Below are 1,056,742 nucleotides of genomic sequence, written 5' to 3'. Positions count from 1 at the left end.
CCAGGGGCAGATGTGGATAGAAATTTCCTTGTGCGTTTTCCACCGTACCATGGGCACAATGCAGTTCACACTATTTAATTCACAGCAGCATACGTAAAATGTCCATATTGTTAGCTCTGTGGTAAGTAGTCAAATTAGCCAATGTTTGTTAGGTCTGTAACTTTTTTTTCCAGAGCTCCAAGTCAGAAATGTGGATACAGACTTAATATCTTTCTGCTATTTAACCAGTGAGAGAAGAAAGCAAAGCTCTTACAATGAAAGAGAAATAATTATCTAATCTATGTGTTTAACCTTCTGCACATTTGTGATGTGCTCTGCCCAGATCACCTTCATGTATTGGATCACTAGGTATACACCATCTGTAGCTTGGAGCTGTTCATTGGCTTCTAAGAGGGGTATGAGTGTAGCAAATTTTGAAGCAAAAGATGCTCTCAGTGTAAAAATGACACAATGGATCATACATAGATTCCAAGGCCAGAAGGGACCACTGTGATCATCTGGCCTTCTGAATAACACTGGCTATATAATTTCCCAATTTCACTAAGGATAAGAAGACAAATATTTAAAGTGTAAGTTTCCCATAGTAACTCTGCTACACTGCAACATATGCAGTTATTGGAATTTTTTCCCCTCCTATAGTGGATGAAGTTGAAATGATTAAAATAGATGGCATTCACCCAAGAGTTCTAAAGGAACTCAAATGTGAAATTGCAGAACTACTAACTGTGATATGTAACCTATCATTTAAATCAGCTTCTCTACCAGATTACTGGAGGATAGCTAATGTGATATAACCAATTTTTAAAAAAGACTCCAGCGGCAATCCTGGCAATTACAGGCCAGTAAGCCTAACTTCAGTGTCAGGCAAACTGGTTGAAACTATAGTAAAGAACAGAATTATCAGACAGATAGCTGAACATGATTTGTTGTGAAAGAATCAACGTGGTTTTTGTAAAAGGAAATCATGCCTCACCAATCTACTAGAATTCTTTGAGGGAGTCAACATGCACGTGGACAACGGGGATCCAGTGGATATAGTGTACTTATATTTTCAGAAAGCCTTTGACAAGGTCCATCACTAAAGACTCTTAAGCAAAGTAAGCTGTCCTGGGATAACAGGGAAGGTTCTCTCACAGATCAGTAACTGGTTATAAGATAGGAAACAAAGATTAGGAATAAATGGTCAGTTTTCAGAATGGAAAGAGGTTAATAGTGGTGTCCCCAGGGGTCTGTTCTGGGACCAGTCCTATTCAACATATTCATAAATGATCTGGAAAAAGGGATAAACTGTGAGGTGGCAAAATTTGCAGATGATACAAAACTACTCAAGATAGTTAAGTCCAAAGCAGACTGCGAAGAACTACAAAGGGATTTCACAAAACTGGGTGATGGAGCCACAAAATGGCAGATGAAATTCAGTGTTGATTAATGCAAAGTAATGCACATTGGAAAACATAATGCCAACTACACATATAAAATGATGGGGTCTAAATTATCTGTTAGCACTCAAAAAAGAGATCTTGGGATCATTGCGGATGTTTCTCTGAAAATATCCACTCAATGTGCAGCATCAGTCAAAAAAGCTAACAGAATTTTGGAAATCAATAGGAAAGGAATAGACAGCAAGACAGAAAATATCATATTGCCTCTATATAAATCCATGGTACACCCACATCTTGAATACTGCATGCAGATGTGGTCGCCCCATCTCAAAAAACACGTATTCGAATTGGAAAAGGTACAGAAAAAGGCAACAAATATGATTAGGGGTAAGGAACAGCTTCCATATAAGGAGAGATTAGTGAGACTGGGACTTTTCAGTTTGGAAAAGAGGCGTGGGATATGATAGAGGTCTATAAAATCATGACTGGTGTGGAGAAAGTAAATAAGGAAGTGTTATTTACTTCTTCTCATAACACAAGAACTCGGGGTCACCAAATGAAATTAATAGGTAGCAGGTTTAAAACAAATAAACAAAAGGAAGTATTTCTTCACAGAATGCACTGTCAACCTGTGCAACTCTTTGCCAGAGGATGTTGTGAAGGCCAAGACTATAAGAGGGTTAAAAAAAGAACTAGATACATTCACAGAGGATGAGTCCATCAGTGGCTATTAGCTAGGATGGTGTCCCTAGCCTCTGTTTGCCAGATGCTGGGAATGGGGGAAAGGGAATAGATCACTTGATGATTACCTGTTCTGTTCATTCCCTCTGAAGCACCTGACATGGGTTACTGTCAGAAGACAGGATACTGGACTAGGTGGACCTTTGGTCTGACCCACTATGGCTGTTCTTATGTTCTTAAAACTAAACTAGAAAAAGTGCTCCTACTACATTGTAATAGATACCTATCCTGTATCCTCAAGCAGGGGACTGGATAAGACGAGGGCATAAAGCAGTCCATGCAGTTATCTGAGTGTGTGATCATAAGCCACGTTCTCTCTCTTATTTCTCTGTTACAAATTGTCAGCATGGAACAACCTATAGTTAGTGCATAAAATCAGATGCCTAAAGACTGTCTGATGATAGAATACATTTTTGCATGACTGAAGTGAGAACCAGTTTTTGTAGCTCACACTTAAGTTCTGAGAAAATCATCAACACAAGCCTTAGAACAGAATAAAGAGATGGGCACCAGGTTGTCTGTAGAAAAATAGAAAAGAGTCTCTGTCAAAACAGCAGAGATGAACTGCCACAGCATTATTTATTTTGTAATTTACCAAGGTGAGCCACCTTATCTAGAGAGAGGTTGAAGAGAGGTTCACACAGTTCAAATTAAAAAAAACAAAGTTCAGTTCCTTTGCTGGTGACCCTTAGTTGCCCCAGAGTTTAGAGGTCCTTTTAATACCTATCCTGTATGAGAAAAACTCTTGAGAAAAGAGTGACTTATCACTTATAAAGCAAACTGAAACACAGAGGTGTTGAAGAGATGATGAGAAAATAATGACTAGCAGCTGTTGTTGCCACTGTGTGCTTACATGCTACATGACTATTCATAGCCTTGTAGTTTTGCAGTGAAGTCCCATTTATTAAGAGAAAGTTATGTTTGCAATACTTTACTATGACTAATCTAGTGGCAAGAAGTTCTACCTAAACTGGAGTATGACTGGGCATTGTTAAACAAAGTATGGAAGAATAACTTCATTTCCTGTCATAGGCCCCTTTGCTTCCCTCATTTGTGTAGCACAGAAGGAAGCAAAGGAATGTTAGCTAGCAATGCATACATAGGACAATGTATTGTCTATGCTAGACACTAACCCACATTAAAACCATGCTACAACCATTTAAGAAATAGCGGTCAAGTATGATTAACAAAACAATACATAAATAACCTTTTTAAAATTTGGTGGGAGCTAGTATAGTTCTGACTGCAATGTGAAGAGAATCTTTGTGATTGAGGCTGTCACTCATTAATTCTTGCTTAATCAATTTAACACAGTTTTTCTCTTTGTATGCCTCAGATACTAGTTCTGTGTCAGATATTTGTAGCTCAGCTTTTTAAAAATACACAATATGAATATTGGACTAGATGTTGCTCTCAATTACACTTATGTAACTCCAGGGTAAGTCTAATAGAGTAATTCTAATTGTCATGATCTAATACATTCTGCTTTAAAAACAGAAAGGAACAGAAACTAACAAATGAGGCTGTTCTACTTTTTTCATAAATAACAACAAAACATACTCAGGGATTATATTAAATGTCACATCTTCCAAAAGTCTCTAATATACAGAATATGTCAGCATTAAGGATTTATTTATTATTAACAGCTATCCCATTCAAAGCAGCTGCACATGTAAACCAACAGGATTCACTCTTGTTCAGCCACAGTGCAATTTTTGTAAAAAATACTGTTAAAATTTAATTTAAAAAAATGTCAAGGGCAGTACAAGTCACTCAAATAGAGTTACTCTGGATTCACACCAATACAACTGAGAACACAATTTAGCTCTGCATATCAAGCAGATATTTATCAGGAGCAAAGGGTAATTCACTCACGGAAATTGATTTGGAGTACTTGTATACCTTTTAGCAGTTCAACACCCGGTAATGTAATATACTTTTAATAGGACACATAGAAGAGCAAACACAGAGGTCTGGGCAGATGAGTGTGCTATTACAAACAAGGAACGTGTTCCCAAATGGCTCAGAGCAAGATCTGACAACACAGTGCTAATCACACTTGGACATGGGAATAGCTGGACTGAAAACATTCAGCTGGCTTCATAGAAGCCTCTCTGTGAACAGCAATGGATACATCTTGGTTATTAATAAAACATAAAGCATTATGTAAAGTATTCTGTACCAGTTTACATATGAAACGTATGGGCCTGATCCTACAGATCTTATTTATATAGTCAGAGTCAGTGGTACTGGAACAATTTTTATAGTGGAGGTGCTGAAGGTAGCAACCATGTGTTTGGGTTGTTATTATTACTTCAAGTCACTGGGTGTGGCAGCACTGCTAGTTCCATCACTATGGTCAGAGATCTATATAAATTTAGAAATGAAGGATCAGGTCCAGTGTAATTAGCTTGTCACTTTTCTATTGGCTAAGACTGTGTCAGCTGGGGAAATCCTGATAACAGGGGAAAACACTTTCTTAGTAATTGGTAGTTTATAGCCCAGTTCCTTCTTCATGTTGCCAGTTTTGATAAAATTTTACAGACATATTTTGAAAGTTAGGTGTCTGCCTAATTTATGCATGCAGCTATCCAATATGTGTACACAAATAAGGCATTTATTTATACATACGGCCAGTTAGGTGGTTAGTCATGACTCATATAAGTGCATATAAGTTCTTGATTCATTTGTGCATCTGGGATTTGCATGTACAAAGGAGGTGTATATAAATGTATGTACGCAATTACACATGCCTGACTGAAAATCTGGTACTAACTGTCTTTAAAGTACATAGTATCAGATTTTTTGTTTATTTGCAGATATGGAAATAAATGCAGTTTTCCTATATACTTTGAAAACAAGATATGCATTTACAAAGAACAGCACACAATGTGTTGCCAACTCTTCCACTCTGACAAACATTTTGTATGGATGAAAAGTTTCCAGAATATTATTAAAGTATCCAAAACTGGGCTAAGGTCTAGGTGGTGCTCAGCATTTCCTATGAGGTGGAAGTTTTATCACTAAGTACAATGAAATCATGTTTTGGCCCTATATACATTAATGAAACTAAAAGGTAATTTTGGTTTTGAAAAAAGAATAAGACTCAATCAACAAATCAATCCACTCAAGTTACTTATGGCTGTAAATTGGTGCTTTCCCTCTTGTAAGGAGCTTACTTGCCCTCTTGCTGTTGTCATATTTTCTCCTACTAATTTATGACTTTGACAGTGCCCTCAATAAGTCAACACTTGTTCCTGATTCAAGATATCTGTTTATGCCCTTTGACTTAATGTAGCATAAACTCTATCAGTGAAGACCTCTTGTTTCCATACGCCTGCGACTGTTAGTTGTAATATATTGATACATCAAGAATCCATTATAGTTTACATATTGTTTGATACAAACGATAGAAACGCACTTTTATGTATTTCTTTGAAATATCTAGTATATTTTTCAGGTCCGGAGGATAAGACAGAGTTCATTTTATCTCATCATGCTTTGCAATCCTCCAGATAAACCCTCTAGACTTGAATGCAAGCTGCTAACCTAAGTAAAACTCTGAGCTGCTGTGTTCTCACTGTTATTTTAACCTGCATTAGCTAACGAGACTTAAGAACACACCCTTATTGCAGTGAAGACATCCCCTTTAGTTATGCAGCATCAACATGACCATTACCCATAATAAAATAACTTCAATGCACTACCCAATTGTATGCCTTCTGTAGAATGGTGAGTGGTGTCAATTCCCATTGACATCAGTGGAATTTGCAAGTGCTCAGTATCTCTTGCAATTTGTCCCAAGGTAATATATAAAGAGATCTAATAAAAAGTCTTATTCTCATGGCTACATTCTGCAACACTGACTCATGTTTGCAAGCACTTACTCACATGAGTAGTCCTATTGAATTTAATGGGACTATTTGTGTGAGTACAGTACTCATAAGTGTTTGAGTAAGGGTTGCACAGTCTATCCCTCAGAGTGTTAGAGAAAACCTCATCACATATTTTCTTTAACGCAGACCATCTGAGAAAGCCTAGTGCTTCCCATTACCTGCTAGCACAAGAATGTTCCCTTACTTTGATTTTCCATTGGTAAAGATGCTTATTTTTAAAAAAATTAACAAGTTTAAAGCTTATTTCTAAAGTGCTTAAGAGGAAGGATGGTCTAGTGGTTAGAGCAGTAGCCAGGGACTGGGAAATATTAGTTTGATTCCTTCTTCCACCACAGACTTCCTTTGTGAGCTTGGGCAAGCCACTCAGTCTCTCTGTGTCTCCGTTCCTTATGGGTAAAATTTGGATAGCAGCACTTCCCTACCTTGCAGGGGTGTTATGAGGAGAAATGCAACAAAGATTATAAGGTGCTCATTTACTATGGCAATTGGCATCTCTAAGTACCAGTAACAGAGTGGCACAAAATTTGAAGACATAATTCTGAATACAATGGACTAGATTCTACACTATTAAAATCAACTGGGAGTGTATGGGAGGTAACCCATACATTGATTCACATTTAGGGTCTGAATCATAGCCTTTTGATCTGGGCTTTGGATCAGGCCATTGGGACTACTAGTGTATGAGTAAGGGCTGGCCATTAATTAAACAAAAAAATCCAATAAACACAACACAATTTATAGTTTCTGATAACTGGGCAGTGCATAAGCACAGAATTTGGTTATGAGCTGTAAGCTGGCAAGAATAACAAAGTATTATTATCTTAAGTTAGAACAGGGTATGAACAGGTTTAAAATTCAACTTCTTCGTGCAAAGTTTTAAAAAGATTTAGCAAAATATGAACAAAATGTACATTTTGTACAAGATATAATTGTATTACTATTATGGCCCTAATATGCTGTTTTCTTACCACATAGGATGTCTGTATTGGTTTAAAATTGTCACCACAGTATTTTGATAATAAAGGACCTGATCCTGCATCCCCTCAATCCTATGTTATATTGTCCTTAAACAATGTAAAAGACCCCACCTGGATTTTGAATTAGACTGTAATATTATTTAAAGTCTGTCTTTTTTTGTTTAAGGGGCAAAAATCTGTTCTCCCATCTAGTTGGCTGGTATGAAGGGTTGCAGGAAAAACAAAACTGGTGCAGCCCTACTGCGTGGAGGAGAGGGGCAAATTTTCAGGAAGCCACATATCCTTGCACCCTCTTCATGCCATAGAGCCAAGTTCCATGGGGATCCTTGAGTGCAATTACACAGGATGGGTAGACTGGCAGATAGAATACTGCATGGATTCACTAGCCCCATTCTGCACAATAGAGGTGCTAAGGCTCAAGAGTCTACTCCAGCAATAAATATGAAGTAATATCTACAGAGTGATTTGGCTCTGCTCTGTGGAACTGCAGGGAGGATTCCTTTTCCAGCATGCCCCTATGGATATACCTAGTAGTTGGAGATTAATTCTCCTTTGTGTCTTGTGAATCCCTGCTCTACAGTGTTTTAAACCCGTTGATCACCTGAACATTAAATGGTGGTCATGTTGCTACTCTGGGTATCTGGCCGAGGACTGCAGAGAGTGTGTGCATGCACTGCAGGCCCCTCAGTGCACATGTGACAGGATGTGACTCCAAACACCAGATTGTGTGCCCCCCAGGCACACTCTGGCAAATGGCAAAGACAACGCATCCAGACGAGGAAGCAGCACATTGCAGAATCAAGAATGTTTAATGCAACAGATCACTTTTCCTTAAATGGGCATATTATTTGTTATGGGATTATAGGCTCTTTAAATAACATACAGAAAGACAAACAGAAGCATTGGTGCTGAATAGCAGCTAAGAAAATCTTGCTTGTTTCTGACCTTTTAAGATAATTAGTGTGGTGAAATACTGATGCATCACTGGTGTTGGACCTCAGCAGAAGTGTCTGGCCCACCACACAGTGTAATCAGACTGTATTTGCTGCAATCAGGGCCCTCAATGCCTGCAGTGTGGCATGGCAGACTTTGCCCCATAATCCCTAAAAAAGTGAGAAAGTAGACATGTTAAATGAAGCAGAGATACATTTAGTTCTAACACATCAAATATAGTCAGAAAAGAATAAGAAATTAGATAATAGAAGGCACAAAGAGAATAAGTGACTTGCCCAAGTTCACACAAGAAGCCTGTGCAGAAAAGGGAATTGAACCCCACTCTCCCAAGTATGAGGCTAGTGCCCTCCTAAAAATGGGACTACAGCTTTTGCTATAATAGCTTCTCTGAAGGAGCCATAAGTGGAATTCTGGCAGAGTTCCCTGGTGCCTTTGCTCTTTCCTGCCTGTTTCCGCACAGAGAAGGAGTTGATTCAGACCACTGATGTATATCCTCAAGTTCTAAAGTCCATCATAGCAGAATTTCAAAGCTTATTTGCATACTCAAATCCCAGAAACCATGAGTTAAAGCATAATAGAGACAAGGAATATAGCACTAGTAGAACAGTTTAGTAGTAGCCTACCTGTCCTAGTTAAGACAACTGTGTATGGCCAGTGTACCTGAGATAATTATAGACACAGGTGGTTGCACTGCCTATTATTAAGGTTGCCAAATACTTCCCATTATGAGATCCTGCTTTCAGTAGCTTATAATTTTGCCAAACTTTGAAATTTTCCATGCTAGGTGTCTGCCTCACACTGAATGTTTTTGGAAAATTTCAGCCATTTCCAAGAATGAGGCTAGGGGAAAATACATTGTTTAGCCCATGTTAAAAAATTCTGGTAACCTTTTCTTCAATAAGTTCTTGTGACCCCATGCTTTAGAATTAAAATTTGGCAAAGGGTGGCATTTGTTTTGCTATTCCCTTAAAAATCCACCCAAATTTAGCTAAGTTATAAGCCTTTGAAAAATCACAGTTTGCACATATTCAATAGAGACTTCTCCTAACATTTGTTCTATACTGGACATGCTCCAACTCAGCGCTGAGCAAGACTTTCCCTGCAATTGCAGCTCTGGGCTGCTGCAGGCTTTGCTGGGTCCAGGTCCGGACACCTTAACTGAGAACAAGAGGCCTGTCTCATGTGTTCTCATCTCCCCGCCCCCACACACACACCTGCCACTGGGTCCAAGCAGTGTGGAGGAGGAAGCTGCCTGCCCTGATTCAAATGTGAAGGGACAGGGAAAGGGTCAGAGGAATAGATTGGGAAAAGGAGCCTGGATTGGGAGGCAGGTGGAAACTGGGTTTGGAGGCTGGCAGGGATGAGGAGAGGGAAACTGGGACTGGGAGTTGGGGACAATGGGACTGGCTGGACAAGGAGATTTGGAGCTATGGCAGAGACTGAGACTAGGATCCATGGATAAAGAATGGGATTGGCTGGGCATGGAAATTGATGTTAGGAGCCTGAGAGGGGAATAGGAGTCAGTAGGCAGTGGGGGGAGACTGAGATCAGATGAGGAGCAGGAGGTGGGGTGGAAACTGGAACTGGATGAGTGAGTAGACTGGAGACACAGAGCTGGGAGATAGAGGACACTAGAGAAATGTTTGGGAGTGAGGGTGTGGCCCATAGAGCTATCTTTAGCATTTTCTTTTACTCAGCAGTAACATAAGGAACCTACAGGCCTGTCCTGTGAGGCATGAGTTTAAGAACCTAGCATAAGGCTTAGAGGCCTATGAGCTTTGTCACAGACAGATGGCCTGACAATTACCGTAAGTTTTAGGGAACTGAGAAAGGTGTGTTTAAGGAGAAGTTTGTATGAAATGATACCAGGTACCCACAGGATCATTGAATTAATAGTAGGCTTGGATATTTTAGGATAAAATGTTGGCAAAAGCTTAACCGTGAACTTTTCTTGGCAATGAATTGACATATATGGTAATAAGCTAAAATCATTAATATACTAACCTATAGAATAAAGGTACCCAAACATTTTTAGGGTGAGGAAGTTAGATATGGAGAAGGGAGCTGACCTTTTGAATGAATACTCATGACAGGCCCGAAGCCCTATACTAGATCAAACCACCATGTAAGAAGGACTGTCGGTCAATCAGTCGGTCAATCTTGATCTGGATCATTTGGGCCTGTTTGGAATGCCAGAGACAGAGTGGGACTTTTGTCTCTCACCATCAGATCCCTAACACAGCGTGTAAGTATATATGTGAGAAGGGTATAAGATACTGCATTAATTCTGTATTTGTGCTATTTTTTGTGTGGTTTGGAGAGTTTATGTATTTTTTGTGCCGGGGTAGGCAACCTATGGCACACATGCCAAAGGCGGCACGCGAGCTGATTTTCAGTGGCACTCACACTGCCCGGGTCCTGGCCCCTGGTCCGGGGGCTCTGCATTTTAATTTAATTTTAAATGAAACTTCTTAAACATTTTAAAAACCTTATTTATTTTACATACAACAATAGTTTAGTCCTGTGGCACCTTTAAGACTAACAGATGTATTGGAGCTTAAGCTTTCGTGGGTGAATGCCCACTTCGTCGGATGCATCCAACAAAGTGGGCATTCACCCACGAAAGTTTATGCTCCAATACATCTGTTAGTCTTAAAGGTGCCACAGGACTCTCTGTTGCTTTTTACAGATCCAGACTAACATGGCTACCCCTCTGATACTTAACAATAGTTTAGTTATATATTTATAGACTTATAGAAAGAGAACCTTCTAAAAATGTTAAAATGTATTACTGGCATGTGAAACCTTAAATTAGAGTGAATAAATGAAGAGTTGGCACACCACTTCTGAAAGGTTGCCGACCCCTGCTTTGTGCTAATAAAAGTTGTTAAAGCTTTGCTTTGCCCTCACTGTGAGTGTTTACACTGTGCCCACCAGGGTTCGCAACCTGATATTGAACGGGATAACCTTGATTCTGTTGTGCCTGATTCTGGGACTAGAACTCTACAGTTCCCCAGCTCTTTAAATCAGAATTATTTGGAAATCACTAATAATCAATAACCACTAAAGAATTGGGCAACAAAGTGGGAGACGGGGACTTGGAGTCTGTAGGGGTCAGACAAGGACATGCTGAGGATTGGGATGAGAAGCCTGAAGATTGGAGACTGAGTCTGGCTAGGGGAATAGAATGGGATTAGGATTGAGGAACCAGGGGTGGGGATGGGAAGAGACAAGAGTGGGACAGGGATAGGTTGGAGAAGATGGGGCAGAAAGGTTCAAACTTTGGGGGAACAGGCAGAAGAGTCTGTGCTCATTAGAGCACACTCCCCTCCAGAGCCTGGAATGGTATCAAAGATCCCTGAATCTCACTATTCCTGTGTAACCCACTGGCAGAGTGTACATTTTATCCCCCTCTAGTGCTCATGCATATAAAGGATGACAACTACTATTGCTATCACTTATTCTGTTAGTTCAAGTGACAGAAATCTATGAAGTGGATCTAAAGGTCAAACTCTGCTGATGAACCATCTGGGTGTCAATATGATGTCATATAATGGAATTTCGGGGGGAGTGTCATTTCCCCCCCAAAACCTAGGAAGTTACTCGCAAAACAACTATGTTTAAAGAATAGTAGTAAGATTGCAAAATCAAGCACTCAAAAGTTAGGAAATGCCAGAATTAAGGTTGCCTGTGCACAGGATGGTCCTTCTTTGGGGATGAATTTGGGCTGTGTAGTGAACAGGGGCAGCTCTAGGCACCAGCAAAGCAAGCACGTGCTTGCGGCAGCCCATTTGCAGGGGCGGCAGGGATCCAGCATGGGAGCTGAGAACCAACAGGGGGCCCTGGGAGCTGTAGTTCCTTGGTTAGCTCCCTGCCTGTAGAGCCAGCCTTGGAGCAGGGAAAGAACTACATTTCCCAGCATTCCCTTGGCCACTACCAACAGGAAAGAGGGGGAGGGAGGGAGAAAGCTGAGACCTCATGCTGTAGCCTGCTGTGAATGGACAGCTGCACTGGGAAGGGCAGGGATACCATATTTTAACATTCAAAAAATAGGACACTCCACAGGGAGGGAGGGTAGCCCCACCCTGCCACCATCCACTCCCTCCGACTGCCCCCCCACAGAAACCCCAACCCATCCTGCTCCCTGTCCCCTGATCACCCCCTCCTGGGACCCCTGCCCCTAACTGCCCCCCCAGGACCCCACCCCCTATCTAAGCATCCCTTCTCCTTGTCCCCAACTGCCCCCTCCTGAGACCCCCCCCCAACTTCCCCCCTAGGACCCCACCCCCTACCTGTCCCCTGACAAACTCCTGAGACTCCCATGCCTATCCAACTGCTGCCTGTCCCCCGACTGCCCCCCCGAACCCTGACCCATCTAACCCCCTCTTCTTCCTGCCCCTGACTGCCCCCCGAACCTCCACCCCATCCAACCCCCCCTGCTCCCTGTCCCTTGACTGCCCCCCCGGAACCCCCTATCCCTTCTCCAACCCCCCAGCCCTCTTACCATGCCACTCAGACCATGCTGCATACATGCTGCCGTGCTCCCCTGCAGAGCCATAGCCCCCCCTCTCCGCACCTGCCTTCCAGATTTGAACACCTCAAAATTAAGGAGTGCTCAAGCTCAGTTTGGGCGGCTGTTACTTCATTTCTCCCAAATCCAATATACTGATCCACTGTAACTTGCTATAGAAAAAGTAGGATAAAATTGAGCAAGAAATGCTTCCCAGTGGTTATTAGGACTGGAATTGCTATTTTCTACAGCCATTGCCCTTTTTTTTGTTTGTTTAAAAGGAAGACAGTGATAGTGCATTGGCAAATTTAGAAAGAAAGAGTGGAACAAAAGAATAATAAAGGCACCTCAACTTTTCCTCATTTATGTTGGACAGTCTTATAATATGCATCCAGATATCCTCCAATCACACAAGCTGAAAATTGTTCCACTTTACTGCAGTTCTGTAACCATATGGGAACCAATCCTGTCTGTGTTCTGTGCACACCTAAAATTCCTGCTGAATGACCTGCCCTGGGAGCGAGTTACCAGTGACCCAGGGCTGCGGCCGAAGGAGGGTGCAGGTGGGGGCGGGGGGGAGAGCCCAGGGCTAGGGCGGCAGGAGGTGTGTGGGGGGGGCAATGGTGTGGGGGGGTAGGAGGGTGCCCAGAGCTGGGGCGGCAGGGGGTGCGGGTGGGGGGTTGAGAGCCCAGGGCTGGGGCGGCACGGGAGTGCGGGTCAGGGTGGGGGCAGAGCTCAGGGCTGGGGAGCAGGGGTGTGCGGCGGGGAGCCCAGGGCTGGGACGGGGGGCAGCCAAAAATTTTTTTGCTTGGGGCGGCAAAAAACCTAGAGCCGGCCCTGGTAGCGAAGGAGGATGTTCTCTGCGGGACCCCCTGTCTCATTTGTTGCAGAAATTGGAAGGTGTATAGTGAATAAAGCAGAAAACTGCAGTAAGCTAAAGGACAGACTCATGGTTAAGGGAGTTGAGTGCAGCCCTGGAAAATTGGATGCTATCCCTGCCTGTGCCACAGAGTTCCTATGTCATGCTAGACAAGTTGCTTAAACCAAATTTTTCACAGGTGGTCACTAATTGTGGGCTGTAGTCCACGAAAGCTTATGCTCTAATAAATTTGTTAGTCTCTAAGGTGCCACAAGTACTCCTGTTCTACTAATTGTGTGTTCCTCATGTGATAGTTGGTGTTTGTTGGAAGTGTCACCTAGTGGTTGTGGGGAGTCAGTCCCTTCTTAATGCAGAAGGGGGTTGGTAGGGGAGCTTGGCTCCCCCACCCCTGACTCCATCAGTCTCTGGGCAAAGGCCCTATGAGGGTTACCAAAAATCCAGTACCCAGAAGTGCTTTAGGACTACCCTCCCTGGGCCACTTACTACTCCCCACTCTATTGTCCAAGTTTTGCAGTCTCTAGCAAAAGGGTAATGGAAAAAAAGTACTAACTGCTACGTCAGTCTGTCTGGGCCCAGCAGGTAGGCTCTTCTTTTCTCAGAAAGGCTTCTGCCACAACCCTCCTCAAGAACTCCCCCGGGAAGACCTTCTTCCTGCCTTGTCAGTCCCTTTTCTGACCTGTCTAGCTTACTTTTAAACTCCACCTCCATCTGGAGCAAGCTCTGCAGGTGTGGCGGCACCGTCTGGGCCCAGAGTTGCTCTTTAACCCCTTCAGTCCTAGAATGGAATTTATATTCACCATAACACCTCATCTGCATGCCCAACTTGAGACCCTGAGGTTTGATTTGTAGAAGTCCTGCACACTCACAGCTGCAACTGAAGTCAATGGGAGCTGTGTTTTGAATATATAAAGTATATAATGCCAAGTACTCTGAAGAATCAGGCCCTAAGCATCTCAAATTGGGCACTCAAAATGAGTGGATATTTTTTACCTTAATTTCTCTGTACCTTGGTTTCCCATCTGTAAAATAAGGATAAGAGCATCCCTCAGGTCACTGGGGTGTTGTGAAAATAAATTAATAAAGCAATCAGATACTATAGTGTTGAGCACCATAGAAAAGCCCATGAGGAAATTAATAATTCTGTCTTTGTAGCAGGGTTTGAATAGCATGCAGTAAATAAGACCTGGGACCCACACTGAACAATGAGAAGAAAACAAAATATTGAATAACTTGGTGGGGAACAACAAGCTGCTCATTAAGTAAACACCATCAATCTTGTGACTGAATGAGGCAGGGCTCATATGGAAAAATAATATGTAATCATGTAATTAAAGACTGTATCATAATTCATATACACAAGGAGTCAAAATTAAGGTTGCACAGTCCACTTTAACTCTGGCATTTCCTAACTTTTGAGTGCTTTACTTTGTAATCTTAATAATGTTCTTTTAATGAAATTTTGTGTGTGTACATATGTGTGTTTGTGTATTCATATTACAATCTACCTTTCATATTTGTAGAGGTACATTGTAAAATTCTGCCCTTTTTATTTCTCTCAGAAGTGTGTATACCTCTCTAATGTCTGTGTATTATTTCCAAATGATACCAACCTAGGTTCTCTGTTGTTTTTATTATTGTTGCTCTTGACTGGATCACTGTCATTTCTATACCCTTTATGTAAGGTGACTAGAACTATGCTTAGTATGGTATCTAATGTTTGGACTCAATATTAATTTACACATTCAGATTAATTAATTTACACATTCAGATGCCAGGTAGATGATATATAATGTAATTCCAGGGAAATTTCCTCTGATAGGCATAAATAATCTTAATACATGTCAATTTTTTAGACTTGATGAGACCTATCATAGAGATTTTAAAGCTGTATCCTTTACAATCACAGTGGCTTTCCTCCTATCAGTGTTTCATTGAAAGTTCTTTCCTTTCCAAATTGTGTCCACAGTCTCATTATCTTACACAGAATGCTACAACTATAGCTCATGCTCTAGGGTTACCATTCGTCCGGATTTACCCGGACATGTCCTCCTTTTGTGTGCTAAAAATAGCGTCCGGGGGGAATTTGTAAAGCACTCACAATGTCCGGGATTTCCCCCCAGGCAGAGCGAGCGGCTGGGAGGGCTGCAGGAAAGTCCCGGGCTGGACTCCAGAGCAGCTTCCTCCTCCCACCCCCCCCTCCCTGCATTCTGAGCCGGCCGGCAGCTCCTCCTCCTGCAGCCCGCTCCGGCAACCCTGTGCAGGGCCAGGGACCGGGTTTTGTGTTGTGCAGGGGAGCTCAGCCATGTGTCCGGCTGGCACAGAGCCCAACACCCTGTTCTGAGCAGCAGGGTAAGGGGGGGCAGGGGACAGCAGTGGGGAGAGGGATCGGAGCAGTCAGGGGACAGGGAGCAGAGGGGTTTAGATGGGCTGGGAGTTCTGGGGGGGAGCTGTCAGGGGGCAGGAGTGGGGAGAGGGATCGGAGCAGTCAGGGGACAGGGAGCAGAGGGGTTTAGATGGGCTGGGAGTTCTGGGGGGGAGCTGTCAGGGGGCAGGAGTGGGGAGAGGGATCGGAGCAGTCAGGGGACAGGGAGCAGAGGGGTTTAGATGGATCGGGAGTTCTGGGGGGGGCTGTCAGGGGGCAGGAGTGGGGAGAGGGATCGGAGCAGTCAGGGGACAGGGAGCAGAGGGGTTTAGATGGGTTGGGAGTTCTGGGGGGGGCTGTCAGGGGGCAGGAGTGCGGAGAGGGATCGGAGCAGTCAGGGGACAGGGAGCAGAGGGGTTTAGATGGATCGGGAGTTCTGGGGGGGGCTGTCAGGGGGCAGGAGTGGGGAGAGGGATCGGAGCAGTCAGGGGACAGGGAGCAGAGGGGTTTAGATGGGTTGGGAGTTCTGGGGGGGGCTGTCAGGGGGCAGGAGTGCGGAGAGGGATCGGAGCAGTCAGGGGACAGGGAGCAGAGGGGTTTAGATGGGTTGGGAGTTCTGGGGGGGGGCTGTCAGGGGGCAGGAGTGCGGAGAGGGATCGGAGCAGTCAGGGGACAGGGAGCAGAGAGGTTTAGATGGATCGGGAGTTCTGGGGGGGGCTGTCAGGGGGCAGGAGTGGGGAGAGGGATCGGAGCAGTCAGGGGACAGGGAGCAGAGGGGTTTAGATGGATCGGGAGTTCTGGGGGGGGCTGTCAGGGGGCAGGAGTGGGGAGATGGATCGGAGCAGTCAGGGGACAGGGAGCAGAGGGGTTTAGATGGATCGGGAGTTCTGGGGGGGGGCTGTCAGGGGGCAGGAGTGGGGAGATGGATCGGAGCAGTCAGGGGACAGGGAGCAGAGGGGTTTAGATGGGTTGGGAGTTCTGGGGGGGGCTGTCGGGGGCAGGAGTGCGGAGAGGGATCGGAGCAGTCAGGGGACAGGGAGCAGAGGGGTTTAGATGGGTTGGGAGTTCTGGGGGGGGGCTGTCAGGGGGTGGGGAGTGGTTGGATGGGGCGTGGGAGTCCCAGGGGTCTGTCTGGGGGTGGGGGTGTGGATAAGGGTTGGGGCAGTCAGGGGACAAGAGGCAAGGAGGCTTAGATATGGAGTGGAGTCCCGGGGGGCAGTTAGGGGCAGGGGTCCCAGGAGGGGGCAGTCAGGGGACAAGGAACGGGGGGAGGGTTGGGGGTTCTGGGGGGGCGGGAAGTGGGAGGGGCAGGGGCGGGGCTCCTCCCGTCCTCTTTTTTGCTTGTTGAAATATGGTAACCCTATCATGCTCCTATATATACACTTAAATCATTCTGATTTTTTCCCTATTCTTTCACATTTACTTTTCAACTTTAGATTTTCATCATCAGTACATTTAATCAATTCTTCATGGGTTCCTCTTTCCAAGATTTTGTTGTGACAGTAGAACAGTAGCACCCCCATTACATATAATTTGTGAGTCCCCTAATCATCTCTGTGGCCTTTAGGCACTAACACAAAATAAATATTAAACATCATAAAAATAATCCTGAAGTTTTTCCATTCACAAGAACTCTCTGTCTTCTTGAGTCAGTTCTTTACCCATAGATTCATAGATTCCAAGGCCAGAAGGTACCATTGTAATAATCTAATCTGAGCTCCTGTGTAACACAGGCCATAGAACTTCCCCAAAATAATTTCTAGAGCATACATTTTAGAAAACATTCAATCTTGATTTAAAAATTACCAGTGATGGAGAATCCACCCTGATTGGTAAATTGCAATCCAATGCAATAGCTCACTTCATACTATAAGTACTGACTTTTGCACCTTCTTTTGTTGAAAGCTGTTTTAGTGTGAAATCTATCTATCTATGTATCTTCCTACTGTTAATTCTTTTTCTTATGACCACAAAAAATTGTCAGCAATATTAGAACGTGATCCCCTTTACATGAGTAAATGCTGACTATTTTCAATCTTGCATACAACAAATGGAAAACCTCATCAGAGATATGAGCTTTTCACATTTTAATTTTGGAGCAATTATGAAGCAATAATTTTCAGCATATTTTCAGCATATTTTTTGTGTCATTACAAAAGTGATTATCTGGGGGTGATCATTAGATCAGCAATGTAAGAGATCACTATTGCTGTACATATCATCAGTATTAGATTGATGCTAGAAGATAAAGTATTGTTTAAAATGCCTGTTTGTCTAAAACAAGTGGTTTGAATAAAATTAAAACCAATTTACATATGTATAATTCATTTATTTTTTATGCATGCAACATTTAGAGTGTTAGGATTCAGAGGATTTGGGCATGGAACATGGAAATTTAGTTCTTAATTCAGCAAGGTAATTAAGCAAATGTCTAATTATAAGCATGTCAGTAATTCCATTGGTTTCAGTAGAACTGCTCATCTGCTTCAAGTAAGACATGTGGTTAAGCACCTGGCTGAACTGGGGCCTTTCTCACTTTATCACTGTGAATTTGGCCTAGATTTGTAATGACTGAAAAGTAGTATCATTTAATAGCTGTGGAGTGGCTCATCTGAAGTCGGTTGGTGCTTCAGTCCATTTGCTAGTGGACAGGTATCTTTGTCAGAAAAGTCATCATAATTGGCACCATCTTGGCAACATACAAGGGAGTCCAAGGATGGAAGGTGGATGGAGATGTAGAGCCTGACTCAACTCCCATTGAAGTCAGAGAGTCTTTCCTTTGATTTTAATGGGATCTGAATCAGGCCTAAACTGACACCTCACCTGTCCCTATAGATCAGTGTTGTGATGAAGCTCACATTGGCACTGCTAGTGCCGCACCTGCTTTATGCACAAATATAAAATATCAGGCTCCAAGGCTACCACTAAATATCCTTTTAGTTATGTTTCAAAAATAATTTTACAGCTTAGGTGCCTTTTGAAAGGATTGTCTGTGGGCATGAACAAGAGGTAACAATGGAGGGTTACATTTGATCCCTCACATTGAACTCAGTGGGAATATTGTATGCAGAAAGATTGTAGGATCTGGCCAGCTGTGCTTTTCTAAAGGAAAAGATTGCTATTTCCATTTTCTCTGAATAGTCCCTTCCTTTCCTCACCTTCTACTCTCCTTCATCACCAACTCTCCAAGGTGAAGAGCAGGTGCATGGCGGACTCTTTGGCAGCTGAAGATGCTTTAGTACTATAATTATAATCAACATCTATTTGTAAAACACCCAAAGGCTTCTGGATGCCTAACACATATGGAAAGTTTTACACAGAGCTTTAAATTTCCCTCTTCGTAGTCATTATTTCTAATCACTGACAGTTCATATTAACTGAATAGTTTAAACATATTTTATTGAATATACTGCTCATGAAAAGTATTGGATTAATGGGGCTGAATTCTCCTCTGCATCCAAGTGCCACTTGGTTCAGGGGAATGGGGGAGGAGACATTAAAGAGCTGGTTATGGTGCCCTGTTTCAGCCCCAGAGTTATTTAGAGGATTCCAGGGGCTGCGCTAGATTATGCCAGTGGAGAATTGGTGTAACAGAGTGCTGCTGCACCATTATGGCCCCCGCCCAGCCTGTCACACTCTATTTTTCTGCCTACACACCATTTATGCTGGGGAGGGGTGGCAGCACGCACACCAGCCAGTTTCTCTGCCTTCACCAGTATTACAACAGTGTAGAATTCCACTGCTGTGGGCAAAGTGGAAAATAAGACTCTGGCCCACTGTCTTTTATTCTATCAATAGTTGAGGTAACAAAAGCACTGGCAGTGAAAGCTTCCTCACAACCCTACCTGGAGGAACCTAGAAGTGAGATTCTAGTTCAGTTTCCATTGCCCATTCAGTCCTTGGCCTTGCTGCTGAGGCTGAAAACCATGGCACCAGTTGGGATAATGGCTTAATGATGAAGACACTAGGAATTAGCTGAAATCAATTTACAATTCACAAGCCAATGAAAGTAGAGCTGAGAAAATAATTCCCAACAAATAATGTATTTGAGAATGTCACCTCTTTTTTTCTCTGAAAATTGTCCATGAACAGATTATGAAATTCTTTGTAATTTGAAATTATGCACCAATATTTTGTATTATAATTCTTGGTCAGCTCATTGCAGTTAATTGTAAATGAAATCTGAGACGTGTTAGTTAGCTTTGTTTGGACACAGTATATATCTGTGTTCCCTGTTTGTAAAAGCAACATTCATCCAATCAGGTTTCCAGTGCAAATACTCACAAATATTAATTACAAATATACTTTCCATGAGTATTCTCCAATATTTGCTTAACATTCATTGTTTTCATGAACATTCATGCCAATAAACACATTTGCTAGAATATTCTCAAAGAAAATGGAGAATGAGTCTGAACACAACTAAAGTAAATTTATTTTAAACTTACAGAGAATATTGGGGTTTTGTTTTTGTGGGGGTTTTTTGTGCAGCATTCTGCCCATTTCTAGCTAACAGCCATCATATAGTAGTTCCTGGTCACTACCAACAATGCAACAGCAGCACAGCTGCAGCACTGCAGTTGCACTTCAGTGTAGACAGTCACTAGAGCAACAGGAGAGGTTCTCCCATCCTAGTAAATCCACCTCCTGGAGAGGTAGTAGCTAGGTCAACAGAAGAATTCTTAATTGACCTAGGGTACGTCTATACTTACCTCCGGGTCCGGCGGTAAGCAATCTATCTTCTGGGATCGATCCCGGAAGTGCTCGCCGTCGACGCCGGTACTCCTGCTCCGCGAGAGGAGTACGCGGAGTCGGCGGGGGAGCCTGCCTGCCGCGTGTGGACCCGCGGTAAGTTCGAACTAAGATACTTCGACTTCAGCTACGTTATTCATGTAGCTGAAGTTGCGTATCTTAGTTCGAAGTGAGGGGGTTAGTGTGGACCAGGCCCTAGTGCTGTTTACACTGCTGTTTCACACTCCTGAGGGATGGAGCTAAATTGATAGAACCTTTCAGTGTAGGTCAGCCCTTAGGTAGGACTTAAAGTGCTAAACGAAAGTGAACAGCTCTGTGCCAACCACTGTCTCATTTAACAATATAAAAAAACCCAAAACCTGAGAACATGAAGTATTTTTAGGTGCATGAAGAAAAAAAACCCTGAAATCTCTGACATTGATTATTTGATTGAAAATAAACTTTTTTAACCCACAGTGCACAGTGGGTTTTTTGTCAATGCACAGTTTACATCTTTCCACTTTACACACTATTCTGCTGCTCAGGAATGATACATTTAATTAAGGTTCTTAAGCAGCAGCATCTGAATTCAGTAAACATTAACACTTCCCTGGTATGTCTGAGCAAACATAAAGGACTGGCTTCAGCTCAGAGACAAGTTTCAGAGTGCTAATACAAACAATAGAGCTTAGACTTTTTTGCAAATGGTCCTGAGAGGGTTTCTAACAGGGAAGTGTTAATCACACTTCTTACTTGGGAAAATCATTTTACTCTGTTGCACTGTATTTTATTAATGGAATCCTTATTGTTTCAATAAGTTAAGCATCCCCTGCTTGAATTAAAAACACCTATGAACTATAAATCAATCATAAAATATTTTCCATTGATTCTGAATGGCAAATTTTTAGCCTTAACCAGGTATCAGTGTCCCTTTAAATGAATATGCTATGTATTTATATAAAATATTTGCATAAATATAACACATTTGTATAAAGGAGCACTGATAACCAGTGTGTGAGGGAAGGATCACAACATAAGGAGAGCCCTATATGGCATCATCTCCCCAACAAACCTGCAGTGAAATAACACTGACTGCCAGCTTTAATTCTCTGATTTTTCAAACCCATTTCAAGAGAGGGGATTTGGGGCCCAGATGTGGTAAGGAGACCATAAGTCCCAACATGACTCCCGAGGGAACAGTGCTGGTAGGTGAGTAGTGAAGAGCGGTGAACTCTGGACAGATGTCCTGGCACTAAGATGACATTTGCCTATGGATCTTGGGACAGCTGTAGATTTGCAGCACTATATCCCCATTATCATCATACAAATTTGACTCTTTAACCACAAGATGCTTCAGAAACTTTGAATTTCTATCTTAAAATTGGCCCTTTCTGATTGTTTTTTTATGAAACAGCATGATATAGCCCATAGTTTTCCTATAACTGTTTGTGATTTCCAGCGTCTATGAAACCAATACAATCATACTAGCTATAGCTAGAGAGAAAATAAATTGTACCACCCATCTCTGCCTGTGTATTTCAGCGTTCATCTGCAGCATCCCTATTTTCCCAGTGCTGAGTGTACCATTCAGTAGAATTGTGTCAGATGCAGATAAATCTCCATGAGTAGATTAGTCTCAGTAATCTCAGGCTATGTCTACATTGTCAGAGTTTTTTCACTGAAAGTTTTACCAACGATCCAAAAGCCCTAAAAGAAAATCATTGTTACATGTTCAAACTGTCTTGCTCTGTTGTCATAGTGTGTCCACACTTGGGTCAGTAGCATCGACAGTGAGAGCAATGCACTGTGGGAAGCTATTCCACAATTCAGCTCTCCACCTTCTGCCACTAGGTCTTGTGGAAAGGCAGAGTGGATTGCAGTACATCATGGGTCCGGGGTTACTGTCCCATGATGCATTGCTTTCTGTCCCAGCATTCCATGTGCTTCCATCTTTGGTTCGCAGCATTTTTCAGTGTCCCTTGATTTCTGCTCACCCGGTCACGGATCCTGCGCTGCTCTCCCATGCTCTGCTAGCTGTCAGTTACACATCGCGAATGGCGGTGCAGTTTATCTTGAAGTTCCGAAGTCAACGGGAGTCACAGTTGCCTGACATGCTGTCCAACACTGATAGGATCAACATGAGATTGCTTTTGACGCTCATGGAGCAGCTGCACATGGTGAACCATCGCTTTTAGGCTCATGAAATGCACTGAATGAAGGGATTGAATAGTTATGCAGGTCTGGGATGACTAGCAGTAGCTGAAAAACTTTCAGATGAGGAAAGCCACTTTTCTGGAACTATGTGCTGAGCTTGTCCCTGAAGAATGAGAGCTGCCCTGTCGGTAGAGATGCATTTTCCTAACTGCAGAGGGGCGATAGATGACATGCATATTCCAATGTTGTCTCTGGACCCCTTTGCGATGGAGTACATCAATAAGAAGGGTTCTCCATGGTGTTGCAGGATTGTGGATCACCACGGGTGTTTTACTGACATCAACTTGGGGTGGTCGGGAAAGGTTCATGACACTCGTATCTTTAGGAACACAGGCCTATAGAGAAAGCTGCAAGCAGGGGCTTTCTTTCCAGACCAGAAGATTATAGTAGGGGATGTTGAAATGCCCACAGTGATCCTGGGAGACCCAGCAAAGCCCTTAATGCCATGGCTGATGAAGCCTTACACCGGAAACCTAGATAGCAGTAAGGAGTGGTTCAACAATAGGGTGAGTAGGTGCAGGATGACCATAGAATGTGCGTTTGACAGATTAAAGATGCGCTGGTGATGCTTTTATGGTAGGTTAGACCTCCATGAGGACAATATTCCCATGGTCATAGCCACATTGCATATTGCACAATATTTGTGAAGGTAAGGGCAAAAAGTTTGCTCAGGGGTGGACTTCTGAGGCAGAACGCCTGGCAGCTGCTTTCAAGCAGCCAGATACCAGAGCTATTTGAAGGGCACAATCAGGGGCTATTTGAATCAGAGATGCTTTGAGGCAACACTTTGAAGATGAATACCAGTAATGAATGTTGCTATACTATGTACTACAATACTTAATGAAATTGGTATTTGTAAGGCAGCACTTGTGATGGTTGTGGTTTAGGATTTAATGTAAGCAACTGATTTTATTGCTTTTTTATTTGTTGCTGGCATATGCTATCACAATTTGCTTGAAAGAAATTAAGAGTTTTTATAATCAAAAAAAGTGTTTATTGCACAAAAAATATTTCACAGTGTACACACACATACACACCCACCCACACAAATGCTTGGGGGGAGAAGGAGTACTAGGGGAGGGCTGACTTTCACAGCTGTGCATAAGTCCAGCTCTCATTTAAAAATGTTTCTGTGGGGGTGGAGTGAGTGGAATACTGAGAAATGCCAGATAGCTGATAGGAAATGGCGGGTGGAGTTTGGGGAGGGCATTGGAGAGAGTTCTGAATGTGCTGAAGGTGAGATCGGGCATGCATCTGCTCAGCCTGGAGCATTATGAGGGTCTGTGGCATGTCTGTTTGTTTTTCCATCACTTTGATCATCCTCCGTTGCGGCCCTAGAGTAGGCCACATTGTCTGCTCTTTCCTGACTCTCTTTTTACCACCACTGCCTGCATTCTCTGTGTTGGGTCTCCGAGCAGTCCATCACCGCCAGGAACATGTCTTCTTTGCTCCATCTTCGGCGCTTCCTTAGCTGGCGCAGGCGCTCTGCTGGTGTGTAGGAGGTGCCTGTCAAGGGCACATCTGCAGAAGCACAAAGAACAATATACAGAAACATGATTGTTAAGTACACACACATCATTGAAACAGGACAGTAAAATACACTTCTACTAACATATCAATCACTTCCACACTGAATCTTGAATCTGAATATCCCAGGCATGGTGAGTTTCCCCTGGGTTAGGGGGCATTGTACTTGGGGAGAAAATCAATATAAAAGGATTGCGGTGGAGTGGGCTAGGGATAATATTCTAAATTTTCCCACCCTTTTCAACCGACAGGGTTCATTGTGCCAGACATCTCACTCCTGAGGGTAAGCAGGGAGGAAAGGGAGCATCTACTACACACTTGCAGCTTCCACCCTGCCCCCTATGCTGCTTGCGTGTGTGCTGGTTTGGTCCCTGCACAAGTGATTGCAGAATGGCGCGGGAAAGTTTCCTTCAATGGGGGAAGGAACAAAGCAGCAATTTGTTCCTCTGGCAGAGGATTGTCCAGTACCTCCAGGAAAGTTTCCTAGAGATCTCTCTGGAGGATTCCCATGAAATCTTGGTGTGCATCTGTAACCCACACACCTCTTGGGTGTGGTGTTCTGTCCCATCTAGTGGCACCAAGACCACTTAGAGAGTGAGAGAAAGATTAGCTAACAGCCATATGCAGTAAAGGCTCATGCACTAAGCTCCAGGGGCCCCAGGTTTGATCCCATCTGCCGACGACCGGGGTCTGTAGGCATTATAAGTGGGGTCTCATCTAGGATTTCAACTGGGATGTCTCTGAAGCTCGGAACGCGCTTCCTCAGCTGGGGAAGTATGTAACCCACACACCTTCTGGGTGTGGTGTTCTGTCCCATCTAGTGGCACCAAGGCCACTCAGAGATAAATTAATGAGTACTCTCCAGTCTTAGTTAAGGGCCCTAGGGCTTTTAGCTCATGCATTTAGCTCCAGAGGTCCCAGGTTCGATCCCACCTGCCGACGACCGAGGTCTGTCAGTGTTACACATCAACACCCTGTTCCACTGCACAGCCCAGCTGCACAGGGAAACGTCCAGCACACAGAAGCACAGCCAGCCTTGTACATTTCTATGACCTCAACCAACCTACTCACTTCACAAAGAAAAAACACTTACCGGGGTCCCCTCTCCTGTTTCTGCCTTGCTGGATTGAGGTTGCTGAGACTGGCTAGATACCTCTGAAGTGGAGAACAGCTCCTGACTGGACGCACCATCGGGCATCCCTGCCATGGGCTCCACGTCGTCCTCTGCCTCCACACCTTCGTCAATGATTTTATTGTCAGAGGGAGGTCCACTTTTCGCCGCCTCCACACCCATCTAAATATCCACAGGGCACTTCATGATGAAGGTGGAGTCAGCTGATTGCCATAGGCAGGAGGCAGGGGAGGGAGAGGGGAGCCTGTGCGCTGAGTCCTCGCTCCTCCCCCTGAACGTTGCAAGCCAGCTGATTGCCGCGAGCAGGAGGGAGGGGGGAGTGGGGAGGAGCAAGGATATGGCGTGAGGAGTAAAGGGGGGGGGGAGAAGAGGCAGGTTAAGGGTGGGGGCTTGGAGGAAGGGGTGGTGGGTGGGCCGAGGGTTGAGCCCCCCACCCCTGGTGCTTGCAGAGTAGGGGAAGCTACCGCTGCTGCTGCGCAACATGCTTCTCCTAGCCTACAACACCTTCAGCCTCCTTGCCTGCGTCATTGTCTCCAGTGCCAGTGGGCTGTGCCTGTGTGGGATAAGGCGTGGGCACCTCCCAACTATAGTACTGTACTGTACTGTATGGCAAAAAAAATGTCCCTGGAACCTAACCCCCCATTTACATTCATTTTTATGGGGAAATTGGATTTGCTTAACATTGTTTCACTTAAAGTCGCATTTTTCAGGAACATAACTACAATGTTAAATGAGGAGTTACTGTACATAAGTTCATGGAGGATAGGTCCATTAATTGCTATTAGCCAAGATGGTCAGGGATGCAACTCCATGTTCTGGGTGTCCCAAAGCCTCTGACTGCCAGTTGATATTTGTCCTGTTCTGGTGCCCTGAAGCTCCTGGCATTGGCTGCTATTGGAAGACAGGATACTAGGCTAGATGGATCACTGGTCTGATCCGGGATGGCCATTCTTATGTTCATTTTACAGCCCCATGGCCCGAGCCCCATGAGCCCAAGTCAGCTGACCCAGGCCAGCTGAAGGTGTTTAAATGCTTTGTAGACATACCCTTAGACTCAATGCTGTTGTTTTTTGCTCTGTGGACATACCCTAAGCCTAAGTGACCTGCCAAAAGTTTGTGCCAGAGCTAGAAATGGAACCCAGATCTCCAGCTTTCTAGTGTAAGGGCTTAACCACAAAATCATCCTAACTTTATTTTGTACATCAGTTTGTAGCTGTGTCACTGGGAAAATGGGACTAGGAGTATCTCAATAAGCATGTGACCCTTTGAGGCCACATCTTATAAGACAGGAGCTGAAGTTAAAGATAGCTTGATAATAGGACTATGAGTGAGTAAGTAAACTGTCTGAGGGCTTGTCTACATGTACGGTGCCCTCCCATCGACCTAGCACTGTGTATACCGGGGGTTAGGTTGGTATAACTACGGTGCTCAGGGGTGTGGATTTTTAACACCTTGAGCGACATAGTTATTGCGATATAGATCTGTAGTGTAGAACTGGCCTGACTTATATATTCAGAGTATACAGATCAAATCCATTTGGAGTTGCTGAAAGGTATTGATATTGCTTAGATCACAAAACCCTCTTAGACCGGGTGTGAACACATCCTTCAATTAACATACTGGCCAGGATGAGTATATTAGCCCCCGACCTAAGACAAACAGCGGTGGTGAACTTGTCCAGGAGTTTGGACTGAGTGGGCGGAGGGCTTTTGCTGAGTATTGGTGTGTGTGTGTGTGTGTGTGCGCGCGCATGTGGGCAAAATACACAGAAACTAATATCAGAGAACAGAGACACAAAGCCAAAAAGCAAGAAAGCCAAGTAGCAGCCTCTGAGCATGGTATGACCCTAGAAAAGTTAGAGAGTTTTGGGGGCTGGTGTTGGCTAAAGAGGCATGGAGCTGTAAACTAAAACACCTTCTTTTGTTCTTGGTTCTTTGCCCTTTGTTTGGAGGAGCACGATCTTGTATATTCCTTGTAAATAAACAAGATTCCATCAAAGACTCCATCGATTTCCAACTGGAACATCCCCAGGACTCCGAACTTTGACTAGCCGCTCAGGTCAAAAAGGAGTAACAGTATTCTCAGATATTTTCTTCACTTACAGCAATTATTTATTTCTCTTCCCCCTTGTTTTTGAAAACTAGTATTTATGACCAAGACTATTTTGTATGAACATAAAAGTGCTCTATATTATAAGAGCAGGAGATGCCACAACCTAAAAAATCTTGTCTTCTTTATGAAATTTCTTTAAATTTGTACTTTGCAGTCCAACATGCTGTTGGCATTTTGCATCAAAATAAGCAAAGGCACTTTGCCAATTGGCAGAAGAAGACTTCATATACATTTATGGGCCAGATCCCCCTTTTGTTAACACTGATGAAGATCAGAAATAAGGCCATCAGAGCTAATGGCATTTCACCAGTATAAAATTGGTATAAATACATGGAGAATCAGGCTGTAGGGGAGAGAGTGTCTCAAAGGCACAAATGACAGGCACCTAATTCCCCTTGAATGTAAATGGAAGTTAGGCACCTGTTATTTGTGCCTTTGAAACTTTCCTGCTATATTTTTTTAGGATTTCTTTAAATTCATTTTACAAAGAATGCCACCATTTCAGCTCAGTCTGTCTTCATTAAGCCCTATTGGTTTGTAAACAGCAACATATTCTATACTTTACTAAGTAGCACAACCCTTTTGATATTAATGTTTTCCTAGGAGAGTTTCTTCATTTATGTTACATCAATTATTCCAGTCCCTGCTGGCAATGTTTTCATGTCTCATACTTCCAAGTTCCAGATCTAACATTTTCTATGTCATAAAAATCTTCATTAGATGCTATAGTAAGCTTATTATCTTTATTTACAGGTATATTAACAGTTCCTCCTTTTCCCCCATACATACTAGCAGTTCCTCCTTTTCCCCCAGTTATTTTGAAGGATAATGTTTTTAAAAGAACATGAGAATGTATACAGAGAGACAAACAATTTGGGGGCAAAATGTATTCCCAATGTAACTCTGTTGAAGACAATTATACCAGGGGTGCATTTTGCTCTGGATCAGAAAAAGTTGCAAGAATATTAAGGGCATAAACTTTCACAATAAAACATAATTCAATTCTGAATGTAACAAATCAAATGAAATCAGAATATGACCCAGTCAGAACATAGTCATTGATTGAAACGAATCTTTCTTAATTAGTATTAATATTGAATACCTTAAAAGGATTTTCCTGAAAGATCCAAGGAAACTCATCACTCCACAAACAGTATATATATTCTTTCTCAGGTTATTCACTCAGTAGTCTATCACTTTTTTCTTTGGTGCTCTTTACATATCTTGTACAATCATTCACTCATTACTAAGTGCCTGTTACAATCTTTGCAAGCTGTGCTGACAAAATCTCCTTCTACATCACCATTGCCATTTTCATTGTTTCCATGAGTTGCCCAGTCTTGATCTAAATCAATACAAATCAATGTAAAATGAATTGGATTGCACTCTGTTTGCAATTCCAATTCATCGGATTAATATCCCGTTTGTAATACGTACCTCACATTTACCTGCATTTTTGTCTTTCTAGTAGGAAAGGTAGATAAGCCTAAATGTCCTCATTAATAGTTTAGGGAATTATTCAGTGTAAATCAAATATCTAGTAAGTCTCTTTCACTTCCCTTCAGAAATTCCCTTAGGTGAAGTACATTTTAATTTTTTTTTTACTTACTTCAGATTAGCTCATCTTCACTCACAACAATATCACTATCAAAATAGCCCTTTGCTGTTTATATTACCTTATTCTCCCCGCTCACACATCTTCTATCTGTTAATTCCTGACTGCAGAATTTTTTAGAGTTTTATTTTTAAAATTCCACATGACTGCACATTCTGGTATTTCTCCAGTGTTGTCAGAATAACCTGCCTTTTCCTCAAAGATTCCCCTAGAGGAGAAATACACTATGTACTGTGTGAATCACTTTTCTCATTCGCTCTGCCTATCATACAAATCTTTCATCTTTTCTCTCCCCACTGTAAAACTGGAGAGTTAGTTTCTAGTATGCCCCAGGGCAGTACATTTTGAAACCTCTCCAGTTTTATGAGCTACTCTTGCTATACCATCCTCTCAAACAGCATTCAAAAGTAGGTGAGGAAAGTGTGGTTTATGCAGCTATGATTCTTTATAAGCAAGGAGGCTCTGTTCCTATTTACTCGGGGGCATGTCTGGGAGAGGATTCAAGATGAACGATCTTTCAGAGTGAGAGTTATGCTCATGGAGATTTTATATCTGTTCTGAGTTTGGGTGTAGTTTTCCTTAATCAAAAATAAAAATATTTCACTTTGAAAGTAAAGCATTACAAAAACCCTGCAGATCGTGGTATCACAATCAATGCAGTGCAGTTTACTTTCTGCTCATAAAACAATATTTTTCTATCATTAGGGGTGTTTTATGATTTTCATGTATTTTATTACCATATGTTTGATATTGCTCTTTTGATTTTTTTTTAAATTGATAAAGAGGAATTGTGACAATTCACACCCATATACAGCCAAAGCCCACTTCTGAATTACATGGAGTTGGTATGGCTGGGTGGGGCTCCATGAGTTTAGGAACTCTTCCCCCTTCTCTTCCCAGCTGCAGAGTGGCATCACAGAACTATAGCTGGGCCCCACCAAGAGAAGAATTTGTATAATGGTGGAGCTGTCCAAACTCTCAGCATTTACTATGCAGCCCCCAAAATGCCACTTCACATTGCTATGGTCTAAGCCTCTGTGAACACTGCCAGAGCCCTTTCTCTGAAAGATTCTTGTCCCTTTCATCCTGGGCAAGATTTTCCTACTTCGGAAGAGCAAGATTTTAGAGCAGCCGGTTCTTTGGAAAGCTGTGTGATCTCCAAGATCATATAGCAAACTTAAAGCCCTGGACCAAAATATTCAAGAGTAGCCATTGATTTTGGGTGCCTCAATTTTGGGGTGCCTTATGCAAGACACCTGAAAATTTAGGCCCTGGTGAGAAAACCGTACTTTAGTAAATAATGGACTCTGACACTTTGTGGAAAACTTTGAAAAATGTAATTTTGAGACTTATTCCTTTAAAGGATAGATTGTAATTTTTCTAATTCCCTTCTCTCTCTCCTCTATAAGGCTATTTACCTGAAAACTGGATTTCTCTTTCTAAAACTTATCCCCATTCAATATCATGGTCTTTTTTGTGATGTAATAGGGCCTAATTCTGTACCAGTCAAGTCAAAAGGAGTTTTGCCATTGACCTTCAGTACGAGCACCATCAGCCCATAATTTCCACAACAGATTGTGATGACAAACAGGATTATGATCTGTGGTATAAGGTAGGGAAGAAACAGCAGAAGGAAATGAAGTCTTAAGAAACAAATATCCTGTTTGCATAAAACACTTGAGAAATATAGAATGAGGCAATGTCCTGGGTAATGCAATTCTGCTGAAAATACTACGAAATGTAGGGCTTTGAACTCTAATTGTTCTAAAAGCATAGAGAGAGATTTCCCAGGCTCCAGCACCAAAACAAGAGCTTGGGCTGCCTGACAAGCATTTTGCCCAAGGCTTTTCATTGTTTAACACTGTCACAATGAAGACTGAAACAATAAAGTTCTGGTTTGCCTGAAGTTTAAATAGATCATGATATGTATTATATTTGGTTATATAAAGTAGGAGAAATAAAGTATCCTTGAGTAGTGGAAACCTATTAACTGAATTTAAGATGGAAGAAGAAACAGAAGTTTCAATCCTGCAATTGGATCTGTGGTTGGTTGATTTCAGTGGGGCTCCACACAGAGCCAAATGAAATATTGGGGTCTTTGTAAATCATATCTAAGGTCACTAATTTTTTATATTTCAGTCTGATCCCAACCCTGCAATGTGATGCATATGAGTGGCCTGCTTTGCCACTGAGTTTCACTTCAGTGCCTTAACCACTAGACCTTTCTTCCACCTCCTCGAATTTCCATTAGATGCCTTAAACAGTGAAATTGGCTTAGAACAGCTGAGGACCAAATGGAGACATGAGCTCCCAGTTTGATGCTGTGACCAAAAGTGCTAATGCAATCCTTGGAGGATAAACAGAGAACCCTGAGGTAAGGGTGAAGAGGAAGGGGCTATGTGGGAAGTGGCCCAGGGAATAGCAGCAGGACCTATTATAGGAAGCAGCATGTAGCTGCTATTTATAGGTTCCCTGGGTTGTGACTCACAGTAGTGGGTGGGCCTGAGTCCTGTCACTGGCAGGATAGCCTAAGCCCCAAGAAGGTGATAAGGCTTATTTAGAGGCCCAAGTGAAGGGCAAGACTTAGAGTCTTGAGGGAGAAAGACCTAGGGGCACTACTCTGGCACTGCTCCATACCAGAGCAGATATGGACTTAAAGCTAGCCCAGGAAGACTGAGGACTGAGCCTAGGAACCAGGCTAAAGACATTACTAAGGGCACAGGGACAGGCCCTATTGGATGTCTTACCCTGAAATGGGTTTGTTCATTCACATGTTGACTGTGTGACTTGGCTGGAGGGCTGAGCCACTGAAGACCCACCTGATGAGGGCAATAGCTGATGGGGCACTCCCAAAAGAGAGGTAGTGTGCAAGTTTGCACTCACCTGACAGTAGGATTGCCAGGCATCTGGTTTTTGACCAGAAAGGCCGGATGAAAAGGGACCCTGGTGGCTCCGGTTGGCACTGCCGACTGGGCCATTAAAAGTCCAGTTGGTGGCGCAGCAGGGGCTTGGGGCTAAGGCAGGCTCCCTGTCTGCCCTGGCCCCACACAGCTCCCAAAAGCAGCTGCCAGGTCCCTGTGGCCCCTAGGTGCTGGGGCAGCCAGGGACTGGGAGGCTCTGCACACTGCCCCCAGCATTGGCTCCGCAGCTTCTATTGGCTGAGAACCATGACCAATGGGAGCTGCAGGAGGTGGGGGCAGAGCTTACAGGCATGAAGGCAGCACATGCGGTGCAGAGCCGCCTGGTCACCCATGCACCTAGAGGCTGCAGGGATCTGGCGGCCGCTTCCTCGGAGCTGTGGTAAGTGCTGCCAGGACCCCATGCCCCCTCCTGCATCCCAACCCCCTGCCCCAGACCGGAGTCCCCTCCCACACTCAAACCCCTTGTTCCTGGCCCCACTCCAGAGCCCGCAGCCCCAGCTGGGGCCCTCACCCTCCTGCTCCCCAACCCTCTCCCCCAGCTGGAGCGCCCTCCTGCACTCCAAATGCCTCATCCCTGGCCCCACCCCAGAGCCCACCCCCCCAACCAGAGCCCCCCCCCCCCATGCACTCTGAACCCCTTGGCCCCAGGCCACAGCCCCCTCCTGCACCACACACCCCTCATCCCTGGCCCCACCCCAGAGCCTGCACCCCCAGTCCAGAGCCTATACCCCCTCCTGCACCCCAACCCCCTGCCCCAGCCCAGTGAAAGTGAGGGTGGGGAAGAGTGAGCAACAGATGGAGGGGGCAGGGCCTTGGAGAAGAGGCGGGGCAGGGGTGTTTGGTTCTGTGTGATTAGAAAGATGCCAGCCCTACCTGACAAGAGGTGCTCACAAGAGATGAGTGTGCACTGTCACACTAGTGAAAAGTAATTAATGAGTTATTACCATGAATATATCAGAGGGGTGGCCGTGTTAGTCTGTATCCACAAAAACAATGAGGAATCCAGTGGCCCTTTAAAGACAAACAGATTTATTTGGGCATAAGCTTTTATGGGTAAAAAAACCCCCCACGAAATGCATCTGAAGAAGTGGGGGGTTTTACCCACGAAAGCTTATGCCCAAATAAATCTGTTAGTCTTTAAGGTTCCACCGGACTCCTCGTTGTTACCATGAATATAGTACTTTTGTTCAAATAAAATCTGCTGCAGTTTAGACACAACTATTATATGCTAATCCATTTAGAGAAGCCTCATCAAAAAAGTATTATTCTTAGAGCAATTGTCATATATTTCTTTACTCTCAAACCTCACTGGCCTTTAAGGCATTCCTGGGGATTCCTGTCTTTTCATGTTGAGATACACGCTGAACATAGTATTCACATGCATTGTTAAAAAGATCAAGGGACATGCCCATGAACATTTGCGAGAACTCAACTGGAAATTGTGATCATCTGGCATCTTTCATATTTGTATATGGATTCTGTAATTCCCTGAATCATAACTGGAACATTTAGAGCCTTCCTCGAGCTATGATAATTTGAAAGCAAACCACCTTTATTATGGGAAACTAGGAAAAATATACATTTTCAGAAAGCTGCAGTAAGTTTCAACTGATTTTTTCCACAATGTCTCATAAATGGAGGGGCTCTAATACAGAACAAACACACACTAATAGATTTGCTTATAAAAATGAATCTCCCTGCTGTCCAGAAAGCTTTATTATGCTTTGTACACACAAGTAACTTGCATTTATGTTGTCTCCAACTAGTCATTGCTTGTCCTTGGGAGCCTGTAATTGTCATGTATAAAGGGGAGTGATCTGAGAGGGCTCTGATGCCCTCCATAGCTGTTTTGATTTTATGCATTTGATACTCTAACAAAGAAATAGTTCAGCTGAAATCACGCACTGAGGAACAATGAGTGTTCCCTGACAGCAGGCTGAGGAGAATTCCGAGTTACAGAAAATGGTTTATAATTCCTCACAGTTCTTTGAATGGGTCAGAGTTGGTTCTTAGTCTTTCTGTTGACTAATCTACTTTTAAGTTAAGAAGGTATCTAAAGTCTCACCCACTCTTAAATTATATTTGTCCAAGTTAAGTCAGCCTTTAATTAAAACCTTTTAGAAATTTTCCTCATCTGTATTGGGGACAGAGCTATTAATTATACAAAATGGGTTCATGTTTAGTATTTCCCATTAGTATTATATAACATCCTGGAGAATGTGAGATTACTTAATGGGAGTGAAAAATTATACATGAATGCTCTAACATAGTGAAAATGGGTTAACCTTACACAGTTATGCAGTTTAAAGGATATTAACTTAAAAGGACACTGTCAGGTACATTATTCCCAAAATGTAGATTTTGTTAATGTAACACAATGGCTGTTTATCTGCTCATGTCTCCTCATGGCTGGCCAATAGATAATGACTACTATTACCTGCTTAGCTACTATTATAAAAACGTAGCAAGTGGGCCACAAAGTTTATACCAAAACCTACTATTCACAGAAATATGTTCATGACTTTTGTTGTAAAATTTTAGTTAAAACAGTTTTGGGGGTTTTTTTAGATGTTTTTTCTGAAGTGTTTGCAACATAACCCTTACCGGCTTTCATAGTGCATAAAACTGACTAGAAACAGACATGGAACTGAACAGAACTGTTCAGTCTTTACTGGTCAAATACAAGAAGCAAACAGTATGAATAGTGAACACCTGATTTTCAAAATTGGAGCCTAAAGTTAGGCTCCTAAATCCATAAATAGGCACCTAAATCAGTGTCTTGATTTTCAAAAGTACTGAGCACCCAACTGCTTCTGCTGAGGTCAGTGGGAACACCTAGTTATTCCATCAGCCATCAGAGCCAAGGGCCACTGCACAGAAATCCCCAGACAGAAATCCCTGCACAGAAATCCCACAGAAATCCTGTGTGCGTGTGCTGCCATCACCACCGCCTCCCCATTCACACATCCCAGCCACTTTCCTCGAAACCCCTTCAATGGGACTTTCACATCATAGAGAAGGGATTCATGCAAATTAAGGGTGTTATCGTTCATTTGAAGTGTGTCCCAGAAGTTTCACAGGGCATGATGCCATGAAGTCTCCTGGTCTCTCTGGCTATGATTCCAAGTCATCCCAGTCCTCTGTACAATTACAGGACCAGAATGCCTTGAATCACCCACAGGAGAACTTCTGCAGAGTCAGAAACAGGTGGTTGGGGGAAGGAGTATCTGTTGTGGAGCCAGTCCCCATCACACCCAGTCTTCACTTTTGAGGATGGGTTTGTGCATCTGTACTCCACTCCTCCTATGGAAACCAGTGGCACTGGAATGGGGCTGGGGGTCCACAGCCCTCCCACTTCTTAAAAGTGGACACTTTTTTTACCATGGCAGACCCTGCTCCCTTCACCTCCTCTTCCTCCCCAAGCCCCATTACCCCAGCCAGGCCAGGAGCTGGTAGAGCCCAGGCAGTTGTGGGAACTGTGCAGATCCTCCACTTGCCCATGGTGCAGGGGGCTTGAAAGCAGCCCCCTACCCCATGTCCTTGCCCCCAGGGTCCCCTGCCCAGTGCAGGTGGAGGGTCTGCAACATGGCTCCCCACAGCTGCCTGTGTGGTTCTTACCATGGCCGGGCTGTGGCTCCGAGGCCCCACCCCACCCCGGTTGGGGTAAGAGCTGCATGGGCAGCTGTGGGGGAGTTTGGGTCCCTCCACCTGACCTGGATGGGGGGCCACTCCAGTATGGCCAGGAGCAGGGCCTTGGGGGGGGGAAGAGGGATGAGGGCAGGGCCTCAGTGGGGAAGGGGCCCTGCCCCCACCCCCACCCCAACCCCACACTTTTGGGAAGGCTCTGCCACCCCTGGTGGAAACAGAAAAGCATTTAGGCCGATGGCTTCTATTCTCTCAATGGAAATTAAACACAGTGGTCAAGATAACTGGCAACTACAGAGTGTCTATCTATGTAGGGGGTTGCACTGGCACCCATCACTATAGAACCTGAGCGCCTTCCACACAAATAGATTGACTGTAGCCAAAGTTCCTAGTACATTTCATGGAGTCTCCTCCATCTCTTCATGCTTTTTCAGGTGATAGAAAACTCATCTGGGTTTCTTTTTTAGTGCAGGGGTGATGGTAATATTGTTCAGATTATGGTGGAAAAGCTTTGTGAAAGGGAAAGGTGTAGACTGGTGGTCCTAATCACCAGCTGGGGACAAATAAACAGCCATACCCACTTTAGTCTTTCTTCAGGCCTTTCTTTATTATCTTCACAAACAAAGAAAAGTGCAAAAGTAACACAAACTTCCATCTGGTGAAAGATTCAGACAGAGGCCCTCTGACCTCCAGTAGTTACCAGAAAGGGCTTTCCCCAACTGGGGGAAATCACCTAACCCAGACCAACTGCAGAACAGCATCCTGTATGCTGATTTCCTATACCCTCATATAGAGCTGGACCCTCCTTTATATCATCCAGCTGAGAGTGTGGGCCAATCATGAGGTACTGTTCAGCTGATTCCCAGCACCTGTGCCCCTTCCCTCCCTCCCCTCAGCTATTGAAGGGGCAGACTGTCATTTTTGCAGTTTATTCATCATTATCAAGAGGTCAAAGGGAAAGTATAGACTAATTCTCTCTGTATGGAAAGAATAAAAAGCAGAATAAAAACCTACAAACAGAAACCACTAGAGTGAACTAAATGATACAGAATCAAAGCAGCCCTGTACATCTCAAACTGACAGTTCTAATCAAAGGACAGTTTCTTCCAGGAAAACATTCTAGTGATATAGAGACTGACTAGAGTTAGCTTACAAATTCAGGCAAACAGAGACAGAACAATTTAAGTGAGATTCCTATTTGTCATTTAATGTCATATATAAGAAACAGATAATTAACTGCTGGAGTACTGAAAGCAAGCTACAGCTCTAAGTTTCCAAGACCATCTTCATTGATAACATGATTACTGCCATAGTTCTCCAGGGCAAGAAGAGAGAAAATGAGAAGCCTAACTTACCTGACACTACGCGGATCATGAGTAATGACTATGGAGAGAAACCAGGACTGGTAATGGTGCTAGCATTAAGATGTACAGTAAATGCATTGCATCCTTGTAAACTGTATAAGGTTTAAATATTTAAAAGATCAGGATTAAGTGTTACAGAGAAAAAAGCCTGTAGAACAGGGGAGGAGTAAGGACACTGCTAAAACAAACAGTGATTAGACTTCTAAAAAGCAGCAGGGCTCACTCTGTGGCTCTCTTAATGCAAGGGTAATTCATCTGGTGAATCAGATTCTAACCAGGGCTGTAAATCAAAGGGCTGAGAATCATGCAATCAAGAGGAACTGGATTATGGCTGTATCTCCAGAGGAAGATAAAGATGAAATAATCACCCAGGACTGAGCAATGTGTCAAAGGACACTTCATAGAGATGTAAACTGGGGCCTGATTCTGCATGTTATTCCTCCAATTGCACACTGGTGTGATTCAATATGGCTCCTAAAATTTGCTGCCATAGGGAAAGTGAGGCTCAGAAGCCTCCATTGAAAAGCTCTGGCCATCTGTGGGTGCCCTGAGGCCCACAGAATTTCGCCAGGGATATCAGGGCATCAGCGGATGGGGAGGGACAAGCCCTCTACTTGCGCTGTGTGAGAAACATACTGTCCTGTGGAACAACTAGATGAAAACTTCAAGCTGATGATCAGAGTTTTCTGGCTTTTTTGCTATAAGACAGAAAGAAGGACTGAAGAGGACTGTTTATTCCTGCAATTCAGGTAACAGTAAGGGTAGTGGCCATTTTGTTTCCTTCTCTCCTTTCTGTATTCTGTGCCGTGCTGACACTTGCTCAGTGAGGCACTCTGTTGATCAGTGAGGGAGAACTATCGTGCAGAGAGAAAAAAGAATGTGCTGTGTATATTACTGGAGGACTTACTGTCAGCAGGGCCGGCTCTGGCTTTTTTGCCACCCCAGGCAAAAAAGCCTTGCGCCGCCCCCCGGCGGGGAGCGCAGCAGGGGAGGGCGGCAAGCCCGGCCACGGCCCCGCTCTTCCCGGTGGGCCAGAGCGCTGGGGGCAGGGCGGCGAGCCCGGCCGGGGCCCCGCTCTCCCCGACCGGCTGGAGCGCCGGGAGGAGGGCGGAGAGCCCGGCTGCGGCCCCGCTCTCCCCAGCCCGCCGGAGCGCCGGGGGTGGGTGGCGAGCCCGGCCGGGGCCCCGCTCTCCCCAGGTGAGCACCGCCCCCATCCAGGTGTCGCCCCAAGCACATGCTTGGAGGGCTGGTGCCTGGAACCGGCCCTGACTGTCAGTGAATACTAGTGAGTATTTAGCACAGCATGCAGTAATTATATTGCCACTAGAGGAAATCCTAGACATGAGGACTTCCAGAGCATTTTGCTTTCTGGTAACTGTGAGAAATTGTGACACCTAAGCTTGGTATTAGTTTATGTATCCTCCATACAGTTTATGCATCTGCTTCAGTAAATTTTAGTGTTAGAGTTCTTGAGGCTACATGAGCATTACATACAACCATGCAGTCAAAGAGGAAAGAAAAAGATACAGAAGACATCAGAATGTCTAAGGAATTAGACATTTAATTATCACACCTAAATGCCCATGAGCACACTCTTCTAATGTTCAGATTATCTGTGAGTATATAGAACATAGGCCAAATCCTGCAATCTGTAGTTAACCTTTACTCAGGCTGTCACAAGGTGACCCTTGCCTTTTAAAAGGGAAAAGAATAATGGAACCGTGACTGGTCAGTTGACCCCTGACCCCAGTTGGGTTAAAAGACTGTACCATGATCTGAGCCAGATAAGTGGGGAGAGATGGAGGAAGCTGAGTTCAGTCAGGAAGGGGCAGGTGGAAGCTGCTTAGGAGTGAGAGATTAGCAGGCAAGAGCTACCAGAGACCAGGAAACAATAGGAAGTCGCTGAAGGAACCTGTAAGTGGTTCTGAGGGAAGGCTGAAGGCAGAAGAGCAGCAAGAGGGTTTTGCTAGCTAACCTTATCAAGCCAGAGAGCTACGGCTGGAGAGGTCTGAAAGCTAGAGAGAAGCAGGGGGTGTTGCCTGCTGATATATAAGCCAGAGAGCCAAAAGCCAAGGACCAGATAGGGCCAAAGGCAAGGGCACAGCAATGGGACTTATTTGATGAAGCTAGAGGGCCAGAGAAGGCTGAGAGCTGGGGAAGTGATGGCTGCTTCCCTAATGAAGATGAACTCCTTCAGAAAGGACCTCGCTGAGGAGTGGGGGAGACATTCCCTCTGGAAACAGCAGGGTTGCACTTCAGCTGGAAAGCTAGGGTGGCTGTCCTTGTAAAAGGACAGGAGGGGACTGAAGAGCTCAGGTCTGGTGGAAGATGCTGGAGTGTGGTGGTAGAGGGACCAGATGTCTTGGGATAAATGGATTATATTTTGGGACTCTTGTTATGGACTATTTACACTATGTTTTTGTAATAGACTGGCCCCAAGGAGGCATGGTATTAGGAAAAAGAGACTAGTATAGAATTACTGGGGACTTTGAAGGAGGGAAACTGAGGTAGGTGCACCTGTTGTGGTGATTTCTGCAGCTGGAGGGCTTTCCAGGCAGGGTGGCAGTTTGACACTGGCAAAAATCCCACTAAAAGTATTTGATTTAACTGTCCACAGTGGGCTTAATCTAGCCCAAGACAGAGACAACCCTGCCCTAAGGAGTTTATAATCTCAACAGGAGTTTTGTCCAAGTAAGAACTGAGTAGTGACTGAAGGATCTGATCCCTTGTTTTTTAAAGTTACTTCACTACCATCTTCAAGAGTCTAATTTTTGGTAGAAATGTCTCTTTGAGGCAATAGTTCGAGGAGCAATGTCGTTGCATCAGTCTATAACTTGGCTAGACCTGTAATATACTTCCAGGAACCACTTTGAGATAAAACTATACCTTTGAGAACCATAGATGATGGTAGCCATTGAGTCTGAAATGAGTCAAACATTCAGATAAACCAGCCTAAGTGCACATTTTCAATTCAGATGGACCCAAATCTTCATGGTCTGCATCTCCAGAGACTGTATTTAAATGTGTGAAGAAAATATTCTATGTTACCACAGATTTTAGGGTACATATTTGTGTTTCATGTGAGGCTGAAAATACTAATGTTCAACTTTTACATTATTAGAACCACAAAGTTTAAATATAAATTTAGGAGTTCTCTTTGTGGATTAAGCTATTTTATTTTATACAAAGTCCAGTCACTGGTATTTGCGTTGCTATTGATTGAACACATCATCCTGTATTCCTTCTGGAAAAGATGTAGCTGTTCTATGGAATTGCTGTAATTTAACATGAAATAATAAACACTTATTGAAAAGTACTATTGATATTTCATTTCTTTATAGAACTGTATAAATATACTCTGAGCCCACAACAGAGAAGGGCTTTTGCCACATCTCCTGCAGTGAACCTCAACCATAACTCTCTCTGACAAAGACTTATCAATTTAATGAAGCCAGCAAGAGACTCAGACTGCACTGATTAAAAATATTACAGCATTTCCTAGTCCATGTTTAAAGATTTTTAAAGCCAGAAAGGACCATTATAATCTAGTCTGGAGTTAAGGGTACTGAATTAGACTGAGGAGAAAGATGGTCACTGGACTGCACCTCAATTTTCAGCTCTGCTACAGAACTTTCTGTGTGACCCAGGTCACTTTGCCTCCATTTTCCATCTGTAAAATGGGAATAATAGTACTTGTGCCTTTTTAGACTAAGATCTTCCAGGCAGGTATTCTGATAACATGTCTTTATACTGTGTCTAGTACAATGGGGCCTTGAGCTTGAAAGAGACTCTGGGTGCTACTGTAGTACAAATAAATTAAATTCACCATATTTTAGGTGATTCAAGTATAAAATACATAAAAAAATGAGCCTCAGATATTTAGGAGAAATTATTGCATGAAATTTCTATTGTTTTATGACCGATGTAACAGTCTGAGATCTAAACTGTGATGCAGAAGATGGCCAAAAATTGGATCTCAGCTCTCTAGCTCCATAGAAATGCTCTAGTCTAAACAAACTCATGAATAACTCTAAGCTAATGGATATTTGGCACCATCTACAGATGGATAATAAAACTGTCTCTTCTTGCTGTGAATTCTGCCCAAGTACAACATATGTTAATAGCAGGAAAACAAGCATGCAACTGAGAGTGGGGATCAGTACTCTGTACTATGAGATCAGTGTATTTAATCTGTTGTCCTTCTGCCAGGTGTTGGCAACAACAAGGGCTGGGTTCAAACAGCAAAGGGTCCCTCTTAAAAATAAACACCAGGGGGTACTCTCCCAGAATTCCTGGGCCTAATAAATACCTTCCCTGGGCACCCTTAGTAGGCAATCCTTCCCTACTCCCAAGCAGTGAGCCTACATGTGAAACAAGGAAAACTATTAGGGGCACACGGGACATAACATCAATGTGGGAGAACACAGCAAAAGTCTATATTAAACACTCCCCATGGTAACTCTGGCAGGAGTCTGGTCATCTGGTTCCCCACTTGCCAGTATCAACATTCAATAGGCAAAAATCCCTTTATCACATCTTCCCTGTTCATCTGCTATATACATACCTTCAGAGTCCTGTAAACAGCCCACCCTCTTCAGTAGGCGGGGAACCAGTAGCACATAGTAGCTTTGGGTAAAATCTTTCCCACCAAGATTGTCCTTCTTGCCTCAAGACAGAAGACCTTTCCATTCAGTTCCCCTACCCAACCAATTCTAAATTGTGTACAATTTAGTGACTCCCAAAGTGCCACTAGAGGAATTTGTGTAGAAAGCGTATGCAAATAAAGCTCCCACTAGCCATAATTCCCCCTATTTACCACTAGATGGGAGCAGAAAGCTCTTTCTCCCCTTACGTTTTTCCATCTAGAGTTCTGAGTACATAGTACAAGTGACTGGAAAACAGACTTTTCCTCCTGTAAAATTCTGATTTTTTTTTAAAAGGTTCATCCCAATTTGGGATGAACAAACTTTAATTTATTTTGTGAGGTGGAGGAAAGACAAGAAAATCTGTTTCAGAAGAACCAAAATGGAATTTTGTTCAGCTTGCTTTCCAGGTTGCCCAATTCTGCAGGCAGCCCGGAGAGGCATGAGGAGGAAAGTAGGTGAGCTGCAAGGTAACCAGGTAGCTTTCCATTGGGTACAGTATTCTAGCAGTTGTCCAATTCTGGTGTCCACAATTCAAAGACACTGACAAATTAGAGATCAGGGAAAAAAACATATTGATTAAAGAATTGGAAAACATGCTTTACAGAGTCACTGAGCTCCTTGAGTCTATCTAGTTAGCTTAACAAACAGAAGGTTAAGGGCTGACTTGATCAGTTTATAAGTACCGACCTGAGGAACAAATATTTGTTACTAGGTGTGGTGAGGTGGCTGCCCCACCCCCATGAGAGAGGGGGCTAGAGTAGACCAGAGCAGCTGCACAGGCCAGCAGCCAATTAGGGAAGGGCCTACTGAGAGCCAATCAGGGCCAAGATTAGAGCCAGCCAATCATGGCTAGGCTAGGCCCTATATAAAGGCGGCCCAGGGAGGGAGCAGAGAGTCTGTTCCAGACCTTCATTGGGGAAGGTCTGTCTCCAGAGCAGGAGACTAGTACCTCGGACGGACCAGTGTTGGGCAGGCTCAGGGGGGAACATAGTAAGGCTCTGGCCCAATACTTGCTAGACTGTGGGCACTGATAGAAAAGGCCCAGAGGGTACGAGGGGCCAGAGGGGAAGTGGCCCAGGGACAGTTAGACAAGGGGAGAGAAGGAGGGCATGGAGGCTGCCACTAGAGGGTCCCTGGGTTGGGACCCAGAGTAGTGGGTGGGCCTGGGTCCCCCCTTCTTGTACTGCACCTGGTGGTGGAGAAGTGGCCAGAGCAGACTGCAACCAGCCCTTGAGCTGAGGGTCTAGACTGTGAGGTTGCGGGTGGCCACTGCTGTTAACAACATCTCCCCCCTGCCCTCCCCCCCCCCCCGAAAGGGGGTGAGGAGGGACTAAGAGGCACGGCCGGAGGGCAGTGTCCTGAAGAAGGACACCACCAAGCAGGGAGCCACATGGGTCCGGATGCCAATGGAGGACAAGAAATGGAGGGGACACTGCCAGCAGAGGGTGCTCCAGGACTATTAAGAACTAATTCCCAGACTGAACAGAAGGAGGCATTGCGGCGGTGAGTCCCAACCCTGTCACACTAGGATTGTCAATTTAGCAGGCCAAGGCATAACAAGAATCAAGGACTAGAAATTGAAGCTAGACAAATTCAGACTAGTAATAAAGCACACATTTTTAACAGTGAAGGTAATTACCCACTGGAACAACTCACCAAGGGTTGTGGTGAATTCTCCATTGCTGTGTGTGTGTTTGGATTTCTTTTTTTCTAAACAACCTTGATTTAAAAAAAAAAAGTGCTCTAGCTCAAACCAAAACTATTTTAGGGAAGTTCTCTGGCCTGTATTATATAGGAGGTCAGAAAAGATGATCACAGTGGTCCCTTCTTGTCAAAATCCACACTTCTCAGCAGGGTATTTTAATTGTGATGAATTGGCATTTTCAGATGGAAAAATGTTCTGCTGGAAACGTTCTGACCATCTCTACTAACAGATGAAGCAACTCTGTGGCCTTTCTTTCCCCTGTTCATGCCCTTTGGGCCACAGGGCTTACACATACTTCATGTTGTCATTTACACAAGTGCAAAGTAATACAAAATGAGTGTAAAACTCTGCCAAATCATGGTAGCATTTTGCACCACTTTGCTATCAAAGATGCATAGCAATGGTGAACTGGGTTCTACAAAGCCACATAAATCTAATATAAGCTAAATATTTAATAATTTTAAAAGCCCCCACATTGTACAATTTTACTTAGAAGATGAAATAGCTTTTTTGGAAATGAATAATGGCATCTTTGCTATCTGGTCTTTTAATTTGGAAAACCTCAAACGAGACCATCAGAGGTCAAACTATTGCCTTGGCAATTGGCAGTGTGAGTGAACAAACAAGCATAGGACATTGTTCAGCTAGGAAGGTTTAAAATCCAAGACAAAATTTAAAGGATCTATAAGTTGCTCCCAGATTCATGATATGCACTTGTACTGAATCTGATAAAAGCAACAGAGTTGGTATAAAATTAAAGTAAAATCCCTTTGCTGGGAATGGAGGGACAAAACAGGCAGAAGTTTTTTGTTGCTGTTGCCTTCTATATACAGTGAAGATGTTCTGAATATCAAATATAAGTTTTTAATATACGTTTTACTGAGTACTTAAGTGTCCTAGTGCTCTTCTCTGGTCCTGGCTAGTTTTTATGTGTTACCTGAGATTTTGAGAAGGAAAAATTCCTGTGATAGTCTAAGTAGATAAAGCATTAAGGTTATGAAATGTATCCTTCTGTGGAATGAAGATGTGCATGTTGGGGAATAATGTATCTACCATACCAAAAAAGCCAATAGACACTGATATTTAAACGGTTTTATCAAAGATAAGAACTCCTCCTATTACAGCATACAGTATTTAGGACCTTTTCATAGATGGTTTTTTTTGTTAGTTTTTTTGTTTAGGGCCAGAAGAAACCATTGGATTATCCAGCATGACTCCTGTAAAATACAGGCCATTGAATTTCATCCCGCTTCTCCTTTTGTTGAGCCCAGTAATTTGTGTTGTCCTAGTCAACTGTAGCCTCCGCCCTGGTGCTTGTTACTTGGAGTGGCTTCTCCCATCTCCTCACATGGATTGGGTTTAAGGCTTTTTTTTTAATGATGCCTGGTGCCTCCGCCCAGGACACAACAGGTGCTGTCCCTGAGGAAAATGAATAATGTTACTATCTTACAAGGAATGTAAAACGCAGGAAACAGTAAAGTGTATCAACACAAACCCCAGCAAAGAAATGACACACCCAAAAATAACTCTAAGAAAGGAGACTGGGAATAGGAAAAGATATGGGGAAGGAAAGTATTAGGGTTAAAGTACCAAACACTTCCCCATGCTCACAATCCTTCCCAAATCCCTGATTTCCTCCAACACCTTCCCTAGCTGAGAGCGAGTCCAAAAAATAGTGCTGCTGCACTGTGAACATTGGCCGGCTTAAACAAAACTAGTCCCCTTAACTGTGTCTTTGTCCCACGTGGGGCAGGGTCCTCACCTGACTCCCTGATCCAGAGGCCTGTGGAGGCTGTCAGTTGCCAGGGTCAGTTCAGATCTCTACCGCTCTGGATGCTGATCTCTGCAGGGCTGGAACTGCCTGGCCATGCAACTTTCCCCCTGCAGTTCAAAGACTTCCTTTGTGGGGAGTGGGTGGGAGTTTATCAGACTCCCTGAGGCATTCTGCTTCTCTGACACAGCTCCTATCACAAGCTCAAACCCAAAACAAAACCTTGTCTCTGAGTCAGGCTGTCTCCTCCCACTGAGGGACTGAGCAGTCCTGGCTCATCATTGGCCCAGCAAACTGCTTGTCCATATTACACTGTGCAGAAGCCTGCCTAGTGGTCTCAGCAGGCATTTCTAGTCCATTTTTGTTCACACCGTTGACAACAAGCATAGTGGAAAATGGTGTCCACAGGCTCTGATACTCGTGACAGTTGTAGTCCCAGAGGTTCAGACTGACACTCCAAGCACTGGCAAACTGAGTTGGGGGAGTAGGGGTTATACAATTACTATCTATCCTCAAAGGTGGTGAGGCAACATAGATTTGTGTATACTTTAAAAAAAATATTAAATTTGCAAGCACACTGATGTTTTGAATAGTTACTTTGATTTTTCTATTAATTTGGATGTGTAATTTGCAGGCAAATTAATTCCTATGGACCTAGTCGCAAAATCATAACTCATGCAGGAGGCACAATGATTTCAGTGTGATTTCTGTGGTACTAGTTGAATGAGTAAGGGCTATGTGTGTTTGTATAAGAGTTGACAGATCAGAGCCTATATTTGTCCATACATTTTGACTGTATATATGAAATCCTGGCCCCTTTGAAGTCAATGACAAAACTCCCAATGACTTTAGTGGAGCCAGGATTTCACACTATCCTTGTAGTTAAAAAAACAAAACAAAAAAAACTTAATACCCTATTCCATAAAGCCAGTCCAATAGTTTGGTATGCTTACTTTGCAAAGTGGTCACGTGGGTGTGTGCATTTACTCTGTTCAATTACAGAAAACAATTATGTAAGTAAGATATTACTATCAAGTATTCAGTATTAACTGCAGTCTGGATATTGTAGATCAATGATAATTATCCAAGAAATAAAACAATACAAAACTAAAAAAATAACAAACAAAAAGGAGTATGTATATCCTTTTCATATAAAATTCCAAACAATAAACAAACATAAGGGGGGGGGGGGAACTGATACTGCAAGATCACTGAGGAAGTAATTTTAGTGCGCTTAAACAGTCAAAGGAGAAACACTGTACATCTAGCGCACTCTTTTTATGGTGTGCAGATTATATATTACACCTGTGTTTATTGAGAATCTTAATGGCCTTTGGTATAATAAAAGTACAGGAGAAGGATTGAATACAGTCATGCCAGGATTGGCTGGCTAGTTTTTGGCAAGTGATAAAAACTATAGCAAAAATATGTATCCTTCTGTAACTAACAAGCAGAGCAATTGCTTAAGAGAACTCTAGCTGTTGTGTCCTCCTATTTTTCAGTTCAAACTGGAGACAGAAGTAACATTTGAGCAGATAGGTCTCCCATTGAAATGCTGTCATTTTCTGCCTTCCCTTGGATCTGAGAGAAGAAAACTAATGAAACGCCTACACCAAGGCCCAAATCCACAAAGGAACTTGGGTGCTTAAGTACCTCTATGGACCTGGGTCCAAGTGCCCATATTTTTTTTTTCTTGAGTGATTACTGTGGTGGTTAAGTATTTCTGGAGTACTGCATGCTTTGGATATGGTGTATCTACTACAGAGAAAGGCTAGTGGCCTTGTAATATACATCCTAATCAATTAGGCATCTTTGAAGAAATAAAGACTTTTTTTAAAAGTGAGTACAGTGACTTTAGGGATGGTCAAACTTATATACATGTATTCTCATACCCAGTTATGTCTCCTTTAACTTACCAGGCCAGATTTTCCAGTGGCTTATATAGAGCTGGAATTTACACCAGCTGAGGATCCAACCCTTAAAATGTAGTTCCTAAGAACAGTTTGTACAAGATGAGAAAGATGAGTCCAAACTAAGAGACCCTGTTTCAGCCAAATGGAGAATGCAATGGCTCTCACAGTGCAAATTTCAAGTATGGTCAGCTAATTGTTCAACAGCATGAGCTGGCATCTAAATTGCATATAGATGGATTAGAATATCAATCCAATTCCAAGGCACTTATAATAAAGTAATTGAAAACTTCATTGCAATTTATTCATTAAGATTCTTACTGACTCTGTGTGAATGGGTATACAGACCCAGTCCTGGGTTTAGAAGAGGGAGAGAAACAGTCTTCTTGAAGAGAGAAACTACCACAGCTGACTGTCTTCAGGGCAGAGACAGCCAGAGGATCTCACCATGAGCAGAATGTGGTTCTGTTCATGTGGGAGGGTACAGAACAAGGACTAGGCTTGAACTGGAAATTCTTACTCCAGCAAACCTCCTACTGATTTCTGAGATGTGCCTGAAGATTTTATAATTGGGTCCTCTGAGAGAAACGATATTGTGAAAGTCACTCATTCTAAGCTAGATGCTTGACCTTGTAACAAACCTTTTCAACAGTTCGGGTTCTTTCAGCCAGAGTTCCAATTTTATTTTTCCTTTCTTTGTTTGAAACACAAATCCATGTGTTCATCTTCTCCCCTTCACTGATCTCTGCTTACCTGCTGTCATACTCTGAAATAATTATTTTTGGCATATTAAGATTGACATTCTTAAATAATAATACTTGGGTCTAATATAGCCCTTTCCATTTGTAGATCTTGATTCACTTTTCAAAACTAAGTATAATCCCCATTTTTACAGATGGGGAAACTGAGGCAGAGATGTTAGATGACTTTCCCATGGAGACAGAGCAAGTAGTGGCAGAGACAGGAATACAGAACCCAAATTTCCTAACTCCATTTTTTGTGAAAAAGCTTGTAGACTGGCACAGCAAGCAGCAGCTTTGTAGAAAATAAACAATAAAAGTTAAAGAATGAAATGTCTTCCTTTCTTTATTCCTGTCATAATGTATAGTTGTTTGCAGTGTTGTTGTAGCAGCTGTGTGCTGGTTATGAGAGAAGGTGGGTGAGGTAATATCTTTTATTGGATTAACTTCTGTTGGTGAAAGACAAGCTTTCAAACTCTTGTCTCTTTCACTAACAGAAATTGGTCCAGTAAAAGATATTTCCTCACCCACCTTGTCTCTCTAAATTTATAGTGTCCAATAAAAGTTACTCACGTCTGGGATCTCCAAAAAATATTAACCATTTCTAGTAAAGCTGATTACAAATCTTCTTTCTGCAGTCATTTTAAAGTATTCTAGCAAATTCTGAGTGATGCTATGGAAGAGTTTATCCTGGTTTCACAAAAGATTACTGTCCCCTTTTGAATCAGTAAACTACTGTTGTTCCCTTGAAAGTCTGTAATGTCTTCACCAGTTGTGTTTCAAGGAGAAAAATGAATTCACATGTGAACATAGCGTCAGACTGTATTCTCATTTACAGCAGTGTAAATCCAAGGCAAATTCACTAAGTCAAATTAGTAGTTCTTCTGTGGACCTACCTTATGATGTGTACATCCTTATGGACCACAGGGTGAAACCCTTAGTCGTGCTAGTGAGCAGTGGTGATAAGGGGCTTGCAATTTGGCTCTATTGAAGTAAGGGGCCAAAATCTGACACAATATTCCAGCTGCCTCATAGTTGTACAATGATATAACAAATTCCCATGTCTTGTTCACAATACCTTGTTTAATCTAGTCTAGCCGCCGATCTGCCTTCTTTATTACAAGAACTATATATTCCATTTTCATGTGACTATAGAGCTGAATTCTTTGATTGGAAATCAGTGAGTTCACAGATAGAAGGATGATTGATATTTACCAGCCCTGGATGAATAATTTGTAACAAGTAATTTATTCAGCAATTATGCCTGTCTTGTGTTTGTGACATGCACACAAAGTCGTGATATTCTTGAATGTAATAGTTTTGCAAAATTGATGGTAAATTTCAGAATAATTATTCTGAGAGGTTCACTGCAAGTATTAAGGACTTTTCAAATCTCATTTTAGAAATATCTTGTTCCATGATAATTCTGATCATGCATAGATTTTTGGTGTTGTACAGAACAATACACTTTTGATGGCCACTTTGGAATAAATGTACTGAATATTTAAGTTGTATTTTGTTTACATCTTAAATGGACCTCTTCCAATTTCATGAGCAAGTGCCCCAAAATGTGAATAGTCATAAAGTAAAATATATGCAGAGAAAGTAAACATAGCGTCTACCTGAGATATCCCAAAGGGACAGTATATTGAACCTTGATGTATTTTAGCTGTAAACTCATAATTCCTGCAACAGCAAGTGTTGTAAGTACCCTTCCCATGGAAAGGGTTAAATGGAAGTAAGCAGGCATGTAGTATAAATAGAAGAAATGACGTATTTGAAGATCTGCAACATTTGAACATGAATTTATTAAAAGAAACTAGTATATAGCCAGCAGCTTCACTTCTGGCAAGGCATCTAAATGCAGCTTTACAAACACGCCAGTTTCTGAAGTTTAAGCAATAGTCAACTTTGGTGAAGCAGAAGAATCTGTCATTTCTCTTGGCTCTTTGACAGAACTGTAGTCATATCTGAAGCCTCGAATTATCCACTTTCGTTAGTGCTGTTTCTCTTCATTGAGATCAGATGACCTTTAACTTGCCTATCTTTTGCTTTCTTAATATGTTAAGTTCTTTCAGAGAAGAAATTGAGCTATTAATATTGAATTCTGTATGAAACTTGGAAAACTCATTTCTTCTATCATGCTGATTTCGACATCATTCTAATAGTTGGATTTCATTACTGAATTTTAGGATCACATGTTAGAAATTTACTTGAGCATCTATCTGCAAAAATATCATTCTTAGAGTCTGATAAAAGAGAATTTGCTTTATTATTGAATAGGAAAGTATCCTCAGATGTGCCCAAATGTTAACTTATACATGTATTATAGGCAGTGTAGGTAGCATACATTAAAAGAAAGTTAAGGTGAAAAGACAAGCACTCCATGAGGAAATGGCAGCATTAAGGTTGTCTGTGCAACCCTAATTCAGCCCTATTGTGCATAAGCATTTTGATAGTCAGTCATTAATTACATGATCATATAGTATTTTTATCACAGTATCCTCATTCACTACAGTTCCTTGCATAGGCACTGACTTCGGGGCCGGAGCTACAGATGCCAACTTTCCAATGTCCCGGGGGGTGCTCACTGCTCAACCCCCTGCTCTGCTCCAGGTCCTGCCCTCACTCCACCCCTTCCACCAAGGCCCCTGCCCCTTCCCCTCAGCCTGCCATGCTCACTCCTCCTTCCTCCCCCGCAGAGCCTCCTGTGCATGCGAAATAGCTGATTGTGGCAGGCAGGAGGCGCTGACTGGTGGGGTGGGTGGGGAGTGTTGGGGGCTGGAGGGCAGGAGCTGATGGGGGGGGGGGGGCTGCTGACATATTACTGTGGCTCTTTGGCAATGTACATTGGTAAACTCTGGCTCCTTCTCTGGCTCAGGTTGGCTACCCCTGCTGTAGGCACTTAAACTCATGTGGAGCCTACCTTTCTCTCCCCCCTCCGCCCCCCCGTGAAAGTTCCTTAGGTGCCAAAGTTTCTGCCTCTGGGCATGCACACTGCTGCCTCACTCTGGACACCTATATCATATCAAAACCCTCAAGGCAGGGGAAGATAGGTAGGGGAACAGCTATCTTACCTGCAGGGCCCAATCTGGTAGGCCTGCTCAGAGCAAGCCACCAGATCGGGTCCCATTCAAAATCACAGAATCATAGAATATCAGGGTTGGAAGGGACCTTAGGAGGTCATCTAGTCCAACCCCCTGCTCAAAGCAGGACCAATTCCCAACTAAATCATCCCAGCCAGGGCTTTGTCAAGCCTGACCTTAAAAACCTCTAAGGAAGGAGATTCCACCACCTCCCAGGTAACCCATTCCAGTGCTTCACCACCCTCCTAATGAAAAAGTTTTTCCTAATATCCAACCTAAACCTCCCCAACTGCAACTTGAGACCATTACTCCTTGTTCTGTCATCAGGTACCACTGAGAACAGTCTAGATCCATCCTCTTTGGAACCCCCTTTCAGGTAGTTGAAAGCAGCTATCAAATCCCCCCTCATTCTTCTCTTCTGCAGACTAAACAATCTCAATTCCCTCAGCCTCTCCTCATAAGTCATGTGCTCCAGTCCCCTAATCATTTTTGTTGCCCTCCGCTGGACTCTTTCCAAATTTTCCACATCCTTCTTGTAGTGTGGGGCCCAAAACTGGAGACAGTACTCCAGGTGAGGCCTCACCAATGTCGAATAGAGGGGAATGATGATGTCCCTCGATCTGCTGGCAATGTCCCTACTTATATAGCCCAAAATGCCATTAGCCTTCTTGGCAACAAGAGCACGCTGACTCATATCCAGCTTCTCATCCACTGTAACCCCTAGGTCCTTTTATGCAGAACTGCTTCCTAGCCATTCGATCCCTAGTCTGTAACAATGCCTGGGATTCTTCCGTCCTAAGTGCAGGACTCTGCACTTGTCCTTGTTGAACCTCATCCAGTTTCTTTTGGCCCAATCCTCTAATTTGTCTAGGTCCCTCTGTATCCTATCCCTATCCTCCAGCGTATCTACCACTCCTCCCAGTTTAGTGTCATCTGCAAACTTGCTGAGAGTACAGTCCATGCCATCCTTCAGATCATTAATGAAGATATTGAACAAAACCAGCCCCAGGACCCACCTTTGGGGCACTCCACTTGAAACCAGCTGCCAACTAGACCTGGAGCCGTTGATCACTACCCATTGAGCCCGACAATCTAGCCAGCTTTCTATCCACCTTACAGTCCATTCATCCAGCCCATACTTCTTTAACTTGCTGGCAAGAATATTGTGGGAGACCGTAGCAAAAGCTTTGCTAAAGGCAAGGAATAACACATCCACTGCTTTCCCCTCATCCACAGAGTCAGTTATCTCCTCATAGAAGGCAATTAGGTTAGTCAGGCATGACTTGCCCTTGGTGAATCCATGCTGACTGTTCCTGATCACTTTCCTCTCCTCTAAGTGCTTCAGAATTGATTCCTTGAGGACCTGCTCCATGATTTTTCCAGGGACTGAGGTGAGGCTGACTGGCCTGTAGTTCCCCGAATTCTCCTCCTTCCCTTTTTTAAAGATGGACACTACATTAGCCTTTTTCCAGTCATCCAGGACCTCCCCTGATCGCCATGAGTTTTCAAAGATAATGGCCTATGGCTCTGCAATCACAACTGCCAATTCCTTCAGCACCCTCGGATCCAGCGCATCCGGCCCCATGGACTTGTGCTCATCCAGTTTTTCTAAATAGTCCTGAACCACTTCTTTCTCCATAGAGGGCTGGTCAGCTTCTCCCCATACTGTGCTGCCCAGTGCAGCAGTCTGGGAGCTGATCTTGTTCGTGAAGACAAAGGCAAAAAAATCATTGAGTACATTAGCTTTTTCCACATCCTCTGTTACTAGGTTGCCTCCCTCATTCAGTAAGGGGCCCACACTTCCCTTGACTTTCTTCTTGTTGCTAACATACCTGAAGAAACCCTTCTTGTTACTCTTAACATCTCTTGCTTGCTGCAACTTCAAGTGTGATTTGGCCTTCCTGATTTCACTCCTGCATGCCTGAGCAATATTTTTATACTCCTCCCTGATCATTTGTCCAATCTTCCACTTCTTGTAATCCAGCCAGAGGAGGAGGTGCCTCCCTTACAACTTTGTAGCCCAATAGGTAGAACATTCAGCTGAGATGTCAAAGACCTGGGCTTAGTTTCCCCCTCTACCTGATGGGGAGAAAGATGGGAGACCTGTGTTCAAATTCTCTCAGGAGAGTGTCTTAACCACTGGGTTATGGGATATTCTGCTGTAGGGCTCCCTCAATCTCTTCTGTTGAAGCTGTTACACTTTAGTTAAATAATTAGATATTCATTAGAGCAGGGGGACTGGGCCTTGGGTTCCCACCTCCTGGGTGGGTGCCCTAACCACCGGGCTCTAGAGTCCTCTCACTTTTTTTATTTCTGGGCCAATGGCTAATTATTTATCTGAACTGGTTAAATTTGTCTGCAATTTCTTTGAAGAAACCGCTTAGGCACCTAAACTGTCTGACTCAAGGACAAATCTAGACACCTAACTCCATGGGAGGGGCAGGATTTAGGACACACCCCACCCTCAACATCTCCTGTTGGCATCTTAGGTGGCTCCCTATCTAGTATGCTGGGTCTTGTGGATCCCATTCTAAGCTACCTATCTGTTCACTTACATTGTATAGGGAGTCCAGGTGCCACTCTGCCTTTGTGGCTCTTGTTGGTCCAGTGATTTTTTTTCCCCTAGGTGCCTAAAAGTTAGGAGTTGCAATGCTTAAGTCCTTTTGTGGATCCAGGCCCCAGACACTATGAAGAAAGCATCTTTTAAAAGCCCATAAGGAAGTTAATAATTTTGTATCTAGTGCAATAAATAATAAACACTGAATGATTAAAATAAAAGAAATATAGACTAGCTACTCAGTAGATGAGCACTGTCCAGGCTGTGCACCTAATGAGACAGGGGATCCCACTGAAAAAAATGTGATTGTGCATATGTATTAATGATCTTTTAATGTAGTTTGTGTGTGTGATATATATATATATATATATATATATATATATATATATATATATATATATTTAGCTGATTGGCAGAGGCAACAATAGCAAGTTGTTCTCACAAACATGTAATTACTATGGAATGGAGTGCAGTGAATTTGTTATTTTAAATGGATGAACTCAAATTGTTATAAAAAAATCTATCTTGAAACATCAAGGATGGATTATAAGCAACAAGTCTCCATTGTTTTAAACTTTCACTTTTTCTGTTGGCTGCCTGCCTCTCTGGGTCATTTACCAGGGGGTCACTTACAAATTTTGTTCCTGAGAAGCTGGGATAATTTCCATATAGGAAATCTTTGGCCTAACTGTGATAGCACATAGCATTGCATAGGACATACAAATATTGCCTTACATTACAGAAGGCCTATGCTATGAACATTAAAAAATAGAGTGCATGAATTCTATGCCATCCTAATTATGAACCAATCTAGACCACACATGGGTGTTCTTCTAGATAAAATAGACAAAAGTTGTTATGGTTTTTATCTCTTCTTTGTATAGCAACTTGCCCAGGCCTTTGGATGTATCCATTATAAAGTGCTTAAGGATCATCTGAAAGGGATTTTTACTGACTGATATACAGACGTAATCTCCCTGAACCTTGTGATACAAAACAGCTATTGCTAATACCTGCAAGCAAAGTGCCTCATTGATGCTTTAGGTTGATTAAAAGGACCTCACTAAGTGGAGGGAATAAAAAGGTGTATCTGGGTAGGCAGGTGTAAAAGTGAGTGACACTTCTGCAGCAGAGTCCTTCCACTCTCTTCTGACCCAGCAGAAGCCCCACGATGAAGTCTCTGTGGAGCCAGTTCTCCATATAATGGGAGGGTGAGGGCTGGGGAAGAGAGATTCCCACACACCAAAGCATGGATGGTTGTAGCACTTAAATTAATGAAGGTTCTGTCACACTAACCTATCCATTTCCTTCTCCTTAGGTTCTGGAAGCAGTAGCCAGCGGGGATGTCACTGCCAGTATAGCTCCTGCAGAAGTGGCTCTGGGTAGCTGGGAGCTGCTAGGAAAGCACAAGGCCTTCACTTGGGTGGTCCTGTGCCTTTGTGAATTCAAGGGATCAGCTAGTTTTGGGTGCTCAAATCCATGTTATTTCTGCAGGGATGAAACTCAGTCCCCATCACAGAAGAACTCAAAGGTCTGTGAACACAAACTTATGACATTTCTTGTCCTTTACACGAAGAGGATAAGTGAGGCAATTCATAAGCTTTCCACACATATCATAGCTAAAGGCCTGAAAGCTGCTATTAGAGAGTTAAGCACTAGGAACTATTATGAAACTGATGTACAGAAGGCATATCACCAGATCCTAAGCTGCTGCAAATCAACATTGCTCCATTGAAGTCCCAAGAAGCATCCCCATTAAGAGCAATTACTGTGCCCATTAAGAAGCAGTCTGTGCTGTTGTGTCATTAATCTTAAACTGGTTCCTAGGCCAAGTCTCAATTAGGCAGATTTCCCAACTAAGTGGTAGGTAGCGTGAATGAGTAACTTTGTGTTGTGTGGCATACATGTAAATGTCTCGTTTTAATTTTACTAAGTGCCATTTTCCCACTCCCTTCCCAAGCCCATTCACTCTCAATTTTTAATCCACATCCTCAAAATATAATTAAACAAACCTATCTTTCCTTACTACAAACCCCCATAAATTTATTTCTCATTGATGACTGGTGAAGCAAGTGTATTTAAATAGAATAACGTGAACATTCAATCAAGTGCTGAATGAGGTGAAGGCATAGACAAGGTATGGCCACGGAATGAACTGTCACTGTTCCAGCTCTTGTTTCTCACAGCAGCTGTTAACAAATGTGTAAGCATAAAGCAGGGCTACTGAGAAGGAAAAAATCAGATAAAATATAAACAAGGCTAGAATTTTTCAATTGCGAGTCATTAATCCAAACATTGCTTTATCACTGATCTGATCTGTAAGAGGCAGAATATATAGAACTGTGTCAGAATGGGATAACATTTTCAAGTGACAATTTGGCTCAATGAAATATTGCTTTTAAACCATTGTTTGTCTCTCTAGCCAGTAAAACAGTACAAGCTCCAGCTGCTTCTTTGATACCACCATCTGACTAATGAGTTGATTCCAATTGTCAGCAGCCTACATTTTAATTTTGGACCAAATCTTGCTCTCAGTTACTAAGGATTTATTCCATTTTTACAATGGAGTAACTGCAAATATAGAACTACAACATACTTTAATTATGACATCAACTTGTGATTAAAAAAAACACTCCAGTAAGTATATTCTGAATTTTTATGATCTAATCTTATACAATACAAACTTGAGGGGTTTTTTTTCTTTTTAACAGTATGTGTCTGGAATTGGAATGGAACAGTATTTTCTCCTAGCTTCAGAGAAAAGTTTTCAGGGAGTCAGCCAACATTAAAGGTGATTTGGAAACCTTCCCTTTGTTCAATTAAGATTGCTGGGAGCAATCCAAATGTAATGTAATGCTTTCTTTAACTAGGCCTCATTAAACTTATTATTTATTTTCTTATATAGATTCAATTCCAAACACAACTTACCAGAGTATTAACGCACAAAACATTCTATTCAGATAAAGATCTCATTTCAACTCCCCAAAGCAAAGGATGCAAGGTTAAAACTGTCATTATTAGGAGACATCTCCAATATTAAGGAGACACAATGAGAAATAGCTTAAAAATGGAGTTTCAATATTAACTCTGAATTTTCTTGTTCAAAAATTCTCTTAGGATCAAATCCTGCTTGCCTGATGGGACCAATTCCATTGACTACTGGAACATTGACTTCAACAAACCAACTCAAATGAGTAACAAAAGCAGAACTTGGCCTTTATTGCTGTTTCATGAGTCTTTATTGGATATGAGCGCTGTTGACTGGATTTATTTTGTTTAATTATTTTTCCCTAAACTTACTTGATCAACTGCAGTGATCACAATTTTTTTTTTTTACACACACACACACACACACACACACACACGACTGACTTTCATGCTGGGTTTTAGGGAGAAATATTTAAATGTGAATTACCATGTAGCTCATGTTAACCTAACATCACTTGGCATGTCTTAAGCACAGGTAACCCCAGATAATGTGTAAAAGTAATTGCCATGTGTAATTCTGCTCAGTTCTCACAGATCTATAATTGCTAACCATTTCTAACAAATATACACTTATCACATGCATATACTCGTGCAAAATTAAAGTCTTACATCAGTGCAGAATCTGGCTCATTATTTTTAATACAGTTAAACAATAGAATGTAACTGAGTTTCAAGAATTGCCACAAAAATGGTATATGATTGCTGATCAAATATCATGTTATTACATGAAAGACCTATCCTAATAAACCTGAAATGAAGTAAATTTTGTACTAGTCATTTTCCTCAAAGACAGAAAAGGATTAGTCACAACATAAAATATTATTAATCAAATAATTGTAACTAAAATAGCTGAGAATATTGCCATTTTTAAACTTAAAGAAAACTTAAATGTAATGATTATATTTAATACTCGAACACTTAGAAGAGAATCATTAACAAATCAAAACCATGTGAGATAGACAATAGAGAGTATTCTCAGCTCTACAGGATTATACATTAATTATCTTTAATTCATGGTAAGAGTGCTTGAATAATGTAAATTTTGGCCATTGACATCCATGTCCCTTATAGTCAGGGATTGTGGGGGAAAGAGCTAAAGAGAGCCAGGATATTCCCTGAGGGCCAGGTTCTGGTACCCTTAGTCACATCAAAGAGTACCTTACTCCATGGAGTAATCCTATTGAAATCAGTGGGGCTACTCATGAAATGAGTAACTCCTCAGTGTGCATAAAGGAATTACTATCTGCCCCCTTAGTTATTTTCCTGTTGCTTATCACCTAAACAAATTAATGAAATCTACACTCTTTCAAAGGAAGGGTTTTTAGACCATGTAAAAGTCTAGTAAAATCAATTCTTCTGCAATCACAAATTATCTAACAATTAAGAACCATCTCAGTTATAAAATTCTCCTTGGCGTATGCTTTGTGTTTAAGTAGTGTATAAACTCAGGGCCTGAATTCCTTACTCAAGTAAAATTTCTATTCAAGTCAAGAAATGAGAAAAGACTGCAGGATTAGGCAATATGACCCTGTTTCCTCATACCTTACCCTCTAATATTCTTTCTAAGGATTTAAGTGATCCAAACGGTCTGACCCTTGCTTGCAAGAGTCAGTTGATTAAGTAATTTATGTTTTTCATTTCTCTCCCGCCCTATGGCCCCCAAAGCCCTTAACCTAGAATTATTTATGGGCAGATTTATTGTAGACATCACTGCAGAGTTATGTCTTGAGGAGGAATTTAAAGGAGAGAGTAGTTGCCTTTCAACTTACTTCCAGGAGAGCATTCCATACATAAGGGACAGCTTGGAAGAAGCAGAGATAGTTGTGAAGCTGACATGGGGCAGTTGAGGCTGGCATTGTTGGTGGACCTGAAGAGATGGAGGCGAGGATGGTGTTGTAAGAGACAAGAGTAAATTGGTAGGGAGGGATAGAGCTGTGATAGACCTTGAAAATGATGTCAAGGAGTCCAAATCTGTTATGGCAGAAAAAGTAATTCCAATGGAGGGATTCAAAGAAGGGGTGGTGTGTTCAGAGAATGAAGATAATTAGCTGTGGTTTGTAGGGATTGAAGATGCATGATATGAGTATCAGAGTCTGAAGGACTGTTCCCTACAGTACATCTTCTAGTCCTGTCTCGACTGACAGGGCTTCCACCACATCCACTGGGAGGCTATTCCACCGGCAAACAGAGCTCATTGTCAGGATGTTTTCCTTATATCTTGTCTAAACATTCCCTTTCTTAATTTTATCCCATTACTCCTTGTGGTGGGGTGTCTGCCCCATCCCCATGAGAGAGAGAGAGCTAGAGTGGGCCAGAGCAGCTGCACAGGCTGGTAACCAATTAAAGAAGGGCCTACTGATAGCCAATCAGGGCTGATATTAGAGCCAGCCACTCAGGGCTAGGCTAGGCCCTATATAAAGGCTGTCTAGGAGCAGAGCACGTAGATGGTCCCAGACCTTCATGGGGGTAGGTGTGTCTCCTGCTGCAGTGGTGAGTCCCAACCCTGTCACATTCCTATATTTGGATTTTTTTAAAATAATAATTTGGCTTGTCTAGTTTATCAGGCACATGCTAGCAGAAAACATGCCTATTTAAATTTGCTTTTAAAAATTGTTGCTGCTGCACATGTATCTGAAAACCAGACCTCAGCCATTTCAATGTTTTTACCCCTAAAATACCAAAATAAATTACTTCATGCTGTGGATTCATCACTAGTTAGATTTCAGCTTATGAATCCAAGCTGGTTAGAGAGCTCATCTCACCTACCTGGAATTTTCCAGTGACAGCAAACTTACATTAAGTTTACACATGAAACTTAAAAATTGACTCAACAATTTACTCTCTGAAATTCACTATCTGTCTAAGCTTGTGTGTGTCAGGTTTCACAAAGAAGAACATAATTACACCCGACTTAACAGAGCTGTGAAAAAAGGAAGTGGTTATGGAAGTTTTGACACAATTTTATAACAACCTGAACAAAAGTGTAATGAAAAAGTTCAGAATTGTTAGGATTCCTGCATTTGTATGGGGCTTTTCTTCATAAAGAGTGTATTTGGCCTTCAGTTACAGTAAAGTTTTAGTTAACCCATCTTTGTCTCTGAAGAATCACAGCATTTTTTAAGAGTTTGATCTAGGTCCTACACTCCTTACTTATCCAAAACTCCCATTGTAAGTATGCAGCATCCAACCTCTTGTCTTTCCTCTGGCCACTCTGTATCAAGTCGATTTACAAAAACCTGCAAGATTTTCACACTTTGGTTAAATGTTGTTTAAATGCAACCAGGACTGGTGTAACCATTAGGTGAACTAGGTGGCCGCCTGGGGCGCCAAAAAGCGGTTCCAGCGTCACGGGAGTCAAATGGGCAGGGCGGGGAGTGAGGCCTTCATAACAAACCTGCCCCTGCAGTGAGGGGCGCAGCACAGGACGGTCAGTGGGAGCCTGCAGCGGAGCAAGGAGGAGACAGCCGGCCGGGCGCGGCTACCAGCGCGGGCGAGGGATGGAACTGTTGGAGGAGGCAGGACGTGGTCCTGAGCTCAGGTGAGCTTCACCCTCCAACTTGCTGTGCCTGGGACTGGGTGCAGCCGCCTTCTGGGGCGAGGGAAAGTGAAACTAAACCCCGCAGCGTGATGGAGGGGAAAGAGCTGGTGCAGGTGCTGCTTCCAAACACCACCACCCCCCCCACTGCCTCCCCCCGATGGCACTCTGCCAATGTGGGGAGCCAGCCCTGATTCCCCAGGGAGATCCTCACCTGCTCCCTGGGAGAGCCCGGCTCTGCCTTCCTTGCCCCGGGTCTCCTCCCCTCCCCTCCCCTCCTGGAGGGCGAAGTACTCGGAGCCTGGGAATGTTTAGAGAGCCTGCGAGCTGTGGGCATTCTCAGCCTCCTCCTTGCTGATAGGTTTCCCCCAGGCCAGAAGGGACCGTTGTGATAATCTCCTCTGACGCCCTTGTATTAATTCTAATGAACAATGCCACATTATGCAGTATTCATTTTTGAAAGCTTATAATCAATGCTCTGAGGGGAGGGGAATGGGGAGCACAAGGTGGAAGTTTTGCCTAGGGCACAAAATATCCTTGCACCGGTCCTGAATGCAACCATCCCCTCCTCCTCCTTTCCCTTCCTCTCCAAAACTTCCATACAGAAACTTCCTACAGAGGCAGAGACATCAGCCAGCTTATGACTGGTCTGTGTACTAGAGGTGTGAAAAGGCAAAGGGATAACCTTCTCCATCCAAGTGAACCAATGCAGAAGACTGTAAACATAAACTGTCCCAAAAACAAACAGATGAGGCAGGTAAGCTCTGCCAGTACATATGGACAAACCCCCATTCCATCCAGAATCTGTTCTTGCCCCATACACACTGGCAAAGCATGCTGGGGAAGTTCTGGCCATCCTCTTAAAAATATAAAACATGCTGCTCCCCAGCAAATGGGCAGCTCTATGTTTTTTGCCGCCCCAAGCACAGCAGTCAAGCGGCCTTTGGCGGCATGCCTGCGGGTGATCTGCCAGTCCTGTGCCTTTGGCATACCTGCCGCCGAATTGCCACCGGAGCCGCAGGACTGGCGGACCTCCCGCAGGCATGCCACGCCCTCATGGCGACCGGCACACCGCCCCCCATGGCTTGCTGTCCCAGGCATGCGCTTGCTGTGCTGGTGCCTGGAGCTGTCCCTGCCAGCAAACTTCTCCAAAGTTCAGGAGATATGTTTTACACAGATATAATGCCTCCCTCCTGAGCTTTGGTGCTGGAAGTGCTCCTTGCACTCCCTTGCTCCCAAGAAACACTTTAATTTTGGTTTCTAATTCCTAAACCATAAACTGAACAGAACAATTCTTGATGAAGCAGCTACATAGGAGCACACTTCTGTTTTTCCTAAGTCCTTCTGAAGCAATTTAATAATTTTCCTAATGTCTCCAGGACACTGAAAAACCACTAGACTAAGGACAGTGTATACCAGAAAACAGTTCAGTGCTGCACCTATTAATTGACCTGTAACTATAAAATACTTTCTAAAGTATTCTATGGCACTGTCCACAAAACACCGGAGAAATCCTATTGTAACCTGCAGCGGTTTGAACAATTACTGTGCACTGTTACAGCATTTTTTAAATAAAAGTTGCCAGAAGACTTGGGGCCATATTCATCATTGTAGCTGAGTTGTGCTCAGTGTATTCTGGTGCCAGCAAGGAGTCTCTTTGGTCCCTGGAATAATCTAGAGCAACCCCAAGGCTGTTCTAATTTACACTTGGCTGCACTGATCCCATAGGGATCATTCAGCAGACAAGAATAGTCTCCTAGTCAAGGGTTGTGAGGAGGCAGCGTACTGCCCAGAGAATCTCTTTACCCTAGTAGTAGGTAGTTTTCAATGTGTTTCTGGACCTTTTATGCTACCAGCATTGTGACATTATCTGATTAAAATACGATCATGTAGATCATTGTTGCTACCACTGTTATATAATTGCAAATCTTGTACAAACTGTGTGATGTAAGGTGCATATGAAGAAGTTAGGATAATCAAATTCAGCAAATCATATTTGTATGCATGTATCATTTTTATATCTAAAGTTATGAATATTGACTGTATACCTGTATTTCAAATGTTTGCTCCTGTGGTCACACCCACAAGGCAGCTTACTTTTAGTCTGGCCAGTACATTGTGAAGGACTATTCAAGTTGAATGGCCCATCAAAGAACACTTAACTCACAGTGGACCATAGAAGAGGCTTATCCCTACCTGATGGAACTTCCTGGCGACGTTCTAACTAGACTATGTGTAATAGCCTCTGCTATGACTTAACAAAGCATGCAAGGGCATGTGACTAAAATCATGTGACCCTAAATGCCATCTTGTTACCTGTATTTTTCCACAAACTGGGCTGAGGGCTTTGTTTGGGATAATGAAGTTTCCCTCCACATAAAGCTATAAGGCCCTGAAAACATCTCAATTTTGCTTCTTTCCTGCTTTGATCTCTGGACTTTTAACCAAGGGACTGAGGGAGGACATTTGGGAGCAACCAGAGACTTAACCGGTTAGAAGTTTGTGCCATCACTGCTTTGAGCCTGATCCAAGAAGCTTGCAATTAATGTATGTATTTGATTCCTTTAGCCAATTTTAACTCTCACCTTTCTTTCCTTTTTATAAATAAACCTTTAGCTATTAGATACTAAAGGATTGGCAACATCATGATTATTGGATAAGATTCAAGTAATATATTGACCTGGGTATGTGGCTGATCCTTTGGGATCAGAAGAACCCTTTGGTTGATGAAATTGGTTTTAAATAACCACTCATCATTAAGTCTAGTGTCTAGGTGTTGAATCTAGGACTGGAATACCTAAGGTGGCTGCATTTCTGACTTCTTGTTAGCCAGTGTGGTGAGCCAGAAGTTTACTTTTGTTGCTGGATTGGTATATCCTATGGAAGAATAGCCACCAGTTTTTGGGTGTGTCTGCCCTATTTCTCAGCAGCTTGTCCTGAGAATACCAAATTCAGTTGTGACCCACGAGGCACGGTGACACTCTACTAGCAGGTAGTTCCTGGGGGATGTTTCCAATGTGTTTCTGGATCTTTTATGCTATCACCATGGCAAGAAGGGAGCCATATCTTACTGGATTATATCTGCCCCTTAGTCTGTGGCCAGCTTTTAGAGGACGCCGATTCTTTCACTTAGTGTGTCATACTAAAGAGCTCACATTCCATCACCATACCTGGGTCTGCTTTTGTACATGCTGAATATGTTTCAGCAGGTGTAAATTTGTACCCAGATAATATCCAGGCTTAATAAACTTCAGTTAAGTTAATACTTAGGTAGAAATAACAATCAGAAAGCTATACCATCCAACTATAAAGCCTAACCTAAAGCCATTACTAGAAAGCAGAAAAAATGCAGTATTCTAGTTCTCCTATTCTATTAATATGTTCAATGAACTTTTCAATGTCGTTTACTGTGCATGGAAAGAACGGCTCTTCCCTGTCATGAAATTAATTTCTTTAATGATACCACTACAGTAACTCCTCACTTAACATTATGTTCCTGAAAAATGCAACTTTAAGTGAAACAATGTTAAATGAAGCCAATTGTCCCATAAGACTTAATGTAAATGCAGGGGGTTAGGTTCCAAGGAAATTTTTCAGGGGCGGACAAAAGGCATTATAATTTATACTGTACAGTAGAATCATAAACTATCAGGGTTGGAAGGGACCTCAGGAGGCCATCTAGTCCAACTCCCTGCTCAAAGCAGGACCAATCCCCAGACAGATTTTTGCCCCAGATCCCTAAATGGCCCTCTCAAGGATTGAACTTACAACCCTGGGTTTAGCAGGCCAGTGCTCAAACCACTGAGCTATTCCTCCCCCCTGTACTGTACTGTGGTTGGGAAGCGCCCCTGCCTTACCCCACACAGGTACAGCCTGCTGCAGGCAAGGATGCTAGGAAGCACCTTTGCAGGAGCAGCAGCAGCTTCCCCTGAGAACAGGCTCTGATTTTGTCAGGAATGCTCCTGGTCCGCCTCTTCCTGTCCCCTCTCCACTCCAGAGCATGCCACATCCCTTCCTCTCCCCTCCCCAATCCTAGGCGCCGCCAAACAGCTGTTTAGTGGTGCTTAGGATTTTCTGGGAGGGAGGGGGAGGAGCAGAGACACGGTGCTTCCCCACTCCTCCCCCTCCCTCCCAGGAAGTCCTAAGCGCTGCCAAACAACTGTTTGGCAGTGGGGGAAGCGCTGGGAGGGACGGGGAGGAGGTGGAGAAGTGGAACTTGTGCAATTCTCCCTTGTAAAGTCGCTGCTCTTCCACAGAATCTTACAAGCAGGCAGCCAAACAACATTATAAGGGAGCATTGCACAACTTTAAACGAGCATATTCCCTAATTGAGCAGGAATGTAACACTGAAACAATGTTAAGTGGGACAACATTAAATGAGGAGTTACTGTATTGATGTACATAAAAGACACACATTCCAGGTTTAAAGTAATGTTAGGCCATTCCTTATGCAACATGTTAGATCTTACCCATTTTAGTCAGACTCAAAATCATCAAAATGAAAGAACAAGTGCTGAGTGCTCTGCACTTATCTGCCTTGTGAAAAAATCTGTGAACTTTTAACACATTAAACTGGGCAAATGTATATTTTATATTGTTTAGTACAAGAGAAATAACTAGTGGTACAATTAATATCTAAATAAATCCTCATAGACTCACTTAACATAATTAATTATAATACAATATTTAACTAAAATCTTATGCATTCATCATTGCCACAGGCATAATTTTTTGTTGATTTTTTATTTTTCCTTGAGCAGGATATTTTTCCCCCAGCCCCATTTTTACATTTACAATCTAGAGTTTAATTTGAGGGGATTTTTACACCGTGTGAAGCGAGGATTGTTCTTGATACGTCCCTTGAGAGAAATGTTTAGCACCATAAACAACCTATTTATTGTTTCTGCGGTGCCTAAAAAATAGTAGGCACATTCCAAATATAAAAGAAAAGTCCTTGAGGATGATATTTACCTTCCATACAGAGGAGTTATGAGGCTAAGTTAACGTTTTGAGTTCTCTGAATGGAAATCATCAGAGAGAGATAGATATATAAGATAAAGCAAAGTATATTACCAAACATAGTAAATAAAATTCAATAACAATTATTCTATTAGCAATATAGGTAACAGAGAGAAAATAGATTTGGGATCAGCTATTATCTTAGGTGAAAAGCTTGAAATTTGGCTGCCTAAAGGTAGGCACTTCAATCTATATTTAAGAACGTAAACAAGTGATCTGATTTATTTGCCAGTTAAGCAGGCCTTACCCTTATCTTGGTCTCATTTCATGTTTATCTCTAACTGGTCCTCTTTGTTAGTGACACCAGCCTTGATATCACTTAGTATCTTAGGGAATGTCTACACTGCGATTAGAAACCCATGCCAGCTGACTGGGGCTCGCGCTAAGTGGCTGTTTAATTGCAGTGTAGACATTCTCCTTGGGCTGCAGTTCAAGCTCTGGGACCCTCCCACCCCACAGGGTCATAGAGCCCAGATTCCAGCCCAAACCTGAACACCTACACTGCAATTAAATAGCCCCGTAAGCCCCAGTCAGCTGGTCAGCCATGGGTTTTTAATTGCAGTGTAGACATACCCTTACTCTTGCATTTACTTCCAGGCTGCAAACACTGTCCCCACTCTGTTTGCCAAGCCATCTCCCTTACTACATTCAAATCTCTCCTAAAACATTGGTTTTGCCATCATGTCCACAAGAAACGAGGGGGAAGAAAGGTAGCAACAACATTTATTAATGGAGTTATTGAGATGTGTGCATGACTGACTACAAAACCATGTGATATTATTTGACCAGCCTACCCCATCCCAACTTTAGTCCATTTTTGGCTCTCACTTGTGTCATGTCTAGCCTAGACTGTAGGTTCTTTGGAGCAGGGATAACTACCTCTACTGATTTTGTGAAGCACTTAGTTGATCTCCAGGTGTTAATAATGAGTAATTTTTAGAGGAGCTAAGCACCCACAACTCACAGTGCATTCAAAAGGAGATGATCAGGCTCAGCGCCACTGAAAAAGCAGGTGGTATATTTAGATGCCTAAATGTGAATATAAGTATCCAAACCTAAAAATGTTAGCCATTGATTTAACAAAGATGAACAGAGACTGAGCTCAAAAGGGCACCAGTAAGTGTCTGATTCTTTTTTGAATACAAAATCATTAGCAGTGCATTTTTCCTCCCAGGATATATATTTTATACCAGTATTATAAACATATAGTTTGGTTGAGAAAGGCATGGTGTTTAAACGACCTCCCCGTTCAATTTTGATAGCCATCAGTGCACTTTGCCTAGATACTGGGACTAACCTCCCAGGTAAATATTTTATGTATTTACTTTTAAGTAACATTTTCATTTTCTGGCCATAGCCAGTACCTGCAGCTTGCTGTGACAATCAGGCTTGCTTCCACTAAAGGTAAAGAAGCATATCCTGTAATGGATCACCCCCAGTATTCTCTATCTTCAGGAGCTATTGCACTCATCTTGATCATAGCATGAGGTAATTTGTCTTCATGCTATGTGGCAGGTCTACTGTTCTGATTTATTTCCTTGGCTCAGTTTTCAAGGGTTTTGATTGTTTTCCATATTTTTGTGATCTTTTATTGAGGTGGAAGCAGCTTTGATAAGTGTGGGTAGAGACAGAGTCTGACATAGTCATAAATGGACCTGCAAAGAAATGAGGAAAAGTTCCATAGACCAGCAAACATAATGTCCCCTGCCCACACTGGGTGAAATGCCTCATGGATTGTCTGCAGACAGCATCAGTGATCAGGAGGCAGTGATCGTGCTGGGGCATGAGTTTCAGTGGCTGGGTAGGCCAATTTTCTTCCCTGACCTCAGGGCTCTTCAAGACTCTCACAGGTGGGAGAGGGAGACAGGGCTTTCCCAAGTGAGCACTCTCATACTATGCACTTGTCTAAGAAATATGCAAGTGAGCTTGCAGGTATTACTGTTGGCTAGGGTTCCTTGTATCAGTTCTGTTTGCAGAGAGTGTAGGTGAAATCCTGCCTCCACTAACTTCCGTGGAGAAAGGCTTTCATGGTAGAATTCCAGAAGGTACAACACTGGCAATGCCTTTTTTCTTCAGCAAAATACACCCTCACTCCCCCACTACATTAGCCTCTCCCACACTTCTGGTGCAATGAGTTGTATCCATGAAATATGGGATACTGTGTAGGCCCTGGCCCTCCCAGTTTCACACTTCTGCCACACTACAGGGAATTATTTACTTCCAATTAAGGCACAGCAGGTCACTTTGTGCAGAAAAGCATTTTGTTCAGAGCTTATAGTAGAGACTTGGGAGCAAAAGGCAATGTACATTTATGTTTGCAATAGGGTTACTGACCTCTCCTCAGTGGGATAGCAGTCTCCACTTTTTTTAAGGCTTGGCAGAAAAAAAATCCAAAAAATTAAACCTCAGCTCTTAAAGACTGCATTCCTCTTCAGCAGCAATTAGTCTCTCAAGCCAGCTGATGAAAAAGGAGACTAACAAAAAGGACTGGCCTCTGTAGAGTAGCCATGTAGACCCAATACTGTGAGAGTGAGGATAGAGATAAAAGATTCCATACCTTTCCTCTGGGGAGGAAGTTCCACTCCTCCTTTCAAGGAGCAACTCCCTGCACTACTGAAAGCCTTAGATCCTTATAAGGATGACATCAGGATGCATGGCTGTTGACTCCTTCCTTCAGCTGCCACAGCTGTCAGCCCTTTGCTGCATGTCTGATATATAACTCAGCCCCTATAGATGCTTCCTCTCAATCCAGGAAAAGGGCTCAACCTCTTCATGGTTCACAGTCCTAGATTTTTCAGACCACAACAGAGTATTAGATCATCTAGTCTGACCTGTACAACACAGGCCAGAGAATTTCATTCAGCTACCCTTTATGTTTGACTAAGGCATATGTTCCAGACAGGGCCGGCTCCAGGCACCAGCTTACCAAGCAGGTGCTTGGGGCAGCCACTTCGGAGAGGGGCAGCGAGTCCAGCTATTCGGCAGCAATTTGGCGGAGGGTCCCTCACTCCTGCTCGGAGCGAAGGACCGCCCGCCGAATTGCCGCCGCAGATTGCGATCGCGGCTTTTTTGTTGTTTGTTTTTTTGTTTGGCTGCTTGGGGCAGCCAAAACCCTGGAGCCGGCCTGGTTCCAGAAAGAGATCCATCCATCTTGATGTGAAGACATCAAGAGATAATCCCTTGTTTGCCTTGGTCGTTTGTTCCACTGGTTAATCCTTCTCTGTTACTAATTTGTGCCTTATGTCTAAGCCTATGATTTTTGGCATTTTTTTATTAAGAGTCACAGACAGGATGTGGACAATAAATCACGGATCTATTGAAGCCGAAGCCTGAGCCCCACTGGCTGGAGCTGAAGCCAAAGCTCGAGCCCCTCCACCTGGGACTGAATTATTGGAATTTTCAAGAAGTCAGGGAGGTCTTGTAAAATCACAGAATTCGTGACCTCTGGGACAGATTCATAGCCTTACTTATGTCTAATATGAATTTGGCTGGTTTTAGTTTCCAGACATGGGTTCTTATTATGACTTTCCTTGCTAGATTAAAAAGGGCTTTGCTACCTGGTATTTTCTTCCCATGAAGGTACTTAGACAAAATAAACAAGTCACCCCTCACATCTTCTTTTTGATAAACTAAACAGATGAACAGCTCAGTCTCTCACTGCAAGTCATTTTCTCCAACATTCCAATGAGATTTTGTGGGGTTTTTTTCCTGTGCCCTTAAGTTCTCTGTAAGTTGTGTGGCCAAGCAGCAGGCTCTAAAGGGCTGTGCAGCCACAGGGGCCTGGAGAGGAGAGAGGCTGGGGGTTGGTGGGGACTGGGGAGGGGAGCAAGTTGGGGCATGCAGACCTGCTGCGGGCCTCTCCCCTGGCCCTGGGGTTCTGTGTTGCCAGTGGGGGGAGAGGGGCCCCTCCCCTAGAGCTCCGTGCTGCCGGCGGGAAGAGAGGGGGGGCCCCTCCCCCAGAGCTTGCTGCTGCCGGTGGGGAGAAGGCTGGGGGGAGTTCTCTGGCCCCAGGGCAGCCTGCACCCCAAACTCATCCACATCCTCACCCCAGAGGCCCAGCTGGAGTCCTCATCCCCCCCCACCCCAATGCTCTGCCCCAGCCCTTGAGTCCTCCCCCACATCCTGAACCCCTCATCCTTGTCCCCACCCCAGAGCCCTTACCCCTGTACCCCAATCCTCTGTCCCAGCCCTGAGCCCCTTCCCACACTCCAAACCCCTTGGCCTCACCCCCACCACACATCACCTCCATATTGGTGCACATAACAAAATTCATTATGCACATGGATATAAAAATTAGAGGGAACATTGCTGTGCCCTTTCCAATGTTTCAGCATCCTTCTTAAAACGCACCAGAACCGGATGCAGTATTCCAGTATCAGTCTGACCAATGCTGTAGACAGAGGTTAAAATCACCTCCCACCTACTACTCCCGTGTTTATACATCCAGGGATCATATTAGCCTTTTTGCCTCATCATTGCATTGGGAACTCGGGTGTTTTGGTCTATGAACCCCTACGTCCTTTTCAGAGTCACAGCATTCCAGAATACAGTCCTCCATTCTGTAGATACAGCCTGCTTCCTAGTTCTTAGATGTTCTTGATCCAGGTTGGAAGGGTGCTAAGGTAATATTGTGTATAATTAATATACTCCCCCTTTCTTGCATGTCAGCCTACTTCTCTGCTGAAGCACAGGCCCGAGCTCAGTCTTTCAGGACTTTAAAAATAAATAGTTATATACAGCAGTGGCCCCCAAACTTTTCAGGGTTCTGCCCCCTTTACCCCATCCATGCACCCCCTCAGGAGTGGGGGCCATGACCCCTGCGGGGGGAGGGAACACAAACAGGGGTAAAGGCCAAGACTGGGGCTGCAGCTCGGGATGAGTCCTGGGGCCAGGAACAGGGCTGCGGTTGGGGGTGGGAGCGGGAGCAGTGCCCTGGCCAGAGGATGAAACTGGGGGCAGGGCTGTGGTTGGGCCACAGTGAGGGCTGGCAACGGGGGCTGTAGCTGGAGCAGCATCAGGGGCCAGGGCCAGAGCAGAGCTGGGGGCGGAGTGGGACTGGGTAATGCCCCTGTGGGGGCCGGGGAAGGCGCCACCTCACGCTCCCGAAATGTTCCTCTGTTTGGGGACCACGGTTATACAGTGTTAAACTGCTAAGAGAGTACTATACAATTGCTTAAAGAATAACATTAAACACACAAACATTTGCAAACAGCATTTGGAATGCTTCTGAAAACTATTCTTAAACAAGTATTTTGTGTTAACATTATTGTGTTTTCACACATTTCCCCACTTTATTGCTGTTATAAGTTTCAGTGCAAGGTATACTTGTGTGTGTTGAGATATATAACACACATGAACACTCTTGTTTTTTCACACTCTGTCCTGCAACCTTTTCACAGAGATCTCAGTCTCTGTATGTGGCATCAACAGTGCATGTGTGTCACTTTGCATATATCTATACTGCACTTAAATACCCACATCTGGCCTGTGTCAGCTGATTTGGGTTCGGGCTGTAAAATTTTGGTGTAGACATTCAGGGTTGGGCTGGAGCTTGAGCTCTAGGACCCTGCAAGGAGGGAGGGTCCCAGAGCCCAGGCTCCAGCGCAAGCCTGAACATCCACATCACAATTTTACACTTGAAGCCCAAGCCCTGCAAGCCTGTCAGCTGGCACAGACCAGCTGTGTGTGTTTAATTGCAGTGTAGACGTACCCTTTAGCTCAGAGCCAAAGGTGGATGACAGTCCCACAGTTCCCCTCCAAACTCCTCAGAGTGTCTTTGTCTTTAGGAAAATGCAGATCAAAGAGCCTCATGGCCAGCAGCAATTCCAGTTAGTACTTGGCCATCTCCTCAGCTTCCAGCAAGACAGGGAGTCTGTAGTCTAGATCCAAAGTAGAACAGGCTCTGAGACACAGCTCACTCTCCCACCCCACATACAAAATCTTATTCCTGCTCTGTTCAGCAGCTGAGTCCATAGTCTTGTCTCAAATGCCCTCTATTTCTAACTTTTCAACCACTGAGCTCTAATTGGCTCAGCTCTCAGATAGTGGATGTGTGGAACCTGCTGAACTGCTTACCCTTAATGCAATTCCGCTACAGAATTTCAGAGACAGCTACCAAGTATGCCCTGTAACTTCCACACCTCTCCTGTAGGTGCCTCTGGACCCATCTAAGTGCCGTGCCCTGATCTCTCCCTTTTTATGGAAAAAAATTGCTGTAGTACAAGCAAGTGGGTTATATATGAAGTTGTATTTGGCTCTATGAGAACACATTTTGTTTCAGTGGGCCCAACTTACCCAGTGATCCAGATCACTTTGTATGACTGCCTTGTCGTCATTATTTATCACTTGGACTCAGCTTGGGACAGGACATACACATCTATTCATGATGTTAGTTTGAGAAATTTAATTAAAACCCTTCAGTAGAATAAATCACATAGAATTATAGGATTGGAAGGGCCCTCGAGAATTATAGGATTGGAAGGGCCCTCGAGAGATCATCTAGTCCAGTCCCCTGCACTCATGGCAGGACTAAGTATTATCTGGACCATCACTGACCGGTGTTTATCTAACCTGCTCTTAAAAATCTCCAATGATGGAGGCTCCACAACCTTCCTAGGCAATTTATTTCAGTGCTTAACTACCCTGACAGTTATGAAGCTTTTCCTAATGTCCAACCTAAACCTCCCTTGCTGCAATTTAAGCCCATTGCTTCTTGTCCTATCCTCAGAGGTTAAGGACAATTTTTCTCCCTTCATCTTGTAACAATCTTTTACATACTTGAAAACTGTTATCATGTCCCCTCTCAGTCTTCTCTTTTCCAGACTAAACAAACCCATTTTTTTAAATCTTCCCTCCTAGGACATGTTTCTTAGACTTTTAATCATTTTTGTTGCTCTTCTCTGGACTCTCTCCAATTTGTCCACACCCTTCCTAAAATGTGGCATCCAGAACTGGACACAATATTCTAGTTGAAGCCTAATCAGTGCAGAACAGAGTGGAAGAATTACTTCTCATGTCTTGTTTACAACACTCCTGTTAATACAGTGCAGTATTATGTGGTTTAAAAGAAAAAAAGTTAGTGAACTTCTGTCCTGTTAGGGTTACCTTATTTCAAGTTCCCAAATAGAGGACACTGCTGGGATGAAGGGAAGCTGGAGCAGGGGGCGTACGGCAGCTGCCAGTCTCTGACCACCCATTTCTGAAGGCAGTGCTGCTGCCAGCAGCAGTGGAGAAGTAAGGGTCACAATAGCAGAGCCCATGCTAGGCATAAGCAGACTAAACAATTACTTAGGGGCCAGAGCAGTCAAGGAGGCCCCTATTATCTTTTTATTATAAATACTTGCCTATTTTAGTATTGTGTGAGAGGAGCCCCCCAAAATATTCCTGCTTAGTGGGCTAGCAACGGCTCTGGGCAATACCATACCATACCATACCACCCAGGCTTCTGCACTGTTGCTGGCTGCAGCATTGCCTTCAGAACTAGGTGACTAGCCAGCAGCAACCACTCTCTGGCTGCCGAAATCTGAAGGCAGTGCAGAAGTAAAGGTGGCAATACCGAATCATGAGTTCATATTTCAAAAATCCGCCTGGATGGAGATCGGAGGACCAAAAAAGAGGTCATGTCCAGGAAAACTTGGACGTATGGTAACCTTATGCCTGTGGAATTTGAAATGGTAAGGATTTGTGAAGAGACAAAAACAGAATCTTGGATCAAGAATTTTGAGGGAGGAGGGTTTAGATTTGAATCTCTGTACCTAAACGTATCACTACCATTTTGAATACAGATCAGATTCAAAATCAGAAGTGGCTTATTTTGGCGGTTGGTGGGATGTGGTCAAAATCTTTCAAAAGCAGGTGATCTGACTGTTCAACAGGATACCACAGGAGTGTGGCTGGGGTGCCTGCAATTCGGCAATCATCAGCTGCCACCATGGGCCTTTTGGCAGCCAGCATAATCTAAAGCAGCCCTCAAGTTGCTCTATTTTATGGTGGTGGACTCATCTAGACAAGAGTGACCCCAGGATAAGAGGGGTGGAACCCTGGCTTGAAGTTATGTTTGCACCCTGCTCCCATCAGCTGCACTAAACACTTCTTGAGCTTAGTTGAGGATCTGGGCCAAATAGATGCGGTTTCCTGCTGAGAAGTAGCAGTAAAATGAGTGAACTGACTGATGATACAAGAGCTACTCAAAGATGCAGCGATTAAAATAAATATTAAGGCTCAAAGTTGAGTTTAATATATGCGTGTGTGTGTGTGTATATATATATATATATAGTAGATATTCACTTGTCTATTTAATGTCTCAATCCCACTTCCTTTGAAGTCAATAGGGGCAGGATTTTGGACCCAAGGTATTAAAACTAATTATTTCACTTCTCTTTTTAAATATATACTTATGTGTTGCTTAAAAGCTTTTTCTATCCACTGGGTTGAAAATTTGATTTTATTCTTGACAGGTTTCTGACATCTATTGAATTTCTGCTGAACGACAAATCTGTCAGTGAAATTACAACTTCAGAAATTTATTAACAGACTTTGACAATGCTGTGCTGTCATTTCACTTTACTACTATATTTTTTAAACATACAGCAGCAGGTGGGATATACCAGAACATTGGATTGTAAAAAAGCCTGAGCCTGCAAAGTATGGGTTTTGCTGCTGCTGCACTCCTCCACTCATTGTATGGGGAAGGTGTAAAGGAAAAAAAAAATCCCTTGTAATGTCGTCTTACCCTTCTTTTGTGTGGGTTTCACTTTAGAAACTTTCCCCTGTAATTGGCTCACTTCTGCACTGCATTGGTTCTTACTTGGTTAAAAAGCACTGGCAGGATACAAGAAAGTTTAAATAAGCAGGTTTCAGAGTAGCAGCCGTGTTAGTCTGTATCCACAAAGAGAACAGGAGTACTTGTGGCACCTTACAGACTAACAAATTTATTTGAGCATAAGCTTTCGTGGGCTACAGCCCACTTCATCAGATACATAGAATGGTTGTTGTGTTGTTGAATCAACAGAAAAGCTTAATGTGCTATAGTCTTGCTCATGAAAATTCACTTGAGAATTTCAGTTTCTCTTAGATTATTTAAGGGATTTCTTCATAGATTCTAAGGCCAGAAAGGACCACTGTGATAAGCCTCCTGCATTACACAGGTCATAGAACTTCCCAAAATAATTCCTGTTTAAACTAGAGCACATCTTTTAGAAAAAATCCAATCTTGATTTAACAATTGACAGTGATGGAGAATCCACCACTGCCCTTGATAAATTGTTCCAATGGTTAATCATGCTCGCTGTTAAAAATGTACACCTTATTTCCAGTCTTTATTTGTATAGCTTCAACTTCCAGCCATTGCATGTTGTTAAGCTTTTGTCTGATAGATTGAATAGCCATTATCAAATATTTGTTCTCCATTGTGGTATTTATAAACTAATCAAGTTACCCCTTAACCATCCCTTTAAACTAACAGATTGAGCTCCTTGAGTCTATCGCAATAAGGCAGGTTTTCTAACCCTTTAATCATTCTCATGGCTCTTCTCTAAACCCTCTCCAATTTATCAACATTCATACCAGCAATGGACAGCGTATTCCAGCGGTAATTGCACCACTGCCAAGAGGTAATATAACCTCTCCACACCTAGTCGAGTTTCCCCTTTTTATGCATCCAAGGATTACACTAGGCCTTTTGGCCATAGCATCATAGTGGGAGCTCATGTTTGACTGATTATCCACCAGAACTGCAAAGTCTAGTTCAGAGTCCCCCATCCTGCAAGTACGGCTGACGGTCTTTGTTCCTACTTGACTGTGGATGATGGGCCAAATCCTACAATGTGATGTGGCTGCTTTATGCTGCCTCACAACATAATCTTGCTACAAAACCATATTAATTACCCAAGGAAGGACCACCTGAGCCTAAGAATGGCCTCTGGTGTCATAGAGAAGATGTAGGGGCTCTTATGTCAGACCTTGTGCTGCCATCATAGTTAGCGAGGAGGGGCATGGTCAAAGTAAAAAGGAGATATTGGGTAGGATGCTCCTATGTCACTCTGATCTTTGCTGTGTTTCCAGCCCTCTGTGGCTATTGCACCCTGGCATAAGTTATAGCAGCCTGAAGCTTGCACTAACCTAGTAAAGGGAGATCAGGGCAGTGCAAAGTCAGCACAGACCCCTAACGTGACCGCTGTACAGTTTGGCTGTAGCCAGGGTTTTGTATTCTAAAATACATTTGTGTTTTGTAGTTAAGTCAAATGGTAACACATTACCTCTATTCAAAATCATGTGTCATTTCATAACCTTATAGTGCTAGTCCTTGTGAAGCCCAGTAAGTTTGCTTCAAAAGTACTTGACAGAAGATTATCTTCACCAACAGCCTCCATATGGAAATTAACCATTTTGTGTTTGAGCTGACATCTGTTTTTATTCATTTTTAACTTTACCTCCTAAAATCAAGGAGCCCTTTCATGGATTTTTATATTTGAATGTGTTAAATTTTCTACCCTTCCATTTTTTGACACTTATGATAAAACCTAGCTGCATAAACTCAGATACAGCCACAAAGTTTCTGCAGCAGAAGTAAGGTATATAATGTGTTTGGCCCATGGAACCTGCTTTAATAAAACTGAAAAATAAGATCAGTGCTGAATAATACATTTTAAATGGGAAAGAGTAAAGATTAGTTTTGTTATGCCACACCTGTTTAAGTTCTATGCCATTCAGTTTTAACTCCAGACTTCAACTTCCTTTGGACTACTCTAAGACGTAGCCTTAATTATGTCACAGATATTTTTAGTAAAAGTCATGGACAAGTCACGAGCAGTAAACAAAAGTTCACTGCCCATGATCTCTTCATGACTTTTACTATATACCCCCAACTAAAACTTGAGAAGGGGGCTGTGGGTGCTCTGGTGGGGGGTGGTCTGGGGACATCACAGGTGCTGAGGGGGGTGGCCCAGGCCCATTGGTGTGGGAAGAGGCAAGCAGCCCGGGACTTCTGTTGGTGGGGGGTGGGCAGTGGCGCATAGCCCGGGACCCCCGCTGGTTCTTGGGAGGGGTGGCGGCACATGGCCTGGGACCCCTGCTGGTGCTGGGGGGGCGGGTGGTGGCAGCGCGTGGCCTGGAACCCCTCCTGGTGCTGGGGGGAGGCGGGTGGCCCGGGACCCCAGCTGGAGCTGGAAGGTGGTTGGCGGAGCTGGCAGGTTCCCTACCAGGTTCCATGTGTCCCTGCAGCTCCTAGGGGGAGGGAAGGCCAGGTGGGTTGCGCCAGCTCTGCAGCTCCTATTGGCCAGGAACCACAGCTCAGCGAGCGGGCGGAGCTCACCTGGTCCTCTCTCCCCCAGGAGCTGCAGGAACATGCTGGTGGGAGCCAGAAAGGCTCTCATCCTGAGGTAAGCGCCATCCCGCACCCAGCTCGGGCAGCCCCATAGCCAGCACTGGCTGTTGCAGAAGTCATGGACGTCACAGAAAGTCACAGAATCCATGACTTCCATGACCTCTGTGACAGACATGCAGCCTTACTCATAGTGTGTAAAGTTAAGTATGTGCATAAGTTTGTGCCAGATCAGGGCTTAAGGGCTTGTCTACAGCACCCCGCAGCGCGGACTACAGGGCTGGGAGTTGCAATGTGTGCACTAAAGTGTTGTGCTGTGACTGTCCGCTTGCATGAGCTACAAAGTACCTAGTTTATGCTAATGTAATCCTGTTGGAAAATGCAAACTTGGTACCTTTTAGTTCATGCTGGCAGGGTCTACATGGGACAGTCACAGTGCAACACTATAGCGCAGGCTGTCACTTACACCCCTGTAGACCACACTGTGGAATCATGCAGACAAGCCCCAAGTGTGCACACCTTAACTAGACAGCTCTGCAGCAATATTTCTTACCTAATTTTCTGTATTCATTAGATTAATTTTGAGGCCACTTAAATGTCTTAAGTTTGGTTTTAAATTTAAAGAAATTATCTTATGAACCAAAATAAATATATACTGGTTTGGTACTTATATTTACTTGAGGTTTGTTTTTAAAAAGTTTTCTGTTCCAGGAACCATGGAACCCAAAATACATTGTCCCCTTTCTTAGTGTAGCCCTAAGGTCTCAGACCTTTACCTATCCTGGGACAGAATTCTGCAGTTCTCCCACTCTTAGACCAGGCTCTGGGCTACAGTACTCTATGTATCACCATGCTCACCCAGCAGGTCTGCCTGAGTCTGTGACCAGTGGAGCACAGTGATCAGACAGCCTTCTTAAAACAAGAGTATTGTTTATTTGAATAGTAGGAACAAAGCATTTAGAGAGAAAACGTTTTAATACAAAAACAATCTGTGTGTCTGCCTATCCTACCTTGAGGCTTATAAAGCTGCTGGTGGAATCTCTCAGGAAGCAGGTGGGAGAGCTACAGGAGGTGGTGGCCAGGCTGAGGAGCATCCATGGCCAGGAGGAATTCTTCGAGAGTATTCACATGGAGACATCCAAGGCTGAGGAAGCTATCCAGCTAGAGAGGATTGCTGTCCTCCACCAGGGGAGAGGAAATGGCTCTGTCACAGGGAGGATGCTGGCAGCTGGTTACTTCTGGCAGCAGGCAGTGCTCCACCCCTACTCCCAACCCACCCACCATGGTGATGGAAAACAGATATACTTCCCTGGCAATGAGTGATGAGGAATCACCACCAAAAGTGGAGGAGGAGAAGCCATGTACCACCAAGCCTGGGAGGATTGCAGCCACCACTCTGAGGAGGAAATGAATGGTAGTTGTGGTTAGTGACTCTCTTCTGAGGGGGACGGAGGCACCCATCTGTTGCCCTGACATGGCATCCCAGGAGGTATGCTGCCTGCCAGGGGCCCGTATCTGAGAGGTTACGGAGGGATTGTTGAGGATCATCTGATTACTACGCCCTACTACTAATCCACTAACGATGGTCACTAATGATACTGCGAGGTATAACCCTCAGGAGATCAGAAGCGTCTACATGTTATACCAATAGAATAAAAACCAGCAGGATCTTATTAAGAGGGATAAGGCAAAGATGCCACATTTATTGTAAATATAATGATAAAGCAAAAGATAAAAGTAAACAACGTTGTTTGACTACTTATTCCTATAACTACTTATTCCTTATATACACACACACACATATATATATTCATTCAAACAATCATTCATTCAAGTTCTGTATAGGTGTTATAGTTACCAGCCTAGAAGTTGCTCATGCCAAGTTACTGGCCAGGAATCTTGGTCATGAGGATGGAGCTGAGTCTGTGTCAGGTGCACCTGATGCTCCTGGAGGTTGGCAGCAGAAACAGAGACTCAAAATCCTCAGTCTTGAGTCCATTCTTATAGGAATTAATTTCTATGTTAGTCTATGGGAGCTGTTTCAGTCTGCTGTTGCTGACTCAATCAGCAGATGGCACATTCCTGGTGGCTCCAAACTGTCCAAAGTTTGTGTTTCTCATCCTTCCAGGTGATGGGGTGGATCCCAGTTTACCCTCCGGGGGTTCTGGTGGTCCACTTTACACATTCTTTGGCCGATGGATACTCCCTAGGCTGGCACCTCCCTAACCATTCATGTACATCAAGCATTCATCAACATACATTCCATAACTTAACCATATTTTAATTTACTGTCTCCACCACTTTCAGGGTGTGTGCTAATTCATTTGAGACTCCCGGCCCTTTAATCACAAAGGGTGGGGGTCTAGGAGCTGTTGCTGTTACAATGAAGTGAAAGTCACTTAATGGCTTATAGTGTTTGTTTACATTGTATCAATGACTTCAAGAACAAAGTCAATTAACTTGTTTGTAAGTTTTACATAGTAAACAAGTATCTTTCACAGGATAGATACAATCAATGGTTTCTAGAGACAGTAGCTTACAAGTTTTAACAGAAGACGCAAGAGATTTTTGTACTTGGTGAAACTTTTGGATTTTAAAGTGTGGGGGACAAATTATTGGAGGGGGGGTCACTGTCACTTGGGGGAATCACTGTTAGTACCTTCTTTAACATCCCTACATACAGGGCTCTGGGAGTAAGAGTGAAGGAGCTGGGAGTCCAGGTGGTGGTCTCTTCGACCCTTCCGGTCAAGGGTAGGGCCTAGGCAGAGACAGATGCATCCTGGAGGTGAATGCCTGGCTGTGAAGATGGTATCACCAGGACGGCTTCGGCTTCCTTGACCACGGGATGCTGTTCCAGGAAGAAGGACTGCTAAGCAGAGATAGGGTCCATCTATCGAAGAAGGGGAAGAGCATATTTGGGTACAGACTGGCTAACCTACTGAGGAGGGCTTTAAACTAGGTTTGGAGGGGGCAGATGACCAAAGCCCATAGGTAAGTCAAGATCATGGAGACCTGGGAGAAGGGTCAGAATCTGGGGGGAGCATGGGCTGTTACAGTAGAGATAAGGGAGAGACAAGATGGAATTGGGGGGGGGGGAAATCAAATAAGTATCTTACATGTCTGTGTACTAATGCAAGAAGTATGTGGAATAAGCAGGAAGAATTCAAAATGCTAGTAAATAAACACTACTATGACATAGTTGGCATCACAGAGACCTTATAGAATAATACACATGACTGGAATATTGGTATAGAAGGGTACAGCTTGCTCAGGAAGGACAGGCAGGGAAAAAAGGGAGGAGGTGTTGCCTTATATATTAAAAATGTATATACTTGGACTGAGGTTGAGATGGAAATAGGAGACAGATTTGTTGAAAGTCTCTGGGTAAGTATAAAAGGGGTAAAAACCCAAGGATGATGTCAGGTAGGGGTCTACTACAGATCACCTAACCAGGAAGAAGAGGTGGATAAGGCTTTTTTTTTTTTAAACAACTAATAAAATCATCCAAAGCACAGGACTTGTTGGTGATGAGGGACTTCAACTACTCAGATATCTGTTGGGAAAACAACACATCAGGGCACAGATTATCCAACAAGTTCTTGGAATGTATTGGAGACAATTTTTTTTTATTTCAGAAGGTGGAGAAAGCTACTAGTGGAGAGGCTGTTCTAGATTTGATTTTGACAAATAGGGAAGAACTGGTTGAGAATTTGAAAGTGAAAGGCAGCTTGTGTGAAAGTGATAATGAAATGGTAGAGTTCATGATTCTAAGGAATCGTAGGAGGGAGAACAGCAAAATAAAGAAAATGGATTTCAAGAAGGCAGACTTTAGCAAACTCAGGGAGTTGGTAGGTAAGATCCCATGGGAAGCAAGTCTAAGGGGAAAGACAATTGGCAGTTTTTCAAAGAGACATTATTAAGGGCCCATAGCAAACTATCCCACTGCATAGGAAAGATAGGAAGTATGGCAAGAGACCACTCTGGCTTAACCAGATCTTCAATGATCTAAAAATCAAAAAGAGTCCTACAAAAAGTGGAAACTAGGTCAAATGACAAAGAATGAATATAAACAAATAATACAAGTATGTAGAGCAGGGGTCGGCAGCGTTCGGCATGCGGCTTGCCAGGGTAAGCACCCTGGCGGGCCGGACCAGTTTTATTTACCTGCTGACCCGGCAGGTTCAGCCCGCGCCGCTTCTCGCCGCCCCCATTGGCCCAGGACGGCGAACTGCGGCCAGTCGGGGCCGTGATCGGCCGAACCTGCCGCGTCAGCAGGTAAATAAAACTGGCCCGGCCCGCCAGGGTGCTTACCCTGGCAAGCCGCATGCCGAATGTTGCCGACCCCTGATGTAGAGACAAAATTAGAAAGGCCAAGGCACTAAAGCTCAAACTAGCTAGGAACATAAAGGGAAACAAGAAAACATTCTACAGCTACATTAGAAGCAAAAGGAAGACCTAGGTAAGGTAGGACTGTTACTGTTTTTTCCTCCTTCATTGAGTAACAGAAAATGTGGAAATGGCAGAGGTGCTTAATGACTTCTTTGTTTAGGTTTTCACCAAGAAGTTTGGCAGTGATTGGATGTCTAGCATAGTGAATGTCAGTGAAAATGAGAGAAGATTAGAAGAGGCTAAAATAGGGAAAGAACAAGTTAAAAAATTAGACCAGTTAGATGTCTTCAAGTCACCAGCTCCTGAGGAAATGCATCCTAAAATACTCAAGGAGCTGACTGAGGAGATATTTGAGCCATTAGCAATTATCTTTGAAAAGTCATGGAAGAGGGGAGAGATTCCAGAAGACTGGAAAAGGCCAAATATAGTGCCCATCTATAGAAAGGGAAATAAGGACAACCCAAGGAATTACAGACCAGTCAGCTTAACTTCTGTACCCAGAAAAATAATGGAGCAAATAATTAAGCATTCAATTTGCAAACATCTAGAAGATAATAAGGTGATAAGTAACACTCCGCAAGGATTTGTCAAGAACAAATTGTGTCAAACCAACCTAATGACTTTCTTTGATAGTGTAACAAGCCTTGTAGATAGGGGGGAAGCAGTAGATGTGGTCTATCTTGACTTTAATAAAGCTTTTGATACTGTCTTGCATGACCTTCTCTTAAACAAACTAGCGAAATGCAACCTAGATGGAGCTACTATAAGGTGGGTGCAAAACTGGTTGAAAAACCATTCCCAGAGTAGGTATCAGTGGTTCACAGTCCTGCTGGAAGGACATAATGAATGGGGTCAGGGATCAGTTCTGTGTCCAGTTCTGTAGTGTAAAACAAATGACTTTTTCCAGAGAATTAACTTCACTCTCAACTCTGACATAATTCCCCAGACACTCAGATACTATACTATAGATCTGAGTTTTGTGTAAGAACTTACATTTCCACTTGAGTTCTGGGCATTACCTCTCAACTTTGGAGTTAGAAGTAGCTCTTAATAATAATGTGGAATACCAAGGCCATACCAGAATCAGTCAGTGGCTTAATTCTGTTATGGAATTAGAAAGATTTTAAAATTTGTCTTTGTGAGAGCTAACACACTGGATAAGATAGAATATCTGGGTTGGAGGGGATCTCAGGAGGTCATCTAGTCCAACCCCCTGCTCAAAGCAGAATCAATTCCCAGAAAGACTTTTACCCCTGTTCCCTAAATGGCCCCCTCAAGGATTGAATTCACAACCCTGGGTTTAAGCAGGCCAATGCTCAAACCACTGAGCTATCCCTCCTCTTTACAGAACTGCATACAAACTGGAATTTAGATATCCTGTTGTAGTAAGAGGAGGCCCTGAGACATAAACCCTTGTATCAGAAGCCTGGTATGAGGCCTAAGGCCTGAACTAAAGTAATGGTCAAGACTTTGCTAACATAAAGCAAAGTTAAGCTGTGAGCCAGAGGCAGGCCCTGCTCACAGAAGCTGGCAAGGAAAGGGCTGATGCTGCAAAAAGAGACATACCTAAAAGGTACTGGACACCAGATATCAGAACATTCGCATATTTGTACATTCCACACACAGGGAACAAGCTGACCCATCACAATGACAGGGCCAAAAGGGTAATATGATAGAGTTGTTTTGTTCAAACCAACATGTACAAGGTGAGAGGCGGCACCTTACTACGTAAAGGGGTTGTACCTTGCTGCGTAGAGGGGTTGCACCTCAATACGTCAGGAGTGATGTGAAACTTGTTTGTATCTGTGTATAAGAATGCATCCCTGAGTGGATATCTTTGTCCAGCCTAGGGGGCAGCAGAAAGTCCCACCACTGACTGAGCTGAGTCCATTGCCAGGGGGCACATATTCGTAGTACGTCCTCTAGCATAAAGTCTAGAGGGAACTATTACTGTGCTTTGTTTGACAATAAACCTGGACGACGTGCCTTCATACCTTACTAGAGTCTGTGGTCATTGGGGGTTCTCTTGGGATCTGTTGTGTCAGCTATCTGCGCAGAGCTGGGGCAGCACACAGAGGGAATGCACGCAGCCAATTGATATCAACATTGAACAGAGCAGAGCACCATGGTAGCGTCTGACAACACCTGTCTTCAAGGGGGTCAGCACTTTCATATAAAATATACAATATGCTATCCTCTCATAATCCAATATTATACAATGTGTTCAAGGATGAATGTGGTTCAGTTGACCAACATAGAATCTATTAGTCCTTTGATACAACTTCCTCACATGCCCATTTCCTCTCTTTTCTGTGCTGTTTTTAATTTTCTAAGTCCTTCAAATCCATCAAAGAGGTGTTTCATATAAAATGATGAATACAGAGTCACACCCCTAACTGGTACATACGTGTTTGTATTCCTGGTAAAATTATTTCTAATCACTGATGCTTAATATATTTAAAAAAATTAATTTGAGAGTTCACAGGGTTTTGTGATGAGTTTATTTTTATCCATATGAACATATCTAGTCCACCTACTTTTTATTCTCCAGCCTTTGTGCTACTTCACTTACTTACTCATTGGTGTGCTATTCAAGAAGAACTACTGGGACACATATGAATAATGAGTCAAATTCAACACATTTAACTATTGATTCCAAAGGAATTTGCTACTAATAAATTTGGCCCCAAACATCTGGAGATATAGTAGCTGTATTTAAAGGGATGAATTACATAGTTAAATGTGACATAATTTCCATTCACGCACAAGTGACACTACAACAGTTCATAAATTGATTCTTTCCACTATTTTGAGCACAGGTCTGGGAGTGATCAACACAAAAGTGGAAGCCCACATTAAGCAATATGGCTTCAAACATAAAAAGTAATGAAGTTTAAGGGACTATCTGCTCTCTCTCCTGTTCTAAGGCAACAAACAGATGTTTTTGGAAAACAGTTTCCCTCTTCCTTGAGTATGTATCAAGTTAAAGACAAGCTGCTCCCAAAGAAACTTTGCTAGAAATAAAACAAACTGGGGAGTCAACCTAGAGGGATGCGACCCAGCTGTCCAGGAGCCTGATCCAGTGTCCACTGAAGTCATTTGGAGTCTTTCCTTTAACATCAGTGGGCATCAGATTGGATCTATATAAATATCATGCTGTCATATGGGCCAGTACCTACCAAACACAATACAGAAGCATATGTAATAACTTTTCATAGTGTTTTTTGTTTATTCTCATGACACTGGTTACTCATTCCTGAACTAAACAACAACGGAAATTAAACAATTTTACCACTTTAAAATACCGTATATCTTGATTTCATCCTTGCATATCACCCTTAGTGTAGCTCAGGATAATACCATTCATGACTTCACAAACCTCATGGATGTTTTGAACTCGAAAATCTAACTCAGGATTCAGGTTCTGAACTGACTAAATATAACTGAAAATACCTGTGGATCTCTTTATTGCATTCTTTTAATTCCAATCTGTAATACGTAAATTGAATACAGCATTAAGTATTTTCTCATTTATTTTCTCCTCAGATATTTTGGTAAGAGCAGATGCTTCTAATTTCTTTCTCCTTTCACTATAACTATCGACAATTTTTCAACATGAAGCCCAGCCCTGTTAAGTGCTGAAGTAGTTATTGGTGATGTAACTAGATTTTGTACTGACAGAAATTGACAATGCCAAGATTGACCATCTTCACAAAGTAGCCAGAATTTCACACTACAGTTCACATATACTACCTAATGTCAGATTTTAGTAGAAAACTGTATCACTATTTAAATACTTTGTCATTCCTTTAAAGTGAAAACGTGTTTTCCTTAGTGGCAGCTAACGCTGCTCCAAGTCCCATTAGGGTGAAATTGGTAAGGACTTAGAATGGCCTTAAAATAACCCTTTAACACTTGGTGTGGTGTTCTTTTTTATCAGTATTTAAATAATGATTTTCCAGTTAAAAATAACTATCCTGTCTTTTGAAATTCAGGACATTCTAAACCCTTGTCATTTTTATCCGACAGGAATTCAGAGTGCCACTGATGAAACATGAATAGCTGTGAAAGTTAAATGCCAGAATGTCTTCTATTGACGTAGAAAGATGGTACTAGAAAATAAAGAAACCATAAACTATAGAAAAAATGTGTGCTTTTCTGCTATTATTGCCTTTTTAGTGTCTCAAAAACACTCACCTCTCTCATAATAAACTACTGTAAAAGCTAATGCTCCACACTAAAATGAAAGGTAAATTAAAAATATTCCTTAAAAGTATTAATATATATATTTTATACAAATCAACAGTTAAAGACAACATATATTTAAATTATAGACTTGTGCAGAGTGGATCTTCATTCATGGCGCTGCCACTCACTGTTGAGCACAGTTAACAAATAACTGGTAAATGTATGTTCCAGTGGTGCAAGTAGAATTCATTTCTTACTGGTACTCTGCACCAGGTAAAGGGGGGAGGGGAGTACATGACCTCTGCATGTGACCACCCATGTGACTCCTCACGTGACCTTGCCCCACCCTCAGCCTGGGGCCCCGCCCTCTTCTCCTTCCCATGATCCATTCCATGGTACCTGGGGTGGGCTCTGTCCTCCTCCCGCTGCGTCGGAGACTTCTGAACTGCAGGGCTCTCTGGAACTGCAGTGGCAAAAGGAGCAGAACATGAGGCCACGGGGTGGCTCCACGCCAGCAACTTCTCCAGCGTGGCTGTACTGCCCCCAGCCCTTCCCCGCAGCTACGTCTCCTGAGTCCTGTCCAGAGTCTGTACAGCAGCCCCACTGGAGGACAGGGCTGTGGGGGCAAGGCTTGGGGCAGTACAGCCACACTGGAGGAGCTGCATGTTCTGCTCCTTTCACTGCTGCAGTTCCCGGGAGAGCCCTGTGGTTCAGGGCTCTCCCAGGAACCACAGCGGCAAAAGGAGCATAACTTGGGCCACCGGGCAGCTGCGTAGAAGGGCTGGGGGCGGTAGGACACTGCCAGAGGAGCTGCCAGCATGGAGTCACCCAGTGGCCCCATGTCCTGTGTCTTTCCGATACAGCATACCGGTTATAAATAGCTTACTGGTACAGCATACTGGTTATTAATAGCTTACTGGTACGGTGTACCTGACTGCCCTACTTGCACCACTGATATGTTCTCATTATAAAAATATATTATAAGCAAACACACAGAGCAACCTAATTCTTATCTTGGATTTACTTATGTGAGAAGATTCAAAGCTTGCTCCTCACCTGAGTCTTTCAATCTCTTCACTTTTGAAAATACCTAGATCCTTCCCATTCCCACTGCATATGTCAAATTTTTATGGTAATTTATATAATCCAGGAGCTGAAATAATTTTTTTTGTGAATGTTTCAACCTGAGTTAATTCTTCACCTTTGAAAACATTTGTATCTTTAAATCCATGTGTTGTCTACATTAGTGGTAACAGAACCTAAAAAGAGATTACCAAAGCACTGAAATTCTTAAAATTTTACCATCGTTCTCAGGTGGATTTGAACATGTAATTTGAACAGTTTTGAACATGTAATTTGCAACCGATTTTTTTGGGATGCAGTAACCTGCATTTTTGAGCCTCATTATAATATATTAACATTTCACAGCTGTCTGGCTTTCTATGACTTTAAACATCTATGGGCTCTTCTAAAAATATGTAAGTTTTGTGTTTGAGATTTTGTTTTGAGTTTTCATGGATGATACTAAATGCCCACAGAGAGCTCTTTGTAGAATAGATGAAAAGGTTGCTGTATGGCATATTTCAGACTGCTAATTTTGTCTCTTCTTAAGTGAATGATTCAATCCTGATAATACATTTTTGTTTTCCTTAACTGATAATTAACACATCCTCAAAAGAGCAGAATTTGTTTTTTTATAGTTTGTTGTAATAGCAGCACAATATCATTTTTCCCAGTACCATTCCATTCAGATCCCACCCAACTATATTATTTTAATACAAAATTAAATTCAGAAAACTAATTCCAATTTCATAGATTCTAAGGCCAGAAACAGGGCCAGCTCCAGGCACCAGCGAAGGAAGCTGGTTCTTGGGGCGGCCAATGGAAAGGGGCGGCACGTCCGGGTCTTCGGCGGCAATTTGGAGGCGGGTCCCTCTCTTCCTCTTTGAGCTGCCGCTGAAGAGGAAGAGAGGGAGCGAGGGACCCGCCACCGAATTGCTGCCGAAGAATGAAGTGGCATGATTGAGCTGCCGCCAATCGGCTTTATCTTTTTTTTTTTTATCCCCACTTCGCCGCTTGGGGCGGCAAACAAGCTGGAGCCGACCTTGGCCAGAAGGGACCATTGTGATCATCTAGTCTGACCTACTGTATAACACAGGCCACAGAACTTCCCTAAAATAATTCCTATAGCATATCTTTTAGAAAAACATCCAATCTGGATTTAAAAATGGTCAGTGATGAAGAATCCACCTCAACCCTTGGTAAATTGTTCCAATGGTTAATTAGTCTCACTGTTCAAAAAAAATTTACACCTTATTTCCCGTCTGAATTTATCTCGCTTCAACTTCCAGCCATTGGATCATTTTATACCTTTCTCTGCTAGATTGAAGTGCCCACTATTAAATATTTGTTCCCCATTTAATTACTTAATGACTGTGATCAAGCCATCCCTTATACTTCTCTTTGTTAAGCTAAATATACTGAGCCCCTGGAGTCTGTTTTCTATTCAAGTTATCATTTTTGTGGCTCTTCCCTGAACCTTCTCCAATTTATCAACATCCTTCTTGAATTGTAGACACCAGAATGGAACACAGTATTATGGCAGCAGTCACACCAGTACCAAACACACAGATAAAATAACCTCTCTACTCCAACTCAAGATTCCCCTGTTTATGCATCCAGAGAATGCATTAGCCCTTTTGGCCACAGCATCACCCTGGGAGCTCATGTGCAGCTGATTATCCACCATGACCACCAAATCTTTTTCAGAGTCACTGCTTCCCAGGATAGAGTCCCCCAGCCTGTAAATATGGCCTACATTCTTTGTTCCTAGATATATACATTTACTCATATTAAAACACATATTGTTTGCTTGCACCCAGTTTACCAAGTGATCTACACCGCTCTGTATCAGTGACCTGTCCTCTTTGTTATTTACCACTCCCCAATTTTTGTGGCATCTTCCAAGTTTATCAACGATGATGTTATGTTTTCTTCCAGATCATTGATAAAAATGTTAAATAGAGTAGGGCCAAAAAACAATCCCTGTGAGACCCCACTGGAAACACACCCACTTGATGATGATTCACCATTTACAGATACATTTTGAGACCTGTCAGCTTTTAATCCATTTACTGTATGCCATGTTGATTTTATATCATTCTAGTTGTTTAATCAAAATGGTGTGCTGTACCAAGTCAAATGCTTTACAGAAGTCTAAATGTGTTACATCAACATTATTACCTTTATCAACCAAACTTGTAATCACATCAAAAAAAGATATCAAATTAGTTTGACAGGAACTATTGTCCATAAACCCATCTTAATTTGCATTAATTACATTACCCTCTTTTAGTTTTTTATTAATTGTGTCCCGCTCCATTACCATGACTGGGATCGATGTCAGGCCTATAATTACCTGGGTCATCCCATTTACCCCTATTAAAATTGTCACATTATCTTTGTTCCAGTCTTCTGGAACTTCCCAAGTACTCTTTCAAAACTCTTAAATATATGTTATCTGGAACTGATGATTTAAAAACGTCTAACTTTAGTATCATCTCTTTAACATCTGTTTAACATGTTATCCTCGTTATATGATGAGACTGTATCAACTATTTCCCCCCGCAAATACAGAACAGAAATATTTATTGAACATATCTGCATTTTCTGCATTAACGATAATTCTACCTTTTCCATCTAGTTAGGGCCGGCTCCAGGCACCAGCTGACCAAGCATGTGCCTGGGCCAGCACCTTGGGACCGGGGCTAGGGTTTTTATTTATTTATTTATTTATTTATTTATTTTTGGTTCGGCGGCGCGGTGCTGGGGGGGGCGGGGCTTTGGGCGGCGCAGTGCTCGGGGGTGGGGCTTCGGGCGGCACGGCGCTCGGAGGGAGGCGGGGCTTTGGGCAGCGCGGCGCTTGGGGGGGCGGGGGGCTTGGTGCGGCACTCGGAGGGGGGGCAGAGGCTTGGTGCGGCGCGGCGCTTGGAGGGGGGTGGGGGCTGGCACAGCACAGGGCTCAGAGGGGGGTGGGGGCATGGCTCTTGGAGGGGGGCGGGGGCTTCGGGTGGTGCGGTGGTTAGAGGGGGGCGGGGCTTCAGGTGGTGCTTCGCTGGGGGGGTGGGGATTTTGGCGGCGTGGCGCTGGGGGGGCGGGTTGGGTTGTGTGGCACTCACGGGGAGGGGTATGGCAGGGCGGGGCTCTTCTTTTTTGCCTGGGGCGTCAAAAAAGTTAGAGCCGGCCCTGCATCTAGTAATGGACCAATACCATTGTCCATATTCTTTTTGTTCCTAATATATTTTAAAAACTCCTCCTTATTGTCCTTCACTCTGTTGGTGATAGATTTCTCCTTGTGTCCCTTGGCTTCTCTTATCATTTTTCTACAATCCCTAACTTCTGATTTATATTCATTACTATCAACTTTCCCTTTTGTCCATTTGTTGTATATTATTTTTTAATTTTTACAGCTGCCTTTACTTCCCCTCTCCCTAGAGGAATTTATGTATACCTGATCTCTGAAGATCCACACTTCAGGGTGTTTCAATGATGCAATGAAATTTTCCACTTGAAGGCAGAATTTTATTTAATTGTTACATGAAATTTAGAACAGTAATTTATATTATTTATGACAACATATGTGTTGCTATCTAGCTTTCAGGATTTCCTGCATTTTGATTTTCTTAGTAATGACACATACTGGCAATTTGATTTATATGCAGTTTTAAAATCCACAACAAATTATTTTAAACCTTCAACTGACATCTGAAACAGTAGTGCACTATAGACATGGTACAACATCATTGAAACCATTAGTTCATAATCTGGGTAAAAGTAAAGGATTATTATCTTGTATTTGAGAGCGGCAGCAAACAGGGCGGCTAACAGGGGAGTTTGAGAGGGAGTTCTCATTGGAGGAGAAGGTACCTGTATTTGCATCTGTCCTTGTTGTTCTTGTGTGTTTGTTTGTAGGGGCCGGCAGGGGCTGGGTGCTGGGAAGGACGCCGAGCCCTGAGTAGGGGGCGGGGCTTGGCTGATCAAGGGGCCCATAAAAGCGGCCGCCCAGCCAGGCAGCGGCAGCAAACAGGGCGGCTAACAGGGGAGTTTGAGAGGGAGTTTGCAGGGGGAGGTAAGCGGGGAGACAGGAGGGCGCAGTGTGTTGTGTGCTCCATTCCCCCAGGTGTTGTGGGCAGGGACCGCAGTAGCCATGAGCCAAGCAGCAGCAGCAGACAGAATGCAGATGGCGACATGTGGGAGCTGTGGTATGCATATAGTCCTAGCAGGAGACCTGGAACTAAGGTATGTGTGTATGAAGTGTCGCCTGATAGTGTTACTGGAGGAAAAGATTAAGGGGCTGCAGATGCAGGTAGATACCCTGGTGGAGTTTAGGCGGGGGTTTGAGCAGCTGATGGAGGACAGGCAAGGGGGGGCTGAAGGAGAATGCCCTGTGGCGGAGGTAGAGGCAGAGGTAGAGGACGGTGAGAGGGGAATGGAGGGGGGAGAACATGGGAGGTGGAAGCATGTGACTGTGAGAAGTAGGCCAAGGAAAAGAAGGGCCAGCGAGGGGGGAATAGAACTCAGGAATAGGTTCGAGTGTTTGGATAGCGAGGTGGAGGGGCAGCAGGTGGCGACTGAAGGTGGGAGGGTGAGGAAGAAGAGAAGAGCAGCTAGTCCAATAGAGAGAGGGGAGGAGTTGATGGAGACAGCACCAATTCTGGGCCCCGGGAGGATTCAGGAAGGCATAAGGGGGAGCATAAGGGAAGATAGGAACAGACACAGGTCAGGACTAGAGGGATCGGAGACTAGATTACTAGATCGCACTGTTGCCAGGCAACGGCAGGTGTATGTGATTGGAGACTCTTTACTGAGGAGATTGGACAGGCCTGTGACCAGGGCGGACCCGGAGAACAGAAGGGTGTGCTGTCTCCCGGGCGCAAAGATACGCGATGTGGACCTGCGGTTGAAAAGGATCCTAAAAGGAGCAGGTAAGAACCCCTTGATAATCCTTCATGTGGGAATGAATGACACGGCTAGGTTCTCGTTAGAGAGGATCAAGGGAGATTATGCCAGGCTGGGGAAGACGCTCAAGGAGATAGAGGCTCAGATTATCTTTAGTGGGATTCTGCCCGTTCCGAGGGAAGGGCAGCAAAGGGCTGATAGGATTGTGAGAATAAATAGTTGGCTAAGGGAGTGGTGCTATAAAGAGGGCTTTGGGATGTATGGCCACTGGGAGGCTTTCGGGGACAGACACCTGTTCTCGCGGGATGGGCTTCACCTGAGTAGGGAAGGAAATAGACTTCTGGGAGGGAGGCTGGCTCATCTAATCAAAAGAGCTTTAAACTAGGAAGTTTGGGGAGAAGGTTGGGAGATGCACAGTTAATCTCCACGCCAGATTCCAGAATGGAAAAGGTGAGTAAAAGGAGAGGAGACATAGCCGGGGAGATGAGATTGGACATAGGAAGGACAGGGGGGACGGACACAAGGAGGCCCGCAACATATAGTGCTGCTAATGGGAGACGGGCTAAACGACATACATTAGGGTGTTTATACACCAATGCCAGAAGCCTAGGTAATAAAATGGAGGAATTGGAGCTCTTGGTCCAGGAACTGAAACCGGATATCGTAGGAATAACGGAAACGTGGTGGAATGGCAGTCAAGACTGGAACACAGGTATGGAGGGGTATGCGCTGTTTAGGAAAGACCGGAACAAAGGTAAAGGTGGGGGGGTGGCCTTGTATGTCAATAGTGAAATAAACTGTAAAGAAATAATAGTGGATGGATTAGATAACACAGTCGGTCTGGGCAATACTCACACTGGGTAATAGGACTACTAGAGCCTCTCCGGGGATAGTGCTTGGAGTGTGCTATAGACCGCCGGGATCGACCCAGGATATGGATAAGGAACTATTTAATGTGTTTAGAGAAGTAATTACTAACAGAAACTGTGTAATTATGGGGGACTTTAACTTCCCGGATATAGATTGGGGAACAAACGCTAGTAGCAATAACAGGGCTCAGATGTTCCTAGAAGTGCTTGCTGATCAATTCCTCCATCAAGTGGTAACTGAACCGACGAGGGGGGAGGCCATTTTAGATTTGATTCTGGCAAGTAGTGAGGACCTTGTTGAGGAAGTGGTAGTAGGGGACAATTTGGGCTCCAGTGATCATGAGCTAATTCGGTTTAAAATACATGGAAGGAGTAACAGAATTAAATCAAAGACTAGGGTTTATAATTTTAAAAAGGCCAATTTTAACAAACTAAGGGGACTGGTAAGGGAAGTGGACTGGGCAAACGTATTAATGGATTTAAAAGCAGAAGAAGCCTGGGATTACTTTAAGTTAAAGATGCATGAGCTGTCGGAGGCCTGTATTCCAAAAAAAGGAAAAAGATTACTAAGCAAGAGATTTAGACCGAGCTGGATGAGCGACCGACTCAAAGGGGCGATTAGGAAAAAACAGAAAGCGTATAAAGAGTGGAAGAGGGGAGGGATCAGTAAGGAAATGTACCTAAGTGAAGTCAGAGAATGTAGAGATAGAGTGAGAAAGGCCAAAGGCCGTGTAGAGTTGGACCTAACGAGGGGAATTAAAAGCAATAGTAAGAGGTTTTACAGCCACATAAATAGGAAGAGAGCAAAGAAAGAAGAAGTGGGACCGCTGAAGTCTATTGCCGGAGAGGAGATTAAAGACAATCTAGGCATGGCGCAATATCTTAATGAATATTTTGCATCGGTGTTTAATGAGGCCAATGAAGGTATTAGGGATACTAGCACCACTATAGAGGGGCATTCGGGATGGGGGATTACCGTATCCGAGGTGGAAACAAAACTTGAACGCCTTAATGGGGCTAAGTCGGGAGGACCGGACGATCTACATCCGAGAATATTGAAGGAATTGGCGCGGGAAATAGCAGGCCCGTTAGCGATAATATTTAATGAATCTGTAAACTCGGGGGTGGTCCCGTTAGACTGGAGAATAGCTAATGTGGTTCCTATTTTCAAGAAAGGGAAAAAAAGTGATCCGGGTAACTACAGGCCTGTTAGTCTAACATCTGTAGTGTGCAAGGTGTTAGGGAAAATTCTGAAAGAGAAACTAGTTGAGGACCTGGAGGGTAGTGGCAATTGCAATAAATTACAACATGGTTTTACGAAGGGCAGATCGTGCCAAACGAATCTGATCTCCTTCTTTGAGAAAGTAACGGATTTATTAGATAAGGGAAATGCGGTGGACCTAATATACCTGGATTTCAGTAAAGCGTTTGATACTGTACCCCATGAGGAATTATTGGTTAAACTGAAAAACATGGGGATCGATATGAAAATCCAGAAGTGGATAAGGAATTGGTTACTGGGGAGAATGCAGCGGGTTGTATTAAAGGGTGAACTGTCGGGTTGGAGGGAGGTTACTAGTGGAGTGCCTCAAGGTTCGGTTTTGGGACCCATTTTATTTAATCTATTTATAACTGACCTCGGAACCGATTGCAGGAGTGGGCTGATAAAATTTGCAGATGATACGAAGGTGGGAGGCGTTGTAAATTCGGAGGAGGACAGGGATATCCTGCAGGGAGACTTGAATGAGCTTGTGAATTGGAGTATCAGAAATAAGATGAAATTTAATAGTGAAAAGTGTAAGGTGATGCATTTGGGGATGACTAATAACAATTTTAGTTACAAGATGGGGACGCATTGGTTAGAAGTAACGGAAGAGGAGAAGGACCTAGGGGTTCTTGTAGACCGCAGGATGACTATGAGTCGACAATGTGACGTGGCGGTGAAAAAAGCCAATGCGGTCTTGGGATGCATTAGGCGAGGTATATCTAGTAGGGATAAGGAGGTCCTGCTTCCGTTGTACAAGGCGCTGGTGAGACCTCATTTGGAGTACTGTGTGCAGTTCTGGTCTCCCATGTTTAAAAAAGATGAACTCAAACTGGAACGGGTGCAGAGAAGGGCCACTAGGATGATCAGAGGAATGGAAAAGCTGTCGTACGAAAGGAGACTAGAGGAGCTTGGGTTGTTTAGTCTGACAAAGCGAAGGCTGAGAGGGGATATGATTGCTATCTTTAAATATATTAGAGGGATTAATACAAGGGAGGGAGAAGAATTATTCCAGTTTAGTACTAACGTGGATACCAGAACGAATGGATACAAACTGGCCGTGGGGAAGTTCAGACTTGAAATTAGACGAAGGTTTCTGACCGTCAGAGGGGTGAAATATTGGAACGGACTACCGAGGGAAACGGTGGGGGCGACGGACCTGTCTGGTTTTAAGATAAAGTTAGATAAGTTTATGGAGGGAATGGTTTAATGGTAAAACATAGTAGTCAAGGAAAGCCAAGCAATGGTGGGTAAATAGTATAATGGCTAACGGGGTCGGGCTGGAGACTCTTGCCTATATGCTCGGGGTCTTACTGATCGCCACATTTGGGGTCGGGAAGGAATTTTCCTCCAGGGCAGATTGGCTGAGCCTCTGGAGGTTTTTCGCCTTCCTCCGCAGCATGGGGCAGGGATCTCTAGCAGGAGGGTCTCTGCCGATTGCAGTCACTAAAAACAGGATTGGGGACTTCAACAGCAGAGTCCAGGGAAGGGGTAGGGACGGTTTTATGGCCTGCAGCATGCAGGGGGTCAGACCAGATGATCATAATGGTCCCTTCTGACCTTAAAGTCTATGAGTCTATAAGATGTAATTATTAGGGTCCTGGGTCTGGTACTATTCAATATTTTTGTTAATGACTTGGATAATGGAGTAGAGTGTATGCTATAAAATTTGAAGATGAGGCCTAGCTAGTAGCACTCTGAAGGACACGATTAGAATTCAAAACCACCAGATTCTTTTGAGTAGTACTACTGCCTAGCCAGTTACTCTCCATTTTGTAGTTAAGCTTTGGATTGTTTCCCTCCTAAGTGTAGTGCTTTGAACTTGTCTTTATTGAATTTCATTTTAATATGTATGGATATATATTTTATGAAACAGTCACTAATCTCATCCACTTAAAATCAGTTAAAAATAATAGAAACCCTTCAATGTTTTTACCTATATTGCATTTGCTTAAACCATCAGGTTCAGCTTCAGTCTTAGCCAGTGACCATTTTCTGCTTTAAGTCTGTGCAGTAGTCACACCCTGGAGAAACTGGTTGCTTAAAAATGTTCTGATGCCACACAAATGAGTTTAAGCATGTCGAATTTCCAAACAATAAATTTACACCAATATAACCCTTATAATATCTGTATAGGTTCATTTAATCCACTAGAGGATGAAAGTCTCACCATGATGAAATCAAATTCAGAGCCAAATATCACCACCTTAATTCTGAAAAGCCCACTTTGCATTTCTGTTTTAATCTCTGATAATGCTTGTTTGTTTCCACTATGTTAAAAGTCCCTTTGGCCCCCTTGTGGCAAAGGTCTTCTCTACCCTCTATCTACTTGTAGTATTGTACAGTGTTTGTCACCATCGCATATGATGTCTAATCAATTGCTGTTTTAATTTCTTTGGAACTATAAGATGTTTTTCATTTTGTTTTCAATTAGCCTTTTGCTGGGATTTCATTATCTTGTTCAATTTGCTAACTGCTCTCACCTTTAATTCTATCTGTCATCTTCTCTTACTTGTTTGGAATAGTTGTCTTAGAAAAAATTCTAATTCTACTCTAGCCAATATGATACTTTTTCAAACTTGCATTAAATTTAGTATATTAATCTGGAGTCCATATTTCTTACTCAGTTCTATAATCAATGAGTCAAAAATGTTAATAGTGGAATCTCATAGTCACATACATTGACTAAATTAAAATCTCTTTAAAAAGGCTTTTAATTTTTTTAAAGCACTACACTACTAAAGTTGTGAGGGAGAAATTTGGAATAATTTGCTCAGTTCCTGTGCTTTATCACAAATCTTAATCTCCAAAATCTGTGGATAACGTGGCATCCATTAGTGCCAAATATAAGATAAAAAGATAACAGGAAGCTGCTCTGGAAAGACCTTTTAATTGCACCTCTAAAAGAGGATCCTCTGTAGTGTAACTGCAATGTTGATAAGTACAAAGTAAGTACACAGTAGAAAAAATAATCCCAACTATACATACAAAATGATGGGGTCTAAATTAGATGTTATCACTCAAGAAAGAGATCTTGGAGTCATTGTGGATAGTTCTCTGAAAACATCTGCTCAATGTGCATCAGCAATCAAAAAAAAAAAAAAAAACTAAATGTTAGGAACCATTAAAGGATAGATAAAAAAACAGAAAATATCATAACATCACTGTATAAATCCAAGGTATGCCACACCTTGAATAGTGCATGCAGTTCTGTTTGCCTCATCTCAAAAAAGATATATTAGAATCAGAAAAAGTACAAAGGACTATGAAAATGATTGGGGGATGGAACAGCTTCCATAAAAGGAGAGATTAAAAAGATTGGAACTGTTCATTTTTGAAATGAGATGAAGAAGGGTGGAGATGATAGAAGTCTATAAAATCATGAATAGTATGGAGAAAGTGAATATGTACATATTCACATAACACACGAACCAGGGGTTACCTGATGAAAAATAGGCAGCAGGTTTAAAACAAACATAAGGAAGTACTTCATCACACAACACACAGTCAACCCGTGGAACTCATTGCCAGGGGATGTTGTGAAGGCCAAGAGTATAAATGGGTTAAAAAAAATTAGATAAGTTCATGGAAGATAGCTAATAGCCATTGATGAACTTAATATGGTCAGGGATGCAACACCTTGCAACCCCCTCTGACTTCCAGAAGCTGGGACTGGAAAACAAGGGGTGCATCATTCAAAATTGCCCTGTTCTGTTCACTCCCTCTGAAGCATCTGGCACTGGCTACTATCGGAAAACAGGATACTGGCTAGATAGACATTAGTCTGATCCAGTATGGCAGTACAGTTCTTATGGTAACTGTAGATCAGCTGTAAGGGGCTTAAATTGACAGACTAAATATCGGCAGTTTAAAAACTCTTGTGTGGGAGGAGGGAGTCAGAAAAACAAATATGACCTGACCATCCTCAAAAGGACCTGGAATTCTAATGAATTTCAACATTAAAAAATTATTTTCAATACTAATTGTTTTGCAAACTGACAATGAAACGTTCCAAATTGAAAAATACCCCACCCCCATTTAAAGGGCGAGAGAGCCAGAGAGACGATGAAAGAGGCAAACCAGGCAAGGACAGAGCCGAGGGAAATGAGAGACGATGATGCAAGAAACAAGGGGAAAAAACGGAGAGAAAACCACACAGCCGAGGGGAATTGAAGCTGAGCTGCCCAGAGAGCGGGCGGAGGGGCTGTGCCTGCCTGGTAGCTCACCTAGGGGGCGGGGGCCGGCCGGGCGCTGGCGCTGCAAGCTGCTGGGTGTCCCCTTTAAGAGCGCGGCGCGGGGGGCTCTCCCTACGGCACCTAGCGGACCGCACGTCCCGGTTTGTCCGCGCCGGGTCACCTGACTCCGCCGAGCCACAAACCTGAGGAGGGGCCGGGAGGAGCAGGAGGGTGAGCGCGGCGGAGACAGCGAGGGCGGCGCGTCGGGCTGGTACATCCATCCATCCCTGCGGCGGCGGTAGCAGTAGTAGCGCCGCGGGATTAGGCTAGAAATAGCGACGGCCCCTGGGCGCGGGAGCTCCGGCGTTTTCCCGGCCGTGCGCTGCGGGCAGGCGGGCGGGGCCGCCCAGCACCTGGGGCCGGGACCCTTGTCCCGACCCATCCCATCCCTGCGCCCCGCGGGCAGCCGGCGGCGGAGGAGGGGGCTCGGCGCCGCGGTGAGAGGAGCGGGTGCCCTCCCCGGGAGCGGCAGCGCTGCGGGGAGGAGGAGGAGAGAAGGACGCGGTGACAGGTCTGCTGCTGCCGCCCCAGCGCTACTGCCCGCGGCCGGGTCAGCGCGCTGCAGCCGCAGCATCCTTGTTGGGCGCGGGGGGTGCCCTGAGCTGCAGTGGGCCTGGGGGTGGCGGGTGGGCTCGGGCCGGTGTAGGGGCCCGGTGGGGCGCATTGGAGAGAAGGGGGATGAGTGTCTTGGCTGGGCCGGGTGGACGCGGGGAGCGGGGCTGGTGTCTATTTTAGATGGGCGGCCTACCCTTGTCTCCCGGAGCGGTAAAGGAGGAGCGGGCTGGGGAGAGGCGCAGGGAGGGCATAACATGGCGCAATGATGTGATAATCTCCCAGCAGAGAGACGCGGGGAAGGAGGCGATGGACGCTCCCGTTTGCTGCAGTAGCAGCGGCTCCGCCTGGGTATTTAATTCATTCCCTGGCGCCTCCTGGGGCTGGCAGGAGCCGGAGGGGGGGGGGGGGGACAGGTTCCCCATTCAGTGGGGCTGGCGGTGGAGAGGAAGGTGGGTTCCGCTCGGCAGCAGCTGTTCGCCGCGATGGTGTCGGGCTAGGGGCGCAGGTTAGAGGCGGGGTGGGGAGGGGACGGATGCGCTGTGTGTGTGCTGGCTTTTCTTCTGCAGTGTCTAAAATACCCCGTCTTGCCCTGGGCAGCTTCTCGTGACGGCTCTTGTAACGCTTACACAACGGGGTGGGGGAGGAAGGATTGTCCCCCCTGGAAAGGGCCTGGCTGCTGGAAGGACAGGGTCTCCCTCGCTCAGTCATTAAACCCGGAACATCCCCTTCCTCTCCTGTGTTTCCCCGCTTGCAGAAGAGGCAGCAGCACTAACATTAGTCGAAGATGTCGGGTCAGACGCTGACAGATCGCATCGCAGCTGCTCAGTACAGCGTTACAGGATCAGCTGTAGCCAGAGCCGTCTGCAAAGCAACCACACATGAAGTGATGGGGCCCAAGAAAAAACACCTGGACTGTAAGCATCTCTTTATATAAGCATTACATGCTCGGGGCTAAGAAGGCAGCCTACATGGCCCTTAAACTCTCTGACAACAGTACTTGCTATTATCAACCCTTTAAGTCATAAGGCTTATGAGAAATCCTGAAGGGGGATGGGTTGTATTATTGCATATCTTCTGTGCTCCCGTAATATTGTTCCCTCAGCCATTTTCTCTCCTTTTGACCTCTGTCTGTTCCAGAAAAACAATTTAGTGTGTATATTAAAGACTAGAGCCTGTGAAAGGTGGGTCCAGTACCCCACACTACCTATCACTTTAGTCATGTTTAGGTTAGCTTTTGACATGGATACTGAATATGGGGCTAGAGTATTGATGTATGTGGTCATAACACAAAGGTGGACTCAAAGGTGATCATGTTAAGTCAAGATGCTCCTTGAATAAGGGAGTCTAAGGCTCTTGTGTTGAGGGACCCAATTGCCTGAGGAAAGCAACTGTCTCATCTGCATATCTGATGGTGGCTTCCACAGTGTTTTGGGGAGAAAGACTGGTGGCTTTGCTATTGCACATATTAGAGACTTACAGTCTGTCCTGGACATATAGAAATTATTTAGTATGAAACCAAGACTAGTGAATGAGGTCACTGAAAAACAATAACATCTCTGTAATATTCTGCTTGTTTTGGCAATCTCATGTCAGTTCTCTCTGATCCAGTGTGGTTTCACTTCTGACTTTGAGAGAGAGGTGGGCAGAATTTAATCATGTGGTGTTGAGCCAGGTTTTGCTTAGAAACTGTAGATAGATTTGTGGAAAAATTGGAAAGAGTCCAGCGGAGGGCAACAAAAATGATTAGGGGTCTGGAGCACATGACTTATGAGGAGAGCTGAGGGAACTGGGATTGTTTAGTCTCCAGAAGAGAAGAATGAGGGGGGATTTGATAGCAGCCTTCAACTACCTGAAGGGGGGGTTCCAAAGAGGATGGAGCTCGGCTGTTCTCAGTGGTGGCAGATGACAGAACAAGGAGCAATGGTCTCAAGTTGCAGTGGGGGAGATCCAGGTTGGATATTAGGAAACACTATTTCACTAGGAGGGTGGGGAAGCACTGGAATGCATTACCTAGGGAGGTGGTGGAGTCTCCTTCCTTGGAGGTTTTTAAGACCCAGCTTGACAAAGCCCTGGCTGGGATGATTTAGTTGGGAATTGGTCCTGCTTTGAGCAGGGGGTTGGACTAGATGACCTCTTGAGGTCCCTTCCAACCCTGATATTCTATGATTTGGACAGAAAAGTGTGTTTGTATCCCAATGTCTTGATGCGTGTTAGTTAATTAGTTTAAATGCATCCTAAAAATGAGCGCTTTTTTTAGTTTTGGGAACTGCAACTAAACAGTAAAACATCTTGCTAATCTGTATCTGGAAATATTGGCTCATAATGGTCTCCATATATTAATGCTAACATTAGTCCAGTTTTGTTTAAACACTTTGCAATAGAATTATATTACTTTCTTGCTATTAGGAAGGAAGAATAACTTCTGATTGTATTTCACCTTCCAGTGCTTATTTCAGATATTTTTTGTACCTATAATCACTGTGAAAACCTTATACTTGGAATTGGTTCATGCAGCAGAAAGTCATTTTCCAGGTCTACTTGAGCACATAAGGATAGAAGACTCTTAACTTATTCTAGGTGTTACAGTGCTGCTTAAGTTGTGTTGCCTTTTATCCGAGTACTTATTTGTTTAAAAAAATCATAACTGACAATGATTGTCGCATAGTGGGTTTAGACAAGCATTAGTACATGTTGCAGGTAGGTATGTAAATACAAGTAAACTATCTTGGTTAGTGACATAAAGCATCACACTTTCGCACAACTGAGAGCCAGCTGTGAGCCATATCTAGGCCATTTGACTGTATGTGGTTCACATAACCTACTCTGATTCAACAGAATCCGAGATTTAATTTGTCTTAAGTTTCTTGCCTTCATGATTAGAAGGTTAACATCACATACATGAAGCAGGTGTAAACTGATGCAGTGCTATCTTGAGTCTACACAACTCCCAGAAGCTTTGTTTTAAGCCTGAACTCTTTGCTTTCCCCCTGGACCCTATTAATATCGGTAGATTACTAACTGTAAATCCTACTGATGTTTAAATATCAGTATTAACTATTTAACTGCTGATTTCTTTAGCAGATGGGATGGGGAAAAGACTGAATCCCACAGCTGGAATGGTGGGGGGAGGGGGAGATTGGGCATTCCTGCCCGGAGGGGAAATACAATGGGAAGAGATTCAGAAAAAGAATAGAGAAATAGAAGAGGAAGTGGAAGAACAGAAAAAGCATTGGTCCTAAAGGTGAACATGTTCTCGGTGAATGAGAAAGTGACAAAGAACTTAAGTAATAAGTAAACTTCTAGTTGCTGCATAAAGGCATTATTCTACCTCTAATCTTTTAGCAATGGGAGTATGGCATGTCAGTGAGTTTTGGTCTGATCCTTAGTAGTATGTAGTTCTGAATTCATACCCTAATACACAGACCATAATTGATTGATTCCATTTTCCCCCTCAACAGAACTGACACCCCATATCTATGGTGAGTTCTAGGGTTTGTATTTAACTTCAATTTAAATTTTGCTCTGTGCCAAAACTGAACTTAACATGGGTTTTAAACAACTCTGTTCAGTTGTGAACAAGAATAGAATTGGATCACTCTTTCATATTGTTGGCTCTGAAGAGCTAACAGGAGTAAAAAGTAGAAAATAGATATAGATATAATGTATTGTTCCTAAAGCAGATATGACTAAATAGTACAAGGAGCAGATAAATCAATATTAAGGTGCCTTGTGTAGTTATTCTAATGATATAATTGTACCTAAAGATAATGTTTGTATATTTAGAGTGAGGAATAACAAAGTCAAAATTTCAGATTAAGCATGAAGGGAAACGGCGGTGTGGTGGGTGTTTTGTTTTAATGTTAGAGTGTGTTAGAAGGTACATGGAATAGACGACATTCAAAGAATCAAGTAACCAATTGAATATTCATGTGGAAAAGGTATTTCAAATGGTGCTAGGTGGAGCAATACTTCCTGTTTGTAGAGAGATTAAAGGGTTGGAGGAGAGACATGAGGTGAGTGGACCAAGTAGAGGAAAATTCTATAAACTAGGAAAGACTTCTACATGTTGAAGTAAAAAGAAGGGTGGAAAGTGGACTGGGGGGGGGGGTCATGGAAGGAATGGTAATGTGATATGGAATATTTTATTTCTAGGTCACTGGTTTGAACATAGCCCAGCCTACTGTCAGTAGTAACAATTTTCAGTGCAGTTGTTCTGTAGGTAATTTATTTTGTGGTGGTGTTTTCAGGGTTCTCACATCCAGTACTGTCGGTCTACCTAGTACCTCGCCAGGGTGCTATGTTATGTAATCATTTTAAAGTGGTGGCGGAAGCAAGTGGGGGGGAGGGGGATTTTTTTTTTTTTTTATTTGTCCGTGGTAATGCAAAGCTGCGGTGCTAAGGCCGTGTTTATGTTGTGTATGGATTTTTAGACTCTTGTAGTTAGAGAAGTGCAAATCTTTAGGGTAGATATGCTTCCATGATGCAAGTCACGGCTTACAGTTCTACAGCACACTAACATCAGAGTTTCTAAACTGAAGAGCCCATTGTCAAATATTTGTTCTTACATACTTAGACTGTAATCAAGTCACCCCTAAATATTCTCTTTAAGCTAAATAGATTTAACTATCTCTGGAGATATTTAAGAGTAGGTTAGATAAATGTCTATCAGGGATGGTCTAGACGGTATTTGGTCCTGCCATGCGGGCAGGGGACTGGACTCGATGACCTCTCGAGGTCCCTTCCAGTCCTAGAATCTATGAATCTATGAAACTCCTTGAGTCTGTCATGTACATGGTTTTAATCCTTTAATCATTCTCCTGGCTCTTGTCTATACCATCTCCATTTTTATCAACATTTTTCTTGAATTATGGACACCTGAACTGGACTCAGTATTCCAACAGTGGTTGAACCAGTGCCAAATAAACGTAAAGTAATTTCTCTGCTTCTACTCAAGATTCCCCTGTTTATGCATGGCAGGATCACATTAGCCCTCGGGGGCCACAGCATTACATTGGGAGCTCATGTTCATCTGATTATCACAACACCCCAATCTTTTTCAGAGTCACTGTTTCCCAGGATAGAATTCCCCCCCCCCATTATATGACGCTTAGACACTTGGAATTTAAGGGGGCCACAGATGAGTTCCACTATTTAATATAATTATATAGGTCTCAACAAACATTGGACAATTGTAGAAACAACTTTTGGGCATTGTTGCATAAATTCCTCAGAATACCTCTTGTGGGCTTCTGTTTTTGTTGGGAAGGAGAAAGGGACTTCTAGAATGGCAAAATAGGCTGATGCACACAATTGTATTTGGTAATGCCCAGAAACCCCAAATAGGATTGTGGCTCCATTATGCCAAATGCTGTACAAACATGATCCATGCTTCAGAGTTCATGCTAATTTTAAGACCAGATACATTTTCTACTGGAGGATGACAAAGGTAGTAGTGATAGAGGCACATGGTTATATGGTGATGCGCAACTCGATGGTTCAGAGTAATCTAATTCTTAGCAAAATGGCAAATTCAAATAGACCTCAGGGTAGAAAGGGTCTGGAGGAGAGATTTCAAGGAGTAGATTACCAATGGCTTAATGAACTTGTTCATGAAGAACATCCCATGCTTGAGGGGTGACCTAGAGGCAAGTGGGAGGTCTCTGTGGAAGAAGAGGACAAATAAGTTCTTGAGCCTGGTATTGCAGCTGAAGAAGTGACAGGGAGCAATGCACTAAATTTTATGAGCAGGTATATAGGGAAAGCCTTAAACATAAGAACAAGAAACTTTATTGTGATGCAATAAAGATGTGATGCCAGCATGATGATCAGCTGCATTTTGAGTAGACTCAAGCGGTGAAGTGGATATGGGGGGGGGGGGGGGACTGGAGAGGAGGAGGCTGCAGTAGTCAAGATGGGAGTCTGGCTGAAAATCCTGGCTGTATGGTCTAGAAGATCAGATCTTAAAATGTCAAGACTTGATCGCTGTCTGAAAGTATGTGGCAAACGAGAGGGGAGAATCAAATGATACCAGTTACAGCCTTGAATGTCAGGGAGAACGGTAACAATGTCAACTGGGATAGTGACTTTGGAGGGAAGATGAGGATTTCAGTTTTAGCCATGTTGACTTTAAGTTTGTTGGAGATCTGAAAAATCTCACTGAGAATGGGTTAGATGGAGGAGACAGGCAAGGAGCTGAAAGTCATTTGTGTAAAGATGGTACTTTAAAGCCATGTGAGTAGATGAAATCCTCACGGGGAAAGGTATAAAGGGAAAAGAGCAGTGAAGCCTGGAGTCCTGTAGAGGTGAAAAGCAGAGTCCAACAATCTGCTGAAAGAATGACCAAAGGATGGAGTTGCTCTTTTTGACTTGTTGCTCTCCCTTAGCTCAATTGACATAAGCAGTTGAGTGGAAGTGCTCTGTACCTAGAGCAAATGAAATCTTGCCTCTCTTGGAGAGCAAGTTCTAAATGTATGTGATACAGGTCACCCTTTCCAGTTTCTGGAAATAAACTGGTTAGTTTGAAAGCACCTTGGTGAAATCTGCTTAGCTCAGTGGTTCTCAACCTATTTACCATTGTAGACCGCATATGTGGCCCACAATGTGTTATGTCCAATACTACCTCTGTGGCCGTGAGGATGTAATGTGGGCCACAGCTCTGTGCTGATTCGGCCACAAGTTAAGAACCACTAGCTAAAGTTGTGAGGACTGAGTTAAGTCTGGAAAGTTAGTGGAATGTCAAGGCTAACGACTAAATTTGCTGTCTTGTGTGGAAGTGGCTCTTCTGTAACTGTGTAAGACTACAATAAAATTTGCCTGTGTGTAATATATGATCTGTTTCTTAGATTTAATACTTACACTAATATTTTTAAATGTCTTGTGATGGGGCAGATCGGCCCCGCACTGGTACCAAGGGGGTTAACCCTTTCCTCCTAGCAGAGAAAGCCATGCCCCTGAGGCTCTGCTGGGCATGCTCCAACCTGAAGTCAGGTATAAAAGCCTGCAGAGATACTCAGTCAGGGCTGGCTGCTGAGGAGGAAGGATGCTCGGTAGAGGCTCCAGCCTTTATCTATAAGGGCTGAAGAGCCAGAAACCTGGACCAGAGGCCTGCAGCTATTGGAACCCCAGGGAGCGTCTGGTGCTGAGGAACCTGGAGACCCCGATGCCATATGGACTACTGCTGCTGGAGAACTGGTAGGAAGTGACCCAGGGAAGGTAGGGGACTGGTACCTCCCACCATGATGAGGTCAGCATGTTTCAGGAGGATTTCCGGCTGACCCAGTGGCAGACTGCTCCACCACTGGCAGCGCCCTGGGTCAGGGCCTGGTGGAGTTGAGTGGGCCCAGGCCCCCCTACCAGGGGCCGCCGTCCCTTGCGACGGCCCCCAGTTACCTGATCCCCTGTTTTGCCTCCAAAGGGGGTAGTGTAGACTCTGGCCGCTAGGCCGCACATCTCACTAAGGGAGGGGGAATTAGGTGGACTCTGGACATTGGGCCACACTGCCCTATGGGCACATTCAGTGGACTCTGGCTATTAGGCTGCATTACCCCATTTGGGGAGAGGCAGTATATGGATCCTGGCCATTGGGCCACACTGTGCTGACTACCAGGGGAGGAGTAAAAACAGACATAGGCGTAGAGAGGTGGGGTTACCTCTCGCGCCCCTCCCCCCAACTTAAGGGGTCGATGAGGTACAACATTTTCCACATGTCTATATTTTAAGTATGGCTTATAAATAAAGGTTGTAAAAGACAATAAGTAGTTCAGTTTAATCCGTGTCTCGGTTACAAGTAAGGGAAGAGTTTTTGGAGTCAACCATAGTTCGCACTTGCATAGCATTTTTGTTCACTTACCACTGCTCTATAGATGGCCTACTATTGTTTAGTAGTGGGGTGGCCCCAGCCCTGAAATATTCATGCACCTACTAGCCAAAACGTGATATGAAATAGATTACCATGCTGATAAGTACTGCCTTTCTAGGGCTTGTCTAAACATGAGGTTATTCAGGAATAGCTATTGTTCTTTTAATCTACATTGTCTTGCAAGTGTAGATGAGCCCATAAACTTTGGTGCAGGGGAAGGTACTGTGACTGCCTATCTGCTTATGGGCTCTAGCTTTAGAAGTCTCTAATATATATCTGAAACAAGACACCCAGTCTCCTTCTGTAAGATTGCTTCTATGGCTGCTGGAAAAACTGAAGCTCTTCTCCATGAGTTGCCGCCTTATAAGGCAAAGGGGTTGTTTTTCCCATCATGGTTTTAAATTCACAAGTCTAGTCTTCTAAATTCTGCCCCTTCACCAAAACCAAAAATATCCTTTCGCAGCCTCTTCAAGTGTCTCTGCTAGTACTCACTGCTTCCTCTGGTAGGAGTAGTAGGAGACCTCTTAGGGCTATCTTCCTGCAGACTAAGGAAGACAACACTTCATTGACTTGCCTTCTGGTTCATGTTTGGAAGATTATTTTCACAGCCACAAGGACTAGAATTTCTATAAAATGAGATTGATATCAGTGGCTTTAACTCCTGTACCTATTACCAAGTAAACTTTTTTTACAACCTTTGTTGGTGAATGGGTTTTTCATACTCTTCTACATGATAAGATGTGGAAGTAGTATATTCAGGTCATCTTGGCATACAAATGATCTGAACTGGGAAGGAAGAAGGGTATCAGAGATGGAGGTCAACTGCCACATAGTGTTATGTTTTTCTTCTTTGTCATAGCTGCGATGAGTTCTAATTCTCCCAGTCTCTCCCTACCGCATGTCCTTTTGTCTCTATACAGCCCAATAGCACTATTGCATGTGAGTAGCCTGGTAACATGGTTCCATTGGTAACCCATCAGAATGTTTTGTAGAGAGGAGTGCTCCATAGTCATCTTATATACAGGGTTGGGTTTTTTCTTTTGGTTGTTCCTGCGTGAGCAGTATCAAAATGAGATGAAAAGCCTTCTGTCTTCCCTGCTGGAGTTTTAGTCATTCTTGTATATACAAGTCTTGGATTTGCCAGGGGACCTGCAAGCTACTGCGTGAGAGAAGACTATGTTCCTCATAGGTGGTGGAGGCTGGGGCAAAACTTTGAGCATTTTGATAGTGGAGACTAACTCCTCTTTCCAGGAGGATGGCAGGATGCCAAATTATTTAAAACAAAGCTTTGGTTATGCGTTAGTCAGGAAGCCATAACTTGATATGGAACTTAACTGCTGAGTCTCAAGAATCCTTATTTAAAAGACGATTGAAGGTAATGACAGACCAACTTAATGATCTAGTGACTTACTGCACCCATCTCAATCTTTTTTTGTTTTGTTCTGAGACGGCTACAAACTCTGCTGAGCACTTGTCCTCCTTCCTGCTGGTTTGAGGTTTCCTTGGGGGGAAGGGATCTCAGGGTCTTCCCCTCTCTGCCCCACAGCCAGCCCTGCTTCCCCCTGGAGTCCCTGGAGAAGGAGTTGCCAGCCCAGAGTAGGCAGGAGCACATGGACTGGGCACTCCTGACCTAGTGATGGCACAGGCTCTCCTGGCACAGCAGAGAGCTACAGCAGCTATTGTGGGGAGGCTCACTTCAGCACTTCCAGTCCTTGGATGCTGCTTCCAGCAGTAGGGACCAGCCTCTCCACAGCAACTCTGTGCATCCTGGACTGTGTACAGCTTCCCCATTTTACCTAAATGAGTCCTTGGGCCTGCCTCTCCTTCCTGTTGACTTGAGGCTTCCCACAACACAAAGAGGAACTGCTGCGGGTTCCAGCAGGAGGTAGATCCCTCCAGAGCACCTGCCTCCCTCACCCTGCTTCTTACCCCCTCTTCCCTTTTGTCCTTGGTGCAGAGAAAAGCTGCTGTGGGTTCTGGCAGGTCGTGGGGCAGGGTGCCAACACACTCCTAGCCATATGAGAGACATGGTAGATAACAGATTGCTGCATGGCCACCTGTGCATGCAGCTTAAAAGGAAGGGTGCAGTGCTAGCTTGTTTGCTTACCTCAAGGACACAGGTGGACAAAGGTCAAGTTCAAAATAACATTGCTTTTGCCTTTCCTGTTTAAGTATATCCTTAATATATTGACATGTGTAAATAATTAATAACGTTCTAAATATTTGGTTTGAATATGGTCCATTAACAAGTCAATTAACTAGTTCCACAGAAAGTAAACAAAACTCCGTCAAACAAAGGATTTATACTGTTCTGAGGCTAGCAATCATGGGCTCTTTGGGAACAATAGGGAAGCAAATAAGTTGAGGTTACTCCACTGAGAATGCCCTGCCAGCAGCATCCAAGTATTGAAATTTGGAGACTGTTCAAATATCTCTCTGCGGTATAGATACAGTGGATTGCAAGGTGTTGTGGATACCTCCTAGATTCTACATGTGTGGCTGCTCAGTGACTCTGCATTCCTTTCTTTGAAAGATATCTTGGGAGCTGCATTTTCACGAGACTCCTCATGGGGTCAAACGGGGTTCCATTGCTTCTCCTGCTCATCCTGTATATTGGGGCACTAGGGAGAGTGAGGCATTAAGGTCATAGTAACCTCAGCATGCTGATGAAACTGGGCTTGTTTTCCTTTTCCAGCAGGTCCAGGTGATATAGTTGTCTTTTTTTCCTAGTGCTTGGCCCAGAACTAGTTTGCTTTTCCTGTTGAGGGAAAAACAGGAGTGATGCTGGCTGGCAGGAGGAAGTAACTAATGGAATTGATGGACATTGGGACTACTCATTATATTAATGGACTAAATCGACCTCATGCCAGACTAGATTGCCATCATAGTTCTTTTAGGTTCCAGGTAGCAGCAGTTGTTAGCTGTTTTTTTTTTCTATTTAAAAAGAGATTTTGCACCAAGAAATCAGAACAACTTGCTCACCAACCTCCAGGAAGCATACCTCACTTTGACCTATACTTAAAGGCTATGAGGGAGTTTTGATGAGTGCAAGGAACCTGCTTAGTGGGATAGGTCAGTATTAGCTAGTTATATCTCCCATCTACGAAGCATTTCCTTCTGATTTTTGGGTGCATTGGAAGGTGAAGGCAACTGTCTGAGGGACATACAATAACCAAGCATGCTGCTTTTGTGTCCTCCCAATGCTTCTGATTTCTCTGCTGGGTGGGTGGCATTGGGCATATCTCTATTCCTGATGTTTTCTGGCTTCTTGGATGAGGCTCAGAGATGGGTGGAAAAACTTGCTTTGAAAGGGAAGATATCTTCAGTGTAAATACATGATATTCTTAAATAAAGGACTCCATATCCATTGGAAGATCTGAGACTCACTCCTCCTGGATGCAGAGAAAATAACAATATAGCATTCATTTTCATGTTAAACCCTTCACTTGATGGTTTTACCTCCTCCTCCTTTCAAGGTACCTCCACCTCTTTGACAGAAGGTGGAGGGGGAGAGAAGCACTTTTTGGGCCACTGAAACATCCACTGCCCAGCCTCAGATCTGTGGTATTGCCAGAGAGTCTTGCAACAGCATACACTTGTTTGACTTCTCTCCTTTTGGGGAATATTTCATACCTTAATTTTTTGTAATAGGAGGTTGAATTAGCATTTTATTCACTTTGTATATGCAAAGCAGTTCCATTCATGCGATCTCTTAATTCAATCTTTTCCCCCTGTTTCTTTTCAGGGATCCCTCGCGTAAGGCACCGAGGAGAGCTGAGGTAGATTCCTAGTTAAGGGTGGGGGTAACAGAAGAGAAGTTTCTGGTTTATGACACTGTCTCATAAATGAAGAGGGAGCATCAGTCCCACTGTGGAGTTTTGGAAACTAAAATGGCATGAGGAACTGAAAATTCAAATCCCACATGTTTGCTGTCATTCCTATTCTTACCACTTAATTCTGGTTTGGAACTCTATTTTTTTTAATGCCTATTTTCAAATTTCATTTGCAGAAACTTATCAAAAGTATCTACTTTCTTATGTAGGCAACAGTCAGTACCAGAAAACTTCTTCCCCAGGGCTTTTCTATCGCACAAAAAGTATCTGTACTCAAGTGTTAGCCAGTGGCTGGTGGTTACCTCAGTGTCAAGGCATGTAGGTGTACATGTATCTAGACTGGATGGTTCAAGCTCCCATACTGAGAGAGCTGGAGGAATCTGACTTGTTCTGTTTTAGTTCCCATGATAGAAGGAAACCTAGTCATCACTTTAGGAGGCACCATCAACCTTCAAGAGTAGCCCCATATGTTACTCTGCAGTTCTTTAGTCTGCTGGGTTGCTCCGGGGTTTGATTGTCACACTGAATTGGGTGAGATCAACTGGGGAATGTGAAATTGCTGGTGATATAGTGGCATTAGTGTGCTGATGATATCCCACTCTAAAATTTTTTCATCAGACCCAGACAATGTGGTTGCTTAACTTTTCCTAATGTCTGGCCAATACTGGGCTTGGATGAGGGCTTGATGGCTGAAGCTAAACCAGGTGAAGACATGGAAGATGCTGGCAATTGTTAGATTGCCAAGTCTTGCTTGCTGAGGCAGTATCAGTCCCTATATTGAGGGGCTACACCTCCTTGTTTTGAAAGCCTGCAAACTCATGGTCCTAATGGATCTTCAACAACAAATTAGCTGGATCACTATTTTACAGCATGTTTATTATTGTGGTATGAGTACATTACAACAACTAAAGTTACACTTCCTGCTTGGATTTTTGTTAGTTTTTCCATTTGTTTTGAAGATGGTGGGTTTTGTGGTCATTCTGTACTCTTTGGGAATGAGTTAACAATTCCTCGTCAGCTGCCAAGAACTGTATCTCTTGTGCTCACAAGTCTTATTCTTAAGGCTGACAAATTTCCTTTTAGAGGAAAGTAGCTGTTTGTAGGAGGTTGTAGTCATTTGGAGATTTTCTCTCCCTAGTAGCTGGAGGTAATGCCATTTATGGCATTGAAGAATGGGACTGAAATATCCAACTTGACTGGGTACTCGACAGGTAGCCAGTAGATGAAGGTAAAGCAGCAGTATGGCATGCTTTGTGAAATACTACTAATTCAGTAAGCTAAACACACACAAGGCTTTTTAGGGTTGGCATCTTCATAGGTATGGTGAATGGCAACAATCAAGCCTGGGAGTTGCAAATGTGTGCCAAAGTCCATATTCCTCAAGCTCAGTCTTCTGGCCAGCTGCACCTAAGAGGGTGCTTATTTACCATCTGAAGTCCAAAAGGAATTTTGAGGGTGAAGACTGTCTTGACTTCAGGCTGGTATTGTGACTTCCTGGGAATCCTCCACATCAGCATCACCAGTCTTGCTGAGTTTCAGAGTAGCAGCCGTGTTAGTCTGTATCCGCAAAAAGAAGAACAGGAGGACTTGTGGCACCTTAGAGACTAACAAATTTATTAGAGCATAAGCTTTCGTGGACTACAGCCCACTTCTTCGGATGCATATAGAATGGAACATATATTGAGGAGATATATATACACACATACAGAGAGCATAAACAGGTGGGAGTTGTCTTACCACCTCTGAGAGGCCAATTAATTAAGAGAAAACAAACTTTTGAAGTGATAATCAAGCTAGCTCAGTACAGACAATTAGATAACAAGTGTGAGAATACTTACAAGGGGAGATAGATTCAATGTTTGTAATGGCTCAGCCATTCCCAGTCCTTATTCAAACCGGAGTTGATTGTGTCTAGTTTGCATATCAATTCTAGCTCAGCAGTTTCTCGTTGGAGTCTGTTTATGTTTATGCTCTCTGTATGTGTGTATATATATCTCCTCAATATATGTTCCATTCTATATGCATCCGAAGAAGTGGGCTGTAGTCCACGAAAGCTTATGCTCTAATAAATTTTAGTCTTGCTGAGGTTAAGCTTCATTCATTTAATTAATTCTCCTGCTTGTGGAGCATAGAGTGCACACTTCAGATCACCCATTTCCAGAGAGCCTGGTTTCCTGCCAGTATTACAGCCCGCACTACATTGAGGCGGGTGAAGTTGGAAGCCGTGACATATCTCCAACTTGTGAGACCACCTGCTTGATCAAACTTATAAAGCTGGCGGGCTGGCATGGACTATGGCCTAAAGAGCAGATGGCCAAGCTGCTTGAGCTGACATTGAAGCCTAACACTTGGAAGACATTGGAGGCTGGTTGGTCTGAAGCCTGACATCCTCATTTGTAATGTGTTGAAATCACCATATGCCTTCAGTGAATCATTGTGGGTGCACCTGAATTGCCTGGTGCTGCTGGGGGACCAGCACAGACCTTTTTCTGCTGTGATGTGCATACTAAACATAACCTGTTCTGGTTTCCAGTTCAAGTACAGCTTCAGCTAGCTCTTTCCCTGGGAGCTGATACTTTAAGCACTGGGATAACTGAGCAATGGTGTCTGCATTTGATGTAAAGGGGACAGATGTCTGTATTGCTGACACTTGTATCTTCTCACCATTTCCTTTTAGTGGCTTCACATAGCTCTAAAATATGTGCTGATGATTTAAAAGCATGTTTTAATGGCAAAGTTCAGTCTCATGGTTGGATTGTACTGGAGACTAGGGACTTTTTTCCCCCCCCTTCCTATCTTATGCCTCCTTCCCCATAGTCTGATCCATGGAACTGTTTTAGGAGATGAACAGCTTGGCAGGAAATCAAGGTGTCGCAACTCTGCTACAGAGTAAAGAGTTTCTTGCCATTGAGTCCTTAATTTACATTGTGGATAAAGTTTGTGGATTGTAGGCTGGTGTGATTAGGAGAGGAACAAATGCAAAGTCAGCTTTGGTTGGATTTTGGGGGAGGGGGGTGTCCTTTCAAGTTCTGGAGGTGTTTGAAACATCAGCCATGATCACTTATGGCAAGTAAAACTAGTGGGGAGACACTTTCGGTGTTTCCCTTAAGAAGAGCAATGCTAGGCTCTCTTGAAGATAGCTTAAAGGGTAGCTCTTGGGGGCCGGAGGGGGAGGTGAGGATGTTGCCAAATTTGTCTCCTCTTTCTTTTTAGGAAAGATTAAGAAGGTTGTGGCCAGGAAACTGTGGCAGTATGTAGAGTTCTCAGGTTTCCTTGACTCCTTGTAAGTCTTGGTTTGGCACTGACTCTGTACTGGTATCATTTGTGGCTTATGCACACGGGTAGTGTTTTGTAGATATAATTGGCAATGTATGCACTGATTAATACCATATAGTCAGTTGGAGTAGCTCCATTGTTACCCTGTAAGAGCCCAGAAGATGGCTGTAGTAATCTTAAAAAACAAAAAAAACAAAAACAAAAAAAAAAAAACCACACTATATGTGCATGGCACTTCAGAGAAAAGTGATTAAATCTAAGTAAGAGTATGAAGTTGGACAATAGTAGAAGTAAGGTAGGGCATGGAGATATGCGGTTTAAGTAGATAATAGACCAATCAATTTCTGATGGGCATCTGAAGTACAGTGGCAAGCAAAGCAACAGTAGATCTTGAGGTAGGATAAGAAGAGAGTGGGGACACCAGGCACCCAGCAAGAGGAATGTTGCCCCAGTGCTAGAGAGCAGGGGGTGGATATCACAGAATAAATGGAGAAGACCAGTGGAAGACTCTCTCTTCAAGGTGATGGGTTTAATGTAAACCAGCCCTTCATGATTTGAGTCTTGTATCTTGGAGGCTGCCTTTCTTCATGCTTTTCACTCTAGGTTTCAGCTGGGACCCTTGAGCTAAAAGTTCCATGATTTGTATGTTTGTGGGAAGAGCTCTAAGTGCTGGACCTTCAGCTTGGGGATTTGTTCCCCATCCTTTGGTCCAACAGAACCCAAGGATTTGTCTGTTTAAAAAATTTGCATCAGTTCCAGTCACGAGTGCAAAATCCTAATATAGATGCACTTAAACAGATTTAAATCCTACTTAAACTGAAGTGGGTATTCACCCACGAAAGCTTATGCTCCAATACGTCTGTTAGTCTATAAGGTGCCACAGGACTCTTTGTTGCTTTTAACATAATGTAGTAGCTCTCTATCCCTCCATTTCCCCCAATAGTAGTGGAGGTCCTTTTTGCTCTAGTGATGGATGTGGAGCTAGATAGCTTATTCTCTGTCTCCAATGGCTGCTGCTTCTCTCTCTGCTGGAGGCTGGATTTAGACGCTACTGCATTGGTTACACCTGGATTATGTCTTCAACTTCTAGTTCAAGATTGTTTTAGCCCCAAAGGGCTTAAAGTTCTCAAATGCAAGCTTAGATCCTGACTTGATCATGACTCTTGAAGTTGGAAAGCTATACATGTCTGTTGTGCCTATAGCTTAATCTGGCTCAGTTCATAGGTATATTCAGACTCTGTTGAGGGAGGCAACCAAAGGAGCTTAGCATAGCGTTAGTTTTGAACACCTGCACAATCTACCATGAGTGACAACTCATTTTGACATCTCAGGTAGAAGAATACCACTACTCTTCCAGTTTGAGCCCTGCTTACAACTTACTGACTCGTGGGGACTTTTTGAGTGAATTGTTCATTTGTTATGTCAGAGTGTGGATGGGGGAAAAAGTACTTAATGTCTCTTTACAAGCTTTAGATATTCACATGATCTTCGTCACTTTGGAAGATCTTGCCTCAAACAAAATTTAAAAATAAGCCTCTTTAAACAATATAGTGCAGGCTTCCAGTTTATGCAAAGCTTTGTATATCTATTTACACACTGGAAAACACAAAGCTGAAAATTGTGCTGATGCAATGTGACACTTAAAGAAGTATTGAAATGCATGTGTTTAATTTTTTCATTCAAATTATGAAATTATTCAATGTTAACAAAGGCCCCATGCATTGAACATCTTCTGTTGGCTGCACAATATGTTCCTTAAGTAGAACTTCCTCTTTTAAAAGAAGCTTCTACCCCGAACAGGGTGCAAACAGAGAGCTTCTTGACTCAGAAGTTGCAAGGAGAAGAATGGAGAAGTTCACACAACAGGGTAATTCAAACCAAATGACCATTTAAACGGTCACTTTAAACTATTTCACCACTGATCATATTCAGTAGAAACAGCAGCTAATGGGACTGCGATTGTAGAATAATCTGCCATCCACTCCTCTTTGCGTATGAGTAGTCCTAACTGCACTTTGTCCAGCTGCCAAATCTCTTGCAGCTCTTGAGAATCAAAATTGCATTGTAGTACAAAAATATGAAGAGTATGGAAAGCTGAAAACATAGATGGTGTAAAAGTGAAATGTACAAATTACTGTACAGATTGTCACCTCTTACATGGAATAAGGAACTTCTGGAATAGCAGGGACATGGATTCCCTTGTTACAGCTCTCTACCAAATGGAGTGCTAAATAGCCCCAGCCAGAGAGTTATTGTTGTTTAAATATAACATCAAGTACCTAGAATATAAGTGCTCTGTACTCATTTTACAAATGCAGATACTTATCTTTAGGACCCATAATACCTCAGAGTAAATCTGATGCATTTGGCATGGACCGGATTATCCCAAACACTCTTGTAAAATACTTTCCTCCTCACTTCAGATTACATTAATTTTAGTATACTTGAAATCTATGGAGTTTTTTGAAGTACTCTTTCACCTGGCAGTAATTTAGGGCAATTTCTAGATTTCTCCTCTTTCCCCGCCCCCCCCCCCCACTTCCATTAGTCACTAAACTGAACATGAATAAGGCAGACTTGGCACATTCACAATCCCATCATTTTCCTATGAGGCCAGACAGCAAGTTGGCCTCTAAATTAATAAAGCATGCATTGTTACCCCCTTTTGACCCAAGTGGTTATCCAAGATTCTGGGTCTTGCAGGTTGTTTCCATAAGAGAAATTGATGGAGGCAGAGACTTCTTTGTGTATAATTTTTGTAAACTAACAGGATTACATCAAATTCTTGTTTCCCTGAACACAGTAGGAATCAAGCAGGAGACAGTTTCTTTGCTCAGTTTTTCAAGCCTCTTTGTCCAGCTAGCATTTCACCCAAAAACCTCTTCGCTGTCTCTCTGATCACATTATCAGTGCTTCTCTGGCTGTCTTTGGCCTTCTGCCTACCTCTGTTTTCAGCTGCAGCTTCTCAAAAGTGTACCTCCCTCCACTCCCCGCCAATAACCCCAGCCTTCTGTTTGTGACGTTGCACTCCATATGCTTTATGAAAATACATTTATATTCACATTCATAAGGCATAACTGGAATATGCTTTATGCGAAAGGTCTCTTGGAAGGTATCATTACAAAGCTTATAATCTACTGAGTGTGTTCATCCTATTTGTATGCATGTATCATCCTTGTATCTGAAGCTAGAAATATGAAGTATAACTCTGCGGTCCATTTGTAATTATGCAAAGTGTGGGCCATTAATGGTGGCTTAGAATCTTGATGGCTCCCATTGACTAGGACAATTGATTGTGAATGGGTTTATTTACCTGCAAGTAAGTGTGTGTGTGGCGGGGGGTGTGGGGTAGCCCATGGGTAATGAAGAATGAGATCTCACAGGGACATGTGACCATGCTGAAATCCATTTTAAATCTGGTTCTTTTCCATTTAGAAGAAGGGATGGGGACCCAGAGACATGGGTGGCAGGTTTGTAGAAATTTTGGTGGTGCCCAGAACCTGCACCCCGCACATGCCTAAGGCCCTGAGAGGGAGTTTAGGTTGGGGGAGGAGGCCTGGGGTACAGGTGCTGGGCTGGGAATTAGGGTGCAGGAGGGGTGCTGGGTGCAGGCTCTGGGCAGGGGGTGTGTGTGTGTGCAGGAGGGGGGAGGGGTGCAGGCTCTGGGAGGGAGTTTGAGGATGGGAGGGAGGCAGGGTGAGGGCTGTAGAGCTGAGGATGAGGGGTTCATGATGCAGGAGGGAGCTCAGGGTTGGGGCAGAGGATTAGGGTGCAGGGGGATGAGGGTTCTGGCTGGGTCTGGGGATGAGAGGTTTGGGGCATTAGAGAGGCTCAGGGCTAGGGTAGAAGGGCAGCCTGCCCTGCTATTAGCGGATGGGCAACACTAGGACCCTGGGGCAGCAGACAACAGTTGATGCCGGGGGCCAGTGGAGTAGGATAGCGCTCTGTGTAGGAATGTGCTACACCGGCAGCACAAGCAGGCATGGGAGAGGTGCACGCCGCTTTCTTTCAGGCAGGGACGTGGCGGGGCATGGGGGGGAGATGGACTGGAGGAGGGGTGGCAGGCGGGGGCCAGTGCCTGCTCCAGGCAGGGCCGGGCATGAGACCTAGCTGCAAATATTGGTGGAGCAGGGCCCCTAGCCCTAAACATTCCTGGAGCCCAGGCACCACAAAAGAATATAACTCGTCTCCTATGCCCAGAGAGACAAGATTCCCACCTCGTACCAAATCTATAAAAGGGGGTGAAGCAAAACAAAAGGGGCCGGTCATGAGAGAACTCCTGCTTTCCACCTAAGATGTCTGCTGGTCCTAACAAGGACTGTACCAGGGAAAGGATTGGGGCCCAGACTAGGGAGGAGTCTAGTCTGTGAAAGAAGCTTATTGGAACATCTCTGAAGGTGAGAGAGTACCTGTATTCAGTTTCTTAATGTATTGGGATTAGACTTGTGTGTGTGTGTTTGCTTTATTTTGCTTGGTGACTTACTTTGTTCTGTCTATTACTTGAAACCACTTAAATCCTACTTTTTATACTTAATAAAATCACTTTTGTTTATTAATGAACCCAGAGTAAGTGATTGATAGCTGTCTACTCCCCCAGGTGTGGATATCTCTCTATCCATGTTATAAAGGGCAGACAATTTATGTCTGTATGAGCTTTATACAGAGTAAAATGGATTTATTTGGGGTTTGGATCCCATTGGGAACTGGGTGTCTGGGTTCTGGAGGCAGGTAACCTGCTGAGCAGTTTCTGGTTAAAGTCTGCCGCTTTGGGGATATGGCCCAGACCCTGAGTCTGTGGTGCAGCAGGCTAGCATGTCTGGCTCAACAAGGCAGGGTTCTGGAGTCCCAAGCTATCTGGGAAAATGGGCTCAGAGGTAATTTCAGCACATCAGGTGACAGTCCCAAGGGGGTCTCTGTGACCGAACCAGTCACACCGTTCACATTCAGCTCCCAGTGAAATCTCTTCACCTTCATAGCTCAGCTTCTTGCATGTAACCTGTGGTTTGGGCAATGGCTACTATTGTTTCAGATATCGTTTTTCCAAAAAGGATCTTAACTGTGTCTCACAGTTACTCCCCCATCTTCAAGAAGGTTTCACCCAACCCCCAGCATAATAGTAGATATTAAAATTATTGGTCTAAAACAAACCATAGAATGATCAGGCCTGCCAACTCTGAGTCTTGCAATATGTGGTGGTCTTAAAGCCTGAGCTCCTTACTGCTATAGTCCTATGTGAGAATGTCAGTTCTCATTTTAAAAAAAGTTAGTTTCTAGCCTTCATGGGGAAACAGGAATATGAACCATAAATGAAAGGAAAAACAAACTTTGACTTAAATCAAGATTTAGGTGTGGGGTGTATGTGTGTCTAACTTGCAATTTTTGAACGCTTGGGGTTGGCAACAGTGAATATTAAAGTTAGAGGATAGATGATTAAACTTGATGTTCAATTGCCATTTTGTTCATGGTTTTTTGGGGATTTGCACTGTATTTTCCTCCATTGGTTGCACAGTAGCAGTTCATAGACTCTTGTTCTCAGTGCTTAATAAGTTAGTGTTCTAGGTTAAAACTGTAACATCTCTAGTAGTGGAGAAATACAGAGATCTTGTTTGGTGCATTTTACCTCCACTAAACTATTCACAGTACTGTGTAAAAGAAATATAAACTTAATAATGTGGTATACATTAGACTCACTTGCAAAACTAAATCTCTAGGGGAAAACCCTACTTTAAAACTGCTAAGACGTTTTGTTGTTAAACTATACAAGTGCAGAGCTTGAGCTTTCAAATTGTCACTTTATCATCTTACACATTGACAGATCTGCAGGCCCAGGAAGTGGATACTAATGAGAGAAGCAACATTATTTAACACTTTTTTTTTTTTTTTTTTTATAATCTCTGTACTCTGCCACTCTTGCCATTGTTACAGCATGTTTTTAAAGATTGGACAAGCAGATTCTTTAAGAGTATAAAGAGAATGGAGTGTCTCACTTTGTTCTTTAGTAATGAAAAATAGCTTTTTTTTTTAGTGTTTTTTGCTCAGATATATTTGAGAGAGCTGCAGAATGAAAATTTGTTTCAGTGCCAAAATAATCCTTCACTACATTTTAGCAGAACAACACATACGATTTGTTTGTGGTGTTTTTCAAAATGCCAAACTTTCTAGAAAGTTTCTCCTGAAAAATGTTTGCTTACATCACTTATGTATATAATAATCATGAACTCAATTAAAGAGCTGTTGGTTTAGTTGGGTTCGTAGTCTTTGTTTTGATGTGTTTACACCATAGAACTTTAGCACTGCAATTCTTTAGCATACTTGTAACACACCATACAGTTGCTATCAACATCACACAGGCATTTGCCCAAATATTGCCCTTGCTTTGAGCCAGGTGAAGCCACCATGTCACCAACCATTGCCATTTGTCAGTGCAGACTAAAGTAATTGCACAGTTGTAACTATTATTCTAGCAATTGTCCAATGCAATCTTTCAGTGTTCTTGCTCACTGGAAATGCCTCCTTAACAATTCAGAGCACAGTCTTTGCAACCTGTGAAGTCTGTCTGACCACATGCAGTATGTCTACACTGCAATTAAACACCTGTGGCTGGCCCACATCAGCTGACTTGGGCTCAGGCTAAGGTGCTGTTTTAACTGCAGTGTAGACATTTGGGCTTGAGCCCAGGCTCTGGGATCCCCATACAGGAGGAGGGTCCCAGAGCTTGGGCCCGAGCCCAAATGTCTCTACTGCAGTTAAACCACCCCTTAATCCAAGTCAGCTGACATGGGCCATCCACATAGGGTGACCCAGATGTCCTGATTTTTGGGTCTTTTTCTTATATAGGCTTCTATTACCTCCCAGCCCCCTGTCTGGTCACCCTACATCCTCAGGTTTTTAATTGCAGTGTAGATATACCCATGCAGGCCAAAGAGTAGCTGAGGTGGTGCTTCCTTGCTGAAAAAAGCATAATGTATAAAACTGAAGCTTCCTCTTTAACTGTTTCTTCTGCCTTCATTTATTTAGTGATGTAACAATCCATTGTTTGTAGAATCATTATCCTACCAAGGAAGCCATTGTGATGCTGCAAACTTGCTGAAGTATAGCATCATTGAATTAAAAAGGAACACCTGTATGCATCATGACTACATGATGGGAAGGAAGGAAATGATGGAATTCTAGTGAAACTGTGGCAATGTTTGTCTGAGAGGGAAGGGGTTATTTCCAGGAGCACTCCTGGCTTCTGTTCCAAAATCCGTCTCATTACTCATGGTTCCCTGGCTCCCATTTGGTGCATCTCCTTTTAGGCTAATGGGTATTCTGATAGGGGAGGGCAAGCAAAAAGTTTGGCATGTTGTAGATAAAAATCCCAGAGAATGACGGGACCGGGCTTGAATAAGTTCTAATCCACATGTGCAGATGGCAACTTCTTGTGTGATGCCAAATCTGGATGGATTCTCATGGGGATAGTCCTGGGGTCAGAGAGATGCCTTTTGCTATCTTGCTGCCAAACTTCAAATTGCTAAAAGTTCAGAATTGCTCAAGTTGGCAAAGATGAGTTGGATAGGCGGTGTGTAAGACTGGAAAAGAACTATCTTTATTTCTTAGGCTATTAATGTGTTGGCTTTTTTCCCTTTATCCTCAATTCTAGCTCAGCTGCATCAATTTTTATATGTAAGAAAATGTTCTGTGGATATCTTAGTAAGAGATAAATTTCTGTTAAACATAACCTGCAAAGGAAGTGCTCTCACCTCCCTTTTTTGTATTAAGACAGGGAAGAAGTTTTCAAATGGTCTGTATACATCAGAAGTCTTGCGATTTAAAATTTTCAAAAGCATCATGTCCTATTTGCCTAAGAGCTAGGCTGAATGGGACAGTCTTATCATTTATATTGGTATAACTGTATTGGTGTAGCTAAACAGATTTGGGTCATAGTAGTATAACTCCCTATATGGATGCTCCTATTCCAGAATAAGAGGCTGCTTTTTTTTTTTTTTAACAGTAGTAGACTTCAGTGACTAATAAAGACTTTGAAGATAAGACACTTTTGCTTAATGTAAGAGAGCGTGTACCTCTAGGAGTCTTCTAGCAAAACTAGGAAAGGTTAGCCCCGTGCTCTGGAAAAAAGGGTAATAAAGCAGCAAGTAGACTCTTTGGAAGAAAACCATTCGGGATCTTTTTTTTTTTTTTTTTTTTTTTTTTAAATATATAAATTAGAGGTCCGGAAAAAGCAAAATCCCAAGTGCAGCCTCATTTTCCTCAAAGAGAAAAACCAAAACCATGTCTTCTCATGAAACAGCAAGACCGTATTAAACTGAGCTGGAAACGTTTGTTTTGTTTGTTACTTCTATGGTTAACATGATTTAAGTAGATTTTCTGGCTCTTTTTGCAAATGGCTAGTTAGTGATGTATAAAATTTAAATGCATACAATGAATCCTTCTTGCTTATTGACACTCATTAAATACCCCAGTTAAGCATGCAATACTCAGTCACCTCTGACATTTCCAATACACATCAATGTGGAAAATATGTCCTGCTGTCCAGTACTAAGTCCTCTCCATCTAACTTCTGATTATGTAGAAATTGAAATCCAGCTCTTGCAATGGCCAGCATTGGCAGCATGATATGTGACATAAGTAAGCTTTTCTGTTGCAAGATGAAGTTGTTGTGGGGAAGTATGACCCTCTAACAAAAGGGGCATGAAGTGTTTCTAGTTTATTTTTTCCTTTTGGCTTTCTTTAGTTGAGACGTTTTAGACTTAACTCTACTTCAAAACACACCGACATTCATTCCACTTCTGTTATTTTGAGGCTGGGCCCAGACACAGGAAGAATCTTGCACTTCCCTTTCAGTACTCTTTCAATATCCTATTACAATATTGATAAGCACGAAAACAGTAGCTCTTGTCAATGTTACTGTTTCAGTTAATATCAGCCCTAGATAAAGATACTGATCTTGTCTAAAAGTAACTTCTTTCCAGCCCGTTTTATCTTTGTTCTGTATCTCTTTTGGCTTATCCCTTTTGACTGATTATTGCTTTTATTTTTATATATAATAAATTCATTCATTCAGTACCACAGAGTGTCTTCAGTGGATACCTCAAGTTTGTTCTGACAGTAATACTTGTTTTATGGCCAACACAAATTTCCCTCTGCCCTTGGAAAATCTCTCCTTGTGGTCTACTTTGAGCAGTTTAGTTGGATTGTGTCTCCGTGTAGCCTAAGTACAATCTCAAATACTTGACTAAGAATTGGGAATCACATGCTTAAAACTACTTTTTTAGAAAGGTTCCCCCCCGCCCCCAAGGAAGCTGGTAGAGCTCAGATTTGGTATCTGCTTCTAGCTGTTACACTGTAGCTGAATCTAGATTTACCATAACACTGGTTCTTCTAACATGGAGGAATTAATAAGCTTTTTATTAGGGCTGTCAATTTTAATCACAGTTAATTCACACGATTAACTCACAAAAATTAATCACGATTAATCAGTTTAAGCAATAGAATACCATAAATTTATTGAATATTTTTGGATGGTTTTTCTACATTTTCAAATAAATATATTTAAATTACAACACCAAATATAAAGTGCATCGTGTATATACTTTATTTTTACCATGCAAATATTTGTAATAAAAATAATACAAACAAAAGAAATAGTATTTTTAAATTCACCACATACAAGTACCGTAGTAAAATATCTTTATCCTGAAAGTGCAACTTACAAATATAGAATTTTTTTGTTTTGTTTTTGAATGCAGTTATGTAAAACTTCAGAGCCTACAAGTCCATTTAGTCCTACTTGTTCAGTCAATTGCTAAGACAAACAAGTTTGTTTACATTTACAGGAGTTAAGACTGCCCTCTTTTCACTTTCTGCTGACATTGTAAATAAGAACAGGCATTCACATGACACTTTTTTTTTTTGTAGCTGGCATTGCAAGGTATTTACGTGCCAGATATGCTAAACGTTTATAGGCCCCTTCATGCTTCAGCTGCAGTTTTCAGAGGACATGCTGCCATGCTGATGACGCTTGTGGTTTTTTTGTTTTTGTTTGGGGTTTTTATTTATATAGTGTGTGTGTGTGTGTGTGTGTGTTAATTAAATTTGTGACTGAACTCTTTCGGGGAGAATTTTGTTTCCTGGTCTGTTTTACCTGCGTTCTGCCATACATTTCATGTTATGGCAGTCTCGGATGATGGCCCACCACATGTTAGTTTTCAGAACACTTTCACTATAGATTTGACAAAACGCAAAGAAGGTACCAATGTGAAATGTCTAAAGATAGCTACAGCACTGGACCCAAGGTTTAAGAATCTGAAGTGCCTTCCAAAATGTGAGCGGGACGAGGTGTGGCGCATACTTTCAGAAGTCTTAAAACAGCAACACTCCGATGCAGAAACTTCAGAACCCGAACCACCACAAAAGAAAATCAACCTTCTGCTGGTGCCATCTGACTCAGATGACAAAAGTGAATGTGTGTCGGTCCGCACTGCTTTGGATTGTTACTGAGCAGAACCCATCATCAACCTGGACACAGGTCCTCTGGAATGGTGGTTGAAGTATGAAGGGACACGTGACACTTCAGCGCATCTGGCACATAAATATCTTGCAACGCTGGCTACAACAGTGCCATGCGAACGCCTATTCTCCCTTTCAGGTGACATTGTAAACAAGAAGCGGGGAGCATTATCTCCTGCAAATTGTTACCATCCTTGGTTTGTCTGAGTGATTGGCTGACCAAAAAGTAGGACTGAGTGGACTTTATTTTATTTTTGAATGCAGTTTTTTGGTACATAATACTACATTTGTAAGTTCAACTTCCATGATAGAGATTGCACTACAATACTTGTATGAGGTGAATTGAAAAAATACTATTTCTTAGTGCAAATTTGTAATAAAAATAAATATAAAGTGAGCACTGTACATGTATTCTTTATTGTAATTGAAATAAATATATTTGAAAATGTAGAAAACATCCATAAATACTTTAATGGTTTTCTATTATTGTTTTAACAGTGCGATTAATTGTGATTAACCCTGTGATTAACTTTTTAATTGCTTCACAGCCCTACTTTTTAGTTCTTTTCTGTCTATACTTTTTGTCCTCATTTGTGTAACGCCTCTAAAAATCTGCAAAGCCAACCGTGTTTTTGGTTTTGTTGCCTTAAATCCTAAAGGACTAGACCAGAGGTTCTCAAACTGTTGTCAGTCAACCACCAGTCATCTGCAGATAGTTCCCTCTAAGGTGCACACCTGGGCGGCCGCACACATGAGAAAATGAAGGGCCACCTACCTAATTAGTGGAGCTGCACAGGCGTGGCTCCGCTAATTAGGTGCCTGGATCCTGGAGAAGGTGCACATATAACATGAGCTAGTGGTCTTGGGGTGGATAGGGAGTAGGTGGGTGGGGACAGTGGGGTGGGAAGATGGGATGTGCAAGGCTGCAGCAGCTAGGGAAAGAGGTGACTTTCCCCAGCTCCAGGGCTGCTGTGGCAGGGGAGAGACCACTCCCCTCCTTCCCAGCCCCAGCTCTGTGGCTGCTGTGGCGCTGGAGAGAACCCCCTCCTTCCCAGCTCCAGCCTGGGGACTGCCACAGTGTGGGGGGAGAGGGTACATCCATCGCATTAGAAAGATAAGAGTAAAATTTTTTTTTTTTTTTTAATATAGCGCTTTTATCCAAAGCGCTTTACAATAGTTAGCTAACAGTACAAACAACATTTGGAAAGACCATTAAGTGGTCCCCTGAGACCCTCAGCCATTTTCAAGTGGTCCGTGAAAAAAATTTGAGAACCACTGGACTAGACGCTTCTTTTACTGAAAGAAGCGTCATAAGTTTTCTGTATGACGTGTCTTGGTTAGAATTGCATGTCTGATCAATATTCTGTTTGCTTATGAATAGCTAAGCAACATAAATGATTGCATAGAAATAACAACCCTTTTATGGGAGATTTTGCTATATATTTCTTCATACTGTGTTTTTAATCTTCAACAATATATTCACATCCTTTAAGCATATCTAAACACAGTCATGTATGCTAATGTCAAATAACTGATTAAGACAGATGAGGACCATTGATCATCTAGTCCTGTTACCTGGGTTTCTTTCAGCCCAAAGCTCTTGTTAACTTTTACTGTGTGAGGTGGTGTCAGGAAATAAATCGGGGGAGACACAGCATTTGCCCAAAAGATAGCTGGTACAAACAGGACAGCACAAGAGTGCTTTCACTTAAGGCTAAACTTTTAATTAGCCTAAAGCACTTAGGGCTGGTCTACACGGGGGGGAATCAATCTAAGATACGCAACTTCAGCTACACAAATAGCGTAGCTGAAGTTGAAGTATCTAAGATCGAATTACCTGGGGTCCACATGGCGCGGGATCGATGGCCCGCTACCGCCGCTCGCTCTGGTGGAGTTCCGGAGTCAATGGTGAGCGCGTTCGGGGATAGATATATTGCGTCTTAACGAGACGCGATATTTTGAGCCTGGATAAATCGATTGCTACCCGCCGATACGGCAGTTAGTGAAGACGTACCCTTACACATGTCCGCAACAGGTTAGTAAAACACCCCTAACCCTCAATAATTACCGAAGCTGAGTGTGGCTCTCGAGTGTCACAGCGGCATAGGGTGACCAGAGGGCAAGTGTGAAAAAATCGGGACAGGAGGTGGGGGGGGTAATAGGTGCCTATATAAGAAAAATCTCCCAAAATCGGGACTCTCCCTATAAAATCGGGACATCTGGTCACCCTACAGCGGCAGCATGTCTGCCCGTGGGGAACACAAGATGCATCCAGAGGGAGAGACCAGTCCAACTACCTCAAACTTTCCCCTTGTATATACATTAGTAATACAATGACATGTCACTTGTTAAGGAAGCAGTTTCAAAGGTCAAGCAAGAGGTTTCCTTCTGGTCATCGATTAACCAGGTGTGTTTTTTTTTTTTCAGAGTTTGTAGCCTTGAGGCCCCGAAAATGCATGTATCAGCAACTTCAACACAATTCTTATCAGGAAAGACTCGGGGTCAAGCTGCCCTTCCTGTGGGACCCAAAACCCCCTCCCCTCCTGCCTTGGTCAAGCTGAGGCTGCTGCATGGTCACTTACGGCCTGCTGACTTGGCTGCTTTTAGCAATAAGCAATAGTGGTTTCAGGCACTTTACTGGTTTGCCAAAATCTCCTCGTACAGTCCAATCTCCTGCGTAACATAGGCCATAGGGTTTCCTTGAATTAATTCCTGTTTGAGCTACGGAATGTCTTTCGAAAAATATCCGTTCCTGATTTAAAATCTACCAGTGGTGGATAATCCACCACAATCCCTGGTAGATTTGTTTCAATTTCAGCAATGTGGTGATTGACTTGTAGAGAGAGGTTAACTGCTTTTTTAAAATGCCATTTATGGAATCTTGCTTAGAGATGTTCACCTTTTCCTGTCAAGGCCTTAAGGGACACTCACCTTAAATTAGTCTCTCTCCATTTTTTAATAATCGGTTTTAAAAGTAATATCTAAAGAATGGGCTGCAAAAAATGGTACTTTGTGCATTTCAAAGCATTCTATTCAGTTCCCCTGTTTGGGAGGGTCTTACAAAACCTGAAGAGGAGAAATCATTTTAAAAACATGAAAATGTAACTATAACAAGTGTATAGTGAAACCTGAGGGTTAGGTATAGCACCTGAAATGAACCTTTTAAACTGACAGTTTAAAATTGTTCTTACATTCTTACTTAACTAGTTTTTGTGAGTGGTTTGTTTGTTTATTTATTTAAAACTTGTGACTGGAGTGTATATATAACCAGGGCCGGCTCTGGCTTTTTGGCTGCCCCAAGCGCAAAAAAACAAAAAAACCCACCTGCATGGGTGCAGGGAGGGCGGGAGGAGGGTGCGGCCAGGGCTACAGCAGGTGGAAGGAAGAGGACTGCCCTGCAGGGCGCTCTGGTTCTCCGCGCCGCTGCCCCCTACAGGGCGGCCGGAGCAGAACCAAAAAAAAAGTGGCCGTGCCGCCCTAGGATTGGGCAGAATGCTGCCTCGAACAATCTGCTGCCCCAAGCACCAGCTTGCTCAGCTGGTGCCTGGAGCCGGCCCTGTATATAACTCTCTTAAACTGTAGGAACTTAGTTTTGTTACTGCACTTTTTCTGATCAGGAACACTTTTAGTTCAGAAACTCCTCAGTTAAGTGGGATATGGAGTTTGGGGGAAGGGGAGGAAAGCATTTAACTACATGTAAAATATGCCAAAATGAATAACCGTCTTTATTCTCTGCAAATAATTATAGCAGAAGCACCTTGAACTTCATGTTACTAGAATGCACAATACACATACATTTAAAATGATTAACAACCTTACCACTGCTCCTTATGCATAATATTGTGATAGTCATTTAATGACTCTCTGCTCTCTCAAATGTAGAGTGCATGTGGTAGTGGTTTCTTCTCTTTTTCTCCCCCCCCCCCCATAGTTACATATTTATTGTTTTGGAAATTTTAGTTCATGCTTTTTGTTATCATGATTTCATTTTTATAATGGTCTAGGGTATCCTTGACTAAGCTGCGTATAGAGCAGGGGTGAGTAAACTACAGCCTGGGGGTTGCATCCCACCCTCCAGACATTTTAATCTGGTCCTCAAGCTCCTGCCAGAGACTGGGTCCAGGGCTTACCCCGCTCCAGCGCACCAGGCAGGGAGCGAGGTCGGGGGCTTGCCCGCTGCTGCTTCCAGGAGCTGCGTGGAGCATGTTCCCTCTCCAGCTCCTACACATAGGAGCAGCCGGGGGCTCTGCATGCTGCCCCTGCCCCAAGCACGCCCCTGCAGCTCCCATTGGCTGGGAACCACAGCCAATGGGAGCTACAGGGGCAGCGCGCAGAGCTGCCTGGCTGCCAGAGGGGGGACATACTGCTGCTTCTGGGAGCCACTTGAGGTAAGCGGCACCTGGAGCTGGCACCCTTGGGGGGGGGGAGCCCTTGCCCCAGCCCCAGCCCTGATCCCCCTCCCGCCCTCTGAATCCCTCAGGCCCACCCCCCCCCAGCCAGAGCCCTCAGCCCACCCCCCCAATTTCATGAGCATTCATGGTCCGCCATACAATTTCCATACCCAGATGTGGCCCTCGGGCCAAAAAGTTTGCCCATTCCTGGGTTATATGCGCTACTTTAATATGCAGCAGTGAGGTGGCTTGTAATAAAACTAAGACTGTGTTGTTTAATAAACATAGATTTAAGTGATTTCACTGTTGCTTGAAAGATATGAAAGCATTACACACAAAGCAAAAAACACTTTTTGGTGTCTAAAACATAATTCTAGCAAGACATAGCTTTGCCTAATGCAGTTTCTTACCCCAAGTCATTAGTGTTCTCCAGCACAACTGACTATTCCAGCCAGGATCCAACCCTCACAGAATCTAAGTCAGGGGCGGCAACCTTTCAGCAGTGGTGTGCCGAGTCTTCATTTATTCATTCGGATTTAAGGTTTCGCGTGCCAGAAATACATTTTAAACATTTTTAGAAGGTCTTTTTCTATAAGTCTATCATATATAACTAAACTATTGTATGTAAAGTAAATAAGGTTTTTTAAAATGTTTAAGAAGCTTCATTTAAAATTAAATTTAAAATGCAGAGTCCCCCGGACCAGTGGCCAGGACCCGGGCAGTGTGAGTGCCACTGAAAATCAGCTCCTGTGCTGCAGGTTGCCTACCCCGATCTAAGTGCTGGTTTCTTTGTTTCCTAAGGAGATGAATGTCTCTTTGCTCCCCTTTATAATACCCCAAACTTCACTGTCTCTGTTTCAAGAGCCAGGAAGGCTTCCTGGGGATGCAGACTTCATTCCCCATAGTGATTAAGTGGTTATCTCCCCCATTTGCTAGCTTGATGGCCATGTCCCTTGGATGTAAATATACTTGCATTGTCCTCTGCCTGCAATCATGCTGGTCAGACAAGCAAATATATATTCTGTTGTCAAGGGGAGGGGGGAACCTATTTTTGCCTCCTTTGTTTAGACTCAAAAACATATTGGGAAGTAAAGTATCCATAATTTCACATTCAGCATTGGTACATATGTTTCTTTGATAGTAGCCACCAGCATGTTGTTAGTTTGCAAATGATATATTATGAGACACTCCTTTTTAAATGAATATGACAGTGTGTTGGGGGCAATGAGTGTGACAGACCTGATGTGAGTTATGTTATGCTGTGCTCTCTGCTGATTGGTATTGAGGGGCTTCCAGATTAACAGCTTGGCTAGGCCCACAATTATTACTAAAGTGTAATAAGCAGCCATTGTTTCTATAAATTCTCATCCAGGCTAGGACTTGGAGACCCTGTGTCTGTCATAGGCACTGTTTTTGTGTAGTATATCTACCTTGAAAGCCAAGGACAACTGTAAGGTCTGTCTGTTTTTCCCCCATTCATAGACATTTAATAGTACATTTGAAGCAGTTACATCATATATTCCCAGAAAACGCCATCTTAGTGAGGGGTTTAAGGTTCAGAGTATCTATAAACTAAGGTTAAAAAGACTTTTTACAGGGTTTTGTAATCCTCTCAAAATCAAGCAATGCAAATTGGTGGAAATTCAGCTAAAGTTACTCTCAAAATTAATCCAAATGCATTAAGCTAAGGCACCTGAGCCACCTTACATCTTCCCAGTACGGATGTCCTGACATTACAGCATTTAATGTATGTGGTCCCAGGTTAGATTAAGCTGATTTTTAAAGACTTGGGTTTGTGTTTTCGTCCTTCCTTTCCCCAAATGGTATTGTTTCAGAGCAGGCAAACAAGATATGTTGGGACTCAGTCTCAGGAATTACAGGTTTGTTGGCTGTTGGATTTTTTTTTTTTTTTGTGGTCTTTTCCCCCCCCCTCCCCCCTTCACTCTGCCTGGGTGTTAGGAGGAGGAGCATTGAGATTTCAGGAGAGAAATCTGGCTGCTTTCAGTTCTAGAGCCTGGCACCACAACAGCTAGGGTTGCCAATTTTGGTTGAATGTATTCCTGGAGATTTCATCACATGACAATCTTTTAATTAAAAGATTAATCTTTAATTCCTGGAGACTCCAGGCCAATCCTGCAGGGTTGGCAATCCTAACAGCCCAGAGGAGCAATTGCAGGGAAAGTTCTGCTCAACCCATGCAGCCTGGTGCTGCCGCATCCTCAGTGAAGATGGAATCTTCAGAGAATCTTTAACAAGTCTATATCTAACATGCAACTGTTGGCGGGACCCCTCCCCCCCAGTCTTCTAACTTGGTCAAATTTTGGTGGATTTTCACCATGCAGCAAAAGTTACCTCTCAGTCCCTAGGGGACCCCTTGCCAACTTTTTCAAGGCTGTAGTCTAGAACATGGACACACTAGAGCTTTTCAACAAAACATTGTAAGAATTTTTCAGCATTAGGAAAGATCTGTTTTTACTAGGGCTGTCGATTAATCCCAGTTAACTCCCGCGATTAATTAAAAAAAAAATGAACTGCAATTAAAAAAATTAATCATGATTAATCGCACTGTTTAAATAAATGGTATTCTATTGTTTAATATTTTTGATGTTTTCTACACTTTCAAATATATTGATTTCTATTAAAACACAGAATACAAAGTGTACAGTATTCACTTTATATTTTTGATTACAAATATTTGCATTGTAAAAATGATGAAAAAATAGTGTTTTTCAGTTCACCTCATACAAGTACTGTAGTGCAATCTCTTTATCATGTCTTCTGGAATGGTGGTTGAAGTATGAAGGGACATATGAATCTTTAGCGCATCTGACACACCAATATCTTTCAATGCCAGCTACAACAGTGCCATGCGAATGCCTTTTCTCACTTTCAGGTGACATTGTATACAAGACGTGCGCAGCATTATCTACTACAAATTGTAACCAAACTTGTTTGTCTGAGTGAGTGGCTGGAGTAGGACTGAGTGGACTTATAAGTTCTAAAGTTTTACATTGTTTTGTTTTTGAATGCAGTTATTTTTTGTACATAATTATACATTTGTAAGTTCAACTTTCATTACAAAGATTGCACTACAGTACTTTTATTAATGGAATTGAAAAATACTATTTATCATGTTTACAGTTCAAATATTTGTAATAAAATATAAAGTGAATACTGTACACAATTCTGTATTGTAATAGAAATCAGTATATTTGAAAGTGTAGAAAACCTCAAATATTTAAATAAATGGTATTTTATTATTTAACTGTGATTAATTGCACAATTAATCATGATTAATTTTTTTTAATCGCTTGACAGCCCTAATTTTTACCAAACCTTGTAGGAAACGGATGAATTGTTTAGCGGAAATGTTCTTAACAAAAAAAGCCAAATCTCAAACTAAGTTGGACACCAGGCATGGAAAATCAGCCTGAATGGTTGACATTTTGGCTCCGGGAAGCAACAGAAAATAGGATCTTAAAATGGAAAGTTAGGCATCTTCAAGTATAGGTGCCTCTGCCAATTCTGCGTCTAATACAGGAAGGTTGAGTTCTTGGTGGCTTTTAAAAATCTCATTTTAACTAAAGAGGTTCAATGTTTTGTTACAAATGACGACTTCACTCATGCTGGTATGCAAGCTTGAATTACTCTGAGTTTAAGGCTAGAAGGGACCACTAGGCCATCTAACCTGACCTTCTATATACTGTGGGCCACCAACATAACCCAGCATCTTCACACTAAATACAATAGCCAAAATTAAACCCAGTATAACAGCCTACAGGAGACTAGAGTTCTGTGCCCCAGGCAGAGAATAGGAGGGATCAAGGTGCACCACCTTGGTGCACCTGTGCCTCCAGTCCCTGCAATGGCAGGGAGTTGACGAGATCCAGATAATCCTGGCAAACAACCCCACTCCATGCTGCAGAGGAAGATGGAAAAATACCCCAGGTCACTGCCAATCTGATCTGGCGGGGAAATTCCTTCCTGGCCCTGTATATGGTGATCAGCTAGATCCTGAGCATGTGAGCACGTTTGAATAGATCTTTCTTGAACATAGTTGACCGTAACTATACACAGTATTCCAAATGAAATCTTACCAGTGCCTTGTACAATGGCATTAGAAATGCCTTGCCTGATTCAGTCTCCGATAATATTTGCCTTTTTCACAGCTATATTCCATTAGTGGTTCAGTCATCTTATGATCAGTTTACGCACCCAGGCCTGTCTCCTCTTCTGTCACTTGCAACTAATGATTCCCCCCTCCCCCTCCAAGCTTGTAACAGAAATTCTTATTAGATCCTAAGTGAATGATCTTCCACTCTATAGTATAGAATGTAATCCAGTTTCTGTCATTCCTGTCTTCAAGGTTTTCCAGAACTTCTGTATAATATTCCAGGCCACAACTAGAGGCATTAATACAGAGGACATCTGAGATGTTTTGGAGGAAGGAGACCAAAAACCCTGAGAATACATTGGTGGGATGCAGGAGGAATGGGGGGTGGCGGGTTGGGAGAATCCTTTCCTGACACCTGCTGAAGTCCTGAAACATAAGCTTTAGGAGCATAAAACATAAACCAAAAGGCATACCACCATCATAAGCAACCTTGTCATACAATTGCACTTATAAAACTTGTCTACCTCCTTAAGACTAATTAAGTTGTTTGCCCCCTCAACTTTTATTGGGAGGCTGTTCCATAACCTCACTCTCCTAAACCTTCTAATTTGGTCATAGCATGTTTATACTCTATTTGTTCTCGTGCCAACATTGTCCTTGAGCTTTTATTAGCTCTTCACCCTACGTGATGATTGCTCTCTGTACATCAGGGAGGTAATCCTATCCCTTCTCAGCCTTCTTTTTGTGACATTAACAAGCCAAGTTCATCCGTCCTCCTCACACAAGATAAGCTCTCCATTCCCTTGCGCATTCTAGTAGCTCTTCTCTGCTTTCATGCCCATGTTCCATATTATCATCCTTTTGGGGGAGAGGGGGAAGGATAAGGAGGGAGGGAAATAGGTGAAGAATTTACTTAATCTAGGTATGGCCCCAAATTACCTTGAATCTCCTTCCTGTTCACACTGCAGAGTGATCCAATCTTATTCTTTCTTTCTTTTTTTTTATACAATTTAAAAACCTCTTATTTTAATTTCCTTAGCAAGAGCTAATTCAGTTTGACTTTTAGCAATTGTGATTCTTATTCCTACATTTCCTAACCTCCAAGATATAGCTTTCTTTGAGCAATCCCTTTTTCAATTCCCTGTAGGATCTCTGTTCACCTAAAAAAAAGGTTAGGAATAGTTATTCATCCAACTGGTATTGAAGCCTTTTCCCCATACATTTCCCCTCTCCCCTCCCCTGCTTTGTTTAGGATCAAAATTGTAGATACTTGCATAGTTAATTTAAAGAAATTCCAAACCTCCAGTTTGACTAGAACTAATTCACTTGATTTCCCTTAATCAGCCTTTTTTCTTTTTTTTTATTTAAAAAAAAAAAATCTTAGTTGACGACATCCCGGTTTTGATTAACCTTCTGTTTTTAATTTAATTCAACCAATTTATGGTCATGCAATCCAAGGTTATTTCCTATGACCAGGACTTCTGATGTCCTCACCTACTTATTAAAACCAAGTCTAAAATTGCATTCCTTCTTAGACAGTTTTCTTCACCAAATAGTCTCTGAACCATCACATCCAGGAATAATTGGGCTCTACAAATGTAGCATTTAGTCTCCCATTATGTCACAATTCCCAGTAGTGTTTCTCTCTAGTATTAGAGATCTCTATCCATATCTGTTTCTGACCCTGCGAGTCTATAGCAGATCCCGAACACTGTTCCTATAGAATTTCTCTTACAATCCTTCCCCAAAGTGATTTTGACACAAACTTTTTGTGAATGGAACAGTCACTTATTTCTTTATAGTTTACTACATCAATGATGTACAACACTATCCCAACACTTTACCTTTTTCTGTTTCTCCTGTACAGCACATACTCTTGAATATCTGTATTCCAGTCATGAGTGCTATTACACCATGTGTCTGTAATCCCTATAATATCTGGTTTGACCTCCTGTAGTTCAAGTTTCTCCATCTTATTATCAAACTGCCTGTATTTGTATACAAGCATTTAAGTTGTTTTCCTTGAACTTAACCCAGTTTTCTAGCAGGATTAGGTATAGTCTTTTCACTAACTATAACGTATACCTGACTGCTACTCCAGTTATGTTTGTACTTTCTCCTTGCTGTCCATGCTCTTACCTTCTGGTGTTCCTTAATCCCTTATTTCTTCGTGTAGCTGATTTTCCTCCTGTATTGAAACCAAGCATGAAGATTGACTCTCTCTCATCTCCTAGTTTAAAACCCTTATTGAGTGTGCTAGCCTTGATCCCAAAATGTTAATACCCTGGGTATTCAAGTGAAATTCATCACTCAAGAAGAGTATTCTTTTTGTAAATGCCTCCCGGTAGTCAATCATCCCCTCCCCCCCCCCCCCCCCCAAAAAAAAAAAAAAACCTTCCTCATAGCACCAATCCTTGAACCATCTGTTGATCTTCATTATCTTGTTACACTTTCACCATCCTTCTCAGGGGACTAGAAGTATTGGACTGAAGATGACCTGAGCTTCCACTTCTTTAAACATCTTACCCATCCAAGCTCAGTCATCTGTGATCCATTCCAGTGGGAATCTAGCAGTATTTTCTTCCTGATACACAGAGCCAGCTCCAGCATTTTTGCTGCCCCAAGCGTGCCCCCTGCCCCCCCAAAAAAGCCATGATCGGTGGCAGCTCTATCGCTGCTGCTTCATTTTTCTGCAGCAGGCCCTTCCCTCTGAGAGGGACCCGCCGCCGAAGAGCCGGACATGCCGCCCCTTTCCGTTGGCTGCCCCAAGCACCTGCTTGCTGTGCTGGTGCCTGGAACCGGCCCTGCTGATATGCATTACAGAGGACTTTCTCCACTGCCATCAGGATCCTTTTCAATTTCATGTCCACATCTTGTATCCTTGCTCCTGGCAGATGGCATGCTCTTCTTTTCTCTAGAGCTGTTCTGGTGAGAGGCCTGTTGATTCCTCTTGGTATGGAGTCCCTGATCACATAGACCTGTCTCTTTCCAGTGTTGATATGAAATTCTTTTTGTTCTCTCTCGCAGTCCCCTGTTCTTCATTTTTCCTTAGGCTGCTGTCTCATTGTCTCTACCTGTCTTCTGCAGGTAGTGGCTCTCTTCTTTACTTCCTTACCACCCCTATCTTATGCCTGTTTCTCTTCATTTCCGATTGCAGCAAACCTGTTACTCAACTGTTTCACTTCCACTAGCCAGTCTCTTCCTCTGCCTTGTGTTTGTGGTCACATTCTTCCATGCCATTCTTCTGGCAGTCAGCTATTCAGGTCCTTTTGTTCATCAGTTGTCTGCAAACGTTGAGTTGTCTGTATCACGTCCTTTCCTGCATTATACTTCAAGTCCCCATCTGAATTCCATCATCCTTTCCAGATGCATCTCTGATCTTCAAATCTTCTCTGCCATGAGCTCTATAGTGCAACACTTCATGCATAAAGTGCTTCCATCAGAGACCACTGAAGGATGATGTACATCCCATTAGCTTCTGCATTCAATCATCTTATTTGTCTCCTCTCTTCCTTAGGTCACATCTAGTGCTGCCTCAATAGCTATCATCTCTTCTTCTTAGTCCCTACACCAGGAGAGAAATATTTTCCATAGAAACTCCATTGCTGGCTACTAGCTGTTTGCTGCTTCAGTGTTCACTAGTCACTAGCTTTTAAGCCCAGCCAAAATAGGTCAGCACTGCCTCCTTGTTTAGGGATATCAGCAAGCATTGGATAAAGCCACACATCTGGAACAAATCACTCCCCCCCCCCCCCCAAAAAATCCTTTTTTTGTAACGTAGTTGTGAGTTAGAGAGTCTAGTTGCCATGCAAGGGATAAGGGCTGTGCCAAGTATAAATATGTTGGCAAGACTGAAAATAGAAATATGGTAGTTCTCTTGTGAATAAGATGGTTAGTGATAATGGAGCTGAAAACTGGCAAATGGGGAGAAACAATACCTATTAAAAAAAAAAGTGGCATAGAAGGTGGAATGAGAGCACAGTTAACACAATATTGAAACTATTAGATGCTATAACGTGTACTATGTAGTTAGTTCATGTGAAATGGTGGTAGTCTTCGCATTCTGTAGATATTGACTGTGCCTTTGCTGAAACTTAGTCATGTCTAATCTTGAATATTGTAACTTCATCTTTTAACTCAGGGTCAAAACCATCCAAACAATAACTTGACAGAAATACAGCAACTCAGTTTCTCTCTAGGAGGTAAAGCATACCAACTCATTCTGACATCTTTTTCATCTTGCATTTTAGGTTTCACTTTAAAAATCCTTCTAGCTAGACTTCTTTTGTAGGCTTGAAGGCTAGGAAGGACTGTTACGATCATCTAGTCCAGGGGTAGGCAACCTATGGCATGTGCGCCAAAGGCAGCATGCGAGTTGATTTTTTTTTTTTTTTTTTTTTTTTTTTTTTCCAGCGACACTCACACTGCCCGGGTCCTGGCCACCAGTCCGGGGGGCTCTGCATTTTAATTTTAAATGAAGCTTCTTAAACATTTTTAAAAACCTTATTTACTTTACATACAACAATAGTTTAGTTATATATTATAGACTTATAGAAAGAGGCCTTCTAACAACGTTAAAATGTATTACTGGCATGCGAAACCTTAAATTAGAGTGAATAAATAAAGACTCGTCACACCACTTCTGTAAGGTTGCTGCCCCCTTTCTAGTCTGACCCACATAAAGCATGCAATAGAACTTCTCTTAGTGACTTCAGTATCAAGTCCATAACCCCTGGTTGAGCTAGACCAGGGGTAGGCAACCTTTCAGAAGCGGTGTGCCAAGTCTTCATTTATTCACGCTAATTTAAGGTTTCGCGTGCCAGCAACACATTTTAATGTTTTTTAGAAGGTCTCTATAAGTCTATATATTATATAACTAAACTATTGTTGTATGTAAAGTAAACAAGGTTTTCAAAATATTTAAGAAGCTTCATTTAAAATTAAATTTAAAATGCTGATCTTACGCCACCAGCCTGCTTAGCTCGCTGCCAGCCTGGCGTTCTGTTCACCTAGGCCGGCAGCGGCCTGAGTGGGGCCTGACCTCTGAAGCCCCCCACACCCCCAAAAGCGTGGGTGTGGGGGGCTTCAGAGGTCAGGGCAGAGGGCTGGAGGGGTGTGGGGGTTCAGGGCAGAGGGCTGGGGTGCTCGGCTCATGGGGGTGCTCCCAGCCCTCTGCCCTGAGCGGCTCACGGCAGGGGGCTGGAAGGGATATGTCCTGTTCAACCCCCTTCCCCAAGGCCCCGTACCTACCTCTTCTCTACCTCCTTTACCCAGGGTCGGCTTTAGCAAGGGGCCGCGGGGCTGCTCCGGCCGGGAGAGCGGGGCCTCGGGGCTTTTGCGGAGCTGCGAGAACGCTGCCACTTCTTCCTTTGCAAGGGCCGGCGCAGGGAAGGAGAGGAGGAGGGGCAGGAAAGCAGACTGCACCATGGCTGCGGGAGGGGGGGAGCTTGGCTGCTGCAAGACTAAGCTTCTGCCTCCTGCCCCTGCAGGGGAGAGCGGTGGGCGGGGGGGCTGGGGGTCGGGACCACGGCAGGCAGCTGCGTGCCATTCAAAATCGGCTCGCGTGCCGTAGGTTGCCGACCCCTGAGCTAGACCATATAGTCTTAAATAATCTAATCTTAATATAAAGACTTCATGTGATGGAGCACTGCCACATCCCTAGGTAAGCAATAGCTAATTATCCTGACTTAATTTTCACCTTATTTCTGGTTTGAATTTATCAATCTTCAAGTTTCCAGTCATTGATCTTCCTTTTGTCCACTAGATTAGAGGGTTCATATGTCAGAAATATCTTCCCCATATAGATACTTCCAGACCCCAATAAGGCTGTCTTTCTGCCTTGATCATATTCAACTGCTCCCAAATGGCAGGCTTCTTTTTAGTCCCATCTGTATTGGTTCTTGATGAGTTATAAAATTTTTCTCTAGTGTTGACTCTTTAACAGTTTACTTGCATTCTTGTACTACTTCAGGTCCCTTTCTTGTCCAAGGCTCAATTTCTTATTTTATGTGCATTAAACCACTGAGATTTCATACATTCAATTAAAAACTTAGCCTTATTACTCTACTTGGCTTTGCCCTTTCAGCAGATGAAAGATGTCATGTAGGACAAACTCTAGAGTGCTGCTGAGTCAGCTGAATGCTTCTGTCTTTCATTCCCCTCACCTGAAGGGAGTTTCAGATTAAAATGTACATACTGAGGAGTAAACACAGGAATTGGAAAATCTGACAGGCAAAAACAATTGCCTTTAGCCACCTTCCCTTTGGTGCCATCTGTCTCATGGCACCATATCATTCTTAAATAAAAATAGTTTATTATTCTCTGGGTTACTTGCATAGGCTTTTATTTCTAGGTGTTTACAAACTTACATGATGTCAATATTTTACATGGTTTCTCTTCTCTTCATCCTGATAACTGTTGCACGGACTCCGATGCCTTGCTTTATGATTTGTGGGGATGAAAGGGAAGGATCAGGTCCTGAACTGTTTCCCTATTTTTTTTCCCCAGCCCTCATGCTTTTCAGTTTCACTGCTGCAGTAGGGCTTGTTCTGAGTTGCAGACCTTGCATGTGGCACCGGCTACCAAGTGTTTGCTTGCTATGCTTTATGCATAAGGATGATCAGAAGTGTGTTAGGCTGATAGAAAAATTAGCTGAATTTGGCAGTGTGTAAACTATGCTGCTCCCGACTTTTTTGCTTTTAGGGTTTTCACTAAGTGAATAAACTCCACCCTTAATACATTACCATAGTGTTGTGAATAGACAAATGTCAAGCTGATTGAACAGCAAAAAATCAAGTGGAAAGTATTTATTAAAGCTTTCTCAGAGCATAAAATGCTGCCACGCTGCCTTGGTGTAATGTGTAGGAGTGGATGAAATGGCAGCATCTTTGTGGAGGTTTTCCTGAGGCTAATTGGGCTGTATCACTGATGCTGCAGTATTATGTAATTACTAGTGTGTATTTTGCCCTTTAGGAGCACCACTTTTAATAAAGATCAGTTTAAAGAGGTGATACTAAAACACCACATTTTAATATACTTAAATTTAGAAAAGTGTTTAAAATCATTATTGTCCTCTTAAAAGATATTTTAAGCCTGTACTTAAAGATGCTCTTCGGGCAAGAGCAGCAGGATAGGAGTATTTATCACACCATATACATCTAGTTTCACACTTCCCAGTTCTTGTTTACAACTGTTTTACCTCCAAAGGAAACACGATGCAGATGTTCTGGTAATGGCTGAGCTATAGGTTATTTCGGTTTCCTTCTCCTAGTGACTTATATGAGCATATTATTCATAAACATATTTATAGGCTATTTTTTGGTGGTTCCATTTGCTTTGGATGCCTTCTTCCAGATGACTCTTGTGTACTGTATTTCTTAAAAGATGATAAACCCTCCTCTGAATTTGGGTCCTAGATTTCCTTTAACAAATCCACTTAAATTTAGGGTAACATTCAGGTTCAAACATCTTTGATTTTCATAATTCCAGTATCAACCAGGGAAGGCTGGTATAATCCAGGGCCCACATTTGTGCTTAAATCACTGCGGAATTGGCCTTCTGTATTTTACTGACTTTCAAAAGTCTCTCACTTCCTATGTTCTTAATTTGTGCCGGGGCTGAGCCCTGGCACCTTTAGGCTTGCCACATCCGTTATGACTGTAAAAAAAAAATTGCTTGAGACCCAGCACCTCTTTCATTACAATTAAGCACTGCCTGTATTACATCAGGTACAGTAGTGTGTGTATATATATTTATGAACATGTAAGTGTGCTTTTTAGTGGTTATGCTAACTTCACAAACGTCTCTCTTCTGGAAGAACACTTCTGTAAGTTACAAAACTGTGTGCCATGCAGAACTAGATTCAGTAGCAGTCTAAATTTTGGAATGCTGTGTTCTTTTAACACAGTACTAATGACCTTCAGTATGCATCGCTTTAGAAATAAACTGTGATGTGACCTAAATAGCCATGTCAGCTAATCAAACGTCATTGGGATTTAATGGGTATGAAGACTGAACTACTCCAATCATTGATGCAATGTATTGGTGCTCCTCGTAAATTGTGGGTGAGGAATAGCTGCAGGATATTGGGTCTGATCTTGAGGTGTAGAGCAGCTACAACTCTTATTACCCACACTGACACAGTTCTGAGAGAAGATGGGAGTATGTCTTCACTTCTGCTGTAAGCTGATTCTTCTGTAGAGGGTAGCAGGGTCCTGGATTATGGGTCAAAAAGTGCTGGGCTCACAGTTAGAACAGTTAACATTTAGAATGCTTGGATGCATCTCGAAGAAGAAAGAACCTTACATACCTGGTTTTCTAAACAGTGGTGTGTTGCCATCTAGAGTAATAAATCAAAATCTCTTTAATGTTTCTAGTTTTTTTTTTTTTGTATACATAAACGTAAGTAATCATGATCTGTCAACTCTTGTATTCTGCTCTATCATCCCTTTTGCTGTCACTAGTTATGACTAAACTTAGGTCCATAGAGGGCTTGTCTATACTTACCGCGCTGGTTCGGCGGCAGGCAATCGAACTTCTGGGTTCGATTTATCGCGTCTTGTCTGGACGCGATAAATCGAACTCAGAAGTGCTCCCCGTCGACTCCGGTAATCCTGCTCGCCGCGAGGAGTACGCGGAGTCGACGGGGGAGCCTGCCTGCCGGGTGTGGACCGCGGTAAGTTCGAAGTAAGGTACGTCGACTTCAGCTACGTTATTCACGTAGCTGAAGTTGCGTACCTTACTTCGATTTGGGGGTTTAGTGTAGACCAAGCCTAAGATCTGCATGCTTGAACTCTTTAAGTGCTGTGACTTTTGACTCAGGCCAGTGGACCTCTGCATGGGCACAAGTGTTGCTTCCAAATTCAAAATAACTGACAACATTGAATTTTTGGTCATGTTGCTTCAGTACATGTTTTCCTGGTCCTGCTTCTGGTGTTCGAAGGTTTAGTTTTTTGGATCTACTGACCCAATCAGCCAAAGACTGCTGTTATAGCCATCAGCTGCATCCAAGGCAAGGATCTACTGATGGAGGGTATTTTAGAATTGACTCTGTCCCATTTGTGTTCTTATTATGGCTGTAGTGCCAATCCTATTTCTGCAAAAAGAAGAACAGGAGTACTTGTGGCACCTTTAGAGACTAACAAATTTATTAGAGCATAAGCTTTCGTGGACTACAGCCCACTTCTTCGGAAGTGGGCTGTAGTCCACGAAAGCTTATGCTCTAATAAATTTGTTAGTCTCTAAAGGTGCCACAAGTACTCCTGTTCTTCTTTTTGCGGATACAGACTAACACGGCTGCTACTCTGAATCCTATTTCTGAGACTGGTTGGTTGAATTTTTGTAATCTTTTTCATTTAAGATTGCAAAACATTGCCAGATATCTGCCTTAATGAAACAGGTGGATCTGGGGAGGGTTGGGTTTACCAGTAATGCTCTAGTGGAAAATAAACATATCCTATCTCTTGTGGCTGGGAAGAGTGCTTGAATTCCTTGTACATGCTCTCCTTGGACCAGGCTCTAAATCTGGTATCTGGGTTTCTGGCTTTTAGGGTATCTGATATAGAATCCCACAACCATAGTGTTTTTTCCTTCTTCTCTTCCCCAGACCTATATATTTTACTCCTTCCCCTCTCCCTCCCCCCCCCCCGACTCCATCCCAAAGCCTCTGGGTTTTGAGGGTTTGGTTTGCACCCATAATTAACTCAATGTATGCATCTGCTGGTCAAAGCTTTTATAAGTTTAAGAAACTGGCTTACATAAAATCACTCTTTTTGCTGTCAAAGGCTATGGAGACACTGGAAGATGTCACTGCAGCAGTTAACATTTTTGAAGGATAGCTTTACAACAAGAACTAGAAACTCCTCTGTTGAAAATAAAAGTTAAATTCTTCAATAACAATATCAAGCTTTCTTTGGCCTACGTAAGCAGAGTCCATGGGCTCATTTATGAATCTCAGGTGACATGGCATTATTGGGTTGCACCCGGAAGTCTATTACAGAGAATGTGACCTAAAATATTGTCCTGGCTGATCCACCCTTGGTATTCTGGTGAGATCTGCAAAGGCATGCTGGCATGCCTCTTAGGGTTGGGCTACACTGCAGTTAGACACCCACGGCTGGCCCGTGCTAGCTGACTCAGGCTCACAGGATTCTGGCTAATTGTGGTTTAGACATTCAGGCTCAGGCAGGACCTTGGGCTCTGTCACTTTGCTACCAGCCTGAGCCTGAACACCTACAACGCAATTAAAGAACCCCTTAGCCTGAGCCTTGCAAGTCAGCTGGTATGGGGCCTGCTACAGGTTACTTGCAGTGTAGACTTATCCTTAGAGCCTGCATTACTAGATAACCAACTACTGTTGGTTATCCTCTCACCTACTTCACGTAAGACCAAAACTTGTCTTTAACTCCAAAGTAGCTTTTGATAACTTCGAATTGAATTGGTATAACTTCTTTGATAGCCCTTGTTATGTTGGGTTGGGATGGCCAGAACACTCTCAGCCTTGAGGATAGATACTATGGTAAATGTCTTTGTACTCTTGTGTTTCAGTATATTACCTGTCATTTATCAGTCTCAGTGAAACTTACTCTACTCTAGTCTAGTCTACCAGATGCTGTTGATTTGTCTTTTCTGTACTTATTGTAACAGTTTTCTTTTTTTTCTTTAATAGACTTGATCCAGGCAACCAATGAGACCAATGTTAATATTCCTCAAATGGCTGATACTCTCTTTGAGCGAGCAACAAATAGTAGCTGGGTGGTGGTGTTCAAAGCCTTAGTTACAACACATCATCTAATGGTTCATGGCAATGAGGTAAGCAAATGGAATTCTCATAAGACCGTGTTTACCCTGAAGAAATTCCTGGATAGGTCATTGGAAAATTTTAAAATACCTTTTTAAATTGTTTTGATCATTCAATGTTTCATGAAAACAAAGGACTACACTTGTCAGCTGCTACTTTCCAAACTTAATTTGAAGCTGGAGATGTTGAGAGCCAGTACAGAACTAGCAGTTAGGCTTTCCTTCCAGCAATTGTAACTTGTCAACATAATAGATCAGGTAATCATTCAGGCTTTAACTTCTGCCTCATCTTAATTCTGTGTAACTTTAACTTTAGTTTCTAATTTTTAAGTTGTAACTTTCCAATATGCTTGTTTATGACCATAATGACTGAGAACGTCTTAAGGGGAAAAAATAGGTAGGGGGGGAAAAACTCTAAATGTTGTGGAATTCTCACTTTTTCATGCCTCCTGTGACTGGTTCTCTGATTTTTAGGTTTGTCTGACCTCTGTTAATATGTTCTGTTTTGCCTAAAAACTTGAATTTTATACATCTCTACCTCAATATAACATTGTCCTCGGGAGCCAAAAAATCTTACCTCGTTATATTGAACTTGCTTTGATCCACTGGAGTGCTGCTTTACCGCGTTGTATCCAAATTCGTGTTCTATCAGGTCGCATTATATTTGGGTAGAGGTGTACTAACAAAGCGTTACCCATTTCATTTTTATTCATTATATAGCCACAGCTCTTTAGACCATTGTCCTAGTGAATGTCTGCTATACAAATGATTATCCTTTCTCCACTGTATGCAAATTTAATAGCATCTCTCAGATCATATTTTCCTAATCCTTGTTTTTGTGTTGACTTTAGATAGTTTCTCTCTAATCGGTGGCTCTTTAAATTTAAAACTTCATAGAGCGAATTCAGCCTCTTTACAATTGTACTTTGCATGTGGAAAGAATTCCTCTCTAGTTTGCCACTGTGTGCGTGCACGTGCATGCGCCATGCACTTGTCTCTATGTAGCTGCATCACAATTCCTAGTCCAACTCCGTTTGTCTGTCACACCAGATTTTTGTAGTTGGTTACTAGGGTGTCCAGACAGCAAGTGTGAAAAATCAGGATAGGGTGGGGGGTTAATAGGAGCCTATTTTAAGAAAGACCCAAAAATTGGGACTGTCCCTATAAAATCGGGACATCTGGTCACCCTATTGGTTACTAATGTGCTTTCCCCATTTTTGCTGTCATTTTCTGTAAATGAAGCGCTCCGTATATATGCAATGCCTAATACAATAGGACCCTGATCTCAGCCGGGGCTCCCAGGTGCTACTGTAATACAAATAATCAGTTTAACAGCATTATTCTCTGTTCTTCCCTCTTGCAAACTAATAGATCTTGTTGCTCCTTAACTGTCTTCTACCTTTTTGTGTCAGCCAGTTAGAGGAAGAGCAGGACAGTAGATTAGCCTAAGTTTCATTTTGAGTGCTATTAAAACTGCTGAGGAGAACAATCAAAGCCTCAAGCCAAATACATAGGTTCTAACTCCCTCCATGTTCCCAAGTTTTGAGGAAGTTCTAATCTGGATCCAGGCTTCGTGGCTTTGACCATCTATATCCACTTGAGTCAGAGTGGCTCAGGTCAGTTAGCAGGAGATCAGCTGAATCTTCCCTTTATATGTACATATGATCAACTCTAATTTCTACCTGCTTGCAGATCTGAACTGGAATGAAGAGGTAAGGGAGAGGAAATTGACTTTCATTTTTGTGTCTTGCAGAGATTTATTCAGTATTTGGCATCTAGAAACACGCTATTCAATCTCAGCAATTTTTTGGACAAAAGTGGTTCACATGGTAAGAATGTGTTCTTCTGTCTGTATTAAACTTCAGCAATAAGATCCTGCTAATATGTCATAGGCCTTGCTAACCTATATTAGTAGAGACTCATTGAAAGCTATGAATTAGGGAGCAGATGAAGCCAAAATGGGGATAATCTATTCTAAAATGTATTTCATTTGACAAATTTACACTTTCTTTACAAGTACAACACTTTGTAAATGTAATGAAGCCATAAGGCTAAGTGAGATGGGGCATTATTCTAAACTTCCCGGCCGGCCGGTTTCTGCAGAACTTAAAATTTTCATTTTGGGGGAAGGGGGAATAATTGAAGCTCCCATACGTCATAATTCAAAACAGAACCTTTCAAATGGGAATAAGGCAGCATATCTTATCCTACTAATCTCTTTATTATGACTGGGTGTAATGGAAGTTAGAGATGAAAGTGGCAACTGGTTATATAAATTTTTTTTATATGTTATCCATCCTGGGAAGTACTCTAAATGAGAAATTGTTCCCTAATGTGTCTTTTCTCATTCAGTCTTAAATCCTCTTAATAAGGAGGACTCCATCACTTATTGTGGAATACTGTGGGAGATGTTCTGTATCTTTCAGAATAGGCTTTTGTTTTCTTATTGTTACACACCAAGGAAGTGAAAAGTCACTTGGTGGGCAAGAGGCAGTTGAGGAGGACAGAGGGGCCAATCAGGTGTGCGGGAGGGAATGGCAAGTTGCCTTGAGAAAGTGGTTGAACTGTAATTCTACAGTGATTGCTGAACTTTGTAGTGGGGCTTCCTTAATGTATTGCTATTTTTAACCTAAAAGTTTTCTGTGGGTGGAATAAATTCCCTCCTTTTTTTTAATAGCAGGAAGCTATTAAAGAATTATATGAATGGCTTTAGGAGTTTGTGCAGGAAACAGGAATGCTGGAGTGGTTGCTAGCATCAAAAAGATGTTTCAGCTGTTACCAAAAAGGACACCTCCATAAAGAAATTTTTTTTAGTATTTTGAGTTTTGTTATAGGTTCACACATAGTGCAAGGAATAAAACTAGAGAAGAACATATTTAAATGGTTAAGCTCCATGTGTTTGAATTCCTGCTGATGCCTGGTTTGGAGTAATTCTGCTTTCTATGTTGACACCTTCTGTCCCTCCCTTCCCTCTCCCCCCCGCCACTATTCTTGTCCTCCTTGTTTAGAGGTATCTTAAACTTTAACATTTATAAACTGTATGTTGTGGTAAATGAGACCCATAATCATAGGGTAATATATAAAGTTTGGGGAGCTGTCCAGGGTACACTGAAGTGATGGGCCTGATCTTAGTAAAGATATTAAACCTGCTACTTCAAAATCATTAATGAAACTAGCAGTTGATATTGAATCGGAAGGAGAGGTAAATACTACTGAAGATGGAAATACAGGCAGAAAATAGATGTTCAGCTTGGAGAAAATCCAAAACCTAGTTTCTGTACCTTAGAGGGAAATGTGGAAAGATTTATGGGTGATGAGGGATGCTAATTATACCTGATAAGCATGGAGATTTAGCAACAGAAGAAGGCCAGGACAGTTTGGAGCTGCATAGACAATCACAAGGGGGTCATTGATAGCACAGAGGTAAGCACCATACAGGCGACTAGCTCTCAGTTCTAGTGTTCAGCTGGGGGCATCAGTTTCAGGGAAAGTCCAGCTCCTATAGCCTTGGAGTCTGGCTTTCCAAGTCGCTCTGTGGGGATGGTACTTGGACAGCCTGGTCAGCACTAAGAACAGAGAGGCTGGAGCATGCTCAGTGAGGATGGAATCTTCAGTTGTTGAGCTGTAACTCTTAATCACCTCTCACCAAATGAAAATTAGAAAATCAAAACTGAGGAGCAACCAAAGCCCTCTCTTTGCCTGGCTGTCCTTTGCAAGCATGTCTTTGGATAGGCTTGAGGCATCGCTTTTGTATATAGGATGAGCAGTCTGGAGTAATGATTCTTTGCATGCCCCTCCCCATTTTGCAACTGATGCTCTTGCCAGTTTTACACAATCTTCCATTTCCAGTGAGGCCAGTCCTTGTTCTAATGTTAGATTGAAATAAAAACTGGCAATCTAGTAGAGAAATATAATGTACCATATTGGAGTAGAACCCTATACTTCAAAGTGTTACAGTAGTGCAATATCAAATACTTGCAAAATCCATCTTTCAGTTAAGAGCAAACCTTTGCTGTTTTGTGCTTCACTGATGTGTACCAGTGAGATCTTTTGTACGGTCAGAGATCTGTCCAGAGTTGATGGCTGCCCACATGCCAGTGTAGGAGTCAGTGTCGTGTCATTTCTGTCTCTCTTGCTTTTTTCCCTCTCTCCCCCCTCCCCCCCCCCTCCCTGCCATGACTTCACTGGGCCAGACTATAGACTTCCCTTTGGGACTTGTGATCAATTGGTAAATGCTGTGACTCAAAATAGTTTCTTTGAGTCCATCCTTTATTTTAAACAAACATAATGAACAGAGAAGGGGTTACAACAACAACAAAGCCTATTTGCATTAGGGTTGCTAACCTTCCCAGTTTTGCTGGGAGTCTCCCAGAATCGGGCTCGATCTCCTGGAGGCTACAGAAGCCAAACTGGGAGATTTTTAGGCTGCCAAACGTCCGGTAGTCTCCTTGCCTGCCCTGGCCCCATGCCACTCCGCTCCCGGAAGCGACCAGCATGTCCCTGAGCGCCAACTCAATAGCTTCCACTGGCCGGTAACTGCAGCCAGTAGGAGCTACGGGAGCGATGCCTGCAGGCAGGGGCAGCATGCAGTGCCCCCTGTCCCCCCAGGGGCTGCAGGGATGTGCTGGCTGCTTCTAGGAGCAGCATGCAGAGGGGGCAGTGCACGGAGCCCCTTGTCCTCGCTTACCTAGGGTGGCTCCTAGTCGGTGGCACAGCAGAACTAAGGCAGGTTCCACCCTGCAGCGCCATTGGCCACAGTTCCCAGCCAATGGGAGCTGTGGAGTCAGCACTCTGGCCACGGGCAGCATGCAGACACACCTGCGCCGCCCGCCCCTCCTCCCCTGGGGCAGCAAGGATGTGCCAGCCGCTTCTGGGAGCGCGCAGGGCTAGGGCAGGCAGGGGACTTCGCCCCACTGCACTGCCGACAGAGAGCTGCCTGAGGTAAGGGCCGTCTAGCCGGAGCCAGCACCTCCTCCCACACCCCAATCTGTTGCCCCAGCCCTGAGCTCTCTCCGGGAGCCTGCACCCCGCAACCCAACTCCCTCCCCCAGCCCTGAGTCCCCTCCAGCACCAAAACTCTCCCCCCCCCCCCCCCCAGAGTTTGCACCCTGCCCCAGGCTCAGCCCGGAGCCCCCTCCCACACTCCAAACCCCCCAACCCATAGCTTGTATCCCCTCCCGCACCCCAACCCCTTGCCCCAGCCTGGTGAGGGTGGGGGGACCTCAGAGAAAGGGTGAGACCTCAGGAGGGGTGGGGCACGGCAAAGGTATTTGGGTTTGTGTGATTAGACAGTTGGCAATCCTAACTTGCATATTGTCTTACCTAACTGCTTAGGTAGATCTAACTTACCTCCCTATTGCTGCCACATCCAGGAGTGAAGGGGCAGCATATGTTGAGGAGTCGCTGACTCCTTCTGACTCCCTCTCAAGCTCTTTAATTTTTCCACCTGAAGTGCCCCTGAGGCCTCAAGCTGGGACCTTCCACCTCCAACCAGAGTCCTGATTCACACTGGTGGAAGTAGGCTTCAAAGAAATTGACACTTGTTTAAAGTATAAGTGACTGAGTTAGTCCATTGTCTGCCTTCCGGCTGGGCAGCAAAATCACATAGGACCTGAGTTAACTCTCTGCACCTATGTTACAGACCACATGACAGTAATAGGTCTTGTATAGATTGTGTGCACCTCTATCTCCCACATTCTTAACAGTAATTTATATTAAGCCAGTTCTTTAGAAGAAAGCAAACTTTTATGAATATCGGCCTTGAAGTTGGTGGTATTATTTACAGTAGGCCTTTGGACCCAAGAAGACTTGGACCAAAGAGAAGCATTGGCCCAGGGACTACAGTAGACTCCCAAGTTTCTCCCCTCCAAGCTGGAACCAGATCTGCAGGAGGAGGCCCAGCCTAAAGAGTTAAAAGGACAAAGTCCAAAGTGCAGACATCTACCCAGTACAGAGGAGAACAGGAAAACCCAGAGATAAGGTCTAGACAACAAAATAACTGAGCATAATATTAGAATTTTTTCCCTATTGTTACTGTTTTAGTGTTACTCCTTTAATTGAGCTATCCTACGCACACAGTTTTGTCTCATCTCTGCCATATTGAGAGTAAAGACCCTTCCTTTTTATTTTCAATTCTGCATGTGGGAATTTGTTCTTGGGTATGAACACTAAATGTTGGATGCCCAAGTGGTCGTTAGTCAGCATGAACACAGCACTTGCTTTTGGGAAGGGGGTGATGTGCTTTCCATAGCTGTAAAAACTAACTTTTCTGTGTACCACGGCTCAGACTGTCATGGCCGGGACACAGGGCCGGCTCTAGGTTTTTTGCTGTCCCAAGCAAAAAATTTGCCGGCCCAAGCTCTAAGAGCGCAACTGCCCAAGCCAAAAAAAAAAAGGGTGGCCGGAATGCCACCCAAGCAAAAAAAAATGCTGCCCCTGGAATTGTCGCCCCAAGCATATGCTTTCTTTGCTGGTGCCTAGAGCCGGTCCTGCTAGGACGTGACAAAAATACTTCTGGACACTTTTGCTGAAAACTTTGCTATTTAGTTTTATGGACTCTGCTTCTAGTTGCTGGAAGAGGTGGTGTGTGCAGCAGAATTCAAAGAATCAAACTGTGTGTGTGGGGGGGGGGGGAGGGGAGTGGTGGTGCAAGTTCTTGAAGGTGGATATCTTTCATCTACATGAACAATTTGGTGAACACAAACACTGCCTTGAATATTAATTTGAAAATGGTGGTGGTGTCAGGAGAAATATTCAGTATCCAGTGCAGGAATTCAGAAGGGGAAGGGTATGGGTTGGTTAGAATGGCAAGAGGTATCTCAGTTGCTAGCTGGATTTTTCCTCCACTGTCACTTGCAATCAATAAATTGCAGTTAGCAGAAATTGTTAGAGTAGCATTGTCGTCAACCCTGATTTATGATCGTAATAACCAGGAAGCTAGCATGGATATTTCTTCACAACATGTAAATTATCTAATGGAGTAGACAATCTGAATCTGTGGTGACCTCTTCAGACCAAAGAAACTATAAACGGATTGCAGTACCATAAATTTTCCTTCTTTTTCTAGTCTTTGGCTAATTTGCGAACACTGTATATACTTGAAGCTCCATTGGAAATTGGAGCAATTTAATGTAACATGATCCATAACCTTGGGGTTACTAAGACAGCTGGGATCACTTGAGTTCCCTCTTAACATAGGTTTTGCTGTAAGGCAGCATGAACTAACTCCACCTTTAAAGCTATGCAATAGTTCTCCCAATACACAAGGACCTTCACAAGCAGCAAATTATCACCTGGTATCAATCTTCCTTTCCTAACTAATTGAAAAGTAATTGCTTTTTGCAAAATTCTCAGTCTTGAACTACATCTGTCCAACCAGTGAAGTTTCAGGCCAAGATATGAAATAAACATATTAAGTTCACTGATGGATGACCTACTCTTGCCCATTGACTGATTGGGGTAGGACACTTCATCTCCTGTTAGATCTTAGTATTAGGCATGTGGCAATTCTCCAGAAAGGGCCATATATTTGGAGTTGAATGTATCCATCCTACACATACCCACATCACATCATTTGAAAGCTTATTTTATATACATTTAGTTGAGGTATGATGTGGAGCTGTTAAGTACTGCCATAAGCCTGCAAGCTAGGTAAAACAACGGTACCCAAAATGTCACTTTTTGCAAGTTCCAAAAACACTGTAATGTGGCTGACTAATTTTTACTGTTTAAATGATTTCAACACCTTAATGTTAATATTGGTCTAAGCTACCAAATGGCAATGTATTTAAAATTATTTTTTTATTGGCTTTGCATGGGAAAGTTCCCCCGCCACCCCATAATGGAGCTGTTTAGCATGTGGAAAAAATGGTGGTTCCTCACTAGTATTGCAAAAACTGAACTAGGAAGAGTCCCAAATTGCTAGACTTTCTTATTGATTCTGATGTGTATGCAGCTTGTATTGCAGATCAAATACTTGCTGGTAAGCAATTCAGCCATTCTCTACATAGCTTGATTCTAGCATTTGAAACTCTGGGTGATCTGAAACTTTTTTTTATTCATTGTTAAATGATGTGAGCAGGGAGGAGATACTCATGTAGCTCCAGCATTTTGGCAAATGTTGGCTGACACTCGGAACGTGTTTCAGTTCTTGCAACCTGTCTATTAAAGAGCTCGATGATGCTATAACTCTGTGTATGCTGCTATTGGAGGAATTTCAGGGAGGGTGGTCATGGTATGCCCGGTCTTCTATGTTCAATTGTGGAATCATTTTCTCCAAGTCATACTTTTAAATGTCCAAGTAGAGCAAGATGGTTATTGGAAACTTCACACACACACGCCACGCCATGCCATGCCATGCTTCAATATTTCTTTACTGCAAACTGGCCCAACTATGTCAGGTAAATATCAGTCTAATTCTTGATATCCCTGAAGAAGTACAATGCCTTTGAATGTGTGGTGTGGAATTTTATATGCATCAGGTTCCTGGATCTTTCAGTGGAATTTGGAGTGACATGGGAACAACTGTCAAAGGCTCAGAGGGCGGAGTGGGACTGTAGGACTGACCAGAAAGAAACTAGCCCTTGTCAGGTGGACTCTCTCATAACACAACTTGAATATGAAAAAGCTATAAGAACAAGAAGTAGTGAGGACAGAGTCAACAAACAAGTCCTTGCCGCTAAACTGAAGAGGTATGGAGAGCATGTTACAGCTTTTACTAACCATGTCATCAGCAATATTGCAAACCCATTTGACCCTGAATCACATCTAGAGGTTCCTGTCAACATTATTTATTGGACAGCATGTAACATCAGATGTACAAGAGTTTCTACTTAAAATAGCAGATTCTGTAGAAGAACAAATAGAGCAATTTGTGAGAGGTGCACTTGATCCTGATGGGACCCATAGTTTCTTCATTCCAGTCAAGAAGTCTGGCATCAATACCTTGAGGACATAACCTAAGTCTGGCAAGGAAGGGACAATCATAGCAGTCCAGAAACTGTTTTCTGAAGAGCCCTGTCATTGGTGAGAATTTTTCAATGGCAACTGTTCTTCGGCACAGGTCCTATTGGGTGACTGTCTCTCCTATGCTGATGGAACAATGAGAAGAACAGACAAAGCTGAATAGGACATCAGCTGGAAGCTCAAGCTGAAAGAATCCATGAGCTAAGGGTAGGTCTACACTACGAAATTAGGTCGAATTTATAGAAGCCGGTTTTATAGAAATCGGTTGTATACAGCCGATTGTGTGTGTTCCCACATAAAATGCTCTAAGTACATGAAGTCAGCGGACCGCGTCCACAGTACCGAGGCTAGCATCGACTTCCGGAGCGTTGCACTATCCCACAGTTCCCACAGTCTCCGCCGCCCATTGGAATGCTGGGTTGAGATTCCCAATGCCTGAATGATACAAAACAGTGTCGTGGGGGGTTCTGGGTACATGTCGTCAGGCACCTCCCCCTCCGTCAGAGCAATGGCAGACTATCGATTCGCGCCTTTTTACCTGGGTTACCTGTGCAGACAACATACCACGCCAAGCATGGAGCCCACTCAGCTCAGTTCACAGTCACCATATATCCTCTGGGTGCCGGCAGACGTGGTACTGCATTGCTACACAGCAGCAGCTAATTGCCTTTTGGCAGTAGACGGTGCAGTATGACTGGTAGCCTTCATCGGCGATCTGGGTGCTGGCAGACGTAGGGCTGGCAGACATGGGGATGCATTGCACACAACAGCAGCCCCTTGCCTTTTGGTAGAAGATGGTATATTACGACTGGTATCCGTCGTCATCGTACTGCAGTGGCTGTCAATCATGGGCACCTGGGCAGTCTCGACAATGATGGCTATCAGTCGTAGTATGCTATTTTCTGCCAAGCGCCCAGTATTTTCTGCCAAGCACCCAGAAGATGCCGAAGGCTATCAGTCCTGCTGCACCATCGTCTGCCAGCTTAAGATGTAAAAAATAGATTTGTTCTGTATTCATTTGCTTCCCCCTCCCTCCGTGAAATCAACGGCCTGCTAAACCCAGGGTTTTGAGTTCAATCTTTGGGGGGGGGGGCATTCTGTGTGACAGTTGTGTTTCTCCCTGATGCACAGCCACCTTTGTTGATTTTAATTCCCTGTACCTGTACGCCATGTCGTCACTCGCCCCTCCCTCCCTCCATCCGTCGGATACTAGTTTCGCGCCTTTTTTCAGACCAGATGTCATAGCACTGGGATCATGGAGCCCACTCAGATCACCGTGGCAATTATGAGCACTATGAACACCACGCGCCTTGTCCTGGAGTATATGCAGAGCTAGGACATGCCAAAGCAAAACCAGGACCAGCCGAGGGGGCGATTGCAGCGCGGCGACGAGAGTGATGAGGAAATTGATATGGACATAGACCTCTCACAAAGTACAGGCCCCAGCAATGTGGAAATCATGGTGTTACTGGGGCAGGTTCATGCCGTGGAACGCCGATTCTGGGCCCGGGAAACAAGCACAGACTGGTGGGACTGCAGGTGTGGGACGATTCCCAGTGGCTGCGAGACTTTCGCATGCGTAAGGGCACTTTCATGGAACTTTGACTTGCTTTCCCCTGCCCTGAAGCACCAGAATACCAGGATGAGAGCAGCCCTCACAGTTGAGAAGCAAGTGGCAATAGCCCTGTGGAAGCTTGCAACGCCAGACAGCTACCGGTCAGTCGGGAATCAATTTGGAGTGGGCAAATCTACTGTGGGGGCTGCTGTGATCAAAGTTGCCAGGGCAATGAAAGACCTGGTGATATCAAAGGTAGTGACTCTAGGAAACATGCAGGCCATAGTGGATGGCTTTGCTGAAATGGGATTCCCAAACTGTGGTGGGGTGGTAGATGGAACCCATATCCCTATCTTGGCACCGGAGCACCAAGCCACTGAGTACATAAACCACAAGGGATACTTTTCAATGCTGCTGCAAGCCCTGGTGGATCACAAGGGACGTTTCACCAACATCAACGTGGGATGGCCGGGAAAGGTACATGATGCTCGCGTCTTCAGGAACTCTGGTCTGTTTCGAAAGCTGGAGGAAGGGACTTTCTTCCCGGACCAGAAAATAACCGTTGGGGATGTTGAAATGCCTATCGTGATCCTTGGGGACCTAGCCTACCCTTAATGCCATGGCTCATGAAGCCATACACAGGCAGCCTGGACAGTAGTCCGGACCTGTTCAACTACAGGCTGAGCAAGTGCCGAATGGTGGTGGAATGTGCATTTGGACGTTTTAAAGCGCGCTGGCGCAGCTTACTGACTCGCTCAGACCTCAGCGAAAAGAATATCCCCATTGTTATTGCCACTTGCTATGCGCTCCACAATATCTGAGAGTAAGGGGGAGACATTTATGGCGGGGTGGGAGGTTGAGGCACATCGCCTGGCCGCTGATTACGCGCAGCCAGACACCAGGGTGAGTAGAAGAGCACAGCAGGGAGCGGTGCGCATCACAGAAGCTTTGAAAACTAGTTTTGTGACTGGCCAGGCTACGGTGTGAGACTTCTGTTTTGTTTCTCCTTGATGAACCCACCTACCCCACCCGGTTCACTCTACTTCCCTGTACACCAAAACCCCCACCCTCCTCTCCCCCTTTGAGCACCACTTGCAGAGGCAATAAAGTCATTGTTACTTCACATTCATGCATTCTTTATTAATTCATCACACAACTAGGGGGATAATTGCCAAGGGAGCCCGGGATGGGTGGGGGAGGAGGGAAGGAAAAGGACACACTGCAGTTTAAAACTTTAACTCTTATTTAAGGCCAGCCTTCTGATGCTCGGGCAATCATCTGGGGTGGAGTGACTGGGTGGCCAGAGGCCCCCCCACCGTGTTCTTGGGCGTCTGGGTGAGGAGGCTATGGAACTTGGGGAGGAGGGCTGTTGGTTACATAGGGGCTGTAGCGGCGGTCTCTGCTCCTGCTGCCTTTCCTGCAGCTCAGCCATACGCTGGAGCATATCAGTTTGATGCTCCAGCAGCCGGAGCATCGACTCTTGCCTTCTGTTTGCAAGCTGACACCACCTATCATCTTCAGCCCGCCACTTGCTCTGTTCATCCCACGATTCAGCCCGCCACCTCTCCTCTTGTTCATACTGTGCTTTTCTGTAGTCTGACATTGACTGCCTCCACGCATTCTGCTGTGCTCTTTCAGCGTGGGAGGACATCTGGAGCTCCGTGAACATGTCATCCCGAGTCCGCCGTTTTCTCCTTCTAATCTTCACTAGCGTCTGTGAAGGATAAACAGTTGCAGCTGGTGGAGGAGAAGAGAGAGGGGGTTAAAGACACATTTTAGAGAACAATGGGTACACTCTTTCATGTTACATTTTGCTGTTCACATTACACAGCACATGTGCTTTTGTTACAAGGTCGCATTTTTCCTCTTATATTGAGGCCCTGCCGGTTTGGTGTGAGAGATCACTCACGCAGTGCCAGGCAACAGATTTCGGCTTGCAGGCAGCCATGGTAAGCCACAGTCTTTTGGCTTTTTTCACCTTCTTAACATGTGGGAATGGTTTCAAACAGTAGCGCCCTCATTTCCCATACCAAGCACCCATTGGGTTGGCCATTTAAAATGGGTTTGCAATGTAAAAGGAGGGCTGCGGTTCCCAGGTTAACATGCAGCACAAACCCAACTAACCCCCCTGCCCCCCCCCAATTCTCTGGGATGATCACTTCACACCCCCCCCCACCGCGTGGCTAACAGCGGGGAACATTTCTGTTCAGCCGAGCAGGAACGGGCACCTCTGAGTGTCCCCTTAATAAAATCACCCCATTTCAACCAGGTGACCGTGAATGATATCACTCTCCTGAGGACAACAAAGAGCAATAAGGAATGGATGTTGTCTGCATGCCAGCAAACACCGGGACCATACGCTGCCATGCTTTGTTATGCAATGATTCCAGACTACGTGCTACTGGCCTGATGTGGTAGTGTCCTACCATGGCGGACAGGATAAGGCAGCCCTCCCCAGAAAACTTTTGCAAAGGCTTTGGGAGTACATGAAGGAGAGCCTTCTGGAGATGTCCCTGGAGGATTTCCGCTCCATCCCCATACATGTTAACAGACTTTTCCAGTAGCTGTACTGGCCGCGATTGCCAGGGAAAATTAATCATTAAACACGCTTGCTTTTAAACCATGTGTAATATTTACAAAGGTACACTCACCAGAGGTCCCCTGTGTGCTCTCAGGGTCTGGGAGCATGCCTTGGGTGAGTTCGGGGGTTACTGGCTCCAGGTCCAGGGTGATAAACATATCCTGGCTGTTGGGGAAACCGGTTTCTCCGCTTCCTTGCTGCTGTGAGCTATCCACATTATCGTCATCCTCCTCTTCCTCGTACCCCGAACTCTCTTCCCTGTGTGTTTCTCCAATGAAGGAGCACATGGTTGGGGTAGTGGTGGCTGCACCCCCTAGCATGGCATGCAGCTCCGCGTAGAAGCAGCATGTTTGCGGCTGTGCCCCGGACCTTCCGTTTGCCTCTCTGGCTTTGTGGTAGGCTTGCCTTAGCCCCTTAATTTTCACGCGGCACTGCTGTGCGTCCCTGTTATGGCCTCTGTCCTTCATGGCCTTGGAGACCTTTTCTAATATGTTGCCATTTCTTTTACTGCTACGGAGTTCAGCTAGCACTGATTCATCTCCCCATATGGCGAGCAGATCCCGTTCCTCCGTTTCGGTCCATGCTGGAGCTCTTTTGCGATCCTGGGACTCCATCACGGTTACCTGTGCTGATGAGCTCTGTGTGGTCACCTGTGCTCTCCACCCTGGGCAAACAGGAAATGAAATTCAAAAGTTTGCGGGGCTTTTCCTGTCTACCTGGTCAGTGCATCTGAGTTGAGAGCGCTGTTCAGAGCGGTCACAATGAAGCACTGTGGGATAGCTCCCGGACGCCAATAACGTCGAATTCCGACCCGCTAAGGCAGATTTTATCGCTAATCCCCTCGTCGGAGGTGGAGTAAAGAAACCAGTTTAAAGGGCCCCTTAAGTCGAAAGGAAAGGGCTTCGTCGTGTGAACGTGTCCAGGCTTAATTCGATGTAACGCTGCTAAAGTCGACCTAAACTCATAGTGTAGACCAGGCCTAAGAGCATTCAACAAAGAAACCACAGTATACATCAGAGGGGCCATGGCTGGAGACAAATTCCACACATTTGATGAATTGGCTATATTCTTAAGGCAGGTTCTAAGAGGATGTGACAAAACTAATTGTGTAATCAAAGTCTGACAGCTATGACAACAGTAAATGAGATCTGCAGAAAGAGCAGGACAGGATATAATGTCTGATGGAAGAAATACAAGGTGATTGGTGTGCCTCCATGGAAAACTTCTAAACATGTCATCCAACAAGCATTTCATAGAGGAGTTTTACAAGTGACTATGGTTCAAAATGCCCATCTGTGCAGGAGCACATCCAGTAAAGACATTTTCTTACTAGAGACGTTTCCAATGGTGAATGGTCAAAAACTACTGACACTTGCTAATGGTTTTCAATTATGGTCACAAGACCAAGTAACATAAAAGCACGTAAATCCACTGATTCAGAACTTTTATTTTATTTTTATATATATATATATATAATTATATATATATATATAAAATAACAAATAGAGCTGACTTCCACATCTAGTCTGGCTTGTGCTGTTGCTTAGCTAGTGAGCAGTGATTCTTGTACGAAGAACTGTTTTTGTTTTGTTTTACTTTTACCTTTATTTGATGGGGTTCAATGACATTTTCAAAACTGAGAATTCTTCCTACGTTTGAAGTGTCACTTTTTCGTATGTAAGGCTATGTCTAGTCTCAGTAGATTTTTCATAGAATGTAAATGGTAATTTTAAAATGCAATGTGCCGTTTTTCAGTTTTAGCAAATGGGTAAGTATCGTTATAAACAATTACACCAGTCCGGTTTAACAAAATATGTAACTTTGTTTTATTGCAGGATATGATATGTCTACCTTCATAAGGCGTTACAGTAGATACTTGAATGAAAAAGCATTCTCCTACAGACAAATGGCATTTGATTTTGCAAGAGTGAAGAAAGGGTAAGCTGTTTGTTTACATATTTAAACTTAATTATGATGGGACTTGAGTGAAACCTGACTCTTTGGTTACTAAAATAAATAATTATCTAATGCTTTAATGAAAGGGCCTGGTTTAAGTACTAGTTGAACAGAAAATGAAAGATGCAACTAAATCTAAATATTAAGAAATAATTCAGTTTGTCAAGTAGTGGTAGTCCATACTCCCTCAGTGCAGTCTTTAATAATGTCTTCAGCTGAGATGTGTGAAAACCCCTCAATGCAAACTGGCAGAGGGCCCACCATACTGTAACACTTATCAGGCCTGACACACTCACTGATCCCAACACAGTTGTCATAATATGTATCCAAAGATCCCATATGTAAAGTGGTGATGTCTGTTCAGAAATGTTGTGTGTATGTGTGGGTTGGGTATAAAGAGTTATGTATGTATGCTGGGTATATGATCTTGACATGTGGTTTGGAGGCACTGAATGGGTCCAGTCTTCCTTACACAAAGGAATGTGGTATTACCTGTCTGTCTGTCTGTCTGGATTATAGACAGAGGTCAATGAAAGTACACTTATATGTAAGGTAAATAAAACAGTCCAGGCTAACAAGCTGCAGCTTAGTGAGCATACCGGGGGACAGAGTCTGCATCCCCAGAAAGTTTTCCTGGCTTTTTAGACAGAGATAATGGGCATTGGAAAAGATAAGGGGAACAAAAAGGCATTCTAGTTATCTGTCACTTAAGTGACAAAGGGAACCGCACCCTCTGAGCCTGAGAAAGTTGGATCCCCCAGCCTGGCAAGCTAGAGATGATGGTAACTTGGTTTGAGAACTGCTTAAGCAAAGATTGTAACTTGCTAAAATTAAGTTTTAGTCACTAGAAAGTGTGTTCTTGTTTTCATACCTTGTAACCTTTTTTATCTTAGTATCACTGAAATTGCTATTCTTTGTTGATAAACTTATTCTTAGCTTTACTACAAATTATATCTGTGCTGTTCTAATGAAGTGTATCGAGTGAGTCCTCGTCTAACCTAACAGGCTTGTGTTTACATTGTCTTTTGGGAAGTAATGAACTGAATTTCTGAGCATGTCCAGTCTCTCTGTGGACACTTCAGAGACACATGTCTAGGAACTCAGGAATTGGGAGGTCACAGATTTTATTTTTTTAAACCTGCAAGGCAGGGTAAAGACCGGCAGAGTGTCAGAGTTTGCTGGTGAGGCAGACTGACTGGTGTGGTAGGAAGCTGACATACCCTTCTGCCTCAGCAAGAGAGATTTACTGTAGATTAGACTGTAACATAGTGGCTTACAGTTCTGGGTGTCCCAAGCCAGGGTGTCACAATAAGTTAGGATGATGAAAGTGAGTAGAAAATCTGTATACAGGAGCTTTCAGTGCAGTGCATGTTGTTGTTTGTTTAAAAGTACTATTACATGTTTTTCTGCAGGCATATAGCATGTAGAAACTGGAGAGAGTGCTATTGCTTAGTCCTGATGTTAATATATTTGGAAGGCTGTACACCGTTCTTGTAGAAGATTATAGTAAAACAGTTCAAGCGTCACAGGAACTGGAAGATTAGACAGAGTGAAGAAGCTAAATTTTATACTTAAAAAAAAAAAATTTAATGGAAGGGACGATGGGAAATAATGTCATAGTTCCATTGCAGATGATGACTATGGCAGATAGCAGTGCCCTGAAAGAAATATTTTTATGGTTTAAAAATGTTCTCAAAACTAAAAGCAAATGAGCAGTAGAATAGATTACTAAGAAAAATTGTTAGACCAGCTAGAGAGAATTTGGTGAGAATAATGTAGTAATTAGTCTTTCAAAACATATGGGATTGGATCAAATGAGCCAGCTGGCCTTTTCAGGCCCTACTAAATGTTTGAATTGCATTGTGATAGCTGGCATTTTACTGTGTAGACTGCTTTAAGTCTTGCTTGTGTTTTCTTAATCGTACTTTCTTGAGGCACTTGAACAAAAATATTTTTAACCAAGAAAAAGGTCTTAACCTTCAGACGCTCTTTAAAAAAAACTGTTTATTTTTAGTTTGTAGGCTATTTCTACTCAAACTATTCCCTCTTAAAAAAGAGCCTTCATAAGGAGGGGCCTTGCAGCTTATCTGGCTCTGGACGAAGGACAGAAGTAAATTCTGGAGCTGAGGCTGTCCACTGAGTGCCCTATCTCCCCACTCCATCTGTTAACATAGGATGTTTCTGCTAACAGTCTCTAGCTGATCTCAACTGCTGAGTTGGAAAACCTAACAGGATGGCAGAGGTATCCAGGACCCAAACTAGAGGGCTTGCTAGATCAAACACAATCTCTTGAACTTCTCTCAAACCAACTGGAACTAGCAAGTTTGTTACCAAACAGGCAAGTGTAAACTGATGCACCCCAAAAATACCCACAGTTGTGAGGCACCTCTTCACTGCCTTCCCGTAGCATCAAGGAATCTCATTTGTGCTTGCTATGGATCAGTTCCCTGAAACGAACACCCTCTAGCAGTGCAAGCACTATTTTCCAGACTTTTCTCTCTCTGTGTAGGTAGCGACAGGTACATACCAACCCCTGAGTCCTTGGAACATTCCCTTGCCCCTTTTCCCCTAGACATTCTCAAAATTACCAGGTCTCATATTCTCAAAGGAACACACCAGCTTGTAAGATTCAGCTCGGGACCATCACTTTGCTTAATATCACAGTGCTTAATATATTTATAGTGAAAGCAGTAATAAACTTACTACAAGTAGTAGTTAGTAAGACTATTCGAAACAAATGGTTACATAGAAAGCATGGTCATAACACACTTTCTACAGACTAAACTTAACTAAATATTTTCTCTTGCCCAAAGTCTTCTGTCGCATTTTTAACTATGGCTGTCTAAGACCCTGCTTTCATGAATGCAGATATGCTGTCTGTTTACTTCCTAGGTGCAGGATACCAGAGTATCTTTGCCTTCTAGAAATACTCCTAAAGTTCATTCTATTTACTCAGACAGAATAGCCCTCCATGGCTTTGCTTTTTTTTCCCTGTGTGCTTTCCTGTTGATTTCACATCTCAACATTTGACTACATGTGTAAATAGATATTCATTGTATTAGCATACAATGTTTAATTTATATCCGAACAGAGAGAGACAAACCTTTCTTACCTCCTGTCTGGAGAAACTGGTCTACGGCATGTTATCTTTTGGTGACCTGCTTTTATCTTCTATGCTAAAGAACATAATTTTCTGGTACACATTCATAACTCCTTGCATAGTACATGTACATACCTTTCACAATGATATTGATGACCAGTGTGACATCAGCTTTCATTTGAGACCTCACATAACATTCTTGGGTGAACCAGAATGTACATACCAGAATCAGGAAATTTCTGTAATCCCACTGCACACCCTTCCCAGTTGGCATTAAGAAGATCTTAAGTCACAGCCGTCCCTTCAAGTTAGGCTAAATATTTCATAGTCGTCATTTCCTGTGGCTTTCTATCAGCATGCAAACATTAATATTCTGTAAAATGAGATGAAAACAGGTAAACTTGTAGGCAGTGGGTTTGCACAGATGTTGCTGATTTGCTAATTTAGCCCGTAGAATCATTACAGGGCTTATTACAGCTCAAGAATGTGAGAAGGAAACCTCCACATGCATTTCAAAGCCTAGATTGAGTATGTAGCGCTTGCAGTGAGAAAAACATTTATTGGTAAACTGAGCATATTGATACAGAAACTTGAGGCCATGAACATAACTACACAATGCATGTTTTAGAATCCATTTTCAGTACATAAGGACTGCTAGGTGCTCGTAAATGTGTGTTCACTTGGAATAACCTAACCCTCTATGAACAGCAAGTTGGTCTCTGTAGTATGAGAATGAATACTCTTGGGTCTCTGTTCTTTAGTGTGAAACAGGCTGGGATTCTTCTAATTTAGGATTTATTTATTTTTTTAGTCCCTTTACGGCACCAGTAGTTCAGCTACATTCCAAGATAAACAGCCAGGGGCTCAGTGCCCTCTATAATCTTGTTTCAGTTCCTTTGACTGCTTATTGCTAGTTGCCAATTAACCTTACTAGCAACCTGGTTGGTTACAGCCTCTTCTGCACCCTTAGACATGAGCTTCTGATTAGGGGAACACTTATGGATCCCTTGGCTGACTTGCTTTGTCCTCAGTGGTCAGAGCTGTTCATAGCACCAGTATCTGCTTCGACTACTTCACTGTGAAGTGAAGGCATCTTGGAGTTGCTAGCACCTCAAAAACAAACCCACCATGCTTTCGGCCACTGTTTTGTGTGTTAACTATGCTAATTACCCAAAGTTATTCCTCCTGTGTTCGTTCAGTGCATGGAGCATCAGTAGCCTTGATGGTTTGGTTTGCTGTTGGCATTGATTTCTCAGAGCCATCTGATTCAGTGGTCTGATCTTACATTGAAATGTTGTGTACTCCTAAGTTATTGACTTCAGTGCCTTCTCAGCACATGGCTATTGGGTTTTGGTCTCATCTAGAGCTGACTGAAGAGATATTCAGAGGGGGAAAATCCACTATGAGGCAAGGGTGAATTGGGATACATCCGTTCTGCAGATATTCCCTAACCCGTCCAGAAAATAGAGCATCCCTGGTTTCCTGACGTCTCTGAATAACTTCTGTAAGCCTGAGTCTCATCCCAGAACTTCAAAAGAGCATTCACCTGAAAATGGATGCTTAGCCCAGCCTCTGACATGCTACGTATACCTCACCATGTCTGTGAAATTTATGGCTCCAAACACTCCACGGCTGTAACATCTATATGTACTTGCTGAGGGGCCTTCATTTCTATGAGCCCCTATACCTTGTTTTACCTTCCTCATATCTGTTCTGACTCGCCTAGTAATGGTTTGTAATTCCTGGCACACATTATGAAGGTGCTGCTATACCCTGATAGTGCTATAGCATAAGTTATGACTGGATGATTTATATCCTCTTACCTGGGAAATGAATACTTCAGGGAACGTTTTCTTTATGGTTTTATTTATTTGCTCTGTTCCCTGGGCCTGGGATCTTGTGTCCTGGAGACGCAATATAGGAATCTTACAGGCTTGCTTCAGTAGCTGCCCAGGAACCAGTTGGGATGCTCCCTGGTGTAAGAGTTTCTCTCTTTTCAAGCAAGGAGGTGATCTCCCTCACCCCCCAATCAGTCCTTTATTTATGGGGTTGAAATCCCTACTGAGAGGAATATTAACATGGAAATCTTCTGGAAGTTAGTCATCTTATTAACATAACATTAATTTAATTAAAAATGTTAAATGAATTTCTCCTTACTCTTTCCACTCAGAATTCTCATTCACAATAAATTGTCGTATAATGAGGTGCCATTAAATTTGTGAATAAGCTAGTAATGCACAAGAACCGCACACATTATTCTCTAGGCTACATTTAGTTGTCTTGGGGCCTATCTTAAGACTTTGAAACTCTTTTATGACTAATTTAGCCGGTTAAAGTCAGATTTGCATTTCAGAGATCCTTTTCAAGGTATACCATAGTATGAGATATGTTATATCTAACTATAGAGACTCCAGACACCTTGCTTGATTGCAGCTGAAGGGGATGACTGGATAACATGTATCAGATCATCAGCACAGACCTCTGGGTCTATGAGTTAATCTTCTTTAAGGGTAATGTACAGGTCCCTGAGCCAGACCTCAAAACCCTCTGTCCATTATCACAAAGACTTCCAGTCTTGATTCCAGTGGGCCTTAGTGTCTCAAAAACCAGACCACTCGTCTTTTTTAGGCTGAAGAAGTGGTCCATGGTTTGAGGGAGATGTACTGTATTTATGGTCAGCCATCTTCGGAGGAGGATGTGTTCAGTTTATGTGACAGTCGCCAGGAGCATTGGATGGGTTTCTGTAGGTATTAGAAATTCATAGACACAAATAGAGTAATACAGGCAGAAAGACAGACAGGAAGTACCTACTGGGTACCAAGAAAAAAGAACAGGAGTACTTGGGGCACCTTGGAGATTAACAAATTTATTTGAGCATCAGCTTTCGTGGGCTACAGCCCACTTCATCGGATGCAGCGGAACTAGGTACTGGAATTGGTTTTTATCCGCTATGGATGGAATAGGTTAGATAAACTCTCAACCACTCAATTTGTTTGTACAAAATATTTACTTCTTGACAACTACTTGGCTCTGCTTGTTTATCAGCACTTACCTCTGATGTGAATACAGTCTTCCTGGTCAGATATTAAAGAGGTCAGTTTTGTGTAGGTCTTTGTTCTTCCATAACAGCAGAATCTGTAGGTTTATGGAGGCTCAGTTCAAAGTTCTTAGTCTCAACAAGTAGAAATCTGTTCAACGTGTTAGCTGTAGAGAAGAGTTCTACTCCTGTAATTCTGCTTCTCCGAAGGTATTATTTGATGGAATTCCTGTTTTGTGTACCCATCTTCCCTCAGAGCTAGCTGTTTAAGATAACTTTTTTTTCAAGTGACTGTTTCCTTGGGCACTCAAAACATAAAAAGCAAAGAGCTTTCTTTTTATCAAGAAAGTGAAATTGAATTTTCTCTATGGGATTGCTGAGGCTCTAGAAATTGGTCTCACTATCAAACTGAACTAGTGTTGTCTCAAAGGGTCAAATCTTTGAGAACTATTTGTAGTACCCTAGTGCCAAGCAACAGGACCCTATTGTGGTAGGCACTGTACAAACAAGGGGAATTCCAGTCTCTGTGCCAGGGTGTGGTGACCAAAAGGTAGGAATGATGGAATTGATTCAAAAGATACTTCAAGATGAGCAGAATTACAGGTGGCTAACTGCCCTTGTGGATGCTATAGTGTGAGAACATTTGAGTACAACACTGTATCTTTGTGTCTGACACGATACGCTGCACTGTATTTTTTTCCATGAATACCATGACTACCTGTCACTTTTTTTAGTAGTAATAGACTACAAATTAGGTACTTGGCAAACAATGGAACCTATGAAATAAGTGGACCTCTCCAACACTTACCAAGATTTAACTTCAATTTTACATGATTCACTGAAATAAACACGTGACCTAGATGGCAACAAAATGTATTTGAGATGCTGTGTTGTGTTTTGAAACTTTCGAAACCATCACACTATTGTACTTCAGGCCGTCTAGTTAATGAAACTGATCTTTAATCAAACTTGTCTGTTAATTTGTTTTTCTATCTTGCAGAGCTGAAGGTGTAATGAGAACAATGGTTCCAGAAAAGCTATTGAAAAGCATGCCAATATTACAGGAACAAATTGATGCACTTCTTGAATTTGATGTATGTATTCAGAATTTTAAATTGAAAACAAAAGTATAAACATTACTTCATACATTGTTTTTTAAAGCTACCTAAATGTGCTGCTTTACCCTAGTAGCAGCTGAGATTAATGGGACTTAACACTTTACTATAATAGGGCACAACATACTTTTCCTCCAATTTGTTGCATTTGAAGGGGTGGGTGAAGTACGGTGTTCCTTTCGAATGGTTTTTCTGTTTTCAGAGTAAATGTAGGTTTTGTGGATAATGCAAAGTAGATAGTGTCGAGAGGATAATGAAAGTGGTCTGTGGACAGGGGAATGGAGTAGACAGAATGAGGCAGGAGGAGAGAGTGGGAGTGGAAGAATTGATGCTCAAGTTTCTTTTTTGTTTTGTTTTTAAACTTGAGCTTAGGAAAAATTTTTTGCATATAAAGGAGAGGAAATAAGGAAAGAATGGGAAGGAGAGTGATTGAGAGCAGCAGAAGAAAAAGGTGAAAGAATAAGAGGGGAAAAGACTGCTGCAAATCTCAGTTAAGACCAGGGTGGAGCAAATATAAATCATAAGGCTTTTGTCTGTTTATTTTTTAAATCAGACGGAGGCTTTGTAAAACTAAACTGTAAACTTGTGCTATCGTAACTTCAGATTTAAAACTTCTAATGAACTAAATTATAAATGCTAGCTTTTTTACATGCTACTGCTGGTAGGGTTTAGGGTGACCAGACAGCAAATGTGAAAAATCAGGAAGGGTTGGCGGGTAATAGGCACCTATAAGAATATAAGAACGGCCATACTGGGTCAGACCAAAGGTCCATCCAACCCAGTATCCTGTCTACCGACGCTGGCCAATGCCAGGTGCCCCAGAGGGAGTGAACCTAACAGGTAATGATCAAGTAATCTCTCTCCTGCCATCCATCTGCATCCTCTGACAAACAGAGGTTAGGGACACCATATAATACAAAGCCTTGAATATCGGGACTGTCCCTATAAAGTCGGGACATCTGGTCACCCTAGTAGGGTTTCTTAAGCAGGTAAATAACTTCACTCACAGAATAGTCCCATTGGCTTCAGTGTGACTGCTTGCGCACTTAGGCATGTGTATAAGTGTTTGCAGCACAGTGGCTAAAATGTTTTTATTGAAAAGTTTTCTTAGTGGCATGAAATCTTTGTCACTTAAAAATTGTTTCCATGTTAACATTGAAAAGTTTATTCACACTTTCAGTGCATTGGCACAGTATTGTGAACTCTTGTATGCAAACTGTTCAAAAGTGGAAATCTCAAATTAACCCCCTAAACTCCTTGGGCACCTAAATCACTTAGGTGTCCATGTCTACGCTGGAGTTGGAGGTGTAATTTCCAGCTCAGGTAGACATACCAGTGCTAGTTTTGATCAAGCTAATGTGCTCAAAATAGCAGCATGTCCAGAGCTGCACTGATGGTGGGACGGGCCAGCTGCCTGTGAGGTTTTAGTGCACTAGATTAATCGAAGCTAGCTCAGATACATCTGCCTGAACTGGAAATTACACCTACAGCTTCAGTATAGACATGCACTTTGAAGCCAGTGAGACTTCTGCTTTTAACTGCAAATAGTGATGAACTATTTGCCAGGTCAAAACATTTCACTTTTGACTTGTGGAAACGCATTATATAGAAAGGGTATTGGTTACAATCATTGTATAATATGGGCTATTTATTGAACTTTGTGCCCTTCTCACAAGAAGGGTGTTAATGAGACTCTGGACTGGTCTCTCTCACCATAGATGAGCATTTTAAGTATGAAACTCTTTAGAATAAACTTATGAAAAATTTGAAATTCTATGAAAATCAGGAAATTAAAGAAATAAGCAAAAAAAATCTACTTTAGCATCTTAATATGATATAAAATAATGAAGTCAACTTTTAAAAACGTAAACAACTCTTCATTTAAAAAACATGTTTTGGGTTTTTTTATCCACTGTGGTTGACACTGGTGGGGAGGGTGGGAAGGGGAGAAAGGGAACAATAAAAGAAAGGAGGGGGAAGGAACTCTGAAGTTCTTTCTGACTCGAGGCAGCAGTGGGTGGGGATATGTAGCGCTTCCCTGTTAAGAGCAGCAGTGATAGAGGAAGTGGAGCAGCGCAGAAGATGGTGACTGCTGCTGTTTCTCAACCTAAATGTAGCAGGGTTTTTACTGTAGCAATAACTCAGGCTTGTATATTTTATTAATGCATTAGCTCTCTTGGTCAGTTTAAAAACTTCGTGATTCTCAAGAATATTACAATATCAAATATGTAGTCTGATGCATACTGGTAACAGAATATGGAAAAATCAACTGTGATCCTTGAAAAAACTGGCACTTTCTGTCCACGTGAAGCCTGAATGAATAATCAATTAGATTTTTCATTCATAATATGGGTCTTCCAGATCAATATTGTAGGAATCTTCCACAGGATTGTTAAGTGATCGCAACATGTGCCACCTGAAATGATGGAACAGAACTGATCTCTTTCCCTTCGCTTGAATAAAACTGAGTTAGTAGAGTATCCTCAGAATTCAAATAAATCCAAATCTATATAATTGAATACTGTATTAACTTAATATGTATCTGCTGCTGAAAGCCAAAATGTTAAGCATTTTATAGATCAATTAAATGTATCTGAATGGAGTTTTATTTGTGTGTAGGTTCATCCAAATGAATTGACAAATGGCGTCATAAATGCTGCATTTATGCTTCTCTTTAAAGATCTTATCAAGCTTTTTGCATGTTACAATGATGGAGTTATTAACTTACTAGGTAAGTAGGCGGATGAGATTTTATTGTAAAGTAGTAGACTTAAGTAGAATTTTAGTTTCTCGGAGGCAACTTTAAATACTCTTGCTGAATAAAAGATGTGATGTGACTTTTTTGGTAGTCTGTTTTTTGTTTTATATTCTTAATCTGACATGCAGATTTTCTATAGCAGTTACTCAACTAGACAGTCTATAAAAGGGTTGGATAGCAATGGCATTTGAAAATATGACTTCAAGAAGCAAGGAAAAAGAGTTTTTGCAACACTTAATTATTTTAGTATAAAAAAAATTGACACTCTTGACGCTAGTATTTTTTCCAAGTGTAAAAATACTCTTTTTGTATTGCTCATTTATTATTCGATAATAAACACCTTGCCTTCTAAAATACCAAGAAAATAGAGTAAGGACTGGAATCTTAAATGAGGAGACTTGGGGTGGGGCTGGGATATGTTAACCTTCATCCCTGATTATTTTAGCCTTTACTTATTAGTATAGAACTTTATAAATCATGTACATCTAACCATTACTATACAAAGTTATGATACTGACTTTTAATGAGTCAGCTAGTATTTGGCAAGGTGACTGGGTATTGTAGCTACTTGAATCTCATAAATGCATACTGAGGCTTTCAGTCTCTTGTCAATTAAAAATAAATCCTACTCTTAAAAAGTAGGATTGACATTCTTATCAACAGGACAGCCACATGAGACAAGGTGCAGCCTCTACACTCAACCAGTGTGTTGCTTTCTCTTCTAGATTAACGATCTGTAGGGCTGAATTTGTAGTTCTGACCCCTTGCTGACTTTTTCCTTCCCCTTATTGCTTTAACTGCCAACAAAACTGGTGATACTTGGTTTCAGTTATGTTATATCATGTGATGGGGCAAGTTCACCAGGAACTTGGGCTAGGTCTACACTACCCACCTGAATCGGCGGGTAGAAATCTATCTCTGGGGGATCGAATTATTGCGTCTCGTCGGGACGCGACAATCGATCCCCCGAATCGACGCGCTTACTCCACCAGCAGAGGTAGGAGTAAGCGCCGTCGACGGGGAGCCGCAGAGGTCGATTTTTGCCGCCGCCCTCACAGCGGGGTAAGTCGGCTCCGATACGTCTAATTCAGCTACGCTATTCGCATAGCTGAATTTGCGTATCTTAAATCAACCCCTTCCCTCCCACCCACCCCCCGTAGTGAAGACCTGCCCTTGGAGGGTTCATGTACGGTGACTGTTGAAACTCATCCCAATTGGACAGTTACTAACTACTGAACTGGAGAGAGAGTCTAGTTTCCTTTTATTACTTTCAAGTCGCCCATTTTCTCAGCGTAGGCAACTCAAAGCTGATCAAATGTAGATTATTTTTTATAAAACAGAGCTAATATTTTCTACGCCATCATGATGAACTACAATGCTTGCTGTCTTGTTTTTTTTTTTTACCCACTTCTTGTTTCTGGTGGAGTTTTCTTTAAAACTAAACAAATTTGAAGAGCCTCTAACTTGGAAATGACATGTCTGTCTGAAAACTGTACCTACTGTTGCTTAGAACAGTAACTGTAATTGTCAGACTGTGGCTGGTCCCTTTTAAAGAGAGAGAGGTCTTGGTCCACCTGTGACAAAACTGATATGCCTCTCCAGGTTGGGGAGAATGAATTAAGTCATGTGACCAAACCAGGCTGAGATGGTGTAGAAAAAAGAGGCCTGTGGACTGCAGAGTGATGCTGCAGGAAAAGAGTCTGCTGCCATGGTTCCTGAGGAAGAGCGTCTCTAGGCTGGAAGCCCAGGGAGTTGTGGCTGGATACGAAGCCCTGACTGGAAGTTCTGTTTTATTGCTAGGGAGAAGACAAAGAAGGCAGGTCAGGCCTTGTATATTCTTCAGCTGCTCTGAGAGCAGGAAGAGACTGTACCTCAGGGAGGAAGGGCTGTGCCCAGTTTAAGGCTGATGTGGGAGATTTTCTGTGTTAATTTTGAACATTGTGTTAATGAAAACAGAACCCAAGAAGGGTGACTGATGTGGGAGCTCATGAAATCCTTTTGTGTTTGGAGTTCATTGTGGAACCTGAAAGAGGGGAAACTGAGGCAGGGTGTCTCAGAGCTATGCCAGCCACAAGGGGATGGTCAGGAGGCAGATGGTGCACTTACAGTAACTACAGCCGCAAGCTAGCCAGGGAAAATTCTCTTCAATTTGTGAATTTTATGTAGTTGGGTGTTTTGTTTGTGGGAAGTTGCCCTTCCTGTCACATGCAATAATCTGGCCTAATAGACTGCATTGGGGTGGAGGGGGGTTGTGTGCATGTTCTCCAGGCCTTGCCAGAGGGTGCTTACCAGTAGTAGTTTCTTCTTCTGTTTGGTTGGGATCAAGCTGTCTCCTTAATAGGACTCCTGTGTGGAGTTGGGACAAACTTTACTTCCCCAAACCTCTCCATGGGACTAGGAATTAGTGGGAGTGGTGTGTGCATTCAGGCATGCGCTCCTTTGCTGACTCTAGGGAAGAGTTGAGAAGTTGGACCTTACCTACTGTTGCTGCTTCTGAGGGTTGCAAAAGTGAAGAAATTGATAGCTGTTTATGGAAGGACTAATTATTTGGACTAAAGGTTTGGGGGGGGGGGGGGGGGGGCTGTTTAAGGTGGTGCTTAAGGAATTGCAAGATTTTTTATGGTTGGATAAAATGTCCCTCTTTGTGGAATAAATTGTGTTTATGAAGTGTTTGTTCTTGTGTTCTATTCCATAAACCTTCATGGGTTTTTCATGATGCCTCTTCGAGTGTTCAGGGTTGAGAAACCCGCATTGACCCTGTTTTTATAGGAATGGTTGTAAATTTGAAAAATGGGCATAAGACAGTGTCTCAAAGTCCAAAGTGAGAACAATCATTTTAGAGTTATGTGAAACTTATTTGGTATTCTGCAATATAGTATGCTTAAAGGGGGAGGAAGAAAGGGGGGGAAAAAAAGCTCCTTGAACTTCGACTAATTTTAGCTTATTTTAAATTAGTGATAGGTACACAACATAAATGTACTCACTGTTTTTGTTTAAATATTTCTAAAACTGGTTTTCTGAAAGCTTAAAAACCTGCTCACAAATCATACTAAAATTTTTCGTAATTTTCATTATGAAAAATTTAAGATTTTAGCTGCTGGTCATGTAAGAGCCTTGTTAAGTTATACTAATAACTAGAAGAGCTACTCAATTAGTTTCACAAATATGTAGAGGTAAATGAAATTTCAACCACGTGCACCAGTTAAACTTGCTTTAATTGTCATGTAGTTGTAACTTAAGATAAAGTTGCATTTTAGCTAATGGAGGAGGAGGGAAAGAAGCCTCAATGGGACCAATCAATACACCACTTAGCAATTAAATTCTTGAAGTATCTTTTTTCTGTAAATAGGATTGCAGATGAGTGCAGATCTACCATAAATGTAGTTCTAGTGACTGACAAACTACTAAAGAGAAAATGGTTGTTCACTTTTATATTTTTCTTCCAGAGAAATTTTTTGAGATGAAAAAGGGACAGTGTAAAGATGCTCTTGAAATTTACAAACGATTTCTGACTAGAATGACTAGAGTATCTGAATTTCTTAAAGTTGCAGAGGTAAGTAACCTCAAATATTATCATGAAAAATCTTAAGTGATCAACTGCTGAAGGGTAAGCTATATTTTCTCCATATCAAACTAAAAAGCACATGTATCAAAATATTACTTCTATTTTCAGACATTTGACATTTGTATACTATCTATAGCTCAAGCAGTACCAATTAAATCCAGGTTCTAAAGTTCTTGGGCCCTATGGGCGTCAGTAGTGGGTTGAAGCACAAGATACCAAAACTAACCATAGCTTGTTGCATTCCATTCATGATTAGAGCCACCACCTGTGCCAATGGACAGTCCCTGACTTAAATGTAACCTTGAAGAGGGTGGCAATTTTGGGGACTAGAAGGGATCTTCATGAAGATCTATCTTCAAGTGTCACGCTGACAACTAGATTTAACACTCTCTTGTACAACATTCCTAGCTCAAATAGAATCTGCAGCAAGTGTACCCATTCATAATGTCCTCCTGCTACATGGACACTGCTCAGATTTATAATCTTCCTTTCTTTTTGATGGATAGAAGAAGCAGATCACATTCTAAAATCAAGCAAGTGGCTTTGGAGTTGAAAACGCTAAAAGTCTCAAGGCAGTGAGCTGAGACTTAAAAAAATTGGGACAGAAAAATAGAAGCTCTGGACCACAGCGCAACTGGACTAAGGATGCTAGCAGAGATTGATATTTTAACACGGGTCTCAAACACACAGCCTGCGGGCCACATGCAGCCCCTTGGAGTTATTTGCTGCAGCCCTCCAAGCTCCCCTCACCCGCCGCCCCTTCCTCCTCCCCCCTCCCTCCCCCCAGTGCACCATGTCCCTGTTCCTCTGCCTACCTCCAGGTGCTTCCCGCTGTTTGGCGACGCTTAGCACTTTCCAGGAGGGAGGGGGCAGAGCAGGGAGCCATGCACTGAGGGGAGGAGGCGGAGAAGAGGTGAGGCAGGGCAGGGGCGGGGATTTGGGAAAGGGGTTGAAATAGGGGTGGGGCAGGGAAGGGGTGGGAAGAGGCAGGGCGGGGCCTCCATGGAAGGGATGGAGTGGGGACAGAGCAGGAGTGGGTGGGTTTGTACCTTTATATGAAAAGGTGTCAGTGATGCAGCCCTCGGGCCAATGTACTGGTCCTCATGGTGATTTGAGTTTGAGATCCCTGTTTTAACGTTTATTTTAGTTTTCCAAAGAGCTGAAAGGGGCATAAACCAAAGGGACCCAGATTGAAGGGTGAAGAGGTGCAGCTCCTGCAGGAGTTCTTTCGCTGACTGAGCGAGGATTAACTGGAAGTTTCAAAAAGAGTTCTGAGTCCTGGATAATGCTTTCTTGAGCTCACTACTGCTGCCTTTTCAGACTAAATGCATTAGAGCTGGAAAGTTTTGCTTGTATGTGCAAGGGAGTGCAAGACCTGAGTGAGAATTGAGTTTTGTGCGGGGGGTTGTATCTAAAACTTTTTTGCTCCCTAGAAGGGAGCATTGCAGCATTTTCAAGGTGTTTGGAAGGGTGAGGAAGTGGCTTGTGGGGAAAAATCAGTTATGAAGTTTGTAACTTGTGTACTTAATGATATTTAGACATAATGCATAAGAAGTTAGTTGAAGAGAAAATATGTGACAGTTTTAATCAATTTGAATACTTGCTGCAGTTGTAGCATACAAGCACTACTGGTTTCGCAATAAAATTGTTCTTTAAATCCACAGCAAGTTGGAATTGACAAAGGAGACATTCCTGATCTCACACAAGTAAGTTTCTAAGTTTTGTATAAACTGATTCAATAAGGAAAGATACAGTAAGCTAAAACTGTATGAGGAAGAGTCAGATAATTGGCATGTACCCTGATATGTACCTTTCTTGAAATCCTTCTCAAATGCAAAAGGGAGGAATTTGCAAATTGTCAACCAGTTTTGGCAGATTGATCTCTGGTGGTCATTTAATCCCAGAAGACCAGTTCATTTTCTGATTATTGTTTTAAAGTTTGTAACTAGATAATGAAAAGACTGCCTATCTGTTTTCCCTTGTAGAAGTGCAGATTTATCCCACAAGGAGTGTGAGTACTGCATTTAAAAAATGGACTAAGGTGTCATAGCACTGAATTTGTGCTTTGACCTACTTCATAATTTCACCTCTGGCAGAATGTCGTGGTCCATAGCTATAAAGAAGTTGCCATAATATGACCAAATACGAGTATCTTAAACTTTAAAACACGGTAAGGAGCTAAAATTAGAGGCAGAATTTTATTCCTTGAAACTCAAACATGGATCAAACTCCTTACTTACAGCAACTATAGGGTTACCATAGTTAACAAATAAAAAAAGAGGACCCCCTTGCCCCGCCCATTCCCCCCAGCCCCGCCCCCTCCTCCCTCCCACTCCCAGCCACGCGAAAGGGGCTGCCCGAGCACTACCGGCTTCACAGTTTGCCGGGCAGACCCTGCGCCCCCGGCCGGCGCTTCCCCAGCGCAGCTGGAGCCCAGGAGGGGAAGCGTCCAGCTGGGGGCGCGGGGTCTGGAGGCTGCCCGGCAAACTGTGAAGCCGGTAGCGCTCGGCCTTCGGACAGCCCCTATGCCTCCGGACCTTGCGCCCCCGGCTGGGCACATCCCCTCCCGGGCTCCGGCGGCGCAGGGTCCGGAGGTATGGGGGCTGCCCAAAGCCCGTAGCGCTCGGCTCTTAAACAGAGCCAAAGAGTCAGGGGAGGAGCAGAGCTGCCGCGGCGCTACCGGCTTCGAGCAGTCCCCATGCCTCCGGACCCTGCGCCGCCGGAGCCCGGGAGGGGAAGTGCCCGGCCGGCGGCTGGGGTCCGGAGGCAAGGGGGCTGCCTGAAGCCCATAGTGCTCGGGCAGCTCGGCTCTTAAACAGAGCCAAAGAGTCAGGGGAGGAGCAGAGCCGCCGCGGGAGGGGAAGTGCCCGGCCGGCATTTTCCTGGACATGTTCAGCTTTTTGGCAATTCCCCTGACGGGGGTTTGTTTGCCGAAAAGCCGGATATGTCCGGGAAAAACCGGACCTATGGTAACCCTAAGCAACTACAAGTATTAATATGGCATTCCTGTCTTTAACAAGAACCATAACAATATTTGTTAATTAATGTTGTTTTACTTAATGCACAGTAGCATGGAAATTTTCATTAATGAATGCAGAACAGTGTATTCAAATCAAATTTTAACTTATTGCATATCTCAATGCCTGCAAAATGGCACAGAAACTAAAAGCTTTTAATCAAACTGGAGAGCAACTATATAAAAATCTAATGAATTTTTAATAGAACATGTTCACTACTTATAAATCTATATTAAAAACATCTAAATATTTGGTTCCCTACTATATTCCATAAATTGTTTCTTCTGACTGGAAAATATCCCTAGTTTCTTAAAGCTCAGAATTGAAATAAAGCTAAATAAAAGTTTGCATTTAACATTTTGGCTTGATTTGAGGAAAAATAACTGAAGCCTAAGGACTTCTTGAGGTTTTTATATAATCTAAAATACTGCATTTACAACAAATTTACTTTTTTAAATAGTTCAGTTTCCATTTTAGTCTGCTAGAAGCTAAAATTGTTGCATAACTTGAAACATTTAATGCAGTTTTCTTTTTACAGAGTAATAGCTATATGTAGTGTCAGCTTCCAGGATAGCTGCTGCACCACTGACCCTTCTTGGGGTCTGGAGTGCACCCCCATAGATGTCAGGCCTCAGATCTTTATCTCTCAGAGGGTAGAATTCTGTAATTTTCCTGCTTTTAGACCAGTGTGACAGATTATCCTTACCAATCTGCCTGAGGCCACAGTTGATCAGGCTGGGGCCACAGGATCTTTTTTGGGAGGAGATGAAGAGGCACACCAAGTGTTTAAATTTTAAAGCTTTTATTGATAAAATAATAAAATAACACAGCAGACAGTGCTGGGAACGCTCCCACATCACTCAGGGGAAGAAAGAAAGCGTTAATGCCCCAAGCCCTAACCCACTTTCATACGCTCACACGCACGACCCAGACTGGCCAAGTCCAGGTGTAACATCAGAAGAAGGGGGGGGGGGGAAGGTGGACGGGAGTGCTGTCCTGGGCACCCAGGCCATCCAAGGATCCGCTGGGTTCTCAGAGTTGTTTCAGCTCTCAGGAGGGTTTTAAGTCCTGGGCTCCTTGGGGAGGGGCGAGTTTCATTCAGGAAACTCTGCTCCTAGTGCTTTGGGTTGTGACACCAGGACTTATGTCCCCTGGATACCAACTATGATTACTTCAGCAGGCCCAACTGGGATTTGAATCCTGCTATTGAGTTCTCTCCGAGAGCTGTGACTAGTAGTTAGTTAGTGCACAGGGACCACACCGCTTTCTCAAACAAGTATTGTTCAATATTACCAGTAGAAATAAAGCAGACTGAGACATGGGGTACAAATAAGAGGCCTGGCCACATGAATCTTGCATTGCTTTTACCTTAGCTGCTCCTGGCCTAGATGCTTAGGTCCCGTTTAGAGAGAGGCTGCTTGCCTATAGCTCTTACCTCTCCCCTAGTCTGTATCAGCCTCATAGCATGCTGACCATTTGTCCTTCTTCCTTTCTGCCAGAGCCACCTTCTAAGGTCTCTTATTTTTGGCGTCTCAGCTTCTTTCATCTCATTTATGTCTGATGGCACCATTATTTTTGTTAGCTGCTTTAAAGGTGTTTACCAGAAGCTCTTATCTGTCTTTCCTCCTCAGTTCTTTAACCCCTTTATTACCGCCCCCCCCTTGATTTAACTCTATGCACTATCATGCAACTATACAAAACTGAACAGAGAAACAGTCTCACTTGATGGTGATAAGATACTAGACACTTCCACACTTTGTCACATGTGAATTATCAAATCCTTAGGCAAAGAGGTTTTAACTTGGGCTATGGCTGTTACTGAGATCACAGGAAGCACCCAGAAATTGTTAGAATGAAATTTAATTCTTGAAGTACTTCTGCATATTTGCCCTTATTATGCTGCTACGCTTCTGCAGCCTTCAGGAAAGCAGTGTCCATTGGACTGCATGAGCAGCTTCTGTCAGAACATTCTGAACATTCAGAGCCAATACTAAAAGGGCAGTGTGTTGTGTTTATATTTTAGACCCTGACTGACTAAGCACAGACAGTGCCAGTATTTCTTAATGTAAAACCTTAAAAGTCAGGATCCCTGATCGATCTTGGATCAGTATCTGGCTCCAGAGATGCCCAAGTCAAGTAAACAGTCACTGAAAAATCATGTATTAGTTCCTATCTAGTCTGACTGGCATGGCAGGAGCAAACCATTCTGAGGCACTGAAGAAACTTGCATCTAGGCAGAATCCGGTCTGGGCAGGAAACCTCAGGTTGGTACCAAAGGAGTCACGAGAGAGACCTGAATTTTGACAAAAATGTGTTCCAAAACGGGTGTTTAAATTCCACCAGATTCAGCCCCCTAGCTCAGTGGTTCTCAACCAGGGGTACATGTTTGAAATTAAAATATTTTTTTATTTGAAATTTCTTTGTTTCCAATTTTACTTCAATTTTGATTTGGAGGTAAGCCTTTTAAAAGTTTGTTTCATGTCAAATTAAAGTCTTCATTTGAGGTCAAATGAAATTTTTGACTTTGTTTTTGTTTGCCAAACACAAATCATCTGGGGTCTAGCTGAAATTTCTTAAATGTTTTGTTCAGCTGCTGAACAGAAGAAGCAGTTATTTCCACAGCTCTAATTGAAATACCAGTTATATTTTATGTAAGGTGACATTACTTCTGTGTTCTTAAGGCTCCGTCTACTAGGTCTAGAGTGGTTTTAGTGGTATTCCTTAGTGATGTTAATAAATATCTCCCAAAATGTCCTATGTAGAAGATTTACATGTACACGGTGCTACTCTCTCAATTTGGCATCTAGGTTTGATGCTTTGCAGCCCCAAAGAAGGGAAATATAGTGGGTTTTAACTTTTCATAAATACTTCCGTTTTAGTTATTTCCCAGCCATGTCTCTTATTCTTGGATTTTTGCTTCATATAAATTTTAACCTTTCTGGTTCAGGTTCAGGGAGTTGGAAGTTGAGGTGGGCATCTTAGTTGCTAGAAAACATGAGGGATTTTTAATTTTAGTAGACAGACAAAATATACCAGGTATGCCTGAAGTGGAGAGAGCAGGCTTGTGGCAGCCACTACCAAACTGAATAGAAGATTAGGCTGACTTTGCTAACTCTAGAGAGTCACCTTCTGTGGATATTGCCTAGTCATCTGTGCCAGAGATTATCCCCATGAATGTGTCATAACTTCTGAATAGCAAATGTTGCCAGCTGCATGCTATTAAGCTTCATATTTAACTGGTTTGGGTGTAGGGTGACCAGATGTCTCTATTTTTATAGGGACAGTCCTGATATTTGGGGCTTTTTCTTATATAGAGGTCTACCCCTCCCATCCCAATTTTTCACAGTTACCATCTGTCACGGAGTATTGGGGGACTCAGGGCCCTGCACCCCCGGCTTCCTGCGATTCACCATGACTCTCAGCCAGCCAGTAAAGCAGAAGGTTTATTTGGATGACAGGAATACAGTCCAAGACAGGTCTTGCAGGCACAGACAAGAGGGACCCCCTCAGTTAAGTCCAGCTTGGGGTCCCAGGGCATCCCAGCCCACCCCCCTTTGGGGGGGGGAGTCAGAGCCATCTCTGCCTCCCAGCCATCTCTCCAGCCTGCTTCCAGCACTCTGCCTTCAGCGACCCCTCCCACAGCCTTTGTCCAGTTTCCCGGGCTAAGGAGTCACCTGGCCTTCAACCCCTTCCTGGGTTCTCATGTTACACATTCAGGTATGCGCCCTCGGGCAGACTCAGACTCCTATCCCCCAATGCAGACTATTCCAGCCCCACTCCCCTGTCAGCATTCACAGACCACAGTAAGAACAGTCCCAGTTCGTCACACCATCTGATCACCCTATTTGGGTGTGGCACTATGACCTCAGAGGCCTTGGAACTCCTAGTTCTGGAGCCCTATCTATAGTTGTATCAGACAGACTTTTTAAAGTTCACTTGTTTTTAAAATCTAATCTAGCACAAATGCTACAAATAGTATATTTGAAAACTATTAAGTCTCAGGAAGAGACCTGAATACTGTAGCTAGAATATTGAAATATTGATTGGCCGAACATTCAGTGTGCCCAACAAAATACTAAATCCTTCATTATTGTTCCTCTTATCCACAAAAATGGATACCCTATATAACAGAGAATTAGCTTAGAGAGAAATAAATAGGTAAATGGCCAAGTCTGTTACTTTTTAGCAAACCTGAAACTTTTGTGGCTTTCGTTTTTCACTACCAGTGAATTCTAGCAACTTTTTCACTTATTAATGAAGTTACCTGTACTGAGCTATTTGCTTGTGCTTGCATTATTTATTTCAAATGTTAGGGTATGTAAATAGATACAGAACTTTTCAAATCATTAAGACAGCTCAGAGTGTTGCACAACTTGGCCATGTTTGAATGTTAACCCCTTCTCCTCCCCCTCCTCCCCCCCCCACACCTCTGATACTTTTTAATAAAAAAATTAAGTTGTGAAACTAAATGTGCTGTTTCCAAGATCTTGTGTTGAGGTTCTTCTGTGTAAGTCTGTCAAGGAATCCTGATGTTAAATACATGTGCACTGGAACACTAAAATTGTGTAGTGAATAGTTTTTATTGAAGACTTGGCTACAAGAGGGTTCTACTATGCAGCATTACTGTACATCAAATTTGTTGCCTAAAAAAAAGTATTCATTTCATATTGATACCGGTGGTAGTCATATCTTATGAAGTTGATTTTAGTCTGGCACTTGAAATTGTCTTCAGTAACACTGTATGTGCATATTGGAAATAATAGCACTGACTTCAAGCATGACAGGTTTTTTGTTTTGTATTGCTTTTTTAAATTTTCAATGCACGTATTTACACAGAGCTATTAAAGAACTTATTTATGACAAACATTTTAGGTATTGCTGACAAGAGTTCTGGTTGATCTGAAAATCACTGATAATGAAAATTCCCCTTTTAAAGAATGTACCATTGATGAACCGGTAACCCTGATAAAATATTGCTGTTATCTACGGTTGTAGCTCTCAAGGGCTTCTTGTTCACTCATTGGTCTTATGGAAATCTACTTATCTAGGCACTATTTTTATACTGGAGTAACTAAGGACACTGAAACTTGTTCTTGCTTTCTTTCCTTTTTATCCACCATTGTAACAGCAACTGCATCCCTGGGTATTTTACTCGGCTATAAAATCTGGTTATTTAAAGTCTCAAAACACTGAGGATCTTGAATTTAAGAAAATTGAGTGCAGTATTAGTCAAACTTCATTAGACTGAGATTTATTTCATTTTATAAAGTATCTGAAATTGGAATTTTTGAATTTATTTTCTTCTGGCTCCTGAATCTTGATTACCTGTCCCATATATTCATAAGTTGTTTTCTTTTTTTTTTTTTAAACCAGACTATGTAGATATTTCATGCTATTACCTGGAAAGTGTTCAAATTCTAAGCATAGCTTTTTATAATTAATCTGGACCATTTTTTAATTTACACTTTTCCTTTTAGTGGAAAATACTAGCTGATAAATACAACTCTAACCATTAGTCACAAATGGGAAAAATTGTCCGTGTTTTAGCTAAAAGCTAATTTATAACACACCCAATTGATATGAGCATAAATACCTGTGTGGATTTAGTGTGTGTGTTTGTAATTTTCCCTTAACCTGTGGATGCCTGTGCTGTTAATGTCAAACACATGATCTGTCTGGAAGTCTGGTGAGCACATCATGTACATAGGATTCAATAACTGTATAGTAAAGAAAGAGATGGCTATAACTCTGCAAAGAATAAATGTTTCAGAATTGGCTTTTTTATAGAATTGCTTTTTTGTCTTGATATTGCCAGCATGAAAATACTTTTTTTTTTTTCCTCTTTACACAATGGAGTGGAATTGGGGGTTATAGCATGCGTATGCAAACTGGTTTTACTTTTAGCAGAAGATTATTTAAATTGCCCTGATAACCTTAAGGCTCCCATCATTTAGTGTGTTTAAAGAAAAAAATGTGCACCTTTTTTTTTATATTCACTTTCTAGGCTCCCAGCAGTCTTATGGAGACCCTGGAACAACATCTAAACACGTTGGAAGGGAAAAAACCCGGGAACAGGTAAAATGATGCAATTGCATGTGTAGAACTAGATTAAAAATTCATCAAGCCAAAAATAGAAGCCCCTCCAGGCCAGAGGGGCCACCCAGCATCCAGAGCTTCCCCTTTTGCTTCTTATTGAAAGAAGAGGTGCCTCTTGGTTCCAGCTCGCTTCTCTCCTAGAGCAACGCTTGGATACTAGCCATCTTTAATTCTTCAGGCTGTGTTGATTGTTTCAGAGCTGCCACATTTAAGTTTTTTTGCAAGACCAGTGAAGCGAGAAAGTGGTCTGTGTATCACTGTTCTCCGCTGGAACTTCCAAGGAAGTAGGGGAAGCATAGTGATGTGAGACTCCATTTGCCCACGGGGAGTATAGCAGCATCACACTGTGTTCATCCAAGTATTTGCTGTTCCTCTAATTTATACTGGTTCTACTTCCCCATACTGGACTTTAAACACTGCTTGAGATTTTATTTTTTTTCACACCATTATGACATACAAGCAATGCCTTTTTACAGCTATTTTAAGATTTCCCTGTGTTTTTATATCTGAAACAAGTATAACCTATACAAATGTAATTCTGCTTTGTTTTGATACCAACTAATTAAACATAAATATTGAAGACAGCCCGCACTTATGTCATTCATGATTCACTTTTCAGAACAGACTAATCCTATTATTTAGCTAGCATCATTGACTTCTCGAATGTTTTCTGTTTACAAGCGCCGCTTAATGGAGTTCTTAATTTTACCCCCCAAAAACTATGTATACACTGCAACATAATGGAATCCACTTAACTTGTATTGCTTTTGTACAAGGACCAGTTTGAGGAAGAATAAGTTGGTTCTTCACCGTTACTTTATTTGCTGTAAAAATTTGTAAAAATTTTATTTGCTGGGCAGATTTTTCTAATCGTCTTGCAGCCTCTTATCTAGATGTTTATCTTAACTGTTCACTTTTTTGAGGAAAAAAGTTAAAGTGCACTTAACCTATGCATTCTTTCTTTACTTTCTGTATGTCTGTTTGCCGTGCAATTTAGTGAAGGGTAAGTTTTTATATACTCTTGTTTGCATGCATATTTAAGTGCTTATCTTATTGAGGAGATTGAGTGATTAAATCTTTCCAGTTTCTAGTTTCTATGATTAAGTTGCTTTTTCATGAGCTTTGCATATATTTGTGTTCGCTGATATTTGCAACTAATCAAGGAATATTTGCTTTCTCGTGCACAAAGAGGAATATCTAATAGTGTATTTCAGAACTAGTTGTCTTAACCACAAAATTTAAATGCATGAAAAATTCTCTGATCAATTTCACAAATGGGAATGTACCCAGAAGTTAAACTGGTACAAAAAATTGACTATCAGATTAGTAAAAAAGCTTAGCCTAGAAGTGAGAAAATTGACTGACTCAAACTATTTAGAGAGACAAGTGGATGAGGTAATATCTTTTTATTGGACCAGTTTCTGTTGGTGAAAGGCACACTCTTGAGCTTACACAGAGATCTTCTTCAGGTTTTTTTACTCAGCTGAAGTTCTGTGAAAGCAGCAATCAGTGACATCATTACTCTTTATAACAAACAACTATCTATGGGTAAGAAAATGCACAGCTAGGGCACTCAAACAGCCTTAACTCTGCCTAGTAGTGACAGCATGAGGTAGGAAAAAGCCCGAATAAATCTTTCCTGAGTTTAATCTAGGACCAGAAATATTAATATACAGTTTTAATTAAGGCATGGTTATTGCATGATGTCACCACAGGGCAGATTTTAGTCTAGGTGTCCTAACTATGCATTGCCATATCTTTGCATATTTGGGCTTCTTTTCAGTATAATCTTCTATATGAATTTCCTGGGTTTGTAATGTTTTGTTTTATTTATGTTAAATACAGTAGCCCTGTAACACTTTAATCTTAAATCACTGGTATGTATGCCTTAAATGCCACCTTACCATAGAGCTATATATTTCAGACATAACTGTCAAGAGCTAAGGCATAGCTGATCTTGGCTTTTGTAGCTTTCTGGCAGCTTAAAAATAAGTGGATTTGACCCGCTGAAGAGTCTTCCTGTTCCATACTGACTCATATGCCAACCCTTCCCAGCCACCAATACAGGGGGCATGGCTGGGAAAGAGGTAAGGCCAGGCCACCACTTCACTCCAGTAATCCCCAGCTTTCATGGGGCCAAAAGCAGACGTGTAAGTTGCTGCCTTACTTACAGTTCTTGTGTCAAGTACATCGGGTCTGAACTGTAAGATTTAGCCCAGGGTGTCAAATGCCACAGACAGTACTAAACATAGGCATTAGTATTTCACCACTTAAAACTTCTCTTTATTTCCTAAAATGACAGACTTTGAGTTAAACTACAGCATGTATTGGTTTTGAAATGGCTTTTAGACCAGTCCAGCGTACTTGTTTGTAATCTCTTTAGTTAAATATTTTTTTAATGAGAACTTGAAAAACTATTCTGATGTTTCTTCAGCATGCTTTCCTAAAATGTCCTTAACTTGAAAATCTTCATTATCTTCTCTTCTTTTTAGATCTGGTGCTCCTTCTCCCTTGAGCAAGGTAAATATTAATAGCTTATGTACTAATTAAGATTGATTGCTCTCAGTCAGCATATGCTTTTAAACTACCATTAGAGTTAAAAGTGCTTAAGAAAAATTCTTTATTTGGGTCTGTGTGGCGCTCCTCACCCCCCCCCCCCGAAACCTCCACATATCCCAAGCTCTAGGCAAACTACCATCAGTTTAAAAAAAAAAAGTGTGTGTGTGTGTGTGTGTGTGTGTGTGTGTGTGTGTGTGTGTGTGTGTGGACGCAAACAATGAAACCACTGTAAAACAGGGATTGGAGACCTGCTCTTGAATTTTAAGCTGCTAACTCATGGTGGCTGAGAATGCTCTTGAAAGAATGTTGAACTGCCTTGCCGGGAGATGGCAATCAAGTGCTATGTGGAGGCATAACGGATGTCCACACCTTCAACTTGGCCATTCCCATTTCCCAGTGAGAAGCTGACTCGGTGGCATGTCAGCTTCTCTCCCCTACATCTTTTTCTCTAGTAGTATATTTACTGTGACGAGACTGCCTTTTTGAGTTCTCTATTTGATTTGCCATCCCCTATTTGGCTGGTTTCAGGTCACTGTTCCTCCCCCCTCCCCCCCCCAAATGTCTGCATACTTTTGTTACAGAAATTCTAATACCAAGCAGCATCCAGCCTTATCCTAATGACCTTAAAGGACATGAGTACTGCCTCTCTCTTAGGCCTGGTCATGTCAGCTCAGAGGACAGGGTCTCTGCAAATGTTTGGCATCAGTCTGTCAGTGCCCAGGAAACATGACTCAAGTCATTCATTCATACGCTGAAATCATTCTGTAGATCAAACTTGTATGCACTAAAGGCTTCCACGAAGACAGGGGAATCAAATAGTCACCTCACTAGGAGTAAGGTGGCTATTGTGAATTATCAGTTGTGCAAGGTGTTTTCAACAGCTTTTAATGCCTACTTCTTCCAAGGAATATAGTAGTAGTAATACCTACCTCTTCTATAGTCTTTTCATCCGTAGATCTCAAAGTGCTTTACAAAGGAGGTCAGTATCCCTATCTTACAGATGTGGAAACTTAAGCACAAAGAGGTAAAGTGACTTGCCTAGTGTACCCAGCAAGCCAGAGCACTATGGGCCCCCCTCTACCTCCCATGGTTAGTTTTTCCTGTGTGCTGCTGCCTTGTTGACTCCACATTTCTTCAATGCGTTCATATGTAAATAGGCATCCAGTTTAGCTTACAATGCTTAGTGTACATCCAAGAGATGAATAAACATTCTATGTCTGCCAGAAAACCTGTTTCTCCGCCTCTGCTGATGACTCATACCTTGACACAGACTCTAAGGACGTATTTCATTATTTATGTGCGTAACTCTTTACAAAGTATCTGTAGGTACATTTCACAATGATACTAAAAACCAGTGTGATCCCAGCTTTTATTTAAGACCTCACATGGCGTTCTGTGGCGAACGAGAATGTACATACAAGAATTGGGACTTTCCTGTAACCCCCTTGCCTGCTGGCATTAAGGTGATATTGGGTTACAACCGTGTACTATTGTCTTCAGTCTTCATTACTTGTGATTGCAGAATACAATAACAAGCCCCAGTCAAGGGGATGCATGACTCAGTGCCCCAGACAGTAATTCCAGATTATTCTGATGGGAAGATCTTTAGTGCTTTTAAGTACCTACACTGCTAACCGCTGGACTGACTTCTTCACTCAGTAATTCACCTTGCAGAACTGAAGAGTGGCCTGAGTCTTTGATTCTGTTACTCTGAATACATGGTTGTAGTTACAATTGATAAATGCAGCATTCTTGAAACCTACTTTCATGGTGTAGCTTAATGTTTGCAATTTGTCAAATGAGGGCAGCTTCCTCAAAAGTGACTTCTTGTAGGGGTGCACAACTGAACTATGGGCTTCCCTGACAGTACAGAGAGGTTAACAAAGCTATAGTTAGGTTTTTGGTCTGTTCTCACAGCATTAGTTATATTTTGATACCAGTTAGCGTTACAACACATCAGTAACAGTTTAAATATTTAAAAGGAACTGCTGCTGGTATAAAGCTTTTCAAATTGCCCATAAAATCCTGCAGAGCAGCTCTGTGGGAGTCCAAGGTTTTGGAGCTGACACTTCATTTTACACACAACTTGACCTATTTTTGAGATGGAGTTGACTATTGTACCCTCCCCCACATTCTTGCATTATCCATTATGTAGGATTTAATCTAAACCTCTCTCTCACACCATTTGGAAGCTTGTTCCTGGATCATGCTGATTTCTCTACCCTCTAACTTTCAGACTGAGGAGGAGGCGGCACAGTATCTTCATTCCTAATTTTCTTCTCCAGCCCCATAAACTGGATTACCGTTTTTACCATGAGTATACTTCCCCACTTCCTAAATAACCCCAAATCCCTTGCATGTTTTCTTGCTGTTCTGCTTTTAATACTCTTATGAAAGGGTAATATCTCTCTTCCCACGGGAAGTCTCACTTCAAAATTCTTAAACATAACCCATGCTCCTAGCCTTGAGGAGACGTGTTGATATGGCCATGTTGATCTATCCAAAGTACCATCAAAGAAAGAACTTGCTTGTCTGTAATTGTTGTCTGAATGTACAATAATATATTTGATTTGCTTTATGTTCCCAATATTTTTCTTGACAGAATTTCTCAATTGAGCTGTTTTTCCCCAGAGATTACTTTTCCAGGGAACTACCATGTGATTCCCTGATTGGTCATACTGGCACTTCTCTTCTTCAGAGCATTTTACGCATTAACTAATTAGCCTCCGATTGTTAACTCTTCATTATTCTTGTTCCCTTTACCCTCTACCTCCACCCAGACAAGACACTTGAGATGCTATGCAGTGATTCAAAGTGGAACAGTACAGTATCTAAACAGAATCCTCTCTCCAAAAAAGGGTATTTCTGACAAGAAAATAAATGCAGAAAAAAAGTGCCAACAGTTACCATGTTTTCTGTTTAACACATTTTAGTGGGTGGAGAACTAGAATCGTATAAAAGTTGGAGGATTGATGGGACAGAAATTGAGGAAGAGCAAATTTCTTTCCCTAGATGTATATAGCAAAAATAACCTCCAACACCAGCGTGAGACTTAGTGTGGGATCTTCTTAAAGGTGGATGGTGGAAAACTGTCGATCCCTATCAGGGTAAAGAAATTTGAGACTACAAACTTTAGCCGTAAGAGCCACAGACAGCATTTGGATGTTGCACCTAAGAGTAGGTATCTCCTAATGATACCATTCATTATTATGGAGATAGTTGCCTGTAATAAGTTGTTTTAACAAATCGTAATCTTGGGTCTGTTGTAGCATTTCATGAACTGAAGTAAAGTATTTTCTTTTAAACTGCTTTATCAAGCTTCTCAGGTTGGAGGGTATGCAGTGGAAAGTAGTGATGTACAAACGTGCAAACATGGCTAGTACAAAGAAAGAAGCCACATAATATCTATTTTTTTTTTATAGCTGACCATTTTTTCTTTTCTCAATTTCACCGAAACTAAATGCATAGGGTGAATAACTTACATCTCCAAAAAAAGAGAGAAGTTGGGATTTGAGCCTTTGGAAAGGCAGGGTTTAAGAAGCTTACCCAGTGACCAGACATTCCCCATGCAAGTAAAGGATCCCATAAACCAGGGGTAGGCAACCTATGGCACATGTGCTGAAGGCAGCACGCAAGCTGATTTTCAGTGGCACTCACACTGCCCGGGTCCTGGCCACCAGTCCGGGGGGCTCTACAATTTAATTTTAAATGAAGCTTCTTAAACATTTTTAAAACCTTATTTACTTTACATACAACAATAGTTTAGTTACGGTATATATTATAGACTTATAGAAAGAGACCTTCTAAAAACGTTAAAATGTATTACTGGCACGCGAAACCTTAAATTAGAGTGAATAAATGAAGACCCGGCACACCGCTTCTGAAAGGTTGCCGACCCCTGCCATAAACAGAGCACACAATTAGTTAAGTAGCGTTTTGTACTTGTGTGGCTTTTTCAAATTTGCTAGTCCATTAAAGCATGTCTTATTTAAGAATATTTATGCTGTTCAGCCTTTGAAGTAAAAAGAAGTGCATTCTGTATGGAGACTTGATTTTTTTTTGTGTTGTCCCCAGACTAATTTTTATTCACTGGAAAATTTTCTTTTTGTATTCGAGGTAATATTAGTTTGTAAGGTAGACTTGAAAGCCTATGCTAGTCTATATATTGATGATGGCACCACCTTTTTGAGTGATTATGTATTTTGACTTTTTGTCTCCAGTCTTCTCCAGCCACAACTGTTACATCTCCTAATTCTACCCCAGCAAAAAGTATTGATACTTCTCCACCAGTTGATCTCTTTGCAACTTCATCTACAGCCGCTCCTGTCAGGTGAGTTCTGCAATATGTTAATCGTGAACTGTTTTCATGTATTGCCTACAGACCCTTTCCCCATTTCACATTGTGGATTTTAAAAGCTAACCATGTTCCATAGTTCTGAGAAATGCTGTGCCTGCTATACAAATTCCAGATCTCTGGAGTATACCAGTTACAGCTCTACAGTTTGTCACTGGACTCATTCACGATTTTTAGTTTACTTAACACTGAATGCATAGCATATTTGTGGAATGGTACAGCATTACAGTTGTACAAACACTAGATTTATATGACTAATTCCAAGAAAACTGAAATTAGTTCCGTAGCTACTTTGGGCAGTATCCAATATCACAACCGTTAAGCACTGCTACTTCATATAAACAAGCAAGTTCTGTTTGACTAGAATCATAGAATATCAGGGTTGGAAGGGATCTCAGGAGGCCATCTAGTCCAACCCCCTGCTCCAAAGCAGGACCAATCTCCAGACAGATTTTTGCCCCCGATCCCTAAATGGCTCCCTCAAGGATTAAACTCACAACCCTCTGTTTAGCAGGCCAATGCTCAAGTCACTGAGCTAGCCCTCCCCCATATACATGTTAATGGAAATAGTGTTAACTTAATTTATTGATTTTTATTTCTACTTTAACCTTAAATATTAATCTTCACATATAAATAGACATGATGAACCAAAATTAACTTACTTTTTTCACTTCATTCTTTTGAAGGGTGAGGTACTGAAATGTGATTCGTTTGTGATACAGTTCTAAAATGAGCCCTTGATATGAACTTTTTTCCTGTTGCCTGTTCAGTACCTGATGCATAGGTCTATAGTTTTCTGACCTAGTGGACAAAAATATTTTGGAAGATGGTTGCTGTGACTGAAAACAGAGCTCCATTCCCATTGGTCCTAAAAGGGTTTTGATTTTCCTTTTAGAAATTCTGCAGTAGTATTTCCTCTATTGTGCTTTGTCCTACAGTATCATTGCTGTTCAATTGTGTCCTCTGGAGAGACAGAACAGTATCAGTGTCCACTAATATAAATAAGTGGTTAGGAACAACGATGTCCTCTCTCCAAGTGCTGAATACCTTCAGCATTTATTGAGCTAAATGCGTGTTTAAATGCATTTAGTAGCTTCTGAAGGATTAGGTTCTGATCCAGAAAAATACTTGCTTTACAGTGGTTTGACAGATATCCTAATCTTGTTCACAACATTTACACTCCAGCGTAACATGAAACAGCTTTTACTTTGCAGAATTATACAAATGTCTGTAATCCTACAGATTTGGTTTTTCTTCCCTCCCCCCATCCCCCCCATAGCACTTCCAAACCATCCAGTGATCTTCTAGATCTTCAGCCAGATTTCACATCTACTGGGCAAGCAGCTCCAACTGCTGCAGCAGGAGCAACTTCATGGGGAGGTAAAGTACCTGTTTGTTTTACTCTTCCTTTTAATCTCACTCTTAGGTTGGCAGCTGAACTGAAACTTGTCTTTCCCTACTGTTATAGAATCATAGAATATCAGGGTTGGAAGGGACCTCAGGAGATCATCTAGTCCAACCCCCTGCTCAAAGCAGGACCAATCCCCAATTAAATCATCCAACAAATTTTTGCCCCATATCCCTAAATGGCCCCCTCAAGGATTGAACTCACAACCCCTAGGTTTAGCAGGCCAATGCTCAAACCACTGAGCTATCCCTCCCCCTGGGTTGTAGGTTCTTTGCAGTGAAGAATCTTCTAGGAGTGGATGTGCACATCCTATAGGGGAGCCAGAGTGTGTAGCCCAGAGAGTGGGAGGGAACAGCTGGGAAGGAGATGGTGGGGTGGGGGAGCCTCGAACAGCCTGGTGGTGTACTGATAGGGATGGGGCATAGGGATGGGGTCAAAAGACCAGTGTTCTAATCTATACCAGTAGCTCTGCCCGTGACTTGATAAGTGACTTACCCCCAGTCACATAACAGTTTTCTCTGCAGACAAGTGAGATCTGTAGAAGAAAGGCACCATGAAAATTCTAAAATATTGGCACTATTACTTCTTGGATTTCTTAATCTGCCCTTGCTCAGTGAGTGGTGATATTTTTAGTTGGCCTGTAAGTGTATTAACAATCCTAGGAGTCCTAAATTTTGAAAACACTATTTCCTGAAATACTTCCAGGTGAACAAAACTGCTGATGGTAACAGCCATATCAGCATAGCCATGGTATGCAAAATCTTAAAAAATTTCAGTTTGGGCTAATGCTACTCTATATCCGAAACACTTCATGGACTCAAATTCTCTCTGAAACTTCTAAGGAAGAAAAGGCGTCTTGGGCAATGTATTTATATATCTGGTCTGTATTTGCTCTGATTTTTTAACTCTTAGAGCAGCAACTCTTGTGGATCTTCTAGCTCTAAAATTTTCCATATTAACTACTATTTTCAAAGATCTTAAGGCGAGAAAAGAAAACTATGATCAATTTGCCTAACCTTTTTTCTACATAATACATGCTGTAGAATGTCACCTAGTTATTCCTGCATGAAGCCTATAACTTCTGGTTAAATTAGAGCATATCCTTTTTAAAGACATCAAATCCTGATCCAAAGACTTTGAGTGATGGAGAATCTGCCACATCACTACATAAATTGTCCCAGTGGTTAATTCCCCTCTGTGTTAAAGATATAACAAGATACAGTGGTTGGGAGCCAGAGTTAGACAAATTCACGATTGTCCCTTCTATGTAGATACTTACAGACCATGATCAAGTTACCTCTTAATCTTCTCTTGGTTAACCTACATAGATGAAGCTTTTTTTTCATCTTCTTTGGTAAAGCTGGTTTTCTAAAAATAAAGTCATTTTTGTAATAATTTTCTGAACTTTTTTCCAATATATCCACTTTCTTTTTAAAGCATGGATAACAGAACTGCACACAGTATTCCAGTAATGATCTTAATACCATCTATAGGGGGTAATAATACCTCCTTACTTCTCAATATTCCCTCTTGTACATCCAAGGGATGCGTTTCCTCTTAGCCATTGCATTGCACTGGAGCTCATGCTTAGTTGGCTATCCACTATGACCATAAGTCCTTTTCTATATTCTGAATATATTTGTCCATTCTCCAAGCCCTATAAGTGTGACCTACATTCTTGGTTCCTAGAAGTATGACCTTGCATTAACTATGTTAAAATGTATGTTCAAGTGAGTCCAGCTTACCATGCATTTGAATTCAGTGTATAGAACTGAGTTGTCCAGGTTGTCTGTTCCACAGTTTTTATCATCTGTGGATTTTATTGGCAATTATCAATGATCTGGAAGAAAACCAGATCTAGGTGTGGAATAGCACTGAGTCTAAAACAGATGGCAGTAGGTCCCCATTAAAAATGCCCTCAATGAATGAAGTTTACTCATTTACAGTTATTTCTTTATCTAGCCATCCTAGTAACAGATTAAATATGAGCTACATTGGTTTTTGTATAGTATTAATTTTTAATTAGTGCCATGTGGTATCAAGTAAAATACCTGTTAGGTTGACGATATATAGATTTCTATGTCTTTATCAACCAAACTTTAATCTCCTCTTAGGCCAAACTTGATTTATTTATTTTTATCTTTTTCATAAAAATATATTGTCTGGAAAAAAATTATGCAGCCATGCTTTAATTCTGCACTGATGGCATCCTGTATTGGCCTTTCTATGATTTTGTCTTGGATCATGGTCAAGCTAAGCGCCCTAGATTTACCCAGGTCATCTTATTTACCTTTTTATAAATACTAGCATATTAGCTTTTTATTCAGGCCACTGGATTTTGTTAAATATCAACATCGCAAACCTCTCAGCCAATTCTTCTAAAAATCCTGAGGTGCCAATTATCTGCAGACTTAAAAATGCTGAAGAGCAATTGTGAATTTAAACATCCTAATTATAGTTGAAATAGAAAGTATTTCATTATCATGTGAACGTCCTCCACTTGATTCTGCATACAGAACAAAACATTTTTGAATCCTTCTGCCGTATCTGTCACTGACAATTTTAGCATCCTTGTCTAGTAATGTACCTATAACACCACTAGGATTTGTTTTGTTCCTGATGTAATAAGTTCCTTCTTATTTTCTTCTAACCTACAGAATGTAATTTTTGATACCCTTTTAACCATTTTATTAGGAAAGCACTTGTTTCAACAACTCAAATTATTTTTTATTCTAATAAGTCTACTTTACCATTGGCAGTAATACAAATATGGTGTCCTGTTAAATATGTAGTAATTCTGTGTGAGATAATATGCTAATTGCAAGGAATAACTCTGTGCCTTATTTTGACACATCCTTCAAGCAATTGGCAAATCCATTAAAGTATTATGTACTGGAATAGGTTGCTTTTTATATATTTTGTGAGGTTTCTTTATTTTGAAACTGGGATTTATTTTTTCACTCTTGGGGGTGGGGTGGGGTTGGGGGTATGATAGGTAAATTTGACTTGATTTAGAATGAGCTCTAAAAATTATAACTAAATATCCAGGACTCCGTAAGAGAATGCAAGCTGCCAGTAAATGTATTTTAGAGTCTCTTCCTGTTGCTATACTGAAACTTTTACGCTGTGGAATACACTTTCAGAAAAGCTAGGCTTCCTTTCTCATAGGGTACTCTAGGCTTCCCACCTACTTCCTTCTCAATGATCTTGCATCAGTTATCACAATTCAGCAGAGGAAATCAGAATGCTATTCTTTTCCAGTATTTGTACAGCTCCACTTGTCAGGTATAAGGAAATTGTTGAAAAGCAACAATAGATGTTCATGCATCTACTCCCTATCCCTCTCTGGGTTATGTGCCTCCCGCACGCAAGGCCAAAAGAGCTTGATACTCAAAGCCAGATCAACTCATTAAATGGTCTAGGAGTGATTCAGACACAGTTTGGTGAGGAGAAGTAAAAATTAGGTTTCTCCTGATCAGAGTCAAATTTTAAATGGTCACTATGTAAAATAATTAAAAAGAAACTTATACTGTCCTTAGGTCTTAAACGTTAACTGTAAACAAAAGCCTATTTCACTTCAACTGGATATGAGAGCTGCCTTGTTTTAAGACAGGGGAGGATAGTTCAGCAAGGTATATGGTGATTTGCTTTAGGTTTCAAATGTTCATCCCCCACTGCTTCTAGCTGTCTCCTTTTTTCACTGGTGTTCCAACATATCTCATACTACATATCACAACCACCACAGAAATCTGTAAGAATAGGGACTGCCTAAGAGTATTGTTTATCATAGTATGCCCTTGTCAACTTCATATCTTTACAATGTAAAATAACAATAATAAACTAAAGAGCGTATGAGATGGGATGCATAAGTATGGAGTATTTCACCATTCACATCAACCCTGTGCTACAATTGAAGCAAGTTCTTCTAGAACGAAGACATGAACAGAGCAGAAAAAATTGGACAAATTAAATTTAGAACTGGTCAAGGCTCTTTGTTCTTCAGACCTCCTCCTTTGCATCAGTCTCTTTCAAGTTATTGAGAAGTTGACAATCTACTTATGTCTTCATATGCTAACATATTCCTTTCTTTCAGCAATGTCAAGCAGTTGTAATCTGTGAACCAAAAGTTTTAACATTCTCTTGTAGCTTGTAACATCCTCTTGTAGGATTCCGGAAACTTGAGTCTCTAGACTTCAAACCGAGACTACTTTTTATATGCTGAAAGAAGTTTAGAAAAACGGATCTAGAAATAGGGAAAAGAAACCATGAAACTAAGGAAGAGAATAGCTGTCATGGCTAAGAGCCCGTTTTTATTTTCACAGTTTAAGGCACATCAGAAACTTTGTTTTAAGTACAGTGACATAATCTATATCATACATGGTCACACAGACTGTTTTAACAGTGATTTGGATTTTAAAATGTATCTGCACTTTAACAATAAAGTAATATTGCTTTCTGAAAATTTCTCCCTCTTTTGTTTAGCTTCAGTGTAGCTGCCATGCTTTTATTATGCAAACTTTTCCATAGCTGCAGGTGCAATAACCTGCTTTCATTTCTTTCTGTGGCAGTAGGTTTTAATAGGGCAAGGTTTGGGAAATAAAAATTGCAGAATTAATGGAACATAATGTACCAAATGGAATGTAGGGAAGGGTGAGCAAGCAAAGAAGAAGCGCACTGAAGGAATGCAGTGTATTACTAAGGCAGGGGTCGGCAACCTTCAGCACGGGGCCCATCAGGGTAATCTGCTGGTGGGCTGCGAGACATTTTGTTTACATTGATCATCTGCGGGAATGGCTCCCCCGCAGCTCTCAGTGGCCATGGTTCGCCGTTCCTGGCCAATGGGAGCTGTGGGAAGTGGCGCAGGCCGCAGAGATATGCTGGCCACCGCTTTTTGCAGCTGCCATTGGCCGGGAATGGCAAACTGCGGCCACTGGAAGCTGCAGGGTGCAGTTCCTGCAGATGGTCAACGTAAACAAAATGTCTCGCAACCCGCCAGCAGATTACCCTGATGGGCCGTATGCCAAAGGTTACAGACCCCTTTACTAAGGATTCAGTAGATTAAATTTTGCAGTTTCTTGGACCTCTATGATGAGAGTTTACTTACATTCTTCTCCATTTCCAATTAACACAAACTTGAGAACAGACCACTCTTTTGAGCCTTTCCCTATTCGTTACTGAAATCTTAGGCACTTTGGAAAATCCCACCCTAAATGACTTGTGATCCCAAATTAGCCATCCAGGGTGTGTCTACACTGCAATTCGACACCCATGACTGGCCCATGCCAGCTGACTTGGGTTTGGGCTAAGGGACTGTTGAATTGTAGTATAGACATTTGAACTCAGGCTGCAGCGCAGGCTCTGGGCCTTCCTACTTCAGAATCCCAGAGCTTGGGCTGCAACCCAAGCCTGAGACCTGTAAGCCAGAGTCAGTTGGCATGGGCTAGCTGCGGGTAGCTAATTGCAGTGTAGACATACCCTCAGGTGCTTTTGGAAGTCCAACCCTTTAATTTCTGCATTGTCTATGATTGTTGGACTTGCAAAGGGAATGATTGATTAAAAGAAGTGAAGCAGTGCTGCGAACTATGTCTACTGAAACAATATATATTATGTGGGTATGCTTCAGTCCTCTAGGAAGTGTCCCAAATGTTAACTGTTCAGTTGTGTTTCTTGATATCATATTTTCCTTGGACATGTTGTTGTAAAACTATTTGCAAGGAAAAATTTTGGTCCCTACAACATCAGAATATCATGAAATGTTAAAGTAGATTAATTTTAAACTGTAACCTAATACTCACCTTTTGATAATTTCACAGCTTCATTCCTCTGTTCCACAAAAATATCTGTAACGGCAGTAAGTATAAAAAGCAGTAAAACATTATTTTTAAATCTTGCATTCTTAAATAGTTGCAGTGTTTTCTCTTTAATTGCTTTATAAAACAATAATTGAAACTTTTTTTTTTTTTACGTTTTAGTAGGCTACCATGCTAGAAAATTAGGAGGCTTCAGTACAATATAATCTATAAATTAGTGAGGTAACAAATTGGTTGTGTTAGTATAGACAAATGCAAGGTGTAAGTGTTTCAACAGCAGTATCTCAAGTCAAGCTTTCAAAGCTCCGCTAGGTATGCAGTGATCTGTTTTTTAATATACCTCTTGCTAGTCTTGTAAAATCCTTTATGGAAGGAAGTATGCATCTTGACTATCTCAGTTTAAAAAAAAAAAACACCTTCAAAATGTTTGGATTTTTTCTTACCAACGCATCTAATTCTGTGAATATTCCTCTGGTCTTTGTAATAGGAATTCTGCAGTAAATACTTTATTTCTACAGAGTATGCACTTTCTTTTTACAACAATGACTGATGTAAAGATTGGTTATATAATACAAAGGGACGGTAACTTTGTTTGGGTCATGCTACATGTATTTATAGTGTTCCTCTACTCTGTAACTTTTCTTCAGGGAAGAATTTTTAATGACTGTACATGTGTGTGCCATTAGCTTGTGCTCCGTATGCTTCAGACTAAAGCTGTGGGCAGACTAGTAAAGAGAGTTGATTTAAAACAAGAAATCCAAACCAATAGTGTCACAGCCAGTGGATTTTGCATCATTGTAAAGATGAGTTGGAACTACAGTCACTCATTTCTGTCATCTTGAAGTGAAAGGTTATAAGAGCTACTGTTTTTGTGAAGCTGTGAAATCTTTTATTTTGCAGTTTTACACTTTGGTAGTCAATTGAGAACTATAAGTACCCAGTGGTATTGTGATACAGTAGAGCTGCCTTGATGTGTAATAATCCTAGGGTGACCAGATAGCAAGGGTGAAAAATCAGGATGGGGGTGGGGGGCAGTTGGCACCTATATAAGACACAGCCCCAAATATCGGGACTGTCCCTATAATATCAGGACATCTGGTCACCCTAAATAATCCAAAAGTCACTGGCAAATACCAGTTACATTAGTCAGTTATATTTTAAACTAAATCGAAACAGGAGGGGGAGTGCTTCCTGCACCAGCAAGAGGAGGAGGAGGTGTGGGAGAGTCTGCTCACCCAAGTTAGGAAGAAGACATGGAGGCTTTTTTTTTTTTTTTTTTTTTAAATCTGAAGGAGCTGTGGCCGCCTTCCCCCCCTCCTCCCCCATTATTTTAACCCTTGACTTCAGTGAAGAAGAAGACAGCAGCAATGAGTAGGGCCCTACCAAATTCACAGCCATGAAAAATGCGTCACAAACCATGAAATCTGGTGGTGTGTGCTTTTACCCTATAGTATACAGATTTCACAGGGGAGACCAGTGTTTGTCAATTTGGGATTCTTGACTCAAAAGTGAGTTGCAGCGGGGTCGCAAGGTTATTTTAGGGGGGTCGCAGTATGGCCACCCTTACTTCTGCACAGCCTTCAGAGCTGGGTGGCCAGAGAGTGGTGGCTGTTGGTTGGGCACCCAGCTCAGAAGGCAGCGTCCACCGTGCTAGCAGCAGTGCAGAAGTAAGGGTGGCAATACCATACTGTGCGATCCTTATGTCTGCTTCTGCTGCTGGCAGTGGCTGTGCCTTCAGAGCTCGGCTCTGGGCCAGCAGCCTCCATTCTCCAGCTGCCTGGCTCTGATGGCAGCACCACCGCCAGCAGCAGCACAGAGGTGTAAGGGTAGTATTACCGCAACCCTCCCTTCTCTCCCCACCCCACCCCCCTGTTTACGATAATCTTGCGGACCCACACCTCCTTTTTTTGTTCAGGATCCCTACAATTACAACACTGAAATTTCAGATTTAAATAGCTGAAATCATGAAATTTATTATTTTTAAAATTCTATGACCCAGAAGTTCACCAAAATGGATCATGAATTTGGTAGGGCCAAATGAGGAGGGTCTGTTAAGACTGCAAGAAGTTCAGAGCCAGCCAAAACTTCTTGCAACTTTTAGTGTTTGTTTCAATATCTATGAAATATTTTGTTAGTAAATCACAAATGTTACTTTATGAAATGACAAAGGAGGCATGCTCATTAAGGGCTCGGGGGTGGGGGGAGAGATACATATACTAAAAGGTGTGGCTGTAGCTGTGGACGCACATTTTTGCTATGTTAGAAGCTACAATGGTCTCAATTTTAGAGTGAAAGTTTTCCACAGATACTACACTTAGTTTCTGTCTTGAGTGAAACAGAAGCTTTGGTACTTTAATTGCACAGTCTGTAGCTGTTAAAATGCCAATTTTTTTGATGGAGATCACTGAATCACATAGCTGTTAGGGGGCTTATTCCTTCACCTTCTCACTTCCCTGGTCCTTCTCGCATGAACAGAGAGCAACAATACCTGAATTCCGAAAGTGCAAACAATTCGATGTTTGTTGGGGTGAACTTCCAGCAAGCATGATTCCAGTTTCCTTCCTCAGTGTCCCCCTTCCCAGCTCTGATGCCACAGAGCTTTGCCTGCGTCCCTGTTCCCATTCCCTGTTGCCATTCCCCCCTTTAGCAAAACATTATTCCAATTTCCCATCCCGCTTCCTGATTGACTGCAGACTATATAGTAAAACTTGAGTTCTACTTAGCTATACCTTAACCCAGGGGTCAGCAACCTTTCAGAAGTGGTGTGCCAAGTCTTCATTTATTCACACTAATTTAAGCTTTTGTGTGCCAGTAATACATTCTGACTTTTTTAGAAGGTCTTTCTATAAGTCAATAATATATAACTAAACTATTGTATGTAAAGTAAGTAAGGTTTTTAAAATGTTTAAGAAGGTTCATTTAAAATTAAATTAAAATGCAGAGCCAGGACCCGGGCGTGTGAGTGCCACTGAAAATCAGCTCGCATGCCGCCTTTGGCACGTGTGCCATAGGTTGCCTACCCCTGCCTTAACCAATCATTTTACTGAAATTTAACTAACCAATCCTAACATATTGTTACATGCTTATCTAACCAATTCTATCCCACCACCTTAATTGGTTTACACCCAACAAAATTACACCCAACAGAAACAATCACAGAACCAGACAGAGACCATGCAAATAAACAATAGCCAAGTGGAAACTATAATGACAAAACAATACAGAAGTGCAAGGCCACCCGGGGGAGGGGGGGGGCAAGTGGAGCAATTTGCCCCAGGCCCCACAGGGGCCCCCACAGGAACATAGTATTCGATAGTATTGCAACTTTTTTTTATGGAAGGGGCCCCCAAAATTGCTTTGCCCCAGGCTCCCTGAATCCTCTGGGCGGCCCTGCAGAAGGTGAGGATTTCACAACTACATCTATAAAGATATAAGGGTTTCCCAGCTGTGTCTATTCATAAGTGAGTTCTTACCAAACAGAAAACTATCAAACTAAATTTCCTTTTACATCTTCTAGGCTCTTCCCTTTATCTGGAGGTGATACATCGGATCACCTTTTTAACAGCCCAATACTGCCTTATTTCAGTGTGACTGGTGAGGTTGTGACCATTCTCTTCCCAGTTTATGGCTGCCCCTACTGTTTAGTCAAAGGCCTTAGCCGAAGAACAAGGCCTTAGACTATAACAGTGAGATAAGGCCTATAAACAGGCAGACTGTGATTTTGATTCTTGTTTTATACCTCTATAATTAGCTAAGTGATAAGAATACACCTAAATTCTTAAAGTATAGGCCTTTGCAGACAGGCCTGAATATCTATATCCTAACAATAGCCACCGCTGTTTTTAACAGATTTGTTGAGATGCTACAAGGAGTGACGTTTGCTTCCTATTAGAAGGCTTATATCGATAAAGGCTCTTAGTCTCCTTTTCATGATAGTTCATCTTAATTGAATCTTCTAAATCAGACAGCAAGCACAGTTGTGGCAGGAACCATGAAAAACTTTAATCTGACTCTCTTTCAGTGTGCTCCAAGTCTGACCACTCTAGAAGAGGATGGCAGTCTTCATATTAACTCAATAGTAGGCTTTTCTAAAACAAATACCTCTCTTGCCTTTTGAAAATCTGGCAGTTGGAGACATAAAAACTAAAAAGGACTTCACGGGTCATTGCGTTCAGTTGCCTGCTATTGCAGACAACCATGTTGTATGATCCCATTCTTAAATTTATCAAGCACTTGCTGACTAATCTGAAGGTGAAAGTCTCTACATCCCATTATTGCATCCCTGAGCTATTCACTCCAGCTATCAGTTATCACATGTAGTATTTTTTCTGAACACTTGGTAACAACTTGTTTTGCCCCCTCTTGCATGTTGTGCTTTCTAACCAACACTTTCCCCCATCTATGTTGGGAAATCGCAACATACCTTCTGAATAGAAATACAGGACTCCTCTTTTTATTTATTTTTTTTTCTTTTCCCCTGTAATACTATAGCCTTTTTGCTTCTAACTCTTGGGTCACTACAGAAAATTGCTTATGTAGCCTCCATTAAGTTTAGGGTGCAAATTGCACAAATCACTAATAACAGGTTCTTTACTCAGGAAGCTATGCAAGAAATTTTGTTGGGTTGACCTTAGTAGAGTACACACGTAGAAATGTGAAGACTTTACTTAAAATGCAAATAAATCCAAGTATAAGAATAATTATACAAGAACACATACATATAACAAAACGTCCCCTGGATCGTACATACGTAGTCTTAGGCTGGTACAAGATTAACCCCCCCGCCCCACATTGACATATTTACAACCTTATGGAGTCTGGTGACAGCAAAGATGGACAAAAAATGTGGGTGGAGATCACCACAGGAGGGCTTGTTCATATTCAGGCTTCCACTATTCGGTCTTCTCTTGTGTCCCAATTAGGGATGGATTTGACAATCTTTTATATGCCTTTTTCTATTCCATCCACATGCATCCAGGACCATATCTGATAACATCCGAGCCCACTTATTCTGCTTATACCAGGCAATCGATTTCAGGGTTCTGGTAGTCCATATGTGGTATTCCGGTTCCCCATAATTACATTTCCAATGGTTAACCTCATTGATGTATTAACACAATCATTTCATCTGTTATTGCAAAAAGCGCCTAGATGCTACTGTCCATTTGCAGTTTACCTATTCATTATAAGATGCATTGTTAAACTATCACAAGATACATATTAACTTTTAGGCCACACTCTAAGCCTTTAATGTTTAGGACCTATAGCCAAACCTACTTTAGTTACATATATTTCGGTGGTTCTACTTGCTGTTACAGCTTCAATAACTTATTTTATTTTACCCAAAACCAGAGACCCTCCAAGATCAGGTCACTGGTTAATAGTAGCCTAAAAATCATGTCTGGTTTTGAGGCTTATCTGGTTATACATCTTAACAGGACATACTTTGCCAAAGTACTTACGCCTCTGGGAGACTTTGCTTCCTTTCTAATGCAGCTGGATTTTTTTCTAATGCAAAACTCTTCAAATACGATACAGTGAACGCCAAACCACTTGTACTGTGTATTAATCACAATTGTGAACTTTTTTATGGAAGGTGTAAGACTACAAAAATCATATAGGATGCATGAGTGGTATCCTGAAGCAATTGATATAGAATGTTTTTGAATTATCTAATTTTGTCACTGTAATTCTGCTCTAGTTTGTGAATAGGTGCTGGAAGTAGGGGTGCTTGAGGCGCTTCCGCACCCCCTGACTTGAAGTGGTTTCCATCATACATAGGATTTACAGTTTGGTTCAATGACTCTCAGCATCCCCACTATACAAATTGTTCTAGCACCTCTGAACGTGCCTTTTTGTATAAATTTGGGATGAAGCATGGATATAAAAATACTTCTTAATTTGCTTCTGCATTTTGTACATTGTTATATTGCTACAATGTTTACTCTGATGTAAAATTTAGAATTTGAGCATAATCATTTAATTCTGGGAGGAAAAGACCATTTGATATTCAGTTAGATTTCCACAGAGAAGTTCAATTTCCAGCCAAAACTGACAAGTTGAAATGACAAAATAAAAAGTTATATTTAAAGACTCCAATTGTCTGATAGTTTGCTCCATCATTTTCTGTCTTGCAGTGTGGAGTTTTTTTAAATGACTCATTTCGGATGACTAACTTCCTTTAACATGAACTCTCGTCTTGAATCCAGACATTGTTAACCAGCCAATCCAATGTCTTTTTTGTGTGTGGATGTACATTATATTTCTGAATGGGGGACCAATTTGAATCAGTCTCATAGATCATATGTCATAGCAGGCTTTGAGGAAAGGGGCAGATTATAATTGAGTGTTTTTTGTGCGCCAGTGTTTAGAACTATATTAGTCAAATAGTCCTTAACTCTTAAATTGAGGTTTCATTTTAGTAGGCTATCAGTAGTTGTTATGCAAATCTAAGCATGGGGAGAATAGTTATTCATAGGTAAGGTATCACTGACAAACCTTAGTGTGGCCCATTATCCTGGATAATTCCATTAACATATTTAGCTGTAAATGTACGGGTTAAAGGCAGGCACTTTGGCGTGTCCATTGCAAAAATTTCTTAAATACAGTAGTCTTGAGATCAAGGACAGCAATATGGGAAATAGGGAGACTGGTATAATCTGTGGCAACAAAATACTTATGAAAGTGTTTTCTTGTTCAGCTCTTTCAATGCCAGTATAGTCCCAGATTTTTACTAACTGATGTGACTCGAAGTACTTTTCTTACATAGAAAGAAAACATTTCAGTTAGCTAAAACAAAAAACTATTAATCAGCAGTCCATTCGGACTCACTGTTGGAAGTGTATTTAGTAGAAACTATGTAATGAATGAATTTGACAAGTGAATCAAAATTCCGTGCATCAATGGGTAAATAATTGAATAAAGCTATTAAAGAAATTGATTCAGTTTCATGTCAGGCTATTCACTTAAGTCTCTACTTTGACCTTTCAAAGTTCCTAAAACTAGACTGTCCTATATAAGCTCAATTCAAGTTATCTGTGGCATGTCTGGGTAGACTGGCATACTAGTGATTGAATTGTTCAGAAATTGTTTATCACCTGTGTGGCTAATGTACATGTTCACTCTGGCAGTTTTGTTAATTCTCCGATTTCTTTATATTGCTATCATGTAATGGACAATGTTACAGACCTCTTGGGAGAGGGTGAGTAACACTTATTTTCTAAGCTTCTTTTAATAGAGAATTGTTAATATAATTTTAACAGCTGTCTTTGCTTCTTGGAGTCTAGTGGTTTTCCCCCCCTCTCTTCTGCTTACTATTTCCATTTGGTCTTCGTATATGGTTGCATATAGACAATCTGGCAGCGCTTTCCAGTGTTACTTCTGAGCCACAGATTTCAGATCCATTTGCTCCAGAGCCTAGCCCAACTACTGCTGCAACTACTGAAATTGCAACTGCTTCAGCGTCTGCTACAACTACAACAACCATTACTGCTGTCACTGCTGAAGTGGATCTCTTTGGAGGTTAGTTTTGTTACTGTAATGCTGCAATTTATACAGGAAGAATAAGCCATCTTGAAATCATCAATTTTCATAGTCTAACTAAAAACTTGATCTTGTGGTGTCTGGAAGCCCAAATTATTCAAGTAATTAGATATATTTGAATGGAATTTACAGATTAACTAAAGTTTCCTGGGTTGGTTTTTTGTCATTGTACATTCTGAAATGTGTGCAGGGTTTCCCTTTCGCATATCCCCTGTGGAGGGGGAACATAAAACTGGATACATTTTCAACTGGCTAAACGCTGGGTTCTAAACTTAACTCTTAAGTAGCCAACTATAGAACTAACAATTAACGTTAAAAATTAAATATTGGAAGGATTTCTTTAAAAAACGCTCAGCCGCAGATCTTCATTCTTATACTGTGAGTGAACCTAAGACATTTTCATTGAAATGTATAGGCTCATGTCCCTAAAATTACCAGTGCTCTACAGCTGTTTGTCATTGTACTTAATTGGCACACTCAGAGACCGACGTTGTGCTATTCTTTGACCTTTTCTTTAAATTCTAGTAATTTAGTCCTCTTAAGTTTTCTTGTATTTCAGAAGGTTTTGTTGAAGTTTTTTGTTGAAAGTAAACCCTAAAAAGTGTTTTGAAAACAAAATTGTCACGGACTGGCATAATTGGTGCCTTTTTCCTCATTTTTGAATTGCTGCATAGCTGAGCCAAAAGGGGAATCCCACCCAAAGAGATTGAAATGGCAAATTAAATATCTACTGCTAGACCTTCAGGTAAAACTGGGCCCTTTCTCTGCCTTTTGCTGGGCCAAGGGAAGAGTGAGAATATCTCTGTAGCCTGATGGCTAGTGCACTCACTTAGGCTGTGGGAGACCCAATTTCAAGTCCCTGCTCCAATTATATACAGTGGAACAGCCTCAAAAGGAGAGATGAGGAGACCCAGCTCAGAATATTTATATTATATACAGGCCACTGGCTAGGGCATTCCCCTGCAATTTGCAGTTAGGAGACCACAGTCCAAATCCCTTCTCTCCATCTGATGTGGAGGGAAGAATTGAACCCAGATCTCCCACATCCCAGGTAAATGCTGTAACCAGTGAGATAAAATCTATAAGAGTAGCACCACCACAGCCTCCCATTTTGTGAATCTAGTCGTCCTAGTCTTTGCTCTTGTCAAAATGGCTGAAATTGAACCAATTTGTTGAGTTAGTTTAAAATGTATCAGTTTTGGTTTGGTGGAAAACTATTTTTGGCAAATGTGATGTGAATTGGCAAATAGTTTTGCTCAACCCAAAACTGCATTTTTTTCATTGAATAAACTATTTGCCAAAAATTCACCCAGCTCTGGCTTCCGCCTCTATGTGCTTGTTGGTTTGTGTTCTTTGATATCCCTTCTACAGAATCTAATCACCTTTCCTTTATAAACTCTAAAGAAAGGTTCTATGAAATCCACGCCCCAAGGAAATGAATTGTATTATTCAGGAATGTTTGGTTTTGCATTAGAACTTTCTGGTAATGTGTCAGTCTTCTGTGCCCTTGAAGCTTTCTTGGTTGACTAAAGCTATCAATAGTCATGTCTCCTTTGGTAAGCGATGATGATGGTGATTTTGTAAGGGCTTAGGTAGGGTTCTGATCATAATCTGATCTTTTCCTATTTCTTTCTGGTTTGTCTTCTCATCACAAGCTTCCCACCCGCCTCAGATTCTCAAGCACACAAACATGTCCTGGAGTCATCCTCTATTTGCTACCAAAATGTTTCATTTCAAACTTCCAACTCCAGCTAAAATTATTGTGTACTTTGCCATATGGTATTTTGCACGCTGGACGCTGTATCTTCTCTTCTGACTCCTATACCAGTAAAACTCAAAGGATCGGGGATTTTCTTACTGCAGATTTTCCAGATTACGCAAGATCCCCACATGTGCTTGAAACTATTTTATTCTTTTATGAACAGCAAAGGTAAAAAGATTACATTTCTTGAACAGACTTTTTACCCAATACATCTTTCCCATGATTTAAAATCACAGAACCCCTGGAAGTTCCCAAATCTCTTCTGTACAACCCATTAAATAGGGATTCTTGTTCAGGTGAGCACATGTAAAATTGGAATGAGCCTTCATCAGACTGCCTGATAAACAGACTTGGTTATCTACAGCTACCATTTTAACTGCACAAAAATATGCAATCCATAAGCAGTCAAGTCATTTCTCTATACTTCAGACTTCACCAGTGGCTCACTGGAATTGCTGAAGTGCTACTCAGCCCCTAATGAGAAGAAGCTGAGTATTCTATACTAAGGGAGGATGAACATTCATGAAGTACTTTTTCTCTTATAATGGGTTACTTTCTGAAGTGCTCATGGTTACTATATGTGGCAGAGAAATCTAGGACTACATTACTTGCCTCAACCTTATCACTCAAGGGGTCCCACTGTAATTTCCAGGGGTCTGAAGGCTACTCCTCATTGAACACAGTTTATACAAATGTGTATAAATTATGTATAGCACAGTAAACATACATATTGCTTTAAATATTTTTAAATATATGAATGAGAAATTGAAATGTGAGCTCTAAGATAGTAAAATTATAAATGTACAACTGCATATACTGCAGAAGAATAGTTAAATGTTTTACCTATAATATTTTCTTATAATAAATGTATTCCTTCAGCAAGGAAGCTGCAAATGTGACTTTCTTTATAGTTCCACAACTAAATGCAATTTATCAGCTTCATCTGTGCCCGGCAGTTAAAAGATGATGATGGCTGGGGACTACCTTTTTGTCTCCATAGGTCATGTTTATAACCTGTGTCAGGGAGTCTGTTAAAATGTCTAGCAGGCTTTTGGGTGTTATAAAAATAATTAGCATCCTAAACTCTATAGTAGAGCATGTCAAGAAACCTTTCTTTTATCACTTCAATGATATTTGGGTCTCAAGCATTTTGAGAGAGAGGTTATATCTGAGATTATCTGTAACTATCCGTAGCTACTTTCCATGGGTGAACAAGTAAAGGTTCTAGACCTCTGTTACCTGGATCTTGTCATTTGAAGAGAATATTATGAAGAAAAAATTGATGATTTTAAATACCAATTTGCTCAGATCCTACGTGAATAGCAATTTTTTTCTTCAGAAAGAAATGGTTTAAGATATTTTTTGCCACTTCTTTCTGGAAAAAAAATCATAAATTTTAAACCATTTCTCTCATAAGAACATAAGAATGGCCATACTGGGTCAGACCAAAGGTCCATCCAGCCCAGCATCCTGTCTGCTGACAGTGGCCAATGCCAGGTACCCCAGAGGGAGTGAAACTAACAGGCAACGATCAAGTGATCTCTCTCCTGCCATCCATCTCCACCCTCTGACAAACAGAGGCTAGGGACACCATTCCTTACCCATCCTGGCTAATAGCCAATAATGGACTTAACCTCCATGAATTTATCTAGTTCTCTCTTAAACCCTGTTATAGTCCTAGCCCTCACAACTTCCTAAGGCAAGGAGTTTGACAAGTTGACTGTGCGCTGTGTGAAGAACTTCCTTTTATTTGTTTTAAACCTTCTGCCCATTAATTTCATTTGGTGGCCCCAGTTCTTATATAATGGGAAAAAGTAAATAACTTTTCCTTATTCACTTTCTCCACACCACTCATGATTTTATTATACCTCTATCATATCCCCCCTTAGTCTCCTCTTTTCCAAGCTGAAAAGTCCTAGCCTCTTTTATTTGTCCTCATATGGGACCTGTTCCAAACCCCTAATCATTTTAGCTGCCCTTGTCTGAACCTTTTCTAATGCCAGTATATCTTTTTTTGAGATGAGGAGACCACATCTGTACGCAGTATTCAAGATGTGGGCGTACGATGGATTTATATAAGGGCAATAAGATATTCTACGTCTTATTCTCTATCCCTTTTTTTAATGATTCCTAACATCCTGCTTGCTTTTTTGACTGCCATTGCACACTGCGTGTACGTCTCAGAGAACTATCCACGATGACTCCAAGGTCTCTTTCCAGATTAGTTGTAGCTAAATTAGCCCCCATCATATTGTATGTATTTTTTCCAATGTGCATTACTTTACATTTATCCACATTAAATTTCATTTGCCGTTTTGTTGCCCAATCACTTCGTTTTGTGAGATCTTTTGGAAGTTTTTCAGAGTCTGCTTTGGTCTTAACTATCTTGAGCAGTTTAGTATCATCTGCAAACTTTGCCACCTCACTGTTTACCCCTTTCTCCAGATCATTTATGAATAAGTTGAATAGGATTGGTCCTAGGAGTGACCCTTGGGGAACACCACTAGTTACCCCTCTCCATTCTAAAAATTTACCATTTATTCCTACCCTTTGTTCCCGGTCTTTTAACCAGTTCTCAGTCCATGAAAGGATCTTCCCCCTCGTCCCATGACAACTTAATTTACGTAAGAGCCTTTGGTGAGGGACCTTGTCAAAGGCTTTCTGGAAACCTAAGTACACTATGTCCACTGGATCCCCCTTGTCCACATGTTTGTTGACCCCTTCAAAGAACTCTAATAGATTAGTAAGACATGATTTCCCTTTACAGAAACCATGTTGACTTTTGCCCAACAATTTATGTTCTGTGTGTCTGACAATTTTATTCTTTACTATTGTTTCAACTAATTTTCCCAGTACTGATGTTAGACATACCGGTCTATAATTGCCGGAATCCCCTCTAGAGCCCTTTTTAAATATTGGCGTTACATTAGCTATCTTCCAGTCATTGGGTACAAAAGCTGATTTAAAGGACAGGTTACAAACCATAGTTAATAGTTCCGCAATTTCACATTGAGTTCTTTCAGAACTCTTGGGTGAATGCCATCTAGTCCTGGTGACTTGTTACTGTTAAGTTTATCAATTAATTCCAAAACCTCCTCTAATGACACTTCAATCTGTGACAATTCCTCAGATTTGTCACCTACAAAGGACGACTCAGGTTTGGGAATCTCCTGAACATCCTCAGCTGTGAAGACTGAAGCAAAGAATTCATTTAGTTTCTCTGCAATGACTTTATGGTCTTTAAGTGCTCCTTTTGTATCTTGATCGTCCAGGGGCCCCACTGGTTGTTCAAGTACATCAGAAGCAGGAAGCCTGCTAAACACTTGATTATCTTTTTGAGTTTTTGGCTAGCTGTTCTTCGAACTCCTTTTTGGCTTTTCTTATTACATTTTTACACGTTATTTGGCAGTGTTTATGCTCCTTTCTATTTACCTCACTAGGGGCTGGTCTACACTAACCCCCCACTTCGAACTAAGATACTTCGACTTCAGCTACATTATTCACGTAGCTGAAGTTGCGTATCTTAGTGCGAACGTACCGCGGGTCCACACGCGGCAGGCGGGCTCCCCCATCGACTCCGCATACTCCTCTCACGGAGCAGGAGTACTGGCGTCGACAGCGAGCACTTCCAGAATCTATCCGGGATCGATTTATCGCATCTTGTCAAGATGCGATAAATTGATCCCAGAAGATCGATTGCTTACCGCCGGACCCGGAGGTAAGTATAGACCTACCCTAGGATTTGACTTCCATTTTTTAAAAGATGCCTTTTTATCTCTCACTGCTTCTTTTACATGGTTGTTAAGCCATGGTGGCTCTTTAGTTCTTTTACTGTGTTTTTTAATTTGGGGTATACATTTAAGTTGGGCCTCTATTATGGTGTCTTTGAAAAGTGTCCATGCAGCTTGCAGGGATTTCACTCTAGTCACTGTACCTTTTTAATTTCTGTTTATCTTTCCTCCTCATTTTTGCATAGTTCCCCTTTCTGAAATTAAATGCCACAGCATTGGGCTGTTGGGGTGTTCTTCCCACCACAGGAATGTTAAATGTTGTTATATTATGGTCACTATTTCCAAGCGATCCTGTTAGTTAGTTCTTGGATCAGATCCTGCACTCCACTCAGGACTAAATCGAGAATTGCTTCTCCCCTTCTGGGTTCCTGTACCAGCTGCTCCAAGAAGCAGTATCAAGAAATTTTGTCTCGGCATTTTGTCCTGAAGTGACATGTACCCAGTCAATATGGGTATAATTGAAATCCTCCACTATTATTGAGTTCTTTATTTTGATAGCCTCTCTAATCTCCTTTAGCATTTCATAGTCACTATCACTGTCCTGGTCAGGTGGTCGATAATAGATCCCTATTATTATATTCTTATTAGAGCATGGAATTTCTATCCATAGAGATTCTATGGCACATGTGGATTCATTTAAGATTTTTACTTCATTTGAGTCTATATTTTCTTTCACACCCCCACCCCCTGCACGACCTGTTATAGACTCATAGACTTTAAGGTCAGAAGGGACCATTATGATCGTCTAGTCTGACCTGCACAATGCAGGCCACAGAATCTCACCCACTCACTCCTGTAACAAACCCCTGACCTATGTCTGAGCTATTGAAGTCCTCAACTTGTGGTTTAAAGACTTCAAGGTGCAGAGAATTCTCCAGCAAGTGACCTGTGCCCCACGCTGCAGAGGAAAGCAAAAAAACCCCAGGGCCTCTGCCAATCTGCCCTGGAGGAAAATTCCTTCCTGACCCCAAATATGGCGATCAGCTAAACCCTGAGCATGTGAGCAAGATTCACCAGCCAGCACCCAGGAAAGAATTCTCTGTAGTAACTCAGTTCCCACCCTATCTAGTGTCCCATCACAGGCCATTGGGCATATTTACTGCTAATAGTCAAAAATAAATTAATTGCCAAAATTAGGCTATCCTACTATCCCCTCCATAAATTTATCAAGCTTAGTCTTGAAGCCAGATGTCTTTTGCCTCCACTGCTCCCTTTGGAAGGCTATTCCAGAACTTCACTCCTCTGATGGTTAGAAACCTTCATCTAATTTCAAATCTCAACTTCTTGATGGCCAGTTTATATCCATTTGTTCTTGTGTCCACATTGGTACTGAGCTTAAATAATTCTTCTCCCTCCCTGGTATTTATCTCTCTGATATATTTATAGAGAGCAATCATATCTCCCATCAGCCTTCTTTTGGTTAGGTCAAACAAGCCAAGCTCTTTGAGTCTCCTTTCATAAGACAGGTTTTCCATTCCTTGGATCATCCTAGGAGCCCTTCTCTGTACCTGTTCCAGTTTGAATTCATCCTTCTTAAGCATGGGAGACCAGAACTGCACACAATATTCCAGATGGTCCTGTGGCACCTTTAAGACTAACAGAAGTATTGGGGAGCATAAGCTTTCGTGGGTAAGAACCTCACTTCTTCAGATGCAAGTGAGGTTCTTAACCACGAAAGCTTATGCTTCCCAATACTTCTGTTAGTCTTAAAGGTGCCACAGGACCCTCTGTTGCTTTTTACAGATTCAGACTAACACGGCTACCCCTCTGATAAATATTCCAGATGTCGTCTCACCAGTGCCTTGTATAAAGATACTAACACCTCCTTGTCTCTACTGGAAATACCTCGCCTGATGCATCGCAAGACCGCATTAGCTTTTTTCACAGTCATATCACATTGATGGCTCATAGTCCTCTTGTGATCAACCAATACTCCAAGGTCGTCGTCCTCCTCTGTTACTTCCAAGTGATGCATCCCCAGCTTATAACAAAAATTCTTGTTATTAATCCCTAAATGCATAACCTTGCACTTTTCACTATTAAATTTCATCCTATTACTATTACTCCAGTTTACAAGGTCATCCAGATCTTCCTGTAGGATATCCCAGTCCCTCTCTGTATTGGCAATACCTCCCAGCTTGTGTCATCCACAAACTTTATTGGCACATTCCCACTTTTTGAGCCAAGGTCAGTAATAAAAAGATTGGTCCCAAAACCGATCCCTGAGGAACTCCACTAGTAACCTCCTTCCAGCCTGACAGTTCACCTTTCAGTATGACCCATTGTAGTCTCCCCTTTAACCAGTTCCTTATCCACCTTTCAATTTTCATATTGATCCCCATCTTTTCCAGTTTAGCTAATAATTCCCCATGTGGAACCGAATCAAATGCCTTACTGAAATCGAGGTAAATTTAGATCCACTGCGTTCCCCTTTGAGAAGGAAACAGATTTTTTAGACAAAGGAGTCAGGTTGGTTTGGCACGATCTACCTTTTGTAAAACCATGTTGTATTTTGCCCCAGTTACCATTGACCTCAATGTCCTTAACTACTTCAACGTTTTTTCCAAGACCTTGCATACTACAGATGTCAAACTAACAGGCCTGTAGTTATCTGGATCACTTTTTTTTCTATTCTTAAAAATAGGAACTATGTTAGCAATTCTCCAGTCATATGGTACAACCCCTGAGTTTACAGATTCATTAAAAATTCTTGCTAATGGGCTTGCAATTTCATGTCAGTTCCTTTAATATTCTTGGATGAAGATTATCTGGGTCCCCCGATTTTTAGTTCCGTCCTTCCAATATATTTTGTACCCTGGAATGATTGTGTCCCATTGATTGTCCTCACTCCACCAGGTTTCTGTGATGCCAATTATATCAATATCCTCCTTTAACACGAGGCACTCTAGTTCACCCATCTTATTATTATTTAGACTTCTAGCATTTGTGTACAAGCACTTTAAAAACTTGTCACTGTTTATTTGTCTGCCTTTTCCTGATGTGTCTGATTCTTTTTTATGTGAATGTTTCTCGTCTGATCTGGCCCCTACTTTATCCTCTTCCATCCTCTCCTCCTGATTAAAACCTAGAGAATCTCTATCAATAGACTCTCCTCTAAGAGAAGTCTCTGTCCAATCCACATGCTCCTCTGCAGCAATCGGCTTTCCCCCATCTCTTCGTTTTAAAAAGTGCTCTGCAGCCTTTTTAATGTTAAGTGCCAGCAGTCTGGATCCACTCTGGTTTAGGTGGAGCCCATCCTTCCTGTATAGGCTCCCCCATCCCAAAAGTTTCCCCAGTTCCTAATACATCTAAATCCCTCCTCCCTACACCATCGTCTCATCCACGTATTGAGACTCTGAAGCTCTGCCTGCCTACCTGGTCCTGTGCGTAGAACTGGAAGCATTTCTGAAAATGCCACCATAGAGGTCCTGGATTTCAGTCTTTCCTAGCAGCCCAAATTTGGCCTCCAGGATATCTCTCCTACCCTTCCCTATGTCATTGGTACCTATATGTACCACGACCACCGGCTCCTCCCTAGCACTACACATAAGTCTATCTAAATGCCTCCAGAGATCTGCAACCTTCGCACCGGGCAGGCAAGTCACCATACGGTTCTCCCGGTCATCACAAACCCAGCTATCTATGTTTCTAATGATTGAATCTCCCATTACGAACACCTGCCTTTTCTAATGACCAGAGTTCCTTCCCCGGAGAGGTAACCTTAGTGCGAGAGGATACCCCAATATCATCTGGAAGGAGGGTCCCAACTATGGGAAGGTTTCCCTCTGCTCCCATTGACTGCTCTGCTTCCCTGGGCCTTTCATCCTCCTTAATAGCACAGGGGCTGTCTGACCGGAGGTGGGACAATTCCTCAGTGTCCCGGAAAGCCTCATCAACATACCTCTCTGCCTTCCTTAGCTCCTCCAGTTCCGCCACCCTGGCCTCCAAAGCGCATACGTGGTCTATGAGGGCCAGAAGCTCCTTGCACCAAATGCACACATACGCCACTCGCCAACAGGGCAGATAATTATACATGCTGCACTCAGCGCAATAAACTGTATAGCCCCCACTCTGCTGCTGGGCTTCTGCCTGCATTTTCTCCTACAGCTACCTAGGTTAATGATGGGGTTTTTGTTTAAATCAAGAAGTTTTTATTATAGTTTAGTTTAAAGGTTTTAAAGAATGGTAAGTGTACCTTGTCCCCTTCCCACTCCCCTTCCAAACTCCCTCTCGAAACTCCGTTAGCAGCCCCTGTTTACAAAAGCTCTTAAGCATATCTAACTCACACCTTTCCTCTAGTCTTTTTTGATTCTGAGAGTTTTGAATTTTCATGGAAAAGGTATCCTTCATGAGTCACTGAATTGACACAAGTCTACTATATTCTAAGCATCCACAGATCAGATGCCATATAGGCAGCAGCATTGCAGATTTCATTACACCTGCCTACTAATGTGCTTTGACCTGATGTACCATTAGACATAGGGATGAAAGGATAGTTTAGTCCAGCGGTTCTCAAACTGTGGGTCGGGATCCCAGAGTGGGTCGCAATGCCATTTTAATGGGGTTGCCAGGGCTGGCTTAGACTTGCCGGGGCCTGGAGCCAAAGCCCGAGCCTGAGGGCTTCAGCCCTGGGCGGTGGGGCTAAGGTTATAGGCCCCCTGCCTGGGGCTGAAGCCCTTGGGCTTCGGCTTTGGTCCCATAGTCTGGGGCAGTGTGGCTTTAGCTTTGTGTTTTCTCTCCCTTCCCCCCCCCCCCCCCCGGGTGGTGGAGCTTGGATGGGCTCAGGCTTCAGTCCCCACTTCTGGGGTTCTGTAGTAATTTTTGTTGTTACAAGGGGGTCGCGGTGCAATGAAGTTTGAGAATCCCTGGTTTAGTCTCCTCCAGGATCTATTGGTCTTTGCCTTTCTCTTGAAGCTGCCCACAAGAAATGTGAGTTTAAATGACTCTTGTATAGTAAAGATGTATCTGCTAAGCACCAGACTCAGATTAAAACCTTCTGCGAAAGGCACCAAATGACTATTAGTTAGTAACTTTTGATTACTACTGATCTGGGTCAAACACAGTCCAGTGATCTATAGCTGAAATCTGTTTCCCTTCACCAATCCCTTAGGCCAACACTTCCAGCTCTTATTTTCTTCTGTCCTTCAATTTTTTTGTCCCCTTTGGGGCTGGTTAAGGGACAAGAAACTTGAAGCAAGGTTGCTTCACTAAGGCTATTGCTTTTAAAAATGCATGAGTAACTGGTTGTGTTTGTTTTTTTAATTGAGGGATGAAAATTACATGACTTTCCCCATTCTCTAATATAACAGAAAAGAAACTTACCAAGAATCTTCTGAGATAATATTGTTGAATATCCTTCTTACAGACTGTTCCAATTCACTTGTCAACAGTTTGTATCAAACTAATGCTGATTTAAATGTTCTTCACTAGCTGTAGCTCTGATAATGCTTTAATGAACATTTCTTGGGTTTATGAGCTACTGATGTTGCTTATTTTAATATTTCTTAGCGTTTTGATTTTTGGTGAGGTGGCATAGTGATCTATGCTGAGAGATTACATGAAGAAAGCAGAGTTACTGGCATTTAAAAGTAGTTTTATGTGCAGATTCATTTTCTGATCTTCCACCCTTTCATCACTGACTTTCGTTTAGTAGAGTGGAGTTGTTTGACAGTGAGCTCATAAGAGAATTGTGCTTCAGTACTATGGTTGCCAACTTTCTAATAGCAGAAATCCGAACATTCTTGTCCTGCCTCTGCCTCTGCTCCAAGGCCCCAACCCCTGCTCATTCCATCCCCCCTTCCTTCATCGCTCACTCTTCCCCCACCCTCACTCACTTTCACCAGGCTGAGGCAGGGATTGGGGTACAGGAGGGGGTTTGGGGTGCTGGCTCTGGGAGAGAGTTTAGGTGCTGCGGGGATAAGGGGCAGGGAGTTGGGGTGTGGGGTCTGACCAGGCTATGCTTACCTTGGGCAGTTCCTGGAAGCAACGGGGATGTCCGGCTCCTAGGCTCAGGGTGGCCAGGTGGCTCCGCATGCAGGCACCATTGGTTCCCGGCCAATGGGAGCTGTGGAGTTGGCGCACGAGGCAGGGGCAGTGTGCAGAGATCCCCTGACCTCCCCTGTGCCTAGGAGTCAGACTTGCTGGTTGCTTCCAGGAGCCACGCAGAGCCAGAGCAGGTAGGGAGTCTGCCTTAGCTCCGCTGCGCTGGCAACCGAGCTTTTAGCAGCTATTAAAATCTCCTGGATTGCTTTCAATAGCCACCAGGAGATTGGTGCCGATTCCGGTAGACTCCTGGCCAATCCAGGAGGGTTGGCAACCCTATCCAGCACGTCTCAATGCATGTATGAAATATTTTGTCATTTATGGGCCATATGGCCACATAACATGGCATGCACAGTCTGGAATTATGAATTTGTAGACAAAATATTTTTCAATGGTCTTTCGTTTCAATGGTCTTTAAGTAAGGAAGCATAATTGTCTTCCTGCAGAACTCAAGAGAAGAAAGATGTGTTGTATTGAAAACAAAGAATTTTTCCTAAAGCAATATGCACATCTAACTTAAATATGTTTATGTAGATGTTAACAGTATCTCAAGAGTCACAAATTGTGTACTCTTAATTTAAGGGTTTCAAAAAATGTATGTTTCATACAGATTTAGTGTTTTCTTTTAAGTAATGCAGTTATTTTTCTCATTCCAGACCTAACCAGGGATCATGTACCCATTTATTTTACATTAGCCTATAGAACCAAAACTTTGATTTTGTGATTTCTTTTAAAGTGGGAGTGTAAAAAAAATTGAGTAGAAATGTCATTAATCTTAAATTTTACATAATAAATTCAGAGAGAGCAATATTGTGCCAGTACCATGGGATTAGAAGGAGAAAATAACTAGACTACTTTATGATCCAAGATGAATGAAATTTGAAAAGTACATACCATATGCAGTATAGTGAAAATTAAGCTAGGCTTGTGAATGTTTCCATTTTAATTCTAACTGTATGTGCAGTACAGTTTTTTCATGACTTGACTTGACATGCTTTTCAAAGTTTGTAGCAAAACTTGTGCAGGTTTATTTTTGTTTTAAAATCTTATGCTGAAATACTTAAGGTAAATCATACATTATGGGGACTGCTGCTAAGGTAAGTTTATTTTAGTCTCACAAGCTTTTAAGGGCATCCTTTGTGGCTTATTCTGATCAACCAAAAACTTTCAGAAACTGTCAGGATTGTAGCGCCATTAGAATATTAGTTCACTATTGTAAGTCTTTGTATAGTAGATAGTCTGAGCACTTTAGAAAGTTGTGAAAATCATAGTATAGCTAGCTAGAGTTCTGATTACAAGTTGAAAACCTATTGTAGGTCCCAACTAAGAATGAAACCAGAACTGAAAACATTTATTTGCCATACTCCGAGCTTGCCACTCCCCTTTTATGAGTATTTGGGGGGGGGGTTGTCCTGGAGGAGGCGGGGGAAGTGTTAACCCTGCTGGAGTTCTTTAACGGTTACATTTCAGAGATGGTGTTTTACATCTTAATATGAATAAGCTTTTATGCCCTTGCTTACATGGTCTCGGCGTATAACTAATTATTATTCCAAGTAATCCTGATGGGCTTTCTTGCAATCCTACAAGGGTTTTTTATTTTCTTAATGTAATACACTATATTATCAGAACAAAGTTATCTAAAACCAGTATTTACTGAAAGTATTCCACAGTATCAGTCTACTTTATATAGTACATTGGAAGTGTTTATCTCTCCAGGAGTAATACCAGAGATTGTATTCCAGATGAAACTCTCCATTGACTCAGAAGCTGGTGATGTAGGCAAAAAGTCACTCACATACAGACCTTCAAAAGCAATTATAGTTGGAAGTAACCAAATTCAAAAAACTTTTAGTCCAATTCTTTGTTAAACTGATCAGATTTCCCCATTCTTCTAAATCATGTGCCAGTGTGTAGTATTTCTGCAATAATGTAGAGAATTTTTGACTGATTATACGTTTTACTGTTTGAACAACTGCCATTCAGTTTTGCCATTGTGAATTCTTGTAAATTAAATGCATTTAAATTTCTAATGCAATAATGAGAAACTGCTTATTGGCAGGCACTTTTTCCTGTTGCTCTTAGTTCTCGCTTTTTATTTGGTCTGATAGAATTAAAATATCAGCTTTCATCTAGTTTTGCTGAAGTTCAGATGCATGTCGTCTTGAGCCTTTTTTTTTTTTTAAAAGAGTAGTTGGCATAAAATTTGTTTTTAAAATGGGCATTTTCATTCAAATTGAAACTTGTTACAGCATGTAAAGCTTTCTCATGCTGGCTTGGCAATGCGGTTGCAGCATTCCTTTCTAACAGGAACTTTGCAGTTAACTATTTTTTCCTCATTCCTTTCTATCTCCTGAGCAACATTGGACATTTAGGACTTAGAAATGCTTTAGATAGCTGAATGTGTTGTACACCACACTTTAGGACCTGATCATGCAAATGCTACTGTGCACTGATTGCTTATGTGGGTAGTCCCAATGAATTGTCATTTTAGGACTACTCCATGATAGTAAACACTAGATGTGGTAGTAAGACTTAACATTATGTGCCTAACTTACCCAATTCAGGCCTAGTTGTATAATGCTGGGAATGTATTACTATAATGGTTTCAAAGCTTAAAATGCTATAATGTTAGCACTTGATTAAAAAAACAAAAAACTATTGCTCAACTATCACCTGAATTTAATGTTTGGGTCAATTTTTAAATATTTAGTCTCAAGGGAACACTGACCTAAAATTAGATGGTTTGTTGTCTTTTACTACACCGTATATTAAGATGAACTTTCTTATGCTGTCAAAAGCAAGATGAGCGAACATATAATATTATTACTATTATTATTTTTAGAGTTCTTGATTTTTTAGAACGAGGGTTAATTTGTCTGAAGGTCTGTGAAACCCTTTTTATAGTGAATCCTCTCATGCAAATCCTCAAGACCTGCTAATGTTTTCTAACAAATTATTTTAGAGGGCCTTATTGATTTAATAAACATTGACATGCAAAATTATAAGACTAATTTTAAAAGTTACATTATCAAATGGATACATGGATAAAGGCTGAATTTAGACTGCTGAGCTGCAATATATGGAGAAATAGATGGGTTATAGAAAAGTGCAAAGGAGTGTTTCCATCTGGGGAGCCCAGTGAGTATCAATACTCATGGGAAAACACTACAGTTCCTGGGATGTTTTATAAGACTAGGCTACAAAAAAAAATTTCAACTGCTAAAGTTTTAGTGCAGCACCTTTCAGGAATTAGAAATATTTTAAACTATTACAGTTAATCACAAAGAATGATTGAATTTCCATTCACTGGTCTGTTTTTTTACAATACGTAATTAAAATTCCACTTCTCAGGATATCCACATAACTGACCGGTATCTCACAAATGAGGTTTTGCTATAAATGGGATTCACAAATTCTAGTCAATAAAATGCTGCCAGTAGTGCAATAAGAGAACTGCAAATTCTAGTTCACAGCACAAGCTTTTAGCTCCTCAGAATATTCAGGAAACTAAAAGTTACATGCTAGATAAATTATTGTTCAGACATACATTGAGGTTATTTGACTGAACATGAATGTTTAATATCTTAATTGGCATCAGTTTACTGCCAAACTTTTTACATGCTTTAGTTAACTTCTCATGTTACATAAACAGGCTGCTCAGAACCCTTATACAATAAGAATCCTGTTGCCTTTAACATGTTAATATACCTCTTGCCTACCACCTCAAAGTATTAATGTGTAGTCTCAGTTAAAATAAATACATTGAGTGGGGTTGGGGTGGGGGAGATTGAGAATTTGATGCGTGCTTTATCTTGCATCAGTAAAAATACTAATAAAAATTCATGTTGTATAAGGGAATCTTCCTATGCAATTTAACTTGGTTCTTTTACTATATTTTTCTTCTCTTTATCCTTTTAATTTCTGTTTTTAAAAAACTGCACTCAAGATGCCTTTGCAGCTTCTCCTGGAGAAGCCCCTGCGGCACCTGAAGGGGCAGCAGCACCAGCTACCCCAACCCCTGTAGCAGCAGCTCTTGATGCATGTTCAGGAAATGGTGGGTTTTATGTCATTAGTCTCTTGTGTGTGATGTAGTATTAAACTACATGGCAGTGTGGTTTTTTTCTGAAATTATCCGTCAATCTTTTTTTTCCCCTCAGTACATAGTATTCATTGTAGTTGATCAAAAGCATAGAACTTTGAGACAGAAGAGCATTCTTCACATAACTGCATGTGTCTTCTGTCAAAGCCAGTATCCTTTCTCCGTACATTTATTCAGTAGCACTACTGAATAATTTTGACAATGCTGAGTGTTGTAAGCAGCAACAAGTTTAATATCCTGTTAATGTTTTGGAGCCTAACCTGTTTTCTTCTGTTATCTTCATCTGCTGCATTTCAATCTTGCCAAACCAACCTTTCAAAAAAAAAAAAACTTTGCGTTCTATTCCCCAAACTTTCCACCTTTTATAAAATACTTTATTTTAGAAAAACTGCTGCATAGCTTTCCCAGATCAGTAGGATAGATGTTACAGAGAAGTCAATAGCCTAGTCATTGTGTGTATCTGCTGTGTATGTATGTTACCCATAGTTATGCTTGATTTTTGCTAATTTCCTCCCTTACTGATCCTATATATATATATTCTCCGCTTTCCTTTTTACAAGACCCCTTTGCCCCATCTGAAGGTAGTGCAGAGGCTGCTCCCGAGCTGGACCTCTTTGCTATGAAGCCAACTGAGACCAGTGTTCCTGTAGTTACCCCTACTAGTGCAGCTACTCCAGCTCCCGCAACTACTCCTTCTCCAGCTGCCACTGCTGCCACTGCTACTGCTGCTACAGCAACAACCACTACCACCACAGCCACCACATCCGCCACCACCACTACCACCACTTCCGCTCCTCCTGCTCTAGATATCTTTGGTGGTAATTGTTTTTAAGTCTTTGATTCTGGTGGATTGAACTCTGGTTTGTCAAATAAATGTACAGCATACACTATCATTATTGCATGTATACTGTATATTAGAAGGTTCTTTACAGGCAAAGAGCCAGTCTTTTAAAATTCTCCAAATACGATGTGCAAAACTGAAAAGTTACTGCTTTCAGTCCTGTCTTCCAAAATGAGTTAGACCTGTATATTTTTGGTCTTAGATTTATTTGAGTCTGCTCCTGATGCTCCCGCAGCGCCTAAACCAGATGCTACTCCTAACATAGACCTGTTTGGTACAGGTAAAGATAAAAAGATCCTTTCCCACAATGTAGTGGTTTTGTTTGTTTGTTTTTTCCCTTAAATGTCCTCTCATTTGACACTGTTACAGCATAAGCTGACTTTGATTTAAACACAGTACTTACTTCTACTTGGTTTTTCTTTTACTTCTGGAAGATGCTTTTTCATCTCCACCACATGGAACTTCTCCTGTGCCTGAGAGTTCTCTCACTGCTGATCTCTTATCTGGTGAGTGCTTGTTTCACAGGACACTACAGATTTTCAGTCTTTTCCCAAGTAAAAATAAATGATTGATTCATACTTAGGGATTTGAAAGGGGATTCTCAATCTATAATAGCTCAAATGTTTCAATGATAAATTGTGATGCGTGTTATTCCTGAAGAATATTTTCTAATGGTCCCAATAGACAAACATGTCTTAAAAATAAAACTTCAGATTTAGTGTCAGCTAACGTTCAGTTTGCCAACTCCACTGAAGTTATCTATACTGGTAGTAGATGACATGTATGTATAGCCTTAATTTTTCAGAAAATAAGTGCTACACTGTGCACAATAAAGCTGTCTTAATCATAAACGGGGTTTTTAAAAACTAATATATGCAAAACTTCACATAACTTTCTGATTGCAGTGTTGTAGATTGGTATCTCAACTAATGTACAAGTCCTGTGGTGCTAACTGGTGGAGTCTAAGTGTGGATTTCAAAATATTTAGTTATCATTGCTATTAACTTGCTGATACTAAATATTATCTGTCATATGCCTACTGCAGTGGATGCATTTGCAGCACCATCTCCTCTACCCGTTGCCTCTCCAGCAAAAGTGGATTCTTCAGGTGTGATTGACCTATTTGGTGGTGGGTATTTCTCCTTCCTCACCACTTGCAAGTTAAATCACTTCATTTCAAATACATCTACGCTGTTTTCATGTTGGCAGTTGCAATTTCCTCTTTTCACAATTTAGCTTATGCAGCGTTGCAGCTGAACAGCTTTGTATGTATTGAAGTCTTCCTATCCAAAAACTCAATAAAACTTAAACTGCAAATAAATGGTTGCAACACTTCTATTACATCATCCATCCTCATTGTATTTACCATTCTATCATCTCTATTCAGTGCATGGGTTATCTTTCTTGATCAAGTATTTGAGTTTTCACTCAAAATACATTATATGTAGCTGTATCTTTTCATCTTCTGTTGATGTTTCTCTGAGCAGCTCAACTTCTGTAAGCAGCTGGAATTGGTATATAAACTAAAACAAATTGGTAAATGTGAATTCTACTAGATTATATCGAATTGATCTGAAATGGTGGAAGTTAGGATAGGCATAGCCAACTCTTAGCTTTTATAAGACTTTATCTGTATATGCCAACACCACAGAATTTCTGTTTCATGTATTATGAAGCTATTTCTAAACTTCAATGAAACAGTCAACTAAAATGACAGGCTTGTAAGTTGTTAAAGAGCACTTTCAGCTCTATATACTTTTAGCTGGAGTTATCATTGCCTTTTATTTAATCCATTATGTGGATCTGTGTAAATGGCTTAACTCAAGTCAAAAATAACACTGTAAATATAGTTGGTCTCCTATTGGAAAAACCCACTAGTTTTACAAGCCTCACAGGTGAAGTGTTGGTCAAAAAAAATCACTTGTATTTCCCATATAAAAATATCTTTTTTAAAAAGTGTTGGCTCATTGCCTTATTTCTCCACCTTGACTATATGCAATCAAAACCACTTTTTCTGCAATTCTGTCTGAGGTTCCCAAACATGTTTGCTCCTCGTTCTGTAATTCTGCCTGGTGAATGAAGTTGTCATACTACTGCTATTCATGCATTCTTTACATAGCAATAATGAATCAGAGTATTTATGTTAAACTTTTTTTGCCTTTCTTGCTGCATTGTGGAATTTACCCTGTAGATGCTTTTGGAAGTAGTGCTTCTGAACCCCAACCTGCAACCCAGACAGCTTCTAGTTCCTCAGCTTCTGCAGACTTACTGGCTGGTAATAAATACAAATTTAAATAAAATTTATGTACTTCATTGTGGAAGAGTGTTTTTTTGGATTTTTTTTTTTTTTTTTTTTTAGGTCACACTCCTATTTTATTTCAAAATGAACCTTCATTTTGCAGTGGAGTAAACTATAAATGTTGTTGGACAGCAGCAAAGATTTCATAGTATTAAACATTCTTAAGTAGCTTAAATAAAGCTGTGTATAACATCTTACTACTTTCATGACACATCTCCTCCTAAGTGACTGCATTATCATATTGTTCTCATCCTCTTATTCTTCCCTTTTCCTAACCCTACTTCCCTCTCCTTATTTCTCCTAATCTCCTCCTGTTGGTTCTTCCTTTAGGTTTTACTTCAGGGTTGGAAATAGGTATTATATCTATTGTACGGTCCCATGCATATTTGTGTTGCTATGCAAGTAAACAGGATAACTTTAGTTCCAGGAAACAAGAGTTGATTATAGAAGTAAATTTGCTCTAGACTAGTTACAATTTTGATAACTTTGGGGTATAACTGCTTGTCAGTGTTATTAAACCTCTCCATGCTAAACACTTGTCCTGTATCTTTGCAGCTGTACAAGCTTTCTTTAACAAATGGAAGTATCATCACTTGTAGTCTATTTAATTTCTGACAATATTTAGATAACATTATTTTCAAAGCTCTGAAGGTATGTTAACTAATCCTTGCAAACATCACTTATCCCATTTTACATTTTGGCTAACTGAGAAGCAGAGGATAACTGCTGTTAGCAGTTTTGGGAGAATGATCTATTGAACTAAATATGTTCAGTACTGTACTAGACTTAATAAAGTTCTGTCCAAAAACTTTGCATCGAGAAAAAAGAATCCAAACCATGCATCATCAGGATAAGGTCAAATGTGATACAAATATCTTAAACAATGAAAATATCTAAATGAGCAGCTCTCAAAATTAATATAAACTGAAGATTTAGTGAGGTGATCAGAACCTCACAACTATTATGTGGTACTGCTATGCTTCTGTTAAATCAAACAATATAAACTCATTTGAATTTAAATCTTTTACTGCAAAGGCATCTCTACTTGAATTATATTAAAATACCTTTACATTGCACAGTTTTGGGTTACTGATCAAAGTGGTCCTACTGTACTACTTGTGCTGCAGATTATAGCTAATAAGTTAACTTCTAAGTGATGGCTGCAATATCATTGCATAATTTTAGTTTTTAGATGTTCCATGGAAAGTAGGATGAAAAGTTATTTTCTTCTGATTTAATTGATCCAAACTGTGTGGAAAGTAAACTCATAGTATCCCTCAGTAAGAAGAACTGGGACAAAGGACACTATTACAGAGGAGCAGCATAACACCCTCAGTATTCAAAGTGTTTGTCACTCTTCATATCAGAAGGGATTGTAAAAACCTGAACTGTGCTGAGTATGGCACCAAATCAAAACTGAGGATGTTGTGCTCATTTTCAAGTTTAAGATGACTGCCTCATGTCAGTCTGATTCCTTGAAGCTTTGTTGCCAAGTGTACATGTAACCCACTACTCCTTCTGGGGGACAAGTATGACACTCTTTTTTTTGCTTTTCTTCCAGTAAAAATAAATGCATATCAACCAGAAATATCCATGTTCTACAGCCTCCTTCTTCCACCACTAAGTATTTGGCTTTCTTCTTTGGTGTTTACCATGTGCCAACTTTGTGAGCAGTACCCTTTTTATTGACTTACATTAGGCAATGACCAACTTGGAAGTATTACCTTTTTATGCTACCAAACCTGATGTGATGGCATATACTGGCTCAGATAACACAAGCTACCTGTTCTACACCAAACCAAAAAGGCCACTAAATTAGTGGTGGAAAAAGTTCCTAGCCAGTTTTCCTCTAGTTTCAGGAAATGTATTTATATATTTCTAAATGCCAAAGAATAGTCACTAACTCACTGTGACTTTGGTTCATCTAGAAAATGAATTTGGCAAGTCCAGTAACTAAAGGTGTTATCTCTTCTCCCTTGAGTTAGCAGATTGAACATGTTGCTGCTTTTCTAATACTGTACTCCCTTTTTAAATCCCTCTCATATATATGGGCTCTTAATTCAGAATTAAAGTGAAAATCTTTCCTTGCTGCCTTTCAGGTAACTACTTCATGGGTGCTTGGGGTACAGCAGCACTCCCTCGTTTGAAGTGGTTTCCATTGTATATACAAAGTTTTCAGTTTTGTTGAATCGCTTTCAGCACTCCCAACTATAAAAACTGTTCCAGCACTTATGAACTATTTGGCCCTATTTGTTAAGGAATATTTGTCCCTTAAATACTTGCATACTGTCATCTTTAAAGTAAGGTGGCTTAAATCTTTCTCAGCTGGTCAATATGGATTAGGTTTTTTTCCTCATCCACATTCTTATATGGTCCCCTTCATGCAATAAGTCCTTAAATAGGGAAGCTATCCTATAAAAGATAGGAATGACCATTTTTATTTTGCAAGTGCTGAATTTCTTTTGGGGTAAATCCAAAGGAGAACACATCTCCCAACAGCATCTAAACATATGCATGGAAAACTTTGTTGCATGACAAGAAAGTAAGTGCCTGTTCCATAAATGATTACATATACTGGTTCCAAAACAGCTGCTTGAAGCTGGGTATGTGGATAAACCAGGAGCCATCAGTAAAGACAGTCCTTGCCTTCTAATTTAGAGTCTCTCTTTTTGCTAAGTTTCTTAAATGACAATTTTATAGGAGTATCTGTAGCCAATTTCATGAATGAGAACAGTGTTGGTTACTTGTAGGAATATGTAAAATTGCAGAAAATGTTAAAGCAAATTTAGCAACCGATTTTCACCAGTCTCCATGTGGTGAAATTTGGAAAGTGTTAATCTGTTTGAAAACATCAAATCACAATCTTGTGTATTCAGGCTGAAAGCAATTTTACTCCCAAAAATGCAATTTCAGCATGAAAATGTGGTCTATCTAGGAATATAGAAATTCCTTGAATATTTTGCATACTCATTAGTAATTGGAGCCTTCAAAATATATTCAGTTTTCCATTGTATTGGTGTGGGGGGGGTGAAAAAAATTGAAGTTTGTATTAAATCAACATTTCAGTGTATAAAGGATGGAGGACGTGAACCTGTTTTGGGGATAACTGAGGCTTAGTTAGAATTCATCAAACCCACAGTTGCCCATCCTACCCTGCATTGAGGTATGTGATCCTGCCTTGAAGCTTTATTATTTCAGTGTTTCTGGATCCACATGTTGACATGTCTGTGAAGAGAGGTAAAATTCCAACAGCCTCACTTACTATTTTTTTTTCCTGCTTACAGAGCTTCTACGTTTGAAATCCAAAATGGATACCAGTGGGGTTTGAATAACAATTTGGCAGATACAAAAGCTCTGTTAAACCATAACAGCATATTGCTAAGCATTTGTTTGCCTCAGATAATGGCAGATGTATAACCTGCAGCATAATCCAATTCTAAATTTAAAATCCTCTTGATTTCTCATAGTTCTTGAAGGCTTGTCCTCAAGGTTTTTGAATGTTTTAGTGAAAGTGCAGAGGGATCTGAAGTTGACATGTTTCCTTCAGGACAATGTTTGAGAGCCTATGGGATGCTGTAAAGGCAGCTCATCTCCCTCATAATTTTGTCTGGGCTCTAAATCTTAGTGAGTCCAATGACTGCAGCTGGTATGGGTCCCTTGAAAAAGAGGCAGTTTGAGATAATGGGGGTAATTCAAGTCTTTGTCCTAGCAGAACCCTCAAGTGGATCTGCTAACAAAGGGAAGTCAGTTCAGGTTCTGGAAAAGTGATATTCTTTCTTTAGCCATTTATATGGGCTACTTAATTGTCTAGTTCCTAATTACCTTATCAGGGCCCCAGATAGAGCATTTGGCAGCTCTAGATCACATTAATTGCAATTCTCTAACTTCTGTGGACTGGTCACTCTCAGCTCTGTCCAGGAATTGTCAGTCTAACTTGAGATGGAAGGGCACTAATTAACCAGGTGTCCACGGTCAGTGAGTCTAGCATAACCAAGACTGCAGCTGTTTTAATTACTAGAAATCAGGGGTCTTCATCAAGGATGAAATAGTGGTGTTCCTTATCCAACTAGCATTGATTCAGTCTTTCCTAGATACGCTTTGAACAGGCAGGCTGTTATGCCACGTTCCAGCTCCTCTTTATCTGGAGATAACTGGAATATAGTGTCTTCTGTGATTGAAAAACACTTGGAACATCATGCTGCTGGCATGATAATCCTTGTTGCACCATAGTCTGGAAGGGACCTTGTGGGTCAAAGAGTCCAGTCTCCTGCTATCACAGATAACCTCATCATGTAGTCCCAGTCATAAATTTGTCAGGCTCCATCTTAAAACTAGTTAGGTCATTTGCCCTCACAATTCCTGTCGTAAGGTTGGTCCAAAACCTCACTCCTCTGATTAGAAACATTCTTCTATTTTCCAGCCTAAATTTATTATTGGGCTATTTATACCCATTTGTTCTTGTGCCAATATTGTTCTTCAGCTTAAATAACTCTTCCTCCCTCTCTGGTGTATATCTTTCTGATGTATTCATAGAGAGAAGTCTCATCCCTTTTCAGCCTTGGTTTTTCTAGGTTAAACAAGCTAAGCTCTTTTAGTCTCCTCTCGTAAGATAGGCTCTCCATTCGCCTGATCATCCTAGTAGCCCTTCTCTGCACCTGTTTCAGTTTAATTCAAATTATGCTGTTGTGCATCTACTAGGCGTAGTTGCAAGTAGGGTTTGACTTTGTCACCATTCTTACCCAAATCCTTGGGAAGGAGAAGTAGCTACCCATTGTGACTCATCGGGATCTTTTAGAAAGGCATGACTCCTGCCAGGTTATGTTTTTCGGTTACCAGTATCACATGATTGCTGAGAGTGGCTGATTGCAGTTAATCAACATTACTGTATCACTTCTCAGTAATCTATTAGTGCATTCATAGTCTAGAAAATGGTGTCAGGATCATTCCAAAGCTACTATTCCTAGAATAGTGGGCTAATGAAGTATTCTTTGGGAACGTGATGTGCTTCTTCAAAAGCTTGGGGCAAAAGTTTGATTTGGGGTTAAACTGCTATGAGAAACATAATGTATATTACTGTTTTACAATAACTTTTGGTGAGGGTTTTTTTTAACTTCCTAAATTTTAACACTTTTTAAGAAGTATTAATTATTTAAATTGAAGGTAGTCAACTTGTCCAGTGTTCTCCAAACATACAGGTCTGGCTGTCTTCTTCCTTATGACAGTAGTCTGACATTTGAAGGTACATATTACAATTTGCAAGTGGATAAAATGTCAGTGTTTGATCTGCCATAATCTCCCTAAAGTACATCAGTTGCCATGTGTTGTTGTTTTAAAAATGTTAATAGATTTGGTATCTTTAAGCATTTAGCATAATGTGTACACTACAAATCTTAACAGTTAAGTCAGTTCCTCCTTCACTCTTTTCACAAGATGACTTCAAGGTTCTGATTTTCATTCTTTGTGGCATCACTAAACCCTAATATATGCTGTGTCCTCAACCAATGCAACCAGAATCCTGACAACCTGAAATTAGTGCAACAAGAAAATACAGTATTGTACATTGCTGACTATTCTACTTGAAAATGGACCTTGTGACTAAAATCTACACTGGTTGGTCTCCCAAAGTTGCTAAGCACCTGCAGCTTCTGTTAATTTCATTGAGATTTTTGGGTGTTTCACACCTCTGAAAAACAAGCCATAACTATCAATCCATATCTTGCTGGCAGACAGAACTACTCAACTCATGTTACATTGGCACAGAACTACTTTTAGAGAGAAATGTGGTGGATTATTGCTTTTATTTCAATTTTTCAGGGAAAACATTTAATGTTTTTTAACAAGAGGAAAATTTAAATCAAGGAGTCAGTGGGAAAAATGCTGTAGAAATGAATCTCTAAAATCATATTTTTCTTATTTACAATATTTTATAGTACTTCAAAAATCTAAAATTATAGTTGGAGACAACTTAAAAGCCCAGACATGTACAGGAAAGTGGTACCATTAATAGACATCAATGAAATTGAGGGTCAGGTTAGATAAGCAATTGGGAGAGGTGCAAAGGAGTCTCATGTGCTGTAGGAAGTAGTGATGGTGATTCATTTGCTTGGTTGGTGAATCAATATGCAGTCAGTATTTAATTAATATGAAATTAAGAGGTACTGTTGGCATTCCTGGCTATTCAAGTCAGGGTCATTAAACAACTCATGGTACACTTTCCTTAAGAGCTAACCCCAGTGTCCTGACCAAATCCCAGTAACTGCATTCTGCTTACATAGATTATCCCTATCATTATAATTGAGTAAGGCGTATTTAATATCTATCTTACATTGTGCACTGAATGTGCTATTAAACTGCTGTGCTCTATCCCAGAGGTGACTGCATTTCATTTGTGGGTGAAGTTACAAATTAGGTTTACAATGCAATCTTACGATTTTTGCAACCCAGAACTTGTCAGTTACAGTATATCTTCCTTTAGCTGGTTTTAGAGTGATTTTTCTTAGAATACTTTGCATTACATCAAGAGATGCTTATTATCTAATATCAGAAAGCATAATGATAGAGCAACTATTATGTTATGGCTTTAAGAACAGTAAGTATGTCAAGGCTTTTATTTTGTGATTCCATCTGGGTGCATCTGATCTTGTTTAATGTAACTTTTTTTTTTTTTAAAAGGCTTTGGAGGTTCTTTCATTGCTCCCTCTCCATCACCATCACCAGTTACTCCAGCTCAAGCCACCTTATTACAGCCCAACTTTGAAGCAGCTTTTGGAACATCACCATCAAGTGGTGGCAGCTCATTTGATCCATCAGGTGAGGGAAGGGTTTCCCTTGTGTATCTTCAGAACAAATGTGTTCATTCAACAGTAACATAAATGATACAATTATTACTGCTCTTAATACAAAGGATATAAAAATAATTCTCATGGGTATCGGTGTTTCCCATCACTTATTCAACTGAAAGAGAAAATACCAGTTAGTACCATAAGCATTCACCAGCAGTGGGGATAATTCTAGGAAATCTTTCCTTGTTCCCATTACCTTTTCTCAATTTTTAAGCAGAAACCAAGTAGAAGTGTGATGTCATCTCTTTGCACGTGCTTCTCTGCATGACTGTTAGGAGTTATCAGAGGAAAAACACAAACACTTTGCACTGTATATTCAGTGTATAGGCATGTGATCTTGCTGCTGTTGCTGAAGCCCTTAAGTTTGCATGGCACCCAGGGTTACACAAAACTGAGATCAAGATAGTGTTCTTTGCTTGACATAAAGCTTAACTTTTCATCACTGCTGTCATTTTGTTTGTATCTCTTCCATTCTACACTTTCCATGCTGGGTCCTTGCTACAAATTTACGATTGGTGAGTTCTGCAACTAAATGAGTAAGAGAGAAATCTGAGTAGTACTGTTGCTTGATTATTTTAGTTGCTTGCCAGTGCATAATATGCTACACTTGCCTGTTGAAATAACATTAGCATGCACATCAGATGTGGATCAGAATATTTACTGTGGTGAAATAAAGTAATATAGGTTACTAAAAATAATAGTGGGCTAACCAGGCAACAGAGAAGCAGTTTGAGTTATGATATGTAAACCTGACTCCTGAAGCGCACATCTGCTCTGGGGAAGTTAGATCTGTCAGTGTGGATGAAAAGTACCAGTTATATCCCTGTTGATCCCTTTAATTGATATGTTAGAGAAACCTGTTATCGGTTAAAACATTTTAAAATCCTTTGTCTTCCTGGCTCTCCTACTACAGTAACTTGTACGTCTATAAAAAATTTTTTTGACATAGCTTTTCTAAACCCCTTTGCAAACATGTATACGTGGAGAGGCAATGTTCTGGGATTTTTAAGTTTGTTACCAGGTTTAAGGATGCATTTGCAACCATTTAGGCATGTATTGTTCGAGTCTTCATTAGTATATTTTTATTTCAGGGTAATTCTACATTTCAGTGTGTTAGTAAAATACCATGCATGCCGTGTCGGCATTCTTTCATGTGAAATTACGTATTGGTAATACCGGTGTAGTGATTGTCTGTGCTATGATCATTTGTTGAGTAATACTAAAGGTTCTATGCAGTGGTGTTACTTAAAGGAATATTACAGTAAAGGTTACTATCCTAATCTACTGTCTCCTTTAAATTCTAGTGTTTGATGGTTTAGGTGATCTTCTTATGCCAACTATGATTCCATCTGGTCAGTCTGTAGCAGCTTCAGCTGCTACAGCTTCAGCAGCAAGCAAAGGCCTTGGAAGTGATCTTGATTCATCTCTCGCAAATTTAGTAGGCAGTAAGTCACCCAACTACTGTTGTTGTTGTTGTTTTGTTTTTTAAGTGACTTATGATCTTAACTACTCAACTCATTCAACTTATTGGTAATTGTTTTTGAGTACATAAATATAGCTATCACTTGTACTTTAGCTCAGTCTGCAGCACCCCACAAAAGTCCTGCCTCTCTGTGGCAGCCATAGATACCTTTTGAAATGTCAAAAAAGGGAGGGAGGGATAGCTCAGGGGTTTGAGCATTGGCCTGCTAAACCCAGGGTTGTGAGTTCAATCCTTGAGGGGGCCACTTAGGGATTGGTCCTGCTTTGAGCAGGGGTTTGGACTAGATGATCTCCTGAGGTCCCTTCCAACCCTGATATTCTGTGATTCATTGGATTATGCTATAGTCCTTCTCTGTAGGAGGCCAAGGTGCTTAGGTTTTCAGAGAATGGAAGTTCCTGGTCTCATGTCAAAGTTTGATCCACATCATAGAGCTTCTGTTTTCAAGCACACTAAATTGGTCTGTTCTATAATCTAAGGGACACTTAAAAATTTGTCTCTTGAAAACAGGTTTTCAAGCTTAGATACTTGAAACAGACTAGAGTACAGATGGGAAAAATAGCACTGCCATTCTAGAAGTGTACAGTAAGCTGAAGCGGTTACTAACAGCCATCGATCAGATCTGGTAAAAGTCAGTGGCGGCTTAGTGATAGCTGAAACAATAGAAGCCACCGCCCAAGGCACAGGCCAGCATGGTGAGGCCTGAGCAGAGGCAAAGCCATGTGATTTAAGAGTTTTCTCTGATTACACATGTAAGGACTGCACCTTTGGTTGGTTGCAGCAGTGTCCCTGTGGGAAAGGAAACAAATATCAAGGAGAAAATCAGCAGACAACAGGAGATGCAGCAGTGCATGGCCCTGGGAGGAAGAGTTTATTTTGGGCAGAGTGCTCACTGAAAAGGCAGACTTTGATTTCTGAGCAAGAAATCAATTTATACTTTTTCAGGGAAACAGGACTTTGTATTTTCTTTGTAAATAAACAAAAATACACACACAAAAACCACCCCCAAATTTGTATAATCAATCTCTTCTCCTAATGGAAACAACCCAACAAGGCCGTGAATACTGCCCAACTGCTTGGGCCAAGGGGTAACCATCAGGGCCGGCTCCAGGCACCAGCTTCTCAAGCAGGTGCTTGGGGCGGCCGCTTGGGAGAGGGGCGGCAGGTCCAGGTATTCGGCGGCAATTCGGCGGACGGTCCCTCACTCCAGCTCGGAGTGAAGGACCTCCCGCCGAATTGCCGCCGCAGATCGTGATCGCGGCCGCAGCTTTTTTTTTTTTTTTTTTTTTTGGTTTTGGCTGCTTGGGGCGGCCAAAACCCTGGAGCCGGCCCTAGTAACCATATTTAAAATGTGGTTGCAGTCTGAAAAAAGACCATAGAAATTGCACTGTTTCATGTTTCTCAATGACATCCTCTAATATGTACTTGCTTTACAAACAGATTTTTTTTTCTGTCAGCCCTAAAAACAGTTAACTGATCAACAAGAACAAAGCCGGCTTCTTTTCTTCTATGCACGATAGCTTGTAAATGGAATTCCATCCTCCGTTACTTCTGTGTATCTGTGGGCAGTGGGGATACACCTGTAGGATCTCTACTGGTGATGTAGGAGAAGGAAAATATTATTTTTAAAAAATTCTCAATTGCTGGGATTCCAAAACCTTTTAAATTTAAGTCCACTTAACTCTGTTCCTTACAAACTTAGAGAGCCAGTTGATGCGCACATAAGTCCTAGCCTAGCAGTGCAATGCAAAAAGATATTTAAAATTTGAAAGGATACAGTTAAAGACCAACTTGTTTTCACACCTACACCCAGGTGGCTGGAACTTCTCACAAGTATGACATAAAAGATAAACACGACTTGCCACTTGGATCCATAACTATATTTACGTTTTATTTTGCACACATACATAAATACACAGTCAAGGAAATGAGATTGGCTCTTCAGTCCTCTGAATTTTTTTTTGTATGTTAAAGAAATAAGTTCTTGGAAGAACAAGTTTGTCATAAGGAAATCATTGAAAGTGGTGAGCTTCAGATTTTTAACTTTCATTATTTAGAGGGCTTTTAGAAAAAGAGTACTATTCCTAGACCTGTGCTATTGGATCAGCAGGTGCACAGATGATGTTACATTAAAAGCATTTGAGAGAATCCTTCACTTAATTTTATAAACAAGTAACTCTGTTATCCTAATTTCATTTCTGATTTTCAGATCTTGGAATTTCTGGCACCCTATCAAAAAAGTAAGTTCTGAATTTTGGGTGTTTATTTTTTTTGTTTAAAAATGCTGGTCCTTGTAACACATAAGATTAATAAAAGTGAAAGATCAGAGAACTTTTTTCCCATTTTGTTGGGTGTATTTGACAGCACTTTGAACGTAGTCAGTTTCACTATCTTTCTGGCACAGTCTATTGGTTTCCACACTAATAGGGAGATATACTTTTAAAGAAATAAGAAAATGGGTTTGTAAAACCACAACAATGGCAGGGTAACTAGAGACAAGTTTAGGTTCTTAAACTACATGAAATATATCGTTTTGAAACTGATGTAGTGTCCAAGTTTATACAGTCCCTTTTATCTTTTTGGTGACCTTTATATTTAGATACATTTTCTGTGATTGGCTTGACTCCACTGACTACTGAGCTGGTTCACAACCTCTCCTTAGACTGAACTAAGAGGGGGAAAATCCATGGTATTTTGGCTAAGGTCTTTTTTCTTTGAGAAAAGGAGAATGTAAAATTACTTTAATCATTGTTTGGATCTTTTCCGCCATGTTGGGTTTTGGGGCAGGGGGGGTGTTGTTTTTTTGTTTTGTTTTGTTGTTCCTAGCTTAGCTGGTTTTCCCACTTTCTTAGTTAGACTCTAAAACAAAATCAGTCCCAATTTACTGACAAAAGGTGCAGTCCTGGCCTCCATTGAAGCAAAATTCAAGTTGACTTCAGTGGGGTCAGGATTTCACCCCAAGTTTCCAATGGATTCTTTCCCACTTGTCCCATCAAACAAGCCTTACATCTGTAGAGCCATGTCTCTCTTAAAATCTTCACTTTGAGTTTTACCGTTTTTACTAGTTAGGGGTTGGAAGGTGGGGAATTCCAACACTGTCCAGGTTTGAAGTGCTACTGGTTTGTCATGTGCCTCAAATCCTGTTTTTTTTCTGCAGTCTTTTGTTAAACCATCTAATGTTGGACTACCCCTTACTAATAGTTCTTCTGCATCTAGAAGGGGTGAAAACATTCCTCCTTTTTTCTATGAATGTTTTTTATAGATCTTGTATCCTACAACTTGACTGTTCTGAAGGGAAAAGCCATCCTTGTCTTCTGCTGCAGCTTTCTGAACAAGATTCTTAACTGTGAAATGCCTTTATCAACAGTTGAATATGCAGTGCCAATCCCTCACTTTTTGCCTTGATATAAATTGTATCCTCCCCTGTAGATTATAATACCATACAGGTGAATGTGAATTTAGCACTAAACAATGTTTTTGCCTTCTCCCATATTGCTAATTACTCATTGGTAATGAGATTTAAAGGCTTTCACTATTAATTCTGTTTTCATCTTTTAATATAGACTATCATAAGCTTGGCAATTTAGTTGCCATAGCTAATGACCACTACTGAGATTGGAGATAATTTATTCACAACCTATGCACACTAAATGCATTCATGATTTCTCAGTTGCCTATAACAAAAACTAATGCGCGTGCTAGCTTTGTTTAGTGTTTATGTAAATTAATGTACATACATTCAGAGTGCTTAGTTTTAACATTCAGTGTACAGCTTTATTCTTTCTTATATCTCTGCTTCTGCATTTGAATCCCTATTAGGGGAGACCTTCAGTGGAATGCTGGAGAAAAGAAGTTAACGGGAGGAGCTAACTGGCAACCAAAAGTAGCACCTGCAACATGGTCAACTGGTGTTCCTCCAACTGGTCCCTTGGTATGTAGTTCAGTAATTAGTCTGAAGACTTCATGTCCAGCACCCACTCAAGTGATGATGAAATAGGAACAAATTATTACTATTGGGTACATAAACTGGTATTCTTCCCTGTGTTTTCTGGGGGACAGTGTGTGTACGACTGTGACTATTAGTCAACATTAGCCAACTGTTAGACATGTTGTAATATCGGAGATACTTTAATTATCTCTAAATGTAGAGAAATACTGTGGTATCTTCTATGACAATGTGACTAATGATGGAAAATGTTGATTTGAGACTACCAATGTCTTTGGGCCAGATCCTTAGCTGATGTAAATTAGCATCGTGGAATTGATGTCATTTGAATTACACTGACCTACACCTGCTCAGGATCTGAGGTCAATCATTTCCAAGATAATAGGGTGTGGTATTTTCTTTTAGTAATTTATGAGCAAAATGTTTCATGCAGGGGGGACACGTTTTGCAATCTTTGTTTCAGCTTCCATTTAATGTGGGTGTGGAATTTTGATCAATGAATTAGTTATTATTTCAACTTTTTTTTTCTTACCAGAAAGGTTGGGCAATATTCTATTATGTAAGTGAATTTCATTGTAAAGTTCTACTAATTCTACTTAAAAAAAACCTTTGCAACTAAACTTGAAAATACTAACTGCTCTTTGCCTGCACTACAGTTCTTACAGCTGACTTAAAGTTAGATGGAAATTGTCACTAATATATTAATGTAGCTGTTCTTATATGCCTGAGAGTATGTCATTGTGACCCGATACTTAATCCACTAGCCTTTGTAGTACATTCATGAGAAACAACTTGGTAATAAGTTCTTTTATGGAAGTCAAGTTAAAAACAGTTGTTTCAGGATATCCTTGTTCCCAGCGATATTGAAAAAACTGAGGACCTGGATGCATCTGGAGATTTATAATGAGATGTGGAACTTCACTTCTAGTCACTCATTCAAACCCAGACTAGACTGGTTGTAACTGAAAGTTCCATCTGATAGGAATTCATTGGTCTCTATGAAATGGATTGGGTGGTTTTGGTAGAGTTCATAGTTCGCCAATGTCTAAAGCCAGTAAAAAAAAAAATTAAAACTTTGCCAACAAGGATACCAGTGACCTAGAAATGACTATGGAGATTGAAACCCTTAAAGTCCTTTCAGGTCAGTATTGGGATACATTGGCAGAGCAATATTGAAGCTTTAACAACTGCTGCTTATGCTGTTTATTCTTTGGCTCTGTCCAGGGCATCAATCTGACACTTTTTGAGAGTATTAAATTCACATGGTAATGTTAGCTACATGATTCTTATTGCTGCTATTGTTTTAAAAATTAAAGTCCATTCCTACTGTTTATGTGAACTTTAATAGTTCTAGCATTGTTTAACTTTCTTTAAATATTCAAGAAGTTAAATTATTACTATATGTTGTCTAGTGCCTATAATGGAGGGTACCTATGGCACTGCACAATAACAGTAAAAGACAAAAATTAGTCATCAAAACTTATCTAAAGGTCCTAGTCTTTAGACAGACTACCTGTATTCGTATTGATGTTGATTCAAAAGCCTGGCTTAGTAAAAATATTTGCCAAACTTATGCTTTGGACCATTGTAGGAGGATACTTCAAAGGCAGTGGTGGCTTTTAAAGAGTTTTTTTCACTCTCTTTGGAAGCCTGTTAGCGCGCATGTGCACGCGCACACACACACACCTTCCTGAGAAGGTATGCAACAGTCCAACTGCCTTGGCCCTGAAGCTAGTGATAGCTCTCCCAAGCATCCCCAGTAATTCTTGACGCTCTGCAGAGTTCAACTGAAACTAGATTACTGTTTCACCCTTTAGGGATTCAGTGACAGTTAAAGCAAGTGTTACAGCAGTTAGAGCAAGTAACACTCAGACCTTAGAAAGGAATTTCTAAACAAGTTACATTTTACTCGTAGACCAAGCACAATGGGTAAAGATCTATGGAAAATAACAGCTGCATGCAAATCCCTCCTTCCCCGGTCCTCACCACTCTGAGAACCCTTTGGGTTTTCATCAGTCCTTTCAGAATTTCAGGCCCCTCCTTTCTTCCTGCCCAGCCATACCTTTTTGTCCTGGTTTATATGAGAGAGCCCCTGCTAAGAGCAGTACTTGTTCTTATAAAGTTTTAGCCCTCTATATCAGGCAAATGCCCTCTTCCCCCAAGTCCCTTGTCTTCAGGTCCCTTGTCAGGTGATTTGTTGTTTGGTCCCCAAACTAGGGACTCTAACTCCCTTGATTTGCAGCCAGCTCATTGCTCTAGGATGTATCCATTTGAATGGAAGACCATCTAGGTTAATAATAATGACTCTTAAAAGCTCTCCATGGTAAGCTCTCCACCAATGGGCACACAGATTTTGTGCCAATATCTCTTGGGTCTTTCAGTCAGATATAGAGGCTAAAAGGCAAAAGTGAAGGTGCAGCACTATTCATAATCAAAATGGTGTACACAAAAGAAAATGGAGTTTGCAGACTGATAGACACACATACAGACCTACATTAATGCATCACAATAATTAATTGACCAGGATCTGTAGGTTGCTGTGTTGCTCATCTTGGATCAAGATAAACAATCCCAGATGTATTATGTATGACATGTTCTAAAAGGTCTTCATAATTCATTTTGTTTGGAGCAACAACCAATCAAGGGTGCTAATGTAGCATCATAGAAATGTGGGCTAGAAGGTACCTTAAGAGGTTACCTAGTTCATCCTCCATGCTGAGGCAAGGCCAAGTATAGTTAAACCATCCCTCACAAGTGTTTGCCTAACTTGTTCTTAAATGCCCAATGATAGAGATTCCATAACCTCCCTTGAAATCCTGTTCAAGCACTTATCTATCCTTATCGTTAGAAAGCCTTTCCTAATATATGACCTAAATCTCCCTTGCTGCAGATTTAAGCCCGTTACTACTTGTCCTACCTTCAGTGGACATTGAGAACAATTGATCACTATCCTCTTTATAACAGCCCTTAACATATTGGAAAAGTATCGGGTGGGAAGAAGATAAATAGGAAGTATTGTTGCATTTCTGTACAGAAGATTTCCCTTGCAGTCATTTTCTAGTTGTATTCGATTAAGACATGGATAATATATTGAAGCTGTTTTCAGAATTAGGAATTCTATCTATAGAGCAGAACATACCTTGCAAATCCTAGTAAGAGGTGAATATCTAAAGTTTAATATTGAAATAAATATACTTTCTAGATACTTCTCTAGAAACCAAATTTTGAAGTTTCAAATGACCTGTTCTCAGTGTTTTGAGAATTAAAATGGCTGAATTGCCTTAGAGGTGGGCTGCTGTGCAATTTGGGCAACATCTAATACCTAACAATATTTAGTACAATAGTTCTGACCTTTTTGATCTTGAAATACAGTAAGATTTTTTTCCCCACTTTGATTCTATGTAATTGCAGTTGGATTGACAGAAATTCTCATCTGTGAGGGTTTTTTTTATTTTATTTTAGACTGGAACTGTGCCTCCAGCAAGTGCTATTCCTCCTGCCTCAGGTGTCCCCCCAGTTGCACAGACAGGATCAGGATTTGGAATGGTGAGTGATATTTTTCTTCATTAAAGAACTCTTCCTAATCAATTTTAGCAACCTTATATTTTTAACTTCTTAATTTTACAGCCTCCTTCTGGACCAAGTGTATCCATGATGCCTCAGCAGCCAGTTATGTATGGGCAACCTATGATGAGGCCACCATTCGGAGTTGCATCTGGACCTGGTGCACAAGTAAGTCTGTTTTTCTATGTAAAATAATTAAATGTATGTTTTAAAGTAGAAATAGGGTATTGGGGGCATGGAATGCAATGCCACTTATACAGCCATTTGTTGTATAAGCTTTTCCTCCTACTAAACCCTGGCTGGAAACTTGGTTTTAAATGCTATCTATATACAGCTCTGAGTATATGATAAAGGAGAACTTTATTGTGCTGGCTTTTAATGCCACTGAAGTGTATGTAGCCTTATGAGAATAAATCACATGAAAATGTCCCTTTATATACATGATACTCTTTTCTTTGCCCAAACGGAAAAGTTGGGCGTTGAGCTACCTTCAGTGAGAATGAAGAGATGGATTTGTAAAGGCTCTCCCATCCAAGTATTACACCTTCCCATAAAGGCTTCCTATTTCGGTGTATCTCACTTAAACAGGTTGGGGATTGGTGGGTCACTGCCAGACAGAGCAGTGTTATTGGAAGCATTTGCTAGAGAATAACTTGAGATGCCCTTGCTCTAAAATGCTCTGCATCAATCCTGTTCCTTGCCTGCTTGGGACAAACTGTCACTTAGGGACATCAGGCCCTAGCAGGAATGCTATATTTCTTACTTTATATACAGTGCCAAGCACAAAGGGACCCCAGTGTTGGTTGGGAAATGCAGGTGTGAAGTAACACAAATTATTAACAATGTTATTGTGGTGTTTTAAAATATATCAGTTGTGGCTGTATTGCTTTGTATAAAAAATATTAGTATAATGACACTACAGACAACCTACGGTGACATTTGTGAGGCATCCGTAAGATGTATTCTGTTAAAGATATGATCTTGGATATTCGGTCAGTCAGGTCACATTGTACTTCTGGTATAATTCAAAGGGAGAGTATATGGTATATGAGAGACAAAGAAATGTGTGTACTATAGGTGGGGCTGGTAGCACTGCCCAATAAAGTAGTCTGACACTTCCTGTTTTCAGTTGCTTATAACATTTTTTTGCCAAAGTTTAATTGTTTGAGGTGAAATTTACCATGCTGGGTGTTGCCCCAGTTGAAATGTTTTGGGACGCTTCTGCCAAAACAGTTCAGTCATTGCCAAGAACAAGACTAGTGAAAAATGTTTTTCACTAATGTTAAATTCTGGCAATCATTTCCTTGATAAGTCCTGGCTCCCTCTTCTCTACCCCTCCCCCCTCACCCCACTTTGGAACAGAGATTTGAGAAATTTGGCAAGAGGGATGCCTTTGTAAGGGATGTGTTGTTTGATATCCCTGTGAAAAGGTGCCCAAATTTGGCCAAGTTATAAACATTTGAAAAATTGCTGAAAAATTCCACGTGATCCTCTCTCATTCAGGGCACAGGATGGACCTTCTCTGGGGATGAATAAGGGTTATGTAGGGAGGGAATGCTGTTGTCTGTAGGACACCTGCTTCATTTGTTGCCGAAGCTGGGGAATGTGTAGTGAATGAGGTAGGGGACTGCAGGAAGAGCAAGGAAGGTCTCATGGTCAAGGCAGTTGAATGCTGCTTTGGGGAATTGGTTTCTATCTCTGCCTCTTCCATAGAGTTCCTATGTGATGCATAGCAAGTCCACTTAAACCAAACTTCTCTCAGGTGGTCACACTAATTGTGTGCTTCTCATTTACTGGGTGCCTGACTTGACACTTGGGGTCTGATTTGCAGAAGTGTTGAGCAAAGCACTGCTTCCACTGACTTAATTACACCTGTGACTGATCATATAAAGTGCTATACAATGCAAAATACTCTGAAAAATCAGATTCTAGGTGTCTCAAGTTGGGCAACCAAAATTAATGGAAACTTTGGACCTTAATCTCTCTGGCCCTCACTTTCTGAACTGCAAAATGGAGATAACACCTCCTCACCTCCATAATAGTGTTAAAGATAAATTCATGAATGCTGGAAGCACTCACATACTACACTGAGCACTATAGATACAAGCCTATGAGGAAATTAATTCTGTTTTCAGAATCGGGTTTGAAACAGTGTGCCATAAACAAGGGATGGGCCACACATTGAGAAGTGAGGAAAAAACGAAGTATTGAATAGCAGCTCATGACATGAGCATTGTCCATCCTGTGCATTGAATGAGGTAGAGGTCCTGTGGAAAACATAATATGGGATCAAGTAATTACGCATATGCATTACGATTCAGTCTAAGGGAGCCAAAATTAAGGTTGCCTGTGGAACCTTAGTTCTCGTATTTCCAAACTTTTGAGTGCTTGTCTTTGCAACTTTAATCGTGTTCTTTTGATGTAGTTTTTTGTGTTTAATATTGTGTATACTGTAGCTTGGCCTACTGTATGTTTGGCTTTTGCTTTGACTGCAGATTACTTTATGCCAGTGAACACTAACTTATTCTGCAAAACTATATTGTGTATTCCATATCAGGGCCACTCAGAGGATTCAAGGCGCCTGGGGTCTTTGGCGGCGGGGGGCCCCGCTGCCGCATTGCCGCCAAAGACCCGGTACTTTGGCGGCGGGTCCTGGAGCAGAAGGACCCCCTGCCGCTGAATTGCAGCCGAAGACCCGGAGCAGAAGAAGCTCTGGGGGCCCAGGCCCTGCGAGAGTTTTTTCCGGGGCCCCCAGAGCGAGTGAAGGACCCGGCTCCAAAAAACTCGCGTGGGGGCCCCTGCGGGGCCTGGGGCAAATTGCCCCACTTGCCTCCGCTCCCCTCTCCCCCCCCCCCCCCCCAGGGGCAGCCCTGTTCCATATATTAATATTAAACTGTTGCTACAAAAGATCAATTAAATTGCCTTCTTACCAGGTTAGTGCTCTGAACAATACCGTAACTATCTAGTTAGAGAAATTCTAATCTGCTTGGGAAAGTGTATTAGGCATTGACATGCTCTCTAAACTCCCTTATCATTTAATGGGTACACTGAGCAGAATATTCACTGCTGCCAATTATGACTAGTAAATTACTTAGAAAACCAAGGCATCTTGTTTTGTCTTGAATTAAAATGTCTGCTAAGCAGGGCTGGCTCCAGGGTTTTTGCCGCCCCAAGCGGCGAAAAAAAATAAAATAAATAAAAGTCGCGATCGGCAGCAGCTCCACCATGCCACTTTCTTCTTCGGCAGCAATTCAGCGGCAGGTCCTTCCCTCTGAGAGGGACAGGGATCCTCCTCCGAATTGCTGCCCAAGAGCTCGACGTGCCACCCCTTCCCCTTGGCTGCCCCAAGCACCTGTTTGCTCAGCTGGTGCCTGGAGCCGGCCCTGCTGCTAAGCACTGTCAATTTCGTAGTAATTGTATTTTGAAATTAAACACAGGAGTCAAACAAGCAATGACAGAGAAAAAACACTGTTACGCCCATAAATCAAGAACTCTTAACTTTTTGCATGTTTGGAATGTGCTTGTTGTGTAGAATAAATCTACCTAATGCTTGTGCATCTGTCTCCTTTCCTTTTCTACTTTCCTTGGCTGGTTTCTGTTTTGTCAGCTCTCTCCAAGCCCTACGCCTGCCACTCAGAGTCCCAAGAAACCTCCAACAAAGGACCCATTAGCAGATCTTAACATCAAGGATTTCTTGTAAACAATTAAGGTATTCTGTGACTGACTTTGAACTTACCTGGGTTATGTATTTAGTTTGCAGCAGTTAACGTTTTATATGTTGTACTAGTTACTAAAAGCATACCACTCTCTTTTTAAGTTTGAGTAAGAACCTGCAACTGTTTGTAGAAAAATACAACTGTGAATGAGAACCAGGAGGTACAAGTTAAAGTCCTTTTTAAAAGTTTTTTCGGGATGCAAGATAGGTTTAAATCACAACTACTTCTCCATGCCATTCTGTCTGACAAACGGAATAAATTGGTAACAGTATATTTATTCACAATATGTGACTTAATTTGCTGTTAAGAAAATATTTTCTTAACATATACATAGTAAAAATTGTAATCTCATATATACTCTGTAAATTGAACAAAAGCAGTGCACATGTGGGTTTTTAAAGTTCATTGTTGTTGCTTCTCTGTTCTAGCCAGTTTTCATTTACATCATTGAGTTTGCAGTGTTCTTTTGACTATCCACTCTGCCTTCATTTGATTATGAAGGCTGTTAGAGGTGGACTGGAACACTGGGGCAAAACTGAAAGAAAGGTTACTTTGCCAGAAGCAATCTTATTTCTTTATGCTGCCGTTATAGTCGATTTTTGTTTAATAATAAAACTCTTCTTCACATTAATTCTTCTTCTTGTGACCAGTTCTACACTGTAATCCTAATCTGGTGTGAGAAATTAATTTGTGCCATAAAACTGATTTGGTAACACTGTTATGAATGAGTGAAATTGAGACTCCCAAACATGTGCATGTCCTCAAAGGATGCCAAATCTCTAATGGGGATGGAAGGGGGTATTGCCTGCATCCTTCTTTGCTTTCAGCCCCATGGTCTCTCCTCTTCTCCCTGTAGGGTGCTACAGGGCATTGCTCTTCTGCACATCATGGCATAAGGCATTGAGCAGTGCTATGTAGAACAGCCTATGGGAAGCATGGATTAGCGAGGGGAAAAAACACCAGTGGGGATACGCTGAAAGAGAGAAGGAGAAACTAGGGAGGGAGGGAGCTGAGGGAGAATAAAAGGCAAAGAGGAGCAACCAAAAAACAATTTAAAAAAAAAGGGGGGGGGAAATGACTGTAACCATAATAAACCTTTCTGGGAAGCAATCTGAGGATTCAGATACCAGAACATCACAAAACAGTTTGAGGGAGCCAACCAATAAAATTTGGAGACCACTGAAGTAGAGCAGATAGGCTGTGAGAAACTGTGTTCAATAGTTTTGTCTGCCATTTATTAGAATTAAACAAGAGGAAAAAGTAGCAGCTTTACATCATCTCTGGTGGTAGTTTTTCCTTATTGTACTCGGTGCAATCCACAGCTTGTGAAAATTTGACATCAGGAAGAATTTGAGAATTGTCTTGATTCAGTGACTGAAGAAGCTGCACCTTTGGGCTTTAGCCCCACAACCTGGGGTGGTGGGGCTCAGGCTTTGGCTTTGGGTCCCCTGCCAGGGGCGGTGAGCTCAGGCAGGGCCAGGTCTCGGTCCCTCCTCCTGAGGCCATGTAGTAATTTTTGTTGTCAGAAGGGGGTCACAGAGCAATGAAGTTTGAGAACCTCTGCTATAGATAATGACCGAATCAGAGCTATTCGTGAGCATAAATAACCCATTGTAATTAGGACCCAGTGTCTTCAAAGATATCTACATAAGCATGATAGTCCAGTTGCAATATTGGGGCCCCAATTTATTGAGGAGACACCTCCATCAGAACTCAAGTTAGAAAATAGCTGAATTCTTAAATGCTTTAAGATATGATAAGGGGGAATATCGATTCTTTTGTATACCAAGTTTGACCTTAAAGCTGCTCTGCAACCATTTTTAATCAAATTTGAATCAGACTTGTGTAGCTGTTCCTTCTAACTATGTTTTTGTCTTCACAGCTGCAGTTTTTCTGACTGGATAGTTAAAAATGTGAGTTTGGAGTCTACAAATCACAGATTGATGCTCAGAGTTTCAAAGTGAGCCACCAGTACCAAACCCAGTGCTTATTCAGACTTTCTCTTACTTCCGAAACGTGTAGCACAGCTGTGAAAGTGAACGTTAGGAATGTATACTACCGTAGCTGTTACCCCTACTCTCTCTCAATTTGTGTACTTGGGTTATTTGTGTTCTCCAGTTTAAACAATGGATGTATGTTTCTAATGCCTTCTAGTGCTTTTCTGAACCTATTCAGTGGGGGGCAGATTATGCAGCTGTTGTGTGGTGAGCCAGTTGGAGCGATGTGTCTGTGTTTTTGAAGGTTTCAATGTATATAACTTTTGACAAACACCTGAAATTTCCCTAAAAGTTAAGTTTCTTCTTTATCTGTTACAAAACATAGTGTGATAATACCAATAGTAAGAAACACTTAACTAGACAAAATCTTTGTGTGAAATACATTTTTCCCAGTCACAGGAATTTCAATTGTTGTGAGAAATGTTTTATTTTTATGGCACTGTATATGTTATATTATAATTTAAAGTAATATAAAGGTAAATTTCCATAACAAATACTCCTTTCAAGTTACTTTACCAATAATGAAAAATCATATCTGAAAGAATACTATATTTATCACTTTTTTAATTTAAAATATATTTTAATTCTTTGAGTTCTTGCATTTAAATTCGCTTATTTATCAGTTCTTGCTAAATGCATTGAAAATAAGTAAAGGGTCAGTTTCTCTCCATGTAGCTGAAAAAAGCAGCCATAGTTGTGCTGACATTAAAGAATGTCAAATATGAAAGCACTCTTTGGTGTGTCTGTAGTTATAACATTATTGCATTTTTATTTAACTCTTTTATGTACATCTGTTATTTTAGTGCTTACCTGTGTGTATGCCTTAGAGTAGCGTATTTCCATTCCCCAACTATGCTGTGAGTAGTTTTTGTACTATTTGTGATTAGACCTCATTCTGATCCAGAGAACCACACCCTTTACTGTACATATTGTGTTTCTTTAATTTTTAGTTTGTTCTCCTACTGTTTGTGCTGATGGCTTGGCTTAAGATTTTGACTCTTAAATGAGGTCACTGTTGATCAGTGTTACAAGTGGCTTGGCAGCTCTTTGTTCAAAGCATATTGAATTGGAAAGATGTTCACCTAAGTCTTTCAAACTAACTATTTAATCAATGTCTGGTACCATTAAAAGTGGTTGTATCTGAATTAACTGTGGGGATAACATACACTCTAATGGGGGGAAAAGTTATATAAAGCTAATTTCAAAATAGCTTTTCTTTGTATTTTGGTTTAAGAACCCAGTGCATGTATGCCCTCTGAGATGCAATAAACACCTTGATCAAAGTAAATATGAACACTCTAATTGTCTTTCTAATTTCATAAAAGATTCAGGATTATAGCCACTAGTTCTCAATGTATTGTTTGTCCCACAGTTTTAAAAGTGCACCATTTTCCAAAAAATTTAGTGTCTGTCTACACCTGAGTCCCCTACTAAACTTTGACTTTTACAGTCTGTTTCCTGTGGCTAAAATCTTTCCCCTATTGCTCTGTGAAAGAAAAAAGTTAAACTGACTAGGCACAAAGTGACATACCCTGGACAAAGTAATAATATTTTTCAATTTGTTCTCTTTAATTTTTAAAAATTATACCTCTGTAATGTATATGACATGTAACAGACAATTTAAAGTTTACATATCCTTTCAACTAAAAGACTGGATTTCACACACAAAAAAATAATGAAACATTTAAAAAACACAATATAAACTTCAAATTTAAGTCAATCAGTACTGTTTTCCAGATGAGTTTCTAATTCTGAAACTGGCAGTAAAATTGGTTTGAAATTGTCCTAGACTAATACAATGCTGCAGCTGTTTAAGGTAACACAACTTATAGAACAATATCTAATATTTAAAATTAGATGCAAAGTCTTTGGACTAAATCCAGCCTTTGGCTAAATGGGTGCAGTTCAGTTATTTTCAGTGGAGTTGTACCTTAAGCCAGAACTGAATTTGGCACATGTGATTATTTGAGTCGTCCCAAAATGCTTTGCAGCAAAGATTCTATTTGAATTTTAAATTTCAAAAGTTTCCCTGACAGATACCTTGCTGCTGGTTTCTTTCACCCTTATCAAACAGATAGATAAACCATAGGCCCAGGCTCTGCAAGTAAACATATATAAAGTTATTCACATGCATAAGTGTTTAGAAACTATGGGCTATTCTGCCAAGCTTGCACAGATAGTAGCCGCAAAAGAAAAAACTTTATTGTACAACATTCCTTCAATTCATACGATGTAATGCCCAAAGGAACACACAGATGAACTTTACAGCCATGCTGTTTCCTGGGGCAAAAGTGGATACAATGAATGGGAGAACTTTTAGAGGCATGCATAACTAAACACCAGGCAGAGATTATGTAGTCAAATATGTAGCTAATGACCCAGTCATAACCATCAAAGCAAAACTTCAACTGTTGAGTATCCAATTAATGCTTGCCAGGACAGATTAAATTTCAGAGTATGGTATACATTTGACTTAGAATGTAAGAAAAAAGCATACAGCAGTAAACTTTCTCAATAAAATAAGCACTCTGTCTATTGTGTTGCTTTTTTAAATAAGCAAATTAACTGGATATCATTGTACTAAAGAGCTCTCATTTTTCTGTTAATTAAATTGTTTGCTTCATATGCCAAATGGTAGCACTTGTAAATTATATGCCATGCAATATTGTAACATAAATAGGACATTAAAGTCTCTTTCTTGACTAGTGTGGAGAGAGAAAAAGGGTTTCATTAGATGCCTGACATTGGGAAGAACAGCAAGGCTCAACTGATATTTCTGAAATATAGTGGATAGAAAGTGGTCACTGATTCCTGATACCTGTACTTGCTGCATAGTTTATTATTTCATAGAGGCATGGGAGAGTAGTAATTATATATAACACACACACACACACACACACACACACACACACACACACGATATAGATATAGATATAGTGTGTGTGTGTATTATACAATATATATATAATCTGTTTTGAAAGGCATGTTAGAGGAAGAACCTCTTTATGAACCAAGATTTGCATTGTAAATAAAATAGGTATAATAAGCACATGTTAAGGTCTTTTGAATTAGACATGGATGGTAACAATTGCTCAAAGTACCCAAATATTAACTGTTATGTTCTGATGTGATATTCAAACACTTTTTCAATACCACTTATAAAACTGCTTGTTTTATGCTCCAGAAAGAGTTAATCCAAGAGGGATTCCCTTGTAATATAGTCCTCCGTAATACACGATCACAGATGAAGGAAGAAAGTGTGCCACTAAGGGTACGTCTATACTACCCACCGGATCGGCGGGTAGTGTTCGATGTATCGGGGATCGATTTATTGTGTCTCGTCTAGACGTGATAAATCAATCCCCGAATCAACACCAGTACTCCACCTCGGTAGGAGGAGTAAGCAGAGTCGATGGGGGAGCTGCGGTGGTCGACTCGGTGCCGTGAGGACGGCCAGGTAAGTCGAACTATTCGCGTAGCTGAATTTGAAGTATCTTAGTTTGAACCCCCCCAGTGTAGCTCATACCTAAGTAACAGTGACCTTAATATAATTAAGCTTGACCACTTCCTTGGGGAAGGGAATCTTATCAAGAGTTAGTACTCTCACACTATGCCTCAAGAAAGAGGACTTCCCCTCCACCCAAAACCCCAACTATATTAGATAGAAGTCATCTAGGTTTGGAAGTGAAATCCTGAGAACTGTTATACAGACTGCTTTGAACATACGTGATGTGGGCACACACTCTGAATCCAATAAGCAAGAAACAAGTGTGGGTGTTTTAATAGCAATAAGGAACAAGCAGGAATCAGTGTGTGGGGGGAGTGGAAATAATTGGTGCTACTCTCCCAAACCTTTCCCACATACCTTCTTTTTTTTTCATAATAGGAGCAATCTTCTTCCCTGCATTGCTTTAATCTGTGTTTATCTAGCTAGTATTTGTACGATCCACAGACCTGTGAATGCTAATGTTCCCCAATAGGCTCCAGGGTCTCACCCCTTAAGCAGTTGTAGGAGAAGACCTGATGGGATGCTTTCTCCCACCCCCTGGAGAAACGGGCAATCAGAATTGCTGTATGTGGCAGGCACTGCAGATTTACAAAGTCTCACAACCATCAGAACAATTAATTGTCAGTTAAAAAAAAAAAACAATGGCAATTACAGTGCCACTACATAGAATGATAAAATAGGGTTATCAAGCCTCCTCCTGAACAGAATCTGATCGATCAGCTGCCATAAAGGGGGAAAAAAAACTCCAGCTCCTGCTCCAGCCTCCTACTTGTGCTGTATTTTATTATGGATACAAAAATACATTGAAGATTGCAAGGCACTCAGTACAGTAATGGGGGCCAAATAAAAACCTAAGATAGATGAGCAGATGTTTTCCCCCCCCACATCTCTGAAGTAGCGGTGCTGGACACTTTAGGAGACAAAATGGACTTTTCTCTGTCACCGTTCTTCTCTGGATTTCATGCTCTCAAATGCTGAACTCACTTCTCTCCCTTCACCACCCTCATCCTGGGGCAAACCATTTTAAAAGCAAAGCCTGCTAATTGTTCTTGCATATACAGTATCTAATATACACCTGTAAACATAGGTAACTTCCAATTAGGATAACAAGGGAAAGGAGGCAGGAAAGAACCAGCAAGTGGAAGAAAATGAAGTTGCAGGAGCTAATTTATACAAAAGTCGCTGTCTCGGTCAGTTTCGTGGTCGGCACTGTTCCCAACGCCACCACTCGTCCCAGTCCTGGGATAGTGGCAGATCGTATACAGTCTGGCCTGTCGTCAGTCGATGGGACAGGCTAGTCAGGCTGAACAGCTTGCTCCACCGGTGCCACAGCAGGTGCAGTGGCACCGGGCTCCTTGGCCGGCACTATGGTACCAATGGGCCCATGGCCACCGAGCAAGCCACCACCGGGGGCCTCGGAGAGACTGTCTGCCTCCCTTTCTTAACCTCCTAGGAAGTAGTCGGTGGAGCATTCATCCCCAGTTCTGCCCCAGGAGGGGGACCATGAGGTGGGACCTACGGCACCAGTGGGTATGCAGAGTACCGCACCCCCATCCTCCTCCTCCTCCCCGGATGAGGCAATCATGGCCCCTCCTCCGCCTGTCCCACAGGAGCACTCTAAAGCCCACCAAGAACTGTTTGAAAAAGGTGGCATCAAGCCTCAACCTTCAAGCCAAGGAGGTGGAGGAATCTTCGGACTCCCTCTTCAACATCCTCTCGGCTTCGGCACCGGGCAGGGTGGCTTTGCCACTCCATGAAGGGGTGGCAAAGATTTTGAACGCCTTGTGGCAAACTCCAGCTTCCTTGCCCCCCATCTCTAAGAGGGCAGAACGGAAGTAATTTGTGCCTGCCAAGGGGCATGAATACCTGTACATCCCCCCCCTACCCCAACTCTCTGGTGGTCCAAGTTGGTCAACCACAGGGAGAGGCAAGGCCAACCAGCCCCTACTCCGAAGAATAAGGACTCGAGGAGGCTGGATCTATTCAGGAGAAACGTTTATTCATCCTCGAGTTTTCAATTGAGAGTGGCGAACCATCAAGTCCTGCTGGGGAGATACAAATTCAATTTGTGGGGTTCTCTGCCCAAATTCAAGGACTCCCTCCAAGAGCGTGACAAGAGAGTTCAAGTCTCTGGTGGAGGAGGGTACGGTTGCCACCAGGGCAGCCCTTCAGACAGCCTCGGATGCAGCAGATATGGCTACAAGGTCTATGGCCTCCACAGTGTCCATGAGGAGGGTTTCGTGGCTTCTGCTGTCTGGGCTGTCCAGCGAGGGGCAGAACTCCTTACAGGACCTTCCATTCAATGGCAAGGCCCTGTTTGCAGAACAGATAGATGTGAAATTGCATGGCCTAAAAGATTCCCGCACAACACTAAAGACCCTTGGCCTCTATGTCCCGGCTCCAGCCAGGACCAAGTTTAAGCTGCAGCAGGCTCCCACCCATTCTAAATATGAGCCCCCTTATAAAAAGTGAAGGGACTATAAGAAACACCTGCAGAGGCAATCCCAATCTGCACCTCCAAGGGTAAACAGGCGGGAAAGTGTCAGTTTTGACAAGATGCCTGGGGGTGACTTACCAGTTCATACCTGGGATCCACCCGCAAAAAAAGCTTCCCTTCAACTGGTTGTGTGCTTTTCTCCCAGAGTGGTTGCAGCTGACCTTGGACCGATGGGTCCTCAACACCATCTCCTGGGGCTACACCTGCCCGTTTACCTCTACTCCGCCCACCTCACCCTCCATCCCCGTCACTCCTCAGGGACCCCTCTCACGAGACCCTGCTCAAGCAGGAGGTGGGGTGGCTCGTTGGCCTAGGAGCGGTGGAGGTGGTACCAGAGGAGTTCAGACACAAGGGGTTCTAGTCCCACTATTTCCTTATCCCAAAGCCCAAAGGGGGGCTCAGGCCCATCCTGGACCTGCGAGGTCTGAACCAGTACATGGTGAAGCTCAAGTTTCGCATGGTCTCTCTGGCCTCCATCATCCTCTCCCTGGATCCCGGGGACTGGTACACCGCCCTCGATCTGCAGGACACGTACTTCCACATTCATATATTCGAGGGGGACGGACGTTTCCTCTGTTTCATGGTTGGGCAGGAACACTACCAATTTATGGTCCTCCCGTTTTGGCCTGTCCACTGCTCCCAGGGTATTCACAAAGTGTATTCCACCAGTTAAGGAAAAGGTAACTGTCAATTTTAATAATTCATCCATGGGTTATCTAAACACAACTCAACTAGACATTTTAAAGCAAAGCCGCCTTTAATGGTGGAAAGGGTTTCTTGCTTGCTTCATCCCCTCTATATGGCAGAGCAGGTTACTTTAAGTCTTATGTCATACCAAAAGACACACCTTTCTCAGTAGATGGCATCTAATATCTTCTGAGCAAGCACAGAAGCACTCAAAATGTTTTCTGTATGAAGCAATGATTTTGTCTTGTATTTCTCAATAAGTGGGAAATCTGTCCCTGGATGTCCTGGAACTCCATACACCAAACACAGGTTAGACAAGTATTTCTGACTTTTATATAATTTTAGGCTGATTTCCTTATACTTGTTTTTATGGAAAACTGAAGAATATTTGTTTAAACCTGAAGTCTCTGGCATAGAATGGAGTTAACCATTTCCTTTCTTTCCAAAATCCTTTAAGTTCTTGGGAGCAGAGATTCTCTTCGTGCTAAGCACTGTACAGACATAACAATGGAGCCATGGCCTCTAGGTGCTATCATAATAGAATACATTAATTTACTATTTAATACAGTTAGGGTGGGATTTTTAAGAGCATAAACTGTCAGCCCTACACTGCTCCCATTGAAGTTTATGGGATTTTTACCATGAATTTCAGTGGGAGCTCAGTTAGGCCAACACCGAACTTCTGAAAATCCCATCATTAGAGGGACATCATGTCTGTGTCATCCATAGGACATAACAGTGCTAAACTTTGCTGTAGACTGGTATATTTTGATATGATAATAAGGAACACGGCCATGAAGGCTGAACCACTGATGAAAATGACTGTATAGAAATGGAAATCACCACATCTGAGGTGGAAGAACTCAAAAAGGCTAATGCACTCAAATTGGGGAGACAAGAGAATTTCCATCAATTTCCCCTTAACCTGCTCTTTGAACTCCTTAAGTCGAACACTATATGGTATGTTTCCTAATCCTTTAATCATCCTCGTGGCTCTTCTCTAAGCTCTCTTTGTGAATTGTGAGCAGGAAACAGTATTTCAGCAGCGGCTTCTATTCTTACTCAAAATTTCCCTGTTTATGCATCCCAGGATCACTTTAGAGTTTTTGGCCACAGCATCACACTGGGAGCTCATGTTGAGCTGATCATTCACCAGGACCCCCAAATATTTTTCAGAATCACTGGTTCCGAGGATAGTCCCTCATTGTGTAAGTATGGCCTACATTTTTTGTTCCTAAAAGTTACATTAAAACCCACACAGGTTTTTTGTGCCCAATTTACCAAGAGATCCAGATAGCTCTGAATCTGTGACCTGTCCTCCCATTCCCCCAATTTTTGTCATCTTCAAACATTCTCAGTGATTTTATGTTTTCTTCCAGGTTATTGAGACAAATACTAAATAGCGTAGAGCCACAAACAGATCTCTGGGGGACCCCACTGGAAATACACCTGCTTGATGACGATTCCCCATTTACAATTATATTTTGAGGCCTATTACTTAGTCAGATTTTAATCTATTTAATGTGTTAATCAGCCTCTTCATTATCTTACCCAGGATTGATGTCAAACTGGCAGGCCTATAATAACGTGGGTTATCCCACTTACCCTTTTTAAAAATGTGCACAACATTAGCTTTCTTCCAGTCTTCTGGAACTTCCCCAGAGCTCTAGGACTTGTGGAAGACCAACATTAATAGTCCAGTGAGCTACTGAGCCAGCTCTTTTAAAACTGTTAATCGCACATTATCTTGATCTGTTGATTTAAAAGTGTCGAACATTAGTAGCTTCTGTTTAACATTCTCAGCAGATACTGATGGAACTAAAAGAGTGTTATCACCATATCCTAAGACTCTATCATTTGGGTTTTTCCCAAATACAGAAAGAAATATTTATAGAAAACTTTTTGCTGCATTGTGATTGATAGCAATGGTAGAATTATCTAGTAATGGACTTTCTGCTACAAGCTGGGGGCTAATCGGTTGGAAGTGGCATAAGAAGAGACTGGGTCATGGGTCGATCACAGGATGACTGAGTCACCAATACAATGTGGTTGTGAAAAAGGCCAATGCGATCCTAGGATGTATCAGGTGAGTCATTTCCAGTAGAGAGAGAGATGTATTAATGCCATTGTACAAGGCACTGGTAAGACCTCAGTTGGAATATTGTGTACAGTTATGGTCATTCATGTTCAAGACTGATTTTATCTGCACTTGTTCCAGTTTGAATTAGATTACTAAGATGATCTGGGGAATGTAGGGGCCTATCTTATGAGAGGAGATTGGAAAGGCTGATTAGTTTAGCAAAAAGAAAGCTGAGAGAGGATATGACTGTTCTGTAGAAAAACTTCAGGAGGAATAAACACCAGGGATGGTGAAGAGCTATTTAAACTAAAGGACAATGATGGCACAAGAACAAATGGATATAAACTATCCGTGAACAAATTCAGGCTGGAAATTAGAAGACTTCTAACCATCAGAGGAGTGAGGTTCTGGATCAGCCTCCCAATAGTAGTTGTGCGAGCAAACAACATAATTAGTTTTTAGAAGCTGAACAAATTTGAGAGTGATTGTATGACATAGTTGCTTGTGATGGTACGGGTCAGTGTTCAGCAGCCCTGGGACTCACTTGCAGGTTTCCTTATGTTCCTAAAAGCTCATGCTTCAGGGCTTCAACTGGCTACCTGCAGGGGTCAGTTGGGATTTCCTCCCTGCCTCAAGGTATTCTAGGGGATGGGAGGGAAGATTGTCTCCTTCTTCTGAAGCATCAGAGGTGTCCATGGCTGGACATGGGACATTGTGTGAGGTAGGCCAGTGCTTTGAGATGGCACTGAGTATTCTCTCTCTGATGCTTGGCTGGCTGGTTCTTGGTCACATGCTCTGGGTCTAACTGATTGCCATATGTGGGGATGAGAAGGAATTTTCCCCCAGGTCAGATGGGCAGTGACCTTAGAGTGGGTGGGTTGGTTGGGTTTTTTGCCTTCTTCTGAAGTGCGTGGTTTCAGGTCACTTGTCAGGATTATCTGGGTATAACTCAGTCATTTCCTTGCCATTGCCATGGCCTCAAGCACTGGTGCACCTTGGTCCCCCCCATTCTCTCCCTGTGGTACATAATACTCTACAATCCTCTGGGCTGAAATACTTTGGTCTAATTTCCATTGTTGGGTTTAGTGTGTGGGTGCTGGGTGGTGGTGTGGCCTGTGATAAACATTAGGTCAAACTAGATGATCTCATGGTCCCTTTGGGCCTTAAACTCTATCATTCTATATTTGCCCAATAAATCAAGTTCATAGTTCCATAGACATATGCAGCTTAAAAGTATGATTGTGAAGGGCGCAGGGCTTGTTTTGAGGCCATAAAGTTGTAATCACAAATTGTTTCTGAAATATTTCATTATGGTTTTTCTAATAGTTTTAGAGATACAGAGTGTGAGCCTTGTTATCTAAAGTCACAGAATGGGAAAAGGTAGCAATATGCATACGCCGGGAGTAAAACAGAGGGTTAAGCATTTAAATTCCAGTTGTTCCAACTCTCAGAGAATTTGGTTTTTCCTAAAGCCCTACCTTCTGGAATCAAGAGATTGCATGAGAATATCAGCTTTTTTTTTTTTTTTTTAATTGCCCTCGTGGGGTTAATAAATGTTGGAAAATATGAGGTAAGTTCACCCTAAAGGGGCAGAAACCAGAAGGTTTAATAGAAAAAAATCCAAAACTTATTTAAGAAAATCTGTTGTTAAGGCAACCGTTATTTTGGGGTCCTAAATTGTTAGTTTTGAATGTTTGAGGTTAGAATTATTTTGATTTGGTGTATGGAATATGCATTCCAACAAGTGTCTATTTAGAGTAGGCAAAATACTTATGGGTACTGTACTCTACAATTTGGAGGAGAAAAAACCCCTCATGTTATTAAATATGAGTAAAACCAGTTCAGAAAACACCAGCTGTAATTCAGGAACAAACTAAGACTAGCTTTTAACATTTTAAAGATGTTTAATTGTCTTAGTACTAATGTAGGGATTATTGACCAAAAATGGCCATGGAATGAAATGAGTTAAAATGATGGAGAAGATACTATATAGACTGACTAGAAGAACCGTATATCTAGACCTGGAAAAACTTGCACTCCTGTGAGTGGAAAATTCAAGACCTTTTTATATCCAGCCTGACCAGCTCTTAACAAGAACTTCACTTAACTTCAATAAATAAATGAATAAATTATATTATAAGATCGCAACAGGGGCTGGGAGAGCTGAGTAATTTTTACAAAACTAAAGCTACTATCATTAGATCAGTTGTCAAAGGGCTGTGAAATGACTTTGCAGTGGCTTGTACAAAGCTTGAGGATGTAACGCCATAACAGGCTGACAAATCTTTTCATGGACTGAAGAAATTTGCTCAGCTACTTTCATGCATTTGGATCTCCAAAGACTAAAATTGAAAAGGGCCCCATCCCTCAGGGCTGCCATTGTAAACTTTCTTGGAAATTCAGGCCAACATTTGTAAAACTGCTTCCTTAAAGATAGGCTTGTAGATCCAGGCTAAACTTATGTAGGAGTAGAGCTCAGCAAATAATGGATTTTTGCATTTGTTGGCAATATCAAAATGTTGGGGGGGGGGGGGGGAAATAATTTAAGATCAGACTAAAAATTAAAATTTCAGCCAATTGAAATGTAAAAAAAAATCATTTAGTGGCAAACATTTCATTTTGACAAAATCAAAATATTTGTTACTACTCTGACCATTTTTGAATATTTTTTGAATTTTTAATTGTTAAACTCATTTTAATAAAATTAAAAGAATGTTTGAAATGAGAATATTTTTGAAAATGTCAAAATGAAATGTTTTGATTTTTTCAGAGTTTTTGTTTTGAAATAATTTGGTGAAAACAACACAAATTCACGAAACATCTTGGGGTAGCTGAATCTGCATTTTTCACTGTCAAAAAGAGTGCCAGCCAAAAATGTTTGCCCAACTCTATTTAGCCGCCTATCTTCAGGCACCCTTTTATAATTTTGACCTTTGCGTCCCGCTCATAAATAGTCATTCTTTTGAAACGCTGTCTTGTAATTTCATTTGTATCAAAACGCATTGTTAAAAATTTAGTGGCCTCTCATCTCAGGATTTCAAATGTAACGAGCCACAAAGTGAGTCTTATTCTTTTTCTTTGATATGAGTACTGGCCCTAACTTCACCATTGACCCATTAAAGACTAATTAGTAGAACAAACTGAAAATATATTCCTCTGACAATGGCTCTTGATGTGTTGCAGTGCTTATTCAAGTAACAAAAATGCTGTGGACAGATCTGCCAACTGTTCAGGTCTTCCCCACAGACTACTGGTTTTCCAGCCCTTCTAGGGTATGTCTACACTGCAGATAAAAACCTGTGGCTGGTCTGTTCCAGCTGACTTGGGTTCCCAGCGCTTGGACTTTGGGGCTGTTTCACTGCAGTGTAGACTTCCAGGCTGAGGCTGCAGCCCCAGCTCTTGGACCCTCTGACTTCACAGCATCCTAGATCCTGGGCTCCAGCATAATCCCAAATATCTACACTGCAATGAAGCAGCTTCTTAGCCCCAGTCAGCTGGCATGGGTTAGCCACAGGTGTCTAATTGCAGTGTGGACATATCCCTGAGGAAGGTAGCCACTTGGAACTGCCTCATGTGGCAGACAGAACTTTATCCCTCCTCTCGGGAGCCAACAAAAGTCGGTTGGGTGTTGGTGGTTTTGTATTTTTGTGAGGAAAGTCAATATCATTTTCATAAGTGAGGAGGAGGGAGAACAGAGCCCAGCAGCCTGGAGTGGCTCTATTCACAAGCAGGGAAGAGGGAGCAAAGTCAGCTGCTCTCTGTTCCTCCTACCTGTATGAAGAATCTCCAGAGCAGAGGTGGGCTGAGGGGCAAGTGGTGTCAGGATGGGTGTAAAATTAATTGATGTGTGGGATTGGGAGTATGTAACTGTAGAGGTTGGAGAATGTACATATTTATCTGATGTAGGGGATGGACAAATGTGAGTCTGGGTGGAGAATTAATTAACTTGTACCATTGTGTTTGGGAAGGAGTTGGAAGCACCTACATCTTCAAGTAGCACATGATTCATATTTGAGTAACTGCAGGCAAAATTCAAATCTGCTGTTTATTTGATCACAAGATATGAGCAGGTATGTATACAAGCAGAGAGCATGATTCAGAAGAAGCAGCCATTTACTGTATATATGTCGAATAATTTCAAATTACAGAATATATTTAAGATTAGCAATTGAAATAGCTTTTTCTTAAATCATTCCATATAGTGTTAATCCTATTCCATCTGTCTTCATAGTATAGAGTTATTTTTCATGTTTCCGATATATATAATTCCACTGGGATAATCTAACTTTCTCCAAATTATCTGAGTAGCTAAAACAAACCTAAATCACCTACCTTTATTTTTGAAAAATCAGCAAGGAATGGAATAAATGTACCTCTTTTTTAACAGGTGGAAGGACTTACCCTAATAGACTAACAAGATGGTAATGAACATTGGTTCCTGCTTAAAAAGAAAATATTATATGAAGAAAATTAAGGGGAAAATTAGTAACATTGACAGCATCAGGATCAAATCAACACAAGTTTAAGAAAAAAATAGATTGCACCATGCAAATGTAAACTCTATACAAATGCTAAATTAGTAGACACAAATGTGCACGGTTTTACAAGGAATTTGGTGAAGTGCCACACAAGATCTTATTTGAGGGATTATCGTCAATTAATTTGGAATAAATTAAAATGATTTGGTTTCTGTATTTGAGAAGTGGTTAGAGAGATAGTAAAGGACAGGGAACTGTCTAGCAGGGTATAACAGGGAAGTATAATGTGCTGTCTCACTTAATATTGGTATAAGTGATTCAGAAGAGGAAGTTGAGTTGCACTGAACTAAATTAGTAGATAATACCAAACTGGGAAATACCGAAGAACTAAGAGAAGATTGTAAGAGACTGAGAAAGTAGGTAGAATTTAATGTGTGTTTTGACCCTGGGAAAAAATAAAAGTTAAGGATTGAAAGAACAGGTCTCTAATGGGAGGGAAATTGTAAGAAAGAAGTAATATTGATAGACTAAGGCTGTTTTGTAGAAGAAAACAGCAACACTGAAAACTACTATCACAGTAACCAGAGGACACTGCGTATACTGACCTCTGTCATATGACTGTCTCATATGTAACTATGACCCAAGTCTGGTGATTCGGACCAGGCAATAAAGGCTAGTTTCTTATCCGCACTTTATAAAACACTTCAACAGAAGAACAACAAGGCTTTGGATAGTCTCTGTGGATGTTCAGCATTATTGTTCAGCTGAGCAACAACCAAAAACAGAGAAGAAAATGAGGCATATGAGACAGGAACCATCTTTCTTTGCACAGTCTCTTGTTTTCAATTTACAACAATCTGTGATGGAAACAGTAACCTCTACTGTGATTTTGAGTCATGACCAAGCACTTCACAGCACACACATGCTCACAGCACTACCCTGAAATCAGGGCCGGCTCCAGGCACCAGATGAGCAAGGTCGTGCTTGGGGCGGCTTCCCTCCAATCCTTTTTTTGCTACGCCGCTCCGGCCGCCCTGTAGGGGGCGGCTGCGCGAAGGAGGGGAGCGCCCTGCTGAGAGCGGGCTGCACGTTCAGTCTGCCCCAGCCGGTGCCAGATCTACAGCAAGCCTGGCAGGGCAGCCCGCATCCTTCCCTCCCCTCCTGGCAGGCGGCGCGACAGGAGGGGCCACGTGGCGAGCGCACCACTGAAGAAGCCCTGGCCGCCCCTCTTCTCCTTCCCCCCTGCTAGCTAGCCGAGGCATGCACTCCGCTGCATGTCTGCAGCACAGGGAGTCCCCCTGCACCCTGGCTCTGGCCCCGCCTTTTTTTTTTTTTGCTTGGGGTAGCAAAAAAGCCAGAGCCGGCCCTGCCTGAAATGAATGGGTAGTCACAACAGGAATTTCTTGGCACATAGCAAGATTTTATTGAAAGCCTTGTAAGGTTTGGAAAGACAGTTGGAGTCTTGGTTCATTGTGGCTGCTGCTGCCCTCCTGCCTGAAAATTCTAATAGAACAAAATGTACAAGGATCCTATCAGAGCCAGAGATACCATGCTTTGCTTATTGTAAACTGTAATTGCAATAGATCCTCCTGCCTTCTCAGGTTTTTTAAAAGAAATATTCTTTGCATTACAAAGCCTACACATCCTGTTGTTTGGAATGTCTGAGATACAATGAAAGGTCTACGCATTTTAAGTATATTATTTAAACACCTTCTTTCTGGTTTGTTCCCAAGGTTCCTGGCACTTGGGGGTTCAGTATTTTCACTTTGGTGCACCTGAGCCTAACATTATCTACCTACTATCCTTCAATGAGACCTTGCCTTTGAATTCTAGGTAGGACACATTTTTCTCTTTCTGTGTTAGGAAATAGCCGAGTTCTATTTGTGTATTAACAAGGTGCTGGAGTTCTTAAGACACTCACACATACCCCTCTTATTGGGTAAACTCTGTTTCTGACCTGTTTTGTGTAATGTCCATCTTGAATTTGTAAAAGCACAGCTAAGCCTCTATTTTGGACACCCTTCTCCTCAAATGATTTGGCGCCCTTCCAGCCTTTTTCAAATGAAGGTGGGAAAGGTCAGGGCAGTTAGTCATGTGGCAAACGGTATCAAGCAGAGTACCCAGGGGTCAGTCCTGGGGCTGATTTTGTTCGACAACTTTATTAATGATCTGGATGATGGGACAGACTGCACGTTTGCAGATGACACTAAGCTGGGGGGAGAGGTAGATATGCTGGAGAGTAGGGATAGGGTGACCTAGACAAATTGGAGGATTGGGCCAAAAGAAATCTGATGAGGTTCAACAAGGACAAGTGCAGAGTCCTGCACTTAGGATGGAAGAATCCCGTGCACCGCTACAGGCTGGGGACCGACTGCCTAAGCAGCAGTTCTGTAGAAAAGGACCTGGGCATTACAGTGGATGAGAAGCTGGATGAGAGTCAGCAGTGTGCCCTTTTTGCTAAGAAGGCCAACGGCATATTGGGCTGTATTAGTAGGAGCATTGCCAGCAGATTGAGGGAAGTGATTATTCCCCTCTATTCAGCACTGGTGAGGCCACATCTGGAGTACTGCGTCCAGTTTTGGTCCCCTCCTCCCCCCACTTCAGAAGGGATGTGGACAAATTGGAGAGAGTCCAGCGGAGGGCAATGAAAATGATTAGGGGGCTGGGGCACGTGACTTACGAGGAGAGGCTGAGAGAACTGGGGTATTTTGTCTGCAGAAGAGAAGTGTGAGGGGGGATTTGATAGCAGCCTTCAACTACCTGAAGGGGGGTTCCAAAGAGGATGCAGCTAGGCCATTCTCAGTGGTGGCAGATGACAGAACAAGAAGCAATGGTCTCAAGTTGCAGTAGGGGAGGTCTAGGAAACACTATTTCACTAGGAGGGCGGTGAAGCACTGGAATGGATTACCTAGGGAGGTGGTGGAATCTCTATCCTTAGAGGTTTTTAAGGCCCAGCTTGACAAAGCCCTGGCTGGTATGATTTAGTTGGTGTTGGTCCTGCTTTGAGCAGGGGATTGGACTAGATGATCTCCTGAGGTCTCTTCCAGCCCTAATATTCTATGATTCTATGACAAAAGATTGGGCTCCCTTAGACCTATAGAATGGGAAGGCAGGGATAGGGTGTTGTATAGATATTTCTCAGAACGAGGACACATTCTTAGCCCTAGATGGGTTGGACCCATACATATTGTTAATAAGGCCAGTCCAGCTGTGTACAAGGTAGAGCTTAAGGGACCCAAGGGAAGGCAGTCCAAGTGGTTCCACTCGAGTCAGCTGAAAGAGTGCAAGGGCAGTGGGAGGTAACCTGCATTGTCTTTGCATCATGTAATTGCACCCTCTGTTTGTTTGCGCCCTAGGAGTGAAGATTCCGCCATCATCTTCTGTGGGTGATCATTACTGTAACCAGGTCAGGGCAGTTAGTCATGTGACAGCAATAATCTGCCTGGTAACCGCAGGTTATTTAAGAGTGGTGTGCTTGTCACTAAGGGCTGTCCATCTGAGTGGCAGCAAGTGTTCCACACGGTTCAGCTAGCTGCGAAGAGCCCCAGAGGGACCAGGACTCATAGGACTTTGGATTCTTGGTCTCTATTAACACTCTTGCACTCAACTGTTACACCCCATTAGTGACCACATATACACACTGGACTGTGAGGTCAAGCAGAGACTGTGAGGGCAAGCACTGAAAACCTACCTGAGAGGACCTGTCCAGAGAGAGAAGAATACCTAGTTCCTGTTTGGTGTCCAGCGCCCTGATTATCATCATTGTCCCTGTCAATATCCTGAGACTGTCATTGTGTCCCTGTCATGGGATATAGTATTGTAATACCCACAGTGGTTTTTCTCTGTTTTACACCCATAGTTTAAGGGGTTTAAGGGCTCTGAGCTTCACGCTCTGGTACCTGTTAACAACCGAGTGTGGTTTGCTTACCTTTTGTTATTACCTGAAGGGGTCCTTGCCTAGTTGCTTAATAAATGTTTTGCATGTTACACCTTATTCTGCCTCTGTCTTAATAGTCACCCGACGATAGATGCGGGAGGGGGTAGGATCTGTAGACAGCTCATCTTCTGGTCTGTGTAGGCCATAGTTGCATCTGTTTCGGGCTAACAAGATGCAGGTGATTGGACACTAGTATATATTTAAAGTCTGCTCATTTCTCAGCTGTAACGCACAAAGCTAACCTATGTAATTCTCAACTATGTGTGTTTTTCTGGGACATGTTTCTCTGGAAGAGCAGCTCACTGGAGCCAGCAGGTGGCAGTTTGGAACTTGCTGTGAAGTTTTGTTCCTGCAGCAGTAGCAGGATGAAGTCCTTGGGCTTCGGCTTTGCCCTCCCCCACCCCACCCCACCCAGGGTGGTGGGGCCCAGGCAGGCTCAGGCTTTGGTCCCCCTCCTGGGGTCATTTAGTAATTTTTGTTGTCAGAAGGGGGTCACGATTCAATGAAGTTTGAGAACCCCTGCTCTAGAGCAAGTAGTTTTGGAAAATTCCTCTAGCTCCTAAAATATTTGACCTTGGAGGCACTTGTAGTAGGGTTGCTAACTTTCTACTCACACAAAACGGAACACCCTTGCCCCTCCTCCGAGGCCCCGCACCTCCTCTGAGGCCCCGTCCCCGCTTACTCCATTCTCCCCTCCCTCTGTTGCTCACTCTCCCCACCCTCTCTCTCGCTCTCTCTCTGTCATTTTCACCAGGCTGGCTCAGGGGGTTGTGGTGCAGGAGGAGGCAAAAGCTCCGACTGTGGGTGTGGGCTCCAGGGTGGGGCCAGAAATGAGGAGTTCAGGGTGTGGGAGGGGGCTCCGGGCTGAGGCAGTAGATTCGGATGCGGGAGTGGGTGAAAGCTCCAGCTGGGGGTATGGGCTTAGGGGTGGGGCCAGGGATGAGGGGGCTCTGGGCTGAGGGGTGGAGCCGACGGGTTCGGAGTATGGGAGGGGGGTTAGGGTATGGGAGGGGGCATGAGCTCTGGGCTGGGATAGAGGGGTTCAGAGGGCAGGAGTTCTTGGCCAATGGCAGCTGCGGAGCTGGTGTTTGGGGCCTGGGCAGTGTGCGGAGCCCCCTGGCTGCCCCTATGCCTAGGAGCCAGAATGATGTTTATTAGAATCATAACTGAATAATCTTCTGAAGGGTTTCAATCATGTTCTTATAGTTTTTCATTAAATTATGGCTGGGGAAAAAAAAGGCTTTAGCATGAGTAATCAGACCAGTCTGTTTTGTACTTATTTCCTATCTAGTAATCAGAAGATGTAGCCTAAATGTATTTTGTTGATTATTGCTCGACTTTGAACTGTAACATAGAGTATCTTGCATTTAAGGTTTTCATTGTTTTGATATCATGGCAAGTATTCATATATAATTTAGCAATTTGTGTACATCTTAGAATATTCTGCATCTTTTGCTTCATGATTGAACATCAAGATTTACTTTTACCCTACCGTGTAATTTAGACTGGTTTGCAGACTTTTCATACATCTAGGTTTTTGCCAACAACTGTTAAGGGCTGGATTAGGTTTGCTTGAGGTATTTTTAAAACCTATTTAAGAGCATATGGAATTTGCTAACCTATCAATTACAAGTTTATAATAAGTTTATAATTTTCTCTTTTTGGATGAGGAGTATTTTCTGAAAAATAGGCGAGTTAGGCATAGTTTTTCTCTTGAATGCAAACACTGTGTTCTATGGAGAGCAGGATATAGCCATGAAGAGCAAACCCAGGGTATTGCAATGATTTTCCAGGCTGAAGCCTTGTATTGCTTAGTGCCTCCAACAATGATATGCCCCCATCTCAAAGCTGAAACATTATATTTGATGCACATTTGCTCCATTTGGGCCAAACATTCTAATGAACACTGGTTCAGTTTTAAGCAAGGCGCACATATCTATTCCCTGCATCTAATTCCCAAATGCAATGTTTTAAATGATCTATGTGGAAATCTTGAAGTAAGTTACTCATTTATAGTAGCATTTTCAAGTACAGTACAGTGAAACTTGCACCAAAGGCCTACAATAGAAAGCCTTCTATCTTAGGTGAACAATTTAAAATATCTTAGGATTTCAAAAACAGTTTGTATTTTATCGCTAGCTGAATACCACTTGTATTAGCCAACCAAGCTTTGCTGGGGTCTTGGCAGTCATTTAAGACAGGTCTCACTGTAGTTATAATTTTTCACTGATAAATCAGATAATTTGATAAATGCTAGAGAGAGGATATACTCAAAAGAAGTCTTTCCCCACCACCCCCTGTCCCAAACTTTGGGAGCCTGCAGAATGTCATGAATTATTCCTTGCAGGTTATTTTACTTTAGTAGTTGGTTCCCCCACTATTTATATAAACAAGTTACCTACAATTTGGTGCAATTCCACTGTAAATGCCATCAAATTCAGTAAAAATAAATGAGTTTTTGTTGAGCTGGGCTATAACGAGTGCTGAACAGTGCTATAATATTAAGAAGTAGAAAACAAAGAAAATAATTTGGTAGCCTGTAATGGATCCTCCAGGTGTATGCAGAACTTTGAGAACTGGCCAAAATGCCATAGAATCTATAATAAGGTTACTATGAAGTTTCTTTTATTTTCTTTACTCATTCCAAAGAAATAGGACCAACTTCTGCAGTCCTTCCTGAAGCAATTAAGTCAATGAAAGCTTTGAGTGACTTAAGGACTGGCAGTGAAGTGTTGCAGAATTTCTGACTCACTCACTTTGTTGATAATTTTAAAGATCTTCTGCTTGATGCCCAATTTCAGTGCTGCCTCTGAACTGCTCTGTGACTTTAATTGACAATCATTTTAAATTAAATACTTGTTCCTTGAAATAACTGGTAAATAGTACGGTGATTAAAATCACCATAAAGAGTCCTGTGGCATCTTATAGACCAAGGGTATGTCTACACTACGAAATTAGATCAATTTAATATGTCGATTTTTTTTAGAAATTGATTTAATACAGTCGATTGTGTGTCCCCCCACTTAAGACCATTAAGTTGGCGGAGTGCGTCCACAGTACCGAGGCTAGCGTCGACTTTCGGAGCATTGCACTGTGGGTAACTATCCCACAGTTCCCGCCGTCTCCGCTGCCCATTGGAATTCTGGGTTGAGCTTCCAATGCCTGATGGGGCAAGAACATTGTCACGGGTGGTTCTGGGTACATGTCTTCAGTCCCCCCCCCACTCCCCATGAAAGCAACTTGCCTTTTTTCCTGGGTTACCTGTGCAGACAACATACCACGGCAAGCATGGAGCCCGCTCAGCTCACCGTCACCGTATGTCTCCTGGGTGCTGCCGGCAGATGTGGCACTGCAGTGCTACACAGCAGCAGCTCCTTGTCTTTGCAAGTTAGCAAAGATAGTTAGCAGCCATATTGTACCATCTGCTGCTGTCTCCTGGTTCCTCCTGGCCGGCCTCGGTGAGGTCGGTAGGGGGCTCCTGGGGAGACATGGGTGCTCCTGGCCGGCCTCGGTGAGGTTGGTCGGGGGCACCTGGACATAAATGGGAGTGACTCCAGGTCATTCCCTTCTTTAAGTGTTGTCTAATGGAGATTCAGTCCTGCCTGGAATATCAGGCAAGCCTACCAAAGAACCAGAGAGGCAAACGGCCGCTCCGGGTCAGAGCCCCAGACATCCCGCTTCTATGATGAGCTGCATGCCATATTAGGGGGTGCCCCTACAACTACCGCACCCCTGTGCTTCCCTCCTCCCCCACTACCTTGGCAGTTATCCCCCCATTTGTGTGATGAATTAATAAAGAATGCATGAATTTGAAACAACAATGACTTTATTGCCTCTGCAAGCGGAGATCAAAGGGGGGAGGGGAGGACGGTTTATTTACAGGGAAGTAGAGTGAACCAAGGGTGGGGGAGGGGGGTCATCAAGGAGAAACAAACAGAACTTTCACATCGTAGCCTGGCCAGTCATGAAACTGGTTTTCAAATCTTCTGTGATGCGCAGCGCACCCTGCTGCGCTCTTCTAACCACCCTGGTGTCTGGCTGCGCTTAATCATTTCGTCTTTTAGAATGGAGTTCTGATAGCACGGATTTGTCTCCCCATACAGCGATCAGATCCAGTACCTCCCATTTGGTCCATGCTGGAGCTCTTTTGCGATTCTGAGACTCCCTGGTCACCTCTGCTGATGAGATCTGCATGGTCACCTGTGCTGATCAGCTCGCCATGGTGGCCAAACAGGAAACGAAATTCAAAAGTTCGTGAGGCTTTTCCTGTCTACCTGGCCAGTGCATCTGAGTTGAGAGTGCTGTCCGGAGTGGTCACAATGGAGCACTCTGGGATAGCTCCCGGAGGCCAATACCATTGAATTGTGTCCACACTACCCCAAATTCGACCTAGCAGGGTCGATTTCAGTGCTACCCCCCTCGTCGGGGAGGAGTACAGAAATCAATTTTAAAGCCCTTTAAGTTGACAAAAATGGCTTCGTCGTGTGGACGGGTGCAGGGTTAAATCGATCTAATGCTGCTAAATTCGACCTAAACTCATAGTGTAGACCATGGCTAACAGACGCATTGGAGCATAAGCTTTCATGGGTGAATACCCACTTGGTCAGATAATGTAGTGGAAATTTCCAGCAGATTCTCCTCTTTTGGTTTTCACACCTCAACTGCTAGAAGAGGGCCTCATCCTCCCTGATTGAACTAACCTCGTTATCTCCAGACTGATTCTTGCCTGCATATTTATATCTGCCTCTGGAAATTTCCACTACATTATCTGACCAAGTGGGTATTCACCCATGAAAGCTTATGCTCCAATGCGTCTGTTAGTCTATAAGGTGCCACAGGACTCTTTGTCGCTTTTTACAGATCCAGACTAACACGGCTACCCCTCTGATACTTAAAATCACCATGTGAAGGGAGGGGTCAGAATACCTCTGTGTGAGCTTTATTAAAATGCAAAGTTGGCTTTATACCTGGAGTTCCCCTAAATCTGATGACACTAAGATGCTCTTGAACAAAATGCCTTTGTGCAGCAACTGGATTCATGTATTGGCACAAATTGCTTTTCAGCAGAAACATTGGAGATTTCTTTGGGTAGCTTAAGATAAGCCTGGTGTTGCCTCTGTATATAAAGATGTATAGAATTGTGAAGGGAGGAGCTGGGTAATTGTCAGCACTGGTGGGATCATCAGGGAACTGTCATTTGCTGGGAAATTAATGCATTTGTCCCTGGGAAAGGCTTGGGTTGAACATTCATTGTTCAAGTGGGTTAAGACAAGACATGGCCACGGACAGCAGATGGGGGAGGCTGATACATGGCTGTGATGGAGTGTTATTAGAGCAAGTACAAGTCCTTTGTAGCTGCACAATAATCATATGCCCTTAATTTAGAATAGTAAGTGAAGAATATAGAATAGTTCATCATATCCAGCTGAAACTGCAAGGGGAATTTAGACAGGTAGAATGCATTTATCGAGGTGTAATTTGGTCAGGGCACAGGTGTGAACAGCTCTACTCTCATGAAGAGTTCTATGATCTTTAATAACCATAGTAGTCTGGATCTTGATTATATCTCAGCCAACGGAATACATCTCCAGTAGTAGATGGATCATTATCACTAATATGAGGTGTTGGCTTATTATTGCCTCAAGAGGCACAATGTATCCTGCTGAATGACTGATAACATGGTTGATGTGGCAGGCTTTGGGCTAAAAAACCTTCTTTGTTGGGAGAAGAATGGCATTTGTAATGAAAAAAGCTAATTGCCTGAGCATATTCCTTGCAAGTACATATTTAAATAAAGTTTTAAAGTAATCACTTGAATTCTGATCATAAGAGAAGAACCCAAAATCTGTAACTCTCACAATTAGTCTAGCAGTAATCTGTTTTATAGAAGATATTTTCTTTGCACTGTCTTGTCTGTGAACATTTTATTTAAAAATTCACATATACTTTGGCTTCAAAATGCTGTTGCCAGGCAAAACTACAAATATATCAAAAGTTTACTTCAAAATTAAGCTTAAGGAGTTGACCTCTAGGGTATGTCACTCTTTTTTTTATATTTGCCATGGAGCTTAGCATCTGCCAAATGAGAAAACTTCATTGTGGTCTGTACAAGCAAAGTATATTGCTGCACCCAGCTATTTGCGAGCTGCATAATTTCAATTCAAAACAGCGCTTTGTGACTGATGTGGTTAGGTGCAAATACAAAAAGGGCAGTGTAGACTCAGCAAACTACTATCTGCACTTATAGTATTGCCTCCACCTTGCACGTTAAAATTAAAGGTTGATTTTTTTTTTTTTTGGCCTTGTGCTCACCCACTGAATAATGTGGTATACTGCCATGTGGGCAGCCTTTGCTGGGGAACCAGCTTTAATCTCGTAGTCTCTGGGCAAGATGGGAGAGTCTCAGCTTCTGAGACTGCAGATGGAGCTTGTACTCCTCTTGTAATTCTTGGTGTGTTGTGAACTATCTCCCTACAAGTTTTCCATCCTTCCAGCTGTAAGAGAGGTTGCATTGTTTGTTACTGCTATGAAGGAGAAAGGTGGACTAGGGTTGTATGGAAGAACTGAATGAAAGAGGAGAGGTGAGAGCCTTTGCACCCATATTGGGGTACTTCAGGCTGATTTTTGTAATATTTAAAAAACATTGATAAACATTTTACATTTTCTGTGGCAGAAGGATGGATGCCCTGCCCCTTCTTTGTTCCAGAACATCATCCCAGTCAAAGATTTCACTCCCTTCATGATGTTGTGACTTTGTACCTAATGGGGTATAAAGCAGTAATAAGGGTGTGCTCCCCTAGAGTACTGGTAAGAGATTGAGTTTATTTCCTGGTCTAAATCGCCGGATATGGGTCAAGGTTACAAAAAATTACCTGTCACATGGCAGGGGTTAGTATAGAGTAGCTCCAGTGGCAACTGTTGTTAAAAAGGTATCTCATTATCGTATACACAGGCCTGTGTTTTGCTGCCTGGCAAATTCTGTCTCATCAGCAATTCTGTGTGGCTTATTAAACAGAGCATTGACTAACTTCAGAAGTTACTGCCTGATCATGTACTGTGCTGATGTAAGCGGGGAATTTGTCTCACTATAGTAGGAAATTTCTGTATGTACACAGTACCCCAGCTAAACCAAGTGACAAAAGGATTTGAGTCCCCGCCCTGATTCATTTCACCCCGTACCTGCTCACCTCAACTTTCCTTCCTAGACCACATGTGCAGGCCTTACACTACACATGGATGACTGAGTCCAGGGATTCTTGGGTGTTTCCCACAGTCTCTCAATGGGCAAGTCTGGGGAGGGACAAGAGTGCCCCTACTTCAGATTACTCCTATCTCACTTGTTACCCTTTTAACCCATAATCACTGCAATTCACTTAAACATGTAAACCATTTATTTACACCAAAACTGTTACTTTGGGGATTAAAGAACAAGTCACAGCATAAGCACTGAGAGGAAATGGCTTGTTCAGTGCAGCCATCTCTAAAGTGCAATAAACTTCATAATAACACAAAGATTTACGAGTCCGCTGTCATTTACAAGTCCTGTATGTGCTGCTGTGACCTGCTAGTGTGGCACTTGCCCAGGAGGGGTTTGGGTATGTGTGACAGAAGCCGTTCTCAAGTCCACTGTCGGTTCTGGACACGTCCCTCTCTGGGTCTGGTGCTTAATGCCTTCTCAACAGACTTTGGGAAAGGGGCCCAGCTCTTCCTCACTCCCTCGCCCAGCTCGCACAACCCTGCTGAGAAGGGGAGACTTAATTGTGCTGATGCTTCTCTGGCTCTGCACTGCACCCTCCCTCGCTCACACAGAGGATGGGCCCTGAGCTTTTAACTCCCTCACTGGCCTTGCCTGTCCTTTCAATCTGGCCAACTTGTGGTGCTGGCCTCTCCCATTAGCCCTGGGGACCTGTTTGTCTCAGGATCCTGACTCCCCTTAGGCCTTTCTCCTGGTAGTGGAAGAGGCCAACCAACCCCCTCTTCCTCTCCCCACCCCCGCTAAGTTTCAGAAAGGGGCCAACAGCCCCCTTACACTGAGCAGAAATTGAGAGCTGTGGCTGCTTAGCACTCTCTAGGATCAGGCCTTTATGCTGTAAACAGTGTTTGTAATGGAATTTGTGAAGCTGTTGCACCACTGAAGCTATTTATATTTTTGTAATGGTTCCTTCCCAGTGCCTACAGTGTATTGCTAAAAGTATAGTCCATTGCCTAACTACACTTGCAGTTTATTAAGCATATTTGAGATCAGCTAACCAAACTCAGCCAGACGTATTGTCCAAAGACAAAGCAGTACAATACAGACAGGAAAGAGTTAGTTACCAGTCCTTCTGGGGAGCCGTTCTCACAGCATGCAATTCACCTTACATGCCACCATAACTACCAGTATTTATAGTCTCGCTGTTTACTAACTAAAAGCTTTCTTTATGTCACCCAAGACTAAATTTGACCTATTAGCTTTAACCTTGTTTTTCTGGTACCAGGGTGGGCCTTTCCTCATCTCTGCTTTGGATATTACATTCCAAATCAGTTGCCTCTGAAGGTACCTCCCCCAGCTTGTACCAGGACACAGAATGAATGAAACCTGCCAGAGACAAGATATATATTTTCCAGTGCCAAAGCTGATTTAACCTTTGCAGGGTATCATGGGATATATGACTTGACGTGAGTGAACAGCATTGTGGGAAAGACATAATATAATTTGGTTAACATAACTGCCCACGTGTTAGATATAATGTGGTGTGCACTACACCTAATATATATGTGTTGGCTAACAAGTGCTAGGATTAGGAAAAGTCCACCATTCTAAACAGCCGACTGGCTGCCCTGGTGTGGATAGTTTTATGGGTAGGACAGGGGAAACCGTGAATCCTGAGCTCCTAATACTGAACAGCTTGCAGTGTGTACTGAGCACCCGTAGAGATTTCCTGAGACAGCTACTTCAAAAAAGGGATCATCCCAGGAAAACCAGGACAGGTGGCAACCCTAAGTGGGTGGAGGAGAAGTGCAGGAGGATTCATTTTCTCCTAAGATCCTGCAGAACTCATCAATGTACACCCAAGTTACATAGGGGCTGGCCAAAGGGCCCTGCACTGGAGTAACTTCTCACAACAAGCTTTGTGCTTTGGTCGCGGTTTGAAGAAAGAGCAACTTCTAATGAGTTGTCAAGATGGACTGTAGCTAGAGGAGCTCTGCTAAACAGCTGCTGCCTTAGATTTTGTAGCAGATACCACATGATTGATCTTCTGCCTAGTATCATGCTTACATTCACTCAGCCTATGAAATCATTTCCCAGCTTATTAAAAGTACATAATTTGTTTTAGAAATACAAATATTATTTTACTGGGTGTTCTTTTCCCTTGGGCTCTTTGTTTTTAGTAATTACTTTAATGGTGTTTAAAGTGTCTCTTCCAGAAGTGAAACCAAATTCCTCTGTCTAGTGGAATTGTTTATGCATTATTAATTTAATTTTAGATGCTAGACAATATAAAACAGAACATGAAAGTAAAACCTATTTTCACATGAGCTATAATGTTATGGAAGTAGTAATTATAGAAAATTGATACTTGTATACTTTATTTTATAATTTTATTTTCTACAGCATCTTTTGTACTGTACTAACTATTCCAAAATACTTGACATAGGGTTTTTTAAATTACAATTTAAAAGTGAAATTAGCAGAAGAAAGAAACCAAGAGATACAGGCAAGTGAGAGAACATGTTTTCAAATAGGAAATTAAAAATAGATGAGTTGGTGGAGAGAGAGATTAAAATTATTCCATCTGGTAAAATCTTCAGCAGAAGAGGTCCTTGAACCATCATTGGTCAGATTGCACAGTGAGACACGAGACCATGGCTAAATGAGCTGGTAAAAGTGGGGATGGGTATACGGAGAGACTCATCTGCAAGAGAAGCTACAGCACTCTTTATAGAGGATTTTAAAAACAGGAAAGTCCGTTTTGAACTCAATCTTGGACTGAATAAGATATTAGTTGAATTGTTTGCTTCTGTGACTGATGTACGTTTGGCAATTATTATGGTGGATGTGAGAAGCCAGGCAATGACATTCTGTACTTAACTCTCCAGGCTTCAGTAGCCTAAGACTTTTGGGGGCTATAAAAATAGTTGCAATAGTCAAGGTGATCAGAAATTAAGTAATAGAAAAAGAATTCCAAAAAAGTGGAGTCAAGGCACTTAGGTACGTAGGCAATATTGCAGAGTTGGTGATACCTTTGTCTGCAGACTTACGAAAAGAAATATAGGAGATGCTCAGATACTATGTTGATGGTGGCCATAGACATATATAGATGGGGTTTAGCAGATGGTCAAATATGATGCCATAATTACAAATAATGGAGGAAAAGGGGAAGTGTGAGTTGTGAAGAAAAACAGAAGTGGTTCTTTAATATTTATATTTCAGTAGTGCCAGAGGTGGACATGGTGCAATCCCCAAAGAGCTTTCTATCTAAGCAGGAGTTGTTTAAGGATCCTTCTCTTGCTTGTGTGTGTATGGTAGATTGTCTGGCTATGCCGAAAGAAGGACAGGAGACATTTGACATGGGTTTAATCAGGTTGTAACTTTATTAGATGTCTGGGACTACCTGGCAGATAAGTGTACAGTGCAGGTAACCCCATGTTTATTCCATAATTACCCGGGGGGGGCTTTTACCAACTCCCCCCGCTTCCCTCCCAGTCCCTCGCAAATCCATGGCCGGGACCTTATCATTCACCACCCCCTTGTAAGAGGGTTAAAGTGAGCTATAAGAATCGGGGGTTGGCTCCCTGCTGTACCAATCATAGGACTCCCCAACCACCCCCCATTTGTTCCTTTAATGAACACCTCTTTTTAAGTTATTTTCCAAGCCATTTATCCGGTCACTGTATACCTTTCCTGTAGAGTATCTACACTGGACATCCGCTACAAGGAGGCGCCAGCAATTAGCTTGGCTTCCTCCTCTCCACACCCAGTCTGGTTCCCAGACATCTCCTAATGCTCTCTTTTATATCATGCAGCACCTAAGTTGGACAGGTGAACCCCATCCTCCCAAAACGACTCTGCTGCCCCATTTACTATGCCAGGATGTGAAATTACTGCCCCTTCTGTGGTCCGAAGGAATTTGGCCACCTCCCTGTTCACATACCTCCTTGCCTTGTCCACCCTGGAGGGGCTCACAGCTCCCTGCCAGACCCTGTGCTGAAGCAAGTCTGATCAAGCAAGTCTGATCAAGCAGTGGTCTGTGTAAAAAGAAAGGCTCAAGGCACTGTGCTGTCCCTTTTCAAACCCTACATTCCTAGGGGATGTCAGTGACCACACTGCCCCTTTTGCAGCAATTTTCATCTCTTCCCTCTCCCGCCATAAAACACTGTTCCCTTCACTTGGCCAAGCCAGGCCAGCCAAACACCCCCTGCTTAAAGGTTCAGGGCAGTCATTCATAAATTTTTCAAGATAACAAACACTAGTAGCTCGAGGACCAATGTGAAAGTTACCTCTGCTGCCTCAGGGCTACATCTCCTGCAATTTAAAGTAATAAAAGTCAATTAATGCCAGCTGTCATTCATTTTTGTCTGTGGAAACTGACTACTATGAACTGACTGAAATCAAACTAATTTTACATAGGTTACTGCATAGCTGTCAAAAAAGTCGTTTTGGTTATTACTAATTGGTCTGGAAATGTACCAGTGACCTAGCAGTGAAAAACCCAATCACTTGAGTCATCCAACCATCTTTTTCAGTGAATCTGGCAACAAAGCTCATTAATAACATCACCACCAATGTAAGGGGTCAACTATTGTAGCTTTATTATTATAATTTTACAACCAATAAAGTATAATAAATACCTATAATTTAAATAAAACACAATAAAAAGTTGTCCATAATGACCTCACCAGTACAACCTATTCAACTGAAAGCAGGAGAGGGCAAATCACTCCCTTGCTATCAGTGTGAATGAGGCTACCTGCTGTGAACTTCCACGGCTTTAATCCAAATGCTCATTACAGAAGTCTACTGTAATGGTTTCTACATATTGATGAAGCTAGTCTACTTGTTCTGCACACACCCTCTTTACACCTAATCCATCCTCCAGGTGTGGATTAGACTCTATTTATATCCTGGCAAGGGCTTTCCACAGAACTATGACAAAGATTAAAAGACTCCAAAAAAACCAAATTGGTTTGGCTTGTTTGCAGTCCATCCCCTTCTGGCATTTTAAGGTCATTGGAGACTTCTTTAATTGCTATTCCTTACCTATGTAAAAGTGGCTTATCAGTGCTATTTGGCAACCCTTGAACCCCTATTTCCTAGTGCCAAAACTAAAACACTGGCAGAGAGCAGGAAGGAGGAGAGAACTACCCATTTTCACCAGTTAAACTTTAATTGTTACTCACTGCCTGGGAAATAAACATTGGGCAGCATAACTAGTAGATGAATAAGAAATAAGGAGATCACTGCTCATAATCTAGGATCTCTCCAGACTAATACTTCTAGCTATGCTTTAAGTAACAATATCAACTATTTCTGGGCCTCATCTTCTGAATTAAATTCCTAAGCTAATAAGATTTCATACTGTAATAGTTAAAAATTTTAAAACCTAATAGGATTGTTCTCCTGTCTATACTTGAATATACAGTATTTTGTTTACTCCTTGCCACTTTTTGATGCAGTTAATTAGTTTACTATGAAAAATTAAGAACTGCACACTTGACTACAGCATTAATATAGTTTATGCAAAAAGCAAATTAATTAACTCAGAAAAAATATATTGGCATCGTGAAAACATACATCAACATCGTGAACTCAAAACATCATTATGACTATTCTGCACAAATACTATGGCATCCAAACATACATTTCAAATATTTATAAACACAGAAGAGAACAGTATACAGTAAAACTTAATTTCTTTAATTTCATCCAAAAGCATATTGATTTTTTTAAGTTAATATTCTGGTATAAATTCTTCACCATAATGAAGCAATATTGCTGGGTATAAATATTATAATACATTACTAAAATGAAAGGATTTGCAGACCCAAACTGTGTGGTCTGGTTTGGCAGAATAACTGAATGCATTTTCAAGGCCTAATATCCCAAATGTTTACCAGTCATTAGATGAAGGCTATGTTTTTTATTTATTTATTTATTTATTTATGTGGTTGCTTCCGATAAAGTAACAAACACTGGAAATCAGTGGGCCACATTTACAGTGAAAGTTTGTAGAACACTGTCCAATGGTATCTTAAAAGGTATATTATGCAGCTCACAAACATTTTAGACATTATTTTTGAAGAATATTTGGGTTGCCAGCTACTTAGCGCTAGAGGTCATCTGGCGTGAGGGCTTGGAAATGCATCTTTCTCTAATAAACAACTGATGGAGGAAAGATTTAAATAATATAAACCCATTAGCTATAGACAGAGGCATTTGACATAAAATGTAGTTAAAGTTTAACTTAAACTGTCACCCATAGAGTTTAATATATAGGGATACAAGAACAACAACTTGAGGTGTTTAGCTAGCAAAACTAAAACTGGAGGTTTTTCTTAAAAGCTGCTAAAAAGAAATTATGATCATTACAATACAAAGGCACATGCAGGTATATATATATATAGCACCAGTGGCTGCATAATTACAAAAAGTTATTAACATTTTTACTTTTACACACATTTTTTATTTTATTGGTACAAAGCAAGTAATGATATTTTTAAAATGTCTAGTAATACTGTTATTCCACCCAAAGCATTCTTTAAAAAGTCATCATTCTATAGTAAACATCTGAGGCTGTTAAGATAAATTTATAAAATTAATTGGTAAGAAACTGAAAACTTCTGTATTATATAGCTTGTGAAAAACATAAGGGTCTGTTGATGTTGTGAACTGATTACCCACAACTTCCGCCAGATTCCCAAGGAGTTCAGGGTGCTCAGAACTTTACAAGATAGGTCCTTTCATCTGAATACTCATTTATATTGGGTGTCTCCTTTTAGTTCACTTAGAGAATACATTCATTTAATCATTCAGGATTAAATTCGCCCATGGACAGAGCACCATCATAAGGCCTAAGTATCACATATGGCTTTGTGGTGGCCCTTTAAATAGTTTTTAAAGAGTTTTACCTAAGCAATGATTGCAAAACTGGTCCCTTAATGTTGAATGTTTTTTAAACTGCCTCTTTTTCTATTGACTATTGATGTTCTAAAGATTTTTCTTTTTAATTTTTATTTTTAAAAACCTATTTACAGGTATATGCCTCAAATGCCTGGTCCCTTATAACATAAATGTGTGAATATGTATGTAGTGGGACAAATTCTTCTCAGTTTCACCCTTGTAAATGAGATGAGAATTTGGCTCAGTATTTATAACATTTGCTCATAGTCCTAATAGAACTCCAATGTTTTTAAAAACAGTCTAAATTTCAGGCCACTGTATTTCAAATGACTTAATATAAGCTCCACCCATACCTATGACAACTTTTGTTTTCATAGAAACTAATATACTATGGAGAGAGAAAATATAAGAAAACTAAAAGAAAACATAGGCTAAACAGATGGTATAAACAAAATGTGTGTTAAGTGGCATACTATGTTTTTGGAAGCATCTACATATTGTCCACCATTCATAAATATTAGTTGTTCCAAACTTGTGGCAATAAAAACTTAATAGCACCACACATCATCAACTCTCTGGGGAGAAGAGGGAAGAAAGAACAAACTGCACGTGACAGATGTTAGCCATGTAGTTTACTGCACTATTGGAAGGTGCTCAGATATTCAATGATACGGGTGGTACAAGAATCTATATAGAATACAATAAAACACGGATATAAACTCTACATAGTCTATATAGATATGTTTTTCAAAAGATCTTTCATAATTTAATCAACTAAAAAGACCAAGTTTTTTTGGTCTTGCTGTATACATGTCTGTTGAAATAACAAACCATTTTGATGAGCGAGATACCACTTTCTCCTCGTACTACATAGTAAATCCCACACTGGATGATAAATAAATGCTCCCATCTGATTTTTTTTTTTTGTCACCATCTATGACAGATGGAAGAGACTTATTAGATCATCTCTTGTATCTCCATAACAAAGTAACATATTGTCCAGTCAAAAAAGTTACTTGATAAGTTAATTGTTTTAAGGAAAGGCTAAAGAATGTAAGGAAACAGGCAAAGAAAGGGCGAAATCATATCTTCTTGAGTTACATAATATACTGTGTATTTTTGTTGTTTATCAACCTTTACCTTACCAAATGTCCTAACAGAGCAGAAGTTCCTTGTTAGGCATACTAAGAAAAGTGCTGGGCTTGGAGGAATCTCACCAGGAATCTGGGTACCTGCAATCATGCAGCTGTGACATTCTGAGTACATTTCTCAGACCTGAAGAAGAGCTCTCTATAAGCTCAAAAGTTTCTCTCTCACCAACAGATATATCTAGATAGATAGATATGTATGCACTACAGTTTGTCTAGAGATACTTGCTCCCATTCTTTAGAAAATGTAAATGACTCCTCAATCAAGCTTGCATTTTGCAGAAGACAAAAAGATGAAAAGCTACAGCACAAAGTTAGTGATTCTTTTTGTTTTTAAATCAAACATCATTTAGCATTGGGAGAACACAGTTGTGGAAAATAAAAATAACTCAGAGGGCACACAGATTTTCTTCCACATCCTTAGAGCTTATTGAGCAATTTCAGGCTTTCACTTGAGCAACAGCCTTTACATTTAATTGTTTCAGACAGCTTTCAATCCTGGCATTTCTGGATAAAAATGCTTTTAATAGACATATTAAATCAGTGATATGCTGTATTTTTAAATTAAAGTACCCAATTACACTTCAGCAAATATGCCAAAAAAAATCAAAAGTATTTGAAAATTTTGATTGGCTGTGATTGAGGCAATAAATCGCAGAGACATTTTAAAACTTAAGGTTCTTTCTTTGATAAAGACCAGGCCTTGCTGGGAACCCCAACATAATCATGTTGAGCTACTACCAAACCAGAGACATTTATAACCATTTCATTTATTGCCTTTCATGCCAGTCTTTTTGCTTGGAAAAAATATCTAATCCCCGTGCATCAAGTGTCTTCCAACTCCTCCCTCAATTCCTTCTGTAAAACCAAACTCTCTCTTTTCCTGTTATAATGTTGTATATATGTGCCTCCGTTAAATGTTCAATATTGATTTCTTATCAAAAGCAGAGTAAGAAAAAAAAAAAAAAAAAAAAAAAAAAACACCTACTTATCTTCTCCCCAACAATGTCTTCATTCTGTTTTTTTCCTGTATAATAAATTTGTCTGACTTAGGGCCATATTCTGCTTTGATTTATACCCCATTCATGGGATGTAAATCATTGCAAAATGTAAACCTTAGTTTATAAACTCCTTGGGTCAAGGACTCTGTGTTTTAAAGCACCATATACATTTAGAGTGCTATATACCTAATAATTTTGCTAACTTTGTTTTTCTTTTACTAAGCTGGTATAGACTTGGATCCCAATCCTAAAAAGACTTTGCATGTGCTGTACTTCACGTACTTAATTATCCCTGGGACTTCTCATGGAGCATAATGTTAAGCAAATGCATAAATCTTTGCAGAATTGAGGTATTAGTTTGTTAGATGTTTTGCTGACAAGGCTTATCTTTATGTCAAGAAGTTATTGGTTCATCTTTGCCAGTAGTCCCTTGCCAAAAAAAAGTCTGAGAATAGCTCTTTTTGTAAAGCCAGGTACAATATTAAGAAATGGGTCCAATAGGGCAGATCAGAAAACTCCTTAAGGAAAAGTGTTAGTATTGGGTAAATATAAGCTGCGTGTATTCAAATTCTTCAGAGGGAGAAAAACCATTTGGAGAATTATGGCAAGAGCTCTGCCCCAGTTTGAGTCTTGAGAACTATGGTCAAAGTCAAATTCAGATCTGTTGCACCCACTTAGAGCAGATCTGAATTTGGGACTATATATTACCAGGCATCAATTTTGATTTAAGAATTTTTAAATTATTACAAGGACTACTTATTTCATTTGCCATCATAGAGTGGCAATTGCTGTGGACGCTGCATTGACCTTTTGGGATTGTGCACATCAGTGTGTGAAAATCAATTGACTTGTGAAATATTTAAGAAATGCCAGAGTGAGCAACAACACTGCTTAGGTAAAGCACTTCATTCTCTCACATGCAGTGACCATTTTGAATGTTTTATGGTATTGGGATACATCATCTATCTTGTCTTTTACTTTTTGACTTGAGTGCCATGGAATATCATGGACTACATTCCACTCTACATTTAATTTAACTCTGACTTCAGTGAAATTATACCTGCTTACACCAAGCCAAAAAGTGAACATATTAAGATGGTTTTGATGAATTTCCATATTTTCCTGTGAGCATCTACTTTTACCTATTAATAATATGCAATGGTACTGTACATGGAATCATAGAAATGCAGGACTGGAAGAGACCTCAACAGGTCATCTAATCCAGTCCTCTGCACTCAAGGCAGGACTAAGTAATAACCAGACCATTCCTGACAAGCATCTAACCTGTTCTTAAAAACCTCCAGTGATAGCCTAGGAAGGTTATTGAATTTCTATTTGTTCCAGTGCTTAACTATCCTGACAGTTAGGAAGCTTTTCCTAATGTCCAACCTAACCTTCCTTGCTTCAATTTAAGCCCTTTGCTTCTTGTCCTATCCTCAGAAGTTAACGAAAATAATTTTTCATCCTTCTCTTTGTAACAATCTTTTATGTACTTGAAAACTGTTATGTCTTGTCTCATTTTTCTCTTTTCCAGACTAAACAAACCCAATTTTTTCAATCTTTCTTCATAGGTCATGTTTTCTAGATATTTAATCATTTGTTGTTCTCCTCTGGACTTTCTCCAGTTTGTACATATCTTTCCTGAAATGTGGCACCCAGAACTGGACACAATACTCCAGTTGAGACCACATCAGTGTGAAGTAGAGCAGAAGAATTACTTCTCGTGTCTTGCTTACAACACTCCTGCTGATACATCCCAGAATGCTGTTTGCTTTTTTTTGCCCAGTGTTATACTTTTGACTCATCTTTAGCTTGTGATCCACTATAACCCAGAGATCCCTTTCCGCAGTACTCCTTCTTAGACAGTCATTTCCCATTTTGTATGTGTGCAACTGATTGTTCCTTCCTAAGTGGAGTACTTTGTGTTTGTCCTTAGGAGGAAATTCAATATTTACTTCAGACCATTTCTCCAGTTTGTTCAGATCATTTTGAATTTTAATCCTATCCTACTTGCAACCCCTCCCAGCTTTGTATCATCCACAAACTTTATAAATGTACTATCTATGCCATAATCTAATCTAATAAACCTCAAATGTTCATGCTTTGGAAATACAATGGTAGTCACCTGCAAATCAAAAGTACCAGATTTTGTGTTTTCAATTATATACAAAATGATTTAAAAAACCTACTTCATCAAAACATATCAAGTATAAATGTGCAGCATTACATGTAATTTTAAAGATAGAGCAAGCAAAATATCTTGTTTATTTTCTTCTAGACTGGTAAAGAAAATAAATTTTGGTTGATGCAAACTAATCATCAAAGCAAATTAAATACTGAAATATTGAATAACTTTAACAGTAATAAACAAATGCATATAGCCTGAAATATGCATTTAAATTTTACATTATTAGATTAAATTAACATCCTGACAGTTTTGTTTGTTAAACTAAGACTTTGAAATGCACAAGATTAGATTATATGTGAAGCAATTGAGCACAACTGATAACAAAAAAATTAGTGATGCTTGTATACAAATGTTAAACAATCAGGCTCACTTTATAGAAATACCCTCTGTATTAATTGTGTGGTTCAGTAGCAGAAAAGAGCCAAATTATCTGAATAGCATTATTGCTACCTAATAAGGTATCTATTGCATTTACAGGATAGCTCACCTACCATTTCATTAGGTGGCATAATATGATTTAGCATGGGAGGATTATTTTCTCTCCCTGTAACTCATGTTGATGAGGTCTGAATATGATGGGATTAGAACTATCCCGCTTCTAGAATTGTATGAAAAAGAACATTGCTTTCCAATTCCCAGTCTGATAGACTCAAGGCCACCAAGAGCGGGTTTGGGCCCCAGTGAAAAATTTTTTTCGGGCCCCCCCAGCAAGGGTGCACCGGCTAAACAGGGCCGACGAGGGGGGGGAGAAGCCGAGCCCCCTTCTGGACCGCCGGGCCCCGGTAATTTGTACCGGTTTCGCCCACTCTCGTCGGCTCTGGATAGACTGTAGCCTGTCTGACAGCTGAGCTCTTATAAAAGTAGTTACAAAAGCTGTTAAATGTTTAGCACCCAAAACTTTTTTTTTTTTTTTTTTTTTTTTTTTTTGAAGCTTTAAACTGTTGTCAAATAGCCAGTTCCTGGCAAAGACCACTACAGAATACTTCACCTAGCAAAAAGGTTGAATATATTATACATTAAACCTACTTGTCTCCAAATATTAAAATGCACATGTTTAAGATTCCCCAGCTTTGCATACCTTCTCAAACTAGACTTAAGGGCATTAAATTAAACTCATATGGTTCTTCCTTATTTCAAACAGAACTGCTACATTCATTAGATTCTTTGCTATTTTAGCATGCAATGAAATGAAAATCATTGTTTTTAGGACTCATCAGCTACATCAATTTAGAATTTCCATGGAAAAGTTTGTAAGGTATGCAAAAAAAAATTTCCAAGCTAGCCAGTATGAACTAGATAGTCGCCTCTCAGGGCAGGTCTGCACTACAGGGTTAAGTCGACCTAAGTTACGCAACTCCAGCTATGTGAATAACACAGCTGGAGTCAACGTAGCTTAGGTCGACTTACTGTGGTGTCTACACCACACTGGGTCCAAGGAAGAGTTTCTCCCATCGACTTACCTTATGCTTCTTGTTCCGGTGGAGTGCCATCATCGATGAGAGAGCAATCTGTGGTCGATTTAGCGGGCCTTCACTAGACCCACTAAATCAACCCCTGGTGGATCAATCACTGCAGCATTGATCCACGGTAAGGGTAGACGTGCCCTCAGAGTGCACATACTCTCTTTAGAGTAAACTAACCTTAATTAGTTTGGTCTTACCCCAATGTTTCACAATTTGTATCACTCTGAATGTGCTATTATATAAGAGATGTGCAACTTGTATACTAGAAGATGCTTGTTGGAGCAGAACCCTGAGAAAATCAAGACAAATGTATTTTTTAAAAAAAAACCACGTTGTTTAATAGTATCAGTTTGAGAAGTTTCAATACTTCCCTTTAAAAAAATTAAACAAGTGAAGTCACAATTTTTCTAATGAGAACAATTCAAATTTATCAGAATTTTAAACATAAATATAGTTTTGGATTATAAGTGCATGTCATGTGTTGATTATTATATAATTAAAAAACTAATTTGAAAATTCTAACCCTCTAAGAATAGCCATACTCAATACATCAAAATATTTGCAGGCTTCAAGTTCAAATAATTCCTGATACGGGGTGATGCTCTTCCAATAACTATTAGGGCAAGTTTTTACTTTATTATATTGTAGGTGCTAGATGATCTAATTTCAGCTTTTATCAGCCTTGTGTACAATTCTCATCATTCCCATGTATCCAGAAACAAATCTGGGCATACTTGAGAGGAGTAATTCGTACTGCTACATTATAATCTTGCTGCACACCATTGACATCCACCCACTGATGACCTGAATAAATAGCAATGATCTTGCGTTTCCATTTCTTCTTGTTTGGCTCTTTAAGGCGGAGATAGACTCCAGAGCCAATAGACCCAGGCTCAGCATCACAGTACTGATAGAAGAGATCACTGGATTCATCAGACACACTACAAAATCGATAGACCAACTGTCCAGATCGATCATCATCAAAACCTGAGAAGTGGATCATGCTACCAGGCATCTTTCTGATTGTTGGGCTGATTCCCAGCTCCATATATTTCTTTTTGTGAGGGCGCTTGAGCTCAAGAACAGCATAATCATAATCCAGGGAAACATCCCCAGTTACGCCTTCAAACCAGCCTTTTGGGATCTGGGTACTCTTTACTCTGGTCCACTGGAAGGAAGGTTTACTATCAGAGGTTTTCTGACTCCTCCCTGTTGCCTTTTGTTTTCTGCCACGACCTTTGGATCTCTGCTTCAATTCTGAGGTACGCTCACTGTGATCTCTTGCCACAGAAACATCTCTCTTACCCCTTTGAGCACCTCTGCGTTTCTTGCCCTCACCTCTAGATCTCATCTTCAGCAATCCCACCCTCAGCTTTTTGCTGCCCTTGATGTAATCCTTGCCATTATGAATACAGTGAGCGGCTGTTAGAACGTGCTTGGGAGAAATAAGAATGCCACTGCAGCCTGTGGAAATCTTCACAGCTGTGCTAAAAGGGAAGTTGGTCATGAACCGCTTGTCAGAGATGCTGAATCTGCTGTCTGTGCCATATATCTGCCTCTTTCTTCTTGAGGATGTTCTTGTGGTGGTGTTCTTGGCTGCGCCAACTGCTAGCCCTAGAACATTCACGTGAGTCAGGGTCCGTGTGCCATTCTCAAAAACAGTCTCATAGGACAGAAACTCCTTCAGGTCAGACAAGCTTGGCCCTGGGAGTCTCCTTTGGCATTCAATTCCACACACATTACTCAGTTCTAATTTGGCTTTTGCCTCAAATTTAGGGCTGTCAAGGGAGAAAGTCCGTTCGCTCACAATCTGGGGTACCTTCTTCAAGTGCCAGGTGAAATCTTGTTCTGTTTCGGCTCCATCAGTCAGACATAATATGGGAATGGAAAGCATCAAAAACAGCAATATATGTCCCATTGTGTTAATGTGTGTTGCTCTGAAAAAGGGAGAAGAGACTCAAATTGATATTTTAAAAATTAAATTTATCTGATTATATTGTATGACTACAGCACTATACACTATTACCATCAAAATCAGTGGGGTAGAATATTAGCATCCAGGTTACAAAAGAAACAGGAACTCATTGAATCTTCATTCATTTCCCCACATTTTGATCTTTATAATTCTACTTCTGTTATTCATTAAATAATAAATTACACCTAGATATAAATCATAACCCTCAAGAAGTATTTTAAGAAGCTAGCCCCATTTCCTTGATATTCTACTTTAATAACATGGCATGGTACTGATACATTTCAAATCCATCAACATCAGGCTTTGTAGTGTAGTACCTTGTCTAATTTTGTTCTTGTGCTTGTGGCTGAAAACAATCATGACTGCAAAAATTCTGAAGATAATATGCAATAAATGCAGACCGATGTGTGCAAAATGTTATTTTAAAAGGCTGCATAAAAGTAAAATAGCTTGATTCAAATTAGTACTTTCTCCAAATGAAATTGTTCTTTATTGTATCATATCCAACAGTAGCAGCCTTTGGCCTAAGCAACCTATGCAGCCACATATCATGCATCCAACCAGAAAGACAGATGGCCATCCCCAATTCTGTCTGTTTCTGGTATCTGTTACAGTGAGACACATTCATTCCTCAAATTGCCTGCTTGTGCTCTTGCTTGGAAGGATTTGCTTCTGCTCCATCCCCTGGCTTTCTAGTCTATGTCAGAGGGACCCAAGAGCCACAAAGCTTCATACACAAAGGGCGAGTCACAAGAAAGTAGAAGATGGCTAATTTGGGGGAAAGGTTTCAGGGATTCATAGAGTAGGGAGGACACAGTCATAGGTGGCGGAGGAGCTAGATGGGCCCCCAAAGTTATTTCCCTTTCAGATCTCTCACAAAACTGTTCATACATATTACAGTGGTGCCTGGAGGCCCCAGCTAAGATGCGAGACCCATTGTACCAGGTGCTGTTCATACACAAGAGCTTACATTTAAATAGACAAGGAACACAAATTAAGTATTATTCTTGTTTTACAGATAGGGAACTAAGGCACAGAAATACTAAGTGACTTGCCCAAGGTCACACAGGAAGTCTGTAGCATAGCCAGGAGTGGCACTAAGCGCCTCCGAATCCCAGCCCAGTACCTTAATTGCAAGTCCATTCTAACTCCGTAGATGGACTTGATGCTTAAAATATTAACCAGATATTGGCTGTTGCCATTTGGAGATTTGAGCTTATTCATGTACCCTTTGTACAGTTGGGTAATATTGAAACCTCAAGCACCTGTAGAAAGGGCACTGCCTATAATTAAACCTTAAGTTAAGCAATTTAAGCACGTGTATAGTTATGCTCTTTGGTTTACTGTAGTTACAGTGTAAACCTTGATAAAACCTTGACTTGCATCTGAAGAAATGAGGTTCTTACCCACGAAAGCTTATGCTCCCAGTACTTCTGTTAGTCTTAAAGGTGCCACAGGACCCTCTGTTGCTTGATAAAATGTCTGTTTTATATTACATATAATATAGTTTAGCAAATTATATATAGTTTAGCAAAATCTGAATCCTTTGTTATAGTGAAAATTAAAGGTAATAAAACAATGAATAAGGTTAGATAAAGTGATAAGGTGCAAAACAGTACCTTGTGAATAAAATTCAAAAAGTGATAGCTTTGCTTTAAAAAGCACAACATGAACCAATGAGTCCTATAATTTTTGGACAACTTGTTGTACCAGTTATCAGACTAAGATCTTAGCTAGAACAATTAGCACTCACCATCCTTTATTCAACTGTGAGCACCATGTCTAGCAGTGGAGTTTACTTCTACCACATTCAGACGTGAGTCTGTGGTCGTCTGTGTAATTTACAACATTTTCTAAGATCCTAAACTTGTGTGGTACACTAATTTTGATTCTTAATTAACTTACTTAAGGCAGAACTACACTACCTCAAGTTACAGCGACCTAAGCGCTGTCCACACCAGTGCTATGTCGGCGGGAGATGCTCTCCTGCTGACATAGCTTCCACCTCTCGTGAAGGTGGAGTAATTGTGCCAATTGGGAAACGCTCTTCCATTGGCATAGAGCATCTTCACAAGATGGGCTACAGTGGCGCAGCTGCATCAGTGCAGACCTGCCCTTCGATTCATGCCCACTTACCAATTTATTCTCCTTACAGATCTTCTAAATTTGGACCACTAAGTCTGAGGTAATTGGAGTTAGTGGGCATGAAGGCAACTAACATAAGGGTATAAGAATATGAACTTTAAAGTAGGACAGATTCTGCCTTAAAGTACACAAAAAACTTTAAATGTCTGAAAGGATAAATATTACTGATATTAATGTGAAAAAAAAACTGTTTTAATGTCCTAAAATACCTGTTTAACAAGTAGTGAGGTGCTAAGAAAGCACGTTGTTTTGTTGAACTTGTGAAACCTGTCAATATGCAAGACACATTCTTCCTAGAATTCCTCTTCGCTTTGTGCCTAATGACTGGCTCACAATTCAGAGTCCACATCCATGATGTTTTCCTACAGCTAAGTGTCATAAATATTTAGGAATGTTCACTAATGCTAGTTTCATGCAGAGACACTTGGGCATACCACTGCTGAAGTCTTTCCAGTAAGATGGTTGATGTTGTCCCAGCTGGAGCTATAACTAACTTCTGTCTCTATAGAGGCTTCCTATAATAAAATGGGTGGGGTGATGTAGCTCCCTGTAATCATTTCTAACACAACCACAAAGACCACATCAGCTCCTCCTGTTTGAAAGACTAGAATAGAATGCTTATTCCCTCTAAGGGCAGACTTTAGAAGTTGAGGATTTTGTCATTTATAATGAACCATTTTTTGTTTGCTATGAGTTGGAAATGATGTACTTTAAGAGAATTGGAAGAAGCCTATACCTAGAAAGCATTACAAACATAGAATTGCCCTATCAGAGCAAATTAGGTGTTCTAGACAATGTTTTCTTTTATTGCTACACATGTTTAAAATTAGTAAACTGAGAGATCTTAAACACTACACTGTTTTAAAGTAGGAAACAAAATGAAAGGGAGAGGGGAGATTTAGTCCCCTGTGAAAAATTCCAGCTTCTCCTCCCATTTATCAAACCTCCCAGCACAGTGATGAGGGCTCTCAGCTGCACTTACAAGCCTCTCCAGCTTTCCCCACTTCAAACTCCCAACATCCCAAATACTTCTCCATCCCGCATAGCAAACTCTCCCAAACGCTACACTCTGGTTCTACTCTGGTCCCCCTTCAACAAGAAGCTCCAATAACATATCTCACACTTCATACAATTCAAACACCCACAAGCAGATTTGTGGATCTGTCCCAAATTTCCCAGTAATTCATGTTTGGTTGTAATTCACTTGCTAATAGGATGGAAGAGAAGAAAAATGAAGCTCAAGTTCCTGGCAGGGTTTTTCCCTACAATGTCTCTTTAGTACAATCTGTGTCCTGGGGTTGTTGAAAAGGTATTTATCATTGGAGGGGTTTGCACAAGGACTAGGGCTCTAGTATCTCAAAAACAGATTTATGCAATTTTTAGACCTCAAAGTGAGGAGTTGCTACTTTATCCTGTATCGGGGTGTGTCTTTTTCCACCCAATTTTGCAAGGGGAAAAAAACTGGAATGAACAGTTCAGGAAGAAAACTCAGTTTTTTTGGCAACTATCAATCAACATAACCATAGATAGCATGTGAAAATCTCAAGATGAAAATGTTTAGGGGTAACAGCACCTGCTACTCCAGAGAAGAAACCATTACTCTAGCAATGAGCTAAGACATAACAGTAAATCTCCATCCTGAATTCTGTCTGCCACTTCATCCTAAACTTGTGCTGATATGCTTGATGAGTGCATTAGTTTACATATCTGACCTCCCATTCTGATTTAAGAAAAAAAAAAGACCTATTCTGAGATATTGTAAATTTAGGTATGGGTATAGTGCACAAGCATAGAAACTAATTTTACCAAAATATGTATCAAAGCACAAGGCAGGGTTCTGAAATCACAAACTAAACTTACTTCAGCTGCAAAAATGAATTAATGATGGTTTCAGCCTTAATTTTGACTTTCCTTATTGCTTAAATTTGTATGTCTGTATATTAAGTATCAGGGGCTAACTGTGCAGGTCTGTATCCACAAAAACAACAAGGAGTCCGGTGGCACCTTAAAGACTAACCGATTTATTTGGGCATAAGCTTTCGTGGGTAAAAAACACTTTTTTTTTACCTGCGAAAGCTTATGCCCAAATAAATCGGTTAGTCTTTAAGGTGCCACCGGACTCCTTGTTATGTCTGTGTATATATATGTAGCCACTAGATGGCAGAATTAGATCAATTCTCTTAGATGCGCTTTAAACGCACTCTTTCTAAATATTTTATCTTTCAAGCAGTATGATATGCATTATAAAACAGCTTTTATTAAGGATACTTATCCGCAATTTATTCCTAGACTGAACTATAAATTAAATTTTAGTTTAGGCTGTAAATTCTGATGTAGGAATCTGTCGTTTTTCAGTTTTCTGTAAAGAGCCGTGCCCATTGTACAAATAGTCTGTCATACACCTCTTTCAGGTGGAAAAGATACATTTACCATATGAACTGTCTTGAGAAAATGACAGTTGATAAGATTGCCTGAAGCCACTGCTCTGGCAAGTGCTTTCACAACACACCTCAGTTCTGACCCATACCATCGCTAGTTCATTCCGGCTTAGTTTTCCCAGCACACTAAGGCATGGTTGTTTTGTGATAACACCACCTATTCCACTAGAGAATGAAATGCTCTTATATATCTTCCCCCAACCCCAAGTATGCCTCTCACTGTCCCGAATGTTTCTCTCCAGCGAGACACAAATGCATACAATTATTGGTGAACGGTGAGTGCTAAACTAAGCTAGAGAAACAGCTCAATTTTCCACTTTAACAAACATGTTATTTTTACTTTGTATAGCTCCCAAAGCTTGCCGCGCACTTTATCGACAGATACCATTTCTTTCCAGACAGTACTACGCCCACTATTTTCTTCCCTTACTTTTCAAGGATAAGAGAAAGCATGTTTGTCAAGCAACTTTTGTTCGTTTTGGAGTATGGTTTGAACAGCTCTTAAAATTAGCGCTCTGTCATTAATAAGCATCTTTCACTTCCCAGTGAAATGAGAGTTGTAGAAGCCAAGAAACTCCCTTTTAAAGTTGCTGTTAGCAGTTGCTTTCACTTCCAATTAGTTTATTTTATCCACACCCCCCCCCCCCATCCCTAGGAATGAGCTGTTCTATTCTCAGCAGTCTGTTAAATTCTGTGATTGCAGTGCAACTAGCTTGCCTATTTATCGATTCTGATCAGCTTTGCATGTTTACCAGATTGAAGTCTAGTAACTATACAATTCTCTGCAATAACACCCTCTTGTGTACAATTACTACATGCTCTCTGTAATGCACTGAGCCTGCATATCAGGGTATTGGGCACAGACAGAAGAATTAGACATAGATGGATGAATTACCCCAGCATTATCAGGAACAGAAGCAGTGTTACCTCAAACATTTTTTTCTAATCATTTTTATGGACATCTATATCTCAATAGATAGTTCCTTAAATGCGATCCTATAGTTGTCTAAAAAAAAGAAAATAGTTTTTAGCCTAGTGTTTAAGGGGAGAGAGAGATCCCAGCTTTCTAAAACAAAATAATCAGTTTTCAAATTTAAATACCTGCTGCCTTTACTTTTTCCATTTCTCTTGCAGATGAACTCGTTTTATAAAAAGGACTCCAGAGGCTGAAAATTAAATAAAAAGCTTAGCAGAGGTTTTTGTAGCTCCTCACTGCCAGAAGCAATCTGGATAAAATTAGTGTCAATTTCAAAACAAGTGAGGAATGGTAGCATAGAAACTGAGCAGATGAAGCGGGATAGGGTGGGGAAAGTCGCAAAAAAAGGCTCTCTCAATAGGCACTGCTGGGACTGTATAAAGGCAAAAGTATGAAAACTTCCAAAGTAAGCCTTTTCTTTCTATCTGTTTTTAAGCCACCCAGGTGGAACAAGACTCTTGAAAAGTACCAGGAAAAAAAGGTGTCAGAGTTCACTCTAGCCAAGAATATTTTCATCAAACTGGTCAGGCTATTCAGAAAAAGCTACTTTTAGTGTAAAATCCTGTAACTGACCAAAATTTATGTATTGACATCTCATCAATTGTATCTATTTGTAAACGCTGCTGTAACAGAGAGGACCTCATTTGTGGTCCAGTGTAAACAGGGTCACCTTAATAGGTGTGTGTGTGTGTGTGTGTGAACAGCGTATCTACCTTTTCCAGCTGAGGCTCCAAGCAGCTATTCCGTAAACTCCAGCTCTCAGATCTTAAACAAAAAAGTCCGTTCAGCATTTTTGTGGTACAAGTAAGAGGTCTCAGGTGCAGACCGCATTTTAGTGTGCCTGTTTGCTTTTAAAGCAGGCAGGCCCCTGAGAGTTTATTCCTAGCTCAGAAGGCACTAGATAGGAACATCTTTGGAAAGACCGTTTCATACCTGTTAGCATTCGAGAGAAACGTGAAAACCTGGCCAAATCCACGGCTCCTAAAACTTTCTACGCGGACACGCAATAGGTGCTCTACTCTTATCTAGTTAATAATCCGTATTTGCTAGCTGGTTCCCAATTTAGTGAGCGAGAGATCGCCGCCACCGCCAGCCAGCCAGCCCTAGAGAGAGCAGCAGCCACTGAGCACAGTCTGAGCCCTGGCGGCTACTGAAGAAGGGACTGGGGGGAGCTGCCAGGTTTTTCCCAGGCGGGGGAGGGGATGGAAAGGAGGAGGGAGGGATGGAGGGAGAGGGAGGTCGGCCCGAGGGTGAGCTGCTGGGACCGCTTGCGGGTGTCTCTGTGGCTGGGAGGGGAAGGAAAAGGGCTGGCGGGATGAGCCGGAACAGCTGGCTGGAAGGGAAGGCGGGAGAGGGCGGCAGAGGTACACGCTGTGGAGTAACCGCTCTGTAGGGAAGCTAGAGAGCGGGCTGTGGGGGTGTCAGGGACAGCGGGGGGCGTAGGGGAGAAGGGGAACAGACTGGCGGTGGCAGGGACAGCGGGGGGCGTAGGGGAGAAGGAACAGACGGGGGTGTCGGAGAGCGTGGGTGCAGGGGAGAAGGGGAACATACTGGGGATGGCAGGGAGAGCGGGGGGCACAGGGGAGAAGGGGAACAGACTGGGGGTGCAGAGGAAAAGGGGAACAGACTGGGGTGCCAGGGAGAGCGGGGGGCGCAGGGGAGAAGGGGAACAGACTGTTTGTGGCAGGGACAGCGGTGGTGCAGAGGAGAAGGGGAACAGACTGGGGTTCAGGGGAGAAGGGGAACAGAGTGGGGGTGTTTCTCTGAGGGGCGGGCTGTGGCTGGGAAGCGGGAGGGGGTGCAGATTTCCCCGATCCTGCACGCTGGGGAATTGCCAAAGGGCGCCGCCCCCCTGCCCGGGGTCGCAGCTGCGGCCGGAGAGCGCCGCCCCGCGCCGGCCGGCTCCCACGGCTCCTGCGCTGCAGCTGGCGGAGGGATCGGCCTGTCCTCGCGCTGCCCCTGCCAGGGGCTTTCCCGCGGCGCCTCGCGCCTCAGGGCCAGCGGGGCTCTGAGTGGGGTGGGGGGGACGGGACGTTTCCTGCCTTGGAAACGTAGGAGGCATCGCTTGCTGCTTCATCCAACGGCTTGCCCAGCCCAGGTCAGTGCCCCCCCTCGCCATCACCTCCCCGCGCTCTCCTCACCATCACCCCCCACGAGTCCCCCTGCGCCATCACCTCCCTCCCCCAGCGCCCCCTCCTCACCATCCCCTCCCCCCTGAGCCCCACCACACCTTCCTCACCACCTCCCCCCACCCTGAGCCCCACCGCGCCCCCCCTCGCCATCACCTTCCCCAACCCTGAGCCCCAGCACACCCCCTCGCCATGTCCTCCTCTCCATCACCTCTCCCCCGACCCACCCCAAGCCTCCCCTGCACCCTCCGCACCATCATCTCTCCCACCTGTACCCCTCCCTCATCTCATGCCACCCTGAACCACATCTACCCCTCCCCCACCACCTCCCCCCAACCTGAACCACATGTCCCTCTCGCCATGGTTTAACCAGCTACTTGAGCAATATCTTTGGTGTATCATGAACTACCACCAAGATGACCGTGTTTCCCTCCATCCCCATGTGGAATTTGCATATAATAAGGCCACCCTCCACCTCTCAAGGCCCTTTTTCCTCCAACTACAGATTTCACCCTTGGTTTCACCCAGACATCCTCACGGGATCTCTGGTACCTGCTGTTGCAGACTTCACTGCCCACCTCTACCAAGTACATCTAAAACTGAAGGAGCAGCTAGAATCTGCCAAGGAGGTGTACAAGCATCACACTGATCAGGGCTGCCAAGCCATCCCCGATCTTGTCATAGGGGTCAAGGTTTGGCTGTCCATTCAGAATCTAAGGTCAGCTTGCCCATTGGCTAAGTTAGACCACCAATATCTGAGCCCAGTTACAATTCTAGAACGGATCAAGGTGGTGGCATTCAAGTTGCAATTACCAATATTCCTCGGTATCCACCCTGTTTCATGTCTCTGTCCTGAAGCCCTGCACATAGAACCTGTTCCCTTCCTGCTCAACTCTGCTGCCCTGGCTATCAACGTCCAGGGACAAGAAGAGTACTTGGTTTGACAGTTCCTACACTCACAACTCTTTAGAAAGAAGCTCCTGTACTTAGTAGACTGGGAAGTTTATGGCCCTGATGAATGATCCTGTGAACCATTGGAAACTATCCACACCACAGATCTGCTGCAAGATTTTCACCAAACTTACCCTGTGAAACCAGGCTCTGGGGCACCTAGGAGGCTCAAAGTGGTGGTACAGTCTGGAACTAGGGCCTGCACAACCACCTGATTGGCTAAGGCAGTCAGGTGGCTTGCTCTTAAGCCCAGCAGCTGTTCTATGCATATGACTGTGGATTCTCTGCCCTGCTAGGCTTGCTTTGCTCCAAGCCCTACTTGTGATTACTCCTGCACTGTTTCTGCCTAGATGCTGCTCTAGTCATGTCCTAGCCTTGCTCCTGCCTTCAGGTAAGCCCTGGTTCCTGACCCTTAGCCCTGGATCATGGCTCCAGCTGTGTCAACTCTTGGCTCTGACATTTGGACTCTGACATTGCACAGAGTACAATCTGGACTGATGGACAGCTATGTCTCCTCAATTCTCTAACCTGGGGTGCTTTTTACACTGCTTTGCTGTGAGAGCAACCACTTCTGGTCTGTTCACACGTGGCCTCTGACATGTAAATCACTCCCAGCTATGCTGTAGGAGTGCTATAGCCAACCACTCATGAATTACATTACAGGGCAACACTAGCAAACTCCTAGTCACAGACTCTTCCCCAGAAAAGTTCATCTTGTACTGCCCAGCACCCTCCTGGATAATACAAGCTCATATAAAGTGTGTCGTTTATTAATAGAAAATGATATGAACAAATCCTGTTATCTCAAATGGAGTTTCCCAAACACACTGCTTTAGATAAAGCAACCAAACCAATGTATTAACTACAGAAAGATAGATTTTAAGTGACTACAAGTGATGAGAATAGATATATTCATATAAATCAGAATAGATTACAAAGAAATAAAAGGTAAAATGCAACTGACACCTAACGTAACAAGCTAAGTGAATGCAAAGCAAAGATCTCTCTCACCACATATTCCAGCTGTCTTGCCGGCCGAACCTCTTTCAGTCAGGATCTTCCCTCCCTCCTCCGCCCCCACCCCCTTTGTTCTTCAGGTGTTGATGATGCTGTGAGTAGAGAGCAAGGGAGAGATGATTTGGGGCATCTGCCCACTCCTCTTATATCCCATTCTCTTGTGCAAGTATCATCAGCTGATGTTCAGGAGACAGAAAGTGGGCGTGGACGGGAATGATGATGCTTTGTCAAAATGTAGATCTTTTTCCCACATCCTCTCTCCTGCCCAAGAGTGGCCACTTAATCAGCTGATGGTCCCTTTGGTCCCATTGACACCTGGCTGAGACCTCGGCTAGCCTTTTGTGTCTGGAAACTTGTTTGTGACTGCCCTCTGAAACATGTCCACAGATGTGGAACAGGGCTTTGATAAACTGTTACCTGGGATGTGCTGGTAGGAGAAAAAGAACACTAGGACACTGAAGAATTTGTCCTACTACTTCCGTACACTGCAAGGAAACTCATGTTGACGTATTTGAATGAGACTGTGCTCTAAATCCTCTGGCTTGTTTTGGTCCTGTCACAATTTTGTGTGGTTCCATCTAATTAGTTCTGTTGGTAAAGTGACTGTCAACTTGTACACATTTCCCAGACCTGAAGAAGAGTTCTGAGTAAGGTTGAAATAGATGTTGGTCCAATAAAAGATATTATCTTGTCTCTCTAATATCCTGGGACCAACACACCTACAACACTGCATATAACAGAAACCATGACTGAACTTCAAGTGTATGCTTTCAGTAACTGCTTAATTGATCTGGGTTTATTTTACATGAACGAGTAAGCCAGCTTGGGCTTGACTAAAAGCATCATAAGGTTATTGAAGTGTTAACTATATTATGTACCCTGCATGAAGGATATAAAAATGCTGATCTATTGTAATTAGTACACACACATCCACACTGCTTTTAAACATTTAGAATTATCATTCTTCAAAAGCTTGGACTTGTGAAAAGTATACATTAGTTAATAAATAGCCATTTTTGAGCCAAAAGGCAGAGGTATGACTCGATTATCTGTATGTGTGGTTGGTTTTGTTTATTTTTTTTTGTTTTAAGGCTTTTGTAGAGAGCTCAAAAATACTGGTAACATTTTTCAATAAACTTTTATGATTACAAAAGTGTGACTGTAAATGTATTCATGTTCCACAAACATTTGACTGATAAAGCTTTACTAATATGAACAGTTACTGAAAGTGAATTTCAAAGTCAGTATGCTCATACACAGAAACTGAATTTTAAATTTGTATGCACGCTCATCCAGTCAGACCAGAAACAATACCATTAAATGTATTTTGCTAAGCATAAGTAAATAGTACAGTTCAAATAGGGCCTGATCTAAAGCCTATTAAACTTAATAGAAAGACTCCAGTTGATTTCAATGGCTTTTAGATCAGGCCCAGAGTGAATAGCAAATACTTACAGAAATTATTCACAATCAATCTAGGGTTTTAAAAGAAACTGCAAAAATATTTCTCAAATACTGTTAGACAACAACTACATTAGAAACAAGCTGCTCATGGATATTCTGAGTAAAAAATAAACTTTCTGAATTAATTATTTGTTGCTTATTTTTCATACAGTTCTGTGGAAACTGATCTTCCCACAGCATTTCTATCCCTGGTGGAAATGCTGTGAGAGAGTCTCTTTATATACATAAATGATTTCCCAGGGGAAAGTAAAAAGCATATGCCTAATATAAATATGGAGGTACACCTCTATCTCGATATATCGCTGTCCTCGGGAGCCAAAAAATCTTACCGCATTATAGGTGAAACCGTGTTATATTGAACTTGCTTTGATTGCGGAGTGCGCAGCCCTGCCCCCCTCCCCCCCAAGCACTGCTTTACTGCGTTATATCCAAATTTATGTTATATAGGGTGGTGTTATATTGAGGTAGCGGTGTATTTGCCTTTATTTGGTCTTATTCCAATGCTGTTTCTATTACTATTTACTTTCCAGTAGTGCCTAGAAGCCCCAGTTGATGTCAGGGCCCCATTTTGCAAGGTGCAGTACATAAACATACTAAGACAGTCCCTGCCTTCAAAAGCTTGCAGTCTAAATAGCCAAGACAGACAAAAGATGGGTCCAGTAAAAATGTACATGTATTTCTTAACTTGAAGGATGTGAGTATTCCAATTGAGCTCATGTGCTGAAAGTCAAGTATGTGGTAGACTGCGGCTAACTGAATTGCCAAGATCACAAGGAAGTCTGTGGCAGAGGTGCAGATAGAACCCTGATTCCTACTCCGTTGTCTTAACCAGACACTTTGTGACTTTGTCCTCACCCACAACTATTTCAGATTTGGGGACAATTTATACCTTCAAGTCAGTGACACTGCTATCGGTACCCGCATGGCCTCACATTATGCCAACATTTTTATGGCTGACTTAGAACAACGCTTCCTCAGCTCTCGTCCCCTAGTGCCCCTACTCTACTTCCGCTACACTGATGACATCTTCATCATCTGGACCCATGGGAAGGAGGCCCTTGATGAATTCCATCTGGATTTCAACAATTTCCAACCCACCATCAACCTCAGCCTGGACCAGTCCACACAAGAGATCCACTCCCTGGGCACTACAGTACAAATAAGCGATGGTCACATAAACACCACCCTATACCGGAAACCTACTGACCGCTATACTTACCTACATGCCTCTAGCTTTCATCCAGACCACAGCACATAATCCATTGTCTACAGCCAAGCCCCCAGATACAACTGCATTTGCTCCAATCCCTCAGACAAACACCTACAGAATCTCTATCAGGTATTCTTAAAACTGCAATACCCACCTGGGGAAGTGAAGAAACAGATTGACAGAGCCAGAAGGGTACCCAGAACAGGAACCTACTACAGGACAGGCCCAACAAAGAAAGTAACAGAACACCACTAGCTATCACATACAGCTCTCAACTAAAACCTCTCCAGCGCATCATCAAGGATCTACAACCTATCCTGAAGGACGATCCCTCACTCTCACAGACCTTGGGAGACAGGCCAGTCCTCACTTACAGACAGCCCCCCAACCTGAAGCAAATACTCACCAGCAACTACATACCACACAACAGAAACACTAACACAGGAACCAACCCCTACAGCAAACCCTGTTGCCAACTCCGTCCGTATACCTATTCAGGGTATACAGGGGAGGACCCAATCACATTCCTCACACCACCAAGGCCTCGTTCACCTGCACATCTACCAATGTGCAAAAGAATAAATGGACACAAATCAGACATCAAGAATTGTAACATTCAAAAACCAGTAGGAGAGCACTTCAATCTCCCTGGACACTCAATAACAGACTTAAAAGTGGTCATTCTTCAACAAAAAAACTTCAAAAACAGACTTCAACGAGAAACTGCAGAACTGGAATTAATTTGCAAACTGGACACCATCAAATTAGGCCTGAATAAAGACTGGGAATGGCTGGGTCACCACAAAAAGTAATTTTCCCTCTGTTCATATTCACCCCTTCTTGTCAACTGTTGGGAATGGGCCACTTCCATCCTAATTGAATTGGCCTCGTTAGCACTGACCCTCCCCACTTGGTAAGGCATGTCCCATCTTTTCATGTGCTGTATATTTATACCTGCTTACTGCATTTTCCACTCCATGCAGCTGATGAAGTGGGTTATATCCCACAAAAGCTTATGCCCAAATACATTTGTTAGTCTCTAAGGTTCCACAAGGACCCCTCATTGTTTTTACTGATACAGACTAACATGGCTACCCCCATCTGAATCCTTCCCTCTGTAATACTTGGAATTCTGTGGAACCCAAATACATTGACCTACTTGAAACAGGATGTTTGTCAGCAATTCAGTCCTACAATTACATTTCAAATATACAGGTTAAATTTTCTCAAATGTCTTCTCCCCTTTTCCTCCCTCACCCCCGAGTCTTGTTTTCCTTTGTTATGTGTGGCATTCTATACATCTAAAATTCAGTATAATTATTTATATAGCACCAGAAGTCTGAGACAACTAGATCTGTGCTCTGAGGAGTTCACAATCTAAACAGACAAAGAGAAAACAATGTAACTGAACTGTTAAGTTTTACAAGCATCTTCTTAGTTCCACAGTTTTGGGTTATGTTTTGTGTTTGAATTAAAAAAAAATATTTGAAGGACTATGGTTTATGCTCTGGTTTTACACCCCTTTCCTCTTCTGCTCCCCTCTTACAGGCTACTACTAGAATTTGAGAACTGAAACTGTCATAGCAATCTGTTATAAAATTACAAGATAAAATGAAAAATTATACAAAGAGAGTCCCATTTCATTAAATGTGGATGCATCTTTGAATGTCATGAAGTACATTTATTTACTCCTGAGGGCATTCTGCGCCAAAAAATATAAAATTCAGCAAGTTTTATTTGTCAATAAATAAATGCAGAGGCTTATATAAAAGCATGGCAGTGGGGAGCACAGGCCACTGGCTTGCTGAAGGTGGGAGATCATCCTGCAGCCTCCCCCCTTTCCCAGCGTCCCAGCTGTGAGGCTGCACCTGACCCTGACATAGCACAAGGCCTGGGCTTGCCCCAGAAATACCCTGGGGCCCTTCTGTGCCAGGTGCACCAGGTATGGGGCAAGCAGGCTCAACCAGGCAGGATTCAAGTGTGAAGGGGATCTGGATGTGGGGTGAGAGGAGTCTGTGTGGGACAATCTGGGTGCAGGCAGCTCAGTGGTGGAGGTCTAGGTGTGGGGGGATCTGGAAGCACAGAGGCTTGTTGGGGAGGTTCCAGGTGCAGACTGGACTGCAGGGGCTTTCAGGTGAAGGTGGTTGGGGCTCAGCGGAGGGATCTGGGTGTGGGGGAGTTAGCAGGGGGGGTCTGGGTACTAGGGGAGTGGGGCTTGGTGGGGTGGGGGTCTGGGTCCAGCTAGTTGGGTGTCAGTGGTGTGGGGGTCTGTATGTAGCAGTTCAGGATGGTGCAGGGGGTGGAGCTTTGAGTGTAGGGAGCTCAGTGGGGGATGGTCTGGGTGCAGCAGAGCTCCAGATGCAGGGGTTGAGGTTTGGTCGGGTTCAGGTATGGAGGGCTACGGGGATTCTGGATGTACCCAGTGAGGGTTGGCTGGGGTGTCTGAGTATGGGAGGTCTGGATGCATGGGGGTTGGGTGGATGGAGGAGCAGGTCCATGTACAGTGACCCCTCCCCCACAGTTGAGGAGCTATGGGGGCAGGAAGTGGGAGGATGCTGAGCTGCAGCTGGTGGAGGTTTCTGGGGGTGGGTCTGACATGGCCCCAGACACTCCTTGCAGGGGAAGAGGAAGTCCTGTCCTCTCCTGCCTTCAGCTCAGCTGGGACTAGTAGCTGATCCTGGCTCAGGATAGGAGCCACTGGCTGGGGTGTCTCCAGCCCTGCAGTGATTTACCTCTCTGCTGGCTGCTCCGGTTGTCTGAAATGATGTATCTGCTCTGCTAGGGAGTGGTGAGTGACCGCTCTTGCAGCTTCCCTTTGCTTCCCTGTCAGTCATTTTTCTAAGGGAAAGCAAATAAATCTGCGGGGGACATGAATTCTGCTCACACGGAATTCCCCCAGGAGTAAAAATTTATACTTTCCTGGCTCATATATAACTGCAGATCTTTAACTTTGTTTTACTACCTTTACTCTCACTAAATTAAAAAAAAACGAATAAGAATTTATTTTGTGCTGTAATGAGAAGTAATTAGATTCCTTTAAGAAAAAGTCTTAGTTCACAAAAATGTTTATTGTATATAGACAGTACAAATGAGATTATTCCAGTCCTTTAGGAATATACGATATAAGACATACAGCAGTGCTATGAATAAATAATTGCTGTTAAAATTAGGATACTGGAAAGATTTCATCCTTCAGAAGTAATTTTATCTCATTAGAAAACAAGTGAACTGTTTTGGTATTTTAACATGTTCCTGAAACATAACATCATGTACTAACAAATAGACTTTCACTTAGTAATGCCCTTTGGAAAGACTGATACTTTTTGAAACTTTTCATGTTCTAATAAAAAAAATCAGAACTAGTTTTAAAATCCATAGACTTTCCACCAAAATTCTTCAGAATATTCATCAATGGTTCCAGTATTTTTTTTTTTTTTTTTAGTTTCTTAGGGCCAGTTTCTACCATCAGAGCTGTAGTCTGGATTTTGTAGAAGTGACTTAATAGAAATAGCTCATTCTTTAGGCTAAAGTAGGTAGCTAGGGATCTACAACATTTTTCCAAGTAACTTTTATAGTATATCTCTATCTTTTCCACATGCATGCAAAATGGGTAGCTGCACATCTTCAAGTTTCCATTTGAACAACATATAATTGAGAAGTGCAATTTTAGGCAGCAACCTTTGGAAATTGGTCTGTCCTTTACATGGCTAGTGGACTGATCCTGCTCCCATTATGGCTTTGGTGTACTGTGAAATGTTTTTGTTAATGCTAGGAAGTACCCCACCTACATGGGTCAGAACTTGCCGCCAAGTTAAAGAAGTATGGGCTGGATGAATGGACTGTAAGGTGGATAGAAAGCTGGCTAGATCGTCGGGCTCAACGGGTAGTGATCAATGGCTCCATGTCTAGTTGGCAGCCGGTTTCAAGCGGAGTGCCCCAAGGGTCGGTCCTGGGGCCGGTTTTGTTTAATATCTTTATTAATGATCTGGAGGATGGTGTGGACTGCACTCTCAGCAAGTTTGCAGATGACACTAAACTAGGAGGCGTGGTAGATACACTAGAGGGTAGGGATCGGATACAGAGGGACCTAGACAAATTAGAGGACTGGGCCAAAAAAAACCCGATGAGGTTCAACAAGGACAAGTGCAGAGTCCTGCACTTAGGACGGAAGAATCCCATGCACTGCTACAGACTAGGGACCGAATGGCTAGGTAGCAGTTCTGCAGAAAAGGACCTAGGGGTCACAGTGGACGAGAAGCTGGATATGAGTCAACAGTGTGCTCTTGTTGCCAAGAAGGCTAATGGCATTTTGGGCTGTATAAGTAGGGGCATTGCCAGCAGATCGAGGAACGTGATCGTTCCCCTTTATTCGACATTGGTGAGGCCTCATCTGGAATACTGTGCCCAGTTTTGGGCCCCACACTACAAGAAGGATGTGGAAAAATTGGAAAGAGTCCAACGGAGGGCAACAAAAATGATTAGGGGTCTGGAGCACATGACTTATGAGGAAACGCTGAGGGAACTGGGATTGTTTAGTCTCCAGAAGAGAAGAATGAGGGGGGATTTGATAGCAGCCTTCAACTACCTGAAGGGGGGTTCCAAAGAGGATGGAGCTCGGCTGTTCTCAGTGGTGGCAGATGACAGAACACGGAGCAATGGTCTCAAGTTGCAGTGCGGGAGGTCCAGGTTGGATATTAGGAAAAACTATTTCACTAGGAGGGTGGTGAAACACTGGAATGCATTACCGAGGGAGGTGGTGGAGTCTCCTTCCTTGGAGGTTTTTAAGGCCCGGCTTGACAAAGCCCTGGCTGGGATGATTTAGTTGGGAGTTGTTCCTGCTTTGAGCAGGGGGTTGGACTAGATGACCTCTTGAGGTCCCTTCCAACCCTGATATTCTATGATTCTATGATTCTATGAAATACTTCCTCACAAAAAGTTCCTTCATATATGAATAATGGGGACAGAATATAGGGAGATGCAATCAAGGAAAAGAACAAAACGGAAAAATTCACCTACAGCAAAAAGAAGACTAATAGCTATAAATCAATTAAAAAGTTTGTTTAAAAACTTTAATGCTTAGTCCTATGCCAGTACCCATGAATGGGGGAATAAACAATAGTTTCAGCCTCTATCTTTCATCTTCTGATCTTCCACAAATGTATTTTATTCCAGTACCAATGATTATTTCCAGGTCTTCTTTGGATGGGCTTCCTTTTCCTTTCCCCACATGAATTTTAAAAAGGAGTCTAGTCCTGGGCAACTTTTCAGCTCAGCTGGCATCAAGTTTCACTTCCTTCCTACCCCTCTTGCTCTCAGAAGATGATGTTTTAGCCATCATTCCTGCTCATTTAAAAGTTCTTTCATAATACATTTGTAACCCCAAAACATCAGAACTTGCTATAGCCAATCTACCCATAACCTAGGGTCAGATAATTCCCTCCACTTCCACAACAGAGGGGAATGAGATACAGCGGGGGTGGGAGGTGGGAGGGGTTTTCTTGCAGGGTGGAAAAATGGACTTGTGGGCGTTATCCCTTCCTTGGGATGTTAAAGAAGCTCTTCTGCTGGAATTCTATTAGGTCTTTCCCCAGTGTTGTTTTGGGGGAGAACGTGGAGCTGGGGATCAACCACTTCCCACCGTGTTCTCTGTATAAGAAATAATACACTCAAAACCAATGAGCTCAGAAACCTAATTCTCTTTAATCAGGGATGGTTGAATTGGGTTAGATAAGAGACTTTTAGATTCTAAAAAAATATGGTTAATATTTTGTTATCTCTTCGCATTTTTGTTCTTAATTTCAGCTGAATTGGGAAGGAGCAGTAGCAAAATAGCACAAATATATTGTTATGATATAGCCCAGCTGCAATAATAAAGTACTGGAAAACCTGTTCAGGTGAGATTTCCAGCTCAGGTTCAAAGAAGTTCAGATAAGCTTTTTGTTTATTTGAAGTTTTGTCCATTACTACTTTTTTATATGCTCATAATAGCAGCTCACTGCATATAGTATAAAAGTTAAATATTTTTACTACAAATCAAACTTGTTACCAAAATGTACCACTCTGCTAAGTTTCTGACGATGATCTGGTATATCACAACTGTAGCATAGTTTTTTTATCACATCTTGTCACTTCCCTCTGCAGACCTTTTATTTCTTATTCTGCATTTTATTACACTGAAGGTCTTTCATTTATGTACAATCCTTCTGTTTTCAAATGAGAATATAATTTAATAATATAGGCCCAAATGCTGCTACACATTGCACAAAGTCTGGGCGCAAGGGCTTTTAGAGGGATTAAGGAAAGGGAATTAAATTGAGATGTGGCAGCAGCTAATGCACCTGCATTGCGCATACCTTATTTATACAATCTGTGGATTCATTTAGTGTCTGATTTATAGTTTATGTTTCTGCCCCAGCCATGTTATATTCTCAATTTACCCTGCACTGAACCAAACAAGGTTTGCAAAGTCACAATTCTTGATCTCTGTGGAGCCTGTCAACCAATCCCATTGCACAGTCTAGGGCTGTTCAGCTGCATTCAAGGCCTTCCATACCCATGGGGATGACAGCAGTATATTTTCCGAGAACATGTTTTAGGGGCCATAAAGAGAATTATAGTTAACACTGATGGAAACCCGAACAGTAACTTTCCAGCACAGGACGCTCCATATTTTTTCTTTGGTACTAACAATCACTAGCAGCCACAGCTTCTAAAGGTCTGAGAATTTTGGATCTGATTTTATTTGTTGCTTCACACTATGTAGAAGCTGAATTCAGAGAGACATGATTGAACCCTTTTACTTGTAGTGGAACACAAAAAAAATTAATACTTAATATAGAGTTTTGGTTTTTTTAGTGTACTACTTCCAATAAAGTGTTGGTTTAAGATTTAGTGAAAGCATTTAAAGAATTAATGACAGATCTACTTAACTTTCTTCTTTTGAACTGAACCCGTTTTATTGTTTTTGACTATAGGGGAGGGAGCCCCCCCCCATTTCTTGTCCTTTTCTTTCTTTACATTTTTTTTTCACAGCACACATTCTATTCTGACCAGGGTTTTAAAAGCAGGCATGGCCAATTTTCTTTATGCACTTTGCCTTATACTATTGTAGCACTGAAGCACCTGTGGAAGAAATTAGAGTGGAGGTTGTGATCCCCCTCCCCCCCCCGGGTATCACTGAGCCCTCTGTCTTACCAATCTGGTTCCCTCTCACACTGTGATGTTGTGACAAGCTGCAAAGCCCTCCAAGCTTGCCCTCACACAAACATCCATAGGCAGGGGCTATACCAAGCTGTGTTCATGAATGCTCTGCTAGCCACTGCATGAACCAACAATAGAGGCTCCAGCCAAAATACCCTCAAGCCTAGGACCCTGGAGCTGTACTATCCTGCCCGGGTCAAAAGTCTGACCAGTATATGAGTTATTACCAAGTCCACTACTTCTACAAAGGAAAGTGGACGTGCATCAACTCTTGTTCCTGAGCTGAGATTTTTTTCCCCCCAAGCACTTCAACTCAAACCACACTGTTTCAGGTAAAAAATATATAATAGATTTATTAACTACAGAAAAATAGATTTTAAGTGATAGCAAACAGATCAAAAAGATTACTTCAGAAATAAACAAAACGCAATCTAAATCTTATACACTACGGAGGATTTAAATCAAACATTGTCTTGGTCTGTTAGATAGTACAAGCAGTTTGTAGATGTTTTATACACAGGCAGGAATCCGCTCTTCCAGCCTGGGACCAGCACTTTCCCCCGGTTCAGTCTTTGTTTCTAAGGTGTTTCCAGGTGTTCTCTTGTGTGGGGAGTGAGGCTACTTGGTGATGTCACTTCCCCCTTTTATAGCTTATTCCATAGGGTGGGAACCCCTTTGTTCTAAGCCAAGTTCCCAGCCCAGTTTGTGGAAAAATATAGGTACCAAAATGGAGTTGAGTATCATGTGATCTAGTCACAAGCCTTTGCATGCTCCGATGAGTCATGGCCGCCATTATCCATAGGCTGACTGAAGTATCCCCAGGACAGTTCATCAGGTGAAGATAGCCTTTCCCTATGGCCCATTGTCTCTGTTGATGGCAGACTGTATGTAAAGCTTTGTGGGTGTTACCCAGGTGCAAGCACATTTGAAATACAAATACATAATCAATAATCATAACTCCAGATACAAAAATGATACATTCATACAACTAGGATAACCATATTCAGCAAACCATAACTTTTCCATTGACACCTCACGTGACACATTTTGTACAAGATGCATCATAGTTATGTCGTAATCATACTACTGGTGAATATGGGGTGCAGAGTGTCACAGAGGTAAAGTGGCTTTACTGTTTCTTCTGCTTCTTCCTCATGTGGTTTAATGGTACAAGGAACAGCAAAAGACAGCAACAGCATATATAGAATTACTAGAGATGTCAGGAAAATCTGCTCATAATCTTTTCAGCTGAAGGATCAAATTTAACAAGCCCATAGTCCAGGTGCTGCCATTAACTTAGTCAGCCCTAATGTAAGGCTTAGCCAGGTTTTAAGGCAGATGAACTGTTGGAATGATGTAGAAACAGTGCATTCAGATGCTCATCAATCAGAAATATGGAAGTTTTTATGGGCTGTGAAAGGAGTTCCCATATAATTCTCCTTGACAAAATATATCATATTTTCTTTCCTAGCCCCATTAACACTCTCATCCTCTCCACCTTCATTTTTATGAATGTCCTCCTTGTAAACCATGTTGTATTCATTTTTTCTCAATGCTGCTACTTCTAATAAGCTCAAAATTTTCTTCTTACTCAAGATCACCAGCTATTCATTTGGTTTTGGTTTTTTTATTGCCCATCGAATTATTGCTGTATCCTTCTGTTACTTTCACCCAACAGGTAGGACAAAAATGCTGAATAAACAAATAAAATGTAATTAGGATGGTCACCTTATTGGGAAATGTTATTTATATGGTTAGAATGTGAGAAGATGGTCTACACTTTAAAGTTAGATTGATGTAAGTCACCCTACATTGACCTATTTGTATGTATCTATGGCCAAATTTGTCTCTGACTGATTGTAAGTGCCCTGTTACAAGGATGCAGTAAGTCCACCTTTCCAAACAGTATGAAGCCATGGTCGACCTATTGAGGTCAATGAAGTGCGAGTGTAGACACTGCATAAGTCATGTCAATCCTTACAGACCTCTTGCAGCTGTCACGCAATGTCCCATTCCTTGCAACAGTGACCACTCTGGTCACAATTGTAAACTCCACTGCCCATGGGTCACAGAGACTAGAAGTCACACCCCTGCATGTCTTTGAAAAATGCCTTTTCCTGACTAGCCTGTTGGGCAAGCACACCTAGCTGTTCTCCCTTGTTGTGTGCAACTGTCCAACCAATTATGCCACTTCACACACTAGATGGGCTACTGCCTGTAGTAGACAGGTGGTATTGGATCTTTTGAGCCTGTGGGGAGAAGAGGCTGTGCAAGTCCAGCTATGGAACAGATGTAGAAATATGGACATTTATGAACAGCGTGCATGGAGGACAAAGGGGTACAACCAGGATCAGCAGCAGTGCTTCATGAAAGCGAAGCAACTTCGCCAGGCATATCACAAGGCCAGGGAGACCGATAGATCTGGTGCTGAGCTGCACACCTCTCACTTTTCCAATGAACTATATGCCATACTTGGCAGGGACCCTACCAGCACCCTGCAGACACCATAGATACCTCAGAGAAGCCCAAGACAGAGACCCCTCCATGAACAGGGAAGAGGAGCTGTGAGGAGGAGACTCCAGCCATGCCAGAAGCCAGGACCTGGTCAAGACTCCTCCACAATCTATCCAATCCAACCAGGCAAGCATGGTTGAGTCTCATGAAGGGGGAAGGGACCTTGAGTAAGTGTCTGCATGGATTTTTTTTCTCACAATACTTAAATTTAAATATAGGGTCTGGCCATCGTAACAAGACACAGATATCAACTTCTCATTGTTTTACTCAGATGAGAAGGCATAGAGGTACAACAAACAAAGGTAGAGTTGGCATCTTTTCATTCCATGGGTGGGTTAGCGGGGGTGGGAGGGACATGTGGAGCAGTTATGTACATAAGGATGTCCCTTGTATCCTCCTGAGATATCTCAATAAAACTTTTATGGAGATACTCTGCAATCCTCTCCCTAAGGTTTCTAGGGATTGCTGCTTTATTTCTTCCTCCATGGTAGGATGCTTTCTCACATCACTCCAAAATTAGTTTGGCTGGCACCATTGCAATAAATAGGCTTGCAGCATACAGGCCCGGGGGCTGTGCTTTCTATGCCTTAGTTACCCTCAGGAATGAGATATCAGCTAAAACCACCACAACCTGTGGAAATAGTGCCAATATTCAGTGCCACTGCCTTTATATTCATACTCCGGAATAGGGACTGAAAGTTTGCTTCATGCAATCGAAAAATCCTTTCCCACCCCCACCCCCCAATCCCTGGTGGGTCATGCTCATCATAGCTGGGGCTAGAAAGCAGTGCTGGGCAGAGGCACTCCAAAGTTGAAGTGTCAATGAACATGTCTTATTAAAAGTTTATGGGAATAAGAAAAAGGCATTTTGAAACTTAGCTTTCCCTTTCCATTGTGATTCTAAATCTAATGATACATCTGTCGGTCTTAATTGGCAGCTTCTGCCACTGTGGCGTTTGAGGGATGCCCCTTACACACTTGCAGAATACCTGATCTTGCTAAGGAGAAGAAAGAAGAGGACATGATCAGTGACATCCTGCAAGCCAATACTATATCAGACCATGAACAAAGGGCCTGGAGGGCCAATATGGCAGACAGAAAGACCCAGCAGCACAAGGAGAGGAAGATGCATCAGGACATAATGGGTCTTCTCAGGCAGCAACCTCAAATGCAGCAGACCTTGGTTGATCTACAGGTCCAAAAATCCCAGACTCCTCCCCACACCTTGGAGAATTCCATGGTAGCAGCTCCTTACACCCCCATCCCCAACTTTCCATGGGGCATCATGGGCCACATCCCTACCCCTACCACTCCATGCTGCGAAACAGCAAGCAAAACCACAGTTTCACATACATTGACCTCTAACAACCACAGCTGGTATATGTGTAGTCATAATGGACTATGTTTATGCACTAAAATAGAAAATGTTTGGTGCCTTTCCAATTTCAAAGTTACATCCTACTAATTCGTTAAATTTGCATTGCGGTGCTTGTTTTTGGCACACAGTTTTGTTCTCCCAAAACAATCTTTATTAGCTCACAATACATTGCAGAATGCATAGCAGTACTCAAAGCACACAGTACTTGTAAATGTACAGGAAGCAGTGCATGATGCATAGCTTCAGGAAAATAGTCATATTTATAAATGTGTACAGCAAGCACTACACAATTCCCTAAAGCTCCAGGCCCAGAACACTACTGTGGCTAACTGCTAAAGGGCTCTTTCAAAGCTTCCCTCAATCATCTAGCTCCACATTGAACAGCTGGACACAAGGGCCATTGCAAGAGCTCAAAATCAGCAAACAGCTGCTCCATTTCCACTACGGTGGCAGCTTTTCTTCCCTTGCCCCACAGATGTCATGCAAGACCCAATAGGCAATACTGCTCATTTCTCAGGCCTAGAAGCGTTGCTCCATTGTCCGCAGCTGCTCCCATGAATGCCAGCAACAACCTTGAATTGTTTTTTGCTATTTCCCTCCATAGACTGTCCTCCAAGAAATAATCATGTCCCCTGTTGCGGTACTTTCTGTTGGCCTGCAAATACATGAGCATTGTGCATCCTGTATTTGCAATGTTCATGAGAATAGTGCAGTGGCCTATGGATTCCATGCTTCTTTCAGAAAGGGTTGACTCCAAAAAGTGCCATGTGGGTTTGTGGGAATTAAAAAAAAAAAAAAAGTGAAAATTATGGGATACAGCTGGCATTGTAGGATGGAGAAAGTTGCATGCTGGGAACTTGACCTCTAGTTCCTAGAGATCTCTAGGTGAGTCATTTTTATCCCATAATAGATTGCAAATAGTTCCCAAAAGGCATTGTACGGGGCAGTAGCTTGTGGCACACTGGGATGCCTACCTGTGGTGCACCACACTTTGCATTAGCACAAGCACTTCTGCTGAGTATGTACAGTGCAGATGCAAGCAGTCAAATATGAATAGGCATGAATGAGATAGAAACTTCTGCAGCTGTATGCTGCCATATCTTGCAGCAACCAAAGTTTGTAGTATAGACATGGCCCAAGAAAAGAGCAGTCCTCAAGGCTCCAGCCAGAATGTTGACAGCCCTTGGGGAAGCAGTGAGAGTTAAACTATGGCAGTTGATGCTCCTATACACACTGGATTGAAGCTTGTGAAGTGTGGTTTTATTTTGAAAAGTAACCCCTTAAAAATGGCATTGTGGAACTCTGTTTATTGATGCTCAGTGATCAGATCATATTTGCTCAGTTTACAATTTAAAAAAGTTTCTAATTGGCAGCCTTGCAATCTCATCTCTGAGAGTAAAGCTGCAAACATTTACTATTCCCCCCCTGAATTCAGCAACTGTGAGTAAATATTCAGAGCTTAGCGATCTGTTGAGTAAGAAGGTGCCATTGTGACAGTCATTTTCCAGAACAGCATCACAGCTTAAGGAAAATCTTCCTGCTTATTTCCCTAGTGAGCTATGGGTGGGAGGTGAGTTTTGCGGAATAAGTCTGCTAAAATTATGAGCAGTTTTTATGGCTGTATGGTTAGATTTCAAAGTTAACATCCCACTGAGCTGAAGTTTACACATCTTTAAAACTATTTTTGCTTGCAGATATCCGAAGACAGCATTGTATTCAGCTGCCAGAAAACATGGCTAATGCAGAGTTAAAGTTGCCAAGTAAGTACTGCTTGGTACCCTTCCAGAACGTGGATGTTGGGTGTGTGTTTGGATTTCAGATTGTGTAAAAAACAGAGTTAAGGTAATGTCTCCCACACCACACATTAACGTTGGTCCCTGGGAGCTGGCAGTAGGCACTGGGACCAAATCACACTTGATGTCTGCCTTTTTCTGTGTTGTGTTATGACCCACACATTCTGTACCACCTCTTCTATTCATGCATTCACTGACTTTCACTGTATACGGTGTAATTGATTGATCCAGGGAGTAGTTGCAGCAGGTTGCTAGAGCTCATCCTGTCATCTGAGGAGAGGTACAGGTGTATCATAGAATATCAGCATTGGAAGGGACCTCAGGAGGTCATTTAGTCCATCCCCCTGCTCAAAGCAGGACCAATCTCCAACTAAATCATCCCAGCCAGGGCTTAATCAAGCCTGACCTTAAAAACCTCTAAGAAAGGAGATTCCACCACCTCCTTAGGTAACCCATTCCAGTGCTTCACCACCCTCCTTGTGAAAAAGTTTTTCCTAATATCCAACTTAAATCTGCCCCACTGCAACTTGAGACGGTTACTCCTTGTTCTGTTATCTGGTACCACTGAGAACAGTCTAGATCCAGTGTAGCTCAAGGAATCCCTTTTATAGGAAGGTATGATAGGCAGGTGGTCCAAGTAGGTGGTCATAATAGCCCCACTTGACTCCAAAATCTAAGAATGTATTGTTACCCCTTTTGGCCCAAGTGGTTATCCAATGTGCAGGGCCTTGTGGCTTGTTTCTAGAAGAGGAGAAACTGATGACAGGTATTTCTTTGCAATCCTGTTTATTCCCAGAGAATATACACAAAGTCCTGTTTCCCTGAACTCAGAAGGAACAGACAACTGGAGGCAGTTTCTTGCTCACAATTCCAAGCCTGCCTTTTCAGCCAGCACTCTGCCCTAAAAGCTGCCTATCTTGGCTTTCTCTCAGGGCCTTACTATAAGTGCATCTTTGTTTACTGCTTCCTGGCTGCTTCTGACTCACACACAGCTCCATCAATTAATCTCCAGCCCTGGAGTTTGCATTCTGTCTAATCTTTGGGTGGTGGCTTCTGGTGCTTCAGCTGTCACTGAACAATGTACATTTAATTGTTCCCTCATTTAGCCTGGAAAGTGGTTAGCATGCCCATCAGCTCCACCACAGTTTGTGATTGCCCACAGATTAAAGATATGATTGCTGGAGGTCACTCATCCGCTAGCATAATAGCCAGCATAATAGCATGAAAGAGTTTTAGAAATGTCTGTAGAGTAGCATGGCTGTTTAGTATGGCTGTCATAGTCACTGCCACATGCTGACATTCCCCTATGTGTATTAAAAAGAAGGGACTATAAAGAGTGATTCTAACATTTGGTGGTGTATGCTCAGAGTTCACCACATCTGCACTGGTATTCACACAGTACCATGTATCCTTTCTGTCCTCTGTGCTACACTATTGCTCTGAGGGGGTTCTAGTAGGCTCATGACACATCTCACTGCACCACAAGGCTTAGTCAGGGCTAACTGAAGGTGATTATTTCATTAGCAAAGAGTAAAGTTGAACAAGTTGAGCTTTATTAAACCCTGTGCACTGCTGTGATCCTGTGGCTGAATTGCCTCCAGCCAAACTCCCAAGTTCCCCAGTTTCCTGGTGTCCCTTCATAACAGCCCCTCCAGGAAATGAACCCTCTTCCTCTAGTTCCACTGATTGTGATACATCTTCATTGTTTATGAAGATTTAATATAAACATTTAAAAACAAATAATTACCCCCAGACCTCCCACCTCCTTTCTCTGCAGCCCAAGGTTGCTAGCACATATCCGAGTTGGATTCTCATCTTTACCATGGACTCAGCTGATTACATAGGTTAGTATCCTCAAGTGGTGACCACATCAGGAGTAACCTGTCTGTTTCCCTGTCCCCAAGTCTAGCAAGCTATCTCACTGTAGAATCTCCTCTCACTTTGATTGCAGTAGGCTGTCTCTGGGCATTGTGGCTGCTGGTTTGTGTCTCCTGTTCCTTTGGATTAGTTGTGCCTCTTGCATAGTCACCTTATCTGGCCTGGGTGCCACTGCACTCCTTACAACTCCGTTAGTCCACACCTTCTGGTGTCTTTCTAATGGCTGGATCCTGACAAGAGTGTCTGTGTCCATGGCTAGTAGATCCTCAGCTGTTGTACTCTAGAGCCTGCTTTCTTTGATTGTTGGTCATCTCCTCTTTCTGATGTCCCCAGTCTTCTGGCTGCAACAGCTCTCCCCTCCCTAGGAGCAGAATTTTGGTCCTTCATTCCATCAGTGCCTGCACTGGTGTATTTTGGCACTCCTGTAGTGGAGTATTCCTGCATGCTAAAAATGGTAACCAGGACACTGAACCAGAAGAAACTGCTTTGTGTAACAGTCACTTAGCTGTTTCCACCTTACCATTACTCTGTGGGTATTCTGGAGCAGAGGGGCAGTGGCCAAACTCCCATTTGTTTCCAAATTCCTTGAATTCTTCTGAAGCAAATTGTAGTCCATTGTGGTTGAATATAGCATCCTCAATACCATCTCTCTCAAAGTGGGCTACAGTTTGCAAGTCCCTGACTTGATTCTTTTATCAGGCATGGCATTGACCTCCCAGAAATTGAAATAGGAGTCCACTGTAATAAAGTACTGCTTTTCCTTGAAGGTAAAAAAGGCCACTCCCACCTTTTATCTGGTTAGGTGGGCAGCTCATGTGGTAATAGTCACTTTCTGCTGGCAGTTATCAGAAGACCAGCAGCAGTCACATGCTTTTAACAAGGAATGGAGTTGTCTATTCATTCCTGGCCAGTAAGCCCACTCTCAAGCCCATCAGAGACAGCTGTTAATCGAAAGTGTGAGGCATGTATTTTCTGTACAACATCCTTACATAATGATGTTGGGACAACAGCTCTCTGTCCTCAGAATATTATTCCATTCTGCACACTCAGTTCATCTTTAATTTGAAAATATGGTTCTGCTCCAATTGGTACTTGGCCTTTGTCTTCTGCCCGCACCGTTGGTATCGCTCTCCTGACTGCTTGAAGTAAGATGTTTCTGTGACCTCTTTGATTTCCATCAGCTTTGCTGCTGGAACTGGGAGATAGTGCAGCATGCTAACAGATTCAGTGTCCTGATCCCCTTCCCCAACTCACCCTGAGCAAGGCATGTATACCCAGCATCAGTATATGTGAACACTAGTAATTGTCCTGGACAATATTTCATCTGTAATGGGTATCTCTGGAGCTGCATCAACATATGCTTCAATCTCCTTGGAGCACCAAGAGAGGGCTTTACCATGACTGTCTCTAGGGATTTGTGGTCTGCTTGCACTATTACTAGGTGGTCATAGGTGTTTGATAGACTCACTCCTCTCCAAATACCACAGCCAGAAGCTCTTTTTCTATTTGGGCATACCACATGTGATGCTCCCATGGTGATGCAAGAGCACGATTACCAACCTCAGGGCAGACTGTTAAAAACCAGGGCACAAACCCAAGTTGATTGTGAGTTCTAAACTTAGGTTTTACTAACCAAGTGCAAACTCCTCAGGCACTCTAACAACCTTACCAGAATCACAGTCTCCTTGGGTACTCCGGTCTGTCATGCCACCCACGTGAGCATATTTCTATGCTGGATGGTCTCTTACACCAAGAATCACAGCAATATTCAGGTTACTCCTGATCCCGAAGGACCAGTCACTTACCCCAGATCAGTTGCACTTAAGGTCTCATATCAAAGACAATGCTTGTAGCCAATCCTGTAATAAATTATATGAAGATTTATTAACTAGGAAAAAGGAAATAAGAGTTTATTTACAAGGCTAAAACAAGCAAACAGACAAATGACTGAAGTACAGTCTTAGGTTTCAAAAGGTAATATAGGTTTCTATAATCAGCCAGCTCTATTTGTCCTTTAGCTAAGCAGCTGGGGATCTTTTGCTTATGCAAAGAGACGCCTTGTCCCTCAAAGTTCAAGCAGCATAGAGATCCTTAGAGCCTTTTGTTTGGGACTTTTTTCCCTTCTGCCTTGTGCTCTGAGCTGCAAACTCAGCTCATGAGAGAAGTCAACTTGCACGACTTCTCTTCACAGGGAGGAGAGCAGAACAATAAGAGTCTTTAGTCCTTTTGCTGATGGTTTCTTAATCCACGTGTATGGATTTTCCAGTTGTAAGATCAAACTGTAGTCCATCTAGTATAAATGGATCTCCTCTTTCAGGAGGGGCATAACAATTTCTAGAGATGAGCAGCTTTTCAGACTAATGTCCTTCTCCTGTATGGTAATTCATACAATCACAGAGACTCACTATACAACTGCTCAAATATATTACAGTATGGAACAGATATTACAAGTAAGATTAATGCATGCAACATCTCACAAGCATTCAATAGAGTCTAAACACTTTCTTATAAATCTAATATCTATTTTATCAGTATTAAGCCACAAGTGAGTCAGACTGATTCCAGCTCTATATTTATCAATGGCCAGTTGAGAAATAGGGACCTTGGCATGAGCTGCTACCTGGCATGCCAGTTTCACACCCCAGTTTGGTCTCTGACAAAGCTCTGCTGGCATCAACAACTGGCTGTTTCTGCAAACAAGCTACACCCAATCCTTTCTCCAATGGACCACACTGGCATGTCAGTGGCTGGCCTGGTTGGTAGTACTTCAGGACAGGGACATCCATTATAATTAGTTTGTGTGTCTAATACTTGCTGTTGGGGACCAGCCCAGTCCCACTCAACATCTGCCTCACTTGCTGACATAAGGGTTCTGCTACTGCATTGAGGTATGGCCACAACTTGGACAGAAAGTGTCATTCCTATGAAGTGCTGTACCCCTTTCACATCCACTGGAGCTGCCATGTCGGAGTGCTTTGATCTTGTTGGGATCTGCTTTCAGTCCCTCATCTGTGAGTAGCACTACAATGTATGTCACTTCATGCTGTGTGAGCCACATTTTTTTCTGGATTGATTTTTATGTTCTTGTCCTTGCATCACCATAGAAAAGCTGGTAGTTTTCTGCCATGGTCTTATTCAGCCTTGTAGCATTGCTCCCTCCACCAACAATCAGAATGTAATATGTATTTTCACCCCAGGCAGCCCTTCCAGCACTTAGTAGAGTCTTCTCTGGAACATGCTGGGCTTATGCCCATTGGCATATGCAGCTATCTGTAGTAACCAAATGATGATGTTGCAAAGGTTTTTAGGATGCTGGACTCTATCTAAGCTTTTGTGCTAAAACCCATTCCTCATATCAGACTGTAAAGATTCTGGCTTTGGAAAGTTCTGGCAAGATGTCATCAGTTGGGGCCAGGGGATAGTGGCGTCTTTTCAATGTCTGGTTCAGTAGCTTTGAGTCTATGCAGATGTGTAATATTGCTTGATGGCTTCTTTACCACCATATGACTGCTTACCCAGGCTGTACTGGCCTCTACAGATGCTATGATATTCTGCTTGGCAGACTTTTTGAGTTTGCATAATGGAATACATGGTGCCACTGGAATTTTCCTTCATGGTAAGCTCACAGGTTCCACTTTGTGGCCTACTTCCAGTCACAGCTTTCCTTCAAGGTACTGGTTGCCTTTGCAAACATCCCTGTATGCTTTTGAAATTGTCTCCATTGTCCATAGAACTCCCCCTTTTGATTCTTGCACAGCAGCTGTAAAATTCTGACGCTGCATCCTGATCAGATCCATGGCTTGTCTGGATGTATCAAAAGGGATCTCTGGTGCTTACCATCCACCACCACAAACTTCAGTTTAGTTACCGTCTAATACTTTTCAGGTTAATTACTATGAAGTTAAATTTTTTTATAGGTTGCTTAATGCTCTGATTCTACATTATTAGAGTGTGCCTGCTCTTTGTAATGTGTGTGTTTGAGTCCCATTTACTCTGAGGAATCACACTGCTCCACTATCTAGCTGAAGCCACACAGAGCGTTTCCCTATTAACATAGTTGCATGTGAAGAAGTTTTCCCTTGTTGCTTTCGTGTCCCGACAGCCTGAACCTGATATGCTCTCATACTGAAGGAGAGAGTAACAATGTCATCACCACTGTCTGATGTGCCATCCCCTCTTGTACAAGTCTGACAACTTTTTGGGACCTTCCTCTGCTCCTGCACACACTGCTAAAATGGTTCAACTTGCCACATTCCTTGCAATACTGTCCTAGTGCAAAGCACTTCTCCTCCTTTACCTGCTTATGCTGCCTCCCACAGTAAATGTGTCTCACTATGGGTATGGGTATGGAACCCTGGCCACTTGCTTTCCTTTGCTGTTGTCTCACTTCATGTAGTTGGCTTGGTGCCTCCTAGGGCTTACATCCTCTCTCTCTTGAGGCTTCTGCAGTGGACCCTATGTCTACGTATCTGTCTAATGTGAGATAGCCTTCCCATTGGTGGTGGTCCCAAATGCCACAGACTATCCTGTTCTGAATCAAGGAGTCTGTCAAGTTCCCAAATTGTAGCAGCCAGTGTGCATAAAGCAGTAACACAGGGGTCTATCCCCTCCTGCTCATGTTGGTCTCTAGTGAAAAACTTGTCACTCCATAGTTTTTCTTTTGGGGAGCAATAGTTTCCCAGGGCTCCTAGGACTTGAGGCAGTGGTAAGCTTCAGAGTGATGCAGACCTTGTTGCCTTGTTCCCCAATAAGGTGAAATAACAGTTTTACTTTCCTGCTGTTGTCATCCTCCAGCCAGGTCTGTGTACATCTTGAACTCTTCCTTCCACTGGTCCATCCTGGACTAGTTATGTGTCTGCAAAATCTAGGCGGGTTTCAGACCAAGTTCCATGGCTCATGCTGCCACCTGCTGCACTGCACAGAACTCACAGCTCAGGTGCTGCCACCATGTTTCATTAGCTAAGAGTAAAGCTGAATGCAGGTTTAGTTGACCAAATGGAACTTTATTAAACTCTGTGCACTGCTCTGTCCATGTGACTGAATTGCTTCCAGCCTAATTCTACGCATTCCTTTTCTCCTGGTTTCCCATCAATAACTGCCTCTCCAGCCCGGGAACATGGCCCTCTGAATCTTGTTCCATTGATCATGACACAGTGATTTCTTAGAGGGAATCCCTAAGAGAGCAAAAGTAGTGAGGCAGAATGTTATCTGCCCTGGCAAAAAATACACTTTTTTAAAATCTTATCCAGATGTTTGGAACAACTGTAAGAGTCTGGAGGAAAGACAGAAAAATAACAATTGAGTTTAATAAGACATGAACTATATATATGGGAGAATTCTGTTTTTACTAACTCCACCCCCAACACTCTCCAGCAAGATGTCAAGTAACATTACAAGCAATGAAATATACAGTGCAAGCATTGTCTCATTGTTTCTTGTACTCCCCTGATAACATGTCTGCATCTGTCTCTTGTCTTATACTTAGGTCAGGTCTACACTAAGAGTGCTTTATCTGTAGATATACTGGTATACTGGCACAGCATTTCTAGTATGGATTCAGCTCATACCTGCAAAACTACTTTTGCTGGCATAGCTTATTCCAACACTCCAAGCAAATTCAACTATGGTGACAAAAGTGCAGTTTTCCCTGTATACCTGCATCTACACCATTATGTTGGTTGCGAATCATCTCAACATGTCCCCGACAGACAGCTATTCTGGCAAAAGTTTGTAGCATAGATCTGGCCTTAGATTATATGCTCTTTGGGGCAGGTACTTTTTTTTTTTTAACCGTTTGGACAGTGCCCAACATGATGGGGTCCTGGTCTATGACTGGGACTCCTAGGTGCTATGATAATACAAATTAATAAGCTTTACAGGGCAGGACCCTAATGACTTTGAAAGCTGCCTTTTTTAAATTTACCCTTTCGTGGACATTACGTACACCACACCAAACACAGTACAGGTATCTTCATCATCACAGCACATTATTGCTTTCCATTTTGAGTTAAGCATCACAAGTCAAAGTCTGTCTCAGCTTGCATCCTTTGCAGTCCTATTTGACTTTATACCAATGTGAAATTTGGCCCTATGAGTTTATTTGATCAACTTGCTGGTGTAATAGTTAAGTAGTAAGGGACAAATCCAAACCCCATTGAAGTTAGTGGAAGCCTTTCCTTTTACTTCAGTAGGTTTTAGATTGGGCCTCAAGCGAGATAATGCTGCTGAGTTATTATGCATGTAAAACCATCTTTGTCTCCTGAAAAACTCATCTAGCCCATGCTTTCCATTGGGGGGAGGGGATAGCTTAGTGGTTTGAGCATTGGTCTGCTAAACCCAGGCTTGTGAGTTCAATCTTTGAGGGGGCCACTTGGGGCTCTGAGGCAAAATCAGTACTTGGTCCTGCTAGTGAAGGCAGGGGGCTGGACTACATGACCTTTCAGGGACCCTTCCAGCTCTATGAGATAGGTATATCTCCATATATAAGTGACCAATGGACCTGTACAAAAGATCATGCCCTACTTTTAACCATATTAAAATATTAACTAAGAAATCAAATTAAAACAAGAGGCATGCATTCCTACTTTAATATGACTTTCATTCAAGTTGAAGTAGATGGCAAATAAACACAAACCAATGGAAATGTAATACTCATAAGAATTATCACCCATGCACATGCATCTCCTCAACTAACACTTTTGAACTAATTTACACATGATTCATTTACCAAATCCTTGAAACAGTATGTTAAGTCTGTTATATTGTAAGCTCCAGGAGTCAGGATTTCTCTCTTTCGTATTTTGTACAGGGATGAGCGTGTTGTCAGCAGTAAGTCCCTGATACTACGAAGATTTAACTTTACTACCTTGAATAAGTCCCACTACTCACAGGAACAAATTTAAACATGTGCGTAAGTGTTTTGTGGGATTGGGGACTTAATAAATAAGTTTCAGTTGCTATAATAGCTCTTGCTGGAAAAAATATTGAACTGAGGCTTCAGAGTAGCAGCCGCGAAGAAGTGGGCTGTAGTCCACGAAAGCTTATGCTCTAATAAATTTGTTAGTCTCTAAGGTGCCACAAGTACTCCTGTTCTTTTTTTGAACTGAGGCTGTTAGTCTGTTTGAAGCCAATAGCTCCTCTGCTTTGTACAGCCAAGGCTAATAACACACTGCTGCAGCTAAGAATTTATCTGCATTGCCACTTCAAACTCCTTATTTAACTGTTTACAAACTGGCTATAAAAATTACACTCAGCTGAAAGCTGGCATCAATATTTCATGTAGGATCAATTTTTTTTAACATTTTAAGACTATTTGGTTTTGTTTTGAATGTTTTTTAAATATCAAGAGCAAAAAATAACCTTTTTATTTCAAATGTCTTTCTACATTGTTAGCTGATCAAACCCAGCTTTGATTACATTATTTTGAGTTTCAAGATTTTTATGTTATTCTTTAGAGTTCACACACCCAGGTATCCGCTTCATAGTTCCTTCCTTTTGTCAGTTAGGCACTAAAGAGTAGTGGGTAGGCATTGATTGTGGCCAGATAGGTTGCAGGAAGTGTTATGGAGTGCCAAAATGTGCATAGAAATTCTCCCCCCCTTGACTAATTTTGGCACATAAATACTGAAGACTAAGCCTAGTTTATGGGTCAGCTCCAGAACAAAATATTTGTGGCATTCCAAGTTACACAAGCCATTAGCCAGGCATAAGGTTCATCACCTGCTTAAAAGAAAAAACAAACAAAAGGTAGACCTTTACAGCATTACAAAGCTATTCTAGCAGTTGGGGGACGGGTTCATGTAAAATGAGCTCCCTGTCTCATGTACTTAAAAATTACTGATTTCTAGAACTATTCCATCTCTTCCCTACTCCATCAGGTCCACACAGTTTGTGGAAGTTTCTTACAGACCTAGAATCGGACCCTCCTGTGAATGCATTTGAGCAACTGTGAATGTGGTTGGAGCATCATACACTGACATTAACATACCGAGGCCAAGATCCACAAAGGTTTTTAGGTGCCTAAATCCCTGTTTCAGGCATCACTGCAATCCACAAAACCAAACTTGGCTGTGGCCTACTCCTGAAGGCACCGTAACTCACTCAACACCTAAATTTTCACTGTAAAAGTTCCCTAGGCAGAAACTTAGGTGCCTATCTCTTACCTAAGCCCCAGTGCAATCCATGTACTGAGGAAAATTAGGGAGAGGAATGCCTGTTTCAACCAAGGGGCCTGATCCAATAGGTGTACTCGGAGGTTGCCTGGGGGATCAAGTGTCATGGTTACACCAGTCTACCTTAAGACTTTTAGCCCAGTGGTTAGTGCACTCACCTGGGATGCGGAAGGCCGTCTCAGTTTCCCCTATGCCTGAGGGGCAACAAGGATTTGAACACTGAGCGCTTACCTCTCGGGAGGAATAGGGCTTGGGACACACCCCTCTCATCAGCATCTCCCATTGGCTTTTCTTAAGTGGCTCCTTGCCTAGCATGCTAGCTGTTATGGAATCCATTCTTAAGCACCTGTCTCTCCCCGTGCATTGTATAGGAAGCCGTGATGCCCAACTCAGGTCTTCTGGAACTTATTTTTGCTCCAGTGATCTTCTAAGTGCCTAAAGTCTCAACACCTAAGACTATTGGGGGATGTAGGCCTTAATGTTTACACATTCAAAGAAATCTACACAGTGCATATATTGTGTAGATATGAGAAAGTTAAATAAACCCCTGCAATTCATTTATTTAAATAATTGCCCACTCACATAAGCATACTGCACATTTACTGAAATATCTGATTGTGAAATTAAGAACCAACCAAATTTAATGAGCCAAAATTTTCAGGCAAGAATCAAACAGATCTCTAAAAATCGTGGGAAAAATCCACTTTAGATATATAATTACCTTGATGATTTATACAAATTATTTGTCCACAGGCCATTTCACCCTCGGCAAAGGCAAATCCACATAAGGGACTAGGATACTCTCAGTTGTAGCTTGTAGAGTTTCCATAGGATTATTACACTGAGTTTGAGAGTGACCACATTTGAGAGTGACCACACCTGAAACATGTAAAAGTAAATAAATTCAAAGGAAATGTGTTAAGATTGCTAGAGGAACACAGTGTTGAATTATGTCTAGGGCTGTCAAACTATTAAAAATTAATCTAGATTAATCTCAAGATTAAAAAAATCACAATTAGTCGCAGTTTTAATTGCACTGTTAAACAATAATAGAATACCATTTTTTTATTTCTACATTTTCAAATATATTCAGTTACAACACAGAATACAAAGTGTACAGTGCTTACTTTATAATATTTGATTACAGTACAAATACTTGTAAAAATAAGAAATAGTATTTTTCATTTCACCTCATACAAGTACTGTAGTGCAATCTCTTAATCATGAAAGTGCAATTTACAAACATAGAATTTTTTTACATAACTGACCACCATTCCAGAGAACATTCTTCCATGCTGATGATGGGTTCTGCTGGATAACTATCCAAAGCAGTGCAAACTGACATGTTCATTTTCACCAACCTCCTGCTGGTGGCATCTAACTCAGACGATTTTCTATTTTGATGCTTCGGGTTCTGTAGTTTCTCCATTGGAGTGTTGGTCTTTTAAGTTCCACAACTCGTCCCTCTTAAATGTTGGAAAGCACTTCAGATTATAAAACCTTGGATTGAGTGCTATAGCTATCTTTAGAAATCTCACATTGGTATCTTCTTTGCATTTTGTCAAATCTACAGTGAAAGTGTTCTTAAATCGAACAACATGTGCTGGGTCGTCATCCGAGACTGCAATAACACTAAATATACAGCAGAATACAGGTAAAACCACGTAGCAGAAGATACAATTCTCCCCCAAGGAGTTCAGTCACAAATTTAATCAACACATTTTTTTTTAAATGAGTGTCATCAGCATGGAAGCATGTCCATTGGAATGTGGCCAAAGCAAGAAAGTCCTACAAATGTTTAGCATACCTAGCACTTAAATACCTTGCAACACCAGCTACAGAAGTGCCATTCAAATGCCTGTTCTCACTTTCAGGTGACATTGTAAATAAGAAGTGGGCAGCATTATCTTCCATAAATGTAAACAAACTTGTTTGTCTTAGCGATTACCTGAACAAGAACTAGGACTGAGTGGACTTGTAGGCTCTAAAGTTTTATATTGTTTTGTTTTTGAGTGCAGTTATGTAAAAAATATTCTACATTTGTAATTTTCACTTTCATGATTAAGAGATTGCATTACAGTACTTGTATGAAATGAAATGAAAAATACTATTTCTTATCTTTTTTCCAAATATTTGCACTGTAATCAAAAATAATATAAAGTAAGCACTGGACACTTTGTAGTCTGTATTGTAACAGTACTGGTATGAGGTGAATTGAAATATTTTCTTTACAGTGCAAATCTTTCTAATTAAATATAAAGTGAGTATTGTACACTTTGTATTCTGTGTTGTAATTGAAATCAATATATTTGAAAATGGAGAAAAACATCCAAAATGTTAGTAAACATAAATTGGTATTCTATTATTATTTAATAGTGTGCTTAAAACTGCAATTTTTTTTAATCAGGTTAATTTGTTTTTGAGTTAATTGCTTGAGTTAACTGTGATTGACTGTCCTAATTATGTCCTTTGGCCTGTGTTATACAGGATCTTCCTCTTGCCCAGGATATAAACAAGTCCAACCAGCCAGTTAAGTGCTAAAAAGCACCTCCTTGTGGAGAATTTCATTTATTAACGGAAAAGCCAACTCAGAAAATAAACAAAATTTTCATCCCAACATCCCAGCAGGATGACTAGATCATTCTTAATTCATGTACCCCGCTTGGGTCCACTGTTCACCTCTACCCAGGCTCTTCCTCCAGGGTTCTCTTAGTTCCAGTTTCTCTCCCTGGTGTTAGGCCTCTTACCCCTACTGAAGTAACGTTCTTCTCTGGCATCCAGGGAGGTCTGTCTACTGCGATTCTTCTCCAGGGACAGTGGGTGATCCTTACCAGGCAGGCTGCTGGCCAATGTCTTGGGGGATGTGTGTCTAGGAGGCTCCCCTCTCTAGGAGCTCCTCTTACAAGCTCTCCACCCTGATAGGTTTCCCAGAGAGCTTGCCTTCAAGGAAGGCTCCCTATTCAGCCTCCTGGCTCAGGCTTATCTTGAGAGCTCCCTTTCACAGGAGCCTCCTGTCTCCCTTTTAGAGTTTCTCTAACTGAGCTTGTGTAACCTTTATTAGGTCCTTTATTAAGTACTAATCAGTCCGTTACCTTCCAGGTGGGGCCTTCCTAGGGTAGTCACAGACAGATGCGCCCTTACTCTTCATAAAGAGCTGCTGCCCTATCGCATGGCTATTTATTCTCTGTTTATTGACTCTGGTCAACTTATTCTGTTTTGAGATAGCTTCAGAAAGCTCTTCTCAAATGATGCTGTTCCTATTTCATGTTTATGAACTAACAACTTCATCTCCCAACATACAATTATGGATCTGATAGGAATTTGAAGAATACCTCTGGAAAAACAACAACAAAAATAATTTGATTCCTTTTTCTTTTTACAGCACATACGTATAATGGAGCACGACGTATTATGGGTCAAAATATTTAATGTTCCATACCATATGGAGGATTCAAAAGGTATGGTAAATGGTTCTGATGTGGCAATTACATTCCAGCAGTCAAATCTTCCATTTATGTGCTATAAAATTGCTCACATTGTCTTTTTTATTATGTATAACCTGAAAAAATCTGACATACATTATCTACACATAAATCTTTCCCCCTACACCATATAAGACATTGAGTACGATCTCAATTCAGCGAAGTACTTAAGGACGTGTTTAATTTAAGCATGTGAGTAATGCCTTGACTGAAATAAAGCACATACCTAAGTATTTTACTGGATTGGAACCTATGTGAATAAATTAATAATAACTAAACTCCTTTAGTTTTCTTGAGGTTATACCATATGTTCAGAATTAAGACATTCACTAAAGAGCAAAAAGGTCTGTTAGATTGAATGGAAAAAAAAAACAACTAAAAATTGATAGTAATCACTAGTTTAGTCCTAGTATTTGCCCTTTTGCTACAGCTGTGTTTTTATGGAAATGGAGTTGTGCCTTTATGTGGCTCCATAATGAAGGTTGCATTCCTTTGCTTATAGCCAGAAGAGTCAGTTCTGCACTCCATGGGCCTCAGGATATGTCTATACTACAAGTGCTACAGTGGCACAGCTGCTGCCCTGTAACTACACCACAGTAGCATAGATATTACAGTGATAGAAGGGGGTCTTTCCATTGTTGTAATAAATCCACCCCCTTGGTGGGGGTTAAGTTGACCTACCTACATTGCTTTACATCATTCTGGTAGTGTAAATGTAATTTATACCCACTTTAAGGCTCCTTTTACACTACTAGAGAAGGTATAAATGGGAATCAGGCCTCTTGATTTCAAAGGGAATTTTGTCTCCATAGGAGCATAGGATCAAGCCTTAACTGACTTGTTCAAAGAATAGGGCAGAGGTCTGAGATAATATCTATAGACCACCCCACAAGCAATCATTTTCCCTATGAGGTTTATTTATTTTTCTGATTTCTCTTGTCATTGCTTTACAGTTCTCTTTCTAAATCAAGAGGGACTGATAGAGATTAAATAAATTCCAGTACCTAAGAGATGGTTGTTTACACAAATTCCTTTCTCTCCCACATGAATAATGAAGAGAGAGTGGATATCCCAACCTTATGTGCTGACTAGTGTTATGTTGTATTCCTTTTCAAACCCATGTATCCAAATTCATTTGATGATTGAACACTGCACTTTGGCAGCTATAGTATCTGCTTCTTTAACAAAAATAGTAAAAATGGCAGTTTAGTAAAATATTCTCCTCTTTTTGTTTCCTGTAATTCTGAGATTACACTGTGTTAGTCCCACTTGGAAGTTAATTTTTTTAAGCTGCCTAATGGTATTGTAACTCCTGCAGATGTTATGTTGTGTAACTATGAACTGTCTATATACATTTCACAAAATCCAACTGCTAGACAAAGAGAAAAATTAATAGCAATCTTTAATTTATAGACAGACATATGTACAGTTCTCATCTGATACTTGAGAATGCAGAAAAATCCACATAAATGTCACACATTTGACCTGGGATTCTGGGAGGGCTGAATTAAGAAAATTGTAAACTGAAGGACTGATATCCTGCTACTAGATGGAGATTAAGATTACAAGCACCATTGTGACAATCAGAGAAACAGCTGAATGTGAGTATTGGGCAGCACTCTTCCTTTGTTGTTTTGCCAGAACAGCTGAATGTTAACTGTTGTACAAATAAAGACTCTTAAGAAAATGAGCAAATCAAAAGTCTCCATCTATTTTTGTTTTATGTTTGAGCAGAAGACAATATAAGTACTTACAAGTTGGTTTATAAAAAGATGTTTTAAGCAAAAGTATAATAGGCAATATTAGTTTATTTAATTATCTTGGTGGGTAAATATTTACAGTTTTAAAACTCTTAAATTCATATACTAAAATTAAATCAAGATATTAGCCTTGTCTGCTTTAATAATCACTTGAGTTTTGAATATATATGTATTGTTTTATTGTGAAGTCAATCCCACTATCATAGTATAATGTTTTGATATTATAATTTATGATGGTATTTCTTCAGCTAATGCATTTTAAGAAATAAATACAGTAAAATTTAATCTTGCTAACTAAATCATTGTCATTCTGTTAACACTTGTAAGGGTGCTGACAGATGTGCCAATAATAGTATAAAATAAAAGTATGTTAATTCCATGGGAAAATTGTGTCAATAAATTAGGTTCCTCCCTTGAAGGATTGCCAGGGGGGAAATTGTATAGTAAAATGAGATATTGGGTGCAGTCCTGCTCCCACTGAAATCAATAAAAGCACGATTGAATTTACTGTTTTTGTAAATAGCTTTTGACTAGTTTACCCTGAATACTGTCTTCTGCATCAATTAGTGTCACCTTGGAGAATAAATAACATAATTCTGCTTGAACTGACTTTTCTGAAGCTGAGTTGCAAGCATGTATGACAATTTGGCTCAAGGAAAAGACACCAGGGGACTAATTAGTAAGTCTCCATATCATGAGAGTGGGATCAGTTAGCTAGAGAAGAAATGCAAACAGGTCATGACCAGAAGCCGGGTGTCTCTGCCTGAGCTCTAAATGGGCCACCCATCTGTAAAAATAGTCATAGCCCAGCTTGAAAATTATTTATTAGTTGGTCCCCTCTCTTCTAGAAGGCCATTGTTGAAGATTTCCTCTTATCAATAAATCTGTATGTTTCTTTTGTCATCCTTTACTTGTTCTCTGTGAGTTCCTCCTAATTAAGAAGAATTGTAAAGCAATGACAAGAAAATCAGAAAAATCTCAAAGGGAAATTGATTGTGGATTTAGTGCTCTATATACCTATCTCAAACCTTTCCCCTGCTGTTTGCATGAGCCAGGACCCAATCCTGTGCTTCCATGGAGCTACAACTCCCATTAAAATTAAGGAGTGCGGAAGTGAGACCTTTGGCTTTAAACAGAGAATCGCAATTAAATATGGCGGGGGAAACTGTTTTCCTATCCCATTAATATTTTTGAGAGTTCAGTAATTTGTCCTATTCCACACTGGGATGAAACTCAGATTTTGTTGGAAAAATTTTGTTCCTCTCTTTCTCTCTCTCCACACCCCCCAACAAACAGGAAAGAGAGAGTGAGTGACCGATCAATTGATCTTAAAGAAGCCAGTGGCCTAGTGGTAGGAGTACTTATCTGTGATATGGGAGACCAGGGTTAAAGTCCTTTCTTTGCCTGATCTGGAGGAAGAATATGAACCCAGATCTCCCACGTGAGTGCCCTAACCACAGGGTGGAAGGTGTCTCTTAATCTTTCCCATTGAAGCTGTTCTACTTTGTATACATAAATAATTAAATATTAATTGGATCAGGAACTTGAAACTAACTCTCCCATATCCCAGATGAATGTCCTGATCACTGGTGCTCTCTCTCGCTCTGGGGCCTAATGAAGAGTTAGTTATAGAAAGTAGAAGTGCTCCAATAGTTGGTTGAAAAAGAGACAAACTATATCCTATTGGGAGAGCTGTGCTCCAGTCCCTGTTCTGTGTGACTCAGATCAGAGTGGAAACTTGGTTCTCCTACATTCCACAGGAGTTCCATAAGTACTTGGCTTATAGAGCTTGTCTCTCTTGCTGGCCCAATGAACAGTTAAATTATTTATATATAGTGGAACAGCTCCAAATAGGGAAATTGAGAAAGCCCTCTAAATCCAATAGCCTCAGTTAGGACACTTACCTGAGATGTGGGAGAGCTGGGTTCAAGTCCCTGCCCCAAATGAGAGAAGGGACTTGAACCCGATTCTCCCAAAGCTTTGGTTACATAGGGGTAGCCTCTTTTGTGAATCAAAGAAACCCTTCCTGACAAATCAGTTTTTTCCCACAAAAACGTTTGTTGAAAAATTCATAACCAGTTCTAACTGCCACTTTTATTATGGAGTCACAATGAAGACACTTTGGAGGCCCCAATGCCTGCAAGGAGAATGATGCAACAGACCATATGTCTGTATAGAGCCCCATTGAAATCATTGGGGCTCCTTACTGGTGCAGAGGTCTACTTGCATGGCTCTTCTTGCAGGATCAGCGCTTTGGTCTGTGTATTTGTCAAGTGAAGAATATATCTAGAGTCTTTCACGATAGCAAAACCTGTATGTTCCTCCCATCCATTAAAAATACTTAATTTTTAAAAAGTATATCATGGATACTATGGGCCCAATCCTGCTCCCATTGAACTCAAGAATAAAACTTACTTTTTTTTCCAGTGGACTCAGGAAGAAATCCAATATTGTTGGCTTAGTGGTAATGATTTTCATCTTCTCCTCTCTACTGTCTTTGGCAGTCAAGCAATACCTTTTCCTCATAATATCTAGAAATTTGTCTAAATTGCTTAAGTCTGCCAAAAAAATCAGAGAAACTGGAACATTTTTTTCTAAGTGAAAACGTGTGAAATGTTTAATGGGCTTGGCACACATGAACACCTCAAAATATTCAAACTCAAGTATCGAAGGTAACTAGTTTCTACAAAGCTAAAATATTTAGACATAGCTCTGTAGAATTAGACTGTAGACTGCTGTCAAGGGCTGGAATAGTTTGCACTTTTCAGTTGCAATGTTGCACCTTATTACTTTGAACCCTGTGGACAAAGCTATATCATTAGCCAATTAAACCATTCTGCAGATGTTTCCTGGAGAACTGCAATATTATAAATATTGCCAGTATAAACAAACGAAGACCTGTAGTATTCTAAATGAGCTCCATGTCTGAATTAAGTCTTGTTGACATTAAATTACAAAATATTCAAAGCCTGGCATTTTCAACTGTTAGTTTTAAACCCTCGGTTACTATCTTAAATCAAACCTCTTCTATTTATTATTAATAAGAATCATATTTGTTATGGTCATACCTAAGGGCCAACCAAGAATGGGACCCTATTGTGCTAGGCACTGTACAAACATAGAGTAGTAGATGGTCCCAGCCCTGAAGAGTTTACAATCTAAATAGGCAAGACAGACCCAGATTAGGGGAAGGGATAGAATGCACTAGCAGTGTGGTGGCAGCAAACATCATGTTAGTTCCACAGGTGTTTTTGGGAGTGGGTTACTTAGGAGGGGATAGGTTAAGTGAAAAGAAAAGGAAAGCTGAGGACAGGTTGGGGAGAAAAGGGTAATGGGTTGATGTTGAGATGAAGAGATAGTGAGAGGGTTGGAGCAAACAGCCAGTCAGTGCAGGGCAGACAAAGTCAAGTCAAAATTGCAGAAAGTTTTCTGAATGTTCAAAGGTCTGTGTTTAGGCTATTTTGTTTCTATCAGCTGGGAAGAGCCTTTCTGGCAGACTCCTTTCTGCAGTTTCCCCCCAAGATCATGAGGGGGAGGAGGAGACACCACCTGAGATATTAGTGCCTCCAGAGTGGGAGGGATCTTCCCATCACAGTTCTGGGTCCAGGAGAGTGCTGAGGGAAGGGATGGCCCTGGCTGACTTCCATTATACCTCTATGAAATATAGCTTTGTAGCAGTGACTCGAGGATTAATGCTTGAGACCAGGATTTCCATAGGGGCTCAAGGGAGTTAGATGTCTAACTCCTAATGTCTTTCATTGCATTCCAAGCATATATTTTGGAGTGTTTTTAACTTTCTAAAAAAAATTGTCTTTGGGAATGAAAATTACCTTTTCTGTTGCCATTCCAGAGCTTACTTTTGTTGATCTTGTAAAGTTTAAAGAATCTGATGAGTTAAGTTTGATTTATTAGAACACGGAGGAAAAGTGTTTTAACACTTCAAAAATTTTTCATATCTGAGCGATCCAAGAGCAAATTATACAGATATTAAAAATGTTTCATTGATGTCAATGGGATTTAAGCACATGCATAAAGTTAAACATGTTAAGTTCTTTGCTGAATGAAGGCCTCTTAGACTGTAACCTTTTCAAGCAGCAACTGTCTCTTACTATGTGTTTGTACAGTACATAGTACAATGGGGCCTCAGTCTCGGTTAAAGATTCGCTGTTACACAAATAAATAATAATAAATACTCCTCTGTCAGAAAGCCTCCCGACCTACAACTTGAGTGACAAGAAACCACTCCATCACTACTAACTACACCATGCTTCTCTCCACCTTGAAAAATACACATGCTCAACCTCTTCCTAGTTTAAACAATAAAACCCTCCTGTAGGGAGTCAGGGTGGCTTCCCTCCGAACCTGAGGGTAAAGAGCCGCTCTCTCAGCCTGAGTGGGTGGGGCCAGGTCAACCTTACTCCACCCCCTGGAAGGGGAGGGGTGGAACAGGAAGTACAAAGGGCGGGGCCCTTAGCCCAGTCAGGGCAACAGGCAGACGCAGACTGTTCCCTTCAGACCCGGCTCGCCGTGCCAGGGGAGGCCCTGGACCAGGAGAAACCTGACCTGGAGGAAGGACTGGGGCTACCAGGACTGCCCACCCCCCTCAACTGGAGGAGCCTGACACGGAGTGGGAGCTGGAGCAGCCAGCAGCTGAGTACCCGGATGAGCTGGAGGGACTGGAGAGACGCGCTCGAGTGACCGGGTAGGAAGTAGCCCAGGGACAGAACTGCACAGTGCGGTGAGTCTATTTGGTCAGCGTGTTGCGGAAGGACCCCCGCTGACCCAGTGGCGGGACCCTCGCCCTGCCACTGTCAGGGTCTGGGCTAGAACACAATGGAGTTGGGTGGGCCTGCGTTCCCCTACCCCAGCCAACCCGACTCGGGTAGCAGAATCCTGACAACGCTAGAGACCCTTGCCGCCGCTCCCCTGCCTGAGGGGAGCGCTAGAGACTCTTGCCGGCGCCCTTCCCTCCGCTAATTCCCTAATGACAGACAACGTGACTCAGGCCAGCCAGTGAGGCAGTAGCTCCCCACCGTCCCCTAACGGCTTGGTGGGCCAACCGACACAGGTCACACCTCCGAACACAAAGGTGCCCAACCTGAGCCACCTTCTCTATTGCCAAACCCGCCATCCAACTGCAAGTACTTAACACAATCTTTCTCCTATCTATGGCCACCAAGTCTGCCTGATCTTTCTCTGATGACAAGTCTGATCTCACCCTCTCTCTCCCTGCTGCCATATTCTCTCAGAGAAGAACACTCAAGCTGCCCTGCCCCTCGCTGCTGCAGCAATCTTCTCAAAATAGTGCCTTGAATCTTTGTATCACATATTCAAATACAGTATAACCTCATTCAGCTGAAGATTTCAAGGAGTACCTGAGACCATCATAGGGAGTTGGATAAATGGAGAATCAGTACATGATTGTGCTTTGTTTAACCACAAGTTTTTGTTAATCAAGGTTTGACTATACACACTGCTGTGGTTATTTGAATGGGTAAACTAAAATGCATACTGGTGTATATACTTAAATATAATCAAACCTAGGGACTTGTATTATCCCTTGTCTCTGGTACCCTTGGACCTCCTTTTAACCTCTGTAAGCCTAATGACTCTATATCGGGGGAGCCAAACTTACTGACCCTCCGAGCTGCATATGAGAATATTCAGAAGTTCAAGAGCTGGGCGTGCAGGCTGGATCTTGGTTCTTTTTCCCTGTGGCAAGGTAGTGGGGCTTGGGGCTTCTGACCTGAGGGGAGGGAGTGTCTGGGCTTCAGCCCCACTCCTGCTGAAGTCCTGAGCCCCAGCAGGCGTACCCCAAGTCTGAGCAGGTACCTCCCCCGAGGCTGAAGCCCACCACTCTGCCACAGGGCAGAAGCCCCGAGCTCCCTTCTCCCCTCCCCCAAGTCTGGTAGGCGGAGATTTGGGGGAGGGGCATGCAGGACTCCATGAGCTGCACTTTAACTGTAAAAGAATTGCATGTGGCTCAGGAGTCGCTGTTTGGCCATCCCTGCTCTATATCATGCCACATAATTAATGATTCATTCCTTTTCTGAAAGATGCAAACTAATCATAGTATTTTACAGCAATATTTGACATGACAGTGCTTCTCATTGTTATAAATCACAGAAGCCCATGCTAATTCAACAATATATTTTGCTGACATACCACAGCCTAGCCTCCAAGTTAATTCTGTCATGCAAAGGCAACGTTTTGAAATCAGAGATACCTGAATATTTGACTCTCCCATATTTGACTTGGTATTCATAATCCAGATGACAGGTCACACATAAAAAACAATGAGCTCTCCCCATTTCTCAGCAAAGAGATCTCATAAGTAATATTGGGCCTTCACCCGGTTATAATCCCTTGCCTCTTCCATAGCCAGCCCCCTGTATGCCGTCTGGGCAGTCCCTGTTAGGTAGGAGGCCAAAAGGGTGGCCCATTGGTCCTGAGGCCACCCCGCGACCAGCGCCACCCGTTCGAACGTTACCAAGAACGCCTCGGGGTCATCGTCGGGACCCATCTTGGCTAGTCGCATGGGGATGGCGCTGCGGGGCGACCCAGCCCCATCCCCTGGCTGCGGGTCTACAGGGCGCGGCAGCGCTGTCACGAGTTTTTGCAGCCGGTCTCCCAGCTGCTGAATGAACTGCTGCTGGAGTTGAGTGGCATGCTCCTGTTGGAGTTGGAGCTGGGCAGCGGCCTGCTGCTGCTGTACGTGGGCGGTCTGCTGTCGCTCTTGACTCTCGGCCAGCAGCTTAAACAGTCGCTCCATCCCCATGGTTCTCTTGGGGAGTCTTTCCCCTTCAGGCCTCTTCTCACAGGGGCCAAGGGATCACTTCCCACTTCTGGTACCACGTGTACAAGGGTTTGCTGGAGCTCGACCCTCTCCGGGGTGGCGGGGAGCCACACCGGCTCACTACACACTGGTGCTTGGGTACTTCGTCCGGCTGCAGGGTCTCCCTCGGCAGCCCTTGCGGTCCTGGAAGACACAGTAAGCCCGACTCTGGCTCAGGGCGGGGCACGAATGCTACGTCAGGGGCTCAGGCCCTAGGTCAGTGCGGGGCAACAAACGCTGAGTCAGAAGCTCAGGCCCTCAGTCAGGGCTGAGCAACAATTGTAGGCCAAAGCCTCAAAAGGCCTGGGAGAGGGGGAGACTGCCACCCACGGGTTGGGTGGCAGGGGGGATGCAGGCCCTCCCACTCCACTGCGTCCCAGCCCGGGGCCCTAGCAGTGGCAGAAGACCCACTGCTGTCAGTGGGGATCCTGGCTGCAACACACTGACATAGGCTTTGGCAATGATGCAGCCAGACTGGCGTCAGCTGCCCCCGGGCTACTTCCACACTCCCCCTCGGGGCCTACCTGGGTCCTGGTGTTGGTCTCTGGGGGATCCAGGATCATGGGTTCGTCAGGGCAGGGATTGATCGGCAGGCCCGGCGGCTCCTCCAGATAGCGGGCGCAGGGCAGGCCCGGCCAGTACTGGTGGCCACCTTGGGCTGCGGGGTCTTCCCAGCCACGAGCTAGGCTGGAGACGTCTGGTCTCTCTGGCGGCTGGGGCCTGACTGAGCTATGAGGGCGAGCTTTTATACTTCCGGGTCGCCGCCTGACCCTCTGAGGGGCAGGCTCAGAGCTCCCTAGCTTTGCTCACTCCGGCCTCCGGATGGGCTCTTCCCCCTCCGGGGTGGTGGGGAGCCACACCTGCTCACTACACACACACCCCCCTCAAGTCTGGCTCCCGCTCATCGGGGCCAGGCCCTTCCATCCCTCCTAGGCGGGACAGGAAGTCTGCGTTCGCAAGCTCCTTGCCAGCCCTATGCTGGATGGTGAAAGCATAGGGCTGTAAGGCCAGATACCAGCGCAGTAAACAGTCATTATTATTTTTCCTCCTCATCAACCATCAGAGGGGGGCATGGTCCGTGACTAGCGTGAACGGAGCCCCAAGGAGGTAATACCGTAGGGCGTCACAGGCCCATTTCACGGCAAGTGCCTCTTTCTCAACCATGTCATAGTTCTTCTCCTGGGGAAATAGTTTCCAACTGAGGTATAGAATCGGGTGGTCTTCTCCATCAACTTCTTGGGACAGGACGGCGCCCAGCCCCACCTCTGAGGCATCTGTCTGGAGGATGAGCCCCCGGTTGAAGTTCAGGCTGTAAAGGACTGGCTCCTGGCAGAGGCACATCTGGAGTGTCCAGAAGGCATCTTCACAGTCAGGGGACCACCACACCTGCCGGGGGCTGTCCTTTGTCAGCAGTCCTGTTAAGGGTGCTGCAATGGACGCAAACTGGGGGATGAACTGCCGATAGTATCTGACGAGCCCCAGGAACTGTCGGACTTGGCGCTTCGTGGTGGGGGTCGGGCAGGCTGCCAGGGCTTGCACTTTTCCGATGAGGGGCTTCACTCGTCGTCCCCCTATAGTGTATCCCAGGTACATGGTCTCCTGCCATCCGATGTGCCACTTTTTTGGGTTGGCTGTCAGTCCCGCCTGCCACAGGGATCTCACGACCGCCGCCACCCGTTCCAAGTGGTCTTCCCAGTCGCGGCTATAGAGCATGACATCATCCAGGTAGGCTGCCGCATAGTCTTGATGGGGCCGTAGAAGGTGATCCATTAGCCGCTGGAACGTCGCCGGGGCCCCATGGAGGCCAAAAGGCATCCGGGTGAACTGGTAAAGTCCCGTAGGAGTGGCAAACGCCGTCTTTTCCTTAGAGGGGTCATCGAGCGGGATCTGCCAATACCCCTTACTGAGGTCGAGGGTGGTGATGAACCAGGCCTCGCCTAGGCGGCCCAGCAACTCGTCCACATGGGGCATCGGATAGGCGTCGAAACGTGAGATGGCATTCACCCGTCGGAAGTCTATACAACAGCATCGGGTGCCGTCGGGCTTGGGTACCAAGACCACCGGGCTACGCCACTCACTCTGAGATGGCTCAATGACCCCAAGGCCAGCATGGCCTGTACTTCTTCCTCCACCTCCTGGTGCATCCGGTACGGCAGTGGTCTGGTCGTTTCTCAGATTACCTTCCCTGGCTCGGTCTGGACAGAGTGATAGACCAGGGTCGTGTACCCGGGTAGGGCCGTGAAGGTTCCCTGGAAAGCCTGCAGGAGACATTTGGCCTGCTTGCGCTGCTCCTCCATGAGAGTGTCGCCAAGCAGGGGAGCAGCGGGGTCCTCGGTCCGGCATGCACGGGGACTGAACTCAGGCTCTGGTGGGTAACGAGTAATCAGCAGGCCCTCCCGCTCCCGCCATGGTTTCAACAAATTCACATGGTACCGCTGAGTCTTTTTGCGCCGGTTGGGCTGGCGGATCTCGTAGGTGACGGGCCCAACCTTCCGAGCTACCTCGTAGGGTCCCTGCCAACAGGCAAGTAGCTTCGACTCGCTCGAGGGCAGGAGGAGCAGGACCCGATCCCCGGGTTCAAAGTCACGCACCTCCGCCCCCTGGTTATAAGTCTGTTCCTGCCTGTCCTGGGCGGCCTTTAAGTTTTCACGAGCCAGGGCCCCAGCCTGAGCAAAGTACTCCTGCATGTGGAGGACATACTTCAGGAGGCCCTGGGTTGGAGAGGGAGACTGCTCCCAAGTTTCCTGCATTAGGTCCAACAGGCCCCGTGGGCGGCATCCATACAACAGTTCAAACGGGGAGAACTTGGTCAAGGACTGGGGTACCTCGCAGATGGCTAACAGCGGGGAGGGGGTGTCCATGGCCACTCGTTCAAATGGTGTTTCTATTATAGGCATGGGAACCAGGGGTGCCCTGGGTACTCGTTGCGGAGCGGCTAACTGGCACTCCGGGCAGGAGCTACAATAATTCCGTACCTCCTGGTGAACACCGGGCCAGAAGAACCATGTTAGAATCTGGGCGAGGGTCTTCTCTTGGCCCAGCTGCCCACCAGCCGGGATATCATGCGCCAGCTTCATAACGGCGCGCCGGTGACACCGCGGTACTAGCAGTTGGGTTTGGGGCTCCTTCGTGCAGGAGTCACGGTCGATCCGGTAAAGACGGTCCCGGCGTAGTTCAAAGTGGGGCCACTGGGTTGAGTGTTGGGGGTAGATGATGGTCCCATCGACTGCCGCTAGCTGTTTATAGGCCCCGCTAAGGGTAGGGTCAGCTCTCTGGTCACAGCAGAAATCGGTATGGAGGAGGGGCTCAACCACAGGCCCCGGCAGGGGATTGTCAGCTTCTCTGGTTCCTGCCTCGGGTTCTGGGGTCCCATGCTCCTCTTCCGGTAGGGCCCCCTGGGACTCTCCTTCCAAGGCCGGGGTTGACTGGAGGATCTCCTCAAAGGCGGCCAGTCCCACCCCAGGATCACCGGGTACACAAGTTGAGGGGCTAAACCAACAACGATTCGTCGGGTTACGCCAGCCACTGTTAACTGGACCCAGGCACTAGGTTAAGGCCGGACATCCCCATGGATGCACTGCAGGTGAATTGTTCCCAAGTGGGGGTCTGCCTGAGGTCCCAACGCCTGGCAAACCAGTGTCTGGCCACAGCTGGAGTTGATCAAGGCCTGGGTGGGGTGGTCACCGACAACTACTGGGACCGTGATCTTGGGAGCCTATGGTAGCTGGACCCTGGTATCCCCTGCACTAACCTGACCGAAGCTGCAGTCCATTTCCGTGCAGTCCCGTTGCAAGTGTCCCGACTTCCCACAACAGAAGCAGGGCCCGAGTTCAGGGCGACCGCCACGGGAGGGGGCTCCCCTCGGACTCCTAGGGGGACTCCGGGGAACCCTCACGACACTCGGCACAGGGTTGAACGGTCCGGGCTGAGGGGGAGGTTCCGGGCGTCTGAGCCGAGGTCCCGAGTGAGCCTCTTGCTCACGGCCCAAGTTCCGCAGTCCGGTCGGGGCGTCCCCTTTTCTTTCAGTGTTTGGGCATTCCAGCCCGGGGTTTTGAGCTTGGAGGGCGGGCCCCACTGGCGTTTCGGCCGCGAGGAAGTCTTCCATCAGCGCGACGGCTGCAGCTAATGTCACTGGCCAGTGGCGGAGCACCCAGACCCGTCCTCGCGTTGGGAGAATGTGCACGAACTGTTCGAGGATGACTTGTTCTGTAACCGCCTCTGCCGTCCTCGTTTCCGGCGGTAGCCACCGCCTACACACCTCCTTGAGCTTGGGCCACCAGCCTGGGTCTGGTGCCCGTGGGGTACGTCTGGCTTCGGAACTGCTGCCGAAAAGTCTCGGGGCTGACCTCTAAGGCATCCAAGATTGCAGCCTTCACCCGGCTATAATCCCTTGCCTCTTCCGTAGCCAGCCCTCTGTATGCCGTCTGGGCAGTCCCTGTTAAGTAGGGGGCCAAAAGGGTGGCCCATTGGTCCTGAGGCCACCCCGCGACCAGCACCACCCGTTCAAACATTACCAAGAACGCCTCAGGGTCATCGTCGGGACCCATCTTGGTTAGTCGCAACCCAGCCCCGTCCCCTGGCTGCGGGTCTACGGGGCGCGGCAGCGCTGTCACGAGTTGTTGCAGCCGGTCTCCCAGCTGCTGACTGAGCTGCTGCTGGAGTTGAGTGGCATGCTGCTGTTGCTGCTGCTGGAGTTGGGCAGCGGCCTGCTGCTGCTGCTGCTGTACGTGGGCGGTCTGCTGTCGCTCTTGACTCTCGGCCAGCAGCTTAAACAATCGCTCCATCTCCATGGTTCTCTTGGGGAGTCTTCCCCCCTCAGGCCTCTTCTCACAGGGGCCAAGGGATCACTCCCCACTTCTGGTACCACGTGTATAAGGGTTTGCCGGGGCTCAACCCTCTCCGGGACGGCAGGGAGCCACACCGGCTCACTACACACTGGTGCTTGGGTACTTCGTCCGGCTGCAGGGTCTCCCTTGGTAGCCCGTGCGGTCCTGGAAGACACAGTAAGCTTGACCCTGGCTCAGGGCATGGCACGAATGCTACGTCAGGGGCTCAGGCCCTCGGTCAGGGCTGAGCAACCAGCAGGAGTATTTAGCCCAGGCCCTAGGTCAGGGCGGGGCAACAAATGCTGAGTCAGAAGCTCAGACCCTCAGTCAGGGCTGAGCAACAATAGTACAAAGTATTAAGCCCAGGCCCTAGGTCAGGGCGGGGCAACAAACGCTGAGTCAGAAGCTCAGGCCCTCAGTCAGGGCTGAGCAACAATAATAGGCCCAAGCCTCAAAAGGCCTGGGAGAGGGGGAGACTGCCACCCACGGGTAGGGTGGCAAGGGGGACGCAGGCCCTCCCACTCCACTGCGTCCCAGCCGGGGCCCTAGCAGCAGCAGAAGACCTGCTGCTGTCAGTGGGGATCCTGGCCGCAACACACTGGCAGTGCTGCAGCCAGACTGGGGTCAGCTGCACCCAGGCTACTTCCACACTCCCCCTCGGGGCCTACCTGGGTCCTGGTGTTGGTCTCTGGGGGATCCAGGATCATGGGTTCGTCAGGGCAGGGATTGATCGGCAGGCCCGGCGGCTCCTCCGGATAGCGGGCGCAGGGCAGGCCCGGCGGCTCGTCCGGATAGCGGGCGCAGGGCAGGCCCAGCCAGTCCTGGTGGCCGCCTTGGGCCGCGGGGTCTTCCCAGCCACGAGCTAGGCTGGAGACGTCTGGTGTCTCCGGCGGCTGGGGCCTGACTGAGCTATGAGGGCGAGCTTTTATACTTCAGGGTCGCCGCCTGATCCTCTGAGGGGCGGGCTCAGAGCTCCCTAGCTCGGCCCACTCCAGCCTCCGGATGGGCTCTTCCCTCTCCGGGGCAGGAGGGAGCCACACCGGCTCACTACAGGTATACACACAATATATTGCAACACAGTTACTGCTACATTACAAAGTATTTTCATAACTAGTTTGAACTACACTTGTCAAATAAATGACCAAAGCACATTATGGTGCATTGTCTTTTTATTAATTATTATTTATTTTATTATTCTCTGCTTAACTAATTGCAAATTCAGTAATTCACAAATGTGTCTCCCAGTCAATGAGAATTACCAAGATTCTATTGACCTTTAATCAGTAAATTATAACTGTACTTGTGGAAAGTATCATGAGATTTCAAATGACCTCAAGCAGTCAGGACATCTGTTCCAATGTTAAAAATGTTTACGTGTCATCCTGGAGATTGCATTTGCAACTGGCAATGCCCAATTATTCCATTCTTGGGAATTGGCTCATTATTGGATCAGGACCTGATCCTGAAATTGGATTCCCACAGGTGGACCCTTATGCTGTTGTGAAGGCCCATTTACATCAACAGATCTCAATATGGATACAGGGATCTATTTGCACAGAGCTGATTGAAAGCTGGGGAGCCTCAGATAGGAAAATGATACCTATTAGGTTCCCATCATCACTTTCTGCAGCTCCTGGGATTTCCTTACAGCGCACCCATCCACTATTGATCTGGCTCAACTCAACTTAGACCATTGCAGTAAATATGAAATTGTTACAGTATGCTCTGTGGCTGAAATACATTTATTTTGGGATTCAAACAAATTAGGATTTAAGAAAATGGAACATATATTCACCATAACCTATTGTACTAAAAATGTGAGATTCACAAGAAGACAGAAATTAAAAGCATTGAAAGTAGTAAATCAGGACTTATTATCCCTTCTTCAGAGAACAGCTAGTAAATAACTGCGTTTGTAACAGTCAATGTGGTTGCAAAACACCTTTTTTGAAACAAACGTACAACTTTGTACTACACACTAAGTAACATGAGTGCTTTGTGAGCTGTTCTGCTCTAGTTCAACTCTTTCTTATCTATCTACATGCCCGCCCACCCCCCCCATCACTGTAATACTTGAGACACTCACAAACATTAACTTATCCTCAACACTTCTGAGAAATAGGACAATATCGTTACCTAACTATTAGAGTGATGTACTGTACAGAACTAGGGTTGGAATAAGAGTTGGGATCTCTAGGGAGAAGACTGGAGTCGAGAACAGAACTAAGAGTTCCTCTTTCTTTCTGAAAGTTAGTTGAGGTCAAACAGATTTTAAACCTTTGCTTCAAGATGTGGCTGACGTGTACATATTAAGTAAGGAAACTTACTTGTAGTTGTCCCTTAAAACGACAGGCCATTATTTGTTTAAACTCCAGCTAGACATACAAAATCCTTTCCCTCTCTGAAAAACTTGTTCCATTGAGCAAACAAAGAAGTGCCTGATAAAGTCTTTTTTATCTTAATTTAAACAAAACAACATAACAGCATATAATTTAGAAAAACACAGTAATATAGGGCCAAATTCTGATCAGGTAATGCAAGTGGGTGTGGTATTGTATTAATTTCAATGGATTATGTGGGCCCAAAAAGCTAAAGGTGTTAACGTGATCCTGAAACTGTACAACAGTAAACAGTAAAACAAGGTTTGGAGTTTGGTATACAGAGACCATACCCAGGTTAATATCATGGCAAACATACAATTAAACAATCTTTTAACCTTTTATTAAAAATACAGAAGAGGGAAAGCAGTTAAAACACTTGAAATGTAAAATATTAATTAAGGCTTTCATTTTAACAACATTCCATGTTCCATTTCCTTTTAGCTAGAGAGAATTTTTAGAAGGAAACCTCCCCCTATTTGGCAGGTTTTTGGAAGGTAATAACTGTCCTTTAGAAATGAATTAAAAATTAGCTGAGTGGGACTGGAGTTGTTATTAAGTCCAGGCCAGTTTCCTAAAAGACAAAACAAGACAAACTTACAAGAGTGGGGAGAAAATAACAGCAAAGATAGAAAACACAGCTTCTGTTTCTGTTGTTGACTCTCATTTGCAACCTTTCTGCTAGAGAAACACAATCATGGCACTCAGGCTTATCAGCCATTCTGAGACCCAACACACTTGTATTAGCATCAGGATGTTTAAGGCATTGCTTTTAGTCATCTCTGTAGTCAGAGGCTTACAGCAATGTTGCAAAATATACAGACTGGGATGACTAAAACAGACTTTTATTAGACAGAAGGGAAAAGGAGAAAGATAGGAAAAAGAAATAAGGTGGGGAAGGACAAGGATACATGGGTGTGTGTGTGACAAAGTCTCCCATCTCAGGTGGCAGTTGGGATTTAGCCAGAGCCAATTGAGGTGGAGGTGGTGACATTATAGGAGTCCCTCTCTTTGCCCTGGTCTTGTCAGGACATCTCTCAGGATCAGGACAATGAAGGCCCACCAGTGTTACAGTAGATCCTGCAGTCATAGGAGATGGTGGGGATGGTATACATGATGGTGAAGCTCACTGCAGCAGTTATTGGCAGACAACTTTTGTTGATTTCCCTCCAAAAGTCTTTTCTTTTAAAGAACCCTAGGCAGGAGTGATGGGCAGAATAACCTATCTTCTCATTATTTTTTGGTGGCCTAATTTCCAACACATCAATTTTGGTCTATTCGTTTTTGGTCCCATACTTTTCTTGTTTACTGGGCATGATCTCAACACAGTCCTTGAGTTATATCAGCAGGCCTTTTTGTTTGGACGAATTCAGTTTTGGTCTCCCTTTTGTACCTTTTCCCATCAACATTTATTTTACATTACTGTGATATTTTATGAACTTTTCACTCATTTCTTACAGTTGAGCTAACAATTAGGGTAATTTTCTAACCCAGTTACAACAACAGTGGCTCCATCCATTTCAGTGGGAGTCACATATGAGCATCTGAAAGCAGAGCATGGCCATAAAACTTTTATAGGAAACCTTTGTGTAAAGGCCTAAGCTTTGAAATGTACTGCAGCCGAAGACTGCAAGTTTGATATTGCTTGACCTTTTGTTCTTTTCATAGTTCACTGTTTAAGTTGTTGTACATGCGGTAACTCTGAATAGTACTGTATTCCATATAAACTCTGCCTACACAAGTATTTTCAAGGAAAGCTTTGCTTTTTGTGGTAACACTAGTACCCATGTAAGTGAATCAGATTTTTTAATTGTTTCTGTGTGTACTACAAGCAGCTATTTTCTTAATTCATATATACTTTCAGACTATATGCTTTCAGGGCAGTAGGCCAAATTCACTGATGGTGTAAGCAAATGAAGTTCAGGAGCTACTGTCACCTACAATAGAAGTGAATTTGGCTAGTATTGATTGCTATGATAAGGATGAAACTGAAATATTTTATGTGGGCTATATAATGTTGAATTATCTTAATTATTTATTATAGTATAGTCACAGAGACAGCAAATAGGGATATCGTAGAGTGGACTCATCTCAGAAGTGGCTGCCCAGATCCTTCAGCCTCATGATGGGAGAGAAACAAAGTGGGATGAAGAATAGCTCCCTTATTAGGGACCCATCTTCTGACAGAAGCAGAACAGACTGATCATTCCTGACACAGAGCTTGATCCTGCAAAATGCTGAGCACAGGCCCCAATCCAACAAAACATGTAAGAACATGTTTAACTTTAAGCACTTTGTTGACCAGGGCCAGAGTGTTCAGCATCTTGCAGGACTGAGGCCACATTGAGATATCTCCAGGAGATAGGATTACTGTGGGTAGAGATAAGGCAGGCTGTCCTGATAGGGAACTGAGTCAATAGAAATACTTATGGCTGAATATGGTGCCTGATCCAAAGGACTCAGTCAATGGGAGCCTTTTCATTTACTTCATTGAGATTTGGATCAAGACCATGGTGACCATGAAAACCATTCAGTTAATTGCTATGAAGTTATCATGAGATATCTAAACAAATGTCTAGCTCTAGTCAGTGATGTGGAAGAGCTCGTGATTACGATACCTATTAGTACTAATATTATAGGCAGGTGTAGAAGAGAAGACCTGGAATCTAAATTTAGCAGAAAAGATATTGATCAAAATAGAACCTGTAGAGCTGATGTCATGGAGTCACAGGTCCAATGCTCTGGAACTGCAATGTATGAAGCCACCAGGACTCTGGAGTAGCGTAACTCCCCTCAGGGCACGCTATCCAGGGCATGGAGCCTTCTCGGCTATGGTCTGACCTCAGAGCATTCAGCACCCCTGTTCTCACTGTGCACTTCCTGCAGCAGGTCCACCTGGAGGGGACCTCTGGGAAAGACAGAGGGGCCCTGCACCCCAACTTCGCAATCAGCAATGACTCTCAGCCAGTGTTGCAAAACAGAAGGTTTATTAGTCTAGAGGACCACAGCGTAGAACAGAGCTTGCTAGCACAGAAATCAGGATCATTCAGTGCCTCGTGCCCCCTGGGTACTCCCTGCGACCCCTCAACAGGAGACTGACCCCTTCCAGCAGCCAGACCTCTGACACTCCTGTTGCCCCTCCTCCAGTCTTTGTCTTGCTTCCCAGGCAAAGTGTCACCTGGTTGCATCTCCCTCCTGGCTCTCAAGTTACAAAGGGCATCATCCATTACTTATGTGCAGGCCGCTGGAGCAGCCTCACCTGCCCCAGAGGGTCTTAGCAAAAGTCACACAATCTTATTCCCACCACATAGACATTGGTGTAATACACAGGGAAACTGAAGTACACACAGTATTCATGCAAAACAATAAGACTCACATAGGCTCACATATAACATAACAAGGGGAAAAACCCCACTTCATCACACTGACACAGAAAAACAACAAGGATTTGGTGAATTACTTAAACTAAGAGAAATCTGGCAGCTGCTGTAGAGCATTCAGGTCTGGTTAAGACATCTGCTAAGGATGTCAATAATACAAAGTTAATATAAAAAGATTAATATGAAGAAGAAAAATAGTGGAAAAGGAAAAATATATGAGATTTACAGTTGCTGAGTGGAATCCATGAGGCAAGGTCTGTTAGTTCATCTGTAGTGTTATGTATGTGTAACCCATGCTTTATGTTATGGGTTACACAGGGTTCTTCAAAAATACATTATAGAAAGTCCCATGAAAAATAAAACTGGTCAAGATAATCTCTTTAGGAACCTCAGTTGTGGCTGAGATGGTACTTGCATTCTACAGGTTTTATAACTTTCTTCAAAATTATCTTCTGGGATTAAATCTCTCACAGTTGTTATCAGACCAGGAAATCCTTTCTATTAAATAAAAGCCATAAGTCAGCATGAAAAATGCTTTCCAGATATTTTAAAAAGCATTGTAGATGCTTTTTGACCTTGGATAACTCAAACCATTTGACATTTTAAAAACTTAAAATTTGGCTCACACTATATGTATTCCTCAGTGAGGAATATGCACTTTGCTGAATGTGAAAAATATTGGTTGAGACACAAAGAAGTTTTGAATGAAGAAAAGCACTAAAAAATCACTATTAGTTATTTTTCCACGCCAACTTGCATGTGATTTGCATGTGGCTAAGCAGATATGTACCCAGCTAAGCTGCCATCTTTTCCTATTAATCCCCTCTACTTGTACTTGCCAGAATTAGGAAGAAACTCAGCAAGTGTGGTCTTTCTGCAAATTTTGCCTATTAAATTTTAAATGGGACTATTCAAACATGTAAGTTCACCCACATTCATAAATGCAGGATTGGGGCCTTAGAGTAAAAAAACTCCATTTTTTAGGGACTGTTTTTTTACAGTGCCTAGTACAATGAGGCCTTGATTCTTGTTTGGGGTCTTCACATGGAACCACGAACAAAGAAAAAAGGATTTGTTGATTATTTAATTGTAGATCAGGCACTGACTTTCTACTGTGGCCTTGGTAAATCACTTAGACAAGAGTCCTGTAAAGGCCTGAAGATCTTCACTCCCAAGTCAATGGGAACTGAGACTGTGCAGCACTTTGCAGGACTGAGACTATACTTCTTTGCTTCAGTTTCCCTATTTGTAAAATGAGGGTAATAGAACATAGCGACATGCCTCAGAATGGATGTTGTAAAGATTAATTAGTTGAAGTTTGTGAAAGGCTTTGAAGATGAAAAGTGTTGTGCAAGAGCTAAGAATTGTTACATAAGCACTCATTAAATCTCTGCCTTATAATTTATGGTATTTTATTACAATGGTGCTATTTGTGCCACTCTGATAAAGCTTGTGTCAGCGTATCACTTGTAAACACCTATCTTTAGAAGTTTATAATCTAACCATAAAAATGTGCTTGGCATACAAGTAAGTCACCAGGACCAGATGGTATTCACTCAAGAGTTCTGAAGGAACTCAGAAACTCAAATATGAAAATCATAGAATCATAGAAAATCAGGGTTGGAAGGGACCTCAGGAGGTCATCTAGTCCAACCCCCTACTCAAAGCAGGACCAATTCCCAACTAAATCATCCCAGCCAGGGCTTTGTCAAGCCTGACCTTAAAAACGTCTAAGGAAGGAGATTCCACCACCTCCCTAGGTAACCCATTCCAGTGCTTCACCACCCTCCTAGTGAAAAAGTTTTTCCTAATATCCAACCTAAACCTCCCCCACTGCAACTTGAGACCATTACTCCTTGTTCTGTCATCAGGTATCACTGAGAACAGTCTAGATCCATCCTCTTTGGAACCCCCTTTCAGGAGTTGAAAGCAGCTATCAAATCCCCCCCTCATTCTTCTCTTCTGCAGACTAAACAATCCCAGTTCCCTCAGCCTCTCCTCATATGTTATGTGCTCCAGCCCCCTAATCATTTTTAAAAAGTAACAGAGGGTCCTGTGGTACCTTTAAGACTAACAGAAGTATAGGGAGCATAAGCTTTTGTGGGTAAGAACCTCACTTCTTCAGATGCAAGATGCTAATCATTTTTGTTGCCCTCCGCTAGACTCTTTCCAATTTTTCCACATCCTTCTTGTAGTGTGGGGCCCAAAACTGGACACAGTACTCCAGATGAGGCCTCACCAATGTCGAATAGAGGGGAATGATCATGTCCCTCGATCTGCTAAAATGCAGAACTACTAACTGTGCTATGTAATCTATTGCCTGAATCATCCTCTGTACCTGATAACTGGAAGCTAGCTAAGGTAATGCCAGTTTAAAAAAAAAAAAAGATTGCAAAGGTGATCCTGGCAATTACAGGCCGGCAAGCCTAACTTCAGAATCAGGCAAATTGGTTGAAACTATAGTAAACAGCAGAATTACTGGACACATACATGAACACAATATGTTGGGGGAAGAGTCAACATGGCTTTTGTAAAGGGAAATCATGCCTTACCAATCTATTAGAATTCTTTGAGGGCGTCAACAAACGTGGACAAGGGTGATCCAGTGTATACAGTGTACTTGGACTTTCAAAAGCCTTTCATAAGATCCCTCACCACAGGCTCTTAAGCAAAGTAAGCAGTCCTGGGATAAGAGGAAAATTCCTCTCAGATCAGTAAATAGTTAAGACAGGAAACAAAGGCAAGGAATAAATGATCAGTTTTCACAGTGGAGAAAGGTAAATAGCGGGGTCTTCCAAATATCTGTTTTGGGACCTGTGCTGTTCACCATATTCAGAACTGATCTGGAAAAAAGAGTCAACAGGTGGCAAAGCTTGCAGATGATACAAAATTATTCAAGATAGTTAAGTCCAAAGCTGACTGAAGAGTTACAAAGGGATCTCAGAAAACGGGGTGAGCTGGCAACAAAATGGCAGATGAAATTCAAAATTGATAAGGACAAAGTAATACACATTGGAAAACATAATCCTACCTATGCAGGGCCAGCACCAGCCCAGCAAGCAGGTGCTTGGGGTGGCCAACGGAGAGGGGCGGCACGTCCGGCTCTTCGGTGGCGGGTTCCTCACTCCCTCTCAGAGTGAAGGACCAGCTGCCGAATTGCTGCCGAAGACTGAAATAGCAGCGGTAGAGCTGATCACAATCGCTGCTTTTTTTTTTTTTTTGGCACTGCTTGGGGCGGCAAGAACCCTGGAGCCGGCCCTGCACCTATGCATACAAAATGATAGACTAAATTAGCTGTTACCACTTAAGAAAGAGATCTTAGCATCATCATGGATAGTTCTCTAAAAACATCTGCTCAGTATGCAGCAGCACTTTAAAAAGCTAACAATGTTAGTAATCATTAGGACAGGGATAGATAATAAGACAGTAAATACCATAATGCCACTATATAAATCCATGGTACACTCACATCTTCAATACTGCATTCAATTCTGATTGCCCCATCTGAAAAAAAGATATTAGAATGGGAAAAAGTACAGCGAAGGGCAACAAAAATGATTACGGGTATGGACCAGTTTCTATAGGAGGAGAGATTAAAAAGATTGGGACTGTTCATCTTAGAAAAGAGACGACTCAGAGGTGATATGATAGAGGTCTATAAAATCATGAATGGTATGAAGAAAGCAAATAAGGAAGTATTATTTACTTCTTCACATAACACAAGAACCAGGGGTCACCCAACGAAATTAATAAGTAGCAGGTTTAAAACAAACAAAAGTAAGTACTTCTTCACACAACACACAGTAACCTTGTGGAACTTGTTGCCAGGGGATCTTGTGAAGGCCAAAAGTATAAGTGGGTTCAAAAAAGAATTAGATGAGTTCATGGAGGATAGGTCCATCAATGGTTATTACCCAAGATGGTCAAGGATGCATCTCCATGCTCTGAATGTCCCTAAACCTCTGACTGGCAGAAGCTGGGATTTGATGACAGGGAATGGATCACTCAATAATTGCCCTTTTCAGTTCATTCCCTCTGAAGCATCTGGCAGTGTCAGCTGTCAGAAGACAGGATACTGGACTAGATGGACCATTGGTCTGACCTCAGTATGGCCATTCTTATGTTCAGCCTTAGAGCAAACCCTTTTTAACATTTGACTGTTTCAAGGAAACTGAAAAATAAACATTTTGTAGTCTGAACCTTGTTGCCTTCCTACTATATCACTCAAAATTCTCTTTTAAAATAATATTGGAATTTTATTACCATTGCTTAGGTATCTAGAACAAAATTATTTTCTGGTCTAATCCCTGAATGCATTTTGCACCCAAAATTCTCTTTGGCTCATTTAGAGTTCTGGATGCTGTATCTGTAAGCAAAAAAACACAAACAACAACAAAAGACACCAAAAAAATCCAGACAAATGATCTCAGTCTTCTGGTGCATTCTAAATATTATTCAGAAATGTTCCAGAAAACAGCAGCACATATGTAATATAACTATATTACAAGGGAAACACCTGTAATCAAATAGAAGAACAATGATGGAAAAAGAATATGACTACTCAGAGACACCCATTGCTTATGGGCATAGTGTGTGGAATTTGATCTCTCGTCTATATAACTCCTTGCCAATCCACTCTAAATTTTAGCTAATCTCCATTCTGCATCAAACATTGCAACAGAAGGGACTTAGGAACTTTTGTATGGAAAATAATGAAATTCATTTTAACATCCATTAATGTCAGAAAGAAAACTGGACCTGAGATTCTATATTTGCCTGTTCTGTCTATAAACTGGAAGTGGAGTGCATGCTCTGTGTTCAGATAACACAAGACCATTCTATCATATTTCATGTACATAGTTAGGATTACTTAACTTTCCTAAGTAGTTACTACTGGGTTCTCCTAGCAGTAAGAGAAAGATAAAGCAAGGAAAGGTAAAGAGTTAAGATTAGTGTTAGGCTTACAACACCTTAATTTAGTATTTCCTGACTTTCAGATTTTTCTTTAATTGTGGCAACAAATGTTCTAGAATTGTTCAGTTAGTAGACATATTTACCACCCTCCCTTAGCAATGTTTTTTTTTATAAGGGAATCTATCTGTACTTCTCACATGCATGAATCCATAAAACTGGCAGCTTCAGATGGAAAAGACCAATGATTAACTACCAAGAGAGAGACTTGGAACTTAATGATAGTGCTAGTTATCCAGCTAATCATTTATAGATTACCAAATATCCATAAAGAATCTCCATTTCCTATTGAGAGCATGGGGTGATAAGGGTGGGCAGAGTACAAATGTTATTGATAGATTAGATAGGAATTTATTTATGATGATGTTCAGTTTCTTTAGGTGCTTCAAAATCTCGTTGCTATCACTTTTAAGATCAAAGGAAATCAAAACTGCATCCAAGAACTGCTAACCAACAGATTTCTTAGCATGATGCAACAGGAGGTGCGTGTTGGGTAATTTCATGCAGCAAATCTCTGGTATTGGGATAAGTAAATTGCAAGTAGTGGACCCCATATACTTTCACTGAGACCTAGAACAAGCTTCAGATGAGTTAGTTGCTGGCTGTGGCCAGCATTCTCAAGCTATGAATGTTTTTTAAATGTGGGTACATTTGGAAAACAAAATGGATTCTGTGACAGTCTCCAAAACGTGTAAGGTGATTTTATTTATTTTTATGTGCATTAAATAGCTTCCCAAAACTATTTTACCTACAGTTTTCTAGGAAATCTAGTTAACAAGAAAAATGGGGAGCTTCACAGACATCAATGGAGTGTCATCCACTAACACCGAATTTGGCCCCAGAGGTGTTAAACCTAATTATATTTAAAAGGTATTAAACCTCAAGTTATTAGGGATTAAAAATAGTGCCACAGTTTTGGAATCTATTGATGGACTCACAGAATTACTGAAATTATCGCTGAAAACTAAATTTGATGCAACCATTCAACGTAGAAATGCTCTTCTGGGTTTTTTACTAGATCCTACTCTTACTGTTGAGACATTATCAGCTCCCAGTATTATACTTTATTGTCATAGTGATTTTTTATGTTAGCATTGACTAAACAACAGGTCCAAATTACTTCCTAGTGTAACTAAACTGAAGCTAATGATGTTACAAAAGATAAATTTGATCATTGAACAAAATGAGGCCCTACACCTCCATGCAGATGTTCCTATCTCTTGGGGGTATCCTGAGAGCTTTATGGATCTCAATAGATTTAGGGAGTCTTTGCTTTAGAATTGTGTCTAACTGCCATTCTTTATGTTTTAGTATTCTCTGTGTCATTTTAAGATAATGATAATGTGTTTTTAAAAAAAACATTTTTTTTTTAAGAAAAAGAAGTCTTGAACACTTTAGATTACTCAACATTATTTTAAAAATTCACTATTTATTATGTTTAATTTTTGCTCATCTCTCAGCTTGGAAAATTAAAAATAGACCAGTTGTTTATACTTCTGTTTAAAATCAATTCACTTTAACGTTATCAAGCATTAGCCCAATGCTGCAGAGTTTGGCATACAAACATTACAGTGAAATATTTATTTGTAAGAAATTTTTTTAAAAAATGTTTCCATTGTACTTTCAAAAAATCATTAAACCATTTCTACTGATTTTAATTTTTTAAAGTTAATTTATAACAAAACAAATTTCAGCCAAATTCTTTTTAACATTTTAGACAGAGTTTTCTGTGTTTCTGTAAGAAGTTTATTGTAAAAACTGTGACATGGAAAAGGTATTACTAATAGAAAAAGTTCTGAATTAATTAATTTAATTCTGGATTGCAGGAAAGAACCAAACTTTATTACAGAAGAGTATAAGCAATCTTTGGTATAAAGATCAGAAATTTTCCACATGAAAACTATTTCAGAATAGGTTTACATACATGCCACAGCTAATTGGAAAAGCAAAACCATCCATCGTATCTCCCATCAGCAATATTTTGAAACTGTAAGGGGCCCACTCTGCATTAACTTGAGTGTGTTTTTGGAAATATGCCAGTAGTTCCAAATGTGGAGCCATAGCCCTGCAAAATAATTTGGACCAGGTAGGAAATACCTTATTTACATTACTGTAACTATCATGTTTTATTCTATTCAACCAATGTATTTTTCTTTTCAAATATTGGTCTCATATAGATACAGTTGTTGAGGTTTACTACTTTGTGCCATTTATAGGACTTGCTAAAAGCAATTCAAAAGAGAATCAAATTAGAATTAATTCAACAAACCAGTATGTTGACAGAGCTTGTCTCTTCAGATGAACTAAACAACTATTTCATTCAAATTTAAATTTATTTAAAATTAGCCATATTATAGAATCATAGAAGTGTAGGACTGGAAGGGACCTCAATAGGTCATCTAGTCCAGTTCCCTGCACACAAAGCAGGATTAAGTAATAACTAGACCATTCCTGATGCATTTGTCTAACCCAGGTTAGACAACCTATGGCATGCATGCTGCCTAGCTGATTTTCAGTGGCACTCACACTGCCTGGGTCCTGGCCACCAGTCCGGGGGGCTCTGCATTTTAATTTATTTTTAAATGACACTTCTTAAACATTTTAAAAACCTTATTTACTTTACATACAACAGTAGTTTAGTTATATTTTATAGACCTATAGAAAGAGACCTTCTAAAACAGTTAAAATGTATTACTGGCACGTGAATCCTTAAATTAGAGTGAATAAATGAAGACTTGGCACACCACTTCTGAAAGGCTGCCGACCCCTGGTCTAACCTGTCTTTAAAAACCTCCAATGACAGAGTTTCCAAAACATCCTTATGCAGTTTGTTCCAGTACTTAACTACCCTGACAGTTAGGAAGCTTTTCCTAACGTCCAACCTAAACGTGCTTTGATGTAATTTAAGCGCATTGTTTCTTGTCCTATCCTCAGAGTTTAACAAGAACATTTTTCACCCTCTTCCTTATAACACCCTTTTAAGTACTTGAAAACTATCATGTACCCCCCACGCCCCAGTCTTCTTTTCTCCAGACTAAACAAACTCAACTTTTTCAATCTTTCGTCATAGGTCATGTTTTCTAGACCTTTAATCATTTTTGTTGCTCTTCCCTGGACTTTCTCTAATTTGTCCACATCTTTCTTGAAACGTGGCATCCAAAACTGGACACAATACTCCAGCTGAGGCCTAATCAGCACAGAGTAAAACAGAAGAATTACTTCTTGTGTCTTGCTTACAACATTGCTGCTAATACATCCCAGAATTATGTTTGCTTTTTTTGCAAGTGTTACAATGTTGACTCATGTTTAGGTTGTGATCCACTGTAACCCCCAGATCCCTTTCCACAGTACTACTTCCTAGGCAGTCATTTTCCATTTTATATGTGTGCGACTGATTGTTCCTTCCTAAGTGGAATACTTTGCATTTGTCCTTATTAAATTTCATCCTATTTACTTCAGACCATTTCTCCAGTTTGTCCAGATCATTTTGAATTTTAATCCTATCCTCCAAAGAACTTGCATCCCTTCCCAGCTTGGTATCATCCACAAACCTTATAAGTGCACTCTCTGATCCATTATCTAAATAATTTATGAGGCTATTGAACAGAACCAGACTCAGAACTGATTTCCTGCAGGACCCCACTCAATAAGCTCTTCCAGAATGACTGTGAACCATTGATAACTGCTCCCTGGGAATGGTTTCCCAATCAGTTATGCATCCACCTAAGGCCTGGTCTACACTAGGGGGGATCGATCTAAGTTATGCAACTTCAGCTACATGAATAACATAGCTGAAGTCGACATACTTAGATTGACTTACCATGGTGTCTTCACTACGGTGAGTCGACTGCTGCTGCTCCACCGTCCACTCTGTCTGCGCCTCTCACCAAGCTGAAGTACAGGAGTCAACGGGAGAGCACTTGGGGATCGATTTAGTGCATCTAGACTAGACTGGAAGAGCAAGATACATTCCAGATGTGGTGGTATAAAGTTCTTCAAACACATCAAGGATCTCTGCAACGCCTGGCCTACACTTCAAAGTGGGACCACTCTGACTATGTCATTTAGGGGTGTGATATTTTTTAAAAATGTGCTATGGTTATATAGGTGAAGACTCTAGTATGGAAGTAGTTATACCACTATAAAGGTGTGTCATAGTTCAGCCCATCCTGGGGTGCCTTCCAGTGTCAGGCCATGGCGCAACAGGTAAGCCTACCTCAGTTTCCCATTCAGTGATTCCCATAAGTAGTCTGCAAATGATTTCCAAGTGTGTGTGTGTGTGTGTATGTGTGTATGTATATAGCCTGTGCAGGGTTAGTTTATTACAGATGAAAACCTGATGCATATAAACCATGACAAGAGTTCCATGACTATAATCCAGAATTCCCCAGCATAGTCCAAACAGGATATTCCATTTTCAAGTCTCAACAGGCCATCAAAACACCAAGTAGTGCCCTGGCTTGTCTCACCATACCTCACCCCCAGGCTTCAGCCCTCTCTGGCCCTCTGGCTTCAGCTCTTTGGCTCAAAGAACCAGCAGGCATCTCCCGCCACTGCTCTTAGCGTTCAGCCCTTCTCTGGTCATGGCTCTGTGGCTCAGGAAGGTCAGCAGACTAGCTCCTCCACTGGTTTCCTGATAATTCCTCTCTCTTTCCAGGAAGAGCATACAGAGAGCATTCTGCTCTATGCAGCTTTCCCCAGAGATCCCTTTAAGATCTCTGGCAGCAGTCACCTGACTGGCCTTCTCTGTTGTCAAGATCTTTCATATGTGGCTAAGGTGCCTTCTCTTAAAACCCAATTAAGGAGGCATCTGACAAGTCATGGATTGCAGTGGATCCATCTCCCTCTTAAAGGTTCCAGTCATCCTGTGACAGGGGTGTGATCCCTGAAGGTACTTAGGGGCTTAAGTCCCCTTTTTAGGCACATAAGTCTCTTTTTAGGCACCACTGTGTTCCATAAAACTTGCATTCTGCTGCCATCTAATCCTGTAGGTGCCTAAATTCACTCAGCATTGAAGACTGTCTCTGGGCATGTGCACTGCAGCATCACTCTGGACACCAAGGCACCTATCTCCCACCTAAGCATGAGCATGCTGCCTCACTCTTGGCATCCAGGCACGGATCTCCTGCCTAAGCCCCAGAACGATTAAAACACTGGAGAAGATAGGTGTTTGGGTCCTGCACACGAATTAGGTGGCCAATCTGGTAGGTGTGCTCAGAAGCTGCCTACCAGATTGGGCTTCTCAGGTAAATTTATACAGAACAGCTTGGGAGGGGTTGTATTTCTGTGTTGAAGCAGGGTCTTTCAGGGTATATGGGTGATCTGTTCCATCATGTGATCTACTTCTTGCGTGGTGTCTTTCTTTTGTGAAGATGATTTTGAGTGTGTCAAGAACACCCCACCAGAGAAGCAGATTGCAATAACACTTCATACAACTAAATAGAGCATTTCCAACCCAATCGCACCTTAATCTCTTCCTCTGAGATTTTACCTGCAGAGAGCATGTCTGTCCCTTCTGTGTTCAGAATGTTCGACTTTACATGGATCTGACTCTTTGTCTTGACTTAAGAAAAGTGGTCAAGGTTAGACCAAGCTTAGGTAGCACATATTTGCGAAGTTTGACCTAAACTCAACCACTGTTCCTAGTGAAGACAAAACCTAGGCATGCTGGGAGGGCTACCTAGATTGACATGCTCCAGGAGAGGTCATGGTTATACTATTATTGTATAACACCTCAGGAGATTGTCCCTGAGGTACATATGTGGTCATCCAGCATGCTTTCAGTTTCAGTTGGTCAGCTGGCTTCTTCACTCTTTAATGATTTAAAAAAAAAAAAAGGTAGCAACCAGGGACTGTCCCTGAAAGCAGAGTCATTCCCAGGATTCAGGCACATGTTTACTTTAACATACTTGAGATTTTATTGTTCATTTATGTTAATTAAGAGAAAAGTGTGGGCATGAAGGACAAGAATCAGTTACAATTTTCTGGAGAGGTGAGACAGCAGTAATTATTATTTTTTTGTGCTGAAGGGATTGGTAGCTAACTTTTTTTTCTCAAGCTTGGTAAAATATGCAGAAAAGAAAATAGGTTCCCAAACCTGATTCCAAATGAACAGGTGTTTCACAATGAGGTGAGCAAGTTGAGTCACCATAGGTTTTTGGAAGGTGAGGCTCCAGAATCCTGCTTGGGCAGTCTCAGGATTGCTGGTTTCAGTGACTTTTGGCATAAACTCAGTGAAATTTTATAGAAACCACGTGCAACACTTTAATGAAATCATGTCAACACAAGTTTTTCTATCTTTGACAAAAAGTATGGAAATTAAATTGTAATTCCATTAAAAATACTTTAAAGGTGACCTGAAAAAGTATGAAAAAGGGTTTGTGCCCTTTTTTTTGCCTTTTTATTAGGTACAAGAGAGGCCTAATAAGTTCTTTTTAAAATTTTTTTTTAAATCTGCTTTTTTAATGTAAAAAAAACAAACAGATTTTGTCCATCTTGGAAAGCTTACAAAAGTCTAAAGACACTTACAGAATTAGCAGATTTATGACATCAAGAAGCAAAATGTGATTGTCAGCAAAGCTTTTTAAACAGTCTCTTAACTATGTAACTAATACATTTTGGGGAGAAAGCTCTCTTTGTTAACAATTCAACATCTCCACCCCTTCAATTAAGAACTAAGAAAGTTCTCAATATACATTTCCAAGCACTGCTACAAATGAGTCCTTAAGAAATTCAGGCAAGACAGGACTTGACTTTTTGTATTGGTATAGTTTAAAGATCCAACCAAAACCACACCAAATCCCAAAAACTAAACAGATTTTTTTCTGACCTTGTGTATAAATCATAATGAATCAAAAAAAGACACAACTCTACAGATTACTTATAAAAATTTGACATTTTTTTTAGAAAAACTAAGAAATTCTGATTTAAGTTTGATGTGTGACATAATCAATTTGGTTGCAATACATAGAGGTAATGGCCAGTAAATTCCCAGTCCTTAAGGGCCTTTCTACACACAAAAACCTACTAGTATATTTAAAAGCAGTACAACCCTTCTAGTGCAGGCACAGTTATAGCCTTATGCCTGTAAACTGAGATGAGATAGCTATATTGATAAGGCTCCTTTTTATACTGGTTTAACTCCAGCCAGACTAGACATTGTACTGATTTAATTATTTTGGTAAAAAAACTACACCTTTACTCAAACTAGTTGAATTAGTACAACAACCCTGTGTAGACCAGAAACTTGCACCATATTAAGTATACAACACTATTCAGCCACTTGTTACAGTGGCCCTTTAGCAGGAAGTTTAGGTTTTATAGTCATTACATAGCATGATGAGGGTGAGATTTCAATTTTAATAATAATATTGGCTCCACTCCTGCAACTGAATCTGTTCAGGCAGTCGCCTACACCCATGAAGAGCTCCACTGACAGCCTACCTGGATTTGACTTCAAGGATGTGCCCATATTGTCTCAGGACACTATCATTAAGATCACTGAAAATTTGGTGGTTTTCATTATACTCTGCTTCACAGAAAACGAATAGCACAACATAAGACACTTCATGAAACATTAAACCTTAATTTTCAATTGGCATGTAATAAAGATGAATTTGGATGGGCTGTCAGAAAAACAGGGGAGTTGATACAATGGAATTATGTAATGAAATGTGAATGCCGAATAATTATGTTAAAATGATTGATTGACTCTTCTGTTTTAAAAACAAGCTCAGACTTTAGATGAAAAATAAAAGTTTAAAGCATTTGATTTACCTAAAAATGACACACTTTCATAATGTGACATAATGACATTAATCTGATATAAAGCATATCACTGAACAAAACATGATTAGACTGGCAACTGCAAGTCTCCCAAGTAATATTTCATGAGAAGCCCACAGAACATCCAAAAAGGAGGGATGGCACACGAAAGCTATTGTAGGAGAGTGTAAGAGTATACCTCCCTGCCTATATTTTGCCTATTCCCTTGTCCCTCAAGTCTTCACATCTTCCTGAACCCTTACTACACCTCCAAATGCCTCCCTGCACAGCATAAACACCTCTCATTCCCCCTCCCCTAATTCTCTCACCCATCCATCACATGGCTGAGCCCTCCTCCCAAGCATACACCCCTCATCCCCTCACCCCCCCCCATCATATGGCCAATCCCAACCTCCCAAACACACACCCCTCATTCACCCACCACTAATCCCTCATCCCCTCCATCACATGGCCAGTCCCTCCCCCTCAGGACACACCCCTCACCCTCTCCATCCAAGTTCCCTCAGGACACACCCCCCAGCCTCACTTCCCAACTCCCTCAGCACCTCCATCACCAGCCAAATCTCCCCCAGATCCATGGCCTGCCCCCCACTGTCCCCCTCCCCAGCCGCTTCCCTGGCAGCTCCCGCTCCCACCCGGCCTCGGCTCCCTCCAGTCGGCGCAGTCGCGCGGTGAAACGCTGCGGGCGCTGACCCGCCCCCCGCCGCTCCCGCCGCTGAGCGGTTCCTCCGCTGACTCAGCGGCGCTCGTGCCCCGGTGACCCCGGCTTGGAGGCGGCGGCGTGTCAGGGCGCTTCCTCCTCCCCGCCCCCGCGGTACCATCCCGGCGGACACTCGCCTTGGCAGCGGCTGCAGGAGTGACCGGCCCAGCCCGCAGAGCTCACCATGAAGCGGGGCTACGAGGTGACCCGCAACCCCCATCTCAACAAGGTACCGGGGCAGGTGGGCGGGGGCGCCTGGGCCGGGCGGGCCGCTGCTGAGGAAGGGCGGGGGGGGGGCGGTGGTTAGTCCTCGCCGCCCCCAGCTCTGGGCGCGTAACCGGGGGACATTTCTCCCTGGGCGCCTCCCCAGCCCCTCGGGCCCGCTGCTCCGCGGGGGTCGCCGGCACCTGTCACACCACAGCGACTGGGAAAGCGGCGGGAGCTGAGCCTGACCCCGACCCCAGCCTCCAGCCCGGGTCCTCGCTGCCGTGGGGGGCACCGGCAGGGTGGGGACAGCGGCGGTTGTCTTGTAGACTCAGCACTTGGCAACAAACTCTGATACTTCCAAGTTCCTGCGGATCAGCTGATACTTCCTCTGCCTTAGATAACGCCGCTGTTGTCCAGGAGACTCTTAATATAGGCTCAGCTCCCTGCGGTGCCCCCTGTCCCTTTATGAACCTGTGCAAGTCACTTCACCTCCCAATGCCTCAGTTTACCCATTGAGCAAATGAGGCTATTGCTACATAATAGTATTGCCATCAAGCAGAGCAGACATATTTTTGGCACACAGGGTAGGAAGCACCCATCCCAGGCAGGCGCTGAAAAAGGTAGATGCTGGTAGAAAGTTCAAATACTGATTGCTCCCCTACAAATTCTCTGTTCCAACATAGTTATTTTCCTAGCACCCTGGCTCTGCTCCTATGCTTGGTTCAGGAGATGTTAGTGAGGAAGTATAAGTGCCCCTGCCACCTATCACAATTGCATACTGTTCCCCCTATCAAATGCTGAAGTAGGTTTTGACCTTTGATAGATGACAAGGAAAAAGATATTTAACTTTCATTTGAGTACATTATTTCTCATTTTTTGCTTTTCCTTTTGTGACTGTATTTGTTCTAATAAACATGTACAATTGCACAATTCAGATCAAAAGAACTTTATTGGCATGATAAGCAGTACAGTTGTTTCCAAAGTGTAAAGGGGACAAAACTCAGAGTAGCTGTCAGAGGTAGATGTGATAAATTAAGCCTCTTGTATCAAGTCTAGATTAGGTCTTCAAAATACTGCATAGGGTTGTATCCATTTGGCCAGTTGTGAGTATTATTTGTTTTCATTTTGCAATCACTTTTAATGTAGGTTTGTGTTAAAACACACAAAGTTATTTAGTCATATGGCAAAATGGGGATAGATTGATATAAACTAATGTTTCTCTAGTTTCATTGCATGAATTGACTTATCAGTAAAAATCCATGTTAGTTAGATGAAGAGTCCTTTTTTTAGTGTTGGTCCATCTTGGATACAAAGATTCCACATATTTTCTGTTGTGAATCTACATCTACAGTCTTGAGTGAGGTATTTTGGGATCAGCTGAAATGAAAGGTGATTAAACAAACAAACCAATCCAAAGAGTGATGATAAAGGACTTCAAATGTTCCACAAATGAAATAGAGTAACAGCATTCATGTAAAAAATCTGAATAACCAAGACAAACAAACACCCCCTTACTTTAAGAAAGCTATAATTAGTATGAACTCTAAAATGCCTCTGGTAGAGGCCACTTTTAGGCAAAACAACCCCCTCCCTTTTCTGCCCCCCCCCCCCCCACTTCAACCAACCCTGAATGAAGAGGACCTCTTTGGCTTTTCAGGGCTAGGCAGGATTTCTATTGGGTTTTCTGGCTGAAACGCTTTACTGTGAATGAAGATTTGTGTTATACATGTGCAATAACATTTTCAGATGAGTAGCAACATTTTACTAGAAAAAGACTCTCCCATGGGAGGGGATTCTACAACCTATGTGCTATATAGATGATGATTAGTGGAGGGGAGAAGAGCAAATGGAGAATTTGTGGGACACTGTCAAAAATGTTGCCAGTTGTGGTGATGGTTTATTATGTAATTGTGGCTGCATAAGACATAATGGACTGAGACTACCAACTCCTACCGGGAGGACTGTTTAACAGACAGCCAATAGTATAGAGTTGAACTTTAAATAATAATAATAAAAAAACTTTAATGGTTCTAAAGTACAAAGGAACGTATGCAGGAACTTTTCCTGCAAACCAAGAGGCCCTCGGTAAGGTCTGAAATTAACTAGTAGTCTTTACACTAAATTTGATACTTTTTGTGAATCAGAAGTATACAGTATAGCTATATCCATTTATATAAACAGTTATATAGTTTACCCTCTTCATCCAGATTCTTAATTTTTATATTTTGTTAGAAAGTTATGAATGACTCTTATTTACTAGATGATCAATTTTTTACTTAAGATTTGTGTCAAGCTGCATTTGGATGGAAATTGGATTTAAAACGCACAAACAAAGCATTTTAAAATTTTTCTTTATTAGTTAGGTTTTTTCCACATTTAAGTTAAATAAAACTAAGTTTATCAAAACACACTTTGCATTTAAAACTGATTTATTAAACAAAGGAAATATCTTGCAATTAGTGATTTGAATGGATTGTTTCTGGTCACCATGGCCCAGATCCACAAAAGAGACTTAAGTGCCTAAACCCCAGTTTTAGGTGCCTATGTCCGATATTTATGCACTACTCTGATCCACATATGCCCCGTTTGGCTGCCACCTAACCCTGAGGGTTTTAAACTCCCTCGGCGCCTAAATTTCCTCAGTAAAAGTTCCCTAGGTGCCTGTATTTCCACCTCTGGGCATGTGTAATGCAGTCTTGCTCTAGGTATTCGGACGCCTATCTGATGCCTAAGCCCCAGGGCAGTCCACAAACTCTGGGTAGATAGGCGGAACAGCACCTGTCTTGCTTAGGGGGTCCAATCTGGTAAGTGTGCTGGGAGCATGCCTAACGCCACACAAAACGGGTGCGGGGCAGGGGAAGGAAGAAAAGGAGGATTCCCTTATTGCTAGTAACCCAGTGGTTAGGGTACTCACCCAGGATGTGAGAGACCCCAGTTCAATTCCCTCCTTTCCCTGATGAGGAAAAAGGATTTGAACAGAAACTCCCCACCTAGTGAGTGCCCTATGCGCTGGGCTATGGGGGTATTCTGATGTGGGCCTCTGTCAACCAGTAAACCTGGCAGATGGATATCTTCTCAATAATGTGGAGACCTTGGATGTGCACCTTTTTTTTCCCACTTATGATATAAGTCATGCGTGGGCAAACTTTTTGGATGGGCCACATCGGATGCAGAAATTGTATGGAGGGGCAGGTAGGGAAGGCTGGGGGAGGCCCCCCCGGAACCCTCACCCCCATCCAACCCCCCCTGCTCCCCACCCCTGACTGCCCCCGGGACTCCCACATCCTATCCAAACACACTTGCTCTATTCCCCCTGACCATCCCCCCAGGATGCCTGTCCCCCATCCAATCCCCTCTGCTCCCCACCCCCTGACCAGGGCCGGCTCTACCACTTTTGCTGCCCCAAGCCAAAAAAAAAAAAGCTGCTTGGACTGCTGCCCGAACTGCCGAAGCGCAAAAAAAAAAAAAAGCCGCCCAGACTGTGCCACCCCAAGAATGGACGGAATGCCGCCCCTTAGCATGTGCCGCCCCAGGCACGTGCTTCCTCCGCTGGTGCCTGGAGCCGGCCCTGCCCCTGACCACCCCGCCCCTATCCAATCTCCCCTGTTCCCCACCCCCTGACAGCCCCCCTGGGGCCCCCTATCCAACTCTCCGTGCCCCATGTTACCTGTGGGGTGGGGGAATGAAATGAGGTTTATAACTCTAATGTAATTGTACCAGGAAGAATAATAAGCCTTTTCCAGAATTTGACAAGGTAAACAAGCTATTCTTTATATTTTATATAGATTCTTATAACTTCCTCATTTCTGTAGTTTCTAAGCTCTTCCATTAGTGCATTGAGTGACATGACCAACATCTAACCGATGTGGTTAATACTTTCAATCCCCTTCTTCCCAGAAGGAAAATTGTGTGTGTAATGTACTGTTTTGGTAGGTGTACACCTTGCTATGTGTTAGAAGGCAAGATCAAAGAAATGTGCCTTGCACTTAGGGTTGCCAACTTTCTAAATGCACAAAACAAAACACCCTAGCCCCGCCCCTTCCCTCAGGCCCTGCTTCCCGCTCGCTACATTCCCCCTCCCTCGGTGGCTTGTTCTATCCTACCCTCATTCGCTTTCACTGGGCTGGGGCAGGTGGTTGGCAACCGGACACCTGGTTACCCTACTTGCACTTGGAGTGGAAGCTGGTGAGATTTATGGTGATCTTAAGTTTCTGTGGGAGTTCATTCCACAGTCTTGGGCTGACTCCCGAGCAAACTCTTGTCTCCTGCACAGATGAGATTTAGTCTTATGCTAGAAAATTCTATCGTGGCTGAGGGGTAGAGTTGTTGACTATGGTCTTCATCTTGGGTCTTTAGGCAGTCTTTTAGATATCATGAGTCTAGGTCATTGAGTGCCCTAAAGAGTAGGACAGAGATCTTGAGCTTGAATTAATATTTTATAGAAATCCAATGTAGAGAATAGAAGACAGGTTCAATGTGCTTGCAGTAGCCTGGATTATTGAGAAGACATGCTGCAGCATTCTCTACTAGGAAGAGTTTCCCAAGGGCTGATGGCTTCATGCCCAGATACATTGCATTGTGTTGCCCAGATGGGAGGTAACAAAGGTGTATATAATTGAGGCTGGGTCATTGTCTACCACAATAGTATAGGGTCTCCTAGCCCACCCCAGATAATGGAAAGTTGCTATGCTGCTTCTGGATGCTACTACAGGAGAATTTATCATCAGTGAAGAATCTAGGAGCACTCCCAAACTACAGACTGAGTTGATCAATTGTTGGAATGTGTCTTCAACCAAAGGAGACTGTACCATGGCTGAAAACTCCTCAAAGTGCTTTCTTTTGCTGTGTCCCCTCCCGAGCATTATCTCTGTCTTGCTTGGGATCAGCTTCAATCAGTTGTTTTTCAATTATAAACTGATTTTGTCTAAACACTGGAAGATTTTGCTAGTAGTGGTATAATTGTATGTGATGGAGAAGTGGAACTGTGCATTATCTGCACAATGCTGACACGAGTCAACCTGGGGAGACAACTGATCTTTGTGGAACTCTACAAGTGATGTGTCCAGTGGTGGAAGTGCAGTTTTACAATACAATGCTTTGGGTGTGTCCCTGTGGAGAGGACTTAAACCATTTTAGTGCAGTTCCTTGAACCCATGCCACCTCTCCAAAGGTAGTATCTTATGTCAAATACTGCAGAGAGGCCTATCAGGATGAGAATGGATACCTGTCCACTATCCATTGACAGCAGGATATCATCCAACAGTGCTGCAAAATTGGTTTCTGTCCCATGCCCTAGCCTGGTTTGAGATTGTGCCAGGTCGAGGATATTTGCTTAATTTAGGTGAGTTTATAGTTGGCCTTTGGCTATTGTTAGGGCCCTAGGAAATTCACTGTCCATTTTGGTCAATTTCACAGTCATAGGATTTTAAAAATCATAAATGTCATGATTTCAGCTATTTAAATCCTAAATTTCACTGAGTTGTAATTGCACGGGTCCTAACCCAAAAAGGAGTTGTGGGGGGGGATCACAAGGTTATTGTAGGGGGGCAGCTGAGAGTGGTGGCTGCTGGCCGGCAGAGCCACCGCCAGCACCAGCGCAGAAGGTATTGCAGAAGGCATGGTAAGGTATTGCCACCCTTACTTCTCTACTGCTACCTGCAGAGCTTGACCCTCAGTCAGCAGCCAACGTACTCTGTCCATCCAACTCTGAAGGCAACAGTGCAGAAGTAAAGGGTGGCATAGTATGGTATTGCCACCCTTACTTCTGCACTGCTGCTTGTGGGGTGCTGCCTTCAGAGCTGGGCACTTAGCCAACAGCTGCAGCTCTCCAGCCACCCACGTCTGAAGGCAATGCAGAACTAAGGGTGGCAATACCGCAACCTCCCTAAAATAAATTTGTGACCCCCCTGCAACTCCCTTTTGGGTCAGGACCCCCAATTTGAGAAACACTGATCCTCCCCCATGAAATCTGTATAATATAGGGCAAAAGCACATAAAAGTCCACATTTCACAGGGGGAGACCAGATTTCACGTACGTGATGCGTTTTTCATGTCCATGAATTTGGTAGGGCCCTAGCTATTGTCTCTGAACCTGCTTTAACCTCCTCTGAGGTTTGATACTGATTGGTGGTTAACTAGAACTGTTGCCTCCAGTGTGGGTTTCTTCAGTGTTGGTCTGACTGTTGCAAGTTTGAAAAAGGAAGGGAAGATTTTTTTGGTTATTTTAGTAATGAGTGGCACCACTTGCTCACTCTCACCATAATTTCACATATCTATTATTCCACTTTTTTTCTTTAACTTAATGTAAATGAATTTCTTGAAGAATCTGGAATCCATATATATCTAGATCTTCAGTTCAGTTGGCCACAGGTTAGTAATGCCTGAAAATCAAATCACGTTTATTTAGATGCTTAAATATGGATTTAGGGACTTGCATTTGAAAATGTTCATCATTTTAGAAATTTAATAGGCACAGTTAATTAAATAAAGGAACCACTGTAATTGGAAACAATACCCATAAAGGTCACCATATGGGCTTGTCTTAAATATGTAGCTAACTTTTAAAATTCCATGGAATTGTAATACTGGGTATGCTCCAAGTACAATATATACTTTGTTTCACTGAGACTTGAAAAAGATCTCTGTGTATCTCTAAAGTTTGTCTCTTTCACCAACAGAAGTTGGTCCAGTAAAATATATTACCTCACCCCCTTGTCTCTCTACATTGTTTGGTATTCCAAAATGCTGTCTAAAACATTTTGCTATAGTGTCTCCTTTAATCAGGCTTCTAATTTTACCCTCTGTGGGATTGTTTTCACAGTAAAACTAGCAAGATATGTTACAACAATCTGCGTGCTATATCTTAGATCTTCAAATGCAGGAAGCTGTATCCGAGCAGCTTTTTCCTTTTTGTAAATAACTAATAAATATGACATTCTTGGAAATGGCAACAGGCTTAAGCAGCATAATTTTCAAGTCTAGTACACAGCAGTATCTTGTGTAGATGACATTTATTTCAGATGACTCTTTTTTCCCCAGTAGCTGTAAATTGTGTCTTCTCATAACGAGTTAAGTATATGATGGTACTCTACATAATTGTTTTTGCTAAGTATTAATATGTATATTGTCCGGAGTGGATAAAAATCAATGATTTTTTTTTAAATAAAAAAAATGGATTTTTTTACTTTAAATAGTTTTTTTTATAAAATGTTTTTTGTGGAAAAAACATATCTAAAGATATCTTTGAACTAGAATTAAAACTATCTCATAATGGAATAGGGATCACATATTCATGTAATGTTTAAGAAAAGTTTTGTAAATGAGTTTCAATAGTTCATGGATTAAGGATCCAATCTTATGGGGTTCCAGGGGCGTCTGTATAGATTGTTTAGGTTAATCTTTCTGTCTACCCAATGGGACTGAGTGCTCAGTCTAGAAGATACCATCAGAGATGCTTAGTTTTGCAGTTCTCAAACTGTGGATTTGTGTCTCCAGAGATAACATGCTTGTTATCAGCAAAAATGATTTAAAATAAATAATATATTTAAATCAGTTTGTCAGGTGTGCAAGATCAGATTTTCATAAATGTCAATGTAGAAATGCTTTTTGCTTAGAATTACTTGTACAATCTACCATAATTTTTTGTGAGTCATACATTTATCTTTATCATAACTATACATCTTATTCATTGAAACCTGAAGTGGTGATTACCTTTTTTGGGAAGAGGTGGAATTTGGTTATGCTCAAGAGAGCCTGCCTTCATGTACAATGTGCAGTGCTGCTGTAGCACTTTAGTGAAGATGCTACTATGGTGATAATAGAGCTTTTACCATTGTCATAGTTAATCCAGCTTCCTGAGAGGCGGTAGCATTGACGTGGCGCTGTCTACTTGGGGGTTAGCTCGTATAACTGTTGCGCAGAGGTATGGATTTTTCACATCCTATAGCAAAGTAGTTATGCTGATATAAGTCTGCAATGTAGACCTGCCCTAAGCAAAATTCTGTTCAATGCTTAGCTTAAGATCAGTGAAGGATTTGGTTCATGCTCTGCTCTTCACCTTAAGTATAAAAGAGGGATCCAAATATCACTAGCTCAGTTTTTAAATGAAATATTATGTTTGTGTGTATGCTTTGCAATCTCCAAGAATGAGAATTCAGCTACAGAATACATTTGGCAATATGTTCTTGGAAAAGAGCTCTGATTCTTTGATTTATAGTGTTTAAAAGTACCTTGCCAAATAGTGTATATGAATAAAAGCACTGGAAAGAAAAAACAGTCTGTCTCCAATTATCCGTGCTATACTGTAACAAAAAATGTCAGTGGTATTGATACTACATTCATACTTCTGTGATCTAATTTAGAATCAATATTAAATATACTGATCTATATCCATCCCTCACTCAGTGCAGTTATACCAGTAATGAAACTGGAGCATTAAATCTAACTTCATTTTCCTTGAAAATGATTTTCTCCTGTTTTACAATTATTTCAACTGAGAGTTTCACACTGGGCACTTACTGACCACAGAAGAATAAGGTTAACATTTAAAATTTTACCTCAGTCCAAATAATATGGAAAAGATGCCAAATATGTCAATGTTAATATTGTATAAATGTCTCTGCTAATGGCCTTTGTAAGTAAATAAAACGTTGTCACCTTGAGTGAAGAGGCAAAGGAACTGTTAAATGCTGTGCAAAGGAGGACACTTTGGAAGAGGAAATATTTGTTAATGAGCAAGAGGCCTTGATCAAGTTGCAAATGTGAAAATAAACATTTTTCCTGGAGAGGGATAGGGATGTGTTAGTATGCACTTACATGTATATGTGTCCTTTTTTAAAAAATCAGATATTTATGCATGTGTAAAAAGCAACAGAGGGTCCTGTGGCACCTTTAAGACTAACAGAAGTATTGGGAGCATAAGCTTTCGTGGGTAAGAACCTCACTTCTTCAGATGCATCTGAAGAAGTGAGGTTCTTACCCACGAAAGCTTATGCTCCCAATACTTCTGTTAGTCTTAAAGGTGCCACAGGACCCTCTGTTGCTTTTTACAGATTCAAACTAACACGGCTACCCCTCTAATACTTACGCATGTGTGTCGCTCATCTGCATTTGCAGGGTTATGCCTGCAAATTGACTCTCATTTCACTTTCCAAAACACACTCAACATCATATTTAGAAAAATAACATGGCCAAGCCTCATCCCCAAAAGACCAAGTGTCTAGAAATGGAGGAGAAGGAGGACCAAGAATGGGGAAGAGAAATATAGGGTAAGAAGAGAACAAAAAAAGGCCACAAAACCCAAACATTGTTATGAAGGAAGTGCATTTTAGAAGAAAAAATTAAGTGGATGAAAAATTATAGGAAGAAAACCAGTCTCAGGGAAAACATGGACATTGGAAGAGAATCCATCAAGATACAGAAGAAAAAGTCAAGCAAAAAATTAAGGGATTGCATTCTGAGTCTGTGATATAATGGTGTTTTGGCTGTTCCTAGTGGCAATAAAAATTAATCTGAAAATTATCCCATCTTTGGACAAAATAGAATTGACAATCTATCATCTAGCACTGTTGGAATATGCAAATACAAAAAAGTTAATGGGAATGTAAGCTAAAACAATTCATGTTGCCACTCCCAACTTAAAAATAAGTTTGGCCAAGAGTAGAATCAGATCCAGTTTTATAACGATTTAACTCCACTGATTTCATTGTGGATCTACTGATTTAGCCAGTCTCCATTCACATGGGTTCATTGTTTTTTAAGAAGATAGAGACAAAGTGGGTAAGGTAATATCTTTTATTGGACCAACTTTTGTTGGTGAAAGAGACCAGCTGCCCAGACCTAAAGAAGAGCTCCGAATAGCTCGACAGCTTATCTGTTTTATTGGACCAGTGTCTGTTGATGAAAGATATTACCTCACCTGCCTTGTCTCTCTCATATCCTGGGACCAATACAGCTTCAACAACATTTTTATGAAGAGAGATCTTTTTGCAATATCAGGAATGTCAAGTCAGGATTTCCCTGGAGTTCTCCTTTCTTAGTCCTTAATCAATGGGATTGGATGGTGAATCTTTACAAAAGAACTTTTCAGACTGTTTGTATGATATTTGAGTTTTAACAGGTTAAATAAAAGCTTGATTATCAGTAAGAAGCTGGAGGAAACTCTTTCTGTATTTTTAAAAAAACTTTGTAGCAATAAATTAAGACAAATATTCAGAACAACGTGCATCTGTTTTTTGTTACTGTAAGGTCAGATTGCGAACTGTTGTGCTTAAAACATGACTGATTTCATTTTTGTTTGTTAGAGACTGCCAAATGTGTATATTAAGTTGATAATATGACTTGAATTTAATGGTTAGTTCAACAAAACAAAAACAATTTGTACATGAAATAAAAATAAGATTTTATAGACTTCTAGGAGACAGTTTGGTTCATATTAGTTTTGTTGTGTAGCTCTAAATTAGGTCAATATTTTACACTTTTTACATAATGGAAATGTTTGGAACTAGGAACTAGCTGCAAGGAACTGAAGATCTTTTAGAATATTGGATTTTGATTAAAAGTACTGAATTACATAGATTATTGGTAATCAATTTTTACGGTCAGCAGGAAACATTATAATAATCTAGTCTGATCTCTTGCATAACACAGGACATTGAACCTCACCCAATAATTTTTTCATCAGAACCATAACTTCTGTTTGAGTTGGATCATAGCTTTTTAGAAAGACATCAAATCTAGATTTAAGGGCTTCAGGTAATGGAGAATCCACAACATCCCTAGGTAAGTTGTTCTAAGGATAATTCCCCTTAGTGTTAAAAATTGTACGTTATTTCTTGCCTGAATTTGCGTAGCTTCAGGTTCCAAACATTAGATCTTGTTATACCTTTTTTCCTAAATAAAGGAGACATTTACTATCAGAAATCTCTCCCCAATGACCTCTTAACTTTCTCTTGGATAAATGAAATAGATTGATCTTTTTAAGTCTCTCACTATAAGGCATTTAGAGAGACAAGGTGGGGTGAGGTAATATTTTTATTGGATCAACCTTGTCTCTCTCTTATTCTGGGACTGACGTGGCTACAAAAACGGTGCATACAAAGCATTTGTCATTTATAGTTTTGATAATGGTTTAAGTGTGGTACAATCTGTCAATACATACATAATGACTAATGTCAAAATCAAATATTTCACGATTTCAGAATTAAAAGTTAATTAAAACTTGCAAAATAGTGGATGTAAATATTTTATTATGGATCTGAAGTTTGTTTTAAGCTCTTGGTAAAATTCTTGGTAACTGAGATCATATAAGTTGGTAATGGAGGAGGACATGCATATTTTTTTTTTTTTCACCAATAAGGAAAACAAGATGCAGAGATATTTTCAACTAATACATATATATATTTAAAACAAACAAATCAAAACAAAAATACTAGTCTGTTTAGGCTGGCAGATAGCCTTCTTGGAATTCAAGTGTCATAAAAACTTAGGGATTTATTTGGGAGGGCCTTCTGCTTTTTTTTTTTTTTTTTTTGCTAATAGAGCCTGATCGCTAACAGAAAAGGAATCTCTCTCTCTCTCTAAACAAGTTGATAATATTGTAACGCCAACAGACCATGATCATCAGTGGGCAGGATTCAACCTAGCACTTCTGAAACTTAGTGTATGAGCCTCTACTGCAGGGTTGGGCAAACTATGGCCCAGGGGCCGCATCTGGCCCTTCAGATGTTTTCAGCCGGCCCTCAAGCTCCTGCCAGGGAGCGGGTTCGGGAGCTTGCTCCGTGCAGCTCCCAGAAGCAGCGGCACATCTCCCCTCAGGATCCTGTGTGTAGGGGCTGACAGGGGCTCCGCACGCTGCCCTTGCCCCAAGCACCTCCCCCGCAGCTCCCATTGGCCAGCCAACGGGGCGAATGGGAGCTGTAGGGGTGGTGCCTGTGGACGGAGCAGCGCGCAAAGCTGCCTGGCTGTGCCTCCGTGTAGGAGCCAGAGGGGGGACATGCTGCTGCTTCTGGAAGCTGCTTGAGGTAAGTGCTGCCCGGAGCCTGCGCCCCAACCCCTTACCCCAGCCCTGATCCTCCTCCTACCTTCTGAATCCCTCAGACCCACCCTCCTGCACCCCAGAGCTCTCACCCCTCGCTGGAGCCCTCACCCCCTCCTGCACCCCAACCTCCAATTTCATGAGCATTCATGGCCCACCATACAATTTCCATATCCAGATGTGGCCCTTGGGCCAAAAAGTTTGCCTACCCCGTTCTACTGCATGAGCTAAAAGCCACATGCTGCTTAGCCAAGGCTGTAGCAGACTCATCAATCTTTAGCTGGCCTAGGTGCCACTAGTGGGGGACAAAGTGCCACACCACGCAGCTGGGGTTATGGTATGATGCATCTGACCTCTACCTTCTGAAAGCATGAGAGAAACAGGGTCTTATCCAAGCCCGAGATTTTCTAAGTGCACTATTGCCATGCCATTGGCTGGTCTGCTTTTAAATTAAAGAATTTTGAAACTTAAACATAGATTTTGTAAACTTGTAGAAGGCAAAGATGAGGGAGAACTGGCATTGCTTCCCAACTAAGCCAGCCAGTTGCTTCTACTATGGTAACATAACAAACATCAACTTTTTATGCCCAAAGAGCTGTATAAAACAGGTTTCAATTTTTTAGGGGGCTTGGTGAACATTTTATGGGTTTGAACATGCACCAAGTGGGTTTTTTTGCATTGGAGTTCTGCCAAAACTTCAATTTTTCACCTGACACAAAATATCTCTGGGGTTTCCCCAAATCTTAGTTTTCCTGAAAGATTGTGAACCTCTTGCAGTAAGAAGTGCAAGCCAGAATTCAAATTACCTTAGAAAAGAATGGTAAGCTGATTTTCATTTTAAATTAGGGTTACCATATTTCAGCAAGCAAAAAAGAGGAGGGGAGGAGCCCCGCCCCTGTCCTGCCCTAGCCCCACCCCTGTCCCTCCCCCTTCCCCCCTCAGAACCCCCAACCCTCCCCCTGCTCCTTGTCCCCTAACTGCCCCCCAGGACTCCACCCCCTATTTATGTACAGGCGTGACTACCTGCCCTTTCCTGGTTACTATACGCGGCCAGTCCGCATCCACATCCAGTAGTTTAAAAAAAAAAAAATAAACTAATAATTTAAATTGGAATTTCATCCATTAATAAGTATTTATTATATAATTAAAACCATTCTATTGAAGGACAGATATTAAATAACACTAAATATGTTAATATTCAAAACAATATTAAAAATTTGAAAATTTAGAGCATGGAAACCAAAATAGCTAAAATTTAGTTTTGGCAAGATACACGGAATGGAAACTCCGGGATCTTTACCTGTCACTGAATATAGCCATCATACCAATAGTGGAATATAAAACAAGTCTACATATACTCTCCTTAAAATTTTTACTTCTGTCCATTCCCAATAATTGTAACAAATCATTATTCCCTTCACTCCACTTGCCACGCGCCCCAAGCACAAAACCAAAGAAGTGGATATTTTTACCTCCCGTTAAGTTTTTAATTTCTTCCTCTAACTCAAGATAATAAGCCACCTTCTCACTGTGGGCTTGTTCCAAACTTCCGGCATTATCCTCCCATTGCACTGTAACATCAACCACCACTGCTGTATCTCCTTTTATAAATATAATATCCGGCTTTCTTAACTCACCCTTACTATTTCTCAAATGGGGCTCTATTATTGCCTTCCACCCTAATTTACCAACCTTATCTACAACTGCAGACACTACTCTATTATGCCTTTTTATCCTAGCATTCTTAGTCTTATAACATTGTCCTGAGAGATGGGGAACAGTCTCCCGCACTTTACCGCACCATCTAGAAAGAGCATTCACACCTCCTCTTCCTCTTGCTAATGTCTCCCTAGTAGGATAAATATTTGCCCTAAGCTGCAATGCTGCGATATACACTGACGATTTAACTTTACTAGAGTTTCTAAAAATCGAATTACTAATTAAATCATTTTAAAAATATTTTATCCCTATTCCCTGACATCTCAGTTCCGACCATCTTAAAAATTCCTCTTCCCTCCATTTCTTGGGATGAGATGTTACTGCACTAAATAACAATATTTTATCCACAAGATTTTCTCCTGCATATAGATAAGATAGGTCCATCCAATCATCTCTCGAGACAATATGTCTCCTCCATTTACGAATTAACATATTTGGGATTTGCACACTAAATTTAGCGAGAGCTAAACCACCATCCCTACCTCTAGAATAAAATATCCCATCTGTGGTACACTGAGGTAAATGTAAAATCTCTTTAACTATTTTTCTAACTAACACATCAAGATCATCTAAAAGATTAAAAGGGGGTTCTATTAAAAGAAGATTATAAAATAGCTTCGGTAAGATGTATGTCTGTAAAATTAATATTTTTGGGGCCGGTTTTAATGGGGCCTTAATTAAATTCTCACTCCAATCTTTCAATTTTTCTTTAAGTACCGGTCCCCCTACACCTATCCAGGGATCTATTCTAGCTCCTAAATATTTTTCAAAATCCCCTGGTTGAACATATTCAATCTCCTCTGACCCTATCTGCCAATTATCCTTAGGATTAACTACATAGGTTTTATGTTTAGTTAAAATATGAAAGCCTTTCGTTTTCTTCACATTAACAGAGAGATTAGTATTTTTACAAAACTCCTCTAAGATACCCAAATTTTTGATCATTCCTTTATATGAGCTACTTAAAATTGCCACATCATCGGCAAAAGCCAATGACGTGACACTATTACCCTTAACATAAAAACCACTTCCTTCTACTTCTAATCTAGTTAAAAGGGGATCCATAGCAATATTAAACAAAATTGGGGACAACGGGTCACCCTGCTTGACCCCCCTCCTAATTAAAATAGACTCAGTAGCTTCATCACCCACCCATACCCTAGTTGTGCAATTATCATAAAGGTCCCTAATAATATCTATAAAATGTTCATCTATACCAAATCTTCTCAACCCGGCTATTATATGTCCGTGTCCCACAGAATCAAATGCTTTAGCCAGATCTACAAACACTATTGCAATTTCATTCCCATTTCGTTTAGCCCCTTTAATCAAATTATCTAATATAGCAATATTTTCCTCACACCCAGGGGCGGATATAAACCCTTTTTGTCTACTACATATCTTAACTGTTTCCACCAGTCTTTTTGCTAATATTTTGGTATAGATTCTAATCCAAACTGACCCAATTGTCAATGGTCTCCAAGATGTTAACTTCTTCATTTCCTCCTCATCTTGTGTCTTTGGTATTAAAATAGTTCTATTTTTCTTAAATTCATCTGGTACCTGTCTATTTAGAAACCATATATTAAAAATTTTTGTAAGTATTAAGGAGTCTAAATTAAAAATATCCCACAAATTGCTCACTTTTACTTTATCTGGGCCAGGAGCACTATCTTTTCTTATTTCTCTTAAAGCTATTCTAATCTAATCCACAGAGATCGGACTCATTAATATATCATTATCCGCATTCTCTGTGGATGATGGCCACCCTATCATATTACCATGTCCAATTGTTCCCAAAATATTTACATAGTATTCCTCAATTTCTTTCATAGGGATAGCACACTTAGCCTTATCTGGCTCTCCCATTATAATGCGAGTCAATCTTCTTCTATCCTTATCAAATAATTGTTGATAGAATTTATACTTAGCTTTCTTTGTAGCATATCTCCTACTTGCATTAAATTGCTTCCTTCTCCCCTCCTTTCTCATCTTCCCTTTTCCTTTATTCCTCAACTCTATTTGACTTTCATTTTTAGGGTCCTTTCCCTCTACTAATGAATAACATAATTTTTCCAACATTGCCCATCTGAGAGCTTTTGTTAAATCCTCCTTTAATAATCCTTCAATTTCCCCTAAACTATTTATTATTTCTCTTCCCTCCCTACTTTGTTTTCCCCGTTTACATATTTTCTCCACTAAATCCACTTCTGGATGTCCTTTTAGTGGGAAAATCCTCTCTCTTGGGGGCGGAATTTCTAATATATTTACTCTGTCCTCTACCTCAGTCACTTCCTCCCTATCTCCTGTTACCACTAACTTCTTCTTTGCTAATTCTCGTTTTTTATCTGATATTTGTTTATTCGTTTTGGTCCTCATCTCGCTCTCAATACATTTATTTATATTCCTTTTCCCAATATATTTCCTTTCCAACTGTATAAGCTGCGCAACCTCATCTTTGGTCCATATACGAGATCTAATCGATCCCTCTTTGATCTTACTTTTAGCAGCCATATCTTCTTTTCTTTGCTCATTCCTCACAGCAGGGTGTCTATGTCTACAGTGTTGGCTCAATCCAGATCTAGTATGAAAACCAAGCCCACAGACCGAGCACGTATGGCTCTTCATTGGGGTATCCGCCTTCTTGGGTATGCACTTGGGGTAGTGGCAAGCTATATTACGATATTGAGAAGATTTTCCACATTTACTACATACAACTCGTATGGCTTTACTTTTATGAACCACATTAATGTGTTTGGCCCATTTACCAAATGTTGGTAATATCTGGGGACATACTGGACAATTAAAACTATCAACGGGATACTCTAAATAAAAAACCCCATCCTTCCACGAACTACTTTCTAATATATTTATATTACTACCAGTACTGTTAAGATCCTTATTACGATCCCTATTAAAATCAGTACTTGGTCTAAAACTATTTAATAAACTAGACCCATTAACTAAATGAGCATTAAGATATCCCGATTCCCTAACATATGGATCATCAAATGTACTTAAATACTTAAAATCTGGATTAAAACTGTCCATAGTTAAATCATTAAAAGTGTCCCTTGTAAAAACCATCGGTAAGATAGATAAAATCTCCTCACCACGATCATCACAAACATTCTCCTCTACCTCCTCTCCATGCTCCACTGGGAGGACTTGATTCTCACTCTCATTCTCATGAGACTTCATTATAGTCCACACCATTTTATCCATTGGTCCAGCGACCCTGATCACACCCCTAATATATTTAACACTGTCGGCCGGGGCATCAAAGCCAACAGCGGGGGGCATTATTAACCCGGTCCAGCGCCAATCCGGTATAAAAATATAAATTACTTTTTTCCATAGCTAAAAGATTTACCCTTCTCAGGGGGAAACTAACCCTTTCCAGGGGGAAACTAACCCGTGCCTGGGGGAGGCTACCCTTACCAGGGGGAATCTAATCCTTATCAGGGGGAGTCAACCCGTACCTGGGGGAGGCTACCCTTACCAGGGGGGTATCCATGTGGCACCATATGGGGCTGCCCAACCCCGTCCCACACCCCACTGAATGTGGGATGTGGGTTCGTCCTCCGCAATCCGCCTGGCTATCCAAGCCAGTTACCGACTCTCACCACGAGGAGGTAGCGGTTGGACTTGCAATCCAGAGGCTTTCCTCAAAGAGGGGTCCCAAACAGCATAATGTCGAGCTCTAACGGGCGTGTGAGAAAAGGCTCAGATCTTGGTAGGGGTTGCCCCTATTGACCGGGCTCACGCCCACCCCCACCTCACCGATAACCCATTCTCTCACTACCCTCAGGCAATGTTTCCGTCCAAGCCCGACAGCTGAGAGGGTCCAGAGACGCATGGAGAGCCATTAAGAGAGCCTAAGCCTCCCTGCCTCTTGTCCCCTGACTGCCCCCTCCTGAGACCCTCCCCCCATCCTAACTGGCCCCCTAGGACTCTACCTCCTACCTGTACCCTGACTGCCCCAACCCTTATCCACACCCCCACCCCCAGACAGACCCCTGGGTCTCCCACACCCCATCCAACCACTCTCCACCCCCTGACAGCCCCCTCCCAGAACTCCCGACCCAGCTAAACCCCTCTCCTCCCTGTCCCCTGACTGCTCCGATCCCTCTCCCCACCCCTGCCAGCCCCCCCCCCCCAGAACTCCCAAACACCCCCCGCTCCTTGTCCCCTGACTGCCCCCTCCTGGGACCCCTGCTCCTAACTGCCCTCCAGAACCCCACCCCCTACCTAAGCCTCCCTGTTCCTTGTCCCCTGACTGCCCCCTCCTAAGACCCCCCCAAATGCCCCCCAGCACCCTACCCCTTACCTGTACCCTGACTGCCCAAAACCTTATCCACACCCTCACCCCCAGAAAGCCCCCCCCCAAACTCCCAACCCCCCCCGTCTCTTGACTGCCTCCTCCAGAACCTCCCTGCCCCTTCTCCGACCCCCTTGCTCCCTTGTTGTTGGCCTTCACCTAATGTCTCTGTGAGCTTGCTCAGGAACGGCCTGAGCCGTTCCTCCCGGCACGCTGGGGAGTGGGGGAGGAGCTCCAGACTGCGAATGCAGGGAGGGAGGGAGTGATCTCTGCTGCAGGGGAGAGGAGGAGGGGCTCTCTCTGGCTGTCAGAGACCCATGTAAGTGGCACCATCCGGCCGGCTGCCCTGTTAGCCGCGCACGCTCTGCATGGGGGGCGGGGGAAGAGTCCGGACATTTACAAATTCCCCCCGGATGCTATTTTTAGCTCAAAAAGCCGGACATGTCTGGGGAATCCGGACGAATGGTAACCCTATTTAAATACTTTTTTTTTTTTAAAATAGTAAGTAGGAGCCAAGGACATTGCCTACCTCATACTGAGATATTCAAACATTATCTTGTTACAGATACCCTTAATTATTTGTGTTGGAAAGTAAGATGGAAATATTTTATAAGAAAAGAATTAAACCAACATAGCAAAAAGGGTGCTGTGAGATGGTCTACTTATAACCTACTTACCTAATTTAGTGCCTCAAGGATTTTTAACATGAATTCTTGTTACATCTAGGCACCCTAATCTCAAGAAGCCCTACAAGGGTTTGGTTGGGAATATTGCAGTAAAATTTAATCTAAGCAGATGCTGAGGGCATACACTGAGATTTAATTGGAAAACAATTTTGGATTATAATTAGGGTGACCAGATGTCCCGTTTTAAAGGGACAGTCCTGCATTTAAGCCCTCCTGCAGGTGTCCCAACTTTTTCTTAAAAACAGGCAAATTGTCCCGTATTTTCGGTCCCCCGCACCCCTGCATCATCAGTACTGGCGGGTACTGCTGCTGCTGGCCGGATAACTGCTTACCAGCTGCCTGCTGACCCACCAGCAGTGAGTGTGGGGGTCCAGTGGCCGACGATGCGGGTGAGTGTGCAAGGCTGGTGGCAGGGCAAAGCTGCAATGTGTGGGAGCGGCCACTCCCCCTGCTGGTACCTCAGCACAGTCCCTGCAGCACGCTAGCTCTCGGCCAGCAGGGCCCCGTCCCCCACCCCGTTTCTGGTTGGCACTGGCTGCGCTCTGTGAGCTGCAGTGACTGGTGAGTGCGGGCAGGCGCCAAGCAGCATCCAGCTACGTGTCACCTCTGCTGCCCACCTATCGACCTTTTACGTGCTCCCTCTCTCAATGTCCTCTCCCTGCTTTGCCCCTTCACCCCCCAAACCGCACTTCTCCTCCATATCCCCCTAGGTGGGGCATGTCTCGCTCCCAGCGCTGTGTGGCAAACCAGCCCTGGTCGGAGTGCTCAGCTCACCAACAGTCTGGCTGGCAGGTTCCTTCCTTCCCCCATTGCCTCTGGCTGGGCTGGCACCCTGGGAAAGCCCAAGACCCTCCAGCCCAGGGCGCTGGCCAGGAGGAGCCAAGCCCCACGCAGCACTGGCATGGGGAAGCCTCTCTGCCCCTCAGCTAAGCTCTGGAATGGAGGGCGGGGGGGGGGGGGGAGGGAAGTGATTTCCAGCCTGTTCATGCCCCGACCCTGCAGAGTCCACAGCAGCCCCCCAGGCAAGGGCTTAGCACCCTCTTCACCTGCCCCCCCCCCCGGTCCTGCTCCCAGGAGCACGGGGCTGCTCCGTCTCCTAGGCACCTTTTCCTGCTGAGCCATCTCTCTGGCTGGGTTCGCTGAAGCCCCTGCAGTCAGGTCCCCTGGGCCCTGGTGCACAATGCATCCTAAAGGGCTTAACCCCTTCCTGCCCACGCTGTAGCCAGGGGACAGGAGGCAGCTGGGTTATGTCGGTGGCCAGCAGCAGCCTGGAGGTTGCTAGCTACCTTTTGACACTGCGGGCAGGAAGGGACAAGCTTCTTTCAGCCACAGGGAAGCGGGGCGGGAGCGGGGGGGAAGAGATGAGCTCTGCAAAGCCATGAGCCAGGTCATCCCTTCCCCCCACTCCCCTGCAGCTGGAAGGAGCTCCCATCCCTTCCCTTCTGTACAGTGCCAAAAGGGTGCTGCGTGCCACGTTCTGTTGTGAACTCTACCAGAAATCTGCGGAGAGGGCATGTGACCCCCGCATCCCTCCCCCCACGTGTTGCCTCGGGAAGATGCGGTGCCAGGTACCAGGAGAGGCAGGTCTGTCCTGGGGGCCTAGCCAGGTATGGAGTGTGAAGAGCGCCGGACAGGGAGGGTCAGATTGGTCAGTCTCTTCCTCCTGCCCCATATGTGAGATATCTTTTGCACTAGCTTATGGTTCTTGTATTTTTTTTTCACATTAGCGCATATATTCTAGGGATATATAGCTAACTCACATTACAACAAGGCATAAGAAAATTTGAATTTAGGGCATATCTACATGTGAGAGAGAGCTCTCCCATCTGCATAATAAAGTCACCTCTGTGAACTCCAGAAGACCTTCTTCCGCCGACATAGTGCTGTGCACACAAGTGCTTATGTTGGCATAATTTATGTCACTCATGGGGGTGGTTTTTTCACCCTGAGTGATGTAAGTTATGCCAACATAGGCTGTAGTGTAGACATAGTCTGAATATGCAAAGAATACAGTTTGCAGACATTGAATAGTGATAGTATATTGTATTGCAAATTCAAGCCATGACAATGGACAGCTGGAGCTGAAACAATACTTAAAAATTAAAGTTTATATTATTATTATGGAGGACTTGTGGCACCTTAGAGACTAACAAATTTATTAGAGCATAAGCTTTCGTGAAACCTTTCATTATTATTATGGTATGGGTTTTCCATTTTCATGAGGTACATAGGTAGAGGCCTATTTTATATTTACTTCCACAGTACAAAATTTGACCTAATCCTACAAACACTTTCCTACCATGAGAGTACTTGCAGTAGTAAATTTAAGCATGTATGTGTTTGCAGGATCGAGGCCTAAGTGGATATCTAGAAACATATATTTGGATTCTCTGTATCTATGGAAAAATCATTTTAAATACATTAAATCTGTATTAAAATTAAAGTTTTTAGTTAAAAGTGAAATATTTTGTTAGCTGAAATATGGATTAAATTAAAACTATTGCCTGTATAGATACAAGATTTCTAGTGTCATTTTTAATTTGTTGGATTTCTTGTGTAGATTGGTACAACTCAAAAATCTCAGTGTACAAGTTGTACAAAATATAAAGCTGACAAGACAGGTTATGTGGACTATCAAAGTACAAACATTTGTGATTAGTTAGCCTCAACCATATTCTCTAAAGAACTTTAATCAGCAAATCTTAACCGGAGTCAGTACTGCTTGCCGAAAATGAAACTGCTGTTGTCATGAAATCCAACCAAATTTTACTTCCTGCCTAAAGGCTAAAGTATTATACAAGTTTTATTGGACAGTGCTTTACTGCATGAACTTTTAAATGTTTCTGGAGGGTTTTTTTGTTTTTTGTTTTTTTGAGAATGGGACTTGGAGAAGTCTCCAAAAGAAAAAAAATTAAAAGGTAAATTACAACCAGTATGGTTTAAAAATTCATATAGAAAATGAGATCAGTAAAAGTGATATAAAGAATAATAAGTAGTTTACATTATTCTATCTAGCCAAAAAAATTAATTTACCTAGGCTGAGTTCTTCTATATATAGTAACATTTTCTTTGTGCATGTTACAGGGTGCAGCTTTTCATTCTGGGAACAGGTAGTTGCTCTTAAACACCAACAATTCATAACTTTCAAAGAAAATAAAGCTCTATTCACATCTTAATGTGGCTCTAGAGTCCTTCAGTGAGTATAGGGAATCAGTAGAATCTAATTCTACCAGAAATATAGTTATCTTCAAGTTCTGTAGAATCACACTGAATAATGTCTTAGAAACTAGCAATGTCTTAGGCCTTGTCTACACTACGAGAGTAGTTCGATTTTACTTGCATCGAATTTTTGTAATCGATATTGCAAAGTCGAACGTGTGTGTCCACACTAAGGACAGTAATTCGACTTTGTGCGTCCACACTAACGGTGAAAGCGTCGACATTCGAAGCGGTGCGCTGTGGTCAGCTATCCCACAGTTCCCGCAGTCCCCTCTGCCCATTGGAATTCTGGGTGTAGCCGGCAATGCCTTCTGGGTAACAAAATGTGTCGAGGGTGCTTTTGGGTAACTGTCGTCATCCGTCCATCACTCCCGCCCTCCCTCCCTGAAAGCGCCGTCGGGAAATCATTTCGCGCACTTTTCCAGTCATTGACAGCGCGGATGCCACAGCACTGCGAGCATGGAGCACGCTGCGACCATCGCTGCAGTTGTGGCCTCTCTCAACGCCTCGCAGCTTATCATACAGGTTTCCCTGAGGCAGATGCAGAAAAGTCAGGCGAGGAGGCTACGGCACCGCGGTGATGTCCTGAAGTCTGAGAGTAGCACGGACCTGTCAGAAAGCAGGGGACCCAGCGCCAAGGACATCGCGGTGGCAATGGGTCATATTGATGCCGTGGAACGGCGATTCTGGGCACGGGAAACAAGCACTGAGTGGTGGGACCGCATAGTGCTGCAGGTCTGGGATGAATCCCAGTGGCTGCGAAACTTTCGCATGCGGAAGGGAACTTTCCTTGAACTTTGTGAGTTGCTGTCCCCTGCCCTGAAGCGCAGTGACACCCGGTTGCGAGCTGCACTGAGTGTACAGAAGCGAGTGGCCATAGCCCTCTGGAAGCTTGCAACGCCAGACAGCTACTGGTCAGTCGCGAACCAGTTTGGGGTGGGCAAATCTGGGGTGGGCAAATCTATCGTGGGGGTTGTTGTGATGCAAGTAGCGAAGGCAATCGTTGATGTACTGCTGCCAAAGGTAGTGACCCTGGGAAACGTGGAGGCGATCATAGATGGCTTCGCAGCGATGGGATTCCCAAACTGCGGTGGGGCCATAGATGGAACTCACATCCCTATCCTGGCACCGGACCACCAGGCCAGCCAGTACATTAACCGAAAGGGCTACTTTTCCATGGTGCTGCAAGCACTGGTGGACCACAGGGGACGTTTTACCAACATCTACGTGGGATGGCCGGGCAAGGTTCATGACGCTCGTGTTTTCAGGAACTCTGGTCTGTTTAGAAGGCTGCAACAAGGTATTTACTTCCCGGACCACAAAATAACTGTTGGGGATGTGGAGATGCCTATAGTCATCCTCGGGGACCCAGCCTACCCGCTAATGCCCTGGCTCATGAAGCCCTATACTGGCGCCCTGGACACTGAAAAAGAACTCTTCAACTACCGGCTGAGCAAGTGCAGAATGGTGGTGGAGTATGCTTTTGGCCGTCTCAAGGGGAGATGGAGAAGCTTACTGACTCGCTGTGATCTCAGCGAAACCAATATCCCCATTGTTATAGCAGCTTGCTGTGTGCTCCACAATCTCTGTGAGAGCAAGGGGGAGACCTTTATGGCGGGGTGGGAGGTTGAGGAAAATAGCCTGGCTGCTGATTACTCACAGCCAGACAGCCGGGCGATTAGAAGAGACCAGCGGGAAGCGCTGTGCATCCGGGAGGCTTTGAAAGCAAAGTTCCTGAGTGAGCAGGGTAACCTGTGACTTTAAAGTTTGTGTACTGAGAAGCTAAACCTGCCCCCGTTTCTTTACCCAGGTAATGTTGACTATCCTATCCAGTTACATACCCCCTTCACCCCCCTTCCAACACACGTTTCGAAATAAAAATAGTTCAACTTTGTTAAAGCACACCGTTTTCTTTAATACTGTTTTTGCGGGAATTTTTTAAAACTGGGACGCAGACTGTGGTGCGGAGCGGGTGTAGTGTAGTGACGCGAATGCAGCTTCTAAACTCAAGGATTGACAGGCTCCGCTGCGGTGGGATGGTTGTTTCAACGGAGCCTGTCACCCCTCCTGATCGGGACTGTGTGTATGGGGGGGTCTATGTGACTTTGTGGCAGGGGGAGGACGGTTACAGATCCCCTGCTGTGTGGCTCTGTGTTCCTGCCTAAGGACCGCCGCTTAAGATCTGTAACTGCCCTCCCCTGCCACAAAGTCACAGAGCAACCCACCCCCCACCACATAACATGAAAACAACCTCCCAGACTAACCAGGGTAACTAGTCACTGCATCACTGCACTGTGTATGTGCCCTGCTGCTGTGCCTGCCCCCGACTATGTACCCTGCCAAAGGTGACTGTCCTGTCCAATTACCAACCTCCTCCAAAAGAACATGATTGAAACAGTAGTTTACAGAAACGTATTTTTTATTATCAACTACACATGGCATTGGGAGGTGAAACTTGGACGGGGGCTTGTGTCAGGCGGGAAGGAAAGAACTTTTCAAATTTTGGGAAATGAGAGCCTTCTGCTACTAGAGCTCTCTGCAGGGGTGGAGTGAGACTTAGCAGGGACTCTGCCGCCTCTCCTTCTTTGCACTTTGGGTGAGGTGGGTATGGGACTTGGTGGCAGGGGAGGGCGGTAAGAGATGGACTGCAGCGGGGCTCTGTCCTCCTGCCTCCGTTCCTGCAGAACATCCACAAGGCGCCGGAGCGTGTCCGTTTGCTCCCTCAGTAGTCCAAGCAGCGTTTGAGTCGCCTGCTGGTCTTCCTGCCGCCACCTCTCCTCCCGATCCATGTTGGCTTGGTGCATTCGGGTCAAGTTCTCCCGCCACTGGGTCTGCTGTGCTGCCTGGGCTTGGGAACAGGCCATAAGCTCAGAGAACATGTCCTCCCGTGTCCTCCTCTTCCTACGCCTAATCCGTGCTAGCCTCTGGGAGTGTGATTCCAGGCTAGGTTGTGAGACAGTCGCAGATGGGGCTGTGGAAATGGGAAAAAGGGAGTGAATTCCTCAGAAAGAAAAATGTAGTTGTGAACAAAGAACGTAGTCTTTCTCTGTGAACAAGACCATGCACAGCACCTATCACATGCGCACTCAGCACAAGGTTGAATTTTCGGCCTTCGCATTCAGTGCCTGGGGTCTTGCACAGCACATTTGAGAAGCGGGGCAGCACAACGGAATTTCTGTTGCAGGCAGACATGGTAAGCCGTACGCTTGTGGCAGTTTAAAACTTTTAGATTACCACTGGCCTCATTTCACATTTAAAGCTATGTCAGTTCCTGCAGCCAGCAATCCAGCAAGCGGGAACTCTGCCCCTGTCCCACCCCCTCGCGGCTGTCCCCGGGAACGATCCCTTTCGGCTGCCCCTCTCCCGCCTCCACCGCGTGGCTACAAACCAGCGGTTACAGTTCTGTCAAGGAACGGGAAAGCAGTCCCAACACTAACATTCCCCTACCTAATTAAAAGCAGGTCACCATGGGCGACATCACCCTGATGAGGATCTCTGAGAGCGACAGACAGAGAATGCTCCGGGAAAGCCTCCAAAGACCAGGGCCGTATGCCGCCCTGCTATGCAGAGCAATGATTCCCGAGTACGTGATAGTCTCGTGGCGCGTCGTACTTCGGAGGACCCAATAAGGCCGCTCTCCCCAGGAACCTCATGCAACGGCTTTCAAGTTACCTCCAGGAGAGCTTCATCGAGATATCCCAGGAGGATTACTGCTCTATCCCCGGACATATAGACCGCATTTTACTGTAGCTGCAGTAGCAGGGAATAAACAGTAGAGCGGCTTGTGCAGGACAATCACTGAAAACCGGACATTGCTAGATTTTTTTTCAAAACTTGCACTGCCCATGACTAAACCGTTAAGCGCATAGGGCACACTAATCATGAACAACCCATTCTTTTAATTTTTAATATTCCTGTTTTGTTAAAAATAAATGTTTAGATGTTTACAACACTTACTGGCTGATCCTTCACCAGATTCTGTGTCCGGGGTAACGGCTGGGGACGCTTCGTAGGGGATCTCTGTAAGGGTGATGAAGAGATCCTGGCTGTCGGGGAAATCAACGTTGTGAGCGCTGCCGACTGCCTCGCCCTCCTCATCTCCTTCCTCATCTTCCCCGTCCCCTAACATGTCGGAGGAACCGGCCGTGGACACTATCCCATCCTCAGAGTCCACGGTCACTGGTGGGGTAGTGGTGGCGGCCGCACCGAGGATGGAATGCAGTGCCTCGTAGAAACGGGATGTCTGGGGATGGGATCCGGAGCGTCCGTTTGCCTCTTTAGTCTTCTGGTAGCCTTGTCTCAGCTCCTTGATTTTCACGCGGCACTGCGTTGCATCCCGGCTGTATCCTCTCTCTGCCATGTCTTTAGAGATCTTCTCGTAGATCTTTGCATTCCGTCTTTTGGATCGCAGCTCGGAAAGCACGGACTCATCGCCCCACACAGCGATGAGATCCAAGACTTCCCGATCAGTCCATGCTGGGGCCCTCTTTCTATTCACAGACTGCACGACCATCACTGCTGGAGAGCTCTGCATCGTTGCCAGTGCTGCTGTGCTCGCCACAATGTCCAGACAGGAAATGAGATTCAAACTGGCCAGACAGGAAAAGGAATTCCAATTCAAATTTTCCCGGGGCTTTTCCTGTGTGGCTGGTCAGAGCATCCGAGCTCGCACTGCTGTCCAGAGCGTCAACAGAGTGGTGCACTGTGGGATAGCTCCCGGAGCTATTAGCGTCGATTTCCATCCACACCTAGCCTAATTCGACATGGCCATGTCGAATTTGGCGCTACTCCCCTCGTCGGGGAGGAGTACAGAAGTCGAATTAAAGAGACCTCTATGTCGAACTAAATAGCATCGCAGTGTGGACGGGTGCAGGGTTAATTCGATGTAACGGCGCTAACTTCGACATAAACGCCTAGTGTAGACCAGGCCTTAGAAACTACCAGCCTTTTGTAAGTCTATTCTATTTTTTTTTCCAGCCTGACTGAAAAATTGGCTTCTTTGGAAAAGAAATCTTCCATAGTTTTCCCCACAAGTATTTTCAAAACTATTCTGTTCCTCTTTGACTGATGGTCCCTTTTGTATTCCACTGAGGGTTATGCATAGGGCCCTACCAAATTCACGGCCATGAAAAACGCATCACAGACCATGAAATTTGGTCTTTTATGTGTTTTTATCCTATAATATATAGATTTCACAGGGGAGACCAGCATTTCTCAAATTGCGGGGTCCTGAGCCAAAAGGGAGCTGCAGGGGGGTTGCAAGGTGATTTTAGGGGGGTCATGGTATTGCCACCCTTACTTCTATGCTGCCTTCAGAAAATGGCCAGAGAATTGCAGCTGTTGGCTGGGAGACCACCTCTGAAAGCAGTGCCCTGCCAGCAGCAGCGCAGAAGTAAGGGTGGCAATACCATACTATGCCACTCTTACTTCTGTGCTGCTGCCTTCAGAGCTGGGTGACCGGAGACTGGCAGCTGCTGACTGAGGGCCCAGTTCTGCAGGCAGCAGCACAGAAGTACGGGTGGCAATACCATACCCCATGCCATCCTTCTGCCTTGGTGCTGGCAGTGGCTCTGTTTTCAGAGCTGGCTCCTGGCCAGCAGCTGCCGCTCTCCAGCTGCCCAGCTCTGAAGGTAGTGCCGCCACAACCCCTCCCACAATAACCTTGCAACTCTCTCCCCTACAACCCCTTTTTGGGTCAGGACCCCTACAATTATAACACAGTGAAATTTCAGATTTAAATAGCTGAAATCATGACATTTACTATTTTTAAAATCCTATGACTGTGAAATTGACCAAAATGGACTGTGAATTTGATAGGGCCCTAGTTATGTGCATGCAACATGTGCCCGGAGCCAGAGCTTTCAAAAGTAGTACTGTTCGGCGGTCCATGCATGTGCCCTGCACCATCTCATGGTTTCACCCAAGGCAATAAAGGGCACGGTGGGCCACTGGATCTCCAGTTCCTTCTCACGGTTGCAAGGTCCAAGTCGGAGCATCTAATGTCCTCTTGTCCTTGTGATGCACTTTCCAAAATGTTTTGAAGAAAAAACTGTATGTTACTGTTATTAGTTAAGATTTATTGTTTTTGTTCTACAATTTCTAGTTTAAATTGTTCCTTAAAAAAAAAAAAAGATTAGGATTTGGGCTGCTGCTTTGGTAGTGTTTCCCACCAAACATTTCCCTTCCCCTTTCCCTCCCCTCCCCCCGTACCCTGACCTGGGTACTGGATTATGCCAAAGACGCCAAGGTTCAAAATCTGTGCTTCCTGTTCCTGTTTGTTTTCCATCAGCAATGAGCACCAGCTCTGTTTCTATTGCTTGGGGGAATCCCACATCATGTCCAGGTGCAGTAGCTGTCTCTCCTTCCTTGCCTGTAGTTGAGAAAACCAGGCTCTCTTCCTCAAGAAGCACCCAAGCTTCAGATTCTAGCCAGGGAACCCCCCTGCCCTGTACATCAGCCTGAGCAGGCGAAGAGCATGCCCCCTACTGTGGAGACTTCATTGGGTTCTGCCAGTACCAGTGCTAAGGACCCCACACCGGGGCCTAGCCACAAGCTAAGGAAGCATGCTCAAAAGCATGGCAGTAAGTCTTCCTCTAAGTCTAAGACTTGGCACCATCCACGAATTCTGGACATGAAGGAATCACCCATTCCAAGACTCATGAGAGTGACAAAAGGCTACACCGCTCGCTTGATCCATCGCTACTGATCACAGATCCTGTTACTCCGCCTACTTCAGCTCCACTGGCGTCTTTTGAACAGTCTGTCACCAGACAGATGCCGTTACCGATACTGGTCCCTCCAGCGGAATGGATACCATTGACCCCTAGAAGACTCTGATGTGCTCCAGGTCCCCCCGAGTTGTTTGCATTAGAATGGCATGAGGCCTGATCCAGTCAACCGCTCGCAGGGCTCCTTCCCTGCTATGTTCCTGCCACCTCCTGTTCTGTCAGCTCCGTCTGCACTGCTATTTGTGGAGGTCTTTGACTCTCTGATTTGGACGATACGGATGTCTGACACGGTCCACCGCTCCCTTTCAAGAAGCACGATTACCACAAGGCTCCAACAGCAGTTCTCCACATTATCTTACTTGCAGAGCTAGTATCTGGCACCCTGGTCACAGGCTACACAACAGCAGGGTCAACTGGGTTGGCCATATTTGAACTCATGGCCCCAGTATTCACCCTCTGAACAGTTTGGGGGGATTCCTCTGCGTTGCCACCACAACTCTTGTTAGGTAGACATTCCAAAATAGCATTGGACGATGAACCAGTCAGCCTAGCTCCAATGGTACCAGTGAATCCGGAGAGGCATTCCTCATCATCTCCAGATGTGGCAGTCTCATCAACCCCCTTGTCTCCGGACAACTATTGCCATTTCCAGGAACTGCTGCAGAGAATAGCCAGTGCTCTCGAGATCTCATAAGTAGTAGTATAGGACAGTCAACACCAGCTACTTGACATCTTGCACACATCAGTACTGGTGAGTGTGGCCCTACCAATCAACAACGCCACCCTACAACTGGCACACACTGTATGGCACACTCCAGCCACATGAACATGCACTCCAAAAGGGGCTGAAATGAGGTGCTATGTCCCCCCCACAATGGGTCATGATTTCTATTCTCTCACCTTCCACCCAACTCACTGGTCATCCAAGCAACACCACCTCTGCTTCACCCCCTCTGACACAGAGGACAAGAGACTAGGCAGAAAGGTCTTCTCGTTGGCGGGACTCCAATTCCATATCTCCAGCTACTTAGCCCTGGTGGCCAAGTATGACTTTATCAGCTATGAACGGATGGTCAGTTTGTCGATAAACTACTCTGCAAGACCACAACCAATTCCAGGCGTTTTTCCAGGAAGGCAAGTTACTCACCAGATCCGAGCTACAGGCCTCAGTGGACTCACCAGACATAGCATCGTGTGTGCTGGCAACAGGGATTGTCATGTGGAGGGAATCCTGGCTATACCCCTCAGGCTTCCCTAGGGAGGTTCAGAACACTAGAGAAGATTTCCCAGTCGATGAATCATGCCTCTTCAATAGAAGATGGATGATTCCCTATACTCACTGAAGGACTCTAGAGCCACATTAAGATTTTTGGGCATCTACACACCAGCACCTAAGAGAAAGTTGTACCACCCGCTCCAATCACAATGCTACAGGGCCCCACAACTATACCACCAATGTACTTACGAACCTCCTCAAAAATATCATAAGACCCACAGAACCCATCCGCCAACACTGATAGCCTAGCCATCCACGCAACACACTCAGTCGTCATGTAAACATTATTTCTGGGTGTCATTAGAGAACCATCAACTATGCCATACACCAATGCCCCTACTTGCCTACTCCCTTTGCAGGCCACCTCAAACTTTCCCTCCCTAGAAATGGCATGTGGTTTACGGTTCTTGATAAGCAAGATGCCTACTTCTATACTGATGTATATCCTGAGGTTCAAGGTGGGACCTCGACATTTTCAATATAGGTTTCTCTCATTCAGACTTATCACTACCCTGTGAGTATTGTGACAAAGTTCCTCCTCTATCTTGGTGGGTCCTGCGCTTATTGGTGGATTTTCTTGCCTCAGAGATTCACCATGTGGGTTGGGGAACAGCCCAGAGACCTTCCCCTCTGGAAGAACCCACAGACCAGGTCAATTGGGAGGTTTGGGGGGAACCCGGGCCCACCCTCTACTCCGGGTTCCAGCCCAGGGCCCTGTGGACTGCAGCTGTCTATAGTGCCTCCTGTAACAGCTGCATGACAGCTACAACTCCCTGGGCTACTTCCCCATGGCCTCCTCCAAATACCTTCCTTATTCTCACCACAGGATCTTCCTCCTGGTGTCTGATAATGCTTGTGCTCCTCAGTCCTCCAGCAGCACACCCTCTCACTCTCAGCTCCTTGCGCCTCTTGCTCCCAGCTCCTCACACTCACACCACAAAGTGAAGTGAGCTCCTTTTTAAAGCCCAGGTGACCTGATTAGCCTGCCTTAATTGATTCTAGCAGCTTCTTCTTAATTGACTCCAGGTGTCCTAATTAGCCTGCCTGCCTTAACTGGTTCTAGCAGGTTCCTGATTACTCTAGTGCAGCCCCTGCTCTGGTCACTCAGGGAACAGAAAACTACTCATCCAGTGACCAGTATATTTGCCCTCTACCAGACTCCTGTACCCCACTGGTCTGGGTCTGTCACAGTATTCACAAGTTTTCTCCGTGATGGCAGTTCATCTCTGATTTCAGAGAGTCCTTGTTTTCCCCTATTTAGATGACTGGCTTATAGCAGCATGGTCCAAAAGAGAGGTCTAGGAATCAACATCTCAGCTGCTTCTACTCCTTTCCTCCCTGGGAGTCAATGTCAAAAAATTAACTTTACGCCCTACATAGTCCCTGAAGTTCATAGGAGCTCACATAGATGCTACATCCGCTCAGGCTTATCTGTCTAAAATCTGTCCCATGGCAATGTGAGAACTAATCTCCAAAGCTAGAGAGAGACTGATCCAGCTCCTCCCTGAGCCCTTATAAGAGGGCCAGGTGTGGCCTGATTGGGGCGTGGCCCCAGCTGTGGCTGCTTCCCAATCAGCCTAGCCTTTTCTCTAGGAGCGGGGTAACTGCCCTGCTACAACACCTCCACTAGTGCAAGAGTGCTCCCTAGCAGTGTGAGGTATCCTTTCAAATGCGCTCATATCGAGCCAAATAGACACGATTCACTTCTTGGGCAGTGCAGCAGGGCCTTGTCACTGAAGCGGTGGGCATTCCGCTGCTCTTGGAATATTTCCGCTATCTAAAGAATTCTGGACTTGTCCTCAGTTTCTTTAACGTGCATGCAGCTGCCATTAGCACCTTCCACTCTCTAATGTATGGGCATTTGGTTTTTTACCCCCCTTATGGCTATTCAAATACCCACCCATTCAACCTGTCGCTCCTCAGTGGATCTTCAACGTAGTCCTCACCTCGTTAACAACCACCTCCTTTGAACCTATGGCCTCCTGCTCTCTGTCACTACTCTCCATGAAAGTCTCTTTCCTCGTCTCCATTACACCAGCTAGGAGGGTTGGCAAACTGGGAGCCATGATGGCTACCCTCCCTTTCACCAGTTTTCATAAGGACAAGGTCTCTTCACTCCAAGTTCCTACCCCAAAGTGGTTTCCCAATTCCACCTCTATCAACCCATACACTCATCTACCTTGAACAGACAAAGTCATTCCAGAAATCTCCCAAACTATTCGTAGCCCTAGCGGAAAAATTAAAGACCAAGCCATTTCCACCCAGAGAATCTCTAAGTCTCAGGGTGTATTATGCGCTGCCACCAATTATCGGGATGATCCCCACCAGACAGGATTCGGGCCCCTTTCACGAGAGCGCAAACATCAACCACAGCTGCACTCCAAAATGTGTCCCTTGCAGATGTATGCAAGGCGGCAACGTGGAGTTTGGTACACACCTTTTCTGCATTCTATGCTCTGGTGCATGATTCTGCGACGGATGCTTCGTTCGTTCTATAGTCCCGTCACTCTCCTCACACCTTCCTGCTACACAGGTACTGCTTGTTAATTAACCACAGTGGCGTACAATAGGGACCATCACTCAAAGAAGAAAATGAGGCAGTTGCTTACCTGTAACTGGAGGTTCTTTGAGATGTGTGGTCCCTATCTGTAGACTCATAGACTTTAAGGTCAGAAGGGACCATTATGATCATCTAGTCTGACCTCCCGCATGATGCAGGCCACAAAAGCTGACCCACCCCCTTTCCCTTAACTCAGCTGTTGAAGTCCCCAAATCCTATGATTTAAAGACTTCAAGTCGCAGAGACTCCTCTAGCTAGCGACCCCCGCCCCGTGCTACGGAGGAAGGCGAAAAACCTCCAGGGCCTCTGCCAATCTACCCTGGAGGAAAATTCCTTCCCGACCCCAAATATGGCGATCAGTAGAACCCCGAGCATGCAGGCAAGATTCTCCAGCCTGACCCTCATTGACCATTGATACTATTTACCAGCGATGACACGTTGTTGACTAATTGACTAAAATCACGTTATCCCATCAAACCATTCCCTCCATAAACTTATCTAGCTTAATCTTAAAGCCAGTAGTCCAACCCCCCCTCCCTTCCTTCCCCTCTGTTGCAGATCTGATAGGTCTGTGGTGGAAAAGGAATTGGAGACATTGGCAGCCCACTGGTGCACCTTTTATCGCGTCAGGTGAAACAACAAGATGATGCAGGGCACGTGCGTGGACTGCTGAACGGTACTACTTTCAAAAGCTCCGGCTCTGGGAGCATGGTGCATGTGCATAACCTTCGGTGGAATACAGATAGGGACCACACATCTTGGAGAACCTCAGTGGCCCTCAAAGGAAATGCTGCCATTAACAGATTTATTAGGAAACTGTTATTTCTGTCAATTAAAAACACACCTAGTTGATATTAGCTAATAGAAAATACTACTGAGGGATACTTTTTTGTATTTTGATGAAAACGTGTCTCAATAGTGTCAGGAGCATGGCACAAGTTTGCCCAAATACTGTAGTAAATGGCTTTATATATCAGTTTTGTTATTAGGCCTTGATAGACTTTTGGAGCTATGTAAAAGATTCTACTTGAATTACACACACTTGAATTCTTCCTTAGAGTTTGATTTGTAATCATGAATTAGCTTTGGTTCATCTGAAAATTTTTTGTCTATAAATTGTTCGCTGAAGCTTTTGTATTAAAGTTTGTTCTATCTGGATATTTTGGAAGACTTGAGGATGCTGTCACGAGTGAATTTAGAGCTACAGTTGTGTTTACTGAGAAAAATCATTGATATTTTCCAGCACAGCCACTACTTCCAGTTTCAATGAAAGCTTGGGTGAATCTCTGTAAATATGCATAAATCAATGTATACCAGACCTTGCCTATTGATATGCACCATACACAACAGGAATCAACCACCAGGAAACCAGGTTTATTCAAATCTGAACGTTATTAAATTTCAGGAACTGTTTACCTATATAAACCAGTTTTGAGCGAAAAAATTAACACTTGTTGAATTGCATTTGGAAAGTTTCACACAGTTTTTCATAGTCCGTAGCTTACTTAGGGTGACCACCCATCTTGAATGAGCGGGACAGTTTTGAAATGCAGAGTTCAAATCCTGGTCCTGGGCTGAATGACTTCAGGACAGCATTTGTCCCAAATTCCCTGCAGCACCGCTCCATACCTCCCGAGGCTAAAGGGGCGGGATGGGGGCTAAGATGGGCCTTAGGCCCCCCTATACACAAGGCCCTACCTGCTGCTCCTCCTCTCCCCACCAAGGCCCTGGCCAGGCTAGAAGCCAGAGCTGGCCAGTAGTAAGAGCTGCTCAGGGAGCCTGATCTGCTGTGAGGCGCCCCAGACCTTCTACCTGCCCTGGGTGGCACACCCCGTGGGCAGGGACACAGGACAGGGGCTGCTCTTAGACCTGGGCGGCGGGCCACAGTGCCCAAGACTCCCCACAGTGGCTGGTGTTCCCGGGACAGCTCTTACCACGGCCCAGCTCTGGCTTCCGGCCTGACTAGGGAGGGGGGACTCGGGGGAAGAGGACGAGCAGAGGCAGGGAACACGACTCAAATCTACCATATAAGATAGGATCACTTGTGTTGGAATTCACTTCTGAAGTGGGGGTACTGTCTTATCCAAAACAGGATGGAGAACTTCATTTGTACTCACCAGCAATAATAAGAAAGCGATGTCCCATGTCATGCAGGTCAGTGAAAAAGGCATGAAAAATAGTAGTGTCACAATTAGGGGATAATTAATCAAATTTGATGACTTCAGAAAGAGATGCCTAGAAAAGGTGGGAGAGATGAATGGATATGGTTGAAGGTGCTTTGTTTTATACACAGTGAATGTATGGTATGGAAATTAAACTTTTATCTACAGTCTGTTCAGCTTCAGAAGTAATTTTTTTCAGTTGTAAAGAATAGTAGAATATTCTTTGCTACTGGCATGTTGCAAATGACAGGTGCTAACAAGAAGTGGATGAAGAAGCCACAATTAACAGAATATTTACTGGTAACTTTCCTGACCACTTTGCTTGTATGCTGTATCCTACTTCCCTTAGTTAGTTTTTGGTCTTATAGACTTTGAACTCTTTGGTTTGGGAGCTGTATCTTAAAATGTATTTGTACAGCACCTAGTACAGTGGTTCTCCGGTTAGTGTTGGGGGCCTAAGTTTTAAAAATATTGTCCAGGGAGATAATCTTTGTCACGCCAAGTTAAAACATTATCCCCTAAGTTTGTAGACACTTGACAGTTGTTGCTAGGGTCTCACATGTAACTGTGGATACTGTTATGTCATGGATTTCAGCAGTGATTTTGGGGCTTTATGTCATGATCTTAATATTACTTTAACAATTCTTATAGTTTGACTTTGTTTTTGAATGTTTTCTTTTCATGTCATGGATGAGTAATAAGAAAATAAATTTATTTTAAATCTCTGAACTGTATTCCAAATCTTGGGATCTTTTATGATGTGGTCACCTTAACATGTGGATTATTAACCAAGTAGAACATAATTGCTTCTTTGAAACTGTTCCACTACAGTATCTTATGTCAAGTTTGATTTGAAGCTGATGTAATTCATGGGTTATTGACATGATTTATGAGACCACTATGGTCTGTAATGTCAATAAGCTGTCAGGTAAGTGCAATATTTCCTTGTAGTTAAAACCCTTATGAAATTTTTGGTGAAAACTAATCTCTCAGTTCTGCTATTCTAATTGGACAGTGCACTTTTAGGCGGAAAAATGTTTCAGCTAAATAGCTAGATGTTTCAGCTAGATATTTTCAATCTATTTTAGAAGCCATAAGTAAAAAATGCAAGTCCCCACTCATTTTCTGAAAATTGTCACATTCTCCTATCTACTATACCCACTTTTTAATGATAGTAAATGATGTGTTGCATAATCAGTATAATGTTAGCATAGCAGTTCATCAACTGCTAATCCTGTCTCAGTGAGAATTATTCCACCTTTTACACTAAGGATTGCATTGCATGTCTTGATATCTGCTTAAAAAAAGAACTAGATAAATTCATGGAGGATAGGTTCATCAATGGCTATTAGCCAGGATGGGCAGGGATGATGTCCCTAGCCTCTGTTTGCCAGAAGCTGGGAATGGGCAACAGGGGTTGGATCACTTGATGATTACCTCTTCTGTTCATTCTCTCTGGGGCACTTAATATTGGCCACTCTTGGAACGGAAGACAGCATACTGGGCTAGATGGATCTTTGGTCTGACCCAGTATGGCCGTTCTTATGCTTAACCTTTTTGACTTTCAAATTCATGAAAGGTGATGGGGCCATGTTAAATGCTTGCTCCTTTTTAGTCACAATGAACTAAATTAAGTGTCCAACCCAGGCCAGTGGTGAATTTGGCACAGTTTAGCATACCATTGCATCTTGTTTCAAAATAACATGTTTTTATGCATGTTATGTAATTAATGAAATATCATAATATTAAAAAAGAAACAGACTGAAGTGTAATCTAGAATGCCTGTATTCATTTTCTTCCTCTGCTTCCTTCCATTCTTATTTCATAAACTTGTGTTAGTGAAGTAATGTTTAATGACTGGATATATTTTTTTCAATATATAATTAGAATATAGTGTTTCTCAGCCATTCTTTGTAAGTTCATCTTTTTTTTTTTTTTTCCAAATTTCTGCCACTGGCAGAAAGAGAGAGGTCCAACTTAATCACTGGTATCACTTTGAAATCAATAGTGACATGGGAGGTGACTAAGGTCAGTTGGGAGGAGATTCCTGGCATTGCATAAGAGTCGCAAATTACCTTAATTTTCTTTCATTAGGAATTCTGTGCCTCTTTTACCCAATTCAGTATGTTTTGTTTTAGCTGAAATTTTAAACTTCCCTCTGATTTTTAAATACACAATGTCCAATTTTTAAAATCTATTCTTTATTTTCATGAGCCCAGCTATCTTGGAGAGTAGTTAAAGAAAAGCTATTTACTAAACAGTGCATTTTTTCCATGGATTTTTTTTTCTTGAGTTGGGTCTCTAGTACATATCTAAATTAGACTAAAAGGATGTGATCAATATAAGGGTAGTTATTTTGGTAAAAGCAAATACAACTATTAAACATGGATATTATAAGTATGTAGATAAATGGGTTTACCAAATAGTCAACATCTGTAAATTTTCATATAATTAAATATAGATAGTCACAATTTTGCCACATTCCAGAAATTTGCTCCAGGATTTTGCTTCATTCCTGCAACAGTAATAAAATAATATTTTAGGCAAGAGAACAAGAGATAGGGTTCAGACAAAGGGCTGGCTGTATCCTACAAAATGCTAAGATCATTCAATTCCCACCCCTGTTTTAGGAGGTGATTAGCATCTCATGAACTCTGATCCCTAATTCTCTTTTTCTTGTCTAATCTATTGTTTGATGACTGCTGCAGATATGTACCAAACTCTTGGAACAAATCTTGTATAGCAAAATTGAGACTGTCAATATTTCATTATATGAAGATGTACAGATGGGGATGTTAACTAATATGATAAATCCATTTATGTGCACTGTTACAATATTTAACTGCTGTACTCTGATGCCTAGGTCTTTTTTTCTCTCCAAATTCCAGTAGTACAGATCATAGTTGCCACATTTAACATACTCTGATTCCTCCTTGACTGTAACACTACCGTTTTCCCTGAAATGTAATCTTATGAAATAGTTGTATGTACAAAAAACAGTTTTATTTTAACCTCCTCCTCCCCCGGAAATATAGAAATATATTGAAAAATGATGAGGGTCTTCTATACGTCCACAAAATTTGATATTATAAAATCATTATTGAAGTATGAGAGTGTATTTAATTGCTGCATGTGCATATTTCAAGTAAACTACTGTGAAACAAATATTTTTTTTCTTGTGGTAAACATGCCTCATTCTTTAAGTGCCTTTCTACCACAAATGGAACATGGAAATGTCATTATGGCAGTAAATATTCTAAATATGCAGTTTTTTGTAGTACTTTTTCTTGTTTACATATGTGAATGAGAACAAAGAGACAAAACACATTTGTGCTGAATAGTAGAGTAAATGGTTTAAATCCTTTATGGTTTCTGCATATTAATAATCCTTTTAGGAACTTTGCATTACACTCTTTGAGTACAGCTGAAGAGTGGTCAGTTGTACCTAACAGGAGAAAATTTTCCTTTTACTAGAGTGAGTTTCTGAGCTTGCCAAAGTACAGTATAGCTAGAGAATCCGATAGCTGATACTTCTAAGGGCATGTCTTCACTTAAACTGCTACAGTGGTGCAGCTGCAGCGCTTCAGTGTAGACACCACCTACGCTGATGGAAGAGGTTCTCTCTTTAGCGTAGGTGGTAGCTAGGTTGATGGAAGAATTTTTCTGACAACTTAGCGCTGTCCACACTGGTGGTTATGTCAGCATAGTACATCTCTCAGGGTTTTGGATTTTTTACACCCCAAATGACGTAGCTATGCCAATGTAAATTCCCAGTGTAGGCCAGCCCTATATTTCACTTTCTAAACAAAAAAGGAAGTGGTGGGTTGGCCCTAATAATTTCAAAGAGTTGGACAGTTTGATTATTTTTGTAAGGTTTTTATTACCGAGTGTTCCTTTTAGTTTGCAGTGGTGTTGTAGCCATGTTGGTCCCAGGACATTGGACAGACAAAGTGGGTGAGGTAATATCTGTTATTGGATCAACTTCTGTTGAGCTTTTGAGTTACACAGAGCATTTCTGCAGGTCTGGGAAAGGTACTTAGACTTGGTCTACACTAGGAACAGTATAGCTATGTCTCTCAGGGGTATGGATTTTTCACACTTTTGTGAGATATAGCTATACTGATGTAAGTCCCTGTGTAGACAGCGCTAGGTCAACGGAAGGATTCTTCTATCAACCTAACTACCATGGCTCAGGGAGGTGGATTACCTATGCTGGTGGGAGAATTCCTGCAGTGTTTTAAGTGTAGTAAAGCCATCACAGTTAAATACAAGGTGGAACAGATTATTTAGCATAAGTAGTCATCACATTTTCTAAGAGACCATTCAAGGTAAAGTGGACTTTTGACACCCATGCAGTCATAGCACAAAAAGGGGTGTTAGTGGGTTACAGGTTGTTGTAATAAGCTATAAATCCATTCTCTTTATTAAGATCATGATTGTTAGTGTCTAGCAAAGTTATGAATTTAAGTGCCCAGGCTCATCTTCTGAAGGTATTATGCAGCTTTCCTTTGAGGACGAGGACTGAGAGGTCAGATATGCAGTGATAGTTTTGTGAAAAGGGTTTGCCCACATGCAATAGGGTGTTTGTCTATTATCATTTTTCTATGTGAATTCATTTCAATGCATAATGATTGTCTGGTTTCATCCACATAGTTGTTATTGGGGCATTTAGTGCACTGGATGAGGTACACCACATGTTGGGATAGTCATGTGTGGGACCCATGGATGTTGAAAGGTGTGCTGAAGGGGTGTTGATCATTGTAGCAGTGGAGATGTCAGCAAGCTTTGCATCTGTTGTTATAGCAGGGTCTGGTGCTGCTTTGAGTTGGTGTGTCCTGATCTGTGGGGAGTTTCTTTCTGATGATGAGCTTGGAGATGTTGGGGGGTTGTTTGAAGGCCAGAAGGAGGGTTTAAGAAAGATTTCTTTCAGGATGTGGTCCCCATCGAGTATGAGTTGTAACTGTTTAATGATATTCGGCGTGGGTTCTAGGATAAGGTGATAAGGTGACAACTTAGGGTGTGTGTGATTGGAAGGGTTTTTTTTTCTGTATTGAAGCAGGTTTGCCTGTTTTCCTTTTAGTATAAGACTTGACAAAAACTTTCACAAGATCTACAGATTTATCTTTTCTCAGTTCTCGCCATGGCTATCTGAAGTTTATAGCTTTCCACACTTTGATTCAATCAAGTGACAATGGAAATTCAAGCAAGAATTCATGTAAACTGTGCCAGACAGATGGACGTTCTGGGAATTAAGGTATAGTGAGTAAGCCATGTAGTTTTACAAAGATTAAGCCATTCATCATGCTTCCTAGTCAGTCATTGTTTCCTCATAAATCAATTAAGAATTTAAGTGCTTAACACAGCCATCCATTTCCTTAAATTGCCTTGCCTCTTATGTTTGCATCTAGTGGTAATGTGCTATAACTAAGGCCCTGTTAAATCACAATTTCATGGAAATCATGAAATTAGCCTAATATCATGACTTTTCCAACAGTGGGGAGGCGGAAGCAGACATCCCCACCTCTGCCTCCCCATTGTTGTAAAAAATCACGGTATTGGGCTAATTTGTGGTTAGTTGTCCGATCCCATCCCAGAGGGGTATGGGGAGGTGGTGGCCTTGTCCCGGCGGGGAGGGGTGCAGGCAGTAGGCCAGCAAGGGTGTTTCACCACATGGTACAACTGGCCAGCTGGCCCAACCTGGCCTGGTACTTGGAACAGGGCCAGGTTCGCTCCATGCTCAGATTTGGCCCAGGGTGCCACTGCTGCTTTCTGGCTGGCTGGCCAGCCAGTGGGGAGAGGGGGAAAGCATTGACAGTGTGCAGCAATGAGGTGCCGTGCCCTGCCCCAAAGTAATCCCCAGGGGAGACAATGCAGCACCAGCTGTTGAAGAGCTGAGACTGGAATCCACCATTTTGAGCATGAGCAAGTATGTGAGGAGGCCCTGTCCCGGTGGGGAGATCAGGGTAGGGAAATGTGATAAACCCTCAGCCCCATGCACACACTTGCGTGTCCTCCAAGTGGTGGATCCCGGTCTCAGTTCCTTGTCAGCCGTCACTATAGGGTCTCCCCCATGCCTGCTGGGGATGCCATGGTTTGGGCTGCGCTGTGATGCCTAATTGTCACGTTATCAGAGCCACCTTCCTCTTCCTGATGGCTGTATAAGAAGCAGCAGCTTGGGCCAAAACTGAGCATAGAGTAAGCTGGACTCTGATCACTGTTCTGGTTTGGATTCTCCATGGTGCCATGTGGTCCGATGCCTTGCTTCACCCCCATTGCTTCTTGATAGGACCAGCCCGTCCCCTTCCTGTCCCTCTCCAGGCTGGGACCTGAAGTGTTGGAAATATCTCAGCTGTTTGGGATGGGAGGAAGACTCAGCAGCCACACATGTCCCATGCAATTCAAACACTTACCTGTGACACTGCCATGATTTTTGCATTTAACAGAGAGAAAATTAGTTTGGGGAGCTGTGCCTTCTGCTGATCCACACATAACTAGATTGATATTGTTAAAATCAGAGTAGTAACTTTCTTCACAAAAGCAGTTTAAAATTAGTGACACTTGAACTCTACTACTCAGAATTTAAGAAATACGCTTTTATCTAGCCCACCCTGGGTCAGCCCACACATTATATACTACATCCTCCTATCAGCAAAGGGAGACAGAAAAAAATCAGGTTTTATGACACCGTCTTCTGCACGTGGAGAGAGCTTGCTTGCTGGCTGTCTGAACTGTAGGATTTTTACTGGTAACTACTTTCATGGAATTGTTCTATGTTTCTTTCTTCTGGCTAATTTACAGTGCTTTTTAAAATCCTTTTTTTAAACTCTAACTTCATTTTCTTCCGTTTCATCTTCCCTCTGAGAGTATTCAATGCATCCAGTGTATCCTGCTCCTTCAGTAACAAGGGATAGAGAATAGGAGATACATGACTGACTGGTAGTTTCTGGCAACTTGTTCAGTTGTCACATCCTCCATAATGGTAAAAGAAGACTTCTTTGGTTAAAAAAAAATCCATCCTGGTTAAGAAAGGAATGGAACAGCAGCAATAAAAAAGAAATATACACCAGATGGAAAAAAGGGCAAAACTGACTATAAATTAGCAGTGCTGAAATACAGAGAATTGATAAGGGAAGTTAAAAGTTATCCATAAAAAATCTGTGGCTAGTAGGATTAAGGACAAAAACAAATTTTAAAAATATATCAGTAAAATAAGAAATCTTAATGGTATAGATCCTTTGCCGGATAAGGATGGTAAAACTGTCAGTAATGATGCTGAAAAGGCAGAAGTTTCTGATAAATATTTCTTTTCTATATTTGGGCAGAAATGGATGATGTGGTCATATCACACAGTGATGATAAAATACTTTCTATTCCAACAATAGGGAAGATGTGAAACAGCAATTGCTAAAGTTAAACGTTTTAAAATTTATAGGACTGGATAACTTCAACACAACTGTTTTAAAAGTATTTTCTGATCCATTGATGTTGATATTTAATAAATCTTGGATACAAAGAAAGTTCTAGCGGACTAGAAAAAGTAGATATTATGCCAGTATATAAATGGACTGACTTGGGTGCTATAGGCTGGTAAGCTTGACATTGATCCTAGGCAAAATCTTAGAAAGGCTGAGATGGGACACAGTCATTAATTATATTTTAATCCTTTAAATAATCAATGTCAATCAATCTGATTTTATAGAAAATAGGTCTTGTCAAACAAAATTGATATAATTTATTGATGAGATTATATATTTGGTCGATAAAGGTATTTGTGTTGATATAGTATATTAGACTTCTATAAAACATTTAAATTAGCACTAAAAATCAATATTGCACACAATAAATACATTTAAAACTGGAAAACTGATAGATCTCAAAAAGTAACCATAAATGGGAATTCGGTATCCAGTTAGGATGTTTCTACTGGGGTATTGGAGGGATCTGTTCTTGGCCTAAAGCTATTTAATATCTTTATCAGTGGTCTTGAATAAAACAAAATGATTGCTGCCAAAGTTTTCAGGTGTCGCTCAAAAATTGGTAGAGTAGTGAAGAACAAGGACAGGACAGTTATACTTAGTGAACTGGATTGCATGGTAAGCTGGGCTCACTTTTACACAACATTTGTTTTAATACAACTAAATGCATTGGTTATATATTTAAGAACCAAGAATGCATGTCATATTTTTATAGGATGACTGTATTTTGGAAAGCAGTTATTCAGAAAAGGACTTGGAGGTCATGCTGGATAAAAAACTAAGCAAGAGCTTGGAGTGTGATGTAGTGGCTCCGGGAACAAATATTATCCTCAGATGTATAAGCAGGGGACTAGTGAATAAAAGAAGGCAGATGGTATTATCAGGTCATTACTAGAAAACTGTGTCCTGTTCTGGTGTCCACACCTGGAAAAGGATTGGATTGGAACAATTTGAAAAAGGTTTAGGAAGAAAATTGTTTGAGGTATGGAGAACCTGCCTTACAGAGAGAGGATAAAAGAGATCAATCTGTCTTGTTTATTGAAAACTAAATTAAGAGGTGACTCGATCAGTCTCCGACCTAAGGAGAAGATTTCTGATAGTAGCGTTCATTGTCTAACAGAAAAAGCCATAACAAGTTCCGGCATCTGGAAGAGGAAGCTAAATACGTTAAGACTAGAAATAATACATAAATTTTTAACAGTGAGGGTAATCTATTGAAACAACTCACCTATGGATGTGGTGGATTTCTGTTACTAGAAGTCTGTAAATTGTGATTACAATGTATTTCTAAAAGATTTGCTCTAGCTTAATCAGAAATTATGTGGTTGATGCAAAAATTACTGGATAAAATTCTATGCCCAGTGTTATGCGGGAGATCAGGCTAAATGATCATATTGGTCCTTTTTTACCTTAAAATCTGTGAAAGCCATTAAGTGAAAGTGCCAAATTTAGAGCCTAGGGACACTAGACTTAATGATGAGTGGTTATTTAAAATGTTCAATCAACCAAAGTGTTCTTCTGATCCCAAAGGACCAGCCACAATACCCAGGCCAATATATAACTCAGATCGTACCCAATAATCACTTGCCAATCCTTTAGTATCTAATATCTAAAGGTTTATTTATAAGAGAAAAGAAAGAGGTGAGAGTTAAAATTGGTTAAAGGAATCAAATATATACACTCATTGCAAAGTTCTTGAATCGGGTTTGAAACAGTGATGGCATAAACTGCTGGCTTGCTAAGTGTCTGGTTGCTTCCAAATGACTGGAAGCATTTCTCAGTCCCTTGGTTAGAATGCTTCCATTAGTATAAGTCCATAGTCTAGAGCAGGAAAGAAGCAAAATGGAGATGTTTCCAATGCCCTTTATACTTTCTGCCATGTGGCGGGAACTTCATTGTGCCAAGCAAAGTTCCCAGCAGTGTTTGTGGAAAAGTACAGGCACAAGATGGATCCAAGTGTCACATGAGTTGGTCACATGCCCTTGCATGCCTCGATGAGTCATAGCCATATTTCTGGCTGGAACATCCACAGAAAAGTCCATCAGGTGGGGGTAAGCTGCTTCTATAGCCCATTCTGTTTGTTGATGGGCCATTAACTTGACTAGTCCATTTACAATGTGCTGGCTAGACTGGATGTAAACTACCTTGTGGGTGCTACCCAGGAGCAAACACATTTGAAATACAGGTACATAGTCAATATTCATAACTTCAGATACTAAAATGATACATGCATACAAATAGGATAATCGTATTCAGCAAACCATAACTTTTCCATTGACGCCTTACATGACATACTTTGTACAAGATTTGTTGCAATTATATAACCGTGATAGCAACAATGATCTACATGGTCATATTTTAATCATACAACGTCACACCTACCAACCCTTCTTGTCCTAGGACTGCCAGGGTTGTTAAGTGCCCACTTCACTTTAGGTGGTCTCTTACAACATGTGTCAACCCGTTATGCTTAACAATCTGTCCCATGTTGTGTTTAGCTGTGACACTCTGGTAACCTTCTCTAGATATGAGGGAGAGCTCTCTGAAGCTCAAAGCTTTCTTCCAACAGAAGTCGGTCCAATAAAAGATATTACCTCTCCTACCCTGACTGTCTTAAAATATATGAAAATCATTTAAATTAAATAAAAACATATTAAGCAGTACATATTTTCTGCTGAAGTTTTAAAGAAAGCCAAATCTCTTAACTGGTAGAAGTTAATTTCTAAGCACCTGTGTCACTGTGCCTCAGTGGATCACAGCTGAGGATGCCAGATTCAGGACAAACTGCTGAGAAATATGGCAGACTCACCCAAAACTGGCTGTTATTCTACCATTAGATGTACCAATCCAAGACAAAAGTAAACTTCTGTCTCACTGCACTGGTTAACAAGTAGTAAAAAATGCAGTCTCTTTAGGCATTACAGCACTTATTTCACCTCCCAGAACTAGACTTTATGATGAGTGGTTATTGAAAACCAATTTAATCAAACAAAGGATCCTTCTGATCTCAAGAGATTAGTGACATAGCCTGGTAAATATATAACTCAGATCTTACCCAGTAATCACGCAGTTACCAGTCCTTTAGTAGCTAAAACCTAAAGATTTATTTATAAGAGAAAAGAAGAGGAGAGTTAAAATGGTTAAGTGATTGGAAAGTTCTTATCAGGTTTAAAGCAGTGATCAAATAAACTGCTAGTTTGCAAAAAGTCTCTCCGGAAATAACCCAAAAGCTGTTTGGGTAATCAGTCCCTGTTAGAAATCCAGTTCAGAGAAATGAAGCAGGAAATGAAGACAAAATGGAGATGTTTCCAGGGTCTTTTATACTCTACCCTATATGGATGAAATTTTACTGTCCCAAACAAAGTCCAAAGCACAGTTTGTAGAAAAGTACAGGCACAAGATGGAGTCTAGGACACACGAGCAAGTTACATGCCCCTACATGCTTTGGTGTCTCACAGGAGAAGCCATTGCCCATGTTCTTTTTAAAGCTTCAACAGGAAGGCTCACTGGGCAGGGAAGAGCTTTTTCTATAGCTCATTGTGAGAGATTCCTTTGATGGGCCATCAACAGAAAGCTGTCTGTCTTCAACGTAGATTTTACCTGGAGAGTGTTACCTCAGGAGCAAACACATTTGGGATACAGATCTATAGCCAATATACATAAGAATATAAAACTGGACATACTGGGTCAGACCAAAGGTCCTTCTAATCCAATAGCCTGTCTTCTGACAGCAGCCAATGCCAGGTGCTTTGGAGGGAATGAACAGAACAGGTAATCATCAAGTGATCCATCCCGTCACCCATTCCCAGCTTCTGGCAAACAGGCTAGGGACATCATCCTGGCCCATCCTTGCTAATAGCCATTGATGGACCTATCCTCCAAGAACTTATCTAGTTCTTTTTTTGAATGCTGTTATAGTCTTAGCCTTCACAACATTCTCTGGCAAAGAGTTCCACAGGTTGACTGTGCGCTGTGTGAAGAAATACTTCCTTTTGCTTGTTTTAAACCTGCTGCCTATTAATTTCATTTGGTGACCCCTAGTTCTTGTGTTATGAGGAGTAAATAACACTTCCTTATTTTCTTGCTCCACACCACTCATGATTTTATAGACCTCTATCATATCACCCCCTTATTCATCTCTTTTCCAAGCTGAAAAGTCCCATTCTTACTAGTATCTTCTCATATGGAAGCTGTTCCATATCCCTAATCATTTCTGTTATCCTTTTCTGTACTTTTTCCAATTTTAATATATCTTTTTTTTGAGATGGGGTGACCACATCTGCATGCAGTATTCAAGATATGGGTGTACCATGGATTTATATGGAGGCAATGTGATATTTTATGTCTTATTATCTATCCCTTTCTTAACGATTCCCAACGTTCTATTAGCTTTTTTGACTGCTGCTGAACATTGACTGGATGTTTTCAGAGAACTATCCACAATGACACCAAAATCTCTTTCATGACTGGTAACAGCTAATTTAGATCCCATCATTTTATAGGGGAGATAACTTCGGATACAAAATGATACATGCATATAAACAGGATAATCATACTTAGCAAATCATAACTTTATCACTGACACCTTACATGATATAATTTGTATAAGATTTGTTGCAATTTTATAATAGTGGTGACAACAATGATATACATGGTCATATTTCAATCATATAGCGTCACAACTTATAACCAGAGTTTGTTGAAATGTTTAACCAGCTCTTTGACAGCAATTGCTAATTCTACAGGTGCAGAGAATATTTTCTTCATTTCATTTTATTCAGCTAGTTCAGGTTCAGGTTGACTAATTTATTCAAATTTAAGAAACCAATTAGGAGTTGAAAATTCAGGGAAGTTTGTTTTCCTCTTCCAACCTATGAATAAACACTAGGTGTGGGAGGTTGAGACATCTATTTCTAAAATCCTGAAGGACAGTGGTGACCAGAAACAAGTTCAATTCACTACCTACAGATAATACTTTAATACAGCCGATAGTTTTAAATGCAAAACAAATTTTGAAAAACTTTTTGGTAAACTTTTTTTTTCTTATGTATCCAGCACATTTAATGTAGTTTTGTTTAACTAATAAATATTGTAAAATGTTTTTGTGGTTTTTAATTTAATTTGAATTTTCAGCTTGATACAAATCACAAGTAAAAATTAATCATCATTAAGTAAATAGGCTTACTTAAAAGGCTTTACTCCTGGGGGAATTTTGTGTCACTGCGCGTGCGCAGAATTAATATTCCTCCCCCCCGCCCCCAGATTTATTTGCTTCCCTGCAAAAAAATGACTTCTGACGGGGAAGCAAAGAGAAGACACAAGAGCGGTCATGCGCCCCTCCCCAGCAGCGCAGGCAGGCTGCTTTGGGTGCCTGGAGCAACCCATAGAGATGTACATCACTGCCAGGAAGGGGGCTGGGGCGGGGCTGGGGAGTTGTACTTGTGTGTGTGTGTGTGTGTGTGTGTGTGTGAGAGAGAGACAGACAGACAGACAGACACTCTGTCCCCCTCACTTGCTATTGAAGTACACTCAGCATGGAGGGGTAGGGCTTCAGGGTGTTTCTGAGGAGGTAGGCATGGGGCAGACTCTGTCCCCTCAGGCAAGCAGAATGTAGTAGCCTGTCTGCTTAATGAATTGTTCCCATTGACTTTGTGAATTCCCCCGGGAATATAAAACAGGTGTAAAAGTTTTAAGGCTCCTTTACATTGCCAGAGTGGGGTAAAAGACAGTATGGCCTTATAAATGCATATTTTGCTTTAGTGATTATAACTGAAAATTTCCTATCAAAATTATGCTCCATGAAGTGTTTGCTACTGCCCTTTCTGGAGATGGTCAGTAGTCAATATAAATTGTGTGTTTGATTCCACAGCCCTCCCTTGCTCTTCATTTGCCTTTGTTGTAACACTGAGCATATGGCTGCATATATTTGTTAACTAATAACTAGAAATAAAGGGTGAAACCTATTTACATTACTATTTGGCCAGGAGGGTTGGGGATTTCCTCCAATGCTCCCCATTCCCATTCTCCATCCATTGTTTTGTAATTTAAATAAATTACTGAAATAATTGACACCAGAGCGATTATATTGCATTATTTTGCAGAATTTTTAATTTTTTGGTGCATAATTCCCCCAGGAGTAAACTTAAGAGATTTTAAATTGCAGCAAGGGTGGTTTAGGTTCGACATTAGGAAAAACTTCTTAACTCTCAGGGTGATTAGCACTGGAATTAATTGCCTAGGGAGGTTGTGGAATCTCAATCATTGGAGATTTTTAAGAGCAGGTTAGACAAACACCAGGAAGTGGCGGCCAGCACATCCCTCGGCGTGCGCCGCTTCCTGCAGCCCCCATTGGCCTGGAGCAGCGAACCGCGGCCAGTGGGAGCTACGATTGGCCGAACCTGCAGACGCGGCAGGTAAACAAACTGGCCCGGCCCGCCAGGGGCTTTCCCTGAACAAGCAGCGGACCGGCTTTGAGAACCACTGGTCTAGATAGTACTTAGTCCCGCCATGAGTGCAGGGGACTGGACTAGATGACCTCTCGAGGTCCCTTCCAGTCTTACAATTCAATGGTTCTATAAGTTAAAAATGCATCATTCACCATTTTGTAACAATAAAAATGTAATAAATTAAGAATCTGAATAAATGTAAATGAAGCTATATAATTAGTTAAATAAATCAGTATATCTACAGTGTATCATCCTGGCTAGTAAAAAGCACCAAATTTAGAGTAAGGACTATATTAATCTGTAAATCAACTTTTTAATGAGTAGTAATCAATGAAAATCAGACTTTCTTTAGGAAAAATAATTAAAAAGTACAAATGCAAAACAAGAATAACATCAATTAAATCATTTTCTTGCTGATTTTAAAAACCAGTGTTTTCAATTGTTTTAATTTAAATCAATCCACTCTGAGAGAGGATAGGTTTTTGTTTTTGTTTTTTTCCCCCATGCCTGCTTATCCTTCACAACTCTGCTGAGGCTACCAAGCAGGCTGTAATTCATTGTAAACTGTGCTGGTGGTTTTTAGGTTAAGAAATGACAGTGAGGTGTGGTAGTAGAAAACCCTAAAACACAACCAAATTCTTTTCATACTGTGGATCCAACAAGACACATACTCCTTTATTAACCTGCTCATTTCCAAGAATAATGTGAATTCAGCATTATTTTTCTAGTTATTAACTGTGCAGTGTCAAGTCTTATTTCCTTTTGTGATGTCTTGTGGCAAAGCTAACACATGTCACACTATCACTGTAGCTTTATTTTGCTAGGATCATCACAATCCTAATGAGACATGGCACTGCCCCACCATATGCACCAGAGGGAGGGGGAGGTATTTATTTCCCATGCATTCTGGAAGGAACAGTCTCTCATCAGTTGTGGATCAGAAGTTCCCACCCATGGACTCAGAGTAGGATTGTATGATCTGCTGTGGGCTTGCACTAGTCATCTTTATTTTCTTTTGTGGCTGGGAAGGAATTTTTCCCTCACCGCCAGATTGTCTGAAGTGTTGAAGGGAAGAGGAGATTGCCTTCCACACAACAGGTCAGGGACATAGTGAGGAGGGAAAGGAGGTTAGGTCAAGATGTCACAACTTAGTAGGTAAGAGGTATGGCAGGTGTCCATCATAGGCGCCGACTCTGTGGGTGCTCTGAGGCTGGAGCACCCATGGAGAAAAATTAGTGGGTGCTCTGCACCCACTGGCAGCCAAGCTCCCGTCACCCCTGCCCTACCTCCTCCTCCTCCTCCACCTCCCCCTCCTCGAGCGTGCCGTGTCCCTGCTCCTCCGCCCACCTCCCAGCGTTTCCTGCCCGGCCGCTGCCAAACAGTTGTTTGGCAGCATGCTGGGAGGGAGGGAGAGGAGAGGGAATGTGGCGCACTGAGGGGAGAAGGGGGAAGAGGCGGGGCCAGGGGGGAATTTGGGGATTTGGGGAAGGGATGGGAATGGGGTCGGAGCAGGGGTGGGAAGAGGCTGGGCGGGGTGGGTGCATGGAAGGAGTGGAGTGGGGGTGGGGCCGGGGACTAGGGTGACCAGACAGCAAGTGTGAAAAATCGGGACAGGGAGTGGGGGGTAATAGGAGCCTATATAAGAAAAAGACCCAAAAATCGGGACTGTCCCTATAAAATCAGGACATCTGGTCACCCTAGCCGGGGACAGGGATGGGGTCAAGCACCCAGGGGAAAGCGGGGAAGTGGGATATACCGGTAGTTATTTGTTGAACGGGAGTTGGAAGTGGATTTAGATGAAGGTATCACCCATGGAAGACAGAAAAAGGGAATTGGGGCACCTAATGTCTAGTACAGCTGTTAGACTTTGGGTACGTCTACACTTGCCTCCGGGTCCGGCGGCAGGCAATCGATGTTCTGGGATCGATTTATCGCGTCTGGTTTAGACGCGATAAATCGATCCCGGAAGTGCTCGCCGTCGACGCCGGTACTCCAGCTCGGCAAGAGGAGTACGCGGCATCGACGGGGGAGCCTCCCTGCCGCGTCTGGACCCGCGGTAAGTTCGGACTAAGGTACTTCGAATTCAGCTACATTATTAACGTAGCTGAATTTGCGTACCTTAGTCCGAAGTGGGGGGTTAGTGGGGACCAGGCCTTTGCTTTAAAAAGACCTGCTGGCTAATCGGTAACGAACTGAGTTGGTGTTTAATCTCATACTTCAGTCCGAGGTCAAGGGCATGTGTTCAGCTGCTGATACCACGTGTACATGGTTGATTTACAACTATGACGCCAGTTTATATATGTGGCCATATTTCAAGGCACTTGGATTACCCTTCTTTTTCATGCTGCCTATAGCCAACAAAATAATACAGACAATTAAATATCAATTAAGAAAAATGAATGTTGTGCAATATTGCTTCAGTAAAAACACATTTTATCACTTCACACATAACAGCATTGTCTCAGCATTCTTCTATTTTAGTCTGCAAATTTAGGTTCAGATTTGAAAAAAAATTGTAGCAGATGGGGATGTTGTATATTACCATATTGCACAGTGTTCTGGCAAATTTTATGGGACTCCGAATACTTTAATATTCTTTTGAAGTGGTGAGATGCTGAAGAAAATCAAGATATTAACTTTAGTCTAAGCTTGGATCACTGACAAAACAGTTCTGTTTCTTCTACCATAAGGAGTTTTATTTCACATTACATTCTGTGGAAAAGAAGATATGCTTTGAAAATGTCTTAAGTATTTCTCCTAACTTACTCTGATACTTGCATAGAAATATTGGCTGTAAGCATTTTATTTTAAAACTCTGATATAAAATAATAATAATGCATTAATTAGGGCTGTTGATTAATTGCAGTTAACTCATGTGATTAACTCAAAAAAATTAATCACGATTACTTGCACTGTTAAAAAATAGAATACCAATTGAAATGTATTAAATATTTTTGGATGTTTTTCTACATTTTCAAATATATTGATTTCTATTACAACACAGAATACAAAGTATACAGTGCTCACTTTATATTATTTTTTATTACAAATATTTGCATTGTAAAAATGATAAACAAAATAAATAGTATTTTTCAATTCACCTCATACAAGTACTGTAGTGCAATCTCTACAAACTTACAAATGTAGATTTTATTACATAACTGCACTCAAAAACAAAACAATGTAAAACATTAGAGCCTACGTGTCCACTCATTCCTACTTCTTGTTCAGCCAATCGCTAAGACAAAACACGTTTGTTTACATTTACGGGAGATACTGCTCCCTGCTTCTTATTTACAGTATCACCTGAAAGTGAGAACAGGTGTTCTCATGGCACTTTTGTAGCTGGCATTGCAAGGTATTTACGTGCTAGATATGCTAAACATTCGTATGTCCCTTCATGCTTTGGCCACCATTCCAGAGGACATGCTTCCAAGCTGGTGTTGCTCATTTGGAAAAAAAAAATGCATTACTTAAATTTGTGACTGAACCTCTTGGGGGGAGAATTGTATGTCTCCCGTTCTGTTTTACCCGCATTCTGCCATATATTTCATGTTATAGCAGTCTCAGATGATGACTCAGCACATGTTCACTTTAAGAACATTTTCACAGCAGATTTGACAAAACGCAAACAAGGTACCAACGTGAGATTTCTACGGCTAGCTACAACACTTGACCCAAGGTTTAAGAATTTGAAATGCCGTCCAAAATCTGAGAGGGACGAGGTGTGGAACATGCTTTCAAAAATCTTAAAAGAGCAACACTCTGATGCGTAAACTACAGAACACGAACTACCAAAAAAGAAAATCAACTTTCTGCTGGTGGCATCTGACTCAGATAATGAAAATGAACATGTGTCGGTCCGCGCTGCTTTGGATTGTTATTGAGCAGAACCTGTCATCAGCATGGACACGTCCTCTGGAATGGTGGTTGAAGCATGAAGAGACATATGAATCTTTAGCCCATCTGGCACGTCAATATCTTGTGATGCCGGCTACAACAGTGCTATGCAAATGCCTGTTTTCACTTTAAGGTAATATTGTAAACAAGAAGCGGGCAGCATTATCTCCTGCAAATTGTAACCAAACTTGTTTGTCTGAGCGATTGGCTGAAGTAGGACTGAATGGACTTGTAGACTCTAAATTTTTACATTGTTTTATTTTTGAATGCAGTTATTTTTTTGTACATAATTCTACATTTGTAAGTTCAACTTTCATGATAGAGATTGCTTTATATGTACTTTTGGTTAAAAATATTTGCACTGTAAAAAAACAAAAGAAATAGAAGTACTGTAGTGCAATGTACCACGTTTTTGTTTTTTCGTTCCCCAATTAGACATGGGGAAACAACATAGTACATGGTACTAACATAATCATTAACTTTCCTCTGTTTATCTCAATTGTGTTAACACTTATTTCAGTATCCTGAATCCTAAATGCATGTTTTTTAGACATCTTTTCTTAACTATGGCACCAGTACTGCTATCTGTGCAGCACCATGAGTGGTAAAAGGGGGAGTTCCAGCCAGGCACTGGTGTTTTTAAACCACTGTGTTGTGCAACTGCTCAGAGTGGGTCTGGATGACAGAGTGATTATAACACAATGAGCTTTCTACCCTAATGCAGCATTGGTGGTAATCATGGTGGGAATTTTTTAAAAGAAAAAAGTCTAATATGTAGAAAAGAGAAGAGAGAAGGGACAGCTTGCAAACTGGGTACTCTAGATTTGTTGAGTGCATGGCTCAGCAGAGAAATAAGATTTTCACAATGGTATGGACATAATTTTGGAGCTGATATTTCATAATAAGGAGCACTCTTTAAAAATCATAGTAATTTTAATATATACTATATTTTGGACCTGTCAACCTTGATTTAGAATTTAGAACCTTGATTTAACAGTTTTTAGAATATATTACTCTTCGTCTTTTCTTCTTATGTTTAAATGAAGCAACTGGATGAAGAGAAGTATTTATTTCTTAATTTAGTCAATAGAATAAAATACTGTAGTTGTAATGTACTTCGTTGTTAGATTTATGTATTCAGTTTAGTCTCGGTTTAATTTCTAAAAGCCAGCAATAGGGTCTGCTAAGCACATCAACTTCATCAAAGACCCTCAGGGTTTCAGGGTTTATTAAACTGCACTTGGAGAAGTTACAAGAAGTGGAAACTTGGTCAGATGACTAGGGAGGAGTATAAAAATATTGTTTGAGCATGCAGGAGTGTAATCAGGAAGGCTAAAACACAACTGGAGTTGCAGCTAGCAAGGGATGTAAAGGGTAACAAGAAGGGTTTCTACAGGTATGTTAGCAACAAGAAAAAGGTCAGGGAAAGTGTGGGACCCTTCATGAATGGGGAAGGCAACCTAGTGACAGACGATGTGGAAAAAGCTAAAGTACCCAATGCTTTTTTTGCCCTGGTCTTCACGGACAAGGTCCGCTCCCATACTGCTGCACTGGGCAGCATAGTATGGGGAGGAGCTGAGCAGCTCTCAGTGGTGAAAGAACAGGTTAAGGACTATTTAGAGAAGCTGGACAGGCACAAGTCCATGGGTCCAGATCTAATGCATCCAAGGGTGCTGAGGGAGTCGGCTGATGTGATTGCAGAGCCATTAGCCATTATCTTTGAAAACTCGTGGCGATCGGGGGAGGTCCCGGACAACTGGAAAAAGGCAAACATAATGCCCATCTTTAAAGAAGGGAAGAAGGGGAACCCAGGGAACTACAGATCAGTCAGCCTCACCTCAGTCCCTGGAAAAATCATGGAGCAGGTCCTCAAGGAAACCTTTTTGAAACACTTGAAGGAGAGGAAGATGATCAGGAACAGTCAACATGGATTCACCAAGGGCAAGTTATACCTGACCGACCTGATTGCCTTCTATGATGAGATAACTGGCTCTGTGGATATGGGGGAAATGGTGGACACGATATATTTTGACTTTAGCAAAGCTTTTGATACGGTCTCCCACAGTGTTCTTGCCAGGAAGTTAAAAAAGTATGGATTGGATGAATGGACTATAAGGTGGATAGAAAGCTGGCTAGATTGTCGGGCTCAACAGGTAGTGATCAATGGCTCGATGTCTAGTTGACAGCCGGTATCAAGCGGAGTACCCCAGGGGTCAGTCCTGGGGCTGGTTTTGCTCAACATCTTTATTAATGATCTGGGCAATGGGATAGATTGCACCCTCTGCAAGTTCGCAGATGACACTAAGCTGGGGGGAGAGGTATCTACGCTGGAGGGTAGGGATAGGGTCCAGAGTGACCTAGACAAATTGGAGGATTGGGCCAAAAGAAATCTGATGAGGTTCAACAAGGACAAGTGCAGAGTCCTGCACTTAGGATGGAAGAATCCCGTGCACCGCTACAGGCTGGGGACCGACTGGCTAAGCACCAGTTCTGCAGAAAAGGACCTGGGGATTACAGTGGATGAGAAGTTGGATATGAGTCAGCAGTGTGCCCTTGTTGCCAAGAAGGAGCATTGCCAGCAGATTGAGGGAAGTGATTATTCCCCTCTATTCGGCACTGGTGAGGCCACATCTGGAGTATTGCATCCAGTTTTGGGGCCCCCCACTACAGAAAGAATGTGGACAAATTGGAGAGAGTTCAGCGAAGGGCAACAGAAATGATCAGGGGCCTGGGGCACATGACTTACGAGGAGAGGCTGAGGGAACTGGGCTTGTTTAGTCTGCAGAAGTAAAGAGTGAGGGGAGATTTGATAGCAGCCTTCAACTACCCGAAGGGGGGTTCCAAAGAGGATGGAGTTTGGCTGTTCTCAGTGGTGGCAGATAACAGAACAAGTAGCAATGGTCTCAAGTTGCAGTGGGGGAGGTCTAGGTTGGATATTCGGAAACACTATTTCACTAGGAGGGTGGTGAAGCACTGAAATGGGTTACCTAGGGAGGTGGTGGAATCTCCATCCTTAGAGGTTTTTAAGGCCAGGTTTGACAAAACCCTGGCTGGGATGATTTGGTTGGTGTTGGTCCTACTTTGGGCATGGGGTTGGACTAGATGACCTCCTGAGATCTCTTCCAACCCTAATCTTCTATGATTCTATGACATTTTTAACAGATTGTGTGCACCAAGAGTTCTGCCTGCTTTTAGCAATTCCTCTTCCTCCTTGTAACAGGCGGCCTGGAGGGCTGAACAGTCTAGTATAGCGTATAACTTCTGACCCCATGCTTGGTTGCGCAGCCTCAGTCTTTAAGGCTGGGGGAGAGAGGGACCCAGGTCCTCCCTTTCCACCGGGTCCCAGCCCAGGGCCCTATGTTTGTCAATTGCTGAACAGGGGCAGCCATCCCAATATGGAGTTTAAACTCACTGCTCTGGGCTATTTCCTACCACTGTCTGTTTAGTTGGGGCATGGCCCCTCTAGTCCAATTAGTTGGGCGGCCTGCTTCTCATAGGGTCCTCTTGTGGGTCTTGAGCGGCACCTTGTCTTGGTCCCAGGCTCCTTTGGGTGGAGCAGTTGCAAGTTGGTGAGGCAGAGACCCACGATGTCCCTGGGCTTCATGTTTTCCTCCAGGTCATTGGTAAAAATGTTAAATAGCGTAGGGTCAAGAACTCTAGGATCCCACTAGAAACACACTCATTCAGAGTCTCAATGTGTGGATGAGACGATGGTGTAGAGAGGAGGGGTTTACATTCATTAGGAACTGGGGAAACTTCTGGAATGGGGGGAGCCTATACAGGAAGGATGGGCTCCACCTAAACCAAAGTGGAACCAGACTGCTGGCACTAAACATTAAAAAGGTTGTAGAGCAGTTTTTAAACTAGGAGATGGGGGAAAGCCGACTGCTGCAGAGGAGCATGTGGATCAGACAGAGACTTCTCTTAGGGGAGAGTCTAATGATAGAGAATCTCCAGGTTATAGTCAGGAACAGAGGATGGAAGAGGATAAAGTAGGGGCCAGATCAGATGATAAACATTCACATAAAAAAGAATCTGATACATCAGAAAAGGGCAGACAAATAAACAGTGTCAAGTTTTTAAAGTGCTTGTACACAAATGCTAGAAGTCTAAATAATAAGATGGGTGAACTAGAGTGCCTTATGATAAAGGAGGATTTTGATATAATAGGCATCACAGAAACCTGGTGGACTGAGAGCAATCAATGGGACACAATCATTCCGGGGTACAAAATATATCGGAAGGACAGAACAGGTCGTGCCGGGGGGTGGGGGGGGGGAGGGTGTGGTACTATATGTGAAAGAAAATGTACAATCAAATGAAGTAAAAATCTTAAGCAAATCCGCATGTTCCATAGAATCTCTATGGATAGAAATTTCATGCTCTAATAAGAATATAACATTAGGGATCTATTATCGACCACCTGACCAGGACGGTGATAGTGATGATGAAATGCTAAGGGAAATTAGAGAGGCTATCAAAATTAAGAACTCAATAATAGTGGGGGATTTCAATTATCCCCATATTGACTGAGAACATTTCACTTCAGGACGAAATGCAGAGATAAAATTTCTCGATACTTTAAATGACTGCTTCATGGAGCAGCTGGTACGGGAACCCACAAGGAGAGAGGCAACACTAGATTTAGTCCTGAGTGGAGCGCAGGAGCTGGTCCAAGAGGTAACTATAGCAGGACCTCTTGGAAATAGTAACCATAATACAATAGCATTCAACATCTCTGTGGTGGGAAGAACATCTCAACAGCCCAACATTCCGGCATTTAATTTCAAAAGGGGGAACTATGCAAAAATGAGGGGGTTAGTTAAACAGAAGTTAAAAGGTACAGTGACTAAAGTGAAATCCTTGAAAGCTGCATGGGCGCTTTTTAAAGACACCATAATAGAGGCCCAACTTCAATGTATACCCCAAATTAAGAAACACAGTAAAAGAACTAAAAAAGAGCCACTGTGGCTTAACAACCATGTAAAAGAAGCAGTGAGAGATAAAAAGACTTTCTTTAAAAAGTGGAAGTCAAATCCTAGTGAGGCAAATAGAAAGGAGCATAAACGCTGCCAAATTAAGTGCAAGAATGTAATAAGAAAAGCCAAAGAGGAGTTTGAAGAACGGCTAGCCAAAACTCCAAAGATGATAATAAAATGTTTTTTAAGTACATCAGAAGCAGGAATCCTGCTAAACAACCAGTGGGGCCCCTTGATGATCGAGATACAAAAGGAGCGCTTAAAGACGATAAAGTCATTGCGGAGAAACTAAATGGATTCTTTGCTTCAGTCTTCACGGCTGAGGATGTTAGGGAGATTCCCAAACCTGAGCTGGCTTTTGTAGGTGACAAATCTGAGGAACTATCACAGATTGAAGTGTCATGAGAGGAGGTTTTGGAATTAATTGATAAACTTAACATTAACAAGTCACCGGGACCAGATGGCATTCACCCAAGAGTTCTGAAAGAACTCAAATGTGAAGTTGCGGAACTGTTAACTAAGGTTTGTAACCTGTCCTTTAAATCGGCTTCTGTACCCAATGACTGGAAGTTAGCTAATGTAACGCCAATATTTAAAAAGGGCTCTAGAGGTGATCCCAGCAATTACAGACGGGTAAGTCTAACGTCAGTACCGGGCAAATTAGTCGAAACAATAGTTCTTCTTCGAGTGATTGTTCATGTCCATTCCAAGCAGGTGTGTGCGCGCCGTGTGCACGCCAGCCGGAAGATTTTACCATAGCAGTGTCCATAGGGTCGGCTCCGGCGCCCCCTGGAGTGGCGCCTTCATGGCCCTGTATATAGGGGCCAGCCGACCCCCCACTGCCTCAGTTCCTTCTTACCGCCGGTGACGGCTAGCTGGAACTTCTCTTGCTCTCTAGCAATCGTGGCAGTGTTCTATAGTTCTTGTACATAGTTATTAGTTAGTGTTAGATAGTTAGGTATCAGTTGGGGGGGTTTCCCCAACTTTTCGTCGCCCCGCTGGGGCATGCCCGGGTCCCCAGGGTTCAAGCTCTGTCGAGACTGCGGGAAGTTTATGCCAAAAAGTGATCCGCACTCTTCGTGATTACGGTGCCTCGGCGAGGCCCATCGAATGGACAGGTGCCCTATTTGCAGGGCTTTTCACCCTAGGACTCTCAAGGATAGAGACCAGAGACTTAAAGTCCTTCTAATGGAGGCGGCACTGCGGCCGCAATCGGATCCCGGACCTTCAGAGCCGGCACCCAGCACTTCATCCTCGGTGCGCAGTACCCCAGCACCAGAGATATGTTGGGAGGCCAAGGGCCCAAAACCCCGGCACCGGAGAGAGTCGGCGCATAAGAAATCATCTTCGACAAGACGCTGCTCCCCGTCGCCGGTGCCTGCTAAAAAGAACAGGCCGTCGACCGAACGATCTCCCCACGGGACTCTAAAGGTCTGGCGCAGTCCACGACTGTTACGGGACAACCCGCGCCGCAGACCCATTCCGTTGACTCCTGCCCCGGAGAGGGCAGGGTCGAATCCGGAACGGCATAGGTCCCCGGACGTGATGGAGGAGGTCCGCCTCCCATCGACACCTGAGGCATTCGAGGCCGCCTCAGACCTCTTGAACCTTCTGGTGCCGGCATCGCCGCACCGGTGCAGACAACCTCCTGCTGCCACCGGGCCCCAGTATCACTCTAAGGGTAAACCGGCGATGCGCTCACCTCACTCCCCACGCGGCGCCAAGGTAGCGGCACCGGTGCGAGCACCCCCACCGGTGACTGTGGGTACCGCTCCTCCGATGTCCTCTTATTCAGAGACTTCTGACTCGGAGGCGGACTCCTACCGTTCTAACAGATCGAGGAGCAGATCGTCCTCACGTAGGAGTGCCCAACCGTATCCGCGACAGTGGCATCAGCGGCACGACTGGCAACCGCCACAGTGGCCGTTCTGGACGCCATGGGCCTACCATCAGTCGGTGGATCAGGCGTACGGGCCCCGTTCACGAACCACTTCCGTCTCCTCAGCGTCTGCGGCACCGCCGTTGATGCCGCCGCCACCGGCACCGCCGTCTGATAGGAGTGTGCCACAAGGCATTACGGCACCCCCAGGTCAAACAACAGCATCGACGGGGGCTTTGCTTCCTTCAGCGCAGGCACCGCCCAGCACTCCTCGGCGCTCGGTGGCGACCACGGTACCGGCCGCGGTGCCGCATCTTGAGCCCGCACCGGCCACGCAGCTGGAGTACTGTGTGCCGCAGGCCCTTACAGAGGGAGACGTGGTAGATGAAGGGCAGCTACATGGGACGTCTTCCTCTTCCTCTCCGGACGAGGCATTAGCGGGAACTTCTGCTGCTCCGGCTTTAGAGGATAATAGGCTCCTCCAACAGCTCCTTACTCGAGCGGCCCAGAGCCTCTCGATACAGACGGAACAGATCGAGGTGGACACCGATCCCGTCATTGATATCCTGACCCCGCCAGGTCCATCGAGGGTAGCCCTACCCCTCATAAAATCCATTGCGGTCACAACCCGTACCTTGTGGCAAATCCCAGCCTCATTGGCACCTACAGCCAAAAGGACTGAGAGGTGGTATTTTGTCCCTACCAAGGGCTATGAACATCTTTACACGCACCCCCCGCCGGACTCCCTAGTGGTGGATGCGGCCAACCAGAGGGAGCGTCAAGGATTTCAGGAATCCACACCTAAAAGTAGAGAGGCTAAGAAGCTGGATCTCTTTGGACGCAAGGTCTATTCAACGGGGGGCCTACAGTCGCGTATTGCCAATCAGCAGGCAATAGTGAGCCAGTATGGACACAATACGTGCTCAGCTTTGTCTAGGTTTACGAACCTCCTCCCGCAGGATTCAAGAACCGAGTTCTCGGCCCTGGTCGAGGAGGGCAGATTAATTACTCGTGCCTCACTTCAGGCAGCCTTGGACGCAGCCGATTCGGCCTCGCGCACGTTGGCTACTGGCCTCGTCATGAGGCGCGGAGCCTGGCTTCAAGTTTCCGGCCTTCCTCATGAAGTCCAACAGACTATACAGGACTTACCCTTTGAAGGGCCCACGCTTTTCTCAGAAAAGACGGACAAATTGCTCCATAGCCTAAAGGACTCGCGGACCACCCTCCGTTCTTTAGGCTTACACACCCCGGTTACTCAGCCTAGGCAGTTTAGGCCTCCGCAGGCCCCGCGTCCGTATCAACCTCAAAATCGAGGGGATGCCGGGTGCAGAAGACCGCGGACGTGCAGGAGGAGGCAACAACAGCAGCCCTTCGGCCAGTCTTCTACCCAGCCAAGGCCTCCGCAGGGGCCTAGGCCACCGTTTTGAAGGTTCGGTCGAGGATGGCCTACCGGACACATCTCTGGATCTTCCCAACCTCACCTTTTCATCACGTCTGTCCCTCTTCTATCGTGCGTGGGCCCGGATCACGTCAGACGCTTGGGTGCTTCGCACAGTAGAGGAGGGATATTCTATCCAGTTTTCCTCCCTCCCACCCCACCAGCCCCCCTCCCCGTCCCTCTTCAGGGACCCCTCTCACGAGCAACTTCTCCGTCAAGAAGTTCAGTCCCTCCTTACAGCAGGGGCAGTGGAGGAGGTGCCTCGAGATCTTCGGGGCAAGGGCTTCTATTCTCGATATTTCCTAATACAGAAAGTGAAAGGGGGCCTCAGACCTATTCTGGACTTGCGACGTCTCAACAAGTTTGTCAAGAAGCTCAAGTTCCGCATGGTCTCCCTCTCCTCTATCATTCCCTCCCTAGATCCAGGAGACTGGTATGCCGCCCTCGACTTACAGGATGCATACTTCCATATTGCAATAATCCCTCGCCACAGGCGTTACCTCAGGTTTCTCGCCAGCAACGTTCATCTACAGTTCACGGTTCTACCCTTCGGCCTATCAGCAGCCCCAAGGGTCTTCACGAAGTGCATGGCAGTCGTGGCAGCCTTCCTCCACAGGCAAGGGATCCAGGTATTCCCTTACCTGGACGATTGGCTCATCAAGGGCAGGACCAAGGCACTTGTGGAACCTCAGGTGGTCTTCATCAGGCACACCTTCAGCTCCGTCTGCCTCTTAATCAACGAGGCCAAGTCCACTCTTTCTCCAACACAAAGAATCGAGTTCATAGGAGCACTTCTGGACTCGACACAAGCCAGAGCATATCTCCCAGAGGCCAGGTTCTGAACTTTGTCCAACATTATCCTCAGCCTCCAAAGTTACCCTACCACCACCACACCTCAAATTGCTAGGGCACATGGCAGCATGTACCTATGTCGTTAGACATGCCAGGCTCAGACTGCGCCCTCTCCAATCTTGGTTGGCAGGAGTTTATCGGCCAGTCAGGGACTCCCTAGACTCAGTGGTGACGTTACCTCGTCCGGTGTTGGACTCCCTCCAATGGTGGCTCGACCCACGGGTGGTCTGCGCGGGGGTCCTTTTCCTCGAACCAGAGCCCTCCCTGACCCTGGTAACGGATGCTTTGGATCAGGGATGGGGAGCACATCTGGGCCATCTTCGGACTCAAGGTCTTTGGTCGAGGGAGGATCTCTCATTGCACATCAATGTCAGGGAATTACGTGCGGTTCGCCTCGCATGCATGGCATTCAAGTCCCAGCTCGCGGGCAAGTGTGTTTCTGTCCTCACAGACAATACTCCAATGATGTTTTATATCAACAAACAGGGTGGTGCTCGCTCCTCTCCCCTTTGCCAGGAGGCCCAGGCATGATGGGACTTTTGCGTACACAACGTAATTCACCTGATAGCATCCTACCTCCCCGGCACGCACAATGCGCTTGCGGACACTCTCAGTCGCTCGTTCCAGAGTCATGAGTGGTCTATCCTCTGGGATGTAGTTCTCTCAATTTTCTGACTTTGGGGTCATCCCCATGTGGACTTGTTTGCTTCCAACGAGAACAGGAAGTGTCGTCAATTCTGCTCCCTCATGGGACGCAGTCAGGGCTCCCTATCAGACGCGTTCTTGGGCAGACGGGCTTCTCTACACCTTCCCCCCGATTCCCTTGATTCACAAAGTGATCCTCAAGGTCCGCAGAGATCACGCTTGACTCATCTTCATAGCTCCTGCGTGGCCACGCCAGCATTGGTACACATCTCTCCTACTCATGTCTACGAGGGTTCCACTCACGTTACCCCTACTAGCGGACTTGATCACGCAGGATCGCGGTCGCCTCCTTCACCCGAACCTGGAGTCGCTCCACCTTACAGCTTGGATGCTCTGTGGCTAAACCCACGGGAATTACAATGTTCTCATCTGGGCAGCAGGAAGCCCTCGACAAGGTCTGCGTATTTGGCCAAATGGAAGCGCTTCTCCCTCTGGGTTACACAACGCGATCAAGCCCCCTTGCTCGCCCAGATCCCTCTTATCTTGGACTACTTGCTACATCTAAGACAACTGGGACTAACTCTCTCATCGATTCGAGTACACCTCGCTGCAATCTCCGCATTCCACCCGGAAGAGGGGGGTACCTCAGTCTTTGCAAACCCACTTGTTGGATGTTTCCTTAAAGGTCTTGACAGATTGTTCCCACATATCCGTCAACCTGTCCCTGCTTGGCTCCTCAATTTGGTCCTGTCTGTCCTCACGGGGCCTCCATTCGAGCCGCTGGCTACATGCTCGCTGTTATACCTCTCATATAAGGTCGCGTTCTTGGTGGCTATCCCATCAGCACGGCGAGTATCGGAACTCAGAGCTCTGATATCCGAGTCTCCATACACCGTCTTCCACAAGGACAAGGTCCAACTCAGACCGCACCCTGCGTTCTTACCTAAGGTGGTTTCCCCGTTTCACATGGGTCAAGACATTTTTCTCCCTGTGTTTTATCCCAAACCGCACTCCTCCGTGAAGGAGCGCAGGCTGCATTCTCTGGATGTTTGCAGGGCTCTCGCGTCCTATATAGAAAGGACGAGACCCTTCAGGAAGTCGACCCAACTTTTCGTCGCTGTGGCTGACAGTAAGAAGGGGCTCCTGGTCACGTCACAGAGGATCTCGTCTTGGATCAGAACCTGCATCCAGGAGTGCTACAGTCGGGCCAATGTGCCAGCCCCACCTATCACGGCCCACTCCACAAGAGCGCAGGCCTCTTCAGCTGTGTTCCTGGCCCACATCCCAACACAGGAGATTTGTAGAACGGCCACCTGGTCCTCAATACATACCTTTACGGCTCACTACGCCATTACGCACCAGGCTAGGCAGGATGCTGCATTTGGCCGCGCAGTCCTCCAGGCTGCAGTGACCTCCGACCCCACCACCTAGACTTGGGCTTGTGAGTCACCCGCTTGGAATGGACATGAACAATCACTCGAAGAAGAAAAACGGTTACTCACCTTCTCGTAACTGTTGTTCTTCGAGATGTGTTTATTCATAGATTCTAGGACTGGAAGGGACCTCGAGAGGTCATCGAGTCCAGTCCCCTGCCCGCATGGCAGGACCAAATACTGTCTAGACAATCCCTGATAGACATTTATCTAACCTACTCTTAAATATCTCCAGAGGTGGAATCTCCATCTCTGGAGATATTTAACCTCCCTAGGCAATTTATTCCAGTGTTTAATCACCCTGACAGTTAGGAACTTTTTCCTAGTGTCCAACCTAGACCTCCCTTGCTGCAGTTTAAACCCATTGCTTCTTGGTCTATCCTTAGAGGCTAAGGTGAACAAGTTCTCTCCCTCCTCCTTATGACACCCTATTAAATACCTGAAAACTGCTATCATGTCCCCTCTCAGTCTTCTCTTTTCCAAACTAAACAAACCCAATTCTTTCAGCCTTCCTTCATAGGTCATGTTCTCAAGACCTTTAATCATTCTTGATGCTCTTCTCTGGACCCTTTCCAATTTCTCCACATCTTTTTTAAAATGTGGTGCCCAGAAAGGGACACAGTACTCCAGCTGAGGCCTAACCAGAGCAGAGTAGAGCGGAAGAATGACTTCTCGTGTCTTGCTCACAACACACCTGTTAATACATCCCAGAATCATGTTTGCTTTTTTTGCAACAGCATCACACTGTTGACTCATATTTAGCTTGTGGTCCACTATAACCCCTAGATCCCTTTCTGCCATACTCCTTCCTAGACAGTCTCTTCCCATTCTGTATGTGTGAAACTGATTTTTTCTTCCTAAGTGGAGCACTTTGCATTTGTCTTTGTTAAACTTCATCCTGTTTAACTCAGACCATTTCTCCAATTTGTCCAGATCATTTTGAATTATGACCCTGTCCTCCAAAGCAGTTGCAATCCCTCCCAGTTTGGTATCATCCTCAAACTTAATAAGCGTACTTTCTATGCCAATATCTAAGTCGTTGATGAAGATATTGAACAGAGCTGGTCCCAAAACAGACCCCTGCGGAACCCCACTCGTTATGCCTTTCCAGCAGGATTGGGAACCATTAATAACAACTCTCTGAGTACGGTTATCCAGCCAGTTATGCACCCACCTTATAGTAGCCCCATCTAAATTGTATTTGCCTAGTTTATCGATAAGAATATAATGCGAGACTGTAGCAAATGCCTTACTAAAGTCTAGGTATACCACATCCACAGCTTCACCCTTATCCACAAGGCTCGTTATCCTATCAAAGAAAGCTATCAGATTGGTTTGACAGGATTTGTTCTTCACAAATCCATGCAGGCTGTTCCCTATCACTTTACCACCTTCCAAGTGTTTGCAGATGATTTCCTTAATTACTTGCTCCATTATCTTCCCTGGCACAGAAATTAAACTAACTGGTCTGTAGTTTCCTGGGTTGTTTTTATTTCCCTTTTTATAGATGGGCACTATATTTGCCCTTTTCCAGTCTTCTGGAATCTCTCCCGTCTCCCATGTTTTTCCAAAGATAATAGCTAGAGGCTCAGATACCTCCTCTATTAGCTCCTTGAGTATTCTAGGATGCATTTCATCAGGCCCTGGTGACTTGCAGGCATCTAACTTTTCTAAGTGATTTTTAACTTGTTCGTTTTTTATTTTATCTGCTAAACCTACCCCCTTCCCATTAGCATTCACTATGTTAGGCATTCCTTCAGACTTCTCGGTGAAGACCGAAACAAAGAAGTCATTCAGCATCTCTGCCATTTCCAAGTTTCCTGTTACTGTTTCTCCCTCTTCACTAAGCAGTGGGCCTACCCTGTCTTTGGTCTTCCTCTTGCTTCTAATGTATTGATAAAAAGTCTTCTTGTTTCCCTTTATTCCTGTAGCTAGTTTGAGCTCATTTTGTGCCTTTGCCTTTCTAATCTTGCCCCTGCATTCCTGTGTTGTTTGCCTATATTCATCCTTTGTAATCTGTCCTAGTTTCCATTTTTATATGACTCCTTTTTATTTTTTAGATCATGCAAGATCTCGTGGTTAAGCCAAGGTGGTCTTTTGCCACATTTTCTATCTTTCCTAACTAGCGGAATAGCTTGCTTTTGGGCCCTTAATAGTGTCCCTTTGAAAAACTGCCAACTCTCCTCAGTTGTTTTTCCCCTCAGTCTTGATTCCCATGGGACCTTACCTATCAGCTCTCTGAGCTTACCAAAATCTGCCTTCCTGAAATCCATTGTCTCTATTTTGCTGTTCTCCCTTCTACCCTTCCTTAGAATTGCAAACTCTATGATTTCATGATCACTTTCACCCAGGCTGCCTTCTACTTTCAAATTCTCAACGAGTTCCTCCCTATTTGTTAAAATCAAGTCTAGAACAGCTTCCCCCCTAGTAGCTTTTTCAAGCTTCTGAAATAAAAAGTTGTCTGCAATGCAGTCCAAGAATTTGTTGGATAGTTTGTGCCCCGCTGTGTTATTTTCCCAACATATATCCGGATAGTTGAAGTCCCCCATCGCCACCAAATCTTGGGCTTTGGATGATTTTGTTAGTTGCCTAAAAAAAGCCTCTTCCACCTGGTTAGGTGGCCTGTAGTAGACTCCTAGCATGACATCTCCCTTGTTTTTTACCCCTTTTAGCCTAACCCAGAGACTCTCAACACTTCCGTCTCCTATGTCCATCTCTACCTCAGTCCAAGTGTGTACATTTTTAATATATAAGGCAACACCTCCTCCCTTTTTCCCCTGTCTATCCTTCCTGAGCAAGCTGTACCCATCCACACCAACATTCCAATCATGTGTATTATCCCACCAAGTTTCAGTGATGCCAACAATGTCATAGTTGTATTTATTTATTAGCACTTCCAGTTCTTCCTGCTTATTCCCCATACTTCTTGCATTTGTATATAGGCATCTAAGATACTGGTTTGATCTTTCCTCCCAGTTTTGTCCTGACCCTCCTTTCTCTCTGCCAATATAGCCCACACTCCCTCTCGTTTCCGACCCATCTCCTTGGTCTCCATGTTGTTCATGTCCATTCCAATACCCACCCTCTTACCCCTCTGTTGGAGTATCGGCAAGAAGGAACTGAGGCAGTGGGGGGTCGCCTGGCCACTATATACAGCGCCATGAAGGCGTCACTCCAGGGGGCGCCGGAGCCGATCGTACGGACGCTGCTATGGTAAAATCTTCCGGCTGGCGTGCACACACCTGCTTGGAATGGGCATGAACAACACATCTCGAAGAACAACAGTTTCGAGAAGGTGAGTAACCATTTTTTAAGAATAAAATTGTCTGACGCATAGAAAAACATAAACTGTTGAGCAATAGTCAACATGGTTTCTGTAAAGGGAAATCGTGTCTTACTAATCTATTAGAATTCTTTGAAGGGGTCAACAAACATGTGGACAAGGGGGATCTAGTGGACATAGTGTACTTAGATTTCCAGAAAGCCTTTGACAAGGTCCCTCACCAAAGGCTCTTATGTAAATTAAGCTGCCATGGGATAAGAGGGAAGGTCCTTTCATGGATTGAGAACTGGTTAAAAGACAGGGAACAAAGGGTAGGAATTAATGGTAAATTCTCAGAATGGAGAGGGGTAACTAGTGGTGTTCCCCAAGGGTTAGTCCTCGGACCGATCCTATTCAACTTATTTATAAATGATCTGGAGAAAGGGGTAAACAGTGAGGTGGCAAAATTTGCAGATGATACTAAACTGCTCAAGATAGTTAAGACCAAAGCAGACAGTGAAGAACTTCAAAAAGATCTCACAAAACTAAGTGATTGGGCAACAAAATGGCAAATTAAATTTAATGTGGATAAATGCAAAGTAATGCACATTGGAAAAAATAACCCCAACTATACATACAATATGATGGGGGCTAATTTAGCTACAAGAAGTCAGGAAAAAGATCTTGGAGTCATCGTGGATAGTTCTCTGAAGATGTCCACGCAGTGTGCAGAAGCGGTCAAAAAAGCAAACAGGATGTTAGGAATCATTAAAAAGGGGATAGAGAATAAGACTGAGAATATATTATTGCCCTTATATAAATTGATGGTACGCCCTCATCTCGAATACTGCGTACGGATGTGGTCTCCTCATCTCAAAAAAGGTATACTGGCACTAGAAAAGGTTCAGAAAAGGGCAACTAAAATGATTAAGGGTTTGGAACGGGTCCCATATGAGGAGAGATTAAAGAGGTTAGGATTCTTCAGCTTGGAAACGAGGAGACTAAGGGGAGTATGATAGAGGTATATAAAATCATGAGTGATGTGGAGAAAGTGGATAAGGAAAAGTTATTTACTTATTCCCATAATACAAGAACTAGGGGTCATCAAATGAAATTAATAGGCAGCAGGTTTAAAACAAATAAAAGGAAATTCATCTTCACGCAGCGCACAGTCAACTTGTGGAACTCCTTGCCTGAGGAGGTTGTGAAGGCTAGGACTATAACAGAGTTTAAAAGAGAACTGGATAAATTCATGGTGGTTAAGTCCATTAATGGCTATTAGCCAGGACAGGTAAGGAATGGTGTCCCTAGCCTCTGTCTGTCAGAGGATGGAGATGGATGGCAGGAGAGAGATCACTTGATCATTGCCTGTTAGGTTCACTCCCTCTGGGGCACCTGGCATTGGCCACTGTCGGTAGACAGGATACTGGGCTAGATGGACCTTTGGTCTGACCTGGCACGGCCTTTCTTATGTTCAATGATGATACCCTGTTTACTATTACATTTTGAGACCTATCAGTTAGCCAGTTTTTAATCCATTTAATATGTGTTTATATTAATTTTATATCATTCTAGTTTTTTAATCAAAATGGCATGCAGTACCAAGTCAAAGGCCTTAGGGAAGTCTAAGTATATTGTATCATGTCTATTACCTTTGTCAATCAAATCTCATAAATAAAAAGAAAAGATTTCAAGTTAGTTTGACAGGATCTATTTTTTATTAACCCTCACTGATTGGCATTAATTACTCTCCTTTAATTTTTATTAATCTAGTCCCGTATCAGCCACTTCATTATCTTGCCTGGGATTAATGACAGACTGACAGGCCTACCTGGGTCATCTCATTTACCCATTTTACATATTGGCACAACATTAGCTTTATTTGTCTTCTGAAACTTCCCCAGTGTTCTAAGGCTTAATGAAAATCAACATTTATGGTCCAGCAAGCTCCTCAGCTAGTTCTTTTAAAACTCATGAATGCAAATTATTCGGACCTGCTAATTTAAAAATGTCTAATTTTAGTAGCTACTGTTTTACATTCTCCTGAGATCCTGATGGAATGGAGAATGTTTCATCATCATATGTTATACTTACATTATCTGGCTTTTTCACCAAATACAGAACAGGAATATCCATTGAATACATCTGTCTCTTCTGTCTTGTTATTGATAATTCTACCGTTTCCATCTAGTAATGGACCAATACCAGTGTTAGAATTCTTTTTGGTTTTAATATATTTAAAAACTCCTTACTGCCCTTAACACTGCAGGTCATATTTCTCCTTGTGTCTCTTTGTTTCCCTTACCAATTTGTTTACAGTTCTTAGCTTCTGATTTATATCCATTACTATCAGCTTCTTTTTTCTTCCATTTGTTATATATTATTTAAAAAAAAATTATAACTGCCTTCATTTTCCCTCTTAACCAGATTGTTTTTAAGCAGTATGGCCTTCTTCCTCAGTTATGGCATTTTGAGCATCTAGTAAAGGGTTCTTAAACAATTCCCAATTATCATTCATATTTTTCTGATTCAATTCTTCCTCCTAGCTGATTTGGCTCATAATTGTTTTCAGCGTTGTGAAATTGGTCCTTTTAAAGTGCCAATACTGGTCTGAACTTTATTCTGTTAGTATATTATAAATGTGATCAAGTCATGATCACTTGTACCTAAGCTACTATTAATTTTTAATTCAGACAAATACAAATTGTAATACCTAGTATTTGCATAATATTTTTTCCAAGATGTTTTATGTACAGTAGTTCAGAAATATTGAAGAGTGATCAATAAAACAGTGCTTCAGTTTCTAATTCTGTTTGTGGTAGCATGAACATTACATCAATCTCATACAAGTTTCCAGCATCCGAGTGAGGTGTTCTGGGTGCAACTGGATGAAAGTTTCCCCTATAAAGCCAACAAATCTTTACTTCAGCCCTTTTTACTAAAAATTGTAAAGAAATTAACTTTATCAGTGCAGTTTTGCATGTTTTTATCAGAAGTAAAAAGTGCCTTTTGACAGCACTTTAAACTACAGCATAAGAAGAAGAATGCCAAAAGATAAACTCCAGTTATTGCAATACAAATAAATAGGTTATTACTTTTTTTTTTTGAGCATTAGCTCAAAAGTGAACAGTGCCTTTTATATTGATATAAGGATGTAATTCACCACTGCTCTGCCTCTTCTATAGTCATTAATGTTTTACATCAACTTTGCTTACAAAATCAGAAGTGGGGGAAAGAGAGAGAATCCTGCCTCTGGCTTTTTCAGTCATTCTGAATTTATAATCTTTTAATCAAAGCTGGATTCTTCCCTCTTTTACTAGCCTTTTGTCTGTCTATGCTGGAAGGACAAGATACCTTTAATTAGGCCGCAGCTTTATTTTAAAAAATATCTGGGATTACCTGACATATAAAATTGTACAGTGCAGGTAATTCCATGATTATTTCCATATACTTGGGGGCTCCCATTATCCTTCCCATTCATATTACCCTGCCACCCTCCCCCATCTGAGGGTTGAGAGGGGATTGACTGTCTCCTGGACTGGTCGTAGGAGCCCCAAACCCTCTCTTTATTCTCCTTTTAAGTATGTCTCCTTTAAATCCTTTACCAACCATTTTGTATCTATTCTCAATGGAGTACATGAACTGGACATCCACCAGAAGTTTACATAATGAGTTATGACATTACAGTATAGCCTCCCTTTCCTACCCTAATAGGTCCCCAACCTGCTGTGGGGAAGGCAAAAAACCCAAACAATTCCTTCTCGTCCCTCCAAGAAAAGAAGCGACTAGTGTAACGACCACAGCAGATCATGATGAAATGTGGTATTTTAACTCCTTCCGTGAGTGGGAGGGGGGTGTTTGCCTAGTGCAGGTTAAAGAGGGCTTTCCTGCAACTTTCCTGAGTATAAATACTCCCCCTCTCTTAAACCTCTCTTCTGGTCAACTAGAGAGGAAGGAGGCAGCCACCAATCTGGTCCAGCTGTGTTGTTTTCCTGCTTCCTACTGGGAAAAGGTAATCTACTTGGAAGGGAGGGGCCTTAAGGGACAACAGCTCCCTTGTCACCAGGCTGCCATATAAGCCCCATCTCTGTCAAGCTGGACAAAGGGTCCTCACTGCAGTGAGGACATTGGCCGAATATACTTATGATACAACTATCTTCTTTCTAAAAAGTGAATCTAGAAAATGTGAGCCATAGAGCTAATTTCACCTGAATGACTGTTTGGCTTTTGCCCACATAGAACCTGGTGGAGTTCCCTGATGGTGAAAAGTTGAGTAGGAGAGGCTGCATCCATAAAAAGAGTCTGCAAGCTTTCCTCCACTAGAGGGGCCATTACATGCCAATAAAGTCCAAAATGCTGGTGAGGAAGGGGCATCCACAGCAATGTTGATTCCATGTAGCCCTATAGCAGCCTGTGCTGCTGGCATTTTTATTTTTTCGCGGAATTGAATTTTCTTCTATACTAAAGAAAAATCTTAGTCTTCTTTAGTTCTAAAAGAACCACCTTGAAATTGAACTTCAAAACAGTGAAAATGAGACTGATAACTGGCTATAACTATGGGAGCAGTTGCTTTATAAGACATGTAATTCAGACCGTTAGTTTAAACACACACTCATTGACTTCAGTGGTGCAGAATTTCACGTCCATTGTGTACATGAAATGGATGACATTTCTAATGATTTTTCTTTTAAAAGTCAAGAGTTAAGTTACTTCAAATTTATCATCATCATTAAACCTATTGTTGCAGACAGACATTTTTGGTGACTCTTTAGTCGAAGTTCTTCCAATTCAGTGTGCACATTCAGTTCAGTATCTTAAGTGCTATTTCTGAGCTAGGATTTCATCACAAGAAAATTATGCAATCTTCCAGTCACTTTCACTTTGCTATAAAAATAGTGGCAGCTCATTATTCTACCTTTGCAATCTAAACCAACAACCATTAACATGTGAACAAAATATATCAAATTAATTCACCTTTGACAGGAGATTTTTGGTAGCAGTGCCTGTTCGGCTCCTGCTTGCACTCCGGACATCCTCATGACCTGTACCGAGACTATACAGAGCTGCGTGAGTGAACTGCCCTCAGTTCCTTCTCAACCGCTTGACAGCCTGAGACACAGTATCTAGCATGTAAGCTCAGCTTTGCTCTAGCTTAGTCCTGAGTTCTTATTCCTAGTTCTAATTTAAGTTTAGTTTATTTAGTTCTCTTATTTATTTTATAATAATACCTCTTTAGTTAACTTTTGGTTTTCCATTTAATATACCCTCCTACTCCCTTTCTGAGATGTTTTCTCAGGGCCGTTATCAGTCTGGTGTGCCAGAATACCTGGGATTCAAGGGCTGCCTTACCTGCCAGGAATCTATCTGGTCAGCGACAGATATTCCCAATGTCAGGTAGACACCCACATTGCAGCAATGTTCAAGGTTCTGCTAATTTTTTAAAAGCAGATCTTGGAAAAAAAACAGGCGATTAAACTTAGGCTTTTCATGGTGGAGTGCACTCTCCAACCAGCCATGGTCCAGGCCCAGATACATCCCTCTGGACATTGGCCTCTGTGTGAGCACAGTGCCCCATCAAACATCGTACTCCACTTGCCTATGTCTTCATGGGATAAGAAAATGGAGGGTACCAGTAAAGTTCCTAAGAAAAGAAGTTTCTGGGCCACCTCAGAGAGAGTTTACTTCAAAAAAGCCTCAATCACCATCAGGAATGACCCATTTAAAGACCTTGTGTCACAGGAAGGGTACTCCTGAGGCTCCAGGCTTCTCTGGTATTAGAGCTTGTTGGAGACCTTGAGCTCCTCAAAGACCCACAGCACCAAGCAGACCTTGGTACCAAAGTCATCTGCTGTACCATGATCATTTCAGCAGAGACTCTAAACACTCTGCCTCTAGAAAGTCTGTAGCATAGACAGACTTTTCAATACCACCTCTGGTACCTAAACAGGTGATCCAGACTGCAACATCAGAACTTCTGAGATAAATATAGTTTGGTATTGGTACCATTATCTAGACAACTACTCCTGAAGTAATAGACTTCCTAGGTATGAGCACAGATTTACCTGGTAACATAGGAGTTTAGATTGTCCAAAGGCTTGGTGTCTGATGAGTCAGAGTCTCGTGTATTGATGGGTACTGAATGGCTGTTGGTACCGAGATCTGCAGGGACTCTGAAACTTTACCTTTCTCTGGTAGCCTGGTTCTCCAGAACCATCAGCACAAGGCGAATAATCATCCTTGCCTCCAATGTCTGCTCCTCCTCTGGACTGTGTTGAGGACTCCTCTTCAGATTCTCAGATCTTTGTGCAGGGATCCCCTACAAATCGCTATGGCGCATCTCTCCTCACACCTTAACTGAGAAGGAAACCCCAAGGGAAAGACCATGTCATGCCTCGCTGGTACAAGCAGCTTTGGATGCCTCCCTCTCTCCCTCGTGATCCCCCCAGTGACCGTATTGGAACCCATGGGCAGCCTATTGTCAGCAGTTTTCAAGAGCTCATAGCTGCTCCCATAGGGATCATAATGGAAGATAGTCTACTTCTCCATTTCTCCCTCCTCAGCCCCTACCACATAAGGAGTCTTTTGAAGAGCAAGAGCCTGGAGCAAACAAAAAGGTGACACCACAAACTAATATATCCTCATCTTTTCCAGATGAGGCTTTGATATCTTCTCTGCCTCTATATACCAAGGATTTTAAACAGTTTCAGCAGATGATAAAATGGATTGCTGACTCACTTCAGATTCCAGTGGAATAGGTCCAAGAGTCACAATATAACTCTTGGCCATCGTCCACACAACAGTCTCTGCATAGGAAAGATAGAAGTATGGCAAGAGACCACCATGGCTTAACCAGGAGATCTTCAATGATCTGAGACTCAAAAAAGAGTCCTACAAAAAGTGGAAACTAGGTCAAATTACAAAGGATGAATATAAACAAATATATAGGGAGAAAATCAGAAATGCCAAGGCACAAAATGAGATTAAACTAGCTAGAGACATAAAGGGTAAGAAGATAATATTCTACAAATACATTAGAAGCAAGAGCAAGAGGAAGACCAAGGAGAGGGTAAGTCTGTTACTCAATCAGTGGGGAAAAACAATAACAGAAAATGTGGAAATGACAGAAGTGCTAAATGACTTTTTGTTTGTTTTCACCAAAAAGGTTAGTCGCCATTGGATGTCTAACATTGTGAATGCCCATGCAAATGAGGTAGGATCAGAAGCTAAAATAGGGAAAGAACAAGTTAAAAATTACTTATACAAATTAGCTGTCTTCAATTCATCACGCCCTGATGAAATACGTCATAGAATATTCAAGGAGCTGACTGAAGAGATTTCTGAGCCAGTAGCAATTACCTTTGAAAAGTCATGGAAGATGAGAGAAATTCCAGAGGACTGGAAAAGAACAAATATAGTGCCCATCCATAAAAAGTGAAATAAGGACAACCCAGGGAATTACAGACCAGACATCTTAACCTCAGTACCTGGAAAAATAATGGAGCAAATAATTAAGCAATCAGTTTGCAAACACCCAGAAGATAAGGTGATAAGTAACAATCAACATGAATTTGTCAAGAATAAATCATGTGAAACCAACCTAATATCTTTCTTTGACAGGGTAACAAGCCTTGTGGATTGGGGGGGGGGAACCAGTAGATGTGGTATTATTTGCCTTTACTAAGGCTTTTGAATTTGATACTGTCTTGCATGACCTTCTCATAAAAAAAACTAGGGAAATGCAACCTAGATGGAACTACTATAAGGTGGGTGCATAACTGGCTGGAAAACCATTCCCAGAGAGTAGTTACCAGTGGTTCAGAATTAAGCTGGAAGCGCATATTGAGTGGGGTCCCACAGGGATTAGTTCTGGGTCTGATTCTGTTCAATATCTTCATCAATGATTTAGATAATGGCATAGAGAGTACACTTACAAAGTTTGTGGACGATACCAAGCTGGGAGGGGTTGCAAGTGCTTTGGAGGATAGGATTAAAATTCAAAATGATCTGGACAAACTGGAGAAATAGTCTGAAGTAAATAGAATAAAATTCAAGAAGGACAAATGCAAAGTACTCCACTTGGAAGAAACAATCAGTTGTACACATTGTGACAAAGTTCCTCCTCTGCCTTGGTGGGTCCTGCGCTATCTGGTGGATTTGCTTACCTCAGAGATTCATGGCAGCCTTCAGTTTGGCCGTTTTTGCTAGAGGCTCAAACCTGCCGTTCACTCAGCTAACCTCATCACTGGCCAGCATGGGGGAAACGGAGAACAATCTCTGCAGTCTCTGTTGTCCCACCTAGTGGGTCAGGGACAGACCAGATCCCTTTCCAAATTAGATCTTCCCCTTTGGTATGTCTCACAGACCAGATCAACTCCTCCTGTGTCAGATAGGGAGTTGGGCGGATGGGGAGAACCCGGGCCTGCCCTCTACACTGGGTTCCAGCCCAGGCCCCGTGGATAGCAGCTGTCTACAACATCTCCTGTATCATCTGCGTGACAGCTAAAACTCCCTGGGCTACTTCCCCATGGCCTCCCCCCAGCACCTTCTTTATCCTCACCGCAGGACCTTTCTCCTGAAGCTTGATAACACTCGTACTCTTCAGTCATCCAGCAGCACGCCTTCTCATTCCTTGCTCCTTGAATGCCACTCACTAACTGATGGGAGGTCCTTTTTAAACCAGGTGTCCTGATTAGCCTGCCTGCCATAATTGCTTTTAGTACATTCTTAATTGGCTCCAGGTGTCTTAATTAGCTTGCCTGTCTTAGTTGGTTCTAGCAGGTTCCTGATTGCTCTAGGGCAGCCCCTGCTCTTGTCACTCAGGGAACAGAAAACTATTCATCCAGTGGCTAGTATATTTTCCTTCTACCAGACTCCTGCACCCAACTGGTCTGGGTCTGTCACAACATGCAAAATGGGAAATGACTGCTTAGAAAGAAGTACTGCAGAAAGGGATCTAGGGGTCATAGTGGATCACAAGCCACATACGAATGACCAGTGTAACACTTGCAAAAAGGCAAATTTCATTCTGGGATGGTTAGCAGGAGTGTTGTAAGCAAGACATGAGAAGTAATTCTTCTGCTCTACTCCACACTGATTAGGCCTCAACTGGAGTATTCTGTCCATTTTGGGGCACCACATTTCAGGAAAGATGTGGACAAATTGGAGAAAGTTCAGAGGAGAGCAACAAAAATGATTAAAGGTCTAGAAAACATGACCTGTGAGGGAAGATTGAAAAAATTGGGTTTGTTTAGTCTGGAGAAGAGAAGACTGAGAGGGGACATGTTAAGAGTTTTCAAGTACATAAAAGGTTGTTACAAGGAAGAGGGTGAAAAAATGTTCTTGTTAACCTCTAAGGATAGGGCAAGAAGCAATGGCCTTAATTGCAGCCAGGGCAGTTTAGGCTGGACATTAGGAAAAATTTCCTAATGGTCAGGATGGTTAAGCACTGGAATAAATTGCTTAGGGAGTTTGTGGGGTTTCCATCATTAGAGATTTTTAAGAGTAGGTTAGACAAACATCTGTCAGGGGTGGTCTAGATCAGGGTTGCCCAACCTGTGGCTCCAGAGCCACACGTGGCTCTTCAGAAGTTAATAGGCGGCTCCTTGTATAGGCACCGACTCCGGGGCTGGAGCTACAGGTGCCAACTTTCCAACGTGCCAGGGAGTGCTCACTGCTCAACCCCCTGCTCTGCCCCAGGCCCTGCCCCCCCCACCCCTTTCCACCCCCTCCCCTGAGCCTGCCGTGCCCTCACTCCTCCCCTTGCCCTCCCCCGAGCCTCCTGCGTGCCACAAAACAGCTGATCGGGAGGTGCGGGGAGGGAAGGGGAGGCACTGATCGGTGGGGCTACCGGTGGGTGGGAGGCACTAGGAGCGGGGGACGGGAGCTGACGGGGACTGTTGACATATTACTGTGGCTCTTTGGCAATGTACATTGGTAAATTCTGACTCCTTCTCAGGCTCAGGTTGGCCATCCCATTCTAGATAATACTTAGTCCTGCCATGAGCGTAGGGGACTGGACTAGATGACCTCTTGAAGTCCCTTCCAGTCTCACGAATCTATGATGGATTAGCGTTATCAGTAACTGAGACTACTTGATTCTGTCAAAACTATGTTGCCAGCTAATGCACCACATACATGTAAATGAGCCAACAAAAAGTATGGTTCTCCAAGCAAAAAACTGATACACCCTGAGCTGTAATCTAACCCCATTGTGCTTCTCTGGCATAGGAAAAAAAGCGAGAAAGCCCATAGACCTTCCTAGCTGAGGATTCCGTTACTGTCATTTACAATAAGGCTCCTTTACACCACTCTGGCAAGGTTAAGGAGCCTTAATTGACTAAGTATCAGAGGGGTAGCCGTGTTAGTCTGGATCTGTAAAAAACAACAGAGAGTCTTGTGGCACCTTTAAGACTAACAGATGTATTGGAGCATAAGCTTTCGTGGGTGAATGCCCACTTCATCAGACGCATGTAATGGAAATTTCCAGAGGCAGGTATAAATATGCTGGCAAGAATCAGTCTGGAGATAACAAGGTTAGTTCAATCAGGGAGGATGAGGCCCTCTTCTAGCAGTTGAGGTGTGAACACCAAGGGAGGAGAAACTGCTTCTGTAGTTGGATAGCCATTCACAGTCTTTGTTTAATCCTGATCTGATGGTGTCAAATTTGCAAATGAACGGAAGCTCAGCAGTTTCTCTTTGGAGTCTGGTCCTGAAGTTTTTTTTTGCTGTAAGATGGCTACCTTTACATCTGCTATTGTGTGGCCAGGGAGGTTGAAGTGTTCTCCTACAGGTTTTTGTATATTGCCATTCCTGACATCGGACTTATGTCCATTTATCCTTTTACGTAGTGACTGTCCAGTTTGGCCAGTGTACATAGCAGAGGGGCGTTGCTGGTTAGCGGGTTGTCTGTGGGCGAGGACTGGCCTGCCTCCCAAGGCCTGTGAAAGCGAGGGATCAATGTCCAGGATGGGTTGTAGATCACCGATGATACATTGGAGAGGTTTAAGCTGAGGACTGTAGGTGATGGCCAGTGGAGTTCTACCAACAGAACATCAGTGATCTACAACCCATCCTGGACAACGATCCCTCGCTTTCACAGATCTTGGGAGGCAGGCTAGTCCTCGCCCACAGACAACCCGCTAACCTTAAGCATATTCTCACCAGCAACCACACACCGCACCATAACAACTCTAACTCAGGAACTAATCCATGCAACAAACCTCGATGCCAACTCTGCCCACATATCTACACCAGCAAAACCATCGCAGGACCTAACCAGATCAGCTACAACATCACCGGTTCATTCACCTGCACGTCCACCAATGTTATATATGCCATCATGTGCCAGCAATGCCCCTCTGCTATGTACATTGACCAAACTGGACAAAGAAAACAGGGGTTTTGCAAGCATGTATATTTGTTAGAAAGACTTGCACAGGTGGTCATGAAGTACATTAGCAGTATTTTACATAGTTTTCAGGTTCTTCAGACAAATCATACAAACAAAAGATAGGGAAAGAAGGCATACTCTAATGTATTATCACTTCTAGTATATAATTTCCATTGTGTACTGTTTGGGCAGAAATTCTTGATCGATTGGAAAAGCACGTGTCTTCTCTTACTAAGTAAGATATTTAATGATATTCCCTGTTACTTAACAATCTGCTGCTATTGCAAAACTTTAACTTACTTACAATCAAAATAATAGAAATGCTTCAGTGCAAACTGTACTGAAGGCCTGCTACATAAAGAACATTATGGTCAAACTAACAGGAATCTTTATTTAATAGTCCACATGCCTATCCAGTCTACATAGAATATATTAAATAATTTCATTTAATTTAAACTACTTTTCTGGATGCCCGTAAGAAATCCTGTGAACCTTTAAAATACTTTTTCATTTATTTTTAGTATAAATAAGAATTCAGTAGGATTAAAAACTATGGATTTGATCCAAAGTCCATTGGCGTCACTATGGATATTTTTCCATTGACTTCAGTGAGCTTTGGGTCAGGTCCTATGTAAATAAATTGATAGAGAAGCAGGTGTGTTGTATTGCAGTCACTGCATTACTTATGTGAATTTTCAGCTATTATTTTCATTAGAGATCTTGAAAGATTTCTAAATATTAGAAAGCATAATTTTTTACACTTGAAGATTTGAGAATATTTTCATTTTGTCTACATGTTAAACAAGAGAGTGTGAAGGCATTTGGTTTGTTCATTGCTCTACCTTTTGAGGTAATTGAGTGCTGCTCAGTTATTTCTTAGAGGAGTTCAATTATTTCTTCAGTTGTTCAGTTATTTCTTAGAGGAGTTACTAGGAATAATATTTCAGTATTGGAAGACTGTCACTTACTGATGCTGAGGTGGAGATGTTGTAATATTGTCATGCCATGATCTCTGTGCCAATTTTTTAAAAGTACAAAAGTTTGCATTGAGTTGAGTTAAAGTCTGGATAATAGAGTGATGGTGCTTTCAAAATACCTATTATAGATAGATAGCATTGTGGTTTTTGTTGTTTTTTGGGGGAGGTTTCCCTTCAGTTAATGGGATATTTTGATAGTGAAAAATACATGCTCTTTTTCCATTGTTGAATTATCCTGACGGTAATGTCATGCACTTCTTACACAGGGCATGGCTTTTACTTTGGAAGAGAGACAACAGTTGAATATTCATGGACTATTGCCTCCTTGCTTTCTCAGTCAAGATGTCCAGGTTTTAAGGATTCTCGTGAATTTTGAAAGACAAACATCTGACCTAGACAGGTAAAGTACTGCTAAAGAACCTTATCATTTTCCCCAAGTCATTGTTCAGTTCCTTCACTTGTCTGTGACTGTATTTCAGGGGAAATGTTGCAGATGTTGATGAATAACCATGTTCTAATATTATATTTATTCTGTTTTGTAACTGAGTACTTTAGAAAGCTTCTGATGCTTAAAGATGGATGAAAAATATTACATTAACAAGCAGCATACATTTTGTTGCTAGAGCAGTTTTTATAAAAACTATCAGAGGGGTAGCTGTGTTAGTCTGAATCTGTAAAAAGCAACAGAGGGTCCTGTGGCACCTTTAAGACTAACAGAAGTATTGGGAGCATAAGCTTTCGTGGGTAAGAACCTAACTTCTTCAGGTGCAAGTCTGAAGAAGTGAGGTTCTTACCCACGAAAGCTTATGCTCCCAATACTTCTGTTAGTCTTAAAGGTGCCACAGGACCCTCTGTTGCTTTTTATAAAAACTAGTTACTAATATTCAACTCCTGCCTTTTTTCTCAACTGAAATAGTAATATTTGATTTTTCTTACATCAAAATTATTTCCCCAATAACAAGACAGGTTCATTTGCTCCTGCTACTTCTTCCCTATCTGAATCAAAGTTCAGTTTTGAGAACAGTGTTCCTAATAATAAAATATAACTGAAGAGAAGTATAGAAAATATTTAATAAAATGGAATTGTTTTTAAAATGATTGTGTCATCAGTGACTCTTTAATTTTCACCATATTACCCATTTGTATTTTATATACATAAACCTGAGCTCATTATCAGTAGTAGTTTGGTAAATTATTTTGAGATCTTTAGATAGGAGTTGTTATGGATGTGCAAAGTATTAATATTTTAATCATTTCAATCTTGTTTGATCACATTTTAATGTAGTCACAATCTGTTTTCAGGTTAAAATAAAATTTATTTTCTAAGAGCCCAGTCCTGCAATATATTGCATGGAGGGAACCCTCTGCACATACACAGTAACCTGTTCATGGGAAAGGTGTTGCAAGGTTGGGGTCTAATTTGTATTACTGTACTTTCAGGTTTCTAATTAAAATGGTAAATGGAATCCACATTAGATTTTCACCTTAAAAAAAAAAAAACCTAAACAGTATCAAATATCATAAAATCATGACACAAATTAAAAAGAAAATGTGCCCTTTGGGGCAAATCCATCCTCCTTCTGCACTGTTGGCTCCTATGGGTATGTCTGCACTGCAAATTAAACACCGGTGGCTGGCCCATGTCAGATGATAAAGGCTTGTAGGGCTTGGGCCTGCTGCCCTGCAGACTGAGCCCCACGAGCCTGAGTCAGCTGACATGGATTAGCTGCAGAATTTAATTGCAGTGTGTAGACATACCCTATGAGGCTAAATAGGTGTGGTTCTCTTGCAGAAGGACTGGGCTAGGCCAACCTTAGGAAATGGGCAGTTTGCCTGATCACCAATCTCTGAAGATGCCAACTCAACCTGCTTCTGTCCCAGATGATCTTTGGCTCAGCCATTCAGGGGGAATGCCGAAAATTTTTTCTACTCTGGGCAACAAAACACCTTTGGCCAGCCCAGGGACGGGGCTGGATGTTGGGGAGATTCACAGGGGATATGCAACTATTGCATGTTGCCCTGTTATTTGTGAGTGCTTGTTGTGGCTGGGTATAGAAAATAATGTGATATTGAATGGTCATGGGGGAATGGCCAATATGTGGATTTTTTTTTCCTCATTCCTCTTCACCCATACAGGGGCAGGGTTGGTAAAGAAAGGGATAAGAGGGCTCTGTATGTATCCTGCATAGCTACTTCTGTTATTCCTGTCATCTTGTACATATCCCCAGTGTGTGGGCCGGCTACACTTGTTGAACTCTTGGATCTGGATTTTAGCCTAAATCATACATATATCTTAAAAGGACATATGGAGCACAACCCTGCAGGTCTAAATCAGAAATTCCCACTGAAATCACTGGAGGATTTGGCTGTGTAAGGACTGTTGCATTAGTCTCTACACAAAAATTCAGTGCACTTTAAAAAGATTCTGAGAAAAAATGAGACTGCTTTAGAGAAGAACTGAAATATGCATAATCTATCCCTGCAACAACCAGTTCCTTCAATTTTAATAAACATTTTTAGGAGCTAACAGACCCTCATTTAATTTTACCTCTCTCCTCTCCCTCTTAACCACAAATACATATTAATAACACTGCTCTACAGCCAAAATGCTTCTGAAATAAATGTAGTCAAACTTTACTAATTCCGGGTCACTGAGAACGAAAATGATGCTTAAAATTGTTGATTGGCTCTAGTTTTCAAGATATGCTATTGGGTCAGTATATATGACCCTTGACTTGGGAATGGTGGAGGATAAGTGAGTTATAAAGGGAAGGGATCTCAATTTAAACCAGAAATGACTAAAATACATCTTTGACTGGATCTATGAATAAATCTATGACTGGGTTTGGACAGTACTTGCTTTTTAGGCAAAACAATGAATGATGCAATCTGAAGCTGGTATTGCGTCATACATGATATGAATTGCATCATGTTATTCCTAGAAGTCATGGATGATGCAATCATAACAAAGCTTACATCACTCTGCTGAACAAATTGCCCTAGATCAGCTCTAGAAATCATACAGTGTCGTGCTCTCTTATTTGTCAGTGTTTGATTTTGCAAAGGGACACATTTCTGTTTAGCCAAAGTGAGCAGAGATGCCTCGTACTTGTGTGAACAGTGCAGATAACTTCTGCTAGGTTTGTGGTGAAGTGACTTTTGCATCACAAAAGCGCAGTATAACCACTATGGTTAAGAAAGCTTATCACCTTTATTTTGGCTGCAAAATTGGAGATCAGAACAAGAGGTGGGCCCCACACATATGCTGCAACACTCGTGCAACAAATCTTCGCCAGTGGTTGAACAGGAAAAGGAAATCTATGCCTTTTGCAGTGCCAATGATTTGGAGAGAGCCAACAGATCATACCAGCAATTGTTACTTCTGCATGGTGCCTCCAGTTGGGAAAGGTGTGTCAAAGAAGAACAAGTGGACTGTGCATTATCCAAACATTCCATCAGCTATACGCCCAGTACCCCACCGAGAAGGACTGCCGGTTCCTGATGCACCAGAATCATTCTCACTTGAGTCAGACGAGGAAGAGGAAGAGGATGAAACTTCTGGTCCTGAACCATCAATGTCACAGGACCAACATTTTCTCCCATCCTCCTCCTCTGAACCACACCTCATAACACAAGGTGAACTGAATGACCTTGTCGGGGATTTGGAACTACCCAACAGTAAGGCAGAGCTGTTGGGCTCCAGACTACAGCAGTGGAATCTCCTGGCAGGTGGTGATAGGGTTTCCATGTTCCATGACCGTCAAAGGGATCTTGTCCCATTCTTCTTCATGGAAGGTGATCTTGTAGCCTGCACCAACATCGATGGTGTGATGGCAGCCCTCAACATCGTTCACGATTAGATGAGTGGAGACTGTTCATTGATTCATCGAAGACGAGTCTTAAAGCTGTTTTACTGCATAATGGCAATGTTTTGCCATCAATTCCAGTTGGTCATGCAGTCCATATGATGCATGACAACATGAAACAACTTTTCAGGTGCATAAACTATGACCAACATCAGTGGCAGCTTTGTGCCAATTTGAAGGTTGTTGCTCTCTTGCTTGGTCTGCAGACTGGATACACTAAGTACTGCTGTTTTCTCTGCGAATGGGATAGTCGTGCAAGAGATTCCCACTACATCAAGAAAGATTGGCCACTCCGACAGTCATTGGAGCCTGGGAGGAAAAGTGTTCAGCATCCACCACTTGTTGTATCAAGGAAGATTTTGTTACCACCCTTACACATCAAGCTGGGTCTGATGAAGAACTTTGTCAAGGCCATTGACAAAACACAAGGAGCTTTCAAGTACCTCCGTGGAAAAATTCCAAGGTTAAGTGAAGCTAAGATAAAGGAAGGTGTCTTTGTTGGTCCTCAGATTCGTGAACTTCTTTGAGATGATGCATTTGACCATGCACTGCGTGGCAAGGAAAAGACGGCATGGAAAGCCTTCCAGTTAGTGGCAATAAATTTTCTCGGAAACAACAAGGCAGACAACTACAGGTTGTTGGTGGAAAACCTCCTCAAGGCATACAAAAGCCTTGGTTGCAACATGTCACTAAAGATACATTTTTTGGACTCTCATTTAGATTTTTTTCCACCGAACTGCGGAGCAGTGAGCGACGAGCACGGCGAGCGATTTTCACCAGGACATTGCAACAATGGAGAAACGCTATCAGGGCAAATGGAGCCCATCAATGCTTGCAGACTATTGCTGGACAGTGACAAGAGATGCTCCATTTAATGAATACAAGAGACAAGCCAAGAAGCGCCGAGTAGACACTGAATAGGACTAAACGATGTACATAATAGTTTTTTGCCTTTTGTTTCATAATAAATTTTATTTATATAACCCTTTTGCTGATTTTTAAAGTGTTACATAAACAGGACAGGTGAAATATTATCATGTAAAGCAACCATAAACACATGAAAAGACCTAGGTTTACAATTTATGATTAAAACTCTACTATCTACACAATATACATAGACATAAAACGTAAAAACTTAAATATCTTAGAAACAGTAGCCAATCAGTTGTTTTAATTGTCATATTTGAATTCAGCACATCAAAATACATAATAAACAGCACATTTTATCTCTGAAGCAGACGACTTCTCAAAAATTGTAGACCAGTGTAATTTCTTTGGACGAAAGTGCTTCTTTTCCTGTCATGATCATAATTTTGAAGCATGGAACGTTTTTATTGGTGTTGACTTTGAAGCATTTAAGGCACTGCTGAATTTAAACAATGATAGATTTTTGGCCCATGATACAATAATTAAAGTATCTTTTCGTCACTCCTGAAGATATAGACCAGAAGCTCTGTCTGATATGGGATGTTATCCATTTGAGGTTCCAGAATGTGCACGAGAGAAACCAGCTGAGAAAACTTAAGCGTTTCAGGACAGAGTTCTATGGCAACGATTAATCAGCAAGACGGTTAAACAGTTGAAGCACATTAGTCTCCCAGAAAGCTAATTTGGAGTACATAAGTGGAAGTGCAAGGTAATAGCAGGAACTGGGAGTGGATCCATGTCTGAAGAGAAGCTTCTCATAGCGACAACAGTGATAATTTCAGTATTGGTTGATTTTTGCTTCAAGTCTGTGCTTATCTGAAAACTGTTTTGTTTGTCTGTTTAACAGCTTTACTTTCTCTGTTTCCCAGAGAGCATAAGAGAGAGAAGCAAATACTTGTTTTACTTGGGGAATAGGGGGAAATAGTCTTAGGAAACACAGCTTGGAGGGTAAACTACTGCGTCAAGTTGGACTTTCATTGTTGTTTGCAGTGTTTTTGTGGCTGTGTTGGTTCCAGGAAACCTGAAGAAGAACTCTGTGTGGCTTGAAAGTGTGTCTCTTTCAGCAACAGAAGTTGGTCCAATAAAAGATATTACCTCATGCACCTTGTCTCTCAAAAAGAAGAACAGGAGTACTTGTGGCACCTTAGAGACTAACAAATTTATTAGAGCATAAGCTTTCGTGGACTACAGCCCACTTCTTCGGATGTATATAGAATGGAACATAGACTCATAGACTTTAAGGTCAGAAGGGACCATTATGATCATCTGGTCTGACCCCCTGCATGCTGCAGGCCATAAAACCGTCCCTACCCCTTCCCTGGACTCTCCTGTTGAAGTCCCCAATCCTGTTTTTAGTGACTTCAATCGGCAGAGACCCTCCTGCTAGAGATCCCTGCCCCATGCTGCGGAGGAAGGCGAAAAACCTCCAGAGGCTCAGCCAATCTGCCCTGGAGGAAAATTCCTTCCCGACCCCAAATATGGCGATCAGTAAGACCCCGAGCATATAGGCAAGAGTCTCCAGCCTGACCCCTGTTAGCCATTATACTATTTACCTACCATTGTTTGGTTTTCCTTGACTATTATGTTTTACCATTAAACCATTCCCTCCATAAACTTATCTAACTTAATCTTAAAACCAGACAGGTCCGTCGCCCCCACCGGTTCCCTCGGAAGGCCGTTCCAATATTTCACCCCTCTGACGGTCAGAAACCTTCGTCTAATTTCAAGCCTGAACTTCCCCATGGCCAGTTTATATCCATTCGTTCTTGTATCCACATTAGTACTAAGCTGGAATAATTCTTCTCCCTCCCTTGTATTAATCCCTCTAATATATTTAAAGATAGCAATCATATCCCCCCTCAGCCTTCGCTTTGTCAGACTAAACAACCCAAGCTCCTCTAGTCTCCTTTCATACGACAGATTTTCCATTCCTCTGATCATCCTAGTGGCCCTTCTCTGCACCCGTTGCAGTTTGAGTTCATCTTTTTTAAACATGGGAGACCAGAACTGCACACAGTACTCCAAATGAGGTCTCACCAGCGCCTTGTACAACGGAAGCAGGACCTCCTTATCCCTAGCCCAGTACAGACAGTTTGATAAGAAGTGTGAGAATACTTACAAGGGGAGATAGATTCAATGTTTGTAATGGCTCAGCCATTCCCAGTCCTTATTCAAACCGGAGTTGATTGTGTCTAGTTTGCATATCAATTCTAGCTCAGCAGTCTCTCGTTGGAGTCTGTTTTTGAAGTTTTTCTGTTGTAATATAGCCACCCGCAGGTCTGTCACTGAATGACCAGACAGGTTAAAGTGTTCTCCCACTGGTTTTTGAGTATTTTGATTCTTGATGTCAGATTTGTGTCCATTAATTCTTTTGCGTAGAGACTGTCCGGTTTGGACAGTCTACCAATGTGATATATGCCATCATGTGCCAGCAATGCCCCTCTGCCATGTACATTGGCTAGCTTGATTATCACTTCAAAAGTTTTTTTTCTCTTAATTAATTGGCCTCTCAGAGTTGGTAAGACAACTCCCACCTGTTTATGCTCTCTGTATGTGTGTATATATATCTCCTCAATATATGTTCCATTCTATATGCATCCGAAGAAGTGGGCTGTAGTCCACGAAAGCTTATGCTCTAATAAATTTGTTAGTCTCTAAGGTGCCACAAGTACTCCTGTTCTTCTTTTTGCGGATACAGACTAACACGGCTGCTACTCTGAAACTTGTCTCTCAAGTTGAAGATGTGAGCCTGGAATAGCAAAGTGCAGGGTGGGTTGGAGTTTTCATCTCTGTTATGAGGGAAAATTGGGAAATGATCCAGGGACACTGTAATTTGGGATGTGGGGGGGGAAGGTCCCATTTTATAAATTTTAATGTTTAACTTCACTGTAGTGCAGGGTTTCTGGGTTTTTCCTTGCAAAATTCCATTTCTTATACCTATTCCTTACCAATAACCTTTCTGCCCCGATCTTTCCATTCAGTGGATTTGTGTCCATTCATATCACTGGTGAATATGGCTCTGTGTTATTTCCTACATGGATAATCAAGTGGAAAAAATAATCTACTATTTTACTTGTGTTCTTGCCTTTTCTTTTTCTTGTGGTTCATTTCTTAGCTGTCCCTATCTCTGTTCCATATTATACATCTGTGTTTATTTCATTTTAAGTGTTTTAAAGAAATGAAGAAGATAAAGAAACACTTCCTCTGCATTCTTTTATAGATTTTCATACTTTCCTTTGTATTATTTTTATTCCTACATATTAAGCTATTTTTCAGTTACCTAACTATAACTAACATGTACATGCCTAGTATAGGAGTCAAGTTGCATGGAAATGGCTACTCCAGAATCTTTAACATAGGAAAATTATTTTAAATATATGATAAGATAACATAAAGATGTCTGTTGCTGCCATTTTGGCAGACATTTCTGCATTTACTAATTATGAACATGAAGATTGCAACTATAGTTGTATATAATTTCAATAGAGCTGACTTTAGTCAGTTCAGAATATACTTTATCTCCATTCCAATTAGGATTGGTTACAGTGAAGCCCAAACTTTTATCTTTTCTCGATGTGGTTCATGACATTTGATCTCTGCTTTAGTTGGGCAGTTTCAGAGCAATAAATAAAAAGAAAATTTTGACAGCAACTTTATTTTTAGACTTTGAAATATTTGATTTTTTTCCAGATTTGTTTATTTGTCCAAAAATTCTGTCAACACTTTAAAAGCTAATGAAGGGTAAATAGTGCATGGTATTGGTAATATTTTATATAGGTGTTCATTTTAGAAAATGTTAAACCTGCTATAGTAGCTATTATGAAAAATTCTCATTATTCATTTTTTGCATATTTGAAATCAAACCTGAAGCTGGTACAGGCAATAGAGTTCATTGGGGTAGTCTTAGACTCCATGACGGCCCAGACCTTTTACTCGTAGGGGGAATTCTGAACCAAAAAATTAAAAATTCTGCGCATAATATTTTAAAATTCTGCATATTTTCTTTGTCAAAATAATACTATATAATCACACCAGTTTCAATTATTTTGGTAATTTATTTCAAAATACCTGTCAGCAACTGTCTGTAAAAATACAGAGATAAAAAATGCCTCCCCAGAATAGAGAATTAAAGAAACCCCCGTTTCTCTGCCCCCTCCCCCTCAGAGCCCAGCAGCAGGGGTCAGACACCCGCTCCCCCTGCTGCCCGGGAGCCCAGCTGTGGTATGTCCCCCAGCAAGACACTCGCACCGCTTATGCCCCAGAGCCCAGTTGCGGGATTCCCCCCAGCCAGACACCTGCACCCCTACCCCCATTGCCTAGCAGCAGATCCCCCCCCCACCCAGACACTCATGTGCACCCCTTATCTCCCAGAGCATAGCCATGGGGTCTTCCCAAGACCAGACACCTGCACCCCCAGAGATCCAGAGGGAGAAACAGTCTGATGCTGGGTCCTGGGCTTGTGTGGGGTTTCCAGCACGCTGCCTCCTTCCTTCAGGGCATGTGAGGAACTGCAGCTGCCAGGAATCCTCCAGCTCCTCCTATCCCTCCCACCTCCCCGGCAGTGTCTTGAGTTTGCAAGCTGGGCTCTGCCCTGTCCAGTGGCCCCTAGTGGCGACCAGCAACTCTGCAGCCCATTTCTGTGGGAGAAAAAAAAGAAATTCTGCATGCACAACATTAATTTCTGTGCAAATGCTGCATGTGCAGTGGCGTAGAATTCTCCCAGGAGTAGCCTTTCTATTACAAGCCACGTTCAAAACTTTATGGGACCTAGTACTGCGACTTAAAGTATACCCATTCACAGCAGCACAAAGCTACTGCAGTCTCCTGGGTCGCCTGGTAGCATGTAACTCTGTAGTTCAGCATGTCAGGTTGCAGCTCAGAAAGCTGCAGGCATGGTTAGCATCAGTGCATGTCCAAATGGTGATGATTGGGAGCAAAGTGGTTTGAGTGCCAACTTTTTTAATTTTGTCATCTCTGAATTGGTGGCTGGACCCTCTGAAAGTTTACGCGGGGGTTCCCTTTGCCCCTCAATCTAGTCACAGATGCATCATCCCTGGGTTGGGCAATTTAGCTGGGTCCCTGCAGATTCAGGATGTCTGGTCATCTTAAGATATAAAGACTCACATAAATGTCAGGGAGTTAACAGAGTCTAGCTTACTCAGCCTTCCTCCCTTACATAGTAGAAAATAATTTCTTAATTGTGATGGACAATTTGTTGACCGTGTTTTATATAAATAGGCAGGGAGAGGAACTGTCGACTCAATTGTGCCAGGAGGCAGTTCACCTCTGGGATTTTTGTATAACCAACTCCGTTAATCTCAGGGCTGCTTACCTTTCAGGAAAACAGAACACATTAGCAGATCAGCTGATCGGGTCCTTCTGCAATCACCACAAGTAGTCACTACGTCCATATATGGCGAGGTCCATCTTCCAGCTCTGGGGAACTCCCCAAGTGGACCTGTTTGCAACAAGAAGCAACAGAAAATGCCATCAGTTCTGTTCCTGGGCAAGGCTCAGACCAGGCTAACTGTCTGATGCTTTTCTCCTATCTTGGAAGAATTCCGTCCTGTATGCCTTCCCTCCAATTCCTTTACTTCCCAGGGTCATGTTCAAAGTCAAACAAGACCATGCTCACTTCATCCTTGGAGCACTGGTGTGGCCTTGTCAGCACTGGTACTTGGCCCTACTAACCTTGTCAATCAAACCTCCGCTGTCTCTTATGTTGGATCCAGACATAATTTCACTGGACCCCAGACAGCTGCTCCATCCCAACCTTGAGCTCTCCATCTGACAGCATGGATGCTTCATGGGTGACAATCTTTGTAAGGTCCTGCAATAAGGACATTCAGAAAGTGCTTCTGAATAGCAGAAAACCCTCAACTAGGAACACTTACCAGGCTGAGCAAAGCACTTATCCATTTGGAAAAGGTGTATCTCCAGAGCACGGACTCCTGGATCTTGTACTGGACTATCTTCTAGATCTAAAACAGACTTTGGCTATTAGCTCTACAAGAGTGCATCTGTCAACTATTCTGGCCTTCCACGTCTTTATGGATAGTAGATCCCTTTTCATCAACCCCATCCTCACCTGATTCCTAAGGGGCTTAGTAAGATTGTACCTACACATACAAGAACCCATCCCTCCTGGGATATGAAATTAGTCCTAGCAAAGTTGATGGGACCACGATTTGAGCTCTGGCAACTTGCTCTATCCTTCACCTCTCTATGAAGGTAGCATATCTAGTGGCAATTACTTCAGCCAGAAGGGTGAGTGAGTTGAGAGTCCTAGTGTCAGAGGCTCTCTATATGAGAATAAAGTTTATCTCCACTGTCATGCAAAATTTCTCACAAAAGCAGTCTCTACTTTTCATTTGCCAACATTATTCCCAAAACCTCATGAGCACAGGCATGAGAAAAAACTTGGTTCGTTGAATGTAAGAAGGGCTTTAACTTTCTACCAGGAGCATGTCAAATCCTTTAGATCCTCCTCGCATTTGTTCATTGTGGTTGAAGACAGAGCTATGGGCCTACAAGTTTTCACTGAGAGAATCTCATAGTGGATCTCTTTGTGCATTCATTTTGTTACCAATTGGCAAATATAACCCCACTAGCGAAAGTATTTGCACGTTCTATTAGAGCACAGGCAACTTTGGCAGCTTTCTTGGCACAAATGCTTATAGTAGACATTTGTAAAGCAGCAACTTGTTCATTGGTCCACACTTTCACTTCTCATTATGCCATTTCCCATCAGTCCAGAGAAGATGCCAGGTTCAGACAGGTTGTCTTACAATCACTCTTCAGGTAGTCTCTGGGCTTGCCTCCATTCGTGTTTGTTTGAGTCATGGAATGGACATGTGGAATCACTTGAAGAAAAAAATGGTTACCTGTCTATCTGTGACTGTTGTTCTTCGGGATGTGTTGCACATATCCATTCCACAACCCACCATCTTGCCCTCTCTTTTGGAGGGGCATTGGGGTGACCCCACCCTCTTATATCAGCATGCAAGGTACATGGCAACAGCGGGCATTTGAGCCAACCTGATGGGTACCCTGTAACCCTCATTCAAGGGGGTGGGGTGGTGAGTTGGGGACGAGGATCAGGGGAAGGGAGAGGCTGCCAGCAGTCTCCTAGGTAGATATAAATGATTATGTACAGTTTTATCTGCTGGCTACTCCAAGACTTTTAGGAATAAAGTTGAGGCCTAATTAAACCACATCCAGTGTCTCCTGCCCTCTTTCTGGCGTAGCTGGACAAGGTTAAAATAAAAGTTATCAATTAATCTCTAAAACTGACCTATGTGATAACTTCAGTTAGTGCAAGGGGAGGGGGAAGAAATTGAAGAGAAAACCATCTTGCTCAAAGTAAATGTCAGGTCTGGCACACCACAAATGCCCCACTAAAGAAATAATTGGGTCCACCCTATAGGCATGGGCACACCAATGGCCCATGTTCCTGGAAGGAGGTGCTCACATGAAGCCACCATAACATTTTACCAGAGTTAGCCCTTTGAATCTGAAATCAGCATTACGTGTAGGACAAAATATTGGTTCTCAGTACTCATGTAATCGGATGATAGAATTAAGAATGATTTCCATTGTTAACTGATTAAGCATGCCGATGAAAAGTGGCGTAAATAACAAATAATTGAACTCTAAAGACTAATTTTCATCAAGCACATAGAAAAATATAAACTGTTAGTTTTATTTTCACTTAGAAATAGGACCACTTATGCTTAAAAATGGTGCAATTTAAAGAAATTTTCTTAAAATAAAAGAACATTTTTACTTCATTGTAAAGAGGACAGTGATCACTTGTTCTTCCTGTCCACTGAGAGTATGACCAGAAGTAGCTGATTTAGTTTGTAGGAAGACAAGATCAAGACATTCTGTAATGGATGGTAGATAGGCTTGGCAGAGTGGATATTTTATTTTTTTTATAATTTTGAGAAATATCAATATTTATTTTAAGGTTTTTTTCTGTTTTTATCTGTTTACATTTTCACAGTTGCACAAAATTATGGGTTTTATTTTTATCAAGTTAAATTTTCAGTTGTGGGAAATTATGGGGTCAGACAATAATTATTTAATGACAGTAGATATTGATTTCAAAAAGTTAAAACTTCATAACTGTTAAAACACAAATTGTCAGCATAACGTATCAAAATATACAAAGTAAATATCCTTAAATCACACTCTACGTTCTCAAGCATCATTTTTCTTACTTTGCCTATCTGTACATTTTGATTGTTATTGATGGAAATACTTTTAAGTTGGTTTGTGTGTGTACTGTGAAATTGACAGTTACTGACAAAAAAACCTAATCCTTCCAACCCTAATCATATATCATCACCAGCCATTATTTAAAATGAAAATTTTGACTCAGATCTTGTCATGTGTCCCTAACCTGTTTGCCAAAAGCTGGAAATGGGCAACGGGATGGATCACTTGATTACCTGTTCTGTTAATTTCCTCTGAAGCACCTGGTAACGTAGTCGGAAGCAGGATGCTGGGCTAGATGGACTTTTGGTCTGAACCAGTATGGCTGTTCTTATGTAATTTTGTTGCTCAACAAGACAGAATAAAATATTCTTGCTTTTTTTCCAGCTCTATTGATTCTTCAGTGGGGCGGGGCGAGTTTGTCGTGTGGAGCTTAGAACCCACTCAGGCATTGTGGGGTCTGTAGTCTGAAATGAACTTAAAAACTTTTTTGAATTTAAATTCTGTTTAGTGCTGGCAAAATACCAGTTCTTGGCTGCTTCTGTGTTCTTATTGTAGTCTCCTTGGATTCTTATACCACACCCATCACTGGTATCAGAATACCTTTTAGGTAGGCCCTTCTCCTCCCCAACCTTTCTTTCCTACGTAACAGTCAGAAGAGAAGACATCCATCTCTAAAGTGATCACTTAGACTCTCAGTGCCTCGTCTATAAAAAGGGGATAATAAGTACTTCCTAGCTCATAAGGGTGCTGTGAAGATAAAAACATAAAAGATTTTTGAGACACTCAGATACTGTAAGTGTGGGGTCATGTAAATACCTTAAATAGTGTAATGCCTACTGAATTATTAGTAGTCTAACTCATCAACACCATATCTGGCACCACCTGACACAGAAATTCCTTGGAGGATTCCAATCTAATTACACTGGTCTACAATTTTTGAGAAGTCGTCTGCTTCAGAGAATAAATGTGCTATTTATTATGTATTTTGATGTGCTGAATTCAAATATGACAATTAAAACAACTGATTGGCTACTGTTTCTAAGATATTTAAGTTTTTACGTTTTATGTCTATGTATATTGTGTAGATAGTAGAGTTTTAATCATAAATTGTAAACCTAGGTCTTTTCATGTGTTTATGGTTGATTTACATGATAATATTTCACCTGTCCTGTTTATGTAACACTTTAAAAATCAGCAAAAGGGTTATATAAATAAAGTTTATTATGAAACAAAAGGCAAAAAACTATTATGTAATTAATTTAGTCCTATTCAGTGTCTACTCGGCGCATCTTGGCTTGTCTCTTGTATTCATTAAATGGAGCGTCTCTTGTCACTGTCCAGCAATAGTCTGCAAGCATTGATGTGCTCCATTTGCCCTGATAGCGTTTCTCCACTGTTGCAATGTCCTGGTGAAATCGCTCGCCGTGCTCGTTGCTCACTGCTCCGCAATTCGGTGGAAAAAAATCTAGATGAGTGCAAAAAATATATCTTTAGTGACATGTTGCAACCAAGGCTTTTGTATGCCTTGAGGAGGTTTTCCACCAACAACCTGTAGTTGTCTGCCTTGTTGTTTCCGAGAAAATTTATTGCCACTAACTGGAAGGCTTTCCATGCCGTCTTTTCCTTGCCACGCAGTGCATGGTCAAATGCATCATCTCGAAGAAGTTCACGAATCTGAGGACCAACAAAGACCCCTTCCTTTATCTTAGCTTCACTTAACCTTGGAAATTTTCCATGGAGGTACTTGAAAGCTTCTTGTGTTTTGTCAATGGCCTTGACAAAGTTCTTCATCAGACCCAGCTTGATGTGTAAGGGTGGTAACAAAATCTTCCTCGATACAACAAGTGGTGGATGCTGAACACTTTTCCTCCCAGGCTCCAACGACTGTCGGAGTGGCCAGTCTTTCTTGATGTAGTGGGAATCTCTTGCACGACTATCCCATTCGCAGAGAAAACAGCAGTACTTAGTGTATCCAGTCTGCAGACCAAGCAAGAGAGCAACAACCTTCAAATTGGCACAAAGCTGCCACTGATGTTGGTCATAGTTTATGCACCTGAAAAGTTGTTTCATGTTGTCATGCATCATATGGACTGCATGACCAACTGGAATTGATGGCAAAACATTGCCATTATGCAGTAAAACAGCTTTAAGACTCGTCTTCGATGAATCAATGAACAGTCTCCACTCATCTGGATCGTGAACGATGTTGAGGGCTGCCATCACACCATTGATGTTGTTGCAGGCTACAAGATCACCTTCCATGAAGAAGAATGGGACAAGATCCTTTTGATGGTCACGGAACATGGAAACCCTAACATCACCTGCCAGGAGATTCCACTGCTGTAGTCTGGAGCCCGACAGCTCTGCCTTACTGTTGGGTAGTTCCAAATCCCCGACAAGGTCATTCAGTTCACCTTGTGTTATGAGGTGTGGTTCAGAGGAGGAGGAGGATGGGAGAAAATGTGGGTCCTGTGACATTGATGGTTCAGGACCAGAAGTTTCATCCTCTTCCTCGTCTGACTCAAGTGAGAATGATTCTGGTGCATCAGGAACCGGCAGTCCTTCTCGGTGGGGTACTGGGCGTATAGCTGATGGAATGTTTGGATAATGCACAGTCCACTTGTTCTTCTTTGACACACCTTTCCCAACTGGAGGCACCATGCAGAAGTAACAATTGCTGGTATGATCTGTTGGCTCTCTCCAAATTATTGGCACTGCAAAAGGCATAGATTTCCTTTTCCTGTTCAACCACTGGCGAAGATTTGTTGCACAAGTGTTGCAGCATATGTGTGGGGCCCACCTCTTGTTCTGATCTCCAATTTTGCAGCCAAAATAAAGGTGATAAGCTTTCTTAACCATAGTGGTTATACTGCGCTTTTGTGATGCAAAAGTCACTTCACCACAAACCTAGCAGAAGTTATCTGCACTGTTTACACAAGTACGAGGCATCTCTGCTCACTTTGGCTAAACAGAAATGTGTCCCTTTGCAAAATCAAACACTGACAAATAAGAGAGCACGACACTGTATGATTTCTAGAGCTGATATAGGGCAATTTGTTCAGCAGAGTGATGTAAGCTTTGTTATGATTGCATCATCCATGACTTCTAGGAATAACATGATGCAATTCATATCATGTATGACGCAATACCAGCTTCAGATTGCATCATTCATTGTTTTGCCTAAAAAGCAAGTACTGTCCAAACCCAGTCATAGATTTATTCATAGATCCAGTCAAAGATGTATTTTAGTCATTTCTGGTTTAAATTGAGATCCCTTCCCTTTATAACTCACTTATCCTCCACCATTCCCAAGTCAAGGGTCGTATATACTGACCCAATAGCATATCTTGAAAACTAGAGCCAATCAACAATTTTAAGCATCATTTTCGTTCTCAGTGACCCGGAATTAGTAAAGTTTGACTACATTTATTTCAGAAGCATTTTGGCTGTAGAGCAGTGTTACTGGCCTGGCCTGGCCTGACCTGCCTATGATATAAGATGTAATGAATTCACAGCCCAAAGTGGCATGGCTGCAATATTATGTAAATATTGTTTTTTGTGGTTTAAGCTGTTTGCAGCTGACTTTGAATGTTGAAGTGCTGTGCTTTGAAAGGCCAACATTTCATATGCTGAATATGTGATACAGCACAGAGTACGTCTGTATGTTTTATCTGGTACATTGAAATCAGGCAAGAAGTTAATGATGAAATATAATTCTTCTTCTGTAATTTAATTTTGAAACTTATTTCTATGTCTTTTGATAATAATTTGATCTTTTATTCTTTTTCTTATCACATTTCTAATTGCCCTTCATATATTCACAAGTGAAGTGAGTGCCAGGCTGTTAATGTCTGTGTCCCTCTGTATGCCTGATTCCCTTATGTTTCTTATCTGGGTTTTCTTTTTCTGAAGACTTATGTTACCTTGGTTACATGTTTTAGTTATAGGAGTACATTAACAGTTTTGAGAAAAAGTGCAATCAGGCCATTTTGTATGAAGAGGTTTTGTTGAATATGTCTTACCTTGAATAATATTTTGTAATTTATATTTATTAATATCTGTGAAATGTGAAATCTGTGAAAATGTAAACCATATAGTCAGTCTCAAAACTGTATAAAATAAATAGGTTCTTGTACTCTGCTCATTACGGTTGTAGCTAAATTCCCTTCATAACCACAAAGTAGTATTTGAGTTCTTAGGTGTCTTATGGCCAGGGGAAAAAAGTGACAACCGTAGGTTCTGAAAATGAAGTAAGTACTTTATTGGAACTGTAACTGTGGTTCCATTAGAGCAGAACACAATGATTTTCTCTGAAAAGGCAGTTCACAATCCCTGCAGCCTCACTCTTCCCAATTTTTGATTCTCACTTTCTACCTCCTTTTCTTGTGATCTTTATTCAGGACTCCTTAACTTGGCCCCTAATAAGTATAGTTAAATACATACAGGCTAATTTAAATGTCAATTTCAGATACATACTGGGCATTACCATGTGTCCTGAAAAATACACTCTACATTTGTATGCGTGTGTTTATATAGATTTTATACCACCCATTGCATGCTATTAGACTGCCTTGTTTTCTTGGGCCCTTATTAGGAAATGGAGTGTATTTTGCTCTGTCTGAAACTTTGATATTCTCTCTCTAATTCTGCAACAACAACTGTAGCAACAAGTCATGCACTGTAACATTTTTCAAGAGATTTAGTGATGCATTCCACAGACAAAGTCTTGGCTCCAATGTCAATGAGAGTTTTACCATAGACTTCAGTAGGACCAAGATTTCACTCTACAAATCTGATAACGTAATCTAGCTACAAGACCTACAGCACTGTACAACCCATTTCTTCTTGAGTTTTCTATCTGGGCCATGTAGTAAATACTTGTCCTCTTTTAGTTGATAGCAAAAAACCTCCCCACAAACCTTTGTGTGAGAAGGGTGGTGGTGGTGGTGTGTGTTGTACAATCAAGTGTACTCAGTGCAAGTTAGCATTTTAGGGTATCTGCTTTTCACCATGTTATTTAAATTATAATTTTAGTGAAACATTCAGTCAATCTAATGCAATATTTCAAATCCTGTTGTATTAGATACAGGCATCACCCTGATCAAAATTGCATTTCTCAATATATCAACATGTTATAACATCTAAAGCTCGTTTGAGCTGTTGCTAAGCACATACTATCTGCAATGTTTGACTATAAGTATTGTTCTACTATTACCTTTGTAAGCACTTTAGGACACCTTGCTATAAAAACTGCTAAGTAAAACAGCATTTTTTCCCAATTGAATGTCAGAAATTGTAATTTAAATTGAGGTGTAAACCAAAATGGAACAATTATATATTAATAAAATATTGCAAGTAGTACACAATTGCTTTGTTTAAAGCACCCCAATTCAAAAGTCTTCCAGCAGTTTTAAATTCCTTCTCCAAAAGATCACTTTACAGAATCTGGAAAACAGGATTGCTCTGAATAATAAGACTGGAGAATGAAAAGATCATTTGGGGTTTTAAATAACAGCAACTGATTTCAAAGAAAGTACCATAGTAATAAAAAGAAAAATGGGGAAGTGTTCAGAATCAGAGACTGGTTCAGTCATCTGGCTTCCATGCATGCCTGAGCATTCTGGCATTGACCAAGCCAGGTTATTCATAACAAGTTCTCCATCTGTCACTTTTCAAGATCCTGTGGAAATGAAATACATATCTCCAAAAATTCACCTCAGTAAGCCTGATATATCAGTCAGAGTTGATGATTATGAATGGATCAGTATTTTGGAGTAGATGGTAGGACAATCATATAAATTAAAAATATGGTGGTTTACTTTATAAAGAAAGCTCTTTAGGCATTCAAAAGAGTATAATGATATATGCTAAATACAGACAGAGCAGTGGCTGTTAAAAGATGGTAGTTATAGACACTTAATAATACACATAAGTATTTTTGAAAATATTTGTAGGAGAAAGGAATAAATGTGTAAAATTATTTTTTAAAATATTTGATACAGAATCGTTTATTTGTATTTTAAAAAGTGATTTATGGCACTTTATTCTGCTATTCATATTGAGGTCATGTATTTATTTAATTATTTCAATTTCAAAATAAAGAAATGCCCATCTGAGGGCCTGGGTGCCCTTGACATTACAAATATAAAATTTAAAAAAAATTCAAAAAAGAAGCAGCATTGCTTTTCTTCCATAGTCCTGTCATCACATGAATTTATTACGTTGGCTAGGTTAAGGGTGAATACTTTAAAATAGCAACAACAACAAAAGTCAGGATATACAAAATTAAGATTTGTTTACCAACATTAATGCAGCTATGTTACACATGTGGACTATTTTATATTCTTGTTCAATAGGAATCTTAATATATTTTTGTTTATTCTGTTAAATATATGAAATAAAATATACAGGATGTACAAAAGGTTTATGTCGGAAAGCTTAAGTTTTTGTGTTTCCTGACTCTTAGTTTTAACTATGCAACTTTAATATTTCATTAAAATGGCTCCCCCCCTTGATTAATTATTTTTTTAAATGAAATTCAAGACATTTTCAGCACTTAAAGTTAGCATTTAAGTAGTCTCAAGTGGATTTTGACATTTACCTTATTGAAGTGAATTGGGAAGGATGAGGGATTGTGTTTCATTAAGGTGAATGGGATAGGTAAGAGCAAGTTCAAATCTTTGCTGTTTTGTTGAAGACACGTTTTATACAAAGCATTACTAAGAGATTAAAAAATGAAAAACCACCACTGTAAACAAAATATCCATAAATATATATTTACATGAGCCACAACAACTTTGAAGGGAAATCTTTAAATGTATACACACACCCTTTCTCCCCTCCTCTTTCTCTTTTAGTTAAATGTGTGCTGTAGCTAATCTCTAAAAACATTTGCACAACATGTGCATTATAAAGACTACAAATAATGTCTTATTCATAGTGAAATAGGTAAATATATGTTTTTACATTTGGAAGTAAGTTGGGTTTTTAATTTAAACTAAGTTTGTTTTTATTATTTTCTAAGAAAAAGTTAATAAAATGTTCACTCTACATAAACTAAATGAATATAGTGAGGTCAATGTTAAACCCACAAAAATGCAATGTTAAGGTTGAAAACTCTGGGCCATATCGTAAGATGATGTAAACTTGTGTAGCTTTCAGCTATGGATCTGATCCTCAATCTTTAAATCACCCTTTTATGCTTCACTTCAGACAAGGTTCTCTGTTGGGATCCTAGAACAGTGATGATTTCATGTATTGTGTGTGTTTGTTACAATAGGTGAGCAAAGAAAGATGAGTTAAATATGGAGTCTCATTCTTTCCTTTTGCTATCCTAATTTAAACTGATTCTGCAAAGCTCTCAAATCCAGAGCTACCATTGATTTCATAAGGAGATAAAAGTACTTTTGTGGGATTGAGTAGGAGCCAAGGAGGACTGCAGTATTAGATGTTTTGCATGTGTGACAGTATTGAAATCTATTAGTAGAGAGTTATGGAAAAACTAACATTCTCCTTGGATTGGGAGAAATTTCTTAGAGGTCCAGAGTAGAAAAATGAAATTTTAATTACCTTCCCCCCCCCCCCCCAGCAAATTTATGATTATTCCATTCAAAATGCAGCATTTGGCATGTATGGATTAAGGTTTAAATTGGACCTATGTTGCTATTTTAATGCAAATGTAGCATTTTGTGTCTGACAGGAATTAGCTCCCTTCCTGAGCATGCTGACTGTCACCTTTGCAACAGTTTCAGCTTCTGTCTACTGTCTGGCTCAAGTTTGTTATCCTTTAGAACTGAAGCACTTATGCTACTAAGATATGGTTAAATTTAAGTACCCTGGACCAGAGAGAGACTTTGTCTGGAACAAACAGAGCTTTAATTAATTCTCTACATATCTATTTTATTTTTTAACTATTTTAACTATTTAAATGTTCACTTGGATACCTAATTATATTTAATTCTCCACAGATACATTCTGTTAATGGGTCTTCAGGATCGAAATGAAAAGCTTTTCTATAAAGTGCTGACATCTAACATTGAAAGGTTCTTGCCTATTGTTTATACTCCCACTGTGGGTCTGGCTTGCCAACAATATGGTTTAGCATTTCGGAGGCCAAGGTATGTAAGTTTATACTTCAAATAAACGTAATTGTATCTTTTTTTCCCCTCCTGGAAGCTCTCTGTAGAATTTTTTTTAAAACATAGTTGAGTGTAACCCAAAGCTGGAAAAACCGAGATAATTCAAACTATACTAGACTAAAAATGTAGTTAAGTTAAACTGTAATTTGTATTGTATTGCAAAGATAAACTGTTGTTTCAGTATGTTAAAACATGGATGAATTTTATAATCTTACTAAGCCTAATTGGGCTTTCCTACAGGCACAATTGCATTTGTTACATGTCAGCAAAAGGATGAGGAGCATTGGCCATAGAATATGCATGTGCACCACCCACCCCCATATGTACATAGAGAGAGAGAGAGAAAAAAATTCAGGAATGTGTTCTAAATTTTTATAGCATTTTCTCATTTTCTTTCTGGAATGAATTTTTATGTTGAACAATAATGTGTGAAGATGCAGCACATATAAAACTTTTTAGATAGGAAAGACACTCTCTGTCATATCAGGCAGCCCCTTAAATTCACTTCAGTTTTTCTGCCAACTGTTTTTTTTTTTTTTAAGTTTCCTTTTTAGGTTATAACCTAAATTATTTAATTATTAATAATTATCAAAGTACTATCATTTGATATATCAGTATTTATGAGGCCTGCCTGTCTCTTTCTGACATTATAAACCAGCATTCGAGGAGGGCTTGAGCCACATCATTAAAATGTTACTATTCAATAAGATTTACTCTAAACATTTCAACGTAAAGGGCCAAATTATCTGCTGGTGTAAATCAGTGTAATTCTACTGATGTCAGTGGAGCTATGCAAATTTATAAGAGTTGAAGATCTGGTCCCAGAACTTAAATTCTTTATAGGATAAAGTTCAGGCTCCTTTATGTTACCTGCACTGACACTTGGCGGGAGGTGGAGGGAAGGGGAGAAAGGGAGAAGTCGGATGCAACTTTTGTGCTCCTCTCTTCCCACCAAATCCATGGAGTTAGTTCTCCACAGGTCTGCTGAGGTTAAGCTGTTCCACAAGTGGTCCACACACATCCGTCCTTCCTTGCTATGATCACAAGCATGGGTGCTGCTGCACCCCCTGGCTTGAAGTGGTTTCCTCCATATGCAGGGTTTACAGTTTGGTTCAACGGGTTTCAGTACCCCCACTATACAAATTGTTCCAGCATCCCTGATCACAAGTGTTCCTGGCAGGAGTAATTTGAGTTGCTGTTCTGGGGCTGTGTCTAGAGTGAACAGAATATAAAACTGTGCTTCAGAAAATTTGATGGTGTTTGATGGTGATCACTGATGAGCTGCATGTGAGTTCCCTATTAACAGATCCAGCCTTTCTGATCAAAGCCTTGAAGACAACAGTGTAAGCCAATTGCTAGGGGTGAAAGAAGAAATCAGCTGGGCTCCATTTTTTTGCAGCAGGAGTCTTTGTGGCAAAGAGGGGGCTTTATTTTTAGGTATGTGTTGCAGTAATCAAGCCTGGAGGTCATGAATGAAAAGATAACTGTGGGCAACCTGCACCCGTCTGACCAGCATAAACTTGCCCACCCAGCTCCATCCCAGAGTTTGAAGAGCCTGATGCCCCATTCCTCAATCTGACATCACTCCACTCTTCAAGATACCAATTTAGGATTGGTGGGGAGCAGTGGAGAGAAAATATCATATGTTGTGAACTTTTGGAGTGCTACCTGGGTATAACTTTGGCAGCACATCACTGGCAAATATGTTTTTCCATACTCCTAATATAAAAATACTATTTAATTTTAAGATTAATTCAACACTAGTAAATGCATGGCTGTATATGGAGTTATTCTTTAGTATCATTTGTTTCGGGTATATATGATCAGAAATGCTGAAATGCCATTGTCATGCTGCCAAATGGAAACTTTTCCAAGTCTCCACTATGTAACTGTCTCTGGCATGTCTGGTAATGGTAATTCAATAGGATCATAAAGCATCATGGATATTCGTACTGTATCTCATATCCGGTTTAATTCCTGTTTTCCCTATGTTTAATTTTAGAAAGGCACAACACATTAGCCAGTCATGAGTGATAAATAAAGGCCTTGTATCAAAGGAAGGACATAATGACAGCAATTAATATATCATGTAGTATTTATTGTGTTGGGTGGCTAAGCATTAAAGAGTAGCTGTTGGTGGCATTGAGCTGAACCATTTTGCTTTGAGACTTTGACTAGGCCAGTGACATTGCCTTGTTGGCACAGTTTGGTGAAGTGCTGCAGCTGATGGCTCATCTGGCTGGGTAAGATGCAGCGCACATTGCTTTGGTTATCAATCAGGACAAAGCTAAGTGCTGGACGGTGTTTGAAAGATGTGGATGCTTGTATAACAGAAGCCACCACCGTGTTTGGAGGTTTTCAGTGGCCTCTGTGGAGATGTCGTGATATCAAGCTTTCTGTGAAGCTGCATATCTGCAGGACCGTGGTTATACCAACTTTAACATATGTCCGTGAAACATGGGTGCTAGGGAAGGCTGAAGAGCGGTGGACTGTCATTTTCAATTCTCATTGTCAGCTACTCCATATTAAGTGCCAAGACAAGATCAGCAATGAGGACACTTGTAGCAGAACACAGCACCCACCACCATCAGTCTGTTTTGGTTTAGGCAGCAGATATAAATTATTAAGATGGAATTAATTACCAAGTGTGTTTCCCAAGAAATTTCACTGCTCCATCAGGGAGCATGAGGTTATCAAATGCCTTGGTGGTGCAATAAGATTGCCAGTGATGCACCGAGACTGAACACCCAGCCAGGCTGTCTTAAGGACCTAGCAAGATATCGATCCATGTAGCACTTGATCTGCAAGGAACCCCCATTGGGATTTGCCATGATGATGATTTATTGTGTTGAAGTAATTAAATGTCCTATGATTGTAGAGGTATTAATGGGACACTCTACCTTGAATGATCCCTTAGAATATGTGCTGATTACTTATTGCTAAACAATTTGTTCCACCTTACATTTAGAGGTGATGTTTGGAGTACCTTTTCCTCACCTGAAGAAGAGCTCTGAGTGGCTCAAAAGCTTGTCTCTCTCACCAACAGAAGTTGGTCTCATAAAAGAAATTACCTCACCCACCTTGTCTCGCTAACATATTTGAAGACTGTTGTCAGTCCCCACTCAGTTTTCTTTTCTCAAAACTAAACATGCTAAGTTTTTTTAAATCTTTCCTCATAGGTGAGGTTTTCTAAACCTTTTATAATTTTTGTTGGTCTAATCTGGACTGTCTCTCATTTGTCCACATCTTTCCTAAAGTGTGGTGCCCAGTACTCCAGCTGAGGCCTCACCAGTGTCGAGTAGAGTGGGATAATTACCTCCTATGGTCTTACTTAAAATTAATATACCCCAGAATTTGCATCATCTGCAAATTTTATAAGCATATCCTCCACTCTGTTATCCGAATCATTCATGAAAATATTGAATAGTGCCAGAGCCGAGAGTGAACCCTGCGGGACCTGACTAGATTACCCTCCCAGTTTGATAGCGAACCATTAATAACTACTGTTTGAGTACGGTCTTTAAATCAGTTGTCCTCTAAACTGCATTTTTCTAGTTTGCTTATGAGAATATCGTGGATTGTGTCAAAAGCCTTACTAAAATCAAGATATATCACATCTACTGCTTCTTCCACCACGACTAACCATATAATATAATGTTAATCAAGAAAAAGAACAGAGGGACTTACAGGCCCCAGGTCAACTTGGCTTTTAACTTTATCAGCTCAAGAATTAAAGCCTATAGGGGTGCCAAGGGTTGACCTCATGCTGCTAGCCTGAGTTAAAAGTTGAGTTACCTTGCCTTCATTGCTGATTTAACCTGAGTTAGTTAGCACAGGTTAGTTAACCCAAGTTAAGAACGAACCTTTCTTTGCTGTATAAACATACCCTTAGACATACTGCCATGCGTAATACAGAAGATAGCATAGTCATTGTGTATAAAAGACTCCCTAATTATAAAATGACTTTTTGTAAAACACCATTAAATCATCTACTAAATATCAGTATTAGTCTGGGTCACAACATTTTAATATAGCTGTGTTCTAGTGCTCAACCCCTCCAGGACATAAACATTGTTTCTGTAAAAAATCATGGCCCACTGAAAGACTGCTGCTTATGATGGCTGCCTGACCTGTTTTGTATTAATTTGCTACATGTTTTTGTACCTTCTGAAATGAATTACTTTTTACTGGTGATTTTGGAATAAATTGTTCATAAAGGTTTTTCATAGCCCATCCAAATGTGTGTTACCATTGGGGTAAGAGGAAGGACCACGAAGTACAGTACTTCATCTATAGTCACTAGTCTCTCAAAGTGGATACTGTTTATTGCCATATGTTTTGGGGACTGGGATGAATACTGAAGCCAACCTAAACTGATTTTGGAAAATAAGTGGATAGTGGTTAGATTCTTTGGCTATAAAGTGGGGGAGCTTTTGGGAGAACAAAGGAAACCTGTTCTTTTCTTGATACCCATCCTGGCAGATGAATATTTCCTTGGTCATAAGACATACATATTCTTCTGGCACACTGAAAGATAAACATGCTGGTAGGAGATGGCAGAGACAAATAACGTTCCAGCTTGCTTAACCATATTGTTTACCATACTATGGTATCTGCAATACCATAATGTCCAGCTACATTTAGAATAGTCATTAGTTGTGGTATTTCAGTTATGACAGTGTGGCACCAGTAAATGTTTTTTTCAGTTGACCCAGCATGTCTATATGTGTGTACACAGCAGTATTCTGCATAGAAAATGTATATTTATAGTGCAATTATAGATATATGCACTTTTAAAAGTTTCAGCTTGTTTCACCTCACTTTGAAGGACATATTGATATGAATACATCCATTGATAATGGATAGGGCATCTATTATGTGATACTGTAATAAGTCAGTGGCTCACGATTGGCTTGTAACTCAAGTTCAGCAGTGTAAACTGTATACTCAATTTACAAGGCACTCTCTCTCTCTCGACTCTGTGTGTGGCCTGCCATACAGAGTTCCTTCAGCCACTGACATTCAGTTTCTTGATTGTCAATAAAGTAATGATTAAAAAAAACCAAACCCTTCTCTGGTTACAACCTACCCCAGTTCTCCATAAAAATCACGTGAACTCCCTCTGCCTCTCCCCATGAAACTAATCTTGTTTCATGAAACAACAGGGTCATCTCACAAAAGAAAATAACTATCTCCCTACAGACTAAAGTCCTGCCAGATTTGAGTAGAGATTAGAGTGTTAAACTAGAAAAGCATTCATAGGTACCTGTCAAACAAGGTATCCTTTTTATTTTACAGGACAAGTAGAAGTTTTTCAAACGGTCTTACATTATTTTCTATCCCATGATAATAACTAAAGAAAATCACATTAAAACAAACAATGCTGAGGCACGAATTAACTGCATTGCAGTATATATTATATAAGTATTGTATTGCCCACTTTGTTTATGATATCCCCAGCAAAGAACCATATATGGTTTGATGATTTGTCACAGTGTAACTAAGATTAGGATGTTTCAGCCTTATTAGTAGCCTCAATTCATAATTCTTAGGCATTGGTCCCTGTAATGGTCTCTCTGTCCTGGACCATCCCCTTGTAGTATGACCCGGTGTTTCCATGACTCTTTCTTGTGACTTCAGTGGTCTGGAATAGTAATAACTTGGCCCTCCAGCCAGGGCACATTATAGTTCCACCCCAAATAATGGCTGACAAAATAGAATAAACATCACAACATTCTCTATCTTTCATGGGCTCCTCTTCAGCCTCACTTTTCTTCCAAAGCAGTAGCTTTTGGGGCTGCTCCATTGCGTCCCTCAGCAAAACTCAAAAAGCCCAGATGAAAATACAAATTTAACACATTCCGCTTGCACCAGGCTTAAGCTTTTAGTCTATCTTAGATTTTCCCGAGTGGTTCACTCTCTGCAGAGCTCTGAACCACAAAGGCTGCCTCCCTGGATTCTTGCCCCCGTTTTAAAGCCCATCATAGGCGCTAACTCCACTCCTATTGCGTTCCCATGGTTCTCCCTCTGTTTGGCTTCTGCCATGCACTTCCCACAGAGAGGGTACTCCAAGCGATCTCTCGCCTAGATCTTGTCTCCTCAACTGCACTAAACTCCTTCCTTTTAATTCCTCCCTGAGTTTGATAAACCCTCCAGGTGTAATCAGGTGGGGCTGTTAGAGTTCTCAGGCTCTAGTGAACCCCTTCTTGGCCATCAAAGTCTCATATTGTCGTCTTATTCACCCAAGTTAGAAGTAGGCATTTGCAATTGTTTTGCTGGGAGAAAAAAACAAGTTAGTAGTTGTGTGCTACATGAATGAAACAAACATGTAGCACAACGATGAGGAAAAAGCATTAAAAATGTACAGTAGTAAAAATAAGGTTTAATTTGCAGAAAGGATAGAATGCAAAATAAGAGGTAATGTTTCTGTTCCATCCAGTACAATGTGTAGTACTGGTCATCTTATTACAGTAAAGTTGTTGTTGGTTAGTATGTAGGAGAACAAAGGTTATTACTTGTACAACTTCTGCATTGTAATTTTAATATTAAATCAAGTCACTGTCCCAAGGAACTGATATGGTACCAAGTTTCAAGATTCTAATTTTCCATGAAACCTTAAGGGAGTTGGATTTTTTTCATAAAGACATTCTAGGAAACCATTTGATGTTTCTTTTTAATTTGTGAAAGGATTGATACATTTCATAAAGATTTTTTTACATTGGTGTGTACAAGCCCATAAAATATATATATATATATATATAGATAGAGAGAGAGAGAATAAGCGATATTATGGAGGCATCATATTAACGCTATACTTATGTGTGCTTGGATTGAGATTTACATTTACATAAGATTAACTTGTTAAATATAAACCGTGTATCCTCCCCAAATGTACAGCTCATTAAGGGTAGGATTATTTTTTGATTTTTTTTTAAATTAGTCTGTTAAACAGTTTACAATTCTTTGTTGTTGTTGTTGTTGTAAATCCTAATTTTCTTTAGAGCTCTCTAAAAAAATAAATTCCCGATTTTTGAAATTTGACAATTGACTTCTAAACTAGCAAGATCTAAGGCATGGGCTACTGCTAAAATGTATCCATGTATGTGGGATTTTTTTTTTTTTTTACTTTTTAAATACTGTTAGATATAGCTATTCCTATCCATGTCATATAAATATCTTTCATGTTTTTTTAAACAAGGAAATTTGCACACAAAAAGCATCATTAATTTAGAATTAAAGGTTATGTTTCCATATAAATGTCAGTCCTTTGATGCGTACATTAAGGATGAAAACTGAAAGTGTGAGTATGTTAGAGTGGTGTTACTTTGGTGGTATCATTGAATAGCATGATGGTAAAGGGCTAATGCTTGGAGTTCAGGATTGTGTTGGAGTGAATGTTCATTTAATGTACCATTCTTGGAGTGATTGTCCACATGTATTCCACTTTGGTACATATTTAGCTGAGACTTTTTGAACAGGAGTGCCCATTGGGGCTGCACATGTACCCTATGCTCTCCTCATATAGAAGCCATTCCATTTTCTTGCTCATCTTTGTTGCATTTCTCCCATTCTTTTCCAGTTCTACTATTCAGTTCCACTATATCCATTTTGAGATGGGGCGACCAGAACTGTGCGCAGTATTCAAGGTGTGGGTGCACCAGGGATTTATATAGTGGCATTAGATGTTTTCTGTTTTATTTTCTATCCCTTTCCTAATACTTCCTAACAGTAAACTCTAATGAATTTAGTGTGCAGGAGGAAATCTGGGTTAAATAGAAAATTTATTCAGAACCTGTATTTTTGCAAAGTATAATAAGGTATAAGTAAATATATGGTATAAATTTACTGAGGAAGGCTAACAGAATATAAATGACCACTTACACTTTATTCTGAAGAGGAATATAATAAGTAGTCAAGATTGTGGTAAATAATCAATTGGATTATAGTAAACCAAGAAAAGATAAGCATGAGGGTCTGGTTGTGCTGTATATCATATTTCACATTCATTTGTATTGAAATGGCTACAAGGCTGTGTTTTATTATGGTAAATTCAGCTTTAATAACATATGAAAAGATACACATATTTTGAGCTTGAGTCTATGCAGCAACGCACACAAGTAGTTTCCCTGCTCAAGTGAGGCCCTTATATACACACATGGCCTTTAGTGGGACTCTGGTGAGTTAAGGTCTGCTTGTCCAGCAGAGTTTTCAGATTCGGGGTCATATTTAATAGGGAGTTTAAGGGCACTGTCAAACCCTGAGATAGGTAGTTAGATAGCCTTAGAGGATAGGTCAAATCTCTTTCTTAATTAATTCTATCTCTGCTATTGATGTTTTTCAGTAATTAGGTTTTTAAGTGGCATCTAATTGACAACAAATGGTAACTCACAAAGCAGTCTTTGTGCAATATAGAATGGAGACAATCACCTGACCATAAGAAATATTTAATCTCAAGGAAACTATCTGGAAAGTAACTATGGACCATTGGTTTGAAAGCTGACATTTGTTTGTAAAATTTTGAGTTAAGGGTTCTAACTTTTATTATTATGGTTACTCTGAAGATTTAACATGCAAACAAATATAATGCGTTCATTCAGCTATATGTCCAAGTAGTGGTTACTAGTTGATGATGCTGGTACCCATAACAGATTCTGAAACATACTGTTTTGCTATGAGGATAATCCAGAATCTGTTGTGGGTACTGGTGGCATCAACTAGTAACCACTACTGGGACATAAAGTTGAATGAATGCGAACAAATGTCAGCATCTGGAAAGTAACTGAGGACCATGGGTTTGAAAGCTATGTCCAGGTACTTAAAATAAGATATGAATACAGTTAAGAAGTCTGTACTAGGAATGTAATGGAATTATGATTTTAGTTGCAATGTTCAGCATATCCTCTTTCAGAAGCATTATCTCAGAATTTGAATTGGGAAAATATTTTGGGTGAATTTTTTTTATAGTCTTAAAAGAAAGTCCTAACATCAAAAATAGCTTATTTGAACAAAAGCATGTATATTACACATGACTACTTCTTAGCAACCAGCAGAAGTTATCTTTTGCTATAAATGAATTTAAAAAAACCCTAATAAAATAACAGTTCATTCTGCTGCTTTATTCATCCAGCAAGTATAAAAGTGGTAAGGTTCAGTGGAAATTCCCATTAAGAATCCAAAAATAACTTTACTGCACAGTGTGTGGAACACCCAGGTGTTTCGGATTTATGTGTAAGCTCAACATGCGGAGAATGGAGAAAAACTGTCAAGTATCGTTCTAGTTAAGACTTTAGAAACTGTTTAAATGTTGGGTAACTGTTTCTGTGTTTCCATCTCTAAAAGGAAAAGCAATTTTAAACAGAAGTACAAAATCAAATACCGGTAGGTATTAAACAGTGTCAAATTCCTGTTCATCAAATTGCTTCTGAAATTCCTCACTGTCGGAGTCATGTGCCATCACATTGACGAAACCATTAAAAAAAAAAAAAGCAGTTAGTTGAGGTCACATGTCTTGAAGCATGTCCCGAATCTCATTAAAAAGGAAGGTATGTCAGTCTTACCTTTCTGTTCCTTTTTCTTCTGCATGTTGTTTTGTATAGAACCAAATCTTCCATAATTTCAAGAGGTTACTTATCATCAGAAGATTTTACCTAAAAAGTTATCTTTTCATGTGAACTAATAGGCCTTGGTACTGGCATTTTCCTCATGTTTTGGTCCTTGCAGGGAAAACATTCCTTCCCAACTTGGATGTCAAGCATTCTCTCAACTTCTGTATTAACAAAGACCCACAGGTCTGAGGGAGAGTCCATTTCAAAATTGATAGTTTAATGAATTGTGAACTTGTCTATTTCAGATCTTAATGTTTATTTTTCTAGTGCTATGGCAGCATACCAAACATGTTTTGTTAAAGTTTCTGGGCTTGATTTTTGAAAATATCCATTTTGGGGACATACGTACATACTTTGTTTATTTCAGAATCAAAGTACCTTAGTATGGATAAAGGTGCCTAGGTACAGAAGTTTGGAAGTTGGTCCCTTAATTCTAATATTTGCAAGGAAGCAATCTACATTTAGCTTCTGAGGAGAAGTCAGATTTTTACATTGCAAGTCTGCTTTCATTAACATATTCATTGTTCACTAAAAAGAGGAGAGTGTTGAATTCAAGATGGTTTTACAGTTCCCAAGAAAACTATAGCAGGCCAGAAAGCAGTGATTATCTTGCGTTAACAGAATTAATAGAATCTTGAAGTTGAAGGCAGACATTGCAGTTCATCTGCCTGCCAATACAAGATTGTTCCCTGCAGTGTGTGTGTGTTTGTGCGTACGTTCACGCAAGGGTGCAGATACATTTCTTGAGTGGGTGTAGCCAGCTGTAATAGGGCTTTCACCACATTACTTTGGAGACTATTCAACACCCTAATAAGATTTGCATGATTTTTTTCAGCATAAATTTTCCATTTCTTAATTTATTGGATGTCTTCCTGATACACATCCCTTCAGAGACTAAAGTCTTGTCTACATGAACTCTTAGTTCATGGCAAGCTGGGGTGTGAATTGACCCACACTAGCCTTCTGCGAACTAACTTGGCTGTGTGGACCCTGCTGAGAGGCATTAACTCTTAAACTAAGGCCTGGTCTACACTACGGGTTTAGGTCGACTTTAGCAGCGTTAAACCGAATTAAGCCTGGACACGTCCACACAACGAAGCCCTTTCTTTCGACTTAAAGGGTCCTTTAAACCGGTTTCTTTACACCACCTCTGACGAGGGGATTAGCGATAAAACCGGTCTTTGCGGGTCGGAATTGGGGTAGTGTGGACGGAATTCGACGTTATTGGCCTCCGGGAGCTATCCCACAGTGCTTCATTGTGACCGCTCTGGACAGCACTCTCCACTCAGATGCACTGACCAGGTAGACAGGAAAAGACCCGCGAAGGTTTGAATTTCATTTCCTGTTTGCCCAGCGTGGAGAGCACAGGTGACCCCGCAGAGCTCATCAGCACAGGTAACCGTGATGGAGTCCTCCCAGGATCGCAAAAGAGCTCCAGCATGGACCGAACGGGAGGTACGAGATCTGCTCGCCATATGGGGAGATGAAGCAGTGATAGCTGAACTCCGTAGCAGTAAAAGAAATGGAAAAGTATTAGAAAAGATCTCCAAGGCCATGAAGGACCGAGGCCATAACAGGGACACACAGCAGTGCCGCGTGAAAATTAAGGAGCTACGGCAAGCTTACCACAAAGCCAGAGAAGCAAACGGAAGGTCCGGGGCAGAGCCGCAAACTTGCCGCTACTACGCGGAGCTGCATGCGATCCTAGGGGGTGCAGCCACCACTACCCCAACCGTGTGCTATGACTCTCTCACTGGAGAAACACACAGGGAAGACGGTTCGGGGAACGAGGAAGATGACAATGGAGGTACTGTAGGTAGCTCACAGCAGCAAGGAAGCGGAGAAACCGGTTTCCCCAACAGCCAGGATATGTTTGTGACCCTGGACCTGGAACCAGTAACCCCCGAACTCACCCAAGACCCTCAGGGCACACAGGAGACCTCTGGTGAGTGTAACTTTGTAACTATTTGTAAACATTACAAAAAAAAAGCAAGCGTGTTTAATGATTACTTTGCCCTGGCAATCGCGGCCAGTACATCTACTGGAAAAGTCTGTTAACGTGTATGGGGATGGAGCGGAAATCCTCCAGGGACATCTCCAGAAAGCTCTCCTGGTTGAAATGGGGTGATTTTATTAAGGGGACATTCAGAGGTGCCCGTTCCTGCTCTTCTGACCAGAAATGTTCCCCGCTGTTAACCACGCGGTGGGGGGGAGGGGTGAAGTGATCATCCCAGAGAATCGTGTGTGTGTGTGGGGGGGGTTTACTTGTGTTTGTGCCGCATGTTAACCGGGAAACCGCAGCCCCCTCCTTTTACATTGAAACCCCATTTTAAATGGACAACCCAATTCATCCTTGATATGGGAAATGCGCTGCTGTTTGCAACCTTTCCCGCATGTTAAGAAGGTTAAAAAAGCCAAAACACTGTGGCCTACGATGGCTGCCTGCAAGCTGAAATATGCGACCTTGTAATGAAAGAGTGTACCCATTGTTCTCTAAAATGTGTCTTTTTTAACCACCTCTCCCTTCTCCTCCGCCAGCTGCAAATGTTTCTCCTTTGCAGAGGCTCGTGAACATTAGAAAGAGAAAACGTAGGACGAGGGACGAGATGTTCACGGAGCTGCAGATGTCCGCCCAGGCTGATAGAGCACAGCAGAATGCGTGGAGGCAGTCAATGTCGGAGATGAGAAAAGCCCAATATGAACGAGAGGAGAGGTGGCGGGCTGAATCGCGGGAAGAACAGAGCAAGTGGCGGGCTGAAGACGATAGGTGGCGTCAGCTTGCAGACAGACGGCAAGAGGCAATGCTCCGTCTGCTGGAGCATCAAACTGATATGCTCGAGCGTATGGTTGAGTTGCAGGAAAGGCAGCAGGAGCAGAGACCGCCGCTACAGCCCCTGTGTAACCAACAGCCCTCCTCCCCAAGTTCCATAGCCTCCTCACCAAGACGCCCAAGAACACGGTGGGGGGGCCTCCGTCCACCCAGTCACTCCACCCCAGATGATCGCCCAAGCATCAGAAGGCTGGCCTTCAATAAGACTTAAAGTTTTAAAATGCAGTGTGTCCTTTTCCATCCCTCCTCCCCCACCCATCCCAGGCTACCTTGGCAATTATCCCCCTACCTCTGTAAGGAACTAATAAAGAATGCATGAATGTTAAAAAAAATGACTTTATTGCCTCTGCAAGCGGGAGGGGAGGGTGGGGTGGGGTGGTTGGTTTACAGGGAAGTAGAGTGAACCGGGTCGGGGGGGAGGGTTTGGAGGGTTCATCAAGGAGAAACAAACAGAAGTTTCACACAGTAGCCTGGCCAGTCACAAAACTCGTTTTCAAAGCTTCTCTGATGCGCACCGCGCCCTGCTGTGCTCCTCTAACCGCCCTGGTGTCTGGCTGCGCGTAATCAGCGGCCAGGCGAGTTGCCTCAACCTCCCACCCCGCCATAAAGGTCTCCCCCTTACTCTCACAGATATTGTGGAGCGCACAGCAAGTAGCAATAACAATGGGGATATTCTTTTCGCTGAGGTCTGAGCGAGTCAGTAAGCTGCGCCAGCGCGCTTTTAAACGTCCAAATGCACATTCCACCACCATTCGGCACTTGCTCAGCCTGTAGTTGAACAGGTCCTGACTCCTGTCCAGGCTGCCTGTGTACGGCTTCATGAGCCATGGCATTAAGGGGTAGGCTGGGTCCCCAAGGATCACGATAGGCATTTCAACATCCCCAATGGTCACTTTCTGGTCCGGGAAGAAAGTCCCTTCCTCCAGCTTTCGAAACAGAGCAGAGTTCCTGAAGACGCGAGCATCATGTACCTTTCCCGGCCATCCCACGTTGATGTTGGTGAAACGTCCCTTGTGATCCACCAGGGCTTGCAGCAGCATTGAAAAGTACCCCTTGCGGTTTACGTAGTCGGTGGCTTGGTGCTCCGGTGACAAGATAGGGATATGGGTTCCGTCTATGGCCCCGCCACAGTTTGGGAATCCCATTTCAGCAAAACCATCCACTATTGACTGCACGTTGCCCAGAGTCACTACCCTTGCTATCACCAGGTCTTTCATTGCCCTGGCAAATTGGATCACAGCAGCCCCCACCGTAGATTTGCCCACTCCAAATTGATTCCCGACTGACCGGTAGCTGTCTGGCGTTGCAAGCTTCCACAGGGCTATCGCCACTCGCTTCTCAACTGTGAGGGCTGCTCTCATCTTAGTATCCTGGCGTTTCAGGGCAGGGGAAAGCAAGTCACAAAGTTCCATGAAAGTGCCCTTACGCATGCGAAAGTTTCGCAGCCACTGGGAATCGTCCCATACCTGCAGCACGATGCGGTCCCACCAGTCTGTGCTTGTTTCCCGGGCCCAGAATCGGCGTTCCACGGCATCAACCTGCCCCAGTGACACCATGATTTCCACATTGCTGGGGCCTGTGCCTTGTGAGAGGTCTATGTCCATGTCAATTTCCTCATCACTCTCGTCGCCGCGCTGCAATCGCCTCCTCGCCTGGTCCGGGTTTCGCCTTGGCATGTCCTGGCTCTGCATATACTCCAGGACAATGCGCGTGGTGTTCATAGTGCTCATAATTGCCGCGGTGATCTGAGCGGGCTCCATGATCCCAGTGCTAGCTATGGCGCCTGGTCAGAAAAAAGGCGCGAAAGTAGTATCTGATGGACCAGGAGAAGGAGGGAGGGCGGGAGGGAGGGAGGGCCGAGTGACGACATGGCGTACAGGTACAGGAACAGGGAGAAACACAAACAACTGTCACACAGAATGGTCCCCCCAAAGATTAAACTGAAAACCCTGGGCTTAGCAGGCCATTGATTTCACGGAGGAAGGGGAAGCAAATGAATACAGAACAAATCTATTTTTTACATCTTAAGCTGGCAGCCGACGGTGCAGCATGAGTGATAGCCTCTCCAGTATGACGATGACGGATACCAATCATAAAATACCATCATCTGCCAAAAGGCAAGGGGCTGCTGCTGTGTAGCAATGCAGCCCCACGTCTGCCAGCCCCACGTCCGCCAGCACCCAGCATCGCCCTCTGCCTCTTCTGGGTGCTTAGCAGACAATACTGGGCAATTGGCAGAAAATAGTATATTACGACTGGTAGCCATCATCATCGAAACAGTAGCATGTCTGCCCAGGTGGCCATGATTGACAGCCACACCAATACGATGACGACGGGTACCAGTCATAATATACCATCGCCTGGCAAGGGGCTGGTGCAATGCAGCCCTACGGCTGCCAGCCCCATGGCTATCACTCATGCTACACTGTCTACCGCCAAAAGGCAGTTAGCAGCTGCTGCTGTGTAGCAATGCAGTCCCACGTCTGCCAGCACCCAGAGGACATATGGTGACGGTGAGCTCAGCTGAGCTGAGCGGGCTCCATGCTTGCCGTGGTATGTTGTCTGCACAGGTAACCCAGGTAAAAAGGCGCGAATCTATTGTCTGCGTTGCTGTGACGAGGGGGGAGGGGCCTGACGACATGTACCCAGAACCGCCCGCGACACTGTTTTGCATCATCCGGGCATTGGAATCTCAACCCAGAATTCAAAGAAAAGGCGCGAACCGCTTCTCGGCTCTCTGAGCTGTGGCGCAAACGTAGTATCTGACGGACTAGGGGAAGGAGGGAGGGCGGGCTGAGTGACGACATGGCGTACAGGCACAGGGAATTAAAATCAAGAACGGTGGCTGTGCATCAGGGAGAAACACAAACAACTGTCACACAGAATGTTCCCCCCAAAGATTAAACTGAAAACCCTGGGCTTAGCAGGCCGTTGATTTGACGGAGGGAGGGGGAAGCAAATGAATACAGAGCAAATCTATTTTTTACATCTTAAGACGACGGTGCAGCGTGACTGATAGCCCTCGGCATCTTTTTGGGTGCTTGGCAGCAAATACGGGGCGGCGTATGACGATGGTCTTCAGGCCTATTGCACAATCGGCTGCTCGGGGAAGACTCTGCTAACGTGCGATGACCCGACTTGTAATAGGACGGCTAATAGTCGTAATACACCATTTACTGCCAAAAGGCAAGCCCCACGGCTGCCAGCACCCAGATCGCCGATGAAGGCTACCAGTCTACTGCACCGTCTACCGCCAAAAGGCAGTTAGCAGCTGCTGCTGTGTAGCAATGCAGTCCCACGTCTGCCGGCACCCAGAGGACATATGGTGACGGTGAGCTCAGCTGAGCGGGCTCCATGTTGTCTGCACAGGTAACCCAGGTAACCCAGGTAAAGAGGCGCGAATCTATTGTCTGCCGTTGCTGTGACGGGGGAGGGAGGGGCCTGACGACATGTACCCAGAACCGCCCGCGACACTGTTTTGCATCATCCGGGCATTGGGATCTCAACCCAGAATTCAAAGGGGCGGCGGAGACTGCGGGAACTGTGGGATAGCTGTGGGATAGCTACCCATAGTGCAATGCTCCGGAAGTCGACGCTAGCCTTGTACTGTGGACGCGGTCCGCCGACTAGAGCACATAGAGCATTTTATTGTGTGGACACACACAATCGGCTGTATTCAACCGATTTCAATAAAACCGGCTTCTATAAATTCGAACTAATTTCGTAGTGTAGACGTACCCTAAGTGTTTGTGTAGACAAGCTCTGAGGATAGTTTCTCAGATTATCAAAGGACAGAAATTTTTTAAATTGGCTCAGTTGGATCATCAAGGCCAAGAAAGTCTTTTTTGATCCCTTGTGGCCCTCCATGAACTCTTGTTTTAACGTACAGATAAGCATTATTTTTCTCATTAAAGACCAGACTCTTGAAGTTTTGGGTCCATTTGACTCTTAATCAAGATGGCATACCTCCTTCCCACTTTGAATAGCCTCTTCCTCTCTTCAGAAAGGATTGAATCATGTAGTATTTTCAGTTATGAGTGACTGTCTATTTTCAGGAATAATTTTTTTTCTTATAGTAAAAATATGACCTTTTATTATTTGTATCTGATTGTGGGCATGTGCACTGCTGTCTCAGTGAGGCACCTGAGCATCTATTTCATGCCTAAGCCCAGTGCAAGCCTCAAACCGGGCAAAGGTAGGTGTTCCTTTGCTTAGCTTTCCTGTGGGCCAAATCCTGTGGATGCACACCTGGCTCCATACAAAATAGCTGGGGGAGAGGGTGCCTCTCTTATAACATTTAGCCCAGTGATAAGGGAACTTACCCATGATGAAGGGGGGAGTTCAATTCCCCCTTCTGTGTGATGAGAATGGATTTGAACAGGGTCCCCTGTCTTTTAGGTGAGTGACTTAACCATTGGAATATAGAATGTTCTGATGTAGGTTTCTCTGAATCTCCCTTGTTGAAGCCATTCCGCTTTGTATTAAATAATTATTAATTGGGCCAGAGAAAGAGTGAGAATGACTCTATCCTGGCTCAAACTCAAGGTTCGTCCTGTCTCTGACAGTGATTAGTACCAGATCCTTTAGCAGAAGGTGTAAGAAATCTACAGTAGGAAGATGTGGGATAATCTGCTCCATATAGGTTTTATCCTGATCTCTAATAGTTAGAAATTGGTGTAAGCCCATCAGCACAAGGTTTAACATTCCATTCCAAAATTTGTTAATATTTGTTTGTTAATAATGACGACTCTGGATATTCTTAATATTCATTTCTATATTCAGGCCTTCTCTGAATTTTGTTAAATTCCTGGTTTCAGCAACTTCCTGCGGCAACAAGCTCCTCAGTTTGTTCACATATGTGAAAAAATACTTCCTTTTATTGGTTTTGAATTTTACACTTTTAAATGTTATTGAATATCCCCTTGTTCTTGTGTTATCGGAAAGGTAGAGGGGAAGTTCCCAATCTACCTCCTTTATGCCATTCGTTATTTTTTTAATATAAGAGATTTTCCAGGCCTTTGATCATTTTCATTGCTCTTTTCTGATCCCCTTTAGTTCTGAAATATCCTTTTTGAGATGAGGTGATCAGTGCTACCTACAGTATTCCAAATGAAGCCATACCATTTATTTATGTTAAATCATTATAATCTTTATCCCATTCCTTCTGCATCTAACATCTGGTTAGCTATTTTGACCAACATATCTAAAATATTTTCTTATTTCTTTGGGAATATGCTTGCCTTAGTGCTGCACCAGCTTTTCTCTGCTGCACATTTGCTCTATTCAGCAACACCCAGACCTCTTGGTTACATACTGAGTAACCTTTCCTCCCAGCTAGTAAAATTCCTTTGTCAATTTTTTAGCACTATCTAGTAAGGTTTTGTTTCTGCATTTCTTAAAGGTATAATGTAGTCTTTCTTACCCATAAAATGTCAATTCTTCTCTTTTTTTTAATATCAAATCAATCCCATTAGAAATATACCCAAAAGAGGTTGTATTTGAATCAGGTAACCACTGTGCTACTGCAATCACTTAAGTATTCTGCCATCTTCATGTACTACTACATTTGGAGAATGCATAAGTAAACTACATGGGGTAAGAAATATAGTACTATGATGGCTTTAAAATGAAGGGAACCGCAAAGCTCTATAGTAGGACTTGTATTCTTTAATGATAGGGGGAGCTGGCAGTGAACTATAGATTTAGGTCCTAATACTCTCCATTATAAATGATTCTATTAAACTTTTTTTAGAAGCAAGCTGTTGAAATTTGTCAGAGACAAAGCTCTGGGGCTAAAGATATGTCTTTCATTTGTCCTAGGAAATTGCATTCAGGCTTGGCTGAGTTATAATCTTTTTTAAATTACCTTTTCCCTTCTCTCACTTTCGTTATTCAAGAAAATTTTGGCAGCATGCAGAAATAATTGAACATGAACATACTAAAGAGCCCAGCCTTCACCCTTCCAAAGCAGCAACAGTGTCGCATGCTGTACTGGGAACACCTGGGAGCTGCTGGAGCAGCTGTAATAGTAGAGGGAGAAATCTGGGTTGGGTTCTTCCATCTGGACCACTATCCCCCTGACATATGGCTCTACTGTCCCATCATCTCTCCTTACAGTCTTTGCCTGCTGACAGTTAATATCCTGTAGCTCCAGTGGTAGAAGTGTGTGCTGCTGCGCTGAAAATACACGGTTTGTATCCTGATGATGGTACATAATTGGGGGCCTAGGGGTTGTTACAGTTGTACTTAATTTTGTTTTTACCTCTTTCTTTTAAAACAAAATATAGGAAATAACATAAAAAGAATCCTATATTAAAAGATATTCTTTAAATTGCAAAGACAAGAACTCAAAAATTAGGAAATGCTGGATTTAACGTTGCCTGTGTAACCTTAATTCTGTACTTTATGTATATGCGTCATGATAAAGTTTTATTCTGTGCACTGGATGGACACACAAGTTTGCATGAGCAACCTTTAATCTGGCATTTTGTAATTTTTGAGGGCTTGACTTTGGCAACCTAAATAACTTTCATTTAACCTACTCTATTTGTGTGCAATATATTAATAGTTGATCTGAAAAAGGTAAATAGAGAGGTGGCAAAATTTGCAGATGACATAAAGTTATTTAGTTTAATCGCAACTAAAAATACTGAGGAACTAAAGAGGGACTTAAGAAAGCTTAAATGAATTGGGAGCATTACGGTAAATGAAAGTCATTGTTGACAAATACAAGGCACTACACATAGTCTGAACTACTGAGCAATTAATGGCTTCTAAAATCACTATAGCCACTGGAGGAAAAAACTTGTGAACAGCTTAGTGAAAAACTTTGCTGAATGTGAAGCAATGGTCAAAAAAGCAAACTTTATGTCAGGATGTATAAATAAGGCTGCGAGTCTGTCATGGAGGTCACAGAAGTCACGGTTTCTGTGACTTTCCATGACCTCCGTGACTTCTGCAGCGGCTGGTGCCGGCTCAGGCAGCCCCTGGGCCAGCAGCAGCAGTTTGGGTGTGTGGGAGGGGGTTAGGGGTAGGGGCTGTGGGGGCTCTTACCTGAGGGTGGGGGGCTCCCACTGGCATGGCTTGCAGCTCCTAGGCGGTGGAGGGGGAGGGGGGCTGCCCGCACCCACAGGACCCGCCCCCGTAACTTCCATTGGCTGTGGTTCCTGGCCAGCGGGAGCTGCAGCAGCCAGCGCTTGTGCCCCTCCACCGTCTAGGAGCTGCAGGCATATGGAGCCGGGTAGGGAGCCCAGTGGCGGATTAATAATTTTGCTGCCCCTAGGTCAGGAAATAATTGCCGCCCTGGCCCCGCCCCGACTCTGCCTTTTTCCAACCCCCTCCCCAAAGTTCCCACCCCAACTCCGCCCCCTCCCTTCCCCTATTGGATCCCTTCCCCAAATCCCCGCCCCCGGCCCCACCTCTTCCCCCAGTGCGCGGCGTTCCCCCTCCTCCCTCTCCCTCCCTGCCCCGCGAAACAGCTGTTTCACAGCGCAAGCGCTGGGAGGGGAGAGAAACAGGAGGCGGTGGTGGAGAGCAGGCGGAGTTGAGCTGGAGCAGGGGAGGCGGGGCGCGGAGGGGAGCTTCCGCCCCTGCAAATTTGCCGGCCTAGGCCTTGTCGGCCTAGGCAATAATATGGCACTGAGGGAGCCCCTGCCAATGGTCCCTCCTCCCCCCATCCCGCAGCACCAGCAGGGGTCCTGGGCCGCTTCCCCCAGCACCTGCGGTGACCCCGGACCCCTCCCTGTCCCCCCCCGAGCACCCACAGCCCCCCCCCCAAGTTTTAGTCACAGGTATTTTTAGTAAAAGTCATGGACAGGTCACAGGCTTAAATACTTAAATTTTTGTTTACTGCCTGTGAGCTGTCCATGACTTTTACTAAAAATACCTGTGACTAAAACATAGCCTTATGTATAAATAACAGTATAGAAAATAAGACTGAAAATATTATTGTGTCATTATATAACTTTGTCACGCTTTCACTTGAAACAAAGTGTTCAGTTCTAGTCACCCTATTTCAAAAAGGCTTAAAGCAGAAATGGAAGGACTCCAGAGGTGGGTGCAAGAAATATTGGGAGACATGAAACTTCTGAATGAAAAGAAAACTATTTAGTTTAGAGTAGTGGTTCTCAAACTTATTTGATCATGCTCCACTTCTTTGTGTCTGTAGTAGTTTAGCTCCCCCCCACCTTTGGGCACTTGACCAGCAGCCACCATTCTCTGCTCAGCTCTGAAGGCAGAGTGGAGAGCAGCGACTGCTGGTCAGGCATCCAGCTCTGAAGGCAACTGTTACTTCTCTACTGCTGCTGGTGGCGGCGCTGCCTTCAGAGCTAGGCACCCAGGCAGCAGCTGCCACTCTCCAGCCACCCAGCTCTGAATGTGCACAGTAAGTTTTTTTTTTCCTAAAGCTTTTCATGCCTCCCCATACATTCTGCACCCCCTAGGAGGGGCACACCCTGAGTTTGAGAGCATCTGGTTTAGAGGTGTGGCATGATAGACACACAAAAATAATGAAAGATATAGAGAAGGTAAATAGGGCACTCATGTGCACCTTTTCTAATAATGCAAGAAGGAGGGAACCTCCAATGAAATGGAATGGCATCAGATTTAAACTAGATAAAAATAAATACTTCAGTTGCATAATTATCCTGTTGATACTCATTGCCTCAAGATTTTATAGAGACCAAGAGTTTAGTAGGATTAATAAAGAGTGTCATTTTTTATGGAATGAGAATATTGACAGTTATATTTAGAAGAGACTGAACAAGAAATTGGAGGTACAAGCCAACAATGAACTGATGGATGTTAGGATGGAAGTTTGCCTGTGAGCAGTTTATTCTGTGACTGTCCAATATGGGATTTCTTGCATCTTTCTCTATAGGATCTGATACTGACAGATACACTAGTCTGATATGATTCTATGATTTCATCTTGGCAGAAAGAGAGGTCTTTTATTGTCATGAAGTTTCTGAGGGAGTTTCCTGTTCATTTTCACACTCTGAAAGCTGTAGTTTTGATGACTCTTTGTTCTCTGACATGTGTAGAATAAATTGAAGGCTCTGTATTGCAGGGACCCCTACTTTATTATCAAGGGGACAAAGGCTAATTCTCTCTCTTATCTTATCACTTGAAATAGGAATTCTGTTCCGATCCTAAGAATACAGAGGAAAAGAAACCATTGTATTGACTTTGAGAGGCCCCTGAAGGTTTACCTCAAGCATACCTTAGAGCAGGGGTCGGCAACCTTTCAGAAGTGGTGTGCCAAGTCTTCATTTATTCACTCTAATTTAAGGTTTCGCGTGCTTGTAATTCATTTTAATGTTTTTAGAAGGTCTCTCTCTATAAGTCTATATTATATAACTAACCTATTGTATGTAAAGTAAATTAGCTTTTTAAAATGTTTAAGAAACTTCATTAAAAATTAAATTAAAATGCAGATCTTATCAGTTTAGTGTGATCCTTGCCCTTGCTTTTCCTTGCTGAATTTTCCAATGTCTGGCACATATTTGGATACTTTAAGCTGCACACAGGTTTTTGAATGATCAGTTGTTATCCGGCTCCGAGAGGGACAGAGGACAGATTTCATGTGTGAAAAGAGCTGTTCACACAGGTATGTGGATCCAAATGCTGAAAGCATTGCAAACGCAGTTTTCTTCAAACAGTTACATTTCACTGGCAGGTAGTTCCAGCAGGTTAGAATAGAGGCCCCATGATCTCTCTCAGTAGCTTCAAGTGCACTCCGCAGATCTCTAAACTTTGATGCCCACAATTCCTAGCTTTTTAACTGAATGAGCTTGCATTTCAAAATCTTCAACACCAATCCACTGAAATACAGACAAATCCAAGTCGCTTTCGTTGCAGTTTTCAGGTTTAATTAGAAAAGAAAGCAGTGGGCCAAATTGCTGGAAATGTTGAAATCTGTCAGAAAATTCTGATTCCAGTTCTTGCGTGTACATTCCAATCTCATCAACACTGACAGTGCAACGTGTCGATAGCTCTTATATTTTGGAAGTAGTGGAAAGTCGAAGTTCGAATATCCCGAGAAAAAACTGCTAGTTTTACAACAAATGCCTTCCAGGCTTCAAAAAGCTCCAGAACGGTTTGCCATGCATCCTGGAGATAGAGGTTGAGTTCGTTTAGCTGATCGGTGATGTCAGTTAGAAACATGAGCTTACACAGCCATTTGTCATCATCCAGTTCAGAGTAGTTTTGTCCTTTTTCCGACAAAGAGGCCTTGATTGCATCAAAACAGTTTACAAAGTGCACCAAAACCTTGCCACGGCTTAGCCACCGAATGTTGCTGTGAAGTGGAATGTAGTTATAAGCACTGTCCATCTCTTCTAGCAGTGCTTGAAACTGTCTGTGAGTCAAAGCAGATCGAGCAACAAGAAATTCACAATTTGCACCACTGTAGTCATCACATTATTAAGCTCTGAATTAGAAATTTTAGCACATGGGTTTTCTTGATGGATGATACAGTGAAATTTGACTGTCGGGCGGCCAATTTGATGTTCAAGTAACTTTACAAATCCCTTCTGTTTTCCGACCATGGCAGGAGCACTGTCGTCACACAAAATATTTTTCTGATGTCAACTCCTTGTTTTTCAAAATGGTTTACAAAACTTTCCACTATATCTTCCCCCTTTGTTGTGCCATGCAGGGGTTTGAGGCAACAAAGTTCCTCTTGGATTTCATTGGAAGCACAATATCTTGCAACAACTGCCAAACAGTGGAACGTTGTTTATATTCACGCTCTCATCAACTGCAACACTAAACACTGCTGTGTCTTTTAATGCAGTTGTTTGCCTTTTCTTAACGTTTTCTGCCATTTTGCTTATGTATCTCTCAACAGTTCTGGCAGAGACAGGCAGTTCTTTTATTCTAGATATGATCGTATCTTTATTTGGCAAATCATTGAACAAAACTTCCAAACTGCTGAGAAAAACATTTTATATATTCCCCATCTGTAAACGACTTTCCAATTTTTTGCAATGTACTGTGCAATCTTGTAACTTCCTTCTGTAGCTTAATTTTTACTTACACTTAAGCATTTAAAAACACTGCTTTGCTTCTCATATCCTGCTACTGCCTTTTTGATTGTCTTGTCTCCTTCGTCAAGAAAGGTTTTCTCGTGCTTCGTTTCAAAATGTCGTCGAACACTTGATGTGCGACAAACAACATTTTCACAACAGAAAGCACATACAGCACAGTCCTCCTTTTGAATAAATCCAAATGTGTCTGTCCAAGAAGGCTGAAATGAACGGACATCTAACTTTGCTTTCTTAGGAGCTGGCATTTTGTCAAATGTACCCCTCAACTCACAGTGGGAAAAAAAACGGCGACGGGGCCACGCACAACGTCAAACACAGTGCGCTGTTCCACATGGCCTGATATAAGCATCAAATCAGGACTTAAAAATATCCCAGTGGTGCTGGAACAATTTCTAAGGTACGGGTGCTGAGCTGCGCCCCCACTTGCCCCTGTCTGCACTCCTCACTGCCCCAGGCTTGGACCAGTGGGTCACAGCTGGGGGAGGCTGCAGAGTGCCGGGCCGGCAGCCAGTATCCTAGGCCGGCAGTGGGCTGAGCAGGGCCAGCGGCTGGGACCCCGGCTGGCAGGAGGCTGGTGGCCAGAACCCAAGACTGGCAGCAGAGTGCCACTGAAAATCAGCTCACATGCCGCCTTTGACATGCGTGCCATAGGTTGCTGACCCCTGCCTTAGAGTTAAGGAAATCTCACTACTTATTTGTTCCATTTAGGGCTCCATCTAAGCAAATAGTTTCTGTTTGGCTGATATAAAGTATTAGTATAGCCTACAGAGCCAGAAGAAGACCATCTCCATTTAGAATTGAAGCTTACCCCACTAAAGCAGTATTTCATTCCAAAAGTCAGATGTGTTGCCTCATACCTTTGTTCAACTTTACAGATTGAATATATCCATATCTACACTGATTCTGGTAAAAAGGGGTGTGTGTGTGTGTGGAGGGGGGGGTTCTGCCAGTCCTAGGCAATAGTATCTACCTTTGGGGACTTTTTATCCCAAGCTATATACACATTGCGTCACACATGCGGCCCAGGTGTGTTTGCTTCTGAAAATCCAGACATTTGTTTATTTTGGACAATTCTGCTCACAAGAGGAATCATGATTCTTATCTGAGTCAAAGAAGTATTTATAACACACAGGTTTCAGTATTTGTTGGGGTAGGAATTTAAAGTTGTCTTTTTATTATATAGTAGTAAGCTTGGAAGGAAAGTAAGATCTAGTTTATCACTGTTTATGACTGAGTTCTCAGTGTGCTGTGGCTGTGATTACAGCAAATGCAATCCTAGTATGTATCAGGTGAGTAGAAATAGGGAAGTATTAATGCCATTGTACCAGGCACTGGTAAGTAGAATTAGTTGGAAATGTCTTAGTTTAATCAGAAATTGCCGATTTGCTCAAGTGAAATGTATTGCCAGATCTACTGCAGATTCAATTTAACTTTTGCCAAAACACAGGCAGATTTCCATTGGTAACCTCCTGGCGTTCTAGGGCTGACAGCCCGGCAGCATAGAGTCTGCCAGGCTCTGGAGCCCTGCATGGAGCTTGCCAGGCCCAGAATGGCAGCTGAAACTGCGTCTCTTGGGGCTGTTAGTCTCCCTGCTCTGCTGCAAGGTGCCTACCAATCCATAGAGCACCCACTGGTTCTGGGGCTCTCAGGGCAGCTGAGCTCCCTGCCCAAGGGGGCTTTTCAGGGCTTTAAGGTTCTTTACCTACTTCCAAGTGGGCAGCCCGGGGAGCCAGCTGGCCTGTGAGTGTGGAAGCCGTGAGGGCCTCAGTCTGAGACACTTTACATGGCAGGGCTGCCCCATAAGTTTTTCAGCACTTCCAGACTCCCAGTTCCATAAAAGAGCCCTGGAGCAAGCTCCAAGAGTCTCAGTTTAGAGGGGAGACTACCAACCTGAGAGCCCTTGCTAATCCCCTGGCTTGAATTGCAGCTGTGAAACAGACAAGAATGTCATTTTCACATATTTCAGGAACACCGTATTTCAGTTTTTGCAAAAACAACATTTTCGAGGATCTCTGGTTCACTAAGAAATTTCTGTAAATTTGCTGTTGTTCCAAATTGGAACAAAAGCAAATTCAGAAATACCTCATCTTCTGGCTAACTGAAACCACTGAGTTTTGGACAGCTGTACTGGTAAAACCTCTTCTGGAATACTGGGTGCTATTCTGATTCATCCTTATTCAAGGAAGGTGGGTTCAAACTGGAACATGTGCCAAACAGGGCTACTAGGATGATGGAGGAATGGACACCTTATCTTACAAGCAGAGACTAAAAGAGCTTGGCTTGTTTCGCCTAGCAAAACGAAGGCTGAGAGGGGATAGAATTGTTCTTTATAAATACATTGGAGGGATAAACATCAGGGAGGTAGAAAAGCTATTTAACTTTAAAGGGCAATGTTGGTGTTGTGCTGTCTGGAGTGGCTCACTACTGTAAGTGCCAGCCTCAAGGCAGACTGTCAAAAAGCAGGGTGGAAATCCCAAACCGGCTGTATGCTCTATAATTAGATTTTACCAACCCAGTAACAAGTGTGAACTCCTAAAGCACTATAACAGTTTTACCATGGAGTCACAGACAGACCCCTTGGGCATTCCAGTCTATCCAACCAGGTAAGCTGGACTGTGTAGTAGATAGGTTTCAGAGTAGCAGCCATGTTATTCTGTATCCGCAAAAAGAACAGGAGTACTTGTGGCACCTTAGAGACTAACAAATTTATTAGATCATAAGCTTTCGTGGGCTACAGCCCACTTCTTTGGATGAAGTGGGCTGTAGCCCACAAAAGCTTATGCTCTAATAAATTTGTTAGTCGCTAAGGTGCCACAAGTACTCCTGTTCTTTTTATGTGGTAGATAGTCACTTTACACCAAAAATCACAAGAATATTCAGGTTACTCCTATTCTCAAAGAACAAGTCACTTACCCCAGGTCAAATGTATTTAGATCTCTAATTCAAGACAACTCCTGTAGCCAATCCTATAATAAAATAACTAAAAATTTATTAACTAAGAAAAGAAATAAGTTATTTATAAGGTTAAAATAGGAAATATAGACACAAATGAGTTACAGTCTTAGATATAAAAAGGTAATAGAAGCTTCTATAATAAGCAGTTCTATATGTCCTTTAGGGCTGACCCATGCAAAACAGCACTGAGATCTCTTTCTTATGTTTAGGAAGCTTTGCCCCTTAGTGTCCAGGCAGCATAAAGACCCTGGTTTCTCCTTGTCAAGGATTTTTATCCTCTCTCAATCCAGAATCTAAATTGATGGGATGAGTTCATGAAGGTTTCCCCTTCCTGGAGATAGTTAGGAATGCAATTAACAAGGTCTCTGTCCTTTGATGCTACACAGTGCCTTGTTTACCTTCAGTGGGCCATCTTGTGTGCAGGACGAGTACTTTACCATAATGCTTTTCTCATTTGGTGACTTACACAATTAGAGGTTTACAATCCAAACACTCAATATAACTTTATACCATGGGATGCAGATATTATAAGTAGGATTAATACATGCAGCATCCTACAAGCATTCCATAAAGTCTTAACATTAAACACATTCTTATAACACTAATATCTATTTTAAATATACTAACCCACCAGTAAACCAGACTGATTTCCAGCTATGCATTTATCACTGTTCAATGAGGCCCTGGGTCTTGGCATTAGCTGGTACTTGGTCTGCCAAGTGGGTTGTCACAAGAGCGCCTGGGTATAAGCAGCCCATGAAATTAGAAGAGGGTTCTAACCAGCGGAGGAGCAAGGTTCTGGAACAGCCTCCCAATAGGAATCGTGAGGGCAAAGAGCCTAACTTAAAATGGAGCTTGATAAATCTATGAACAGTATTATATGATGGGGTTGCCTGGAATAGCAGGGGATTGGACTTGAAGACCCACGAGGTCCTTGCTAGTACTATATTCCTATGTCTAATTGGAGTGCATTTGTACAGGTTATTACATATTTTTCTAGCCAGTTTGTCTCTTGAAGCAGAAATGTAAATGTATATTAAATTGCATGTATAGTGCCTAGCACAAAATGGGGTCCTGGTCCATGAATGAGACTTTTAGGTGCCACTGCCATATAAATTGTAAATAAATACATGATGATGTATAGTCACATATCCTATAACACCCGGGGTAAATTTTTCAAATCTCTTTTGAAAATGGGGCCTAAGTTCCTAAGTCACTTAGATATTTTTGAAAAAAAAATATTTCTGTATTTTCAAGATGCTAAGCACCTCCTAGAGGCAGCCCCCTTGAGGGGAATAGAAATTGAGGGTATTCAGTACCACCTTAAGTTAGCAAAAACTACTAAAACTGTTTTTTTCATTTAACATTGACTCCGTATCTTGTTTTGTTGCATCTAGATATAAATGTGTGTTTATATACAATAAAGATTGTGACGATATTAATTTTTTGTGATATAGCTGATATAATTAACTGCTGCATTTGTGCTAAAATGTTGATTCTCACTTTATGAAATGAAAATTTTATATAAATCCATGAGGTAATTTATTTGAAAAGGAAGAAAAGTATAAGAATGTTGTTTTTCCTAATGGATTATATTAATTTTTGACAGTGCGCCAGCTAAATTCCACATATATTGTGTTTGCAAATGTTACCTTAGGATTCCATCCAATATTTTTTTCTGAAATTTCCATGGAAGACTTTTGACAGTTCTCTATTAAATCAGCAAATCACTGATTTATTCTAATTTGTTTCAGCCCCCTATTATAAAAACATACCATGTACTGTAGCTAACATAAAAATTAACAATGATATAAATTTAAAATATGTCCCTGTTCTAGTTTTTTTCCTCTGTTTTATCCTCAGAAGTGAAAAACTGATATGCTGGGACTTCAGTATCATAATGAATTTTAATATATGCATATTTCTACTACATACCTACCAATTTCTCTGCATGACAAGACACTTGAAGTAAGGCTCCTTTCCCATGCTAAAAGTTGTAGTTGGACATTCTCCTAAGAATTGTATCTAGGTAATACATACATATGTATATGCATACTGTAGATTAATTGGAAATTATACTGAGGATCGAGTCAGTCAGGTCTCATGTACTACTTTTTGGTAGGATTACATGTTGGTTACTGAAAAATGTTGGATTAAAAAAAAAAGATATTACTATAGAACTGTACCCTTCAAAATCAAAACTCCCAATTAAAACAGTGGGCATTTGGGTATGCAGGATTGAACCCTAATGTGGTGCCTTTTTATATTAAAGGGGTTTATTTAAAGGATTGTCATATTAACAATCATATTTTTCTTATTGTATTGAACTAAAAAGGGCTGCAACAGGCACCACTAGTGCCCCTTCAAAGTTCCGTTGACTTTTTTGGGATTTTGTGCTGGCATAAGGATCTGTGTTAAGGACCCCCCTGGAAAGTAGAAATCTAGAATAGCATGTAAAGCCCTGATTATGCAAAGACTTATGCATGTGTTGAAATTGACGCTTGTGAGTACATTTAAATGAAGTCAGTGAAACGTCTCACAAGCTTAAAGTTAAGAACACGTGCAAATCTTTTTTAAATTTTTAAATTTTGAATGCTACTTTTCATTATTTCTGGCATTACAATCTTTTGCATGTTTCAGAGTAGCAGACGTGTTAGTCTGTATCCGCAAAAAGAACAGGAGTACTTGTGGCACCTTAGAGACTAACAAATTTATTAGAGCATAAGCTTTCGTGGACTACAGCCCACTTCTTCGGATGCATATAGAGTGGAATAAATATTGAGGAGATGTATATACACACATACAGAGAGCATAAACAGGTGGGAGTTGTCTTACCAACTCTGAGAGGCCAATTAAGTAAGAGGTTTGCACTTGTAAAGTAAAAACACACAAGTAAGTTTTACTTTAGTTTACAGTGAGGTTCTTACTCTAACTTTCAGGTTCTCATTCCTTAACGCATGCTAAGTGGGGTTATAAACACTGCAAGAGAATCTTTATTAATTTAAAAAACGTGTTCCTTTTGGAGGATAAAAATAGTTTATGGAAACATTTTTATTGGTTTTAGCTGTTTTTTTACAGTATCTACATTTTGGGTCTCTGTCTTTCTAAAGTTTTATTTTTTTAAAGAAAATATTCAAATATGGTTTCTAATTGCAATATATGTACAAACAAAGTTGCAGATTGTTCTGAATTTCATTATGTTTTTCCATACCACTGAATAGAATCAGTACATGGAAATAATTGAATACAGTGTTTGGGGTTTATCTATCATAGCCAAGTTTGATATTAATGTAGTTATGTGATAACTTGGTCCATGCTTGGACCAACAGCTACCACATTTGTTTTAATCTTGGAACTCAAGTGTTAATTTTATCAGTAACACACTATTCTTAAAAAGAAGAACAGGAGTACTTGTGGCACCTTAGAGACTAACAAATTTATTAGAGCATAAGCTTTCGTGGACTACAGCCCACTTCTTCAGATGCATAGTCTGGGAAATGTAAAGGAATGTTTTTTCATATGAAATTGGCAGTGGTAACTTTATGTAAATTATTGAGAGGGCCATTTAGGGATCTGGGGCAAAAATCTGTCTGGGGATTAGTCCTGCTTTGGGCAGGGGGTTGGACTAGATGACTTCCTGAGGTCCCTTCCAACCCGGACATTCTATGAATTTACTACTGAGCACTTTCTAAGAGGTGCAGAACACTTTCAGCTCCTCCTGACTTTCATGGGAGTTAAGGGCATTCAGCCCCTTGCAGAAATGAGCTATAAGTTTTCCTTTCCATCCTTCCTTCTGTTTTTAGTGTCAAACTGTTTTGGTGTTTTGGTTTTTTTTAAACCAGGCAGCACCACTTTACACCAAACTATCAAAAAGTTTCTAGGTCCTTTCTTCTTCACAGCATCAACACCTGCTTTATAAATAGCAAATGAAAATGGCAGATCAGATGCTAATTTTGACATTTGAACTCACATTTGTCTGTAAGATGTCTTATTTTTCTATGGATCATTGCAAAACTACTGAAGCTGTTTTAATTTCAAAGAGCTATTTATATATGATATCATTAGAATCTTTGTTCTCCTTTTTCTCCTTTTATTTCATTGTCAACTTGTTCCTTTATTTAGTAAAAAGGGCTATTTCATATTTACATCAGCAAAGAGATGGAAGAACAGGAAACTAGTTCTTAGTAGTGACATATGCTCAGCAGAGTGTCTTTAGAGAATCCAAACAAAATATTTTCCAAGCACTTGGAGTGACAGTGAGCAATTTTTATGAATTATATTTATGGATTTTTTTTTATGCAGCTGTGGAAAAGACAAATGGAATCCTAAGATGTACAAGGCAAAGTATTTCCTTTAGAGACAGTGAAGTATTTATGCCATTGTACAAGGCACTGGTAAGATGTCATTTGGAATACTGTGTAGAATTCTGGCCACCCATGTTCAAAGAAGATTAATGCCACCTGGAACAGGTACAAAAAAGGGCTACTAGGATGATCAGAAAAATGGAGGGTCTATTTTATGCAGCGACAAAAACAGCTTGGCTTGCCTAGCATAGCAAAAAGAAGGCTGAGAGGGGATATGACTATTCTTTGAGTGATTGTCTACACAGAGTCCACTGTTGGTGTGCATGCACATTATGTGCATGAGGTAGGATTCTTTTGAACAGCAGTATCTGTTCTGTCTGTGCCTGCATCCCCTATATCTTTGCAGCTAGCATAGCTGAGGGAATACGGTGTGGGGTAGCTACAACCACCACGCAATTTCTTTTTATTCCCTGGGGTGTGAGATATAACACCAACAGGATCTATGTCTTAGTGAGACATAGCCTTTCTTTACTTGTGTATTCTTTTATTTCTTCATTTCTTTTCTTCATATTATTTCATAGAATATCAGGGTTGGAAGGGACCTCAGGAAGTCATCTAGTCCAATCCCCTGCTCAAAGCAGGACCAATTCCCAACTAAATCATCCCAGCCAGGGCTTTGTCAAACCTGACCTTAAAAACCTCTAAGGAAGGAGATTCCACCACCTCCCTAGGTTAACCCATTCCAGTGTTTCACCACCCTCCTAGTGAAAAAGTTTTTCCTAATATCCAACCTAAACCTCCCCAACTGCAACTTGAGACAATTACTCCTTGTTCTGTCATCTGGTACCACTGAGAACAATCTAGATCCATCCTCTTTGGAACCCCCTTTCATTCTTCTCTTCTGCAGACTAAACAATCCCAGTTCCCTCAGCCTCTCCTCATAAGTCATGTGCTCCAGCCCTCTAATCATTTTTGTTGCCCTCCGCTGGACTCTTTCCAATTTTTCCACATCCTCCTTGTAGTGTGGGGACCAAAACTGGACACAGTACTCCAGATGAGGCCTCACCAATGTCGAATAGAGGAGAATGATCACGTCCCTTGATCTGCTGGCAATGCCCCTACTTATACAGCCCAAAATGCTGTTAGCCTTCTTGGCAACAAGGGCACACTGTTGACTCGTATCCAGCTTCTCGTCCACTGTAACCCCTAGGTCCTTTTCTGCAGAACTGCTTCCTAGCCATTCGGTCCCTAGTCTGTAACAATGCATGGGATTCTTCCATCCTAAGTGCAGGACTCTGCACTTCTCCTTGTTGAACCTCATGAGGTTTCTTTTGGCCCAATCCTCTAATTTGTCTAGGTCCCTCTGTATCCTATCCCTACCTTCCAGCATATCTACCACTCCTCCCAGTTTAGTGTCATCTGCAAACTTGCTGAGAGTGCAGTCCACGCCATCCTCCAGATCATTAATGAAGATATTGAACAAAACCGGCCCCAGGACCGACCCTTGGGGCACTCCGCTTGAAACTGGCTGCCAACTAGACATGGAGCCATTGATCGCTACCCGTTGAGCCCGACGGTCTAGCCAGCTTTCTGTCCACCTTATAGTCCATTCATCCAGCCCATACTTCTTTAACTTGCTGGCAAGAATACTGTGGGAGACCGTCTCAAAAGCTTTGCTAAAGTCAAGGAATAACACGTCCACTGCTTTCCCCTCATCCACAGAGTCAGTTATCTCCTCATAGAAGGCAATTAGGTTAGTCAGGCATGACTTGCCCTTGGTGAATCCATGCTGACTGTTCCTGATCACTTTCCTCTCCTCTAAGTGCTTCAGAATTGATTCCTTGAGGACCTGCTCCATGATTTTTCCAGGGACTGAGGTGAGGCTGGCTGGCCTGTAGTTCCCTGAATCCTCCTCCTTCCCTTTTTTAAAGATGGGCACTACATTAGCCTTTTTCCAGTCATCCGGGACCTCCCCTATCGCCATGAGTTTTCAAAGATAATGGCCAATGGCTCTGCAATCACATCCGCCAACTCCTTTAGCACCCTCGGATGCAGCGCATCCGGCCCCATGGACTTGTGCTCGTCCAGTTTTTCTAAATAGTCCCGAACCACTTCTTTCTCCACAGAGGGCTGGTCACCTTCTCCCCATACTGTGCTGCCTAGTGCAGCAGAATGGGAGCTGACCTTGTTCGTGAAGACAGAGGCAAAAAAATCATTGAGTACATTAGCTTTTTCCACATCCTCTGTTACTAGGTTGCTTCCCTCATTCAGTAAGGGGCCCACACTTTCCTTGACTTGTATTGTTGAAGGGGTGAATTTAGCCATGGGTATATGGGGGTCTGGTGCAGATATAATTCTGACATGTGTAACAATGCTGGTTCTGGCGGGACCCAACTGAGAGTGCCAATTCAGTACAAATTGCTTAAAACAGGGCAGTTACAGCCCAAGGCTGGGGTTTTTCCACCTCTAAGGCAAACCAAACCAGCCAGACAGAGGACTTTGGTCTCACCCCACTGGCTAACCACAAGTCACACAAGCAATTCCCTTAGATACTCCAGTTTCCCAGTATAACCACCAGTGCCATTCGTTATGGGGACGAATGGTTATGAAAACCAATACCCCAATAAAAGAAAAAAATGGTTCTCTCGATCCCGAAGGACCAAGTCCCAGATCCAGGTCAATATACAAATCAGATATTACCCACAAATCACGCTGTTGCCAATCCTTTAGAAGCTAAAATCTAAAGGTTTATTCATAAAAGGAAAAAGATATAAATGAGAGTGGAATTGGTTAAATGGAATCAATTACATACAGGAATGGCAAAGTTCTTGGTTCAGGCTTGTAGCAGTGATAGAATAAACTGCAGGTTCAAATTAAGTCTCTGGAACATCCCCAGCTGGGATGGGTCATCAGTCCTTTGTGTAGAGCTTTCGTTTGTAGCAAAGTCCCTCCAGAGGTAAGAAGCAGGATTGAAGACAAGATGGAGATGAGGCATCAGCCTTTTATAGTCTTTTCCAGGTGTAAGAACACCTCTTTGTTCTTACTGTGGAAAATTACAGCAAAATGGAGTCTGGAGTCACATGGGCAAGTTCCTGCATACTTTGCTGAGTTACAAGGTGTATCTGCCTTCTCTGAATGGGTCAATTGTATAGCTGATGGTCCTTAATGGGCCATCAAGCAGGCTAGGCAGAGCTAACACCAACTTGTCTGGGATGTCTCCCAGAAGCATAGCATAAGTTTGAAATACAGACAATATAGAGCAATATTCATAAATTCAACTACAAAACTGATACACACGTATAGACAGCATAATCATAACCAGCAAATCATAACCTTGTATTGTACCCCCTTTATACAAGATTTGGTGCCACTACAGGACTTTGGTTGCAACCATGTTCTATATGGTCCCAGTTCAAATCAGTAACGTGACAAAGGGATGTTCAGGTGTTATCTTGCACCCTCTTTAATTGATAATTAATTTTCCTGCTAAAACAGTCTAAAACGGCATATTTAGGCCTCAGTTTTCCAAACATTTAAACACACATGAGTAATTTTATTCACATGAGTAGTCCCACTGAACTTCAGTACTAAGATGTGAAGTTACTCACATGAATAATTGTTGGCAGAATTGAAGTCTTGGCAAGTAAATTAACTTCTTTGATCTTGTATTAGCAATAGTAGAAAAATTTAGGGGAGAATGCTATAGAATTAAAGATTCCCTTTGGTTGTTTTTCCTCCTCATCTTCATCTCCACTACCCACATTCTGTCTCCCTAACAAGTATTTAATGCTGACATTTCAACGTTTTTATTGCTCTCTTTTCTTAACATTGGCATAATTGTCCTAATTTTTGTTACAATGATTTTTAGACAGTTGATTACACTTTTGTCTTATATGAGTTTAGGTCAAGTTCTACCTTCTATAAGATATGGCAATAGGAAGTTTAGCTGAAACAAGCTTAGTTTAGTTTCTATTGAGCCAAGGAAAAGTTCTGTTTCAGCTTGCTTGGCAAAGCAAAGCTGTTTCCTGTCTGTTCAGAAGGGCCATGATTCAAGGCTTGGCTATGGTAAAGTAACGCACAGGGTGCACAAACAGTAATATATGGAGGACTACTATTTTAACATTAACTTTTAAATAGATAGAACAGATGAACAAGCAGGTTATAACGAATAACATATATATGACAAATATATAACAAATACCCCTCTACCTCAGTATAACGCGACCCGATATAACACGAATTCGGATATAACGCGGTAAAGCAGTGCTCTGGGGGTGGGGAGGGGGCTGTGCACTCCGGTGGATCAAAGGAAGTTCAATATCACGCTGTTTCACCTATAATGCGGGAAGATTTTTTGGCTCCCGAGGACAGCGTTCTATTGAAATAGAGGTGTATCAGGAAGTGGAACTAAGAATGGCTATTTAAACATCATGAAATATTTCACTAGACAAACAGATGGCATTAAAGAATGTTAATGCTTTGACCTGCATTCTCCTTTTAGGGGATATGTAAAACAGTTGCCACACTGCTGATGTGGGCTGGGTTAGCCTGGTTTCCTCAAGCAGATAATTTCATTTGAAATATCTACTTATCCACAATTACAAAAGAGAGATTTGGTAGATCAGTGGTCATTTTCCCTATTTAACTCCAAAGATTCCTTTTTTCTAAAACATTAAAATTTGAAGAAAGAAAGTTTAGAGGGAGCATTCCTTATAGAAACTATATCCTCATATTTTCCATACACATCGTGAGAAATACAGAGAGGGTTCCAAACCCAAAGTCCCATTGCACAGTACTACTATTTACAACTTCAGTTTTAAAACTGGATTGCATAACCTGTGTATTGTACTTTTTCCCATCCTCTAAGAGCAGCTGGTGGTGAGGGGGTTAAATAAAACAACATATTAACTTCTACAATGTTAAATGGAACAGAAAAAAAGAGAAAGCTAGGTAACCAAAAATGAGCAAATTCCGGTGCTGGTGACTTTCACATATCTAGAGTCCCTGGAACAGGGGAAGCCACAGAAATCTCATTGAATTGCATTGTACAAATCCTAGAACTAAAAACTCATCCACAGCTGTAGACGAAATGAAAAACCACTGTTTTGGGGATTTTTTTCCTTTGCAGAATTCATATTGTACTGTATTTACTGAAAGCATACAGACAACAGTGCCCCTCTGTTAACAAAATGAAAGACCTATATAGAACTGTACAGCTAAATAAAACATTTCTTTAGCAGTGAGGTAGCATCTAAAATACTCTGAATGGACCAAATTTCTTGCTCTGGTCATGTGATTTGTTTTGTATTTAAATAGAACCAATAAGAATAAATGATCCACTTGTATGATGGAAGATGAAATCAGAAGAAATGTAAACTACTCATGGTATTCATAGACACTGGATTTTTTCCCAATAAATTGGTTGTATTCTGCACTCATAATTTTCTACAATGTGGGTGAAATTCTGGCCCCTCTGAAATCAATGGCAAAACTCTCGTTTACTTCAGTGGGGCCAGGATTTCACATTCTTTTAAGCTTCATGCTCTTAATTGCATTATGGTATTCCTATGTACTTATAATAATTAATGATAACCTCCTTAAATCATGTTTTTTTTCCGTCTTACTATACTATTGAATTAGGCTTTTGAATTGGCTGCATCAGTGCTTAAAAATTGAAACAAAAAGATTTTTCCCTTAAAATAAGCAAACATAGGAATTTTCCAGATGGTTGACCTATACTCTCCAGATGCTTCACAATTTAATTTCCATAATTTGTATTAATATTGTGGATAATGAGAAGAAAAGATAGGATCTCCTTATTTTATTGTGAGACTAGATAATAACAAAAAACTGGCTTCATGTCTAATTTGTAATGGATTAGTAAAAGAATTTATATAAAGTAAATACTTAATGTTGTGTTGTATGTAGTTATATATATGTGCCTCAAAATAGGTCATGGTTATACAGTTGGTTATGTCCCCCAGCTACTTTTTACTTAATTACAGAGGTTGAAACCCATTTATTACTAGTTTTCTTTTTTCAATTGAAAAACAAGCCCCCCCCCCACCCTCTTTTTTGTTTGTTTGTATATTGCTATCTATAATTCTGTGATTTGATAGGATTGACATGGAGGGCAAGAGAATGTTTATATTGCAGGAAAGGAAATGTAACCAGCAGTTAAATTCCACAGGAAAAATCCTGGCCCCAGTGATGTCAAAGGGACTTTTGCGGTTGACTTCAATAGAGGCAGAATTTAACCGCTATTGTTTATTGTAACCCCTCTTCTTTTCTTTTCCTGAAATCCACAGCAAAATACTATCGATTTTTCTAATGAAGGGGGAGAGGACAGTTTCAACAATTGTCAATTTCTATATATTGATACAGTTTATGTAGGTTTTTGGACCAAATTCAACCCTGGTGCAAGTAATTCAACTCACTTTGAACACTTTCCACTTTCAGTGTGTTGAATTTGATCTTTCATCTTTAAATTACTCTAAATCATTATACCTGTATTACATTACAGCTATGATTCTCTCTTAATACCACTTAGCATAAATTCTTTTGGTCCCAGAATATTAGCTATATGCATAAATTTAGCCAAAATAGTGGGTGGATGGAACTTTGGAAACATCTTGATTCTAGCAGCAGTTCTCTGTGATTTGGAAGGTCTGTGCTATTGGCTTGTAGTCAAAGCATGTCATCATTTTACTCTCATAAAATGAATGTCTTTTGGTTTAGTGCGTTTCCATCACATGTGACTATAAAATAATGCTCATCGTTTAGGTAGCACAAGAATCTCAATGCAGGTTACAAAAGTGGATATCTCCATTTCACAGATAGAGAATTTGAGACACTAAAAGGTTTAGTGTCTTGCCCAACATCAGTAGCATATGGCAAATTACTACAAATTAGTAGTATATTTGGGGCTAGGATCCTGGCCTCTTCACTCCCAGTCCTCTGTTTTAACCACTAGAAAACATGGATTTATGTAAATGAAGTCCCGTTTGTGTCTCCTTCTCTGGCACTGTTGTGTGTTTAAAGTAGAGCTGACCTGGAATGGGATTTCCATTCTGTGAAAAATTCCAAGATTTTGCACACACAAAAAATCACCCCTAATAGAACAACAACAAAATAAGTCAGAATTTTTCACAGAACAGCTGTGTGTCCAACAGCCAGGGAGCTGGGCAGCCCATGTGTCCTATAGGAGGGCTCCCCAGGGTGCCGGTTATGCTGAGAACTGAGCAGTTAGAGGGTGAGCCAGTGACTGCTGCTCCCTTTCCCTTCCTTATCCACATTCCCAGCTCTTCCTGCTGTCTAACGAAGAGTGGCCCAGGAGCATACAGGGGAGGTGAGTAGTTAGCAGTTCCGTTGCAGTGACATCAGCCCCAGTTCGCTTCTGCAATGAGAGAATGATAATATAATGGACCATCTTTCTCTTTTTCCATTTCTCTGCCAATTTAGGAAACAGGGACACCATCAACTTTCTTTGGAGATAGAAATGGATGGAGCTTAGTATAGGTGAGGGAAGAGAAATAAAAATATCAGTGATCCTAGAGGTAGAAAGTCAAAATGAGACACCATTATCTTTTTTGAGTAGGAAGAGAAGCAGAGACTTCAATAATTTCTGGGGAAGAGATAAATGGCTTCCGGGCAATTCGACAGCTGTCTCTGCAATCACAGCCATCCATGACAGTCCATGTGTTTCTGAGCCTGTCGGTTCCTTTCACTCAGCCCTCTCTGACCAAGTCAGCCGTTACCAACACGCCCCTTCTGGTTTGGGGGGGAGGAGGTGCATCTGGACTCATTGAGGGTGCAGGGTCTGTGATCAGAATAGGAGACCTTGCTTCACATCAACATGCTGGAGCTTTGGGCCATCCACAACTCATGTTGTCCCTTCTGGGACTGTATTAGGCATTCAGTGGTTCCCATACTCACTGACAATACCACCACGATGTACTATGTGAACAAACAAAGAGGAGTCCACTCTGGTTCACTGGAGGCAGTTCAACCTGTGGCAGTTCTACATCAAAGAAGATATCACCCCAATAGCTGTCCACTTACCAGGGGTCCATAACCACCTCGCGGATCACCTCAGCAAGTTTTTTCTCCATGAGCCATGGAGTTGACCTCTTTGCAACTAGGGAAAACAGGAAATGTCACCTATTCTGCTCTCGGGAGGGGCTCAGACTGGGCTCTGACACTTCCCACTGCAGCTGGCAGTCAGCTCTGTCGTATGCCTTTCCTCCTATCCCAGTCATTACTCAGGTCATCTCCAAGCTCCAGGCGGACTGAGCGAGGCTCATCCTGATTGCCCAGTGTGACTGAGAGAGTGATGGTTCTCGGACCTCCTCGCCCTGTCAGTTCAGCTTCCTATGCTACTTCCTCGCCTTCCCAACCTGCTCACACATGACTGTGGCTGCACCCTGCATCCAGCGATCAGCTCCCTGCACCTTACGGCCTGGCTACTATGTGTCTGAACGAGGAGGAAGAGTTTTGCTCGGAGGCTGTCCAACAGGTCCTACTTAACAGTAGGAAGCTTTCCATTGGAACGGCTTACTTGGCAAAGTGAAACAGGTTTTCCGTGTGGTCTTTAGCTCGCAGGGCCCTTCCAGTGGAGACTTCTATCCAGGACATCTTAGAGTACCTGCTACACTTTCAGCAATTGGGCTTAGCACTCAGTTCTCTAAGAGTACACTTGACAATAATATCAGCATTTCATCCACCTACCCAAGGGAAATTGGTTTTCTCCAATGTCATGGTGATGAGATTTCTGAAAGAACTTTTCCACCTGCATCCTCTAGTGCAAGAGCCTATCCACTTGTGGGATCTGAACACAATTTTAGCAGCTTTAATGGGCCTTCTGTTCGAGCCCCTTGCTCCCTGTCCGCTGTCCCTCTTGTCTCCAGAGAACTGCATTCTTGATAGCCATGAGGGTGGGTGAGCTGCAGGCCCTTATGATGGGGCTTCCTTACATGCAGCTCTCCAGGGACAAGATTATATTCCGGCCACAGCCAAAGTTTGTATCCAAGATGGTCTCTCAGTTTCATTTGAACCAGGTGGTGCATTTGCCTGTATTTTTTCCCAAGCCACATTTCTCCCCAGAGGAGCAATGCCTTCAGACGTTAGAGGCTGTCTAGTCTTTTATCAGAATAGGACTGAACGATTCCTTGCTTTGCCTTGCTTGTTTGCATCATATGTGGACCACATGAAGGAACAAGCAGTCTCTACGCAGACCATCTCTAGATGGGTAACATCTTGTATCAAGACTGCATCTGAGATATACCTTCTCAGCAGATATGGGCACACTTGACAAGAGCACAGGCAATGACAGTGGCATTCCTCAATGACATTTCCATATTGGACAGTTGTAGGGCAGCCACATAGTCTTCCGTCCATATGTTAATGGACCAGTACGCGATCACTGATTCTTTCGGAGTGGAAGCTAAAGTTGGGAGAGTGGTAATTTGATCGTTATTCAAATAGACTCCAAACCCTGCCTATGGATGGGGGTACTGCTTGCTAGTCGCCTACTTGGAAAACATGTCTGCATCTACTTGAAGAAGAAATGGTTACTTACTGTAACTGTGATTCTTTGAGATGTGATGCAGATGTGTATTCCATGACCTACTCACCATCCTCATATATCCAGGGAAGGGGCTACAGACACCAGGTGCGAGTGCCGCCCCTTTACAGGCACTGCTAGGCAAAAGTCTCCGGCTCTGGCGTGGGCACACACCTACTTGGAATACATGGCTGCATCACATCTCAAAGAACCACAGTTACAGTAAGTAACTCTTTCTTCCAAATGGTAATTCTTTTGATTATCCTCCTTGAGTTGTCTCAGAATGACTGGTTTGCTAGTTTAGACTTTCAGGACGCCTACTTTCATGTGGCAATTTTTGCTGAGCCACAGCAAATTCCTTCGATTTGTCATAACAGAGCATCTGTTTGGCCTCTCTTCTGTTCCTTGTATTTTTATTGAATGCATGGTCGTGGTGACGGTGTACCTCAGGAAGAAAGGAATCTACATGTTCCTGTGCCTGGACAACTGGTTACTGAAGGGCAGGTCCAAAGAGGAAGTCCTTTCCCATGTCAACACTACACTTCAGTTGTTCAACTGTCAGGGTCTCATCCTAAACACCAGAAAGTAAACTTTGGTTCCCACTCAGAATATTGTTCATTGGAGCCCTAATAGACTCTACAAGTTGGAGAGCATTTTTGCCAACTGATCGTTTTCGAGTGATTTGCCACTTTTGACTCTGTCTATAATCTCAGCCTTCTCAGACAGTTTGGATGTGCCTGAGACTTCTTGGACCACATGTCTTGCACGCAGGTGGTACAGTTTGCAAGGTTTTGTCTTTGTCCCATTCAAATGTGGCTCAGGATAGTTGACTCTGTGACTCTTGGACCAATTGTCTGTCTCCCTCCACTGGTACTGGACTCCTTGCAGTGGTGGATGCTTCCAGAGAATGTTTGTCAGGGTGTTCCCTTCACCTGGCCCTTTTTACCAACCCCGTGTGTTGTCATTGACATCTCCCTGTTGGGCTAGGGAGCACATCTGGAGTCACTGAAGTTCAAGGTCTGTGCTCGGAGCAGGCGTCCTCACTGCATAGCAATGTGCTGGAGCTTTGGGCCATCTGCAATCCATGTCAGACTTTTCTGGACCATATCGGGGCTCAGTGGATCACATACTTACTGACAATACCACCATAATATGTTATGTGAACAGGCAAGGGGGAGCATGCTTCAGGATTCTGCCAAGAGGTAAACCGGTTGTAGCAGTTCTGCATTGACGAGAACAGGAGTACTTGTAGCACCTTAGAGACTAATACATTTATTTGAGCATAAGCTTTTGGGGCTAAAACCCACTTCATCGGATGCATGCAGTGGGAAATACAGTAGGAAGATACACATGCACACACGCACGCGCACACACACACACACACACACACACACACACACACACACACACACACACAACATGAAACAATGGGTGTTACCATACACACTATAACGAGAGTGATCAGTTAAGGTGAGCTGTTACCAGCAGGAGAGAAAAAAAACTTTTTGTAGTACTAATCAAAATGGCCTATTTCCAGCTATTGACAAGAAGGTGTGAGGAACTGTGGGCGGGCGGGGGAGGGGGAATAAACATGGAGAAATAGGTTTACTTTGTGTAAACCCATCCACTCCCAGTCTTTATTCAAGCCTAATTTAATGGTGTCCAATTTGCAAATTAATTCCAATTCAGCAGTCTCTCGGTGAAGTCTGTTTTTGAAGTTTTTTTGTTGAAGAGAGTATCACTCCGATATCTGACCATTTCCCCGGGGTCCAGAATCATCTTATGAACCATGTCAGCAGGAATTTTTCCCCGAGTTGCAAGTGGTCTCCGAAGTCTAGAGTCCTCTGGGTCATCTTCGCAGCTTGGGGCATTCCAACATTTGACCTGTTTGCTACGAGGAACTACAGGGAATTTCATCGGTTCTGCTCTCAAGGGGGCCTTAGGCCAGACTCACTGTCTGACGTTTTCCATCTCAGCTGGCAGGGTGGCTCTCTGGTATACGTTTCCACCAATCCCAATCATCTCACAGATCATCCTCAAGCTGAAGGAGGATCGGGCCAAGCGCATTCTCATTGCCCTGACATGACAAGTGCTAGTTCTCCAACCTTCTTGTGCTGTCAGTTCAGCCTCCCATACCCCTTCCTCTCTATCCCAACCTAATCACACAGAATCACGAATGCACTTTACATCCCATGCTCAGCTCCCTGCATCTCACAGTGTGGCTGCTTCATGGCTAAAAGGGGAGGAAGTATGATGTTTGGCGACTCTTCAGCAGGTCCTATTCAACAGTTGAAAGCCTTCTGCCAGAATGGCCTAGTCATTAAAATTGAGAGTACATCTGGTGGCAATATCAGCGTTTCATCCCCCTATTCAGGTAAGATCAGTCCTTTCCAGTGCTATGGTAGCAGGAGTCTTAAGAGGACTTCTACATCTCCATTCTCTGGTCTGAGAGTGGGTTCCTCTGTGGGACCATAACTGTGGCTTTAAAGGGACCTCCATTTGAGCCCCTGGCATTTTGTCCCTTTCTGCTTTTGTTCAGAAGACTGCATTCCTCGTAGACATTCCAAGTGACAACCAATTTTTTTTTGTCTAAAGTGGTTTTTCAGTTTCATTTGAATCAAGTGATATATTTACCTATGTTCTTTCCTAAGCTGCGATCATCTCCAGAGGAGCATCATCTCCATACATTAGATGTCAGATGATGTCTAGCCTTCTATCTGGACAGGACTAAACTGTTTTGTGCTTTGCCTCATCTGTTTGTGTCATATGCAAATTAGGGTTGTCGATTAATCGCCATGATTAACTCACATGATTAACTAAAAAAAAAATAATTGTGATTAACAGCTACAACAGTGCCAAGTGAATGCCAGTTCTCACTTCCAGGTGACATTATAAACAAGAAGCAGGCAGCACTGTCACCTGCAAATGTAAAAAAACTTGTTTGTCTGAGAGATTGGCTAAACAAGGAGGACTGTGTGGACTTGTATGCTCTAAAGTTTTACATTGTTTTATTTTTGAATGCAGTTATTTTTTGTACATAATTCTACATTTGTAAGTTCAACTTTCATGATAGAGTACTTGTAATAGGTGAATTGAAAAACACTATTCTTTTGTTTTTTACAGTGCAAATATTTGTAATAAAATAAATGATAAAGTGAGCAATGTTCATTTTGTATTTGTGTTGAAATTGAAATCAATATATTGTGACAAAGCTCTGACCTTGTCTCAGTGGGTCCCGTACTTACTGGCGGATTACACTAGCCTCAGAGGCTCACTGTGACCCTCCAAGTAGCCCTTTTCTCTCGAGAGGCAAGGGTCACAGCCTACTGAGACACTTTCATCATAAGCCAAGAAGGGAGGTGAGGAGAAGCTACTTTCCTTCGCACAGTCTCTGTTGTCTCTCAATCTCAGTGATTAATCGGGGAGGGGGGAGCCCAGGCCCACCCTCTATTCCGGGCTCCAGCTCAGGGACCCTAATAGTAGCAGCTATTGGTAGCTGACTTTTTGGAAACAGGACGATTACAATTCCCTGGGCCACTTCCCCACAGCAGCCCCCACTTCCTCAACATCTACTTCACCCTTATCTCAGGGCCTCCTTCCTTGTGCCTGATAAGGTTTGTACTGCTCAGTTTCTTCAGCAGCGCAGCACAGCTTCCTCCTACAGCTCCTGACATGCGCCTAACTGACTAACTGGGAGGCTTTTAGACTCATAGACTCATAGACTTTAAGGTCAGAAGGGACCATTATGATCATCTAGTCTGACCTCCCGCATTATGCAGGCCACAAAAGCTGACCCACCCCCTTTCCCTTAACTCAGCTGTTGAAGTCCCCAAATCCTGTGATTTAAAGACTTCAAGTCGCAGAGAATCCTCCAGCTAGCGACCCCTGCCCCATGCTGCAGAGGAAGGCGAAAAACCTCCAGGGCCTCTGCCAATCTACCCTGGAGGAAAATTCCTTCCCAACCCCAAATATGGCGATCAGTAGAACCCCGAGCATGCAGGCAAGATTCTCCAGCCAGATCCTCATTGACCATTGATACTATTTACCAGCGATGGCACGTTGTTGACTAACTGACTAAAATCACGTTATCCCACCAAACCATTCCCTCCATAAACTTATCTAGCTTAATCTTAAAGCCAGAGAGGTCTTTCGCCCCCACTGTTTCCCTCGGAAGGCTGTTCCAAAATTTCACCCCTCTGATGGTTAGAAACCTTCGTCTAATTTCAAGCCTAAACTTCCCCATGGCCAGTTTATATCCATTCGTTCTTGTGTCCACATTAGTACTGAGCTGAAATAATTCCTCTCCCTCCCTGGTATTTATCCCTCTGATATATTTAAAGAGAGCAATCATATCCCCCCTCAGCCTTCTTTTGGTTAGGGTAAACAAACCGAGCTCCTCGAGTCTCCTTTCATACGACAGGTTTTCCATTCCTCTGATCATCCTAGTGGCCCTTCTCTGTACCCGTTCCAGTTTGAGTTCATCCTTTTTAAACATGGGAGACCAGAACTGCACACAGTACTCCAAATGAGATCTCACCAATGCCTTGTATAACGGAAGCAGCACCTCCTTATCCCTACTAGATATACCTCGCCTAATGCATCCCAAGACCGCATTTGCTTTTTTCACGGCCACGTCACATTGCCGACTCATAGTCATCCTGCGGTCAACCAGGACTCCGAGGTCCTTCTCCTCCTCTGTTACTTCCAACCGATGCGTCCCCAGCTTATAACTAAAATTCTTGTTAGTCATCCCTAAATGCATCACCTTACACTTTTCACTATTAAATTTCATCCTATTTCTATTACTCCAATTTACAAGGTCATCCAAGTCTCCCTGCAGGATATCCCGATCCTTCTCCGAATTGGCAATACCTCCCAACTTTGTGTCATCCGCAAACTTTATCAGCCCACTCCTACATTTGGTTCCAAGGTCATTAATAAATAGATTAAATAAAATTGGACCCAAAACCGAACCTTGAGGAACTCCACTGGTGACCTCCCTCCAATTTGACAGTTCACCTTTCAGTATGACCCGCTGCAGTCTCCCCTTTAACCAGTTCTTTATCCACCTCTGGATTTTCATATCAATCCCCATCTTTTCCAATTTAACCAATAATTCCTCATGCAGTACCGTATCAGACGCTTTACTGAAATCGAGGTATATTAGGTCCACCGCATTTCCCTTATCTAAAACGTCTGTTACTTTCTCAAAGAAGGAGATCAGGTTGGTTTGGCACGATCTGCCTTTCGTAAACCCATGTTGTAATTTGTCGCAATTGTCATTGACCTCAAGGTCCTTAACTACTTTCTCCTTCAAAATTTTTTCCAAGACCTTGCATACTACAGATGTTAAACTAACAGGCCTGTAGTTACCCGGGTCACATTTTTTCCCTTTCTTGAAAATAGGAACCACATTAGCTATTCTCCAGTCCACCTGTACCACCCCCGAGTTTATAGATTCATTAAAAATTATCGCTAATGGGCTTGCAATTTCCCGCGCCAGTTCCTTCAATATTCTCGGATGAAGATCATCCGGTCTGCCCGATTTAGTCCCGTTAAGCTGTTCAAGTTTGGCTTCTACCTCGGATACGGTAATCTCAATCCCCCCTCCATTATTCCCCTCTGTCACGCTGCCACTATTCCTAAAACCTTCATTGGCCCCATTAAAAACCAATGCAAAATATTCGTTTAGATATTGTGCCTTGCCTAGATTATCCTTAATCTCCACTCCATCTACAGTCTTCAGTGGTCCCGCTTCTTCTTTTTGTTTTCTTCCTATTTATATGGCTATAAAACCTCTTACTATTGGTTTTAATTCCCCTCGCAAGGTCCAACTCTACACGGCTTTTGGCCTTTCTCACTCCATCTCTACATGCTCTGACCTCAATAAGGTAGGTTTCCTTACTGATCCCTCCCCTCTTCCACTCTTTGTATGCTTTCTGTTTTTTCTTAATCACCCCTTTGAGACGCTCGCTCATCCAGCTTGGTCTAAATCTCTTGCCTACTAACCGTTTTCCCTTTCTCGGGATACAGGCCTCCGACAGCTCCTGCAACTTTAACTTAAAATAATCCCAGGCGCCATCCGCCTTTAGATCCATAAATATGGTAGCCCAATCCACTTCACTAACCAGTCCCCTTAATTTATTAAAATTAGCTTTTTTGAAATTGTAAACCCTAGTCTCCGATTTAATTCTGTTAATCCTTCCATTTAGTTTAAATCGAATTAGCTCATGATCACTCGAGCCAAGGTTGTCCCCTACAACCATTTCCTCAACGAGGTCCTCACTACTCACCAAAACCAAATCTAAAATGGCATCCCCCCTCGTCGGTTCAGCTACTACTTGATGAAGGAATTCATCAGCTATCACGTCTTTTAACTAGTTCCAGCCAGCCCTTGATTGGCTTCAGGTGTCCCAATCAACCTACCTGTCTCCACTGCTTTCTAGAAGGATCTTAATTGGCCTCAGGTGTCTTGATTAACCTGTAGCAACTGCCATTTGGTTACCACAGTAGCAGGGATTTGTTTAGTTTGGGGCTAAGATACCTGTTTCTCACTACTTTCCTAAAGCCACTTGGCCTTGCCACATCACAATATGTAGAAAACATCCAAAAATATTAAAATAAATGGCATTCTATTATTGTTTAACAGCATGTTTAATTGCGATTAATTTTTTTAATCACTTGACAGCCCTAATGCAAATTGAATGAAGGGGCATGTGGTCTCTTCACAGACAGTATCTAAATGGATAACATCCTGTATCAAGGCTGCGTATGAAATAGCTTTGGCTATGCCTCCTGAGTGGGTGCAAGCTCATTCTACAAGAGCAGAAGCAACGTCGAGAGTGTTCCTCGGTGATGTCTCAATATTGGATGTTTGTGAGGCTGCTACATGGTCGCCCATTTACGAACAGTAGTGGACCACAAGCTAAATATGAGTCAACAGTGTGATGCTGTTGCAAAAAAAGCAAACATGATTCTGGGATGCATTAACAGGTGTGTTGTGAGCAAGACACGAGAAGTCATTCTTCCGCTCTACTCTGCTCTGGTTAGGCCTCAGCTGGAGTATTGTGTCCAGTTCTGGGCGCTGCATTTTAAAAAAGATGTGGAGAAATTGGAAAGGGTCCAAAGAAGAGCAACAAGAATGATTAAAGGTCTTGAGAACATGACCTATGAAGGAAGGCTGAAAGAACTGGGTTTGTTTAGTTTGGAAAAGAGAAGACTGAGAGGGGACATGATAGCAGTTTTCAGGTATCTAAAAGGGTGTCATAAGGAGGAGGGAGAGAACTTGTTCACCTTAGCCTCTAAGGATAGAACCAGAAACAATGGGTTTAAACTGCAGCAAGGGAGGTCTAGGTTGGACATTAGGAAAAAGTTCCTAACTGTCAGGGTGGTTAAACACTGGAACAAATTGCCTAGGGAGGTTGTGGAATCTCCGTCTCTGGAGATATTTAAGAGTAGGTTAGATAAATGTCTATCAGGGATGGTCTAGACAGTATTTGGTCCTGCCATGCGGGCAGGGGACTGGACTCGATGACCTCTCGAGGTCCCTTCCAGTCCTATAATCTATGAATCTATGAACTATTATGTCATTACCACATTTTCCAGGGTGGGTGCACGCTTTGGTAGGATGGTCCTGCAATCTTTGTTTAATGGGCTCCTGGCATGGGTACTACTTGTAAGTCACCTAATTGGAATACACAGCTGCATCTGTTCAAAGAAGAAGAAATGGTTACTTACTGTAACTGGTTCTTCAATATGTGATGCAGACATGTATTCCATGACCCACTCTCTGTTCCCTCTGCATTGGAGTCTAATCTCTGGGTATTTGGTGAGTGAGAGAGAACTGAAATGGGTCAGGGCATTGCTGTCTCATATAGCATGGGGAAGGGGCTATGACCACAGGGCATGAGTGCCGCCCCTCTTCAGGTACTCCTAGGCAAAATTCTCCAGGCTCTGATGCGCTGAGCATGCACGCGCTAAGTGGAATACAAGTCTACATCACATCTTGAAGAACCACAGTTACTGTAAGCAACCATTTATTGGTATGTGAAGGGGAAAATAAAACCTCCCTATTCACTTTCTCTGCACCGTTCATGATTTTATAGATCTCAATCATATCCCACCTTAGTTGTCTCTTTTCTAAGCTGAACAGTGCCAATCTTTTAATCTCTCCTCATATGGAAGCTGTTCCATACCCATAATCATTTTTGTTGCCCTTCTGTGTACCTGTTCCAATTTTAATATGTCTTTTTGATTAGAACTGCATGCACTATGGCTGCTTGATTTTCCAAATACATTTGTTAAAGGCGCAATGTACCAGCTTTGACCATAGTCATTTTTGGAGCTTGTAGAATAACTGGAAAACTGTCACCCTCTTTATTAGGTGAACCTTTAAAAACAGTGATGTTGGCAACAATATCTAATGTGTTTGACCATCCCTTAGCCCACCAACAGATTTCCTGGAAAAAATGTACAGAGTAGCTGGAAATTGACAGTCTTTGACTTTGGCCCTTCGAATGGAATGATTGAAGATGGCTTGTTGGTAACTTCTAAAACAGCGCATTTATTTTAATTTATACATAACCCAGAAAATGGTTCAAGCAAATGTATTTCCTGAATGATACCCATGAATAGAACAGGCTGTGAAATAGCTAAGGCAGAATCATCAGGGTGATTTTAAATGTATAGGAGCTTATGATGCATCATTTTCTTCATCATGCAGTATTGTTGTAATGGGACGATGTTCTTATTATAATAATATTCCACTTAAATGAAGCAAATACATAAAAATTCTTTAGATTTAAAGATTATACTTAAGGAAGACAGTTTTGACATTAATAGGGACAGATAAAGAAATACTCTAATTGACATTATTTTTATATTAAAAACTATTACTTAACATGGTTGATGTGCTTGTCCTTCATCTTGTAGCTGGAAGGAGAAACTATTTTTTCATATGGGTTTGTGATGACTTTTGTCACTCTATTAAAGGAATGCTTGTGATATGAAAGCTTACTTGTCTTTGTCTTATCTCAAGACAAATTTGTCTTGGTTTCTTCTACCAAAATAGCCTTGTGGTACATTAAAACAAGTTCTTGGTACCTTAGGATAAACTCTTTCAGAGTGGTAGCCGTGTTAGTCTATATCAGCAAAAAGAACGAGGAGTACTTGTGGCACCTTAGAGATTAACAAACTAGTCTCTAACGTGCCACAAGTACTCCTCGTTCTTTTTTCTTTAAAGATACTGAGTAATGACCTTGTTGTTTATCTCGTGTGTGTGTTAGTTCCAAAAACATGAGGCCCACTTCTACCCTAGCTATTTTTATGTTGCTGATGAAGCCAAATGAGAGAGGTGTGTGCATACCTGGGGGCAGAATTGGGTCCAAATTGAATGCTTTAATCTTCCAACTAGCACAGGTAAGTCTCCTATTTTCTCTTATCCAGCACAAAGAAAATATCCTGTTTTAGAAGATTTTTTTTCTTTCTTTAATAAATAAATAAATACAAGAATTAAAAGCTGCCTGCCAGAATTCTAAGAAAAGACTGTGTAAGTGCCAATTTTCACTCTGACACAAAGCCAGAGCAAAAATAATTTTGCTCAGAGTGGCTCAGTGTGTGTTAGGGGATGGATATGGATAGCAATGGAACTATTCCACAGCTACTCCATTGCAACCCATATGCTTCAGTAACTTCTGTGATTGTTGAGTAACCCACTGATTATTGTGTGTTGTGTCCTCCTTGCCATTCCACAACAGATATGGGTCTGTAACAGTCCATGGCTTGAGAACTTGGGTTTTTAGCTCAAGCTGTAGAGATTAATGCATTTAGCTCTGGAAGTCCTCCATTTAACCCCCAGTGAGTTGGCCAAAATAATTATCATCACAGCTCCATTTCTCCTTCCCCCACTTCATATGGGGGGGGGGAGATTTGAAGGGTTATTCATAGAATAATAGAATATCAGGGTTGGAAGGGACCTCTGGAGGTCATCTAGTCCAACCCCCTGTCAAAGCTGACACTTAGTTGCAGTTGCGGGGGAACTTTTTTAAACATATGAGGTTTTTGAAGAAATCTTTGATCCAGTGTTAAATTCCTAAATAGGTTTGAATCCTAAAAGTTAACAAATTCAGTTTCTCTCTCTGTCTCTCTCCCGTGAACTCTTCATGCATCAGACAGGGAAGATCCCAGAATTGCAGTGTTGGTTCGGAAATCTAGGCTTAAAATTTATTAAAAATTCCCAGCTGAACAAGCAGTTATTTGTACATCTTTTCTGTCAGTTAATTTACTTATTGGAACATCTTCTCTTATTCATAATTCATTCTGTAGGACTTCTGCAATCTTCTCAGACATCCAACAGAAGCAAACAAGATTGATTAATTTGATTATATCCCATGTGAAATATTTCATTCTAAATAAGCAGAATAAAAAGACCAAGTACTGTCATAAGACATGAGCAAATATTCCATTAAAGGTTGCTACTTACAGAAATATTTTAAATATTTTACATTTGAAATCAGTAGTATTATCTCTTGAATATACATTTTTAAGATGTAAATAAATGGATAAAATAAAACAAGTGATGACATTTTTAATTGTTTGTGTGTATTGTGTGGAGATCTGTGGCTGTGCTAAAGTGAAAATAGATGTGTTTTCAGTTCCGTTTGTATTATGTAAAATGGTCTGGTTTCCACCAGAATTAATAATAATTTTATATCATTTGGTTTATTTTCTTTCTGGAAAGCGTTACGTGACTAGTTAGGAAGATAGTTTGAAATTGGCTAGTTTTAAATAGTGTATTGCTGAGGAAAAAATAGCTCATAATAAAAGAAAAGCCTCAATTATAAAGTAATACTGTACTATTTTTGTCAGAAGTATTGTAGATCAAGAGGAGTTCTTCGAGTGATTGCTCCTGTGTCTTCCACAGTAGGTGTGCATGCTCGCCACATGCACCGGTGCCGGAAGTTTTTCCCTTAGCAGCATCCGTAGTGGGGGAGCATTGCTGCGACCCCTGGAGTGGCGCTGACATATCGCGCTATAAAGGGGACTGCGTGCTCCCCCCCACCCTCAGTTCCTTCTTGCCGCCAGTGAAGGTAGTCGGAACTTGTGCTCCAGTTTTGCTGCAGCATTTCTAGTCTTAGTGGTATCCACCTTCTCTTACTTGTTGAACTCTTTCTCTGTTCGTGCTGGGCTCGGGGCATGCCCCATGGCCCAGGCTTCAAGTTGTGCAACTCTTGTCGCAATCCTATGCCCAGAAGTGATCCACATACTCAGTGTCTTCACTGTCTGGGCGAGGCTCACATTAGTGAGAAGTGTAAAATTTGCCACTCCTTTAAGCCCCGAACGAAGAGGGAGCATGAGATCCAACTCCGAGCTCTCCTAATGGAGTCAGCGTTGACCCCGGCATCGGTGCGTCAAGCTGACCCTGTGCCGGGCACCTCGTCCTCTGCTCGCTGCGAAGCGCCCCCGGTGCGCAGCGAAGCGCCCCAGGCGCACCGTCCTGATTCCACGCCCAGTACCGCGTTATCGGTGCGCAGCAACACCCCTTTGACGAGCCGGCACTGCTCCCCTTCTAAGAAGCAAGGGAAGACTCAACGGCGCCGGGAGAAAGATCAGGGTGAGGCAATACCCGCGTTGGGCAGCCCACGATCCCCATCGGGACTGAGACCTCCGACTCGGGTAGAGCGGAGTAGTCCGATGCCATCCACGCGCGCCTTGCCAGAGGTGAGAATGCCTTCGACGCCGGAGGCAGCTCAGGCCGTGTGCGACATCATCACTCCAGGCGGGCCCCCGATCCCATGGGAAGCCTTCGCTCAGTGCCCATCGACCCTCTCTGGACGTCTCCGAGGTCAAGATACCATCCCGAGTTGAAGGGCTGAGCCGCGGACCCCAGCGCGCCTCCACGCCGCGAGCAGGATCATCTGCGAGTGAGCTTTCCACCTCCACTTCGGGAGACCATAGGGGAGGCACTAAGAGACGGCGCCGCTCCTCTTCAAGCCTTGACCGCAGAGACAGGTCTCATCAGTGGCAGTTCCCACTCCAGCACCTGCTGTGGAAGGCGCTACGCCAGGAGCTCATCACGGGAATTCCAGGCACCAATGAATCGTAGTCTTGGGCGCCGGAGGTATTACAGAGACAGCACCTCAGACTCCTACTTGTCCGCCTCCAGGGGCCGGAGCCATCATGTGCGGGACCACTCCAGCCGTTCTCACGGCACTGTCCGCTTGTCCCGGACTTCGGCTTCGGCACGCAGCCGCCCCTCATCAAGCCGTTCGGTGCCGCAAGACGAGCCGGCCCTCCCGGGCCACCTCGCGTCCCAAGGCCAGGCCGTTCCCTGGCAGGGACAGTGGTGCCTGGCAGGGACTGTGGCCCCAGGCACTGGCACCGCCGGGACCCCGCTCCATGGCGGGAGTGTCCCAGGCCCAGCCGATGTCACCGCCTCGGCACCATGATGAGGCAGTGGCACCGACCCTCCGGCACCGACTCAGGCCCCGGGTCAGGACGTCGAACTTGCGGTACAGCCGGACTCTGTGGCGCCGCCACCACCACCGGTCTCTCAGGAGGACTTCAAGGCCCACCAGGAGCTACTCAGGAGGGTGGCATCAAACCTCCAGTTCCAGGCCGAGGAGATGGAGGAGCGGTCGGACGCATTGTTTAATGTCCTGACCTCGACGCTGGGACGTGTGGCCCTCCCACTCCATCAGGGGGTGGCCAACATTACTACTGGCCTTTGGCAAACCCCGGCATCTCTCTGTCTGATCTCCAAAAAGCCTGAACGGAAGTACTTTGTGCCCACAAAGGGGCACGAGTACTTATACTCCCACCCAACACCGAACTCTCTGGTGGTGGAATCGGTGAACCACTGTGAGAGGCACGGCCAACCCGCTCCTACCCCTAAGGACAAAGACGCATGGCATGCCTGGCCTTTCGCCAGCACTTACAAGGGAAGGTGGTCAGAGTCTTCACAGACAATACCACCGCAATGTATTACATCAACAGGCAAGGGGGCACGCGCTCCAGGGCCTTATGCCAGGAAGCCCAACTCCTGTGGGAGTTCTGTTTAGCCCACAACATCCTTCTCCGAGCATTCCACCTGTACCTGGCGAGAGCAATCACCTGAGCAGGGTGTTCTCACATCAACACGAGTGGTCCCTGCACAGGGAGGTGGCAGAATGGATTTTCCTTCAGTGGGGCACTCCCCAGGTGGACCTATTCGCCACCACCCAGAACCGCCTGTGTCCCAGGTTCTGCTCCAGAGTGATAGAAGGTGAAGGGGCCATGACGTACGCGTTCCTGCTCGATTGGTCGGGGCCCCTGATGTACGCCTTCCTGCCCTTCCCCCTCATAAGCAGGGTCCAGCAGAAGGTGAAGTCAGACGGGGCGAGAATTATCCTGATAGCCCCGGATTGGGCCCATCAACATTGGTACAGGACCCTACTACAACTCTTGATGGACCTCCTCTCCCAGGAGGGAGGTCGTCTCCTCCATCCCAACCTGGGCCCGCTCAACCTCACGGCGTGGCTGCTCCGTGGCTATATGCGGAGGTGGGGAGGTGTACCGAGGCTGTTAGATGTGTCCTGCTTGAAAGCAGGAAGCCGTCCACACGGAGGACCTACCTGGCCAAGTGGTATCGGTTCTCCTCCTGGGCGAGGGAGAGAGGCTCCTCCCCTGCGTCTGCTCCACTCCAGCTGGTCCTGGACTACCTCCTGTCCCTTAGGACCCAAGGGTTAGCCCCCTCCTCGGGCAGGGTGCACCTGGCGGCCATTTAGGCCTTCCACCCTCCGGTGGCGGGACAGTCAGTGTTCTCCCACCACATGATTTCCAGGTTTTTAAAGGGTTTGGACAGAGCGTTCCCTTATGCTAGACCCCCGGTTCCCCCTTGGGACCTGAACCTGGTACTGTCACGCCTCACGGGACCTCCCTTTGAGCCATTGGCCACTTGTTCCTGGTCCCACTTATCTGAGAAAGTGGCGTTTTTGGTGGCTATCACCTCAGCACGCAGGGTTTTGGAGCTTAGGGCGCTCACCTCGGGAACCCCTGTACACTGTCTTCCATAAGGGGAAGGTACAGCTTTGCCCACACCCAGCCTTCCTACCGAAGGTGGTTTTGGCATTTCATATGGACCAGGACATTTTCCTGCCAGTCCTGTGTCCTAAGCCCCATTCCTCCAATGAGGAACGATGCCTACACATGCTAGATGTGTGTAGGGCGCTGGCCTTTTACTTGGATCGAACAAGGACACTTCGGGCATCCCCTCAGCTTTTCATTGTTATGGCCGAGCGCATGAGAGGGCAACTGGTTTCCACCCAGCGGATCTCCCGCTGGATCACCTCGTGCATTCGCATGTGTTATGACCTGGCTGGGGTTCCCCCGCCTCCTATTGTTAAGGCGCACTCGACGAGAGCCCAGTCCTCATCTGTGGCCTATGTGGCTCATGTCCCCATTCAGGACATACGTAGGGCTGCTACGTGGTCCTCTGTCCATACTTTCGCATCACAGTGTGCGATCGTCTCCCAAGCAAGGGATGACGCCGGGTTTGGTAGGGCGGTGCTCCGCCCGGGTAACCCGTAACCTTTATCATTTAGAACTCCTACCCACCTCTGTCAGGTATAGCTTGGAGTCACCTACTGTGGAATACACAGGAGCAATCACTCGAAGAAGAAAGGACCGAGTTCCATAACTGTTCCATAACTGGCGTTCTTCGAGATGTGTTGCTCCTGTCTATTCCACATCCCACCCTCCTTCCCCTCTGTCGGAGTTGTCTGGCAAGAAGGAACTGAGGGTGGGGGGGAGCACGCAGCCTCCTTTATAGCGCGATATGTCGGCGCCACTCCAGGGGTCACAGCAGTGCTCCCCCACTACGGATGCTGCTAAGGGAAAAACTTCTGGCACCGGTGCACATGGCGAGCACACACACCTACTGTGAAATAGACAGGAGCAACACATCTCAAAGAACGCCAGTTATGGAACAGGTAACTGTCCTTTCCTTTCAATGAAGCACAGCAAAGAATGGAACAGACCTATTTGCTTTTCAATTTTAGGCCAGGTCTCCACTGTAAACTTACATCGGTATAAATATGTCACTCGGGGTGTGAAAAATCCATGCTGCTGAGCAACGCAGTTATACCAAACTAACCCATGGTGTAGAGCAGTGGTTCTCAACCTTCGCAGACTACTGTACCCCTTTCAGGAGTCAGATTTTTCTTGTGTACCCCCAAGTTTCACTTCCCTTAAAAACTACTTGCTTACAAAATCAGACATAAAAATACAAAAAGGATCACAGCACACTGTTACTGAAAAATTGCTTACTTCCTCATTTTGTCTGTATGAAATTTTAGCTTGTACTGACTTTGCTAGTGCTTTTTTGGTAGCCTGTTGTAAAACTAGGCAAATACCTAGATAAGTTGATGTACCCTGTGGAAGACCTCTGTGTTACCCCAAAGGTACGCATACCCCTGGTTGAGAACCACTAGAGTAGAGAGAGAAAATCATACAAAGCACAGGATTTGGCGGTGATGGGGGACTTCAACTACTCAGATATCTGTTGGGAAAATAACACAGCAGGGCACAGATTATCCAATAAGTTATTGGAATATATTGGAGACAACTTTTTATTTCAGAAGGTGGAGAAAGTTATTAGGGGAGATGCTGTTCTAGATTTGATTTTGACAAATAGGGAGGAACTGGTTGAGAATTTGAAAGTGGAAGGCAGCTTGGGTGGAAATGATTCATGATTCTAAGGAATGGTGGGTGGGAGAACAGCAAAATAAAGAAAATGGATTTCAAGAAGGCAGACTTTAGCAAACTCAGTGACTTTGTAGGTAAGATCCCAAGGGAAGCAAGTCTAAGGGGGAAAAAAATTGAAGACAGTTGGCAGTTTTTCAAAGAGAGATTATTAAGGGTACAAGTATCTGACTGCATAGGAAAGATAGGAAGTATCGCAAGAGACCACCCTGGCTCAACCAGGAGATCTTCAATGATCTAAAATAAAAAAAGAGTTACGAAAAGTGGAAACTAGGTCAAATTACACAGGATGAATATAAACAAATAATACAAGTATGTAGGGACAAATGGCCAAGGCACAAAACAAGATTAAACTAGCTAGAGACATAAAGGGTAACAAGAAAACATTTTACAAATAGATTAGAATCAAGAGGAAGACCAAGTACAGGGTAGGCCCATTACTCAATGGGGGAGTGAGGGGAAAATAACAGAAAATGTAGAAATGGCAGAGGTACTTAATGGCGACTTTGTTCCAGTTTTCACCAAGAAGCTTGGATGTCTAACATAGTGAATACCAATGAAAATGAGGTAGGATCAGAAGAGGCTAAAATAGGGAAAGAACAAGTTAAAAATTACTTAGACAAATTAGATGTCTTCAAGTCACCAGGGTCTGATGAAATGCATCCTAGAATACTCAAGGAGCTGACTGAGGAGATGTCTGAGCCATTAGCGATTATCTTTGAAAAGGCATGGAAGATGGGAGAGATTCCGGAAGACTGGAAAAGACCAAATATACTGCCAATCTATAAAAAGGGAAATAAGGACAACCCGGGGAATTACAGACCAGTCAGCTTAACTTCTGTACCTGGAAAGATAATGGAGCAAATAATTAAGCAATCAGTTTGCAAACATCCAGAAGATAATAAGGTGATAAGTAACAGTCAGGAGGATTTCTCAAGAACAAATCGTGTCAAACCAACTTGATAGCTTTCTTTGACAGAGTATCAAGCCTTCTGGATAGGGGGGTGTCAAGGCTGCTTCCCCACTCTGAACTTTAGGGTACAAATGTGGGGGCCTGCATGAAAACTTCTAAGCTTAACTACCAGCTTAGATCTGGGCCGCTGCCACCACTCCCAAATGTGCTAATTCCCTTCCCTGGGTAGCCTTGAGAGACTCTTCACCAATTCCCTGGTGAATACGGATCCAAACCCCTTGGATCTTAAAACAAGGAGAAATTAACCATCCCCCCTCCTACCTCCCACCAACTCCTGGTGGATCAAGATCCAACCCCCTTGGATCTAAAAACAAGGAAAATTCAATCAGGTTCTTAAAAAGAAGGCTTTTAATTAAAGAAAAAGGTAAAAATCATCTCTGTAAAATCAGGATGGAAACTAACTTTACAGGGTAATCAAACTTAAAGAGCCCAGAGGAATCCCCTCTAGCCTTAGGTTCAAAGTTACAGCAAACAGAGATAAACACTCTAGCAAAAAGGTACATTTACAAGTTGAGAAAACAAAGATAAAAACTAACACACCTTGCCTGGCTGTTTACTTACAAGTTAGAAATATGAGAGACTTGTTCAGAAAGATTTGGAGAGCCTGGATTGATGTCTGGTCCCTCTCAGTCCCAAGAGCGAACAACCCCCAAAACAAAGAGCACAAACAAAAGCCTTCCCCCCACCAAGATTTGAAAGTATCTTGTCGCCTTATTGGTCCTTTGGGTCAGATGTCAGCCATCTTACCTGAGCTTCTTAACCCTTTACAGGTAAAAGGATTTTGGAGTCTCTGGCCAGGAGGGATTTTATAGTACTGTACACAGGAGGGCTGTTACCCTTCCCTTTATAGTTATAGACGGGGGAAATGATAGACATGGTATATCTTGACTTTAGTAAAGCTTTTGATACTGCCTTACATGACCGTCTCATAAACAAACTAGGGAAATGCAACCTAGATGGAGCTACTATAAGGTGGGTGCAAAACTGGTTGGAAACCGTTCCCAGAGAGTAGTTATCCGTGGTTCAGACATGCTGGAAGGACGTAATGAGTGGGGTCCCTCAGGGATCAGTTCTGGGTCCGGTTCTGTTCAATATCTTCATCAGTGATTTAGATAATGGCATAGAGAGTACACTTATAATGTTTGTGAATGATACCAAGCTGGGAGGAGTTGCAAGTGCTTTTGGAGGATAGGATTAAAATTCAGAATGATCTGGACAAACTGGAGAAATGGTCTGAAGTAAATAGGATGAAATTCAATAAGGACAGATACAAAGTACTCCATTTAGGAAGGAACAATCAGTTGCACACATACAAAATGGGAAACGACTGCCTAGAAAGGAGTACTGCAGAAAGGGATCTGGGGGTCATAGTGGACCACAAGCTAAACATGAAACAACAGTGTAACACTGTTGCAAAAAAAAAAAGCAAACATCGTTCTGGGATATATTCTCAGGAGTGTTGGAAGCAAGAGACGAGAAGTAATTCTTCCTCTTTACTCTGCGCTGATTAGGCCTCAACTGGAGTATTGTGTCCAGTTCTGGGTGCCACATTTCAGGAAGGATTTGGACAAATTGGAGAGAGTCCAGAGAAGAGCAACAAAAATGATTAAAGGTCTGGAAAACATAATCTGTGAGGGAAGATTGAAAAAATTGGGTTTGTTTAGTGTGGAAAAGAGAAGACTGAGAGGGGACATAACTGTTTTCAAGTACATAAAAGGTTGTTACAAGGAGGAGGAAAAAAATTGTTTTTCTTAACCTGTGAGGATAGGACAAGAAGCAATGGGCTTAAATTGCAGCAAGGGAGGCTTAGGTTGGACATTAGGAAAAACTTCCTAACTGTCAGGCTGGTTAAGCACTGGAATAAATTGCCTCGGAAGGTTGTAGAATCTCCATCATTAGAGATTTTTAAGAGCTGGTTAGACACACCTGTCAGGAATGGTCTAGATAATACTTAGTCCTGCCACGAGTGCAGGGGACTGGATTAGATGACCTCTCAAGGTCCCTTCCAGTCCTACGATTCTGATTCTATGTTAACAGGAGGGCTTCTTTTGTCGACAGAGCTATCATCTCTCACAGAGGTGGATTAACTACACCAACGGGAGAAACATTGCACATTGATATTTTTGTATTATTTCTTTTACTTAAAGGGAATTTAAACCTAAGAGGAGAGGTGCCATTTTCCAGTAGCACTTACCTTGTTCTGCCTTCCTTTCTGACTTTCTTGATTTTTATATTATAATTTGACACTGTAGTTTAGAGCATTGAGACTATTGTTGTCACTGAGGTGTAAATGAAGTTTGTTGCCTGCATGGTTATGTGTAAAACAAGTCAAATATGGCCAGTCTCACACAAGGAAGATCATGTCAAAGCTATTTACACCTTTTTGTGTGTGTTTGGAGGTAATTCCATTTTTATTAAAGTGGAAAATGAATGGAAAATGCAATCAAAGTAAGTATATTTAATATGTTTTCATCTACCTTTTTTAGAATGTAGGCTCTGCAGGACAGAGACTGTGTTTGTTTTTTGTCTGTACAGTGTCTACTGCATTGTGGGCACTACTGTAAACAAATAATGGCAATAGACTATTTTACTGTTAGAGCTAAACAGAATCTATCAATAAGAACATAAGAATGGCAGTACTAGGTCAGACCAAAGGTCCATCCAGCCCAGTATCCTCTCTACTGACAGTGGCCAATGCCAGGTGCCCCAGAGGGAGTGAACTTAACAGGTAATGATCAAGTGATCTCTCTCCTGCTGTCCATCACCACCCTCTGACAAACAGACTAGGGACACCATTCCTTACCCATCCTGGCTAATAGCCATTAATGGACTTAACCTCCATGACTTTATCCAGTTCTCTCTTTCCTGAGTAGTTGTAGCTAAATTAGCCCCCATCATATTGTATGTGTAGTTGGGGTTATTTTTTCCAATACGCATTACTTTACATTTATCCACATTAAATTTCATTTGCGATTTTGTTACCCAATCAGTTAGTTTTGTGAGATCTTCTTCACAGTCTGCTTTGGTCTTAACAATCTTGAGCAGTTTAGTATCATCTGCAAACTTTGCCACCTCACTTTTTACCCCTTTCTCCAGATCATTTATGAATAAGTTGAATAGGATTGGTCCTAGGACTGACCCTTGGGGAACACCACTAGTTACCCCTCTCCATTCTGAAAATTTATCATTTATTCATACTCTTTGTTCCCTGTCTTTTAACCAGTTCTCAATCCCCTCACCCCCGCACTACCTGTTCTGTCCTTCTGATATATTTTGTACCCCAAAATGATTGTGTCCCATTGATTGTCCTCACTCCACCAGGTTTCTGTGATGCCAATTATATCAATATCCTCCTTTAACACGAGGCACTCTAGTTCACCCATCTTATTATTATTTAGACTTCTAGCATTTGTGTACAAGCACTTTAAAAATTTGTCACTGTTTATTTGTCTACCCTTTTCTGATATGCCTGATTCTTTTTTATGTGAATGTTTCTTGTCTGATTTGGCCTCTTCTTTATCCTCTTCCATCCTCTCCTCCTGACTAAAACCTAGAGAATCTCTATCAATAGAGACTGCTCTAAGAGAAGTCTCTGTCCGATCCACATGCTCCCCTGCAGCAGTCGGCTTTCCCCCATCTCTTAGTTTAAAAAGTGCTCTGCAACCTTTTTAATGTTAAGTGCCAGCAGTCTGGATCTACTTTGGTTTAGGTGGAGCCCATCCCACCTCTTTGGCTCCCCCATCCCAAAAGTTTCCCCAATTCCTAATAAATCTTAACCCCTTCCCTCTACACCATTGTTTCATCCATGCATTGAGACTCTGAAGCTCTGCCTGCTTACCTGGCCCTGCGCGTGGAACTGGAAGCATTTCTAAGAATGCCACCATAGACGTCCTGGATTTCAGTCTCTTCCCTCGCAGCCTAAATTTGGCCTCCAGGACGTCTATCCTACCCTTCCCTATGTCATTGGTACCTACATATACCTGGACCACAGGCTCCTCCACAGCATTACACATAAGTCTATCTAGATGCCTCGAGAGATCCGCAACCTTCGCACCAGGCAGGCAAGTCACCATACAGTTCTCCCGGTCATCACAAACCCAGCTATCTATGTTTCTAATGATCAAATCTCCCATTACTAATACCTGCCTTTTCCTAGTGACTGGAGTTCCCTCCCCTGGGAGGTAACCTCAGTGCGAGAGGATACCGCAACACCATCTGGAAGGAGGGACCCAACTATGGGAAGGTTTCCCTCTGGTCCCGTTGTCTGCTCTGCTTCCCTGGACATCCTCTGCAACAGCACAGGGGCTGTCTGACCAGAGGTGGGACAAATCTACAGTGTCCTGGAAAGCCTCATCAACATACCTCTCTGCCTCCGTTAGCTCCTCCAGTTCCGCCACCCTGGCCTCTAAAGTCTGAATGCGGTCTCTGAGGGCCAGGAGCTCCTTGCACCAAATGCACACATACGCCACCCGCCCACAGGGTAGGTAACACTGGTCTACAATTTTTGAGAAGTCGTCTGCTTCAGAGAATAAATGTGCTATTTATTATGTATTTTGATGTGCTGAATTCAAATATGACAATTAAAACAACTGATTGGCTACTGTTTCTAAGATATTTAAGTTTTTACATTTTATGTTTATGTATATTGTGTAGATAGTAGAGTTTTAATCATAAATTGTAAACCTAGGTCTTTTCATGTGTTTATGGTTGCTTTACATGATAATATTTCACCTGTCCTGTTTATGTAACACTTTAAAATCAGCAAGAGGGTTATATAAATAAAATTTATTATGAAACAAAAGGCAAAAAACTATTATGTACATAGTTTATTCCTATTCAGTGTCTACTCGGCGCTTCTTGGCTTATCTCTTGTATTCATTAAATGGAGCATCTCTTGTCACTGTCCAGCAATAGTCTGCAAGCATTGATGGGCTCCATTTGCCCTGATAGCGTTTCTCCATTGTTGCAATGTCCTGGTGAAATCGCTCGCCGTGCTCGTCGCTCACTGCTCCGCAGTTCGGTGGAAAAAAATCTAGATGAGAGTGCAAAAAATGTATCTTTAGTGACGTGTTGCAACCAAGGCTTTTGTATGCCTTGAGGAGGTTTCCCACCAACAACCTGTAGTTGTCTGCCTTGTTGTTTCCGAAAAATTTATTGCCACTAACTGGAAGGCTTTCTATGCCGTCTTTTCCTTGCCACGCAGTGCATGGTCAAATGCATCATCTCGAAGAAGTTCACGAATCTGAGGACCAACAAAGACCCTTTCCTTTATCTTAGCTTCACTTAACCTTGGAAATTTTCCACGGAGGTACTTGAAAGCTGCTCGTGTTTTGTCAATGGCCTTGACAAAGTTCTTCATCAGACCCAGCTTGATGTGTAAGGGTGATAACAAAATCTTCCTTGATTCAACAAGTGGTGGATGCTGAACACTTTTCCTCCCAGGCTCCAATGACTGTCGGAGTGGCCAATCTTTCTTGATGTAGTGGGAATCTCTTGCATGACTATCGCATTCGCAGAGAAAACAGCAGTAATTTGTGTATCCAGTCTGCAGACCAAGCAAGAGAGCAACAGCCTTCAAATCGGCACAAAGCTGCCACTGATGTTGGTCATAGTTTATGCACCTGAAAAGTTGTTTCATGTTGTCATAGGTTTCCTTCATATGGACTGCATGACCAACTGGAATTGATGGCAAAACATTGCCATTATGCAGTAAAACAGCTTTAAGACTCGTCTTCGATGAATCAATGAACAGTCTCCACTCATCTGGATCGTGAACGATGTTGAGGGCTGCCATCACACCATTGATGTTGTTGCAGGCTACAGGATCACCTTCCATGAAGAAGAATGGGACAAGATCCTTTTGACGGTCACGGAACATGGAAACCCTAACATCACCTGCCAGGAGATTCCACTGCTGTAGTCTGGAGCCCAACAGCTCTGCCTTACTGTTGGGTAGTTCCAAATCCCCGACAAGGTCATTCAGTTCACCTTGTGTTATGAGGTGTGGTTCAGAGGAGGAGGATGGGAGAAAATGTGGGTCCTGTGACATTGATGGTTCAGGACCAGAAGTTTCATCCTCTTCCTCGTCTGACTCAAGTGAGAATGATTCTGGTGCATCAGGAACCGGCAGCCCTTCTCCTTGGGGTACAGGGCGTATAGCTGATGGAATGTTTGGATAATGCACAGTCCACTTGTTCTTCTTTGACACACCTTTCCCAACTGGAAGTACCATGCAGAAGTAACAATTGCTGGTATGATCTGTTGGCTCTCTCCAAATTATTGGCACTGCAAAAGGCATAGATTTCCTTTCCCTGTTCAACCACTGGCGAAGATTTGTTGCAGAAGTGTTGCAGCATATGTGTGGGACCCACCTCTTGTTCTGATCTCCAATTTTGCAGCCAAAATAAAGGTGATAGGCTTTCTTAACCATAGTGGTTATAATGCGCTTTTGTGATGCAAAAGTCACTTCACCACAAACCTAGCAGAAGTTATCTGCACTGTTCACACAAGTACGAGGCATCTCTGCTCACTTTGGCTAAACAGAAATGTGTCCCTTTGCAAAATCAAACACTGACAAATAAGAGAGCACGACACTGTATGATTTCTAGAGCTGATATAGGGCAATTTGTTCAGCAGAGTGATGTAAGCTTCGTTATGATTGCATCATCCATGACTTCTAGGAATAACATGAAGCAATTCATATCATGTATGACACAATACCAGCTTCAGATTGCATCATTCATTGTTTTGCCTAAAAAGCAAGTACTGTCCAAACCCAGTCATAGATTTATACATAGATCCAGTCAAAGATGTATTTTAATCATTTCTGGTTTAAATTGAGATCCCTTCCCTTTATAACTCATTTATCCTCCACCATTCCCAAGTCAAGGGTCATATATACTGACCCAATAGCATATCTTGAAAACTAGAGCCAATCAACATTTTCATTCTCAGTGACCCAGAATTAGTAAAGTTTGACTACATTTATTTCAGAAGCATTTTGGCTGTAGAGCAGTGTAATCGTACATGCTCCATTCAGCGCAATAAACTGTATAGCCCCCACTCTGCTGCTGGGCTTCTGCCTGTATTCTCTCCTACAGGTACCTAGGTTAATGAAAGGATTTTGTTTAAATCAAAAAGTTTTGAATATAGTTTAGTTTACAGGTTTAAAAGGATGGCAAGTGAACCTTGCCCCCTTCTCACTCCCGTTCCAAACTTCCTTGCAAAACTCTCTTTTAGCAGCCCTGTGCGCAAAGTTCCCTGGGCGCTCGCTCGCTGCTTTTTAAAGCACTGGCCTTCTTGATAGCCCCGCCCACTAAGGCTCAGCCAATTAATCGAGGCTTCTAGCTTTCAAACCTTACTTTGAAGCTCACAGCTTCCAACTGCCAGCCACAGCACACGGTCCTTCAAACAGACAGACAGACAAACACAAGCCCAGCACACAGCAAGTAACACCCAAACACAAACACACACTACAGACAGCCACTTACCCCAAGGGTCCCATATTTGCTCCTCCTTCACCTGCAGAACTCCCTTTGAAACTCACTGTTAGCAGCCCTGTTCGCAAATGATAATAGATAATATTAGCATCCATATACTGGAAAGTTTGCTATTTTAATGAGACAGAAAAGAATAAAACATAAAAAAAAAAAAAAATCCAGTGGTCTGAATTTTCATACATTTAACATTTTACATGGTTTGTATTAATTTTTCCATCTCACTAGCATAGCAAGATTCCTACTAGATGAGTGCTAATATTTTTTATTGGTAGTTCCGCTGTACCTTAGACATAGTAGAAAAATAAAACAAATGTATTTTCGTGATAACCCACTGTTTTGCTTCAAAAGCTAATTTGCCTCTCTCTCGGTAATGAATATGCTCCTCTCTGCTGAACCGTTTTGTCATTCACAATCTTTAAGTAGCTCTATTTGTGCCTATTAGTGTGTAAGTAATGAAGTTATTTATTGAGCAGCTGTCAAAATAATTTAGTGGCCACTGGGGCAGAACTGTTCAAAGACCCCTTAAAGCAGAATGTTTCCCAAGGTCTGCCTTTTCAAACAGGATGCCATCTAATTAAGATATCGGTTACTTATGGTTCAGTAGAATAATTTGGGAATATAATTAGATCAGCTATCCTTTGTTCAAGCAACAAAAAGAAATGTACTCATGATCATCTTCTTTTCTGTGTCTGCCCTGTATTATAGCAATTTTAGGAACGTATTTTAGCAGTCTGAAATATTCAGGACTGCAACTTGTGGTTTGTTTTTCTAAACAAAGGAGATTGTTATTTTCTGACAGTCAGTTTTATCTATGTTCCTATTATGGGTAGGTTTCTGAAATACATTTAATGGCAAAAACTTAACATAAAACAGATATCAAAACACCTTTTTTCCATTAATGTAAAAATATGTATTTTAAATAACCGTTTGTACTGAATTAGACAGTTTAATCACTGAAGCCCTTAATATATTACAGTGACCTTCAGACTGTGCAGCAACGAATAAAAGACCAAAATAAACAGGAGCAGTTGTGCTTTGTGTACTGAATAGATGTTTCTTAGTTTTAAAGTCTTCCACACCAAGAGCTTTGTAATATTTTACTCAGATTATTCTCAAAATAACCATGTTTTTTCAGTGTCTTCTATTTTATTTTTTGAGAGTAACATATTAAATGGAATGAGTTCTACTATTATCTATTTTCTTTAGTCCAATTGTGTATATTTTGATCACTCTAGTCAGTATTGTTGATTTTTTTTGGTGCAGCCATGTGACCATAATTCACCTAGCCGACATGCTGAAATAGTGTGGAAAAAAACAGAATAATTTTTTTTTCAAAAAGCTTAAAATATTAGTAATTTAGCCAGACCTAACTAGCAAGTCAAAAAATGCTCACCTCTCTAGCCAAGGTACATGCTTTGATGGGGGCTGGGAGGCAGATGAGATCTGAACTAGGAGCAGTTAGGGTACTGCTCTCTTCCTCTCCTCCTCCCCCTCTCATCTGTGGGAAGGGGAGCTGCTTCTTTCTTTTCCCTTTCCATTCCCCCTTTTTCTTGTGCTGCAGGAATGGGCGAGAAGGGGTATTGTATGCAGCATCTGGGCACTAGAGCCTGTCCTGCCCAATGCTGCTGCCACTGGAGGTGGTAATGGGGCTGGATGATTGGCTCCTGCCTGGAGGGGGAGGGAGGTTGCTATAGTTAACTGCATATAGGCCTGTTTCAGCCCTACACTTCACACCCTTGAACTAGTATGCTTGAACTTCTTTGATATTGGGGGCTCAGCTGATCACCAATTTTGGGGTCTGGAAAGGATTGTTACCATATGGCAAAACTGGCAAACTGCTGTATGGGTTTTCTCTTACACCCAGCATCCTGAAGGTCTAGTTTTGAGGGTTTGAATGACAACTGTAGCAACTTTGGCATGTCTCAGTGCAGTTGATGGGTTAGAAAGTGTTTAATTGAGGTCCCTGTAACCTAGTGGGGACTGCTTGGGCATTGGTCCAGGGCACAGCAATACATGATAAGAGGGTATGCCTCTATGTCTTGCCCAGCTTTGGTTCCCTTCATCTTATCTCTTTTACCTCAGCTGTAGGAGGTCAATGGATTAGGACTCTGGCTTCAGGTCACAGTCCTTTGGCATGTCTGAGAAAGTAGAGGGGGCCTTCACATTCTCCTTAAAGTATATAGTTCACTGAAGCCATTGGTGCCAGTTGAAATCTGTCTGGAACAAATCTTGAGGGAGGTACCAGTGTGGTTGGAGGGTTTTAAAGGGTCCAATTTGATGCTTCTGCTTGGGTACTGGTCCTTAGCATGGTAGTGCATGGTGAGAGGGTATGCCTGCATCTCATTCAGGATATGGCTTCCATCATCTCCTCTCTCCACGTGGGGCAGGATTCTGGCTTCTCTCTAACTGTACCCTTTCAGGTGACACCTTCACCTCTCTGACCAGAATCCCCTGATTCTCCCACTCTGAGACCAGGTCTCCAGGCTATAAGACCCTTTTGTACCAACCATGATTGCTTAGCAGGTTTGAATGGGTTTGTCTACCTACAAAAGTTCCTTTCAGGAGTTGTGACCAGTGGTGAATAAAGTGACCCACAACAGCCTTTTCAAAACAAAGTATTGTTTAATCTCAACACTACAAATAAATAAATAAATGGAGATATCCCATCTCCTAGAACTGGAAGGGACCTTGAAAGGTCATTGAGTCCAGCCCCTTGCCTTCACTAGCAGGACCAAGTACTGATTTTGCCCCAGATCCCTAAGTGGCCCCCTCAAGGATTGAACTCATAACCCTGGGTTTAGTAAGCCAATGCTCAAACCACTGAGCTATCCCTCCCCCCGAAAGCATAACAAGGGAAAAGGATTTTCAACACAATGAAAAGTCTACATGTATATCTGTCTTACCTGTAGGCTTAGGTAGGCCCAGTTTATTCCAGACCCCTCTGGGGACTGAGGCTTCAGTCTGCTTCTCAACAATCTCTGTATTGTCTCTCAGGGAACGTCTTTTTATCCACCCAAATATTTTTTGTTCCAGTTTTTCCCTGTTGAGCCAAACTGTTATCATAAGAACAGCCATACTGGATCAGACCAAAGGTCCATCTAGCCCAGTATCCTGTCTTCTGACAGTGGCCAATGCCAGGTGCCCCAGAGGGAATGAACAGAACAGGTAATCATCAAGTGATCTATTCCCTGTCCCTCATTCCCAGCTTCTGGCAAACAGAGGCTCGGGACACTCTAAGCATTTCACAGTCACTATCGCCATCCTGGTCAGGTGGTCAGTAATATAGCCCTACTCCTATATTCTTCTTATTAGAGCATGGAATTACTATCTATAGAGATCCTATGGTATAGTTTGGTTAATTTAAGATTTTTACCTCTCTTGATTCTTTCTTACATGTATAGTGCCATTCCCCCACTAGCACGACCTGTTCTGTCCTTCTGATATATTTTTGTACCCTGGTATTAGTGTCCCATTGAGTATCTTCATTCCACCAAGTTTCTGTGATGCCTATTATCTCAATAACCTCATTTAATATGAGGCACTCTAGTTCACCCATCTTATTATTTAGATGGTATATATGCACTTTAAAAACTTGTCACTTTTTAGCTGTCTGCCATTACATGTTGTAATTGAATGGGACTTTTTTTCATTTGACTGTTTCTCACAGGGTGGATTTGATTTAAATCACTAGTCAGGAAGATTCAATTTAATCATGGATTTCTACATAAAAGTGCATTCTTGTTGGTTGTGATAACCTTAATACTTATTCTTCTCAACTCAGAGATAGATGTAGGTTTCATTTTTAGAAGGTACACACTATACATTTTTAAACAGTGATTTATTTTGAAAACTTTTCAGACTAGTTTTACAGCTATATCAGAAAATGAATGATTGTTTGATTATTTCATTTACCAAAGGTAAATGAAGCAGATATTTATGAAGTCACTGGGAGGTGAACTATGTCCAATTCAACAGGTTAATCATTAATATTTGGAGGATTTTCTTGCCATGCTGTATTAGGAGGAGAACATCACCAGATGGCTATTTAAATTGTTTTATTTAACTAAAACAACAACGTTAAGTATTCTGGATTTTTTTCTTCAACAGCAAACATATAATATTTTAACAAAACAAACATATGAATTTTTGAATTTAGTTAAACATTCAAGTTTTTTAAAGTCAGGTTTTTTTAATTGTTTTTAACTAAAATAGTTAAATGAAATATTTAAAAAAAAACACAAAAATTAAATCTGCTGTCAGCCAGGTCAACATGAGAAACTTAAAATATTGGCTTCTGCAGCTAACTCCGTCGTCTTCACCTTCATTTCCCTGCTTGTTCATAATCTGGAAAAGAGAAACAAATTTTCCTGCTTTTTCAGGTCCCAAACAATTTCTCAATTTGGAATGAATTAGTCCAAAGGAAGAACATATTCTTTCTACACCAGCAGAAGAAGCTACTGCTGTTAAAAGTGAGATTATCACTTCAACTGTCTCTGAATCCAAGTGCTTATGTGACTTCCACCAGTTCACTGGTGTGACTTTCTTTAAAACATCATCAGCAAACATATATTTCTTGAATGGTTCACCTCTGAAGCTTATTATAGTTGGCATTATGGAGGGATGATTGCTGGATGTCCATGTCATAGCCAACGCCCCTTCTTCAGCAGTTAAGGTTTGACCCTGGTACCGAGTATTGAGAATATTTGCAAGAAGATGAGCTGGAGACAGTGCTTGTCCCATTTGTTTTTTTTAATGCTTGTAATTTAACTCTGTCATTGCAAATTTCTCTTTTTAAGATCTCACTCAGTTCCTTCCAAATTTCAACAGCGTCAGCAATAGAACAGCTATTTCCCTGCATTTGTTCAAGGCTATAGAAATAGGCTTCAGGATACTCAGCATGTGTTCAACATTTCTCATAAGCCCAGTGTTGAGAACTTTGGCTGTGACAGTGCCATCTATTTTTTCATGATTTTGTTCACAAACTGTCATTGGATTAGTCCAGTTCTTGATACAGTGCTCAAAACAGTTCATTACTGAGTTTCAGCGCACATCTTGGAGTGTTAGCTTGGTTCCTCCCACTTTTTTCAGAGCAGCTGCTGCAAAGTGGTTGTTAGAGAAGCATTTTGCAATTTCAACAACATTAGCCTTTATCACTGGAATATTGAAGTATTTGGTTAGAAGGTGCATCAAATGAGCACTGCAACCGTATGTTAGCAGCTTGGGACTCTCTTCAGTCTCTTCTAAATTTCTTCTCCTCTTGGATACATTTGCAACATTGTCTGTGACCAAGCTGCATACTTGACATTTGAATTTTTTTTCAGTTTGTTATAGCTATTAACTGCTACTTCTTGTAAGTATTCTACTGTGTGTGCATTTCCTGATGTATCAATTGTTTCTGTAAGGAAGACATTCCCTTCTTCTTTTGTCACACAAGCACATACAACAGGATCATTGTGGACATTGCTCTACCCATCAAGACTCAGGTTAACAATTTCACCTTCTAGACCTTTTGCACACTGCTCCATTTCTCTTTCATACACTTAATCCAGCAATTTTCCTGCTACATCTGGACTGTATCCTGGTCTTAATGACTGAACCATGTTAATGAAGTGTGGGTTCTCAGTCATACGGAAAGGAGAGTTTGTTGCATAAGCAAACCAGGCAATTTTTTAATCAATTACCTCTTTTTTGTAATCTGCTGGTTCTTCTCACAAACTTATCTATGGTTATTTCTGGATGATGGAGTTTTTTTTTTCTTTTTGCTACAGGTGATATACTGTGGCTATGTGACTGAAACACTATCATTGGCAGATAACTCTGAAACTATAGAAAATGATGGTGATGTTAAGGTGGATAGTCTACAGAATCCTGTATGCTGAGGATGGATTTTCCTAAACAAAATAAGTCAATGCAGTTATTTAATTATTATTACCATACTGCTCATTTAGTATTGCTCATTGCATTCACTGACACACAGTACTGCTTTTAAAGGTGAAATTGTAAAAGGTGAAATTGTAATAATCTGCCTATTTCAGTTATTTATTTTGTGTCACCAGTGCATCTAAAATGATAGTACCATAGAGTAACAACTATATTTTTTGCTCAAACATGAGAATTCAAGAACAGTCCAGAAGGAAGAAAGGCAGTACTTAAGAAAGAAATATGAAATAATAAGAGTTTACGAACCTGAAGATCTTGCATGTTCAGACATGTTCCTTTCATCATCTTCAATGCAGCTTCCTCTTGAAAAGGAACACTTCTCATGATGTTGTTTTATTCGGGCAACCAGGCCTTGCATTTCTTTGTTGCACTGTTTTCAGTTTGCACACGTGCCTGTTTTACCCACACGAAGAGGTACTTCATTAACATATTCCCAAACTGGGTACCTTTTATGGCCTGCTGCCATTATAGGTTTTCCCTTCTAGTGAGAGAATGGTATGGTAGATTTCAAATCAATGAAGACTACACTCAGAAAGACCTCAAGACTTCTGGAATATGCTGCTCAAACAGTTTCACTTTTGTTTCTACTGCCTGTCCCTCCCTTCTCACATTTATCTCCAGACTTCTTCTCCTTGTCCATAAAATAAATTATTTGTTTTTATCTACCCTGGATTGCTGGCACTTAAAATTAAAAAGGTGTAGAGCAGATTTTAAACTTAGGGCTGGGGGAAAGCCGAGAGGTGCAGAGAAGCACGTGGTTTGGACAGAGACATCCCTTAGGGGATGATCTATTAATGGAGATTCTCTATATACTAGTAAGGAGGAGAGGATGGAAGATAAAATACAGGTAGGATCTGATGAGAAACCAGGCTTAGTTTTGCAGTTCTCAAACTGTGGATTTGTGTCTCCAGAGGTAACATGCTTGTTAACAGCAAAAATATTTTTAAATAAATAATATATAGAGGTGAGAAATAACAGACCTCAACTCTATTGTTCCTCTGCAAATTTGTGTACACAGAGTCAATCCCTTACCTCTCTCTAAAAATGCAAAGTTTCAAAAAGTTCAATGAATCGAAGATTGTTGGGGGCGGAATAGATCTGGACAAGAAGTAGTCTGGAGATAAATGCGAGAAGTGAGGGACATATGCTTATTTTGTTAAAATATTATATGTTTGCTGTTGAAGAAAATCCAGAATACTTAACGTTGTTTTAGTTAAATAAAACAATTTAAATGTCTATCTAGTGATGTTCTCCTCTTAATACAGGATGGTCAGAAAATCCTCCAAATATTAATGATTAACCTGTTGAATTGGAGATAGTTCATCTGCCAATAACTTCATAAATATCTCCTTCAATTACCTTTGATAAATGAAATAACCAAACAATCATTCATTTTCTGATATAGCTGTAAAACTAATCTGAAAAGTTTTCAAAATAAATCACTGTTTAAAAATGTATAGTGTGTACCTTCTAAAAATGAAACCTGCATCTATCTCTGAGTTGTGAAGAATATGTTTTAAGGTTATAACAACCAACAAGAATGCACTTTTATGTAGAATACCATGATTAAATCGAGTTTTCCTGACTAGTGATTTAAATCATGATTTAAATCGATTTGATTTAAATCAAATCCACCCTGCAGCAATCTGGTTCCATTTTGGTTTAGGTGGCGCCCATCCTTCCTGTATAGGCTCTCCCTTTCCCAAAAGTTTCCCTAGTTCCTAATAAATCTAAACCTTTCCTTCCTACACCATCATCTCATCCACGCATTGAGACCCTGCAGTTCTGCCTGTGTAACTGGCCCTGCGCGTGGAACTGGAAGCATTTCAGAGAATGCTATCATGGAAGTCCTGGACTTCAATCTCTTACCTAGCAGCCTAAATTTGACCTTCAGGACCTCTCTCCTATCCTTCCCTAAGTGATTGGTACCTACATGTACCACGACCGCTGGCTCCTCCCCAGAACTACATGTAAGTCTATCTAGATGTCTCAAGAGATCTGCAATCTTCGCACCAGGCAGGCAAGTCACCATGCGGTTCCAAATCCAGTTATCTATATTTCTAATGATTGAATTGCCCATTACTAATACCTGTCTCTTCCTAAAAACTGGAGTTCCCTCTCCCCGCCCCCGCCCCCCGAGAGGTATCCTCAGCGTGAGAGGATACCACAACCTCTGCTCCAGTTGGATGTTCTCCTTCCATGATATTTTCATCCTCCTCAACAGCACAAAGGCTGTCAGACTGGGGGTGGGACTGTTCCTCTGTGTCCTGGAAAGTCTCATCTATGTATCTCTCTGTCTCCCTTAGCTCCTCCAGTTCAGCCTCTCTCGTCTCCAAAGCCTGTACAAAGTCTCTGAGGAGCTCCTTGCACTGAATGCACACATATGTCACCTGCCCATAGGGCAGGTAATCATACATGCTGCATTGGGTGCAATAAACTGGATAATCCCCACTTTGTTGCTGGACTTCTGCCTGCATTCTTTTTTTACTTCTGAAGCTCTTTCCTTTGTTATAGTTTTGTTTTAATCAGGGTGTGTGTTTGGCTTTAAGTTTAAAGAATGTTAAGTTTATATAGCCCTCCCCAAACTCCCCCTGTAAAAACTCTCTCAAAACTCCCATTAGCTGCTCCTGTTCCCAGCTGTTGAACTCAGTATGGTGTGAGGTAAAACTTCAAAGCAATTGACATGTGCATTGTCCATTAAATATCAATCCTTGGAGCTATCTGAAGCTATTGTCCACTTTCCTGTGAACATGCAATCCACTCCTACTTGAATTAACCCCTTGTAATCATATTGAAAACACAATAATAATCAAACAGTATAATGTTCATAAATTAGACAACATATCAGATCAAAAGAATTTTATATTTATAAATTGTTACAGCCAGCTTTGATATCCTTCTCTCTTGCTTGCCTGTTGTTATCCCTTATTATTATCATTATTACTTATCATTCATTAGTATGTAACTCCACAAAACAGTGAGGTATGTTCCCAGACCTAAAGAGTCTACAAACTATTATCTATAATTTTTTTATTCTCATGACTGGTGTTCTCTGCCTTTGTCCTTCATTTTGTTTCTTACCAGCTCTCTGGTTTTGGTGATATTTTTCTGAATATAGATTGGAAATGATAGAGGCCTGTTTGGTACTTTAAAGTCCTTGTTTCTCTAGCTGGGGTCTTCCACGTTGCTGGATTCAGGGTAAAGGGCTGGGATAAGGCCTATGAACCACTTAATTCTTCAAAATAGGACCTTAGAGGGATATAGTTGGCTCATAGGCCTGGTGCCAATTTTCTGCATGGGGGTGAAATTCAGTAGAAAGGATTGAAAAAAGTGAGACACATTTAAAATTTGGGGTTGTTATGAAGAACAGAAAATAATGCTGAACTGAAGGAAACTGGAATATTGTCTATTTTGGTGTGTTGTATCACAAAACACTTTTTGTTTAATGAGCATGGTCATGCATAACATTTTTAGTACAGTATTTACTCTTACAGAGGTTTGATCCACTTCCTCTTTAAACACTACTATATAATGGATTGCATTACAGGAACTAAGGGACTAGCTTGTCTCTTCCTTGTAGGTGCAACATACAGGAAACTAGCCAAGTGGTGACTGAGAAACATTGCTGAATTGAACTGAAGCTGTTCTATGAACTAGTGTTTTTTAAGGTTGTTGTTTTAGGCAGCATTGGGGAAGTTAATAAGTTACCTCTGTTACTCTATATCCTCTTTGAGTGTATTTGTTAAAATATTTAGGGTTATGAGAAAAGTTTGAACTTTGTTCCATTGGAAAATGTTTGAAATTTTTAAACAAGTCTTAGTGAGTGCCTCCCATTATCATAAGAGAATGAAAAAGGATTATTTTTATTGCTGTGATTCACATGTACTTTTATAAACTACATTTTAATGGAAAATAGACTAATGAGCTGTCACTGGAATAATCTCCACTCTAAAATATCATAAACAATATATTTAAACCTTTTTACTTTATTGTGACTAAACTAAGGGCCATATTCTCTCATAGTATGGCCTTTTTGTACCACCCTACCAGCACAAATGGCCCAGGTACTGACATAACTGGCTCAAGGAGGATCACCTCCCGTGATGCTTAGCTGGTGAAAGGGCTCTTATATCACTCCCCTTCCTTTCTGCTGGTATGACTGAAGGAAAGGGGGCATGTCTAGGGTGCTCCTGTGCCATGCTGGTCCTTGGCTGTAGTTTCAGCCTCTCTTGGCTATTTGCAGTTGGCATAAATTACAATACACCTCTACCCCAATATAGCGCGATCCGATATAACACAAATTCGGATATAACGCAATAAAGCAGCGCTCCAGGGGTTGGGGCTGCGCACTCTGGTGGATCAAAGCAAGTTCAATATAATGCGGTTTCACCTATAACACGGTAAGATTTTTTTGGCTCCAGAGGACAGCGTTATATCGGGGCAGAGGTGTACTTCTCTGGCTGCTTTAACTCGGTGTAGGGGACCAGTCCTTGACAGGCTGTACTAGGATCAAATAGGTGCAAAGGTAAGTTTTAAGCCAACATTGCGCATCCACACACTAAACTATTCTGTGCAGATCAGCACCACCCCACGATCTGGTCCAAAAATAACTTTTTTATCTGGAAAGTAATTCCCACAACAAACTTAGAGCCAGCAATTATTAGTCACTACCAAGATGAGTCACCTTTGGAAGCCCCAGTGGTCCCAGTCTATATTGTCCCTTATATAAACATAACTCCCTTTAATGAGTCTGTTCAGTTTGGTGGGAGTCTCAGTTCAGTTTGTGAAGAGTGCATTAAATTCTAAATTTCAGAATGTGTGTTTACAATAAAGACTTCCAAACCTGACTGGGCTCAACATGGGTACAGGAGAATTCTAGGAGCTTGATTCTGCCTTTTCTTTGTTGTTGTAGTTGCTGCTGCTGTTATTTTTAAGTGTCTAATTAGAAAGCAGCTGTATATATGCATGCTAAAAGACCAGCAGAATTTATACTGTGTATTTTCCTCCAACCTTTTTTAAAAGCAGATGTGTCCATGATCAGGGTTTCCCTTCCATATCCTAGCAAAATATGGTCAATATTTAACTATTGCTTCTACCCCTGAGTTAGTACTTCTTAATTTGAGTGTCCAACATGCACCTTGTTGTGGCCTGTCCCCTCCAGAGTCTCATTCCTAGTCACTTTTCTGCCAGAGGTGACACACTGTAGAGAAGTATAGAAAATGTCTTATGCTGCTTATCAGTTTGACACAAAATCTTTATCTGACATTCTAAATTAGCCAGTAAATATGCCGGCATGATTAATAAAACATTTAAACCAGATTCTTTCCCAGCCCTTTTTGTACTGCTCTGGCAGCTCAAAGGGCCAAGAAAACAAAGTCATTTCCTATTCTGCATTGTGGGGAATCCCCAGCTGTAGAGGCAGCATGGGGGGGTCATTGCAAGAGCACTATTGCTCTATCACCGTTTCTGTCCTGGCTGATGGATGACCCTTTGAGTCTAGAGCTCGATGGACATTTTCTGACAAATGTTTCATGAAAAAGTGCCAGTTTGTTAAACCTGAAATGTCTCAGAAAGCAAGTTGGGATTCAGCAAACTTTTGTTGAATCACAGGCTGGTTCCCTGCCAGGTTGCCTGGTGGACTGCTGAAGACCTCAGGGCTTCCAGCTACAAACGTGTCAGTTTGAGTCTGCAGCTGTCAGTTCCAGAGAGCATATTTTGTTTCAAACACGCCATGTGTCAGAGGATTTCAAGTTCATAATAATTTTGAAAAAATTGGTTTTGGTCAGATTTAGAATGAAATTAAATTTTGAAATCTTGAAATTTCTCACAAACCGGAAATCCTGAATTTTTGTCAGCTCTTCTTGGGAGCTCTAGGCAGTGGATATACTTCATTGCTTAAAAATGTTCTGGGACTGGACTAGCATAAACTGGTTTTAGGATCATGGATCTGCAACCTGTTTGTGCCCTCTCCAGCTGCACCCACTTATTATTGGGCACAGCAGAATATCTAACCCTATATAAGAATTCTGCCATCTCTATTATCACTTCTTCATTTACCAAGGCGATAAGCAGGGTATAAATGCTCCTTGTTCACTTCAGCCTCATTTTATGTTCCCCTTCTTTCCCCCTCTTCCCCATTCTCTATTACCCTTACCCACTCCCTTCAGTGTTCTCTCTCCCTTTCTTTGTCTCTTAGTTTAGTTAATCCCGTCCCACAGAACCCCACCTGAGAAATTAAAAAAACAAACCAAAACAAAACCAAAAAAAAAACTGTGGTACTAAAATGACATTTTCAGACCATTACTCTATTCACTTTGGTTGTATGTTATAGCCTTCCCTCTTGTTGCTTTGTCTTATCTATAGCTTGTCTATAAGCTCTTCAGGGTAGAGACTGCTTTGTATTCTGTGTTTGTACACTATCCAGGTCTTGGTCAGGGTCCTTCGGTACTATTGGTATACAAAAATTTGCCTGTTTATTATTTTTATCTTATTTATTTCTGTTAAAGATATAGAAATAGCCTGTCAATATGCTATTTAGCCAGTAGGTATTCCATAGTTGTACTTGGAGTTGCAGCATTTTGTGGCATATCTTTTATAGAAGTGTAAGGTATGCTATATTATGGCTTTTTCTCCTGCTGCTTCACATCTGGGCAGACATCCTAGAGACAAAATTAAAACTGCGGTGTCTTTCACTAAGAGGCATATTACAAGGCACAAAAAGCTGCAAACAGATATCACACTTTCATATAAGTAATTTCCATTCTGTTTTTATAGGCAGCATTGATAGCACCACTGTTCTTAAGGTTGCCTGTCACATCCCATTATAAGACACAGTTGCTTATAACTTTGCCAAACTTTAACTGTTCAGGCTGAAGTTTTTCAGGCTGGGTGTCTGCCTCAGATTGTTTTAGAAAGTTTCAGCCAAAACGGTTCAGCCATTTCTGAGAATTAGGGTGTGGAAAAATAATTTATTTTCAAAATTAAAAAATTCTGGTGACCTTTTCTTTGGAAATCTCTCCCCCCCATGCTCTGGAGGCAGGACTTCAAATTTGGCATGGGCGTGGTTTGTGTCAGAGGTTGTACTTTTTGCTATTCCTGTGAAAATCTGCCCAAATTTAGCCAAGTTATAAATCTTTCAAAAATCACAGTTCGCGCACACACTCAGTAGAGACTTGCTACAACTTAACAGGTAAAATCTCTGAAAACTCCATCCTCACTGAGCATGCTTGAGCCTCTCACAGCTCCTTGTGCTGAGCAGACTCTGCATGCACCATCCCCACAGAGCAACGGAGTGTATTCCATCCCCTCACAATGCCTACACGTGACTTGGTTGCACATATAGTATCCCCACAGAATTACCAAGTATGCTCCATCCTCTCACAGCTCCTGCATGTAACAGGACTACACATGTACCAACTCCACATTGTAATCCTGTTACATAGAGTAGCTGTGAGGGGATAAATTGTACTTGGTTGCTGATATGTGCACAGTCCAGTCCCATGTTGATGCTGATGGTATATAGACCATTCCCACAAAGCTCCTCCTTATGCTTCAGACCAGGGCTTCTGGAGTGAATCTGGATTTTCCCTGCAATAGCTGCTCTAGGCAGTGGTGGGGTCAGGCACTGGAACTGAGAGCAGGGAGCCTGTTTCTCCTGTGTCCTCAATGACCCCTCCCCCCATGTATGCAGGAGGACCCCAAGCAGTATGCAGGAGGAAGCCATCTGATTCAATGCAGAGCGGACAAGAGGCAAACCTAGGGCATTGTGGGGGATGTCTGAGGGAGTAGATTGGGAAAAGGAGTCTAGGGGTGGAGACTGGGACTGGACCCTGACAGGTGGTCAGAGACTGGGAACTAGGAAGTGAGACTGGTACTGTGTGAGCAAGAAGACTTGGTCTAGGAGTCAGGGAGAGAAATAGGTGTGGGTGGAGAGGTAGGGAGCCAGTGGGGGAGGGAACTGAGATTGGATGAGGAGATTGGGACTGGTGATGCAAGGAGACTGGGACTGGAAACCAGTGCTTCAGGGAAAAGTATATGTGGGGGAAGAGAGAAGGATATCATAAAGAGCCAACATGCAGGGGGAGAACTGGGAATGGCTGCACAGAGAGACTGGGATAAGAAGCTGGGGGGAGATAAGGATGCTAAAATTGGGTGTGAAGCTCAGGGAAGGAGAGTGGAACTGGTAGTCACTGCAGATGCGGTCAGAGGGGGTGAGTGGAACCCTGTGGGAAAGAGAAAAATTGAGGATTTGGGAACATAATAGGGATTTGCTGGGCAAGGAGACTAAGACTGGGAGTGGAGATCTTAGGATGGGAAGTCTGGAGGGATGAGACTAGGAATTATTGGGCAAGAAGGCTCGGAATGAGATTAGAAGCCTGATGAATGAAGACTGGAACTGGCTAAATTAGGAGACTTGGACTCGGACAAGGAGCCAGTGGAGAGGTAGAGATATTACTGAGATGTGGACAGTTTTGAGGGATGGGACAAAAGGGGTTGTGCTTCAGGGGAATGAGCAGAAGAGTATATGCCCACTAGACACATTCCCTTCCAGAGTCTGGAATGGAACCCAACGTCCCCAAGTCTCACCACTCCTCTGCTGTCACAAATATCTGTGAAACCCACTGGCAGCAGGCGTGTTTCATCCCTCTCTAGTGCTGATTCACATAGAGGACAACAACCTACTACTGCTATCTGTTAATCCATTAGCTCAAGTGATGGAGGTATGTAGTGGATCTAAAGGTTCCAACCCTGCTGATGAACCTTGTGGGTGTCAGTATGATGCAACATAATGGAATTTGTTTTTTCAGTTTGCATTTTTTTAAAACCTAGGAAATAACATGCAAAAAAAAAGTTAAAATAACATTATTGTGGTTAAAAAGTCTATCACTCAAGAGTTAGGAAATACCAAGGTGGCCTGTGCAACTATTTTTCTACTCTGCTCTGGGCATGAATCAGGGTTATGTACTTGAAGGAGGCTGTCTGCTGTAGTACTCCATCTCATTTCTTGCAGACGTTGGAAGGTGTGCAGTGATTGAGGCAGGGAAAGGCAGTGGTCTGATGATTAAGGTATTTGAATGCTGTCTTGGAGAACTGGATCTTTTCCTGTCTTCTGCTATAGAGTTCCTATGTCATGCTAGGCAAGTCGTTTAAAATACATTTTTCAGAGGTGGTCACTAATTGTATGTTCTTCATTTTCTGGGTGCCCAACTTGAGATTTTAGGGCCTGATTTGCAGAAGTACAAATCTTATAACTACAACTGAAGTTAACGGGAGCTGTGCTTGAATATATAAAGTGGTATATAATGCTAAGTACTCTGAAATATCAGCTGCTAGGTCTCTCAAATTGGGCACTCAAAGTTAGCAGTAACTTTTGACCTTAATCCCTCTGTGTATGTTTGCCATCTGTAAAACGGGGATAATAATACCCACTCATCTCATAGGGGTGTTGTGAAAATAAATTCTTTACAGATATTATAGTGATGAGTGCCATAGAAAAGCCTATGAGGAGAATAAATTTTTGTCTTCTGAGCAGGGTTTGAATAGTGTGCATCAGATAAGGCATGGGAGAAAACAATGTGGGGGAAGGGATGGCTCAGTGGTTTGAGCATTGGTCTGCTAGACCCAGGATTGTGAGTTCAATCCTTGAGGGGGGGGCATTTAGGGGTTTGGGGCAAAATCAGTACTTGGTCCTGCTAGTGAAGGCAGGGGGCTGGACTCAATGACCTTTCAGGGTCCCTTCCAGTTCTATGAGATAGGTATATCTCCATATTTTTATTTATTTATATTTTATATTTAATGAGGAAAAAATAAAATATCAAATAGTTGCTTATTAAATGAGTATTGTCCAATGAGGCAGGGGTCCTGTGGAAAAAAAATTATTTGATCTTATAATTAAAGATTGTATCATAATCCATAAGAACAAGGGGGATGAATTAAGGTTTCACAGGCAACTTTAATTCTGGTATGGCCTAACTTTTCAGTGCTTGACTTTGAAACCTTAATAATGTTCTTTTAACATATTTTTTGTGTGCACTCACTTACTGAGGGTCAAATCTTGAACCCCTGTTACCTTTTGTTAAGGGGGTACAATAGAATAACACATGTGCTGACTCTTCACTATGCTGCTTGATTCTCAAGACAATCATAACCAGTGAGCACAGAGTTGTTATGGAGATTTTCATTTGCTCCACAGGTGAGTAATGCAGAACTAATTAGGAAGAAGAGCTTATTGTACAAATGAGCTTCCAACCCCCAATCAATACTCCATTGATTCTGACCCACTCTACAGGGCTCATTGAGCTCTTGCGGGGAAGGAGAAAGTGGAATGGGAATGTGTGCACTGTTGGCCCACAGGGCAGTAAGGTCAGCAAAGAACTGGCTAACCATATGGTGCTGACCTTCCTCTTTGTTTCTAGCTGTGGCATTTAATTAAGAAGGCTAAAATACATAGTTTCCTAATATTATATTTCCATTTAAACAATTGCTGTAGTAGTCACAGGCAAGTTATGCAGTTGTGAACAGTACAGATCTGAATGGGAGCAAAGCATATATGGAGCTGCCCAAGCACCAACCCTGTGTCCTTCCTAAGTAACTAAAATGACCGAAGCAGCCCTAATGAGGCTGAGGATCTTGCCATGGTATTTTGTTTAAATGTAACTGTATTATGGTATGGGTTGTTAATGTGGGGATGCAAGTGCTGACTGAATACCTTGTCTGGTGAGTCAACATCTACATTCAAAGGATAGAAAAAAATGGTTAAATAGCCCAAAGGTGTCCAAGATTTTTTGTTTCTGTTTTTAAACAGTATGGCAGCATATGAAACGAACTCTCAGACCTTAATGTTGCTAGGTCCCATTTATTTGGTGTTACAGCTACATAGTGGGAAAATTTCTAATATTCCTTTCTCAGATGGTATCAACCGGCTTCAGGATTAAAACTTCTCACTTCTGACTTTTTTTCAGACTAGCCCACATTTCTGGGAACTTCGAGCAGGGTTACAATGTATATGTTTTTTCTGACTGAATGTTTCTCATTGAGGATGATAAAGTCTCTTAACTATGCAGTTCAGAAGAGAGACTGTTGTCCCTTAACAGACACAAAGGGAATTTTCAAAACAGTTTCAGCCCTACCAGTATGCTCTGAATATCCCCTATAGCTTACATAGTGTTATAGTTAGGGTGACCAGACAGCAAATGTGAAAAATCGGGACAGGGGGTGAGGGGTAATAGGAACCTATATAAGAAAAAGACCCCAAAATCGGGACTGTCCCTATAAAATTAAAGAGACATCTGGTCACCTTAGGTATAGTTAAATTAATGTAAAACTGGTTTGAGATCAGCATTAGACTTTAAAACTAGCTCCTTGTGGAAGAAGGTATTAGAAAAGAGTGATTTGGGGAAGAGGATTCTGGAAAGTCAGAGAAAAAAGGGAGATGAGAAAATCACTGACACCAGGAGAAGAAAAGGAGAGAGAAGACTGAATATAGAGCTACAGAGACAAGAAATGAAAAAGACAAAATTGTCTCTCTAATACCATGGGTATCTGGATAGTCAGATAAATGCTGTCTTCAGAAACAAGTAGAAAGAAGCAAGAAGGAAAAAAGGGGAGAAAAAAATGTTGGGGCATGACTCTTATGTTTACATTTTGATCTCTATTTGTCATTGTTGTTTGGATGCTGTCCCACTTGAACAGATTTCTAAAATGAACACGGCATACTTCTGCAAAGTTCCTTACAAATGTTTTAACAAAGTCATCTCTTAAGCAGCCATACTGCTTTTATTTCCGCCTGTCAAGGAATCCATTCCAATGAGACCTTGCTCCACAGATTTAGAAAGGTCACTTCACCACTCTGGGCTGGACTCAAGCTCTTTAGAAAATCCATACAGCTTTTTGCTTCATTTAACACAAACATGTTTGGTCAGTTTAAGTCTAAAAGAAGGATGTCTATACAGCTCTTTTCTTACACTTTTAATTGTTTTCTTTGGTGTGCTTGTACTCAAGAGTAATTTTAAACTCCACGATGCTTATAACACTTAAGCAATACTATTTGGCCTTAGGTGATTTATAGAATGGACACAGTAATTTACAAGTTTTACAAAATAACAATGCCCGTGCTGTGCATCACAAAACAAACAGACAAACAAACCCAAACCTTATGGGTTAACACACTGCAATGCTAACTTACAAGCTGCAGATTTCTTCTCTATTCCATATTTTGTCATGTCTTACATTATGTGTCCTTGGTTGATTTTTGTATTTATTTGTTTTTTGTATTTATAAATGCACCCAATTTTGCCTGTTTTTCTTATAATAAGAAAACAGAATGTGTTGTATCTTTCCTTTGGATAGGAATTTTTGGGTGTAAACAGTATTGTTAGGTCAATCGGATATATACAGTATGCTCAACATACTGTGATAATGTGTGATATAAAAATATGTAAACTTCTGTTAATAGATGCTTTTAGCTAACGGTGGAGATCTGTGGTAGAAGTAGTGTTTGCAGAAATTTTGAAGAAAAAGATAAATTATTTGTAACTAGAGTAGCATGTATTGTGTATGTCATATATTGACAGATCTTCTAAAACTCTGTAAAAATTAAAGTAAAGCAGGAATATGAGACACCTATATTTTGTATTTTTACTGGCGTGGCCGGATTTTCTGTTGACTCATCAAGTATTAAGTTGCATGGAACCATTGATAGATATCACTGAGGCAGCGGGGCTTGTTAACTTGACCCTGGATAAGGGATTGTCTCTTAGAGCAGAAAAGGTCTAAGCTGGACAGTCATCTAGGAGGAACTCTATGAGCAGCAAAGGCAGGGGATGGACTTCATTATATTGTTATGAGTTTCTTTGTAAACCAATCCAGACACCTAGAAGGGACTGAGTTTTGATCTTATAATGTGTTGACTATATTTTTCAACAGAGTGGAAAAGTCACTTATTAGTCACCCAAAGCACAGTGAAACATATTGACCATCTGAAATACTTATTCCCCATTTCTTAGTCAATATAATGCATCCTAGGTGCTTATCATATGGGTGGATCAATGGAACCAGTTTCATAGTATATTTTGGACTATTATTGTGTGGGAGGAACTTGATCTAAAAGGTTTAAATGTTTACCTGATAGTATTTAATAGGTAATTGTCCCAAATATCTTAAAGGGACAAGGTGGGTAATATCTTTTATTGGATCAATTTCTGTTGGTGAGAGAGACAAGCTTTTGAGCTTATACAGAACTCTTCCTCAGACCACATCCATGAAGGTGGATCCTTTTGCACCCATGAGAACTCCAATGAAATCTGTGAGGCTCCATTGATTCCTTATGGCCATGGGTCCATTTGCCTGGAGGTGGCAGTGGGACTGAGAGACCACGTGCAGTAAATGTTTATATAGTTTTTCTTGTCTCTGTAATAAAGACAAATTTTATAATAAGATTCATAATCTTACCTTATTCCTGGGTAACTTGTACTGAAATCTTCATTTTTGTCATTTTCTCCATGGTTTTTAAAAGTGAAGTCAATGAGACTTCTGTGGTTTTCTTCATTAAAGCTAGTATTTCACCCACTGTCTCACATGGTGTATGAGATAATACTGCATTTCTTATGTGCATATAACTCTGCTAAAGTAAAATTATGAGTACATTCAAAACTACAGGATATTTACTCTTTTGGGGGGCCCAAGGCAAGTGCTGTATATGCAAATCTTGTAGTATCAGGCCCTTGTTGCACACAAGTCAAAGGGGATGTCTAACCGTACAGGCTGGTGGATTATATTTTTAAATAATGTATGCAATTGCTCCTGTATTCTTATAATTTGTATTTAACCTACAGCATTTCATGGACACTTTATACTTTAGTTCATAAGAGTTGGTCTATTCTTTTTCAGTCTGCCAAATATATTTTTTAAATCTGCATGAAAAGCGTCTATATCATATGCTACATGAATTAATCTTATTTTGTAGTTTGAGACAAATATCCTATGAAATTCATAAACAATTTAAAATATGTTTTAAATTTAGTTTTATCTTAATATTGGTTTATCTGTTTTAACCATGTAGCCAAATCCTGTATTTTAAATTAAATCAATCAGAGTTTACACTTGAATGGCCAAATCTGGCAGTCCTTTACCTTTTTGAATGCTGAATCAGTTTTAAAAGTAATACTGTATTTCATAATAAATTAAACACTTTTTTTTATTTAGCTAATAGAAGTGTTTCTCACAGACTGAACAGGTGATTGAGAGTTCCATTTTGTCCTGTGATAGTTTTTACGATTTACAGATATTTTAACACATATCTTGATACAGAGTAAATTAGAGATATTTAAATAAATATTAAAATTTTTAAATAAATGTTCATATAATGTAGAAATGCAAAGTATTTATTTATTTGGTTGCAGAGGTCTTTTTATCACCATCCATGACCGGGGGCACATTGCTACAATGCTTAAATCATGGCCTGAAGATGCCATCAGGGTAAGTTCAATTTTATTTGCATGGCAGAGTTGCTTTTGATCTGTATCTGTGTAACTGTGGCTAAAATGTTTTGACTAGCTACTGCTTTTAATTCAAAATAAATTAGGTCGTATGGTGGATATTAATTAGTTGCTAGTGATTGTAACAATGCTGTTCTGGCGGGACCCAACTGAGAGTGCCAGTTCAGGACCAATTGCTTAAAACAGGGCAGTTACATCCCAAGGCTGGGGTTTTTCCACCTCTAAGGCAAGGCAAACCAAACCAGCCAGCCAAAGAGGACTTTGGTCTCATCCCACTGGCTAACCACAAGTCACACAAGCAATTCCCTTAGACACTCCAGTTTCCCAGTATCACCACCAGTGCCACTCAATATGGGGACAAATGGTTATGAAAACCAGTACCCTAGTAAAAGAAAAAAGGTTCTCCTGATCCCAAAGAACCAAGCCCCAAACCCCAGGTCAATATACAAATCAGATCTTACCCACAAATCATGCTGTTGCCAATCCTTTAGAATCTAAAATTTAAAGGTTTATTCATAAAAGGAAAAAGATATAGATGAGAACTAGAATTGGTTAAATGGAATCAATTACATACAGTAATGGCAAAGTTCTTGGTTTAGGCTTGTAGCAGTGATGAAATAAACTGCAGATTCAAAATCAAGTCTCTGGAGTACATCCCCAGCTGGGATGGGTCCTCAGTCCTTTGATCAGAGCTTCAGTTTGTAGCAAAGTCCCTCCAGAGGTAAGAAGCAGGATTGAAGACAAGATGGAGACGAGGCATCAGCTTTTTATAGTCTTTTCCAGGTGTAAGAACACCTCTTTGTTCTTACTGTGGAAAATTACAGCAAAATGGAGTCTGGAGTCACATGGGCAAGTTCCTGCATACTTTGCTGAGTTACAAGGCGTATTTGCCTTCTCTCAATGGGTCAATTGTATAGCTGATGGTCCTTAATGGGCCATCAAGCAGGTTAGTCAGAGCTAACACCAGCTTGTCTGGGATGTTTCCCAGAAGCATAGCATATGAAATACAGACAGTATAGAGCCAATATTCATAACTTCAACTACAAAATTGACACATTCATATAGAAAGAATAATCATAACCAGCAAACCATAACCTTGTCTTAGACACCTCATTTGACCCCCCTTTATACAAGATTTGGTGCCACTACAGGACTTTGGTTGCAACCATGTTCTATATGGTCCCAGATTATATCAGTAATGTCACAGTGGTTTCTTAAATCATTGTTGTATCAAAGGCACTTTCCAGTTGCAGCTTCAGAATCTTGAGGCTTTTAAACTGTGTTATGTGTTAGGGCTTCATTTGCTGTTTAGAATTTGAACTTCTTGATAACTTGCCAATTATATTCAGTCTCATGTGATTTAAAGTTTTTGAATATAAGGATTGGTTTAATTATTTGCATCTGAATGATCACTACATGTGGATCAGTTAACTCCCAAATATGACATCTTAAGTACTGAAATCTCTATATTTCAGCATAAAGAAAGTTCTGCTAAGCATTTTACAGTCAAAGCAATTTCAGTTATAATTGATTCTAAGGAGTTCTCCCACAAGCTGTTTCTGTTCTCCACCTACAGCTGCTTGTCATAGAATAAGCTGTGAAAATTATTCATTCCTTTAAAAAAAATCAAAGAAATCATTATTTATTCTGATCCTAAAAGCTGAATGTACTTTAGTATAAGTGAGTGACTAATGCATCAATAGCAATGGTAGATGACTTTTGGAAAATACAATTTGATCCAAATTGTCATTATAAACTGGGATTCTCTCCTTTTCTATTGTGCTTTCTCTCTCCCTCTTTTCCCTCTTATCCCATCTGTGAATTAGGGATAATGGTGCTTGCCCATCTTTGTGAAGCACGTTGAGATCTGCAGATCAAAGGACCTCTGTAAGCAATAGATGGAGATGATCGTATTTATTTTATTATATTGTTTTGTATCCTGAGGTTGTTTTCAGACTTAATCTCATTTTTAAAATAATAATTATTGTTGGTTAAACAGGAATACCCAGGTTTTTGTGCAAAGAATTTCTTTTTCAGTCAGTATTTTATTTTGGAGTGTATTTCCTTTTTTCCCATTGTTTTTTGTGTGTGTGAGTCCTTAAAAATGTGCAGCTGAGGTCAATGAGTGTTCATATCCTGTGAACGAATACTTATAGGTGCTTTTATACCATTTAAAGCCTCCTAGAACAACTTTAACAGCTGTTTTTTCAAAAACACACACTGAAATAGCTTAATGAGGAAACATTTGAGTGGTCCAAATATCCATGTAAACAGCGTGTTTGTGCGATACACAGTGATCATTAATCTATGTCCTTTATTTAAATTTACAAGATCAGATTTGGTTACAGTGTAATAAACAAAAACTGAGATTCACAGATGTTCATTTCTACTGGTTTAGTCTACCTTTCCTTGTGAATGAGAGTTTTACACCCACGAACATGGTACAGTTCTGCGGTGACCTAGAATCCTACTTTCGACGTCTCCGACTCAAAGAATATTTCCAACATACCTCTGAACAGCATACTAACCCCCCTACCAGCACTACAAAAAAAAGGATTCTGCGTGGACTCCTCCGGACAGTCGAAACAACAGACTGGACTTCTACATAGATTGCTTCCGTCAACGTGCAAAGGCTGAAATTGTGGAAAAGAACGTCACTTGCCCCATAACCTCAGCCATGCTGAACACAACGCCATCTACAGCCTCAGAAACAACTCTGATACCATAATCAAAAAGGCTGACAAAGGAGGTGCTGTCGTCATCGTGAATAAATTGGAATATGACCAAGAGGCTGCTAGACAGCTCTCTAACACCACATTCTACAGGCCATTATCCTCTGATCCCACTGAGGATTACCTAAAGAAACTACACCATCTGCTAAAAAAAAAATTCCTGACAAAGCACAGGAACAAATCTGTACAGGCACATGTATTTTTGCTACCTAAGATCCATAAACCTGGAAATCCTGGATGCCCCATCATCTCAGGCATTGGCACCCTAATATCAGGCTTGTCTGGTTATGTGGACTCTCTCCTCAGGCCCTACGCTACCAGCACTCCCAGCTATCTTCGAGACACCACTGACTTCCTAAGGAAACTACAATCCATCGGTGATCTTCCAGAAAACACCATCCTAGCCACTATGGACAACACCAATATTCCACACAAAGATGGACTACAAGCTATCAGGAACAGTATCCCCGATAATGTCACAGCTAACCTGGTGGCTGAACTTTGTGACTTTGTCCTCACCCACCACTATTTCACATTTGGGGACAATATATACTTTCAAATCAGCGGCACTGCTATGGGTACCCGCATGGCCCCACAGAATGCTAACATTTTTATGGCTGACTTAGAACAACCCTTCCTTAGCTCTCGTCCCCTAACACCCCTACTCTACTTGCGCTACATTGATGACATCTTCATCATCTGGACTCATGGAAAAGAAGCCCTTGAGGAATTCCACCATGATTTCAATAATTTCCATCCCACCATCAACCTCAGCCTAGATCAATCCACACAAGCGGTCCATTTCCTGGACACTACTGTGCTAATAAGCGATGGTCACATAAATACCACCCTATATCAGAAACCTACTGACCGCTACACTTACCTACATGCCTCCAGCTTCCATCCAGGACACACCACACGTTCCATTGTCTACAGCCAAGCTCTAAGATATAACCGCATTTGCTCCAATCCCTCAGACAGAGACAAGCACCTACAAGATCTCTATCAAGCATTCTTAAAACTACAATACCTGCCTGCTGAAGTGAAAAAACAGATTGACAGAGCCAGATGAGTACCCAGAAGTCACCTCCTACCAGACAGGCCCAACAAAGAAAATAACAGAACAGCACTAGCTGTCACCTTCAGCCCCCAACTAAAACCTCTCCAGCACATCATCAAAGATCTACAACCGATCCTGAAAGATGATCCCTCACTCTCACAGATCTTGGGAGACAGACCTGTCCTCGCTTACAGACAATCCCCCAACCTAAAGCAAATACTCACCAGCAACCACACATCACTGAACAAAACCACTGACCCAGGAACCTATCCTTGTAACAAACCCCGATGCCAACTCTGTCCACAAATCTATTCAAGTGACATCATCATAGGACCTAATCACATCAGCCATACCATCAGGGGCTCGTTCACCTGCACATCTACCAATGTGATATATGCCATCATGTGCCAGCAATGCCCCTCTGCCATGTACATTGGCCAAACCGGACAGTTTCTACGCAAAAGAATTAATGGATACAAATCTGACATCAGGAATCATAATACTCAAAAACCAGTGGGAGAACACTTTAACCTGTCTGGTCATTCAATGACAGACCTGCGGGTGGCTGTTTTACAATAGAAAAACTGTGTCATCTCCTATTTCTGTATGCCTGCAGACGTACTCCTCCAGCCATGTGTGAGTAGGAATGGTTATCAGCCTGCTTACTGGGGAGGCTGTGGTTTGGGCGTCTCCTGTCCTGGAGAAATCAAGCCCACTTCTGGGACTAGTTGAGGACTTAGTTTAGGCAATGGCAGTAAACTTCAATGACTCAAGTCATAAGCATATGGCAGGGACGCTGTCCGGTTGCTAAATATGCAGCAGAGTTCTGATGTTTGATAGTAGATATCAAATGGAACAAGGCTGCCCAGCTTTATAATTTCTGACTTGGGTTAAACAATGATATTAAAGATGAACTGGCCTGGGTGGGATCCTTCTCTGGCCTGGATGCCTTAGTCAATCTATGCATCAAAATCGACCACCTCCTGGCTGAATGATGTCATGTAAAAAGAGCTTCCTACTGGAAGCTCTGCTGACTCTGGCCCCTGCATCACCAGTCCCTTCTCCATCATCTGAACCTCTTCAAGTTGACCAGGTTCAGCCCCACCTTTCTGACGTGGAGAAGAATCGATGCTGGGCATTGGAACTATGCCTATATTGAGGGGAACCAGAGCACATTGTATCAAGCTGCCCTGCCAAGGTTTGATCTGTATGCCATGCCTCAGCCCTGATAAGGGAATCTGGGCTGGGTTTGTGCCCTTCCCCTTTCCCCAGCAGTCCACACCAACAATTGTCCATCAGTACCTTGGTGATGGCCAATCAGAATCCAATGTATCCCTCCCTCTCCGGCTCCAGCTCCGGCACCCTGCTATGCCTGACACCAACCTAGAAGTGCTTGTGGACTCAGGTGCCTCAGATAGTTTTATGGATCTGGAGTTTTTCCGAGCACACACTACCTCTCCCAGTCCTAGAAGTACCCTGAGCTAGTGGAGTTCATAGCTGGATCACTCTTTTCACTGGGACCGGTCACCCCCCCAGACAGCCCCCTTAGAGGTAACTACACTTCGAGGTCACTAAGAAATCCTTCAGTTGGGGCTACTTCATGCACTTTATTCACCATTTGTCCTTGGCATCCCCTGACTTGTCGCTATGACCATGAATCTGCTAGTAGTCAGGCATAGTACATTTTGACTCCCTGTGTTGCCAACAGTCTTGTTTCTCAACAGCCCACCCAGTGCCAGCAACCCTTTGTGGCTTACTTGGTTCCCCAAAGATCCAGAGACATGAAGAGGAGGTCCAAAGGTGTCCCTAGCAACCCCCACAACTTCCCTAATAGCCCCACGGATTCCTATTAAATATCAACATTATGCCAATGTGTTTGACAAAAAGAAAGCCAATACTCTACTGCCCCATTACAGCAACAACTGCTCCATCAACCTCCAACTAGGGGCAAAGGTTCCCTTCAGGTGCCTTTACTTCTTCTCTGAATCTGAACTACAGGCACTCCGGAGCTATCTCAAGAAATACCTGCAGAACGGGTCCATTCACCCCTCCATGTCCACAGCGGTGCCCCCAATCTCCTTCATGGCTAAGAAAGATAGCTCCCTCTGGCCTTGTGTGGACTACTGAGTGCTGAACAAGATTACACTCCAAAACTGGTACTCCTTACCACTCAATAATAAAGATTCCCCTCTGTTAAGGTCTTCACAAAGTTGGACCTCTGCGGAGCATATAACCTGGTGTGAGAATCCAGGAAGAAGACAAATGGAAGACTGCCTTCTATACCAGGTATTGTCACTTCAAGTATTTAGTTATGCCATTTGGGTTATGCAGTGGTCCAGCAACCTTCCCGCATTTCATAAATGAAATATTTAGGGACATACTGGACCAATTTGTTGTAATTTATCTGGATGACATCCTAATTTTCTCTGAAAGTCAGGACCTCCACAATCATCACATACATTTTCTTGGAGAGCCTCCACCACAACCAGCTCTATGTGAAACTCGAGAAATGCAAGTTTGAAAAAGACACAGTGGAATTCTTGGGATATATCATTTTGCCCCAGGGACTTGCTATGTATATGCATAAGATGGTGGCAATATCTGACTGGGCCACACCTAAGGATGTACATGAGGTGCAGCAATTCCTGGGGTTTGACAGTTTCTACAGGCAATTATTAAAAAATTCTCTAGCCTGGTTGCACCCATAATGGCACTCCTGCAAAAAGAAGTGCGTTTGGTCCATAGAGGCTCTGTAGACCTTGGATCAATTGAAGAGGGCAGTATCCATCCTGATTCACCCAGATCCCACTAAATCATATATAATCAAGGCCGATACCTTGAATTTTGCCATAGATGTAGTATTATCTCAAAATGTCGGCCCCCACAACCAACTCCTTTTATTCTCCGAAGCTAATCCTGGCAGAAGAATATTATCTGGGGCAAGTAACTGCTGGCTGTCAAGGTGGCTATCAAGGAGTGAGTCCACCATCTAGGAGGAGTCTGGTTCCTGTCCAAGTCCTAACAGATCATGAGAACCTGTAGTATGTATGGTCTGCTAGATGCCATAACTAATGCCAGATTCACTGGTCCCTCCTTTTCACTCACTTTGAGTTTGTGGTAATCTATCACCTAGGGACAAGAAATGTAAAGGCAAATGCCCTGTCCTGCAAAGATGAATATCTCAAGCCTGGTGAAGAGCCCTCTGCCGCTGTGCTTAAACTGTCCAACCTTGTCAACAGGAAGATCAACAGCAGTCTGTCATTCTCTATCTGCTCTTTGCTCCCCAATGACCCATTCACAACTCAGATCCACCAGACTCTGAATGATGCGGGTACCTGACCCAACTTTGAGTTCTAACTATAATACTGTATGTCCTCCTCTATTAAAATAGTTGTATTTATGTTATGGAGGGACAATCTAGGCTTCAGGTATTCAAACAATGCCACAATTTGCTACTTGCAAGCCATTTTGGCCAATTCAAGACCTGGTACCTGCTGTCGAGGAGATTCTGGTAGCCAGGCCTACAGGCTTCCATCAAGAATTATATAAGATTCTGCAACCTAAGCACCTGTACCAATGACCTCAGCACCTGTACCCATGATCAAAACCACTACATTTCCTCCAGCATTTGCCAATGCCTTCACATCCTTAGTCTACTATATCAGTGGACTTTGTTGTAGAACTGCCACGCTTCCAGAGACACTCAGTAATCTTGATGACCTAGCAAAGATGGCACACTTCATCCCATGCCATACTGTTCCTAGCACACAGGAGACAGCTTGGCTCTTCCTGGAAAATATCTTCCATTACCATGGATTACCAATGGACATTGTCTTGGACGGGGGCCCCAGTTCATCTCCCAATTCTGGTGGGAATCCTCAGACTCCTTGGCATCAAGTCCCTCACCTTGTCCGCCTGTAATCTGCGGACTAAACAGAAAGAGTCAGTCAAATTTTGGAGCAGTATCTTTGCTGTAAGCGGTATCTTTTGAGTAAGCACCAGGATAGTGGACTTTCTCTGCTGTGCTATGCAAATTTGCAAATAACAATGCAATCCACACCTGGACCTACCATAGTCCTTTCTTCACAAACTATGGCTTTCACCCACGCTTGCACCCAGGCTTGCCCATGAGTTCTCCAGTACTGGCTGCCGTGGATTTAGCCTCCAACCTGCACTGGGTGCAGCACTGGATTATAGAACGAGTAAGCCAAGTGGCTTTCAGGTTATAGCTGCCTGAGTCCTTGAAGATCCACCCCATCTTTCATATTTCACTTTTAAAGCCCTACACCGAGAACCCATACACAAACCGCTCCAATCTGCCTCCACTACCCATAACATTCCGCTGACAGAAGGAGTACTTGGTCCATGAAATCCTTGACTCTCAGCAAATTTGGGAAGGCTACAATACCTGGTGGACTGGAAATGCTATGGCCTGGATGAGCAGTCTTGGGCACTGGTAGAGAACATTCACATCCTTGACCTATCGTGAGAATTCCATTGGAAGAATCCTGAGAAACCAGGTCCTGAGAGGCTTTAAAGGGGGGCAACTGTCAGGAATCAGAGCCTGAAAAGCCGGTTTCTGGGCAACCTAATGAATAGTAGGCCTTAATAGGCTGCCTGATTGGCTACACATCCTGTTTGGTTGGAAGAATCATCAGATTTGTTCCTAAGCCCAGCAGCAGCAGTTCAGCAGCTGCTCAAAACAGTTGATCACCGCTTTGATGGCTTCTGTGTCTGCTTGTTTCCAGCCTTACTCCTGCCTTATTCTAGTCCTGCTCCTGCCTTGGACCCAGCCTTGCCTCTGCCTTACCTCCCTCCAGGTAACGCAGGCCTGACCCTTGGCTCTGATTTCTGGCTCTCAACTATTGCTTTAATCATGGTCCTGACTTTTGCTCCAGGTGCGAGGCATGACTGCTTATGTCCTGGTCACTGACACCAAGGACCAGAAAGCTACCAACATTACAAAGGTATTGTGGGAGAAGATCTTTGTGTGCTATGGATTGCTGTGTAGAATCCACTCCGATCCAAGGCGACTGTTGGAAGGCTGAACCCTGTATTATAGAAAACATGTTGCTAGGCCTTCCTGTCTACCAAGTTCGGCCTGAGGAGGGAAGAAGACACAGGAAGACCCTCCAAAGAAACTATCTTCTGCCCATTAAATAGCTAATTCCCAGTACTGTATTAACACTGCACTACCGACACCTGTCCAAAAACCTCCTCTTACTCTGAGCAGGAAGATGGGCAAGAGAACTTCACAGTCTCCATTGCCATCTCCCAATATAACTCATTTAGCTGTTGCTATTTTATTGTTCTAGTTACTCCTATTCTTTCCGTATTCCCTTATCCTTTGTTTCCTATACCTAGTAAAGTTCACCCTGTTGTTGTATTGTTACTTTAGGGATTGTGATAATTTTATTCCTTGTATATTGGACTGTACTCCTAATGTATTATTTGATAGTCAGTAATAGTCAGATAATCAGTTTTCCAAAGGACTGTACCTCTTATGTTCAGAGGCAGTAGGAGGGGGAGTACTACTGAGTCATTAGCCAGGAGGTCACTGGGGCCTACGTTGTCCAGTGGCTCTTTTGGAATCTGTGGGGCTTTCTCTTCCCCCCCCCCCCCCTTTACAGATATATTTCAGGATGCCTGGCTAGTCAAGGGCTAGTCCAAAAGCTCAGGTTATATCCAGCATATGACTCATTCAGTCAACCTTCAAGGCCATAGGCCTACTGATCAATGCAGACAAGTCTACCCTTTACCCTGTACAGAGCATAGAGTTTATAGGGGTTGTGTTGCATGCTACCCAGGCCAGAGTGTTCCTCCCAGAGTCAAGATTCCAATCTATTTAGTCTCTCATGACAGACCTCAAGTTTCAATCACAACAGCCTGAAACTGTACGAGGCTCCTACGGCACATGGCCTTGTGCACATATGAAGTAGGACCCATGAAGCTGCACCTCAAGCCCCTCCAGACATGGCTCGAGTCAGTGTACTTGCCAAGCTGTCTTCCTCTGGATACTGTGCTCACAGTACCTTTGCAGATTCTAATTTTGCTGAATTGGTAGTTGGATCCTCTCAATGTTTGTGTGGGTGTTCCCTTTCTCTGCCTTGAACCGTCAATGACACTGGTCTCAGATGTGTCGGCTCTAGGGTGGGATGCTTATTGGGGGTCCCTCCAAACTCAGGGTCTTTGTCCTCAAGGGAGCTCACTCTTCATATCAATATCATAGAGCTCAGGACAATTTGTCTTGCCTGTCAGTCTTTCCTACCTCAGATCAGGGAGAGAAACCTATTTGTTCTTAAAGACAACATCACTGCAGTGTTTTACCTCAACAGGCAGGGATGAGCTTGGTCATCCCTCCTTTTTCAGGAAGCAGTTCACCTGTGGGAATTTTGCATAGCTCATTCAATCAACCTTGAGGCCTCTTACCTTCCAGGGGTGTAGAACAAGCTAGCAAACCGCCTGAGCAGGCCATTTTTGAGTCACCATGAGTGGTCTCTTTGCCCAGATGTAACCAGATGCATTTTCCAGCACTGGGGGTCTCCCCAAATAGACCTATTTGCAATCAAAATGTCAACAGTTCTCCCTGCAAGGCCACAGTCTGAGCTCTATAACAGGCACCTTCCTGATACCCTGGACAGAAAAGCTTTACTACAATTTTCCCCCAATTCCACTCCTATACAGAGTGCTACTAAAGATCAAGTGGGACCATGCCCAGATTATATTAATAGCCCAAGTGTAGCCCTGCCAACACTGGTTCTCCATGCTACTGGACTTCTCAGTGGGAACTCAGATCTCACTTGGATTTGATTTCTCAAGACCACAGTCAGCTGCTCCACCTGAACCTGCAATCCCTTAATTCAACATCCTGGAAGCGCCAAGGCTAAATCTCAGAGAGCAGGCTTGCTCAGAGCAAGTTTTCCAGATCTTACCAAGTAGCAAAAAGCACTCACCAAGGCCACCGACCTGTCAAAATGGAAGCAGTTTCGTATCTGGACTTGTCAGACCAGGGTTTCACTGATGCACTCCTCCATCCAACATGTACTCAACTGTCTGCTGCACCTGAAACAGCAAGGCCTTAGCTATTTCCTCTATCAAGATTCACCTGGCAATATCAGTTTTCCACCCTCGCTGGTCTATGAACTAAAAGAACAATCAACATTCAATTCAAGCCACTGGCAACGTGGGTACAATCCAGACCTAACATTCCTGTCTAAAGACCAAAGTGGTAACACTCTCATCATAACAGTTGAAGTACTATCGACATTTCCAAACAGCTAGCACAGGTCTATAATGATCTACATAGGCATTGAAATTCCCATGTTCTTTCTGAAACAGGTACCACGATGGAATTTTGCTAAAGCTGATTGGGATGCCTAAAAACAGACTGTTGAGAAAACTGTTGCAAGAATTCCAGCAAGACTGGAATGCTATCAGCGGTTCACAGGGCTCCTGAAAGTAGCAGGAAAGAAGAACATTCCCCGAGGATTCCGGAAAAAGTACACTCCTTGCTGGATGAGAGAGATGCAGTAGTTGCTCTGGAAATACAATCAGACGAGGAGTTCTCATATCGCAAAAGCCCTGCTACACTCCTTTGACACAGCAAGATGCCAGTGATGGCTTGATTGCGCGCATAACCTTGATTTTACACGTTCAAGTCGTCGAGCCTGGACACTACTACGATGCCTTGGGGATGCTAATCTCACAGAGTACTGGCCACCAAATATCTAGCCAAACTCAATAGCCTCCAAACTGGTAGAGAACACAAAAGGACCACATGATAAACACACAAGAAGAGAAGTGTATCAACAAGTTTACCGAACACTTACCTGAATCCCCTGAAGAGAACCTTCCACCATCGGGGAAGTAAAAGAAGGACTTGCCGCGATAAAAAAAGGGAAGGCTGCAAGCCCTGACAGTATTCTACCAGAATTCCTTAATCATCTCAGCCCCAAAGGACTCCAATGACTAGCAACATTGTACTCCGCTACCTTAAGGACAGTACGGATCCCTGAAATATGGCATGAGGCAATGGTAATTGCCATTCCAAAGCTTGGAAAGCCCCCTGATGAAGCGGGAAGCTCTAGGCCAATTTCTCTATTATGTACGACCTATAAACTTCTTGAACGTATCATCCTCAAAAGAATACACCCTTTTACTGAGCCAATTACCCCTGTCGAACAGGCAGGCTTCCGGCCAAACCATAGTTGTTGTGACCAATCTCTGGCACTCACAACTCACATTGAGACTGGCTATCAAAAAAACCTAAAGACTGGCGCAGTATTTGTTGACCGGTCATCTGCGTATGATACTGTATGGATTAAGGGCCTGATGCTGAAACTTGCTAAAATTATACACTGCTACTAAACACTTTGCCTGCTGTGGACCAGGCTGAGTAACAGATGTCTGCGGGTGTACTTGGGTAATAAGACCAGCTCACCCTGTACCATAAACAGTGGGCTAGCACAAGGTTCTGTATTTGTGCCAACACTTCTTAATATTTGCATGAGTGACATGTCTCAAATTAAATCACGAAAATCTTGATATGCAGATGATCTTGCCATGACAATCCAAGCATCAAACCTCCATGACATTGAGAAAGCATTAAGGGAGGACCTTCAAAATATGGAACAATACTTCCAAAAATGGAGGCTCAAAGCAAACCCTGGAAAAACAATAGTAAGCACATTTCATCTTGACAATAAGAGTGCCAAAAACTCATGAAAGTAGCTTTCTGTGGTAAAAATGTACAACGCGATTTTTTCCAATGTATCTCGGAGTGAAACTCAACCAGACCCTCTCCTTCCATGATCATCTTGAGAAGGTAGCTGCAAAAATAAAAACAACAGTCAACATAATGCAGAAACTAGCAGATCCAACCTGGTGTGCATTAGCATCAATGTTGCAAACATCTGCAATAGCACTTATATATTCAATAGCTGAATTCAATATATTCAATGTTTGGAGCAGATGCAACCACACATGACTTGTGGATAGCCAGCTAAATATAGTGATGCAGTGCATCATGGGAATCCTTAAGTTGACTTCAACACCATGGCTACCTGTCCTGTCTCACATCGCTCACCCGCCAATACGCCGAACTGCTGCAACATTCTGCAAAGCTCAGCGAATCCAGGAAAACAGATGTCTTCCTATTCACCAAGAACTTGACAACGCACCCCGCCCTTCAATATCTTAAGTCCTTCAAGCCTTTCTGGGAACATTTGTTTAGCTTCATGCAATCAGGCTATGATCAGAAGGAGGCTTGGAAAGCAGATTGGGCTAAACAAGACTTAAAAAATAAGCTCCGTGTGCCAGATCCCACACAGAAGGTTCCTGGATTTGACTTTCCATAGTCAGCTTGGTCAACTCTGAACCAAATTCGAACCAACCATGGTAAATGCAGATATCATCTAATGCACAAATGGAAAATCAAGGACTCCCCGGTGTGTGAGTGTGGTTCCCCACAACAGACCATCAAACATATCACTACCTACTACCCAACTTATAAATATGAAGGCGGCATTACTGCAATAAATTCTGCTACTCTTGATGTAGCCATTTGGCTTGATCAACTTCAGGTGAAATTGTAGTTGCTGCTCTACGCCAGCCATACGAAAGAAGAAGATGATGAACCTTGCTGGGATAACTTCTGTTTTTTCTAACAACATGACAATGAGATTCCTTAAAGGCCTAGAAAGGTTGCACCCTCAATTAAGATAACTTGTTCCCCCTTAGGACTTGAACTTGGTCCTGTCTAAACTTATGGGCCATTTGAGGCTTTGGAAATGTGCTCCATACTACATCTTCCATGGAACGTGGTTTTCCTAATTGCTATCACTTCTGCCAGAAGAGTCTCTGTACTGCATGTACTATATACAGTCTTCTTTGAAGATAAGGTACAAGTCTGTCGCATCATTTAACATGCGTGATTTCAACTTTACGCAGTCGGCAAAACCAAAAAAAACAAACAAACAAAAAAAGAGAAAAATAACAATTTTAATACTGTACCTGTAGTGCGGGCGATTTTGCCCGCCATTCAACTCAATATAATTTTGACTATACGCGGTTTTCGCTTTACATGCTAACCGCAGAACGGAACCCCCGCGTAAGATAAGACTCACATGTATACTTATGCTCTCATCTGAGTTTTGTCTCTAAAGTAGTTTCAATTTTTCATATCAGTCAACCAGTTTACTTATCTGTATTTTAGTCAAAGCCACACACAAATAAGGACGAGCAAAGGCTACACATATTGGATGTTAGATGAGCATTGGTGTTCTACATAGACAGGACCAAATTGTTTCAGTGGTCCACCCAAGGCTTCGTGGCTATAGCAGACAGAATTAAAGGTCTTCCAATCTCCTCACAGATAATTTGATATTCGATAACTTCCTGTATCAGCTCTTGTTATGATCTGGCAGGCATTTCTCCACCAGACAAGCTGACAGCTCACTCCAGACGAGTGCAAGCATCCTCAACAGCGTTCCTAGTGCAGATCCCTATCCACAACATTTGTAAAGTAACAACCTGGTCATTGGTGCACACTTTCTGCTCTCATTATGCTATCACCCAGTACTCTAGAGAGGATGCTGTATTTGGTCGTGCTGTACTACAGTCTGTGTGTACATGAACTGTGATCCCTCCACCTATATTACTGCTTGGGAGTCACCAAGAGTGGAATGCACATGTGCAATCGCTCAAAGAAAAAAAAGTACTAACCTTTCATAACTGTTGTTCTTCGAGATGTGTTGCACATGTCCATTCCATGACTCTTTCCCCTTCCCCACATTGGAGTTTCCAGAAGGAAGGAACTGAGGGAACTTGGGGTCAGCTGGGCTCTTTATACTGGCACCAGTGGTACACAGCAGCAGAGGGTGCTCAAGCCACCCTGCTGGACACCACTGGGGAAAAATTTCCAGTGACTGTGCACGGGGCATGCACACATCAAAGGTGGAAAGGACATGTGCAACACATCTGGAAGAACAACAGTTACAAAAGATTAGTAACCATTTTTCAGTCAAAGTTGCATTGTCTTTTACCCTCCTCTTAATTCTAAATTATTATCTTTTACTCTGTCGTACGTGACTCTTCACTCATATGGTTCTGTCCAGTGTTACAGAAACCTTTCTTTTGAGTGCAGACAGGTGTTCTTGGTTTTAAATGTCTGAATTTTGTTTTATTATGGTGCTATTTCTACATACTTTGAGATCTACTGCTGAAAAACACTAAATAAGAGCTGTGTGTTGTTATAGTTGGTGAAACAACATATTTGCATGTATACAGTGGAACCCCCTTATACTAAAATATATTCTTTTATATTCTCAGAGAAGCTGCACTGCAATTGCAGGAAACTCTAGATGCTGTGTTTATGAGGGTGGGTAGAAGTATGATGTTGAAGGGCACGAGCTTCTGGGGTATGTCTATATAGCATCTGGGAGTGAGCTGCCTAGCCTTGGTCTACAGATGCGTGCTAGCAGAGCTAGCACTAGCGCTATTGTTAGCTGTGTAGATGGTGCTTTGTTATTGCAACTTGGGCTAGAGCCTGAGCTCTGAAGTCACTAAAAATAGCATGCTAGCGCAAGCTCATCTACCACAAGTCTGTGGTCCCGGGCTGGGACGCTTGCTCCCAGATGCTGTGTACACATATTTAGTTGGGGATTGGCCCTGCTTTCAGCAGGGGGGAGTTGGACTAGATGACCTCCTGAGGTCCCTTCCAACCCTGATATTCTATATCCTGGAATACTATAGTTTCACTCCTGTCAGGGAGCTGCAGTAGTAGTATCACCCAGTATCACTGGGAACAGTTGCAGCAACACCTAGAAGCAAAGGATCTTTCCTTACCCTTTCTCCACAACATAGTGGCAAATCCTCTTCTTCCTTCTTGATTCAGAGCAATGTAGGAGGGAAAATGATTGTTCCTTTGGAATGCAGCACTGAGCACCTGTCTGGTAAGTGACAAGTGCTGTATTCTTAGAGGATTAGCACAGGGAAAACCTTTTACAGTGAAGTGAAGTTGCAATATAATTGAAGTGAAAATGCAATAAAATGTAATGATGGAATTCAGGACTTTCGCTTGACTATAATTTAATGTGTGTCTGTAATAATAATTTTAAAATGGAAACAAAAAGGTGTGTTGAGGAGTATAGATATGCTGCTTGTAAGTACTTAGCATTTCAGAAAAGAAATGATTTCATAGTACTTTTTTTTCCCTCCAACAAGGCTATTGTGGTGACTGATGGAGAACGTATTCTTGGCCTTGGAGACCTTGGCTGTTATGGAATGGGCATCCCAGTTGGTAAATTGGCCCTTTACACAGCATGTGGAGGAATGAAACCACAGGAATGCCTGCCTGTAATCCTGGATGTGGGAACTGATAATGAGGTAAATACTTATCCTAGGTTCCATGAACATTTCACATATTTTAGGAGCAACAGGCTGAATTGTATAATTGTATTTATCTATTCTATTAAAGGGTAAACGTAGCATTTTGGGTGAGGATATTATTCCCTTTGTCTTATTTTTCCCTCCTGTGAGTACTTATTTTCCTTCTTACTTGTTGTATGTAATTATTCTTTCATACAGTTTTATTCAATTTACCAATATATTTAATAGAGTCTGTATACTGATATCTTTCTACTGACAATTTAGTACATTGAAAAGGCCCAGATTATTTTCCACTGGCAAAAAGTCTGGCACAGGATCATTAATTGTGGAGGATTTCACAATGCACCTGAAACCTTCCCAGGTGGTCAGCACAGCCCCAAAAGTGGATTGCACTGGCTTGGGTGGTGTTTGGTACATGCCCAGTGCAGCCTACCCTGCGTGGCAATTATATAGCCCACAGAGAGACTAGGCCCTGGAAATGGCCACTTCTCTTCTTGGGAAGTGAATTCCCTTGGGGTGTAGCAGCCCTCACACAGAAACTTTCTGTGCCAACTGGGGTTGAACTTGGTCCACTATGACTAGTTTGTAAGGATGCCCAAAATTTACTGCTACCTCTTTATGAGCAAAGGTCCTATTTAATAACATACTTCCAAATAATTCATTAATGTCTCTAGTCTCAGTTTCTTTTTTCCAAACACATGAAGAGAAACTTGATGGTTTGTGAGATGTTCACTGTTATTTTCATAGGATGAAATCCGGGTACCACTGAAGTCAGTGGAAAAACACCCATTAACTTCTATGGCATCTGTATTTGACCTGTAGTCACTTTATCCTGTATTTTTTTCATTTTAGTATAAGAGCTGATGTAAAAACTGGACTTTCAACCAAAGTGAATTTTGATTTTTGACCATTTTAATTTTGGTCAAAAAATTGTGGTTCTTTGAGTGGTTGCACATATGTTCCACTAGGTGTGTAGATGCCTAACACACTGGGGTCAGAGAGTTTTCTGCAGTGACTTCAAAACATTGTCTATGCAGCTATTTTTTAGAGCACTAGGGCAAACTCTGCTACCCAAGTCTGCAGACCTGGGCTGGGAGGCTCGCTCCTACTCATTCCAAAATGCTCTGTAGACATACCCTACCTGTGTTATCTTGGCAATGTATCTTTTTAGCTGCACCGCTGAACACTGAAATTAAGTCTTATTTTTGAAATATATTCATGTTTAGTCCATAGGATAGCAGTGAAAAATAGTGTCTTTTCTTGCAAGAATAGAAAATAATAAAGAATTGATTGTGTACATTGTCCTGATGTTTTTGATATCTAGTATCGGACATATATTAAGTATGTAAGTATAGTAGAGGATAGACAGTTCAATATCTTTTTGTATACACAGGCATACAATTATAAAATATATATTCTTTATGAGATCAGTGATTTTTAGGACACTACAAGTGCACTCAATGGGTCTCTTTTCCAACATCCTTAAAATTGTTAAAAGACTGATAGGGGAAGAAAAAGGATGTCCTACAGCAATATTTTCAGATACAGATGTGGCAGATTGTAGATGAGGGAGGAAGAGTGTGGGCTTATTATTGGAACCCCTAAAATGCAGTAGAAGGTATGAGGTGTGACACTATTCAAAACTCGTTCATTTAACAATAACTAACATTTGAAAACCCATTACCCCATTAAGGATTTTTGCTCCATAAGTGATATGGAAACCATGAAAGGAACAAAATATAGTTCAGTGACATAAGGAATGTACTGGTTGCTTCAATGCAGAGTAATTGCTGTACCAGTATGTTCCATAAGATCTCCATATAAAAGGCCATGATGGCACCTTACTTCTGCATGCTTAATTTACACACCAGACTTTTTCTAGATTTCTTTTGTAGAATCATATTAATGTAGGGCTGGAAGGGACCTTGAGAAGTCATCCAGTCCCGCCAGAGGCAGAATCAAGTAAATCTAGACCATCCACAATAGCTGTTTGTCTAACCTGTTCTTAAAAACCTTCAGTGATGGGCATTCTCCAGCCTCCCTTGGAAGCCTATTCCAGAGCTTAACTACCCTTATAGAGACAAAGCTTTTCCTAATGACTAACCTAAATCTCCCTTGCTGCAGATTAAGCCCATTACTTCTTGTCCTACCTTCAGTGGACAGGGAGAACAATTGATCACAGTCCTCTTTATAACAGCTCTTAACATATTTGAGGACTGTTTTCAGGCCCCGCTCAGTCTTCTTTTCTCAAGACTAAACATACCCAGTTTTTTTAACCTTTCCTCATAGGTCAAGTTTTCTAATTTTTTTTTTTTAATATTTTTGTTGCTCTCCTCTGGACTTTCTCCAGTTTGTTCACAGCTTTCCTGAAGTGTGACACCCAGAATGTTTGTGTGAATATGAACATAAGAGTTTGCAAAATTTCAAGGGGAACTAGTGAGAGGATGTTACATAAAACAGACACAGTTTTCCTTCATGTAGGGGACCTTTGAGTAACTCGCTTGGGTTGATATAACAATTTGGCAGCATTTCAATATCAGTAAATTGATGGAGACCTTTTAGTTCTTTCTTGATGTTTATTAATCTCTTACTTAATGCAAAGTTACAGTATGTCTGGTAATACTCTCAGAAACAGTCTCAACTGTAATGTAATAAAAGGTTATTTCTGCTTCATTTCTAACTCATGCGTGGGTATCAGGAATTTAGGTAAATCTAAATAAAACAACATGAGCATATATCAGTTCAATCTCAGTCTTACCATAACAGATAATCTTTTATTAACACAAACATAGCACTGAAAACAATCTTTGACCAAATTATGGTTTGCTCTTTTTTTATTTTTATTTTAGAATATCAGTTTAAAAATTGTGATAACCCTAGGCCCTGGGTTAAAGTAGGTATTTTACTGTTTTTCATGGAACTTCCATCTGGCGCCTATTGGTTTGGTTGTTTAAGCAACAGAATATTTCTTAAATGGCCCTACAGATGATTTTTATAAAACCTATGTTGTATAGGAATATTTACAAGAAGGAACACCAGTAAATACACACATAAAATATACAGGTAGCACTACATATTTTAGGTGTAGTGTTATATTCAGTGATGGACACAGGTACTTGTGCAGTATTGCAGTATACTAAGAGATCCACAAATAGTTGGTTTTTGGATAAAGGGGGGTATTTTGTGAAGAATTGCAATATGGAGGTAAATACATAGGTGTTGTATATTAAGTATTCAAAGGAGAGAGTGGCATTTTTTAGATAAAATACAGTGTAGTTTGAGCTTGGAGTTGTTACTGTTTGTCTGTTTCTTGCACGTTACACGTTGTTCATTGGTTAAACGCCAATATTCTTCAAACCTGGTGTTTAATCATCTAATTTGAGTACTGTTACACATTTCATTTTTCTTATATTTTGTTCACCTGCATTATGATTGTAGAGCAGGGGTAGGCAACCTATGGCATGCGTGCTGCCTTCAGCACGCGAGCTGATTTTCAGTGGCACTCACACTGCCCGGGTCCTGGCCACCGGTCCGGTGGGCTCTGCATTTTAATTTAATTTTAAATGAAGCTTCTTAAACATTTTAAAAACCTTATTTACTTTACATACAACAATCGTTTAGTTATATATTATAGACTTATAGAAAGAGACCTTCAAAAAATGTTAAAATGTTTTACTGGCACGCCAAACCTTAATGAATAAATGAAGACTTGGCACACCACTTCTGAAAGGTTGCCGAGTTTTCTCTTGTGAGCCATGGAATGAGAGTGCATTTCCTGGCTCATATTAATATTCTGAGATCCTAACTAATTTTTTGTTGTATTATACATTTTAGGGGAGTGCTCCATAGGGCATAATAGGCTTGTTGTTCTTGTTGTCTAAAACAGAAGATTTTGTCCAAAACCTGAAAATTTTGATTGAGAAACGCTGCCCTGTATCTAATGGGAATTGTAGACTGCCATGATGCACCCTTCTTGCTGAATTGCTGAGATGCATCATGGGAGATGTAGTTTGGCCAGGGATTCTGGTCCAGAAAGGAGAATGGGGCATGAGGCAGCCTGGTATACTTTCCAAATCGAAATTTTTCAGTTTGGGGATTTTTTGTAGTGATGTGTTTTGGGTTTTTTGTTTTGTTGTGTTTTGTTTTGACAAAAAGTCATTTTTTTCCCTGTGGAAAGCTGGCCAAAAAATTGTCTAATTGAAAACTCAATTTTCAATCTAAAAATAGTTTCAATGGAAAATTTTCATCCAGCCTTAATAATCTACTGTACTTGCCCACATCCTCTTCAGCAAAGGTTGAAACTGCTTGAATATATTTAATTTTTGATTATGAAAGTTTAGAAGAATTCGTTTCTATTGGAATTCTACCAGTGTTTGTAAGTAGTAAGTTATGGAAAATATCTGTTCAGAAGTCTTCTTTTGTGGCACCCTGAAATTCTATTTTCTTCTTCGAGTGCTTGCTCATATCCATTCCATTAGGTGTGCGCGCGCCGCGTGCACGATCGTCGGAGAATTTTCTACCCTAGCAACACCGGCGGGTTGGCTGTGGAGCCCCCTAGAGTGGCGCCTTCATGGCGCTGAATATATACCCCAGCCGACCCGGCGCCCCCTCAGTTCCTTCTTACCGCCCCTGACGGTCGTTGGAACTGTGGAGCGCGGCATAGCTGTTCTCCACTCTCCCTAGCTTATTCAGTCATTCACAGTTATAGTTCTAGTTCTAGTTGTTTATAGTTAAATAGTTGGTTTTTTTTTCACTTGTTAATAGTTGTTATATAGTTCAAGGGGATTAAGGGGGTTGTCTCCCCCTTTTTCCCCCGGCCGCGTGGCCGGGCTCATGCCCAAGGCTCCCGGCTTCAAGCACTGCGCCTCCTGCGCTAAGTCTATGCCAACGAGTGACCCGCACGACTCGTGTCTGAAGTGCCTGGGAGAGTCCCATCAAACAGATAAGTGCAAGATCTGTAAGGCCTTCAGACCGAGGACCAAGAAGGAGCGGGACTTTCGGCTCCGGCAACTCCTTATGGAGGCGGCACTTAGCCCGGACGCTCCATCAGCGCGTCAGGCCCCGGCACCTAGCACCTCGGTGCGCAGTGCCCCGGCGGCACCGACCATTCCGACCACGCGAGTGGCGTCGGACAAGCCTCCACGGCACCGGACCTCGTCGGCACCGCAATCACAGCAAGTGCCTTGGCGCCGTTCATTATCCCCGGGACATAAAAAATCCCATAAGACGGGGACCTCTGTGCCGAAGACGCCGGCTCCCCCAGTGCCGGGGGTAGAGCCACGTCCGCCTGTGGAGCACCGGAAACAGGTGCCTCCAGCACCGTCGACTCCGGCTCCGAGGCCATTGAGTCCGGTGCAGACAGGGTCACCACCGCGACCGGCAGTGATACAGTGCCTCCCGTCGACCCCAGAGACCTTCGCGACGGCGAGAGACTTGATCGCTCTCACGGAGCCGGCACCGCCCCAACCACCGGCACCGCCGGCACCGTTGACTCGTCCGGTCCAATCTAGGGGGAAACCTGCCTTGATGCGCCCTCCATCGCAGGGGCTGGAACCACGGCACCGGTCCAGGTCCCGAAGCAGGTCCCCACGCCGCTCGCAGTCCCGGCGCCGGATATCACCTCGGCACCGGTCGTACTCGCGGCCAAGATCATCGTCGCGGCACCGCTCTACGTCTCGGCACCGCTATGATCGTCGGCACCGATCAACATCGAGACGTAGTTCTCGGCACCGATACGATCGACGCTCGACGTCGAGAGGCCGCTCCCGGCACCGGGCCTACTCCAGGTCATCGTCCAGGTCCAGATCCGACTCCCGGCACCGGCGAGGTCATCGGCACCGATCGCGATCTCGGCACCGATCGCCGGCACCGCGTAGAGATAGAACATCTCCGGACCGGCACCGTGCGGCACCGCATCCCACGGGATTCGTCTCGGCGCACTCGGCACTGCCATGGCCATCGAGATCGGTGTCTCGCTCCTCTGAGGACTTATCGAGATCGGCATACCCCCCTCAGGGGCAAGCCGAGGAGCAGGACATAGGCCATTGGCAGGAGGTAGCAGAGGACCCTGCTCATGGCCCATCTCACTGGTCGTTCTGGACCCCGTGGGCGTACCATCAGGCGCAAGGGGCTCCAATAACTTCGACCTCTCGCTCGGGTCACTCCGATAGAAGGGCCCCAGAGTCCACCATCTCTCGGCCTCCGCCAGGGGGCATGGAGGCTTCCGTGTCCGCACCACCTGACGTCCTGGACCCAAGGGCAGGTGATGCTCCGGCCCAGGAGCAGGGAGACCAGGACCCTCCCTTGGATCCTTTACCACCAGAGGCATCTTCCTCTTCCTCTCCGGATGAGGCAGTGGCGGGCACGTCGTGCACAGGTCCACCCCCAATAGATCTTCGGGCTCACCAGGACCTCCTACGTAGGGTGGCCCGTAATATGGACCTGCAGGCGGAGGAGATAGTGGAGGTGCAGGACCCCATTGTAAATATCCTCGCGGCGGATGCCCCATCAAGAGTGGCGTTACCCCTGATCCGCACGATCCAGGCTAATGCAAATACGATATGGCAAACTCCTGCCTCCATCCCACCCACAGCGAGAGGGGTGGAAAGAAAGTACTTTGTCCCCTCCAAAGACTACGAGTACTTGTATACCCATCCCCAGCCGTGTTCACTGGTGGTGGCATCAGTGAATGCAAGGGAGCGCCACGGTCAACAGGCCGCAGCGCCCAAATCGAAGGAGGCTAAGCGCCTCGATTTGTTTGGCCGTAAAGTTTATTCAACCGGAGGGCTGCAACTTAGAGCGGCTAACCAGCAGGCGCTCCTGAGCCGCTACAACTTTAACTCCTGGAACTCTATGGGGAAGTTCAAGGAATTGGTTCCCCAAGAGTCCAGGGAGGAGTTTGGGGCCTTGGTAGAGGAAGGTAAGAAGGTGGCTCGGACCTCCTTACAGGCCTCCTTGGACATAGCGGACTCGGCTGCGAGAACCCTGGCTTCGGGCATCGCTATGCGAAGGACCTCCTGGCTCCAAGTTTCGGGTTTGCCCCCGGAATTGCAACAAACCCTGCAGGATTTGCCCTTTGAAGGACAGGGGTTGTTCTCAGAGAAGACGGACTCTCGCCTGCAGAGCCTCAAGGACTCCAGGACAATCATGCGCTCCCTGGGGATGCATGTTGCGGGTCCTCAGCGCAGGCCATTTAGGCCTCAGCCTCAGCGCTTCTACCCCCCCCCCCCCCACCTCGTCAGAGACAGGACTCGGCCCGGAGGCGAGGGCGAGGTGGTAGACGAAGGTGGACCGGCCCTCAACCCGGTCAGAACCAAGGGCCACCAAGGCCACCCGCAGGGCCCAGGCAGAACTTTTGAAGGTGCGGTCGAGGACGGCGCCCCAGTCATCCCCCAGGATCCAGCCCCCTCCTTTCGGGATCGCCTCTCCCACTTCCACCGTGTTTGGTCCCTTATAACTTCGGACCGTTGGGTCCTTCGCACGGTGGAGAGGGGATACGCTATCCAGTTTTCTTCATTTCCCCCCTCCCACCCCCCTTCCCCGTCCCTCTTCAGGGACCCTTCTCACGAGCAACTTCTTATACAGGAGGTTTCCACGCTCCTTGCTATGGGGGCCATAGAGGAGGTTCCAGTAGAGTTAAGGGGCAGGGGATTTTATTCCCGTTACTTCCTCATCCCCAAGTCCAAAGGAGGTCTGCGACCCATCTTGGACTTGCGCGGACTCAACAAATTCGTAGTAAAGTTGAAGTTCCGCATGGTCTCTCTGGGGGCCATTATCCCTTCCCTCGATCCTGGAGACTGGTTCGCCGCCCTCGACATGAAAGACGCATACTTTCACATCGCAATTTACCCGCCTCACAGACGCTTCCTGCGATTCGTAGTAAGCAAAGTGCACTATCAATTTGCAGTCCTTCCCTTCGGCCTATCCTCGGCCCCAAGAGTGTTCACGAAATGTATGGCTGTCGTGGCAGCGTACCTTCGTCGACAAGGGATACAGGTGTTCCCGTACCTAGACGACTGGCTGGTACGCGGTCGCACCAAAGAGCAAGTTCGAGCTCACATCCACATAATAGTGCACACATTCAACGAGTTGGGCATCCTACTCAACAAGGACAAATCCACTCTAGAACCTACCCAGAGAATAGAATTCATCGGCGCAGTCCTAGACTCCAGACGTGCACAAGCCATCCTGCCAGACAACCGCTTTTGTACCATCACGGGCCTCATTCAAGGGCTCAAGGCCTTCCCAACTACCATGGTGAGGTCGTGCCTCACCCTGCTGGGTCACATGGCTTCCTGCACGTACGTAACCAGGCATGCCAGACTTCGGCTTCGCCCACTCCAAACCTGGGTGTCGTCGATATACCGCCCACATCGGGACAGCCTGAACATGGTGGTCACGGTCCCGAACTCGGTCCTGACCTCCCTCACCTGGTGGCTAGATCACAATGTGGTTTGCGAGGGGATGCCATTTCACGCCCCACAACCCTCTCTGCACCTGGTCACAGACGCTTCATCTCTGGGTTGGGGCGCCCATCTCAACGAACACCATACCCAGGGCCTGTGGACTACATCCCAGCTAGCCCTGCACATCAATGTTCGGGAACTGATGGCGGTGCGCCTGGCGTGCCAGGCTTTTCTCAATCTCCTACGTGGCCGCTGTGTGTTAGTTCTCATCGACAACACCACGGCCATGTTTTACATCAACAAGCAAGGAGGAGCACGTTCGTCAATTCTATGCCAAGAGGCCATTCGCCTGTGGGACTTCTGCATCGCCCACTCAATCCATCTCACGGCATCGTTCCTCCCTGGAGTCCAGAACACTTTAGCGGACCGACTCAGCAGGTCTTTCCAGACGCACGAGTGGTCTATCCGTCCGGACATCATACATTCCGTCTTCCAGAAGTGGGGGTTTCCCCAGATAGACCTGTTTGCATCTCGAGACAACAGGAAGTGCCACGTGTTCTGCTCCCTGCAAGGTCGAGCTCCGGGCTCCCTCTCGGATGCGTTTCTCCTTCCCTGGAAAGACCACCTGTTTTATGCCTTCCCTCCGTTTCCTCTGGTCCACAAGGTACTGCTCAAATTGCGCAGAGACCAGGGCACAGGTAATTCTGGTCGCTCCAGCGTGGCCGAGACAACATTGGTACACCAAACTGTTGGAACTCTCGGTTCAGACACCGATCCCGCTTCCATTATGTCCGGATCTCATCTCTCAGGACCACGGCCGGCTGCGTCACCCCGACCTGCAATCGCTCCACCTCACGGCGTGGTTGCTCCATGGTTCACTCAGGCAGAGCAACAATGCTCGCACTCTGTCCAACAGATTCTGCTGAGCAGTAGGAAGCCCTCAACACGGACCACATACTTGGCCAAGTGGAAGCGGTTCTCCTGTTGGTGCGAACAACGAGCCACGTCCCCGTTACAGGCACCTATTCCTCTCATATTGGAATATCTCCTCTCCCTAAAACAGCAGGGGTTGGCGATATCTTCAATTAGAGTTCACCTGGCCGCTATATCAGCCTTTCACCCAGGGGAGCTCGCATCCTCGGTATTCTCTAACCCGATGGTCGATAGATTCCTCAAGGGCTTAGACCGGATGTACCCACAACAACGTCAACCCGTTCCGACGTGGGACCTCAACCTGGTTCTCTCCAAGCTCACAGGTCCTCCATTCGAGCCACTGGCCACCTGTTCACTTTTGTACCTATCCTGGAAGACAGCCTTCCTCGTAGCCATGACCTCAGCAAGGCGTGTTTCTGAACTCAGGGCGCTTACATCCGAGCCCCCTTACACAGTTTTCCATAAGGATAAAGTGCAGCTTCGTCCACATCCTGCCTTTCTCCCTAAGGTGGTTTCTCCTTTTCATATCAACCAGGATATATTTCTCCCGGTCTTTCATCCTAAACCGCATGCTACTCGCCAGGATCAACGTTTGCATTCTCTGGACGTACGCAGGGCCCTGGCTTTCTATATTGACCGCACAAGGCACTTTAGAAAGACGACGCAACTCTTCGTTGCAGTGGCCGACCGAATGAAAGGCTCACCGGTCTCCTCACAACGCCTATCCTCCTGGATTACGTCTTGCATCCGGACTTGCTATGACCTGGCAGGTGTCTCAGCACCGCACCTCACCGCTCACTCCACGAGGGCCCAAGCTTCCTCGACTGCTTTCCTGGCGCAAGTTCCGATCCAGGACATTTGTAGAGCGGCGGTTTGGTCATCAGTCCACACGTTTACAGCTCACTATGCACTAGTGCAGCAGTCCAGGGACGATGCTGCCTTCGGATCAGCGGTTTTGCACACAGCAATGTCTCACTCCGACCCCACCACCTAAGTTGGGCTTGGGAGTCACCTAATGGAATGGATATGAGCAAGCACTCGAAGAAGAAAAGACGGTTACTCACCGTTGTAACTGTTGTTCTTCGAGATGTGTTGCTCATATCCATTCCAAACCCGCCCCCCTTCCCCACTGTCGGAGTAGCCGGCAAGAAGGAACTGAGGGGGCGCCGGGTCGGCTGGGGTATATATTCAGCGCCATGAAGGCGCCACTCTAGGGGGCTCCACAGCCGACCCGCCGGTGTTGCTAGGGTAGAAAATTCTCCGACGATCGTGCACGCGGCGCGCGCACACCTAATGGAATGGATATGAGCAACACATCTCGAAGAACAACAGTTACAACGGTGAGTAACCGTCTTTTCTGTTTTTTATGTATGTGTTGTCACTTTTCTTTCTTAACATTATTCAGAACTGCGTAGAGAATGGCAATTTTTCCTATAGATCTGCTCTTCAGAATCATTAGTTTGTTTTCAAACTGGATTACTGTTCTGGTGTGGAGGCAGCTATTATTGATGATCTCATTCCATAATATTTATATTACAGTAATGCCAGAGTCCTCAGTCTGGATGATGGCCCTTATCATGTTTGGGGTCCCATTGTATGCTTAACATGACATCATGGTCCTATTCCTTGAATAACTTACATTTTAGAGAGACAGATGACATACCAAGAGTTGGGGAAAGGAATACAATCATATGTAGTTCTTATATACCTATGCATTTTTCTTATTTTTCTAAATAGTTAAAGTAAATGCCAGTTATTCACATCTGGCCCTCAGTGTACCCATCATTATGTATTAATACTTTGCATTCATATATGTGGAATCTTATGTCCATTAAAATAAATATGGATTTAATGTATCCTGGATGTTAAAACAGGCCACAGGGAAGATCCGTTGTCAGCAACAAAAATGTTAATAGAAACCACTACTGGATACAAAGCTCTTTACTGTAGCACAGGTTTTGGAATACTATGTTGTATTTGGAAACAACTCGTCCTGTTTAATCTTGTGTGATGGTTTGCTTGTCAGCCTGTACCTACCTTTTGGCTGTTTTATTTCTCCACAAAGTTCTTTATCTTCTATTCAAATTTCTATCTGTGAGCTAAATCTAAGTTTTCTAAGTTGTCTTTTCTTCTTTAAGTATGTACTGTGTGTGTGTGTACACACACACACACACACACACACACACAAAATATATATATATATATATACACACACACACACACACACACACACACACACATTCATACTATATATGACTTCATATAGATATTATCATATAGATACAGATATTAAATGCAAAAAAAAATGTTAACATTAAGACTAGTAAGCTCGCTTGTTTAGGAGTATGTTTTGGAATATGGTTCAATCTTCAAAAATGGCTTCCTTCTCCTCATGCAGAGGTTGGGAATGATGCTGAGGTAGAACCCACAGCTCTGAGAAGAAGTGAGTAATGTGGAGTTAGCGTGGTATCAGACAACATTGATCTGTTTTGTTTTAATAAGAAAACTTAGCAAGGTCCAAAGGGAGCTTGTGCCATTAAGTTTTTTTCTCACAATACTCACAAAACTGAATTTGTTTGCCAACAATTCTTAATGTCTTTGAAAGTGAACATCTAGTAGATTTTAGAAATAACTTCCTTAATTAAGACTGTAACATCAAAAAGGTATCAATATTTTAATTGAACAAAATATACATTTCTTAAATACATTTCACATAATTTTGAGAATGTAACGTTAATATGGCATAATCTTATGCTTACTATGGGCTACATTGTCATTTTTCATCTAGCCTTTAGCCAGGGTGGCATGTCATCAGGGTCATAAACCTGGGTGTCATATTCAGCTCAGACCTCTCTCCAGGTCCTCACTTCCAGGCTGTGTCTTCAGTCTTGCAGATTCTTTCTACATAACATTAAGATATTACCTTTCCTATCCATTCATGCAGCTAAAACTCCTGTCCAAGCTCTCATCATCTCACGTCTTGATTACTGCAAAGTCTTTTTCTCTGGTCTTGAAAAATTCAACCTTGTCCTGTTCATATCCATTCAAAATACTCCCATAAAGATCATTTTCCTAGCTGGTTGCTTTGACCATGTCACCCTTCTCTTTGCATCCCCCCAGTGGCTTCCCGTTCTTCATCACATCAAACATAAATATCATAGGATGGCTAGCCCCTTTAAGGGACATGGTTCCACTCCCACCTGTGATATGCTTAACTCACCTCCGGGGGAGAGAATGAATGTCACATGACAGATGAGTCATGTGGCTAAATGAATCCTGTAGGGGTAGATAAGAGAGGCTGTGAAGGGAGAGGAGACCTTGAGTCCTGTCCAAAGAGAAGGGAGACTCCAGGTAGGAAGGCCTGGGAGTTGCTGCTCTCAAATGAGTGCAGAGAACTAGTAGCAGCTAGCAAGGCTGGAATGTAAGGAAAGACTTGGCTGAAGAGAGAGCCTCAATAGGAAGTTTTGTTTCCCTTTTGAACTCTGTTAATAAACCAGACCAAAAGAACAGAGGGTGGTTGTTGTATGCATAAAAGACTTTAATAGTTACTGAGAAGCCCAAGAGTGGAAACTGAGGCAATGGCTAGCCTGAAGCCAGACCAGGTAGGTGGTGAGGCTACGGTAAGCTACTTATCTTCAGTTTTAAAGCCTTTCACAAACTATCCCCAACCAACCTATCATCTTTCATTCAGTGTTGAGAGGTTGACTCCCACCTCCAATCATTTATGCTGCCAGCCTCCACCCACTTTTTAAATTTTAAAATGAGCACCTTCATGCTTTCTCCCATGCTGACCCTCATGCTTGGGAGGATCTTGCCATAAACTATGCAAAGCCACTTCATTGTTCTTCAAATCCCTCCTTAAATTTCTCCTTTCCTGTAATGCCTACAAGAAAATTGACAGCAGTTATGCTGCTGGCATGCTCAGGCCACTGCCTATCATGCTGAACAATCTTGTATTATTGTTTCCTTGTACAGAAGATTCCACCTAATAGCTACCTAGTTAATAACAACTTTCCTTTAATGGAAACATTTTTCCTGGAACCAATACTGTCCAATTGACTACAATGTTAATTGGTCCAGATATTGGCATCAGGCTTGCCAGTTACTGGCAGACTTTTTTGGGTTATACATCCACACAGGCCCCCAGTACTCCCACTCCATGTTGAAAGCCCAGCTACAGGCAGGTTTGCAGGACTGTAGCCAGGTATGGAAGTGCTGGGACATGTGGAGACTGAGCGCCAGTGTAGGCTGTGGGAAGATGGCTGCTGCCTCATGGTGGGGTATTCCATGGGAATTGGGGATGCTGCAGCCAGAGCAGGAAGAGTGGGGGATGCACGGTATCTCTCCCTGCAATGTCCAGACTGTCCTGCCCTGGCTCTGGGACTCTGCATGTTCCAGTGTCCCCACGACCCATGGAAAGCAGGTTTGCGGGACTGCCGCCAGGGAAGGAGATACTGAGATGTACTGAGCCTGGGCCCTTGGTGCCAGGGCAGGATGCAGGGAGACATACCAGACAGCCACAGAACTTCCTTCTCTGGCTGCAGCCCTGGAAGGAAGTGCTGGGATGTGCTGAGCACTGGGCACAGTCAGGTTTGTGGTGCTGCAGCCAGGGAAGGAATGTTCCAATGCTTCGTTCCCTGGCTTCAGCCTGCAAACGTGCCTTTCGCTTATGAGCAGCCTCCAGTTAAGGGCAACTTTTAGCCATCTACCGAGGGGTTGCAAATAACCGGAATCTATTGTCTCTTGTCTTATTGTAAGCTCTTTGGAGTTGGGTCTTGGGGCCATCTTTTTCTTTTGTGTTTGTAGGGTGTCTTAACACAGTGGGGTCCTGGTCCATGCATAGGGCTCCTAGGCGCTAGAATAATTCTAATAAGTAGTAGTAATAACATAGTTATGCTAACCCAGGAACAACCTGTCCTAAGATAACAATCCATCTTGAGAATAGCTACTGAAGTTTCCAATGTCTTCATACATTATTTAGAATACTGAAGACTTCTGCCTCCTGAGATTCTGGATTCACTTTTGTTTTGCCCAACATATACGAAAACACTCCAATATGCTATTTTTTTTAAGGCATGTACACTTGTCATGTTTTATGATGTTCTCTTTAAGTCCCTTTCAAGCTTGTACTTTCTGCTTAAATGTGCTTTGTTCTTGGTGGTCTTCACTCTTTTTCTTTCACTCAGAAGAAAGGCTAGACATAATCTGTCATTTAAATAGTTACCATTTGTTAAGGCAGCCACCCTGTTAATTTAATACTATATTTTAGCTTTCTTAAAGTGCAACGAAGTCACCATCACCTTTATATGAATACAGTGCAAAAAGAGGAGCTGGGTTTCTTCACCATATTTAGTGGTGTGAACTGCATCGTCTCTCACTTATAAATGTGGAAGATTTTTTTTGCTGTTCTTTATGATGGTATTCTGGGAGGAATGCATTACATCACCTCTCTTGTTTTCATTTGGATGCCCTTCCCATACGTAATTCATTATTCAGTGCTCAATAACCACATGCACATCAGCAATTTTATTAACTAAACAACTCATACATCAGCAAAAAGTTTCATGTCTTAAAACAAGTCTGCATTTAAAGAATATTTTCAGATTTACTGGATTTTCAGCAAGTCATGTTTATAAACTAACTTATTTTTTTAATTATATGCATTTTTTTAAACATACAGTGGACTATTTTTCTTCTATAAAGCAAAGGAACAGATATTTTATGTTTACATTATTATTTAACAATTTGAATAGCTGTCCCTCTTTTGACCTGAAATAAGAATGAAAGATGTCTTGATCTGTATTTCCTTGAATTAATAAGAAAATATAAAGACTATTTTTATGACTTCTTTTCTATTCTTTAATGAGCAGACAAAAAGCTTAATGAACTTTGTTAAGGTTGCTGCTGCTATTGTATAACCAAGAAATGTTGCAGTTTAAAAAATTGTTTGTTTTTTTTTTAAAAGGAGCAATTAAAGGAAGGTAGGAGTGGCGGGCCCGTCACCGTAGCACCCCCTTGGGGCAGGGGTAGGATGGGGTGTCGGTGCCTCACCACTCTACAGTCCTTGTGGCCGCCCCTCTGCGGGCGGTCTGTTACGGCCTCTTGGCCTTCCTCTCTACTGCCCCCCTGTCTGGAGCAGTAGCGCGGCCTAGCGGCCAGAGTCCATAGAAACCCCCTTTCGAAGGGGGTAGCGTGGCCTAGCAGCCAGAGTCCAGAGAAACCCCCTTTCGAATGGGGTAGCATGGCCTAGCGGCCAGAGTCGATAGAAACCCGCTTTCGAACGGGGTAGCACGGCCTAGCAGCCAGAGTCCAGAGAAACCCCCTTTCGAACGGGGTAGCGCAGCCTAGCGGCCAGAGTCCATATAAGATCCCTCACGGTTTGGGGGTGAGGAGGTAGGGGGACTCGAGCCTGCCCTCTCCACTGAGCCCCGACCCAGGGCCCTGGTAGCGGCAAGCTTTCCTTGCAACTCACTCGGTGGGGATCTGCCCGCAACACGCTGAGCATCAATACAGCTTTACCGCTGTTTATCTTTATAATCCCCCTGGGTCACTTCCTACTGTGAATACCAGTTCCGCCGCGGCAGGGGGTCCTCCGGTCTGTCCCTCCCCGGTGACGCCCTCCGTGGATCTCAGGTGGATCTCAGGTAGTGCCTCGGCTTGGCTGCCTGCCAGGGCTTGGCTTGCAGGCCCTCTGCAGGAGCTAGCGGCATGCGTCCTTCTCCTCTGGCGGTCAGTCCAGACTGAGCTGGTCTGCAGGCTTTTATATCTGTGCTCCAGTTGGAGCATGCCCAGCAGAGCTTCCGGGGCATAGCTTCCTCTGCTAGGAGAGAAGGGTTAACCCCTGCTGTACCAATGCAGGGCCGCTCTGCCCCGCCACAGTAGGTAAAAATTCAAATAGACTTACAGTTCATACTCTTTTTACATGTGTACACTGGTTTAAAAATCACATTGCATGTTCCAAAACCAAGATAAACTCTACTCTTATATCCCTGAGTAGCTTCAGTCTGAGGCCAGGAGCCCTTTTACACTTACCCCCATATCCAACATCATATGCCTTTCCAATATGGGCTATAAATCCCTCATAAACCAAAAAGAACAGGAGTACTTGTGGCACCTTAGAGACTAACAAATTTATTAGAGCATAAGCTTTCGTGGGCTACTGCCCATGGATACAGACTAACACGGCTGCTACTCTGAAACCCTCATAAACCAGTAATTCATATATGGGTAACAGATCCCACCACAGTCTCTTTCAGTTCATCCACCCATTATTAATCATAAACACCAACACCTTGCCAATTACTCACCCTTTTTTTTTAAACTGGTGCGCTTTGTTTGTTTTGTTTGCTTGTTTGAAGTATAAAGAAAATTGCTCAAGCTATTTTTGAGATACAAGTCAGTAAAAACTACCTTGAATGTGGAAACACTTGGTAGTAGCTCCATATTTAAAATTGTTACTAAGAGTCCATTATAAGGTTAAGGATGGTCTTGTCACTGGATTTGGACTCAAGAGACCTTGGTTCAATTCCTGGATTCATCATAGACTTCCTGTATGATCTTGGGTGTGTCACTTAATATCTGCCTCAGTTTTTATCTGTAAAATTGAGATATTAATATTTCCCACACTGACTAGGGTGTTATGAGAATAAAAAACATGTTTTATTTGTTTTAATATTGGTATTTTACAAACAGGGAAGCAAATCACATTGTCCCTGTAGAATATAAGTAAATTTCTATTGCATAATGTTCTTCATTAACTTTAAGGTAATCTGATTCCTACCTCAGGTGTGCTGAACAGACACCAGTAATTTGCTGTTACCTCATCTTACTATCTATTTAAAAACTTTTTATATTGTCATTTTATCTGGGATAAGTATTGCTGACATCTGCATTTTTATTTATTTTGCTTCCTAAGACCTTAGGAAATTTGAGGACAATAAGAAGGTAAGTGGCACTTCAAATTGTAAGACTTGCCCAATAGTATTTTCCTTCTCCAGATACTTTTTATGGTATAAATATATTATGATATATTAGCTACTCTGAAGCGAACGAAACTGTATTATATTAAATTCTATTAGCGTCCAGGCTTGGGTCAGAAGCTCACCTTCTTTGCATATGTAGTACCAAAGAAGATGAGTTTCTGATGCAAGTTAAACCTTATTGAATTAGGTTTGGTGATTTTTGTGGTCCATTGTATTGGGAATATAATTATTTATGTGTTATGGCAGGATTGCATATAACTTTTCCAGGGAATTGATTAATGTGAATGTTAGGAACTTCCAAAGACTTTTGGGGACAATGCGAGTAAAGTGGATTTTCTAGGAAATACCTGGGTGGGGTGAGGGGAATGCAAGTGACCCACTTAGAATCCACCTTTTTGAAGCTACGACCTGGGAGGGAAAAGCCATTGCCAACTGATTACCTGCGCCTGAAAAACTCCAGATCAGAGACCCCTGACCTTTATAAAGAGTGGTCTAAACAAGCTATGATTGTGCATGTTCTGAGCTGTAACTGTGATGAACTTGTGACCACAAAGGAGATCCCTTGAGTGAGGGTTGAAGGACTACTCTTCCAGAGCCTATGTTAGGACTTGGACGATGTCTTATTAGTGTGAATGTAGGTTCTTTTATTGTTTTTAATGTTTTCTCTGTAGTGTTTTTACCTTAATAAAATAGGCTTGCAGACAAAAGAGCAGTGTGGTACCTTCTAAGTGTAGCAATTACACCTGTTAACTGACTGTGAAGAGGAAGCAAACATTCTCTTCTGGGAATAACACAGTGAAGGCAGGAAACGGTGCAGCCAGGAAATACCCTAGTCAGAAGGGAAACAGGTCTCCATCTAAGTAAGGCAATGGCTGGGAAGCTGAAAGCCTGAGAGTGGGAGCCTTTGGTGGACCACTGAGAGGAAATACTGGTGCATTTGCCTAAACTGTGACACACACTGTACTTGCATATTGATAACAGAAATGCAAAGATTAAAAATCAAGATGAGCTAAATGATGGTTATAAGTTTTTGACCATATGTGAGAGACACATTTTTATGTATTCACAAACAAAAGCATTTTAAGATGAAGTTAAGGTTAAGAGCATATTCCAGTAATCTATGGGTAAAATAATTCTGGTGATGTAATTATCTGAACACCAAGCATTTTAAGATAGAGTTGCATAATTAAACATAACTCTACTCTGCAGTGATACCATTCAACAGCCATACAATTATGATTAATTTATTTTAGTATTTGTGGATCCAGATGAGAGGAAACTAATTTATAAAGACATATTAGGTATTTTCATATTTTTTTCTCATGGGGCCACCAGGAGTCTGCCCAAGAGGCCCTGAGAGCCCAGCAGAGTGTCTAAGCTCAACCAAGAATAAATCATTATATGTGCGTACAGTGCCTACGTCAGTGCAGTCCTGGGTTCTAGGCTATATTGCAATACAATAAATATAATAATTGGGAGATCAAGCTTCACTGAGGGTAAGGCACATGAGTGAAAATCTAAGCCCCCACTGAGGAGCATCTAACCTTTATAGAGGTGAGGTCAGGCATAGCCAACTAAAGCCCAGGGGCATCTGTCTAAAATGAGTGGAGTTGAGTTTGTGGGTGGAGATTTAATATTTTATGTTCCCCAAATTTAAGCCCCTATCACAGGTGCAACAATTTTGTATTTTTTTAACAGTATAAAGTTGGTAACATTTTCCTTTAGGGCAAATTCATATGTGTTCCAAAATTTCATTTAAAAATATGCACAGATTTGCAAAGTGAAAATTGGCAATTTTGCACGGCTGTGTTTTGAAATATTTTAGTCCTATGTGTGCTTTTTTGATGTGCCAGTGGAAAGGACTCTCTTATAATCTTTTCCTTATGTGTTTCTTCTAAAATTAATTTTACATGAATACAAATATGCTATGGTTTGAAAAACATTTTAGAATCTAAGTGCTGGCAGTAGCTTGAAGCATATTGCTGTTCAGCTGTTATCCCAAGCCACCAATGGATTAAAAGTTGCTATTGCTCAGGAGGCAGCAGTTCTTCAGTTGAGCAGAAGCATTTTAGACTAAAAAGTATTTTTATTTCCAAATCAGAATTTATTATTGAAGACTTTAAAATTTTGCTTTGAGCTGGCATTGAGGATTTGTTGCAATCAACCGCCCTGCACATTTGGAGGGGAGGGAGCGAATTAAGGGAACAGTGCTTTATGGCTGGGGAGAGGAGGGAGATGAAAACTGCTACAAAAGGTTCAGCGTGGTTGCGGATTCATCCCCTAGGAATGCAGGATTTTAAAGGGGCAGCCCTGGGCCTGAAGTAGGGTTGCCAACCCTCCAGGATTGTCCTGGAGTCCCCTGGAATTGGCATCCATCTCCTGGTGACTGTTGAAAGCAATCCGGGAGATTTTAATAGGATATTTTAAGAAAATGACATTACATCATGTTGGGGGAAAAAAAAATCTCCCAGAATAGCTTCACTCAGAGTTGGCAACCCTAGCCTGAAGCCTCCCTTTTACACGGAGCAGTCTGAAGGAGATTGCTGGCGCCTCCTTGTGGCGTATATCCAGTGCAGGTACTCCATAGGGAAGGTATACAGTGACTGGATAAATGGCTTGGAAAAGGACTTAAAAAGAGGTGTTTGTTAAAGGAACAAATGGGGGGCAGTTGAGGACTCCTATGATTGGTATGGCAGGGAGCCAACCCCCCATTCTTATAGCCCACCTTAACCCTCCTACGAGGTGGGTGGATGGTAAGGTCCCAAGAATAAATTTGCTGGAGGGACTTGGATGAAAAAAAGAGGGGGAGCTCGTAAAAGCCCCTGGGTAATTACAGAAAAAACATGGGGTTATTGCACTGTACACTTTTTTTATCTGCCAGGTTGTCCCAGACATCTAATAATAAAGTTGCGGCCTGATTAAACCCATGTCAAATGTCTCCTGTACTTCTTTCGGTATAGCCAAACAAGCTGTATGATGTGTCATGGGAGACAAATATTTAGATCTCTCACTCAGTAGGTTGCTGGAGTTCACGCTGGAGGAACTAACTACATATACTCCTTCTGATGACCCATTGATGTAGAAGGTTTAATGATTAGTGTCATCCTCATGTGGGCTTTATTTAACAGCTGTGATAGAAGGAAGAGGACAAATTCTGTATGGGACTTATTGTTGTATTGGGTGGTGTGATAAGTGTTTGATTAGCAATTAAAATGATCAGATTTCTGTCTTTTTTGACTGTTCATTGTATGCTTAAATACTGTTTTATATTATTTATACAGAAACAATTTGTTATAGTCACATACTCTGTCAAAGTCTTTGTCTATTGTTTGCTCAATGATTATATGATTAAATTTTTATAAGAAATGCCATTGGCATGTGGACAACCATTTATTTTCAGTTTGAATGTATAAAGGAGTCATACTTCCTAAAATTGTGTCTGATGAAATGTTGCTCTGAGACCACTATTTTGTATATGTTCCAAGTTCCAGCTCAAATTATAGGTGTTTGTAGAAGTTAGGGCTACCATATGTCCGGATTTCCCCGGACATGTCCGACTTTTCGGTCTATCAATAGCCGTCCGGGGGGGATTTTTAAAAATCTAAAAATGTCCGGGATTTCCCCCTGGTCGGCTATTTATAGACAGAAAACCGGCGGCCAAGCGCCGCTGGGCACCCAAAGCCCCTTCCCGGCTCCCCCCATCCCCTGCAGCCGTCTTCCCCCTCCTCCACTCCCCTGAATGCTCCGCCCACCTGCTCCTCCCCCTCCCCTGCTTCCCGCGAATCAGATCTTCGCCAGAAGTCTGAAAAGAAGCAGGGGCAGGTGGGAGCAGCAGCAGGTAAGCTGGGGCGAGGGGGGGTGCGAGGAGGAGAGCTCTGGGGAGGCGTGGCCCGGGCCGAGCAGTGCCCGGCGGCCCCGGCCCAGCTCGGGCCCCAGCGGTTCCAGCCCCAGGGCAGCGACCCCGGTTCCGGGCGAGCGCGCCAGCCCGGCGCCGGCCGAGCACCCCCAGCCCGGCCCGGCTCGGGACCCAGCAGCGCCGGCCCAGCCCCGGCCGAGCACCTCCGGCCCGGCCCCACGCCCCGCAACCCCGGCCGGAGTGCAGCCCGATTCTTGGGCTCTTTAAAGCCGGCCCTGGTCAGGGGCCAAGGAGGAGGGGTTGGATGGGTCGGGAGTTTGGGGGGGGACTGTCAGGGGGGCAGGGGTTTGGAGAGGGGTTGGGACAGTCAGGGACAGGGAGCGGGGGGGTTAGATGGGTCTGGGGTTCTGGGGGGGCTGTCAGGAGGGCAGGGGTGTGGAGAGGGGTTGAGGCAGGCAGGTAGCAGAGGGGGTTGGATGGGTCAGGAGTTCTGGGGGTCCTGTCAGGGGGCGTGGAGCAGTTGGATAGGGCATGGGAGTCCCCGGGGATCTGTCTGGGGGCAGAGGTGTAGATAAGGGTCAGGGCAGTCAGGGGACAGGTAGGGTCGTAGGGGGTTCTCAGGAGGGGGCAGTCAGGGGACAAGAAGCAGGGTGGCTTAGGTAGGGGGTGGGGTTGTTGCCGGCACAGGGGCCCGAGGACAGCAACAGTGGGGTTCGTTGCCCGGAGTGCTTCGCGTCAATAAACATACCGGGGTGGAGAAACAATCAAAGTTTATTTGAGATCTCAAAGTGGTGCAAGGAGACAGGCAAGTCTCAAATCAAGCACACCAGCAAAAACAGTTTTTCTCTTCTTTATACATTTTACAACTAAGCCCCCCCTCTCTCCCCTTCCCTACTATTCCCCCTCTACTCCCTCTCCCCTCTCTACCGAAGGCATGTTTATACATTTAAGCAATTAAATCATTCTCGGGCTATAAATCTAGCTTGTTAGTAACTTCTCCCTAAACTGTTATTTGGTTCTGTTTACCCTTAGTTTATTACCCCTTTCCCCAGCTAGAAACATGCAAACCTCATCATTATTGTTTGGTACCTGGTATGAACAAGGTCGTAATTGCTAACTGGCTATTTACACATTCCAATTCCTGTCCTTGGTTGTTGAGGTCGATCAGAGTTAAACATGGAAGGACAGAGTTTAAACATAGAAGAACTTTGGCTCAGGCAGGCCTAGTAACCCCAACAGGGTCCTAGGGGGCAGTTAGTGGCATGGGTCCCAGGAAGGGACAGTCAGGGGACAAGGAGTGGGGGGGGGGCTTCTGAGGGGTGTAATCAGGGGGTGGGAAGTGGGAGGGAGTGGATGGGGGCAGGGCAGGGGTGGGGCTAGAGCAGGGCTCCTCCCCTCCCCCCCCCGTGTCCTCTTTTTTGCTTGTGAAATATGGTAACCCTAGTAGAAATGGCATTATCCCTATTGTAGAAAGATATAATTAGGAGATTTCTCTGAGCTTTCCAAACAGAATGTAACATATTTGTCTTTTACTATTTGTTCAAAATCAAAGATGAACATGTGCCTCTTTCATCTCACTACTTACTCCATTAGATATGACTTTGGGCCCATATGCTACAACACACACTATATCTAATGAATGCAGCAAATTCTTCCTTGCATCCTGATTGATGCATCAGAGAGGCCGTAAATTCTATGGCAAAATGGGAATTATGTGGCAATGTTATTCTATTACAAAATTATTTAATAACTTGTGTGGCTCCTAAAATAGAGGAGCAAAATGCAGTGGTAAAACGGGTTGAAGTGCTGTCTTTAAGGCAGAGAAGGAAAGCTTTATAGGACTGTTATCAAAGCCTTACCAGTGGAAAGCTGGGCTCTGTGGGGCTTATCAGATCTGCAAAAGGAGAGTCTTTGTAGACTGAGACTAGTTGGAAGCTATGCAATGACATGAGAGACAGGAGTCTGGAAGAAGCTGGTAGAGGCTTCCAAAAGGAGGTAGCTCTCAAGTGGGGCTGCTAAGTGGTACAGGAATGAAGCTCCAACTTGCAGAGCTAAGGAGCTACCCATGTTGGCTACATTTTTCTGCTACACTACTCTGAAGGCACACAAGAATTAGGTAGTTATGCATCTGCATGGCTTATGAGACTTCCATACCAGTGACCTCTTCTTGCAAGGCTCCTGCTATTACTTCTAAGACCATGTGTCAGACTTTTCTGGCCGCATACTGCTACATGCTGTTTCTGCTCCCCAGTCTCCCAAATGGCCACATGCTCAGGATGCATCTGATTGCCATATTTGAGGTTGGAAAGGAATTCCCCAGGGTCAGGTTCGGCAGAGACCCTGGGAGGCTTTTGCTCTTAAAATCGTGGGTGGTCATGCTGAGGAATTGGAAGATGCAAAATGTTGGCTGTATGTAGCAGAGAGATGTGTGATGTCTTTGTAAATGTAACATATATGGCCAGTTGTACAGTCACATAATTGTGTTTATAAATAAGAGTCCTGGATATATCAGATTGATTTTGGGGAAGGGACACTTTAGCAAATATGACCTATATGGTGCCTTAAGCTTAAAATATTTTATCCACACTATTGTTTGGAATAGTTCAGGATTTTTTCAGAGTACTTCAGAGGTCTTGTTTGATTCCTACAAATTTTTGCAGGCTCCTGTAGAAAGATGGAAATGCATAGGCACTCTGCATGAGCTTTGTCATACACCGCAGATGGCAACTGTCCTATAATTATGCCAGATGCCTTGATTCAGTGTCCACTTAATACACACTTATATGACACAGCCTGTAGCTCTGTAGGTTATCCAACTGTGCACCATAGTGGTACAGTCTTCCCTATTGCACGTAGGGTGCAGTTACTTTTCAGATTGACACAAGTCATGTAGAACACTGACCTTCTGGCTGCTTTTTCTCTCTTTATGTGTACTGTTTTGAAAAAAAAATATTTTGGCAATACTGTATGAGAAAATAGACCTTTCTTTCTCTTTTCCAAGCTGCCAAATAACTTTGTGATATTAAAGAACTGTGATTTGAATGCTAACTTTTTAATGTGGATGTTAAGCATAGACTAAAAAGAGCTCTCTATTCAAAAGAAGCATGTTAATATATGTAGCATGCCAGTATAGAACTGGGAAAAGAACAATTTTATTTTAGTTAGTAAAATCTCTTCCTGATCTTAGCAAAACATTTACTCTAGTGCAACATATTGCAGTCACTATTTAATACATTTTATCTTTTAATGTTTAGATTCTTTGCACAAAGCCCTTAAAAGACCTGTACCTAATTTTTTCTGCACGCAGATCCCAGTGTTTGCACAATCTTCTGTGCATTTCCTTGGGACTGCTCTTAGTTCAGTATTCCACTCTGCCAACATTGAAAACCCATGAATTTCTAAGAGTACTTTTTAGAACTACAGTGCATTTGAAATATAGCATCTGCATACAGTAATGAGGAAAGCACTTACTTTTCTCCACATGAGCAATGAACAATTGGCACTACGAATTCAGACAAAACTGAACAACTGAACACCCTTGCCTTGCCCTCTTCCCTGCATCTCTGCCCCTGTCCCATCCCTTCCCCGAGGCTCCATCCCCCCCTCCCTCTGTTGCTTACGCTCCCCCACCCTCACTCACTTGCTCTGGGAGGGAGTTTGGGTGCGTGAGGGGGCTCAGGGCTGTGGCAGAAGGTTGGGGCCTGGGAGGAGATGAGGGGTGCAGGCTCTGGGCAGCGCTTACCTCGGGCAGCATCCTGAAAGTTGTGACATGTCCCTTGGCTCCTAGGTGCAAGGGCAGCAAGGTGACTCTGCGCACTGCCCCTGTCTGCAGGCGCTGCCCTCACAGATCCCATTGGCCATGGTTCATGGCCAATGGAGCTGAGGAGCCAGTGCTCGAGGTGGGGGCAGCATGTGGAGGCCCCCTGGTTATGCCTCCACCTAAGAGCCAAGGGACATGTTGCTACTTCTAGGGAGCCGTGCAGAGCCAGGTAGGGAGCCTGCCTTAGCCCCGCTGTGCTGCCAACCAGACTTTTAATGGCCCTGTCAGCGGTGCTGACCAGAGCCTCCAGGGTCCCTTTTCGACCGGGTGTTCTGGTCGAAAACTGGACACCTGGTAACCCTATTTATGGTACTCACCCCTAAGTTAATTCTGTAAGGTATTGACAAGGCCTCGTGAATAATATATCTTATTACCAGCATTTCTCCATGTCTGAATACCTCTTGGCAGTTATGTTTCAGTTAAGGGCTCTCATGTCTGGTCCCTTTCCCCATTAGTCTGATAAATATCAGAATCTGTTGAATTTTAGAACATGGTTCAAAGCTCAGCTGCTTTCCCAGCTCTTTCCTTGAGGGTAGCAGTGGGAACAAGTGGCACAGGTCAATATATGTATTTGACTCTAGGGTAAGTTTATGGCCGGGGGAAAAAGTTAAAACTGATATTTGAAGTTTGTTAGAAATTTTATGTGTAGCTGGAGATGTTTGTAATGACTTATTGTTATACATTTGTAGCTATATTTTCAGTTAGAGTAAATCATTGTAGTTTCTTTGACTCATTAGAGCTATGCCAATTTAGATCAGTTGAAAATTTGGCTTCTTGTTCAGCAGAGTAAGAACTCCCAGAATGGGCAGGGTTCAGAAGATTGCACATGTGAATTAATCTGTATGGATGGGGAAAGGATATAGAAGGATTAGATGCAGTAGTATTAACCAAAGAGAGGGATAGAGAATGAAAATTAAAAGTATAGGGGGAAAAAAGTGAATGAGTGGAAATGAGGAGGTCAGGGGGAGAGTTTGTCTAGTGAGAGCTATAACCTTTAGTTTCTCTTTAGATTAAGAAATTAGTGAGCAGAAAGCAAACAAGAGGCTTAAAGGTCAAACTGATTAAAAGATAAGCTGCATTATAAAAGGAGAGAACAAGCATAGTTGGACAAATCAAGTCTGGCTTTGAAAAGAGTCCATCTGAGATCTGGTTGAGTTGTTCAAAACACTAGTTGGGGGTGACTACACATATGTAGACATGAAAAAATAAGATAGAAACTTATTTTTGATTTACATAATTATTTCCCTCCATCAGTCACACACCCCTTTTTATTTGTATCAGTGTTTTAAAATGTCAAACTATTTACTGTAGATTTGTTTTGAAACACTATTTTAACCATGCAAAATAAAAATATATTACATTATTCAGTGTTTTGTCTCTTTCTGTGGAAATCATTTTCACTTCAAGCATAATTTTATTTTAATAAATGTTATATATTCATAGATTTTTATGGCTAGAAGGGGTTATGATCATTTAGTCTGAGCTCCTGCATAACACAGGTCTAGAATTTTGCCCATGTTGGCATAGGTTACAATGGTGCTTTCAAAGTCACAGATGGAAAAATGGTTAGTATACTACAAGTCCTGTCCCCTTGCCCCTCCCTCATATGCCAGTAATATATCTCAGCAGCTACTTTGGGTTGGTTATTTTACTATTAGTACATTGGCTAAACATCCATCCCTTTTGAGTCTCATCTTAAAACTTATATTCCCTCCTTTTCGTACGTCTAGAACAATTTTATTGTCACAGAAGGCATGGATTACATGACTTCCCATTTTTGGGAGTACAGTGTTACTCTATTCCACTTGGAGGTCCCCTGCAGAAAGCTGGAAAGTCCTTGCACATTTGTTCCCTTGTCTGGCAGGGAGAAGTGAAGAGAGACCAACCTTCCCACAGCAGGACCTGCCTGTTCAGCAGGGTTGAATGAAGAGTAATGGTCCTCCAAAGCTGATGTTTCCTGCTGGTGTTGGGATCCCTTATGCAGTGTGGAGATGCGGTGGTAAAGGCTTACCCTTCGCTCCAGTCCATGGTCCCCTCCTAGGCTAGGAAATGTATGACACAGCTAGCTGACATGCTTCAAAGAAAAAACTTCAGAAAAGACAAATTTCATAAATTAGCATAAGATTTCCCCCCCAAAAAATGTTTTATGATAAAACAGCTTCTTAAATTCTCTTGCCCTCTGGTTATGTAGGGACTGATTTTCATAAGTTCTGAGCCCCCCTAATTGAAACTGAAAACAATGATATTTGAAAGGTTCTCAGCACTTCTGAAAATCAGGCAACTTATTTAGGTCTCCAAATATGGATTTGGAAGCCTACTTGTAGGAACCCTTAAAAAAAAATAGATTGGCTATAAAGATATACACCACAATTTTTCTGAAATGTATAGCATCTGCTGCTTTGTTTAAGAAGATTAGGCCGCAAAATAAGTTTGTTTAAAAAGAGGGGAGTTTTCAGACCCTAACCTGAATTGAGCTGGTTTTATACATTTGACTGATCTAAATGAAAACATTTTACCATTGTTAACAGTTCATAAAGGGCAGAAAATTGATATACAACAGATTAATGGCTGTGAAACAGAAAGTAAAATGAATGTAGGTAGAAAATTAACCTTACCAATAGAACTTAACTGCCCAGTAAAGTATATAATGAATCAAACAGCATAAATGGAAAAATATAAATTACATTTGCAAACATTATTTCATTTTATAAGACTCTTACATTACTGGTAACAAGGGATGGTTATAAGCCAAGAAGTAAATCTGGATTCAAATTTATATTTCCTCCAAGTTTGGGGGGTTTGGATCCATCCTTCTCTTTCTACTAGAGCTACTCAGAAAAAAAAATTAAACTTTTTATTAAGACAAAGTTACAATAAAATATGAATGCAACTATATTGCATGTTACTTATTAGTTATTCAGGATCAGGTTAATATTCAAAGAACCTGACTAAAGATTCTGGCTTACTGGCTGGGGATTTCTCCTCCTCTGACTATATTAAAAAGGGTGACCAAAGTTCTTTTTGGCACTTCTCTTGTACATGCACTTGGTGTGAAAACTTTTCCAACAGAAGGAGAGTCCATATTTTACTATGCCACAATTCCATAGAAATGAAATTTTTCCAGTAATGTGCAGTGCAGAGTCTTGCCGCTAACATTAAAAAAGAAATTAACTGCATTTGAAATGCAGTTGAAATTTTTTTGATGGAACTGTTTTCCATCACAATGTGCAGTTTCATTAAAAAAATGCTCTGCAGGAGCATGTCTGTTTCAACAAAATTCTGAAAGAAAAAGATCAAAATAAATCATTTATATTTTCTTGTTTTGTTTTGATAAGGTTAAAATGTTTCATTTAGACTACGATTTTGATTCATTTAGACTTTTATATTAAAATGTTTATTATATATAATCTGTATTTAATATTTTATGATATTATGTTTCAATGTTATTGAAATGAAATGTTTTAACATCAAAACATTTAAATAATTCTGCATCAAAATTGTAGATTTTCAATCTACAGTGTATTTTGGAATTTCAGCATTTTGTTGCAATTCAGAAGAAAAACAAACTTCAAAATATTGGAATTTCCTGTTTTCTGACCAGTTCTAATTTCTACCCTATCTCTACTAATGGTGAGAATATGATTTTTATTTTGACAGAGTCTCTTTAAATCTGTAAAATACTGTGTGGTAGTTTTTGTGATGCACTGTACAAAATAAACTTGTATTGCATAATCACTAAAAATTTAAATATTTGAAATACTGGAGAGCATGACTCCTCGTATTTCAGGATGATCAGGTGCCCTGTGTATTCTAAACACCCGTTGTTGTTCTTGAAAACAATTTATTTCAGAAATAAAGAATCAAGAAACTGAGATTATAGAGGATTTTTTTCCAGTTAAAGTGCTATACTCCTTTGAGCTGCAGCATACCCATCATTTTTCTAACGCCTTCTCTAAGATCTGGTCTACACTTAAAAATTAGATTGCTCTAGCTACATTGTTCAGATCTATGACACATTTCATGCCCTGAGTGCCATAGTTGGGTTGACCTAACCTCTGGTGTAGATGTGGCTAGGTTAATGGAAGAATTCTTCTTTGACGTAGCTAATGCCTCTCAGAGAGATGAATTAAATACATTGATAGAAAATTGCTTTCATCGATGTAAGTAGCATCTACACTGCAGCACTACTGTGCTATAGCTGAAGTGTCATAGCTATGCCGCTATAGTGGTTGTACAGTAGATATGGCCTAAAGGTGCAATCTGCAATGCTGAATAACTCCTAAGGGATTCTGACTAGAGCTGGTCAAAAAAAAATTTTTGGAGAATAATAAATTCACCAAAAAATGAAGTTTCAGGGAGACCAAAACTATTTACAAATTCAGGTAAAATTTCGTGAATAGTTTTGGTGGTTTAAAAATTAGGGGGGGGAATTAGAAAAAGTTAAAATGGTTTGATTTGACATTATCAAAATGAGCCATTTTGACATTTCATTTCAAAATGAACCATTTTGTTTTGAAAATGTTGATTCAACCTGAACAATTTTATTTTGTTTTTATTTTGGTGAGAAAAATGTCAGTTTCGGTTTTTGGTTTGGCCACTGAATGAAAAAATCAGTTATTCACTCAGCACTAATTCTGAGAACTCTTCTCTGAGTTCAGTATGAGTGGAGATGCTCAATATGTTGTAGGAGTGGGTCCTATGCCTCTGATTTTCCAGGGAGGCTGTTTGCTTAAAATGAAAGTATCTGTTCCAAAGATATATTTCAATACCAATTTTGAGTACAGATGGCCCTGGTTGAGCTGGACACTCACCAGGCTACTGTGTTTGGGTCCCCATATCTTGGACCTGTGTTCTCTTCACTGCCTGAGACTGAGCAGAGTCCAGGCACTGCCTCTGGCTTTAGGTCTCTAGGCACATTCTTGAGGTGCAGATCTTTTGTCTCACATTTCCTTCTGAGTGTTGAGACCCCATGGTCCAACTCCTTAGGCCCCATGACTAGTGCCAGCTCCCCCAGACTTCTGAGCAAACTTTTCCCAGAACATCAACTTTATGTTTACTTTGGTGTACAGTTTACTTTTTCAGGGACATGTGATAGTTGAAGGACTTAACACAAGGTCTTTACAAAGCTTTCAAAATCAGTCACTCTTTACTTTAGGTACTGCAAGAAATATACAGATCCAGACAAAAACAATAAGAGGTCCATATGCCATTCCTTGCCTCGCTTTCCTCACCATTCTGGAGTGTTCTTCAGAACCGGGACTGTATCTTTCTGGGCTCCAGCTCCCCATTCTGGGACTCCCCTTCTCCAGGTCAGGCTTTTCTTCCCAGTCATGGAGTCTGTCCTCTCTCTTCTCTAGCCAGCTTCCTTGGACTTTGGCTGTTCTCGCCATCAGAAATGTACCCTCTCCTTCCAAAAGCTTGTGTCTTTGTTCCTCCTGTGAGTCCTTCCTCTGACTTCTCTTCCCGCCCCCTCCCCCCAAGTCTCTCAGGCTCTGGTTTTTAAAACCCAGTGCTAACATCTGATCTCTTTGTTGCTTTTGGAAAAATTCTACTCCTTCAAACCCCAGCCCTTTGCGCAAAAGCTGGAGAAAACTGGTTCTCCTAACTTCAGCCAGCCTATTGTCCTAAGATGCTCCCATTTGAATGGATGACCATCAAGATTTAACAACTGTCTATTGTTCTTGGTCTGGGAGATGCATGGCACAGAAATGGTGGATTACACATATATTGAGGCATTCAATGACACAGCAATTTAATAAAATCAACCAGAATTCATATATTGTTCATAGATAGAGATGGTATTTCAGCATGTTCATTCCCTGATGATGAAATACACCAATTGTGTAATCTACTGTGTCATTGGCTTGGCTCCTGAATCTAAATTGGAGCCAGGTGTACAGCTCAGGCCTTTCTTTAACCTTGATGACTTGCTGATCTCTTAGCTCTGTGTGCACAAGTAATATAAATGAGTTGCCTTTTTTTTTTAAACAACCTCAGAGATCATTACAGTTTTAATATGTTCAGGTGGTGCTTCAAAGAACTCTTTGTTGTTTTACACAGCTAATTCTAAGTAGATCTATGTGATCTTTCAAGTGAAAGAATCTCAATTAAGCCCTTTTGGGGGAAAACGTTTACAAGGATAAAGTTTGAAGTTTTCATTAAATATTATTTAACATACACAACAAATCTGTTAACCAGAGAAAGGTGAGTTATAGTTTGAAGGAGATTAAATCTCCAGAAGAACATTAAAAAGGTTTAAATTCTACAAGAAGTCTGTTGTTCAAGTTTCTTTTGTTCACTTGAGGAAAAGGATCCAGTAATCAAGGCTTGACATATTTGATTGTAGTATAGAATTTTCTTTTCAGTAATCGGCTTTGAAAGCCATGAAATAGTCAGTGGTAAATATGCTAATCTCTCAAAATGTGTGAACAGTTTAAAAAAAACCCCTCTGATCTAGTTTGCACTGTTGTGACCTGAATAACAGGATAATGTGCTTAAGCAGCTTATTTATTCTTCAGTGCCTTTTTGAAAAAGAGAAGTTGCACAATAGTTTGCCATTCACGGCTTAGAAATGACCACTGTTCTTTTCAGTTGTTGAATGCTTAATTATTTTCTCTCCTATCTGTGTTTCACCATACATTACTCCAAACAGGACTTTAAAGGAACTTTTTGGTTGTTCCTTGCTGAACTGTAACACTTTTGTGGAGAAGTATGCACTGAGCTGTAAAAGAATTTCAAGCTCTCAGAAAAGTTGTACAGGCTTTCAACCAAGATGTATTGCTGAATTAACTGCCTGTGCTTATAAGACTCTACCCAAACTGAAAACCCTAAAGAGCCCTGTGGACATAAAGTTAATTACATTTTTAAGGGTGCCTCATTAACATTCTGCAAGGGTGTGTGTGTGTGTGTTGTGATCATACAAGCATGATTAGGCTGACACTATTTGTTGATTCCCTTATATTAGTTATTCATCTGTGGATACCAGCAAGTGTACCAGATATAGTGGTGGTGAGGGAGCAAAGGGAACTCGAAAACAGTGTCTGAAGGCTGCACTAAAGCTTAACTACACAATTAAGGATTTGTCAGCATTTATGCTGTATATCTTGATTTTCATGGATTTATAGTTCAGCAAAAGTTGGCTTCAATCTGAAAACCTGGCAAATTGTCTCAATCTGGCTATGAAATATTTTGAAACACTTCATTTAACTTGGTTTGACAATTTAAAAATTAGAGACATGAAAAAATAAACTTTTTTGCAGAGCTCTGGATAAAACAAACAACTGCTTTTGGAAAAAAGTATTTTCCTTCAGTAGATATCTTAAAAATTGCCAATCATAATGCATGCTGGTGGTGGGGGAGGATGAAGCATATGAGTTACTGAAATTTGAAAGGGGATAAACTATACATGCTGACTAACTATATAGGGCCACGTTGTGGCCTGGCAGATGTGGTGGTGCAGGGCTGTAAGGAGGCACACGGCTATTAACCTGGGAGAGGAAACACAATCTGGAGAGCCACTATGACCCCTCTATCATGCAGGTTAATTGGAGGGTTGAGAACGGGTGGAACCAAAGCTTCGTCACCTACCGCTTGTCAGTGTAGCTGCATTTACAAGCCAGGGAACTAGTGGCTATAGGCCTGGCACAGTTTTCCCCTCCTGGGAGCAGCAGAGGGACTGATAGGAAGACACTCTTCCAGACTGCTACAGGCACAGTGCAAAAACACTCTGTCCCTTGCATTAAGCTTGTTGCAAAGCCATGGTTGAGTCCATAGCGTGAATTCAATATATTGTGTCTTGTGCATATCATGATTATAAAAATATCATAGTCTTCAGTGAATATTTCTGCTCTTTTAAAAAATAAAATAAAAAAAAAGCAGCAGTGGTCTTAATGGAATGTGGCAAAGGCAGAGCACTTCCTACACAACTTTAAAAATACTGTGCAGCATTCTGCAGCAAATTTACATAGGCTTCAGTTGAACAAAGCAGTTAAACATGCTCCTAGAATACTGCAAATATTGAGATAAAGTTATTTAAGGCAAATGACAAGTTTTTCAAATAAAGTATGTTGACTGTATAGTAAGTAGGAAAAATCTCCTCTGTAAATAATTGTGCACAGTAGTTAGAAGTTCATTTAATCAATGCTTAATAACTAATTAAATCTGAAAACGCATGAATTGAAGATCCACATTCTCAGTTTAATTGAATGGCTATCCAACTACAGAAGCAGTTTCTCCTCCCTTGGTGTTCACACCGCAACTGCTAGCAGAGGACCTCACCCTCCCTGATTGAACTAACCTCATTATCTCCAGACTGATTCTTGCCTGTATATTTATACCTGCCCCTGGAAATTTCCATTACATGCATCCGACAAAGTGGGCATTCACCCACGAAAGCTTATGCTCCAATACATCTGTTAGTCTTAAAGGTGCCACAGGACTCTCTGTTGCTTTTTACAGATCCAGACTAACACGGCTACCCCTCTGATACTTAACCATTTGGGGTTATCTAAGCTAGTCTGACAAATAGGTATGGTTTATTGCTATTTGATGTAATATGGAGAAATTATTTTCCTGTTCAGTTTTTATAAACCTAGATATTAACAGTGTTATGTTGTCTTTATTCTGCATATGCAGTGTTCATTTTTGTCACTGGTGTAATGTTTATAAATTATGAGCTTGTTAAGATACATCATACATAGGCTTGTCAGAGTTCAGTTTTTTATAATTTTGATGTGTACGATTGTTTATTTTTAATTATTTTTTTTCAACATTTATCCATTTACATTTATACGGTTTTAAGAAATTATTGGGGGATAGACTCATAGACATTAAGGTCAGAAGGGACCATTATGATCGTCTAGTCTGACCTGCACAACGCAGGCCATAGAATCTCACCCACCCACTCCTGTAACAACCCCCTGACCTATGTCTGAGCTATTGAAGTCTTCAACTTGTGGTTTAAAGACTTGAAGGTGCAGAGAATCCTCCAGCAAGTGACCTGTCCCCCACACTGCAGAGGCGAAAAACCCCAGGGCTTCTGCCAATCTGCCCTGGAGGAAAATTCCTTCCCGACCCCAAATATAGTGATCAGCTAAACCCTGAGCATGTGGGCAAGAATCACCAGCCAGACACCCAGGAAAGAATAGGCAATACGGGGATCAGAAAATTATTTAATGACAGTAAACCTTGAATTTCAAAAAGTTAAAGCTTTTATAAACATTAAAACACAAATTGTCAACATCACATGTCAAAATATATAAAGCAAATACCCTTAAAACCAAACTTTCTCAAGCAGCATTTTTTTTACTTTACCTATCTGTACATTTCAGTTATTATAATAATAATTGATGGAAATTTTTTGGCAGTTTGTGTGTATAGTGAAATTTCTGATTACTGACATTTACCAATACAAAATTAATCCTTCCAAACCTAATCATGCAATTCCTTGTTTTTGAATCTGTGGTATGGTTTTTCCTAGAGATTTCTCTTAAATGAGAAGTCACATCAATTATATTAAATTAAGCCATCACTTAATATGCTGGCAATGCGATCTGATTTTTCTGGTAAACTGTCATCAATCTAGCTATCAAAATCGTTTTGAGATTGTAGATCTCAATTCATACTTAAAAGCTCTTATTCACAATATGTTGTTGTTATTATTGATAGTAAAAAAGTTTCTATTATGGTCATGCCCAAAGACTTCAATCAAGATTAGGGCTCTGTTGGGCTGTATGAACATAAATATGAGAAAATCCTTTTCCTGGGGAGAGGGGGGTCTTTTACAGTCTTGAGAGATAAAACAGATAAAAGTCAGGGGATGGGGTTATAATACAAGCAAATGAGTGTGGTGAAGAATTAGTGCAGCCTTGTTAGTTACATGACTTATTGTTTGGGTTTTATTTCTTTGTGTTTTGTTTTTTAATTAGGCTAGAGGTAAGGTGAAGTATGGAAACATTAGTAAGATTGAGGGAGAAGGCAAAGAGGAACAGTCACAGCTCATCACCTGCCTAGCTGTGATCAGCAGGGTGTGTTCTTTAGGTAACACAACAGAGTGAGTCTTCAGGAATGATTTGAAGGAGAATAAAGTAGTAGCTGTATGGGTTATGTCTGAGAGTTTTTTCTATGCATAAGGGGTGGAGTTGGAAAAAGCTTTTAGGGAGAAGATGACTTGCAGGTAATGATAAGAGTTCCATGTAAAGTGGTTCCATGTAAAGAGCTGTACACAAGAAGCCATTTACAATAACAGCAACAAGTTTTATCAGTCCTACAGAACCAAGGAACTATACTGAATATTCTTGAGCACCATCTGTGGGCACTTTATCTATTAACTATTTATAGAGGGAGAAAGAACAATCTTGTAACAGGTGGTAAGGGCTGGGAATGTTGGCAGAATTAAGGTGGAGGCTGGTATCATAAGTTACTAAATTTGGTAGATAGGATGGGACTAGATAAGCTGTGACGGGCCTTAAAAGATAAAAACAATAAACTTGTTTGATGCAAAGGCAAAGAGGGAGCTAGTGAATGGATTGAAATAAGGGGATTGATGTGGTTAGAGTGATGAACTAGGAAGATGATCTTGGCAGCAGCATTTTAAATGGACTTGAAAGGAGGAAGGTTGCAGTAGTTAAGGCCAGAAAGAAGGTCTTGCCACAGTCAAGACACAAAATGTTGCAGACTTGGATGAGAGATTTAGCTGTGTAAACAGAGGAAAGTCCTTATCTTAGAACTGTGTAAGAAGAAGCAACAAGATTTAGACATTGTCTGAATGTGTGGGTCTAGAGAAGGCTGAGTTAAAAATGGCACCCAAATTATAGGCTTGGATCACTGGGAAGGGTGGTAGTGTAGTCCAAAGTGATAGAGAAAAGTGGGAGAAGGAAGGGCTTTGACAGAAAAGATCAAGAACTCAGTTTTGGCCATATTGAATTTGAGATGTTGACTTGACATCCACAAAAACAGGTATCAGAAAGACAGACCGAAATGCTGCATTGGACTGAGGAAGACAGCTTGTCAATGGAGAGAGAGATTTGAGTCATCAGCATAAAGACAGGAGTCACAGCTAATTCTGAAGTTGAGTACCTAGAGAGAGAGTGTAGAAAGCGGAAAAAGGGGACCAAAGATGGAGCCTAGGGCAATACTCACTGAAAAGTGGAGAGGGGGCCAGCAACAACCCTCCAAACAACATACTGAAGGAGCAATAAGACAGGTAGAAGGAGAGTCATAAGACAGAGATATGAATGCCAGTGGAGAACAGAGATTCAGGATGTAGGGTGTGGTTGACAGTGTCAAAAGCTGCTGTGAAGTCAAGGAGAATGAGGATGGAATGCAAGTGGTAAGATTAGTTCAATGACTAATCTGTTCCCTTCTGCACTGAGCAAAGTAGCTTAAATTCTGTGTAACTTGTATAATTTCCTCATCCTCTTGATCCTTGAGGCTGCCATTCAACTGCTGAACTTTTATCAAACAATAAGAGCTTCCTTTGAATGTAATGATAATTTTTTTTAACTGGTACCCGACTGACCTTTACACAACTTCAGTGCAACATAGCTTCAGCTAGCCCCAACTAATTCAGTTTCCATCAACATTTCAGAAAGGCATTTGAAATTAGTCTCTCAAAGACCCACAAAAACAGATGCTGTGATCAGGTAATCCCACAGAGCCCAGCATGAAAGCATTCTCAACAGAAAGCCCCAGGTTGTAATACGACTACAACAGATCAGGATGAGCCTAAGCCCAATTGTGTTCATATTGGTGTGTTAAAATATCCTATAGTACCAAAGTGGAAGAACATCCTGGCACTTCTCATAGATCCATTGGAGGCAAAAGAAGGTGTGACAAAGTCAGTCCTGACAAATATAAGAGAGTGCTGGAAGGCAAATATATCAGACCTAGGATGGTGAAGACTCTGTTCCCTATGAGCTGAAAAAAGTTTACCATAGGTTAACTAGAGACACCTGAGGCCAGTTAAGGGCTACCAGTGACATTCAAAAACCCTTCTTCTGATGGGAAAGAGGAGGACAAAGATGGGAGACAAGCTACAGCAGGGGTAGTGGCAGCAGAAGGAGGAAGGAAAGGCGGTCTCCCCTCCCTATAGGGAAAGAAACGAAGGTAACAGCTGTTTGGGGGAAGGGCTGGCGACTAGGAGCCAACATAGCAGGGTAATACCCTGTAGAGGGGGCAGGGAAAAGTATTTCTGTTTGCATTATGAGTTTGGGGCGGGGGGGAGTGTTTTTGCTTAAGAGAACTTCTAGGGTCCATCCTGAGGCCCACCATGTAAATAAGGAAATATAAAACCAGAGTGAAGAAAAAAATATTCTGGAGTCAGATTAGTTTACTCCAGGCCCCCACCACCACCCAAGGGAGAAACGCTGAAGCTGATTCTGAAGTGACGGAGGTTACCCCCAAAGGAAAGACCAGAGTAAGGTGATCAGGAGAGAACAAACAGAGGAGTACTGATAGTGAGATAAGGGAATGAGAAAAGGAGTCAGATACACCAGGGTAGAGTGCAAGTGTCTGAGATGAAACTGACATGAGAAAAAGAGGAAAAGAATTTGCCAAGTTAGCTATGTTGCAGGTACTGTGTTCCTCAAACGTCTCATCCTCATTAGTTAGCCGTGAATAGATATGACAAAATATTTTGCTGCAGCAAAATGTATTAATTTTGGTCAAAAATTGGCTAAATAATTTATCCAAACCCAAATCTTGATTCACATCTAAAAAGTATGTACATTTCCTATACCCAAGTTTATTAAAGAAATAAATGCTTCTTGTAACTGAATATTTCTCTTGCATATTAAAGCCGTTTTTCATATAGCAAGAGAAATGATTTAACATAGTTCTTTTTATAAAGCTAAATAAGGACTCATGTTTTTTCTTTCTAGAAAGTTTTGGCCGTGACATTTTGCTACTTTTTGCCTAAAATAAGAATTCCTGAGCAGTGAACTTGTGAACATAAAAAGTTAGTGTTAGCTCATCTAAAAACCAAAGCAAAAGAAGCATCAAAAAGAAGCAATTACTGGCAGATGTCACAGCCACAGACTGGGTAACAGTTTGAACTCAGTTTATACCAGGAATCCAAATGACAAGAATGAGCATCTTGAAACCATGTTTATATGGACTGGTGCCATAGCAAGACAAATCATACCTCTTACAGAAACTAAAGAGCCAAGAGTCTGTGACAGATCTGTAATAATACGGAAATATAAGTCTGTATTACTGGTAGTTTGGTCTTTTTTTTAATGACAACATAGCTACCAGAACATAAAATGTGATATGCTACCTCTGAAATACACTGTTCATTGAACAAGAATAATCCAAAACCACAGTTTTAGCTTAGTTTAGTAGTGGGCAAGGCTGCACTTGGTTACTCTCTGTGGAATGGATACTGTGCATGCTGGTACACCTACATTATAATCTAAAACACTGTATGAAACCTTGACATATGAAAAGCAAATGTTATGAGGAAAACCAGTATTTGCCTTTTTATGTACCTCCTTGCTATTCTTTAAACTAAGAGAAGTATTAAAAAAAAGAATCAACAGAGGGTCCTGTGGCACCTTTAAGACTAACAAAAGTATTGGGAGCATAAGCTTTCGTGGGTTAAGAACCTCACTTCTTCAGACTTGCACCTGAAGAAGTGAGGTTCTTACCCACGAAAGCTTATGCTCCCAATACTTCTGTTAGTCTTAAAGGTGCCACAGGACCCTCTGTTGCTTTTTACAGATTCAGACTAACACGGCTACCCCTCTGATACTAAAAAAAAGAATGTGGTTTATAATAGGGTCCTGACTTATTTCCATCAGTACTAGAAGTTGTGAAACCTGACTTAAACCTTTACTTCTTCACTTGGGAATGACACAGATTCATTCTATTGCCCACATGATACAACTGAGTATTTCTTTAATCTCTTTGTTGCAGTTCCTCAGTCTTTATATGCTGATGGATAAATGGATATATACCCCATTTATTCCATTACTATTCAAACACTGTATTGTGTTCATTCTCTCTCTCTCCTTGTTTTTATCAGACTATAAACAACTGTAACTTGTTTTATTAATAGTTCATACTTTCTTTAACAGGAGTTGCTAAAAGATCCCTTATATATTGGACTGAGGCACAAAAGAGTCAGGGGTCAAGCTTATAATGACCTTCTTGATGAATTCATGCAAGCTGTGACTTTCAGGTAGGCAGTATATTTGTTTTATTCACACATCTGTATTCCACTGAACTTCAGTCTAGGGGAGAAAGTATCCCAGTCTTTTTTTTTTTTTTTTTTTTTAAGTGGGTTGGGAAGGAAATGGGGAAATTGTTGGAGTTTGTTTTTCACTTCCTATGTATATTATTTTTAAGATTTGATCCATTATGTCAACTTTGTCTTAAATACTGAGTTATTGTGAATTCATTAAATTTTTATAGTAAAATTACATAAGTAAATTAGCTTTAGAGGTGTGCTAACCAGTTCTGGTCTTTCAAGGTTTCGATTGAGGCATTAGATTGCAGCCTAACAATGCCCCCACCTCAATCTTTGAAACTATAATGAGATCTGAACCCATCTGCTGTACTCTAAGGCTTGTCTATTTCTTGTGCCTAGAGTGCACCATGTATATTTGAAATCTCAGAACTATTCAGATTTTGCAGGTGTAGAAGAATCTGTCGAGTACTCAAGTGCAAAGAAAGGGGTGTCTCCAGGAGCTTCTGCAGTGAGGCCCAGCAGAAAGATTGTCAGACCCACTGGCATGTGGTGTCAGAGTTTCAAAGAGATAAATTAAGGTGTGAGAAATACTGGGATACAAATTTACTGATTCAGTCCAGTCTTGGAAAATGATTATTTGTCCCAAACTTGTTCAGTTTGAACCCAGGAGACATGTTTTGGGGTTTCCTTACATTAGTTTCTCTCTCCATCCAGGAGAGAGAGGATATATTCATTTCTGTTGTTGAACAGTACCTGCAATTGACACTCAAAAAGTGTGCTAAATTAATTCAAACAAACAAGGCCACCAGAGATCAGACAATATAGCAAAAAAAATGGAACTTTAGCTAATTGCCTATAGACTTTTTGTAGGCTCCAACAAGGTAATGTGTTAGCTGTGATTTTACTGCATGGTACAAACAGGGGCATTGCACCACAGCAGGTGTTGGCTAGTGGGTCTTCAGGGGCCCTACAAAGAAAAAAAAAAGGTAAGTTTTTAGTTATGTTTGTGCTAAGTGCTCCTTGGTTGGTTAGTGGAGTCAATCCGCACATTTTGCTGAATTGCAGTGCATAAAGTTTTTGTAGTTTACCATTAGCACGTGAAATATTATGTCAAACTGATTACTATTATCAAGTAAATCCTCATATATTACGTTTAGTAATGTAAGCATGGTGGAGCCTATCAAGCAAGTGTAGGTGTTTTTGACTGTTATATAATGTAAATAGTAAATGACGTGGCAAAACTTCCCTTACTCTATACCATTTTCACAGGAATGTTTTAAAAAATATAAATTTTGACCTTGAAATACTATATATGGGCAGCAATGGATGCAAGTCTATAATGGATCCAGATCCACTAAAACGTTGCCCCCATTTCCCTTTAACTAACCAGAAAGCTAGCTAAATGAGCAGTGTATACCAGCTTGGGGTTTGTGCAGCTGTTGCCTTTCTTCCTTTCCCTTTGGTCCTGTAATTGTGACTTAATGGCTTCAAAAGAGGTATCTTGGGCCTATGGTGCATCTTCTTCCTACGGCTCTCTGTGAGCTGAGGGGTGAAAACATTATCTACCATCTGTTATGGACTGACTCAGTGCTTTATATGAGGCCCTTCCAAAGCAGGATGAACTTCCAAGGATCCTGTCTTAATCAATCACTGCATACAGGCCTATCATAACTTAGCTCTTCTTTTTCTTTTTTCCTACAGAAAGTCATTGATTTTTATAACTAAGATTTGGAATATAATTTTGTAATTTTCAATTATCAAATAATGATTTCTGAAATTTACCCAGAATAATTTCTGGTCATTAAACATTTGGTGGTCTAGTGTTTCTTTGGGTTTACGTACCTAAAATTTGTTAACTGTTAATGCTCAAAATCTCGGTCTTCACTGAGTGAGTCTTCCTGTAAGTCCTCCGGTACCAATTCAAGGCATTGTAAATACAAGCACTCACTGGCTCTGTCAGAGGCAGTACCATTGACTCCAGCTCCTCTGGAGCCATCAAGTCCAGGGCCTTTGTCTTTACTGGACCCTGGATGTACAGATGATCCCGACCATCTCAGTACCATCGGCTCCAGCAGCAGTGCAAGCACTGAGAATAGGTGGCTTGGCAGAATCTGAATTTTTTTATATAATTTTGACAGATAATATAGATGTTTATTGTTAAGCATTTTTTATTTTTATCTATTTAAATTTTCACAGTTGGGAGCAATTATGGGGTGGGGGAAGGTCAGACATTAATTATTGAAAGACAGTAGGAACTGAAATTAAAAAAGTTAAAGCTATCAAAATGCTACCCCTACTCCAGCTCCACTAACGCTGGGCTCATAACATGTTTTATAAATGTTAAGGTGAGGCTCTAATAAGTTCCCAAGCAGCATTTTTATTACTTTGTATTGGTGGAAATATTTTCTCATTGGTTTGTGTATCTACAGTTGTTTATCAACATTTATAAATAAAGATCTTATCCTTCCAAGCCTAATAGAGGACTTACCTGTCTCAGTGCCTTGACTCATCAAACCTTCGTGGCTGCAAGGGCTCTTATATGTCTCCCTTTACCAGACTCTCCACTACTACTAATGGTGTAGTATTTACCACTATGGGTCTTTGGCACTGTTGGTCCTGTTAGTACAGTCAATGAACCTGGCACTGTCAATGCAGACACTTCTGGCATGGTTGGCACCAACAGTGTTTTCAACAAACCTAATGCAGGTAGCACCACAAGCAACTCTGCTGAGGTCAGCTTTGCCAGCATGATCAGCACCACTGGAGTCTTCAATGTCATTGATGCTGTTGGCTTCAACCCCGCTGGCACTGTATCAGCATTTAGACCTCTTCATCCCATACTGTAGTATACAGACCCAGGGTGTCTCCCACATCAAGAGCTCCATGAACCCAACAGGAATGACCCCTCCACTTCCTGAGAAATAATACATTTCCTCTTCAAACTGAATCTGAGAAGCACATGTCACCACCCCAGTCTTTCAGATCACCTTGTACACGTCATAACTAGAGATGCAGGCTTTATGGACTGTGGATGGTTTTCCTACAAGGAAGCCCCAAAATGGTGCCCTCCACATGGGCACTCAAATTGTGCAGTACTCGGCATGGCCATACTGGTGGTTGCCCATACCAAGGGATTTTGAAACTTCCATCAGAATCTAATACCAGAAGGAGGTCCCCTTTTCCAGTCCAAGAAACCTCTCACCAGGCTACCCTGACAGTTTCTCCTCTCATGGGTTTGAACCATATTGAGCACCCCTGGATGTCCATCCACACATTTCTTCCTCATCTCCAGATGAAACTGAGTCCTCAATCTCCACAGGACTTTAGGGTCTTCCTGGACCTAATGAGAAACATGGCCACTTCTTTAGGAGAATAGTTGGAGCTTGTTCAAGAAAATCTGCACAGTATCCTCAATATTTTACAAATCCCTGCTCGAGGAAGGGTTGCCTTTCCCATTAACGAATCCTTGCTGGAGCTATCGAAAACGGTTTGGCAGACTCCAACCTCTATACCACCTGCAGCAAGAGATTGGACAGATGCTACCAATTTAATCCAAAGGACTTTGATTATTTTTTCATACATGCACTCCCTGACTCGTGATGGTCCTGGTGGTCCTCCAGTTTCATCCCAAAGCCACTCCTAAAGAAAAGGAGCTCAAGAGACTGGATATGTATGACAGAAAAGCTTAATCCACAGTACAGCTACTCTGCAAATGAAGATGGCTAACTATCCAGATTTCCTGTCCAAATATAATTTTATTAACTTAGCTAATGCTGTAAACTTTTTAGACAAACTACTAGAGGAGTATAGGGAACAGTCTATGGCTCTTGTCTCACAGCAAAAACATCCCTCCAGGCAGCTATTGATGCAGTTGATATGGCTTCACAATTGATGGCCACTGCCATTGGTGTGACATGTTCTTTTGGCTGCAGGCATCTGGAATTCCAAAGGAGCTGCAAAATAGAATCAAGAACTTGCCTTTTGAGGGATTTAAGTTGTTCTCTGAAAAGACTGATGCCACCATTCAGACCCTGAAAGTCTTCCAAGCAACTCTGAGATCTTGAGAAATCTTCTACAAATTACATTTCCAGCAGAGATTTCAGGGCTCTGCTAAAGGGCGATGTCGGCCTTCTTGATATTGCCAAATGGCTTTGTCTCAATCAGGCCCTTCTCACCAGACATTGACAGCCTCCTGGGCAGTCGTCATCACTGCCTCCTCAAGGGCAGCATACCAATCTCAACACCTCCCACCCTTTGGACAACAACTGTCACTCTTTCCAGTGTTTTGAATGAAACAACATTGAACACATGATTGCTCAGAACTATGAAAGAGAGAGAGATTATCCAGTTCATCTCTCTTCCCTTTTCAGGGACCCATCTCACAAGATCATGTTGCTTCAAGAAGTATGGTCTCTTCTGGAATTGAAAGTGACAGACGTTCCTTGTCATCACAGAGGGAAAGGAGTCTATTCCTGTTACTTCCTAATTCTCCAAAGGTCTGGGGATTTACGTTCATTTAGGCCTCAGGAAGATGAACTGCTTTATCAAGAAAATCAAGTTCATGATGGTTACCTTCACTTACACTATCATTTTCCTGGAAAGTGGAGATTCGTATGCCGCCCCTGATTTGCAGGATGCATCCTTCCATGTGGCAATATACCTGGCCAGAGGAAGTACCTTTGCTTTACAGCCGGAGACATCCACTACCTGTACGCAGTGCAGACAGTTTGGTCTGTTGTCAGCAAGGATCTTTACAAAATGCATGGTGGTGGTAGTGGCACACCCATGCCTCTGAGGTGTCCAAATTTTCCCTTACCTGGGCAACTGACTCATGCACAGAGCCTCAAATGTCCAAATCCACAGCAGCATCCTCATTATCAGACCGCTATTCTCTCATCTGGGCCCAAAACTGAATTTAGACAAATCAGTTACAGCTGACACAGCATATTATGTTCATAGGAGCAGATCTTGAGGCCATAATTACAATGGCCTATCTCCAGTCAATGGGTTTCAGTACATAGTTGCTCTCTCTGAAGGCCTAAAGTCTAACACAATAACAGCAGTGCATTCCTGTCTACAACTACTGGGCCACATGGCTTCTTGCATGTAGGTAACTCCAGACTTCACCTTGTCTGTCTGCACGCCTGGCTCCATTCAGTCTGTCGTCTGACTAGGCATCCTCTGAACATGCTGGTTTGTGTACCTGAACAAGTGCTTCAGTCCCTGAACTGGTGGTTGGACTCTCACAACATGTAGAAGAGGGTCCCTTTTCTGTCTTCAGAGCTAACTGTGACTCTGGTTACCAATGCGTCTACCAAAGGCCAGGGGGCTGGCTTCGGACAACGTTGAGCACAAGCTCTGTGGTCAACCTAGGAGATGTCTGTGTATTAAAATGTGCTGGAGATTCGTGCAATTCATTGGGCCTGTGAGACATTTATGTCTAACATCAAGCACGAGGTGGTGCAAAGTCCTTATAGATAACATAATTGCCATGTTTTATTTCAATAGACAGGGGGGTGCAAGACCAGCTCTGCTATGTCAGGAGACTGCCAACCTGTGAAATCTGCATCAGAAACAAAGTTTCCCTGAAACCATTCCATCTTCCAGGAGTGAGGAACACCACGGTAGATTTCCTCAGCAGGAATTTTGTAGTCAATCAGAGTGGTCAATCAGAAAGAATATTCTCCTCCAGATCTTCCATCAGTAGGGATACCCAGAAATAAACTTGTTCTTCTTTGAGTAATGTCTCTATGGGTGATCCACATTAGGTATGCTTGTGTCCCTGTGCCTAGCATTGGAGATTTTCGGTAGCCTTGCACCACACATGCACCCTCCCACTCCCCTCTCCCCCAGTCTCGCGCGTGTGTGGCAGCTAATAACGCTGTGTGGTCCAACTGCCCTCAGTTCTTTCTCAACCTCCCTTGGCCTGAGACAGAGTCCCTAGCAGAGCCTTTCCTAGAGAAGTTCCGTTAGTGCCTTTCATGGTGATAGTGTTTCTGTTAAAATTAGCTAGCTAGTCATTGCTTCCGTTCTCCTTCTCTTTCCCCCCCTCCCCTTTTTTCTCTTTATTAAAAAAAAAATTGCTTCGTTCTTCCTTGTTACCCCTTAGGTTAGAGTAGTGATTCCCTACCTTCTTCCCTTCAGGGAACTTATCCCTGCATGGGGTTATGCTCAAATCCCCCAGGTTCAAATGGTGTTTCTCCTGCTGGGAGGCCATCCCCTTGAGCAACAGGTATCCCGATGCATTCTTTGATTGAGAGAGGTGCACATACCACAGAACTGCACACATTGCCTCAAACTGAAGGCAAGGACCCAAAAAGCCCATGAACTGAAGCTAAACTACTAATGATGAAAAGCTCACTGCGGACAGCCTGAGACTCTGGTCCTGGCATTCCTCCTGGACAGCGGTCACTGTTGGCACTGACATCTGCCACTCTGCACTCTCCACTGCCTATGAAGAGAAAGTAAGCAGACTCCTCACGCAAAGACACCAAGAAACAGACCCCAAGTTCACCCACCAAGGAACCATCTAAGAGAAAGAGGTCTGTAACAAGATTAGTAACCTCTGCACTGACTGGTACAAGATTCAGTACTTATGACTCCTCTGGGACCGGCACTGATAGTAAGTCCAAGGACCCCAAGAGGAGTGGATTGGATAAGATGGCACCATCAAGCAATAGTGGCAAAGAGAAGCCCAGAACCCCAAAGGCGGTACCAATTGCAGCAATTAAACATACAGTACTGAGTATCTTGGCACCGATGAGACCATCTAACAGACAATCTGGAGAACTCAGGGTAATTCCAGCACCATCAGCACTGATAACATCAGCAGCGATGCACATGCCTCCCATGGTACCAACCAAATGCTTCCAACAGTACCAATGATGCTGGTGCCAGTACCAGAGATTCCCAAAAGACCTGCTTGTCTCTGAGACCCCGGAGTCACCGCTGCTGCATACCGAGCTCACAGCTCTCTCTCCCAGAGGTGCACCCAGTCACCTAATGTGGCGCACCCATAGGGATAGTATTCAAAGAAGAAGTGAAGGTTACTCATCCTGTGCAATAGTTGAGATGCATGTCCCTACGGGTGCTTCGCTACCTGCCCACCTCCCCTCTGCTTTGAAGTTCAGACATAGATTCTGCAGTAGAGAAGAAACTGAGGGCGGTTGGACAGTACATCACTATATAGCCACTATGCACAGTGTGTGACTGGGAGAGGCATAAATATGGCCCAACCGGCCACTGCTACTGAAAATCTCCAATCCTGGGTCTAGGGACACAAGCACTTGTAATATGGAGCACCAGTAAGGGGGGACATCTCAAAGAACCTCAGTTACTGCACAGGGTGAGTAACTTTCTCTTCACTACCAACCTGAACAACAAATGCAAGAGGTTTAGCTCCATGGTGGGCTGCAGTCCTGGTTCCTTAAGAGATGCATTTCTCCTCCCGTGGACCAATCCTCTGCTATATGAGTTTCCTCTAGTTCCTCTCATCCCAAGGGTACCTAGGAAGATGAAAACAGACAAAACCAATTTAATCTTAGTGGAACCAGCCTTGCTAATGCAGTACTAGTTCACGGATCTACACCAGCTTTCAATCAGACCACCTTTAACTTTACCCCTAGTTGGGGATCTCCTGTCTCAAAATCAGGACAGGCGTCTGCATCCTAATCTCATTACCTCACAGTGTGGATGAATTTTGGTTAAATGTTTGCGAAAAATTGTTCTGAACATCAGGAAGGATTCCACTAGAGCCACATATGCAGCTAAGTGGGAGAGATTTTTCCATCTGGGCATGATCGTGGTATTTATCAACCTATAGATCAGACATTAACCATATACTGGATTACTTACTGAATTTTAATTCATCTGGCCTTTCAGTTAGCTCTGTGAGAGTTCACTTGGCTTGCATACCTGCAGTTCATCCACCAACAGAGGGATTTTCTGTTTTCTCTCACCTTGTGGTATCCAGATTTCTGAAAGTCCTAATTAATGTCTACAATCCAGTATCTGACTAAGTGCCATCTTGGGACTTGAAGCTAACTCTGTCATGTTTAATAAAAATGTCACATGTTTCTTCTGACAACCACGTTTCTTGACAATTAACAATATTCATGTATACATAACAACATTTGTCCAGAAAAATCCAAATGATTTACAGTCTTGGTAAATATGTGCATGCATAAGTACACACACACGCACACACACACCTACCTACCTCTAATTAGCAATTGCTTCAGCCTTCACTGAAATGCAGCCACTTCCATGACAGAAGAGCAGCTTGAACAGAAGAGCAGTTGAACAATGTACAGCAACACCCCAAAACAGTTGTGCAGTATGGGTGAGGTAAAATAACAATGGAGCGGAATGTTCAAGAAATCCGATTACAGTTTATTATAATGTAACTGGTCTATGTAATTCCTGTTTTCTTTCTGGGTTATCCTGTCTAAGTTTAAAAATTAAGAGTTAATATGAGAATAAATAAAGACAGTCTGTTGGTTTCGGTAATTGTAAGAGGAAATGCTATTTTCTGTTTCTCACATTGCTACTGTTAATAAGTTATGCCATAGAAGACGGGAATGGTTAAGGCAAACTAAATAATTTTTTTTTTTTGGGGGGTGGGGGAAGAACTGTTCTTCTGGACTTATTTGTATCGATTTAAAGGTTATTCTTTCATTTAATACATGTATTAGGTAATGATTGGCAGGGTAATTGGGGCCAGGAGAGAAAAGAAATTTGGATGCCTAGACATCATCTTGATTTCATTGCACTGATAACCAACAGATACAATGGAGGTAACATAATATTTTAAATATGGGGACTTCTTTAGTCATTTGACTACTTAACTAAAATTTGTACAGAGTGGACCTGGTCCAGAAATGTGATGAGAACTCCCAATGGGAATTATTCAGACCCTTTTAATCTAGTGCCTTTTATGTTTATTGCTTGGTTATGGCACCATTTTGTATTGTATGTCAGCGGTTCTCAAACTTTAGCAACATGAGGACCCCCATTTTGGTTTAAAATTTTTCGTGGACCCCAAGCCCTCCCCGCTCAGCCTCAGGCCCAGCCCTCACTCCACCCCTTCTCCCACTACTCCACACCCCCTGAATTTTAAGGACCTAAACGTTTTATTATTTCTGCATTTGAGAAATCTTTGGTTATCAAAGGGAATTTATACAAAATGTTTGATTATTGACAAATCATGGCTATCTGCTTTTTCAGTTATCCAATTCTGCTTTTCTTTTCTCTCGCATTGACAGCTGAAAGACTGATCTGCTTCTGGATCTAATGGCAAATATGAAAAAAACTGAACTATTGGAGCGTAGAAAAGTAGGGAAGTGTCATAAATTAAAGGCTTTTCCCAGGGCTTTGATGGTAACAATATGTCATGAAAATCACATGACCCAATAAAAGATGAGAATTGGCAGGCCATTATATTTATTTATTTGACTGAAACTACTGAAGTTCCTATTGGTACCAGCGAACTCTATTTAGCACCAGGCAGTTTATCATTTATTACTGGTACATATGAAAAGTGGTATATTTGAAATATTCCTTTAGCATACTTAATTATGTTATAGGGTATGCTGCTTTTTCAGAAATAAATGAAGGCTTTGTTCCTTTCTTGCATGAAAAGTTTGCTGGAAATGTTGGCATGTCTACTGAAAGGAAAAGCAGCAAATTATGAGTCAGTAAAACAGAGCTGAGAAAGAAACAGAACATGCTCTTCAAACTATGCCTGTTGTGCATCATCCATCAAAGTTGTTTCTGTTTAGCATGAGTCCAAGTCCACTTTCTAGTACTTCTTTTGCAGCATATCTGTTTATATTATTATGCTGTGTATACTTTGGATATATACACATAGCATATGCATGTGGAGTATTAGTATTTATATGACTCCTTTACAACTGTGGCTAGTTCTACAGACTAATTGCAGACAACTACATAACCAATAGAGTAATGTCAAATAAGTTCCTTCAAATCTGTCTATTTGAAAGGGCATATCTGTACATGCCCCCATCTTCCTTTGTTTGTATTTTTTAAACTTAAAAATAAAAGAAGAAAAAACATAAAACTTGTAAAGGAAGGAAATTAAAGGTCTTTTTAGCTACATTTTTCAGAGAAACAAGTCTTTCTTTTACAGATTGACAGAGCATCACATTCAATTATGTCACTGCCTGTATATTCAAAAAAACAATGCCTTCTGGAAACCAAGTCATATTAAGATATAGTCTCCTAAAGTATAATACTGCAAACCAAAAAAAAAAAAAAAAAAAAAAACCTCCTCTATAGTTTTCTATAAATGTTATTTATTTAAAAGTTCATATTTTAAAAATCTTACATGTCTACTCCCTACAAAAAGATTCTGGTAGGATATCTAGTGCAGTATCCTTATGAGCTGAAATTAATGCAACGTAGATATTTTCCAGATGTGTTTAGGCAGAAGCATATATCTGGATTTTTGTTGGCACATATGCAGCGAACAGCTTTAGTCTTTTTTCTCATTGCTAACAGCTGCCCTCTCTGTGGGCATGTGCTATAATTTCCCTGGACATCACCAGCTGTTTCTTCCTCCGGTGCCAATATGGTAAAAGTGAATCATTTTGGAAAAAATATGTTGGATGGAAGGAATGCCTTATAATGTGAGAAAAATGGACAAATATCTCACCATTGAAGAACATGACTCAAACTGGAAAACTGACTCAGAGCTGTTTTTCATATTCAGCCTCAAGGGGTTATTGATCATAAAACATTATATAGAAAGAAGAAAATTTTCCCCAATGACAATTGTTTCTCTTAAATAGTGATGTTTATAGAGTAAATTTTAAGAGGAAGGATAGTTAGGTGGTTGGCTTCATTTTCTTGATCCACCAGAGACATCCTGCACATCCTTGGGGAATGTCACTTTTAATCCCTTTGTGTATCAGTTCCCCATTGGTAAAATGTACTTCCCTACCTCACAGGGGTTTTGTGAGGATAAATACATTGAAGATTGTGAGGCTTTCAGATATTCTGGTAATCGGGCCATATGAATACATAAAATAAATATATATGCAGGGATTTAATATATAAATGGAATAGGGGTGGAGACTGATAAAGCTTTGGATAGAAGAAAGGCTTCTTCTTTATAATCAGTAGGACTCAACTCTGATTATATGATGCAAGGTGAATTTAAAATGGCTGGAGATTTGCATTGGAGAATTCCCCACTATGAATAGGGAATTTCCACCATTGTAAAGCTTGCAGCGGTAACTCTACCACCTCCAGGCTGGAACACCCTACTGGTGTAAGGGAGGGAGGAGGCATGGCAGGCACACTACCTTACTCCTTTGTGCAGGACGTACATTGCAAGTTACTGCACAATGAGGAGAGAAAGCTCTGCCCACGGTTGGGTAGGGAATGGGCAGGGAATGGCCTTAGCTCTGCAACTCCCACCCATTAATGTGCTGGAAAGCCAGCCCAAAGGGGGAAGTAATCTACTACTGGTCTAGTAGCATATTACTTCCCTCTCTAGCAGCGAGAGAATTATGGCTGTTATAATCTAGACCTATGTATTATCCCTTAGAACAATAGGAGCACAAAATTAACACATATTGTAGAAATCATTATTTTCTTCTTGTGTGTGACAGTAATAGCTTTCAACTTCATTCCTTCAAGGCTGCAGATATTGGTTATGGATTCCAAGGCCAGAAATTGTGATAATCTAGTTTGACCTCCTTCACAACACAGGCCATAGAAGTTGCCCAAAATAATTTGTAGAGTAGAAAAACATCCAGTCTTCATTTAAAAATTGTCAATGATGGAGAATCTACCATGTTCCAATGGTTAATTACTCTCTGTTAAAAATTTGTGCCTTATTTCCATTCTGAATTCGTCTAGCTTTATAGAGTGATTGTTATTGAAAACAACATTAGTTGTGTTACTGTTGTAATCATAGTTTGATTAACCCAGTTCTTCATTTCTTTAAAAAAAGGTGAACTGTGTTGGTTTTACATTTATGAACTGTAAACCAAGCTGCTAACAAATGTAATACAACATGCTTTGCATTAGATTAACCACAATTTAGTGATTAATTCCCATTAGCTTGATTATTTTGCAATATTATTCACAGATGTTAACCGACTTTGGTTTCACATTGTCCATTACACAAAAATTCCCTTTGATGTTAGGTTATCTAACCATAGGAACAACTGTCTAGTTTATATATCAGAAAATAAAATATAGAGTTTTAAAAGAGATATTTTCATTTGATATTAGATCAGAATATAGTGTGACTTGTAAATAATTTCATAATTAAATTGGGAAAACCCTTGAATTTGGCAAGAAAATGTACTGGCAACAGATCAAATGAAAAGGTGACTGGCTGCACATCATTAAGGAGTGGTTGGACCACTCAGTAATTCTGATAATATACACAATAACTAATTGTGAATACTGGTGTATTTTGGTACATTTGCCCTTATTTACATTGTCAGCATAAGCCCGAAATGTGAACAACAGGGAAACTAATGGACCTGATAATCTTAGAGCACTATGTAGAGTTAATAGAGACGGTACAGTCATGATTGTTTCTGCACAAGCTGTTAACTGTGGCAGAGAGTTTGCAGTTGACAAACTGGAGGTGGAGCCATTAGCAAGATTACCATGGCTATAATGCATCCTAAATCTGAGGGAGGGTGAATTAAAAGACAGAGAAGCTATTGTGGAGAAAAACTAAGAGGTTAGGGAATGCCAAATGGGGGGGCCATACTTGGCAAACACCCAGAATATAGAGGGAGCCATCAGCACATCCTATTGTGTGTTTTGTTATGAAAAAATAAAGAAATTTTGACCCTGTAAATATATTGTTAGTCTGGGGAAATATGTGGCCTGGCTGAGGACACGGAATACATGGGATGCTACAGGTAGCAAGCAGATTGAGTCTCCTGTCAGTGAGGAGAATGGATCTAGCAACTTGAGACTTAGGTCCTGAGTGTTTTGCCCAGAGGAAAACAAAAGTGAGCACACCCTGGGTTGAAGTGAAAGGGTGTGGTGGGTGCAGTGTGTTAACTCTACCAGAGATACAAGGAAAGTAGGAATGAATCTTTTGCAGAGAGGGAAGGAACTAAGGAGTTAGCACAGAAGAGGTCAGATTCAAGGACAGTTGGTTGCATTATTGTTTTGGAGTTGCTGCCTTTTGAGATTGGTATTATTGTTAGGTTTGGGCTTTAACACAGTCTATTTGCTTTGTTATGGATGGGGTTGGGACTCCTAAGCACCTGAGCCACGCTGCAGAGGGGGGGAAGTGCTGAAGCAGCGATGCTTAGAGGCATCACATAAGACATACTGCTTCCTAAACGCTATGCTGAGCATGGTGAGTAGTGAGACTTGCTGCATTTTAGAAAACTGTAACTAGTTATTTCCCCAGTGCAAAAGGATGGGGCCATGGCCTCCCCTACACACACTCCTCTAGCTAGTACTGGTAGCAGACCCCACACTTCCCTGTCTTTCCCAGAAAAGACTACTTGAAGTGTAGTCCTGGTGTAGGTGTGGGTGGGGTAGAAAAAGGCTCCCTGGTGCTTTTCTATTTTAGGCCTTGGCTACACTTGCAGCTGTACAGCGCTGTGAGGTAAACCTGTCTTCATGCAGCTGAGTAGGGAAAAGCGCTGCAGTCTGTCCACACTGACAGCTGCCAGCGCAGTGGTGTGGCCACACTTGTAACATTTGCAGCTGTGTTGGGAGCGGTGCATTATGGGCAGCTATCCCAGCATTCATGTGGCTGCAACGTGCTTTTCAAAACGGGGGGCAGGGGTGGATTGTGACAGAGAGCGTGGGGGGAGAAAGAGTGCTTTTTGGAGCATGTCAGCTCTCTATTTTGCAAGTTCCGAACTCCCAGCCCCCTGCTCATTCATTCACTCACTCAAAGCAAGCTGCAATCTGTTTGCTTTTCTCTGTAGTACGAGCTTTGAAACCGGCACTTCCGCATTCCTGCAGTCGGTCACAACAATGGAGAGGATTGGCCACTTGGCAAGGTGATTAGTACAGCGCTGCAAGCGTTTAGACTCACCCGTGAGTCGTAGCCACTCCGCTGCAGCTGTTATTCCTCTCGGAGATGTGGAGTACCTGCAGCGGTGTCCCCAGGGAGATACAGCGCTGTAAGTGCCCTGCCAGTGTGGACGGGGAGTGAGTTACAGCGCTGGGGGAGGCTTTACAGCGCTGCAACTTGCAAGTGTAGCCAAGGCCTTAGTAAATTCACACAAAAACAGTTATAATTTGCCTTTGACCTTTGTTGTTGATGTTAATAAACATTTATATACAAAGAACCCACCACAATCAGGGACCCATTGTGCTGGGTGCTGTACAAACTCATAGTATAAAAAGCCCAATGGGCTTACAATCTGCAAGACTGATACTGTGCTTTACAGTGCATAGCAGGTGTGTTGATGGTAGATGATACAATCAAATGCTGTTGTCTTCTTGGTAAAATAATTTATTTCAAGTAAATTTAATATAAAGCAATTTGACTAGTGATATATATATATTATTCTGTCTTGGTCCCCTCCTCTTCTCCTTCTACATCCTGTCTCTGGATTGTCTTTTCTGCAAACACATCTTTAAATATACTCTTTATGTGGATGACTCTCAAGTCTACATTTTACTTGGAAACTGTTTCCCTCTATCAAAACCAAAATCTCGGATTGTCTTTCTGATGTCTCCTTGTGGATGTCTAGTTACCAACTGAACTCTTGATTTTTCTACACAAACCTACCCCACCTCCTCCCTTTCCCTATCTTGGTGGACAACACCACTCTTCTCTCTGTCACTCAGACCCATACTCTCATCTTCACCTGTAACTCAGTACACTCTTCTAATGAACAAATCCCAACCATATCTAAAACTTGCTGCTTCTTCCTGCACAACATCTCCAAGATCTGCTCACACTGCCCATACTGGAAAAACTGCTGTCTAAACCCTGATCATCTTGTGCCTTGACTGCTGTAGGCCCCTCTTTTTCCTAATCGTGGTGCTTGCAATATTGCGCCACACACACACACACACACACACACACACACACACACACACACACACACACACACACACACCCTCTTTAAGCCTCTGCATGGAACTCCCCATCTTCTACTGCATCAAACACAAATGTTTAGTTCTTAACTTAAAAGCACAATTTAGCCTTGCCCTACCTATCCTTCCTAATATTTTATGACAAGGTTGGGTCCCACTTTCACTCTGCCAATCATCTGATTCTCTGCCTCTTTGATAAACACTTTCTTCCATGTGGGCCCTTACAAATGGGAAAAGCTTCCAGTCAAAATCCTTCAAGCTTCTCTTCAAAACTCACCTCTTTTGTAATGTGTGCAGTAAACTATAACCTCATATCAGTCAGGCATGTGTTGAGTTGTGATTATAGCTCCTGATTAATTGAGAACTGTGAATATCTTTTTATTCCATCCTCATGCCAACCCCCTAGTTTTGTCTCAGACATTTATTATATCTTGTCTTTAAGACTGTAAGCTCTTTGCAGTCACCTTCTATATGCTTACACTGTGTCTAACATGACATTGGGGTATTACTGAAATATTAGCATTGAATAATAATAATAATAAATCTTTGACCAAAACTAAGAGAGACCACTATCTTAACCATGATAGAGGGAGCTAGTAGCAAATCTTATATTTAAGCTTGCCTAATACTTTTCATTAAAAGTGTGTAGCTTTTTCTTTGAGATGCTTTTACACCACCAGTGTTCGCAGCAGGCTTTGATATTTTGTAGGGGAAATGTCCTCAAGCTAGAGGAGTGCCGTGTCTTTGTTCCATGAAGCCCCATTTTTCCTGAGATATAAACAGTTCAAATTGTTCATTTCCCTCCTCTCACATTTCTCAGAAAAATTGTGTCAGCCTGCCAGAGTAATAGCTAAACATGAGTATTCTAAGGCTAAGTTCATTCCGCTCCCAAAACAGTAGAGCAGATGACAGCACTGTATTGGGAATGCTTTTGGGGGAGATAAGAGCAGAGAGCCAGGCTGGGCTTCCCTTTTCTGACCTGGCACATTGCCCCAGTACCCAATTCCTTGCCCCATCTGGGAGTCACCACATAGGAAAGGAGCTCACCCAACTCCCAGAATGGGAATGAGAGCTGGGCCACTCTCTTTTCATATGTCTATAGATTCCATGCCTAGGACACAGCACATGGACCCACCCTCTGGGAAAACAGTCTTTTCCCAATGCTAGCTAATGCAGTTAGTCCTGTAATTCAAGTGGTAGCAGTTTGTACTGCACTGCTGAAAGGTCAGGGTTCCAATCCCAGTGATGATGCAGAATGGGGAGTTGTTAAAATTGCACATAATAGAATTGGTTTTTTAATTATCTTTTTTTTTTAAATAAAAACTATGTTAAAAGAATGGTTTTAGGTTGCAAAATCAAGTACTTGACAGTTAGGAAATGCCAAATTTATGAATGCCCACACAACCTTAATTCAACCCCCCCTTGTGTGTATATATTATGATACAATCCTTAATAACATGGTGACATACTATTTTTCCACTGGACCCTAGCCTCATTCAGTGCACAGGATGGACACACAAGTGGCAGAATTAAAGTTACATGGCCACTATCTATCTTGGATTTCCTAACTCTTGAGTACTTGACTTTGCAACCGAAATAACACACTTTTAACATATCTTGTAATTATTATTTATATTATGATAGCACTTAGAGACCAGATCAGGTGTTGGTCCTATTGTGGTAGGCACTGTATGATTATGAAAAATGTCCTTGTTATGAAGAGATTACATACATGTGTAAAGTTATCAAAAAGAACCAAATAAGTACTGTAAAGAATAGGTTAACTTTTAAAGTTGGTTATTTAATTGTAGCTAGGAAAAGGGCATCATCAAGCAAGGAATGTTGAAAGAAAGTAGCTCTCTGTGAGCTGAGGGGTGAAAACATTATTTACTGCTGCAGGGCCAAATTTATAATGTCTGATTATTATGGAAGCAGTAAAAATATCTGCCTTACTGACTTTTCAGACATGGTAAATGACATAGTAAAAACTGATTCTGACAGTAGAGCTAAATCATAACAGGATAGGCTGAGACTCTAATCAACTAAAGTTTATTTGTATAGAAAGAGCTGTAATATTATTACAGGACTGTGAGAGCATGGAAAAATTCTTAACTAAGTTCAGTGGAGAAGTTTTGAAGAACCAGTCTCCCATTTACCCCAAAGAAAATTAAAAACAATGAAACACACAAGTGCAAACTTATTGGGGGTGGAGGAAGAGGAACAAGAGATTGGTTTTGGTTTTATGAGACTCAGAATGTTTAATCTGAACTGTTTTTGGTTTCGATTTATTATTGTGGTGCCAGAATGCCACTGTACTTAAGACTACATCATGACATTGATTTAAAGGTGGACATTTTTAAGTCCTCTAAAATCAGCATGTTTAGTTGGATTTCTTCGAAATTTGGTATGTTTGCGGAAGGTGTAGAGTAGGGTTAGTGTCCCAAATTTGGAGTCCTTTAAACCACAGGTTCCAGAGATATAAGCCCTGAAAAAATTGCCATTTTAAAAAAAGTTTCTAGGTGGTTTTTTTTGAGTCCAGAGCAAGATATATAACTATTCTTCTTCGAGTGCTTGCTCATATCCATTCCATTAGGTGTGTGCGCGCCGCGTGCACGATCGTCGGAAGATTTTTACCCTAGCAACACCGGCGGGTCGGCTGTGGAGCCCCCTAGAGTGGCGCCTTCATGGCGCTGAATATATACCCCAGCCGACCCGGCGCCCCCTCAGTTCCTTCTTACCGCCCCTGACGGTCGTTGGAACTGTGGAGCGCTGCTTAGCTGTTCTCCACTCTCCCTAGCTTAGTTCGCAGTTATAGTTATAGTTATAGTCCTAGTGTTTATAGTTAAATAGTTCAATAGTTTTAAGAGTTGTCTAGTTGTTATAATAGTTCAGGGGATTAAGGGGGTCGTCTCCCCCCTTTTCTCCCCCGGCCGCGGGGCCGGGCTCATGCCCAACGCTCCCGGCTTCAAGCTGTGCGCCTCCTGCGCTAAGCCTATGCCCACGAGCGACCCGCACGATTCCTGTCTGAAGTGCCTGGGAGAGTCCCATCAAACAGATAAGTGCAAGATCTGTAAGGCCTTCAGACCAAGGACCAAGAAGGAGCGGGACTTTCGGCTCCGGCAACTCCTGATGGAGGCGGCACTTAGTCCGGACGCTCCATCTACAAGTCAGGCCCCGGCACCTAGCGCCTCGGTGCGCAGTGCCCCGGCGGCACCGGCCATGACGACCACGCGAGTGGCGTCAGATGAGCCTTCCCGGCACCGGACCTCGTCGGCACCGAAAGCACAGCAAGTGCCTCGGCGCCGGTCATTATCCCCAGGGCATAAGAAAGCCCATAAGACGGGGACCTCCGTGCCGAAGACGCTGGCTCCCCCAGTGCCGGGGGTAGAGCCGCGTACGCCGGTGGAGCACCGGAAACAGGTGCCTCCAGCACCGTCGACTCCGGCGCCGAGGCCGTTGAGTCCGGTGCAGACGGCGTCTCCGCCGAGGCAGGCGGTGATACAGTGCCTCCCGTCGACGCCAGAGACCTTCGCGGCGGCGAGAGACTTAATAGCTCTCACGGAGCCGGCACCGCCTCAACCACCGGCACCGACGGCACCGTTGCCTCGCCCGGTCCAGTCGAGGGGGAAACCTGCCTTGATGCGCCCTCCATCGCAAGGGCTGGAACCTCGGCACCGATCCAGGTCCCGAAGCAGGTCCCCATGCCGCTCGCAGTCCCGGCACCGAATATCACCTCGGCACCGGTCGTACTCGCGGCCAAGATCTTCTTCGCGGCACCGCTCTACGTCTCGGCACCGCTATGATCGTCGGCACCGATCAACATCGAGACGTAGTTCTCGGCACCGCTACGGTCGCCGCTCGACGTCGAGAGGCCGCTCCCGGTACCGGGCATACTCCAGGTCCTCGTCGAGGTCCAGATCCGACTCCCGGTACCGACGAGGTCATCGGCACCGGTCGCGGTCCCGGCACCGATCGCCGGCACCGCGTGGAGATAGATCATCTCCAGACCGGCACCGTGCGGCACCGCAGCCCACGGGAATCGTCTCGACGCTCTCGGCACCGCCATGGCCATCGAGATCGGGGTCTCGCTCCTCGGAGGACCTCTCGAGATCGGCATACCCCCCTCAAGGGCAAGCCGAGGAACAGGACTTGGGCCATTGGCAGAACATAACAGAGGACCATTCTCATGGCCCTTCTCACTGGTCGTTTTGGACCCCGTGGGCGTACCATCAGGCGCAAGGGGCTCCAGTTGCTTCGACCTCTCGCTCCGGTCACTCTGTTAGAAGGGCCCCGGAGTCCACCATCTCTCGGCCTCCGCCAGGGGGCATGGAGGCTTCCGTGTCCGCACCACCTGACGCCCTGGACTCAAGCGCAGGTGATGCTCCGGCCCAGGAGCAGGGAGCCCAGGACCCTCCCTTGGATCCTGTCCCACCGGAGGCATCTTCCTCTTCCTCTCCGGATGAGGCAGTGGCGGGCACATCGTGCACAGGTCCACCTCCAATAGATCTTCGGGCTCACCAAGATCTTCTGCGTCGGATGGCCCGTAATATGGACCTGCAGGCGGAGGAGATAGTGGAGGTGCACGACCCCATCGTGAATATCCTCGGAGCGGATGCCCCATCGAGGGTGGCGTTACCCCTGATCCGCACGATACAAGCCAATGTATCTACGATATGGCAGAGTCCTGCCTCTATCCCACCCACAGAGAGAGGGGTGGAAAGGAAATACTTTGTTCCGTCTAAAGACTACGGGTACTTGTATACCCACCCCCAGCCGTGTTCACTGGTGGTGGCATCAGTGAACGCAAGGGAGCGCCACGGTCAGCAGGCCGCAGCGCCCAAATCGAAGGAGGCTAAGCGCCTCGATTTATTCGGCCGTAAAGTTTACTCAGCCGGAGGGTTGCAACTTAGAGCGGCTAATCAACAGGCGCTCTTGAGCCGCTATAACTTTAACTCCTGGAACTCTATGGGGAAGTTCAAGGAGTTGGTTCCCCAAGAGTCCAGGGAGGAGTTTGGAGCCCTGGTGGAGGAGGGTAAGAAGGTGGCTCGGACCTCCTTACAGGCCTCCTTAGACATAGCGGACTCTGCTGCGAGAACCCTGGCCTCAGGTATCGCTATGCGGAGGATCTCCTGGCTCCAGGTTTCGGGTCTGCCTCAGGAACTGCAGCAAACCCTGCAGGATCTGCCCTTTGAAGGACAAGGGCTGTTTTCCGAAAAGACGGACTCTCGCCTGCAGAGCCTCAAGGACTCCAGGACGATCATGCGTTCCTTGGGGATGCATGTTGTGGGCCCTCAGCGCAGGCCATTTAGACCGCAGCCTCAGCGCTTCTACCCCCCCCCGCCTCGTCAGAGACAGGACTCGACCCGGAGGCGAGGGCGAGGTGGTAGAAGAAGGTGGACCGGCCCTCAACCTGGTCAGAACCAGGGGCCACATAGACCACCTTCAGGCCCCAGGCAGAACTTTTGAAGGTGCGGTCGAGGACGGCGCCCCAGTCATCCCACAGGATCCAGCCCCATCCTTTCGGGATCGCCTTTCCCATTTCCACCGGACCTGGTCCCTTATAACTTCGGACCGTTGGGTCCTTCGCACGGTGGACAGGGGATATGCTATCCAGTTTTCTTCAATCCCCCCCTCCTCCCCCCCTTCCCCGTCCCTCTTCAGGGACCCTTCTCACGAGCAACTTCTTATACAGGAAGTTTCCACGCTCCTTGCTATGGGGGCCATAGAGGAGGTTCCAGTGGAGTTAAGGGGCAGGGGATTCTATTCCCGTTACTTCCTCATTCCCAAGTCCAAAGGAGGTCTGCGACCCATCTTGGACTTGCGCGGACTCAACAAGTTCGTAGTAAAGTTGAAGTTCCGCATGGTCTCTTTGGGGGCCATTATCCCTTCCCTCGATCCTGGAGACTGGTTCACCGCCCTCGACATGAAAGATGCATACTTTCACATAGCAATTTACCCGCCTCACAGACGCTTCCTGCGGTTCGTGGTAAGCAAGGTGCACTACCAATTTGCAGTCCTTCCCTTCGGCCTATCCTCGGCCCCAAGGGTGTTCACGAAATGTATGGCTGTCGTGGCAGCGTACCTTCGTCGGCAAGGGATACAGGTGTTCCCGTACCTAGACGACTGGCTGGTACGCGGTCGCACCAAAGAACAAGTTCGAGATCACGTCCACATAATAGTGCACACATTCAACAAGTTGGGTATCCTACTCAACAAGGACAAATCCACTCTAGAACCTACCCAGAGAATAGAATTCATCGGCGCGGTTCTAGACTCCAGACGTGCACAAGCCATCCTGCCAGACAATCGCTTTTGCACCATCACGAGCCTCATTCAAGGACTCAAGGCCTTCCCAACTACCACGGTGAGGTCGTGCCTCACCCTGCTGGGTCACATGGCTTCCTGCACGTACGTAACCAGGCATGCCAGACTTCGGCTTCGCCCACTCCAGACCTGGGTGTCATCAAGATACCGCCCACATCGGGACAGCCTGAACATGGTGGTCACGGTCCCGAACTCGGTCCTGACCTCCCTCACATGGTGGCTAGACCACAAGGTGGTTTGCGAGGGGATGCCGTTTCACGCCCCACAACCCTCTCTGCACCTGGTCACAGACGCTTCATCCCTGGGTTGGGGCGCCCATCTCAACGAACACCATACCCAGGGCCTGTGGACTGCACCCCAGATAGCCCTGCACATCAATGTTCGGGAACTGATGGCGGTGCGCCTGGCGTGCCAGGCATTTCTCAATCTCCTACGTGGCCGCTGTGTGTTAGTTCTCATCGACAACACCACCGCCATGTTTTACATCAACAAGCAAGGAGGAGCACGTTCGTCAATGCTATGCCAAGAGGCCATTCGCCTGTGGGACTTCTGCATCGCCCACTCAATCCATCTCATGGCATCGTTCCTCCCTGGAGTCCAGAACACTCTGGCGGACCGACTCAGCAGGTCCTTTCAAACACACGAGTGGTCTATCCGTCCGGACATCATACATTCCGTTTTCCAGAAGTGGGGGTTTCCCCAGATAGACCTGTTTGCATCTCGAGACAACAGGAAGTGCCACCTGTTCTGCTCCCTGCAAGGTCGAGCTCCGGGCTCCCTCTCGGACGCGTTTCTCCTTCCCTGGAAGGACCACCTGTTTTATGCCTTCCCTCCGTTTCCTCTGGTCCACAAGGTACTGCTCAAATTGCGCAGAGACCAGGCACAGGTGATTCTGATCGCCCCAGCGTGGCCGAGACAACATTGGTACACCACGCTGTTGGAACTCTCGGTTCGGACACCGATCCCGCTTCCGTTATGCCCGGATCTCATCTCTCAGGACCACGGTCGCCTGCGTCACCCCGACCTGCAATCACTCCACCTCACGGCGTGGCTGCTCCATGGTTCACCCAGGCAGAGCAGCAGTGCTCACACTCTGTCCAACAGATTCTGCTGAGCAGTAGGAAGCCCTCAACACGGACCACATACTTGGCCAAGTGGAAGCGGTTCTCCTGTTGGTGCGAACAACGAGCCACGTCCCCGTTGCACGCACCTATTCCTCTCATTTTGGAATATCTCCTCTCCCTAAAACAGCAAGGGTTGGCGATATCTTCAATTAGAGTTCACCTGGCCGCTATATCGGCCTTTCATCCAGGGGAACTCGCGTCCTCGGTATTCTCTAACCCGATGGTCGTTAGATTCCTCAAGGGCTTAGACCGGATGTACCCACAACAACGTCAGCCCGTTCCGACGTGGGACCTCAACCTGGTTCTTTCCAAGCTCACAGGTCATCCATTCGAGCCACTGGCCACCTGTTCACTTCTGTACCTATCCTGGAAGACAGCCTTCCTCGTAGCCATCACCTCAGCAAGGCGCGTTTCTGAACTCAGGGCGCTTACATCCGAGCCCCCTTACACAGTTTTTCATAAGGATAAAGTGCAGCTTCGCCCACATCCTGCCTTTCTCCCTAAGGTGGTTTCTCCATTTCATATCAACCAGGATATATTTCTCCCGGTCTTTCACCCTAAACCACATGCTACTCGCCAGGATCAACGTTTGCATTCTCTGGACGTACGCAGGGCCTTGGCCTTCTATATTGACCGCACAAGGCCCTTTAGAAAGACGACGCAACTCTTCGTTGCAGTGGCCGACCGAATGAAAGGCTCACCGGTCTCTTCACAATGCCTATCCTCCTGGATTACGTCTTGCATCCGGACTTGCTACGACCTGGCAGGTGTCTCAGCACCACACCTCACCACTCACTCCACGAGGGCCCAAGCTTCCTCGACGGCTTTCCTGGCGCAAGTTCCGATCCAGGACATTTGTAGAGCTGCGGTTTGGTCGTCAGTCCACACGTTTACAGAACACTATGCACTAGTGCAGCAGTCCAGGGACGATGCTGCCTTCGGATCAGCGGTTTTGCACACAGCAATGTCTCACTCCGACCCCACCGCCTAAGTTGGGCTTGGGAGTCACCTAATGGAATGGATATGAGCAAGCACTCGAAGAAGAAAAGACGGTTACTCACCGTTGTAACTGTTGTTCTTCGAGATGTGTTGCTCATATCCATTCCAAACCCGCCCCCCGTCCCCACTGTCGGAGTAGCCGGCAAGAAGGAACTGAGGGGGCGCCGGGTCGGCTGGGGTATATATTCAGCGCCATGAAGGCGCCACTCTAGGGGGCTCCACAGCCGACCCGCCGGTGTTGCTAGGGTAAAAATCTTCCGACGATCGTGCACGCGGCGCGCACACACCTAATGGAATGGATATGAGCAACACATCTCGAAGAACAACAGTTACAACGGTGAGTAACCGTCTTTTGGTGAGATGTGGATCAGAATGATCTTAATCTGTTGAATTTTAGCCAAGATAGTACATGGCACCCATTAAATCTTTGGGGGACCCAAACTGAAACCTGTATTTAAGGAAATGTACATTTTTTACACTGTGCATGAACCGATGCAGAAAAACAGCTAGAGGGTTTCCATGCCTGCCATTTTATATGTTCTAAACTTGACCTTTGTAAGTGGTCTAGAATCTGAGTGGTTATTAAGCTTTCTTTGAAATTGGTGTGGCTAATGGTGGCATGTGGTAGAGTTAGTGATCCAAATTTGGGAACTTTTGACCCAAGGAGTTCCTGAATTACCCCCTGCCCCTTGCAAAAAAACCCAGTTTCCTCCTCCTGCTTTACAATTAAACTGAGAGGTTCTACTGATGATTGAATGAAGTACAGATGTCTTGATAGCTGTGAACTCACCCTTCAATTAGTATATGAAGAGATAAATTAATCCCAAATCTCCCACCCAAAGCCCAAGACAAAAGGAGTTTTGGATTGAATGGCTGGAGATTGCTACAATTTGAGTCATGGGTGGCAAATTCATTTTGGAGGGAATGTAATCGAAGTTCTTTGGGAGGAAAACTAGACATGTGAGTGTTTCCTGGGAGGGGAGGGGTTATGAGGGAGCAGAATAGTGGGAGAGGGGTTTGGGACTGCAGTGAGGGGAGGAGGATATATGGGGATGGATGGCAAGGGAGGCGAGAGAGGTTAGGAGCTTCCCTGAACTTCCAACCTTCCAGCACCCCACAGTTTTGCCAGTACTCCCCAACCACCCAGCATCTCCCACAACTCTGCCAGTGCACCCAACATTTCATGGAAGCTATTAATAAGTGTTGGAAGAAGATTAATTGGGAAATTGGACGGTATCAAGGGCTAGTGAGAGTTTGTATATATTGAGTATTAGAGGGGTAGCCGTGTTAGTCTGGATCTGTAAAAAGTGACAGAGTCCTATGGCACCTTATAGACTAACAGACGTATTGGAGCATAAGCTTTTGTGGGTGAATACCCACTTCGTCAGACATCTGACATCTGACGAAGTGGGTATTCACGCACAAAAGCTTATGCTCCAATACGTCTGTTTAGTCTATAAAGTGCCATAGGACTCTTTTTGTATATATTGAAGCATTGCTCAAACTGGATAGAAGGAAGGTGGCAATGGGAGGCCTTTTTTTCACCTCCCTTTAATAATGTTAGGTGGAATCCTATAGGTGAGAGTGAATGGATTGTAAAAGGAGGTGAAAAGCTTGTACATTTCAGCAGCTGTGACGCTGGCAGAGTAGAGGTATGTGTGTTAATGGGGCATATTGGGGCATTCTGAAAGAGGGCAGAGTTGTGGTTGCATGGGCAACTTTAACTGTGCATTTCCTGGTTTTCAGAAGTTTGAGTTGCTTAACTCAAAATTCTGCAAGGGAATGACATACAAGCAAGCAACTGTAACTCTGAGTTAACATAGCTTTTTGCCATTGAATATTTAATAATAATTAATAATAATGCCTGTCTACCATAGCATGCAGCCATCTCTCAGACTTGCTTTTCATTCATTCTAAGTCTAATAGGATTGCACAGTGTTCAATGGGTGTAATTTTTAAAAATTATAAAACATACTGAATTGAAATATTAAAATATGAAATATCTACTAATAGTTCTTATCCCTAATCTACAGAAATCTGAATAAAGGAAGCTAAATCACCACCATCAGATGTGGGTGAAACTCAATTGTGTTGATTTTGGAACGGAGTTTACATTTTAAAGGTCCAATAAATGATGAGCCAGATCCTCAGCTGGGGTTGCCTGAGGAAATTCTATTGTAGCCAAAGGAGCTGTGCTGATTTACCCCATTATCTTTAGTACGTGCATAATATTTGTCTTAAGTTTATATTAAATATAGAATTATAGTAGTTGTCCAGGTTGCCAGCAGGAACAAATATTTTATTTAGTTATTTTCTTTGAAATTGGTAATAAGCTCTGAGGATAACAAATTCTCTGGCTGAAACACAGAACAGCTTTTAATGTTTCCACGGAAAATTATCAGGAAATATTTCCATCTAAATATCACCTCCCTGGCAAAATCTCTGGTTAATTTTCAATAAGACAAATAAGGGTAGTGGCTTATAGCTCTTCTCTCCTCTAGTTCCCGCTTCTCTCCCTCCTTCCCCTCAGACAATGATGTTTGTGGCTAAAATCATCCCAGCTGCTGTACAATAACCATTTCCAATTGAGACTCACTAGGTGGTGTTTATCATGAGGCATCAGTATTCACCATTTCCTGATGTAGTTTTTGATTTAAGCAGTTTGGGTCAAAGTTTGCTTGCCCTATTTACAGAACTGGTACCATGAACTCAGTGTGACTTCACTCATGAGCAGGGTCTAGTCCTATTTGAATCACTTGCCTGATTAAAAGTATTAATGTCTGATTCTCATCTAGCTCATACTTCTGTGCATCGTGAGTAACTCAGAGAAAATGAGGAGCTGAGAATCAAGCCAAATGACCCAGATAAGTCAGTTTCTATGAGGAAACAAGCTATGCCAACTGGCAATCAATTAGTATTTAGGTTGATGCTTCGTTAATGGAAAGATCATTCATCTAATAAAAAACATCAAAAGTCAGAAAAATGACAAAACACTTAAGAAATAATAGAACAGGAGTACTTGTGGCACCTTAGAGACTAACAAATTTATTAGAGCATAAGCTTTCGTGGACTACAGCCCACTTCTTCGGATGCATATAGAATGGAACATATATTGAGGAGATATATATACACACATACAGAGAGCATAAACAGGTGGGAGTTGTCTTACCAACTCTGAGAGGCCAATTAATTAAGAGGAAAAAAAAACTTTTGAAGTGATAATCAAGCTAGCCCAGTACAGACGGTTTGATAAGAAGTGTGAGAATACTTACAAGGGGAGATAGATTCAATGTTTGTAATGGCTCAGCCATTCCCAGTCGTCTATAGTAATATGGAGGGCACAGTGGAGTTACTGTTGGTGCTACTGTTGCTAGGGATGTATGGGGGCCACGGCCTATTTGTCAAGCAGAGCAGGCCCGACTCATAGGTGCATGAAGAAATCAGGTGGTATGGTAATCTTGTTCCCCCTTTACCGCCATTTGCATAGACACAGTGTCCCAGGAGTTCTCACTGGTGTGGTAAGGTTCCATTATACCTCAGTGTCCATAGTTATTGTAGGGAGTATGTAATCACTTAAAGTTTTATAAAAATAATTTGTTCATTTTATATCAATAAACAGTGATCATTCATGCTTGATTAGCTACAGATTATATGCAGTTAATAAACATCACTGACAGAAGTAGATATGTCATTTGGAAATTAACAACTCTCATCAACAGTTGCCAACTTTGAGTATAAAAAGATCCTGTTTTATTGCAATTTTAACAGATCACTCCATCTTTGTTGAACTGATTTGTCTGGACCAGGCCAAACACATGTTAATTTTTAGACCTGACAGCTCTTATCAGGTTACATGGAATAATATGGGGCGGGGGGGAAGGGAAGGGAAGGTATAGCTAGGAATTAGAGTTGTGGCTGGCAAATAAAATACTTCAGGTGAACACATCTTTTTCAACTTTATATCTCAGTCCCATTTGGATGTAGGCAAGGAAAAGGAGATATCACTTGATTTACAAGATTATTGAAATTAAAAGAACATTCTTTAAATATTTAAATGTGTTCAGTTTTATCAAGCATATAGTAGATGCAATATAAATTATTATTTGTCATATCCTTTGTTGCTTTTTTATTTTGTTTGTTGAATACGCCTTGTAGAATAGAAATATGCATATTTTTATTCTTTATCATTTTAAAAATTGTATGAAATTAAACTGAATATATTTCAGTAATTACACATTTGTGTCCATTGACTTATGTTATTTAAAGTGTGTGTGTGTGTGAATTCTTTCTTAATTTTTCCCGTGAGATGAAAGACATCCTTTGGTTCCCACACTTATTTGGGTTCTAAAGCTCTGATCTTGCAAATGCTTATGCACATGCATAAAGTTACAAACATTCCGTGTTTGTAGTAGGATCAATCCTAAATGTGTCCAAACTTTTCATTTTTACAAAGATGAAATTCACACCAGTGCAGAATCTGCATTATGCCCTCCACTCAATTTAAGGCCTAAGTTAAGAACTTAAATGTGATTTAAGTGCTCAGGAAAACCATGGGAGGTCCTCTGCACTGAATTTGACTGTTTATGTACTGCAGCAAATATATTGATCTAATTTTTACAATAAAAAATATTAACCGAGAATGCAATCTGATTCATGCTGAGTACCTTTATCTGAAATTATGAGGAAGTTAATATAGTCCTAAACAAGTTAAAACTGACTGCTGTTAAAGCCTGACTCAGTACATACTGAATCTACTCAATACATAAACAGCCAGTATAATTAGTGAGGGTGGGAAAGATGTTATCATATGTATATTGTGCTTGAAGCATTTTTTTTCCCCATTACATCTCAGATGTTCCATTCAATTTATACAGTTTATACAATCTAAAGAAATCCTGTTTTATGTGTTTTTGAAAAAGGAGATAAAAAATATCTGGTTAAAAGTGAGTTGGTATTCTTTCATTTAACCTTGGCCTGTTTCACGGCAGATTCAGTTAAGTAAAAACCATGCTGTTCATGAGTCGGTAATAATGTTTATGCTCAACAACAGCAACTGTAACACATCACGTAATTATTTCTGACTCACAGAGCTAGACATTCTTATTCATCTCTACATCTGTCACAAAAAGACCTAAAGCATTTTTATCGCCTTTATGCATCCCTTGACAATCAAAATCCAGAGAATTTATTTTATGAAAACGACATGCAGCATACGTGGCAATTTGCAAAATGACTAGCACAACTTGAGAGAGAATTCACAGAACCCTTAACCCAACATTTATAATATCCCCAAGAAGTGCACCTTGGGATGAGCATGCCAAACATTGATGTAGACCAAAACAAATACACATTCCCTGCTTCATAATGCACTTTATGCCTACTCATTAATAACAATGTAGAAATGTTAACAAAGTAAGTCACTTTTAAGTGACACCTTACTTCACTTTTCAGTCTGTGAAACCTGTTGGATTTTTTTTTTAACATAAAATACAGAGATGGGAATGACAACTGCTAGGAAATGCAACATTAGACCTGCCTGTTTTAATAAAACAAGACTATGAACATGTTATGGAAGAGAGAATAGAGCTTGCCATTGCTGGGTTTAAAACAGTAAGTGCCAACAGCTTGTGGTTGTTAGAACACTCTGACAATGCTAAATAACTATGCTGAATAAGTATCAGAGGGGTAGTCGTGTTATTCTGGATCTGTAAAAAGCAACAAAGAGTCCTGTGGCACTTTATAGACTAACAGACGTATTGGAGCATAAGCTTTCGTGGGTGAATACCCACTTTGTCGGATGCATGTAGTGGATATTTCCAGAGGCAGGTATAAATATGCAGGCAAGAATCAGTCTAGAGATAACGAGGTTAATTCAATCAGGGAGGATGAGGCCCTCTTCTAGCAGTTGAGGTGTGAACACCAAGGGAGGAGAAATTGCTTTTGTAGTTGGCTAGTCATTCACAGTCTTTGTTTAATCCTGATCTGATGGTGTCAAATTTGCAAATGAACTGAAGCTCAGCAGTTTCTCTTTGGAGTCTGGTCCTGAAGGTTTTTTTGCTGCCGGATGGCTACCTTTAAATCTGCTATTGTGTGTCCAGGGAGATTGAAGTGTTCTCCTACAGGTTTTTGTATATTGCCATTCCTAATATCTGACTTGTGTCCATTTATCCTTTTACGTAGTGACTGTCCAGTTTGGCCGATGTACAGAGCAGAGGGGCATTGCTGGCACATGATAGCATCTATTACATTGGTGGACGTGCAGGTGAATGAACCGGTGATGTTGTGGCTGATCTGGTTAGGTCCTGTGATGGTGTTGCTGGTGTAGATATGTGGGCAGAGTTGGCATCGAGGTTTGTTGCATGGATTGGTTCCTGAGTTAGAGTTACTATGGTGTGGTGTGTGATTGCTCGTGAGAATATGCTTAAGGTTGGCGGATTGTCTGTGGGCGAGGACTGGCCTGCCTCCCGAGGCCTGTGAAAGCGAGGGATCGTTGCCCAGGATGGGTTGCAGATCACTGATGATGATGCATTGGAGAGGTTTTAGCTGAGGACTGTAGGTGATGGCCAGTGGAGTTCTGTTGGTTTGTTTCTTCGGCTTGTCTTGCAGCAGGAGGCTTCTGGGGACATGTCTGGTTCTGTTGATTTGTTTCCTTATTTCCTCGTGTATCGTAGTTTTGAGAATGCTTGGTGAAGATCTTGTAGGTGTTCTCTGTCTGAGGGGTTGGAGAAAATGCGGTTGTACCTCAGCACTTGGCTGTAGATGATGGATCGTGTGGTGTGTCCAGGATGGAAGCTGGAGGCATGAAGGTAGGCATAGCGGTCGGTGGGTTTTCGGTATTGGGTAGTGTTGACGTGACCGTCACTTATTTGTACCGTGGTATCTAGGAAGTGGACCTCCCATCTAGATTGGTCCAGGCTGAGGTTGATGGTGGGGTGGAAGCTGTTGAAATCGTGGTGGAATTCTTCCAGAGTCTCCTTCCCATGGGTCCAGATGATGATGATGTCATCAATGTAGCGTAGGTAGAGAAGGGGCATGAGTGGATGAGAGCTGAGGAAGTGTTGTTCCAGGTAAGCCATAAAAATGTTGGCATATTGTGGGGCCATGCGAGTGCCCATAGCGGTGCCACTGGTCTGGACGTATATATTGTCACCAAATTTGAAATAATTGTGCATGAGAATAAAGTCACAGAGCTCAGCAACCAGTTGTGCTGTGTCATCATCAGGGATACTGTTCCTGACGGCTTGTATTCCATCTGAGTGTGGGATGTTTATGTAGAGAGCCTCCACATCCATGGTGGCTAGGATGGTGTTTTCTGGAAGATCACCAATGCATTGTCGTTTTCTCAGGAAATCAGTGGTGTCATGGAGATAGCTGGGAGTGCTGGTGGCATAGGGTCTGAGTAGAGAATCCACATATCCAGACAGTCCTTCAGTGAGAATGCCAATTCCAGAGATGATGGGACGTCCAGGTTTGTGGATCTTGAGTAATAGATAGAATGACGCCGGTCAGGGCTCTAAGGGTATGCTGATTTGTTCCTGTGTTAGTGTAGGGAGTGTCCTGAGTAGATGGTGCAGTTTTTAAGTATATTCCTCAGTGGGATCTGAGGAAAGTGGCCTGTAGAATTTGGTACAGTAACTCCTCACTTAACGTTGTAGTTATGTTCCTGAAAAATGCGACTTTAAGCGAAACAATGTTAAGCGAATCCAATTTCCCCATAAGAATTAATGTAAATGGGGGGGTTAGGTTCCAGGGAAAAAATTTTCACACACACACACACACACACACACAGTATAAGTTTTAAACAAACAATTTAATACTGGTACACAGTGTTGATGATTGTGAAGCTTGGTTGAGGTGGAGGAGTCAGAGGGTGGGATATTTCCCTTACTGCTAAATGATGAACCAGCAATTGGCTGAGCCCTCAAGGGTTTACTCTCTCACTCTGCAAGGCATCAGGAATGGAGGGAGATATGCATGTTTCCCTTAAGTACACTGCCTTGTTAATTAGATCAGCTTGCTGAGACCGCAGCCCTGGCGTGTCCCCCCCTGCTCTATGGAAGATGGGGTAAGCGGGGTGCAGGAGCAGGGGGGAGGGGGACACCCTGACATTAGCCCCCCTCTTCCTTCCCTCCCCCCTGGCACAGCAAGCAGGAGTCTTGGGGAGCAGCTCCAAGGCAGAGGGCAGGAGCAGCACATGGCAGTGGGGGGAGGGACACAGCTGAACTGCAGGCAGCTGCTGCACAGGGAACTTAGGGGAGTGGGGAGCTGATAGGGGGCTCCCGGTCCACCCTGGTTCCAAGCCCACACCAGCTAGCTGCAACAGGCTGCTCTTCCTGCAAGCAGAAGACAAAGCAGGTTGCTGCCAAACAATGTTAGAAGGGAGCATAACACAACTTTAAACTAGCATGTTCCCTAATTGATCAGCAACGTAACAATGATACAACCAACCAATGTTAACCGGGACAACTAAGTGAGGAGTTACTGTATTGGAGAGTTGTCTGGCAGCCTCCTTTTGGTAGTCAGACTGTTCATGATGACAACAGCACTTCCTTTATCAGCCTCTTTGATTATAATGTCAGGGTTGTTTCTGAGGCTCTGGAAATACTTCAATGTCTGATTGTCTCTAGTCCTGGTGGTGTGAGAGATGTTTGTTACGCAGTACTGGAAAGATGAGAGACTGCTTCTTCAAGTACACCTCTACCCCGATATAACGCGGTCCTCGGGAGCTGAAAAATCTCGCCGTGTTGTAGGTGAGACTGTGTTATATCAGGGTAGGGAGAGGAACTGGTCCCTGCCCCAGCTCACCTCCGCTGTGCCTCCGCCTCCTCCCTGAGCGTGCCACCGACGCTCCACTTCTCCCTCCCTTCCAGGCTTGCCGCGCTAATCAGCTGTTTGGCCCGGCAAGCTTGGAAGGGGGAGGGAGAAGCGGAGCGGCGGCAGCACACTCGGGAGGAGGCAGAGATGAGCTGGAGTGGGGAGCGGTTCCTCTGCACCCACGCCTGGGGCCCTCCTGCCCCAGCTCACCTCCATTCCACCTTCTCCCACAAGCGCGCCGCAGCTCCGCTTCTCCCACCTCCCTCCCAGGCTTGCCGCGCCAATCAGCTGTTTGGCGCGGCAAGCCTGGGAGGGAGGAGAAGCGGAGCTGAGCCGCGTGCTCATGGGAGGAGGCGGCGGAGCGGAGGTGAGCTGGGGTGGGGAGCGGTTCCTCTGTGCGCCCCCCCTTTACTTGCTGCAGCCCCTCTGCCCCAGCTCACCTCCGCTCCGCCTCCTCCCACAAGCGTGCCGTAGCTCCGCTTCTCCTCCCTCCCAGGCTTCTTGCGCCAAACAGCTGATTGGCGCAGGAAGCCTGGGAGGGAGGAGAAGTGGAGCTGCAGCGCGTTCATGGGAGGAGGCGGAGCGGAGGTGAACTGGGGCAGGGGAGCCCCAGGGAGGGCCACAGCAAGTAACGGGTGGGCGCAGAGGAATCACTCGTTGTAACATGAACCTCGGATATAATGAGGTAAAGCAGCCCTGTCCCCCAGAGCTCTGCTTTACCGTTTTATATCCAAATTTGCGTTATATAGGACCGCATTATATCGGGGTAGAGGTATATTTACAGCCGTAAATATTAAACCTTGTTGTATGGAGAGATAGAATGTAGGGTAGAACCAAGGGCTTTCCTACTTTTCTTTTCTCCCAGAACACTGCCTCAGAAATTTCACTCTCCTCTTACTCTCAATCTAGAGTAATTAATAATACTTAAAACTTAAATAGATTATATGCCTCTGTTGAAGTGTGAGTGCTCAGCACAAATGAAAATCAGACCACTGTTATTTAGGTGTCTAACTTGATGCCCAAATTTAAAATACAATTTTATAGCCTTATCCCAGCATCTAGTGTATACTAGTTCATATTGCATAGTTTGCACAGTTGGCTGGGAGTCTGTTCAGTAGGGGGTCAGGATTGGATCAGCAGCAGTATGTTCTGGGTCAGAATAGTCTATTAGTAGAGCAGTGCACAGCACCTACAAAAATCCAGGACTTTTAGTCATTCACATTGATAAGCACCACATTTGAACAAATATTTTTAAAAATGTGTGTGTGTGTGTGTGTCTGTGTGTATATGTGTATATATATATGTGTGTATATATATGTGTGTATATGTGTGTATATATATATATAAAAAAAACAAGTGCTCTGTATTTCACTAACAACTCATTTCATTAGTTATAACTCACTTGTTTTGCTCTGTGCTATAGTAAATATTGGATTAAAATACTGTATTGTGGGTTGGGTGAAAGGTCATTGAAGCTGGTGGGTGGAACCAGTGCTGTAAGAAACAGTTAAGCTCCTGTATAGCAGCCCCCACCTAAAACAAAGACGTGTGAGTCCACCCAAGAATTTGAGCTTTGTGGGCGGAGATCTTTGCTGGCTATTGTCTTGTGCAAAAGGAGTATGTGCATGAAAGAGAAAAAAGCAAACAGAAGAGCCTGCACAAACAGATTTAGGCCCAGATCCTCAAAGGTATTTAGGCACCTAACTCTGAGGATCTGGGCCCTAGAAAGGACAAAAGACATCCACAATCTGGACAAGCTGACAACAGGACCTCTGAGGCTGTAAACAAAGAAACTGTCTCCTGGTTTTTAATTCCCTCTGTTCAGGAAAACAGGATTTTGTGCATTCCTTGTAAATAAACAAAATTTTGTTGAAGGTACCTGACTCCATCAGTTTCTCCTCCTAACTACAACAACATGCAAGACACAGAATTTTTGGCTAGCTGTTCAGGCCAAAAGGGGTAACTATTATTGGTAAAAAGAACAGGAGTACTTGTGGCACCTTAGAGACTAAAAAATTTATTAGAGCATTAGCTTTCGTGGGCTACAGCCCACTTCTTCGGATGCATATAGAATGGAACACACACACACACATATATATATATATATATATATATATATATATATAATATATGTTCCATTCTATATGCATCCGAAGAAGTGGGCTGTAGCCCACGAAAGCTTATGCTCTAATAAATTTGTTAGTCTCTAAGGTGCCACAAGTACTTCTGTTCTTTTTGCGGATACAGACTAACACGGCTGCTACTCTGAAACTATTATTGGTTTTATCCATCAAGCTATCTTAGGTACTTGTGTGCCACTCAGTCCCATAGTATCTGGGCATCTTACAATCTTTAATGTATTTAACCTCACAGTACCCCTGTGCGGTGGGAAGGTACTATTCTCATTTTACAGATGGGAATTGAGACAAAGCTATTTGATTTTGATTGCAGTTAGGCCCCTAGGGACCTTTTGAGGATCTGGGCCCAAGTGACAACAGGCCAGAATTTTAAAGGTGTTTAAGCACTTCAAGATTCAGATAGGCATGCAGTGGGATTTTCAGAAGAGTCTAAGTGCCTAATTCTTATTGGAAGTTGGGTGCCTAGGCATTTTGAAAATCCCACTAGGTTAGGGTTACCATATCTCATAAATAAAAAAAGAGGACCCTCCACGGGCCATGGCCCCGCCCATTTCCCCACCCTAGCCCCGCCCAACTCCGCCCCTTCCCCCACCCTAACTCCGCCCCCTCCTCCCTCCCACTCCCAGCCAGGGGGAAAGGGCTGCCCCAGTGCTACCAGCTTCACGGTTTGCGGGCAGCCCCCAGACCCTGCGCCCCCAGCCGGCGCTTCCCCAGCGCAGCTGGAGCCTGGGAGGGGAAGCGCCCAGCCGGGGGCGCAGGGTCTGGAGGCTGCCCAGCAAACCGTGAAGCCGGTAGCGCTCGGGCTTTGGGCAGCCCCTATGCCTCCGGACCCTGCACCCCCAGCCGGGCACTTCCCCTCCGGGGCTCCGGCGGCTCTGCGTAACTTACACTGTATAAGTTACACAGAGCCGAAGAGGAGCAGAGCCCCCGCAGCTGGAGGCTCTGCTCCTCTTAGGCTCTAAGAGCCGGGCTGCCCCAGCGCTACCGGCTTCGGGCAGCCCCCGTGCCTCCGGACCCTGCGCCGCCGGAGCCCGGGACGGGAAGTGCCCGGCTGGGGGCGCAGGGTCTGGAGGCAGGGGGGCTGCCCGAAGCCGGTAGCGCTCGGGCAGCCCGGTTCTTAAACAGAGCCTCCAGCGGCTGCGGCTCTGTGTAACTGACACTGTGTCAGTTACACACAGCCCAGGGGGCTGGAGGCTCCAGCCGCCCCCGCTCTGTTTAAGAGCCGGGCTGCCCAAGCGCTACCGGCTTCGGGCAGCCCCCGTGTCTCCAGATCCTGCGCCCCCAGCCGGGCACTTCCCCTCCCGGGCTCCGGCGGCGCAGGGTCTCCAGGCACGGGGCTGCCCGAAGCCGGTAGCTCTGGGGCAGCCCGGCTCTTAAACAGAGCCTCCAGCGGCTGGGGCTCTGTGTAACTGACACTGTGTCAGTTACACACAGCCCCGGCGGCTGGAGGCTCCAGCCGCCCCCGCTCTATTTAGGAGCCGGGCTGCCCGAGCGCTACCAGCTTCGGGCAGCCCCGTGCCTGGAGACCCTGCGCCGCCGGAGCCCGGGAGGGGAAGTGCCCGGCTGGGGGCGCAGGATCTGGAGGCACGGGGCTGCCCGAAGCCGGTAGCGCTCGGGCAGCCCGGCTCTTAAACAGAGCGGGGGCGGCTGGAGCCTCCAGCCGCAGGGGCTCTGTGTAACTGACACTGTGTCAGTTACACAGAGCCCCAGCCGCTGGAGGCTCTGTTTAAGAACCGGGCTGCCCGAGAGCTACCGGCTTCGGGCAGCCCCCCTGCCTCCAGACCCTGCGCCCCCAGCCGGGCACTTCCCCTCCCGGGCTCCGGCGGCGCAGGGTCTGGAGGCACGGGGCTGCCCGAAGCCGGTAGCGTTCAGGCAGCCCGGCTCTTAAACAGAGCCGCCATTTTCCCGGACATGTTCGGCTTTTTGGCAATTCCCCCCGGACGGGGGTTTGACTGCCGAAAAGCCGGACATGTCCGGGAAAAAGAGGACGTATGGTAACCCTACACTAGGTGCCTGTCTGCATCTTTAAGTCCCTAAACACCTTTAAAGAGTTTGGGTTAAATTTAGAGGTGAGAGCAACACGGGTGATGTCGTGGTGGGCTTCTGCTATAGACCACCAGACCAGGAGGATGAGGTAGACGAGGCTTTCTTCGGACAACTAACAGAAGTTTCCAGATCACAGGTCCTTGTTCTCATGGGGGACTTCAATCACCCTGACATCTGCTGGGAGAGCAATACAGCAGTGCACAGACAATCCAGGAAGCTTTTGGAGAGTGTTGGGGACAATTTCCTGGTGCAAGTGCTGGAGGAACCAACTAGGGGGCATGCTCCTCTTGACCTGCTGCTCACAAACCGGGAAGAATTGGTAGGGAAGGTTGAAGTGGGTGACAACCTGGGCAGAAGTGACCATGAGATGGTTGAGTTCGGGATCCTAACAAAAGGAAGAAAGGAGAGCCGCAGAATACAGACCTTGGACTTCAGAAAAGCAGAGTTTGACTCCCTCAAGGAACTGATGGGAAGGATCCCATGGGATGCTAATATGAGGGGGAAAGGAGTCCAGGAGAGCTGGCTGTATTTTAAAGAAGCCTTATGGAGGGGGCAGGAACAAACCATACCGATGTGCAGAAAGAATAGCAAATAGGGAGGCGACCAGCTTGACTTAACAGAGAAATCTTTGGTGAGCTTAAACACAAAAAAGAAGCTTACAAGAAGTGGAAACTTGGACAGATGACTAGGGAAGACTATAAAAATATTGCTTGAGCATGCAGGGGTGTAATCAGGAGGCCAAAGCACAACTGGAGTTGCAGCTAGCAAGGGATGTGAAGGGTAACAAGAAGGGTTTGTACAGGTATGTTAGCAAAAAGAAGGAGGTCAGGGAAAGTGTGGGACTCTGCCTCCCTCATTCAGTAAATCTAGTGACAGGTGATGTGGAAAAAGCTGAAGTACTCAATGCTTTTTTTGCCTCAGTCTTCACAAACAAGGTCAGCTCCCAGACTGCTGCACTGGGCAGCACAGTATGGGGAGGAGGTGAGCAGCCTTCAGTGGTGAAAGAATAGGTTAAGGACTTTTTAGAAAAGCTGTACATGCACAAGTCCATGGGGCCGGATGCAATGCATCCGAGGATTCTTAGGGAGTTGGTTGATGTGATTGCAGAGCCATTGGCCATTATCTTTGAAAACTCGTGGTGATCACGGGAGGTCTAGGGCGATTAGAAAAAGGCAAATATAGCGTCCATCTTTAAAAAAGGGAAAAAGGAGAATCTGGGGAACTACAGACTGGTCAGCCTCACCTCAGTTCCCGGAAAAATCATGGAGCAGGTCCTCAAAGAATCCATTTTGAAGCACTTGAAGGAGAGGAAGGTGATCAGGAACAGTCAACATGGATTCACCAATGGCAAGTCATGCCTGACCAATCTGATTGCCTTCTATGATGAGATAACTGGTTCTGTGCATATGGGGAAAGCGGTGGATGTGATATACCTTAACTTTAGCAAAGCTTTTGATATGGTCTCCCACAGTATTCTTACCAAAATGTTAAAGTAGTATAGATTGGATTAATGGACTATAAGGTGGTGTGACAAAGTTCCTCCTCTACCTTGGTGGGTCCTGCGCTTATTGGTGGATTTGCTCGTCTCACAGATTCACCATGTGGCTCGGGAAACAGCCCAGAGACCTTCCCCTCTGGTAGAAGCCACAGTCCAGGTCAATTCCTCCTGTGTCTGATCAGGAGTTGGGAGGTTTGGGGGGGAACCCGGGCCCTCCTCCTACTCCGGGTTCCAGCCCAGGGCCCTGTGAACTGCAGCTGTCTAGCATGCCTCCTGGTACAGCTGCGCGACAGCTACAACTCCCTGGGCTACTTCCCCATGGCCTCCTCCCAACACCTTCTTTATCCTCACCACAGGACCTTTCTCCGGGTATCTGATAATGGTTGTACTCCTCAGTCCTCCAGGAATATGCCTTCTCACTCTCAGCTCCTAGTGCCTCTTGCTCCCAGCTCCTCGCATGCATGTTACAAACTGAAGTGAGGATCTTTTTAACTCAGGTGCCCTGATTAGCCAGCCTGTCCTAATTGATTCTAGCAATTTCTTCTTAATTGGCTCCAGGTGTCCGAATTAGCCTGCCTGCCTTAATTGGCTCCAGCAAGTTCCTGCTTGTTCTGGAACTGCCCCTGTTACCTTACCCAAGGAAAAGGGATCTACTTAATCTGGGACTAATATATCTGCCTTCTAACACTCTCCTGACCCTGTCACAGTGGATAGAAAGCTGGCTAGATCGTTGGGCTCAACGGGTAATGATCAACAGCTCAATGTCTAGTTGGCAGCCGGTATCAAGCAGAGTGCCCCAGGGGTCGGTCCTGGGGCTGATTTTGTTCAACATCTTCATTAATGATCAGGATGATGGGATGGATTGCACCCTCAGCAAGTTCGCGGATGACACTAAGCTGGGGGAAGAGTTAGATACATTGGAGGGTAGGGATCGGGTCCAGAGTGACCTAGACAAATTGGAGGATTGGGCCAAAAGAAATTTGATGAGGTTCAACAAGGACAAGTGCAGAATCCTGCACTTAGGACAGAAGAATCCCATATACTGCTACAGGCTGGGGACCGACTGGCTAAGCGGCAGTTCTACAGAAAAGGACCTGGGGATTACAGTGGACGAGAAGCTGGATATGAGTCAACAGTGTGCCCTTGTTGCCAAGAAGGATAACGGCATATTGGGCTGCATTAGCAGGAGCATTGCCAGCAGATCGAGAGAAGTGATTATTCCCCTCTATTCGGCACTAGTGAGATCACATCTGGAGTATTGCATCCAGTTTTGGCCCCTCCACCCCCCCGCTATAGAAAGGATGTGGACAAATTGGAGAGAGTCCAGTGGAGGGCAACAAAAATTATTAGGGAGCTCGGGCACATGACTTACGAGGCGAGGCTGAGGGAAGTAGGCGTATTTAGTTTGCAGAAGAGAATAATGAGGGGGGATTTGATAGCAGCCTTCAACTACCTGTAGGGGGGTTCCAAAGAGGATGGAGCTCGGCTGTTTTCAGAGGTGGCAGATGACAGAACAAGGAGCAATGGTCTCAAGTTGCAGTGGGGGAGGTCTAGGTTGGATATTAGGAAAAACTATTTCACTAGGAGGGTTGTGAAGCACTGGAATAGGTTACCTAGGGAGCTGGTGGAATCTCCATACTTACACGTTTTTAAGGCCTGGCTTGACAAAAGCCCTGGCTGGGATGATTTAGTTGAGGTTGGTCCTGCTTTGAGCAGGGGGTTGAACTAGATGACCTCCTGAGGTCTCTTCCAACCCTGATATTCTATGATTCTATGAAAAATCTGGCCCTAAGTGATCTTTGCAGTGTTACAAAAAGTTCTGTTGTGGAGGAGAAATTGAAGCTAGGTCTTCTTCAGGCTACCTCCACTCTGAGGTATAATTGCCCAAGTCCTGATTTAGATATAGATCTAGTATAATTTATGCGATTGGGTGCATTTCCTGTTCCCCTGCCCTCCTGCCCTCCCATTCCACTTAAATGACATAGATTTTCTTTTGAATATGGGGAAACTTATCTTTTCATCTGATTTTTCTACCTTGTTATGTATCAAATACAGTGTCTGAGGGGTACACTGAAGAATTTCCTGGTTGACAAAATCTAAAGAGTGCTTTTCTGAATTGCAAGACAGTAGAATGTACTTATTTTACTGATTTATTGCCTTTTCACAGCAGATGTGAGGGGCAGATTTCACATCTGTAATATATTTTGACACTTCATGGAAAATCCAGACATGCATCCTTCTTCTGCATTAGCAATCACTGCTGTTTATGCACAACTGCAAAGAATATTAGCCTGCAAATGGCTGAAAAATGAAGTATGACGTGGATAAGGACACACTATAATATGCAAGTACATTTAACTGACACTTCATTTGATGCCCACAATGCCAGTGGTGCCAGTGCTAATACAATCTGTGAAAACCTCATATTATGTATTTAGCTAATGTGTTTGTTAAATCAAGCCCTTTGAATTTTTAATACCAGTTTATTTGAATGGATGGATTAGCTGAATTCCAAAGTCACTGATTGAGTCACCTTGTTAGTGATTGTCAGTCGAAGTGGGTAACAGCTAACTGATAATTCACCTTTGGCATAACTATGAATGAACATAAGAACTGAAGGCAAAATGATCTATGTAGTACATATTAAAAATAGAACTAGGTTTCAAGTGATGCAGATATATTTATTTTCCCTCAATCCCTTACTTTTTTAATTTTGTAAGGGTTAGAGTAATTAGAGAGGAATTTCTACTGCTATTCTTATATTGGCTCCTGCAGGGGAAAATTCCTTTATGGCTTTGTCTCCCACACAGTGCTAGTTTGCCATTTGTCCACTCAGAAGTGGGATTCAGCTCAGTACAAAACCAGACAGTTATCTGTTTCAGATTTTATGCTTTGGAAATAATAATAGAAGTGTCACTTAATCACTTAACTTTATTTCAAAAAAGGTGGGTTATAATATCAGAGTTAATCACTTGTCTCTTTTGCCAGTTTGTCACCAGTATGAGTGGCTACTGGAAAGAGACTCCTGCCTGGCTGTCCTGAAAATGAACTACTGTATGTAGAGTTCAGTAAGAACATAAGTTAATCGTAATTATACCAGCAGACACATGGTAGTACTTGAAGAAACAGAGTCATAAACAAAACCAAGTTATTCTTTCTAAAAGGTAATCAAAGCACATTACAAAATTAAATTGCTTCTTTTTCATTATAATTATTGAATGAGGAATTATTACTGATAGAAGTAAATAATTCTTTTCTAATTTGCACTGCTATACAGAGAAATACAGCTATGGATATTTGGGATCCTTATCCTTCCATGATTTAAATACTTTAGAATCTGTTTACAAACTAGAGAGCTGATCTAAAAAACATATATGTAACTTTAGTCACATGAATTAATTTATTCATATGCATATGTTTTTTGTAGGATCAGGTATAATATCAGTCAGAGCTGTAGAAATTGAAATATTGTATAAACAGGTTAGAGATTAATATTTTTATACAAGACAGAGCAGCTGAAAGTCTAGATAGATTTCTGTAGATATACTAAGTTTAGAGAGAAACGTGTTGATTTAGCTCTTGTTTTATTAAAAATTCATTAGTGTTATCTATAATTAAACACAGGCACTAGATCAATTTAAGCCTTATGCAGTTTTGTCTCCTCAAAGAAAATATTTTAGTAGCTGATCAGTCTAGAATAGATTTATGTGACCACCATGTCTGGTTGCCTCATCTAGATTTTAATTTATATATTTAGGAATGGAAATCTTTGATATCTTGTAATATTTCAGAAACTATTTCTAACAAGTTTTTCACATATCTTTACTTGACTTTGTACATGTTTTAATTTCTTAAACCCATTTATTTGTTCAGTTATGGCTGGATCCTGCACAAATGAAATCAGTAGGAGTTTTCACTGGGTGGATACGACGATCCACCCATTGCAGGATCAGGACTTAGATAGGAACACTGAAGCATCAGCTTCATTACAGATACAGGATTAGGATTTTCTGCAGAAAATATGATTTAAGGTTTAAGCATTTAGAGCTTGTATTACTATTGTCCTACTTCAGCTTTTCTCCAGAGTAACTCAATTGACTTCAGTCGAGTTATACTGGATAAAAGCTGGAGTCAGTGATCCCTCATATCCATAATATCAAATTTAGATAATATTGTAACTTAATATGTAAAAATAAAATGCTTTATTAATTTGCTGATGATGCTAGATTTGTAAAGATTTAGTATTTTATGGTTCTAAGCCAGATTACTTAGTTGGGTGTGGTTTTTTTTTTTTCTACTTTGCAGAAAGACCACAGAAGCTGTAAATTATACATGGAAAATATTTTTAAACAACAGTATTTTCAGGCTAAGAGTGCTGAGTGCAGCTGGTTTGGTATATTTTCCAAATCAGATTTCAAAATGGAAACCAGCTGCTTACATGTTGCTTTTAGCCAAAATACCAATATATGTCAAATGTCCTAAACTGGGCACTTCTAACATAATATACATTGGAGATAGTAACATGAGCCTGATGTCAGATCCAGCTGTAAATTATACTTATTTATACTTTTTGTACTGAATCTCAAATATTGAAGTTCTTCACCATAAAGAGATTCATTTGAGCGATTTAGTATATAATCCCAGGGTAAAGCTAATGAAAGAATAGCTTAGCATAGAGTCCACCTCACATTTCCACAGGTTTCCTACCTGAGCTAATGAAGTGCCAGGCCTGGAAATAACTTTATTGTATTAGGGGATTTCATCATCCTAGCAATAATTCCTGCTCATAGGTTTGGGATCACAATGCTCTTTCTCACTTGACCCGTATAGGCAGATACATTTTTGACGTGATAGGCATAAGGATTAATATTGGGGGTACAAGAAATGCTCTTTGGTCATTGGTTCATTCATCTCCTCCTACAGACTGGTCACAGACCTAACTCTTTCCCAAATATGACATTGCACTACAGAAAACCAATCTGTACTATGGCTTCCAGAATTTGTCAGGAGCAGGGGTTTGCAAGTTGTGTAAAATTGCCCTGCCTTCAGACTAGGGTGTGGCTAATCTAATAAAAAATTAGTGTGGGGTTATTATAGAAAATTCAAGCATTCAAATGTCTGAAAAAATACATGTTTAAGTGTTTTATTGAATTCAGTCGTAGTTTGATGGGACTGAGCATCTGCTTTCCGGGGTTAGGAAAGATCCTCTCAGGGTTGAACAAAAGTACTTCAAATATTTTCCAATATATTAGTCACAAGTGATTAAATCAGAATAATGTAAAATCCAAATGCAACTCAAAAGACCCAGTTCTGCACTGGTTCTGTTTACTTATTTCTTGGACACTATTTGACCATGCCTGTTTTATTTTCATAAGTATATCAGTGCATTACAGTGAACACATTTAATCTTGCAGATGAATAACAACAACCACATAATCCAAGAGTATGAGAAATTGATTTCCCTAAAATCATGTTGGGATTTCCAATAAGTGAACCTTATTTTGGCTTCAATGTAGATTTTTTTCCCACAAGCATTTACCCCAGTCTAGTATAAAAGAGAACTATAAATAAGCCCATAATGTGTCCTGAACCAAATTTACTCTCAACAATATTCCTGTTACAGTGACTTTTGTAAATAACCTCATGGCATAACCCTTCCCTTCAGATAAAGGGCTACACTTTATGATCACTTTATTATTACAATATAGTCTTATTTGGAGGGTTTTTGGTGACATACAAAACCTTTGGGAAAATGGAATTTCGTATTGTGTATTTGTAGTGTATAATGTGCACTGATGTTGGGCAATGCAACCAACCCTCAGTTAACATGACTGAATTTTTCAGTTAATCCAAAATTGCTTGAATGGGATTATTTTGTATTTGATAGGCAGGAGGCAGTTTGTACATTCATGTAGCTAGGCTGGTACTCATGAGGCACTGGAAGTGACTAAAGCTCTTAACTTTAGCTAAAGTTTTATAAATATGTTGTGGAGAATCCAGCCAATTTAGCAAGAATTTAGTATATGTTTATAGTTGGAATAAACTGGTTTCCAGAGTACTGATGTTAATGTCAAGAATGACATACATGCATGAGAGAGAAAGTGTCAGGAGTTAGAATTTTTCCATTCTAGGTGTGCTTAATGCTAGGAGATCTAATTGTTGGTACAGTAAGGAGCACTTAAATAGTGGAAAGGTTACTGAAAAGGAACTGAAATGTTTGTTCGTTTGAAGCTTGTTGGCAGAAAATTTAAAGGAACAGAGGCTCCCTCAAGTAAGCACCATATTTCATATAACACATGACATGAAATAGATTCTTGACCATGAATATAGTTCTTGTGCCAAAGAAAACTGTAAGACTAGTTTTAGCTTGAGTACTAGTATTGTGATATTGTACTATGAAAAAACTGCGAAAAAGTTTTTGAATGTTATATTGAACATTATCTTGAATTTTAAAGTCAAGTTTTGTCATTGAACCTTTGTCTAGGCAGGGAAATCTTTTGTGATAGCAAAGATAAAAACTAAATTGCTTTTCAGTTGTTAAATAGTATTACAATACTACTCATCGGGAATATATTAAATATGCTGGCCATAGTATTCTTAGGGGTGAAAACATTGCGTTTACATTTAGATGCTCAATCACATTTTTATAAAGATGCTAGAATATAATTTAACTTGGCTGTTATAAATTGATGATGGTGAGGAATATATGGTAAACATTTGGAAAGACATTTTAAAACATGAATAGAATAAAACCTATGTAGAAGAAAACTTGAATCAAGACCAGCTAAAGGCTGACTTATTAAATCTTTTAGGTTTAGAACTTTTTTTTATTTCTTCAAAAGTTTAAATATCAATGAATCCTTCCATTTCATTTCGGCTACTGGTTTACAGGAGTAACTTTGAAATTATTGGATCATTTTAACACCTAGAGAAATTGCCAAGTCACACATCTGGTCTTCCAGCAAGAAAACAGTGTTTGTTAAAGAGGGGATCATACCCTATTTGTTATGTGTAGATTAGCCCTAACAATATTATTCATCGTTTAGGATACAATGTTAGTAATGACTGTATGCGCAAAATCTCAGTAAATATCTTTTTTGGATAAGGAAGGTGTTTGGGGCAGAAAGAATTCAGTAGAAATAGGAATGCTTATATAAAGAAATTATGACATCAAGGGCTCATTCACCTGCACGTCTACTAATGTCATATGTGCCCTCATGTACCAGCAATGCCCCTCTGCCATGTACATTGGTCCCTACATAAAAGAATAGACACAAATCGGACATCAGGAATGGTAACATACAAAAGCCAGTAGGTGTACACTTCAGACTCCCTGGACATTCTATAACAGATTTAAAAGTAACTATTCTTGAACAAAAAACTTCAGAAACAGACTTAAAAGAGAAACTGCAGAACTAAAATTCATTTGCAAATTTAACACCGTTAATTTGGGCTTGAATAGGGACTGGGAGTGGCTGGCTCATTACAAAAGCAGCTTTGCCTCTCCTGGAATTGACACCTTCTCCTCTATTATTGGGAGTGGACTACATCCACCCTGATGGAATTGGCCCTGTCAACACTGGTTCTCCACTTGTGAGGTACTCTCTTCTCTTCATGTGTCATTGTATAATGCCTGCATCTGTAACTTTCGCTCCATGCATCTGAAGAAGTGAGGTTTTTTACCCACGAAAGCTTATGCCCAAATACATATGTTAGTCTTTAAGGTGCCACCAGACTCCTTGTCGTTTTTATGACTAAATAAGGAATAGTTAATTGCAGACAATATTCAGTGATACATAAGTGCACCTGACCTAGTCCAATAATTCATTTATTAGTTGCTGTTTCCACGCTGGATTATGGCTCTCTTTACATTTTGCAAAGACTTAATCAGTTTGACCATATTAACTGTTGTGCTATTTACTTGAGCTATGTAAATAGGCTGATATATGGATTTAGATTATACTCGCAATGGGTATCAGAATGTTTGAATAATATTTAGACATCTTAATACAAATATCACATATGAATATAAGGCTCTGCCCTCCCATTCTTTGCATATACTTGCCATTTTATTAACTCAGATATACTTCAGAGTATCCGCTTTCATTTAGTTCAGAAATGTTACCTTGATATGTTATTCTAGGTTTAAATATCAAATTCAAAATTGAGGAGGAATTGTTTGACTATACTTTAATAAGTCTATGTCTGGCTAGTAAGTCTTTGTGTTCTGCATATACTGTTTTTACATGTGCTGTGGGACAGATTCGCTAGTGGGTTCTACTGGCTTACACTGCTGTAAACACTGACTGAGATCCCTGCTGGAAGAAACCTCTGCTTAGTGAATGAGTTATGGCAGCCCCCAGCACATTTCTACGCTGCAATTAAAAACTTGCGGCCTGCCTGTGACTGCTGACTCGGGCTCCCACTTCTCGGGCAAAGGGGGTGTTTAATTGCAGTGTAGACTTTAGGGCGTGGGCTGGAACTTGGGTTCTAGGATCATGCAAGGTGGGAGGGTCCCAGAGCTCGGGCTGCAGCCTGAACCCAAAAGTCTGCACAGCAATTAAACAGTCCCTTAGCCTGAGCCCTAAGAGCCCAAATCAGCTGGCACTGGCCAGCCATGGATTTTTAATTGCAGTGTAGTGCAAGTGCTTCATCTTCATTTACAGTAGTAGGAGGATTGAGGCCTGAAAGGGAGAGGATCACTGCAGCCTTAAAAATTTTGAATAGCCAGGATCTGCTGATTAAGTAGTTTTGGTTGAGCAGCTGATGGTAAAAATCGGATGATAGATTGACTCATTATTGCAAATTCTTTCACTAGTATGGTGTAAGCCTGATCCTTCGCTAAAAGCTTTAAATGTCACTGAAAAATTTTGTATGTGGTGTCTGTCTGAAGTTTTTCCTTTCTTAGGGGGTAGAAGCTCTTAAGAACAAAAACCTCGTCTGGTATGTTGTGGTATTGACATTTTCAGCTTACAACAACCATACCCCATCACCTGACCATTAGATCAGGAACAGAAACATCATGTTTCAACAATCTGTGTATGGTAGTTTCTTAAGGCAGCACAGAATTTTGCCTTACACCCTGAACAGTGCCTTTAAAACTGATGGGAATGTGTGGGGTATAAATAATGCAGAATTTGGACTAGTATTTTAAAACACTGTAGCCCTTTAATTGTTCTCACCTAGCTGTGCTCTCAAATAGCTCCCCTTTGCCCTCCTCCTGAGTTATCTTCTGCATTGTCTCTTTTCTCTTCTCTCTTCATTCCATCATCATCATCATCTCCACATCCATCCTACCCTCCCTACGACCAGCTTTACCTTATCCTGTTGCCTTCTCCTTCTCTCTCCACAACCCCCACTCAATGCTACAAATCCAAATCCCATCTCCATTTCCTCCTCTGCTGCCTCCTCCTCCAGGGACATCTAGCCTACTCCTGGTCCTGCCTTGGTCCCCACCTTTTCCTCTTACCACACCCATCTCCACAATTCATAGATTCATAGACTTTAAGCTCAGAAAGGACCATCATAATCATCTAGTCTGACCTCCTGCACAATGCAGTCCACAGAATCTCCCACTCTCACTTCTGTAATACACCCATAACCTCTGGCTGAGTTATTGAAGTCCTCAAATCATGATTTAAAGACTTCAAGTTACAGAGAATCCACCATTTATACTAGTTTAAATCTGCAAGTGCACACTGCAGAAGAAGGCAAAAAACCACCAGAGTCTTTGCCAATCTGATCCAGGGGGGGAAATTACTTCCCGACCCCAAATATGGTGATCAGTTAGACCCTGAGCATGTGGGCAAGACCCACCAGCCTGACACTTGAGAAAGAATTCTCTGTCATAACACTGAGTCCTCCCTATCTAGTGTCCCATCACCGACTGTTGGAGATGTTTGTTGCTAACAGTTGCAGATCAGCTACATGCCATTGTAGGCAGTCTCATCATACCATTCCCTCCATAAACTTATCAAGCTCAGTCTTGAAGCCGTTAAGTTTTTTGCCTTCACTGTTCCCCTTGGGGTACTATTTCTATTCCTTTGGTTCCTACCCCTCTCATTTCAGACCTGTTCCCAGGGCCACACAGAGGTTTTTGGAGGCCTGGGGTGAAACTGAGATTTAGGGTCCCCCACCCTTCCAAAAAATCACCACTGTGGGGAGGCCCTTGGGGAAGGTGGGGTTGGAGAGCAAGCTCACTCTGCACTCTCCCCACAGTGGCAGCTACTGTCCCGCAGGGTTGGGCCTGGCTCCCCACTTAGGGTATTGCAACCCAGCACATGGGGCCGCAATGTCAATTAGTTTGGGGTTCCTCTCAAATGGGGGGGGAGGGGTGTCTGGAACAAACTGCCCCGTTTTCCATCCCATCCTCTGAGTGGCCTTGCCTGTTCCCTTTCTCTCTCATCCTCTTCTCCTGCTCCCCGGGAATGCTCATTCTGTGTGTTTAAAACATAAAAACAAAATACTGCAATCCATGACCTCTTTATCTCCCACTCTCTCTGCCTTGTCCTCACTGAAACCTGGTTCACTTATTCTGCTTCTCCCATACAACGGTCTCTTCTTCTCCCAATCCTCCTCCCCCAAGTTGTTCTCCAAAGATTGTGGTGGTTTGGGTTTCTCCTTTCCTGATCCTCCTCCTTCCAGCTCCTCCGCTTCCTGAGTCATTCTCTTCCTTTGAACAGCACTCCCTCCAAAACTTTTCCGTTCTCCCACCCTTTGTTGGTGTTATCTGTTAACACCCTGCCCCCTAGACATATACACCATTCACCTTCATTTCTGACTTTGTCTTTTGACTCTCCTTGCTCACATCACAATCCTTCACCCTCATCCTTGGTGATTTTAATTTACATACTGATGTCCCATCTGATTCCCTAGCCTCCCACCTCCTTGCCTTCACATCTCCATTTGACTTGCAGCTATAGATCAACTCTCCTACACATCAATATGGTCATTCACTTGATCTTGTGTCTGCCATGTCCTACATCTGCTCTCTCCATCACTGATCTCCCTCTCTGACCACTTCTCTTTCAACATTGCTGATTTGTCCCTTTCTGTTTGACCTGCTACTAGTTACTTTCATTACTTCAATCCATCAACATTCAAGAATTCTCATTTGCTCTCAGCCTTCTCTTTGTCATCTCTGCCCTCTCCTTCCTTGATTCAGTCATTGATCATCTCCACTACACTCCACTCTTTACACCAGTATTGATTACTTTGCAATGCTCTCCCTTTGGGAAGTCTGCCAGCTCACCCCCAGTATCAGTTTTCTATTCTTTTTTTCTTGTGCTGAGGAGCATTTCTGACAAAAGTCCTGTGAGCCACACTGACTTTCTCCAACACAAATTTACTCTTTCCTCCTTTACTTCTGACACCATCTTAGCCTAACAGCTGTACTATTCCTGCCTTGTCAAATCCCATCCCCATTACTCCCGCCATCTCTTCATCACCTTTGATTCCCTTCTTAAACGCTCCTCACTCCTGTTCCTTCTTCCCATTCCATGTACAATGTTGCTGATTTCTTCAAAGAAAAAATCAGTAAGATCTAGGTGACCTCCCCCTGCACTTTACTCCCTTCCTTGGCTCCTAATACACTATTTTTTCTCACCTGTCACTGGCACTGAGACTTCCTGCCTGCCCACCTCCTCCAGCCCCATCCCATCCCCTTTCATCTTCTAATTACTTCATCAGTGCTCACACCCCCTCTTATATTTCACAGCCCCTTTCTTGCTCTCTCTCATATCAGATTCCTTATTCCATCCCATAAACATGCTTTGGTCTGCCCTATTTAAAAAAAACAAAAACAAATAAAACCTTATCCTTGATCCTTCTCCCCTCAAACTATAACTTAATCTCTCTTTTCCACTTCCAAACTCATTGAGCATTGGAGATGCTTTCTTCTAATTGTGTTCTTCACTCTCTTTAATATAGCTTACACACTTTAGATTCCACTCAGACTGCTCTCACTAAAATCTCTAGTGACCTTTTCCTGGCCACATCTTCTACTCTAATCTTATTTTCCTTGACCTCTCAGCAGTTTTTGACACCACTGTCTAATTGAAATGCTGTCCTCCATTCTTTCATGGTTCTGCTCTCTCATGGTTCTTTCCTTAACCTCTCTGATTGCTTTTTCTATGTCTCATTTGGTAGAATATTGTTATCCGCTCTCCCCCATTCTGTCAGTGTCCCATAAGGCTCTGTCCTTGGCACCCTACATCTTTTCTATCTAAGGCACTTACGAGGCCCCCATCAGTATAGTATTGGAGTGTCTCACAATCTTTAATGTATTTTATCCTCAGAACACCCATGTGAGGTAGGGAAATGCTGTTATCCCCATTTTACAGATGGAAATGAGGCACAGAGAAGCTACATAATTGCCCAAGATCAGACAGAAAATCTGTGGAAGAGTAGGGAATTGAACCTAGGTCTTCTAAGTCCTCGGCTAGGCCCTAACCAGAGGGCTATCCTTCTTCCATAGCATACCCTATCTGTAGTTACTCTTATCTGCAAACGTAGCTTTACCATCTTTATGCTGCTGACTCATAAATCTTCCTTAGTTGCCATTTCAAATTCAACAGGATCAAAATTTACCTCTTGATATTTTCACCTGAACCTTCGTCTTTCTTCATCGATGTGAACAACAGCACAATTCTCAAAGTCTCTCAGTCACATAAATGTCATCTTTGAGTCAGCACTTTCACATGACTCAAATACTCAGGCTATTTCTAAATCTTGTTGCTTTACCTTACACAGCATCTCCAAAATCTGCTTTTTCCTCTGTCTACATAGGCAAAACTTTCATCCAAGACCTCTGCATTTCATGCCTTCACTACTGCAATACGGTTGCCAACTTTCTAATCACATAAAACCAAACAACATAGCCCTGCCCCTTCCCTGAGGTCCCCCCCCCCAGTCACTAACATTTCCCCTCCCTCAGTGGCTTGCTCTCCCCCATCCTCACTCACTTTCACTGGGCTGGGGCAGAGATTTGGGATGTGGGAGGGGGTGAGGGCTCTGGGCTGGGGGTGCTGCCCCTTCCCTGAGGGCCCCCCCCAGTCACTACATTTCCCCTCCCTCGGTGGCTTGCTCTCCCCCACCCTCACTCACTTTCACTGGGCTGGGGCAGGGATTTGGGGTGTGGGAGGGGGTGAGGGCTCTGGGCTGGGGGTGCTGGCTCTGGGGTGGGGCTGGGGATGAGGGGTTTGGGGTGCAGGAGCGGGTTCCAGGCTGTGGGGTGGGGCCAAGGGGTTTGGAGGGGACTGCGGGTTGAGGCAGGGAGTTGGTGTGGGAGGGGTGAGGGCTCTGGGCCGAGGGTGCTGGCTCTGGGATGGGGTTGGGGATGAGAGGTTTGGGGTGCAGGAGGGGGCTCCTGGCTGGGGGGGGGGGCAAGAGATTCGGAGTATGGGAGGGGGCTGCGGGTTGAGGCAGGGTTTGGGGTGTAGGAGGGGGTGGGGGCTCTGGAGTGTGGCTGGGGATGAGTGGTTTGGGGTGCAGGACGGTTTGGGGGGGCTCAGAGTTGGAGCAGGGAGTTGGGGTGTGGGGTGTGTGAGGGCTCTGGGGTGGGGCCAGAGGTGAAGGCTTTGGAGTGGAGGAGGTGGCTCCAGGTTTCATAGGGGGGCTCAGGGCTGGCGCAGGGGGCTGGGATGCAGTATGGGCTCTAGGCTGGGGGTGTGGGCTCTGGGGTGAAGCCAGGGATGAGGGCTTTCGGGTGCAGGAGCGGGGCTTGGGGAGGGCTCAGGTCTGGGGCAGGGCATTGGGGCACAGGCTTACCTCAGGTGGTTCCCAGTCAGTGGCACAATGGGGCTAAGGCAGGCTGCCTTCCTGTCCTGACACCGGGTTGCACACGCCCCAGAAGCGGCCAGCAGGGCCAGCACTAGTAGGTGGAGCGGGGGAGGAGGCTCCATGCACTTCTCTTGTCCGCAGGCACCGCCCCTCAGGTTCCCACCCAATGGGAGTGCAGCTCGCAGCAGGGGGCGGCTCACAGAGCCCCGTGGCCCCCTCCCCCCCACCTAGGAGCCGGACCTGCTGGCCGCTTCTGGGGCGCAGTGTGATGTCAGGACAGGTAGGGACTAGCCTGCCGCAGCACTGCCGACCGGACTTTTAATGGTCCAGTCGGCAATGATGACCAGAGCTGCCAGGGTCCCTTTTCGACCAGGTGTTTCAGTTGAAAACCGGACACCTGGTCACCCTATACTGCAACCTTCTCTTTTCTGGTTTTAATTACTGCAGTGTTACTCTCCTCAAGTACATTTAAAATGCTGCTGCTAAAATTGTCTTCTTGAGTCATCACTCTGACCATGCTAACCCTTTTTTCAGTCCATATACTAACTCCCCTTCACCTCTGTATCAAGTACGTGCTTCTTGTGTTTATCTGTAAGGCCCTTCATAATTTAGCCTTACTCTACCTAGGTGACCTAGTAATCTGCTATGATGCTGATACCTGCCTTCATACTGTCAATGTTCCCAGTCTTTACCACCATCAGTCAAGTTTTCTTGTAAACACTTGCTCCATGTTTTCTACCACATTGTCCCTTATGCAGAGGAAATGCTTCCAGATACAGTCATTCAGATTCCTCCTCAAGACTCTCTTCCGCCATGATGCCTACAAAACTCAGCCTGCTAATCATGGCTAAAAGAGGTGGCCAGCTGGCACTGTTCCTCTCCCTCCTCTTTCCCTTTTCTACTCCCTTCCTACAGCAACACCTACTTAAAAACATGCAATACAATACAATAAATGTAACTAACAAAGCTGTGCCAGTGCTCCACCAGATTCCTTTGATTGTATGTTATAATCCCATCCACTTCCCTTCCTCTGTTCATGTCTTTCAATTATAAACTGTTAAGGGCAGGGAGATGTTCTCCTCTTCATATTGGTACAGCATCCAGCACAACAGTGCCTCAACCCCAAGTGGCATCATTGGCAGCTACCACAATATAAATATTTTACAATAATAATAATGATAATAATGGATCATTGAGTCTTCTCAAGTTTTATTTCTCAGGTTTTTGTCCTAAAAGGTATGCAAAAAATGAAAAAGGACCTCAGCAAGATGTTATCTTTGTAATCTTATGTTAGAGTACAGTGATTAATGCATCATATGTTAGAAAGAGGAGACAGGGCTTCTTTCCGCAAACATCTGTTTATGATTTAAACACTGCAAAATGTCCAAAAAAGATTGTGTGGTGAGTACTGACTCAGAACTGTAGCCACGTATCCTGGGGTCCCATGGATTACTCCTACGCTGTTATTAATTTTGTTGGTACAATCCCAAATCTCTCATGCTCAGTTTACAAGTGATTGTATTCACATAAACTACCAATTAAAAAGTCCAATGATAATCTTGGGAGAGCTTGTATATTGGATTTACAATAACACTCTGCTGTGGCTGTGCTAATGTATCGTTCAGACAACAGGATTTTTTCATCAAGGTAACCTGTAAATGGCTGTTAATATATTCATCAATCAGGATTGTTCCATATGGTGTATTTTCCTATTTTTTATTGCCTCTTTCCTGTGCCAGGTCTCCACAGCTCTGCATAACTATTATCTGGTCTTAACTCCTGTCATACAGCCCTTCTTTCCCTTATGGATGGGGCCCTCCCACACAGGTTTGCTGTGGTCAAGTCATGAAATTTAGAGTCTAGACAATTAGAGGGATCTAGACTAAACTCAGTTTTATGAAGGCCTTATTTTTTCTGCGATTGTATGTATCTTTTTCCTTCCCCATCCAGGTTGGGGAAGGAAAAAAATGGATGGACTGCTAGAAGCTGGGAGTGGATGACAGAGGGGTGGCTCACTCGATAAATTGCCTTGTTCTGTTAATTCACTCTGAAGCATCTGGCACTGGTAGGGTGACCAGATGTACTGTTTTTAAAGGTACAGTCCTGTTTTTTGGGACTTTTTCTTATATAGGCGCCTATTACCCTCCCACTCCCTGTCCTGTTTTTTCACAGTTGCTATCTGGTAACCCTAGGCACTGGTCACTGTTGGATCATTGGTCTGACCCAGTATGGGTGTTCCAGTTTCAAATCCTGCTAGGGAAGATTTTTAAATGTGGACTGTTTTTTTTATTGTGTTCTAGTGTTTTGGAGAGGAGTGTGTGTGCGCGCGCAGGCATGCGTGCATGTAATTCTCTTTGCACATGCACTGAGTTTGAGGGAGGGAAGGGGTCGTGGTAGGGTTACCATATTTTGAGCCTCCAAAAGGAGAACACTCCACCGGGCCCCGGCCCCGCTCCCAGCCCCGCCCATGCCCCAACTCCACCCCCTCCCCTGCTTACCACGAACATTTGATTCGCGGGAAGCCTGAAGCAGGTAAGGGGGGGTGGAGGGGGAGGAGGCGCAGCCCAGGCTGGCCCCCCCAGCGTTTCCAGCCTGGGTCGGCTCGGGCCCTGGGGTGCTGGCCCCGGGCCCGGCCCCCGGCCAAGCACCCCTGGCCCGCCCAGCACTGCCGGTCCCCGGCCCGGCCCCCGGACCCCCGGCCGAGCACCCCCTGGCCCCGCCGGCCCCCGGGCCCCTGGCTGAACACCCCTGGCCCGCTCAGCACCCCCCAGCCCCGCCGGCCCGCTCAGCACCCCCCGGCCGAGCACCCCCCGTCCCGCTCAGCACCCCCCAGCCCCGCCGGCCCCCGGCCCAGCACCGCCGCCCGCATGTCCCGATTTTCCCGGACATGTCCGGCTTTTTGGGATTTCCCCCCGGACGGGGATTTGGAGCCCAAAAAGCCGGACATGTCCGGGAAAATCCGGACGTATGGTAACCCTAGGTTGTGGGATCAGCCATCTTTCCCCCACATACACACACCTTGCAGCAGTAGAGAATTAGAGAGTGGTTCACTCTTGTGTCTGAAGAGGGTGTTGGTTGTGCACACATGTATGTGCAGAGCAGGGCTAGGAGTGTGTAAGCTGGCTCTGTTACTGGTACTGTGAGGCTCTCACAGCTTCGGTGCATGGGCAGGGGGTTCAGTGCAAGCAGCACTGAAAATTCCCAGTTTGTACTACTACACAGCTTTTCAAAATGGTGGTATGTTTCAGCTGTGTTAGAGGGAAAAAAAACTTGAGGGCTATCAATTGCAGGATAATACACTAACTACTTGTTATGGGACAAATGTAATTATGATCCATTGGCTACTTTTTTAAGGCTAAATAGCTAAGGTTGTGAGACCTATTATCTTGGAAGAAAGCATGATACTCAGGGTAATATAAAGGAAATACTGCAGACAAACTGTATGTAAGGCCCTCTGTGCTGAGGCAGGATTAATTATACCTAGACCATCCCTGACAAAAGTTGGTCTAACCTGTTCTTAAAAATCTCCAGTGATAGGGATTCCACAGCTTCCCATGGTAACCTGGTCCAGCGCTTAACTATATCAGTGAGAGGCTTTGGCAATGGGGAAGCAGTGGGGAAAGACTTCGCAGCAGAGAGTTTTCTTCTGCAGCGGCTAGTCTTTTGCTGCATCATGGAAAGGCTTCTGCATCAGGGAGCTGTCAGCCAGCCGTAAAGAGCTGCAAGAGTCTTTCCCTGCTGCAAGGAAAGACTGCAAAAGGGCGCAGGCCAAAACTGGCCACAGTACTCCAACTGAGGCTTCTCCAGTGCCAAGTAAAGCTGGACAATTGCTTTTCATGTTTTATGTTCAACACGTCTGTTATACATCCTAGAATGACATTTGCCTTTTTTGCAACAGCATTGCACTGTTGACTCTCATTCAATTTGTGGTCCACTATAACCTCCGGATCCTTTTCTGCAGTACTGCTACTTACCCAGTTTTCCCCATTTTGTACTTGTTCATTTGATATTTCCTTCCTAAATGTAGTACTTTTCATGTGTCTTTACTGAATTCTTCATTTTACTGATTTCAGACCAATTCTCTAATTTATCATGAAGTTCAAAAGCCTGAATATTGACTAGTGAAGGAGAGTTTTTAATGTGCTTACCTCTAGAAGACTCTCACATGTGTATAAACCAAAATCAAGTAATGTGGAAAATTTGCCAAACAATTAATGAAGACTGTTTAAAGAGTACATTCTTATGCTTGCTAAAAACAAATTTAATCCACCAAAGACAGGGGACGATAACAGTTCTGATTTACTAATCCAGATTTTTTTTTTTTTTAAAGCAACTTTCAAAGTCTGAGTAAAACTAATGCAGATATTTTTGGACCAAATCCAAAATAGGGATGCAGGAGACAGGATGCACATTTTTTTTCAAATATGTAGTCTTTGGGTTTGATTTTCAGAAGTGCTGAGCACTATCAACTTCAGTTGAATTCAGTGGGAGCTCCAGGAAGTCAGCACTTCTGAAAATGAGACCCATTAAATTCTATTAAACGAATCCAAAAAAAGCCTATCCTTATTCTTCAAAAATTGAAGGAATAAGTCAAGAGGATACATAAGCAAAAGTGAATGATATAACAGGAAGTCCATTTTAAATGGCCTTTTTATCTCTATTTGGCACATATCAATTTCAATATGTCTTCCTGTTTCAGTGCTGCCTGCTTGAATCTTAGTCTGCAAATGGCCTGAAATTATAACTCTGAGAGATGTGTATGCTGTTCCATTTATGTTATTGGGAAGTTGACTCCGATACCTTGCAAGGACAATTTAAATGTCAGCACTGTTAATTATTTCACTGCTGCTTATTGAATAATAATAAATAATAACAATAAAAGAAAGAAACATACAGTGAAGACCTCCATTATTTGCTGTGAGAAGCATAGTAATTAGGTGAACCAGAGCCTTAATTGAGGGCAGAGTTTGGGAATATGCCACCACTTCCCCCTCCCACCCCTGAGCTTACCCCTAAGTAGTAAGAACTGTAGTCCTGTAGGCTGTAACACCCAAGGCACTGAGGAAGATGTCAGGAGAAAATAGTGGGGAGCCTTCTTAAACTGTAACCACCTGTTTAAAAATGTTCAGAATGGAGACAGAAGGCTTAGGGTACTACAGTTTTGGTCTGTTCAGGTTTTAATTGTTCATTGTAATCTTTAATAAAAAAATTATATTCGCCACAAAGCAATTTTTATCAATGCCACACATTGGAGCAAAAATGTTGAGCCCAGTTCAAACTCATTGTTTGAGAAGAATAAACCCAAGATACCAAAGTATAACTGAAACCATTAAAAAGATGTACACGATAGTGCAGCTGAAAGTTTTGCTTCTTGTCAATGTAAAATACGTTGTTCATTCTTTTATTCTCTCCCTAGGGATTACAGAAAGCTCCTGTTTCTGCAATGAAAGCTAGAGAAGCTATTTTATTTCTTTATTGTGACTTCTGGTAAAAACATTACTGTTATAAATGTACCATTTTATTGAACTTGAGTATCTTATTTTATAGCAAAGTTTATAAGAATTCCTTCAGCTTTCTAAAGCTTAAACTTAATTAAGGAAAATATACAGCTTTTATTTTAATTTAAAACTTAATTTTAAAATGTGTAATTTCATTTTTATTTTAAAATTATCAACAATAATTGCAGTCTTATACAATATTATATAAGGTTGTGCATTTGTAAAGGTATGGTTGATTTGCTGTCGTCATAGAAGCTTTTAGTATTCTATAATATTCACAAACAATCATGCAGTAAAGTTACAGTGTTAAAATACATTTGTAGGAACTTTAATTTACTTTCTTTTCAGGTGATGTAACATGAGTTTCCTTAAAATTCTGGCTAAATTTTTCAGAAAGGCCGATCCCTTTAAAAGCCAATGGGATTTAGGCTCCTAAGTCACTGAGGCACTTTTAAAATTTTTATACTCAAATTAATTTAAAAAATTTAACACAAAATCCCCACCTCACTGTCTTGAAAGGAATTAGGTTGGTTGAAAACAGTTAGTATAGAACTTTTTTTTTTCCCACTGAACTCAGATTTTCTTGAGTATCCTTATTGGTCTGTAGAATTTATTTCCTGGACTACTATTTTTCTTGGGCTGTAACAACTGGGAGAGAGACTTCCATCATCTGTAGACACAGAATACCCTCAAATAATTATGCAGTGTTCTTACATTTTATTATAATACTTGTGATCATCATGATGCATCAGTATGCAGTGTACATTAATGCAACAGCAAGAGAAAATATTTTTTTAGAACAGATATAAACCCTAAAGTTTCAGGCCAACTAACAACAGATTGAGGTTAGGAAACCTGTAGGTTGCTGCTCTAGAATTTTTATTCAGTTATCATAGCTAACTCCGAAAAGATTAAAAAGCTAACTCCAAAAAGATACATTTTAACACATGGTAGTCCACTAATAACCTTGGTTAAATATATATATTGCTACTCTGACAATTAGTTTGCTTGCAGGAGCTGATTCCAGGAGCATAGAATCATAGAAGATTAGGGTTGGAAGAGACCTTAGGAGGTCATCTAGTCCAACCCCCTGTTCAAAACAGGACCAACACCAACTAAATCATCCCAGCCAGGGCTTTGTCAAGCTGGACCTTAAAAATCTCTAAGGATGGAAATTCCACCACTTCTCTAGGTAACCCATTCCAATGCTTCACCACTCTCCTAATGAAATGGTGTTTCCTAATATCCAACCTAGACCTCCCCCACTGCAACTTGAGACCATTGCTCCTTCTTCTGTCATCTATCACCAGGGCTGGCGCTTCCATTTAGGCAACCTAGGCGGTTGCCTAGGGCACCAGGATTTGGGGGGGGGCGGCAATTCGGCAGCAGTGGGTCCTTCCGCGCCCCCGGTCTTCGGTGGCAATTCTGTGGCGGGTCCTTCACTCGCTCCGGGACCCACCGCCGAAGTGCCCCGAAGACCGGGAGCGCAGAAGGACACCCTCCCCCCCCCCCCGCCACAGAATTGACGACGACGACCGGGAGCGCGGAAGGACCCCTGCCTAGGGTGCCAAAAACCTTGGCGCCGCTCCTGTCTATCACCACTGAGAACAGCCAAACTCCATCCTCTTTGGAATCCCCCTTCAGGTAGTTGAAGGCTGCTATCAAATCCCTCCTCACTCTTCTCTTCTTCAGACTAAACAAGCCCAGTTCCCTCAGCCTCTCCTCATAAATCATGTGCCCCAGTCCCCTGATCATTTCTGTTGCCCTCTGCTGGACTCTATCCAATTTGTCCACATCCTTTCTGTAGTGGGGGGCCCAAAACTGGATGCAATACTGTAGATGTGGCCTCACCAGTGCTGAATAGAGGGGAATAATCACTTCCCTCAATCTGCTGGCAATGCTCCTACTAATGCAGTCCAATATGCCGTTAGCCTTCTTGGCAACAAGGGCACACTGTTGACTCATATCCAGCTTCTTGTCCACTGTAATCCCCAGGTCCTTTTCTGCAGAACTGCTGTTTAGCCAGTCAGCCTGTAGCGGTGCATGGGATTCTTCCATCCTAAGTGCCAGATTCTGCACTTGTCCTTGTTGAACCTCATCAAATTTCTTTTGGCCCAATCCTCCAATTTGTCTAGGTCACTCTGTACCGTATTCCTACTCTCCAGTGTATCTACCTCTCTCCCCAGCTTAGTGTCATCTGCGAACTTGCTGAGGGTACAATCCGTCCCATCATCCAGATCACTAATAAAGATTTTGAACAAAATCGGCCCCAGGACCAACCTCTGAGATACTCCACTTGATACCGGCTGCCAACTAGACATCGAGACGTTGATCACTACCCGTTGAGCCTGACAATCTATCCAGCTTTCTATCCATTTTATAGTCCATTCATCCAATCCATACTTTTTTTTTAACTTCCTGGCAAGAATACTATGGGAGACAGTATCAAAAGCTTTGCTAAAGTCAAGATATATCACGTTCACTGCTTTCCACAAAGACAGTTATCTCATCATAGAAGGCAATCAAGTTGGTCAGGCATGACTTGCGCTTGGTGAATCCATGTTGATGGTTCCTGATCACCTTCCTCTCCTCCAAGTGCTTCAAAATGGTTTTCTTGAGGACCTGCTCCATGATTTTTCCAGGGACTGAGGTGAGGCTGACCAGTCTGTAGTTCCCCGGGTTCTCTTTCTTCTCTTTTTTTAAAGTTGGGCACTATATTTTTACAATCGTCCAGGACCTCCCCCATGTCCCGGACCTCCCCCATGTCCCGATCCCCAGGCTTCAAACCCTGCAATCACTGTAAAAAAAAATGATGCCCATCAGCAATTCTCATAGCAGAGGTGAAAGTAAGCCAGTACGGTACAGTGTACTGGTAAGAAAAGCCGACCTTACTGGCAGGGCCGCTGATGGGGGTTGGCGGGCAAAAGGGGCAGCTGCCCTGGGACTTGGCGATTTAAAAGGACCCAGAGCTAGCGGCAGCAGCCAGAGTCCCCTGGCCCTTTTAATTGCCGCCAGAGCCCCGGGGTGCCACCCCAGGGCTCCAGCGACAATTTAAAGGGCCCGGGGCAACCGGCCGCCGCCGCTGCTGCTACCATGCCAGCGGCAGGAGCCCCGTGCCCTTTAAATTGCCGCCGGAGCCCCGGGTGGCACAAGCTCGGCAGCACTGAAGGGTTGGCTGGAGGACTCTGGCCCCATCCCCTTCTGCCAGAGGCCCCGCCCCTTCTGGGGGCCCAGAGCCACTCCCCCACCTTGCCCATGACCCCGGCCGCCCTGCGTACTGGTAAGTCCATTAAGTTACTTTCACCCCTGCCTAATACTAGCTGTCTAAGGTGCCTGGGCGAGACCCATATCAGCGACAAGTGTTGTATCTGTAAAGGGTTCAAACCTCGGACAAAAAAAGAGCGAGAACGTCTCTGGGCGCTCCAAAGGGAATCAGCGCTGACACCAGCACCGGAGCCATCCAAGGCAGACTCTGCTCCCAGTACTGCTGCATCATTTTGAAACTTAAGCTAATTATATATATATTTTAAATAAATTAAAGAACAAAAATTGTCAAAATCAAAATGAAATGCTCAAAAATTATTGACACACAAAGTTTCAACTGACCTGAATTGAAAATGTTTTCAGTTTGGTAGCTCACAAACATTTTTGAGGTTTTGATTTTTCATGCCAATTTGGGGTGGGAATTTTTTTTTAAATCATGGATATTTTCCCCCGATGGGAAAACAGTTTCCTGCCTAGCTCTAGTAAAAAAAATAAATAAACACATTAAAAATATGGCATAAACCAGATATGTACCAGGCACAAAGCTAACCACATAATTTTCTGCTGCTCTTTTTTGTGTATTATGTCCAATTTGTGACGTTGGGTGAAGTCCTGGCCCAATTGAAATCAGTGGGAGTTTTGTCATTGACTTCAGAGGGGCCAGGATTTTACCCCATGTCTCCTTTTGTCTGAAGAATCCCTTGCACAGCTCACTGTAAAAATTGTAGTAATAATAATAACAGGCAGTTCTGTTTCTGTCCAAAATACAAAAGATTGTGTGATTGATGTTGCCAGGTTGTTTTATGTATTGCTATTTTTTCCTGTAACTGTGTTATTTATATGGTGCCTAAAATGTGCTAGGCACTTTACAGACATATAAGACAAGTATTTGCTCCAAAGGACTTAAAATCTAAATGGGCCCCAGACAAAGCATGTGACAAGATTGTTTTAAGCTCTTGTCCAATTGTCCCTATTATATTTCCACCTAGATCTCAACCCAAGTCTAATTCCTATCCAATACAATTAAAAATGTTTTGATATGTTTATAATTCTTTCATTGGGCCAGATCCTTGGCTGTGACTGAGGAGATTGGAAAAGTAACTTTGAAAAATAACTTTGTCTCCTGTGTGTTCCCCCAGTTTCGTGATGGCCATGTGCTATGCTGTTCCTCTGGCATACATTAGCATTCCTCTAATATATGCTGGCTGCCAATGGCCCCAGTGTGATATTAGCCCAGGAATTTCTTGGGCAAAGGGAAGCCCTGGCCATGTGCCCTTTGCTGGCAGGTGATGGGAGTACAAACATGTAGGGTGGCTATGAGATGGTCATCCTAGAGTCATCTATACCAGCTTCAAGGATGGCTTGCACCAGAGGTAGTGATCCTTGAAAGGTGTTGATAGGGCTCCAGTCTCTAGCACCAAAGAAAGATTCAGCTGTAGGCTCAGCAAGTGCAGAATGAGTTGAATATGCTTTTGGGGGCTGAAAGGGCTCTGGTGTTGTTTGCTCACCAGATTGGATCTCAGTGTGAAAAATATGCCAGTGGTTATAGATGTCTGTTATGTCCTGCATAATTTTTTTGAAGCAAAGGAAGAGAACTTGCAAGAGGGATTGCACGGCAGAGGTGGAGGGGCAGTCTGCTGAGTTTGAACAGCCAGATACAGACGAGCTCAGTGATGAACTGAACATCTTAGGGAGGCTTTAAAAGAACACTTTAACCATAAGCCACAGTACTGTGCCGTGGTGTACTCTGCTCAACCTGGTGCTGCCATTTGTGGGGCCTGTTAGGAATTATGTGGTGCTTGCTGCACATCTGTCATTAATTGTGATTGTCGGGGGCTTTGCTGTACATTTATGACCAGTATACTGTTTACCACTGATCCTATGGGTGGGAGTGTGCAAGAAGACTATTACTTTCACTGCTAGCAGCATTATACAGGTCTGTCGCATCTTACGCACATTTAACATGCGCGATTTCAACTTTACGTGGTCGGCAAAAACAAAAACAAAAAAGAAAAATAACAATTTTAATACTATACCTGTAGTGCGGGCGATTTCTCCCACCATTGAACTCAATGGAATTTTGGCTATACGCGGTTTTCGCTTTACGCGTTAATCGCGGAACGGAACCCCCGAGTAAGATGAGACAGATCTGTACATCATGTGTTGTAAACTAATAAAGATGAATCACTTTCAAAATAAGAGATTTATTCAGTTATGAAAACAGCACCTAAAAAACAATCTGAAGAACATAATAGCAAATACATTATAACTTCAAAAAATTTCAGAACCTTAATAGATAAACAAGGGAAAGGAACATTGATGTTCATTGTAGCTACACATACATCAACCATGCCTCTCACAGGTCAGTGTATATGAAGCTGTGGTTGTCCATGCTTTCCCCCAGTGTGGAGTGGTAGAGGTAGGCGTGCAGGCCCTGGGAATGCTGGGAGAAAGGGCGGGGAGTGTATGGAGGCTCTATGCTACAGTTCTCCACCAACTGCAGTGGCAGTCAAGCCCGGTATTGTTGAACCTGAAAGTCCATAAGAGTCTGCAGCATCTGCATTTGCTGACGGAGAAGCTCCATTATATCCTGGTGCATCTCCCTCTCCTTTTCCTGATGGGACTCCTGGGCCTTTCTCCTCTCTGCTCTTTCCTTCTCCATACAGTCTGAATATTCACCCTCCAGGCCCTCTGTTCAAGGTCTGATGTAGCACTGGCTTGCAATATTTTGCAGAACATGTCTTCCTGCGTCCTTTTTTCTCTTCATCTATCTGGGTCAGTCATTTCACTGGTGTGGAGGGTATGCACTTCAAGACCAAAATGGCTGCAGCTACAGATAAAACACAGAGAGATGCTGTTGTCAGTATAGTATGTAAAGAGAGCAAGCTTAAGATTCAGGAATCCCCCTTTCCCTTGCTCCCCTACAGTGTTAAACAAAACCCCAAGCTGATTGGCCCTTCTGCTTCAGAGTGCTTGTGCATGGCACCACTCAGAGAACCAGCCATGGTGAGTATGACCCTCCAAGGGTGAGGGAAACAAGAAGGGAATTGCTTGGTTGCATGAAACTGAGTATAGGTCACTGGCTCTGAATAATGGCACCATTTTCCACATGTTGGTGATTTTAGCTGATATCTAACTCTTGAGAGAGAGCACAGCTGCTGCTGGCATCCCAAAGTCACTCAGGCCCATATACCACCAGCTTGTTTAAGGTAATGGAACATGCCGAAGTTCGCCAAATGGCCTGGGAAAGCAGAAGAAGAAATAAGGTTGCCATTCCTAGAAACTTTTGGGAAAGGGTTGCAGTGTATCTCCATGGGATTTTCACTGTGATCTCTCAGGAGGATTCAAGGGATATCCTTTGTGTACATAAACAAACTACTCCATATGGCCCTTCCCCCTACCTAACTCTACAGGGGACTGAGGAGTTGTTCCTCTACTTCTTCTAATATGAGTACATTCATGAAAATTAGCTGTGTCCCGATAAGTTGGAGGAGTCACAACAGTAATGGGTAATTTATTTACATACTTCCCAGCGGTTCTTCTCCCGCTTCGGGTTCGCCCAGGCTTGACTGCAGGGACTGGCTGCGCTGCAGTGGAGCTAAAAACAGGTTGTGGCTTGCGGCACAGCAGGACCCGTTGATCCACGGTCTTCCTCTCCTCTTCCTTGTCCACCTCCTCCTCCTTGCTGTTCAAGGCAGGGACCTATGACTCAGGTTTCTCAGACATACCCACAGTGGCATGCGGGGTTATTGTCAGATCTCCACCAAGGAGAGCATGCAGCTCTTTGTAAAAGCAGCAGGTCTGCGATTACGATTGATTGTTGACCTTCTGGTGTGTCTGCCACAGTTCCTTGACTTTCAAGTGGCACTGCTGCTGGTCCTGGTTGTACCTGTTCTGCATTCCCTGAACAATCTGCTTATAGGTGTCAATGTTTCTATAACTGGTCTGGAGCTGTGCCTGCATAGCCTCTTCTCCGCACAGACCCAGGAAATTATATCTCCTGTCTACTCCAAGCAGGAGCGTGTCTGGAGCACACAGGCAGCTTAGTCAGCTGGTCAGTTGCACACAACAGTGGAGAGGGGCTAGGTGTGCTCACTCAGCTGTACAATCAGGAAAAGGCATTTCAAAAATTTGCGAGGTTTTAAAAGGGGGTCTTTCAGTCTGTGACCCCTGGGCAGTGGAGTTAATAACTGTGACTGAAGCCGTCAGTGTTGGTCATTGTGGGATAGCAGCTGGAGGACTGTTAGAGTCAACATAGGTAAAGCAGTGTCTACAGTCGCATTGTGTAGACCTACGTGCCTTAACCATAGCCCAGCTCCACTTGGGGAGGTGGTTTTACTATGTCATTATAATGGGGCATTTACATCAGTGGGAGAAAACTTTAAGTGTAGGCCCATGTACAACTAAGTTGATGCAAGGCAGCTTACGTAGACCTAACTTTGTAGTGTAGACCAGACTTAATAGTGCCTTTGTGTGCATTTGCTTAATGTACTTCGGAAGTTTGCTAAGCTAAATTGTTTGAGGGCACTCTTAGGCCTAGTCTACACTGGAGGGTGGGGAGGGGATTGATCTAAGTTATGCAACTTCAGCTATGTGAATAATGTAGCTGAAGTCAACGTACTTAGATCTACTTACTGCGGTGTCTTCTCTGTGGTAAGTCAACAGCTGATGCCTCCCCGTCGACTCCCCAGCGCCGCTCGCTCCGGTGGAGTATCGGAGTCGACGGGAGAGTGCTCGGCGGTCGATTTATCGCGTCTAGACTAGATGCAAGATAGATTGCTGGATAGATTGCTGCCTGTCGATCTAGCGAGTAATGTAGACAAGCCCTTAGTAAGTGTGCCCACACAAGGAGTTAGTGGGGAGAAGCTAGTGAGCTTTAAATTCACACCTTAGCTTACTGTGTGGACAAGGCCTCTTGCTTCTGGAGGAGGTGGTTTAGATGATTCAGTAGATGGCACTCTCATGACTCAAGGCTGAACACCAATGTAATGGTAGGAGATACAATGGTGTTAGAGATGTTGGGCCTGATTCTCCACTGCTTTACACATTGCAAAGGTGTAAATGACTATCCAAAGTGTGAAGCAGGTGCAAAATGCTACCACTGATGCTAATGAGTGGTGAAATCTGATATCATAATGTTTTACACAGCTGTAAATGATTATGTAAGGTGTAAGGCAGGAGAATCAGTCACGTTTGTCTTTTGAATGAGACATAAAATTTAAATCCGTATAATCACATGTTAATGACATCATAGAATATTAGGGTTGGATAGTCATCATGACAGTTGTCACAAGAATAAGAGTTCACAGAGTTAGCCCAGCTATCCTGATGAAATTTCAGTTTGCTTAATTGCATTCTGTCTACCTAAAATTCTTCCTGTAAATGCATTTGGATAAGGTATTCATTATTCCCTGTCCTAAACTTGTCTTATTAAACAGCTGCTATGTTTCATCCCAGGAAGTGGGTGGATTGATTCCTTTATGCACAATATATAATTTATCAAGCACTTTGGAATCATCCTGAATGAAGGGCTAAATAATATGTTGGATACTATTATAATTATTTTAATAACAAACAAAGTCTGTTCTGCAGGTATGGGGGCATTTTGCAAAAAGCTAGAAGCTATCATGTGACCATTGGAATTTTCTTTCTTGAAAAGGATAGTCTTAACTACAGCACTCTTTCCCCCCTCTCCTTCCTGCAGCCTCAAGATTTTGTCTGATTTAACAATTCTCCATTGAAGTAAATCTTTCTTGAAGGGAATGTGTTGTTAAGTATTTCTACAGCAATGCAGTAGTCACTTTATTCTGGAGGGCTGAATTTTCATACCCAATTGAAGTGATCATTAACATTTAGCAAAGGTCACTGGGGAACTGCTATGGAAATACTTACCAGTGCAACAGTCTACTCTTACGGCTCAATCCTGCAAAGTGCTGGCCACTCTCAATTTAATTTGACTTTGACTTGGTGGGTATGTCTACAATGCATCTGGGAGCATGCTTCCTAGCTAGGATAGACAGACGTTCTAGCTCTTCTCAATAGGGTTGCCGGAATACCTGGTCGAAAAGGGACCCTGGCGGTGGTGCTGCCCGGGTCGTTAAAAGTTCAGTTGGTGGCACAGTGGAGCTAAGACAGGCTCCCTGCCCAGGTCCGTGTGGCTCCTGGGAAGCAGCTGGCATGTCCCTCTGGCTCGGGGGTGGCCACAGGAGCTCCACATGCTGCCTGAGCACCAAGTCTGCAGCTCCCATTGGCTGGGACCTGAAGCCAGTGGGAGCTGCGGGGGTGGCGCCTGCAGGCGGGGGCAGCGCGTGGAGGCCCCTGGCCCCTCTGCCTAGGAACCAGAGGGACATGCCGCCGTTTCCTGGGAGCCGCCTCAGGTAAGCTCTGACTGCATCCCTCACCCCCTCCCATGCCCCAACCCCCTGCCCCAGCTCGTAGCCCCCCCCGCACTCTAAATCCCTTGCCCCCAGCCTAGAACCCCCTCCTGCACTCCAAACCCCTCATCCCCAGCCCACACCCCAGAGCCCGCACCCCCAGCCAGAGCCCTCACCCACTCCCTCACCCCAACCCCCTGCCCCAGCCTGGTGAAAATGAGCAAGTGAGCCAGGGTGGGGGAGAGCGAACAACGGAGGGAGGGGTTAGGGCCTCAGAGAAAGGGTGGGCAGGAGCAGAGCGTTGGGGGAGGGGCGGGGCTAGGGGTTCGGTTTTCTGCAATTAGAAAGTTGGCATACCTACTAGCTCACAATAGCAGTGTAGTTGGGAGTAGCACAGGCAGCTGCTCAGATGGGGAAGCATGTGTTAGGTACAGTGTTAGACATACTCAGTGTGAGTTGAAAGCACTCAGCACCACATAGGATCAGGGCCTAAGTGAGGCCCATCATAGAACTGATGAAATCACAGAATTCCAAGCTAAGAGAGACGAATGAACTTGCAAAACAAATTGTCCTTGTCTTTTCTAAGGAGAGAAAAGACTCTAGTAAAATATATATAATGGGTAGCCAAACTACCTCTAGTTATTTTTTTCTAAGTAGTCATGGTTGTTTATCCCTATATTTTGTGCTTGTCTAATGTGATTATTTTGTCCAATATAGCTCTTTCATCATAACTATGGTATGGATGGTCTAAATTAGTTCAAAAAGATATTAAGTTAATGCAAGTACTTCTGGCACTGAAATTCTGAAAAACAAACCTGCTCCACTTAAAAATTCATTTTCAACAAATCCCATTATTGAAACAGACCATTTGGTTCTTATTCAAATGTCTAACTTAAGTAAAACTAGAACTGTGAATGGTATGGTGTATCAAATAAGTACTATACTTCACATTTATATCAGGGAATTTCAGCACATACTACAAAAGTGATTACATTTTATCATTCCTATTTTACACATGGGGAAATTGAATACGGAGAGGTTGCAGTGAATTTTTTGTCAGACAGCATTACAGAAATAGAGGCTAAGACAGTGATGGAAACAGAACTGAGGTTTACTTCTTCCATTTATCTGGCCTAACCATTATACAACACTCTTTTTATTTCAAAATGTAATTTGTGTTGCAAATAAATAGAATGTCTTGACATTTTGATGCAGTAAAAAAATCCACCACAAAGTTCTGTTATTTAAGCTGAAGTGTTTCCTAAGAGCATCAAATATTAAATATACTCCATAATTTGTGTAATACCTGAAGAATTTCCTTCACAAAACTTCTGTTTGATGCTTCCAACAAATCATTATGTGCTGGATTTTAACAGTCAGGGTGAAATCTCGGAGTTCAGATGTTTCCATCTGTTCATTATACCATAAGTAGCTGCTCGAAAGAGCAGATGTGCTGCCCCAGGCTTCAGACTAATTGCACTATCCAATTGCATCATTTATATTTAAAGAGAAGAGTTCGAAACCAACACAAGTATAACCAAATTAAAATAGGATTTCTTGTTCTGAACTGCTAAACACATCTGACATTTTTAAGATCTGGCAAAATGTATTATTAAAAATCCTTTTCAGAAAAGAATATCAGTTGCTATAAATCACTTGGGCCTTAATTCAACAAGGAACTAGGCACTTTAAGTGCATGATCAGTGCTATTGCTTTCAGTGGGAATTCTCACATACTTAAGTACCTATTTCAATTGAGGGCCTTATTGTAGAAGAATTAAGAAACATTGTGTTAGACCCAAAAATGTAAATAAAATTGAAACGTTAGTACAAAGTATTTCATTTAAAATTATCACTAAAAAGCCCCTTATTCCCCTCCCCCCCACACACACACTCAGCTAATGGACTGTAGTGTTTCCATTACCCATCCTTATTTGGGGATGGAGGAGTTGTATCTTGGCAGTGAACCTTTGCACTGTGCCTATTCTTGTCATATAGTAAACCTATTTAAACAAAAACTCTAACAATTATGGACCAAATTTCAAAATGCTGCCTTGATATTTGTATAGTAAGTGCAGAGAGTGATTTGTGAAAGTAAATGGAAACCTCTAAGTACCTGCTTCTCACATGCAGTTTCCATTTGTAGGCATAAATCTGAACGTTAGCCCACAAAAATATTTCATGCACAAATTTAGAAATTCAGTTCAAGCTTTTTGGGAAATGTGATCCTATTAATAATAGTAATTATTAAGAATCATGTTTATAATATAGCACCTTTCATTCTGACATTTCATTTTAACCCACACACTACTGAAGTGCAGCCAAATATTTATATTTTCTTTAAATAACTCTTATAGAACTCTTACAAAACTTTGACTTTTTTTGAATCTGTGTTATATCATGTATTCATGGAGTGAAAACCTCAAAGCTGAGCTTTTTCTAACACTTCAAGCATTCAAAGTAAAATTATTGACTAGCAAAGAAAAGGAAGAACTGCTATTATTCTATTATCAATAATTTTTAATTGTTCAAAGAGTGTGCTTTTCAGGAAACAACACAACATACACATAACAAGCACAGATCCAAATTGTTTAAGCTAGATAGAAAGATTTACTATATAATGTATTTTATAAATATCTTTTCATAACAGGACTCCTGCCCATGTTTAAGATAGAAATCATTTCATTAAGTACCCATGATGTTATACTTTAACAGCTAATAAGAATATAAGCTTATAAGAATATGGGCTCACTTACTTGGGATCTCTCAGTATTTTAAGAGGCCAATGTACAATACAAACCTTTAGAAGCTGAAAAAGTGTCATGAAGAATAATGCCATTTACCATTTCCAGAGGGAAGTCAGGATTTCTGTTGATTCACTGTTTTTATTTCTGATATAGTCTATGCAGCCACTTGACCAATCAATCTGTTCAGTATTCAAAAAAGAAGTGTCACAGTGCCAAGTCTCTAAACAAGACCTGAAGATTTTGAAAAGAAAAAGAATCTCAATTAGATCATCTGTCTCAAATCTAGGTTCATCTTTTTTTAAATGAGTATAAAATGAAAAGTAACTTGAGATTGCTCTTTGATAGACCATAGAACAGTCACAATGGGAGCGCTGAATTGTAACACTGAAAAAACAGTTGAATAACTAAAACAGCTAAGATTACATTTTCAGCCTCCCAGGGTTTTATTTTTGACTTTGGAAGGGGCAGGATCAGGTAGCTAGTGAGCCAATACAGCACCATAAAAAGAGAATCTCTGAGCAATTCATTAGTTTATTTTTTATTCCAGACTCTCATGGAATTTCAAACATCGAAGAAATCACTAAAGGCTTGCCAAAGGACATGCCAAAATTTACAATATATTTGATTTTTTTCAAATTTTTAATTCAAACCTAAATCCTGACTCTGAGGACCTCCACCTTTGGGGAAGTTTGCATGTATATCTAAGTTTCATGACTATCACGCAACTTTATAAGGGCCTGAGCCAAAAGCCTGGATCTGAGTAACACTGACATTTGGGGAAGTTTTGGATCTGGATCTGAGTCATGCAGCTTTGGCCCATCTCTAAATACTTAGTTATCATTTGATTGTAGGATATTCAATGGCCTACATCACCATATTGTTCAAGCACCTCATAAACATTAATGGATTTAATCTCTGTTTTATGAGTGAGGATGCAGTAGCTTACAAAGGTTATACGAGGTGTTAGTGGCAGAGTAAGGTTTAGGACGCAGCCAATCCCAGTGTGTTAACTACAGAACCATTGTTGCATGACTATTTTAAAAGAAACATATGAGTAGAGAAAAATATTAACGTGGATGTTTGTTAGCATATAAAAAATATTTTGATGTCAATGGTAATGGTAAATTATTCTAACTAAAGTCTTAGTCTGAACTTCCTGGTATAAAGTACATTGCATCTAAAGTCTCTTCACTGATTATATCACTTGTTAGAATAAATGGAGTCTGTACCAGTCAGATTCCTGGGTGACCATAATTCATTGACAATGCTAAAAAAAAGTTGAAAAAATTAACATGCAATCAATCAGAAACCACTCTACAGTGAAAACTTCATTTTTGAGGTTCTATAGATATACTGAATGCCTTGCCGTGGCTCTTCCATTGAAGAGGACTCTATTCTATTATATATACACCTCTACCTCGATACAACGCTGTCCTCGGGAGCCAAAAAATCTTATCGCATTATAGATGAAACCACGTTATATCGAACTTGCTTTGATCCGCCGGAGTGCGCAGCCCCGCCCCCCAGGAGCACTGCTTTACCGCGTTATATCAGAATTCGTGTTATATCGGGTCGCATTATATCGGGGTAGAGGTGTATATATACATTTTTGTACTGTGCTCATCATGAAGTATCTGAGTGCCTTCCAGTAGTGCATTAATCAACGTGACTACACATCTATCACATGTTTGTGTTCTCATCTTATCCCTAGACAAAGAACCATGTACAGTGTGGAATATCTTGTTTTGATAAGGTGTGGTTTTTAAAAAATATATAAATATACCTGTTGCTGCGTGTTTATGTAAGCAAAGGCAAGGTTAAATACATACATCTTGCATTTGGAGCAGAAGATGGTGAGGTTTGTGATGGTCCTTCATTTCTGGCAAATTCTTCGTACAGTTTGACCACCCCCCAAAAAAATTCTGTCTCCTGTACAGACAAGCTTTACTCTTATTCTTGAGAGTTTCATTTTGCCAGAGGAACGCAATTGTCAACCATGGTCTTCATCCAAAAGCTTTAGACGATCTTTAGATATCCCGGGCCCAGGCCATGCAGCGCATTAAAGATAAGGACTGAGACTTTGAACTTGATTCTATGGGAAGCCATTGTAGAGAGCAGAGGACAGGTTTGATATGTTTGCAGTAGCCTTTGTTGCTGAGGAAGACAGTTCTGAACTAGTTGGAGTTTCCTAAGTGCTGAAGCCTTCATGCCGAGGTATATTGCATTGCCGTAATCCAGCAGAGAGATGATGAAGGCATGAATAACTGAAGCCAGGTCTTCATCTGCCAGGATGGGATGGCATTTCCTAGCCAAGCAGAGATGGTAAAAAGTGTTGTTTGCAGATTTGTTATGTGAGATTTCAGCATCAGCAAGAAATCCAAGAGTACTACTGGACTACTGACTGAATTGACCAGTTGTGGTTGTGTATCTTCAACTAATGGACGCTGCACCATGACTACAAGTTCTTCAAAGTACTTTCCTCTGTTCACCAGCATTACCTCTGTCTTTCTGGTTCAGCATCAACTAGCTGTTCTTCATCAAACAGCTGATCTCATCCAACCATTAGGCCATCTTGGTGATAGTGAAGTGGTTGTTAGGATTCAGTCATGATTTACTGTACCAAATTACTGACCAACAGATTTTCCTTTTAAGCATTGGCCTCTAATTAATGTTCCAAATAGCTCCAGCATTTCCCATAAAATCTGAAGATGTATGTTCAGCAGGGATTATTGTCAATGGAGTCCTTTCTGCTCTGGCTAATTGTAATATGGCTGTAAATATATGTTTTCTATAGAGATAAATATGGTTACAACAATTCTTTGCTTTTGTTTTTTATCTTACAGTTTTGCTCAATTTAGTTTGCCTAATACACCTGAGTTTTGAAGGAAAATTGCACATACACCTTAGTCAAGAGTTAAATATTGTAATGAACAGGCTAGTGAAGTGGTTCCCCAACCTTTTTGTGGCCAGTAGCACATTCATGTTTTCAGAAGAGTATGGCGGGCGCCAACAATTTTTCAAGGCTTATTTTGTATTGTACATTAAATAATACGAAAAATATCATATTTAATGTTACATAATATATGAATCCAGAGAGAAGAGAGAAGTTGCGAGGACAGAGAACACCGGCGCCCACCGCCCCGGAGTACTCTGTCCTCAGCAGACGCGGGCCCTGGCTTCTCTCCCCTGCTGGGCACTAGGCGGGCCCCGTGCCTGCCAGGGACCGAGAACACAGGCGCCTGCAGCCCTGGAGTTCTCTGTCCCAGGCAGGCGCGGGGCCGCAGCTTCTCTCCCCTGCTGGGCACTAGGTGGGCCCCACACCTGCTGGGAACAGAGAACACCGCGCCCGCAGCCTGAGTTCTCTGTCCCCATCAGGTGCGGGGCCACAGCTTCTCTCCCTTGCTGGGCACTAGGCGGACACACGTAAATGCCCCAGCGGGTGCCATGGCGCCCGCAGGCACCACGTTGGGGACCACTGGGCTAGTGTGTATGTGTACCACTTCCCTCTTCTGTATGGAATCAGAACTGCTTGACTGTATATCTTGGGTCTATACTGCTAACAGCTAAAGAAGACTCTCCTTTAGCTCAGGCAGTTGGGGTATGTGCTTTTGAACAGGGGATCTGAGATTTTGCCTTCCTGTTGTTCAGTGTAGATAGTGGCATGGTACTGATACCGTTTGATAATCATATGATTATGATTAAGGCATTATAGTCTGTGTTATCGCAAATTAGATTAAAATGATTTTAAAGACAGATTTTTTTAAACGTTTCCCCTCTTGTTATTATAGGTAGAGTTAAGGTTGTTTAAGTGTCTTAGCTGTGCATTTCCATACTTTTAAAATGGCGGGGGGGGTGGAGTTAGTGTTAGCCTTAAGTCTGAAATTCCTACGTTTGTAGCTCTTGGTGTTTCCCTATCCCCATGGTGTTTTTTTTACACTTAAGTTATTGATTGTACTCTCAGCCTTAATTGCGTCTTAATGTGGGGGGGGGGGGTTGTTTTATTTTGTTCTTGTTTTGGTTTGGTTTTGTCTGGGAATTTTAAAAAATTATTACAAATATCACACATGATCACTAAACAATAAATGCAAAGAGAATGCTACCATGCAGTATTTCTAATGATTTGAAGATACATTGAATCAATGTTAAAATCGCTTAAAAAAAACGTTTAAGGACAAATTCATCAGTATACCAGACAAAAACAAAACAGCTAACATACACTGGTGAATCTGGCCCTTAATATGCAATTGATTTGTTGGAGTAGAGGGAAATTATAGAGATTGATGCTATGCAAAAAGACAGATTAGTACTTTTAAAAGGCTCCCGCTGTGCTCCCTGGCAGTGCTGCTTTGGTGCACAATGGAATCAAGGCATGAATGCTATTAAGAGCCTTGCAAACACTACTGCTCAAGCTGGCTTGCAAGCACAGAACCTTTAGAGAACAGTGAGAGTTGAGCCAAGTAATCTACCATCTTGATACCTGTCCAGTCTCCCTTATATGGATTCCTTACAGCTATAGAATTGGCATCGTAATTGGTCAAGTTACCTCTGATGTTACACTGGCCCTATTTTAGAATTACCTGAGCTGTTGAACTGCCCTATATAATCATATCAAGTAGCTACAGCAATCATTAATAATTTAGTTTAATTACATCCTAATTTCTCCAAATGTAACCTATGCAGAAGGTTTCAATTAATTTTAACTATATGGTACTCTTGAAGATTCTGTGTCATTCCATTCTTAAGATCAATCACAAGAAAGAAAAGACTGAAACAGATGTTAAAATTCCTGAAATGATGCATTTTGAATTAATTTTAACATGAACTAATTAACTGTTTACTTGTTAATTTACTGTAAATTCATTGTACACTCAAACAATAGATACTGCAACTTTGGATAAGATATGCTGCTTTTTCATACATACCAAAGAGGTTAAAACCCTGCTTTAAGTATAAAATTAAACTCAACTTTAACTATTGAGCCATAGCGAATGCTTCTGTAGTTATTTTTTTGTTTCTAATCATTTTGTCACTTGTGTCTAAATTCCCTCAATATCTGCTCATTTCTCTTTGAAAACCTGAGAATATTCTGTGGGCATCCTATTGATTTGCATAATGGCATTAGAATATATTTTTTTCTTCTGAGTCCTATTTTTTTTCCCTTTACTTGACTACTGGTACACATTCCGTAAAGGTTTCTGTAGAAATGTCTGCAACCTAGGCCTTTTTTCCTGTACAGTTAGTTAATTTATAATCCAGTAAGGTGTGTGAATAGTCCAAAATCTTTCTTCCAAGTAAAGTGTATGAGTACAATAATACAATATAGGGCAGAAGCTCATGACTTTATTATACTCTTATCCAAAATCTGATTTCAAGGACTAACAATTTTATATGTGCAATATTGGATTGTTTCCTATTTTTAAATTTACATTTCCTTTGTATTTGTAGGTATGGCATGAATTGCCTTATTCAGTTTGAGGATTTTGCTAATGCCAATGCATTCCGCCTCCTGAATAAGTATCGTAACAAATACTGCACATTCAATGATGACATTCAAGGTAACAAAATATTCTCTTCCTACTCTATTTGGGTGGTTAGAAGATAGGAAGTGCTTGAAGTGCAATGGGCTGCAAACCCAGGAAATTTAATTTCTAAAAAGTTCATTGCGTCGCTGTGGAGTGCACAGTTTTACTATTGCTTAGGGCAAAATCCGCTCTGATTGGCTTCTTTCCCTATTATCCTTCCTCCTGGAAAAGCACAGTTGATCATGGCTGCTGCAGGAAGCAGTCAGAACTCTGTGTCCTCCCCTCAGCAGCTGACACCATTCTCACTGGAAGGTAGGGAGGAGGAGGGAACAGAAACAACCCAGCAGCTCAAGGTGGCTCTGCTCCCTCCTTCCTGCTCTCCTTCTCTGAGCAATGGACAGCTCTTGTCTGCTCCCTCCCCTGCTCCCTGCAACACACAGCCTGGGTGGACCCCAAACTGCAGCTACTCCCCCTAGGCCTGGGAGAGATGGTGAAGAACCCCAGGAGCTGCTGGGGAGGCAGAGCTGATGTGGGGAACAGATTGAGAGCAGAACTGAGGGGGGACTGGTGGGGACAAGATCAGTTTGGAGATTGAGGGACAGAATTAATTGCTGAGCAGATGGACGGGCACATGTGGTGGTGATGATGATAGACCCCCCACATGCAACTTTTTCAGACCACTTCAGGTACTGTGGGGGATATGAACACCAGGCTTCCAGTGACATATTTTTATTCCTCTCCTTTTCCCTTTTAATTTACATCCTAAACTCCATCTAATTCTAGACATTAATTTCATTAACTTTTTAAAAGTTAAGGCTGTGTGATATAACTTCTCTTGCAATTTAACTTCAATTCTTCTTTGTGCTAATGTCTAGAGATCCATTACTCTGGATACTTCAGCCTGCTTGCAGCTTAGGGGCAAATCCAGACCTCAGTCACATGTAGCATGGGAATGCCTCCTGAAGGTTCTCTTCATTTTTTTCTGCCTCCACAACAGCTGACAGCTCAGCCAGGCCTTCCTGCTGCAGTGCTTTTCTGAGGAGAAATCTAAGCTTTATTTTAGATTTTTAGACTAACGATATGGCACAATAATGTGTCTTATTTCCAGCAATATCCCAGGGCTGCATTTGATTGTTTGGGTTTTTTTGCAGAGATTGTCCCCTCAGCTTTCCTTCTCCTTCTGAGGCATTTGTAGCTTCTGGTGCCCCTGGAGGCTTCAGGCAGAAGGCTTGGCCAAGAAAGGCCAGAGGAAAAAGGAAGGGTCTGTGTCTCCTGCTCCCTCAAGAGTCTCATTGGGGAGCTCTGTAAACAGAATTCAGTTTCCCTGACAGCCTAGTCAAGGTGGTGTCACCCCACCCCACCCCTGGCAGGAAAAGAGCAAAGAAGATTTGGAGTGGTTGCCTGAACTGGGCAAGAAGCAGAACAGAACACTGGCTTTCAGGGGTTACCTCCTGGAGTCTTATTCCTAGTCTGGATCCTCAACTGCAGCGTACCCGCTGAACCCTTCTGCTTGTTAGTTGGCCTTCTCTCAGGCAGCGCCGCCCAGAGGATTCAGGGGGCCTGAGGCAAAGCAATTTTGGGGGCCCCTTCCATAAAAAAAAGTTGCAATACTATAGAATACTATATTCTTGTTGGGTCCCCCCAGGGGCCTGGGGCAAATTGCCCCACTTGCCCCCCCACTTGCTCCCCAGGCAGCCCTGCTTTCAGGCCCACTTAAAGAGACTCCTTCACCCCTGCTTCCCTCTCCATTGGGATCAGGGGGTAAACTCCAGCCTGTGTTCTGCCACCACTACTGTACTCTTATAGTTCTTCTCTTCTTTTCCTGCACCCCACTTCTACTCTGAGCTTCTTCCCTTCATAGAAACCACCTGCCTCCTCTCCCAACTGGGACTCCTCTTTAATTTTGTCTGGCCCACCCGCCAGGTGCATGTAGGTGGTTAATTGGCCTCTTGGGCCCACATTAACCATTTCTCCATCTTTGTGGAGTGAACATCCCATTATACATGGTTCTCTCAACCTAAAAATTGCATGGTCTAGGGGCTTCTTCTTGGAAATAAAAATAAAAAGTGGGATTAAAATCTGTTTTCATGCAGGTATGTAGAGCTTTAGTCCTTGGGATCAGATCAATTCCCAGCTATCTTAGTGATAGTGGGAAACTTTATGGAAAGTTGAGGCTATTAATAGTTATCAGAAAAATTGACTTGCGGTCCTGACACTGTAGAATCTTAGAATATCAGGGTTGGAAGGGACTTCAAGAGGTCATCTAGTCCAACCCCCTGCTCAAAGCAGGACCAATTCCCAACTAAATCATCCCAGCCAGGGCTTTGTCAAGCCGGGCCTTAAAAACCTCCAAGGAAGGAGACTCCACCACCTCCCTAGGTAACGCATTCCAGTGCTTCACCACCCTCCTAGTGAAATAGTGTTTCCTAATATCCAACCTGGACTTCCCCCACTGCAACTTGAGACCATTGCTCCTTGTTCTGTCATCTGCCACCACTGAGAACAGCCGAGCTCCATCCTCTTTGGAACCCCCCTTCAGGTAGTTGAAGGCTGCTATCAAATCCCCCCTCATTCTTCTCTTCTGGAGACTAAACAATCCCAGTTCCCTCAGCCTCTCCTCATAAGTCATGTGCTTCAGACCCCTAATCATTTTTGTTGCCCTCTGCTGGACTTTTTCCAATTTTTCCACATCCTTCTTGTAGTGTGGGGCCCAAAACTGGACACAGTACTCCAGATGAGGCCTCACCAATGTTGAATAAAGGGGAACGATCACGTTCCTCAGTCTGCTGGCAATGCCCCTACTTATACAGCCCAAAATGCCATTAGCCTTCTTGGCAACAAGAGCACACTGTTGACTCATATCCAGCTTCTCGTCCACTGTGACCCCTAGGTCCTTTTCTGCAGAACTGCTACCTAGCCATTCGGTCCCTAGTCTGCAGCAGTGCATGGGATTCTTCCGTCCTAAGTGCAGGACTCTGCACTTGTCCTTGTTGAACCTCATCAGGTTTCTTTTGGCTCAATCCTCTAATTTGTCTAGGTCCCTCTGTATCCTATCCCTACCTTCCAGCGTATCTACCACTCCTCCCAGTTTAGTGTCATCTAGAAACTTGCTGAGAGTGCAGTCCACGCCATCCTCCAGATCATTAATGAAGATATTGAACAAAACCGGCCCCAGGACCGACCCTTGGGGCACTCCGCTTGAAACCGGCTGCCAACTAGACATGGAGCCATTGATCACTACCCATTGAGCCCGACGATCTAGCCAGCTTTCTATCCACCTTATAGTCCATTCATCCAGCCCATACTTCTTTAACTTGCCGGCAAGAATACTGTGGGAGACCGTCTCAGAAGCTTTGCTAAAGTCAAGAAATAACACATCCACTACTTTCCTCTCATCCACAGAGTCAGTTATCTCCTCATAGAAGGCAACTAGGTTAGTCAGGCATGGCTTGCCCTTGGTGAATCCATGATGACTGTTCCTGATCACTTTCCTCTCCACTAAGTGCTTCAGAATTGATTCCTTGAGGACCTGCTCCATGATTTTTCCAGAGACTGAGGTGAGGCTGACTGTTCCTGAAATTCTTTCACAGCTCCATAGGGTATCTCTTCCGGTCAATGTCCAGTGACCTCATTTTATCAAAACTATAGGTAGCCCTTTTGATCCCAAATTTGACCCAAACAGGGCTGGTTAGGAGATGAGCAAATAGCCCAGAGGCAATAAAAGGAAGCTACTAACCCTGCACTTGTTCTAGCTATCACTTGAAAAGAAGTATTCTCTCCTGTTTCACTTCATGGACTGCTTTAACTTGCCATATCATCTGTATTCCTTTCTACCTCATCCTACCTGATTAGGTTCATTCTAACAGCTTTGTCACATTCCAGTGTCAGTAAATTAATAAATGGAAAGTCCACAACCAGAATTGGATCATCCATCATCTACTTCAGAATGGACTACTGCAACCCACTCTCCATCCTATTTCTAGCCTTATAGAATTGGGGGATAAACAGAGCTGTTTGAAACATCTAAATAAATTCATAATGGAGTCTTGTCTGCAAAGTATTTCCGTTTTACCATGCTCAGAGAATTCTTATGTTTTGCAGATGGATGGCAGCTTTTTTCTTTTCCCAGCTCTGACTATTTGATCTTACATATGCTCCTAGGGTCCTTCTCCAGGATCATGGTAACAATAATATTAGCTTCAAGAAAGAAGGAAATTCATTTATCTCTTCCTGGCCAATTTTTCTGATCAGGGATTTGTACAGAGAGTATTCATCCTTCTATGAGGCACAAGAGCTCATCTCAGAAGAATGCTAACAGAAGATCAAGATGGTCATAATGAAAAACAACTGGTATCAGAGAAACACAAATCCAATTCTTATTGGAGCCTACTAGGAATTCTAATCTTATACACAGACATGCTGCAATGATCTAGTACCTATGATACCGATCCAGGAATTCCAAGTGTATCTTCCGTTTCTCACCCAATCTCATCTATTGGCCGAGATCTAGCTCCAATTGTATATTCTCCGCTCCCAAAACTGGTGAATGCAGAGAATCAGTTTTTTTAAGGTATCTACCCCATTCAATTTAGGGAATGGGTACCAAAGAGAACACAGTATCTACCACAGTGATTCATTGAGGTCTCAGAGTACCTCTGCTCCTTACATGGATAATAGACCAGTTCTGGTCATGACAGTTAATGTCTGATAGAGTTTCTTTATAACTGTCAAGAACACCAGAGAAAAATTCTACTGTCCTCGGTGGAGCAAAGTTTCTTATCTCTATGTGCGCTGCCCACCAATAGCGAGATGAACACCAAGACTTATGAGAAGGAGGTCTGATTTATCAGAGTGGTTGTTGCATCTAGAAATATTTTACTTATCATTGTCAGTTTGGTGAGCTGGTGATTGACCTCCTCATATCCGTACAGAGTAAATAAAGTGCCCCTTGGCCTCTGTAGATGTCAGGATCTGGGATGTGAGGTGGTGAATGATATTTTGTAAAGCTGGCAAAGTCCTTACTATATGTTTTCCCACCTTTTCCATTGCACTCCAGGAAAATGTTATCCGATAAAAGATAGGAATGAGAGAGTGGCAGTGATACGCGTATGTGTTTCTGGTATAGTGGAGACTATGGGTATGTCTACACTACGGGATTATTCCGATTTTACAGAAACAGATTTTTGGAAACAGATTGTATAAAGTTGAGTGCACGCGGCCACACTAAGCACATTAATTCGGCAGTGTGCATCCATGTACTGAGGCTAGCGTCGACTTCCGGAGCGTTGCACTGTGGGTAGCTATCCCGTAGCTATCCCATAGTTTCCGCAGCCTCCCCTGCCCATTGGAATTCTGGGTTGAGATCCCAATGCCTGATGGGGCAAAAAACATTGTCGCTGGTGGTTCTGAGTACAGCCTCACCCCTCCCTCCATGAAAGCAACGGCAGACAACCGTTTCGCACCTTTTTTCCTGGGTGAACACTGCACTGCGGACGCTATACCATGTCAAGCATGGAGCCCGCTCAGCTCAAGACAGCAGTCATGAACATTGTAAACACCTTGCGCATTCTTGTGCACTTTATGCTGAACCAGGACCAGAAAAACCAGGCGAAGAGGAGGCGGCGACTGCAGCGCGGTGACGAGAGTGATGAGGACATGGACATGGACACAGAATTCTCTCAAACCACGGGCCCCGGTGCTTTGGAGATCATGTTGTTAATGGGGCAGGTTCTAGCCGTGGAACACCAATTCTGGGCCCGGGAAACAAGCACAGACTGTTGGGACCGCATAGTGTTGCAGGTCTGGGATGATTCCCAGTGGCTGTGAATCTTTCGCATGCGTAAGGGCACTTTCATGGAATTTTGTGACTTGCTTTCCCCTACCCTGACGCACCAGAATACCAAGATGAGAGCAGCCCTCACAGTTGAGAAGCGAGTGACGATAGCCCTGTGGAAGCTTGCAACGCCAGACAGCTAACGGTCAGTCGGGAATCAACTTGGAGTGGGCAAATCTACTGTGGGGGCTGCTGTGATGCAAGTAGCCAAAGCAATCACTGAGCTGCTGCTACCAAAAGTAGTGACTCTGGGAAATGTGCAGGTCATAGTGGATGGCTTTGCTGCGATGGGATTCCCTAACTGTGGTGGGGCAATAGATGGAACCCATATCCCTATCTTGGCCCTGGAGCACCAGGGCAGCCAGTATATAAACCGCAAGGGGTACTTTTCAATGGTGCTGCAAGCACTGGTGGATCACAAGGGACGTTTCACCAACATCAACGTGGGCTGGCCGGGAAGGGTTCATGACGCTCGCGTCTTCAGGAACACTACTCCGTTTAAACGGCTGCAGCAAGGGATTTACTTCCCAGACCAGAAAATAACTGTTGGGGATGTTGAAATGACTATAGTTATCCTTGGGGACCCAGCCTACCCGTTAATGCCATGGCTCATGAAGCCATACACAGGCAGCCTGGAAGTAGTCAGGAGCTTTCAACTACAGGCTGAGCAAGTGCAGAATGGTGGTAGAATGTGCATTTGGATGTTAAAGGGACGCTGGTGCACGTTACTGACTCGTTCAGACCTCAGCCAAACCAATATTCCCATTGTTATTCCTGCTTGCTGTGTGCTCCACAATCTCTGTGAGAGTAAGGGGGAGACCTTTATGGCAGGGTGGGAGGCTGAGGCAAATCGCCTGGCTGCTGATTACGCACAGCCAGACACCAGGGCGATTAGAAGAGCACACCAGGAAGCGCTGCACATCAGAGAAGCTTTGAAAACCAGTTTCATGACTGGCCAGGCTACGGTGTGAAAGTTCTGTTTGTTTCTCCTTGATGAAAACCCACCCCCTTGACTCATTCTCTGTAAGCAACCCACTCTCCCCCTTCGATCACAGCTTGCTTTCAAAGGAAATAAAGTCACTATGGTTTAAAAATCATTTATTCTTTATTAATTGATTATAAAAAGAGGGAGAGAAGTGACAAGGTAGCCCGGGTGGGGTTTGGGAGGAGGATAGGAGGGAAGGAAAAGGCCACTAAAAAAGTTCAAAGTAATGACATCCTTTTGGTTGGGCTGTCCACTGGGGTGGAGCGGGAGGGTGCATGGAGCCTCCCCCCGCCCCGTGTTCTTACATGTCTGGGTGAGGAGGCTATGGAACATGGTGAGGGGGGAGGGTGGTTATACAGGGGCTGCAGCAGCAGTCTGTGATCCATCTTGAGCATCTCTCCTCTCCTCACGTTGGTCCCTCATGTCCTCACATTGGTCCCTCCTGTCCTCACGTTCACTGGCCTCTTTCCTGTACTTTGAAACCGTGTCCTTCCACTCATTCAGATGAGCTCTTTCATTGCGGGTCGATTCCATGATTTCAGAGAACATTTAGTCTCTCGTCCTTTTTTTTCGCCTCCTTATCTGAGATAGCCTTCGGGACAGAGGAGGGAGGCTTGAAAAATTTGCAGCTGCGGGAGGGAGGGAAAAAAGGGAGAGAAGTATTTAAAAAGATACATTTTACAGAACAATGCTTATACTCTTTCACAGTGAACAACACTATTCACATTACATAGTACATGTGATTTCGGTACAAGGTCGCATTTTACATCTTAATATTGAGTGCCTATGGCTTTGGTGTTAGAGAGCACAGATGCAGGTCCGGGCAACAGGATTCGGCTTGCATGCGGCCACGGTAAGCCATTGTCTTTCGGCTTCTGTAGCCTTCAGAAAAGCAGCACCCTGCTTTCCCACATACCAAGCAAAGCCCATTGAGTGCTGCGGTTTTCCTGTTAACGTGCAGCAGCAGAAACCAAACTACCCCCCCCTCCTGATCCAGTTCTCTGGGATGATCGCTTTACCCCTCCCCCCACTGCGTGGCTGGTATCAGGGAAGATCCCTGCCAGCCAAACGCAAAAAGCTCAGAACCAATCATCCCCCTCTTCCCCCCTCCCCCCGCTTGGCTAACTGCAGGGAAGGATTTCTTTTCAGCCACAGGCAAACAGCCCAGTAGGAACAGCCACCTCTGTCCCCTTAATTACATTCCTGTATTTCAACCAGGTTACCATGAACGATATCATTCTCCTGAGGATAACACAGCGAGATAAAGAACGGATGTTGCTTGAATGCCAGCAAACACCGGGACCATACTCTGCCAGGCTTTGTCATGCAATGACAAAGATTACTTGCTACTAACATGGCGTGGTCAAGTGTCCTACCATGGAGGAAGGAATAAGGCTGCATTGCCCAGAAACCTTGTGGAAAGGCTTTTGGAGTACCTCCAGGAGAGTTTCATGGAGATGTCCCTGGAGGATTTCCACTCCATCCCCAGACACGTTAACAGACTTTTCCAGTAGCTGTACTGGCCGCGAATGCATCCCAAGTCCTCAGGACAAATTAATCATTAAAAAACGCTTGCTTTTAAACCATGTTTTTTATTTACAAAGGTACATTCACCAGAGGTCCCTTCCATGGCTTCAAGGTCTGGGATAATGCCTTGGGAGGGTTGGGAGGGTACTTCAGTCAGGCTGAGAAAAAGATCCTGGCTGTTGGAGAGAATGGAGTGCTGTGTGCTCTCTGCGAGCTCCTCCTCCTCCTCCTCCTCTTCCCCATCCACACAATCCTCAAGCATGGCTGAGATTACCCCTGCCTCGGAATCCACAATCAGAGGTGGGGTAGTGGTGGCGGCTCCCCCAAGAATTGCATGCAGCTCAGCGTAGAAGCGGCATGTCTGCGGGTCTGCCCCGGACTATCCGTTTGCTTCTTTGGTTTTCTGGTAGGCTTGTCTGAGCTCCTTAACTTTCACACGGCACTGTAGTGAGTCCCTATTGTGGCCTCTCTCCATCATGCCCTTGGAGATTTTTTCAAAAGTTTTGGCATTTCGTCTTTTGGAACGTAGTTCAGCTAGCACGGAATCCTCTCCCCATATAGCGATCAGATCCAATACCTCCCATACGGTCCATGCTGGTGCTCTTTTTCGATTCTCAGACTGCATGGTTACCTGTGCTGATGAGCTCTGCGTGGTCACCTGTGCTCTCCACGCTGGGCAAACAGGAAATGAAATTCAAAAGTTCTCAGGGCTTTTCCTGTCTACCTGGCCAGTGCATCCGAGTTCAGATTGTGGGCCAGAGCGGTCACAATGGTGCACTGTGGGATAGCTCCCGGAGGCCAATACCTTCGATTTGCAGCCACACTAACCCTAATTCGAAATTGCAATACCAATTTCAGCGTTACTCCCCTCGTCGGGGAGGAGTACAGATATCGATATTAAGAGTACAGATATCTATATAAAGCCACCTTTATATCGAAGTAAAGGGCTTCGTTGTGTGGATGGGTGCAGGGTTAATTCGGTTTAACGCTGTTAAATTAGAGATAAACTCCTATTGTAGACCAGGCCTACGGCTCTCATGTCTGATTAATCTAGTAGTGGATTGTTGGATGTCTCTGTCTCATAGAAGAAGTCTGTTTGGAACCAGAAAAGTTTAAAATGAATATTTGTACCCCCAAAAAGAAGTCAGTAAATAGAATTTATTCTACTGGTGGGTACAAAGTCCATGGTTTAACTACCATGTTAAATTAGTGAAACATACATAGCCTTGAGTTCCCTCAGGAAGGCTATATTGTGGGTGCATAAGCACATCCAAGCCAAAAGGTCAAGTCTCTGTAGTATAATGCTCTCAATTTGTTAAGGAAGTTTTGTACAATTCTCAATATTAAATGCTTACTTAGGGCAACTACCTTTAAACCTTTAAGGTTGTAGAGCATGTCCTTGGGATCTCATTTTGCTCCTTACACCACTACCTAGACTGAACCCCCTGCAGGAGGTGGTGTTATATTTCCTATCCTCTCAAGAGGGAAAAAGCAGCAATATAGCCTTTTATAGACATAGTCCTAAAAACCCTCTCCTAATAGGCAGGCTTCTCTGATTCTGTACTTGAGGTTGATAGATACATTTTTAATTGGACTAAGCCAAAAAAGGGTCATCAGCCTCACTCAGCATGAACTAGGCATATGCTGCTGAAGGATGGAGGAGGAACGGGGGGCATCTTTCTTTAAAATTCCCCTTTCCTTAGGATTGGAGTCAGGGGGGCTACCTTCCCCACTCCAGAATGAACTTGGGGGCGTGGACCAGTTCTTTAAGATGTTGATAGGGAAGGCAGAGATAAAAGCCACCAAGTTGCCCCTAGAATATTCATAAATGTGTGTAGCCAGAGTCTGGGGGTGGAAGGGTCTTACTGAGAGGGCCTCTTACGGAGCCAGGGGTGGATTTCTCATGTGAGGCTCTCTTCTAAGCCACCATTAGGCACTGGACTTCCCTCCTTCGTCCCTTCCACTAAGGAACTGAACTCTTTTCCGCAGCCACAGGATCATGCTCTTCCTTTTTTCCTCACTGGGGACTAAGAGAGGAGAAGGGGCTCTTTTCTGTCTCTTATGCCTTCTCCACACTGTAGTTGGAAAGAATGGGGAGTGTTAGATGTGTCTAACACTCATTGTAATAAACTGTGCTTGCTGTACTTTTACCTCATACAAAATTCCCCAGTCCAGATTAGCCCAGATTTGTTGACTTTGAGGGCATACTGCAGAGTTCATTTGTTTCACCTGGCCTTTGAGGAGAAGTAGAGGGAATGAGGACAGACTACATACAGAACTGCTAGTATGTATTTGTGTTGCTGTTTGGCAGAAGTATGAGATGCTTGCAATGTATTATGGTTTTGTAATTGTAAATAGTTGGGAGATCACTCAGAGCCACGGGCACCTTTTAATTTCTTCTAAGTCAAAATGAAATAAAATCCATAAAAATAAACCTATCATCCTCCACTTTGTTTGTTTCACTCTCCTATTGTATTTTGTTGTAACCTACATTGTAAACTCTTTGGGGCAGGGACTGTCTTTTTAGTAAGCATTTCTACAGTGCCTAAAGCAACAGAGTCTCAATCTGTGATTGTGAACCTTAGGCTCTGCCCTAAAACACACACTAATAAGAAGAAGTAATAATATGCTAACATGCTTCTGGCTCAGGGCTGCTGCTGATAGCAGTAAAAGGAACTGCAACAGAAACTTGGGAAGATTACAAACAACTCAGTAAAGTAGGGTTTGCTTCCAAATTTCACACCTGTGATGTTCGAGTGGGTTAGAATTTAGCTGTAATAGGGGATTTATCCTCGCTGCTAGAAAACTCTGTTTCAGCATGTTAACTTTCACAACTGCTTACAACCCCCCCTGAAAAATGCCATGTTCTGTTGTCAAAACTTTCAGAGTTTATTTTTCCATAGTCTTTGTGATGGCATAGAATAGCAGTAGAGTTCTGCTCATATTCGGGAATATTCACAAGATCATTTTATGTTTTGGCAATTGCCTGGTGCAGATTGTGTTTTGATTGTCTTTCCAGAAACTGCAGCTGATGTGCACGGTGAAATTTAAGGTCATACCATTAGTCACAGCAGTTCCGGTTAAACAAATCTGCTATTCACATTGACATTTTTTCCCCTTTTCATGAAGAACAAATAAGGCAAACTGCTGAAGAGGAGTGATGACAGTTACTGCCAACAACAAAGAATGATAGTGAGCTGGCTACTCTAATAGAACTAGATCATTATCATTTTACAGAAAAATGGCTGAAGAAAACAGAAGTGGAGTTCTTTTACAATAGTTTGTTTAAAACTGTTGTCCTTTTGTAAAATTAATAAGAAATGTAATACCTCAGATCTTAGTACATTACTCCAGTGACACCTATTTGTGCCACTTTAATTAGAAATCTATCGATAATCATACTGTACAATACATGCAAAAATGCCCAGAGCAAAAATGTAAAATATTACTATAATAGTATAATTTTGAAAACTCCTAACTTTTTCATTTAAAATAGAGGATTACAGGGAAAACAGAATTCACTAGAGGTTACTAGCTGTAATTGGTACACCAGCAATGCATAATTATAGTTTGAAACTCAGTAGATTTGCCTGCCTAGTGTCTTAGCAGCAGAGTGTCAGGCACTCTGATAAGTAGAATCCCAGCATTCTGGTATGTTCACATCATACACACAGAGAAACTAGGGAAAAAATATTCTAAATACTCTTGTTATGTTGCTAGAAGGTTGCACTGTAACACTACTTTATTTCCTAGAATTCAAAACAAGAACCCCAAAACAGGCTGCTCCCTAAGGCAGCAAGGCACAACTCACCTTACCTTGCTTACAACTGTTTTTTTTCCAGACTGATTCATCTCTTGTGTTTCCAACCTCAAAACTTGTGTTTTCGCTGATCACATGTGAACAGTAGCCCAAAAATTACCAAATGACAGTGTGCTTCAAAAAGCCCAATTTTTTGACATTTAAAAAGATATCACTGAGATTGGCAACACTGTCCAGTAGCTGCTGTTCACTCACATGTGGGCCTTTTCTTGGTTTATACAGTGCCCCTGCATCCCCATTGGCTGCTTCCCCACCCCATTTGATACATCCTATGGTCAACAAGAAGCCCCACTTTGGGGTGGCCTGCTCTGTTCCCAATAGCACATATGCCACTTGGCTTCTGCTGGCTAGTGAAGGCGGATTTGCTCCAGTTGCCTGTGGCTCAGTTGCTGCTCATTCAAAAGGCTATCCGATAACTGCAAACATAAGAATGGTCATACTGGGTCAGACCAAGGGTCCATCCAGCCCAGCATCCTCTCTGCAGACAGTGGCCAATGCCAGGTGCCCCAGAGGGAGCGAACCTAACAAGTAATGATCAAGTGATCTCTCTCCTGCCATCCATCTCCACCCTCTGACAAACAGAGTCTAGGGACCCATTCCTTACCCATCCTGGCTAATAGCCATTAATGAACTTAACCTCCATCAATTTATCTAGTTCTCTTTAAACCCTGTTATAGTCCTAATCTTCACAACCTCCTCAGGCAAGGAGTTCCACAGGTTGACTGTATGCTGTGTGAAGAACTTCCTTTTTATTTGTTTTAAAGCTGCTGGCCATTAATTTCATTTGGTGGCCCCTAGTTCTCATATTATGGGAACAAGTAAATAACTTTTCCCTATTCACTTCCTCTACACCACTCATGATTTTATATACCGCTATCATATCCCCCCTTAGTCTCCTCTTTTCCAAGCTGAAAAGTCCTAGCCTCTTTAACCTCTCTTCATATGGGACCCGTTCCAAACCCCTAATGATTTTAGTTGCCCTTCTCTGAACCTTTTCTAATGCCAGTATATCTTTTTTGAGATGAGGAGACCACATCTGTACGCAGTATTCAAGATGTGGGCATGCCATGGATTTATATAAGGTCAATAAGATATTCTCTGTCTATTTTCTATCTCTTTTTAATTATTTCTAACATCCTGTTTGCTTTTTTGACTGCCGCTGCACACTGCATGAATGTCTTCAGAGAACTATCCACGATGACTCGAAGATCTCTTTCCTGATTAGTTGTAGCTAAATTAGCCCACATTATATTGTATGTATAGCTGGGGTTATTTTTCCCAATGTGCATTACTTTACATTTATCCACATTAAATTTCATTTGCCATTTTCTTGCCCAATCACTTAGTTTTGTGAGATCTTCTTGAAGTTCTTCAGTCTGCTTTGGTCTTAACTATCTTGAGCAGTTTAGTATCGTCTGCAAACTTTGCCACTTCACTGTTTACCCCTTTCTCCAGATCATTTATGAATAAGTTGAATAGGATTGGTCCTAGGAGCTCTTGCCTCATTTAGTATGCATCCTGCCAAAGGAAGTTGGCATTTCCCATTACTGGCCCTGTCTCATCTTGCTCAGCTCCGAGATCTGATCAAATGACTCTCAGCACTAGGTGGTGTGGTTGGTAAGATAGAGTACATGCTAACACAGCTGAGGTTAGAATCAAGTTCATAATCTTTTTTATTTTACTTTATTCTGAAGTTATTCTTAGTTTCGTTTATCTCTTTGATTTAATAAAAACAAAATAAAGCAAAACAAACAAGACTCCCAATCTATATTGTAATTGCTAACTCAAGTATTTGCATCTTTTAGCTATATGAATGCTTTGAAATCATTGATAATTTTTACTTAAAGCTTTGCAATTACTATTTCAAGAGTAGTCAAAAGAATTCATTTTGTATTTCAGGAACAGCGGCTGTGGCTGTTGCAGGTCTTCTAGCAGCTCTGCGTATCACTGAGAACAAGCTGTCAGATCATACTATACTGTTCCAGGGAGCTGGAGAGGTATCTTTATTATACAGCAAGGAAGCTTCTCATGTGAAAACCTTGCTTTTATTTCAGAACAAGTTACATGTATCTGCTCCATAATAGGATACTTATTAGGTTAAATAATAACAATCACCTGCAAAAAATTTATTTTCTTCAAATGTAAACTTTGTTGAAACTCCTTTCGTTCATCTGATCAAGATGGGTATTTTTATAGAATGCTTTGGGCAAATTATAGTCCGCTATTAAAACGTCAAGTTCTTCTTTGAATAATAGCCCCTATGTGTATTTCACGTTTGTGTACCCATGAGAACCATGCACTTGAGTCTGGAATTTTTTACAATCAGTATTCATTCGCCCACATATGCTCAGTAGCTCTTGTTGTGCGCTGAACTGAGGGCATAAAGGTTGCTGCATGCCAATGCCTCTCCAGTTCATTCTTACTGCTGCATGGTCTGAATCTTTGGTGTCCTGAGATTCGTTTCTATTATGCCACTGCCGTAAATATATTGTATTTTTGTATATAATTGTTTTAGTAATTTTTATATTGCAGCATAGTAGATAGTTATTTCCCCCTTTTTCTTCCCCAGGGAATATTATCCTCCCTCCACCCCCAAGAATGCTGGGATGGTGCCAGGGTTCTGGGGTTCAAAAACTACTTCTTGCCCTCAATTCTTTTCTGTGCCCAACGAACATCAACACTGCTTCTGTTGCCTGGGGGAGGCTCACATTTCAGCCAAGTGCAGCATCTGCCACTCCTTTCCCCCCAGAAGTTTTCAGGGTCAGGAACTGAGGCTAATCGGATGGAGAAGGCAATGCGACCCCAATCAGGTCCAGGCTGGGGACTGACCCCATACATCAATCTAAGGCTAGGTCTACACTCGATTTAAGATACGCAAATTCAGCTATGCGAATAGCGTAGCTGAATTCGATGTATCCGAGCCGACTTACCCCGCTGTGAGGATGGCAGCAAATCGACCGCCGCGGCTCCCCCGTCGATGGCGCTTACTCCTACCTGTGCTGGTGGAGTACGCGCGTCGATTCGGGGATCAATTGTCCTGTCCCGACGAGACACGATAATTCGATCCCCGAGAGATCGATTTCTACCCGCCGATCCAGGTGGGTAGTGAAGACAAGTCCTAAGCAAGTAGGCAGTGCCTCTTCAAGGACAAGCTCAGAAATAGAGGCTAAGAGTTCTAAGAAAAGCTTCCCATGGAAGTAAGGGGTACTGTGTTAGGGTATCTACCTCAAACGAGGTCTGAAGGAGTATATTAGTCCAATTAACCTGTAGGTTGTACCTGGAGGAAAGGTAAGGTGTGCTAAAGCCTAATTGCTGATGAAATCCAGCTGGGGAAGGACCTAGGCAGCATTTATAAAGAGAGGAATTTCGCAATAGATGGGGACTGCAATGAGGTAAGCCTGCAGTCATGCTCCCTGATACAAGGGGGAGAACAGAAGACTGAGAGAGAGCAGGGTAGGGAGCAGTCCAGGGAAGGAACAGTACATTCTGAGAGGGATAGACCTGAGCTGCTGGTTTGAGGGTCTTTGGATCCTAACCCGAAATAAATGGGGAGAGCTCATGTTCCCCTACCTGTCGCTGCAGGAGCAGTGCAAGCAGCACAGTGGATATGGAGAGGGCCTGAGTCTTTGAGGAAGAAGATTATGATAATACTTAGGAAGGGGGAGGATGATGGTGACTTGGCCAGAGGGCTAAGCCACAAAGGAAGGCTCTGCAGCTCCTGCCCAGAACAATGGGTTGAGTGACCACCTCACAGGGTGCGGACAGTGGTGAGCTAATTCCCCAGATGATCCATGAAGAGGTGCCACCGAGAAGTAAGTAGCCAAGCCTGACTCCATTACAGGCACTCTCATAGACATAGGGACAAACCATCTTGATCCAAGATTGCCCTGAAGAGAAAGGAAGCTTCCCTGATCCCATCAAAGTCAGGAGAACCTGCGTGTATGGGCGTTAAGGACTTAATCCCGAGTAAATCTTCTTGGCAGGAGAAAGTGGCACACAAGAATATGTATCTGCTGGTCTTCTTTTTCACCTTCCTCCAACTCAAGATCTCAAATTATCAGGCCCTCTTTGCCAAATACAATGTTACCAATTTCTAAATTTTAAGGACAAGCTCCATGAGAAGGATAGAGCCCACTTCTAGGCATTAACGGAAAAAGGCAAATTGGTGGCCAAGACTTCCACCCAGGCAGTGCTGGACATGGCAGATATTGTGTCTAGGGGAATGTTACAGCCATTGCTATGAGAAGAGACTTGTGGTTAATTCTCAAGTTTCCCTTGAGAGGTTCACAGTGCCATCCAGAATCTGCCCTTTGATGCTATCAATCTGTTCCATAAGAAAACAGATGAATCTCTCCACTCCCTCAAGGACTCGAGGACAACTCTTTGCTCACTTGGCATCTATACCCATCCCAAAGAGAAAACATCACACACGGGGTAGAGGGTGAGGCTGCATCCTCAGCCTTTTTATCATCAACGTCCTGGGGAGCCATCAAATAAGCCCAGGAACCCAGCCTCTGCAACGTCCACCACCACATCTTACTCTAACCTTCAGTCAAAGTTTCTTTTGGCAGGACTGTCTAGACCTGCATCCCTTTATTGAATCCTCTTCATTCTCTGCCTCAGCTTTTTGGACGTTGCCTTATCTAATTTACTGACAACTGGAGGGCCTTAACTACTGATGAATGGGTACTAGAAGTTATTCACGGTGCTAACTGATCAAATTTCAGGAAAATCCTACCCAGAAACACCCTTCCCACTTCCCTTTCAGGGATCACTCTCACAAGGAGATTCTCCGACGGGAATTGGACTCACTTCTCCCCTTGGGAGCCATAGAAAGGGTTCCACCTCAATATCAAACATCAATTACTCCCCTTACTTCCTGATCCCCAAGAAAAATGTGAGGTGGAGGCCAATGATGAACGTTTTCATCTGAAAACTAAAATTCCACATGTTCTCTTTGACATCAGGAATTGCCTCTTCAGAGGAAGGTATGTGGTTCATGGCTCTTGACATGGAAGACATACTTTCAAATAGACATTCATCCATCCCACAGATTCCTCTTCGGTCAAGACCATTACCAATGCAGAGTCCTCCCCTTTGGACTGGTCAGAGCACCAGGGTCTTTACCCTGTTTTTTCAGTAGTGGCAGCTTTGGTGAGAAGAGAGGGATTTACTGTGTTCCCATACCTTGACAATTGGCTTCTGATGGGCAGCTCCTATGAAGAAATCCAGCAGGCAACCCAATTTCTGTCAGTCTGCTGCCTTGCCTAAGCGTCTACCTCAGCCACAAAAAATCCACATTTACCTCCATGAGGTCCATAAACTTCATAGGTCGATGTTGGACTCAACCACATCAAGAGCTTATCTACCTCTTGAGAGGTTTCAGGCCATGAGTGCTCTCACACACCAAGTCATCATCAGACTCTGCACTTCAATCAGAACTTTCCTTTCCCTCCTTGATGGGCCTCATGCACACACATGATGCCATTTACCAGGCTTTATCTTCATTGCCTACAAGACTGGTGTCCCTCCATGTACTCACCAGAATGGGGCAACATCAACAACAAGGTGATAATTCCGTCCAGGACTCTCTCGTAAGGTGGACAAAGGTGGAGAAAGTTTGGTGGGGATCCCTTTCCTCACTCTGACTCCCAAGGCAACTATCATTACTGATGCCTCCCTCTTAGGTACGGGTGCTCATAAGGGTGATCATATGGTACAGGACATCTGGACCCCTCAGCAGTCCAGAATGCATATCAATATACTAGAACTCAGGGCAGTCCATCGAGCCTGCAATGCCTTTATCCTACTAATCCGATCCAAGCACATCCAAATAACGTCAGACAACATGGTTAGTAGTGATCAGACAACTAACATAATGAACAGCAGTGTAAATGGGGTAGAATCTGAGGATAAAATAGGGAACAAACAAGTTAAGAATTACTTTGACAAGTTAGATGTCTTCAAGTTGTCAGGGCCTGAAGAAATACTTTCTAGAATACTCAAGGAACTGGCTGAAGAGATTTCTGACACACTAGTGATTATCTTTGAGTACTTGTGGAGGACGGGAGAAATCCCAGAGGACTGGAAAAGGGCAAACATACTACCTATTTATAAAAAGGGAAATAAGGACAACCCAGAGAATTATAGACCAGTCAATACCTGGAAAGATAATGGAGCAAATAGTCAATCAATCTGTAAGCACCTAAGCAATAATAAGGTGATAAGTAACAGTCAACATGGATTTGCCAAGAACAAATTGGGTCAAACCAACCTAATATCCTCATTTGACAGGGTAATAAGCCTTGTGGATGGGGGGAAGCAGTAGATGTGATATCTCTCTACTTTAGTAAGGCTTTTGATACTGTCTCACCTGACCTTCTCATAAACAAACTAGGGAAATATAGCCTAGAAGAATCTAACATAAGGTGAGTACACAACTGGTTGGAAAACTATATTCAGAGTAGTTATCAATGGTTCACAGTGAAGCAGGATGGCATATCAAGTGGGGGGGCCTTGCAGTGATCTGTCCTGGGTCCAGTTCTATTCAATATCTTTATAAATGATTTGGATAATGGCATAGAGAGAACCCTTATAAAGTTTGAGGATGATACTCAGCTGAGAGGGATTCCAAGTGCTGTGGAGGTTAGGATTAGTAGAAGTCAGAATGATCTTGACAAAATGGTCTGAAGTAAACAGGATGAAACTTAATAAGGACAAATGCAAAGTACACCACTTGGGAAGGAACAATCAGTTGCACATGTACAAAATGGGAAATCACTGCCTCGGAAGGAGTACTGTGGAAAAGGATCTGGGGATTATAGTGGATCACAAACTACAGATGAGTCAAACATTCTGGAACGTATTTGCAGAAGTGTTAGGAGTGGGCAGCTCCTATGAAGAAATCCAGCGGGCAACCCAATTTCTGATCAGTCTGTGCCTTGCTTAAGTGTCTACCTCAACCACATTCTTTCACTCTACTCAGCACTGATAAGACCTCAACTGGAGTACTGTGTCCAGTTCTGGGCACCACACATCGCTAAAGATGTGGACAAATTGGAGAAAATCCAGAGGAACAGTAACTAAAATGATTAAAGATCTAGAAAACAGGACCTACAAGGAAAGATTGAAAAAACTGGGTTTGTTTAGTTTGTAGAAGAGAAGACTGAGGAGATACATGATAAGTCTTCAAGTATATAAGAAGTTGTTATAAAGAGGAAGGTGATAATGTGGAACAGTTCTCCTTATACACTGAGGACAGGATAAGAAGCAATGGGCTTAAATTGCAGCAAGGGAGATTTAAGTTAGAAATTAGGAAAAACTTCCTAACTGTCAGGGTAGTCAAGCACTGGAACAAATTACCCAGGGAGGTTGTAGAATCTTGGAATTGGAAGTTTTTGAGAACAGGTTAGACAAACACCTGTGAGGAATGGTCTAGTCTAGATAATATTTAGTCCTCCCTCAGGACAGGGGACTGAACTGGATGACCTACTGAGATCCCTTCCAGTCCTACGTTTCTATGATTATTCTGACTTTAACGGAAAATAAAGCCACTAGCACCTACCAGATCAGATCAGGCCCACATAGAGCATCAGGATCTGCATCTGTAATCTGAATGTATTGGAGACTTTAGAGATGCTTTCAACCTTGATGTACAAAGATCATTCCCCAGCTTTTGCTCCATATTGAGCAAATGGAAGAATCTCTGGTTAAATATTTTTCTGTTTAGCACTGTCATTGTGCTTGGTGCTGTACAAATGCAATGGAAGACACAATCTCTGTCCTTATGAGTCACATGGGGTTCTGATTCTCTATCATATTTTATTGTCTAATGTAAAATAGCAGATTCCATTAATTATGTGAGGAGGAGAGGAAGCGTAAACATAATAAAACTCAGCCATGAATCTGACTCTTTGTTTTTTATATGATGTCTATCACCACCATAAATGATTGTAAATGATACATTTTCTGGTGTTTTTAATTTATGAAAATATCATTGTACAGCTTTAATTGTTACTGAAATTAACAGTTTTAAAGTAATAAAAAAAATAGTATCATATGTTGTTGCATTCTCTTTCTTTTCCAGTTTCATATATTAATTTTCTTTTCCCCTGTCTCCTTTTAAGGCTGCCCTTGGGATAGCAAATCTGATTATTATGGCTATGCAAAAAGAAGGGACACCTGAACAAGAGGCCATCAAAAAGATATGGATGGTTGACTCAAAAGGATTAATAGTTAAGGTAATACAACATTTTTCATTGCTATAAGTGCAGTGCTAAAATTATTCTCATCATTCTGCATCAGCCAGATACAGAAACAGCTTTATGGATATGATGAAGCTATTAACTCTCCTTTCTAATACCTACATACTTAACATTTCTAGGTATAGGTCTGTCACATTCTGATCAGTTCGAAGGTGCAATCCAGACCAGTAAGGGATGTGTTACTGTCTGCCCTGTAACCCTGGGTGTTTCACAGTGCTTTTCTTCTGTAGCTCCCAACCTGGGCCGCTCACAAGCAGCCTACCAGCATGCAGGTCACACCCTAAGTGTTTGTGTGCTAGACAGCCCAGGTTCAGCAGCTCTGACACTAGCAGCGTTTCTACAGCTCCATAGCTCTGTGCTGGCTTCCCCCAGCCTTGGTTACTACTAGCAGAGTGACCCCCCAACACACTCCCAGCCCTGAATTTTCCCAAAACTGTGCCTTCTGCAATGTCCAGCCCGCTCCTGGACAGTTCAGAGAAGTCATATGGTTAATTTGTTCCTCTAAAGACACAAATACAGATCACAGCTTATTAACTTAACTGGGGTGAATACACCCTTCCCTTTAAACACCGCTCTGAGTTGGTTCATAATAAAATAAAACAAACATGTTAACAATAGGACATAGGTTAAGTGATGCTAAGTAAAAGAAATAAAGGGTTACACGGAAATAAAAGTGATAACATGCTTTTAAAAGTCTAAAAATAAATTTAGCTAGTTACAGGCCTTGTTCTAGATGTGCTACCAGTCATTCTCCTTCCCAGCCATGGCTGACTTTCTCTCAGTCAGGGCCTTCCACAAAGGTAGAGGGTGCTGGTTTCCCTTTTCTTCTTAGGTGAAAGATCTTTGCCTAAGCTGGTTTCTCACCTATATTCGGTTCCATAGACTTCAACACCACTCCACACCTCTCCCTTGCTTGAAGGACCCATCTTTCTCAGCTTGCAGGAACTCTGGCCTCTTGTGTCTGTCTAGTGATGAATGCCAAAGCTGGCTTCTGTCTTTTCTTACATCTTCCAACGGTCAATTAACTTGTGTCAAGAGGCAGGATAACCTCATGCTCGTTTTCCGTTCTTGTGGGCATCCCATCCCCCTGTACAATTTCTATGTAAATGGGGCTTTCATTGTTTCTGATCCCACCATGCTTACTTTACATTGGAGACAGTTAGATAGCTGTGACAGTTCCTCCTGCATGGGTAGACTGTACAGCCTAATATCCAGGAGTATCTATAATTCCTGACGTAGTGTTAGTACATACATTTCACAGTGATATTAATTACCAGTGTCATTAGTTTTCAGAAAAGACTTCATTCTCTATACTTTTATAAAGCAGTAATATTGTATACAATCAGTTGATTCAGTTGCTTAACAGGTGAGGTTCAGCTCCCTGTCTTGATAGAACAGTAAACATTTGATATGGATTCTTCCGAGGTTACCCCTCAAAGTAAAGTTTATTCAAGCTGTGAGGAAGGTGACATGGAGTCTGGTGGCAAAGGAAGCTTCATGCTCTTTCTTCTCCCACTTGTTAGCTAATAGGTTTATTTACCCAATGTGTAAAAATAGATTTTCATTGTCTTTGCCTGACCATCGGGCTGGTAAGAGAATCTAATGTACATTCCTTTGTCTAAGCAGGCCTGTTTACCAACTCCCCATGACATGCCTGGCTTGAACAGATTTTAATAATCATTCCAGCATATGTCCATTATTCTTAATACCCACCACTTACTTACATCACTGAAGGCTATTAATGATCAGTGAGTTATTAGTTTTCAAATTATATCTCCCAAGGCATTTTTCCACGCCATCCTCCACATCATTAATGAAGACATTGAACAAAACCGGCCCCAGGACCAACTCTTGGGGCACTCCACTTGATACCAGCTGCCAACTAGACATGGAGCCACTGATCACTACCTGTTGAGCCCGATGATCTAGCCAGATTTCTATCCACCTTATAGTCCATTCATCCAGTCCATGCTTCTTTAACTTGTTGGCAAGAATACCGTGGGAGACCGTATCAAAAGCTTTGCTAAAGTCAAGGAATAACACATCCACTGCTTTCCCCTCATCCACAGAGCCAGTTATCTCATCATAGAAGGCAATTAGGTTACTCAGGCATGACTTGCTCTTGGTGAATCCATGCTGACTGTTCCTGATCACTTTCCTCTCTTCGAAGTGCTTCAAAAATTTATTCCTTGAGGACCTGCTCCATGATTTTTCCAGGGACTGAGGTGAGACTGACTGGCCTGTAGTTTCCTGGATCCTCCTTCTTCCCTTTTTTAAACTTCCAGCCATTGGATCATGTTATACCTTTCTCTGATAGACTGAAGAGCCCATTATTAAATATTTGTTCCCTGTGTAGGTACTTATAGACTATAATAATTCACTCCTTCGTCTTCTCTTTCTTGCAATGAATAGATTGTGCTCTTTTAGTCTGTCGTGATAAGCCATGTTTTCTAATCCTTTAATCGTTCTCTTGGCTCGTCTCTGAACCCTCTCCAATTTATCAACATCCTTCTTCAGTTGTGGACACCAGGCCTGGAAACAGTATTCTAGCAGCAGTTGCACTAGAGACAAATACAGAAGTAAAATAATTTCTCTACTTCTACTCAAGATTCCCTTGTTTATGCATCCCAGGATCACAGTAGCTCTTTTGGCCGCAGCGTCACACTGGAAGCTTATGTTCAGCTGATTATACTCCACCACCACTCCAAAATCTTTTTCAGAGTCACTGCTTCCCAGGATAAAGTCCCCCAACATGTAAGTATGGCCAAAGTCTTTGTTTCCAGATATATACATTTACATTTAGATATATTAAAATGCATACTCTTTGCTTGCGCCCAAGCAATCTAGATCGCTCTAAATCAGTGACCCGTCCACTTCATTATTTACCACGCCCTTAATTTTTGTGTCATTTTGTATCAGTGATGATTTCATGTTTTCTTCCAGGTTATTGATAAAGATATTAAATAGCGTAGGGCGAAGAACCAATCTGCCTTACAGAAATCTAAGAATATTATGTCAACACTATTGCCTTTATCAACCAAACATGTAATCATATAAAAAAAGATATCAAGATATCTAACCCCATAGCAAGTTAACCCATCAAAAACAAACATATAGAGGCATTCACCATATTCATAAAAAATACTGATATTTCCTAGTTTGTCAAACTCTCCTTCTTAATAATCATTGTACATATCTATTTATCACATATTTATTTTTGTGGTGCTTTATGTATACAGTATATAAGCATCTTATATAAATTAAGCCTCACACCACTGGATTCTCTGGTCTAGATAAGTTGGGTTTGGAACAGGACCAGAGGGGACATGGAGGTAAGTGGCTTTATATTAGCTCTGTGGCTTCTTGATTCTGGGACCAGATGAGTGCCAGTTCTGTCCCTAGTGTAAGCTAGAGCATTCTGAGGGCTACTCTAATTTATTCCTAGCTGCCAGTGGCCTCAAGGAGCCATTCTAGCAATGATTATTAAGAATAAACTACAGCTTGGAAATGCTCTGACCATGGTCCCTTTTCCCTGGTTACATAAAGCTACTATGCTATTCAGGGATACTACAAAGTGGGAACTCCCAGGTGGCCAGATCCACCATAATAGGTCCAACTATCAGGCCCCAAATTGGGAGCATTTGTATGGCTTACCTCCTATTTTTAACATCACTCTCAATATGTCAGTTTTACAGTCTGGAGTCCTGTTTTTACAGCTGTTGTCTATGGGGTCTCTAAGGGTTCTCTTCATAAGCCAATTTTGTTTTGTTTATCTGAGCTTCCGCTTGGTTCTGTAATCTGGCAACATGGGGTAAGTTTCCATTTCTGTGCCAATGATGATGTAAATTTATTTTAAATTTGATACCAAAAATTCTTTGAATATATTTTCCTTGTCATGCTGTTTGTCAGCATTTGCATGTCTAAAAATTGGTTTTCTACTAAGATTGGGAATACAGAACTGTTTTTGACAGGCTCTCAACATTAGCTTCTGAATTCTCCTATTTCATTTTTCTTACAGTATTTTGTTTGCCATCCAAGATAGTAAAGTGCCTTGGTATTGTACTATGTCTGTAACTTACTATTAATAACCAAATATAATAATGGTAATATATATTTATAATTTAAATATCAGTATTTGCTCAGGCTAGTCTTCTGGCATTGTCAAGACCCACATATATGCATATCTGCTTCGGAGAACCTTGCTGTTTTTCATCTGTCTTCCTCATCTGCTGATAAACACAGTCCACGTTGTAATTCACATGTTGGTCTTATAAGTAATAAAGCATTTAGCTCATACACCTCTACCCCAATATAATGCTGTTCTTGGGAGCCAAAAAATCTTACCGCGTTATATCGAACTTGCTTTGATCCGCCGGAGTGCGCAGCCCCGCCGCCCCGGAGCACTACTTTTCCACGTTATATCCGAATTCGTGTTATATCGGGTCACATTATATCAGGGTAGAGGTGTATTACCTTGTTACTAAGATACTGCATTGGCTTCTAACCAAGCAGCATATTGATTTTCAGGTTGCATTGTTTGCTTTTTTATGATTTGGAGTCAAACTGTCCAACTGGACAGTTACTCGAAAGATGAGTTAAGTAAGGTTAAAACTATAACAAAAAATCAATAAAAGCAACAAAATTCTAAGTTGAGGTGGGCATCTTCCATCAGACCTCACTGTTTTTAGATATTAGTGTGTTGATTCTCAAAATATCAGAATTCTTGACAAGGTATGTCATACGCTCCATTCTTTAACCACAGCGAGTCTAACTTATGGATACTGTCAGGGCTGGCCTTACCATGAGGTAAACTGAGGCGGCCGCCTCAGGTGCCAGACTGGGGGGGGTGCCACTAGGACCCAGAGTGTAGAAAATTGTGTTTGCTGCTGGTGCATATGTATTCTCTCTGTTCTAGATGCACAGAGATGGTGGAAGCTGTGCTGGAGGAAGGAGGGCACAAGAGACATAACAGGCAGACAGGAGAAAAAGTGAGAGGGAGTAACAGAAAGCAGCAGGAGCTGCAGGGAGAGAGAGGGGGAGCCTATTATGTACCTCTCTAGCACCCCCAGGAGCCTGGACTGATTAACACCAGCTTCTCAGGGAGCTTCCTGTTTCCTGCTGCTTCCCTGAACCCACTTGAGAATAGGCAGTCAACTGCAGTAGTAGGAGCCAGTTAGGCCCTTAAGACACTGATATCTTCCCTCACTCAGGCCCTGCTACCAGCCTGCTTATTTGTCCCCTTCAATTGAGTGTTGAGAGCTGCACAGAACAGCAGTCATGAGTGAAAGAAGAAAACGCCCCTCTGGGGCAGCATTCAGAAAAAGAAAGAAAGCAGAGGAAGCTTTTCTATCTAAGCAGGAAGGAGCTCTCCTGAGATACATAGACACAAATGTTCACGGTGAGCCTTCCGACCCCAGTGAGGATGTGAGTGGTGAGGAGATGCCTGATCTTCCAGTTAGAGTGTAGGTGACCTGGCAGCTACTGCAGCATCCATATCTCCATCTCAAATGGATGTAACCATGCACGTTCCTGAAGAAAAGTGTAGATCAGAGAAGAGTGTGGTGGAGGTGCAAGAAACAACTGCTGCTGAGTTTAGTTCCTTAAGTCTAGATGATCCAGGACTGTGGATCCACTTGAGCGGTAGCCTGAGGGATTTCCTTGTACTGCATGGGCCACAGCAAGTGAAAAACTTCATGTTCCCCAAAGACAATGAAAATAGAAGTTTCCATCCAACACATTACGGGCGTGAAATCCCCGATGGAGAGGCCATGGTTTATGTATTCAAAAACCCAGAATGCTGCATACTGTTTTTGTTGCAAACTCTTCCAGTCTAATGTTCCAGCCACATTTGGGTTCTACAGGAACAAAGGACTGGAAAAATCTGGCTAGAAATCTGGCATGCCATGAGAAGTCAGCAAATCACCAGAGAGCATTCCATAGGTGGAAAGCGCTTGAGATGAGACTAAGGTTAAAGGCCATCACAGATGATCAGCATCAAGAGAAGATTGCATCAGAGTCTCTTTACTGGCAAAATGTTCTGAAAAGGCTCATTGCCATTGTGAGAATGCTTGCTACCCAAAACCTAGCACTGCGTGGCACTTCAGATCAGCTGTATGTGCCAAACAATGGAAACTTCCTTAAAATTGTGCTGAGTTTGATGCTGTACTCCAGGAGCATCTAAGAAGAGTCACCACCCAAGAAATGTACACATACCACTATCTTGGAAAAACAATTCAAAATGAGATCATACAGTTACTGGCAACAAAAGTCAAACAGAAGATTGTGGCAGATCTGAAGTCAGCAAGATATTACTCTGTTATTCTGGACTGCACACCTGACATCAGCCATATGAAACAAATTAATTTAATGGTGTGTTTTGTAACAACAACAGAACTTAGTGAAAATGTCCCTGCAATGGTGACTGTCAGAGAGTATTTTCTAGAATTTATTGACATTGATGATACTACAGGAGCTGGTATGACAAATGTGCTTCTTAAAAAGCTGGGAATTGCGATAGCTGACATGAGAGGTCAGGGCTACGATAATGATGCCAACGTGAGAGGAAAGAACAGAGGAGTGCAGACACGGATCCAAGAGTTAAACCCTTGAGCTTTTTTTGTTCCGTGCAGTTCTCATTCATTGAAATTGGTGGTCAGTGATGCAGCATCAGCTTCTAGTGAGGCTGCTGAATTTTTTAATGTAATTCAAAACATCTATGTATTTTTCTCTGCATCAACTCATCAATGGCAAATTTTGAAGCAACATCTGGGAACATCCTCTCTGACACTGAAACCACTGAGTGCCAAACGATGGGAAAGTCGAGTGGAGGCGATAAAGCCTATCAAACACCAAATTGGGAAGATAAATGATGCCATAGTTGCCATTATGGAGGATAATGCTATGACAGAAACTGTTCGTGGGAGAACAGTGGCAGAGGGAAATGGAATCACCAGAAACATACATAACTTCAAATTTCTGTGTGGCTTAGTGTTGTGGCATGACGTACTGTTTGAAATAAATGTTGTAAGCAAGAGAATCCCAAATTGTTGACCTTGATACATCTGGAGCGATGGAACAATTGGACAAAGCAAAGTCATACCTACAGTCTTAATGGTCAGATGAGGGATTTCACAACGTTCTGAACAGTGCACAGAAGTTGGGAGAGGAACTTCACACTGAAGCTATTTTCCCACCCATTCAAGAATACAAGAGTCACCGACGAAGACATTTTGATTACGAGGCATGGGATGATCCCATAAGAGACACCAAACAACAATTCAAAGTTGAATTATTTAACCAGATGCTAGTCTGTGCAATATAGTCAGTTGAAGAACGTTTCATGCAGCTCAAGGAACATAGCAGTATATTTGGGATGTTGTATGATATTCCAAAACCACTCACTATATTTGAAGACGACCTATACCAGCAATGCAGGGCACTAGAGACAGTGTTGATACATGATGACATGCGCGATATTGATGCGAGTGATTTAGGGGATGAACTGAAAGCCCTTTCAAGATACATTTCAGCAGGATCAACTCCAAAGGCTGGTCTGGAATATATGTGCACAAATAAGATGACCACCCTCTTTCCAAATGCTTTTGTTGCTCTGCGCATACTTCTAATGCTTCCTGTAACAGTTGCCAGTGGAGAACGCAGCTTCTCCAAGCTGAAGTTAATAAAAATACATCTACACTCCACAATGAGACAGGAGAGGCTAGTTGGTCTTGCAACCATCTCAATAGAGCATGAGCTGGCCCAGACTGTGGACCTTCAGGAAGCAGTTCAAATCTTTGCAACCAAGAAGGCATGGAAAGCACCACTTTGATTATTCAAACCGATAAAAATGCCAGTGTTTACTATGCAGACAAGAAAAGTTACATTTGCTGTTCAGGTGTTTGAAAGTTAAGTGTTAATTAAAATTTTTGAATAAGGCATTTTAAGTTTAGTTCTCCTTTTTTGGGGGGTAGGTAGAAGAGCAGTACCATGAGAGGAGTAGAACAGGAAGAAGGCAGAATTGAGACCTTTCAAAGTTCTGGCCCAAGCAAGCGGTCATGGGGGCGTAATTTGAGCTCTCCGCCTTAGGTGCCAAAATGTTGTGGGCCAGCCCTGGATACTGTGATAGCCTTAACTAAGAATTTCTTTGTTTTTATTGTCTCAACCTTCACATAACTTAATATTTTTGTAATTAAGCCATTAATTTACTTATTCTTTAATTGCTAAGGAAAATGGTGTGAGAGATCAAATGTTGTCTGCCCAGATTTATTCCTTTTGTGAAGTATTAGTGGCTCTGAAACATCACCCTTTTCTGACAGAGCAGTTCTGTCAAGCTCAAAGAAACTGATATCTGGCCTTGAAGAGCAAAGTTTGTTTAGGAAAGCTGGCAGTGGCTGTACTCTACCTGAACTCTCCAGCTAGAGGCTGCTTTTTTCCTCCTATTGGATGGTCCTGTCTTTGGCCAGCTGATTTTTTTACTTCCTCCTCCCTCCCCATCTTAACAGCAGTAGAGGTGCCAAGTTGGGAGCCCACTCTTTGGTCCATTGGTTTTGGTGTCCAGACATGTCTTTTTTAGATTATAAATCTTTCAGACAAGACTGTCATTTACTATACATTTGTACAGTGCCCAGCACAATGGACCCTAATCCGGTTGAGGCCCCTATATAAATGTTACATAACAACATAGTAGCACATCCCCTGATATGAGTGCCTGAAAAGTGTCCTCTCTAAGTTTCAAGTTTGAAAGTCCTCTCTATTGTTAATGGGATGCAGCACTGAGTCACAGGTTCAAAACTTGGAATATTCCATGTATATCTTAATATAATGAATGTTTAATAAGAGTGAAGGATAAAGGCAGAAGATTAGCAACTAGACTAAAGTCTATAAAGGTCATTGTTCAGTGTTCTCCAGGGAAACAGCATCTTCATTACTGAGGAACTATCCAATTGAGGGGTCAATAGAGGAGGGTTTGGAACAAACTGATAAATTAAATAGTGATAAGTCACCAGGACCAGATGGTATTCACCCAGGAGTTCTGAAGGAACTCAAAAGTAAAATTTCAGAACCACTAAGGGCATGTCTTCACTACCCGCCGGATTGGCGGGTAGCAATCGATCTATTTGGGATCGACTTATTGCATCTAGTGAAGACGCGATAAAATCGATCCCCGATGGCTCTGCCGTTGACTCTGGAAATCCACCGCGGCAAGAGGCGGAAGTGGAGTCGACGGCGGCACGGCAGCGGTCGACTCGCCACCGTCCTCACAGCCAGGTAAGTCGACCTAAAATACGCAACTTCAGCTATGCTATTCACGTTGCTGAAGTTGCGTATCTTAGGTCGACCCCCCCACCCCCACTATAGTGTAGACCTAGCCTATGTGTGGTATGTAACATATCACTTAAATCAGCTTCTGTACCAGATGACTGGAGGATAGCTAATGTGACACCAATTTTTAAAAAAGATTCCAGAGGTGATCCTGGCAATTACAGGTTGGTAAGCCTATCTTCAGTACCAGGCAAATTGGTTGAAACTGTAGTAAAGAGCAGAATTATCGGACATATAGATGAACACAATCTATTAGAATACTTTGAGGGGGTCAACAAACATGTGGACAAGAATGATCCATGGACATAGTGTACTTGGACTTTCAGAAAGCCTTTGACAAGAGGAAGAAAGGAGAGCAGCAGAGTACAGACCCTAGACTTCAGAAAAGCAGACTTTGACTCCCTCAGGGAACTGAATGGCAGGATCCCTTAGGAGGCTAATATGAGGGGGAAAGGAGTCTAGGAGAACTGGCTGTATTTTAAAGAAGCATTATTGAGGGTGCAGGAACAAACCATCCCGATGTGCAGAAAGAATAGCAAATATGGCAGGCGACCAGCTTGGCTTAACAGACAAAGATTCAGTGAGCTTAAACACAAAAAGGAAGTTTACAAGAAGTGGAAACTTGGACAGATGACTAGGGAAGAGTATAAAAATATTGCTTGAGCATGCAGGGGTGTAATCAGGAAGGCCAAGGCACAATTGGAGTTGCAGCTAGCTAGGGATGTGAAGGGTAACAAAAAGGGTTTCTACAAGTATGTCAGCAACAAGAAGGTGGTCAGGGAAAGTGTGGGACCCTTACTGAATGGGGGAGGCAACCTAGTGACAGATTATGTGGAAAAAGCTAAAGTACTCAATGCTTTTTTTTGCCTTGGTCTTCACAGACAAGGTCAGCTCCCAGACTGCTGCACTGGGCAGCACAGTATGTGGAGGAGGTGAGCAGCCCTTAGTGGTGAAAAAACAGGTTAAGGACTATTTAGAAAATCTGGGCATGCACAAGTCCATGGGGCCGGATGCAATGCATCCGAGGGTGCTCTGGGAATTGGCTGATGTGATTGCAGAGCCATTGCCCATTATCTTTGAAAACTTGTGGCGAGCAGGGGAGGTCCCTCTATTCCCCTCTATTCGGCACTGGCAAGGCCGCATCTGGAGTATTGCGTACAGTTTTGGCCCCCCCACTACAGAAAGGATGTGGACAAATTGGAGAGAGTTCAGCGGAGGGGAACGAAAATTATTGGGGACTGGGGCAAATGACTTATGAGGAGAGGCTCAGGGAACTGGGCTTACTTAGTTTGCAGAAGAGAAGAGTGACAGTGTGTTACCGGAAGATTTGAACCTAACTATCTTTTTAATTTGCCTATTCTGGTATTAAAGGTTGTGGCCTGCCCTACAGATTTTCCAGAGAAAAGCCGCTAACCATGGCCAGCTAACTTCCCCCCTGAAGGATATGGATACAGCCCTCCAATCAAGAATAGGCAGCAAGCAGTAAATTCTTCAAGAACAAAAATATAATTTATTTAGAAGTGAAGGATTACAATAAAAAAGGAACAGAGGGTCCTGTGGCATTTTTAAGACTAACAGAAGTATTGGAGCATAAGCTTTCGTGGGTGAATGCCCACTTCATCAGACGCAATTCATCTTGCGTCTGATGAAGTGGGTATTCACCCACGAAAGCTTATGCTCCAATACTTCTGTTAGTCTTAAAGGTGCCACAGGACCCTCTGTTCCTTTTTACAGATTCAGACTAACACGGCTACCCCTCTGATAATAAAAAAGGAGAGAGAGACATAAAAATAAAATAAACAGTAAAGGTTACAGATACAATGTAAAGGAAGCGGTGCGATAAATAAAAACACAACACAGAAATAACAATTCCACTTAACTCTATAACATACAATAATCTAACAATATAATCACTTACTTTATACTCTATGTTATATGCTTGATTGTTATATTGTTATAAACATGTAACAATACATCAATTAACTCTAACATCCAGTAAGTGCTGGCCTTACGGTTACTGAATGCGTAGGGGGAATCTCACTCAAACCATAGGCATCCAGCCTTATTTACATTTGAAACCCATATGCCCCAGGATGTTAAATAGAAAAATTGAAGACTTACAAAGGCTTTTATAAAATCCCTCTGACTCGTCACCGGAAAAGTCCTTCTGCTCTGTCAATTTTAGTAAGCGATGTTTGGGAGCGTTGTCTGATGATGGGTTATGGGCTGCCGGGTTGTCCACTGCTGCCTCCTCCTGAGGTAAAATATCTCCTCAGGTAAGAGAGACAGAAGCCCATTGGTTGTTGCTGTTGGCCAGGTGCCAGAAACAGTCATTGCCAAGGCAACCCTGGAACCCTAGGTGGGCTGCTGCTGTTGCTGTAACAGCCACTGGTTTTCAAGCAGCTCTTCCTTTGCTGGATTTCAATGTAGCTTCTCAGGTAGCTTTTCTTGCGCAGGTGTCATCTGGTAGGTGTCCGGCAGCGTTCCACTCTCTTGCTGGTCCCTATCCCTACAAAGTTTTAGCCTGCTGGTTGTGGCCTTTATATGCAATTCCAGCTCATTAGCTATTAATTTATTATCGTAATTCAGCCAATCATCTTTCAGGGATTTGCGTTTGTTAATTAATGTCACGTGTACCGACATGTGACGCTCAAGCTCAGCCAATCAGGTTCCAGAGATTAGCACATGGTAATTACCAATTAGTCCTCAAAAACACATTTGTAGACTGCAGTGACATCTGCTGGAGAATTTAAAAACAGCAATCTTCAAAGTCTCATTGACTGTGCACTAGCTTCATCATGGACATGCCAAAAGTGGCTAATTTTACTGCACCTGTGAGAGGCGGTGGATTTTATATTTTACCCAAAAAGGAAATCAGGTGCATGTATCTCAGTATTTCTATGATAGTAATTCTAAGAACATACTTAAATCCCATATAAGCACATGAGGACATAACCCTCTCCACTTAAAACACTGTATTTCAGTCATTTAAGAGATCTGTAGAAGTGGATAAATCTGTGAAAATTCCCTATAATTAAGGGTGAGAGAAGAGAAACTGGTATCCTGTAAACCAAAGCAGCTCAGTCAGTTCTAACCACATGACAGACCTGCACAACTTCTTGTGGTCTCCCCTGGAACCATTTCCTCCTGCTGCAGATGAAAAATGGCCTTCTATTATGTATGCCAAGTCTTGTGGTTACTGTCCAAAGAGGAGGAGGAGCAGAGTAAGTGCAGTGATGTAATTTGCACCAAACCACAGCCTTTTTGTGTAAAACGTTAAAGCAATTTTTTCTTAAAAATAAAAAACCCCAAAATATAGTTTTTGAAAAGTAGAACGAATCCACTGTTAGCTCCAGTTTTAAAATACATGAGCCAAATTTGTCCTTGGTGAAACTCCTTAAGCTTCAATGGAGTTACACCAAGGATGATTTTATCTCAATAATTGTTGCTGACTTGGAAAGATGAAGGAAATTTTCCTCTATTGAGACCGGCAATGCATGGTTGGAAAAGACATCAGTAATATAGTATCCAATTGAGCATGTCTTCAAGGTTCTCTCAAGCATTTCCATTTTAAACTGCTCAGGTGAAATTTTTAGAAATAAGTGCTTAAGGATAGTGTTTTCTCCATATTTAGACACCTCAACAAGTGGTCTGAGAAGTCCTGAGACCCCAGCAGCTCCCATTGATTTCAAACTATAGCTATAGGCCAAATAAGCTGTACCAGTCAAATCACAGCCTGTCGCGCTTTTGCCTGTCTACATTAGGGCTTTCACTTGGTGCAGTTCGACTGGTAGCTGGACAGAGATAGCTGAAATCCCTAATGTACACAAGGCCTCAGATGAAAGCTTAATTGACTTACAACTAACATAAGTCATTTTTGTTACTGGAAAAATGTTTTCATTTGTGCCTGGTTAGAGATGTTTAACCCAAGTTATTAAAAAAACTAAAATTTTGCATACTCCATATTTTAGATGACTCCTGATCTTTTACACAAGAAAATACTTGAAGCTTCTAAGAGAGAGTGTTTTTGTTTGAATAATACTTATGGAAAATGCATAGTCCACAGTAGCATTAATTAGTCCTATACCATGGTTTTTATAAACAAATACATTCTGAGCCAATAGAATGTCACTAAAGATAACTAAACTCTGTTATCATTAGGTCAGATTTTTTATTATTAAACCAATTTTCAAAGTATCAAAATTCAGCTACTTAAAATTGTACAAGGTTACAATATTACATTAATTATTTGTTTTAGCAAAATTATAAAGCAAATGTAGTGCATGATTTTTGACAATTTGTGAGTAGTTAATGTTATGGTGCAATGAAATTGTCAGTTTTTAAAATGTTCACATTCCAGGTATTTACATTTGGACAAATGGATTTGTTGTCCTTATAAGAGCATGATGCAATGTACAATTTTTAAGACATTTTCTAACATTTTGTTATTTGCTAATACAAGTGCCATACACTAAACATAACAGCGATAATTAATTACCAGAATATCTCTTTTTGAGGTGTGTATCAGTTTGCACAGGGAATATCATGGTCCTGGCACATTTTTAATAAATGCATTTTTTGCTTTTGTTCACTTAGGAGCGTTCCTCATTAACAACTGAGAAAGAAAGATTTGCCCATAAACATGATGAAATGAAAAATCTGGAAGATATCGTTAGAGCTATAAAACCAACTGTACTCATAGGTAATTATTTATTCAAATGATATATTTTAAGGAGTGAGACTTTGTTTTAGTTTGTATACACTATGAATATCGTATAAAGGGAAGATTATGAGCTCTTCTGAACAGATAATAAAGTATTTGGAATGTACCTAGCACATTGTGGATGCTACTGCAAATAAACATTAAATAATAAGAAGAATGTGGCAAACATATAACAGTGCTTTCATTCTAAAGCCTACATATTAGTGGTGGAATTATCCATGTTTTCTTGAACTTCTGTTGAGGAAGCACATCTTCTTCCCAATATTACTTCTGAATTTATGTACTGTACTGTACTATACTATAGTATAAATAACCTCAGAAGTTAGAATGAAGAAATTGGAGCATACATACATGTATGACAGTATAGTCACCTGCATTCTCCATCTGATTATATAGATTTCTGGTGTCATATTTGGGTTCTGATCCTGCAGTCTTTGTTTAGGCAAGACTGTCATTGACTTTAAAAGAACTGCAGGATCTTGATCTCAGTGAAGTAACTAGCTGAAAGGATGTTTCAATTCTCTATACAGCAGAGTTAAAACAGTTTTCTACTACCTGTTTCAGGAATGAAAAGGCAAATGTTCTTGAATATTTGCAGTATAAGTAACCTTTTAAAAATCTATCTATTCACTAAAACTGTTAATCGGTGTTAGAAAGTGTGAACATATCTTACTCTGTGCCAACTACCACAACATTAAAAAAATATTTTGAATTTAGAATACCTGTTGAATTACTGTCCTAACCTATATCTTGTAAGCCTTCAACAAAGAGGACTGAATTTTTGAAAGCATTTTCACTGTTTCACTTAGTGATTAATCAAATAAGTGGGACTTGGTTTTCTGAAACATTTTATTTTTTTCACTGATATAATCAAATGCTGCATAACTATTTCAAAATGCTGTTCCAATTAAAGTTGTGCAAATAACTGATTTTTTTTGTTTGCTGGCAATTATGAAAATTTGAAAAAAATTGTTTGGGGTTGAACCAAAACAGAAAGTTTTCAAAAATTTTGGCAAATTAAAAAAAAAAAAGGACCAAATGAAACATTTAGTTTCAACTAAATCAAAAAGTCTCATTTCAATATTGACTACTTTAAACGTTTCCAGTTGTTTTTTAATAAAATCAAAGGAGGTTTTGAAATGAAGTCATTCCAAACCAAAAAAATCAAAATTTTCATTTTGAAAATGTTGAAATATTTTGCTTTTTTTTTTTAAAGGGATATTATTTTTACCATAATAATTTGGTGAAACTGACATGAATTCGCAACACGTTTCAGTTTTGTCAGATCTCCATTTTTCTCCAAAAAAGTTCTATTTGAAAATTTTTACCCAGTTCTAATCCCAATCTGTAAAATAAGATTTGTGAATTCACCCTTATTTTTCTTCAGGCCAATAAAGCAATTGACATGCAAAAGAGAGACACTATATCAACATCCAAGATTGAAACCCAAAATCACATAGTAGACAAAAAGTGTTTAGAGAAAATAAGGCTAAAAAAACAGTTAAATTGAAGATTAGAATAAAAGATCCATGATATGCATCCAGCTAAAAGTATCTGTAGGTATTAAATACTAACACGACATGCAGTAAGTATCAGTATATCATTACAATATATATCCCATTTACCATCTATTCTCTTCTTGACACACACCCAATCTCTCTGGTTGTCCAAGCAGTGACTAAAAGAGCCAGACAACAGCACCCTCATTCTACACCACCTGACAAGAAGGGGGAGCATTTGGACCTTTTGGGGCATAAGGTCTTTTCCTCATCTAGTCTCCAATTCAGGATTTCATACTATAAGGGATTACTAGCCAAACACGACTTCCTGAATTACAGAAAATATGAGGAATTTACTGATAGCCTCTCACAACGGGACTGGACTCGTTTTCAGGTGCTCATTGAGGAAGGGAAGCTGGTAGCCAGAACAGAACTCTAATTGGCAGTGGACGCAGCAGATACCTCCTCATGGCTATAGCTATAGTTATGCATAGGGAATCTTGGCTCCACTCCTCCAGTTTCCCTAGGGAAGCGCAAAACACTACTGAAGATCTTTCCTTCAATGAATCCCATCTTTTTAATCAAAAGACCAATGATGCACTATATACCCTGAAGGACTCTAGAGCCACCTTTTGCTCACTGGATATCTACACTCATGCCCTGAAGCATAAATTCAACTGTCCACCATCCACCCAATGCTACAGGTCCCCCCAATTCTATCCTCAGTGACCTTATGAGCCACCGAGGAAGTGAAAGAAAACCCAGAGATACTGCCTCCCCGGACCTCCTTCACAGGCTTTCACCTCACAGCTACAACCACCAACCAAGAGATATTTTTGAGACTACCTCAAGAGACACCAACCATCTTGCATACCACCTCACAACCCCCCTACCTCTTTGGGGGGTCATTTAGCACTCTTCCCCCAAACTTGGAGTGCAAAAACAATGGCCAAATGGGTGCTGAACATCATCCATCATGGCTACACAATTTAATTCATCACACTACCTCCTCCAAAAAAACCCTCCTATCCCATCTCAGAGACCACTCTCATGATAGCATTTTCACCCAAGAGGTGAATTCCTTACTATAACAGGGCACGGTAGAATGTGTTCCCCGGAATACCAAGGAACATGATTCTATTTGACTTACTTCCTGATACCAAGAAGAAAGGTGGGTGGAGACCAATTCTCAATTTCTGTCATCTCAGTCGCTTCATCCACAAACTCAAGTTTCATATGGTCACGTTGTCAGCTATTATCCCATCTCTAGAAAAAGGCATGTGGTTTACAGCTCTTGATATGCAGAATGCTTATTTTTACATTGATGTCCATTCGGCCCACAGATACTTCCTAAGATTCATAATTGGAACCCACCATTTCCAGTATAGGGTTCCCCTTTCAGAACAGCCACCACTCCCATAGTCTTCACCAAAGTTTTCTCTGTCGTAGCAGTCTATATCAGCCGTTAGGGGCCCTCGTGTTTCTATATCTCAACAACTGGATTCTAGCTCCACGGTCCAGGCACAAAGCCCAAGCGTCAACCTCCATGTTACTCAGCCTTCTTTTGTCCCTTGGAGTCAGCATCAATGTCGAGAAATTGATCCTAGACTCCACACAATACCTGGACTCTATAGGGGTCGCAATCAGTTCAGTCACAGCATGGGCCTACCTGCTGATGGACAGATTCATCATCAACAATCCTTATGTTCCAACCAGCTAGGCCACGTAGCTTCATGTACATACGTGACTGCCTTTGCTGCCTCCAAACTTGGGCCCAGTCAGTTTACTTACCAAAACATCACACTATGGATAGTCCCCACCAGGGTGCTGTCTTCCCTTCAATGGTGCACAGACCCAACCCATGTATGCGTAGGAGTTCCCTTCCTGCCCTCCTCACTGGACAAGATGATCATTACCGACACATCTCTCGTAGACTAGGGAGTACACATGGACAATCACGTGACAGAGGGAACATGGTCTCCCCGAGAATCCAGGATGCACATCAATATCCTGGAACTATGAGCTGTAAGAAAGACATACCAATCCTTTCTCCCATTCATCTGTTCCCATCATGTTAGACAACACTACTGCTGCTTTCTACATCAATGAACAGGGAGGAATGAAATTGACCGCTTTATGTGCACAAGCGGTCAATCTCTGGAATTGGTGCATCAATCACCAGATCCTCTTGTCCGCAGCCTATCATCCAGGGACACAGAATGTGCTCGCAAATTCGCTCAGCTGACATTTTGAGGTCAACCACAAATGGAACTTCATGATGCAGTAGTACACAACATCTTTACACAATGGAGGATTCCGACCAGAGAATTATTCGCTTTGCATATAAGAACATAGGAACGGCCATACTGGGTCAGACCAAAAGTCCATCTAGCCCAGCATCCTGTCTTCCAACAGTGGCCAGTGCCAGGTGCCCCAGAGGGAATGAACAGAACAGGTAATCATCAAGTGATCCATCCCGTGTCGCTCATTCCCAGCTTCTGGCAAACAGAGGCTAGGGACACCATCCCTGCCCATCCTGGCAAGTAGCCATTGATGGACCTATCCATGAATTTATCCAGTTCCTTTTTGAACCCAGTCTTAGTCTTCACTTCCACTTCCCACACTCCTTCTATGTGTGCTATGGATCTGCTATGGATCTATCTGATTCATGGTGGAGAAGGAACTGGAAATGCGATCTGTCTGCCCTGCCTTTTATCACCTCAGACGGAAGCACGAGGTGAGCCAGGGCATATGCATGCACCAACAGACACTACTTTCAAATTCTCCAACTCCAGGCGCATGGTGCGCCTGCGTAAGCCCTTCCGTTGAGTACAGATAGGGACCACACATCTTGAAGAATCTCCAGTTACAGGTAAGTAAGCTACTATTCAGAAACCTCCCAGTTTATTGCACATGGCAGTAGGACATAGAGTGCATCCTATTCTCTCTTCATTGAGATAATATGCATATCAAACAATATATGCCAGCTCTGTTCTATTCTATGTAAAAGTGAAGAGAGAAATTCACAAAGCTGGATTGTGGCTTGTAGCTGGATTCTGCCTTGCATTGAGGATGATGATACATGAGTCTCACTGCTGCAGATGGAGCTGCAGGAGCTAAAGTGCCTCAGGGCCAGTTAGAAAGGCAGTACTGCCAAGGTCTTAATGTGTGGATGAGATGATGGTGTTAGGAGGAGGGATTTAGGTTTATTAGAAACTGAGGAACCTTTTTGGAAAGGAGGAGCCTGCACAGGAAAGATGGACTCTACCTAAACAATAATGGAACCAGATTGCTGGTATGTAAAATTTAAAAGGTCGTAGAGGAGTTTTTAAACTAATGGCTGGGGGAAAGCTGACAGGTGTGGAGGAACACATGGTTCAAACAGAGACATCCTTTACAGAAAAAATTATTAAAGGGGATACTCTATATCCTAATAAAGGGGAGAGGATAGAAGTTGATAAAGTACAGGTAACTGAAGAGAAACAGACAAAAGAGTCCCATTCAGTTACATCACATGAAGGCAGACAACTAAATATTGACAAATTGTATAAGTGCTTGTATACAAATGCTAAAAGTCTATATACTAAGATGGGTGAACTTGATTGCCTGGTATTAAATGATATTGATTTAATAGCTATCAAGAAACTTGGTGGAATGATGATAATAAATGGGACATGGCAATACCAGGGTACAAAATACATACAAATGACAGAGTAGGTCATGCTGCTAGGGTAGTGGCACTATATTTGAAAGACAGCATAGACTCAAATACTGTAAAAGTCTTAAATGAATCAAATTGTATTACAGAATCTCTGTGAATAGAAATTCCATGCATGTATAATAAGTATAGCAGTAGAAATATAGTACCACCCACCTGAGGGAGATTAGAGCAGCTATAAAAACAGAAAACCAATCATAATGAGAGATTCCAACTATTCCCATGTTGACTGGTTACATATCACCTCTGGACCGATGCAGAGAGAAACTTTCTACACACCATTAATAACTGCTTCTTGGAGAAGCTAGCCCTCTAACCCACAACAGGAGAGGCAATTCTTGATTTAATCCTAAACACAGAATCTAGTCCAAGAGGTGAATATAGCTGAACCGTTCAATAATAGCAGCCATAATGTAATTAAATTTAACATCCTTCTAAGGGGGAAAATACCAAAGAAGCCCACCACGGTAGCATTTAATTTCAAAACGGGGAAGTACATAAAAATGAAGAAGCTAGTTAAATGGAAATTAAAAGGAATAGTCAAAGGAGTAAATGCATGAAATACCTGCAATCTGCATGGAAACTATTTAAAAACACCATAATAGAAGCTCAAATTAATTGTATACCCCAAATAATAAAAAACAGCAAGAGGGCCAAAAAAATGCCACCATGGCTAAACAATAGAGGAAAAGAGGCAGTTAGAGACAAGAAATCATCTTTTAAAAGTTTGTAAATCAAATACTACTGAGGAAAGTAGAAAGAAGCATAAATTCTGGCAAGTCAAGTGCAAGTACAATTAGGCAGACCAAAAAAGAATTTGAAGAGCAACCAGCAAAAGACACGAAAACTAACAGCAAAAAAAATTTTTTTTTTGTTAAGTACATTTGAAGCAGGAAACCTACCAGTCAGTGTGGCCACAGGCCACTCAAATTGCTAAAGGAGCTCTCAAGGGAATACTAGGCCATCACAGAGAAGCTAAATGAATTATCTGAATAAGTTCACTGCAGAAGCTGTGAGGGACATTCTCACAAGTGAGCCATTCTTTTTAGGTGATAAATCTGAGGAACTGTCCCAGACTGAGGTGTCAATAGAGAAGGTTTTGGAATAAATTGAACAGTAATAAGTCACAAGGCCCAGATGGTATTCACCCAAAAGTACTGAAGGAGTTCAAATATGAAATTGCAGGACTACTCACTATGGTATGTAATCTATTGCTGAAATCCGCCTCTGTACTAGATGACAGGAGGATAGCTAATGTAACACTGATTTTCAAAAAGACTCCAGAGGCAATCGTGGCTATTACACGCTGGTATGCCTAACTTCAGTACCAGGCAAATTGGTTGAAACTATAGTAAAGAACAGAATTATCAGACACATAGATGAACAGAATATGTTGTGGAAGAGTCACCCTAGCTTTTGTAAAGGGAAATCATGCCTTACCAATCTGTTAGAATTCTTTGAGGGTGTCAACAAACATGGACAAAGGTGATCCAATGGATATAGTGTACTTGGACTTTCAGGAAGCCTTTGACAAAGTAAGTCCCTCACTAAAGGCTCTTAAGCAAAAGAAGCAATCATCAGATTAAGAGGGAAGGTCCTCTCATGGATAAGTAACTGGTTAAAAGACAGGAAACAAAGGGCAGCGATTGATCCAGTGGGGGTTGATTCTAGATGCAATAAATCGACCCCTGAATGCTCTCCCGTCGAATCTTGTACTCCACTTCCGCGAGAGGCGGAGTCAACAGGGGAGCGGCAGCAGTCGACTCACGGCAGTGAAAACACCACGGTAAGTCAATCTAAGTACATCGGCTTCAGCTACGTTATTCACGTAGCTGAAGTTGCATAACTTAGATTGACCCCTACCCCCAGTGTAGACCAGGCCAAAGGGTAGGAAAAAAACAATCACTTTTCACAGTGGAGAGAGGTAAATAGCGGGGTTCCTCCAAGGATCTGTACTCGGACCTGTGCTGTTCAACATATGCATAAATAATCTGGAAAAAGGGGTAAAACAAAGGAGCAAAGTTACAAAATTACTGTAGATAGTTAAGTCCAAAGCAGATTGCGAAGAGTTACAAAAATTAAATGTAGATAAATGCAACTGTACGCACAAAATGATGATGTCTAAATTAGCTGTTACGACTCAAGAAAGAGATCTTGGAGTCATTGTGGATAACTATCTGATAATTTCTGCTCCATGTGCAGCAGCAGTGAAAAAAAAGCTAACAATGTTAGGAATCATTAGGAAAGGGATAGATAAAAAGACAGAAAATAGCATAATGTCACTATATAAATTCATGGTATGCCTATACCTTGAATACTGCATGCAGTTCTGGTCACCCTATCTCAAAAAAGATATATTAGAATTGGAAAAGGTTCAGAGAAGGGCAAAAAAATGATTAAGGGTATGGAACTGCTTCCATATGAGGAGAGATTAAAAAGATGGGGACTTTTCATCTTAGAAAAGAGATGACTAAGGAGGGAATATGATAAAGGTCTATAAAATCATGAATGCTGTAGAGAAAGAGAATAGGGGAGTATTATTTACCACATAACACAAGAATCAGGGGTCACCCAAAAAAATTGATAGGTAGCATGTTTAAAACAAACATAAGGAAGTACTTCTGCACACAACACACAGTCTATCTGTGAAACTCGTTACCAGGGGCTGTTGTGAAAGCCAAAAGTGTAACTGGGTTAAAAAAAGAATTAGGTAAGTTCATGGAGGAGAGTCCATTAATGACTATTAGCCAAGATGGTCAGGGATGCAACCCCATGCTCTGTGTCCCTAAACCTCTGATTGCCAGAGTGGGAGCGAACAACAGGGGATGGATCATTTGATAATTACCCTGTTCTGTTCATTCCCTCTGAAGTGTCTGGCACCAGCCACCATCAGAAGACAGAATACTAGGTTAGGTGGACCATTGGTCTGACCCAGTATGTCCTGTTCCTATGTTGTTGAGCTCCTGGAGCTCCCTGGCATGCAAAGGAAATGTAGCCCTTGCATTTTCCCCAAAGGTTGTCTGAAGTAGTTTTGCTACTGTGGAGGACCAGGGCATGGCCTTTCACAAACCCCAGCTGTCCAATTGGGCTGGTTAATGCCACACAGCCCTTACACTAAATTGTGTAGAAAGTGTGTGTGATTGTGCTTGATTTCTGCTCAAGGTTGCAATGAGGGGAGAAGGGGAGAAGCACCCTATCAAAAATATACATGGCACTTCATTGGTTTACCTCATCAAAGCATTAGACAAACATTAGCTAACTAGTATTCTTCAAGTGCTTCTCTAAATTAGTTCTGCTTCTGGTGTGCAGGCGCCCCATGACCTGGAAATCATAACGTGTTAGCCAGCAGCATCTGTTGGTCCTACTTGCTCCGTTGATGCCCTTGAGCCCTCCCCCTTGAATGTATAAAGGAGAAAGAACAACCAACCTACTCTCAGTTCCTTTGAATCATTCCTGGGTGTGAGATGGACCCAGCTTGCAACATCCATCTTTTTTTTCTAGTTGCATATTTAATTAGGTTTTTAAAAATACTTTTAGTTATTTATATTTAATAATTAGGTTTTAGCTTTGTTTAGTTTATTTTCTGCCCTGTATAGGAGAGGTGTGTGTGGGGGGAGGTCTAGCATTATTTCATGACTAAAAGCCCCGGGGTTTCAATTTTGAGAGTAACTCCAGCTACTGAACTGGTAAGTAACAGGTAAGTAACTTTCCTATTGTTAGCAATTGCAGACATAGAGTCCTGAGGTTATGCACATGTAAAAGTTACTCCTTTGTTTTTATCACGGAAGTAGGGAAAAAATCAACTAAATGTTAATAGAAAAGTTGTAGTAAAAGAAAATGTTATTGTATTGTTACTCCTTTTCAAAATGACATTCATTAATATCTTGAACAAACTGCATTCCCTACATTTTCTGTCATGTGTTTCTCTTCTTTTATTTAGGAGTTGCAGCTATTGGTGGTGCATTTACAAAACAGATTCTCAAAGATATGGCTTCCTTTAACAAGCAGCCTATCATTTTTGCCCTAAGTAACCCAACCAGCAAAGCGGAGTGCTCTGCAGAGCAGTGCTACCAGATGACTGAGGTAATGGAAGGTTAATGTATATAGTCACTAAATGTAGTGTTAGAGAAAGAAAAACAAACAGCTATCAACAATTGCTTTGTTATATTTTAAAATTGTATTTGTTTTAGGTGAATGTAGAAGCTCTAGATTAGAAATACCAACTAGTTAATTCTCTATGTGGAAACAGTTAAATGTGTAACATCACAAATCTGATAATTCCATTGAAGCAAAACAAAACACCAAACAAACAAAATGATCTCTGAATAGCTTGATTTTAATTTGCATTTCAGAAATACTAGGCAGAAAAATATTTCACCAATTTTTAATATTAATACATTTCATGGGGCTATGAAACAGCCATATTTTTATTCTAAATTAAACAGCAAAGAAATGAGAGGAGCCTTATTGAAGTGTTTTAGTGCTTTTAGCTAACCGTTCCTGTGTACTGCAGTTAGCGACAGAGAATGTGCACTCTATATTCCATCTGCAAGAATCTCCCCACCAAGTTAGGATAGAGCAGCATTTAGTAGGTTGGCAATGCATTATAGCCAGCCTTTAGATGCTTGTCTAATACTCTCTGTCCTTCATTACTATCCTTAACATATCAGTAGTTGTCAATTATGAGACTGTTAGTAACATATGTTATGTTTGATTTAGTTCCACCTTCTATGTGTCATTTAAATGCACAGTGACCTGTTTTTCCTTAAAGATATGTTTTGTATTTTTAAATATTCAGTAAGATAGACATGCCTTCTTGCAGGAAGCAAAATACTAGAAATCATTCTGTATTGAGAATGGGGCCCCAAGATCATTGACCTCTGTTACTCAGATTTCCGGTAACTAAAGACACAGGTGAAAAGTACAGAGAACTGGTTATGTGCGAATAAAATTAAGAACAAAGAACTACAGTTTGTTTTTTGTTCATTTTTTTAAAGTCCTATGCTTCTGGAGTGAGTGTTAATAACCACAGCAGCAGTGTGAGTAACTGATGCATCTGCCTTTTGCATTGGATCATGGGTTCTGTATTGGATTTCTCCTCTTGTATAAGGAAGCTTGTACTGTCATACAAACAAAAATGTAGCATGTCCCGTTCCTCTACTGAAAAGTACATATGACAGTGCAATGCAAGAGTCAAACAGGAATGCATACAATATGAACGGTTGATTATAATGGGCAGCTATATCCGGTAACCAGAGCTAAAGATATACCGGAATATCTCTCACCAAAACATATAAAAAACAGTCCATGATAATACTTCATGACACCAGGCTAAACAAAATATCCTTTTGAAGAACTGAATAGGAACATTGGTGTGTTTTAAAATACACATTTTCAGTTTCCTAAAATAAACTAACATTTTGTGCTACAAGGAGTCTCTCAAAACTATTGAACAGTAAAAATTAATCATTTTAGCAATTTTAAAGGGGGCTGGACAAAGGACCTCTTGTAGGGCTGAGCATAAGCATCCTACCCCTACTTGACCTTACTATTTAAAGCCTAAAGTACTCTCATCTCAGCAAGGCAAGGCTCAGAACTATAGGTAGTTCAAGTAGAGCCTCTGGAATTTCATCTATCTCATTATTCTGAATTTAGAATTTTGTTTCTTACTATAGATCGGGGTCGGCAACCTTTCAGAAGTGATGTGCTGAGTTTTCATTTATTCACTCTAATTTAAGGTTTCGCGTGCCAGTAATACATTTTAACATTTTTAGAAGGTCTCTTTCTATAAGGCTATAATATATAACTAAACTATTGTTGTATGTAAAGTAAATAAGGGTTTTAAAATGTTTAAGAAGCTTCATTTAAAATTAAATTAAAATGCAGAGCCCCCCAGACCAGTGGCCAGGACCCAGGCAATGTGAGTGTCACTGAAAATCAGCTCGCATGCCGCCTTTTGCATGCGTGCTATAGGTTGCCTAACCTTGCTATAGATCATCAGCTACATGGCGAAAGCACTAATAAGATAGGGCTCACAATTGCCTCCAAGACAACTCCTCAGACATCCACAAAAGGCACCGGAGATTGGGTGTGTCACCAGTGCTCTCAGCCTTTGCTAAGACTGAATTTCATTCCTTTGCAAAGGGTCAGCACAAGGACTATACACTACTTAAATCCTCCTTAAGTCCTATTTTGAAGATTTAATTGGTTCATATGGTTTGTGCTGGCCCTCTGCACAGGGTGAACTTCAGTTTAACAGAAAAGTGAGACACCTAAAGTCACCTCAAATCTAAAGCTTACATTTGGCAGCATGACACTAATTGAATTTTACAAATATAGACGTTTCCTCCCATATTTCCTGATATTTACACATCTGTATTTCCCATGATGATAAAGGAATTGATCATTAACACTGGCTTACACTTTCCCTTATCTTTTCTCTAAATCACATTCATGGCTTCTGAATAAATGTATATAATCTGTTGCTTCCTAATAAGCCAGTATCTACTCCATAGCATAAATCAGCCACACAGGATACTCTGTAGATACAATGATCAGCATTCTGTCATCCAGGACATCTGTCAGGTCAAATAAATCTAATATCCAATGAAGAGTGCCAAGAAGATTAGTTAAGATATAAGTGAAATATTGTAATATTTAAATAGTTATGTAAAACCTTCATGAGAACAAGTTTCCTCTCAAACAAACTAGTAACATTTTCAAAATATATTTTGTTTTAGGGGCGTGGCATTTTTGCAAGTGGAAGCCCCTTTGACCCTGTGACGCTTCCAAGTGGGCGCACTTTCTATCCTGGACAGGGTAACAATGCATATGTGTTTCCTGGAGTTGCCCTTGGTGTTGTTTCATGTGGATTGAGATACATAAGTGAAGAAATTTTTCTCACTACTGCTGAGGTGGGTACACTATTCAAAATAATTTTTAAAAACCTTTAAAATCAGTGATTATGTAATAAACACTAAAATAAATATCCAAATGCTATCTTTCAAATCAGAAAACAATATTTCCTTTTAACATTTTAGCTCTTTATTTGTAAGGTAATATAAGTTTTCTACTGCTATAAATACATTTATATATTTTAAGCAGTTATTTTGATAAAGAAGTTAATATTAGTTGGGTTCAGATGTCCAGTATGAAATTCACTTCATCATTTAATATTTCGCACTCTGAAATCTGGATACAAGATGACACTATCTAGACCAGGGGTTCTCAAACTGGGGGTTGGGACCCCTCAGGGGGTCACAAGGTTATTACATGGGTGGGTCGCGAGCTGTCGGCCTCCACCCCAAACCCCACTTTGCCTCCAGCATTTATAATGGTGTTTAAATATATAAAAACGTGTTTTTAATTTATAAGGGGGATCACACTTGCTATGTGAAAGGGGTCACCAGTACAAAAGTTTGAGAACCACTGATCTAGACCTTTAATCACATTTGAGGAGTTGATCCAAGAGCAAGCTGGAACAAAAGGTTTAATTTCTAAGATGTATACAATTTTGACTGAAAAAGATATTGATAATAAACAACCCCGATGAAAGGATGTGAGAGGGACCCAGACAAAGAATTTGATCTGAATGAGTGGGTCTCTGTGTGGGAAAGGGGATATGTATCTTCAATTTGTGTCTGTCATAAAGCAAATTGTTATAAATTACTGTTTAGATGGCATTTAACTCAAGTTAAAAACAGTCATATTTTTGCTACTAGGAAGGCGCTCTGTTGGAGTGGTTGTGAGGAAAGGTGAACATACTTGCAGATGTGGTGATTGTGGAATTAGACAGTTTTGGGAAGAAATTTTTAGCAATTCATCTTTATGGCCAAATAGTACCTTCCTAGAGATCCCCTGATCTGCTTACTTAATGGTCCAGTAAAGGATCTACATTTTAAACAGAATGACAAATTAATTTTTTATTGTTAGCAGCAAGACTGTGTATTTCACATTATTGGAAAAATGTGACTTCTCCTCCTATGGAATTTAGGTATAAATTGTTCTTGCAATAGAAAAGCTTTCATGCCAAGTACATACTATGATGTTTTGGAGTCCACCCAGACCAGTAAGGGGTTCTGACACCACCAGCCCTGTAGGTTTAGAGGACTTTAGGCACCTTTTTGCTATGCAGCTGTGGTTCAATTTTCTGACACCAGTAGCCTGCCCACAAACATAAGGCCTCACCAACCAAGTTACTCTTTCTAGGGTGACACCAAAAGCCGCCCCCCCTCCAGTCATAGGTCTCCCGAAATACATCGTCCTCACATTCTTAATTACCAGACACTTGGAACATTCCCCTCTGGTTTTTTACCCATGGAGGCAGGAAACCAGCTCACTTTGGCATATATACTCCATGTAGTTTGCACACCAGAGATCAGCTTGGGATAAAAATAAACAAAAAGTTTATATATAAATTTATTTAAAAACTTATTTATAAAAAATAACCCACAGGTTCAAAAATGAAATAGTAAGGGAAAACAAACATATACACATTATACAGAAAATAAACATACAGACATCACCTCTGGCTTTACTTTCATATTAGCTAAAATCACTTTTCTAAGGGATTATTTTCTAAGAGTTATCTATTGCTTTAAAGCAATTCTCCAGCATGCCCCCCTAGCTGTCAGAGGTATCTGTCCCCCAAGTTCTGATTGGCCTTCAGTTCAAACCCTTTCCATTTTAAAAGGGTTTGCATTTTTTTCAGTCACTATAGATATTCAGAGTGGGGGAGACTCCCTCCTTTCTTGGGTTCCAAAGATGAATTTTTCTTTTCAGTTTCAACTGTTCTTGTTTGCTTGGATGGTTCCATGTTGGTTTTTTTCTGGGCTGGACAATGGCTAGGTGCTCAAAGCCAGACTTGTCTGGTTGGAGAGGTAGCTTCTTCCTGCCTGATTCCTTTACCACCCTGTTGTGAAGTGATGCTGAAGTTGCACCACAGTTACCATTACATTTTATATATATACACACACACGTATCTTGTGTACATATCTCATAATGATTATTAAGTTCAGTGCATTATAAAATTTCATAAAAGATCTTGATATCCTCTTACAGGAAAACAACATAGTATTCAATTGGTTGGTTTAATTGCTTTTATTTTTAGGTTTAAACCTTCTGTTCTCCCCCTGGGGTGTCTGGACCCTGATTGTCACATGTACACAAGAGAAACACCAAAAAGAGCCACCACATTTATTTGACCAACAAAATTGGCAGAATTTTAAAATGTGCGCAGAATTTTATTTTTTTGGTGCAGATTTTTAAATTTTTTTGGCGCTGAATGCCCTCAGGAGTATGTGCATCTATCTATCTATCTAATGCTATACAGAGAGACAACCATAGGGAGATACTGATATAAGTCTGGACTAAAGGAAACTCTACCAAATACCTTATCCATATTTGGATGTGTTTATTATTGCCTTCATTATTATTTGAATTCTTTCAAGAGTATCTTTATCTTGTTAGAGTCTTTAGCCCAAGGGTTTTTAGCATTTTTTGTAGTGGAGTTCTCTTGTGAGAAATTGGTGGAAGAGTTCCCTCATAATGTTTTTCCTTGTGCCATGCTCTGCTACAGTTACCACCATCTTTTTTTTCTTTCCATTTTCTCTCCTGACCTTTTCTGTCTCTGTTCGTTTCTCTTATGATTATCTTTTATTCTCTGTTGTATTTTACTTTCTAATTTTTGTTCTTTTTTGCTGTCTTGGTGTGAACTTTCCCTCCCTGCTCTCCACTTAACAGAAGACTATATGTGACTGGGAGGTTTGGGAAGGTCCACCATTGGTGGTGCTAAGAGGTCAGTCATACATAACTGAGAGTCATGGGAGCAAAGGAGAAAAGTTTGGGACTATGAGTTGCTGTCGGAGCCTCCTACCTGCACATGTGAGCTTGCCCTGTGACCATCTGCATTAGCTGCCACTGTGGGAACAGGCACAAAGAGCCTCTCATTGCATTACCCATAGTCATATTAGCAAATTTAGAGTAGGAAGGAGCAGGTTGAGCATTATGGAACTTTCTCCACCCTTACTGTTGTCCTCTCTTCCTATTGACTTTTCTGGAGCTTAGGTGGCTCCTCTCTCGGCATTCTGGCTTCTTATGTTCCCTTCCTTAAGCACCCAAGTCTCCCCAAGCCATTTATGGGGAGTCTGGGCACCTAACTCAAAACTGAGGATTCCACTAGGTAGCAGGGCATGGAAGGGGTTAGGCATTGCAACAACTAAAGTACCTTTGTGTATTTAGCCCTCACTGCTATGACCCCATCACTCCAGTCCCTGAATCTCTCCACTGGTGTCTTTTCATATTAATTTCAGCCTCCTTATCCTTCATAATCCTATCCACAACTTTGCTATTATTTGCATTTATACTGTCTTGACTTATTACATTCCTATGTAACCTCTGCTACTATGTTTGGAATAGTCTCGCCCATCTTCCATGTACAAAGCAACACTTCCTCTTCACTTTCAAATACCTTCTTTCTTAGTCTTCCTATATTGCTGTCCAGCCACTAATGTTTCTATTCTTTCTTGCACGTGAATGCTTGTCTCATATATTGTATTTTTCTTAATTAGATTAAAAACTCCTCAGGGTATGGACCCAGTATTTCTACATGTTTGTAAAGTCTGGTGCACATTTATGGCACACGTTACATAAATAGTCAAACCTTTTGCACCAGAAATCAGTTTTCCCAAACAACTAATCATCTATAGAGGCACCAAACAAGACACACACAGACAAAATATGAAGAGACAAAAGAGACAAAATATGAAAAGATTCAAAAACTAGAGCTCAAAACTCCATAAACCTCTTAGCATCACATTAGTAGGTAACACCCAACGAATGAACCATACACTACAAGTGTGTTGCCGGCACAGAGTGCCCGAGGACAGCAACAGCGGGGTCCGTTGCCCGGTGTGCTTCGCACCAATGAACACACCAGGGTGGAGAAGCAATCAAAGTTTATTTGAGATCTCAAAGTGGTGCAAGGAGACAGGCACGTCTCAAATCAAGCACACCAACATAAGCAGCCTTTGTCTTTTATACAGTTTGTAACTAAGCCTTTCCCTTTTTCCCCGTCCTTTCTCACCCCCCCTCCTCCATTCTCCCTCTGGCTACATTACACGAACTTGGCTGGGAGGCTTGTTCTCATTGTTTCTTTCTGCAAGTAATCTTGTCCTTTAGTTAGAAGCATGTAGGTTTCCCTTATCACTACTGCTTCCCAGCTGCTGGCCTGTGAGGTTAGTAAAGTTTAACATGCAGGGGCTTTGATTCACTTTGGCCTAGAGCGGGGGGGCTTCATCGACTCTCGGGTCTTCCAACCTCCCGAGTTACCTAGGGTGATGCCTACTAACACCAACAAGTGCATACCAAAGCATTCAGTGAAAAATAGACTCCTTCTGTTCACAGCTCCATGAGGAATGAAATATTTATAGATATAAGGCTAAAGCACAGTTGATGAAGAGCCAGTGAAAGAGACAAAGAAGAAATGGCAAATAGAGAAAATAATTTTCCAAATTCATAGATTCGAAGGCCAGAAGGGACCATTATGATCATCTAGTCTGACCTCCACTATAACACAAGCCACAGAACTTCCCCAGAACAATTCCTAGAGCATATCTTTTAGAATAATATCCAATCTTGATTTAAAAATTGCCACCACAATCCTTGATAAATTGTTCCAGTGCCTAATGTGTGCACTTATGACTCCTTATTTTTTGCTTTCCATAGAAATCAAAAATGTAACCTCTGCAGTTTTCTATGAAACTTAGTTTAGGGTTTCAGCTCTCTTAAGATTTCCTTCTCCATTACTCCTCCTGCTTAGTTTCAGTGATTGTTTGGAATTTGTGACTTCACAATATTTTCCATGACAGACCGTGTATGTAACACGTACACACTTTGCTTCATGATCCGTCAGAAAAGAGTATGATTTGTGATTGAAAAACTCTTATTCAAACCAAGTATGTTTAATTATTGGCAACAGCTAAAATCAGACATTTAAAAAGAAAAGATTAATTTAAATTATTTTCTTTTTCAATCTGCAGCCATTTTTCTCAGATTGTGGACTCATAAATTAAAATCATATTGAACCTGATCAATACTTGGAAGGGAGACCTCCAAGAAAAAATTAGGTTCTGAAAGAAATGAAACTAGTGAATTAGTAGGTGGCATCCTTTCTTTTGAGTCAGTATTCAGGCAATGCCCCAGAATGCAATTAGGGTTAGAAGACCGTTTTGCTGTAATCTAGTCTTTCAGATTAGATTTCACATTACAACCCTGATCATTGAAAGTTATTAAAGATCCCGTGGAACTTTCAAAAAAATAAGCAGGTGTTATCCCTTATGTACTGGGTAAACTCCAATGTATTATTATTGCTACAAGTATTTACAGGGTTTTACTGTGCTTTCTACGTACACCTTACACCAAGTAGAATCTAACAGCTTCACAATGTGGAGCACAGTTCAAATATCCACAGCAGCTGACTAAGTGTCTTTGAGGACACCTAAGACAGTGGGTAGCATCCAGAAGATTTAAAAACAAGTGAATCCAGCAAATATTATGGAAAACCTAGATATTATGGAAGAAGCTACATTTCATCCTGATTGTGAGGCTCAGACACATTCCCAACAGCTCCAGAGATTAGAATACCCAGCTCCCAACTCCTCCAAGCTTTTCTTCTTCCTCCTGCTGAAGTTGTCTTGATGGAGCAAAGGCAGGAAAGTGGGTTCAAACAACTGGGACCCAGGCTATTCAGCACCTTGAATTTCATCTGCAAGATAACTAGAAGCAAATGTAGTATGTTGCTCCTTTGGTCTACAATACTTACTGGTGGGCAGCTGCATGCTGTACCAGCTGGAGTTTCCAACACTAGTTTTGTTAAGCAAGATATATTCTGGCATCTTTAAAAAGTGCCATCAGCTTGCCCTCTCGCTGAGGGACATTCACAGTTTCCATCAGTAAAATTAGTAAAAGGCCAGACTGTTTCCATTGGCTTTAACCATCCAAGAAGGGCAATGATCCATCTCATAGGACTTTGGATAATTACATCCTGCCTGCTCAAATCCTCCCCTGTAATTTCAATTGGATATGGTATTCTTCACTTACTGTCCTAAACTGCTGCGTGTTGTTAAACAGTTGCCTCATTTCTTTCTAGAAGTAGCTTCATTTTGGTTTGGGTTAAGTGATTCCCATATATAGTTTGTAAAGTGTTTTGGAATACTGCTGGATGAAAGGTTCTATATACATGAATTGAAACATGTCTTAAGTGGCAGTCCAAAAGACCAGCAAAAACTGGTTGCCGACAGAGGCAGTTTTTACTAGCAGTCAAACAACATTGTTCTGGAAACTGGGCTGATACAGTACTTTTAAATCTCTTAAAACAGGGTCTGCCTCCTGAAAGTTGTTTTTAGTGCAGATTTTGCTGTATAAGTTATTATGCAGTATTCAAGTCCCTCATGAAATTTTACATGAGCAAATATCTTTACCCTATATAGTCAGTCTTGGTAGCTCAGAAGTTTATACACAGCCATTCATGATACTTATGGGGATAGAATACTCACAGTTGGTCTCATACTGCAGGCACTAATTGTGCTGGAAACAGCAGCATGTTTGAATCTCGAGTGAGTGTGGGAGGAAGCTCACCACTCTGTATTGAACTGTGTGAACAAGCAAGAGCTAGGAGTAGCATGGATGGGCTACTGAGGGAACCCTCACCAAAAAAGGTCACAAATCATTGAGGGTAAGAGGTGTTAAAAGTTTCCATTGAAGTCCTGAGGGAAGGGAAGAAAAGGGGTATAAATCTTCCATAAAGGACTAAAATCACAGTATACCTTGCTTGTCATGTAGGTTTTGAAATAATTATGATATTAAAAGCTGAAAAACAATTGTGAATGGAAGTGCCAAGCAAGCTCCAGATTTTAAAAGACTCCCAAAACATAACTGTTAAATGAAAAGACCTTCTTAGCATGTAATGTAGGCTTATCTGTAAAAGAGAGCTATTGAAAATATGAAGCCAGGCTGCATGCCTGCAACTATTGACCTCTTGCTTTGCCACCTCTTCAATTAATTCTGATAGAAGGAACAGTTCACTTATTGTAAGTACCTCAGATTCTGTTTTCAGGTGTTCTGCCCTTCATATCAAGTAAAGTAGAATGTAACTGATTTTGGATGATAAAGCTAAGGTACTGTGAGCTATAATGCCTCCTAATTGCAGGCAATTTCTCTGCAATGACAAGGAACATTACCTGTTCCTCTAAACTTTACCAAGCACAACAAAAATGTTCAGAATTATAAACTAATGAAATACTCTTGGCGCTATAAAGCCTACAGTTAGTTCACTTCAGAGATAATCCTGTTAAACCTTTTCATTAAAGAAAATATGTTCCCAAATAGCCAAGATGCCTGCACCTGGTTGATACCATGTGCTCAGTCTTGGATGACATCCATTTAAATGCTGGACTATTTCCCTTTCTATTAAAAATATAAATTAATTGAAAATGCTTTTACTTAGTCATAGTACACTTGAAGAATGTGAAATTTCCTTTGAAAATATTAGTTTGTGGTTGTGTTTATACACTGTTTCAAATGCCTTGTTATAGAAGTACAGCACAGAAACTCTTTTGGATTCTGTGTGAGCTAAGGTTGTCACTGGTCTCATCCAGAAGAGTGTCCAGTTTTTATTCTCCAACTAGCTTCCTGTAGTCTCCTGCTACAAAACAAAACATTTCACTTCACATTTTCTCTGCAATGCTTTAAGCAAACAGCAGCTAATTTCTTCAAGCCTTGTGTCCCCAGCAAAATCCTAACCTGTTAAATCCAAGACTAAATCAAATTAGAAACAACAGATCTCACTTATTCTTCTGACAAATATAAATATATGTCCTGTTTTATCAAAGAGCTTGTTTACCCTTGGGGGGTGAGGGGTGGGGAGCAAACAACCACTAGTTGTTAAGGGGGAAACCAAAATAAAATAAAATAAAACAGGATTATATTTTCTATTCCTAATTATTGTGGCTCCCTCTAGTGGATTTTTAGTGGCCAATACGCTTTTCAAGATCAATTTAAAATGCTGATAGTTTGATAGCAATAGTTTGCATGCATGTGAATGTACTGGGTATATAACCTGCCATTGTCTTGGCCAGCATTCCCTCTTCCAACAGAATTTAAAATAAGGCTGTGTGTAAATGACAGTTAAGCACGATTCCTCGATTTACTTAAAGTTACTATAATAACGTCACCCCTTTTTAGCCTGAGTGGTTAGCCAATATTTAGGGTCTTGGAGGTTGTTTCCACTAGGGCTATGTCTACACTACTGCAGTAAGTCTACCTAGCTACGCAACTCCAACTACATGAATAACGTAGCTGGAGTCGATGCACCTTAGGTCGAGTTACTGCAGGGTCTACACTGCGGGGCGTCGACGGGAGAAACTCTCCCGTTGACTTACCTTACTCTCTCATCTGGAGAACGATCTGCTGTCGATTTGGTGGGTCTTCACTAGACCCACTAAATCGACCGCCGGTGGATCAATCTCAGAGCCTCGATCCCAGCTGTAGTGTAGACATAGCCTAAAAGAAAAAACTGATGTTAGATATTTCTTTGATGCAATCTTGTTTATTTACAAAGAATGTATACAAAATCCTGTTTCCCTGGACACAGTAGGAATCAAACAACAGGAGAAAGCTTCTTTGCTCACTGTTCCTCCAAGTCACTTTCTAGCCAGCACTCAGCCTAAAGAACATTCACTCTGGGCTTTCTGCTTCTCTTGTCTCCTTGGAAAGCTGCTTTCTCTGTCTTCTTCTGACTCACTGACACACACAGCTCCACCAAACAATACTCCACCCTCAGCATTTGCACTCAGACCTCATGGTTTAGTGCCATGCCATGATGGTCTGTAATATGGATAGTGGCTTCTGTTGTGTCAGCTATCTCTAAACAAAGGGGCATTTAACTACTCCCTCATTTAGCTTGAATAGAAGGCAGTGATCATGCTCAGTGGCTGCAGTGAAATTTTTAACTGCCCATAGATCAAAGAGACACTACCTGTGGGCTACCCAATCTACAGCATAACAACAACATTTGAAAGCCTAATGTTATCTAAAATCAAATTAAATTCAATGCTATGACTCAAGACAAACAATAAAGCTCTAGAAAGGCAAGGTGAATGAAGTAATATATTTTATTACACCAACTTCTGTTGGGGAAAGAGATAAGCTTTTGAGCTACCCAGAGCTCTTCTTCAGGTCTGGGAAAGGTACGCAGAGTAAATACAAGGTGGAACAGATTTAGCATAACTAGTTAACACAGACATATTCTAACAGACCATTCAAGGTGAAGTGGCCTGTTAACATCCCTGCAGTCATAGGTCAAAAGAGGGAGATTAGTGGGTTACAGATTGTTGTAATAAGCCCTAAATCCAGTGTCTTTATTCAGACCGTGTTTTTTTAGTGCCTGGTTAGGGTTGCCAATTTTGGTTGGAGGTATTCTTGGAGGTTTCATCACATGACATAATCTTTAATTAAAGATTAATCTTTAATTCCTGAGGACTCCCAGGAAAATCCTGGAGGGTTGGGAACCCTATAACTTGGCAAAGTTATGAATTTAAGCAACCAGGCTCATCTTTTGAAAGTGTTGTGCTGGTTTCCTTTGAGGACAAGGATTGAGAAGTCAGATATGGAGTGATCGTTTTGTGAAAAGTGTTCAACCATGAGTGATATGGTATTTATCTCTTCTATTATTTTTCTGTGTGACTTCATTCGAGAGCATAGTGATTGTCTCATTTCACCCACATACTTGTTATGGGGCATTTAGTGCACTGGGATAGGTACACCGCATGTGTAGGACCCATGGTTTTTGAAAGATGTGTTGTGGGAGGTATTGATCATTGTAGCAGTGAAGATATGTCTGCATGTTTTGCATCTATTGTTGTGCCAGGTTCAGGTGCTACTTTGAGTTGCTGGGTCTTGGTCTGTGGAGAGCTCGCCTCTGTTGATGAGGTTGGGGGGTTGTTTGAAGGCAAGAAGAGGGTGTTCAGGAAAGATTTATTTCAAGGTGTGGTCTCATACAGTATAGGTTACAGCTGTTTAATGATACCCATATGGGGCTTCCAGTGTGGAGTGATAGGTGACAACTAGGGGTGTGCAGTCGGAGGGTTTTTATCCCCTTGTATTGAAGCAGGTTCTCTTGGGGTATTTGCATGGCCTGTTCCATGATGTGATTTACTTCTCTGGTGGAGTGTCCTTGTTTGGTGAAGGCAGTTTTAAATGTGTTAAGGTCTGTATCCCAGATTTTCTCCTCAGAGCATATTCTGTGGTTTCTGAGGGCCTGGCTGTAGATAACAGATTTCTTGGTATGTTTGGGGTAGTTACTGGATCTGTGGAGGTAGTGTGATGATCCATGAGATTCTTGTATATAATTGTCTGTAGGGTTCCATTGTTGAAGCTGATTGTAGTGTCCAGGAAGTTGATGCTAGTGTGGAGGGTTCTAGTGTTAAATAAAGCTCTAGGTTGCTTTCTTTTTCGGGTATGTGTCCATGTGGATTCCACTGTAGGTATGCATGTGCCCCAAGCATGTGAATTTGGCATCTTCGCATTGCAATGTCCAGCAGGGCAGGGTATGCACCCTTAGCCTCCTCATGCTTCAGTGTGAGGATATAAAGGGTGAAGCAGCCCTGACCCTCCCTCAGTTCCCTCTTACCACCCATGCCAGCAAGACAGAATCTGGACTGTTTCTAACCTGCTTCTGATTTTCAGAATTCTTCTCCAGTGAAAACCATTTTTCTTCATTTCTTCATTATATTAATTTATTTGTTTGATTTTTGTTGCATGCTCCCCCACTCTACCCTTCAAAAAAGCAGTAGTCAGGACAGACCTGGGGAGACCCTGTGTGTACAGTAGGTCAAGGCACTTTGCACTAACTGCTAGCTGTGGCAGTTTCAAAACCTACCAGGTTCAATCCCGTCCTTCCTGCAATGGACTAATACCTATCATAGATGAACACAGCAATGCCTGTTCTGTCTCGTAGAAGCACATCTTCTAGACAAGCATGCTATCTACTGCTCCTTTTCAGCATTCACCTAGAAATCCCGAGAGACAAGGCTCAAAGTACACCATAGGAGCAATCCATGAGGGTAGCCACAGATCCAGGAATGGAGACATCCCCTGTCTCTGGGGAGTGTCCCACTGACTGTGAACCACACGCCCAGTACCAGCAGGGAAAGGAAGATGAAGAGGGTGCACACTACCTGAGCACTGAAGGCCTCAGTGCCGACTACGGCACCAGCTCCAGGGAAAAGAAACTCAGCACTGTCTTTTGGAGCAAAAAGGCTTGCCTGCACTGAATGCAAATGCAACTGAGAATGGGCAACATATCCATCCCCCAGAGAGGACTCTGGACCGAGAAAGAAGCTCTCAAAATCTTCAACACCAATGAAGGATAGCACCAAGATTCCAGTAGCAACACCTAGGTTAAGGAAGACAGACTCACCTGTGCCAACATTGACACCAAGACCAGGGCTGGCCCTGGACCCAGAGATCCCAATTTCCTGATACTGAGAACTCTTAGACGAGCCTCCTTCTCTGCTCTCCTTGGCACTGGACCCAGAGACAGAATCCTTTCCAGTAGTGAGATATGCCTTTGACAAGCCCACCCCACTCCCCGCTCTTCTCAGCACCGGATACGGCACTAGCACAGGCTTTGATACAGGGCCCACTACCAATGGAGCCAAAGCCACATCCACTGCCACTGCCACAGAGAGATTTCTCCTCCCATCATCAGGCAATTCTTTTTCCCCGACTTGAGCAGGGAATCATCATCTGAAAGGTGTGGATAATGCCTGCAAGGATATTTGGAAGGCATGCGGTACTGAATCCCAGTTCAGGACTGGCAATAGATAAGCCACCCATGATTGGGCTGGTACAAACACAACCTGCCGACATGGCAGTACTGGCCCTAGCAAGGCCTGCCCTCCAACAAACTTTGGCGTGGAACTCCTTCACATGTCTGGATTAAAAGAAAGAGGTCTCAGTCACCACCAGCATTGCTGGCTAGAACTTCCTCACCAGAACAGGAGGGATCTTTTGAGAACCTGGTGGAAGCAGCAAGGGAGACACTCCAGCTTCCTTCTGCTCTGAAGTAACTGGCAGTAAGCAGTAACCTTTTCAGAACAATGGGCATGCAGGGTATCAGCTGCATCAGTCCAACAGAGATTGGAGTATAGCTTTCCAAAATTTTGCATCTGATCTGGCAGCCAAGTCCAGTGTGTAATGCTTGAAGTCACATGAGCAGCTTGCTCCATGAAGCAGCTTTGCAGATCTCAGATATTGGTATGTTATGGAAGCCTGCTGAGGATGCCATTTGATCTCTGGTGGAGTGAACTCTAATAGTGAGAGAGGTACATACACTGTGTTATCCATTTTACCAGTCAGCTATAACCACAAATAGACGTGGGGCCATTCTGAAAGATTTGGTCCTGTCAAAATAACACTTAAGAGCCCTGGACATATCCAAGCTCTGAAGCTTCTTCTCTGGCATGTGGTTTTGGAAAGAACACAGGTAGGTTGATGGATTGATTCTAATGAAATTCTGAAACCACCTTGGTAAGGAATTTGGCTTAAGGTCTCAGTACCACATAGTCTCAGTGAAATGCTGCATATGGAGGAAGATAACAAAGAAGAAAACAAAAGCACAGGAATAACTAAAAGTCAATACACATTTAAAGAAAATATGAAAATACATGCATATATTTAACGGCAACTTTATTTTCTACAAAATATTAGATTTAAGAACTGTGAACAGCAGTGCTATGCAGAGAACTTTGTATCTGGCAAAATCAGAAAGTGTACTTACTATGAAAGTTGCTTTTGAACTGATTTACTGTAAAGTAGGCTTGTGGGTTTAAAATAAATCTACCTTCTGCTTTATTTCTAGGTGATAGCTCAACAGGTTTCAAAGAAACATTTAGAGGAGGGTCGTCTATACCCTCCATTAGTCACTATTCGAGATGTGTCACTGAAAATTGCTGTGAAGGTAAGTGATTTCAGTTCATTCTGCAGCCACTCTCCACTACCGATGCACTTTGCATGTGTTAAAATTAGATTAGCTGAAGTAAAATATTTTCAGGATTCATTAGTCATTTTAAATCAATCTTGATATGAAGCAAGCAGTGTTTTTTAAAATTTCAAATCCTTACAGTTCAGGCATAGGAGTGAAGGAGCTGAGAATATGATATACTCAGTGTTTAATTACAGGTGACTACAGTAGAATGATGTTTCTACTGCTTATTCTGTACCACCTGGCTAGTTGCTTGTGCTGTTCCTAGCACCTGATCCATGAAGTTTGGAACCTATACTGTCAATAGTTTTCTATCCTGTAGTTTTTCTATCCTGTAGTCTTTCAGGAGAATAAATGCCTTCTCACATGCCAACCTCCTCCTTCCTTTGGCCTGCTGCTGCTTGATTTTGTTCCAATTCTCCTTATCTTGACCCATCAGAACAAATAGTTGTTTTGAGAAGTCAAATATATGTTTTTCATGCATGGATTTTGCCAAATTGACTGCACTATGTCAGTAGCTTATAAAGTGCCCAAAGTAATTTGATAACCCATAGATTTGGCAGCACTGAAAAACAACAGACTTAGCCCCATTTCTACATTCCCTGTGGCTTTTTGTCTCCCATGAGTTCTCAGTTTTATTTCTGAGTGGGTTATCATGTTATAGATAATCCCATTTACTGAACAGCCTTTTGGAAGAGTGGTGTTGTCAACAGCTCCCTATCTGTGGAATGGTTCCCTTTGATTCATTTGGTAACAGGATCCCAGGTACATATAAAAAGCCTTGTTTTAGTTCACTTCTTTTCAGGCTGATAATAGCTGTGTTCCATAGATGTCAAAACATCTCTAAACAGACTTCTCAGGCTAAAATCAGACTGCCTTTGTGCTTGGTAAATCCTTTCAGAAAGTGCTGGAAACTTTCCTCCTCTATTCACTGTGACAGAATTAATTTTTTTAACTTCGGTGCAAAATTTAATGGAAAAAAATGGAAAATTTGTAACTTGATTGATTCATTTCTGGTCTGATCTCTCTCCTGGTTGGAGATATGCTCTAGGAATTATTTTGGGGAAGTTCTTTGGCTTGTTTTATACAGGAAACCAGACCGTCCCTTCTGGCCTTCGAATCTATGAGCACTTGGGCTGTGCCTGTTTTCCAGCGAATACTGGAAGCAGTTCAGGCTTGTATACAGGGCTCCAGGGCTTGGCCACACCTTTCTGCCTTCGAGCTAGATGAACGCTTCCAAAGATATATTGAAATACTGAATTTCCATTAGGAGAGAAATTTAAACTTTAACAGTAATGACTTATTCAATGGTGATAATTATATGCATGGACCCAAAGAGGAGCTCTTGTGGAAATACCCAAAGAATTTCAGAGGGGGCAGGTTGAGGTCAAGGTCAATCCCTGAAAGCAAATTACAAGGTAACTTTTCCATTTGGGATCATAGCCTCTCCCCAAGACTAAGACATTTGTAATATAGGGAGGCAGTGATAAGAAGGAGAAAGAAGATGGTTCGCCCTATTTCTAGGGAAGGAGGTTTAATCTGTTTGGGGAGTAAAGAATACTACATCTTGGGGGTCGGAGGAAGAGAGAGAGAGAGCATGTGCACAACACACAGATTTTTTTCAGCCAGCTGATGCCCTTTCTGTTCAAGAGGCCACTGTGGAAAATAAGTGGGTTCAGATTTCTTCTGAATTCAGTTTTTCTGTAGCCACATATGCTTTGGTGATGCACAAGGCATTTCGTTTTCTTTTTATTTGAAATTTCCCAGGAATTTAATGAGGCTTATAACAAAAATTGAAGAACGGGTGAAAATTGTGGGGGGGGAGAAAAGACGGTTACTCACCGTTGTAACTGTTGTTCTTCGAGATGTGTTGCTCATATCCATTCCATTAGGTGTGTGCGCGCCGCGTGCACGATCGTCGGAAGATTTTTACCCTAGCAACACCGGCGGGTCGGCTGTGGAGCCCCCTAGAGTGGCGCCTTCATGGCGCTGAATATATACCCCAGCCGACCCGGCGCCCCCTCAGTTCCTTCTTGCCGGCTACTCCGACAGTGGGGACGGGGGGCGGGTTTGGAATGGATATGAGCAACACATCTCGAAGAACAACAGTTACAACGGTGAGTAACCGTCTTTTCTTCTTCGAGTGCTTGCTCATATCCATTCCATTAGGTGACTCCCAAGCCCAACTTAGGTGGTGGGGTCGGAGTGAGACATTGCTGTGTGCAAAACCGCTGATCCGAAAGCAGCATCGTCCCTGGACTGCTGCACTAGTGCATAGTGAGCTGTAAACGTGTGGACTGATGACCAAACCGCCGCTCTACAAATGTCCTGGATCGGAACTTGCGCCAGGAAAGCAGTCGAGGAAGCTTGGGCCCTCGTGGAGTGAGCGGTGAGGTGCGGTGCTGAGACACCTGCCAGGTCATAGCAAGTCCGGATGCAAGACGTAATCCAGGAGGATAGGCGTTGTGAGGAGACCGGTGAGCCTTTCATTCGGTCGGCCACTGCAACGAAGAGTTGCGTCGTCTTTCTAAAGTGCCTTGTGCGGTCAATATAGAAGGCCAGGGCCCTGCGTACGTCCAGAGAATGCAAACGTTGATCCTGGCGAGTAGCATGTGGTTTAGGGTGAAAGACCGGGAGAAATATATCCTGGTTGATATGAAATGGAGAAACCACCTTAGGGAGAAAGGCAGGATGTGGGCGGAGCTGCACTTTATCCTTATGAAAAACTGTGTAAGGGGGCTCAGATGTAAGCGCCCTGAGTTCAGAAACACGCCTTGCTGAGGTGATGGCTACGAGGAAGGCTGTCTTCCAGGATAGGTACAGAAGTGAACAGGTGGCCAGTGGCTCGAATGGATGACCTGTGAGCTTGGAAAGAACCAGGTTGAGGTCCCACGTCGGAACGGGCTGACGTTGCTGTGGGTACATCCGGTCTAAGCCCTTGAGGAATCTAACGACCATCGGGTTAGAGAATACCGAAGACGCGAGTTCCCCTGGGTGAAAGGCCGATATAGCGGCCAGGTGAACTCTAATTGAAGATATCGCCAACCCCTGCTGTTTTAGGGAGAGGAGATATTCCAAAATGAGAGGAATAGGTGCGTGCAACGGGGACGTGGCTCGTTGTTCGCACCAACAGGAGAACCGCTTCCACTTGGCCAAGTATGTGGTCCGTGTTGAGGGCTTCCTACTGCTCAGCAGAATCTGTTGGACAGAGTGCGAGCACTGCTGCTCTGCCTGGGTGAACCATGGAGCAGCCACGCCGTGAGGTGGAGTGATTGCAGGTCGGGGTGACGCAGGCGACCGTGGTCCTGAGAGATGAGATCCGGGCACAATGGAAGCGGGATCGGTGTCCGAACCGAGAGTTCCAACAGCGTGGTGTACCAATGTTGTCTCGGCCACGCTGGGGCGATCAGAATCACCTGTGCCTGGTCTCTGCGCAATTTGAGCAGTACCTTGTGGACCAGAGGAAACGGAGGGAAGGCATAAAACAGGTGGTCCTTCCAGGGAAGGAGAAACGCATCCGAGAGGGAGCCGGGAGCTCGACCTTGCAGGGAGCAGAACACGTGGCACTTCCTGTTGTCTCGAGATGCAAACAGGTCTATCTGGGGAAACCCCCACTTCTGGAAAACGGAATGTATGATGTCCGGACGGATAGACCACTCGTGTGTTTGAAAGGACCTGCTGAGTCGGTCCGCTAAAGTGTTCTGGACTCCAGGGAGGAACGATGCCGTGAGGAGGATTGAGTGGGCGATGCAGAAGTCCCAGAGGCGAATGGCCCCTTGGCATAGAATTGACGAACGTGCTCCTCCCTGCTTGTTGATGTAAAACATGGCCGTGGTGTTGTCGATGAGAACTAACACACAACGACCACGTAGGAGATTGAGAAATGCCTGGCACGCCAGGCGCACCGCCATCAGTTCCCGAACATTGATGTGCAGGGCTAGCTGGGGTGCAGTCCAGAGGCCCTGTGTATGGTGCTCGTTGAGATGGGCGCCCCAACCCAGAGATGAAGCGTCTGTGACCAGGTGCAGAGAGGGTTGTGGGGCGTGAAACGGCATCCCTTCGCAAACCACATTGTGATCTAGCCACCATGTGAGGGAGGTCAGGACCGAGTTCGGGACTGTGACCACCATATTCAGGCTGTCCCGATGTGGGCGGTATATTGATGACACCCAGGTCTGGAGTGGGCGAAGCCGAAGTCTGGCATGCCTGGTTACGTACGTGCAGGAAGCCATGTGACCCAGCAGGGTAAGGCACGACCTCACCGTGGTAGTTGGGAAGGCCTTGAGTCCTTGAATGAGGCTCGTGATGGTGCAAAAGCGATTGTCTGGCAGGATGGCTTGTGCGCGTCTGGAGTCTAGAACCGCGCCGATGAATTCTATTCTCTGGGTAGGTTCTAGAGTGGATTTGTCCTTGTTGAGTAGGATACCCAACTTGTTGAATGTGTGCACTATTATGTGGACGTGATCTCGAACTTGTTCTTTGGTGCGACCGCGTACCAGCCAGTCGTCTAGGTACGGGAACACCTGTATCCCTTGCCGACGAAGGTACGCTGCCACGACAGCCATACATTTCGTGAACACCCGTGGGGCCGAGGATAGGCCGAAGGGAAGGACTGCAAATTGGTAGTGCACCCTGTTTACCACGAATCGCAGGAAGCGTCTGTGAGGCGGGTAAATAGCAATGTGAAAGTATGCGTCTTTCATGTCGAGGGCGGCGAACCAGTCTCCAGGATCGAGGGAAGGGATAATGGCCCCCAGAGAGACCATGCGGAACTTCAACTTTACTACGAATTTGTTGAGTCCGCGCAAGTCCAAGATGGGTCGCAGACCTCCTTTGGACTTGGGAATGAGGAAGTAACGGGAATAGAATCCCCTGCCCCTTAACTCCACTGGAACCTCCTCTATGGCCCCCATAGCGAGGAGCGTAGAAACTTCCTGTATAAGAAGTTGCTCGTGAGAAGGGTCCCTGAAGAGGGACGGGGAAGGGGGGGTGGGAGGGGGGGATTGAAGAAAACTGGATAGCGTATCCCCTCTCCACCGTGCGAAGGACCCAACGGTCCGAAGTTATAAGGCACCAAACACGGTGGAAGTGGGAGAGGCGATCCCGAAAGGAGGGGGCTGGATCCTGGGGGATGACTGGGGCGCCGTCCTCGACCGCACCTTCAAAAGTTCTGCCTAGGGCCTGAAGGTGGTCTAGGTGGCCCCTGGTTCTGACCAGGTTGAGGGCCGGTCCACCTTCTTCTACCACCTCGCCCTCGCCTCCGGGCCGAGTCCTGTCTCTGACGAGGCGGGGGGGGGTAGAAGCGCTGAGGCTGCGGTCTAAATGGCCTGCGCTGAGGGCCCACAACATGCATCCCCAAGGAACGCATGATCGTCCTGGAGTCCTTGAGGCTCTGCAGGCGAGAGTCCGTCTTTTCAGAAAACAACCCTTGACCTTCGAAGGGTAGATCCTGCAGGGTTTGCTGCAGTTCCTGAGGCAGACCCGAAACCTGGAGCCAGGAGATCCTCCGCATAGCGATACCTGAGGCCAGGGTTCTCGCAGCGGAGTCCGCTATGTCTAAGGAGGCCTGTAAGGAGGTCCGAGCCACCTTCTTACCCTCCTCTACCAGGGCTCCAAACTCCTCCCTGGACTCTTGGGGAACCAACTCCTTGAACTTCCCCATAGAGCTCCAGGAGTTAAAACTATAGCGGCTCAAGAGCGCCTGTTGATTAGCCGCTCTAAGTTGCAGCCCCCCGGCTGAGTAAACTTTACGGCCGAATAAATCGAGGCGCTTAGCCTCCTTTGATTTGGGCGCTGCGGCCTGCTGGCCGTGGCGCTCCCTTGCGTTCACTGATGCCACCACCAGAGAACACGGCTGGGGGTGGGTATACAAGTACCCGTAGTCTTTAGACGGGACAAAGTATTTCCTTTCCACCCCTCTCGCTGTGGGCGGGATAGAGGCAGGAGTCTGCCATATCGTAGAAGCATTGGCCTGAATCGTGCGGATCAGAGGTAACGCCACCCTCGATGGGGCATCCGCTCCGAGGATATTCACGATCGGGTCGTGCACCTCCACTATCTCCTCCGCCTGCAGGTCCATGTTACGGGCCATCCTGCGCAGAAGATCCTGGTGAGCCCGAAGATCTATTGGGGGTGGGCCTGTGCACGATGTGCCCGCCACTGCCTCATCCGGAGAAGAAGAGGAAGATGCCTCCGGTGGAACAGGATCCAAGGGCTGGTCCTGTTCTCCCTGTTCCTGGGCTGGAACGTCACCTGCGCCTGGGTCCAGGGCGTCAGGTGGTGCGGACACAGAAGCCTCCATGCCCCCTGGCGGAGGCCGAGAGATGGTGGACTCCGGGGCCCTTCTGACGGAGTGACCGGAGCGAGAGGTCGAAGCAACTGGAGCCCCTTGCGCCTGATGGTACGCCCAGGGGGTCCAAAACGACCAGTGAGATGGGCCATGAGAATGGTCCTCTGTTATGTTCTGCCAATGGCCCAAGTCCTGTTCCTCGGCTTGCCCCTGAAGGGGGTATGCCGATCTCGAGAGGTCCTCCGAGGAGCGAGACACCGATCTCGATGGCCATGGCGGTGCCGAGAGCGTCGAGACGATTCCCGTGGGCTGCGGTGCCGCACGGTGCCGGTCCGGAGATGATCTATCTCCACGCGGTGCCGGCGATCGGTGCCGGGACCGCGACCGGTGCCGATGACCTCGTCGGTGCCGGGAGTCGGATCTGGACCTCGACGAGGACCTGGAGTATGCCCGGTACCGGGAGCGGCCTCTCGACGTCGAGCGTCGACCGTAGCGGTGCCGAGAACTACGTCTCGACGTTGACCGGTGCCGACGATCATAGCGGTGCCGAGACGTAGAGCGGTGCCGCGAAGAAGATCTTGGCCGCGAGTACGACCGGTGCCGAGGTGATATTCGGTGCCGGGACTGCGAGCGGCGTGGGGACCTGCTTCGGGACCTGGATCGGTGCCGAGGTTCCAGCCCTTGTGATGGAGGGCGCATCAAGGCAGGTTTCCCCCTCGACTGGACCGGGCGAGGCAACGGTGCCGTCGGTGCCGGTGGTTGAGGCGGTGCCGGCTCCGTGAGAGCTATTAAGTCTCTCGCCACCGCGAAGGTCTCTGGCGTCGACGGGAGGCACTGTATCACCGCCGGCCTCGGTGGAGACGCCGTCTGCACCGGACTCAACGGCCTCGGCGCCGGAGTCGACGGTGCTGGAGGCACCTGTTTCCGGTGCTCCACCGGCGGACGCGGCTCTACCCCCGGCACTGGGGGAGCCAGCGTCTTCGGCACGGAGGTCCCCGTCTTATGGGCTTTCTTATGCCCTGGGGATAATGACCGGCGCCGAGGCACTTGCTGTGCTTGCGGTGCCGACGAGGTCCGGTGCCGGGGAGGCTTATCTGACGCCACTCGCGTGGTCGTCATGGCCGGTGCCGCCGGGGCACTGCGCACCGAGGCGCTAGGTGCCGGGGCCTGACTTGTAGATGGAGCGTCCGGACTAAGTGCCGCCTCCATCAGGAGTTGCCGGAGCCGAAAGTCCCGCTCCTTCTTGGTCCTTGGTCTGAAGGCCTTACAGATCTTGCACTTATCTGTTTGATGGGACTCTCCCAGGCACTTCAGACAGGAGTCGTGCGGGTCGCTCGTGGGCATAGGCTTAGCGCAGGAGGCGCACAGCTTGAAGCCGGGAGCGTTGGGCATGAGCCCGGCCCCGCGGCCGGGGGAGAAAGGGGGAGACGACCCCCTTAATCCCCTGAACTATTATAACAACTAGAACAACTTTTAAAAACTATTGAACTATTTAACTATAAACACTAGAACTACAACTATAACTATAACTGCGAATAACAAACTAAGCTAGGGAGAGTGGAGAACAGCTAAGCAGCGCTCCACAGTTCCAACGACCGTCAGGGGCGGTAAGAAGGAACTGAGGGGGCGCCGGGTCGGCTGGGGTATATATTCAGCGCCATGAAGGCGCCACTCTAGGGGGCTCCACAGCCGACCCGCCGGTGTTGCTAGGGTAAAAATCTTCCGACGATCGTGCACGCGGCGCGCACACACCTAATGGAATGGATATGAGCAAGCACTCGAAGAAGAACTTCAATTTTCTGGGTTAATATTGGGGGATGGAAGGACAGAAAAGAAGCAACAAATAGAGAAAGGTAAGACTATTCTGACCCAACTCCCTCCTCCGGAAGGAGAGATGGCAGCTTGGTAATCTGGGTGGCCTGGTTTACTAAACCAAAGCGGGCCTGGAACTGGAGAACATAAGGGCGCCATCTTCTAAGGCTCCCTCCTCTAGTCTTCTGCCTCCGGGCCCGCTCCAGAAGGAGAGATGGTGGCTCTGGTACCTGGGCCATCCAGGTTACTGAGCCACCATCTCTCTTCCTGGGAGCAGAGAATTGGGTCCGGAAATTTCAGCAAGTTGGGGGGGGGGGTAGGACTCAAGCACTGATATACACACGCACATCCATGGGTATCTTCCACTATGTTGTCTTACTTTAACTGGCTCACATTTACACTTTGACTAATTGATTAATAACAAAAACATTTCTATTCAATGTAGTGTATTAGATTTTCTTAACATGATCAGTATTTTCATGTATGAGAGAGGTCCAAAATTTGGGTTACAATTGGTAAAAAATACAAATAACTTTTGTATAACCTGGGAATTTTACCAATAACGAATAACCAAAAATGAAAGGCCTTAGTAATATAGCACTTGATTCAACTAACTATGGAGAATTTAGAAGCTTTTAATCAGGTGCTTTTCCCAATCATCACTAAAACAAAGCCCACACGCTGGTGTAGGATCAAAACTCGCCATTTCTTGGAGATTTAGCTTTACTAAGAAAGATATTGTCAATTATGGCAAACTTTAACAGCTCTGGTCACATCTAGTGGCCGTTGAGCCTTCAAGCAAAATGAAGCAAGAAATATTTCATGTGAGGCTTGGAAAGGAAGAGTTAACCTTGGCAAAAGATGATCAAAGTACAAAGAATTACCTTCTTCATGTAGAAAAGATGTGTATCTTCTTAAAAGGAAAGATTTCACTTCTTTCTTGCTTATATGAAGGGGGGACTAATTTGCCCACTGCTGCCATAAAAGCTAGGATGTTACTGAATAAAAGTGAGCAATCCATTTGCACCACCAGAGATACTCCTGAGGGAATTCAGGGCAAATAATCCAAAATTCTGCATTTTTTGTCAAAATAATGCAATATAATCACAGCAATTTCACTTATTTTGGTAATTTATTTAAACTACCATACAGAAAAAAAATCACAATAACTGTTCAGCATTTCCTAAACACATGAAGGTTACAAATACTTGGTAACCAATACCCTGCATTCCAGTTATAATCCTGGATTTTCATTTAAATTACCTTACTTTTATTGTGGTGTTTAAAGCGACATTCTACTTTACAGAACACCAAATTGCTCAGACTTTCATACATGAAAGTCATACAGTTTTGCTAATCATTGTTTTGCATTTTTTTTTAATGGATAAGTAAAATAGATCCCGAGCTGTAATCTAACCCCATTGTGCCTCTCTGGCACAGGGGAAAAAGTGAGAAAGCCCATAGACCTTCCTAGCTGAGGATTCCGTTACTGTCATTTACAAGAAGGCTCCTTTACACCACTCTAAAACAATGAGGAGTCCGGTGGAACCTTAAAGACTAACAGATTTATTTGGGCGTAAGATTTCATGGGTAAAAACCCACTTCCTCAGATGCATGGAAGATGCTCCATGCATCTGAAGAAGTGGGTTTTTACCCACAAAAGCTTATGCCCAAATGAATCTGTTAGTTTTAAAGTGCCACCAGACTCCTCATTGTTTTTGTGGATACAGACTAACAAGGCTACCCCTCTGATACTTTACATCACTCTGGCAAGGTAAAGGAGCCTTAATTGACTAAGAATGGGAATAATGAACTAACAATGTCAACATTAGCAGCCTGCCAGCTTAGTTGTTACGTTTGTGCTCTGCCTCAGGGACAGAGCCTGCTTCACACAGCCCTATGTCTCCAAGACCGGAATGCAGCAACAGGGAGCAAGAGGGACAGAGTGAGTCTCTCTCACTCTTTCACAGGCAGGCGCCCAGCCCTACCCCCTTAACATCTCTCCATGGATGCATGCCCAGCCTCCCTCCTCCCTCCCACAGTAATCTACTCTCTACTGCCAGCTGCTCCCAGCAGATGCACTCAGGCTGCTGGGAAAGGGGCGTGTGTTCCCCATAGATTTCTTTGCTCCCCCCATTTTTCTGCAGGGGAGCCAAGAAATCTGCAGAAGGTATCAATTCAGGGCGCAGAATTCCCCTAGGAGTAAAGAGAGTGAGAAGGCCACGGGTAAGACTCATTTCAATGGATGCAGCAACCCAGCTTTTCAGAAAATTTTGCACAACCTTTGTTAATCCCCTCCTCATGATATATTGGGACAGATCCACAACTGATGTAAATTCATATAAATCTGTTGTTTTACACCAGCAGAGGATCCGGCATCTTTTGTTAAATTTTGAGCTATCATCATTTCTACTCTTACTTTTGGAACAGCATTGCAACAAACTTAATAGGTTGTAATTGTCAACTTGGTTGTGTGTTTCCAGATTGCAGAACAAGCCTACAGCAATAAAACAGCATCTTTCTATCCTGAGCCTGAAGACAAGGAAGCATTCATCCGCTCACAGGTTTATAGCACTGATTATGACAGCTTTGTAGTGGACTCTTATGTCTGGCCCGAGGAAGCCATGAAAATACAGACCGGAAATCTTTAATAGAAAATGAACAAGGTAGCAGTAGTTGAAGGAATTCAGATACCTATTACTGTTTTGTCTGTTAAATCTAAAATTAGGTTTTTTTTTGTTTTTTTTTAATCTTTAATAGAAAATGAACCAGGTAGCAGTAGTTGAAAGAATTCAAATACTTATTAATTTTCTGTCTGTTTAAAAAAAAAAAACTAATAATTTTTAGATTTATCTTTAATAGAAAATGAACAAGGTAGCAATAGTTGAGAGTTCAAATATTTAGTAGTTTTCTGTCAAATCTAAAAATTATTTTTTTAATATGCTGAAAACTTTTACAATCAGACTAATTTTTTCTTTAAAACTTTTATTTCAAATTAGTTAAGTTGCTAAAATAACTGTACACATAAGAATAAAAATCAATTTGGGCAATGGACTTGTGGCAAATGTTTCCCTTTTTTGCTTATGATTTTCAGCTGGAATATTACAGAGAATCACATCTCTATACATTTCTGACATGTTACAATGTATTGTAATAGAGGACTAAATCCTGCTCTCATTAACGCCACTAATTTCAATGAAATCAGGATTATGTCCAAACTGACAAAACAGTATGGCAGAGACTAAATAGCACAATCTGTTTGTTTAAGGAAAGGCACAGTACAATTTGCATATAAAATAGCTATATTATTACCTTTAAATAAAATAATGAAAACATTTTTGTTTTAAAACATGGTAAATGTAGGATATTTTTCCCTAGGAAAATCTGTATGTACATTTGCAATCATGCAGGTGCAATGGCAGCAGTCAAGAGAAAGTTTTCTAATGAGAGAAGCTAATGAATGTCCCTTCAAAGCCTACATGTATCTCCCTCTAGTGATTGAGTGATTTTTTTTTAATATATATTAGCTATGTTAATCTTCAGTATTCATTTCACTAAAAAGGAAGTATCCATAGCACATCTTAAATATATAACCGTCTTCCAAAACGCTACATAGTTATCTGATTTATTTACCTGTTCATTTATGTAAAATTATATATATGTTTTAGTTTTACATTTTTTTTTATATCTTTTAAACTTGCAAGACTTCATCCCCCTGTGTGAAATAACAGCTACTCTGATATTTGGCACACTTCAGTAGGAACTCCAAATCCCATGCATTTATTATTTTTTACAGTACCCAAAAGAATGCAAGGCATCTCACAGTTCAGATACAAATCTCAAATCCTTGGCCGGAACAGCTAAAAGCTAATATAACTGGGGGGTAACGAGACTGGAGATGGAAGGGAAAGTACAGAAAATTGATAACAGCAATAAAATTACATGGTTTTCCAGCAAAAGCTAGGCTATAAAGGAATAAACGGATGGTAATTTTTTCAAAATTTTGTTTTAGTAAGAAATAAAATGTTAGATGGCTCATTTCTTATGCACTTTAAAAAAAGATTTGAATGGAGTTTGAATAGAGGCTTTACAGAGCAGGTCAGGGTGCTGTACAGACTGGAGCATGGAACAGAGTAGTCTATTTTTGTTGTTAATGCAAAATAATTGGAGTGTGTAGCCCCTTCATCCCTCCTCTTCCCCACCGATTCCCATATAAAATAGTTACTACAGGCCTAGACCCGAAGAAACTACCAAGTGACATGTGGCTGAGGTGCCAGACAGACTACATAATTCTGAGTATTACAGTATGGGATTGTGCAATTCGCAACCACTGCCCTGCAGTCTGCCTCATGGACCAAGAGGTGATAAATGCTGATTACATGTTTCAGCTATAGATTTAGCACTCATTTACACAAATAAATATGTAAATCTCAAAAGCTTATGATTAAGGCCCTTCGTTTTTGCATTTTATTTTATTTCATTTTCCCCAGGAATTTGTGTTTATTACTACAACTACCAAAGGCAGATGAAAATCATTGCAAAAAACTATTATTAATTTTTTTGGGGTAATAGCAGGGTTTATTTCAGGGGATGGAAGCACAGGGGGAAAAGTATTCAGTAAATTAATGCTTTGATGAACAGAATTCAGTGTGGTTTGCTGCAGAACTAAAACAGCACTCAAAACACGATGGCACTTCTGAGTTTAACAATACATCTCTAAGCTCCACATAAAATATTTCATTTGAATAAACAGTTTACGGTTGTAGACATAGAACTAATAGCCTATAAATATTTCCATTTAATAACTGGGCCACACCATTTGCAGCGCATACACTAAACTTCATCCTTTTCTCCTGTTTTGATTTTTTAAAACTTTTGAATACTTCCTTGTGTGCTGAAACATATTCTGATACAGAGTTTAGTGTTAAATTTTTCAACCGTTATCTGCTAACAACTTGAAATGTGTACGTGGCGGGTGTGAGATTCATCAGTACGTTCAGATGCGCACGCAGTTCAGAGCTTGCGTGCATGCATGTTTGTTTATTGTGTGTATATCTTCTACACTAATACATCGCCTTACTTTAACAGGCAGCTTTGCATATACACACAGACTAATGTATTACTGTAATACATATCTCATGCAATGTATTGTATTTTCCTAATAAAACAAGTTATTTTTTATATATTTGAATGATACAAAAGTAGGTCAAAAATCAGAAAAAAACAGGTAATGCTTTTAAAACCCAGTTTTTTTCCAGTAAAAATTGGTTTAAACTGAAAACGAAGGGTCTTACTTATGATGTATTTAAAACAAAAGCAAAGGGTCTATCTTTGCACCATGATTTTCTTACTTTACAGAGTTTCCCTTATTATAATAACTATAAGCACAGTATACCAATTTCATTCAGTTTTTAATCGTATATCCATGGATGAACTTAAAAAAAATCATTTGTAACATTGTGCAAAATTAAAACTAGTTATACAATTGATTTGTTAATTGTCTGAATGTTTGCTTTCAACACCAAATAATAATTGAAAAATATGTTCACTTTGATGCTGTTTAAGGAATTCTAAGAATTGGCCAAGATCCATGTGATAGTCATTCCTCAGTCCATAATCACCATGTGCCTGGAACTGTAAATCTTCAAAAGTATGAAAGAGATGAAGATTATCCCCATTTCCTTCCGTTTCCATACTCTCAACGTGTTTGCAGGAAATGTGTTTCCAGTTAGGATATCTAATAACATGCCAGAACTCCTCACAGTTTTCTTTGAGCCCTTCCACACAGATGATACCAGGTTTCCCTGTTAGGCAGAAACCAGTCAAATTTAATTGCTTTGCGCAATCAAAGATTTTCTTTTTCAGTTCCTGTCTATATATATGATGGCTATAGATCCACATTCGATGAAAAATTATTTTTACTGCCTTTTCTTTTGGAGCAGTTTCAGAAGAGACGTTACTGTTTTGGAAATAAGATGCACTGTTGTCTCGTACCCACTGCACTGCCGCACATACACACAGTTCACCTAAATCCAAAGAACTGATGTGAGAAGTGAGATGTTTATTGAGCTGCAGTTGATTCTGTCTGTCTAGTGCATTTGATCTTGCAAATAGTTGCGGTGCTGAATGAGGGTAGCGGTGAGGCAAGGATACATGCAAGTCTACTTTTACCTTAAAATTAAGCGGGGAGGAAAAAGAGAAACATGAAATCAGATCTACAAGTACTGAAATGCATGTTACAGTAACAGGAATTTCAGGAACCATATCCTGCACTCCCCATAGGAATGCCTCAGCTAATGAGAGTTTAGAAAGTTACTTACAGCAGTCATCTTCAGGGGAGGGGAGACTGCTGGTATGTTTCCATACTCAGCCCATAGGTCTCCTCCTCCCCTCCCCCCAAAAAGGTTTAAAGTAGACTCACCCTCCTTTCGATATGCCCTTCTCTGCCAAGGAAATAAGATATGATCAAATAAAATTGCCACAACCTAAAAAAATAGCATATTTTCTTCTTGGTCATGGATCCCTTCATCTCTTTTTGTCTGTTCCCTTTACTTTGTGTCCCATCTCACTGCGTCCATACCTCAAACATCCCCATCATGTGGTTGATCTTTCCTGCTTCATTGTCTAGAGGAATGTTGCAAGTGTATAGCAGACAAGTGGTTATCCCTGAAGAGAAGCTGTTCTTACTACTGCACCTGTTCTTAGGTGGCTTTGCTGAGCATTGCTAGGCAGAGTAGGCAGCTGCTTCACTGTAAACTGCAGTTCCAGAAAGAGCCATAGGGGCAAGTCACTTTCAAGAATCCTACTATTACTCTGTTTCTGTAATAGAGGAATGGCAAGCTCCAGGCGTCTGACAACTTTCCGCACTGTCAGATGCGCTCTCTCTCTCTATCATTCACTCACTCTCTACTTGTGAGAATGAGAAAGAACTTTCTCTGTTTGACAACTTGCATATGCAGACAAAACACCTGAGGGAAGAGTGGTTATGTAACATGATTCTATTGTCACTCAATTTGACCTGACAAAAAGAAAATGAAAGGTGATTGAAACCTCTCATTTCTCCATAAACAAAAAAGAGCCATGTGTGGTGAAGGAGTGGTGACTGCTATTCAGAGTAATATAGATGAGGCAATTGTAGGCCAAGAAATTACTGGAATACTTAGTTCATGGGATATTTCCATTGTGCAGAATACTACACAAGTAAACAAATGTAAATAATTCATCTTAAAAACTTGACAGAGCAAGGATGGACAATTTTCTGAAACAAGAATATTCAAACATTGGAATGTTTTTCATATATGGTTGTCCTATTATAAAAATTAGCTATTATTCCTATTTGTTATCAGAGTATTTCTACCTTAATACCACAGAAGAGCTCTCCTGAGGGTATGGGCTAAATGACCCAAACATTCACAACTTAAATCTGTGGGTGATTCCTGCTATCCTGCAGTTAATCACCTGCTTCCAACATAATTCATAAACTTTCTTCCAATCACAGAATGATGTGGCATCATCTTTGCAAACACTACATGATCTGGATCTCCAATGTATATATGATTAGATGTTTATGACTCACAAACTGGATTTTCTTATTTTTCTTTTATCATTTGAAACAATGAAATTTTTTTGGACCTTGTGCTGAAAAATGATAAGCACTTCTATTTCCCATTCTTTTAAAAACTTTACAAAGATCTCCTTGCCCTGTTTCCCTCACCACTGATGATGCAGCAGGCTTAAGTGGCCATGTAAATGTAAACTACTACAAAAATAAAGGAAAAGCAGCATTTTTCTTCTGCATAGTGAAGTTTCAAGCTGTATTAAGTCAATGTTCAGTTGTAAACTTTTGAAAGAACCACCATAATGTTTTGTTCAGTTATGAACATTTTAGAGTTATGAATAACCTTCATTTTCCGAGGTGTTCGTAAATATGAGGTGGGAGGGATAGCTCAGTGGTTAGAGCATTGGCCTGCTAAACCCAGGGTTGTGAGCTCAATCTCTGAGGGGGCAATTTAGGGATCTGGGGCAAAAATCTGTCTGGGGATTGGTCCTGCTTTGAGCACAGGCGGTTGGATTAGATGACTTCCTGAGATCCCTTCCAACCCTGATATTCTATGATCTAGTTCTACTGTATGTACATGTTTGCTGCACTACATGTCAACCAGCAGAGGGCCCAAAGGATAATTGCTCCTTCAAACAAAACTTATTATTCACTACAAATACTGGATTTCTGTTAAATTCAAGCTAAAACAAGAACTCTGTGCACTTTTTATGGAAACTATAAATATTTTGTAAAAAACACTGCATGGAACATCCTTTTTTTGGATGACTGCAGTGCAAAACTAAGAAAACTGCATAGTTAAAAACAAAATGTAAATGGAAGTTCTCACCTTTGGCTCATCAATATCAACAGAAATTGAATATTCAATCCGAGGTGGTAGTCCTTCTTTTATATTTTTCAAGTACATCTGCACATAAGTAAGAGCATTTTTGTCCTGAAGGCTTATTTCTCCTTTATTAGGAAACATTGAAAAGAGCATTTCCATTTCCAACAGCTGAAGCTCAAGACATTCTTTTATTGTGACAGCCATGTTACAGCTGTAAACCCAGACACCTGAAAATAGAAGAGATCTTATCAACAACAATGTTTCTTAAACTGTAGCAATAATTTTCTATTAATCAAGACAATATAATCTTGTGGGTTTTGTTTTATAATAAAAAAAGGAACAATTATGAAAAAAAATGAAGTCAGCTATAGAGCTGTTTAATTTCCAAAAGAAAAAAAAACTACATTAAAATGGAGTTAAGGTTGAAAGTACATATAATTAAAGGATAAAACATTACAGGAATGTTGTTGTGATAGCTGCTTTGGAATAACAGCATATTCAAAGCCTATTATATTGAGAGTGACAAGTGCTATTAAACTGATTTTATAATTGTTATATGTATATTTATGGTCTTGTTAGCAATTGTATTCCTGGCTAAATGGGTATGATAAAGAATGCTTCCTGCAGGAACTAAAGATGATGGGCAGTAATTAATGCAAATCTCTAATACTGAAACAATAGGGGTAACTAGTCTTTTGCAGTTTCATCCCCTGGAGAAAAACACATGTACTGGTCTGGCCTGGTACATGGGCTTAGCAGACACAGAATTTGAAAATGTACAAAAATAACAGCCTGACCTAGGGTCAGACTCAAGGTACATCTACACTGCAATAATAATTAAAAAAAAAAAAAAAAAAAAAAAAAAAAAAAAAAAAATCGGTGGCACTGAATCTTAGAGCCCATAGCAATTGACTTGGGTTCCCAAGGGTCCAGCTGCAGCGCTAAAAATTGCAGTGTAGGAGACCAGGCTCTGAGACCCACCCCGTTTCCAGGATTTCAGAGCCTTGGCTCCAGCACAAGCCCAAACATTTACACAGCAAATTTATAGCCCAGCACCCTGAGCCTTGTGAACTGGAATCCGCTGACCCAGGCCAGCCACAGCTGTGCCCAAGGGTCTTTTATTGCAAAGTACAAATATCCTCGGACACCTTCCGAAAAGTAACAGGCACGAGGAAGGAGCTGAAGTATTTTAGACCCACCAGGGTCTCCATGGGGAAGATGGGGAATCACCTGATAAGCCAGGCATGCATATAAGCTGTTTATTGTTCTTTGATTTGCTTTTGTTCTGAATAAATAGTACTTTGCTCTATGAAGATTACCCTGTTTAACCCTGTCATTCCCACTCAGAGAGCAGAACTGAAGGTACTGAATTCACACCCACTGAGGTGATCAGAGTGAAATACAGGGGTTTGCAACCGAAGGCCTCAGTCTGGAGAGTCACGGGATTCTGCCTCGAGAAAGTTGACAGTTGGAAGCCTGAGACTTAAGTGAGTGCCCTCAAGGAGACCACATTGGGGTAGAGGTGCATTAACTTAGGGACTGGGACAGTAGTAATTATCCCAAAAACAAGCATTACACACCCAAGAAATTCAGCATTAAGATTACACTTAAACTCAAATATGTTATAATATGGAAATGCAGTTAATACACTCAAAGGAACTGTAATTTTGTCCCCTAGCAACACGATGCAATAACCATTTTATTATGACAGGTTTCAGAGTAGCAGCCGTGTTAGTCTGTATCCGCAAAAAGAACAGGAGTACTTGTGGCACCTTAGAGACTAACAAATTTATTAGAGCATAAGCTTTCGTGGACTACAGCCCACTTCTTCTATATGCATCCGAAGAAGTGGGCTGTAGTCCACGAAAGCTTATGCTCTAATAAATTTGTTAGTCTCTAAGGTGCCACAAGTACTCCTGTTCATTTTATTATGATTAAGGCATTTTAATGCTTTTGGTCTCCGATTAAACTGATTTTTAAAGAAGGGTTTTAAAAGAGGGTCTTCCGTCTCATATGTTCCCTCTATGATACCACTAGAGTACAGTACCATTTTTAAACTAATTTAACTCAAATTAGTTATTGAATTTACTTGTAAATACTCAGAACATTCATTCTGTCTCCAAAATTAATTTGGTTGTCAAACTGGGATGGAGATTCTGTAACTTTTCCACACACAAACTGAATCCCTGCTTTTGTGCAAAATGCAACTGCTCCTTAGCTCTGGAGCTTAACTGGTGTTCCATAACTTAACATACTAAAAAAAACCACACCCACTTTTTAAAAAAAAATTAAGGGTATAATCGTGCAAAAAATTGTGTGTGTTTAACTTTGTGCACTGGAGCAGTCCCATTGAGTTCAATGGTACTAATTACATGTGTCAAGTTAAGCACGTGCCAAAGTTTTCCTCATGTAAACCTAAAAAAGGTTCTAAAGGCAGGTGCAGCAGGAGTGTGATCTCTTTGCCACTATCTATTACCCCACAATGGATTTGTAAAATCGCCTCAGACCAGACATGCCTCAATGTTTAGCTGCACACAACAGCATGGAGTTGGCGATCATCAATATGCGTAACGAGCCGGGGACTCGACAGCGCGGCCGGTCTTTGGGAAAGACACCGGAGAGTCAATGTAGACAAAACAAGGATTTAAGGAACTATCAGAAAAGCTGAGCGGCGCGTTCCGGGCCGTGGGGGCGGGGGCTCAGCTGCACAACTGGGGCCCTGCCCGGGGCCGCGTGTCACGGAGAGGGCTGGCGCGGGGCGTGCGCTGCGGCCCTTCGCTCGAGCCGCTCGGGAGACTCCAGCCGCTCTGGCCCCCAGAGCCGCACCCAGCGCAGGGCGGGCAAATGAACGTGAGCGGGGACCTCTCAGAGCGCCCTCGCCACTGGCAAAAGGGGAGGGTTGCGTTTTGTGCTGATACACCCGGCAGGCCGGCCCGGGTCAGGCAGCCTACCTCTGCGGGCCGCGCCCGAGCCGCTCTTCTCCCAGCCGCGCGCCCTTGCCGCGTCCGCGCCGGCGGGTCTGACTGAGGCGGCGGCCGAAGCCAGCTGAGCGCGGTTCTGTCGGCTCTGCTGAAGCCGGGGGCGGCGCCATGGACGTGACGCGGCAGGGGGGGGGGGTCTGCCCTGTTCCCGCCCGGGCCCGGGCTCAGCAAGAAATGCTCGCGCCGCCAAAGCCCTCACCCCACGCGGGACCGGGGCCGCTGGGGGAGACTCGCGCCAGACCGCGATGGGGGCGGGGCGGTGGGTTACGTCACGTGAGCACTGCGCACAACCAGCCTGCGGGCCAGGGGGCAGCGGGGAGGCGCGGCCGTAGCCCGACTTCTTCCTGCGGCTTCAGACCCTACCGCACGGAACGTGCCGCAACGCTGAAGGGCTCCTGTCCGCTGGTCCAGTGTGCGGAGCTGGGAAAGACAATTTGTCCATTAATAAATGTAACCTTGTGAGCTCTCCAAGCAAAGCAGCGGTTACAACAGGGGGCGTTGCAAAGGAAAAGTTGGCATGGAAATAGTCCTTTTTTGCCCCCAATTTGTTTTGCATTATGATGAGTTGAGTTTAACCCTTTAAAAAAACACAAACGGGGCATGCACCATAGTTGTCGGTTTGCTGAACTTAATGGGGCAAACTACATAATTGTAATCGTACTGCAAATGTGTAACCCATTTTGCGGATGGGGAAGCAGCAGCATAGAGAGTGATTTTTGCACAAGTTTCCACAAAGTCAGCTTCAAAGCTAGGAAGAGCAGTGACCCAGTCCACTGCCCTGGACCCACAGCCTCTTCTAACTGAACACCCAAGGCAGGATTCACTGGGTCTGGTTACATTTGGAAATGTTTTGGCTACTTTAAGAGCTCAGACTAGACCAGTGGTTCTCAACCAGGAGTACACCTACCCCTGGGGTACACAGCGGTCTCATCAACTCATCTAGATATTTGACTAGTTTTACAACAGGCTACATAAAAAGCACTAGAGAGGTCAGTACAAACTAAAATTTCATACAATGAGAAAGTAAACAATTTTTCAGTTATAGTGTGCTGTGACACTTTTTTTTAATGTCTGATTTTGTAAGCAAGTAGTTTTTAAGTGAGGAGAAACCCGTGGTACGCAAGACAGATCAGACTCCTGAAAGGGGTACAGTAGTTTGGGAAGGGGTTGAGAACCACTGGACTAGATGGTCAAGGAGGACGTGTATGGCTTTACAATCTATTCATTGATCATTGAAGACTTTGTTGGGTGTGTATTCAACATTCTGGTGCACTCTTTTCTATGGCATTCTGTATACTCAATGCTTAATAAGGGATAAAACTTTCTAGTTGATGACCCACCCAGGAAACCCACTAGAGGACAATCTCAGGTAACACATTGTGTATTGCAACATCTATATCTCTTCTAGGTAGTATTTTATTCTTTGGAAATAGTTTATTATATTCAAATAAAGAATAACAGGAGGACTTGTGGCACCTTAGAGACTAACAAATTTATTAGAGCATAAGCTTTCGTGGACTACAGCCCACTTCTTCGGATGCATATCCACTTCGGAAGAAGTGGGCTGTAGTCCACGAAAGCTTATGCTCTAATAAATTTGTTAGTCTCTAAGGTGCCACAAGTCCTCCTGTTCTTCTTTTTGCGGATACAGACTAACACGGCTGCTACTCTGAAACCTTTCAAATAAAGAATGTCACACAAAACAGATACACCTTTACAGATAGTAGGAACAGCATACAAGAGGGTGAAAATTTAGAAGTCTGTGTGAGATATCAGCCCAAACCTATTTACTGTAATTAAATGAGTTATACAGGACACAGATTCACCAGTAGATTCAGATCTCTGCTGGGAGAAGTCTCACCATTTATCTCTCCCTTTTTGAGCACATCCTTTTCCAGTTTATAACATCAGGAAATTAAATTGTCTTTTTCTTTTCTATATCTTAACAAAGCATTATGAAAAGCTAAGATGCCTGATGACCCTCAAAGCTTTTGTTTCAGATTTGCTGCAAACTCATGGAAACATCACTACATCAATGTCACTAAGGTCACATTTTCCAGGTTTCTCCACAACCACGATTGCTAGAAACTTCCTTAAAATAATAATAAAATGAAAGTTGAAATTATTACTTGATTCCAAGAGCTGGGGCTTTACACCAAACATTCCAAAAATGACTATAACTTCAGGTGAGTTTGCAACAAATCTGAAATGATTTGCTCTTTGTATGGATTATAACCTTCTCTCAAAGTCTGAAATGTGATGAAGAGAATTATCCAATGCTGTGTATATGCAGCAATGGGGAACAGAGGGCTTGGATCCAGGGTGGGCAAACTTTTTGGCCTGAGGGCCACATTGGGGTATGGAAATTGTATGGAGGGCCGTGAATGCTCATGAAATTGGGGGTAGGAGTGCGGGACAGGATGAGGGCTCTGGCTGGGAGTGCAGGCTCTGGGGTGGGGTCAGAAATGAGTTCAGGGGTTGGGGGGCAGGGGTGAGGATTCTCAGGTGGGCTGTGATGAGGGGTTTGAGGTGCAGGAGGGTGCTCCGGGCTGGGACCAATGGGTTCAGAGGCAGGAAGAGGATCAGGGATGGGGCAGACTGTTGGGCACCGGTGGGGGGGAGGTGAGGGCTCTGGCTGGGGGTGCAGGCTCTGGGGTGGGGCTGGAGATGAGGGGTTTGGGGTACAAGAAGGGGCTCTGGGCTGGGATGGAGGGTGAGAGGGGGATCAGGGCTGTGGCAGGGGATTGGGACGGGGGGGCGCTCTGGGGTGCAGGCTCTGGGCGCTTACCACAAGCAGCTCCCGGAAACATGTCCCCCCTCCGGCTCCAAGATGCGACCAGGCGGCTCTGTGCACTCTGTCATTCGCAGGCGTCACCCATGCGGCTCCCACCTCGCCACGCTTGTACATACTACGTAGGAGCCAGAGGCGGGTCATGCCGGCTGATTCCTGGGAGCCGCATGGAGCGGGGCAAGCCCCAACCCTGCTCCCCAGCTGAGGGCTGGATTAAATGGTCTGATGGGCCGGATGTGGCCCATGGGCCATAGTTTGCCCACCCCTGGCTTGGATCATCCCCATCTTGTCAGCTAAGCTTCTCGGTCTGGGTGTTGTGACCTGCCGCCCAGAGACACAGCACCATTTAGGTTTGGTCCAGCTTCCTCGATGACAGCGGTGGCTAGGCCAAACTTGAGTGAGAGGCACTGTGATCTCATCTGCCATATTGCAATGCTGGGAGTGAGGAAGTGGGCCCAACCCCACAGGACAGGAGTCACCATTGCAGGTTGAGGTACTCTGCAACCACCTGCCCATGGCCTACACCACTCCCCTCCGATCCTCCCACCCAGAGGACAGAACCTGACCCACCCATTCCCAGGGCCTCCTGCCTATCTCGGGACAGAACCCAACCCCCACCCATCCCCAGGACCTCTCACCCATCGGGGGGAGGAGAGGGAGGATCTGATCTCCCTGCAGGGCCTCCCATCCCTCCAGATTAGGGTTACCATTCGTCCGGATTTACCCGGACATGTCCTCCTTTTTGTTCTAAAAATAGCGTCCGGGGGGAATTTGTAAATCACTCACAATGTCCGGGATTTCCCCCCTCCCCCAGCAGAGCAGAGCGAGCAGCTGGGAGGGCTACAGGAAAGTCCCGGGCTGGACTCTGGAGCAGCTGTAGAGGAGCCGGATCCGCCCTGCATTCTGAGCCGGCAGCTCTCCCCTGCAGCCCGGTCCAGCAGCACTGTGCAGGGCCAGGGACCGGGTTTTGTTGTGCTGGGGAGCTCAGCCACGTGTCCGGCTCGGCTCGCACAGAGCCCAACACCCTGTTCTGAGCAGCAGGGTAAGGGGGCCAGGGGGCAGGAGAAGGGGCAGGGAGGTTCTGGAGGGGGCAGTCAAGAAACGGGGGGGGGGCTTTTTGGGGGGAGTGGAGAAAGTTTTGGGCAGTCAGGGTACAGGTAGGGGGTAGGGTCCTGGGGGGCAGTTGGGGGGGGTCTTAGGAGGGGGCAGTTAGGGGACAAGGAACAGGGAGTCTTAGGTAGGGGGTGGGGTTCTGGAGGGCAGTTAGGAGCAGGGGTCCCAGGAGGGGGCAGTCAGGGGACAAGGAGCTGGGGGGTGGGGGGCTGGGAGTTCTGGGGGGGAGCTGTCAGGGGGCAGGAGTGGGGAGAGGGATCGGAGCAGTCAGGGGACAGGGAGCAGAGGGGTTTAGATGGGTTGGGAGTTCTGGGGGGGCTGTCAGGGGGCAGGAGTGTGGAGAGGGATCGGAGCAGTCAGGGGACAGGGAGCAGAGGGGTTTAGATGGGTTGGGAGTTCTGGGGGGGGGCTGTCAGGGGGTGGGGAGTGGTTGGATGGGGCGTGGGAGTCCCAGGGGTCTGTCTGGGGGTGGGGGTGTGGATAAGGGTTGGGGCAGTCAGGGGACAAGAGGCAGGGAGGCTTAGATAGGGAGTGGAGTCCTGGGGGGCAGTTAGGGGCAGGGGTCCCAGGAGGGGGCAGTCAGGGGACAAGGAACGGGGGGAGGGTTGGGGGTTCTGGGGGGGCGGGAAGTGGGAGGGGCAGGGGCGGAGCTAGGGCGGGGCTCCTCCCGTCCTCTTTTTTGCTTGCTGAAATATGGTAACCCTACTCCAGATGGAGGACCCAATGCACCCAGGAGGAGGGGAGGGAATGGATAAAATGAAATAAGAAATTCCCCCAAAATAAATGCACCCAGGAGGAGGGGTTGGGTCCTGGGGCGGGCATTAGGGACAGGGGATCCCAGAAGGGGGCGGTCAGGGGACAAGGAGCGGGGGGGGGGGGATTGGATGGGTCAGGAGTTCTGAGGGGGGCAATCAGGGGGCGGGAAGTGGAAGGGGTGGATGGGGGAGGGGCATAGGCTGTTTGGGGGGGGGGGGGCACAGCCTTCCCTCCCCAGACTTCCATACCGTTTCGCAACCCCGATGTGGCCCTCGGGCCAAAAAGTTTGCCCACCCTGGCTGCCCTACTACCATTAGGTGCCGCCCAACCCCGCCCCCCTCATGGCCAGAACCCCGTCCCACAGCCCCTCCCCCTCGAAACGAGCAGCTTCTCTCTTAGCCCCGCCCCACCCTGGCTAACCTCCTGGCGGAACTCCGCCCCCCGCGACTAGAGAAGGTCCCCAGGCGGGGTATCACTGGGCGGATGGAACGCTTAGGTAAGCAACGCTCGCAGGCCTGCGGCGCTCTGATTGGCTACGCGCGGCGTCAGGGGGTGTGGCTAGCATGAAGCCAGGAAGGGGCGTGTTGGACCGTGTGGCAGCTGAGAGCCACGTTGGCGGCTGCTGGGGTGCCGCAGGTAGGCGGGTCTGTGCTACTGCTGATGTTCGGCGGTCTCGCTGCAGTCTAGGGGGCCGGGGACGTGGTTTGCTGGGCGGGGCGGCGGGGTCTGCGTCCTGGGCGAGCTTCGGGGAGGGCAGAGGGGGTGGGCAGGTTCACGTGGCAGGGATGGGCACCTCGCCCTGTGCGTAGGGCTGGTCCGGGCTGGGCGTGTGCTCCAGGGGGCGACTAGCTGCTACCAGCTCTGGGGAGAGTCAGACAGGCCTCTCTGTGTTCCCATCACTCTCTGGTAACTGTCCCGAAAAGTTTTACCTTCTGGCGTTAAAACTGTCTTGCTTGGTGTCAGCCCACAGGGGTGAGTAGGGAGGAACAAGGTCTCTCCTGCACTAATGAGCTAGGGTTACCATATTTCAAGTTCCCAAACAGAGGACAGTGCCAGGCACACAGGTGCTGACTTTCTTCCGTCCAGGGAGTGTTCCGACCCCACTCTGCCCCTTTCCCCAAGGACCCTGCCCCTTCCTGCCCCCTGTGTGCCCTTCCCTCACTCTTTCTCTTCCCATCCCCAGCACCTCCCTGTCTGCTGCAGAAGGTGCTGAACCCAATGGAATTGGTGCCTGTGCTGCCGGGGGGGGGGGAGGAGAGGAAGGGGGTACAGTTTATATGGCAATACCATATCATACCACCCTTACTTCTGTGCTGCTGCTGGCCGCAGCACTGCCTTCAGAACTGGGCACCTGGCCAGCAACTGCCATTCTCTGGCGGTCCCACTCTAAAGGCAAGAAAAAAGGACGAGCAAGGAAAAATGAAGGCTGTTTGTTTGTATTTCAAAAATCCTCTTGAACGGAGAACCAAAAAAGAAGTTATGTCCAGGAAAACCTGGACATATGATAACCCTATATTGAGCAGTGTATGTAATCTGCAGTCTAAATCTTTAACCTTTTTAGAATACAAATTGTGTTAAGCAGCCTACTCAGCAATAGCTTTCAAAGCACAGGACTTAGCACGGAAATATAGTGATGCATGACTTACCCAGAAAGAGGTGACTGATCTTTGTTGAACTCCTTAATGCTGTAAATCATCAAAGTGATAACAGATTACTCTAAGCTTAAAGGCCACCAGAGTGAATTTACACACGTCCCGACAACCCAAATGAATGAATGTAACTGAGAGCACCAGAACTGTGGCAGAATATTTCTGAAGGATTTTAAGTCACTATCTGACTCAGGCTTGTGAAGAGATGTCTTAGCCCAGAAAGGTTTAAAGTAGACTCACCCTCCTTTCGATATGCCCTTCTCTGCCAAGGAAATAAGATATGATCAAATAAAATTGCCACAACCTAAAAAAATAGCATATTTTCTTCTTGGTCATGGATCCCTCCATCTCTCTTTGTCTGTTCCCTTTACTTTGTGTCCCATCTCACTGCGTCCATACCAGTGGTCTCCTGTCTCCCATGTGCCAGTTATGGTAGCCTGCATTGCCCAGTAGTTAAATTTTCCAAGTAGCACCTTCTTGCTGTCTCCCATAAACATGTGCAAGGCCACCTCCCTGATTTCTGATCCCTTCTTAAAATTCTCCTCTGCTGTGATGTATACAGAAAAGTCAACAATGGAGGCAACTTCTGTGCTGTTATCCCTGTCATGCTTACCAGTACTGTTCCATTGTTACCTTGTATTCTGCTTGTCTGTCAGTTGAACCCGCATGTTGTTTCTTGCCTTATTCTCAGGCCATGTCTACACTACACTTTTGTCGTCAAAACTTTTGTCACTCGGGTGTGAAAAAAAACACATCCCTGAACGACAAATGTTTTAATGACGAAAAGTGCCAGTGTGCGCAGCCCTTAAGTCACCGGGAGACGCTTTTCCAGCAACGAATCTACTGCCTCTCATTGGGGGTGGTTTTATTTTGTCGCCGGGAGTACACTGCACACCTTACAACGGTGTGACAGCAGTGGCATGGCCGCGCCATTGTAAGGTGCACAATGTAGACATAGCCTTACTTGGTAACAGGGCTTTGGAGCTGGGCTCCGGCTCCACTCCAGCTCCATGCAAAAACCTGCAGCTCCGCAGCTGCTACAAAGCCCTGCTTGGTAAGGTCTTTGGAGCAGGGATACTTTTGGTTTTGTGTTTGTACAACACCTAATGCAGTGGAGTCCTGATCTATGGTTGGAGCCCCTAAGAATTGCCACAATACAAACAATAATTTTGCTTGGATATTAAAAGAAGAAAAGGAAGTAATAGACTTTACATGGTTGGAGTATGTTGGAGAAGGAAATCTGGGAGTTTGGCCTGCTGTTGTAGCCAAATACCCTCTGTCTGCTGTTGTCTGGAATAGGAGACACTGTCTCTCTCTGCCACTTGCACTAGGGCCACTGGACCAGTGCAACTGAGGATTTCCCTCCCCCCCCCCCCCCTTGGCTCAGTCTCTTCTTCTATCTGCACTGGCTTGTGAGGCTGGCACAGACTCCCTTTAAGGTATGCAGGTGATGTGGAGGCTCCTTCCCAGGCTATAATGCTGGTGTTTCCTCTGCAAACCCATCATTAGCTTGTGGGGTGTGAATGTCTTTGTGTGGACCCTCTCCATGGGATTAATTTCAATTCACATATCTAATAACGCTGACTCTAACAATAGCGAAACATAAAAAAAAAACCCTATCTTGCATGAATATATGTAGACTTAACTTAAACTCTTGTGTGTTTTTCCCCAAGATTAAGTTGCTGTTTAAAATATATTTTTACTACACAAATAAACATCCTTAAAAGCTAAAAGCATTTTTCATGTAAATGCTACTTGTTTCTGTCTGTCTTCTGAGACTTATTCTTATCTGGTTAATTCAATATATCTGTGGATTTACAAGGTAAGTGTAATATGAGAAGTTTATTATGGTGATTTTAGCCTTTACTAATAACATCTGTACAGTTTCTTTTTATAGAAATGGATTTTGAGGCAGTTGCAAAGTACTCAGCATTACACCTGAAACCAGCTGGACTTAGTCTTCAGTATGGAACTGCTGGATTTCGCACCAAGGCAGGACATCTTGATCATGTCATGTATCGCATGGGTTTGCTGGCAGTACTAAGGTCCAGGCAGACCAAATCTACAATTGGAGTCATGGTTACAGCATCTCACAATCCTGAAGTAAGAATGTTTCTGATTGTATTCTTTTTTAAAAAAGGAAAATAGATGATATCGGCCAAAGGAGAGTCAAAATCTCTAAGCTGGCAGAGACTGAAAGCATTTAGAGGCCAGATCATGTGAACACACTTGTGCTTAATTTAAGCATGTGAATAGTCTCATTGACCACAAATAAGACTGATTGCATGCTGGAAGCTACTTTGCCACACAAACTCATACCCCCACTTTTGCTTGTAGTTTTTTCTTCCCTCCACTTTGGAAGGAAAACTGTTGCAATACAGGACCTTATGAGCATGAGAAGCTGGCAGTATATCTGAGGGAGAGCAAACCCTTTCAGCAAACTCTGAATCTATTTATTTAAGTTGACATTTGCTTTCAGGAAGCAATAGTTAAGTGGAATATTTGCTGCACTTATCTGCTGCTCTTAGGATATTTCAGGCTATGGAATCGCTAAGCCTGTCACTTTGATACCAACTGGTCCTTTTTTACAGAACTGCCTGAAAAATAGTGACTTAATAATTTGATGATATTACTGATTTTGGCTGTGTGGGGATTTGTTTGGTAGCTTTTATTAGGAACACTTTAGGCCTGACTTGCATCTGAAGAAGTGAGGTTCTTACCCACGAAAGCTTATGCTCCCAGTACTTCTGTTAGTCTTAAAGGTGCCACAGGACCCTCTGTTGCTTTTTACAGATTCAGACTAACATGGCTACCCCTCTGATACTTTAGGCCTAAATGAAGCCATAATGATGTATCTATATTTATCTTCTGTCTTTAAAGAGGCTCTGCTGGGTTTCTCCTTTTTAGACTTAGTACATTTATTTTCTTCTAAGGAAGACAATGGTGTAAAATTGGTCGATCCTCTGGGTGAAATGTTGACCTCTGCCTGGGAAGAATATGCTACACGCCTAGCTAATGCAGAAGAGCAAGAAATACAGAGCATACTGACTGAGATCTGCCAGAAAGAAGCAGTGAAACTGCACCAATATGCCTCAGTTTTTATTGGTAGAGACACCAGGTAATTGTAAAACAATATTGACTGTATTTAACTACCAAATTTGCATTCACAGGCAGTTATCTCTGCTGGAATTTCTGTGCATAGAATGCAAGACACTGTAAGGGCAGCACAGCACACTTCACATGTTTCATTTTAAATCTACCTATTACGGTAACATGTTTAACTCTCCAAACACAATATGCTTCTTGGGCCTAATCCAGTGTCCACTGAAGAGGACGGAAGGACTTCTTTTGATTTCAGTGGGCATTAGATTGGGCCTTTTAGTGTTAGTGATACCATTACTACAGCTGCCTAATCTTTATGTGATTATCTTAATGTCACATGGGAATCTGATTCTGCATTGAGATCCATGTTAGCGGACTTCTCCACCTGTGCTGATCTCACCAAAGGAGTGAGGCCTAGGTTTGTATTTCTGCATAGTGTTTGCTTAAAAAGTAGTGATTGTATTTATTCTTTTTCAGACCTAGCAGTGAGAAACTTTCACAATCAGTAATAGATGGTGTATCTGCTCTAGGTGGTCAATATCATGGTATGTTGACATTTAACCTTATGCTTTATATTTGAACTTTTTATGTAAGTGTGAAATATAACATAGACCCAAAGTTGTAGCTCAGATGCCATTTCCATTGCTGCTTATAGTGAATGTGTGTTTTGGGATGATCTTAACATAAGAAGCTACTTCTCTATACAAGTTTAATAGAAAGTGTGTCTTCCTACCCCTCCCCCCCCCAGATGGGTTTCTTGCAAAATATTTCCTATTATATGGTAGTAAATATTGTATGTCTCTAAATAGGAGTCAAGGTGGGTGAGGTAGTATCTTTTATTGGGCCACTTCTTATGGCGAAAGATAAGGTTTTGAGCTACACAGAGCTCATCTTTTTGAATGTGTTGTGACACCTTGAAAAGATAAACCTAAGAACATAACATAAGAACATAAGAAAGGCCGTACTGGGTCAGACCAAAGGTTCATCTAGCCCAGTATCCTGTCTACCGACAGTGGCCAATGGCAGGTGCCCCAGAGGGAGTGAACCTAACGGGCAATGATCAAGTGATCTCTCTCCTGCCATCCATCTCCATCCTCTGACAGACAGAGGCTAGGGACACCATTCCTTACCCGTCCTGGCTAATAGCCATTAATGGACTTAACCACCATGAATTTATCCAGTTCTCTTTTAAACTCTGTTATAGTCCTAGCCTTCACAACCTCCTCAGGTAAGGAGTTCCACAAGTTGACTGTGCGCTGCGTGAAGAAGAACTTCCTTTTATTTGTTTTAAACCTGCTGCCTATTAATTTCATTTGATGACCCCTAGTTCTTGTATTATGGGAATAAGTAAATAACTTTTCCTTATCCACTTTCTCCACATCACTCATGATTTTATATACCTCTATCATATCCCCCCTTAGTCTCCTCTTTTCCAAGCTGAAGAGTCCTAGCCTCTTTAATCTCTCCTCATATGGGACCCGTTCCAAACCCTTAATCATTTTAGTTGCCCTTCTCTGAACCTTTTCTAGTGCCAGTATATCTTTTTTGAGATGAGGAAACCACATCTGTACGCAGTATTCAAGATGTGGGCATACCATTGATTTATATAAGAGCAATAATATATTCTCAGTCTTATTCTCTATCCCCTTTTTAATGATTTCTAACATCCTGTTTGCTTTTTTGACCGCCTCTGCACACTGTGTGGACATTTTCAGAGAACTATCCACGATGACTCCAAGATCTTTTTCCTGACTTGTAGCTAAATTAGCCCCCATCATATTGTATGTATAGTTGGGGTTATTTTTTCTAACGTGCATTACTTTACATTTATCCACATTAAATTTCATTTGCCATTTTGTTGCCCAATCACTTAGTTTTGTGAGATCTTTTTGAAGTTCTTCACAGTCTGCTTTGGACTTAACTATCTTTAGCAGTTTAGTATCATCTGCAAACTTTGCCACCTCACTGTTTACCCCTTTCTCCAGATCATTTATGAATAAGTTGAATAGGATCGGTCCGAGGACTGACCCTTGGGGAACACCACTAGTTACCCCTCTCCATTCTGAGAATTTACCATTCATTCCTACCCTTTGTTCCCTGTCTTTTAACCAGTTCTCAATCCATGAAAGGACCTTCCCTTTTATCCCATGGCAGCTTAATTTACATAAGAGCCTTTGGTGAGGGACTTTGTCAAAGGTTTTCTGGAAATCTAAGTACACTATGTCCACTGGATCCCCCTTGTCCACATGTTTGTTGACCCCTTCAAAGAATTCTAATAGATTAGTAAGACACGATTTCCCTTTACAGAAACCATGTTGACTATTGCTCAACAGTTTGTTTTTCTATGTGTCAGACAATTTTATTCTTAACTATTGTTTCGACTAATTTGCCCGGTACAGACGTTAGACTTACCGGTCTGTAATTGCCGGGATCACCTCTAGAGCCCTTTTTAAATATTGGCGTTACATTAGCTAACTTCCAGTCATTGGGTACAGAAGCCGATTTAAAGGACAGGTTACAAACCTTAGTTAACAGTTCCGCAACTTCACATTTGAGTTCTTTCAGAACTCTTGGGTGAATGCCATCTGGTCCCGGTGACTTGTTAATGTTAAGTTTATCAATTAATTGCAAAACCTCCTCTCGTTTTGAACCTGAGAATTCATAACTTTGCTAGACACTAAAAATCATGGTCTTTAATTAGTGTCTTTTATTATGGGTTTATCACAACAATCTGTAACCCACTAACAGCCTCTTCCCGCCCTCCACCCCCCCCCCCCCCCCACACACACTACTTTTGTCCCATGACTGCAGGGATGCTAACAGTTCACTTCACCTTGTACCGTCTCTTAGAATATTTAACTACTTATACTAAGCAATCTGTTCCACCTTGTATTTAGCTGTGACAATCTGAGGGCTTGTCTGCACTTAAAACACTACAGCAGAACTTCTGCAGCTGTGCCACTGTAGCAATTCAGTGTGTTCAATGCCCAATTTCCAAAGGCCAAGGGGAAAGATTCTCCATCTAGCACTGTTTACACTGGGACTTAGGTCCATTTAACTATGCTGCTCAGGAACATGGATTTTTCACACCTTTGACAGATTTAGTTAAACCAACCTAATTTTTTGACATAGAGCGGGTCTGAGTACCTTTCCCAGACCTGAAAGAGACAGGTTTTTGAGCTCTTCATCAACAGAAGTTAGTCCAATAAAAGATCTTACCTCACCCACCTTGTCTCCCCAATATTTTGGGACCAACATTGCAAACAACAATCTAAACAGGAATTACTCTTCTGTTCTTAAAAGAACAGAAGAGTAAGTGAGGTTCTGAAGAAGTGAGGTTCTTACCCACGAAAGCTTATGCTCCCAGTACTTCTGTTAGTCTCAAAGGTGCCACAGGACCCTCTGTTGTTCTTTTAATATTGTGACTTGTTTTATATTAGATTATGGTCTGGTAACAACACCACAGCTGCATTACATGGTCTGCTGTCAAAATACTCAAGAGCACTATGGGAAGGCAACAGTGGAAGGTTACTACCAGAAACTATCCAAAGCTTTTGGGGAGCTGACAAAACAAGTGAGGGCCGTTACATTCTCACTAAATAATTCATTGCTTATATTCATGTAAATGTGCAAATTGGATATCTTCTGTGTACAAGTTAAAAAATGGCTCAGCATACTTCAGCCCTGCTTGTCCTCTGGTGTGAGGAATTGCGAGAGCTATTGGGGTTTTTATCCAAAATATTATAGTTCACTTTAACACCTCTCCTTCCCCTCTCTTGTGTAAAGGCTTCCAGCTCTGGAGATGACCAGATGTGTCTGAAGATAGATTGTGCAAATGGTATAGGAGCCCTGAAACTAAAAGAAATGGAACGTAACCTTCCAAAGAAACTGTTAATTCACTTATATAATGATGGAACCAAAGAGAAACTCAATCATTTATGTGGTGCAGACTTTGTGAAAGTTCATCAGAAACCTCCTCTGGGTATGTAATCTGCAGTCTAAATCTTTAACCCTTTTAGAATACAAATTGTGTTAAGCAGCCTACTCAGCAATAGCTTTCAAAGCACAGGATTTAGCACGGAAATATAGTGATGCATGACTTACCCAGAAAGAGGTGACTGATCTTTGTTGAACTCCTTAATGCTGTAAATCATCAAAGTGATAACAGATTACTCTAAGCTTAAAGGCCACCAGAGTGAATTTACACACGTTCCGACAACCCAAAATGAATGAATGTAACTGAGAGCACCAGAACCGTGGCAGAATATTTCTGAAGGATTTTAAGTCACTATCTGACTCAGGCTTGTGAAGAGATGACTTAGCCCAAATTCATGCAAGGTGCATAAAATAAAATCATGGGTCTCAACTTCTAAAAATTGAAAGAGTGACCAGACTTGAGGAATGGGTTCCTCAGGCTATACTGTTTTTTTCTGCTGTAGAACCACTCTCCTTCTCGGGAGTTGCTAACTCATGGTGAACTCCAGGTTGCTGTTTCAGTCCTCTTGTAAAATTGCTCTTGCTGACTCAGTTTCTGTTGGTTTGGTTTGTTTGGAACTATCAACTGGGGAAACAGCAGGAGGCCACCTTGGTAGGTCTGACTTCATGGGCTGTGGGTATAATAGTCCAGGGGAGGCTCTGTCTCCCCTGGTGCTGCCACTGGACACCTGGTTGCGGGGCTTTGGGGGGAAGTTTTTGTTTTGTTATGCCCCATGCAGGTTCTGGGGTGGCTGAGGAGGTGGTACATGCGATTCACCTTCCTGGGTTCATCAGCAATCTCCCTGGACTCCAGAGAGATTACTGATGAGCCCAGGAAGCTGAGTAGTACATACCGCCGCCTCAGCAGCTCCAGAACCTGCATGGGGCATATCAAAAGCTTCTTCAATCGAGAGTGAAAGGCTTTTCCCTGCAGCGTCTGGGGAGGCGCGGCTGGCTCGGCGCTCTTTCGGGCAGGTGGGGTGGGGGACTCAGAGGGGGAGGCACTCGGGCCTCTGGCCGAGGGGGAACTCATGGCACTGGCCATGGGGGGAGAGGCAGGGGATCTCGGGGCTCTAGCTGCGGGGTCGGAGGGGAGGAGGCATGGGCTGAAGGGGTGGAGCCGGGGGGCTAGCCTCTCCTAAGGGTGGCTCCAACCACTGCCCATGTATGACTTTTATATTAGCCACTGATGGGATCTGTGACGGGTTGGATCACAGAAACCCCCTTGGGAGCTGCCACCCGATGTGCCAAGACTACCCCTACTTCTGTTTTCCCTGCCAGCTCAGGACTCCAGCACCCTGTCTTGCTGAGCCAGACACTCCCGTCTGGCTCCAGACACAGATCCAGGGTCTGAATCTCCTGTCCCAAAGCTGCAAGTTTACCTGAAAACAGCTTACAGAAGTGCGCTTGTCTTTAGCACTGAGATGCTCAACTCCCAATGGAGTCTAAACCCAGATAAATCCGTTTTACCCTGCATAAAGCTTATGCAGGGCAAACTCATAAATTGTTCGCCCTCTATAACACTGATAGAGAGATATGCACAGTTGTTTGCTCCCTCAGGTATTAATACATACTCTGAGTGAATTACTAAATAAAAAGTGATTTTATTAAATACAGACAGTAGGATTTAAGTGGTTCAAAGTAGTAACAGACAGAACAAAGTAAGTCACCAAGCAAAATAAAATAAAATGCGCAAATCTATGCCTAATCAAACTAAATACAGATAATCTCACCCTCAGAGATGTTTCAGTAAGTTTTTCTCAGACTGGACACCTTCCAGGCCTGGGCACAATTCTTTCCCCTGGTACAGCTCTTGTTGCAGCTCAGGTGGTAGCTAGGGGATTCTTCATGATGGCTTCTCCTCTTCTCTGTTCTCTTCCCCCCCTTTATATATCTTTTGCATAAGGCGGGAACTCTTTGTCTCTCTGGGTTTCCACCCCCCCTCACTGGAAAAGCACCAGGTTAAAGATGGATTCCAGTTCAGGTGACATGATCACATGTCACTGCAAGACTTCATTACTCACTTGCCAGCACACACATATACAGGAAGACTCACAGGTAAATACAGCCATCTGCAGACAATGGGAGTCATCAAGATTCCAAACCATCCTTAATGGTCCACACTTTACACAATTACAATAGGCCCTCAGAGTTACATTTTATATTTCTAGTTTTAGATACAAGAGTGGTACATTTATACAAATCAGATGATCACACTCAGTATTTTATAAGCTTTGTAATGATACCTTACAAGAGACCTTTTGCGTGAGGCATATCCCAGCTACTTACTTACACTTATTACCGTATTTTCTCTAAAACTATCTCAGTTACATTATAGTGACTTATTATCAAGTTTTTATAAAACCATATAGACTGCACAACGTCACAGGATCGTCATAGCAGCCACTGTCAGGGAGTGGGTGGCTATTTCAGATGAAGACTCTAGCACAAGCTGGGAAAGTAAAGCTATTGCCACTTCATAGGGTAAGGTACCTCTTCATCCGTAGGCTGAAATTAAGGTGATGGTTTTTAAGCCTGAGTGTCTTAAATTAGGAGTGTAAATCCAGAATTAGGTACCTGATTTCACTGAAGTGCTGAGTGTTTACAACTCCCCATTGAAATCATTAGGAACACAGAAGGCACAGCACCTCTGAAACTCAGGCCACTTTTGTTTAGGTGGCTAACTGGATGTACGTTCCTATGTCTTTAGTTGTTCACATTCAAACTTTGGTCTAAGGTTTTTCCAGGCCACTGGGACATGCTAATTTATCTGCCAGCTGCAATTGCACTGTCTCATTCAGGTGTCAACTTACTTGAGAGAAGGGATGGCAAAGGGGGGAGGAGTTGGATGGAATGCCTCGGCAACTGAGAGGATAATAGTTGAGTGCTGCTCTTTTCTCAGGCAGGAACCAGAATGTTTCCAGAGCAAGAGATTCTGGGATTGGGTGAGGCGGCTTGGCACTCCCATCCTCCCTCTTTAAAAGCGCTGCTCTTGAGATCGCTAAAATCAAGGAATACGGTGTCAAGAAACCTTATTCTTTGGCATGAAAGTCCCCAGAGAATCCTTCTGTTCCTTCCCACTCCCCTCTGAGGTCCTTAAGAAGGGTTAGGAGAGTTAACAGGGGAAGGATTATAAAGTCTGGGAGAAAAAAACTAGTTTCCCTTGTAAATCTTTGTTTGAGCTCTATAGTGCTAGGCGATAGCTATTGGCTGTCTATCACAGGGCTATTTCTTTTAGTGCGTATTAAACAGGTTTGGCCCTGTAAAAACACAGAGCAAAACAAACACTCTGCTCAATGTTTTGTATGACCAGCAGAGCCACTTATCTCAAAGTTGTGCAAAACATTAATATATAATCTTAGTAATGGATGCTATAGAAGCCCTGTAGTAGCCAAGATTCTTACACCAAAAAACATTGCTGTATAATACCAGTTTGGTAGATCAAATGGTCAAAAGGTTTCCTAGAAGTGTGGGCTCACTTGATATGCTTTGCACTTCCTCTCATTAATACTAGCATTAACAAGGGGACACATGAGGGAGAAATGAGAACATACCTAAAGCAGGTGGTGAAAAATGTCTTGAAGAGGAAAAGAACCTTTGATGTAGAAGGGTTAATGTCCATTCAGCCTATAGATAGTGAGATATAAAGTGGGAAAACCATGGCAAGAGGCCAAGAAAGCATAGTGGATTCACCATATATAATCACTTTGTGGAAATGCTGATGAACAGTACTCTACTCAAGTAGAAGAGGGTTGAATTTGAAGCAAGACACGTGGAGGTTTATGGATCTAGACCAACTAGATGCCATGTCTTTATTCCAGTCAGTTTGTAAAGGAGGCGTATGAGGGAAGGGTTTGTTACGGGGCAGCATGCACCAAGCTGACATCTTTCTGCTTCCACCCTGAGGTGAGGTTCATCTGTCTCATTTTGCAGGCATTAGCTCACATCTGTGGATTACAGTGGGAGTATTAGATGTTTCTGGTTTCTGACTTGGATGACTAGATGATGCAGCTGCTTGTACTCTGTGGTGGCTAGGCATGTGTTTGAGGGATGTGGGCATTTGGGAGGGCTGGATTCTATTTTTGGTGCCATAATTGCTGTTTGTTACTTATTTAACAAAATATACTAGGAGTGGCTCTGAGACCATATTTCATATAGACTTTGTAACCTGACCTTTTTAAGGTGGTATAACAATAAATGGCTATAGAGACTGAATTTTCAGTGTTTAATTTCAAACTGAAGATGCACTTTTCTTTGCAACTTCCATTCCATGCAGCTGCCCTGATTAGAAGAGTTCAAGATGGGATTTACTTAATAAAATCAACTTCTTGCTCTCGTACTACTAAAAGTTTTTCATGTTTAGAGTGTGCATGTATATAACTAAACTTTCTTGAGATAGATATAGAATAAAAAAAAACTAAAGCTCTGCTTCCCTTTCCATATCTAATAGTTTGTACTTCCGTGTGTATAGGACTAGAAATCAAACCTAACGAAAGATGCTGCTCGTTTGATGGAGATGCAGACAGAATTGTTTATTACTATAATGATACTGCTGGCCATTTTCATCTTGTGGATGGAGATAAAATAGCAACTTTAATTAGCACTTTCATTAAAGAACTTCTTATCAAGGTAACTCTACTTATACAGTAAAGGGTTTTGCTTTGCTCCAAACTGTAAAACATACATCTCACCCAGTGAAGGTGGGGGTTGCCCTGGGCATATGTACGCACACAGGTGCTCTTTCTAAAGCCGCATACCGATGCAAAATTACATTTAAAAAACAAAGACCTCTTTTTATACACCTGTTGCTGTGGCAAAAGAAGTGACCTAATTTTGGGAGGGCAAGAGGGGTGGCTTTAAATTTATGCTGAAACTAGAAAACTTAGCACTGACTATGATTAAGGCTGCAGGTTTGTCATGAAGGTCAGATTCCATGACTTTTCCCATGACTTCTGCAGTGGCTAGCCGCACCGGCCGCTGCTGGGGCAGTCTCGGGCCACCTTCCCCTGCACCACCGTCCCAGCAGGAGTTTGGGTGGGGGACTCCAGGCTGGAGGTTGTGGCATAGGAAGGGGTGCTGGCTATGGGTAATGCTTACCTTGGGGCGGGCGGGTGCTCCCCAGAAGCAGCGACATCCCTCGGCTCCTAGGGGGAGGCACAGCCAGGGGATGCTGCACATTGCCACCACCTGCAGGCACTGCCCTGGCAGCTCCCATTGGCCGCAGTTCCCAGCCAATGGGAGCTGCTGAGGCAGCGCACAGAACTGCGCAGCCATGCCTCCGCCTAGGAGCTGAGGGATGTTGCCGTTTCCAGGCTGGCGCAGAGATGGGTAGGGAGCCAGCCAGCCCCCTTTCCCTCCCCCGTCCTCAGTACTAGCAGGGGTCCCAGGCCATGTGCCGGTGTGCCCCTCCCCCCCCCATCACCCCCACACAAGCATCCGTGGTGTCTCCCGCTGTCCCCCAGAGCACCTGCGGCACCCCCCGGGCCGCGCCCTCACCATTTTTTTTTTTTTTTTTTTTTTTTTTTTTTTTTTAGTTAGGGGTATATAGTAAAAGTCATGGACAGGTCACGGGCTGTGAATTTTTGTTTACTGCCTGTGACTTGTCCATGACTTTTTTTTACTAAAAATATCCATGACTAAAATGTAGCATTAACCATGATGTCTTGACTAGAAAATTACCCTACTTTTAAATTTCACTTTCCTGCTCACAAGCTGAAGTGTCTTCCTACCTCTTCTCCTCTTCACCCTTTTAACTCCATGTTGACCTGAGTTAAGCTTGAGGGCTCAATCCTACCCTTCCCTTCCCTTGGAAAATTCCTGTGAACCCAATTTGCATTTGATTTACCTTGGAATGCATTTATGAAGCATTCTCGTGTTCTTACTGACTGTGAAAGGTGCTGCATGGACAGACCTGGAGCATAAAATCCCACTGTCCATTGGGAGTAAAAAGAGCAGTTCCAATCTCCATGCCCACTTGGTCCTTGATGCCTCTGAGACTGCCCTGCTAAGGCACATTCCAGTTCGTGTCAGTTTCTGTGATGGACATCAACTCGCTTCTCCTGGGGCCACAGACACAATATCCAATAATAACCACTTTTGACTGGAACTGGCCTTTGCCAGGTTCACAGTAATACTTAATGTCAGAAAGTTCTGTGTCCTGTGAGCCGAGGCACTACCTCCTTCAATTTCCCAAATGTGTCAGAGTTCTGGAGGTCTGGCGGGAGAGCAGTTACTGTGTGTTGAAAGTCTTTCACCCATTAAATATTCTGTTCTCATCTTGAACTAAAATCTTGGTTTAGCTTTTCCTTTACACTGTGCCTTTCTGAAGATTTATGTGTGTCCCATTAAGCCATTTACTTTTCCCTCTGCTCAGATAGGACAAACTCTAAAGATGGCAGTGATACAAACAGCATATGCTAATGGGAGCTCTACACGTTATCTTGAGGAAACCATGAAGGTATCAAGTAATCTTTCTCTGTCTCCTCCACAATTGTGTCCTAGCTTTAAAAAAGCATCAATAAAGTATTACAGTGATGGACACCAGGCAGACCTAATTTGGAATAAACCTAGTTTGCTTTAAACTTCATTAACTATTTAAATTCTTGGTGATAAATGATATTTTAAAGGTGGGAGAGTGTCAGTGCCAGTTCTGGCCAACTTAAAAGTTGGATTGAAAATGCTAAACAAAATCATCTAATTTTTCTGACCTTTAGAGTTTCAGAGCCCATTATACACTGAGACGGCTGAGGGAAACAGATTAGGCCTGATCGCCTTAAAACATTAAATTTTGTTGAAGTGATATTTATGGTCCTGATATTAGATCACCTTTTCTTAGGGAGGTTTTCTAGGTATCTGCCTTCCTAGATAAAGCGCCCCCTCTCCTGAAAAAGGCCTGGGTTTTGGCTGCTTGGGCATTGACTACCCAAGCAGCTGATGTGGCTTAGGCAGCTAACTCCAGGAGAAGGCTCGCGGCTGAGAATTCTGAGTGGGTTGAGGCACTTGAGCTCCATCCCTTTAATCTTCAGTTCAATTCTGGCTTGCACAGGCAGCTCCCTAGCTTCTGAGGCGTCCTTCCTTAGGTTGCTAACTCTCCCCATGCATAGTGTGGGGAGCCTTGGGACCTGAGAATTCCACTAGGTGGCGGGGGTGGGCGGGTCGGCGTTGCAACACCATGTATCTTTGTGTACCTACCCTTAATCTTTTATCCTCTTGTTACTGATGGATAAGTGAGAAAGCTACTTACCCAACAGGTCTGCAGTGAGAATTACCGGTAGATAACTTCTGTTACTGCTTTTTGTAGTCAAAGTGATTATGTACTAAATGCTCATAGTCCATCAAGGCTTGTAGCTCGTTTCCTGACGCTTATTCTTGCAACTAAGTGGTAACAGTTTGATCCTGTGTTCTTACCATCTACTCAGGATGTTGACTTCATGCCACTTTGTCTATGCTTTTCCTGTATCTCTGGGTTGTAGGTGCCTGTTCATTGTACCAAAACAGGAGTAAAGCATTTGCATCACAAGGCCCAGGAATTTGACATTGGAGTTTACTTTGAGGCAAATGGGCATGGCACAGTAAGTACTTGCACAAGGGGCATTATAGGATTATTTGAGTTTTAAAGCCAGTGTGTATAAAACTTAGCAAACAAATTAGCTTGAAAATACGTAGCATCTTTCCAAATCCAAATAGGACTTCTTCCCCACACCTTTATCCCCGTGTTTCCTAATCGCCTCTCCTTCTCTCTTGTCTTCCCCCTGCCACTAACTGTTCAGTATTCTAAACATGGGAGTTCATGGAAGTGAAACCCAGAGACAACTAATTGGGTTTAGTTGGCATAACAGATCAAATTTGTTGTATGTACTGTTTAGAGATGTCTGGCATACATCCTATTATCTCCTCTTTTTCTCTAGGTATTATTTAGTAAAGCTGCTGAAGAGAAAATAAGACACATGGCAAAAGAAGAAAAGGAGAATCAAAAAAGAGAAGCTGCAAAGATGCTTGAAAATACCATTGACCTGATTAATCAAGTAAGAGCTGAAATGTAAAAATTAGATACTTGGTTTCTGATCTGGGGGCCTAACACTGTTGGCATGTTGAGTGACTGGATGGGAGGAGTGTGTAGGAAAATCTTGTGGAGGAAGGCAGCACACCATGACAAAATAGGCAAAGGGAAGGAATGGCCTATTTTAACATCCTACCAGGCTAGGCAGACAGCTATAGGCACCCGTTATTCTCTTTTAAAACCCCTCTCTCCACACTTGGTCTACTAAAGGAAGACCTGTTTGAACAGTAATTGTTTCACCTTTGAAAGATGTCAAGATTTCCACATCTACAAGGGCAAAATACTTCTGTCTGGTCTTCTGTGCTTGTAGTTAGATAAGAGGAAGGGGATTGGATGGCTTGGGAGACTGGAGAATGACACCTCAGACCGACATCCTATTACTAGTTTGTTATTTTTGGTTGAATCACACTGGAAAGGTAACTTTCATCTGAAGGTTGTTGATCTGAAGTGAGATGATGGCATGTATAGGCCCTTGTATCCATCTGGACACGGGTATTATTTTTGGTGGTCTTAGCCCGGAGGCTAAGGAGTGAATAGGCATACAGTGAGAGCATCCCACTTTATTGAGGTGGTTTCTTTAAGGCACAAGTCCAAACTATCCTTTGCAGGTCACCTTTAAATGGAGTTATGATGCCAGAGCAAGTGTAGGGAGGGAACAAGTCACCTGCCCTCACTGAATCTGACCTTCCATTTATTGGAGTTCATCTTACTACTAGAATTCATCTTTAGTATAACAACATTCCAGTGACGTACGCTGTATGTTCTCTAGTCCTTCGTTTCCTGCCACTGCTCCTGGTAAGGAAAATCAAGCTTATGACAGTCACCCTGTAAGCTTTCTGCATTTTCAGTGACTCTTTGGTTGGTGTGGTTTTGTTGTTGAATTCGCTAGAACAAATGTAACAAAATACCCTGGATTTTCTAATTGTCATTGAAGACTCCTTTATTTTCTTCATATTCATAGACTGTGGGTGATGCCATCTCAGATATGCTAGTGATTGAAGCAATCTTGGCTCTAAAGGGTTTGACAGTGCAACAGTGGGATGCCATCTACACAGATCTTCCCAACCGACAGCTGAAAGTTAAGGTTGGTGATACTGTAACATTGGCCAGAGTTTAGTGGTCAGTGTCTCTCTCTTCTCCTCTCTCTGAGACGACCCTCCCTGCATTCATCTACTCACTGGCCTTCCCCTCTGTATGCTGAAGATATGAAGGTGTCTTTGCCATATTGATATTCTTACTGTAATTCAAATCCAGCTAGGATAAATGACAGACAAGCAGGGAGAACTTCACTTACTGAAGCAACAAATCAGATTAAATGACAAATTGGAGGCCCAACAGGAAACTAATTTTAGAAGGGTAGCTCTTTATATGTTGTTTGGTCCTACCACTGTAGATTGCAGACAGACGAGTCATTGACACGACAGATGCTGAGAGACGTGCAGTTACACCCGCAGGACTACAAGAAAAAATTGATGAACTTGTAAAGAAGTACAGAGTGTCACGAGCTTTTGTCCGCCCATCAGGAACAGAAGATGTAGTGCGAGTATACTCTGAAGCAGACACACAGGTCAGAGCTGAAACAATTTGCACATTACAGCAGTTGTATTGTTTAAGCAATGAAGTCCTCTGAGACAGCACCACTAGAATTAGGATGATGGGGGTAGGGGAGAGAGCCTATATATTAATGACACTTTTTTTATTTTCATCACATTCTGAAATTTAAGTGAGAAGCTCTAACCTGATAGGTAGATGAAGCAATTTTAGGGTTGTGCTTTTTCTTTCAAATATTTCCAAGCTCCTCATTGAGTCTACAGAGATAAGTCTAGGCTTTACCCTGACCAGCTAACATGACTTTAATGTCTTTAAAAGCCTGTCTACATTAGGTGTTTAAACATCACCGAGAGTGCATTTAAGAAAATCTCCTCCCTGTGCCCAATCTTGACAAGCGCATAATGGCTCAAATCCAGCCCAGGCTGGCAAGGACTTACTGCTTCCTATCTCATGGTTCTTGCTGGCATATATGAAATAATATTAGTGATTATGACCTGGTCCTCCATGGCAACAAGGACATCATCACAAAAAACCCTATTATAACTGACATTCCTTGGTTTCTTATAAAAAGACTAAGTGGCTGTAGAAACTGAACTTGCCCTAGAAGTAGCTTTTTCAGATGAGAGGTGGCATCTTTGGAAAGCTTGTATTGCTATAATTATACTGCTGCTTGATAACATTAACTGACGTATGAGCCTCAAATGAACAGCCTTCTATGAGCACTACATGCACGTCCAAAAAAAACAACCTGCCCCAAACTCATCAATGTTAAGGTTCAGATAAAATGAACAATGCTTACAATATAGTAAACAATTTTTTTTTTTAATCTATAGGAGAATGCAGATTCCCTTGCACATGAAGTAAGCCTGGCTGTTTACCATCTAGCTGGTGGAATAGGAGAACCACCTCAGCCTGTATGTTGAAGGATACAGCTGTGGTCATGCTACCTAAACATGATTTCTTTATTTTTATTTTTTTTCTTTTAGCATGAACCTAACACGTCAGCAATAACAAATCAAACCTTCCAGTTTAAAAAAAAAAAAAAAAAAAGAGGGGGGCGGGGGGGAGTATTCTTATACCTTTATCCTTAGTGGGACACTCCTGCTCCTCAGAGAATTGGGGTTTTTTAAGCCTTGTTGGACCTTTTTACTTCTGCTGAAGTAAAGTAACATAACTGGAGTTAAGTGACATGCTCCAGCTAATCAATGAGGGAATAAAAACCAGCTCTCGTAATGCCCAGTTTGTGGGTACCTTGCCCCCTGGCTGGCTGCATTGCTATCCTAAACTGACTTGTTTAGTAAGATAGTGTGAAAAACCTCAGTGACTGCTGCCAAGGAGACAGAACTATTATCTTGCCTACCACACTTATCAGTGCTGGATAGCAGCATCACAATAAATGGTTGGTTATAGTATGTTGTCCCTTTGTGTGGTGTGCTTCAATTTTGTGATTAGGCAGAACACTGACTTGTACAAGAATCCTGCTTTCTGCAAGGATTTATTCATCTGGGTTCTGGCTGCCTAGTGGCCAAAATCATATACGGACATATCATACAACCGTGTGGTTCTACACATGCTGAGCTACTATGTGGTCACTTCCATTTTAACTGATGGTGAGCAGGCCTTATGTTGCTGTTTTCAGCTGTTAACCAGTGCCAGTGATGGTCTCTAAAGTTTTAGAGACCACTGTTTCCTAGATGTGGTACCTCTCCTCCAGTGCTCTTTCGGGCACCTCAGCTGTGTTATACAAATAACTTTCTGTAAAGGACTGTAACCATATAACAGAAAACACTAACATACTAGAATAAATCTCAACTGTAATAATACAGCTGTAACACTTGGGTCCCAGTTTACCTCTCTCCTCCCAGCCTGATATTATTTTACTCTTTAATACTGGAAATTGAAGACATCACTCTCATGGAATTCAATTTGTTGTCCCTCAATTTGAGACTTCTGTGCTCACATTTTATACCTCTATAGGATGAGAACTATAATCTGTCCCTATTAGAGGATAGTCTATCCAAACCCCAGCCACAGGACAGAAGCTGCTGTTCTGACAGTCTGTGGTGTCAATTTTATTTCCCCTTTACTCTCTGAAGAAACTCTGTTCTAGCTGAGGGATATGTTTGTGAGAAGTCACAGCTCAGATGAATTAATTTCATATACCACTCAATATTGAATCACATACTATTGCACAGTGGAATATAACTTAGTCCTTTAAATGTCTGGGCTCAATGGATAGAACTGAAGTATTTTAGTAATGTGTTTGATTAGATAATACTTGCTTCAGCACAGGCAAAGCACCTTTCATTTTAATGCTATATAAACTCTTTGGATAGGCACGTAGTACATATGCATAACCCAAGTGAAATATCACTCAAAGAACTAGCAAAGTGCCAGTTTAACGATTGCTGAGAAAAAGTGTCAGCAACTTCCAATGGGTTAGAGAAACTGAACACAAAGATAAACTAGAAACAAAGTGAAAAATGTGCAACTTGTATTTTGTTTTGCTTTAAAGACAGAACTCAAGACAACAAAACACAGATACTGTAAATATTAGGCACCATAATCAATATGAGCCAACAATATTTAAACTTGATTCAGGCTACATCCAGAACTGGTCTCTTATTTACAAATATTTAAATTAAATATAACCTGAAATGTTCATTACATACAGAGTAAGAAAGAAAACTATACAACTCTGAAAGGTACAGCATTTCATTTAAACAATTACATTAACTGGTACTATTCAGCTTAAATGTATAGTTCATGTTTTTATGACACCTTCCAGAAAATCCTTCTCAACCATCTCTTCAATTTTTTGCCTTGCTTTGCTGTAGAATGTTTTTTGGTTCTCCATTTTTAGGTCCTTATTGGGGAAAGAATTTGGGTAAAGGACAGGGCTCCCTGAGTGTCCAACACATCTGCTTGTGACTTTGCTATTAAAAACCTGGCTGAGTACATTGAAGAAAGGGAGAAGCTGCTCAATGCTGCGGACAGTATAGATAGTTAACAGCAAATGACCTGGTTCCCAACTTAATGTTTTCCCTGAGCTGTCCTCCTCTGGGTTTTTCTGTAAATACAGATAAATATGAAATAGTACAGAACAAAAGCAAAATGCATAGAACAAGCAGAAAATTTAAGAGATTAAAACATTTCAGTACATTGCTACCAGCAGAACAGCTTTTAAATACTGCCCTGGAGATTCACTAAGTCATCTACTAAAGCAGACTTGTTCTTTGGCATCAGTGTTCTTATCTTAGTCTGTTGCCAATATTACTGAAGATACAAATCCCAGAACAGAGACATTAAAATAAAATTAAACATTTTTATTGGAGAGCAACAGTCCTGATATTTCAGGAGATCAGCTGTGCAAAGATTTATTTCTATAATACTGTTTTATAGTCTGACATGTAGAGTCTAAACAGACATTTCTCAGAGCATGAAAGTTAAATTACTTACCTGAAATGTGTGTGGCTCAGAAGACATTGTCCACAAACTTAGGTTACATATATGTGCTTTGGGCATTATTTGACAGAAGAAATTTCTGGAACCCTACCACTAAAGGCAGCAGTCATAAGCCAAAAGTTTAAAGGGTGTGTGCATATGTATATATATACCTCCTTTAGGGTTTTTTATAGCATTAATCACTGTAATACCTACTGTGCATTACATTGTAGTCTTTAACCATCAGTTCCCCTTTTGATCCAAATTACCATCATAACTATACCCTAAGCTAGAAAATGACCATGGCTATGCTAACACTTAAGCGGATGTGGCTGCACACTGCTCTACATGGACCAGTATAGTATATTGGCAGTGTTCCTTCTACCACAAAGCAGCTGTACCCAGCTGTGTTGTAGCAGTAGTTGGTGCTTATTCCTGAGGGAAGGAGGAAGAGGAAAAGCATCACATCAATGAGTCATGTCTTGAAATGCCTCTGATCTGTGCCTCCCCTCTCACTGTGGCTGTAGCACATTCAGAATAAGGAGTGGAGACTGAAGAGTTATCAAAGGAAACACCATGGGTCCTGAGCAATGTGAGAAGCCCCTAACATCAGGGGATGTGAAAATCAGAAGAGGAGGTGTGAGAATAGATTTACTTACTGTTTACTCACATTTCAGCCCCTGGGTAACTACAGATTTATTCAAAATATTATATTCTATGAACAACATATTTTTTACCCTTTAAATAACATTAAGCATCTTTTTGAAACTAAGACCTAGGGGGACATCTCCATTATGTAAAACAGTCTTCAAAATGTGGACAATATATTCTATTTAGTATTTTTCTTCAGCAGTGAAACTGTTTAGTTCTCTGATACAACTTAAAACTGTGTCACTTAATTTGGCAAAATTTCTTGAGTAAAAACAGGCTGTGTAACAAATCAGCAAGAAGGATCCAGAATTCTAATACAGAATGAGTTGCTAACCCCATGCCTTTTTAAAAAAAATAGTACTTTGGCCAAGTCATAACTTAACTTTGTCTTGTCAGTGCAGCTAGAGAAATAGGTTTAAAACTTAAATTATTGATTAAAACAACAACAACACTTTTTCACAGTGTTCATTAGCACTGTATTCAGAGAGGAAGGGAATTTCCAATGTTGATTTTGAGAGTATTGCTTCAAGGTGGACACTTGTGGATGGGGTTATTCCAAAAATAATCATCACCATTTACTCATTACAAACATTAGTGGAGTAATGCTAGAAGTGATCAATCAAAGTGCATCTATGCAAATTACACTAATTGGTCTGGATGTGATCAATGAAGTACAAATCCATCTATGTCATTTCTGTGGCATTTCTTCACCTTGGTATCTAAGCAAATTCCACTAATTTGTCTGATAGGTAAATGACAGGTACTTTGACACAGAGACTAGAACATAAGTATGTGCTTGGTTTCTGATGTGTGGTAGAAGCAGTTTTGTTGTTTAAATCCTATGATGGTTGTATTCCTTTTGCAAATCTATTTCTTAAAATCCCTTTTACTTAGAGAAGCTGGCTGAACAAAAATACACTTCTCCTCTGTAGTCATCTACATAAATAGACGTATTTAGGACTCTATTCTTTTGTCTTCATCCAAATATCCATAACTCTGCCTCTGAAGAGAGTTATCCCCTTTTGCATTTCTTATTGAAATCCAGATACCACACATGGCTGTGAGCATCAGGTGGTAACAAATAAGTTTTTGTTTCACAACTCAAGCATCAAAGGCCACCCTCACCTGATGCTTGGCCATCTCCACTCCCTCCAAAATCATCATTTTAAAGTCCTCCTGCTTGTCCTGTGGAAGGAAAGAGGAGAACTTTCAGACCGTGTTCCATAAATTAAAATAATACTTAGCCATGAAGGCTTTGTAGTTGGCAATTTGGGTGTTGAGTTTTACCAGAAGTTCCCTGTCCCAAAAGGGCCCACTGTCTTCAGTCATAACCTGGGGGCATCAGACTGTGGAGTTAGTGTGTGGAGAAGGAGGCTAATGACAGAAAGAAATTCCAGTATGTTTTTCTGTTTCTTGTCATAATGCTGACTCAACGCACCTCCTTCAGCCAACAGTGCTTGAGGAACATCAAACTGCATGAATCTCGCTATCAGTCAAGGTGTCCTGAAGCTAAAGTAAGCTCAAGTGACACATCCTGCCAATAAATTGTACACTCCAAGAGAAACACACTGCTATCTTCATCAGTATTCTTCCACTGCAATTAGAAAGAAACAATAGACTGGAAGCTGATATTTATTATCTGACTCCCATTCCTCTCACCCTTGTACTCCCAGTTTGTGGTTCACAATTTGTAACTGCTGCCTTGACTAGAGGATTCTAGAAGTTTCTGGAAACTTAGTAAGTTCTTGAAACACACTGTGAAAGTTTAAAAAAATTTGGATCTCAACATCAGTACGTACCAGCAGAGAATTAATATTATAAATCAGTCGGCAAGACTATTTTGGAATGCATCATATGCCTAAGCAATGTAGAATACTGTACCTTCAAATATCAAGCAAGGAATATACAGTATTTAAAAATTCATATAATGATACAGACTAAATCTGATTAGCATTGCACTATGGGAAGAGGAGCTTCTCGGGGTGATTTTCCTAGCTCATCAAAGACAAGGTGAAGAATCTTGACTTGCACCACATATTTTGCTTGAAATTCCTGTAGGTTTTGAGCCTTTGGTTTAATGGTACATATACACCTATAACACTAAATCACCCCACACATTTTCACACAGCAAATAACTACAGCAATAGTTTTTTTTCCCCTAAAGAGACAGTTCAAGTGGGAAGTAAATTTTCCTGGAGTGGTTAAATACAGGATATCAGCCTATGCCATCACCAGGGGTGTAACAATATTCAGATGCACCAAAGAGTCCTGTGGCACCTTATAGACTAACAGACGTATAGGAGCATGAGCTTTCGTGGGTGAAGACGTGGATATTAGTCTATAAGGTGCCACAGGACTCTTTGCTGCTTTTACAGTTCCAGACTAACACGGCTACCCCTTTGATAATATTCAGATGGGCTTCCAAGAATAAACTCAAAGTTAGCATCCCTGCAAAACTTTGAAATGTCCCTCTACTATCACTTCTATCGTTTGTCTAAGCTTGCCAAGCCATCCTTCCCCCTTGCAGTCTTTGCCCTTGTTCTTGGTTCCATCTCCACCTTAGTAGTGGCAAATGTTTTCAAAGCTACCATCTAGTGTTTTTCCCGCTCCGTGGGAGCAGTGGGAGCTTTCCCCACCTCAGCTGGTCCTCTGTTCAATCCCTCACTTTCCAGCCAGCAAGAGATTCAACAACATAGGTAGTTCTCTATCTTTCTGCTGTCTGTGCTTTATAATTGTTAGTGGAAATAATTCCAATGGAAAGGCAATGGTGCAATCGCTGGGGGATGGAGGACAAGTCTCCAAAATGTTTCTGTTCCAGTGGTGTTGGCTGCCCACCCTCACCCACTGGAATAATGGAAGATTGGCAAAACTGAAAGAGCTCCGCTCCTTTTCAGCTCTTCTCCCTCTTCACAAAGTACCCCAACCCACTTCCCCCCATTGCTCTCATTTCTCCCTCTCAGAGTTGCTGCCATTGTTCCCTGCCTCCCTCTCTCAGGCCACCAGGGGAACAACAAGTACCAGCTGTTTACATGTTTATCCTGTTCATATCTCCAGTTCAGTAATTCTTCCACTTCTGCTGACACATATGTTACTTTGCCTGAAGACTTAAAACGAGCTTTTCTTGGATTCAGGTGTTAAAATTGCCTTACAAAGCTAGAAACCCAGCCCTTCATGGCTCTGCCTAGTTTTAAGACAAATTACTTTATTTTTTAATAAAGTTTGGTTTCTAAATATTTGTGAGCATTTTCCAGGAGCAGAAACACTTTCCTATTTTAGTAGGTAAATTATCATACAATTGTCTATAAATAGCTACTAGAAAGTGGTTGGTTTTTATATTAAAATATATTTAGGATTTGGAGGGTACATTTTTATATTTTTTATTCATTATCTTTTATTAATGACAAAAGATGTAATTGGCTATGTCATAACTAATGAACAAAGTATATTTCAAATACCCAATTATATTTTTTCATTATTTGAGACTCACTTTGATTTGAAACTTTCACTCAAACATAGGCATGCTAGCACACTTGTCAGTGCCCTTTAATTTTATATAGAAAAGTGAACAATGCTGCTAGTTACTGTACGTGCAGCTTTACAAAGTAAAACAAAACAAGGAAAAAGTAAATACCTTTGCTCTTTTCCGCAGCAGTTTTGCTAATCGAACCACATATGGTTTAAATTCCCTTTGATGTGTGCCCTGTCTTCGTACCTCCAAACCTGAATCATCTGACACTTCTGGAATAAAAGCCCACCGATACCTGTCAAAAGGCAACATAGTCACAGGTTGTTCATATCAAACAGGGGACTTTTAAGCTAGCTAGAGCCCCATGATATTATCATAAAAATGAGGGATCTATAAAACCTTGTCAGATTTTCTTATAAAGAAAGAAAAATTAGGCTCCTTCAGGAGAGGTAGAAAAGGTGGCTTGTACCATAAACACCATTTTCAGAAAAGGGAAAGAGACTACAGCAACACTGAAAATAAAACAGTGTTTCCTTTTCCCTCTTGTGTTTCTTCACTGACAATTGAAGGACCGATTCAGGATAGCAAAAGGAAGAGGAGAAGCAATATGGTACCCAGGTCACTATTCTGTCCAAAGAAAACCTACAGTGATTTTGAAATGTGCAACAAAACACCTGAGGTAGTTTTATATATTTGCAAATTAGTGCTGTACTTTTCTTGGTTCAGCCACAAATCTGAAAGCTCTTTTGTAAGGTAAAACCTAAATCAAGTTGTGAGCCAACAGCCTCTGATCACATAACACTGTAGAATTGGTTAGGTGCATCATGCCCTGTAGTAGGAGTTGAAGAAATTGCCTTTCCTCAATAATCAAGTATAGGCTAAAAGAGGCAGGACAAGACAGACTAATGTATGATCCAATAAGACTAATATGTTTCTATGAATGTACAGTAATGAACAAAGAAAATTATCAATTAAAAATCCTTTACTGAAAGCCACTGTCATACGGTTTGGTTACTAACAGAAAGTAGGACAGTGTGAACAGTTCAGTTGGGAACCTGAGCCTACCCAGAAAATCAGGGTGGATTCAAAATTCTAGTGACACAATCATCTGAGGCTTACGAATGTTGGTAGACTTTGACTGATTTGCAGTGTGATCAGCCCACTTTCTCCTTCACCCCACATATTTTTCCTACAAACAAGGCAGTTAGAGCCGACTGAATTCTGCAGGGGTCGTTCAAATGCAATGGCAAGGAGTCAGTCCCTCTGAATCACCCAAAGGCAAGAGTTGGGATATTCAGTCAGTCATACATCCTGCTCTGTTCTGGGGTTGGATGCCCCATCACTGGGATCTTCAGTGGATGACAAACAGGGCCAGCTCCAGGCAACAGTGAAGGAAGCATATGCTTGGGGCGGCCAATGGAAAGGGGCGGCATGTCCGGGTCTTCGGCGGCGGGTCCCTCAGTCCCTCTCTTCCTCTTTGAGCTGCCGCCATAGTGCTGCCGAAGAGGAAGAGAGGGAGTGAAAGACCTGCCGCTGAATTGCTGCAGAAGAATGAAGCGGAGCTACTGCCGAAGTGCCGCCGATCGGCTTCATCTTTTTTTTTTTCTCCCCCTCACTTTGCCGCTTGGGGCGACAAAAAAGCTGGAGCTAGCCTTGATGACAAGTAACTACTCCTCCATCTTTTAGCTTTTGCAGGCAAATCTCAGGTAAGACCAATATTCACCAGCCCACCTGGATCTTGGAGAGGGCAGTTTACACCCATAGACACCATAACGAAGGGGTGGCCATTAATCCCCAAAAAGCAACCTCCTGCAAGTAGATCATGCAGGATTCACGTCAAGTTTAGATTTTACAGTCTTCTGAACAGATACTGTGTCTGAATTAGTCTCTGAGAGACATGTAAGCATACTTCTGGATGCTTGAAAATTATTAACAAAAGCAAGATACCCAAGTACACTTAAAATTACAAATACATAAATTATTTCTAAAATGCACTACTTGATCACTACTTATTTTGCTTATCCATAAAGATACGAGTTCAGAACTCTGGCTCTCTCCTATTAGCGCTGTGCATATTTCAGACACTTAAAGCTAAAGGAGATATGCACCTCCAAGCTCTGATCTAGACATCTGAAATGTCATCGAGTCAGGGAAAAAATGAAAACCTATATTTTTTTTTTAGAGTTGATAAAACAATCCCTTTTAGTTCACTTTTAAAACATATCTGTAATTTTAAAGATACATGTGTATTCTGTTAATGATTTTGGAACTTAATTTACATTTATTTTAGAAAAACATTTCAGTTCCCTTTTAAAAAAGTTAGTGTATTGCAATGTGGCTTCTTTCTGGCAAGAACAGAGACCTTCAGGTGTTCCGCTAACAATCTATCTCGCCCTTACTCCAAAGACAGATGCACCAAACTTTCTCCTAAGAATTCTAGTTCAATAAATAGACAATGTCCTGTAATAAGTACTACAATTAGTACTACCGCCAGAAGCCATTTTAAATGCTACAAATAAAATTATGAATAATATAATTCCATTCAGAAAAACATTAGTAGACCAGGGATAAATGTGTTCCTTTATACACCCGTTACAATGCATGTGGAAAACAGAACCAGGTTGTTAGCCCCAGTTCCATCCCTTGTGTGTTGTCTGAGCAGTGCGAAGGCAACATAATCATGCCATAGCTGACCAAGTGAGAATTACCCCAGCGGAGGGGATTTCTCAACTGGCATACAGGTGGCAGAGCTGACTCCTACACCCCACCTTCCAGTACGGGGTATGTTGAGAGAATAAAGCGGCCAGAGCAGAGCTCCCATCCTCTAGCAATTCTCAGTTGATGCACGGGCTGTCAATGTCTAACATGCACAGTTAAAAACAACAGGACAGATAGTCTTCAAATTAGTCCAAGATCAAGCATGGCAAATTTCATCCCAAATGAAATTTCTAAGTCACTGAAATACAAGGAGTTAGGATAGAATAGCCATCTATACCTTAATTACAGCATAGCTTTGCTACTGTAATATAGGGAAAATATTACACCACAGTATTCTAAGTCTGTATGTAAGGAAAATGTAATCTGTTGCTCTGGGTTAAAGACGTGAAGGGGGATTAGAAAAGAGAAAGGAAACAAAGGTTTTAAAAATTAGAATTTTACAAGACAGTAGCAAGACTTTCAAAAATGAAAACTATTTCATTTCCGTTTACTTACATCTGAAACTGAGGAAGATTTTCAGATGGTAATGCCAGGGCCAAGTCCAGAAATTTACAAGCAGACAAGTAAAGGTTTAACCACCTCTGGCTGTTGTATGATGTGGAGAAGCCATTGCCTCCTGTGTATGTTGTCTCTAGGCCAGCAACAGATGGGCCCGAAGTTCTAAAATTAAAGTATAATGAGTAGCTGTACAGGATAGTCAGAATGACTTTCCACCATTATGGGATGGTTTTCTCTTAGCATTTTGTTTTACAAAGATGCACATCTTTAATTTACCATGTGGAATCTAGTTCCTGGCAAGCAATCATCCAGATTAAGTGGGAGTCTGTTAATATGGCAATTATGTGGACTTAACTATATTTGGATAGAGATTTCCAAAGGCATAAAGGGAACGTTGCCTAATATATGCTGGTTAGCATATAAATATTGTATGCATTAAGCACTAATAACATTAAGCACAAATATTGTAACAGTGATGTAGCCTAAACTGGTCTACACCATCATCCTGTTCACTTATGCTAAGTATCCCATAACTGTTTGCATTTTCTGAAGTAAGCATTTGGCATAAGCAGATAAGAAACTTGTCAAAATCAAGATACATTCATTCTCTGTCTTAGTACAAGCTAGGGGAGGACCTTCACTGACTAGTACCTGGAATGCTAGTATCCAAAACAAATATGGGGAAGGAACAGTACAAGTTAGGGAACTGGGACAAACTGATGGATTGGATTTTAGTGATGTGTAAGGAGGTGTGTCACTTGTAAAATCATATGAATAATATCAGCTAAAATGTGTAACCTGGGGAGCACACCTTCTGCCTAAGGTGAATATAACATCACTGCATGGGACTGCTCTTCAGAGACTGGTATCGTACAGAACCTATTTCCTGTGCCATATTAATAAAATGGACTGACATTGGTTATTTGGTCTCTTGAGTATATTTCATAATTACCAAAGTGTGGTCCAGCAACTGACTATACAATTTATTAGCAGGGAGCTAAGAAAAAGCAAACAGGAGTTAAGCTCGTATCTCCCCTTTGTGCCTTTGAAAAATCTGCCTCAAAAGCAGGGGCATAGCCATGGGTGGGCCTGGGTGAGCCACGACCCACCCACTCAGGCCCCGGCTCTGGCCCCAGCGCTTGCCCTGCTCCGCCCACCCGACGCTCCAGATGGAGAGTGGGGTCGGGAGCTCGCCCTGCTCCGTCCATCCGGCGTTCCAGCCGGAGAGTGGGATCAGGGGCTCGCCCTGCTCCGTCCACCCGCCTGGCGCTCTAGCCAGAGAGCAGGATTGGGGCTGCTTGCCTGCCCGCAAGTCCCTGCACCCTGAGCCCGCTCCCCGGCTGGAGCGCCGGGTGGGCAGAGTGGGACAAGTCCCCCGTGCCCTGCTCCCGCTCTCTGGGTGTGCACGTAGGCCCAGAAGGGCCCCTGGCCAATATGTCCATCGCCCCCAGCAAGGCCGGCTGGAGAGGGTGGGGGAGAAGTGGCCCCGATCCTTCCTGCCCCCTTTCATTGCCCACCCACCCCAAGTCGGGGTCCACCCATGTTTCCCGTCCTGGCTACGCCCCTGCTATAAAGCTATGACTATACAAACTGTGTGGGAACTGTGAGCCTAGGAATGGACAACAAAACTAGAAACGTACGATTTTCATGTTTTTAAATATTTCAAAACAAATTTTCATTATATTTCATAATACCTTTATAGACCCCATGTAAAATAATCCAAAGTACACATTATGGAAACATGTACAGTTTATTCATGCAACTTGACCCACTGACTGCAATGGGACTATTTGCAGAATTTAAAAATATTCTTGAAAAAGGGGTTACATGATTTAACATAGTTATTTATTAGTAGTTAGTGGTGAGGTTTTTGTTTTGTGTTTTTTTAAAACAGAAAGTCCAAATATAATGTCCTGGTACTGCAGTAAGATTCAAATATTCTTCATCTGAACTTGAACAATTTTTCTATGACAAACTATTTCTACATATTAATACAACTGTCCTATAGGACTGCAGAAGACTACAGGGTATCATAAAATTGAACAAACGAGCAGAAATTAATTCAATTTTACCTTGAAATATCTTCATCAGCAGTGAGTTCTTGTTCCATCAGTAAAAACACTTGTACCTGAAGGTCAAATTCTATATTTTAAAAACATTTTATTTTTAATGGATTGTCTCAGGGTAAAGGTCTGCAGCCTGAAAAGGGTTAACAGGTCCTGACTAGTCACATGACTGTTCAGGGCAGAGTATAAAAAAAAGCAGCAGTTGGGTCAAAGGAAAGCTAAGGGGAAGAGTGTGCTTTCTCCCTTCCAGGCTGGCTAAAGCAGGAAAAGCTTCCAGGGAATTACTGCCCAGTTTTTTAGTTGATTTTTGTGAGGATTTGAAGAATAATACACAAGCCCTAAGGAAAGAGCCTTAACGGGACTGAGATTTGGAGATTTATTTCCATTCCCAGGCTAATGAAATCACCCATCAGCCTACTTGGCCATATAGGACCAGACTCTCAATGATGGTTCCATCCCTTTCTGCTGCCTGAATAGTGCAGAGGGAAAGTAATCTGGCTGCCACTGTCCAGCAATTCCCCCACTGGAGGGGATTCTCAACTAGTGTAAAGTCAGAACAAGCTTCTATGCCAACCTCCTGCACTTCCAGAATAGGAGATATGCCAGGGAAGCAAAGGATATGGTGGGAGTGTAGGGAAGCAAGAGTGGAGCCCCAGTACCATGTGCTAATTCTCAGATGAAATGTGATCTTTCAGGGACCGTAGTCAGCTGTATCAAATTAGAGCAATCCCAAGATTGGTCTAATTTATGTCAGGACTAAGGGAATCAAGCAGCTGTAACCAGCCCCCAGACAGCCACATCATCTCTTCTGTTCTGAGCATATCTTGCACAGGGGAGAATGTGCTACACCTCTACCCCGATATAACGCGACCCGATATAACACGAATTCGGATATAACGCGGTAAAGCAGTGCTCCGGGGGGGAGGGGGAGGGGCTGCGCACTCCGGTGGATCAAAGCACGTTTGATATAACACGGTTTCACCTATAACGCAGTAAGATTTTTTTGGCTCCTGAGGACAGCGTTATATCGGGGTAGAGGTGTACTTAATATTTAGATCGCTGCTATTCTCCCAAGTTATTTTAAACATATTTATTGCATAATTATATTCTGAAAATCTCAAGAACACCTTTTTCTAGCTAATTTACCAGCATTTATTGCATGAACAAGAAGATACAGAACGTCATTATGCTATCTTTCCTCTCCCGGAGTGCAACCAGGGTTCAGATTAGCCTCCAGCAAAATTCAGAATTTAATTTAACACCTCAATGCTGCTCTAATTTAAGCCAACTGGTAATGGCACTCCAACGGGCCACTCTGCTAACCAAGAATCACTGGACCACAGGGTGCTCTGGATATCAACCACTTCTACTCCTGAAACATCCCAACAGGAGGAATCCCCAGTTGGCCGTTTAAAGGCAGTGCTCTGTCCCATTTGTGATAGAGCAGAGCCAAAGCTCTGGCTGTACACATCTGGTTACAAAAATATAGCCATAAAGTGCCGTGAATCATCACTGATTACCAATATAACAAGTCTTTCAGATCCCTCTACTTGATGTCATCAGCATCAGAAGGGGCTAAATGACTGGTAAGGCATCCGCAAGGAAGAAGCAAGTGAAAGTAGTGAGGGAGCAGGCATGTTGGGGGGGGAAGCAAGCTTACTTTGGCAGGAAGTGAACTGGTAAGTAGGAGCAAAGAAGGAATGAACATTGAGGGAGGTGCAAAGTTACTTCAGGATGCAAGTGGGAGCAGGGAAGGAACAAAGACTGGAAATTGAAAAAATAAAATATTTTCTGTATTGCTTAACTGATCACAAAAGCCATACAGACATTTTATTTGATTTGAGGAAACAGATGTTATCAAGACTGTGCAAAGAAGTCAGCATTCAGTTTAAATGGTGACCATTGTACATTTAAATGTACATAACGTAACTATAACTTATTTCCCTGGGGCAACTCAAACAGATATTCAGGTATTAAGTTACCTATGCACCATCAGTTTTCCAAATCATGAATGCTAACTACAACTCACCAGTTCAGTGATCATGGTAGGCCAAAGTGAGGTAAGGTGCTGTGGAGACATTCTTAAAAGCAATACTCTGAAAAACAGGAACACTTGAGAGTGAAGGGTGGGCACTTGAGGCAAACGGAGACTTTCTACCAGCCTTTCTGAAACAGAAAGCCAACAAGGATTCCTCAGTTTATAATAGTTCTGGTTAGCTTTTTAGTTTTCCAGTCAGTTTATTCTTGTTAGAGTTAAATATATTTTAATATTAATATAAGTAACTATATTTTATTCCTTTTGTCAATGTCCAAAATAAATTGTGTGAACCAAATATTTATATGACTGCAAAACAAACAGTTTTGTTCCCTATGCTACATTACATTGTTTATCTATACGAGAGTTTGATTCATTCCAAAGAGAAGAACAACAGATTATAAAGGTGTGACCTCTATTTCTAGCAAAAGATATGTGGTAAGAGCTAGAGTAACTCATGTTTACCGTATGAAAATATTGTACTATTACTATGCTGTATATTACACTGAGACTACTCTGTCCTCAGATGCTTTTTATGTAAACCTGATTACTGCGAGTTCCAGCTCATCACCTACATTGCAGTATCCAACGAGTAAAGAGATAGCCTCTCAAGTAGCAAACGTCCACACCGTCCACACACAATTCAGACAAGAAAAACAACCAGATATCATGAACAGGCCAGACCTACAGCTAGTTACTAGCTGATTGGAAAGGAGCCTCAAAATACAAATCATGGAACAAGTGGACAAGGAAGATTATGGTTCTACCCATTTGAAGGAAGAACCACAGTGTATTATGATAATCTACAAAGACATCATGCCTAGAAGGAAGCTGTCCTGACAATCTGCATCACATCAGAGGGGGGAAAAGAGCCCTCTCCCAAATTCCTATAAAAGAGTTAACAGGAAGCAATAACAACCTCCAATGTTAATTACTGAACAAACTAACAGAAGAGCAGAACAAACAGCTACAGGAATTTGTAGAACCTGCAATATTTTCATCTAGGCCTACACACACCTACGTAGCTGAATGTACAGGTAGGGGGGCATGTGAGCCTATAAACCATGTAAGTGAACAGCTTATAGGATATCCAGGGATACCGAGCAATTGATAAGATGACAGATGAGTGACATGATGCAGTGGGAAGTTAACTGGCAGGCAACAAGCCTATTTGCTCTACTGTCATTTGAAATCCAACCCTGCTCCCATTGAAAACAGCTGGAATTTTGTCAACAATTTCAATAGAGACAGGATCAGGCTTGTAGATTCCATTATGATTTCTATTATGAGGACTGTTAAAAATGAAATTCAGTGATAGTGGCTAATGCATACCAGAGCCCACAACACATCTACCTTATGACAAAGTATTCTTCAGCAAGAATCACTTTTATTTAAAAAAGAAATTCTGGTAAATAATAATTTCTACTGACCTTGTATATCTGGAAGATATTTCTGGTACTGGTCCACTTCACTGCTAAAAATGGCAAAGGCCAGCCTCTTCAGAAGCATAGCTCGCTGTTCCAACTCTACATCCCGATTAGCAAACAGATTGAGTGAACTGCTCTGAGCCACGGCCACTCGTGCTAAGAGAGAAAAAGTGCTATCTTGAGACATACTTTTAATAGTAAAAGAAAGGCAACATTTATTTTATCACATGAATACAACCAGAAGTATGAAGACAGTTTTCAAGTCAACTGTGTAATTTGTACATATAAGTAAGATACTATTTAACCAAAATTAGCATATTTAAGAAACATATATTGAAAAAACCCTGGCAAATATACATATTGCCTTTATGTTAAATACAGACGCCCCCTGGGTTACACAAACCCGACTTACGCAAATCCGCACTTATGGAAAAAGTTCCGTAAGCTAGGAGGGGTTTTTTTGTTTGGGGGGGGGGGGGGGGGGGGTGTTGCGTAATGGTCGGGTATATGTTTCCGACTAACACAAAATTCGAGTTACACAAGGTGTTCCGGAACAGAACGCTTGTGTAAGTCAGGGAGTGTCTGTATAATTTGGGTCAAATTCTGCTTTGTTATACTGGGGCAACCCTACTTGTAGCAGTATAACTAAAAGGAGAATCTGGCTCTGTATCTTTAAATAAATTGTTAATCAGAAATTGTCATTCTGCAGGATTCTATAATCATCTTTTTCCTCAAGCTAGAAAATTGTTAATGACATTTTGAGACTGGACAAAGTATTTGCTTGATACACTTTTTTCGCATAAAGAGTAAAATTCACTGCTGGTACAAGGAGGGACACCTCCATTTATTTCAAAGAAGTTGTGCCCTAGTATGGTAGAGGTGAATGCAGTGCCCTTTTCTTCAAAATGCCAGTAGTTTAAGAAGAAATGTAAATTAAAACACGGCTTAATTCAAACATTTCTTACAAATATCTTTTCAAGTGGAATTTAAAATCCTGAACAAAAATTTTCCAAGAAATACTTATTTTAGGTTTTTTAAATGTCTTTCCTGGAGAAATTGATGTAATGAATTGTACATAAGTTAACATGTATGGAGTGCTTTGAAACATAAAATAACATATAAGCAGTAAGTATTTTTATTATACAGGAGTTAGTACTCACTCATCAAATCTCTAAACGTAGTTTTGTCATGTGTCATCAAATTATCCATAATTGCTCTCCAACTAAAAGGAAAGAGGATGATTGTGTATAATTAAAAAAGCAAGACATTTGTATTTTTATTTGAAATATTTTCTGTTCTTTTAACCAAATTTAAAAATACATATAGGGCCAAATTTTCTATGGCAAATTTTAAATTTTCCTTAGAAACTGGCTGCACATGCAATTTCAGTACTCTCTTATTCATGTATATGATAGGTTTACAAATACAAAGTCATTTGCACTCAATTTTTGCACACAAATAAGGTTTGAATATGTGAATTTCATAATCTGTGCACATCTCATAATATGTGTGCACCCACAAACAGAGAAGTTTGTTGGCAATATCTGGCTTACATTGCCCAGCATTTGTAATATGTAACTAAATACACTCTATGCTGAACATTTACAATAACAGATACAAACAAGAAAATCTCTTACTGGTTAACACAAGAAGCATCCATTTGGAAGAAGCTGGAATCCATGAAAAGATCAAAAGCTTCCTTTTTCCATGCTCTTCTTGTATACTGATACCCACTAAGACTGCTCAATAACTGAACACAGGCTCGATAACTGGGTGCATTGTGAGCACTGGAAAGAAAAAGCAACTCAACATGAAATCTTTTAAATCACTGCTTTAAAAAAGTTATGAATATATATCCAGACTCCTGTGAAAACAATGGTTTTAAAACATCATATTAAAATCACTTTTCATATGTGCTGCAACAGAGGTTGTTATCCTCTTTGTGGATCAGCCGCTAAAAGGGATCTGACTAACACTTTAGCAAATAGCTGTACAACGAATACAGAAAGCAGCAGAATATTGGAGATCAGGAATCTTGCATTCTTATCCCTGGCTCTGACATGAGAGTGTGATTAGAAATAGGAAATCCAAAGCATATATATCTGGCACACTAGATCTGAAACAAAATGTGGCTGAGCAGATAAGACTTGGTTCTGCCATGTTAGAAACTTGGATACCATTCCAGACTCTGTCTGAAGTGACCTTTTGCAACCTCTCTGTTAACTTATTTATAAAGTATGGGGGCTAATACTTGATTGCTTCTGAGAGTTAGTGCATGAGGCCTTGGTCAGTAAGAAGGGCTGTGACATCTGAATTCTTGCTTCCAGCTCAATATATTTCATCCAGGCTCCAGATAATTTGGTGGGGAGTCAGACAGTCTGTCACATTCACTCTCTTATCTGCCTCTCTTTGTAGTGCCTGGAATAGGCAGCTTCATTCAGTTGAAATGCAGAACATCCAACAAACTCCAGTAGACGTGAGGTCTGAGCTATATAAATTGTAATGATACCTGTGATTGCGGAGGTAGGGCACAACATAATGCATAATATTTACAAGCAAAGGAATAACTCTCTCTTTTTCATCGCTGTAGAAAACCATATCCAACAGATGAGCCAAAACCTACAAGACATAAGAAGCAAGAAATTGCAGAATTTAAGGTGGTTGTTGGGGAGGAGTGTTTGGCTTGGCTTTTTTAAACTTACTTCTTATAACCCCCAAAAGAGCATTATATTTATACTATTACTTTTCTGCATGATGTTCTTCAATATAATATTTCCCAAATCTTAAGTATATTGAATCTTTTAAAATTAGAAAATAAAATAAATTATAAAATCTTTCCCTTTTAAAAAATGTGTAGGTTCTCTTTTATAAAGTGAATTTAGTGCTTAAGATAAAATTAAATCCATCCACAGGTGATTGTGCTGTAAACTTCCCTACACTCTCCTCCCAATGAAGGGCCATTTCTTGGGTAAATCTCCATGCCCATTTAACCCGTGACATTTCTGCTATGACTGATAAAAGGAGTGGCAATTATGTAAGTATTATTAATTTATTCAAATTCATATAAGTATATTAATGTATTCAAATTTAATACAAAAGCTATCAAATCTGAGGTTCTGTACAAAATTTAAAAAACAAAGTATAAAGATCCACTATATATTTAAAAATAAAAATACATGAACTCTCAGCTAAGACGCACTATACCATAGCCCACAAAATATAAGCATTAGCCCACAATTACCACCACATAAAGTCATCCATACTATGCCTATAAAATAAACCCTGCCACAAAAAACCTCACCAAACACCGTAAATTCCTCACTCAACTTCTTCCAGCAAACCCTGGTACAAGTCACTGCACATGTATAACATGTCAGGATTACAAAGATTAATACCCTGGCACATGGCAGGAACCTGTGTCCATGGACTTCAATGGCTACTGTCAAATTTTCCTTTCCCGCCCCCACAAAATGCAAATAAAATATAATATCAACCACCACAAAGTAATACAGCAAATTAACAAAATCACACAAATAGAAATGTCTAGGACAGAGGTCAGGGCAGATGACAGGAACCTCCTAACAGATAAGAGAATTATTTTGCCTATTAGACATCTGTCAGTAATCACTGTTCTGAACCTCAATGACTCTCTGATCCAGAGGTGAAAGTAAGCCAGTACGCCCCGGTATGGGGTACCGGCAAGAGCCAGTGCGCCTTACCGGGGCAGATTGGCTTCCCCGGCAGTAATTCAAAGGGCCTGGGGCTCCCAGCAGCAGCTGGAGCCCTGGGCCCTTTAAATTGCCACCAGAGCCCTGATGCCGGAGCCCGGGGGAAGCGGCGGTGGGGCTCCGGTGGCTATTTAAAGGATCCAGGGCTGTGGCAGCCGCTACAGCCCCGGCCCTTAAAATAGCAGCCGGAACCCCCACGCCGCTTCCCCAGGGCTCCGGGGATGATTTAGAGGGTCCCGGGCTCCAGTAGCCGCTACCGCCCAAGTTAAAGGGCCCGGGGCTGTAGCGGTGGCAGCGGCAGCCAGAGCCCCAGGCCCTTTAAATCACCACCCCAGCCCCTGGCTGTAGCACGGCTAGGGTGGCGATTTAAAGGGATCGGGGCTTCTACTGCCGCTACCCTCTGGGGCCCTTTAAATCGCCACCTGAGCCCCGCTGCTGGAGCCCAGAGTAGCGGCAGCAGGGCTCTGGCGGTGATTTAAAGGGACAGGGGCTCCTGGCTGCCGCTACTGCAGCGGAGCTCCGGGCCCTTTAAAGCTCCGCCAGAGGCTGGGGCCCCCTCCGATGGTGATTTAAAGTGCCTGGGGCTCAGCTGTGGTAGCAGCAGCTGGAGCCCTGGGCCCTTTAAATCACCCCTGGGGCTCCGAACTGCCTCTGCAGCTGGTAGCTCCGGGGGTGATTTAAAGGGCCTCTGCAGCTGGGAGCTTTGGGGGGTGATTTAAAGGGCCCGGGGCTCCCAGCTGTTGCTACCACAGCCCCAGGCCCTTTAAATCCTGATTTAAAGCGGCCGGGGATTTAAAGGCCCCACCTCTTCTGGTAGAGACCACACCTCTTCCGGTTGAGGCTCCGCCCCCTCCCAAGGACTCCGGAGTACTGGTAAATCCTTTAAGTTACTTTCACCCCTGCTCTGATCACATGGTCACTTTTTGTTCTCAGCCCAATGAGAGTGATTGGGGCCTCTGGACAGCATTACCACACAAATGATAATGGTACAGCACTGAAAACATTGCCAGTGCTTAGCAAATAACTAACAAAATGATAAATTCATGTATACATTTGCTGTCCATTATCACTCTTAGGCCTCTTTATGCATTTCTTGTCTCAGAGTTTTTTTTCCCATTGTGTATATACATTTCAATTATTTTTCCCATCGATATTTAACTAGTATTCTTCTAAACTGAATCTCATGTGCATGTTTATGTGCATGTTTCTAATCTCTCCATGTCCCTCTGTATTATAAGAAAACAGCATGTAGTATAATTGAAGAAACATTTACCTCAGAAAGTAATGTTAATGCATGGACGCTATAAACTGAAGGAGTTATATTTGAGGTTTCCAGAGCTGGATACAACATATCTAAATGAAAACGTGACAATTAATTTTGGAAACTATGTACCTTAGATCACTATCTACAAAAATAAATATTTAAAAGTAAATATATTCTAAGACATTTAGAAAATTATTATAAAATCTGTCATTTTTTAGTAACATGAAGGGAATCAATACATTAATTCAATATTTTATTTTGAATAATGGGAAAATAAGCTACCTTCAACATCCGATTCCAAGTTGTTTCCATCAACCATTATCTTGGGGGAAGGTTTGACCTCTAGATTTCGTCTTAACCAAGTAGTCTGTTCCAAGGAAGAACCAGCAATTGCACCAATGGCATCCACTATTTTGTGAGTTACATCCTGATGGAAAGCAAGAAGCAAATGTGTAAAGAACCTCGTGTAAAAGAGTAAATTGGCTGTCTTGAGATATGTTGTCTACACAGATACTCATTAGTTCAGTGTCAGGGGAAGAGGAATTATAGAGTGGGACATCATAGGGTTCTGTTCTGGATTCACTTCTGTTCAACATCAGCAATGATGAATATTCCTTGGAGGATGAGCTGAACAGATCTTAGCCATTGATTAATCAAATTGGTAGATGGTATGAAGTTAAAAGGTAGCACAAACACTTCAGAGGACAGAAGTGAAATGCAAAATAATTCTGATAAATTAGAGAATTGGTCTGAAATCAGGAAAATGAAACAATTATATGCTTAGTGGCTTTATCTGTGAGTAAGAAGTGGAAGGTTGTATGGATCTGATTGCAGCAAGAGTTTTCACATCTTCATTTACAAAAGCACAGAAATAAGGTTTACTCAATAGCCATCCCAATGACTGGGAAAATGTAAGTATGTTGTGTCCATTCACAGAATCTCTTTCTGGCTGTTAAACTCTTTTTTTCCCCTTTAATCTGAAGCACTTTTGTGTATCTGTTGAAATATCAAGGTCTCAATGGATAATTTGAAAGATTATTTAAATCCTGGATTACCTTTTCCAAAAATGTCACCTATCACAAATAGGTCAAAGGACATGTGACTTCTGCTGGACTATCTACTGTTTAATGTTTACTGTCACAAAGAGTTTACGTTCAAGATTAAAGCAATGGGAGTTGCAACATTTTTGAAATGATTGCAGGTGAAGTAAAAGGTATGTCATATGCTTTTCGTATATGGTAAACAAGTGGGCTTAAAATCTTGTGTAACAGACCTCTCCCCCCAACAGCATGCCTTTTCACCTAACATCAAAGAATAACTTACTCCATCACAGACATGAATTAACTCATGATCCTGAAAGTTGCTTCAGGAAAGTGATTTCAGATGGTAAACAGCATGACTGTTGCAGTATAATACGTCTTTGCAGCTAACGTCTTAGGCACTCTGATCAGGAGTTAAGCAGGTTTGGAATTATAGGAAAAACACAAAAAAAGTAGTCAAGTGTTCAAGCTCACAAGAGAATTCACTTAAGGTATATTTTAGATTCAGCAAGCACATGCATATCTGACTGCATGTTTTGCCCATAGAATAGGTGAATGCTGATTTGTGGCAGTACCATAGAGAAGTGTCTGGGGGTTCTAGGAGAGCATCATAAACTGAACATGAGTCTACAGTGCTGCTACATAAAATACTAATCCAAGTTGTATTAACAGGAGTACCTCAAGTACAAGCAGCAAGGTAATTAATCTTCTCTGCTTAATGCTATTGAGCTTCAATTGGAGTACTGCATTCAGTGTTGGGTTCCAACATTTTTTTTAAAAAGAAATGAAGCTTAGAATGCTCAGAGGGCAGCTACAGAAGTGATAAATGTTGGGAAAATAAGAACTGTGATATAAAATTAAGAAAACTAGGCAAAGCTCAGTCCACAGAAAGATGACTGATGGGAGAAATGTTAATAATGAGGACAGAACAAATAGCAATGGGTTTAAGTTACAGCAAGGAAATTTTAAGTTAAATACAGTATTAAGAAAAATGTAACAACTATAAGCAATAGAAAAAACTACAAAAGAAAACAAAAAAAGCCATTATAACAAGATCAGTTGCTTAAAAATATTTTTTTAAATGTACAGGAAAGATCAGATATGCTGTACTCTTAGCAGTTAAGCATTTACTGTAGAATATTTTAACAGTAAATTTATACAAAAATATTTTTTTTACCTGAAGATCTCTTTGATCTTTCTTATTCTCCAGACTTGGGTTTTTCATAATAAACTCATTTAGAACACTAAAAAGAAAATATATTAAATTCATACTGATGATAATCTTAAAATAAAATATTGCATTATTTTAGAACAACAGGTAAAAATTCCATGACAAATTCACACGCACAGTATACATTAATTGAAACTTCAGCTACTTCCCTTTAGTTTGCTAAAATTCCAAAGGACTCATTTCCAAATATCTGAAATGTATTTTGATTGTTACGAACAATTTGTATAATTAATAGTTTTCAAGTAGATGTAACATTAGAATCCATCCAAAATATCTTCATGGAGATGGTTTTGGACAAATTAATTTGTGACTATTTGATTTAATACTTTACTACAGTATTACCACCATTTACAGAGATTGTTGCTCAGTGCTTAACACAAATGACCATATTCAGCATTTTATTTCTGAAGTTCAGCAAACTGTTTCTGGGCTGGTAATTAATCCTATTTCACATGAGAGGAAAATATAATATATACAATAAATAGTCATAAGAGTGACTTATGGAGTACATTTAGATGTTTAAAACTACTATTTAGAGGGTCCTGGTAGCTGAGGGGATTAATAGTGAGATATGGAGTTTGACATATCTAGGTCTCTTATTTAAATTTGACCATGGGTGAAAGTAACAAAAAGTCATTTTCATCTAATGGCTCTCTAGTGGCCTATCGAAAAAATGTGTTGGGAGACCTCACAAACTAGCATCACAAGTATTCATAATTACCACACAGTTGGCAGTGTCACTGAGGGAAGCTGAGAACTGGATGAAGATGGAGATAGCACTACACTCATACCAGAAGTGGTTCTTCCAGAAAAAGGTCGGAGCAATACAAGAATCAACATTTGTATATGGTCAACATTCTTCCAAGTAAGATACTGCATTCAAGATAAATCTTTGTCAAGAAGGTCTCTAGGAAATAGGAATTTTTCTCCATTCAAAACTCTAAGTAATTAAATCAAGATTTTAAACACTTGCTCTTTATATAATTTTACATTTATGGGATCACAATTTTGTTTGAAATTGTAAATATAACTGCTCACCCAAGTATGAGAAACTGCCCTGGTGCTGGAAGACTGAGCTGTATAGAGTCCTTCAGAAGAAGCAATAGTGTTGCCCAGCTGTCTACTAAGCTGGACACTGGAATCCTGCAAGATAATGACAGAGTTAAAGTGATAAAATCATGTCAAGTGTCACAGATATCCCAAATTTTCTATTCTCCCATCCTTCCTATCTGACAGCGCCAACTTTAGTGCCAATCAAAAGCACTGTTCCTGCAGGAGATCAAAATTTAGGTCCTGTCTCTCCTCTTGGTTCACATATTAATAGAGATGGAGGTGTTATGGAGGTAACATGCCGGACTCTGGAGGTAGGGGGAAGAACATTGTATTCAAAAGATACCCTCTCTGGCTAATGACTGAAGTGGTGCTGATGAGATCTGGAGGGGATGGGTCTGAGTCCAGTCTTCCTCAACTGCAGAGAGGTTTGCTGTGGGCCTTTCCAGTTAGGGAGAGAATGAAAGATAAAGGTGGAATTGAGGAACCCAGAAGATTCCCTTTTCATCTATAATATAAAGTAACACAAACCAGCTAGACCCACAAAGGAATTTAGGTGCATAATTGCCACTTTAGGCACCTAACTCCAAAATTTGGATCCTCAAAACCCCCACTCAGCTGCCCCCTTACCTTGTAGGTGCCTAAATTCCTCCTGTATTTCTGCTGGTGGGCATGCACCAAGCCACCTCACTCCTGATACCCAGATTATGCCTAAACCCCAGTGAGATACACAAACTAGGCATTCTTCTGCCTATCTCACCTGAGGGGCCTAATTTGGTAGGTGTTATCAGAGCATGGCTACCATATCAGGGCCCATTCAAAAGAGGCGTTGGTGGTAGTAGTGTGTTTATGCCCAATTACTCAGTGTTAGAGCACTCACCCAGGATCAAATCCCCATTCTGCCTGAACTCAGGTCTCCTACCTCCATGGGGAGTGCCCTAATCACTGGGATATAGGTATTCTTGGGCAGGTCTCAAGAAACTGTTGAAATTGTTCCACTTTGTATAAATAATTAGATATTAATTAAAACAGACTGGAAGAGGGGTCTTTCAGGTGAGTGACCTAACCACTGTGCTATAATCTCACGTTCTCTCTAGTCCAATGAATATTTATTTATTTACACAAAGTGGAACAGCTCCAACAGGAGAGATTGAGAGAATATCCTATAGCCCAGTGATTAGGGTACTCACTGGAGAAGTGGAAGACCTAGGTTCAAGTTCTTACTCCACAACAGGCAGAGAGGGAATTTGAGCCCAGATCCCCCATGTCCTGGGTGATGCTCTCGCCACTAAGCTATTGAATATAAGGGGGGCATCTCCACCTCTTCCTCCCCCTCCATTTTCTGCAAGAAAGGACTGACCTGGCTTAAGTGCCTAACTCTAAGAGAGGGATCATGACTATAAATCCCCAGGGAGGTGCCTCCCATTATGTGCCTAATTCCCTTTGAGGAGCAGGGCTTAGGCTCCACCTCTGTCCTCAGTATTTTCTAATGGCTAGCTTAGGCAGCTCTCCATTCAGCTTGCTGGTTTTTGTGCATCCCATTCTTAGGTGCCTAATTCTCCCCAGGCATTGTCTAGGGAGCCCGGCCACCTAACTCAGGACTGTGGATTCTACTAGGTGTCAGTGTGCCTAGAAGTCAGGCATTGCAATGTTGAGTCTAAATGGATATAGCTCAAAGATTACAAATGGAGAAAACTGTTTTCTTCTCATGTAACCTTTCGGTCTGTTGTAGTAAATCAAAGGGAGGCAGCTTTCTGTTGAGGATATAAAATGTCCAGATTCTCTTTTATAATTATCTACTGACTGATGATACAGAAAGAAAATAATAAAGGATCTACAGCCTCATTGTCTTACCTTTGAATATAAGCATAGAAAAACTGCAACATGCAGACTTCCAATGACAGATGCTTCTAGAAAGACAAGAAATCAGTGTCACCAAGAAGAAATTTACTTTTGTCTTTTTTTTTACCTCAACAAAAACAGTGGGTGTTGAACTAACTACCAGATTTCAAAAGGTAAACAAAACAGTGGATAGCATGAGGTCAAATTAAATTGCAATGCACTCAGAGAGGTGTCTGAAAACTGAGTGTCACACTTGGGCAGCAAAAATCTTAGCCCTGTAAAACCTAATGTTATTCTGAAGCGCTCTCCTCTATCCCCTCCACCCTAGCTGAATCATAGAACGCCACTGACAGGCTTCAGGCTGAGGGGCCAGAGATCACATCTAGACCTCCCTCAACTGGACAGATGATACAAGGCCTTTCAAAAGCAATAGCAAAGGAGAAAGGAATGGGGATTCCGGGGCATCCCATCATTAAAAATACCTTAGCCCCCATGAAAAAAAGAGTCACGCCTGATTAATCCTTCTAACTACTAGGATCCAAAAGAGTGCATTTTAAATCAGTATATGATACTGTACAGGTGGTACAGGTACTTTGTTAATCTGAACTTGCTTATTTTTGAAATATGAAACACAATTGATTATATGGCCTTCAGCCTTCAAATGCTGTCAATCTAGCATCTTTCACTAAATATATTTTTAAAAGGAGTGAAGTGGTTTTCTACACTCAATAGGATTAAGAAGATATTACCAGAAACAGATTTTGGTAGAGGACAGCTGTTACCAACCTACAGCACATTGGTAGCAGTTCCTTCACGACAATTTGAGTACTTATACAATTTATCACTTCTAAAATAGCATCATATGAACTAACAACAACTCTGTGATTTTCCTACCTTGTCCTTGGCTATGGCTGGAGGCTGCTTTAAAACTTCTTTTACTGTTTGTATAACAGTCTCCGTTCTCATAACACTGATAGAGCGAACTAGCTCTACCAGTAGAAGCTGTTCGTCACTGGCTGTAGGAATAACCTGGAAAAGACCAACATGTGCTATAGATTACTGTTACAGTTAATAGTTAGTGTTGTCCAGTGTAGAAGGAGTTGATGAGTAAAGGACAATGCATGAGAAGCTATGGGAAAGAAAGAAAAATAAATAAGAAAACGTGTAGGAACGAGACCTAGGTGAAATTTTTTGGACAAATAGTTTACCAAATATTCATTGACCATCACTTTCCTTTGAAGTCTCTATTTTAAATATCAGTCACTTACAATAATGGGTTTTTAAAAAATTCTATTCTAAAAAAAATGTGTGGTTATTTGAGCATGCAAACACATGCATAAACATAAATGCACTTATGAAAAGGATTTGCGTAATGTTTCATTTGACCCCAAAAATCTTAGATGATTTTTTTAAAGTAGGTTCTAAAGACAAATATTGGAATTCCAGTAAACCAGATTACAATTTATTTAAGTATCCATGTCAACTAGCAACATGCACATACCTTTGTTCTAGAAGTGTTTTTGTTTTGTCTCCTTTCATTCCATACAAATGCAATAGCAGCCATAAAGTGAACACCGTGATTCATTGATATTGGGCCCAACAATTCAAGAATCTGCTGCCTCAAATTCTGAAACACAGAAACAGAACGCGCACACATTGAAACAAAGCATCCAAACTTTATACTCTGACTGACATACCATACTGGAAAATTTCTGAGAATGATCCATCTCCTATTCTGAAATATTTGGACAGCACTTCTCTCTTGCAAATACCAGAGGCAAGCATAGACTTCTCTATGGAGTTCCAGAGCTTAGCCACGCCCCTTCTGCACTCCTTCAGATAATTGCTTCCAAAGCTGTACTGAAGCATTAAACAGATCAAACCAAATTCTTTACAGTAACTCCTTATCCAACCATATTAACTCTATGCTTGGCTTTGAAGTGGCCATCGTAGTAGCACCCAAAGGATTTATCTTGAATGGGGTGAAGTACGGGAAAAGGTCATCCTAGATATTGTCCTGAATTAATTGGGTTATAATCAAGATAAATCTTAACAGCTCTTCTCCTATCCAGCATATGACAAGTGCTCTTGAATGTTGAAGCTTCGGGCAAAACAAAACAAGAACAATCTGTGATGTATGGAAGAGTTAAACTTAGGTAACCAATTATTCTGGAGTATAAAGGATGATCTTGTCTTTGTGAAATTTGTCATCCCTTCTATAAGGAGACTGATTTAAGAGAGTCTTTTTGCCAACATGAATATGACCAGGAAGCAGGTATTTATAAAAAGACAATACAGAGAATTAGATGCAATTGGTTTCAGTGGATATGTTGTGAAAGCCTGTAGCATGGTGTCCTTTTTTTTATACATACATCAAGAAATAATATTATGTATATTAAAGTGAACAGCTATGTAGTACATAAAGTAACATGATGACTATGTGGAAATCACACTAAAATCCATGTATCATATCAGATAACCTGAATTTGTTTATAAAAACACAAAATTCCTTCAATAGCAGAAGAGTTTGAACTGACTCCAATAAATGGGCAAAGCAGGACATCAAGCATGTTACTGGAATACTTTGAAAAACTCCTCAAATACCATATTGTTCAATTCCTCCTGTCCGCCACCTACTCTTTCCAGTCGCCAGCCTATGATCTGATATGACCTCTCTCCATACAATGATGTTACTAACAGGAGGTGGATGGAGCATGGAACCTCATAAGGGTGTCAGATCAAGTGTTTATTGAAGTATATTGTGAGATTTTTGTAAAGATTTTAAACAAATATTCTATAACCTTAGAGGTATAAAATAGTATTTTAAATGGTTTATAATGTGAACACTTTCCCATCTCTCTGCTTCAACTATTTTTCATGGGTGATGTTATGTCATCAGTACAGTACTAACTGGAGAGTCATATTTTTGTCAGAACTTATACATTTTACCAAAGTAAATTGTAAACTAATTATAAACTCGCTGCCCATCCCCTCTTAGCCTGGGGACAACTCAGGTATTGCAAAAGTTGAAAGACTTTTCTAAGAAATACCGTTCAGGTAACTTTTAATGGAATACAATTAGATTCGGTTTGACAAAGGTAATCATGCACAACTCAAACCATGTTACTCCTGATGTTCTGACCTTTGTTGATCCAAGATTAATAGTGGTAACAGATGCAGCTGCTGCAGCAGTTGTTTTCTCTGAAGAATCTGCCTGGTGCAGTATGCTCCACAGCAAAGTCACGGACGACATGATCATATGAAGGATAGACAGGATTTCACTGCGTGCTTCAAGCAAGTGTTTTTGGTCAACATTAACCAAAAGCTAGAGGCATTATAAAAAACAACAACCCAGCATTAAATATCTACATACTAGCATTAGCAAAACGATATAAATTAAGAAATAACAATGTACATCTAAACATTTTACACTATGATTTTAGGATGAACATTGTCTACATAGGCTTTTGTAAGATGGTTTACCCTGTTTGTTCTGAATAACAGCAAGAAAATGAAAATCAGTATTTTTAAAATGTTTTTTCAATTCCTCTGGAATGATGTGTCTATTAATATAAATTTGTGTTTTAAGTAGCAACAGGGATCATATTCCTTTAGCAGCGTATGCTTAAACATTCTCAAATAATAAAGTAGCACCTTTAATATCTATTGTATGATGCATTGATCTCTTGAAATATATTAATCATAAAAGTGTGAGTTTTCAGAATGTATAGGGATTTACCCTACAGTCTTATATTCTGATTACAATGCATGTAGAGATTTTAGTTTGGCCAAAACTAACCAGTGTATCTTCCATACTCAATGGTCTCTGTTTACCTCTTTATTCCCAAGCATCATATAAGAAATTCAGTGTTACGATAGGCAAATATGACACTGGCATATTGAGTGGCGCTGTATGGCTGGAAGATGTTAAAGCATAGTTTCCTCGCCTATCCCCATAGACATCTGCTGATGTAGCTAGTGCTAACACAAAATCTTGACATCCCGCGGTATTTCTGACTGTATGGATTTATCAGAAGTGTTGCGGAATGTGCTTAATCCAGGACCACAGGGCTTGTAGTGACACCTTCCAGCTGATCCTGCAAGCAGATCCAGCCCAGCACGATCCTTCACAAGGCATACAAAGCAAAGGTTGTACTTATCCATGGGGTACATAGAGAACTTGGTGGGGGATATATTAAAAAAGCTATCGATTAGACTGGGGCATATTCTGAAGGTCTGAGGGTTTTTCATTATCATCTCTATGTCTACAGTGATCATATTTACCGTATATACTCGTTCATTAGCCCGTTCATTTATAAGCCGACCCCCCAGGATGGTTAGGTAAAAATAGCAAAAACTGTATGACCCTTTCATAAGCCGACCCTATATTTCAGGGGTTGGCAAACTTTGGCTCCTGGCCCATCAGGGTAAGCCACTGGCAGGTTGGGGCATTTTGTTTACCTGGAGCGTTCACAGGCACGGAGCCCCTCAGCTCCCAGTGGCCACGGTTTGCCGTTCCCAGCCAATGGGAGCTGAGGGGCTCCATGCCTGCAGATGCGCCAGGTAAACAAAACGATAATGTATTAGATATTCAATTCAACGATTTCATAGAGTTTAAAATCATCAACATTTGGTGTAGACCTGTTTTAAGCCGACCCCTGCTCTTTGATGCATCACTTTTTTATCAAAAATATTCGGCTTATGAACGAGTATATACGGTATATCTTTGTAAATGCCTTTGCAAGTGATTAACATTACTTCAGAATTAGTGCTATAATGAATACCACAACAACATTATCTACTTGCAAAGGCAGGTAATAAGTATTTTGATGGCGACTACTGAAAAGCGTTGGGGAAAGGAATAGAAAATATATATTTAAATAAAGCTAAACAGTCAACAAGAAACAGTGGTCCATTAGGTTCGGTGCCAAATGCCCAATATATAGACTATGCACCCAGCAGCAGCTACAAAATATTGTCAGAGCCAAAAGACAAGCTGCTAATATACAAAGCTTCAAGCCAGCAGGAAGAGGCACAAGAATGGACAGTCGGACAGAAAGTTTTGTTTCTAAAGAGGGTAAATCCAGGTAGCAGAGTTAGCTAGGTAGGTGAACACAGAACCCAACCATATTCAGGAACAATCAAGTGTGGCACCAATGAAAAGTTCCACAGTTGAGTTTGACTGCTGGAGCTAACCCTTTAGAATCCTGAGGTGGAGGAATTCCCACCCTTGTTCTTGTGTAGAAGCATGGACTCCAAGAATAAGGCTTTGTGACAACTGAATCTTTGGAGAATACATGCGACAATTGGAAAGTTTGATGGTCTGTGTACTTAAGGAGGCATATAATATGTTATCAATGAATAATGCTTTCTCTTATAAGAATTTTCTAAATACTAATTATTACCCCAAAATTGTTCATTATGATTTAAATATATTGAATATTTTCCCCACAAGCCCTTCAAACTTAAATTCAGAGCAAATTCAACATTACAAGCATTCTGAATGTAGACCACGCACTCTAATTTAACAAATATGACATAAGAAGCCTCTCAGATGCTTGACTAAGTTTACCTGATGATACTGTGTAGATGGATCAAGTAGACAGTAATGAATTATTGTTGTGATGCCTTCTAACAGGGTAAGAATCATATCTGGTGGAGTAATTGATGCCATCCAAAGAGGCCTAAAATGCAACATTGAGTTTGTTGTGAATTTGCTCCACACAGCTAAAGAAACATTTAAATATATGATCAAATTTGCAAAAAGAAAAAAAGGATATACATGCCTGCTACTGGATAATCCTGTTTCATATTTATACTGCTGAATTAAATTATCCAAATTCCTGCAAAGCTGGAGGGTCACAGAAACTACCACTCTTTGTAGAACTTTTCCCATGTAAGGCAGAGTAGAAGTGATTAGGCTAATCCACTGGGGGTGCATTTTACAGGCACAGTGTTGGTGTAAAGCCCTTATTACTGCACAGAGAAACATGCCTTGAGAGGTTATTGGCTGGGAGTGTAAATACTGAAGTGAAGTCATTGGCTGCTGTGGGTTAATCTGCTCCAAGTCAGCAATGACAAATTCAAAGCCTGTTTCATTCTCCTCAGGCACAGTCATTACTCTATGCTCTAAGACAATTAGTCGCTGAAGCACTTTTAAGAGCTGTGACTGTAGCGTACTGCCACTGTCAAATTCATCCTCAGAAAAGTTGATAAGGCTGTCTTCAGAGAAACCTTCTTCAATAACAACCATGTTTTTACCAGCTACCTTTTCACTGTGCCATTTCTGTGCACTAAAGATAGAAGACAGCAAACAGTGCAGGATCACTTTCTGAACCTTGCATTTGGATAACATGTCTGAAATAAAGCTAGGAAAGCCCTTTGCAGAACTTTCTATTACTTTTGCCAATTCAGAAAAGAGAAGTGTCAAAATTTCAATGCTCATCATCTGCATATTGCGGTTTCCTATTAGATCTTGTGGGGTTACCTTGACATGAGTTGGATAGTGGCTCCTCATATAGTATAAACATAGAGAGATAAGAATTTCTATGTACATAGAACTCCTAAAGTTATGGTTAGAGTCCACTGGAATGTGACTATAGAAGTCTTTGCCCATAACAGATATTCGATGCCTGGCTAAAAGATTCTGAAGCAAGGACAGCTGAGGAGTGTATACATTGTTGACACTGGTAGTAGAGATGGCATTTACAAAAGCAGAAGGATTTGTTTTCAAGATTGCTTTGATTGCAGAAAAAGCATATAATGTTCTTGAGGAGTCATATAACTGGAGATAAAGCAACACATGTTGATATAATGGATGAATGTTAAAGCTGGGAGATTTTCGTATTCCTGGAGATCCCACATCACTCTCTATTTCTGAAATTTCTCCCTCTCCACAGCTGTACCAATTCTCTAAATCAAGACCATCACTAAAGAAAATACTGGTTTGTTTAAGCTTTTCTGTTTGTGCTTTTTTCTTGTCTTCATCTTTCCTTCTGGCTATTTTCACTTTGGGCTTTGCTCCTGGTTGCTTACCAGCCTCTTTAACAATAGTTTCTTTTTCTGACATTTTTTCTGGTAGTTTTCCTTTGAAGCTGAACTGAATACTACTGTGACTTCTTTGTCCAGATTTTACACCTGTTGAACTGAAAGTAAGGTCAGAGGGGGCCTGAGGGCTTACTCCAATACAAGGTGATGAATCCGTTAGTCTTTCAAGTCCAATCTCAGTCGAAGCAGATAATAACTGAGAACTGTCATCACCAAACAAACAGTTCTGGCTGCTTTGAATATGTTGATCTTCACTTTTAGAAACCTCCTCAGAATGATCTAAAGTATTGAATTTAGATGAAACATCATCGGGATGCAGATTATGTTTAACTGATTCGGTCTCCTCTCCAAGACCACTTACTACCTTACATATCAAGTCAATAACCACCTGTTGCACAATTTCATCAGGTGAGTCTTCTCGCAATATCTGAGAACTATTCTGAGCACTGAGGCTTTCTGCCTCCACCTCATAGCTCAGGTTGTCTCCAGCAGATGACTGTGAACAGCCAGAGTCAGAACTCTGGAGTATTTCTATCTGATGATCGGGAAGGTCAAAATCGGACACCACCATTGGAATAGTCTCACTGCTAGTACTTAACAAGGAAAGTCTGTCACTCAAAGGGTTGACTGTGAGACTGAAGTTCTCCATTTCATCCATGATAAGTTGTTTTTCATTGTTTTCTTTAGGTGTAATGAGTTGTCCTTGGCTTACAGGCATATGAGAAAATGCTTAAAAAAGAAATCACAAAAAATAGTTATGGCCTATGAATAGTTTTTCTTTAGATTTATTTTGAACTTGAGATATAAGCAGAAATAATAAAAACTTACATTTAAATACAATTATTATACTTTGCACCTTTCATCCTGAAAGATCGTAAAGCAACTTAAATGTCCATTTACTAACTGTATAAAGCAGAGCTTCACCCATCAATTAAAGGACGAATAGGATAGCTTCAACCACTTCTAAAGTGAATAGGGATGACTGTTTAACAGCACAAAGCAAGTCTAAACCCCTGGTCTTTAGAGAGAGAGACGGAGGTCTCCGACTGAGAGAGGTTACTCCTTAGAAGCCTGAAACCTCAAGTGGATGCCCTCAAGGAAGTGTAGAGGTGGAGGTGAAAGGTGCAGTTAACCCTGAAACTGTGACTTGTACAAGGGAAAAATTGTTTTAACTGTACTCCAAGTATTTGGCATGCTGCAGAGTTGAACCCACAGAGAAATTTTCACTGAGACTAAAAAAACTTTTGGAAAGAGAATATAATTACTATGAGGGTCCTAAATGCTGGCAGTTCTGAAAATTATTTAATATGCAAATCACACAGTGTGTTTCTTCTGCCATCTGTTTCATGTTATATGGATAAAAATACATAAAATATTATATATACTTAAATTAATAAAATGTTAGTTAATAAGAATTTTTTGAGGGGGTTCAATTGTACTTACCATCACCACAGCTAAATTTTTGCATGAAGTGCTTTTCAGTTTCTTCTTCAGGGCAGTGAGGAGTCTTATTCCAGTAGCACTCAGCCTGAACTCGTTGCACAGAAACTCGCTGTGTTTTTGGATGGAGTAGCAGTAGAAGCAAAGGTTCAAGTACTCTTGCAATGTCATGTCTTTGTAGTACTTGGTTTAACCATGCTTGCCCCACTGACCAAGTAGACCCATCTAAGCTGTTAAGACTGTCCAGCATGATGAACAAAGACCTGGGGGAAAAAACCCAGGAAAAAATCTAACATGTTGCTACAACACAATATAATCTATTTTAATCTAATCTACATTAAACTTCAATATTTGTCCACTGTCAATGAGCTTTCTTTGCTTTTTTTATCTCCATATGCAAGTGTACCTCCTCTCTTTCACTCAAAATAATTATCAAGCAACAACTATCTTTAATATACTAACCTTTCATATATGCATGAGGAATGTTGAGATGTGTAAATCAAACTCTACTCAGATTTTCAAAAAATATATTGCTCTCTAAATTTGCACGGATTTGATTGCAATGATTCTTTATAACCTATGTATTGAGCAATAGTAACATATTAGTTTTGTTCAGATGAGTATCCCAGGACATACTTCCTACAGCTTGTTTCACATAAGTGGCATTTTGTTTGGAATCAGTGAGAAGCTCTGTTTCAAATTTTGCATCCAAAAGTGAAATTTACATATTCTAGCACAACAGAAAAGGAGACAGAAAGAGCTAACAGTAAAGACAGATCAAAATAATAGAGGAATTCTCATTTACTGTGTTTGTACAGCATGTAGCACAATGAAGCCCTAACTTGGTTGCCCTTTAGGTGACACTGCAATATAAATAAGAGCAACAATTTTAAAAATCTGTAAATGAGGTTGCAGAGAAAATAAAATTATTATTCATTATCTACAAGTGTTATCCTCAAGGACTGAGAACAGAAATACAGCATACTTGACAATAACACTCTTCCTATTTTCATCATTTTCTCCCTTTCATATCTTAGGTCTTGAGAGCCCTGTCCAGGGGAGAAAATTAACAGCTGCCTTACTTCTTAGTTAATACATCAAGTAGCCCCTAATCATCTTTAACATTTTTATGCCATTCTGTGGTACATATTCATCAGCTTTTCTACTGTGTGCACAGAATTTACCATCTTCTCTTCAGCAATGAGTAACAGAGGTAGCTCCAAAAGAAATGCAAGATGAAATCCAACACTTCATTGTGCTGTCCCACAGTTGTAGGTAAAGGGTACAATATTCAAATTAATTTTTTTTCATCACATTCACACAAAGACACTGTGTGTATGAGCACAATCCTAGCTGAGAAAGGTGAGGCTAGTGATGGGGGTCTGGTGAGAAAATTTTTGAACACAGATTTAAACATCTGAAACTCTGAAATTTACCAAAATTAATGGTGAATTTGGTAGGGCCCTAATGATAACCAACCTGTCAAAGGAACGGCCAAAGGAAGACGACTTGTTAATATGAAGGTCCCTTGTGAGATGCCAAAGCACTGCAAATTTTGCATGAGCTTCCATCCTTCTTTTCTGTAAAACAAAACATAGGTTAGATCGAATTGACTATCATTCCCCCAGTGAAAGGAAAGCTAGACAAGAATGTAAATTATTATATTAAAATATCATTACAAACACATTAAAAGAATCACTAATTTCAGTTCACTGTGCAGTCAATTCTATTTATTTGAATGCTTAAAAAGACACTACCATGTTTTTAGACCCATAAGTGTAATTATCTTGAAAGGTGTTTATTTGCCCCCTTACTGAGCTTGGTTTTTTAATTTCCCAAGTTTAAGATGAAAAGGAATTCATGTTACCAACATCTTTTTATTGATTTTAGAAAATAAGGAGTAAATATGACAGGTTCCCAATGTTTCAGAATATTCCAATCCCAATAAAATATAAGTAAATAAGTACACAATAAAAAAATAAGAACATCCTATTAATATTTGGTCAGCAGATGAACACTATGAAGAAATGGAAACATGTTTTTAGTCAGATTCTACATTTTCTCACTTTTAGCTAAAGATGGTTCTTTATTACCAATCCTGAGAGGCAAGAATAGATTCTCATTGCAAAAACAAACAAACAAACAAACAAAAAAACACCTATGTACAATTTTAAAAAATAAGAACATTTAATATCCTGGACAAATGCATGTCTGAGAGGTGATAGAGAAGGTGACAGAAATAGAGAGAGATTAGGAGGAAAGATGTGATGCTCAGCTTGTGAAAAAGACAGTAATCATCCTCATGGAAGAGGTACTTAAAAATCATGGCATTAAAGACATCTAAACACAGTTAAGAGGGAAAAGAGCAGGGGTTGAAAACAGAACCATGAGGGACACACAGAGGTCAGCATGAGGGGAATATAAAGAGTGTTATAAGAGGGCTTTATCTGAATATAAGTAAAGTGTTAATAGTTAATTGATTAGATGCCAGCAGACGGTGCTCAAGAATATATAGCATAGTTCATGGGTTTTATAGGACCAATAAAACTTGTGCACAGTAGATGATTTCCACTGGCTGCTCTTTATATCAGTTCTTAACATGGTGTCAGAATAAAAGTTTTTACTGCTTTAACTTTTTGTTGTGGCTGACCAGAGGCTCTCAGTGACATCAGTAATGACTCAAATATCCCATTACCTGCTATGGAACAAATACATGGAGATGTCTATGAAAAATGGAGCTGCTTCCAAGCCTCATGGACAAACTGTGAAGCGGCTGCAGGACTGAACAAAGAAAGCATGGCAGGCGGAATGGCTACTCTGAATAAAGCAATGGGTAAGGACTGCTTTCGTATATGTCAGCACTTTAAGCTGGCAGATGAAGAAAGGCAAGATGTAAATAAAATCTTAGATGCTTTAGAAAAATACTTGTGCCTAAAAAAAATTATAATATATGAGAAGTATATTTTCCATATATCTGATCAAAATGAAACTCAAAACTACAAACCAATACACAACCAAGCCGCACCAGTTAACCTTGTCATGTAACTCTGGCACGCTCACAGACAAATTTATTAGAGATCATATAGTTGTAGGCATGAAAAATAATGGAATCAGAACACATATGTTGCAACAACAAAGACTGGAACTTAATGTTGCTGATATCTACTGCAGCAGTGAATAAAATAAAGTTACAAATTTGAAAACATTAGAAACAGTGTAAGATATACAGCATCACACAAAATAATGGCAAACTCAGACTAAAAGAATAAAAAGAAGAGTGGCCTGCAAAGAAAGGCAAGAAATACATGTATTTTTCAGTCACCTGGGTGGTAGGAGGTGTGGCTTCAAGTCTGACCTTTGAATCGGACAGAGACAAGAGCTGAATTAATATTTTCTTTCTCCCAACGGAGTGCCTTAATCACCAGGCAACAGAGTTATTTTCATTCTCGCTCTCTCTTTGATCCAATGAATGGTGGGGATTCATACCTGGGTCTTCCACATCCCAGGTAAGAGGCCTAACCAGTGGACTGACAGTTATAGCAGACCACACACAAACACATATGGCTTTCTGAAGCTAGCTCTGAAAAATGAACCTATGGGGTCAAATTTGTGGATGATTTGGGTCGGCCAAAGCTGCATTTTTCAACAAATAAACTATTCATCTGAATAAAATTGTCCACCTCTTCTTATGATACTACAGAAAGCCAGGGCAGCAGTCCAGCACACAATCTCATGTCACACCACACACTGATTACTGCCTGCAGCAAATAAACTTTTGAAGCCAGCAGTAGCAGAAAAGGTAACAGAAAAATTAAAAAGTGTCAATAGCAAGACAAATACTACTATGACAGAGGTAGAAAAGAGATCCCTGAACTTCTAATAGGACAGCCGGTATAAAGTTCAACCAGAGACAAAGGATGGAAGGTAGGGACAAAGAGTAGCATCAAGGTTTGAAAGGATTAGATTTTTTATCACTACATGTCAATTTCTCCATACACACACAAACAGAAAAAATGTATTTCCACTGATAAAGGAGAAAAATGCTGCCTGAGAATTTAAGAGTTCGATTTAAGGATATTTACTTTGTACATTTTGACATGATGTTGGCATATTGTGTTTTAACAGTTATAAAGTTTTGAATCTCAAGGTTTATTTTATTAAACAATTATTGTCTGACTGTCCCTTCATAATTTCCCGCAACTCTAAAAGTTTAAACAGAGAAAAATGTAAGAGAGTATTTATTTTTAAACATCTATATTAGCCATAGAAATTTTTTTTTAAATCTAATTCTGCCACGTCTAATCATACTTGGTAGAATGCAGACAACTCTATAGCCCCAACTGTTATTTCCTACAAGCAACCAGGGACCAGTTGCTCTCAAGAGTTGATCCAGGTGAGTTCCAAACAAGGATGCAGATGCAGGGGAAACTGGCAATGATTGTGAGGTTAGTTCACCTACTAGCAATGCACAGGAATTGGCAAAGGTAATGCCACAAAATCTAACAGCACAGAAATCTCCTGAGGGCAAGTAGCAGGAGAAGAAAGGGACTCACGGTGGAACCACACAAAGTGGAAGGGACATAAAGTTGCTCAATCATTTGAGAGACTATATAGTTAATTGAAATCGCTCACTTTCTATTCTAGGAAGAGAGATGTTACAAGAATGCTCTCTCTATATATAAATAGTTAAATGACAAAAGTGCCAATACATAGTGATCAAGAACATGCAGAAAAGTTCTTGGGTTTTGTAGGAGTAATAAAACTTCTTGCTATGCACTGCAAATGGCACTGATTCATCTTTACATCAGTTCTTAAAGATCATCAAAGGAGATGCTGAAGGAGTTAGAAAGGCAGAATGAGAACCATGAAGTCAGAGTCACAGGAGCCTAGAGAGAAAAGAACCCAAAGTAGACAATGAGCCAATAATGTTAAAAGAAGCAGATATATCAGATGTCTTATTAGAAATCACCCAAGGCAAGAGGGTTGAAGACAGAAGAGACAGACCTCAAAACCACCAAAAAAAGATGATGGATGCAAAGGATAGAAAAGACCAAAATCGAGTGGGCCCCAAAGGAAAATAAATGAGGGGGGTCTGTAAATAACTAAATGAAGAGAGGAGGGACCCAAGGCCACTGCTACCACTTTCAGGAGGAGTGACAAAAGATCTTCATGGAGGGCATGGCAATGCGAAAAGCTAAGTTGGAGAAAGAGTAACAAGTTTTGAGAAAATAAATGAAGTGGAGACAGCAGAACATGCCAACAAATAGATCACTTATCAAGGCAAATTTATTGGAGAAGGAGCAGAAATTATAGGGTTTGCTATAATGTTGGTCAGAATACAACAAGAGAAGAGAGTAGGTGGAAGAGTGGGCCTAGACTGAGAGAGAGAGAGAGAGAGCTGCAAAGGGGAGGAGGAGGGGGCAGAGAATGAGGTGGGAAGGAGGATGATTTATGCCTGGGACTCAGGTACTCGGATCTGAGTTTAATTCCAAGCTTTACCACAGACTTCTGTATGACTTTGGTTATGCCATTAAATCTTTCTGCACCTTAACTCTCCATCTGAAAAATGGAGACAATAACACTTCCTCTGCCTTACAGAGGTATTGTGAGGATAAATTAATTAGTGGTTATGAAGCACTCAGACACTACCATGATGGGATCATACATTAATTAGATAAAGGGGCAGAAAGGAAAGGTGAGATGAAGATTTGTGAGAGTTCACAATTTTATAAACATGTTATAATTTTTTATATATCAGTGTGTGTATATATGTGCACATATACATAAAATAGCTCAAACTGTCTTATGAGCTACCAAGTCCCTTATTCACACATCACTCTATTACTACATTTCCTGATGGTTCCTTTGACTCACCTTTTAATAATCACACAAACAGGAGGGAAGATTTACCTTGTCTCTGTGGGTCAGCTGCTGACTTATAACATCCTCACAAATGCTAGAAGAGGGAACCAGGTTGTGTAACTGGTAAAAGAGCTCCACACTCTTCTGATGATGTTGAGGAGTTCCATCACCCAACTGGTCCCACAGAGTTAAAGCTACATGCTTTGTAAATGAAAATATGTTTTAAGTCAATGAATATCTTGTATTTTTCTGAAGAATTACTAGCTTTACACAATGAAAGGGACATATGCAGTGTCAGTGAAAAATATGAACAATTGGGGGAAATTATGCGATTATGCATTGCTTATATCTCTACAAAAAAGCCAAAAAACACTGCAATACCCTACTGTATAAAGTTCCATAAAATTTCACTCTGAGGATGCAGTACTTAATAGTTTACTTGTGTAAAAATAGAATATTTCAATACTATGATAATTAACTACCTACTACAGAATATTCTTTTGCTGAGGATTTCTGATGACCTCCTAAATCATAAGAGTGGAGCTAGTGTAATTTGTCTCCAGAATTCTATATCTAATATTGCAATTATAATGTAAAATTAAAATGTTTCTTTTGTAAATAATTTAAAAAACAGTTCACATTCTATATGTCATCAGTAAGGCTGTCAAGTGATTAAAAAAATTAATCGCGATTATTGCCCGATTAAAAACATTAATCGTGATTAATCGCACTGTTAATAATAGAATACCATTTATTTAAATATTTTTGGATGTTTTCTACATTTTCAAATACAACACAGAATACAAAGTGTACAGTGCTCACTTTATATTTATTTTTTATTACAAATATTTGCACTGTAAAAAAGAAACTTAAATTCACCTCATTGAAGTAGTGTAGTGCAATCTCTTTATCATGAAAGTTGAACTTACAAATGTAGAATTATGTAAAAAAGAATAACTGCACTTAACAATAAAACAATGTAAAACTTTAGAGCCTACAAGTCCACTCAGTCTTACTTCTTGTTCAGCCAATCGCTCAGACAAACAAGCATTCAGTGTTGGGGGAGGACACGGGAGGGGGGAAGTAAGCAATGACTTGTGCAGGAGGAGGACCTGGGAGGACAGGGGGTGACAATGGGGAGGAGCAAGTAATAACTTGTGCAGGAGGAGGGTGAGGAAGGTGTCTTGCTGCTGCATCTGGAAGAGTGGTTTCTGATACTGGGCTTGCCAGGCTCGCCTCCTTTTACTGAGCTAGGTGGGCTCCCTTCAGCTGAGTGAGCCCTTGTTTGCAAGGGAGGGTGGATTTTACTTCAGGGACTCATCACACTGCAGGGGAGGAGAGGCTGGTGCAGGGAGGCGGAGCTCGCCAGGCCCATGTTCTCTGTGGGGTACCCCCGGAGCGAGCAGCTGGCTAGCAGCAATAGGGTACGATGCAGGGGAGCTGGTCCTGGGAGTGAGGGGCTGGCTGTGAACAATAGGGCTTGGGCTGGCTAGGGTGACGATACGTCCCGTTTTAGCCAGGACAGTCCCCCTTTTCAGCTCTGTCCCGCCCGTCCCTACTTTTTTGCCAAAACGGGGCATTTGTCCCAGCTGCAAGGGAGAGCAGACAGTGGTGGCTGCTGCCAGGGATCAGCTGAAGGCAGCACTGCCCGCCAGCAGGAAAGTGGAGAAATTTGCTGCTGGCAGGCAGTGCTGGCTTCAGAGCTGACCCCTGGGTTGCACAGAGCTGGGGGGAGTAGGATCAGCCTCAGCTGGGGGAGGCACAGAGTTGGGGGGAGGGAGCTCAGCCTCAGTGCGGGAGGCACGGAGCTCAGGGCGGGGGCAGCCCCCGCTGTGGGCAGCACAGGTCTCAGCCCCAGATACGGGCGGCACGGAGTGGGGACGGGGGGGGTCAGCCCCAGCCCAGGAGGCATGGGGAGGGCAGCTTGGGCGAGCCCTGCAGGGGGCAGGCGGCTCCAGTAAGCCCTTGGCCGTCCTGTTTTTACTTTAAGAAATATGGTCACCCTGCGGGGAGGTGGGGGTATGTGTTAAGATCTCTACTCCTCCACTGGAGCTGGGATGAGAACCATGTCTTTCTCTAGCCTCTTCTCTTTCCACCCTCTGGTGGTGGCCTGCGTTACCGAGCCTGACCAGACATAGGTTCTCTGGAACAGCTCATGCTGCCCTCCAGCCCAGAGGATCTGCGATTAAAGCGTGTTAATAAAATTAACGCATTAATTGTGCTGTGCTTAATTGGACACGTTAACAGCAGCTAATTGACAGCCCTAGTCATTAGTATTACTTGTTTTTGTTAAACCCCTATCTACTCGGAACACTTTCCCTCAGTTTCATGTCTTGGCTACCTCTCACATCATCTTAGTCTAGTAACTCACTACTTTCATTTATATTTCCAAGAGACCAATTCAAATCAGCTGTTTATACCTACACTGTGTGGAACACCTTTAGTAGTAGTAGCTAAATATTTTAATTTAAACTGTAAAACAGAAAATAGCAATTGTCATATCACCAAGTAAGGAAGTTTTATTCCATAACCAAAGAAAGTACAAGAAGGACAAGGCTGTTGATACAGACTTGGAAAGAAAGTGTATCTTCTTGTTGCTGGAAATACAGTCTAAAGAAACTAATGCACATGAAATAAATTCATGGGCTGTAAAATGATTACTGTACCTTGAAAAAATCTGTCTTTTCAACCATATATCTCAGGTTGCCCTGAGTAAGAGGAGGCCTGATAACTACAGCAACTCTTCCTTGGTTTGGACTTAAGGGCTGTGCAGTTTCCACACTGTTTAGGTTTTCTCCAGTGACAACAGCAACAGATTGAGTCAATCCAACCAAGTCCATTACCAGCGAAATAGCAATACCTTGAATGCTAAAATCACTTGCTTGTCTACAAGCATTCATAAGAGTCTGAAGCCACAATGGAGGCTGTACTTGTTCACAGTCTGAAATGAAAACAAAAGAAATATTTTCCATTACAAGTGAAATTGTTGTATTGCAATTAATTTTTCTTCCGTTCTGCATACCTACTATACCTCACAACCTATAGCAAATCAACTCGGCAGTATTCTTTTAACTTCTGTATTTGTAACCCTATCTTGTAATACTTATGAGAGAAAATGATTTTGTACAGTCAATAATTCTCTTTATTTTTAATAAAGTTGGTATCTAAAAAGAATTCAAGCACCATAATACCATACTTCCTTTTTAAATTATGTAAAAGTTAACAAACAAAAATGCATACTAACAAATGATAAATGTGATATTACTGTACTAATTTATATAGCACCAGAAGATGTACATGGCATTTTACATTTAGCCAATGTGTCAAACATACATAATCCCCAAAACAGACAATAGAAGATACAACTCACAGAACAAGGTCATTTTCTAATAAGAAGAATAAGCAAACACAATAAGCTCTTATGTACTATATATTTTTTTCTATTCCACAAATTGTCCTGCTTTCAACACGACACTGCATTAGATCACTATATTTTACAAATGTGTAAAAGTCCACAAGTCAGTCCTAGCACCGCTAAGTCAGTTTCATTATCTCTGTTCTTAAGAGAAAAGTGTATTATGACCTTTGACATAAAAACTGAATAAGAAGGGAAGAAGAGAAAACATATTCTTTGCAATTTTAGCTCAAAAATAGGTGGGTTGAATGTATTTCACACCTTTTAGAGAGGACTATATTTCTATATTATGCTAGAGTACACATTACTTTTATTTGTTCTCCTGACATAATTACTATCTTCAGGAAATTATCACAAAAGAAACAATGAAATATAAAATCTTGCAACTTAATATTTTGTTCCAGAAATAACTCCATGGTTTATTTTGTCAATTTCCACTAAATTTACACAAAAAACTTACTGCAATACAATGCAAAGTTCATAATGTGAATTGGACTCAAGTAAAAACCTCTTCAGAAACTGAGCATTAAGCCAGATTTTACACACACACATTCTCCCTTCATTATCATGAAATGCTTATGAGCTAATTCAATTTAAACTAAATGGAAGGATAAACAAAAATAGGTCTGCAAATAGGTTTGTAACTAGGATCCTTGATTTCAAAAGGGCAAACTTTAAAAAATTAAGAGAATTAGTTAGGTAAGTGGACTAGCCTGAAGAATTCAAGGATCTGAATGTGGAGGAGGATTGGAATTACTTTAAGCTAAAGTTGCAGAAGCTATTTGAAGCCTGTATCCCAAGCAAGGCAACAAATTTGTTGGGAAGGATTGCAACCAAACCAAGCATCTCAAGAACAAATGGATATACGCTGGCCATCAACAAGGTTAGGCTGGAAATTAAACAAAGATTTCTAACCATCAGCAGAGTGAAGTTCTGGAACAGCCTTTGGTGGGGAGCAAAAAACCTAACTGGCTTCAAGGATGAGCTTGATAAGTTTATAGAGGGGATGAGATAATGAGATTGCCTACAATGGCCTGTGGGCCATCTGTGACTGCTAGTAGCAAATATCTCCAGTGGCCAGAGATGAAACATTAATGGGGAGGGCTCTGAGTTACTACAGTGAATTCTTTCACAGGTGTCTGGCTGGTGGGTCTTGCCGACATGCTCAGGGTCCAATTGATTGCTATATTTGGGATTGGGAAGGAATTTTTCCCCAGGACAGATTGGCAGAGACCCTGGGAGTTTTTTGCCTTTTTCTGCAGCATGGGGCACGGGTCACTTGAAGGTTTAAGATAGAGTAAATGGTGAATTCTCTGTAACTTCAAGTCTTTACATCATGATTTGAGGACTTCAGTAACTCAGTATATTATAGGATCAGGTGGGTGAGGTTCTGTGGCCTGCAATGTGTAGGAGGTCAGACTAGATGATGATGATGGTCCTTTTTGGCCTTAAAGTCTATGAGTCTAACATAGAAATGTAGGGCTGGAAGAGAACTCGAAAAGTCATCAAGTCCAGCCCCCTGCGCTAAGGCAGGAGTCAGTAAATCTAGACTACCCTAGACAGGTGTTTTTATAACCTATTCTTAAAAACCTCCAGTGATGGGGTGATAAATAAAGTGGGGGAGGTAGCTCCCTTTGATGGACACCCAGCCAGCCATTTAGCTGTAAAATCCCTCTTGGTAGCTGTTGTTTACTTGCTTTACCTGTAAAGAGTTAAAAAGACCCCAGAGTAAAGAAAAAAAAATGGGCACCTAATCAAAAGAGCCAATGGGAAGGCTAGAGCTGTGTTTGTGGTTGTTCTCTAGGCTGCAGGTACACTGAGCAGCAATGCTATAAGCAGAAATGTTGTGTAAGGTTTGAACCAGGAATGAAAAATTATTTTCTGTATGTAGCAGGACTCATTGGGATAGGATTTGATTTCTTTCTCAGCTCTTCCCGGGAGAGGGGTGTGTGAAAGGGCTTGAGGGTACCCACAGGGAGGAAATCCCAAGTGCTCCTTTCTGGGTCCACGGGGTTTTTTTTGCATTTGGGTGGTGACAGCATTTACCAAGTCAAGGTCAGAGAAAAGCTGCAACCTTGGGAGTTTAACACAAGCCTGGAGTGGCAAGTATTAATTTTTAGGATCCTTGTGGGCCCCCACTTTCTGCACTCGGAGTGACAGAGTGTGGATTCAGCCTTGACGGATGGGGATTCTACAACCTCCATTAGAAGCCTGTTCCAGAGCTTAACTACCCTTAGAAAGTTTTTCCGAATATCTAATTACAGGACACTGTTTCTTTCCCATAAAATGCCCTCTCACTTAACACCGTGCAATGCTCTCTATCACAAGTCAAAAACAAAAAGCTACATTTAAACAATCTTAAGTTTCAAAGACGAATAAACAAAATCCCAGATGTCAGAGAGAAGGCCTCACTTTAACTATAATGTAAATTTACGCCTAATTTTTCAGTTCAGTACCTGTGAATTTTGTGCATGTTGTCAGCTGCCACTTACAACCTTAATGTTAAACACTACATTACAACAGCAAAATAAATTTAGAAATAAACTCTTGGGTAGTGTAAATTTTACTGAACTGAAATTTATAACTTACGGTTATACATTTGTTTCACAAGGGCATAAATATGGATAACAGTCTAAACTTGCACAAGAAAAGCACTAGTAACAAAGAACCCTGATGGATCCATGTATTATGTATTTCACACTTGCACAGCAGAATCTGGAAACTGGGTTCCACCCTAAGGTTCTTCCACGTAGTACATATTCATTACTCAAAACAGACATGTATTAAAAATCACATGAAACCATCAATTTTCTTATAACTGTATTAAAAATATTTTAGTTTCTAAAACGTAATCAAAGTCATTTTTTTTTAAGCAACTAACAAAATCATCCAAAGCCCAAGATTTGGTGGTGATGGGGGACTTCAACTATCCGGATATATGTTGGGAAAATAACACAACGGGGCACAGACTATCCAACAAATTCTTGGACTGCATTGGAGACAACTTTTTATTTCAGAAGGTTGAAAAAGCTACTAGGGGGGAAGCTGTTCTAGACTTGATTTTAACAAATAGGGAGGAACTCGTTGAGAATTTGAAAGTAGAAGGCAGCCTGGGTGAAAGTGATCATGAAATCATAGAGTTTGCAATTCTAAGGAAGGGTAGAAGGGAGAACAGCAAAATAGAGACAATGGATTTCAGGAAGGCAGATTTTGGTAAGCTCAGAGAGCTGATAGGTAAGGTCCCATGGGAATCAAGACTGAGGGGAAAAACAACTGAGGAGAGTTGGCAGTTTTTCAAAGGGACACTATTAAGGGCCCAAAAGCAAGCCATTCCGCTGGTTAGGAAAGATAGAAAATGTGGCAAAAGACCACCTTGGCTTAACCACGAGATCTTGCATGATCTAAAAAATAAAAAGGAGTCATATAAAAAATGGAAACTGGGACAGATTACAAAGGATGAATATAGGCAAACAACACAGGAATGCAGGGGCAAGATTAGAAAGGGAAAGGCACAAAATGAGCTCAAACTAGCTACGGGAATAAAGGGAAACAAGAAGACTTTTTATCAATACATTAGAAGCAAGAGGAAGACCAAAGACAGGGTAGGCCCACTGCTTAGTGAAGAGGGAGAAACAGTAACAGGAAACTTGGAAATTGCGGAGATGCTTAATGATTTCTTTGTTTCGGTCTTCACCGAGAAGTCTGAAGGAATGCCTAACACAGTGAATGCTAATGGGAAGGGGGTAGGTTTAGCAGATAAAATAAAAAAAGAACAAGTTAAAAATCACTTAGAAAAGTTAGATGCCTGCAAGTCACCAGGGCCTGATGAAATGCATACTCAAGGAGCTAATAGAGGAGGTATCTGAGCCTCTAGCTATTATCTTTGGAAAATCATGGGAGACGGGAGAGATTCCAGAAGACTGGAAAAGGGCAAATATAGTGCCCATCTATAAAAAGGGAAATAAAAACAACCCAGGAAACTACAGACCAGTTAGTTTAACTTCTGTGCCAGGGAAGATAATGGAGCAAGTAATTAAGGAAATCATCTGCAAACACTTGGAAGGTGGTAAGGTGATAGGGAACAGCCAGCATGGATTTGTGAAGAACAAATCCTGTCAAACCAATCTGATAGCTTTCTTTGATAGGATAACGAGCCTTGTGGATAAGGGTGAAGCTGTGGATGTGGTATACCTAGACTTTAGTAAGGCATTTGCTACAGTCTCGCATGATATTCTTATCGATAAACTAGGCAAATACAATTTAGATGGGGCTACTATAAGCTGGGTGCATAACTGGCTGGATAACCGTACTCAGAGAGTTGTTATTAATGGTTCCCAATCCTGCTGGAAAGGCATAACGAGTGGGGTTCCGCAGGGGTCTGTTTTGGGACCGGCGCTGTTCAATATCTTCATCAACAACTTAGATATTGGCATAGAAAGTACGCTTATTAAGTTTGAGGATGATACCAAACCGGGAGGGATTGCAACTGCTTTGGAGGACAGGGTCATAATTCAAAATGATCTGGACAAATTGGAGAAATGGGCTGAGGTAAACAGGATGAAGTTTAACAAAGACAAATGCAAAGTGCTCCACTTAGGAAGGAAAAATCAGTTTCACACATACAGAATGGGAAGAGACTGTCTAGGAAGGAGTACGGCAGAAAGGGATCTAGGGGTTTTAGTGGACCACAAGCTAAATATGAGTCAACAGTGTGATGCTGTTGCAAAAAAAGCAAACATGATTCTGGGATGTATTAACAGGTGTGTTGTGAGCAAGACACGAGAAGTCATTCTTCCGCTCTACTCTGCTCTGGTTAGGCCTCAGCTGGAGTATTGTGTCCAGTTCTGGGCACCGCATTTTAAAAAAGATGTGGAGAAATTGGAAAGGGTCCAGAGAAGAGCAACAAGAATGATTAAAGGTCTTGAGAACATGACCTATGAAGGAAGGCTGAAAGAATTGGGTTTGTTTAGTTTGGAAAAGAGAAGACTGAGAGGGGACATGATAGCAGTTTTCAGGTATTTAAAAGGGTGTCATGAGGAGGAGGGAGAAAACTTGTTCACCTTAGCCTCTAAGGATAGAACCAGAAGCAATGGGTTTAAACTGCAGCAAGGGAGGTCTAGGTTGGACATTAGGAAAAAGTTCCTAACAGTCAGGGTGGTTAAACACTGGAATAAATTGCCTAGGGAGGTTGTGGAATCTCCATCTCTGGAGATATTTAAGAGTAGGTTAGATAAATGTCTATCAGGGATGGTCTAGACGGTATTTGGTCCTGCCATGCGGGCAGGGGACTGGACTCGATGACCTCTCGAGGTCCCTTCCAGTCCTAGAATCTATGAATCTATGAATCTATAAAAGAAAAAAAATCTATGTCCCTACAAGGAACAACAAGCAACAATGTAAATATACATATTTTCTAAAGAACAGTTTAAACTAAGAACTGAATATACTAGAAAAAAAGGAGAAAGTAAGAAAATGTTACTTACCAAAATCAGATTTCTCAGGAAGTAATTCTGATGTATGGTTCCCCTCTGCAATGTAAACCGGAAAACTTGAACATTCAAGATATAGCTGACATGCAGCAATAAAGGCAGAAAGGTATTCTTTTGGCGTTTTATTTGTTTTTTTCCCCTTAGCATCTCCTTGTGATTCTCTATCCCATTTTGTAAGTTGTCCTTGCTCTCTAGTGAGGTCCACTTGAAGCTCTGTTGCCAAGGGCTGAGACAAGGAATTACTCTGAATTATATACAGGTTGATAAATCTAGTTAAAAATTGTTGGACATACTCCAAGCAGCACTGCATTGCAGTCTTTTGGATCATCTTCCCACTTCGAGTTGCTGACCCCTGTGTAATTATGGAAGGAGGCTGTACAATGGTTTCCTCAGATCCCACAGTTGATGCTGTCTCAGTCTCTGAGGATGTGCTACCTATAATAGGGATACCAGGTGCTCCGTGGCCTTCGCTCAACGCACTGTCAATGTCATCAGCTGTATCTGCCTGGTACTGTACAAACTCAGTAAATCCACTTTCTGATGATCGACTACTTGGAGGATTTTCACCATCTTCGAATACATCATGAGGATTTTCAAGTGAAACTGATGGCACCTAGTTGAGATAAAAGTACAGATAACAGATTAAACAGTAAAAATGAATGTCACTAATAGTGATAAAAGATCATCAACTTCTTTCCTATTTTGAAAAGGATGGCAGTTTTGAGTTCCGGTTAGGGTTGCCAATTTTCATTGGACACATTCCTGGAGGTTTATCACATGACATAATCTTTAATTAAAGATTAATCTTTAATTCCTGGAGACCCCAGGACAATCCTGGAAGATCAGCAATCCTAGTTCTGTTCTATTATAAAGTTTTAAATTATGTGTTATATACTTTTATTGTTGACCCCTTCCATAAATTTTCCTGTCAAAATCAAGTTTTTAAAACTCTCAAAGAAGTATATTTACATGACATGACAACTATAAGAGGAGATATCATTGTCTATCAACAGAAATATATGCATTTTAAGAAGATTTTAAACAAATGATTTATATTTTAATATGGATTGAGGGAGAAGGGATCAACATGACAAAATTATAAGTCATTTGAAAAAAATCCTGAAATGTTAAAGAGAGTCGAAGACGAGGCACTAAAATTTGCAGTCATTTTAGCTAGACAAGATGAGTGAGGTAATATCTTTTATTGGACCAACTTTGGTGGAAAAGACAAGCTTTTGAGCTACACACAGCTCTCCTTCAGGTCTGGGAAAGGTATTAAGAGCATCACAACTAAATATAAAATCAAACAGATAGTTTAGCATAAGTAGGTAGCACATATTGTAAGGGACCATTCAAGGGTTGAAAGATATTACCTCACCCACCTTGTGTCTCTAGTATCCTGGGACCGACAAGGCTACAACAACGCTGCATAGTCAGTTTACCTGACAGACTTCCTCGAATATGTTTAGGTTTTAGGATTTTCTTATATAAAGGAGCTGGCAGCTTGTCATCTGTTAATTGGAAAACTGTTCCAATCATAAGAAGCAATATGAAAGGGTGGTGGAATGATGGGTGAAGGAGTTGAAGGGAGTTGTCAAGAGAGAGGCTTGAGAAGACTTGAAGGAGTGGGAAGAGGTAAAATTTCTCTGCAATCAAGAGATAGTTTTATAGAATGCCACCTCCTAAATAATTACATTAAAGATAGTAACGAATTTTGACCTACAATTGTGTAGGTGTATTGCTGGTACAAAGTTTCATGATTATTATTATTACTGTTGTTAATTTCTACTATTTAACCAGGATGAACTTGTTTCATACAATATAAAATACTACAGATTATCAAGGCATCTTTCAAAAAAGAGAAGAGAAAACAGCTGAATTTTGGATCCAAAAATGAGGAATTATAAGAATTATTAAAACAAATAATCAGAAAATTTCCCAACTGCATACCAGTACTTTTAAAAAAAAAAAACCATTAATTATTAATGAGTCATTCCAAGTTCTCTGTGAAATTAAGAGCTTTAATTCCAATCTTTTAAATAGTAATCAAAATCTAATGTGTAAACAAGTTTGGATGTTCTCTCAATACAGAGCAAAAATTCTTAGATCCTCAGCATAAAATTTAGTACCTAGCATCTTTCCCTCCTGTACCCAAAATATGTAATATATGTAAAATGGAAGTGTGGGTTTTCCTTCATACAAGTTTGTAGTCGTGGAAGACTTAGTATATTTAGGTTCAAAAGAATTGATCACTTACAAGATTTGTTAGAAATGTAAACTGTTAGAAACTGAAATTTGTTTGAAATAGAAACAGTTGCTGGGTTTTTTTGTTCCTTCTCTTTGTTTATTAAATGATTTTGAGGTATACATATTTGATAAAACATTAAAATAATTCATAAGAATTAATTCAGCTGATCTATGCAAATTTATAATAAGGTATTGGTTAAGAGCTTTAGAACTATCTCCAAATGGTAAAAGAAAATTACAACTGTGATACCTGATCCAATGCCTATTGAAATCAATGGAATTTTCCACTTAATTCAATGGACACTGGATCCACCCTTTAGAGTTTATTATATATTGGCTTAGAGATTTATTCAAATATTTCTCAAGAGGTCTGTAGTTCTTACTTAGGTCCTGAATTTGAAGTGATTTATGCGTATGCTTAACATTAAAAAGTATGTATAAGTCCTTGAATGAATGGGGCCTTCATCTGCAATTAATTGAACAGTTCAAATGTTTTTATTAATCAAGGTTCAATTATGTTTAAATTTATTGTTATACATTTTTATTGTAAAAGACATTTTATATTTTTCCCATCTATAGTTTGCTGTTTTTGCATGTTTTACAAAGCTTAAAAATTACTGTAAAACTAAAAAAAGCACAAGTTGAATTAAAAAAAAAAAAGGTGGAAACAGGACAGAGAAAAACTGTGAGGTGTAGCCCATAGGATTACTTTGCTAGCTATTATATCCTACTAATCCAGCCAGCCGTATCAAACAATATGTTTCTCTTTCTGAATTAATCCATTTTATTCTTATATTTTATCATTAATTCCTATGAATTTAGGATGTGTTGAGGCATATGATATGTGTTTCCTAATAATTATACATAGACTAAGTTATGCTGAAATGCAAAAAGCCTACTGGCCTGTATTCAGTAAGAGCCGCTAAATAGCTAAAAGTATCATCAGTTAAGAGTAAGTCAGCATAAAAGCTGTTAACCTTTGGCGCAGATAGGAATGGTCCCCAAACTTTGGGGAACCAAAGGGAGGAACTATACACAACACAGAACAGGTTTATCCGGCATCTACAACCGGTTGATAACTGCAGGGTATACCACAATCCGGAAGTCATCAAGAGAGCCTAGGTTGGCAGTTTTTGGAGTGAGATAATCCTTATTAATACAGAATCAGAGTATCGGGGTTGGACGGGACCTCAGGAGGTCATCTAGTCCAACCCCCTGCTCAAAGCAAGACCAATCCCCAACTAAATCTATATCTAGAGCATAAGTGTCATAATCCACTAACCTATAGGATAAGGGTAGGATAAGATTTGGGTATAGTAGGTTGGGTCTGAATTACATAGGTTCAGGATCCTGGAAAATACCTTGTAAGGAAGAGTCTGGAGCGCTTTTATCTCTTTTAGCTCTTCTTTTTTTTTTAATGCTCTTTTAGTCTTTAGCTCTTTTCTATTACCGAGTCCACAAGGAAGGGTGTGACAATGTTAAGTTAAGGTACTTATAACAGGAATGTTACCACCAGGAGTTTTGAAATTATTTTACTGTTTTGCAGTTATAAGTTTCATAGCATTTATTATTCTTTTGTTAATCTCAATAAAGTTTTTATCAATTTGGTATTGTCCTCAGTGTAAGTGTTTTTGCCATGCACCCCGAGAGTCTTCTCCCGATACAGAACTCTCTGAGTTCTTGAACACTGTAGTTTGAATTGGACAAGAACCTATAAATCTTCTGGTTGGATGCGATCAGTGGCAAGCCATAACAACTAACCCATCAAATTCAGGTCAACAGAGGAACTTGAGGAGACATACAATATTATACTAACAAATTCACCAGAAGAAGGTGGGTCAGATTTTTGAAAGTGCTCAGCATTTCCACTGACTTCAATACTAGCAGAGTTGGGCTAACACTGAGTATTTTGAAAATCCCACACCTTACACAAAATTAACATAAAAGGATGCAAAGGATATTAACAGATTACCTTTTTATCTTCCCATTCTTTGATGGAGCTGTTGTGTCCATTTGGAAGCTGCAGAGTACCATCTGTACCTGCAGACAACAGTGGAGGTTGAACCTTACTAAGGATCTTTGAGCAGAGCCTGAGGGAATCAGTTAGTTCCGACAAGTGCAAAGTGTGAAGATGGCTTGTCAATGCAGAAATCATTCTGAGCAACAACTGAGGCAGATGTTCTGTTTGTATTTCAATGTAGGTCTCCTAACAAAAAGATAATAAAATTGAGAAAGTGTTTTATAAGCCCCCCATAAAATGTATTTACTATATCTATACAGTAGAACCTTAGAGTTACGAACACCTTGGGAATAGAAGTTGTTCGTAACTCTGAAATGTTAATAACTATGAACAAAACATTGTGGTTGTTCTTTCAAAAGTTTAAAACTGATAATTGACGTAAGACAACTTTGAAACTTCACTACACAGAAGAAAAATGCTGCTTTTAACCATCTTACTTTAAAAGAAACAAGCACAGAAACAATTTCCTTACCTTATCAATTTTTTTTAAAACTTTCTCTTTATTTTTTAGCAGTTTACATTTAACACAATACTGTACTGTATTTGCTCTTTTTTGGTGGTTGTTGTTGTCTCTGCTGCTGACTGATTGCGTACTTCTGGTTCCAAATGAGGGATGTAGTTGACCGGTCAGTTCGTAACTCTGAGGTTCTACTGTACAACTATCACATATATATAAATTTATTCTAAGCTTCTTAACAATGCAAGTGGCAAATAAAATCTAGAAGTCCTCCAAGTCTGATATCCTATGCATTAACTTTGTGAGGGATAAAAGGGAATTGTTTTTCAGTATATTTTTAATCATTGAGTATGCTCAGCATTTTCAGAATTTTATATCTCCTTCATTTATACTACAAAGAGATTACAAATAATTTTATAACATTGATAGGATTAAAAATGACCCCCAGTTCCCTTTGTATTTTAATTTTCTCAAAATAGAGATTTAAGAGTGAAAAGTATCAAATAATTAATAACTAAAGGAAAAACAGGCTGAATGCCATACCTGACACAGCACTCTCATACTTCTAGTAGGCTTTGAAATGAGAAAGCAAAAGAATTGAGGAGGGAAGACAGATACAGGAAAAACAGTTCTAGCAGTCTTCATCAAATAAACCAATGTCAATAGATAAAAGAAGATAAATATCTTACTGTGACGTTCAGAACAATTAGCACTCAATGAATTGCATCATCTAACTATTTATCATATAAAACCGCAAAGCAACAGATTACATTTGTAACTAATACCATGTAAATTTTAGAGAAGGAAAATTCAAAACAGAATCAGATGACAAACAAGCTAACAGAATTTGCAGGCTCATGCATCAGAAGAACATAAAGACTGATTTGTTTATGTGATAAAATCCATCCCATACACCCAAAACCTTTTTCACTTCTTCTAAAGGAATCTACCAATTTATGCTAAACTCACTTGTAGACAAGGTTTGCTTTCAAAAGTGCTTTATAATCAGAGTACAGAAATATTGTCCTCAGATACCTACAAGCAATGAAGAAAGGAATTCTTACCAAAGAAACTATATCCAACAAAAAATCCACTAGTAGGCAGAAATTGGTCAGGGGCAGCTCAGATGACTCATTACCACCTACAGGCCCAGTCTGAAGTCTAGCATGCAGTGTCCTCCTATGAAATTAAAACATGTTATTGTTGTTTTTGTTTACATAGGACATGATTAACTAACAAATTAATTCATAGGTGTGTACGTCAAGGATGCTGCGTAAGAACAAACTAGTAACCTTTTGTGGAAGTAGATAATAGAAAAAAAAGCATTTGGCCCAGTTGTTCCTTCTTCAACAAACAGTTGAATCAGTTTATAGATGACCATACAATCCTTAACTATCTGAAATACAAAGGAAGTTCAATATTTTATGAAGGGCAGCCACATCATTGTGTGCCGTGACCCATCACATCCCATAAAATAAGCAAGGCTGGGCTACAGGAAATTGTTTGGTAAATCCATATATTTTCCCCCTCACTTGGTGGTTGCCTGTTTTCAGAATCTGCTTAAAACACAACAAAACGGAAGAAATCCCCCTCCCCACCAAAGGTAAATATTACCAAATAGTAACCAATTTCATCTCAGTTTTCAGGAAACTCAAGACTTTCAAGGAAGTTGCTATTATTCTGTGCCTCAGACTGGCACCTTTATCTATAGCGCTCTCAAAGTCCTAGTCTGAAATCCATAGATTTCTTCTAATTAAAATTCCCACTGTGGGAAAAATAGCTTTCCGTGCAGAGTATCATCATATATTTGAAATTTAATACCCACTTATAAATAGTAACATACATTTATACATTTATCCTTGAGAATCTCTCAAGGCTCCTTTTGCCATAATTCTGACTTAGTGGAGGTAGCATTGCCTTGAAAGGATATGAAGGACCAGTGAAAATACCTTCTAGTTTTCTAAATGTTTTTGAAATTTGAACAAAGACCATTTCTCAATGCCTAAAAAGAAGAACATCTGAAAGGAACGATCTCTCCAGGTAGGAGGACAGTAGTTTCTCAATCCCAGATCTGTACAGTATTTAATAGAAGGGGAAAGAGTCCAAGCACTGTAAGCACTGATGCACATCTTTTGCTAGCCATGCAGATTGTTGATCAGAGGGGAAAGTTTTCAAAACCCTTTTGGGACACAGGTTAAGAGACCCAATAACTAACTAACTAACACACACACACACCCCAACAACATTTCTAGCTAATCTAGTCAAGTATATCATATGCTACAGATAATGAATTTATACGGGGATACCTTGATTACATGGCTAGCAAGTGTGTACCAATCTACCCAAAACCTTTTCTTGTCACTTTTTCCAAAGGAATTTACTCACCCATGCTGAAGAAGCAGTGGCAGGAAAACAAGAGAGATCTGCAAAGATTTCTCTTACTAAAATCAAGTTATCAATATCTTGATTATTCCCAGATCAAGAAAGGGAATTAAAAATAATCTGAATCTCAGAAATTAGGCCTGGTCTATACTTCAAAGTTTTACCGGTTTAACTATTTTGGTTACAGGGTGGGATTTTTTTTTTACTGAAATAGCTATACCAGTAAAATCCTAGTGCAGATACAGTTATATCAGTATAAAGTGACTTAGGCCTGGTCTACACTAACCCCCCAATTCGAACTAAGGTACGCAACTTCAGCTACGTGAATAACGTAGCTGAAGTTCGAAGTACCTTAGTTCGAACTTACCTCGGTCCAGACGCGGCAGGCAGGCTCCCCCGTCGACTTCGCGGTACTCCTCTCGCCGAGCTGGAGTACCGCAGTCGACGGCGAGCACTTCTGGGTTCGACTTATCTCGTCCAGACAAGACGCGATAAGTCGAACCCAGAAGTTCGATTTGCTTGCCGCCGAACTACCGGGTAGTGTAGACCTACCCTTATACTGGTATACTTATTATCCTCCCCATGCAGGACTAGCTATACCAGAACAAACTACCTTTATACTGATATAACTGCACCCACACTAGGGGGATTGCATTGCTTTAACTATACAGATATAGTTAAACCAGTACAAGTTTCTAGTATAGACAAGCCTTTGCAGGTGGAGTACAACTATTAGAACATCCTGTCCACCTCCCTGTCAATACACAAACCAAAAAATGTAAATCCAACTCCAGTTTTACATTTACAGCAATTAAATATAACTTACCTACAACATTCTTCAAACCAACGAGCAATGTAATCCCACATATAATAAGGCTCAAAGGAATTAAAGAGAAGATTGGCAGTTTTAATCAGCTCTGCAGTTTTCTTATTTTCCCTCAATTTGCTAAAAGAAAATAAAAAGTAGTAGTACAATTTAATGTATATTACTATGCTGTGATTTAAGTGTTATGCAAAGGCATATAATTCTGAGTTTACTCATTGCAACACTGATATTAACACACTGGTTCCCCCCCACGCCTTTAATGGCAGCTCTTCAGCTGGACATACACTATAGCTCTTTACATCACGTCCTTGCATGGTTGCCACACTTCTTGCTCATCCCACTTTGTCTCAGATTTGTTTTCCAATTTCTACGTATTTTTATTGGATCTGGGTTCCAATTTTCATTCTTATTTTTCTTTATTTTATTTTTCTCCCCCTTCCCTGTCCTCCTCCAACATTCTGTTTCCCTCTTTGTCTCCCTTTAATTGTCCTTTCCACCAGCTGCCTCTCTCTCTGACTCCACTCTCCTGGTCTCTCTACTCCCTTAGTTTTGCTTTCCCTTTTTCTCCTCCCTGATGGCTTCTCTTTCTCTGCCACCCCCAAAATCCAGAGAGATATGTACTAGATCTCTTTTGTTGCCTCTCTTTGTGTGCAAGAGCAGGTCAGAGGCTTTCTAACGAGGTGTCTGCCTGTGCAGCCTCCCAACTTCTGTTGCTTCATTGATGCAGCTTCTCTTCATGTTTCCAAAGACAAGTGACATAAGGGGAGCCCACCTGCTGCTCCCTAGTTTCAGCCATATCTGAGAAGTGATTCTGCAGTGGGGGCAGGTGTGGGTCACTTTTCCCACTCATACCATCTTCTCCTCTCTGCTGACACCTCACATAACTTCACCCGCCAGCCTCCCACCCCCTCACTGCTTTTCTCATGAGTGCCAAACATGGGAAAGGGAGAGCTCTTAGAACTCTCTTCCTGCCCCTCCATGACACACACAGCATTCACATGGAGTTCTGCATTCACACCAGTAAATGTACATTTACAGTAAACAATTGCAAAATAAAGTGACTGATATTGGTACCTTTTTAGCACAGTAAATGTCATTTAAAAAAATAAAACTATAGATGTCCATTCCATTATGTCCCAAGGAAAAAGCTTCAATTGAGATCACTGAGAGCTTTGCCATTCCTTTCAGAGGAGGCTCCTAGATATTGCTGCATATTTAGCAATAAACAGTATTTAAGTTCTGCTATTTATTAATGTTTATATTTAAAATGTACCGGTATATTATTTTCTGTTAAAGAGGAAGCATATGTTATATTCTTTTCTTTGTACTCTACCTGCTTAGTTGTGTGTGATCTTTGCTGAAGGAAGATTCCATCTGAAGATCCAGCTCAGCTTTGCATTGTGTATATAATGTTCTAAATACTTCAATCAATACATCTTCTAAGATTACAGGTCCTAAAATGACCATGAGAAATAGCTGCAATGACAACCTTGTAAAATTAAGGACATTCCAATAATCAGTATCTGAACCCTAATCAAATCATTGGCATCTAAAGTTTCATTTACTAAAGCCACAAAATCACTTTTACTCAGATAACTTACAAAGCTGAACAGAATCACACTTACATGTTGTGCATTCTTATGCACAGTAGAATTTAAAGCTATACAAACTTTATACAATAATATGCTATTCAATAGGATGTGCAGGAAATTATCCATGTGAATCCTAGTGAGTGAGATTTATCTCATAAAGCTAAATCTTGACACCTCATGATGAAAATTTACCTGAGAGTGTAAGGTAAAAAATTAGAAGTAAAATATTTTGATCATCTTTACTCTGATTCAGCTGAAGTGGGTTCTTCTCCATTTCTGGCTACAAGTGTGCAAGAAGTCTTTGCATCAGACTCACATTAGATTCCAACAAACTCCTGAGGTTTAAGAAAAGCATCTGTCTTTGAAATAGAGGGTCCTGTGGCACCTTTGAGACTAACAGAAGTATTGGGAGCATAAGCTTTCGTGGGTAAGAACCTCACTTCTTCAGACTTGCACCTGAAGAAGTGAGGTTCTTACCCACGAAAGCTTATGCTCCCAATACTTCTGTTAGTCTTAAAGGTGCCACAGGACCCTCTGTTGCTTTTTACAGATTCAGACTAACACGGGCTACCCCTCTGATACTTGTCTTTGAAATGAGTTGCAATAGTTCACAAAGTGATCTGTCTTCAGAGGAGGAGAACAGCTTTCTGTGCTTTCTCTTGGCCTCATCTTGCTCCCATTTGTGGGAACACCACCACTGATCTGCAGGAGCAAAGTCTGTGTTGAATCTGCCAAACCAATTTGCCAACACGATCCTCACAGCTGTGCTCACTTCATTAAATCTTAATGTGTGCAGTCTCAGTAAGATTTAAACTGACTGGCTCAGAAACTACAAGTGACTGAAAAGCCAAACTATGGTACATGATAAGAAAATACAGTTAGACTTTGACTTCTTCTCAGTCATTCATGATTTCTGAGCCAGGCATTTTAAATTTTACTGACACTGCATACGTTAAGATTGAGTGAAGCGAGAACAGCTATGTGGATCATGTTGGCAAAATTCCATACATATGTATCATCTCTCCACATCCCCACACTTTTAATTTCCACTTACTGTGGATAATGTTTGTCAATATTAAGGAATTTAATTACTTGTTTGTTAATTAAAAATGACTACATCCTTTAAAAGCCAATCAATTCTTACTGATAAGCTCTTCATGTACTAGAAAAAATGTGATATTGTATTTTTAATATTTCAAAAGGTGCATGTGTTGGGATAATGAGGAAGGGGCCTTGGGATCACATGAACAGTAGCTATTGGGATATTTTTCCCATTTCTCTGTAACAGTGTGGTAGCTATGGTTTGTTTTTCTTAGAGAATTAAAAATCTAAATAGCATTCCCCTCAAGATTCAAACAACTTTGGGAAGATCAATTTTGGGGCCTAAACTTCTTCTCAGTATTACTTTAACTTCAGATTTACTGCATGGAGTAGAACTGTTAGGTTTTTGGGGGGAGGTGAGAAAGTAGTATGTGATTAGACTGGAAGACACTATATAGTCCAACTCTACCATCTATTTACTGCACATTTCTTTTTGTCAAGTGAACACTTGAGCATACCTACTACTTTGTTAAGAACGTTATCCAGAACATTGCTTTATATGCTAGTCAAACAAAAGAATTCATAATTTTTGTCAAAATGTTATGAAAAACGTATTTAAGGTTAGAATATATGAGAGTACCTAGTTCAGGTTTGTCCAGTAAACTGATAAGAATCCGAAAAGGCTTTAGGTCCTGCATCAGTGTGCTCTCTTCTCCATGTCCATTAACTTGTAAGATTCCTACCATTGCCTATAAAAAGCGTACACAGATCAGAAAATCAAGAAGAAAAGAACAGCTTCTGAAACAGGCAACTATGAAAACATGCAAAAAGGGGAATTACTCCCTGCAGCTCATTCTCCATACCTAGGCATTCCCCTTATTGTCACATTCTATTCCACAGAAATGGAATATATTCTAATATTTGTAGAAGGATGGGGAACACACAGTATAGTAGCATAAATGGATGCTTACTCACAATTTCTTAAGAGTAATGAACAAGGGGTATAAAGTGATGATGTAGCTACTTGAGAAGGTAAAAAAAAAATTAAATACAGGGCTGAATAAAACAGTAATCTGCCTATTCAGGATGCACCTTGGCTGTCAGACTATTTTCTTTAGCTCAACTCATGGAACAAGTAGCAATGAGAGCTTCACAAGGAAGGGAAAACAATGAGCTCCTATACTGAAGTACTTTATTCCATGGCACCAGAGGCAGAATAAAACTAACTAGACTCTCACAAGCTATTTAGTTTCTCTCTGCTGCTGGCACAGCAATCTGAGTAGGAGCTAGTGCATTTCTTCTACGGCTTCTAAAAAAGAGAAGAGGAGAAAGAAGGAAGAGAAAAGAGAAGACAGTGGGAATGAGACAGAAAAAAGGTTTGATCTTTCATCTACTAAGCGGTGAGTATCATCACACAGTATCTTGGAAAATCTTCTACACCTGAACATAGAGGTGAGCTCTCCCCTTTAGTGGGAAAAACAGGTATCCTCTACCTTGAGCATGACTGCTAAGAAAAAATGGAACTGGACTGTATAGATATTGGCACCCTTTCTAGCATCCTGAGAGAGGGAAAAGGTTAAATGGATAAAGGCATCAGTCAAGACATCCAGGTGAATGAAAGACACAGGAATGGATTTAATCTGCAGGCCACAACTTTATTACCTTAACAATGGGCAAGGGGTGGAATGCACCCACTCGCTCTCACAAACAGGTATTTCACTGGATCCCTTGCGTGGCTACAGGGCTTCCTCCATATAATCAATAATTCAAGGTCAACTCGCTTCAGCCTCCCACTAGGATTCAGCTCACTTATGAATCATCTTGCCCTTCCCTCCACAAGGAGGGCAGAAGGTTCCCAGGGGGACCTCAGCCTTTGAAGACTTACAGTCTCCCCTTTTCACAGGAAACAGACCAGCCAAATCCCAAGTCTCATTACATCTGAGAGCTAGCCCTTTTAGCCTGTATTCACAATGGACACCAGCCAAGACACGCGGAGATGACCTAACCCTTTCTATATTAACTTCTAATGTTAGAGTTCCCATTCTTTCTTACTCCTTTTAATCTAACTGTGCCTCCAAAATGCTGTGAGGAAGGCAAAAAACCCACTGAACTCTTTCCATTGTAGCCTAATTTAAAAATTCCTTCCTGATCCCCAAAACTGGTGGTCAGTCTGACCCAGAGCAGCCTTGAAACACATCTCCACATACCTTAACTAACGGAAGAGAGTGTGAGGAATTTATTGAGGCAAGTCTGCCTCCAGATGCCCAGGAAGGCTTTAAATGGAGGGGGGAAGGTTCTGAGGCCAACTGTCTCCACCATTACCCTCCAGTCAGCTAGCCAATAGGTAGCAGAAAAGCCTCCCCGTCTCTGGCATAGTCCTGCATGTACCAGAGACCAGAGGAAGGGCTCTCCCTTCTCCACTTGTGGGGACTAGTCATCCCCTGCTAGTCTAACCAAATTCTCTCTCCCCCACAGCTGAGACAGGGAGGGATATTTTTGTCATCTGTACAAGTGGGAAGGAGGCCTCTCCAAATCTGTTCTGTGGATAAGCAGACTTCAGTCTGCCACACTGTCAATCAAGTACCTTCCGTAAGTGCTACTCTGGCTAACGGAGAGGAAGCAGTAGAGGAGAGATGGGATTAAAATACTTCCATATAATATTATTGTTTTAAAGAAGAGAGTGCTAGCTAATGTTTCACACTAAGCTTGTAATTGAAATCTAAGAGTTCTAAAAGAATTATTTATTTTACAGACAAGGATATATTACAAAAAGGCAGACCTTCTAAAATTTCCTTATAAAAAGACACAAATGACATGACTACATTGAGATGGCCAATTAGTGGATGAGGAAACAGCAATTTTTGTCAAGATAATTCTTAACAGAAAGAATATTTTTATAATAAGGTTTGTTTATAAGGATTTATATTGATGCAAAGAATAGTTTCATAATGAGTAATGTAAAAAAAATAAAACATATTTTTACCTGGACCAACATTTCCTTAGAAAAGGTATTGAAATAGTAAGTGGCATGTTCCTCAGGATTGCTATGTCTTGTGCTTCTAGGTCCTACGATAGCACCATTATTATCAAAACCTTCAAGCAAACAAAAGACATGACAAATTAATATTTATCTTTTTATGTTTTCTTCGTCAATTTTTTAAACAGTGGATCAACTTGCACTGTTAACTTACCAATTTGTAGTCCAAGTAATGTTGGCAAGAGAAAGACCATTTTACATAGTTTAATAAAAGAAACTAATTAAATGGAATAAAGTATTAAGCTGACTGCACAGCGAAGTACACTCTGGAGTTTTAGTTTTCATTGAACACACTGCTAGATAGTTACATTACTTTTTACAAGAAAAATGTAGACGTCAAAAATACAGTATGTTCTACAGTATGTGTCTTCAAAGTCAATGTACTGTAGCAGCAGAAACAACAATTACAAAGAACCGTAGTTAACATTATTGAATGCTGTATAGCAGATTTTAAACATCAGAGGACCGCAGAGACCAAAGCCAAAGAAGCTATTGTCCTAATGTTGTTATTCTAAATTATTTATACATGTAAAAGGAATATCAAAGTTAACTAGTAAATCATTTACAAAAAGATTCATATGCTAAGGAAACCAACTTGATCATTGAAAAATTATGTGAATGAAATATCTAGTTTCCTCTCTGAAAATTTAATCTTTTCTTACAGAAATTCAACATTTTCCTGATAAGCTTTAAAAAAAACAAGCTGCTGACAACAACAAAATTTCTTCAGAAGTGGTTTTCACATTTTCTGCTCAAGAATGATGAAAACAGAAGAAAAAGTAGAAAGGATGTCATTTAGTTTCAACTGAAAATAAACTTTAGTACTAAGGACATCTATGGAGAGCTAACACAGATTTTAAAAGGTTTAGTAAGATTTTTGTTTCTATTTAGTTTTCATAAAACTGTGCATTATGATAGAAGAATGATGAGGAACAGCTAAAAACAGATATGTAAGTACTATACTATGAAAACTTAGGATATGTCTACACTATGAAATTAGGTCGAATTTATAGAAGCCGGTTTTATGGATATCGGTTTTATACAGTCGATTGTGTGTGTCCCCACATAAAATGCTCTAAGTGCATGAAGCCGGCGGACCGTGTCCACAGTACCGAGGCTAGCGTCGACTTCCAGAGCGTTGCACTGTGGGTAGCTATCCCACAGTTCCCGCAGTCTCCGCCGCCCATTTGAATTCTGGGTTGAGTTCCCAATGCCTGATGATGCAAAACAGTGTCGCGGGGGGTTCTGGGTACATGCCATCAGGCCCCTCCCCCTCCATCAGAGCAACGGCAGACAATCGATTCGCGCCTTTTTACCTGGGTAGCCTGTGCAGACAACATACCACGGCAAGCATGGAGCCCGCTCAGCTCACCGTCACCATATGTCATCTGTGCCGGCAGATGTGGTACTGCATTGCTACACAGCAGCAGCTAATTGCCTTTTGGCAGTAGACGGTGCAGTATGACTGGTAGTCTTCATCGGCTATCTGGGTGCTGGCAGACGTGGGGCTGCATTGCTACACAGCAGCAGCCCCTTGCCTTTTGGCAGTAGATTGTGTATTAAGATTGATATCCATCATCGTCATATTCCAGTTCAATCAGAGGCACCTGGGCAGACATGCTTTGTCTCCTGGAGACTCAGTCCTGCCGGCAGTCCTATTGAACCGTCTTGACGATGATGGCTAGCAGTCGTAGTACAGTATCTTCTACCAAGCACCCAGAAGATGCCAAGGGCTATCAGTCATGCTGCACCGTCTGCTGCCAGCTTAAGATGTAAAAAATAGATGTATTCATTTGCTTCCCACTCCCTCCGTGAAATCAACGGCCTGCTAAACCCAGGGTTTTGAGTTCAATCTTTGGGCGGGGGGCATTCTGTGTGACAGTTGTTTGTGTTTCTCCCTGATGCACAGCCACCTTTGTTGATTTTAATTCCCTGTACCTGTACGCCATGTCGTCACTCGCCCCTCCCTCCCTCCATCAGTTGTGCGCCTTTTTTCAGACCAGACGCCATAGCACTGGAATCATGGAGCCCGCTCAGATCACCGCAGCAATTATGAGCACTATGAACACCACACACATTGTCCTGGAGTATATGCAGAGCCAGGACATGCCAAAGCAAAACCAGGACCAGCCAATGAGGCGATTGCAGCGCGGCAACAAGAGTGATGAGGAAATTGACATGGACACAGCCCTCACACAAGGTGCGGGCCCCAGCAATGTGCAAATCATGGTGTTACTGGGGCAGGTTCATGCCGTGGAACGCCGATTCTGGGCCCGGGAAACAAGCACAGACTGGTGGGACCGCAACGTGTTGCAGGTCTGGGACGATGCCCAGTGGCTGCGAAACTTTCGCATGCGTAAGGGCACTTTCATGGAACTTTGTGACTTGCTTTCCCCTGCCCTGAAGCGCCAAAATACCAGGATGAGAGCAGCCCTCACAGTTGAGAAGCGAGTGGCAATAGCCCTGTGGAAGCTTGCAACGCCAGACAGCTACCGGTCAGTCGGGAATCAATTTGGAGTGGGCAAATCTACTGTGGGGGCTGCTGTGATCCAAGTTGCCAGGGCAATCAAAGACCTGCTGATATCAAGGGTAGTGACTCTGGGAAACGTGCAGGCCATAGTGGATGGCTTTGCTGCAATGGGATTCCCAAACTGTGGTGGGGCGATAGACGGAACCCATATCCCTATCTTGGCACCGGAGCACCAAGCCACCGAGTACATAAACCGCAAGGGGTACTTTTCAATGGTGCTGCAAGCCCTGGTGGATCACAAGGGACGTTTCACCAACATCAACGTGGGATGGCCGGGAAAGGTACATGATGCTCGCGTCTTCAGGCACTCTGGTCTGTTTTGAAAGTTGGAGGAAGGGACTTTCTTCACGGACCAGAAAATAACCGTTGGGGATGTTGAAATGCCTATCGTGATCCTTGGGGACCCAGCCTACCCCTTAATGCCATGGCTCATGAAGCCGTACACAGGCAGCCTGGACAGTAGTCAGGACCTGTTCAACTACAGGCTGAGCAAGTGCCGAATGGTGGTGGAATGTGCATTTGGATGTTTAAAAGCGCGCTGGCACAGCTTACTGACTCGCTCAGACCTCAGCGAAAAGAATATCCCCATTGTTATTGCTGCTTGCTGTGCGCTCCACAATATCTGTGAGAGTAAGGGGGAGACATTTATGGTGGGGTGGGAGGTTGAGGCAAATCGCCTGGTTGCTGATTACGCGCAGCCAGACACCAGAGCGGTTAGAAGAGTACAGCAGGGCGCGGCGTGCATCAGAGAAGCTTTGAAAACGAGTTTTGTGACTGGCCAGGCTACGGTGTGAAACTTCTGTTTGTTTCTCCTTGATGAACCCTCCGCCCCCCCCACCCCCACCCCACCCGGTTCACTCTACTTCCCTGTAAACTAACCACCCCACCCTCCCCTCCTCCCTTCGAGCACCGCTTGCAGAGGCAATAAAGTCATTGTTACTTCACATTCATGCATTCTTTATTAATTCATCACACAACTAGGGGGATAATTGCCAAGGTAGCCCGAGAGGGATCGGGGAGGAGGAAAGGAAAAGGACACACTGCAGTTTAAAACTTTAAAACTTTAACACTTATTGAAGGCCAGCCTTCCGATGCTCGGGCAATCATCTGGGGTGGAGTGACTGGGTGGCCGGAGGCCCCCCCACCGTGTTCTTGGGTGTCTGGGTGAGGAGGCAATGGAACTTGGGGAGGAGGGCTGTTGGTTACACAGGGGCTGTAGCGGGTCTCTGCTCCTGCTGCCTTTCCTGCAGCTCAACCATATGCTGGAGCATATCAGTTTGATGCTCCAGCAGCCGGAGCATCAACTCTTGCCTTCTGTCTGCAAGCTGACGCCAGCTATCATCTTCAGCCCGCCACTTGCTCTATTCATCCCGCAATTCAGCCCGCCACCTCTCCTCTCGTTCATATTGTGCTTTTCTGTAGTCTGACATTGACTGCCTCCACGCATTCTGCTGTGCTCTTTCAGCGTTGGAGGACATCTGGAGCTCCGTGAACATATCATCCCGAGTCCGCCATTTTCTCCTTCTAATCTTTGCTAGCCTCTGCGAAGGAGAAACATTTGCAGCTGGTGGAGGACAAGGGAGAGGTGGTTAAAAAAGACACATTTTAGAGAACAATGGGTACACTCTTTCACGTTAAATTTTGCTGTTCACATTACACAGCACATGTGCTTTCGTTACAAGGTCGCATTTTTCCTCTTATATTGAGGGCCTGCCGGTTTGATGTGAGAGATCACTCACGCGGTGCCAGGCAACAGAATTCGGCTTGCAGGCAGCCATGGTAAGCCACAGTCTTTTGGCTTTTTTAACCCTCATAACATGTGGGAATGGTTTCAAACAGTAGCGCCCCCATTTCCCATACCAAGGACCCGTTGGGTTGGCCATTTAAAATGGGTTTGCAATGTAAAAGGAGGGGCTGGGGTTTCCGGGTTAACATGCAGCACAAACCCAACTACCCCCCCCACACACACACACAATTCTCTGAGATGATCCCTTCACCCCTCCCCCCCCACCGCGTGGCTAACAGTGGGGAACATTTCTGTTCAGCCGAGCAGGAATGGGCACCTCTGAATGCCCCCTTAATAAAATCACCCCATTTCAACCAGGTGACCGTGAATGATATCACTCTCCTGAGGATAACGAAGAGAGATAAGGAATGGATGTCATCTGCATGCCAGCAAACACCGGGACCATACGCTGCCATGCTTTGTTATGCAATGATTCCAGACTACGTGCTACTGGCCTGGCGTGGTAAAGTGTCCTACCATGGCGGACGGGATAAGGCAGCCCTCCCCAGAAACCTTTTGCAAAGGCTTTGGGAGTACATGAAGGAGAGCTTTCTGGAGATGTCCCTGGAGGATTTCTGCTCCATCCCCAAACACGTTAACAGACTTTTCCAGTAGCTGTACTGGCCGTGATTGCCAGGGCAAATTAATCATTAAACACGCTTGCTTTTAAACCATGTGTAATATTTACAAAAGGTACACTCACCAGAGGTCCCTTATGTGCCCTCAGAGTCTGGGAGCACGCCTTGGGTGAGTTTGGGGGTTACTGGTTCCAGGTCCAGGGTGATAAACATATCCTGGCTGTTGGGGAAACCGGTTTCTCCGCTTCCTTGCTGTGAGCTATCTTCATTGTCTTCATCATCATCATCTTGCGCGTACCCCGAATCCGCTTCCCTGTTGCGGGTTTCTCCATTGACAGAGTCAAAGCACATGGTTGGGGTAGTGGTGGCTGCACCCCCTAGAATGGCATGCAGCTCCGCGTAGAAGCGGCATGTTTGCGGCTCTGCCCCAGACCTTCTGTTTGCCTCTCTGGCTTTGTGGTAGGCTTGCCTTAGCTCCTTAATTTTCACTCGGCATTGCTGTGCGTCCCTGCTATGGCCTCTGTCCTTCATGGCCTTGGAGACCTTTTCTAATATTTTGCCATTTCGTTTACTGCTACAGAGTTCAGCTAGCACTGATTCATCCCCCCATATGGCGAGCAGATCCCGTACCTCCCGTTCTGTCCATGCTGGAGCTCTTTTGCGATCCTGGGACTCCATCATGGTTACCTGTGCTGATAAGCTCTGCGTGGTTACCTGTGCTCTCCACGCTGGGCAAACAGGAAATGAAATTCAAAAGTTCGCGGGGCTTTTCCTGTCTACCTGGTCAGTGCATCTGAGTTGAGAGTGCTGTCCAGAGCGGTCACAATGAAGCACTGTGGGATAGCTCCCGGAGGCCAATAACGTTGAATTCCGTCCACACTACCCCAAATCCGACCCGCAAAGGCCGATTTTAGCGCTAATCCCCTCGTCGGAGGTGGAGTAAAGAAACCGGTTTAAAGGGCCCTTTAAGTCGAAAGAAAGGGCTTTGTTGTGTGGACGTGTCCAGGCTTAATTCGATTTAACCCTGCTAAAGTCGACCTAAACTCATAGTGTAGACCAGACCTTAGACTAAAAGAGCCTCACCACTTAGTTAAAAGAAGAATGTTTTTATATTTACAGTAGAATCTTCATTAGTAATATAGAGCAACACAACACCAATTAACTCAAAGAAAAAATGATTATATTAATAAAAACTATATCCAATTAAATGGAAAACGGAGATTATATAATTGTACAGAATATAGGCTATGCCTACTCATTGTGTGCTAACTCTGCAACACTTGCACACGCTGAACTATGCGGCCACTCCATTTACTGAAATCACATTGACGTCTGTGAAAATTGCACACATGGAATAGCTGTGGAATCTGCCGTCGATAATTTTAAGAAAATAGTGTGAAGTCACACCATGAGTTAGAGAAAGGCCTGTTCTACACTACAGGGTTAGGTCGAATTTAGCCGCGTTAGGTCAATTTAAAAATGAATGCATCCACACAACTAACCCCGTTCTGTCAACCTAAAGGGCTCTTAAAATCGACCTCTGTACTCCTCCCCAGTGAGGGGAGTAGCGCTAAAATCGACTTTGCTAGGACGAATTTGGGGTAGTGCAGACGCAAATCGACGGAATTGGTCTCCGGGAGCTATCCCAGAGTGCTCCATCGTGACCGCTCTGGACAGCACCTTCAACTCTGATGCACTAGCCAGATACACAGGAAAAGCCCCGTGAACTTTTGAATTTCATTTCCTATTTGGTCAACGTGGCGAACTCAGCAGCACAGGTGACCATGCAGTCCCCCCAGAAACATTCTACGCTCCCCCTTGTCATCTCTGTCCCTGACGTTATTGCAGATTAGAAGGCAAAAAAAACACACTCATGAGGACATGATTTCCGAGCTCATGCAGTCCTCCCACACTGATAGGGCACAGCTTACTGCATGGAGGCATTCAGTGGCAGAGGCCAGGAAAGAATTAAGTGAGCGCGAAGAGCAGAGGCAGGACGCGATGCTGAGGCTAATGGGGGAGCAAACGGACATGATGAAGCATCTGTTGGAGCTGCAGGAAGGCCAACAAGAACACCGACCCCCACTGCATCCACCATATAACCACCTACCCTCCTCCCCATGTTCCATAGCCTCCTCACCCAGACGCCCAAGAATGCGGATGGGGAGGCTCCGGGCACCCAGCCACTCCACTCCAGAGGATGGCCCAAGCAACAGAAGGCTGTCATTCAAACAGTTTTGATTTGCAGTGTGACTACAATAAACAATGAGGCCTTGTCCTTCCCTCCTCCCCCACCCCACCCGGGCTATCTTGTCCGTTCTCTCTCTTTTTTTTTTTAAATTAATAAAGAAAGAATGCATGATTTCAAAACAATAGTTACTTTATTTCGAAGGATGGGGGTGGTTGGCTTACAGGGAATTAAAATCAACAAAGGGGGCGGGTTTGCATCAAGGAGAAAGACACCCAACTGTCACACCAAAGGCTGGCCAGTCATGAAACTGGTTTTCAAAGCCTCTCTGATGCGCGGCGTGCCTTGCTGTGCTCTTCTAATCGCCCTGGTGTCTGGCTGTTCAAAATCGGACACCAGGCAATTTGCCTTAACCTCTCACTCCGCCATAAACGTCTCCCCCTTACTCTCATAGATATTATGGAACACACAGGAAGCAGCAGTAACAATGGGAATGTTGTTTGCGCTGAGGTCTGACCAACAGTGCCAGAGAGCTTTTAAACGTCCAAAGGCACATTCTACCACCATTCTGCACTTGCTCAGCCTATAGTTGAACTGCTCCTTACTACTGTCCAGGCTTCATGAACGGATCCCCCAAGCTCGTCACTGGGGAGCAGGAGAGCAGAGTTGCAGGGGAAGTGATGGAGCCATACAGTGATGGAGGTTGCTAGAAGCTGGGCAGGGAAGACGTTCCCAGAACCCCCGGCCAAGCTACATGTCCGACGAGGACAGTTACCAGTCCTACTGCACCGTCTGCTGCCAGCAGCACCCAGGAGGACCAGTATGGATCCCCCGAGCTCGTTGCTGGGGAGCAGGAGAGCAGAGTTGCAGCGGGAAGCGGTGGATGACGACAGTTAGCAGTCCTACTGCACCGTCTGCTGCAAAGGCAAGGAGCTGCTGCTGTGTAGCAATGCCAGCCGCTGCAGGTGCTTCTGTGTCAAATGCTTGGAGATCCAGGTAGGGCAAGGTACCTCAGCCAAGGCAAAAGAGCAAGAGTCCTGGAGCTGTTACATGTGTCAACCACAGAAGTGCTATGGGGTGTTACAGCACCAACCGGACTGGAATGTACAGCAAGACTTCTTCACCAGCGACAAAGGACAGGAATATGATACACCTAAAATCTAAAAAGGCCCTCACATTTCCCAGAGTCACTAACCTTGATAACAGATCGTAAATGATTGCATTGGCTACTTGGATCACAGCAGCCCCCACAGTAGACTTGCCAACAACAGCAGCAGTGACGGTGAGCCTAGCAGGCTCCGTGCTTGCCGTGGTATGGCGTCTGCACGGGTAACCCAGGAAAAAAGGCGCGAAACGATTGTCTGCCGTTGCTTTCACGGAGGGAGGGGCGACTGACGACATGTACCCAAAACCACACATGACAATGTTTTTGCCCCATCAGACATTGGGAGCTTAACCCAGAATTCCAATGGGTGGCAGAGACTGCGGGAACTGTGGGATAGCTACCCACAGTGCACCACTCCATAAGTCTATGCTAGCCATAGTAGTTAGGATGCACTCCACCGACTTAATGCGCTTAGTGTGGACATACGCAATCGACTGTATAAAATCAATTTCTAAAAATTGACTTCTATAAAATCGACCTAATTTCATAGTGTAGACATAACCAAAGATGTATCAAATGTTGTTGTCAACATTCTTTGTAGAAGTTTCAAGTTCTGTTTTACAGCAAAAAGGATAGTTACTTAGATTTAACCTTAATTTTTTTTTTTAATTTATTAAATGCAATTTTCTTTTATTTGGAAAAATTAGAGAAATGATCTATATATATAAATGTGTTTCCCTGTCTTCCTTAAAAAGACAAGAAGTAGCTCATAAAAGAGGCTTTGAACTGTGAAATAGATATGAAAATAAATTGTTTAATTGAAGTTGGAATTTTTGATCCTCCTGCTGAATGAACCCATCTGGCAGAACAGGACATGAGTTTAATCAGCAGTATTTTTAAAAACAGTCAGAAGATAAACCAATTTCTATCATGAGTAAATATTGGTTTGATATTCAAAGATTTTTTAAACTGATTAGAACAGACATTTTCCATAGCTCTTCATTAATTCTTTTTCTGACCAACTGGCATTATATCAAAATGAAAACTATTATACAATGTGACGTTAAGCTTCCATAATGTACCACTATTTTCACCAATGGAGACATTTTTAGCTAGATGGCAGCTGCCCAAAATAGGCTAAGAAATGCTAATTTAGACCACAGTACTGTATACATGTACATACCTAAAGTTAAGCACATATATCAGTGTTTGTGGAATCAGGGAGCTAATATAAAAATTTATTTTCAAATATATTTCAACGTATTATTGTTCCTTTCATTCTCCTTACCCCTTCCTGCTTCAAATGTAATTTACACTGACTTATGTCTTGTCTTAATTTAAACTGTTAGATCTCTGGGGCAGGGACTATCTTTTAACATATACAGCTCCCGGCACAATGAGTCCGATTCCTGATTAGAGCCTATGGGTTCTACACTATAGGAAACTATATAAATAATTTATATCTAGCAAGGAATATTGTTATCATGGACTTTTTCACATGGCTGTGCTGACGAAAAGGTAATAGTTTTCTTATCAGTCACTTTTGATAAAATCAAAATCTGCTACACACAACTTTTTCAGGGGTCTTTCTTTGCATAGTCTAATACATTGGTGGCAACTGTGTTAAACTCATAAATATAGCATGAACATAATCAACACTGATTTTTATTTATTAAGTCATATACATAGGATTTCACCATTACAAGTACCTGGTATTATTTTTACCAAGTACATTCCTTTCTCTGCCATTAAACAGTTAATTATCAAATGCAGTAGAAACTTACCTAGAAGCCATGCATAAAGCCTTCGGTTGAGTGACATATCTCTGCGTAGTACTACATGGAGGGCTGCTGACAAAATTCTGATCATGTCTGGGCGTGTTGCCTGAAGAAATTAGGTATATTATTGTAGTTTAACCACAGAAAGTGACATCTGTAGCTGGCTAATGGATAAGTATTCACTGGATAAAAATTATTTAATTTCCTGAGACCTCTGAATTCATAGCAATGAAGTAGCACAAAGTTCTGAGTCTTAGGAAATCAAAAAGTGAGATTACGATTTGGAACTGCCACCTATTAAAATGCTGCATGACACTGCAACCATGGTAGAAAATTGCTGCCTCTATTAACAGTCCATCACCGTACTACGATGTATTTCACTTTGCTTATCAAATGGAAGCAAACTGATTAAAATGCAATAAAAAATCCCCAGTGGATACAGTCTCAAATAATTTTCTCCTCAATGATTAGTATTTAAAAAGCCCTAGCTTATGTGAATTTTAGTGCTCAAGAAAGGTACTACATGGATAGCTCTGACAAATGAAATTTGGGTTCCAATCAACCAAAATGTTTCAGGTCAATTCAAAATCAAGTGTTTTGCTTTTTCAATTTGTTTCAAGTTGATCAAATTGTTTCAGTCAACTCAAAATTAAATGTTTTTTTATTTATTTTTTTTCATTTTGATTTGGCTGTTTTCAAGTGGAGGTTTTTTTACCCTTTTTGGGGATACTTTATCTTAAAAATTGGCCACATTACAATTTGAAACACCATTTTGAAATGAAAAGTCAAAACAAATAGTTCTGAAATTTTTCCATTTTTTCCAAGTTTAGACCCAAATTTGCAAACAATTTTAGAGCATGAAAAAAATGCATATTTCTAAAAACAAATCTATTCATCTAAAAGCTTTTACCCAGCTGCAGTGCCATCTAAACCCTGAAGTGGAAGGACCACCATGAGGAGTGAGGAGCAGTTCTATCTCCAGGCATGCTCAATCACTTATTTCCCTTAAAGAGGTCATCAGGAGCCAACAGGAAGATATTTTTATTTAAAAACAAAACAAAGCAACTGTCCTTTAGGAATGAGATTGCGCCCACAAAATCATTTTACAACAGACAGTGGCTAACTGCCAGCAAGCACTAAATTTCAGTCACTACTGAACTGGGTTGCAGTTGTCCAAGTGATCTAGAAAGTAAAAAGTTCCTTCTCATTACTAACTCCTAACTATTCATGTTTAGTTCTCCAATACTGAGGACTTGAAAACTCACAAATGAGTACATAACTTGTTTTCTACTCAATTAGAAATTGTATCAGGGAATTTCTAATAGAGCAGATCCCATCTCTACCATAAAAAAAAGTTTCTATAAATAATAAATGTTTTTTCTTATATTCAGTCTGTATACAGTAAAATGTCAACATATTAAACACCACGAGACAGGGATCATTGTATGCCAACACACAAGCCACTTGAGAAAGGTTCTCTTATAGAGGATTCTATTTATTCTGATTTTGGAGAAAGCCATTAATAAAGATTGACTTAATATCTGCACTTGACTGAAAAACAATCTATACATAAAGGAGTATATGGATATATATTTCTTTATTTTATATTAAAATTTTACCTGACTCATATGGAATGGAAAGCAGAAGAGTATAAGGTCTAATGTGCTCCTTTGTACTAATACACTGGAATCCTGCACTGATGTGCTTACCGCTTCCACCTGAAATAACATTGCCATTAAAAACAGACTTGTAATTAAGATAGCATAATTTATTATATTTCAAAGAATACATATATACACCTCTCAAACACAGATATCTGTTACAGTCCTCTTATTAAATATACTGAAGAATTGAGAAATCAAAATAACCTAGTTCAAAATTAGATATAATGTAAACAATGTAGACACACAAAAAAATGAAATTATGAAAACATGGAAGAAAGATATACACCTCTACCTCGATATAACGCTGTCCCTGGGAGCCAAAAAATCTTACCGCGTTATAGGTGAAACTGCGTTATATTGAACTTGCTTTGATCCGCCGGAGTGTGCAGCCCCACCCCCTCGGAGCACTGCTTTACCGCGTTATATCAGAATTCGTGTTATATCGGGTCACATTATATCAGGGTAGACGTGTAATTTTCACAATTTCTACTAACCACAGAAAGCATTTAAGCTTTGCTTAATATATGCATGGCTTGATTTAGCTTAATCAGCAAAGTAAGTCACTGCACATTTTTCAAGAAGCAACATGAAATTTTGCTACTTTTATTGACAAGGGTAATGAATGGTTAGTACAATTTAAAAACACCAAGCAATTTTTAAAATCTAATTTATGAAATTTCATCTAACATGCATACTATATCAGTCTAACTGGTGCTAAAAATAAACAAAATGTATATATTTATTTCTGTAAAGATTATTTTCAAAGACTGAGAAGACATCAGAAAACCTCTGGAAGCTGTATGGTTATGTAAATAAGCCTTACACTAAAGAATTAACATATTACCATTAACTCAATGTCACTGCCAATTATATAGAGCTGATCTTCCATTGAAAGCTTCCTGTTTAGATGGGAAAGGACGTATGTGATTCCAGGTAACCGAACCGCAGGACTGGTAAGAAGACTACCCCAAAGGGCACTGTAGAATGCTGATTGGTCGACTGCACCAGCAACCTTCTCCAACAGAGTGTTGGTTCTACAGCACAAGTAACAAAAGAGGTCAATGGAACAGAGAGGTTGCATTAGCTCATACCTTTGGAAACTAAACATTTTCTGCTTTACAAAACATGAAATCAGGCTGTATGAACACAAGCAGCAATCAATGTAAAGTTCAATATTTAGCAACATACTGCAGACAGAGATTCTTTGCTGCGGAAAGCAATGCACTGTAATATATATTATCCTAGAAGACCTCCAAGAATACCACAATTTATAGGAAATTTCAGCATTACCCACTGGATATAGGTAAATGTATTAACACTGAAAGATAGATGTGTCTGGCACTGATTTTAATACAAAATTTTAAAAAGAAAATACAAAGCAAGATACATCCTTCACAATTTCTATATGGACAAAAGTACTGATGAAGTACATTCTATGGACGACTACTTTTTCATACAGGCTAGGGCAGTTTGACCCTGTTTAAAAGCTGAACCTAAATTTTTATCACAGAGAAGCTTGTTTCTCTAGTAAGGCCCACTTGAATCTCAGCACAAAATACTTGAATCAGTGCTGACATTGAAGTATTACACCATCAGTATGTCTACACTACACTTAATAACCTGTAGCTGGCCTGTGCTAGCTAACTTTGGCTTGAGGGGCTCAGGCTAAGGGGCTGTTTAACTGCAGTACAGACACTGGGGCTCGCTCTGGAGCCCAGGCTCTAGGACCCTGAGAGTGGGAGACTCCTGGGTCTCAGCCTGCAGCCCAAGCCAAAACATCTAAAGTACAATTAAACAGCCCCTAGCCCGAGCCCCATGAGCTAGGGTTGCCAATTTTGGTTGGATGAATACCTGGAGGTTTCATAACATGACAATCTTTAATTAAAGATTAATCTTTAATTCCTGGAGGTGTGCTGGTGGTGCTACCCTGTCTTGAAGTGGTTTCTATTATATACAGGGTTTACAGTTTGGTTTAATGGCTCTCAGCATCCCCACTATAAAAATTGTTCCAGCACCCTTCTGCCAAGAACCTGAGTCAGCTGGCCCGGGCCAGCCACAGGTGTCTCACTGCATTGTAGATACACCCTAACATGCCTTGTCATTTGCAAAAATCATGACCACAATACAAAGTTGTTTTAATTTTTTCTCCCAAAACATTCTCTATTCTTCTTATGACATAATCTACATTTTTGTGCTATTTTTTCCCCACCCACTTTTGTAGTTCAATATATATATATATATATATATACACATGTCAAATAAAGAGACAGGAACCATTGCTCTTACTGGACTCAAACTGTGAAAGTTAAGAGTTTTACAGTTTTGGGATTTGAAATATCAAGAATATGTAAACTCCATACTAATAGCTCCCTACTTGGAGAGTCTATAATACTTGCTTTGGAGTTTAGCCTGAAAAAACTAGAGAACTTTTTCTAAAGATTAAGTGCACTCTCATCCTCCATATGGACAAGATCCCACCATTAGCTGCACATGGGCTACAGTGCTTGTCAACAATATCACAGCATTCTTCCCCTCCTGTTTGTGTCTTGGACTCCCCAGACAGAAACAGCTTCTGCTCCCTGCTGCAAACTTGTATTCACATATATACGTTGCCCTCAGAAAGGTCAATACTATTATAGGAATTTTAGTGTGTAAACTGAAGAGAAGGTCCTACTGCTCTTGTCTACTATACCTTGCACTTAATTTAGATTTATATTTTGGACCAAGATTAAGTGTAACACCTATTTGTTTTCAAAGTTTGTAAAAAGATAAAACAATCATGGGGGGAGACCCACCCACCAAAATGGAAGAAATAAATTTTTCTAGTGTATTACATATCTCTAAAACTGTAAAATGAGTTCAATTTGGGGCCTACCTGATTTGATTTCCTTTTAATATATGCCATTAATTAGTAGTTTCTCTTTCTTCTAACATAATATTCGGAATCTTTTAAAAAGATATTAACTTAATGTTCATCTCTGATTACATCATTTTCTGGATAAAACCTGTTACTTAAATATCTAATTTTTTTAACATATCAGCAAAACTCAACACTTCATGAAATTAAAAACTAATATTTTAGTAGTACAAATATATTAGTATATCATATTCTTACCTCTCATAATACTCTGATCCCTCCTCTAAACCAGGCAGAATCCCAGTTAGCAATCCTTGCAGACCAGGTTTTAATGTTTTTCCCAAAGGAAGGTAATAAATCTCATACAGGCTGAGTAATGCTGGTTTGACAGACATAGCAGCATTGGCAAGAAGAGGAAATAGCCCAGAACTGTAAATAATAAAATACAATAATACTGTTTCAGGAAGCTATTTATGTGACACACCTAAACTAGGTCACACAACAGTTATAGCAGTGCCCAGCATTGTCACGAGAATATATTTTTATCTTGGTGTTTTGTATTGGCACAGAGACACTATGGTGATGAACACGTCCCAGGTTAATAGACTGGTACAGTGAGGCCCCTAGTTGACTTTATGCAGTCTTATCAATCTCATTTCAAGAAAGGGAGATAGAGAATTGCATGTGACTTGTAACAAGTATATAACAAGATGAAACTGAACTACTTTAGTAAGACTAGGGGAAAAATCTATCATTTTAACTGATCCACCTATGGAAAATTAAATCTTAAATGCAGGATAGTAGAAAAAGAATTATCAAATGAAAAAACACCACAAGTAAAGCATCTTCAAGTCTATAAGGAAAACACAGAAACGTAAACATGGCATAATGGGAACTAATGTTTTTAATTTGAAGAAGTTAAAAGTACAGAAAATTATTTCCCTATAATAAAAACTATGATCTTGTACTTTACAAAAATAAGATGCAGGATAAACAAAATATATATACAAATATCACACAAAATAATTTTAAAAACAAACAACACAGTATCCATTGATTGCAGATATTCAGCCCACAAGTGAGTCCTCAAACTAGCAATAGCCCCATTGCTCATGTGTGAATGTTAAAAAGGGTTAAAGGAAAGTTTGATTTTATAAGCATACATTGAATGAATGTAAATGAACAGTAGGTTACTCCCATTATGAGGGTTTTTCCCATTGTGAGGGTGATAAACTAATACCCCTTCTCCATACCCCCATTCCAAAACAATAAAATCTATCTAAACAAAGCCAAACAAGGCAGACTGCTAATGCTATGGTTCATTCCTGGATTATGATTGCTGCCCAAACGATCAAAAACTGGGATTGCATATAAAAAAAATAATCTCTTCACTGGGTTGATCCCTTTATGTTATAAGTCAGCACAGGCTGTTCTTTTATCTGATCTTTCTATAACTCAGTGTCTAAGTTATTTTCTAAATTTGCTATGTGCAATTGCTGCTTCTATAGTTATTTCAGGAAAACAGAAGTCAGTTTTAAATTTGATGAACAAAACAGAGGTTTTCTAACTAACAAAAATACATCTTCACTGTCTGCGCCAAATCTTAGAAATTACTACAAATGTGTAAAAAACAAGAATTCTGAACACAATTTTATTTTTCAGAATCATTGAGGGCCTAATTCAAAACCCACGGATGTCATAGATCAGACCCTGAATGAATAAATAATCAGTAGATGTTAGGAAAAATTATGCTTGGAGCCACACTGATGTGAGAGGCCCAGAGAACACCTAACAATCCCTGATGAAAAGAAAACTTTGTGAAAACTGTGCTATTCATACATGATAGAAATGAAAATATTTTAAAAATATGAAGTTGCCTGAAGAAATTAATTTTTTCTTTATATATATATATATATATATATATATATATATATAGGAAAGTACCATGTCATTCTCAACAACTAAAGAGTATCTTGTTGTGTTTCTCAAATACCCTCTTGTCTTGGTCTCCAGATAATACTTCTTGTAGTAAGATGAGGCCCTGAAACAAACTTTTGTGTCAGAGGCCCAGTCTGAGGCCTGAAGACTGAACCAAAGTACTTCCAGGCATTGCTAAGCAAAAGCTGTGCTGTAAGCCAGAGGCAGACGCCACTTACAGAAGTTGGCAAGAATAGGGTTGCTAGAAGCAGGTGCATCCACACATAAGTGCTAATAAGAGGAACTTGTGCCAAAATGGCATCAGAACACTCCACAGAGATAACGAGGAACAGGCAGGTGCATCTTAAAGACAGGGTCAAAAGGACAACATGATGAATAGATTTGTTTGAACCAACATGTAACGGGAGAAGCAGCACCCTAATACGTCAGGAGGGATGAGTAATTTGTTCTGCACCTGTATAAGAATAGGTCTGGAAGTGCACATCGTCGTCCAGCCTAGGAGGCAGTGGAGTGTCCCGCCACTGACTGAGCTGTGTCCATTGCCTGGGGGCACATATTCGTAGTATGTCCTGTAGAGTCTATAGGAAACTATTACTGTGCTTTGTTTGACAATAAACCTGGCTGGGTGCCTTCATACCTTACTAGAGTCTGTGGTCTTTGGGGGTTCTCTCGGGGTCTGCGGTGTCAGCTATTTAGGCAGAGCTGGGGCAGCACACAGAGAGAACACGCACACAGCAGACTGTTATCATCATCGAACAAGAGCAGAGCACCACACCGGTAGCTACTGACAACACTTCTCTCTAAAAGCCACTTCTTGTCCTTCAAGGACTTGATCCTTAGATGGCATATGCCACCTTTAATGGAGACGCTTAGCACCTTGGAGCCTGTCTTCCTACACCAAGCATCAGTAGTGGTGTTTTTGGTTAAATCACAGGATACTGTGTTTATCATCAGCCTGTAACTTGTCATATTGCAAGATGCTGCAGCTAAGCGGCTCATTTTGCTCCAGCATATATTGTCCATCTGTATAGAATCTTTAAAAACATGTTTAAAATATGAAACTGAAAAAGTCTTCTAAACTACATTAGATGAACTAAAAATCTGAAAGTTAATGACATTTTAACTATTTTTACCTGTACAGGAAAAGATCTTTAGCCAGACGCTTGGGTCCAATGATTTTGAAGATAATCTCATATGTTTCAAGGGCCTTCCGATGAACCCCACCTGGCAAGGCTGGATGAAGGCATTGTGCTAGACGCTTGCCTATGGTCAGCTTTTTAGGTACTACTTGGTATTTTGCATTGTTTTGTAAAACCTGCCAAGAAAAAATTAAATCAATTAAAAATATCCCACTTGGGAGACATAATACATTTCCATGACCCAAACAAAACTGACCCACATTTCAATTTTAATAAATTGTTCTACTGTCTTCTACCCTGAGGCCTACTTTGTGCCTGTCATAAGTGAAATTGAGTAAATAGGTGCAATTTCACTTACATCAGGGCCCAAGTTAAAGTTTATCTACTCTATTTTATTCAGGTTTTTATGGCACATGTATCACTGTGGTATTTCAGGACAGAAATTAAAACTCTCCAGCTGCCTATACAGATTGTCAGCAGAAACTCACCAGACTCTTTATGACCCCTTTTAAAATTATTCCAGGCAAAAATCAACAGCTGCTGTTTAAGAAGCATAGATTGATGCAGTGTGCAAAACAAAAAACTGTAGAACTGATGTAACTGAATTCACGGTTACCTTTATATTGGAATTCAGAATTGCATTTGAATTTTTGGATGTTTTTGTTAATAATGCATCATTATTTAGTGTAAGAATGTACTGAGAATACCATAACCAACATTAAAAAATAAAGCTAAAGCTTTTTATACAAATTGACTACTCTGTAGTCCTCATCAACCATACCAGTGCTCCCAAATTTTGAATATTCCACAGGACATAGTGAGCAAAATAAAAGTGCTTCGGACCAGTTAGTTTGAGGCTCCAATCCATTATGGAGGTCCACATGGGCTGACTTGTGGGCACACATGGAACCCAATAGTGTTCAATGAGGCTCCATGGGAGCACAAGGGGCTGCCCACATGGAGCTTCTTGCAGGATCAGGGCCTATGTTTGTGCAGTGCCACATAAGTACACTGGGTTATTCCATATTTTTATCTTGCTGACTAACTGACAATGCAATAACAATGTTCAGAGTCGAATCCTGGCCTCATCCAAAACTCTCACTGGTAGTTTTGGGAGCATGAAAAATATAGGTTGGTCCGATGAAAATTAGAGTAAATTATTAATTTTGCTAAAAAGTTTAGAAGTGATGGGATTAAATATAAACAAAGCTACACCAGTTTAACAAAAGAGAAAGGGAGTGAAGGATTTTCAGTGTACTCCTGTGAAAAATGTGGTGCTTTCTTTCTCACTTATCATAGTAATAGTTTCTACTGAAAATCATTAGAAACCTGGACAAAAATTTCTTAACCAGTTTTCTGGTCCCAGATTACCCACAGAGTAAGCAGCAAACTTTACATCTTTTGTCTGTAAGCTTTAAATATATAAATCAGTTGAAAATTACAAAATATTTCATATTCCATACTAAATTATTTCAAGGGATTTAACTTGTATGTATTTCCTAATGAAAATTAACTACTAATTGGACTGAACCTTGCTTTCCATTATAAACCCAATTTCTATCTGCACTATCCTACCCTTTGCCTTGGAATTTCATATACCTGATATTAGCCCATGGTAAAACTTGTGATTTTGTAGTTAAAATTTGGAGCAAATTGGAAAAGACTTTTGGAAATATTATGATTCAGAAACTGAACTGGGTTTTTCTTAACATTTTCCTATTATTTTTTGGTTCATGAGGGCACCAAAAATGCTTGTACTAGAGACTTCAAATTTGTTTTAATCTGTTGGTTTTGGCAAGGATTATGTCTTTAGCTGTTTTATTTGGAGATGAATTGTTACACAATTGGTTTAATAAACACACACTTTGTAAATTCCTTCCAGACTTGATCAGTATAGCCAAGATAAAAGGGGATGAGTATGTGTGGAAGAATAACGGGCAGAGAACCAATTGGGGCTACTGTGCGGGGTGAGGGACCATCTTGTCTGGTTGGAAGCATGAGAGAGGTCAGCATAAAGGCAAGGATATCTGGGGTAAGGACAGAAAGAGCCCTTCCTAGTGTACTATAGCTTTCTCTTTATAATTAGAGGAATTGTGGAGGTGGTGGGGGAACTATAGGGGTGATCTCAAGAACGAAGAAAGAAGAAACAAACAGGAGTCTGAAAAAATCAAGAAAAAGTGGTGTCCATCATCAAAGAGCTTGTTAGTGCCTCCGAAATTTCTGTTCATTGAGCAATTTAACTTATGTGGAGGTTAATCTGCTAAACTATTTTTCCAACAGTTTAATAATATTTTAGGTATAAGACTGTTAAAACCTTATCTTTTTACGTTATAGTCAGGAATCAATCCTCAAAGCTTTATTCTCCCATACATCTGCTGCCTCTTCTGAAATGTGCTATTGTCATACCTTGTTTAGCTTTCCAAGTGCTGATATCAAATCTGCCCATTCACTGGAGTATTCAAAGTTCTTCAGTGCTTTGTCAACTGCTGCTACATAGTTTCTATACTTGGAGTCACTCAGTAGCTCCACCTCCTCCGTGTTCATCCTCCCACAGAGTCCCCACTAGATACCAGCTTGCAATTCATGTAAAATCATTAGCTGTAAAAAAAGTGAACATTTTTTTCAAAAGTTTCATAATATTAAAATAATTGTAGATACAAAATTTTATGCAAAGAGCTTGTGATCATCATAGAGGCTAGATTCCGTCCCTGTAGAAAGCTTTACAGATATGTGAGAATAAAGTTAGGCTTACTAATTAGGACAATCTGTGTATTGTGTACAAAAATATTATTTTGCACAGATATTAAATGTGTTTCCTGAAAGGAGTTTGTGTTCACCCTGTCATCTTGAATAATCCAGTAATGTTAATTATTCAAAGATTTTCATACAAAAAAAAAATCCTCAGGTTTATAATTCAAACAGATTGGCTTCATACTCATGCCAGCCAGCAGTTCAGAACATGCTATACACCGTAATTTCAAACCAATGAATGCACAGTCATACAGTATGTAATAAAATTATATTTCTGCATTTTGTTTTTAATTTCTGAGCCATCATTGGAACAATTTGCCACCATGCTTTCCATGAAGTAATCGATCTTTCTGACTCACCCCCTGTGCAAATTAAAAAAATGAAGGGCATACGTATGCAACACAGTTACATAGTTCTCAGACGTGCCCTTGGGCATTAACATTTACTTATGTCACATTTGGTGTTCCAATTTAATGACATATTTTGTCACGATCTGCATCCATATACCATACTTTTAAAAGGGATTACTGTATACTGTTTTGTATAAAGTAAGTCTATGCACACAGGTACAACTTTAATAGTATTTTATAATCAGAGGTTTTAGCAGCATGTTGCAGTGGTCTACACTGAACTCGGTGGGATTCTCTGGTTACAACGTGGTGACACACCATCACAGGACTTATATTGTGTATCCATATTTTAGTTTTACTTAATCTTTTTTTTTTCCCCCCTCCACTGCTCCTTTGGTACCATCCACAAACCCTCTGGGAATTACAACTTATACTTGTGTACTTCTACTCTAACATACCTGGCAATTGCAGCTTTTATCACAGTCTTTTTGTCTGACAGCTCACAAAACACACACAAAGACTTTAGGTTTCTAAATTCCTGCAAATGAGATAAATGTAATTACATAATAGATTTCACATCCAACAAATGCAGTTTTCAGTCTTGGGTAAGAGCAAAGAATGGGAAGGACAATGAGTTGGCTGATGCGTAACTCCATGTTCAATTTCAGGATGAAGTCCAGCAGACAGCAAAAAAACCACCTAAATCAAGTGGAAAACTGAAGGTGAGGAGTAATAATAAGAGAACTCCATTCACTACCTGGCCTAGCAGATGTGATTGCAACTAAAAAAGCTACTTTGAAAGACAGTTCCTATTAAGCTTCCATTGTGAAGTAATAGAGTGAGTTACTGGGGAGTGTATTACAGTAAAGTAAAGGCCTCTGAAATAACTGAAAGCAGAAAAGTCAATGTAGAGGTGGAAAGCAATATCCCAAGATCTAAAGATGAAGAAGATAGCAAAGGTGTAGATCCTTGGAAACTGTTACAAGGAAGTCAAAAACATTCTGAAGGAATCAGAAAATGAATGCTTCTTGAATTATACTATCTAATAAATGTCTTCTTATTGTCCAAGATGTGTAACACAAAATGTGGAAAATTTTCTGCCATTCATCAGGCACTTGGCAATCTCAGCAAGAAACCCTATTCTATTGAACCCTACTCCATAAACTTCAATACAGTTACCTGAGGCGCTGTGGGTAACTGAAGAGAACAAAGCGGTAGGGCAGATAATCTCATATTTTGGGATATATAAAGGGAGATTAATCACCATGCTCATCAAGCCAGAAAAACATGAGTAGTGAGTCCACCCATTAGCAAGCAATATCACCACCTCTGTCTCAGCCTATTTTTCTCAGCTCTTTCAGTAACTGGGGGGAAAGGAGAAAGTTGTACCTTCAAGCTTCCATTATAATACTCAGTGAAGACACAGCTAAACAGGGCATTGGGTTTCAACAGCTGAACCAAGTGAACTTAGCAGATACAGTCAAGATGAGCCAGTCAATTTTGCCAAGGCGTTTGAGGTCACCAGATTCGAGCTGAGCTAGTCTTCCCAGGATTTCTTCTTTCACTGCAATTAGGAGATAGCATAACACTCAAATACACAGGAGAAAGGCAAGATTGGTGACAATGAGAAATCCTTCAGGCATTGCCCCATTCCCCCAAGAACCGTGGTGAAAGGTGGAGGACTCCAGTATTGACTTCTGATATTAGGGCAATGGGACCATAAAAATAAACAAATAAATACCTAGATGGATAACTCTCTGCTCTGTCTTCAACACACTCCATCCACCTGTCTTTTCTTCCCTGGGATCATGGGAATACTTGGTTATTCATTTCCTTGTCCTCCTTTTATGAGCCTCTTCCCCCCACCCCCTTTTTTTTTCTTTTCTTACTTATCCCTAGAAAATAAAACAGGAATGAGAACTAAAGGAAGGAGGAAAGACAAAAAACAGACATATGCTTCTAGATACAAGGAGGCAAACAAACTGGAAGGAAGGGACATGGGACAGATGGGGCCTATATATAAAGGCTGGATTCACGAATCTTTTGCATTCTTGCTGCCTGGTGGATGGAACAATAATGATGATTGCCCTTTATTTTCTCTGTGGCAGGACGGAAGAGGAAAGTAGAATACAATGAAGCAAATATGCTCAATGAAAGTGCCAATTGATGCATTCTAGGATTCCCCACTGAAGTTAAGGGCTTGAATTCTATTACTTTTATGAAATGTTGTTTAACAATCTTTGCTTTGAATTAAATGCGAAAAAAGATCCATTTTACACAGAGAACAAAGTCCCCAGGGATACAATGACTGTCAATGTTTGATCTCCAAGAATGAAATAAAATATTAACAACAGTAAATGAGAAGAAAGAATAAACATACAAAAGCAGCAGGATTTTTCCAGACTTTAGCACTAGCACAGAGGAATGGAGGAAAGAACTGACACAGTGAATAAATGTTTTTTTAGGTTAAAAATATTTCAGCATCTCTTCTTTGTCCAGCTACACGTTATGTACAACAAAGCCACTTATATTTTGGTGGGGAGAGAGACCTCCCTTCCAGGCTCCCACCCCCCAACTCACAAATGTTTGTGTGAAAGAGTGAGAGCCCCAGAATATGAAGTCTTATAAAGAAACAGAAGATCAGGACTATTATATGTTACTTAAAGAACAATGTGTCTGTTTTCCTGGAGACCTTAATCCTGATTTAAATATCAACCGTTCAGTATATCTTCCTGGCTCTTTTCCCTATACAAATATGACAATTAGTAGCCTGTAATTAAATAATCTACCTATTTAGAAATTGGTCAAGAGTCCACTACTTGACACTAATGAAATGATAGTATTATTTAATTGCTAATATGTGCAGTTATTATGTGCAGTTCTTAATTATGATACATAGATTATATTTTACTTTATCCTATTCAGTAATAGAGCCACTTTCCCTAACCCTCTCCCATTTAGCCTGAGACTCACTTCCCTGCTGTACCTTGTCAATATGGGGAAAGCTTTCACTAATCACTGTATGTGCTATACATGTTCTGTGGATAAAGAAACTACAGTGCTGTAAATCCAGTTCCTTTTACAAGCACTACATTTAATCACAATTATTTTAAAATAAAAAATATGGGGAAAAAATCAATTTAAGTGTCCTTAAGGTTCCATATTTATCCTCCACTGGGATATTTTATTCCAAGTTACTACTCTACTAGATTATCAAATATAATCTGTATTAGATAGAGATTATTATTTCAACCCATCATACATTTGATTAATTGAATTAATGTTGAGTTTTATTTATTTCTTCTGAAAAATTAACAGAATAAAAAATATCTTCAGCTACTAATGACCTAGTAAGTTTTGTTGTTATTAAAACATTTACCCAATGTGACTTCTGTACAACTGATTTTGCACAGTATTACCATTATAATTTGAAGTGTCAATTTAGCAAAATGTAATGTGACAATGTCTTCTGCATCTAGAATGGATTAGATTTCAATGTACCTTTACCAATATTCCTCCATGCATCTACCCTGAGCATAAATACAAATTCAAGAGAAGACCTGGTTTAACTATAATGTGATCTGAAAGAATTGTCCCAGCTCTGGGACATTTGATCTGGCATGTTACATAAGAACTGCAAGTTATTACAGTAACAGAAACCAACCACCCCAAGGGAAAGTTTTGCCTTTTTTCATTTCATAGTCTTTTCAATAACAGACCCCAGCTTCCCTGTACCATTTATTTTTAAAATACCCTAATTTATAAAAAAAGTAACCACACTCTTGCCATAAACTTGCATACAGTAGTCATGATTAAAGTTTATTGTCTTTTTTGAAAGAAACTTCTATAATTTCAAATAAATCTGTCAACATGTGCAATAAGAGAAAAATATAACATTAAAAATACAGTAACTCCCCACTTAATGTCCTCTCGCTTAATGTTGTTTCGATCTTATGTCCCTGCTCAATTACAGAACATGCTCCATTTAAAGTTGTGCAATGCTTCACTATAATGTCATTTGGCTGCCTGCTTTGTCCACAGCTGGCAGCCCCCCTATCAGCTCCCCTACGCCCCTTCCCCCAGCACCTCCTGCCCGCCAACAGACCCCGTGGATCAGCGCCTTCCTCCTCCTCCCCCTGCCTCCTGCCCGCAGCAACCAGCTGGTTTGCGGCGTTCAGGAGGGAGGGGGGAGGACTGAGGACTCAGCGCACAGGCTCCCCCTCCCTCCACTGCCTCCCGAACGCCGCAAACCAGCTGATTGCCATGGGCAGGAGGCAGGGGAGGGAGGGAGGGGGAGGAGCGAGGATGCGGCGTGTGGAGTAAATGGGGAGGGAGGGGAAGAAGAGGCGGGTTAAGGGTGGGGGCTTGGTGGAAGGGGTGGCATGGGCAGGCCCAGGGTTGAGCCCCCCATCCCTGGTGTTGCAGAGCAGGGGAAGCTGCCGCTGCTGCTGCGCAACATGCTTCTCCTAGCCTACAGCATCTTCAGCCTCCTTGCCTGCCTCATTGTCTCCAGTGCCAGTGGGCTGTGCCTGTGTGGGGTAAGGTGGGGGCACCTCCCGACTATAGTACTATACTGTACTGTATGGCAAAAAAAAAATTCCTTGGAATCTAACCCCCCCCCATTTACATTCATTTTTATGGAGAAATTGGATTCGCTTAACATGGTTTCACTTAAAGTCGCATTTTTCAGGAACATAACTACAACGTTAAGTGAGGAGTTACTGTAATGTTACAGTCTCACTTTAATGTGTGAGAAATAAGGAATGCATTTGTTCTTCCATTTCTATGTCAGCATGAAGGCCTTGTATCACAATCTCATTTTTAACCTTTTTTTTTTTTTTCATTTCTATCATGTACTCTAACAATTATTTTTTCTTTACATTGATTTACAGCTAAACTAAAGATGCAACAAAAATTTTGTCAAGCTGTATAGTTCTAATAATTCAGTACAACATTATTAAAGCTCAATAATAGTATCATCTCCTAAAATGCAACAATGGAGCAAATATGTCTCATGCAGAACTTTCTTATATTTCTTATTTATATTTCCTTTTCTTATATTCCCTACTTAAGAAAATTAGCCAAAATGTGTGGAGACAGTTAATCTCTTTGAATGTGATACACCAAGTCTTTTAGTTCTCACTATGTTTGTGTTTAATTCACATTATTAATACAGAAATATGACCCCCTCCATACCATGTTTTGTTTTGTTTTGTTCATGGCTTCTAACTTAGAAAGTTAGTTGAATCAAATATATAATTAAATTTGATTGCTCAAACACAAATAACTTAGGAAAAACATCTGGTTTCTCTATTGCACCATCACAAACGTACAACACTGAACAAATCATTTATTTACTTGTATCTTACACTCTTCACTCAGTGGCAGAGCCAGCTATTTCTTTGAAGATTTTTCTAATTACTTTGCTGTTATGATCATTCAGACTGAGAGCAATCTGTCTCTTTCTGTAGGTGTAGCGTCCAGACAGGATGGGGCACATATGCAGTTTTTTCAGAATTAAGTTCTCCCACAGATTCTAGATAAATCTATTCAATTGCTTGTTAAAGAAACCCACTTCCACTTCATGGCTAGCAAACTGTCAACAGAAAGAACCCCAGGCACATTATCACTGGGGATTATTAATGCGTCTTAAGGAACGAAAGATGCCAAATAGATCTACAAACCACAGTTTGAGGGTATGTTCAAGTCATCATTGCTTAACGCTAACAGCCTTGACCCTGTCACCAACATCCCATTCTTGAGGAAAGTTATTAACAAAACAGTGACTGGCCAATTCTGGATACCTATAGATTTTTGTCAGTCTGACAAGGAAGCCACAGTTATCTTTGGTTGTGGATCTCCTTTTAATATGTTATTTGTTCATGTTATTTATTTAGTGATCATCCCTTAACACAGGGGTCCTCAAACTGGGGGTCGGAACCCCTCCGGGGGTAGCAACATCATTACAAGGGGGTCATGAGCTGTTCAACCTCCACCCCAAACCCCGCTTGCCTCCAGCATTTATAATGGTGTTAAATATATTAAAAAGGGTGTTTAATTTATTAGGGGGGTCGCACTCAAGAGGCTTGCAATGTGAAAGGGGTCGCCAGTAAAAAAGTTGGAGACCTTAACACAACTGATTGTTGAGGTGGTATTCACTTTTCTGTGACACCTGGTAAGGGCAGACATGGTTGTTTTAGAAGAACTATGCTGTTTTTCAGAACCACTATTTATCCTCCCCAAAGACCCTCAGACACAGGGCCGCATGGTGTCTCATTGTGATCCACGAACCCCTTAATGCAGGGGTGGGCAAACTTTTTGGCCCGAGGGCCACATTGGGCTTGCAAAACTGTATGGAGGGCCAAGTAGGGAAGGCCGTGCCTCCCCAACCAACCTGGCCCCCTCTCTCTATCCGCTCCACCCCCTAACTGCCCCCCTCAGAACTCCGACCCATCCAACCCGTCCCCCTCCTTGTCCCCTGACCACGCCCCCCGTGACCCCACGCCTTAACCAACCCCCCCGCTCCCTGTCCCCTATCCACACCCCGACCGGCCCCCCCGGGACTCCCACCCCGATCCAACCCCCCTGTTCCCTGTCCCCTGACCACCACCATCCAACCTCCACCCCATCCAACTGCCCCCTGCTCCCTGTCCCCTAACTGTCCCCCAGGGCCCTCACCCCTTATCCAACCCTCTGACTCCCCACCCCCTTAGCATGCCGCTCAGAGCAGCAGGAGATTGCAGCCGCGGGGCCCGGCCAGAGCCAGCCATGCCGCCCAGAGCACTGGCGGCACGGCATGGCTGCAGGGGAGGGAGAGACAGCAGGGGAGGGGCCGGGGGCTAGCCTCCCTGGCCGGGAGCTCAGGGGCCAGGCAGGAAGGTCCCGAAGGCCGTAGTTTACCCACCTCTGCCTTAATGCCACCTGGCGAGGGGGTTACAGGAATATCTTGATTCTGGTACGTACATCATCAAAGCCAGAATTACACTGCTCATTAATATAATTGTAAAATGTATGTACAAGCACTATGTAAGGAATTATGTTTATATACTGAAAAAATTATTTTGAAATCTGTATCTAGGAAGGATACAAAACAGGTTTTTCTCCAAACAGGATGTAAGAAATGTACATCTCTCTGTCAAAATGTAAATTAAGCATTGTAAGATCAAACAATGGATATCCATTTATATACAAAGTCAGAAGTTAGTAAGAGAAGTGAACAGGGAAGAGTGAAGTCAACAGGGAAGCAGCACATCGGAAAAAAAAACCACCAGTGGTTATCCTGCCTGTGTACAAAGACAATAAGATTTGGGGGTATATCTGTGAGGCAAACAAGAAACCCCTGCAACCTATACCTAGGAAGTAAACAGGCAGTGTGTTTATATTTATGAAAATGGGATCTCAGCCAGGTTTGGTTGAAAAGCTGAAGACAACATTGGGTTAGATAAAATTACTTTAGCCAGGAGGTTAAGTTTAGTCTCTAGACAGCATTTTACAATTTTGTTTTATCTCTAGCCATTTGTTTCTAATACCCTTATTCACTATCACTTTAATCTTGAATTTTTGGTAATAAATGTATCCTGGTTTTCACTATAAATATACCTAAGAGCTTTGATATGAAGCAAGGTGCTGATTCTGGGTTGAATAATACAAACTGGTGTGCATATTGTTCTTTTGGGGACAGGGTATTACTGTCAGTGTTCAGTGGATAAAAGGCTGGGCATGACAGCGGAATGTTTCACCAGGGGTGCACCTATTGTTAACCTGCAAGGCAAAGTAAGTGGTGACAGAGTCCAAAGGAGAGTGCTTGGGTGGCTAACAAGCTGGTGGTGTCAGGGAGCTAACACCCAAGTAAGCTCAAGCAAGATTCCCTCACACTTGAGAGAAGGGGTAACAAGGTGACTCAGTCGTGGGTGCCCTGAGAATCATCACATTTTATCACTTCTTCTGTCCAATGCATATGTTAGCTTCCCTAGGAGCGTGAAGGAGTGTACTTACGCCAGCCGATCTTAAACCGAACTTCGCACCCCTTGATAATCTGTACGTTATTCTCTGATAACCAGAAACTTCTACGCTTAAACTCTGTACTGTTTTTTTTTATTTATTTAAACATCATCTTAATAAAATTTGTATCTCACTTTAAGGGACAGGCTGGAGCCTATAGCCAGGACAGCCTAGTATGTAATCAACAAGGCCTGCCCAACCTTAGGGAGGGCTATTTAAACAGGAATCTTGACAAGGGAGAGGGTTCTCTCTCCCAGCATCCAGGAGACTAGTCTAACCAGACTCAGACACTTTGTTTGATGACTAAGTTTGGAAGCTTTGAATCAGGGTTCTGAGGTGAGAACATTACATACTGTTTGTTGTAATTGCTCCTGTCCTGAAACCTTATTAAAAAGGACATGCTATTGTGTTGTTATGTACTGGATTTTCCTTTCCCAGCTCTGCTAACATGATTTTGGCAATGCCTAATTGGGGAAAATAAGGTGAGGCTCCCCTGCAGTGCCACAGTTGGCCACAGGAGGGCATGCAGGAACTTCCCACGCCTTTACAGGGAAATACTGAGATGATTTAGGCCACAGCCAAAAATGTCAATAAATTGATAATCAGCAATATGACTTTTCAAGAAAGCCTAGAGTTAATAGTCACCTCTTTATCAGTGTGTTATCCAATATAGGTAGCTTTCATCCAGGTGTGTATCTTAAGTTTAATCCTTATGTGATGCTAACTGGTAGAAGGAACCAGAGGAGCTAGCCAGAGTTGTGCATTCTCCTTTTATTGAGGGTTTATGACAAATGTTTGTGAAAGTGTTTTGCAATACCAGTGTTATTAAACTTCTGAATGTGCCTAGATTCTTAGGTATCAGTGGCAACTAAAGTATTTCTTTGTCTTTGGCTGACCAAGAGGTTGGGTTACTCTCTTTCCTTTCTGATACAGTCCTCACAATAGGTTGCTTCACATCCATGTTCTATTACTGCAATGTGCTTTACTTAGGACTACCCCTGAAGACCATTCTGAAGTTTAGCTAGGGCAGAAACCCATATTTTAAGTGAGAGAGATAAGGTGAACAAAATAATACTTTTTATTGGACCAACCTGAGAGACACAAACTTTCAAGAGTGATCGCTCTAGATCTGACCTACTAGTTCCCATCCTCAAAAGAAACCTGCACAATACTTTTAAATTCATAACCTTGCTAGACACTAAAAATCAGGGTTTTAATAAAGATACTCTATCTCTGGCCTATTACAACAATCTGTAACTCATTAACCCCATAGACGATGCGTGGGGGGTATGTAGGGTCACGTGTTCCGCCAGACTTCTGCTTGGCCTGCCGAGGGAGAACATAAGAACGGCCATACTGGGTCAAACCAAAGATCCATCTATCCCAGTATCCTGTCTTCCAACAGTGGCCAATGCCAGGTGCTTCAGAGGGAATGAATAGAGCAGGAAATCATCAACTGATCCATCCCCTGTCACCCATTCCCAGCTTCTGGCAAACAGGCTAAGGACACCATCCCTGCCCATGCTGGCTAATAGCCATTGATGGACCTAGTCTCCATGAATTTATCTAGTTCTTTTTTGAACCTTGTTATAGTTTTGGTCTTCACAACATCTTCTGGCAAGGAGTTCCACAGGTTGACTGTGCACTGTGTGAAGAAATACTTCCTTTTGTTTGTTTTAAACCTGCTACCTACTAATTCCATTTGCTGGCCCCTAGTTCTTGTGTTATGAGAAGGAGTAAATAACACTTCCTTATTTACTTTCTCCACACCAGTCATGATTCTATAGACCTCTATCATATCCCCTCTTAGTCATTGCTTTTCCAAGCTGAAAAGTCCCAGTCTTTTTAATCTCTCGTCATAAGGAAGCTGTTCCATACCGCTAATCATTGTTGTTGCCCTTTTCTGAACCTTTTCCAATTCCAATATATCTTTTTTGAGATGGAGTGATCACATCTGCAAACAGTATTCAAAATGTGGGTGTGCCATGGATTTATATAGAGGCAACAGATATATTCTGTCTTATTATCTTTCCCTTTCTTAATGACTCCCAACATTTTGTTAGCTTTTTTGACTGCCACTACACATTGAGTGGATGTTCTCAGAGAACTATCCACAATGACTCCAAGATCTCTTTCTTGAGTGTTAGTAGCTAATTTAGACCCCATTGTTTTATATGTCTGGTTGGGATTATGTTTTCCAATGTGCATTACTTTGCATTTATCAACACTGAATTTATCTGCCATTTTGTTGCCCAATCCCTCAGTTTTGTGAGATCCCCTTTAACTTTTTGCAGTTTGCTTTGGACTTCACTATCTTGAGTAGTTTTGGATCATCTGCAAATTTTGCCACCTCACTGTTTACCTCTCTTTCGAGATCATTTATGAATATGTTGGACAGTACTGGTCCCAGTACAGACCCCCGGGGGACTATTTACCTCTCTCCATTCTGAAAACTGACTACTTATTCCTACTTTGTTTCCTATCTTTTAACCAGTTACTGATCCATGAGAGAAATCTTCCCTCTTATCCCATGACAGCTTATTTTGCGTAATAGCCTTTGGTGAGGGACCTTGTCAAAGGCTTTCTGAAAATGTAAGTACACTATGTCCACTGGATGACCCTGGTCCACATGCTTGTTGACACCCTGTGACATTATCTGATTAGAATATGACGATATGGATCATTGTTGCAACCACTGTTATGTATTTGCAGCAAATATTATACAAAGGTTGTCGAGTGAGGTGTCTATGAAAAGGTTATGATTATGCTATCTGTATGTATATCATTTTAAAAGTTATAAATATTGGCTCTATACCTGGATTTCAAATGTTTGCTCCTGGGATAATGTCCACGAAGTAATTAGCCAGCACATCTTGGAGGGACTATTCAAATTGAGTGGCCCATCAAAAGAACATTTAACTGACAATAGACCATGGGAGACGCCCATCTACACTTAATGGAATTTCCTGCTGAGACTAGGCGAAATGCATGGACATGTGACTTGCCCGTGTAACTCCAAACTCCATCTTGTTGCTGTGATTTTCCACAGTAAAAACAATGGAATGCCCTCCACATAGCAAAAGCTATAAAAGGCCCTAGAAACACCTCCACTTTGTCTTCAATCCTGCTTCTTACCTCTGAAGGAATTTTGCTACAAACTGAAGCTCTGAACAATGGACTGAATGACCCATCCAAGCTGTGGATGTACTCCAGATACCATTCCAAAATAATGAAGACTAAAGGAAATTAGATACATTGTAATATACAAGCTGTCAAAGAATGGCCCTTCCTCCCAACCACCCCTATTTTATAAGGTCCAGAGTCCAGGTAGTAACAGATAAGAGTTCACTGAGGCTAATAACTAACTAACTAAACAATACTTAATTGAGCAGTCTAAGGCAGCCCAGGTGAGGATAAATAGGATCAATATTTCAAATACTTTCAGCAATTAACTTCCCTACTGTACTTCTAGCTTCACAACACATTTTTATGATTAAAATAAAGCAAACTCAGAGATTTAATAATTATTTTTACATTAAAAAAAGAAAACCACAAAGTACATTTCCCACTGCCTTAGACAAAATAAGTGTCCACAGACTTCTCACTACGAGTGGGAAATCCAGAAGTCTCCAGGAGTCATCTTCTTAAAGAGAAGAAAAAGATTTATGACACTCAGGTGATATTTAACCTCCACATCCCCTTTTTTAAAAACAGTTCTGCATAATATTAAAAACTGTATTAAAACAGTATTATACACTTTATTAAATAAAAAAAATGAAAACATTAGTCTTCCAATTGAAAACCTGATTCCAGTTCCCCATCTCTAAAATGAGGATAACAATAGTTCCTTTCTCCCACCCTCTGTCTTTTCTACTTAGAGGAAAAGCTCCTCAGGGTCAGTACTGTCTTTTATTGTATGTAATAGTGCTTAGGAAAAAGGGAGCCCTGATCTCAGCTGAGGCCTCTAAGCATTACTGTAACAGAAATAATAATTTTAGTATTAAAAATAATCTGACACAGAATCCAAATCATACAATTTTTATCACATTTACCACTTCTAAAAAAATAAATTAGGAAATGAAAAAATTAATAGCTATCTCATAGAACTGGAAGGGACCCTGAAAGGTCATCAATAAAAAAAGCTAACTTTGTATCTGTGTTAATGATAACCCAATACTGTCACTTGAACTTTTATCACATCATCACTAAGACTTGAAGACATGCACACTCAAAGAAAGTCCAATAAATGAATAGCATGACCTCTTCTAGGGTTAATTCTTCTTTCACTACACCAATGTTAGAATATTATCTACACTAAAGAGTTCGCTTTAAGGATAGTAATTTTTCCTTGAGTCCAATAGGTTTCCTTTCGATAGCCATCATGTCATATTGAAGAAGGTTATCTGTTGATTAGTTTGTCTGGTCTGCTCAGGAATTTTAATAGTCATCTTCACTGGATCTGACAACCAGCACTTAAAGATCTTTCAAACTTTTTTCCCTAAGAGAGTATTTTCCTTTCTGTCTTTTCTATAGTAACAAATTATTCCTTTGCGAAGTTTACCGTATTTTTTGCCAATGCAGAAATGGCAACATCTATTTTAGATACAAAAAGCCAAATCAACAAATTCTCAAATTTAACATCTTGGATTTTACTCTATGCAAATATCATAAGATGCCTGTTTATTCTTCTGACCTTATTTATAAATTCCCATTTACTTTTAATAAGGACAATCTACAGCCAAATGGGAAATATTTGCTTGAATCTGTCTTCCTTTTCTACTCCATGTTTTTTTAATTTGTTTTTCTTTTTTCCCCCTCTTGACCATTGTGTATTAATATTTTGTTTGAAACAGATGGCTCCGGAGTATCAATATTCAAACTATGAGATTCAGAATTGGATTTTTTTTCCTTCTCATTGAATAATACATACGAGGAAGAAGAATCAACATCTGACCCATCTATTTTGACAGGTTTAGCAGGTCTCTCTTTTTTTCCAAAGTTTCTCTACATGCCAACTCACAGAACTATTATCATTCTTCTTTCTACAATTTAAATTACTAATATTGTTTAATTTTCTTCTTTGACGCATTTCATTTGTAAAGTCATTTTCCACTGTTTCCTTAAATATAATCCTCGACATCCTCCTAATTAAATCTCCAGACTGCTGTCCTAACAATTCCACTGACAAATTCTAATATTAAATATCCCCGTCTCCCTTCTCAAAGTTATCAGTGGTGATCACTTCAACACTTCTGGAAGAACAAACAAAATTACTTACATACCCAGAAATTCCTCAAGCTATATTAATGCAAACAACACATCACTTGCACTGGTCCTTGGTTGACAGAGCAGCAGCTAACAACTGATCTATACTTTATTCCGTGAAGCTGAAACATTTTGTCTTAGGGGTATGGATGGGGATCTTTTTCAACCACCCACTAACATTCTATACTGAATCACTGTTTAACAATCTGACCTTGGAATAAAGTAAGAGCAGATGCTACTCAAAAATGGATCATATACATACATATAGTACTTATTTATTACAGAACATCTATTCTGTTCCTTAACTCTATTTCTTGTTTTTCAGAGGGTTACGTTTTGCAAATGATGTTCTGAAGAACACGCCACGCCGCCAGGCAACCGTAACTCTGTATTAACAAAGTTTTCTCAGTGAATTTTCATAATATGCATCTGAGTAAATGTGAGATTAACCTTTCATCAAATGGGCCCGATATCTCTTTCCAGATTGAAAAAACATTTTTATCAAACTACTGAATTGGAACAAATTCACTTCACCTTTACCTCTTGAATGTCTAAATACTGTAACTCAAAAAAGGTGGCAAGGAAACAAAGCTGAAATATTCTCTCCTCCAATTTTACTGTCATTAGGATACTACACCAATATTTTGGGGGAAATTCCAAAAGTTGTGCATGTTTTTCTGATTTTGTTTAAGAAAATACAAATATCATATCTTAAACCTAGATTATAAAGTCATACTGGGAACCAATACAATGTAAAGATTTTAATCCTCATCACTTTTAGGTTTGCATTCGAAGTAGCCATATCACTTCTTCCCCCATCTAAGTAGCTGGCATTCAGTCATTTTCTCTATATATGCAATTTATGCAAATCATTGGATTCATCACAGAAAAAAAAAATCTATGAAGTTTAGTGAGGCAGAAGTCTTTTTTCCACTTGTTTAGGGCAAGTGTATTTGTTCCCCACATTGATTGACACATTTTGCCAGAAGTCATACCTCTTAGCCTTATTTTATCTTAGTAGTTAAAAAACAAAACAAAAGAAAAACCTGTGTGTGTTCTTGGAACCTCCAAACATGTTCATGGACTAACGCCCTTGTCCGATATTCCATGTTATGTATCTTGTTGCGCCAAAATATTACCAACCTATTTACTTTTATTAAGAAATTATATCACATATGACATGTTCCTAAACATTTTCTAGATTATGACTGTTTTGCAGAGCACTTCATTTCATATATCCTATTCATGGTTTATAAAGGGATTATTAGAGTGTAAATCTTTATCTGACCTCTTCTATGACTAGAATTTAAGCAAACAAATATTCCACTTTTTTATCCCCCTTCAAAACTGAATCCAAAAAGAAAGGACACTAAAACTAAATCAGGTTAAATTCACTATACTTTTACATGTGATACTGTGACCTCAATCCATCAAAGCACTTAAGCACATGCATAGTCCTATTGACATAAAGGAATTACTCATATGCTTAGTCAAGCACTTGCTTAAATGCTTTCATGCACCAGGGACTATACAACTAGTTAGTAAAGACTGCTAAATAGAGCGTGTATATTTTCAACATTTGTTCCCTTTCTAAAGGAGCAGAACTTTCTGGCGGGAAATCTATTGAGATCCTTCAGAAGTCAATAGACAGTTCTGCCACTTGTTCTAAAATCTCTGTAACAGATAAGCATACTGTGGAGGTCTGGTGGTCATAATATTGAGAGAAAGAATCAACAGTTAAACTGTTTAAAACAGAAAAATTAAAATAGCACGATGGTGGTAGTCAAACTCAATTTTTGAATGGTTCAGTGTTTTATTTTCATTTTTGGTTTTAGGAGATTGGTAATACATTGGATCTAACATCATTTCCTTTTCCTCCCATAAACTTTGAAATGGAGAAAATAAAAAAAATAAAAAAACTAGGAGAGATTTTTTTAGTTGTGTTCATCTGCTAATCTGACAGACAAAAGAAACTCAAAGTCTCCACTTGAATATTAAGCAATTCAATTCTATCATCACCCTCCATGCTCTACTCCTCACATCTGGTTATTTCTGGGGCTGTCTCTTCTTTACCACCACCACCACCCCCTTCCTCAAACCTTTTCTGGAATTAGTCTGCATTCTTCCGATGCCCTTTTTGGGTCTTTTCTGGTCACTGCATATCTAAAATCTATGCTGCTCCATTAGAGTGAAATTGGCAGAAGACTACTCAGTGAACAAACTTTCAGTGGCTAGGCAGAAGCAGATCCAAACAAAGTTAAGCTTGAGTTAATTTACATAAGGTGTTACTGTGATCATCCATGACAATGTACCATCACAAAATAATTTCTAGCATGACAGGGCCAAGAAGAGGTAGGATAGGTGCAGTTTTGCATGATATAAACATTCACTGGCATTTTATTTTAACAATGTGTTGAATGCCACCAATAATCACGACAAACAAGGCAGCACGTTAGGATTGTAAACCTTCCTCCCCACCTCTCATTTCCAGGTTCCCTGAATTCATGGAATGCCAACTCCCATTTACAGTAAAATGAATCAAGCACACACAACCATAAACTCTGATACATCAGAGTTGGCTTAAGTAAAGGAGATACTATTTTAAAGACTGCATATTTTTAAGACTATTAAATATTTTTGTATCTCAACTGGTATATTTTTTTCCTAAGACCTGATCTACTTAAAAATTAGATCAACCTAGCTACACTGCTCGAGGCTGTGAAAAATTTCATGCCGTGACCACTATTGTTAGATCAACCTAACCCCCACTATAGACACAACTAGGTCCATAGAAGAATTCTTCAGTCCAGCTAGCTATTGCCTCTCAGAACAGTGAATTAACTACATTGATGGGGAAAAAAAACTCAGTTCATGTAGGAAGCATCTAGTCTACAGCAGCATAGCTGCAGCTATATTAGCTGTAGCACTGGTAGTGTAGATGTAGCTTCAGTTTGCAAAAAAAGGATATTACCTACTGATGTGGATGCAGCAGCAAAATGAGGACAGACACATGGAATTAAGCAGCAGGCTGCAACTTTTATTAAACTTTAACCCATCACCCATACTCTCCTATACCGGGGATTTAATTGGTTCCAGTGTTGAGGTTACAGGGCTCCTTACTGTATCATAGAATCATAGAATCATAGAATATCAGAGTTGGAAGGGACCTCAAGAGGTCATCTAGTCCAACCCCCTGCTCAAAGCAGGACCAATTCCCAGCTAAATCATCCCAGCCAGGGCTTTGTCAAGCCGGGCCTTAAAAACCTCCAAGGAAGGAGACTCCACCACCTCCCTAGGTAACGCATTCCAGTGTTTCACCACCCTCCTAGTGAAATAGTTTTTCCTGATATCCAACCTGGACTTCCCCCACCGCAACTTGAGACCATTGCTCCTTGTTCTGTCATCTGCCACCACTGAGAACAGCCGAGCTCCATCCTCTTTGGAACCCCCCTTCAGGTAGTTGAAGGCTGCTATCAAATCCCCCCTCATTCTTCTCTTCTGGAGACTAAACAATCCCAGTTCTCTCAGCCTCTCCTCATAAGTCATGTGCTCCAGACCCCTAATAATTTTTGTTGCCCTCCGCTGGACTCTTTCCAATTTTTCCACATCCTTCTTGTAGTGTGGGGCCCAAAACTGGACACAGTATTCCAGATGAGGCCTCACCAATGTCGAATAAAGGGGAACAATCACGTTCCTCGATCTGCTGGCAATGCCCCTACTTATACAGCCCAAATCCATACAGATAATCCATCACTAGCTCCCGGGTTACAGGGCTCCTTGCCATATAACCAATAACCTGGTGTAGACTCAGCTCTCTCGGAGTCCTAGGACTGCTCCCCTCCTTCGAGGAGGACAGAGGGTGCAGCAGGGTGGGACCTTGGCCCATGAGAGCCACAAGGTCTCACCCTATCACATGAGCCCAAGGCCCATCACCAAAATCCCAAGTCTTTTACTTTCATTTTAATTCACTTAACTGCACTGGAAACTGGTCAAATGTTGTGATGAATAAGCAACCTCCACCCCAGTACCTCAATTAGGTACTAAGCACATTCCTACTTAATCCACCATGGCTTGATGGTGCTGCAAGGAAGGCAAAACAAATTAATCTCCCTGGTCCTCTACTAGTTGGCCCATTGGAGAAAAAAATTTCTTCCACATCCTCTAAACAGGCAAACAGCTAGATCCATAGCATCTGTTAGGCTGGGTTCCCATTCCTAATTCAGGTGAGTGGGGTGAACTGCTCAAACGGAGCTGTAAGAGGCTCCACATGACCCTTTCGTTGAGTTAAATCCAAGGAACTGAGGAACGCTGCCCAATCAGCACCTCTCTCCCCCAGCGGCCATTGGATGCCAGAGACTCCTGGGGGAGGAGCTACTTATTGTCCCATGACAGGAATTTGAAAATATTGCTGTTTAAATGGCTGCCTTCTATCTCATACATTCTTTTGTCTATTATACATTCAGAATTAAAATGCAAGTATTGCTCTAAGCAGCAATTACAATTGTCAGCGTAAGCCATCATGTTCACATAAAAAGATGGAGAAGTGCAAAGTTTAAGGTTTGTGATAATTAATGAAAGATGACAGAGTGAGTTTGACAAATGTCATGATTACATAAAGGTAAAGTCCCTCCGATTGTAAACTCTTCACGGCTCTTCTTAAGTATATGTACAGCATGTTTTATTTATTTTTTTATTAATGGAGATATTCTATCTCAGGGGTCGGCAATATTGGCACGCAGCTCGCCAGGGTAAGCACCCTGGCGGGCCAGTTTTATTTACCTGCTGACGTGGCAGGTTCGGCCGATCGCTGCCCCCACTGGCCGCGGTTTGCCGTCCCGGGCCAATAGGGGTGGCAAGAAGCAGCGCAGGCGAGCGATGTGCTGCACTGGAAACTGGTCAAATGTTGCTCGCCCGCGCCGCTTCTCGCCGCCCCCATTGGCCTGGGACGGCGAACCGCGGCCAGTGGGGGCCGCGATCGGCTGAACCTGCCATGTCAGCAGGTAAATAAAACTGGACCAGCCAGCCAGTGTGCTTATCCTGGTGAGCCGTGTGCCAACGTTGCCGACCCCTGTTCTATCTCCTAGAACTGGAAGGGACCTTGAAAGGTCATCGAGTCCAGCCCCCTGCCTTCACTAGCAGGACCAAGTACTGATTTTGCCCCAGATCCTTAAGTGGTCCCCTCAAGGGCTGAACTCACAACCCTGCATTTAGCAGGCCACTGCTCAAACCACTGAGCTATCCCTCCCCTCCTATGTTTTTGGAATGTTTTAGGCACCACTGCATCATTAACACAAAACAAGTGATATATTACTATACAAATACTGTTTCTTTAAGAACAAAGTTTAAAATTTGAAGTTTATAATAAATGAATTTGGTGTTTTTTGGAGCATCTCCCACTTTAGCATCCAGGTGCAAATCTTAGATTTAAACAGCCTGCAGTAAAAGCACACCCAGCCACAAAACCCTGTACTGCTCCAAACATCATAGGAAAAACTTTGACAACTAATATCCACAAGCATGCAGGTATCTGACCCCAAAAAATGTGCTTTGCACTATGACCTGAAGGTTAATAGATTCCAGCTCTTGCAGCACAAGTGTTCCTCTGTTGGGCTTCCTACCCTCAAGACATTTGGCAGAGGCAAAGATAGGGACTAACAGCATAAGCTTAGCTGACCTCAGCAATTGTAGTAGTGCAAAGTGGGACAGGAGGAGAGAGAAAGGTAGATAATTCACAAAACGTACAGGGCTTTACAAATTAAAAACACTGCCTTGAATTGCACCCTCAAGAGAAAAAAATTGAAAAGCAAATCACAGATCACCGAGGAACAGGTTATTGCATTATTTTTGATTTCTTTCCTTCCCCTTTTTACACATGTGGGGGGGGAGGCAGGGGACGACACCGAGGCAGGGGACGACACCCACGACAGTAGTGAAGGTTCAGGGGGACCTCCTCAGAGGGGACACACAAGACAGGGGAAGCGCGGTGGAGGGGGCTGGCACGAGAGTTAGGGTGTAGTGTGCAGGGAGGAGGACATCCAGGGGTGGGTGTCTCAGGGTATAGCACGGGGGGGAAGGGGGGAGGGGAGAAGCTGGAGGAGAAAGAGAGAGGAAACTCAGTGGGACACCCAGGGTGGGTCAGGGTGTGGCGTGGGAGGAGGGGGCACCCGTTGCACTGGGCAGAAGGGCACCCAGGGTGGAAGGGGAGGGGGGCACCCAGGTCGGGGAAGGTCAGGGTGTGGAGCGGAGGGAAGCAGACACCCTGGGCGGGGGGGTGCAGAGGGGACGGGGAGGAAGGATGAAATACCCAGGGTGTGGAGCCGGGGGGTGTCAGGCTGTGGCGCGAGGGGAGTACAGGGGCCCCAGCCCGAGGACGGTGTCCGGAGAGCACCCCCCGTCTGGCGGGCCGGGCCGCGCCGCGCATGTCCCCAGCGCCCTCTCCGCTCGCAGAGGCAGGGCCGGGAGGGATAAAGGGCCGCTGCGGCCTCCAGCTGATCCGCGCCCCCGGCCCGGGACCCGCCGAGCGGCACAAGCCGGGGAGGGGGAGGGGGAGCAGCGCGCGGTGCCCGAACCCGGTAACGCGGCCGGGACAGGGGGCTGGTTACCTGGGCGACAAGAGCCGGAAGAGTCAGACAGCGGAAAGCACCGGAGCAGCCACTGACAGCTCCCAGCATGCAGCGCGGCTTCCCGTTTCCTCCTCTCCTCCCATCAGGCCGCCTGCGCCACAGCGCCCCCTGCCGGTCCTGAGGCAGCGCAGGGCTTTGCCCCCGGCTGCCTAAAGCGTGGGTGCATGTGTGAGAGACCGTGTCTCTTCGCAGTGATTCTCAAACTTTTGTACTGGTGACCCCTTTCACACAGCAAGCCTCCGAGTGCGACCCTCCCCTTATGAATTAAAAAGACTTTTTTACATATTTAACACCATTATAAATGCTGGAGGCAAAGCGGTGTTTGGGGTTGAAGCTGACAGCTAGCGACCTGCCCACATAATAACCTCACGACCCCCTGAGGGGTCCCGACCCCCAGTTTGAGAACCCCTGGTGTAGGGGTTGCATGCATTCCGTGTATGCATGACTGTAGGGAAGTGTGTACAGTGCATGCATGCATTGTATGTATTTGTGTGTAGGTAGGTAAGAGACTGTGTGTCTTTGTGTAGGAAGGTGCATGTATTGCCGCATGTGTGTATTCCTGTGTAAATAAAATTTGCAGCCTAAGTCTTTGACTTTTAATCCTTTTATTGGCTTGTGCACACAAAAAATTGATGACATAAAATGTGTGTGTTCATTTCATAACATGTTTTTAAAAGAGAAGAGAACTCTAAAAAAAGAATTGTTTCTTACAAAGTAAATGTCCTTGACTAGTAATTGTAGAAGAGCCAATGTATCATGCATTTCTCCCCAACTTTTTCTAGCTACATTAAATTACTCCTGAGAGAATTCTGCGCCACTGCAGAATGCAGTTTTGCAGAATTCCTTGTTTCCCCAGCAGAATTTCTGGCTGCCACTAGAGGCCGCTGGACTCTGCAGAGCCCAGCTTGCAGTGAGCAAAGTGCCCAGTCACATTCATTGACCCTCACTCTCCTGGGATGGGAGAAGGCCTGGGAGACCCAGCCAGCTCTGGCAAAGGGTGAGGAAGGGCAGGGCCTCAGCACGCCATGTACCTGGGTGTGACAGTAAAGCATCTGGGGGGAGTAAAGGCTCTGGGAGTGCTGGTGCCTGGGCTGGGGACTAAACCGTGGCTGGGCTCGGGGGGAGGCTGGTGTATGGGGGCTGCCCCGCAGCTGGGCTCTGGGGCTGCCCCGCGACTGGCCTCTGGGGGGAGGGCAGCTGGTGTCTGGGGGGTTCCCCATGGCTGGACTTTGTGGGGAAGAGGAGGATGGTGGTGTCTGAGCCAGGGGCTGCCCCATGGCTATGCTCTGGGGGGAAAGGGGTGTGGGTATCTGGGCTGGGTGGTGCCCAAATAAAATATGCAGAATTTTGCAGAATTTTAAAATATTGTGCACAGATTTTTTAATATTTTGGTGCAGAATTCCCCCAGGAGTAACATTATAAATAAGGCAACATTTTAGTCATGGGTATTTTTAGTAAAAGTCATGGACAGGTCACAGGCAGTAAACAAAAATTCACAGCCCGTGACCTGTCCATGACTTTTACTATATACCCCTAACTAAAACTTGGGCGGGGAGCCGCAGGTGCTCTGGGGGATGTGGTCCAGGTACTGGTGCTGGGGGAAACAGGGGTTGGCAGCAGCGTGCGGCCCAGGACTCCCACTGGTGCTGGGGTGGGAGGGTTGGTGGGCCTGGCAGGGGCTCCCTATCCGGCTCCACATATCCCTGCAGCTCTGAGGTGGAAGAGGGGTCAGGGGGCTCTGCACGCTGCTCCCGCCACAAACGCCAGCTGCGAAGCTCCCATTGGCCGGAAACTGCAGCCAATGGGAGCTGCAGGGGCGGAGCCTGCGGGTGAGGGCAGCACGCAGAACCCCCTGGCTTCTCCACCTAGGAGAAGCTGCAGGGCCATGCCAGTGGGAGCTGGGGAGTCAACCAACCTGAGGTAAGCCCTCTCCTAGCCCTGAGCCCCCTCCCAAACACCCAAACTGCTGCTTCTGCTGGTCACTGAAGAAGTCACAGAAAGTCACGGAATCTGTGACTTCTGTGACCTCCATGACAGTCTCACAGCCTTAATTATAATTTCTTTGTTGCTGACTCTCTTTTTGTGTGAATGTCCAGCACCTACCATAGTGGGGCCCTAATCTTAGTTGGGGCCTCTAGGTAAACAACAATTGTAACAGTAAATAATGTGGAAATATATGTGTTAGTGCATGTTAGTTGTGTAACATGAATAAATGTGTGTATCTGTGCGTGGGAGTCAGTTTCTAGAGATTTATGTATATGGGTATATGGACGGGTGTGGATGTCTGTGGTTGTGCTTTATGGATTTGTATTTCGGCTTCAGGAGTGGGCCTTTAATGGACCCATTGCAGGTGTGATAATGTGTAGTCCTAATTCCATATGTGAAATAAATAACACATAAAATTACCATATAGGCATTTCTGAAATAAAAATATTTCTTGGTCTATCATTTCCACAAATTACCACAATTGACAAATGTGAACTGTACTCCATTCACTCATAGATGGAACAGAATCGTTGAACTAATGTTGCATTATACAAAACATTTATACGGGTGATGTGACATGAACAAATCAGGTTTTGTACTTGTCAGACATTGCTCTTGGCAAGTCATTAAGAAAATAGAGCTGAGACTGGTGAAGATTCTGATTTCCCTTTTGAATTACCCATTATCCCCTGAGAAAATAAAACAGAGCCCCAATTTTGTTTCATGGTTTTAGGTTAAAGAAAAACAGTTACATTGCCATCTTATTTCCCAATATTCTGTTTTACAAATTATATTCTTACTAGCTGTCAACTCACCTGCATTTGAAGTTAAATTCACTTTGACCTACTCACCCTTTTTATCATTCATCCATTTTGGAGAGCAACACAGGCATATGTATATGGCATGGGTGAAACAAATACTGGAATACTGTGTCCGTTTCTGGCATCTACATTTTAAATAGGATGTTGAAAACTTGGAGAGGGTGTAGAAGAGAGCCACAAAGATAATTTGAGGACTAGAGAAAATGCCTTACCACGAGAGGCTTAAAGAGCTCAGTATGTTTAGTTTATCAAAAAGAAGACTGAGACATAATTACGGTGTAGAAGTGTCTTCATCGGGAAACAATGTCAGATAAAAGGGCTCCTTAATTTAGCAGAGAAAGGCTAACAAGAACTAATGTCAGGAAGCTGAAGCCAGAAAAAAATCAAATTAGAAAGAAGGCACACATTTTTATCAGTGAGAGCGATTAACAATTGTAACAAATGACCATGGGAAGAGGTAGATTCTCCATCTTGTGTGGTCTTTAAATTGAGACTAGATGCATTTCTGGAAGAAATGCTTTAGCCAGACATAAGCTATTTAACAAGTTATTGGGCTCAATGCATGCATACTGGGGTGAAATGTAACGGCCTGTGATATAGAGGAGGTTAGAATTAGTCTCAGTCTCTATAAAATTATTGCTGGGATTGAAATGGAGCAGAGTGAGGACTATTGCTTTGATCCTGCAAGTACTTATGCATGTGAATAACTTTACACGTGTGAGTAGTCCCATTCAATTCAGTGGAACTACATACATATGTAAAGATATTTATGTTCATTTATTTGCTGGATTGAAAGAGAGAAGCTGGAGAGAAAGAGAGAACACTGAAGATGAATATTGGAGAAGAAAGTAAAATCACAAAAGGAAAGTGGATTTTAAAAAGAGTATTTTAAAGAAAATCAAATGTAAAAAGAAATAAAAGTAGCTTCTGCGGCGGGGGAGACAAACAAACTAGAGGAAGTTAAAACATAGGGCCCAATACTAAGCCCATCGACTTCAGAGGAAGCAGGACTCAGCCCACAGGCAGGCTTCTAGATATAGAAAAGAGAAAAAAATGGAGTAATAGGAGACAGAACTTTAAGAAAAACACCACATATGCAAGATTTGCATAAAATAATGAGTGGACTACACTGTTTAGGCAAAGAAGAAACTTCCCTTCCTTTCCCCTCCAATGTCCTTAAAAACAAATTGGGATTTAATTGTTATTATAAAACATTTCTCCAGCGCTGTAAAATCATATGGGGCATTATAAACACAAGTTTAATTCCTACAACCCCTTCTTTCCTGAGGAGGGTCATTGGGGATACTCAGGTGAAGAAGCACTTCTTAGCCCAGCAGTGAATATGTTCTGGTCTTGCAGGAGGTGGGTAACTGGTAGAACTGAGTTCAAAGCTGGCTACTGGGAGCAAGAAATGCTCTCTCTGTTACTGGTATCAGGGGGTAGCCGTGTTAGTCTGTATCTACAAAAACAACAAAGAGTCTGGTGGCACCTTAAAGACTAACAGATTTATTTGGGAAGTGAGGTTTTTACTCACGAAAGCTTATGCCCAAATAAATCTGTTAGTCTTTAAGGTGCCACCAGACTCTTTGTTGTTTCTGTTACTGGTAGTGTGACCAGACAGCAAATGTGAAAAATTGGGTCAGGGGTGAGGGGATAATAGGAGCCTATATAAGAAAAAGACACAAAAATTGGGACTGTCCCTATAATATCGGGATATCCGGTCACCCTAGTTACTGGGATGGGATAGCGGGGCACTCCCCAGAAGCGCTTTGTGGGAGACTCTTATCTCTGTGCGGTGTGCACGGCGGGCACTGCAGTTCCAGAGGGCGCTGTTGGGGCGGCAGGGAGGGCGGCGCAAGTATGCTCCGCTCTTGATTCTTCTTTGGTGAAAAAGCTTCCTGGGCTGGGTTCAGACAGTCCCCTCTCCACGTGGGTTCACCGGCGGGCAGCTTGACCGGGAGTAGGCTGGGCGATCTCCAGGGGTGTTCCATTGCCCCGTAACATCAGGGGCCCGGGCAGAGAGCTTCGGGCGGCGCGCACATGGAGGAGTCAGTTTTCCTGGAGATCAGGCGGAGGATGCAGAGCGGGCTGCTGATTATCCGGTATTGCAGAGGAGCGGCTGTGTGCGCTTCCCTCTCCCTGCGCGGGGCCGAGCCCCTTACCTTGCTGCCTAGCTGTGCCTGCTCAGGAGCTCCTGCTCACGGGGCTTTTGGAGGCACTGTGGGGACAGCGCATCTGCAAGCGTGGCTCTTGTGGCGGCTGGAGTTCTGGGGTCATTCAGGTGCAACCGCTTGGGTGACAAGAACGTGCCCTCTCCCCAACTTTTACTGTTGTGTTGGCATTTTGATGCACCCAATGCTCCTTGTGTTGCTTGACTGGTGGTTACCTAAGCACAGTCCCCCTTGTGCTTTTAGTCGCTATCCCAGCACCGCGTAATCTCACTAAGTAGTCCTAGTTTCTAATTTTACTCGTAATGTAATTTCTAATCTTAAAAATCATTACATATCAACTGAAAAGCATTTAGATGGTGTTCCTCTATTTACTGAGGTATTTATCTGATTCTGTTTCATATATTCTTTGAATTCTAATCTTAATTGCGCAAATAAACCTGTTTGCCCGGCTTCCCCTCCCTCAACAAATACATAAGTAACTTTCAACAATAACATTTGCAAATGCGTCAAAATCTATTATGTGGGCACTGTACATGATTTGTGAAGTTCAATATCTTGACTGCAGAAATCAGCAAAATGCATTCCATATGTAATGAAAAGTGAAAAATGTGGATGAAAATGAATGAATATCATACTACTTACTATGAATCTTGGAAACAGTTGGCCCAGTGAATTTCAAAGGCACATCAAACCCATACAGAAAGTATTAAAAGTGACTTTTTCCTCTGTGATTTCTGCAAAATACTGTTTCCACATTTAAATGTGTTGGTTTCTTCTAATAAACAAAGGTCTGTTTTTCTGCCTCCCTCATAGTGTGGTCTGGGAACAGGCAACTACTAACATTAGGAACTGATATTTTCTCTTCTAGTTTTAATCTACTCTGAGGGTTCAGTGGGAATTATATGAGTGCAAGGAATTCAGGTTCAGATACCTTGGACCCAGTTCTATCCACATGCAATTTGATGGGAATTTTGCTGGTGATTTAAATGGGAGAAAGACCGAACATTTTATTTATAATTATTGTGACCCCTCCCACATGATCTTTTAAACATGTAAACATCATACTGTCTCTCATTTTTGTGTAATTTTGATACGTGGCTGGGATTTTTGACAGTTGAAACTATTTTTCCCATCACATTTTGTTTCACGGTTTTAGGTTAAAGAAAAACAGTTACATTGCCATCTTATTTCCCAATAAATAAATCTTGTGTGTACTAATTTGGAGACAAATATTTGTGGATTGTAGAAAAGCATGCATTAATTTTTGGTTTTAATCCATATACATTTCTTAACGTTGGACTCAACAAAAAATTGCATCATCCACAGCCACAAAATTTAAATAAATAAAAGTCAGAAGCATTTCAACTTTGAGAAAATTTGTTTGTTTAAACAAGTCAACATTATGTATGACTAAACCCTCATTGTAAAGCTTTCTTTCTAACTGATATAAAAATTTATGTGTATTTTAAATCTCTAGTGAGCCAAAAGCAGGAAATTTGCCAGTGGATATTACAGTGGCTCCAGGATCATTAGAAATAAAAAGTTGTCAAGCCTGCAAGATGATCAGCTTTCCTGCAGAGGTCAGGATTGTTCCTTCTTCCTGTCGAGGACTACAGTATATAGTTGGAGATGGTTTACATGTGAGGCTGCAAGTTCAAGCAGATTCAAATACAAGTAAGGGTGATCAATTATTTTGTTTTCCTTTGATTTAGACACTGTCTACCAAATTCCTTGAGAAGAAGAAAAGCAAGGCCATTGTTTAGAAAATATAATTTTTGTTTATGGATAATCTGAGACTTTTTACAAGTTATTTCGAACATATGAGGGAGAAACAAGGTGAGAAAATAACTAGGGCTGTCAAGTGATTAAACAATAATAGAATACTATGTATTTAAATATTTTGGGATGTTTTCTACATTTTCAAATATATTGATTTCAGTTACAACACAGAATACAAAGAGTACAGTGCTCGCTTTATATTTTTGATTACAAATATTTGCACTGTAAAAAACAAAAGAAATAGTATTTTTCAAATATTTGTAATAAAAATATAAAGTGAGCACTGTACATGTTGTATTCTGTGTTTGAATTGAAATCAATATATTTGAAAATGTAGAAAACATCCCAAAATATTTAATACATTTCAGTTGGTATTCTGTTGTTTAACAGTGCAATTAATCACAATAAATTTTTTAATAGCGATTAATTTTTTTGAGTTAATCATGTGAGTTAACTGCAATTAATTGACAGCCCTAATTTTTCAAAAAGAAGAACAGGAATACTTGTGGCACCTTAGAGACTAACAAATTTATTAGAGCATAAGCTTTCGTGGACTACAGCCCACTTCTTCGGATGCATATAGAATGGAACATATATTGAGGAGATATATATATATATATATATATACACACATACAGAGAGCATAAACAGGTGGGAGTTGTCTTACCAACTCTGAGAGGCCAATTAATTCTCTTATGCATCCGAAGAAGTGGGCTGTAGTCCACGAAAGCTTATGCTCTAATAAATTTGTTAGTCTCTAAGGTGCCACAAGTATTCCTGTTCTTCTTTTTGCGGATACAGACTAACACGGCTGTTACTCTGAAACCTAATTTTTCACTATAGCAACTTAGGGCTCCAGTTTTGAAAATGTGGCATATGCTGTCTACTTCTGCATCACATTAGGTAAGTTCAAATTCATCTGCCCACAATGGTACACTTGTAGCTTTGTTTTGATTCAGTCATATTTATTGATTATTTTTAGTTCTCTGTTATAACTGGGAAAATATGCTGTCTGAACTGGCTTTAGTTGTAGTGTTTTCTCTTTGCTGGCCAGCAGAGGGTATTGCTATATTGGAAACTGTCATTTTTTGAGGGAGAGCATGTTTTGTTGCTATGTTATATACCTGTACTTGGTTGACAGTTTAGACTATTGCTCTCCCTCTCCTCCCCACCCCCCCAATATCTAGTGTGGTAAGTTAAGGGAGGCACCATCACACAGCAAAGCCAGAGATCAGTAGAGCTTACATTAACAGGGTTAAGATTTAATTTTATCTAAATGTAACTTTACAAGGATCCTCTTGACCCTGACACAACTTTAGCCCCTCCAACATGAAGCTTGTAAAACTGTTAAAAATGACCATTCAAATACAGCGTGTATTCATTACAGTAAATGCTAGATGCTGTGAATATGGGTCTTCATTCAGCTCTGCTTGCCTGTTCTTTTCTTGTAAGCAGGCAGGATGTTGAAGTGTACAAAGAATTTGGTGTGTGGAATGTCAATATTTTTCTGCTTGCTTGTAGTAGTTAGAATCTCAGCTTTCTGGAGCTAATGAGTGGATACCCAGGTTTTTTATGTGCAAATTTATGGAGATTCAACAGGAACTTGATGTTTATTATGTCCTCTTTAATATCTGTAGAATTAATTTCAACTTTGAGTGAAAGTCTGAAGGCGCAGAAGAGTTGCACCTTTTACTGTCAATCTTGTGGTGAAATCATAATAAAAGAACGGTAAGAAATAGTTTTATGTTTTATATTAATAAATGCTGCATAACATAAGAACATACTGGGTCAGACCAAAGGTCCAGCAAGCCCAGTATCCTGTTTTCCGACAGTGGCCAGTGCCAAGTGCTTCAGAGGGAATGAACAGAACAGGTAATCATCAAGTGATCCATCTCCTGTCACCCATTCTCAGCTTTTGGCAAACAGAGGCTAGGGACACCATTCCTGCCCATCCTGGCTAGTAGGCATTGATGAACCTAGTCTCCATGAATTTATCTAGTTCTTTTTTGAACCCTGTTATAGTCTTGGCCTTTACAACATCCTCTGGCAAGGAGTTCCACAGGTTGACTGTGCGTTGTGTGAAGAAATACTTCCATTTGTTTGTTTTAAATCTGCTGCCTATTAATTTCATTTGGTGACTCTAGTTCTTGTGTTATGAGAAGGAGTAAATAGTACTTCCTTATTTACTTTCTCCACACCAGTCAAGATTTTATAGACCTCTATCATATCCCCCTTTAGTTGTCTCTTTTCCAAGCTGAAAAGTCCCAGTCTTATTAATCTCTCCTCATATGGAAGCTGTTCCATACCCCTAATAATTTTTGTTGTCCTTTTCTGTACATTTTCCAGTTCCTATATATCTTTTTTTTTTTTTAGAGACGAGGCAACCACATCTGTGCAGTATGCAAGATGTGAGCGTACCATGGATTTATATAGAGGCAATATGATATTTTCTGTCTTATTATCTATCCCTTTCCTAATGTTTCCTAATATTCTGTTAGGAGTGGTTGCTATTCGTGTTAATCATGCACTAAGATGGACAGGTTAAAAGTCATATTTTTAAAAGCCTCCTCATCTGTTACTCATGTACACCAGAGATTGTTAAAAGTGAAATTATCTGAAACAAATCTTTCATCATTTACGCAATTTGTTTACTTTTGGAATGTCACTCAAAGTGGAAAATAACAAGAGACTAGGGGAGACAATGTGTTTCAGTGGTTAGGGCACTGGACAGGAATTTAGGAGATCTGGGTTCCTTTCCTGGCTCTTCACTGTAGCAGACAAGTCATTTTGTCTGTCTGTGCCTCAGACTCCCTATCTGTGGAATGAGGATGATGAGTCTTATTCTCTTCTGTGTTTTGAGGTATAGGGCTTTTCATCCATAGATAAGAGGTAAGTGTATTTATTAGTCAGTTTCCTTTTCTGGTTGTCCTACACTAACAAAGCACTTCAGTATTTTGTATTGCAAATACTGCAGGGAAAGTTTAAGTCAAAGAGATTGTTTAAGAAATGTTAATGGTTATTAATTAATTATAGCTTTAGGAGCCCTTTTTTAATATAAATGTATACATGTTTTTGTTTCCTTCTGCATTTCGGGAATCCTGTTTGATTCTGCTCATTCTGTCCTATAAATTCTCCCTTGTCAACAAGTTGTACTTCTAATGTGACCAACCAGAGTAGGTGTTGGTGGAAAGCTACCTTTTGTCTCCCAGGGAAAGGGTAAAATTAGCCCTTTGCCCTGAAAGTTATAGAGTCATAATAATGAAGTATAATACAATTTTTCTGAAGAGATTTTCTGTAGTGGTTAGTGTGCTTCTGTGGAACCCCATGTGCTGAGCACCTTCTACTACAGGACTTGAAGAAGCTTGGCACATGGAGGATGGGGCCTGTGCCCAGTAACATCTGTCGCTGTTAGGACACTCTCTCCCATTCCCCCTGTTCCCAAGATTTCAAAATCCTAAATCCGAACTCCTCCAAACTTGGGAAAGTTAATATCTCGAGCTGAACTTTTTATTGGACTCCTACAGCTAAATGGGCCAAATCGGCTTCCCAGATTTGAGCAGCCCTGAGCCTTCAGAAGTGTGTAAGCTGTACCTGAACTTTGTGTGTCTGCCTTATCTCTCTCTCTTACAAAGTCTGCAGATTGACCATGAATTTTAGTGCAGAGTTGCTGGGTTGTGTGGCTGTTGTGATGAGCAATTTGACAGCTTCAGCTGAACATGTGCACATTCTAACAGACGTACTTGCTATCTTTTAGGATCTGTGTCACTCCTAATATTCAAATTGGCAATTCAAATGTAATCCGTTTCTATTATATTGCCATCAGCTGTACTAATTTATGACTTACTCGAGTGTAACCAAATGATGATTCCATGGCTTTTCCTTATGAAGTGTTTTAGCAGCTAATTTGTGTTTTATTTTTATATATTTAAAGAATGACCAGAACTTTTTAAGTTCTTGTCAGTAGTATTTGTGATATTTTCAGTTGAATGCTATCAGCGGCATTTCCATCCCCAAATAAACATTTTCAAATTTTAATTTATTTACTATATGTATATGCATGGATACTGCACTCTTCTCCACTCCTGAGCACACAGAAGATCAAATTGGAATAAAAGGGTGAAGTGTGTGGAGCGTGGCAGTGGCTCTCCACCATGCTTTTCTCCTTTCAGGAAGCCTCTGGTGCTTGGTTTGGCTACACAGATCTGGAAGGTATGACAGGATGGAGCAGGGTAGCTGCCACTGTATCTGGTGTTCTCCTTTCCCACACTGCCTCATTTCCAAGCTGAAGTCAGTATTGTAGTTAATGCTGTTAGAAACAACATTAGTTCCCTCTGGCTTTGGCATCACCAGAGAGAGGGGTAGCGTATGACAGCTTGTGATAACATAGATGTTGGGGGTTGGGGGGGAGGGGAAAGAAGGTTGTAGAGATGTGTAGAGATGTTTTCCTTGCAGATGATCAGAGATCCACTGGATTAGAGCCTGATTCTTTCCACGAGTCTCATGGCTCTCCAGAGATACAGAATCATGCCCTCTGCCCCTTCCATACTACCCAATGTAGGGAAGATTGTCAGATTTTCCATGGCCTGAAAGCTGCAGAGATTTTAGCATGCTTTTTTCTTTCCTGCTGATTATACTGTAGAAGAGGAGGTTATAGACAAAAAGTACGCCTTTCAGGGCTTTGGTTCTGTCATTCAGTAGCTTTCAGAGAGTAGAGCAGAATGTAATTTAAATTAATTTTCATGAATTATCTTTTAAGGAGATTGCCCTTTCCATTAGGCCAAAAAATTATTTTTGCTACACAAGTGCTTTATATGTGCATTGAAAAATCAAATGCAGAATAAAGTTTTTTAATTATTGCATTACATTTACTGTTATGACTGAATTCCCAAGTTTTATGTGTAGAGCAAACATCTGACTACTTACTTGATACCTTTCTTTAATATAAATTATCAGAGGGGTAGCCGTGTTAGTCTGAATCTGTAAAAAGCAACAGAGGGTCCTGTGGCACCTTTAAGACTAACAGAAGTATTGGAGCATAAGCTTTTGTGGGTGAATGCCCACTTCATTAGACGCAAGTAATGGAAATTTCCAGAGGCAGGTATAAATCCGTATGGAGATAACGAGGTTAGTTCAATCAGGGAGGGTGAGGTTCTCTGCTAGCAGTTGAGGTGTAAACACCAAGGGAGGAGAAACTGCTTCTGTAGTTGGATAGCCATTCACAGTCTTTGTTTAATCCTGATCTGATGGTGTCAAATTTGCAAATGAACTGGAGCTCAGCAGTTTCTCTTTGGAGTCTGATCCTGAAGTTTTTGTGCTGTAAGATGACTACCTTTACATCTGCTATTGTGTGGCCAGAGAGGTTGAAGTATTCTCCTACAGGTTTTTGTATATTGCCATTCCTGATATCTGACTTGCGTCCATTTATCCTCTTGCGTAGTGACTGTCCAGTTTGGCCAATGTACATAGCAGAGGGGCATTGCTGGCACATGATGGCAAATATAACATTGGTGGACGTGCAGGTGAATGAGCCGGTGATGTAGCTGATCTGGTTAGGTCCTGTGATGGTGTTGCGGGTGTAGATATGTGGGTAGAGTTGGCATTGAGGTTTGTTGCATGGGTTGGTTCCTGAGTTAGAGTTGTTATGGTGCAGTGCGTGGTTGGCGGGTTGTCTGTGGGCGAGGACTGGCCTGCCTCCCAAGGTCTGTGAAAGTGAGGGATCATTGTCCAGGATGGGTTGTAGATCACTGATGATGCGTTGGAGAGGTTTAAGCTGAGGACTGTAGATGATGGTTCTGTTGGTTTCTTTTTTGGGCCTGTTTTGTAGCAGGAGGCTTCTGGGTACACGTCTGGCTCTGTTGATTTGTTTCTTTATTTCCTTGTGTGGGTATTATAATTTTGAGAATGCTTGGTGAAGATCTTGTAGGTGTTGGTCTCTGTCTGAGGGGTTGGAACAGATGTGGTTGTACCTCAGCGCTTGGCTGTAGATGATGGATCGTATGGTGTGTTTCGGGGTGGAAGCTGGAGACGTGAAGGTAGGCGTAGCAGTCGGTGGCTTTTCGGTATAGGGTGGTGTTAACGTGGCCATCGCTTATTTGTACTGTGGTGTCTAGGAAGTGGACCTCCCGTGTAGATTGGTCCAGGCTGAGGTTGATGGTGGGGTGGAAGCTGTTGAAATCATGGTGGAATTTTTCCAGGCTCTCCTTCCCATGGGTCCAGATGATGAAGATGTCATCAATGTAGCATAGGTAGAGAAGGGGCGTGAGTGGACGAGAGCTGAGGAAGCGTTGTTCCGGGTCAGCCATAAAAATGTTGGCATATTGTGGGGCCATGCGAGTGCCCATGGCGGTGCCACTGGTCTGGAGATATATATTGTCACCAAATTTGAAATAATTGTGCATGAGGATAAAGTCACAGAGCTCAGCAACAAGTTGTGCTGTGTCATCATCAGGGATACTGTTCCTGACAGCTTGTATTCCATCTGTGTGTGGGATGTTTGTGTAGAGAGCCTCTACATCCATGGTGGCTAGGATGGTGTTTTCTGGGAGGTCACCAATGCATTCTAGTTTTCTCAGAAAATCAGTGGTGTCACGGAGATAGCTGGGAGTGCGGGTGGCGTAGGGTCTGAGTAGGGAGTCCACATAACCAGACAGTCCTTCAGTGAGAGTGCCAATGCCCGAAATGATGGGGCGTCCAGGATTTCCAGGTTTGTGGATCTTGGGTAGTAGATAGCATAACCCCGGTTGGGGCTCTAATGGTATGTTGATTTGTTCCTGTGTTAGTGTAGGGAGTGTCCTGAGTAGATGGTGCAGTTTCTTAGTGTATTCCTCAGTGGGATCTGAGGAAAGTGGCCTGTAGAATTTGGTATTGGAGAGTTGTCTGGCAGCCTCCTTCTGGTAGTTAGACCTGTTCATGATGACAACAGCACCTCCTTTATCAGCCTCTTTGATGATAATGTCAGGGTGGTTTCTGAGGCTGTGGATGGCATTGCGTTCTGCACGACTTAAGTTATGAGGCATGTGATGTTGTTTTTCCACAATTTCTGCCTGTGCACGTTGGCGGAAGTATTCTACGTATAGGTCCAGACTGTCATTTCGACCCTTAGGAGGAGTCCATGTGGAGTTCTTCTTCCTGTGTTGTTGCGTCTGATGAAGTGGGCATTCACCCACGAAAGCTTATGCTCCAATACTTCTGTTAGTCTTAAAGGTGCCAGAGGAACCTCTGTTGCTTTTTAAAGAAAGGTATATTATTCTAAATTCAATGAGGGTTTTGGGGTGGGGTAATCTACATAAAGTCATACAATTTTATTTTTAAATTTTATAATGCAAAAAGATTTTCAATAGAGAGGATTTTAATGTATACTTTCTAAAAATAATGTTGGACTGCAGTTTTGGGGTATTATATAAATTAAAAGAGAGAAGAAAATCTGAAACAGTGTCTTCTTCCAGTATAGGACCCTGTGTGGGTAGAGCCTTACAGTAGCGTGGGGTTCCATTGAGGAACTGGACCCCTAATAAGCCCATGTTGTTGTATTAGATTGGCTTGAGTGAATCATTGCTCAATACAATTCAAACTCTTCTAAAATTGAACCAGTGCTGCATTAATTTGATGTCATTTATCCAGTTCTAGAGACAGATAAGGGCCCAGATCCTGGCTTCCCATTGACAGATGTACAAGGCCCAAAATGCTGTATTTCTGCATAGAATGGCCAAGCCAAGGGGGTAGATGGTCTGTTTAGGAGGGCTCTGCAGGCCCCCATATGAGGCAAGCTGTGGCAATGCTGCAGCTGCTATTGTTATGTAAGGCTGTGTGGGGTACTTGGTGGAGACTAAAGGTCTCTGTCTGGCAAGGCAAGGTGGGGGCTCTGGACTGCAGGTGCAGATCAGACATTGACAGGTGCCAGTTTACAGCAGGCTTTGTTGGTTTATGTTACATAATGCTTGAAGAAAACAAATATAATTGTTAAATACAACTCTAGTTGCTGTAAAGCAAAGAACACCATGTAGTAATAGGAGTGGATGGATTTGAGAGCAGTAAGGAAGATTGGATAAGGCATTTGACAAGCCCCAAAATAACTGGTTAGTTGATGGAACAAATATTGGTTGAATATTATGAGATAATGTCAAAAGTGATCAAATATTTTAAAACACTAATTTATTAGAACAGTAATAAAACAGTAAGTCTTGATGGTCTCCAGTAGGCTTAGTCTTAGAAAGGTACTTATGCCTCATTAAAAAAAAAAAAGTTACTTAAAGTTATTTTAACTCAGAAAAATGCCAAACACAATAAAATGAAGTTCTAAAAAATGAAAGAATGGAAGTATGATGCAATCAATAAAGTAGGCCGCTGTGTGCATCAAGGCGTTCGTGCTGGAACATTTGACAGTTTTTGACTGTGGTCAAATAATAGGTGGTCAATTGACTGGCTTGCCAAGCCTTGTCATAGCTACAGAATTTGTAAGGATAGCTGTGTGAGGGGTTGGAACCCCCCTTTCAGGGTGCCACAAGACGTGCTGGGGTCCCACTGAGCCCACCTGTCCCAGCAGCCTGTGTTCCCTTAATCTGTGTTGATGTGACAGGTTCTCAAGCCCCTTTCCAGCATACACACAGGTAGGGACACACCCAGCTGTAGAATCACATAGAGCTTGCGATCAGTTCTCTGTGGGAGGTCTCAGCTAAGGGATTGCCCAGCACTCACGTGCTCACCTCCTTCGATATGTAAACCCAAAATAATATTATCTTGCACTGTATAGAGAGATCTGCACAGCGCAAGCTCATAAAAATCACCCCCCCCCCTTCAATGTGGAGGGAGATATGCACAGCTTCTGACCCCCTTTCCCCCCCAGAGTTATGAGTTGCACAAACTGGGTTTTGGTATGAACAAGAAATACATTTATTAACTACAAAAGGAAAGTTTTAAGTGATAATAAGGGATAGGAAACAGAACAAAGCAGATTACCTTAGTAAATAAACAAAAACTGCAAACTGAGCTTAACACACTGGATACGTAGGATATAAATTACCAAATTGTCACCCTGAGTGATAAACAGGCTGACAGATTCTTAAGGCACAAGTTGCCTTGGCTTTTCCAGGTTTTCTTACATAGGTTAAAAATCCTTCTAGCCTGGGACCGTCACGTCCCACAGTTCAGTCTTTGTTCCTTAGGTGTGTTGTTGCAGGGATAGTGAGGTCCCCTCATAATGTCATTTCCCCCCTTTTATATCTTCTTCCCACTTGCTGGAAAGCTCTTTTGCTGTGACCTGGGTCAAATAGTTCCCATTGTGTAGTGCTATCTCTGAGAGGTTTCTATTGTACACAGTTCCTGGGGTAATCCTTGTGCTTGTGTGCATTTCCTCAATAAGCCATTAACATTGTTTGGCCTTTTTACTCTTGTACCCAAGAGGCTGCCTGTGGATGTTTTCAACCTCAAGACATGTTTCAGCAACACTACATGTGTTATGTATTACTTCACATACAACAATAGCACATACAATCCAATGAGGTATTACTGTCTGGCAGATCAAGACTTTTAGAATGACACCTCACAAGGCATAATTTGTATAAGACATCCTAATTACATGACAGTGGTGAATGTTGGGGTGTCAGGGTGTCACAAGCTGACCTTTAAATAGATTTTTTAATATATTTCAACTCTCATCTGCAGACAGTATTGATTTTGCTAAGGTGCTAACACAATCTGAAATCTATTGTGTTATCTAGAAAGAAGGAAACATGTGCAGAAGTGAAATATTTCATAAGAATACAGAAGGCACAAGAAGGTACCCAGGAAAGTATTGGCCTCTTAAGAGACCTGCTGATGGGAGACATGGTGGTGGTGGACTGCAGCGATGGGAAAATATGTGAGCATCTGCTGAAAGATTGTGAGCTAACTTTAGAAAAAAACATATACATTTGGTAAAGCAGGCAAAATTGCAAGTGCAGGCTTTAAGTAAGGAGACAAGAAACTGTACATAGAAGGCAGCAGAAAGAGAAAGATAGGCATGAGAGGAAAACACACAGGGAAGCTCAAAGAATGGCCTCAAAATCTTGCAACAAACAGCCTAGAGAATGACATGGGATGTGTGGAAGTGACGGTGCATCTAGCCATTGTCCAGCATTTGGGCAAAAGTGTAGAATTTGCTTCACTGTAAATGAGTGAAGGAATCCACTGAGAGCTCTGTGCACTTAAGAAGAGCAACACATCTGTGGGACTAGAGGAACATATCTGGGGAATTGCAGTCAGGCTTAGGAGGTTGTGGGTAATGTGACCATTTAAAAACAAAAAGATGTTATGAAACATTTTTCTGTAGGTATGTTTGGATTATATTGGTTTAAGGAGTAACTACTGTATTTCAAATATTTGAATTTTATTAAAGTAGGCATAAAAGAATGCACTGAGGAGGAATAAGAGAAGAGTTACTGTTTAAAAAAATAAAATGTAACTTTTGCTTTTCATAGGCCAGATGTTCAAACAGAAACTATGCAAGAAAATAGTGTGTAGGTGTTTCAGACAAATGGAATTGTTCCTGTATAGCTGTGTGTGTATATTCTGGCTTTGAGGCATCATGAAATATAGTAAGGTGTTTTGAGGCATGTGTGACTTCTGTAAATTAAATTTGAGTCTAACTTCAGGTTGCATTATCCAATGCAAATAAAAGCACTATAGCATTTTTTATTTTGTTTGCTTTGTTTTGCTTCAAAGTCTGATTGCCTCCCTGTGAGCATGGAAGGCCTTCAGAATGCATAACTGACCTTGGTGAGTGTATACTGCAGAGAGACCTGTATTGATGTTGCATGGCCGTCTGATGTAAAAAAGAGAGATGAGAACTTTAAAGAGAATTTTTTAAAATGCTCATTATTATGTTTTTCATGACTATAACTTGATGTATTTTATTTTTATCTCATTGTTCACTTCACTAGTTGTCAATGCCAATTTCTGTAGTCTAATCGCTGGGGATCTGGCTGAGCCTGAGTCTTTCCACCTGTTGGGCTTGATGTAAGATTCACCTGTTTATGCAGCCATTTCCCAAATAATCTTGTCATGAGTTGCTGCCATTGCCTTCTCAGAATTCATCCAATGGGCTTCAACATCTATAAGTATGTACCTTTTACTGGAGGAGGGAAGGCCAGCTCTTTCTTTTTGGGGGAATCTCATGTTTGCTTGTTTTTTTTGCAGTGTGTTCAGACCCATTGATGACAGGTGCCTTAGAAATGCTTGTAATAGATTGAAATATCTTGTTTTCTTTCCTCTATTAGGACGTTTCTCCGAGTTCTTCCCCTACCAAGTGAAAACTGGAGTGCTTTGGTTGAGGAGTGGTGCTGCCACCCCAATCCCTTTGCCAACAGTGCTCTTCACCCTCAGAATAACGACTGTTTTCTTGGACACACTTACTTTCTGGTGAATTCAGGAAGTGAGTCACATGTGCCTGGAACTGAAATAGTCCATTCAGAGACTGAACATTCTGCTTCTGAGAGGGGCCCTACCTTGGTAAAGTATTTTGTTTTAATAAATCTCAAAGTGTGACTTTTTAATTAATTTTTTTTAATTTTATTTTGGGGAGTGGACATTTCTGTGAAAGATCTTTATGAAATTCGGGGCTTGTAGAGTTGTTGACATCTGTTGTCTAGGAACCAGACTAAATTCTAGCATTTTCACAGCAATTGCTCCTAGTCTTAATATCACCTAGGTACACAAGAAATGATTCAGAAACCTCTTCTTTGAAACACACTTGGAATCATTGTAAAAATACTGTTCAGAGAACCTAGTACTTGCAAAGAAGACCGAGTAAAGCAAATGGGATTGGAATCACTGTAAAAATACTGTTCAGAGAACCTAGTACTTGCAAAGAAGACCGAGTAAAGCATATTGTCAGACAACGAAGAAGCAAAATCTTTGGATCACCCTTGATTAGACTGAAATGGAAACAGTGGTCTGTTGCTACAGGCTTTGTATAATCAGATGGGTAGTTAATTAAAACTGTACCTGTGATGTGATAGGAAGCTGTCAATCAAAGAATAGCAAAATAAAACCCAAAAGCTAAGAATGGGTGGAATCGAAGGGTAACTACATTTTCTGAAACTTTGCTGGACACTAAGAAGTAAATATGAACAAAACAGCTTGGCTATACAAGAACTTGTCAAATTCAGGATGTGGTTTGGGTCCAGATATAATATCGCTTCTCGGCTCTCTATGAGCTAAGATCAAGTGAAAAATTCTCTAAGTTTTATTTATGTTCCCACAATGCAAGGGGGCGAGGGTTAGAAATGCAAAGATGGACCCATGTTTTGGGAATATCTTTGTCCCACCACTTTGTCGTGGTTCTGATGCAAAAGCTGCACTTGCCTGGCAAATACTGCCTTCAAGTAACTTACTGGGCTTGTTAGGCTAAGATTAAACAGGCTGAGCCGCTCAGAAAGTCGCAGTATGAATTCCATGCACTGCTGGTCTCAGTCTGTGCCTCTTCCCATGGTTGAATGAACACCTTCCATGCCCTCTTGTGGGTTTCTTGAGATGCTAGGTGATTCATTAGTTGAAATTTCTCTCTGAATAAAGAGTAAGCTCAGTCTGTTCAGCATGGCTCTATATTTAGAAAATATTGCTGAAATAGTTGTGATTCCAAGAGAGTTAGGGCAGTACAAGCCCCTTCTCCCAGATCCTTTGGACTTTCAAATCTCCCACAAGCAACTGCTTTCACAGGGAATGCAAGGGTGACTCTGAGAGAGGGTAGCCAGGTGAGGGGTGCAGCTGAAGCACTTGCAGTTGTAGACATTGGGCAGCTGCACCCGAAACAAAATGGCTCATTTAGATGCACCGCTCTACTGGTATTTAGACCAGTTTAGTCCGACCAGCTCCATTAGAAATGAGACAAGTCTTCAGTGAAGAGGCACCCGAAGATTTTTTTGAATGTGATGAATCTCCATATTCACTTCCTAAAAATTGCCTTGATATCAAGATTTCTTACTTGGTTGTTTGAAAACCCTTGTATCACACTTGCACTGAAATTCTAATTTCTACACATTGATTTCTAGCATCAGTCAGTTACCAATCAAATGAGCACAACTTTAAGATCAAGCAGAAACTGGACTAATCAGGGAAAAATTCATATTGAAATACAAAATTCTTCCATAATCTAGAGAAAGTTATAGAAAGTTACAGACAACACAGATTGCTGTTGGCACAAATGTTCTCATTTTATAGTATGTTCATGCAGTCTGCACTAGTATGAAAGTTCCTTTTTAATTGCATAACAGTTATTGGAGAGTGTTTGCCCGTGACCAAAACAGTAGTAGGAATATAGCAGAGATACTTAAACAATCCTCTGCAGCCTCCTGTGGGACCCAGACAATGTTCTGCCATGGAAAACATATTGCTCACATTTTAGTCTAACGATGTAACACGGATTTTAAATGTCACATGGTCACACAGCATCCTAATAGTATCTCTTGGGGAAAATATTTTCCCTAAGACAATATCAAGGATCCTTAGAAATAGAAACACACACAAAAAATATTAGGAGAGGATCCGCCTCCATCTGCAGATTGCCAGCAGCTGCAAGTTGTCACATAGATATATTGATTTAATTAGTCTGGCTAAAAGTATCATCCTTTTTCTTCAAGCAGTGATACCACTGAGTTCTCAGTGTTTTCAGGTACCATACTGCACAATTCTCAGCCACTGCATGTAACTTTTAGCAGAAAAAGCACTCAAATAGTAGTTATCTGAGGAATACTGTGCTTATAGCTCCCCAACCTGCCTTCATTTATTGGGTGTTAAGAAACCCAGTCTCCTTACTTCCTGTCAGGAAGAAGAAAAGAAAGAAAGTTAGTTCTACTCTACAACTTTTGGGGGGAGAGTAAGGGGCAGGAGTTGGGAAAGGAGACGAACTGTGCATCTGTCTTTATTGGCTCCAACTCCAGAACAATGAGATCCACATTTCTCACATAATGTATCCTGTTAAGGCTGTAAAAAGTCAGCAGAGGCTAGAGAATTACTACCCTTGTGTTCCCACTAGAATCTTGGTCGGTGTTTCCTGCCTCAGTTGAAGTTTGCAGTGTAGACTGTCTCCTCAGTTTCCTAATCATAGAAAATAGGAAGTAGCCGTCTTCCCTGAGGGCAGCGGTGATTCAGTCGCATTAGAAACAAGAGCATTCTTACTAGGGGCAGCCTCACCTTCACCTGGCAAGTAGAATTCTCAAATGTACAGCATTTGAGCTGAATCAGGTTCCCATCTCTGTCCAAATATTGTTTAGTCTATGGGAAGATACACAGAGCTGGGAGCCAGGAGATCATGAATTCAGATCTCATCTATACCACACACTGTTTATATTTCTGTGCAGTCCTATCTTTGGACTCAGGGCAATCCCATTTCACTAATAAATTAACTGAGGGATTGCATAAGGTTCCTTTTACCAGAGCTAGGAGTAGAACCCAGATCTCTAATATTCCCAAATTGATACATTTTTAAGACCAGAATGGACCACTATAATTATCTAGTCTGATCTCCTGCACAACACAAGCTAAAGAATTTCACCCAGTAATACTGGCATCAAACCCATAACTTGAGCTGTAGCATATTTTTTAGATAAATATCCATTCTTGATTTAAAGTCTTCATGTGACAGACACAGGGTGGATTTGCTATGTGAGTTGTTCCAATGGTTAATTACACTCACCCTTAAAAAATGTGTACTTTATTCCTAGCTTGAATTTATCTAGCTTCGGCTTTCAACCTTGGGATTTTGTTGTCTTTTTCTGCTAGTTAAAGAGCCACTGTCAGAAATCTCTTCCCCATGTAGGTACTTGAAGACAGTGATCAAGTCATCTCTTAATCAAAGTAGATGGAGCTTCATAAGATATGTTTTCCAGACCATGAATCATTCTTGTAGCTCTTTTTTTTTTTTTTTTTTTTTGAAGCCTTTCCAATTTTTCAACCTTTTTGAAGTATGGACTCCAGAACTCAACACAGTATTCCAGTAACTGTCTCACTAATGCTGTATACAGAGGTAGTACCACTTCTCTACTCGTACTCAATATTTCTCTGCTTATACATGGAAGGATTATGTTCATGATCTTAGCTACTGCATAACCAACATGAGCTCCCAAGGTAATCTATCATTACCATTAAGTCCTTTTTTTGAAGTCACTGCATTCTAGAATACAGTCCCTAATCTTATACGTATTGCCTACATTCGTTGTTTCTAGATGTAATTATAATACAATCTAAGGTCATACCTTTACATCATACAATGAGGAAACATTCTTTAAAAAATGTTCTATTATGGGAAAAGATGATCTGTCATTTATGGTACAGTAGGCAGAAACACACAAATTACATTTGGTCATTTGTCATACGTTTTGGTGGCTTGTATCACACATGAAGGTTTTAAAGTTGAGAGGTACGCTGGCTTTAGTGAAAGGGTGGCTTCATTACAGTTGGAAACGATGGAAAATGGTGACCATCTTTTATTGGTGACCATACAATAAATGGAAAAAACAGTCGTCGTCCCCCAACCCTCCCACTAACTTGTTTTATTTATAATCATCATAGGTGTTATTTTTCTGTGTAGGTACAAGTTAGTCAGGCTTCAATATGATTTTTCAAGTTGAAAGTTTTCTTTTTCAAACTTTACTAAGCCTATACAAATGCCCATGTGAAACATATTTGCTTCACATATACCCCAAATGAACAGGTATAATGCTGATTGTGTAGATACTAGATGCAAAAATCTTGCTAATGAAATAGTATGAATGAAGGTAAGTGTTGAGCTCAGTTATATTGTATAAACAATATTCAATTTAAATATGAACTCTGGGTTTAATTTGTATAGTGTCGTCAGTGTACTGTAAGATTTAAATCAAACACACAACTTCTAAGTAACTCAGAAAGTTTAGAAGGCTGCAGTGAATGAAATAGCCAAGACACATCTCTATGTACATAAACATTCTGAGGAGTGAAGTATAAAGTTCACTATGCACTCTGGAGAGTATGTTAAAATTATACATTCTTTTTCAGAAGAGTTGAATGACATTTAAATGACATTTCTCTTGTCCTACAGAAATCAAAGAAAAATGCTAGAGTAATTTGTAAGCGCTGCAAGGCAATGCTGGGAGAGACAGTATCATCAGGTATGGATTACACAAACAAAACCATACTTGGTTGGCTCGCTCACTAAACACTAGAGGTTAAAAGTTCTGGAGAAAAATAATTTATCAATAGGATGCTGAGTTGATTCCTGTGGGTTCTTCTCTTTCACTTCTGAAAGGGTGAGATTGTTTCCACTGTCAAAACTATGAGGTTATTGGCCCCAGTAATTTATTTTGATCCTTGTTTATGTAGTGCATCTGGCCATATTGTTCTCTGTATTTTAACACTTAGCAAAATGAATGTTCCTTTTTATATGTTTGAACCATGCCACTTGCTCTGTTATAAAGTGGATTTGTAGCATAGACCCGGAGTTGTGATATGAACAACTCTGAGCTGAAATAATGGTTAGAGATTTAAATATGAACACAAGCATTTAGATTTAGCTTTTAAAAGATATCTACCTAGAATATAATGGACACATTTGCAATTAATCGTGGAATGCATACTTTGTATACCTTAGTAAATTTTGTTTAGTGTATAGCTTAAGTCTGAACTACATAACTAATATAAGCTCAAGTATGCAGTTCATCTTTCGTAAATAGTTCCTCTAAACAAAATAAGGTAGAATAAACTTTTTATAGATCATGTGCAAATGTTAATTTCTTTGAACAAAAATGTACTTCCTAGCAACTATAACTAATACAGTAGAAAAGGCTATAAAGTCTCATAGCTCAAAAGTTGGCAAAAACTTTGTGAAGTTGATTCATTTGAAATTTGTTAGTCACCTTAATTAATCAATCTATAAGAAATTAACATTGAAGTACTGTGGTGTTTTATCTTAGTGTATTTAAAAATGTTCTGGACTAAATGTTCAAATTAATAGTCTCGTAGACAATATTTGTTAGTAATATTTGTACAGAGGAGTAATTTATATGCATGTTTGCAAAAACATATTGTAAAATAGGAGTACATAATATGTGTCCAGACTCTGTTAATACTGTTATGTATATCTATAGATCTGTAATATTATATATTTATTTGAGTTGCGATTATTGCCTGGGAGTGGTATGTATTATTTATTTATATTATATAAAGGATATAAAATGTGCAAGATGCTGTGCAGAGCTATAGGAAGATAAGGTCCCCCCCCGTCCCAAAGAGCTTAAAAATCTGTAAAGACAAAGACAGATAAAAGGGTGGGAGAAAAGGACTTGTCATATAAGCAGTGTGGTGAGGGTGAAGGCTGTTAGTTCCATTAAAAAAATATAATTTATATATATATATATATGAGTTACCTAGACATTTGTTAGTTCTGATTTTTGTTAAGTTAACTGCCACTATTTTTGTTACTTTGGTTTTTAATCCTTACCTATTATTTCTTTTTTTAATTTAAATTTTTTCCTATTTTCAGTATATTAATTAAACCTTTACAATGCTGCACTCTGAGGAGTGAGGGCATTACTGCCCACTGGTCACTTTCAGTGCAGGAGCACTAGTTTTAACTAGAAGTTTAAACTACTTCAATCTACACTCTCTATTATACCTTGTAAAATATAATTATCCTAAATGCATTGCAGCTTTAATTGCCCTCTGAGAAATCAAATTTCTCTCACCATTAGTAAAAATCCGGGGATAACTACCTTGGTAAATGTAAAATAAAATTTTCCTCTGTTTTCAGTTTTTGTGCCTGACATTTGCTTTAAAATTTTACTTTCTACATTGTTGGGCCAATCTCCTGGTGTCCTGAGGAGTGTTTGGCAGACTGGTTATTTATTATTTTCACTGAGCTTTTTGTTTCCTACAATGGGACTGACAAATATAAAAAGGAGAGAAATGTCAGTGCTGCATTAAATGTAGAATAAGTAGGTCTCAAATACAAAGCCTATCTATGCTTAATGTGCTACTGCATCAAACTAGTTCTGTGATGAGGCTCTATTTTAGGTCAGACTGTCATTGGCACCCATGACAACATGGATAACAACATTGGTACAAAACTATTTTAAGTCTCAGTTAATTGGATTGCAAATGCATTGTCCCAGTCAACAGTGAAGGAAAGACTAGAATGTGGTTTAACTAGGAATGGGTTTAACTGGGCCACAACTTTTATTAAGTAACACATCTGGGAACTATTTGGCAATAACTCATCCAGTGGAGATCATCCATCCTTTGTAATCCTGGTGAAGAGCTGCTTCAGCGCCCTCACTCCTCCATTCCACCTCCTAGAGGACTACCGTCAGCACTTCACCCTGTTAAACGAGTCCTAGCACAATCGGACCCCACTGCCCTCCCCTTGTACAAGAGGTAAAGGGTTGGAGAAGAGGTGGTTGTCTCCTCACTGTGCAAGACATTGGAAGCCCCAGCCCTGTTACCCGCCTTCTTTAGGAGATGCCTTCTAATCTGCTTCTAGCTCTGGTTTATCAGGGAACTAGACAGCCTACTGACTGAGTACCTGTACTGGACACCTGCCAAGTTGTGACAAAATGAATTTTACAGCCTCACCTATCTTCTAGATCCTGGGACTCCTAAGAGGAGGGTGAAAAAACCCACACTGTCCAGGCCAGTCTGACAGTGAGAGAAAATTCCTGGTCTTGCTTTAATCCCAGGTCAGGGAAGGGGAAGCTTTTCTTCTTAAAGCAGAATGGTGCCCCAGAGCAAGGGCAAGGGTTTATAAGTGCTCCCCATGTGTTTGCAGGAGCCGATAGGCTTATGTTGAATCCTTCTGTCTAACCAATCAGCAACCATGCCCTTCTTAAGCCCAAAAGGAGGCTGAGTACTCACTGCTGGCTCAGAGAAAGCCTCCCCATGTCTGAGGCTGCAGTCAGGGGGAATGCAGGGAACAGAGCCATAAATAAGTGTTGTTTATTGTTCATAGTGGCAGGAGCCTAGTAGTGAACCAGGTCCCCACTGCGTTAGGTGCTGTACAAACACAGAACAAATGATGGTCCATACCCCAAAGGGCTTCAGACTGAGACAAGAGATGACAGATGCAGACATACAGAGGCTCTGACCCAGTGGACCTCATGTATTTCTGCTGCAGAAAAGGGCTAGCTATGATCTGAAGAGCTTGCACAGGAATTTCTAACCAAACTAGTGCATCATGGAGTTCTACTGCTCTGGCACTTGTGCTTCCATGCATGGGGAAATGATTGGGAGGGGCTCATCTAATATATATGCCAAAAATCCCAAACTTTGCCCTTTACCTTTTCTATGAAAAAATCACTTGGTGGCTAGAGAATAAAGTGACTCCCTTCGATCAACTCACGTAATTCTCAGCCCTGAAATCGTTTGAACAAACAGCACAACCATACAAATTCCAAAAATCTGATTTTAGAAATATGAATTTTTATCTCTTTACTACTGTCTCCACACCAGCTGCCTGAGCAGACATATAGCTACCAGTGTCTAACTTTAAAGATATACTGTATAGGCTCAGATGGTCAGATCTACAGTGCTAATCACCAAACTCTAAACAGTGCTGAAAGATGCTGAAATAGACAAGTCATGTACTACTTCTACATCTCTGTATTCGCCAACAAAATGAATTTATTCAGCCACAACTTCTGCTAAAAAGGATATGAGCAAATGATTCACCAGGCGCGCGCACACACTTTCTGGGACTGCCCGCATACCAAATAGTCTAGTCCTACTAGCATAAAAGCTTACATGGAACTTTTGAAACACACTTTGGTATAAGCAAAAGGTTCTAAGGGACTCTCCTCAAATCTTCATAACAAAGAATGATGCTAATTCAGATTATTAATAGCCACAAGGAAGTGTATTACTAGATTACTTCTCATGAAAGAGAATCCCAGAATTGTGATTTGTTGCGCCAGACAATAGAAGAAACAAAACTTCTGCTCAAATTCCAATGTCCTAAAACCAGGCTGAAGTCTTTATATTTTAGTTCCTAGTATTCAAGGACAAGTAAAGGCACTGAACTGGGATACTGATACTCATGCAGAATGACTCTGCCCCGAATATCCATGCATCTACCTGCAAGAAACCCCAGATTTGCAATATCTGCTCACAGCTGTATAGCAGTGCTACAGTTGTTTGTACTTGTTTTTGTACCTGGAACTAGCCATATTGTACTAGCTGCTTGTGCACAAAAGTGTATACAGATGAGTCGCATCATACATGCATTTAACTTACGCGAATTCAACTATACATGCTCGGCAAAAAAAAGAAAACCCACAAGATACCTGTAAATAGTGCGGGCGATTCCACCCAGCATTCCACTCAATGAGCGTATGCCCCGGAGTGAGCGTGAGATGGGAGACATGAATCTGCTGTTCCCTCAGTCGGTCTCAGTTCCTGCGTGCCTCTCATAGTGTGAGCATCTCGCTGCGCTGAGTGTGATTCTAGTGTTTAAAGATATGTATTTTTCGTACAACATGGCCCCTAAACGCAAGCCAACTACTTCATCTGGTGCTCAACCGAAGAAACAGCGATCTGTTCCAACGCTGGAGGAAAAACTGGCTGTGTTGGACTTATTGAGAGGTGGTATGACGGTCTCCAACGTGGTGCATAAATATGGCCGCAACGAATCTAGCATCCGTGCCATCAAGATTCAAAAGAGAAATTCGTCAAGCCGTGGCATCAAATGCTCCAATAACTGCTAAGGTGACGAGCCAGGTGCGTGATAAGACTTTAGTGACGACTAAAAAGACATTAAACTTATGGCTGGAAGACCTGAACCGTAAACATGTGCCTATCGATGGCAACATGTTGTCAGAAAAGGCTCTTAGCCTCTACGTGCTGTTCAAACCTCCTGCCGAAGAGGGACAGCCTTCTGATGAGAAGGAATTCAAAGCCAGCCAAGGTTGGCTTAACAGTTTTAGGAACCGCTTCAACCTGAAAAACGTACAGACTACTGATGAAGCTGCATCTGCCAATGAAGAGGCAGCAAAAGCCTACCCCGAACAATTAAAGAAAATCATAGAAGAAATTGCATCTGAAGAAGTGAGGTTCTTACCCATGAAAGCTTATGCTCCCAATACTTCTGTTAGTCTTAAAGGTGCCACAGGACCCTCTGTTGCTTTTTATAGAAGAAAAGGGATATCTTCTGGAATAAGTTTTTAATGCTGACAAGACTGGGCTGCTCTGGAAAAAAATGCCCAACCACACTTACATTTTGAAATCAGAAGGACAAGCCCTTGGCGTCAAAGCAGCTAAAGACCGTGTCACTGTGTTGTTTTGTGGAAATGCAGCTGGACATTTAATAAAGCCGGGCTTGCTCTATTGGGCTGCAAATCCCCGTGCCCTAAAAGGGAAGAACAAAAATCTGCCTGTGTTTTGGCAATCAAATAAAAAGGCTTGGCTGATGGCAGCATTATTTCTGGATTGGTTCCACAAGTGTTTCATTCCGGAGGTCAAGCGATACCTCAAAGAGAAAGGACTTGACTTTAAAGTGTTGCTGATCGTAGACAATGCTCCTGGCCACCTTGCAGCACTCTGGTTTGAACATAATGACGTTGAAGTAGTCTTTCTCCCCCCCAATACCATCTCCATCCTCCAACCTCTCAACCAAGGCGTGATTCATTATTTCAAGGCCACGTACACGAGGCTTATGTTCTCACGGATACGTAGCGCTATGGATGCTGATCCCAATCTTAATGTGATGAGTGTTGGAAGTCCTTCAACATTGCCGATTGCATCACTTATATTAAACAGGCAATGGATGCAATCAAGCCTGAAACAGTCAATGCATGTTGGCCAAACCTATGGAAAGAATATTTGAATGATTTTAAGGGTTTCCCGACCATTGACAAAGAAGTGAAATGCATTGTTCAGGTGGCCAGGCAAGTGGGTGGTGATGGGTTCGTCAACATCCTTGAGAAAGAAATTGAAGAATTAATTGAGAGCCATAGAGAAACATTGACTAACTAAGAGTTAGAGGAACTGATAAAATCGTCTACAGAAGACGAAGATGATGACGAACAGGAAGAGCCAGCAAGTTGGAATCTTCATAAACTTGCTGAAGTATTCCAAGCAGCGAAACACTTGAATGATTTAATTTCTGAATACGATCCCTCTATGGAACGAAGCCTCAAAATCATACGTAGTATTACGAACGATTTGAGACCATATCAAGAAATGTTTGAGTAGCTCAAGAGACAACAGCGACAATTGCTAATCACCATATTTTTCAAGGAAAAACAACCAGCAGCAAATAAGCCCACGCAATTAACTTCTTGAGCTGAACCAGAGGCAACCACTTTGTCTACGACTCACTCTCCGTCACCCAAGCTTCCTGTCACCTCTGTCTCCTGGATCAACATCAAGCCCTGATGACCCCCTGTAATTACCTCCTGTAATTAAAAATACAGTACTGTAAAATTATATTTTGCATATGTACTCTTTATTGTATACTGTACATTACTTGCATCTGAAGAAGTGAGGTTCTTACCCACGAAAGCTTATGCTCCCAGTACTTCTGTTAGTCTCAAAGGTGCCACAGGACCCTCTGTTGCTCTGTACATTACTGTATACATTATACATATTACTATACAGGGCTGTATACTCAAAACCATATACTGTACTTTATGGGCGATTTAAGGGATTTTCAAGGGTAATTTTGACTATATGCGATTTTCGCCTTACACTCTGATTTTAGAACCTAACCCCCGTGTAAGATGCGACTCCACTGTATGATGCAACTGTGGGGGGGAAAAAGGTTTTTCTTTTTCTTTTCTTTTTTCTATCTCCCCACTTAAAACACTATATTGTCTTTGTTTATGTTTATGGAAGTAGGTACTTAATAAATGCACTTATGTAGCAACCTATAAATAGCTTGTAAAATACAATGTGTTCATAAATAAAATATTTTTTCTTTTATACCTACAAAAATATTTTAAAAGAAAAAGATAACCTGGATGGAAGCAGCTATGTCTGCAAAGCTGAAGAAATTCCTCTTCTGACTTTTTTTTTAAATGTCTGCACTTGAAGTGTAGGTCCTGTACGTATCAATACAGAGAGGGCCAGTGTCCTGAGTTAACCTAACTTTGTTACAGAGAAGTATTGTTTCCACTCTTTGAAGAAAGAAGAAAATTAGTCCCCTTAGGGCTTGTCTATACTTACCGCGCTGGTTCGGCGGCAGGCAATCGAACTTCTGGGTTCGATTTATCGCGTCTAGTCTGGACGCGATAAATCGAACTCAGAAGTGCTCCCCGTCGACTCCGGTAATCCTGCTCGCCGAGAGGAGTACGCGGAGTCGACGGGGGAGCCTGCCTGCCGGGTCTGGACGGCGGTAAGTTCGAACTAAGGTACGTCGACTTCAGCTACGTTATTCACGTAGCTGAAGTTGCGTACCTTAGTTCGATTTGGGGGTTTAGTCGTACCTTAGTTCGATTTGGGGGTTTAGTGTAGACCAAGCCTTAGTTTACTCTTGTTAGAGCCGTGTGTTTGTTATTCACAATCATTGGCTGGTAGAGGATACTGAAGTACTGACATAAGTTACACTGGTTTTAGTCCATTAAGTGTTTTCCATTTCTTGTTCAAGGTTGGCGCAGCAATAATAGATAATGGACAGGAGTTTTTAATTGATATCACCAAGCATTTAAATATATAACATGTTTTTAAAATGATCACTACAGGGGTTTTGGCTCCTGCCCACTCTGGTTTTATATGGGATCCAGGGGGAAATGGTTGTGCTTGATGTTAAGTAGGGAATGATACAGATGGCAAAATATTGATCTTGTGATTAGCTCCAAAAAGAGCTAAAGCGATATTTCCTTCTGGCCATGTCTGATTTCTTTACCAGTTACCCAGCTCCTCCTCCTACATGTCAAAACAAGAAATTGGACATCTCTTCCACCATTTAATTGGATGCTGATCTAGGAGTTTAGTAAATGTGGTGTTGCATTATATTACTGTAGAAAATAAGTGTACTGTTTTATTGAGTTGTAAAAATTTCCTTTTGTCTGATTTTTAGAGACTACAAAATATTACGTCACTGAGATGATTATTCAGCAATCTGGAACAAATTTTGACATGCTACCAAGGTATAGAAATCAGATAATGTGCTCAGTTTGGTTATTGGAACAATGTTGTTGAGTGGTAAAGATTAATCTTTTTGAATAGTTACTTTTTTGGTATTTAATTAAATATTATGCTAATAAAGTATTAAGTCTGCACTGTTAAAATAACAGAGTTAGGAAATGCAAAAGCATTCTTAACTCAGGCATATAGTATACCTGTTGTGTCTTGTGATCTCTTTTCTAATTGAATGCATAGCTTTATATATTACCGTTTGTTGTAAACCGCGTACCATATAGTACAGATGGCATTACGGAAAGTCAAATTAACTTTGTAGTTGGAACCTTAACTTTTTTACATTGTTTGACTTTTGGTGACTAAATATGCAATCTTTGTTACTTTGCTAAATTTATGCAATGCTTTCATATAATTGCTAATTACAAGCAATTAGGGTTTTTCAGCAAGACAAGATAGCACATTAGCCAATGGTTAACGGGTTACAGAATGTCTCTGCCCATGGTCTTAAGTTAGCAAGTTAATATTTAATTAATACTTTGATAAAATGTTATTAGTATAAAATATATATATGTTGAATTTTGATTTGGGGTTCATAGGAATGAAGCAACTCCTTTGATTGTCCAACAGGTACATTCCTAGGGGTTAAAACAAAGAAACGGTGAAAGTATATGGCAATAAGGATTGTCTCCTTTGTGTTTTAAGGCAGGTGGGAGGATGCCATATCTTATACTGACGTGCCAACCTTTCATAAACTTAAGGTTGAATCTGTGGAAAGAACGTCTCCCTATAGAAGAAACTAACACAATAGGAACAGGGATTCTTTGTTCAATTTGAAACATAATTATTCAGTTATTGCTTCAACATCTGGCATTTCTACTAACCAAGCATATCTTAGAAAAGGCAATGTTATCTTGTTTATTCTGTTTTCTCTTAGCTAATCACTATTTGCTAGACCTCTGGTCTCTTGACCAAACCCTGGACTTTGGGTCTGGAAAAGAGCTGGCACAATCCATGTACCAGGTTGTTATATAAAATGCACATGAATTTTAACCCTTCACCATATATTTAAAGTTTTCTTAGGGCTTACTGGGTATCAATGGCTAAGTTTTGTAAAATATAGTTACTATGAAAATATTCTGTTAAGACTGATTTATTTTAAAACAGGTCTCAGTTTGTACAGAACATTATAGCTCAGTGTCTCGTGGAACTGTCCTCTGCCAGAAGCACGTTTAGATTCAGAATACAAGGGCATGATGGAAAAGTCTACATCTTGGTAAGGCATTTTCTTATAATTGTATAGAAATATATTCATGAGTGTGAACTCCTGACATTTATTCATTGGTTATTATGTGTTTGCTTATGTGTGTAAGGGAAATGAGAAAAAGGAGTTGATCATTCAAATGGTGTGCCTGCCTGCCTTTGAGTCTCTTTCAGTTTTTTCTTTTTAGTTTGGGGCATTCAGCAATGGAAATTAAGAACCCACTTGAATTTTTTAGACTAAAAGCTAATTGAAATCTCAAGCAGTTAGTCCAAAGTACTGTACACAGCTGTGCTGTTTACATAGAAGTATGTAGTCTTGTCTGTTTTTATAATATTTTTATGATGGAGGAAATTAAAAAATATTGTGGAGCCTTATATCTGATACACTTGGGCTGCACCCCTCTTCCTAGAAATGTTTGAAATAGCTCAGACTTGTCCAGGCGCCTCTGGGGGTGTGGGCACATCCCTTTTGTCCTCATCCCAATTAATCCTGTCTCTGGAAGAGCAAACAGAGTAGCAATTCAGTGTTCTGCCTTATCCATTACCGTCCTATCTTTTAACTCTTAACTTCAACTAGCACTGCCAGAATCATTTCCTTACATTTCTTTTCCCCGGGGGGCCCAAATTTATGGGGCTGTGACCCCTGAACAGAACCAGCTGCTGAGCAGCTTACCTCCACTCACCCTATCCCCGTTATGGTGCAGCAGGCCACATTAATAGAAAACGGAAAGCCAGGAGGTGCTCCCATTATGAGGAGGCCCTCTTAAAAGCCACAGGTGGGGAGGTCTGCCACAGCTGACCCTCAGCTTCTCAGGGAAATAGGTAGTACTTTGGGATCTCTGTATCCTCCAACACTAATCAAGACTTCTCTGGTGACACCTTTACAAGAGCTGTTCAGTTCTCTTCAACACTTGGAACTCAACTTGGGCCAAACCAACTTCACCAATTGGGGATTTTCCAGGGCTAAGCCCAAAAATTGCCCTAAAACTACTTCAAAAGGCAGAAAGTCCAGGGTCCTCTCCCATGTCCTTAAATGGCTGATGGTACATTGGCAAGAAGTATAGCATTCTTTCCTTTACCTTCTTTTTCAGAAAAAGAGGATCTGGGCTCACTCAGGGATGCATCCTTGTATTTCAGAAATGTTTGGATAATAGAGGACGAGGAACTCGATTCCTTGCCCCTACTGATTTTGTGCCAGCCTTGTGGAATACGTGGATCATAGATTACAAGACCAGAAGGGACCAATAGGCTTGTCCAGTCTGACCTCCTGAATGATGCAGGCCATAGAACTTCCCCAAAATTATTCCCAGGGTAGATCTTTTAGAAAAACATCCAATCTTGATTTAAAAATGGTCATTGATGGAGAATCCACCACGACTGTTGGTATATTGTTCCAATGGTTAATTACTCTCACTGTTAAAAATTCACATCTTATTTCCAGTCTGAATTTGTCTTGCTTCAACTTCCAGACATTGGATCTTATTATACTTTTCTCTGCTAGATTGAAGAGCCTGTTATTAAATATTTGTTCCCCATGTAGATACTTATACACAGAATCAGGTCCTTCTGGTATGTTCAGGCTAACCAGCCATATCTTCATTACCAATTTTAATTTGTCATAGTATTAGAGATCTAAGCTTTTTGGACCCATGACATTGTGCCCTCAGGTTCTGTTCTGCTTCTCTCTCCTTCCCTACTGATTTTCGCTTCTTGCTCACTGTGTCCCAAATATCTTGGATTGTGGATAAACTGAGGATCCAAAGGATACTTGTTTACCTAATTGTCTTCCTAGGACCAGCCTCTTTTTTCTACTATACCCAACGAAGGTCCATTTACCTAATTAACACAACTGAATAACACATTGCTATTCCGAATTTACATTTATTGAGCAATAAGAATTAAATGTTTCAATATAGTTTTATAAGCATTCCTCTCATGCAAGATGCATAGTCAGACTTTGGAGCCTTGTGGAGAAGTCTGAACTGTCTCTAGTATTTGCAGGAAGGGGACCAGTGCCTCACACTGGGGAAGAGTTCAGTCCTAGACAAGAAATCATTGGGTAACAATATTTTCCCCATTAATTAACACAATTACTTTTAAATGTAGAAAGCTTTTTTTTTTTTTAAAAGAGATTTATTTTTAGGAAGAGTACCATAGATATGCCACACAGCTGTCTACACCAAGAAAATATTGAACATTTAAGGTTTGCCTGATGTGAGATATCTCAACTTCACGTGCTCAATTTTTGGAGGGTGGGTAGGCTTTAGTCACTAGTAGAGGTGCAACAGATTTTTGCAGTTTCTTTGCACAAAAGACAGTTTCACTGTCTTTGACTGAATTGGCAAATATCACACACAAGTGAAGGTTATGAATACATTTGGGGATAACAAAAAAACAAAATGGTCCGATACATACATAAGACTTCGAAGTCCAGATCTCCGGTTCTTAGCAGTATTGGTGAGTTTGCTGGCTGGAAAGTCCCTCTGGAACACATCCACAACTTGGATGGGCCATTCAGTCCTTTGTTCAGAGCTTCAGTTTATAGAAAAGTTACTCCAGAGGTAGGAAGCAGGATTGAAAGCAGAATGGAGAAGATGAATCTGCCTTTTTATATCCTTTGCTATGTGGCTTGTACTTCCTTTGCCCCAAACACAAACATACAGCACATGTGGGCATGGAAAAGCAGAGTCCCCTGTCCACCGGCATGTCCCTACATCTCCTGCTGACTCTTAGGTGTAACCCCTGCCTTCTCTCAATGGATTCATTGTATATCTGATTGCCTTTGATAGATGATCCAGTAGGCTGGCTAGTGCTGATGCCAATCTGTCTTGGGAGAGGTGTCACCCAGAAGCACATCACAAGTTTGAAATGCAAATATACCATACATATTTATAACTCACAATATAAGGATGATACTTACATATAAATGTGATTATCATATTTAGCAAATTATAACTTTTCCACTGAAATCTTACATGGCATATCTGTAGGGCTCTACCAAATTCACAGCTGTGAAAAATGCATCACGGACTGTGAAATCTGGTCTCCTCCCATGAAATCTGGTCTTTTGTGTGCTTTTACCCTATACTATACAGCTTTCACGGGGGACGCCAGTGTTTCTCAAATTGGGGGTCCTGACCCAATAGGGAATTGCAGGGTGGGGTCACGGTATTACCACCCTTACTTCTGTGCTGCATTCAGAGCTGGGTGGGTGGAGAGTGGCAGCTGTTGGTCAGATGCCCAGCTCTGAAGGCAGCGCCACCAGCACAGAAGTAAGAGTGGCAATACCATATCATGCCTCCCTTACTTCTGTGCTGCTGCCTTTCGACCTGGACGGCCAGAGATTGGTGTCTGCTGACTGAGGGTCCAGCTCTGCAGGCAGCAGTGCAGAACTAAGGGTGGCAATACCATACCATGCTTACTTCTGCTGTGCTGCTGGCGGTGGCTCTGCCTTCAGAGCTGGGCTCCTGGCCAGCAGCCGCGGCTCTCCAGCTGCCCAAATCTGAGTAGCAGTACCGCAATCCCCACTACAATAGCCTTGCGACCCCCCCCCCCCCCCCCCCCCCCCCCCCACACACACACACACACACACCACTCCTTTTGGGGTCAAGATCCCTACAATTACATCGTGAAATTTCAGATTTAAATATGAAGTGAGTCAATCCAATTCCTACAGGATAAATGTCTGTTATACAAATCACCATCGTAATTGGCTCTAATTTGCATCCTTGCTGTCATTTTGAGCTGAGTAGTGAGACTGAATGGGCACAGAAGTTGACTTACCTTACCGACCTGAATGGTGTGCCCTCTGTGTCATGCTTGTAGCACAGTAGGAGGACTGTATGGGGAAGCTAGCACTGTTTTTTCTTAGGTTTTCATTACACAAGCTGTAACTGTTCTGTTAGTAGAGAGTATGTTGCTTTCCAGGGCTGTCAAATGGACACTGTTAAGTTCTAAATATACTTTATTTTTAAGTATTGCTGTAGCAGGTTTTTTTTTCTTACCAATGGTTAAATTCAAGGAAATTTGGGAATCCAGAAACTGCACGGGGAAGAGAAAAATCTATGTAGTATCCATAAAATAGCTGACAGCTCAGATTGAAATATACAAATATACTAGCCAGAAGTAACATGCGTAAATGCTTAGAATCAGAACACTGAAACTGAATTTGGGACTGTCCGTATAGGTCAACAACCAGGTCAGAAATAAAATAATTAATGCTGGGGAAAAGGAAAATGCTGAAAGAAAATAAACAAGTTAGAAACAAGTCAGAAACTGACAGGCTTAGAAGATGCAGAAATTTCTCACATAACCAATAGTGCCTTTCTCCAACAGACTCAGATTTCTGCTATATAATGCATATTCAAACATCAATACAAATCTGTTTGATCTTTGCTAACATAAGACATGCTTTGACAAAGTGGTAGTAATCTGTGGCTTTTGTCCCACAGTATTATAATGTGTAAACAGAAGCACTTTTCAGCTCGATCCAGCTGCCGAGTGAAACTGATTATTAATCTTTAAAATAGGGTGCAAAAGAAACTGTGAAAAGAGTAGACATATGTTGATGGTATATCCTCTAGATTAGAGTGAAGGATGCTATTCACTTTCTACTCCTGGGGTAATTCTGTGCCAAAACATTAAAAAACCTGTGCACAATCTTTTAACATTTTGCAAAATTCTGCATATTTTATTTGTCAAAATAACATAATATAATCATGCCAGTTTCAATTATTTTGGAAATTTATTTCAAAATGCCTGTCAGCAAGTATGTCTGTAACAATACAGATAACAACAAAGTTTCAGGAAATATTTTTTGACAGATTCCTTGCTAGGCATATTAATACAGAACTTAACAAAACTTATTTCCCGCACCCCTCAGAAGCAGTGCAAAGGCGTGGGGGAATCGGAGGTAATTGAGGAGCTGAGGGAGAGGGAAGTAAATGCTGGGAAGGAGCCTGGGAGTAAACCTGGAGGGTTGTTGGTGTGGGTGAGAGAAGTATGGAACAGGTTATTTTGGGAGAGAGGGATTGTTGGGGAGCCTCCCCCAAGCAGACCCTCGCTGACCCCTAGCCTCTCCTATTCAGTCAGGAACATCTGCTCCCGTCCCCATGTATCCCTGGACCCCCATTCAGCCACCCTGTCCCCATGTAGCCCTGCCCCCCTATTCCCATTCAGCCTCTTCCCCCAGTCTGTCCCCCCCACTAGCCCTTCTGAACCCCAATCTATGTGACCCCCCAGCAGCCCTATGTGCCCCCCCCCCATCCCCGGCCACTGTGAGGAACGCAGCCAGCTGATGGCTGCTATTGCCGGTGAGCCTGCTGCTCTCTGTTCTGGTGCCACAACAGCCCCTGATGGGCAAAAGGTGTAACTGCAGCACCTCTCTGGTAGAATGTATTTTCTGCGGAGAAAAAAAATCTGCGGGAGACAGTAATTCTGTGCTTGCGCAGTGGCACAGAATTCCCCCAGGAGTAATTTTCTGAAGATTCTATAAGTACTCTGGAAGGGGAAGGGAGAACACATGTGGTGAGTGTTTGTGAGTAAGGGACTTGTATTATCATAGAATCATAGGACTGGAAGGGACCTTGAGAGGTCATCTAGTCCAGTCCCCTTTACTCATACAGGACTAAGTGTTATCTAGACCATCCCTGACAGGTGTTTGTCTAACCTGCTCTTAAAAATCTCCAAAGATGGAGATTCCACAACCTGCCTAGGCAATTTATTCCAGTGCTTAACCACCTTGACAGTTAGAAAGTTTTTCCTAACGTCCAACCTAAATCTCCCTTGCTGCAATTTAAGCCCATTGCTTCTTGTCCTATCCTCAGAAGTTAAGAAAAGCAATTTTTCTTCCTCCTCCTTGTAACAACCTTTTATGTACTTGAAAACTGTTATCATGTCCCCTCTCAGTCTTCTCTTTTCCAGACTAAACAAACCCAAGTTTTTCAATCTTCCCTCATGGGTCATTTTTTGTTGCTCTTCTCTGGATTCTCTTCTATTTGTCCACATCCTTCCTAGAGCTAGGCTTAGTACAATTAGCTAGTGTCTTTTCCTGTCTCCTCCCAGATATCTTTGAGAGTGTGTCTCATTCCTTCTTTGCAAAAGCCTTGCTACAGTTTTCTAATACTGGGCCTCTGACAAACTGCAATAGTTGTGCTCAGTTCTATCAAATAGTAAGTGTTATCTGATGTGAACAAACCTGTTAGCAGGGGCTGCAGTAAGTCTATCACACAATTTAATTCAACTTGTTGTCTTAACTTAAGGTCACCCAGGTCTCCAAAAGCGACAGGCTAGCACGAACTACTAACCAATAGCAGCACTTAATTTCTACTTCTATACTTCTATAAGTGCACTAGATACTGTGTATACGAGTCCAAAGATGCACCAAAGCGAATGTTAAAAGCAGCTAAGAAAAGAATCCTATTAAACTTGACTGCCAGTTCAAAGAGCAACTTTGGGGGAAAACAATTGGAATTCCTTGGAGGACAGTACAAAGTAATATGTTTAATGAGCGACATACAAAGCAAACTGAAATAATATACTCAAAGAGAGCGAAAAAATTCTTTTAGCTCACTTGTGAAAGTTAATTTCATTTTGGCAACTCATGCCCCTACTGCCATGGCCAAGTGAATAAATGAAAAGGGGAGGGACCTGAATGGTTTTTGTACTGTTCCTAGCACAACAGTGCCTTATCTTGTTTGGGGTCTTGGGGTACCACAACACAAACATTCAGTGATTGGATTAATAATAGTAGAGTGAAAAGAATTGAGATTTCTCAAAACTTCCCTTTAATATAGATTTCCAGCACTTTTGTGCCAGCAATTAGTATGGAGAAACCTAATTCCCATTATCAGATCTTTTTATTAGTTTTATTTTCCAAATAAAAGTTGGCTAGAGTGTTACCAGATTTGCCCATTACTTTGGGGTATGCTCATTTATTTGGGTTACTCTTCTGGGGGGGAGGGGAGAGTTCTGTAATTCTATCAATGTACTGCTTCTGTCACTTGTGTTTTCATATGGAGCTCTACTTCTCCCTTCTGCAAGTCCCCTCCCAATGGAGCTATCCTGCAGGACATAGGTTCCCTAGGACTGGGTTTCTCCAGCCCCAGAACCAGATGAACACCTACACATACATTAACAGAGCATGTCTGAACGGACTGGGTCATTCAGCACTGTCAAGCTGACCCCTTATATGTCTTTGGACTCACTGGGCTGGATGAAGCAGCACTTTCAAGCTGCCTCTCCTTATATGCCCCTGGGCTCCATGGACTGGGTCAAGCAGCACTTTCAAACTGTTACTCTTATGCTTCCCAGATTCAGCACATCCCTATCCTCACTCTCACATCACAAGTGTCCTGGCAGTAACCTACTTGATGAGCAAACCCCACAGTATTTTGGGCGCTGCAGGGATCTTTAGCTTAGGTAAAAGAAGCGTTGCTGAAGAGTGAATGGGGGAAGCTAAAAACACAAAAGAGTAAAGTTCAGCAAGAGAGAAGCAACCAGCTTAACCATAAAAGTTATGTATTGAATAGTAGTGATAACTACACAAGGAGAACCTAAACCAACATAACATACATTATTAAAGGTTAATACCTAAGGTAAAAAGGAAAACAGAGAAAGAGAAAGAAGGGGGATCTCACCCACTCCATGAGGCTTGAACTGGTCGGGGTTCCCAGGTGATGTTGGTAGCTCAGGGTCCTGAGTGCTGGAGACAGGCAGAGCCCCCAGCACGGTCAGTCAGGAGAAGATGGAGTCCCAGTGGAACTGATGCATAGTTTGGATCTAAGCATCAGAACACCTACTGGAGAGCGAGTAGGGATTTTTGTAGAGAAAATACAATGGTTCAAGGTTGAACACTAGATTTGTTTATAGGTAAACTGATGACTCAAGGGTTTTCTTTAGGCTAGACAATAGGAGCTGATCACTCTTGGCTATGGGTGGTGTTTTCTTCCAGGGGCTCACAATGCAACTGGGCTGCTTCAGTATTTTGGATATCAATCAAGGATTCATTACTAGAATTGGTCTGATATCTGCTGAGCAGGGTGTGAGCAGGCGTAGGTTTATTAACATCTGGAGCAGAGATTCCCATGATGCAGTGTGTCCCTGCTTTTTCTGGTCTCAGAGCTCAGTGCGGTTCTCTGTTCTCCATTCTGTATGCAAATTGAGATGTCTCCCTGTCCCATCTTTCATGCAGATGAGGCTGGGGGAGTTGTCTCTATTCTTCATTCTGTATGCTAATGGAGATGTCTTAATCTTGTCACCCTTGTCAGGAGGGGTCTAGGTGTGTCTCCCAACGCCCTTCACTGCTCTCTGCAAGTTTTTTCCTCTGATAGGTTTTGGTTTAAGCTGAGGCGGGGGGGGGGGGGGGGGGGGGGGGGAGATGGGGGGGTGTCTTTCATGAGTCAGGCTGGATACTGCCCCTGGTTCCCCAAGAACACAGAGCTGACTGGTATCAAGAGCCTTTGCCACTCTTGGTAATTGGGCCTGTCTCATCTTTAGTAAACTCTAATGTGCTACCCATTCCCTCTCTGTTTGTTTTAGCTCTATCCAATCTGTTTTAAATACTCTCTCTTTCTCTCGTTTCTTTCCAGTGGGAAATCTCTCAACTGCCGTCCTGTCTTCAGGACTAGACTGTTTCAACACAATTTGCTTGACACATCACTGAAATATAAAATTAGAAAAATCATCTATTAGCTACTGGAACAATAGTTTTTGGCTGTTTCTTCTTTTTCTAGCAGAGGGAACATGCTACTACCACAAAGGAAATGCAGATTCACAGTTCTGTTGCTCCTAACACAGATCACAAGAAATTCTGCATCATTTATACAACCCTTGATTTATCTCCAATGGAGCTTATAGCACTTTGAACACTTCAGATTATTTAACATAAAATGTTAGTTCACATCCATTAAAGATTTGTTAGAATCTACTTTTAAATTGTCATACTCTAGTAAACATCAAGCTTCATGATTTATGTGGCCTAATGTCACCTACTCATAGCAGGTCAGGTTTAAATCCGGAGTAACAGAACAAGTTCAAGCTGCTGGTGTATTCTATAAATAAACTATTCTCTATCCACAGATGTGGCTTTTAAATTCTGACACTTTATTGGTGGAATCTATGGGAAATTCAGCATCCAGCAGTGTCTTTACCTTGTTTGAAAATAATTTCAGGCCTGATTCCAGGTCTTCAGGCACATGGAATGCAGTCAAAGTTCTTTATCATCCCTGCATTAAAAACAAGAATAAGGAGTAAGTATCAGCTCTTGTTTTATTAAGTTCCGTTCTTTGTTTGGGTTCACGGTCCATTACAACTGTGTTTCTCTAATGAGCCTTCTAGGTATACTTTAGACGAGGGGTGGGGAACCTTTTTTCTATCAGGGGCCACTGACCCACAGAAAAAATCAGTCGCTGGCCACACACAGCCCCGCAGTGGGGAGGGAGGAGGCGGCTTGGGGCTTCCCCTAGGCTCTGGGGTGGGGTTAGAAATGAGGGATTCAGGGTGTGGGAGGGGGTTGGGGCATGGGAAGGGGGTGAGGGCTCCAGCTGGAGGTGTGGGCTCGGGGTGTAGGAGGGGGCTCTGGGCTTGAGCCAAGGGGTTTGGAGTGTGGAAGCAGGCTCAGGACTGGGGCAGGAAGTTGGGGTGCAGGTGGGAGTGCGGGGTCTGGGAGGGAATTAGAGTGCAAGAGGGGGTTCTGACCTGGGGCACGGTTTCGGGGTGCGGGCTCCAGCCGGGCGGCGCTTACCTCAGGTGGCTCCTGGTCGGCAGCACAGTGGGGCTAAGGCAGACTCCCTGCCTGCCCTGGCTCCACGCTGCTCCCAGAAGTGGCCGCCATGGCTGGCCCCAAAGTGGAGGGGCCACGTGGCTCTGCGCGGTGTGCACTGCCAGCGCCCTATGGTTCCCAGCCAATGGGAGCTGCGTAACCGGTGCTGGGGGTGGGGGCAGCTTGCGGAGCTTCCCTGATCATCCCTGCGCCTAGGGGCTGAACATACCGGTCACTTCCGGGGAGCTGTGTGGAGCCAACTGGACTTTTTACAACCCCAGCTTCGCCCCACAGTGGGGCGAGCTGGCGCTTGTGGCTCCAGCCCTGCCAGGGGGAGCACTGAGGCCCGACAGAGCGGAGACTTGCTGCGGGCTGGGTGAAATGAAGCAGTGGGCCGGATCTGGCCCACAGTCTGTAGGTTCCCCACCCCTGTGTTAAGCCAATGAGAATCTGGTGGCTAAATTCCTGCACCCCACTTTGAAAATGTAAGGGCCAGAATTGCATTATTAATTGAGCTACATTAGTATTACAAAACAGGTAGCTAATTGTTTTGCCTTGACAAAGTATAATGCGCTCTATTTTTCATAGTTCATATGTAAAAATATAAATGTGTAAGGATACCACTTCATATTCTTGCTAAATAGTAAATTAGTAGTAGATTATTTAGTAATGTGAAAGAGTTTTACAATTAAGTGCTTTTCAAAAATGATTTTACAGGTTCTTTCTCTCTCTGTGTGTGTGTGTAATTGTAACTTGCTTTGAATCTAATGGTAAGATTCTATTTTTTTTTTTTTAAGTTTCAACTGAATGCTGTACACTTGGTTTTTCTTGGATATGTCCAAGTCTACTAGAGTTTTCATAAAGAAAACATTTGACTTCTGCAGGCTCTGAAGTGTCAATTATGGAAGAAAAACACTGCCAGTGTAATATTTAGTTAAAGTTGCAATCATGCATTTAATAGCATCATTTTATATTTAAGCTTGTAACTAGTGGTGGATAAAGTTGCTAGAATATTACATTCACCTATTATTTCAGTGTTTGCACAGCTGACGATGTAGTATTTGTTGGGTAATTTGTATTTCATCTATTAGCTCTATTATGGTAGAGCAGAAAGCATATATGAATAGTGGTTTGGGTTTGTTTTTTTCCCCTTAAACTCTTGAGAAAAAAAGTGTTAGATTAAATAGGTATTATAAAACTTACCAGAAAATATCATATCTTGTGATCCTATTTTATAAAAGAAAAATATGAACCTCTCAAAAACTTGTGATAATTTGTGATATCTATCATGGTATTTCCACTGATTGTATAGTGACTGCATCCCCAATATACATAAAAACAATTCAAATACTGAATATTTTGAACATACTCTATCTAATTCATAGAATGCTCAGATACTGTGAGCAGTGCCTATTTGTGGAGGAGAGATCTTTTTCGTACAGAGTGATGTGATAATTAAAATTATTAATGCAGAAGGTATTGGAAAACATATTGCTGTGTGTGATATAGAGGTTATTTAGTGGCTCTAATTCTCTGTTATAGTAGTCTCATGTATACTGCTTAAACTTCAAATGAGGAATACTGCTGGAATCAGTGCAATTTCTCAAAACAGAAGAAATTGTATATCAACGACTTGAAAACTTGAAGTAGTAAATATTTGCGTTTTCAGCAGGTTTTAATTTTTTATTCTGTCTACCTTGGCATAATGCATAGATAACAGCCATATATACTTAATCACTTGCAGTTTGGATACATTGATATCCAAATCCTATTGTGGATTGTTTACAAAAACAAGAATGCACATCATTTAGGGATGCAGAGGCAAAGAAAAGTGTCAGAATTTAGAAAAGAAGGAGGTTCTTTTCTGTCTAAGGATCCTTCACAGAACTTTATTTGAAGCCTTACTGCCAGGAGTATGTATCTCTCTTTCTCTAGTGGATTGGGTGTAGGAAGTCTATTTCCAAAGATTAGAATTTATCTTTGGGGTTATTCAGGGTACATCTACACAGCAAAACAGAATAAAACACAACCACTTGTGGCAGCAAGTTTGAGAGCCAGGGTCAACTGATGCGGGCTTGCATTGCAGGGCTAAAAATAGCAATGTAGACATTCAGGCTCAAGCTGGAGTGCTGAAACCCAGAGCCCAGGCTCCAGCCCAAGCCCAAGCGTCTACACTTCTATTTTTGGTCCCACAGTGTGGACCAAAATCAGTTTTCCCTGGCTCTGAGACTTGCTGCCATAGGGTTTTTGTTTTACCTTCAGTGGCTGCCAGATAGTCATGACTGAGATCTTGGAAAGCACACTCTGACTCAGCTCACAGAAACATCAAGAGCAGAAAGAAGATGAGGGGTGACAACAGTAACAATTGTTCCAATTTATCTTCCCTATTAGGACATTTGCTTTTGTTATTTTTTTTAAATATGTGTGTTGTCAGTAACTTTAAATAGCACAGTCCATTTATGGGTCTGGGGTCTGAAGATCTCCCTGTATTTTATTTTATTTTTTGAGCTGCTCAATACTTAGGAATGTTACCTTTTTACTATCATTTTCCCCCTCTTAGCATGAGTTGAAATCAGAAGAACTTGGCTTATCTGAGCATGTGACTAATTGCCCTTCAGGAAACCATGCAGAAAAACAAAACGTACAAACTTAACTACCTTCTCAACATCTCTCCTTATTCAGATTTTCAGTGGATATTACTATGACCTTATTGCTTGTCTTTTTCTTGACTGAAGACTTCAGATTCCCTCTGCTTTATGCCATCTTTTGTGCTAACTGCTCCAATTAAAATATTTTTAAACAGACAAAAGAAAAACCTGTCTGTTTTCCTAAGTCCATAAACCAGGAATTATGAAATACTCTTTATTTCAGTTTCATACTTAACATCTCTCACTGGTGCAAAAGGCCTGTTGCATGATGTAGACCAGGATTGTTCTTGTATGCTCTAGCCCTTTTCATGTATGTGGTATCCCAGAGTGTTCTCCAGAGCAGAGAATTACACATCCGTTGTGAGTTGACTCTAGTCCTGAAGCTTGGAACGTGTGGCTTAGGGACTACCCCCGGCTCAGCTGTTAGAATGCGGTGCTGTCTGAGCCTTTTAGGGGCACTTTGACACGTTCCCTATCCAGTCATTTTTTGCTACATCTCCCTACTTGGAGTTTCCAGGATAGTCATGAAAACTGGCTATATATAAATATGAGAAACAAACTAATGACTTAGCTAGTGCTTTGACATCTACTGATGACAAGCACTACATAAGAGGTACTTGTTATATTAGTAGTACTCCCAGTCATTCAATTGTGTCTGGAGACCTGTGGTTTTGTTCTGTTGACTAGTATTTTACTGGCAGGTTAATAATAATTTGCACTTAGTTACCTGCTTTTACAATGCTATATGTGTCCTGGTAATTGGCTGTAGGACTTATTCTATGCATTTGTGGACTGCTATGTACTCGGGAATCAGTCATCCCCCAAATGTTTTCTTCAGTGATTTGCAGATAAGATGAAGAAAAATGTCCCCTGAACACGTTGTACTCAAACTCCTTTGCATAACGTTTGTTTTGTTTTTTTGCTTTTAAAAAGAGTTTGGCACAAATCTTTTTGGAAAATAAAATGAAGCGGGTGGGGTGGAGACAATCTTCTCTTACTTTTCTACTCCTGTAAAAAGCTACACAGAGTCCTGTGGCACCTTATAGACTAATAGACTTACTGGAGCATAAGCTTTCGTGGGTGAATACCCACTTTGTCAGATCTACAGCTTTTGTGTTTAAGCACAGTGCACAAACTCATGTAAATTAGACATTAGTGGTTCTTATGGTTTATTTCTTAAAACGTTGACTTGAAAGAGTATACCGCGGGAGAACTCAGTGAATACGGAGATGAACAGCATTGGGACGTATGAGTTAAACAGCAGTATATTTTTTTTATTTTCTCAGCATTGTTTTTGGTTTCTGCTGATCTGATTAAAGTAGCCATTGAGGCTATAGTCTGAAAATAAATAATATGGAATACATAATGGAGGGGGATTGTTGAGTGAGAGAGATTTGCTGGTGGTTGGGAGGGTTGCCTACTTTATATATAAAATAAAAAAGTGAGGGGGGAAAAAGGCTCCCTTGCCGGCGTAGTGCCTTCATAAGGGGATTTTTTTAGTTTTAACTAAAATACAGAGCCTAGAAATGTTTTTATTTCCTTAAAAGGTAATCACCATTTTAGTTCTTGGGCTGTTTTGTATGAGGCAATCTTGTAGCCCAATTATAATCCCATTGAAATCCGTACAGGATACTTTGCAAGAAAAATAACAAAATAAAAAACAAAGCACCCCTCCACTTTTCACTAGTTTGAGTGACTTTAGAGATGTATGCTTATCCGTTCCATTCACTACATGCTTTCCAGTTACCTTATACAGAAACCCTAAGCAAAAACATTTATACATGTGTGATGGGGTAGTCTGCCATCCACAGCAATAGTGCCTAGTTGTCTGCCCATCCCACCACCTGTCATGGCTGTTGGAGGGTTTGAAAGATCCTATAGGAAGATGAAGAGAGACCTAAGGGAGATAGGGATAGTGAGGAAGCAGCTTTAGGACTAAATAGTGCTTGTTCATGTATGTTTAAGGGCCCAGTGTCAGGAACCTAGCACAGAGGATGGGGCAAGCCTCCCATCTCACCCTACGAATTGGGAAGGAGTTGGAGAAAGTGGAACAGCATAAAGCTGCCTCCTCCCTCATAGCATGGCAGACATTGACAGGAGAATGTCTGATGAACCTTTGAGATTGGAAGGCTAGATGGGAAGGGTGTTTAGCTGAAGGAAGCGGGCAAAAGTCTTGCAGCTGATTAACCTAAGGCAGTTGGCCTGAGAGACAAACTCCAGCTCCAGAAAGAGGACTGAGGGGAAACTCCTGCTTGAAGGATGGAAAGACAGATTATTCTAAGGCCAGGTCTACACTACACCTGTTAAAGCGGAACAGCTATATTGCTGCGGCTGTAGCGCAATAGTGTAGACACTTTGTACATCAACGGAAAGGAGTTTTCCATTGCTGCAGTTAATGTCACTCTGAGAGGCAATAGCTAGGATAACAGAAGAATGTTACCGTTGACCTATCCACATCTACAGTGGGGCTTAAGTTGACCTAAGTATGGTGCTCAGGGTACAAGATTTTTTACAACCTTGAGCGACGTAGCTAGATGGATCTAATTTTTAAGTGTAGACCAGGCTTAAGGCAAAGAGGCCCAAGCCTCAACCCCAGTCCCAGAAAGAGGGGTAAGGGGGAACTCCTGTTGAGAGGAGAGAGAGAGACTGACTATCTTAAGGCAAGGGGCAGAGAAAACTGGTAGCAATTACAATCCTGCTGCTGCAGAGAAGAATCTGAGACTGGCTTTTAGGAAACACTTCCATACCTGGCCTCAAGAGAAGCCACAATGAACCACAAAGTCAAGGTGAAGACCACAGAATCTGCAGATCTTGTGACGTTGCTGATGAGCAAGGTAAAAGTAGGAGCAACCCAGGAAAAACAGTGGAGTTGAAGAAATGATCCTTAGCCACCTAAACAAGCCAGCTCTCTGTTCCAGCCTAAGAACCCTGGATTCCCCTAGCTCTTCCCTGGACCAAGAGGGGAATCGTGGATGTCAAGAATAAAAGAAGCAAAGACCTGATAGAGGCTGGGATTGAAGGCCATTAGATCTTGTTTACTATCTTTTTGGACTTTTTGGGTAACTTGCAGGAACGGGAATGGACTGAGCAGTGGCATAGTTGGAGGGCTAGGCCACAGACAGCAGACTGTTGTAGCACCAGAATCAACTAAGGGGGGTGCTAGACTGAGAGAACCCTGGCAATGCCAAACCTGGATGCTAGGAGGCCCTCTGGAGGTGAGCGGTGTGATTACAGCCCATAAACCCTCAGGGATGGAATTGAATTGAATTTTGCTCCTTGTTGATTTGTAACCTCATAGCTGTTCCTATTAAAGTTTAGAAGCCAAAATAATTGCTCTGGTCCAGAGGTGCTGAAACAGTTTTTATAGCGGGGGTGCTGAGAGCCATTGAACCAAATTGTAAACCCTGTATGTAATGGAAACCATGTCAAGCCAGGGGCGTGGCTGCACCCCCCAGACCCATTAGTTCCAGCACCTATGCTCTGGTCTGCCTTCTCTCAAGGAGCTTGTTTCTGTGCTGTTTTAGAATGCTTTTCAATGTACCCTAGGCAGACAATTAAAGAGAAAGGGAAAAACTGTTGCAACAGAAAACGTAATATTTTCCTTCTAATTATTTGTAGTGCTGATAGTCAGGGATAATAGTCAGTCTCCTTGTATTGGTATGTAGCAAGGCGGAGCACTCACCGCTGCAGCGCCTCCTGCTGGTTGGTCTGGGAATTAGCTCTTCCAGCTTCAGAGCACCTCCTGGTGGCCAGTGTCTCCTTTGCTGCCTCCTGCTTCTCTCTCTTCTCCACCACACTTTAGTTCAGGCCCCACCTCCAGGCCTGCGGTGCCCCTTTGTCCAGGCACTGCCCCCTGGCAATACCCACAATCAGGGGTCCTCCCCTCCCTGGGGAACCCCAATTCCTCAAAGCCCACCTTGCCTCAGTGACCAACTGCCAGTCTTCATCTAGCCCCTTTTCTCAGGGGCAAACTGTAGTCTGAAATGGCCACTCATCATTAGCAAAGGGGTTTGGACCTGCTGCCTCTTCCTGGCCTGGCTGTACTGCTGCAGCCTCAATACCCCCACAGGCCCTTTTAGCTTGGCCTCAGCCTGGGGACTCGCCTGGCGAAAGTGCCCCAGCTCTGCCTGTCCTTGCCCAACACTGCTCAGTTTGGGATTCCCGCCAGTAGCCAGGTCCTTCCCACGCCACCAGTGGTGTGAGACTCCCCCTGCCTAGTTCCCAGCCCTTTTATCAGGGCCAGCTGGACCCTAATTGGGTGTGGCCACACCTGCAGCTGCCTACCCAATTAGCCTCCCTCAGCTGCTTTCAGCCCCAGCCCTCTCCAAGGGCTGGCTTTTAACCCTTTCCAAGCTGGAGCGGGTTCTGCCCTGCTACATGGTACTGTACAAACACATCGGAAGACGTAACTCCTGCCCTGAAGAGCTTTGTCAAATGTGTATTATTATTTAATACTCTGGATTTGAATTTAGGGTTTCAAATAATTAATTCGCTAATCCAGTCCAAGAACTTACTGGTCTTCTAGAACAGTACTTGTTCCAAAGACACAGTTAGATGCCCAAATACTAGTGGGTATTGTAATACTTTTATTGTGTCTTTTTCAACACATTCATCTAATGGTGCATTTTTTTTTTTTGCAGACAATACTGTCAAGTATCTAAATCCCATGTTACATTTTTCAGGGAATATTCTTCCATCATTAGTAGCAGTTAGGCAAGGAAATCTCTTGTGTATCAATGGGAGAATAAATCCCTGTAAGTTAACAGTAGAACAGTTGCCGAAAATTAAATTAATTTTAATTTTCATTGCATGTACTTTGCTAATGAAAGTTAACCAGAATAATAGTATATTGTATTTCTAATGGTTGGTAGGGAGGAAGGAAAAAACATTCATTAACTAATTCATTATGTGAAAAGATTCACTAAAAGCCTCCTTTGTCTTAAGAAAAAGAAGCAGAGGAAGATGAGTAAGAGAGAAGGAAGATCTTGTTAAGGTACTGGACTGGGATGCAGTTCATGTCTCTGGCCAAACCACTTAATCTTTGTGTCTCAGTCCTCCATCTGTAAAATCAGCATTGAGACTTCCTTTCTGTCTTATCTATTCAGATTGTGAGCTCTTCTGAGCACTGACTGTCTTTACTGGGACCTATATGAGCTACTGTTACACAGATAATAAGTCTGTTGAAATTACTTACACAGGAAAGATGTGCCATCATTTCTTCCTACCACCTACGAAAAGAGTATTAGAAAATGCTATTGAGTCTTGTTGGAGAAGCATGTTTTGTACCTTCACTCTGATCCTTTCTTATTCAGGAATTTATTGATGAAGGGTATGTTATTATGTGGATGTTCTTCACCTTCCTCTCAGCAAGGCTCTTTCTCATAAATATCTGCTGTGAAAATGGAAGAGGTTTTCCTGTGGAGTAATAGGTTGTTGGCAAATAACATCTTATACAAACTGCCTGACTGCTGAGAGTAATAATGTTAAACACTGTTGAAGTTAAAGGGCTATCAAAAATAAATGAAGAAAATTTGAAAAAATGAAGTTAGCGATGGCAGTTTGACCATGAGCTGGTCTTAGACAATGGTTTTTGAATGAAAGGGTACAGTTAGAGAAAATTACAACTTTCCATTTACAGATGTGTGCTGGAAAAAGTTTCATGGTCAAAAAGTTGTTGATAATTTTACTTTCTATTTCCGGCATATATTTAAAATATCTTTGAATTGTTTACGGCTCTGGCACTGATGCTGTATCCGCCTTTTTATTGTGTTCTTTTAGCATTGTCTGTTTCTCTCTTCAGATTCTAACTGTGACTTCCAGAAATTGTACTAATGCATGTGCTTTTATTAGCTTCAGAGGAGCAGAGTGAGCTAGAAGACGGAGTTTGTGGCTGAAAGCCAGGAACTCCTGAGTTCCAATACTATCACTACAATGTTATGATTACATCAATATTCATGTGCTGTAATTTAAAATTTGTATTGTAACTGCTGGGTTTCAGGATGTTGATTTCTTTCTTTTATTTATTCTTAGGCCACCTCCATCTGGATATCTTGATAATGAGAAACCAGAAATTTGCTCAGTTTTCCCACTTCACTTCCAATTAGTCTTCATCAGCTGGGGTATAGTTATCTCTGAAGCAGTTTTCCTTATAGAAAGCTATATTTCTAATAGCTTTCAGAAATCACTGTACAGTAACTCATCTCTTTGAAGGTTCTAAAGTGAATTCTAATTCAATCTGAGTCCTGTTATTTAAATTCTATAATATTGCATGAGCTTTTCCTTTTGAGCACCAGGAGTAGAATGTCCATTTGCATTCCTTCAGAGCTCTACTTGCAGAAAATGAGGTAGACTGACAATTGACTGACTTATTGAGCAAGGATCTTCATTCTTTTTTCTTTTTGGAACCAGACATTATTACAGAGTGCATTTCCACCCTTGAAATTAGGATAACTATCTTTTTACTGACTTCCTTGTAAAGCGCTTTGAGATCTTCAGATGAAAAGTGCTGTAGAAAAGCTAGGTATTATTATTTTGTTGCTTTGATTTCTTTCTGTCAAATTTTAACTAGGTTCAGTAATGTTAATATCACAAATGAAAGGGAAGAAGACTGTTGGGACAAAAACTTGAGGACCATTTGTAGTGAGTGGCATTTCCATGTCCACTGTGTCAGGTCTGGGCTTGTCTATACTTCCAGCTAAATTGGCACTGCTGTGATCGATGCAGTGGTGTCGATTTAGCAGGTCTGGTGAAGACAAGCTAAATTGATGGCTGAGTGCTCTCCCGTCAACATCTGTACTTCACCTTCCCAAGAGGTGGAAAGTAAGTTGGCAGGAGAGCATCTCCTGTCAACAGCACGGTGTAGACACTGCTACAATTCAACCTAAGTTATGTCGACTTCAATTATTTAACTTACTTACGTAACTGAAGTAGCGTAACTTAGGTTGACTTAAGCATTAGTGTAGACCAGCCCTTAGAGAGGGAGTGTGGTCTGGTGATTACTAGACTAGGAGCTAGGAACTCATATTGTAATGTCAGCTCTAGTACGGTTTTGCTGTGTGGCATTAGGACAGTCTCTTAGGCCTGGTCCCCACTAAGCCCCCACTTCGGACTAAGGTACGCAAATTCAGCTACGTTAATAACGTAGCTGAATTCGAAGTACCTTAGTCTGAACTTACCGCGGGTCCAGACGCGGCAGGAAGGCTCCCCCGTCGATGCCGCGTACTCCTCTCGGCGAGCTGGAGTACCGGCGTCGACGGCGAGCACTTCCGGGATCGATCCGGGATCGATTTATTGCGTCTTAACCAGACGTGATAAATCGATCCCAGAACATCGATTTCCTGCCGCCGGACCCTCCGGTAAGTGAAGACGTACCCTTAGGGTGAGATTTTCAAAGGCAGCTAAGTCCTGTTTTCAAAAGTGACGTAAGCATTTAAACTCCTTGAAAGTCAATGGGACTTAGAATCCTAAGTTCCTAGGCTATTTTGAAAATAGGACTTAGACTCCTAAGTCACTTAGATGTTTTTGAAAATTTTACCTCTGTATGCCTATATCCAAATCTGTATAATAGGGGATGTTAATACAATACATTGTTACTCCTCTCACTAGATACTGTGACTAATTGTTTGGACTGGACTTTGAACATATAAAAAGTTATATACATTTTAATTATTATTCTAAAAATAATAATGTGACTGCTACCTTGCTGAATCATTTATTATATGCTAATCTTACTAGAAAAAAGATATGCGATCAAGATTTCCTATCAAAGCAAGATTTCATCTCCCTATGTATGGCCGAACAAAAATGCAATTCATTCTTCTTTATAATATCCCTTATTGTTCTTCCTTACTAATACATATAGTTTAGAGATTATTGTATTCTAAATTAAACATCTTAATGTAAATAAGCACAGTTTGATCGCCCTTTATGTCACTAAGTTTAGTACTGTAATGGTTTTTTTTTTCATTAACATCAGAATTTGGGATAGGAGAAAGTATAAAGTAGGATGGAAAATATAGTGAAGAAAAAACTAGATAACCATTGGTCACTGCTAGGAAGTTAATTTAAAATCTATTTTCTAAAGCAGCTGCAACATCATACTAAAGACTCAAAGTGAAAAATGAACAGGAGTACTTGTGGCACCTTAGAAACTAACAAATTTATTAGAGCATAAGCTTTCGTTGGCTACAGCCCACTTCTTCGGATGCATATAGAATGGAACATATATTGAGGAGATATATATATACACACATACAGAGAGCATTAACAGGTGGGAGTTGTCTTACCAACTCTGAGAGGCCGATTAAGTAAGAGGAAAAAAAACTTTTGAAGTGATAATCAAGATAGCCCAGTACAGACCGTTTGATAAGAAGTGTGAGAATACTTACAAGGGGAGATTGATGATGCACTGGAGAGGTTTTAGTTTGCATTGAATCTAAGATGTACAACCGATCCTGAAAGATGATCCCTCACTCTCACAGATCTTGGGAGACAGACCTGTCCTCGCTTACAGACAACCCCCCAACCTAGAGCAAATACTCACCAGCAACCACACATCACTGAACAAAACCACTGATCCAGGAACCTATCCTTGTAACAAAGCCTGATGCCAACTCTGTCCACATATCTATTCAAGTGACATCATCATAGGACCTAATCACATCAGCCATACCATCAGGGGCTCGTTCACCTGCACATCTACCAATGTGATATATGCCATCATGTGCCAGCAATGCCCCTCTGCCATATACATTGGCTAAACCGGACAGTCTCTACGCAAAAGAATTAATGGACACAAATCTGACATCAGGAATCATAATACTCAAAAACCAGTGGAAGAACACTTTAACCTGTCTGGTTATGCTCTAATAAATTTGTTAGTCTCTAAGGTGCCACAAGTACTCCTGTTCATTTTGCGGATACAGACTAACACGGCTGCTACTCTGAAACCTGTCAGAGTGAAAAATGGCTATGTTAGTCAGTTTCCTTAGTGACTATTTTGGAGGAAGTTTTGTTGTCCAGATTGCAGGAAGATCAGCACTGTGACATCTGTATATAGATATTTATTTCACATTATTAACAACAATGCTTTTTGAGAGCCAAGTGGTTTAAATGTGACAATGATGTTATTACGCCAAGGGTAATTTTATAATTGTAATTTGTATTGTTGTGAGCCAAGAGATAGTAGCTTGTAGTATACTCATAAGCTTACAGTTTGTGGGTGTTTGCAGTTAGATATAAGGACTCTGTTTCACATATAGCATCTGTAAATACATAATTCCAATAATATCATTCAAATAGCAATATCTGGGTAACAGAGTTTGATAGCTGAATCATTTAATGAGTGTAGAGTATAAAATAAAACTTGCCTTTAATTATATTACATGTTATATAAATCTGTTATGCAGACTGCTGACTGAACTATTCAAAGGTCAACTCTTGATTTACAAAATCCCAAAATACTGCCAGGTTCTAAATTAATCAATAATTATTATTTCTATTGTATTCCACTCCCAGAGGCTGCATAAACTAATGCTACTTGTATTGGGAAAATAACTTGGGTCACTAATTTTAGTTTGCATTTAATTTCTGTATCAATAAGGCAAAAGGGGAATTGGGAGAACGGCAAATGCTGTACAACTTCAGTCTGATCACAGCTAATTTCAAAAGTTGTTTAGGGAATGATTCCATTCGTTCACTATGTTTTGTGCAGGAATGCTGCTGTTGTAAAATGATGTTGTTTGTTTATTTGGAAAGCCGCGTTAATCCAGGATGCACAGTAGGCCTTGGAACTAAATATTTGAAGAACGTCTTAGAGAAGAAAATCAGGGCTTGGGATTTTTCTGGCATTTTCTATTCAAAGGGGCCTATTCTGTTTGTGAACAAGTGATTTATTCAAGTTTCATTTATAGCTTAGGCCAAAATACAGGGACCCAGTACCCACCTTAAGCACTTGGCACAGTATTGGCTGTCTTTGTGGGTTTGGGGGAGAATCCTGGAGGAAGGAAGGAATCAATCCTTCCAGGCTATAAAGTTGATGTGGAGCTGCTATTTGAGAGGATATTTCAGTCAAATAGTTTCAGTACAATAGCCAAAAGGGAGAAGAGTGGAGAATCCTATATAGCGGTGGACCACTGGACTCTGATCTAATCAGATTTCCTTAAGAAAGCAGATTGATGAGAGGTGTTCAGGGAAAATTCAGGGCTGCAGGGAATGAAGTTGGGGGAGCGGGGCAGGTTTCAGGAAGCTACAGAATTCAGCTTTGGTTGAGAGTCAAGAACTCATGAGTTCTAATTCCTAGCCTTTCATCTGAGATAGTATGAATTAAGGCTCCTGCATAGAGTAGTAGGCTAGTCAGAAATTAGTATGTAGGCATGTGTCCTGAGTCTGCACCTTGTCTTTTGTTTCATTTTGTTTGTTTTAAACAAAAATTTATTTTGTCTTATTGAAGTTATATCAGTACTTGAAAGAAAACTGAAATGTCCATTTTAAGATACTGTGATGCTCTGTACCTCGGGGGAACACCCTACACCCCCATGTTCATCTTTATAAAATGATTGTGTGGTATCCAATGAAAAGTTTGTTATGTTGGGTGTCTTCAGAAGGCTCATGATGCACCGAGCATGGTAGTTATAGTGATGTTATAGGAATTGTTACAGTAATGGTATAGGTTATAATTTCACGTATGTAGTTATGAGGCTGAAAACGTGTCCTCATGGCTTAAAATAATCCCTGGCAAAAACTCTTCAAGAGCAGAGAGGTAGTTCACACCTCATCAGGGCTGGTATGGGACAAACCAAGCCCAGCATCACAAGAACAAAAGATGCTGGCAGCAACAAAAGAATCTGTTAGACTCTCGAGTGAGTCACCCCCCTTCCTTTGGTCAGTTTGGGACTACAATGAGGTAATGCTCACCTGACTCTGAAAGGGGTGAGGGGGGGGCAAAGCCAAGAGGGAAGAAATGACATGATAAAAGGGAGAGACATTTGCCATGCTCGCTCTCTCTCTCTCTCTCTCCCTCCTACATCTAAAGACACCACACCAAGCGACTGAAGCGCTGATCAAAGGGGAGAGCCTGGCTGAAGGGCAACGAGCCAGCCTGTGGTGAGAAGCATCTAAGTTTGTAAGGGCATTGAAGTGTTAAGATCAGCTTAGAATGCGTTTTGCTTTTTATTTCATTTGACCAAATCTGACTTTTTATGCTTATAATCTTCTTATAAAACTTATAATCACTTAAATCAAGGGGGGGAGGGATAGCTCAGTGGTTTGAGCATTGGCCTGCTAAACCCAGGGTTGTGAGTTCAATCCTTGAGGGGGCCACTTAGGGATCTGGGGCAAAATCAGTACTTGGTCCTGCTAGTGAAGGCAGGGGGCTGGACTCGATGACCTTTCAAGGTCCCTTCCAGTTCTAGGAGATGGGATATCTCCATTAATTTATTTATTTATTTATTTTAAATACATTTATTTATTTATTTAAAATCTATCTTTATAGTTAATAAATTTGTTTGCTTATTCTACCTGAAACAGTGCGTTTGGTTTGAAGCATGTCAGAGGCTCCTCTTGGGATAACAAGCCTGATACATTTCAATTTCTTTGTTAAATTGATGAACTCATATAAGCTTGCAGCGTCCAGTGGGCATAAGTGGACACTGCAAGATGGAGGTTCCTAGGACTGTGTCTTGGACTGGAGGTAATGGCTAGTTTCAGTCGGTTGCACAATCCAAGGAGCAGCTTACATGCCAGAGGCTGTGCATGAACAGCCCAGGAGTGGGAGTTCTCACAGCAGAGCAGTCTAAGGCTGGCTCCCAAAGTCAAGGATTGGACCTAGCAGATCACCGGTCCGGATAACACCAGAGGGGAACATCACAGATACTCCTTTATAATTTAAGAATAGTTTCATTTTACAAAAGTAAAGAAGACACTTCTATGTCTTTTTAGTACTTTTGGTGTGTGTGTGTGTGTGTGTGTGTGTATATATATGTGTATGTGTGTATATATGTGTGTGTATATATATAATATAAAATCAAAACCTTGAGATATGGATATGAAGATTTAAAAAATCAAGAAGTGCATGCATTTTGCATTTCTGATTTCAACAAGCTTCACAAGGACTATTTCTTTCCTCTTTTATGCATTGAGCAGTATCTTTGAGCGGTAACTGTAAAGATGGCCAAATGACCTGTATAGACTCTCTCTTTTAAGTATACTTATTAAAATAGTGTATGTGATAATTTGGGGGATTTGTGTATATCTAATGAATTCTGGTTGATGTTAGGAAATTGCTGCATTATGGAATGCCTCAGTGTATGTGGATTCCACCACTTGCTTTCAGGTTTGCAGACCAGGGTTAGAGGTGGGATGTTAAACCTTAATGGTTGCCTCTTCAGGTGGAAACGTCTTGAGGCAATGAATTGGCTGAAGCTAGGAGACTAGTTCCTCCATCTTCTTTGTAGGAAGGGAGAAGTGCCAAGTGGAAAATCCCCAGCAGCAGAACAAAGAAACCGGGTGTAGTTGGTGGGACATATAAATGCAAGGGACTCTCAGACACACAGGAATGTTGGTCAGGAAAGAGGCATGCTTTTGTAGCAGTGGGGCGCTGTTTAATTCTGCGACCAGCTGAGGAAGATGGAAGCTAGCTGACCTGGGGGGGGGAGAGAGAGAGATCCTCCATGATTCAGAGGAGAAGCCGTGTGCAGAAAGGGGAACCTGGACTCCTCAGAGGACTGTGCCCAAGCCCAAAGAATTCTCCAGAGTGGCGAGGTACCCGAGGCAGGGAAATGCATACAGATGTATTTTTGTCTACATCTGTGCATTTCTCATGCTATCTAAGTAAAGAGTAATTTGTTTTAGAATCCTGTGGAACGTCTGTTTGTGTGTCTGTTTTACTTCACTATCATGTGCTCCTGACGAGGTAAACGATAAACCCAGAAAGCCCACATGGCTGGAGGTCTGGGAGAGGGTATGTTTAAGCTATGGGAGAGCCTGAGGAGTCAGCAGTGGTCCCAGGGGCAAGGGAATTGGATTGTTTGGTTGCAACTCTCAGGAGGAGGTGCAAAACAGAGGATCTGCCCTCTGAGAGTATATTTAGAGACCGTATTCAGGGACTGTGCCTGGGATCTGTTCAGACTCAGGAGGCTTAAAGCACAAAGGGCCCAGTGAGATGGGCTCCAAATAGAAGATCCTGGTGAGTGTCAATACAGAGGGAGCTCTATCACAGCTGTGTATGTAACAGTGTGATACTAGTTTAGTGTGTTTACTAAAATATACTTTATGTATATATGTGCGTTTGTGTGTTTTGTTTTTACAGAATAAAGTAGTCCGTTGTCTGCAATGTGGGAAATGTGGGATTGATCCCATTCCATGAGGAGTTTGTTTAAGTCTTCTGCTAGGAGGAGAGTAAAGATGACACAGGATATTAAATGGGGTGTGGGGCCCGCAGGCAGAAGTAAAGGGATCTTCAAGGCTCCATTAGGAAGCTCAGGTACTATAGAGGGGTTGAGGTACATATAAGAACCAAACTAAATAGATGTAGACTGTTACAGGGTGGGAGGAACCTACATACAAATCCATTGGACAGTAAAACTGTTAGCATTTACCTGCCCCAAAGGTGTGAACGATGTGCTTACAATTTGCATAAGTAACAGATGATCAGCTTTAGTATTATTTAAACTTTGGTTTTGTATTTTGTGTATTTAAAATGGACTACTTTGTCTGAAAATAATCTATTATTAGCTTCTGCAATGATTTATCATAATTGGCTACTATAAATCCATTTCAAATAGACACATGAATTTCAAGAATCACTTCCCTTAGGCAGCATGAGTTCAAACTGCTAGGTAGACATTTTTCCCCCCTGAATTCATATGCAAGTGTAAAAAATTTTATGATGTTGCTTTAATGAGACCCACTGGGATTTAAGATTATTTATCTAAGCCCTTATTAAACACAAAACAATTTCTGTGTTTAGCCATGCAAAGCACAGTTCCTCCTCAGACAATGCAGTGTGTTTTAGGAGTTGAATAGGACTTGATGGAGTGTAGCAGAAATCAAGGAAAAAAGTTATTTTTCCCACTGAGTATACATCGCCTAGATAAGCACTAACAACTGCTGTAAAAGAATTAAACCGACTGCACCTCCTGAATTTTAAGGCCATTTCACTTGGTTAGAGGAATGGGTGTTGGAAAATACTACTACCACTGCCAAAAGAAGGAGCTGGATACTGCTTGAGACACCAGTAGCAGGAATCAGACTGTAGAAAGGAGCCTGCCCCAAGCCCTAGCAGAAGACTGTATTTTCCTGTGTAATTACTTCTTTCTCTTCATCCACTCAACCTCCAGGTTTTTGCATTACTTCCTGTTCTTGGCTTGTGACCTCAGGTGCTCCTTTCACACACAGCTCTACTCGGGCCTCCTTTAGCTGGGAGCGCTGCCTCAGCTTTGTTTTGCTGGATCTGTAGGGAATGGAGAATTAAAGAGGAATGTAGTTGCTGGGACACTATCCTCTTAGCTCCAACTTTGAACCCCAGACGGAGGTCAGGAAATGAAGGCCTTGCCAGGCAGGGCCTGGACATAACAAATTTGATCTAAAATAAAGTGGTGAAATTAAATCAAGTAAAATCCGAGATGAGGATTTTTAAGAAAAAGGGACTTCATAAAAATCCAGTGTGCAGTAGGATGAAAAGTTCCAAACACACTTTTAAAACAGTAGATTTATTCTGTCATTGATTTTGACATCTCTCTATTGGAAAATACTATTTATGTGATTTTTTTTTTATACTGTAAATCCCCCTCACCCACACCTCACCCTCACCTTTCCTCCTCTCTCAATGAATTATTAATTCCTAACATTATCCTCTGTAGCAGACTGATGTTCATAAACACCTACACCATATCAGTTCTTTTTATATATTTATTTTTGAGTACATTTCTACCATTTTCACCCCCACTATCTGCTGTTTCAGAATAAGCTTTGCCTCTAACCTCTTATTCCTATTCCTTAGTACCAAGATTTCATGATCTGTCTCTCTTGCTAACATTTCAAAGCTAATGGATGAATTCCAGTCTGTAATCATCCAGTAGGACTGCTGAAGCATCAAGGAAATTGATATTGCAATCTCTTGAAACTGAGTTCATCACCTCTTCAAGCATGGCCAGATTTCATTGGATAGGGCATTCCACAGTAAATCTTTTCTCAAACTTCAAACTCCTCTTAGCAGGAGAAAAATGCATAAAGCTGCATAGTTTGCTGGAAAGCCTTAAAGGTTTAAGTATCAGGGGTAGCCGTGTTAGTCTGAATCTGTAAAAAGCAACAGAGAGTCCTGTGTCACCTTATAGACTAACAGATGTATTGGAGCATAAGCTTTCGTGAGTGAATACCCACTTTGTCAGACGCATGTGGGTATTCACCCATGAAAGCTTATGCTCCAAAACGTCTGTTAGTCTATAAGGTGCCACAGGACTCTTTGTTGCTTTTTAAGGGTTTAAGCCACTCAAGAAAAGGCGAATTTTCTAAAGTCAATGTCAGAAACCTTATTTGGGACCTTGACAGTGTAAAATACACTAATACTCTGATCTTCACTGTGAAGGATCCCATTCATCAAGGTTTCCATGTATGTATAATGAGCATCTGCTGAAAGGGATGGTATTCATCAATATGGATTGCTCCACACACAAGGGGATGTGCATGCAGGTTGACTATGCACCACCTAAGAGTGAGCTGTGGAAAAGGATACACTGCATAATGTTCCAGTTGATAAATCCATAAACCTTAACTGTAGTAGATCTGGCAGCTCAGCATAATGATTTTGAAGGTTTTCTGAAGAAGTGCACCACTGGGCTGATCTGGCTTACACAGCTAACCATTAAGCAGCACATGCACACTTTTTACAGAGTGAACCTTGCAGTGTTAATACAGGTTTTACAAAAGACTCTGAGATCATCTTGAGTGACTTTGTCAATCAAACTAGAAATGGAAAAACTGCAGAGTTAACCTCTCCTCTCCATCCTCTAAAATCCTTTCCTCTTTCCGTAGTGCTGATACTCACATCGCTCCTATGTGATGTATAACGTCATCAGTTGTTTCTTCATTTCTACTTGTTTCTAGGTACATTTTTTTTCATTCTTTTGGACAACTTGCCTTTTTAGGCTATGCTGTCATTTGTGAGGTACTCAAATACTGCTGCCAGGGAATAGCTAGAGAGATTGCCATTTTACTGATAACAGCATGATCTACTCTCCCTCACTTTGGGTCTATTCTTTGGGTGCTGTTCCCCTGGGGAATTGCTCCCGCACTTGCCTCTGTTGCAGCTGTGTGCTGGGAGAAACATATGGCAACTCCTTGGAAAAATTCCACCACCCAGTGGTGGGGGGGTTGGAGTCCCTTGTGTATAATGAAGCTAAGCCCTGCTTTTTATGCATTGCTGTATCATACTTACTGGTGATGAATTACACTTGGAGATCATACAATGGGAAAAGTAAATAAGAGGTCCTCCTGTCTCTGAGCACAGGCATTTATCAGACAATGAGTTTCACTGAGTAAAGGGGAGCAATTTTGAGAACCTCTTGTTAAAATGTTGGCTGCAATATAATTACTTCTCCACTGCTGCTTTTAGAATTTCCAAGCAGCAGCAGTGTAAAAATACCTTGATTCTACTGCTGCTTGGGAAAGCTCTGATCAACAGCAGAGGCACTAGAGCTGTCTGTATGCAGACTCAGGAAGAAATCACTACATTAATTTACATTTTGGAAAATCTTCTACACTATCATAAGGACTAGAAGCATTAAAAAAAAATCCCAGTCTAGCAAATGGAGTTGCAGTATTAGAAGTACTAAAAGATGTCAGTGCAAGCTGAGACTTGTGGCACACCTGGCTGATCAGAATTGGCAAGGAATGCCTCAGCCCATTGCTGAACAGAGTGCATTCTGTCAGGGAGACTGATATTCATCCAACCTCCCTGAAAGACATATTAGTCTAGATGTTCTTAAAAAGAAATCCCTCAGTGCCAGCCCCCAGCTTACTATTGTCTAGTCTCATGTATATCATTCCTGGGCAAGATTATCAAGAAGAGGTAGATAGCAAACCACCTCTAGCAGCCTCTGCCCTCCATTAACATCCTTCTCTGTCTGGTATCAGGCCAAGTCATGGTACAGAAATATCATTGACTGGGAAACCCCTTAGTTGGGATGGACAGAGGTGAAATATTGATTTTGATTGTTTTTCAGCTGCTTTGACACAATTGATCACAAGATACTGCTTCTTTGCCTATATTTCCTGGCAGGAAATTATGGAACGACAGTAAACCAGCTACTCTAATTCCTTTTAAACATATATGGGGCCTGTATAGTTCAGTGCTGTCACTGCTAATGTTTGATATCCGTGTGCAACTATTAGGAGCAATTGCAAAATTATGTCTGAGATATTACAGAAAGGTTCCTGAGACTTATCCATCCCTCTGACCACTACCCCATGCTGCTCAGACACATGAGCAGTAATGATTCTGCCACATATGACCCCAAGCAGATTTGCAGTGGCTATAGGGATCCGGGACCAAGGGTGAAGGGGTTGGGGCACAGTTTGTGTTCTCATCCATCCTCCTGGTTGAGGGTAAGGACACAGGCAGGGACAGGTACATCTTAGAGATCAGAAGAAGCTCTGCTGGGCAGAGATGGCTTCTAGCTGACTGAGAAGGGGAAGAGCATCTTTGTACACCAACTCGCCAACCTAACGAGGAGGGCTTTAAACTAGGTTCAAAGGGGGCAGGTGACAAAAGCCCCCGAGTAAGCAAAAAAAGGGTGAGGGATGGGCTGGACATTTGGAGGGAGCAATGGAAAAGTACAACAGTCATAGGAGCAACAAGAAGGAAATCAGTGGGGGAAATCTGCTCAACATTTTAGTTGTCTATACATAAATGCAAGGAATGTAGGGACTAAGGAAGAAATGGAAGTATTAGGACATAAGCTAAATTATGATTTAATTGGCATCACAGAGACTTGGTGGGATAAGTCTCATGACTAGAATATTGGTATAGAAGGGTATAGCTTGTTCAGGAAGGACAGGCTAGGAAAAAGAGCAACAATAATCAAAAGTGCCACCTTCTATCACTGACTATCCCATTCCTCCTTGGCAGTGATCAGCTATTGTAGTCCATGTTTGAATCAGCTCCAGTCAGAACTACTGTTTCAACGAAAAGTTCAACAAGTTGTGACTTAAAAGCATAGTAGCCTTGCCTCTTCTTCACAGAACAGACCCATTAAATTGAAAGACCGCACATTGTAAAGCACTGTTCACACAACATTTATGAGAGTAATTTGACTCTCCTTTTAATGGGAGGCACATTGGTTCGCTGCTGGGAATTCTGCAAATTACACTGAACTCTGGAACTATGACAATAACTTTGCATACCATAGATATTAATGAGCAGCCACAACAACCTTCAGCCAGTGCCCAGTAGGAGCTGAGCTTTTGCACTTCCTTGCTCTTGTAGGCTCTGAGTACCAGAGCTTCTGAATTAAAAGAAAGTGCAAGTTCTACTTTTGTACCTGACCTAGGTATAAATGATGCTGGGAATTAAGAAGTAGGTTCAGGGAAATAAATCATGAATGACAATTGAAAAAAAGGAAGGAAAGAAAATAGTTATATACAAGGATCTGTTCAGCTTTGTTGTTCAGAGCTCCTTCTTGTTTTGCATATACACTCCTGTGCTTTGCTCCTCAGCTGCCTCCTATGCCACTACATTACAGGAATTCACACTTCCTTTTTCCCCTTTCCACTTTGAGATTCGTTTCAGTGTAAAATCATCAGCGGTTTTTGTAACAATAGATAATATTGGGATTGATTTTTAGATTTATTTAAAATTTTAGCTGCTAGATCAAATTGACATTTAAAATGTACTAATTCATGTAGATTGCTAAATTTGTAATGCTATTCCTAATGTGATTGTTTACTGTGTCTTAGGATGTAACTGTGTGGTAAGGTGGCTTGATGTCCGTGAACTGGTGAACTAGGGTGACCAGATGTCCCAATTTTATAGGGACAGTCCCGTTTTGGGGGCCGGCCGGTAGTGAAGACGTACCCTTAGTGACTAACAAATCCGCATTAATTTTATGCCGTCTTCAGAGCATTTCAAGAATAATCATACTTAAAAGTGTGAATAATGTAGCCTCCTAGCATATTAAATGTGTATACACATCATCTAGCTTACCATAATTGTTTTTTCAATTAAACTGCTTTAAAAATGAAGTCAACAAAGACATTTTACTTAGCAAGCTTGTCCTTTAGTTCAGTAAAATCACCAATCCTTTAAAAGTTCTGAGGGTGGTGGAAAGGATAACTCAGTACTAATGAAGTGAGAGAGTCAGGACTGAGCATTTGTTATCTTTTCACATCAGATTTCTCAGTAAGGCCCCGATTCAGCAAAGCAGTTAAGCACTTGCTTAACTTTAAGCACATTCATAGTCTCATTTATGTGGTTTTTTGCACTGGGGCCTAAATATACAGTTTATGTAATAAGGTTAGAGCCAAAGAAGTCAAACTATCCCTGTGCCCTGGTGCTTGCATTCAGCAGTGCCTTATGTAAAACTTGCCTCATTTCTCAGTCATGGTCTACCACTCCTTAGAGTAGCACAGGCTATGATTTTTACAGAGGCAGCACAGTGAACTTGAGTTGTGATGGAGGAAAGCTGGGAAAAGAAGGGATTGTCTCACATTGTTCAAAAGCAACTTTTCTGGCCTATTACTGAGGATGATGAGTTCTGTAGGGAGTTGCACCCAAATTTCCTTGGCTGAAAGATGATTGCCATTGATATGCTCCAAAGAGTCTGTAAATCCCTGAGAGAAAGATAATGTAACGAAACAAAGTCCAGTGCAGTTTTTCAAATGACATAGATAACATTTTTCCTGGACTTGAAACATAAAAGGGTCTGATCTCTTATTGATGTGCAAGGGAATTTAAACAGGTACTGTTTATTAAGACTAGTGACTGTGTGCACATTTTCCATGTATTGATGCAAGACTTCTTCTGTCTGTTAACACTTCTTATGTGGGTTCAGGGAATGACAAAATAAATACATAATTCACAATTTTAATATCTTAAGCCTTGCACCATCAGGGTGAGGAGAACTTCTTCTGAGTCTTATTTTGACTAAATTGGGAGTAGAGGGTGCTCAGCTGCTCACATGGGATATCCCATAATTATGATTGGCATGATATCATTGTTCTCTGGAGTATAGAATGTTGGATGTGCTTACCTAAAGAGTCTGGTCAACTGTTTTGGTTGAGGATCTTTGACAATTTCACCACTAGTTTAATCTGAATAGTCATTGTCATTTTTTGTGAAGTTCACATTTGCAGTTAGAATCAATTTGTTAAACATCAGAAAATACTGGTTGACATTTTCAAAGCAATCTAGGTGATTTAGACACTATCTTCCATTCATTTTCATTGAAGATAGACAAATCCCCGAGACTTTGAAAAAATCTCTCATACTGTTTTAAATCTTTTTCTATCACACATACAACAGCAACATTATTTTCCTTGCTTTGTATCTTTTGCCCAGTATGGTAACATGATTATGATATCACTACCTGACTCCCTGCTGCAGGGATCAAGCCCTTAGGGAAAACTCTGGAAAGACACAATATACAAAACTACTAGGAAAAAGAGTAAAATGTTGTTCATGGCATTTAATTTTTTATTTCTTAATGTTTATTATTTTGTATCCTCCATTTTAAAAGATCAAAGCATAGAAAGACATACTTTATAGCAGTAGTCTTGTGGGCCCCCATTCAGCAGAATTCTATTCCATTCAGACTCTTATACATCCCTCATCGCTACAGTATTAGTGCACCACCCAGAAGTGCATTAAGCAATGTGACTAGCATTTGCAACATGACACTCTCCGTTCTCTCCATAAAGTTATGTGCGGTTCTTATTTTCTTTCTTTCTTTTTTTTTTAATTCTTTTATGTCTTCTGTGTTGGGGGTGGGAGTGTAGGCAAGGTCAAAGAAGTACACCTTGCAGTTGGCACAGAATGTGGTGATGTTTGATGTCGTCCCTAGATCCTGTGAAAGTTGTTGCACTGCATTTGGAGTGGCCCCAGAAAAAGCTCCCACTCTTGCACAAACGAGCTTTACCCTTGCAATGGACAGCTTCATTGTACTTGAGGAGCCAAGTTGTCAACTATGATCCTCATCCCAGAGCTTCAGAGATCTTTCATTTGTACTGGGCCCAGACCATTGAATGCCTTGAAGATAAAGGACTGAGACCTCGAATTTGATTTGTTAGATGGGAAGCCTGTTGGAGAGTGAAGGACAGGTTTGATGTACTTGTTGTAGCTTGTGTTGCTGAGGAATGCATTGCTGCTTTCTGTGTTAGCTAATTCATGCTAATACTATCCCAATTAAGCAGTATTCATTGCCATTCCCTGTTGCTAGACTACATAGGTGCCCAGAGAGACATCCCAATATTGGACAGCCTGATTAAGAAGATTGTGCTGTATTGCTTTTGGGTAATGAGACACATTTTTTTAAGCTCTGTGGCAAGCCTCTTTAAGAAATTTACTTTCCCATAAAAAGAGATTTCACATGAAGACTGAGATCTGCTATAAATAATCAACCACATCTGAACAAATTTATAAATAAACACTTCACACTAACGTTCATTGGAATCTAGTTATCTGTGAAGCAAAGACTTTATAATAAGAGGGGTGGGAAGTAATTAATATCTTTTTGGTAAAGTAGAAGAATTTGTTTTGGATGATATCTGGAAATTCACACTAGGCTAACCTCAGTATATTCAAGTAATTTGGAAAATTGCCTTTGCTACTTTAATTGTAAGCCTTTTTTCCCCAATGAGTGTACTAGATGATCTCTACAGTAACAGTATATTCTACTTTTAATTTCTACTATTCTAATCGATTTCTAAGTTGTATGTGGAGTATTTCAGGGGCTTGAGGTTTTTACCTCCTTTTGAATATTTACAGTACACGGTGCTTCTAGCTAAGAAAGCTATTGATTTTATTTTTAACTTATGACTAGGAAGAATTTTCCTAATAAGGAAATAGCTGGCAGGCATGACTGAATTTTAACAATGTATAAGGATAGAAGTAAGGATTTAGTGTCCAGCTGCAAAGCACACTCGTGTCCTTTTTGCTTAACTCAAGACGTGTGCTGTTCCTAGTTCAGAACCGTTTTGTTGAGTACATTTTACTGTATCTACCTGCTTTGGGGGTTGATTTCTAAACTTGACTCATGCCAACTGTCCAGGTTTATTTTCAGTGGTGAGTTGTCTGGTCATAAAAATTAGTCCAAACTAGAGACTTGTGTTTATACCCCTCTATTATCTACTTCCAATCTGGGTTCACCTTCATGGAATTTTGTGGCAGAAGAGGAAGTAGCAGAGGGATCCATACACTAGTCAAAATAGGGAAATATAAATAATGAACAGTGTTGAGGTACTCTTTCTGTACTAGCATCTTCGACCTGATCCTGCAAGGAGCAGAGTGCTTCCTGGGGATGCTGGTCCCACTAGATGCTTAGTACCTCCTAGGAGGCACTCGCCTCACATGACGGGGCCTTTTCCAGAGCTGGTGGCATGAAAGCAAGCAATACTTTCTCCTAGATGGCAGTTGAGATAGCTAGTCTATGCAAAATCAAAACAGGCTCTGTAAAATCAATAACTGCGTTAGAAAACAATGAAATACTCCATTTTTAGCAAAGAGGAGCTTTTCTTTCATCCACAAGGACAATTACAGAAGAAGAAAAACATTTTTTAATACTCCCTTGAGTGAGAGAGCAGAAGAAGAACAAAGAAGCAGAGAGTCTAATAAAACAATAGTAACTGCCCAAATATAAACTGGTCAAATTTCACATCAGGGAAGGTTTAGAGAAACAACTTTCAGCAATGTAAACCATGCTCTCTTGGATCAGCTAGTCTGAGAGCATGCAAAAGGAGCCATTATTCCTGATTTAGTACTAAGGAATCCATAGAGGTTGGTTTAAGAAGTAACTATAATTGAGCCACTATATAATTAAATCCATACAGTCATACATTCCAAGTTCAGAAGGGACCATTCTGATCATCCTGTCTGACCTCTTGTATAACACAGGCCATAGAACTTCCCCAACATCCTTGCGGAAAGAAACATCTCCAAAAATGAGCACATTGACCTATTTTAGAAAAGGTGGATTTAAAATAAAGTAAAAAAAATCACTTAAGTCAAAACTGAGAAAGTTAAAATCCTTGGATGCAGTATGGCAGCTGTTTCAGCATAGTGTATGTAATAGAGCCACAGGAATCCTCCATACTTCCAAACAAAAAAGGAAGAAGGGAGGCAAGGGGGGAGGAAAACAGTGTGATCAAATGCAAAAGTTCAAGAGGCCATTCAAGCCAAATGGGTATTTCTCAAGTAAAAATCCCCATCCCTGAGATGCCAATAAAAAGGAGCATAAACTGTGGAAGGTAAAACATAAGATAGAAATTTGGAAAACTAAGAGGGAGTGTGAAGAGAAAATAGATAACAAGAAATGTTTTAAGTATGGTACATAAGAAGCAGTAAGTCTGTCACAGAATCAGTGGGAGCTAGAGGACCAACGCTAAAGGGAGCAATTAAGGAAGGCAAGGATATTGCAGGTTGAATGAATGAATGAGAGAGTTCTTTGTCTCGGTCTATGCCACAGAGAATGGTGGGATGGTACCTGCTCTTTTCAGGTACTCGTAGAGATTCAGTTGTTGAAAGAGGAGGGACAAACTAGTGAATTTAACAGCAACAAGTCACCAGGTTTGGTTCATATGTTTCCAGGAGAGCTGAAGAAATGCGAGAATGAAGTGGCTGACCTGCTAATAAAAATATGTATTTAAGGCCTTGGCTACACTTACCGGCAAGTTCGACGGCTGGAAATCGAACTTCTGGGTTCGACTTATCGCGTCTAGTCTGGACGCGATAAGTCGAACCCGGAAGTGCTCGCCGTCGACTGCGGTACTCCAGCTCGCCGAGAGGAGTACCGCGGAGTCGACGGGGGAGCCTGCCTGCCGAGTGTGGACCAAGGTAAGTTTGAACTAATTCGAAATAAGGTACTTCGAACTTCAGCTACGTTATTCACGTAGCTGAAGTTGCGTACCTTAGTTCGAATTAGGGGGGGTAGTGTAGACCAAGCCTAAATCTGTAACTGCAGTTTGCTGTCAAGCATCATACTGGCCACTGTGAGAGAGATTATTGGACTGAATGAACCATTAATCTGATCTGACAATTCTTACATGGAAGAAAAGGAAGTCTAGCTTAACATGCGTTTGCAAACTGGTTGTGCTGACATTCTGAGTTGATTTTGCTGAAACAATCTGTTATTCCTCAGCATAAATTGGCAAAAATATTTACCAAAAAAAAGTTATGTTGGTCTGCTGTTTCTGTGCTTGAGTGTGATTAGCTCTGAGAATTTCAGTGCATTTTATATTCAAACCAGAAAGCCATGTAAAGTAAACTAGGGTTGATTTTGGTTGGTGTAGATTTGTTCCATTGCTATACTATAAAAATCAATTGGCATCAGAGTCTCTGCCCGCCTACCTTTTCATCAGTCATAAGTGACAGTTTTGCTACTGGATAAAAATAAAAAGGATTAATAATAATACACTAGCTGTTCTTTGCAATATTGTATATGCAAAAGTACTGTATGATAGGAAATTAACAGTGACAGTTGAGATCTGATTCAGAATATTGTTAAAACTTAGAATTACAAATGTAAAAATGAATTGTTCTGATGGGTGCTAAATGTCTTGTCTCATTATGTATCTTTTTTGTAAAATTGGTGATAATAGCAAAATACCTCTCACATTTACCAACCTTGTAAGAAAAATACATTGGCCTGTGACTCCTAAAGGACAGTGCACATGAAGTAGAACTATTAGGGTATAGAAAACAGCACAGTTTTTTTTAGCGTTTGTTTGAACCGTGTGTGCACTGTGTATTTTACGTGAATTAACTTTACATGAATTAATTAACAGGATTTCTTGTTACTTTCCAGTCTTGCTGATGAATGGGAAAATGATATTGGGGTTCATCCTCTAACATTTCCATCAAAAACCTGCTTGGAATTGTTGTTGATACTGAGTTTGAGTAATGCTTGTCTGCCACCCTCACTACGCTGCATGAACGCCTTCCAGGTAATGAACTGTTTTTCATCCAATATAGATGTGTTATCCGTAGGAAAGAGCAGGCCCTCTGGAGACGCATAAGACCCTCCAAATTAAAGGCATATCAGTTGAGGCTGCATAGCTAGTTATAATACTAAATACAGTAGTGAAGAATTTATTTTGTTAGTATGCAGTTTTCCCCAGAATTTTAATATTTAGCCCAAGGTAGGAAGGTATAGCAGATTTTTAAACTGTCCAAGCTAAAGAGCATGTTTAAATAAATGCCACCAATGACTTTTTAAAAAGGAGAAGTGTGAATAGGTAGAACAATTAAAGCACAACTCCATTAAAACACAGCAATATGTCAAAGCCCTTATAAAAAAGAAAATTCAAGTAATTGTGGTAATAATAAAGAATCAGATTATGAACCTTTACTTCCCTGGGTGATCATTCCCTTGAATAATGGGATCACTCATGCAAGTCAGTGTGTGTGCATGGCAGAGAAATGGTTACAATCTGTCCTATTGTAGATTACTGTTCAACAGCACCAAACCCTCTCCAGTGAAAGAAAGGGGCTTTTAACATTTCTACTGAAGTAATTATTGAAGAGAAAATAATATAACATAAAATGTGAAAGGAATTTGTATAATTTTTATCTTTATGAATGAGCATGTACAGTTTACAAAGGAAATATATAGTCATTTTAACTCATAATAAAATGTATTAATTCAGCCTCCTTTAAAATATTCTTTGTCTATCCTTGACTCAGTCCGTCAGTTATATGAATCAACAGTTGATTGGTTTAGGTCAATAAATCTAAATCTATGTCTGATTTGGGAGTTTACTTAAATTATAGAACGCAATTTTAGGTTATTTATGTAAGCTATATTTCTATTAAACTAAGATTTCTTTCTAATTGTGTTTACCGTTGTTAAGGTCAGAATAAGTAAATGAAAGGAAATGCCCATAAAGAAATATTTGGGCCAGAACCTCAGCTGATGTAAAGTGGTGTATCTTTATTGACTGTAAGGGAGTTATATTGATATATACCATCTGAGGATCTGGCCCACTGAGTTGTGAAATAACTAAACATGCAATTTTTTATTTGGCTTATCATCTACCCTCTGTGAACTTGAAAAGGGGGTCTGTAGTCTTTTGAACTCTCAAGTGAACAGCAGTTATTGCTGTTTTTTCAGAACGGTGTTTTTATACCCAAGGTCAGAACTGTTATTGAATTGTGCTTTTTTTGGATCATAAAACTGAGGAATCTTCTATGTGCTGGTGGAATGATATTGCAAAATTTAATTTTTTTTTAATAGATTGATGCAGCCACTGATGCAGTTGAACAATCTCTGGGTTGCCTGTTAAATAGTGACCATTCATATAACTTGTTTACTGCCTATAATATGGGGTAAAATCTTCCCAGTTTTATTTGGGATTAAGAAATAGTTTGAATGAAAGTCTGTTTTTGTATGCTGATGGGATACACCTTGCACTGTTTCTCTGTGTAGTGTTTGAGATTCTGTAGTGGGAGGTATCTTTGGTTTTATCTGGATATAGATGGTAACGGAGAAATGATTAGCAAACGCAGAGAGAGATGGATCAGTAAATTCAAGAAATATCTTACCCCTTTTGTAGACAGAAGGTTAGGGCCTACACCTGAAAAAAAACATGAGTACCTGCTTTCATATGACTAGTCCCATTAACTTCAATCGGATTACCCTTGTGAGTGAAGTTACTCACGTTGTGAATGTTTACAGGACTTGGCGCTTAAAAAGTAGCTAGTGGTGTTAATTTGTACCATTAATCTGTGAAGAATCCTCGTGCTTCTGTAAAGCCCTGTTGATTTCAGTGACTGATGTGGTTAATTTGGGCCCCATTGATTTCACTGGTACTTAGCACTGGCACAAGTGCATGTCTCTTTGCAGGATCAGAGCATTGGCATATGCTATACTCGCTTTGCCAAAGTTCACTATGGCTTCTGGAGGTAGAGAAGGTTCTTTCCTGAGGTGCCAGTTGAATTCTTTTAGTTGTAGGTGATCTATTTGTAAATTCATTTTCCAAATATGACTGTGCACATGAAAAACGTTTTTTTTTCTAGAGTCCTTATTTGTTAATTTTATGTCCTGATCCAGTGAAGCATTCAGATGTGGCTAACTTCAGTGGGGCTGTTCACATGCTTAGTTCGAAGCTTTTGCCAATTTGAGCACTGAAAGTAAATTGTTAAAGTGGTAGTAAATTGTTGAAACCTTACTTTGTGTGTAAATCTAATGAAAATGCAGATGCAATCACCATCTTGTTGTTCTAATGATAGGGTTAAGAATAGTCCTTCATGCTAAAGATACCATTTGTCTATGCTCTTTGCTTGCCTTCCTGTGTCAGCTGTGTCAGCTGCTTCTTTAAAATGGACGAAGTCTGCCTCAGACTTATTTTTCAGAAAGATTTTTCTGATTTTGCTTGTTGTTGTTCATCTTCTGCACCACGATATCAGGAATATTATATCCTTTCTTCCATACCTTTCATGGAAAAAATCTGACAAGGTGTGCAGGAGTCTTGAATAGTGATATCACACCAGGTGAAGTACCCGATGACCCGAATGAGGGGGAAAAGGATGTTGAGTCTTAAACACAGCGTGGAAAAAAGTTGGTTATTTTGTTAAACAAGACGTCATACTTTAAATGTCATTAAGAGTCATAGAGTATCAAGGTTGGAAGGGACCTTAGGAGGTCATCTAGTCCAACCCCTTGCTCAAAGCAGGACCAATCCCCAGACAAATTTTTACCCCAGTTCCCTAAATGGCCCCCTCAAGGATTGAACTCACAACCCTGGGTTTAACAGGCCAATGCTCAAACCACTGAGCTATCCCTAATATATGTTTTCCTTTGCAGTGCACCTTTAACATATAATTGTCAGCAGTCTACAAAAGTATTTTGAGCAGATTTTTTAAAAAAGTAGATATATCTTATATTTTTGGAATTGGGCCAAAAAGAACCTGGAAAGGTTTCTTCTTGTCTCAACATTTGGTGTTTCAACTGATATAGCCATCCCAAGTAGAGAGTCAATGTTTTATTCAGTAGAGTATTTTTCTTCACAGAACATACATGTATGTTTCTGCTGTAGATTTAGAAAAAATATGCAGTAGGTAGTTCTGAATCCCTAACTGATGACCTAGACAAGGCATAACTTAGCACCTGATTTCATCTGTAGCATAGGAGTGATCAGCTTTGGGATGTAATAGACAAAGAGTAATCCTTTCCATATCCCAGTGCTAACAGAGGCCAATTTTTGTGTAAACGATGTGGATTCTTACATAGAATCTTTTCTGTGTTACAATGCAATGTTGAAGACAGTATAAATCTGTTGATTGGCATAAGTATGGATTGGCTTATGTCTGGGGTATAAAAAGGCACGCAAAGGAAATACGCTTAATTGCTAATAATCTCAGTAATAAACTGTTCTGCCTTGTGCTCTAAAAGTGCTCTCTGGGGCCAGCTTAGTGGTCTTCATATCTGTGCTCACTATAAATTGCCTTCTGTTTCTAGCAGTGTGCTATTGCTTGCTTTAACACTGCTTAGTAACATAATATTTAAAATATTTTTTCATTCGGGTATGACCCTGTGAAAACATTTCAATATGGTTTGTATCACTGAAGTAGCATGTGACAGGAGTGCACCAGAAGGCATCATAACACTAGCTGTCTGAATTTACTGATCAAGTATATACACTACAACAAGTTTCCACATTGTCTATTTGCATGAGAGCAGAACATCAATTCTTGACCAGTTTTGGGGGGTTGTATCTTCTTCGTTCTTGTGAAACGGCACTGAAATTCTTTGTTGTCTGTAGCTGACATAGGAAGACAAGTGCGTGGCAGGAATAAAGAGGAAAAAGTCAAACATTGGCTCACCTAGTCCAGCAACCGGGGCTGCTCTAATTTGCGCTAGTAGATAACTGCTTCCAAGGAGCCCCTTCATCAACCAGAATTACTGGAGAACGTTGATTTCTGTCCCTGACAACCCCCGTGGCCCATCTCCTCCACCAAGGGGGCCTGTGGCAGGTGCTCTAGGGCTCACTGAGCCAACTGTGGATTCCTCTGGAGCAGTACAAAGGGGATTTATGAAGAGGTGAGGAGGACCTGCCTGTTGGAATAAAACTCAGAAGGTTATGAGTAAAGTTTCCTATCCTGTGTTTGCACTGAGCCTTATTTTGCCCTCCTTTATTGGGCGCATTTACATTGTTCAGAAAATTGCTTTAGCTCACTATACTCTTGATCTTTCTGACTCTCTTCCCTCAGGAGCTGACAGTTCTTTGCTTTACTATCTGGCTGAACTTCTCTTCATATGTTGTTTGTAAAACTTGTAAGTGCCCATAGCTAACACCCATTTGACCCATCATCTACTTTGTTATTGAACTGTTCATCTGTTACTTCTGAGCATAAAAGCTGGTCAAAGATGTTAGTATGTTTGTACTTACAGCAAAAAGCAGTTAATGCTGGGAGATGCTTTAAAGTGACAAGTAATCTGTTATGTTTTGCTAACGTATCTTGCCTTTCTTTGAATTCAAGCACATTGAACAGAAAATGTCTTATATACTGAATTCTTATGATGATATATGGGGTTGTTTAGCATATTTCTCTCCATCTTCTTATTGTGAAAAAACAGGCTTCTGTACCAAGCATTGGCTCTTATGGCCCTAGACTGTAACAGTGATTCTGGGAATTAAAAGATTGCAGTTTTGTATTTATTTTTTACAGTTGCATGAATTTGAGAGAAAGTTGTGTTTTAAGGACTATAGAGCAATGTCAGCATTTCATTTGCTACAATTCTAGAGTTTCTTTTCTGTTTAATCCAGTGTCAGTGAAAGTTTGTAGCTGCACAAGCCCTTTCTGACAAGAGAAATTAGCTGATGGTACAAAAGGATCATTTTCACCTTGTTGTTGCATTATTTAGCATAATGCTGCCTCTATAGTTAAGGTTCAGCCAGCAGTGTGTGCTTGTGAATAAATTCCTATTTTAAAAATTTATCAAATAATGTGGTGGATTCTCCATCACTTGAAGTCTTTACATCAAGATTGTATGTCTTTCTAAAATATATGCTCAAGCTCAACCATAAACTATGGGCTGGATGCAGGAATTACTGGCTGAAATTCTGTGGTCATGCAGGAGGTTGGACTAAGTGATTATAATGGTTCCCATCCTTAAAAAAAAATCTTTGAATCTATTTATTGTTTTAAACCTGTAACTATTTTGAATTATCTGTTGATAGGGAAATATTTAGTGCTCTTTATTCGTAATTTGATGCACGATAACATTTGGTAGATCAAAAAAACAGTTACTTAGGGAACATCAGAATTTTTAAGTTCATTCATTATAGCTTGATAACTCCATTTTGTACAGTAATTATTACAGAATGGATATAGATACAGAATTACTATGTTCTGCAATGTATGTGCACAACAGGGGCTGAATTGAAGTGCATGCCTTGATATATTAGAGGTTTCCCATCACCTGAAGTTTGTAAAAAGTACTTGCACATTCTCCCACAAATAATAAAATTTCTTTGAGAGGACGTGTGGATACTTCTATTACTACTTCCAGTCATTTCTGGAGCAATAGTAGAGTAAACCTTTGAAGGATGTGGTCAGTTTCACTTTTCCTGCTCCCCCTGAGCAATCTGAGCAGCAGAAGTGAACTAATCCATACTCTTGTAAGATTGACTCTGCTGCTGCCTTGGAACATTTTTGGAAGCGACATTAGAAGCAGGGAAAGAAGATATTGTTGCTACTGCTGCTCAAGGTAGTTGACAGGCAGTGAGGTAGGGAAGGATGAAGACTGGGGAGAGAAATTGACTTTAAAAATGGGTCTCCTACCCACCCATACCAGAAAGGAAAATGAAGTAGATTATACATATCTTACACCTCTTGTTTAAAAAAAATAGTTTTAAAAATTGGCAGTTCCTACCAATGGCTACTGAGGCATGGGGTCTGCCATAAAATGGAATGGAGATGTTTTCTATTATGTATGTACTTGTGGGTGTTTATATTTTGCTAACATCTGGATCCATACCCTTTGATTCATTTACAGAAAATGGTTCAGATTTTCAAAACTATCTAGGGGATTTAAAGACCTCTTCCATTAATTTCCATTTCTAAATCTCCTAGACTGCATAGGTGCTTTGAAATTCTCAACCAATGTTGATAATCAAGTAGAGAAACTGCTATTAATACACAGAACATAGCTTCATTGATATACATATATTCAGTTTTGTTTCTTTGGAGTGACTGTATTTTTTAGTTTTGCTAAAATCGCTCTTAAAGTGAGAAATCACAATAACATTAGTGCCAGTCTCTTTTGGCTGCTCCAAGAAGATTATTTTGACTATAAGAGCCCAGCATGGAAGCCCCTGCTGTAGTAATTTTTGCTGGTTTCAGCTAATTCTGCCAAGGTATCAGTATTAAAGGGGATGATGTAAGACTTAATCTTGTCTGAAACCATATTATTGTTCCCTCTTAAACCACCATATTTCCTGTGGTGAATGATCTAAAACAAACAAAAAACCCAAATCTCTCCTGCATTACATCTGCAAATAAATTCTTTATTGTGAGGATTTAGATAACACTTGTGTACTCTCTTTTTAAGTTTGATTAATTCTCATTTATGGTGATGTATGCTGTATCATTACCTCACTTTTATATCTTTCATGCAAGTATCATTTTAGTATAAGTACAAAGGCTGCAACTCTTAAAAAAAAATAAAATGTTGTTGTACTGCATAACAACACTTCAGAATAAATAGAAAAGAAGTGGTAATATGATGACCAGCCACCACTGGAAATAACAAGCAATAGTGGAAGAATTATACTACTTTAAATATTTCTATGAAGATTGAGAGAGGTTTCCAGGTTCAATTAAGAGATTATGATGCTATTTTTTGTGCCTCTGCCATTTTATCATACTTTATTAAGTTGATGGTATTGAATCATCACTCAAACTGTGATATTTCTGTAGTTTACCATAACATTTATTTGAGCAACTGTTAGAGCCATCCATCAGGTTTTTTTTTAATGTGTGACTGTACTTTGTATGTAAAACACATTTTTCCAGGGGCATACACAACTTTATATTTGGGGGAAAGGGGCAATAGTTAAAAAAAATAAGTTGTTGAATATAGCTTTAATGAATTGCTTTGTACGTGACTAAATTTGTCCATTTTAAGTGAGATGAACAAGCTTCTGTTCCAAGCTCAGTGCTTTTCTGGCTTTATTAATGCAAATCCTCAATTTTTGTGGTGGCTAAAGCCCGCCATGTTCCCAGTTGGCTAAGCCCATTTCTTGTAATTACTTGAGATGATGATAATGGTGAATCAGGGTCCAGAAAGCAGCAATAAAATCCTAAACTGGGATCCGGAATCAGGAACCAAATTATAGTGTCACCCATTTGCTGAGTAGTACCAGATGTCCATGGTCTTGCAGGTCAGCTTTGCAGAGGAGAAGAAATCAGTGACAGAGTCTGGGTATATTCTAAATATAACTTGTTTTATTTACACACGTCCTGGAGAAGAGGTGGTTACCAAAAACACACAAGCAATCCCCTTTTTTCAGAAATCTAAGCCTAACACAAGTGCCTGGTTCCCACGGAGCAAAGAATTAACCCCAGAGACCAAGGCAGACTGCACGCTCTCCCACTTCCCCTGCCTAGTTCAGTAAACTCTCCAACTCTCTCCACCCTACTCCTTTTACCCAGAATCTTGTATAACAACACATAGCATGTCGTCACAAGACTGAATATTTGCTTGCACGCTAAGAAAAAGAATTTGGAAGATTAAGTGTAACTTTGTCATCTGGTGACATCTTCCAAAACAATATTCTCGGAATACATGTGAAAAAGTACTAATGTTCTTTAGACAAGAATAGTATAGGTTTGGTTGTGAAAATCCGGAGTGGATTAGTTTGATTAGAGTTCGTGATACCTGATGCACAATAACAAATGATGTGAGAGCTACAAAGAAACTAAGTGCCACATCTGGTATAGTTTTGTATTCATTTTCCTATCCTATTCTATCCTATTCTAATTGTTAGTCATTTCCCCCACATTTCAGAACCTGTGCAGGTGTTGTTATATCCTAATTATTTAGCATTTGTATTACAATATGGTAGGCACCATTTAGTTTTCTATCATCCATCACCATTCACCAAAGTCATGGGCAAATGGTAATTGTCACGTGCTGGTATGTGTGTTGGAAACAGTTCAGTCAATTCTCCATATTATATTTTTAGTCTGAATAAATAAAATAAGAGTCTCCATATCAGAGATTCTAGGGAACTTTTCAACATCTCTGGGTCTCTATTGTGTTAACTATTCATTATCCTGTTTGAAACAGTGAGAAAGGAACTCTGCATAAAGGTATATTTAGCTCTGTGCCATTCTGTCTGTATGGAGCTTAACATAGACACCATTAGCATAGCTTCATCATCACAACCTCAGGCTGCTGCTAGTTGCAGAATTTTGTGATCTACTGCAAAGAAACTGTCTTATCTGGACAAAGCATAGAATCTACTTTTCAAAGAATATTGGCATCATTTCCCACAAATATTTGTACAGACAAAACTTCACTTGCACACTTCAGGTGATTTTAAATTAAGGGATTAAAAGATATCTAAACCAAGTGTGATAGGGGACTTGGAGGGCCAGGCAGTTTAGTGGTTAATGCAGCCAGTTTCTGGCCTCTTGCCCCTCTGTCAGGGCAGTAGAGGTGCCTGTTCGTGACCTTAAGCTGGGAATCTTCAACTTTCCACCCACATCTGGGCTTTGACCTTTAAAAGGGAGTGGTAGGGTCCTGGCTCAGTGAAAAACAACACTGGCAGAGTCCTCCTTGCAGCAAGTCCATGTTCGGTGCCCTGGGCTACTTCCCACCTATAGGTCCCTTAGTCCAAACAGTCTCAAGAAACGAGAGTCCAAAGGAGTGGGGCCTTGCAGGATCTGCTGGTTCTCAAAAGGGGTGGAGATCGGTAAAGGCGCTGCCGGGAGGCATTACCCATTCTATGGTCCCCTCTCAGACTCAACCTGCTGTCTGGCTTCCCAGAGAAGGACCTTCCCCCCCCCCCCCCCCCTGCAGCCTGTCCACCAACTCTTTGCCTGAGCTGCTGAGCTCCCTTTTAACCGGCTCCTCCAGCCAGTGCATGCTTGGTAGGCCCAGAGGGGCAGGGCTACCTGGACCCAGCATTGCCTTTTAATCTCTTCAGGCCCAGTGTGGAGTTTGTATACCCCATCACACCAAGGCATACTTGGTCCTGCTTCAGCACAGGGGGCTGGACTATATGATCTTTTGAGGTCCCTTCTAGCCCTACATGTCTATAATTCTGTGAAGCAATGTGGTATTTAGTTTTAGCTCTGGAAAGTTCAGACTTAATTGATTGATTAAGTGAGGGGTATTTTACAATCTGTCAGCCAACACTGCACAGAGATCTGACATGGATCCATATATAACAAGCTATTCAGCCATAAATTTAATGGGGAGTAATGAGTCATTCTTAAATTATAAAGCAATGACTCCATAATGAAGGCTTCTCCTTAATATTTCATACTTGATATGTGCTGTGTGGATGATAGTCATTGCAGAAGCTTATACTACTATATTGCTGTTTGCTTCCTTTAAGAGTCAGGGTGTTCTAGAATATATGGAAAAGAGATATATTCATTATAGTGTTTTTGAATAAAGTAAAAGATGCTTTGAAAATACAGGTATTTAACTGTATCAAATTGTAGCTATAGTTCATAATGGGGCAAATTTTATAGTAGATTACAAAGACCTTGAGAAATGTGACTTGGTGAAAAGAAGTTGCTGCTCAACTCCAGAGTTGTATTGGCAAGCAAGGCAGCTTGACAAGACATTCAGAGGAGTTTGAAACCACAGCATCTGAAAGAGAGTGAAATGGTAATGACAAGTCTTCAAAGAATCAGATGGAGAAATGAACAAATTAAAGGGGCAAACAACCAAGTATCCTATGTAGTAGTTCTGAAATAGAATAGCAATTTGGCTATGGTGAAGTGCACTGTGGAAGAAAGATGGGTTATTAAAGCTCTTTGTTCTTGACTGTCAGTTGAAGATGAATCTGGAGTGATGCTTTTTATCATGGCCTTGACGTAATGCCTCCAGTGACATACATATAACTTGCCTGCCATCAGAAATCAGAGTCCATCATTCATTGCAGTTTTAGGAATCTTGTCATCTAATCACATCATCCTCATTTAAATCATTGGTCCTTGATCTGCGATTGATAGATGATGATGAAGTTGGAATCAGGAAAAGATAGTAAATATATGAAGAGACACACAAAGGAATTGACCATCCAACAAGTGAGAGGGAAGGATTTGAAGAAAGATGCAAGAGATGAGATGGCCAAGCTGCCTTACCAATGGCTTTTTCCTGCTCCCATTGAAGTAAATGGCAAAACTCCCACAGACTGCACTGTGAATAGGATTGGGCACTAATTTCTTCCTCTCTGAATGGTATGCTGGTGTGATCAGTAATGGAAAATTATAAATGCAACAGCTTCTTAAGCAGCAGCATCAAAAGAGAGGATAGAATGACTCTTTGATACAAAGGCTCTTATACGTAATAGTGTGAGAGGAGACAGAGGTATTCCAATATAGCAAATTGATTTTACAGACTGTCAGGTGAGCATTTGGGTTTTTTTTTCCATGGGTTTTTCTGTAGGAAAGGACAATACAGCTGTTAAGTGTTAACAAAGCCCACTAATACACAAGGATTAATTCACTCTCAATGGAGAAGCTGCTCTGTCTGAGGTGAAGCCTGGCATCCATTTAATAGTGCATAGAACAATGTGCAGCAGTTTAAGAAGACCATAGCCAACTGAAACTGCAGGGATAGTTTTGGGCAGACAGATGTAATTGTTGGGATTTTGTCAGGCCATTTGGGTTAACATTCCTTCCTCTTGCTCTGCTTATAACAGCAGCCTAACACTTTAAAGGTGAACTGATTTTTGTTTTTTTTGGAGAGGAAATAAATACCAAAAAACTTATTAATATATTAACTTCCGGTAATCACTTGGTAGACTCAAATTTGATACTGTTTTTCTACCTGCTGAGACCCCAATCCAGGTTTTGTATGATACCAATGCTTGTAGGAATAACAAACAAGTAAGACAGATCAGGGAGCTGTATTCCTCATGTTGTTTTCAGTAATAGTGATGCTATCAATCCTTAATGGAGAAACATAAAACCTGAAATCTGGTCCTGAAAAGTAAATGAGAGGAAATTACCTACAAGTATTTTTTTAAATACCTTGCACCCTGAAAAAAATTCTGCCCTATTGAATCAAGTAACTGAGAATGTAGTCTTTAATCATGCTTATGGACACTACATGTAATTGTCTTGGCTGCTTGGCCCACTCCTGGGATCAGTACCAGATCGCAGAGCACTTCTCTATGATAAGTGATGCTGGAAATGATAGGGCTCCAGAAGCTTTGGGATCATCATCTCCACACAGTTGGACCTTACCTTTAGTCGTAGTGGTTGTCTCTTGTCCTAATCTTGTTCTCTATATCATCCAATACTTTATACTGATAATTTAATGTTGGTTATAATGTTCTTTGCTTGTTGGTCCTCCAAACTACTGATACCCTTTTTTGTTCCATATTGAGATTCTCCATCCAATCAAAATTTAACATAATTATTTGTGGAATTTCAGATAACTTAATAATTTGGCCAACACATTTTTATTTTCTCCTGAATCGCTTTCCAGACAGTCTATGGCTGCATGTTGTTCAGTGAGGAGCTTTAAAAAGATGGCCAATAAACCACTCCATGTTTTCCTTCATGTTGCTATCTCAGGTTTTCAGCAATGCTCTGTGTCCACATGCATTTCTCATTTCTATTATATACCATTTTACTTTGTTTCCTTGGTGTAAACTAAGATAAAGGGGCTTATGATAGAGAGGTTTTGGACATGTGTCCTCTTACATCACCTGGGACAACTGGATTAGCTCCTTCATATCTTTAAGCAGAAACTCATGTAACTCAATTCTTCTGTTTCAGTAATTAGAAACTTGCTTTTAATGCTTGCAGTGTTTAGTTGTACTTGTCTCTTCCCTTTAAAGAAAGGCAGAAAAGCTGAGAAGGAAAACATGTTTTCTTCTGTATAACAATGTGAAACCAATGTTAATTCTTAAAAATAAGTTAATGTAGGAGACTTGCTGAACAAACAGAAAAAACTTATTATTTTAAGTTGCATTCTTTACTGTCACAGAGAGTAAATGCATTTTCAGCTGTATTTTTATAGAGCAGTAGCTAGTGACTAGTTAAATTAATCACAAATGTCTGTTCCTTATGGGTATCCTGGGGATATATTCCATTAGCGGGAGCTGTTTTCCTATTTAAAGGTGATACTTAGAATGTGGCTAAATATTAGTTATAGAACTTGCTGTGTTAGAAATATTTCTGTTTAGTGACTCTTCCCTTCCTTGCATCCCTGCCCCCAAAACAGTGCACTTCTTCAACATATTGTGAAGTGTGGGCTATATCCTGGTCCCACTGAAGTCAAAGGGACTTTTATCGACTCCTAGGATTTGACCCAGGATCTTTTAGTACACTTATTTAACAGCAAATAAAATGTATAAATTCCAAGACCAGATGGGATCACAGTAGTAATCTAGTCTACCTTCTTGTATACCACATGCCATAGAACTTCCCCAAAATAATTCTAGTTTGAACTAGAGCATATCTTTAAAAAGAAAAAAATCCAATCTTGATTTAAAAATTGCCAGTGCTGGAGAATCTATCGTGACTCTTCTTAAATCGTTCCAATGGTTAATTATCCTCACTGTCAAAAAAAATTACACTGTATTTCCAGTCTGAATTTGTCTAGCTTCAACTTCCAACCATTGGATCTCGTTATACTTTTGTCTGCTAGACTGAAGAGCCTATTATTAAATATTTGTTCCCCTCGTAGGTACTTCTGGACTCTGGTAGTTACACCTTTACCTTCTCTTTGCCAAGCTAAATAGATTGAGCTCCTTGAGTTTATCATTAGAAGGCATGTTTTCTAGTCCTTTAATCATTCTCCTGGCTCTTCTCTGAACCTTCTCTAATTTATCAACATCCTTCTTCAGTTGTGGATATCAGAACTGGATACACTATTCCAGAAGCGGTTGCACCGGTGCCAAATACAGAAGTGAAATAACCCCTCTACTTCTCAAGATTCCTTATTCACCATGACACCCAAATCTTTTCCAGTCACTGCTTCCCAAGAGAGTCCCCCATCTTGTAAGTATGGCCTACATTCTTTGTTCCTTGATATCTACATTTACCTTTGGCCGTATTAAAATTCATACTGTTTGCTTGCGCCCAGCTTACCCAGTGATCCAGGTAGCTCTGTATTAATGTATGTCTACATAGCCCACAGCAGCGAATCTCAGAGCTCAGGTCAACAGACTGGGATTTGTGGGGCTCAGGCTTCCAACAAACTAGCTGTGTAGATATTGCAGCTCACGTTCTGAAGCCAACCCCCTCCCTAGTGTTAAAGCCTGAGTTCCAGCCCAAGCCGCAGCATCTACACAGATATTTCAGACATGAAAACCTGAACCCCGCTAGCCCAAGTCTGTTGCCCCAAGATCTGAGACTTGCTCCACAGGCTGTTCTCCTCGGTGACCTGTTCTCCCCCAATTTTTGTGTAATCTGCAATCTTTGTCAGTGATGATTTTATGTTTTGCTTCCAGGTCAATGATAAAAATGGCATAGGGCCAAGAACTGATCCCTGTGGGACCCCACTAGAGAAACACCCATTTGATAATGATTCCCCATTTTAATTACATTGAGACTAAACAATTAGCCAGTTTTAAATCCACTTAATGTGTCCATATTATGTGCCAATTATAGATTCATAGATGCATAGATTCATAGATTCTAGGACTGGAAGGGACCTCGAGAGGTCATCGAGTGCAGTCCCCTGCCCTCATGGCAGGACCAAATACTGTCTAGACCATCCCTGATAGACATTTATCTAACCTACTCTTAAATATCTCCAGAGATGGAGATTCCACAACCTCCCTAGGCAATTTATTCCAGTGTTTAACCACCCTGACAGTTAGGAACTTTTTCCTAATGTCCACCCTAAACCTCCCTTGCTGCAGTTTAAGCCCATTGCTTCTTGTTCTATCCTTAGAGGCTAAGGTGAACAAGTTTTCTCCCTCCTCCTTATGACACCCTTTTAGATACCTGAAAACTGTTATCATGTCCCCTCTGTCTTCTCTTTTCCAAACTAAACAAACCCAATTCTTTCAGCCTTCCTTCATAGGTCATGTTCTCAAGACCTTTAATCATTCTTGTTGTTCTTCTCTGGATCCTCTCCAATTTCTCCACATCTTTCTTGAAATGTGGTGCTCAGAACTGGACACAATACTCCAGCTGAGGCCTAACCAGCGCAGAGTAGAGTGGAAGAATGACTTCTCGTGTCTTGATCACAACACACCTGTTAATGCATCCCAGAATCATGTTTGCTTTTTTTTTGCAACAGCATCACACTGTTGACTCATATTTAGCTTGTGGTCCACTATAAGCCCTAGATCCCTTTCTGCCGTACTCCTTCCTAGTCAGTCTCTTCCCATTCTGTATGTGTGAAACTGATTTTTCCTTCCTAAGTGGAGCACTTTGCATTTGTCTTTGTTAAACTTCATCCTGTTTACCTCAGACCATTTCTCCCATTTGTCCAGATCATTTTGAATTATGACCCTGTCCTCCAAAGCAGTTGCAATCCCTCCCAGTTTGGTATCATCTGCAAACTTAATAAGCGTACTTTCTATGCCAATATCTAAGTCGTTGATGAAGATATTGATCAGAGCCGGTCCCAAAACAGACCCCTGCGGAACCCCACTTGTTATACCTTTCCAGCAGGATTGGGAACCATTAATAACAACTCTCTGAATACAGTTATCCAGCCAGTTATGCACCCACCTTATAGTAGCCCCATCTAAATTGTATTTGCCTAGTTTATTGATAAGAATATCATGCGAAATCGTATCAAATGCCTTACTAAAGTCTAGGTATACCACATCCACCGCTTCTCCCTTATCCACAAGACTTGTTATCCTATCAAAGAAAGCTATCAGATTGGTTTGAAAGGATTTGTTCTTTACAAATCCATGCTGGCTATTCCCTATCACTTTACCACCTTCCAAGTGTTTGCAGATGATTTCCTTAATTACTTGCTCCATTAACTTCACTGGCACAGAAGTTAAACTAACTGGTCTGTAGTTTCCTGGGTTGTTTTTATTTCCCTTTTTATAGATGGACATTATATTTGCCCTTTTCCAGTCTTCTGGAATCTCTCCCGTCTCCCATGATTTTCCAAAGATAATAGCTAGAGGCTCAGATATCTCCTCTATTAGCTCCTTGAGTATTCTAGGATGCATTTCATCAGGCCCTGGTGACTTGCAGGCATCTAACTTTTCTAAGTGATTGTTCTTTTTTTATTTTATCTGCTAAACCTAACCCCTTCCCGTTGGCATTCACTATGTTAGGTATTCCTTCAGACTTCTTGGTGAAGACCGAAACAAAGAAGTCATTAAGCATCTCTGCCATTTCCAAGTTTCCTGTTACTCCTCACTGAGCAGTGGGCCTACCAAGTCCTTGGTCTTCCTCTTGCGTCTAATGTATTGATAAAAAGTCTTCTTGTTTCCCTTTATTCCTGTAGCTAGTTTGAGCTCATTTTGTGCCTTTGCCTTTCTAATCTTGCCCCTGCATTCCTGTGTTGTTTGCCTATATTTATCCTTTGTAATCTGTCCTAGTTTCCATTTTTATGACTCCTTTTTATTTTTTAGATCATGCAGGAATTAGTGAATGAAGCCTCAATGCTGAGACTTATTGTGCAAAACTTAGAAAACTCAGGGCTTGTCTACACTTAAAATGCTACAGAGGCATAGCTGTGCTGCTTAGCGCTTCAGGGTAGAAACGACCTACGCCAACAGGAGGGATTGTCCCAGGAGGGATTGCCTAGGTAATCCACCTCTCCGAGAGGTGGTAACAAGGTGATGGAAGAATTATTCCATTGATGTAGTGCTGTCTACACAGGGACTTTGGTTGATTTAACTAAGCTGCTAAAATTCACACACACACACACACACACCCCGATCGAGGAGTTAAACCAACATAGTGCAGACCAGGCCTCAGAGTTAAGCTTTTTCCTCACCTGTCTCTGTTATCAAGTGGATCAGAGATCAGAAGTGCGGCCTACGTCTGAGCCCTCATATAAAGTTGCTGCAGCAGCTTCTATCCTGGCCCAGCAGTAGGCTCTTTGGGGTGATTACAGCATAGTCACAAGGAACTAGGGCGAGAGAAGGCACTGGAGCGGAGAGGAGTCTGGCCCTGGTGATCTCCTAGTTAATTACTAATCACACAAATCTGTAAAAATCAGATGCTATCAGATGAGGCATATTCAGACCAATACGTCTCTTCTTTCAAGCATCAAGACTGAGCCCCTTCAGCTGATCCCTATTTTTACTTCCATAATTTATCCATCCCCAGGTTAACATGTACATCTACAATACATTTATGTAAGTCTGTTATACTGTTAATGTAAAAAACTATTAACTATTGTGCAGGTGATCAAACAAAGACAGAAGGTGCGGATATAAAGATAGGAAAAGACTAATGAGCAGTACTTCCCATTGTTATATTGATAAGAACCCTCACGCTTCTATGTACATTTTTAACTGAATCATTTACATTAGACTGTGCAGTCATTGTATATTGGAATGATCTTTCAAACCTGTGAACTTCCCAGAGGATAATCGTATTGGCCTAAATTCCTACCGGGGTGACTCTGTTGAAGTTACAGCACATGAAAATTCATAAATGGTTTGTACAGTGCTGTGAGGAAGTAAAGCACAATGGGAGAAACTCACCTCTATGCAGAGGAGCAGCTTGGGGGCCTGTACACCTCTCAAGCCCTTTTTAAGCTCTCACGCCAAGAAAGTCATTCTACTTTCCACACAGTGGTATGGCCTCATCTAGAATATTATGTACTCATCTCAAAAAGGGTATTGCAGAACTAGAAGGGAGTCATAAAAGAGTAATGAAAATGAGTAGGGGAATAGAAAAAATCATATGAAGGGAGAGGAAAAAGACTGGGATTGTTTACCTTTAGAAAGGAGAGGAAACCCAATGAAAGGGAATGCTTTTTCACGCAGCACATAATTTACTTTGGGACTCCTTGCCGCAGGATGTAATTGGGGTCAGCAATTTATTAAGATTCAGAAAGGGAGTAAACACTTTTGTGGATAACTTTGCTTACTCTTGGTTTGCTAATTTAATGCTAACATAAATTTTGGAAGCATAATTAAATCCCATGCTTCAAGGGTTAAGACAGACTAAAGGAATTAGGAGAAGACCTAAAGTGGGGGCAGATTATTCCACATCTGTCTAATACAAGGGTTCAAGGGTTCTTGAACCTTCCTCTGAAAAATCTGGAGCTGGCCACTATTGGAGGCAGGATACTGGACTGAATGGACCATGGTCCTGATCCAGTGTGGCAATTACTGTGTTCCTGGTATTTAGTTAAAATATACTCACAGAAGAGGGAGGACATAAAATACTGACACAGCATAGGTAAGTTCAGTACCGGTCTCCCTAACTAAACCCTCCTTAAGTCTTTGTTCTGTCATCTATGCAGCAGTTTATATACTTTTAAAGCTAATGGGGAACAAGATTAAAACAAGGGTTTAGTGGGACTTAAGTGGTGACTAAACCTTTTATTGGCCCCTGCACAGGAGTGAATATTAGCCTATAGAACAGCGGTTCTCAGCCCACGGCCCGCATGTGGCCCAATTAGCACACAGCTGCGGCCAAACTCAGTTGTGTGCTAAAGGGTGGCCCATGAGCCGGGGTCCAACCCGGCTGTCAGTGTGCAGGGGTCTGGGCTGTCCCGCTGCCCAGCGTGGTGGGGTTGGGGCTGCCAGCCCGCTCCACATGGCAGAAGTCTGGGGTCAGGGCTCCCATCCGGCCCCACAAGCTCCGGGGCAGCCGGCCCGCCTCATATGGTGGGGTCCGGGGCAGCTGTGTACAAGGTTCCAGGGTGGAAGTCCGGGGCTGCCAGCCAGCCCCGCGGGGTCCAGGGCTGCTGGCCAGCCCTGCGGGGCAGGAGCCAGGGCAGCTGCCTGGCCCCGCGAGCGCTGGGCAGCCGCGTGACTTTGCGCAGCGGGTGTCCAGGGTTGGGGTCCGGTCTGCCGCTGCCCTGTGGCCCAAGCAACGCATTATATGTAATAAGTTGAGAACCACTGCTATAGAAGGATTAAATATACCCTGGAACACGCTTCTGAAGTTGAAGAACGGCCAGTGAGAGTGCTATAGTCAAACAACACTAATCTTATTATGTCACAAACAAGCTTCCTCAGCAAAGCAAAGCACACCTTCTTAATACAGGATTATGTAGAAACCAAGTTTGGCACTGTCTAGCTATTCTGTTTAGGAGTTAAAGTGCAGAAAAAAGTATTTGAAAATATAGCAGCTGGAATACACCCTTTTTTCCCCCCACCATTGAGATAAAAATCTATTGAGCCATTGCTCAGGTTATGAAAATTTCCAAAATCATTCCCTTCTGGATTGAAACTAAACATGAACATTTTCAGCCCCAAAGGTCACAGTTCATAATAAGTTATAAGTGACTCAAAGAGCCATTTCAAATAGAGTTTCCATATCAGCCTTGAATATAATAGCCCAGTGGTTCTCAAACTGGGGTTCTGGGACCCCAAGGGGTCCTTAGAGGTTGCATGGGGGGGTCCTCAAAATGCCAACAATCACACCAACGGTAGACGGACTCTGCAGTAAGAAGCAGGCACACCCATCTCACTGACATCTGTAAGTACTCTGGTGCTCTTTTTCTTAAAGCATTATTAGCAGTACATGTTTATAGGAAGTCTACATATACCTTTGTCCATCAGATTCTCAGTTGGTGGTTCGAGATTAACATTGCATTTGAAAAGCGGTCCGTTGACAAAAAAGAGTTTGAGAACCTCTGTAATAGCCCATATTTTCAAAATGTAATCCGTACTTGGTCACCTAAATAAAAATTGCCTCTGTTTCATAGCACCAACAGCTCCCACTGAAGTCAGCAGTTTTGAAAATTAGGCATCATATTTGGTGCTCTGATATAGATTTGGGAGTCTAGTTTTAGGCTTCTAGGTTTGAAAATCATAGCCACAGTCACTAACTTCCTGTTGTTTTGATTTACTTTGTTTGTGTAGCATTATTGGAATGTACCTAAAACTTTTGTGATATTATCCTCACATTCTAGCCAAGGACCTGACCTTACTGAAGTTAATGTCAAAACTCCCATTGGCTTCAGTGATGCAGAACAGATGCAAATGAGTAAACTAGCCAGCAGGATATATTGTGGAGAAATAGTAGTGGAAGTTTCTCATTGACACCATTGGATATGAACTTTGCAAGAAAATGCTTGGAGCTAGTCTCTGGTAGCTGGATATTCGTTAGAAAAATGAATTAGGAACTGTAGTTGCTGGGTAAGGGAGGGTTCCCCCCCACCGCATCACTTCTTTGAGTACTTCAAACAGTGAAGGTGATTCAATGTCTTCAGTCTGTTAGAAAAAAAAAAAAAGATCCTTACAGTTAAGTACTTGCTTATACTCTGCAGTTATTGGTATGATGTAATATTTTACACTTGGATAAGTATAGATTTTAAATAAAAGGAATGTAATTACACTGAATAAATGTTCCTCATAAGGGGAAAATTCTCTTGTTCATTTCATTAATGCTTCATTCACCTAGCAGTTAACTAATTTAATTTCACTCCGGGTGTTAAAGGTCTGTGTTTTAATTTTTTGAAAACAGTTTTTTATTATTATTAATGGAAAGTGGTAGATCAGCCAGAGCATTAAAACAAAGAAGTAACTACTATACAATGCGTAGTGCATATGCCTGTGTGTATGTTTATAAAATATATTTGTGACTTTAGAGAAGTAATAAAACAACTTAAAAAAATTAACAAGAAATATTTGGAATGATCTCTTCTGAGATTTAAGCAACAGAAAGCCAATGAGAAAAAATGGATTATAGAGAACTTAAAAAGTGATACATCTGTCACATCCTACGTCCTTTAGTCTCCCATGCAAGTAGTCCCGTTGACTTTAGTGGTACTGCTCATGCATGTTAGTGTTTGCAGGAGCAGGCCACAGATGTGTGTCCTTCTGGGTATGTATATACAATACAGTGCATTTTGTTTTGAGGTGAACAAGTTCATGGTACAAAACCAGTAAAAATTGGCAAGCATTCAAGATGAACAATTAATTGCCGGGAAGATATTCAGTGGGGGAGGAGGGGCGAGGTTTTGGTATGGGCTTGGCTCCTTAGAGCTAAGATCAAAGTGTAGTCTACTAAAAATATAAATCTGTAGCCATAGGTTTGGGCCAAATTCTGATACCCTTACTCTATAGTGTAAAGTATTATTCAGTGTAAGTGTCCCATTGACTGGAGTAATATGCTATTAAGGGTATCCGATCTGGCCCCTTGTTTATTGGAGTTGTGCAAAAGAATATATAATGTACCAAAGTGGTGAAGAGGAAAGATATTGCAGTGGTTAGGGCAGTAGCCTAGGCTTTAAGGCCAGGTCTACACTACCCCCCTAATTCGAACTAAGGTACGCAACTTCAGCTACGTGAATAACGTAGCTGAAGTTCGAAGTACCTTAGTTCGAACTTACCTTGGTCCACACTCGGCAGGCAGGCTCCCCCGTCGACTCCGCGGTACTCCTCTCGCCGAGCTGGAGTACCGCAGTCGACGGCGAGCACTTCCGGGTTCGACTTATCGCGTCCAGACTAGACGCGATAAGTCGAACCCAGAAGTTCGATCGCTCGCCGCCGAACTACCGGGTAAGTGTAGCCAAGGCCTCAGATGCCTATGTTCAAGTTCCTGCTCCACCACAGACTTCCTTGGTGACTTTGGGGATTATAAGCCTGGGTTTACAATTGCTGGACGAGAGTCTCATAGCCATGCTCACATGTCCATATTGCACTTTGCATTCCTTCTGATTCAGGTCTGCAGCTTGAGTTGTATCCATACTGACAGGGCTTGGACCCAAGTCTCAGCAGGACTTGGACTTTTTACACCCCACCCCCCTTCCTCGCAGGGTCCTAGGTCCTGGGCCATAAGTGCTTGCTGACCTGAATCAGACTGATGTTTCTGTGGACAGAAGGGGGGCTTGGGCTCAAATCTGAATCAAAGCCCAGGCTTAGTGTGCAGCATAGACATACCTAGACTCTCTCTGATTCAGCTCCTCATCTGTAAAATAGGGGTAATAGCACTTCTCAACCTCACAACGGGGTTGTGAAGATAAATACATGAAAGATTGTGAGGTGCTCAGATACTATGGTGTTAGGGGCCATATATGTACTTAAGATAGATTACAAATTCATATTTTAGATTACTCTAGTTCAGTGGCTCTCAACCTTTCCAGACTACCATACCCCTCTCAAAAGTCTGATTTGTCTTGTGTACCCCCACGTTTCACCTCACTTAAAAATTACTTGCTTACAAAATCAGACTAAATATACAAAAGTGTCACAGCACACTATTACTGGAAAAATTGCTTACTTTCTCATATAATTATAAAATAAATCAATTGGAATATAAATAGTATGTAGAGCAGTATAAACAAGTCATTGTATGAAATTTTCGTTTGTGCTGACTTCTCTAGTGCTTTTTATGTACCCTGTTGTGAAACCAGGCAAATATCTAGATGAGTTAATGTACCCCTGGAAGACCTCTGCACATCCCCAGGTGTACGTATACCCCTGATTGAGAACCACTGCTCTACTTGATACATTTTAAAAAGCATAACTTCTGTCTGAACACCAAGTTAATGCGCCTTGAAAATATTTAACGGACAGATTTTGCCATCCTTCCTTATTCATACTGAGTGTAGTACCTTACTCTGTAGTACCTACTCCTATATTGCAGGATAAGGTACTACTCACTGTGAGTAAGGGTAGCAGAATTTGGCCTTAAAGTCAGCAAGCTAAAATAATAAGCATGTGGTTCTTGAAATAATTTTCCTTTGTTATCATAGCACATATTGAATGAAAGGCCAGAGCATGTTCCGATTTGTGTATTCAGTTTAACTTGTGTATATTTGCAGTATATGTATTTTGATATACACTTGCGAAATACATATATGCACAGACACATTCAACATGAAATCACTAAAGTTGCCGTGCCAGTGTATGGATGTTCGTGGAACTGATTGTAAAGGAAGAGTTCAAAAAAAAGTTTGTTTTTACTGTTTAAAATACGTTTTCATTTCTTTCACAAGGTAAATAAAATTGTATTTTAAAGAGAATGGCTCCGACACTACAGACATTTCAGGTAAATTAGTTTTAAATTTTTGCTGGCTCTTCATGTTTACAAAACAAAAATGGCTAATATAATTTTGATGATAATTTTGAAAAGCTTAGTTTTTTTTATTCAGACTGTTTATAGTTAACTGTAGTTTATCTGATATCATATCTAGGTAACTGGCTTGCCAATATCTAGTTAAATTCTCCATAATCATATTTCTGTTATATTCTTTGTTCCTGTACATCTTTAATACAATAGTTTTCATTGAATTAATTTTTAAAAATATGTTCAATAGTTTAATACAATTAAATAATGTTTCAATAGTGCATTTGTAAGTGACCTCTTTAGGAAAGGGTTTTACATGGTATTTTTGAAGTCTTGGGTCAAACAAGCTATAATGATTGCAGTTCTCTGACAAAGTCCCTGTTTTGTAGTTTAATAATCAAGGCAGGAGAATGATACCTCAAGGGAATTGATACTAGTGTACAATTTACTCATTATGCACCTGTCCTAGAAAGATAAAGTGGATACTAAAAGCAGTAAATAAGAGTGAGTATGGAAAGAAGACCTGGAAAAACTGAGTATCATTGACTGTCATTAATGCTTTGTAAAAGGAAGATAAAAAATGAACCTGGAATAGGGTTGCCATTCGGAGTCTTCAGGAATTAAAGATTAGTCGTTAGTTAAAGATTATGTCATGTCAAATCTCAGGAATACATCCAACCAAAATTGGCAATCCTAAAATGGAAAATCCCACATTGTGAAAGAGAAACATTAGCTTTGTTCTGAATAATACTATTTCTAGCATTACATCTGTTCAAGAAGTGGTCACAGCATAGTGAGATGTAATTGTTGTGATCACCTGAAACTGGAGAAAATTGAACTGCTGGGAAGAGAGCAAAAAGAACAAATCCTGAAAAACGTAAAAAAAGGAAAAACAACGACAGAGTGTGAGCTGAAGCCATAGACTCATCAGTATGTTTGAATGTAAGGGCAAAACATGAGAGAAAAAGAGAGGAGACAAGAAGTCAAGGTGGCTGTCGCTTCAGAGCAATGTTTTACTAGAGGCTTTTTACTTTTTATCCAATAAGCAAGCAGAGTTTCATTCTAATGAATCAAAGAACCTGGTGTGGAAAGGAAATTAGGGAGCTAATTGGAGAGAGTAGCTGGAATTTCCAGAGCTATGTAAGATCCTAAAAAAAGGACAAAATGTGACTAGATATGGATGACCTCAGAAATGTTTTGGTGTTCACAGAGCCTCCAGAACTTTTTACTCCCTGTGCTTTGTGATACTTCAAGAACCAGGCTTTTTAAATGTGCTAATTCATTCTAAATAGCATTTAAAATTAATGCAGCGAAACTGTATTTAAGTAAATAATACATTGACCTGCTAATTGAGCCTCATTGCTAGGGCCCTGCCAAATTCACGGTCCATTTTGGTCAATTTCATGGTCATGGGATTTTAAAAATAATAAATTTCATGATTTCAGATATTTAAATCTGAAATTTCACAGTGTTGTAACTGTAGGGGTCCTGACCCAAAACGGGTTGGTGCGGGGGGTTGGAAGGTTATTGTGGTGCAGGATCATGGTATTGCCATCCTTACTTTTGCACTGCTACTGGTGGCAGCAATGCCTTCAGAGCTGGGAGGCCAGAGAGAGTGGCTGCTAGCCAGAACCCTGCTCTGAGGCAGGAATTGTATGGTATGGTATGGCCACCCTTACTTCTGCGCTGCTGCCTTCAGATGTGGGCCCTCTCTGGCCCAGCAGCCGCCACTATCTGGCCGCCCAACTCTGCAGGCAGCAGCGCAGAAGTCAGGGTGGCATGATACGGTAATGCCACCCTGACTTCTGCGCTGCTGTTGGCGGGGCACTGGCTTCAGAGCTGGGCGCCTGCTCAGCAGCCGCCACTCTCTGGCCACCCAGCTCTGAATGCAGTGCAGAAGGAAGGGTGGCAATACCATGATCCTCCTACAATAAACTGGCGACCTTCATAGAATCCTAGAATATAAGGGTTGGAAGGGACCTCAGGAGGTCATCTAGTCCAACCCTCTGCTCAAAGCAGGACCAATTCCCAGAAGTCCTGTAGTTCCCTTTTGGGACCCCCAGTTTGAGAAGCACTGGTGAAATCTGTATAGTGTAGGGTAAAAGTACACAAAAGACCAGATTTCACGGTGGAGACTAGATTTCACGGTCCATGATGCATTTTTCACGGCTGTGAATTTGGTAGGGCCTTACCCATTGCTAAACTGAAAGGGACCATCTATAAGTATGAACAAATGTTTCAGACCTCAGGATTCATTCAATTTATGCTGGGACTGCTAACAAGGCTGTTTGTGGCAATGGCTCTTTTGTGATTTGGGCACTTATCCCCTAAGAGCTGGGCTGGGACTACAAATGTTCTTCACATATAAGTCCGAGCCTTTAAGCACCACTGTAATGCAAATCATAATAATAAACTGCTGAACAAATAGTAAAGACTTTGGGTAGCTTGTGTGTTCGACTGGATTTGAACCTGCAACCTAGAGGCAACCGTCTCTACATAGCCCACTACCCTTGAGCTGTTCACTTCCTGAATGATATATATGTTTTTTTTAAACTGCAAAATCACTTTAATTGCTTTATTATCTGTTTTGTTTTGGAATGTGTTTCATGTTTGAAGCAGGGTGGCCGGAGTGCCTTGAAAGTCCACATGGAAGTCATATTTTGTGTGATAATGAGTACAACTTGTCACAAAATGCATTTTATTTTCACTCAGATTCTTTTTCAAAATGTTTATGGTGACCTATTTCTGTGAATATGAAAAATGATTTCCCCATTCCTTTGTGACATTATGGGCCTAGTAAACCCGAAGTCTCTTGGTGTAGGTGGCATTACTAGGATGAGCATTAATTATTTTCAGGCTGTGATGCATCACCTCTGCGATGTCTATATTTGTCTTCCAAGTGTGCATCATCCATAGCTAATTATAGGTGGTCTTGAGGGAACAGATTTTCCAAGTCAAACAGACTATTGTAGTGCAGGATCCTCTCAGGTTATATTTGAAATGTAGTCAAATTAGCCACTGAAACAGTTGACTATGCCCTATCTGATTTTTGCATAATTCCTGCGGTGTTCAGTGTCACTGCAACCATCCAGCAATCCCTCTGAAATGCAAGCATCCCAGATCTAACTCTTCAAGCATGTGAATGTCCTACTCCATCCCCATTCCCAGCCGAACGCTTCATTTCCAGAGTTGTAAAGCAAAGCAATTAAATTCCTTTTCTCTTAAGAAAACCCAAGAACTTTTGCTCAAGTTCATAACCCGATGAAGAAGTGAGGATTCCATAAAATATTCTTCGGTTCTTTTCCTTTCTTGTCTTTCTGCCTCGTTCATGTCTTTTTCCATCTTATACACTACACTTTTTACAAACAGATTTTAACTCACAGACAAATTTAGCTGTTGTTGCAACATCCGTCAGCCAAATCAAAGAGAGAATGAATTCCTGCTTTTCTCCTGGTTGTCTGTCAGTTATTTATTTAGTGCAGTTTGTTTATCTGAACATCTTATTAGTGCATTTATAAATCTGTAACATGAGAGGCATAATCTGAGCATAGGATTGAGAGCCATGAAGTCCTGACTCTGCCAAAGGCTTCACAATGAGTCATGGAAAATCAGCTATTATTAATGATTGTTATTATTATTTATTTTTATTATAGACAATAATTGTGCATGGAATTTTGCTGAAAAATAAAGGCATGTTCCGTGCTGCAAGGGGAGTATATTCTAAATTAACTCACACAGAAAGTGACAACAGAAGTGACTATACACCATAGAGAGATAAAAAAGAAAGGCTGAAGAAGAGCTTGGAAGGGGGCATACTGCTTATGAGCATTACACATTGTCTGAGGAGGGAATTGTAAAGAGCAAATGCTCACAAATACATTAAAAGGCAAAATATCTCCCAGCAAAATCCTTGGGGCGAGGGGGGAAGTGTCCAGTTCAACGAGCACTGAAAGAATTATCATTAAGACAGAGTGGTGGTGTGATATCTCACAGTAATAGCAGCATTAGTGTGTATGTCTACTGCATTTTAAAGAGTAATTTTTGATGGGGTGGAAGTGTTGAGAGGTATATTTGTGATATCTGTTAGTATTCTGCTGTTTCAGAAACTGATGTTTATTTTTATGAAGTAGGTAGGTGTGGAATCTTCAGTAAAATTATAATCTACTCCAATAGGAGACTTAGGAAATCATCTGTCCTTGTCTATTATCATTGTCTTTCCCTCTGAGAACAAACATGTTTACTTTTGAGCCAGAATCCACTATGTGACTTCTGGTAATGGGTATTTAAGTTTTATTAAAGTCATTTTTTTCCATTCTCTATTTAAAAACTTTCAGTGGCATGAGGAATGGCTCATTAGGCAGTTTAGTAATGCAGTTTTTAGATATTAAATGTTTATTTTATGTTGCCCATGCTGGATGATTTTTGCCTTTTAAGGAGTCTTAATATAATTATATTTGACTTCATTATGTTTAGGGGTGCATCTTCTCCAAGCATCTCTTGAAAGTACATTACCTATGGGAGAATTAGCTCATTACACTCAGATCTGTGATGATCCCATTAGCAAAGCAGCGGGGACTTGAAGTCTTAGAACTACAGACATTGTCTAATTGCAAAGCAAACTGAAGAGAATCTTCCATCATGGTGCATCATGGTGTCCCTTAATCTATGAACCACCATGACACCTGCACTCCTCTGGGACAGTGCAGATCATAAAGTCCAAGACAAGTGCGTGTGAATGGGGAGTAAAGCATTCCCAGTCAAGGGGATCCCAACTATGGAACAAACACCTAAAGGAGATCAAGTGAATGCAGAGTCTGGTCATCATTAGGGGAAACCTTTATTTTAGAAAAGGCCGTTCTGCCATAAAAATGACACTCACAACACTCTACCTAATATATCACGGTAGGTCAGAGTACTTTTTCTAGTATGTTATATTCTGCTATTTGTGGAACTTTATTTTGTTTGGTTTATTATGGAAAAAAATAGATTTGTGATTGTTCTTCCACAACCTTACCTTGTCTATTGCTCTGCTCTCATTTCCTTCTATTTCCTCTCTCTCCTTTTGCTCTGCCAGTGCCTCCCACTTCACCTTTCCCTTTGTATACTGCTCCCTTTCGCATGTCCATGTCTTCTTCCATGCTGCTCCATAAACCTGGAACTCCCTTCTAACAGTGATGCAGAATGGAGTCCCGTTCGTCTCAAAGCATGCTTGTGCTATAAAAATTGACTGTGTTGTTGTGGATATCCACATTTACTCTCTTGCAGTGGTCCTCAGGACTTCTAAACTCAGCTCTTTGGCGTCTCAATTTGGCACATAGACCCTGAGGCTAAAAATTGGGCTACATGCAAATGTCACAGGTGGCTTATAATAGCTTTATTTTTAGCAAAAGTTTTATAAAATATTTCTATATGTAGCAGAGCCTTTTAAAACTTTATTCCCACTTTGTATCACCTTTATGAGCATCACCAACTCTCAAACAAGTAAGAGGATATGAGATGTTACACTATTATTCAGCCCTCAGTCTTTAGCACACAGTTTCATTTCAGATGTAAATGAGACACTTTGTGGGAAATAAAACAAAAATAAACTAGACCCTCTCTCACTGTGCCAACAGCAGGTGGAATATTAACCAAACAGCTTCTCTTCACATCGCTATATCTCCCTGCTCCTTATTAGAGCTTTTACTGACAGTCAGGTCGAATGGGGAACAAGTGGAATAAACATGTGTACATTCTGAGCCTTCAGATTTATGGGGAAGGAGAGGAAATGAAAGACAGAAGCTGGCAAGTTACAGAAACAACTTAACTGATGTAATCATATTTGCTGGAATACTATAAGTAAACAAATAAAATGAAATCCACCCATACAAGTTTATTAAGATTCCCTTAAATATGCAATTCAACTTTAACATAATCTGAAAGAACTGTCTGGCCAGTCTAAAGATGGTATGGCCCTGGGGGTGACTCTACTGCTGCTCTTCAAATTAACTATAATAGCCATCTGTGTTACCTATCAGTCTTAGGGTTTTTCTATAGTGCCCATCACTAAGACCTGATAAGATGGTGAAACCAGTGTCCTTAGCGTATCCCTGAATAGGGTTACCATACGTCCGGATTTTCCCAGACATATCCGGCTTTTTGGGCTCCAAATCCCCGTCCGGGGGGAAATCCCACAAAGCCGGACATGTCCGGGAAAATTGGGACATGCGGGTCGGGGGCTGGCGGTCGGCCGGGCTGGGGACTCGGGGGGCCAGCGGTCGGCCGGGCCGGTGGCTCGGGGGCGCCGGTGCCGGGCCGGTGGTCGGCGGTGCTGGGCCGGGGGCTCGGGGGCCAGGTCGGTGCTCAGCCGGGGGCCGGCAGTGCTGGGCGGGCCGGGGGTGCTCGTCAGGGACCGTCAGTACTGGGCAGGCCGACCCAGGCTGGAGACGCTGGGGGGGGCCAGACTGGGCCACGCCACCTCCCCCCACACGCCCCTTACCTGCTTCAGGCTTTCCGCGAATCAAATATTCGCGGGAAGCAGGGGAGGGGGCGGAGTTGGGGCGGGGACTTTGGAGAAGGGGCAGAGTTGAGGCATGGGTGGGGCTGGGGGGCGGGGGCGGGGCCCCGTGGAGTGTCCTCCTTTTGGAGGCTCAAAATATGGTAACCCTATCCCTGAACAAATGAACTTCTGACAAATAGTTTGAGTTGGAGGGGAGAAAGGGGGGGAGGGGTAGAGAGTGAGAGATTTTCATTTAATGTTAAAACACACACAAAAAAAATTTGACCCCGAACATTAATATCAAATAACTCTGATATATTTGACCCCGAACATTAATATCAAATAACTCTGATATATTGTCAGTGCAGTACCTTCCTGATAACAGGATTAACTTAACATTGAAAGGACATGTTCTGTGGAGAGTCTGAGGAACCACAAATCCTGTTTCTAGATTTTATGAGAGTCTTGACGATGCAATGACCAGTCCCCAAGTCTCGATTTGACCTGTCTAAACTCCAGCTTTTAGCGAGAGACTTCGGCTTTCCACTTCTGTTTCCAGACTGCTAGTCCATCCCCTGATATCTCCAGATTCCTCACTGGTTACATACAAAAATAAAAAGAATCTGAGCCTGATGTTGCTTCAGGGAGGTTAAGAAGCAGAACTGGGAACTGGCAGAAAGGGTCTTCTTCCTCCTGGCCCTAAAGCGGGTTCTCTGCTTCCCAGCCACTACCCATCACTGAGGAGCTGGGACTGCAGAGCAGAAACTGGAGATCTTGTAGGGCCAGTTGTGGCATGCAGCAATCTCCCCTCCCTTTGGGAACAGTGCTCTCAGCAGGATTGTCAGGGAACTGAGCCTGCTGCTACGGCAAAGAAGTCCCTGAACCCTAAGAGGTACTGGAGATGGACTTTGATTGGAGGAGGATTGATTTTTGTGGGGTGATTAATTATTATGAGGCATGGTGCAGAATACAGTGACAATAAATTGCATTTAGATAGTAGTTTTCATCCAGAGGAGCCCAGAATACTTCACAATGTACATGCACACGGAATCAGCAAAGGGCACCCACATCTGGGCTCGAGAGTAGCAGCCATGCAAATAAGGAGCGTATGGCACACTGCACAGCACGCTTGGGCAAGCCCTCATCTTTTATGAAAAGTGAATGGGATCTGTAATGTCTGAATAGAGTTTATAGTACATTGGTTTTAGACCTCTCCTCTGACCCCCCCCACACATAACATCCATCGTAATCTGTTAATCTACCTGGGAGGGAGTGAAAGTTGATTTGACCCTACTGGAATTTAAACTTGTGGTTTCAACACCTGATGCTTAGACCATTAAACTATCCCCTCTGGCATTCCAGGGAAGAGGCAGTCAGAATACCATGTTCTTAATCCTGGGGTGTTTGAGGATACTATTATACATGTGCAGTGTTCTACAAGCCGCTCCAGTGGATTTTATTTTATGAGTGGTATTTTAAATAGTAGCCTTCAGGAAAAAAATAAGACAGATTCTATCTGTCAGCCCCAACAAGGTCAGGTATCTAGTTTTACAAAGGAAACAGTAATAACCAGCATAATCCATAGTCTCTGGGACATCTCCATGAACAGGGGCAGCCTGTCCATATAGGCAAACTAGGCGGTCACCTAGGCTGCCAAGTTAAATGGGGTGCCAAATTCAAGTGAAAAAATCAAATAAAAAAAAAATGGAAAAAAATGAAAAAGATGAAAAAAATACAAATAAAATAATGAAATGTCATTATTTCAATTCCCATGCGCGAACGGAGGGAATATGAATTATATTTCATTTCTCTACATTTCTGAGAATTCATTAATACGTCAAATCTTTTATTTACTGCAAAAATAAATAATATTTTAGCGAATTTTTTTTTCAATTTGCACCGTAGGGTCAAGATGACCCACTCCGCAATTTTGATAAGCAATAACTCAGCCATGATGAAACACATCCACCAGCGGCAAGAGCTGCAATGCTAGTGACAGCTAACTCGAATATACATCAAGGTTGCATAGGCGGAAATTCATGTAGAGCGGAGGTATCGCGAGTTGATACATGTCAAATGATCATTTTAACACATGTCACGGGTAGATGGTTAAGAATCAAGCGAATACTCTGGAAAATTGTGTTTCTTGGTGCCAAAGAATAAAGAATAACGTCTTTCAGCATTATAAATCCAAAATGTGAGTATCTTTAAGCATTATTAAACCTTAGCCTTATTATTGGGCTGTATAATTATGAACTTTTCTTTGTTATGACTGGTTCACATGTAATAAATAAGGTCCATAAAAGAAAAGTAACAGCATTAACACTTAATAGATTACAAAAGTCATGACGTCACACTCCATGCGGGTAACAGCGAGGAAGGGGATTACTTTCCAAACAACCGGTGTCGGGTTATAACGTTGAAAAAGGTCACTTTGTTTCCATGTAAACGATGTAACTAACTGTTTTAATAGGTAAGTGAATGTACGTTACTAATCATTGAACCTTTAAGCAGTGAAAAGATGTGTTGGGATGGCTGCAATGTGGTTTAAATCGCCAACTATGTCGTGGGTGTGTCAGCCATCCTGAACGCTATAATGCTTACAGTCAGGAGCACGATACATAACACTATTCAAATGCCCCGACGGCGGGTTGGTCACTGGCTAACCCAATAATTCCCCCTGAAAGAGAATAGGAGGCAGGTGCTGAACTAAACTAAGGCCATGTCTACACTTACAAGCTTATAATGGCACTGCTGTCCCAATACTGCTGTGCTACTGTAAGAGCACTCGTGTAGCTGCGTTATGCCGATGGGAGAGAGCTCAATGAGCAGCGGTAGCTATGTTGGCAGGAGACCATCTCCCTCTGACATAGCACTGTGCACACGAGTGCTTATTCCGGCAAAATTTAAGTGATTGGGGAAAAAGGGTTCACACCCCGAGCAACAAAAGTTTTGCTGACATAAGTGCTAGCGTAGACATGGCCTTAGACTTGTTCAGGTGATCAGAGTGAATTGCAGGAGGAAGTGCACCTAAATCCCTCGTCTGGGGGGAGAGGAACATGGGTTCCCACTTCAAGATAGGTTACAGCTAGTGGCCTGAGACCACAAAGGAGCTCTGACAGACACAACTCCATTAATTTGGCCCACACTAAATCCATGAGTTGAGTTTGCAAAATCTTTCTTCATTTTGTCCATTTCTTTTAAAAAGATTGAACCATGTCTAGTCTCTTGTTCAGAGCTTCCATTCTTTTCTCCATTGCATGTTTAAATGCCATTAAGACCAGAGTTAAATACCACAGCAGAAGCACAGCTGCCATCTTTCCTCTCTCCGAAACAGCCTTCATAAAGGAGATAAATTTCTGCTTTGGTATCTGTCCCATGGGACAGCTAAAACAGAAGGTTGCACAAGAATGCAAAGCACAAGATACTTGGCTTAGAACTGCTGGGACTCAGCAGAGCCTTAGTTAAATGTGTCTTTTCAGACTGCCCACACACGTGTGCCCTCAGGCAAACGTTTTTTCTACAGCAGTTTAAATCATTTGCTGTAGAAAATAAGTGCTGCTTAAGTCTGCATGATTAGCTGAGGCTTGCAGTTCATAACAGTATAAAGCAAACAGCATCTGGTCTTGAGAAGGAAAATCCTAAATTCTCTGGATTTTGTTGTTGTTATTATTATTCTGGTTGGATTTAGATCAGTAATTACAATGCAGCATTAGCACCACGTTCCATCTATATCCATGGTTTGTATTTAAGTCTAACAAAAGTAAATACTCTTGTGATATCTGTGCCTCTCTACATAACACATGTTACAAGGAATAATGGCTGCTATAGAAAGAAAATGGGAACAGGCCAACGATGGGGGTTGGAAATGAGACAAAATAAAATTGTTAGGCTTTGTAGCCATTTAAATTTAGATTTTAAAAAATCACTTTTCTTCTTCCCTTAAAACATGTACATTTTTAAGCAATATTTTCTAGTATGCTGCAAGAACTAAAATCTTGATGTAAAATAAAAGCCAGTAGAGATTGATCGTTTGTCTATCCTTTTGGCTGCTCTTCTTAGACTTCCTTCTAAAGCTTGGTCATGCTTCGCATGCTGCTCTGATGCTAGCAAAAAGCGCAGCCTGGAACTTCAGAGGATTGCTCTCTGTTTCACATTTACCTCTGTTATATCGCAAGTACAAACAGCCTAGTGTAACTCAATACTTCTGAGAAATTAACACTGTTACGAAGGATAAGATGAAAGCATGTATGTTAGTTATAGACTGACTTATTTCATTCATTTTTAAAGGGACACTATCAGGTTGAAAATCAGACTTTAAAAAAAATTCTTGCTGAAATTACAACTGAAATCTATTTTATTTTCCACTGGGTTGTTTGTTTACATTTTACTTGTCTCCCAGTTTGGACAATGGAACTACAGTAACTAGTCCCTCTGGGTCATATTGTCTCACACACAGTTTATCCCTCCCCCAGGGAACAGGAAACAGCACAAGTTTGCACTTGTGGGGTTCCCTTCATATCTTTCCCGCTGGGATGCGGAGTTTTCCCTCCTCACTCTTCTCACAGAAGCAGCAGGGAAATTGGCTGCTTAGGCAGCAGATCTACTGAGGTCCAGCTTTTCCATGGCTCTGCATGGCCTCCAACCCCTCTTTGGGCCTTCATGACAGTGTGGCTCTGACAAAAATATACTTCCCATGGGTTCCCCCAGGTGCTGCTGCCAAATTGCTTACAGTGTAACAGATGGACCCATGTAAACGAATACTGATAGGGTCAGCATTAACTTCTCAAATTCCCATGAGGCTGGGTGGATGGAGGATCTCACAGAGGGTTCCCTTTCCTCCAACATCTGGAGCGCCAGCTGAGCCACTGTGAGGGGGGCGGGGAATGATGGAACAATATCATAAAGCCATAATTCCTTCTTCCCCTGCTCCGAATCCCAAATGATCCGGGTTTCCCTTCCCTCCACTTGTAACCCATCAGGGCTATTTAGTCCCATCACGTCTGTTTCTATTTAATTTCACGTCTGTGTTTCCCTGCACTAACACAATGCTTTAATGTTTAGTTTCCTGACACTTCAAGGAAATAGGTTAGTTTGTTAAAGTACACAATGCCATTGGAATGAAAAAATAATAATGATGATGATGATGGACACTTTTCTGTTAGTCCTAGGTTTTGTAAAACTGTATTTTTATAAGATCCAGTGTTTGGAACTCATTTAAAACTGGCAGTGTCCTTTTAATAGCCACACTTTTTAGTGGTTTTGTAAGATTGTTTCATGAAGGTTTTCATGGTATCTTACCCCTCAGGTAATATTTTTGTATTTGAAATTCTGTTTGTTGTTAGAAGTAAAGCAATTAGATTGGCTTTACCATGCTAAGGGCATGATCCTGTCATCCTTGATGGATCGGGCCCTACGAGCGCAAGCTGATCCTTCTACAGTTTGCTTAGACCAGAAGTACGTGCCAGGGATAAAGTAATTATGTAAAGAGCTTTTATTCATATTCCGATACATACTTGGGGCCTGAATCATTGGTGCATTATGTTCAAAGTATGCCATGAAACTTCCCAATCTGAGCGTAAACCTGGAGCAGTTCTCCTCAGACGGTTGTAATTTCTGTCTGTGATTCATCAGATGTGAAAAGTGAACTTCAGGGCACTCATCATCTGATTGTCTCCTTCCTGGCATAGGGGAACGTGGGGACATAGCAAAGCCAAACATAACTTGCTGGTATTCTTCCCAGAGCACAATTTAGAGCAGCCCTGTAGCTGGTGTAGCTCAGATCAGAGCTCTGCACACTATCAGGAGGCTGTCCTGAGGAAAGTAATCCCATTGTTAACATAGTCATGTGTTTGATTCTCACTGTCCTAGTACTGAATATGCCTCACTCCTTTCAAATGGTAACATGCAAATCTAGAAATGTCTGTGCACTTCCAAAAAGCAGTTTCACTGATCTGAATCCTTCCCAAGCCATCAGATGTTGCTTAGGGCATGAGCAAGACTCTGCCATCCCTGTCTGTCATGCTGTTTGCCAGAGTGGCTGCTATGTTGTGTTTATATAACTCATCTTTTTGACAAGGATCGGTTGTTGGCTGCTATTGCTCAACCCCCGCCTGGATGATCGTGGACTGCTTTTCCACTGGTCCCTACCCTTTGACCTGTCCGTCTTGAGTGGTCCTGCGAGGAGTTAAAACTTCCGCTGGCATAGTTCTCAGGGTCACTGAAACACACAAGCCTCCCCCTGTGTCAAGGTGCAGACCCCAAGGAAGGAGTTTCATAGATACTGAGGTAATAAATAACTGCCTGCTAGCACGTAGTCTGATAAAGGCAGTTGCCTTTTTATTGGGCTCTGCATTCACTGGAGACAGAATGAAGTGGGCATATGTTCAGGTTTAGCAGTTAAATAATATTCCTTCCAAGTAATTTTCATTTTGTTTTTGCAAATGTATTTCCAGAACATGAATTGTGGATTGCACCTTGGTGGACTTGATTCTCCAAGGTTGGGGGTGAATATGTGACCCATGCAGATGGAAGCCAATTGACTAGGCAGCCTTTGGTTTGACTGTGGTTAGCATAGTTAGTCACTGCCCACAGTCACTGATCCACATTGCAACCTAATTGTGGTTGTAATAGAGCGGGGGTCGGCAACCTTTCAGAAGTGGTGTGCCGAGTCTTCATTTATTCACTCTAATTTAAGGTTTTGCGTGCCAGTCATACATTTTAATATTGTTAGAAGGTCTCTTTCTATAAGTCTATAATATATAACTAAACTATTGTTGTATGTAAAGTAAATAAGGTTTCTAAAATGTTTAAGAAGCTTCATTAAAATTAAATTAAAATGCAGAGCCCCCCGGACTGGAGGCCAGGACCCGGGCAGTGTGAGTGCCACTGAAAATCAGCTCGCGTGCCGCCTTCGGCACAAGTGCCATAGGTTGCCTACCCCTGTAATAGAACAATGATTGCTTTGTTACTGGTAGTGATGCAGGAAATGAATAGTACACATATTTGTGTGTGTGGAGATATCAGGCGATTATAATGGAAGATCGAATGGAGTATTACCCAATCCCTTCATTCTCTGCTTAAATTGTTTGAAAAGACTGGGTTTGGAACCTCTGGACTTTGGTGAGAGAAATATAAGCCAGGAGCCAGTTATTCATGGAGATGTTCCCTGGACAAGATGCAGATGGTTTGCTCCTCCCACTTCCTGGTCTACCTTGATCTTCTGCCAGGGCAAACTGAGCACAAATGTTGTGATGAATCAGATAGTACTAAGGCCTTGCCTACACGCAGAAGTTGTTTCACTTTAACTTTACAGTTGTAGTTAAATGAGAGAGAACTTAAGTACATTTCCACCTGTGATGTGATAATAAATAGGGATTGTATTGGACATGCCATGGACACCTGTGTATTTTACTGGTATGAAACATATAGGTATTAGAAATCCTGTGTCCCTAACCTTTAAAAGCACACACTCCCCTTTATTTATGCAGCATTCTCTCACTTTGGAGTGAATAAAAAGTAGGAGCAGTTTGAAAGTTTGTGATCCCCATGATTATATACTGAACCTCAGCTTTCGACACCTTCATTGTTTTTGTGTTTTGATGAAATAAGCACGTAGCTTAATCTCTTCTTCCTAAAACTGATTGCCTCAAAAACAGAACTGCTTGTCCTTTTCGTAGCAAAGAGGAGAATTCTCTACAACTCCATTTTCTTTATCTCCCTCAATTCAGACAGCCCGTTTGCCTCCACTGCTTGTAACTTTGGCACATCTTTGACCTTTAACTTTTCTCTTACTCCTGTATCTACTGTCAGCTCCACAGAATTGCCTGCGTACTCTGAACACACAGATCTTGTGGGGTTTTTTTAAATACATTGCTCATTTAGCTTGAGCCTTGCCTCTGCTCATCTAACACCAGACATCCTCTCTATCTGTTCTATCCAGAATGGTAATACTGTGCAAAGAGATTTCTCTCCAGCAGCTTTTGGAACAGCCTTCTTTATCTCTCTGGCTCATTGAGTCTCCATTGCTTTTCAAACTTTTTCTATAAATAACAGCTTTTCTCCCTCATCTATTCCTCTTAATTTTTTTGTTGGACCTGGGACCAAATCCGTAATGTATTCATTATGGAATGCCTTTACACCACTGTTTTCTGGGGTTCTTACTAGACAATTTCTTGTATTCTTTAACTCTGTGAAACACTTCGAGATGCAGTTTGTATGAAAAACACGGTGCAAAATAAAATGTTATCAGAAAGTTTCAAGAAGGTCTAAAATTAAACTGCACGGACATCTATTCCTTCCTGAGCAAACCAGTATTGCTAACACTATCTTTAACTATATGTACATCTAAAAAATGTATATTGGTACCCAATTGTTATAATTTTTTAAAAAGTACGAACCACATTAAAAGGGCCCGCAATTACCCCTCGCATTTCCAACTAACACCCCAATCTCTTATAAATATTAAGGAAAAGTTTCAAAAACTTGACAAAACAATTTGTCTGGCATTAGGGTTACCATACATCCAGGTTTTCCCGTACATTACCTTTTTTTTTTTTTTTTGAGGCTCTGTCCTTTGTCCAGGCAATTTATCAAATAACAGGAAATGTCCAGGATTTTTGCAGAACAAACATTGCAACTCAGAAAGAGTCCCGATTGGTCCACTTCCTGATTGGTTCCTCCTCTGCATCTTAACCTGATTGGTCCACAGCTGCTGGATCCTGCCCACCCAGGCCCCGCTCTCAGCCCTGGGTAAGAGGTCCCACAGGGAGACATTGACGGACTGCTGTTGCTGCGGCCCAGACTTGCACCTGCCAGCATGACAGAGAGTGACACTGCCCCCAACTTCAAGTGAGTTCCCCTTCTGCAGGTACCTGCTGCAGGTACCTCCTCCAGCTCCCCCACCCCAGAAGTGTTCTCTTTTTGGGAACCCGAAATATGGTAAACCTATCTTGCATTGTTCGCTAAATTTTGTTACAGCTCTGGCAGACCACAGGAGGAATCAAGTCCCAGGGGTGTAAGATCTCCAGTGCAGATAGAGAAATTAACCTCAGGACCCAATAGTGAGATCAGCCCAGTGGCTCATAACTGCAAGGGAACATAGAGAAAGAAACTACTTAGGGCTTTGTACTTTATGACTAACCATGTTGAACTGTGCCAAGAAATAAACAGGGTGCCAAAGCAGGTCATAAAACACTGGTACTATGGGCTCATAGCTAGCTATTTGTCCCACTGAGCGATGAGTGTTGGGCTTTTTCAGTGCTAAGCTCAAATAGAGAACATTGCAGTAATGTAGCCTGGGGGATACCAAAGCAATGATTGCTGTGATGAGGTCTGCATTTCAGAGAGAGATGGTCACAAATAGGACTTCAATGAAAAGGCACTATCTGCCACCAAGATTGGAACAGCATCAGTGGATGGAATATGATCATGAAATTGCGACCAGATTGCCGGTGGTCTGGCACATTGAACTAACATAACTGGACTCACTATCCAGTTAATTTCTTCCAAACTATCAACATCATTTCCCCATTTTATCTGGATTCATCTTAACACAATTTATTCCAAGGCATTTGTCACAGTCGCTGGAAGAGCAAAAAAAATGTCAGCTTTCAGTTGTGATGACAATCAAAGAGATATTGACTCTTGGTATATACAGAATAAGCCACCTTTCTTAACTTTCTGTGGATCTGAGAATTTGTGTCAACATTTCTGCCATTTTACCATTTACAGTAAAAACAAGCTGGTGTGATTTGTCTTTTGCGTGTGTGTGTATGTGTGTACATATATGGCTGTGCTGCACTGCACTATATATATATATATCTATATATCTATAAAGAACCTGCAAATGTAGAGTTTGTATTCTTTCATTAGCTGATGTTTTTTGCAGCTTCTTGTACTGTGAAAACTACCCAGATGGAATGCTGAGACTTCACTCAATATTGTGAAATAGAATAAAATTATAATATTTTGAAACAAATAGTAGATTAAAGCAATTTTTCTTGGCACAGGTAAGGATACATAGAGTACAAAAATCAGCATTTAAAAGTTGGCTAATATAAACCGGATTGAGTTTCTTGAAAAGGACTCAGTACACTGTACTATCTGCAACAACAACAAAATTCTTGTGTAAACTGTTCAGAAAACTAATTATCTTGACAACTTAGTTTGTAGATCACAGTTGTTTTGTTTGGTACTTCTCTTTCATAGTGTGCTGATAGCATTCTTCATAGCTTATGCACAATGTGCCTCAGGTGGCATGTGACCAGGATTCATTACTGAATTTTGTCCACTGGTGGGATCATTAGCTTCCCCGGCCCGGCCTGGGTACTGACAGGAAGTGCGTGAAATACCATGTTTGCAGGCTTTGGCAAGATTATCTGTGGTGATCCATGATGAGGCTAGTACTCTGTGGCTCAGAAAGGCAATAGGATGATAGATGGGGCAAAAACTCCCACAAACCAACTTCACAAACCCACAGATCTCTAGTTGAGCAGTTAGAAGAAAACTGCAACATTAACTTTTTTGATACTGTAATATTGCTAAGGTGCATGAGTACTTCTACAATAATTGTGATACAGACATATAAGATACATTTCCTCCTGTCATTGAACAAATAGAGGGTGGATATTATTAGTTTTTTACAGCTTACTATTATTGAATTCTATAGGCTTTCCTTTGAACCCATAGAATTTAATAAATTTTAATCTTTAATTTGTATGTATTCTATATAATTTGTTGTATTTAAAATATTAGCTAGTTTTATGATTACCCAATGTTATTACTCTTTTGTTGTTGGAGATATCAAATATTCTGATGATCTACTGTGGTGTGTTTTTCCATTTACTTTGGTAATATTTGCAAATACAGTCACAAAGCATTCTTTTCTAAGCTTTACTTTTTATTGCACAGCAGGGAAATATAACAGTACAAAAAACAAAAAATACACCCTCTACAAGGAAGTATTTCAATGCATATAATCTTTCCAAGGAATAAAATGGTCAAATTAAATAAACACATCAACTGTAATGATATCACCTGTACTATGTATTGAAAGATAGATTTTTCTTTTGACTCAATGTAGGATCTTTCTATCTCAAGTTTTGATTCTGTTGTATTGAAATAGTTGTTGCTTCTCTTTCTTGTTTCTGTCTGTCCCTTTTTCTGCTAGATCTCTAGCGTGAACTCATTGCCCCACTGAAGTCAGTAGAAGTTTTGCATTTAATTTCAAAGGAGCGAGGTTTGCACCACTAGTCTGGTTGTCTGTGACTTTTTCGTTTAGATTATTGATTAAGTTGCTGTCTGTTCATACGGATAGCTAAATCAGGAGCAAAGGTGTAAGGTATGTCCTGGCATTTGAGAGTGGGAGTCAGTAGTTTAGAGGATTAATATTTCCAGGAAACCCTAGAACTGTTGAAATTTTTTCCAACAGAGCAAGTTTTTTTTTTAATTGGAAAATGCTGGTTTGACAGAATCGAAATGTTCCATGGGAACATGTGGTTGGGATGAAACATTTGCAAGAAACCCTTAGGCAGACAGGTTTCCCATGTAATAAAGCCCATGGACATGTGGAGCTTTCCAATGTGGTCCTATTGTAATTGTTGCAGACAGCAAGTGGATACTGAGTAGTTGAAATGTTGGGATTCAGATTTTTTCCATTATAGCCAAGAAGTGTCATAGTCTTGGCTTATTTGTTGTCTATATTCAGGTTATTATTGATGCAAATCCTTTCCTAGAACAATTTCAGACAAATCCCCTAGATGTGTCTGAAGATACTAAGTATTCTGCATCTTCTCTAGCAAACGTCTGAGTGTCTTTTGAGTATTCCTTTGGCCATCTGATCAGAAAGAAATCTTTTATTCTGTGCAGCTCTATTTTTTGACTATTCATTTGATATAGTTTCTGTTTTATTTGCAATTCAATCCCTTCCAGTTCATTATATTTAGTACATTCTTTAAATACAGTCTCAAAACAGTCTGGGGATTAAAGATCAGCATGACATCCACATATATGTAGTCTAATAGTTAACAAACCCAAGATGATATTGAGCTTTACTAGATCCGTAATTGCTTGTGTAGTTGATCCATTGGAGTTGCAAGGAGCATGGAGGAAAAAGGTCAGCATGTGTCTGACTCTTCTTCTTGCTGTGTTTTTATGAGACATCAGTTCTGTTCCCTGGGTGTTTTCAGCAATATGCTAAATGCTCTATTGGCTTTTTCATCCTTCCATACTGGCTTCAACACGTTTTCCGAATTACCTTTTTGATCAGCATAGTATTAAGTTTCCCCAGTGTAATAGTTAGCTGTTTTGCTTTCTCTGGAGGTCCACTTTGCTCATACTTTGTTCCCAGTTGTTTAACATCACATTCTAATTGTGTTCTAGTATAGGTTGTCAGTTCTGAGGAAGGCTGAAAAGAACATGGAGAGAGAGCCATTACATGCAGATGAACCAATAGCCAATAGGATGGACCCATTTACTCCCACAAATCCTTGGGCTTTTTGTATTTGGCAGGTCACACTCCCTGTCCCTTCTGTATTGCCATTAGTCCTGCACACCAAAGGGAAGAAGGTGGATCATTTTCCATGCAGTGTTTGTCAGGTAGTTTTCCTCCTTCCAGGATTTTTCTGTAAAAAAATGCTGTGGACCGTGCCTAGCGTGGATCACAGCTGAGAATGCCACATTCAGGACAAACTGAACAAAAAATAGGGCAGACATACTCCCAAACTGGTGGTTATTCGAACATTAGAATTCACCAAGCCAGTAACAAAATGAGCTCCTGTATCACCGCACTGGGTAACAAGAAGCCAAAATACAGTCCCCTTATGCAATCCAGCCCCTATCGCCACCCAGACATCTGATCTTTATGAGAGGTTACTGAAAAACAGATTCATCATATATAAGGTTCTTCTAATCCCAAGGATCAGCCATTCCCCCAGGTCAATATATATATACTTAGATCTTACCAAATATCATGCGTGTAGCCACTCCTTTAGTAACTAAAAACTAAAGGTTTATTAATACAAAAAGAAAATGAGTTATTAATTGGTTAAAGGAAACGTGTGCATTACAGTTGTTTCAGAGTTTGCAGGTCAGGATAGTAGCAGTGATGTTAAATCTGCTATCTGATAGTAATTCTCTCTGGTTCACCCAAATATATTGGGTGTCATCAGTCCATTGTTCAAAGGTTCCTTTTGTTAGAAATCATGTCCAAAGATATGGGGCAAGATTGAAGACAAAGCAATGATGTCACAGTCTCCTTTTATACTTTTAGCCCAAATGTACGGGAAGTTACTGGCAAAAGATGGAGTCTTAGATCACATGTCCTTATGTGCCTTGCTGAATCACGGGGTAGCCATTGCCTCAATGCTTCTAAAACAGTCTTCAGGAGGGGCTCACTGGTTGATCTGATTGTCTTTAATGGGCCATCAAGCAGGCTGCCTAGTCTAGATGCAAATCTGTCTTGGGGTGTCACCCAAGAAAACAACATGTTTGAGATACACTCTTAGCCAATATTCATAACTTCATATACAAAGATGATACATGGATTTAAACAGGATAATAATACTTATCAATCTATAACTTTTCCATTGATACCTTGCATGACATACTTTGTACAAGATTTATTGCAACTTTGTAACAGCAGTGATTGTATTAGCGTAATTAGTTATCTTCCTTTTTATGCAGCATCGCAGATGTGTCTTGGACTATTTCTTAGTCACTTTGAAATCTGAATGAGTTTTTCTATTAACTCTGATGAGATCAGGATTTCATAGCAGATAGAGACAACATTCTTAAAACAAGCTAATAATTTGGACAAAATGGGGAGTATTTCAGGGATTAAAATCGAAACCAGTTTCAGAATACTGTCAAATGTCTTCTTAAATTAGACAAGATGAACACCTTTTACTTTTGTCATTTAGAAACAAACTGTATTTCTTATGCAAGGAGAAAAATGTTATACATGACTTTCCCTCACAGAAATACAGACCAGAGAATCTTGCTAATCCTTGTTGCAACTGTGAAAACTCCTACAGCTGATTTAATTCAGCAGCAAGCATTGAAAAGTGGGTTTGAGGATATTAAGTGGATAAATAGAAAAGTAGAATAAACATATTAGAACTATCTTTAGCATTTAACAATCACTTCTTTGGGAAAAGTACTGCACAGCTTTGGGTGAATGTACTTTTCTGTGAAGTAATAATAAGTGCAACATTTCTTTGAATTGCTGGAGTTCTTTATGCTTTTTCTCGCCACGCTGAAGCTAACAATTTTTGTTTTGTTTTGTTCTCTTTTACAGGTTGCCTTTTTGAAGATGTGAAGAATCCAGACACATTAACTGAAAATTATTCTCAAGTTAACCTTCAAATAAAATACAGAAATATAAGGATAATTTCCATTGGGAAGACTTTCCAGCAAGAGTCATTGAGGGTGCAAAACCTCAGCATAATATTATTTTACTATTTTAGCTTTGATATTTGTTGGATTTTTGGTTTTGAAAGAGCAAAGCCAATGACAGGAAAAAGTTGGTTTAGACAGGCACAAGACTGGAGTTATGAGAGTGACTTATGTCTGAAGGCTGGGGTGACCGTAATGATGACCTCTTAATCACCAAGGGAGAAGAAGTCAATTATCTTGATGGAGCAATGATTTATAGTAATTTACGTATTTTATGTGGAAAATGAAGAATGAAGAACTTATGTATTTTATGTGGAAAATGAAGAACTGGCAGCCAGGAGAGGGTATAAAATATTTAATGTAGTGAATTCTAACTAAGAAATATATTTGCAACTTTTACCACTTTTCTCACTTTTTTGAGTTGGCAGAGGTAATCAGACAACTAGAACTGTAAAATGTAAACTGTTGTTTTCCAACAAACTTATGTATGAAGCATATACATTATTTCCATATTAAATCCTACTCCCTAATCAAGAGAGAAGGTAGTATTTACATGCCTGCACCCTAAGTAAAACTGAATGAAATTGATAATGTATTAGTTAAAGTTCACAAACAAAATGTTTTTGTGATTACTTAAAAGAAATTATCTTGCAACTACAAAAAGAAGGGTGTCTGTGAATATAGGGTTCATAGAAGTTGCTGAACTGACAGTCCTAGAAACAGAAATCCTCTGTTTGCGAAGCATGTGCATCTCAGTTTGTGACAACATAAACTTCCCCACACAGCCCTTCCTAGGTGCCTCAATCCTGGCTTGGTGGGACCATATCTATGGAGTAGTTCAGTCCTTATGGGCCATTCAGTACTTTCTCTTCTTATCAGACTGTCAAGAAAAGTTGACAAGCGAGTTAGTGCTGATTGCAGTTGGTGGCAGTTTCTGTGTTGTAGACACTTATCTACTTGTAATTGGACTGATACCACCAAATGCATTCCATGTGGAACAAATAACCTTGCACTGTTTCCAATTTTAGAGTGGACCTCTCATTCTTTAGTTGTCAGTAATCACTTTGGTCTCCATTGTGCAGAGAGAGTGCCAGAGAGGATGTGTATATATGTGTGGGCAGTGGAGGGAAAGATGAGCTATTCATCTCTGCATAAGCACCACTACTACCCCATAATTCAGCATCCACCCTGTACTCTGCCTAAGCTAAGGATATGGCTGAACTATATGAGAAAATTCATATTGTGGATCCCTTTTATACTGTATATCTGAGCCCTGTATTAACACATATTTGGAATCCTGCCCATTTTGTAACCTTAATCTATTTTCTTATGTGGCCTCAAGATTGCCACAGAATACCATTGGGGCCAAAAACTTAGCAAGATTCAAAAATGAGTCACACATTTATATGGATAACTAGATGATCCAGAGTTATACTAGTTTATGCTACCATACATTTTGGTTAGAGTTATTAAACACCATGATTCAGGTTGTAAACTAATCTCTAAGTATAGGGGTTACCAGGTGACCGAATATAGGATGCAAATTAGCCCACGTTTGTCTATTCTGTTTTGTGCCTTCCCCTGAAACATCTGGTGCCGTCCGCTTTTGGAGACAGAATATTGGATTAGCTGAACCATAGGTTTGATCCAGTCTCACAGTTCTTATGTCCTGAAGATGCTTGGGAGAAACATTTCTACTGAAAATAGTGGAAGAAATCCTGTTTGTACAGGCTGGCTTTTTTGCAGTACTCATCTTTAAACAATTAAGAAATACGAGAGACAAGGTGGGTGAGGTAATATCTTTTATTGGGCCAACTTCTGTTGGTGAAAGAGACAGCTTTTGAGCTTACCTCACCCACCTTCTCTCTCTTTAATAATATAACACAGCAACTACATTGCAAACATTAAGAAATAAGAAAGCTGTGAGCTTGTCAAAGGACAATTCTTTAAGAGGAATGGGTTTAGAGGGAGAGATTCTTGTTATGAAGAGCTTCTTTTAAAACCCTGGGATTTCAGGAGAAGTCAGCACTTCCTTTACATGTTTCTAACTCATACTGCAAGTTGCTGAGCGTCTCCTGAGAGATATGGGATGTAAGTGGAGGTTAAGACCACTCAGCAACTAGTTTAGGCCCCATCTTACTTTTTCCTCATTATTTTAGATTTGAGTATTCAAATAAAAGCAGAAGTGTGGCATTTTTCACATATATATTCTGGGGCTATATTGTGTACTTCCATGATAATTTGTCTACATAACAATGGTGAGTCATTTTGATTTTTCTCTTATGAATACAATTAATTTGTCACTAATTTTTTTCCATTTTTGTTTTGCTCTGTTGTTTGCTGGTCTCTGCTTTCCAGAATATGATTAGGCCAATAAAGGAGGGAAAACATTGAAATGACAGATTGCTACACTGTGATTGTAAAGCCACTTTCCTCCTATTTAAATGCCTCCTGTTGTGATTTTGCATCAATAGAGCAATCTGCTCCAGAGAGTATTTATGCTTTGTATGTTTAAAATCTGTCATCGTGTCAGTTTCTCCTACATAATATGGTATTAGGGACATAAATAGTTAATATACTTCTAATGGCAAATGAGGTTCTGAGATGGCAGGTGCAGGCAAATCATTAACTTGATTTATCAGCAATACAGAAGAAAAAATCTGCATAAAGTGGGGCACTATAAATAAATATAAATCAAACCCCTCCTGGCTAATTTATCACTCTCAGAAAACCTTGTAGAATATCACAGTGAAATGTCATGCTTCTAGTGTGTTCAGCTTGAAAGGATTCCTGGGGAAGTATATGAGAGAGGAGACAGCAGAGGTAGCATTAGGCCAAATGTGCAGCCTCACAAAGCCATGCTCTTCGGGAACCCTTTTTTTTTTTTTTTAAGCCCGGTCTTTGTCCCCATACCAGGAAGGTGAGGGTTGTGGGCTGCCAAAGACGAGCATTTCTGGTTGTGGTTGGGTTATCTTTCCTGCAATTATTAAGTTATTTGGACAGGTACCTAGAAAACCTCAGCCCACGTACAGTAATGTATAAATGTATCAGAAGTGTTCTTGTCTGAAAATGGGTTTATTTGCCAGTATTCAGAAGAAGGGGAGAAAAGTCAATAATGTCCCCTTAAGAGGATTCATTGTGATGTCAGGTGGTGCATTATTCAGACTGTAACTGTTTTTATAGATGAGTTGGATCTTTTTTTTTTCTTTTAAATCTTTCAGCATTTTTCTTTTTCTCTTTTCATAGGCACTGGTGTACTTGAATCCTGATGAGTTCAGTTGTTGCCTTTTTAAAACTCATCAATGATAATGCTTTATAAAAATGTAGCAATCTTCATGTGAGCAGGTTATTTTTGCACACTACTTCTTGTCACAACATCCTTGGGATTATTCACAATTAATGGTAAATCTAATGTCATCTTTTAAATTCCACATGTATATGTGTCCAAAATAGAAATGTTGCTTATTTTTCAAGTTGATAAAGGGTGCACATCAGAAGACCTCATACACAGGAACAAAAAAATTTTTTTTTCCACAATACCTACAAGCCCTTAGTTACAAGATTTAAAAAAAGCTTTTCAATTCTGCTTTAAAATAAATAGAGTGATTCTGCAGATAAGCATTTTGGGGTTAAACACACACTGCAATAAAAGCTATAAAAGTGCAGTGTAGACGTCTGGTCTCAAACCAAAGCTTGGATCTCTACGCCCGTTGGATAGGCCTGCAGCTTGAGCCCCGTGAGCCTGAGTCGGCTGACACAGGTTAGCAGCAAATGTTTTATTGCAGTGTAGACATACCTTAATATGCTTTTGTCAGTTCCCTTGTCCATATTGTGCTGTCTTTCAACAGTTAATTGACTGTTAACTTAGAATAAATCTAGATAAAAACAGTGTTTGAAATGTGAGCCTGAATAAATATGGTTTTAATTTAATTGTAAAACGCCACTTTGTCCTTTTCTATTACATTACATCTGAGGATTTCTATGCATTTTACAAACATTAACATACGGTCTGGCAGAGCTGCAAAACATATCTAAATCTGCTGAATATAGAACCTGTCCTTTAAAAATGTGTCAAGCTTCATTCATAATTTGAAACTATGTTCTCCTTTAAAACTGTTAGCAGCATCACAGAGGCCTTGATCCTGCTGTGCATAGTGAGTTGGGATGACAAGGTTGCTTCACAACAGCATAAGTGTGAATGGATCTTAAATATCAGAACAAGTGAAGATAAGCAGTGGAGGGCGGGGGGAGGTAAGGCCTCAGCTGCCTTTGACTTCAGTGGAGCTCTGACAATTTATACCAGCTGAGGATCTCGCCCTAGGCCAGTTCCTCTGCACTGGATAGACATAAGTCACAAACCCTTAGTGTTCCCTCTTTCTTGCCTTCAACCGTGTAGAATTTTTTAAAAGGGTAGCGTGGGCATGGGGCATGTCTAAGGAGACATGGCCTAAGTGTGATCATCATGCTATTGGTCTGAAGGGTCAGAGCAGCTCATAATTACTGACCGCTGTAGAAAGGCGTTGGCTGCAAAACAAGGAGAGGGGAAAGAGAAATCCAGTCCATGCCCTTCAACGCTGGACGGTTAAATTCTAGATTAACAGGGATATTGAGTTTACAAATTCATGCAGTGTCCTGGCTCTTCTCCGAACTGCTTTGGCAACTTTGTCAGCTGTTGCACTGTCTGTGGCTAATATGAAGGATGAGACACACAGTGATCCAATTGTATAGTTAGTATAGGCTGTTTTCTCAGATTACCAGACATGCCCTTTACTGGGTTTTGATTTATGTGGACCTAATAAGAGCAGAGCAAGCATGGTCCTTTGTCTGAGCTTTGAAAGGAATCTGAGTATGGGACAATTTACAGCTTGTGCTTTGTCGCTGAAGAAGAAAAGCGTTTTTGTCAAATTGCTGGAACACATATCCCAGAATTGATGAAGCAAACTGAAAATGCACTAAATTAAGGGTATCTTTTAAATAAATGGCTATTAAGAGGGTTTGAGCCACTATTTTAGTTGATTCAGGATAATTATTAAAATCATATTTTGAGCCTGTGATGTGCAAACATGGCTTGACTGTTGTGAGCTCTTATCTTCAATAGACAAAGAGCAATGTTCCAGTCCAGCAAACACAGCTGTGGTGGATCTGGCATTTATGCAGTTCTCTGCTTAGCTAAGCAAACAAGGCGTGGGGGAACCCAGTAGTATACCTGTGAGCATAATGCAGCAGTGGGCTCCAGAATATGCTTAAAAGTAAAATAAACTAAACCACTTTTTTGAAAAAGGAATTATTGCCTAGTCCTGCAAATTTTTTCTGGACAGCTACAGGCACTGTGAAGAAGTATCGGTAGTGGGTGAGAGGGGATTAAATTTGTGAATAGAAATGATTTGTGAATAATTTGTGAATAGAAATTTGTGAATAGAATATATATATGATTTTCTTCAGTGCCACCATGTGACTGGAGAGTATATTTTAAAAATATACTACAGAGTTATTTCACAAATATATGAAAACACTGGTTGTTTTATGATGACACTTTATAATCTGCATCTTTTCCCCTCTTCTAGATTTTGGCCCCTTCTTCTAGAATTCAGCAAGGCCATTAACATTTGCCTAACTTTAAGCACTTGAGTAGTCTTCTTAAAGTCTTACTGAATTAGGGTCTTTATTTTCAGTGATTTTACCAATCTACATGTCACTAGTTTCCATTTCAACCAAATACTGTCAGTAATATATAACTCAGCAGTTTCTTTTGTAACCTAATTGTCATAGCTGCTCACAGCCACAAATCAAGTTTATGATAACAGGAGCAAAATAATTATCATCTCCAATGACCATGATACTGGGGGGTGTTTAATTAGTTTCTCTAGATAGCTTCTCTCCTTCCTTTCCTCTGATGTGTTGCAGAATTACATCGCTTTCGTACTATCTCTCTTCAGCAAAAGGCAATTTTGTGAAGTGCATTCCCGACTGCACTGATGAAGTTAGAACAGTTTGGCACAAGCTTGGAGATCAAGATGCTGCAGTGAAAAATGAGCTCTGTCAACAAAAACTGATTTGTAATCATAAAATGTGGATGAGGTGGTGAATTTTGTACAATCTGTCGGTCACCCACTTTCAGGTGTATCCACCACCCTGAGGGAGCTGTTACTTGTCAGAAATATCTGTGGACTCTAATCTGTCAACACTTGTTCAATGTCAAATTACATCAGAGCATGTTCTTTCTCATCTTTGACCGCAGCAGCTTTCCCTTAGTGATCTCCTTGGGCCAAATGAACTTTAGAAACAATCTTATCTGAAGCTTTGCAATCATTTACTCTCCCCATAATGATGATGAAAATATCATTGGTTGGTTTTCAAGGCCTCAGCTATACAGTGTCTCTCATTTTTATAATTCCTTAGGTATTGGTCATGTTAGGTACTCAAAAACTGCTGATTCTTTGTCAAAGCAGATTTATTCTAATCTGATACTTATTAGTACATCCACTAGGAGATGACCTCACACCCTGGGCCGCCTATTTAAAAGCCATGCGTGTGCTTTATGGCTAGCCTCAGACGCTATTACAATGGCAGTTTATTTAGAGGGAGTGTCTAGCTGCCATGTTTCTCATGTGTACCGTATGGCATAGTGTCTCATGCCACATATTAAACAGAGTCAGTAGCTATGCAGTGTACTTGTGGTCACTTGATCTCTGTTGTGTTCTCTCTCTCTCTCTCTCAACTTTTTTTCATCTAGTTTGGAAAAGGGCTCCCTGGGACATTTTGATAAATACATATATTAAAAAGGTTAGTATGTGTAGTATATGTACAATTAAATCATATGGAGAATTTGCCCTCCCCTAAATCACGTTTACCCTTACTGGCAGTCTCAGTGGACAGATCAAGAATAGAGTGGGCATGGAGACTTAAGCACCCTTTTCATCTCTAGACATGGTTCTTTCATAAAAGAGATGATGCTCCTTGGTGGACACTTGGGGAAGCTTGTCATGCTCTGGCTGCTGCTTTATCTCCATAGAAGATGGGAAGCACATGATCCTCCAGAGCTCTCCATCCAACATCTTTTCTGATCAGCACAGAAGGATAATCCAATGGTTATGGCACTAGCCTGGGACTTGAAGATCTGAGTTCAATTCCCTGCACTGCTAGAAGCAGAAGCTGTTTTGCCTTGGGCCCCTCAGTTACCCATTTGTAAGATGGGGGAATATTAGCACTTTCCTACCTCACAGGGATGGTGTGAGGATAAAATACATTAAAGGTTGTGAGGTGCTATAAATACAATAGACTGATAGATCATTAATTCACCCTGTTTTTATTAAAAATGTCTATTTTAACCTCCACTAACAATTGCTAGGCATTTGAGCACATATTTGAAATGCCTCTGTTCCAAGTGTCTGCTAGGAGATTGTTATTTCTTTCTCTTAACTTGTAATGCATTTATACTCTCTGTGATTTATGTAACTACGAATATGAGCTGAAGTGCTACACCCAGGAGACGATAGATTGTGGGCGTATACCAAAACTATTAGCCTAGAGCTAAATCTTCAGCACTATAATCCCCAATACAAGGTCTTTTGAGAGAATGCTTTAAACATGGATGTATTTAATATTTTTTGGAGGAGTTTCATTACTTTGATATGTCTGAATGCTCTAACAATAGCTGACGTCTCCCTTTATAACACTCTGAGATCTTAATGACATTAGATATTATCAGTCACAGTTTATGCTGTTGGTAGATCAAGGAAATAGTAAGGTTTCTATTGCAAATGGAGTTTGTAGACATATTTAGGCCTATTTGCTGATGAACCATATATGATGCTGGCAGACCAGCTGCCCCAGACTTCACTGAACACTTACAAATGCATAGCTAGAAACCAGTCTTGCTTACCTGTGTTAGCACTATCAATAGAGATATTAGAGTTGATAAGAATGTGTATAATATTTAAACCTTATAAAATACTTGTAGGATGCTGCATGTATTGATCCCACTTATAACCTCTGTAGCCCATGGTATAAAGTTATATTGAGCGTTTGCATTGTAAACCTCTGTAATTGTGTAACTCCCCAAACAAGAGAAGCAACATTAAGTAAGGGACAGTGCTCACACTGAAGGCCAATGAGGTATTGCGTAGCATCAAAGGACAGAGGCTCTTTTGACTACATTACTAACTCCCTGCAGGAAGCAGAGACCTCCACATGAACTCATCCCATCTGCTTGAAATCTGGGGTGGAGGGGATAAAAATCCCTGACAAGGAGCAACTGTAACTCTTTTGTGCTGTCTGGACGCTGAGGGGCAAAGATTTCTAAACATAAGCAAAGAGATCCCCTTGCTTCTTGGCATGGGTTAGCCCTGAAAGACATTTTGAATTGATGGATTACTACAACTCTGTCACCTTTTGAATCACAGACTGAAACTCACTTATGTGTATATATATGCTTGCTTGCTTTATTTAACCTGTAACTCACTCTCGTTTCTTTTTCTGAGTTAATAAACCTGAAGTTCGTTTATTACAGGATTGGCTACAAGCGTTTGTCTTTGGTGTGAGATCTAAGGTGCAAATTGATCTGGGGTAAGTGACTGATCTCTTGGGACAAGGAGCAACCTGAATACTTTGTGTGTGTGTGTGTCTATAAGTGACCAATTATCACTAAGTCCAGCTTGCCTATGTGGCAAGATAGACTGGAGAGCCCGAGGGGACTGTCTGTGACTCCATGGTAAGACTGTTACAGTGATCCAATAATTCACATTTGTTACTGGGTTGGTGAAATCTAATTATAGAACATACAACCAGTTTGTGCCCTGGCTTTGGGACAGTCTGCCCTGAGGTTGGCACTCTCAGTCATGAGCCACTCCAGTCATCGTGACACCATGATTTTATGATTGTCTACAAAATTCTGCTTTCTATTATTCTGCAACATCTTATATTTACTCACATTGACTTAGAATTAATCCATTTAACATTGCTTTTAAAATGTGTACTACTGTTTCCGTTCATTCAGTAGAAAGTTTTAAGTACTTTAGTATGTTGTGAATTGTATGTACTGGTTTGATGATGGGTAAGGCTAAGATTTACTCATGGGTATTTTTAGTAAAAGTCATGGACAAGTCACAGGCAATAAACAAAAATTCACGGCCTGTAACCTGTCCATGACTTGTACTATAAATATCCACAATTAAATTGTAGGTGCTCTGGGGGTCCCCTGGGTGCTGCTGCTACTCTGGGGCACCACTGCCACTCCGGGGGTGTGTGGCCTGGGGCGCTGCTGCTGCTCTGGGGAGAGGGGGGGGGGAAAGAGTTGGCCCAGGGCACCACTGCAGCTCTGGGACTGCTGCTCTGGGGCCACACCCAGTATCTCTGCTTCTCCAGTGGGCCCCGGGACCAACTGCCTGGGGCCCGAACAGTAGGCCCCAGGCCACCACAGCTGCTCAGGAGGCCCTAGGCCACCACAGCTGCTCAGGAGGCCCTGGGGACAGCTGCAGTGGCTGCTGCAGAAGTCATGCAGGTCCTGGAAAGCCACAGGATCCATGACTTCATGATCTCCGTGACAGACTCGCAGCCTTAATGATGGGCTAGGAAAATCCCTTTTTAAGTAAAGGAGCTAGGTAAAGTGTAATACTGCAAATATTCTTGTTCCATTCAAATCTGAGAGGTAAAATTATGCCTGTCCCATGTCAGTGTGCTGGGGTCGCACTGAATCTGTGCGGGGATTGGCTAGGTATAAAGTGTATATCAGTGCCCTTGTCTGGACGGCCAGCTAGTGTTTCCTGCTATACTGCCCAGACCCAGAAGAGGCATTTCTGGGTCTCTACAAAATAACTGCTTCCAAATGACTTGGAATGATTTTTGCCGATATTGTTGTTATGTAGTGTTCGTAGTCCCCATTCAGACGCTGCACAGACATGTCAGCAGAAACAGTCACCGCTCCAAGGAGCTTATAATGTAATTCAGAATTTACAATCTAATCTACAACTACAACAACCAGTGCAGCTAGAAATGAAGTTGAACAGCTCTTTAAATCCTATTAGTTTATGAGAGCACCTAGAAAATGTTGGCATCAGATGCAACGGGGAGGCCTTTATCCTGCTTCTCCACCACATCTGCCCGCTGCTGTCCCCTCCCCTTCCTCTTGGGGTGCTCCCAGTTGCTGTTACTTTTCCTTTCCCTTTCTCCCCCAGTGATGCTGTTGCCTGGGGCCTACTGGTCCTTTGTAATGATTATTCTGGGTGCCAAGTGGCAAGCATCTGTAGATTCCACCGTTCCAGGTGCTTCTGGAAGCCTGGGTCCCACAGGGTCCATTTCCTACCTGAGTACAGTACATACTTGTGCTCTAGGCATTCAGCCAAATTACTAGATGTGTCCCTGCACCCTGTTGCTACCAGGCTAGGGACACCACTGCTGCTGCCCTACAGGCACAACTCCACATCCTCAGTGCTGCTTCTCTTCATTTGCATTTATTTTCCTTCCCTTTTTTCCATTTCAACACACACTTCAGGATACCAAAAAATACCATTGCAAGTCACCATTCACACGGGTATTTGTGAGGCTTCCTTTGTCAGCGATCAAAAATGTGCTCACATGAATATTCACAGAAAATTAACAGAAAGGGCCCCTCACTGCTACAGCAAATTTGATAGAGGCATCACCCAAGTATTCATGGAAAGTGTTTGCAGTATTTGACTACTTCCATATCTGACCACACCACTCCTCCCTCCCCAATGCAACTGACCCTTGGGAGAGACATCACTGAGCCCTAAATATCTAGAAGAACAGAAGCACAAAGGCTTTTAGAGTCTTTAATCTATGTGTGTATGAAGTCCCAACCACTTATGGTCATTACAGATCCCAAGGGATTTCCACAAGAATGTGGGTTTTAACCCTAAGGTCTAGTTAAGATTCCACCTTTAATTGCATTCTGCTGCCTAGAATTCCCCCTGCAGTTTCCCTTTCTTGCCATAAATTGTACTTTAATATTTTTGTACAGTGTTGAACTGTTGCCATTTTATATGCCAGAATATGGTTGTATTTCAGTGGCATTCTCTGTTTAAGTTTGCAAAGCACACTGAGTTTGTAAGGGCTGAAAGGTGATATACAAAATGTAGTATTATTTTATTACCTATGATGTGCATCCCTCTTCGAGGGGATTAGAATGGATAGTTATCATAGGCAAAAAACCCTATCTCTGTCCTCCACAGAATTACAATGATTTGTCACATTTACTGATGTTCCTGTGCTGTTTGTATACTTTGAAAGGGAGATGAAAGCTACTGAGGAGAGGGGCAGGGTGAGGAAGCTACACAGTTAACACTGAATAGTTATGTGCAAATCTTCAGGGAAATACTCTGAAAGACACAAGTTTGTGTTTTATAGTGAAACACACCGAACTACCTGAATTCTTATTATAAGATGACTCTACATAGCTACTAGGATTTTCTTTTCTTTTGTATTCTTCACAAATGCAGCCTACAATAATCTTATATTTGTGCAAGCCATTCATCAAGATCTCTAATGCCATTAAGAATGATTGAATATCATGTACAAATAAGATAAAACCTCAGAAAGAAACACCAACCTCATTGTGTCATTATTTTGGCCATTTAGTTTGAGATATGATGCATTATTATTGTACTGATTTTAAAGCACAAATTTAAAAATCCAACTGCCATGAAGCAAACCTAAAAGAGCTTTGGGGAGAAAAAAAGCATGAGAACAATATCAAGACATTAAAGTTTTGTGTTCTGCACATACAAGAGTCAAAACAGTTTAAAAACCTCTTCTCTTCTTGGCAGAAAATGTCCTTCAGATTAAATCTCCTGTGCACTGATTGCAAAGGAAGTTTAAAAATAATAGTGGGAAATAGAATTACTAAACAAGCTTGTGAGCTCTTTAATTCTGAGCATCATATTTCCAACTCTGAGGAATCCAAAATGTGCATGAACACAAGTCGTGGAAGCCAAGTAACACTCCAGTTGTTATACAAACCCCCTGTGATTGTCACTTTTGTAGGTGTTGATTTAGAAACATGCCCCCTGCTGCCCTACATTTGTGAGTGCTTTTAGCAGGTGGATCAATTTCATGGTGTTACAAGTCTATTTTGATCCTTCCTCTTCTGGGATTCCCCATGCACAGATTATTGGATTAGTCTATTGGGGGCAGGTTTTGTTTCCTTTGGAATGAGCAAGCGATTCAGTATTCTCAGTCTACATATCCTCTGGAGGCACAGCTCTATCCCTTCAGAGTCCTTTTGCTTACTCACCTGCATCCAGGGCCCCTCTGGCTCCTTTCATACAGATTTGCTACAGCTTCCCTAGTAATCCTCCCTCTCTCAAAGGGCACTGATGATGTGGAGAGGATTCCAGAGAATTTAAGGTAGCCTGATCATTATTTTTTCGGTGGGTCACCCATAGGGATTGGACTGTGATCAGTGTGCAAGGCTTCAGTGAGGTTGTGCAGATAGATGGATTCCCCCCAATCACGTTATCAGCCAAGTTGTTAACTAGTTTTTGTTGCAGAAACTGTCCTTGGTACTCTTTGCCTAACTGGACTTTTCGTTTCCAAGCTGAGGTTGCTGGACTGACAGAAAAACCAGCTTTATACTGGGAAACTGATCACAATGGATCAGGAAGTAGGGCAGAGCAATAAACATAGATCCCATTATGTCATTTTTGTAGAAATTTCAACCAAATATTACTTGTTTAGAATAATATAGTGGCTTCCCATGTGCTACTTAAGCTGCTGTCAAAACATCTGCAAGGCACTATTCAAGGACACTTTATACATCAGAAAAAATAAATTTATATTAAAAAGAAAGTTACATTAACAGCTTAATTTTAAACATCACATAATTTCATACTGAAAAGCAATTCTCCATTAGGAAAAAATACCTAGAGTCAAGGGGCAACACCTTATCTGTATTCTACCCAACCCCCTTTGTGACTGGGTGTTCCTAATTTAGGAGCAAATTATGCTCTCATTTATACTGGTTTATATCCTAAGTAACTTCATTCATTTCAATTGAGTTACTTGGGATTTACACCAGTGAAACCGAGATCATAAACTGGCCCTCAATAAAGAATTTCTTTGCTATGGAGAATTCTTTTCAGAGCCTTACCATTATTTAATTCTTTTTCTGAATAATGAACAGATCCAAGCGGTTGGGAAAAAATGACTGACAGGCAGTGAACCCATTATAAGCAATAAAATATTCTGTAGCTGTAAGGATTCAATCTTTACTAGAGGTAGCCAGTTTTTAATAAATCATTGTTATTTATGTCTGACATATAAATCCACTGAACACTGCAAGAGGAAATCCAGAAGCTGCAGGTTGTTAATGACATGAATTGATCCACTTACAATGTGTAGTCCACTCTTATTTATATGAAGCCTCTGACAATTAGTTCTCAAAAACTGCTACTTGGAACAGTTACAATAATGTTTGTCTTATTTTCTAGTCCATGTAAAAAATCACCTAAATGCAGTTAGATACTTATGTGGTTTAGTAGATATGTTACATTTGACTGTGACCTTTAAACTGCCGTTTTTAAGAGCATATATCTAGTAGTTTAGCATGCTAATGATATTATACTTAATAAATCAATACATCTCTTTAATATCTTGCTGTTTCTGGAATTCTTCTGACTCTGGCCTATCTGATGATCATCTTTCATGTACACTGTGTTCAGGGCAAGGTATTTTTTCCTTGTTTTTTCAGTTGAGGTACAGTAATCCCAGTAGTCTCCATCTGAAAATATTTCTGAGAAGTAAAATTAATACATCTAAAAAGTGTAACCTCTCTTCCTGCAGCCCCATTATGTTTGCTGCCTTTTCACCTAATGGAAAATGTTAATTTATTTTGCAAAAATAATACACGTGCGCACGCACAACACACACACAAACATATTTTTCAGTTTTTAAATATTTTTCCTCCTTTCACTCCCCTTTTTCCTTCTCCTCCTGTACTTTATTCTTTTCTCATTTTTGTGTTCTATTACTAGAAAAGGATGAGAAAAGAACAGGGAGAGAGAGAAAAAGAGAACCTCTCCTTGCCCGTCAACTGAGTATTTTTCCTTGGGGAAATTTAACAACAACAACAATTTTATTGTTTTAATTCCACCCTCGCCTCCCCTCCCCCCCAAACCAAAAAAAACTTTTTTTTTGTCCAGCTTTAGAAACAGTACATGTCTAGATGGTTCTGGATGACCCAAGTGTGCATTTAAATATCTCAATAATGAAGTCAATGCACTGGATGACAATTGTTCCCAAACAGTGCAGGTATATTATGCATCTCTAGAACTAGGAAAGTGGCTGGTAGCAACATACAGCACTATGGCCTTGAAATAAGTATTATGGATTCGATGTTCTTAAAACAAAGAAAACAAAAATCCAGAAACAAGTTTATTACAGCCTTTAATTTCACTTACACTCTCAACAACTTCTTCAGCAGCCTGACTCCCTTTAGGGAAGAGAATCCCAGCTATGCCAATAGAGTAAAAGGCTGACAAATCTTTAAACTTGTCTGCGTCTCTCCTACCTTATTTTACCACAGTGGACTGGAACAACAAGAAACTCTATGTGATCATATACTGAACCCTTTGCCCACTGGTGTGTCTACAACAGTTGTGTGTGAAAACTGGCATCGGGCTATCACACAAGCGCTCAGTGAAGTTGTTCATCCCGTTTGTTTTTATTCTTGTATTTGCAGTAGCTGCTGCTAAGCATCATTGGCACTAGACTCATTATGACAGTTCAATCTGCCTGCCTCTGGCTCTCATCACCATAGTATCTGAGCACCCCACAAACAATGTATTTATTCTCACAATACTCCTGTGAAGTACACTCATTTTTAGATGAGGAACTAGGGAATAGAAAGATCGTGTTTTACCCAAGGTCTCACAGAAAGTCTGTGGCAAAGCGGGGATCTGATCTCGGATTTCATGACACCCCATCCAGGACTTTTGCCACAAGACTGTCCTTCCCATCTCGGGACTGCACATAGCAAGCATATTAGCAAAGACCATAGATATAAAATAAATGCTTGAAAATATATTCCTAAATCTACAACTAACAGTCACATTTAGCCTGTCCTGCAAGAATCTAGGCTGCATTCAGAAATCCATCTCATTATCCAGAGGTGCGATATCTTTTGATTGACCAGTCCTGTTTCTGCAGCTAATAGAACTGTCAGCTCTGCTGTCACTCACCCATCACCCAGTCTAGAAGCATATTAAAAACTTCAAAGGAAACACAGGAAATGGAGAATCCCAAGGGCAAAGAGTTCTTAAGCTAAATAATTGATCCTTATTTGAATTCACATGCAAAGTGGACTGGACCTTTACTTTTATGCCAGCAAAGCATTTCTCATGGTAACTCTACTGTTTGTCCCTTTCACTTTAACATTAGCAAACAGTAAAGTTGAAAATAGTCAGGTTTCAGGAAGATTCTTTTTATAGCTACCTAGCACTGTTCCATTGTTACTGTTCTAATGCTCACTTGAATCTTGCTGGATTTTTTTCTATTTCCATCTAATATACTGAAACCTCAGTGTGAAAAGTGGACATATCCTAATTTCCATTTTTTTTACACTCTTGTACTTGAGCAGCTATTGATTTGTACAGGGTTAATGTGGTGTACAACTAGCTTTCCAGTAATCACCTCAGACCATCCATTATTGTATCTGTACACTTGTAAATGAAAAACCAGCAAAGGTCAATATCACTGCCAATCTCTTCATAATAAACACATGGAAATATATGTGCATCTTGTATCCTTTATTGTGTGTGTGTGTGTGTGTGTATGTGTTTATCCTGCTCTTTTAACATTTTGGTACTACTCCAATTTTCCTATGCAAAATCCAGCACTCCCACTCAAGAGGCAACTGTAATGCAACTGACTGCCCTCTGGGGCAGTGCTAGCATGGCTGACAGTGCTCACTATCTGAGGAAGTATCTCACAATGGGGAGGAGGCATGACCATGGTTGGGGAAGAATATGTTACACCTTTTTTCCAAAATACCTTTTGTGGGCTGTTAGCCGCTGAAGACATAGGGTAGGTCTACACTACCCGGTAGTTTGGCGGCAAGCAAATCGAACTTCTGGGTTCGACTTATCGCGTCTTGTCTGGACAAGATAAGTCGAACCCGGAAGTGCACGCCGTCGACTGCGGTACTCCAGCTCGGCGAGAGGAGTACCGTGAAGTCGACGGGGGAGCCTGCCTGCCGGGTGTGGACCGAGGTAAGTTCGAACTAAGGTACTTCGAACTTCAGCTACGTTATTCACGTAGCTGAAGTTGCGTACCTTAGTTCGAATTGGGGGGTTAGTGTAGACCTGCCCATAGTGGTTCTAGTACTGTTGCTTGCACAGATAATCTGCTTCCCTCACAATTGTGGCTCAAGCTCTTAGCATCATAGATGACCAAACATCTTTTGTGAACTTCACAGAGGTGAAAGTGGGCCGGTACGAAGGACCAGTAAGAAAAGGTGCAGTCTGACGACTCCTCCAGCCAGGCTGACAATGCTAGGCTCCGTGCTTTCCCCCTGCCTGGCACTCAGCAGCAGCTGCAGGCAGAGGTGAAAGTAAGCTTCCAGCTGGTACAGAGGACCGGTAAGAAAAGGAGACTGGCTGAGGGAGGGAGAAGCCTGCCCCCTGCATAAGAAAGGTGTAAACTCAGCTGTTTCCTGCGCCCCTGGGGTTAGGAGCCGTTTCTGGCATGCTTGTTAATTTCACTCACAGTTGCTGGGGGCGGGGGGGAGGGGTATGGTGTGTGTGACCATGGCAGGGGCAGTTCCTTTCTGCCCCCGGGATGAGGGGATCTCCTATACACAAAAAATACAATCAAAATCAGGAACCATTTCCAAGTTCAAATCTATCCCATTCCCTCCCCAGCAGAGGATCATGGTTGCGAGGTAGGGTGACCAGATGTCACGATTTTATAGGGACAGTCCTGATTTTTGGGTCTTATATAGGTTCCTATTAGCCCCCCCACCCCCATCCTGATTTTTCACATTTGTTGTCTGGTCACCCTATTGTGATGTCCAAACTGCTTGCAGATCTTCTTTGAAATGTTACTGTTTAAACACACACACACACACACACACACAATGATCCAGGTTTATTTTGGGCAAAGCAATTTAGCTAAAGCAACTAAAGATTCACAGGGAAAGCAAATAGCCCTCATAGACAAAACCACAAAGGGATTGGAGGGAAAAACTGGATATTCAGGGAAATTATTGTGCCTCCTTTGAAAGAAATAGTAGTTTTCATTCCACCCTCTTTATATATTGATTTAAACACCTGAAATGTCCTTAGGACATGGGCACAATCTCAGATCTCTTTGTTTTGTCCTGCCTGCAGAGTGCAGAGGCTGAAATTGACAAAACTTTCTCTAAATATCTTGTATATTTCATGAAGGCTATTTCAGTTGTCCTTTATACACCCCTGCCTTCCCCTACTACTAGCCACCCATTGGTGTGCCCCCTGCACTCTTTTATGTGCCTGGAAGGGAGATTAAAAAATCCTTGATATCTGACTTGCTAGGAAATAGGGAGGATCTAGGGAAAGCGGGGCACTGGTGGGCATGGTGCAATGCAGTCCCTTGCCCCGCTGGCTCCCTCCCTGGCTGGCTATGTTTTTTGCCTTGGTTACTTACTCCTTGGCAGACCCAGCCCAGCGGCATCTGCTGGCTCTCTGCAGGGAGCAGCAGCCCACAGGCGCCGGTTGATGGGGTCGCTGCGGGTCGGCGGCAGGGTGCAGCTGTATTGTTTGTGACACATTCATACACATACACACTGTATGTATTACTATCCTGTGGGGAGGACGCCAGTGCCTTTTTGAGGGGTGGGGGGACAGGGGAGACAGTATTTCTGCTCCTCACACCTCAGGAACTTCTGTAAGAGGCAAGGTCTGGCTGGGCTCTGCCAGCACATCTGTGGGCACCCAGATTTTGGGTTGCTGCTTAATGGTGTCCCCAGGAAAACTTCCAGCCTCAGCAGCTGCTGTTCTCTCTTCCAGGCTGTGGGAGGGAGCCGCCCGGGAGACGGGGAGGAGATGGAGGTCTGGGTGCATGCGGCAGCAACAACACAAGCAATGGGGGTGGCAGGTGGGGGCTGCAGGTCCAACGGGAACCACTACCCACAGCAAAGCCGCCCCAGCCCCCGGCTCAGTCCTGGCACATGGAAGGTGTGAGTGAGCTCTGGGGGTGATTTAAAGGGCCCGGGATCCCTGAGCCCTTTAAATCCTGATTTAAAAGCCCCGGGATTTAAAGGCCCCACCTCTTCTGGTAGAGGCCACGCCTCTTCCAGTTGAGGCCCCGCCCCCTCCGCAGGACTCTGGAGTACCGGTAAGTCCTTTAAGTTACTTTCACCCCTGGCTGCAGGGGCTCCCCTCTAGCTTGCAGCAGGGAGACTGGCTGAGAGGGGAAAGCAAGCCTACTCCCTGCATAAGAATAGTATAAACTCTCAGCTGTTCCCTGCGCCATTTAGCCCCTGGGGTTAGGAGCCGTTTCTGGCATCCTTGTTAATTTCACTCACAGTTGCTGGCGGGAGGGGGTTGGGTGTGTTTGACTATGGCAGGGGCAGTTCTTTTCTGCCCTCAGGATGAGGGGATCTCTCCAATACTAATATACACAACAAATACAAGCATTTGGCTGCACAGCTTAAATCCTCTCCACCCCCCACTCAGCAGGGGCTCGCTCCTCTAGCTGCCTGCATAAGAACATAGGGCACAATCTCAGATCTCTTTTTGTTTTATCCTGCCTGCAGAGTGCAGAGGCTGAAATTGACAAACTTTCTCTAAGTATCTTGTATATTTCATGAAGGCTATTTCAGTTGTCCTTCATTCACCCCTGCCCTGCCTTCCCCTGCTACTAGCCATCCACGGGTGTGCCCCCTGCACTCTTTTATGTGCCTGGAAGGGATATTAAAAAATCCTTAATATCTGACTTGCTAGGAAATAGGGAGGATCTAGGGAAAGCGGGGCACTGGTGGGCATGGTGCAACGCAGTCCCTTGCCCCCCTGGCTCCCACCATGTGGGGATATGGCACTCAAAAACTAACTTTGGAACATCCACATGAATGTCTTCCTGGGAAAACAAAATCTTCTTCTCTTGCTTCCCAGATCTAAATCTACTCTGACCCAGGTATGTTCTAAATGTATAGGTACAGTATGGATGGATCTCTCAAAAAAGATAGCTCTTCAGTGTAGGAGTTGGACCAACAGCCCCCTGGGGAAGGATGGACTCCATTAAGCAGCACACATTAAGCAGAAGTTCCTGAGATGTTAGCCCAGAAACACAGGGGCACTGGCACCTTCCCCACAGGACAGTAATACATACAGCATGTATGTGTATGAATGTGTGTGTCACAAACAATGCAACCTACTGCCGACTGCCCTGACCCCAGCAACCGGCCCCTACTGTTGTATTATAGTAGTATTGGAGATCCACTCATCCAGGGGGCCCTGCCACAATCACACACAGCCTTCCCCCACCCCTCCCAGCAACTGTGAGTGAAATTAACAAGGATGCCAGAAATGGCTCCTAACCCCTGGGGCTGAACGGTGCAGGGAACAGCAGAGTTTAAACTGTTCTTATGCAGGGGGTAGGCTTGCTTCTCCCTCTCAGCCAGTCACCCTGCTCCCTGCTGCAAGCTAGAGGGGAGCCTCTGCAGCCGCTGCTGAGTGCCAGGCAGGGGGAAAGCATGGCCTAGCATCGGCAACCTGGCTGGAGGAGGAGGGAAGACATGGAGAAAAATGTGATAGTGAGTTTTTCAGGCTTATTCCAATATTAAAGTTTTATTACAGATGGTATTTTTAGTAGTAGTTAGGGTGACCAGATGTCCCGATTTTATCGGAACTGTCCCGATATTGGCTTGTTTGTCCCGCGTCCCGACCGATGTGCGGTCGGGACACTGGACAAACAAGCAATTTTGACGTCCTGGAGGGACTCTCGCCCCCTAGGCTCACTTAGGGTCACCAGGGCAAGCCGCTTGGCTTCACCGCCGCCTTCAGGGCCCGGGGCCGGGAGTGCAGTGCGGAGGCTGCTCCAGCCCTGCAGCCCGCGGGGCAGTGCGGTGGGTCGGAGGCGGACACGCTCCTGCCGGGTGGGGCCGGGCCCGGCTACCTGGTTCGCCCCCTGCCCAGGTCCCCGAGCTCCCCACGGCTGGAGAGGGGCTGTCCGGGCGAGTGTCCCAGCCCTGGCGGGGTGGAGCGGAGCAGCCCCTGCTGCGGGGCCGGGGCGACGGAGCCCGGGAACGGCTGGGCAGGGAGCTGCAGGAAGGGCCCGGAGCGCGGCTCGGCTGGGGGGTGCTCCGGCCGTTTTTGTTTTTTTTTTCCCTCTCCGCCGCCGGCTTTTTTCTTCTCTCCCCCCCCCCCCGCGTCCCGATATTTAATCTGTGGCATCTGGTCACCCTAGTAGTAGTAGCAGCTTTATTTTCTATATCTATGTCATGCAATGGGAGGGATCCATGAAGTAGGTAGGAGAGGTGGATTGCTTGCAATTGGACCATATGGGTAAGAAATGTAAATTACTTTCACCCTTACCCAAACCCCAGGGCTCCCAGCTGCCTCTGCAGCTGGTAGCTCTGGGGGTGATTTAAAGGGCCCGGAGCTCCTAGCTTCAGCTGGATCCCTGAGCCCTTTAAATCCTGATTTAAAAGCCCTGGGATTTAAAGGCCCCACCTCTTCTGGTAGAGGCCATGCCTCTTCCAATTGAGGCCCCGCCCCCTCCGCAGGACTCTGGAGTACCGGTAAGTCCTTTAAGTTACTTTCACCCCTGGAACCTCAAAACAGTGTTCTTCAGCATTTAACTACTATGCTGGTGTGAGGGAGCCAAGAAACTGCCATCCAGCACAGCAGGGGTTAAAGAAAACCTTTGGATTCAGCTAGCTCCACCCTGCTATACCTGCAGCCAATGCCAGGCCTGGAGGGGAGGGGAGAGAAAAGAAGGGAGCCTGGCTCAGTTGGGGGTTGACTGGTGAGGAGGCAGGTGCTCTCTGCCTGCCTGCCAGAAAAGGCAGATCAGTGACCAGCCAGCGCAGCCACTTGAGACAAGTCAGGCTTTCCTTGCCAAGGGGAGCCTACAAATAAGCCCTAACTGCAGGGCAACTGGACTAGCAGGACCCATCTCCCCTGTTTAGAGGTTAAACTGTCGAGGGCCCTGGGCTGGGACCCAGTGGAGAGGGAGGGCCTGGATCCCCCATTGTCCCCTCTGGGCTTACAGTGATCATAGAATCATAAAATATCAGGATTGGAAGGGACCTCGCGATGTCATCTAGTAGTCCAACCCCCTGCTCAAAGTAGGACCAATCCCCAACTAAATCAGCCACTAAGCCAACACAGCTTTAAATGCCCCAGGAATTCCATTGCAAGTATATGGATGGTATAATGGGTAGTAAGACACTAATTTACATATCCTGCATATTTTTTTTTATTAAGAACAGACAGCCTGGTACTTAATGTATCCATGTTCCATTTATTTTCACTAAGGTGACTCAAAAGCATATTAAGAGCTATGAAAACCTCATCAATTCCTGAGCCAGCTGTAATAATGAGAATCTTATCGGCACTCGTTCACCATTTAGAAAAATTGCATACAGAAGAGAGGCTAATAAACAGGAGATACAATATGCACCCTTATATGAATTCCTGAGGTACTAAACCGTATTTAATGAGAAACAAGGTGATTAATTACCAGTTATGTCACCCTTAGTCACTCAAATACACTTGAAATCATTTAATATCTGCTCAGTGGTGTTCATTGGAAAAAAGAATTTAGGGCTTATTGCAAGTGAAGTCATTAATAAAAATATAATGAAAAATACATGTACATACATATCTTTAAAGATGATTTGACTATATGTCATTAATCAGGGTCAAGTAGGTTGATATGAAAGGAAAATACAACTGTCCAAGTTTATGAGCATCCTAATGTCTACAGCTGATTTGTTTCCTTAACAGTAAAGGCAAAACTGGCTTTAAAAGATAGCCAGCCCAGTGCAAGAATTGTAAATGAAACATAATGCAAGATTTATGAAAGACCAATTTCTAAATTTGACACTATCCCCCATAACCTCCAGAAACATCATAGAGAGAAATATCTGACTACTCCTGCTATTAGTGCTCAGGAAATAAGCCATAGACACAAGGAAGCAAGATGGAAAATAGTTGCCATAAACTCTTGCTTGTACAAAATCTAGGGAAAATCTACTTACAGTTAAACTACAGGAAGATTATGGACCTCTCATTCATTTTCATTAAAGCATCCATATCCTGTCAGAGCAGGATCCTTAAAGTGGGTTTAACTGTAATTTACATCCTTCCCCCAACCCCGATTAATACCTCGTTACACTGCTAGAGGAGTGTTAAGTGACCCTACTGTAAAACAGACTCAGACTCTATGGAGTTACATTAGTGTACTGCAGGAAAAAATCATGAGAATACTATGTATGCATATACTGCATAATACAAGCAAGGCTTAAAATGGATAGGGTTATGCTGGATAACAAACCCAGACCAAAATCAATAAACTACATCTGGCTAGCCATGGATCAGAGAAGCCATTGGCTGGATTGCTGGAGTGCAGTGTGCCCCAGTCATCTGCAGCCCCTGGAAACATCCCAGTATATTCAACCCTGAAGCCCTCCCTTGCCAGAAGCCAGAAATGGGCGACAGGGGATGGATTGCTTGATGATTACCTGTTCTATTCATTCTCTCTAGGGCACCTGGCATTGGCCACTGTCGGAAGACAGGATGCTGGGCTAGATGGACTTTTGGTCTGACCCAGTATGGCCGTTCTTATGTTCTTAAGGCTCCATGATTGCCCTGAGGGAGTTGGCTGCTTTCCAGTCTTTGTGCTGATTGGAGTAGGTTTAGGATTGAGTCCACTTTCAGCACTGTGTCCTCTAGCCCTGGTGGGAGCAACTCTTATCAACCTCATTCACTAGAACTACTAGCGTTTATTTTTGAGCACCTCAATGTGTGCTCAAGGCCTCACAAAAGTTGAGAGAACCATTCCCTGCCCTGAAGAGCTTACAATCTAAATATAAAACAAGACAAACCAAGTGAGAAGAAACAACAATGGCAGGGTGGAGTACATGAGGGAGGGAGTGCAAGGGTTACAAGTATCATGTGTGACAAGATGGTTGATATAGTATGGTGGGTCCTGCGCTTTTCTTGGGGGGGGGGGGGCTAAAATACCACCCATTACCCCTGCTCTTGAGGCACCGAGGGCCCCACTAGTAGCCCAGGAAGGTGGTAAAGGAGGGAAGCGGGGGAGGGGTCTGAGTTTGCTCCTCATTCTGAGTCACAGCCCCTCTCAACCCCTGCAGGTTCTTACCTTCTTTTCCCTTGGGTGGGGTACCTTCAGTCCTTAAACGCTGGGGGAGGGAATGTCCCTCCCCTGCTGGGGCAGGGTCTCCCTTACTCCAGTTTTCTGTTCCTCCAAGTCTAACAGCACATCTCCAAGCTCCAGTCCTCTCTCCTTCCCCCTGACTGCCTGAAACAGGGGGTTTTATTAGGTTTCTAACAGGGCCTTAATTGATTACAGGTACTCCAATTAACCTGTAGCAACCCTCCCTAGTCTACAGGGAACCACGCCTTAATTAACCTAGGGTTTATATACTTCCCTTCTACCACTTCCCACTGCTCCCTGGCCCTCCTGTATCACATATCCCCCTCCCCTGCTCAACGCCACGGGGTTGGGCTACTTGGGACGAAAGACAGTGTTGTCGTGATAGGTCATCCGCGTTGCTGTGTTGGCTGCCGGCTCTATGCTGGATCTGGAAGTGAAAAGGTTGTAGGGACAGGAACCATCTAGTCACTCATGCATTCCTCTCCTTATTTGTGTGCATCCATTGGAGCGGGTGTGGTCCGTCACAAGGGTGAACTGCCGCCCAAGTAGGTAGTACCGTAGAATCTCCATGGCCCATTTAATTGCTAGGCATTCCTTTTCTACTATGGCGTACCGTTGCTCCCTGGGCAGGAGCTTTTGGCTGAGGTAAAGGATCGGGTGCTTCTCATCTCCCACCGTCTGTGAAAGGACGGCCCCAAGTCCTACCTCTGAGGCATCTGTTTGTAGGATGAATTCCTTTGTGAAATCTGGGGCTATGAGCACTGGATGGCTGCAAAGGGCTGTCCTTAGGTCTGTGAAAGCTTTCTCTGCTTCCTCGGTCCACTTAAGTATCTCCGGGCCCCAAGCTCTTATTAGGTTCGTCAGAGGCGCTGCCCTTGTGGCGAAGTGAGGGATGAACTGGTGATAGTACCCTACTATCTCTAAGAATGCTCTGACTTGTTTTTTTCGGATTGGGCAGGGCCATTTCTGTATTGCCTCCACTTTGTTCCACTGGGGCTTCACCAGGCCCCTTCCGACTACATACCTGAGATATCGGGCCTCGGCTAGCCCTATTGCACATTTGGATGGGTTAGCGGTGAGGCCAGCCTGTCTAAGAGTATCTAGTACCGCTTCCACTTTCCCCAGGTGTGTCTCCCAGTCAGGACTATGGATTACCACGTCATCTAAATAGGCAGAAGCATACTTGGCATGGGTTGAAGTAATCTGTCCATCAATCGTTGGAAAGTTGTGGGGGCCCCATGGAGCCCAAAAGGGAGGACGGTATATTGGAAGAGGCAGTCAGGTGTAGAGAAAGCAGTTTTTTCCTTGGCGTCCTCAGCCAGGGGGATCTGCCAATAGCCTTTTGTCAAGTCCAAGGTGGTAAAGTATCGGGCCTTGCCTAACTGATCCACCAGCTCATCAACACGTGGTATCGGGTAGGCATCGAATTGGGATACCTCATTTAACTTCCGAAAGTCATTACAAAACCTCAGGGTGCCATCAGGCTTGGGGACCAAGACAATATGGCTGGACCACTGGCTGTGGGATTCCTCAATCACCCCAGGTTCCAGCATCTTCCTTACTTTTGCCCTAATTTCTTCTCTTTTTGCCTCCGGTATGCGATATGGTTTTATGGTCACCCTTGCTCTGGGACAGGTGACAATGTGGTGTTGGATCAGCGTCGTACGGCCTGGTTGTGTGGAGAACACATCTTGGTTCCGCTGGATCATTTTGATGACCTCTGTTCATTGTTCTGGGGCTAATTTGGGGGATATCCTTACCTGCCCTTGTGGGCCATCTGCCTGGGGTGTGGCCGGCAGGATGGCCAGGCACGTCTCCCAATCGTGCCAGGCTTTCAGTAAGTTGACATGATAGATCTGCTCTGGCCTTCGGCGGTCTGGCTGCTTTACCTTATAATTCACCTCCCCAACAGCTTCCACGATCTCATAGGGTCCATGCCAACTGGCCAGGAGCTTACTTTCTGCTGTTGGTACCAGCACCAGCACCCGTTCTCCTGGTTGAAATTTCCGTGTTTTTTCCCGACGATTGTAGTAGGTTCATTGGGCCTCTTGTGCTTTCTCCAAATGCTCTTGTACTATGGGGGTCACTTGGGCTATTCGTTCTCTCATTTGGGCTACGTGTGCAATGACATTCTTCCCTGGGTTGGGTTGTTCCTCCCATTCCTCCTTCGTGATGTCTAATATGCCACATGGGTGGCGTCCATACAATAGCTCGAAGGGGGAGAAACCAGTAGAGGCTTGGGGAACTTCTCGTATTGCAAACATCAGATATGGTAGGAGGGTATCCCAATCTTTTCCGTCTTGGGCCACCACCTTTCGGATCATACTCTTGAGAGTGTGGTTAAATCGCTCAACCAGACCATCTTGAGGCAGGGTGGTTGTGACCCACTCTGGATTATGTTCACGGCGCAGAGATCCCACCCCTGACACCACGTGTGACAAGATGGTCGATATCGTAAGGTGGGTCCTGGGCTTTTCTTGGTGGGGGGGGGGCTAAAATACCACCCATTACCCCTGCTCTTGGGGCACCGAGGGCCCCACTAGTAGCCCAGGAAGGTGGTAAAGGAGGGAAGCGGGGAAGGGGTCTGGGTTTGCTCCTCACTCTGAGCCCCAGCCCCTCTCAACCCCTCCAGGTTCTTACCTTCTTCCCCCTTAGATGGAGTACCTACAGCCCTTAGACACTGGGGGAGGGAATGTCCCTCCCCTGCTGGGGCAGGGTCTCCCTTACTCCGGCTTTCTGTTCCTCCAAGTCTAACAGCACATCTCCAAGCTCCAGTCCTCTCTCCTTCCCCGTGACTGCCTGAAGCAGGGGATTTTATTAGGTTTCTAACAGGGCCTTAATTGATTACAGGTGCTCCAATTAACCTGTAGCAACCCTCCCTAGTCTACAGGGAACCACGCCTTAATTAACCTAGGGTTTATATACTTCCCTTCTACCACTTCCCACTGCTCCCTGGCCCTCCTGTATCACACATGTTATGCAGTTAGTTACACATGGCATGCACACACCTTAAAAGCTCCCACAAATTAATCATCATTTTTAAGGGTGCAAAGCTCAGATGAGGGAAGAGGGTTCTGTGGAAGTAGGAAGGGAAAGGGAAGACAGGGAGATGTGGTAAAGATAAAGGCATAGTGACAAGTGGAGGGATAAATTCTGGAGGACGAGGAAAAGTGGCATGGTGAAGCAAAGCAGATGGAGGGAGGAGCCAGAAAAAGTCATTGGCTGTTGCTAATGAAAACTGAAGTCTTGAGTGGTTTGGTATTCTGTCTATGCTGAAAGAATGCAGGCTCTGACATCACTTTTTCTGTCATATGGTTTCTGACAGCACAAACAATGAAGTAGCTATTGGGGAAGTGATGTTACCACTCTGTCCCAGCAGCCCTATGCAGAGATGTCAAGCGTATCCATCCACCACCAAGATGATACAGAGGCAGGCCACAACCAGATGGCAGACTGTTTGTTCTTGAGCACCACAGGGGCAGGATGGGATGCTTGAGAAGCCCCAATGATAAAGATGTAAGTGAAACCGCCTGTGACCACAACATATCCTGTGGTAATGAAGATGAATCTTTTGGTTCACGTGGCTGTTGTGAGGAGAACGCAAGCACTGGCATCGCTGGCGAAGGAGACACAGAGTCTGTGATGCCACTGTTAGTGCTCTCGCCACTGCTGCCAGAGTTCCACCATTAGAAGACCCTGTAGATGAGGCCGCCAGCGGTGGGGAGGCACATGCTGTCTTTGGTGGTGTGTTCTTTGGACCTGGTGCCCCGGGGTCTGCTGTCTCGGGGGAGGGGAAGCAGAGGGTGAGCAGGCTATTATTATTTTTGTTTTTGTATTATAAAAACTTAGTTTGAGTTTGGGGGAATGTTTTTATTTATTGTGAGGGGTAGTCGGACTTGAAGAGACAGTGGATGGGGAGGGTTTTCAGGAGTAGGAGAGGAGTATGTAAAAGGAGCAGAAAGCTGAGAGTGAGAGAGGTAGGAGGAGGGAAGGAGAGGGAGAAAGAGAATAAGCATAATGAGCACGGAGAGTGAGTTTGCGGGGGCTAAATGGGTCAGTGGTTAGAGAGAGGTGGGAGGAAAGCGGACCAAACAACTCATTGCAATAGGGCACAGGAAGGGAAGGGTACAGCTACAGGTTTCAGAAATGAATGAGCATGATGGTGGTAGGAAGCTGTGAAGGTGCCTTTGGTTCTGAGGGGGACGGGGCTAAAAGGGGGAGGGAGGAGAGTATTGGAAGGCTCTGACTGAACCCCAGTGCCCTTCGTTCTGGCTGGTACTGTCTGCTTTGGGAAGGAGCTCTGTGTGTCTAGGACTTTTCAATTACCGATCCTCACAGATTCCACCTGGCTTGCCTTATGTGGAAAACAAACGCACAAAGATGTGAACACAGTCAAAGTGAATTTGTTTCACAACTAAAATGAATATTCTCAGGCATCACAGAAACTTGGTGGAACAATGATAATTAATGGGACACAGTCACACTAGGGTACAAAATATATAGGAATGACAAAGTAGGTGATGCTGATGGGTGAGTGGCACTATATATGAAAGAAAGAATAGTTAAATATAGTAAAAAAAATCTTAAATGAATCGAACAGTACTTGATAGAAATTCCATGCCTGAATAATAAGAGTATAGCAATAGATATATACTACCAGGATAGTGACAGTGATTGTGAAATGCTCAGGAAAATTAGAGAGACTACAAAAACAGAAAACTTAATAATAGTGGGAGATTTAAACTATCCCCATATTGACTGGGAACATGTCACCTCAGGACGGATGCAGAGATGAAATTTCTAGACCTCACAGATGATTGCTTCTTGTAGCAGCTGTTCCTGAAAACCACAAGGGGAGAGGCAATTCTTGATTTAGTCCTAAGTGGTGCATAGGATCTGGTCCAAGAGGTGAATATAGCTGAACTGCCTAGAAATAGTAACCATATTGTAATTTAATTTAGCATTCATGAAGGGGAGGGGGATACCAAAAAACCCCATCACCGTATCATTTAACTTCAAAAAGGGAAACTACACAAAAACGAGGAAGCTAGTTAAACAGAAATGAAAAGGAACAGCCACAAGAGTAAAATACCTGCAAGCTGCATGGAATTTTTTTAAAAACACTGTAATAGCTGCTCAAACTAAATGTTAGAGACAAAAAGACATCTCTGAAAAGTTGGAAGTCAAATCCTACTGAGGAGAACGGAAAGGAGCACAAATGCTGGCAAGGTTGTGAAGGCTAGGACTATAACAGGATTTGAAAGAGAACTAGATAAATTCATGGAGGTTAAGTCCATTAATGGCTATTAGCCAGGATGTGTAAGGAATGGTGTCCCTAGCCTCTGTTTGTCAGAGGGTGGAGATGGATGGCAGGAGAGAGATCACTTGATCATTACCTGTTAGGTTCACTCCCTCTGGGGCACCTGGCATTGGCCACTGTTGGTAGACAGGACACTGGGCTGGATGGATCTTTGGTCTGACCCAGTATGGCCATTCTTATGTTCTTAAGTCAAGTGTCAAAGTACAATTGGGCAGGCCAATAAAGAATTGGAAGAGAAACTAACAAAAGACACAAAAAATAACAGCAATTTTTTTAAAAAATACATCAGAAGCAGGAAGCCTGCCAAGCAATCAGTGGGGGCCACTGGATGATGAGGTGCTAAAGAAAAACTTAAGAAGAAGCTAAATGAATTCTTTGCATTGGTGTTCATTGCAGAGGATGTGAGGGAGATTCCCACACCCGAGACATTCATTTTAGTTGTCAATAGAGAAGGTCTTGGAACCAAATGATAAATTAAACAGTAAAATATCACCAGGACCAGATGATATTCACCCAAGAGTTCTGAGGGAACTCAGATATCACATTGCAGAATTACTAACTGTGGTATGTAACCTATCACTTAAATCAAGTTCTGTATCAGGAGGATAGTTAATGTAATGCTGATTGATTGCTCCAGAAGCAATCCTAGCAGTTAGTGGCTGATAAATCTAACTTCAGCAGCAGGCAAATTGGTGAAGGAACTTAAATATGAAAAGGCAGAACTACTAACTGCTGTATATAACCTGTTGTTTAACTCAGCCTCTGTACCAGATGATTGGAGAATAGCTAATACAATGCTGATTTAAAAAAAAAAAAAAAAAAGCTTCAGAGGCAATCCTGGGAATTACAGGCCAGTACCCTAACTTCAGTTCTAAGTAAACTCATTGAAACTATAGTAAAGAACAGAATTATCAGACCCATAGATGAACACAATATGTTGGGGAAGAGTCAACATGGCTTTTATAAAGGGAAATCATGCCTCGTCGATCTATTAGAATGCTCTGAGAGGGTCAACAAAGATGTGGATAAGGGTGATCTAGTGGATATAGAGTACTGGGACTTTTAGAAAGCCTTTGACAAGATCCCTCACCAAAGGCTCCTCACCAAAGTAAGCAGTCATGGGATAAAAGAGAATCTCTTCTCATGGATCAGTTACAGGTTAAAAGATAGGAAACAACAGATAGGAATAAATTATAAATTTTCACAGTGGAGAGAGGTAAATAGTGTGGGCCCCAAGGATCTGTATTGGGACCTGTGCCGTTCAACGTATTCATAAACGGTCTGGAAAAAGGTGAGATGGCAACGTTTGCAGACCATACAAAATTACTCAAGCTATTAAATCCAAAGCTGATTGTGAAGAGTTACCTCATAAAACTTGGTGAATGGGCAACAAAATCGCTGATGAAATTCAATGTTGATAAGGGCAAAGTAATGCACATTGGAAACATAATCCCAACCATAGCCACAAAATGATGAAGTCTAAGTTAGCTGTTATCACTCAAGAAAGAGACCTTGAGTCATAGATCTCTGAAAAAATGTACTCAATGTGAAGTGGCAGTCAAAAAATTGAACAGAATGTTAGGGACCATTAGGAAAGGGATAAATAATAAGACAGAAACTATCATAGTGCCACTATATAAATCCATGGTACGCCCATGGTACGCCCCTTGAATGCTGTGTGCAGATTGGGTTGCCTCATCTGAAAAAGCATATATTAGAATTGGAAAAAATTACAGAGAAGGGCAACAAAAATGATTAAAGGTATGGAACAGCTTCCGTACAAGGAGAGATTAAAAAGCCTGGGACTGTAAAATCATGAATGGTGTGGAGAAAGTGAGTAAGAAAGTGAAATTTACCCCTTCACATAACACAAACACCAGGGGTCACTCAATGAAATTAATAGGCAACAGGCTTAAAACAAAAATAAGGACGTTCTTCTTCACAAAATGTACTGTCAGCCAATGGAATTCATTGCCAGAGGATGATGTGAAGGCCAAAATTATCACTGGGTTCAAAAAAGAATTACATAAATTCACAGAGAATAAGTCCATCAGTGACTATTAGCTAAGAGGATCCAGACCCCAACTCCATGTTTTGGGTGTCCCTGAAACTCCAACTACAAGAAGCTGAGAATGGATGACAGGGGATGGGTCACTTGATAATTGCCCTGTACTGTCCATTCTCTCTGAATTATCTGGCATTGGCCACTGTTGGAAGACAGGACACTGGGCTAGATGGACCATTGGTCTGACCTACTATGGCCATTCTTATGCTCTTAGAAAGGTATTTTTTTTCAGTATTCATTTATTATTTTTATTATTACATCCTTCTCACACCAATGTAGGCACACAGGATGGAAACTAATCTCTTCCATCCCTCTCTGTTATTAGCTGCCGCTGCTTCCATCTCCTCTGTGGTTTTGAGATCAAGTGTTCCACCCTCCTTACTAATAGTTCTTCTTAAGGTTTTTCTTGGGTGCCCTTGTTTCTTCACACAAGTTGCTTTCCACTTGACAACTTCATATAAGACTCTGTGCACTGGCATACATGCCCCAAATATGTCCAATGCTTCCTTCTAATTCTAGTGGAAACGAGTTGCTGGTTGGTAATTTCTCAGATCTCTATGATGGTTATAAAGTCTCCCCATCCAATGCCCGGAATCTTTAATAGACACTAATTTTCAAAAGCATCTAGTTTTCTATGTAACATTTTAATAGAGCTCCATATCTCATAGCCTTGTGTTAGCACTGAGATTATGTTTGAATTGAAAATTCTCTTTTGTTTTGGTACTGGATATCTTTGATATCCATATGTATTCATTTACCCAGCTCTAAACGCTTACCTTGAAGCAGTCAAATTGATGAGTCCGAAACGGGCTACGGTTACTAAACCAACTCAGAACACTGTTCATTATGAGAGGACACGATGCTATCACCACCCTATTTGTTATGGAGAAATTGCTCTCTACCTGCAATGAAAGTGCTTGTTGACCAAAACAGAAGATAAGTATGTCTCCCTTCATTCCTTATTTTTAAAATTATTTTTCAGTTGAACTGTTATTGGACTTTTCTAGCCATGGTGGTATTTATCTTCCAGTCCTTTGTCAATGTAACAATATGGAAATAGAGATTTTTGCTCATTTTTCAATTTTAGCCATGGTATGCAATAGCCATTTTTATATCAACAGTATCCCTCTAGCTTTCTCTTCATTGTAAGTCTTAACTATTTTTCTTACTGGCTTTCTTACAGAGCTTTACTCATCTTATAATGAAAATGGGACAGGCTACAATACTTTTGTCAGCTTCTGGCCAAGTTAGAACTGAATAATCATTAGTGAAAAGATGCAGTGGTGCAGGGAAATTAAGAATCTCCCCAACATTTTTATTTTCGCTGAAGGCAATAACTTATACCTACACACACACACACACAAAAAACCAAGGCGTACTTGTGGCACCTTAGAGACCACCACATTTATTTGAGCATAAGCTTTCGTGGGCTAAAACCCACTTCATCGGATGCATGCAGTGGAAAATACAGCAGGAAGATATATATACACAGAGGACATGAAAAAATGGGTGTTGCCATACCAACTATAATGAGAGTAATCAGTTAAGGTGGGATATTATCAGCAGGAGAAAAAAAACTTTTGTAGTGATAATCAGGATGGCCCATTTCCAACAGTTGACAAGAAGGTGTGAGTAACAGTAGGAGAAAAATTTTTCATAGGGAAATAGGTTTTACTTTGTGTAATGACCTATCCACTCCTAGTCTTTATTCAAGCCTAATTTAATGGTGTCCAGTTTGCAAATTAATTCCAATTCTGCAGTTTCTTGTTGGAGTCTGTTTTTGAAGTTTTTTTTGTTGGTGCCACAAGTACTCATTGTTCTTTTTGCTGATACAGACTAACACGGCTACCACTCTGAAACCTTATATCTACACTGTATGCCGAGAACGATACTGAGCTTTCTATATATTTATGTGTGATTGCAGACATGTACGGCCATGTTGTGAGGTGAACCAACAGAAATAAACATAGTGCTGGGAAGCATACAATATACATGTATTTGGAAACAGAATATATAATGGTATGGTATTCAGTTTTCACTGGCAAGAGTTTAGGATGATCACATTGACCCAAATAGGGGAGTCATAAATTAGTGCATTCTAGGATGACCTGCTGTGACATCACCTAGATCAGTGGTTCTCAATTTATTTATCATTGTGGGGTGCATATGTGGCCCACAATATGTAGTGGCAGCCTGGACCCCAACCCCACAGGGCCAGCGGGCTGCCTGCCATGGATCCCTGCTGTGCAGAGTCGGCTGGCTGCCCCAGGCCCCAGACTCCCACCATACAGCTGCCCTGGACCCCTGCCATGCTGGGCCAAGTGGCTGCCCTGGAGTCTGTGGGGCCAGGTGGCAGCCCCAGATCCCCAACCCTCTGGGGCTGGCCTGGAGCCCTGGACCCCCAACCCTACAAGGCCGGCCAGGAACCCCAGAGCCCCAATCCCACGAGACTGGCCAAGAGCCCCAGACCCTGTAGGGCCAGCTGGAAGCCCAGACCCCCACTATGTGAGGCAGCAGCCCTGGCCAGAGCAGGGGGACAGCCCAGATCCCACCACACAGAGCAGCCGGGAGCCCAGACCCCATTACGCAGGCTGGCCGTTTGCACATGGGCCGAGCACTGCTGACCTAGATAGATAAGGGGTTCTGTCACCACCTGTGCTTTTACTTTGGGGTACCTTGGTGTCATGCAGCTATGGTTAAGACCCCTGATAGAAGTAGCTAGCCCACAAGCATAAGATCTTACCCTGGCTGTCACCAGCCTAGTTACTCCTTACAAGATGACACAAACAGCCCTTTCAGTCCTGAGTCTCCCCAATCTGTCCTCCCTGCCTTTTTGATTACCAGAAACTCAGACCATTCCCCTGTGGTTCATCATCCCTAAAGGTGTAAAACCACCTGCCCAGTTACCAGCTCACTTTGGCACTGTGAAGGGCAGTTTACTCCACATTTGCCCTGGAAAGGTTAATGCAGACTAGAAGGGGGCTAATTAACCTGACAGACCACAGCTGAGGGGAAGCAGGTGGCTAAGTAATCCCCTGACAGAGTGAGGGAGCCCAGCTGAGGAGGAAGGAGCTGACTGTGGCTATAAAGGAAATTAGCAGATGCAGTGGAAGAGGGCAGGGCCTGCTGGGAAAGTCTGTAGTGATCCCCTGTGAGAAGGGAGGTGTGTTTGGGTCTGCAGAGACATACAGCCTCAGATACTCTCTGGGAGGCAGGCATTAGGAATCTGGCATCCCCAGGATGGGGGAGTGCTAGAAGGTAAGGAAGTTTGCTGGAGAAAGACTTTGATACCCTGGAAGGGGAAAATGTATATACTGTAGTCAGCTGGCCAGAGGACTGTCTCATGAAGAGGTGGCAGCACTTTGTGGAGTGAGAGGGGCTGCAGAGACAGAGGTGGAAAGAAGGTGTTCAGCTGTGGGAAGGGGTGTTGACCCTGTGCCACTATTCCCCCAGAATGGCCAGGAGGAGGTGCCATCTTAGTGGTGAGTAGAGCACCTTGTCACAGGCATATGCACTCCATACACTTTGCCCGTCAGACCTGCCTGGGATAAAAATAAGTGTTTATTCTAAAAACTTAATTATTAGAAAACCCCACAGAGTCAAAGATTAAATAGTAAAGGAAAGCAAAGATACAAATTATATGGAAAATAAACATACTCAACATCTGGCTTTATGCTTTCATATTAGAAAAAAACTTTTCTAATACAAATCTAGTGCCTTTGAACATTTTCCCAGTGCACCTCCTAACTGTGTGTGTGTGGGGGGATGGGAAGGGGAATCCAGCCTTCGCAGACTACTTCCTACCTAGAAGCTATCCCTCACTTTCTGGATGACAAACATCCATTTCAAGCATCTTTTTTCTTTTTCCCCAGAGCATGTTGACTCATGACTATTCTGATTGGGGAAATTCCCTCTTGACAAGATAGCTGGGGATTTCTCAATGTCTTCCCATTAATTATAATGGTCCATCATTCCCTTTTTACTTGTGCTGTACAGTGGATTGTTATTTGAAGCCAGTTTTGTGTAAACACCTAAATTGGGAGTTGCCTCTCCCTGCTTAACTGCTCACCACTGTCCTCTCTGTGAGGTGGAGCTGAAGTTTGAGTACTGATTTCTATATACATAAATTCATAACCATGGTCTGTATACATATCTTGCAATGACTATCAAGTTCAGAACCTTAAGAGCTTTCATAAAAGACCTTACTCAATATACTTTTATAGTACAACAATACTGTATGCAAACAGTTGGTTTAACTGCTTATTTTTGAGGCTTAACCCTTCTGTTCCTCCCTGGGGAGCCCTGATTATCTCACTGCATTAAAAGCTAGTAAGAATTGTATATGAAACCACACCATTACATATTTTGTTGATGCTATAAAAGTCATATGTGGTATGACATATCCATCACTTTAAATGCTATATTTCCTGAGCCATAGAATAAACTGCAAAATGGGGTGGGGCGAAATGACTCTATTTAGCACTTGTAGACTTTTTACCAGCCCTGTGTCCATCCTGGTGATTAGAAAAGTGAACTCCTAGGTCTCTCTGACTCATCAGGAAGTCATACCCCAGCTTCTTTCAGCTAACTTTTCTGCCTGGTACTGTGATAGTATTGAAAATTCAGCAGTTTTACTGAAAACAACACCATGTAATTCTACTTTGTTTTCTTCCCTACTGCTTGCTTTATAGTGCTTGCTTGCTACTGCTAGCAGTTTTATGGTCCTCTATGAAAATAGCATATAGCACTGTGGGGTGTGATTTGATGTGGTTGATTTATTACCTTAATATGTATGAGAAAATTCTACAGCTTAGTCCACACAGAATGAGATGTACTCTTTCTTTACATTTAATTAATTCTGGTTCAGGTGTTTCTTGGTGAGTACAAACAGTATGATGTTGAGAAATCCAAAGCATAAAAACAAAAAAGAAAAAATCATTCACTTGCTCTTCCAAACTATGATTAGTTCAAGGATTTGTTTAAAAGACTAGAAATAGATTCTACCAAGAACAATGCATCTGTGAACTCAATAATCAAGTTAGCAGTATGGGACAGAGTCAAAATCACAAGGAAAAAAAGAATGAACTTTGGACTCTTTCTGCAGGAGATTAAATATTTAATTTAAAATTCCAGCATATGCTTATTCTGCATGAAAGCCCATTGCAAACAGTCCCCGTTACTACTAATTGATTTAAACCTCACAACTCAGTAGGAAGCCACAGATGTTAACTGTTCATTGGTGCACTAAAACTTCCTAAGTTTCTCACAAAAAGCTCAGAGTAAATGCAAGAAGCTCTTCAAAGCCTGGAGATTATATAAAGCTGTTCCACTGAGAGTTGTCACATGGAAATCATTGGTGCCAAGCTTCTAAATCTGCTAGAGAAGAGGAACTTTATATTTGCTTTGGGACCTTCACCCTGACCATTAAGCTGAAATTAATGTGTAATATTCACTTAGAACAAAGAGGAGAAAAACCTCTCTCTCATATACCCATCAAAAAATACCAAAGATTATTATAGTCTTTTAAAAAATAAAGCTTCCCTCTGGTTAATAGATAGCAGTGTCTCAGAAAGCCAGGAAAAGATGCTTCTAAGGGCTTGTCTATACTTACCGCGCTGGTTCGGCGGCAGGCAATCGAACTTCTGGGTTCGATTTATCGCGTCTAGTCTGGACGCGATAAATCGAACTCAGAAGTGCTCCCCGTCGACTCCGGTAATCCTGCTCGCCGCGAGGAGTACGCGGAGTCGACGGAGGAGCCTGCCTGCCGGGTCTGGACGGCGGTAAGTTCGAACTAAGGTACGTCGACTTCAGCTACGTTATTCACGTAGCTGAAGTTGCGTACCTTAGTTCGATTTGGGGGTTTAGTGTAGACCAAGCCTAAGTGCTTGAAAATAGACTCTGTGGATAATGTATGTTTGAAGTGAATGACAAAGCATTTAAAAAAGATTCTCTAGAAGTCTTATGCAAGTCAAAAAGAATAAAAACGTTAGGCCTTGACCTTCACCTAGGCTTGGTCTGCATTTAGTATTTAGATAGACCTAGCCATGTGGCTCCAGGGTGTGAAAAATATACTCACCTGGATGAAATAGCTCTGCCGAGTTAACCCCTAGTTTAGACGCAGCTAGGTTGGTGGAAGATATATCCATTAACCTAGCTATCGTTGCCTGGGGAGGTGATGCTCCTACACTGATGGGAAAAGCCCCCTCCTTCGACATAGACTGTGTCTACACTACAGGGTAATGCGGGCATAGCCCCCATAGCGTAGATGTGGCCTTACACACGTGCTCAACTTCAGGCAAGAAAGCAGTTCCACTGACTTTCGTGGGACTGCTCACATGCTTCAAATTAAGTAAGTATGTGTGAGAGAGCAAGGTATGATCAGGGCTGTAATTAGCATTAATTGTCTTTTAATCAACATTGAGACAATTAGTCTATTGTCATCTCCTGGAAATCAGTTTGTGAGATAGATGGCCACAGTGTGACAACAAACACTATAAACCAAGTATTGAAAGAGCCATTGAGTTGTAAACCCCTATATCCCTTTTGTGGGAGTTGTGATGCCATTTGCCGTCAGAAGAATATTTCAGGAATTTAAAGAAATAACTTTGTTAAAATACAGAACTAGCAGCCATATACTCCTTCCATCTTTTTATAAAGTCTAGTGCAGTGGTTCTCAAACTTTTTTTTCCACAGACCACTTGAAAATTGCTGAGTATCTTGGCTGACCACTAAATGATCTTTCCAAATGTTGTTTGTACCTTTAGCAAGCTATTGTAAAGCGCTTTGGATACAAGCGCTATATAAAAAAATCCTTAATAATAAACATTTTTGCTTCTACAAATAAAAGCACAAACTTGTATTTTAATATCAGTAGTCTGACCTTTCTAATATGATGGATGTGCCCTCTCTCCCCTGCCATGACAGCGCCCGAGCTGGGAAGGAGGGGGATCTCACCTCTCTCCCCCACTGCGGCATTCCCTGACCTCGGACTGGGAAGGAGGACCATCTCTCTCCAGCAGCCGCAGCCCTGGAGCTGAGGAAAGTTGCCTCTTTCTCTGGCTGCCATAGCCCTGCATGTCCCAAATTCCCCCCACTCCCTCTTTTCACCCCACTTCCCCCTCCCACCTACCCTCTATTGCCCCCACTCCCAGGCCACCACCTCACCTTACATGTGTATTTTCTCCAGGGTCCAGGCACCTAATTAGTGAGCCACGCTTGCATGACTCCATAATAAGGTGGGTGGCCCTTCATTCTCTTGTGTGGCTGCTCAGGCATGCACCTTAAAGGGAGCTATCCGCAGACCACCTGAATGGAGCTCGCAGACCTCTGGTCCACGGACCACAGTTTGAGAACCTCTGGTCTCGTGTATAGGAATTGAGTAGTATCCCTTTAAATAATTTGGGGGCCCTCTAGTGGACTATATTCTATATTGCAGAAGCCACCAGAGCCCTGTGAGAACAGCAGTATGTATATTAAGCTAGGCCTGTATGTTTGTATATAGTTAGTAAACATGATTATTTGGAACCCAACTGCCTCTACGTGTTTTCCTCATATTCTTAATGTTGTACAGAGTGATGTCACAACATAAAGTAGCTCCCGTAAAACCTTTGCAGTTCATTTTTAACTAGGAGGTTTCCATTTTCTCCAGTGAAATAGGACCAAAGCAACTATACACCTGTTTTTAGAGTGACAGGTAGAAAGGGGCTCTCCCTCAGGAAAAATAAAGTGGATTTATATAAAATTTTGGTACAGCTCAAAGTACAGATGCAACTGTTTCTGTTACGAGCTTGAGACACACTTCTGATCAAGTAATAGACATTCTGTGTTTGCATATCAGGTTTTCTGCCTCATAACTGTGGCTGAGCCATGTTTATGCATTTAGACTTATCACATGGACTGTGAGCCTGATTCATTCTGGACAGAGCACTGGACTGGGACTCGGAAGATCTGGGTTCTATTTCTGACTCTGTCATTGGCCTACTGGGTGACCTTTGGCTCTGTGCCTCAGTGTCCTCATCTGTAAAATGGGGCTAATGATACTGATTTTCCTTTTAAAGTACTAGAGAGAGGTGCTATTATAACGAGGTATTTTTAATGTGGTAGTGCCTAGGAGTCCCAGTCATTAGCCGTGGTCCCACTGTGCTAGGTACCTTACAAACATAGAACAAAAGCATGGTTCCTACCACAAACAGATTACAATGTAAGTAGATAAATATTGGTGAAGATCACTGCACTCCCCCCACAGCCCAGGGAGCAGCTTGCTGCCTCTCCTTTCCTCCCTCCACTCTGCCCCAGCAGGAGCTCAATCTTCCCTGGCTCTGGGGCTGGAGAAGTTCTGTGCCCCTGGTGATTATTGGGGGGGGGGTACCCCCGCTTGCTCCTCCTGAACACACCCCTGAGTTAGACAAATTGAACTTTGAAATAAGCTGCAATTTCTGTGTGTGTGTGTGTGTGTGGGGGGAGATAATTAAATATTGGAATGGTTTCCCAGGAAAAGTGGTGGACTCACCATCCCTTGGAGTCTTTAAAACAAGATTAGATATCATTCCATAAAGTGTGCTTAATCTAGCTCTGGGAGAAATTCTATAGTGGGTGGGGGTGGGAGGGGGGAGGCTGCATGGTCATGTTGGTCTCCCTTCTGGCCTTGGAAACTGAATCTTCCTGTTCATTCCCTCCATTCATGGGGCATAGGGAGAACAGGAAGCTCTGTATTGCTCTCAACACCTGCAACTGTGCACTAAAACAATGTCTATAATCAAATCTCGTACTTCAGGACTTCTGCAGAGTTTAGGATGGATGCCCGCCTGCCCCAGGCACAATTGGTCAGATATATTCTGGGGAGGGGGGGGATTTTTCACCTTCCTCTGAAGCATCAGAGATTAGCCACAGCTAGAGATAGGCACTGGACTGGGTGCTGAGGGTGAACTAATGTTCTGAGTTGGCACAGTGAATCCTCTTTCTTAGATGCTTAGATGTTATCTCCCTGCTCATGTTAGCATGGGGGTCCCTATCCTGTGAGGACCGAGTAAAAGGGGGCGGGGTCTGTAAAATGAGAAAGGTGTGTTACTGCTTGTAACTTAACAGCTGGCCCACAGGGTTGGACCTATGTTGTCTAGAGATGAGCAGGGTTCCAGGTGGACTTGTGTAACCTGCACGGGGGGAGGGGGGGCAAAGGGGGAAAGAGTTTTGAGTCTGGCTGAGCTGTGGCCATAAACACACACAACTAGTAGGATGTGGCTTGTGAGTTAGTTTTAGGGATATCTTTCAAGTTGAAGTGTTCTGAATGGAACATGCTGTTTACTAGGGAACAAAACAATCCTGAATGTGTATGCAGTGTATATCCAGTTCTATACAGCTGCATGAGATTGTGGTTTGGAGGAAATTGAGCTGGGTGAAGATCAATAAAAATAAGAGGGGACATTGGTTATCTGATGGAAACAAGCCATGGAAATGGCAGGTGTGATACCAGTCCCTTCAGCTGAGGTATTATGTTAGTAAAGTTCTCCTTTGGGAACCTTGTGGGGCCATAGTTGCAGTGGCAAAAGGTCCCTTTCCCCTCACAGCAGTGCTCTCTGCCTCTGTTACCTTCTGAGTGGAATACTTCAGCATGCTCCGTTGGGGCTATACTTCAGAACTATTCAGGAACTCGAATTAGTCCAGAATGCAACAGTTCCCTTGCGCACAAGAGAATCTCATTGAACATGTGGGACCTGTGATTCATTGACGGCAATGCCTTTGAATTGATTTCTGAATCCAATTCAGGTGTGGGTTTAAACCTATAGAACCCATTTGTCATTAGGGTTCTGTGTCTGAGATACAGTACTACCTTTTTCCTCATGTTTAAATCTGATTGCAGAAATCAGATGGGACCCTGAAACTGACAAGCCATAGGTTATTTGTACATCTTGGGACTGGGGACAGGACCTCAACTCTGCAGACATATCAGCTCTGGAGTTTTTCTCCCTTGGTCCAACAGAACTGCAGTCTGTCATTCTTTTGGGAACATGGCAAAACACAGTTAATTAAACAGGATTTTCTTGATGAGGTTGGTCAGTGAGGAAGATCCCTGTTACTTGTACCGTAGCTGCTGACTCTTTACAGTTGAGATCCATTGTTGTATGCTTGAATTTAGGATTTTGTGCTTAGAAACATAATAGGTGCACAATATAAAACAAGTTAATTGTGTAAGCGTGTTGCCTTCCTCGGTCTTTTTCAAAAAAAGAACCATGATGATAAACTCTAAACAATAAACATAGTTGCCTCCTGAGATTGTAAATCACAACATAAGGGCAATCATGAGTAAAGTAATTCCCAGTGCGTGTTCATAGTAATATAGGAAATGTTATATCACAGTTCATTTAATGAAACCGCAGTGAAAACAAGATTCAGGCTAGGCTAATTCACCTAGTAAACACTGAAATGTCTGAGGGGATGATTATTATGGAAGTGTGGGTTTATAATTCTGCAGTTTTATAAGGTTTCTAAAAAATATTTCTATTTTGTCAGGAACCCATTTGCACTCAGACATTTCTTCTTCCCCTTCTGATAATAAGGTGGAAGTAAAAAAATTAATGAATTGCAAATGGAACCTTACATTTATAAGAGACTTAGAGGGCTGGTAGAAAATGCTTTACTTTATAGAAAACGAGAGGTCTTTGAAAATAATAAATCTTGTACTCTCTGGATATTGGACTTGTCATATTTAGGTGGCATATAACTTTGTAACAAGCTTTCTTTACAATGGGGGGGTGGGGTAGGGGAATAGAACAAGTATTTAAACCACATTTACAGACTGCTGAAGTGTGGCTCTGCTCAGAAAAGTGACTCAAATTGGGGAATAGTGGGGATTCCTTTGTTCTGTGTTTGTATCGCCCCCAGCACAATGGAGTCCTGGTCCATGTCTTGGTTGGTGACTCTCTTCTGAGGGGGATGGAGATAGAAATAATAACAATGTTTCTCGGTGACTCAAATTATTTCCCCCCCCAAACAGCCTTGGCAATTCAACCTGGGATATGAGAGGAAAGGTGGATACTTTCCTGTCATATTATAATCATCATTGAGGTACCTATGTAACCCCATGCCCAGATGTAACTGGTTGGAACTTAATAACAATTCGGATCCAGGGATAAATAATATCTAGCACACTTTCTCTTAACTGTTTTTAGCTCTGTCAGCCTAGCAGAAGTAAAATATATATTTTTCTACTTAAGTGAGCAGCCATGGCTTTGAACATACAAAGGTGGAGGCGGCAAAGCCATCAACTCTCCCAAGGCTGGGAGGATCACAGCCTCCACTTCCAAGAGGAAACGTAGGGTAGTTGTGGTTGGTGCTCCTCTTCTGAGGGGGATGGAGACACTCCTCTATTGGTGTGACATGGCATCCTGCTATGCTGCCTGCCAGGTGTTCGTATCTGAGATGTTACGGAGGGATTTCAAGGATTATCCATCAGTCTGTCGTCTACCCCATGCTACCCATCCATGTGGGCACTAATGATACTGTGAGATATGGCCCTGAGCAGATCAGAAGTGTCTACAGAGCTCTGGGAGTAAGGGTGAAGGAGTTGGGGGGCACAGGTGTTCTCTTGAATCCTTTGGGTCAAGGGTGAGGTCCAGGCAGAGACCGGTGCATCTTGGAGGTGAATGCCTGGCTGTGAGGAGGGTGTCACCAGGAGGGCTTCAGCTTCCTTGACTATCGGATGCTGTTCCAGGAAGAAGGACTGCTAAGCAGAGATGGGGGGTCCACCTATCAAGGAAGGAACATATTTGGTTAGCCAGTCTGTATCCTAGTGAGGAAGTCTTCAAACTAGGTTTGATGGGGGCAGGTGACAAAAGCCCACAGGAGACCCAAAAACATGGAGACCTGAGAGAAGGGTCAGTGTCTGAGGGGAGCATGGGCCATTATAGCAGGGATAAGGGAGAGGCAAGAGAGAACATAGGGAGAAAATCAAATCATTATGTTAAATGTCTGTATACTAATGTGATAATTATGGGGAATAAGCAGGAAGAATTTGAAATGCTAATTAAAAAACAAAACTATGACACAGCTGGCCTCACAGAAACTTGGTGGGATAATACTGGAATATTGGTATGGAAGGATAGAGCTTGCTCAGGAAGGACAGGCAGGGAAAAAAGGAGCAGGTGTTGCCTTATACAGTATTAAAAATGTACACAGTTGGACTGATAAGATGGAAATAACTTTCAACAAGCCTGTCTCCTCCTGGTAAGCATGAAATGTGTTTTTAAAAAAAAATAAAATAAAAAAAAAGGTGATGTAATGGTAGGGTCTACTACAGAACACCTAACCAGGAAGAAGGGGTGGATGCGGCTTTTTTTAACAACTAAAATCATCCAAAGCACAGGACTTGGTGGTGATGGGGGACTTCAACTACCCAATCAACTGTTGGGAAAATAATACAGCAGGGCACGGATTGTTCAACAAATTCTTGGAATGTATTGGAGACATTATTTTTCAAAAGGTGGAGAAAGCTACTAGGGGAGAGGCTGTTCTAGATTTGATTTTGACAAATAGGGAAGAACTGGTTGAGAATTTGAAAGTGGAAGGCAACTTAAGAGGACTGAAATGGAGGAGTTAATGATTCTAAAGAATGGTAAGAGGGAAAACAGGACAATAGAGATAATGGATTTCAAGAAGGCAGACTTTAGCAAACTCAGGGAGTCAGTATAAAAGATCCTATGGGAAGCAAGTCTAAGGGGGAAAACAGTTCAAGAGAGTTGGCAGTTTTCCAAAGAGACATTATTAAGGGCACAAGAGCACACTTTCCTACTGTGTAGGAAATATAGGAAGTATGGCAAGAGATCATGCTTAACCATGGCATAACCAGTGATCTGAAATTCAAAAAGAGTCCTACAAAAAGTGGAAAAAGGTCAAATATCAAAGGATGAATATAAACACACATGTGTAGGGACAAAATTAGAAAGGCCAAGGCATGAAATGAGATTAAATTAGCTAGTCATAAAGGATAACAAGAATACATTCTACAAATACATTAGAAGCAAGAGGAAGACCAAGGACAGGGTAGGCCCATTACTCAATGAGGAGATTGAGGGGGGTGGAGGGGGGGAGAACAATAACAGAAAATGTGGAAATTGCAGAAGTGCTAAATGTTTTTCATTTTCACCAAAAAGGTTATTAGGGATTGGACGTCTAACACACTGAATGCTACTGAAAATGAAGTAGGATCAGAGGCTAAAATAGGGAAAGAACAAATTAAAAATTACTTAGACAAGTTAGATGTCTTCAAATCACCAGGGCCTGATGAAATACATCCTAGAATACTCAAGGAGCTGACCTGAGGAGATATCTGAACCATTTACAATTATCTTTGAAAAGTCATGGAAGACAGGAGAGATTCCAGAGGACTGGAAAAGGGCAAATATAGCACTCATCTATTAAAAAGTGGAATAAAGACAACCCAGAGAATTAGACTAGTCAGCTTACTTTCAGTACCCGGCAAGATAAGGCGCAAATATTTAAGCAGTCAGTTTGCAAACACCTAGAAGCTAAGGTGATAAGCATGGATTTGTCAAGAACAATTCATATCAAACCAACCAAACAGCTTTCTTTGACATGGTAACAAGCCTTGTGGATGGGGCGAAGCGATAGATACGGTATATTTTGACTTTAGTAAGGCTTTTGATACTGTCTCACGGGACCCTCTCATGAATAAACTAGGGAAATACAATCTAACTGGAGCTACTGTAAGGTGGGTGCACAACTGGTTGGAAAACCGTTCCCATAGAGTAGTTATCAATGGCTCTCAGTCAAGTTGGAAGGGCATATTGAGTGGTGTCCCGCAGGGATCAGTTCTGGTCTGGTTCAGTTCAATATCTTCGTCAATGCTTTAGATAATGGCATAGAAAGTATACTTATAAAGTTTGTGGATGATACCGAGCTGGGATCAAGTGTTTTGGAGGATAGGATTAAAATTCAAAATGATCTGGAGAAATGGCCTGAAGTAAATAGGATGAAATTCAATAAAGACAAATGTGAAGTACTCCTCTTAGGAAGGAGCAATCAGTTGCACATGTACAGAATGGGAAATGACTGCCTGGGAAGGAATACCGTGGAAAGGGTTCTGACGATCATAGTGAATCATAACTTAAATATAAGTAAACAGTGTAACACTGTTGCAAAAAAAGCAAACATTCTGAGACTTATTAGAAAGAGTCTTGTAAGCAAGACACAAGAAGTAATTCTTCTGCTCTACCCCTCACTGATTAGGCCTCAACTGGAGTATTGTGTCCAGTTCCGGGGATCCATATTTCAGGAAAGATGTGGACAAATTGGAGGAAGTCCAGAGAAGAGCAACAAAAATTATTAAAGGTTTAGAAAACATGACCTATGAAGGAAGATGAGAAAAATTGGGCTTTTTAGTCTGGAAAAGAGAAGACCGAGAAATTGTTCTCCTTAACCTCTGAGGACAGGACAAGAAGCAATGGGCTTAAATTGCAGCAAGGCCATTTTAGATTGGACATGAGGAAAAACTTCCTGTCAGGGTAATTAAGTACTGGAATAAATTGGTAGGGAGCTTGTGGAATCTCCATCATTGGAAACTTTTAAGAGCAGGTTAGACAAACACCTGTCAGGGATGGTCTAGATAATACTTAGTCCTGCCATGAGTGCAGGGGATTGGAATAGATGACCTTTCGAAATCCTTTCCAGTCCTATGATTCTATGAAAGGGGCAGATCTACTGAGTAAGCATGGGAAAAATAAAGATATCTTCTAATTTCTAAGTAGAAAACTTTATATATTCCTCAGTATTATTTAGAGGAAAAAATACTGATGCTTAAATGAGTGCATAGCTTTTGATGCAATTTCTTTGCTTTATTCTTGCTAGGATTGCAGATAGGAAAAAGTTTTTATTTATTGTGATGCAAAGGATTTCATACATTATTTTGAGAGACTGAATGATGAGCGAATGTGCGTACAGCCTTATGGCAAAATCTATTCTAAGTGCCTCAGCTGTAACATGGGGCAGTATTTGCTTTCATATAACCTTTCATTGCTGTACTAAAACATTATTTCCCCTCTTTTTGGCTATTTTCTTGGGAAACTATTTTTTCTGGAGCTGGTTCAAAATGATGTGAGCACTTTAGCAAGACAAACTGTAAAAGTACGAGATTTGTCTGACGTTCTTTGTCTGTCTAACCCTAATGACTAAATCAACAGATTGCCACTTGGCCCTGTGCAACCCTGTAGGGGACCAAGAAAGCATTAAGCTCTCTTGCTCTCCAAGTGGCCCTACAGGGGGCTTACCCAGTCCACGAGTTAACTCCCCATGTGAATAAGTGGGTGGGGATGAGTCTGAGCCTTATTCTCTCTGCTCCCTCAATGCTCTGCCAGCTTACCTAAGTCAGCATCTATAAACTGCACTATAAATTACTTCCTCCCCATCTATGAGAACAAAGGGGCTGGTCTTGTGTTATCTATTTAGGTTTGTGTAAGATGAGTATTCACAATGTATCTGAGCACTGTCACGCTCAGGGGTGAGAATAACTGGTCAATCTAGCCTTCCTATATTAGTAACTGAACATTATCAACTGATTTTTATAAAAATCATTATTTGCCCAGAATGTGCTTAGCTTAACAAAAGAGCTGCTATTAAGGTCATCCATGCCACCATTATCTAAAACTTTCTGCAGGCTTTCAGCAATGTCCTGGCTATTGCTGTATCCAGTCCACTTGGGGGCTGGAGGCCACGCCATGTGAAGAGACTCCTGCAGTTCTGCTGAACTGATTGGAAGAAATGTCTAATTTTAACTTTGGTTTATAGATCGATTTTCCCTAGGGCTAGACAAACCTACTCAGAAGCCAACACTGACTTAAAGGCAGAGTACAAATAGTGTTGTGAAATACTTGCTAGGGATGGTCAGATCAACAATTAAATAAAGGTGAAATTTACCCTGTCTGGAGAGCCAGCATAAGCCCTATGCCTTGCTTCAACCTTCAAAAGAAGGCCACAGTGAAACTTAAGCTGGTCCTTTGCACATGGGTGAATTTCACCATACATGCTTAAAAGTTCTAATGAATACACACCATGGGCAAATGGATTATCCCTTCAAGAAAACATACCCTGCCAGTTGTGGCTCCTATTGAGGTCACAGGCAAAACCACAAGTTCCAGTGGGAGCAGGAATGAGCTCTAAATTTGAGTTATGTTTCAGTTGTGAGATTTACCTAAAACACTGAAATTCAGCATCTTATTATTATTATTATAGCTGTGCCTAGAGACCTCTGCCAAGATCTGTGCTCACTTGTATAAGGGCCCACATAAACATATTGGCAACACTTTAAAATGTAGTTACCTCTAAGAAAAGATGAAAGAATTACAAACAATTCCTCAATCTGGGCTGCGTAACGCAAGGTGCACAGTTACTTGGGACATTTACTATTTTGAGGATGTACAGGATATTGCGCTGAAAGTTTCTGTCATGGTAGTACCAGACCAATAAGTCCATGCTATTTTAGTAAGTTAAATGGGTCTGAATCTATTGTTTTAAGTTGAAGTATTTTGTAGTGTGTTATCTTCTCTACCATAAGTGTCTCCAGCAGGACAGATATGGACACTTTTTATACAGTCTGGCTGAGACGGGGACCCTGTTGCCTGTCTCATGCTGAGGGATCATTGGCATTTATAATATCCCATTAAGTTTGGTTCATTAGCAATGTCCTTATTTCACTCCCAACAGTCCTGCTAATGTTCTCTCCCCTCTCCCCCCCCGCCCCCCAAAAAAATCCTGAAAAGCTCAGCCTTCTTCCCAGTGAAGGACAAGAGCTGCATGCCTTGTTCTTATGGCCCTGTTTCTCCAAAACAGCTTTACTAATTGTAACAAAGCTATTTTCTGTTCCTTTTTATGCTGATTTAGGTTTAAAATAGCAATAAAGACTTTATAATTTCATATCCTTAAGATAAGGATAAGCTACAAATCAGACTTTTAAATAATATAGCTTTAAGCCCTGATTTTGCAAATACTTATACACATACCTAGCTTTAAGAATGTGGCTAGCAACTAGTTGCAGGTTTAAAGTTAAGCATGTGTCTTTGCGGGATCAGGGCCTAAAATCTATCCTTCTGGGTTAAATAAAATGTTAATTAAACCTCAGTATAAATTGTTACTGAGTCTTTGAGTGCTTTATAATAAAACACACATCATTTACATCCTATGTTGATGACATCTAGCTTTTCTGGAGATAGCGTTTCATTTAATTACCATAGATTTTCTTTGTTTTGAATGCAGTGACTAATCCTACTTGACTGAAAAGATTGACTGAATCAGAATTGATCTTGCTGGTAGTTAGTTTGGGGCAGATGGTTGTTTTCAGTCTGTCCTCCTTGACAGTCTTTGGCCCACTTCCACAGAGGCTAGGACAGCACCATAGGTAGCTGTGCCATCACATGTGAAACTTGCCCTCAAGTCCGTTGGTTGGTGAAAGCACATGAAATGCACCAAGTTTATCAGACAGAGGTGATCTCTGGCATCACTTGGCAAATTACCGGACACCCAGAAGCATGGGATGTCATGCGTTCATGTGTGTTTCTCAAGAAACCATTGACTACCTTATATGATGAGATAACTGGCTCTGTAGATATGGGGAAAGCGGTGGATGTGATATATCTTGACTTTAGCAGCTTTTGATATGATCTCCCACAGTATTCTTGCCAGCAAGTTAAAGTATGGATTGGATGACTGGACTATAAGGTGGATAGAAAGCTAGCTAGATTGTCGGGCTCAATGGGTAGTGATCAACAGCTCAATGTCTAGTTGGCAGCTGGAATCAAATGGAGTGCCCCAGGGGTCGGTCCTGGGGCTGGTTTTGTTCAACATCTTTATTAATGATCTGGACAATGGGATAGATTGCACCCTTAGCAAGTTCATGGATGACACTAAGGTAGGGGGAGAGATGCTGGAGGGTAGGGAAATTGGAGGATTGGGCCAAAAGAAATCTGAGGTTCAAGGACAAGTGCAGAGTCCTGCACTTGGGACAGAAGAATCCCATGCACTGCTACAGGCTGGGGACCGACTGGCTAAGCAGCAGTTCTGCAGAAAAGGACCTGGGGATTACAGTGGGTGAGAAGCTGGATATGAGTCAGCAGTGTGCACTTGTTGCCAAGAAGGCTAACGGCATATTGGACTGTATTAGTAGGAGCATTGCCAGCAGATTGAGAGAAGTGATTATTCTCCTCTATTTGGCACTGGTGAGGACACATCTTGAGTACTGTGTCCAGTTTTGGGCCCCCCACTTCAGAAAGGATGTGGACAAATTGGAGTCCAGCGGAGGGCAACAAAAATGATCAGGGGGCTGGGGCACATGATTTACGAGGAGAGGCTGAGAGAACTGGGCTTATTTAGTCTGCAGAAGAGAAGAGTGAGGGGGGGATTTGATAGTAGCCTTCAACTACCTGAACGGGGATTCCAAAGAGGATGGAGCTCGGCTGTTCTCAGTGGTGGCAAATGACAGAACAAGGAGCAATGGTCTCAAGTTGCAGTGTGGGAGGTCTAGGTTGGATATTAGGAAACACTATTTCACTAGGAGGGTGGTGGACTCTCCATCCTCAGAAGGTTTTTAAGGCACAGCTTGACAAAGCCCTGACTGGGATGATTTAGTTGGTGTTGGTCCTGCTTTGAGCAGAGGGTTGGACTAGATGACCTCCTGAGGTCTCTTCCAACCCAAATCTTCTATGATTCTATGACATCAAAGCCTTCGCCATCTATCCTTCCTAGACAAAACTATGCAAACATCCGAAACCTTGCCAGTAGTGAGGCCCTTCACAATCAGGCTTCAGACTAGTATATAGCATGGAGATGGATCATGTATCACTAGAAGATGGCCTCTTGCAGCCATGGGCAGGCAAGAGAGTGCTGTTTGTTTCCACTCCTGGATATACTAGCAGCCTTCAACGTAGTTGATCACTAGGTGCTGTTGCATCTGCAAGCCCCAGAAGATGCTGGGGGAGAGCAACATTCAGCAGGCTTTATTAATTCTTAGATTCCAAAGAACCATTATAAGCAACTGCTCCTCTTCCCCAAGAGACCACCAATGTGGAAACCTGCAAAGCTCACTCCTTTCATTTCTCCTACTCAACACACATGTGAGATTGCTGTGAGTGAGTTGGGCTGGATGATGCATAAGCAGTCACCTACTGCACCCAAACAATAGAGCACCACACCAGGTGAATGGTAAAACTAATACTTTTTACTGGTTCTGGATACTTTCCCAAAAGTGGGGGATTGAAAAAGAATGTCCCCCTTGCTGTCAGGTGGCACCCAGCCCAGCGGGTCAGAAATCAAACAGGATCAGTCTCTCGGATCAATATAGTCCATAAAACAGAGCCATCAATTACTTCATGGAGGTACCCACAAGAATTCCTGTTAAAGGAAAAGAAAAATTGGAGAGCCTCATAAATGAATCCTTTTTTCCCCTGTGATTTTTCAGGCTTTCACTCATTGTTGTTCTCTAACTCAGACCATTAGGGTAAAGCTGCTTACAATAAGAAATGTACAGAACTGTGTTTTGGAAGACAGAACTGAGGCTTTACCTAGTTTTATATTTTCTTATTGATGGGCACATTAGAAATCCATAAATAGAATACAAAACAAAGGTACAGTCAACTTCAGTTAGTCATATGCCCTGATATTGTTTGGTTCATATTAGTGGTAAATGAAAGTGTTATGCTGGCTTACATATATGGCTTCTTAATGAAATCCTGTTGTGATATCCTGATAAATTTGGTAGGCTTTATTCATTACAAAAATATTCCAATAAAGTAAGAAATCAGGTTATTTGAGCTACTGACAAAATACTAAGAATACGCCAACATTTTATGCAGTGTTATCCATAGTAGAATGAATAAGGAAATGCAAAATGCAATCATTCCAGCCTATGTTAAGAGATTAAAAAAGAGCTATTCTTTGAATTTGAGAAAAGATAATCATTATTCCATTTACGAAGTGAATGCCAGTTTGAATTGCATTTAAACATTCAGCATAGCCTTGTTTTCCTTAATGAGGTTTATAACTAACCCAAGAGCACCTTTTTAAAGAACAAATTGCAATATTTTAGGAATAAAAACCAAAATTAAGAGATTCAGTACTGATCCCTTGAGAGTCAATCACTTTATACACAACAGAATTTCTTGCTCATAACAAGCACTAAGTCTTCCCATAAGAAGTTCACCTTCACAGGTTTTCAATGGTTAATTGTCTCACTGAAGGTTTTACTGTACTGTTTCTTTGTGCATGTGTGGCTCTCTTCCATCCCACTTCAAAGGCATCATTAGAACATCTGGAAGGACAGAAGGCAATAAGGCATACTCCTTCTGGTGCACTGTGCCTGTACCTGCATGTGTCCCTAGATGTCTGCTTAATTAGGATGTAAAGTAAAAGTGACAGTCACTCCTAATGAATGGCCAACAGCTGACACCTTTAAGAACAGGGCCAATGTAGTGGTCCAGCATTCAGGGTAATAGCTCATATACCTTAACATTCAGGGCCAAATTAATCTATGGTATAACTCCATTGACCGCAAGCTCTTTGGGGCATAAAATGTCCCTTATTCTAAGTCTTGTATAGCACTGAGAACAATTTTCATTTGATTGGTGATAAATAAGAGAGACAATATTTTCAAACATGACTCGAGTACAATTTGTTGTGGAATTGTAGCTCTGTTAGAATTGTAGGATTGGAAGGGACCTTGAGAGGTCATCTAGTCCACTTCCCTGCACTTGTGGCAGGACTAAATATTATCTAGACCATCCCTGACTACTACTTGAAATGTTGTGAAACATTATGTAATGGGAAGGGACTAGAAAGGGTTTTAGGAAATACTGAGTCTTTTCAGAACACATTCATTAGAGGAATATGGCCAACTCTAGAATGTGCAATGTTCTTGTTTAAATATATCCATATTCTCTGTGTTCAGGGACTTGTTGGGTAATGGTTCTTTGCTAGAGGAGTGTACTAGAATTCTGGAAGGTTTTGAGCACCTGAGAGAGAGAGTAGATTAGATGTTTTAATAGTGGGTATTAAAAGGAGTTCTTATCTCTAAGGCCCCAATTCAGCAGACCGTCCCTAGTCAGAAAAGCAACTTAGCAGGTGCTTAGAGTTAGGCACCTGCTTGAGTACTTTGCTGAAGAGGGATGCACATAAGTGATGCTGAAATTATTTCCTAACCTGGGGTAGAGAAATGGGAAAGGGTCAGACGGGGAGTTGAAAAGCTTCTGTGGCTTTCCAGCAACATGAACAGAATAGAATAAGTAGGCCTTGGTCCAAGGGCTGGTGGTGGTGTGTGTGTGTGAGGGAGAGGATAGAAAGGTGTTGGTGGTGGTTTTTTAAATGTGTTGTGTAAAGTTAAGCATGTGCTTTTGTACTTGTTGGATGGGGGCCAAGGACAGGGTTGTGGTATATCATGTAACTCCATAAGTTACCTATGGCCTGTAGTCTGTCCATTGGCTACACTGAATGTGATCTACAATGCAGTTCAGAAAATTAATAAAAATTAAAAAAAAACAACCCACCATAGGTCTTTGAAAATCAATGGAAGGCTAGATAAGGCTGGAAAGATTCAGTCAAATGCCTACAAACTTTTTTGAGACCTCATTTTACTTTTCAACAGATGGCAGCAATTAATAGTGAAAACCCAGTTGACGTTATCAGTTATACACAAATATGGAAGTAAAAATGAAAAACAAACCTACCATAAACCGCACAACTTAAAGCTCCATTAGAAACAGCAGATCAAAGTTTGATTTGTCCCATTTCATGTAGCAATGTGAAATGAAATTTCATTTGATAGTATTTTAATAATCATGTATGGGGGGAGGGATAGCTCAGTGGTTTGAGCACTGGCCTGCTAAATCTAGGGTTGTAAGTTCAAGCCTTGAAGGGGCCATTTAGGGATCAGGGGCAAAAATCTGTCTGGGGATTGGTCCTGCTTTGAGCTTGGATTAGATGACCTTCTGAGGTCCCTTCCAACCCTGAGATTCTATGTATGTAGTAGCATTATAAGCTATACTATTGCATAATACAGATAAAATAATCCTGCAAATGTATAACTGACAAAAATACTTGAAAATAGTTAATAGAATGTATATAACTCTATTAAAATATATCAACCTAACCATCCAGTGTGGAAATAGGAAATGGAATAGGTAGTGGTAATGGAAGTTGGCTGAACTACATACTAGGCATTTTAAACATATGTACACATGAAGGAAAAATCACTGATATTACATTTATTTTTGTGATTTCCTTTTTTTGCTGTGAGTGCATAGGAACTGTCCTCTTTAATTTTTTAAAGAGTCAAGAGAATAACATTTTTACTGTTTTTTCATACAGAGAACTAAAAGAAATCTGCATTCTTAGTGTTTTTAAAAACACTTTCACATAGGCAAATATGTATCTGTTGAGGGTTATATTTGGTGCATTTAACTTAAAAAAGAATGCAGATGTCTAAAGATCCAGTAGTCGAGCTATTTTGCACAAGCTTGCTTGTGCTTGTATACATTGCAGTGCAAATGTACTAAAATGTATGGCTGATCCTTAAAATCACACGTCCTATGACTGTTTGATGCTGGCTTTAAAAATATTTATAAAATATAATGCTGTGACATTACGTAGGGTACAATCAGGACTGAACAGCAGTGTCCCCTTAATTTTCTAAACTGGGATGCGTTTTACAGTGCTTTGCTGTCAGAATATCTACTCTTGGCCTGTTCACATGTCAGTCAGCATGCAAATTCACTCACAGCTAAATACATGAGCATTCTGACCAGTCACTGATGAACTACATACAGAGTGACACCCATAAATTCCTAGCCCCACCCTCGTTCCCCCAGAAACGTACATCTTGAGCTTGCATTGTTCAGAAGGGTACTGCTCAGTACATTGATTAAATGAACTTTCTAAGGAAAATAATATGCACCAACCTCGTGATCTCAAATGGTTGAGATCCACACACTTTCCACACACTTTTTTAATCCAAACACACTGGTTAAGATAAAACAATACGTTAAAATCTATCTTTCTGTACTTAATAAATTTAAGTGATTACAAAATCACAGATAGGTGCTACTCCTGCATCTTCTATTCAGGCAAAACTCTCATTTTAGGCAGTGGGCATTTTGCCTGAATGAAGAGTGCAGCATCAGGCCCACATCCAGTGAACCTACCCTCGCCAGACCAGTTGAAGTAATATGAGAACTGGACCATCATCCAAATCTGTCTGAACCTATTCAAAATGTTTTGATGGTCACAAGAAGCGTAGCAAACTTGAAGGGGGGAAAAAAGTAGTGTTGGTTCTCCTGTGCTTTCTGGATTTGATCAGAAATAGATAGCCTGAGGTACCACAGAATGAGGCAAAGTATTGTAGTTAGAAATTGGTTGAGATCATAAACAGAGTGGCTGGTTTTAAAAATGGCAAAAGGTCAGCACTAGAGCTGTGCAGAGGACAAATTCCATTTTGTGAAGAATTGGTTTCTTACTGAATTGGAACAAAATCCAACAATTTGAAGTTGTCCAAGATTATTCTGGGGGAAAAATCGTTTTGGGTCAATCGAAACACTGTTTTGACTTTTTGGTCAAATAGATTTTATCATTTTGAAGTTTTTTGTAAATTAGACTTTCATTCCAAAAGCATCAGAATGATTTGATATTGTTGGAACTCTTTCCCCGGGCTTTATTCCTAAACAAATTTGGCAAAACCCATGCGTTTTCCTGAAGTTTTCAGATTTTGAAGAAAATGGTTCCATTGATGTTTATCGAACCAGGTCTAGTTAGCAATGGAGTTCCTCAGGGATCTATGCAGGGACACATGTTACCCAGCAGGGGGAATATGGCACAGAGTGACTGTCCCCAAGTCCTTGCCCTTCTCTGTCAGCCCACACTTCTCTTCACTCTTTCTTTTTAAGGAAGTTATAACAGGTTTACAAACCCTTGCCATGTAATATCCATGGTGAGCAGGTGGCAGATGAAGAATGGTAGAGGATAATACTGCATGGCTATCCTTTTCAGAATGGACTCACCTGCTGCTATTCCTAGGGGATTACTATGCTCTTCCTTCCATGTTACTCAGTGGAAAGGAGCATATTTCTACACATATTGCTAGGAATAGTGAAAAATAAGTCTAGAGCAGTGTTTCTCTAACTTTTTGATACCCTGGACTGGCTTGCTGCCTTCCTAAACTGTGTCAGGGAAATCTCACGGACCGGCGCCAGTCCACAAACCAGTCATGTAGAAACACTGGTCTAGAGTACCTGACCTTCACAGCTGAGCAATTGAATGGCTGGGTTAATTACAAATAAATGGGTCTTAAAAAGTTTGTTTTTCATATGGCAGGAAACACTTTTATAGATAAGCTCCTGACTGATTCAAGAAAATACAGAGGATCTATCTGTTTTTCAGAGCTAAATGGCCTAAATTTACTTTCACATATATGAACAATGTACAGTAAACTAAAGATACTTCTGATAATGAATTAGAGGATAAATAGACTAACTTTATTACAGAGCCATCTGTTATTTTACATATGCTACGTCTACACTACAGCAGCGTAGCTGTATTGATGCTGCTGTAGTGCTTCTGCTGAAGAGGCTCTAAGCTCTCCCATTGGCTTAACTTCTCCCACCGACGTACCTGCTGCCTCTTGTGGAGGCAGAAGTTGTACTGCTGACATAGCGCTGTCCACACCGGCACTTAGGTTGGTATAACTTACATCACTCAGAGGTGTGGAGTATTCACACCTGTGAGCGACGTAAGTAATACCCAAGTAATTTGTAGTGTAAATATAGCCATAGTTTAAATCAGGGATGTGGTCAGAAATATATTTAGAAAGGCATCTCTTTGGGAACTGCCATTAAAAAGAACATAAATAGCCCTAAAACTACAATGCAAACCTTTCTTTGTTTCTTCAGTTTGGGAGATGGCCAGTTAAACTGCCATAGGAGTGAGACTTTTTGAGTTTAAGTCAGCTTAGAAACTATATGGGGTTTTTCTCTTTCTTGTGAAAGACTGCAGCACAGAAAATTAGAGCTCAGTTTTCTTTATGCCAGAGTCCAGGCTTGAACTGTTCTTTTTACCACTAAAACTTCTGTGCTTCCTAATCATTTTTAATCTACTACCCAAATAACACTAGAGAGGGATAAACCAGTTAGAATAAAATATTCTCCAACTTTTACTTTTGCAAAAAACCTTAAACTGTTTATGAAGTTTGAGGAAGGTTCCACATTTAACCTCAGTGCCTCAACCTGATTTTGGTTTGGGAAAACACATTTTACTTGCCAAATTGCACCATCAGTGCAGTACTCGTTCACTTCCTGTCATAAAATGTTATGTAGTATTGCAGTGTGCTGTCAAACAATTGCCATGTTTCAGTTCCAGAGGTGGCTGCATGCCTTGACCACAGAAGCTGCTGACTAACTTTCCCTCACTTGTTTCACAGGGATATTGATTGATTGACTCATGTTTGAAAGAACTGTAAGGACTTTGGATGAAACTGGTGACCTGTCCATCCTACAGTTTCTTCAGAGCTCCAGGAAGGTGAAAGCAACTCAGAGAAGGCCTGGTGAATATCTTTTGGCAGAGTTATTGCTGGAAACCTAGGACATCAAAGATGAAAGAAAATCTTAGCAAGCTATCACTAGAACAGCTTGGGTTTTATGAGCATGGACTGTTCATACACTTTTTCAATCCTAAGAGCTAGGGCATTAACGTAGTTTTGAACAAAATTGATCTAAAAACCAAAGCTATCAAAGTTTCTGTTTGCTGGCCATCTGGTGCTATGAAAGTTTATTCTGGGGGAGAAACATTGCATCACTGAATTGGTTAATCCTTTAGATACTGCTGCTAATCTGATTATTATAGTAGAAAATTTTATCGCAATGGCTGTTTCTTTATTTAAAAAAAAATCCCCAGTTAATAATCCAGGTAAAGAATTCATGAAAAAGGGATGACTTTTATAATGATAGCGTCGCTTTAAAGTGTATAAATGCACTGTAGACTTTAACCCTTTACTATGCCATAGACCAGTTGTCAATGGATTACATTACAATCCCAATAATAAAGCCTGCTTTATAACAGTAATTGAGAGCAGATGGCAAAGGAGACGGGTAGTAAGGACATCATACTCTCACCCTTGCCTTGCCTGGGTTCTGACCCAGCCACAGTTGCCTTCCCTCCTTCCATAATCAGAGGGAAATGTTAGAAGCAGCTGTGCCCTGATGTTCTATTTGCCTCTCCACTCTTCCTCCCATACCTCAGTGTGCACATTAGAGGGGTAGGATGTTTCTGATCGCGGGGGGTTCATCCCTCCTTAGATACCCAAAGGGCCTGTATACTTGTTACAATTTATTAGGGAGGCTTGGATAGTGGAGCTTTGGATAATGAGGTTTCTACTGTGTGTATTATTCCTAATTAGTTTTAAGAGTCCTTCATACTTACCACACCAGGCTTCATAATTATTAACCTTTCCTTTTTCTTTTATACTCCTGTTTCTGTGTAGCTTTTGAAATCTGCTGCATCCATTCTTCTCTCAAGGGGAGTGCGTTCCCTCAGTATGTTGGAACTCATGTTGAGAAGTGGTAGGGTTCAATCCTACAAATGGTTGAAAGTCCTCCACTCCTATTGACTTCCATGGGAGTTGAGTGCTCTACACATCTCAGAATTGGGCCATACAATACAATCCACTTCATTGTATTTTGTACTTGATTTTTAACATCAGTGGTCATTAGCTCACCTCTTATCTTCTCTATTTCCACATTTCCCCAGACCATGTTTTCACTGCAGCCCAGATCAAACACTAAATCTTGGGTTTTTGTCAACACCTTAGAATAATCCTCTGAGAAATGCATTTAGGCTTTGATCTAAAACTCAATGGAGTCAATGTGTCTGTCCATTGACTTCAGTGGGCTATGGACTAGGGCCGGCTCCAGGCACCAGCTTACCAAGCAGGTGCTTGGGGCGGCCACTTTGGAGAGGGGTGGCATGTCCAGCTGTTCGGTGGCAATTCGGCGGACGGTCCCTCACTCCTGCTCAGAGCAAAGGACCTCCCACCGAATTGCTGCCGCAGATCGCGATCGCGGATTTTTTTTGTTTGTTTGGCTGCTTGGGGCGGCCAAAACCCTCTCCCCCAGTCAGCCTCTTCTCCCTGAGGCCTTGCCCATTGCTTGCCACTTAAATCTTCCTCACACTTCCAATGGGATGATGGCCATGGGGTAAGTATTCTTTTCCCCATGCACACAGTGAAAGGTTATCATCATCCCTCTCTGTTGCCACTGCGGTCTAAGCAAGGTTCTCTGCACTAGGCAACATGTAGCTGCTGAATCTACCAACCCCGTTTTGGTTCTCCAGCCTATTCTGACAGGAAATGTCTTTATCCCAGACCTGCCTTTTATCCCTGCCCACCACAGAGCTCTGCGAACCCACAGTCCATGTATGTGCTGTCTTTCTTTCTGTCCTCTGCCCCCACATTGGTAACAAACCATTATGTGGGCAACAGGGGCCTCGTTGTTCACCCCTTGTATCCCTTTCCCAAGCTTTGCTGAAAAAGATTTCTCAACCTTCTTTCCCCCTTCCTTCTGTGAAGGGGGTCAGAGCACTTTCCGTGGAAGTCTGCTTCTACACACTCTTCAGTTTTACTGCAGCCTCTAACAAGTCTGGCTGGTGCCTTGAGACCCAGGCTCTAGTAGCCTCAGGAAGGTGCTGCGTAAACTGTTCAAGGATAATTGAGTTCATCAGAGCCTCTGTGTCCTGCTGATTTGGCCTCAACCAGCCATCCTGAGTTGAGAAGCATCTAAGTTTGTAAGGGCACTGAAAGTGTTAAGATCAGCTTAGAATGCGTTTTGCTTTTATTTCATTTGACCAAATCTGACTTGTTGTGCTTTGACTTATAATCACTTAAAATCTCTTTTGTAGTTAATATTTGTTTGTTTGTTCTACCGAAGCAGTGCATTTGATTTGAAGCATGTCAGAGACTCCCCTTGGGTTAACAAGCCTGGTACATATCAATTTCTTTGTTAAATTGATAAGTTTGCAGCGTCCAGTGGGCATAACTTGACACTGCAAGACAGAGGTTCCTAGGGTTGTGTCTGGGACCAGAGATATTGGCTAGTGTCATTCGGTTGCACAGTCCAAGCAGTGGCTGGCCAAAAATGTTCACTCTCTCGTAGGCTGGGAGCAGCTTACATGCTAGAGGCTGTGCGTGAACAGCCTGGGACTGGGCGTTCTCACAGCAGAGCAGGATAAAGCTGGCTCCCAGAGTCGAGGATTGGAGTGACCTAGCAGACCACTGGTCCAGATAACACCAGGGGAATGTTACAAAGTTGTGTTACATGTTATAGGAGGAGCTAATAGCAAACCCTACGTTTAGGGTGCATAACATTTTCCATTATGAGAGATACAGCTTCTCAAAAAAGATTGCATGTAACACCTCCATTGTTTGCAGCAGGCCTTTGCAATTTGGCAGGGAGAAACCCCAGAATTAGGAAATGCCACTGTTAGGGTAGCCTATGCAATCTTAACTCTGTACCTTGTGCATGTGTTATGATAGTGTTTAATTACAATCTACATACTGTACTATCTTTCCACAGGATCTGTGCCTTATTCAGTGCATAGGATGGACACAAAAACGGGCTGAATTGAGGTTGCACGGGCAACTGTAAATCTGGCATTTGCTAACTTTTGCAAGTTTTATGATCTTATAACATGGGTTTTTTTCTATGTAATATTTCTAGTTAATCTATAGACTTAAAATATAGGGTTTAACTCTTTGGAGAGCAATATTATTCCATCAGATTGTTACTTTTTGTTAATATCAGTTTGAATTTCGCAACAATAGTTTACTGTATGTATTTTATACCATAAAATATTTACTCACCAACATTTCTTCCCTGGTATTACAGATCCTAGAATTAAGAGTTCTAAGAGGTTAGTTTTCTTAGCCTAGGATGTTTTGAATTGCTCCCTTCCTTTCCTAGCTCTGTTGAAGGGATTAGATATTAGAATTGTATACCAAAAGGTACTTTAAATGGGCTAACAGCTCTGGCATGGTCTTGCTGATACACTAGTGAATCATCTTGCCTGTTCTTCAGGTTTAGAAGGGGAACTGCTGTCCCAGACACTGAGGGCTGGTCCACATGACTATATTACCTACACTCTAGCTCTGATCTTAAGGCCCTAAAATAGGGGTGGGAAAAACCCTATCAAAACAAGACACTCCACTGTGCACACTGAGAGAATAAACCTGTGACAGATAGTGTAGTCATGTTGCTTAATGTGTTGCTGGAAGGCACTCAGATACTACTGTGGTGAACACAATATAAGAACCTGTATAGAATAGTTTTGTTTGTTTGTTTGTTTTTTTTAAATGAGCACCAGCATGGTTCCCTGAGACTGTTATATGCACAGTCTAGGGCACCTATCGTGGGCTCAAGATGTAACCTGGTTAATTTAGGCACCCCAACTGTTCCCAGGGGTGTAACCTTCTGTGGGTTTGTGGGATCTTTTCCCAGTGAAAGCGCCTTACACAGTAATGTATCCTTAAGCTATATTTTATTAACAATTGATCAACAGATATACACGTGCTATGCATACGATGCTCACCACTCCCAATAAGACAGATGAACTTTCCCTGGTGGCCAGTCAGGATCAGGTAGTCTGCAGCTCCAGGTGCTGCATGGTATGGTCAGTGGGGTGTGATGGTTTTGGCAGCTCTGATTTTGGGCTGTGTTCTGGAGTTAGGTTCCCAAGAACTTGCTTACCAATGTATATAGCTAAAACTCGGGTCCTACTTAGCTATACCATAACCAATCATTTTAAATTGAAGTCCTACAAACCAGTGTTTTTACCAATCCTAGCCCATTATGAAACAATTCTTTAAACAATCATACCCCACCTTAGTTGATTTAAACCTTGCAAAATTAGTTATGCAACAGACAGAAACAAGTCAAGAATCAGACCGAAACCATGCAGATAAACAATAGGGAAGTAGGGACCACAGAGGCAAAACAATAGAAGTATAGATTTCACAATCACAACTGTTAAGTAGTTTCTGGCCAGGCAGAATGCCATCAAACAGATTTCTTTAAACATCTTAAGATCTATTTGTCTGGTGGTGGTGGGTGCTATTAGGACAGGAGTGCCTTCTTAACAGCCTGATATTACATTGTTTTGGTGCAATTTAGATGGAACGTGAGGATGTGACTCTGCAATTTAGCTAATGTCTGCTGTTCCTCACTCTGGCTGCTGCTTTTACTGCAGAAAAAGGTGTCAGACCTTACAAGACCCCACTTTGTACTTCTCAGCATCTTAACAAAAATGTGATATTAACTTTTTCAATCCATGGAAAAAGGTACCTTGGTTTATGAACATTTTAAATAAGTTTATAAAAAGGCTTTTTTAAATAAAAGCTTATCATAGCTCCTTCTCTATCCTTTTTTTGCATTTGTGATGGGACCGCTTTTAAAAAATGTCTCTTTTCTAAAACCTTTAACTTTTATAAAATTGCTGTATAAAAGCCAGCCCCTAGGACTTTAGCCAAAGTAAAGCACGTCATCTGTCAGTAGTAATAGGAGAGAAGGTGGGTGAGGTAATATCTTTTATTGAAGGCTAGTCTCTCTCCAACAGAAATGGGTCCAATAAAAGATATTACCTCACCCACCTTCTCTCCTATTACTAGTGACAGATGACGTGCTTTACTTTGGCTAAAGTCCTAGGGGCTGGCTTTTATACAGCAATTTTATACAGCTCCTTGTAGCCATGTCAGTCCCAGGATATTAGAGACAACACTGCATACTAGTAATGAGACTTATTCCCTCTCATTCAGCTTGTCAATAGGGGCAGAACCTAAATATTATAGTGACTAATCCTCTATCAACATGTTTGATAAATTAAATGGCTATACTCCTTGAGTAGGTCTTGTATCTTACACAGTGAAGGGCAATGGGGGGAGGGATAGCTCAGTGGTTTGAGCATTGGCCTGCTAAACCCAGGGTTGTGAGTTCAGTCCTTGAGAGGGCCATGTAGGGATCTGGGGCAAAATCAGTTCTTGGTCCTGCTAGTGAAGGCAGGGGGCTGGACTCAATGACCTTTTGGGGTCCCTTCCAGCTCTGAGATAGAGATATATCTCCATAATGGAACTAATACTCTGAGACTTGGTAATCATAGCAGGTATTTTCTAAGTATAGGGGGGAAAACCTGTGGTGGTGTGACATCATACTCCATATTTTTATGAAAATATTTATAAGTGTGGATATGATGTAACTGGAATATGCTTTATGCAAAAGGTCTCTTGTAAGGTATCATTACAAAACTTATAATCTGTGTGGTCATCCTATTTATATGAATGTATCATTCTTGTATCTGAAACTAGGAATATGAAAGATAAGTCTGAGGTCCTACTGTAATTCTACAAAGTTTGGGCCATTAATGGTGGTTTGGAATCTTGATGACTCCCGTTAACCAGGACAATTGGTTGTAAATGGCTCTTTACTTGTAAGATTTCCTGTATACATGTGCCAGTGAGAGGGTAACGAAGTCTCACAGGACATGTGATCATGTGACCTGAAGTGGAATCCATCTTTAACCTGGTGCTTTTCCATTTAGGAGGGGTGGGAACCCAGAGGGAGACAAAGGATTCCTGCCTTGTGCCAAAGCTATAAAGGGGGGGGGGGGTGGAACAGAACAAAGGGGGTCCCAGTCATGTGGAATCCCTTGTTTTTCACGTAAAATGCCTGCTGAAACTAACAAGGACTGTACCAGGGGAAAGGATTGGGCCTAGAGTAAAAAGGAGTCTCTTCTGGGAAAGAAGCTTATTGGAACATCTCTAAAGGTGAGATTTACCTGTATTCAGTTTTGTAATGTATTAGGATTAGACTTGCGTGTGTTTGCTTTATTTTACTTGGTAACTTACTTTGTTCTGTCTGTTATTACTTGGAAGCATTTATTTCTTACTTCTGAAGTCAGGTGTTCTCAGTATTTTATTTTGTATCCAATAGATTTCTTGTGTCATAAAAATACACAGAGAAGAGGTGGTCATGATTTCCATAAGAGACCTCAAGCTTTTAGGCCAAAATTTACAAATGTGAGTGCGTAATGTCAGGCACCTCGCTCCAAACTGAAACCCCTAAATAAGTGGCTGGATTTTCAGAATTTCTGAGCACCCACAACAGAATTTGGGATGCTCAACACCTTTGAAAATCAGGACACTTAATTAGCTATCCAACTTCAGACACCAACTTTGAACATTTTGGCTTGAATCTGCATACACGAAGGCCCTTATGCCTTCAATAACAATTTCCAATGACAAAGAACTATAATCAGTCTCCCAATAATACTTTTTCTTTATTCTTACTAGCTGAGCTTTATGGTTCTGCTTTATTCTCTGTACTTTGTATTCTTTAATGGAGCCTTATAGTATAATTACAGAGAGCTGAAATCTGCAGGCCACCATAACTTATTCAGATGTTACTTATCCCCCCATTTTTGTAAATTTTACTAAAAATGGTTCCATCTGTTTGTTAATGATTGACAGTTATTTCTGAGCATTAGTTAGCCTTTCACATTACAAATCAGGACGCCTGACTATTGCCAGTTTCAGTACTTGGTGTCAGATTCCCATCTGGCATTGTAACAGGGAGCAGTGAGGCAGACACACTGCCTTTTTTAGTATCAAATCCACAAGGCTTACAAAGGAAAAAAAGCCAGCTTCTTTTATCTTTTGAGCTCAGACTTATGCATTCTCTTAAGTCATCCTGTCTTTCCAAGTGCCAAGGTGACTTTAATATCCCTAAAGGAGCAGAAAACTGAATTTAAAACTTAAATATAAGGCTGGAACTTAGATTAGGTGCATAGCATCTTTTTTAGTATTCAATGCATCAAAAAAATCTCTTAAATATTGTGTAGGTATATATGCTATATTTGTTACCAAGAACTAGTTGGTTGACAATTGGTTCTGAGCCTCTCCTTTCATCTAGCTGAGGTAGAGAGAGTTAAGGGCCTGATTTTCACATATGATGCGCACCCACAACTCTAACTGAAGTCAATTACATCAGTGCTGCTCAGCACTCCTGCAGGCTCTATGGTCCAGGTCTTCAAAGGTATTTAGGCTCCTGACTTTCACTGAAATCAAGTTTGGAGTGTCAGGGTTGGGCAGGTCCACTCGCCACTAGGGTACCTCCTCCTGGCTGGTCTGGGGCTTAGCTCCTCCCTTACATCTGACACCCCTTTCCTCATGCTGTGGTCTCTATCTCTGGGACTCGGGGTATTCCTTCATGACTCAGCTCTCCAGCCAGGTCAATATACTCCTTCCAGGGTATCAAAGGCGCATTAGACAACTGTCCCAGGCAGTCTTCAGCACCACTGCTATGCCTCTTCTCCAGTGGCTGGTAGGGGAATCCAGGCTGCCCTCTACTCCGGGTTCCAGTCCAGAATCCCTATGTCTAGCAACTGGTCTGCCTTCTATCAATCCTGTTGCTCTTTCCCTGGTCACTTTCCTACAGTTTCAGGCTCCCCTCTCTCTGGGTTTACCAGCCCAAACTCCCACCTCCCAGGGAATAACTAGCAGACTACTTAAATCCATAGCCCCAAACATATCTCTGAGGAAGTGACTGCAGACTACTTCCCCTGCAGCCCCTTTCTGTTGCCACTTTCTACTACCACAGCAGCAGCTGGAGCCCCAGACTCTTTTAAATTGCTGCCGGAGCCCTGGGTAGTGTGGATCAGGCAGCGCAGATGGGTTGGCTGGGGGAGGCTGACACCCTCAGCCCTGCTCCTTCCGCCCAAGGCCCTGCCGCTTCTGAGGGCCCAGACCTGGGCCCCTGTACCTGTAAGTGCTTAATGTTACTTTCACCCTGACTCCTGGCATACAGATTCATTGTCTTTACCCCTCCTAAGAAGTGGGACCCTGTAGTCCACCTGCGATAGATCCAAGACTAGTGCTGAACCTCCCAAGTCTCCCCAGTAGCTTAACATAAGAACGGCCATACTGGGTCAGACCAATGGTTCATGTAGCAGAGTATCCTGTTTTCCGACAGTGGCCAATACCAGGTGCTTCAGAGGGAATGAACAGAACCAGTACTCATCAAGTGAACCATCCCCGTCGCCCATTCCTAGCTTCTGGACACCATCCCTGCCCATCCTGGCTAATAGCCATTGATGGACCTATCCTCCATGAACTCATCTAGTTATTTTTTGGAACGCCATTATAGTTTTGGCCTTCACAACATCCCCTGGCAATGAGTTCCACAGGTTGACTGTGCATTGTGTGAAGAAGTATTTCCTTTTGTTTGCTTTAATCCTGCTGCCTATTAATTTCATTGGGTGATCCCCGGTTTTTGTGTTTGCTGAAGGAGTAAATTTCTAATTCACTTTCTCCACAACATTTATGATTTTATAGACATATCATATTCTCTCCCCCCCACCACCCCCAACCTTAGTTGTCTCTTTTCCAAGCTGAAAATTCCCAGTCTTTTTAATCTCTCCTCAGACGGAAGCTGTTCCATACCCTTAATCATTTCTGTTGCCCTTCTCTGTACCTTTTCCAATTCTCATATCATTTGGAGATAGGGTAACCAGAACTGCATGTGGTATTCAAGGTGTGGGTGTGCCAAGGATGTATATAGTGGCATTAGGATAGTTTGTCTTATCGCTTCCCTAATGGTTTAACATTGTTAGCTTTTTTACTGCTGCTGCACATTGAGTGGATGTTTACAAAGAACTATCCTCAATGACTCCAGATTTTTTTTTTCAGGGGTAACAGCTAATTTAGATTCCATCATTATATATTTGTAGTTGGGATTGTTTTCCAATGAGCATTACTTTGCTCTTATCAGCATTGCATTTAATTTGTCATTTTGTTGCCCAGTCACCAAATATGGTGAAATCCCTTTGTAACTCTTCGCAGTCTGCTTTGGATTTAACTATCTTGAGTAATTTTATGTTGTCTGAAAATTTTTCTACCTCCCTGTTTACCCCTTATTCATAAATGACCTGGAAAATGTTGAATGTTAATCCTTTCTGGGTCCCCAAACCCTCTTGTCTTCCTGGTCAGTCTTCAGGTACACACTCTTTGCCCCTGTAACAAAGTCTCTTAATTTGTTCAGGTCTGGAGTCAAAATGTTACCGCAGCTCAGAAAACATGCCTTTTTAACAGGCATGTCTTGCACCTTTGTTCTCCTGTGCTGCTGGGGGATTTCCATTGCTCCACACCACCTTAGAGAAATGGTTTTTCTTTTGCGTGACCAATTTCTTTAGATTGATAGATTACAAGGTCAGAATGGACCATTTTGTCATCTAGTCTAACCTCCTGTATAATGAAGGCCACAGAACTTCCCCAAACTATTTCCTAGAGTATATTGTAGAAAAACATCATAGAATCATAGGACTGGAAGGGACCTCAAGAGGTCATCTAATCTAGTCCCCTGCACTCATGGCAGGACAGTTTTATCTAGACCATCCCTGACAGGTATTTGTCTAACCTGCTCTTAAAAATTTCCAAAGATGGAGATTCCACAACCTCCTTAGGCAATGTATTCCAGTGCTTAACTACCCTGACAGTTAGGAAATTTTTCCTAATGTCCAACCTAAAATGGCCTTGCTGCAATTTAAGCCCATTGATTCTTGTCCTATCCTCAGAGATTAAGGAGAATATTTTTTCTCCCTCCTCCTTATAATAACTTTTTCTGTACTTGAAAACTGTTATGTCCCCTCTCAGTTTTCTTTTCTGCAGACTAAACAAACCCAGTTTTTTCAATCTTTCCTCATAGGTAATGTTTTCTAGACCTTTAATAATTTTTGTTGCTCTTCTTTAGACTTTCTGTAATTTGTCCACATCTTTCCTGAAATGTAGCACCTGGAACTGGACACAATACTCCAGCTGGGGTCTGATTGCCATGGAGTAGAGTGGAAGAATTACCTCCTCTCTTGCTAATACATCACAGAATGATGTTTCCTTTTTTTTGCAAACATCATTCTGTGATGTATTGGCAAGAGAGGAGGTAATTGATTCATATTTAGCTAGTGATCCACTATGTCCCCCAGATCCCTTTCCCCAATACTCCTTCCTAGGCAGTCATTTCCCATTTTGTAGGTGTGCAACTGATTGTTCCTTCCTAAGTGGAGTACTTTGCATTTGTCCTTATTGAATTTCATCCTATTCACTTCAAAATGATCTGGGCAAACTGGAGAAATGATCTGAAGTTTAATCCTATCCTCCGAAGCACTTGCAACCCCTCCCAGCTTGGTCTCATCTTCAAACTTTATAAGTGTGTACTCTCTGCCATTATCTAAATCTCTGAAAATATTGAACAGACCCAGAACTGATCCCTGTGGGACCCCACTTGATATGCCCTTCCAGCTTGATTGTGAACCACTGATATCTAATTTCTCAGAATGGTTTTCCAGCCAGTTCTGCACCCACCTTATGTAGTTCCATCTTGCTTGTATTTCCCTAGTTTGTTTATGAGAAGGTCATGATAGATATACTACATCTAGTGCTTCCCCCATCCACAAGGTTTGTTAGCCTGTCAAAGAAAGCTATTAAGTTGGTTTGACATGATTTGTTCCTGAGAAATCCATGCTTACTGTTACATATCACCTTATCTTCTAGGTGTTTGGGTGACTAAGCAATCAATTTGCAATCTTGCTTTAAAAATTGTGGAGACTCCACCACAACCCTGGGTAGGTTGTTCCAGTGGTTAATTACTTTCACTGTCAAAAAATTACATCTTTCCAGGCTGAGTTTGTCTAGCTTCTTCTTCCAGTCACTGGATCATGTTATACCTAATAGATTGAAGAGTCCATTATTAAATATTTGTTTCCCAAGCAGGTATGTATATAGACTGAAATCCTGTCACCTCTTAGTCTTCTTTGTTAAGCTAAATAGATTGAGCTCCTTTAATCATTCTCGTGGCTTTTCTCTGAACCCTTTCCAATTTATCAACATCCTTCTTGAATTGTGAGCAGTGAACAGAGGAGAGGCAAACAGAGGGCATTTGCCTAGGAACCATCCGAGAGGTAAATGCTGCACTGGGGGCTGCATTGTGAGCTGGTGGGGTGAATATCCGAGTGCCTGTCCGCTGTGACCATTTGTTTGACTGGTGCTAATTGCAAGGGATTGTTTGACCATGTGTTCATTTGTTTGAAAAGTGTGAACTGGGAGTGCTTTGTTCCAGGTGGACCTGGAGTGGTTGATTGGGGGAAAGGTTTTGAGCCGAGGCAACTGCTTCAAGCCAGCAGCCTTATAAAAAAGCAGCCAGTTTTGAACTGAGAACAGAGGAGAGGCAAACTCCCTCTGTTTGCCTGGGAGTTCACCTGGGGGGAGTTCCCACAGAATTTTGCTTTAACTGCTCATAGAAGCCTGAAATACAAGATCTGAAGAAAAACAACAAGGAGTCTGGTGGCACCTTAAAGACTAACAGATTTATTTGGGCATAAGCTTTCGTGAGTAAAAACCTCACTTCTTCGGATGCATAGAGTGAAAGTTACAGATGCAGGCATTATATACTGACAAGATCTGAAGAGGCTCTTAGAAGGAAGACAATATGGAAAGTGAGCCATCAGCTGTTGTCTTTCAAGGATGTGCCTTGTTTGTCTTTCTCCCAGAGGATAGAAGCAACTTTGTCTGTATGAAGTGCAAGCTGGTCTCCATATTGGAAGAGAAAGTTAAAGGACCAGAGACCCAAGTATCAACCCTGTTTGGCATCAGAGAAAATGAATTCTTTCTGGATAGAAGTCAGTGTTTGGTACTGCAGGCACAGCACACTGAAGAATCAGAGGGCAGTGCAGAACGGGGAAGAAAATTGGCAGAATGTGACCTCTGGAAGAAAGTGAAGAACCCATGTACGCCCAATGTAGAGCGAGGTAAGAAACTGTTTTCAGGCTCTTTGCACAGGTACTAGGGCAGAAAATGGACTAATTAGAAAAGCTGGAGTTGGCTGATGTGATTGCAGAGCCATTGGCCATAATCTTTGAAAACTTGTCTCAATTGGGAGGAGGTCCCAGACGATTGGAAAAAGGCAAATATAGAGCCCATCTTTTAAAAAGGGAAGAAGGAGAATTTGGGGAATTACAGACCGGTCAGCTTCATATCAGTCCCTGGAAAA

At 42.1% G+C, this 1,056,742-nt stretch overlaps 9 protein-coding genes and 2 long non-coding RNA genes across 89 annotated transcripts; 7 read left to right on the top strand and 4 right to left on the bottom strand.

Moving 5' to 3' along the window:
- The first annotated feature begins 42,517 nt into the window (after positions 1–42,517).
- Positions 42,518–57,098, top strand: LOC135982262 (uncharacterized). Its single transcript, XR_010599518.1, has 4 exons — positions 42,518–43,112; positions 54,697–54,909; positions 56,090–56,169; positions 56,496–57,098. It is a non-coding gene; the product is annotated as an uncharacterized LOC135982262 (long non-coding RNA).
- Positions 57,099–96,956: 39,858 nt separating this feature from the next.
- SNAP91 (synaptosome associated protein 91) lies at positions 96,957–243,560 on the top strand. 30 transcript variants are annotated; one of them, XM_065588117.1, is made up of 31 exons: positions 96,957–97,125; positions 98,453–98,612; positions 142,346–142,488; positions 144,230–144,305; positions 157,412–157,514; positions 164,670–164,763; positions 167,404–167,515; positions 170,989–171,095; positions 172,772–172,813; positions 178,997–179,080; positions 180,129–180,199; positions 182,713–182,740; positions 187,000–187,109; positions 188,413–188,513; positions 201,538–201,552; positions 201,702–201,872; positions 217,435–217,542; positions 218,148–218,405; positions 218,631–218,708; positions 218,863–218,934; positions 219,474–219,557; positions 220,620–220,703; positions 227,400–227,537; positions 228,874–229,014; positions 231,259–231,289; positions 232,869–232,980; positions 233,531–233,554; positions 236,458–236,541; positions 236,623–236,727; positions 240,167–240,268; positions 242,158–243,560. In XM_065588117.1, exons 2-30 carry the CDS (start codon positions 98,483–98,485, stop codon positions 240,257–240,259), a joined length of 2,799 nt encoding a protein of 932 aa, XP_065444189.1. In that variant the 5' UTR covers positions 96,957–97,125; positions 98,453–98,482; the 3' UTR covers positions 240,260–240,268; positions 242,158–243,560. The 30 variants fall into 30 exon arrangements, with proteins under 30 accessions (XP_065444189.1, XP_065444215.1, XP_065444185.1 ...); XM_065588113.1 differs by lacking the exon at positions 96,957–97,125 and adding an exon at positions 97,156–97,314; XM_065588120.1 differs by lacking the exon at positions 96,957–97,125 and adding an exon at positions 97,206–97,354 and having other exon boundaries at positions 218,169–218,405.
- Positions 243,561–279,262: 35,702 nt separating this feature from the next.
- Positions 279,263–288,046, bottom strand: PRSS35 (serine protease 35). Of its 4 annotated transcripts, XM_065588093.1 has the most exons (4): positions 287,828–287,844; positions 287,608–287,659; positions 287,020–287,084; positions 279,263–281,297 (listed from the first exon to the last, which is right to left on the bottom strand). In XM_065588093.1, exon 4 carries the CDS (start codon positions 281,276–281,278, stop codon positions 280,037–280,039), a length of 1,242 nt encoding a protein of 413 aa, XP_065444165.1. In that variant the 5' UTR covers positions 281,279–281,297; positions 287,020–287,084; positions 287,608–287,659; positions 287,828–287,844; the 3' UTR covers positions 279,263–280,036. The 4 variants fall into 4 exon arrangements, with proteins under 4 accessions (XP_065444165.1, XP_023969972.1, XP_023969977.1 ...); XM_024114204.3 differs by lacking the exon at positions 287,020–287,084 and having other exon boundaries at positions 287,828–288,046; XM_024114209.3 differs by lacking the exon at positions 287,608–287,659 and having other exon boundaries at positions 287,828–288,022.
- Positions 288,047–352,531: 64,485 nt separating this feature from the next.
- ME1 (malic enzyme 1) lies at positions 352,532–739,841 on the top strand. 2 transcript variants are annotated; one of them, XM_005299590.5, is made up of 14 exons: positions 352,534–352,945; positions 432,570–432,703; positions 453,284–453,433; positions 538,308–538,383; positions 554,418–554,579; positions 593,654–593,757; positions 668,879–668,988; positions 683,020–683,117; positions 689,247–689,360; positions 703,302–703,407; positions 712,586–712,728; positions 715,386–715,559; positions 728,564–728,662; positions 739,271–739,841. In XM_005299590.5, exons 1-14 carry the CDS (start codon positions 352,901–352,903, stop codon positions 739,436–739,438), a joined length of 1,683 nt encoding a protein of 560 aa, XP_005299647.1. In that variant the 5' UTR covers positions 352,534–352,900; the 3' UTR covers positions 739,439–739,841. The 2 variants fall into 2 exon arrangements, with proteins under 2 accessions (XP_065444224.1, XP_005299647.1); XM_065588152.1 differs by lacking the exon at positions 453,284–453,433 and having other exon boundaries at positions 352,532–352,945.
- Positions 377,279–379,835, bottom strand: LOC135982261 (uncharacterized). The gene is made up of 2 exons (XM_065588092.1): positions 378,860–379,835; positions 377,279–377,873 (listed from the first exon to the last, which is right to left on the bottom strand). Exons 1-2 carry the CDS (start codon positions 379,434–379,436, stop codon positions 377,398–377,400), a joined length of 1,053 nt encoding a protein of 350 aa, XP_065444164.1. The 5' UTR covers positions 379,437–379,835; the 3' UTR covers positions 377,279–377,397.
- LOC135982260 (uncharacterized) lies at positions 464,464–466,100 on the top strand. The gene is made up of 2 exons (XM_065588091.1): positions 464,464–465,004; positions 465,598–466,100. Exons 1-2 carry the CDS (start codon positions 464,464–464,466, stop codon positions 466,098–466,100), a joined length of 1,044 nt encoding a protein of 347 aa, XP_065444163.1.
- Positions 739,842–742,179: 2,338 nt separating the features above from the next.
- On the bottom strand, positions 742,180–748,563 carry RWDD2A (RWD domain containing 2A). Of its 3 annotated transcripts, XM_024114249.3 has the most exons (4): positions 748,123–748,563; positions 745,175–745,398; positions 743,108–743,230; positions 742,180–742,958 (listed from the first exon to the last, which is right to left on the bottom strand). In XM_024114249.3, the coding sequence occupies exons 2-4, from the start codon at positions 745,373–745,375 to the stop codon at positions 742,281–742,283; spliced, it is 1,002 nt and encodes a 333-aa protein (XP_023970017.2). In that variant the 5' UTR covers positions 745,376–745,398; positions 748,123–748,563; the 3' UTR covers positions 742,180–742,280. The 3 variants fall into 3 exon arrangements, with proteins under 3 accessions (XP_023970017.2, XP_005299652.1, XP_042703487.2); XM_005299595.4 differs by lacking the exon at positions 743,108–743,230 and having other exon boundaries at positions 748,123–748,546; XM_042847553.2 differs by lacking the exon at positions 748,123–748,563 and having other exon boundaries at positions 743,209–743,230; positions 745,175–745,318.
- Positions 748,564–753,181: 4,618 nt separating this feature from the next.
- PGM3 (phosphoglucomutase 3) lies at positions 753,182–772,565 on the top strand. Of its 13 annotated transcripts, none has more exons than XM_024114237.3 (13): positions 753,183–753,308; positions 756,346–756,564; positions 757,395–757,579; positions 758,041–758,108; positions 761,004–761,137; positions 761,350–761,545; positions 766,010–766,167; positions 767,912–767,995; positions 769,011–769,109; positions 769,446–769,562; positions 770,559–770,681; positions 770,991–771,164; positions 771,982–772,565. In XM_024114237.3, exons 2-13 carry the CDS (start codon positions 756,361–756,363, stop codon positions 772,069–772,071), a joined length of 1,632 nt encoding a protein of 543 aa, XP_023970005.2. In that variant the 5' UTR covers positions 753,183–753,308; positions 756,346–756,360; the 3' UTR covers positions 772,072–772,565. The 13 variants fall into 13 exon arrangements, with proteins under 13 accessions (XP_065444220.1, XP_023970005.2, XP_005299648.2 ...); XM_005299591.4 differs by having other exon boundaries at positions 753,263–753,448; positions 756,359–756,564; XM_065588144.1 differs by having other exon boundaries at positions 753,294–753,308; positions 756,359–756,564.
- A 1,055-nt stretch (positions 772,566–773,620) lies between these two features.
- On the bottom strand, positions 773,621–875,123 carry DOP1A (DOP1 leucine zipper like protein A). 29 transcript variants are annotated; one of them, XM_065588095.1, is made up of 42 exons: positions 874,996–875,058; positions 856,869–856,927; positions 856,517–856,691; positions 855,586–855,665; positions 854,433–854,624; positions 852,021–852,202; positions 849,208–849,378; positions 846,937–847,126; positions 846,048–846,146; positions 844,435–844,534; positions 834,410–834,519; positions 832,067–832,175; positions 830,127–830,247; positions 828,794–828,913; positions 826,650–826,764; positions 826,129–826,158; positions 825,081–825,314; positions 820,856–821,474; positions 814,624–814,898; positions 812,006–812,158; positions 807,575–807,675; positions 806,099–806,358; positions 803,395–805,384; positions 803,181–803,292; positions 800,751–800,933; positions 799,110–799,235; positions 798,503–798,637; positions 797,621–797,676; positions 795,755–795,859; positions 794,663–794,729; positions 792,728–792,872; positions 792,455–792,534; positions 789,963–790,072; positions 789,091–789,240; positions 788,614–788,675; positions 787,457–787,609; positions 786,021–786,157; positions 783,998–784,053; positions 781,923–782,087; positions 778,875–779,004; positions 776,369–776,428; positions 773,621–774,218 (listed from the first exon to the last, which is right to left on the bottom strand). In XM_065588095.1, exons 5-42 carry the CDS (start codon positions 854,568–854,570, stop codon positions 773,913–773,915), a joined length of 7,455 nt encoding a protein of 2,484 aa, XP_065444167.1. In that variant the 5' UTR covers positions 854,571–854,624; positions 855,586–855,665; positions 856,517–856,691; positions 856,869–856,927; positions 874,996–875,058; the 3' UTR covers positions 773,621–773,912. The 29 variants fall into 29 exon arrangements, 23 of the variants coding, with proteins under 23 accessions (XP_065444167.1, XP_042703383.2, XP_065444166.1 ...); XM_042847449.2 differs by lacking the exons at positions 855,586–855,665; positions 856,869–856,927 and adding an exon at positions 855,691–855,826 and having other exon boundaries at positions 874,996–875,123; XM_065588094.1 differs by lacking the exon at positions 856,869–856,927 and having other exon boundaries at positions 874,996–875,123.
- Positions 875,124–879,687: 4,564 nt separating this feature from the next.
- UBE3D (ubiquitin protein ligase E3D) lies at positions 879,688–991,850 on the top strand. 4 transcript variants are annotated; one of them, XM_042847435.2, is made up of 11 exons: positions 879,688–879,925; positions 881,472–881,668; positions 883,411–883,501; positions 893,026–893,257; positions 897,825–897,894; positions 905,787–905,856; positions 907,013–907,121; positions 916,187–916,356; positions 944,527–944,665; positions 945,955–946,046; positions 987,815–991,850. In XM_042847435.2, the coding sequence occupies exons 1-11, from the start codon at positions 879,864–879,866 to the stop codon at positions 987,825–987,827; spliced, it is 1,245 nt and encodes a 414-aa protein (XP_042703369.2). In that variant the 5' UTR covers positions 879,688–879,863; the 3' UTR covers positions 987,828–991,850. The 4 variants fall into 4 exon arrangements, 3 of the variants coding, with proteins under 3 accessions (XP_042703369.2, XP_042703376.2, XP_008176209.2); XR_010599510.1 differs by lacking the exon at positions 945,955–946,046 and adding an exon at positions 957,764–957,917 and having other exon boundaries at positions 879,692–879,925; XM_008177987.4 differs by lacking the exon at positions 945,955–946,046 and having other exon boundaries at positions 879,696–879,925.
- A 29,856-nt stretch (positions 991,851–1,021,706) lies between these two features.
- LOC135982259 (uncharacterized) lies at positions 1,021,707–1,045,180 on the top strand. Its single transcript, XR_010599511.1, has 2 exons — positions 1,021,707–1,022,113; positions 1,044,088–1,045,180. It is a non-coding gene; the product is annotated as an uncharacterized LOC135982259 (long non-coding RNA).
- Positions 1,045,181–1,056,742: the final 11,562 nt, after the last annotated feature.

Source organism: Chrysemys picta, chromosome 3 (genome assembly GCF_011386835.1).
Source record: "Chrysemys picta bellii isolate R12L10 chromosome 3, ASM1138683v2, whole genome shotgun sequence".
NCBI lineage: Eukaryota > Metazoa > Chordata > Testudines > Emydidae > Chrysemys > Chrysemys picta.
Note: the sequence above shows the minus strand (reverse complement) of the source record. Positions and strands in the feature narration are given on the sequence as shown.

Coding starts and splice junctions, on each gene's coding strand:
- PGM3 (XM_005299591.4), top strand. CDS start 753,376: ATGAAGCCAGGAAGGGGCGTGTTGGACCGTGTGGCAGCTGAGAGCCAC. Junction 758,109..761,003: donor TCTAGGTGGTCAATATCATG/GTATGTTGACAT, acceptor GTTTTATATTAG/ATTATGGTCTGGTAACAACA. Junction 767,996..769,010: donor ATCTTGAGGAAACCATGAAG/GTATCAAGTAAT, acceptor TCTGGGTTGTAG/GTGCCTGTTCATTGTACCAA.
- LOC135982261 (XM_065588092.1), bottom strand. CDS start 379,436: ATGCAGAGCTCTCCAGCAGTGATGGTCGTGCAGTCTGTGAATAGAAAG. Junction 377,874..378,859: donor ATCTGGTGAAGGATCAGCCA/GTAAGTGTTGTA, acceptor CCATTTCCACAG/CCCCATCTGCGACTGTCTCA.
- SNAP91 (XM_065588117.1), top strand. CDS start 98,483: ATGTCGGGTCAGACGCTGACAGATCGCATCGCAGCTGCTCAGTACAGC. Junction 98,613..142,345: donor CAAGAAAAAACACCTGGACT/GTAAGCATCTCT, acceptor TTTCTTTAATAG/ACTTGATCCAGGCAACCAAT. Junction 227,538..228,873: donor CAGCTCATTTGATCCATCAG/GTGAGGGAAGGG, acceptor TTTAAATTCTAG/TGTTTGATGGTTTAGGTGAT.
- RWDD2A (XM_024114249.3), bottom strand. CDS start 745,375: ATGGCTGTCACAATAAAAGAATGTCTTGAGCTTCAGCTGTTGGAAATG. Junction 743,231..745,174: donor TTGATATTGATGAGCCAAAG/GTGAGAACTTCC, acceptor TTTCCTTGGCAG/AGAAGGGCATATCGAAAGGA. Junction 742,959..743,107: donor CTCCCCTGAAGATGACTGCT/GTAAGTAACTTT, acceptor CTTAATTTTAAG/GTAAAAGTAGACTTGCATGT.
- UBE3D (XM_042847435.2), top strand. CDS start 879,864: ATGGAGGAGTCAGTTTTCCTGGAGATCAGGCGGAGGATGCAGAGCGGG. Junction 879,926..881,471: donor AGCGGGCTGCTGATTATCCG/GTATTGCAGAGG, acceptor TTAAATCTCTAG/TGAGCCAAAAGCAGGAAATT. Junction 897,895..905,786: donor GGGAGAGACAGTATCATCAG/GTATGGATTACA, acceptor TCTGATTTTTAG/AGACTACAAAATATTACGTC.
- ME1 (XM_005299590.5), top strand. CDS start 352,901: ATGAAGCGGGGCTACGAGGTGACCCGCAACCCCCATCTCAACAAG. Junction 703,408..712,585: donor AAAACCAACTGTACTCATAG/GTAATTATTTAT, acceptor TCTTTTATTTAG/GAGTTGCAGCTATTGGTGGT. Junction 712,729..715,385: donor AGTGCTACCAGATGACTGAG/GTAATGGAAGGT, acceptor ATTTTGTTTTAG/GGGCGTGGCATTTTTGCAAG.
- DOP1A (XM_042847449.2), bottom strand. CDS start 854,570: ATGAACACGGAGGAGGTGGAGCTACTGAGTGACTCCAAGTATAGAAAC. Junction 830,248..832,066: donor ACTGGACAAACCTGAACTAG/GTACTCTCATAT, acceptor TGGTCATTTTAG/GACCTGTAATCTTAGAAGAT. Junction 792,873..794,662: donor AAGATCAAAGAGATCTTCAG/GTAAAAAAAATA, acceptor GCTTTCCATCAG/GATGTAACTCACAAAATAGT.
- PRSS35 (XM_024114204.3), bottom strand. Junction 281,298..287,607: donor TGGAGCCTCAGCTGGAAAAG/GTAGATACGCTG, acceptor TCCCTTTTTCAG/AGCAACACACATTAACACAA.
- LOC135982260 (XM_065588091.1), top strand. CDS start 464,464: ATGGAGTCCTCCCAGGATCGCAAAAGAGCTCCAGCATGGACCGAACGG. Junction 465,005..465,597: donor GGGCACACAGGAGACCTCTG/GTGAGTGTAACT, acceptor CTCCTCCGCCAG/CTGCAAATGTTTCTCCTTTG.